Source organism: Rhyacophila brunnea, unplaced genomic scaffold (genome assembly GCF_057557595.1).
Source record: "Rhyacophila brunnea isolate RB1 unplaced genomic scaffold, BYU_Rbru_1.0 scaffold_4, whole genome shotgun sequence".
NCBI classification, from domain to species: domain Eukaryota; kingdom Metazoa; phylum Arthropoda; class Insecta; order Trichoptera; family Rhyacophilidae; genus Rhyacophila; species Rhyacophila brunnea.
The window spans coordinates 42669268-43822700 of record NW_028233068.1 but is presented as its reverse complement, the minus strand read 5'-3'; the positions used below and the strand labels follow the sequence as shown (position 1 = coordinate 43822700).

The 1153433-nt window shown below is 33.5% G+C and overlaps 18 protein-coding genes and 3 long non-coding RNA genes across 28 annotated transcripts; 10 read left to right on the top strand and 11 right to left on the bottom strand.

The window, feature by feature from the left end:
* Nucleotides 1–42749: 42749 nt before the first annotated feature.
* LOC147067410 (uncharacterized) lies at nucleotides 42750–45413 on the bottom strand. The gene has a single exon (XM_085954518.1). The coding sequence runs from the start codon at nucleotides 45300–45302 to the stop codon at nucleotides 42750–42752; it is 2553 nt and encodes an 850-aa protein (XP_085810644.1). The 5' UTR covers nucleotides 45303–45413.
* A 101339-nt stretch (nucleotides 45414–146752) lies between these two features.
* GABA-B-R2 (gamma-aminobutyric acid type B receptor subunit 2) lies at nucleotides 146753–175858 on the top strand. The gene is made up of 29 exons (XM_085953826.1): nucleotides 146753–146861; nucleotides 147968–148226; nucleotides 149744–149847; nucleotides 151049–151186; nucleotides 151803–151970; nucleotides 152558–152733; nucleotides 153880–154019; nucleotides 154856–154902; nucleotides 155673–155751; nucleotides 156423–156577; nucleotides 156669–156817; nucleotides 157949–158095; nucleotides 158540–158649; nucleotides 159452–159582; nucleotides 159831–159953; nucleotides 160053–160163; nucleotides 161470–161598; nucleotides 161691–161786; nucleotides 162776–162982; nucleotides 163173–163302; nucleotides 164053–164128; nucleotides 164725–165043; nucleotides 165971–166364; nucleotides 168390–168494; nucleotides 170062–170152; nucleotides 170271–170374; nucleotides 172748–172887; nucleotides 173520–173670; nucleotides 175617–175858. The coding sequence occupies exons 2-29, from the start codon at nucleotides 148025–148027 to the stop codon at nucleotides 175856–175858; spliced, it is 4164 nt and encodes a 1387-aa protein (XP_085809952.1). The 5' UTR covers nucleotides 146753–146861; nucleotides 147968–148024.
* Nucleotides 175859–188416: 12558 nt separating this feature from the next.
* Nucleotides 188417–192920, bottom strand: LOC147067408 (vitellogenin-like). The gene is made up of 6 exons (XM_085953598.1): nucleotides 192729–192920; nucleotides 191565–192585; nucleotides 190550–191485; nucleotides 190267–190465; nucleotides 189274–190111; nucleotides 188417–188920 (listed from the first exon to the last, which is right to left on the bottom strand). The coding sequence occupies exons 1-6, from the start codon at nucleotides 192918–192920 to the stop codon at nucleotides 188771–188773; spliced, it is 3336 nt and encodes a 1111-aa protein (XP_085809724.1). The 3' UTR covers nucleotides 188417–188770.
* Nucleotides 192921–193073: 153 nt separating this feature from the next.
* Nucleotides 193074–197444, bottom strand: LOC147067407 (vitellogenin-like). The gene is made up of 7 exons (XM_085953597.1): nucleotides 197366–197444; nucleotides 196299–196448; nucleotides 195867–196078; nucleotides 195432–195686; nucleotides 195105–195323; nucleotides 194515–194969; nucleotides 193074–194322 (listed from the first exon to the last, which is right to left on the bottom strand). The coding sequence occupies exons 1-7, from the start codon at nucleotides 197394–197396 to the stop codon at nucleotides 193074–193076; spliced, it is 2571 nt and encodes an 856-aa protein (XP_085809723.1). The 5' UTR covers nucleotides 197397–197444.
* Nucleotides 197445–207610: 10166 nt separating this feature from the next.
* LOC147067406 (vitellogenin-like) lies at nucleotides 207611–216253 on the bottom strand. The gene is made up of 13 exons (XM_085953596.1): nucleotides 216223–216253; nucleotides 215138–215287; nucleotides 214706–214917; nucleotides 214272–214526; nucleotides 213945–214163; nucleotides 213355–213809; nucleotides 211918–213162; nucleotides 211569–211788; nucleotides 210405–211425; nucleotides 209390–210325; nucleotides 209107–209305; nucleotides 208114–208951; nucleotides 207611–207760 (listed from the first exon to the last, which is right to left on the bottom strand). The coding sequence occupies exons 1-13, from the start codon at nucleotides 216251–216253 to the stop codon at nucleotides 207611–207613; spliced, it is 5931 nt and encodes a 1976-aa protein (XP_085809722.1).
* A 28961-nt stretch (nucleotides 216254–245214) lies between these two features.
* LOC147067405 (uncharacterized) lies at nucleotides 245215–247762 on the top strand. The gene is made up of 5 exons (XM_085953595.1): nucleotides 245215–245281; nucleotides 245698–245816; nucleotides 245916–246077; nucleotides 247097–247234; nucleotides 247691–247762. The coding sequence occupies exons 1-5, from the start codon at nucleotides 245215–245217 to the stop codon at nucleotides 247760–247762; spliced, it is 558 nt and encodes a 185-aa protein (XP_085809721.1).
* An 8345-nt stretch (nucleotides 247763–256107) lies between these two features.
* LOC147067404 (vitellogenin-like) lies at nucleotides 256108–265758 on the top strand. The gene is made up of 13 exons (XM_085953594.1): nucleotides 256108–256138; nucleotides 256735–256839; nucleotides 257243–257454; nucleotides 258008–258262; nucleotides 258354–258572; nucleotides 258655–259145; nucleotides 259708–260931; nucleotides 261040–261259; nucleotides 261379–262399; nucleotides 262479–263414; nucleotides 263499–263697; nucleotides 263868–264666; nucleotides 265609–265758. Exons 1-13 carry the CDS (start codon nucleotides 256108–256110, stop codon nucleotides 265756–265758), a joined length of 5862 nt encoding a protein of 1953 aa, XP_085809720.1.
* Nucleotides 265759–278813: 13055 nt separating this feature from the next.
* On the top strand, nucleotides 278814–292694 carry LOC147067403 (vitellogenin-like). The gene is made up of 14 exons (XM_085953593.1): nucleotides 278814–278948; nucleotides 279222–279420; nucleotides 281420–281542; nucleotides 282666–282877; nucleotides 283389–283643; nucleotides 283953–284171; nucleotides 285612–285935; nucleotides 286646–287823; nucleotides 287947–288160; nucleotides 288511–289534; nucleotides 289719–290654; nucleotides 290788–290986; nucleotides 291173–291956; nucleotides 292542–292694. The coding sequence occupies exons 1-14, from the start codon at nucleotides 278814–278816 to the stop codon at nucleotides 292692–292694; spliced, it is 5955 nt and encodes a 1984-aa protein (XP_085809719.1).
* Nucleotides 292695–319833: 27139 nt separating this feature from the next.
* LOC147067402 (vitellogenin-like) lies at nucleotides 319834–333205 on the top strand. The gene is made up of 14 exons (XM_085953592.1): nucleotides 319834–319968; nucleotides 321357–321438; nucleotides 322457–322579; nucleotides 323833–324044; nucleotides 324444–324698; nucleotides 325007–325225; nucleotides 326069–326547; nucleotides 327010–328302; nucleotides 328426–328639; nucleotides 328990–330013; nucleotides 330198–331109; nucleotides 331243–331441; nucleotides 331627–332410; nucleotides 333053–333205. The coding sequence occupies exons 1-14, from the start codon at nucleotides 319834–319836 to the stop codon at nucleotides 333203–333205; spliced, it is 6084 nt and encodes a 2027-aa protein (XP_085809718.1).
* A 9458-nt stretch (nucleotides 333206–342663) lies between these two features.
* Nucleotides 342664–354077, bottom strand: LOC147067401 (uncharacterized). Its single transcript, XM_085954328.1, has 12 exons — nucleotides 353651–354077; nucleotides 352086–352826; nucleotides 350662–351091; nucleotides 350362–350479; nucleotides 349992–350180; nucleotides 349250–349390; nucleotides 348059–348195; nucleotides 346809–346948; nucleotides 345517–345664; nucleotides 344857–344996; nucleotides 344590–344712; nucleotides 342664–344184 (listed from the first exon to the last, which is right to left on the bottom strand). The coding sequence occupies exons 1-12, from the start codon at nucleotides 354057–354059 to the stop codon at nucleotides 342899–342901; spliced, it is 4002 nt and encodes a 1333-aa protein (XP_085810454.1). The 5' UTR covers nucleotides 354060–354077; the 3' UTR covers nucleotides 342664–342898.
* A 22991-nt stretch (nucleotides 354078–377068) lies between these two features.
* Nucleotides 377069–508249, top strand: FoxP (forkhead box transcription factor P). Of its 2 annotated transcripts, none has more exons than XM_085954402.1 (16): nucleotides 377069–377634; nucleotides 418090–418116; nucleotides 467451–467542; nucleotides 468630–468711; nucleotides 470901–471251; nucleotides 472098–472212; nucleotides 472552–472662; nucleotides 472764–472905; nucleotides 482079–482359; nucleotides 482710–482808; nucleotides 486679–486755; nucleotides 487855–487956; nucleotides 488897–489075; nucleotides 502714–502789; nucleotides 504078–504169; nucleotides 507102–508249. In XM_085954402.1, exons 2-16 carry the CDS (start codon nucleotides 418096–418098, stop codon nucleotides 507592–507594), a joined length of 2313 nt encoding a protein of 770 aa, XP_085810528.1. In that variant the 5' UTR covers nucleotides 377069–377634; nucleotides 418090–418095; the 3' UTR covers nucleotides 507595–508249. The 2 variants fall into 2 exon arrangements, with proteins under 2 accessions (XP_085810528.1, XP_085810526.1); XM_085954400.1 differs by having other exon boundaries at nucleotides 482710–482826.
* A 4565-nt stretch (nucleotides 508250–512814) lies between these two features.
* On the top strand, nucleotides 512815–515020 carry LOC147067399 (uncharacterized). The gene is made up of 2 exons (XR_015071510.1): nucleotides 512815–513932; nucleotides 514271–515020. It is a non-coding gene; the product is annotated as an uncharacterized LOC147067399 (long non-coding RNA).
* Nucleotides 515021–523481: 8461 nt separating this feature from the next.
* On the bottom strand, nucleotides 523482–664616 carry LOC147067397 (uncharacterized). Of its 2 annotated transcripts, XM_085954398.1 has the most exons (34): nucleotides 664356–664616; nucleotides 564635–564742; nucleotides 556330–556432; nucleotides 554318–554511; nucleotides 550838–550993; nucleotides 549953–550154; nucleotides 546103–546227; nucleotides 545268–545414; nucleotides 544356–544485; nucleotides 543043–543242; nucleotides 542372–542525; nucleotides 541673–541906; nucleotides 540483–540581; nucleotides 538924–539052; nucleotides 538626–538824; nucleotides 537837–537930; nucleotides 537459–537567; nucleotides 537180–537263; nucleotides 535826–535970; nucleotides 535408–535629; nucleotides 534580–534709; nucleotides 534134–534301; nucleotides 533695–533901; nucleotides 532834–532979; nucleotides 532632–532694; nucleotides 532380–532506; nucleotides 530425–530553; nucleotides 530218–530310; nucleotides 529996–530113; nucleotides 529736–529872; nucleotides 529512–529611; nucleotides 525129–529427; nucleotides 524901–524965; nucleotides 523482–523657 (listed from the first exon to the last, which is right to left on the bottom strand). In XM_085954398.1, the coding sequence occupies exons 1-33, from the start codon at nucleotides 664449–664451 to the stop codon at nucleotides 524901–524903; spliced, it is 8712 nt and encodes a 2903-aa protein (XP_085810524.1). In that variant the 5' UTR covers nucleotides 664452–664616; the 3' UTR covers nucleotides 523482–523657. The 2 variants fall into 2 exon arrangements, with proteins under 2 accessions (XP_085810524.1, XP_085810525.1); XM_085954399.1 differs by lacking the exon at nucleotides 540483–540581.
* LOC147067398 (uncharacterized) lies at nucleotides 611414–617958 on the top strand. Its single transcript, XR_015071509.1, has 3 exons — nucleotides 611414–612840; nucleotides 615541–616085; nucleotides 617125–617958. It is a non-coding gene; the product is annotated as an uncharacterized LOC147067398 (long non-coding RNA).
* An 11453-nt stretch (nucleotides 664617–676069) lies between the features above and the next one.
* Nucleotides 676070–789058, bottom strand: LOC147067395 (apolipophorins-like). Of its 4 annotated transcripts, none has more exons than XM_085954394.1 (60): nucleotides 788826–789058; nucleotides 785237–785260; nucleotides 783610–783803; nucleotides 770080–770247; nucleotides 766952–767095; nucleotides 765581–765770; nucleotides 764764–764921; nucleotides 764574–764662; nucleotides 763140–763305; nucleotides 762172–762363; nucleotides 761331–761483; nucleotides 758854–759122; nucleotides 758125–758287; nucleotides 757569–757772; nucleotides 756912–757091; nucleotides 754044–754246; nucleotides 753779–753890; nucleotides 752784–752932; nucleotides 751113–751366; nucleotides 749689–749973; nucleotides 747467–747750; nucleotides 746350–746488; nucleotides 744128–744294; nucleotides 743370–743569; nucleotides 743023–743242; nucleotides 728891–729054; nucleotides 728315–728477; nucleotides 727399–727623; nucleotides 726256–726437; nucleotides 724786–724891; nucleotides 723158–723338; nucleotides 721595–721770; nucleotides 721254–721399; nucleotides 720201–720467; nucleotides 719300–719441; nucleotides 717046–717187; nucleotides 714322–714501; nucleotides 713377–713612; nucleotides 711501–711671; nucleotides 709001–709153; nucleotides 708397–708574; nucleotides 707148–707320; nucleotides 706130–706347; nucleotides 702047–702321; nucleotides 700924–701018; nucleotides 698917–699042; nucleotides 697041–697196; nucleotides 695000–695141; nucleotides 692787–692992; nucleotides 691860–691991; nucleotides 691637–691741; nucleotides 690042–690226; nucleotides 684741–684981; nucleotides 682351–682510; nucleotides 680138–680278; nucleotides 678866–678984; nucleotides 677894–678008; nucleotides 677606–677712; nucleotides 676964–677164; nucleotides 676070–676304 (listed from the first exon to the last, which is right to left on the bottom strand). In XM_085954394.1, exons 1-59 carry the CDS (start codon nucleotides 788908–788910, stop codon nucleotides 676976–676978), a joined length of 10089 nt encoding a protein of 3362 aa, XP_085810520.1. In that variant the 5' UTR covers nucleotides 788911–789058; the 3' UTR covers nucleotides 676070–676304; nucleotides 676964–676975. The 4 variants fall into 4 exon arrangements, with proteins under 4 accessions (XP_085810520.1, XP_085810521.1, XP_085810522.1 ...); XM_085954395.1 differs by having other exon boundaries at nucleotides 754044–754231; XM_085954396.1 differs by lacking the exons at nucleotides 783610–783803; nucleotides 785237–785260; nucleotides 788826–789058 and adding an exon at nucleotides 771073–772293.
* LOC147067396 (uncharacterized) lies at nucleotides 774051–780143 on the top strand. Its single transcript, XR_015071508.1, has 3 exons — nucleotides 774051–774217; nucleotides 775139–775298; nucleotides 778859–780143. It is a non-coding gene; the product is annotated as an uncharacterized LOC147067396 (long non-coding RNA).
* A 2232-nt stretch (nucleotides 789059–791290) lies between the features above and the next one.
* LOC147067394 (apolipophorins-like) lies at nucleotides 791291–874691 on the top strand. Of its 3 annotated transcripts, none has more exons than XM_085954392.1 (60): nucleotides 791291–791519; nucleotides 795992–796015; nucleotides 798391–798590; nucleotides 798894–799058; nucleotides 799978–800115; nucleotides 801001–801190; nucleotides 801674–801831; nucleotides 801924–802012; nucleotides 803223–803388; nucleotides 804057–804248; nucleotides 804833–804985; nucleotides 806770–807041; nucleotides 808705–808867; nucleotides 809306–809509; nucleotides 810597–810776; nucleotides 811123–811310; nucleotides 812703–812814; nucleotides 813306–813454; nucleotides 813674–813927; nucleotides 818366–818647; nucleotides 819087–819370; nucleotides 819594–819732; nucleotides 822262–822428; nucleotides 828091–828293; nucleotides 831751–831967; nucleotides 834620–834777; nucleotides 835583–835745; nucleotides 836351–836575; nucleotides 837297–837478; nucleotides 837625–837730; nucleotides 838944–839124; nucleotides 839567–839742; nucleotides 840119–840264; nucleotides 840384–840650; nucleotides 841088–841229; nucleotides 841670–841811; nucleotides 843451–843651; nucleotides 844449–844684; nucleotides 845490–845663; nucleotides 845906–846058; nucleotides 852654–852831; nucleotides 854034–854206; nucleotides 855163–855380; nucleotides 858524–858804; nucleotides 859078–859172; nucleotides 859688–859813; nucleotides 860183–860344; nucleotides 861236–861374; nucleotides 863542–863747; nucleotides 865265–865396; nucleotides 865543–865647; nucleotides 867488–867687; nucleotides 868694–868937; nucleotides 870069–870225; nucleotides 870524–870664; nucleotides 870886–871004; nucleotides 872501–872615; nucleotides 873293–873396; nucleotides 873835–874038; nucleotides 874396–874691. In XM_085954392.1, exons 1-59 carry the CDS (start codon nucleotides 791435–791437, stop codon nucleotides 874024–874026), a joined length of 10113 nt encoding a protein of 3370 aa, XP_085810518.1. In that variant the 5' UTR covers nucleotides 791291–791434; the 3' UTR covers nucleotides 874027–874038; nucleotides 874396–874691. The 3 variants fall into 3 exon arrangements, with proteins under 3 accessions (XP_085810518.1, XP_085810517.1, XP_085810516.1); XM_085954391.1 differs by having other exon boundaries at nucleotides 791308–791519; nucleotides 798406–798590; XM_085954390.1 differs by having other exon boundaries at nucleotides 791308–791519; nucleotides 798400–798590.
* Nucleotides 874692–882553: 7862 nt separating this feature from the next.
* On the bottom strand, nucleotides 882554–975696 carry LOC147067393 (apolipophorins-like). The gene is made up of 60 exons (XM_085954389.1): nucleotides 975471–975696; nucleotides 969086–969109; nucleotides 967813–968012; nucleotides 967319–967483; nucleotides 958613–958750; nucleotides 956891–957080; nucleotides 955468–955625; nucleotides 955287–955375; nucleotides 954164–954329; nucleotides 952686–952877; nucleotides 951841–951993; nucleotides 950564–950835; nucleotides 950097–950259; nucleotides 949447–949650; nucleotides 948666–948845; nucleotides 948116–948303; nucleotides 945731–945842; nucleotides 945262–945410; nucleotides 944793–945046; nucleotides 940818–941099; nucleotides 940088–940371; nucleotides 939494–939632; nucleotides 938278–938444; nucleotides 937097–937299; nucleotides 935183–935399; nucleotides 932756–932913; nucleotides 930779–930941; nucleotides 929271–929495; nucleotides 927585–927766; nucleotides 925448–925553; nucleotides 924580–924760; nucleotides 923964–924139; nucleotides 923517–923662; nucleotides 923131–923397; nucleotides 922564–922705; nucleotides 921563–921704; nucleotides 920381–920581; nucleotides 919357–919592; nucleotides 918389–918562; nucleotides 917991–918143; nucleotides 916796–916973; nucleotides 914229–914401; nucleotides 912201–912418; nucleotides 910489–910775; nucleotides 907737–907831; nucleotides 906561–906686; nucleotides 906035–906196; nucleotides 904499–904637; nucleotides 902384–902589; nucleotides 900557–900688; nucleotides 900302–900406; nucleotides 889984–890186; nucleotides 889142–889385; nucleotides 887439–887595; nucleotides 887090–887230; nucleotides 886781–886899; nucleotides 885045–885159; nucleotides 883719–883822; nucleotides 883045–883248; nucleotides 882554–882697 (listed from the first exon to the last, which is right to left on the bottom strand). Exons 1-59 carry the CDS (start codon nucleotides 975553–975555, stop codon nucleotides 883057–883059), a joined length of 10122 nt encoding a protein of 3373 aa, XP_085810515.1. The 5' UTR covers nucleotides 975556–975696; the 3' UTR covers nucleotides 882554–882697; nucleotides 883045–883056.
* An 18858-nt stretch (nucleotides 975697–994554) lies between these two features.
* Nucleotides 994555–996515, bottom strand: LOC147067392 (uncharacterized). Its single transcript, XM_085953591.1, has 2 exons — nucleotides 996135–996515; nucleotides 994555–995082 (listed from the first exon to the last, which is right to left on the bottom strand). The coding sequence occupies exons 1-2, from the start codon at nucleotides 996513–996515 to the stop codon at nucleotides 994555–994557; spliced, it is 909 nt and encodes a 302-aa protein (XP_085809717.1).
* A 102779-nt stretch (nucleotides 996516–1099294) lies between these two features.
* Nucleotides 1099295–1105318, bottom strand: LOC147067391 (peroxynitrite isomerase THAP4-like). The gene is made up of 2 exons (XM_085954481.1): nucleotides 1104947–1105318; nucleotides 1099295–1103111 (listed from the first exon to the last, which is right to left on the bottom strand). Exons 1-2 carry the CDS (start codon nucleotides 1105080–1105082, stop codon nucleotides 1102741–1102743), a joined length of 507 nt encoding a protein of 168 aa, XP_085810607.1. The 5' UTR covers nucleotides 1105083–1105318; the 3' UTR covers nucleotides 1099295–1102740.
* Nucleotides 1105319–1137080: 31762 nt separating this feature from the next.
* LOC147067390 (uncharacterized) lies at nucleotides 1137081–1140176 on the bottom strand. Its single transcript, XM_085954388.1, has 4 exons — nucleotides 1139650–1140176; nucleotides 1139262–1139414; nucleotides 1139051–1139173; nucleotides 1137081–1138529 (listed from the first exon to the last, which is right to left on the bottom strand). The coding sequence occupies exons 1-4, from the start codon at nucleotides 1139755–1139757 to the stop codon at nucleotides 1137990–1137992; spliced, it is 924 nt and encodes a 307-aa protein (XP_085810514.1). The 5' UTR covers nucleotides 1139758–1140176; the 3' UTR covers nucleotides 1137081–1137989.
* Nucleotides 1140177–1153433: the final 13257 nt, after the last annotated feature.

Here is a 1153433-nt window from a genome sequence, read left to right as displayed (position 1 = left end):
CCTATGTCACCCACAATCATATTACCTCCTGTTATAAAACTTTTAATATTAATTCGTTGTCAGCATTATATTGGCGGCGCCACTGTACATTAAATTTCATACATCTGCCATTTTCGAATTGGAATATATCCATACAACTTGTTTACCTTATTCTCCCCAATTTCACAAAAAAACTTGCATTTTAGTTTAGGGGACACTATTTGAAATAATGTCAAACAATAAAAACTCTAAATCTTTTACAATACACGCATTAAGCCGAAAAATGAATCACTGGTGATTTCCACAGTGCACTTTTGAATAAATACGAAAAATAGGAACAGTAGGTAATGCAAATAATAATTCTTTAAAAGATCATCAAATAATACAAATAATCAATTCGAAACTTTTATGTGACGTGGATATTTTCTTATACATTATGCTGGCCCTTAACTCGTGATGTCTAGGTAACTAACTGTGTTCATATCTCATAATCACTTCGAATATTTTATTCCACGCATGTGAGAGTGAGTTTATATGTTCTACCAGTGGCGAAGTTTGTTTTCATTGAACTAATACCTCAGTTTACAGATGGTGTTGGTTAGTTTTTAAAAATTCAATTAAACACTGCGAACACTAAGCCATAATAGATAATAGTCAAAAAATAATCGTCTATCCATAAAATATCTTAAATTATGCCATTAAACCATACGTAATTTTGGATATTGTATAGATAGAATAATATTTTTTATAAAATATGATTTGATTTAGGCAGGACTTGATAAATTTAAAAAACTTACCAACACCATCTGTAAATTTAATAGAAGTATTAGTTCAATAAAAACAAATACGAATGACTGACAAAGTTTAATGTGCACTATTTATGTCGGATCTTAACAGCTTACGTCCATCATTCGCCACTGTGTTCTACAGTAAATTTGGAAAGTATTTTACATATTTTTAAAATCAACACTTTTTTTGTGTACCTACTTCCAAGTAGGTAAGTGTATTTTATATTTTTTCTGCTTACTCTTCTGATTACATTGTTTAAGTAGGTACATGTAAATGTTGTGGGTATCGGGTTCGAATCCTGAGTCTAGAAAAAATACATGTTGTTTGTTTTTCAATGTGCATTTGGACCCAGAGTATGGACCTAACACGTTGTGCAAGTGGCTAACACCGATTTCTCGTAAAATCAAAAAAAATACAATATCCGTCTCGAACATGATAATAAAAAAAAGTAAATCGTGTAAAAATAAAATATCTCGGCTGCTGTTTACGTGAAGACTGGAGCCCAGACCATGAGATTAAGATTAGGCAAGAAGCACTTTTGAAAAAATAAACAACTCTTCTGCTATCGTGCCATAGCTCTGGGCATTCGATGGAGGGAGGGAGAGATTAGGTGCTATATCATACCCGTTTTGGTCTACGGAGCAGGGCTCTAAATGAACCGGAGCGCCGTTCCGGTTCGTGGAATCTGTAAAGTTATCGCTCCGTCTCGTGGTTAAAATATTTCGACCGTCTGAGCTAGATATGCCACATAACAAAAAATCTAGCACATTTATGTTTATAAAATACCCATAAAATTTGATAACCATGTTATCCTCAGAAAATTTTCGAGCGCTCCGGTTCGTAAACTTTTCCATTTCGAGCGCTGCTACGGAGTCGAAGCCTGGACGTTAAAGGACAATAAGAATACTAGAGGCGTTCGTCATATGGCTGGATCGGTGTACCATGAATGTACCATTCCGGGCTGATCACATCACGAATGACAAGGTTTTAAGATGAGCCAAAAATACAATAAAACTAGGTTAAAGCTAGGACTTAGTTACTAACAAGCGCAGACAAGCTGCATTTTTTCATAATGAGAAGTTTGTAATGTAGGGGAAGATAGAGCGTAGCATAGTGTTGTAGATAAACGGATATTTTCTTCGCTATGCAACTGGCGTAAGTGATTCAATGTCCACGGCGTACAGGATGGGTTTATGACGATTCGGCGCCGGACAACTGGGCGCCCAATTCGTAAATAAATAGACCCTAATGAATTATAGGTACTTTTAAAATATATATTTAATATATAAATTGTCATTTAATACTTGATGATAAACGTAAATTATGATTTAAGTGTGCATATCTTTAAGTTCCAACTAGAAGACAGTTATTTTATTTTTATATAAAGTCTCAGGGGCATAAAAGTCAACAGTAGTAGATAACAACTGATTACAATTTTTCGTTTACTTTCTGTATAAAATCTTAACTAAACTCTATTTATTCCATTCAACAGTGCGGCGCCCAATTGTCCTGGCGCCCAATTGTCCCATTTATTTCAGGATCGGACACGACTGGCCCAGCATTCTGAGTTGTACTGCAAGTTGGTCGCCAACTTGCAGTAGGTACACCTCTTATTTGTGTAGTTAATACCTTTTTCTTTGTATGTCATATTATGGTCGTCACAGAACAGATAATAAATCGAATTCCGATAGGTTATAATATCAATACAGTAAATTTTGACGCAAGGTTTTGAATGTGTTAGTGTCCTACGAAAATTAACCACGAATCATAGACGTGCAATAGTGTGTGTAATACACCAATATTAAATGAGCGTCAATGCATAAACCGAGAGCAGTTGTCAGTATTTGACGTATGACGTATTCTTGACACGTGTTTAAATTTATCCCGTATTCTTCCCTACTCGAGTTCGGTTGCCTGCTTCACCTCACTCGTTAGGTATTTCAGTTCCCATTATTTCTGAGTTCCCTGTATTGAATCTATTTCTCACCAACAGGCCGAGAATCTGCGATAATTTTATTGTAACATTGACTATTTAATAATCAAGCAAACCATAATATTATTATATATTATTAAAACAGTTACGTGAACACATCTTATTCAATAACATCAACCATCAGTTTACCTTGCACAAGAATACAATGCAATGATTGTGGGAAAAGATGCTAATCTGCCGCCTACTTATAACATAATGATAATAGAATTATTATTATCGTAAATGAAGTTTGCCTGCTGTTAGCAATGTTATGCAAGTCCGAAAAGATGCAAACATCTGGTTAATAATAATATAATAAATTCTCAATGGTGACTTTGAAAGGAAGCTCTTCTCTTCTCTCTCGATGATCTCCGGCCTTGTGGGAGTCACGTATTTTTATATTTTTTGTTGTTCACAAGTAGATAGATTCCGATGTGAATACGTAATATTAATTTATTAGGTACCTACTTAGTAGCGAAATTTGTAAATCGCAGTAAAATATACTTGGTTATTTTAAGTAGGTTTGACTATTATAAACATCGTCAATGTTGGTTAAATTTATATTGCCCGGCTGCATGGACTAGCTATATATACTGACTTCATAGAATGAATGTAAAAATGTATCAGAATAATGGTCTGTTTTCTATAGTTTTACAATACTGTCTACCAAAAATATTATTTTGTTTCGCGCATTTTTTTAATGATCTTTTAAAATTCTATTTTAACAGAACAGCCGTTTTAATCCAATCCAAAATTGAGTCAATTGATATAAATGGCCATGAATAATATTTTCGTCAGTAACAATATTTTTGAGATAAATAACACATGATAATATTATGTATATATAAGATATTTTAAATACCTATATATTTTTTACAACAGGCCTAGGGCCCAAGGGCCCAATGAAAGTAGTGTAGAAGTGAATCAAACACAAACATCCAGGCTTTGAGAAAATCACATAATTTTGTGTCCTCGCCGAGATCGAACCCGGAGCGCCCGGTTGAAAGACCAGCACCTTACGAACTGCACCACGAGAGCCGCTATGTTAAACGTACCTCTTCTTCTCGGTCGTTCCCTCATGGCTGAGGATTGTGATTACCTTGAAATATCGGCCAAAATAAGCTGCCAAAATAAGCTCATTCACTTGGTCGCTTCGACGTCCTTCCCCTGCTTTGCTTTCCCTGGAGGCTACCCAAAACGACCAGTCCATCCAGGTTATCCGGTCTGCACAGAACAATGTATCCAAAAAAATGCAGGATGCGTCTCAGACATATTATCGAGAACCGTCCTTTATTTATCTATAGTCTCCGAATAGCCTGTGCTCTGCCCAAAAACTACGAAGCATTCAGCAATAACACAACATTTCGAAGGCATCAATAGCCTTTCGCTCCCTTGGCCCTAGAATATATGAATCAATACCGTACAAAAATAATATGGAGAATGGACAACACAAGCATAAATTTCGTTTTCAGTTGAAAGTCACGATCTTGCCGTATAGTGGTAAGACGTGTCATCGCATTGTTCGCAATCTCTGTGCGCCTTCTGATTTCTGCTTCACATCCACCTTTCGCACTAATGATTCATCTGAAATATACAAACTCGTCCACTGTTTCTAGGTTTTTGAGTACTTATAGGTACTTGCTGCTGGTAAAAGGTTTAGCCCGATCGATAACCATTAACCGATAACCGTGTATAAAAAAGTAATTAACAAGTAAATACGTGTCAAAATAATAGATTTTTTGGTAACTCCTCATAATATACGGTTTTTTTCATATCAATTATTTATATTAACAGATTACTACCTATTATTGGGGGCCTACACAAACACACTTTATTAAAAAAAAATCGTCATTGTTACCTAGGTAATAACGCCATTAAAATTTGTTATTAGCTGGTTACTGACTAATTAACTGTATTAGTTGCAGAATCAGTCATCATTATCTTATTAAGTTACCTAAGTAGTTAAAAGTACTTAACTGACATAATATTATTGTTTTTAAGTACTTTTCTACCATTCGAAGCCTCAATGACATTGAGCTACTTTACAAGATACCTGTTGGCGAATTTAGTATGTTATCTGTTAAATTAATATAGCTTCGTTCTTTATTAAATTTGCGTCGGTTCTTGCTGACGTGTTTTAAGTGGCTGCAGGCGCGCATAATGCAAGAACGAAAAAGGTACAGATAATTTAGGTGAAAGGAACATTTCTTCTTCTTGCCCCGGATGATTTGGTTATCGAATAGTCTTATCAGCGGGTTGGTCCTCACGAGAGATGGGTAAACTGGTCGATTTTGAAGACTTAGTATACTTACTACCAATATAAAAAAATACTTAGTATATAAACTTGTTCCAAAATACTTACTAGTATTTGGAATACTATATAGAGCGTTTGGCGTGCGTATGCGACAAAAGTTTCATACTCAACTAAAACTAAGACCAACTCCATATTAGTTTTTGAAATACGTATCGGATCAGGGAACTCAGACTGTGTATCGGCTTCAATAGAATCGCTAAAAATACGCTGAGCTCCGCTTGTCTAAAAGTCTCATTTATTATAAAGTTTTAAACACATTTAAAATTTATGAGTTGTTTTTCTGGTAGGTTACAATATTCTTGTTAACAAAAATGAATAACAATTTTTTTTTAAAATTTTAAACATGTTTTGAGCGGTCATATTACAAGCCTAAGCCTTTGCGTCATCTCACCACTGTGCTGCGACACAAAATTTATGACCTTCATTCATACAGTCGAACGCAATAGACTAATAAATTAAAACATACCCATATTCAAGTGCTATCTCGTTCGCGCGCATTTGATGTCAATAGTGTTGAAAGTCTACAGAAAGAACAGCGACTAGCGATGATATCATCACAAGTTTTTTGGAACAAGGTTATTGGGCTACACATACTGAGTATGGGTAGTTTTATCCGAGACTTGAGTACACAAACTGGTGACAGTATTTCCAACTCACCTCTAGTCCACACATATCGGCATTTTACGATACATAAGGCCTGTATTGTCGAAGTGAATAGTTGTGATCTGAGGCATCCAATATTTGCTTTAATATTCTCATGCGGCATGTCTGAAACTCAAGACACAGACGAAACAGACGGACACGTGAATTCGACAACCACTTGTGAATGCGACAGGAGACCAGGTCTTTAGCGCTATACTCAAAGTGTGGAGTGTCTGGGTATGGGTAATGTACCCGGAAAATTGCAAGAGTCCGCGTTTGAAGCAACGAGAAGTTATGAGTAGTAGGCGCGGTAACTGTAGAAGTCACTGGCAACCGCTAAATTTTGTGAACGAACACCCTTCCCATGATGATAAATTTATTATCGATAGTTTTTTCTAAATGAACCCCCCCCCCAGAACATTTTTCTGTGTGCGCCCTCGTATAGTTGGGAAATTTACTAAAGATGTCGGCAAAGAGCGTGACATTCCACACCATTGCTGTAATATTTTACATGTTCGTTATTCATGAACAGCATTTCCCTCACCCTGCAATGATACTAAAACAGCTATCTACATACTCGTTGTATGACTTACATGAGACTTGAAGCTGATCCGAGGAAAATTGTGTGACCTTGTACCTGACACATGGTTAGATGCTAGAACGTGACAGGGTGGAATACCTAATTAAGTGATGTTGAATCCATGCCCTCCACATCCTGAAGCGGGCCCCCTACCCAATGACATTAATATGGACGAAGCATCTAGAAAATAAAATGACACTCACTTTGTGTCGGGTCTGCCGGATGGCGAAATTCATATTTTAATATCGGTATCCTACGCTCAAATGAACATTCAGCTTGCAAGCGGTCTGGCGACACTGCTGGGTCTGCCCATACAAAATTTCTGACTGTCAGGTTTCGACTCTACCGTTATTATTGTGTTACAAAATGCCAATGTGCCTAGTTAAAAATTGTAAAAAAATCTACTAAACACTCCAAGAAAGATGGGATATCAATTTGCATGTGTTAGTATTATTTATTATTTATAAAATGCCATTTTAAGATATTGATGAATGTTTATTCAATGCAATTGAATGACAGGAACCATTGGACAGTCAGTCGCCTGTGATTCGCTGGGTTCACTTGCGTCTAATCTCCGAGAAGTCGTAAGTAACCGAGAATCTGTTTCTAACGCAATGAGTCATGACACTAATACGCCATTACAATAAAGGTTATATTACTATAAATTCTCGAAGCTTGTATCGCATAATGGAAACGGATACGTCAATGGTCACGTGACATCTACCTATACATCTGTGAATGACTTTCATGCACAATTTCTCGTGCGCGCCGGGTATGAAGTGAGTCGTCCATTTAATATGTCATTGCCCCTACCAATCAGTAATGTTAAAAGCAGTGTGATGCTCTACAGCAGTATTTTCTAAATGGTGTTCGAAGTAAAATTAAGGGTAAGTATTCAGTGTATTGATTGTATTTTTAAATAGATCCACTTGAAATAAATGGAGTTGTCAAGTATCGACACACAAAAGATATATTTTAAAACATTAATAGTCTTGAAGTAAGGCTACTTTTTTTTACTCTCAGAGAACATTAATTATTATGTGATGTATGTTTATCTCACTTGTCTGGTCGACCCGCCACGTCACGCCCTGGACCTCACTTTCTCACTTTCCTAGAGTCAGTCTTAAGCACCGAAGTACATGGTTGCAAATAATCGGTCCCGAGCGGCTCCGTACGGGACGAAATGTGAGCAATTAAATATTCATTATGTCGCAATACAGCGCTGTGGAAGGCGGCCGTGCATAATCCACAGCTGTACAGGCACGGCGGGTGGTGGAGGGTGTATCCCCTTGTAGGGACCATGGTTGAATCTAAAAAACAAGTCTAAAATCCAAGAGAAACGTTTTGTGCGACGACTACCGAACGTGGAAAGCCCTCATCATGATACTGCGAATCATGGTAGGGTACACTTGCCCTAGTGACAATAATTATAGTAAAATATGGAGTCTATGTATTAACTTTTAACTAAATGCAATTCCATTGAGGTCTTACAAGCTGAAGAAAGTTGTGTCATCTTTGCCAACGTCTTGTGATTGCAGTGACACCCTGAAAGTATCTATTGAAGATTCAACTCGAAGAAGAACTAAGTAAATAACGTTATAAGCATTATCATTGTAGATGTACAACTCTATTATTACCACGTACCTCACTTATCAAATCATCGTTAGTAGTTCGGAAAATTTATGTGTAGTCATTATTAAATACACTCGTTTAGAGATAATAATGCATGAAAAATACAGAGATACTAACATGAACTTATTACCAGTTAAATTAAGTTAACTACTTTTAAACAGTGAATATTATTTTAAACGCTATATTTAGTAATTTACTGCGTAGGTAAAATAATATTCTGATGATTGCACATAAGATGTGGTGAGATATTCATAAATTTCTGAGAATGTGTATACTATTGAATGAGTTGTGTTTTATAAGGTGATATCATTTTATATTTACAATGAGTCACGGCGGAAGGTTTGCTCACTGTTTTTCATTCACATATAAAAATAATCCCGGTGTTTGTATTCTGTTTAGGTGATGGTATATAATATGGTTTTCTATTAAATTTAAAAAAAAAACAATTTTTTTGTATTATTATTTTTAGTCATGCTGAATTTATGGTTAGACGCCATTTGCAAAAGAAACGTCGAGATTGAAAAATAGATTGTTTTGATCTTCTGAATGAATCATATTATGAAACATCTAAATTAATTTGATTTTACCTGTCTAGTGAATATAGTTTATAGTTTTTTGTTGTTGTTGTGATTTCAATAACCCAAAGACAGACGGAATTGGGCGGTTTTGTACGAAAGTTTAACGTATCCGATTCAGGTATGACGGATGCCGAATGGAGAATTTACAGTTAAAAAAAATAGAGCCTTTCACACGGAGATACTCGTGCTTAGTAGGTAAACACAGTATGGTGAATCGTCCCAGTCGTACCAGTATCGGATACGTGTAAAACCGCTCTTAGCGTCCGATATGGGTACCCATGATGCGCAGGAGGCTTTCGCTTCGTCAACAAGTTTTAAAAACTTAAACGTAGGTATATCATCAGCTGGGGTAGATACGCTACTGGATGAAGGCCTCCTTTAGCTCGCTCTACTCTTCTCGATCCCTAGTTCTTTGCTGCCACGTTCATCCGCAGATCTTTATGAGTTCGTATAATAAGTTAAGTATAAAAAAATCATTACAGCATAGGTCTTTTGCCATGTTTCACGCAATTTTTTACAAAAAGACCTCCCACCTCCATACATACAAAAGATATGAAAGAAATTATTATGTATTTTTAATGAAAATACATAATATTTCTCGTACAAACACGTGCTTGAATAAAAAAACAATCAATTGTACGCAACTGGAATTATGAAATAACTAAAAAATCGATTGAGTAAGTAGGTACCTACACCTACCTATATTAGTAACTGCAAATTATGTTAGTTGGTAATGTAACTATTTTTGTTATTACCTATTATTTCTTATTCTAATGAATAAAAATGTAACATTCTTTTTATTAAACATACATTCAGCTAGGTGGCTTGGTTATAGGTATATTTATTTCTCAGAAGTGTTTTCAAATTATGTAAGTATGTATTTTTGTTATGTACGCAGGGCTCGAAATGGACCGGAACGCACCGGAGCGCCGTTCCTGTTCGTGAAAACGGTAAAATTATCGCTCCGTCTCGTGGAAAAAATAATTTGACCGTCTGAACTAGATAGGCCATATATTAGAAAATCTAATACACTTATTTTTATAAAGTACGCATAAAATTTGATGATTATGTAAATATCTTAAGAAAACTGTCGAGCGCTCCGGTTCGCAAACTTTTCCATTTCGAGCGCTGATGTACGATCATAAGATCATTATTATTATGAGCATCCACAGAGTAGAGATTGCATTTTTTATTTTACGAGAAATGAGTATTAGCCATTTGACCAACCTATTAGGCCCATACTCAAAACACACATTGAAAAAACATGTAAGTAATTTAAAATCAGACCCATGATTTGAACCCGGAACACATGACGGTATAGACCGACACGTCACCGCTCACTTAAGAGTAAGAATCACGTAATTACTACAGATAAGAAGGTATTGGTTTCAAAGTCGGCCATGTCCATTTAATATTATGTTTTTCTTCATTTTGGTTCCTTGATTCATGTGCACTTTCCATCATATTATGTGTACTAATAAACTATCAAATTCCGCTCAATTCGTTGGTAAAATAGTATTATACCGAAGGTGGGGTGGAAAATCGATGATATTATTATTCATTAGACGTAATTTTTTATATTATTCTCAAACAACTTTAAACACAATCACTGCGTAAGTTTTAAGTAATTTTTAATTACCACATTTAAATAACATGCTAATTGCATCTAATGGCCGGTTAACGGGGATACGGTAGCCGTGTCGTCCGCGTCAAACGAGTTACATGTAGTTTTGTATTAATTATAATGACCCCTTTACAGCGCTCGAAACGGAAAAGTTTATTGCGAACCGGAGCTCTCGACAGTTTTGTAAAGATGTTTACATAGTTATCAAATTTTATGTGTATTTCATAAAAATAAGTGTGTTAAATGTTCTATTATATGGCCTATCTAGCTCAGACGGTCAAATAATTTTTTCCACGAGACGGAGCGATAACTTTACCAATTTCACGAACAGGAACGGCGTTCCGGTGCGCTCCGGTCCATTTCGAGCCCTGCCCCTTTATCATTTTAGTCATCATAATATTTTTTTCTAACTATTTGAAATCCTAAATAAGCTCTAAAGTTTTTTGAGATCATCTCAAAATGGCGGAATGTGGAAGTAACCGACTTTGAAACTAATAGCACACGGGTGGAATATCTTTAATCTCTTGTGAACCCCAGACTGAATGATCGTTACCGAACTCGGACCCATCGTTAATAAGCACAACTCGCAAACTCCTGCGCCGTAAGAGAATTTCTTGATAATAATATTAGAAACGTGTGGAAGGCTGATTATCTGTCAATCAAAGGCTTTATTGTTATTTTACGCCATATTGTGTAGGCGCTTGCATATAGTTTTGTATATATTATGTTACTCCCACATTACAATTTTACATATTTTTCATTTACCAATAAATCATCGCAAGAGATTCATGGGAATTATATTCAATATTGACAGTCCGGTGTCAATCAACTTAAATAATTTTTTACCTCACTGTAATTTGTATGAGAATGATCCTATCAATATATTAATATTTTAAACAATTAATTTTATGAAATTACATAATTTGAAAACATCTCAAATATAGTAAGTATATACCTACAAGATAAAAAAATATCGATTTAGCCACGTGCATCATAATTTCTAATTATTACGAAATCAACCAGTAGTTTTTTTTATATCTTGAAGCGCCTCAACAAATTGCGTTAATAAACAACCTTTCATCCTTAAATCTTGTGAAGTATTCGTTGAATAAAAAAGTAGTTTATCGATGCATTGAATTCCGCATCTGGTAAAATTACATATTGTTTATTTTATTCCGAGCTTAATCCGGAGCAAGAATTTAAAGGGTTGGAATGATGGATACCATTCCATTTTCCACAAAAATGTTAATATGTATATGTAAGTATATAATATAGTCCGTTTACGAGTGAAAAGTAATATTTTACTTGTGTACCTTTTTATGCTGATTGTTGTTTTTCAAAAAATCAAAAAATTATGGTATTTTAGATGTTTCTTCCGACGATGACCCTTTCCAAATTATCGTGTTCCCTTTTGGCTATGGGGCCAAATAACTACAGAGCTCTTTTGAGACAAATTTAAGAGAGTCGGTCTCTCACTTCTAATATTTTCAGGACTGAGATAGCTATATTAATCTATGTTGACACTTTAAAAAAAATAGCATAAATAATAATTTTTGATTAAGTTATTTCGGGGAACCGTTACAATTTTTAATAAAATAAAAATAGGTATTATCGGGTAAAATGGGTAGGTAGGTAGGTATCTACCCCATATGTTACGAATTGACATTTTTATAACAGTTAGGTAATTTATTAAAAAAAGCTTTAATAAAAATCTCGAACCCTTCCGCATAGGATGCATTAACGTAAAAAATAATCTAAAAATGGATCAGACACAATGTGTGTTGTAATAACAATGAAAAAATCTCACATAAAATTGGAAATTTTCATTTCGAACACAATAGCAACACACTATTTTGAAAAGAGAACATTTGCGATCTGTCAAACGCAGCGGCCATATTCGGCGTAAACGACGCGTTTGCACAATGCAGCTTTTTCAAACCCTTTTTTATTTTTTTGCAAAAAGGGGTGAAATGTGTAAATTTTCGCTCAAAATAAAATGGAAAACGTGTGCCAATGCTTTATTGTTGTTGTCTATTCACCAGCGTCTCTCAAATGTTATGTGGGACACAGCGATGGATTGATGAACATATTTTTATCATTACAAATTTATACAAGATATGATAATTAATTATAATACGTATGTTGTTCTCGTCATATTATTACACGTTACAAGACATTGATTTATCATAATATAGGATATATTTTTAGCCAATTCACATATCTTTGATGCGTACTTATACAATTTTGTTCAGTTCGAAAAGCATTCGGTGCCATTCATTGCTAACTAGGCGTATTGGTATTAAACGGTAATTCAGCCAACGAGGTATAGTCTGGTAAGTATAATGGTTTTCAGCCAATGAGATTTTATATCGTTATAATCAGAGCGTTGAAGCGGAACTCGGAGCAGAAGCACGGAGCAGTAGAGCAATGGGGCGTTACCCGGAGCAGGAGTGGAGCAGGAGTGGAGCCGGAGCACCGAAAATTTGTAGTGCTCCACTGCTCCGAATGTTTTTTTTTATTCAATTTTCGTCTAAAAATCCTTCAACAATTCAAAAATCACTTTGCAACACTGGAATTATTTGAAATACGGCAATACTGCCGAGTGATAAATACCCTCACTTTTTTGATAGAAGACGAGAATTTAAAAGATGATTTGCTGTCGGTTTTGTTTAATAGAATTAATTAGGTATGAAAAAGACCAAAAATAACCTAAATAAAACCTTATATCATTTTTTATTTTTTTAACAGTTGTATACATATAATACCTATTAAAACGTTTTTACCCGGAGCGGAGCAGACCTTGGAGCAGAGCTGGAGCAAGTATTAGGTCTCGGAGTGGAGCTGGAGCGGAGCAACTCAAAAAAGGGTCCGCTCCAACTCTCTGGTCATAATACAGGTTTGTCCAAATTGGAGATGGGCGATGTACGATTTTCGTTTGTCATTCGTGGGACAAGAGTTCGTATTCACGGACGGTTAAAAATATATCTTGCTTTTAATACGTATAATATTATGATCAAGTGCAAGAATTCCATGGTTTGGGTCAAGGGTCAACAACAATTCATCGTAAAACATGTATTAATACAACCTCCACTGGAGGCATATTCTCCGATTAAGATCGATGATAGTAATTTATTTATCTTTTATATAAATATAAACATTTGAGAATGCATATTATTTCTAATCTTAGAATTATTTTTTTACAAGATGTCCGTTCGTTAAAGGATCTAATATATTAGGTATCATTTAAGTGTACAATTAAATTTTGTTTATTAAGTTCTCTCTAATTGGTTCTGAAAAAAATCATAGTATTTAAATAATAATTTAATTCATATTTCATTTAAAAAAATATCATTTTTTCGAAAAATAAAATGTACAACTTGTAAGTTGGAGGTGGCTAAGATTAGGAAAATAATTATATCCAAGAAGAGATTTTATGGGTACATCATGGGCCCCACAAGGGGGGGGGGGCTGACAGGGCTCTAGCCTGGGGGCCCGGGTTCTGGGGGGGGGGGGGGGGCGCGTGGCGCGTCTACATTATAAGTGAGATAAACACACATCACAAATTTGCTCTAATGTTAAAAAAGTTTACTTTAAGTATATTACTATTTTAAAATATTATGTGATTGTGTGATGCAAATTTTGAATATTGTGTGTCGATATAATATATGAAAACTTCATAACACAAATTAATTTATTGAAAAATACAAAAAATCGTTAAAGATACACTGAATATCATTAATTTTACCTGGAATACCATTTCGGAAACGTTTCTGTAGAGCGTCTGTTTTTAACCCTGGCGATAGGTAACTTGTTTAGAAGCATAGAGAATTACCTAATGACAACGATTTTTTTTTGTGTAAAAAGGGATTTTAAATCGAAAAGATGTATGACTGTCAATCGGAAAGGGTGATAAAAATGAACAATGTGTATTTTTTATTTAGAAATGTAGGTCAGGATTAAAGCGTGCCAATGTAAACTTTATTTATGTCGGGAATTTGGAATTATCTGCACACAAGCCTTAATATGACACTGAAATTACTAACCAGGGAATCAATAATAATTTTTATTGTTTCAGTCAAGATCCAATTCTGTTTTCTTTTAGTTCCTTGTTTTTTTTTTAATTACTGATAATTAATAATAGATATTCTGGTAACCCACGATGGGCGCGCGGCTTCAGCGTCGGCCTATAACGTCGTAGGTCCCAGGTTCGAATCCTGGGTGGCAAGTATACATATTGCCTTTTAAATTTATGTAAGAGTTAGAGCAGGGAAAGTCAACCTTTTTATACCTACCGCCCACTTCTGTATCTCTGTTAGAAATAAAATTTTCTAACCGCCCACCCGTTCCACAGTAATGGTGATTTATAAAGTAGGGAAGTAACTTTACTTTATAAATTTATAAAGCAGAGTTACAGCAAGTTAAAGCATATAATAATAAATACTTACCAAATACTTTATGTCAGACTTTCGCTAAGTTTAGCAGAATAAATCTTTATAAAACAACTTACTGTTGTTAAATCTATATTTTTATTTATACTTTGCATACATAGAAGCATGAAGTCTGATGAAATTACATTTAATTAATTAAAATAATAAAAACCCCTACCGCCCACCATGAAAGCTGGAACGCCCACTAGTGGGCGGTAGGAACCAGGTTGACTACCCCTGAGTTAGAGTATGGACCTAATAGGTTGAGCAAGCGGCTAACATCCATTTCTCGGAAAAACAAAATAAGTTAATACAAACCTCTACTATCGGATCACTCCAATATGAGATCGGACATGGTTAAAAAAGTGCAGAGGTTTTTGTAGGGGCTTGAAGTACACGATTATTCAACAGTAAAACCGAAGAAAATACTGGACTCGATATTCGATACATTTGCGCAACAATAAGATGAGGAGCACGTATTTATATAGGGTTAATAATTAATGATGGTAAACATTTAAGAAATCGTTACTAAGGTTGCACGTTGTCTAGGTAGAGACCAACAAGTTTAACGTGAGGGTCCGCTGCATAGCTGCCGCGTTTCCGGGGAGCCTCACGTTAAACGTGTCGGTCAGAGGTGATTTGATCTTTTAAGGCTATACTTCAGTTGAGGTATGGTCTAAAAAGATCGTGGCTAGGCGATGCGCGGATTGTGCAAAAGACGCGTGCCGAACGAAATATAGTTTGTCATAAAAATCCAACGTGCGTCCATTTAATGTTATGTTTATTGTTATATTACTAATAATATTAGTATATTCATTGACATGTTTTCTTTTTTTAGTACATACGTAAAGTTTTTTAGTCATCTTTACACGATTTAAGAATATTTTCATCCGACGCCATGACAAAACAAATCGACGTGCGGACACCATGACTGTCGGTCTCCGGTTGGCGACTAGTGAGAAATTTCGTCGCACCTACTGTTGAAAATTATTTGCCGTTTCACTGAAGTACGCTCTTAACTGACCGACACTTCAGATCACTGAAATCCATGAGACAAAATATTAGTCATATTTATTATACGTGTTTGTTTGGCTATTGTTAATAATTGTATGTCACGTATTAAGTAAAATTATCTTAAATTTTGTAAGAAACCAAACCCGAAATGGGTGGCGATTTGCGAATGACAACCCCCTTCGGTTCAGATGTGTTTTGTTTGCAACTGACAACTATTAAAAAAGAAAATCTTCCCTTTTTCAGCGCATTCAAAGGTCGGGCAAACTTTTTTTATTAGATATAAGGAGTATGCCTTCTAAGACCTAAGCGGTGTGCACTTTTGAGAAGTCGGAATCATTTCTTATTTTATAATACTATTTTTTTCGATTTGCCCTCTGATTATGTTATAGTTTCCGATGGGGATTTCGGACATTAATCATATGGTGTAAATTTGGCAACAGTACTTCTACTATCAACCATGTTAATAAAGGCCAAACCAATTATTTTAATTTTGAAAACAGCTACCGAATTTTAGAATTAAATTGTATCCTTAAACCGTCATATTATGTGCACATAGTAGAGTAGGAATAGCAACGCTTGTACTAGGTCACAAGGATAAACTCCCGTTTTTTAAAAAAGGTGGTTTTCCAATTCATTTGAAAATAAAACTCTCTTATAATGTATCCATAATGCAGGGCTTGAAATGGACCGGAACGCACCGGAGCGATAAAATCCCTAAAATTATCGCTCCGTCTCGTGAAAATATTAATTTGATCGTCTGAGCTAGATAATAAGAAATCTAACAGACTTATTTTTATAAAATACATCAATACAATAATTAGATTACAATGTTAATATTTTTGTAAAATTATCGAGTGCTCCGGTTCGTAAAATTTTCCATTTCGAGCGGTGATACTATAATGGTCTAAGATACTACATCTTGGAATGGAAATGTTAATTCTCCTTATTATTTCTATACCCATGGGGAGAGGAACCTTTTCTCGTTGAAAGGCCGTATAAAGTTAGCAGTGACCTAATAATATCACATTAAAGACACTTCAGATTAGATGCACTTGAGAATATACGTTACTTTGTAAAAAAAATCTAATATGTAAGTATGTATGACCTGTCTTAAAAATGAAAACTTTGTATTCATTCAAGAGGCCGCTTTTAATGGTATACAAGGTCGCTTGTGGTCTCAAGAGCGCAGTTTCCAAACCCGTGTTGCACACTTTTATAATCCTCCGAGCTAATCAATCGGTAATATAAATATATTTAAAAACTATGTAATACAATAACATCTTTTTTATTACAATAATGACAAATCATGTTTACAGGTCCCATGTAAATATCGGTCTTAAAAAATCTGTAAATAATAAAGCCCTCTCGAAAACAACAAAAACTCTGCACTGAATTTCTGCACCTAATACTATTTTATGAATCAAAATACTGTACACTGGGCAACAAAATGAGAGAATAATGGATATCTTCGAGGGAGAGTCCCTAAAACATCTTTGGAGATGACAAAAAAATGTATTTGGATGTTATATAAAATGTAAAAGAATAGCTACCTACAATGAACGTAACTTCAAATCCATTTTATTCATATTGATTCAAGCTTTGGTGTTGTGACCGCATCAAAACTCAATATGATATAAACAAAGAAATCAATTTATATTTTATTTTTATAAAAAATCGATATTTTTCAATTGAAAAAGAATAACGTTAAAACTATGAACTACTAATAGAAATCTATTATCAAAAAACGCACATTCTCTATAATATATATTTTTAATATGTCAGTTTATTTTTTAACTAACATAATTATTAATATTCTTGGATGCGTATTGATTATTTATAATGAAAATAATCAGTAAATTATATAATTAAATTGTAAGTTTGTGCATACCCAAACCAATATCTATAGGTGTGCAGTTGATCGTACCACACTTCACTGTGAACTATTTGTTGTTTCGGATATAGATGGCCGTATAGTATTGAGATCAAATTCATGTCTAAGCAAAACTCTTCAAAAATACGTATGCGACAGACAGAAGAAAATAGGGAAATAATTAAATTAGAAATACAATCATATCATACTTTTATTTATATAAAATGTTGAATGATTTAAAAATAGCTTAGCAAGTAGGTGATTGTAAGTATCAAATCGTACCTATCAAATTATAGTTGTTATTGAATCTAATAAAATTGGACCATTGCTTTCTGCAATACTTCACGAACAACGCTTAATATTTTGATCGAAATGCTATACGGCTAACTCTTTTCGGTATGATAGCTCGCGGTCAACTGTGATACTGTAATATGTATAATTCTAATCCAAATGCCATGCAGAAGAAAAGAATAATGAATTAGAATATAATAATACCTATTCATAATCCATAATATAATGTATTTGAGCTCTCAATGCTTAATCAATCACAAAAATAAAAAATAGCGTTCAAAAAGCTTTTTATTTTATTATTGAAAAATACCTAACCTAGTAAAAATGCATTTTCAAAATCGTGCATCATTTTTTTATTTCAACGGGTTTATAAAAAGTAGACGTTATAATGTTTTTTTTACTATAAAAAAATTACGATAAACCCCTTTACCCTATATGTATTTTTATTTAATTTATATCTTCTTGTGTAAAAATCCATTGAAAAAAATTGCAAGTGTAAAGCGTAGTGACATCTCTGACCTATATTTTTTTCGTGTCTTTTTATTGCACCGTATCTACCCTTTATTTTTATTGTTGATTTGACACACTTTACTCTAAAAAGGGGTGTAATTTTTTTTATTTATTTCGGGTAGGTAGTTAAAAATGGGAGGGGAAAATAATCATTTTTATTTTTATTGTGCAGCTATCTATCTATACCTACTAGGTTCATTCACAATTATACATAGGAATTAAGTATGAAAGTATATATATAGTAAGTAAGTATAAAGATAATAATATGTAGTTCTAGTTACATAGTGAAACTATTGTTAAATAAATATCTCTCATTTGGTATTCATTATTGTGGATCCCGCAAGCGTTAGCAATGATTTAGGCCACTTTGAGATAATCTTAAAAAACCAAAAAACCCGCCAAGCATATTTAGGACTGCAAATAGAAAATTTTTGTTTACAAAAATATTAGAAAAGTGAATAGAATCATTAATGTCATTAAAATGAATAAATACAAGTCGGTTTATAGGAAGCGACAGGCGGGAAACGCGCTAATTTTCATAGCCGATTTTGGTAAAATTCATGAATTTAAGAATGATAACCTAACTTAATCTAGCCTAACCTAACAAATAATCCAGTATATCGGCTATTTTTCAAATTTATTTGCCTCTAGCTTCCTATAAATTGACTAGAACCAACAAACCTTGTTAAAGGATGGTCGTGGAATATAAAAAAAATGGCGGCTGATGAATATAAACGACTTTGTAATCAACCTTCGCTTTAATTATATTTAACTGACAAACGAAACTACGTTTGATATTTTATAAAAATACAAATGACTATTTACAAAATCAGAACCAAGAAACATATCAAAAAAGTAAAAACGGCTGTTATCGATTTTTAAACTACGTAATTCATTTAATTAACATGAGAAAAATAAGCATAATTATTGAAAATAGACTAGTAGCAGTTGCAGTTTGGTTGCTACAGGGCACAATAAAATATCAGTTACAAAAATGACATATTCCGGCGAGCGAGGAGGTCTTTTCACCACGTTTAAGAATCACGCAACTAATGATCATAGAAGTCTGCTTATGAGACGCTCTTGCACTGCTTTGAATTGGGACTGGCGTCCGTAATGGATCGGCTTGACTGACCATTTTACTAAACTACGCGACTAAATTTGTCTGTTCAAACACGGTTTTTTACCAAATCACTCGCCACTCAACTAAATCACTGGAACGGTCCGAACATGCCTTAACTCCACGGTATACAGCTACATAACGAGCACGGAGACGTCGCAGGCGGTGTAGAGAAAAGCATAATATATTTTAGATAGAAGAATTACTATTGCTTGAAAAATTAATTAACAACAGATATTTTATTTAATATGCTTTTAAAATATTAGTTTAATTATTATTATTATTAATTTTTCACTAGGTACCTGTGTATGTATATTCTTAATGTACCACAGACCCGTAAGCCCTTCCCATACATTAAAAAAATACCATTGTAGCATTTCACATAATTTTGTATTTTTTGCAACATAAAGCACTTTTTTTATTTTTATAGTAAATCGAATGCAAAAAAAACTTTCGACGTTCGACGAAAACGTTGACAATGTTTTATAATGGCTCACGACAGGCAGATGTCCCTCTTTGGTAGTTATATTTGAAATATCCTATGAGTACGAGGAATTTTTATGATACGTCCTTATAGCAACAACTCGTAGGCCTCAACTTTCATAATATCATTATCTCCAAAATGTATTAGGTACTTACTATAAACGCGATGATTAAAAATGCAAAATAATGTAATTTTGACCTTGATTTATTCGCTCGATCCTTGGGAAGCTCGCTCCCCTAATGCATTTTAATTTTTGGGGGGAAAATGAATTTTTGGTGAATAAAAAAAACCATTAAAAATGGGACGGCCAAAATGCCCCGACATATGCACGGATATGTAGATTTCAATGGACATTCGATATTATATGAGAAATTGGTTTTTATTCCCGATGCCTTAGCGAGCCTCCCCGTAAGTCAGAACAGTACATTTCGAATAATATAATATTAAGATGCACCAGTATAAGTTTTCCGCTGAGTGAGTGTGCCACATATTAATATTTGACATAATATCACTCAATAGTTTTTATACTGTGATGAGCTTAGTTCTTAATGTAAACATCTAACGATTTATGATGGTATTTATGTAGATATAATAGATAAGTATATAAATATAATATATGAGTCGTATAGTATCAAAAGTAGAACTGTCGCAAATATATCTAAATTTAACTAAGTATGCCAAATTATTCTTCTGACCATAATGTACGACTAGCAATATAATATTCGAATCAAAATCATATCTGTGTGGTATAAAATTGTGTTAAATAGGGCTTTGTATCAGAATTAGAACTGTTTAATACTTTGGAAACAAAAGTAGAACTGTTGAATTTGAATTGAATTTCTAATTTATAAATGTAGAAACATATTTCATGCTATTATAACACTAAAAAATCCAACAATACGTTTTTCGTCATTTTCTCGAAATGATGAATAACGCACAGATCTACTTTTGATACTATACGACTAATATATCCGGTGCATTCAACGTTCTATGCTGTCATGCAATTTTTAGCTGTAAGTAAACAAATTTCTAAAAAAATTCTAGTTGTTAGAAGTATGGAGTCTTCGCCATTAGAGTAACGATAACTGGGCGCCGTAAAGATGAAGATTCGTTGAAATACCTACATATCGCAATTTTCGGAATATTATTGCGAAACATTGCTGGCGTTCAGTACAAAATTGGAATATGAGAGCAAGCCATCGATATTTCTATCATATTGTAGGTAGTTACTGTAGGCATATTCGTTTTGTTTGCCTAGGTACTCAATGGTTCAAGGACAAGTCATAACATGCGTGAATTTTTTCGCACATTTCGTTCATCTATGCAGTGCCTAGTTTACTATCGCCCAGTTATCTCGTCATCCGGTTGCCCAGACATCCTGCCGGCAGCATACGGTTAGCGACGCCCACCCGATAAATAAGATCGATGCTCAAATGCACATTTATAATTTTCGCTTAACATATTATTCACATTGTGTTCGGTAATAAATTATCTCCTGCTACCTCTTTGACCATTTCCGCTCCCCAGTTAGAGCATACCTATAGACACCATACTACGCCTCCAGGAAACTTCTCTCGCTCGCTCGCCAGTCTTCTTGAATTTACCCACGACATAGCAATAGACCGTGGCTCCGCCATATACACTCTGGGCCTTTTCACATTACAAGGCGACGGTTAAAAACCGAAACGGCGCCGTATAGCAGCCCTCCATCACCACTGTATTCACGGCGCCGTTGACTCAGTGGTGTACGTGACCTAATGCACGCTTTCATCTTAGACGGTTTTGAATCGTACGGTCAGCATAACACTCAACCAAAAACCAAGCTTGTGAAGGTAAAAAACCGTATAGTGTAAAAAGAGCGTCTGTGGATGGTATTTTGCGTATTTTCATGACGCGGGCATCCGGGAGCATCCGTCGTTTGTTCTCCCAAGGTGCAGTACTAACATACCATTGGTAATGCAAATTGAGATTCCAATAATGCTGTGATTAATTAAATTGTTTTGGATATTGATATATTCTACTTACGTGAGAGTGACTTTAGGTAAACGTTGTTTTGTAAGTTCCATATACTTTTTTTATTTTATATTTTACTGATATGCCATGTCGTGAACGCTTTAAATTTGTAATTTGTCATGTTCATTATTTATAAAATAAATACATTTGAATTTGAAGAACCGGCAAGCCAGGTTGAAATTTTGTTGAGGCATCCGTAGTACGAGGCTGAGTCAGGTCCAGCGTCCCTTCTTCACTTTTAGTGTGATGAGAAGCTGCTTGGTCCGCTTATCTCCTCGTAACTCCTAAAGTTATACTATGGCACACTCATTATCCGCCGCAAGCATGTATTTTTTGAAACTCAGTATGTAAGTATAATAAAATTATAGTTATGTTGGGTGTTTGTATAACGTTATAAGTAGGTACCAATACTCTATACCAACTTACGATCCACCCTTAGAGCGTTTCATTGATTTATAAAATCAACATAAAACACAAAATACTCTGCAGTAGTGTTAGTTTCCCTAAATTTGAATTCACACTATTTGAATACATTATAGTATTTTTTTTGAAGTCCCTTTATATTTGAATAAATAATAGATTTTTTTATTTGTCCGCCACGCGTCGACCCCGCGTTGCGCGGCGTTTCTAATCAGCAAAATCAAGAGCCAATTGTATGACAAATTTAGAAATGGCTACTACTTAGATATTTTGCATAAAACATACGCAAATAGTCAACCTTTTGAAAGCGTAACCATACGTATAAGTTGTGTACAATCAAAATGAAGACGCACCATTAGGATTTAACACGCGTGAGACACATTTTATTGGATGTACAATGTCGTATCACAGAATTTGATCACATTGAAAAAGAATTTAGAAGGTTCGAAATTTGAACCCGAACCACAAGCGGGTTCCTTCCCACTCGGTCACATATTTCAGCAATAAATAATGATCTTCATTATTTTTGGATCTACAATCCCTAATGTACCTTGGTCTCCTCCAGAAGCTTTCTTGATCCCAGACTCAGCGCTACCTCTTTTATTTGCCAAGCATCTTCAATATAATTAATCATCTTTCTCGGGCGATGCGTATTCATTATTTGTAATGTGCTACGTGATTTTTTCATCCCCTAAAATGTGTAAGTATATCAACTTCCAAAATGCCACTTTCTTTAACAACCCAATGCACTCTTTTAAGGCCTCTCTCGAAATTCTCCCAAGGATAATAATGATCACATGTTATATTATATACCTATTATCTACTGCATTATATTAGCATAATATTCAATCAAGTTATTTTTTAACACTACAACATGTCATGAGGCCCAGTGACAATAATCATTGAAACCGTAGTATAGTAAAGTTAGTAATAGAAGTGAAACAATCAGACTTGGAGAAACTCACATAACTATATTATAACCTCACCCGGAACCCCCGATAAAAGGCCAGCGGCTTAAGCACTGACCTACGAGGACTGGATTACGTATTGACGTATATACGTTATCCCTGCAGACGAGGCTAAAGATATGCGTCGGCCTCCGAACCCTCAAATACAACCCTAATAATAGATTATTAATTTATTTATCATCCTTCAGGATATTATATAATATATTCTAACTAAGTAGTCGCTTGTTACAGCCCAAATCTTAGGATACTATTACAGCCTTGCTCGCTCGCTTTCTAATGCTATATTTGTATACATAATATTATATTTGTGTATATTATATAAGTATTATTTTTCCAATATTCTTTCGAGTCTAGGACGATTTGGCACCGGACAACAGGAGACCACGGAATTCAAAAATAAATAGACGTTAGGTACTTATAGGTATTTTTTTTAATATGTAATATTATTATTTATATTTAAATGATTATATTATGCTTTAATAGTTGGTGAGAATGTAAATATGCAGACGTAACTAAAGATTTAATCGTGCATATGTTTAAGTTCCAACGAAAAAAGAGTTTTTTATTTTAAATAAAGCCTTAGGCATGGTAATTCTCAATCCGCAATAAAGAATACATTATGTTGAATTAAAACTACTAAGTAGTAGATAGAAACTGATTAAAATACCTCGTCTACGTTCTGTATACGTGTCTACGACAGTGTGGCGTCCAATTGTCCGGAGTCCAGTTGTCCCATTCCCATTCTTTCAACTTGTGTCTATCACAAAAACCATCAACCACCTAAATCAGTTTAGTGGTTTTCATAGAATTTCGTGTACCGTACGGAATTATAATATATTGGTAAATAAATGTTGGTATAATTTTATTCTAGTAATAAAAATTCAATACTATCTAATAAATATTCATAAAAACGTTTATATCGCCAGTAAATTATGAAACAGTAGATAATAATATAATTATTCAGTGTTTTAGCGTCTTATATATAGGTATAATAGTGTCTAATATATACATACATAATATATTATACGAGGGTGGGTCAATAATTCCTTAGAAAAAAGCATTAAAACAGTTTTTATTTTTGTATTTTTTTTTTTATTTCTCAACATAATCTCCTTGGAGCTCAATACACTTGGTTAGACGTTTCTCAATTTTTTTTAAACCGTCAGAAAAATAAGTTTTCGGAAGGTCCTCAAAATAAGCATTTGTCCGATCGATGACTTCTTCATTTGCAAAAAAACCTTGTCCACTTAGCCATTTTTTTAAGTTTGGGAAAAGGAAAAAGTCACTGGGGGCTAAATCTGGCGAATACGGTGGGTGGTCGACCAATTCAAACTTCAATTCTTCAATTTTAGCCATTGATCGTAAACATGTGTGAACACGGGCATTGTTCTGATGAAAGAGGATTTTTTTCCTGTTTAAATGAGGCCATTTTTCTTCAATTTCGTTTTTTAGCTGGTCCAATAAAGATGCATAATAATCCCCTGTTATTGTTTTTCCTTTTTCCAAATAGTCAACGAAAATAATTTCACGTGCATCCCAAAATACAGTAGCCATAACCTTACCAGCTGATTTTACGGTTTTCGCCTTCTTTGGACATGGTTTGCCTTCGCAATCCACTGCTTTGACTGTTCTTTCGTCTCGGGAGTATAGTGGTGTATCCATGTTTCATCTACAGTCACAAAGCGACTAAAAAATTCATCCGGATTGCGTTGCATGAGCGACAACAGGGCTTTAGAGGCCACCACCCTACTGCGTTTATTGTCGACTGTGAGCAAACGCGGCACCCATCTTGCAGAAATATTTTTCATGCCCAATTTGTCATGTAAAATAGAAATGACGCTACCTTTTGAGATCCCTGTAACCTCAATTATCTCACTCAACTTTAATCTTCGGTCACTTAACACCATATCGTGGATTTTATTGATCATTTCTGGTGTAGTCACCTCTACAGGACGTCCTGAGCGTGGTTCATCCTTTGTTGATGTACGACCACGTTTAAATTCATTTAACCAGTTATAAATAGTTGCAAGTGAAGGAGCAGATATGCCGTGAACTAAATCCAACTCATTTTTTATTTCCTTTGCTGTTAACTCTTTTATATTAAAATGTTTAATAACAGCTCTAAACTCAATTTTCTCCATTTTCCATTTTTCCATTTTCCACAAGCAATTTTTTTTTTAAATGTACGAGAAACACACAACAACCCGACCAATCTGATTGAAACTTCGCAGCATACTGAATCGGTAGTGCCGCTGTATGAAAACAAACCGCTTACAGTACTAGTCGCGCCACTTGTCGGTTTTTCTAAGGACTTATTGACCCACCCTCGTATTATAGTATTAGTATTACAGATAGTAGAGGGAGTATAGAAGATCTGTCAGCACTGCAGGCAAAAATCGAACCTCCATTAAGCCTAAATACTCTCAAAAGTCGTAGTCAATATTTGCTGTCATTAAATTATTAGCAATGAATAACCTACATACCTTACGGAACTTTATTGGAATGACTAAAAAATATAGCATCACTTCATTGAAAAGACTGCAGATTTGTATGCGAGACGTAAACTATAGCAACAAGGATAAATGTTAAAATCAAAGAGGTTTATTATAACGTTTTTGGAGATAAACAAACGTTTATCCATTTTGGGCACCAAAATGTTTTAAAAGACTAAAAAAAATATAAAACAAAAAACATATTTTTGTAGGTACTTAATTTAAATTCTCTCAATACAAATTGGAGAAAATTAAAGCATGAAAAATCCACTAATTTGTCTCATGGAAAGTTTACAACTTGTGATTTCTCGAGATTAGAGATTGATTTATTGATTTTTTGAGAATTCTTGAGAATCTCGATAAATCTTTTAACTCTTTCGACTAAAACAAAGTTTCATCGGGATATTTAAGATGCGTTCAGAACCAAAATCTATTTTTATGTTTTTATGCCTCATTTTTTTAATGACGAATTCTCAAATTTTTGGGAAATTCACTTATTCGAGATCGACCTTTTCCGATTATTCTTCGAGAATTCTCGAGACACGATTTTTCAATTATAATAATATTTTTCTCGCATATAAAAAATATGTTTCAACTAGTGGATACGTATCAACTTAAAAAAATATTTGTAAATATCAAGGATCAATTTAATTTCCATTAAAACTACCCACATGCAATATCCAAAATATTATAACATTATAACATCTAGATTGTTAAATTTATTCTTCTTCTTCTTTCTCGGCACTACATTCCGGGGCGGGATTTGGCCTCCTCTACAATTGTCCTCCACACGCTCCTTTCCCTGGCTGCTACCTCTCCAGTCTCCAGCCCTCCCCATCTTTCTCCAGTCCTCTTCGATACAGTCAGCCCACCTCTTCTTTGGTCTGCCCCTAGACCGTTTCCATTGTGGGATCCACTTGGTCATGATTTTTGGCGTCCTGTGCGCAGGAATTCTCTCAACGTGTCCAGCCCACCTTAGTCTTTGGGATCGACAGAATTTCACCACCGTTTCATGTTAAATTTATTAATACTACAATTTAAATTATCACCGACCTCCTAAAGCAAATTCCTTAGTTTGGTCGTGATAATAATAAATGGATGTTGCTGAAAAGAAAAAATTAAAAAATATTACACCTTTTTTCAGAGATATTTTGATATTTTTATATTATTTAAAAATATATTTTAGTACTCACTGCTTTATATAAAATAAATACTTATTTACGATGAAATAGAGACTGCTAATAGTTTACTATGGTCGTATATGTAATTGTAACGTTAAATAAGATTGCAGTTATTTCAGTACCAATGAAACAAACACATATTTAAAAACAATAACAAAGCGTCACTTCCATGAACAGCGACTATGATGTTTAATACCTACATACTACATTATTATAGCCAATAAAAAATATGTAATGAATATCTAGGACTTCAGTCAGATGTGAAGACGTGTTTTTGTCTTAAAATTGATGAAGAAAAAATCTTTGTGACCTTCACGTGTGGCATAACTAAAACATAGCAATGACAATAAATTAAAATGCATATTAATCATTTGAAACATGTTAAAATACTAGAAGGTACAAATTACTCAATTGATTTTGAGATCTTTAGTATTTTATTTTTGACTATACAACCGATACGCCGTGGATCTTGGCATCCATAGATTTATTTGCCCAATCTATCGCGTCCATGATCTGGGAAACAGACAAATTTATTTAAAATTGTAAGTTTATCTTTAAATTAAAAAAAAAATCTTTTTCATGTTTTCAGATAGGTACATATTTATTAATTAATACAGTTGAAATTGTAAATTTTCAAAAAAAAATCTCAAATTGCAAGCATCGTATTTTTCCGCTAGGTTCTCTGCTGGCATACCTCTCCCCCTTAAAAGATTTTTGTTTTTATTGATTGAGTTATTAAGTTTATTGATTTTTGATCGTATTTATATAAGTAGTTTATCATATATTTAAGTTTTTTATTTGCTCCTTGATCTACAGGGTATGCATAATGGCTTCCAGTTATTCAATGGTATTGTTTCATTATTGATGATGGTTTTTTTTGACCGATCACGCATTACCTCTGCAGGATTTACGCAAAACGTTTGCTGACAATATACATAACAATTTTAGAAAGGAAAAAGGGCATATTCCACACAATTCCTCAAATTTTACAAGAGACACAAAAACGTTTTTGTCTTCGTCAAAGTTAAAATACAAAATAGACATAGCCTTGAAGTGCATGATAATTAATAATGTGGTTTTTATAATCCTAAACTGATATTATTTATTGCGTTAATTAAAAAAAACCAACATAAGTTATGGTAAAGTCGTTTTTCCAACATTGCTAGCTAAATTTAGATAATAAATCGGCATTTGCAGCTTACATACTTTGAACACAACGTGTATTTAGTCATGTACAACGTTATTATGCAATAAAGTCTATTTTGAAAAAACTGAGGGTTACGCCCTTTCTCCTTTCTAAGGTCGAATTAATATTATGACAAGTACACCTTTTTTGTTACACAAAAAATTTCGTTTGCGTCCTGACTAGTTTAGATACTTATTTTCTTGCTCTACTGTACTACACAAAGAACATGTTATAATAAATATAATTCCGATAGGCTATATTCAATACACTATATTTTGATGCAGGGCTTTGAATGTGTGAGTGTTCTACGAAAATGAAACACGCATTATGCACATGCAATTGTGTGTGTAATACATCAATATTAAATGAGTGTCAATGCATAAATCGAGAGCAGTTTTGTTGTCAGTATTCGACGTATGACGTATTCTTGACACGTGTTTTTTTTATCCCGGATTATTCCTTACTCGAGATCGGTTACCTGCTTCTCCTTACCCGTTAGGTACCTATTTCAGTTCCCATTATTTCTGAGTTCCCTGAGTCAAAAGCAGTCAAAAGTCAGAGCGACTAGAATCGATGTGGAAAATGTGTTTTCTTTAAGTACAATATCAAGCCCCGGCGAGTACTCTTTTTTTTCGAAACTTAAGGTTATAGCATCCTCTAGAATAATCTATTGTTCTGTCTCAACCATCATCAAAGTTACCCGTAATCGTAACCCGGAAATGTGTAAGTAATATCCGAAATATATGAAATATATTACAAATACCAAAAGAACAAAATGTTGACGACTCGTCACGCAGTCGCCAGTAAACTTCCGTGCGATTTCATTTTAGGGGAAATAATAAAAACTGTAGAAATTACATTAAAACAGCTTCGATACAATTAATGCCGTACAAGAGGGGGGTCCCCAAGCACAATGGAGAATTTGCATTATACTTTCGTCGCGTACGCAAATTTTTTATTGCAATTTTTACTTTTGAGGGATTTTTGATGTTTAGAATGGGGGGCTTATTGTTATCCAAAGTGTGTGTGTGTGTGTGTACGGGCATGGAAGCTGCATATTTAAATTAATGCCTTTTTCAGATTACTGCATATTGTGCACACTGCATACTACCCCAAAATATTTTTATAAAAGTTACTTATTCAATCTCTGGATAATATTTATTAATATATTCTGTTTTTTTCAATGCAAAGTGATTTTGTTTTTAGTTCAGCGGGATAGCTAAAAATTGAACAATTTTTTTGATACAAACATGAGCTTTAGCCATATCCCAAAGATTATTTTGAAGATTTTGGACTGTTTCAAAATTTACTCATTATAGATGTATCTACCATCATAAATCATCCGGTGTTTGAATTTAGAACTAAGCTCATTACTGCATGATATGTCAAATGTTAGCATGTCGCGACCTCACTCAGCGGGCAACTTATACTGGTGGATCTATAGCTCCTAATTTCCAAAATGGCAGAAAAACGGTATTCTATTATTATTTTACTGACTTTCAGTTTAGCTACCTATGTATTTTATAGTGCTTAATATTAATTTGAAGTTAAATTTGACATTTTGCAATTAGAAGCCTATAAAATACCAAGATGGCGGCCAAAATAACGCATTGTTATTTTTTAAACATATACAGTGTATAAAAATGTTTTATTCTTTTTAAAATTTCAATATATTTTACAAAATAAACATTATTTTTTAATGGGTAATAAACTCATAGTTGTCAGCAAAGCACAGAAAATGCAACAAATTATTTATATCTACTAAAAAATGAGAAAATAATTTTTTTTTTTCTTGGCATTTCAATTTAGATTTATCTGGAATGTATAATAATATATACCTACCTAAAGTTGTACCTAGTGATACTCGTATTTATAAAGATCCAAAGACTCTGGATGGGAGACATAGAAAGGATGGACACTAGGTACCTTGTCATCGAAGTAATTATTACCTCAATAAAGTCAGAGAGGTGCGATGACTCTGGTGGCTGGATGCTGAGCGGAGTAGAAAACAACCTCCAAACTATCGGTGTGTCCAACTGGTGTTTCAGGTCAACGGAGTGGATGATATAGATACCTACCTAATGTATCTACTTACAGATGGTGTATAGGTAGTATCCACCACACACATAAAAATTGATAGGTAATTGAACATTTATTTATTTATTTATAAATGAGATAATTGGATTTAAAGTTTTATCGGTACTGTTCGGTTATACAGAATATAGCGGAAAACATATTTTGAAAATACCCGATATACTGGATTATTTGTTAGTTTGGGTTAGTTAAGGTTGGGTTAGGTTTGGTTAGGTTAACCTAACAAATAATCCAGTTTATCGGATATTTTCAAAATGGGTTTTTCGCTGTATTCCGTATAACCGAACAGTACCGTTTTATCTTTTCTCAAATGTATGCAAGGAACACGGCTTAATATTTTTAACTGTGTAGGTATTATGTATTCAAATATTAATAGTAAAATAGATAGGCATTCATAAATATATTATATACGTATCAGCATGACTTGTAAAATGTAGAACGCAGTCCAATTACTATCATAAGTATATATTGCTTTTACTTCTTAATGCAAATCGAGACGATGCACGGTGAAGATGACTATTTTATGCTCATCATAAAATAATTCATAGTGTTAACCTGCGTTGCAGTCACCGCATAAAGCTACTCTGTGTCATTTAAAACCGTTTTAACAACCAGTAGACGTTACCATAAGTCACATGATTGTTCAGGTCAGGTATGCATTTTGGGGAGCATATGCATCAATCACACGGGGTAAACAAGGTGCGAGCTGCATACCTACATAATTTTCCTCTATCTTCCACATGTTGCCTAGTAGTTGTTGTGTGCACACGGCTTTATGATTATTATTTTTTTTTTCTCTATTTTCTCATAATACGAGTATCTAATACTTTTCCTTCTCCTTCTCTACTACCAGGCTTTCAAATTTGAATTTTGATAAGAAATAATTTCAATAATCCTATTTAACAAACTTATTTTTCTTTTCTTTCACTCTGTCATGTCCAGCATTGGAGATTTAGCAAACAATAAGTAAATATTATATCCTTTAATTTCCCTAATAAAATATTTAGATTAGATCTTATAAGATAATATGTGTCCACATTTCGTTAATATAGTTTTACTATCATTGTCAAATGTTAATAGGTATAAGTAAGTACATAAGTGTTAATTTTGTTTTGTAAAACATATTTTATAATGCTATATTATCATGAATCTGAATGTGATTTTTATTTTGAAATAAATATTATAGTCATTAAGTATTTATCAGTGACATATTTGATCCTCAAGCCTATTTTATATGCTGAGACAGACGTTTTACTCTGACACGTCTGAATAGACTGAAATTGCATGGAAAGCCAGCCGTTGCTGATGGTGAATCGCTATTTGGAGACATTGATTAATAAAAATCAGAAGTACAGACCGTCTGTGCAACATCAATCGTAGTAAAAAATCTGAAGAGTAACGCCAACATAAGTAGTACAATATATAATTGAATATGAATTGAAATTTTGTTTATATTAAGACTGTCGTTCGCACATTTGTTGAAATATAATTTATTATTATCTTATAAACATTTTTTATGGCTTCAGTTATGAACTTCTGTATGCAGTTATGCTGAAAAAAATATATGTGAAATTTCTGAGCTTTTGGCCCCCCATGTGCGCCGCACACATTGTTCGTAAGGATGCTGCGGCCCTGAGGATGTAAAGAAATTAATATTGTATATTACATTTACATACCAGCTGTTGACTTACGTCTAAATTCTTCATTTAAATCCATTTCTGTACCTACTGACTGGATATATAACATACCCAAATAAATTTGGAAGTATCAACATTGATTTTCATTGGGTATATATCAGTTGCAAGCCATTCCCTAGATCCTTTTCGATGACAAAATGGAAGGAATTATTGGAGAGGCTATATTAAATAAAACAGTTGTCATTACCGGAATGCTCTCTTTATTTCTTAAAATAATAATGTTGCTTAGTGGTCTCTTTTAAATAAAATACAAAATATACACAATTTGTTGTTTACACAATTAAAAAATAACTGACACGAATATAGTAAAAATGTATTACATCATACATTTTTTGACTAGAGACAGTCTGACTCAAAAAGCTTCTTATACGTTATAGAAATCATATCTCACAAACAGTTACATCGATTTAAATTAATTTAAAATAGGAACATGTTTCAGTGTTGCCATAGTATAATAATTATTACATAATATGTGATGTTTTTTTCTCTTACATTTATGGCTCTTGTGTAATAATTTTAATAAAATGGTTCAACACACTTTAAATCGATTTTTTTTTAAATTACTAACAATAATTAATTTTTGGTTCGTCGTGACTGATTTCATAATTATTATCATTTTAGACATAAATAATCTTTAAATTAAATTATTCATAAAATATTTGGAATAATAATATAATACAGTAAATTAAAATATACCTACACATTACACTATTAACTTACAGAAAAAAATATTTTATATAAAATTAAAATGAACTGTTTTTATCGATTGTGAATATGAATAATACAAATGGAAAACTGTAGATATCTAATATCAGATTAATTAAGAGCAGATTTTAATGTAACGTAATATAATATAGACAGTAAGCTATATTTTTTTCAAAACCAATTCATTTGAATCTGTACCTGATTGAAAATCATCTTGTGTTATATAATATTTAAATATCATCAGTACCTAATCGTTTAGAAAGTGTATTATCTTTACAATCGATAGCAACAGTATTAAGTATTTAAATTAGGACAAAAATATAAGAATTATTTTTAAATAAATAAATATTTTGGCAACTATACAATGTTGATCAGTCTGACGTTAAAAAAAAGTTTGCCTCAAAACCTCAAAATATAATAATAATTAATCGACCGATGATGGTTTTACGACATTTTATTTAAATAAGAGCTGTGTTATAAAATACCATGCAGTCAGGCAAACGAATATCTAATTACAATTCGCTATTTTAAAATAAGTACATAATGAAGCTGTTATTTTCCTAAAACATTTTTAAACTTACCTATCAACATTTAATGTAAACGAGGAGAGAAGAGAGCTCTATGGTTATAAAAATTCTCTGAAACTTGAATAAATAGGTAGGTAATATATCATAAAAAATATAAGTACAAAGATTAATTTTATAAAATTTCATATAAAAAAATGGTTAACTTGATATCTGTATATAGTACAGCTCTTATTCAAATAAAATATATGCCAGGTCGAATAAAGATAATCTTCGATCAGTCATGTGAACACGATTCAAATTAAAAATAGAAAAAAGATTAAACAAATTATGCTCCAACATTTTATAATTTGTTTTTACAATAATTAATTAATTAATTAATCTCTTACGTGTTACAATATTCAACATTGACAAATAACATTTCATATATCACCCGTAATAGTTTTTTCGCATATGAAATAGTTAATAAGTGATTACTGTGAATTATTTTGATGTATTGATCCGTTCTATACATGTCTAAATTGAAATTATGACCTAGGTCCTAGAATACAGGAATAAGAACAAAACAATGCACAACCGCATTGGACAGATATGAAAACAGAAATTGAAAAAGAATCAAATATCCTAAATAATATGGTGAAATACCTCTTAGAAATTTAAATATATCACAAATAATATCTAACAAAATGACTGTAAGCTATTATTTAGACATTTTCTCAAACACAATAATTATTATGTAAATAGGTACTGAACTTTACTTACAGAAAATTAATTTTTTTCAATAATCAGTAGGTAATTATTATATACTTACCAAACATTTATAATATTATACTCTTTAACATGTACCTACTTACTGAAAACTATGATTTTTAAACTGTTCACAGTGATCCCTATAAGAGTGTGTAGTGAAACTTTAAAGATTTACTTTGAAACTTACAGGGAAACATAGGATAATGGGTTGCGAACACTATGTCATAGAATGGATCAAAACTCAAAATAAAAATCTAGTTTCAAATAATAAATGGTTCAATAATAATAATAATTAAATACAATAATTAGTAATCAACATCTGATTAAATCAAATTCACGAATAAATCTTCATTTCTCAATCGTCATCATCTTCACTTATTTATTTTTTTAGCAATTGCTATTAAAGGCACACAGCAATATATTATCTTAAAAACAATTAGCAATTACTAAGGTCGTCCGAACCCTCGTCCCTTACTATTATGCATGCTTTCTTCAATGTCGCCTCCCACACCTAATTTGTAATACGAATATAATTCCTTCAAACATACACAATACTACACAATATGACGGTTGATTATTTCAGTACAGAGCGGTGGCTATAATTCTTAATTGCGAAATATTTGTCACTCCCCCAATGGGCTAATGTTTAGAAACATTTTAATCTTTTAATGAATTAGTATTGGTATCTGTTTTGTTCTTTTTATTCCAATAACATATTGAAGGTCCTGGGTTCAACTCCCTTCCTGGGTTCAACATAATAATTATTTTAATATGAATGTTAATATTATGAATCTGTAGGTATATATTAGTTGATATTGAATCAATAGTTACCACTGTCATTAATTTTATTTCTTTTTGCCCACAGCAATGTTAGTCACCGTTCCGTACTCAGATGCCATTAGAAAAAATTAAAGAAAATTTCAATTGATGGAATTATTGAAGAAATAACTAATATTATATTAAATATGTAATTCTTTTTATCCTTAATATTTCTATAATGGATAGACATGTTACAAATTAAATATAATATTGGCATATTTTCACTAATACCATCGAATGCTTCGTGTTTAAAAAATAATAATATATAACACTAGTAAATTAAAAATTAAATTATAAATCCATTAATCTGCAAAGATGTTGTCTTGCTTACAAATCGTACACTTTTGATTAGGTTGAAGAACATCAGTAACGTCCAAAGCATTTTTTGTTATCTGAATAATGATCCGGCGTTGTTCTCAGGAAGGCCCCGACACTGGCCAAAAAACCAACGTAAGAAGGTCAAAATAGACACAGAAAAATTGACAAATCCAACTATTATACAATTAGTAACTTAGGTATAATAACATCTAATACAAAGCAGCAATGATAGCAATACCTATTCACTATAATATATTAGTCTACTAGGACTGAAATAACTAAAACACAAAATTTGAAAAAGTTTATCATTGTTAATGTAAACACAATTTTTAAAAATATATTTCCAATACTTTATAATAACTACACCTTTCTTTATAAAGTAGAAAATAATACTATTTTTCTTTATTTATAATTTATGAAGATAAAACCATATTATTAATAACTAATGTACTGAAATATTTAAATTATGATTAAAATACCCGTATTAAATGCAAAAGTAAATTTATCTGATTAACAATACCCGTCATTTTTTCTTATGCAAATAATCAACAAAGTTTTTTTGAAATAATAACAAAATTTTCCCTCCTACATAATTAATTATTATTGAAAAAACAACCCAACCTTCGAGGATTAAGTATTCTTGCATTTTTATTAATTTAGTTAACGATTGGCAACATCAATTTAATTTTATTGAATCATTATTACTATTGGCAGCATTGTATAGGAATGTTTACTTTTGACGTTTGAAATTTGACATATCAAATGGAGGGAACGAGCAAAGGTATTTACAGGAATGTTGTCAAAATTATTAGTGTGATTTAACCACAAAAATAATGAATTTATTAAAAATATTTAAAGACTCGCGTCATTCTTAAGTTATCTCTTGGAATGCTAATGAACTCGAGTTTGATTAACGTATATAACCAAAAAAAACACCCGATTTCTTGAGCAATGTTTTTCTGTGTCGAATCATACCTTCAAAGCCTGAGAACACACCGAATCGAAACATAATTACGTACATATAATTTACACAATGAAGTCATAAATACATATCTTAAGTACTCACAAAATATTGACACTAACATATTTTCTTACATAAATCGATTTTACGAAAGGTAAAATCTAAGCACAATGTCACCATTTATTTTGTAACTAGCCGCTTCTTACAATACAATCATTTTATAAGTAACGTATTCAAACGCCTGAATCATTATGTCGACTAAAATTATAATAAATTGTGAACATCATACAAGTTTCTATCGAAATAATAATTAATCATATGCATAATAAAATGTTGAAAAATCGAAACTCCGATCAATATTCAACATTTTGATTACTCTCTGGCAATTCTGGCGTTCGAATATATTACCCAATCCTTACGAAATTCACGCAAACATTAGATGAAACTAATAATATAAATGACAATATTGAGAAAGGGAAACTATAAGGAAAGTGTAATTTGTACTGCGTCATTGAACCCTTAATTGTATTTGTACATTGTTTCATTATGGATTTAATATTTGGAGGAAATGTTCACTGCCATATTATCCAATCCAGAGCACATTATAGCCGTTACTTCTGTTTTTGTCAAGCCAATTTTTATTTCTATAACTGCCATTTTCATTTCTAAGGAGCATATAAAAAATAATGTAAATAGTTCAACTCAATCATAGAAAGAAGAAAATAAAAGCATCTTCTTTTTAATGAAAACACTCGATATTAAATATTCTTTTGCTAATGAATTTTGGGCCGGAAGTTTATAAATAACAACATTACTTACGTATGGTTATATTACGACAGTGCGCTCCCGAAAAAAACATTTGTAAATTGACCAATTAGGTACTATATTAATTTGATGCATATTTTAAAAATGAATTAACAATACCGTTTTCATTTATATTTATATTTTCATTCAAAACTCATTTTCAATTAGTCAGCAAATGAATTAGTTACTGATTGAAATAATATCTAAAGTTGGAATTTTGTAATCTTATATATTGAAAAGAAAGATGGCGTGTCGAATGTTGCCAATATGTCAGTGAACATTTTCATACTACTTAATAGATTATTACATAGGTATAAGGTACATGCACAAAATTATTATCAAAGTGACATTTTTTTTTATTACCATGTAAGTATGTAGTTATGTTATGCATAACAATATGTAGTAGACAACACTTATTTATAATTCATGTTAAGTGTCTTTAATATTTGATGCAACGCAATTACATGGCAATGCTGTATTTTTAAAGCATCCTCTTATACCAAATAAGATTAGTCTTTTACTGTTATTTTTTAAAGTCAAAATTCAATCAAATACATTCAAATTGAATATAGCTGATGTAAAAAAACATATAGCTTCTGAAAACATCATAAACAACAGGTGTTATATAATATTATTGAATATATTTTTTCTGCTATAAGGATGTTATAACAAATTAATTATTTAAGTAAATCTATAAATTTATTTTATTTATATTTCATGACAGCAGGTACATAGTTATATATTTTAAAAATACAGCATTGTTATAGTTCTACGATGCTTTTTTCATCATATTATTTACAGAAATACAAGATAAACGTTCATATATGACCGTTAATTCTTTACACTAATGAGGTATAGTCGGTTATGAAGACATTTATTTGTTCAACCGTTTGTAAATATGACACTGGGTACGGATAATTCAATAAATTTTTGTACTGTTTAATTGTACGAATAGTTGCCTTAATCTTGTGCACAGACTAGATACATTTATATATTTAAAAATCGCATATTCCTCTAGGAATATTTCATAAAATAGACCAGTTTTAAGCCAAATATATTGAGGCCAAGGTTATCCAACATTTCATTATATGTATTGTTTTCTTATAGCCTGGTAGTGGATATATAGCGCATTAAAATAATAACACATTAATTACTCTAAAAAAATTAAAATAAATACCGAAAGTATGCCTGCAATATTTTTTAAATAATAATAAATTATAGCCTCAGCATTACATTGACTGTATAATAATAGCAAATAATGTGTACAGCGACAAAATTAGGTAGTAATCATAACTAAAATAATATTTTTTTCTTAAAATCTATGGAATAAATGCAATTACAAAGAAAAAAAAATCATCTAGCTCCATTTTACAATTCAAAATCTAGAGTTCAAGAAATATATATAGTTTATCTCCTATATCAAAAGTTTCAATAGTTAAAACATAAGTAACCAGTGAACATCAATTACGATAATTAAAAAAATGGCGAATTAATTAATACATATAGACACAGTTTAATAAGAATGTTGTGTAATACAACTAATATTTTCTATTTCTGAAAAGAAAGTTGCAGAATTGATTTTGTAAGTAGGTTCGTTAAAATTTTAATATAGGTGATATTCCTTGAACTCTTTCGGCCTATATGTATATAATTTTCGCTTCTGCATATCATAAATGTAAATATATAATATATGTAATATAAATAATTTGAACACTATTGGAAAGATTATTTATAGGAACTATTTAGTGGTTGTCACAGGTGCGAAGAATTAATTTTTACCCCTTAAAATTACAAAAAACTCTTTTTTTTGTATAATATTTTTTTGTCAAACGTATAGTAAACGTTTAATCTCCTTACGTTCTATGTTTTTTTTCTTCGTTTAAACGTTAATGGAGTCATTATATTTGGTACAGTTTTTTTTTGTTTAAAGATGTCATATTTCAGTCTTTCTGTATGTAGTTTTAACCTCTACGCTTTCTTTCATATACCAAGAAACACTACATGTTTTTTTTTTGTTAAGTTCTCTCAAAATATGGACTCCGCTAGCCAGATGATAACCAAAATGTAAAGAATACAAACTCAAATTATTGAAAATTATTGTCTTTGATAATATGAAACACAAAAATATATGTCAAGCCAAAATTGCAAATTTAAATCAGAGAAATACTGTGGTAATTAAATTTGTACTGGATTAGTTAGCCATTTCACTAGCGATAAAAAAAATCTATCATAATAATGTATTTTTTGAATTCTAACTATGTATTCAATTGATAATAAAATAAGGAATGGTATAACATTGAATTTTAATTAAAATTTTGTGCTTCATACTCAAATGAAAACAAAAACTTCTATTAAAACAATATTTTACACAAATGAATATTAGACATTTTTGAAGTTAGATAACGCTTTGTTGGAAATCTATTTAAAAAAAATTACTATTCATTTGAAATTAGTAATTTACCTAAGCAAAGATAAAACTTTGAGATATGACAACTTTGTCCTAAAGCCAGGGATAATAAACTATTATAAGGGGTAAATTTAAACTGTAAATTTAGGCATATTAAAAAATTAACGTTGAAATTGAATATAGTTATAGCTAATAGGAACATAATAGACAAACCGAGTGGCTTATCATAGCAAAGATATTACTCTTTAATTAACTAAAGTTACCATAAAACACATACTAGCATTTTGGAAAGCATTACTCATGTCGTATCACATACAATAACATAAATAAACATTAGGAACTTGATCTTTTTAGATACCGTCATTAGTTTTTTTTTTTTTTTTTAAATACCATAGAATAATAACACTCAATGATTGAAAATATACTATTATTTTCTATTTGAAAAGTATACAGCAATTTTATGTGTTGCTTGTATAAACAATGTAATGTTTATCAAAGTTTTGTTGAATTTATTGTAGGACAGACAGTAATAAAAAGATTCAAATTAAAAAATATATACTAGACCGTTTCAGTGTTATTATTCTATATTATTTGTATTAAATTAAATTGTATGGCCGTTCATCTAAGGAAATTATTAGTTCATTGTATGGTAGGTATATCTAAATAGTTTACTATTCAACTAATAAATTGTATAGAAGAAGAAATCAGCTCTGGTTGTACACGACAACGGAAAATAGCGTATCATTATTTACATACAAGAATTTAAAAATAAAATTTAAGCTCATTGGCATACGTCATACGAGTAAGAAAGACAACACATCTTGAAACACAACATATTTTTGCGTAATGACTAGATGTGACATCAAAATGACTAGATACAGATGTAACTGCATTTTAGTTTACATCAAATTTAAACAAATTATGACATTTACAGGAAGAGTTAAGAATCAAATATTGAGTGACATGATTTGTTAAATTATTTCAATTAATCACCAATTGGGTTCATCGACTTGTCTCGTATGTTGTATAATTCTCTTGTTATGATAATCTAATAGGGGTCATCCATACATGACATCACACAGTAGGGGAATACAATATGATGATTTTTGACAAAGGGGATAGAATATACGACATCACATGACCAATAAAATATATACTAACTCATTTTTTTCTGAGAATAAAATATTCCATGAAAACATACTATCGTTTTTTAACGAGCTCAACAATGTGCTTAATTTAGACGGGATATTAAAGATTTTATGACGATATACTGATAATCGTTTGATATCATTTACGGATGACCCCATATTGGTTATCGAAGAAAGTAACGCAACATAATTAATTATCCATCATTGGATAATTAAGATTTTTTTCTGACATTGTAATGAAATTTCATTATTTCATTAGGAAATGTTATAGAGTTGACTCAATGAAAACACCCAATTGGTGAAATTGTTGCTATTATTCGAATCAAATCGAACAAAGTTTTACGTAGAAGTGGATTATTAATAAATTTTAAGATTTCCACTAATTAAATACAGATTTTGAAAGATATTTGTTAAGTGGTAGATAGTCTATTTATGACAAGCATCTGTTAAGACTTATGTAATTCGGTAAGATGGTTATACAATGTCAATAAGACATCACATGTCTGCCGATTACTAGCCTACTATGACATTATATCATGGCTGCGGACATCTTAACAGCGATCTGGGAAATTATAAATATCCCCGCTCTTTCACGTACATATACCCAACCTTCGGTTCTGTTCTTTAGATAACATGCAATTGCAGCCATGAAATGTTGGTTGTCGAATACTAGTAAACTAAATTAGTATAATAGACAATATTAAAATAGCTTAATAGCAACAAAATAGGTCAATAAGAATTTGTCACATGAAAAGATACAAAGAAGTGGTAGATTCGTTTTACTGGAGGATTCGTTTAAAACTTTGAAGTGTCTTGTCTAAACAAATAGTATTGTCCCTAAATATGACACAAAGCAAAAGGTATTTTCATGTTAAAGGGTACGCAAGGGAAAATAACATCAACGTCTTCAATTACTTAGGATCATAGTTACATTATGTCATACACATTAGTTTGAATAGGTTAATTAATATATGTTAGTATAGTAATCACAGGTGTAGCCTTCGCCTCATTTCTAAATAAGATTTTCACAATGTACACTCATCTCATTACAAAAAAAAAATCAAACACATTAATAATTATTATAATAATATATAAATTACCATTACATCATTATCAATAGCTAAAACAGACATTTTTAATACGCCCTAGTACGTATAATCGACTATCATTTTTTTTTTTTAATATTATAATTATAATAAATAGAATTGATTAGCTTACATATAAAAAAGGAACATTTGTAGTACTTACGCATTAAGGTTATAATATAAATTTTTTCCACGTACTAATAAAATGGTTAGCACCATGACACGTCTGTAATATTCATATAAATTTTAATTGTAATATTTTACCCATTTTTTAGTACGACAGGCTGACAACTAACACATCCAGTCGTCAGCCTGCTACTTGTGAAAAATTTCTCTTAAATGTAAATATATATAGTATTTTAATACAAACGCTACGGAACATTCATTCTTTTACCTAACCATTTAGGACAAGCTTGACAACCACGTTTGAAAATGAGCCATTTCACTCAAATAAAGAAAGTAATTAACATGTAAAGGCTATAAACATATAAATAAAATAAGTTACAATCTAACAGAGAACTAATTCAATGAAAAATTTAACCGCATTATGTAACATATCCAAAATAAAAATTATTAATGCCATCTGTCAATAAAACCTCCAACAAATTAATAGACACAAATTATTTATGAAAATTTTGGCAAGGGAAAATATTTATGTTAACAATAAGTTTCACAAAAGTAACCATCAAAATATACTAAGTACCTATCATTAATTCAATAGTTTGGATTGACAGAATTCACTAAACTTAGTAAAACTGTATTTAATTTAAAACATTTTTGTGTTTACACTCGTTTTGCTATTATTCAGTAAAAAACTGCTTAAAAATGTTATTTTTTAACTTATATAGTTGTAAACATCGGCCATAGAATATTCATTGTTAGTATTCTCTGCTGGCTATGTTCACAATACATAATATATGTCATTAGGAAAGTGAGCCTGCCGTTGACTTTGTATAGTATTGATGATATGCTGATGCAAAAACTATTTGTAATCTGTTGAAAATATGGGATCTGGAATTTCTTTGTATAAATAAAATGGCTCATTTGTGACGTGTGTTCCCAGTGCCTGTCCGATTGGAACCACATTATATTTTTAAAAATCAACTACACCGATTAACAAGCGATGCTTGCTGGCCCTCATCCTGAGCAGAACAATCAACATATTATTTATTACGCTAAGATATCATCCATCTGCCGACTAAAATATTAAATTTTTCATTCCATATAAATATAAAACTTACATGCTAACAGTAGGAACTATTTCTTGTGTGCTTTTTTTGTCTTTGTTCGATCTCCCTCAAACAAAACATTGGATCATGTCGAACCCCGTTGGAATCGTCGCACGGTTCTCTTAGGCCGGCGTGAGGTTGAATGATATAGTGATGACACCTGTTGTTCTTCTTCTCACAGGTAAAAAAACTAACGACGGCACAAACTTACCGCCGGAGACCTCGGGTGTGTTTTCTTCAATGACAAAAGGCTGCATGGTGATTGAAGAAGGTTGGTTGTCACTTCCCTCGAGGTCTAAATTTGTAGGAACTGCGTAGATGGCCGGCATTTTATTCTTTCTAGTAAGGTCTTCTCCGTAATTATTCTCTCCGTCATTGTTCGTAACGGGATCAATATTTCCTTCCCTGACAGCAAAATGCTGACTCCTTAGATGTCCTTCCATTTCTCCGAAGTTGCAAGATTTAAAGTCGCATTCGTAACATTCAAATATTTCTGCTTTTCCATTTCCAGCTGGTATCTGTTCTTTACTGTCTTCTAGCGGTTCCGGAGTCTTGCTTGCTGATTGACGATTTTGATATTCTCTCGTAGAAGATGGACTCGAATCGGGTCCCACACGTTCCCTCCATTCAGGAAGCGAGTGCGATGTAATAATATGGAACTGTAGCGCTTCTGGCTTACTGAAAGACTCCGGACACATGGGGCATAAAATATCCATCTCCGGACCTTGCACATGTGACTTCTCATGCACATATAAAAATGAAAGAATTGATGTTGAGAACGGACAATAAGAGCAGTTGTATGTCTTCATATCCGGATTATTTAAACTAAACATATTTAGAAGTTTTGGCTCGACAAGTTTAGAGTAAAAAGGAAGTCTTTCCTGCAAGTCTAGCGGCATATTTGGAGAATTGCTTGACATATTTGCAGTATCTGGTATAGACAACGTGCCTCCTATTGGTTTATTTGTTTTTGCTGCCTGAGCTTTAGCTTGCGCTTTGTACTGGACTTCCAATTCTTTCCATTTGTCTATTCCAGCTTTCCCGTGGTCACTTAAAAGATGCGCTTTCAACCATTTACTAGTCCTGAATCGTCTGCTGCAAAAAGGACACACTTCAATAAAATGAGCTATGAATCTGTTATTCAGGATACTCGCTTCCGGAGGTGGTTTTAAAGGACTCGAAACCTGTGGAGCACTAAAGGGTTCTGGTTCACCTGTTAAATTCCTCATTTGTGGTAACGGTGCTCCCGGTTCGACAATACCGTGCGTATTATGCTTATGTACCCTCAGAAAATATTTACTGCACAATTCTTTATTACATATATCGCAAATTACTCCTCCAATCTGTGTGCCATTTTCAATCTCAATACCGTGCATTCTTTGCATGTGGGTTTTCATGAAGTATTTATTACAAAGTTCTTTGTTGCAAATCTCACAGTAGCTGTTTGTCGGAGTTAACGACATCGATGCTCTTCGTTCTCTTTGTTGGTTTGCTTCTTTTTCCAAATTCATGCACTCGGCCGAGGTTTTTGGATCACCGAATACCATTTTAGTTGTGTGAAATTCTTCAATGTGTTTTTTCAACAGTGGAATTGTCATGAAGTCTTTGTCGCACACGGTGCACATCGTTTTTTGCTGTTGAGATCCATCGGCGAGCATATCCTCTCCACTGGCCGACGGGAATGCGAATGCTTCCACGGAACCGGGCATGGAGACTCCGTGATCTGACATCATATGGAATTGAAGCACGTAATTATTATCAAACTCCTTCTTGCATATATAGCACTCGACGATTTTGTTAACACTCAAATCATTTAACTGAGATATCATAGTTTGCAGCTTCTGAAGATCTTCACTTATGAAGATAGTCGTTGGTGACTGTTTTGATTGGTCGTTTTTGATAGACTCTTCATTATTTAAATTATCTCGCTTTACTTCAACTGCATTTAAAGAATCAATGGAATGTGTGCTAAGCGGTCTCATATTATTTGCATGTGCCACATTGGCATCTTTAATGTTTGATGGTGTTTTACTGCCATCGGGAGACTGTGATTGTTTCTCCTGATTTTCTTCTCCCATAATTAAATTCAAAGGACTCGTTTGACCATCCTTCCTTTCGAACCTTTCTGTTATTAATTGAACAGGATCTTTTCCAGAATACTTGTCAGTTGGTGAAGGCAATAGGCCGTGTCTTTTGATTTTGTGGGTCTTGAGAAAATATTTATTACAATATTCTTTACAGCAGATTTTACAGAATGCCTCCGGATTTATCACACCGAGCCTTCGAAGTGTATCAGCATTGAAACCTGAATCTCTTGCTCTTTTTGAAGAATCTGGTGATAATTTTCTCGGTGTCGGTGTCATAAACGGCTCTTCTTGATCGTGTCGCACGTCTCCTTTGAATATAAAATTTTCTGGTATTGTATTATCGTCTGAACTGCTCCTTACATCTTCTAGTTGGACTTGTCGAGAATTTATGATCGGTACACTCATCATCCCGGGTGCTTGCGATTCCGTATTTGATTTTTCCATGTCTCTCGCTTCTTCCATCATTCTCTGGATCTTAGCCTTGTGCCTCTGACTGGCCAATAATGCTGCCTCATAAGATTTGGCATAATCGGCCAACATCATATTATTTTTAAACTTCATAGCGGATGATGCAAAAGCTCCTGGCATAAAAGAATTCTCCAAACTTAAATTCTCGCCTCCACTGCTAGATGGATTGTTCTCGTATATTCCGTGCTTATTTGCCTTATGAGTTTTCAAAAAATATTTATTACAAAATTCTTTGCTACACAGTTCACAATAGGCTTCTGGGTTAAAAATTCTTATCGGTTCCATCATAGGACGCTGTGGGGGTACAGAACCCGGGAAGAGTGGAAATGGAGGACAAAGTGGATTAAAATTTGGCGGGAGGGAGTCTTTCGGACCATCGTGAGGAAAAGCCAAGGCATTTTTGTATAAGTCGGCCATCTTAGCTTGAAAGTCTACTCCCCAGGCAACATCCATTCTCGGTCCAGGGGCTACGCTGCCTCCGGGGCTTTCATCTTCTGCCTCATAAGGCTCAACTTTACACTCCAAACCACCGTGTGATGTTCTGCCGTTTCTTTCAGAATGTTCAGTTTCATAATGGATTCGAAGTTGATCGAGCGTTGGAAACATAAGACCGCATCTTCCGCAAGATTGTCTATCGTCTGCTCTATTCCTGTAATTTTCGGAATCGTCAGGCGATTCATGCCTTTGGTCATTGACAGACTGTGATCTGTATCTATCTGATATTCTTTCATCGTCTTGCGGCTTATTCCCGACAGAATGTGGTCTGTACATTTCGTATCGCTCTCTCTCCCTGGGATGTTCACTGCTAAAACTATCTCGCCTACAATGTGCACCAGATCCTTCACCCGTAGCATTTATATTCTCTAGTCCTTTAACCCTGTACGCGTTTAACTTCTCCACATGATTACTTTCATGTTCTTCCTCTAACTTTAGACTTTTATCATTGACTCGATTATCATCGACAAAGCGTGAAGTCACGTAAGCTTGAGTACCCAACTTATCTTCCAATCTTTCTTTATATTTATCGAGAAATTCAGAATTTCTCGTTGCGTATGAATTAATGTGAGTTTCGCCGTCATTTATTTCATTCAAATCTCGCTTATTACTATCGAAGCCTCTTCTTATCCCTTCATTTTCATTATACGCATGGCCGTTTTCTTCTCCGTCGTTACTCCGGCTGTTGTACGTTTGTAGCAACAGCTCGGATCTGCTCTGCATTTCGTCTGATGGACTTGGAGAATCTCCATGGCTCCCGTCTTCCAGAGGTGCCTGCTGGTTGTCTTGCGCTCCGTCTTGTATCTGCGTAGCGGCGGCGTCTGTGGAATTGGGGCCGGGATCGTGTATGCGGACGGGCGTAGATTGCTTACGACGCTTCGGAGCTCTGCAGGATGGGCCCAAATCGGGCCCTGGGGGCCGCTTCGCAGGGCCCCCATCCGTGGACATGGTGGCGGCGTCAGGGGGACCTCGTCACCTCTGCATCTGAAATTGTTTGAGAAAACAATGTTATTAAATTGCTATAATATATCTACGTACATATATACTTGTAGGTCAGCGATGGCGACTTAATGTTTGTAATAGTGCGTGGCCGTGCCAACGGTTACTATAAGGTATGTTATAAATATACATTTTCATAGTAGTGATGTATTATAAATTTACGGAGATGTATTGGCTTTCTATAAAAAATACCTATTATAATATATAAATATATATTTTTTAATTATGAATATTCTTGTTTTTCTGTGAGGGCGCAGTATCACGAAATCACAGTCGATCACTTTCCATTTAAATGCGATGTTCGTTAATTATTTACAATATTAATAATTAGTAGATTGTATTATGTCTACCCAAAAATATTTACTGGTGAAAACCATTTAAATTAGATGAATGCTCATAAGTCATAATAATAGAGAACCTCCTGTCGGCTTTCTCACCAAACGCGGTATTGCAAGACAAACCAACATTCTCTCTCAAAATATATCTTATATAATATATTGTTAAAATTGTTTTCATCTACAACGATTCTTCAGCGTGTGTACAGACTTTTCGCATGTGCCACAGGTTCGCCACCGCTGTCGTAGGTAATCATATCCATTAGTAATTCAATCAACGACAAATTTAGTATTAATTAAAAAAAGGTTGCATCAACACAAACTCTGCAAAAATTTTAATAAAATTTTTGATTGAAATCATAACAATGACGTACTTTTTAAAAATATTTGTTTCCAATATACATTTATAACGATTTTAATTATTTGTAACAAAATGTACCTACCACTGGCAGGAAGGTTGACATACTAGGTGGGTATTATACATAACTTTAATAATAATGTTATTATTATATTGTTATTATATTGTGATTATTAGATGAAATTCAATGTAAGGGATTAAGGCTATACTTCAGCTGACGCATGGTCTAAAAATATCGTGACTAGGCGATGCGCGGATTGCGTAAATGACGCGAGCCGAACGAAATATAATTTGTCATAAAAATTCAACATGCGTCCTTTTAATGTTATGTTTATTATTATTTTCGTAATAATAATAGTATATTCATTGATATGTTTTCTGTTTGAAGTACATGCGGAACGTTTTTTAGTCATCTTTACACGATTTAAGAATATATTCCTCCGACGCCATCACAAAACAAATTGGCGTGCTCACACTTCGACTGTCAGTCTCCGATTGGCGACGACTGCAAAATTTCGTTCCACAACTGTTGAAAATTATTTGCCGTTTCACTTATGTACGCTATTAAGAAAAAAAAATGTCGTGCGTACTGTTAATAATAATTATATATAGCTATAGAATTATTCTATAGCATCATTATGAAATAATGTTTACTAGTCCTTCTATAATAAAAATAATAATAAATTTAATAATCGAATATCCTTGAAATTCAGACAATTTACTGTGGTCATTATATTATTTTGTAATACGATACCTACTTCTATAGTAGTTTTTTTAATAAATCGCCGTATTCGCACCCGAGCGGAGCATATGGGTGTCCAGCGCAAGTGGAAGTTAAATTAACAACTTTTTCATGAGGAATAGGTCTTTTGTGTCCTTACACTGGATCAAATATGCATTTTATTGTCGAGCCCATGCCTTCGAAGACCGCCGCTCAATTAACTAAGCTACCGTCGTTGTAATCAATGGTTCAAACATACCAATCAATAATTGTATTATTTACCTCAAAGCTCACGCGATCGACAACGATTAGATTTTGGCGTGTACATCTCTACCCGCATTTCACCCGTCTATCGCATCTTAAAACGTTACTTACCTTTTAGGGTATCGAAATGAAACTAAATTAGTACCAGATCAATGTTGTATAATATCAGCCAGTATCATTAGTTTTTTGGTTATAGCGGAACAAATGTACGCTAAAACAACTATAGTTTGTGCTTAGGTATCGTGAAAATAGTCAAAATGTTAATCACAATTAAAACATCATAGACACCACATTTCAATTTTATTATTAGTTAGTAGGTATCAGTAGCGAAGGGTGGAGGTAGGCCGTTAAGATCCGCCATAAATAGTGCACATTAAACTCTGTTAGTCATACGTACTTGTTTTTAGTGAACTAAGACTACAACTAGCAGATGGTAGGTATTGGTTAGTTTTTAAAAATCAATTAAACCCTGCCAAACCATACTAGTTTTTGTATATTTTGGACGATACCGGAAAATTGTGCACACTTTTTAATTCATACGTATTTGTTTTCGTTGGATTAATAATATTATTGTTAATTCATTTTTTTTAATTCATCAAGTCTTTTCTGCCTAACCAAACTATAATAGATAAAAAATAATATTCTATCTATAAAATATCAAATATAAAAAGTTATGGATTATTTAATTGTAAGTATTTTATAGATATACGAGTATTTTTTTAATACTATCTATTATGATTTGGTTTTCACAGGGTTTAATTGAATTTTAAAAACTAACCAATACTATCTATAAATAATTGTAGTCTTATTTCAATGACAACAAATACGTATGACTGACAAAGTTTAGTGTGCACTATTTATCCACCCATCGCCACTGGTAGGTGTCTATTACTCCAACTCTAATCAGAATCTCTTAAGAAACTTATAGGTACCGTACCATCCTTCAAATCATTTGATTATTATTTATAATTCTGTTATGTTTTATCATATATGATTTATCAAATTTGTTTTATAAATTATATTGATTTGGTCTCAAACGCCTCAATAATGAGTAGTATGTACCTACTCAGTAATTTATTATCTCCAATTAATTATTTTGATTTATCTTCTGCAATATTGTAAGAAGAGTTCAGAGCTGTCTGAAGTTTGGACTGATCACTAGCGACGTCGTTTTGGCCTGCGTCTTCCAGATGAAACGACTAGCAGTCTAGCAACCACATCACCTCATGATAGTTTAAGATAGACGGAGATTTTTGATTATGCCTTTAGTTTGTATTGTAAAAAAAAAATGTAAAAGCTCGTGTCCACCTCTGCGGCACAATTAGACAATTTTTTAGTTGCAAAATATGTGTTGAAATTTTTAAATTTATAAACAGACAATAATATATGGTAGCTACTTATAGTAATTGTGCTGCAGAGGTGGACACGAGCTTTATATATATATATATTTACGAAAACAGTTTATTCCATGTAGACAATTATAATAAATACCTTTTTCTATCGGCGCATCGGCTTTTCGATCCAATAATCGTTAATTGAAAATTTGAAATTTTCATACATTTTGATATACCATTATCACAAACTAAGATTATATGAGGTAATATTAGGTTGGGGTAGGTTAGGTTAGGTTTGGTTTGGTCTAAAAAGAAAGTTGTAAACTCTCATGTCCACCTCTGCGGCACTTCTACCCTACTTATCTATAATATTGTATTATAGTTATTTATAGATGGAAACTAAGCAACGAGTGAGTATAATTAAATTTTTACTTACGTTAATCAAATATTTGATCCAATTAATTGAGGCATCACTTTTTCAACCAGACATTCACATTTTTTATTAAACAGTAATTAAACGTCTCTTTCATTTTGACAATCTGTTTATAACACCAAAAAATGTTCTAAATTTTAATATGACAACACACTATGATTGCGCATTATTCTCATTAACTTTATTTAAGTTAATTGAAAAAACTCACGGTTATTTTTTAAAGTATATCTAATAATTGAAAAGGGGGGCAGAACCGGGTTCAAGTAACGTGCGTCGGGGTCAGATGGCATGCGCTAACTAAACCTGAAATTATTTCTTCCACGATAACAGCAATAACAATTTGGTTTCACTAGTATTGAGTTTACGTGAAATGCATTTTTTTTCACCCAAAAATATCGAACCCCCAGCCTATTGCAGATAGAGACCAGAGGCGTGCATAAAAGGGTAGGACCAACGTTGCCAACTGAGCGTTTTTCTATTTCTGAATAAGCGTCTAGTGTTTTTCGACACTGCATACAGCTTTTAAATTGTCATAAAAAAGCTAGAATATTACAAAATGTTTGCTTGAAAACTAACATGCAGGCCTATAAAATAAATGTAACAGACCATAGTTTTTATTTGAAATCCAAATTCCGTACTTGCGTTAATTTTTAGTTGTATGAATTATTTGTTAGTTACGAAACAATAAAAAATCTTTTTCAATAATTTTGGTCTCGTGAAAACAATGACAATAGATTTTTGAAATGCTCATTTATTTTAAAATTATTGAAAATTTTGCATTTTTCTGCCAACTGGTGTATTAGTCCACCGCTGAAAACACATACGGTAACTTTACTATTTATCATATTAATAGGTATATTTAATTTAAATATAGCTAATGCCTGATCTTTTTATATACAACGATATATTAAAATGAAAAGAATTGACTGTGTTGTCCCAAAACAATTAATTACGTAAGCTAATTTTATATTTAAAAACTGATACAGTTTAGACACATCTTTACCTACAAATTATATCAATTACAAGTGGTATCACATACAGAATATGGTGCATATATACCATTTATTTTCTAGCTAATTTAATTCTGTTGCTATCGCTGACAGTATTTTTTTCGCGTATGTCATATTGACTTGTCTCGCTCGGCTCCCCTCCTACTCTCTTGCTATCTGCCCAAAGTACTAATCCTTACTTATAATGTGGTACATTTTAAACACATCTTTATTCAAACGCATATTACTGTAGATTTTTTGTACCATGACTCGATGAATAAAAATATTTAAACAATCTTTGATTAAACAAATCTCAATTATTAAAATAGGTACCTACCTGTTTTGTGTGCTTTATACATAGCGGAGAATTAATCATTTATGTACACCTATGTACTTTTTGCAAAAAATTCCCCCCTCGATCTTTTGAGTGTGCCACTGGTGACAAATTTAACATTTTAGGGAATAAAGTTGAATATGTATTGTTATTATTACTTCAGAGGGGACTTTTTGAATAAGGGGATGTGTCTTATTGGTCATGCATGAGTATATCTCTTAACCAATACGGTAATTATAATTATTTTTTAATCTTAATGAAAATCTTTTTAATTTAAAATACTAGATAGATAGATTCAGTGAACTTTTTGTATTACAACACTTGATGGCGATTCCAGAAAGTTATTAGTGTAATTCAGATGGTAGTCATAGAAACATTAACATTCTGTACGTTGGCGCATTGAAATATGGTGACAAAAATAATATGGCGGCTCGTTTAAATGTTTTGTTATACTGTACTTATGACATACTGTTATTTGGATTTAATGAGACTGTTGATCTAAAACTCAATGATTATGTACTGTATAAAAGATTTGTTTTGTGATTATTCTCCTTACATACTTCACGACCCGCTCCAATTGTAAATCTAAATGTGCCTAAATTATTTAAGTAGGTACATAAAAAATAAACTAATAATTCTATTACTTACAGAAAAATTTTAATAAAAAATGTTTGTTCATATAAAATCAAGAAGAATTTAAAAAAAATATGTATTATATCACCAGTATTACTACTAATATTACTACTGAATAAAATATATTTTCAATTACCTGTACGTAGGTATATCTACATAATATTATAATTAAACGAAAATGGTTTTAATTTAGTTACATTTTCCAATAACATACCTAATAATATTATCACATACCGATTGTGTGAGTGAAGCCAAAAAGGCGTTAAGGACCCTATGGCAAAAATGAGTTGTTTATGGTGATAAGGATCTCCAGCGTCCCAAAAGTGTTCTAACACGAGTTATTCCGTTTTGAAAATGCAACTGTTTGGCTGGGCTGTGAAACAAATTATGACGAAACAAATTAAAAACTGTTTTCAAATTGCTCTCCAGATTAGATATTTTTAATTTATGCCCCACTCCTTTGGCTTATCAAAGCCGATACATACAATAATATCTATAGTGTGTGAGAATTAGTGTGTCCTAAGTCCGATTATGCCGAAAATTATCACATCTTTCAGGACTGATCCACATTGTGAGCCTATTAAAAAGTAATTTCTTAAAACTATAAAGCCACAATTACGTTAGGACTTAAGATACATTGGCAATGGCCCCCACAAAGGGGGCCCGGCGTGGTGGGTTGACCTGATAATTGAGATAAACACACATCACCAATTTGCCTTAATGCGGAAAAAATGACTAGTGTGATGCAATTTTTGATTATTGTGTGTCGATATTCGACAACTCCATGATTTAAATGAATTTATTCAACAATACAAAACAATCGCTGAAAATAAATGGAATATACCTATACCTTTAATTTTACCTGAAACAACATTTCGAAAACGATTCTGTAAAAAGTCTCACTGCCTTTAACCCTAGCGATAGGTAGGAGGGCCCGCTTCAAGATGTGGGAGTCATGACATTGGCTCTCGGGTATAAAATTTATAGATGCATAGGTAAATGATATGGAACTCTTCATATTAGGTTAGGTCGTTTGTTTAATACGAAAAGTCGCCAACTTAAAAAATCAAACAGGTATGGTATTTAACATTCTGGTTAAATGAAAAATACAATCATTTCGTATGTTGCATTATTTGTGTAAAATATTTATATTAACATACTAGCATAGTTTCAACAAAGTATGCAGGTATTGCCATTAAGATAACAGTAGAATATTAATAAATAATTATTCTGTTCAAAATTAGTGATAGTTTCTAAAATTCGAATAATAATTACTTTTGTATATCATAAAGCATATTATTTATTGGGACATGCTTATTTTTACAAATCTATTTTTATTTTTTATTCTCTGATGAAGTATGTAAGGATCTTTTTTCGTAAAATTTTAAACAGTTCGTTTAACCCAGTTTGCAAGAATAATATTGATTTCATTGTGAACTTCAAGAGAGCATAGTGTTCACAAACAAATCGCCGAAAAAAAATATTTTGCCTAAAAATTTGAGCCACGATATTTTATATCTGTCAATTTCTCATCCATTGTAGTGTGTGTGTGTGTAAAATCGCAGGTGAATGTAATTGTATATGTGTATTGCAATTAATGTTAAACTTTTCCGTGTAATTTTAGATCTTCAATTTATTATTTTATGTATGTATAAATATTTACAGTAGCAATCTAACTTTAATATGTATTTTATAATTCTCTAAATAATATTATTACTAGCAGCGAAATAATTGTTGGTTTAGTTAAGGAAAAACTAATAGTATGGCCGAAATACGATGGAGACTTCATACCTACTTACTTTAAAAAAATTGGAATACGTATAAAACATCGGTTGCCATTTTCAAGGAGACAGAACTCAGATCATGAAATCAAGATCATAATTTAAATGGTAAACATGAAACATTCCTTCTGCAATCGAGAAATAAGCCAGGGTACCCAATGGAGTTTGGTTTATGGAGTCAAATTCTGGACATTAAAGAAACAGGTCATCTGTCATTTATTTGCACTGATCACGTCATCAATTAGGAAGTTTTAAGAGGTGCAAATAAGAAAAACAAAATTTATAGCTACCGTCAAATAATGTAGAAAAAATTATACTTCGGCCATCGATTCTCTTGGCTTCACAACCTTCATAAGTGGCTCAATATTCAAGGTATTGGTGACCTAATATGAGTGGGCACTAGCTTATGATAAGGTTATTGTAATCTGGTAGCCAATTACGATATAAGACGGCCAGAAAAATAATAATAACGATCAAAATAGTTAATTGGATTTCGTGTAAATCATTCAAATAACTTGAGTAAATATTTCACACTATTTTGACTACTTAATGGTAATTCATTTCGTGGCTTAAGAACCTCTGTGATTAGTACGAGTGCAGCTCCACTGAACTGTTCCGGATAGATACCGACAGGTGAGGCTTAGCTGCATAGCTGCCGCGTTATAATAGCGGAGCCTCACGCTTAACTTGTCGGTCTCTAGTAGATGTAGATGATAATACTAATATCGCCCTGATGGTGGCCGACCTCCGCTGATGACACAATAAGAAGAAGAATGGTGATAGATATCATGGCTATGCTTTGTGATAACGTTATGCTATTTTTAGTTAATTTCAACCATTTCATAAAATTGTTATGCACATCATTTTTCTATTAATGTATATTAACATAAGTTTAAGTAAGTTTTACAGATCAAGAGTGTAAAATAATATGGCGAAGTTTACAGTAAGTATAAAAAAAGTTTAGTTGGTACTATCTTTTACATGTTTGATAAATTTTATTATTAGTGAAAATTTATAGCTTTTACGGAAGTTTTAGAATCCGCGTAAGCGCCATGTCACCACGCATGTATGCCAATATACGCGAAAACTTTTTCCACCCCCATCTCTCATATTCTCGCTCGCTTCCTTTCAGCGGGTGCGAGTGGGACGGCGATACGCGAACACAAACAAAAAGGTGTGTAAATACATCAAATTGATTCATGGCTGTCAGAAATATTTTAAACTTAATTTAGGGCTTAATTTATTTCGTTTTTAATTCAACTAAAGATTTTACCCCTAGCTTTTGCCCCGAAACGAAAATAACAAATTTAAAGGTAACTTTGAAATAGAGAAAACACAGAAAACATGATAGGTAGAACGGGTACTTAGTTATTTGTCAGAATCATTTAAGTAAGTTTTAAAAAAGTACCTATTCTAATATCTAATTCTGCTTATCTACGTCGTTATTTAAATGTAAGGTCTTGAGAATTTGGATATCTATTAATGCCAAGAATAAAATGATTTGGTAAGTAATAAATGCCACCTTGTGTTATGTAATTGAACTACAATTGTACATAACCATTCAAACAATTGAATACAATCACATAATTAATTATTACTTCTTATGTATCTAATTAATTCAGGAACTAGGGGCACAATTTATGCGAGTGACATATCTATTACTAAAGCCGCGCTGACACGGTCCAAGTACGATCCAAGTACACTTGGACCGAGTGCCATCCAAGCGCACTTGTATGAAACATCTTCATACTAATTATAATTCTAATTCCTATCCAAGCTAACTTGGATGAGTAGGACGCGGTCTGAGTTGCTTGGATAGGAATAATTAGTATGAAGCTGTCGCTTGGATGGCACTCTGTCCAAGTGTACTTGGATCGTACTTGGACCGTGTCAACGCGCTTTAAAGCATTAATTATGCACATTTTTCATATCACCTACATAATATTCATTCATGAGAAAATTTAATGTTCTGTAAACTGGTTTGTATGACAGGTAAGCATACATAATTTTATAAAAAAAACTGCTCTCAAGCGAAAATATATAGAAAAAAATGAATTCTAAGCAGATTAACTTAACATAGTCATTCACCTCAGCTCCTTAATAATTTATAATGTAAGATCATCACATAATGAATATTAATAATAATATAGTTTTTTACTCCTTACTGCAATGTGTGTAGAGTTCAACTACACACAAATGAAATTTAGGTCAATAAAACTGCACTGTCAATATTTTTTTTTTTTAGAATTATTAATAACCATGTCCTTGCTTTTTCGTACAAGGTGGTTGTTAGTAATTTTGAACAATCACAAACACCCAGGCTTTGAGAAAAACACATAAATGTTTTTGTCATGGCCGGGAATCGAACCCAGGAACTCTCGGGTGGAAGGCGAGCGCCTTACCAACTGCACCACGAGAGCCGCCGCACTGTCAATATTAATGCGCTTTTACAATAATGACTCTTATTGTAGGTACTCGTAGATTCATTTTTCAATTACATTCATGGGTATTTATTTGCATTTAGCGAATAATGCAATCTGTATAAGACAATGTTGTTTATGAAACTTTTTGGAAATGGCAAATAGCGATAATTTGTAAAAAAAAACATTTATGCGATACTTATAATACTAATAAGGCTGTGGAGGATGAATAAGGGTCTTACTCTTAAAATGACATTACCTATACGTATGTATGTATGTGTTACGCCGAATGTGCGAAATTGACTATAACATGAAATGGGCAAAATTTCGCCTAATTCATGTAATAGTCAAGCCCGTTGCCTTACTCATGAATTAGGTAAATTATCTGCCGAGTGCGTGAATTCGCCAGGGTATGGAATTCTTAAACTGTCAACATGACAGTAGAAATAGTAAATTTAATACGGATGGTTTTATTAGTTATAATTGGACATAATATAATATAATTATTATTAGGTTAGGTAGGTTAGGTTTCCTAATTCTGAATTCAACTGAATGTCTATTTTGAGGTTAGCTAACAAGTGTCAACAAACTATCAAATCATACTATCACAAACAAACACTCGACCATTGCACGATTGATACCCAAGCACGAATCAAATCGCGAAAATACCTTTTAATAAAAAATTTCCGTTATCATTATAGTTCTAGATTTTTTTGGGCATAGTAAATGGATATGAACGTGAAACGTTGTTGTAGTTATTGATTGGTATATTTTTATATAATCAATGACATTTGACAGATTTGGTTAGTTTGATTAGTTGCAAAAAACACCACCGGAGCGCGACCATCTATTTTGACCAATGCATGAGCATTTGACACATTTGGTTTAGTTGCAAAAAAACACCACCGTAGCGCTACTATCTAATTTACCCAATGCATGAACTAGGCAGAAAAATTACTGCCTAATTCATGAATAAGGCAACGGGCTTGCATTTTTCATGATTTAGGCAAAATTTTGCCCATTTCATGTAATAGTAAATTTCACACATTCGGCGTAACATGTGCACCCACGTTGGCTTAGTACTTGTGCGTCTTTGTATAAATACGAACCCGTGGTCTGGTTTTACCCTCGGCTCGTCAAAAAATGCATATTGTAGTTGATCTAGTGGAAGAATCCAATGAATTGAGTAAATGGTTAATAACTATTCCTCGTAAAAGTATGCTAATTCAACCTCCACAACGCAGGAGCTCATATGCTCCGTTTATGATAAAATATAGTAATTTACTTACTTTACGTATGTGTTCTATGTAGATACACAATTTTGTAATTAAAAGCTTCATTCGTTATCCATTATTAAATAAATGTAGCATGTAATTTTTAATCGCCAGCCCTGTAACATTAGGTACAATGCGCGATTGCAGGCTATGAATACATACATAAATTGAGTGAAATCCGTTTTAATTCGGTTTAATCCTTCAATTTTGGGGACAGACGACAATGACGCTTTTCAAAATTCCTCGCAAACAATAATAATTTATTATTTAAGTAAACAGAATGTGTGCGCGCTGTTTTCGAAACGAAAGCTGCAGAAATTTAAACCCCGTTTTCAAAATAAATCGAAAATATTTTGATTTTGTTGATTTGATGCTAAGTAAAACATAGATATGTATAGTCGTTAAAATTCTCAAATTTTTTCGATACTATTTTGTGACGAATGATAATATTATTATTTCCCTCAAAATTTGACTAACCCAGTATTTAAATAAACCTATAGAAACTATATCTATAGGTGCCAAAGAGCTTAGTCTATAACACAGCTTCCCAAACGTATTTGACCCACTGCCCACTTTTGTCACTAATTGTTACAAAGTATTATTATTGCCAATTTGGTTACTTAATTAATTATAGGTTTTCAACTTGCTAAAGAAAATAAAAATTCTCCGTGTTGGAAGTGTTATTTATAAATAAAAAGAAAATGGCGACATGTCTTGCCCTCTTGTTTAGATTACTTAATGTTATTTTCGATATCACATAGTTGTGCATATTAAGTATAAACAATGATCGGTCATTGTATAAAAAATGTTTTAGGTTTGTAGTTTGGTTTTTTTTGTTAATTTGTAGGTATAGGTACGGTCATGGATATCTTAGAATATAAGTACCTATGAAGCTTACTGCAAATGAATTTACAAACGAAATGAGTCTCAACTAATTTATTCATTAGCCAATAATAACACATTGTATTGTTTATAATAGATGTGTTTCTGAGATGTTCAAAATTATGTATATTCGATAATACATTCTTAAATCTTGTTTATTATTTATTGAATAAAAATACTTTCTTCACTTTGATATAAGTATTTTATCTTCACATAAGAAGATTGATCTATTCTATTTCTTCTGTAGGTACGTACCTACGTATTAGTTTACGTTTTTGTTTCTAAATTTAAAATTCTACTTTAAATGTTGATAAAAGTTAAAGGAAAATTACTATTTCCGCTTCAAAATGAGACGATCCTCCATTGTGGAGATAACTCTACAATGATCGTTTTTAGTCATTTACATAATTAAGAGATGGGCTCTATGCGCAGTCTTACCAATAGTTATGACGTAGACATTATAATTTTTAGAGTTGTTCCAAATTCAAATATAAAAAAATATAGAATTATTTTCAAACTGTTGATTAGGGATGTCATGTCGAAAGAAACGTATAAATACTTAGTATCGGTATCAAAGCAAAATAAAGTATCAATATTAGTATTGTATTGAAAGAAACGTATCGAACCATTTTCAAAGAATTTCTCCGTGAGACATTTTTAATGTTCACCTGACATCTAAATTTAAGCTTTAGGCGAGAGAGACAATAGTTTCAGTATCGTGATCCATATTTTTCTAGCGCAGCCTCGAAATGCAGCAAAACAAGCGTCATCTCACACGCCATAAGTCTCATAATATATCAGCGGGTCTATTCTATACAAAAGGCTGCTTTCGTCCGCTAAAACCGCTAACTAGGGTATGTTTGTATCAAATTATTAACACGTATTGTAACAATTACAATTAGCTGGTATTAATTGTTGCAATAAATGCTATATTTTAAGGGCATGCCCCCTGCCTGTGCTAAAATTTAGAGCATGAGCGATAGAGAGAGAGCGAGAGAGAGACAGTTTCGACTGATTAACTGATCACAGTACAATTACAATTATAATATAAAATGTATGTAATAAATACTAACACATTATCACGTTAGCACGTTAGCGGTCGACAGTCGCCTTTTGTATAGAATAGACCCGCAGGAGTTGCAGAACGTAGCGATGGGCCGAGAACAATAGCACGACCTTGTGCACTTCATATGCATCGACGTTGGAGAATAATAAGGTGAAGTAAGTAATCCTTATCATATCGGAATATAAATTGTCAATATTATATTGAAACATAAATATCGATATAAAAATACCGATACTTTAAAATATCGAGAACCTTTCGACATCCTTACCCGTGATCAGTGGGCGAATGCAGAGATGTCGACGATAAGGTAGCCTTAACTAAGACGGTCTAATAATAGTAATAATAATAAACACGTAACTTGTTATTCTCACTAACACTACGTTGTTATTGGCGACGCCAGGTTAGGCATTGCTTAATGACACTTATTTACTTAAATATGAGTGTACATTTGATTATTAGTGCAGATGGTATTATAGGTAGCTACGTATTTACAACACTACGACTTCCGGGTCTGGAAAATTCACATGTTGTTTTGTTCAGTATGTTTTCAGACCTAAAGTATGAACGTAATGTGTTGAGCAAGTGGCTTATAACCATTTATCGTTAAAAGACAAAAATCTCCAAATACAACCTCCACTCTGTGGATGTCCATATTTGGCTATAATATTATATTGCTACTACTTTTAAAATTGCATCTATGCATTCCAATTTTAAAATATCAATTTATCATTTCTGAAAATCCTCTAGTCCGAAATTTGAAAAGTGACATTTCATAATGTTGCAATGTTAAATTATTGTTTGATCAAATAATATGTACCGTATCAATGAATCGAGTCGGGCTCGGTTACTTTCCGTAAGCAAGTTATACAATCATAATTTAAAAATATATTAATAACCGATGATGGAAATATTAATAAAAATAATAACACATCAAAAGTGGGCAGCGGGCAGTGGTCAAGCGCGTCTTGTGAAAATCAATAAATTTTTGGGCAACACAATAACTCTAACCAACACAGCGATACAATTTAATACCACCACTAACGCTGCCTCACACACTGATTCGATTTGACACTAACACTAGCCCCGACGCACACTGCCACACGTTCTGTGTACTCACATGCGTGGATGGCGGGAAAACTACACGCATGTATTTTAAACAGGGCTGAATTTGTTTATAAAAAATGCAAGATGAAAAATAATAGAAATATTAACTACAACGTTTCCTCTAAGTGGAGTCATATCTCTTATTACGTAGCGTAATTAAACTATTCTTGTATCTTCTGTAGAGGTGTCTGGTAACGTAAAGTAAACCACGAAATTGAAAATAAGGGAATCAGTTTAGATAAATTCATTCAGTATTGGATAAATCTAGGTTGAAGATCATTGTTGACATTATTTATACTTGGGCACGAAATCTTGATATTATGGAGACGTTAGTAAAATGAACATCAACGCGAATAATCACTTCTATTGCAATGCATGTAGAGCTAAGTTTTCAACTAAGTACGTTCAACATAGTCTTTGTTGACATTTTTGTTAAATCTGTATGGGCATGGTTTCAATACAAATGTTAACGAGTAGGGTCTTTTATGAGGACGTTTTTTTTATTTTTGAGATGGTGTGTTCAATACAAGCAATAAGTTAATTTACAAAAATTGAAGCCCGAAATTCGTATGTATGGTTCTTTTGCGCAGTTTCAATTTAATACATTGGACGCTAAAGCCGCATTTAGCGCGTAACGATTAGATGGGCAATCGATATAATTAGCATGCTATTTAAATGTGTTAATTAAAATGTAATTATCCAGTCAGCAGTCAATATGTTAAGGAATAACTAATTGAAGTAGATGGCAGATGAACAAAACAAATTAAAATGGGGTTGCTATTATTCGCATTACGTTTGGAAAAAAGCTCAACGTTATTATATTGTGGTACTTAGTTCCTTAAAATTATTTGTTTCTTGTTTCTAAATAGCACATTTTTAAATTTTAAATAAAATTCTGACTATTTTGATGACTATTAATTGTAGAAATAATACATTATAATGCATTATATACTTTCGCCATACTTTTTCTTGGGATTGGGTAAAAAAATGATTATGGGATTAGGTACCAACTTTATAGGGGGACTTCAAGCAATCTTTTTCTGTTATTTTACTTTAGGCATGTTCCTAAATTTATAGGTGTCAGCATGAAGATCCTAATAATTAACAAGCATTTAAATATTTTTTAGTACATCTTTGGATGGGTTTTCCGCGTAGTTATAATACAATATTATAAAAAGCGCATAGCGACTTCCATAATCTGTAGGTACCTTAATATTATTATTTTTATAAACAAATGCTATTTTACTCTAAAGAAGATATGTACATAAATAATTTACGGAACGTATTTTAAAATAATATTCAAACTAAACAATGATTATAATACAGTTTATTTTACCGCGGTCTCACGTGGCGATTTTTTTCGTTCAATTGTATGATGGATGTTGAACAATAAATCGAAAGAAATGTTCACACGTATCGATTTGAGTTGAACCAATAATAATACACGTGTAAAAGTTCAGGCAAGTTTGACGTGCTGATGCGCGTTGTTATGACCTTGGTTACTTGCCTACATAACCAGCTGACTCGAATCTTGAGTGAATAAAAGTGGAAAGGACCCCAGCGCATCTATTCTATACACAAAACTGCTATAGGTCGCTAAAGCTAGCTATCTAGGGTAGTTTTGTGTCGAAGTATTAGCACTTATTGTAATGATTATAATAAGTTAGTTGTAATTGTTACAATAAGTGCTATTTTAACATCACCTTTTTTGACTGTGGTAAATTTTGATAAGCAAGATAGACAGTTTTGACTGTTTAGACGGCTAACTTATTGTCACAATTATAATACTTCGATACAAACATATGAAAAACTACCTTCCATAGCTGCCGATAGGAGTCTTGTGTATAGAATGGATGCGCAGCTTCAATTTAACTTGCAAGTTAATCAATCAACTTTGTTGAAATTTGGTTCTTACGTATCAATTGACGTTCAACTGTCATTCAGCACACTGTTATACGACAAAAAACGTGGCATCTTTTACAGGACAAAAAATCATGAACGACTTACAGTATTGGCTATAGTAAATAAATAATCCACCGTGTATTCAATCTCATTTGATTCTTTTGCCATTCAGTTGTCTTCAAGTGTTGGTAAAACTTTTGTTTGTAAGGTTTGAATTTGATTACACTATTTCATAAAAATAAGGCCGTTTATTTCCTTCGTTTGACACTGTTCCTGGCATTCACATATGCACACGAATCTTACCAAGTCGACGCACTTTTGCCACGCGTGCAAGCGTACGCACACGAAAAACGGACCTCTAAGTGGTGGTGAGTTTTCATCAGTGTCAGTGTTCGTCTTGAGTTTTATCAGGGGTGGCAGTTTTAGGGGGTAGATGAATGCGCGATGTATGGCGTCGGAAAACTTTTTAAGTTCCGCGTCTTATCAAAAGCCCATTAAGTATAACAATATTGCCTTATTATAATATTCAATTGTGTGTGTACATGGCGATATTCATATTATTTTGATTGTAGATTTCGCATTAAAATAAATCAATTTTAGATTTATATAATTAGGAATAGTATTTTTATTGTTGAATAGTAATATTTTTTTTCAGTGGGTTTATACTCCAATGCAGATCTTGACCGTCGCACATTTTCTTGAATCTTCGCTATTACTACAATATAATATGGTATGTGGTCTAGTTGCAAATGCATTATTGAAAAACAACACATCGTGGAATTGCCAAATCCGTGATTCAAACCAGAGATCCACGACTTCATAATCACGGATCGAGAGAATATCAATGTAATAATAAATACTAGTACATAATATCATCTAACATTTGATGAATATTACGAACGACAATTAATAATATGTTTGATTGAAAGAAGCATTCTATGTCATTTGACTTTGGTTGTTATCCATGAATAACTGATATGAATTCGTTCTTCTAATTTACGTACTATCTCATCTGCGAGAGTTGGCAATCATCAAAACAACTATATCTTCAAAACCACTGACTAGAACAATGAAGTTATGTCATGTCTAAAAAATCGTCAGCCATGATTATTTACCTTCTTCCTGAACCTCTTTTCTAAGAATTCTCCCCTGCATGATTGGTTGTAAGAGGTGTAATTTTTCACTATTTTTCAAGACCATCATAACCGGGGGTCTAGGACGATTTGGTGCCGGGACAACTGGACGCCACGCAATTCCAAAATAAATAGATGTTAGGTACTTAAAAAAAATATATTATTATTTATATTTAAATTATTATATAATGATTTAATAGTTGGTGAGAATTAAAATATGCACACGTAAATAATGATTTAATCGTGCATATGTTTAAGTTCCAACGAAAAAAGGATTTTTTATTTTATATAAAGCCTTAGGCATTGTAATTTTCAATCCGCAATAAAAAAACATTATAAACTACTAAGTAATAGATAGAAACTAATTAAAATTTTTCGTCTACGTTCTGTATACGTGTCTACGACAGTGCGGCGTCCAATTGTCCTGGCGCCCAGTTGTCCCATTCCCTCATAACCTGCGGTCATAAGTTAAATCTGGTGGTTGGTTCAACGTAGTTATCAGATAATATCTGATTCTATTGTTTTGTTTAATATAATGTTTTACCCATATCTTCAACATGTTTATACACTAATAAAAACTAAATTAACTAAAAAAATCATGGCTGAAAAATAGATAATTACTTTCTACCAATTATTATAGCAAACAATATTATATCCGATATGAGACCATCATACCGTTTCGGTATCGATGTAAAAATGACTAAACATCACGAAGAAACTTGCTATAAATAGATTAGGCTAATTTACAGAGAGAATTGCTGTACTGTAGATATAACGCGTGTGGTCACATTGACCTATGCATCTATGTGACAAGAGTCATTGACTTAATCTCATGTAGCAAATTGAAATAAATAAATACATTCAGCAACAAATCCAAAAAAAGCGTATTACTATTGTTAGTAGATGTGAACCAATCAAAAAGTTCTCTCTTAAATTTGTTTTAATGCCTACTCAAATAATTATTGTATTGTAAGTCCGTAAAAATATTTTTTTTCCATGTAATAAATGAATGAATAACTAAATAAAAAAAAAACATAATCAATAAATACATTTATGGCAACTACGTCGCTGTTATATGCATTGTGCAAAGCCCTCCAGAATACACCCTCTCTTCCAGTTATGACTCAAATCATGAGCGTTTACTGTCTGACTTTTTAGGATTATTTATCCAATTCTGATCATTCTGAAGATGAATTAATACCTATAACGAAATAGCCAGTCTAAAAAGTATATTAAGATACTTCTATTCTGGGCGACCTCTTTTATTTTCTTATTAAGAAAAAGGTGCTTTTTAAATAATTTCAAAACAATTAGTTTTACATAAAAAATATATAATTAATTAAGTGTATATTCCAATCTTCGACCACTGTAAAAACGCACATTTAACACACTGTCATATCGCATGCGTGATCCCTACAACACGCGTGCCCACACACTCAAGCGCGTATGCGTATACACTCACTCACATACATGTAAACATTTTTTCCATACATATTAGCGCTTTTCCTCGCAAGTCCACACATTTCCTTACAAGCCAGCGAGCCTTCGAACTAGCCTGTGTGAGCTGGAACGCATAGCGTGGGTGAGATGCACTTGTGTATGTAGTCAAAGACGTATGTTTACTGTATATTAGTGTGTATGATTGGACACGTGTGTGTACATCGAGTAAAGAAAAATAATATTTTCTTGATTGTGTCGCAATAATTAATTTTGTCAACTGAAACGTGGCTAATTTATCCGATTTTTTTCTGTCATTTGCAGAATTTTTCTGAATTTCTCCCGAAGAAATGATAAAGAAACACTCTTTTAATTCGGATATATAAAATAAACACTGGATAAAGAAAATTTTATATCACAACATTTATATTACGACAATATATTAATTCCATGCTAAATGAATGTTCAGATACATTTTAATTAACGGTAGTATGTATGCTACGAGTTTTTTTTTTTTTTTAGAATTATTAATAATCATGTCCTTGCTTTTTCGTACAAGGTTGTTGTTAGTAATTTTGAACAATCACAAACACTCTGGCTCTCGGCTTTGAGAAAAATACATACACATTGTGTCCTCACGGCGAATCGAACCCAGAACTCTCGGGTGGAAGGCCAGCGCCTTACGCACTACACCACGAGAGCCGCCTTGTATGACGAGATTGGTCGCAGAACCAAACTGGCATGGAGTGATTGATTTGGGCGCCTGAATAGTATCTTCAAAAGTAACCTTTTGTAGTGTCTCAAACGTAAAGTGTTCCATCGTGTCCTACCAGTGCTCACATATAGTGTAAAATATGGACTTTTAATGTAAGATAAATCAAAAAAATACAAGTATGTATAGCAATATGGAATGATAAGATTCATGTTGGACATAAGAGGGAAATAAACCAATGTATAAGGAAGCAAAAAAGAGTACGCGACGTGATAGAGCTCGTTAAGCAGATGAAATGACCATGGGTTGAACATGTTGCTGGGCGAGTGGACAACCGCTGGATTAACAAACTCATAAAGAACTAGGGACTGTGAAGAATGGAGCGAGCTATGGGGAAGCCCTTATCCAGCAGTGGATGGGCCTTGGCTGATAATGATTAGTTTCATATATATTAAAAATGTTATACGTATTTTCAAATATATGTTTATATTATGTAACTATTCAAAATTCAAAACAAACTATTTTTATATCCACTCATTTTGTACAAGATTTCAAAAAAAAAAAAATCACTTCCATAGTATCCACTCATTTTATAGAAGATTAAAAAACAAACGAATACCTATTCCATCTTCTGTTACTTGCACAATACAACAATAGCGCCTTTTTATATTTTTTAATTTAAAATTTATTATTTTATAATATATATATATTATTTGATTACAAATTGAAAATTTTCTTTTATTGACACGCCAGTGGCTTACGTTTAGAGATTTACAGCATTTGGCTGGAATATTTTTTGTGAAGTTACAAATTTAATGGCTTAAAAAATAGTTTTGAATATTTTGATATGAATTAATTTTTTGGGATTTATGATACTTGGCCGGTTCGTGTAAAAGAGAATGCAATAAGTCCATTGCCATCGAAATGTCACTTTGGTGAAAAGTGAGGGATACGACAATAAAATTGGCCTGTACAGTGACGATTTTTATTATCATTCAAACTAATAACAAAATACATTTCTACTGAATATACTCGATGATAACTGTGTGTTCAAAATAAATAATAAATAATTTTAGTGTTGCTGTCAACATTTTATAACGTATTTTCTCTGTCGATTTATAATCGATATGATATTGTAATTATAAGGGGTATTTTTTAAGTGTTTATAATTATTATGAAGATAACCTTTTTTCTTACGCCGGATATTAGAATGTGGATATATATGTAAGTAAATCATTTCGATACTTACTCATTTTATGCATGATTTTTAAAGCAAATGAATATAACATGTACCACCATCTGCATGACGCCCTTGGAAAGGTACATGTTAATAACACAATTAAAGATTAGTTTTTAATAGTGACATATTATGATAACAATATTCCATTGTTATGATATATTAAAACCAAAACTAATAATGCTCACTATACTATTTTTTTCCATTTCCAAATAGAAGTAATCACGGGGACCAGTGTCTGCGCATCTATTCTATATACAAGACTGCTATATAGGCCGCTATTGGAAGCTGTCGAGGGTAGTTTTTCATTTTTTTTTATAGAATTATTAGCACTTATTGTAAAAATTACAATAATTTAGCCGTCTAAACAGTCAAAAATGTCTATATCGCTCTAAAATTTATCACACCCAAGAGAGGTGCTATTAAAACATAGCACTTATTGTAACAATACCAACTAACTTACAATAAGTGCTAATACGTCAATACAAACAATGTAAAACAACCCTCAATAGCTGCCGATAGCGACCTATAGCAATCTTGTGTATATAATAAATGCGCAGGTAGGTAATCGTGAGTATATTAAAATCTCAAGAATTGTTTTTAGATATATAATATGTAAGTGTTTTTTTTCTTTTGATGCACTTAATAAAGAGTGTTTTTAAGCTCGATAATACTTGAAAATGTAAAAGATATCACACGAAATTTATGCTAAAAATAAGCGTCATCGCTGAACGCAATATTGCGGCAAAACAACGTTTACAAGTTGCGCAAATCGACGACTGATTTTAAAATTTCAATTTGGATAATTCGGTACAGTTATGTTCAACCGTGACTCAACCATGATGATTAATATTTTGTCAGACTATATTGATCATAAATGTCAAAAAGTAATCGTAATACACTAATATCATACCACGATTTGACAGTTAACCCATTCGTAAGTTATATCTAATTGTACGAAAAATAATTTGATCGAGTCATAAAAATAAATAAAAATGTTATTTTTGGCCGCCATCTTGATATTGGTAGTTCATGGCGTATCAATTGCAAAATAAAATACATGTCCAAACCGAAATGAATCATATGACGTGGTAGGTACTTAATTAGAAAATTGTCAGTATTTTTTCCCTACTATAATATAGTGTATATTATTTTGCATGAATTGACGATGTGTCACGGAAGCATTCGAAACCAGTCGTAATTATTATTAATAATTACAAGATAAAAATAACTTTTTATATACAACGTTTTTAAATTTTCTGTTGAATTATTATGCTCAAACTTGTACTTGATATGAAGTAAATAAGAAACAAACAAACAATCAAATATAGAATACCGAAATGTCATTTTGATTTCTATAGTAACGCACGTATATATTAATTATTTAGTTGCTAGAATCACCCACTTAGCAACCAATAATAGTGGATTGGATTACGGATTTCTTCCGAAATAACTTTTCATAAAAAACAGAATTAACTGAAAATGAATTCAATTCTACTTAAAGATGGCTAGAAGTATTAAAAGAATGCATTGGCATCGTGTTCTGATATATTCTAAAAGTTTCGAATGTCTAGGTAGTCGGGAAGTTAGTTAAAAATCGATTGCAAGATTTGTACTGGATAAACAACCACCGGACAAATAAGAATACGAGCTAATAAAAACTTTGTAAAAAATGTGGAATATTGACTACATGTTGTATTTTAATAATGATATATTATCATATTAAACACCAATTTTCTAATACCCATCAGTTCGGATTCAATATTTTTTGTAGTACACGACGTTTTTGTGCTTCATGACTAAATGGGTAGAGTTCGTACACCAATTAAATTGGGCATATTATTGGTTTGATTTGATAATACAATAAGTACAATATTAAAAAACACTATTGTTAAGACTGAATGGATAGTTTTAACAATAGTGTATTTTAATATTGTACTTACGGTGTTATCAATTCCAACCAATAATATGCCTAATTTGGGAATGGGACAACTGGACGCCAGGATAATTGCACGCCGTACTGTCGTAGACACGTATACTGAATGTAGACGTTCATCAGTTTCTATCTACTACTTGGTAGTTTTAATTCATTTTACTCTTAACATAATGTTTTTTTTATTGTGGATTGAGAATTACCATGCCTTAGGCTTTATATAAAAATTAAAAACTTTTTTTTTGTTGGAACTTAAACATATGCACGATTAAATCATTATTTACGTGTACATATTTAAATTCTCGCAAACGTTTAAATCATAATATAATAATCTAAACATAAATAATAATATTAAATATATTTTTTAAAAATACCTATAAGTACATAATGTCTATTTATTTTAGAATTGCGTGGCGTCCAGTTGTCCCGGCGCCAAATCGTCCTAGACCCGCCCAATTTAATTGGTGTATGAATTCTTTAGTTCAGTATATTTAGACAAAACAAAACTCGACATAATTCATCAATATTATTTTAATTAATTGGTTCCAGTAAAATTACATTTTTAAATATTTAGTTTTTGACATATTTTATTACGTATATCGAATATGTATGTATTTATTTTTTTATTAGATTTTAACCGTATGTGGACTTTTTTTTAAATATACTCCACATTATAGTATGTATTGTGGAACGTGTATATGAGTATATTTTGTATGTGAAGTGTATACTTGACTAAGAATTAAGTAATAATTTATTATTGTTGGCTACATTTGGCTATATTCTCCTACTTAACACGATACTTCAGTGAAACGGCAAATAATTTTCAACTATAGGCGCGACGAAATTTTGGACTCGCTGGCAATCGGAGACCGAACGTCGAGGTGTGAATACGTCAATTTGTTTCGTGATGGCGACGGGAGTATTAATTCTTAAATCTTGTAAAGATTACTAAAAACGTCACCCATTTACTTGAAAAAGAAAACATGTCATTGAATATTTTATTATTCTTACTAATAGAACAATAAATCGAACATTAAATGGACGCATGTTGTATTTATATGACAAATTATATTTCGTTCGGCATGCGTTATTTGCACCCGCGACCCGCATTCCGCGCATCGCCTAGCCACGATCTTTTTAGACCATGCCTCAACTGAGGTATTGCCTTATTAATAGTGTATTATATCCTATAATGATTGAAAACCGTATTATGATTATTAAAAGTTATTAAATTTCATGGTTATATTATATTAATTTATTTTGAAAATTCGTATATAAATAAATAAAATCAAATGTCGAAAGGCCGCACGGGTTACATGACCTCATAATACGCATTCAACTATTATTTTGTACGGCAGACATAAGCCCTCTTGAATATAATAATATAATGGTATAAGTAGGTAGGTAAATGTAAATCTTTTCTCTTACTCTGCGCTTACTCTACGTAGCTCAAGGAACTAGTTGGGTAAATAATAAGTATCTATCAATCGAATAAAGTTCGATATTCTCTTTTATACAAATTTCAATACAAAAATAATTAGATACAATATTTAGTTTTCTTCGACCATGTCCGATCCTAATAAGATCATATGGGCCTCCACAGAGTGGAGGTTTTGTTTTTACGAGAAATGGGTGTCAGCCACTTTCATAATCTATTAGGTCCATACTCTGACTCATACACAAATTGAAAAACAATACGTGTACTTGTCAGACCCAGGATTCGAACCTGAGACCCACGTTGCTATATGCCGACGCTAAAGCCGTGCGGCCATCGTGGGAATGTTATAACAATATTTTGTCGAGTTGTTATTTGCATAATAAAGCGTTTTAAAGATTTAGAGAGTAAGTTAGTGGTATTCAAACTTGAAGCTTCAATCCCCAGGGGTGTCACAGGTTGTTTGAAAAAAAAAATTCCCGATGATCTTATATACTGATGGACACTCACAAAGATATACCTGATATCTTGATCATTTTTTGACCTCAAATGCTTCTTCTCAGTATATACAAATTGTTTTTTTAGCAGCACCTTTATCTGCTTTGCAACTGGTTTCAATAATACTTCCAAGAAGATGATGTAGAGTAGTGCACGTGGATTCAAAATATGAGAGAAATAAGGATGGAAGTAGTGACGTACAATGTGGGTAGGCTAGTCATACATTGTTAGGGTGATACATTCTATTGGACGGTAAATTAAGAAAGGAATGCGATGATTATGCATTTTTTAAGTTCCGTGGAATTGACAAAATCTCTAATTTCTCCGTCTACTGCAATTTGAGACATTTTTTGATAATTTACATTTTAAAGTATTTTAATTAATAAATACGTACCTATCTAAATACATTAAAATGAAAAATATTTTTTAAAACTGATATGTGGAGCATTTACTGTAAGATAGTGAAACGATGAAATGCATAAATAGAATTATGTACGTAATAATACGAGACTAAAAATATTGAGTTGCAAAATTTTGTCAGTGGGTAGCTGTCACTAGTTTGATTTCAAGAAAAATTGAGTAATGTACAATAACCCGTGTATCCCTTCTAACAGGTATTATCTTTTATATGGTACCGTGAAAATATCTTTATATACCTACTTAGAGCACCGTCAACCGAAATATGAAATTTAAAAATAATATCACTCATATTATTTAAATACCATCAATATGTATGTAATACGTGCGTAAAAAGTAGTCACATAAACAAAATAATGAAGAAATGTACCGATTTGAATGTAATTATTTATTCACAAGCTGACAGATAAAAAAATTCGATAACTATATTTTTTGTTTAGTTATCATGCAAATTGTCAAAACGCTGATCAAAGGAAATATTCTATCACTATCTAAACAGCTTTATTTCTTGAGTAATTGTTGTATTTGACAATTTAACTTGTACTGCGATTAGGCACTGAAATTTTCCCTCATAAAAACATATATTGTGTGCTTACCGGGAAACAAACCCGGAACTGAAGCCAGTGGCTCACGCAAAAGACTACAAGGAGCACCTAGAATAATCGAGTTTGCTTAGCTAAAAGGGCGTAGTTGACAATCTGTAATTTTAAAGGAGACAAATTGGATGTAAGAAAAGTTGGTTTTGACATATTTATTGGTTTTAACATTTTGACCTGTTATCGCGAGGAATGGTTTCCAGTCCGTGTCTCCTAACTAATTTTAATTTACATGCGTCTGTCAATTATCCATGTGGTCGCAGCCATGATTTTTTATGGATCGGAATCATTTCTTCGTGTCAAGCTTATCAGGCACCATTAGCATTAGGTGCAAGACTAGTTAATGCGCTCCCCAAAGACGTAGATATTTTCACTGACGTGCTATGTATTTTTTATTCGAAATTTTATTTTTTCTGTATAAAATTGTGTATTTTTAAAAATGTATGTATCTTCTTCTTTCTCTCTTGTAATATTTGTTATAATGTAAATCTCATACTATGAACGTCTTGAATATAGATTTTTTATGTCTACAATGTTTTGTTTTCTTAAATAAATAAATATTATATTTTACACTAACTACCCTACCAAAAATAGACGCTGTTTTGTCACGCAATAACTCCTGCTGACGCACTCTTGTGTTACTGAATATGACATTCTAAATAATCTTACTTCATAAATACCATATTTTACGAGATATTTTCGGTTATTGTTTAGAATGTCATATTCAGATGTTTGTTTGAGTCCCTTACGCCGTTTTGGCTTAACACTCTCGATATTTATGATAATATTTATATATTGTATTTCATGAATGGAATAAACATCCATTAAACTACGTAGGTACACAGTCAATACACGAATTACGTTTTGAGAAATCATTCGAACGGAGCAGGAAAATAAACACGTGTACTTATGCGGCCTCTACGCCAGAGTTCACGAGCGGCGTAGCAGCGTAGACCCGATTTAATTTCACATACTCTAGTGACACGGTGCGTTTTGATTTTAAAACGAGTTCACCCAACCTACTTGTAAATAAGAATTCTTCAATAATATCAAACAAATCTACACATATAAAATTGTATTAAATTTGCCTTTATAATTACATACAGTTTTATATTCAAATCCTGATTTTATGCAGGATTTATGAATACATACATTATTTTAAACAACTTTATAAACAATTTTTTTATCAAGTAGGATTCTAATACTATTTTTTCACTTTCCGGACAATGACTTATGATAGTGTAATTATTTTCAGGAAAGATAGATATGTCTGTAGTTTAATGGTTAGAGCTTTCGCCATTTTTTTTTTTTACTTAAACGTAAAAGTACACATTTTATAAATACGTAAATAGTTTTTAGGCCTGTTTTGATTAATATTTATGAAACAAAAGTTATAAAATTATTTATTCAAGACTTTAACGACTGAAAATATTGATTAGTTTATAAAATACTGTATTGCAAACTAAATTTGAAAAACATTAAGTATTGTTGTTTTTATTTAATAAAACGCAATTTTTTTTGTAGTACTTATTCCATTTTTAATCAATAGATTAGGACCGGTTTCGTCCGCCTCAGTGGAATTGATTAAAAGATTGTTGATTAAAGTTGATGAAAGACTTGAAAAAATTGGATTAACAGTTAACAAAATAAAAGAAAACATTAAGTAAGCAATGGGGAGTCAAATAATTATAAAACAACGTCCACTCTCACGAAAGTGGAATATATACATATCTTAAGCGATTTTCATGAACACGGGTATTATTCTGTCAATTAGCATCACCAATAGTAAGCTAGATTTATACCTTAGATCCGGATCATAAATTCAAATCGATCAAATAAATGACTAAAAACCAATTCTTATTTAATTTTTTTATTGAGATTTTACTATATTGTAATCTTAATGATCTCTTATATGGTTGGATTTACATTGAGTTTACAATTTTTTTCAGAAATTATTTTGTGACAGTTATTTTAGTGGAGCAGTAAACGGTACGTTATCATCCACAATCGAGGGTTGCAAGTTTAAATCCTCAAAATCTGTTTCGAGAACTTAAATCAATTTGAATGTATGTATTGTTTACGATAATATGTATTTTTTTTAAATTAAGTGAAAGTTCACTTAATTATTACATATTTTAAAACTTCATTCATTAAAGTTGTCTTCACACATATTTAAATACATGAATGAATTACTTTCACATAAAATACATAACTTAATCAAATCGAATTTATTTATTTTAGATATAATGAACATAACAAATTACAAATTCAAAGCGTTCACGACATGACATAAAATAAGTGTTAACAATTTTTAAAATAAAAATACAAAGAAATTTGACTTAATAATACAATATGTAATAAAATAAGAAAAGAAATAAAATAAAGCAATAAAAATAAAAGTAGATGGAAGCACACAGAGTGAACTATCGATAGATCCTATTTTGAAAACTTATAAAACAACGTCCACCTCAATTCATCCTCACGTAAGTGGAATATATCGTTCGAACCCCACACCTATCGCATGCCGGGTGCATGATTTATCAATTCAGCTACAGACCAAAGTGAATGAAGAATGTTACATTCTTTAATTAAGTATGTATTTTTTTATGTCAAAAAACTAATTTTATTACTATCATATTGTTTTAAATGTTTATGATTCAGTAGTTACTTGCAGAAGGATATCTTTCAAAATGGTTACTGATCTGAATAAAATGCCTTATACTAACAATATATTACTAGGTTATGTAAATGTTTCATGATAAAATTAATATTGCATGCTTTTCTTCATTGTATTTATTTTAGTAAGAATTTCCTGTTTGCTTTATATACTCGTATAGCATGTATATACTACGTATTACGTTTTTTTTAATATACTTGAGTAAACATATTATTACACGAAAAGCTTTTTTAATAATACTTGCAAAGTTTTAATTGCGGCAATTTAACAAAAGGGCGGCTCGTATGGAAGGTGCTTTTATCGACAAATTAAATTTTACGTAAGTAATAATAATAATAATAATCCGCGTCCATTTTGCGACCAGTTAAATACCCGACGAAAAATCCGCCGCACACATCTGTTTCCCTTTTACACAACTTCGCAATATTAATTCTTTATTTGCTCTCCAAACACGACCAAGAGAAAGAAACAAAGAAGAAAAAAAAAGATATTAATCAAACATTTTTAATAAGGCGAGTAAAATACGTACAACCCCACGAACACATATAAATAAAAAAAAATAATAAATACGCACATACGCGGGATACGTACATACATATATATATCTACGAAAATATAAAAATAATATCACGAAAACAAGTTTTTTTCACCCACCCCACACTTTACACGGAAGTGTTCGCACATACACATGTGTGGGCTTGAAATATGTACACGTATGTGAATTATTATTATTATTATCTAACACATACATGCCCGCGAATAAATCACCCCTATTTTGGTATCTGGTTTACATGTGTCTGTGTTATACAGCGCGTACCGAAAGATTGCAGTTTTAAATTTTAAATTATTACATCACATAAATTATTCATTTATATGCGCCGTATTTCATGCCCAGATGACTTTTCCAGTTATTTCATGAAGATAACAATAACAACACTTTAAATATTATGGAAAATACAGAAAGAAACAAAACAACAATTATAATTACTTTCATATAATATTTTTAAAATAACTAGAAAATATGTATTGATTATTTAAAATACTAAAATGATGTCTAAATTATCAGTAAACTATATTAAATTGAGGGCTCTAGAAACAAAAATAGCAATTTCCATTTTTGAAAAAAAAGGCAAGTCAATAAAAATGTCTTATTTCTTTTTTATATATTATTGTCTAAAATGGTATATATTATTAGTATACAAACTGCAGGTAAAATACTTTTCAGAAATTATACATATAAGAAAGATATAAGACATTTTTAATAACTTGCCAACGTTTCACGAAAATAGAAACTATCGTATTTTTCTCAATTGCAGCTATCGTATTCTGTTGTTAAAAGTAAATATTACACTTTCTCTTAATATACTATTTTTCATTAAAGTAGTTGTTAAAAAATAGGAAAGAGCAAAAGAAAAAAGTCTCATAAAGCAATTCTAAAAGTATAACTTGACGCACCTATATATTAAATAATATTATTTAAACATGTGTTTCCCAAAATGTGGTACGCGTACACTTTTTGAAGAGCTACGCATTTGAACTTTTCATATAAAAAAAAAATAGATTTTGAAGACGCATCTGACACTTTGAGACGACAGACTGACAGACTGGCGCGTAAGACGACATGATGATCATTGCGCAGTGCGTATCGTTTGTAGTTTTATCATTCTCGTTACGTACCATCTTCGTTGTATAAATATTGTGAAGTTCTTAGTAACTCCCTTTCAAAGATATCCAGATACCTCACTTCCTTCTATAGAACAGTTTTGAAGACCTATGTATGTATTGCGCCCACGATGGACAAGCAGCTTAACCGTCGGCGTATAATGTCGTGGGACCCAGGTTAGAATTCTAGGTCTGGCAAATACACATATTGTTTTTCAATTGGTGTTTGGAGTCAGAGTATGGACCTAATAGGTTGAGCAAGTGGCTAACATCCATTTCTAGTAAAAACATGTTAATATATACAACCTCCACTCTGTTGGGCTCATATGATCTTCTCAGGATCGAAAATGGTGAAGTAAATAAGTATGTATATTATGTATTAGGGAAATCTTGATTGTGGGTCTATTCTATACTTATCGATCGCTAAAGTGATAACTATTATCACTTTATCATATTTATGTATTGAGGTATTATAATTTTTACAATAAGTTAACCGTGTAAACAGTCAAAACTGTCTTTCTCGCTCTAAAGTTAACACAGCCAAGAGAGGTGCTGTTAAAACATAGCACTTATTGTAACAATTACAACTAATTTATTGTAATTGTTACAGTAAGTGCTAATATTTCGATACAAACCTACCCTAGATAGCTAGCTGCCGTAGAGGCCTAAAAGCAGTATTGTGTATAGAATAGACACGCTGAAGTGTATCTGTATATTTTTATGTAATTATTTTTAATATTTTTTCTAATTTTATTCATGTAAATTTGTATGTAAGGCGAAGCATTATACCTATACATTTGAAAAAATCACTGGGTAATTAATAACAATTTAACTTAAGAATACATTTATTTTAAAATGACTTTTAAATGCACGTTGACTTTCAATGCGTGCTGTATAATATAAATACCAATACATTGAAACACATGCGCGTATCGCGGAATAAATTTGGGGGAGGGGGCGCTGTGTCGCGAGCGTGTGTGCGAGAGTGAAAATCATTTTGATGCATGTGTGCGTATGTGTTTGAGGAGTTTTCTTGTTCATAAGAAACGCGTTCGCCGAGAGAGGGATGGTCGTAATTAGCAGAATTATTTAAACTTTAATTGAAATTACGTATAAATTATTAATGACAGACTTTAAACAAATATTATTAAGGTTCTGATTCTAATACGGAATAAGATACTATAATATTTGTAATTAACGAGATAATTAATATAATATCTGAAGTTTATTCATTAAGCGTAGAAAATTGTAGTTTCATGTTATATCATCGTAAATATCACGCAATAACACGGATATTAAATAAAGAAACCTTGAGAGTATTTGAACTAAATGAATTAACATTAATAATTAGTTCACAAAATAAGCATATAGTAATATCACTATAGATAACCCACGGCTATGTCCGCATGAATATGAATATTATAACATGACGTGTACTTTATCTACGCCTCACATAACGTAATATTGTTGCAAGTGCGTTATTTTCAAAAACTTCTTTTAAGATATCGATAATCGAGATGAAAATCTACTTAACAGGTGCCAACAGTGTAGTTTACGGTTTATTAGATATACAAGTATCATCAATATTGGTCCAGTTTTTTAGTTATAACCCAATTTTATTAATATTATAGATGGCATATTATGCATACAACCATCACATACCACAATATTGAAGTTACTGAGAAAGTATAGGTACAATCGAATAAACCCGAGTTGCTAAATAATTGAGAGAAAAAAATCATTGACAAACGATTCTAAAGTCAAATACTTATGTTAAATAATTATGTTTAAATTCATTAACCATATTGTTCGTCAGTGATTATTATTTTTGTGTGTTGTGCAACATAACAAAAGCTTGTACCGAATATCTTCTTCAAGCTCAAGCTCAGATTCCCGAAGAAAACCTAGAGTGGTAAAATTTAATATACATCGTTTAAATTTGTGAATATGCCGACACTATATGCGATTTTCGAGTTGTCATGAAATGTTTGTTGATCAAACAACCTAACGGCCCACATGCTCAGCGTAGGTCAAAATTGAGTTTTTATTGTATCTTCAAACCATGATCCTGGACATTCCTTAAACGTTGTAGATAATCTATTTATATAATTTTGAAGCCTTATTATCCTTTATATTTATTTTAAACATTTGATGACTGTATTACATAAAATAGTATTCTTTTAAACCTCTCGCTCTAATGTTTTAGAATAAAGTCATATTTCGGTACATAACTGTGCACTGGTGTTAAGATTTTTTTACATTTATTAATTTTTAAACGCATTTATAAAACCATTAGTATAATTTATGACGAGATAATTTTAGTAAAATATTTACGATAAAAAATTATATTGATAATCTCTGTGATCCCAAATTTGACAAGAATTAGGCATTTTATTATTCAAAAAATCGGCAAGATTAACACATTTGAAGATAATTCTAAATATACTCATTATAAGCTATGTCTTTGACCATTCAAGTGTGATAAACATTCCTACGAATAATGATTGCTTTATAATAATTATTGACCTAAGAATAAGGTAGTGTTTTTTTGAAATACGCCATTTCTTTTGGCATTCCCCAGTGGTTAAGCTACAACATACGGCCGTAGCCATAAATTGACAAACTATAATTGAAGTATGGAGTAAAATGATATTGACGCGCGTGTTCGATAGGTGACTTTCGATCAGAAGGAAATACAAAATAATAGCGCCTGTACACGTGCAAGGATTTACAGTCGGCAATAGTGCTTATTTTAAACTATCGTGACAATATCTGTTTACGCGTAAAAGTGCTGACTGTCTCTCTAATCTTATTCTTCAAGCGTAAGCGAGGCGCGATGTTGTCATTTTATAGTACTATTTTACAGGACGTATTGAAAATCGGTTAACCTCTAATTGAATAGTTCTTTTTTTACTGGCAGGTTCGCCATCATCGTCCTATTGCGCAGGCTCAGATCTTACTTGCGTATTACATTCAGAAGCTTCCAAACTTGTTTGATTCGTGCACGCAATCTTGCCAACTGCAGGATAATACATGTTTACCCATACACTTTCTTAATGTGAACAGTAAATCCATGCACGTGTAAACGGGGTATAACGCCGAGAGGCCAACATTCGTGGAGGGTCGACGAGTCATTGAGACGATAATAATGTTATATCAATCCGCAAGATGAATTTCTACAGAAGTGTATAATAAAATACAAAATTTATATTAAAAAGCATTTTCCGCGTAAAATCTTGAAACTTCGAACTCGCCCGCCCGAATTTAAGAAAATACGACTTGCGCCCGTAGACGCACACACACGCGCCGGGGCACACACGCATAAATCACACACATATCGCTTCGAAATGTGCACATACGCACTCGAACTTCACGCACACGTGCTCCGAACTTGCCACGCACACCATCCCGAAAGTGTGCACGTACGAATTCGAAATGTACACACACGGGCGTACGTATCCCGGAAGAAAGAAATCTAATTAAGAAAAAAATATTTGATGGTTTCCTCTCTCTTCTGCGCTGCGAGGAAGGAGTGTGCGCGCCCGAAGAAATTCGCCAAAAATACCATTTCAAATAATAATATATATAATATAAGAGAAAATAATATCATTCCTGGAGAGATTATTTATATGGATGGAAGGTTTAATGGTACGAGTGTAGAACGCTATAGGTACTAGATACTGTCGATTCAAAATTAGCTTTACTACTGAATATTAATTCGATCACATTATTATACATATAGAAAAAAAATATCCAGACGATTTGTTTTTTTATAATCTAAGCTAGTCTTGATCCACTGCTGGATGAATGTCTCTCCTTCCCGTATTGATTCTTAATCTTTCTCTAAGCTTCAGTAGCTCATCCAGCATGCGCTTGGAAACCCTTTAAGTCTGTTAGGTGCGACTGGTATCACTTAGAATTAAATACACATATACATTTTACTTACATGGTGATCTTTATCAAGTATGAGTATAACAAAATGTAATGCTTATGGTTATTTAATATTACTTATAACAAAGACTGTTGTCAATTCTATGGTACGACTATTCGGCTATACAAAATCACTGTTCCTTGTCTGATGTACAATGATATTGATAGCTTGAATATTTTGACACTTGCGTTTGTGACGATTTTGACAGAAGTAAATGCAATTTTGTTGATATTTCTGAGTTGGGATTATGTTGGTGTCAAGTTGGATACAATTGTCAGTATTGTGAATAAAATTCTAGAACGATTTTAATATGGTTAAATTGATAATTGATAAATAATAATATCATTTCGCGTTGGTAGCATTGTTTATAGCAGTAAAAAATGGCTGCCAGATTTGACGTTTTGATTTGGTTATTTTACTGAATATTATCTTCATAAGTGACCTTTAGTTGTGTTTTAAGCGTAAAGTGTTCAACTAATGTGTCACACATATACGTGTAAAATATTGAATTTTAATGATAAAGAAACTTAAAAAAACCCGAGTAGAGCAACATGCCATTCTCTGAAGAACTCTGCCATTCTGAGCAGTGTTGACCTGTGTGTCCCTGATAACTATCTTAGAAATAGAGACCATCAGTTGTTTATTCTCCCAAGGTGCAGAACCAATCTGCCACTGGTAATGCCAATTGCGAGGGCGATAACTATGTTCAACGAAATTGCTTCGGGTGTTGATATATTCCACCTACGTGAGAATGAGTTTAGGTGGACGTTGTTTTATAAATTCTTAAAATAGGGTCTGCTTAACTCATCCGGTGTACTTCCTTGTACCTATCTAATTTATCTACTGATCTATCTCTTTTTTTATGTAATACTGTTTTATATCTCTTTGTTTCTAAATGTCATGTTGTGAACTCTTAAACTTATAATTTGTAATGTCCACATTATGTTAAAAAAATAAATAAATTGAAATTGAAACATGGTATGGAAACATGCATGCTGGGTACAACGCGGAAATAAACCAATGGATAAGGAAGCAGACCGGAGTACGTGATTTGATACAGATAACTAAGACATTAAATGATATGTCGTTCAACGAGTGGACAACCACTGGACAAATGCTGTACAGTGGTACGATAAGGCCACTAAACTATCACAAGGATTAAGGACCTTAAACATGCTGGATAGACGAAGTGGATGTACGTGGCAGCGAATAACTAGGGACCGAGAATAGTGTAATGAGCTAGGTGAGGCATTCATCCATCAGTGAATCATGTCCGGCTAATGATGACGATGAATTAATTACATATATGCATTTATTTGTGTTATCAATAATCCAATTTTATTGTATAAAAAGTTTTTTTAGTATTGTAAATAATATTAACACAAGGGATTTTTATCTCAGTACAGTTTTAAAAAGTAACACACTAAGTGTGAATTTTGCTACGAATGAGCTAGAATTGGAAAATGACTTAATATTTATTCTTCATATAAGAAGTTGTACTAAATATTGTTTTACACATAACTAATCTAGGTACCCGATATAAATGTAGCGCGTGTTAGTATTGTCAACTGCTTTTATTCCATGCCAACATTCAGTTATTTCTGGAAGCACCCTAATACTAGGATATGTATGGTCAATAATTGATAGCGACCACAAACAATACTACCTCATAATAAACCCTTATAGAGAAATAAGTTTAAGCTTATCCATAAGCATTTCTCTGCTAAGGGGGAGCAAATTAGGTATAAATCTTCATAGGATGAAGGCTCTACTCATAATCCATGTCCTGGAATCAAAATTACTATTGAAAATGCGACACGTGAATTTAACTTAGTCGCAGAATTTGAATGCATGACCAGATCGAGAAGGGAGCCATATAAATATTGCTCTACGGTGGGCACTAATCACACTAAAGATACTCAATGTGGACTAAATTTTAAACTCAGATTACTCTAGTTTAAGTACAGGCTAAATTAATTCAGGTGTTTCCTGGTAGAAAGAAATTTTATAATAAATTACCTAAATGATATTTTAATTTGGCAATTGCATCCCCAATGTAAAGACAGCATAAGTTTGTTTAGCATTGAAACGGGAATTATTATAATTTTAGTCCTTAAGTCTACTTTAGACGCACATAATATTTGTCTGTAAATAAATAAACATTTCATCCACAAAACAATATGTTTTTTTATATTCTGCTGCTGATGGAAAACATGAGAGATTTTTTCTACTGTTTCATCGCAAGTTCAATCGACGCGTGGTCTTGGGAATCATCGCTAGCCATTCTGGATACGGATAAGATAAATAAAAAAAAACTAAACTTTGTTATATTATTAAACATTTCAATCTTTCAGACTTGCAATATTAGGTATTATTAGTAGTAGCTAATTAAGAAAATCAGCCGATTATATTGTAAACATTATGGAAAAAGGCTTTTTGATTTACTTTTTTTTTAATATGAAAAAAATGTACTATATGAACTGTAAAAACTACATTTAATTGATAGCAATATATTTGAAGGCGTGTAAATGCAATTCAATTCAAACAGATTATTGTAAACGTGAAATTGACTAGCGGCAAACATTCACAAACCGTTGTGTAATTTTGTTCGCGGAAAAAATTAGATTAGCCTGGACTAGGCTTTACAGTATTTTAGTGTCAAAAAAATAATGGACAGAATATTAAAGTATATGAAATAAGAATTGCACTCGCAGTGGAGTAGTGTATGGAGTGCCCGCTTCTGAATCCCCCGGGGTTGGAACAAATTTACGTCTTGTTATTCAATGCTCACATTCTCTGTCACGAAACGGAAATGGTAATAAACATTTATTTTAAATAAACACTATTAAATTTAAAGATGTTGAAAAAAACCATATTTTATAAAGATCGAGCATACATATATGGGAAAATGAATCTGAAAAAGGTTACTGATGGCAATGTTTAAATTATCCACAATTCATTTAGGATTTCAAATTAATTTGTAACATGCGAATTGTCCTATGAGATTGATATTATGTCCATGAGTTGAGTTACCCCATCTCCCCACCCGCCATGTATATGCAGCCACGGTTTGTGCACGGCCGCCTTACATGACGCTATAATAATGTATCAGAATGAAAAGATTTTAGTGCCACATTTCCTTGTCCCGAAGCGATGCTGCACTGGACTGATGTTGCAACCATGCACCTTAGTGCGTAAAGAAATATATCCACACGGAAATGAAAACACAATATTGCATTATCATTATTTAGATAAAAAATCAATTAAAATCGCAAATAACAGTACATGAGTAAATAACCGAAATATGGAATCAATCAATACATTCCGCTATTATAATTTAAATTTAGTAGCAATGCTGCCAATGCATGTGGCATTATTTTATCCAGAGATACCAATTTAAATATATTCAAACTGTTTTCTTATCGCTATCATATAACCCAATGTTGAATAACCCGTTTATTATGAAGATAAAGAAAGCCTACATATTATTATATGAAAAAACTCAAGTACAAAATATTATCAAGTAGTTAAATTATTTGCAAGATCAGATTAATTTGTATCAAACTTTACATTAATTTTGTCCTCTGAGATTGATCATCATTTTTAGGTGAAAAAAAGCGTCATATAAAACATCCATTTGATATCTAAATAATATATTCCAAACTATTTGTAATCAAAAAAGCATATCGGTGATATTATGAAGATCAAATATTATTTTTTATCGATCAGAAAAAAATCATGAATTAAGAAAACCATTTAGTTTCATTTTAATTATAGCCTTAACTTTCCATTTACGGGCAGGTGCAATGCGGCCCCGCCTGACCAACAGTGAGTTAAAAATATAAGCACAATATCACATGTTATGCTCGAAACGGTACAGTTAAGTACCTACGTATAAAAATGCGAGGTAAATCAATAAATTCAACGAAAACAAACATAAATGCGTTTCAAATTGAAGGGGACGATTTAACGATAGCAAAAGTAAGTGTGTCGGTTGAATTATTACGTTTCATAATAATATTATTATCTTTGCTACTTATGTGACAGTTGTGACCTATGGGCACATCGGTAAGCAGGACATAACAATGAACATCAAAATCTTTCATTGAATTTATATAATCACCTGTCACAAATAAATACTCTAAAATCTGACTAGTATTTTTTTTATAATAATTATATATTAAGGTCCTCATCAAATAGGTTTTTTTTTTCGTTTTCATTCTTCATTCTTTCTTATGGGCCGCCAGACTTTTCTATACTTTCCAGATGTCTCGGTGAGACACATGACGAGGAGACTGGTGCCTACCCACTGGACTAGTCAATTCATGACTGGCCATGGAAACTTTGCGGCCAAACTGCAGGGGTTTGGTTTGGCAGGACATGGGTCGGGTTGCTCATGTGGACACGACCAGCAGGACGCAGAGCACGTCCTGTGGGACTGTCCACTTATGGGCCCCGAACGAGCGGAGTTGTTTGCCCGGGTCCGACCCCATTTGGGCCCAATAGGACACGCGGACATGGTGGCAACCGAGGCCAATTTTGCGGCCTTTACTAAATTCGCCAGAGCGTACGGGGGGCGGGAAACTCTCGACTCCCCTTGCGACTCTTCAAACTAAAGTCACTCTGATAGTTGCCATATAAATTAACATCATGCATTCGCACTTCGGTGCAAGGTTGCATCACCAGTCCCGTGCGGCTCTGCTCGGGACAAAATGAGGGCTTAAATTCTTTGATCTGGCACACGTAAGGGTTATGTTAGCCGGCCGCGTATGACGTGGCTGCATATACATAACGGGAGCGGAGGTGGGAATTCTACACACCATGTTTGATCTATTAGTAACAATAATAATATATTCATTGACATGTTTTCTTTTTCATGTAAATGGGTAACGTTTTTAGTCATCTTTACACGATTTAAGAATTAATACCTCGTCGCCATCACGAAACAAATTGTCGTATTGACACCTCGACATTCGCTCTCCGAATGCCAGCGAGTCCAAAATTTCGTCACGCCTATGGTTGAAAATTATTTCCCGTTTCACTGATGTATCGTCTTAACAATGTTTCGTTAAACATCTTTCATGCTTAGTAATTTAAGGTATTTTTTGTCAAGTTATCTGCCACGATGGCCAAGCGGTAACGTGTCAGTTTATGCTGTCCTGGGTTCCGGGTTCGATTCCTGGATCTATAAAAAAAATCACATGCTTTTTGTAAATGTGTGTTTGGACCTAATAAGGTGAGCAAGTCGCTAACATCCAATTCTCGTAAAAACAAAAAATCTGTTAATACAACCTCTTTGTGAAGGCCCTTTTTTACATGGCATATACATATTAGATGAAAGTAGCGTTTCATTGCTGAGCTGTTGAAAACCTCTGATTTGTATAGATTCCACCGAATAGTTTAATAAAATCTTCAATATTCTATATTAATACCACCAAAATTACAATATAATTAATTATATACACCACTGATGTAATATGCCTCATTATATTAATATCGTAATACCTCCAATATACGTAGTCATTATGTCAGTGCCATTAAAGACCCCATTACCCACCTGTTATTTAGATACATACACACACATATATATTTATTATTATATCTACATAATAGTTTTATCTATCTTGTAAAATTTTAATTTTGTCGACTTATAATGTCGTAGGTTCAAATTCTAGGTCCAGCAAATACACATATTTCTTTTCACTGTGTGGCTGCAGTCAGAGAATGGACTTCATACGTTGAGTTAATGGCTTACAACAATGTCTCGTAAAAACAAAATTCTGGTAAAACAAAAAAAACTACTATAATATATATATGCAAAACTAAGGGAAATTGTAAACGAACTTCCATTCATACAGAATATTAAATCGCAATTGAAAAATTAACTTCGCCTGTATTGCAATAAGGGATATTATAAGAAACACTGTAGATTTTCATTAGTAATGTCTTTGATGTATTCTACAAAACATGTCCACTTTAATATTGTAATTTTGTACTAATCGTGTGTCCTAGCATATCAATAATAATATTATAAGGTTACATACACAACCCAATTAATATTACGTACAGCTTCGGTTGTGCACGGACATATTCTATATCACCAATGTCTCAGAATTGTTAAAAAAAATCCTCACTTCTGCGCACCGAGGCGTAACCACACAGGACTGATGAGTCGAAAATATCATAGTACGAGATTAATATAAAATATGAAGACAGTATAAATACTTAGATGTATCAATTGCTTATTGTTTACTATTTCATTTAACGGTTTCTGTTCAATAATTTGATATTTTTAAGGTCACAAAATGTGTAAAATTAAATATGTAGGTAACTAATTTCAGCGCACATTAGGTAGGTGGTATATGCGAAGTCTTCATACAATATTAACACTTATTTTTCAAAATATTTACGATCATAGATATCATATAATATCACAGATAGCATAATAATATTATTATGTGCTATGGATTGCCAAATAGTCGGTCGGTCTTAAGAGGTGAGAAAATAGTGAACTCCATGTCCTTGATGTAGTATCACCACCATGGCCCCCACATAGGGGGGGCTGGCAGGGCTCTAGCCCGGGGGCCCGAACTCAGGAGGGGCCCGGCGTGACGAATCGAACAGATAAGTGAGATAAACACACATCATAAATTTGCTCTAACAGTAAAAACAGTCGCCTGCGGCGCTATTTTCCTTCAATAATGTTAATATTTAAAATTATGTGCTTGTACGATACAATTTTTAATTGTGTATCGATACTCGACAATGCAATAATTCAAATGGATGTATTATACAAAAAACACTAAATATACATATTAATTTTACCACGTACACCATTTGAAAAACGCTACTGTAGGTAGAGGGGCCCTGTAAAGATCCTAGCCTGGGGGCCCGCTTCAGGATGTGGGGGCCATGATCACCACCATGGTATTGCATTTGTTACCGTATGTATTTCAAACACATGCAACCGTTAAATTGATATAGCTGGGAATTTATTTATACTTATCATAATACGTATTTCCCAACACGTATTTCGCAAAATTAATAATACATACCTAAATAATGTCTCACTGATGCATGGTTCATGAGTTCAGTGTATTTAATGTAATTTTAATCACTTTGAATTTTATGTTTTTCTCAATCGTTACGTATATTTAGATTTAAATCATGTATGAATATCTAATTAGTTATACGAATGATTTCTAACGATCAATCATTTAATGTACTCTTTAGAAGTTTATAATTATATTATTCGACTGCCTCATGTAATAACACACCAATTCGAAATAGTGTGTTTTATGTTTTTTGAGCTATTGTTGCATAGAAAAAAATACCACACCAGCCAATTTTTTTTTGGATTTTTTTCTCGAAAAACACCCAAAATACTGTTTAAAATAATACTCGTAAGTAGAGTTATGATTATATAACATTTTTTGTAAAATCTTAAATTACATGGAATAATAATCCACTTGTAGTTAATGTGTGTTATTACTCGGAAAAAATATACATGCTCCCTACACAAATCATTTTAGTGTATCATTTAACTATGATTTCACCGTGGAATATGACACTAATTCAACTTTCACCTTCAAATCTCGCCTTTATCAACATATAACAACACTGTATTGAAAAATCATTATCCTTTGTAATGAATCGCACCTACTTTCATTATCACAAATTGCTTTTGTGACAGTAAAATTGTATTATTTTTGTTATTGTGTACAAATGACTAATTTTAATATTATTATTAATACTATCGGCCTATGGTAGGTACTATTGGAATTTGAATTTAAATTCTAATGGATTTAAGTTATGAACCATTCCATTTAATTAATATGTCGCCAACTAGATCTCGGCGAATATTACAATAAGCTCAAGAGACTAATAAAATAAAGGATGGAAACAATAAAAAAATAAATCTCCTATTTCAGACAACACATTTTTAGGTTATAATTATAAATGATTCAACCTTAAATATTCTGTCTGTACTATTGGCTCCTACAGGATTTTCAATGTTTATAATATTCTGTGTTTCGTAATATAAACTATAACGTCTTCCTATCATTAGTAAGCATCGTATAAATGCATATTTGCACCATTAGTTTCCAATTTACAACCTACAATAATTATTCTTCTTGTATTGATTCCATGACGACCTGTGATAAGTAAATAAGGTAATACTTGCCTATTTTTGCACATGTGTTGACCTTTTTACTATACTTTTATGATAAATATGGTAGTAAAAATAGTCTAAAAGGTTTATTGCATGTTTGGGTGAAAATTGGATAGTCCAGGTTGATTTTATCCCCATCTGAAGACTCCGAATAGTCCTAGTGATCCTGGATTGTCGGGTTTTAGTTGTTCTTCCAGTGTGCCATTATGACGCAAAAATTTGGAGGAGATTTGGGAATGATTGATGATTTGATCGAAGAAATTACGAAATCTCCAGCAGATCTTACACAGAATGAAATATATCGCTCTATTTTAGAGCATAATAAATAACAGTATACTTCTGTCAGTACTTTTCCACCTTGAAACATAAATGCACTTGTAGACATCACGTCATCAGACATGACGTTGTACCTACTTAGTGCATCTGTACAAAGTATTTTCACTATAAATTGACACACTTGAATCGAGAATAAGAAGAGAGCTGTAATTTAAGACTTGTGTAAAAGGAAGAAAGCCAAAAAAGCATTCAATTCAGGTGAAGAATATGTGAATGAATATAAGAATATTTGAATACCATGGAAGCACTATGTAAAAATTCTTGCCAATTCAAATATGTGCCCAAAAAATGAGTGAATCCGAAAGTCAAGTTAGTTTTGATTCATTTTGTATTATTGGCAATCATGAGAAACAATGGGATTACATCTTACGATATGACAAGTCAGTACAAAAGAAAACCCAAAAACTACCAGCTTCTTTAAGACGTTTAAAAGCACTTATTTATGGTTTGTCATGCTATAACGAAATAATAAAAGTATGTAAAACTATGTTTTTACAAACACTTTCAATTTCAAATATGTGGGTGGTGAGTGCTTTTAAAAAAAGGAAGAGTCAGAATTGCTATTGTATAGTCAAGGCAGGTACAACAACCGTTCTCATGCACTCAAGGAAGCAAAAAAAATAGTATAATTGAACATGTTAATAATATATTTCATAAGAAAAGAATCCCACTATGTTAGAAAAAATAGCCAAAAAGAATATTAAGACGAGAATTTGAATATGGTGAAAATGTTTCCCCAATATAGCATATGATTTGGATCAAAACAATATCAATTTCCAATTGCTACTGAACGCCAATATAAAGGCATATTTTTCTCGTATTTTTTCGTCTGAACAGGAACGGAAACAATAATTGAGTAAATTAAATATTTAATAAAAAATTAAGTGATTATCAGCAACATTTATTATTTACAGAACGTTCGAGAGAGATGAAACAGGGTGATATAAATCGTGCAAAAGAAAATCGCATTACAACTGTTACAGCATGTTTTGATTTACAAAAGTTTTAACTGTGTCACAAAGTGAAGTATGAGTCTTTCATTATAAGAGAAAATAATATGCCATCTATAATCTCACTGTTCATGATAGGATGGCTATTAATTGTTACCTTTGGCATCTACAAACAGCTAAGTGAGGTGCGATAGAAATAAGTAGCTGCATAGAAGTATAGAAGTCTTATAAGTACTATTTTTACATATTTAAAATCTAATTTTAAGAATACAGTTGTATATTATATGATAGTTTTCCTATACTTAATTTAAAAAAAGTTTAATTTACATAACGTTTATAATGCTGCAACGTAATTTACGTAAAATATATAGGTAACAAACTATCCTATCATTTCTTAATTTATACTACCAATCATTATTATGTTGAGTGGAATATTCATTAAATAACTTTGCAATTATTTTACTATAATATTATGTTCTGTAAAACAATTTCCTCAAACTGACTGAATGGTTAAAATACAGTTTATTGCAATAAAATATTGTTTAATTAAAAAATCTCTTCATATTCCATCAGAATATCTAAACATATTTTTGGTTTAATCAAATATCATCGAGAGAGAAAACACTAAGAGCACATAGTATGTCATTCCCCGTAAAAGTCAAAACAAAAATCTCTCTAAGTCGAGATATTTAAGATTATCTTTCAGAATTAGCATGAAAAAAAACACCATCTCAAGTTACGTGGTACTTTTTTTTATGAAAAAAAAAATAATTACGTGGAAAAACACACCAAGTATAGATATATACACCCTCTAAAAATATATAAACGGGAAAAATCACACCAAATCTAGATGTAATATTTTAGTTGTCAAACTTAACGTGGAAAAACACATTTAGGGTATTATTTCCCAAATTATTGTCTTGCAAAAGTTGATTGTATGCTTAAATGATACTCTATTTAAAGATATAAATTATAATTTAAATAATATTTGCACATAATAAACGGCTTTTGCTACACATTTTTTTGAATGGTTTTTTTGCTCTCCTGAAAAGTTGATAATTTAGAGTTAGTGTGTTATTCCATGAGGTAGTCGAATTATGTTCCGTCTTAGAGCAAAAATGATAATTGCCATATATTAACAGTAAGGTCTAGAAGGCAGAAGAGAAACCATAATCTTTTCTCATCTTCCAAGAAATAACACTGTACTTATATTTAATTCAGAGAAAAAATAGCGTCCTAGTAGTCCAATAGTATGTGTTGGATTGAATTTCCGATAACGTCACAATACGTTTTTGTAATTATCTGAAATTTTCTCTTAAATTGACTTTTTCTGTGACTACTATAATACTGTTTCACTAGTCTGCTACAAGGTTAAAATGAAAAAAAGCAACATAACCGATTTGTTTTCACAGTATCATGAATACGAGAAAAACTATTACAAAAGATGTGCTCATGTATCACAGTCCAGAGTCAATCAACCTTTTACTTCTTATCATAACTAAAACCCACAATAATCCGTATCAGTACACCTTTCAACGTACACCTTACAATAATAGGGTGCACGTATAATAAAAAATATTGTCAGTTAAGTTTGATTTATGGTGATTTATTTTTATTGTTTGAATATTTACTTTTGTGCAGCTTTTCAGTTTAAAGCACCTGCCTATTTATTATTCTGCCAAACATTTGATACGCTACTTCATCTGCATGGCGCAATATTGCGTGAACCAAGTATTTTGAGAGCGCTGTAGAAGTAATACGATTAATAATAATTCTTACTGTATACTAAGAGATGGTAATCTGGACTTTTTATATAATGTAATGTAATTGTTATTGGTAAGTCACAATAATATGTCAATTGGTTATCGACTGTGCTTAGGAAAAAGGGCGTAACCCTCGATTTTTCAAAAAGTGCTTTTATTAGATATTAACAATGTATACAACTAAATACACGTTCTGTAAAAAGGAAGTAAGCCGCAAATGCCGATTTATTATCTAAATTGAAGTTTAAATTGAGCTTTAATTAAGTTTTCATTTAAGGAAAAAAGCATTAACCCTCAATTTTAATGATTTTCTGTAATAACTTCTTTAATTATTAGTAGATCGAAAAGATATTACCTCAAATCATCAATCATCATGCACCCAATATCTGTGCCTATTTTTTTAATAATATTAAACTAAAATCATTCAAAAAACGTTTTTTGCCTCACCTGTAAAATTTGTTCTGTGTGGGTTACGCCCTTTTTCCTAAACACGGTCGTTATGTAACTTACACTGACTATACTTACAAGCCTGTATATTACGTACCCAGTAGTATATATTATGTGTATATTAACTCATATTCCATTAATTATTTTGTTCATTTGAATTTTACTCACTATGATACTTTTTTCCAATGTATTATATAAGAATTATGAATATAATAATATAAATGATAAATTACTGTGTTTCAAATAATTTTGATTCTATATTGTACGAAAAAAATATAAGATTATGTCGATAGTTAGTTCTTTAAAACACTATAAGTTAACGTGTTTTATAGCTTTAAGCATCGATAGTTTTTTTTATATACAATGAAAGATATAATTGTATAATATGTTCATCGAAACTCAATATAAATGAAACTGATAGGTACCGATAATATGTATTAAATCTAAAACTGTGTAGACAGAGTTTTATAAAATGAATTTTACTGTACTAATATTCAAAATATGTTATGTCAAAGTAACATTATGTATCTGATTAATTTAAACAGAATCATACTTATACATGTGTATATTTAAAAAAATAAGCATAATATACCTATAAATGCGGAGTTGCTGCCAAAAGTTATATATCGTCTCTGTTCTGGCAGAACACACTAACTGGAGAATACTAGTTTTGAGTAATTTGACTTTGAAGTTGTAAATTGTTTGAAATAATGGTCTATCATGTGAGTTTATTCAGTAATCGTAAAAAGGGTGACTTTAAAATAAAGACTGTTTATTTATTAAGAAGGTTTCCAGACGGAAAAGTTTGAAATAAGGAACATTTTGGTACTAACTCAATATGTCATTTTTTCGAATTAGTGTTTTCTGCCAGAACAGTGACGATATTACATAAACAAAAATTAACTGTACCCAACATAAATAAGAGAGTAAAAATGAAGGCTACTCGATATATATAGAACATGAACAGAAACCTATGAATCTAATAAATTAGCATTGTGCCTGATTTTGTATGACATGTCAAACTTTTAAATTGGAATTACTCCATTACACGATTTCGATACTTACCAACTTTTGGCAGTAACCCGACAATATAAACAATTCACTGCATGAAAAATATTTTTATTTAAGGGTTCAAATAGACTTTTTGACGATCGGGCACATATATGCTAAGAGCGTTTTAGTGTCTATGATCAAATCTATGCCATTCCGACATATTATACATACATATTGTATGAGAGCTATGACATCGTATTTACACTCTGTGACACCGTGTGACACAGGACGCCAACATAAGAAACGGGTTTTTCGACATATATATGACCGATCGTCATAGAGTGTATTTGAAGCATAAGCTAACTAGTTAATGATCACTTTTCAATTCAGGCACCAACTCAATATATAAGTAATTGTAAGAGTAGCACAATGTTACATAGAAATGTACATGTCAGCAAAAAACGCGGAAAAGTCACATAAGAAACGAATGAATAATGAGGCTACCAGGCTGATTTAACGGTAAAATAATAACCGCTGAAAAAAAATCATACTGTGGTCCTAAAAAGGACTAAACGACCACAAAGTCGGTCTAAAACGTGATGGATCAACAAATTCGTCAAGTTTGACAGAAGTACACGACAACGAGAGATTGGAAAGAGAGTAAAAATATACTGGTAGATTATTATCTATTAGTGGATCAACAACGGATAATGATGATATAAATAATAATGTATGACATGAGAATTATTTATTTCATGAAATATTGCAAGAAAATCTTTCAGCCTCGTTTTCAATATGTATTGAAGGCAATATTTCACATTACTCGGCCGCAGCATTGAAACATCAAACAAATAAAAAATATAACGCGTTGAAAATAAAAACGGAGAGATAAAAGAGTAGATATTTTTTGAGTGGGAACCCACTTATCAAGTTGCTTCGTAAATATTTTTTTTTTATCTAAAAATCAATATAATTTTATCGCAATGAAAATTTTACATATCACAACGCCACATACACACTAATAATAAAAAATGGCCCCCGACCATCTGTCAATATTTTTTTACAAAGCCGTTGTTAAGAACTTTTTTTAGTGACATTATGCTTTTATTAATGATGAATATTTCACTTTTTTTTTAGTTTTATACAGAATCAACCCACCACATAATGTCATTGGTTTTTTTAATATAGCCTACGTTTTTGTGGTTCAAGCCTAAGGATTCCATTTTGTTGGTCGAGCTTTCCTCACCTCGAAAGGATTCTACCAGATACAGGGCTGCAGGACTGAGATGGCTAAAGGCGCTCTATTGTGAGAAATGGTGTGATCTTGTACTTTCTCTATGCTGCTTGCTATAGTCGTGAGCAGCAAGGTATGAAGGTTGAATTAAATTAATAATTTAATTTAATAAAACGCAAAATTTTTATAGTCCTCTTCTCACTTTAATAAATAATCTGGACCGGTTTTGTCCGCCTCAGAACACAGAAGGGGGTTCGGGTTCAAACCCCCCCTCAGGAACGAAACATTACAAAATACTCATCAAATAATATAATATGACTTTTCTTTTTCACCAAGACTTTATGACTCGTATCGTGACCTGGATGATTTGGCTATATAGCAGCCTTCTCAACGAGTTGACTTGACCCTTCTCTTGGCAGTTTACTACACGTAAGGCCTGTGTCAGTGGAAGACCCGTGGCACTCATGAATAGGTGCAACCTTCTAAGGTATCTAATTTTTACCTTAATATTCTCACGTGGTATGTCTAAAAGACTAGACAGCGCGAACGACACATACAGACATTGATGATTCGAATAATTATAACTGTTTGATTCGCATTCAACATTGAAGCCCCACCAAACCACATCCATCCCGCACCACACCCGGTCTTCATCGTGCGTATCACGGAACCCTACGTTTGGATGTGAAGCATCATTTTTTTTTATGAATGGGAATGAATCAGGAGCAGTTACCCAATACTAAGGTCGCCATGCACTCAAATATGCTTTGACTGAATTTACATGACTTAAGGTACCCATGGGAGAGATGAGCACGTAAATGCAATATTAAAATTGTAGTACGTAACAAATTAAAGATAATACAAAACTACCGACATTCTTCTGAAAAGATCGTCACGTTGGCAGTATGACACCGCAAATTTTCTAAATGCAATAAAATTGGCCTTTTTGGCGACCAGCTCGGACGGTCCGATGGGCCCAAGATTCGCATTCAACAATCACTTGTAGTGGATTGCATCGCCAAACCAATTATTCGGAGTGTCTGGATATGGGGAATGTTCCCGGAAAAATGCGGGGGAGGGGGTCCGTGGTTGACACCATAATACGCTTTATGTAGTAGGCGGGGTAAATGTGAAAGCATGTGAACCCGATAGATTTTGTTAACCTCGCCCCATCCTTGACCGCATAAATAAATTATTGTGGATATTTTTTTCGAAATGAACTCCCACTCTTATACTATTTTACGACTAGTACAAGTGTAGGTGGCAAGGTAAAATAATTAAGTAGATTATCAAAACTACAGACGGAATCATAAATTTCAGAAATTGTTCTCACTAGAGAGTCACCGGTAGAGCGTCCTCAATCTATGCCAGCTCATTACGACATGCTCAGTGGTTTGGATTTCTCCGCACATACACAAATAGGTGGATTTAATCCTCACGTACACTGAGCACGACTACTGTATATAATTATGTGGTTAAATTTCAGGATGATGAAATTATGGCAAAAGCATTTTTAATACTACAGCAGGCCACGAGGTCAAATTACAGTAGCGTAGCGTAGGAGTAACAAATATAAATTACCATGTTTTCTCCAAATCGAGTGTAGTACAGGTAAACGTTATAATGAAAGTAGTTTTCACTAGAAATGGTTATTAGCCATTTGTCCAACGGATTCTGTGGATCAAACATACACTGAAAAAAAAACAATATGCGTTTTTGGAACCCTCGATCCACGGTTTCACAGACGGCCCCTTTATCACCCAAGCGACCGTATTGTATTGTAGTACGTAGATGGTAGTAAAATCCAGACTAGAGAAATTACACGTAGGTAGGTACTATGTATTGTGACTTCACCGGAAATCGAACTCGGAATGCCCGATATGAGAATACTTATATATTATTATAATCTCATCTGAAACTATCGATTCGCCATTTAATAATAATATCTTTTGTTCTTTTGTTTTGGTAAATTTGAATAAAACACATAATAATATCCTACGCGACTTGAACCCGTATCCATTGGATTTGTGTATAATAAAAACAAAATTAACTAATAGCCTTGCGACTGAAGTATTGAACGGTTTTGTGGTTTGAATCACGGAATTAACAATATGAATAGGAATGGTAAAGCAGCACATTGGCCGGAATCCAATAGATGCGGGTTCAAGTCCCACTATGTACCTACCAATATATATTTTTTAAATAGTTTCTTATACATATAATATTTTAGAAGTTTTCCTAAGTATGTATAGTCTATAACGAATGCTACATTCTTAAATCGTATTACTTAGTTATTTTTTTTTTTTAAATTTATAAATATTAACTCAATTGTGTTGTCACAATCATCGAGAATTCAACTACTTATAAATCAGTGGTGAGTATATGAAAACGCTTAGTAAAGCCTCTATCTAGTGGCGTAGAGTCAAAAAACGGTATTTTTTTTTAAAGAAATAACTCTTCTAAACACACCTTTATCTTAAGGTAAACTCGCAGGTTCATTGAACTCTCGACAACGCACAGATTCAGTTACACAAATCACAAATCACGTAAAAAATGTACTGTAAATCTAATGAGCATATTTTAAATTTATTTCTCGGTATGAAGTCCAGACCCTGCTCATTTTATAATGACCATTGCTATCTTTTTTCAGAGACTGGTTTGGTGGTTTTGTAACGTTTTGGAAATTACTTCAGGTATATTGATGGTTTTTCGTCATTCAGAATAACATAATTATATAATATTTAGACTCTAGTGGTGTTCTCAATGGTTAAAATATTCCACATATATTATTATCAGAAAGTGCTTAGGGAGCTTTTAGGGAGAATTTTAATAACATTCTTAATTCATAATATGTCCAGCTTCTATTTTTATCTTCTTCTTTATTAGAGTGCGTAAGGCATTGCTTCTCATCCTGAGACTACGGTTTTTCTCAAATTTTGGGTGTTTGTCAAGGCCGTCTATTTTCAGGACGTGGTACTGAATTGAAAATTAAAATGATAGTGCTACTTATTGATTATCTTCGATGCAATGCAGTTCACAACAAATGAAGTTTTTCGATTGCGTATTTCGTATTTTGTTCATACTGTTATCATTTATTTCAATATGCAACAATTATTATAATTTTCTATAAACAGTTTACCATATTGCATTCGAAGTATGAGCAATAACTAGCACTATCGTAGAGGTTTACAGTTTTGTGTCACGGTCTGACTGTAGTTGGGCTTGGGTATGTTATAAATTAAATATATATATATACTCGTATATTGTTTTTAATTATTACATCAGACCAAGACTCATTATAAAGCATAACAAAATCTTTATTGGCCTATGAATTGGAGTTTAGAGATCTATTATAATATATGATAGGAATCTGGATATCTTTACAAGAAAAATATTGATAAAAGTTTTTGGAACCGTATGCGAAGAATATGTCACGTGACGATGAAGCTACAACCACGAACTACATGCGTTATAATTGGCGGTTACATGTAAATTGTACGTAAAACATTTCAACGTGACACAGTTTGCCGTGAGCGTTCTATCGAAAAGAGATGACGGTCTCCAATTTTATTAGATTCAATATGAACATTAATTCAATTTTCATAGCTGATTTTGTCAAAATTCATGAATTCAGGAATGAAAACCTAACCTAACCCAACCTAACAAATAATCCAGTATATCGGCTATTTTCAAAATTTGGTTGCTGCTGGCTTCCTGTAAAGTGTAACCCGGCAAGAACCGTGTTTTATTAGACATGAATTTTATATCATTACTATACGACCCAAAGAGGTTGGACGGTCTTTAATATACGGCCATATATTTCCGATGCAACATTTCACGGTGAAATGTGATACGGCGAACTGCATACGTACAAGTTTCCGGACATGATAATTGACATCTATAGTATACATGAAAATGAGGCGTCTCCGTAGAACAGACGATATCTTACGAATGACACCCCACCGTCCAAGAGATTGAAAAGGCAGACCAAGACTGAGGTAACTGGATTTTGTAGATTGACACACAGCATTCCTGAGGCTAAAGCGTCAATTACATTGAGCTTTTTTACGAGCTGTTTATTGGCGAATTTAAAAGCGGGCGGTTCAGCTACTGCGATTTCATGATTACACACAAAACTTTCCATTCGCTGATAAGCCACAAGCCAGCGAGCGATTTTGACGGAACGTAGTTCGTTTTTTTACCGGGAGGTCGCTACGCTCCATAACAACGTCAAAAATGTAAATTTCAAAATGAGTAGTTCGTTTTTCCACCACCATCGCTCTACTGCGCAGACGCAGTAAGCCCACACGCCGGCGTGTAGTGTGAAAAGTTGACCGGCTTTCAACTTTTCTCGGTGGAGTGTTTACAACCTGCTTATTAGCTTATTCGATGATTACACTGGGCGAATTTACAGGCAGATTATAAATTTGCCAATAATCAGCTCATAAAAAAGCTTAATGTAATTGATGCTTAAGAGGGAGTTTGCGGAAAATAGAAAGGATATTTTTTCTAAAATATAGTAATATCGACTATTGATGTCTAACGTTTTACAGGGGGTCAGTAAGATACAAACTTTTGGTTATATAGTTTAGATATCTAGGGGTGAAACACCTCAGCCAGCAAGATGGCTTGAGTGAAATAATATGACATGTAAATAAATCTGCAGTATTCTGATGATGTTTACAAAACATTGTTTGGAAAACGAAGACTTTGTATATTACAATATTTACAATATACATCAAAGCACGACTTTATAAAACATGCCTTAATTAAACCAATTAAGGACACGTGGAATTGAGGCCAGGTAAACACCGAAAATACTATATGTATGTAGTTAAACTTATAAATGGACTCAGTGGCAATAGTGTCTTTGCTAAGTGTTTATTTAGAGAACACCTTAAAATATACATTGTAATCAATAAGAGACTAACAGATGTTATATAATATACGTCATATAAATGCGCTGCAACAGCTGATATCTACCACTAGTTAGTACTAATGCATTCAAAGGCTTTATTAATCACTATGTCAATTAATAATGTCTTGTATAGAATAAACCGTGACATCTACCACAAAATTGTACTAGAGTTGAAGACTTTTCATCATCAACCTTCAACAAAAAAATGATAACTTTACCAAAACTTTTATCTACAGCAGTGGTTTCCAAACTTTACGTTACTACGCCTCCCTTTTAAAACAATCTAATTTTGGCGCCTCCCCCTCTTTATTTCATTAAATACATTTTTAGACTAAAGCGCTTTTTTCTACTAAACGGGTTCGATATATGGATTTCATTGCATCTAATGCAGAAAATATTATACATCCGTTTCGCATAAATATGTTATTACGAATGGTAGCAGTACCTACTTGCTTTGCTTTTCTTGACAAAATATTAAGTATATTATTCTTAAGTTCGATTAAACCAAAATTGAATAAAGGTTTTTGTTTCCTTATAGCCTTTTTTATTAGTCAGGAAATACATCACAAATAATTATAAAATAAAATTCTACATGTGAATTATCATCAATCACACACACCACACAATCACATCAAATTGTATCACACAGACACATATATTATAAAATGTTAATATTTTGGATCCGAAATAGCGCCGCAGGCGACTTTTTTACTAATAGAATAAATTTGTGGTGTGTTTATCTCACTTAACTGGTCGACCCGCAACGCCGGGCCACCAGGCTGGAGCCCTGTCAGCCCCCCTCTTGTGGGGGCCATACACAATAGTATAGAAATGAGGTATAGTAAAATTAGTCTCCATATCTTCATACAGGTTTGCAAACAACCAAACTTTTATATGAATGTTTTTTATGTAGTTTATAACCAACTGCCGTTTTATAAACTATGCACTTGCAAACTGAAAACCTGTGGGCCTTGTGGCTACATTATTGTGTTAAACTTTTCGCGCCTCCCAGTTTGGAAATCGCTGATCTACAGCGTTAAATTATGTAGGTAATGTTAATGAGCTTAATTTTTGTTATTTCTTATCAATTTTTGTGCAGCGTTTAATTAAATTTTTAAAATTTACTCACTTGCACAATATATTTTCTAAATTCTACGTTATTGTGCTACGGTGACATTAGTGTGTACCTATTCATCAGTAGTAATATTGTTTATTATTATTATCTTCTTAAGACCCGCATGTAGGTATTACCTACTGACGAGTATCTATGTACAACTTTTTCGGATCGGCATAGTCTACCTACTTCCAAAAGTAACTCTCCTCCACTGATAAATGGAGATACTCAGTTGTATCGCAGGCAAACCCCTATAATAAATATAAAATCTGAGAAAAATATGCGAAGTTAAGGTTGTGGTCAAATGGGGAAAACAAAGAATTTGGAATGCGCATGTGGAAGACCTCACAAAAGATGGAAGGATAGATGAGACGCAACTTCGCAAAATAATGAATGTAATGAAAAACAGACATTACCAGAGATGGTCAATCTATGGCGCGCGTGCCACGTGCAGAAATTCTAACTAATCCTTGAAAAAATATGAAAGCGACTCGGATTTTGGTCGGATATTTTTATTTCAAAAAACCTAACGATTTAGACAATTTCTTAAAAAAAAATCCTGGCCTAGATTTTGGATGGCAAAATTGAGTATTTTAATAAGAAAGCTTAAAAAAGCTCTCCATGTGAATGATGTTTTTTTATGGAATTGCAATAATAGTGTTGTTAATCCCATGGTACACCAGTTATTGTTACAACTATTTTCAAGATTTATTTTACCTGAACATAAAAAAGTTCACCACCCTCTCGCTCTATAATATTAATAATAAGAAGGAGAATATTATATGACGAGGCTGCTCGCAGAACCAAACCGGCATGGAGCTCACTTGGCGCCTGAATAGTATCTATCTCCAACAGTGACTTCATATTGTTTCTAAAGCGTACCTAGTATTCAACTAATGTGTGTTACTAGTGCTCGTATAGGCACGTGAAATGGTACCTAATGTAAGGAAATTCTAAAAAATGTAAAAACAACCGCTGTACGCAAGCGCACATACAGAAAAGTGGTACATACGGAGGATTTCGAAAAATTATCCGTAAGAAATTATTATTGAATCCACGATGGCCGCGCGGCTTAAGCGTCGGCCTATAGCGTCGTGGGTCCCAGGCTCAAATCCTGGGTCTGACAAGTACATATATTGTTTTTCAATTTATGTATGAGTCAGAGTATGGACCTAATAGGTTGAGCAAGTGACTGACATCCATTTCTCGTAAAAACAAATTCTGTTAATACAAACCTCCACTTTGCGGAGGCCCATATGATAATATTAAGATCGGACATGGTCGAGAAAAGAATAAAGTATTATTGATTTTTAAGACAGCTACTGACTTCCACGTATTCCCGCCAGAATATATTCACCATACTCAGACACTCCGTATTTTATATATAGCAATAAACATGTAGCCTGTAGCCATAACTATGTATCTTCAATTGACACAGGCCTTGCGTGTCGTAGAATGTCGAGAAGAGTAAGACTAACCCGTTGAGAAAGTTTTTCGACATCCACTGGGTCACGATCGAAGAAGAAGAAGAAAAAGTACTTAATATTCCATTCAACTAAATAATTTGTATTTTTTCGTTCCTGGGGGGGGGGTGTCCGGACCTGAACCCCCTTACGTGTATGCAGTTATATTGTAGTACCCTACCCTAAACTTCCCATGATGAATAAGCTTATCATGTTCGGCGAATGAACATAAACGCGAAGAATACTGAAAAAACCATAGAGAGGCCTTTATCCACCAGTGATTCGACCCCGGTTGATAGTTTGATAATAATATTATTGAAAAATGTCGTGTTAATGTTTTTATGAGTGCGTTTAATATCTGGATAAAAAATAAGATTTTTTTTTCCAAAGAAAATGTCACGTAACATTTTTACGGTAATATTCAGCGCTGTCATAATAAATGAGAATTCTAGTAGTCCTCTACTTCTTTTAATAATATAATAAATACTATTAATTAATACGATGTGTACAAATAATTGATTAAAAATCCAGTGACATGGGGTAAAAGTGATTGTTCTGTCAAAAATGAAAGATAATCTTGATATTACAAAATTTATTTCTGTAAAAGAAGTAATCTGATTTTATTTTTATAGCGCAAAATTAATTAAAAAATAATAATTTACTATAACTTCATATTGCATGCTCAGGATCTGACATTTACGTAGGTATTTTCTTAGAAAATATTGCGTTAAAAGGTTATTTATAGTTATTTTGAGCACTTTTAAAAATCTGGATTTGATTATGGAAGAACCGACCGAGTGCGTGATAACTGGACATTATACCAACTGAGCTTTAATGAGTTCTCAAGTTTTTCAGTAATATTTTTGTGTATTTGTTTCCAAGCCCTTTTTTCCATTAAAAGGAATGATTTTTTTAAAATATAATTATATAACAGGCCGATATTATATTATTTTTGTCTGATTCATAAAATATAATGTATAGAATCATTATTATTTATCAAAGTTTTTTTCATCGGGCAATAATTACACTGATGACGGAAAATTCCCGAAAAAGAAATTAATAAATATAATATAACATAACACAACACTATGAAGGGAAAACTTCCCGGATAGAAAAAAATCTCCCTTTTTCGCCCTCACGCTATTTCCTCCTTTTCTCTTCTTCCTCCCAAAATCAATGAAAAGCTACAGTTAAGAAAAATTCATTATAAATATTATTTGTACGCCTAGGCAGGACCGGCCTCCCTCCTCCCGAATGCTGCCCCCTCCCTCCCAACGCTCCCACACACAGGGAAGAATTTTTTTTCCCCCTCGTTTTTATCAGACCCTTAAGGAACCCCCTACATCTGCACAGGGTGTTTAATATTCGAAAAAAACATGCTTATATAATTATTCATCATTAATTAGCGATCTTATTAGTGGAACAAAGTTTCACCTATTAGTAGTTAATGTATTTAGCGTAAGCTTTATAAAAAAAATAATTCAAGCCAAAAGCTTTACATTGTCAAGCCAAAGAATTTACCTATAAGTATTTTAAAAAGTATTAATAAAACTAACAAAAATACAATGGCAACTCAAAATATAGTTACTTATTAATGAATATTTTAATTATACTTTGTAATTGATAAATAAAAATAAATACAACATGTGTGAAATTTTGGATAATTTATATTGACATTCTGTAAAATTGATTCTACTTTACTACTATTAACTAATTATCTTATAAGATTGTATACTTTACGAAATGAGGATTGATAATATTTTTTTTAAATGACAGACAAAATACCCCTGAAACATCCAACAGCGGCATCACGGATACGGCAAAACCGATTCGCAGTTGTATTGATATTGCTTACTAGCATTGAAACAAGCAATGTAGCGAATAATACCAATACACCTGCAAACCACCCACGGTGTCACTTTAGCTTGATTTACCTATACTTATTTAAAAAGAGAAGGATTTTATATTATAATATCTAAAATAAAATATTAACCTATAAAATCTGTATTGATTTTAAGTATGTATATTTTTGATGTTAGTGTACTTACATACTGTGTTTTATTATTTTAATTAGGTAGGTAAAAAACAGAATATATTATGAGTAGTCGAGTCGAAAAATCCGCTCTGCTTTCTTTTTCTACTTAATAAATTATCACAAAAAACAGTTTTCACTTCATACATACTATGCAAACATTTCTATAAGTATATAATTTTGGTTTCTCAATATATTTACCGTGATTATAATTACCAAAATTTGCATGGAAATGTCATGTCATTTATAGAAAAGAAGATTATAAAATGTCCGGAGTGGTTTTCGCAAAATATCCAGAGTGAATTTTACGACTCAACAACTCATTATAGCTATGACAAGCTTGATAAGCTTGACTATATACTGTTAAATGAAATCATTCTAACAATTGATTCTAGTAATTAAATATGTACGTATGTATCATCGTAATAATTCTCGATAATTACGATTTAATGTGCATTAGCAGTTTTAGACACTCTGTATATTATAAGCGACGTGTATAAGTATAACGTCTTACGCACACCACTGTCAAATAGGAAAAACTACCATTTTTCTGTCTTTCAAAACACTAGCGAAATATTTTCTCCCCTCGCACACCACCAAAAACAAACTTCACACACACAGACGTGCACACTTGCAAGCGCTAAAATAAAATATCTAAACACGTGCGTGTGTGTAAAATGAAATAATACGGAACGCACTGGGCCCATTCATGGCCAATCATTGGTGCATGAAGACACCGACGTAAATTGCGAATGATCGATTTCAATAATATTATTGTGTTTACCTTGAGGGAATCAACTCATTAGTAACGTTTCTTCTTAATGCGATAAACAACACAAGATTATTGTACTATTAATAAATCAGTATATGCTAAGTAGATATTAATAAATGGTGAAAAAATAACATTATATCTCTTTGTGTTTATCGAGGCATCCTAAATTGTGTGTGATTTTTGTATATAAATTAATCGCAGGTGTCCATTATGATGTGTTAATATTCAGTCAACAACAACAACAACGCATATCATAACATGCAGAAAATGGAAAGAAGGAGGAAATGTATTAACGTCGTGTATTTCGATGTCAATCAGTAGCAGGTGTTTAATCGCACTGGGCCCATTCATGGCCAATCATTGGTGCATGAAGACACCGACGTAAATTGCGAATGATCGATTTCAATAATATTATTGTGTTTACCTTGAGGGAATCAACTCATTAGTAACGTTTCTTCTTAATGCGATAAACAACACAAGATTATTGTACTATTAATAAATCAGTATATGCTAAGTAGATATTAATAAATGGTGAAAAAATAACATTATATCTCTTTGTGTTTATCGAGGCATCCTAAATTGTGTGTGATTTTTGTATATAAATTAATCGCAGGTGTCCATTATGATGTGTTAATATTCAGTCAACAACAACAACAACGCATATCATAACATGCAGAAAATGGAAAGAAGGAGGAAATGTATTAACGTCGTGTATTTCGATGTCAATCAGTAGCAGGTGTTTAATATGATCCGATGACAACAAAAAAACAATTCTGAGATGTTTGTACGTTATACGATGACCTCACCTTAAGTAAAATAAACACGTGTAGTGTTTTTATACAAAGGAGAGATTCAGTCAATTCGGAGAATAAACCAAACGGCTTAACCTACTTACTACTCTATGTTTCATAACGGTCAATAGCGTCCTACGACATCCGGTCAGTGCAAATCGTATTCTAAAAGTAGCCTCATTTTCAAACGATCTATACTATAGAGATGGGTGGGAGGATAAAAAAAATATGGGTATTAACCAATGAATTTAGACTTTAAATATAAGGAGCTTTATACATTATTTTTGTTATAACATTTGAAAATATTTAGCAAACGAACGGTAAACACCACATATACTAACATCGCTCAATTGTCATTACGAATTGTATAGTCACACAATGGCTGCCATCTTTATGGTTGTTGTGATTACTTACTTAAGTGCAGTTAAAAATGATTTTTCAAATAAATAATAATTCCGAAATGTAGGCTGTTAATATGTGCAAATAATAATTGATCTATTATGACAAGTAATAATAATTCTAGTCTGTTATGTTTGTAACAAGCTCTAGCTAGCCAACTTTGGCATTGGTTATACACGCTACAGGTTAAATACGCGAGAATTTGCGGTGCATTAACAAATCTGTGGCACCATATCTGTTAATTGCCAATGACTGCATACCCCTGCATCAAACCGTAGATAAAATAAAAGTAAAAAAAAACACCTACACCCCGAAAACACAACACATGTCATATTCCGTTTCATTCGCACACTTGCACCTCTCTAATTTGCGATATTGTTTTCTCTTTCAAATTGAACAGAGGTGCAAAGGAGACAGGGAGATGTGACGTAGCTCTATTCGTGGTGTTGCCATGCGGACCGGGAGAGAGGTTCTAATTAGAAAATATACACACATACATACATACGCGCCACTGACGGCTTATAAATATAGGTTAGTTTTCTTTTGGCCCCTTGTGGGGTCACCATAAGTTCGATGTTAACGACTCCGACGTGAGACCTAAAATTCTTACTAAATTTTAATGGGCAGTACAGTGAATTATAGATCATAAAGCAATGGAAAGAATGGGTTTCACTGAGCTTTCCACTTTTCCTGAAAAGCTTTTATAATATAGAAAAAATGATAGGGACAATATGAGACATAATCTTTTTTATATTATACTCCGAAAAATATCATATACCTATCACACATTTATAACCGCACATTTTTAGATTTATTCAATATCAGTTTGCGCATTTTAAAATAACTCGCTTAATTAATATTTTTAACAAATTTAATAAACAAAATTGAAAGTTTGAAAAGTTGACTGTGCCAATAGTTACAGAAACCCCAACATATAAAGGTTTTGATATGTCATACCTTGTTATTATTAAAAAAAATTTTTTTTACATAAAATGTTATGATTTAATAATAGTATAATACAATAAAGTGACGTTACATAATAATTTTATTAAATAAGGTATGAAGTTATTCTAATAATGCGTTCTTGTTTAATTGTCAGCGGTATTTAAGTAAGCTGAGTGGTCCATACGAATATTGCGTGGTTATTTAATGAATTGAGACAGGGAGACTGAGCTAACTAGGTTATATTATGCACCGTGCAACGGGTGATGAACCAGAGTATACCTGGCAATCTAATAGGGCGCAGAAGAGGACGCAGACTAAAGATTAGCTGGCTAGATTGAGCTGCCGATGGCAACCGTATTCTTGTGATATCGTATTGGAATGTGGCCTTTTTTAATATAGGCTGGTGGAGAGAGTTGTTGGAAGAAGCCAGGATTAATACATAATTGAAATAGCCAAACCATGACTATTATTCACATGCATACTTTTAATTGAGATAAAAATCATTTACTTGTTTGAATTCCATTTTTTAATAATTACTTTAACCCAAAGCATTATCACGAATGAATATTGAAGCAATATTATTTAGATGAGAAATCACGTAAAATTGCAAAATCAGCGTGTAACTGAAAAAGCGTCAACACTATATTATTGCTATCTTTTTTAATAATTGATGTTGTCCGTCAGGGCTACTACTGAAATAAAAACACATTTGATTGGGGTGTCAGAGGCGTAAAATAAGTTTTCCATTCAATGAACTATAAGTACAGTTATTTAAAATATTTTAATGAAAAGTAGCAAACAGCTTAACATAAGTAAATTGTATATTATTAATACATTAAAATGAAATCATCATCTTTCAATGCGACAATTTACAGAATATTATTATTTATATGGTTATCAATTCAATCAAATATGAAATAAATTTGATACTTAATTATAGATTCGGAATTTAAAATTTAGATATCGTTGATTGTTAAAAACTATTATAAATCATTACGTTTTTAGATGATATTCTTACCATGCAAACGTAGATAACGTCCTGTTTTCTCACCGCGGAAGCATGGCAACACTATCTCAACGAAAACTAAGGGGGAAGTAAAATTAAAGAAAAAAGAATGTGGACGCACATACGTGACTGTGGTTCGGCCATTTCGGCGAGCGACGCGTTCTCTTTTCTTGGAAAAATACCGACGCTAAGATGTCGGCTCATAATAACTGTCAAACTCGCTGTTAATTGCGAGGCAGCCATGTTGTTTTATGCCTTCGAATTTTGAAATGGCTTTGTTTTGACGTTTCATAATAATTACGGTGACATTCAATAGGGATTGGCGGTTCGCGTTTATTGCACATTTTGACGAGATTGGGAAAACTATTGAACATTCTATCCGAGATACGCAGTTGCAAAATGAAAAACAACACTTCAAACCGAGACTCTTAATGATTTTAATTTACTGCCATCGATTCAATATTAATCATTTTGGTTAAATTTTATGATATTATCTAGGCTTATATCTATTGTATTGATAGTAAGTGTCATAAAGTTATGACAATGTTTCTCAGCATAGAATCATTCAGTAGATAATATGAAAGTCACAAGCCTATAACTGAGAACACTACGAATTAAAATACCGGTGATTTAGATTACATTTTATGTTAATAGAAGAAATAAATTTAAATAATATACATCTGATATATTATTTCCTAATGGATTTTGTTGATTCAATAAAAAATGGTGTTACTATAGTCGGTCTACGCCACGTGTAAATATCACAGGGTATGTAAGTATCACATACAAAAATTATCGCTGTACTACACTAAAAAAATGTGTAATACCAATGTTCATGTATGAATGAGAAAAAAAATCTTGTAATCCACGACATTACATGGTAAAATTCCTGTTTGACATAACTTCAAAGAGTCAAAAAAGTAACTAACAACTGGATGATGGGATAATCGATAAAAAGATCAAAAGGAAATAATATGCAGTATTGAAAATATAGTGAACATCAGGAGACATTCGAGACGGTGACGAGAAAATTAAATATACACATGTAATTATATTTTAATTATCATTTAGATGGGAGAGAATTTTTCAGAGATTCCATTATAATATGATACATATCGATGGTCATGCTCATGACCCCCACAAAGGGGGGGAGCGACATGGCTCTAGCCTGGGGGCCCGGGCATAAGGGGGGCCCGGCGTGGCGGATCGACCAGCCAAATGAGATAAACACACATCATAAAATTGCACTAATAGAAAAAAATGTCGCCTGCGGCGCTATTGCACTTTGAGCATACTAACATTTTAAAGAATGTACTTGTGCGAATTTTAGATTGTTTGTTTGATATTCGACGACTCCGCAATTCAAGTGGGTGTATTACCTAAGAATACAAAAAATCGCTATAAAATACCCTAAATTTTACCTTGAACACTAATTTTATTACACAACTGTAGATTGTCACAGTGACTTTAACCTTAGCGATAGGTAGGGGGTCCGCCGAAGATTCTAGCCTGGGGGCCGGCTTCAAGTTATGGGGGCATGGTCATGCTAATTAGATATAATTTTTGTAACAGTCATATAGGTACTCATGATCTACCCAATACCTGTAATTTTTTCGCTATAATACCTATGACCCAATAATATGCCGTAAGCACGTCGATTTTTTAAAAACTAACCAGCGAAGGTCTATATAGTAGATACATACATAGTTTCCGGTAAAACATAAAAACATGGTGATGGATGATAATGATGTGATATGGAAAATTCATGGAATGATAAATTCACTCATAACAATAAATGGAAATATCCTTACGAGCAAAGATACTGGATAATACACTGTTATATGAAGTGAATCTGAATACAGTGCTCGAAATGGAAAAGTTTATGAACCGGAGCGCTCGATAGTTTTCTGAAGACTATTTACATAATTATCAAATTTTATGTGTATTTCACAAAAATAAGTGTATTAGATTTTCTATAGCCTAGCTCAGACGGACAAATTATTTTTTCCACGAGACGGAGCGATAATTTTACCGATTTCGGACAAAGGTCAGCGCTCCGGTGCACTACCGTCCATTTCAACCCCTGTCTAAATAAGTGAATACTAAGGTTAATGATTAAATTGACTATACGTCATTTTACATGTCAGATGTATAGCAAATTTATACTACTAAATGATCAGCTATTTATTTGTCAAGTCTGAACTGAGATAAAACAAAACGCCGAATAAGTTAATGTTACAAGTTTCATAACTAAGTCATAACTCACATAATGCAAATATCGAGTTTTGAGATTATCACCACAATACTGTTTTTTTTTTTGTAATTAGAAGAAAAGTATTGAACACCCTTGAATATTAATGAGTGAGTGAGTCGATTTACATTTTTTTAAAATATATTATATATTATTTCTAAGTCTGCAGATACACAGCACACTAAGAGAAATATTAGAAAACTCCCTGATTGGTTAGAAATACTTTAATGACAGAACTCACATTATTCATTGAAAAATATGAGTTATGACACCAATGATCAACTTTGTCAATGATTTTCACATGGTTTAAAGTTACTTTTGATAGCCAACTATTTTTCCTTATATAGAATAATGCCTTCAGAATCACTTGGAATATTATTTAACTCAAAATGACAAAATTGCGAAATGTGAGTTATGACTCTAAGCGACTCATATACTTAATCATTTATTATTATCTGGCTGAACAGTCAGGTAAAATCACAAATATTAGTACATACGCAGTGAGTCGTTATTTTTTCTTTTTATTTACAAATTAACCATTCAATCATGATAACGCGGAGATTTTTTTAATGTATGTATCTACTTAGTTACCTTTTATTAACTACCAAAATATTCTATAATTGCTACCATATTACTTCCCTGGTCTCCAAAAGTCGTCATCCCCAGTATTGATGGATCACGCCAACCATCCACCACGATTTGAAAATGAAAAAAAATCGGGCAAGTCGACCCAAGTCCATCCGATGATCAGCCCATTTTCGTCGGGAAAACTTCATGGTTTGGATTACGTTGGTCTCCCCAAATTCCTAATACATTTAGTGGTCATGACGTATGCACCACCGTGTCCGGAAACTTGTACGTATACAGTTCGCCGTATTACACTTCACCGTGAAATGTTGTATAGGAAATATATGGCTGTTTACTCATTCGATGCTGACTAGATAATGATTTTTTAATTACCACATTTAAAATGCACGTTAATTACATCGATCGGCCGCCTGGTCATTACGCGCCGGGTGCGTCTTCAGTATTAAAGACTGTCCAACCTCTTTGGATCGTCAAGTACTGACATGAAATGCATGTCTAAATAAAACACGGTTCTTGTCGATTTACACTTTACAAGAAGCCAGCAACAAACAAATTTTAAAAATAACCAATATACTGGATTATTTGTTAGGTTAGGTTTTCATTCTTGAATTTTGCCAAAATCAGCTATGAAAATTGAATTCATGTTCATATTAAATCTAATAAAATTGGAGACCGTATAGTATACGGTTATCTTTTTCCGATAGAAAGCTCACGGCAAACTGTGTCACGGTGAAATGTTTTACATACAATTTACAGGTAACGATGCACCGCACTCCAGTTTCCATTTTCTTGGCTTCAAATATTGCAGTCAACATCTTTATTTTAAGTTATCGAAAAAAATGTTGACCAAATATTCCGATCTACGTGATGTTCATAACATTATCAAATGTTACAGTTTGTATGATTCCGATATTTCTAAGTATAGTAAAAACTCTTTTTTTATGACTGTGAGTGTACAACATATATATCGCTGCGCCTTCGAAACCGGCTATGTCCACACTTTATATGAAATAATGGTTTTGCAGTAAAAAAATAATAATATTCAAAACCGGTTACGTATTCATAAAGAAAATTCGATATGGGTTCTTTTGAATAAAATCGGTTATGTTGCTTTTTGTACCACAATAAATACAATAGAATTGTCATCGTCTCGAGAGATCTGAATAATTTTCAAAATTTGATTCAAGAATTATTGGTAGAAAAAATTTTACCAACTAGGTTTTAAGATTAATGGCTCGAAGATGAAAATCAATGATGTCCAGCTTAAACATGTCTGCAATTACATATATAACGGACAACAAGGCTAAACACGTCTAAACTTCATTTTCATGACCTCTAATAGTGTCTCAAGTGCCGAGTGTGAATTGCTCACGTATGAATATGAAAATTGGTCTTTAGTAATAAAGAAATTTAGAAATGAAGCGTTGCACAACGTTGGATGTAGAGGTGTATGTTGGGCATCACGCGTAAAGACAGAAAGAGGATCGAATTGATAAGGAAACAAACAAGAGTATGTGCTGTTAAGTATGCCAAAACCATTAAATGTAAAAAATCTATCAATAGATTTTATCTATTGGTTATATATAATATACTCTCTCAGAAAGTGTTTTTCAAAATTATGTATGTTCAATAATTAGAATGATACATTCTTAAATCTTGTAAATTATTCGTTGAATAGAAAGAAATAGTTAATTATACATTAAATGTAAATTTAATGTACGGTACACATAGCTCATACACAGAACGGCTGCTGGATGAATACGATAATCCAATGGTACTCGAGGGATATAAGATGTTCAAAAGGACGCCCCGATATATTCTGAATTGACAAGAAGAAAAAAGATTATTGTGAGCTTTTTGAGAGGCCTTCATACAACAGTGGATTGAAACATGATAATGACAACTACGATGATACAACAAAAATATATATATTTAAAAACTAATACCTACTAAGGAAGAATTCATCGATTACGACGACAGATATTCTGAAGTCCATGTTTTAGGACGCAGTCATTAGAATAAAATTTGCGGTAGTGTTGTGTATTTTATAAAGTTTTGCAAACAACACATAGCTGGTTTTCAACGCGTAACGAAGGTATTGAAATATTTGTAAAGTAATTTCAATAATAAACTTAATTGCCACAATTATTTATAGAATAACTTTGCTAATTTATATATATATATTGGCCGTGAAAGTCTATACAAACCGTGACAGTTTTTGCTCCGTTTATGTAACAAAAAGTAAATAAAAGAAGCAAATCGTTTTGATTGCGTCACAAAAATGTTGTTATGACATACCGAATGTCAACCAAACTCGCTTAATTACTACAAAGCTATTGTTTGGCAAACAAGCAGTGGAAAATTTTAAAATTTCGCCTCTTTTTCAAGTTGACGTTTTAATCGATACCTATGCGGGCAAGTTGGCTGCAATGTTTAAAAAAAATATTTGCCCAGTCACAAAATATTACGTCTTCGGTTGGCAGACAAAAATTAATATATTCGCAATCCGCGTATGACATGATACAGTTCAGTTTACATAATATTTAAAACCACACGTTTATTTTTTTACGAAATTAGTAACGTATGTTATACATTTAATAAACATTCAAATTTTGTTAAAATATACATTTTTAAAAAGTGAAAAAATGCGATAGTTTCATTCTTCCTTCCTAAAACGTTGATGTTTACTAACAATAACAATACACACTCTGATTAGTGATTACCTTTATATTAATAATCTTATGAGCAATATGGCATCCGGCTTTACAATGACGTGATTGACGAAAAAAATATATATACTTAACGCTATTTGAAAATAAACGGCTGGATTTATCTACTATTTGAAATTAGTCCCATATTCACATACAGTAAAGGCTTTGTAAATGATTTGATGTTACTATATTAAAAATTCTTTATATTTCCTTAGTTAGAAGCCGGCTTGAGAGTGGGTCGATTGTTTGGGCCCCGCATCAGTTGAAATATGACCTTATGGTGGAGCGAGTTCAAAAGAAATTTTTGAGACTCCTTTATTTGATGTTATATGGGTACTATCCGTGGCTTTATCCAACTGGCCTTCTCTGATGTATGCTTAAATACTGTAGTTTAAATGCTAGAAAATATCAATAATTGGTCACGTTTTTTTTTCGACTTATACGTGGTGTGAATGAGAACTCTGCCATTCTTGGTAGTATTTACTTGTGTGTCTCTGATAACTATCTTGGAAATCGGAAGCATCAGCTGTTAGTTCTCCCAAGGAGCAGAACTAGCTTGCCATTGGTGATGCCAATTGGGAGGGCAATAACTCTGTTCATCCAAATCGCTTCGGATGTTGCTATTATATTCCACCTACGTGAGGATGAGTATAGGTGGACGTTGTTTTATAAATTCTTAAAATAGAGTCTGCTTAGCTCATTTGGGGTAGGTACTTCCTTGTATCTAATTTATATTTTTTGAATTTACACTTTCCTACTGATTAATAACTTTACTTAAATACTGATCTATTTCTTTTTTATATAATACTGTTTAAATAATATTTCTTTGTTTCTAAATGTCATGTTGTGAACGTCTTAAATTAATAATTTGTAATGTTCACTATATGTAAAAAAAAAAAAAAAAAAAAAAAAAAATGTTAAATGTTAAATGTTGAATTTGTCGAATTATGAATATCATAATATAATGTCAAGCACTCTCACAAGATTTCTTTTGGAATTGACCACTTTTAAAAATCACGTCCTGCTCTGCGTTGAACACTGACACACACAATATGAATTTTTCAGATCCGGGCTTCGAATCCAAGGCCTTATAGCCCGACACCTTATCGTTCAGCCATCGTAAATCTCATGATTTACCTATCTTTATTTATTTCGTAAAAAAATATCATGATACATAATATACACCCATTAAATCTATGTACGCTGTCTGACATTCACTAATTGTACGACGGCAAAATATAGATGACAGCATAGAGATATTCATCACAGGAACACACACAAAATCATGCTTTCAAGACAACAGCAGTAGACAGGTATCGATAGTGGCAGAGTACCAGTGGGAAGTCATCAATAATATTTTCAGTGGTTAAAAATTTTCCACACTCACATAAGAGAAGAATTTAATACCCACGTATGCATATCATACGCACATCAGGAATGAATGTCCGCAGCGTATATGGTTTGGACCTGCGATGTATTTTATGGGAAGTTAGACTCCTGGGAGCTCTACTATTTGGTATATCGCTAGTAGGTTGGTAATAAAACAGTTACCAATCAAAATCCAATATTCGATTTGTTATCTATGGTTATCGCAACTGACATGGTACACTTTATTTTTTAGTCTGAGCAATTGTTTGCTCTCAGCTAAAAGGACCCCTTTTCGACATTTAAAGTGGCGTTCGCATTCATACACCTGACAGTATATTTACATTCATTATTTCGTGAGAATGTCTTCTGCAATGAGTTAGAAACGTCAACAACAAAAAGATGAAGAACACACGGTGGCAACTCAGCAGTGGCGAAGGGTGGAGGTAGGCTCTAAAGATCCGCCATAAATGGTGCACATTACACTTTGTCAGTCATATGTATTTCTTTTTATTGAAATAAGACTACAATTATTTACAGATGATGTTGGTTAGTTTTTAAAATTCATATAAACCCTGCGAAAACCGAGCCATAAAATATAAGAGTCAAAGAATAGTCATCTATCTATAAAATATCTAAAATTATGCTATTGAATCATACATAACTTTGGAACTTTTATAGCTAGAATAATATTATAGTTTGGTTTAGGCAGAGCAATGCATTTAAAAAAAATAGCCAACATATTATTTGTAATATTATGTAAGTATTCTTAATCTAACGAAAACAAGCACGTATGAATGAAAAAGTGTGCACAATTTCGTCGTATCGCCAAAAATATACCAAAACTATTATGGTTTGGTTAGGCAGGGTTTCATTGATTTTTTAAAACTAACCAATACCATCTGTAAATAGGTAGTAAATCTGTAGTCTTAATTTAATAAAAACAAATACGTATGACTAACAAAGTTTAATGTGCACTATTTATAGCTAATTTTAACAGCCTACCTCCACCCTTCGCGACTGCAACTCAATAATCTAATATGGCATTCAAATTTAGTTCATTAAGTTCTCTAGAACACCTCATACAAATAAAAATGCGTATAATTTGAAATCTTTTTTATATATACCAATGTGCGATCACAATACCATCTCTCGTACTAGACCCACAGCATAGAATCTACAATCTACAGTGTATCTACATTATGGTTTCTCAGTAAGGCATTATATGCGGAGCCTAGTCTAAATGAAATTATGTCCCCTTATTTAGTTCTCATAATATGTCCATATTATGATCTTCTTATAATCGGAAATGGTTTTTTAAAAAATAGTTAGATTTAATGAGTCCCAAAACTGACTCAAATAAAAAATGGTCATGTTCATAAAATGCGGCTAAAAGTAATATTATAATTTAACCTTATTAAAAATAATAATATCTTACATTTTTACCTAGTAACTGATACGAGGCATTATTTTGAACGTGCACATGAATAATCAAATACACTAGATATGTACAAGATAATATCGATTGCTATATCGCCGAAAATAAAACACAATATTTTTCGGTGTTTCGAGTAAAACTTAATTATTCCCAGCGTATGACATCGAGTGCAGTAAAATGAATGGGGGAATATATCTTCGATATTATTTAATATAGGGAGGCGAGCACAGTTGTGGATCGGGAAAATTCGACAAAAATAACACAAATTATATTGATGAATTACAGGGTAGATATGATATATCCTGGAATTATAATGTAGATTAATAATATTTATGTACATATTTTTATGAATTACCTACCTATTTTGTATTACAATCATAATAAATTTCCGAAATACTTAGATATAATGTTTCTTTATTTTATATGTAATCATTCCAAATTCAAAACGCATTATTCTAATGTCCACTCATTTTATACAAGATTTAAACAAAACAAAAGAAGGTCACGAATGCTGTCACTTGCATACTATCCATCCATTTTATAGAAGATTAAAAAAAACAAACGAATACCTATCCCATTATCTGCCACTTGTATACAAACTAAGTTATTCTCTAATGTCAGAAAGTGTCAATTTTAAAACGTATTTTCGATCATTGAGTTTAGTTAGTTTTTTTTTCGACATTAGTTAGATCTAAGAGTTATTGCTTATATGCAATTATATCAAAGTGATTGGACCTATTTGCAGGTATGTGTTGGTATTATTGGTAGAGCAGAATAATTTACGTGTCCTCAACATTTTGTAAAATGTATTTTCTCTGTCAACTATTAAACATTTATATTTAGTTTTTTGGTCAGTATAAATCTAAAAATTGCCATCTTGGTGGATGGCGAAACGTTTTTAACTAAATTTCAAATTATTTTTTAACACATCGTTACCTATATAATACTTCACTTCTATGTAATATTAAAACAAAACTTGAAATTTCCACTAAGTATATGTATCAATTTTATTTTTCATTAGCAAATAGCAAATCTCATTGCGCACCACATTTGCTCCCGTATGAACTTGTTCATATTTATATTTAAAGTCCTAAATATATATTTTAGAAATCATAATAAATGTAGTTTTTAAATTGTACAAAAAAGGTCATTGACACTATGTGGGTACATGTGAGTTTCACATGAATTTAATTAAGAATACTTATTAGTACCTATTTTGGCAACATGATTATGTTTATAACTAAAATGCGACTATCAACTTACTGTATAATATCGATTTTAATTGAATTATTATATCCATTGCCAATTATTAATTAAGTTTTCACGACATGAAATTGAAAAAAGTATATAGCTTAATATAAAAAAAATCAATGAGTACCAATCTACCGAGCTGTCAAATAGGACCTATTTTAATAATTTATATCTTAAGCTGACACTCACGTAAGAGAATGATTCAAAATTTGAATATTTAGTAATAACCAAAGATACCGAATTGTCCTAATTCATTCGCATTATTAACTTCAGAGTATAGTGTACAAATTGGACGCATTTAAAGAGAAAATTAATGATTGTTAACCATTTACTCAACATATTATTAGGTCAATGCTATGGAACCAAATAAGCATTGGGAATACAATCCCAGAATTGTCCAGAAGCGTAAAACAAACCTGCGACCTACTTACAAAAACAGTTATTTTGAAAATGACAGTATGTTTCATGAATACCTGTATATTTATATGTCTTATAATATAGATGTACATTCTATCACTACATTGTGAGTTATACCATAGATCACTACATCACTTATAAAATTATAGTTTCTAATCCGCAGGCCTTCTCGATTTTCTGACTTACTTATAATACCTACTTTTTAAATTGTCTACTGTTGCTACTAAAAGATCTCCAGTATATACTTAGTTTTTTTAATCCTTTTCATAATATTACATCTAAACCGATACTAAATATAGATATATATATTACGAAACTACTAATTTTAATTTAAGATTTTAAAATATTTTGTTCAGCGATTGAGATTGAAAAAAATACTAACCGCGTAATCCCAAAATTTAAAATAATGTCCAGGATTGCAATATCTAGTTATTGTTGAATATACCAATATATTCGATGTTTCAGTAAGAATAATTGGACCTTAAATAATGTTAAGTTAATGTTCAAATATACTATATGACGATCGGGCACATATATGCTAAGAGCGATTTAGTGTCTATGATCAAATCTATGCCATTCCGACATATTTTACATACATATTGTATGACAGCTATGACATCGTATTTACACTCTGTGACACCCTCTGACACAGGACGCCAACATAAGAAACGGGTTTTTCGACATATATATGACCGATCGTCATAGAGTGTATTTGAAGCATAACGCATACGTAGTCATTGAAATTATACATTCACAGCGAAAAAAAAGTTCGCTGTGTTATATCCATTGTCGGTTTGTGTGTTAATTTTATTAATTGTACACCTGTAGTAATGCTACATCCGTAACGAAATGAAACACAAAAACAAACCAAGGATGGTCAAGGAAGAATGATTTGCGGCCATTACCAGTCCACCCCCATCGATTGACTAATTCAAAACGGTCCCCTCAATTCACGACCGATGTCCATCAAAACGGTCGACAATATCAGTACGCTCCTACTCACGATGGTTGAGCTATGATTTTATTTTTTCGATTATAATTATCAATGTATTATTATTATATTTGAAGTACATACATATCATTTTCTAGATTTGAAATTAATAGTTTCAGTCAATATGGAAAAACTGTGTTAATCTATTGAATGTTGTTTTACGTTACAAAATTTTCCCATTAATCACTTGAGTACTTTTATTATTATTATTTTGTATCAGCTGAGAATGTCATATTAGATGAATGAAGCCGGTTCTGCTCCTTATATAATTAATGTGGGTATTATAATGCAAAGTAACTTTCTAACTTGTACATAATAATGACATAATATACTTCTCTCATACATATTGTCTAATCTTAGCTTCCAAATATACCTATAATTCTTATTTTTTGACATTTAGATGGCGCATCGATTCTGATTTCTAAAAAAAACGTTAATTAAGTCTTTTTCTGGCATAATATATTATAAGTTCATTTAATTGGGTTAAAATCGGAAGTTAGTCGCAAAGTCGGTATCAATTATCATTGACATAGTATTTGACCAAAAACAGAATATAGTACATATTCTAATAACTATGATGTATACTGCCCTACTAAGTATAAAAACAGTGTCTTATAATTTAATATACACTGTCTATTTAGAGATTATGGTCAAAACAGTATAATAATTTTACAATAAGAGAACGTGTGGTTTAAATCTTGGGTTCCCATTTCACTAAAACCAAAAACACTGCTTTTTTACTTAGCAGGGCAGTATTGTAAGTAATTTTATTTTATTATTTTTAGTCTACATTATTTTTGTAAAAGAAAATTATTGTATTTATAATCCTTATTATGACATTCAGTTTTTTGGTGAATATTTAGAAATAAAAGATTATGGAGGTAATTAATTTCGCGCGGGTTAAGCGTTGGACTATAACGCCGTGGGTCCCAGGTTCGAATCCTGGGTCTGGCAAGTACACATATTGTTTTTCAATTTGTGTCTGTCAGGTTATGGACCTAATAGGTTGAGCAAGTGGCTGACATCCATTTTTCGTAAAAAAACAAAATCTGTTAATACAAACCTCTACTCTGTGGAGGCCCATATGATGTTATTAGGATCAGACATGGTCGAAAGAAGAAGAAAGTGTCTAGTAGCCTCATATTATGTATGTACATATAAATGACAACTTAATTGCTAAACTACACTCATCTTGTGCTAAAGAATCAAAGTTAAATATAAACGAAAACAATCTTATGAAAATAAGGTACCTACGTAGGTACATAATATGTTTAAAATAAAATTACTTAATAGTTTTCCAAGAGACATGGTAACCCCGTTAAAAGTAAATTGAGAACTACTAAAGATTGGTTAACCGTTAAATGGGTGCCAATTCATCTCAATAATTTGTACCAAATATCACTATTTTCACCCACATCTGTCAAAAACATTTCAACCAAATTTCAATACAATTTAAGATGCACTAAAACGGTCAATTTTGAGTAAAAATGAGAATTAACCTGTCCTGAAATGAATAATTGTCAATTGCTTTCTCAAATGGAATTGAATCGTAATTATTATGTATGAGATTATTGATGGATTTAGCAGAACATGTATAGATATTCCATATAATTTGAATTGAAAATTGAAAATAAAGATGGCCGCTATAAACAAGCCGCCATATTTCAATTATAAACATCCAACAAAAAAATATTATTTTATATTATAAAATATTACTTTTTGTATACCCACAAAATCTACCATATTAAAAAAAACATTCCAAGAAAGTCATCAAGGGTTTTAGTGCAATACTCTTGTAATAACTATTGTACGGTAGTATATTCTGAATTTTACGTACAAAGAGGTTTTGAACATTCTGCTGATATTGTCACTATAGTATGTGCTGGAATTGTTCACGTCTCTCGAATTATACTGTATTTACTCACAAACGGAGTTGAACGCCACACTTCTTGGCAGTGCACTAGCGAAACATGAATATTTAAAACAATCCCAGATGAGGGGTGCGGAAAGCCTAGCTTAATCATTAGTCCACGAGTCCAGCTCGTAAAGAAACTTAGAAGAAGATAAAGGGACAACATGGTCTGTTTATAATATTAGTTTTCTGAATATTATAGCGTTGACAATCATGTGTGCAAGTAAATATATTACGTATAGATACTGCAAAATTATGAGATAATTCAACAAAATTGTATGCCACCGTAACTAAGATTTCGACAGCTATATTATATAGATTGTTTTTATATTTATATTTTTTCTATATTTATATGTTGTTTATACTTATTTCTTTATTATTTTATACTTTGTTTCTATACAGTCATATTCGCGTAAGTCGGGGTACAACTTTGCATAATAAATACATAAAAAAATAATTGGGTCCAAGGACTAACAAAAACACTAGTTCAGAAGAAAAATATTTAATAACATTGCAATTATCTGTACATAAGAAAAGAGTTTCGTAAAAAGATTATTTCTATCTCGATGGCTTCATAAAATCTAACAAATTCATCTGACAATGTGAATCCAAAAGCTCGTTGACATCATCACCATTGGCTTCCAAATTGAATTGCCTGGCAAGATTAACAACAGCTTCTATCACATGAGCGACATGATCAGCTTCTGTCATTATTTCCGTCTCGTTTTTGAAAAAAAATAACGGACAAAGTTTCTTCCAGACACCATTCAATGTTGCCAAACGAAAAAATCAAGAACCGCGTAACTCTGAGTTCGCGTAAGTCGGGGTATTACTCTATTTATGTTTTGAAAGGAACAACATCTCAAGTAGATGAATTAGATGACCCAAAAAGTTGGATATAATGCCAGCAATATTAAATATTGTAATCCAATGGTAATATAATCATCATTAATATGATATTAATTTCACAAATGAGATGAAAACGGTGACTAAACAAATATGATAAATCTATGTAGAAAATTTTAATAGGTAAGTATTAATACGTTATCTTAAATGTAGTTAGCAAATATATGTACATATTAATACTAAGATAGTTTTATGCCATTTTAATAAAAACAGTATCTTTGTGACAATCAGTAGCTTCATATGACAATTTTTCGTTCTATCAGTATGACTATAAAATATTAAAAAAATATATATAGGTACTTAATATATATTTTTTCTTTAATCCGAAATGAATAAAAGTGTCACAACCTCATAAGATTAGGTTAATATGTTAAGTAGATCATGATGCAATGAATAAAGACACACCCGAATCTATGACGATGTCGCTTTAAATATACGTGAAAGGATTATTTTTAATTGTCTCTGATATCGTGAATCATTATTTTCCGGTGTCTGTTCACTGCTGTATGAAGACTTCTGGTGTCCGTTGGTTTTGACTATATTACTGCATTTATCTATTCGTCGAAGAATGATATTCTGGTCCAGGAGCCATTTCATCACCCTGCTGACTTATGTCCCATCGCATACTGTCGTCAGCATTCCTACCGAACGGATTATTTTGCGGTCTTTCCACGTCATGTCCAACATAATAAATATTTTTCCATATTACATTAATATTTCACGCACATACATTATCACTGTTAGCGCACATTGGTTGACTATTTTTCACTGTATCTTGAATGATCATCAGCCGGGGCAATCCATAGTTCTTCGCTGCCACGTATTTCCGCCAAACTTTGTGAGTTAGTCTATCCACCATATTTTAGGGCATCCCTGTGATGTGGTCGTTTAGTGCCTTATAGGTACTCGTACCACTGTATGACTACATTTTTTGTCCAGTGGTTGTACACTCGCCGAGCGACATTTTCAGCCCATTGCACTTTCATCTGCTTAGCGACCTCTATCACATCGCGTACTCTTGTCTGCTTTCTTGAATATAGTACTTTATTGATAGTGGTAGTTTTAGGTATTTCGAATCCCGAGGCGTTGACAGGTAGTGGCACACCTGGCGCTTAGTTTGGAGCACTCCCTGTCGAAAATATTACCTATGCAATTGACCACTATTGAGTATTTAAAATACAGCAATAATTGTATTACCTGGATTTTCGCACGTTGCATGATCGTTTATACTCAACACGTGAAAAATAAGACTGCTTTTAATAGTTTCTTACTTTCTGACGAAGTGATCGCCTCATCTGTTTCATGTAAAACAGACTATTGAACAATAAATGCTAAACAACGTCTCAGCAAGGCAAAGAACTAAACACCTCTAGATTATCAGGCGACTGTGTTACGTAAATAAAAAATAATTTATCTATAAACCAATATAATATACATCTGATTCTAAATTGCTAATTTTAAAATAATAATGCATTTGGTAATTTATTTTTATTTTTAGAATCATTTTTAAAACAGGTTTATTTTAGGAATTCAATTATTTACTAATTAAAAGAAAGTTATTAAAACAATTTAACAGTAATTGAAATCTATTTTAATTCCATGAGTATTATATCTACAGTACGTTCCGGAGATCTCAGTATTACTTTTATTATTATAAAGACAAAACTAGCTACCCGGTACTGCGCCCAATGGAAGTAAATTATGTGGTGTAGTGTGGGATTAATTGCTATTTGGAGGAATACTAGATATTTCAAAAATCATTTACAAAGTTTAATTACCGAAAATATATTACTACCTCTATAATAATAAATAAAAAACAAAATTAAAGATCTCGTCTCTCAATTGGCTCGAGTGTTTCTCTTTCTTTTTTTTTGTATTTCCCATTTACTTATCTCCACGAGCAGATTAAAAATAAATTCATTAAGATTATTTGAGTATGTGGCATTGGTAATCTATGTCTTCGGTAGTTAATCTTGAAACATTCCCAGTCTCAAAAACTTCCATAAATTCGTATGACTTTTTGTATTTTTTGATTAAGACCAGGTGTGTGTGATACGGGCCGAGTTGCGTTATGCTCATTATTTCAGAGAAGTAAAAATAGTGTTATTAACTGTATTGCATTTGTGCACATAACAAATCAAAATTCAGGACGTTCACAACATGACATTTACATTATAATAAATATTAATCGCAAGAGAGAAGATGATAATATTAATAAAAATACATAAAAAATAAAGTTTCAAAAACAAAATGCAAAGTACATCATTAAAAATGTGTATGTCTTTAGGGAGCGCATTTGCTAGTCTTACACTTCTCGCTGATGGTGCCTGATAGGCTTGACTAGAGGAAACTGTTCTGACCTAGAATAAGTCATAGCTGCGACCATGTAGGTAATTGACAGGCACATATAAATTTAAATTCTTTAGTATGCGAGGATTGCCAACCATCCCTCGTGATATCAGGCAAAAATGTTCGAATGGAAAAAAACCGATAAGTTCTGCGTAGCTTAAAAACTAAACAGCTATATATAGTGGGTACCTCAATCATACAAGATGGCAGCTAACTACCCAAGAAAAAAATCGACGCTTTACCACATTGTGCAAGTTACTTATTTTCGTGATTTATATAATTAATTGTAAATCTGTTATATATGCGACGACAAGATGAAGATTATCATGATGATGGCAGATCCTTATTAGAACATGACACCAGAAGAAGAACATTAATATTCAGCATTAGATATGGAACTGTACTTCATGTTTAAATGATTGCCGGTACAGATGCTAAAATATAATATATTTGTACACCCGGTAGGAATATTGAATGAGGCGAAAATCCAATGCAAAACTGAGTGTTTACGTAATTTATTTGTATTAACTATATAAAACATTAAATGGTATATTTTTTTAAATGTCGAATATCTTCAAGGTTTTAAAATAGATTTTTTAATGCCTACTGAAAACAATATTATGTCGTCAGAACGCTAAAAGTTCATGCAATGTTTACGAAGCTTGTCAATAATTGAATAAACAAGAAAAATACAATCCAATGATGAAAATTTATTATTGATGTAGCAATTTTTACAAGTTCCGTTCATATTTTTCCAATTATTGATTACTCCTCGAGATGACTGTAGGTAGTAGCGGACTAAGGAAGGTTAATTAAATTTACAAAATAAACAAACACGTTTTGTCTTTGATATTTAAATATATCATTATTCGTGTCCGGAAACTTGTACGTATGCAGTTCGCCGTATCACACTTCACCGTGAAATTTTGTGTCGGAAATATATGGCCGTATATTAAAGACCGTCCAACCTCTTTGGGTAGTACAATACTGACATAAAATTCATGTCTAAATAAAACACGGTTCTTGTCGTTTTACAGTTTACAAGAAGCCGGCAGCAAATTTTTTTTGAAAATAGCCGATATACTGGATTATTTGTTAGGTTAGGTTAGGTTCGGTTTTTATTCTTGAATTCATGACTTTTTCCAAAATCATGAAAATATGAAAATTGAATTAATGTTCATATTTAATCTAATAAAATTGAAGACCGTATAGTATACCTACAGTCATCTCTTTCCGATAAGAAAGCTCACAGCGAACTGTCCCACGGTGAAATGTTTTACGTACAATTTACATGTAACCATCATTAGCAGGATAAAAAACACAAATCGCCCATATTCTCCATTTGATATACTTAATTGTTTGATAACAAATATAAATTAGTATTTTTCAATATAGTACCTACTTTGTGCCATTATAGTAATTTAATTTTAAAAATATCCTATACAAATGAACATCTAAATATTATGTACATACAAATTTCATTATTTTGAAAACAGATGACTACAGATGAATGTCAATGAAAAAATAATAACCAGATTGCATTAAGAGCGCATATCGCAAAACCACGTTCTTGACCTTTTGTCATATTCTGCTAACGTGTCCTCGCGTATTTGTTTAAATATGTACACACATACAAATACATCGCATATTGTATGTGGTAAAAAAAAATATTATACCCTTTAATTCGGGCCTTCAATATAATATTGTAAATTCGTATCCGTGTCTTGTTCTGTTGGTGTGTTCGTTATACTATTTGAATTTTGTCAAAAGTAGTGTACATTAGTCCGTCAATGGCGAAAATACTGCTTCTCATAAAACATACTGCCCAGGGTGCCAATGATTATGTGTCTACTATTATGGGAAGGGTATGATGTCGTCAGGGCTCGAAATGGACCGGAAGGCACCGGAGCGCCGTTCCGGTTCGTAAAATCTCCAAAATTATCGCTTCGTCTCGTGGGCATATTAAATTGACAGTGAGCTAGATTTGCCATTTAATGAAAAAATCTAAAAGTTTGTCCACACTGGTAACCTCATTAAATTTCACCATAATTATCAAAATTTGTTTGACCAAAAATTATTTTATTTGAAATTTTATGAGGTTGCCAGCAACTTGTTGCCAATATGGACACGGCATAACACACTTATTTTTATAAAATACACAAGCAATTAGATAACTATGTTAACGTTTTCATAAAATATTGAGCGCTCCGGTTCGTAAAATATTCCATTTCGAGCGCTGGATGTCATCCATATTATCTTGGATCGAAAGACATTACATAATCTCAGTGATAATGGATTTAAAAGATGTTATATCTAATTAGTACTCTTTTGGTTATGTGTAAACATCACATGCACGATTATGTATATTATGATTATGTAGGTAAGTTATTTTAGTATTAAAAATGGTTATCAGTAAATAATTAAGGACGAATGTCACAACATTAGTTAGGATAGCTAATGTCAGTCATCTACAGTCAATAACACATAACACAACAACGAAGTAAAGACGTAATCTGTAAAGGGAGAAACGACAACGTGAAAAGACGCCTTTACTCGAGCATGCGCATGACATAGATCGTTCAGATTTTTGTCACTATTTCCACGCGATCACTCCACGGAGAAAATATTACAGCACGATTTCGGTGAAGAGGGGAGGGGGAATATATATAAGTGTCTATTATATCTTACCGAAAATGATGCGGTCGTCTGCGATGGCACGCATCCAGTCTGTCAGATTGGTCTTCGGCGGGAGTCGAAGGCGTAACCCCGCTTCTCACACTAACAACACCTGGCGCTGACCACATCGTCCACCTTTTTACAACTAACCAACTGCAGCGCCATCTGAAACATACCAACAACGAGATACATTCATAAGTCTCCGTAGAGGAAGATTGGCGCCGTTGAGAAGGCATAGAAACTGGAGGAGTGTAGCTAGGAACTAAATCCAGCCACGGCATGTAGTATACTACCCTCCACGTAACCTTGCAATTTGGAATAGATTTTTTGAATTATTTTGAATTATTTGATGAAATCAGGCGCCTGGTGTTTAGCAATACACTAATACGCAGTGCGTATTACACACAAATCTTGTCAATATGTACAATTATTGCAAAGTTACGTGGAGGATACTCTAACGTAGAGAAGAAAAAAATAATTACCTAGTCAAAAAGAATCATTTAATTTGATTGCCAAACATTTGATTTTAATACGATTTGACTATATTGCCTTTTATATATCAGCTGTTCGGTACAGCTCCCTATATGATACAATTAGTGTAGTGTAGGACATGCTAATAATATCATTAATCACTATTGTACTAATCTATAAATAAATCAATAAAATGTGTCTTGCCTACTCTACGCCAGTGCATAATGCAAATGGCAGTAAATTTTACTTTTATTTTTTATGAATTTCTGTATATCAAATAATTTATTTCAAAATTGGACTTTTGTATGACAAAAATTATCTTACACAATAGTATATTATCTGAAAATATCCCACACTTTTAATATGTTAATTTCTGATCTTTATGAATTAATGATCTGGTAGCGTCAAAGGGAGGAGTTTTCGAGGACGTGCGCATTCCAGATGGAGTGACACCATCAAGAAAGTGACTGAATTACAAATAACTGAAGCAACAAGATCAGCGCAGGATCGCTTTGGATGGAAAGGTATTGTTGGCAATGCCTGTAATTTCAGTGATCGCCATCCGCAGTAACGAGACAATTTGATTCATGAGTCATGATAAATTAGTCACTTAAAAGTGAACGAAAGTATTTACGCCATTTACAATTCATGCCTCATTCCGATTGATTAGGTCATCGATCGCGATCACGGAGCACCTCTGACTCGCCCCTGTTTTCAGATCGTTCTGAAGTTGGGTGGATAGAAACATTATTATCTTTTTAATCATGATGTATGCTTATAAAGGCTGGTGTACGGCTGTCTCAATAAGCCGACTCTGACTCACCTGTCTCAAATCAGTTGTGCATGAATGACGCGTTTCTAATTTGATGACATAAAGAGCGTTAAATTATTCTGGAAGCGAAAATATATTAACGGATAAGAAGGAATTGCTCATCATGACTGCGCAACATAAGACAGTGAACTGGGCTAGTTAATTTGAGGAGCTATTCCACGCGCAGCAGAGAGAACTTTAAGTAAATACTTCGTCAGAGTCAAGAAACTGACGAATCGGCATCAGTCAAGTTATAGAAGTAAAAGTAGTAGGGATGGTAATGTTACCTTTACTATATTATGGAAAAAATGTACAGTTCACGATGGTTAACTTTGCAAGAGTGTATTGTTGCAAATTAAACGGCATGTTTTTAAAATAACCTGATAATCGGTACAGAAAGACGTATGGTTTCCTCAAAGATAGTATTCGAGTTCAAAAGACAAAATAGTCTTTAAAAATAGAAGATAAAAGAGTAACCATAAAACCAAAAAGAAGATCAAATAAAAAAAAATACAGGCATTATACGCTGATATGTCCGTACATAATTTCTTCTCTATTCTGAAAGTAATATTAGTTTTTTATTTGTTTGAAAGTTAAATCTTTCTTAATTTTAACCAGTAAGTACTTTTTAAATTTAAATTTCATGTTGTGAACATCCTGAATAGGTAATTATTTGTTATGTACAACACAATGTTTTTTTTTTTTTTTTTAATAAATAATCCATGTCGGTTTTCATTGAAGCGCAGGAAGCCTTCGCTATGTCAGAAAGTTTCAATAACGGGGAATGGGACAACTGAATGCCAGGACAATTGGACGCCGCACTGTCCTAGACACGTATACAAAAAATATATGAGAAATTTTAATCAGTTTATATCTACTATTTAGTAGCTTTAATTCATTTTACTCTTAACATAATGTTTTTTTATTGCGTATTGAGAATTACCATGCCTAAAGCTTTATATAAAAATAAAAAAACTCTTTTTTCGTTGGAATTTAAACATATATGCACGATTAAATCATTATTTACGTGTGCATTTTTAAATTCTCACCAACTATTAAATCATAATATAAAAATTTAAATATAAATAACAATATTAAATATTTTTTTAAAAAGTACCTAACGTCTATTTTATTTTCGAATTGCGTGGCGTCCAGTTGTCCCGGCGCCAAATCGTCCTAGACCCTAATAACGTACGTATGTCATTTTGTTTGCGCAAATGAATTAAATGCAATAAAATTTAATTGTATACAAAAAAATCTACTTAGTTTAAATATATTATATTATAATATAATGTAGGTGTCATCCAAATCTTCTGGAACCTCAAGTAGCTTGTACTGCTACAACATATTATTACTTCGGTTTCAATAAGTGCATGCTTACATGGAGATATAAAAAATGTAACTACAAATAATGGTAAACATAAACACTAAAGCTGAAGAAAAAATATTTATATTGAAAAATAGATGGATTTAATATTGGTGTTCAAGGAGGCGCGTGTTTCGCGTGCCGTTAATAATAATATATACCTACGTATATTATATACGCATGCCCATAAAACGTCAGGAAGCTAAAGTGGAAATTCATCCATATGCATAAGACGTATCTTTCAACAATTTGGAGTATTGGGACATATAAGAGAATAAGTTTTGATTTCGTATCGTACAAAATGTTTATCAGCGAGTTAGATAATTATTATTTAATATTTTTCTAACTGACTTTAATTAACTATGATTAAATATTAACCTATCACTCAACTACTAATTTCGGGATTCTAATAGAGGAAGTAGAAAGAGATTTATGAAGATCCATGATCTGGATCTACTATCTATGGTCGGAATCGATCAATATATAATAATATATTGATCGATTCCGACCATGTCCGATGCTAATATAATCACATGGGCCTCCACAGAGTGGAGGTTTGTATTAACAGATTTTGTTTTTACGAGAAATGGATGTCAGCCACTTGCTCAACCTATTAGGTCATACACAAATTGAAAAACAATATGTGTACTTGTCAGACCCAGGATTCGAACCTGGGACCCACAACGCTATTACTAGGGTACTAATTATTATACTATATTATGGAAACAAATAAGAAACTTTCATGTAATATTCACCTATTAATACTTATTTATACATAACCACTAGAAAAAATACGACATTCAGCAGGATTCGAACCTTCACCCCCTTGGATTCATCCCCATGTGCTCTTACCACTAAGTTTTACGTCTCCTATCTAATTTCAACAAGTTTACGATTGGTTTCTACAATATTCTTCTCTAAATTGTGTTACTTTTTATCAATCGGCTTTTTATATTTTAAATCAAAGTATTTATATCATGTACCTCAATAATTATTATTAGGTACTAACCTATGTCAGGATCTCTCCAAATGTTAATTATGATATAATGTACTTGCACTCGCTAATAATTTAATAAGCTATTTTTTTATTCAACGAATAATTCACAAGATTTAAGAATTTAACATTATTTTATTGAACAAACATTTTCAATAAAAGAATGCTACATTCTTAAATATTGTGAAAAAAATAGATTATTTTATAAATCTTAAACCAGAATCTGGTCAGAGAGACACTGTAGCTAATTAGATTATTAGTTTGACTGCTAATCATTTTTCAGATTAATTTTCATTTATGTTCAATACTTTAATACAATATAAAACTATTAAATTAATAATTGTATATGTGTTATTCTTTTCTAAGAAAACGTGTACGTAGTAATATTTATGAGATAATCCAGTACTACCTACGTAGACATCATTCATTCCTCTGTTTTTTTCTGCTTTGAGAGTATGAGACTTTATATGCTACGATGGCGTAGCTAAAACCTTCGTCATAACTAACACACAATAGATAAAATATGACATATTTGTTTATTTATTTGGATGTTTTACATTTTCGCAGTAAACCATTACTGCTGTTGATGGAGGATTATATTGACAAACCTTTTACGAGGAATCAATGTTAACCATTCAAGCAACCCTTTGCGGTCTTACTCCGAATCAAATACACATTGAAATAAAACAAATATTTTTTATAAGACTCAGAATTCGAACCAATACATTTCCGGAAACGGATAGCTAAGCACAATGACGTAGATAATAATATAAATTAAATACTTAGTATCTAATTATTTTAAAGTGATCTCATAGGAATACATACATTACATAATTATTACATATAACTTTTAATGAGGACAATGACAATAGTTTGTTATTTTGCTGTAGGAATATTATGTTGATTTTCTAATATAGGCATACAAATCTAAAACCATGCCACTAGATATAGGTACTATTTATTAATTAATTACTCTTTTCATTCACTGAATGATCAAGGGCTAGCAACCGGGCCTTTTAGAAAAACCGTCACTAATAACTGATGTCCATACTAGTTGTGCAACAGCGGATATTTGAGAACGCCAAGGTCCTGACATAACTTCCTATTAATTTGTTTCTCATCATTATTTACAGTTGAACGAGCGGTACGTTATTTTTTAATGTTTACTATTATATAATACCCTAATGATAACATTGGAAAAATCAAAATTCCAGAAAAATAACTTTAAAATTTAATTCAAACATGTACCTACTAGTCTGGATTCGAACCAGTTTTCATATGGGACAATACAGCAGTGATCTGTGTATTATGTGTACATGTTATATTATATTTCAATAGTTTTCAAGATACACAAAATTAAGTCATGTAAAACATTTAAATATAAATATACTCTTTTATCATTATCTACGCACAATTATATTAATAAGTTAACAGGCTTTAAGATGTTTTTATTTTTCAATAGTATACATTCCTGTATATTATAATAAAGATAAAACTATAAATATAAATAAAAATATCTACACAATATTGTGAGCGATAATATTGTAACTCACACAATAAATAATACTTTAATTAAAACATAACTTTAAATAACTGAAATTTAATTTACGGCAATATCAAGATGAAACACGGGTTATTATAGATAAATAAATATACACAACTCTCGACATTAAAATGAGGTGAATATAAATAATATTATATATGAATATAAATGTATACAAAACCTTTATAATAATTTCGCTGGACCTCCAGTGGTAACAGAAACAATCTTCTATAATTAAAAAAATCACATTTGATTAAATAAAAACGAAACAATCCTACAACCGTTTTGTTTATTTACTTTTCATTACAATATTACGTATATATATTTTCTTTTAGTTGGTAAATAAGTGGTTGTCGTATGTGGAATGCAGTAGCTTGCAAAATTTTCCGCCAGAGCGTCGATTTTAAGACGCGGTCGCCGCGCTTCGCTAATATATTTCTTAAGACATGTTTTAACTGTAAGTTGTGTTTTGAAAATTAGTTAACCGGGTAAATTGGTGCCTTTCGGGTGGTATAGATGCGCGCACGGCGGCTGTTTTGGTTCGACTGAAAGGTCCTTTATGGTTTGGGTGCCGAATTCACTTCCCCATACTTGCGCCGACGTCAGGGGCAGATTGGAAGTGACACGCGGATCTCGGCGGTCATTAGACATCAGGGGGGCGCGATAATAATTAACGCGTCTCCATATTAACATGTTTTCTTCTTCCATGCGGATTTTCCTTATCCACTGCTAGATACATGGGTAAATATGCACGTATTATGAAGAATAACTACTTGCTTTCTGTTTAAGTAATTTTTCATTTTTAAGTTTGTTATTTTAACACATTTTTAATTAAAAGACAGAATGAATATTAATAATTCTACCATAACTTAACTAAAAGCTTCTCGTATACGCTGGCCTTTCAACCAGAAACTCCGAGTGCGATTCTGGGTGAAGTCAGAATATATTTATGTGATTTTCTCAGATTCGAGGTTTTTGTGATTGTTTAACTTAAATTACTAATTACATTATTATCATTGGGCCTCATGGCGCTGTTGTAGTGTTAAATAGAATATAAATGTATGTTATATTACATATTACTATATGTTATATTAAATCTGTTATTGAACTACTATAATAATATGCATCTTCAATTCGTCCATTATTTCATTTAATAAAATAATGTACCGTGAATATCTTCCTTGCGCGGAAATATTCACAAGCTTGTGAAAAAACTACTACTCACGTAGTGTAAGAAAACAGATTATTTTAATCTTTATCTGGATAGAAGATTGTTTAGATATTTCGTTTTACAGTCTTGTTACATATTAATATAAAACTATCATTATATCATAATACCTATTGAAATAATATTTCTTTAAGAAGATAAAAAATACCACAATATCATCCATTTCTACAATATTCAACATGAGCTAATATCTGTTGAATCTTTATGACATTCCTTCATTCTACTTGACGTGTCAATAACTAAATAAACGTGGACGAGAAACATTATATTACCAACATGATCGGAAGACCCTTGAAGGCAATGGGCGTACTCCTTGTAGCAGTGGATGGTGATAAGTTGTATTTTTTATTCGCATCACCATGGAGATTACTTCATAATATAAAAATGGGAGATAATTACATGGGTTTTTCTTGATATTATTTGATATTTTACTAACCGAATTACGAAAGCTTTTAAAATACCAAAGTATCTTGCGTTTTAAATAAACGTTCGACTTTATGTTTATTTCCTTTATTTATTATTTTAATAAATAAATGTCATTATTTTAATTGCACATTTAGTTATTTATTAATGCGGCCCTGAAACACTATGAAATGAAGGGAAACAGGTTTCTTTCCGTCTTTTTTTAAAAATGGGTTTTCATCTCTCTCGCGCACGTAGAATTTTCACATATAGCTCTCTCTTTCGCCAGACGCAGTCACTCTTTCTGTGTGTGGTTGTAAATCGTATGGGAAAGTTTAATAGGGCGACCATTCCGTGAAAATCCGGAAAATGCGGCACGGAAGTGATTTAATTTTTATTAAATACATTTTTTATATAAAATAATGTTGTCGTAAGTAGATACCACTGCGTTTATTATTTTCATTGACCTATTTTATTTTTATCAAATCGCTGAAATATTTTTTAGACTTATGACAAAATGCATAGATGTCAGCGTTAAGTTTGACATTGGATAAGGCCACTTAAATATTACTGTGCATTTGGCACATATTCTGTATTTCTTGAATATATACACTTTTTCATAACATAACGATGGGTAATTAAGTATTTCAGTGACCTATAAAAATCTGTAATTTTTACTTTTTATTAATTATTATTATTTATATTTCTTTATATTTTAATGGCTGACAGAAGCTGATGAAACTTTTTTACGTAAGAACATGTTGAATAAAACATCTGAAAATACCAGATATTTATTTATAAATCGTTAGCTGTAACACAATATTTTTTTTTGCGGCTCTCATGGTACAGTGCGTAAGGTGCTGGCCTTCCACCCGAAAGCTCTGGGTTCGATTCCCAGTGAGGACAAAATACTGATGTGTTTATCTAAGACTGTGTTTGTGATTATTCAAAATTACTAACAACCACCTTGTAGGAAAAATTGAGGACTATTAAAAATTCTAAAAAAATATATTAGTTTTTCAACATCTTCATAATACACTGCAAAGAAACTGAATTTTAATTTATGTACAGTGGTGGATCAATATACGTGGAGGCCTCATGTGCTGACTGATTCCAAACCCACACGAAATAAAAATTATGCAAATCAACATTTAGTAAAAATATATAAGTTAGAATCATGCTTTTCATTATGTTTCGCTACTTAACTTAGAGATGAGTATATAATTATGCATATTAAACACACTGATAACAGATTTTAAACATCTTTCATAATGTTGCAAATCACCCCTTACGCTCTTTTGGCCTACCAGCCTTATGCTGTATATAACAAATATTGCAAGATAGAAGAGGTTTCTTACAATAAAGGAAATGCTAATGGTAGCGGACGTCCGTCCCGAATGGTCATGCAGTAATGGTCATAGTGCAATGAAGTTATGTTACACATGTGCGCGACAGAGAGTGAAAGTGTGGGTGAAAGTCTATCTGTCCTTGTCGTGTGTTGTATCAAGTTTATAATATAATATGAAAATACAGACATAAATGTATAGATACGGGTCAATGCAGGGCATTTGTTGCAACAGAGACCCGGAAAAGCTCCCATAACATAATATTATGTAATTCATTTATATTTTACAATGCAATTATTAATTTATTCGAAATTTGAAAATGTGTCATAATTAATCGATCATAATGTGTCGTACTTTTATTTATTGTAGGTAATAATAATTATTGTGTAATAATAATTATCAAAATACAGACAATGTTGATAAATTAATTTTAATAAATAAAGTAAATGTTTTGTTTGAAGATTCTTTTGTTGGCTCTCTATAATCCAATGCAGTGATATTCTGTGGAAGCAAACAGATCATGCATGATGAATAAGGGGCGGCAAATTCTAAAAGGCATCGGGAAAGGTATGGAAGCAATTTAACTTTAAGACTAGATCCAGCGAATACGAGAATTGTTTGGCTGCTGCGGTGATATCTACTGCTCACTTTCAATTTTATTTTTCACATATTTAGATCAGATTTTCTTTGCATTTTTTCATAAAAATAATAAAATTTAGTAGGAAAAGAATTTACATGGGTAAACATCGAGACAACAAAATTGGGTGCCGCTGTGTTAGAATTCATAGAGGCAGCAATTTACCTAGGGACGTCACTGATCCAGTGTAGACTTATGGCTCATGGCCCCCGCATCCTGAAGCGGGCCTCTAGGCTAGGATCTTTGGCAGCCCCCTTCCTGTCGCTAATGATAAAGGGAGTGTGACGCTCTACAGTAGCGTTTTCGAAATGGTGTACGCGGTAAAATTAATGTGTATATTTAGTGTTTTTTTTTTGTATATTTACATCCATTTTAATTATGGAGTTGTCGAGTGTTAATACATAATTGAAAATTGTATCGTACAACCACATAATTTAAAATATTAATATTATTGAAGGAAAATAGCGCCGCAGGTGACTTTTTTTACTAGTAAAGCACATTTTTGATGTGTGTTTATTTCACTTATCTGGTTCGACTCGCGTCGCCGGGCCCCTCCTGAGCCCGGGCCCCCAGGCTAGAGCCCTGTCAGCCCCCAATTGTGGGGGTCATGGGATAGCTCCTACACAGATTTATACGAGGAATGTTACTTTTATATTATTGCTAAACCTATTACATCCTGTAAACATATTCTATTTATCCAAGCATACATTAATTGAAAAAATGCATCTCCCTGGAACTGCACCGTAGCATACATATTTTCGTATACATTGAGCAAATAATATTTATTTACATACATTTGTATTTAAAATACTTTGTAAATCAAAAGGACATAGATAAATAAATAAACGGTACGTTTATTAAAGACTGCGCGCCAACATAGCCACAAGACGGTGTGTTTTATCCTCTATATTCGAGGTCAAATGCAACGGTCAGACGTTGTAGTGGGCGGACAGCGTAAAATAAATTTTTAATATGCTTGCATTAGCATTTAATTTCAGTTTTTAATATTGTGTAGTAAGTTATAGATTTACTTTCCAATTTTAAAATTGCATAATGTTTTAATTCATGTATTTTATTTCATTCAATAATTTCATTAAATCAGAACAATATTGATATATCTGCATTCTCAACTGCCATTAATATGATGCTTTTAATCCTGTATGTATGAGGAAATATTAGAAAGTGTAGAATTAAAAATGTCGGCGCGAAGGCTTTATCTAACATAGGTAATCCAGAAAAAAAACATTATCCCGTAATGTCCCTCAGGACTTTGACCTTTGTAGCTATAGTACGATTTTGCACTGTAATAAAGGCTTCGTGCATAAGTATGTATGCGTGAAAAAATCATTCATATGTGAGTGTGCGTGTTCGTATGAGCTCGCACGATAATGACAGCCGAATTTGTGACCCACTAGTCATTCCTCTCTCTCTCCCCATCTCCCTCTATCGCCCATTTCCCGTACAAAACTCCCTTTAGAGGGGCGCATTAAACCTCCCTCCGTCCCTCTCCCACACCCGGCAGCCGTTTTTAGAGTCCTAATTTTTGGGGAATTTGGGGTAACTTCGTAAATATACCATAAAAAAAATGATTTTGTACAAAAATACACCGTATTTTACTTAAAGCCAACGGTCAGAATTGCTTAATCAAAAAAATACACCTACGCCTTTTTCAGGATTACCATTATATTTTTTATTTTTCCTCATAATAAGCTTTAGTAAAAATGTATGTAAGGGCCGTTCTTCTGAAAAGTATTTATGTCGCTTATGTCGGTTTGTACATTCCTTCCGGCACTAGTTTTTCATCTTATATTTTTATGATTTTTTCACATATGATCGAAATGAAACAAAACTCTTCCATATTTCGCGCGATTTTGATCTTTAAGTTGTTTGTCTTTCTACACGCGAGGAAGGCTAGTATTGCTCGGCATGTTTCGTGGTTTTGAAGTTTGCACAAAATAATTTTAGCTGAAAAATGAAATATCTTTTGGGCAGCCAGAGTAGATGACGAATTTAGTTCCGAATTGGTCTTCTACTGTTGTGCCTTGGACAGGGTTGCCACAAAACATTGTAGTTTTGACTTATTTTACACATATATAGAAAAAATATTAGTTTTTGCTTCTAGTACTATTATACATAGGTAATATGCTGGAACAGGTACCTGCAAAAATATCTGCAATATTATTATTATACTTAAATAGTTTCATATATTTTTCATATTCCAAAACTAAAGGAAATCTTCGGTAATAACTTCATTATTTAGTAAATATTAATACGTAAGACATATATACTTACTACATATAATAGTACTTCCTAAGTTTTTTCGCGTCATAACACACTATTCAAATTATAAAAAATATAGCCGGAAACGTCAAAAACGTCAGTTGTCAAGAGAGCTTCAATATATAGACATTACGAGACACGCATCCGTTCCTAATATATCAAATAAAAAGTATCATTATAAACCTGTACGTGCAGTGACGTCCGTAGACAAAATGCCGCCCCCAGGGAGTGCCAAAATGCCGCCACATTTTTTTTATACAGTACTTTTTATCATCCTTTCATGACTCCAATATCTAAGAAACGTGTTGTATATATACATTACTAACAATATATAATATACCGCTTAATCTAATTTACATAATATATATGCTTCAATAGAGAATATTCCGAGTCTACGGCTTCAGATAGTTACATTTAAAAATACACCTTCAACTTCCTAAACTCGCGAGAGCCATATTTTAAATTAGGTATAGACGTGTCATTGCTGTTCCAAGCCACCCAAGGACAGCGGAAGTAAACTAGATATCACGAACCTGATAAAAAATAAAGTCCTGTTAAAACTTTTATAGTACCCTTTGTTTTCAACCAGTGAGCTTAATTTTTTTAACGGAAAGTTATTTCCGTTATTACTAAGTTTAGGTAGATATTTCTATATATACCTAGTGATTCTCCTCGATTTGCCACCCTTTGGGCAACTGCCGCCCCCCAAGCGAAGCTCAATCTGCCTACATCCATGGGACATCACTGTGTATGTGTACATCATTGATTAATATATTTTTGTGTATCCTGCCATGTAATATCACAAGAAGAGTGTAATTTATTATTGTGATTTATACGAAATACAAAACAATATAAATGCTCACGCGCGTTTCCTTTTGTAAAGGCCCATATAATATCACATTGACACATCTAAACGCAACCTGTCTGAACATATTGTATTAGCAGAATAGTGTTGACAAACACTACAACTACACCCCCCAATAGGCTCATGCGTTATAAGCGCTCGAAATGGAAAAATTTACGAACCGGAGCGCTCGACAGTTTTCTGAAAATTTTTACATAGTAAAGTTTCATAAAAATAAGTGTGTTAGATTTTCTATTATATGGCCTATCCAGCTCAGACGGTCAAATTATTTATTCCACGAGACGGAGTGATAATTTTACCGATTTCACTAACAGGAACGGCGCTCCGGTGCGTTCCGGTCCATTCCGAGCCCTGTGCGTTATATTGTGTTACTTGACATGGGAATGCGTCTAATCATTGCCCACTGAAGAAGGAAGCCGATACATTACACGACTGGTCCTACTTTTCGCCCCTTCCGTTGTCTATGGATGACCTGTAATTGCCTGTCATTGTGCTCATACTGACGCGCCTGTCGTGTTCACTTGTCGGAGTATTCTTAGTTTCAGATTTCTTTCAGATTATTTTAACGTACCTTGGACTTCATCTGATTTAGTGGTTATGTGTTATTAATAATTGGAAGTGACGATCAAAGTAAGTAAACTTCTTCTGTGCATAATAATATCATCATACACTAGAACGTTTGTGTGACAGTCAATTCTAAACGACAATAACTAATAACTTATTTATACTCTTCAGTCATTATAGAATACCAAACTCTGCTTGCAAGTACGTTATTAGTAAATAGTATGGCAGTGGACCACTCATTGCTTGTGCAAAAAGTTATGCTCAGGCTTTAATAATCTAAAGATGGCTATGATTTAACGTATATCGCATAAGCCTACATATTTGCCTAAGTGTGACTATGCACGGAGTTCTTAAATTTAATTAATATAATATTATGGTTGAAATATTTAATTGGTAAATAATTAAATTATTATAAATATAATAAGTACTAATTAATTTCGTTCGTTTGCATTTTGTGGTTCCTTAAAACTTTAAATATTACCGAAGATCAATCTCGCATCCACTGCTTCACTCTACTAATTACGCTAACATGGAGACATGCCTTAACCTTTATCTTACTATGATAATGTTCTACGTTTCGCTACTTGTCGCAACATTACGTTACCAGAATAACTTTTTGATAATACATTATTCTAAAATGGAAATAGATACCAGTTTATGTAGATTTATAATTAATATTTCTTCAATATTATCTTATATTTGTTGAGTCGATGATTCGAAGAATAGCTGAGATATAAAATGAAATAAATTCATACCAATTAAAAGATAGGGTAATTAGGTATTTGGCGTGATTTGGAATCACTCGCATAACACTGCCCTTCCAAGGAAGAAGGCAGTAACTCGCAAAATTTGTGAAATTGAGTTATGAATGCCATCCGTTAGGTAATTTTGAAAGCTATAGGTATATTCTGTTCACTTTAAAATCAGTATTATCACAAAAATATCGTTAAAATCCGTAGTGAAAAAATGGACATCTGCTAAATACACATTTCTTAGCAAAAAGGCAGTCATTGCACCTATTTATTGCAGTTACTGCTTGTTACTTTGTATTTTAACATCCTACTAATAAAAATATCACTGTTTTAAAATTTAAAAAAAAAAACACGTTAAGTAAGTATGTCATTTATCTCAAAAGTATGTAAGAGTCAGTTACTGCCTTCTTCCTTGGAAAGGCAGAACAGGTGTTAGTGGCGGATTTATAGACTTGAAGGCCCGAGGCACTGACCGATTTTAAAGACCCGTACAATAGATAAACAATAAAATAAAAACCATCAATTCTAATATCTTCTCTATCCAATTATTAGCGAAGATGGCAGTGATGACAAGTACGTACCTGTTTGCGTCGTTGTGTTATAGGTCTTCTTGATGTTAAGTGCAGGGATTTCGCAATGATTTTGGCGTAATTTAATAATCGTATGACTGGTTTCAATTGTTTCGAGGCCCCTTTTTAAACTCCATAACGAATTGATTAAATCATTTGCGTCAAACAAAATCGCCGCTGAGAAGTGTTGATGTGGGTGTATCTGCATAAGTCATATGTACACTAAAATGTGATAAAAAGAAAACGAAAATGCACTATGTTCATAAAATGTGAGAGTATCTTTTGAGATGTAAATAATGTCGAATTCGAGACATGTCGGATTCAACAATGTTACTACAGAGATTGTAAATCAATACAATGTATGGTACACGTATAGTGTTGATATACACGCAGGGGCTTGTATCCTACCGTAATAACATCATACGACATACAATACAATCCTACAAAAAAAAACACATATAATACACAAAAACATTAATCATCACGCATTTTTTTCAAAATATTAAATAATATTTATTAAATTATCCCATATATTTACATAACTCAGACCTCTATATTATTATAATTTGTTGCATATTGATATGTTGATAATTATTATTATTAATGAAAAAAAAATGAGGGGTGTTATATTCAACATTTATAATTTATTTGAAAAGTTTTCACCACAAATCAATTTATACATAAAACAGGATCCAAATATAAATATGACTGCCTTATATAAAAAAGTTACAATCAGTTTATTCTTAAAATTTAATTACACTCCATGAACTAAAGCTTTTATATAAATTGTTGTTATTATTAACAGTGTTTACTTGTTATTTGAATTTTTTTACTTGACTTCTCCTTCTTCGATCACTAAAACATTTACACTTAAATAAATTTCTTTAATAAATTTATTTTATATTACATATATATTTTAATAATATATTTAGAATAATAGTAATAATGGATTATTTGAGGTTAAGACCTCATTTACAGAATATTGATAACTGGTATGTATTTATAATTGTAAATTTAATAGTGAAGTAAGTTTACTCAAATTTTCACTGGTGTAGGTACTTCGATTCGTTCAATTCTCAAATCGTTACATCGTAATTATACACAATCTTGATTAAATCGAACACGTCAAAGAGAATCTTCTCTACTAGATGGAATCTAAATATAACATTATACAAGATAATCGAAAAATAATTACAAGATAAAAAGAATTTTTTTATATACAACGTTTTTAAATTTTCTGTTGAATTATTATGCTGAATATGCTCAAACTTGTACTTGATAATATGAAGTAAAAAAAAAACAAACAAATATAAAATACTGAAAATAAATGTCATTTTGATTTCCATAGTAACGCACGTATATATTATTAATTTAGTTGCTAGGACCACCCACTTAGCAACCAATAATAGTGGATTGGATTACGGATTTCTTCCGAAATAACTTTTCATACAAAACAGAATTAACTGAAAATGAATTCAATTCTACTTAAATATTTTTAAAAGTGTTAAAAGAATGCATTGGCACCGTGTTCTGCTATGTTCTAAAAGTTTCAAATGTCTATCTAGCTAGTCGGGAAGTTAGTTAAAAATCGATTGCAAGATTTATACTCGATAAAAAACTACCGGACAAATAAGAATACGATCTAATAAAAACGTTGTAATATGGCTCGTAGACTAACTTTAAAATTTAGCTGCATATCATTTGATTTCATATTGTGGATTTATTCGACATGTCACACTATTCTACTAGTATTTCACGAATACAGTCTATACTACAAATCTCTCTATACCACAAATATTTCAACCCAATATTCGATTAACTCAAACAGCCAATTCCATAAGATATTTAACGTGTGCTCTGTTTCCAAGATAAACCCAAAATTTTGCATTTTAAACAAATGGGTATTATTTTTTTTTTCATTAAGACTGTCTGATGTTTCACTCGCACCAGAACCAAAACATTCACATTATAATATAAGTAACCGATGAAAAGACTGTGTCCATTGTTGTACATATAAAGGCTATCGGTAAATTAAAATATATATTTTTAGAATATTTTAATGGGCAACAGCGTATGTCATAGATACATATTATATTCTTGAAATTTAACGTCAATCATACCAAAAAACATAAACATGACGGCCACACACATTCCTGCATTATTTCAATGCGCCATTATTACTATGCTGTGACTGCCATTTCTACAAAACTAAACGTGGTCCAGAAATTACATCGAAAAGCTGTAACACTGCAAGTTCGTAAGGCTGGTCTAGTATGGTCAAAGCTCAATGGACAGTAAGTGACGTTTTCGAGATACGGGAGTATGTATTGAATCTGGGGAGTCTAAGCCGGCTCTCACATCAAAACTCGTCTCGCCTGCAATGTCGAATACGTCGATGTGACGTCACCGTTATTCACAAAACACACGTTGCCAAATGGAGCTCCGCAGATTGGTCGAATGCGACTATTTAGTTTGAAAAAACATCTGCTGTTGCAATCGACAAGTTGACAGCTTCTCAGGCTGAATGTCGGAGACGCCAGGATGCATACAAATACATTCGAATTGGTCATTCCTATACCAGCTCGCCGATTCGAAGGTTACGTGCGACTGTCGCTAGGTAGATGTGCGCGGTCTTCATATGCGACACCGGATCGACGTTCATGGATGGTTTGATTTATGGCTGTGCGGCAGACGAGGCGAGTTTATGTTAGAGCCGGCTTGGTGAAGGAATGAAGTTGACTTGGAATATTCCCGACCCGTTGCTGTGACCTAGTGAATAACTCTTTGGTATTACCTGACTACAACAATCGTTCTTGGGACTGCGGCATATAGAAAAAAATGCTGGTTTGTGAAAAGGTGCGGAGTTTCAATCATCAATAAAAATAAATAACCCGGAAAACAAATATTGTCTAATTACAATATCGACGAGCTCATTTTCATTCTAATTATTTTTCAAACATTAGGTAACTTTGTAATTATTTATTTAAGGGTTAAATGAGATAATGAATGTCAGTATTCTTCTTCTTCTAGTTCTTACAATCTAAATCAAACCATGGACTCCTCAATTCTCATATTCTATACTTTTCATTTCATTAGTCAAATGTAATATATTTTATTTTCACCACAATCCTATGTGAATCTTGGCAGCATCTTGAAGAGACTGAAAATATTTATACCTCAATAATAACTATTAGCTATTCCCTAATTCCTCAACTTTGAATCCAAATACACAATGTGTTTAACATGTTATTTAAAAATACAACATGTACGAGTAGAGACGTGGGATTTGAACCCGCAACCTAGGTCTTCAGAAGCAGATATTCCACCAGAATGCCGTGGTCAATATCTTGATCACAGAACAGATAATAAATAGAATACCAATAGGCTATATTCAATACGCCGCATGGTGAAGCAGGCTTTTGAATGTGTGAGTGTCCTACGAAAATGAAGCACGCATTATGCACGTGCAATAGTGTGTATAATACACCAACATTAAATGAGCGTAAATGCATAAACCGAGAAAAGTTTTCAGTATTCGACGTTAAACGTATTCTATACACGTGTGTAAGTTTATCCCGGATTCATCCTTACTCGAGTCGGTTACCTGCTATCGCCTTACCCGTTGTGTATTTCAGTTCCCATTATTTCTGAGTTCCCTGATCTTGATCTATCGATATAATATGAAAAGCTTTCTGAACAGAAATACCGATTAAAATATTTAAAAAATAATAATATGTACAGTATTTATATAGGTAACCTACTAACTATAAAAACATGTGAATAAAAATTACTGCTTGTGTTAATATTAGTATTACGACTATTTTTTTTCGGACATGTCCGATAATAATAAGATCATATTATGGGCCTCCACAGAGTGGAGGTTTGTATTAAAAGATTTTGTTTTTTACGAGAAATATATGTCAGCCACATGCTCAACCTATTAGGTCCATACTCTGACTCATATACAAACTGAAAAAAACAATATGTGTATTTGTCAGACCCAGGATTCGAACCTGGAACCCACGACGCTATAGGCCGACGCTTGGGCTGCACGGCCATCGTGAGTGCGCATATGTCACTATACATATTACGAATCGTATCTGTGAGTCTATTCTATACGCAAGGTGGCTATCGTCGGCTAACGACGGTAGTTTATCATATTTATATTATTGAGGTGGTTAATTTATTGTACAATAAATTAACCATCTAAATCGTCAATAAGTACTTTGTTTTAACATCTCCTCTCTTGGCTGTGTTAACTTTTAGAACGAGATATACAGTTTTGACAGTTTTAACGGCTTGTAACAAAATTATAACACTCAATACATAAAATATGATATATACAGGCGCTATAAGTTTATTAATTTATCCAGAATTCGTTCACCACCATCTAGTACCAACACTACAACTCTTGTTAGAATTTTTTATTTTTATTTTATGTTATAATTAGAACGCTAACTGCTTACTTAGATGTGTACATTTAATATAATATGTAAACGTATTTTGTAGCTGATAATCAGTAGGCTATCTTTCAAATAAAATTAAATATTCATTTTTTTCTAATGCTACAACACTGTATGTGAATTTTGACGTTCTCCAGCATCCGAATCTCTCCAGGTACCTATATGGAAAGCCGCGTCTTCACACTGTTAGGCGTCGATTTTTTTTAAATCCGACTTAACACTAACTTTTCACCTAGCAAAAAGTATTCATTTGTCTTCCAACATCCCGTAAGTCAATTGCTTGTTATGCATAATAATTTGTCCTTCTTATATAAATCATCCAACCATCTAAAGCGACGCATTCGATGGAATGTACGAGTATAGTTTGTTGTTATATTTCCATCTCCACCCGGACTATGAGTTATTAATAAATCCGAAGATACCACGCAACACCCTCCTCTCAAATGAGCCCAGCACTCTTTCCACGTTTTTCATCGCGTATCAAGATTCCGAGCCTCTCGTGATAACAGGTCTTATTAGTGTTTTGTACACGATAAATTTCGAGTTTCGGTTCAATGTTTGGAACATCTTTGTTAGATGAAGCAACATTTAATATTTAAAATAACATCTAATATATTATATAATATATCTATATACTTTTTAAAATAAATTTGTTACATTTTGCTGGAACCTCTAGATTTATTATCATATAACAAACTAATTTCATATAGAACAAGTGCATAAAACTGGATGATAAAGTTTTATTTGAAGGAATACAGTGGATAATAAAAATTATATTACTTTTCCGTAAGAACTAAAAATATACTTTCCAATAAAATAAAAAATAAAATAAATGTGTGAAGCTTTTTGTTACTACCATCTGTTGACGATTTTCCAAAATACGTTACCACAGATACGCACCCCATTTTCATTTGATTGAAAATTGACGACATCTCTTGGCGAAGCTCACAGGCCACAAATATATTAATGACCAAAAAAGATTATAATTATATTTTAATTCTTTGTGTAATTTAGGTATATGTATTTATTTTAGTAGATGTATATTTTAATAAGCTGTAATATAAAAAAAATAGTTAGATTAAATTAAACAAATTATATTGATTTTTTATCGTTAAATCTGCAAAATGAAAACAATCTAAGTACATATTATATGTTACATATTTTATGTCTTTTGAATGAATTAAAATCTAGTTTTATTTTGATTAAATACGATTTACAATTTTCAATTAATACGTACCTACCTATATTTAGGTAAATATTTTTCCATTTTCTTAAGAATTATGGAGGTTGTTTTTCTGTAGATATGTCAAGCCTCAATAGTTTATAAAGATAATTTCAAATGATAATACATTTGTAGTGTAAAGTTACACATTGTTTTTTTTTAAACTCAACAGCCCTACAAAAAATAAGGAATAATAGTGAAGAGTTTACATCCCTTTGGAGAAATTTGCGCGCGCACATCGATTCTTGCAACGCCCTGTAATATTCATAAAAATATTTCAGAATCTAAAACATCTCAAAGTACGTAAAGCAATAATCAAAAATATACCTTATAGATATGTGCAATAAACATCATTTTTTTACAAAACTTAAAACGTTGTTTAAGTCAGTTGTATTTGCAGAATTCATCATAGTGTCATAAGTATCTAAGTAACCAAGAAACGATAAATGGTTTTAATGCATTATAATTATAGGATTCATTTTTCCTTGTCGTATATTAGTTCGTATTTTCGCCGTATGTTTACACGATTTGCGGGGTAATCGGAGACAGTAACAGGGAGAGAATTCTACCTTTAAAAGAGTAAAATCGGAATTAAATGAAACATTCTTTGGGATATTTCTAATCTTCGGTAAATTTATTTCCTATAGCTATGTGTACAAAGTGATTTCTTAATTTCATTTTTTAAAAACTGTGAAGTGATACAAAAAGAATGAATTATAAAAAAAAACATTCAATACTTGTAAAAATACGATAGCCACGGGTTAATTGGTGTTAATTTAAAATACAGATAAAGAATATTTTTTTTAAATAAACATATTTTTGACATTTTTGTAAAGGTCACTCAATACGAAAACAACCAATCTATATATTATAAAAATGTAGTGTGTTAACAGAGTGTAGTGCATAATCCATTCGTTAAGATCAATCTCTTATCAATAAAACATCGTATTTATTTTTGATACTGCGATGTTTTAAATTGTCTGGTAAATCGATTGATAGCAGTATATTTAGATTGGTTTTAAAATACTAAACCAACCTTTTACTGTGTGTTAAAATATTGTTTACTTTTAATCCTTGATATTAGGACGGTCACCATAGGAATATATTAAAACATTTTCCCACACATTATAATAGTCAATAAAACCATCAATTCAATTCTTTGTAATACAAGTTTGATTTATTTTAAGTAATACGTCAATCTTTTGTTTTAAGCATTTATTTAATATAACTTTAACGAAAGTAAAGATGGCTGTCAGATGTCGACTTCATTAAAATACAAAATATATACGTATAAGGTCAAAGATCACCAAAAGACTCTTTGATGGTTTTGCATTGATTCTTTTAACAAAAATACTCAATTTTAAATTTATAGTGTTAGTATATGCTTCTATTTTTTATTTTAATTCAATAAAACTTAAATTATTTTATTATTTACACTAAAATGTGTGTATTTTGGTGATATTTTTATACTCAATACTACACCATGTCATGAATAATAGTATAGTAGTAGTAGTAGTGAAATGACATACAGTTTTGAGAAAATTACGAAGATACATTGTGACCTCACCGAGAATCAAACCCAGGACCCCTGTATAAGGAGCCCTAAGCATCATAATAAGGGGGGTTACCGTAATAATCTTAAAACCTAATATTAATGTCAAAAAAATGTAAATATATTATCTTTGTAATGGTTGTTTTGATATAATAAACATATTAATATAGTGTCACTAAATGCCCCACTCTGATCTCGCCCATGATCTTCTGCCAATGCTAAAGAAACCTTCTTCTGTAGAGGTGGAGCCTAATTATTATGAACTTGAAGTAAAAAAACTCATGGTTTATTATTTTTTCATACGAATTAGAGATTGATAAGTAGGCCATTGAGAATGAGCATGCACACATAAAACTAAGACATCCATAAAGATCGCAGAATGCTTTACCCGACTGAAAAAATAGTTTCTTCAACATCTTGATTATCACAGTTTAATGCTTAGTTTATTAGTGTATAAAATAACATATTTTCCAGACGAACCAGTGAAAAAGGAAAATAATATATTTTAGTGACCAGTGGGTTTTCTTGTTATTTCAGAAATGAAGAACACGGCAATGTCATGATTTTCTGGTTTTCATAACTTGGGAAATCAACATGACGCCAGGCGGTAGCAAGCTTAATACAATCATGGCGTTTCCTCGAATTTTTTCGACCGTTTTTCTGTTCTGGTATTTTTTGGCGGGAACTCTATGCGAAGCGCAGAAACCTAACCTGGAAGGAATCCTGAACAGGCGACAGGACGTGTATATTGCAGGATTTTTCCCGTATGGAAGAGGGGTTGATCAGTCCAACTTAGGTAATGTTAATAGTGTAGTAAAATATTTTACATTTTAAATAAAATTGCTTGTATGAATTTTCGTTCATCGTTCTTGCGTAGATATATATTATAATGTTGGCAGATTTTTCACTAAGTTTGTAAGTAAATGTATATGGTATAAATGGATACGATCAGATCCTTATATATACTCTGTGAGAATATATTTCCATTACAGGAAACACGGTTCTAAACCGGATACGGTTTCAGTTTATGGACGGCCTCTTAAAAAAATATTTATTTATAGTTCATATCCTTCAGTACCTTCAGTATGCAAAATGGTGAAGAAATCATAATTATTAAGCATAAGTAGATATTAACGTTAAATTGATACCTTTATATATCCAATCCATCGAAGATCCTTCCTCGGTGTGTGGTTTAGTGACCAGTCGTACGAAGATCTTTACACACGTAAATTCTAATGTTTTTTAAGTTTTCTACTATTCCATTTGAGTCGTTTTTAGCCACCGGGGATTCGCCTTTCGGCATCTTCAGGCACTATACTTACTCACCAATGGTGAATATACACTGACAACAAATGCAATTAATTCTAACTTATATAATAAATAATACAATAAAATAGGTAAAAACTTTATTACCTACATATTAAGTCAGGGATTAATAATAAAATAAATAAAAAAATATGACTTGTTTAAATATTTGTAAAAAAACATTACATAATAGTTCATTAGATACCTAATCACTAATAGGCGTATAAATCGTCAATACTGCGTTGGAGTTAACTAATGAGAAATGTCAATTATATAGTGTGTGTTTTTAGCTGATAATCATTGTATAGATGAAATATTTTATATATATATGAGTAGCTTAGTATCAAAGTGGGACATAAGCCATTTACAAAATTTGACAGGAGATACAAACATGTGTGAAAAGTGTCCGTTTTTTATATAACATACCAACTTTAAACTAAAAAATCTCTATGAGAACTACCGTTTTTGATACTTTTGGTGGATTTTTTGAAAATAGCAGGGCTTGAAATGGACCGGAGCGCACCGGAGCGCCGTTCCGGTTCGTGACATTGGTAAAATTATCGCTCCGTCTCGTGGAAAAAATATTTTGACCGTCTGAGCTAGATAGGCCATATAATAGAAAATGTAACACATTTATTTTTATGAAGTACACATAAAATTTGATAACTATGTAAATATCTTCATAAAATTGACGAGCGCTCCGGTTCGTGAACTTTTCCATTTTGAGCGCTGGAAAAGAGCATCACTTTCACTACCATAATCAATTAAAACATGAATTTAGTGGGAGGTGGCGTTTATCCCACTTTGATACCAAGGTACTCATATATATATATATTAATACGCAATATTTATTTTTATATGCAGAAATTGCGAAATGTTTATGTGTGTAACAGTCACTAATTGGTGGGTAATATTATAATTATGAGGAACTGATAATTCTTTCGATGCATACATGCTGGATTCAAAATCTAGTAATTATCATTATTAAATTGTTTTTTTTTCCTTCAGGTCGAGGGGTAATGCCGAGTGTCAAATTAGCCTTGGATCACGTCAACGAGCACAGCGGAGTCTTGAGAAACTATCGCCTACATATGTGGTGGAATGATACTGGGGTAAAAAGTCGCGATTTTCACTGAAAAATCCTATTTCATAACTCTTTACTCTGGCTATTAGTGGAATAAACAAAATCTTTCTTAAAGTCCTGAATTTACTCGGAGACATATAATAATGTTCTTGGCGGGTCCTTGCTTTCACGAAGGATGGTTTCCAATCCTTGAATTTATACACGTCAATTACTTATGTGGTCGCAGCCATTGCCTCTTCTTGATCAGAACTGTTTCCTCGTATCAGGAATATCAGGGATAATTAGCTAGGGGTGCGAGACTAATCAATGCGCTCCCTAGAGATATAAATATTTTCAGTGACGCACTGTGTATTTTGTTTTTGAAATTTTATTTTATTGTTAACATCAATGTTTGATTAGAACCAGTTATTACAACGTTTTTCTTAGGTCGTATTCTTATTTGTCCGGTGGTTGTTTGTCCGGTACCAATCTTGCAATCGATTTTTACTAACTTCCCGACTAGCTAGATATTTGAAACATTTATAATATATCATAACACGATGCCAATGCATTTTTTAATACTTTTAGCCATCTTTAAGTAGAATTAAATTCATTTTTAGTTAATTCTGTTTTGTATGAAAAATTATTTCGACACCATTATCGGTTGCTAGGGGTCTGGGCTCCTAGCAACTAAATTATTAATATATACGTGCGTTACTATGGAAATCAATATGAAGTGACATTTCATTATTTTCATTTCATTTCAGTATATCTATCAAGTACAATTTTTTTGATCGTTTAAGCTAGTCTAGTCAAGTTTATATGATTCAACAGAAAATTTAAAAACATTGTATATAAAAAGTTATTTTTATCTTGTAATTATTTTTCAATTTAATTCTCACGTCGTGAACGTCCTGAATTCTTATTTGTTATGTCTACAATGTTTTGTTTTTAAAATAATAAATATGGTGGTATGATTTATAAATTGTATTTTGAATATAATGAGTCTATAAAGCACAGAATATCCGCAATACTTATAAAGAAGAAAGTTATTGAAAGAGTGAGAGAGTGTCTAGAAAGTTATCTTCTTGTTGATTTATTCAAATGAATTACAATTTAATTTCAAATTCCATCAAGTAGCAAGTAGCCTCAGTTGATGGTATTATTTTTTGAAGGCTTTATTCGTTGTGTGTGCAAAGAATAGAAAATAATTAAGCATTTTGATTAAAATTGTTTTGGATTTCTTACAGTGCAATGCTGCTGTTGGAGTGAAATCATTCTTCGACATGATGCACTCTGGTCCACATAAATTGATGTTATTCGGAGCAGCTTGTACCCACGTCACAGATCCTATCGCAAAAGCTTCCAAACATTGGCATCTAACTCAGGTTATTAGATATAATTTCTTTATTTCGGCGATTAAATTTAGTTAACTTATCCTCATAGTTTCTCAGACAGGGGTACGCACTTGTCTACCTTATATTTAATGTAGTAACCCTTGAAAAGATTATCCGTGTACAACCATTGACATATGCGTATGATATTGACATGTCATTGCACGGTCACCAGAAGGCTTCGAACGGGCATTTTATTTCTGTAAAGTCAGCTGCAGCAAATATGGGACTACGGATAAACGAAAGTAAAACAAAATACATGCCAGTTCCCCCCACAGTAAAACAGCCTATCACCGGCGGCGATTGCTTGGTCAAAGCAACTGAAGAGTGTCGGCGCTTGATCATCTAGGATGGAGGAAGTTATTGAAGGAGGCCAAGACCCGCCAAGGGTTGAAGTGTCATAAAATGATGATTCTTATATTTTGTCATACTAGTTGATTCATTCGCAATTCGTATCTTCTTGTTATCTACATAATATAAACACTCCTAATCACTTGAATCAAATGCAAAGAATTTTTTTAAAGGATGTGTTATGCGTAATGCCTTCTCATCAAGTCGAAAATGTTGCATCAATCTCATTCTATTATTAATGTCTCTAATTTATTTTCAGCTCTCATATGCAGACACCCATCCAATGTTCACGAAAGATTCCTTCCCCAACTTCTTCAGAATCGTCCCTTCAGAAAACGCGTTTAACCTTCCTCGCCTAGCTCTGCTGCGACAATTCAATTGGACTAGAGTTGGAACAATTTACCAAAACGAACCAAGATATTCATTGGTAAAATATGTCAAATATTTCATTTGTTTTTCATAACTTCCCAGGAGGCTATATTTGCATTAAGTATATCGTTTAAAAGGTCTCTATCAGTCAATTCTAGTTTGTTAACATTAGGTTGCTATAATATGTAATTTATCCGAAGAAAAATTGGGCGAAATAGTAATATCAATAAATTCGCAAATGATAGAAAAGCATTATGGCAGATTAAAATTTTCATCGCTTATAGGTCACCACTTAACCAAAGCAATAATTTGTATGAATTATTGTATAAATACTTAATTTGAAATTAATTAGTTATTTGTAATTTCAATAAAAAAAATTCTCAAATTTGGTGTAGAGTGGTCCATGAATAGTATACTTACTCAATTTGTATTTTATTATGTACCTACCTATATATTATTTTTTTCTAAATAAATCAGCAGTTAATCACAAATAACCAAATATAGTTAAATCGGTTGTTTAAGTAATATTAACCATAAGTTTTTAATCACATTTTTTATGAATGATATTGTTTTAGAATATTATGTTTCTTTCTGATGTTATTCGCACCCTAATATCAAATATCAATATTTTTATTCATATTTCAGGCCCACAACCGCCTAGTTGCTGATTTGGATCTCCACGGTTTTCAAGTAGTTGAGACTCAAAGCTTTGCGACAGAAGTAAGGTCAGCTTTGGAAAAACTGAAAGAAAAAGACGTCAGAATCATTTTGGGAAATTTCAATGAATCGTGGGCAGTTCAAGTATTCTGTGAAGCATACAAGTAAATATTGTTTAACTGTATACATGCACATATTTTTACATCATACAATGAATCTTAAAATATTTGTATGGGATATTATATTGTTGTCCAGTATATCACCCCTGACTAGAAGGTGGAAAGAGCTAGGAATATGAAGATATATAATAAACAATCGTGTTCTGTATAAAACGAACCCAGCACTCCTTACCCTATGTCAATATAGAGCTGATAAGAATTTTGTAGAGTTTAATTTGCCATTTCTTCGAAAGGTGTCTTGTTCTGGGATGCCTCTTAACCGTAGTAGGACATTTTTACCAGTGTAATTCTTCTACTGACATATTTAATGCAATTTTGATAAGTGATACGTAATACGCAGACAAACGCATTTGTTTTTTTCCTAATGCGTATGGAGATAACCTGATTGACTCCAGACCATTAGACTTCTAAGTTCTTTACCGGACACGGTGGTTTTGCCTCCAAGCTCAGCTTCGCCTAATAGAATCTCCGACATGCGTATGTGGCGAATTGGAGGATGCCGATCACATCCTCTGGGAGTATCCCCATAATGTCACTTGAAAGGGAAAAGCTTCAATCAAATCCAAAGTTGGACCGGTCGGCCATTGCGACTTGGTATATACGAGGGAAAATTTCTCAGCCTTTAAAAAGTTTGCGGTATTTTACGGCAAGGTCTTTTCTCATTGAGAATTGATCATAATACACTATATCGAAGTAGGAATCACGCACACTCTAGTGCACGCCAATCAAGGTCTTGGAAAGTTGCTTCTGGGATACTATCGACACAACTTTGAAGAGCGTATAACGTTCGTTACGCTACGATATACGACTGTATGACATGGCGGGTGGTGGAGGAAAAAGCAAGTGATACGTAATCTCAGATATATAATTTCGTCGACTTTTTCAAATTCTAAACTATTGATCAAAAGTGATGAGCTTAGAAGGTGTGTATCGTAGGTTTATATTTTGACATCGTTTGATTTACATGGAAAACATTTTATTAACAGATCTTACAAGTTTTGACTATTAAATCTAATGTTCTACCTATTCTATAGAGTAAAATATACACTATACTATACTGTATAGAAATATGAAATCCAGTAACCATGGCTACGTTAAAAGTTTAATTGCTTAGAACAAATACAATTTTAGATTGGAAATGTTCGGTCGAGCGTATCAGTGGCTGATAATGGGGACCTACAGCGACCAATGGTGGACAAAGCATGAGGATATGAGGGCCAGCTGCAATGAATCGGATGTGGCTACATCTCTAGAAGCTGCCATACTTACCGGTACATACATTTTAAAAATATCTTTTCTGTATTTCGATTTATATCCCATGAGAATATACTCTTAACATTTCCAGGCGCGCACACAAGTAGGGGGGGTTCGAATTCTGCCCCATAAATACAATTACATAAATAAAATATTAATTCTTCTTTGTCAAGTCAGTCTTAAGCACCGAGGTGCATGGTTGCAAAATCGATCCCGTGCGGCTCCGTTCGGGACGAAATGTGAGCAATTAAATATTCATTATGTCGCAATACAGCGCTGTGGAAGGCGGCCGTGCATAATCCATGGCTGTACAGACACGGCGGGTGGTGGAGGGTGTATTGCCTTCTTTGTCAAGAGGATCTGAGGATCGTTTTCTCAACAGGTTACTCCATCTTCTACCGGCATTCTGTGACACGCAAGGCCTGTGTCTTAATTAGTGCATTCGTAGTAGATATAACTGCAGACCAGATCTTCATCGCTATACTCAAATTGAGGAGTGTCTGGGTATAGGGAATATACCTGGAAAGTGCGTTGATTCCGCGGCTGAAGCGTTGAGAAGCTGGTAGTTAGAAAGGTTAGGTGGGGTATATTCGAAATGGAACCTGCTAGATTTTGTGAATTCCATTCCCTCCTGCCGTTTTAAATATCAATAACAAATTATTATGGATATTTTTTGTACTAACCATATTCGTCCCGATGTGGATGGAATCCCATTTCCTAATAACAATAACGGTAGGTATTGTAAACATTGAAGTAAGACATTGTTCCTCATCATTTTAAAAGGTAGTACTTATTTATTATTCATGAACTTAAATGCTTCTATTGTAACACAATAATTTGTTTTTTTTTTTAGATTTGCTACCACTTTCGACTACTGGCGATATTACAATCTCTGGAATAGTAAGTAAATTTATTTATAATCGTACAACAAATTGTCACCACAGTTTTAACTAGTTGTGAGTGCGATTTATTAGTTTTTAGTCAATGTATTTGAAGATGTTGGATAAACACAGTGAATAATTTTAGGTAGCAAGTAAGGTAGATTGATACACATAGATTACTGATGATAGACAAAAACTACATACATTTGTGACAACTGCGCTGATTAAAAAATGACACTTTCCCTTATAGTTAGAAATTGAATGATTATATTTCATATTCTTATCTTTGGGTGCTTCTAGATGGAATCTTTTATTTATTTTATGATGGCATATAATATCGACTGTAGAAAGGAAACCAGACGTAACCCTCAGTTTTTTTCAAAACATGTTTTATTTAATAATAACGTTGTACACGACTAAATACACGTTGTATCCAAATGATGTAAGCTGCAAATGCCGATTTATTATATAAATTTAGCTGGCAATTAAAAAAATGTGAAGTAAAAAAACGACTAAATCATCGTTTTTGTTGGCTTTTCTTTAATTAACTCAATAATTAATACAATATTATTATGAATATAAAAACCAAATTATTAATTATCATGCACTTCACGGTTAGGTATGTCTTTTTTGTATTTTTATTTTGACCTAAAACCATAACAAAAGCGTTTTTGTGCCTCCTGTAAAATTTTATTTGTGTAGATTACGCTTTTTTCCTTTCTACAGTCGATATTAATAGACAAACTAAATATTATGTATGTATGGGGGGTGTATTTTTACTAATTTCAGACAGCTTCTGAATACAAAGTGGAATATGATAGCCGAAGAGGTTTGGAATATTCACGATTCCATGGTTATACATACGACGGTAGGTTAACATTATTTATTTAATAAATTATTTTTCTCATGGTGCCATTTTCTATTGTATCAGATCACCAACTCTGCCACTCAATTAGCCACCTACGGTTGTTATGTAGCAAATAGATTCCCTTTCTATCAAATGTCATCTACTATTTTCTGTTTTATGAACTGTAGTAAATATTATAATGATATGATGATAGCATGAAAAAAAAGTATGGTACCAATCCAGAAAACAGTCTCCAGTTTAGTTTGGCGTATGACTGAAACTTCTCCGGGGAAGGCATATGTTACTGGACTCCACGATATAAGCGCTCGTAAGGTGTGAACTGTTTCTAGCCTCACATATGTATGTAAAATATAAACACATTTGAAGTGCTAAGACTGGATTCAGTTCAGATACACGTTATTCTTGCGGGAACCCAGAAAGTTTGTCCAGAGGATCCGCAATTAAAAGGGAGTTCATTATGCCCAATGGTCGCTAGTTACGTCGCCAAGCAACCTCCTGCTAGCTCTCAATGCAAAACTGCTCTCCACCTGTAATCCAGAATGTAATGGCATTATGAATTACCTTGTTAATTAACTATTTTGTAATTACTAAGTTGTAATAACATTCACAAAATTTCAGCAATCAACCTGTTTAGTAATTTTATTAAAGTTGTTCCCTCATCTCGTTTCTAGGTATATGGGCAGTTGCATTAGCAATTCAGCACGTGGCTCAGCGAGTGAAGCATCTACGTAAAAACAAAACTGTCGTCGACTTTAAATACCGTGATCCGGAATGGGAAAAGCTTTTCTTGGAAGCTTTGAGGAATATCAGCTTTGAAGGAGTCACCGTAAGTGTTAAAATAACTTTCGGTTCCTTTTCTATCTAAAGTATCTAAACATTTCTAATAATAAATAGTAATTAATGTTTTAACTATTCAGGGTCCAGTGAGGTTCTACGACAATGAAAGAAAGGCTTCAATTTTATTGAAACAGTTTCAAACGGAGGGCGAAGTGAAGGTTGGAGAATATTGTTCTGAACTCAATAGACTTGATTTCTCTATGGGAGAACCAATGAGGTGGATTGGAAGGTAATAGTAAAATTGTTTTGAATTTATTTAGATAAATAATCTTCAATGTTAATGTTTTTGGACCGTCTTCATAAACACATAGTATTATGAAATTGTGGGTGACACATTTTTTATTAAATATAATAAATTTAAATTACTATATTCGTAAAAAAAATGTAACATAATGAAATATTATCAATTATTAAAACATATTATATTGCAATAAATTATTACATATGTGTAGGTATAATAACAAAATAATGACACAACAAAAAATTGATTAATAAACAACACTAAATTGAATAGCTTCCCAAATTGTATGACGTCTTAGATATCCCCTAACAATTATTTAATTATGTATTAATTTTCCAATTCCCTTCTGGCATCTAGTATACTCATAATAGCGGCTGGATTACCTTTTTGAATGTTTATGCTATAATAATAGGTACGTTGTCATAGGGCCTAGGCCTTAGATCAATGATACTCAACCTTTTTTTCTTCGGGCCAAATACATATATTTGTAAAGTAACGCGGGCCGCATCACTACTGGTGTGACGAAAAAAATCATGAAACCCCCCCTTTTTTACAAAACATTTTTGAGATTTTAAAAATTATGCGTGTTTTTTTAATTAATCGTGTGCAATAGCAACACTCTTATACCAGATCTGATGCGGACCATAATGACAATTCTCTTCGGGTGTCACTATCTGTGCGTCAAAGTCGAAACGAATCTCAAGATATACGAAATTCCTGATAATAAATGTGTTTCGGGCGGCACATAAAAGCTTAAAAGGCCGCATGCTGCCCGCGGGCCGCAGGTTGAGTATCGCTGCCCTAGATACTTATCCAACGAGAATAAGAGAGCCAACTTTTCTCCGCTAAACGACGCAAAATTCCACCCTGTGTAGATGCAGATGATCTTCATAGTCCAAAAGTATCAAGCGCTAAAGAAATGTTGGATTCACTTGCACTGAATTAAACTTAGAATTATTAAACACTGAACTAATATTAATTCGGTGTTGCATAATGAAACTGTCGATAGATGCATATGTATTCTGTAAAATATCTGGAAGTATTAAATTTATAGTATCAGTAATAATAACATTGTTATTGTATTATATTTTTTATCTTTATATTACGTATTTATTTCAGATATCCACCTAAAGACAGAACTTTACACATAATAGAGCACAGCCAAGTAAACATAACGATATATGCAGTGCTTGCCAGTTGTTCGGTGGTCGGCATCATCCTGGCTACTTTCTTTCTCATCATCAACATCACGTTCAGAAATCAAAGGTAAACATTTTATAGTTATTAGTTAGTGGTCGATAATTATAGATATTTGACTCTTAGAAATAGTTACAAAATTACTAAAAAGATGGAAATTGGGTTTAAGGGATATAGAATGTGCTAAGAAGACATAGATTCACCGGCCGTATTTTGATGGTATCTTATATTGCTTATTTTAAATTATAATAAATACAATAAGTACTTGGAAAATGATAGAATATTGACAGCACTACGCAGCATTCGTGCTGTTATATCTTTGATGGTCCATGCAACAGTTGATTTTAAGATAAAACTTTGATTCTTCGAGAATAAAAACGGATACCGAGAATAAAAATGACACATACAATAAGTAATTCAATCATTATTTGTTTTTTATTTAAGTTGAACCATGTTATGTATTTATGGATTAAACGACGTTGATTTAAATTGTTATATTTTTATGTTGTACAGGTACATTAAGATGTCTTCGCCTCATTTGAATAATTTGATCATCATTGGCTGTATTTTGACTTACATGAGTGTAATATTTCTCGGACTGGACAGTGGATTGAGCAGTATTGGTAAGCATAATAATATTATTACATTATATATTTGTCAGAAAATTATCTATCTATTTGTAACACATGAGAAAAAACGCATATAATTAGTTAAAAGAGAGCGAGACACGTAGAAGACGCATTAAAAGCGATAGTGTGAGAGAAAACATTCACATCAACGCAAATTCTAAACTTGAAATGTAAAATAAAGGAATTGTTTGTTTTAAACCGGTCATAAAAGATAATAGATGCTATAATACGTCCATAATAGTTTGACAGATGCTTACAGCGCAGTTGTAGCATATCGCCACATCCAAGAATCCACCTTAGTCTTGGTCTGACAACCCTCTTTTTCAGACCAGTATATTAAAGAGAATCGGCTCGAGTACTTGGGTGCTTCCATTATTAACCCTGCTTAACGGAGTTACCTATATTTGACGTCTGAGTCGACAGGAGGATCACTATAAAACGCGTACAGTTCATAACTACGCCTTCATTGTTTTTCATGCAACTTACAAAGTATATCCAAAATTTTCTCACATATTTTAATACCCAATACTACACTCAATAAGTAAGTGTGAGTTTAATGAAGTGTTTCTGTCAATCGTATTAGGATTTGTATTCTGGTGCAATTTTTTTACTAACTTCCAGGCTGACGTCGTTTTAAGGAATGATGTATGATCCCACATATACCTACATATTTTTGTCAAATCATTTTTTTGTACTGCAAAACTAATTAATAAATAATTAAAATATATGAATGGATGTTTGATAAAATTCACTACTTGACTATTCAATTAAATTATTATTATCTGATTTTTACTAGGTGCTTTTCCATACATCTGCACAGCCAGAGCATGGCTATTGATGGCGGGATTTAGTCTAGCATTTGGAGCCATGTTTTCTAAGACTTGGAGGGTGCACTCCATTTTCACAGATGTCAAACTCAATAAAAAGGTATTTGAGAAACTTCTTACTATTATTTGCGGTGTCTTATTGTGGACGTGAAGATCTCTTCATAGAGTTTTTTTATATATCCGTATTGTTTTATTTTTGTTTCTTGTATTATATATTATATACCATGAAATTCGTTTATTTTATATTATTTCTTCATGCTTTTCTCTCCCATGGCACTTTTTATTAAATTATGTCAATCAGTAAACTCATAAAACTCACTTATTACTATATAATTCAATTACTTTTAGGTAATCAAAGACTACCAGCTATTTATGGTGGTTGGGGTACTTCTGGCGATAGACTTAGCTATCATGACCACTTGGCAGATCTCTGACCCCTTCTACAGAGAAACCAAACAGATGGACCCATATGTGAGTATTTTAGAAAATGGTTTGTTACCCATTTTGTTGCAATTATTGGCGTTAATATCGTCGAATAGTGTATGAAACTTATGTTAATTATTTTTTCAGCCTCATTCTGCAAGTGAAGATATTCTGATTATTCGAGAGAATGAATATTGCCAATCAGAAAGGATGACCATCTTTGTTGGAGTAATTTACGCTTATAAAGGACTGCTAATGGTAAGAGATAAATAATCAATAGACATATTTTTAACAGTAGGACAACGAAATAGATTTTGTATTAAAAAAAATATAGGTATCTATGCCCAACATTTCAAATAATATTTTGAGCAGTCCAATGGATCGTTACAACATAATACATGACGTGTGCCAATGAAAAGACAGATTTGCTTTAATTAATTGAATATGTTGAATTCATCATAATGCATATAATTACATAAACTTATATTTGGATCCTATTATACAATACATCTACACTACTCACTCCCTTGTACCTGAGACTTCTTCTTTTTGTACAAACCTTCATAATCTGTCAGGTTTAGTAATGGACTTAACAATCTAAATGTAGAAAACTGTATGAAACACAAGTATATTCTATCCATATTTTATGTTCAAATACATATTTACAGTGTGATTTTTTTCTATCAACCCCATTTTTTCTATGTCCAATTGATCACTTTTAATGTGAAATAAACATAATTTATTTTCAAAAATTTTGCTAGGTGTAAATATATTATAATGTATGTAATCTATATTTACTTATGTTTAGGGATTCCAATCCCGGGATCCCGAGCTATTTTTGATACCTAGGAATCCCGGAATTGATAAACATAATCCCGAACCTTTCGGGATTGATTTTTTATCAATTTATATGGAAAATAAAATAAAAACGAAAATATAAGAGAAAAAATACTTTTAATAACAAATAACTACATTAGAAATATACTGAGTTTGAATGAAGTTTATTATACCAATGTGTAAGTTGCCGATTCATTTTATTTTTTCACATACATTAATAAAATGAGAAAAAACAATGCTTCGCACTTTTAACAAAGTAATTCCACCATGATCTCATACGTTTTACGGCAGTTTCATATTTGGCTGACTAATTAGATTTATGAAGCGGAAAGGCCATAAGTAAACCATGAGATGCTTTACTATTTTAAATCTCGCTAACCCATGCATTAAGTATTTACTATCAGAAACAGCAATGTCATATTAAATTCACATTATTATTTATATCAAAATATTATTTACTCCATTAAACTTATGTATTAGCAAGATTGAACGTATACAATATTAACAATAAATATCTTAAATAATGTTATTTCTAAATATAAAATTTTTATATTAACAATGGAAAAAAATGCCCATCCCGGGACCAGTCCTGGAATCCCGTGATTGTCAAATTGTAATCCCGAAATCCCAGGATCAGAATTTTGGCTCGGGATTGGATTCCCTACTTATGTTATTATTAACTATTTAGTTATTGTGTCTTTTCTGAATTACTTCTTCTTTTTGTCAGATCTTCGGAGCATTTTTGGCATGGGAAACCAGGAATGTGTCCATCCCAGCGCTGAACGACTCCAAACATGTTGGACTTTCGGTTTATAACGTCGTTATAATGTGCGTTATGGGGGCTCCGATTGCACTGGTAATCAATAATAATTCATATCGCTATTTAATAAACCGTTATTTATCTACATAATAAAAATGCTTGTAAATCTTTCATTTTTTCCTTTTCAGGTGCTGGCTGACCATAAAGACGCAGTCTTCATATTGATCTCCATCTTCATAATTTTCTGCACAACTGCTACTCTTTGTCTCGTCTTCGTCCCAAAGGCTAGTTTCCAAACATTGCTTATTTGTTATTAATTTTCTTTACGGTTATTTGTTGATGAAAACACAGTATATTTAAATATAGAACAATACATTTATTATGTTTGTTATATATATATTTTTATTTTCGACCATTTCCGATCCTAATAAGATTATATGGGCGTACACAGAGTGAAGGTTTGCATTAATAGATTTTGTTTTTACGATAAATGGATGTCAGCCACTTGCTCAACCTATCAGGTCCATACTCTGGGCTCATACATGAATTGAAAAACAATATTATATGTACTTATCAGACCCAGTGTTCGAACCTGAGACCCCCGACGCTACAGGCCGTGGCTTAAGCCGCGCGGCCATCGGGGTGTATATGTTTATTTAATTTATAATATGTAATTCAACGCATTAACCATAAACCACCACCAATTATTTTCAATGGATCTAATGGACCAACTGAAATTATCACAAAACACAACCGGCATTGGTTTTATAAATGAAGCTGCTAAAAGCAAATACAACATTTTAAATTGTTTTTGGTTATGTTACATAAGTAGGTAAATCTTTATTTTTTATATGATTAATTCATATATTGTACGGAAAGATCTCTTTCAAAATTCACAGAATGGACGCAAAGGCAGCATATTTTTATATCACTCCAAAAACAGGTTAAATCAGTGAAATTATATATTTGACAATTCGATGAGGTTTTACCGTAGTTATTAAATTAATAAGAGTGTTTTAACGTTTTTTTTTTAAATTAAATAAAGTGGGACTTCGTTATGTTTGCGTGTAATATCCTTAAAATGTGGAAAATAAATAAGTACAAAATGGGAAAAAATACTAAAAGTAAATATGCTTCATTTTTTATTTTGCAAACTGCATTGATCTGATTGAATAGAATAATACAACTTTCTTCTTAACCAACGATTAAAACTGTTTAATTTGAAAACAAACATACATTTTATTGAACACCGTTGTATAATATTACTTTTTAGCTGGTAGAGCTACGCCGTAATAGAAGCGCTGCTCAATCTGGTGACAAAAGCAGAATTAGAGCAACTCTTCGTCCAGCTGGAGGCACTAAATCTACAGGTGGAAACCACTCACCACCACCGGCAGAGCTGGAGAGAATGCTCAGAGAACAGAGGGCCACTAATTCCAGGTATCGCAAGACATTGCAGGCTAAAGAAAGTGAGCTTCAGGTATGTGCACGATACTTTTCTTATATATATTTTAGATAATATTATTTAATTACGTTTTTGATTAATTAAATAATTGCATCATCAATTGGATCGAACGCTATAATACTGTCAGAATACGTCACTTTGATTTCACGATCTTCTTTGTATGTTGTTGTAGTAATACATTTCTTATGATTGATTCAATTGATAGATGCTGATGGGAAAACTTGGCGCTGACGTGCCTGGTGTTCCAGTTAAAGGAGTCACTCAAACGCCTCCAAATCCTCAAAAACTTGGCGTGCCAACTCTTCTTGCGCCTAAAGATAACCCAAGCCAAATGGGTAAGTGAATTAATATTTTATGTTTCTTATTATCTCACCCACTATATATTATTTGCTGAATAGAGGCATCTTCCTGTTATTCTATTTTTCTCGATTCTTTATCTTTCTTTGGCACGTCCTTCCGCAAAATTTTATCATCTTTGAGTGTTTTAATATATTTTTCGTACTATATAATATCCGATTATATTATGATGATTATGATGTCATAATGACTATAAACAATATTTGAATTATTAAAGCTATACTTCAGCTGAGGCATGGTCTAAAACGATCGTGACTACGCGACGCGCAGATTGTGCAAACGACGCGTGACGAACACAACCTAATTTGTCATAAAAATTCAACATGCATCCATTTAATGTTATGTTTATTCTTATTTAAGTAAAAATAATAATAATACATTCATTGACATGTATTGTTTTCGAGTAAATACGTAACGTTTTTTAGTCATCTTTACACGATTTAAGAATTAATTCTTCCGACCCCATCACAAAACAAATTGACGTGCTCACAAGTCGACTATTGCTCTCCGAATGGCAACGCGTGCAAAATTACGTCCCACCTATTGCTGAAAACTATTTGCCGTTTCACTGAAGTATGCTCTTAAAGTGCGCGATGTTAATAATTAGAAATTTTAATTTACTTTAGAGAGACTGTTTATTTGCGAAACGTGATGCAATGATAAAATATGTAGTAGTAGTAGTTATTTCAAGTGTATTATAATAAGGATGATGACTATTTCTTCCTCAGATACGAGCGAGATTACGTCTTTGTGCAGCCTGACTGCATCACAAGGGGCCGATGACTACTATTTCCTTCAACAAATGTCAGGAGAAAGGTTTTTCTTATTTATATTCAAATCATTCAAAATATTAAATACATTGCATATCTAAATACATCGCTAATATTGATTATAATACTTCTAATCTACGTCAAAATCCTGACATATTATGTAATACCATCTGAATAGTTTCGCTATTATATAGATTTCCATTTCAATATTAAGTTTATCAAAACCACGTGACAGATATGATTTAAAAGGGGGTGCGGGGTTGAAATCTACACTAAACCTTAACTTAACCTACCTAACCCAACATAACGTAAAATAATCTAAGTTGAATATCTAACCTAACCTAACCATTATTTGAAGATATTGACATATCGGAATATTGGATATCAGGATTTTGATGGACGTTCTGGAATATTATAATTATGCGTGTATGTAACTAGTATTCATAGAATTAAAAACATCTATAATACAAATGCATGTTATTGCACTATATTGAGGTTCATCTAGTAAATAATAATAACACATTATAATTTTTAAAATAAATTCGTTTATTATATTATTTTTTAACATACATTTCTTTTTTTTAACTTACGATTGTATAATAATAATAAATATTGTCATTTCTTCACTAGAACAAAAGAAGTGTCCATTGTGTCGGCATCACAGTCATCGCAAGGCGACTCACAAGGTCAACCGAATCTCGAGCTGCCGGTACCAAAGAAAGAGCCAGGCCCCACCAAGAACGTCTCGTTCAAAAACCACACAGACTCCTCGCCTGTCAACAAAGGTCACGGAGAGCCCAGAGAACCGCAGAGTAATCGCGGAGGATATGCTGAACAGATACCGAGTAGCACTTTCAGAGGACATGCTGAGGTGCTTTCGAGTAATGGCTCCAGGCCTGTTTTGGAAAAGGATCAGCTGGCTAAATCTCCATATGGTTGGAGACAAGAGGTGAGGATAATGGAATCATATAGCGTTAATATAGAAAAACATAATTTTGACAACCTCAGATACGTACATATTAGAAGAAAAAAAATAGACCGAGTGGGATTCGAACTCACATCTTTCACTTGTATGTAAAACTATCGATTCATTTATGAATCGTGTAAAGTAGCTCTTATAACTACGTTTTAACTGAGGTACTTTAAATTACACCAAGCATGAGACAATCTGCTTGGTGATTAATTAAGGTAATGAGATTACTAGCTTAATTATAACATACGTCTGACTTAAGCCTAATTATTATTACTGGTTTAATTAACTGTTATTTTGGATTACTGATAATTTTGTAGCAAAATTCGTACGCATTCTCAGAGTTTGATTTATTATGGCAATCTTCTTCCACGGCGCTACATCCCGGGGTGGGATTTGGCCTCCTCCACAACCGCTCTCCACTCACTCCGGTCTCTCGCCACACTTCTCCAATTACCGGGTCTTCCTATATGAAGCCAGTCCACTTCTACGGCGTCAGCCCATCTCCTTCTTGGACGGCCTCTGGGTCTCTTCCGTTGGGGTAGCCACTTATTATGGCAATACTGGTGTAAAAATGCTTTCCATTAAATTTACAATTCATATTTTGTTATACAATAATTAGCTTTTATTATTTAGATAAGCAATCACTTAAAATCCTAAATAATAACACGTAAGTAAATAGCCAAAGAAAACGCGCCAACTGCAAACTGGAAGATAATATCCATGATATTTAATAATAAATTAATCCCGCCAATACGGAGTTTTTTTCTATAGCTACAAAATCAATTTTATTTAAAACAATGACGTGAAATCACTATCTAGTATTGTAATATTAAAAAAATAACAAAGTATCAGTTTTTATTTATCTTTAATCACTTTTTTCTAATTGCTTTTTTTTTATTCTAGGAGATCATTCCTCAACAGGCTAAACAACTACCCGCCCAAGTAGCCCCATCTAAACAACCGCCAACCCAAACACCATCGCACCGCAGATCTATACCTGAGCAGCTGCAGCAACAGCAGCAGGTCATCCAAGAAACGCCAAGACAGCAAGCCCCGCCTCAGCAGCTTCCCCCCCACCAGACTAAATCCCACAGAAGAACTTCCAGCATTGGACAGCCAGCTCTTTTAGCTGACATGGTACTCCAAAGACAGGCCACTATTGGGGGAGAGGAAGTTGTTCAGGATGTGAAGATTCCTGGAGATGCTGCATTGAGGGAGAGTGCTGCCATGCAGAGAAGGATGGATGATGAGTTGGAGTTGGATATTGAAATGACCGCAGCTGAAAAACGAAGGCTTTGTAAGAGTTTTCAATAGTTTTAATATATTTATAGTTTCTATGTAACAGTCCCAATTGTCAGTATTAATCATTAGTATGGATGGATTGATATCAAAGATGTTGAATAAACCGTTCCTGCCAGGTGGACCTCTCTATAATTTATATATGAAAATCTTCATGCATTTACATACAACAAACAATGAACTCTTCACAGTTTGTACGAAAATTAGTAAGTAGATGTGGGGTCCATTTTTACTTCTCTATATAAGGTTTTCTTCAACATATTTGATTAGGATAGTATTATCATGATATATTTCTACAGTGTAATATAAAACCTACAAATTAGTTGTTATGTATATATAGCAATACTATACAGTATTGCCATTTTATAATTATTGTGAGACCTAAAATGTGGGATATATGATTATTACATTGTCAATGGAAGAGGTAAGTCACCCACTATGGTGGTTCGCTCATATGAAGGACTCCATAAGACCTTCAACTTTGAATACTTCTATAATGAAGGACACGAAAACGGAAAATGTTGTGATCTATGTATCTGAAACAGTTCGGTGGAGCTGCACTCGTATCAATCATTAAAGTTTTTATTTTTATGACCATGAAATGCAGCATTATTACTACTACTATCTGTCGATGAATCAACCCATACTCGATTTTTTTCTCGCTGAATTCTGAATTAGGCATTATTAATAAAATTGTGTTTCCATGTAGGAACTTCTTAATTTCTCCCATTATTAGATAACCAGCGTTTTTTAGATGCTTGGTTTTGTACCGCGCAATTCAATACAGTATACCACCAGTTTGTGTGGATTTTTTAAAATGCTGTTTGCTTTTAAAAATCATCTTTTTATTAAAAAAAAGGAAAGTAAATTAACCTGGGAACTCAGAAATAATGGGAACTGAAATACCTAACGGGTAAGAAGTAGCAGGCGACCGATCCCGAGTGCAGAAGAATACGAGATAAACTTTAACACATATCAGGAATACCTGCTCTCGGTTTATACATTGACGCTCATTTAATATTCGTGTATTACACACACTATTGCACGTCCATAATGCGTGGTTCATTTTCGTAAGACACTGCGTCTTACGTCAAAATGTAGTATTTTGAATATAGCCTATCGGAATTATATTTATTAATGTGTTCTGTGAAATTAATATTTCCGGTTCAAGACAAAACATTTGACTTCTCTAAGATAATGTAAACAATATATATTATTATCTTAACCCGAGTTTATCATTTTCACCTAGTTGACTAATCCCATACCCTTGTATTATTAGCACCAGGGCCGGCGCGTCCACATAGGCGACTAGGCAACCGCCTAGGGCACGAAACATAAGGGGGCACATAAATGGAGAACTAAAATTAATTTCCTAATTTTAAATAATACGTTTTATTTTATTTTGATGTTTTATCTGTTTGTTGTAATTATGTATCATAAGTAATGATCTGATTCAGAATCAGATAGCGTTTAATGGCCCAGTACTAGTAGATTTAACAACAATTTCAAATTGAGTACGACCAAACTATGACATTAGATTTGAAGGAGTTACTTAAATTTTTTGCAAAAAACAAGGCGACAAAAATTAAATTTTAATTCTGTAATCATGTCTATTTTTTTGTTAAATGTGCATTTTTGTTTATTATTTAGTTACAAATTCTTTTTTATTTAAATTAAACTGTAGGTATACATATTTTAAACTGAAAAATAAGGAGTTTATAATTTTATTATGATTTTTCTCTTATGTGTGTGTGTGCGTATTTTATAATAATATGTTAAATTAAAATTTTTGGAAGAGACTAATATTATTTTATTAATAAGTATCTATTATATTATGTCTAATGATCCCTAAATAATTTTTTTAATGAGACAATTTGTTAAAAAGGGGGCACGCAAATAAACGTTGCCTAGTGCACCAAATAACCTCACGCCGGCGCTGATTAGCACAATACGTTACATTGGTGCAGCAGTAGAGGTGAATAATAACAGTTATTTATGAAATATTATTTTTTTATGTTTACAGGTCAACGGCGGGATTCAGAGAAACGAAAGAGTAATTTCATTGTGGCGCAGAGTGATCTTTGGGACACAAACACTTTCTCCTACACGTGCCCAGCAAAACAACAAAGTAAGGCATCTTCGTCACAAGAAGACGTGACTATGTGCTATATGATTGAAGAGTTATCATGATGTTCACAGTAGTTGAATTCATAAAACAATACAATAATTATATTCAATGTGTAAATAAACCTGTATTGGTAAACGCCGAATATACGGTACCTACATTGTAAGATGTTTTATAAATTGCAATCAAAATTATAAACTTATCTAGGTACGTAAATCGACGAAAAAGTTACGTAATTATATCAGATTTATATTAGTAAATAATTACAAGATAAAAAGAACTTTTTATATACAACGTTTTTAAATTTTCTGTTGAATTATTATGCTCAATATGCTCAAACTTGTACTTGATATTATGAAGTAAATAAAAAAAACAAACGAATATAGAATACTGAAATGTCATTTTGACATTTCATTTTGATTTCCATAGTAACGCACGTATTTATTAATAATTTAGTTTCTAGGACCCACCCCCTTAGCAACCAATTAAAGTCTTTTACTTTTTACGGTTTTTCTGAAATAACTTTCCATACAAAACAGAATTAACTGAAATTGAATTCAATTCTGCTTAAAGATGGCTAAAAGTATTAAAAGAATGCATTTACATCGTGTGCTGATATATTCTAAAAGTTACAAATATCTAGCTAGTCGGGAAGTTAGTTAAAAATCGATTGCAAGATCTGTACTGGATAAACAACCACCGGAAAAACAAGAATACGAGCTTAGAAAAACGTTGTAAAATATCGTTTATTACTTCACCATCAATAATGTGTATTTAAACCTAGCTCCGTGCATATATTACATACACAAGGCTGCTATCGGCGGCTATCGAGGGTAGTTTATCATATTTATATATCGAGATGGTTAATTGTTACAATAAGTTAACCGTCTGAACTGTCAAAAAGTGCTATGTTTTAACAGCACCTCTCTTGGCTGTGTAACTTTTAGAGCGCGGTAGACAGTTTTGACAGCTTTGGGGGCTAACTTATTGTAACAATTATAATACCTCAATACATAAATATGATTAACTACTCTCAATAACCGTCAATAGCTTTTCTATACATATAGAATGGATACCTTGGAACGTCAATAAAATTCTTGATTGGGAAAATTGTAACAATTTATCTCTGCAGGGCTGATCACTACAATCTTGCAGCAGCCCTATCCCGCTTAGGTATATACACCTTCATTAATGTTTGATCAAAAAATACATTATTGTAAGTAATGTGAAAAATTAGTGATGTGCTATGTTAATTTAATATCTAGTTTTATAAAGTACCCTGATATCTTCTTTCTTCTTCTTTCGACCATGTCCACAGAGTAGAGGTTTGTATTGACAGATTTTGTTTTTTACGTGAAATGGATGTCAGCCACTTGCTCAACCTATTAGGTCCATACCCTGACACACACAAATTGAAAAACAAAATGTGTACCTGCCAGACACAGGATTCGAACCTGGGACCCACAGCGTTATAGTCCAACGCTTAAGCCGCGCGGCCACCGTGGACGTCCTGATACCACCCTGTTACCACGGACACCCTGATATAACCTACATATATTTTAATTTATAGCTCATCACCATTCTCCAATCCAGCGCAGTGTGTCAGAAAGAAGTCAGAGGCATCATGGCCATGGTCAACAGCCACCTACTCCACCATATAGGTAATAATTATTATCAATCATCTTCATGGTCTATTCAGATATTTACTCTTTGAATATGTTTATGTAAGTATTGCATAAAATAAATAATGGTACAATTGAAATATTCCACTTAAAACAGTTCCAGAGATCAAGTTTCAACTCCTGGCTCCTGTCCATCCGGAGGAAATACTTCACAAAGAACAACGCCAGAAAGAAAAGCTTCCAATGCTAGTGTACATTATGGTATGTGGTTATTTTACAACGTTTTTATTAGGTCGTATTCTTATTTGTCCGGTGGTTGTTTATCCAGTACAAATCTTGCAATCGATTTTTAACTAACTTCCCGACTAGCTAGACATTTGAAACTTTTAGAATATATCATAACATGATGCCAATGCATTCTTTTAATACTTTTAGCCATCTTTACGTAAAATTGAATTCATTTTCAGCTAATTCTGTTTCGTATGAAAAGTTATTTCGGAAAAAAATCCGTTAAAATTAAAACACTATTATTGGTTGCTAGGGGTCTGAGGTCCTGGAAACTAAATTATTAATATATACGTGCGTTACTATGGAAATCAATATGAAATGTCAAAATGACATTTCAGTATTCTATATTTATTCAGTGTTTCTATCAAGTACAAATTTTTTTGATCGTTTAAATCAAATTTATATGATTCAACAGAAAATTTAAAAACGTTGTATATGAAAAGTTCTTTTTATCTTGTAATTATTTACATATATTTTTAAAGATTAATATTTTGTTTGGAGCATTTCCTTATCGATGATTAATAATTATCCGAATTTTCATAAATATTTTTCAATATTTGCATCCAGTGTTTAGTCCCAAGATGACTGATTGATTACGGAACGACTTGTTATGAAAATAGTTGATGGACGACATCTATAAATGTGACAACACATTTTCAATGGCCGTTGGAAAGAATCTACCAGCTTAGTATACGCGTGACTGCAAATAAAAGCAAAGACGAATAAACCGTATAAAACCATAAACTAAAATAAGAGATTATATGAAAAATTATGATTTAAAAAAAAGTGCATAATATCTGCTAACAATTACTAATAACGTGGTAGTAATAGTTGTTTAAATACTGAACGGAAAACGTAGGCATATAATCTCGTACAATATACACGAAATAAGAAGAAAGATTATTCATATTGGTGTATTCGTGATTCGTTAATAATAACTAAATTGTTAAATTTTGAGCAGCAAACCTGAGTGACAATTACATAATTATGTATGTTTTAAATTTAAAAAAAAATGGGTTTAATATGCATAATTAATTAAAAGCACTGAGAAAAAGACTAATTGAATCAAAACTTTGGTACTAAATTTGATTCCTGTGAAGTCCCTTTTCCTTTTGCGTACATAATTATAGATGAATTTTTCAGTCAAGTCAGTCCAAAGTCATTCGTATACAATTATTTCCAAGCCCAATTTTAACAGGATCCGCCTTAACCCATGGTTCATTAGGGAAACAGCCCAAAAAACTTTGTTCTAATATAATGGGGTTAGAAAAATTTGCATAAATTTTCATTTCTATAATAATAATATACCTAATAATCTATTTTACATTACAACGTTTTTCTTAGCTCGTATTCTTATTTGTCCGGTGGTTCTTTGTCCGGTACAAATCTTGCAATTGATTTTTAACTAACTTTCCGTCTAGCTAAACATTTGAAACTTTTAGAATATATCAGAACACGATGTCAATGCATTTTTTTAATACTTTTAGCCATCTTTAAGTAGAATTGATTTCATTTTCAGTTAATTCTGTTTTGTATGAAAAGTTATTTCGACGCCATTATTGGTTGCTAGGAGTCTGGGATCCTAGCAACTATTTTTTTAATATATACGTGCGTTACTATGGAAATCAATATGACATGTCAAGGTGACATTTCAGTATTATTTCTATCAAGTACAATTTTTTTGATCGTCTAAGCTAGTCAAGTCAAGTTTATATGATTCAACAGAAAATTTAAAAATGTTCTTTTTATCTTGTAATTATTTTATTTGTGTATGGACGATGACATTTTACAGTTCAACAAGGAATAAACTTAAACATTTATCATTAATCTAAGAAAGGGTTATCTAATATTTACATTATAAATTGAATAAATTCTGTACCAACCTTGAATAAGTAAGTAACTGCTGCACGAGAAGCAACTTTTTTGGGGAAAGATTTAAGCTTTGTTATTTTATATTTAATTATATACAATAATAATTTATTTGTTTATTTAATTTTACAAACAAACTATTACTATATAGTTATATAATTTAGTCGTATTTTACCTATGTTGTTAAATAATTAATAACTTATTTAATTTAAAAGTTATAACTTATGCGCGTCTATTCTATACACAAGACTGCTTTTCGGCCTCTACGGCAGCTATCTAGGGTAGATTTGTATCGAAATATTAGCACTAATTGCAACAATTACAATAAATTAGTTGTAATTGTTACAATAAGTGCTATGTTTTAACAGCACCTCTCTTGGCTGTATTAACTTTAGAGCGAGATAGACTTCTGAATTATACGATATATATTATTTATATTAATGTTTGGTTTTAAAGGGATCTTTTTAAATTCAACAGGAAGCGGTCATGACCTGTCAAACCATCACGAACCCCACGAAGTGGCTCTTCCGCCCGAACCAAAGCATCAGAAACGTCATGAAGTGGTAGCGCCACCTACCGAAGTGGACACTATAAGCAAAAAACAGCAACAACAACAAGTACCTAACAATATTATTTCTCTTCTATTCATTTATATCTTACAGTATTGAACATTACACATTATAAGTTCAAGACGTTCACAGCATGACATCAAATAATAAAAAAAACTCCCAATTATACTCACTCTCGCGCTAGTGAAATATATCGATATCCGAAGCAATTTATTTGAACTATTGCTTTATAATTGACAACACTGTTGGCATATTCATTCTGCACCTTGAGGGAGAAAACAATCGATGCTTTCGATTTAATAAATAATTGTCAGGACATATTAGATCAACACTAGTAATAGAGTTATCATCATAGATAACATGTATATATATTTGGTATCATTTACATTTTAGACGATGCATAAGCCAGAAAAATTCAAATTACACTAAGTGACCATCGCAATAAGTAGGTACTTATTATTATATCAATATAATTTAATATTCTTTGTCCGCTATACAAATATTATTCAAATACCTGACATGTTAGTTAATAACATTATATGTTTACCTATTAACTAACATGTGAGGTATTTGAAGAATATATAAGAATAAAATAATATACATAAATATTATGAAAAATAATAATTGTAGGTATATGAACTTTAATAAACATTTTATAAAAATAATATCTTTTTTTCCAGAATGCTGCATACAAGCATCAATTGCAGCTCTTTACTCAGCCCGCGAGAGTGCCTCCAGTTCCAGCCCAGCAAAGAGTCTCCACTCCTGGCTCACATGGAAGACGATCGATGACACATCATCTTTCTACTCCTGATGTCCATAATAAGAAGAGTAAGTTGATTTTTTCACAACTATCGTGATAGCTCCAAAGATGACTAAAGCCAACTTTACACACGGCTTGAACCTCGATACTAATAGTTTACTATTTGTTAATATATTGTGAATGTATGGTGATAGCTCATGTGCAAATGCTGCTTTAAAAGACTTATTCTCAACGGCTGTATGCGTGTTTTATTTCATCTTCTTCTTCATTGACCATATCCGCTCCTCGGTTATAGTATATTATATACACCACATGTCGCATCCAAGAATCCCTATTGCTGCCCTCTGCCGTAAGTATATACGTATATATATTTAACGATCATAATCCAATTGACTCGAAAAACATTCAAGCAAAGTTTAAATTATCGAGGGGGATTCGCTGGACGTGGCCGAGCCAGGTTCATCGTCGCCTTTTCACACACACCCAGTATCCATCTGAAACATCCGTTCTTGAAACTCAATATACGGTCACTCTGAGAATTTTTAGTTATCCCAGAAACAAATACATTATTAACTATATAGTTTCCTTTTTGTCTAGCTCTTTGTGTGATGCTGAATGCAATATATTTACTAAACTCAAAGTGACTCAATCCGTGTCACCTATCAGATAAGTTTCGCACGAATTCTTATGGTATCATGCCAAGAGCGTGATGCAAAACCATTCTTAGATGTCCCTAAGATATATCTTTAAGAGGCCGATATCGGCAACTTATTGCGTTGCCTACAGAATCTATAATAATATAATGTACGTTATACCTATAGCAGGTAGTAAATCTAAAGGAAAAAAGGAGTGGCCCAGAACGAAACCACTTAAAATACGGTCAAGACTATAGACTATAGATACATCCGCCACCCGTTGCATTGCTAAATGAAGCTACGTGCCGTGCGTTTGGTTTGTGGGCGAGCGAACGCATTCACGTACAAATGTTCGAGACCATAGACCATTTCGCTAGTGCTCGCCCAAAGTGCTCGCACTAGACGCTCAGAATTAAAATATAATTTTCTATTTATTTACGTTATTTAGTATTTTTAAGCGGTCAAAATGCAACCATTAGGTAAAGATATCCATAATTTAAGTTATTTTAAAGAAACACCAGGTCACTGATATTAAAATAAATAATAATATACAAATAAATTGTCACGAACATGTATCAACTTACCTATGAAACGTAATACCATCTTCTTGCCTATCAGTACGGCTACCATATTTTAATACAACACGCAGAACCACCTTTCCTACTTAACTAACTAAAAATATATACCACTGACTTTATGTTTAACACAAAAAATAGCAAATTTAGCAACACGAACTCGCAGATTATCGATGCTACGTGAAGCGATTCACCACGATTTGCCAGCGATACTTTTGGAAACTGACTCAAAAATATGTAGACCTTTTATCTTACTCTAGCGCGTGTCGCAGAGATTATAAGGGTGCCGAATACTTTCTCACTCGCACTCATGCATCGTTTTTGTTCAGGCCTTGTGTCAAGACACATCTAAGTCGAACTAAATTAGCAACTCTGTATGGTGTTTATTGCCAAGTGCTACTTAGTCAATCTAGATGGTTCTGCATCGTCCTCCAAGAGTTTTGAGTCAATAAAGGCTTAATACATCTTACGTTATGCCTATTCTAAAGTTATTTTTTACATTAAGTATAAACTTATAGCCGCAACATTCAGAACAACAATCATAAAGTTACACGAATACGCCATTATATATTATGTTTATCAATCTAAAGCAGTGGTGCACAACATATTTGAAAGAAGGGCTAATTTATCCATTTTCTAATAATTTTTCACGGGCCGCAGTGGCACGGGCGAAGTGTTGAAAAATAATGATATATTATGATATATACTAGACGATACATACATTTTATTGTTTTAAATTTAATAATCACATATTGGTTATGAAGTTCTTGTTATTTTGGACCGCGGTTTTGGATCTTATTCCAGATCGCCATTCGCGTGGCGGAACAAGCGGCGGCAATTCCGGATCGAGTGGCATTCCAGGGTCGACTCGCGCCAGGATGCACGCGGCCAGTTCGGAGTCAGAACTCTTCGAGTGCGCCATCCTGCCTATATTCCAGAAGCTCCTGAGCGAGCGGCACAGGAGCCAGCCACACGGGCTTGACTTGCCCTATGGCTTGAGTTGCCCCAATATATCGATCAAGTGTGATATTGTAGAATACCTGTGAATAAGTATTATTTATGACTATTCAATAGGAATTAATGTTTCCGTTTAATAATATAATACAAAACATAAAAACGATGGCTCATTTTTTTGTCAAGTATATTTTTTAAAACTCGAGAACTAATTAATAAAAATATATTTTAGTTGAATAAAAACATCATTTAAATACTTACTAAATTTCATTTATCAATCAAATAATACGCTATTATAAAATAATTCAATTAATATTGTGAGTATTTTCAATTTGCTAATTCCAGTATTTCACAACATAAAATTAGTACTGATTGCAATACCGGTATTTCAAAACCGGTATCCCAGTATTTTTCGATAGCAAAATACCGGTTTAAAAAATCGGGCAATACCGATATATTCGGTATTGAAAGTGGAAACACAATGTATTAATTAACATAAAAAAGTTTAATATGGTATTTTTGTCGGGCTACGCGATGTCTGGTTTACTTCCGTTGCCCTTCAATGCCCTTGAAGACCGGTAATGATACGTTTTTATATATAATATATATATTTACTTCTTTTTTTTCTATATACTTCCACAATACCGATATTAATATTTTTATTTGGTATCGCCTAAATATTATTATCTCTTTAGAGATCTAGATTCTACTACCACACGCGACGAACTATGAGCCCTTTTTATGTTCTGAATTTTTCCAATTGAAAATTATCTCAAATCTTTGAGATTTTTTTAATAGTATTCTAGATGTAGGTACTATACGTGTATATTATACGGAAAACTGCAAGATAAATGCCGTCATACAGTGGTACCCAAGGCGCACTAAATAGCCAGAGGGACGCTCTAGAACCCGCTGGATAGACGGATGTACATGGCAGCAAATAGCTTGGGACCGAGAAAAGTGGAGAGAGCTAGGGGAGGGCTTCTAGACTCCGGCTGATGATGATACATGCATACATGGGTACTGTCGTATATATTACGCGGACCAATATTATACTACAGTTGGCAAACTGTTGCAAAAAGTTGACACTCCGTGAATCACTGACGAGTCAAATATTTTTTAAGAAAAAAATTCAATCAGGTACCCTATCAAATCTTTGGCAGAGTACAGTTTGAGAAACCATCACAACCGTTCTGACTAAACGTAAGGTCCAATTTATTAGTTTTTATGCAATCTGATTTCAAGGTTTACTTAATTTAAATACCTGGTACATTATCTATTGAAAAGTGATCGAAGCTATACACGTTTGTGATGGTATTTCAAAAAATAATATTTTTCCTATTATTTTGTTTACTGTTATTTCTTTTTGGAATGGCATTATTCTTATAAAACAGCAAGACGAGTTTTATGAAATATTGTTGAAGATTATCGGTAAAAAAAATAGTATTTGACGTTATTTCTCCGTGCTATCGTAATAAATATTAACCAGTTAATCATTCACTGATTATTTATAATATATCATTTATTAATATTTTAGTTCAAAGACTAATTGTGTTGAATTTCGTAGTACCTAATTAATTTTAATTACAACTAATAACCTACCGTAAAAGTAAATAACCTACCACACTATTGTGAAATCAGAATACTTGGTTACATGTAAATTCTACGTAAAACATTTCACCGTGGCACAGTTCGCCGTGAGATTTCTATCGGAAAGAGATGACCGTATACTATACGGTCTCCAATGTTGTTAGATTCAATATGAACATTAATTCAATTTTGTCATAATTCATGAATTCAACGATAAAAACCTAACCAAACATTTTTTTTTCGACCATGTCCGATCATATGGGCCTCCACAGAGTAGAGGTTTGTATTAACAGATTTTGTTTTTTACGATAAATGGATGTCAGCCACTTGCTCAACCTAGTAGGTCCATACCCTGACTCATGCACAAATTGAAAAACAATACGTGTACTTGCCAGAACCAGGATTTGAACCAGAGACCCACGGCGTGATAGTTCAACGCTTAAGCCGCGCGGCCACCGTGGGTGTAAACCTAACAAATAATCCAGTATATCGGCTATTTGCTGCTGGCTTCCTGTAAAGAGTATACTGACAAGAACCGTGTTTTATTTAGTCATGAATTGTATGTCAGTACTTTACGACCCAGAGAGATTGGACGGTCTTATACGGCCATATCGCACCCCCAGTAAAATACTGTAGTAATCCAGAAAATGGCATTTTGCAGGAGAGCCATTTGAAGTTTCAAATATTCTTTGTAAATACAGGAAAAGTCTGAATGTAAAAATTATTCCTCATTTTTATGGAAAAACATGATCTATTTTCAACTGTATCCATCATTTTTCTCTAAAACATATACAAATAAAGATATTTGAATATTTCTGAGTTACGACAGTATTTTATTAGGATATTTGAAAATTTCATGGTAAAATTTGAATCAACTCAATATTTTCTATGTAAATTTCCCTACCATCACTCTAATAATTTCAACTAATTTGTTGGGCACTGTAAAGGAAGGTTTTCAAAATATTAAGTTATGGTACAATCTTTAAAGATTTATTGAAAAAAAACAAGAAAAATACAATTATTAGTTCAAAACAACAAAAAAATACTTAATTATTTTATTTAATGGGCAAATAAAATTTCTAGATACGATTTTTAATTTTTAAACATCACTTGGAAGAGAAGCAACAAAATCATGATAAAATTCACGATGTTTAGCATTTCAGAGAGAAAGCAAATCCTTCTTTTTAATTGTCGTTATTTTTGGCCGCTCTTGATATGCTTTGGATGAATCGAGACCATCCATCGGTAACGGCTTACCTATTTTCCATTGACGAACATTCAATTTACTACATTCTTCATGATAACTTGTTTTAAAAAAATAATGTATGGATAGTCTCTGTCTACTTTTATAACTTTAATCTTCTGCCACAAAAATTTTTCTCCATTTTCATCCGTGTTGTAATTTTTACCGATTTCATCTGCTAGTTTTTTCTTGTTGTGAAAATTATTTGTTGTCATGGGTTTAACAATGTATGGTTGTCCTGTTTTATAAATTGTTTGTACAATGGTAATCATTTGGCCGGGCACAAATATTGGTCCACTTTTTAGAGCCCTAGTCTTCTGTTGCTCAATTGTAGAATGGACAATATCGCCTTCATTTTGGGTATGCCCGATGACCAAAAACTTATGAGAGATCGTTTTATTTTTTTGTGAATTCCTGATGGCATATAAATACATTGCAGCAATGTATTTATTTTTATTCTACCCGGCACAATTGTCTCTGTAAAAAATAAAATGCTCAATGTGATGATATTTTTCACATGCAATGTAATCGAGTACACAGCTACCAATTTCATTGGATCTTCGTGCAGCTTGACTCTCATCCCACATGTATCAGTTTGCAATATTTTCAGTGATATTATAGACTGTAAGATTGTACATTGCCGACTTTCGTTTATAATAGAAAGTTGACACATTTCCGCAAGGAAGCGGTAAAACAGCCTGCAAATCATATACAGCTACATTAATGACGCTGTTTTGGCCATTAGTTCGGGACTCTGCTACGTCTTTGGTCTTTTCATCCCTTGCCTCTTTTTTTCCAGGTTGATGTGTCTCATACTTTTCTTGAAGTTGTTCTTTTTCTTCTGGTGAACAATTATTGTATGGGTCGCATTCAACACACAAATCTTTTTTAGGCTTAAAGAAGCCAATATTAAATTCGTCATTAAATATGGATGTGTATAATAGTGTTCTTTTCCAAATGGCATATTGCTGTCAGCTTGTTGTTTTTTGTATAACCGATACATTTCAGCAATTGTTAATTTACCATCTAAATACAATCTAGATGTCTGTGCACGCAAATAATGTTACTCGATCACTGGAAAGACTTAATGTGAGTTCTTATATCATTTTTTAAATCATCTTCAATTTTTTTGTGATTGCCATGGTGACCTCTTTGTTCTGGAATTGGCGTTCCGAAAAGAAGATCCCTTGTTTTCCTCACAGTGGAGCAGTACCTTTCACTCACCCCAAATGTGTTGATAAAGTATTTTTTGCATACTTCTTTACTTCCATTTAACTGAAGTTGATAACAAACATTATTGCCTCTGCTGCTTCCAGTTTTTTTGTTTGAATACTTTGGAACAATAATATCCATGCAACTAGTGAGAAAATTACGATGTATCTCAAGATCTTACTGTAGTAACAGAGTTACAACAGTATTTTTTTGAAAAATATTGTTTTAGTTTTTTAGAAAGCTTCTTGTAAAATACTGTCGTAACTTAGTTACAACACTATTTTATTATCGATTTAACAGTTTTCGGAAAGTAATGTACTGTATTAAATGCTTTCTCTCTGACAATATTTGAGTTTGAGATATGACAATATTTTATTAAAATAGCAAAAAAAAATACGAATCCAACCACATCCATAACTCGAAAACGCCGATTTCAGACTTACGACAGTATCTTACTGGGGGTGCGATATATTTCCAATACAACATTTCACTGAAGTGTGATACGACGAACTGTATACGTACTTTACTTAAGTTTCTACCTACCTAAATTTATTTTAAATACTTTCATGATGACGACAATATGGCGTCGGGCTTGAACAGGCTATGGCTAAACCATCGAATTTAAAGACGGTCATTACACACGAAAAATAGACTTTTCCTATGTATACATTTTCTTTCAATGTGTACTAGATTTAACTAGAATTTAATATTACAAAGTATCACAAGGCCTAATTCCAAAGTGTAGATATTTAAAAAAAATATTCTTTATACTTTCACTCTTCTGAGAAAAAAATACTATTAGTGTGAAGAACGGTGTGCCCATAAATTTAAATGACACTGTTGTGCCCGCGTAATTTTAGCGGAACGTAATTTAAAAACACCAATTCTTTTTTTTTCAATAAGAAACCTCAACGCAGTGAATGTACCAAAAATTCTAAATAAATAAGTAGTTTGAAGTAACTTTTATACCCTAAAAACGTGTAAGACAATCTAACGTGGCACCTTTATAGTGTAACTTCTTAATATTATTAAAATTATTTTTTATTTGAAAAGAATTTTTGAAAAGGATCGAATGGATTGCTTATATTATTAAATTTACTTTTATCTTGTGACAAGTTATGCCAAATAACATAAAACACACTTTCAAAGCACACAATATTAAACATAAAAAAATGTGTCATTACAAAGAGATTATATCGCATGTCATTAGATTTGGAAAAATTTTGACAACGCAATGACATTACTTGTTTTGATAAAACTGCTTTGCGCCATGTTTGATTGGATTTAGTTTATTTATTTTTTAAATTTCATCGGACACGAAATTAATACTCTACACATAAATTGTGAACCTAGTATGATACCTATGTTTATATAATGTTAGATAACGAACAATCGATCAATATATAAATTACTATAGATTTGACCTTTGGTATACTTTTTAATTAAAATATTATTTTAATAAATTACAAAAAAAAACTTCTAGTGTGATAATAATAATTTAATATATACATTCATACACTCACCTTCATTGTCATTAAACTAAATGTCTATATTATAATAGTAATATATTGTTATAGTAAGTTGATATGAATAAAAAAAAACTTAAATTTTGTACAATGCTGTATGATTCAGTTATATGTGGATATTATTATTTATTCTAAAAGCTTTACTTGTTTTATTTAAAGTTAAACGAATAATATTATACAAATAATTACAAGATAAAAAGAACTTTTTATATACAACGTTTTTAAATTTTCTGTTGAATCATATAAACTTGACTTGACTAGCTTAAACGATCAAAAAATGTATTTGATAAAAATAATACTGAAATGTCATTTTGACACTCATATTGATTTCCATAGTAACGCACGTATATATTAATAATTTCCTAGCTGCCAATAATAGTGGATTGGATTACGGATTTCTTCCGAAATAACTTTCCATACAAAACAGAATTAACTGAAAATGAATTTAATTCTACTTAAAAATGGCTAAAACTATTAAAAAATGCATTGGCATTGTGTTCTGGTATATTCTAAAAGTTTCAAATGTCTAGCTAGTCGGGAAGTTAGTTAAAAATCGCTTGCAAGATTTGTACCCGACAAACAACCACCGGACAAATAAGAATACGACCTAATAAAAACGTTGTAATAAATAAATTCGTATGTGTTATATAATAGTCTAAGTACCTAGTTTAAATTTGTTTAAATTACGATCATAACGGAAATATATTGGTTATATTATTATATCGATGGTTTAGTACACAGATATTGTATGTCCAGTTTAGAATGTTTTGAGAAAATCGAAGTTTCAAATTTGAGATACATGAGAAATGGACATATATTGTGTATTTGAATGATACAGTATCTTCTAAAATATCCTAATTGGACGTACAATATTTTTACAGCACAAGGATATGATACAGACGAACATTTTGTGTATGTTAACTCAATTTCCACAAAAACTGGACATACAATTTCTGTGGACAAAACCATCGATATATTGTTGAAATACTCCCTTGAGTGATATGTATACCTATATAAAATTGTTTAATTTTATGTTTGACAAACTGATTACGCCTGTACACTGTTTTAATTCTTCTTGTAGGTATATTAGAATACAATATTATTTTAATGCCCTAGGTTTTAAATTATTTTTTACGCATACGTATGACACACACCGATAATTCAAAATCATCATATTTTTTGAAAATGGTATTTGCTGAAGATCTTTTTTAACATTCCCTTTACGATTCTAATAAATTCCGTCCGTTCCGGTGACGTCACCTTGGGTTACCGTACAAGTTTCAGTAGGTAAACGGAACGTGCATATTTTAGCAACATAAACAAGTCTAATGAAGTTTCATCATCATTATTTGCTATTATTTATTAATACAATTATAAAAAAACGCCATCAAAAGTATAATCATACAAGCATTTCTACTCATTCTTACAGCTACAAGTGATAATGCTATCTTGATCACATCGCTTACTCTCATATTATCTCTTTCTCACAATTAAATATGTCTCTTTTTGTAGCATATACTTTTAGATATGTCTCTTGTTTCGTAATGGAATGCGACTCTCTGTTTGCAATGTGCATTTATAATTATTCTTGTCGAGTAAATGTAATATGACATAAATCTGTCAATTATACGTATTTACTGAATAATGCCATAGATTTTGAAAATTATAACATTTTAAATATACGTATTATTCTAGTATTGATGATTCTAAGAGTAGCTGAAATAAGAAGATGACGAAGTGCATAATATGTTATATATATTAATTAATAAATTAATATTATTAACTGCAATATATGCAGTTTAATGGGCTGGGTAGCCTAAGGTGACAATACAGTAACGGGAGTGTTAATTGTATTTATAATATAAAATGCTATTCATTGATGATTTTCCACAAATATTATATTCACGCTGTTGACATAAGAATTATGTCGAATGTTCAATGCTGTTCTCTCAATATTGTAGTTAGTTATCCGCTCACGAACAAACATCTTTATTTCGTCGAAATATTTATTATATTATGTACTTTCATTTAAAATATTTTCCTTGCTACATTTTTTAACAATAATTAATAATGTGATTCAATTATATATAAACCAGTGAATGTATATCTAGAGTTATTTAAAAATACTGTAAATACAATCACCTTTTTTATATTAATTGATTTAAAATATATATGCATAATTTTTTGTAAATACAGCTAATTTAACATTATTTAATATGTGACAAATAAAGATAACTTTGTATATTTAGTAGGTGGAGAGATGTTTAATTTATTTATTTATTGTGTAATAAATAACAAATGTTATTATATTTAAATGTTTATTGGTTATAAATAAGCGATAGGTATTATGTTATTGTTATGATTAATAAATTGTGCAACATTGAGATAAAATAATATTTACAAATTAATAACGAATGAATGTTTTAGATAATTATGTTAAATAATTTATGTTAGTAAGTATCTGTTTATATGTAACGTTGTATTATTATTATATTGTAAGAATTAGTGCATGTTTGATTTTTAACATTGTTTTATGCATAATTATAAAAATCCTTAAATCAATACAACGCTATCCTCAACTTGTCACAATGAAAAAACAATGATATTATAAGTACTCCAGCCGCTAAGCGCGGTCTATAGGCAATGGCAGGAAGAACAAGACTGCATTATATTCATTCATTTTACTATTAAAACAGTGTTTTATCTAAAAAAAATACATATTTTCTTTTCGTTAATGTTATAACTTATATTTAGTAAAATTTTCAATGTTCTATATATCACAAAAATTAAAATATAATTAGTAAAATATGAAAACTTTCGATGTAAAATATTGTCTCACTTTAAGAGGGCCGTAAGCATGGCCCTCACAAGCGGGGGGGGGCTTACAGGGCTAGAGCTTGGGGGCCCGGGCTCAGGAGGGGCCCGGCGAGTCGAGTCGACCAGATAAGTGGCATAAACACACATCACAAATTTGATTTAATAGTAAAAAAAATCGCGTGCGGCGTTATTTTCATTCAACAATATTATTATTTAAAATTATGTGGTTGTACGATACAATATTTAATTGTGTATTAATACCCGACATCTCCATAATTCAAATGGATGTAATACAATATAAAATATAACAATAAATATACACATTATTTTTTCCGCGTACACCATTTGGAAAACGCTACTGTAAAGCGTCACACTGCCTTTATCCTAAGCGATAGGTAGGGGGGGCCGACAAAGCTCCTAGCCTGGGGGCCCGCTTCACGATGTGGGGAACATGGCCGTAGGTAACACCTCTAACATATTGAAGATATTACAAAATATTCGATAATATTATTAACCAGAATGTAAAACAATTTATGCAGAGATTTAAATTTTATCTTCGTTTTTGTACTTGTAAAATGGTAAATTATGCCTATCGACTTCACTTTGCGGCTAGTGTGTCTCAACCTATGGTGAATTGATAACAATATTTAAATCGCAATTATTAATTATTATAATTATTACTATTAACATTATTACAAATTTACAGGCTACATTTTAATTAAGTAATTTACTTTAAGCGTATTATTTCCATTTCAAAAAACACCAGTGCCCCTCTATGAATTGTTTAATAAGTATAAATAAATTGTATCGGTAAGTGATCTAGTTTATTATACGTGAATATAAATATTGTATGCTCAAATGATCTAGTCAATCAATAAATTTATGATTTATCCTATTATACCGTATAAATGTAAAAACAATATTATGAACCCATGTGAATGTTAAATATATTATAGTTAGAAGATTTTGACATCGATGGATTCGTTCAATATAAATATTCAATAAAAGGTTTTAATATATGTATAACATATGTGTTTAATTTATTTATACTCAAAATGGTACTGAACATTTTCACTCATTACAATATAGTAGACGTAGTTAGCAGAACTGCTGTCTTTGTATAAACACGAATTTTCTTTTAAAAAAAGTCACATCCACTTTGTGGATTCCCATATGCTCCACGTGCGAGCATGGCAATAAATAATTACAAGATAAAAAGAACTTTTTATATACAACGTTTTTAAATTCTGTTGAACCATATAAACTTGACTTGACTAGCTTAAACGATCAAAAAAAATTGTACTTGACATGTCATATTGATTTCCATAGTAACGCATGTATATATTAATAATGTGGTTGCTAGAACCCCAGACCCCTAGCAACAAATAATGGTGTCGAAATAACTTTTCATGCAAAACAGAATTAACTAAAAATTAATTCAATTCTACTTAAAGATGGCTAAAAGTATTAAAAAAATGCACTGGCATCGTATTCTGATATATTCTAAAAGTTTCAAATATCTAGCTAGTCAGGAAGTTAGTTAAAAATCGATTGCAAGATTTGTACCGGACTAAGAACCACCGGACAAATAAGAATACGAGCTAAGAAAAATGTTATAATAATTAATAATGATGATGACAAATTAATATTAGTGCTTTATTATTTTATCGGTACCTACTTAATTTATGAGAAATATTTATCTTTTTAATTAATTATATACTATCGCTTTTTGTGTATTAAATCAAGGAATATTAATTACCTTAAGAGCGTACATAAGTGAAACGGCAAATAATTTACTATTTACTAAATAATTTTACTATTTACAATAAACAAACTGTATGTGGAACGAAATTTCGGCCGCGTTGCCATTCGAAGAGCGATAGTCGACCTGTTTGCACGTCAATTTGTTTTGTGATGGCGTTGGAGGAATATATTCTTAAATCGTGTTAAGATGACTAAAAAACGTTCCGCATGTACTTGAAAAAGAAAACATGTCAATGAATACACTATTATTATTACGAATATAATGATAAACATAACATAAAAAGGACGCATTTTGAATTGTTAAGTCAAATTATATTTCGTTCGGCTCGCGTCATTTGCACATTGAAGTTAAAGTCCCTCCACCAAACCCGCTCCGTACCACCCTCGGTCTTAATCGAGAGTATCACGGGACCCGTCAATTGGTGATGTGAAGCATCTAAGAATTGGCCGGGGAGTGTCCTGGGAGAAGATGCCCAAGACTAAAATTGCTACGCTCAAAGTGAGCTCTGACTGAGTTTACTGAGTTTACTCTAATGCAAAGTGCCAGGGAGAGAAAAAGCACATGGAAATTACTAAAAAGAAAATGAAGCTACTTGTTTATTAAATTAAAGAACGAAGCTAATCATACAGGCAGCAAAATTTATGTGAAGAGATCTTCACGTCCGTAGTAAGACGCCGCAAATTTTTTGAAAGCAAGATAATTGGCCTTAGTAGCAACCAGGTCAGACGGGCCGATGGGTCCAACAGCTGGTTGGACCGACCTGAGCATTTCCTCCCGTTCGGAGCACATACTCAGACACTCCCATAGGATGTGGTTGGCATCCTGTATTTCCCCTCCGCATGGACATGTCGGACGGCTTGCAAGTCCAAGCTCGAAGAGCTTGCCAGCGAATCCACCATGACCAGTCACAAATTGACTGGTGTAATGGTCTGGAGTCAGATATTTGGTTATCTCCAATCGCCACTGTATGTCTGGAAAAAACGTATATGTGTGCCGGCCCTTGGTCGATTCGTCCCACTTTCGCTGCCAGGTCTTAATGGCCGCATCGAATTTCACATTTTTTTCACAATTTTCACAATTTCGTCATTTGCACAATCCGCGCATCGCCTAGTCACGATCTTTTTAGACCATGCCTCAGCTGAGGTATAGCCTTAATTACTAACCGACGCCCGGCTCTCGCCAAATATTTTAGTCAATAATAACGCAATTTGACAAGCATTTCATGTATGACCTACTAGTTTAAATTGTCTTAATTAGATATGAGGCTCGTAGCATAATTGGTTAATGCACAAATTGGCGCGTCACCAATGGTTACACGGGCTCAAATCCCGTCAAGTTTCGTATTTTTTTAAATATGATTTTTTTCTACTGGGATTAATATCTGAGGTGTTATCAAGTTATGTATGTTCAATATATGGAATGTTACATTCTCAAAATCTTGTGAATTATTCATTGAATAAAAGAAATGGTTTTTCATATTACCTTCTTGAAAGCAGTAGTTAAACTTTGATGGATATTGGTCAACATTTTTTTTAAATTTCTAGTGGTTATTATTGGGTTAATATATTTAAAGCTTTATAACAAGAAAGCTTTCGAGTATAACAAAACTCTACTATTGTATCTGCAGGTGTTCTTAAATTGTATGGTATAATGGCATCATATTATTACATATGGTTGTAAAATGAATTCTAACTAAGTTGCCATAATATGGTGTGAATAACAAAATTGTGTTGATTTTTATTTTACTGTGGTAATAAAGTCTGATCCGTCATCTGCCATTACACTGCGTTACCATTCTAGCTTCACGCTACGATAGTTTTTTTTAATTTATTAATCTTGGTTTTGTCAATAGATGATATTATAAACGTGTAAATATTTTTCATCGATATTAATTGCAATTTGTTTTGTCAATGATTGGAGGAATACATGAAAAATTACGTAAATTAAATGCATATTACTGAAATATAAACATAGGTATTTACAATATTGTGAAACATGACTTGACACAGTCACAGAGCTGCCAAGGTTAGTTCCTTCACTGTGCAGGCCAAGTAGCGTAACCCACACATTTCATCAAAGTGACATTTTGATGGTAATGGATTTATTGCATACTATTTATTACACGAACTGGCCAAGTCAATTCCAAAAAAATATTTCATTTCAAAATACTTCCAGCCAAATGCTGTAACCTTCTCTAAACGTAAGGCACATGATACATATAGAGTAAGCCACTTAATTTGTAATAAAATAATATATATAAAATAATAAATAAATAGTATATAAAATAATAAGTAAATCCAATGCCAACAGATTTTTCCACTTCTTGAACAATTTGATATTTGAGGGTTACGCTACTTGACCAGTACAGTGACGTATGTTATCCGTTTGGTTTAGATATGTATTTTAATATTGAGATGTTGTTGTCGTAATGAAAGAATGCCATGGTATTTGTCAGTGCAGCAGGTCAATAAATATAAAAAAAAAACAAATATTATTTAAACGAATGTTTATTTTTGTTCTTTGCCTACTAAAAAAATAATTTTTATATCCAAATTTACATATTTCTAAAGATACATATCACAATTTTAGTATCTATTAGTATTTACACATTTTAATAATTTAGAACGAAACATTTTAAATTTTGATTCTACTAGCTAGAATTTTCCTTTTGGAGTCCATTGCTTGTAAAGCCGGGTCGTCATATAGTTGTTATAAAAAAAATATGTATAAAATAATAATATCATTATCACGTTAAAAATAAATATTTACAGGGCTATTCAATATCCAGGGTATTGCTAGGGTCCATTATTTCGGGGGTGGTTAATTGATTCGATGCAGTACGACAGACTATTCAAGCTTCGCAAGATGTGGGGACCTTGAAGAAACCCTGTCCATTGGATTTGTACTGGTTTTCGTTCAGCTGAGGATTCTTTCCATCTCTGATCTGCTGCTTCAGCTTCCTGAAGTGGTCATCCTTGTTCGATTGGCAAGAAACGTTCACCTATTGTAATAATAAAAAAATAAAAAAAACAATTAGTATTATCATTGACATAATCTTGCATATTGTTCAAATGCATGATTCGGGCCTTCAATAACCAGGAGGTAAATCATTAGGTACTAAAGAATTGTTGAAATTTGATTTGATTTGAAAAGATTGGTAAAGTAATTAAGTTATTGATGAATTACGTGGTAACGTGAGGTCACGTGCTAAGATACTTTAGTGATTTTACACAGTAGCGGATGAATATATTAGTGATAATACTGGTAACAATGATATTATTATATCTAATCACTGTGTCAACATGTTTTAGCATAAGCAAATAATAAAGAAGTGAAACGCAAATGTTAACTTACGCGGATCTGGGTCTGTTGTTCGGGTCTGGAGCTCTTTCCACAGACGGGGAGGCTGCGGTAGGTGATGCAAATCTTTCCGTTCTGTTCAAAGAACTGAACTTGGCGTTGGGGCTCGGATCCTTGCTGTTGTTCCTTTCCGAAGAACTTGGTAGTCCTCAGAGACTGCTTGTCTTGTTCGTCCTGGTTGTCGTATTGGCTATCGTACTGGTTTTGGTTCTGGTACTGGTCATTATCATTGTGAGAATGGCCGTGGTATGATTCTTCGCTCTCTGATGATGATGAAGAAGAAGATGATGAAGAGGAAGAGCTGGATGAGGAGCTGCTGGAGGAGCTATCATCATTTTCGTCATCATTGTAACGGTTGTTCTCGCTGTAGTAGTGAGTGTTGTAGATGGCAGAGTTGTAGAAATCACGCTTTACGCATACTTCCTTCTGGGATTGTTGGTGCAGTCTCATGGAGCGACCGCTGCACTGTTGTTGGGGAAGAACGTAAGAAGCGGCAAAGTGAGATTCATCGCGGAAGAAGCAGTTTCCGGGGGCGAGAAGGTCGTTCTTTTCACCGGTCATGGCTCCACAGAGGCCGCTGGTGGTGTTGCGGTAAGAATCATCTGTTGCTTGGAGATGGAGACGCTGTCCGTCGAAAGATACTCGGAGGTTTCCGTTATCGATGTGGACGTACAATTCACCGCTGGAGAGAGACCAGGCCCTCAAAAGCTCAGATTCTCCTTGGTTATCCCAGAAGGTGGAAACGTGGGAAGATGACACGGACTGTTGTTTACCGTTGACGGTCAGTTTGTTTTGTTGAAGCTCGACCTCGATTTGTTCTCCGGATTGAGTTCTAGAATTTAACAATAATATTAAACATAACCACAGTTTCACGATAGAGAAGATAAGTTTGTTTCGAACTAATTTCTTTATAACTACTAGGCAAATAGATGACCTAACTTACACAATTAATTTAACAACATTGTTTCGAAGGCAAACATAATTTACCTGTAGTTGATGCGGACTTCTTTGTGTGAGTCTCCCAAAGATCTCATAAGGACGGCGGATTGTTTAACGTTAGATTCCATTCCTCTGGGTCCGTGTTGAGATCCGTTTTGCATAACCACATGCCAGCAGTTATCGACGGTGTAGTCGATAGTCTTGTTGGAGAAAGTTTTGATTTGGGTAGAATCGACGGCGCAAGTTGCTAAAATATATAAAAGCATTATAACCGAGAATGTTGAATATACCAATATTATCTACCAGATTCATATAATAAAAACACACTTACGGTTGAATTGGTATCCAAAAGCCTTGTCTGATAATCTCTCGTAGAAGGGGATGTTAGGGTGGAGAGCGATGATGGATTTAGCCCAGGTGTTCAAAGGTAAGTCGCTGAATTCAATATCGACCTGAGGAGTGCTGATTGATACATTCAATGCGTGGTAGTCTGGGTAAAGGCGTGCCTCGAGCTCTACCTTGTTTTGCTTTCCTTGTGGGTTTACCCAGTTCTCTTCGACATTGAAGAATCCGAGGAAACGGCCATAGTTGTAGATCTGGTAAGTCAAATTCTTAGCCTGGTCTCCGACGTTCTGGTAAGAAGCCTGGAACTTGAAGTAATCCATGGTGTTAGCGCGGATGGTAGCGTTTTCGCAAGCGGGCATCAAGAAGTTGCCTTGTTGCATTTGCTGTGCGCACAACTTTGCCATTGGAGACTCGCGGAGGAACTGCTTGCGTTCTTGGGTCTGTTCCATCTTTCCTTGGAAGTTGATTGATGCACCGGATCCCTGTTTCTGGCCATAGTTGACTTGGGCTTGGAAATCGGAGTAAGTTTCATAGTTGAGAGCCTTCTCGAAGTTGAACATGGGTGCATTGGGCATCTTAGCAGAAGCAGCGCCATAGATGTAGAAAGACTTGTCGTTGGCAGAGACTTTGTTGAAATAGATTATGGACTGGAATTTCTGGTCAGCCTGTCCACGAGAGATGGCGGCGGTGACAACATACTGTGCCTTCTGTTGTCCAATGAATTCGAAGCCGATGTCAACGAGCTGAGCACGAGATCCACCGATGGAAACCTTCTGGAGCATCTCTTCGCGGCGTCTTTGGCTATTAACCTTATTGTCTGGGTAGTTCTTGGTCACGTCGGAGAGTGAATTCCATTCTCCACCCTGCTTTTCTTGGGTCCATGATCCCTTGTTCTTTTGTCCTTGAGTTTGCTTGTTGGTATCTAGAAAAAACGTCTCGTTATAACACAAGTGTAAATTATGAAAATAATATTTTCAATCAATTAAAATGAAAATACCAACCGTAAGAGAAGAAGAAGAACATCCTGTTGTTGGGGGATTGTCTGCCATCGTATGTAACGGTGTAGTAAGACATGGCGTTGGACTGATCTTCCATACCCGGGTGGATGATGTTTGACATGAAGCTCTGTCTGGTCATGAGGAAGGGATACATATTTTGGGGTTTGTTGTCATATACGGCCTGGACTTGGAAGACCATACCGGTGCTCTGTTGTCCAAAGTTGCGTTTGTAGTCAACCTCTGGGTGTGACTTGGCGATGACCTTGGTTCCCTTGTGCAACAAAGGAACGATGGGAGAATCGATCTCGCGGATTGATGTGTAGGGAATAACGCTGTGGTGGAAGACTTGGGTTTGTTCCTTGTGGTTCAGTGGGCTCATGGCGATACCAACATTCTTGTTCTCAAAATCAATGTCAGCGTCGACCTTCAGGGGGATGTTGACCTGGTACTTGCGAAGGATTCCAGTGCTGATGAATTTATTTCCAAGAGTACAGTAGAAACCTACCCTTCCGTCGAAGTCGGATGCCAAAAGGAATTCGTATTCTCCAGAAACGTTCACTGACTTGGGGATTCCGAAGAATCTGTCGGACTGTGCGTTGATCTTGGCCTTGACTTGGCCATTCAGGTTGATGACAACGGGGTTCTTGTATTTGAAGACGAATGGCACACCCATAGCCATTGGGAACATGATTTCAACATCCTCGCGGTTTACGAATTTGGTGTAGTTGTATTGGTATCCCTTGTAGAGTTGACTGGCAGATTCTTGGAAAAGATGGGGCAAGTTGTGCATGAAGTCATCTCCGATAGCGAAGAATCTCTCTTGGTTCAAGAACTTCAAGAAGAAGTTAGCTTCGATGGGCTCTTGAGCGTCTCCAGAAATCTTAAGGTTCTTTGCGATATCTTCGGCAGTGAACTTTTCGGATCCTGACGAGGAAGAAGAAGCACGGTGGAATTTCTGACCTTGGTTGGCTTGGTTCTTGATCATTTCGTAGAATTGGCTGATGCTTGAGATGCTACCGGCAACCTATTAATACAAAACAATTATATTGTTATATTATCGCGGATACAATAAATTAATATTAAAAGACTTTCTGTAATATTATAATTATGATCATTGCATACTATTTTTATCCAGACTTACAGCATATATTTATTTTAATTACATACCTTTGATGGTTTCATCCATCCTCCGAGTTTGCTATTCAATGTGTAAATAAAGCTCTTGGGAACAATGCTGTCTGCGCTTCCGATGTATCCAAGGGTCTGAAGGAATCCAACATTCATCTCATCATCTTCAGATTCATAATCATCCAAGAAGTTAGCAGAGTATTGGAAACCATAGTCTTTGTTGTTAAGCATTGCTTGGGCAGATTGTGCATTACTGGCGCTACAATAAATAATAAAGAAAGTCATGTTTGTTTTTAAAACGTCTAAATGGACTGGAGGATTTAAAGTTACCATTTATGAATAATTAATTATCCATATTTTCAAAATAATACTCAATACTCCTACTTACAGTTTTTGGAATTCAGGTTTCTCGAGAGTGGCAGCGTTATTGATTGCTGACTGGATGGCAGCACGGACCTGGTAGCTGGAGTCAGTGTGAGTGGCTTGAGCCATACGTTGAAGCATATCTGATGTAGGGGTGGCTTTCATCAACTGGAATACGGCGGCAACGCGAACTTCATATTCTACTCCCTGGTTCTGGTAAATGTTGAACAGAACGTATCTGGACTCAGATGGATAAAGGTTAGCAAGATGACTGAAACTCATAACCATGTGAGTGCGCAAGAATGTGCTGATGCGGTGTTTGCCTTCCAAGTATGGTCCGAAGACTCTAAGAATTTCGGGGTGTCCCAAGTTTCCGATGGCCTGGATGTAGACTTGAGCTTGATGGCTGTCTTCCTTTTCAATAGCGTTTCTCAATTCACGTTCCAACCACGGGAGAACCTCGCGGCTGACGATTTGGTAGTTCTTATTAGCCAAACGACCGTAAGTGTGGATGGGGTAGTAATTATGTGCGGTTGCATTATCAACATGACCCATGTTGATGAAGTTGGTAGCGGCGAGTAGAGCAGTGGAGTTGAGGAAAGTTTGGTGGCGCACCTTGGAGCTGGTGGCAAACTTGAAGAAGTCACTCAAGAGCTCTTTGGTTGGGTAACGGAGGGTCTTGGCAAGAACGGAAACGACCTGGGCGGCTTCCTCTTCCTTGATGATTTCATTTTCGATCCAAAATTTGATCTGAGAGTAGGCGGGCTGAGTTCCAGCTTGAGCGACGGCATCACGGTATACTTTGAAAACCAATGAGTTTTCAGAGTGACGTCCGTGGTTCGATGACTGGATAGCTTGAGAAGCCTCTTGCAGTTGCTTTTGGTTCATGTATGCCAAAAAGTTGACAAGGTTATTAAATTTGGTGACAGTTCCAGCTTCGGGCATTTGGTTGGGATTTTCCAACTCGCGGCTGATTTCTTTAGCGATTCTTACTGATTCTTCGATGTAGTTCTTTCCCTGGTGTTGTTTCGACTGAACCTGATTCACCAAAGTGATTGGAGTATCGTCCATACTGGGAGCATCTTCCCAAGAGTCAGAACCCTGAGATTCAGATGATGAAGAAGAGCTGGAAGAACTGGAGTCGGAAGAGCTTGATGATGAGTCAGAGTCTTGGTTATCTTGGTCTTTCTGGTTAATTTTCTTTTGGTTGTAGTTTTTGTTATTCCTGTTCTGGTTATCTCTGTGGTTTTCGTAGTCTGGAACAGCGGCCCTAAAATACATAAATCATTTATATAATACCATATAAACTATGTATTTTGCTTACTTATTTAAATTTTTTTTATTATTATTTTATATAAAATATAGTTTTTAAATATAAAAACAAGAATCTGTGCCAATCTCTATTCAAATCTCAAAAGTAACAATTTTATTCATAAATTAAAAATTGTACGTGAATAGTTACCTTCTCATTCTGCGGCCATGTTGGTTCTGCTGTTGATGTTGTTCGTAGTTTTGTTGATAATCATCCTGATCCTGATCTTGATTATTTCCTTGTTTGTAATTCTTGTTGTATTTCTTGTTCTGTTGTCCATTGTTGTTGTACTTATCCTCTTCACTGCTGCTGGAGCTTGAGCTGGAGCTCGAGCTATCAGAGTCTTGTGATCCAGAGTTTTGGTTTGAAGAAGCAGACAAGCTATAGATGAGGGAATTAGAACGACGAGTTTGGGAAGGAGCTGACAGAGACTGTTTGATTCCAGAGCTGATTTCGGACAGAGTTACGTTCACGCTGCTGTAGACGGTAGCCTTCTCGGAAGAGGGTCCATACATGACGGGGGAAGCGGAAACCTTTGTTACGGCGTGAGCAGAGTAGATGGTATTGTTGGAACGATCAGCGATGATGCGGGATACGGTGGACCTCTGTAAGAAAAAAAAATAATTGTAAATTAGTTGCAATTATATTTTTATTGAAGTACTGAATTCAAACACTATACCATAATTCTTAGATGGCAAAAAATCAATTAATTTAGTACTTATAATTATAAAAAAACTCACGCTCATGAAGTTATCGGCACTGTGGGAAGTGTGTTCCCAGTGAGCACCTTGTGGGACGCCAAAGTGGTATGCTACCCTCTTGTCGCATTCGGAGTAATCCTTGGTCTTGGTGATCTCGAGCAACTGTCCGGATTTTTGAGAGCCGGGCTGAAGGAAGGGAGCCAACCAGTATGACCTCTGAACTTCATCCAAAGGCAATGGAGCAACGGTGTATAGGGTCTGAAAATAATTAGACATTGTAATAAAAATGTTTACTTTTCAAAGTGACTATTTATTTGTTGGATGTTAAAAAAAATATTGTGTAGTCTTCATAAAATTAAAATCTACCTTGCACTTTCCAGTGACATCAGTTTCCATCTTGCGGTAGACTCCACTGGTTTGTCTTTCGTCTAAGAAGGCGTTTTTGGAGTGGAGCAAGTGCTTGCTGCTGGTGTCGTACTGCAGAGATCCCAAGAGTCCCTTAAGGAGATTTTCTTCCTGGACACCCATATCTTGGCTGACTTCCAACTGTTGGACGAGACCTCCGTTCATGCGAACGAGGAAAGGACGCTCGATTCCTGGGTAAGATTGGTAGCTTAGGTTCTGTTTATGAGAAAAACATATATTATTAATAATTTACGGATAGGTATATGTAAAATACAAATATTTGTACTGAATACATACATACTTTTTTCTCTTTCATTTTTTTTATAATATAAAGAAAGTAAAAAAAATAATGGTCAGCGGAGGAAATAACCTAAATTATCAATAGCAATTACTCGCCTCAGGAAGAGGTCCCTGGGCTCCTTGGGCAAATCTTTGGTGGACGTGAGCATACTGCGCGTGTTGGAGAACTCCAACAAGGCGTCCTTCGCTCTGAGCGTGGAGCACCAAACGGGCTCTCAAGAGAACGCCAGCCCACTGGTCTTCCTCATTCAAGGAAGTCAGAGTGCGGGACTCCACGTCGTAGAAGTAAGTATATCCTGATTTCCATTCTGCAATACAATATACAAAATTATTTTCACTCCAAACGTATTGACTATCAAAATATTATTCTTTTCTCTATAATAGATAATTAAGTATTATAAGTTCGTAAGGAGTGTTGAAACAAATTAACAGAACATTTTTTATAATATATTATGTACTCTTAACATGTTGCCAAAATAATTTAAATAGTATTAATTAATTATTGCTAAAATCGTCATGACAGCTTACCATCGAAAGTGTTCTTGATACCGTTGTCGTTGTGGGAGTTCATGTTGCGCTGTCCATTGGATTCTTTGTGAATGGCGTTTTGTTTGTCCTTGCCATTTTTGTGGTTATCCTGGAACTGGCCGGAACCGGCGTTAGCCAGGACTCCCAAAGCTAAAGAAATACAAAATTTGAAAAAAAATAACGAAAAGCGCATTACGCACAGCACATTATGAATTGAATTGAGGAAATAATACAATCAATTGTTTTCTAGAAACATTCGTATATACCCTAGTGCTTGATATACAAAAATATAATAAAACTCTACTTATTTTTAAAAATATATATATATATCTGAACATTTTCAATTTAAACGATGAAAATTAGCACATAACTAATCATGTTTTTAGAAGCACATATGTTGAACTAATATTACGAGATAAGTAAAAAAAATGTTCTTAATTTTTGGAATAATTTGGTAAATCACATAGAAACTAGTAGTTATTGTACAAAAGAAAAAATATAGTACCTATATAGCTTGACATTAAGTACAATTAAATAAAAATAATATTTAATTTATAATAGTAAATTTAATATAAATGTACACTTTAGATAGAAGCGGAAAAAAAACTTACACAATAATATTCACATTACAATGTATCGAACAATTGAAATATAATAAATCAATCGTCCATTTTTTATATAATATACTGCTTTAAACTATATATAAATAAAATTGGATTGATTTGATTTATTCATTGTTCCAGTAAAATAATCAGTTTCATAGTATGATATCATTATGTGTACAATTTAGGAGTGTAAATCCACCAACAAAATATATATAATATGTAGGTATTTATTCAAGGTTTAAATATATTCAATATAATAAGAAGTTAGTTATAAAGGAGTTCTGCCATATAAATATATTACATCACAGATTTTTGATTCGTGTAAGGATTTTAATTCGGCAATAAAATTTGACATACTTTTTATGTATAGAAAGCAGTAACTGTTAGTTTGAAAACAAAATAAAAAATTATAAAATGAATAAAATTGGACAGTGATAAAATAATATTGTAAAAAGCACTCACCTAAGAAAGTCAATAGAAAGAAAGCCCTCATCTTGATGAGATGCTTAGAGATAACTTGTTGCTGATCACAGAACAAGACCGTCTGACTTCTCTGCCGAAGAGTTGGGCTTTTATACTCTAGCTGGAAGGCACCTTGCCATATTAAATGTGCATATTTGCTGATTTTGTATTTTATTACTCAAGATCACCTTATCAATGATTCGATATTTTTTGCTGACTTTGTCTTGTTGATACTTAGTGATAAATAGATGCATTTGATACTGATAATATAAATTTTATCTCTAGGCAAAAATGACACACTAGATGCATACACGTTTAAAACAATATAATGTAGTAAAAACAAAATTTAAAAACTAATGTTATTCTTATTCTTTGTCCGCGTGTTTGAACATGTACCTAAACGATTTTTTTTTAAAACGGTACATGTTCAAACATGCACGTTACTATGATCTTACTCCCTACTTAATTTATCGTTCGTCAATTTATGACTACGGCCGTATGTTGTAGCTTAGCCACTGGGAAATGCCAATAGAAATGGCGTAAAATACTACCTTATTCTTAGGTCAATAATTATTACAAAGCAAACATTATTCGTAGAATGTTTATCATATTTGAATGGTCAAAGACATAGCTTATAATCAGTATCTTTAAAAGTATCTTTAAATGTGTAAATCTTGAATCTTTGAATGATAAAATGCCTAATTCTTTTCAAATTTGGGATCACAGAGATTATCAATATATTTTTTTATTGTAAATATTTAACTATAATAATATTGTCGACATAAATTTTACTATTGCTTCTATAAATGCTTTTAAAAATTAATAAACATAAAAAATCTTAACACCACTTCACATGGACGTACTGAAATATGACTATATTCTAAAACATTAAAGCGAGAGGTTTAAAAGGATACTATTTTATGTAATAAAAATACTTTATGCAGTCATCAAATGTTTAAAATAAATAAAAAGGATAATAAGGCTTCAAAATTATGTAAATAGATTATCTACAACGCTTAAGGAATGTCCAGGATCATGCTTTGAAAATAGCATAAAAGCTTCATTTTTACATACGCTGAGCATATGGGCCGTTAAGCGTATTATTTCCATGTCAAAAAACACCAGTGCCCCTCTATTAATTGTTCAATAAGTATAAATAAATTGTATCGAGTAAGTAATCTAGTTTATTATACGTGAATATAAATACTGTATGCTCAAATGATCTAGTCAATCAATAAATTTATAATTTATCCTATAATAACGTATAAATGTAAAAAAAATATTATGAACCTATGTCGTCGTTGATTCTGCAATACCTGCTATGTGCACATTTTGTCAGTTTTGAGTTATTTACATCGTTGGATAGGTTATTTTTTTCTACATCCATATATACTACTTGCTATGTGATTGGAATTACCAAAATATTTTAAATAAATAAAAACAAAAGCTGTCATATGTCGGTGTTGAATTCAGTGATAGTAATATCTGCTATGTGATATAAGTGTACATAGCAGTAATTAACTTAAGATCACCTTTATGACATTGATCACATGGCAGATATTACTAAATGAAATAACAGTTATGTGCAATTCAAACAAACATTGATATGACTCTCACACATTTTAATGAGTCAAGTTAATACTTTTGTCAGTCACATGACAGTAATTATCCATTGATTTGTTGCATGGTAAGAATTATATTATTTCTTCTACTTACTATAATAAAATTATATAATTGTATTCAAGAATTAAAAGTGTTTGAAATTTAGTGGGTAAGGTTGAGGTAATTTTTACTTCTTACTCTGTTAGGTGTAAAGTTATTGTAACATCACATGGTTGAAAATACATTTTGTCATTATTTAATTTCAATTTATTTAAAAAGATTAGAGCTGCTATAATCTACATTAAGGTTTTATCCGAATTCAGGAAGTATATTAACAACCACCACCTCAATAGCCAATATTTAATTTTTACTTTCCTATGTTTACAATAATCAAAAGTAAAACGTTTTATCTTTTTTCATTCGTGTGTTCATTGTCATTTTAACTGTTTTTTTGACATGTAATTTGCATATCATTGTTTTTTAGAGATGTCATATCGAGGAAAAATATTCTTGAATTAGCACTAGCACTACACAAAAAGTATCAAGAATCTGGGAGATCTCTGGATAATTTTACAGCTTCTGGTTCTGATACGAAGCTCCTTCAGATTTTTAATGAAGCTCCTCCATCGGATAATAGCGATGTTGGAGATATTATTTTAACTCCCGTAGATGGTCATAGAAATTTAAATGAATTCACAAATTCAAATGCAGATACCTTTGAATTTCTAGACTATATTACATTGCTACCCCCTGACGACGGACTTACTCATATTTTAAATGGAACATTCCGTTCAGGTGAACAACATAATATTATACACATAAATAATGATCCTTCTACGGTCGTCAATGAAAAATGTATCCGTGTCTTCAGATATTATATAACAAGCTGCGTTGTTGGAACCTTCGGTTAAAACTCTTCGAAAAAACACTCTTATAGGGCTGCAAAAATGCTTTAAAAAAGAGTGCAAGTTCTGAAATACTGGTATTGACAATGGATCTCCAAAGTGTACTTTTGTCCCCCAAAACAGATGCTTCTGCCATGTATTACAAGCAAAAACTCCAAGTTCACAATTTCGTCATATATGAATTAAATAATAAAGAAGTGTCATTGTACGTATGGCATGAAGCAAATGGGGGTGTATCAAGTATGCATTATGGATTACTTAGAAAATCTACCCCTAGCTAGGTGTTAGCCAGTTCTCTTAGCGATACGGCTAAGAAAAAATCGATAACAATATTTATCAACATATTTTGGAAAAAGGTCACACTATGATGGAGGCCGACAGTGTTCATGCAACGCTGGAACATTATTTAAATATTATTAAGCCACCAATAAATTTATCATCGGATTACATAGCACGGATTAGATTAGCACGACAGAAACAACAATATAAGGTGAAAGTACTAAATTTTGTTTTTTTTTCACAATATGATCAGTTACAAACAAACCTCGCATCACTCAGACCAGGCAAGAGAGACGGAGACCCTACTGTCGATGATATTCGTCAATTAAAATATTTACCGAATGATGATATCAACTATTGTTTGAGCTATTCATGTGAATGGCTACCTCTTTTGCAACGAAGAAAATCAGGCAATAATATTGTCTAAAAATGTATATCGAAGATATATATCCATTTTTGCATCCAAATATCGTCACCTTCAAGAGCTGAAAAACGATAGGTATTGATAAGGATCATCACATTCCATGATAATTTTCGGTTTACGTCAAATTCCAAGATTATAATTAAAATATCATAGCAAAATATTATATAAATAATTTTGATTGTTCTTTATTTCATTCATTTTATTTTCTATAAACTTGATTATAAAATACTATGTATAATATTTTTTCATGGATGTTTGCATATTTCTAAAATTGATTATGAAAATTTGTTCACAACAAATTTTTTTTTTCGACCATGTCCGATCCTGATAGGATCATATGGGCCTCCACAGAGTTGAAGTTTGTATTGACAGATTTTGTTTTTTTATGAGAAATGGATGTCAGCCACTTGCTCAACCTATTAGGTCCATACCCTGACACACACAAATTGAAAAACAATATGTGTACTTGCCAGACCCAGGATTCGAACCTGGGACCCACGGCTTTATAGTCCAACGCTTATGCCGCGCGGCCACCGTGGGCGTCAACAAATGCCATTGCCACAACAAATACCTGTTATGTAATCAAAAAGATGCTGACAATATCTGTCATGTGCTAATAAAGAGAATAATCAAGGTTTATTGCTTATTTCCTTTCTTTTTAATGTTTTTTTTATTATTCAATCAATGTAAAACTATTAATGTCATCAAATTGTATAGTCAACTGACTTGAAACATATTTACCTATTTTTTAAAACAGTTTTTTTGTCTCCTGAACAATTTGGTTTTGTACTCATAGCAGGTATTGTAGAATCAACGACGATGTGAATGTTAAATATATAGTTAGAAGATTTTGACATCGATGTATTCGTTCAATATAAATATTCAATAAAAGGTTTTAATATATGTATAACATATGTGTTTAATTTATTTATACTCAAAATGGTACTGAACATTTTCACTCATATGGTAGACCTAGTTGGCAGAGCTGCTGTCTTTGTATAAACACGAATTTTCTTTTAAAAAAAGTCACATCCACTTTGTGGATTCCCATATGCTCCACTTGCGAGCATGGTAATAAATAATTACAAGATAAAAAGAACTTTTTATATACAACGTTTTTAAATTCTGTTGAACCATATAAACTTGACTAGCTTAAACGACTTCAACGACTTAAACGAACGAAAATGTCATATTGATTTCCATAGTAACGCACGTATATATTAATAATTTAGTTGCTAGAACCCCAGACCCCTAACAACCAATAATGGTGTCGAAATCAATTCTTCTTAAAGAGGGATAAAAGTATTTAAAAAAATGCATTGGCATCGTGTTCTGATATATTCTAAAAGTTTCAAATGTCTAGCTAGTCGAGAAGTTAGTTAAAAATCGATTGCAAGATTTGTACCGGACAAAGAACCACCGGACAAATAAGAATACGACCGAAGAAAAATGTTGTAAAAATAATCTACGACAGTGGTTCCAAAATTTTGTTCTTTCACAGAGCTCTTATTAACTAAGAAACTAGTAAAAATATAAATGTATCTCACATCATGTATGTAAAAATAATTAATAACGATGATGACATTAATTATATATTATCGGTTTTTGTGTATTAAATCAAGGAATATTAACTACCTTAAGAGCGTACATAAGTGAAACGGCAAATAATGTTCAACTGTATGTATGTGGAACAAAATTTCGGCCGCGTTGCCATTCGAAAAGCGATAGTCGACCTGTTTGCACGTCAATTTGTTTTGTGATGGCGTCGTAGAAATTTATTCTTAAATCGTGTAAAGATGACTAAAAAACGTTCCGCATGTACTTGAAAAAGAAAACATGTCAATGAATATACTATTATTATTACGAATATAATAATAAACATAACATAAAAAGGAAGCATTTTGAATTTTTATGTCAAATTATATTTTGTTCGGCTGGCGTCATTTGCACAATCCGCGCATCGCCTAGTCACGATCTTTTTAGACCATGCCTCAGCTGAGATATATATATAGCCTTACTTACTAACCGACGCCCGGCTCCCGCCAAATATTTTAGTCAATAATAACTCAATTTGACAAGCATTTCATGTATGACCTACTAGTTTAAATTGCCTTTATTAGATATGAGGCTCGTAGCATAATTGGTTAATGCACAGATTGGCGCGTCACCAATATTTTTTGAAATACGATTTTATCTAGTGGGTATAATATCTGAGGTGTTATCAAGTTATGTATGTTCAATATATGGAATGTTACATTCTCAAAATCTTGTGAATTATTCATTGAATAAAAGAAATGGTTTTTCATATTACCTTCTTGAAAGCAGTAGTAAACTTTGATGGATATTGGTCAACATTTTTTTTTTATTTCTAGTGGTTATTATTGGGTTAATATATTTAAAACTTTCTAACAAGAAAGCTTTCGAGTATAACAATACTCTACTATTGTATCTGCAGGTGTTCTTAAATTGTATGGTACTCGTATAATGCATCATATTATTGTTTATGGTTGTAAAATGAATTCAAACTTCGTTGCATAATATGGTGTGAATAACAAAATTGTGTTGATTTTTATTTTACTGTGCTAATAAAGTCTGATCCGTCATCTGCCATTCTAGCTTCACACTATGATAGTTTTTTTTTAATTAATTTATCTTGGTTTTGTCAATACATGATATTATAAACTTATAAATATTTTTTTATCGTAATTAATCGCAATTTGTTTTATCAATGATTGGAGGAATACATGAAAAATTACGTAAATTAAATGCATATTACTGAAATATAAACATAGGTATTTACAATATTGTGTAACATGACTTGACAGAGTCACAGAGCTGCCAAGGTTAGTTCGTCACTGTACATGCCAAGAAGCGTAACCCACACTTTTCACCAAAGTGACATTTTGATGGTTATGGATTTATTACATACTCTTACACGAACTGGCCAAGTCGATTCCAAAAAAATATTTCATTTCAAAATAATTCAATACTATTTTTTAAGCCATTTGTAACTTGACAAAAAATATTCCACCCAAATGCTGTAACCCTCTCTAAACATAAGGTACATGATACGTATAGAGTAAGCCACTTAATTTGTAATAAAATAATATATATAAAATCTATATATATAAAACGTCGGATTAGTCACACCATTTATAACTCAAGAACGGCTGAACCGATTTTTATGATCTTTAATTTGTTGGATTTGCCTCCACCCCGAACAGCAAAATAACTATTAAAACATTGGATAAATCACGGAAGAAATAAATTATGAAGAAAATTCATTTTCTCATACATTTTGTATGGAACGGCTTTTGACTGATATCGATGAATTTGAACGATGAACCTCGTGCATTCGAAACAATAAACAAGAAACAAACAAACAAAAGAAAGAATAATGGTCGAAATGTCTAACTGTCAATGGTGTAGTGTGCCCAAAATTTCGTGCTTCATGTCAACAGCTCAATTTGCTTGAAAACGATACTCATTGCGATATGACAATCGCTGAAGCAATTGTTTCTGCATCTCCAAATCAGATACGCACATTATTTGCTATCATTATTTCGACATGCTTCCCATCGAATCCATCTGAACTGTGGAACAAGTACAAGGATGACATGTCAGAAGACATTTTACATCGAATTCGTGTCAGTTCAAGGAATCCCGATCTCGAGGTGAATGAGGAGATACATAACCAGGCTTTGCTTTTGATCGAATACAGGTGTTACCTCATGTGCGGCAGTTTGTTATTCAAGTTAGGAATACCAATGCCACATCGTGGAATGAACGACGCTTTCAATCGCTAATTAGAACGTGAACGTGAATATGACCGATATGCATTGAACCAATCAGTTCGAACGAATGTACCACTGTTGAACCCCCAACAGAAAGAAGTGTACGATACGTTAATGAAGGCAATTAATAATGGAAATGGTGGCTTATTTTTCCTCGTCGCGCCCGGTGGAACTGGGAAGACATTCCTCATGTATTTTGGCTACTGTTCATGTGAGATCCGAAAATGCTGTAGCAGTTGCTTCTTCTGGGATAGCGGCCACGTTGCTAGAAGGATGCCGAACGTCTCATTCAAATTACCCTTAAACCTTCAAACGACTGAAAAACCGACATGCAAGATTGCGAAACACTCAGCAATGGCCAAAGTTTTGGTAGCAAGTAAAATCATCACCTGGGATGAATGCACAATGGCGCACACACGCGCATTGAAAGCACTCAATCGAACTATGACAGATCTGCGCAATGACTCAAGAAGTTTTGGAGGCGCAATGATTCTACTATCTGGTGATTTCCGCCAAACATTATCAGTCATTCCAAGATCGACCGCTGCCGATAAAATAAATGCTTGCCTCAAATCATCGACTCTGTGGCGCTATGTGAAGAAACTTCAGCTGACGACAAACATGCGAGTTGTTGCATTGCTAAACGATCCATCTGTCGAAGATTTCTCTAAGCGTTTGCTGACTATCGGTAACGGCCGTGTTCCTGTCGATGAATCGAACGGATTGATTTCGTTTCCGCTGAATTTTTGCAATTACGTCTCAATGAAGGACGACCTCACCAACAAATTGTTCCCGAACACCATTGCTAACCACAAAAATCACAATTGGTTGAGTGAACGAGCATTCTTGTGGCAAAGAACATAGATGTGGATTACTTAAACTTCACAATTCAAAATCAAATCGTTGGTCCACTGCATTCCTTCAAATCTATCGACTGTATAACAAACGAAAACGAAGCAACCAAATATCCAACTGAATTTTTAAACTCATTGGATCTGCTTGGCTTGCCACCGCACAATTTACAACTGAAGGTTGGCTCGGTAGTCATCATGCTTTGAAATCTGAACCAACCAAAACTATGTAACGAAACGCGTTTGGTGGTAAGAAAACTCATGGGCAATGTGATTCACGCGACGATAATCAAAGGAATGTTCAAAGGTGAGGAAGTTCTCATTCCGAGAATTTCGATGATCCCAACCGATATGCCATTCGAGTTTAAACGAATTCAATTCCTAATTCGTCTTGCATTTGGCATGACGATCAACAAATTACAAGACCAATCCTTGAGTGTTTGTGGCCCGAATCTAGAAAATTAATGTTTCTCTCATGGTCAATTGTACGTAGCATGTTCACGTGTTAGCAAACCATCCGGTTTTTTCGTTCTCGCACCTGACAACAAAACGAAAAATGTCGTATATCACATGGTGCTTTAATGAAGGGAATTGACCCGAGTGCAACCCATCCAACAAATAGTTTAACAGAAAGTAGTGCAAAAATGTTACGCGAATCATTTCGATTCGCTTCAATAAAGCAAATGCCTTGCTGCCAGGTGAATTACATTCATTTCAATGAAATTAAAATACTTTTCATTTTGATTTGATTTTTGCACATTTATTGATTTTGAGTATTCATTTTAACTTAAAAAACTAAATTTAACCCTTAGAATGCTACGCAACGATATATCGTTGTTTTTGATAATGGCCAGAAATGCTAACAACGATCGTCGTTTTGCTTTTGATGCCTGAAATGTTAAGTTAATTTGGGAACATACTACTGCACCAGTGGTACGAAACATTGATTATCTATTTAGTTTTATTGTTGTGTAATATAACCCGATTCATATATGTTTTGTGACTGGGTAGGTTTAGAACTTATAACTATTGTATTTTTTTTCATGGCATCACCCTTTTTACAATAAAAACAATTCCGAATACAAATTTCAGTTTACCATATAAAAATTTGTTTACAGTCAAATTCTTGGTGGAAGGACAATGTTTTATTTTATTTTATGCATTTGAAATAATGGGAAAGACTTTTACTCAACTCAGTGTTTAAAGTAGAGTGGATTTGTGCTATATAAAACAGTTTCATTTATAAAAAAATAATGAAATAAAATCATTTGCTATACATATTTTAAATGTTCCAATAAACAAACACCATGAAGACCTTTTTCACAAATCACGCATATTGTACGCGATCTTTTAACGAGGCCACCATGCAAAATTTTTCTTTTCAGCCGGGTAGTTTCCAAATTCCACTACTTTGTATTATCCCTCGTGTGGCATGACCGATTGTTTCCTATAACTGATAAAAATCAAAATTCTGTGCGCGGATCGTGCATTTCGCTCGCTCTCGCGATCGCCCGTAAGATAGAGCGAGAAAGAGATATGTCAATTACGTGCCTCGTTATCTATTCAAAACGACACATTAATTACGAAACGTGTTTTCATAATACTCCGATTTCGCAGAATCAATTAGAGTGGTAAGGTGTCTAAAAATAATACAATACTTTAATTAATCGACAATTATTGCTACCAATCCTCAAACGGATTTTGCACAACATCGTAGCAGCCAAAGGGTTAATTCAGATAATAAGTTAACACAAGATTTCTTGATTCTGAGGCGGTACGAAGTTCGCCAGGTCGACTAGTAATAAATAAATAGTAAGTATATAAAATAATAAGTAAATCCAATGCCCACAGATTTTTTCACTTCTTGAACAATTTGATATTTGAGGGTTACGCTACTTGACCAGTACAGTGACGTATGTTATCCGTTTGGTTTAGATATGTATTTTAATATTGAGATGTTGTTGTCGTAATGAAAGAATGCCATGGTATTTGTCAGTGCAGCAGGTCAATAAATATAAAAAAAACAAATATTATTTAAACAAATGTTTATTTTTGTTCTTTGCCTACTAAAAAAATAACTTTTATATCCAAATTTACATATTTCTAAAGATACATATCACAATTTTAGTATCTATTAGTATTTACACATTTTAATAATTTAGAACGAAACATTTTAAATTTTGATTCTACTAGCTAGAATTTTCCTTTTGGAGTCCATTGCTTGTAAAGCCGGGTCGTCATATAGTTGTTATAAAAAAAATATGTATAAAATAATAATATCATTATCACGTTAAAAATAAATATTTACAGGGCTATTCAATATCCAGGGTATTGCTAGGGTCCATTATTTCGGGGGTGGTTAATTGATTCGATGCAGTACGACAGACTATTCAAGCTTCGCAAGATGTGGGGACCTTGAAGAAACCCTGTCCATTGGATTTGTACTGGTTTTCGTTCAGCTGAGGATTCTTTCCATCTCTGATCTGCTGCTTCAGCTTCCTGAAGTGGTCATCCTTGTTCGATTGGCAAGAAACGTTCACCTATTGTAATAATAAAAAAATAAAAAAAACAATTAGTATTATCATTGACATAATCTTGCATATTGTTCAAATGCATGATTCGGGCCTTCAATAACCAGGAGGTAAATCATTAGGTACTAAAGAATTGTTGAAATTTGATTTGATTTGAAAAGATTGGTAAAGTAATTAAGTTATTGATGAATTACGTGGTAACGTGAGGTCACGTGCTAAGATACTTTAGTGATTTTACACAGTAGCGGATGAATATATTAGTGATAATACTGGTAACAATGATATTATTATATCTAATCACTGTGTCAACATGTTTTAGCATAAGCAAATAATAAAGAAGTGAAACGCAAATGTTAACTTACGCGGATCTGGGTCTGTTGTTCGGGTCTGGAGCTCTTTCCACAGACGGGGAGGCTGCGGTAGGTGATGCAAATCTTTCCGTTCTGTTCAAAGAACTGAACTTGGCGTTGGGGCTCGGATCCTTGCTGTTGTTCCTTTCCGAAGAACTTGGTAGTCCTCAGAGACTGCTTGTCTTGTTCGTCCTGGTTGTCGTATTGGCTATCGTACTGGTTTTGGTTCTGGTACTGGTCATTATCATTGTGAGAATGGCCGTGGTATGATTCTTCGCTCTCTGATGATGATGAAGAAGAAGATGATGAAGAGGAAGAGCTGGATGAGGAGCTGCTGGAGGAGCTATCATCATTTTCGTCATCATTGTAACGGTTGTTCTCGCTGTAGTAGTGAGTGTTGTAGATGGCAGAGTTGTAGAAATCACGCTTTACGCATACTTCCTTCTGGGATTGTTGGTGCAGTCTCATGGAGCGACCGCTGCACTGTTGTTGGGGAAGAACGTAAGAAGCGGCAAAGTGAGATTCATCGCGGAAGAAGCAGTTTCCGGGGGCGAGAAGGTCGTTCTTTTCACCGGTCATGGCTCCACAGAGGCCGCTGGTGGTGTTGCGGTAAGAATCATCTGTTGCTTGGAGATGGAGACGCTGTCCGTCGAAAGATACTCGGAGGTTTCCGTTATCGATGTGGACGTACAATTCACCGCTGGAGAGAGACCAGGCCCTCAAAAGCTCAGATTCTCCTTGGTTATCCCAGAAGGTGGAAACGTGGGAAGATGACACGGACTGTTGTTTACCGTTGACGGTCAGTTTGTTTTGTTGAAGCTCGACCTCGATTTGTTCTCCGGATTGAGTTCTAGAATTTAACAATAATATTAAACATAACCACAGTTTCACGATAGAGAAGATAAGTTTGTTTCGAACTAATTTCTTTATAACTACTAGGCAAATAGATGACCTAACTTACACAATTAATTTAACAACATTGTTTCGAAGGCAAACATAATTTACCTGTAGTTGATGCGGACTTCTTTGTGTGAGTCTCCCAAAGATCTCATAAGGACGGCGGATTGTTTAACGTTAGATTCCATTCCTCTGGGTCCGTGTTGAGATCCGTTTTGCATAACCACATGCCAGCAGTTATCGACGGTGTAGTCGATAGTCTTGTTGGAGAAAGTTTTGATTTGGGTAGAATCGACGGCGCAAGTTGCTAAAATATATAAAAGCATTATAACCGAGAATGTTGAATATACCAATATTATCTACCAGATTCATATAATAAAAACACACTTACGGTTGAATTGGTATCCAAAAGCCTTGTCTGATAATCTCTCGTAGAAGGGGATGTTAGGGTGGAGAGCGATGATGGATTTAGCCCAGGTGTTCAAAGGTAAGTCGCTGAATTCAATATCGACCTGAGGAGTGCTGATTGATACATTCAATGCGTGGTAGTCTGGGTAAAGGCGTGCCTCGAGCTCTACCTTGTTTTGCTTTCCTTGTGGGTTTACCCAGTTCTCTTCGACATTGAAGAATCCGAGGAAACGGCCATAGTTGTAGATCTGGTAAGTCAAATTCTTAGCCTGGTCTCCGACGTTCTGGTAAGAAGCCTGGAACTTGAAGTAATCCATGGTGTTAGCGCGGATGGTAGCGTTTTCGCAAGCGGGCATCAAGAAGTTGCCTTGTTGCATTTGCTGTGCGCACAACTTTGCCATTGGAGACTCGCGGAGGAACTGCTTGCGTTCTTGGGTCTGTTCCATCTTTCCTTGGAAGTTGATTGATGCACCGGATCCCTGTTTCTGGCCATAGTTGACTTGGGCTTGGAAATCGGAGTAAGTTTCATAGTTGAGAGCCTTCTCGAAGTTGAACATGGGTGCATTGGGCATCTTAGCAGAAGCAGCGCCATAGATGTAGAAAGACTTGTCGTTGGCAGAGACTTTGTTGAAATAGATTATGGACTGGAATTTCTGGTCAGCCTGTCCACGAGAGATGGCGGCGGTGACAACATACTGTGCCTTCTGTTGTCCAATGAATTCGAAGCCGATGTCAACGAGCTGAGCACGAGATCCACCGATGGAAACCTTCTGGAGCATCTCTTCGCGGCGTCTTTGGCTATTAACCTTATTGTCTGGGTAGTTCTTGGTCACGTCGGAGAGTGAATTCCATTCTCCACCCTGCTTTTCTTGGGTCCATGATCCCTTGTTCTTTTGTCCTTGAGTTTGCTTGTTGGTATCTAGAAAAAACGTCTCGTTATAACACAAGTGTAAATTATGAAAATAATATTTTCAATCAATTAAAATGAAAATACCAACCGTAAGAGAAGAAGAAGAACATCCTGTTGTTGGGGGATTGTCTGCCATCGTATGTAACGGTGTAGTAAGACATGGCGTTGGACTGATCTTCCATACCCGGGTGGATGATGTTTGACATGAAGCTCTGTCTGGTCATGAGGAAGGGATACATATTTTGGGGTTTGTTGTCATATACGGCCTGGACTTGGAAGACCATACCGGTGCTCTGTTGTCCAAAGTTGCGTTTGTAGTCAACCTCTGGGTGTGACTTGGCGATGACCTTGGTTCCCTTGTGCAACAAAGGAACGATGGGAGAATCGATCTCGCGGATTGATGTGTAGGGAATAACGCTGTGGTGGAAGACTTGGGTTTGTTCCTTGTGGTTCAGTGGGCTCATGGCGATACCAACATTCTTGTTCTCAAAATCAATGTCAGCGTCGACCTTCAGGGGGATGTTGACCTGGTACTTGCGAAGGATTCCAGTGCTGATGAATTTATTTCCAAGAGTACAGTAGAAACCTACCCTTCCGTCGAAGTCGGATGCCAAAAGGAATTCGTATTCTCCAGAAACGTTCACTGACTTGGGGATTCCGAAGAATCTGTCGGACTGTGCGTTGATCTTGGCCTTGACTTGGCCATTCAGGTTGATGACAACGGGGTTCTTGTATTTGAAGACGAATGGCACACCCATAGCCATTGGGAACATGATTTCAACATCCTCGCGGTTTACGAATTTGGTGTAGTTGTATTGGTATCCCTTGTAGAGTTGACTGGCAGATTCTTGGAAAAGATGGGGCAAGTTGTGCATGAAGTCATCTCCGATAGCGAAGAATCTCTCTTGGTTCAAGAACTTCAAGAAGAAGTTAGCTTCGATGGGCTCTTGAGCGTCTCCAGAAATCTTAAGGTTCTTTGCGATATCTTCGGCAGTGAACTTTTCGGATCCTGACGAGGAAGAAGAAGCACGGTGGAATTTCTGACCTTGGTTGGCTTGGTTCTTGATCATTTCGTAGAATTGGCTGATGCTTGAGATGCTACCGGCAACCTATTAATACAAAACAATTATATTGTTATATTATCGCGGATACAATAAATTAATATTAAAAGACTTTCTGTAATATTATAATTATGATCATTGCATACTATTTTTATCCAGACTTACAGCATATATTTATTTTAATTACATACCTTTGATGGTTTCATCCATCCTCCGAGTTTGCTATTCAATGTGTAAATAAAGCTCTTGGGAACAATGCTGTCTGCGCTTCCAATGTATCCAAGGGTCTGAAGGAATCCAACATTCATCTCATCATCTTCAGATTCATAATCATCCAAGAAGTTAGCAGAGTATTGGAAACCATAGTCTTTGTTGTTAAGCATTGCTTGGGCAGATTGTGCATTACTGGCGCTACAATAAATAATAAAGAAAGTCATGTTTGTTTTTAAAACGTCTAAATGGACTGGAGGATTTAAAGTTATCATTTATGAATAATTAATTATCCATATTTTCAAAATAATACTCAATACTCCTACTTACAGTTTTTGGAATTCAGGTTTCTCGAGAGTGGCAGCATTATTGATTGCTGACTGGATGGCAGCACGGACCTGGTAGCTGGAGTCAGTGTGAGTGGCTTGAGCCATACGTTGAAGCATATCTGATGTAGGGGTGGCTTTCATCAACTGGAATACGGCGGCAACGCGAACTTCATATTCTACTCCCTGGTTCTGGTAAATGTTGAACAGAACGTATCTGGACTCAGATGGATAAAGGTTAGCAAGATGACTGAAACTCATAACCATGTGAGTGCGCAAGAATGTGCTGATGCGGTGTTTGCCTTCCAAGTATGGTCCGAAGACTCTAAGGATTTCGGGGTGTCCCAAGTTTCCGATGGCCTGGATGTAGACTTGAGCTTGATGGCTGTCTTCCTTTTCAATAGCGTTTCTCAATTCACGTTCCAACCACGGGAGAACCTCGCGGCTGACGATTTGGTAGTTCTTATTAGCCAAACGACCGTAAGTGTGGATGGGGTAGTAATTATGTGCGGTTGCATTATCAACATGACCCATGTTGATGAAGTTGGTAGCGGCGAGTAGAGCAGTGGAGTTGAGGAAAGTTTGGTGGCGCACCTTGGAGCTGGTGGCAAACTTGAAGAAGTCACTCAAGAGCTCTTTGGTTGGGTAACGGAGGGTCTTGGCAAGAACGGAAACGACCTGGGCGGCTTCCTCTTCCTTGATGATTTCATTTTCGATCCAAAATTTGATCTGAGAGTAGGCGGGCTGAGTTCCAGCTTGAGCGACGGCATCACGGTATACTTTGAAAACCAATGAGTTTTCAGAGTGACGTCCGTGGTTCGATGACTGGATAGCTTGAGAAGCCTCTTGCAGTTGCTTTTGGTTCATGTATGCCAAAAAGTTGACAAGGTTATTAAATTTGGTGACAGTTCCAGCTTCGGGCATTTGGTTGGGATTTTCCAACTCGCGGCTGATTTCTTTAGCGATCCTTACTGATTCTTCGATGTAGTTCTTTCCCTGGTGTTGTTTCGACTGAACCTGATTCACCAAAGTGATTGGAGTATCGTCCATACTGGGAGCATCTTCCCAAGAGTCGGAACCCTGAGATTCAGATGATGAAGAAGAGCTGGAAGAACTGGAGTCGGAAGAGCTTGATGATGAGTCAGAGTCTTGGTTATCTTGGTCTTTCTGGTTAATTTTCTTTTGGTTGTAGTTTTTGTTATTCCTGTTCTGGTTATCTCTGTGGTTTTCGTAGTCTGGAACAGCGGCCCTAAAATACATAAATCATTTATATAATACCATATAAACTATGTATTTTGCTTACTTATTTAAATTTTTTTTATTATTATTTTATATAAAATATAGTTTTTAAATATAAAAACAAGAATCTGTGCCAATCTCTATTCAAATCTCAAAAGTAACAATTTTATTCGTAAATTAAAAATTGTACGTGAATAGTTACCTTCTCATTCTGCGGCCATGTTGGTTCTGCTGTTGATGTTGTTCGTAGTTTTGTTGATAATCATCCTGATCCTGATCTTGATTATTTCCTTGTTTGTAATTCTTGTTGTATTTCTTGTTCTGTTGTCCATTGTTGTTGTACTTATCCTCTTCACTGCTGCTGGAGCTTGAGCTGGAGCTCGAGCTATCAGAGTCTTGTGATCCAGAATTTTGGTTTGAAGAAGCAGACAAGCTATAGATGAGGGAATTAGAACGACGAGTTTGGGAAGGAGCTGACAGAGACTGTTTGATTCCAGAGCTGATTTCGGACAGAGTTACGTTCACGCTGCTGTAGACGGTAGCCTTCTCGGAAGAGGGTCCATACATGACGGGGGAAGCGGAAACCTTTGTTACGGCGTGAGCAGAGTAGATGGTATTGTTGGAACGATCAGCGATGATGCGGGATACGGTGGACCTCTGTAAGAAAAAAAAATAATTGTAAATTAGTTGCAATTATATTTTTATTGAAGTACTGAATTCAAACACTATACCATAATTCTTAGATGGCAAAAAATCAATTAATTTAGTACTTATAATTATAAAAAAACTCACGCTCATGAAGTTATCGGCACTGTGGGAAGTGTGTTCCCAGTGAGCACCTTGTGGGACGCCAAAGTGGTATGCTACCCTCTTGTCGCATTCGGAGTAATCCTTGGTCTTGGTGATCTCGAGCAACTGTCCGGATTTTTGAGAGCCGGGCTGAAGGAAGGGAGCCAACCAGTATGACCTCTGAACTTCATCCAAAGGCAATGGAGCAACGGTGTATAGGGTCTGAAAATAATTAGACATTGTAAGAAAAATGTTTACTTTTCAAAGTGACTATTTATTTGTTGGATGTTAAAAAAAATATTGTGTAGTCTTCATAAAATTAAAATCTACCTTGCACTTTCCAGTGACATCAGTTTCCATCTTGCGGTAGACTCCACTGGTTTGTCTTTCGTCTAAGAAGGCGTTTTTGGAGTGGAGCAAGTGCTTGCTGCTGGTGTCGTACTGCAGAGATCCCAAGAGTCCCTTAAGGAGATTTTCTTCCTGGACACCCATATCTTGGCTCACTTCCAACTGTTGGACGAGACCTCCGTTCATGCGAACGAGGAAAGGACGCTCGATTCCTGGGTAAGATTGGTAGCTTAGGTTCTGTTTATGAGAAAAACATATATTATTAATAATTTACGGATAGGTATATGTAAAATACAAATATTTGTACTGAATACATACATACTTTTTTTTCTTTCATTTTTTTATAATATAAAGAAAGTAAAAAAAATAATGGTCAGCGGAGGAAATAACTTAAATTATCAATAGCAATTACTCGCCTCAGGAAGAGGTCCCTGGGCTCCTTGGGCAAATCTTTGGTGGACGTGAGCATACTGCGCGTGTTGGAGAACTCCAACAAGGCGTCCTTCGCTCTGAGCGTGGAGCACCAAACGGGCTCTCAAGAGAACGCCAGCCCACTGGTCTTCCTCATTCAAGGAAGTCAGAGTGCGGGACTCCACGTCGTAGAAGTAAGTATATCCTGATTTCCATTCTGCAATACAATATACAAAATTATTTTCACTCCAAACGTATTGACTATCAAAATATTATTCTTTTCTCTATAATAGATAATTAAGTATTATAAGTTCGTAAGGAGTGTTGAAACAAATTAACAGAACATTTTTTATAATATATTATGTACTCTTAACATTTTGCCAAAATAATTTAAATAGTATTAATTAATTATTGCTAAAATCGTCATGACAGCTTACCATCGAAAGTGTTCTTGATACCGTTGTCGTTGTGGGAGTTCATGTTGCGCTGTCCATTGGATTCTTTGTGAATGGCGTTTTGTTTGTCCTTGCCATTTTTGTGGTTATCCTGGAACTGGCCGGAACCGGCGTTAGCCAGGACTCCCAAAGCTAAAGAAATACAAAATTTGAAAAAAAATAACGAAAAGCGCATTACGCACAGCACATTATGAATTGAATTGAGGAAATAATACAATCAATTGTTTTCTAGAAACATTCGTATATACCCTAGTGCTTGATATACAAAAATATAATTAAACTCTACTTATTTAAAAAAAAATATATATATATATATCTGAACATTTTCAATTTAAACGATGAAAATTAGCACATAACTAATCATGTTTTTAGAAGCACATATGTTGAACTAATATTACGAGATAAGTAAAAAAAATGTTCTTAATTTTTGGAATAATTTGGTAAATCACATAGAAACTAGTAGTTATTGTACAAAAGAAAAAATATAGTACCTATATAGCTTGACATTAAGTACAATTAAATAAAAATAATATTTAATTTATAATAGTAAATTTAATATAAATGTACACTTTAGATAGAAGCGGAAAAAAACTTACACAATAATATTCACATTACAATGTATCGAACAATTGAAATATAATAAATCAATCGTCCATTTTTTATATAATATGCTGCTTTAAACTATATATAAATAAAATTGGATTGATTTGATTTATTCATTGTTCCAGTAAAATAATCAGTTTCATAGTATGATATCATTATGTGTACAATTTAGGAGTGTAAATCCACCAACAAAATATATATAATATGTAGGTATTTATTCAAGGTTTAAATATATTCAATATAATAAGAAATTAGTTATAAAAGAGTTCTGCCATATAAATATATTACATCACAGATTTTTGATTCGTGTAAGGATTTTAATTCGGCAATAAAATTTGACATACTTTAATATATAGAAAGTATGATGTATAGAAAGCAGTAACTGTTAGTTTGAAAACAAAATAAAAAATTATAAAATGAATAAAATTGGACAGTGATAAAATAATATTGTAAAAAGCACTCACCTAAGAAAGTCAATAGAAAGAAAGCCCTCATCTTGATGAGATGCTTAGAGATAACTTGTTGCTGATCACAGAACAAGACCGTCTGACTTCTCTGCCGAAGAGTTGGGCTTTTATACTCTAGCTGGAAGGCACCTTGCCATATTAAATGTGCATATTTGCTGATTTTGTATTTTATTACTCAAGATCACCTTATCAATGATTCGATATTTTTTGCTGACTTTGTCTTGTTGATACTTAGTGATAAATAGATGCATTTTCTACTAATAATATAAATTTTATCTCTAGGCAAAAATAACACGCTACATTCATAAACAATATTATGTAGTAAAAACAAAATTTTAAAAACTAATGTTATTCTTCTTCTTCCTCCATATTCGCTGCTTTAAGTGGATCATACGGATAACACCAGATCATGCCACCATTCCGTAGCTATGTCGTACATACCATGCTTAGCAATATTCCAGGGCGCTAGAATTCAGTTGGCTTATTAAAAAGACAGCTTAGGTTGAAGCTTTCTTGAATCATCCATAATACATGGCTGCGTGACACATCTTGACATTAGATGTGAGGCTGTATCCATTATCTATCACAAATTTTTTGAAGATCAACATTGTCATTGTTAGAATATTCTTAGGGTGATTTTTTAAAAGCAAAATCGTATTAAGTATATTGATCCTGAAAACAGAGATTATGTCAGTTTGCCTCATATTCAGTAAAAACATCAAGAGCGATTTATGATTGGATAATCCTAATGTTAGGCATTGCAACGTGTGGAATTTACATTCAATATATCACTATTATATGGCGTTCTTCAATTAGTTTAAACCTAACCGTATCTTACACACATTGCTTCAACCCTCGATGCTTCCACTACTGTCAACAATCCTTTTCAAATCGCATAATGCCGAGGTTTCGCTGATATTTTAAGACATTACTTGACCTCGTTTCTAACATACCGTAAAGTGATAATGAGTACCTTTTGAATTGTCATTAGATATTATAAATGCGTAAAGTATTGAACTCCCTTCACTTGGCACTAAATTGTATCTTGTTCCATCGAGACTAAAATTTCCTTCCCAAAGCTACCTCGAATTCCATTTTACCACATTATGAATATACTAAAATTGTAATTGTTTTATTTCAAATGAGAAGTTTAATAGATCTCTTCTTGTGTTAAGTTAGAATTGGAATGACAATAAGTATGGTAAATCTTTCGCAGTCCTGATGCTACGTCTTTCAGTAGTTGATCAAAATTAAAAAATTTATGTACACATTAGCAGTATATGAAAATAGCGCTTTTCTTTCTTACTCTCAATCACAGTAGTGCAGTAATAGTAAAACAGTAATGTCAGAAATAATTAAGCTTTGAAAAAATCATATTAATATTCTGACCTCATCGGGAATATGTATTAGATTACGTAGGTCACCTACTGGCTGGACTACCAGGGGTGAAGTGTAATGACATGAACGTAAATTTACAACATGCACCCTTATTACAATGAATGTAGTAAGTAGAGATATTTCTTCTGTATTCATTCATCTGTTTACCAAAGAATGAAATTTGTATCAGCAGACTCTGACTCTGGTAATACCTTAAAATCTTTTTACTTATATGATATCGGTAATATTGTCAATTAATATGAACATATTTTTTGTTGCGAATATGTTTTACTGGGTTAAAATATTACTCTCCTTTTTATTGAGCCATTCCCTAGTGGAGGTCGGCCACCATCAAGGCGATCTTAGCTTTGTAATCTGCTAATTGGAACAGTTCAGTGGAGTTCTCCACTCGTACCAATCACGGATGTTCTTAAACCACGAAATGCGACGTCATCCTCTGCCACGCTTACCAAAAAATTAAGTTAAAATATTATTGTTGTGTTTTTAAAACTCATGGCTGCATTTATTAGTAGTCGTTTGTATGCAGAAATGTCCTCTTCTATTGGAAACGTTAGATGACCTTAATTCACCATACTATTTATATTATTTTATTCGCGTACCTAACTATAAAGATCGGTGCTATTTTTCACCCGAAATACCCTGAAACGGTGTTTTGGAATATCCATTTATGCATTTGATTCTGTTATTCCAATATATTTAAAAAGCAGTTTGTATGTGCCATCTTAAGAATGTATATTTTTTATAGCTTTTCTAACCAATATTTTCTATAAAAATAGCACTGATTAGAATGTTGTAATTTACATAACCTAGACTTAACCTATTTCATAATATATTATTTTCCAAGGCGAAAACAAATTTTGTTATTATTAAACTATTTAGAATAATCGATACAATTTATTGATTATTCACTAGAACACGCGTTCAATGTGCAACTAATTAGCTGTATGCTATCAATGTAATAATATCGTTACTATGAAGGAAATTACATATTAGAAGAAACTGTAAACTATGGTCCAGAAACCATTGATTCATTTCATTATAAAAGATCATCATAACCCAGTTTCGGCATAATTCTCGGAAGGCGATCAATCTATTACAATTGGTTACTTACTATAGTGGAATAATTATTTAGCCTTAAACTTGGAGAGGGCGAATTTTATTATTATTTTTCTTCTTATTATCGTGCCATTCTGCCATGGCCTAGCATAAGTTCGTCACTATCAGGGCGATCTTAGCCTAAAAGTTCAGTGGAGCTGCACTCGTACCAATCACAGAATTTCTCGTCGCGTCGTCCTCTGCTACGCTTACCGTTTGTATGCAAGTATATTTTCATAATTAAGTATGTTTTCTGTATTTAATACTACGCTGAACTTCTCGCTCCTTTCCCGTTCGATTGAGAATTTCAACATTATTTGTCACCCGCACAGTCCAAGGATTTTTGTGGATGAGTTTAATTATTATTACCGTTACTATCTCCAACCGCTCTTACATCGCTCCTATTGCATCGTTTTATCTCGCTCGGCGTCGCTAAAACTACGTCATATTCGTCAAAACTATGGAATTTCTCATGTTTATACTAAACATCTCACATTCAGTGGCGGTTTTAGACACGTGTGAACCCAAGGCATTGCCAGGTTTCTAGATCCCCTTTAAATTTGTGGCTTCGCAATAAACCCACATCGTATGTTAAAATTACAGTAATAGAGTACCTATCTATATTTCCATGATATTTTACACTTTTATTTTGATTTTTATAATCAGTTTGAGAAAAATACCTAAGTATCTTTTTAAGATTGGTACTTTCTTATGAAGCGACTGCATTGGTTGCTTTCCAGCTCATCGCAACTGGTTACACCCTCAATTGATAATTTTGCCTATACAAAATTTTGTAGTAAATAATTCATATTATTCCTACAGCAATACAGCAAACGTGACCACCCAATACATCAGAAATACTCAGTTTTCAGAATAGATGGCAGCACGGTCACACACGAAGTCGCATGATACAAGGCCATTTCAATGACCAATCAGAGCTCACCCATGGTCCAGCCAATCAACATTCGAGCTTTCGATCAGGCTTTTCAAATTTCATGTCAATGATATTTTCAAAACAAAAGCAGTCGTGCAATATTTGCAAGAGTTGACATAATGTCCAGTGTCGGCGTTTTTAAACCATATTGATAAAAAGGTTTTGCAATCCGATAGCAGATAAAATAATTTAATGGGTAAGTCTACTTTTATTATATTATGTTTATAGGTATATACACTTGTATGCCCCTTGAAATTTCTTTGGAGTCGTGGCATCGAAATAATGATAGTACCCACCTATTGTAATTTACACGTTTGCAAATCTATCAAGGCAAACATAAAAAATAAGTAGCTATATAAAGAAGATTATGTTTGAGTAAATTACGTACCTACCTATATAAAATGTCTATATTATATTTGCGCATTCTTACAAAAGTGTAAATGGCGACCATTGTCATCTTATATTAGATTAAGTAGATTTTAAAATTATTGTTTCAGAATCTACATCAATACGTTGTCGGTCGTTGGGGTTTTGACTGCGAGAATAACAGCAAGCGATGAAAATTTATAATGAAACGCAATATGAAATAATTAAGAAGTCATCAATCTGACAGGAAGTGCTGATAAATAATTTCCATGGTGGGACTGCGTTACTATTATTATTATTACATAATTAAGTCCTCATAAATTTATATTGTTATTCATAATTTGTCAATATGATTATCATTGCAATAAAATGTACTTATCTGAATTGAAATATCGACTTCTATTCATTTTTGTCACAATCATAGTCAAAACTTCTAGTCACGCCAATAGATGGTGCCAATTATAGGGGGCATCTTCTTGTATAGAACTTACGAATCTATATATATATATATATATATCACCATATATATATATATATATATATATATATATATATCACTCTTGAGTTGACAAAAAGTTGTTTATTTTTTAAAAACATGTATAAAAAGTAATAGTTCAGTACATGAAGAGGTATTTTGGAATTTAAACCCTAGTATGTATAGATACTCGTGCCTATACTAGTGTATATAAACGTTTGATATCAATAATCATGAAAAGACTCAAATCGATACATTATTTTTAAGCCATTCTATACGAACCATTGACATAATAAGTTACACGCTTAAAACACGCAACTTAGATAATACAAAGTGTAAAGTTTTATCAATATATTGTAACGTAATCAAAAATTTTCCTAGGGTCAAGTTATGATATACATATTTATATTATAAGAATAAACATCTTTACAAAGTCATCAGCTTCGTCTACATTCATTAACGCCGTATTAACGTATAATAATATAATACTTATATCTTTCCAGATGAGATAACAGGATACACTACAGACTTCAGCTTTTCACCTTACACGATCTTTTGTCAGCTTCATCGAAAGGCAAATCGTCATCGAGCTGTTACAATCCCCAATATGTCAATTTTGGCAACTTGTTTGTTTTTTATATTCTCTGTTTGTTTATATAATTATTCACTGTGTAGTTTAGTAAAATTGTCAATGCTCTATATACCACCACTATCAGTGGCGAAGGGTGGAGGTAGGCTGTTAAGATCCGACATAAATAGTGCATACTAAACTTTGTCAGCGAAACGTTTTGTAAATAGTGTTTGTTAGTTTTTAAAATTCAATTAAACTCTGCCTGGGTCCCAGGTTCGAATCTTGGGTCTGGCAAGTACACAATATATTGTTTTTCAATTTGTGTATGAGTCAGAGTATGGACCCAATAGGTTGAGCAAGTGGCTGACATCCATTTCTCGTAAAAAACAAAATCTGTTAATACAAACCTCTACTCTGTGGAGGCCCATATGATCCTATTAGGATCGGACATGGTTGAAAAAAAAGTCATTGTTGATAGTAGTCAAAAAAATATTCGTTTATTCATAAAATACCTAAAATTATTCCATTAAACCATACATAATTTTTGATATTTTATAGATAGTAGAATATTTTTATCGATTATGGTTTGGTTCGGCAGGGTTTTAATAAATTTTAAAAAACTTACCAACACAATTTGTAATATGTATTCATAATTCAACGAAAACAAAAAAGTATGACTGAAAAAGTTTGCACTATTTTTGTCAAAACGCCTATAGCATACCTGAACTATTATGGTTTAATTTAGGCAAGACTTAATTGAATTTTAAAAATTAACCAGCACCAAACATACACCATAAAAACAAATAAGTATGAAAGACAAGGATTATCGTGCACTATGTATGTCGAATCTTAACAGCCTACCTCCACACTTCGCCACGGACCAATATTAATATGTAATTTATTTTAATAATATTATATACCTTCAATGTAACACGTCTCATTTGAATGTACGTAGTTATTATATTGGAGTTATTACAAACACTTAATTACAACGACACCAATATCAAAAAGTTATTCTTATTTTATTGCTTATTTATTTTATTTCTCTGATTCTTTAAAAAGTATATCATGTATATATAATTATTAATATATACGCGTACGTATATATATATTTATCTACCATAGAAAGTGTGACTGCATTTTCTCTATCACTTACTTTCAATTGCATGCATGGATATACCATCTGAAATACGACTCAATAATATCCGCAATAGTGTAGGAACAGAGGGAGGAAAGAGATAAAAGTACAAATATCCATTACCTGGATCCAAAAACCTAGATGCTTAATGATTTAAAAAATACCTTCCGTATCAGATTTCTGCTAACGGGATTTGAACGCTGACCCTAGGTCAGACTAGTAAGTCTCTTTTTTATTTTAAATAGTGAATATATTTAAAAATAAATCTCATTCGCTGTAAGCCTTGTCTGTTTACTAATATATAGTATTATGTAGGTTAAGCAGTTTGTACGTTCATCGCTAAACTTTTATCATTGAAAAAAAATGGTATATAAACAGTGTGTGTAACATTTTTATTCATTCTTCGAGATATTAATATTACCCTTTAGCCCTTTGTAGTAAGTGATCATTTTTCATCAACCCTTCGTCTATCTTAAGACATGTGAAAACTTTTTTTAATATTTTTTATATGTGACTCTGTAACCCGAACTTGCATTTTTAAATTATATTGCTGATTGTACTCGTATATAAAAATAATATATGAATTTTTCATAATACAATAATATCATCATCATCATCAGCGGGAGTCGATTCACTGCTGAATTAAGGTCTCCCGTACCTTCCTTCATTCTCATTGGTCAAGACAAATAAGATAGACAATAAAAAAAATCGGACTACCATGACTAGTTGAAGTTTCATTTTTTTTCATATCATCATCAGCCAGGGTCAATCCACTGCTGGGTTAAGGCCTCCCGAAGCTTCTTCCAACTCTCTCGGTCCTGTGTCGTTCGCTGCCACATATTTCCGCCAAACTTTATCAGTTCGTCAATCCAGCGGCTTTTAGGGCGATCCTGTGGCCGTTTTGTGTCTCTTGGGTACCATTCGATGACGGCATTTGTCCAGCGGCCGTCCTTTCGGCGAGCAATGTGCCCCGCCCATCTCTATTTCAGCTGTTTGGCAACGTCTATTACATCGCGTACTCCTGTCTGCTTCCTAACCCATTCATTTCTCTTACGGTTCTTTCGCGTGATGCCCAACATACACCTCTCTATGCCTCGCTGTGCGACTCTTAGCCTTTGGACATCTATCGTGTTGAAGGTCCACGTCTCGCAGCCATATGTGAGCACGGGCAGCACTCATTGGTTGAACACCCTACGCTATAAAAACTATTAACCAGTTCATCTAGAGCCAGAGCAATAATTATTGTACACAACATTCGATATTAGAATTTAACCATGGATATATATTATATAATATACATGGGTAAGTGCATCGATTGAAAAAAAACGCGTGGAATTAACTCACATAATATAAAATTTAAGTAGGTATAGAACATCCCTTACAACGATTGCATTGTGATGCACTCTGAAATAAAATGATATTCGCGCGTCAAATTTTTATTTATATTTAAATATTGATATTAATAAATATGTAATATTAAACACGTTGCGAAATAGAAAAATATAAAACTATAATAAACACCATCAACAGACAAGGGTTTTAAAGATTTTTTTTTGTCAATTCGTAGCAAAATGCAACACCCCAAAATCAGTTGCACGTGTTAAGTGACATGGGGATGAAAAAATACTTCGGTAGTTTTATGTTTCAAAGGCCATAAAATAATTATCACATTCGCTAATACTAATATAATAGTTCTCACAATGTCGATCGTATATAATTTTCGATACTATAAAGGAAATATAATATTAATTTCCTTTAAAAAAGGCATATTTTTTACTAAGTGGAGATATGGGCCTTTCTAGAATGGATGTACTTTTCATGAGGAATTAATAGTAAGCCATTTCCTCAATTCATGGGGTCTTTGCGCTGAATCAAGCACACATTGAAAAAACAAGAGGTTTTTGCCAGCCGCTAGATCGATCCCGCTCCACACTACTACAGAGACGGGCACTTTACCAACTAGGCTATCATGAGTGCTCAAAATAAATTTACATACTATATAAATACGATATCATTAATTTCATTTTTATTTGAACAGATTGTATTTTACTAAGTTTAGTACTTATTACATTGTTTTTTTCAAATATATTTAGGTACCTACTTGAGATGGTACTTTATGTATAATAGGGACGTGTTTCGTTTACCTAGTGAATTTTGTCAGTTATAACATGATGATAATAGATATAAGAAATAATGCCCTCATCTGTGACAATGCCGTATTTAAGATATGTTTATCACGTATTAGGTGTATTTATAACTTATTATGAAACCCAACATACTTATCAATTTAAAGAGAAAAAATAAAGTCTCCATAATATATACAGCAAGGGTTTTTGAAAACTTGTTTTTTTTCTACATTGTAGCTCGCTTTTCGACATTAAATAAAACACATCGCTTATATTCATATTAAAGAAACGATCGTTAAGACAATAATTATTATGTATTAAAATAGTAGAAGATGCCAAAAAGCGAAACTAAGGTCGAGAAAAATAATCATTAACATGTTTCAGATATTTTTCTTAACAAATCTACATCACATGTTTAACCCAGCGCTGCAAATGGAACCGGAACCGAACCCTAGATCATAGAGTATTAATTGATTATTTTGGTTTTATATTCTTGATCATCAGTCACCACTCATAATGTAGCTAGTTAAACCAAATTATATCAATTTTTCTTCTGTCGTGCCCATGTTCGTAGATTCATCCCAACCACGCCTTGGCCACCGTGATGAACGCGACATTGGCTTCAAAGATAATATAATATCACCAACGGTGCAGCTGGTTGGAACGATCGGACAGACCATAACAAAATATTCCACAGATTCCTTGGTGCCATATTTGCAGTTTAGATTATCGGAGTGTCCCCATTTCTTATATTATCTTAGGTCCTAGTTACTTCAGGTCGTACCAGCAATATAGTAATTAAACTGATGTTATACTTTCCGACGTAATTAATGTGTTACAAAAGTGTTTTACTAAGCAGTGATGTTGAATACCTACAAATTGTGTTATCCATATGACCTACCTTGAAAAATTGTATAGAAACCTACCTACATTTGGAGTTGTTTTAAATTAAAATACAATAGCTATAACTAGGTTGGTAAGCCGGAACTGAATCCCTGAACTAAAATTTCTAAATTCTAATGGTCGCCAAAAACGACTCAAATAGAATAGTACAAAACTTAAATCCATTAAAATTTATATTCAAATTCCATCAAGTACCATCGGTCGATAGTATTAATATTAAAATTTCTATATATAATTTGGTGGAACTGAAACTCAGAACCGAACCGTTTTCATTATAGTTTAAGCCCTGATTTAAAGTGACTGATAGCTGACCAAATTAATGTTCAGTAAAGCATTCTTCCAATCCAAGTGAAACAGGGTAATAAAAGTTAGTTAAATGTAAATATTGACGTACATCATATAATAATATTATTCATCATGTACATAATATAAATTAGGCCAAATTCTTAATTATTATTCGGATGATTATACGTCATTCGTAGATCTAGATATGCTTTAGGTTCAGGTTTCGTTTAGGTTCTGAAAACTAAAAATATATTTCTAAAAATGGGTGCGTGTTCAAGATTTTTTTAAGAAGATCATTTTTAAATTATTGGAACCACGGATGATGATGATTGAATTATTCTTATGTAATCAACAGATCATGAAATTGCCTTGAATTCAATAAATTACTATCACATTAAATAATAAATTATTGTACAAAGTGTAATAATGATTACTAATCAGTAATTCACGCCAGATTTTCTGACTTAGAAAATATAATATATTGTACAAACTTTGAACCCCGATGAAAGGTCACATAACTATGTTTTTTATCACAAAATCTTCACATTTTAAGGGCGTAATATTTTTTTATTTATATATGACTATGGGGCGTCGAGGTTTCATAACTCATTAAATCTGTTATTCGAGAACATCATTGTTTTTTTTTCTGTCTGAAAAAAGGAATTTTTTAAAAAGGCAGAATAATATGATTTTACGCCTGTCATAAACTAAGTAAACTTCTCTATTTGTTTGTTTGGTGAAAATAAAAGAAACTCAAAGGGTATTTTTAATTTTTTGAATATGTATGAACCCTTTTTGAATTTTCAGGGGAACCGAAGGACAAACTAAGCCCGTTATTTGAAATATTCATTATATTATGTTATAGAATATTGAAAAAAAACAATGATACCACTATATATATTTATACCTTTATAATATTATTGTATTTCGTTTTATCAAGTTCACCAGTGCCAGCAGTGTAATAATAATAGAATAATGATTTAATAATAACAATAATAATAGCAATAAGGTTTTAATAGCACTATAATATAATTCCAGGGCATCTATTATATTCACAAGACTGTTATCGGCAGTTATCGAGGGTTGTTTATGAAATTTTTGTATTGGGGTATTATAATTGTTACAATAAGTTAGTCGTCTAAATGGTCAAATCTGTCTATCTCGCTCTGGAAGTTAACACAGCCAAGAGAGGTGCTGTTAAAACATAGCACTTATTATAACAATAATTAACAACTAACTTATTGTAAAAATTATAATCTTCAATACAAAAATATGATAAACTACCCACGGTAGCTGCCGATAACGGCAGATAGCAGTCTTGTGTATAGAATATATGCGCTGATTACTTTATTTTTGTTATTTAATTTTACATGAATCGTTTCATTTCATAATAATTTCTTTTGGGAAATATTTAAAAAATAATTATTATCCAAAAAATATTCACATTTTATGCATTGTCTTTTAAAGCGTGTGTTATATAAAAATTACAACGAAAACAATCTATTTGTATTAATATAATCAATCAAATCATGATTGATTGATTTAATAATTTAATTAAAACAAATATATTCTACATATAAATTTGAGACTCTTATTATCATCAACCTGAATTCACTGCTTGATGAATCCTCTGCAAGGTTATTCCACTTTCCTCGGTCATATGCATTGTGTTGCCATGTACTTCTGGAAAACTTAACTAGTATATCGATGCAGCAGAAGCTAGATTTACCTTTCGCACATTTTCTACCTTTTCAGTCCCACCATACATAAGAATGCGATTATAATATTATGTACATTTCAAGTCAAAATATATAATTACCTAGTAATGAACATGATAAATTACAAATTGAATGCATTCACGACATGGCATAAAAATAATGAAAAATAAGTGTTGATAACTACCACCTAAACTCACCGCACGTAAGTGGAATATATCAATACATAAAACTATTTGATTGAACACAGTTATTGCCCTCCCAATTGGCACTACCAATGACAGGTTAGATCTGGGATTAGATTGGGAGAAAAAACAACGGATTCTCCTGGTTTCCAGGACACATTAAATAATATAAATAAAATAATGAAAAATAAGTGTTGATAACTACCACCTAAACTCACCACACGTAAGTGGAATATATCAATACCTAAAACGATTTGATTGAACACAGTTATTACCCTCTCAATTGGCACTACCAATGGCAGGTTAGATCTGGGGTTAGATTGGGAGAAAACACAACGGATTCTCTTGGTTTCCGGAACACATTAAGTAATATGTACTACCAAAAATGGCAGAATTTTCATTTACACCGCGGAAAAAAAATATGTACCTAAATAATAAATATCTTCTAAGTTTAAACTATAGTATGTAAGCATACATAAGAAAAAGTCAGTCGGATAGAGCCACAGATAGTATCCATGTAGCTTAAAGTAAAAGAGCGTCAAATATGTCTTCTGATCTCACCATAAGGACGCAATTCAACTGATGCGAGGTCCAGACAATAGATCCACTCTTCAGCCTGATTCTAACTAAGGACAAAGAATATTGATGCTTCACACCCAAATGTAGGATCCCGTGATACACCTAATTAAAACCGAGCATGGTGCCGGGTGAATGGGGTTTGGTGGCACTGATATTTTCAATTTTAAATGTTCAAGAAATGAGATACGCACAAAAAGATAATCTTTATTTCTACACTTTCTACACTTCAATCTACACTTTTGTAGTATGATACTTCCAAAATATAGTGTACTTGTATTGTTTCTTTATTATAAACTAGTGATTTGTATTATAAACCCTCAGGTTCCCCATTTATTAAAGCTAGCGTAGAAAGAAGAGCGTTTGCCCTTTAAAAAGTGCAAAAAGGAACAAGTTTATTTCAAGCAAAAAAAAACAAATGAATTTTACACATGTGGCTTACCGTTGCCTCAAAACGAACATACATAATTTGCGGGGCATTTATTTTAAACAAATATTAATAATACATTCAAACGTTATATGTACACCTTTTTTAAATATTATAATAATATAATGGGTAATTAATAAATATAATAATATACTATCCAATTCTTACATGTTAATCAAAATTTTCTTATTACCGCGTTTTAAAAAAAATATATTTATCAATACATAGAATTGTCAAGTGTATATGATTCAACAGACGTTATTTTTATCTGGTAATTATTTTTATTTAAACACATATTATTATTACATAAAATATACCTTTAATATTACTTTCAGAACGTAACGATAAACTTTAGAAGATTCGCTAATAGTTTAAATAACTGATATTCAAACGCAACAGGACAATAATAATTAAACTAGGATAATAATTATCCACAATATAGCCTCTCGTGTAAATAACCACATGAACATTAACCACCTCCCATATATAAAAAATCTTAGACTATTGACTGCCATTGAAATTTCTTTAGTTTAAAATAATATAATAAAAAATATTTAACAAATAATAAATAAAATTTGGAAAGAGAGAGATTAAATGTATAATTCTATATTTTTCTGTCAGATATTTTTTTAAATTTATCAAATTTATTTTATCAAATATGTTAATGATTTTTTTTCAAAGAGATTTGATTTTTATGGATTATTTTGTCCGGTGGGCTAATTGTCCTAAAACCTATTCAAAGCGCTGTGACACTGCGGGTTGTTTTTCAAATATTATAATTTGTGACAATCTTAGAACAATGGCCCTAATAAGAATAAAACAATAAAATATATCATTATTATTTTGTATATATTAGCGATTTATATTAAGAGAAAAAACAACATGTTATTATGTCAGACATGGAATTTGAAACGGTCTCCACGGCCCAGTAAAAGTATATTCGTTTTAAGATATTATCCCTTTTCCGTAGAAAATCATTCGATCTCTAATTTAAATTTTTAATTAATTCAAAATTTCATGATTTCAGTTTTCCAATATGGTAATCGAAAAATCTTAATTTTTCACTAATACCAATTACTTATGACCCACGGTGAAGATACAGAATGCCCGCGTCTAAATTCATAGGGGACGGGTTCAAAGCCTAAAGACAGGTTACATTCAAATGACAAGTATCTTATCTATGATCCACACTAACTAAATAAAGGTAAAAGACTACTTCAAAATTTAAAAGTATTATCGATTGTCGTTTAGTCCTAATAATATAAAAATCCCAAAAATAATATTTTTTTTTTTGTTCAACGAATAATTCACAAGATCTGAGAATTCTTTATGAAATAATATACAATTTGAAAACACCTCAATTGATAAAGCACATTGGCACGAATTCAGTGGACGCGGATCGAGTCCCGCCGAGCGTTGTATTTTTTTCAAAGATTTTTTAGTATAACGCCGTGGGTCCCAGGTTCGAATCCTGGGTCTGGCAAGTACACATATTGTTTTTCAATTTGTGGGTGTCAGGGTATGGACATAATAGGTTGAGCAAGTGGCTGACATCCATTTCTCGTAAAAAAACAAAATCTGTCAATACAAACCTCTACTCTGTGGAGGCCCATATGATCCTATTAGGGTCGGACATGGTCGAAAGAAAGAAAGAAATGATAATATTCTAAATCTGTAAAATGAACGATTTGGTCAAAATGTATACCAACATGCTTGAAGATGCGTGTGTTTATTCAATATTGCATAACAACATTTTAATTACAATTTAATTAAAATATTTTGCTCATTATAAAAGGCCAAGCGAAGTAAAGTAAACTGAGTACTTTTAATTTAAAGTTATATTTAACAACGTGTCGCGTTGGTTACCGCAGAGCACTTGCTTCAATGCGATATCATATATTATTATTATTATACCTATTATATTATATGTACACACATATTACATATATATGTGTAAGGGGTTATACTGCTAACGCTAAAGATGATGAGATGCTTCAATACCGAGCATGTGTTTCAATCCAAGTATTATACGTGTTCAGGGTAATTAAACTTTTTATTTTGGAATACCTCAGACACATACATATATGTATAGTACAGATCAAGATATATCGCTTCATGAAAAATGTTTTCCATCCATATCATGTTTCATATAAATATTTGTAAACGTTTTTTATAAAAACAATCACTTTATTACAGCATTAAAAATGATTGCGCGGAATGGCATTTGAACGCAAAAACGGGAGATGTGCCTTACTAATTAAGCTATCGATGAATCAACTGAAGTTTTATTTAAAATTCCGTTAATATTGGCTGTAATCTTTTGTGATTTTGAGTATGGTATTTGAATTGATTCTTTTATAGCGTCAGTATTTAGCACATAAAAATACTATCCCCGGATGTATTCAGTGGAGCTACAGGATACTAGCATGAGCTGGTAAGATACAAGAAGACTGGCGACCGACTGGGATTGTTGGAGTCACAGTGTGATACTGATATGCATGTGTTCTGTCTGCGGAGCGGATAAAGAAGGGTAACTTCTCTCAAACATTTATTTTAGTTCAACTATTGCATAATTTTCATAAAACAAAAAATTAACATAACCATATATTATCATTTATTAATATGTAAATTCTCAATACATGCGAAATACCTACTAGTACCATGTAATTGAACGTAACTAAATTATAAACTATAACACTACTTTATACATAAATAATTACAAGTTAAATAGAACTTTTTATATACCATGTTTTTAAATTTTCTGTTGAATCATATAAACTTGACAACTCTATATATTAATAAATATAGAATAGGTACTGAAATGTCATTTTGACATTTCATATTGATTTCCATAGTAACGCATGTATATATTAATAATTTAGTTGCTAGGACCACCGCCTTAGCAACCAATAATAGTGGATTGCATTACGGATTTCTTCCGAAATAACTTTAACTGAAAATGAATTCAATTCTACTTAAAGTTGGCTAAAAGTAAACACCTACGGTGGCCGCGCGGCTTAAGCGTTGGACTATAACGCCGTGGGTCCCAGGTTCGAATCTTGGGTCTGGCAAGTACACCATATATTGTTTTTCAATTTGTGTATGAGTCAGGGTATGGACCTAATAGGTTGAGCAAGTGGCTGACATCCATTTCTCGTAAAAAACAAAATCTGTTAATACAAATCTCTACTCTGTGGAGGCCCATATGATCCTATTAGGATCGGACATGGTCGAAAGAAAAAAAGAAGAAAATTATTAAAAGAATGCATTGGCATCGTGTTCTGATATATTCTAAAAGTTTCAAATGTCTAGCTAGTCGGGAAGTTAGTTAAAAGTTGATTACAAGATTTCATTACATGAATATGATTACATTACGATATCAGAACACGATGCCAATGTATTTTTTTAATATTTTTAGCCACCTTTAAGTAGAATTGAATTCATTTTTAGTTAATTCTGTTTTGTATGAAAATTTATTTCGATACCATTATTGGTTGCTAGGGGGTCCTAGCAACTAAATTAATAATAAATAATATATACGTGCGTTACTATGGAAATCAATATGAAATGACATTTCATTATTCAGTATTTCTATCAAGTACAATTTTTTTTTGATCGTTTAAGCTAGTCAAGTCAAGTTTATATGATTCAACAGAAAATTTTAAAACGTTGTATATAAAAAGTTATTTTTATCTTGTAATTATTTAATTTAAAAAACAATTTCTGTAAATGTTTGTAGATGAATTATGATTTATACTTAAATAAAATTATAAATTAAATGTATTAAATTCAAGTTTTCAATATCAACACTCAAATGAAAATATTAAAACCAAAAAAAATATGAAAAATGGGAACCAACTTCAAAGCAAAAGCAATGATTATAATAGTTAATAATACCTATATTTAAAAAACTGTAATAATAATTAAATCAATAATTATAATAAGCCCTGCTTTCTTTGCACTTGTCACAGCGTTATCATTTACTGGATTCTGAAGATGTTGAACCATCTCTTATATTATTATTTCTGAACTTAACTAACATTTTTTAAATAAGTTGCAGACCTTGCCAGACAAAATTAGTCACTGCAACACACCATTTAGTCAAATCACTAGGGGTATATTCCTAAGCCAACAAATTTCTTCTTTTACATCTCTTTTGTAGGACTAATTCTTATTTTGATATTATTTTTGTAATCGACTGAAAATGAGAGCGTGGGTTGCAAACAATTGGTCTCGTGAACGAAGAACTTTTTATACTTAATAATAACACATCAGTGTGTCATCGCTGCACAATATTTAATTTATATCCTATGTGGTTAAAAGTACCCTTCGAGACAAGCAGATATAAGGTTCGAGATATAAAGTGGTGGCATTTTTGACTAATTCTAAATTGAATATTATAATAAGTACCATAATCTTATATTATTATCATATTTATCCGACGCTGGGAAAAAAATGTCTTCATCTATGATGATGACTTTGCTGCTACAAGTTACTCACATTCTTATATTTTAAGCATATTGACATCTTGATTTAATTTTTTTCTGTCTTCAAAGTGTATTTTATGATTGATTGGTCCCCTTATAATGTTACTTAGATATTTTTTTATGAAATGTTTAACTTGATCACCACATATGAAAATTATTTAATACGACACGTGTTTCGTTCACATAATAAACGTTATCAAGTATAAAAACTTTTTTTTCACATTTCATTTATAATTGTATAATTACTATTAACAACACGGGAGGGTAGAGAAAATGTGCTAGGTAAATACCGTGAGAATGTTGGTGGTAATTTTCTGTGACAAAATTGTGTTGGTGGGATACAACTAGTATTTCAAACATTAAATAATAATGTTATATTTATGTTTATTTATTTTATTTATTTCTAGGATTTTTAAATTTAGTAAATAAGGATAATAAGGTGAGTGCTTATTAAGCAAATAGTTTTTTTTATTGCTAATTATTATGGTTTAAATTAAACATTATGCATATTATAATAAAATGCTTATTAACCTTTATATCGAAGCTGCACAGTGTCTTCAAAATATATCTATATAGGACTACCATTCATTAACTTATCTACTCTCATCATAAAAAACATGACAAATTAAAATTTCAAACTAATATTGTGAAATTTCATAGAGGTTAGGTAATTCTCCTAACGTTAACCCATTTAAAAAATATATTTTCTTTTCTGGAGACCATGCCGCTACCGTCGTATTGTATGTAATCTTTATATTTTCAACTCAAAACAAAAAAATAATCCGAGAGCTTCATCTTTGATAACTGTAGAGCGTTGTTTAACTACTCATCAAAATCGGGAAAGGAGCAGCACATTTATCCTTATTGATAGCACTCTTTTTGCTAACTCCTAAACTCTCTGCTGCCAGAGTTATCTTGTATGAACTGAAGGAAAAAAATCTTCCTTCATCCCAGGAGACAGTTTCCTCTCCGCCACCAGATATATCAACTTAGAACTTTTTATAGCTGGAAAAAATCTTGTGCTCTTTTGACTCAAGATGTTAATAATACACTTCTCACATACATTTCTCAAAGCCTGGATATGTGTGATGGTTTCATATATACATATAATATATTATTATCTTCTGTCGGGTTCTAAACCCAGTAGTGTGACCTTGGACATACCTAAATAACTGTTCATCAATAATTATTTTCGATACTAAATACCCACCGACGTAATATTTTCTATTTGGAAGGATTTCTCTTAAATATGAAAGTTCGGATAATCTAGAGAAAGCTTTGAAATATTTATAGTAGACTTTTCTTGAAAATATACGATTGCTTGCCATTTTTTCCATACTATTTCAATAATTATTATTATAATGATTTTGAATACGAATATTTTAATTTTACTATTAATATCTATAGAGTATATATCGAATACCTTAGCTAATATAATATTCACGTTTATGTTTAGACATCCAAATGTTATCACTCCTGAAAAATACGCTAAGTACCACATGGTTCAGTAGCATCTTGGTAGGGGTAAACAATTGTGCTTCGATGGAAGTATGAAAAAATCTACTAATGTGCCCATCTGTCTTAAAGATGACGGTTAAAATTAAGATCGCGAGTTTTTACTTCAACCGATGTCTAATCTACTTCATTGGATGGATAACCTCAAACTGGCTAACTTGTGTAGTAGCAAAAGTTTAAAGTTAACTGCAATTTTGACAGTTGAAGTAAACTGAATAATAATGATTGTTTTGACTGTGTCATTGGTTTGCGGATTTATAAATATTTAAACATTTACCCACACTAATTAATTTTGTCATTGCTATAAAATTCATTATCTAATAATAATAATACATATACACATTAAGAAAATACAGTAAATGCTCACATGGATTACATAAACATTAAATTATAAAATTATTCAACATATAAAAAACACAGCCATAAATATTAAAAATACTAAATCAACATATCGATAAAATTAAAAATAGCGCTTGTTATAATTAACATCATTAATTATTGTATTAAATAATTGTGAAAAAATACAATAATAAACGTTAGGTTGCAACTAAAATATTAAAATAATAATATTACCATGTATAAAAATAATATTAGATATTTTTGTATACTTATATAAAAAATAAAACTGTAAAAGCTTGCAAAAGATTGTGTATATTTAAGTATATTATTGATATGTAAAAATATTAAATGTATCTTGTGCAATAAATGAAATTAAAACGCGAAATTCGGTCCGTCCTACGGCAGTTTTTTAGGACTCGTAAATTAGCGTGCCCGTGTAACTATGTGTAACGGACTTGCATAATAAATTATTATCTTGTCATAAAGTCGTCACACCGTTTCTCGACCAAGGAATACCACATTGAGGTAAGCTGTCGTGGCAATAAAATGTGTATCATTAATTTACGTCATAGCTTTTGAGTGCTGTTTTACTTTTATCTTTTTCATGCAACATTGTTAATATTTCGTGTGCGATCCACCTCCACTCTCATATCATAAACCCTTCATCTGTCATTTCGTTCACTAGTTTCTTCTACCCAGTATGATCTAGATTCTAGAGAGATCAAAACCGTAATTTGTTGTAGGTTCAATTCCAGTGGAATAATTTTAAAGGCTTCGGTTCCGGTTCTTCAAGAAAAAACATTATACTTACCTACGTACCTAAATTATACATTATGGATATTTTATTTTAATTTCAAATCTCAAAAATTAGGTTTATATACATGCTTTTTCCTACACCACCTGACACGTCTCCATACCGGTTATCCAGGCGCATACCGTGGCGTAACTAACGTTAGGCCTCCTTCAATACTGTGATCAGTGTCCCAGGAGTAACTTACGAAAACCTTGGTTGGCGTGCACTAGAGTGTGCTTACCAAGTTGCGCTTTCTCCAAGCGTGACTGAACGAAGCCCATCTTTTTTCTCACAAGTACCTACATGATCTTTTCAGAACATCATCATGTCTCCGGAATTATCGTCATTATTTCTTCGCGAATGTTTATTTTTAGCTAATGTTCATGGTTTATCTTTAAGATAGTACTATGTACCATAGAAAAATTCCGATTAGAATTAGGTAATTAGTCTTCTTTTCGCAATTGTGAATCATTTTTTTGTATCAATCCCCATTGATAGTCACAGCAGTACCTTGATGAATCGCAAATAAGTATGGACCACTCCATGGCTTTAATGGCACACTTAGCTGTAAACCAATACGAAGTTACCTACATAATTTAGGAACAAATCAGAAACATTCATGATATGCATGTTTCTTGGGTGTTCCAAAATTGTAGATCTTTTAACATACCAGAATCATCAAAAAATCATATAATGAAAAAAATCGCTTTTACATATTATTCTCTTTGTGAATTGTGGTAATCTTCACTATTCATGGTATTGTGTATAAATTACTGTCATTTTGTATTATGATAATTATTATATTACTGTAATTTTCAAATACGAAAGTCTCTTTTGCGGCATCCTGCATCAGAGTTAAGTCGTCTTTTATGACATGTTTGGAGGACGAGTTGCATTTGAGCTTTTACATTATAAGCTGCCACTGATTGTTAAAATACAGTACATACATAATAACATTAATATACTCGTATTATATTTTACATACAATATTTTTAATATTATTTTATAAGCCAATTAATATTTATAAGCTAATTTTATTTCCAAAAACAAATAGGCATTTGTTTTTGGAACGTCCTGATAATGCGAATATGTTCTAAGCTTTAAGGAAACCTCCACTAAACCAAAGTATATTAGAGCTTTGAAAATAAACTTTTATTTTTTGTAACGCAAGAATTGCAGAAGGCATAATATAACAAACATTATTTTTTTAGCATTTACTTTGTCCTCAATAGATTAAATCTATAATTCTAAAAATTAGTGAAAGTCAAATCGTTATTTTAACTTAATAAAAAAAACTATGTAGTAGCTATTCAAAGCTAAAATATTATGGTTTTATTATTGTGCATAATATATAAATATTATACGTTAAGATACAAAACTTATTTTTAGCAACAGACGTTACATACATGATGTAAATTTTAAGGCAATCTGTTAATTCAGAGGAACTGGCATATAAAAAAATATCGTGCCATTAAGAAAAAATAATTAAAACAAAAAAAAACGAAGTCAATGAATCGTGGTGTCGGTGTGTGTTTATTTTCATTGAACATTTTAGCGAAGCAGATTTTAATTTTTCAAGAGTGTTGCTTTAAGTGTCAAGAAAAACAAATATACAATTTTGGCCATGGAAAATGTCAATGGCTTATTTCCGGTTTTATATCGATCGAATATTGAAAGTAACATATATGCGCATGTACGTACTATAGCGTTTAATGATAACAAGTTCGTTTTTATTATTTTACGCATTTCGTATTTATTATTACACTAATTTCTTACCCATAGATAGTAGCCCGGTATGTTTGACGCTTTATTCAAATTAGGAAGAAAACATAGAATGCGAGCTTTTGTTATTTATTTAATATTACCTATTATTTATTTACAAACAAGTATTTGGCAAAAGCTTTTCATGATTTGGCACGCTCTCTGGCGGACGGCATGGGTAAATCAGGACATTTATTATTTTGCTTGTAGAACATATTTAGGTAATATTTTCGATTATTATATATTGAATTTATGCAATGTCGGTTTTATTTTTTTAATTTAATATATTATGACAATTTTAACATTGTTAAGTAAAGTCTTTTTTTTAATTGCATACAAATAATTGGAGACTTTATGCATAGTAGCATAATATTATATTTTCATATCAGTTTCTTAGAAAACTTGCATACATGTTAAAATGAATCGACATGTAGTCGAAATTCAAGATGTTCCTTTAAACTAACTGTACGTACCTTAATGCCAGCCATGATAGTGATATAATAAATTGTCGTGATGTATAAATCATAATTAAAGATAATATTATTATGTTCCTAATAATTACTTTTTTATTTCACGAATAATTCACAAGATTTAAGAATGTAACATTCTAATTATTAAGTATATACATATAATATACATAATTTTTGAAAACACTTCTGAGAAAATATATTAAAACCAATGGAAAAAATCTTTTTGAAAAACGTAAGATACCGCAGGAATCGAACCTGCATCTCTCGGGTTTCGCGTCCACGCACATTGACCACTATGCTAAAGGTACCATACTTAATTACGACAAATTGTAACTAATGGCTCTTATAATACTCCCTAGGGCGTTTTCTAAATTCAGCTACTATTGACTATCGGCATTTGTATTTTAAATCAAAGTAGTTATTACTACTAACCGACGTCACGGATCACTCCAAGATATTTAAGTGTTGTAGCTTCCTTGACTTGCTAATATTTTTTAATTAAATACTTTTTTTGGTGCAGTTCGGTTATAAGGAATACAGCGGAAAACACATTTTGAAAATACCCGATATACTGGATTATTTGTTAGTTTGAGTTAGCTTACGTTAGGTTAGGTTGGATTAGGTTAGGTTAGGTTAGGTTACGTTTGGTAAGGTTAAACTAACAAATAATCCAGTATATCGGCTATATTCAAAATGTGTTTGCCTCTGTATTCCTCATAACCGAACTGTACCCTTTTTTTATTCAACGAATAATTCACAAGGCTTAAGAATGTAATATTCTAATTATTGAACATACATAATTTTTTAAAACACTTGTTCATTTGAAATTGTATTTATTAATAACTTAAAGTATTATTATATGTACCATAATATATACCTAATTAGTAATTTCATATTTTAAAGAGGTTCTATTGAAATATAATATTTTAAGACATATTTTACGTACCTACTTAAGTTGTTGAATTTGTTTAATAAATATTACTTCGGTAGAGTGTTTTATATTTTTCGTCAATACACTCACGATTATTTTTGATTTTAGAATGTCACCACGTATTCTTTCTTATTTCGTACATTTCTAAAAATTTAAGATTTTATCGATAATGTAAAAACTGTAGGCTTCCATGCAGTCGCTCCTCTTTCCTATGCTCCCCGAAATATATTTCACCCTTATAATTTTATAAACATAAGTGAGAAACCAAGAAACTCTAGTGTTTATACTTACAAAAATAAATTAATAACTCTTATCATACGATCATACGATAATAAATTAAGCGTTCTGAAAGCGTCGAGTTTTTTACTTCAATCGGCCGTTCATAGGACTTAAGCTTCAAGACTTTAAGACTTCTTCAAATATTGTTTCCAAAAGACACACAAAAAGGCATTGTAATCTTTGAAATCATGGATTAATGATCAACATCAAAATTATATTACTCTGGGGTTTTCAATTATTCAAGATATGGCTCTTAGTTTACATGAAGGTTTAATGACTCGACCAAATAAGATTCTAACATGTAATTTCATACAAGGAAAGACTGGTTTGACAAATGTAAACTGAGATATTCTTTAGATAAATTCACTGGAGAAACTACCGATGCAGATAAAGATGCTGCAAATGAATTTAGGTCTTCAAGTCAAAAATATTTTTTAATACACTTTTTCATGGTTTTTTACATTTCTCTTCTTTCGTATATTGAACATTCTTACACATTTTCAGAAACCAATAATCTATGAAAGTTAAGGACCGCCGTACGAATTTTATGAATACTATGCCATATTCTATCTTTATTTTAAAATAATATGTAAAGTCATTTTTCAAAATATTCATTCAGAGTTTACAGCAAACATAAATAATTTATTAGTATTTCTTTATATTCTTATTACCTTTTCAATTATCAATCTTTGTTTAAAATCAAACGAAAGCTTTATATTATTAATAATATACATACAGCAAAATTTCGCCTGTACACGTGCATGGATTTACTTGCGCCAATAGTGTGCATTTTAAACTATCGCGATAATAACTGTTTACACGTAAAAGTACTGTGACGCCAATCCGGCCAATCTTATTCTTCAAGAGTAAACAAGACGCGATGTTAGCATTGTATTATATTTAACAAGTCGTGAAAATCGGTTAACCTTAAAACGAGTCTGCGTGGTGTAGTTCGTTTTTTTAAAAACAGGTTCACCACTATCGTTCCACTGAGCAAGCGCAGATATCGCACAGTCCAATTTTATTGTCAAGTGAAAATTCAGAAGCTTCTGAACTTTTTTAATCCATGCATGCAATCTTGCAATTTGTACGATAATACGTGTTTACATGTGTATTTTTATGGCCGCGATAATACGTACGTACGTCAGCAGTAAATCCATACACGTGTAAACGGGGTTTAAAACAATAAGATTTTTTTAAAAATAAATTTTACTGTAGTGCGTAGTAGATTTTTTCACTTAAAACACCTTAATAATTACATATATATGTAATACTATTTGTTTCGCTCGATTTATAACAAAATACTTATAATATGTATATTAAAAATATATTACTGTATGTAACTGTTTATCTTCATATCATCATCATCAGTCGGGGTCAATCCACTGCTGGATGAAGGCCTCCCCATGCTTTCTCCAACTCTCTCGGTCCTGTGTCGTTCGCTGCCACGTATTTCCGCCGAACTTTATCAGTTCGTCAATCCAGCGGCTTTTAGGGCGATCCTGTGGCCGTTTCGTACCCCTTGGGTACCATTGGATGACGGCATTTATCCAGCGGCCGTCCTTTTGGTGAGCAATGTGCCCCACCCATCTCCATTTCAGCTGTTTGGCAACGTCTATTACATCGCGTACTCTTGTCTGCTACCTAACCCATTCGTTTCTCTTACGGTCCTTTCGCGTGATGCCCAACATGCACCTCTCCATGCCTCGCTGTGTGACTCTTAACTTTTGGACATCTCTCGTGTTGAGAGTCCACGTCTCGCAGCCATACGTGAGCAGGGGTAGCACACATTGGTTGTACACCCTACGCTTAAGACATAATGGTAGGTCACTCTTGAAGATACTATTCAGACGTCCGAAAGCACTCCATCCCAGCTTTGTTCTTCGAGCAATTTCATCGTGCATGCTTCCGTCTATGGACACCTGCTGTCCGAGATAGATGTAGCTGCTGACTTGCTCGAGTTGGGTGCCAGAAATACAGATAATCGCAGGGTCCGAAAAATAGTTCCTCATCACTTTTGTCTTTGAGACATTATTTTCATATACCTAATAGTAAAACTATTTTATTAAGGAAATTTTATTCTAAAAAAGCAACCTGTAATATTTTGTTATAAGATATATGTGTATATACCTACCTAATTATATTATCTTTTTATTCGTATACTCAACTGTATACATGTGGACAACTTTTTTGATCGTACGTATGATAATAAAAAATATTATATGAAATTAAACATGTGGTCTTGGCTACCACAACATTGTGTGCATTACATTACATTTCACTTTCTTATGTGCAAGTTATCCATTAGTTGAGTTCATTAATCGTTATTTTTTTTTACATAAAACGTAAACATAAATTGCTTTGGGGAAAAAAACTAGAGTATAACATTATATTGAACGATACAATATTTTAATATTATAGTACCGAAATTTTCTTTCAAATTCAATTAATGTTTAAAAATATTTAGAGTTTAACGGTGTATTATTAGTAGATAGATACATATAGGTACAACATTTCGAATTTATCTGCATCTATGTAGTTTATTTTATGTGAATTTTGCAAAATATACATAAATATGAAACTTTTCTTTGAATTTCGAAGCAATGGAATATGACGAAAATTTTAAACATAATATTAGCATATTATCTACTAATTAACGACCCCTACAGAGGCGTGGCTTTAAGCTCCCGTTTCACATGATGTATCAACAACAATTTTTATTTTATCCAGATTAAGGGCATAATGAATTTTTCGAATGACTGACGACTATTCCTTGTAAAAATGTTAATTTAACTTTCGGACTCCGGATTTTCAAATGCTCTGCTCGATAACATGATATTTTACATTAACCGATAAGTATTAATGAAAATAATAGGTTCACTAAAAATTAAATATTATTAATCTTAAACTTCTCCACCCCTCTCGGTCCTCCACTTCTCTCAGGGCATGGTGAAAGTTCTCCTCAGTAAGTTCCTTCACTTCGTCGCTCCAGCGCGCCGACGTTCCTCCTCTACTTTACATTCCCCGGAGGTAACCCAAAACCACTAGTCTATCGTAGTTATTCGGTTCGCGCCAAATATTATGTCAAAAAAACTGCAGAATGCGTCTCATAAATATTGTCAAGAGCCGTTTCTTTATCTAGAGTCTCGTCCTGTCCTCTGTCCAAGAAATACGCAGCATTTGGCACCAACATTACATTCCCACAGGACTTGGACCCAGGATTCCATAACTTGACACCGTACAAAAATACGTATCCCGAAATTTGTACGTAAACAGTTCACCGCAGGATACTTATTCGTGCGCCGCAGTACGTGAAGCATGAGTTCGTGTAACATTTAATTAAATGACGAGTTCTTCGTTGAACATTTCACCGTGGAGTATATTTGTACGTATGTGGCGAATTTTATGAGATGTCATTACTAGGTTAGGTTAGGGTTAATCTAATTGGAACAGTACTATTTGCAAATTATCGTCGCATTTTTTAAGATACAAACAGATGTATTCCACGGTGAAATGTTCAACGAAGAACTCGTCATTTGATAAAATGTTATACGAATTCATGTTTCACGTACTCCGGCGCATGAATAAGTGTCCCACAATGAACTGCATACGTACAACTTACATGTAACCACAAAAATATGGAGAACACTAAAATGTTTGCACTAGCATAATTAATTAAAATTCCTCGATCATTGCATAGAGTGTTAGTAATACTATACAGCCCCGCATAATTATCTACAGAGAATTTTCATTGAAAGATTTCTCAAATTCGTTATAAAACAAAGTAATTATATAATTGTTCACTCAAAAAGTAAAAGTAAAAAAAATTAGGCATCAAGAAGGGAAGGTAATGTCAACTGACTTATTTACAAGGAATATTTTTTAGTCAATCGCCCACCCTATTGAGTCTTATACAAGATTAAATAATACAAATTAGAAAAAAAAGTTATTATTTATATAAGTACTGGGCTATTATATTTTAGAGTGAAACTGATCTCTTTGCCGGTTAATCGATTCATAAATATTAATTCATAATTTTCTTCTATTACAGATGTCACGAGTGTCGTCGGATTCATAATAGCATGCGGTCATGTTGAGAGAAGTTTATTTTCATTCATCTCTAATTAAAATAAAAAACAATTCAAACTCAACCAGATCTACAATTCAAGACAGAAAGAGAAAGAGTAGGATGATATTTTTTTCAAATCGACACACGCCATATTTCAAGTAACGAAGGAACGTGTTGGTGATAATAATAATTATTGTTTGAGGATTTCTAAGAGTGGCGCGCGTTATTTTTTCGATAACACGAACTCTTGAACGAGAATAGAATCCTGGACCATATGCCATCGTGGGAGACTTCTGGAAGAATGAAAGAGAAAAACGATTTAATCGTATTTAGAGATGATACAATGAATGGGTATATATTAAAACAATAGTCGTGAATCATTTACATCTCTAAAAAATACAACGCAAAAGGTTAAACCTGATAAAAACAAAATCAAAAAAAAAATAGTTAAAAATATTAATTTTTGCTACTTATTAAAAAAAAGACTTTTGCGATTTTTTAATTGCTTCCGCTTGAGTATTTGGAGGTCATACAAAAAGAGAGCACATGTTTTTCAGATTTTACTCAATTTATGGATTAAATTTGACAACAAAATATAGGTCAAACATTTGGTGACATCATAAAAAACGTTACTTTATATTATACACTACTTGGGGGTAGAAATAAATATTAAAGTATTTCCAAGAAATAAACATGGCTATTGAATCAGATCCATGTTATCCATTTTTTGTTCCTCCACCATTTCCACCGTTTACATCTTCAAATGATGACAGACTCTTGGAAGATGATTATCAGCCGATATCAGATTTAGAGCTTCATTTCAACACGTTGTTTATGCTGGAGTCTGAAAAGGGTAGACAATATCATAATAAGGATAATAATTATGATCCAAATCCTAAGAATAGTGATATTACGTCTCATTTGACATTGCTTGATGACAGTACAGGAAAGGTTAAGAAAACTTGGAATGAAAAAGAATCCAATTTTAATTCAAATTGCATTGAAGATATAAAAAGTACATATTGTGAGAAAAAATCAGAAAGATCATCCAATATAAACATCAGAAGTGATAGTTTTACGATGTCTGAACTTTCAACGTGTAGTTATACGACCAGCAACAACAATCTTCATAGCTCACTCTCAGATTATGGTTCACTAAAAAGTGCATCATTAGAAGAACCTGACTGGAAATATTACTCTGATGTAAATTTTACTAGACTAGACGATAAATACAGCTGGCTAGATGAGAAATGTGAAAACAAGGAAGACGATGTATTTTTTGACAGTAATTTTACTGGAAGACTAACTCCTGATTCCATCTCAGATGAAGTATTAGGAATATCACATAAGACTCCATTACCGCCACTAGAAACAGCATTTTCTAAACACTTTGGAAGATTCTCCGAAAGAGATGCATCCATTCCACAGAATGGAATCACTTGCAATAATTTAGATCTTTATATTACAACACCTCAGACCAAACCTTTAACAATCGACAATTTGGACGGATATTGCTATCCAAATAATATATTATTTTCAAATGAAGCCAATAATAAGAATGAAACAGTTAAAACTTCTGATTATTCAGAATTATTTGATAAAATTGGATATGATGAAAGTAAAAAGATAAACAATTTTGATAATGAAATAAAAACCATTCACAATGACGACAAGTTAAGTTTCTTTGATGAGAAAAAAATAGCGAATAATTTGATTGAAGATTTGGACTCTTTAAGTTATTACAAACAAGATGATGATAATTTGATTGGATTTGAAGATTATTGTGAGCAGAAGGAATCCAGTTTTGACATTCACGATGGAGGAGAAATTTTAAGTACAAGTGTTGAAGATGATGGCGGTGAGGTAGAATCTCAAAAAGGTAAGATTTTCTTCACAAAATATGAATTTCGTACATAGTCACAAACAATGTTTGTTAATATTATTCTAATGACAAATAATTATTCTAAATTTAAACAATTATTGTATAATTTAATAAATAATTATATCAATCAGAAACGTAAAATAAAGTAAATACTGGAGGTTGAATTACCTTTTAAAAAAAACAGCATCCATTTGTTTTAAATAGTATGGTAAAATAATACTTAGTCCTTATTTTCAGATGAACGTATATGCTTCTGGAGGGATTGTGAGATGCATTTTCCGAACCAAACCACGCTAGTTGAACACATTGAGAAGGTCCATGTCAACACTTACAAAGGTAGTTAACATAATTATTTATTTTCTTTATAATTATCTAACATTTTTTTGTCATGTGACATATTTTTGTGACTGATAAGTGATAAATTAATAGATTGTGTAGAATATTATCGACCGGTGTCAAAAAATTGAATGCTAATTGTATTGGTGCTTATATCTGAGAATATTAATTATAAAATAAACCACTTATTAAAGGAAATCAATTTTCGACTACAGTCGATCATTCGTAATGAATCAAGTTTTAAAACTTCGTAAAGCTTCAACATAATTAAAATTTAACCTTTGACATAAAACTCCTATTAATGAGCTTTCATCACTATCAAATTACCCGTAAACTTTTTATGTCATTACTAGCATAAGTACATTATTCGTTGTTTTATAATTAAATTATTAATTTTGGATGTTTTTATTTCACAGGCGAAGAGTTTAGCTGCCTATGGTGTGCATGTGCAAGGGAAACTCGTCCGTTCAACGCTAGATACAAGCTACTTATTCACATGAGAGTACATAGTGGGCATAAGCCAAACAAATGTGGGGTAAGTGACAATATATGTTAAATTGGCTTATATTATTAATATTATGTTACATAATGGATAATAATAATATAAAATAAATCATTTCTTTTTTTCCAACAGTTCTCAGGATGCGGAAAAGCATTTTCTCGACTGGAAAACTTGAAAATTCACAGAAGATCACATACTGGAGAGAGACCTTACAGATGCCAGGCACCAAGGTGTTCTAAAGCCTTTTCCAACAGTTCAGATAGAGCTAAACATCAGAGGACGCACTTTAATGCTGTAAGTATTAATATAATTTTATAACTATTCAAATTAATCGACGAATATTGCTGGTCACATTCATTAGTCAAGAAGCTAAAACAGCACACGTAACCTTATAATTTTATAAGACAATGATATCCGTCATGCAATAATGGTTTAAGATGTAGCTGTAGATAATATAGTTATATATTTTCCTTACGATGTGTAGGGCAGGGCCATACGTGCGAAATGGGCATTAATTACACAAAGGCGACCGAATTCAGGAAGCGGCTAAAATCAGTTTTTAATTTCATTTTATGTTATTCTTCTGAAAAAAAAAATGCTATAAAACAGTTACTATATTATAAACGAATGCATCATTATGTTTTAAATGAAGTCATTTTAGTAGGAAATAGTACAGTCTTTACACAATATTTAAAACAAAATGTTTCATATACTTAGGTATATTGCTAATTTGCACCATTTCCATACCAACCCATGTGCTTAGGATATATTGGTGTGCAAGTACTCGTCTTCACAATACCATTCATAGTACCTACTTTAAAGGCAGGGATATTCACAAGCATATTTAATATTTATAGAAAATCCTCATCTAGGGAAATATATTTTTTTATATATTTTGATTAAAACTATTTTTGAAAACGTTCATATATATTTTTGAGTGGAAATAGCGAGGGGCAACTATTTGATTTTTTTACAGAGGTGGACGTGTGTGTGAGAATATGAATCAAAACTTCACTTCTAGTCAGTTTTATGAGAAAATTAAATATGGACGAAGTAATATTTTTTCAGTCAAGCAATATTATAAGAAATAAAAAAACCGGACACGAATGTAATAGTTACTCACCAAATTTGGTGACGTATTCTAATTCTTAACACTTAACCGAATTATATTAGAATCTATATATAGAATTATAATTATATTAAATATTTGTTTATGTATAGGATATGCTTTGGAATGAACGAACTGGAATAAGTTTCCTTGTTTCCGTTTCATTCATATAAATTTCATTGAAAGATTTTTTTCTTTTATTCAGAGACCTTACGCCTGTCAAATCGAAGGATGCGTCAAACGCTACACTGATCCATCAAGTCTAAGAAAGCACGTAAAGAACCACTCTTCACCGACCAGCCGAATCTCCAACAAAATGATTCTCCAACAGGAGACAAGAAAGGCTATAAAATATACACAAGAAGCATCACAAAGAAATGTTCAAAGTCACAAGAATTCCAAATTAGTCACGATAGCTGTACAGCAGAAAATAAAAATGGACAAAATATCAAATAGCTTAAAACCAGATACAAGTAGTTTAAAAGCGATGCTTGGCTTGCGAAGTAGTAAAAGATTAATTAATAACATTGAAGAAGAAACAAGAAAAAATGGAAACAAGAGAATCAAAAGTAATCAAAATACTATATTATCTAATGTTTGTAATGAACAGGACGAACGTCTTAATTTTTTGGACATATCTGAATCGAGCAGACAAAATACACTTTCCAGTAATAATATGAACTGTTCAAACATTGGTGATGTTCAACATTATAATAATATTGAATATTGGAATGTAGATAGTAGAGAAAAGGTAAGTAAAGTGAATGATAGGTTAAATTGTAATAATGTGTTTGATCAGGATGGAGCAGATTTTGATCAATACGTGCAGGAACAGTTTAATATTGGATATTATGAAGAAAGTTATTCGTGAATTAAATTTAATTTAAGACCACTCTAGACCATTTTAATTTATAAAAACGAGCTAAATTTAATGTGGAATTTGGCAACTGCATTAATAATGTTTTCTCAGCGAAATTATTTTCACACAAATATAAAATATATCGTAGAAGGAAACTATATATATTATACATATTACAGCTTTCATTTTTTATTAGAAATAAAGTCCCAAATCTACACATTTGATTGTTATCGCTTTCGATAAACTTATTGTAAAACCTAGACAATGAAAAATTGTGCAAGATATTTGGCTGTATATGAACTGAAAATGCTGTGATTATTTTCGATTAACCTTAAGCGGTGTCCACATTGGTAACAAGTTGCTGTCAACCTCATAAATTTTCATTACAATAATTTATGGGCATATAAATTATGATAATTATCGTGAAATTTAATGAGGTTGCCAGCAACTTGTTGCCAATGTGGACACAGCATTAAGGTTGACGTTCAACTCAATTCTTAGGTACTTCTACCTTGTGCCAAGGTTTCCTTATAAATCGTAAAAGTTGACGAATAGAAATACGACTTTATACCTTTTTTTGGTAATTAAGTAAGAGTTTTTCCGTGACTTATTAATTAAACTTAAAACATTTTTAAAGTTTTAGTCGATTTATTATTATTAGTATTATTTTTTATAAAATAATGCTTAAAATTATTATAAACGTATACACAATCAATTTGTTTGTAACCAATAAGCGAAACATAAACTAAAAAGGTATGTAATTTTTGTACATAACGAACCTAATAATATATGACAGCCAAGTAGAGATTTCATAAAATATTTGAAGGTTTCCTTTAACCAATGAGGTTGGCAATCATTGTAGAAAGATGTACTTAATGTTTCTGTATTCATATGTAAAATATATTAAAATGTTATTAAAATTGGAAATATAAAATGTGAAACCAGGAGATATATGCCAATAATTTATGTAATAAATTGTATTAATATTTAATTCAATTTGAATGAATTTTTGTAAAAAAAATATCATTTATTTTTTTAGGTATTTTATAAATAGCAAATACGTTTTCGAATATATTAATTATTATTTCAATCGCATTTAAGTCTACTTTCTTACTTCTCAATTGTATTAAAAGAAGCATTGGTCGGCGTGCAATAGTGTTTTTTTTTATTAATTTGACAAGGTATACATGTAAATATGGACTATTATACTAATTATTTAGGTATATTAACGAGATTAAGAAAAAGAAGTAGTTAGTTTTATTTCTCACGTTATATATATAAAAAATGACCAAATTAAATAATATATTTTCAGATCAAAATACGTTTGAAGGATTGTATACCTACATTATCTTTGTATATAATATAAATTATAGTACAGATTAGTTTATACTTGATAAATAATAATACACATTCTAAACTCTTGCCAAGTCTATAGTGTTTAAAACTGTAAAATAGATATAAAGAATATTATGTTTCTTTTAATAAACGTAATGAAGATCTCTTGTATTATAATAGTAATACGTATGTATTAGATCTCGTGTTATAGAATTACGATGTCAATATTTGACAAAAATTATCAAAACTAATTGTCTAGATATAAACTGCCTTTTTCTTGTTATATTAAAATATGAAAATTCGTAACCAAAGAAATTCGAATCTTTATTGGAATTTATTATTCTTCTATAAATTAGTAAATATTATAATATGTTATGTTTAGCAAGTTAAAAATTTTAAAATTTATATTATATTTTATTATATTATATTTGAAATTGTGAAAATTATAAATATGTTTTCGTCTTTCAATATGATCTCAGGTTTTTAGGTTAATGATATTTTATATCAAAAGTTTCGGTATTTCTTAATTATAAGGACAGATCTACTCAAAACAAATTTATATATCTTCAGTAGTTTTCTCTAAAAGCCAACTTGTTAAATGGCTACTTAATGTAACAGTAGAAGATATAATTTAATGACTTTCAAATTTTGGTTATGTATCTGCAATTTTTCTTATCAGATGAAATCAAATCGCTTATATATTATACCTAATGTAATGATTATAATATATTTTAAGTGTCAATTTAAATTATGATATTTCGAATACACTGGCATGTACGATATATTTTCTTATCAATTGAATTTAATCTACACATTCTTTAGTTTTTTTTATAGATAATTAAATAACTGATCCTAAATTTATTTGTTTCAACTAAAGTACAATTAATATTTTGAACCACTCAATACCATCTACTAATCGACTTGGTATCACTTAAAATAAACAATTAATGGAAATAACACGCTTATTTTAATGAAGTATTTTATAAGTATATATTATTTTAAATAAATATATATGTTTTAAATGTATTTACATAACTATATAAATACATAGTTGTAAATAATATTTTTATATTGTAAAAAATGATTCTCATATTAAAAGATCTCATTTTAAAAGGACCAATATTTTTAGTTTAGTGAAGAATAATAGTTTTTTTTTATAGCTTGATAAAGTATATAAGTAATGTTTGATGTTATAATGACGACAAAATTGTCACTCCGATCTCTAAAGTAAAAATATTTGTATGTATTATTTCTACATTTTTTATACCTAATATTAAAAGAAAATTGTCGTAAGGCAATAATATGTTATTATTTTTATTAAATTGCATTTTTTATAATTTGCTAATAATAAATTTTATTTTATCAAGAGTTTTTTTGTAATTAAATTTAGATTTTTACGAATAATAAATATTTTTTAAATAATATGTTGTCTTTCATTTATTTGAACTATGGTTACTGTCCAGCAGACACTTCACGACTTTTCCCCGTCGGGGACACCCATAAATTGTCTACCAAATAATATTTCGGCACACCATTTTAACCTTTGTGTAAGAGAAACATTAAATCTTTAACTGTAAATTTATCACAAATATGTACGTGTAGTTTGGATATCGAATTAGGTGACATTTTATCAGTTAACATAAATTTTTGCCACCCTAAATTCTACTTTGGCCCATAAATACCAACATCTCATATTATATTTGGATATAATTAAATTAAATGAATTCAAAATCAATGATCTCATTTAAAACAAGAATTTATAACTGATTCGAGTTACTCACCATGTATATTATGCAGCCGCGATTTATGCACGGCACGTGATACGACACGTTATAAACGTGTCGAAATAAAATTATTTTAGTGCCGCACTTCCTTGTCCCGAAACGAAGCCGCACGGGACTGATATAGCAACCATGCACCTTAGTGGTTAAAGAAAGAGTATAAGAAAATATAAATGAATCTTGACTTCCTCTGCTGTCATTTATCTTTAATGACATGAAATGTCCTTCTGTACCCGTGTACTGTAACTCTGCCGAAACAAAGGAGTCGGAGTTAAAAGTGATGAATCTAAGAAGGGATCGGAATTATTCCGTCTTCCATATTATGACGCAGCGAGTTTCGAAGTGTACGTTAATGCTTTGATTAAATGACGATGTCTTAATGTCAATATCCCGTAAGTGACTTTTTTACAAATTGTGCAGGAAGCTAAAAAAACTAAATATTTAATATCCCGTAGCTGACAGTTAATAGTTCACACATATTGTAACTATATAGCTTGCCAATAGCCCGTAACGTAAAAAGTGCTAAAGCAAAGCACATACGCCTAATATAATGATAACATCCAATAAAATGTGACATATATATAAAGATAAACATCAAAATTTGTTCTATTACTTAATGCTTTACCTTTTAAATAATTTGAAAGTGACATTTTGAAGCTGAATTCAACACACGTCATGCAACACGCTTGACAGCTTAGAGACAAGATACGGGTTATTACAGGTTTATTTTTGCAATGTTAAGATACGGGAAATTACTAAAATGACTGTATCATTTTTGTTAAAATAACTACAGATATGGGAATTCGCAGTCGATGGGCAGTATTTTTGTTGTTATTAGTAGGTATATCAAAAAGTAATTTTCGTCATATATGTCAGATACGGGGTAGTGACATTATACCATCGATATATTATATCACATGCTTTTTACGTACCTATCTTTATGGCCGAGTGGTAACGTATTGTTTTTATAATGCCATGGATCTCGGGTTCCAGTCCTGAATAATCAAGAAAATTTATTTGTTGTTTTTTTTTCAAAATTTGTTTGTACCCAAAGTATAAACCTAATATTTTGAGCAACTATTTAACATTCATTTCTAGTAAAAACCAAAAAATCCATGGTATCTTTGACTTTATTTGTTTACTTATAATTAAAACGTGCTTTTAAAACTGCCTGGCCTATATCCTGATTCTCATTGTTAAGAACGGTTGATTTAATTTTTATGATAACTAAATAAAAACTAAAAAAATCAATGGTTACATAGCTATCTATGATAAGCACTCATTTTCCTACATACCTGCGAATATTTAAAAGCTTCAAACTCAAGATTTGGTGTAGACTGAATCTATTCAGTTAATGAATAAAATCCGTCAAATAATGAATTACTTACTCCAAATTGCCAGAGATATTCCTGCGTAAACTTAGTGAAAAGTTTAAAAACATTTTGAACAATAGGCTTTGAACCTTTACGTCAAATTTATAGTTATATTAATGAGACGGGTGAACTTTTGCCAGAAACAATAAGTGCTAACACAGCACCCAAATTCAAATACTGCCCAGTTACCTCAGTGGATGTGGAACGGTCCTTCTCCACTTATAAAAATATATTAATATTAATACTATCGACCGAAGGTACTTGATGGAATTTGAATTTAAATTCTAATAGATTCAAGCTCTGTACTATTCCATTTAAGTCGTTTTTTGCGACCCGGGTTTCGCCTTTCGGCATCTTCAGGCGTCGTGTACACTCCCCAAAGTTGTCAGTGTGTGTTTACCTTTGGTGAGTGTACACGACGCCTGAAGATGCCGAGAGGCGAAACCCGGGTCGCAAAAAACGACTTAAATGGAATAGTACAGAGCTTGAATCCATTAGAATTTATAAAAATATGTTGAGTGATCGAAAACACAATCTTACTACCGAACATTTGGAACAGTACCTACCTGATTGTTAACGTTTACGAAAGTAACAAAATGTTAAATAATTGTTAATTAATAATAATTATCGTCGATTCTTACTAATTGTATGCAGATTTTGAAAATTACTATTTTACACTATACATATTTTGACACCTTTCATGCATATTTCAAGCTTTTTGTGTTACATATAATCCGGTCTCTAGTTATTACAAAAATAAGTAATATCAATAGATAGGCTAACAATACAACCAACACACTATTAATTGTGAAATGAATATTGGTCATAAGGCGCACAGATCGAAAAAGAATACATCGGTAAGAGAATAATCAAAAATATTGAACACGTATAAAATTTGAGATCAATAAACCGCTCGAAAGACATACCATTGTTAAACAATTAATTACGAAGTAAAGGTGAATTACTGGAGTTGTTAACTTTAGCCGAAGCACCTGATAAAGTAAGTTCCATTCATCAGTGCATTGAGAGTCATTATAAAATAATGATAATGATACAATGTTACAACAAATTAAAAATGTAAATAAATCACACATAAATCACCTATCTATATAGACATTCTTCCGAAAGGTTAATTAAAGTCTACGTTTGTGTTTTACAATTTTCAAAACATTACTTAGGGTTACTATGAAAGATCGCGACATACTTTATAAGAGGTCAATAACATATCTCGGATGGCAATAAGAAGATAATTATTTACGAATCATAACTGTTATACTAAATAAATAGATTTTCTTGCAAATAAAGGGGAGAGTCGGGTATTTCGGAACGTACAACCTAATTTGTATTAAATACATAATTCTTCTTCTTCTTCGGCCATGTCCGATCCTAATAGGATCATATAGGCCTCCATAGAGTGGATGTTTGTATTAACAGATTTTGTTTTTACGAGAAATGGATGTTAGCCACTTGCTCAACCTATTAGGTCCATACTCTGACTTATACACAAATTGAAAAACAATATGTGTAGTTGTCACACCCAGGATTTGAACCTGAGACCCACTATTTATTTTGTTGTCATCAGTCATTAGGTATTTTTATCGATTGCATATCTCATCATCATCCGGGGTCGATCCACTACTGTATGAAGGCCTCTCCTAGCTCCATCCACTCTTCTCGGTCCCTAGTTCTTTGCTCCCATGTACATCCACCGAACTTTGTGAGTTCGTCTATCCAGTGGGTTTAAGGGTGCCCCTGTAGGCGTTTAGTGCTCCTTGAATACCACTGTATGACGGCATTTCCATAGCCATTTCATCTGCTTAGCGTCATCTTTCACATAGCGTAATATCAGTGCTATCTTATCCATTGGTTTATTTTACGATCTTTATACGGTATGCCCGACATGCATCTTTACATGCCACGTTGCACCACTCGTCATTTTTTGATTTCTCTTACATTAATAGTCCGTGTTTCACAAGCATACATGAGCGCTGGTATTGGTTGAACACTTTACGCTTAAGACACAATGGAAGGTCACCTTTGAAGGGTTCCATGACAAAACAGAACATTACAAAACAAACAGTGACAAAACAGAACAGCTAGGGGAAAATAAAACATTCATTTCATGTTCTGTTTTGTCACTGTTCTGTTTTGTCATGTTCTGTTTTGCCCGGTTACCCCTTTGAAGATACTATTCAGGCGTCCAAATGCAGAGTAGGTACACTGTATAACGGTAATAACATTATATTGTATTTCTAAATAAACAAATTCAATAATAGGTTAATATGCAGTCATCAGTGTTTTCCATTGTTATGTATGGAATTGAATCCTGGACATTACGAGGAAATGAAAATGCTTGAAGTATTCAAGATATGGTACTGACAATGACTATTGAGGGTGTCCTGAACGGAAAACAGAACCAATTCTTCGATACTACATGAGCTGCGCATCGGTAAGAGACTTTTATATGTGTTATTACATGATATTTTACGAATCTTAGGAAATAACATTCCGCAGTGGCCTAGATAGCCTCTAAATGTTAATTACTTAGAGTAATATGCCTGGTAAAGGGCAAAAAGCAAACACCGATGAAGTGGAGTGACCAAGTGAAAGAATCTGATGGAAAATCGATGACATCCACCGCAAGATTTGCAGAGGAAAGCTAAAGTTAAAGAAGGTTGATTTAAAGTTTTGTAGAACCTATTCGGGAGTGATCATGATCATAGAGGTATTGATCATGATTCTTAGTCATGAGGGTTATGACATAGAGTTACTTAATTATTTTATACATATTTTTTAATCGTATAAAGACGTTTAAAACTTACTTGAATAATACTTTAAAAGTATAATTGAATATACTGGCCTTCTTTTCCATCTCGTTGTAAGCTGTTAGGTATGTTTTTATTTGACTTCTTCAGAATTTTCAAAAACCGAATCCCAGCGATCTCTTCATCTCTTGCGAGTTTTATCTGGCAACTAGGTGATCTTAAAATTCCTTAAGATAACAAATTACTACACTCACGATGGCCGCGCGGTTTAAGCGTCGGCCTATAGCGTCGTGGGTCCCGAGTTCGAATCCTGGGTCTGGCAAGTACACATATTATTGTTTTTCAATTTGTTCTTGAGTCAGAGTATAGACCTAATAGGTTGAGCAAGTGGCTGACATCCATTTCTCGTAAAAACAAAATCTGTTAATAAAAAACTTCCACCCTGTGGAGGCCCATAATATGATCTTATTAGGATCGGATATGGTCGGTAATAACAACCTCCTCGTAAACAACCCTGGTCATAGACATCTAGATTAGATGTACTTCGTCCAAATTTCATACTTTTGTATAGAGAATATAATTTTCATTGAAAATTTAACTTAAAATACATTGGAATAAAGGTGACAATATCGCGTATTGTTGATAATTAATGTTAAACAATCTTATTGTTTAAAAAAAGTGAAATTATATAAATAAATTAAATGAAATGTCAAAAAATACCAAATCATTCTAAAGATTCGCATTCATTGATAATTATTGGATTCCTTCAATTGTCATTGAAATCTCCGTAAGAGGACATTACTATTAAAAAAACTATTTTATTATTCAATATACTTGTTGTTTTCTATTTGAACTATAATAATAATACAGTAATTCATTTTTTACATTGACATACTCATAGATGTTTAGACCGCTCCGCAAATCCAACATTTCCCCTATCAAAAAATCATATCATAAAATAGCAAAGTCCATGCACTCATTTCTAAACAAAAAATAAATCTTCTATGCTCTGGGCTGCACTATAAAAGCCTGAAATTTTAATACAGAAGACAGTCAAACTTGTTCTGTGATCAGATACAAGCTTTTCTAAGGAACTCATCAACATGAGGGCTTTCTTTCTACTGACTTTCTTGGGTAAGTAAAACAAATAATTTATATCAATGTAATCATTATTATGAACATTATTTAACCTGTCATTTTTTACTTAATAATTTTCAAGTAATTTAATATTTGTCATTTTTTGGTTTTAAAACCGTTATTATTGATTTAATCTTGATTTTAAAACTTTGTTAATAAAAAAGATCTTGTTTTACCTGATTTACGAATTTTACGAATCAAATTAGCCATCTGGCATACATGTAACAATAACTAACAATTGTTTCCCACAATTACCTGTAAGAGATTTTCAAGCTCTATGATTGTTCATTCTCATATTATCCATCTCCTCATCATCATTGACATTATAATACAACTACGCCACTCCCCTCCGTTTGTCACATAGTTACTCAGCCATGTCATTAGGCTCATGTACCGTGTGTATCTTTTTGCACACAGTCTAATACCCCAGTTATGTCTCCCAATCCTCTGTTCCTTTCCGGTGTATTAAACAAGCCTTCCTTTGGGCAGGCAGTTAGGTGTGTTCAATTCTAGAGACATTCTACCCATCTCCATCTCTGAGTTATTACAAATATGTGTATTACTTTCTAATATTTGTTAATCTGTTATTTCAGCTCTAGGAGTTCTGGCTAATGCTGGATCTGGACAAAGAAAAGATTTCCAGGAAAACCAAATCAAAAGGAGATCAGATGGAGAATTCAACAGAAACTCCTATGATGGTAATACTGAATTTGAATTTTATTAATTTATTTTTCCAACAGAATTCTAAACTATATTATACATTCTTTATATAGAACTGAATAATAAACATTAAATAAAATTTTCAATTGTTTTAAAAGCTGTTACATAATTAGTTGCCGGATATAGACATGTTCCATCGATATTTCTTACTAACTATTGCTTCTAAGTTATAAGAAAGAAAACCTTGATTCAAAGCCACTTGACTGTCCATTTTATTAACCAGTGCAGTTTTTTTCAAATTTTTATGAAAGCGGTGAAAAATTATACAACCTTTATTCATCAGTATATCATTAATACTAAATAACAAAACATGTTGTATATTTCTTCAGTGAAAACTATAATTGTAAAATTATTAATAATATGTTACGCTTTCATTTTTAGAATGGAAATCAGATTCAGTCTACAATTATGCCGTTGAATCCCGCACTCTGACTTCCTTGAAGGAGGAAGACCAGTGGGCTGGTGTTCTCTTGAGAGCCCGTTTGGTGCTCCAAGTGCAGAGCGGAGGACGTCTTCTGGGAGCTCTCCAGCGAGTCCAATATGCTCACGTCCACCAGAGATTGGCCATGGGAGCTCAGGGACCCCTTCCTGAGGTACGAAATTATATTTGAATTATATCAAATAAGTAGAATCCTTCATGTAAAATATCTCTAATCATATACTAGTAGCTTTACTATCCGAATACATTTTTTAAGTTCTCGAACAACGCTGTTTTATACTAACAACATGTTTAACATTAAGAGAATAGTACTGCACACATGACAATGTATTTGTTAGATTTTTAACATCTACCAAATTGGTATCCTAGAAAATGTCAAAAATAGAAAGATGCCAAATAATGGGACAGTAGATTATGAAAGCTCTCGATTTCGACAGTGTAAATAATATTATCCATAATTAGCTAGTTCTGTCTTTCCCAGGGTTCTCTGCTAGAGGTACCTTTTCAATGATTTTTTATATATTTTTTTATTATTGCACTAGTTTGTTTTCCAGCGTCTATAACGCGAATTCATAATATTTTCATTTTTCAAAGAAATTGACTATTTTTTAAATCTTGGATGTTCGTGATATTTTTCTCAACTCATCTCGTTTATCACCCCCGTTAACAGTGATTAGGCTCTAAAATATTGCATTGTCTTTTTATAGAAACTTGAATACCAATCCTACCCTGCATTGGAGCGCACATTCATGGTCCGCATGGATGGTGGTCTGGTCCAACAGTTGGAAGTCAGCCAAGAGATGGGAGTCCAAGAGGAGAATATTCTCAAGGGTATTTTGGGATCTCTTCAATACGATACCAGCAGCAGGCACTTGTATAACTCCAAGAACGCTTTTTTGGATGAAAAACTAACAAGTGGAGTTTACCGCAAGATGGAAACTGATGTCACCGGAAAGTGCAAGGTGAATACCGTAATTCAGAATAGTCACTAAAAGCTCATACACTGAAAAGAAAATACAAAATTAAATTATATAATATAATTATTATTTTCAGACACTGTACACAGTTGCTCCTTTGCCTTTGGATGAAGTTCAGAGATCTTTCTGGTTGGCTCCCTTCCTTCAGCCCGGTTCTCAAAAATCTGGACAATTGCTCGAGATCACCAAGACCAAGGACTATTCTAAATGCGACAAGAGAGTTGCTTACCACTTTGGAGTACCTCAAGGTGCACACTGGGAACACACTTCTCATAGTGCTGACAACTTCATGAGCGTAAGTTTTTTTTTATATTATGTATGATATTATTATTAAATTAATCAATCTTGTTACCTAATCAAAATATTTTTTTCCACAGAGAACCACCGTATCCCGCATCATCGCCGATCGTTCCAACAACACCATCTACTCCGCTCATGCTGCGACCATGGTGTCCGCCTCTCCTGTCATGTATGGACCTTCTTCCGAGAAGGCTACCGTCTACAGCAGCGTCAACGTAACTCTGTTTGACATCAGCTCTGGAATCAAACAGTCTTTGTCAGCTCCTTCCCCATCTCGTCGTTCTAACTCACTCATCTACAGCCTGTCTACTTCTTCGACAAAATATTCTGAATCACAAGACTCAGATAGAACTAGCTTCACCAGCAACATCGATGAGAAATTCAACAATGACGGACAACATAACAATAAATACAACAATTTTGAAAAGAACCAAAAGAGGTATCAAGGTGAAGACCAGGATGAAGATGACGAACAACTTCAGCACCAGCGCAGAAACTATCAGGATGATTTTGAATATCAGCAAAACAGCGAACAACAACAAAACCAACATGGTCGCAGAATGAAGAGGTAAATAAAGCTATCACTTAAAAATGTATAGTACATAATATTATTATTATTCATTAACACTATCCAGGGTCAATTCACTGCTGAATGAAGGCCTTCTCTAGCTCTTTCAAATCTTCAAATGTCCCTAGTTCTCCACTGCCATGTACATCCACCGAACATTATGAGTTTGTCTATCCTGTAGGTTTTAGGGTGTTTTTGTTGTCGTTACCATTACTATTTCCTCTACTTGGAAAACCTCTATCAGATCGCGTACTCATATCTATTTCTTTAACTATTGTTTTTTTGGAAGTTTTCCGCATTTCCTATTCCCAATATGTACGTTTCACATGCACTGATAGCACATATTGGTTGAACGCCTAAGGTACAGTGGGAGAGCACTTTTTAAGGTACTATTTTTGTGCGAAATTTGCTCCATGCCATATTATTATGGAAGCAAAATTCATCACTTTAGAACTATAATTTGACAGATACTGATAATTAATTCATTAAATCATTTATACTCGGAAAGTTATACATAAATTAATCAAGTCGATGTCAAGTTAATAATATACATTTCTTTCAGGGCTGCTGTTCCAGAATATGAAAGCCACAGAGATAACCAGAACAACAGAAATAACAAAGAGTACAACCAAGAAAAAGCTTACCAGAAGATACACCGCAATAACAAGGACTCTGACTCCAGCTCTTCATCTTCATCATCTAGTTCTGAGGGTTCCGACTCTTGGGAGGATGCTCCCGGTATGGACTCCACTCCAATCACATTGGTGAACCAGGTTCAGTCCAAACAACACCAAGGAATGAACTACGTCGTAGAATCAGTAAGGATTGCTAACGAAATCGGCCGCGAGTTGGAAAATCCCAATCAAATGCCTGAAGTCGGAACTGTCACCAAATGGAACCATCTCGTCAACTTCTTGACATACATGAACCAAAAGCAATTGCAAGAGGCTTCTCAAGCTATCCAGTCGTCTTCCCATGGACGCCACTCTGAAAACTCATTGGCATTCAAAGTATACCGTGATGCTGTCGCTGAAGCTGGAACTCAACCCGCATACACTCAGATCAAGTTCTGGATCGAAAATGAAATCATCAAAGAAGAAGAAGCAGCTCAGGTCATCTCCGTCCTCTCTAAGACCCTTCGGTTTCCAACCAAAGAGCTCATGAGTGACTTTTTCAAATTTGCCATTAGCTCCAGGGTGCGTCATCAGTCAAGCCTTAACTGTACTGCCCTTCTTGCTGCCACTAGCTTCATCAACATGGGTCATGTTGATAACAAAACTGCTCACAACTACTACCCCATCCACACTTACGGTCGCTTGGCTAATAAAAACTACCAGATCGTCAGCCGCGAGGTTCTCCCGTGGTTGGAACGTGAATTGAAAAACGCCATTGAGAAAGAAGATAGTCACCAAGCTCAAGTCTACATCCAGGCCATCGGCAACTTGGGACATCCTGCAATCCTTTCCGTCTTCGGACCATATTTGGAAGGCAAACACCGCATCACTACATTCTTGCGCACTCACATGGTTTTGAGTTTTAGTCAGCTAGCCAGAATTTATCCATCTGAGGCCAGATACGTTCTGTTCAACATTTACCAGAACCAAGGAGTTGAATATGAAGTTCGTGTTGCTGCCATATTCCAGTTGATGAAAGCCACCCCCAGTTCAGACATGCTTCAACGTATGGCTCAAGCCACTCACACCGACTCCAGCTACCAGGTCCGAGCTGCTATCCAGTCAGCAATCAACAACGCTGCCACTCTCCAGAAGCCTGAGTTTGAGAAACTGTAAGTACCTACTTATTGATTTTTTTAAAGTATGATAGTGTTAAAATCTAAATTCAATTCGTAAAAATGTAAAAAAAAACTCAAAAATAACTTCGTTTAATATTACAGCGCTAGCAATGCTCAATCCGCCCAGTCAATGCTCAACAACAAGAACTATGGCTTCCAATACTCTGCTAAATTCTTGGATGAGTATGAATCTGAAAATGATGAGATGAACGTTGGATTCCTCCAAACCCTTGGATACATCGGAAGCGTAGACAGCATTGTTCCTAAGAGCTTTATGTACACCTTGAATAGCAAACTCGGAGGATGGATGAAGCCATCAAAGGTACCTATATTATACAATCAATACGTTGTAAATTAAATTTGTCCAAAATGATAAAAATAGTAATAGTGCTTTAATATTAATTATACCTGTGATAACAAAAAATTGTTTTGTATTAATAGGTTGCCGGAAGTATCTCAAGCATCAGCCAATTCTTTGAATTGATCAAGAACCAAGCTTACCATGGCCAGAAATTGCACCGTGCTTCTCCTTCTTCATCAGGATCTGATAAATTCACTGCCGAAGATATCGCAAAGAACCTTAAGATTTCTGGAGATTTCCAAGAGCCCATTGAAGCTAACTTCTTCTTGAAGTTCTTGAACCAAGAGAGATTCTTCGCTATGGGAGATGACTTCATGCACAACTTGCCCCATCTTTTCCAAGAATCTACCAGTCAACTCTACAAGGGATACCAATACAACTACACCAAATTTGTCAACCGCGAGAATGTTGAAATCATGTTCCCAATGGCTATGGGTGTGCCATTTATATTCAAATACAAGAACCCCGTTGTCATCAACCTCAATGGTCAAGTCAAGGCTAAGATCAACGCACAGTCCGACAGATTCTTCGGAATGCCCAAGTCCGTGAACGTTTCCGGAGAATACGAATTCCTTTTGGCATCCGACTTCGACGGAAGAGTAGGTTTCTACTGTACTCTTGGAAATGAATTCATCAGCACTGGAATCCTTCGCAAGTACCAGGTCAACATCCCCCTGAAGGTCGACGCTGACATTGATTTTGAGAACAAGAATGTTGGTATCGCCATGAGCCCACTGAACCACAAGGAACAAACCCAAGTTTTCCACCACAGCGTAACTCCTTACACATCAATCCGCGAAAGTGATTCTTCCATCGTTCCTTTGTTGCACAAGGGAACCAAGGTCATCGCCAAGTCACACCCAGAGGTTGACTACAAACGCAACTTTGGACAAGAGAGCACCGGTATGGTCTTCCAAGTCCAGGCCGTATATGACAACAAACCCCAAAATATGTATCCCTTCCTCATGACCAGACAGAGCTTCATGTCAAACATCATCCACCCGGGTATGGAAGATCAGTCCAACGCCATGTCTTACTACACCGTTACATACGATGGCAGACAATCCCCCAACAACAGGATGTTCTTCTTCTTCTCTTACGGTTGGTATTTTCATTTTAATTGATTGAAAATATTATTTTCATAATTTACACTTGTGTTATAACGAGACGTTTTTTCTAGATACCAACAAGCAAACTCAAGGACAAAAGAACAAGGGATCATGGACCCAAGAAAAACAGGATAGAGAATGGAACTCACTCTCCGACGTGACCAAGAACTATCCAGACAACAAGGTTAATAGCCAAAGACGCCGCGAAGAGATGCTCGAGAAGGTTTCCATCGGTGGATCTCGTGCTCAGCTCATTGACATCGGCTTCGAATTCATTGGACAAAAGAAGGCACAGTATGTTGTCACCGCCGCCGTCTCTCGTGGACAGGCTGACCAGAAATTCCAGTCCATAATCTATTTCAACAAAGTCTCTGCCAACGACAAGTCTTTCTACATCTATGGCGCTGCTTCTGCTAAGATGCCCAATGCACCCATGTTCAACTTCGAGAAGGCTCTCAACTATGAAACTTACTCCGATTTCCAAGCCCAAGTCAACTATGGCCAGAAACATGGATCCGGTGCATCAATCAACTTCCAAGGAAAGATGGAACAGACCCAAGAACGCAAGCAGTTCCTCCGCGAGTCTCCAATGGCCAAGTTGTGCGCACAGCAAATGCAACAAGGGAACTTCTTGATGCCCGCTTGCGAAAACGCTAGCATCCGCGCTAACACCATGGATTACTTCAAGTTCCAGGCTTCTTACCAGAACGTCGGAGACCAGGCTAAGAATTTAACTTACCAGATCTACAACTATGGCCGTTTCCTCGGATTCTTCAATGTTGAAGAGAACTGGGTGAACCCACAGGGAAAGCAAAACAAGGTAGAGCTCGAGGCACGCCTTTACCCAGACTACCACGCATTGAATGTATCAATCAGCACTCCTCAGGTCGATATTGAATTCAGCGACTTACCTTTAAACACCTGGGCTAAATCAATCATCGCTCTCCACCCTAACATCCCCTTCTACGAGAGATTATCAGACAAGGCTTTTGGATACCAATTTAACCGTAAGTGTGTTTTTATTATATGAATCTGGTAGAAAATATTGGTATATTCAACATACTCCGTTATAATGCTTTTATATATTTTAGCAACTTGCGCCGTCGATTCTACCCAAATCAAAACTTTCTCCAACAAGACCATCGACTACACCATCGATAACTGCTGGCATGTGGTTATGCAAAACGGTTCCCAATATGGACCCAGAGGAGTGGAATCTTACATTCAGCAGTCCGCTGTCCTCATGAGATCTTTGGGAGACTCACACAAAGAAGTCCATATCCACTACAGGTAAATTATGTTTTTACTTCTGTATTTTCTTTTTTTAATACTAAATATTATTCGTTTCAAGGATTTTCTTACTAATTCTAAGTTTTCCTTTAAAAACAAAAGGAAAGTATTATACTTATGATATGTATACTTGGTAAAGTCATATGATTAATTGTTTAAAAAATTTATAGGACTCAATTCGGAGAACAAATCAACGTCGAGCTTCAACAAAACAAACTGATCGTAAACGGTAAACAACAGACCGTGTCATCTTCTCACGTTTCTACCTTCTGGGACAACCAAGGAGAATATGAGCTCTTGGAGGCCTGGTCTCTCCCCAGCGGCGAATTGTATGTTCACATCGATAACGGAAACCTCCGCGTATCTTTCGACGGACAGCGTCTCCACCTCCAAGCAACAGACGACTCATACCGCAACACCACCAGCGGCCTCTGTGGAGCCATGACCGGTGAAAAGAACGATCTTTACGCCCCGGGAAACTGCTTCTTCCGCGATGAATCCCATTTTGTCGCTTCTTTCGTTCTTCCCCAGCAGCAGTGCAGCGGACGCTCCATGAAACTACAGCAGCAAACGCACAAAGAAGAATGCGTCAAGCGTGACTTTTATGACCCTGCCATTTACAACACTCACTACTACAATGAGAACAACCGCCATAACGATGATGACAGTTCCTCCAGCAGCTCCTCATCTAGTTCTTCATCCAGCTCTTCTTCTTCATCATCCTCTTCAGACTCATCATCATCATCAGAGAGCAGCGAGTCTTACTTAACTCGTGATGATCAACACAAGAATGAACAAGGCAAACAATCTCTGCTGTCCACCAAGTTCTTCGGAAGGCAACAGCAGCAAGGATCCGAGCCTCAGCGTCAAGTACAGTTCTTCGAGGAGGATGAACAGATCTGCATCACGTACCGCAGTCTTCCTGTTTGCGGAAAGAACTCCAGACCTGAACAGCAAACGCAGATTCGCGTAAGTTCCTCTTAGCTTTTATTGTATGGCTGTCGTCTCCGTTTACGCATCCTAAATTGATACAGAGAGCGAAATACCTAAAAGCTTATTGAAATTGCACGTAGTTCATTACGTATGTGTACAATAATAATAATTACAAGATAAAAAGAACTTTTTATATTCCACGTTTTTAAATTTTCTGTTGAATCATATAAACTTGACAATTCTATGTATTAATAAATACTTTTTTTTGTACTTGATAGAAATACTGAATAAATATAGAATACTGAAATTTCATTTTGACAATTCATATAGATATCCGTAGTAACGCACGTATATATTAATAATTTAGTTGCTAGGACCCCCTTAACAACCAATAATAGTGTTTTACTTTTTACGATTTTCTCCGAAATAACTTTCCATAGAAAACAGAATTAACTGAAAATGAATTCAATTCTGCTTAAAGATGGCTAAAAGTATTAAAAGAATGCATTGTCGTCGTGTTCTGATAGGTATATTCTAAAAGTTTCAAATGTCTAGCTAGTCGGGAAGTTAGTTAAAAATCTTCAATCGTCCAATACAAATCTTGGACAAACAAGAAAAAGTTTGTACAGGACAGACAAGAATACGAGCTAATAAAAACATGGTAAAAAGTGAATCAGCCTAAAATCACTAGTCCAAAGGAAGATTTAGCTTTTGACCACTCTTTATAATAATGACCTCTATACCGATATCTGTATAAAATGCTCAAATTCAGAGACGTTGATTCGACTAATTATTTTTTGTGAATAATATGTGCATTATTGGCACACTCACTATTCAATTTCAATTTATTTATCTCCCCTTGTAAATAGCAAATAGATTTATAAATTTATTGCTCCTTTTTGTTCCAAAACAATAATTAACAACAACTTTTATCATAACCGATAGATTTTATAATCTGTTTATTATTAATAATAACAGGTGAACGTCGCCTGCCAGTCAAACAAAGATGACCACTTCATACAGCTGAAACAGCAGATCAGAGATGGAAAGAATCCCAATCTGAATGATAAGCAGTACACACCCAGCAAACAGAGCTTCTTCAAGGTCCCCACATCTTGTGAAGCTTGAATAGTCTGACGACGATCAAAGCCTGATAACCTGTTACCTGACCCTAGCGATATTCAACTAAAAGCCTGGAATATTAAAACAATACAAATATTTCGTCCATCGTTTGCAATATTTAAAAAAAAAAAATACTAATTTACCAAAATTGATAAACCATTTTTATGGATTCTGATTATGATTATAAACCATCGCATCTTCTTACTTAAATTTCTCACAGTGAAAACAACAATATTTCTTTCATGATGTTTTCAACATTAATAATTTACTTTACTCTAGGCTTTTAAGTAAAAATGATTTTGTATATTATATTATTAAGTGATTATCTAATTTTAATGATTGCATATTATTATTATTATAAACTATAATTCGGCGAGTTTTATTTAATAAAGTATTTAAGCAAAATGTTATTTAAGATTGTTATATTGAAAGCAATAAATTGAAAATACTATATATTATTTTTGTCTTTTATTACATACGAATTATTTTAGCAATAGTGTATCTCATAAACATACAACTTTCCATAATAAATCTTTATCACTTTTACCAGAAATATCAATTAAATCAGGTCATAATATTTTTTTGCTGTCAAATTAATATACTTATTGAAAAAATATATAATTTTACAACCACGTGTTGAGTAATATACAATATTAATTTAAAAAAATCTATTTAAAATGACTTATAAATCAGTGCAGCATACCAAGACCGTTTTCATCTCTATGGATAAAACAGATTTAGCGTGAAAAAAACACTTTCTGATAGAGTATATAATAACCAATAGAAAAAATCTTTTTTGAAAAAAGTAAGTCACCCCGACGGGGAATCGAACCCTGTATCTCCCGAGTATACGCCTCATCCGTCGCATTAAGCCATTATGCTACGGCGTGACATACTAATAGCGACAAATTTTAACTATTGGTCAATTTCTATACCTACCCATCAGTGTTCCTTCCAAATCAGCTACTTTGGCAATCGATATATTCGTAAATCTTGTGAATTATTCGTTGAATAAAAGAAATAGTTAATTATAGATTTAGCGTGTTTTATAATAATTGTGGAAAAAGAACTTACTAATAAAACTTCTAATTATTATACCCCGTTTTCACGTGCATGGATTTACTGCAGCTGACAGTACGTATTATCGCGGGCCGTGACCATAACAAAAAATTAACTCGTAATCACGTGCCTACCTATTATCGTGCATGTTGTAAGATTGCATGCATAGATCAAAAAAGTTCAAAAGCTTCTGAATTTTCACGCGACAATTGGGATACGCGATATCTGCGCCTGCTCAGTAGAACGATAGTGACGAACCTGCCGGGAAAAAACGAGCTAAGCCGCGGAGACTCGTTTTGACGTAAACAGATTTTCACTACCTATCAAATAGCACCATACAATGACATAAAATAAGCACAAGCTTTTCCAAATTGTATCCACTCATTTGTTTTGCTTTGATTTTTAAAAAGAACGGCATAAGTACAACTTTTAATTACAAAATAATAGTTTATCATATATATTCGGCACAATACACACTCCAAAATTGTGTTATACATTCATACACAATTTTTTCTGTTTAAGGAAAATGATTATCATCTTCCAAATCATTTGATGTTCACCGAGTCATTCGTCACAGATAAAAAGCTTCTTTGGACCTAGGTGATTCCGGTGGATCTTGCGATCTTGAATCCCCAAGTAAGCGGTAATAACTTGTTCACGGGACCGGTGGTTGAAAACCACTGCTCTAACGGATGTCGGTAAGTTCTTCTCGGAACAACATACGCATACACCAACATCTATATCAAGTTCCCTACGTCACAGCGCTGCATGCGCAGACAATGTTATGTCTCGTGGTTTTTGCACACTGATACTATTACGTCACGTACTCTTTACATGTTGACTTGTCATAGCAGATACTCTATCTCTGGCCCTATTGAGATAAATTAAAAGCTTTATTTTCTGTTTTTCCTACCCACAATACTTCTACATTCGAAATAATGCCTTTCGTCTGCTTCCGCGAAGGCATTTTAATGTTAATAAAACTCCACGCGATATCAAGCACATACTGAATTAAGTAGCGAGGAAAATAAATACAGGGGGAGGGTTTTAGTTATAAAACCGACCGTGGTGATGTAGAAAACTTGATTTAGCAGTCGCACTGTACTATGGAGGGCGATTCTTGTTCAATACGGCACGATATACTCCCAAAAAGGTATGTATACGTAAAGGACAGTTGAGTAAGATCATGTGTAAAAGGAGTATATTAATATTTTAATTTATAATAATAATTGATAATCATCATATTTATTTATTCTTTATTTCAGTTTTGATTATACACAATATTTACGAGAGAAAGACTTTTTTTAACTGAAAATACATAACTTCAGAAGTATAGGTACAAATTACAAAAAAAAAATCCTATAAATAATGAACAGAGTACAATTTGAATCTATTTAGCTAGTAGTATTTAAACTGTGTGCTGCGAGCTTTTTGAAAAATAAAATAATTCCAGGCAGTCACAACACGCTGATACTCTGTTGTTGATGTCTTCAGTTTATGACCTTCAATGTCTCTGTGATATAAAATTGTTTTTAATAAGCAAGGAATGCGAATAATAGACCTTTTGGTAGTATATTCCGTGTATGTATTTCTTCTTCTTCTTCTTGGTCATGTAACCATCCTGAAATGCAGCTATTTTCTGAGTGACAAAAATCCGTTTAAAACAGCGAAAGCATAGAAGTGGTTAATGACTTTAAGTACCTACACACAATTTGAGTGTACTTAAGTAAGGCACTTTACCTATTAATGTTATTTAGGTAGCTATCTCTTGCTTAATTCCAAGATTTGAAAATTATAGCAGGTTCGCCTATCCCACTAATTGGTATATTAGGGTGTCGTGAAACCGACCCGCTCTCACCCTGCAGCGGTGCTACAAAAGCGATCTACGCAGGTCTCATATGGCGGGAGATACGAGACTTGGTGATGGACCGGGAGAAGTGGCGCGACCGTGATATATTACGTCCTAACACTGGTGCCTGGGCGTGACAGAGTAAAGTAAGTTAAAATAAACCTTGAGACACGAAGGGTGCTACAAAACTTAAAGTTTGAAAACCACTGGATTAGTGTATAAAAAACTTTTTTTACATTTGCAACACCAATGCAACGCGTTTAATCCCAATACAGCCGTGTAAAATTAATTTTAAAGTAGGTACATAAGTTTGAGCTTGGTACGTCTAATTCTACATTGCCCGATAATTTGCAATCAATTTAATCATTGGCTTCTATTTTTAGTAACCTTTTTCGGTTTCATTTTCATATATCCGTTCCGATTATAATGAATTTTTCAACCCCTTCAGCTGATCATATATTATATTTTAATCTAAAAATTGCCACTTGCATTTGGAGTCATTATAATAGAATAATTACAAGATAAAAAGAACTTTTTATATACAACGTTTTTAAATTTTCTGTTGAATTATTATGCTCAATATACTCAAACTTGTACTTGATATGAAGTAAATAAAAAAACAAACAAACAAATATAGAACACTGAAATGTCTTTTTGACATTTCATTTTGATTTCCATAGTAACGCACGTATATATTAAAAATTTAGTTGCTAGGACCCACTTAGCAACCAATAATAGTCTTTTACTTTTTACGGATTTTTCTGAAATAACTTTCCATACAAAACAGAATTAACTGAAAATCAATTCAATTCTGCTTAAAGATGGCTAAAAGTATTAAAAGAATGCATTGGCATCGTGTTATGATATATTCTAAAAGTTTCAAATGTCTAGCTAGTCGGGAAGTTAGTTAAAAATCGATTGCAAGATTTGTAGTGGACAACAGGACAAACCAGAATACGAGCTAATAAAAACGTTGTAAAAATCAATATAATCATTCACATTAAATATAAATATTTTTTTTTTCACCGAAGCTGAAGTTTAATTTGAAATTGTATTTAATTCCCTCAAATGTTTATATACTATATTAATACTAATTATACTGTACCTATTAGCTCGCCCATCCGTGACATTATTTTTAATAGTTACTGACACCCACGTTATCTGACATCTTTGTATAAAATCCCATAATGATTATTGTCGATGAAAAATGCAACCTTGTACGTTCACCAAACAAAACAAACATAAATTGTAACGGAACGTGTAAGAAACATACTATTTATTGATTTGTTGATAATAATACTACTATCAAAATATTTTAATCATGTTTAATAAATATTAATACATATGATATAGTATAAAAAGCTTGCAAAATTAATTGACCTCTCCACTAATATACCACGACTAACAGTTATAAATAATTGTAGATATACAAAATTTATTTTGTACACACAATCTAACAATATGTATATACGAGTATTATAATAAAAAATACATCTTTAAGTCTAGATATTATAATAAAATTAAAGTTCTGATGATTAAATGAAGACAAGTGACATATAATTTAAAAAAAAATGAAATGCAGTTTTCATATCAATACACAGTGACGTCCCGTGGGGGTAGGCAGGTTGAGCGTCGCTTAAGGGCGGCAGTTACTCGAAGGGCGGCAAATCGAGGAGAATTTACATGTTGTACAATAATAGCTTAGTAAAAATGGTGTAAAAACAATAAATATGTAAATTGCTAAATGGTACAAACCAAATGTGTTGGAAATATCAACCAAATAAGACCTCAGTCTCTGATAATTTGGGCAAGGGCAAGTGTCTAACATAATTACCTTATTTATACGCTTTTTATATCTAAATTTAATTGAAGTAATGCATCCATACTTGATGTTTGAGACGAATACTGTGTTACGGAATACAGGGAATACGAAGAGAACGCACCAAGCAGCCTCTCATCACGCTGAAAGTGAAGAGGTGACGTTGGACCTGGCTCGGCCACGTGCTGCGGATGCCAGAAGAGAACTTCAACCTGGCTCGCCTGTTCTTCAAGCCGACCGGATTCCAGCGTCCTGGAAGGCCGCTAAATACAATCTACAGAGTGTATACGGCGGAGCTACGGGATGCTGGTTTGACCTGGAACGAAGCAAGAAGACTTGCGAGTGACAGGAATTCTTGGAGACGCCGCGTGGTGTCCATTATATGCTCCAGTTAAGGGGAGGATATGGCAAAAGAAGAAGAAGAAGAAAGCATGTCTCCATACAACACATTTATTAGATATTGGAGTCACGAAAGGATGATAAAACATACTGTATAAAAATGGGACGGCATTTAGCCGCTGCCTAGGGGCGGCATTTTGTCTAGGGATGTCACTGTCAATACACACCCTACATAATATTTATACATCACACAGGATTTAATTGCTTTGTATGAAAAGATGTAAGCATTTTAATCCCAATTTTGAGTACCTATATCCCACGTGTTACATGTAAATTTTACATATTACATTTCACCGTAGTACAGTTCACCGGGATTTGTTCTTACCGGAAAGATATAACCGTATATTATTAACACTGATCAAAAAATACGCTTTGTTCGTGGAGCATTGCAGACAATAATGTTCCAATTTTATTAGATTCGCCCAAAGTGCGGAATGTCTGGATACCTATGGGGAATGTACCTGTAAAAATTCGGGGCCCGCAGTAGAAGCGACAAGAAACCATAAGTGCTCGGCCGTAGTCAATTGGCGGGCGCGGCGCGGCGGCGTCTTGCGAAACTCAAACGTATAACCGTGTGTATTATGCCCCAAAAAACACACTGTCTACGAACATTTTACACACGGTTATACGTTTGAGTTTCGCAAGACGCCGCCGCGCCGCCCCCGCGCGACCACTACGTTCTTGCACTTAGTAGTAGGCGGGGTAAATGAGGAATTCAGTAGATGCTAGATTTTGGTACCCCCGCCCTCTCCTACCGCCTTAAAAATCAATTAATTAAATTGAAATGGATATTTTTTCGAAATGGATCCCCTCAAACCATTTTTCTGCGTGCATGCCTTTGTATAGTTGCGCCTTCCTCTCCATAATATATATTAAAAATGTTAATAATATATTACATTTACATTATGTTCGTTTTATCGATGAAATGCGTACCTACTTAATTATTATATCAATGTTGAATGTTCGGTTTGTATTGAAAAAGTTCTACATAATTAATTATGAATAATAAAATAAATATAGTGTTCAACCGCTTAACACCAACACCAAGCATCAAGGAAAATAATTTTCTTGAAGAGGTACCTAAAGCATTAGCCAAAGAAAGAGCCTCAAATGAGTCAGCTTGATTATTATATATTACGATATTACAGTATTGCCTAAAAATGATGGTATGTCTGTGTGTTCTCCCTGTGATGCCACATGAATTGGGGATTTGGATCATCTGCCTTACCTGCTTTAGTATACAAATTAAGAGTCATATCAGCCACTAGCAATGTATGTTTAGGGGTAAATCATAAAAGAAGATGTCAGAAGGCGAACAAAACTCACAATCGTTATCAATCGCGGTGGCAATAATTGTCTGGCTACACCACGTCAGAAGGGTAGAGAATAAATGTTCTATAATGGAGACTTCGAAAAAACAACAAAGTATTAGAAGACACATATTATGTTCAGAAGTACGCTTTTATGGGATTTTGACTATGTGGCTTAGACTAGCAGTAAATTCCTGTTCTAATCCAGACTAGGGAATCCAATCCCGAGCCAAAAATCTGATCCCGGGATTTCGGGATTACAATTTGACAATCCCGGGATTGGCATTTTTCCATTGTTGATATAAAATTTTTATATTTACAAATAACATTGACAAAATCGGTAAAAAATAAATCTAGTATATTTTTTACTATTTAAGACATTTATTGTTAATATTGTATACGTTCAATCTTGGAAATATATAAGTATAATGGAGTAAATAATATTGTAATATAAATAATAATGTGAATTTAATATGAGATTGCTGTTTCTGATAGTAAAGACTTAATGAATGGGTTAGCGAGATTTAAAATAGTAAAGCAAATCATGGTGTACTTATGGCCTTTCCGCTTCATAAATAAAATTAGTCAACAGCCAAATATGAAACTACCGTAAAACGCATGAGATCATGGTGGAATTACTTTGTTAATAGTGCGAAGCATTGTTTTTTCCAATCTTTCCCATTTTTATTAATTTATGTGAAAAAAATAAAATGAATCGGCAACTTACACATGGGTATAATTCAAACTTCATTCAAACTCAGTTTATTTCTAATGTAGTTATTTGTTATTAAAAGTATTTTTTCTGTTATATTTTCGTTTTTATTTTATTTTCCATAAAAATTGATTGAAAAATCAATCCCGGGATTCATAGGTATCGAAAATAGCTCGGGATCCCCGGATCCCAGGATTGGAATCCCTAATCCAGACTATGTAGGGCCTACATTGTAGGGCCCATATACTTCATTAAAATTTATATATTAAGAGTGATAGTGAATCAGTCAGATCACAATCACCATTATTATATAAACATAGTATGTACCTACACGCTATGTTATCAATACGCAAGTATTTAATGATTACAATAATAATTATTACACAGTATTAGTTTCTAAAACTAAATATTTTCACAAAATACACAAACAAGATGTACCTTGTAAATGTCTGCATACATAGGGTTACCATACGGCAGTCAGTCAATGGGTCAATCGCCCCATTTTTATATATAGTATTTTTTAGCATCATTACTGATACATTACTAACAAAATATATACCACTAAAACATACTAAATTAAATTTAGATATGAAAAGCGAATAAATATAATATAGGTAATTAAGTTAGACACCCATATCACCAAGTCTGAGGTTCTATTTGGTTGATTTTTCTGACACATTTAGTTCGTACTATTTAGCAACACAGAGTTATTGTTTTCATACCATTTTTACTATGCTACTCGTATTATTGTACAACATATAAACAAAATAATTTTAGCTATTTCTATAAATATATCATATTAATATTACATATTGAGTTAGTTATACCAAAATGTTCCTTATTTCAAACTTTACCGTCTGGAAACCTTCTTAATAAATAAACAGTCTTTATTTTAAAGTCATCCTTTTTACGATTACTTAAGGTGACGCATCAGTGAAACGCCAAATAATTTTCAACTGTACGCGCGACGAAATTTTGTACTCGCTTCGCATTCATTGAGAGAACGTCGAGTTAGACATACGTCACTTTGCTGCGTGATGGCGACGGGCCAATTAATTCTAAAATCGTGTAAAGATGACTAAAAACGTTACCCATTTACTTTAAAAAGAAAACATGTCAATGAATATATTATTATTGTTACTAATAGAATAATAAACAGAACATAAAATGGACGTATGTTGGATTTATATGAGAAATAATATTTCGTTTGACAGGCGTCTTTTGCACCCGCGACCCGCAATCCGCACATCGCCTAGCAACGATCTTTTAATACCGTGCCTCAACTAATGCATGGCCTTAATAAACACACATGATAGACCATTTCAAACATTTTAACAACTTCAAAGTCAAATTACTCAAAACTAGTATTCTCCAGTTAGTGTGTTCTGCCAGAACAGAGACGATACGAGGGTGGGTCAATAAGTCCTTAGAAAAGCCGACAGGTGGCGTGACTAGTACTGTAAGCGGTTTGTTTTCATGCAGCGGCACTACCGATTCAGTATGCTGCGAAGTTTCAATCAGATTGGTCGGGTTGTTGTTTTTTATTTTCGTACATTTAAAAAAAAAATGCTTGTTTACAAAAATGGAGAAAATTGAGTTTAGAGCTGTTATTAAACATTTTAATATAAAAGGGTTAACAGCAAAGGAAATAAAAAATGAGTTGGATTTAGTTCACGGCATATCTGCTCCTTCACTTGCAACTATTTATAACTGGTTAAATGAATTTAAACGTGGTCGTACATCAACAAAGGATGAACCACGCTCAGGACGTCCTGTAGAGGTGACTACACCAGAAATGATCAATAAAATCCACGATATGGTGTTAAGTGACCGAAGATTAAAGTTGAGTGAGATAATTGAGGTTACAGGGATCTCAAAAGGTAGCGTCATTTCTATTTTACATGACAAATTGGGCATGAAAAATATTTCTGCAAGATGGGTGCCGCGTTTGCTCACAGTCGACAATAAACGCAATAGGTTGGTGGCCTCTAAAGCCCTGTTGTCGCTCATGCAACGCAATCCGGATGAATTTTTTCGTCGCTTTGTGACTGTAGATGAAACATGGATACACCACTATACTCCCGAGACGAAAGAACAGTCAAAGCAGTGGATTGCGAAAGGCGAACCATGTCCAAAGAAGGTGAAAACCGTAAAATCAGCTGGTAAGGTTATGGCTACTGTATTTTGGGATGCACGTGGAATTATTTTCGTTGACTATTTGGAAAAAGGAAAAACAATAACAGGGGATTATTATGCATCTTTATTGGACCAGCTAAAAAACGAAATTGAAGAAAAACGGCCTCATTTAAACTGGAAAAAAATCCTCTTTCATCAGGAAAATGCCCGTGTTCACACATGTTTACGATCAATGGCTAAAATTGAAGAATTGAAGTTCGAATTGGTCGACCACCCACCGTATTCGCCAGATTTAGCCCCCAGTGACTTTTTCCTTTTCCCAAACTTAAAAAAAATGGCTAAGTGGACAACGTTTTTTTTCAAATGAAGAAGTCATCGATCGGACAAATGCTTATTTTGAGGACCTTCCGAAAACTTATTTTTCTGACGGTTTAAAAAAAATTGAGAAACGTCTAACCAAGTGTATTGAGCTCCAAGGAGATTATGTTGAGAAATAAAAAAAAATACAAAAATAAAAACTGTTTTAATGCTTTTTTCTAAGGAATTATTGACCCACCCTCGTATATTCCATATGATTCTCCTCGATTTGCCGCCCATCGAGTAACTGCCGACCCCAAGCGACGCTCAATCTGCCTACCACCACGGGACGTCACTGATCGCTGGCATATTAGTAATTTTACAAAATCATATCTTAACGTAATAATATGTGATTTACATTTCAATAAAAAAAACGGTACTGTTCGGTTAAAGCGAATACAGCGGAAAACGCATTTTGAAAATAGCCGATAAACTGGATTATTTGTTAGTTTGGGTTAGTTTAGGTTAGGTTAGGTTGGGTTAGGTTAGGTTAGGTTAGGTTTGGTCAGGTTAACCTAACAAATAATCCAGTTTATCGGCTATTTTCAAAATGCGTTTTCCGCTGTATCCGCTTTAACCGAACAGTACCAAAAAAACTATAGGGGTTATTTATAAATTCATCGTATTTAAATCAAAACTATAACTAAAGTGATTAGTAACTTTAATACTTTAATATTTAACGCTGATGAAAAATCTTTTCGGCAGTTTTACATTAAATTTTATTATTTACAAGAATTTTTAATTTTGTTTCAATTGGCACTTAGTCATGTAAATTCAGATAAAGCACGCTTGAGAGCATAGTGACCTCGTCATAAAAAATACTGGTGCTTAATACCAAACGTAGGGTTCTGTGATTCAATGAATGACACCGTCAAGTATGTTTACATCCACTTCTCTGAAATCTCATCTACACGAAATCTACTTTCTAAAGTTGTGTATTACTTCCTCAACCGCAAGTTGCCACAAAAATGCGGTATCCTGCGACAGTTTGCGGTAAGTACCTTTCGGCTGCCATCGTAGTCAAATGCGTAAAGCACTGGTTTGTTATCAAAAGCTCCACGTCTGATTCCCAGTGAGGTAAATTTGTTTCAATTGGCACTTAGTCATGTAAATTCAGATAAAGCACCCTTGAGTGCATAGCGACCTCGTCATAAAAAATACTGGTGCTTAATACCAAACGTAGGGTTCTGTGATAACCGTGATTAAGACCGGGTGTGATGCGTGTGGTTTGGTGTGACCATTGACTTCAATTATGAAAGATCTTCGATAAAAAACGTGGATTACTTTTTTAAATACGCTGTACAAATTTTAACCGGTGGATTTTTTCAGGCTAAAAAAGGCGACCGTTATTTACATATTATTTTAAAGCAGATTTAAATCTGAAATATATTGCGTGAAAGTTTTTTGATTTTCTCTATATTATTGATGTGTTTCCAGGCGATGTTTGTTCATTTAAATGTTCAAATTTCGGTCATTTTAAATGACATAAAATTATACCTACATAGAGATGAAAAAGTATTCCAATGGGTTATTTCTTCCATTATGCAAACTTGGTACTTAAATAGCTAGCGACTATATTGTTATACAAAAACTCGATCACAACAACAAACATTATTACTACTATTGTTTTTGATTAATATGTATTAATAAAACGCAATTTTTTGTACTTATTCCACTTTTTATTTAATAAACACAAATCACTATTATACGGATAATGCGATGTTTGTGTCGCCTTTATGATGTTTTGGTAAATACCTGTTTTATTATTCAGTTGAAAATGTCCCTTTGAGGCGGACGAAACCGGTCCAAATTTATTAAATAAAAAAGTGGAATAAGTACAAAAAAAATGCTTTTTATTAAGAGCATACTTCAGTGAAACGGCAAATAATTTTCTACTATAGGTGCGACGAAATTTTTGACTCGCTGGCAATAGGAGAGCGAAAGTCGAGCTGTGAACACGTTAATTTTTATTCGTGATGGCGACGGAGATATTAATTCTTAAATCGTGTAAAGATGACTAAAAAACGTTACCCATTAACTTGAAAAAGAAAACATATCAATGAATATATTATTATTGTTAAGAACAATAAACGGAACATTAAATGGACCCATGTTGAATTTTTATGACAAATTATGTTTTGTTCTGCAGGCGTCGTTTGCATAATATTCGCGTCGCGTAGTCACGATCGTTTTAGACCGTGCCCCAGCTGAAGTATAGCCTTAATATATAATGCAGTTCCACCATGTATTGACAGTTAACATAATATAAGAAATGTGGCCACTCTTGCCATACAGCACCTATCCAAAAGGAAGACATAGTTCTTCTGCATCAACCTAAATCAATATGTTCCATTTTTTAACATCGCGAATAGATTAATGTAAGAAAAATATTTTTGCCCACCGAGTTTAAAGAAGGTTCAACAAAGAGCAAAAAATTTTTCTTTCAATAGGTAGGTACTTATTATAAAATTTATAAATTTTTCTTCAAGTCCTTTGATATCTTCATTCGTCCAACATTCAAAAATTGTCATATGGTAACCCTATACTTACACGAGATTTCTCAAGTTTATCAAAAATGTGTCTATGTACGGGAAAAATAGATGATCTAATTTATAATCTTATTGCAGCATGGAAATTTAAATGCGTATAAATTATATAGCAACATATTTTTATATATTTTGTATTTATTATGACGAATTAAATTTCATTGAAATAAAACTTTGAAATAAACTATAGCTAAATAAAATGGAGATATTCTTTAGGATTGATATTAAAAGGTGAATATTAATTTGATGACAATTATATTTTGAATTCAACTAGATCCAAATGAAGCATATAATGCAGGTACATAAGAATTGTGTACAATTTTAATTTAAATAAAGCTAAATGGTGGTATAACGACAAATAGATAATTTACGACATATTATTCTGATAATGGGTTTATGACGTAGTACCGCTTTCGAATAGAATGATGTATAGTATTTTACAACGTTTTTCTTAGCTCGTATTCTTATTTTTCCGGTGGTTTGTTTGTCCAGTAAAAATCTTGCAATCGATTTTTAACTAACTTCCCGGTTAGCTAGACATTTGAAACTTTTAGAATATATCAGAACACGATGCCAAAACATTTTTTTAATACTTTTAGCCATCTTTAAGTAGAATTGAATTCATTTTCAGTTAATTCTGTTTTGTATGAAAAGTTATTTCGATACCATTATTGGTTGCTAGGGGGTCCTAGCAACTAAATTAATTATAAATAATATATACGTGCGTTACTATTTCTATCAAGTAAAAATTTTTTTGATCGTTTAAGCTAGTCAAGTCAAGTTTATATGATTCAACAGAAAATTTAAAAACGTTGTATATAAAAAGTTCTTTTTATCTTGTAATTCTTATTATAGGGTGTCGAATTAAGATTCAATGAATGACACCGTCAAGTATGTTTACACCCACTTCTCTGAATTCTCATCTACACGAAATCTACTTTCTAAAGTTGTGTATTACTTCCTCAACCGCAAGTTTCCACAAAAATGCGGTATCCTGCGACAGTTTGCGGTAAGTAGCTTTCAGCTGCCATCGTAGTCAAATGCGTAAAGCACTGGTTTGTTATCAAAAGCCCCACGTCCGATTCCCAGTGAGGTCACAATGCAATCATAAATCCTGAGTAATTTTGTTATTGTCTTATTGCAACTACCACACTACGGTTTGACTACTAATATACCTACTACTGTAATAAAATTGGGCCTCAACGTCTGGCATAGTGCTTAAAAATAAATACATAACTGCCGTAATCTACGACAACTTGCGATATTCTTCGGTGGAATTCAGCTGCGACCGACATATCCATGCGTTGGAGAAAAACAGGATGCAAACCACATCCTCTGGGAATGTCCGAGAAAGTGCTCCGAGAGGGAAAATATGGTCAAGTCGGTCCAACCAGCTATTGGACTCATTGGGCCATCCGACATGGTTCCAATTATCTTGCTTTTAGAAAATTTGAGCCCGGATGTGGTGCGGAGCGGGTTTGGTTTGGCGGGGCCAATATCTTCAATGGGTTTACAAATCGATGCTTTTAGTGGTACTTGCGGTGCATGTGGACCTTACGTTACCTATAAACTCCTGGACTCTAACTAGAGGATGTCTCAATGTAGATTATAGGATTATATGGCATGGCCTTTTAAATTACCCCCACTAACCAAACCATTACATACAGCACCCGGTCTTAATTTGATGAATCCCGATGCAAATAGGTTGATGTGAAGCATCTACAGTTGTTTATATCTGAGATTTATGCAAGACTTACCTAATAAATGTATTTTGAACTGGTCATAGGAATAGAGCATGGTATAAAATGAAAATGAAATTTCGGCGAAGCTAATATGGGAAATCCTGTTATACTAGGAAAAAGCTTGGCGAATGACATGTCTAATTGTCGTGGAAGAGTCTGAAACCTGTTCTAGGATGTTACGATATGGATGATATGAACATGTAGGAATATTTACCTATTTATGATTAATTGCGTATTAATTGGTAAAACGCAATTGGTAGATATTGCCCAAGTTAAAAGAGAAAAAAATCGAAAACTAGTGAGAAATTTTACTTTCCACCGCTTTAAATAAATATTTTCCGACATACTCATCTACTAAATCCTTCCTTTCATTTTTTAAGTAGGTACAGGATAAAATATATCAAGCAAACGTAATTAATGAAAAGTGTAAGTATAGAAAATATATATTATAATATGACCTCAGTCTTGCACACTTTTTGAGATAACGTTGACAAAATGTATCTATGCAGTTCAATAAACAATTATTGCAAAATCTCAGAATGATACCTTTCGCGTGTCGTACTATCAACAATATTGTTGATGAAAAATATACAACACAAGGGTACTTTGCAGTATAAAAGCCAAGATTTTCTTCTCATTCTTCAGACGGTCCTGTTCTGTGTTCAGCAACAGGTTACTACTGGGCAGCTCATCATCATGAGGGCCTTCTTCTTATTGACTTTCTTGGGTAAGTGAAAACAACATTTTTTCTCTTAATAATTGTTTTTATTATCTAGATACCTACTTGTTTATTACGTTAACTTCAGCTGAATTGAAAATTCTTTTTTATTATGATATTTTACTGTTTTTTTTTTCAATTATAATAAATTTCGTGTCTATATAACTAAATTATGTGAAAAAATTTTATAATCAATATAACTATTATTTTATTAAATTGTATTTGTTGTTTATTACTTGATTGACATTGTGTTAAAAATAACAAACACTCAAATACATAATATGTTATTTATTTATTTTTATTTTCCGTACTGATTTTCACAATAATTGTATTTATAACAAAACTGATTGCATTCAATTGGGACTGTCTTCAAGGCGAAGCCGATCTTCAAGACAGTCTTAATTGTATAAATTTATAAAAAGTGTGGAAAATAAAAATACCTATATAAATAAGTTATTGTTTCCGTGTGTTAACTTTTTAAAATTAATAATATCAAACGAATTTTCTTATAGTATTTTTTCTCATATTTCCCAAGTTTTAAAATAATATTATTTCTCTCTTCCATTATTGTATTGATAAGGTTTTGCCTAGTGTTTATCTGAATTTCAACAATAATTTTCTTTCATCGTTCCAGACATTAAATGAAAATATTTTCACTGCAGCAATACTACATAATTTTGTACACTATACTATGCACAATGGCCATGTCTTATGACGCTATCTATAAACAATGAATAATTCTTTATATATCTATTTTTTTTTTAAATTATGATTTTAATCGCGAGCTAACGAAAAAATATTGGAATCAAAGAGAAATTAGTTGTTAACTTTTATGTGTGCTTCCATACTCTTTAGGGCGTATTCCGTGGCATAATGAATCGGTTTGACTTACAAAGACTCTGATTAATTCTAATTCGTATATACCTACCAAATTTATTATTTAGATAAATAGTTAAAAGCATCACAATGGTTATACCTACTTGCACCACGTAAATTGATTTTTTCATCTCTTGTTTACAGCAGTGGCAGTATGTGCCAACAGCCACCAGAAATCCGAATATGGAAACCAAATCCACAAGGAAAGGAACGACGACCACGCTTACCAACAAAACAAGCAGGAAAACAGACAAATCACGCGCGATGGTTAGTTGAATTTCCCTGATTAAAATTTCAAACAATTGCTGTAAACTGTAAATGGTACAAAAAATAGTTTGTGGGATGTTTTAACATAGTATTATCTGTCTATGCGTTTTCACGATGTAGGCTTTATTGAATCACATTCGGCAAACTTTCCATCTGACTTTGCAATTGACTTGTAATTTTGGATATATTACAATATTTTATTCTGTATTATTATCTCAATATTCCATTCCTTAAACCTACAGTTCTAACCTGCTTATTGATTCAAAAAAAATATTTCAAAAATCAGTATCTAAAGAAAGTTGTCATATTTACATTGTTTGGTTTTGTAATGGCTCGTTTTTATTCATAAAGGTTATAGATTTTACAAATTATCATGACGATAATAAAATGGTTATATTAAATTCTCAGAATTAATAAAATTACTTTTTTATAAACTCACATCACGTCAGTGGCGAAGGGTAGAAGTAGGCTGTTAAGATCCGCTATAAATAGTGCACACTAAACTTTTTCAGTCATACGTATTTCAAATAAGACTACAATTTACAGATGGTAGGTATTGGTTAGTTTATAAAACGTCAATTAAACCCTGCGAAATAATGTATAATAGTCAAAAATTCTCGTCTATCAATAAAATATCTAAAATTATGCAATTAAAGCATACATAACTTTGGATATTTTACAGATAAAATACTATTAACAGGGATTAATGAATTTAAAAAAATGAACCAACAATATGTGTAATATGTATTCTTAATAAAACGAAAACAAATAAGTATGAACGAAAAAGTGGGCACAAATTTATCGTATCGCCCAAAATATACCAAAACTATTATGGTTTGGTTTCGGCAGGGCTTAATTGATTTTTAAAAACTAACCAACACCATCTGTAAATTGTAGTCATAGTTCAATAAAAACGAATACGTATGACTAACAAAGTTTAATGTTCACTATTTATGGAGAATCTTACCAGCCTACCTCCACTCTTCGCTACTGCCTTACATCAATGGAGTGTATCGATTTATTTTATAGACATATTTATTTTTAATATTGTCAGTCTATTTAGTATGCATTTTCAATTGACGTTCCGGTGATCAATAAGTTAAGTACTTGTATCTGTTTACAGAATGGAAATCCGGATCAACTTATTACTACGACGTAGAGTCCCGCACTCTGACTTCCTTGAATGAGGAAGACCAGTGGGCTGGTGTTCTCTTGAGGGCCCGTTTGGTGCTCCACGCCCAGAGCGAGGGACGCCTTCTTGGAGTTCTCAAGCACGCACAGTATGCTCACATCCACCAGAGATTGGCAATGGGAGCTCAGGGACCGCTTCCTGAGGTACGGAATTCTATTTTAATTGTATTAAATTAGTAGAATCCTTCATATATTATGTCTCTAATCATACTACTAGTTGTTTTACTATCCTAATACATTTTTTAAGTTCAGTGATAGGGTGTTTGTCAATTTTTTTAATGCCCACCAAATCAATATAAAAAAATACAAAGAAAATGGCAAATAATAGAAATGTAGTATTAAATCTCTCGGTTTCAACATTGTTAATAGTAATAATGTCCATGTAACTAAATATGCGAAAACACTTTGGCTTACTGATGTAATTTGTGTGTCTAATGTATTTTAACTATTTCTTTTATTTTGTTATTGACAATCTACTGCCTTATAAATAGATGCCAACGAAACTTTTGCATATTAATTGGAAATCAATTCAATAAACTTATTTAAATCATATTTTACATTTTTAAAATCGTAAACCACGTACAAAGATGGCGAAATCGTTTAATTGTCGTACTTTTACTTTGACTGATATTTGTTTCTTTAATTGTATCCCCAGAACCTTCAATACCAATCATATGCCGGAATCGAGCGTCCTTTCCTCGTCCGCATGGAAGGCGGCCTCGTCAAGCAATTGGAAGTCAGCCAAGACATGGGAGTCCAAGAGGAAAATCTCATCAAGGGACTCTTCGGAACTCTGCAGTACGACACCAGCAGCAAGTCATTGTACCACTCCAAGAACGCTTTCTTAGACGAAAAACAAACCAGCGGAGTCTACCGTAAAATGGAAACTGACGTCACCGGAAGGTGCAAGGTAAAAAGTGTTATGAATTTTCATTGTATTTTTCTTGTAGTCTAAGAGTAATAATCTAAAAGGCTTGGACAAAATTTAGAACTTTAACCATTATCACATATTTCTTTTAAAATGGGAAGACATACATGATTATAATTACTATTACCCTTAGATCTAAAAAAAGTAAATAAATGTATGTTTTCTCTTAATATTTGTTTATGTTTACAAACTACAGTAATGTTTTAGTCATTAATGACAATTTAATTCTCTAAAAATCTGATAAATAAACTTGCCGTTAGATATATTTTACAAAGTCATATTTTTTCACAGACCCTGTACACCGTTGCCCCATTGCCCATGGATGAAGTCCAGAGGTCATTCTGGTTGGCTCCCTTCCTTCAGCCTGGTGCCCAAAAGCCCGGACAGTTGCTCGAGATCACCAAGACCAAGGATTACTCCGAATGCGACAAGAGGGTTGCTTACCACTTTGGCGTGCCACAAGGCGCCCAATGGGAGCATACTTCTCACAGCGTCGATAACTTCATGAGCGTAAGTGTACACCTATTATTATTTACGTGTATTCTATTTTTTTTCTTAAAGCCATTTAGATATCTATACGTTAGAATATTTATATGAAAACAACTCACCAGTAAGTGAAGGCCAAATCGGCTATGAATTGTCTTTTTATGAATGCAGACGTACATTCATGAACTCAATAGAGAGCAAACCAATTTAGTAGGTAACTGAATCAAGACAATATTATTGTCAGATCAATGTTGTAATTAATGCACTATTATTGATTTCACCCCTACCAAAGATTTTTTGTAACTTCATCATACAATAATCATTGTACTTCTGGGACACTATAGATGGCATTCTAAACAATCTAATCCCATAAATAACTCGTATTCACACGAATAATCCTTTCGACTTAGCTGTTAGCAGCCTTGGTACACGTATCTAGAGTTGGGTTTCGGGAATTTTCCGACGGGAATTCTCGAGAAATTTTCGAGAATTTCCATCCCGAAACTCGAGAATTGAAATTTTTAACATTTAGGGAAATCCCGGATCTCGAGAATCTTTCCTCGGGATTTGGGATTTCTTTATTATCAAATATTAATTGAAACAATGATTTTCTATATTAAAAAAGTGGACAGAAAACACAAAACTTTCAAAGACTGATCGGGGCATTTAACACAATTAAGCCAACGTCGACTCAAAATGAGCGCAATTTGTGCAACGCAACATCAGGGAATTTTGTGTCTCAAAAACGTATGCGATTGACAGTCTGTGTTTTTTGAAATTCCATATTAATAAGTACTTAATGTTATTAATTATTTTTATTTTCCTATTTCTATTTTGTTTGTCTTCTTACATAAATAAAAAAATCATATTTTTTTGGAAGTTGTCTGTTTTTACACTGATTTTAGAATTTTTACAGTTTTTTTTTTAAATTTCCCGATATCTCGAGAATTCTTGAGAATTATTTTCTGGAAATCCCGAATCTCGAAAATTAAAAATTTCATCATTTCGGGAAGTCCCGAATCTCGAAATTGAGATTTTCACGGGAAATACCCAACTCTACACGTATCTGTGAGCGAAAGAAAATTGACGTTACCTACATCAAAAATCACTTCTTTATAGACGACGCAAAAGATGATTGAGTTTTAGACAATTTTGTATTGAAACCTCTGTTTCCCCGTGATAAATACTAATTCGACTCGTCCCTTTTCTCCTTTGTATATAATATTAATTATGGTTACCTAATCTAGCATATTTTTGACCTTTTCCCTTTGCCCTTTTTCTTTTGCACATATGTATGTATATATAATGTAATTTATTGCAATTATCCTAACCGGAATCTACATCAAATCTCTTCCCAGTAGTAACAAATTAATTCAACTAATATCGAATCTCCTGTGTACAGCAAGATGAAATGTCATTGATTTTAAACATATTATAATAACATAAATAATATATTATTTTCAGAGGTCTACCGTATCCCGCATCATCGCTGATCGTTCCAACAACACCATCTACTCCGCTCATGCTGCGACCATGGTTTCCGCTTCCCCTGTCATGTACGGACCCTCTTCCGAGAAGGCTACCGTCTACAGCAGCGTCAACGTTACTCTTGCCGCCATCAACTCTGGAAACAAGGATTCACTCTCTGCTCCTTCCCCGTCCCGTCGTTCTAACTCCCTCATCTATAGCATGTCTGCTTCTTCCAACAAAAACTCCGGATCGCATGACTCTGACAGCTCCAGCTCTAGCTCCAGCTCTAGTTCCAGCTCAAGCAGCAGCGAAGAAGAAATCAGGAATCAGAATGGACAACAGAACAAGAACTACAACAACAAACAGGGAAAGAAACAGAATAAGAATCAGTATAAGAACCAGAACCAATATCAAGATCAAGACGATGATAGCCAAGAGAATGAACAGCTCCAACATGGACGCAGGAACAGGAGGTAATATAAATGAACATTGCTTTACAGACACTTTACCAGGTACCTACTGCATTCAAGCAGGACCTACATATTATATTAGTTACCTAGATAAACTCATAAAATATTCGATTCCGATCCATCTCCATATGTAACATAAATGTTAAATAATATTATCATCATCAGCCTGTATGAATTTACTCGACTTAGACAATGTAGCAGTTATCATGTATTACTTCCGCAGAATTTAATTTATTAAATTCACACTACACTTAATATTATTACTGTATGTGTATTCAAAAGTTTTTTTTATTAATTATTTGTTAAGCTACTCCGGTACTTATGTCACTTTAGAACTTTAGCAGGTTTTAACTGTCAATTCTTAGTGAAAGGTAGTACGATATAATTGTTGGATTTGGTATTATTATTTTACCTTTGCTAACATTTAACATATGAATTTTCAGGTCAGTTCTTCCCGAAAGAAGACAAACCTACGAACAGAATGAGTACTCACATGAAAACAACAAAAAAAGCCAGGGTAAGCAGTTCAACCAGAACGAAAACAAGCACCAGCAATACAAGAATCAACAAAACCAGTGGGATTCATCCAGCTCGTCATCCAGTTCTTCTGACTCTAGCTCTTCAGACTCCAGCTCTTCGTCATCTTCTTCATCTAGCGACTCTGAAGGCTCTGATAAATGGCAAAGCGCACCAAATATGGATGATGCCGCCATAAACAGAATTTACATGCAGCCCGAAGACTACCAACAGCAGTCAGCCCAGGTTGAAAATGTCCGCAAGATCGCTTATGAAATCGCCGAACAACTCCAGAACAACGTCAACGGCCTCCCCAAGAGCGAAGCTCTTGAGAAGTGGAACATCATTGTGTCGATTGTCTCAGAAATGGATTCCAAACACTTGCAAGACGCTACATCCCAAATGTACAAAACTGGTTCAGAAACCCAAAAGTTGGCTTTCAAACTTTACCGTGATGCCCTTGCCCAATCCGGAACCCTCCCCGCTTATAAGCAAATTAAATCGTTGATCCAAACCAGGAAGATCCAACAGGAAGAAGCCGCCGAAGTGGTATCCGTACTCCATAGGACCCTCCGCTACCCCACGAATGAACTCCTCTTAGACTTCTTCCAATTCGCTACAAGCAACGAAGTTCGTCAACAGCGATTCTTGGGTCCCGCTGCCCTCCTCGCCGTCACCAGTCTCATCAACACGGCTCACGTTGACAATACGACCGCCCACAGCTACTACCCTGTCCACTCTTATGGACGATTGGATAACAAGAATAACCAAATTGTCTCCCGCGAAGTCCTCCCATGGTTGGAACGCGAATTGAAAAACGCCGTTCAAAAGCAAGACAGCCACCAAGCTCAAGTCTACATCCAAGCCATCGGAAACTTGGGACACCCCGCAATCCTCGGAGTCTTCGGACCATACTTGGAAGGCAAACACCGCATCAGCACTTTCCTGCGCCAACACATGGTTATGAACTTTGGACATATGGCTATCCTCTATCCTTCAGAGACCAGGCCCGTCTTGTTCAATATCTATCAAAACCAGGGGGTTGAGTACGAGATTCGTGTTGCTGCCGTATTCCAATTGATGAAGGCTCACCCCACATCAGCTATGCTCCAACGTATGGCCCAATCGACACACACTGACTCCAACTACCAAGTTCGCGCCGCCATCCAGTCAGCCATCAAGAACGCTGCCACTCTTGAACAGCCCGAATTCGAATCACTGTAAGTCAATAGATTTCACGTACCTACTTACAATTTCGTGAATTATCTATCATTCAAAATTTATCAAATACATTATTAATTATTAAGTTTATCCTAATTATTCTAATGCAAATAATAATTTAGGGCCAGCAACGCTCGTGCCGCTGAACAGATGCTCAATGAGAAGAACTATGGCTTCCAATATTCCAACTGGAACGCTAACGATTACCAATCCGACGAGATGAACATTGGTCACTACCAATACTATTCCCAAATCGGCAGCTACGACAGTTCTTTGCCCAAGGCCATCAGCTACGTCTGGAAGAGCAAACTCGGAGGATGGATGAACCCCAACAAGGTACTTATAAACTATAATTATATATAAATGGCACCTATACAATATATGCCCACGATGCCCGAGCGGCTTAAGCGTCACTGTATAACGGCATGAGTCCCAGGTTGGAATCCTAGGTCTGGCAAGTACTTACACATGTTGTTTTTAAATTTGTGTGTTGAGTTAGAGTATGGACCTAATAGGTTGAACAAGTGGTTAACATCGATTTCTCGCTGTGGAGGCCCATATCTACTACCTAAGTAATATAATATTATATTAACATTGAGCAAATCATATCAAGATCTTTATGGAACTAATATTTCATGACCTTAATCGATGCTGAATAAAACTTAAAATCACATTGTCTTCTTCAGGTCCGCGGAGTTATCTCTAGCGTGAGCCAATTCGCAGAACTTGTCAAAAACCAAGTTGCCGCCGGCAGACAACAATCCCAACACCAAGGACAGCACCGATCAAGCCAAAAGTATGACGCTGAAGACATCGCCAAGATGCTTAACATCAAGGGAGACAACAAGGAACAATTGGAAGCCAACATTCTTTTGGGACTTCTCAACCAACAGAGGTTCTTCACCATCGATGAACAGACCGTCCACAACCTACCCAAAATGATCCACTTGGCTTCTTCTGAACTCCGCAAGGGAATGGAATTCAACTACACCAAGTTCGTCAATACCGAAGAGGTCGTCATTATGTTCCCCATGGCTATGGGAGTACCATTCTTCTTCAACTACAAGACCCCAACCATGCTCAGAATCAACGGAAAAATTCATGCTCAGGTTCAACCTCAGCCTTCGGTTAACTTCTTGGTCAAGCCTGAATCCGTCAACGTAACGTCAGATATTCATTTGACATACGCCACCAATATCGATGGAAAGATCGGTTTCTTGAACACTCTCGGAAATAAAAATGAATATATCACAGCCGGAGTTATCAACAAAGTTCAAGTGAACATTCCATTGAAGGTTAAGGCTGATATTGACTTGAACAACTCCGAAGTCGCAATCGAAATGAGCCCCATCAATGAAGCTAGCGAGACAACCATCCTTCATGCTAGCAGCTGGCCTTACACCGGCATCTACGATAAGAAATCAATGCAACCCGTCCCTGAACTGAAAAATGTCAAGCTGATGATGAAACAGAACCCCGAAGTCAGCTACGAAAGGATGTACGGCCAAGAGACTGGTCTGCAATTCAAAGTGCACGCTGTCTACGATGAGAAACCAGAGAGATACGGCTTCTTCAAATCAGCTAGAAAGAACTTCATGTCCGCTATCATCAATCCTCTGTCAAGTGAAAGCATCAAACACTACTCATACGAACTGAAACATGACGGACGTCAATCAAGCACACGCAAAGTCATCTTCTTCTTCGGATACGGTGAGTAACGTACAAAATATTGTTTTCCAGATAGACCAAATGGACCGTTATGATATTAATAGATAATAAATTTGACAAAAGAAATGATTAATAATTTAATAATATATGTACAAACCCACTTACTATAATATATTGGTAATTTGATATAAAAATGTTTTAAAACCCATTATATTTTTAATTACAGACAGCAACAGGCAACAGTCACAGAATCACAAAAGAAGCTCCAACCGCGACCAACAAGGAAGCTTCTGGAGCTCACCTTCCGATGCCACCAGAAACTCACCATCAGACGACAAAGTTGGAGGCCAGAAACGTCGCCAACAAATGCTCCAGATGGTTTCCACTCCTGAAAGTCACACTCAACTCATCGACGTCGGCCTCCAATTCTCTGGACACAAGAACGCTCAATACGTAGCCACCGTCGCCGTTTCTCGTAGCCCAGTCAACGAAAAACTTCAAGCTATCTTCTACTATAGCAAGGTTTCCGCCGACAACAAGAAGTTCAACTTCTTGGCTGCTGCTTCCGCTAAAATGCCTAACACTCCCATGCTTAACTTTGAGAAAGCACTTAAATTCGAAACCTACTCAGACTTCGATGTTGCTATCAAGTATGGCCAAGATGCTAACTCCGGAGCATCCATTGCTATCCACGCTAAAGCAGAGCAGACCCAAGAATACAGAGAACACCTTCGCCGTGACCCAGTCACCAAGCAGTGCCAACAAGAAATGCAGAGAGGAAACAACATGATGCCCGCGTGCATGAACTCCACCGTTAGAGCCAACACCATGGACTTTTTGAAACTCAGCGTATCTTACGACAAGGTCGGAAACCATGCCAAGAACATGACTCAGAATCTGTACGGTTTGATCAGATATTTCGGTTTCCAGAATGTTGAAGAAGACTTCGTCAGCTTCCAAGGAAAGCAAAACAAGATCGATCTTGAAATGAGATTGTACCCAGACTTCCACAAAATGAATGTAAGCATCAACACTCCTAATGCTCGCATCGCATTCCACGACATCCCAGTCAACACATGGACCAGATCCGTCGTCGCTGTCCATCCTTCAATTCCCTTCTACGAACGTCTCATCCACAAGGCAAACGGATATCAACTCACTCGTAAGTTTAATAATTAAATAAGTATCTACTTATAAAGCAATCGGGACCAACACATTAGACCAATCATTCTCGTCGATCTATCTATTTTTTTTCTTTTGCGAAATAGTAGGTAATATCAATTTCTTTGTTGTAGCATCTTGCACCGTCGACACAACCCAGATCAACACCTTCTCAAACAAGACAATCGACTACACTGTTGATGATTGCTGGCATGTCGTCATGCAGAATGGATCCCAAAAAGGCTCCAATGGAATCGAGTCCTACCAACAGCAGACCACCGTGCTTGTCAGATCCCCATCTCCCCAACAGAAAGAAGTTCGCATCAACTACAGGTAAATGATGCATATTATTCATTTTTAATCTATAATCTTATGTCTATTGAAAATTTCTGTAAGCAATTTATTAATATACCAACAATAGGTACATACTTAAATTTTCAATGAAATAAATTCGGAAACCAATATATGAATGAACTTACATTTATTATATATGATAAAATAATATTATTTCTTTGACAGATCTCAATCTGGCGAACAAATCACCGTTGAACTCCAGCAAGATAAGATGACCGTCAACGGAAAGCAACAAGTTGTATCTGACAACCAAGTTTTCACTCTTTGGAACAGTCAAGAAGAAGACTCTGAGCTCCTGAGAGCCTGGAAACTGCCCAGCGGAGAAATCTACGTCGATATTGATGAGAGCCAACTCAAAGTAGTTTACGACGGACAGCGCTTGTTCCTCGAGGCCTCTGATTCTTACCGTAACACCACCAGCGGTATCTGTGGAAGTATGACTGGAGAGAAGAACGATCTCCTCACTCCCGGAAACTGCTTCCTTCGCGATGAGTCTCTGTTCGTTGCTTCGTACGCTCTCCCTCAGCAGCAATGCCAGGGCCAGTCAAGAAAACTCCACCAGGAAGCTGAAAGGGAATCTTGCGTCCAGCGCGACAGCTATTACCCCGCTATCTACAACAACCACTACTATGATGAGCACAACCGTTTCAACGACATTAACGACCATGACGACTCCTCGTCCTCTTCAAGCTCTTCTTCATCCAGCTCTTCCTCCAGCTCATCTTCCAGCAGCGAATCTTCAAGCTCCAGCTCTGAAAGCCATGAAGACAGAGACGGACAGAAAAGCGGTGTCAAGTCAACAAAGAGCTACGGACGCCAAGAAAATAATGGCTGTGTAATGCAACGTCGCGTCCAGTTCTGGGAATCCAACGGAGAAATCTGCATCACATACCGTGCTCTTCCCGTCTGCTCAAGGGGTTGCAACAACAAGCAAATGACCCAATTGCCTGTAAGCATTTTTTTTAAATTTATAATCCCTAAATCTCAAAATCTCATCACAATATTTGAATAATGTTGATTTTCTCTCTCTTGATTCACACTGGATGAGTTGAGTGGATGTACAACCAAACCTTATAAAAGGGACTTTTACATTTTATACATATTTATATCACACTTCACATTTGAGTTGAATACATGTCATAAACTTTAGCTGGTGACTTTTGAGTATTTTTATCAGCTCAACTTACATTCAATGGCATTTTGTAATGTTTCTATGCCTTCGGTTCTATGCCTTCAGCGAGTTTTCTCGCTCTATGAGGCCATGATCGACAGGCCACACATACAAATGTCGCGAGTTATCTCAGCTGACTTTAAGCTCAAATTACTAGCATCTGTCGATTGATTTGCATAATCTAAAATTTTTAACAAACAGTGACATCTGTTTGAATAATTATGAAATACTAAGCCACAAAATATCGGTACTACAGCGATTTTAGTGAGAACTTTGCTCTACATTCAACGTGTGTCGTTAAAAATCTGCGGCCTACTGCAATAGAAATTTTGCATTCCTAATAAAATATTTATTAATTTCCAGGCAAAGGCTATCTGCAAGTCCAACAAAGACCAGGAATTCAGAATGTACAAGGAACAGATCAGGAAAGGAGAAAATCCTCAGCTCAGCGAGAAGCAATATCCATCCAACAAGCAGACAGTTTTCTCCGCACCTACTCACTGCCAGAAGGCGTAATTTAAAATAACAAATTATTACTAATGACATTAATTTATATCCACAAGTAACTTTCCAATACAATTTAATCTCAATGACCTTAGCTTGAATAATTACCAGTCGATCTTTTACCTTCTTCCTATGACTGTTCCTAGAGATTGTATAAATTAGTAATAAGATAATATTTAAAATATTGTAGAACTTTTGAGAAATATGTATTATATATATATATTTACTAAGAATGTAAATTTGTAGTTTTTTTATAAACATATACTTATATATTTAATAAATAAGCGCAATTTCAAAAATATCCATGTCTTTTTTTCTCGTGTCAACCTTCATTTTTATTTTTAGCATGATGATAAAAAAATTGCTCATATCAAACAGTTTTAACAATCTGACAATAAAGTATTACCTACCAGGCATGAGGCCCAATAACAGTAGTGTAGTGAAACAGTAGTATAGTAGTCAGTGCTCGAACTAGAAAATTTTTAGAACCAGAACGCTCAATATTTTTTCAAAAAATATGTGCAATATTCGATATTATAACTGTAATACAAAAAATATCTCAGTTTTACATAATGCACTTTATAAAACATTTTCATCATCACATTCGCCCGAATCATTATTAATAATATTTAATATTACTCTTTTAATTATCTTGTTAAATTACACACTCAGAAAAGGGCTGCTTATTGGAGCGCCGCTGGTTAGAAATTATTTTATTGCTTCATTTTGTAATAATTAATATTATTTAATACTACTTTTTTAATCTTCTTGTTAAATTACACACTCAGGAAAAGAGCCGCTTATTGGAGCGCCGCTGGTTTAACATGAACCCTTGAGACTGAAATGAATATAATAATTATTTACCAACTCAACATTTACAAAATTTATTTATTTAGTGATATATAATTTTACTCATACTATAGGGGTTATCCTGATTCTAGAGCGTACAAAATTTCTGTGTAATTGCTACTTGAGTAAACCACTATCAAATAGCGGTTCACAAACGTATGATAAAATTCGCAATAGTTATAATATATTTAAAAAGAAAAAGCACAAAAGAAAAATAAAAAGGGTCTTACGCTGTTGTATCGAAAATATAATGGATATTAGTGAGCAGATAAATATTCAAAATAACTATACACCGTACTGCCATGAATACAAAACAACATTTACTTCGATTAACATCAATACCGAGCTAGGCCACAGTCTTAAAAGTTCCAATAATCCAAATTTAGAAATAAACAATATCATTTCTCGAGAATGGGACGATTTGGCACCGCGAACTGGCCTCCGGCGATTGGCCTCCGGTTATTGGCCGCCGGTACAATCGGACGCCGACTCAATTGGCCTCCGGGACGATCGGACGCCGGTACAATCGGGCGCCGGCCCAATTTGACACCGGCCCAACTGGCCGCCGGGAGATTGGACGCCGCACGGCTGAATTAAATGCCCAAAGGAAAAGACCTACGTAACGACTTGGTAGAGAAAGTAGACACGACACTTTCATATGCTTCTATCTACTTAGTGGTTGTACCTTATACATTTTTCGCTTATGATTGATAATAATTATTACTTATGCTTTATGCTGTTTATAAAAAGAGAAGAATTCTTTCCTCGTCAGAACTTGAAGATGTGCATAATTACGTAAGTAATTTATTGTGTATACCTACCTATTCATATTAAAAAATATATATATTAATAATGAATTGGTTAGTGAAAATAATATCTTTCGGCGTTTTCTCGATTTCATGTTATTATAATTGAACTTTATATTTTTGTACATCATCCGTAAATAAGTATTTTGAAGTTTATGAAATTACAAATAATATAAGTAGGTAAACTACTTGAAAGGTACCTACATATTACATTATATATTATATTATTGTTTGAAATGTGTTGGTCAATCGATCTTTAATAATTAGGTTCAATTTATATTAATCAAGGCGTTTACGTAATAAATAAAATAAGTCTATAATAATTAACAAACTATACCGTATTCAGTACCTACATGTATTCTGTACCTACATTATTATATATTATGTTGACAAAGCGAATTTGTATGTAGGTGCATATTATTATCAATAGACTATCGTTTGAAATAGGTGTTAGGTATCTTAGGCTTAAAATTGCTTATTCCATTTTTATTACTAAACGTATTTTATAAAAAACGAGCTAACTCACATTAGATAAATTTCAAGAAAAGTTGACTCAAAAAATTCAGCACGGTGCATAGGTAAATGAATATTTTTTCATAGTGTGGTATATTTTTTTACATTATTTTAAAAATAACTGGAGTAGAGTGTACTAGATATTAATTTAAGTCGAAATGTTCGTATGTTAAAAATTTCACCTTTAATTTAAAATGTGTACACATATCTTTGTTGAAAGATAAATAGTATGGCTAACATTAATACATTATTATAAACATTATTATGGACGCTAAACCAAGAGACGTCACGGAGACTTGAAGCTTTCGAGATGTGGCTGTATAGATGCATCCTCAAAATTTCTTGAACTGACCGGGTGACAAATGTTGAAATTCTCAATCGAATGGGAAAGGACCAAGAAGTTCTACGTAGTGTTAAAACCAGGAAACTACAGTACCTCGGCTACATTATGAGAGGACAAAAGTACGGTATTCCCCAACTTATCATTCAAGGAAAGATCAATGGTAAGCGTAGCAGAGGACGGCGCCGCATTTCGTGGCTTAAAAACCTCCGTGATTAGTACGAGTGCAGCTCCACTGAACTATTCCAGGTAGCAGACGACAAAGCTAATATTGCCTTGATGGTGTCCGACCTCCGCTAGGGGATGGCACAATAAGAAGAAGAAGATAAATATTTATTTCTGAAGAAAATGTCACAAATGGAAAATTCACTGTTGGAATATGAATACGTATAATATAACAAAAACAGTAAAACAAAATAGTAATAAGTAGCAGTGTAAACTTAATAATTATATATCCTTTTTGACAACAAAAGTCAATATCACCACCTGTCACCTGACCAAGGCTGTTTTTCAAGCCAATGACACGAACAAAAACGCCGACCTTCAGTTAGTGTTTGGGGCAGAGTATGGTTTAACGACATAACTATACAAATCTAGCCTTGTAGTCAATTCTACTTCTCAATAGCCTTGCGACAACCTCACGACACGGTTCAGACAGGATATATAAGTCCCATGGTTCTAAACTATGGAAGAATCAAGAATGAAATGGTCAAAGAGACCATGAACAGGTAACCAGTAGCGTAATCGTTTAGTATTAGGAAGTAAAATGTATGTTGTTAACCTTTTCTTTGTAAATGTAATAAAATTTTACGTAAAAAATTTTCGCCTCCGAAAATCAAGAGTGCTCCAGTGTAATTGGAACGCTGTGACCACAGACCTCGAAATGTCACGTCGTTTAATATTAGCGCGATGTATTTTTTAATATAAATTTCCGGGAAATCTCCATTAAACTTAGAAAATAAGTTATGGAAGAGATTGTTTACGTAAAATTTAGCAAGTACATGCTTCAATAACTTTTATAGCAATAATGGAAGTGTGTGAAAATTGGAAAAGAAAATTGAATATTTATGAATTTATATATTGTATAATTGTGAATAAAGAATTTTTATACTAATTTTATCAATACAAGGTAGAAGCTAACTACCGTTATAAAAATACTGTAAACGCGTAACTATATTTATAGACGCGTGATTATAATTATAAATTTTGCTAATGCCATAACTTGCTGACTATAATGAATATTGTAAAAGTAACAATTGGGAAAACTTAAGATTCTGGTATAGATGGGTTTCTACCCATAAACAATAATAAATCTTAATCACATCCTAAGTAATAAAAGAATCAAATATTACAACTAAAATTACGAATTCTCGCTCAACCTTGAACTTTAAAGAAAATCTATTTCAGTCAAAAGTACCGACCAGCTGGTTCACGTCGCGAGACAAAAATAGATTCAAGGTTACATTCAGATTACTATATAAAAGTCACTATGCAAGATTAAAAAAGTTAGTAACTGTCCGTGTATAACATCTTGTTAGGATTAAGCATTTATATATTTAAGTTGAAATGTTAAGTGTAATATTATAGTATTTTCTCGTAATAATATTCGTCCGAAAAGTAAATATCGAATGAGAAAGTTTTTGCGGCTCCAAACAGTTTTATTAAAACTTAGTAAAATTCTATTGGCCTAAAAAGGCCAAGAGTGGTGGAAAGGACTAGTACGTGGGTGTCAACCTTTCATTTTGACATTTTAAATTTAAAGACTGCCATTCCCTTATTTAGTACCCGAATACTTATTCCGATACCTCGTTGGAAAGCTAGAAACTTTCCCCTTCGTTTGAACACGAAAAATCATATAAAATCAACTATTTTGCTTACGTCATCCCAACTGCGCATTTAAGGGACATGTTCTAGAGGGTGCTTAAAACACCCCTATTAAGTCTTAATTTTGCGAAAATAAAGTAGAGTAAATTTAACCCGACTAAATTAGAAGATATCTCTATTAGAAAGTTGCCAGGAACGGGAGATATACGTAAATTCATCCCGTGAGAGAAAGATATAGATCTGCTATCCCTTACGGACTGTTTCCTGTTAAACCTCTATCCGAAGGGTATAAAAGGCGACCACTTTTCCCGTAAAATCATTAGTTTCTACACTCTTCACCAGCGATCTTCAGCAAGCAGCAGTCCTCACTGCAAGCTTGTGAGACATGGTTCTCAGTAAATTCGCGATACATACGTACCAGTAAGTCCCCTCCGGCGGGCAAAACGTAACGCGAATAACACGTATCTGTCGGTAGTGACGTCGGCCGCTAAAACGCAGCGCGAATAGCACGTATCTGCCGGTAGTGACGTACACGCGGAGTAATTTTATTTTTCATTACTCATCCTACGAGGTGACGTAATCGGGATAAATTACGCGATCGGATTTGTTTTATAAAAACAAATTAATAAACTCAGTCTGTAATAATAAATTTTACAAATCTTTTCGGGATTATAAAATAAATTTTTGAAACTTTATTAAGTAAACGTAATCATAAAATAAATTTTAGTAAACAAATTCATAAACATAAAAACAAATTTTAGTAAATAAATTTGTAAACATTAAGCAAACCTTTTGTAAACAAGTCTGTAAACACAAATAAATATTTGTAAATACACTGTGAACATAAATAAACTTTATAAACAACAATAAAATAATTCTATTCTTTTATAAACCTAATACTGTGTGACCAAAGAATAATTTATATTTTCTTTCTTATGGGAAAATATTTCTTGAATTAAAAATATCCAAAGAATATCGGCGTATACATTCTCTGAATTAGGTGTGACTTTTTGGGAACTCGTGAAAGATTTCACAGAGATCCTATAGTGAACAAATAAATAGTTTGCTGATACTTTAATGAGATTTAATTACGGGTACAATGACAGTTAACCTTATTGTGTGACCGTGAACTCTAGTACCTGAATAAATTCGGCACCACACCAGCTGAGAGTTTTATTCGGGAATTCAAAAGTTGTGATACTACAAAGGAGATCCACCTCTCCTAGTTCATCAAAGTCTCCTCAGTGACGGCCCGGTAGCATTATTGAGCTAGCCGTGAGCCGGGTCATGTCATTATGGCGCCCAACGTGGGGCATCTTCAGGTTGCGAAAACCTGAACGATCCTACAACTAAGATCTACTAAAAGATTTTAAAAACAATATATTGTGAAGTGTATCAATCAATTGTGGTTACCTGAGAGGTTTTAAGAACCTTATACCGGAGCTACAAGAGCGATCTACCTCAACTTTATAAATGTGAGTACAATGAAATAAAGTGTAACTCGCATTAACGAGGAACCAGTGATGAATACTTTTGAAAAATATAATTTGGAGAAGAATATATACGTAAAGGCAACTATATATAGAATACTTTTCTTGATATACTTGGAAAAGGAAAGAATAAATAAAATAAATACTTTTGGTAATTTATTAGAGTCAGATACCGACATTAAGCAAAAGTATGTCGATGAGACTATCCAAAGGATCTCTCTGACCCTTTTAAACCACAAAGAAAGTATAAAAATAAATTGTGTTACTCACCGTAACAGAAATAATAGAATTAAGAATAAAATGCACAATAAAAATTTCGTATGAATTTTTAAGCTTTTTTCTAAATTAAAGTTGAGTACCATACAAGTATAGGTACAAGAACCCAGACAAAGAAAAAAAATTTTGAAAAAAATAAATTTATACTACTTTGTACATTAAAATCTCGATAATTATCATAATTACCGTGACGTCATGGGTATAGGTACATGAAGGCCTGTACCTATTACAATATAAGATTTTAAACGGTGAAGATCGGACACTCGTAACGGAAGTTATATGTCGCTGAACGCAGCCGACGACAAGCAGCGCATATCTGTGAAAAACTTTAAACGTCGATTGCGGACGAACGGGTGGTCGTAGGAAGCTGAAAATTGGCGCAATCGATAGCTGAATTTTTATATGAATTTACGGTCGAAGGTCCGCTTCTTCCAACTCCAGGGGACGGAGGAATTCGAAGAAATTATGCCGAACCCCGTTCCGGGTCCGAGTGTAGAAGAAGACTTTATATTGGAAGAAGGCTTGCAAAACGCGCAAGTATTCCCCGAAGAGGATTCATTTTTGCAAGTAAGCACGTCGGCTCCCAAACAAAAAATGGCACCACCAGAACCAGCCGTATGTACCCCGTGCCATGTTAAGCCGGAACTCCATTCCACCTATGAGGGTAGCCCAAAGCAGAGCGTTGAGCTTTTTCTCCGACGCTGCAAAGAATATTGCGAAGCTGTGAAGTACCCAGCTGAGAATTGGACAGAGTTGGCTATACGTCAGCTCAGAGGAGAGGCCAAGACTTGGGCCAAAAATATTGACACATCGGACAGTTGGCGGTCGTTTAGTAACGACCTGAAAGAGCACTTCGAATCGCCTTCAAGACGTCGTGCTCAACGAACGGAGCTCGAACATAAAGAGCAAGGACCTCAAGAGGGAGCTTATGGTTTCCTCCTGAAGAAGATGGAATTAGCCGAGGTACTCCTTCCGGAGATGAAGTCGGAAACCCTGGCTTCAACCTTTTATGACCTACTCACTGTGAGCGATCAGATAAGGGTTAATCAAGAGAAATGGAAAACGATGGACGAGCTGCTTGAAGTAGCTCATACACTTCGACCATTGAAATCGGCATTGGCTTCCGTGCCATCTCCAGCAAATGCCGTCAAGGCGAACAATGAAAAGAGGCCCGCTCAGCAAAATACTTGGCGCGAGAAGCCGCGTTCGGTACAAGAGACTAACATGAAATCTGATAAGACCACGGAGGCTGTTGATAAAAGGCCACCACGGCAATCAGACCAGCAAAACAATTCGGAAAGACCTGCGTACCGCCCACGTCCTCGCATTGAAGAGCGAGGCGGTGCCAGACAAAGGCGCTGTCAACATTGTCCTGGCTTCCATGAAAACAAGGATTGCCCAGACAGGCAAGCAGCTCAGCAGACCAGAAAGGAGCCATGAAGACGGCTCGCGGACCGGGTTGATCGTCGATGGCTCCAAGACGACAAACACGGGCGGACCGCCGAAGAGAAGATTCAAGAAGGTGACACGAACGTTCCTCGAACGCCGTTCAGCCGAGTTGTGGCTAGTGACATAGACGCTCTTCTGGCGAATAGGGTTAACTGTGAAAGTGAACTGAAGGACACCCTTCCGGTGAAATCATTTAACCCTAAGGTTCACTGTGAGGTCGAAGCTGGCCCCAGTAACCAAGTTAATCTTTGTACAGGTCCTCTTGTAAAGGATAATAGCGTAAGACCGGAGAAACATCGCAAACGTGATATTAAGAATTCTGCTAGTAAAATAGTAGAAAATTTTAATCCTTTTACCGGCGGCGAAATAGAATATAAAAAGTTTTTAGATAAATTAGAATTAGGAAGTTATGAAATAAATGTTGGCGGCAAGGAAGAAGGTTATCAAGATAAGCAGTTAAAGACAGCTAGCAGTGGATGCGGCGAAGGTGTAAGCAGTGGCGCTCTTGGTGTGCTGAGAACATCGGCAAACGTAAGTAACTGTAGCTTCGTCGATACTGACGATAGATCTCTTGTAACAAATAATTTAACGAATTATTGTGCTTCCGCTAACCATTTGTGTAAAAATATTAATAGTACTAATTATACTAAAGCCGAAGCTGGCAGTTTACTTGATATTAATAGCGATGTATGTAGTTTAGATAGTCGGACGTCGTTGCAATCGAGCAACGAAGCTTTAGGAAGGGACTTACCTTTTAAATTAGCGAACAGACCCCACGAGGCTGACGTTAAGAATATTATTAGGAAAAGTCGAACTAATCGTCGACTACAAAACATTAATACCTTCGGTAAATTAAGGCGAAATAAACTTAATGAAGAAGAGCTCATAGCATTAGATGACTATAACCGTTATCTTAAGCAAAAATCAAGTAAATGTAAGTCCTTTAGTATTAAGAATGTTAAAAATAAGTTACGTAAGCTTAATAAGATTAATTTTGATAGTGTTAAGTTTGAATTAAGAAATATGAACTTAATGTATATAGATAAAGCTAGATATAGTGACGAAAGAGTTGTTGTGTATGATCATCGTCTCAAAGGCGGTGATATACTCAATAACGGAGAACAAGAGTTATGGGACTCAGCTACGGCTGCCCATAACCAACAAAGCAAAATTTCTACGGATTTTCTCGGTTCTGTAAATATTTTAGATCCTAGGGACAGGTGTAGTCGGGGACAGAATTTTGCGGCGTGTCAAAAGACACTACCATCTGTAACGACTGCAGACCGTCCAAATAGCGTAGTCAGAAGTACGTGGATAATTGTAGGTAGTACGTTGGATGCGCCGGGTGAAGAGAAATTGCCAACTACTGCAATTGCACGTAATAAAAATAGTTTACCTCATAAAGATTTAAATATTAAACTTGATAAAAATGTTAGTGTTAAAAGTGTTTTAAATACTAGTGTTAAATTGATATACATGATTATGATAAGCGTGATATACATATCAGTGATAAGTGTAATATATTTTAAATTAATAGCGAAGAGAGTGTTGCTAGTTAAGGCGTGGGGAAGCGCATGGCTTCCACGCTAAGTCCTTTACTAGTATTCGGAGCTGCGGTGCGAAATAGTTTGAGAAGAATCTGGCTAATGAAAGAGCAGACGACCCTGTGGTATCACCTACGCCGCTTTCCAAAGCTACCAACGACAGAGACGAGGGAGTGCACGCCCTGTCAGAACGTCGTATGGATGCGCAGGAATGTGCGCGGGAAGAACTACTGGCGAGTTCAGGAACAGATTCCGAACTTAGTGATGGAGAAGTTGAAGTGGAAAGAATTGTTGACTCGACAATATCTAATGAAGAGATGACCCTTGGCGAGAGGCTGGATGCGTTGGACGCGGTCCTACAGGACGCCCCCATCAAGATAGCGCCCCCCAAGAGAGAATTTAGGAGGATGGGACGATTGGGAGGGCGGACCGACCTCCCGACGTCCGGGAGCAAAGATCAAGGTACTACCTTTGGCGAGTGGCGGGATGTGTTGGACGCAGTCTTACGAGACGCCCCCATCCGGAATGCGCCCCCCAAACGTCAGTATCAGCGTATAGGCCGATCAGGTAAGCGTCGCTCCAAGCGATCGCTACCGCCATCGCCTGTAAGCTAAGTCTCTAACTAAAGCGAGCTATAAGTCTTCGAGAGGAGCGATAAAGAAATAAGTCTATTATCGAAGCAAACAACAAGACCTCGAGAGGAGCGATAAAGAAATAAGTCTATTATCGAGGCGAACAACAAGTCTTCGAGAGGAGCGATAAAGAAATAAGTCTATTATCGAAGCAAACAACAAGACCTCGAGAGGAGCGATAAAGAAATAAGTCTATTATCGAGGCGAACAACAAGTCTTCGAGAGGAGCGATAAAGAAATAAGTCTATTATCGAAGCAAACAACAAGTCTTCGAGAGGAGCGATAAAGAAATAAGTCTATTATCGGAGCAAACCACAAGTCTTCGAGAGGAGCGATAAAGAAATAAGTCTATTATCGGAGCAAACCACAAGTCTTCGAGAGGAGCGATAAAGAAATAAGTCTATTATCGAAGCAAACAAGTCTTTTCTCGAAGCGAGAAAGAAATAAGTCTTCGGGGAGAGCGAAACGAAGAAAGTGTTGCTAATTAGGGCATGGGGAAGTCCTTGACTTCCACGCTAAGCCCCTAATAGTATTCGGAGCTGCGAAATGAAGACGTGTTGCTAATCTAGGCGTGGGGAAGTTCGTAACTTTCACGCTAAGTCCTTATTAGTATTCGGAGCTGCGAAATGAAGACGTGTTGCTAATCTAGGCGTGGGGAAGTTCGTAACTTTCACGCTAAGTCCTTATTAGTATTCGGAGCTGCGAAATGAAGAGAGCGTTGCTAATCTAGGCGTGGGGAAGTTCGTAACTTTCACGCTAAGTCCTTATTGGTATTCGGAGCTGCGAAAAATAAGTCTCTTGATTGGGATTGATTTTAAATTCTTGTAGAATGTAATATATAGCTAGGAGTATTGGGCGTTAGATTAAATAGGTTTAAATGACCCTATGTAATTTAATATTAAAGGTATTGTCAGGGGAGTCTCCCTGGCATATCATGGTACTATGCCGTAATTTCTAGTAAGCGGGAACGTGATTCGCGACGGGAAGTCGAAATCTACTTCTGTCCATGGGTCGTAAAGGGAGCGTCTCCGTGAGCCCTCTTCCTTGCGGTTGTCTCTCAGCAGGAAAAGCAGTAGTCGTCCCATACAGCACTCACCGTCCTCAAAATAAAATTTTTAACTTCAGAATTATTATAATGTATAATTTTCTTTTATTAATTAGAATTTTAAGACCCGAATCTGGGCGAATATTAATTACAAAAAGTAAAAGAAAAACTTTGTGTGCATGCGCAGATTTTGTGTATTTTATTTTGAATATGCTTTACTGTTGCTTTATCGCTTTGCATTTTTACGGTGTCCTGAGGTGTTGCAATGATGAATTGAGACTAGACATATACAGTTATGTCTTTATTAAGGGTGGGCATTTGACACGAACAAAAACGCCGACCTTCAGTTAGTGTTTGGGGCAGAGTATGGTTTAACGACATAACTATACAAATCTAGCCTTGTAGTCAATTCTACTTCTCAATAGCCTTGCGACAACCTCACGACACGGTTCAGACAGGATATATAAGTCCCATGGTTCTAAACTATGGAAGAATCAAGAATGAAATGGTCAAAGAGACCATGAACAGGTAACCAGTAGCGTAATCGTTTAGTATTAGGAAGTAAAATGTATGTTGTTAACCTTTTCTTTGTAAATGTAATAAAATTTTACGTAAAAAATTTTCGCCTCCGAAAATCAAGAGTGCTCCAGTGTAATTGGAACGCTGTGACCACAGACCTCGAAATGTCACGTCGTTTAATATTAGCGCGATGTATTTTTTAATATAAATTTCCGGGAAATCTCCATTAAACTTAGAAAATAAGTTATGGAAGAGATTGTTTACGTAAAATTTAGCAAGTACATGCTTCAATAACTTTTATAGCAATAATGGAAGTGTGTGAAAATTGGAAAAGAAAATTGAATATTTATGAATTTATATATTGTATAATTGTGAATAAAGAATTTTTATACTAATTTTATCAATACAAGGTAGAAGCTAACTACCGTTATAAAAATACTGTAAACGCGTAACTATATTTATAGACGCGTGATTATAATTATAAATTTTGCTAATGCCATAACTTGCTGACTATAATGAATATTGTAAAAGTAACAATTGGGAAAACTTAAGATTCTGGTATAGATGGGTTTCTACCCATAAACAATAATAAATCTTAATCACATCCTAAGTAATAAAAGAATCAAATATTACAACTAAAATTACGAATTCTCGCTCAACCTTGAACTTTAAAGAAAATCTATTTCAGTCAAAAGTACCGACCAGCTGGTTCACGTCGCGAGACAAAAATAGATTCAAGGTTACATTCAGATTACTATATAAAAGTCACTATGCAAGATTAAAAAAGTTAGTAACTGTCCGTGTATAACATCTTGTTAGGATTAAGCATTTATATATTTAAGTTGAAATGTTAAGTGTAATATTATAGTATTTTCTCGTAATAATATTCGTCCGAAAAGTAAATATCGAATGAGAAAGTTTTTGCGGCTCCAAACAGTTTTATTAAAACTTAGTAAAATTCTATTGGCCTAAAAAGGCCAAGAGTGGTGGAAAGGACTAGTACGTGGGTGTCAACCTTTCATTTTGACATTTTAAATTTAAAGACTGCCATTCCCTTATTTAGTACCCGAATACTTATTCCGATACCTCGTTGGAAAGCTAGAAACTTTCCCCTTCGTTTGAACACGAAAAATCATATAAAATCAACTATTTTGCTTACGTCATCCCAACTGCGCATTTAAGGGACATGTTCTAGAGGGTGCTTAAAACACCCCTATTAAGTCTTAATTTTGCGAAAATAAAGTAGAGTAAATTTAACCCGACTAAATTAGAAGATATCTCTATTAGAAAGTTGCCAGGAACGGGAGATATACGTAAATTCATCCCGTGAGAGAAAGATATAGATCTGCTATCCCTTACGGACTGTTTCCTGTTAAACCTCTATCCGAAGGGTATAAAAGGCGACCACTTTTCCCGTAAAATCATTAGTTTCTACACTCTTCACCAGCGATCTTCAGCAAGCAGCAGTCCTCACTGCAAGCTTGTGAGACATGGTTCTCAGTAAATTCGCGATACATACGTACCAGTAAGTCCCCTCCGGCGGGCAAAACGTAACGCGAATAACACGTATCTGTCGGTAGTGACGTCGGCCGCTAAAACGCAGCGCGAATAGCACGTATCTGCCGGTAGTGACGTACACGCGGAGTAATTTTATTTTTCATTACTCATCCTACGAGGTGACGTAATCGGGATAAATTACGCGATCGGATTTGTTTTATAAAAACAAATTAATAAACTCAGTCTGTAATAATAAATTTTACAAATCTTTTCGGGATTATAAAATAAATTTTTGAAACTTTATTAAGTAAACGTAATCATAAAATAAATTTTAGTAAACAAATTCATAAACATAAAAACAAATTTTAGTAAATAAATTTGTAAACATTAAGCAAACCTTTTGTAAACAAGTCTGTAAACACAAATAAATATTTGTAAATACACTGTGAACATAAATAAACTTTATAAACAACAATAAAATAATTCTATTCTTTTATAAACCTAATACTGTGTGACCAAAGAATAATTTATATTTTCTTTCTTATGGGAAAATATTTCTTGAATTAAAAATATCCAAAGAATATCGGCGTATACATTCTCTGAATTAGGTGTGACTTTTTGGGAACTCGTGAAAGATTTCACAGAGATCCTATAGTGAACAAATAAATAGTTTGCTGATACTTTAATGAGATTTAATTACGGGTACAATGACAGTTAACCTTATTGTGTGACCGTGAACTCTAGTACCTGAATAAATTCGGCACCACACCAGCTGAGAGTTTTATTCGGGAATTCAAAAGTTGTGATACTACAAAGGAGATCCACCTCTCCTAGTTCATCAAAGTCTCCTCAGTGACGGCCCGGTAGCATTATTGAGCTAGCCGTGAGCCGGGTCATGTCACCAACTCGATTCCGGCATCCTGAAAGGCTACTAAAAACCATCCACACATTATATATATGGTGGATACAGAATGGTGATATGGCTTGGGAAGATTATAAGAAAATAAATTATCTACGAAAAAAATTATATTGACTGGTGAAACATTTCACCAAGCATTGATTTATATTTTATGAGTTGTATTTCTTTATGTAACTACGTCGAAATATATAATACCTATTATATTAATCACTAGGAAGCCGATGTTTGTAATAGGGAATTATTTTTAATTTAACTGTGGAAATACCTGGGTACTTGGGAAATCCCCAGATATTTGAAAATAATCTAATCTAACTACCTCATTAGCTCGATCAGGGGTTAAAAATGATTGGCCTTTGTCATGAGAATTACACAAAATATTATAATAGCGTTAAAAGTATTTTTAATAGGACAAGAATTTCGAAAAATGTCTAACTCATCGGCTAATAGTCTAAAGCTGCCGGGCTGTCCAGTGAATTCGTCCAGATTCATTATACCTAGCCAAACAAAAATATCAGCAAAATATAATATAAAACATTGGAGTGATCCTGAAATCGATAATTCAATACCTACTTTGATTTAAAATACAAAAGCCGATTGCCAATAAGTAACGCAATTTAGAAAGTGCTTCAGAGACAATTATAAAAACATTAGCTGACTTCGATACAATTAGATAGGACTCGTATAGCTTAGTGGCCAGAGCACGCATCTGGACGCGAATCCTGTTGGATGTCGTATTTTTTTAGTTAGGTTAAATAATACTGGGTAATTATTGAGTTTGGTAGGAAATAAATCATTAAATCGACATTGACTGGTTCGCGAACCTTTTTACGTACGTGGGCCAAAATTTTAACAGTTTTAAAGAATGCTATTGAAAAAGTTTAAAGATTATAATTGAGTTCTTGAGATTCTTTTTTCACTGTGTTTCTAGCCGAAGGCTAATCTTTTATTCGTTCAATAATTTTTTCCTTGTTTTCAAAATTTCAAGGAGATCGTGGAAGCATTTTAGCAACGCTTCTTTCATATTATTATATTGCCTATCACTAAGCGGTTTTCCGTTTTTAGCGATTATATTTGAGGTAAAATAATAAGCAGCTGTTTATATTTGAATGACTGCCGATAAATTTCACCAAGTTATCATCATTGTTGGTTGAATATTTTTATTTTTAATCTGTCATTTTTGCCTGACTTTTGTTGATTGGTAAAAATAATATTAAAACCCGAAGAAAGCATTGCTCTGTCGTCATCATTTTTTAATATTATATACTTATAAGAACATTAATTTATTTGCAAAACTTTCTTGTATATTATTAAATTATTGTAGGTTTTTTTCTCTTTTCAAAATAAAACATTCGCATGCCATGAAAAATCATCTCGCGTGACACTAGTGTCACAGGTTCGCCATCACTGATCTAGGTTCATTCAGCTGTAGGGTTAATGATTTTAACTTTTGCATTATCTACTTAGTATTAGTATTTTGAGATGTTTAAAAAATACCTAATGATTATTTACCTTTGTATACATAGACCATAATTTCGGAGTATATTTTCGGGGCAAATTTTCATAACAGCTAAATATGGTAAAATAAAAAAATGTATAATCCTCGTCATAGACATTTTCTTTGATCATTGTAAGTGTCAATATGATGCAAATCCTTACTGCTTATTTTAATAATAATTTAGTTTATATTCTAAATTAAATTAAACGTTTAATTTTTTTCTAACAGTGCTTTAATGAATTAAATTTACAGAAAAGATGATCACCTTTTGTTTATGTTTTTAGTTCTTATTAGTTAGAGACATTCATCAAAGATATACATTGTTTTTTTGCTCTTTGAAAAAAATTGAGAATATGGCAGTTGCACCCATCTACTTCTAAGGTATAGATATTATTTATTTAGTAGATTCTAATGTAATGAACAAAGAAAGGCCTCAGAAATACAATCATTTAAAGGTGCTGATAACCGAATTTAAAAAAATATACAGGATTATGGTTGTAGAAATCCAATTGCATATTAAAATGGACTCTTTCACAACTACAAAATGTCTCAATACGTCCGATGGTTCTTGTATAACTCCAAGTAGGCCTAATACTGAATAACCTATATATTTATAAGAATATAAATACATTACTTATGAGGTATTAGATACAGTAAATAATATACATTATTTTATATAATTATTTGCCATACAAAACCAATGATTTAAGAATTCTATGCGAGAGTTAATTTGATTTTACAAACCTTTAACAATAAAAAAGGTACCTAATTGTCAATTTTTTTATAAATGAAATAATTTAAAAAAAAAAAAACTGTAGGTATCCACTAACTAATTATTATGTAGGTATGATTTTTAACTTTATATCAAATAAAAACATGTCATTTGTAAAATTATGGATACCCTCAAACTGTGTAACCTACATGATAAGGTATAAAAGGATTACTTGGGAGGATTGACTTATCCAGTATTCAAAATCGTGTTTAAGAAAAAAGACATTCAGTATCGTAGGCATTCCAGTAAAATGATAATTGTGAACAATTAGTACGAAATAATTTAGGAATTTTATAGTATTGACAAATAAATTAGTGCATTGTTTGAAGTGAAATTAATAATTAAACTATTAATAATATTATTTCGTGTTACTATATAATCGTTTATTTGATAATAAGTGACATTAACAATTAAAAGTGTTATTTTTAGTGAAATTATTTGCGAAATAAATTAACTCAAGTGACAATAATAAAATTAGTGACAAATACCATATTCGCAATGGAAGGGCAGATTATGAGCGAACGCGCGGGCATGGAAAGTGACGGATTTGTTTATACCTTCGATAAAATAAGTAAATTAGATAATTTGTTAAAACTTTGGCGATGTGAACAAAAAATAATTTGCAACGGGAGAATCCATACTAAAGCTGGGCGTCGTGGTAAAAAAAATAATGAACACACCCATTTCTCTTCACCGGCTCGAGTGGAGGTAGCGAAAGTAGTGACAGAAATTAAACGACGGGCGGAGAATTCTGTAGAAGGCACCACAGGAGTGATAAACCAGTGTTTGGTTGGGACTTCACTGGGGTCGCAAGCCGGAATCCCCAATAATACGGCATTGAGAAAAATGATCAGACGGAAACGAAGGGATATACATGCATATCCGACAGATCCCGCAAACCTTGAAAGCCTTACTATACCAGAGGTATATAAGCAATACATATTGTGTCAACCAGGAATACAAGAAAAAAAAATATTATGTGATATTGGACAAGGGTTAGATAGAATCTTGATTTTTGGTAGGCAAAGTTGGGTTGAGCATTTAAATGTGAGTAAGGTATGGTATATGGATGGTACATTTTCCATTGCACCAAAATTATTTACACAAGTGTATAATATAATGTGTGAGAGATACGGTGGCATATTACCGGTGATATATGCACTTCTCCCTAGTAAGAAACGGACAACATATATTCGGATGTTCGCTGCGCTTAAAGAGCTGCAGCCCAATTTGCGACCTTAGTCAATCAATTGTGATTTTGAGCAGGCAGCAATAAGCGCAACATTAGAAATTTTTCCAGGTGTGACAATCAAAGGATGTTTTTTTCATCTTTCACAGAATTTAAGGAAACATGTGGCAGGCACCAGCCTCTATTTTCACCATGTATATGGAATCTCCATGATAGGACGTTGCATGGAGAAGACCGAACAAATAATTATTCGGAGGCAGCGCATCGCCGATTACAAGTAGAATTAGGTATGAAAAATCCATGTATTTGGAAATTCATTGATGAACTTTGGAAGGTACAAAAAGGTCGAGATGTATATATGGAGCATTTAGTGGCTGGACATCAACCACCAATGAAATTAAAAAAATTTAGAGATGCTGATAGCCGTATTTTAAAAATTGTACGGGAGTATGGTAGTAGAAATCCAATAGAATATTTAAGTGGACTCTCTCATAACTACCAAAATGTTGTAATCCTTGATATATATTTTAATTATTAATACCTATCAACATCTTTTTTACTATTTTCTATTTTCTATATTCTATTTTCGACATACTTTTCTTAATATTGATAAAATGTGAGGTTAACCCTTTAATACCTAAGTACCATAATATCTTTTGGAATTCTTTATTAAGGGGGGACATGCTCGTCGAAGGTCAAAATTGAGTTTTTATTGTATATTCAAACCATGATCCTGGACACTCCTTAAACGTTGTAGATGATCTATTTATATAATTTTGAAGCCTTGTTATCCTTTATAGTTATTTTAAACATTTGATGACTGCATGAAGTATTTTTGTTACATAAAATAGTATTCTTTTAAACCTCTCGCTCTAATGTTTTAGAATATAGTCATATTTCGGTACATAACTGTGCAGTGGTGTTAAGATTTTTTACATGTATTAATTTTTAAACGTATTTATAAAACCATTAGCATAATTTATTACGAGATAATTTTTGTAAAATATTCACGATAAAAAATTATATTGATAATCTCTGTGATCCCAAATTTGACAAGAATTAGGCATTTTATTATTCAAAAAATCGGCAAGAATAACACATTTCAAGATGATTCTAAAGATATTTATTATAAGCTATGTCTTTGACCATTCAAGTGTGATAAACATCTTATGAATAATGATTGCTTTATAATAATTATTGACCTAAGAATAAGGTAGTGTTTTTTTGAAATACGCCATTTCTTTTGTCATTCCCCAGTGGTTAAGCTACAACATACGGCCGTAGCCATAAATTAACAAACTATAATTGAAGTAGGGAGTAAAATGATATTAACGCGCGTGTTTGAACATGTACCGTTTAAAAAAAAATTAAAAAAAATTCGGTTAGGTACATGTTCAAACACGCGCGTTAACATAATTTTACTCCCTACTTTAATTATAGTTTGTCATTTTATGGCTACGGCCGTATGTTGTAGCTTAACCACTAGGGAATGACAAAAGAAATGGCGTATTTCAAAAAAACACTACCTTATTCTTAGGTCAATAATTATTATAAAGCAATCATTATTCATAAGATTTTTATCACACTTGAATGGTCAAAGACATAGCTTATAATAAGTATCTTTAGAATCATCTTCAAATGTGTTATTCTTGCCGATTTTTTGAATAATAAAATGCCTAATTCTTGTCAAATTTGGGATCACAGAGATTATCAAAATAATTTTTTATCGTGAATATTTTACAAAAATTATCTCGTAATAAATTATACTAATGGTTTTATAAATGCGTTTAAAAATTAATAAATGTAAAAAATTTTAACACCACTGCACAGTTCTGTACCGAAATATGACTATATTCTAAAACATTAGAGCGAGAGGTTTAAAAGAATACTATTTTATGTAACAAAAATACTTGATGCAGTCATCAAATGTTTAAAATAACTATAAAGGATAATAAGGCTTCAAAATTATATAAATAGATTATCTACAACGTTTAAGGAGTGTCCAGGATCATGGTTTGAAAATACAATAAAAACTCAATTTTGACCTTCGACGAGCATGTCCCCCCTTAAATAGTTATGATTATCAGTGTGCATTATTATGTTAAATGCTATACATTTAATCTAAAACGAGCAACGATGAAAATCCAAAGTTTCACATTTTGAAGTATTTTCAGTAGGTCCCTATGCATTGTTGACTGAAATCATTTGTTAATATAAATTATGATAAGATTACATAGGTATTGATTATATTATGAAATTTTAGTTTTTAGTTGTACTGTTTTTTAAGAACCCATTCGCTGTGGACCTTTTAATTATTAATTAATTACCACATTTAAATAACATGCTAATTATATCTATTGGCCACCTGATGGGTAACGCACCAGTTGCGTTGGACGCAGCGAATGAAAATATATGTAAGCATATTTTTTACAATATGTTTAATTTTAAATATGTTGGCCAATTCAGTAAATAATCCAAGAAGAAGTACTTAATCAAAAATATAGTATTGAAAAATCTTACTACGCTTGCTGGGCGAAAGACGTGTGTTTAAACATTTAATATCTTTATGATTTAAGCCCTACTCGTTCCAAGATTTTTAGTTATTGCTAGGTATATTTTTCAAATTCTGTATTTACTGTGGTACTTTCTTAAAACTGATTTATAGTCTGTATTGATTTAAAAGGGATATGATGTCATAGATAGTTAATAAATAAAATTGACTTCCTTATTTGTGTAATAACTTGATTACTTATTAAGTATATCATTGTGATATTAAAATTGTATATTTGTAATTAGCTTCAAAGGAAAACAACCATTTATTGTTATCCAATTAATTTATTTTAAATAATATTGTTAATGTAAAAATGAAGGTAGTCTAAATCTATACATGCATTTTCATTTATCTGCATTTACATCAAAGTTTGATTGTTACGTCAACTAAATTAAAAAATACATTAAAATTGCATCTAAGTTATTATCGCACCCCCAGTAAAATACTGTAGTAAGTCGAAAATTGGCATTTTGCAGGAGAGGCATTTGAAGTTTCAAATATTCTTTGTAAATACAGGAAAAGTCTGAATGTAAAAATTATTACTCATTTTTATGGAAAAACATGATCTATTTTCAACTGTATTCATCATTTTTCTCTAAAACATATACAAACGGAGATATTTGAATATTTCTGAGTTACGACTGTATTTTATTAGGATATTTGACAATTTCATGGTAAAATTTGAATCAACTCAATACTTTCTATGTAAATTTCCCTACCATCACTCTAATAATGTCAACTAATTTGTTGGGCACTGTAAAGGAAGGTTTTCAAAATATTTAGTTATGGTACAATCTTTAAAGATTTATTGAAAAAAAAGAAAAATACAATTATTAGTTCAAAACAACAAAAAAATACTTAATTATTTAATTTAATGGGAAAATAAAATTTTTACATACGATTTTTAATTTTTAAACATCACTTGGAAGAGAAGCAAAAAAATCATAATAAAATTCACGATATTTAGCGATGCAGAGGAAAGCAAATTCTTCTTTTTAATTGTCGTTATTTTTGGCCACTCTTGATATGCTTTGGATAAATTGAGACCATCCATTGGTAACGGTTTACCTATTTGCTGTTGTCGAACATTCAATTTCCTACATTCTTCATGATAACTGGTTGTAAAAAAATAATGTATGGATAGTCTCTGTCTACTTTTATAACTTTAATCTTCTGCCACAAAACTTTTTCTCCATTTTCATCCGTGTTGTAATTTTTACCGATTTAATCTGCCAGTTTTTTCATGTTGAGAAAATTATTTGTCTTCATGGGTTTAACTATGTATGGTTGTCCTGTTTTCTTACTTGTTTGTACAATGGTAATCATTTGGCTGGGCACAAATATTGGTCCACTTTTTAGAGCCCTAGTCTTCTGCTGCTTAATTGTAGAATGGACGATATCGCCTTCATTTTGTTTATGCCCGGTGACCAAAAACTTATGAGAGATCGTTGTATTTTTTTGTGAATTCCCGGTGGCATATAAATACATTGTAGCAATGTATTTATTTTTATTCTGCCCGGCACAATTGTCACTGTAAAAAATAAAATGCTCATTGTGGTGATATTTTTCACAAGCATTGTAATCGAGTACACAGCTACCAATTTTATTGGATCCTCATGCAGCTTGACTCTCGTCCCACATGTATCAGTTTGCAATATTTTCAGTGATATTATAGACTGTACGATTGTACATTGCCAAACTTTCGTTTATAATAGAAAGTTGACACATTTCCGCAAGGAAGCGGTAAAACAGCCTGCAAATCATATACAGCTACATTAATGACGCTATTTTGGCCATTAGTTCGGGACTCTGCTACATCTTTGATCTTTTCATCCCTTGCCTCTTTTTTCCAGGTTGATGTGTCTCATATTTTTCTTGAAGTTGGTTTTTTTCATCTGGTGGTGAAAAATTATTGTATAGGTCGCATTCAACGCACAAATCTTTTTTTAGGCTTAAAGAAGCCAATATTAAATTCGTCATTAAATGAGTCGCTTAGAATCATAACTCACATATTGCAATTTTGTCGTTTTTTAGTTAAATATGCCAAGTGATTCTAAATGAATTAATCTATATACCGAAAAATAGTTGAGTATTAAAAGTCAATTTAAACCATGTGAAAATCGTTGACAAAGTTCATTGTTGGTGTAATATGTCGTATATTTCAAAGAATAGAGTTTTGTCACCAACGCCTTCCTAACCAATCGGGGAGCTCTATTTCTCATAGTATGCTGTATGTCTGCAACGTTAGGAGTATTAGGTATATATATTTAAAAAAAAAAAAAAAAAGTTATTCGACTCTCTCACTCATTAATATTCTAGGGAGTTCAATACTGTTCTTCTAATTACAAAAAATAGTGCTCTGTTGGTTTTTAGCGATTATCTCAAAACTTGATTTTTGGAATATGTGAGTTATGATTCTAAGCGACTCAAATATGGATGCGTATAATAGTGTTCTTTTCCAAATGGCATATTGCTGTCAGCTTGTTGTTTTTTGTATAACCGATACATTTCAGCAATTGTTAATTTACCATCTAAATACAATTTAGACGTCTGTGCACGCAAATAATGTTACTCGATCACTGGGAAAGACTTAATTGAGCTCTTATATCATTTTTTTAATCATCACCAATTTTTTGTGATTTTTGTGATCTCTTTGTTCTGGAATTGGCGTTCCGGAAAGAAGATCTCTTGTTTTCCACGCAGTGGAGCAGTACCTTTCACTCACCCCAAATGTGTTGATAAAGTATTTTTTGCATACTTCTTGTATTTTACTTCCATTTAATTGTTGATAACAAAAATTGTTGCCTCTGCTGCTTCCAGTTTTTTTTTTGTTTGAATACTTTGGATCAATAATATCCATGCAATTAGTGAGAAAATTACGCTGTATCTCAAGATTTTCCTGTAGTAACAGAGTTACAACAGTATTTTTTTGAAAAGTATTGTTTTAGTTTTTTAGAAAGCTTCTTGTAAAATACTGTCGTAACTTAGTTATAACACTATTTTATTATCTATTTAACAGTTTTCGGGAAGTAATGTACTGTATTAAGTGCTTTCTCTCCGACACTATTTGAGTTTGAGAGACGACATTATTTTATTAAAATAGCAAAAAAAAATACGAATCCAACCACATCCATAACTCGAAAACGCCCATTTCAGACTTACGACAGTATCTTACTGGGGGTGCGTTATATTATTTTAAAACCAAACCGGCTTTGAAAACACAATTCATTATTCGTAAAAAAATGTATAAGACAACTTCTATCATTCACTATGTGCAGGCATATTATATCTCAACTTGTATTATGTACCTATTTTTCTATTATTAAAATTATTTTGTGTCATACGCTTTTTTCTATAGTATGGTTCTGTTGTTAGTAATATTACATAGGACAGATAATATTATTTCTTTGATTCTGCAATAAACTTAAGTCGATAATTCTGAGATTTGAACTTTAGTTTTGTTTGATTCATTTGTTATTCAAGATTAATCTTTGTGCTTTATCCCTTTATAATATTAATACTATCGATCGAGGGTACGTATCAAGAGAGTCGTTTTTGCGACCCTAGTTTTGCCTTTCGGCATCTTCAAGCACTATGCGCACTCACCAATGGTAAACACACACTAACAACGAATGTAGTCAATTTTAACTTATATAACAAATTCTTACAATAAAGTAGGTAAAAACTTTATCACCTACCTATTAAGTCAATGATCACAATAAAAAATATAACAATAAATAATAATAAAAAATTAACAAATAAATTATGAATAGTTGAAGTATTTGAAGTGAAGTGGAAAAAAAGTAGCATGTAAGAATAATATCGAATATTTGTTTCACAAGATTGATATCATTGATATAGGTATCTCATTAGTAACCTCCGTTAAATTCCCAATACGTTGCTATGTTCCCAGAATTGACAATTTTACACCTCTTGAGTGTAGTAAGTATTTTTATTGATTATATTTACTAATGATCTATTATTATATTTTGACGATTAATACTCATATCGAGTGTATTATTAGTGAGAAGGTATGGTTTTTTTACAAACACTTCAACTATTCATAATTTGTTTGTTATATTTTTATTGTGAACTTAATGGTAGGTGATAAAGTTTCACCTAATTTATTGTATTATTTTATTATATAAGTTAGAATTATTAACTGTATTCACACTATGTGTATTTACCTTTTGGTAAATACACATAGTGCCCAAAGATGCCGAAAGGCGAAACTCGGGTCGCAAAAAACGACTCAAATGGAATAGTACAAAACTTCAATCCATTAAAATTTATTCGTTTAGTTTACTTACGTTCAAATATATAGGTATGTTGAATTTTTGAGAGGTTATTAAGAAATGTAGTAAAATATTTGGTTAGGTAGAATATATTAAAAGTGTATTTACATTACAAGTTTTAGGTAGGTAGGTAGGAAGGTACCTTATATTTTATTATTAGGTTCCTCCATTTATTCCTTTATTTTTATGGAAAGTAATAAATATTTTGTGTAGTTTTCGTATGTTATTTTGTTAAGCATTTTATGAGGTTTTTTGAGATGAATATGTATGTATATTGTGTTATTTAAATATCATAAGTAGGATTATAAAATACCCATACGATGTGTATTTATGAACTGCATTTTGTTTTTATATTATTAAAATGTATTGTCCAAAATAGGTTGTCATTGAAAATAAATGTATTATTATAATTGTCGTTTTATTTATCAATTTTGCTTAGCACTGCATAATATTGTGTTTTTTTATTTTATTATTTAATATAGGTACTGTATTTTCATCAAGGCTTCACTGTGAGTTAATACCGTTAAAGAAATTCATATGTAAGTATTATTATAAAAATATGACTTAGCAAATAGTGAATATTATTAATTATTATAAGGTTACTTTACATATTTATCCATCAACCTATTGAAATATTTACAGCAGATTATTTTCTTAAATATTAAAAGATATTTTTATTTACCCTAAAACACACTTTAAAATGTATTGTTTTAATTTAAGGAAAGTCTGAAAGAATATTATTTTCATTCAAACTGGCTCAATTTAACTAATAAACTAGAAACAGGCAAAAAAATAAAAAAACACACGACGAAATAAATAACAATAGCTTTAGTGTTTTATGGTTGTATTTTAAATCATATGCATTTAATAAAATTAAAAAATTGCCATATACGAATACATATTATATTTTGGTTACTTACTGTTTTTATTTGGTGTTTTTCCTCGCTTTCTGTAAATTTGAGTTTTGCATAACATATACTTAATTATCACCTTTATAGGGACACCTACAGATTCGTAAATATAAATAAAAATACGTATATTTAATTGTGCACATCTTTAAAAGACGAAGAAAGAGTTCCGTTATTTTTATAAACATCATATATATACTATACTTAAATAAAAATGACTAAAACTTCCAATAAAGTTACAAATTCGATTTGTCAACATAATATATAATGTAATATGTAGATACCTTTCAAGTAGTTTACCTACTTATATTGTTTGTAATTTCATAATCTTCAAAATACTTATTTACGGGTGATATACACATATTATAAAGTTCAATTATAATAACATGAAATCGAGAAAACGCCGAAAGATAATATTTAACTAACCAATTCATTATTAATATTTGTTGTTTTTAATATGAATAGGTATAGGTATATACCTATACACAATAAATTACTTAATTATGCACATCTTCAAGCTCTGGCGAGAAAAGAATTCTTTTCCTTTATAAACAGCATAAAGCATAAATAATAATTATTATCTATCATAATAAAAATATATTAAGCGCAAAATGTATTAGGTACAACCACTAAGTAGATATAAGCATTTATTAAAGTGTCGTGTCTACTTTCTCTACGAAGTCGTTACGTAGGTCTTTTCCTTTGCGCATTTTATTCAGCGGTGCGGCGTCCAATCTCCCGGCGGCCAGTTGGGCCGGTGTCAAATTGGGCCGGCGCCCGATTGTACCGGCGTCCGATCGTCCCGGAGGCCAATTGGGTCGGTGTCCGATTGTACCGGCGGCCAATAACCGGAGGCCAATCGGCCGAGGCCAGTTCGCGGTGCCAAATCGTCCTAGACCCCATTTCTCGGGGTGGTGTGTGCAATTTATACAGATGGCAGTAATGTTCAATATTCCCCTTCAGTTGGAACTGCATGCATTTGTCCGGAATTGGATATTCAAATAAAAAGAAGCATTAATCAAAATTCATCTGTATTTACTGCGGAATGTATCGCTTTGAACGATGCACTTGACATAGCGCTCAAACACGCCAACAAAAATATAATCATTTTTACGGACTCGCCCAGTGCCCTCCAATGTCTACTTTTTCCAAAATTTGGCATAAAAACCAATTTATATATACCTGAGATTAAAAAAAGGTTTAACAAATTTATACAAACAACTTCAAATAACAGCACAATTACATTCTACTGGATTCCTTCACACATTGGAATTCTGGGGAACGAGAACGCAGACAGCCTTGCAAAAACAGCAACTCTTGAGAGGAGCATTGATAAACTCCCCATACCGTATACAGACTTTTTTGAAACATTCAAAAAAAAAGCCAAAACTAAAACAGATAATTTATTAAAAGAACAAGGTCTAACAAATGGGAAAAAGTACTTTCAAAGTTATTACAATTCTGAAACCAAACCATGGTATACCAATAAAATGCTAAATAGGGAAACAATCGTCACAATCAATCGCTGCAGAGCGGACCATTATAATCTTGCCTCATCCCTGGCTCGCTTGGGTATAATAAATGACCCTGGGTGCCGGTGCGGAAGTGAGACTGAAGATGTTAACCACGTTGTTTGGCAATGTTCTCTGTATGATACCCAGAGACAACGGCTTCTTAAAGATTTAAGTAAACAAAAGTACCAATTGCCACTGCATCTCACGATATTTTTGGCTCGGCCGAATATCAAGGCGTTCCAGTGTGTCCAAATGTTTCTGAGTGAGTGTGGCCTACAAGTTTAAACTGTTTTTGTTCTTTTTCTTTTTTTTCCTCTCCTGTAAATTTGTATTGTAATAACTGTATGAGTAATTATTGTAATAATATGTATTAATAGTGCATGTTAAAAAGTAAAGCTAAATAAGACTCAATTGAGACTTCGGAGCTTAATAATAAAAAAATAAAAAAAATTAATTAAAAAAAACTATAGGGGTTATATAAATTCATCGTATTTAAATCAAAACTATAACTAAAGTGATTAGTGGCTTTAATACTTCAATATTTAATGCTGATGAATAATCTTTTCGGCAGTTTTACATTAAATTTTATTATTTACAAGAATTTTTAATTTTGTTTCAATTGGCACTTAGTCATGTAAATTCAGATAAAGCACGCTAGAGAGCATAGCGACCTCGTCATAAAAAATACTGGTGCTTAATACCAAATGTAGGGTTCTGTGATTCAATGAATGACACCGTCAAGTATGTTTACATCCACTTCTCTGAAATCTCATCTACACGAAATCTACTTTCTAAAGTTGTGTATTACTTCCTCAACCGCAAGTTGCCACAAAAATGCGGTATCCTGCGACAGTTTGCGGTAAGTACCTTTCGGCTGCCATCGTAGTCAAATGCGTAAAGCACTGGTTTGTTTGTTATCAAAAGCTCCACGTCCGATTCCCAGTGAGGTCACAATGCAATCATAAATCCTGAGTAATTACTTATTGCAACTACCACACTACGATTTGACTACTAATATACCTACTACTGTAATAAAATTGGGCTTCAACGTCTGGCATAGTGCTTAAAAAGAAATACATAACTGCCGTAATCTACGACAACTTGCGATATTCTGCGGTGGAATTCAGCTGCGACCGACATGTCCATGCGTCGGAGAAAAACAGGATGCAAACCACATCCTCTGGGAATGTCCGAGAATGTGCTCCGAGAGGGAAGATATTCTCAAGTCGGTCCAACCAGCTATTGGACCCATCGGGCCATCCGACCTGGTCTCCACAAAGCCCAATTATATTGCTTTTAGAAAATTTTATCCCGGATGTGGTGCGGAGCGGGTTTGGTTTGGCGGGGTCATTAACTTCAATGGGTTTACACATCGATGCTTTTAGTAGTAACATGCGCTGCATGTGGACCTTACGTTACCTATCAACTCCTGGACTCTAGCTGGAGGATGTCACAATGTAGATTATAGGATATAATATGGCATGGTCTTTTAAATTACCCCCACTAACCAAACCATTACGTACAGCACCCGGTCTTAATTGGATATATCCCGATGCAAATAAGGTGATGTGAAGCATCTACAGTTGTTTATATCCGAGAATTATGCAAGACTTAATGAATGTTTTTTAAACTGGTCGTAGGAAAAGAGCATGATATAAAATGAAAATTAAATTTCGGTGAAGCCAACATGGGAAAGCCTGATATGCTAGGGAGAATAGTGGCGAATGATATGAGATAACGTGTAACAGTCGTGGAAGAGTCTGAATCCTTGATGCTGCGATGTGGATGATATGAACATCTAGGAATATTTACCTATTTATGATTAATTGCGTAATAATTGGTAAAACGCCACTGGTATATAGATATTGCCTAAGTTAAAAGAAAAAAAAATCGAAAATTAGTTAGAAATTTTTCTTTCCACCCCTTTAAATAAATATTTTCCGATATACTCATCTACTTAAATCCTTCCTTTCATTTTTTCAGTAGGTACAGGATAAAATATATCAAGTAAAGTAATTAATGAAAAGTGTAAGTATAGAAAATATATATTATAATATGACCTCAGACTTGCACACTTTTTGAGATAACGTAGACAAAATGTATCTATGCAGTTCAATAAACAATTATTGCAAAATCTCAGAATGATACCTTTCGCGTGTCGTAGTATCAACAATATTGTTGATGAAAAATATATAACACAAGGGTACTTTGCAGTATAAAAGCCAAGATTTTCTTCTCATTCTTCAGACGGCCCTGTTCTGTGATCAGCAACAGGTTACTACTGGGCAGCCCATCATCATGAGGGCCTTCTTCTTATTGACTTTCTTGGGTAAGTGAAAACAACATTTTTTCTCTTAATAATTGTATTTATTATATAGATACCTACTTGTTTATTACGTAAACTTCAACTCAATTGAAAACTCTTTTTTATTGTGATATTTTAGTGTTTTTTTCAATTATAATAAATTTCATGTCTATATAACTAAATTATGTGAAAAATTTTTATAATCATTATAACTATTATTTATTAAATTGTATTTGTTGTTTATTACTTCATTGACATTGTGTTAAAAATAGCAAACACTCAAATACATAATATGTTATTTATTTAATTTTATTTTCCGTACTGATTTTCACAATAATTGTATTTATAACAAAACTGATTGCATTCAATTGCGACTGTCTTCAAGGCGAAGCCGGTCTTCATGACAGTCTTAATTGTATAAATTTAAAAAAAGTGTGGAAAATAAAAATACCTATATAAATAAGTTATTGTTTCCGTGTGTTAACTTTTTAAAATTAATAATATCAAACGAATTTTCTTATAGTATTTTTTCTCACATTTCCCAAGTTTTAAAATAATATTATTTCTCTCTGCTATTATTGTATTAATAAGATTTTGCTTAGTAGTTAGCTGAATTTCAACATTCATGAAAATTTCTTTCAACGTTCCAGACATTAAATGAAAATATTTTCACTGCAGCAATACTACATAATTGTGTACACTATACTATGCACAATGCCATGTCTTATGACGCTATCTATAAACAATGAATAATTATTTATATGTCCATTGTTTTTTTTTTATTATGATTTTAATCGCGGGCTAACGAAACAATATTGGAATCAAAGAGAAGTTAGTTGTTAACTTGCTTTTTTATCTGCGCTTCCATACTCTTTAGGGCGTATTCCGTGGCATAATGAATCGGTTTGACTTACAAAGACTCTGATTAATTCTAATTCGTATATACCTACCTAATTTATTATTTAGATAAATAGTTAAAAGCATCACAATGGTTATACCTACTTGCACCACGTTAATTGATTTTTTCATCTCTTGTTTACAGCAGTGGCAGTATGTGCCAACAGCCACCAGAAATCCGAATATGGAAACCAAATCCATAAGGAAAGGAACAACGACCACGCTTACCAACAAAACAAGCAGGAAAACAGACAAATCACGCGCGATGGTGAGTTAAATTTCCCTGATTCAAATTTCAAATAATTGCTGTGAACTGTAAATGGTACATAAAATAGTTTGTGGGATGTTTTAACATAATATTATCTTTTTATGCGTTTTCACGATGTCGGCTTTATTGAATCATATTCGGCAGACTTTCTATCTGACTTTGCAATTGACTCGTAATTTTGGATAAATTACAATATTTTATTCTGTATTATTATATCAAGATTCCATTCCTTAAACCTACAGTTCTAATCTGCTTATTGACTCAAAAAAAAATATTTCAAAAATCAGAATCTTAATAAAGAAAGTTGTCATATTTACATTGTTTGGTGTTGTAATGGCTCGTTTTTATTTATATATATCTTTTATTTGTTTATAGATTTTACAAATTATCATGATTATAATAAACTGGTTATATTATAATTTCTCAGAATGAATAAAATTAATTATTTATATACTCGCCTCACGTCAGTGGCGAAGGGTGGAAGTAGGCTGTTAAGATCCGCCATAAATAGTGCACACTAAACTTTGTCAGCCATACGTATTTGAAATAAGACTACAATTATTTACAGATGGTAAGTATTGGTCAGTTTATAAAAATCAATTAAACCCTGCGAAATAATGTATAATAGTCATAAATACTCATCCATCAATAAAATATCTAAAATTATGCAATTAAAGCATACATAACTTTGGATATTTTACAGATAAAATACTATTAACAGGGATTAATGAATTTAAAAAAATGAACCAACAATATGTGTAATATGTATTCTTAATCCAATGAAAACAAATAAGTATGAATGTAAAAGTGCGCAAAAATTTATCGTATCGCCCAAAATATACCACAATTATTATGGCTTGGATTCGGCAGGGCTTAATTGATTTTTAAAAACCAACCAAAACCATCTGTAAACTGTTGTCATAGTTCAATAAAAACAAATACGCATGACTAACAAAGTTTAATGTGCACTATTATCTATGGCGAATCTTACCAGCCTACCTCCACTCTTCGCTACTGCCTTACATCAATGGAGTGTATCGATTTATTTTATAGACATATGTATTTTTAATATTGTCAGTCTATTTATTATGCAATGTAGCGAAATGTAGTAAAAATAAATTAGTATAAAGGATATCGCTTATTCAATAATCAATAAGTATATTATTTAAAATAATGATATTGCATTTTATGTTTACCCATTTTCAATTGACGTTCCGGTGATCAATTAGTTGAGTACTTGTATCTGTTTACAGAATGGAAATCCGGATCAACTTATTACTACGACGTAGAGTCCCGCACTCTGACTTCCTTAAATGAGGAAGACCAGTGGGCTGGTGTTCTCTTGAGGGCCCGTTTGGTGCTCCACGCCCAGAGCGAGGGACGCCTTCTTGGAGTTCTCAAGCACGCACAGTATGCTCACATCCACCAGAGATTGGCAATGGGAGCTCAGGGACCCCTTCCTGAGGTACGGAATTCTATTTTAATTGTATTAAATTAGTAGAATTATTCATATATTATATCTCTAATCATACTACTAGTTGTTTTATTATCCTAATACATTTTCAACGTTGTTAATAGCAATATTGTCCATGTAACTAAATATGTGAAAACACTTTGGCTTACTGATGTAATTTGTGTGTCTCATGTATTTCAACTATTTCTTTTATTTTGTTATTGACAATCTACTGCCTTATAAATAGATGTCAACGAAACTCTTGCATATTAATTGGAAATCAATTCAATAAACTTATTTAAATCATATTTTACATTTTTAAAATCGTAAACCACGTACAAAGATGGCGAAATCGTATAATTGTCGTACTTTTACGTTGACTGATATTTGTTTCTTCAATTGTATCCCCAGAACCTTCAATACCAATCATATGCCGGAATCGAGCGTCCTTTCCTCGTCCGCATGGAAGGCGGCCTCGTCAAGCAATTGGAAGTCAGCCAAGACATGGGAGTCCAAGAGGAAAATCTCATCAAGGGACTCTTCGGAACTCTGCAGTACGACACCAGCAGCAAGTCATTGTACCACTCCAAGAACGCTTTCTTAGACGAAAAACAAACCAGCGGAGTCTACCGTAAAATGGAAACTGACGTCACCGGAAGGTGCAAGGTAAAAAGTGTTATGAATTTTCATTGTATTTTTCTTGTATTCTAAGAGTAATAATCTAAAAGGCTTGGACAAAATTTAGAACTTTAACCATTATCACATATTTCTTTTAAAATGGGAAGACATACATGATTATAAATACCATTACCCTTAGATCAAAAAAAGTAAATAAATGTATGTTTTCTCGTAATATTTGTTTCTGTTTACAAACTACAGTAATGTTTTAGTCATTAATGACAATTTAATTCTCTAAAAATCTGATAAATAAACTTGCTGTTAGATATATTTTACAAAGACATATTTTTTCACAGACCCTGTACACCGTTGCCCCATTGCCCATGGATGAAGTCCAGAGGTCATTCTGGTTGGCTCCCTTCCTTCAGCCTGGTGCCCAAAAGCCCGGACAGTTGCTCGAGATCACCAAGACCAAGGATTACTCCGAATGCGACAAGAGGGTTGCTTACCACTTTGGCGTGCCACAAGGCGCCCAATGGGAGCATACTTCTCACAGCGTCGATAACTTCATGAGCGTAAGTGTACACCTATTATTATTTACGTGTATTCTATTTTTTTTCTTAAAGCCATATAGATATCTATACGTTAGAATATTTATATGAAAACAACTCACCAGTAAGTGAAGGCCAAATCGGCTATGAATTGTCATTTTATGAATGCAGACGTACATTCATGAACTCAATAGAGAGCAAACCAATTTAGTAGGTAACTGAATCAAGACAATATTATTGTCAGATCAATGTTGTAATTAATGCACTATTAGTGGTTACCCAAAAAGGAGTAACAACTTTTCTGTAATAAGAATTTATTGATTTCACCCCTACCAAAGACTTTCTGTAACTTCATCATACAATAATCATTGTACTTCTGGGACACTATAGATGGCATTCTAAACAATCTAATCCCATAAATAACTCATATTCACACGACTAACCCTTTCGACTTAGCAGCCTTGGTACACGTATTATCTGTGAGCGAAAGAAAATTGACGTTACCTACATCTAAAATCACTTCTTTATAAACGACCCAAAAGATGATTGAGTTTTAGACAATTTTATATTGAAACCTCTGTTTCCCCGTGATAAATACTAATTCGACTCGTCCCTTTTCTCCTTTGTATATAATATTAATTATGGTTACCTAATCTAGCATATTTTTGACCTTTTCCCTTTGCCCTTTTTCTTTTGCACATAGATATAATGTAATTTATTGCAATTATCCTAACCGGAATCTACATCAAATCTCTTCCCAGTAGTAACAAATTAATTCAACTAATATCGCATCTCCTGTGTACAGCAAGAAGAAATGTCATTGATTTTAAACATATTATAATAACATAAATAATATATTATTTTCAGAGGTCTACCGTATCCCGCATCATCGCTGATCGTTCCAACAACACCATCTACTCCGCTCATGCTGCGACCATGGTTTCCGCTTCCCCTGTCATGTACGGACCCTCTTCCGAGAAGGCTACCGTCTACAGCAGCGTCAACGTTACTCTTGCCGCCATCAACTCTGGAAACAAGGATTCACTCTCTGCTCCTTCCCCGTCCCGTCGTTCTAACTCCCTCATCTATAGCATGTCTGCTTCTTCCAACAAAAACTCCGGATCGCATGACTCTGACAGCTCCAGCTCTAGCTCCAGCTCTAGTTCCAGCTCAAGCAGCAGCGAAGAAGAAATCAGGAATCAGAATGGACAACAGAACAAGAACTACAACAACAAACAGGGAAAGAAACAGAATAAGAATCAGTATAAGAACCAGAACCAATATCAAGATCAAGACGATGATAGCCAAGAGAGTGAACAGCTCCAACGTGGACGCAGGAACAGGAGGTAATATAAATGAACATTGCTTTACAGACACTTTACCAGGTCTACTTCATTCAAGCAGGACCTACATATTATATTAGTTACCTACCTAGATAAACTCATAAAATATTCGATTCCAATCCATCTCCATATGTAACATAAATGTTAAATAATATTATCATCATCAGCCTGTATGAATTTACTCGACTTAGACAATGTAGCAGTTATCATGTATTACTTCCGCAGAATTTAATTTATTAAATTCACACTACACTTAATATTATTACTGTATGTGTATTCAAAAGTTTTTTTTATTAATTATTTGTTAAGCTACTCCGGTACTTATGTCACTTTAGAACTTTAGCAGGTTTTAACTGTCAATTCTTAGTGAAAGGTAGTACGATATAATTGTTGGATTTGTATTTTATTTAAATTGTTAGGTATTATTATTTTACCTTTGCTAACATTTAACATATGAATTTTCAGGTCAGTTCTTCCCGAAAGAAGACAAACCTACGAACAGAATGAGTACTCACACGAAAACAACAAAAAAAGCCAGGGTAAGCAGTTCAACCAGAATGAAAACAAGCACCAGCAATACAAGAATCAACAAAACCAGTGGGATTCATCCAGCTCGTCATCCAGTTCTTCTGACTCTAGCTCTTCAGACTCCAGCTCTTCGTCATCTTCTTCATCTAGCGACTCTGAAGGCTCTGATAAATGGCAAAGCGCACCAAATATGGATGATGCCGCCATAAACAGAATTTACATGCAGCCCGAAGACTACCAACAGCAGTCAGCCCAGGTTGAAAATGTCCGCAAGATCGCTTATGAAATCGCCGAACAACTCCAGAACAACGTCAACGGCCTCCCCAAGAGCGAAGCTCTTGAGAAGTGGAACATCATTGTGTCGATTGTCTCAGAAATGGATTCCAAACACTTGCAAGACGCTACATCCCAAATGTACAAAACTGGTTCAGAAACCCAAAAGTTGGCTTTCAAACTTTACCGTGATGCCCTTGCCCAATCCGGAACCCTCCCCGCTTATAAGCAAATTAAATCGTTGATCCAAACCAGGAAGATCCAACAGGAAGAAGCCGCCGAAGTGGTATCCGTACTCCACAGGACCCTCCGCTACCCCACTAATGAACTCCTTTTAGACTTCTTCCAATTCGCTACAAGCAACGAAGTTCGTCAACAGCGATTCTTGGGTCCCGCTGCCCTCCTCGCCGTCACCAGTCTCATCAACACGGCTCACGTTGACAATACGACCGCCCACAGCTACTACCCTGTCCACTCTTATGGACGATTGGATAACAAGAATAACCAAATTGTCTCCCGCGAAGTCCTCCCATGGTTGGAACGCGAATTGAAAAACGCCGTTCAAAAGCAAGACAGCCACCAAGCTCAAGTCTACATCCAAGCCATCGGAAACTTGGGACACCCCGCAATCCTCGGAGTCTTCGGACCATACTTGGAAGGCAAACACCGCATCAGCACTTTCCTGCGCCAACACATGGTTATGAACTTTGGACATATGGCTATCCTCTATCCTTCAGAGACCAGGCCCGTCTTGTTCAATATCTATCAAAACCAGGGGGTTGAGTACGAGATTCGTGTTGCTGCCGTATTCCAATTGATGAAGGCTCACCCCACATCAGCTATGCTCCAACGTATGGCCCAATCGACACACACTGACTCCAACTACCAAGTTCGCGCCGCCATCCAGTCAGCCATCAAGAACGCTGCCACTCTTGAACAGCCCGAATTCGAATCACTGTAAGTCAATAGATTTCACGTACCTACTTACAATTTCGTGAATTATCTATCATTCAAAATTTATCAAATACATTATTAATTATTAAGTTTATCCAAATTATTCTAATGCAAATAATAATTTAGGGCCAGCAACGCTCGTGCCGCTGAACAGATGCTCAATGAGAAGAACTATGGCTTCCAATATTCCAACTGGAACGCTAACGATTACCAATCCGACGAGATGAACATTGGTCACTACCAATACTATTCCCAAATCGGCAGCTACGACAGTTCTTTGCCCAAGGCCATCAGCTACGTCTGGAAGAGCAAACTCGGAGGATGGATGAACCCCAACAAGGTACTTATAAACTATAATTATATATAAATGGCACCTATACAATATATGCCCACGATGCCCGAGCGGCTTAAGCGTCACTGTATAACGGCATGAGTCCCAGGTTGGAATCCTAGGTCTGGCAAGTACTTACACATGTTGTTTTTAAATTTGTGTGTTGAGTTAGAGTATGGACCTAATAGGTTGAACAAGTGGTTAACATCGATTTCTCGCTGTGGAGGCCCATATCTACTACCTAAGTAATATAATATTATATTAACATTGAGCAAATCATATCAAGATCTTTATGGAACTAATATTTCATGACCTTAATCGATGCTGAATAAAACCTAAAATCACATTGTCTTCTTCAGGTCCGCGGAGTTATCTCTAGCGTGAGCCAATTCGCAGAACTTATCAAAAGCCAAGTTGCCGCCGGCAGACAACAATCCCAACACCAAGGACAGCACCGATCAAGCCAAAAGTATGACGCTGAAGACATCGCCAAGATGCTTAACATCAAGGGAGACAACAAGGAACAATTGGAAGCCAACATTCTTTTGGGACTTCTCAACCAACAGAGGTTCTTCACCATCGATGAACAGACCGTCCACAACCTACCCAAAATGATCCACTTGGCTTCTTCTGAACTCCGCAAGGGAATGGAATTCAACTACACCAAGTTCGTCAATACCGAAGAGGTCGTCATTATGTTCCCCATGGCTATGGGAGTACCATTCTTCTTCAACTACAAGACCCCAACCATGCTCAGAATCAACGGAAAAATTCATGCTCAGGTTCAACCTCAGCCTTCGGTTAACTTCTTGGTCAAGCCTGAATCCGTCAACGTAACGTCAGATATTCATTTGACATACGCCACCAATATCGATGGAAAGATCGGTTTCTTGAACACTCTCGGAAATAAAAATGAATATATCACAGCCGGAGTTATCAACAAAGTTCAAGTGAACATTCCATTGAAGGTTAAGGCTGATATTGACTTGAACAACTCCGAAGTCGCAATCGAAATGAGCCCCAGCAATGAAGCTAGCGAGACAACCATCCTTCATGCAAGCAGCTGGCCTTACACCGGCATCTATGATAAGAAATCAATGCAACCCGTCCCTGAACTGAAAAATGTCAAGCTGATGATGAAACAGAACCCCGAAGTCAGCTACGAAAGGATGTACGGCCAAGAGACTGGTCTGCAATTCAAAGTGCACGCTGTCTACGATGAGAAACCAGAGAGATACGGCTTCTTCAAATCAGCTAGAAAGAACTTCATGTCCGCTATCATCAATCCTCTGTCAAGTGAAAGCATCAAACACTACTCATACGAACTGAAACATGACGGACGTCAATCAAGCACACGCAAAGTCATCTTCTTCTTCGGATACGGTGAGTAACGTACAAAATATTGTTTTCCAGATAGACCAAATGGACCGTTATGATATTAATAGATATTAAATTTGACAAAAGAAATGATTAATAATTTAATAATATATGTACAAACCCACTTACTATAATATATTGGTGATTTGATATAAAAATGTTTTAAAACCTATTATATTTTTGATTACAGACAGCAACAGGCAACAGTCACAGAATCACAAAGGAAGCTTCTGGAGCTCACCTTCCGATGCCACCAGAAACTCACCATCAGACGACAAAGTTGGAGGCCAGAAACGTCGCCAACAAATGCTCCAGATGGTTTCCACTCCTGAAAGTCACACTCAACTCATCGACGTCGGCCTCCAATTCTCTGGACACAAGAACGCTCAATACGTAGCCACCGTCGCCGTTTCACGTAGCCCAGTCAACGAAAAACTTCAAGCTATCTTCTACTATAGCAAGGTTTCCGCCGACAACAAGAAGTTCAACTTCTTGGCTGCTGCTTCCGCTAAAATGCCTAACACTCCCATGCTTAACTTCGAGAAAGCACTTAAATTCGAAACCTACTCAGACTTCGACGTTGCTATCAAGTATGGCCAAGATGCTAACTCCGGAGCATCCATTGCTATCCACGCTAAAGCAGAGCAGACCCAAGAATACAGAGAACACCTCCGCCGTGACCCAGTCACCAAGCAGTGCCAACAAGAAATGCAGAGAGGAAACAACATGATGCCCGCGTGCATGAACTCCACCGTTAGAGCCAACACCATGGACTTTTTGAAACTCAGCGTATCTTACGACAAGGTCGGAAACCATGCCAAGAACATGACTCAGAATCTGTACGGTTTGATCAGATATTTCGGTTTCCAGAATGTTGAAGAAGACTTCGTCAGCTTCCAAGGAAAGCAAAACAAGATCGATCTTGAAATGAGATTGTACCCAGACTTCCACAAAATGAATGTAAGCATCAACACTCCTAATGCTCGCATCGCATTCCACGACATCCCAGTCAACACATGGACCAGATCCGTCGTCGCTGTCCATCCTTCAATTCCCTTCTACGAACGTCTCATCCACAAGGCAAACGGATATCAACTCACTCGTAAGTTTAATAATTAAATAAGTATCTACTTATAAAGCAATCGGGACCAACATATTAGACCAATCATTCTCGTCGATCTATCTATTTTTTTTCTTTTGCGAAATAGTAGGTAATATCAATTTCTTTGTTGTAGCATCTTGCACCGTCGACACAACCCAGATCAACACCTTCTCAAACAAGACAATCGACTACACTGTTGATGATTGCTGGCATGTCGTCATGCAGAATGGATCCCAAAAAGGCTCCAATGGAATCGAGTCCTACCAACAGCAGACCACCGTGCTTGTCAGATCCCCATCTCCCCAACAGAAAGAAGTTCGCATCAACTACAGGTAAATGATGCATATTATTCATTTTTAATCTATAATCTTATGTCTATTGAAAATTTCTGTAAGCAATTTATTAATTTACCAACAATAGGTACCTGCTTAAATTTTCAGAGAAATAAATTCGGAAACAATATATGAATGAACTTACATTTATTATATATGATAAAATAATATTATTTCTTTGACAGATCTCAATCTGGCGAACAAATCACCGTTGAACTCCAGCAAGATAAGATGACCGTCAACGGAAAGCAACAAGTTGTATCTGACAACCAAGTTTTCACTCTTTGGAACGGTCAAGAAGAAGACTCTGAGCTCCTGAGAGCCTGGAAACTGCCCAGCGGAGAAATCTACGTCGATATTGATGAGAGCCAACTCAAAGTAGTTTACGACGGACAGCGCTTGTTCCTCGAGGCCTCTGATTCTTACCGTAACACCACCAGCGGTATCTGTGGAAGTATGACTGGAGAGAAGAACGATCTCCTCACTCCAGGAAACTGCTTCCTTCGCGATGAGTCTCTGTTCGTTGCTTCGTATGCTCTCCCTCAGCAGCAATGCCAGGGCCAGTCAAGAAAACTCCACCAGGAAGCCGAGAGGGAATTTTGCGTCCAGCGCGACAGCTATTACCCCGCTATCTACAACAACCACTACTATGATGAGCACAACCGTTTCAACGACATTAACGACCATGACGACTCCTCGTCCTCTTCAAGCTCTTCTTCATCCAGCTCTTCCTCCAGCTCATCTTCCAGCAGCGAATCTTCAAGCTCCAGCTCTGAAAGCCATGAAGACAGAGACGGACAGAAAAGTGGTGTCAAGTCAACAAAGAGCTACGGACGTCAAGAAAATAAGGGCTGTGTAATGCAACGTCGCGTCCAGTTCTGGGAATCCAACGGAGAAATCTGCATCACATACCGCGCTCTTCCCGTCTGCCCAAGGGGTTGCAACAACCAGCAAATGACCCAATTGCCTGTAAGCATTTTTAATTTATAATCCCTAAATCTCAAAATCTCATCACAATATTTGAATAATGTTGATTTTCTCTCTCTTGATTCACACTGGATGAGTTGAGTGGATGTACAACCAAACCTTATAAAAGGGACATTTTATACATACTTATTTATATTTATATCACACTTCACATTTGAGTTGAATACATGTCATAAACTTTAGCTGGTGACTTTTGAGTGTTTTTATCAGCTCAACTTACATTCAATGGCATTTTGTAATGTTTCTATGCCTTCGGTTCTATGCCTTCAGCGAGTTTTCTCGCTCTATGAGGCCATGATAGATAGGCTACACATAAAAATTTTGCGAGTTATCTCAGCTAACTTTAAGCACAAATTACTAGCCACTGTCGATTGATTTGCATAATCTAAAAATTTTAACAAACAGTGACATCTGTTTGAATAAGTATGAAATACTAAGCCACAAAATATCGGTACTACAGCGATTTTAGTGAGAGCTTCCCTCTACATTCAATGTGTGTCGTTAAAAATCTGCGGCCTGACAGATACTGCAATAGTAATATCGTGAGGCATAGAAAAGAAATGAAATGAAAGACATATTTATTTGAAATTTTGCATTCCTAATAAAATATTTATTAATTTCCAGACAAAGGCTATCTGCAAGTCCAACAAAGACCAGGAATTCAGAATGTACAAGGAACAGATCAGGAATGGAGAAAATCCTCAGCTCAGCGAGAAGCAATATCCATCCAACAAACAGATATATTTCTCCGCACCCAATCACTGCCAGAAGGCATAATTTAAAATAACAAATTATTACTTATGACATTAATTTATATCCACAAGTAACTTTCCTATACAATTTAATCTCAATGACCTTAGCTTGAATAAGAATATTCAAAATAATTACCAGTCGATCTTTTACCTTCTTCCTATGACTGTTCCTAGAGATTGTATAAAATAGTAATAAGATAATATTTAAAATATTGTAGAACTTTTGAGAAATATTTATTATATATATATTTACTAAGAATGTAAATTTGTAGTTTTTTTATATACACATATATATTTAATAAATAAGCGCAATTTCAAAAATATCCATGTCTTTTTTTCTCGTGTCAACCTTCATTTTTATTTTTAGCATGATGATAAAAAAATTGCTCATATCAAACAGTTTTAACAATATGACAATAAATTATTACCTACCAGGCATGAGGCCCAATCACAGTAGTGTAGTGAAACAGTAGTACAGTAGTCAGTGCTCGAAATAGAAAATTTTACGAAACGCTCAATATTTTTTCAAAAAATATGTGCAATATTCGATATTATAACTGTAATACAAAAAATATCTCAGTTTTACATAATGCACTTTATAAAACATTTTCATCACCACATTCGCCCGAATCATTATTAATAATATTTATTATTACTCTTTTAATTATCTTGTTAAATTAACACTCAGAAAAAGGGCCGCTTATTGGAGCGCCACTGGTTTGAAATTATTTTATTGCTTCATTTCGTAATAATTAATATTATTTAACATTACTATTTTAATCATCTTGTTAAATTACACACTCAGGAAAAGAGCCGCTTATTGGAGCGCCGCTGGCTTAACATGAACCCTTGAGACTGAAATGAATATAATCATAATAATAATTATTTACCAACTCAACATTCACAAAATTTATTTATTTAGTGATATATAATTTTACTCATAAAAATAATACTTACATAAATATAGCCTCAAATCTTGATACACAATCAATACAATGAAAAATAAATATACACTCCAATATAAATAAAGTTTTACGAATAACGTTAGGAAAGTTAAGAGAAACAAATTTGAATCTGCCTAACACAACGATAAATATTTCAAAGTATTATGCACCCCGAATGCAATATAAATTATAAAAATTATGTGTTACATCACGGCCGGTCACGCTCGCAAAATACACTCTGATCTGTTTTCCTAAATGCGCCAAAAGAAGTATAACTTCAAAAAAAAACTTAAAAAACAATATATTCACCTGCATAGGTTGTATGAGTGCCTAGACATTTTCCAGTGCCTTTATAAGAATGTAGAGGATATTCTAAAAGTAAATAGTATCATGATACATACTTTTGTATTTCATAAACCATCTGCTACAGGGGGGGGCAAACTTTTTGGATGGAGGGCCAAATTCAAGAATTCAAAATGAGCGGCGGGCCGCAAGTAAAATACCACTTTTAGATATACACTATTTATTATCACGACAAATAAACATTACAAAAAAAAAATGAGAAGAATGAAACTGTTGTGCATTTTTGAACATTTTTTTTTAAATTCAGGTGTTAATTTTGTAGTTGATATTCTCAAAACTGCTTGTAAATGGGCATCGGAGATATTTGATCGTAAATAATTTTTATTGAGGTTCATAATCGAAAATGTTTGTTCACATATATAGGTTGATCCAAAAATAACGAACCTTTTTGTTGCAATAATGTTTAAGTCGGACGAATTTGTCTGAATTAAGGGCATTGTAAAATTTTGAGATTTCTTCACGACGATACAATTCTCTTAAGTTGTAGCTCTGTCGGTACACTATCAATATCTATTGAAATCGATGTTCATCGTAGAAAATAGTCATTACATAGTGTGAGACGAAACGCAAGGAAGACATACTGAGCTAATACATTTACGAAACAGCAAATTCTTCAAATTCAAATCTATTGTCAATGTTTTTTTAAAAAAATTATAAAAAAGTTATTCGTAATCAGAAGTACAATTAATGATGGCGGGCCGCAAAAAAATACCCGGCGGGCCGCAGTTTGCCCTCCCCTGATCTACTACCTACAATCTACAGGGATTTTATGAGAACCTAATACATTCTCCTAGTATGAAATATCATTATTCTTTATTTAAACTTAGTAAGAATGCGAAAATTCTAAAAGAAATTGCCATTACCATGTAGGTACTATTAAAAAATAATCAAAAACAATTTTCTTTAATTGATTATAAAGCAATACACCTACATAAGTTTATGAGTGCCTAATAGATTTTCCAGTGCATCTGAATGTAGTGAATTTTTGAAAAGTAGCATTATGATAATTTTGAAATTATCTCGTCATAAATTATACTAATGGTTTTATAAATGCGTTTAAATATTAATAAATGTAAAAAATCTTAACACCACTGCACAGTTATGTATTGAAATATGACTATATTCTAAAATATTGGAGCGAGAGGTTTAAAAGAATACTATTTTATGTAATAAAAATACTTTATGTCATCACTTTATGTTATCAAATGTTTCAAATAAATATAAAGGATAATAAGGCTTCAAAATTATATAAATAGATTATCTACAACGTTTAAGGTATGTCCAGGATCATGCTTTGAAAATAGAACAAAAGCTCCATTTTGACCTACGCTGAGCATGTCCCCCCTTAATAGAAAGAAGATTATTTTATTACTTTTTCAAAATATTTTGAACCGGAACGCCATATGAAATATTCTGATGAGGCTCGAGAATTTTACGAGACATCTCGCTATCTTCTAGGATTCCACAAGAAGGAACAGTATATTCGAGGATTCCACGAGACAGAACGGTATTCTCGAGGAATTCACGAACCGGAACAGCGCTCCAGTGCGTTCTGCTCCATTCCATGCATTGACAGTAGTAGAAGCAAAATGATCACATTAACACCTAAGCTTTGAGAAAACCACATAGATATAATATAGCCTCACTATTATCACCTCACAAGGATCGAATCCGGAGCTCCTAGGTGAGAGCCCAGTGCCTTCCGCACTGCACCATGAGAGCTGTTTTTATTCAATAGTGAATATACACATGATTTAAGAATGTTATGATTCTTTATATTATTGAAAATGTATAATGCTGTCATCCAGTGGTACCCAAGGGGTACGAAACGGCCACAGGGTCGCCCTAAAAGCCGCTGAATTGACGAACTGGTAAAGTTCGGCGGAAATACGTGGCAGCGAACGACACAGGACTGAGAGAGTTGGAGAAAGCTTGGGGAGGCCTTCATCCAGCAGTGGATTGACCCCGGCTGATGATGATGATGAGTCTATGACCAGTGGGCATCGCACATTCATCATGGGCGGACGCAAGGGTTTTTTTATTTGAAAACTCATATTTTAAATACAAAATTTTACAGAAATATCTATCTCTAAGAAGTGGAACTAATATCATGTATTTAAAAAGGTACGTCCATGGAGAATTTCATCATTTATATGAAGATATTTAATGAGTATCCGCCGCGTTCACTTTGTGCAAAAATATCAAACCAACTGATCGTGCCGTTGAAGCCACGCGCCACTTTGCATCCATCGCTCGCCGGGCGTAATCTGCACGTAGGCCACTCCATGTGGCATTTCTTGTGTTTGATATTTCCGTGCCGCGCCACGTCGTGTCGCATCTGCATCGACTTCGCCCACGTAAGACGCCGGGTTATACTACATACATACATTTACTATAGATGACAAAAACATTGATTTATAATATCAAACACATAGATAGTATGCAGGCGAGTTTTTCCCTCTCCTATTGTTATTTTGTCACTTACGAGGTGTCATTTCTTAACACTCAATATATATATATTTATTTTGTTTAACACTACAACAGGCCATGAGGCCCAATGGAAGTAGTGTACTGAAACAGTAATGTAATCAGTAATATAAGTGAAACAATCATAAACACCCTGGCTTTAAGAAAATCAGATAAATCTATTATGACCTCATTGGGATTAAACCCGGAGCTCCCGGATGAAAGGCCAGCACCTTACACACTGGACTACGAGGACCGCTTACTGACGTGATTTGTGAGGTACAATAGTCAGGAAGAGTTTCATATTTCAGAGGAAAAAGTGTAATAAAAAAGTAATTATCAAGATAAAAAGAAGAACAGAAAATGCCTTTCAACAGTCAAATTTATCGAACCAGCTCCGGTCCAAATTACCAAACTAGACTTTATTCATAACAATTTAATTATTATTACATATATTAACCCAAGTATTCTTACCTTGTCATTCAATGCGTTGTAAGTGTGATTAAAATATTACATCAGATCTATTTAAAGTATTTGATACGACATTGCGTCATTATTTATTGTAAGTTATAAATATCCCTTCGGAATAAGGAAATATGCTGATGGTCCAATTTAGTCTCCCTTATATGTATTTCCTACAAAGTCTAGATTATGTAGGCTAAGCACTCAGAGATACCCCAAATTATTTGTTATCTACTTGTATAACTAATAGATATAATATAATAGAATATTAAAAAAAGAGGTTGGGTCCAATAATAATTTTATTGATACAAAAAAATATTATGTATAATATATTTCGGCATTATTTCCGAATCATCTTTATTACAATAACAAATAATGCAATTTTATATTAAAAAAAAAACCTTTTCTCAGTTTTATCAACCAAAATATTTTTTTATAAATTATCCAGACATTTCAACATTTAAAATCTATATTACACTACAAAATTAATAATTTTTATCAATATTGGGGAGAAATATTTTAATATTGAGTGATTCTGATTTTAACTGACAACATTATTGAACAATAAATTAATTGTATTAATAATAAAATTAAATAATATTCTTATGCAATATTCTTATGACAAACTACAAAGAAAATATAAAATCTAACTTAACATTTACAATGCTTGAAACAAGGACAATAATAAAATAAATTATCAATAATTAAATAATATTTTCAACCATTTGGATGAGAATCGTTTCAGGGGTTTTATTTTTTAATGACTCTATTTTTAAGGAATGGTATAAAATCTTCACCCTCTGAAATGACGATGACTAATATTTCAATAATAAAAAAAATATATTCCAACTACTGGAAAAACAATGTAGGTAATGGGATGATATTAAATAATATTATAGAAAAATTGTTAACACAACATTATTTATGAGATCTTCTCACCTGAGTAGATATTTTACTGAAAATCATAAGTTGCTAAAATTTTATGCAGTTAACATTCTGAAAAATGAGAATCCCCTAAAGACGCAACTCTCTTAAAAATTTAATTTAGGTGCAAGCATTTAATTTTAAATAATGAAAAATTAATTAATTTATAATTATTAATAATCAGGAATTTGGATAATGTAAAAGCGGTATAACACAAAAATTGCAGCTACAATCAGTTCAATCAAACCAGAATTTAGTAAACAACGGTGGCGAACCGATGACCCACGTCACCCATTCATTCTCTACTTGTTATAAATTAGATACATAACTGGGTTATTTTCAATATTGTGTTGTCAATGCAAAAATTATAGCAAAAAAAAAATGGTAGAAGGTTCCGAGATTGCGGAAGATTTGATATTTTTACTCTGATTTGAATAATACAAAAATAAATAATTAGGACCTTGAGTAATTGAAATTACTCAATTGACAAATTAAAACCAAATTATATATGACTATGGTAAAGTAATCGAATACCACTATCGGCACAAATGAATTTAAGTCAGTTTAATATACACAATCAAGTTTCTGATAAAAATTCCTTGAATTTGTCACTTCGTAAAAATCTATATGTACGCCCCACCCCCTCAAACCAGGGAAAGTATAGGGATAGTAAATATTATATACCAATGATCTTCAAAATTAAAAAACAATGTTACACATATCACCACAATTCACTGGGATTGCATGAGATTTTAAAAAATATTAATGTTGGTCCTAATATGCAAATTCTATATTATCTAAATGCATTATCATTATGAAAAAATCATTAAATTCGTTGGCGGGATGGAATATCTAAGTTTATGTCTCGACAGCTATGAGAAATATTATTGTGCTACAAAAGACATGCTATTTTAGAAAAATAATATTCGAGTGTTAATATAAAATATGTAGAATTAGTCCCATTAGCATGATGAATAATCCTAATGGATCGGGATATTTCTACCTCCACAGCAAGGAACTAGTATTATGTTGACATTAATCTAACGCATGAGGGCTTGTATGGAATTGTCATGCACCACGCCACGGCTGTGTAGGACGCCGCAATTAAAACACAATGCGCTGTAATGAACGCAAGCATTGTCCGTGACAATTCTGAATGAAACACATTTTGAAAAAATAATCACAACTTCCATGCCACGCTTCCGCCGATAACATTAAAATGAGTGCGGATAAAAAATAGCAAATATTCCCCAACATTATACTTATCTAGGTGAAAAATAAGTTAAAATAAATATAATTCCTAAACTTAAATAGGAAAAAAAACCGGACCCACAATGTGTACTACATACAAAGTGTTTTTTTTTTTAATTATAATTTACTATTAACGTGTTGGTGTTTGTGTCAACTAAAGCTATTCATATAGTGTTAGTTGTCTATACAAAATAGCGGTGTATTAGTGACCACACATCTAATTAATTTTATTTACAAACACAGACGTTATTCGAAACATGTTTTTGGAAAAGAGATCATATTACATAATATTATCACGTAACAGTAACAAGTAAAATTACTCTCAATTTTATAAAAATGTTTCATCTTTTTCCATAGCATCATGAAGCCACACTGTAATTCAAAAATTACTGCGATAGCTTACACAGAATTCCTTAAGAAATGTCAAATTATGTTACATACTAATACAATGTCACAAATATACAAACAATATTATCGGATATATAAAATTGTATGTGAATCGATAAGCCTGGAATAAAATGTTTAAAAAAAACATGTGTCGAACTCCGTATCTAAAATATCTGTACAACATATCCATAATAATTATTTTAAATTAACAGCTGTCTCCAAACATGTTTCCACATTATTTACATATTTATTCGAAAATATTATTTACACTAACGATAATAATTAGTAGGAAGGACATCATTTTTCGTTCTATGAAAATATAAAATTATTAAATTGGAATAGAAAAAGACATAGTATGTTCAGCACCATTCACCAAAACAGAATATCATTATATATACAAAATATATTGCTGCATACAAAATAAGTCAAAATTTCATTACATTCTACATGCAACATGTAGCTATGTACAACTTTATGAATTCAATATGTATTATACCATTCATAATATCGCTACCTGAAAGCGACACTGAGATAAAGTAAAGAAAGTCAGTATAGAGCTACATAATATTATGTATTATTAATGAATCACTTAAGAGTTTTTTTTAAATTGTAATACTACATTTAAAAGAAAAATTCCAATGTTGATGTTGCATTTATTAAAAATGTCCTGTAACTTCAAAGTATTAATGGGATATCTGAAAAAATCCACTGATAATGTTATACAAGAAAATCTTACCATTTACCATCATTTATTATAAACCGCAGAAAAAACAAAATAAAAATTTATAGTAAGTTATCTAATTGATTTCTATGAAACAAACAATTAAGTTTAATTATCTCAAAACTAGTATTTTTGACATATCTCACTGTCGCTTTCAGGTAGCGAATATAAAAAATATAACATCACCGGGACTGAAAATACATAATTTGTATGTTTTAATGGTAAATGTAAATTTCCATCTCCGCTCCAAGGCCGAGCATACCAAAACTGAAACTGCAATAATGCGAATGGGCCAGATTTTTAAAATATGTTTTTTGTCCCTTTCTGTTAAAATTGACGAGACACATTGATTAATGTATTAAAATTTGAGAATCGAATTAATATTTATAATTTTCTTGTTATACAAGTCACACTGCGCAAGAACAATAATTGACTTAGTGATAAAAACTGCATAAAAACCATACCGCGGATTTACCATAAATATGCGCAGATGTGATTTATTACCTGTTACAGTTTCTGTTCCAAACCACTTCAAGTCGATTGCATTACTTTCTCTCACTCGGCACTGCTCCGACTATGACCTTTTCCATGACTTCATGCTAATATGGTTTGTTACTAAAGTTTTCAAAAATTTGGTTCATTCGCGGTATTGCAGTTACAACAAAGATATTGGCCTGTTTATTTTTAAAAAATTCCAAGAGGTAGAGATGATCAGATTGATTTTAGTATCAGAGCTATGATGAAACATAATTTTGAATCATAAAAGCGACATGAAAATATAATTCCGTTCCATATACATATTATGTAAAAGCCTCATCATAAAAAATACTATTTGATAAAAAAAATAAACAAATCAATTAACTTGGAGGATTAAAAATATACACACATTCTTATTAGAGGGACCAAATTATGAATTAAATAATTTACAGATTATGGAGGACATGTATTATGCTGGATATCATCTGTGGATAAGAAAACATGCCGTTTTGCAGACAGTTATAAACATGTTGATTAAACAAAATTTTTGAAGAACATGAGTTATCAAATTCTGGCAATTTACCGTACAATGTCGCAAATATTAGTAGAGTTTGCAGACATTAAAGATCTATCTATCTATATAATCACTAGCAAATATTACCAGGTGGCAGTACCACATGTCAACATTCTCATACATCTCCCTCTCTCTCATAAGTTTACGTGCATATTGTCTTACTGTCTCTGTTCTGGTGTTTTAGACTATATTTGTATGTGTGCTGCTGCATCAGCCTGGCGGAGTCTTTGTGAAGTCTCCTGACTTTGCCGAGCACACATTTGCTGAACCAGTTCATTTGTCAAGTAGGTACCGACGCCTAGCTGATGGTTCTTCCTCATCCATCTTTTTATTTTTTGATTGATGCCAAATCTAATCACTCAATATGCTATTACAACACTGTAAGCGTCTGTCAAACTATTATGAGTATTGTTTTCTTTCACAACCTGATTAAAATAAACGAAACAATTTTTCAAATTTAGAGTTTGCGTTTATACGTGTATTGTTTAATATGTCTTCTCCCTGTATCGCTCTCTCTTACGATTTGTCGCCGTACCAGCATGCGTCAGTACATGACATGATCATAATGTATTTGAACTTTTATGGATTCGATTTTAATTTAGAGTTCATTTGTTTGACTTTTAATGCTGTCAAAATTATTTTCATTTTGACATATTATCATATGCCTAGATAATTATTATGATTAGTAGAATATAAAGTTTGCCTCGGCTAATTCCATTAACATTTACATATTTCGGACATTGCGCAGACAATTTACCAGAATTAGACTTCACTATGTATTAGGATTAAATTAAACGTGTCATATAATGATATTAATTCACAAATTAAGAATATTATATATTTACAACAATTAAGTAATATTATATAAAAATGAAGTCGCCTATGAAAGGGCTTAGAAGAAGCTGTTTATTTTTGGTCTCCTCATATTGTTCCTCCAAGATAACAAATACTAGGCCACTAATAATTAGGTACGGGTCCTTAAGTCACGCTCATTTAATTGTCTTCTAACAATACAACAACAAAAACACTGAAAACTCAATACGGACGAATAACTCCAACAAAACAATTAATTATTGGTTGGCTGATGACAAACAATCACAGTTTGTAACTACACATAACAAAAATAAATACAGATTGGCTCTCATTTCTTTAATCGGGGGTCCGATTAATACCGTAAACTGTTCTTTTGGAAGTATTGTCGCACTCCTCAACCAACATGGAGCTGTCATGAGCCCTCTGAGGTTTATCTTTGTATATGACATCACCTGATTTACTTCCTTCAGTCTTCAACTTGTCACTGTTTGTATCCGAGGTCTTGTTTTCCGAAACTGTTGGTAGTTTAGTTCTATCGGAATCTTTCGAGCTAGTCTCGCTTGCCTGACTTCTACTGGAATTATGCTTAGACGAAGACGAACTCGACTTCCTATGATGGTGATTGTGGTGAGAACTCTCTCCGGAATGGGACGAACGATGAGATGAAGAAGAAGAGGAAGGTTTATCGTGATGGGAATCTCCATAACTACGATGTCGATGATGTTGATGTTTGCTGGACAAGTCAGAATGCTTTCTCGAATGGTGGCGATCGGATGAATGGCCGGAAGAGCTTTTTGAAGATGTTTCTTTCCGGTCTTTGGAGGTGTCACCGCTGCTGGTATTCTTGCGGGTGTCTGAGCTCTTAGAGTCAGTTCTACGCACATCATTCACACTTTTAACAGTAGAATCGTTGGCACTCTTTTTCACACTAACAACATTACTGGTGTTATTAGTTTTAACTGATAACTCGACACTGTTTTTTCTGGGATCGTCGATTTTAGCTGCAACATCGTGAATATCTTTTTTGTCATCAGAGATGGAATTGACACGTTCTTTCTTACAAGTCATCTTTGAATCATCCACAACCACCAGTTTTTTATCTGATCCGTTTTGGCTCTTCAAAACGTCTCTTTTATCATCAGAACCGCTCGTGTCGACATTATTAGTTTCCACATTAGCATTCAAAGTCTTGGCAACGTCATTAGAAATTTTCTTGGGCCTATTTTCATTTTGCGGAATGCTCTCCGTAGACAACTTCCTATCAACGGTTTTAGTTGTACTTTTGTAAGTCTTCACTTGCTCCTTCAAGAGTGTACTTTTATCATGCGATGATTTACTGCTCGAGTGCACTTTGCTGGTACTGGAAGTGTAGTTATACTGTTTCTTGGCTGACGGAGCAGGATGCGGTGCTTTGAGATGCTGCTTATCAATGACGGGAGGAACGATGTCCATCGGTGAAGACACTTGAGTTTTATTTGAAGACTTGGAGTTATCTTCGGAGTGAGTGGGTTTAGTTTCTAAAGAGCGCATCTTGACATCCAAAGGATAAGGGTGTGCGGTTAAAGCTCTCATTTCAATCTTGTCCTTGTTGTGTTTTGACGTTAGAGGTTTTCTCTCGGGTGCTATAAGAAAAAAACAAATTCAATCAGTATCAATCACGTAAGATGTTAAACAAAACCTTCTACATATACATAAAGTGGAGTCAAAATATATGAACATAAAGCTGAAATATGGAGGCTGAAATATAGGTACAATTAAATTAGCTGAAAATCATTGCACATTGCAGTATATTGACCTATTCTGCTAATGCAGCTACAGCTGTTGTCAGATATTCATTGAAATAACAACTATGGTATGCAGTCAAAAATTAGCTCTGCCTAAATTGTATCAAGTGAATTTTATAGATTTTTTAAATGTTTTTGACCTATTCATAAAACATGTTCACTTTAATCTTGAGATTTTGTATGAAAGGGTGTATTCTGAATATCAACGACAGGAAGTGACATAATAAATAAAATGTTAGTTACAATGTGACAATTCATCCACTTGCGGAGGTGGATTTGCAAGCGGTGGCGAGACGTCACCGGGTACACCTTCGCTGGGAGAGCTCTCTGACTCCGGATAGTATTGCTTCAAACGCAGATGCCAGGCTGAAAATATATTTCATAAGTTGCATTATAATAATTAAGACATTACCAAGTGTTTCATTTACCTGAACAATGAATTTTAAGTGGATACATGAACAGTCATTCTGTTAATCAATCGTTTTCAAAAGAAATGCAGCAAGGACTAACCAACACTGGTGACGGCAGCCACGGTTCTGAACTGGTGGATGATGTTTCTCGGCAAGAAATAGATGTCGTTGTCTCTTAAGGCGAGTCGAGTGTAACGGACACCTTCACGCCTTAACTGATTCAACTTTGCATCTTCGAGCCTGAAATAGGGAAATTGTTGAATGAGTTGAAAAGATAAAAATTGAACAAAAACAATTTAATTAATAATAATATTTTTTAATGGAGCGGGAAGTTCAAGATTCTGTGTAATTTCAAGAATATTGAGCGGGTGTGTGGGCACACACACCGACCATCACTTTATTACATTACAACACAATGCCACTAACTGGAAGAAATTTCTGGGTCGCTACCCATTAAGTCTCTCCTGCGTGAATTTAAGCTCCATGTATCTTAGCATATTATTTCCTATACTACAATACAAAGATAATGTCAGCTATTTTGTCAAAATAGATAATAAACATTAATTCACTTAACCTAAAATCCTAGTAAGAGCGATCTTTAAAGTATTCTTGTGTTTGCTAATAAATATATATTTCCTGCCTAACTAAGTAGGTACAGTCTCAAAAAAATATTTGGAATTTGCCAAGGTAAGTAGATACTTATGGTTTCTATGCTCAAATTTCGTGTGACATAAAAGAGTAACATGAAAAAGACACTGACCAGTTGACACACTGCGTGATGGGCGGCTCGTGCAGATCTAACTGAAGCAACTGCACAAGCTGCGTGAAGTCCGCCGCATGAAAGGCGACCACGTCTTTCGTTATTCTACCGGCACCGCCCGATACACTCCCCACACCCTTTAGAACGCCTGTAAAAATATTCTCTATAAAATGACTGTTTCCAATACAATCTTCTGGTAGTACAATTATTAAATTCGACTTTAAGTCATGAGATGGCTATTGAAAAAAGTATCTATGTGCCCCTAGTGGAGTGCCTGTCTCTGAAGTCGAAGGTCGCAGGTTCAAATTCCGCATCTATTCCAATGTGTGTTTGATTCAAAGTCAAGAAAGAGTGCCATAAAAAGCTAACGCTTACTGTTTAAAAAAATGAGCAATGAGCAGAAAAGATGACGCAGAATCTTTTTGAAAGCAGTATATTATTGCCATATTCATCAAAAATGCATATCCAAGGCACATATCAAAAGATGAGATCATCCACTTTGGACTGGGTGAAGATAAAACAATACACTTCATGTATTTTATAATTAATATTAATTTTATTATGACCTGACTATGTTATGGACTGACACCTATATGGAGATCGTAATATGTATCTCAAGAAACAAAAATATATGGCTGGTGCGGTCCATTGTGTTGTTTTCCATTTTCATTCATGAGGTAGAATCATAGACATTACGAGCCACGAAAAAAGTTGATGTTTCCGAGATGCGGTGCTGGTGGTGACATGACCCGGTCGTCCAATTTTGTTGCATTTTAAAATGTGTCATGTTATAGTGCCAATGTGAAGACCTCTTCACTGAGATTATTTTTTGACAGTTTTAAATTAATTAGCCTTTACTTATCACAATTTTGAATTATTTCTCTACATGCTTGTCTCTCCCATGTAAATTCAGTCAAAGCACACTTGAGTGTATGGTAAGCTGTCTTGGGTAAATGCTTTCGAGACATTCCCAGTAATAAAAACATTCTGATGCTTCATATTATCAAATGTAGGGTCCCATGATATGTCTGATTAAGATTAAGTGTAACTTCTATGTGTACCTGTGACGCATTTTATAATTTGGACTTACTGTTCACCATAACCTAGGAAGCCTCAAAAGCTTAAGTTTTCGGCAACGCGCTTGATAAAAGAGCACCACACAAGGCTTGCAGAGGATATGGACAGGTTGAGTAGGTAGTGATCAAGATCCTCAGTCATTGGGGTTACGATGAGGAAGGAGAATTTTATAATTAGTCAAATGTGCCATTTGTAATATCCAGATAATGACTCACCAACAGCTGCGGTAGTGATTCTATCAAGACCATGTCCAACATGGTCAGCATGAGCACGAGTCCTGTCCTCGAAGAGGGTCTCGCGAGCCTCACTCCAGCGAGGGAGATACTGAAGATTGCGCAGCTCATTTATACCAGCCCTGAAATCAACATATTATGTACAAATCCTATGCAGTCGTAATTATAGTTAACCTAAGTAGACAGAAGAGCACTTTGACAAACTGTAATTTCAGAATCATTTTTTGGAAAAAAAAAATATCTAGTGGATTCCAATAAGATATGTAAAACTTGACCAATATGATGGAAAATCAGACAGGAAAATTCATTGATCCATGTTTTAAAAAATTCTTTACGTTCTTCAAGATGTTAAAGTGTGACAGACCCAATGACATATTAAATGGACAACTCACTTCATATCGGCGCGCACGAGAAATTGAGCATGAAAGTCATTCACAGATGTATAGGTAGACGTCACGTGACCATATGACGTATCCATTTCCATTATGCGATACAAGCTTCGAGAATTTATAGTAATATAACCTTTATTGTAATGGCGTATTAGTGTCATTACTCATTACGTTATAAACAGATTCTAGGTTATTTACGACTTCTCGTAGATTAGACGCATGTGAGCCCAGCGCATCACAAGCGTTTGCCCAGTAGTTTCTGTCATTCAATTACATTGAATAAACATTCATCAATATCTTAAAATGGCATTTTATCAATAATTAATAATACTAACACACAAAAAGTGATATCCCAACTTTCTTGGAGTGCTTAGTAGATTTTTTTTACAATTTTTAACTAGGCACATTGGCATTTTGTAACACAACAATAACGGCGGAGTCGAAACCTGACAGTCAGAAATTTTGTATGGGCAGACCCAGCGGTGTCGCCAGACCGCTTGCAAGCAGAATGTTCATTTGAGCGTAGGATACCGATATTAAAATATGAATTTCGCCATCCGGCAGACCCGACACAAAGTGAGTGTCATTTTATTTTCCAGATGATTCGTCCATATTAATGTCATTGGACAGACCGAATACACTTTTAATTTATCTTACAGGTGCCACATTATGTGGTTAGACACATACAGTAAAACCTCGTTATAATATCTTCCATTAAGAAAACCTTTTTGAAGCATTCCGATGACATAAATGACAGGCATTATGAATTGAATAACTACAAAAGACTTCCAAGTTTAAAGCTCCACAGGAAAGGACAACATAACTCTGGAGATATAAACTGACCTCCGTTTTTTGAGTGGACTCTTTCCGAGTTCAGCAGTGGGTACGAGCTGCTCTCCTGGTCTGATCCACAGAATAGGTCCATCGTTGCTCTCACGGGGTTCCATCTCCATGGCCGACATCACACTCCACGGCATTGTCTATGCAACAAATTATATTATTATCAAGACTGCTACACCAAATACATGAAATTACTTTGCTTTTGCTTTACAGCAGAAAAAAAAGAACTCAAGGCCTATTTTACAACGTTTTTCTTAGCTCGTATTCTTATTTGTCCGGTACAAATCTAGCAATCGATTTTTAACTAACTTCCCGACTATATATTCTAAAAGTTTCAAATGTCCAGCTTTTAGAATATATCAGAACAAGATGCCAATTTTTAATACTTTTAGCCATCTTTAAGTAGAATTGAATTCATTTTCAGTTAATTCTGTTTTGTAATAAAAGTTATTTCGGAAGAAATCCGTAATCCAATCCACTATTATTGGTTGCTAGGGGTCTGTGGTCCCAACAACTAAATTATTAATATAACAATATATACGTGCGTTACTATGGAAATCAATATGAATGTCAAAATGACATTTCAGTATTATTTCTACCAAGTACAAATTTTTTTGATCATTTGAGCTAGTCAAGTCAATTTTATATGATTCAACAGAAAATTTAAAAACGTTGTATATAAAAAGTTCTTTTTATCTTGTAATTATTTTAAATTAACTGCAATTCATTTCTAACAAACTTCACTATTTTCGCCTGCATTTGTAAAAAACTGCAAACATTTCAACTGAATTGCAACACAATTTTCTTACTTTTGACCATGCCCGATCCTAATAGGATCATATTATGGGCCTCCACAGAGTGGAAGTCTGTATTAACAGAATTTTGTTTTTACGAGAAATGGATGTTAGCCACTTGCTCAACCTATTAGGTCCATACTCTGACTCTTAACACAAATTGAAAAACAATATGTATATTTGCCAGACTAAGGATTCAAACCTGGGACGCAACATTATAAGCTGGCGCGAATACCGCTCGGCTATCATGGGCCATCACACAATTTTATATTCACCAAAACAGTTCATTTCATAAATAATTATTGCATATTATTATTCAATTCTATAATTAATTATTCTTTAGACAGTTTCATATGACAATATCAAAATACATTTAAACATGTAAGGATCGAGGACTCACAAGCTTGAGGAATGGGTTTGACTCGAGCATGGCAAGAAGTTCAGGAAAGTAGCCTCCTACTTCTTCATGAACCGTTCCGACCAGAGAGATTTGATGCAGAGGACCGCAACGGAAAGTTCCCGCACAATATGTCTGCATAACCTGGGACAATATATTATCATGATTAGTGGATTACAGCAATAACAAAATCTATCCCTAATTTAATAAACTATAATTTCTATATGAATGAGTTCTGTAGTTAACATTCCAACAAACAATACAAATAGGCCATTCAGTTGTAAATCTCATTTGAATTACTTGATGTTATAAATCCCATCCATTAGCATTTAAGTTGATCTATATTGTCGAACAAGAACTTCTTGTCTACGTGTTAAAACTGTGAACTAACAAGCCCCTCTTATTTAGTTAATCGTACTTCGACTACAGCGACTTCCGGTCATCGCCTAGATCTTCTTGTCGGACAGTAGCAATACTAATTCAGGAATGAATATGTTTCAGTTGGATATAATTACAATTATTGTCTGATAATTTCCTAAACCCTTCTTTCTATTGATCACTGAGGATTGTGACCATCTGAAATGAACCATCTTCTGAGCAACTATGACTTTCGTAAATATCTATTCTTTAACTATAATCTGAATGTTAATAATATTCGAATTGGGAAATAATCATGTACTTCTGAAAAATAATACAGATAAAGCCATACAGCTCGTCTGATTGAATAAATTTATAATTAACACACTTGTTGGCTATACTGCAGCATAGTAGTGGTCTCGATATCACTGTGCCTGGCGAGTGCCCCCGCTTTCACTGTCAGTCCGGGATGAGTCCTGGCCATGTACTGCAGAAGGCAAGGAAGCGGACCCGCTGCCCCCCGCACTACTCCGGCACTGTAGCGAGCCCAGCCTGCTGAATCTTCGCTGAATACCAGCTGGAAATTAATTGAATATCGTTTAACAATAAACGAAGGATTATACTTAAAGAATTATCTTCTGATACTTATTGTATCAAGTGATGTCTATTTAGGATTTGAACCTTGATCATGATTTTGATTGAAACTTAAATAATTCTTTTATTTGTTTCTTGTAATGAGGAAAGGCCACAACACTCACCTTAAGAAATTCCTCAGCAAGTGCATTTTGCTGATTAGGAGAAAGCATGTCGATGTCCTTCTGCTGCAGATAAAGAACAGATGCTCCACCATTTGGATGAGTCTCATTGTAGATCAACCTAAAAATGTATCGGTAATTTTAAGCCATTTCTTTCATTGCTCTACAATTCAGTGTGGATCTTAGCCACCTAAGGTTCAAAAACACATTGGAAAAAACATGTGTATTTTCCAAATGCGGCAGTTGAACCCACAACCGAGACACCATACATACATAGACCATACATACAAAGACCACACATACCTGTGATACTTAAGTCCATGAGGCGACATGGTTGCAGCCAGTGGTGACCAACCATCAGGTGGGGCGGTGTCCATCTGCTGGCGCTTACACTGCACGCCGATGGAACAGCGACGCACACGAGCACGCCGCCTGCAGCGCCGGCACGATGAACTTGATGAGGAGCTGGAGGCATCTGCTTCCAGCGATGACGTCGAACCGGACGTTTTCGTCGATTGGAGTGGGGTGATTTTATTTGATTTTGAAGACAATGGATTTGAATTATTGTCAATAGAGTTAGGAGAGAATGAAGGAGAGGATGTTGACAGACATTGTATGCCAGTTGATGCAACGGAGAACATATTGCCATGGTGCAATGATGTTGGTGTGAGGAATTTCGAATCATCGTCAGCTCGATCCCGCTTCTGATCCTCTTGAATGGAAAGTTTCACTTCTGTAAATGAAAGGATATGAATTTGTGATTATATTATTTTTATTGAAGACTAAATAAGCAATTTTAAGAATGTAACATTCTTGATCAAATATACATAACTTGCAATATTTTCAAAAACATTACTTAGTTGAAAGTTAATTTACCTTAAAATTACTAAAGTTGATTGCAATTATTTATGTAATTCAAAGAACACCTCATATGCATATTTGTTAAAAAATATCATCATGGATAATAGACTGACAACTACAACTTGAGGTGTGACCTTGGCACTAGTGTCATGATTTAAGTATTGTCGGTGTATTACAAGCTATCAATTATTTCAAGGCACCATACATAAAATTATCGAGTTATGTCTCTAGTTAGAAAAGCTCTCGTTCAGAATGCAATATGTGCGGTCGAACCCCATTAAACCAATTTTATAGGACTTTTTAAATAGTCGTCATAAAATTTCATTTTCATATTTCACTATTAAAAAATATTTATTGTTGAATGGTGAAATACAAAAAAATACAGAATTTGCCATTAATATCCATTAATATCCATTAATAGTGACCTAAGTGTTTTTTTTACATCCCTCCAAAATTTGTGTTTGTGTCATATGAGGCATTATTTAATTATGAGCGATATGCAATGAATTCGATTAGAATGGACACATGGACAACTTTCATCTTTGACATATCATTTACAGCTTTTAGTGCTGCATCAGTATAAGGTTGACACTGTTATAGGATAGGTGAGTGGCTGATACTGCCAATTGCTACGCAATTTTTATTTTATAAAAAATTCAGTTTAGGTAAATCATTCTACAGCATGGTAATGGCAAAAGCAATTAGCAGGTGCATTGGTATTGCCTGCTGGCATTGGGACAGCTTAGCTGAATTCAAAAAATTACAAGAAGCCCGCGAATCCTCATATATCGTTGATCTCATAGATGGATTCTCACCTAACTTAGTTAATTATTTTAATTGAATTGATATCATCAAGTATATCTCACCTCTCTTCACGCCATGAAAATCGTTAGAAACATTATCGTCATTGTGAGCCGCATATTCAAACACTTCATCCACTTCCATCTTAATCTCTTTTTTCAGATTTCCGGGCATGACATCCATTCTGCTTTTCTTTTTAGCATTGATGGGCGGCGGCCTGTTGGGTGACTTTCTCTCCTGCTTTGCCTTAACGGGCAACTCCAAATTACCGTAACACGGCAACTGCCTCACTTTGGGCATGGGTGAGAACCTCACAGCGCTGATCGAACACAGGTTACGTGAAAGAATGAAAATGTTCTGACCCAGGACAGTAGGAGCCGTTAAAACATTTCCTCTAAACACTTTAGGATATTTATAGCCCCACATCCTGGCCACAATATGCGTGTTTATCATTTTGATTTGTTTTGTTACCGAACCGAGCTTTTTAAATGTGGCCGAATTGACTGGATACATGTTGTTTAACCTGTGCTGTTTGCAGGCTGAATTTACTCCGTTAATAATAGTAAAGCAGAACTCTGCCACGCGTGACAGGTTAATTTCATTGATGACATCATTGTGGGACGATGACGACGGGGAAAGTAACGCCGTACATGATAATGTTGGTATGATTGGCAGTCTTTGTTTACTGAATCCTCCAGAGTCGAAAACGGGCCACACTGGAAGCCTGCGCTGCAATTTGCATGACGCCGCTTGCGACTTCGGTGATGACTCATCCTTTTCTTCAGATTCACGTTTTCGCTTTCGGACTGTGGAAATAGATAGAAATTTCATCAGTGGACTATAATTGCATATATTTTGTTGGATTCATACTTAATGTACCTAACTAATCAAACCATTGTAGTTTGTACAATTCTGAACAGAAGAGGGTCCTAAATAAAAATTGTAGTGTTTTTAACATTATAATTTCTTATTTACGATATCACCAAAAATCATTTTGATTAAAACAAGTACCCGCTACCAGTTAAATTTTAAACATACTGATATGCCTTATATTATGCATGTTTAATGAAAAAAAAACTAGATTAAAACGTTTCTTTTTTCTAAATAAGTTTTCGCCGTTCTCCTAATAGCACCTCAATCACAGACATATTGTCGACAGATTCCCACTTATGCTGCAACCATTCTACACCAGCCCTGCACGGTGCTGTGAGAACAATCATAATATTGTGATCATATCTGTGACAGGGAATAGTGAATGTTTAGTTCGACAAACTATTATGATACAATGAGTATTGTTTGAGTCATTACAATGTTACTTTCATAAAATCAAAACATTGTGGATACCTTTTATGTAATTTGATAAAATCGTGATGAAGAGATAAAATTTAGATAAAACGGATACGAAAATTCGTACACGTTAGAAAACTTTAAATGTCAAAGGTAATAAAGCAAGATAAAATCATAAATTATACATAAGCAACATAGATACGGATGGCAAAAACAAATTTTCGATTGTACCAAAATGTGTTTTTGTGACGAAAAACTTAAAAAATTATAGTCTAAACAAAACTACATCGGGTGGGCTAGAATCCAAAACATTATTTCGCTCTAAATATAGCGATTTAATTACCTTTTAAGTCATTATTCGGTGATACAGATTGAGATTTAGTCGGTGTTGTTCCCGATGAACAATATCCCATATTGGATAGTTTTCTGTAATCATGGTTAACACGTCTACGTTTTCCGCCTTCGCCAGCATCCTTTTTGGAATTGGTATTTAAGTTTTCTCCATTGGGAGAACACGAATCCTCTCGTTTCGCATCGGATAAATTCTGTTCATCGGACGCCATTGTTTGTGGTGACACTTGATGGCTACTCTCACGTTTCTTTGCAATGTCTTTCGTGCTATTTCGATTTATTGACACGACACTTGTACTATTTGAACAGGTTGTTGTCAGTCTGGCGTCATCAGTTATAACCTGACCGCCAAAAACATGAATATTTTTCTTGCTTATCGGAGTCAACTCCTGTGACGCCATGTTGAAGAATATTGCTCTGGAGTTGCCAGTTAAATAATTCCATAATGAATGTCGCATTTAGTATTATTTATTTAATCTATGGTCACATAATAAAATAAAATAAGAAAATGGAATGTGAATGTCAATATCCTCGTAAAAATTTACCAGTTGAATTTTGTGAATTGATTAATAATATCCTAAAATAAATCTGCGATATTAATAAAAATGTTTAATCACTTAATCTGAATCTGATCAAAACATTTTATTTTTAAATATGTAGGTAGGTACCTACTACAAGGACTATGAATGGAACGTAAATAGTTAATTGAAATTTTAAAAGTTATATAATATTTTTAATATGAAACCTCACAAATTTTCGTTTTCTGTGGGCCATTATTTATAGAATATAAATATGTATTAATGAGAATTATACTTTATAACTTTTTAAATTTCATTTTCCTTAAAAAACATATGCCTAGGTATGTACCTACTTAAGTATTGAAAATATTGCATTCACCTTTAGTATTATATATTATATGTATATATAATAATATATAGGTTGTCAAAGTAGGTAAGAAGAAAATATAAATCATCACAATATCACGAAAAAGGTGATTATTCAGCCCAATTCCGAGCTGAAAATGTTCTTATTTTACTTAGGGTCATACACCCTGAAGTACGCCACCACGCCACGATCTTTGGCCGTCTCCCCCTCTAAAGCAGCGCTTCCCAAATGGTATTCTGCCCAATCCAACACTTTCGCGAGATAAAATTAAGGGTATTCCGTGTATGTAGGTGGTTTTAAAATAAATCTACTTGAATTATTCAGTTGTCGGCAGGTCGGCACTCGGCATCATAATATGCAGTACTGCAGCCCGATTTCCTAATTATCGTCTCGTGTGCCGAGTGTGCATGCCGCCCGCTCGAGCGTGTATTGGCTGACGTCACATTTACGTCATGTCGTCTGGTGTCACACCAGATGATAGTTAGGAAATCGAGCCCCTGATCGCTACCTCCTTTTGTGGTAGCCAAATATCATGCGACCCCTCGCCATATTGGATAAATAGCCATTTTATTAGTGTCAGGAAACACTAAAAAATAATTATGAAATATAATTCTACACCTGAATTACCTACCTATCATTTATGTAGGTATACCTATTTATCATCATAATATTACATTCAATTATTAAATGTTACCTATATTCTTAAATTGAAATAGCGACGTACCGTAAAAACGAAACAAACAATAATGCGGTCGGTCGATAGTGTGCGTGCGTATGGGGAGCCGTGATAAATGCCTGGCAGCCGATGACCACGTAGGTATACGTACACATACAATCGACGAACCGCATCATTGTTTCGTTTTTACTGTACAGACCTACAAACGTATCTGTAGAATGGCCAAAAATGGAACAACGAACTACCGTAGGATGCCATTTTGAAAATTTCATTCGAATGTCAGATTTTGATTGGGTAGTTTTCGACAGTGGCTCCCCCATCCCATTCTTCAGATAAGTTTGTAGGTCTGTAGGCGACTTTTTTTTAACTATTAGAACAAATTTGTGATGTGCTTATCTGGTTGAGCCGCCCCCAAGCCAGAGCCATCGTGGGGGTCATGGTGGTGATATTCGAAATTAGCACCACGTTGCTTTGATTTTCAGTCTATCGAATCGTTGTTATTGCTGTTATAAAATTTATGATGTGTGGTGCCTATCGCTCAATCGATGATTAAATTTACATCTGTAGTCTTTGAAGGAGCCAGCGCTCGAAATGGAAAAGTTTGAAGATATTAACATAGATATTATCAAATTTTGTGTGTAATTTTATAAAAATAAGTGTGTTAATTTTTTTTGTTTTATGGCTTATCTAGCTCAGACGGTCAAATTATTTTTTTCCACGAGACGAAGCGATAATTTTACCGATTTCACAAACCGGAATCGCGCTCCGGTCCATTTCGAGCCCTGGGAGGAGTGAATCTCTGACAAACAGATCAGATAAAAAAAATATTCGGGCACCTCTACATTGCCGGAATCCAGCTGCTCCGCCTAGGAATGTAAATGCGGTTTACATTTTTCCATATGTACTTAATATTTTCCCAAATAGACATTCAGGATTCAATACAACGTTAGGTGATCAGTAAAGCAACAGCTTTTAGTTTGTTTTCGCCACCACCCCACCCTATTATTATTATTATTTGAGTAAACAAAACATACAAACACATAAACGCTAAACAGTCTCGCACTTCAACCGGGGACGTATTCAGGAATTGTCAGTAATCATGAAACGAAATGTTTACAGTTCATGATATGTTTATTGATAATGTAGACTGTCTCAAAAAAGTCCTCCTCCGCATCCTGATCTTGAGTAAAAAAACTATGCTATGGGTTCTCATAATGACTGACTCCTGCAATATTACTGATGATGGAAAGTCGTTACTAATTTTAAGAGCGCTAGATTTGTCAAGAATGGAAGAACAGAGCAATGCACATATTATCAAGTCCTTTCAGTACATATCCTTAAATAAATAATCTCGGAGCTCGAGAAGGCTAAATAGTGTCACTGACTTCATTTCTTAACTTATCTACTGCTTTCCGCACCTCGTCGCTTCCACTGTGAAACTCTGCGCTTTCAAAGGTACATTTTCCATGCTTAAACAATCCGTGTTTTGATTTCAGCCATAACCACGCCATTCAGCTATAACCACTTATGATGCTCGTTTGTGTCGTCCGCGGTGTGCCGTCAGTAAAAGAAAATATTTTCTTGAGAATCTTCGCGGTAACAGAAGTCCATTCACCAAAATAATTGGAATGTTCATCGTTGCTATCCTTCCTTGTCTATCTATCCGGTCCTTGGTCGACGAACCCCCCCACTCCCCCCCAAGCTCTATGCATGTGCCCGTTTGCATTATTATCATACTAGGCAGGTAATTACCTGTATTAGATTATCATCATAGTGTACCTAGGTTTATTATTGCGTAAGTTTTTTTCGTCCATTCTCTTTTATGTCAGTATTCTTGACGAAGTCTAACGATAATCAATCAAATAAATTGTCTATTTTATTTTCTCAGTACGTTCCTGAACAAACACATTCATACAATAATATCCGCATACAAACATGGAAGAGGCCGCGACTGAAACACGCAAACACCGACACAGACAAAGTTCTCTTTCGAATATAAAAAGTAAACAATTACCACTAGGACAACACAAACAATATGGCGATGGCTCTCACTTGTCAAACTGTGTAACATTCAAACGATTAATTTTACGATAATTAATTCAGGAGGCACGCGCGGTCGATAACGCCCCGTTGCCAGGGAATAAGAGACAGTGACTCGCAATGGTTGGGATGCGGACATCCGACTTTTATATTTTAATATTATGACTGACTTGCTGTTAGAATTGCCGACCGTCACGCAACCACAAAAAAATTGAGGCGACCTACAAATAATATAAAAATATTAAGTAGGTACCTAACAGAAAAAGTTCCTACGTCCGTATCACCAGATTTTGTATAACTACATACGTAACTCAGAACCCTACCTAGATAGGAGCTAGTATTTTGTTAGAAATATACCTAAAAACCTATACAATTAATACCTTTGACAGAATGCTCGAATATCGGCTTCATGACTTGGTTAAAGTAATTCACTTTGTTAGCTCCATTTCGAATTCATTATCATTATAGGATCAACCCATTGGAGACAATTATCGGCGCCAACTTGGCGCCGCTGTTGACCAAGTGATTCTGGACAATCAGCGTCAATTTAACGCCGCTTGTCCTTGGTAAAAATATTTTATTTTTTACATTTAGATATTTCTTGAAACCCTACAAATTTACCTACATATTTAAAAAGATGAATTTAAATTGAATTGTTTCAATACTTACACAAGTTTTGAATAAATATTAAAATTAATCATATACTTAATATAAAAGTTGTAGCTGTTTTAGTAAACTCTTGTAAAATTTACTACAAAATTAAATCTGGCTGTTGGTCAAAAAAAAATCCCATTTTAATCTGTCTTCAATCGGTAAAGAGACTTGTAATGGAAATACTTACCTATCTACATTTTCATTTTTGTAACTATTTTGCGCGAAATATTTGGCGGCTACTTATCGGATTCAGTTTCCCCCTTAATCAAACAGTTGAAAATTCTAAAAGTTATGAATTAATTTATATTTGGCCAACAAAAGGCCAAGAAATATATAATTTAGATTAGGTTACCCAAGTAGTTTTGTTCAGTGGTGCGTTTCTGTAACGCAAATGGCGCAATCGATTCGTCATGAGATTTAAAAAGGGGCTTCAAATCAGTCATGTAATTTTAAAATGATACCAAAGTCTTAAACGTTATTTTAATATTATAAAATTGATGTACCTATATATTTTAATATTTTCGCTTGTTCTTATGATCTGCCGCCTTTTTGGAATCAAATTCATTTTTTATTAATGATATTATTAACAAGGTTTTGATTAAAAGTAAGTACCTTTAATATTGTAATTCACATATTTTCGTTATAGGTAAAAAATTCATGAAAGTTATTTTCCAAATAAATACTAAATTGATACCTAGGTAGGTATACTGTTGTATGTACTTATTGTGATGTGTTTAGAAAGGAGAGTGTTTCAATTAAACCATGTTTGTATACCTAATTGATACAAAATTAAAATTAGATTGTATTTTTTTTTATTGTGGGGGCCTCAAAATGAGCCAGTGCGTCGGGCCTCTACGTCGCTAAACGCGCCGCTTGTTTTGTTATCAAAATATCTAGTAAGTATATCGTCCCTATAGTGCAAAAAGTGACTAACTTACATTTTTTGCAAAAATGAGTTATTTATTGCGTGTTCTTTTACGCTAGGTTCTCTATCAATGCAAAAAGTGGCTAAGTGATATTCTGGGTATGGAAAAAATTACATCGAAATGTAGAATATGTTTAACTACATTTAGTATATTCGGTATATTAGAAATAATGGATAAGTAACATGTTCACCTTTTCTCGGGACAGATAGTAACATAAATGTAATGGAATATGATTTCGCAAATAGTGGACAACGTAGGTACCTACTTGTCCAGTTTTCGCACTGCGACGTTTGCAATATTATTCATTGCTTACTTCATCACAGTCACAATCTGTCAATGCGTTTTGAGTTGTGTCAGATGAAGATCTGTAAGTAATATTACTTTTCATTAAGTACAATATTTATATTTTTTAACTTTTTCATACACAGATACAGATAAATTAATTATTCATTGTCATCTATAGTGTGTTGATCGATTTTGCTTTAAATAATGTAATTAAATGACTACTTTCGTGAAAAGTGTAAGTACCTACTAACAATTAATTTGGAAAAAAATGCTAAAAAATAATAAACACTGTTTTATAGATAATTAGTTTTTAATTGTCTTTTTTTAAGCCTTTGTCCATAAAACATAATATTACATTAGTCATATTAAATGTGTGACAAAAAACCCAATTGTGTTTACGAAAAACTTCATTTGCTTTTATAGCTTCAATATAATATATTATAATTTTGTTACTTTCACTTATTTACTAAAATACTTTTCGCACTATAGGGACGATATCTAATATATTATAAAATATCTAGCTGTGAAAGTACACACTATGCTCCAATATACACTTGTTGCTAGTATCGGCCGCGTGTTATTCGAATAGGTACCCCCAGACATCTACACAGTGGCCCATTAAAAAGGATTTCCACCGGGGGAAGAAAATTGATTGTGCATGAACTCCCCATTCCTGATCCCCCCTCATTGATTATATTATATGACGTATGTTATGGAAAAAAATATGCAATTGTAACAGTAGGTACCAGTGACGTCCCGAGACAAAATGCCGCCCCTAAGCAGCGAAAAAAGGCTGCCCCATTTTTATACAGTATTTTTCATTATACTTTCATGACTAGATGTGTTGTATATACATTACCGACAAAATAGATAATACATACTACATTTAAATGCTATCACTGCTTCAATAGAAATATTGTGAGTCCACGGTTTCAGATACATTTAAAAATACACCTGGCAACTTATTACCTGGTAACTTAACAAAAAATATTTGGATGAATTTTAAATTAGACAAGATAATAATATGTACCCTCCCTATAATTCAAAAATCTGCACGTGTCATTGCTGGTCATCAAGAACGAGATCTCCAGCGACAACGGAAGTAAACTAGACGTCGCGAACCCGACAAAAAATACACTCCTGTTAAACCTTGTAGGTATGTTAATTAATACAGTTTGTTTCCAACCAGTGAGATGATTTTTTAATGGAAAGATATTTCCGTTATTACTAAGTTTAGGTAGCTATTTCTATATGTGCCTAATGATTCTCCTCGATTTGCCGCCCTTCGAGTAACTGCCGCCCCCAAGCGACGCTCAATCTGCCTACCCCCACGGGACGCCACTGGTAGGTACGCTAATAAATATATACTTAGATATATTTTGTTTATAATATATTGTAGTTTGCGGAAAAATCGGTGTTATATTCTTTTGGAATAGGTAGTTTTCCTTGTGAAAGGAAAACGTTAGAAAAGCATTTTTTGCGATACCGTACAACCCCGCACCGGTAATTGCTTTTGTTGTGTTTTAACATTGGTTTATTTCTATTGTATAATTATCGGCAAATAAAAGCTGACTTAGAAGAGTTCATTTGAATGTCTAAACAAAATATTTCGACGTGACTTCCCACTATCCTGAAGCGTAAAGTAAATATTACACACGTAGAAGGAAGGGTGAATAAATATATGATTTTTTAAGGTTGCGAGTTCGGAAAAAATAGTTTTCTTTATTTTGATTTAAGTATGAATATAGGCTTTTACACCATCTTGTTTTTGAAAAGATATATTTGATATTATAAATTATACCTATATGCAGAAAAGAAAATAGATGGACAGGTAGGTGTAAGATATTATATTATATTATAGGTAAGTAATATTTTTTGCACAAAAAAAACAATTTTGCACGAATGTATTATAATATACTTCGTGTTCGCTTTAATTTGTTTCATATTTATGTCCACACTTACGTTATTATTACATTATATTCTATGGTCATATTTATTATTCAATTGCAAGCTCCGTATTTTTCCGCTAGGTGCCTCTGTTGGTATAAGCATCCCCCTTAAACGCGCCACTGCTTGTGTCCGTGCCTGACAAAATAGGAAGTAAAACACTTACCTCATAAGAAAAACGATTTACTTTATTCCCAACTCTTGATCATCAGATTGAAAATATAACATTAATTTCGTTGACGCCAACATCGTAAGACATTTAGAAAAACACTAAAAATAGTATTTCATAGGTAGGTATATTCCCGAAGGAGAGAGGTACCTTCAAATAGAATTGGGAACGAATGTCATTTAATTTTAAATATGTCACTTGCAGAAAACAGATTAATAAAGATAATTCCGGTTGGCCACAGGGTCGAATCCTAGGTCTGGCAAATACACAATATCATGGCCCCCACATCGTGAAGCGGGCCCCAAGGCTAGGGTCTTTGTCGGGCCCCCTACCTATTGCCATGGTTAAAGGTAGTGAGATGCTCTACAGTAGCGTTTCCCAAATGGTATTGACGGTAAAATGAAAGGTTTTTAGTGTATTTTTAATACATAGCTACATCCACTTGAATAATTATGGAATTATCAAGTAATGACACAACCAAAAACTACATCGTACAACCACATATTTAAAAATAATATGACCGTTAATAAAGGAAAATAGCGCCGCAGCATCTAATAAGAGCAAATTTTTGATGTGTGTTTTATATCACTTATTTGGTCAACTCGCCACGCCGGGCCCCTTATGAGCCCGGGCCCCCAGGCTAGAGTTCTGTCAGCCCCCTCCCTTGTGGGGGCCATGCACAATATATTGTTTTTCAATTTGTGTATGAGTCAGAGTATGGACCTAATAGGTTGATCAAGTGGCTGACATCCATTTCTCGTATAAACAAAATCTGTGAAAACAAGACAAAACGCCGTTCCGGTGCATACAATCCCTAAAATTAACGCTCCGTCTCGTGGAATAAAATATTTGACCGTCTGAGCTATAGGCCATATAACAAAAAATCTAACACACTTATTTTTATAAAGTATGTACACATAAAATTGGAGAACTATGTTAATATTTTCGTAAATTAATCGAGCGCTCTGGTTCGTAAAATTTTCCAATCGAGCGCTGATCCTACTACGATCGGACATGGTCGAAAGAAATATCCCAATGCAGTACATTTTGACGCAGGATTTTGAATGTGAGTGTCCTACGAAAATGAATCACGCATTATATACGTGCAATTGTCTGTGTTGCAACCTTTAATACACCAATATTAAATGAGCGTCAGTACATAAACTGAGAGCAGTTGTCAGTATTCGACGTAATGGTATGACGTATTCTTGACACGTGTTAAAGTTTATCCCATTTCTTCCATATTCGAGACGGTTGCCTGTTTCTCCACACCCGTTAGGTATTTCAGTTCCCTGATGAATAACATGAAGATATGTCAATATTAATATGCCACAAAAGCAATTCAAAAGCCAAGGAACGAGGTACTTCACTACAGTTTTAACAAAAGCATCGAATCTTTTTGGGTTACATGTAGATTTATTGTAGGTACCTACATTATTACATTTCGCCATAGCACAGTTTACTGTGAACTGTTTTACCAGAAAGAGATGGCCGTAAAGCATTGAGATCAAAAAATGACGCGTTGTTCAAGGAGCATTGCAGACAGTAATGTTCCAATTTTATTAGATTCAATAAGAACCAGGGCTCGAAATGGACTGAAGCGCTACGGAGCGCCGTTCTGATTCATAAAATCCCCAAAACAATCGCTCCGTCTCACGGAACAATTGATTGGACCTTCTGAGCTAGATAGGCCATACAACAAAAAATCTAACACACTTATTTTCATAAAATACATATAAAATTAAATAACTATGTTAAAAATTTCGTAAACTTATCAAGCGCTCCGGTTCGTAAAATTTTCCATTTCGAGCGCTGAATTAAGAATATTGATTTTGATATTGATTGGTATTAAATATCTGATAATAACGCAATTTCAGTATTTTTTTTAAATCATAATCATATCTTAATGATTGTATTTATAATTTGATTACCTACCTATTTTCTTCTGGTTTTCCCTTGTTTTACATGTTTTATTTAGACATGCATTTGGTCTCAATACTATACTGCCATATATTTGCGATACATTATCTCACGGTGACCTGTGATACGGTCAACTGCATACACACAAATTTCCGGACACGGTCTTTGTGTATTCTATTCTGGCTATGGATGGTCTGCCATATATTGTGTTATTTTTTTGGGTTTCAAAACTAAAACCATTACATACTATTTTTTATTCAACGAATAATTCATAATATTTAAGAATGTAACATTCTTATTATTGAACATACATAATTTTGAAAACACTTCTGTGAAAATATATAACTAATAGAAAAACTCTTTTTTAGAAAACACTCAGCCGAGAGACGCAGACTCGATTCCTGCTGGGTGTCGTATTTTTAAAAAAAAATGATTTATTGTATTGGTGATATCTCAGAAGTGTTTTCAAAATTATGTATGTTCAATAAAACCATTACACTAATCTGGATCTAAAAAACTGAAATTTCGACAGCATCCTCATTATATATTATATAATCATCAGCCTGAATCTATCCACTGCTGGATGAAGGCCTCTCCAAGCTGATTCCACTTATCTCGGTCGTGTGCGTTGCGTTGCCACGTACTTACGCATAACTTTATCATTTCAGCGGCCTCTAGGTTTACCTTGCGGACGTTTTGTACCTCTTGGATACCACTGGATGACTAAATTTGTCTAACGATTGTCTGATATCGTCACTGCACAGGCCAATTGCCATAACCCTCACTTTTCACCAACGTGACATTTTGATGGTAATTGACTTGTTGCACACTCTTACACGAACTGGCCAAGTATCATAAATCCCAAAAAATATATCAAATGATATATTTTTTGGGATTTATGATACTTGGCCAGTTCGTGTAAGAGTGTGCAACAAGTCAATTACCATCAAAATGTCACGTTGGTGAAAAGTGAGGGTTATGGCAATTGGCCTGTGCAGTGACGATATCAGACAATCGTTAGACAAATTTAGTCATCCAGTGGTATCCAAGAGGTACAAAACGTCCGCAAATCAAAATAATTCAATACTATTTTTTTAAGCCATTAGACAAAAAATATTCTAGCCAAATGCTGTAACCTCCCTAAACGTAAGCCACAGGGTAGGTACAGAGTAAGCCACTCATTTTGTAATAAAATAATGTATATAAAATAATAAATACCTAAATATTATAAAAAAATAATAAGTATATCCAATGCCCACAGTTTTTTTCACTTCCTGAACAATTTGATATTTTGAGGGTTACGACAATTGGCCTGTACAGTGACGATATACTATAATAATATAATATGCTTGCTGTATCATTTCGTAAGGGTTTTGGGCCTACGGCCTATGCAATATCCAATATGAGTACCTATGCCCTTTCCTAATATGAGAATGATTGTGGAGATTTCGTGCGCTTGCGAAGATTTTCATTTGCATGGAATAAGAAGTAGGTAGGTATTACACACGTAAATTGTTCGTGGAAACGTAGTCACAATAGCAGATCGGTCAATGTGTGACAAACTGAGAAACTTTTTCTTTTCAACCAATATGGGTAAAAACTACAAAGGCTGTTGAAAATAATTAAGTGTCTTAAACTGACGCGACGCTATCACTGCGTATTTGATTGGAAAGTGTTTTAGCAAAGAAAAACATTTTTAAATAATAATTATATTATGTGTATTCCATGTCCTTGAACCATTCCCCTGTAAAACATTAATGCGCTTGCATATTGGCCACTACATAGTAATAAATTACAGTGACGTCCCTAGTCAAAGTGTCGCCTTAAAATTCCATTCTTATTCATTTTCTGTTTAAAATTTTCTGCAAATTGATTAGTTATATACGAGTGGCGAAGGGTGAAGGTATACTGTTCTTTATAATATCTCAGGCACGATAGAAGTAATGTATTGAATACTGTGCTATGAACACCATACCGTGAGTACCACGTGAACATAAGTAAAAATACACATAATAAAACGTTCCTAGTTAGTAGCAGTGGCGAAGGGTGGAGGTAGACTGTTAAGATCCGACATGTGAGTGCACACTAAACTTCAGTCAGTCAAACGCATTTGTTTTCATTAAACCAAGTCTACAATGTGTAGATAGTGTTTGTTAGTTTCACAGTTTTTTAGTTAGACACAGTAGATAATAGTCAAAAAATATTTGTATAATCATATAATATCTAAAATGATGTATGGTTTAATGCCTATTAGAAGAATATCTTTTATCGATTATGATTTGGTTAGGTAAGATATAATGAATTTTAAAAACTAACCAACACCACCCGTGATATTATTATGTATTCTCTAATTGAACGAAAACTAATAAGTGTGACTGAAAAAGTGTGCACTATTTTTGTCGGATCGCCTGTAGCATACCTAAACTATTATGGTTTGGTTGGGCAGGGTTTAATTGAATTTTAAAAACTAACTACGAGGGTGGGTCAATAAGTCCTTAGAAAAGCCGACAGGTGGCGCGACTAGTACTGTAAGCGGTTTGTTTTCATGCAACGGCACTACCGATTCAGTATGCTGCGAAGTTTCAATCAGATTGGTCGGGTTGTTGTGTGTTTCTCGTACATTTAAAAAAAAAATTGCTTGTGGAAAATGGAAAAATTGAAAATGGAGAAAATTGAGTTTAGATCTGTTATTAAACATTTTAATATAAAAGGGTTAACAGCAAAGGAAATAAAAAATGAGTTGGATTTAGTTCACGGCATATCTGCTCCTTCACTTGCAACTATTTATAACTGGTTAAATGAATTTAAACGTGGTCGTACATCAACAAAGGATGAACCACGCTCAGGACGTCCTGTAGAGGTGACTACACCAGAAATGATCAATAAAATCCACGATATGGTGTTAAGTGACCGAAGATTAAAATTGAGTGAGATAATTGAAGTTACAGGGATCTCAAAAGGTAGCGTCATTTCTATTTTACATGACAAATTGGGCATGAAAAATATTTCTGCAAGATGGGTGCCGCGTTTGCTCACAGTCGACAATAAACGCAATAGGGTGGTGGCCTCTAAAGCCCTGTTGTCGCTCATGCAACGCAATCCGGATGAATTTTTTCGTCGCTTTGTGACTGTGGATGAAACATGGATACACCACTATACTCCCGAGACGAAAGAACAGTCCAAGCAGTGGATTGCGAAGGCAAACCATGTCCAAAGAAGGCGAAAACCGTAAAATCAGCTGGTAAGGTTATGGCTACTATATTTTGGGATGCACGTGAAATTATTTTCGTTGACTATTTGGAAAAAGGAAAAACAATAACAGGGGATTATTATGCATCTTTATTGGACCAGCTAAAAAACAAAATTGAAGAAAAACGGCCTCATTTAAACAGGAAAAAAATCTTCTTTCATCAGGACAATGCCCGTGTTCACACATGTTTACGATCAATGGCTAAAATTGAAGAATTGAAGTTCGAATTGGTCGACCACCCACCATATTCGCCAGATTTAGCCCCCAGTGACTTTTTCCTTTTCCCAAACTTAAAAAAATGGCTAAGTGGACAACGTTTTTTTTCAAATGAAGAAGTCATCGATCGGACAAATGCTTATTTTGAGGACCTTCCGAAAACTTATTTTTCTGACGGTTTAAAAAAAATTGAGAAACGTCTTACCAAGTGTATTGAGCTCCAAGGAGATTATGTTGAGAAATAAAAAAAAAATACAAAAATAAAAACTGTTTTAATGCTTTTTTCTAAGGAATTATTGACCCACCCTCGTAGCATCATCCGCAAATTATATTGTTAGTGCAATGGAAACAAATAAGTATGACTGACAAAGCCTAGTGTGCACTATTTTATTTACATCGAATATTAACAGCCTACCTCCTCCCCTCGACACTGTTATATACCTACCAAGTTTACTATTTTATTATTTATTTTCGACTATCTTAAACTGACAAATACACGAAAAATCTTCAAATTGACAAACACACGCAGCGTTAGAGCATTTCTACGGAACCTACTCTCAAACAGTGATGATTTTCTTTGGTCAGTGGCGTTGACAGGTTTGGAGGCACCCTTGTGGAAAAAAAATCACGTTGCGAAAACCCGCCATTACAATATGTATTACAATGGGTATTAAGATTATTCTTTAAAATTTAAGATGTCCATACTTACTAGTGAAGCGACACCATTGTCTGCTTCATGGAAAACCTCCATTGCTCTCAACAGTTGTAATATTTGTATTCATTTCTTCATTCGCCGCATTATAAGTATAATGTGCCGCACTTATACAACGCATGACCTACCTACCCCCAAGGGACGTCACTGACTACATACATTGAATTGAATCCAAGAAGTTTAAAATCAAGTTTTATTTACTTACTATGACATACCTATGTCTGAACTTTCTATTGAAATTTATTATTATTATTAAATGAATTAGGTAGGTACTTAATCAGGTTCATAGTAATATGTATTATGGACATCTCTTCATATTGCCCTGTTCTACATTTATGGTTTTTTTAAATTTCCATTTTATTCCATATCATCATCATACCTATGACTATAGCCTTGTTTTCAATTACAGTTACAATGGAACGATTTTTCAGTATTAGGTAGGTATATAGGTACGTAAGTAAACTGATGTAGGTATATAATAATATCAATGAGATTTTATTTCACTGTCGCTCCTACGCTAAGCGGGGGTGTTAGGGGTGCCCAACACCCGGGCGGCAGGATTCAATTGGCTAAAAAATAGCCGAAAAATATTTTATTGTTGTCGGTATAAATATACATATTATTTAAAAATATATTTAAATCATTTACATAATGTTTCACAGTAATATACAAAATGCCGAAAAGCATTCTCTTAAAGTCTTAATAGAATGGGTCACTGTCACAGAACAGATTAATAATTATATTTCCGATAATATGCTATAATATCCCAATACACTAGATTTTGACGAAGGGTTTTGAATGCGTGAGTGTCCTACGAAAATAAGCCACACATTTATAGACGTGCAATAATGTATGTTAAAACCTTCAAATACACTAATATTGAATGAGCAGTGAATAAAACGAGATCAGTTGTCCAAACGAAATACAAGTGTATTCTTGACACGTGTTTAAGTTTATCCCATATTCCCCACCGACCAGGTAAATTCAATTATTTACTCACTCATATGGCGCCAGGATGTAGGCGACAGTTAATGCCGTGTCCACACTTGCAACTTCATTAAATTTCACGACAATTAGGATCAAAATTTGTTTGACCAAGCATTATTTTAGGCGTAATGTAATGAGGTTGCCAGCAACTTGTTGCCAATGTGAACACAGCTTTTAGAGAATGATATTCAAACGAAAACCACAGCCACAACCGCAAACACGAAATTACATTGTCAAGCCAACAGTAGATCATCAATTCACACCAACACGTTTTCATCAGCTTTGTAGATGGCGGTGAGTCCCTTAGAGAAGACATACATACAGGACACAGGTCTCAACAACATTCTCAACAGTTAGGATTTCTCCGCACTCACATAAAGCTGATGTATTGGTACCTATGAATGTTACGATGTATTTGCGGGAGAGTATCGTTGTGTAATTCAATAAAATTGGACCCAAGGAATCAGGCAAATGATTCTATTAAAAAGAAAGTGTGCTCCGCACTTCTTGAAGCAGAATCTGTGGACTAGGTTACTTCAGTGACGTCCCTAGACAAAAAGCCGCCCCTAGGCAGCGCCAAAATGCCGCCCCATTTTTTATACAGCATGTTTTATCACCCTTTCATGACTCCAATATCTAATAAATGTGTTGTATGGAGACATTACTAACAACATATTATTTACCTACCACTAAAACATACCAAATTAAATTTAGATATAAAAAGCGAATAAATAAGGTAATTATGTTAGACACTTGCCCAAATCATCAGAGTCTGAAGTCCTAATTGGTTGATACTTCTAACACATTTAGTTTGTACCATTCACCAATAGGTACACAGATTTATTATGTTCACACCATTTTTACTATGCTATTATTGTACAACATATAAAAAAATACTTTTAGGTATTTCTATTTATTATCAATTATACCAAATGATTCTCCTCGATTTGCCGCCCTTCTAGTAACTGCCGCCCCCAAGCGACGCTCAATCTGCCTACCCCCAAGGGACGTCACTGGGTTACCTTCATGGCCTCCACAAGGAGGGGCTGATACGGCCAGGTCTTAGGGGGAGGCCTGCGTTACAGGTCGACCATGTAAGTGAGACAAACACAAGCCACAAATTTGCTATAATAGTAAAAAAAAGTCGCCTGCGGCGCTATTTTAATTACAACATGCAATATAATGTCATATATTATGGTGATTGATATTCATTATAGAATTTTATGTTATAATTATTTTTAGTAAATATGTTTCCCGACTAATAAAAACGGCTATATCCAATATGGCGAAGGGTCGCATGTTACTTGACTACCACAAAAGAGGGTCGCAATCAGTGCTTCGTAATATTATGACGACGAGTGCCTAGTGCCGAGCACTCAATGATTCAAGTGAATTTATTTAAAAGTACAAACAAACACAAAAAAAAACTCTTCATTTTACCTCGTGGAACGGTTGGGTTCCGCGGAATACTATTTAGGGAACACTACCGTAGAAAACCACGCTGCCCTTAACCCTATCGATAGGTAAGGGGGGGGGGCTGCCAAACATCTTGGTCTGGGGGCCCGCTTCAGGATGTGGGGTACATGGTTACCCAACAAAATATTACTAAATAGATGTTTCAAAGTGAACGTGTAAGTGTCACCAACACCAACACAAACTTTGTCATTAACAGCGAGCCAATCGAACGTGTGACCCATTATAAATATTTAGATAGGAGAAATGGGACCAGTCTCAGGAAATAAAAACTAGAATTGAGATCGCAAGGAGCGCCTTTCTCAAAATGAGACGCCTCCTTAGCAATCGAGATCTTAACCTAGGTCTGAGACTGCGTATGGTACGTTATTATGTGATCTCAATTCTTTTCTATGGTATAGAAGTATGGACGCTAAACCAAGAGATGTCACGGAGACTTGAAGCTTTCGAGATGTGGCTGTATAGACGCATCCTCAAAATTCCTTGGACTGACCGGGTGACAAATGTTGAAGTTCTCAATCGAATGGGGAAGGACCGAGAAGTTCTACGTAGTATCAAAACCAGGAAACTACAATACCTCGGCCACATTATGAGAGGACAAAAATACAGCATTCCCCAACTTGTCATTCAAGGAAAGATCAATGGGAAGCGTAGCAGATGACGGCGCCGTATTTCGTGGCATAAGAACCTCCGTGATTGGTACGAGTGCAGCTCCATCGAACTGTTCCGGGTAGCAGACGACAAATATAAGATCGCCTTGATGGTGGCCGACCTCCGCTAGGGGATGGCACAATAAGAAGAAGAAAGTGAAGATCCAGGTGGGAAGACTTCAGCTCCGATTGATCGATGGAGTACTTATAAGGTAGTGCGTTTGAGGTAGCTTGGTGTGCTGAACTGGTCGAAGATTTCATAATTAATTGGGGAAGTTAATATGTACTCGATTTCAGCTGTAATGCAACTGACGGAAGAAGAATAGGACGAAAATTTTTCAAGTAAGTTTAATAGGCCAAAAAGGAAAATGAGGCTCGGGATACCTACCTAAACTGATTTGGTTGTTCTGTATAGAGTATAGACAGATATACAGCAAGTGCAGGAAACTAAACTTGTAATGCGTTGCTTTACGTCGAGTTTAGGGAATCCAATCCCGAGCCAAAATTCTGATCCCGGGATTTCGGGATTACAAGTTGACAATCCCGGGATCCCGGGAGTGGTCCCGGGATTGGCATTTTTTTCCACTGTTAATATAAAATTTTTATATTTACAAATAACATTAAGAAAATTGGTCAAAAATAAATCAAGTTTAATGGAGTAAATAATATTGTTATATAAATAGAGATTGCTATTTCTGATAGTAAAGACATAATGAATGGATTAGAGAGATTTAAAATAATAAAGCAAATAATCATGGTGTACTTATGGCCTTTCCGCTTCATAAATCTAATTATTCAGCCAAATATGAAACTGCCGTAAAACGTATGATATCATGGCGGAATTACTTTGTTAAAAGTGCGAAGCATTGTTTTTTTCCAATCTTTCTCATTTTTAATAATTTATGTGAAAAAATAAAATGAATCAGCGACCTACACATGGGTATAAATCAAACATTCTAACTCAATTTATTTATAATGTAGTTATTCTTTATTAAAAGTATTTTTTTTGTTATATTTTCGTTTTTATTTTATTTTCCATAAAAATTGATAAAACAAATCAATCCCGAAGACCCGGGATTATGTTTATCAATCCCGGGATTCATAGGTACCGAAAATAGCTCGGGATCCCGGGATACCGTAATTCGGGATCCCGGGATTGGAATCCCTAGTCGAGTTATAGGGCGACGTTGTCCTTGTTTAAAACAATAATTTTGACGATAGGTGGACAGGCAGCTCGATGTGGATTGTAGCCGGTGGTGGGCTTATGGACGTGGAGGCCGGAGACACTGACTGACTTTGAGGGCCCCACGATAAAAAATAATAAAACCATAAATTACACCTACCACCGTGCCTAGTAAAAATATCAATATGTAGGAACCTTTTCTCAAAATGACATTATTATTGCAAATGACATTGATATTGTAGTGATATTGATATTGATATATAATATGACTGGTTATATTATAAGATAATATTTTATAAGTACATACTCAATTTGTGATAAATACTTAGGCATATTTTTAATATTCTGGCATAATTTAATAATTACATGACTAGTTTGAACTGTTTCGAGGAACCTTTTAAATCTTCTGAGGAATAGATTGCGTCATGTACGTCAAATAAAATTTCCGCTGGCTGTAACTCCATTGGAAGAAGAATAATATATTGTAAGTTACGGTATCATAATATGATAATAAAACCATCAAACAATGTAGATGGTATTATTAGGTAGATAACTAGATATATTATTGTATAATTTATTATTATGTTATGTTCATTTTATGCAACCCATCTCAGAGCATGCGATTATGCAGCCAACGACCCGATCGGCAGACTAAAATTATGCAAGTTTTCAGTGGGCTCATTCCCCGGGGATTGTAGCCTACATGAAATTCAATGGACTTTATATTCTCTGAGCCGCGAAAGCCTGAAAAATAACATGTTAATGGACATAAAAAGATATCGCGGGCCACAGTTTGGTCCGATCGTCTGACACATGTACGTCAAGCGGCAGAACGTGTTGTTTACACACATCTGTGTCGGGTTGTAACGCCCTACTTTCCCTATTTTATTTCGTTTTAATTTATTATTTAAATAAAAATGGTTCATTGATTCTAACTAGGCTACCTACTTTCAATAGGACTATTAAATCTCATCATTATCTTACTACTATATCTTACTATCTATCTCTATACTGATCTATCTCTTTTTTTATGTAATACTGTTTTATATTCCTTTGTTTCTAAATGTCATGTCGTGAACGTCTTAAGCTTATAATTTGTAATGTCCACAATATGTTAAAAATAAATAAATTGAAATTGAATTGGAAGGTATCTAACACCAATAAAATATTTTTAACAGCTTATTTTCCATTCATATGGTTGAAGATTGTTCGAAGAAAGTCTTGATGGTACGTATTAATTATATTCATGGGATTTTAAAATAAGCAACTTATCATATTATATAACTCTAAAGAATCTTACAATAATAAAAAATGTCTCGAAATTTCAAAAAATCTCTAAAAAATCTAATTAGTTAGGTATCTCCTACTATATCACAAGCACAGTTTTCGTAGCATCCAAGGTGCATTGAGAACAAGCGAGCGAATGTTCATTCTTCCCCCACTCCTCGCCAGAAAGCGTTTAGGGCTTGCGCAGACAGAGCGCGGTCAGGCGGTCTGCGTTCCGCGTTCGGAGTTCGGCGTTCTTTGTACTGTATGGACTTCATACTGTATGGGTACACAGCCGGTGGTCAGACCGCGCCGGTCAATTGGAACGCTGGAGTTCTGGAGTTCTATGCCCGGAATTACAAAGAACGCCGTACCTCCGCTGAGCAGTCACACAACATAGAGCGAAACCACACGGGGGAGTGAGTACGCAACAGCGGTGCTTTCTCACTTCCACTCGCAGTCGGAATATAGCGGTCAAGCATTATGCAGCGCTTGTGTCAGTACAACGTTTGTAAACAAATGGAACGCTTATTGTTGACCGCCACCTGTCTGCTGTCCCTGAACGTTAGCGGTCAACGGTCGGTTGAACGCAGAACTCCGACCGCTCTCTGTCTGCGCAAGCCCTTAGATCGAGAGAATTTCGCTGGAGTGGGGGAGGAACGAAAATTCGCTCGCTTGGTCTAAATCAGGTCTTATATATGACTTCAGAGGGGCGGGGATCGAGAAAGCTAAGCCGTATGAAGGAGAGAAGTGAATGCAGTATTGTAATCCCATGTACATAATTAAGCAGTATGGCTTTCATTGCCCCCCCCCCCCCCCCATGAATGATTTTTTTAGAGAATTGAATATTGAGATATTAAAGAAACGTTAGTTTTTAATGTTGTAATGCGGCATGTTTAAAAGATGAGACGCAAATCTTCTGATTAATTTATTATTATGAAGCGTATGGCACACTGTAAGTAGTTGTGACAGGTCGCAGCGACTCATAAGTGACCATCTCACCAGTGGTTGTAGACGTAAGCCAAATGTACAACGCTTGAAGTGTCTGGTCATGAATAATGTACCCGGGAAAGTGCGGGGGTTTTTGAGTGATGAGTCGCAGCAAGTATCATGGGGGGAGCAGAAGTCAGCGGCACTGGTTACCTGTAGACTTCCAAACTTCGTAGTGAGTTGTATCGAATTAGGTACCTAATACAATATAATTCCCTACCCGATCTTTCAAGATCAATAAAAATATTGGTACAAGTCGGTTATGGAGAGCCAGCGGCAAACATATTTTGAAAATAGCCGATATACTGGATTATTTGTTAGGTTGGGTTAGTTTAGGTTAGGTTAGATTTTCATTCTTGAATTCGTGAATTTTGGCAAAATCAGCTATGACAATTACCGCGGTTCCCGTCTGGCTCCCCATAACCGACTTGTACCAAAATATTTTATTACCCTGACATTTTTTTTCGAAATAACCTTATCAATACCATTTTTCTATGTGCTCGCCTGCAAGTAACAAAGCAATACACAATACTATTCGCAAATTCAAAAAAGTCAGTCCTATGTTGCAAAATTTTATACAAAATAACGATTGTGCGCAAGTCCATAGAATGTTTAAATTTAATGTATGCAGCCATACGTATTCGGATATACAATATTATACTTTGCAACAGGAAGTTAGGTTCAAGATGACAAACTTATTGTTTTCCAACTAGATAACGAACGTGTATTGAAAAACATTGTTTATTTTTGTATACACACGTATAATAATTATATCTGCAATGAAACTACATTATAGGTGAGTATACATAAGTATACAGCTCATTGTATTGTGTATAATGTATTGTGTTATCTTGCCACGTAAGTACAAAATGCGCTAATGGGTCGTTAAAGTTCGACGCATGTATTTGTTTGTTTGTTTACACCGGTGACGTCATGTGTTTATTCTGTACTGAGGAAGTGGCGGCGTAATTGACTAGTCCCCGCAAATAACGGCGCGTTCGATTTTTGAATTTGTTGTTTTTTCGAGTCTTTGTAGAAATCAATGATTAATATTAAAATAAGACGATATTAATACATTAATCTGAAGATTTGAAATGGCGTAAAAAACAATTAACAAAAATCCATATTGTAAGATAACATTTTTAAATCTAATCTATGTAAAGAATGAGAAACTTCTACCTGGTGATATACCCAATGGCCCAACTAAGCATAAAAGAGCGTACGCTGTGTACATGATCCGGTATAAGTAGGAAATAAATATCTAGCATTTATGAGAGTGCGGAAAATTTAAAACCACTAAGCATATCATTTAGGCTTGTGTGCTGTATGCTTTCTCTAAAGGGTGCATCCACACAGCTGACATGGATTGAGACTTTATCAGCACTCCAAATGAGCGCACCGTAGCGCCGTTCCGGTTCATAAAATCGACAAAATTATCGGTCTGTCTCGCGGAAAAAAATATTTTACCATTTGAGCTAGATAAGCCACATAACAAAAAATTAACACACTTATTTTTATAAAACATGTTAACTACAGTCGAACTTGGTTATTACGATCACGGATATAACGAGATCTCGGATGTAATGAGGAAACATTCGTTGACAATTTAGTTTATAATTTTCTCTGGATATTTATTCACTTTTATAACGAGCTAGTTCTCGGGTATACCAAGCAAAACTATTAATGTGTCGATCGCTTAAAAACAACATTTTCGACCTTAAGCAATAAAATCCGACCGTGCAGTTAACTAGACTGATGCTGCCGAGATCGGATTACGTTTATGACACTAGTTAAGTACCTAATTGGTGTTTTCGCCGATAACATTGAAAAAGTATCCACGCATATGGTTGAAATTGCATGTAAAAAATCTAAGCTTTATGAAGTCAGTAGGTACCTACCAGCGCCGGTGGCTCAGCACTTCATTATAATAAGCAACTTATTTTGTGGTTTTCGATGGTTTTCAGATTTGTTATGTTCTATGTTTAAATAGAACGTGGCGCAAAAAATGTTATATAACAAATATTGCTTATAACGAGAAAATTCAGTCATCCAGTCAAAAATTTCCATTTCGAGCGCTGGACTTTATTGATGCTTATTTAGTGAAAACTATATCTGACAATGTGATTTTATATTTATATTACAATGATGTAACACACGACATGTCGATTTATCTATTTTTCTTGAATAGTTCATATTTGAGTATTATTCTTGGCTCAACATCATTTTTTGAGAGTTTTGGTATCAATTCATCGCCTAAATTTAAAATATCATTTGATTCTAAAGATTGGCATCGCCCCATTTGAATAGGGTGATATGTATTTCGTAAATACTGATATGGAGGGATGCATGTCAGGGGGTTTGCTTTGACTAAAACGATATATTTGGAGCAATTGATTATGAAGTATATTTTCTTTTTCACACAAGGTATAGATAGAACAGACGCGTTTGTGTGAAACGAAAATAATAAAATTGTTAAGAAGTCACGGCCATTTTGTGTCACTATGAATGAAACACTATTATTTGACTGACTTTAAGCGTTTTTTTCTTTTCGGAGAAGAGCGGTAGAGCCGTGCCTGCTTATAAACAATAAAAATAGAATAATATAAAATAGAATCACTTTTTCGTAATAAAAAGATAAAAACAAACGAAAGTGACGGAAAAATGAACTTTCCCTGAATTGTAACAAGGGTAAATTCCTAAAATACGTAATTTTTTGTAATCATCATTATGGGGGTTTTCTCCATAGGGTGTATGTATTGTAATGCCAGTTGTTCGTCTGATAAATACATAGTATATTATTATGACAACGTAATAATATGATGTACTCAAAACTGAACTCTACCTGCATTAAAATAAGGATAATTCTTTCAATATTTTGTCAGATGTCTATTAACTTTTCTAGAAAAAAGAATCCATATTTTATTCAGATTTATATGGTGTGGTGTACCTATTCTGTAGATATGGTTTTGACGAATTAATAGGTTTAAAAACTTATGAAATGTTTCGGACTATTTTAAAAAAAATATTTATTAAATACTCACTTAAATACGATTTTTTTTATTTTATATTATTCAATGTCCATTACATCACATCGTTCCCCATGACACATGCATACACCACTACTCGCGCAGTTCAGAGCGACACAAGTCGGCTATTTAGGTATGTTGTTGTTTATTTTATTCGGCTTGCCATGTTGTATGTTCCAAGCCTGAGCTCTTTGCCGGCGGTGTTCAGTTCTAATGCGCTGGGCAGCCCACTACCCGCGACATTTTTATCTACTTCCACCCGCCGCGGAAAAAACTACGCGAATAACCGCCAAAAGCCTCCCAAACGACGAAAGAAAGCCCGAATAAACAACATCGACAAAACACAATTCGAAACGTCTCATAAGTCGCGTAGTGTCGCGGATTATTCAAATGTCGAACGGAGAATAAATAATTCAAATATCCCGCGCGCGTGAAATTGACAGCCGGTTCGAAAATGGATTTGAAATATGCGCGCAGTGTGGCCGGTGGACTATAGCCGGAAAAGTTCGAAAATCCGCCGAAAGTTTCCCGATGTAATAATGACGTGACGCGCGCGCAGTGTTGCTACTCAGTGAATGATTTGTTTAAAAAAAGAAAATGTGATTTGTTTATTCCCGTTTTTGAACGATGACATAAGAAAATCATTGAAATGTATTTCATTGTGACTGGCCGGTAACAATTAAACGGAGCACGTGTTTGCAGGCCGTGAAAACTTTTCAAGGTTCGTTCCAAATTTGAATATTCGCGCGACGCTCTAATGCAGTGGTCTTCAAACTTTTTTGATCGCGCATTGGGATTTCAGAGAATTAACCAACGCGCGCCGCTTTATGTTTTAATATTGTATAATATTATTATTTATTTCCAATTGCACAAGCTCTTAACTTGTATCAATACATGGTCGATAGATGCCTGGGAAAAATAGAGTTTTGATGATAATGTTATAAGATCTAATAATAATTATAATGAACCGCTATAATTATAGTCTGTCACTAAAATGTAATGCATTGTATCAAAAAAAGTACATCTTTCAAATTAATTAATTACGGTTCTTCTAACAAAAATGTATAGCAGATAATTATGTACCTACCTATATATGGTCATATGGATAGATACCTACATTCGTATCCACATGCATAAACATGACATTTACTAATTTGACAGTTACGATTATCGGTGGGCCTCATTATTTTTATTTTTTAAGCCCAATGTCCAATCTTTATCAATCGAAAATCATATGGGCCTCCACTGGGTGAATGTTGTATTAATAATTATTTTTTTGTTGGCCGAGCGGCTTACGCATCGCTTTATAATGTCGTAGGTCCCAGGTTCGAATCTTGAGTCTGGCAAATACACATATTGTTTTTCAATTTGTGTTTGGAGTCACAGTATGGACCTAATAGGTTCAGCAAGTGGCTAACATCCATTTCTCGTTAAAAAATATTATACCCTGGATCCAAACAATTTGAGATTCAAACCCGGGGCCCACGGCATTATAAGCCTGATGCGTAACCGTAACGCGACCGTCTCAATATTATATACATATTTAATATTATACTTAAGTATTATTATCAATAATATGTTTTAAATGTATTAATTAGGTATTAATCAGTGGCGTAGCTAGAAATATTGGCCATCTATGCAAAAAACTTCTATTTTTTTATGAACGGTATCAAATTATCGAACTGAAATTTAGGGCCCCCTATTCGGCTGGGTATATTCTTGCGATAAGGCAATTATATTATTATCAAATTGCTATTACATAATTCTTTTCTTTCCGTTTGAGTATTTTAATCTGTCTTAGGTATTACACGCTCACAAAGTTTACAAAAAAATATTTTTAATTATAATAGTATAGTGTTTTAACAATGCACTCAACCACAGTTCTATATTATTATACTAATATTATTTTAACAATTAATATCGATATTGAAAAAAGGTTTTATAAAAATGATGATACATATCAATTATTATAATTATATTAATAACTAAGAACAAACGGCAGAAAGAGGCCAATAAAAATACCGTTTATTTCATTATGTCTAACATTAGGAATATTAACAATACCTACCTACCTACTTAATTGAAAAACTAAATAATTGACTGTTTATTTATAATAACATGTCATTTCGCCAAGAATAATTAACTGTGAAATTAATTAATAATATTATCACAATCACTGCTAACCTTTTAATTACCTTTTAATTACCACATTTAAATATTTCGTTCATTATATCTAATGGCCAACGATTCCAAACGCGCCAGTCGCGGTGTTAGCACTAAATGAGTTAAAACTAGTGGTTTTCAAACTTCCTGTTTCACGTTGCCATTTTGGTGTATATGTTACGCCGAATGTGTGAAATTGCGTATTACATGAAATCGGCAAAATTTTACATAACTAATAACTAACTAACCTCATGTTGTACTACAAACAGCGGGAGAGAACTGAAATTATACACGATTTTGAATTTAGAAACAGTCGCCGAAGTAGGTATACGAATTTATTACATATGAATGTGCGTCAGTGTATTAAATTAAGATTTAATGAAATTATTAATATTTTCTTATATCCCCATGCGCCCAAAGGCGTCGAGGCGCTTTTGAAAGATGTTTAAACTGTTTAAATCTGTGATCGTAGGTACTCACTTACTAGTAAGTTGAAGAAAACGAGACTTTCAAACTAACGGAATATGTCCAATTAATCATAAAAATATCAAAAATAAAATGTATTTTTTTGATATTCGACGATCAAGTAAAAATCATTTTTGAATTAACCACTGAAGTTTAAAAAATAATCTTAGAATTAATGTAAAACACGTTAATTTAAATGGACACAAACGCCATAGTAGTGGCAGAATAATATTATAATGTTCTTTTTTTAAACAAAGTTATTTTGTTGGTTATTGATAGCTGTTTGGAACCCGCACCCATCTTATAAATAATATGAAAATAAAACCCGACTACGCCACTGTGTTTAGTGTACAATGGAAAAATTAACTCCACTATATGCAAACTGGGAGTAAACGGCCGCTGTTTAGAGATTACTACATTTTTCTTATGACCATTCTGAAGGGTTATACAACCCAAAACATCAGAGCCGCCAACCTTCCATAAACCATTAACAAAAAAATATTCATATAGCTTTGCTATTAAAATGTATACCGTTAATGTATATTTGCAATACAATTAACACCCACCTAAATTATTGCTTACATGTTTTATTAGCGCCCACGCCTACAATAATTCACAATAACTAATTTTATTGTTTTGGTAACAATTTCCCGGAAAAGTTTTATTTCTTAGAGCGGCGTTTGCTTCATGTCAACGAAAAGCAATAAATTTTGCGCTAGAACTTAACTGAATGATTAATTTTACCACAAAATATTTTTTTATTTTTTATTACCATGTTCTAAATCTAAAATCTAAAGACAAGATCATATTATGGACCTCCATATAGTGGAGGTTGTATTAACAGATTTTATTTTTTACGAGAAATGAATGTTAGCTACTTCTTTAAATAGCATAGTCTGGGTCCAAATACACATTGAATAATTACATGTAAATTTTCGCCAGACGCGAGATTCGAACCCGCGATCGGCGACATTATAGGCCGATGCGTTACCGCTCGGCCATCATTTACTATCTATATGTGTAGAGTATACGTTTTATAATTTTGCACTCTGATACACGTATACTGATACGCCTCTGCCTGATTACCTCGCATATAATTAGTTCAAACGATATTTACTTTTATTAATATATTATTATGTAGTAATAAATAAATCGACAGATAATATATTATGTAATAAAATATTTTTATAATTTATTACATTATTTTCATCATAGAACCGGAGTGCAAGTTATGAAGGATTATACTCTACAAACTTAAATATATGCAGTGTCGCGCAAATATATAGATACCTACTAAACATAATAGCGTACGAAGAACAAAAGATAAGTGGGATAATAATTATTGTAGTATCGGTATGGCTTTTAGGGCAAGCATAAAGTCGTGCCACTTCTCTTGCTCCTTTACCACGTCTCACGCCACCCGCCATGTGAGACCTGCAGCGCGTAGATCGTACCCTTTTTAATACCGCTGAAGGGTGAGGGAGGACGTCGACGGAATATTGAGATATTAAGATGTTAAGTAGCGCCCACCCAAAGGCTTGCGAGCACCACTTGGCCGACCATACAAATATCATAGGTAGGACATACACATTGAGCATGAACACATAATTTCTCAAAATCAAAAAATATATTTCCAGTAGTAATAATTATGTAAACTTGACTAAATAATTTTTGAATAAGTGTATAATAAAATAATAATATTATGTGGATAGGTACTAATTAATTGACTAAGTTTTTTCTGGTGGTCATTTATTCGCCTTTCGTTTTATTATATTCTTTTATGTGTGTATCTTGTATCTTGCGTCTATTTTGTTATACTTATATTGTGTATCTTTCAAAAATTTTCGGACACCTGAACATGCTTTCTTTGAAGCGAGTGTTGATAATGATATTGTGTTGTGACATCTACCAATAATTGTGTAAGAAACATCTGCACTACCTACCTCAAATAATACAAGAAAATATTCATTAACCCGGTCGCACATAGAAAATCGTCACGACTGGTACATGGTCATAAATCAATACCGCCTTCCATATTGAAACTCTCTTCCCTATGTATAGGCGAGACCATATCTGGATAGTGACATCACGCGGATAGCCTAAACGAATGACAAACACCATCTGCACATGCGCCGATGAACATTTTGCTATTTTACGCCCCATTTCGAGTGAAATTTATTTCATGTGACAAGCAGATTTTTTTCATCAAAAATATCGCACCGGCGCCGTCTGTGGTTATACATTAAGTTACATATTATTATGTTTTGTTAATTACAACAAAATCACATCGACAAATTTTACATTTTGCGGTCGAGATGAGTTTATATGTGCAACCAGGCTTAGAATCAACCACAATACATGTTTCAACAGAGCCTCCCACTGACACTGCCCTTCCCGGGAATCTTTTGCAATGGGTAGACCTATGCTTAATGTGACCAGACGTCCCGTTTTCACCGGGACAGTCCCGTTTTCAGGCAGCATGTCCCGGTGTCCCCGAACACAGCTTCGGGACGCCAAAATGTCCCGTCTTTGAAAAGAAAAAAAACTTCTAACCAAGATACAGAAATATTTGATGAGTATTCACTTTTTTCTAATTACATTACACCGCAAAAAGTGTCTGAATGGAACACTGGGAATGTTTCAACCGAAAGTCGTTGGGTGGAGTTGTTCAAACTCGCGCCAATAATTTGGATCACAAAAATTTTTGTATCTATAATTATTGAATAATATATTATCTGCCCGGCACTAATGCACCAGTAGAAAGGGTCTACTCTTTTATGAATAAATTGTAGACGATTGAAAAAAACACAGTTGAAAGTAGATGTCCTTAAAGCAATGTTAATTATAAAAGTAAATTCGAAAAAATCCTGCCAAGAATTTCATTCGTTTTTTAAATCAACACCAGATATACTAAATTTGTTCTTGGGAAAAATATAACATCAGATAAATTTTCATATATTCATTCATACCTGTGTGTATTTTTCATTAATAAATAAAATAATATGTACCTACTAAGTATTAAAAAATATGTAGGAACTCAAGCGTTGTATGCGCTTACTCAAACATACCTATCGATAATCTTCAAATAAATAAATAAAATAGGTAACCTAATATGATACGAAAAAACATTATTATCTTGTCAATTGTATTGTATGCAAGTGTAAGGCGCCTAAAATGGATAAGTACCTTTTTTCAGGTTTCTCGGTTTGGGGGAAAAAATAAATGGTCACGTTACCTACTATATCCACCACTGCATGGATAAAATATCTTCTCATTTTCTACATTTTCGTTGTTTCTTTCCATAGCAAATAGTTGACGAGCAATCCTCGTAAATAGTTTGATTAAGACTCCTGCATTAAGTTTTTGCAAATGCTGAAAAATGCTTTCACTTGATTAGCGACCGTTCCTTGAAACCGACAAAATTCTGCATCTATTTATTATGTTTGGCATATTCATTATTACGTCATACAACATAACGTTTGAAATGATGTTGCGCCTGTGTGCGTAAAACAAATAAGCAATGTCAAAATAGAATCCTACTTGTGTGCCGTGTTTGTGTGTGCTCACTTATCCAAACAAAAAAACCCACACCATCAACACGCACTAATAAACTAACAAAGATGGTTCCCAAATGATAGTTTCCACTTCCAATGAAAATTTTGATGAAAATGCAGATTAATAAATTTTAGGTATAAATCTGGGTAAAGTAATTAATTATCAATCTACTATTCTAATATATGTAGGAAAATGGTAAGTCTTCCAAAATAGTTGTCACAGTCTTCTGTTACGATAGTATTTATTGAAAACATGACTTAATCATATTGTGTCGTTGTTAATTCAATTAACTGTTGAAAATAATATTATGTGTTTAATTGTATTGAAAGTTACTGGAATATTAAATTTGTAGTTATAATAGTCGTAATAATCATGTAAGTATTAGATTTTCCTCATTGAGGCACGGTCTAAAAAGATCGTGGCTAGGCGATGCGCGGATTGCGGGTCGCGGGTGCAAATGACGCATGCCGAACGAAATATAATTTGTCACATAAATCCAACATGCGTCCATTTAATGTTCTGTCTATTGTTCTATTAGTAACAATAATAATATATTAATTGACATATTTTCTTTTTCAAGTAAATGGGTAACGTTTTTAGCCATCTTTACACGATTTAAGAATTAATACCCCGTCGCCATCACGAAACGAATTGACGTGTTCCCAGCTCGACTTTCTCTCTTTAAATGCCAGCGAGTCCAAAATTTCGTCGCCCCTATAGTTGATAATTATTTGTCGTTTCACTGATGTATCGTCTTAAATAACATCTAATGGAGTCAGTGATTACCAACCATTTATAATTTATATGTCACGACACGCATTTAGAATTATCGTGACATTCTATGGAATACTTAAGATATTAGTACCTAACTATGTATTATTATATTTTTCAGACATTTCACTTGAAGAATTAATTGTATAGATTATAACTAGAGAGTACCATTTATAACGATGGTCTAATTATTGATATCTCGTATTTGATAATCAATAAGTTTAACAGGGAAATTTAAAATGTTCTACAAATACTTTTAAATTAAATTAAATAAAAACAAAAATACGCTTGATACAAAAATAGTTTAGTTTATTTTCGTAACCGTATTTTTGTTTTTATTTAAAAGTACCTGATGTTTTCTAACATTTTAATCCCCCCTATTCAAAATATTGAATGTCAGATACGAGGTATCAATGTTAGATCACCGATAAATGATTTTTTATTATTATAGAATGTAGGCAAACCATATTCTGATAGCAATATAGATATAGCAATAGAGCAAATATATTATTCAGTAACGTCCCTAGACAAAATGCCGCCCGCCCCTAGGCAGCGCCAAAATGCCGCCTCATTTTTTTATACAGTATTTTTCATTACCATTCTGACTAAAATATCTATGCAATGTGTTGTATGTATAAATACATTACCGACAAAATATATACCACCTACTAAATCTAATTTAAATGCTATCTCTCCTTCAATAGAAATATTGTAAGTCCACGGTTTCGGATACATTTAAAAATACACCTGGCAACTTCCAAAACTTGCGAGTGACTGGCAAAAATATTTCGATAAATTTTAAATTAGGTAAGTGTGTACCTACCTGTAATTCAAAAATCTGCACGTGTCATAGCTGGCCATCAAGGACGTGACGTCCAAGAACAACGGAAGTAAACTAGACATCGCGAACCCGACAAAAATACAGTCCTGTTAAACCTTGTATGTTAATTAATACATTTTGTTTCCAACCGGCGAGCTGGTTTTTTTAAATGAAAAGATGTTTCCGTTATTACTAAGTTTAGGTAGCTATTTCTATATTATATACCTAATGATTCTCCTCGATTTGCCGCCTTTCGAGTAACTGCCGCGACTAAGCGACGCTCTATCTGCCTACCCCCACGGGACGTCACTGAAATTATTCCGTTCGTTGGCATACTGGAAGATGGCTTACTATAAGTAAAAAAAAATATATTACGCAAGCATCGTTTTTTCATAATGTTAACGAAGTAGTGGATCGTTGAGTTAATTCGCTTACATATATTTAAACGTTAACGAATAACTCATACGAAAAACCCAATATAAGTTGGGTATTTGTAGTAGATCTAAAACTAAACCCGTTTTCCTCCTCACCCCGAAGCCATCCTCAAGTACTGAACGAAAAAGATCACCAACAGACTGCGCACGGTGATCTCTGATGCATGTTATCCCGCATATTATATCACATTATAACACTGATGGTGTTGCCTTTCGTGTCAGGAAAATTATGCAGTTGGCAGTATCACAGTTCACCGTGAGCTGTTTTATCGAAATTCGACGGCCGTATAACATTGCGATAAAATTAATATCTAAATAAAACACTTACAAATACGTAATAAAATCCACTGGAATACAAGGGAAATACAAAAGAAAATAGGAATGTAAGTAAATTAGAAATACGATCATATCGTATATATATAAATGATAATAATGAAAGCGTCATTGTCAGATATTTGATATCAATTAATATCAACTATTCTTATTGAATCTAATAAAATTGGAACATTACTGTCTCCAATTATTATTCATCATCGTCATTTTTTTTATCTCAAACATATACGGCCATCTTTTTCTGGTATAGCAGCTCACGTTGAACTGTTATACGATGAAATGTAATACATACAATTTACATGTCACTGTTGCCTTTGCATGGCCTGTAGTAATTCAATACCCGACCAATGACATAATAATCTAATTCTAATATATAAAAATCAATATTTGTTTGTTTGTTTATTTGTTCGTATTTTATGTGCTGCCATACCGTTCATCCGATTGCGATAAAACTTTGTGAATTTATTGCATGCACTTGCGCGAAGAGTATAGGCTATAATATCTTATATATAAAAATGAATGTATGTCTGTCCCGTATGCGTTCCTATATAATTCATCCGATTGCGATGAAATTTTGGAAGTGGTTGTATGCACACCCGCTAAGGTTTCTGAATTAGAAAAATCATCATCTTCTTCTTCTTCTTCATCATCATTCTAAGGATTCTACATCACTGTAAGGAGATCCGAGATGGTTTCCGACCAAAATTAATAAAATTATAAAGGAACTAAATGGAAAAAAATGCAACGCTACTTAACAAAAAATATTACTTAAAAATTATGTACTTACCATGAAAATAAAAGAAAACTGAATACTGTATAATATTTTGTAAGTCTTGCACGATGGAAGCCCACGATGGTAGAGTGGCTTACGCGTTGGCTTATAATATCGTGGATCACATGTTCGAAACCTGTATCTGGCAAATACACATATTATTATTGTTTTTCAATACATATAACGGTTGAAAGTCCATAGAGTCCAAGTGCCAAAAATGTGAAACTGAGATACTTATAACAAAAAAAAGAATAAAACCATAATATATATATATATATATATATATGAAAACTTACATTTATCTTTTTACAAAGTTCCAGAAGAACATCAGTATAATATTATGTTAAGTTTACATAATTCTAAAGATAAAATAAACAAAGGATGAATAAAATATTTAAACATGGACGATATTGAAGCATTCTATGTAGAGGGGAATATAGGGGCACATACATCCCGCCCATATTTAAATTTATTTGTGTGACAAAATGGTAGAGTTAAGAAGTTAGACCCTTCAGAATAGCATTAGGCTTGGCAAATAGATTGTATTGAAGTAAAAAACTTGTTATAGGATTTTTTGGCACTTAGTCACTATATACTTTGAACCCTTCAATTTGTGTTTGGAGTCAGAGTATAGACCTAATTGTTTGAGCAAGTGGCTAACATCCATTTCTCGTAAAACCAAAAATCTCTTGATACAAACCTTCACTCTGTGGAGGCCCGTATGATCTTATTAGGATCGGACATGGTTTAAAAAAAATAAGGGGTATCGTTAGTATAAAAGTTCGAAAATCGCTGTACTTACACATCAATAAAAATAACACTAATACTGATATCGACCCTATCGTCGTGTAAGTATTTTACAAACACTTTTATTATGATGATGAATCCTTAAAAAAATATTGTGCACAAATAAATAATAATGAATTTCCGAACGAAACACAAATCTTGACAAGAATGTAAACATATTGCTCAATATTAAAGTCACAAAGTGTCGCCTCCCAGCAAAACCAACCAAACGTAAATAACATTGCATTTTAAAATATCCGCAATAAAATGTTTAGATAATTTCAATACCAATATCATTCTTCTATATCTTTGGGTCTTCGCGTACCTACCTACACATACTTTTTGTGCATCGTACTGTATTTTATTTAGAATTATGTTTCTCTGCATAGGATACATTTTAAAGGATCCATTCGTATTGTCCGACGCAGTGATTCTCAAACTTGCTTGTTTGCAACATTTTGTAAAATTTCATGGAAACCCTATCCTATTAAAATACAGGGGAATACATTATAAAATATACGCGTAAAACACTTCGACAGACATAAAATGAACAGTGCGTAGTAGGTAGCGACAATCATTACTGACAACTGCATTTCTCATTTTTTATTCCTTCATTCTTTCCTGCTTAGTGTTACAACGAGGGCTTCGAATCGGAACTGAACCGAAAACCGAAAAAAACGTTATTTTTGTCGGACCGAAAACCGGGTTACAACGTTGTTGTTGTAAGTAGCAACCGTAGCTTATACTACACACAAGCAGAAATAATATATACTAGGACTGACTCGTACTGAGTAGTACCTACAGTGTCGCCTTGTGAGTTAATGCAGGTCATGTACTGCACCAAGGGCGGCACATACGAAGGGGCGGCAAATGAATGAAACGAACGCGAATATTGAGAGTGGAAATGAGATATTGTTGCCTGCGATGAACATTTTTGCTCACTATAAACTACTGATAGTAGATGACATGTATATCAAACTTTTAAAGATTTTTATTGATTTTTTTCTGTTTAAGACAGTATATAAGAAATAATTAAATAGGTATGTTGAACACGAACACCTAGGACACGATTGGCTAAATGTTGTCTTCTTTATTACTTTGTATTTCGAATGTCGCAGAATCATGAACTCTAATTAAACGCGACGAGTACTAAAATGAAGAATTTTAAGAAAACGTAAAATATATGTAGTGTTCGATGTGTGGGCTGTGGTGTCGAGGATGATGATGAAGACGTCGAAGATGTATGCAGGAACGAGTTATATTTGCAGCGTAACGGTCGGTACGATAGTATAAATACAATGACAGTACATATTACGTACTGAGATAGTTACGAACCAGGTACTTAGATTCGAGTGACATTTTGATAAATCGGTATTCGTACTTTATACAGTCAAAAGTAATACCTAAACATTATATTCCAGTAGTCAGTAGTCAACGAGTCAGCGGTTTAAATACGAGTAGCTGTGAATTTTCTTTATTATTACAGTCATAATATAATATGATACTATGGGAATGGATATTAGACTAATTTTCCATTGCGATACCGTATTTAATATTGCCAATCAATTTTCGGACACAGGTAAACAGTTGTTTATCGGTATATGAGTCCCTGGGAATTTATTATTGCGGTCGAATAATTTGATACATTGAAAATAGATATGTGATCAATAATATACTGACAGCTACATACGTAACGATGTCAAAAGAATTAGTTATCACCAGGAATCTTATTCATTGTAAAGAAACGAGAACTCGAATTCGAAAATTACGTCGTGCGAAATGACAATGCAATTATGCACTGTTTCATTTAATCAGGGAGATTGGAGGAGACCATTTTTTTTAAATTGGTCAGTTGCCAAATCAAAATACTTATTCCAGTTTCACTATGTGCTCCATGAGTAAAACGTTTAATTGGAATTGTTGACAATTTTTTTTAATAAGCTTTTTGAAAGAGAGTTTAAAATAAGTATCTCCAATCTTTATAAAACAGTCGATAAACTAGAGCAAGGGAGCAGTAAAGACGCTCATATTCCAGACATTGCTCCACTACTGCAGTAACTCCGTTGTAACACTTTGGATTTTATCATACAGTGCATTGATATAATATATTATCAATATAGAGAAAGGACACAATATTAAGTACCAGGAAAAGATGTATTTCTCAACTCAAGAAATTGTGCGACCGTGTCAACCAAATCACAGATTCACTTTTCAGCGCCGTAGTGAATAGGTATAATGGATTAAAACAGTGATCGTTAACATTTAATTAGTTTAGAACAGTAGTCGGCAACTAACGACCCACGAGCCCAAACGTGCATTTTTGCGGCCAGTATATATGGTTGACCATACTCACGTTATATGCGCCGATAATAATTTTGATACGAATGCAATCTCCTTTATTAATATTTTTTTATACGTTGCAAATTTAAGTTTGGATGCCAAACGCAAAAGGTACAATAGTTGATTGAAGATTCACAAACTGAATTTTCACAAAAAACAGAGAAATACGAATGTTTTTAAGCCTTTTGATTTAGAGATTAATGACATGTCAAACCAACTACAGATTTGGAATTATTTTAAAATTATAACGAAAAACATTCGTGAACAAGCATTTTCTACCATGAGTTTTAAAAAGAGCAAGCTCTAGACTGACTGCACAAACAGTATGTTTTAGTTATGCATACACTGTGTTTTGTTTTAAATCTATTATTTTAGCTTTTACTCAATTCATCCAGTTTAGTTTTTTGTCATGATTGTTGCATATCTCGTATATACCTACTTCAGAAGAAGACGGAATTTCAAGGTGGCCACGATCCTCAGCCATGAGGGAACGACCGAAAAGAAGAAGAAGAGATGTACTTCGAGAATATTTCGAAATTTTTAAATATTGGAATGAAATTGTTTTTACACAGGCTATCTGAGATTAAACACTTTGTTTCAGCACTATTTAACAGTAAAAGTTTAAGAGATGACCCATATGTCTTAAAAGTTTGTCGACCTTTGCTTTAAGATATTGATCCGTATATGACCCGTGCAAATAATTTATAATTTATCTTACTTGTTTCAAAATCCGTCATCAAAATACTTGGTAATAACAGGTAAATGATATTTTAATGAACTTTATTTTTTATTTAGATAATAATTCACAGGATTTATGTATAGATTCTTATCATGGAACACAGAATTTATGGGAACTTAAATACCTAACGGAAGTGTGTGGAGTGGTGGTGCGGTTGTAGAGTAACAGGCAACCGATCTCGAGTGTGGAATAATATGGGATAATTTCTTTTATAGTGTTAAATGTCAATTCATGGTGGAACTGCATTGTATTATTTGATTAATTATTTGTTTAATTAAATAAAACACAATTTCAATCACAAAACAAACACGAAACCGGTCCAAAATTTAATTAAAAAAGTGGAATAAGTACTAAGTATAAAATTGTGTTTTATAAAATTAAACAAATAATTAATCAAATAATATGGGGTAAACTTAAATACGTGTCAAGAATACGTAATTCTAAGCTTTGACAACTGCTCTCGGTTTATGCACTGAGCTCATTCAATATTGGTGTATTTGAAGGTTGCAACACACTATTGCACGACTATAATATGTGGCTCATTATCGTAGGACATTCAAACATTCAAAACCCTGCGTCAAAATGTAGTGTATTTGGGGTAGGTATAGCCCAGACGTGGACAAATACTGCTCCCAATATCTCTTGATAAAAATATAGGTATTTTCTTTCCCCATTATTTTGTGTTTTCTTTCTCATTTTTTTATTTTCTTATATTATATGTATTTTTTATACTTTATATAGCAATTTAGATTTGTGTAGAAATTAAATTAAATTTGAATTTGTGTATTTAATCCTTTCTATGCCGTGACAACATGACTATGGTGTAGCTGTAGCTCTTTCTCGTATATATGAAAATCCAGAATATCGCTCTTGTTGATCTCATGTATATCCATCCCTGGACTAGATATAGCCTATCGGAATTTTATTTATTAATCTGTTCTGTGATTCTTATTATTCGAAATACAAATATAAAATAATTACAAGATAAAAATAACTTTTTATATAAAACGTTTTTAAATTTTCTGTTGAATCATATAAACTTCACTTGACCAGCTTAAACGATCAAAAAAATTTGTACTTGATAAAAATACTTACTGAATAAATATACTGAAATGTCATTTTGACACTCCATATTGATTTCCATAGTAACGCACGTATATATTAATATTACTAAATTAGTTGCTAGGACCCACATAGCAACCAATAATACTCGTAGTTTTACTTTTTACGGATTTCTTCCGAAATTACTTTTCATACAAAACAGAATTAACTGAAAATGAAATCTATTCTACTTAAAGATGGCTAAAAGTATTTAAAAAATGTCATTGTCATCGTGTTCTGACATATTCTAAAAGTTTCAAATGTCTAGCTAGTCGGGAAGTTAGTTAAAAATCGATTGCAAGATTTGTACCGGACAAATAAGAATGCGAGCTAAGAAAAACGTTGTAATTATGTATTTCGTGTGAGAAAAAGAGCGAAGTATTGAAATAAAAATAGTTGTAATATAATATGACAAAACATCACAAAAACAGAAAAAAATAGATCTATACATTATTTTATTTTTGAAAGCGAATACTCCATTTTGATTGGATGCCAGTTGCCATATCTCGTCACACCTTAATAATAATGAAATAATAAATCGTTAATTATAAATAGCTTGGAGATAAATGACGTAGTATTCACTTACACATACGTCATTTATTTATTTCGCATATTTATGAAAATAATATTTTAGTTTTTATCAGTAAAATAATACTAATAAATAATTGAAGCTTATTGACTGACCAATGGTAAGTCATATAATAATAAACTTAAAAACAAAAATAAAGATAGCACTGCCAAACAAGAAATAACAAGATTCGCCAAGAAAGAGATGAACTTTTCATTTTTAAGGGTCAAATAACCCCTATTATAGTCCTGAGTCCTAAATATAATATGAAACGTCAAAAGTGGTGCATATTTTAAGAAATAAAAATTGCAGTCAGTAAGTACCTACTCAGATTTATTATAAAAGATTTAAAAGTGATGAGCAACCTTTATTTTGACTAAGGCCAAATTTAATTAAATTTCTATAGGTTGTTAAAAAAAGTTGGGGGGCGCATTTCTATAGGTACATACCAATATATTTTTACATAATTATCCAAAAATGATTATTTTTTAACAACACAATAAAATATTATTACTTCTTCGACATGTTATTATAAATTAATTTGCTAGGCCGCTGGTTGCTCATCACTGTTTCAAACAGAAATAACTTGACTATATAAATTATACTTAATTAAGGGATATTTGGGAAATTGGTGGTGAATATAAATCAATGGTGTTAGAATCCCCATTTTTTTATAATGGTTCGGTTCTGGTTCGGTTCTGGTTCGGTTCTGGTTCGGTTCTAATGAAAAAAATCGAATGCGATTCGATTCCGGGGTTCGCTTATAAGTATCATGTAAAAAATCAGGACCCGGTTATAAAAAAATCTATATTCTTACCAATTATACGTATCAAGTATCAACTTATTTTTATATTAAAAAATGTTATTTAATTTAATTTAAAATATATACTTACCAGGTGGAGCTTGTGAGACCAAAAATAGCAGCCATTTAACCACCTTCATAAAAAACAACGTAAAATACTGTATTTAAACAATGGAATCTCCGGAACCCTGTCAGTTTTAAGGGATTTGGGTTTTTGTTCGGAATTCTCATGTTAGGAATCAAAGGTTTCGGTCCCGACTCCGGTTCCAAAACAATTAATGGTTTCTCAAAGCTCCAAGGTTCAGTTCTAATTATATTTACAGCTCTGATATCAACTGAAATCACCATTAATGAAATATTTCTTCACAGTTTTCCGTCATTATCATCATTTAATCTTAGATAGTGGCAATCTTGTTGATAGATCATATAGTTCATCATTGAGCTAAACTCATCATTTACTGGTCTATATTATATCTATTATGGCATCACAGAATTTTCATCTCCAATCTATCCATTGGTACAGTATTCGCCACAGGATGACTCTTCGTAAAAGGCTACCGTGCGTATATAAATACAACCAAAATATTATATCTGATATTAATATATTCCATTTACGTGACAGTGGTTTAAATAAAAGATGTTTATAAATTCTAAAATTAAAGTCTTATTTAGACACTGGATTAACATATTTAAGAACAATAACCTACTGATTTTTTTGCTCATGTCCGATCCTAAAAAAATCATAGTAGACTGAGTAGAGGTTTGTATTAACATAATATTTGCGTTTTTACGAGAAATGGATGTTAGTCAGTTGCTCAACTTAACCACCATACTACGACTCCAAATACACATTGAAAGAAAATATGTGTATTTACCAAACCCAGGATTCGAATGTGGGACCCGCGACATTATAAGTCGACGCGTTAGCCTTTCAGCCATAGTGGACGTCAAACTAATTGTATCGTTAATGTTTTTCTTAAATTTCATGCTACGAATGTCGTAAATTATACTATATACCTACTTAATAATAATATTTATTAGATTAGGTCCACCAAATTGAAATGTCAATAATTTTAAATTCTAAATAAAAAAAACTAAATCCATAACTCACGATAGTAATGAAACGATATATACTTGAAATCATAAATAACCATGGCCCCCACATCTTGAAGCAGCCCCCCAGGCCAGGATCTTTGGCGGGCCCACCTACCTATCGCTAAGGTTAAGGGCAGTTTGATGCTTTACAGCACTGTTTCCCAAATTTTACACAGGAGTTATCATGTAAGTACATCAAATCATATCACATCAAATTGCAACGTGCAACCACATATTTAATAATCCTGAAGACGTAAAGTAGCGCCGCAGGCGACTTTATTTACTATTAGAGTAAATTTGCTATGTGTGTTAATCTCACTTAGCTGGTCGATCCTCCACGCCGGGCCCCTAGGCTAGAGCCCTGTCAGTCCCCCTTGTGAGGGCCATGCATATAACACATGTATGTGCAACCTTTTGATTTCTCTTGGTTTAGGGTTGCACATAGAACAATGTTGTATTTTTATTTCGTCCTGCAAAAAATAAATCAGTTCTTCCGTTTAACATGATTTGGTTGATAACTGTGTTTTAACGTAAACGTAGGATTTTCAAAACAAAGGAGAAAACGCCCGCGGATTGATTTCGTCTGATACAAATATTTTATTTTTTGTTTTATTCGTCGGTTTTTTCTCTTGTAGGAAATGAGCACTTACCCTATTTTAGGTAAGTAATATTTATGTTTCTATTACATATTATTTGTAATAATTTCTTTATAACTAAAAAATCTGTACGTACACAGCACGGGTAAAAATAGAAATTGTTAGACAACAAAATAATAATAATTATTATTAAATAAATAAATTAGCATTCGTGAGCGTGGCCTTGAATTTTAATAATATTATCTACTATCAATGTCAACAAAAATAATTTGTTTTTTTACTTTTAAAGAGATAAAAACTGTCAGTAGGTGGCATACATGAATAAGCATTATATGGATTTGAACAAATTCATATTTTTTAATGTTTTATAAATTTAAATGACGTCCATACAGCAGTTTCTCAATCGTTTTGATATCGATTAAAAAAGGTGGCGTGCGATTACATTTGAGATCGGGCACGCTTTCTAATATAACTCATTATTACTATCTCAGTGGCGAAGGGTGGAGGTAAGCTGTGAAAATCCAACGTAAATAGTACACATTAAATTTTATCAGTCAATACGTATTTGTTTACATTGAACTAAGACTTCAAATGCCAACAAATAAAAGTTTTTTAGTCATTATGGTTTGCTTTGGGTAGGGTTTAATGAGTTTGAAAAAAAATCTAACTAATAACGTGATCTGTAATATTATGTACTTTTAAATCAGTATGACTGAAAAATTCTGCATTATTATTCTCGGATCGTCCATATACCTTAACTGTTATGGTTTGGTTTAGGCAGGTTTTAATTGATTTTTAAAAACTAATCAGCACCATCTGCAATTTGTATTCTTAGTTCAATGAAAACTAATAAGAATTTATGTTGGATCTTAAAAGCCTACCTCCATTTCGAATTCGCGCTGATGATATGTTTGATTAGCTATGTTACAAACTTTGATAGTGGGTTTGTTATGCATTGGGTAATACTTTTTAGTTTTATTCTCAATTTGTGATTAATACGCATATTTTGTTTTTTTTTTAAATAATCGTTTGACTATTTTTAACTGCTTCGTAGTCTCCTTTTACATCTTCTTACAATTGCGGCATCTACGTCAAATAAAATCGCCCCTATGTAAGCGCTCTACATGCAGTTCATGATTAAACCGGCGCCGTCGTACACCATTTTCACTGGTCGGCCCAAGAACCGTTCAAAATATTCGGTCAGACTCCACCAGTTTCTGACAAGCAGCGGAGCACAGTACACTTTGTCCATGTCTCAGGCCCGTGTGAGAATATCTACCTCACGAGAGTTTTGATAACGATTTGATTAATATTATAATATGTACAATAATTTTACATTATTTTTTATTATTACTTATTTGTATCTAGGTAGATAATAGGTATGTTACCTACTTTGTTTAAACTAAACAAACGCATGTTAAAAATATTTTTATTACTCATCTAGGTTATACAAAATGTCATTCTTTTAAACTGATAAGATGGCTTTGGACTATTTTTTGATGTTAACAGGGTCGAACTGATTTCTTGTTAACAATATTCATACTAATCCCTAAGAAATTTATTAAACTAGATAGGTACATAATATACTATTTTTCAGAGACGCGCCAAGCGGGAGTGTTAGGGGAGCGAAACACCCGGGCGGTAGTAATCAAGGGGTGGCAAAAGTTCGATTTTTTTTAAATGATTCTACTGATAAATATATGTTATTCAATTACAGAAAACTGAATTTTATCATAAAATAATATAAATTACCCACGTATGTTGCTACTGCCGAATGGCGGCACTTACCATAGAGCGAAACATCAAAGATTCAAAGTCAAATATAATTTAAAAAATGAGCCATGAAGGTGCAACAATTTAAAAAAAATCGGTGAGTGTACTTATGTACGCGCGTTAGAAATTATACTTCTTTGGCGTAACAAAGCAAAAACAAAACTTGTGATAAACTATTAATAACTAATAAACTAATAAGTATTATCTTTTTAAATTATACACTAAAGAAAAAGGACCGCTTATTGGAACGCCGTTGATTTATTTCTGTACACTTTAACTTATATTACTGAATTATATACTGCTTTCTCGTTGTTTGTATTGTACCAGCTGTCACTCTGACGTTTAATCGTTTGTTTACGTAAGGAATTGCAAATGGCCGACAATAATAAATTCGCTGCCTAGGCAACGGAACAATTCTAAACTATAATATTATACTGCATAATCGTCACGATTGCAGTATCATACTGTGGCGTAAAGGTAGTGCGTTCGGCTGATAACCGAAAAATCAGTGGTTCGAATCCGATCGAGTGCGTTTTTTTCGTGTGAAAAAAAAATATGTATTACATGTCACACGCCAAAAATACACTCTGATCTGATTTACCAAACGCGCCAAAAGAAGTATAACTTCGAAAAGTTTCATAATTTTGTTTTATGGACAGTAAAGTTCTGTGTTAAATATTTTTTTATAAATTGTGTTTCCGTGCTCTATCAACTAGTTACTCACACTACATAATTATATAATATTTCAACTCCACATTATAATTTGATATCTTTCAATCCAATTGTTTGGGGGTTGAGGTACAATTTTGAGCTGCCACCCGTGCGGCAGGCAGCCTTGACGCGACCTTGCTAATTTTCATGCACGTTTAGTATTGCATGCTCGTACCGAAAGCTCTTTATATTATAGCCAGGCCGTGGTACGAAATTGTAAATTTCAATGTTAGTACCAGCTATTGCTTATACTACTCTAGTCTAGTCGACAATGTCCCTCTGAAGTAGACGAAACCTGTCTAAATTAATATTTAATAAAAAAGTAGAATTAGTTCTATAAAATTCGTTTTATTTAATTTATACAAAAAATTACTTAAACTAGAATGAACTGCCTTCATAATAAATAACATACTGTGTATATTATATATTATTAGAATAAACAGATACACACTGATAGTCTACATTCGTGACTTCTAAACATGTGTGTGTGTAGTGGAAACTGCAGTGATATACCCTTAATGCCGCGTTATACTATTTTTCCCTTTGTTAACACCCTTAATATATCCAACAGCTTCCTTGACTTTTGGAGTTCTTTCAATATGTTCCAAAGAGCGTTTTTATACTCAGTCATATACAGTGTTGAAATGGTTGAAATCCACGAAGAGACGGCGAAAATCTTGGTCATATTCCCGCTTCTTTTCCAGCATCTGTCGTTACATGAAAAATTGATTAGTAGTGCTGAGGCTTATTCCCCAAGAATACTTTCCACAAACGGTAATAACCGCTCTAAAATGAGTTTGAGAGTACTTTATACGCATGTATTTGAATTTTGCACAACCTCAGAAACATATTATATTAGATAAGGATCTTGAAAAAATGGATCGAGTGAGTGTCGAAATCACATCTTTCACTGTCCGGACGAGCAATACGAAATGATTTATGTGAATAAATTTCCAATAATTCAGGGCTCGAAATGAACCGGAGCGCACCGGAGCGCCGTTCCGGTTCATAAAATCCCTAAAATTTTCGCTCCGTCTCGTGGAAAAAATAATTTGACCGTCTGAGCTAGATATGCCATATTATAACAAAAAATCTAACACTTATTTTTATACAATACACATAAAATTAGAACAATGAATTAGAATTAAAACTATCTTAATATTTTCGTAAAATTATCGAGCGCCCCGATTCGTCAAATTTTCCGATTCGAGCGCTGCAATAATTTAATTGTCTGAGATTTTCGAAATTCTGCCAATAACACAATCGTTTATTTCTTCTAACACGTAGGTTTTTGTCGCTTTTCAAAATTATGTATTTTAAATTAAAAATAATCTTACATTCTAAAATATTGATTATCTATACCAAAAAAAATCATTAATTTATTACTTATAGTTTGTCTCGTTTTACTTTATTAAATATTATCAATACCAGTTGATCAAGTTTTAACGGTTAATTGATGTAATAATAGATTCCAACATTTTAAAAACACAATATACTTACAGAGGGGACCAAAAAGAAAATTACTTAATTTCAATTTCAATTTCAATTTATTTATTTTTTTTACATATTGTGGACATAACAAATTATAAGTTTAAGACGTTCACAACATGACATAAAAAAGAGATAGATAGTATGTTATTAAACAATAGAATAAATGTACATACAAAAATATTATTATATAGGTACATGGAAATACACCGGATGAGTTAAGCAGACCCTATTTTAAAAATTTATAAAATAACGTACACCTATACTCATCCTCACGTAGGTGGAATATATCAACACCCGAAGCAATTTCGTTGAACATAGTTATCGCCCTCCCAATTGGCATTACCAGTGGCAGGTTGGTTCTGCACCTTGGAAGAATAAACAACTGATGTTCTCTATTTCTAAGATAGTTATCAGGGACACACAGGTCAACACTGCCCAGAATGGCAGAGTTCTCATTTATACCTCGTATAAGTCGAAAAAAATACATAGCCAAATAAAGATTTCTTCTAAATTGCAAACTGCAGTATGTAAGCATGCCTAAGAGAAAGTCAGTTGGATAAAGCCACGGATAGTATCCGTACAACCTCAAATAAAGGAGTCTCAAGAATTTCTTCTGAACCCTCTCCACCATAAGGCCATACTTCAACTGATGCGATGCCGACCTGTACACCATAAAATATCCGATCTTTCGCTGTATGGGGTTTTATCAAGTATAACCCTCTAACATAAAAAAGCGAGATAAGATAACAACAAGTCCCCAATAATAATACATTAAAATAATGTGGAAAACTGTGCCAAACTGCAATCATAGTGCAAACAAAAAGCCGTCAACGAACGAAATAATAATATAATGTTGTTATAACTTGAATACTCCGGCACGCGTCTCAGGAAATCATAAAATCCATAATAAACTGGTTTATTAAATTTTACACAACAATTTATTAGTTCTGCAATCTACACGTCCTAAGGATCAAATTGAGAGGATTGGTTATTGTGATTCATCTCTAATTTTCGTTTTTCTGTCCCTCACTCTTGATTAATTTAAAATATCCTTGTAATGTATCTATAATGATCCTTGCAATACGCCGTCCTCATGCACAAGGGTAGAGGTAGAGTTGGGTATTTCCCGAGAAAATCTCAATCTCGAGATTCGGGATTTCCCGAAATTATGAAGTTTTGAATTCTCGAGATTCTGGATTTCCAGAAAAGAACTCTCGAGAATTCTCGAGATATCGAGAAAATTTTAAAAAAAAACCTGTAAAAACACAAAATATTCCAAAAAAAGGATTTTTTTTATTTAAGTAAGAAGACAATCAAAATAGAAGTAGGAAAATAAAAATAATTTAAAACATTACTTTATTAAAATAGGATTTCAAAAAACACAGACTGTCAGTGGCTGCATCTGACAATCGCGTACAGACAAGAGTCGAGACACAAAATTCCCTGATATTAAAAATTGCGCTCATTTTGAGTCGACGTTGGCTTAATTGTGTTAAATTCGGGATGGAGAATCTCAAAAATTTCTCGAGAATTCCCGTTGGGATATTCCCGAAACCCAACTCTAGGTAGAGGCGACTGCCACTTCATATCTTCTCATTTTTCCGTTAACAATGAGCCAATCCAAATTAATGTTTTACCTTAGGGCTGATTGTAAATATTGCCTCTAGCGAAAACTATAGTTTAATACCTATAATATTCTACTTATATTTTTATTTTAAATAATTAATACGTAGGTGTCTAAAAATAGTAAAAACCTACACAGTAGAGGTAGACATAGCTGCATCGGTGTAGCCTGTAATGTATTAATTTTTATTTTAAAAAATATTGATTTTTCTAGAAAATAAAAATCTTTTTTATTTATATCGATTCTTTGGTAATGTGACCTCATTAATATTAAATTATATTTAGAAGACAAAAATAATCATAATATTATAATATGTAATAATAACATTATGAATTCATTCAACGAACGCACATTTTATAATAGTTTTATGAAATATTTGTAAGTTTATTTTTGAATTAAAAACTTTTGAAAGTTTTCACATTTAATGTAATGATAGTTTAAAATAAAAATTATCAATAAACTATTGTATTTAAATAAAATCACTAGAGAGGCATTACGTACATTTTTAATGTGGCTATGTGGCCAAAAAACTGCATAACACATATGTTAAAGAGCTAGTCTTTAACGTTTATTTCTTTTAGAAAAAATCCTTCTTTTCCTCAGAAAAATAAAAAGGGGCATCGAAACAGTTCAAACCAGTCCACACATTTATCACATAATTATTATACTTACCAAAATCTTAAAATAGTTTTTCTCATAAGTTGAGTATTAAATACCCACACCATACCTACCAAAATCCCTACAAGTACCACCAAATAAACCTCGAATACAATCACCCAAACAAATATGCACTGGTGTACAAAATACAAACTACTAATGTTATCATTATACTTTCTTCAATAATAATTATTATTTTTAGTGACAGGATGTGATTCAAGAAAAGAGATCGATATTTTAAAATTATCGTTTTTATTTTATCTTTTTATCGTGGGCCCTTAAAATTAGTCAGTGCCTTGGGCCTCCAGATCCCTAAGCCCACCACTGCGTATAAACATCAGCCAAACCTAATAATGTACAAAGTGACGAATGAAAAAAAATGTTAAAAATACAAACGAAATTATGCATGGCCAATCTTTATAAAAAACCTGGATATCAGTTTCACGCTAGTGGTTCTGACTTTTAGCTGTCAATATAAAACACGCTTAATTTTGACTTAAGATAAATAATTATTTAACCAAATGTTTTGTTATTATATATTAATTATTTAATATTAATCATGTTGTAAACGTAGATACAGATTGACATTATCGTAAAAAAATATAAATATTTGATGATTACCTACTATTATAATAAATATGAAAATGTTCTGAAGTAAAAAATGCGTCACGAAAAGTTTGTTAATATAACATTCATTATTTGGAGACCCATAAGTGAATAAATGATAGATAATTATGTATTTATTTTATACTACCATTTCTCCAGATTATTTCAATCTTATCTTTTTTTGTTTAAAATATTTTTTGTGTATCATTACTAAATGGGTATTTTTATTTTAAGTATACTTTCATTTTAGTGGTAGGTAGTGCTAGTTATTGCCCATACTTCGAATGCAATATGATAAACTGTTTGTAGAAAATGATTATTGTTTCATATTGAAATAAATTGTGATAATTTGAACGATGCAGCAGAAAATCTTCATGTATTGCGAACAAGTCACCGCATTGCATTCTAAGCAGCGCTCGAAATGGAAAATTGTACAAACCGGAGCGCTCAATAATTTTCCGAAAATATTAACATACCTAGTTATCTAATTTTATGTAAGTATATTTTATAAAAAATAAGTGTTGGATTTTTTATTGTTTTAATGAAATTATGTTGTTCACGAGACGTAGTGATAATTTTGGAGATTTCATTAACCGGAACGGCGCTCCGGTGCGGTCCGGTCAATTTCGAGTCCTGATTCTAAGATTATTAATAACAATAACTAAGTCAAGTGCACTATCATCGTAATACACAATTCAGTGTCACGGCCTAATTATAATTGGTCTTGGTACTTATATTACTATCTAAAATGTAAACGTTCCAAGTTTTGTCTCAAATTGTGTATAAATTCATTACCTATTATATTTTGTTATTTTGTAATTGTAGAACAGCATACTCTGTCGGCAACATGCGAAACAAACCCATTTCCACGTAACCTATTAATACAAGAAGTATCAAAAGTTATATTTCTATAATATAATTATAATGGTTCGTTTATTTATCCTGTTTCAGCGTACCCTCTCGGAACATAACTGCATGTTACCTCCAAAATTTTGTATAATGGACATTAATCGAATTTTAAATGTATGTTTTTTTCCTTTCTTATTATTTATTCTCTTTTTCTACTCCATCTTAGATCACTCATATTATGTATAAATTTCAATTCATAACACACATATACTATATTATATAATTATATAATGTTAATTTTTTGTTTATAAGTATTCAATATTTCCTTCCTCAGTTGTCTTATGCCATTTCTTTATATTTATGTTCTTTTTACTTTCTATTTTGTAAGGCTTAACTATATTGTAATTTATATATGAAAACTATGCTGGTTACAGTAACTTTTCACTATTCTATTTTTAAACATATTTTTGTAATCAAAATTTAACTGTTTGTTTCCTTAATAAATAAAATATAAAATAAATAAAATGTCCTCAGCTTTGGTGATACTGCATCTATTATAGGTACCTAACCGATAATTGAACAGGGTTTGTTACCGAAAATTATTTGGCACGAAGAATTGCACTGTGACTACTTTATTAAAGTGCAATAAATATTTTGTTTTTGAAAACCTACATTTTAAATTACGCGCCAAGTTTAGTTTCCGTGAAAATTCTGTTCACTTCCTGCGTCGGCGTTGAGAGAACGCGAAAAGGTGTGTCGATATAACAGAACTCTTTATTAACTAATCGTTAGCAATATCTGCCTGGAATTTTGTTTATGGAAAATTTCGGTAGATGGCAGTATTATCACCAAATATATATTTTTCACACTAATATATTTTTATTCTTGTCAGCGCGTTGTTGTAATCAATATTTTCCTTGCCTAAAAACATATCCTTAACAAATATGTCGATCTTTATAAATAAAATATGTCTTTTTGGGAATGAATTATCTGTTATCTAATAAGTATTATTAATATTTTCCTAGGTACATACTGGCGTAGAATATCATATCAGTTAGTAGTTTTCGACAAAATATGCAATACATACCGGCATGTTTTTTTCATCCAACTAATGTAGTAAATTATTATTTTATTAATTTTTACCAAAAATATTTCTTATGGTTTCGTACAAAGTAGTAGACACCGATTACCGTTGTCATTATTTAAGTTATATTGGTTATAGCGGTGGTTTACGGTAGGTACGTGGATGCACGATACGCTGACTGATTCCAAACCCCCCAACGGTAATTGATACAAAAATATACCTAATATAAAATATTTTTTTAACTGATTGGTTTTAGGTACTACGTACGTATATATCTATTTAGTGTATTTCACCCGTGCGAAATTTAGCTTGTGTGATTAGCCGCCATTAAGTATTAAAAATATAATTCAAATCTTCAAATTGTACAGTTTTGTACTGATTTTTGTATGATGAACCAGCGCCTCCCACGCTTCATGAAAACCCATCATAATATAATATTATAATACCTATCCTATAAATATATCAACGTGAATAAAAAATATTCTGAGGTATCATATTGTTATGACTAGGGATTCTTTTACATAATAAAATACTTTTAATAACAAATAACTACATTAGAAATACACTGAGTTTGAATGAAGTTTGATTTATACCCATGTGTAAGTTGCCGATTCATTTTATTTTTTCACATAAATTAATTAAAATGAGAAAGATTTGAAAAAAACAATGCTTAGCACTTTTAACAAAGTAATTCCACCATGATCTCATAAGTTTTACGGCAGTTTCATATTTGGCTGACTAATTAGATTTATGAAACGGAAAGGCCATAAGTACACCATGATTTATTTACTTTACTATTTTAAATCTCGCTAACCCATACTATCAGAAACAGCTATCTCATATTAAATTCAAATTATTATTTATATTACAATATTATTTACTCCATTAAACTTACGTATTTCCAAGATTGAACGTATACAATATTAACAATAAATGTTTTATATAGTATAAATTATACTAGATTTATTTTTGACCGATTTTATGAATGTTATTTGTAAATATAAATTTTTTATATTAACAATGGAAAAAAATGCTAATCCCGGGATTGTCAAATTCTAGTCCCGAAATCCCGGGATCAGAATTTTGCTCGGGATTGGATTCCCTAATTATGACTGTGTATACAATTTAATGTTACTTCAGTTTCAACTTCAAGTAAATGATGCTACCCTTTTGCACTCGTCAATACACACAATTTATCCTGAAGAATCTGCACGTGCTTATATTAGCCATACAAAAATAATGTGTTTTATAATACAATTGGGGTTTAATATTGTTATTCTCCGATTTTATCTCTTTAAAAACTGCAATTGTAAGCGTACGCATGTCACAATTTTTAAAAGGCTTAGTAACAACGGCCTTGAATGGGTTCGGTTTGAGATGAAAATATTTTGAAAAAAAAAACTGGAGCCTTCTTACTTAGAACGCGCGGCAGCGATCTATTTTTCTGCTTTTCGGGCAGCTTTTGTAATGCTAAACAATTTGACTGTCAATTCCGAATGATTGATCTGCCAGAAAGGAGGATCTCGAAAACACCAGCGAAGAAAATAGCCGAATAACATTATTATTATAATGAAATTTTGATCGGAAAAAATATTATTTTGTGCAGTCACACGCCGTGTTAATGGACGAGAGCTTTAGTGCTTTAGGTGTGAATATGGATTCCATAATATAGTCTTTCCATTATAGAGAAACACCTCTTATTAAATAATTCGATAATAGTCACTCATTAATTATTTCTGGTTGAATCGGTCCATTAACTAATACTAATTAACTAAGTTTTCTTTGAATTTGACAAAACTGGACTATTACGTCATTGTAATTAATTTTCTTTATATATGGTAGTATCCTACCCTATTATAGCGGTTAAATAAATAAAAATACAATTACTTCTTCCCAGCAAACAAATTAAGATCTTTTTTATAATGGAAAATGTTAAAGAAAAATCGTAGAAAAAATGCCTACAATGAAAATATAATAAAAAATGGGCACCTATGTTATTAGTTAATTTCTAACTACAGAGTGAGGCACAAATCCTGCCACAAAAAATAACTACTTACTTATATCTTCGTTTTTGGTTTTGTTTTTGTAAAACAATTAACATTAAGTATATTATTATATTTTTTAATGTAGAGCTTGGAGCAGAGCTCGGAGCAGGAGCACAGGGCTGTGGAGCAATGTGATTTTACCCGGAGCAGGAGCGGAGCTGGAGCACCGAAAATTTGTAGTGCTCCACTACTCCTGATGTTTTTTATTATTATTAAATTTTCACCTTAAAATTAATTCTAAGTGAGAAGAGGCAGATAATGAAAGACTATTTGCTGTCGTAATTTTGTTAAACATGATTAATAATGACAATGACGAATAACAAACCTTACTTTAAAACTACTTATTTTTTTTAAATATATCATAAGTATACATAATAATAATAATACATATTACACCTTTGTTTCCCGAAGCGGAGCAGACCCTGGAGCGGAGCTGGAGCAAATATTAGGTCCCGGAGTGGGCAACTCAAAGAAGGGTCCGCTCCAACCCTCTGTTTTAATCCAAAGGGTTCAAAACGATCAACGAATTAGAGTTGTAGATACAATGCCGTTCTTCAGGTTTAGCTTAGTAGTTGTGGTCGTAAACGTAGATAGTAATAACGGAAATATCTTTCCATTAAAAACATCAGCTCACTGGGTGGAAACAAAATATATTAAGTAATTAAGTAAGTAGGTGCTATAAAATTTTCAACAGGACTAGTTTTTTTGTCGGGTTTGCGATGTCTAGTTTACTTCCGTTGTTCTTGGACGTCACGTTCTTCAGTCACTCGCGAGTTATGGAAGTTGTTAGGTGTATTTTTAAATGTGGGTACCTATCTGAAACCGTATTGTCTATTGAAGGAGAGATGGCATTTAAATTAGATTTAGTGGCACATATCTTGTTAGTAATGTATCCATACAACACAATTCTTAGATATTGGAGTCATGAAAGGATGATAAAAAGTACTGTATAAAAAAATGTGGCGGCGTTTTGGCACTGCCTAGGGGCGGCATTTTGTCTAGGGACGTCACTGTTTGGAGATGCCAGAAATGCCCTTTGCTAATAAAATCTGCGTGTACGGAGGCATAATTAGGAATAAACTATGACGTCCATAATAGGCGAGCGGTAAAGTGTCAATTTATGGTGTCGTGGGCTCGAATCCCGAATCTGGAAAATTCACGTGTTGTTTTTCAGCGTGATGGAGTCAGAGTATGGACCTAATGGTTTGAATAAATGTGTAACATGCATTGATCGTAGGCAGGGCTCGAAATGGAACGGAAAGCACCGGAGCGCCGTTCCGGCTCGTAAAATTTGTAAAATTATCGCTTTGTCTCGTGGAAAAAATATGTTGAGCGTCTGAGCTAGATAGGCCATAGAATAAAAAATCTGACACAATTATTTTCATAAAATACTCATACAATTTGATGACTATGTAAATATCTTCAGAAAATTTGTCGAGCGCTCCGGTTCATAAACTTTTCCATTTCGAGCACTGATCGTAGGAACAAACATGGTAAAGTAGTAGATACAAAATTTAGTAAGTAGGAGGAAGGAAAGCAAACAACAAGTTTCACTTCAGTATAATATGTTTGCCATACACACTCATTTTTTATTAACGATTTCGTAGATATTTTATCAATATTGTGTATTATGGATAATATTGATTTGATATCCCGAAGAATAAAATTTTAGGGGTAGGCGTAGCATTTGATGCATGTATGGAAAAGAATTGCCGTCGCTGATAAAGGGAGTTAAAAAGGCAATGGCTAGACAGACAGACCCCCTTTATTCGCAGATGCGAAATGTCTTTTGAATAATTTGATTGTTACGTATTATTGACAATGGCTTTCTTGCGACGCTATTTTAATAGTTGAGTAGCTTTTACAAATTTTAGTTTCAATAATAAATTGAATATTGCATTATTAAGTAAGCAAATAATTGCTAGTTATTAAGTTTTCACAACCCCTGCATACCTCCCTTTACCAAGCCTTATATTATACAGCCTTCAGCCAGGTATGCGTTTTACACCATTATCAACATAATAATATAGTATACTTTAACTAACCTAGATAGTTATTTACATCACGCACATTGATGGACGTTAAACAAAGAGATGTCATGCAGAGTTGACTGGCTGTATAGACGCATCCTCAAAATTCATGTAACTGACCGGGTGACATTGATTATTAATGTTGACGTTTTCAGTTGAATAGAAAAGGACTGAGATGCTCTGCTTAGTATTATAACCAGAAAACTACACTACCCCGGTCACATTATGAGAAAAAGTTCAGAATTTTTCAACTTGTCATCCAAGGAAAGATCAACGGTGAGGTTACAGTGATTGGCACGAGTGTAGCACCACCGAACCGTTTTCTTTTTCGTCTTCTTCTTCATTCTATCTTCTTTTATTCGTATGGTTCCTATACCATTCATCCGATTGCGATGAAATTTTGGTGACTTGTTGTGTGCACACCTGCGAAGGTTTCTGAATTAGAAAAATCACCATCTTCTTCTTCCTCATCATTCTACCTTTCTTTTATTCGTATGGTTCCTATGCCATACCTCCGATTGCAATGAAATTTTGGTGACTTGTTGTGTGCACACCCGCAAAGGTTTCTGAATTAGTACAACCATATTCTTCTTATTATTATTCTATTCGTATGCGTTCCTATACCATTCATCCGATTGCGATGAAACGTTTGTCAGATGTTGAACGCACACCCGCGAAGGTTTCTAAATTACTATTATAATATAAAATACAAAGTTTGTTTATTCCATCTAATTTTGAATTTTTTACTACATATTAATACTATTTATAACGTTTGCATATTTTGATTCGATTTTAATTTAGTGTTCTTTTGTTTGACCTTTACTCATATTAGAATTATTTTCATATTGCCATATTGTATTACACAGATATTTTAATAAGTATTAAAAAAATAATTACTTATTATTATTTTTTTAATATCTAAGATAAATGTATCCACGAAGCAACCCTGTGAAAAGCCGGGTACTTCAGCTAGTATTATTATATGTACATAATGAAAACACAAGCGCAATTAGTGTTTGAAATCAATCAATTAATTTAGTTTCCGCCGTGGAGTAGCAGTGCAGTCCAATCGTTTAGCGAATTTAGTGACATCGGGCGGTGCATGGCATGGCGTGTTCCTAATTTGTTCCCAACTTAACATTATATAATAAGTGCCGAACTTTAGATAAATTAATAAGAAAAGATTTTTTACAATTTTTAATAAAGTGAAGATATTATTCAGTTTATATTGAAAATTTTGAATATTAAAAGTCATAAAACAAATGACTAATCGTATTCTTTGAAATCATGTCAAAAAGATTTTTTTTCTGTTGGTTATAATACCTATATTATTTTCTCAGAAGTAAGTATGTTCAATAATTAGCATGTTACATTCTTAAATCTTGTGAATTATTCAATTAGTTCAAGTAAGTTACAACAAAAAATCTTGGAGTGATCCGTGACGTCGGTTGGTAATTAAAGTAATACATACCTACTTTGATTTAAAATACAAAAGCCGATTGCCAATAGTAGCTCAATTTGGTAAGTGCTTCAGTGAGTATTAAAAGCCATTACTTAAAATTTGTCGCAATTAGGTATGACTCCTTTAGCATAGTGGTATATGTGTATGGGCGCGATACCCGAGAGATGCAGGTTCGATTCATGCACTTTTTTCAAAAAGATTTTTTTTTATTGGTTATAATATATTTTCTCAGAAGTGTTTTCAAAATCATGTAGGTATGTTTACTAATTGTATATTTACTGCAGGTATATTATTACATTGTGAAAGTATGTACCTACTGTTTTTTTTTCTCGACCATATCCGATCCTGATAGGATCATATGGGCCTCCACAGAGTGGAGGTTTGTATTGACAGATTTTGTTTTTTTTACGATAAATGGATGTCAGCCACTTGCTCAACCTATTAGGTCCGTAACCTGACACACACAGATTGAAAAACAATATGTGTACTTGCCAGACCCAGGATTCGAACCTGGGACCCACGGCTTTATAGTCCAACGGTTAAGCCGCGCGGCCACCGTGGGGGTTGTATTGTTAGGTACCTATACTCATTTACCTCTGTCGAAGAGGCAGTCATCCCCACCGATTACTACCTACATTATTAATGCTTAGATTTTGTTCACATTGATTTATCGTGGATAACTACTTTTTCTTGGAGAGTATTGAAAAACAAACAGATGAATGAATCGTGAATTTATCTGCTTTTCGGATATTATCGTAGATTTGTAGGAGTAAAAGCATCTAGTCTATTTTACGTGCGTATAATTTACTTGAAACTATCTTGCACATAGTTTAATAAACATAAAACTAGAAGCCTTGTTTCCTCTTTCATTTCATGGAAACCCTTTACAGCGAAGTTCCTTACGACTTGATAAATTTCCGGTGTAAGTCGTAAAGTGTTTTCCCTACTAAAATGGTGCAATATTGTACAATATACATTGGAATCCCGATTTTTTTTCTACCGTCCGTATTTAATACAATAATACACATCTCGGTTTCTTCGTTTTCGTATTCATCACTATTGATGATTGTGAGTTGTTTTAAATATCTTGTTTATATTTAAAAATCAATCCCTGCATTGCTGAATGAACATCCTGTAACCTCCATCGCTTGGTTGGACCATTGTGTAGGCAACCGTTCTCTTAAGCGTTGACCCACTTTTCAACTGATGAACCTTTTCAAATTATTATTTTTTCTTCTGGCTATGTGGGCAAACGTTATTTTCTTCCAGAATAATGGTTTTCATCCTCTTTTCCGTCCATGAAATGCATACCATACGCCTCTAACGATTCGGTGATTAAAGCGTACATACAAAACTGGACATAGAAGTAATGTGGACACAAAAAATTGCGGACAAAGAAATGTGGTGTTTTTCAGCTTTATTTTCTTGTTCATGAGTGGCGAGGATACTACTAATAGATTATTTATACTAATAAACCCTATAAAATTCCTATAAGATTCCTTTATTTGCACGTCAGTTCTTTTCTTTTCTTTTCTTTCTCCTTTCCCCATTCAATACGCCTTCTCCCTGTCTCAATCTTTCATGGACATTCACATATTATAATGTACTTAATACAGCGCTAGAAATAAAAAAAATACGAACCGAAACGCTCGATAATTTTCCGAAAATATTAACATAGTTATGTAATTTTCTGTATATTTTATAAAAATAAGTGTGCTAGATATTTTATATGGCTTATCTATCTCAGATAGTCAAATTAATTTCTCCACGAGATGGAATGATAATTTTGGCGATTTCATGAACCGGAACGGCGCTCCGGTTCATTTCGAGCCCTGGCATAATAAGTTAATTATTTCGATCTCAGACATACCCCTTTTCGTTACATCTGGAGCGGTGATTGAAATCCTATCAGCACACTTCAATACAATATTTGAATGGCCTCTACAACGAGCCTGATTCGTCGAAGAAAGAATGAAGAAGAACATGCGGTAACGTGACAATTTCCTTTATTGAAAGCCATTTGTATTTTAAGTTATTGCATGTAATTTAATAAGTTTCAATGGAAGTGAACTATTGAGGATACATTGTGTTTCCGATATATAGAATAAAAAAAGTTTTAAAACTGACATTTATAAATTTCTCAAAATATGTTCAACATGTGGACGTTCAATTTCAGGCAAGAAAAGTTACCTATCTTCCACAGCAGCAGTAATATGTTGTTTTTTTCTTCTGCGAGCTCGCCGAACATTCCAGACTGTTCCTTATTATTCGGGATGTTTGAGGACTGGGCGGGATTTCCAATGGGCGGACTGCCAAGGGCGGCTCGTTAATTGCTTATAAGACGTGCTACACGGAATATTTAACTCAACGGAAAAGTCATATGGAACACAAGGTATAAGAGAGAATAGTTTGATTTAATAATATATTACGTTAGGAGTCCTAACTTAGGACCAATAACCTTAACTCATTCGCTGCTGACTATATAATGATTTTTTAATTAGCACCTTTAAAATTCACGTTAATTACATCGATCGGCCGCCTGGTCATTACGCGCATGTGCGTCTTCAGCGTCCAAAGTATTAAATAAAGGTTTCTCGATATCGACAAATTATGAAAAATACAAAAAAAAAATTAAAATAGTATATTTTAAAAAAAAGAATAACAGTAGGTATAAAGAGTAAAATACAAAAATTATCAAATATATTAAAGTAGGTATGTACCGAATGAGCTAATTTGGTATCCACCTAAACTCGCTCTTTTTACGCAGGTGAAATATGGACAGATGTAGGTAGGTTACTATGATTAATGAATAAGTTAGCTTTAAATTTAAATTAATATGCATCGTTATGTTAAATTCAGTCAATCGGTATACTATGTTGAGGTTCAGGTTATTCACTTTGTAGCGAAATTGGTAACTCATATTTTTGCTCATTTAATTCTATAAATTTTCAATCAAATTTCGTTATGAATGGATTTGGATCCATTATTATCTAAGTCAGTGCTCCGCAACCGGTGTGCCGCGGAGCATTGCTTAAAAAACACAAATAATTTTGTAGATATATTATACAATACTTACTTAATAGCCAAATTTGCGTACATGACTGATAATACATTTGAGCACCTGCATGAACTTAGTAAAACAATGCGAGGTCAGAATGAAAATATATTGACGTGATATGATAAATTAGAAGGAGTTAAGACAAGGATCTCTACAAATGTACCAAAGGACCTACCAGACCACCAATAGAAACAAGCAATTAATTTTGGATCCGTCTCAAAAACATTTAACTTTGCTTCAAAAGAAATTTCATCATTACTTTCATACAATCAATACGATTGGATTCGAAACCGTTTTGCAACCAATGCCGAAAAATCTATAGAAGCGCTTATGCTATTTTCTGGATTTCGGTTAATAAAGAATATCCCAGGGCTCGAAATGGACTGGTACGCACCGGAGGGAGCGCCGTTCCGGTTCATAAAATCTCCAAAATTATCGCTCCGTCTCGTGGAAATATTAATTTGACCGCCTGAGCTAGATATGTCATATAATAAAAAATCTAACAGACTTATTTTGATAAAATACATATACAATTAGATAACAACCTTAATATTTTCATAAAATTATCGAGCGCTCCGGTTCGTAAAATTTTCCATTTCGAGCGCTGGAATATCCTCGTATTTCTGACACGGCTACCAAACTAAGTAAGGCTAAAAACTTTCACGTTTATCGAAACAAGCTCAGGTATCATATTAATTAGTTATTTTATTGATAATACAAATATATGGGAAAATGTACATTTCATTCTTAGATCCTAAGTGACCAATTACGTCATAAACAATGCAAAATCTTCAACTCTACATCTATTGTCCAGGATGTTGTTGAGGTTAAAACGCCGTGCCGTGCATTAGTGTTACAAAGACAAAATAATGTTTTACAACATTCACATAGACGCCTCCAAACCAATTCGCCCCGCACCATACTTAGTCTTAGTCGAGCGTTTCACGAAGCCCTACGTTTGGATATGAAGCATAAGTATTTTTTTATGCCTGGGAATATCCCAGAATAAGATATCCAAGATACCCAAGATTGCCACGCACTAAACAATGAATAATCACAAATCACAAACAGTATCTACGGTATATCCACTAACTTGGTTCACCTTCAGAGATTAGGTCGAAACTGACTTCGGATGATCTTATAACCGCTATTATATTATTAATTTAATAATGGTTTAGCTGTGTGTATTTTATGTTTCTGTTTAAATTAGATCAACCGTATGATTGTAACATACATTTACCTTAATGTCTTCCAGTGAGACATTGCATAGAAAGGTCACATGACGTCAGTCAACGACGGCAATCAGGTAAAATGAAAGAAAACGATGAATTAGAGGGGTATTGGACACACTCAGATCCTGTTCATTTACGTTCCTAACTAGGTAGTAATACATAAATACCTCTCCACTACAGGTTGTCGTTATTGGATTTCCCCTCCCCCCAGTCATAAAAATACATTTTAACACAACGTGGAAAAATGTCACTAAGTTTCAATAATCCAATGTACAAAATATTATTTGCCTAAGGATATCATCACCAAAAATTGTATCGAGTCGCCACCAAGTGCTGTAAGAAAAATGTTTACGTAGGTAGTTTCCTCTAATTATAATATATGTAATTACTGTTTACTAATATGTTTGTCAAAAGTTTAATCAAGTACATAAACTTAACTGCGATTACCATCAGGATCGCATTTATCATAGGGCTGGGCTAAATCGGCTATAGCCCAGGGTCTCCAAATTAGTAAGCGCTCCGAGGTCTACAAATATATTTGAAAACATGTTCGGATAAACCTTGAAGCAGATAAACTAGCTGCCCCCGGACGACTGCAATAGCCAAGAAGTCGAAGTAGATAACTACTTTCAAAAAACTATGTTGCAACAAACTGCAAAAAATTATCCAACCGAAAAATTTGTATATCAGAATTAGTAAACGTCATCAATTTTGTACACAAACATTATCAGTTGAAAGATATACCTACCTACATACAGTTAGTAAGTGTGTAAGAATATTGTAGAAATACTTCACATTTTTTCAATATGATTTTTTTCATGATTTCACATTGATTATCTATAGCGATTATGATAATATCCCATCATTGATATCCTACTATTTATTTCCTCTATTTTTGGTTTAAGATTTCGGCACTGTGGTGGTACATATATATGGTTATATAATATTATGCAGATTTCGTAATACATTTTTTCCGAGAAATATTTATAACGGTCATATACGGTATATTATTCTTGATGCGACAAAAGCATATAAATTCAACTGTTCAACCCGGAAAAGTTTAATATAAGAAAAAGTACATAACGAACGTTCGCTGTTCGCTCCGACATTCGCAAAATATGTATTTTACGAGGAATGATTATTAACTACTCACCCAACTCGTCCAGTTCTTGCACTGGATTAAAAACATATTATTGAAAAACAACAACATCAACAATAATTTTCCTGCCGCGGAATTGATCCAATGAGCTACGGTTTCATAAACGGCATCTCGATCAACTTGGCTACCATAATATGGAAAAATAATTTAAATGCAAATGAGGCTACAAATGAAAACCTTTATATTTTACTTACCTACCAATTAAGAAAAATAGCAAATAAAAGTGTTGGTAAATATTTGTATTATGTTTCTGCTCTCCTCAGGTTAAATTATCATTTTCACTCCTCAGCCTCAGCAGAGAATGTGGGTCTCCACAAAGAACATCTTCTTCCAGATGGAGCCCTCTGCGATTTCTCAATAAATAACGATAAAGAAAATTTCAGTTTGACGCACCTAAGTCTCGTACTAATTACTATTTTTGTGTGGAAGGTAGAAATAACAAACAAGATTTTATATATATAAATTTGTAGTCTTCGTGGTCCTTTTTACCATCACTTTTATACGTTAGGACTCCATCTCTAAACAATAAGGTTTTATTCAATGTCTTCGGTCTCCATTTACTTAGATACGTTTTCACGAGAAACGGTTATCAATCATTTTTCCGATCGCTCTGAATAAAAATACGTACAAAAATAAAAAACAACACAATATTTTTCGAAAATAGTGGTTTCTAGGGGTTAGAAAAAATTCTCCCATCTTTAAAATTAAAAGTATTTTTTAATCAGCAGCTCGTATGAAAAAAAAACATATTTTTCAACACGGAACATGTTTTGATTTATTCCGGAACATAAATATTATAATATTGACAATTGTAGTCGAGAAATCACGACTATACCAACGTACATATTATAATAATATGTCCTCTGAAGGTTTTTCCTGCAATGGATCTGTTTTTCTTTATCGTTTCCGAACAAAGCTACTTTTAGTTATGACGTTGTTTGCCTTGGTGTTAATTCCATCGGTTTTAAATTGGCCTAAATCATGTTTTTAAATCCATAAAACTCTGGTGATAAATCAACAGGAAAAGTAAAATGTGCTTGTGTGTGGACGACACGTGCAGTAGAAGTGAAACTTTTAAAAAGTAGGTGATGTAATGGACAGATGGTGTGATTGATTTTAATAAATAAAATAGGTATCTAATTGAGTTTTAGTAGAGAGGTACTAATTATAATTTCGTTTCATCTAGGAGCATCTTAGTTAAACTCTATTTTTCACATTTTCGTTGTCAATAATATTTATTTTTTACCATATTCGATCCTAAGAAGAGCATATATGGGCCTCCACAGGGTGGATGTTATATTAACAGATTTTTTTTTTACGAGAAATTGATTTTAGCCACTTGCTCAACCTATTAAGTCCATACTCTGTGTTCAAACACATATTGAAAAACAACATGTAATTTTTTCAGACCCAGCATTTGAACCCGGGACCCACGACATTATGAATCTGACACGTAACCGCTCGGCCATTGCTAACAATAATACATAAAAATGTATAATGTGAGATATTTTCGCAAATCTAAACCTGGGGATATCGTTCAGTGGTAGAGCATATGACTGCAGATCGAAAGGTTGATAGTTCGAACCCACCCATATGCGTGTTCGGCTCAGCTGTAACTCTTTAACGGCATTTTTGATGTACCGAGTGTTAAAAAAACACCTAAAAGCACGGCATTCGACTTGTTTTTAAAAATATTACACAAAAGTGTTTACCGTGTAATTGTGGCGACATTTTCCGTTTTCCCGAAGCGCCCATGTAATCAGTTTTCCAGTAGGCGTGTCCATATGCGTGACCACGCCCAACTGCGAACACGCCTTCCAATCAATGAAGCCTTGTACACACAAAACAAAATAATTCATTCGTAACTATCAACCTCCATTCGCAGACGAAATTTATCTAAAACAATATGCAATAATAATACCTACGTATCCACAGAGAAAAGTCTTGAATAGTAAATCTGTCACAAAAAATATAATGGGCTTTTTATGTATGTAAAGACTATTGATTCTATTTTATGTTTTGCTTCATTATTTTTTCTATATACTTATTTACTGATCGAGGGTCTTCATGGTTCGATTCACATATTATATTTTATTCATTCTAAGCAAATTCTTATAAATAATAATAACCACAATATATTTTCATGTAACAAAGAAAATCGTATTATTTAGTTAATTTACATTTGTGTTCGTATATATATGTAGGTACCACATAAGTAACGATGCCAATGTAATGTTGTGTGACCCAGTGGCGAAGGGTGGAGGTAGAACTATTAAGATTTGACATACATTACTGCACACTAAACTTTGTCAGTTACCTATTATGATTTCTTTTAATTGAACTAAGAATACAATTTGCGGATGGTGCTGGTTAAATTTTGAAATTCATTAAGCCTGCCCCCCTGCCTATGCCAAACCATAATCGATAGAAAGATTCTTATATCTATAAAATATCTAAAATGCTGTATAGTTTAATGACATAATTTTAGATATTTTATATATAAACGAATATTTTTTGTCTACTAGATATCTACAATGGCTTGGATTAGGCAGTGCTTAATTGAATTTTAAAAGCTAACAAACATTATCTACTCATTGTAGTCTTAATTCAATGAAAACAAATACGTTTGACTGACAAAGTTTAGTATGCACTATTTATGTCGGATCATAACAGCCTACCTCCACCCTTTGCCAACTAACGTAACCTTCAGGCAATGATTAGTGTAAGTAAACTGATATTTTTCATTGTCAGAGTTTGAACCTTTATTTTTTTTCTCCTTGTAAAGTGTAAACCCAGAAAAAACCGTAATAATTGTAAATTTTATAAAACTTTTCATTAACTACTATCATTATTATTCAAACTTAATAATACTGTATACATACTTGATACTCGATATTACCAACTTTATAATAATCATAAATAGAGCAAATGCCACATATTTAGATAGGTACATATATTATAATATCCCTTTTCCTTTTCGTACTTGATTCTTATACCAGTAAAGTCACGTATATTCTGTGGTGTTAGTTAATTTATGAAAAGTTCATAAATGATTATTTCTGGATAGCTAAATACGGTTTTACTAAGTTTTATTAGCCTTTTCGTTTGGTCAACCAAAACTATTGCAATAATTATGATACATGAAGGTTAATTTGATTAAATTTACCATTGCATCTTCTTCTCTTGGTTTAGAAAGAGAAATTTAAAGTTGGTAATTAAAAACGTAAGTTTTGCAATTATCATAAATTAATCAAAGGCCTCAGTTCTATACCTGTACCTCCGAACTAGTATATCGATGTATGATTTTGCAGAAAAATATTTTTTAAGTACAGATCTTTTAAAATAAAACATATTATCACTCAGAGCCAATTGACATATTTTATAGTCTAAACATAATAGCAAACTGAAAATCCCAAAACTATAAACCCGAAAAATTCAATTACATTTTCTCGATGTTCGATTTTCAAAATGTCTTACAACACTTCATACAGTAATACGAACAAAAAGCCTTCGCACGAATTCGCCAAATTGTATTTCATTTAATATTCATTTGTATTTTATTTTAGTTAAAATGTATAATATTGTACAATCGGCGTAAATATACAAATTCTTCGATAACATATCAGTCAAAAAATACCACACTGAAATCAATATCTTGCAATAAATCGACTTGCGAAATCTTAATATTAATAATAAGTATACAGTTGACCATTTAAAAAGGTATCTCTAAGATAAACCAAGTTTAAAAAAACATTTGAATGTATATTTCAGTTACTAGTTAAGGCAGTTTTTCATAAAACCTTTTTTCATTTTAATAAAATAACTTTCACACAAGTATTACCTTAGGTATATATACTAAAAAATAACTATCTTGTCTACTTAATTTATTCCAAGAGAAAATTTTACTGTTATGACGGCTTAGGTATCTACTTCGTAATGAGGCTTTTCTGTGAGAATAACTAATTGTCTCAAAATAAAAATGAAAATTTAGTCAATTGAAATCTTAAGATTTGATTTTTTATAAAATAAAAAAAAACTCTTTTGTTTTATTTCAGAACTAAATGGTGCATCTACCTAGACAGGTGAGTTGATTTGACATTATTTTTCATCAATTAATTATATTAATCATGGATTTTGCAGAACTGATGAATTTTATATAATTTTACAATCGACTAACTCTCTTAAGTATTTTCCTTCTATCAAGCTACAAATGCATACATACATACATTAATATTATAGTGTTGCAGTGACTAAATTAATAATATATCATCAAAAATGGGGTCAGAAGAGAAGTCAAACGCTAATAATTATATATTTTGAGAATTTTTATAAACGTATATCTCTCAAATAAGTCGAATATTTTAACAATACTTAAGAAATTTCAGTGAATATAACAAAAGCTCAATAAAAAGCTCAAAAGCACAATAAAATTGTTGGGTTAGTTCCTAGCATAAACGGGCTTATACATAAAACTGTCGCACAAATCTTAACTTTTCAAACTCATTATATAGCAAAGTGTATGTCGTGATTATATAAATTAAAAGACATATTATAACGGACTGACTGAATATATAACTGCTATACTGAATATTGACACCCACGGTGGCCGCGCGGCTTAAGCGTTGGACTATCACGCCGTGGGTCCCAAGTTCGAATCCTGGGTCTGGCAAGTACACATATTGTTTTTCAATGTGTGTGCGAGTCAGGTTATGGAACTAATAGGTTGAGCAAGTGGCTGACATCCATTTCTCGTAAAAAACAAAATCTGTTAATACAAACCTCTACTCTGTGGAGGCCCATATGATCCTATTAGGTTCGGACATGGTCGGGAAAAAAATACTGAATATATATAACTAGTGTTTATTGAAATTTTCATTATTATTCTTATAATAAAATCGGCAATTCGATTTCTTTTTACTTCTACGGTGTCAGCATAATACCAAACACGTATGTTATTATATTTGCTTGAATAATATTATGTATACGATAAACCCCATACAAAATGTATCTAAATTATTGTTACTCTTAATTCCTCAATTAGGTAGGTACTTAGTTGTTTATCAACGTCATCGAATAGTGTATCTTCGATAGGTATATCGATTCGATTATGAAAGAATGGCAGCCTGCTTGTACACACAAAAGCTCCCAGACGCACATGTTTATTTTATTACACGATATTCTTACAATATCTTTTTTTTCTTTATAACTTTAACGTATATTTTTTATATGTATTCTTTCATTTTCTATTATTATTTATTACTTACTAAGACTATATTTCTTTCTTACTTTACATTTTAAATATATACATACACTTCTTAATTCCGCCGTCGGTCGGTGAAAATTCTTACCTGGTCAAATGGTGATGGATGAATGTTTCCTTTATCAGTAGGTATGTATAGTGTTCAGTGATATGCTAAAACCTACTACAAATGATTATCTACTGTACTGCCTGAGGAATATATCCAGCACATTGGCATTGCAGGCTTCTAACGTCCTAGCAAATAGATATTGCCAAATGTCACATTTATATCAGTCAATTAGTGACTTTTATAATCTATTTATTTATATTGGTGACAGCTCATACTTATTATTATCATTCCAACAGCTTGTTGTTTGTTTTAAAAATACTAACATCCCAATATCAATATTGTATTCAAAGTATACTTGACGTATCTAAGTATCTAGATAGTTATAACCCTAATTTAGAGTAGGACACGAACATTTTCAGGGTGAGATTAAGAAATTCAATATCAATTTTACTTTCTCAGTTTCAAGGAATTCATTAGGTATGTAATTAAATGACTGAAGTAATATAATATATCACATATTACATATACATGAGTTTTGGTGTAGGTACGTTGTTTTATAATTTCTTTCAATAGGGTCTATTTAACTTATTCAGCGTATTTCCATTGACATATTTTATTATTTTTATGTTCATTCGTTATGATATTTTTTTTTCATATTATCATGTTTTGAACGTCTTTAATTTGTTATTTGTAAAATTCATTAAATATAAATAAAAAAAAAAATATTTGAATTATAGATACTCAATCGACATGCTTAGCTCATATTAATCATACGGATGGGGTTGTTACAATCGGATAAAGTCGAGACGCTCACGGAATATTCTAATCAATGAAAAAATAATTGTTATAATTATTAAAAACAGCAAAGAAATCGCTTGCTTCCTTACTTTATGGTAGATATATTTTCTGAATAAGTATGTAGTATTTTTACCGTTAAATTACTTACTTAAATTATCATGATGGACTGGTGCCGGAGTGCTCATTTCTGAAGTCCTGGAAACAGATACGAAGACCATGCGATCCTGGCAAAAATCATCAATCGCTAACAACTATTTCTCGTAAAACATGTTAATATAATTTCCAGCCATCCATTGATACAAGATACAATAGAGTGAAAATTGTTATTAACTTATCGAAATTACAACGTTATCAGTTTGGCGTTTGTTTGCCAGTTCTATAGTAATCTAATATTCTTAAATATTTGTTCTTTTTTTTTTAATTTTAAATGCTAGTTTCAAACATTTATCGAATGTTTGAAAAAAATCTAGCGTGGTTTGCTGACAAATAGTTCAATTTTGTCAAATACAGTTTGAAATTATTACATATTGTAATAGAGTTAGTTTATAAAAAAATATATCCATAACATGGATACACCACTTGTATAGACATTAATATATTTCAATCTAGTAAATAAACGTCACTTAATTTTCTCAAGAATCGTCGCTGAAAAGGACCTGTTTAAATTCTGTATAAGGGAAACTCCACCCCCTTTTCAGCGCCGTTTCTCATTGGTACGTTTCCGCTACAATGTAATACATTTTACGTTCAATCTTTTTATAATGACTTCGTCTAGTGATGTAATAGTTTAGTGGTTTTAATAGTGTTGAAATGAAAATATGAAAATATCAACAAAAAATAAAACATAATCGAAATTATTACTATATTATTACGTCCTTGCAAGTAAGATTGTTGCTAACATCATAATATTAAGCTCACATGGTTTCATTATTTATATTTATAAACTTTCAGTGATATCTTTTCATATTTACCGTATTTTCAAAATCACCTGTGTGGTATCTATAGTCTATGCCTGTGTGCTAATTTGGTGACCATAAATTGTATTGAAATTTGTGGTGGTCCGGTGTTGCGAATGTCTGGTTCTCATACCCTTGGCCCTCATAAGGGGGGAGGGCTGACAGGGCTCTGGCGTGGGGGCCCGGGCTTAGGAGGGGCCCGACGTGATGGGTCGACAAGATAAGTGAGATAAACGCACATTGAAAATTCGTTCTAGTAGTAAAAAAGTCGCCTAAAAATATGTGGTCATGCGTAACAATTTTTTATTGTTGTGTGACAACTCCATAATTCAAGTAAATGTTTTGAAAAATACAAAAATCGATAAATAATTTTACCCCGAACACCTTTTGGGAAATGCTTGTGTAGTGTCACATTGCCTTTAACCTTAGCGATAGGTAGGGGGGCGCCAAAGATTCTAGCCTGGGGACCCATGCTCATACCTACAATATTCATCCAAAAAACTAACTTTTTTGTCGGTGATGCTATCGACTAATTATTACAGACAATTCCTCGTCATGTTCAATTTATATACCTATTATATAATTATCGTCTAAATATGATAATATAAGGCTGTATTATTTTTAACAAATTTTAATATAGAATTCAATATAACTTCCTCAACATAGTCGTACAGAATAATACACTTTTTTTTTGAATTATTAATAACCATGCCCTTGCTTTTTCGTACAAGGTGGTTGTTAGTAATTTTGAACAATCACAAACACCCAGGCTTTGAGAAAACACACATGAATATTGTGTCCTGACCGGGAATCGAACCCAGAACTCTCGAGCGGAAGGCAAGCGCTTTGCGCACTGCACAACAAGAGCCGCCTACTTAACAATTTTTGTTTTACATTTAAAATCTTGAAAAAACTTATTCTAAGATTGTAATCTTATCTATCGGTTTAATTAGCAAATATATTTCTTAACTTAGAAATATTTAAGTTTCTGGTTTTTTCGTCGCATATAAAGCTAGTTATTTTGAAAACTTGTTGTCTTTATTATTATTATTATTAGATTGTTTCCACTGTCTCCTCTTCTTTCGCTTTTAAATATAGGTACATAAAATACAAATTATGTTGTCTGTGAGACATAGTATACATTTAAAAAGTTTACTTGTAATCCTTTCGCTGTTAAATACTAGTTACATAAAAAACATTCACTAAAATTTTCATTAAATAAAATACCCTATTTAAATATTACGGAAAGTTAATTAGTTTATTTAATGTTAGTTATTCATTCTTCCATTAATATTAAATTTTTATCTTGATCATTTTTTTATATAAATATGAATAATATTTAAATAAATATTTCTAAACGCCTACTATTGAAACAGTATGTTTTATTAGCGGTTTATTATGTTAGTTATAAAAGTTAACCGTTCAATTGATATTGTATAATAATATATTTAAATCATATTTGACTTTTTTTGTACAGATACGTTTCTCCCCTTCAACTTGGATCGCGAAATGATGTTAGTTTATATAGAATCATTCTCAAATACTTTGACTACGACATTCTGTCTTACTTCTATTTTTCTTCGAATAGTTAGGTCGTTACTCGTTTCTGTTACTATACCAATACACATTCGATAATTATATAATATCATGCTCATTATAAATAATTACAAGATAAAAAGAACTTTTTATATAAACGTTTTTAAATTCTGTTGAACCATATAAACTTGACTTGACTAGCTTAAACGATCAAAAACATTTGTACTTGACATGTCATGTTGATTTCCACAGTAACGCACGTATATATTAATAATTTAGTTGCTAGGACCCCAACCAATAATGGTGTCAAAATAACTTTTCGTATAAAACAGAATTTACTGAAAATGAATTCAATTCTACGTAAAGATCGCTAAAAGTATTAAAAGAATGCATTGGCATCGTGTTCTGATATATTCTAAAAGTTTCAAATGTCTAGCTAGTCGGGAAGTTACTTAAAAATCGATTGCAAGATTTGTAACGGACAAAAAACCACCGGATAAATAAGAATACGAGCTAAGAAAAACGTAGTAAAATAATAAACATTGTTTATGGTTCGAAACAGTTTTCTGCCATATTACTTGTTTATATTAATGTGTCTGAATTGAATATTTTACTTTATGTTTATACCTTCGTAGAAATATTTTTAAATATTTCCGAAAAATGGTTACATACGCATAGCATCACTATAAGGTGCATAATTATAAACTATTTTTTAATTAAACCATTTATGTTATTCAACGAATAATTCACAAGATTTGAGAATATAACATTCCATATATTGAACATACATAACTTGGAATTATTAATTGTATTGCAGAAAAAAATATTCTTTGATCGCAGCTCTTAAAAATTAGGTAATAAATTTATTTTATTTAATTTTGCTAATTGTTATTTCCACATTCTAACAATATTGTGTAAATACACATAAATGCAAGTATACTTGGGCATGTCTTAAGTTAAATTATCTTATTATTTATATCGTCAATGACTAAAGCGTATTAACACATTTTTCTTCTGCTTGTACCTACAATATAATATAATTTAGAAATATCTCAGAAACATAAATTGAAAAAAATCTTGAATAAAATATGGTATCGGACGGGACTCGAACCTGCACCCATCAGTCTTTCACCTACAATATAATATAATTTAGAAATATCTCAGAAACACAAATTGAAAAAATCTTGAATAAAATATGGTATCGGACGGGACTCGAACCTGCACCCATCAGTCTCCGGTGAAGGCCCACTATATTCAGGCCGTGATACGAAGCTGTAAACTTCGATGGTAGTGCTATTTATTGCTCATACTTAAAATTTAATGCAATGTGGTAAACTGTTTGTAGAAAATGATGATAGTTGCATACTGAAATAAATGGTAATAATTTGAATAGAATAAAATCGTCATTTATTGAACACAGGTTACGACATTGCATTCGAATATATGTAATCAATAACTAGCACTGCCATAGTATTTCACAATTCAGTGTCACGGCCTTGACTTCAGCCCATATGCTTTACCAATTTAGCTATATACGCCTTATCTAATAAGAATTTAACTAATATTCATGCAACTGAAACATTTCAAATATCTTTAATAGGCTTCCAACAATATTTTTTTTGGATCAAGGTACAATTGGTAGGTACCTAGGTACTTATTTTGATTCATGACCAGCGTCCAGATCTGTTTTTAAAGATTTTTCTAATATGTATGTTTTAATGTGTTTCCAAATTATGTATGTTCAATAAATAATATTAAAATTTCAACTCTTGTGAATTATTCATTGAATAAAAGTAGATCAGTTTATTGTTGAATAAGGCTGAAGTTGCATTTTAATATGAATACGTTACATGAACACAGATGTTGCATTTCACTGCACATACAGCCTTGGTCATCAGAGATCCTCATTTCTCTATGGTTTCTCGTTAAATGCTGAAAATACATTAACTACTTTTTGATGATAAAGGTTTTATTCCCTCGTAAATGCATAACTATTTTGTTACAATATAGTTTATTAACTGTGGAAAAATAATGATATTCTATCATTTAATTTTTGTTTATTTGGTTTGTTATGTCTAATTGTATGTAGGTACAAGACTTAGAAAAAAAATAAGTTCTCTAATTCATTTCACCGCATTTAAGTTGCATATTAATCGATGTATTAAACGCAAACGTGACAAAATCAAATCTTGTTTGTTTGAACATCTGGGTTTTGTGAAAGCTCGAATGACATTTCGTTGATATCACTGAAAAGCGCGCAGCTGTCGCTCAAAAGCTACGATTGGACGAGCTTTTCAGGCTGTATTATTATCCTGCTCCATACAAATTCACTACATTCGTTTCCACGTAGATATGCATGTATATATCTACTTCTGCATTGTATTTACGTTTACGATGTCATATTATAATCGATTATTCGATATGTTATGAAATAATAAATCACATTTCTCCTGTCAGTGAAATAGGTTCGGCTGTTATTAGTTGGCTACTTACTAGTATAATGATATAATATAATATTTTTTTATAATTTTAGGTATATTACCTATTCCAAGTGTTGAAAAAACCATCAATCACAATTATCATATCACACTCAATTATTCGAGCACAGGACAAGTACACAATTGTACCTTCTGAATCATTTCATCGTAACGGTTCGCGTCTCTCGACACATTTGACCTGTAGCGCGTAGATGTCTCTTGCAGCATCGCCGCATTGTGAGGTGAGTGTCATCCACGACGATAGAATCCAGGCGGATATTCCACATTAACGCCATTACTATATTGTCAATCATTATTTAAATTAAAGGTCGTACATGGCGGTCAAATCTCTATTAAGTGGATTGTTTTATACTTAAAACATTCTTAACTATTATTTTATTTGTATTGACAAATAAAACATAATTTATACAATATGTCAAAAATATTTTTAAATATGTCTTTAGAATTACAATTCATTAAAAAATGTAATAACTATCTGTATCTAAGGTAAATTCTTTTTATCGTTAAATTATTTTAAAATATTGTCGCTTTAAAGCTATTATTCTAGAGTATTATGAGAGTAGGTACATAACATTGAAAGCATAAAATTATTTGATGTGCGATATAAAAAAAAATATCATACTTATTACGTATATTGTATTGTTTTCATTCAAATGATATGTTTAGTTTCGATAAACATTTAAATTGTCTTTGAAAATTAGTGTCACTCAAGAGTAACCGTCTAGCCAAGCTTTTAAGCGAGCTTTTTCAATAATGGTTCAGAGACTTGTTGTAGATGCAGTAATATCCATATCTTTGCAGTAAGCACCTCATCTCGGGAGTATAGATCGATTCAAAACGTGGTAACTTTTAGTAAGTATGTCATTGGCATTGATTGGCATAGTAATATGACGATTCATCCATCCTGTATGAGAAAATAAAATAGTAGTTGGCAACGTTTGTTCAGAATTGTTGATTCTTGGAATTTGGTTAGAAATTATGCATAGAAACATTCCACTAATTTATTCCTATATATATGCAGTACTTACCTATATTTACTAGTAATGTAATGTATATTGAAAAACGTTTATAAATACTGTAATGTTCTTTTATTGATGTATTCTTAAGGCTTTAATTATTCAATTACCATTTACTTATTATAATTATAGTGATGATAGGCCATTAAATATTTTATAAATCCAGAGGTACTACAAAAAAATGCTGAAGGAATATTGTAAAAGATTTTTTGTAGAATTTCGTGAATAATGTTTGCATAATATAAGTGGATATGATAAAGGTAACTAAATAAAATGAATACTGCCCTACTGGTTATGTTATTATTTCTACTTCACTTAGCCGCTCTGTTACCAATAAAACACGAATTGTTGTGATAACAATGAAAATAATTCTGAATGTCTGTCCATCTTTGTTACTATGTACGCAATGTAGATTATTTTCCTTTATTTGTGTAATTATATTTGTTTTTTTATCAGATTGCAACATTGTTGTTGCCTAGAACAAATAAAAATAAAATAACGTCTCAGAGCGCACGCCAGGCTATGTGAAAAAATTCGAAATTGGAATGCTCCTCTCGTTCGAAATTTTCTTCCTCTTCGAACATCTTCCCGCGCAATCGCAAAATGTACGGAGTACGCGTTTTCTTCTCGAGAATTGTGCGCGCGACGGTTTCCACCGTCTCCCTCTAAATGCAGAGCCAGATTAGTTGTTTTTTCCGATGTCTCGGAGAAAAATGTATCTTCCAAGCATGAAAAGCGAACTGATAAGTAGTAATCACTTCTTTTTTAAAACCGTTTAAACAAGCAGATACTTATAAAGTGAATAAAAATGTGATTATTGATAATCCACATGTAAAGATAGAAAAATTGAGAAAAATATGATGATTTCAACCCTACATGAGTAGTATTTTGATAATAACGTATTCTCTTTTTTGGGAAATGTGCCGGGATTTCGGAAGAAAATTTATGTTTCTCAAATAAGGGTTGCGACTCGAAAAAAAATGGGAAGCCGTATTATGCTATAAATAAAATATAAAAAAATATATTAACCGATAAAAATATAAATTTTCTAATATGTTATAAAAAAATACTTGAAATCACCTTAATCACCAAGGTATTATTTCAAATTCCGTTAATTGGTTGTGATGTTTTCGCTTATGCGATGATAGCTTATCGCTGTAGCATGTATGTAGGTACATGCATTTGTTCAAGGCGTTCAGTGCGATCATCGCATATGTAAAATCACACCATTAGCTTAATTATTGATAAAGTACACCATCCTGATTGCGATGGATGTCGGTGCAAGATCCACTTTTTCCCAAATATGCATGTTTCGGAAGTTGGTTTAAATATTCAAGAAAGCTCAACTCTGAAGTTTTGAGTATTCATTGGATTATAAATACTTTATTAAAATATCTTTATTTTTTTTTTTGTAAAATTGTAATTACTTAACTTACTACTAAAGACTAATAATTTTTGTTCGTATTTCATTGATAATACCCAGATTCGTAATTAGGGTCAAGCTTTAAAATATTTTTGATTAAACCCGAAAATAGCTGTCATACTCTTGGATCGTTTAGTTACAAAACTGAAATACCTGACAAAATAAGCTTTTAAGCGATCATTTATATAAGATCTTTAAAAACTCAAGTAGCTTATATTGTGTATTAGCTGTTTACTTATGCTTGGAAGATTCTCGTTTTCTCGAAACAGTGAACAAAGGAGCAATCCTTTAAACGCATTGTATGAAATTATATAGGATAATCATCATCAGTGACGTCCCGTGGGGGCAGGCAGATTGAGCGTCGCTTGGGGGCGGCGGTTGCTCGAAGGGCGGCAAATCAAGGAGAATCATTTGGTATATTATATAGAAACAGCTACCAAATTTAGTTAAAACGAAAATATCTACCCATTAAAAAAACAGCTCACTGGTTGGAAACAAAATATATTTATTAAAACAAAAGGTTTAATGTGACTGTGGTTTTTTGTCGGGTTTGCAATGTCTAGTTTACTTCCGTTGCCCTTCGATGTCTTTGGTGACCAGAAACGACACGTGCAGATTTGCGAATAATTACAGTCTGACTAATTAACCATGGCGCATGGAAGTTGCGTTGGCCCTCAAAACTAAAGATGTCAACGATTTGAGTCTATATCGAAGTGTCGCGCCGCTATTATATCTTAAACCTTAGCGATCTCAAGCTAAAAACTAATATCATTACAAATGTTTCCAAGTTTAAGACCAAAAGCGACAAGGATCGCCCTTAATTCCTCAAGACAGAGTAAATTAATGTACTTCAAAAATGACATGTAAGAATAACCAACATCAAAAAAATCCCCACTTTTAGGAGAAAATATTTTAAATTTAATTTTTTATGTTTTTTATTATTATTTTACACATTTCTTAGATATTGGAGTCATGAAAGGATGATAAAAAATACTGTATAAAAATGGGGCGGAATTTTGTCTAGGGATGTCACTGGATCCACATCATGACCCCCTCAACAAGGGGCTAACAGGTCTCTAGCCTGGGGGGCCTGGTGAGGCAGGTCGAATAGTTAAGTGAGATAAACCCACACAAAAAAGTTGAGCAGAATTTTATTTTACAATTATTTTTGAAGTTATACTTCTTTATGCGCGTTTAGAAAATCATATCGGAGTGTATTTTTGGCGTGTGACATGTAACACATAATTTATTTTTTCACGCGAAAAAAATCGCATTCGATTGGATTCGAACCACGATTGTTCGGTTATCAGCCGAACGCATTGCCTTTACGCCACAGTATGATAATGCAATCGTGATGATTATACAGTATAATATTATAATTTAGAATTGTTCCGTTCCCTAAGCAGCGAATTTATTATTATATGTACGAAGAATTGTTCCGTTGCCTAAGAAACGAATTTATTATTGTTGGCCAAAATAAAATAAAAACAACAAGAAATAATTAAAGTGTCTAGAATAAACCACCGGCATTCCAATAAGCGGCCCTCCTTTACTCTAGTTTTTATTGATATGGGGCTATTAAAACGTCAATTCTATCTTATATCATACTTTATTATTTGACAAATCTGAAACATGACTTTAATAGTTTTTCAGATTTAATCGTTTTCTTCTTAATTTTGTTAATAAGAAAATTATTGGTTGTGGAAAAACTATGTTTATTGTGGTGCCTATATGCTCCGCCTATAAGAGAAGTAGTAATTTTATTATAAGATAAGATAATATGAATATTATTACGTAACAAAAGAAAATATTATTCAAGGTACGTGAACGAAATGCTGTAATTATCGAGGAAAAAAAATTAGTAAAAAAATACCCAAATATATAATAAAGTTACTATAATGTACGTATTGTGAGGGAAATTCTACTTTTCTAGCAAATTATTTCAAAAGAAAATCAAAACAGTTGTCAGAGTTCCGGTGACTTCGACGTGCAAATTTTAAATGAGCCGGATCCGCTGGCGAGGGGGGGTTTATACTCCTACGATATTTTATAGTGTGGAAATGCGCATGCGCGAATTTTTAGGGCGACCATTTTTTTCACAGAATGTCTTTTGTTTTCGATTTTTCTCAGAGCGGCTGTCAAAATCGTTTTCCATTTTCAAATAACTACGGGGAGATTTCGATATCATATTTGCAATTCTTTGGTCGAGGAATAATATTAAAAAAATTAATTTAAAAACTTTCCTTAATGGTTTTCATATTCCAATATAATAATATTATAGATATTGCCCGTGAGTGCCAACTGAAATTCAGATCACATCGACTGCATGGCTTTCAACTACAATACAATATAATCCAATAATATGTACTATCGCCAAATACATCGTTTGATCGTGGTTGCATTAAACATTGTATTATCTTGCTAAAGCTCTGTAAGCCAGATAAAAGAGTGTATTTTTATTTATTTTTTCACACTCGATTGGATTCGAACCACCGATTGTTCGGTTATCTGCCGACTCACCACCTTTACGCCACGGTATGGTACTGCGATCGTGACGATTATACAGTATAATATTATAGTTTAGAATTTTTCCGTTGCCTACGCAGCGAATTTATTATTTTTGCCATTTGCAATTCCTTATGTAAACAAACTATTACACGTCAGAGTGACAGTTGGTACTTTAAAAATAAAAACAACGAAAAACCATTAAATAATTTAGTAATATAAGTGTATAGAAATAAACCAACGGCGTTCCAATAAGCGGTCCTTTTTCCTGAGTGTGTAATTTTACAAGATAATTAAGAGCTAGTCAAAGAATCTAGTTTATCACATGTTTTGTTTTTGTGTACATAAGTACACACACCGATAATTTTTTGTGTGTTTCCCAATAAAAATGATTATTTATCCAATATGGCGAAGGGTCGCATGTTACTTGGCTATCATAAAAGAGCGTCTCGATCTGTGCTCAATGACGTCCCGTGGGGGTAGGCAGAATGAACGTCGCTTGGGGGCGGCAGTTACTCGAAAGACGGCAAATTGAGGAGAATCATTTGGTATATATAGAAATAGGTAGGTACCATAGCTTAGCTAAAATTCAGCTTATTGGTTGGAAATAAAATGTATTAATTAATAAAATAGGTTTAACAGGACGATATTTTTTTGTCAGGGTCGTGATGTATGGTTTACTTCCGTTGTCCTTGGACGACACGTCCTTGGTGAGCAGCAATGACACATGCAAGTTGTCAGGTGTAGTATTTTTAAATGTATCTGAATCCGTGGGCTCTCAATATTGTCTATTAAAGTAGAGATGGCATTTAAATTAGGTTTAGTGGTATATTTTGTTAGTAATGTATCCATACAAGACCTTTCTCAGATATTGGAGTCATGAACGGATGATAAAAAATACAGTATAACAAAATGGGGCGGTATTCTGACGCTGCCTAGGGGCGGCATTTTGTTTAGGGACGTCACTGCATCATGAGTATATATATATACTTGAGGGTTGGCAATATTTCCAAGTAACATTTCGCTTTCTATCCAACACAACCTCACATAATATTATTGAGTTTTCCTGCATTATTTTAGTTTGAAGTTGAAAAAATAACAACACAATTAATTAGTACCCATTTGAAGTCAATAATTTCGTTACTTACCCAGATGTTATACCTACAACCTAACTCATTCATTGTGGACCTGTTAATTACTAATTAATTACCATATTTAAATAACATGCCAATAATATTTTATTATATTTTAAAACCCACGGTGGCCGCGCGGCTTAAGCGTTGGACTATCACACCGTGGGTCTCAGGTTCGAATCCTGGGTCTGGCAAGTACACATATTGTTTTTCAATTTGTGTGTGACTCAGGGTATGGACCTAATATGTTGAGCAAGTTGCTGACATCCATTTCTCGTAAAAAACAAAATCTGTTAATACAAACCTCTACTCTGTGGAGGCCCATATGATCCTATTAGGATTGGACATGGTCGAAAAAAAAATATTTTATGGCCATCTAATGGCAACGCAATAGTTGCGTTGGACGCACATACTGAGTTAAGGTCGATTTCGTCTTACTACATTCTCATTTAAAAATTTATGGTTCATATTAAATTACAACAATGTGCATTTCTCAAAAGGAATCTAAAATAAAACACTCAATATGAGTAAATTGTCAAATTTTATTTGACATAATGTTTATAAAAATAGGATCGATAATGAGTAAAAGTCATACTGACAGTATGTCACTAATGTGATAACGTCTTAAATGATACTGGTTTGAAGACTGTATAAAATTTGTGGAAAAGCTATAAAAAATAATAAAAAAAAACTTCTCATATGGTTAGTAATTAATTCGCCTTCCATAAGGCTCCTATGTAAAAAACTAAATCAGGCTAATTAGGGTGAAAGTAAATTAATTCATAATCGGCCTCACGTATGCTAATGGTTTAATACATTTTCTGAATGATCTAAAAATATGAAACACTATATTTTATACTAAAATTTGAAAACATTTCTTGAATACACCCACTAGAAATACATTTTAAAATGAAATACGACACCCGACGGGACTGGACCCTGTAACCGCTGGATTCGCGCCAGTGTACTCTATTGATCAAATTTAAGTTCGTGTTCAGCAGTGGCGAAGGGTGCCTTTTGGAAACAGGTAGGCTGTGGAGAAAGCACACTTGTTATATGCATTTACGAGAAATAAGAAGATAATCCGACATAACTACTGATGAATAGGTAGGTACACAAAAACCGATGAAATTTCAAAAGCTCACTGATGGTATAAAATTAAGCAATTAATTTGAATTATGTATTTTCCTAAATATAAACGCAAGATGCGCTAAAATATATATTGAAAATATCCATTGTTGTGAATCTGTTCCATAACAATTTTTAATTTAACCCGTAAACTAGATATTTTAAAATACTTCTATATTTAAAACACAGACTTAGATACAATATCAGATTTCAACTTACATAATTGGCTGAATAGATTGTCTTAGTCTATGAATAAACTAACTGACAAATAAAAATCACGAGATAAATTATTTATTATTTTTAACAACAATCAATATTTATATGTGATCGAATCCCAAGAAATATTTTTTTTTAATTATATTATAAATTATTTTGAATAAATGCGCACTTACGTAATATGTAAGCATAAGCGCTCCTTAAATAGCTTACCAATTTATATGGGCCGCCGCAGACGTCTTGAAATTATGAGAAACAAACTTCATATAAAAAAAGTTTTCGATTCACGCGAACGTAATCCATACAATATGTAAAGCGAAACGAGATGTCGCTTATTTTTTTAAACCTTCGAGACATGCCATAAATGGTGCTTATTGAAATAGTGGAAAAGATCGTAAAATTATTATGACAATTATACGATACATGTCGTTGGGCATATTGAATATATTATTATGTGATTATATTATTTAATATGTCAATATAAAATTTAAAAATATTTTTCTTAAGAAGTTAGGCTTTAAATAATCGCCTAGTATGGAGTCTTCGCCACTGGTGTTCAGTAATATTGTAGAAACATTTGTAGCTATGATGGTTTAATTGAAAACTGTCAGTTAAATCCTATATTATTATGCTTCACCAACACGTATTGTCCTCTATGTAGGCATACATTATATTATATACCTATTCTATATATTATTTTGATACATACTTTAAGATAAAATTTACTATTTAGTATTCTTACCAAAATAGTATTCATCCATACTGTTATTTACTTGTTTGGTTTATACATTATTAGGCTTTCGACTGAAATAAACCAGCTTCACAAATCTATAATATAAATATAATAATATACATTCTTATCCTTACATGAGAACATTATTATTTTCAAATAAATTTCTTCGCCAAAGTAGTGATCGATGAAAAAATCACTCGCCTTGAATGACTTTCTCCCATTAGTTTGTCATCCGTAAATTATCCTTAGTAGGTTCAAATTACCGGGTAAAAGAAAGAAGAACGAAAAAAGAAGAATTCAAATATTTACACGCGTTTTCTTTTATTAATACATTGCTGTGAATATATCAACATGAATTTTTCCGACCATTATGCTGCCTTTAGATTTAGGCCTTAGGGGAAAGCGTACGAGATTTCGTGAGAGTTTTCCCTCCCTAGATGCGGCTCTCGCTGGACCGTTGTGCGCATGCCGCCGCGTTCTCCAGTCATAATGTTTATATTATTTGTATTTTAGCTGTGTATCATGTAAACTAAACTACCACCACGGCAACACAGGCAGCGCCGAATGGCCATGTTGGTTAAATATTGCTTTGCTTATTTCGCCGGTGCATTGTTGTGTAAGCCGGGGCAACCGTTGTGTACGGCGGATTGCCGAGACTGGCGCGTCCTCCCGCTACTCGATTCTCAATTCAATTTTCAAAAACGTTCCTTCGTTGGTTATTTTCTTTTTTTTTAATTATACACTTAGCTGTTTGGTGATATTTTATTTATGTATTTAAATTTACCCCCCCTTGAAATTGTTTATTATTATCTTTTAATACAATATAAATAACATCGCTTATCAGTTACTTAATATTTATTGTTGTTTATTGGTTGTTTTGTTGGTGAATTTATGCATTGTTTATGTATTTATTATTTTGGGAAGTGATTAAAATTAAACCATAAACATTTTTACGTCAATAAAAATAAAATAAACAATACTATTACCTAATAAAAATATTTCTACATTTAAAATGTTAAAAAGATAAAAAAAAATAACCAATCCTTTGTCTAAAAAATAATAAACAATTTTATCAAACGTTTTCGAGAATTTTATAAAATAAAATATACATAAATATACTTCTTCTTATTTCTCTTCTTTTATCTTTTTGCAAAATTTGAATATAAAAATAATACATTAATAAATACAATGTTGAAATCGGTATGTGTTATAAATATTGATTTTTAATCAAATTTATTTTTTACCAACACTTGTTAATGTTTTAATTGAAATTAAATTCTACTATTTATTAATAAACGTACCTACGTAAGTTTATCAACTGTGCTTAAAATAAAAGAAGGTTTTTTTTCACCGAATTCGAAAAATATCAAGTAGGGTTTTACATATCTACAAAATAAATATCACTTGAACAAATTATGTGGAATGAAATAAGTATAGTGATTTTCAATAAATTATTGATACAATACCGCGATAATCAAAAGTTCGTAGTAAAAGCCTTTCGATGTTTCGTTCAGTCCCCTGCTTACAGCTGCTCCCGTCAAGTATTCATATTATATCTTTATCGCTTATACAATATTTTTCAACGCTTATAAGCTACTCCTTCAATAATTATTTCTTCGATCGTAATTTTAAAAAAGGATGTTAATTTATTTTTTTATTATACCTACGTGTTAGTACTTCTTCCAATTTTACAGCGGCAAAGTTTCAAAAGTTTTCGCGGGAATTTCCCCGTCACTTATCAGTACCCACCGCTGTTGGTTTCATAGTGTGAGTGCTTTCACTTTTCGATGTATTTATTAATGGTGAAAACTGTGTAGGTGCCGTGTAGTTCGATGCATCCATTTCAAAATTAAGGAATGAGTTTGAATATAGAATAAATATGTTCTAAATTTTAATTAGGCTTATAAAAAAATAAAATTAAGTTCTACGTACATGGCTAAATCATCCCACCGCCATAATACCTACTTATTGTTGGTTTTTAGCTGTATATTTTATTATTATAGGTACCTATCTAATCATTTAAATTGAGCAAACATTATCGCTACCAGCTATTGGCATTTTCATAACGATATAGATGCCGTTATCTAGGTAGGTACCTACATATATATTTTTAAATACAATAGAAAATAATATTATGTACACTAAATAATAGACAAAATCCATATATACCTATTACAAAAAATGTTGACCCAATATTTAACTTTATTCAATATATTTATGATCTTCGCGTTTTGGTCACCGTGAAATAATATTAAATCATGATGTATTATTTACAAGTGACATCATTTCGAAAAATGTTTATAATTATGTAGTCAGACCGAAACTAAAATATGAACGCTAAAAAGTAATAACTAACCACAACTATTTTGACATCGACGCTTCCAAAATAAGCTTGCATTATTTTTAAACTGCTTCCATAAAGATTTTGCCATAGCAGAATCACGTAATATTAATAAAATACGACACAAGTTTATATTAAATAAAAAAAAACAGTGGTGAACCAGACGGCTGGCTGCCCCGCTGCTAGCCTGTGTACCAATGCGTTTAGCACGGGAGGCATTCCCATAGATACTGAAAAATAGTGTAATAGGTACTTACCCAAAATCAATCTTCACCTAAATAAACACTGATTACTTTAAGTACCTACTGACTCGTATAAAAACTTACAACGAAAATAAGTTAACTATTGATATTTATGAATTGTATGGTGTACTTAATAATTTTTCAGCTGATTCAAAGCCAAATAAATATTGTTGGCTTGCAAATTTCGCCTGCGACACATTTAAATTATTTTTAGTTCGCCATTCTCAGTGATAATGAAGAAAATATTATCTGAGCTATAGTCAGGTAGCTACAATTCATTTAACATTGTGGAACTTGCAAGCATTTTAGATTGACTAAAATAGTCAATTCCACAAATAAAATCATTTATTATTACCTATTGGGTAAAAGATACAGTAAGTACGTCATTTCATTTTTGTGGCCGAGGTCTTTTCAAACCAAAACCTAACATAACCTACTGTAATCCCAAAATAAGTAGGTTGTGTTAGGTTTTGGTTTCGTTTTTGGTCTCATTATAACTTAACCACAAAAATGGTAAGTAATAACTATTGTGTCTACCAGCTATTGTTATTTTTATGTCGTCGATTACTAATTTTCAGTTGGCCAATATTATTAATTTATTTAAAATTAGTAATCTTTTGAACTTATTTTTATTTGTCTTTTTGAACGCCCCTTAAATCATAATGCGTAATGAGTAATGAGTGTAATGAATGACATAACGTTCCTTTTTTGAACATGATCGACTGTTCCATTTGACGAAATGCAAAGTACTAAAGTAATTTTTTCGCATTAGGTATTTCGTATTGGCGCCTAATGGCAATAAAAACAATCGCTTTTGAGCGCGAAGTTTGACGCTTTTCCCGCGTACATTCTGTCGCTTCTTTTTGCGAGCTTTTTGACATTCTAGTTGTGTTCGCGTTCTATACGAGTAACGTAGCCTCAACGGTTGAGTTTATTAAATCAAGTTATTTGGAGCTAAATATACAAGTATATTATTATGGAAGATCTCTTATTATGTATAACAATATATTATCTTTAAATCATATTGGTCTTGCACATAATTATTTATTTTTATAATTAAGTAGGTACCAAGGTACTACCAATAAAGTTTGAGATTGCACGATCTCAACAAACGTTTTTAAATCCGAAAGACTTAATTAACCTTTATAATAAATAAATCCACCTGGTAAAATAGTGTGATTAATAATAGGTATATACATACCTATATTTAGTATTAAAGTATTATTTAAAATTTATAGGCAAATACTTAATAATATTGAAAAAATAATAAGATTTTCGGATCGATAAAATCCCAACTTAAATTATTGATATACTTAAGTAAATAAGCAACATTTCTTATAGTACCTATAGTCACGAAATTTTTTATTTTATCATTAATTTAATTAAAATAATATAGATGTACCTAGTATTATTAATTATGATTATTTTTATTTCGTATTAGGCGTGAACGGATAGATAGGTATCTTAACTTGAGTGAAAGAGACAATAAAATGACAATGACGCTTTGAAAATAAATCAAAATAATCAAATTAAAATTTCAAATATAAAAGAAGTGCCTACAGTTGATGATCTCTGCCTTGCCGCTTCAAACAATGCTATACGCAATAAGACAGGTGAGAACTAAAAAAATATTTAATATTACATTTTATCTGAGTATTTTTTATTTCCCCTGCCAGATGAAGGTGAAGGTTTCGGTAATTTTATCTTACTTGCAATGATTTTTTTTTATTATGAACAGATTTTTTCTCCATAGATCACAGCCCTACGTTTTGTTTTTTACAATTATTAATATGTACGTATACGTATTTAAATACAATTTAAAAGATATATATTATATGCGTGATTAAAAGTATTGATTGTTGAGAATTTATGTCAGGATACTAAACTAAACTTCCTATGTGTCTCTTGTCATATACAGTGGTCGCTGAATATTATCAATAATAAGGAAAAATGAGATAATAATAAATAATTACAAGATAAAAAGAACCTTTTATATACAACGTTTTTAAATTTTCTGTTGAATCATATAAACTTGACTTGACTAGCTTAAACGATCAAAGAAATTGTATTTGATAGAAATAATACTGAAATGTCATTTTGACACTCATATTGATTTCCATAGTAACGCACGTATATATTAATAATTTAGTTATTAGGACCTTAGCAACCAATAACAGTGGATTGGATTACGGATTTCTTCCGAAATAACTTTTCACACAAAACAGAATTAACTGAAAATGAGTTTAATTCTACTTAAAAATGGCTAAAAGTATTTAAAAAATGCATTGGTATCGTGTTCTGATGTATTCTAAGAGTTTCAAACGTCTAGCTTGTCGGAAAGTTAGTAAAAAATCGATTTCAAGATTTGTACCGGACAAACAACCACCGGACAAATAAGAATACGACCTAATAAAAACGTTGTAAAATAGCATACGACACGAATTTTAAATTTGGGCGGCCTTTTTTTAGAGAACAGAAAAAAATCCTTCGACCCCGATGATGTAGGTACGAAAAAAAATTATGTATGAGAAAACCGCTTACACGGAAAACAATGGAAGGGAAATTAAAAAAAGCCTGATGTATGTATGTAATGATAGAATTTATTTAACTTTTCAGAATACTTGGATAACCTTAGACCTACATGTTCTTAAATATTAGATTTCATAAAAAAATAATGTTGGTACTATTAACCAGTGACGTCCCGTGGGGTAAGGCAGATTGAGCGTCGCTTGGGGGCGGCAGTCACTCGAAGGGCGGCAAATCGAGGAGAATCATTTGGATTCTATAGAAATAGTAATAACGAAAATATCTTTCCATTAAAAAATTCAACTCAATAGTTGGAAACAAAATGACGTATTAATTAACATAAAAGGTTTAACAAGACTGCATTTTTTGTCGGGTTCGCGACGTCTAGTTTACATCCGTCGCCCTTCGGCATCCATTGTGAGCATAAACGACATGGCGGCATTTTGTCTAGGGACGCTACTGCATGTGTGGTATTTTGGAGTGGTAACTCTGCCATATTCTAAACATACATGTTTGCGTAATACTCACAATATAAAGCTTGAACAATAGGTAACAATCAACCATAAAGTCTCATGCAATATGTATATACCTATAGAAGCTTTTAAAATTAGAGTTAAATACAATTTACCATACACGTCCATTAGGTAACAATAAATAATATTATTTTTACATGTTAAGATTAATCGAATATTTCCGGAGATGCTTCTCATCTAAAGCATCTATGAACCTCACCCCACGGATTCCAAAGATACCCCAATTTTTTTTAAAACCTTTATAAAACATGACGTGGGCCTTTAAAACTGGATGGAGTGCATTAAGTAAAACACTTGAATATTGTGCAAATTTCAATAGTCTTATCACTGTACCTAGATTGGCGTAGCCCAAGCGCCGTGTCCGGAAAATTGAACCGATTCAATTGGCCGTGTCACAGTGCTCCGCGAGCTGTTGTATTCGAAACCGATGGTCGTATAGCTTTGTGATCAAATTAATTTATTAAAATCACCGTAATGCAAGGAAAAAATAGAAGAAAATAGTTGTGTAAGTGAATTAAAAATACAATCATATCGTACCTATATATTTATATAAAATTCTGGTAGGTGCAAAGGTTAATAGGTTGTCAAATATCTGATTATAACAACATCGTTAATAACAGATATTTGATACCGATTACTATCAAATTAATGTTTTTATTGAACTTAATAAAATTGGAACATTACTGTATGAAATCCTCCACGAACAATTGTTGATCTCAATGCTATACGGCAATCTCTTTCCGGTACGACAGCTCACGGTGATACGGCTAAATGAGATACGTACAATTTGGATTTAACCTCCGGCGTAGATGGCCAGAGTCAGACATTTTTGGCTTTGTTATTTATTTCTTGCATCATTGCTGCCAGTATAATATATACATAATATTTATAAATAAACAAAAGTTATAATATCTCCATTGGCAGCTGAACTAGTCCAACGGGGCATTAAATTTAGTCATCATACCTAACTAAAACATTAATAAATCTCGAAATGTTTTTGTTTCAATGAGAAACACGAGCTTGGTGCTGACGCGATCTGTTTTCTTCTTGATATGTCAGCGCTGGAAATGGTAAAGAATACAATAAAATCATGTAGTTATTATCATCATCATAGGATATTGTAACTAAGCAGATGGAGTGTTTATATTCAGAAATGGTATTATTTTTTCATAACAGTCGATTCATCACACTACTATTTATAAGAGTCAATATGCATTTGGCATACTAAAACTTGCCTCCCTTTTTTAATCGATCCATACTTCGTCATCATAAACGTTTTGTTGAATGTACCCAATACATATAACTAAGGCTGTGTTCCATATAATGTTATGTGAGCGCAAATAATCTATAGATAACTGCGATGCCACATGTTGTGCCTTAAGAAACCCCGTGATTGATATGAGTGCAGCTCCACGGAACTGTTTTGGATTGTAGATAAGTAACTAAAGATCGCCCTGGTGATAGCCGGCCTCCGCGTTAGGAGATGGCACGCACACAAAGTAGTAAATCAGACAGACATGGAACAATCCAGGATTAAGATTGCAAGATAAATATAAAATGTCCTTGATACATTCAATTTTACAATTAGGATTGGTACTCCATTTCTCAACGTGTATTTAGGTTTTTATATGCGCAAAGGCTTGTGGTCTTATAATCATCTTATAATGAACACAGCTCTGGGGTATTCTTACGTATATGGGATGCTAGGTACTAGGAAATCTTACATACATGAGGTGGCTACATAACGATATTATGTTAGGTATTATATCATAAGCTTTCGGACAGATACTCGGTTTTAAGCTTTTATTATCTACAATTAATTTTATTTTACTTATTTACTATAACGGAGAAAACTCATTTTCTTTAGTAAGTCTTTGTAAACCAAAGCTCTTATGAAGTACCTTACATATCTAGAAAATAACTATCTGTTACAGACATTCTGATATATCAGGATGTTTCCAATGCGCTAATCGCGGCGTGTTACAATTCACACGGTGGATACTTGTTAATTGAACTCAGGTAAAGAAATTCCCTGTATGTAAATATATAAATTTCAATTTGGATTTCATTTTGAAATTTAAATAAGTACCTAAGTTAAATGCATTGAAAACCGACGATTTTTTATTACCACATTTTTATTAGCTCGTATTCTTGTTTGTCCAGTACAAATTTTTTCTTGTTTGTCCAAGATTTGTGTTGGACGATTGAAGATTTTTAACTAACTTCCCGACTAGCTAGACATTTGAAACTTTTAGAATATATCATAAGACGACGACAATGCATTATTTTAATACTTTTAGCCATTTTTAAGCAGAATTGAATTCATTTCCAGTTAATTCTGTTTTGTATGGAAAGCTATTTCTGAAAAAATTCGTAAAAAGTAAAACACTGCTATTGGTTGCTAAGGGGGTCCTAGCAAAAAAAATATTAATATATACGTGCGTTACTATGGAAATCAATATGAAATGTCAAAATAACATTTCAGTATTCTATATTTATTCAGTATTTCTATCAAGTACAAAAAAAATGTTTATTAATACAGAGAATTGTCAAGTTTATAATTATGATTCAATAGAAAATTTAAAAACGTGGTAAGTTTATAAAAAGTTTTTTTATCTTGCCTAAATTGTACGTATTCAGTTCGCCGTATCACAATTATTCATCGTGAGCTATTGAAACAGATGACACTATTACATGAGATTGTTATTTAATACTAACAAATTCATATTTGTGATAATAATAACGTATAAACACTAATTAAGTTTAAAAAAAAACACTATACCTACTACCGGTTCTAGTTGTTTTAATATGATGTGAAATAAACACTACATATTATTATTATTATTATTGTGCTAGGTATATTTTAATATATGTTTTCCTTCTAATAATTAAAGTATACCACGTATTACTAATAAAAATCACCAATTTCTTATACAAAATATTTTGTTTATGGTTTGTAACATACGGTACAATTTACTTCAAGGTGAAATGCTCAACGAACAATGCCGACCCCAATGTTTTAAAATAATACGTAAGTATACTACCTACTTATTCTTTGGATGTTTAGATATTTTAATTGTTTTTGATCGTATTATTTGTTAAAAATAAAATTGTAGGTGCATTCACCATGGTATGGTATGGTCGTTGGCGAGAGCCTTGGAAGGTGCAAGCTTTTTTGTAAATAATAATCATATTTTTCTCGATTTTCCATTCCGTTGGACTCCTCCGGTCCGTCCACATGAAGCACTGCGCGATCGTGTAAACAATAATGTTGTTAAAATAAACAAAAATGAAGTTGTAAACAATTCGCATATGGCAAACAATAACACCCTCGTTGCGTTGTGTAAGCTAACACACGCGCGTGACAAAAACAAAATTATAACACTGGCCAAGATTAGCAAAAACAAATCTTTGCTTGCTTTAAATCGGATTAAATGGGTATTTTTTAGCAATAAAGCTATAATTAAGTTGATAGCATACATTAATGTTTCTAAGCGATTGATTTTGAGAAAATTGGATTTGTGCGCGGAAACTTTTTATTGTGAATTCTATTGAAACAAAATAGATAATCTGCCAACAATTAACTAGGTACCTGCCTACACATATTTTAAAATTTTCTAAACTATTGACCGAGGCTAGCTATTTTTTTATTCAACGAATAATTCACAAGATTTAAGAATGTAACTTTCTAATTATTGAACATGCATAATTTTGAAAACACTTCAGTGAAAATATATTATAACCAATAGAAAAAATCTTTTTGATAAAAGTAAGACACCCTGCAGGAATCGAACCTGCATCTCTCGGGTATCGCACCCACGCATATAGACCACTATGCTTTAACTGCGATTTTTTAGAATATGCGATTTTTTAACTGTATACACTTATACAACATAAGTATATACAGTTAAAAAATCAAAAAAAAATAAGTACCTACCTACCTAAGTAGTTTTAAAACAAGGTTTATTTTTCATTATTTAAAAAAGTAACGTTATTTATCCACTCGGCAGTGTTGCCGTGCCGTAAAAATTCAAATAATAATTAAAATATAATATTTTCATTGCATTTGAAGACGAAAATTTAATAGTACCTAATAAAAAAACATCCGGACCAGTGGAGCACTACATATTTTCGGCGCTTCGGGTAAAACCCCATTGTTCCACTGCTCCGTGCTCCTGCTCCGACGCTCTTTTCATCATCATCATCACCACTTAACACGCGTCATCATTTATCAGTTAGGTACCTCTCTTTGGGGAAAAATCTTATAATTACATGGACTTGGTTGTTTGATTAACGCTTCAGGTTTAGTCTTTTTTATATAATTCTATAATCTCATGTTATTATAAAAGAACTAGTTCTTATGTTAACTGGAAATCACAGGCATCCACTTCACGTAGAAGATTCTTCCATATGGATATCTTTTTCGCCCTCTTCAAAAAACACTCGGTTGACAATAATTATTTTTGCTTTCTTGAATTGTACCTAAGCAGTTCGATATAGATGAAATTAATTATTTAAAACGTAAGTACTCATTTTTTTTATTTTGAATATTTGAAAATAAACATGAATGTTGAAATTACACCATTTTGGAAACATGATTCTAAAAATTCTAGAACCACTTTAGGTCCGAATGGAATTATTCCAATTAATAAATTAAGCTACCGACTATGGTGAGTTTTTCGCGTAATAACTGTGACATGAGGTATTTCAAATTCAGTCAAGAAATGGCTAATTATCTTTGTAATTTAAATCTATTATTAACTTAATTATTATGGATGGCACTAGTTGTAATCCAACATTTTACCATGTTTTTATTGGCTCGTATTCTTGTTCGTCCGGTACAGATTTTTTCTTGTGTGTCCAGTACATTTTTTTTCTTGTTTGTCCAGGATTTGTATTGGACGATTGAAGATTTTTAACTAACTTCCCGACTACACATTTCAAACTTTTAGAATATGTATATCAGAACACGACGACAATGCATTCTTTTAATACTTTTAGACATTTTTAAGCAGAATTGAATTCATTTTCAGTTAATTCTGTTTTGTATGGAAAGTTATTATTGTCGGTTGCTAAGGGGGTCTAGCAACTAAATTATTAATATATTATACGTGCGTTACTATGGAAATCAATATGAAATGTCAAAATGACATTTCAATATTCTATAATATTTATTCAGTATTTATATCAAGTACAATAAAAAGTTTTTGTTAATACATAGAATTGTCAAGTTTATATGATTCAACAGAAAATTTAAAAACGTTTTAAGTATATAAAAAATTCTTTTTATCTTGTAATTTTATTGTTATTTTCCTATACTTGTTAATATTTTGTAATTAAATAATTGTTATCAAGGCCTGTAAATTACACAGGGAAAACTGAGCTTAGTTCCTTACTCTTAGCAGTTTTACTATAAAAACGTAAATCGTAATGAAGGAAGTTATAATATTTATACATATTTAAAGAATCCAGAATAACAGAAATAAAAAAAAATCAACGATGCAATCCACTAAACTTACGTCATGCGATAATTTAATAGTCGGATGTTTAAAAATATTTCCGGCGCCTTCGCTGAATTCCTGTTTGGTATCGTGTTATTTATTGATTTTTTAAATTATTTTTCATCAGAGGGCCGGGCCATACAATGTATACCCAAACGAAGCTAAGTTGTACAGTTTGTAGGATATAGTTTAAAAAAACTGATTTATTTACAAACATATCGCTATTTTTTTTTTGTCCAGCATTATTATTATCGATCAAGCAAATATTTTTCATGAACTACCTATAAAAAACTTGTCAATAAAATAACAGAAAAACGCCTTGTTTTAATTTTTTTTTTTTAATATTTTTCTGTAATGGACAAATGTAGGGATATGGTTTAAAATATTATTGCTTGTACATAGTAATTAAATAGGAATCTCAATCGTTTCGAAATATTCAAAAACAGTTCATGAAAAATTATCATAAAAATGAAATATTTTTTTCATTGATTTCCTCTTATCGTTAAAAATAATATTATTATCAACATAATTCTGGTCATTAGAGTTCCAATATTTTTTACCACGTTTTTATTAGCTCGTGTATTGGACGATTGAAGATTTTTAACTAACTTCTCGGCTAGATAGACATTTGAAACATTTAGAATATGTCAGAATACAACGACAATGCATTCTTTTAATACTTTTAGCCATTTTTAAGCAGAATTGAATTCATTTTCAGTTACTTCTGTTTTGTATGGAAAGTTATTATTGTCGGTTGCTAAGGGGTCCTAGCAACTAAATTATTAATATTATATACGTGCGTTACTATGGAAATCAATATGAAATGTCAAAATGACATTTCAGTATTCTATATTTATTCAGTATTTCTATCAATTACAATAAAAAGTTTTTATTAATACATTTAATTCAAGTTTATATGATTCAATAGAAAATTTAAAAACGTGGTATATAAAAAGTTCTTTTTATCTGGTAATTATTTATATTGTTATTGGATTATTTTTATTTTGTCATTTTTTTATAAATTCGCGGCCATGCTATCACAGAGTTACTTCATATCACCGAGTAAACTCAATAATATTTACTAGTTTAACCACTATGAATATGACAATAACTCTTTTGCTAAATACATTATTGAAATTTCATTATACGGAAAAGTAGATTGTTTTATTGAAATCACTAAAAAAACAATAACTACAATTAATAACAAACCTACTGTTTACTGCTTTGGCGTAACGATGTTGAAGAAGACATTTATCTATAGAGATAAACCCTAGATATAATATGAAAATAAAAAAAACACCCTTTCACATACCTAAGCTCTAGAGCAGGAATTATTTTCACCAGCGGTAAGCAGCAGTATGCTACTTATGAGAAACTAAAACTTGCCACAACAATTTTGATAGGGAAAATCTATCAGGCAGAAGAAGTCGTTATTCAAGATCTTTGCCCTTTTGATGTTACTACATTGCATACATCATTAAGTAATATTTTGTTTAGTACTTAACATTAAAACAAAGAAATAAACAAAGAATCGAGGAATGTCACTTACCTACGTGCTTCCAGTAAACTACATACCTATAAGTTAAAATAAAACAACATTCGTCAGGTAAATAAGCAAGAAACAATAATATGTACTTGAGTAGAATATCAAATTACGCGTTACTTTGTTATGTTACGTACATTCATTTCTATCCATCAACAATGCTTTTGTTTTTTTTACTTAAAAAGAAAACATATTTACTCTTATCCACCCAGGGGTGTGTATTCTGCGTAGGATATAGTTTCGTGTGTGTGTGTGTTTTTTTTTGTTAATTTTAATATTTTCGGGAATTCATTTCGTATGAGAACTAGTAGGTATATCTTAAGTCTAACATTTTTGAAAACGCAATTTAAGATTTTTTACGTATTTCAAGTTTCTGTTATGAATAGATTAAAATTGTGAATTGGATATTAAAGATAATATCATAATTTAGATACAAAATGTAAACCTACTTCACTCATTTTTGGCAAAATCGGACATGGGATATTCTTGGTTTTGAGATACAGAAATAACTGATTCCCTGTATCGCTACCTGTAAGCAACAGTGAGATAAAGTGAAAAAGTCGATTTTGAGATAAGTATGCCAACCGATTGCTGAAAGCTATAGGTAACTACATTTTGAATCGCTTTGATTTTAAAAAAAATATAATACCCCATTTAAAAAAATGCCAATGTTGCATTTATTAAAAAATATCCCGTAACTTCAAAGCAACAGTAAGATAACTGAAAATAAATAACTCACTGTTAATAATGTTAAATAATTACAAGATAAAAAGAACTTTTATGTACAACGTTTTTAAATTTTCTGTTGAATCATATAAACTTGACTTCACTAGCTTAAACGATCAAAAAATTTGTACTTGATAGAAATAATGCTGAAATGTCATTTTGACATTCATATTGATTTCCATAGTAACGCACGTATATATTAATAATTTATTTGCTAGGACCACCCACTTAGCAACCAATAATACTGGATTGGATTACGGATTTCTTCCGAAATAACTTTTCATACAAAACAGAATTAACTGAAAATGAATTCAATTCTACTTAAAGTAGGCTAAAAGCATTAAAAGAATGCATTGGCATCATGTTCTCGATATATTCTAAAAGTTTCAAATGTCTAGCTAGTCGGCAAGTTAGTTAAAAATCGATTGCAAGATTTGAACCGGATAAACAACCACCGAAAAAATAAGAATACAACCTAATAAAAACGTTGTAATAAAATATAAAAAATGAATTCTCCTATTAGAGCCATGAATTGATTATTATAACACAATTTTTAAATATATAAATATTTCTTCGTTATAACAATAATACGATTTACTAGTCCTAGAAAAACAAAATATATCTATTCTATATACTTAGATATATATTTTTTCATATTAAATTTTCACATGATATAATTGGTTAATTTGAACGTCGATAATGGTAATGATTCAGTTTTATTTCCGACGCGAGTGCAAGGTTTTCATTTGTTTTCGAACATAATATAACAGTCATAAGAATATCTTATGAATAAAAAAAATTTCACGAACATTAACCATTAATTTGATGTTCGCTTCAGTATGTAGGTACTTCATAATAACACACATTGTGGGAGCCGTATTTTGAGGGCTGTAGGAAATATTGCACTCCCCCACTGCATTCGTCAGAATTATAAGCGACGGAAATAATGCAAACAACACAACAACACGAAGGGAGAGTGATGGAATCAAACTTTGAGATGCTGTGGTTGGAATAAAAATAAATAACTTTTCAAAAATAGTAATATCCATAAATTTATTGAAAAAGTGCACAAAAAAATTTACCAAAATCGCGGTAGTAATTTTAATATGAAACGATTTCATAAAATATTTTTTGCTAACATAAGCGATAATTCGATATGATTTTTTTCCCGAACCAGTAAAATAGACGATGGTTGAATCTAGGCGTGCACCCCAATCTACCGATGTTATGTTGAATTGTTGCAAGTGCGTTATTTTCGAAAAGTTTTATCATAATATCAAAGCCTTTTGAGATTTCTAGATGAAACATTACTAAACTGTATATTATTATAAGCTGTAGGTACAAGTTTCATTAATATTGGTCCAGCAGTTTAAGAGTTACAACGGAACAAACTGACGGACAAAATTTAAAAAAAGACAACTTTTTGTGCTTTGATATAATGGAAATAGACAAAACACCGGTCAATAGGCGGCAACCTTTTCGAAATCACATAGGGACGTTCCCATTTTATTTATTCGTAAGTATGTATACTTAATATGTTATCAATATGACATGCATGGAAAAAAATTCAGTTGTACAATTAAATAACAATATTATACAATAGTGTATTTACATATAAAAATGAATAAAACACACATCTAGTGTTGAGCGTTTTTGCGGTAAGTAGCTTATCTACCGTTTGTTATTATTTAAAAGGATTTTTTAGTACTTATAAGATGTATTGCCGTTGACAGAGTTTATAATATTATGATATTCGAGATTATGATTCAAAAGACAAATTTGCAACAAAACGTAATACTTACATACCTATAAAGATATTCAATGATACTGACCTCACCCCCGAACGGTTTTTAAAAGGAAATAAAAATGTATAATGGAACAATTAATTAACATAGTTTATGACACGACCCTTAGTAGAGGGCCTTGATCTGTGATTTATTAAATAGCTATCTCAAAAACAGTGAAAATCAAGTTATCTAGTTGTTGTATTGAGGTGACGATATGTATATGAGATATTATTAATATGGTTATATTATCGATAATAAGGGTTGTTAAGGCTATACCTCAGTTGAGGCATGGTCTAAAAAGATTGTGACTAAGCGATGCGTGGATTGTGCAAATGACGCGTGCCGAACGAAATATAATTTGTCATATAAATCCAACATACGTCCAATTAATATTATGTTTATTGTTCTATTAGTAACAATAATAATGTATTCATTGAAATGTTTTCTTTTTCAAGTAAATGGGTAACGTTTTTAGTCATCTTTACACGATTTAAGAATTAATACCCCCGTCGCCATCACGAAACAAAATGACGTATTGACACCTCGACGTTCGCTCTCAGACTGCCAGCGAGTCCAAAATTTCGTCGTGCCTATAGTTGAAAATTATTTGCTGTTTCACTGAAGTATCGCCTTAATACGTTGTTACATAGAATATCAAACACACCGTTACCACAGTTATACAATTAATAAGTAAGTATACTTACATAATATAATACTTGTGAATACGCTCTTACGAAATATCTACATCATCCTCAGGTATGACAATTACTTATGTAATTAGTTGTGGGAGGGCGGAAATACCCTTCCAATATTTAAGAAATAACAGTTTTACAAGCAGTGCACGGAGATAGTAAGTACTTGCACAACATTGCATCGCAGTACCGGGCGTCAAGCAGAGGGTTGCTTGTTTGTGTACTCTGTTGTTTACCCAATCGATAGATGGTCACCCCACCATATCTCACTGTTTTTTCCCGTTTCTGCTTAAACTTCACAGCGTCCTCTTAATTTGGTTATATTTTATGTATAAGTATACAAATTGGCAGAATTACATTTTACAAAATGATAATATAAATTATATTAAATTTTACAGCTTGTTTTTTTCATCGATAGCTATTGACTATACCTAGACTCAACCCAAACTGTCCTTTCTCACTACCAAGTGAACCGCATTCACTTTATTCCATTTTTTTATTAATGTTTCCTATTTAATTGTAATAAAAATAAACTATGAGCTTTATTAATGTTTCATTTATTATATTATCTACATAAAAGCTTATACAAACTACTGATTTCAAATATTTATTGGTATCGCTTTTTATTTATTTTTATAAAATACTTGAAGGTGTATTGGGGTGTAAAGTAGTCCTTGAAGTAGACTTTAATCCATATAGCATAATACTTTGAAATATACTAATATAATTATGATAGGGGTAAAGTAGCACAAATGTATATAAATTAATTCACTTTTTATACAAGTTATTTACTTTCACCAGAATATCGTTATTACAGGCAAATTAAAATTTACATAGGTGCTAATTACCTACAGTACAATCATCTATACGTATTACATTATATTAAAACTGATGTTCAGTTAGTATAATATAGTTCAGTATCACATTGGAATGTAACGTTAAAATATGATTTTATTGTGATGTAAAGTTACTTCCCCTCCACTGGGGTAAATCAGTAACCTCAGTTTACGTATACGGAAAAAAATATTGTAAGACGGTTACAAAGTATACCTAATGCTGCTGTATTTTTTGGATACTGGGGTTAATATTCTATTATTTTAGCACTACAACAGGCCATGAGCACCAATGAAAGTAGTGTGATGAAAAAGTAGTATGGTGGTAGAAGTGAATCAATACATAGACATTCAGACTTCCCCCCCCCCCCCAGACCCCCATAAATACTCATTTTTTGCCAAAATGACCCTCGATGTAATTTATACCATAGTCTTGGTATTTTAATAATTTCTGAATATTAATAACATTTACCCACAGACTAGAGAAGATTTCGCCACTGCAGGTTGTACCTATAATAGACGATAGGAACTAACTATTATATACAAACAACATTTTGATATAAATTGAGGCGTGTATTTTCAAAGTGAACTTATTCCACTTCAACAAATTTTTGGCAAAAGCCAAAAACTGTTTACGGTCTTGACGTTACATAAATAATGTTTTTTTTTGTATTGGGATTGGAATAAGTTACTTTGGCAACACGGATTTTGAAGTTGATTTTTGTACTGGATTGAATGCTATTATTACGTTCTTCTAAACAAAAAATACTTGTTTAAAATTTTATCCTTTAAATTCTGGCATTTATAACTTATTTTCGTCAAGTAGTGGAATAAGTTCACTTTGATAATACACCCCTCATTCTAAAACACTCTTAGGGCGGTTGAATATAATTAACTATAAAAAATATATTATCTCGTGTTGTCAGCAACGGATGCTTTATCTGTGGCCTGCTAGTTACACGTTTTTTGATTATTTTACGTAGGTATGTATATAAGTACTATATATCAATTGCGATTTTACACAAAGAAATAATGATGGTTTATTGTATAGATTTTTGTATCAAAACTAGCTGTGGGCCAACGCCAGATTAATAAAGCCTGAGCATAACTTTTTGCACAAGCAACGAGTGGTCCACTTTTTAGCTGTCAAAATCAGAACCCAGATTGCTTGACATATTGATTCGCCCTTTCTCGTTTCAAATTGAATTATAGAAAACATCAAATATATTAACTATCAGTGTTATTAATAAATAATATATATTCCTGTTATTCATCAACTGTCAAAGTCAGACTAGTCCTTCACACAAAACCAGTGGTAATATCGATTTCCAAAAGATATGTAGGATTGATCTATGTATTTCATTAATTTGTAGAAGGTGTGTTAATGCTAGTGTATTATTTATCATGTACATACTCATCTATCCAAATCAAACCATTCCCTTTGTGAACACGACAGACGTGTCAGTATAAGGACTCTATAGAACAATGACAGGCAATGACAGGTCATCAATCGACAACAACGGTAGGGGCGGAAAAAGTAGGACCAGTCGTTGTGAATGTATCGGCTTTCTACTTGAGTCGGCAATGGTTGGGCCCATTGGGACATCGGACCCGGTCATCATGAAAGCCAATTTTGTTACATTCAGAAAACGTTTGCGACGCCACACTGCGAACGTGAAGATCACTCTTTCCATTTGATTTTCAGAGTAGTTTTGTGTATTATTATATACTTAATATTGTTGTTTAATTATTATCCGTTCCTCCTTTCTCACATGGACATAAATTTAGTTCAAAATGTTTTTAATCTTAGAACACACTCGACTGCACGACGATCTCAGTCTTGGGTAACTGCTCCTCTAATTTTCCCAGCCATTAATAATTCCGATGCTTCACATCAAACGTAGTTTCCTCTGATACACTTGATGAAGACCGGGAGTGGTTCGGTGGTTGCATTAACTTCAATGTACCTTACAGTTTCTTAAAGGTTTGCCCCACTAATACGAGGGGTTGTTGTGTCAAAACTGCCCTGAAAAATGAGTCTCAGATAAAAGTGTGAAGCTTACTAACATAAACCTGGTTTGGGAAATGAATTATTAGATAACTTCATCATTAACCCTAGTAATCTATTTTACAGCTTATCTGTATACTTCTTCTTCTTATTGTGCCATCCCTTAGCGGAGGTCGGCCACCATCGAGGCGATATTATCTTTGTCGTCTGCTACCTGGTATAGTTCAGTGGAACTGTACTCGTACCAATCACGGAGGTTCTTAAGCCATGAAATGCGGCGCCGTCCTCTGCTACGCTTCCCATTGATCTTTCCTTGAATGACAAGTTGGGGAATGCTGTATTTTTGTCCTCTCACAATATGGCCGACGTACTGTAGTTTCCTGGTTTTGATACTACGTAGAACTTCTCGGTCCTTCCCCATTCGATTGAGAACTTCAACAATTGTTACCCGGTCAGTCCAAGGAATTTTGAGGATGCGTCTATACAGCTACATCTCGAAATACGTCTACATTTATATAAAAACCAAATTAAAATAAATATTCGTAGATAAATGTTTTTTCAACATCTTTTTATAAAATCTAATCTACAATTAGTTAGGTGTGTATAATATTATATTTAAACAAAATGTGTGATAACTATTTCACTGTTCTATATTTATCACTAATCCTTTTTTAATATAACGCTGTCTGTTCTATTTCTGTGTCCGTTCGTGGTGCATGTTTGACAGGTCACCGTGAACAAGCATATAAATCGTATGAATGAAAACCGGTATCGTACTTTATTACGATGCAGCTGAATTTGGCGGGAACACTCACATGAGGGATGAAAAACTCCCCGACACGAGCGCCACCGTCGCTGCCTCAACAGCGATTGAATTGGGTACTCATAAGCGACCCCTTTTCGAATTATGCGGGAAAGCGCATGTCGCTTTTTAGTTACTTCCGTTTCGCGCCTTTTAATTATTTACTCTGTCATTGAAAATTTTATATGAAACACAGTAGAGAAGAATGTAATCTTATACCATAGTTTATTTATTTTTTTAAATAACATGTGAACTAAGAAAGGAATATAATATATTATGAGATGAATAATTTTATAAAACCGAGTTATCTTGTAGGTACGCCGAATCTATGTCATAAAAACCGTAGACCCTCCGTGGACATGATATACCTATAGTTAGTTTATATCACAGAACATATTAATAATATAGAACTATGACACAAGACTTTGAGGCCAGTTTTGGTTTATGATTTAATGGTAGTAAAACCATTAAATGAAATAAATACAGTCACCTGAATGTGTTCAAATATAACCAATATTTCACGCGCGTTTCGTTTCCGTGATAAACTAATGTATCTAATAATAAAATGTGTTTAAGCTGTTTATCTTATATTTCTCATCACTCAAGTATTGTACCTTCTTACAGCCACACCCAGAAGGTAACATAGATTTTGTGTTTCTTGGTTTACATCTTAATGATAGATAATATATTTTTAATATTATACATCTACGTATAAATGATGAATAGATTACGTGGTACATTCATTCGTCAATGAATCTTTCTAAGTACATAAAATAATTTTAACTATGTAATATAAGGGCTTTTATACACTGTTTCTATTATGACATTTGAAAACATTTACTAAGATAATGAAGGGTGAAAATGGTAAACATTGCTAAGTTAGCTATTAAGATTTCCTAACTCAAGCATTGGCTGTCAAATTTTAATAATCATTGTGTGTATACTGCTTTTTTTACTAGATTGTAGTTATAAATGATTAGGGTTTTTAATATAATAATTTTACTGAAGCTTATTGGTAGCTTATCAATACATCGAAATGAGTATCTTTTTATACACCCTGCAAATTTGCAAATTAATCGCATTGTATAAGTGTGAATTTCTCTTCAAATGAAACTGATAAGAGGCGAAGGGTGGAGATAGGCTGTTAAGATTTGACATGAATAGTTCACACTAAACATTGTAAATCAAACGTATTTGTTTTTATCGAAATACAATGTGTAGATGGTATTTGTTAGATTTTAAAATTCAATTAATTCCAGCCTAATCCAAGCCATAGTTAGTAGATAACAGTCAAAAATATTTGTTTATCTATAACATATTTAAAATTATGCCATTAAACCATACACAATTCTAGATATTTTATAGACAGAAGAATATTTTTTTATCGATTATGGTTTGGTTAGGCAGGGCTTAATGAATTTTAACAAACTAATTAAAAAACTGAAATTTATTAGTGAAAAAGTATGCACCATTTTTGTCGGATCACCCATAGCATACCTAAAATATTATGGTTTCGTTTAGGCAACGCTAAATTGAATTTTAAAAACTAACCAGCATCATCTGCAAATTGTATTCTTAGTTGAATGAAAACAAATAAGTATGACTGAAAAAGTTAAGCGTGCACTATTTATGTCGAATCTTAATAGCCTACCTCCACCCCTCGCCACTGGAAACTAATCTAACCTAATCAGTAGACCAGAAGTCATTTTTATTATATTTTAGGCTCCATCATAACATAAAAAAAATCTTCAACATTGTGTTGAGCTATATTATATTCTCCCATCAAAACAGTGCGAGTGCCTTAATGCTTAATGATGTCTGACAAAAAACATGATTTATCTGGAATAGTACAATGCTTGGATTAAAATAATATTACACTTGGATAATGATTACATCATAGAACATAAGGTGTAAAAAGTAGCGCTGTATAGCGGTAGAAGTCAGGTTGATATAAGCGTCTACGGCCTACGCCACGGTAGTGCAGCGGCTACGGCGCACGTATCTCTCAAAAGTGCATCTTGTTATTATAAGCGACCGTAGCATTTCACTTAGCGTTTCCATGGCTATTTCGCTTTCTACGAGACGCTATTATTTCCAAAGTGATTTATTATCCTTCTACTGGATGTATTGTTACATGACGTGTACTTACTTATACACGGTTAACTATGTCAAGAACTCTTCATTAAAATTTCTTAGAATTATTTTTAGTTTTGGTTGTTTTTACAAGTTAAGTATCTGTACTTATCAGTGTTTTAAGAAAGTAAGTTATAAATTAATTAGTCATTCTTAACTTTTTTATCATAGTCATTCTTTAAATAGAAAAAAATCTGGCGTTACTGACAACAGTCGGTAAGTTTCGAAAATTATGTTATGGAGTTATTGCAATATGAAGTTTGACATGTACTCTAAAATCAGTCATAATGCTAATTTCTTTATGATTTATGTACATGTTCTACGTATCGAATGGCCTTGTTCTTTTATAGCATACATTATGTATATAAATATACACATAATCCGTTAACTCTAAATAGGTATCTAAATTATCGACTTACCAACTTTTGGCAGTAACCAATTATTTAGTTCTATTTTTATTTAGGCACTCCTAGTCCATAGGTTCCCAAACGTATTCGGTTCGTGGTGCATCCAGTTTTTTCACGGTACCAAAGACATAGCATATTAATAATTGAATAGTAGCAAAAACATCACAAAAAAAATCCACCCACCCTCATTTACACTTCCATGGTAATTTTCATACATTAGCTTCTTGATGATGTACTTTGAATGGCTTGGTTTTATTGCTGGTCTTAGAAACTGGGCATATTATGATGCATTATATCTGCAAAACTATTTACCTATAAGTATTTGAACGGTTCAGTGAAAATATTAGATTATTCCGCGGTACACGCTTTAAAAATCGATGCTTAACTGAAAATGCACGTAGCATCAATAATTTATTCGTTTAACTGATCAATTAACGTTGTCATCAAGTACGGAGCATGTATGCATTGAAAATGAGTTAAGTTTTGGTATGTCAATTGCATAGACTAGTTTAGTAATGAGACGAATCGATCGTTATGAAAAATATCACAATTACATCTTCAGAATATGCTTTCGGAAAATTTACTACTTTCTAATTAGCTTGAATTTCATGACATAAATATTTCATAGCATTTCTGTATATACCTACTAGCTATTAGATGTGTGTAGTTACTACATATATGGTTATTAATTTATTATAAACCTGTTTAATATATTTCTATAGATAATACTCTCGTGTAAAAAAATACGCTTTGATGTAATAATTAATAGAAATAATAAAATCGCATAAACAAAACAACCCACGTCGCATCCCTCTCATGCGCGTTGCACTTATTCCTTTAGTTACGTATGTATATTTCGCTCACACGTTTTTTCTTAAACCATTCACTTACGAAACTCACGTAAAATACACCGGATTTATCGAAATAGATACCTACAAAGTATTGAAATCGACATTGTTTTGTACTGCATAATATTTAATTAACTTTATGTTAAAACCGAAACTTTAAACATTACTGCACTATTTGTACACTATGCTATCAATAAAATGCTACAATTAAGAAATGACTGCCGTATGTCATTACAAGTAGTACTTAACATCGCGTATGTAATAAAATATATTCATTCATAATTTAAACATCTGACAAATAACAACAGATGTCTTAGGCTGGTCGCACATACAACCTCGTTTCGACAACGACACGTCGAATTTGTCGATGTTATTTTGTTGTCATTCACAAAACACACGTAACTTAATGTATCACCGTACAAAGCAACGGTACGATATTTATGATGGAAAAAAAAACAAATTTAACTCCCCATGGGCCACAGGTAGGATAGCAAAATGTCGCGTCGGCCCATGCACAGATGCTGCTTTTCGCTGTCAGTTATTCGTTTCGGCTAGCCGCGTTATGTTAATGTCCTGACATGGTCCTGCTTGTATGCGCAGAAGAGAGTTGCAACATTGCCGGTTGTTTTGATTTATTGCCATGTCGCATTCGAGACTTGTGTGTGCAACTTAGACGTTATTTAATTTCCTTTCCTACAAATAAAATGGTTTGCAATGATTTTCAATACTAATTTCCAACCATAAAAAGCATAATTATTATAATATGAAGTGGTAGAATTGGTACAGGAAAACCGCCTCTAATAATTATTTCTCCAAAAGAGGTATCCCTATGCGTCAAACTGAACGGACTTGATTTGTTTACACGGTTTTATTGTTTTGCATGCCATACGAAATAGGGGTGGAATTATTATTTGATACAGACTACAGAATCGGATTTGGAGATATACGCGATGTTTTTATAATATATGTATAATTGCATACAACTGTATGAAAATTAATTGGAGGGAAGTATGTACTGAGTCTTACTTATAAGAGCATGTATGCTACATTCAGAGTGTTGTAGCGGACTTTTTTTTGAGTTGCTCCGCTACAGCTCCGAAGCGGGACCTAATACTTGCTCCAGCATCACTCCGGGTAAAAACTTTTAATAGGTATACATACAATATAGTTTCGTCCTTGTCATTTTTAATTCTATGAAACAAAATTACCGACAGCAAATCGTCTTTCATTATCTGCCTCTTCTGTCGAAAAAAGTGAGGTTATATTTTCATTGGATTTTTGGATGAAAATTTAATTTAAAAAAAATGGAGTGTAGCAGTGGAGCATTATACATTTTCGGTGCTCCTGGTAAAACCCCATTGCTCAACTGCTCCGTGCTCCTGCTCCAAACCCCGCTCCAACGCTCTAACTATATTTTAAAAGTAAAAATATTTGGGAAGGCACTTATTAGAAGAGTGGTTCAGTAAAAATAGTGTTTATTAAACACGTTTTGACATAATTAAGTCTGTAATGGTATTCACGATAAAAATTAAGGGTATTTAGTGTATTTTTAATACCTACAACCACTTCAATTATGGAATTATCGAGTGACGACACACAATTAAAAATTGCATCACACAACCATATATTTTTAAATTATACCATGATTGAAGGAAAATAGCGCCGCAGGTTACTTTTTTCTTTCTTTTTTCTTTTGACTATGTCCGATCCTAATAGGATCATAATATGGGCCTCCACAGATTGAAGGTTTGTATTAACAGGTTTTATTTTTACGAGAAATGCATGTCAGCCACTTGCTCAACCTATTAGGTCCATACTCTGACTCATACACAAATTGAAAAACAATTGTGTACTTGCCAGACCCAGGATTCGAACCTGGGACCCTCGACACTATAGACCGGCACCCACGATGGCCGCATGACTTTTTATTATTAGGAACATTTTGTGATGTGTGTTTATCTCACTTATCTGGTCGACTTGCCACGCCGGGGCCCCCATGATCCCGGGCCACAGGCTAGAGCCCTGTCAGCCCCACCCCTTGTTGGACATGAATTAAGTACAACGAAATAACACATTTTGTTTTAATATACAAGCGAGAGTAATACTTACTATAATAACTAATCGGATTGTCTAAATATAAATGAACCATAATAATAGTACAAATAATATAATAATCTTGTGCTAGAGTATGTGAAAGACCAAAATTAAAATATTACTTTTCGAGATCTTCTCAGATTTCTTCCAAATTATGGTGTGAGGTAGCCTGGCTTCGAGATTAAAGCCATATATTCGTTCTCAACTCACTTCCTCTGAGAGAAATGCAATTATTATGCATGCTGGATCGCAGATGCTGCAATAACTCTTGGAAAACTTTACTTGCATATCTAAAGAGGAGGAATACCATAACACCGGAGTGCGAAGTACTTACTTAGTTGCGAAGAATAACTGAGAAAAACAAAGTGATCTTCGTAAAATACTAAGTGATTCTTGAAAACGGGAAGTTTCCCTCCAAATGAATTAAGTATAATCAATCAACTATTTAACATACATAATTCTCAAAACACTTATGAGAAAATATAGCGAATAGAAAAAATCCTTTTTGAAAAAAGTAAAGACACTCGGCAGAAATCGAATCTGCGTCTCTTGGGTATCGCGCCCTGTGCATTACCACTACGCTACGACTGCCATGCTTAATTGTGACAAACTTTAAACTATTAGCCTTTTTAATATCTGCTCATAAAGACGCAGGTTCGATTCCTACCGGGGTGTCTTACTTTTTTCAAAAATGATTTTTTTCTATTGGCTATATTTTCTTGTGAGTATTTTCAGAATTATGTGTGTTCAATAATTAGAATGGTACATTCTTAAAATCTTGTGAATTATTCGTTGAATAAAAGAAGTACTTAGTTAATTAAAATCAAAATATTATATTCATCCGAATTTATTTATGTTTCATATATTTCCAATTTTATTCTTTAATAACTACCTAATCTAATTGAATAGTAAAAAAACACTGTTAATGTAATTATTTATGTATAAATTAAAGTAGATAGATACTTTTTTAAATAACGATTTGCAACTATATTCTACTTATTTAATATCAATCGTACTGTTGGTTGGATTTAATTATCTATGATACCGTTAGGTATTTTATATGTGAAAAAAATGTTGTGAGTCTAATTAATATTGCAGATATTATTATTATATTTTCTTTGAACCACCATTTTGTTGGGCGTGCCACAACGGCCATTTTATAAATCCTCGAGCGCCATCTTGCTTTTACGAAAGGCCGGGAAACTCTCGCGCGCTTTCCATTTTCTCGCTTCCGTTTCTGAGCTGGGACTCGTTTTTACTTTAAGTCGGCGGTCACTTTTTGTTTTTAAAAGCCATTGTTTCGTAAAAGCCTTTTAATTTATTTCTCTACTTTCTTTTGTATTACTAATAATTATATTAAGAACTTTTGTTTTTTGCGTTAAGTCAAGCATGACATGAAATCACATTAAAAGTATTTTTAGTCTCTTATTAGTTTTCTTTTTTGCTAAAAAAAGCTTATGGTTAGGGTTAGTTAGGGATATCGCCAAATGTTTAATAAAAGATAATTAATAGACCTAAACTCAATGATGAAACAGTCACTAAATAGTAATTAATCTGTTCTCTCCCAATGTTCCCGTTTATCTTATGTACGAGACTAATCTAGCACTGATCTGAAAACATATCTAGTCATGATAATGAACATGATGTGGGTGTTCACAATAATTATGGATCAAGTCCATCAAAATAGATCCTGAGATATTTGGACCTAAAGTTAAACTCCTTTTGTAAAAGTCAGGAATGTTTTCATTGTATATACCTACCATATTTTGATATTACATGGATCAATTTAAACAAATAGTCGAAACATAAAGCATATTCAGGCTTTATTAATATTATTAGCAAATACCTCTTTATACTGCTGAAGGAACTGTCAAAATGGACATGATTCACATTCAATTTAATGTCTTATCAATACTAGTATTGTCATTATGCGGAAAATTGTAGAGCCTACGATTGTGATATTAACACACAATATAGAAATCTGTTTTATCTAATAATAAAAAATAGAATTTTATGAAAATTGGACTTGATTCATAATTATTGTGAGCCACCCACGTATAAGTAATACAAAAAAGTATAGACAAGACGTGGAAGGATCCATAATATTATGATACTTAATGGCAATTCCAGATTTATTAGTGTGGTTAATTTGGTAATTTCGTAGTCAAGTTTTGACGTTTTTTATACTCTATATCAGGGGGGGGCAAACCGCGGCCCGCGGGCCGCATGTGGCCCGCCGGGTATTTTTATGCGGCCCGCCATCATTAATTGTACTTCTGATTACGAATAACTTTTTTTAAATTTTTTTAAAAAATATTGACAATAGATTAAAATTTGAAAAATTTGTTGTTTCGTTAATGTATTATCTCAGTATGTCTTCCTTGCGTATCGTCTCACACTATGTAACCACTATTTTCTATGTTGAACATCGTGACACATTTAAATACTTTTAACTCTGCGTTGCAAGGCAAACAAATATATGCTCACGATATGGTGAAGAGTTTGAATGGATTTCAATTAAAACTCAAGTTGTTCCTTCGACAAATATCGAATAAGAACGTGGACCACTTTCCAACTTTGAAGTTGCTGAATATACCAGAATATAAATTTGAAGAATATGGTAAAATTATTAAAGCTCTGAATGACGATTTTTTACAAAGATTTGGTGACTTCCGAAAAATTGAGACAAGTTTAGCAACAGTACGCGATCCATTTTCAATAGATATTGATAGTGTACTGACAGAGCTACAACTTGAGATTATTGGTCTGCAGTGTGACACTGATTTAAGAGAATTGCATCGTCGTGAAGATAATTATATCCAAATTTTACAATGCCCTTAATTCAGACAAATTCGAACAACTTAAAGATTATGCAAGAAAAATGTTCGTTGTTTTTGGATCAACCTATATATGTGAACAAACATTTTCGATCATGAACCTCAATAAAAATTCTTTACGATCAAATATCTCCGATGCCCATTTACAAGCAGTTTTGAAAATACCAACCACAAAATTAACACCTGAATTTGAAAAATTGTACAACACTTTCATTCTTCTCATAAATTTTTTTGTGATGCTTATTTTTCGTGATAATAAATAGTGTATATCTAAAAATGGTATTTTACTTGCGGCCCGCCGCACATTTTGAATTTTTGAATTTGGCCCTCCATCCAAAAAGTTTGCCCGCCCCTGCTCTATATTATATGATATTATAGCACTGTTATTTGTGATGACTTATCCAACCTGATCGCCACAAACAAAGTATTTAGAAAATTTTGGGGTCATACTGCCAATGTGAAGATCCCTTCTCTTAAATTGTTTGACGGTTTTGTATTAGCTTTTATTATTTATTATAAATTTTAATTTTACGTCTACGTGCACCTCTTACCCAAAGCATACTTGGGAGTGTGGAGACCCCAGTTTTGGGTATATCCTGAGATATGGCTCTCAAGTCGAGCGTTGTCAACAAAATAAACAGCAGAATGACAGTTGACGGTGGTGAAATGTATGACGAGATTGCTCATATAACCAAACTGACATGGAGTGGATTTGAGCAGATGAAAAGTATTTTCAACAGTGACCTCCTATTGTGTCATATAGTAAGTACATACGCACGTTCTTGCTCAACGGTTTTAAGCTCACTCCAACATGTCTCAACGTGTATCATCTGGCTCGATGTTTTTTTGTTCGAGATCGAGAAAACTGCTCTATCCGAAAAAGATTCAAGGTCATTAATGCTTGCTCGGTGCAGTTTGAGTCAGGGAGTGAGGACGCACCGACAAGGCTCGTATGGCCTCGCTCTCACTCTTGATCGAAGTCGTGGCGTGCGACGGTGGCCTCACAGCGTCTTGTATCGAGTTGCTCGTGTGGACGCAACGACGAGCATGCTTCTAAGTCAACATGCTCGATCGAGTAAAACCGTCGAGCAAGAACGTGCGCGGGTACTAGGCTCTATGAGTAAAGTATTCAATCAATGTGTACTACCGGTGCTCACATATGCGCGTAAATTATGAACTCTTGATTTTAGAGAAATATAAAAACTACGAATGGAAATGTACATATTATATAAAGTAACATGGTGAATCATGTCACTCGGCGAGTGGATAAAAAATGGCGTCATACAGTGGTACTCGAGGGGCTTTAAACAACCACAGTTACAATCTTAAACCCGCTGGGTAGACGAACTCATAAAGTTCGGTGTATATACATGGCAGCGATTAACTAGTTACTGGGATGATTGGAGAGAGCTATGGGGAGGACTTCATACGGCAGGTTGTTATCCCGATTACCCCTTCCTTGATTTAAACTGTACACAACGCTATCAAATTGCAACAATGTCATGCTGGCTGTAGACTACTAACCCTTTTAACCTTCATTTTCATATAATATATTCGAGACTGTTTTCTTAGCGTCTCCGAGTTAATACCTACCTATTATCTAACAAAACATATTGGTAGACAATTGGTTAAACAAGCAAAAGCATTGTAATATTAAAATTTGAACCGAAATTGAAGTTTCAACGTAGTTCGCTATTATATTATATTATACTATATTATCTAGTATTGGAGCAAACTAGATACTCTGAGTTTTAAAATCTTGTGTGCGTCTGCTCTTATTTGAGAAACGAGCGGAGAATAGTAATTGAAACGTTTGCACTCGAGTCGAGACGAGACTTCAGCTGATTGAAAAATTGATTATCAATCGAATTGCAACTTGCAATAGTGCATCGGTAGCTTTATAAAATATGCTGCTTGCAAACTATGATTGATTAAATTGAAACAGTGTATTTTACTTTAGTGGATTACAATTTTTAAATTTAAAACGATCATCTATCTATCGTTGTATAAAATATTCATAAGGGCAGTTTATCAAAAAAAATCTGCAATTGTTTAGTTAGTTACGTACATAGTTAGCGTTTTTAATTTTACATATTTTTTTAAAAATACTATTATAAACATCTCATCAGCCATTATCGATCTACTGGTGGATGAAGGCCTCTATTAGCTGTCTCCACTTTTCTCAGAACTTAGTTTAATAGTGCTTGTACACGTCCATGGATTTACTGTCGGCAATAGTGCTTATTTTAAACTATTGTGACAATAACTTTTACACGTCAAAGTGCTGACTGTCTCTCTAATTTCATTCTTCAAGAGTAAGCGAGACGCGATGTTGTCACTTTATAGTACTATTTGACAGGACGAATTGAAAATCGGTTAGATACTGTAAGTCCCAAAGACTACGATGGGCGGGACAATATGTGGAGAGAATGCCTGAAGTTAGAGCGCCAAGGATCATGATGAAGTGGCTACCCCAACGGAAGAGACCCAGAGGCTGACCAAGAAGGAGATGGGCTGACGCCGTAGAAGAGGACTGGATTTATATAGGAAGACCCGGTAACTGGAGAAGTGTGGCGAGAGAACGGAGTGAGTGGAGAGCGGTTGTGGAGGAGGCCAAATCCCACCCCGGGATGTAGCGCCGTGGAAGAAGAATATTGAAAATCGGTTAACCTCAAAATGACTAGTTCGTTTTTTTACCGGCAGGTTCGCCATTATCGTTCTACTGCGTTATAATAATGTATAATACGTAATAATATGTATCCACTTACAACAATATTAAAATTTAAATATTTGAAAGAGGCATGCCATCCTTGATGCTAGGAGGTGTGGAGGGAGCTCGTGGTAAACAAAGGGGAATAAAGAAGACTCAAATTGGGTTGTAGTAGGTATCGATGAAAATGCCTAATTAGATCATCACCATGGTCGATCATAAGAGGATCATATTATGACATTCCATATAGTGAAGATTTTTTTTATGAGAATTTTATTTGGTCGATACTCTTGGTCAAAATACACATTGAAAAAACTTCTAAATTTTCCGGGTCCGGGTTTCGAACATGGAACATATTATAAACTAGCACAAAATACACATTGAAAAACTTTTAAATTTTCCGGGTCCGCGTTTCTAACATTGGACATATTATAGAGTAGCGCGTTACTGGCGTCATAATTATTATTAAATAACATCATACTAATTATTAATAAAAATCATCAATGTCTTTAGAAAGGACATTATTTTATTTTTCATTTTATTACCAGTTCGGCCCTACATAGTGCAAACTACTCTGAAATAGGGGTCGTGAAATTTTTAAGGGTGAAAAAAATCCTATTCATATAAGTATATACCTACATAATATACTTACACTGGAAGAAAACGTTTGTCGGAAAAATCAATTAAACAATAAAATTGTATCACAAAAATATTATTTTTCGTGTTTCTGGTGTTTTATATTTTAAAATTAATGTTTACCTGTATGAAAAATCAGTTAATGATTAACAGTTAACAATTTTATTTGCTATAATAATTGAAGTCGAATCATTTCGATTGTTGTGATGTTAAATTTAATTAATATAGTATAAGTATAATATTCTAAAGTTTAAATTAAATATTTAATAAAATAAACTCTTGTACAAATATTGACGTATGGGACTTATGTTTTAATGAAAATTAGATGTATTTCGTGGATTTATTACGTAATAATATCAAAACTCTGAACAGTGACTGAATAAGTCACATTATACCTATAGTACCGATTTTTGCCACGGTAATCATTATGGGATAACTGTCGCTTATAATGCAATATGATGTGTTACTTATGAGTTACCTAATATTACTTCAGTCAAATTTATTTGTCTTACATTGATATCTAAAAATTCAATCAAAATATTGAATGTCATTAATACTTAAATGTTGTAACCGATTTAAATGCTGTTTTAATGTAGTTTGCTAAACATTCATGCTTTCAGTAATTACTGTGTACAGCAAACATTTCTACAGATCTAATTTTTATTAATTAAAAACCCATATTTCTCTGCTTTCCTTCTGTATCTTTCAAGAAAATTACGTATCTAGTTATTTTGTAAAATAATATTTTTTTTTTTAATAAATATTACAATTATCTTAACCGGCTGTTGAAGAGATTTCTTAACAGATTTTCACGATAAATAATTGTTAACCATTCAATTAATTAACTATTAGGTCCACTCCTCACGGTCTGAAGCCAAATAAACTTCTTACACTACAGATTTTGGGGTGGACGTTCTCTCGCTACCTACTTCATCGACGAATGCCTTTCCAGACTGATTGTGCTATTCTCAGCGTTGCGCTGCCACCTAGTTCCACATAAGTGTATTATCATATTATACCCAACTGCATTTAGGTATACTTTTCGAACTTCTCTACCTCTTAGGCACCACTGTCCAGAGATTATCTCTTTTTCAAGCGACGTGTCATATACATGTAACATGTAAATATATTTACAATATAAAAATCTTTTTTATCGGCTTGTCTATATTATTATTAGTAGCCATTCCTTTGTCACCCAAAAAGGTTTGAGAAAATTATAAAAGTTAACGTTTAGCATATTTTACCACGTTTTTCTTAGCTCGTATTCTTGTTTGTCCGGCGGTTGTTTATCCAATACAAATCTTGCAATCGATTTTTAACTAACTTCCCGACTAGCTAGACATTTGAAACTTTTAGAATATATCAGAACACGATGCCAATGCATTCTTTTAATACTTTTAGCCACCTTTAAGTAGAATTGAATTCATTTTCAGTTAATTCTGTTTTGTATGAAAAGTTATTTCGGAAGAAATCCGTAATCCAATCCACTATTATTGGTTGCTAAGGGGGTGGTCCTAGCAACAAAATTATTAATATATACGTGCGTTACTATGGAAATCAAAATGACATTTCAGTGTTCTATATTTGTGTGTTTGTTGCAAAATAGCAAAAAAATGATTTGTTGACAATAATTGCCTTATTTGTCCTAAATTATTAATACATAGAATTGTCAAGTTAATATGATTCAACAGAAAATTTAAAAACGTGGTAGGGATATAAAAAGTTCTTTTTATCTTGTAATTATTTGTTAATAATGAAGCTTTAGCCGCCGTAGGCGCTAACTTTTATATAGACCTATTGATTTAAAATTACATTTACAATGAATGTACTCCGTCCATCAGTGGCGAAGGGTGGAGGTAGGCTGTTAAGATCCGCCATACATAGTGCACACTAAACCTTGTCAGTCATATCATGTATTTGTTTTCATTGAAATAAGAGTACAACTTTACTTACACACAATGTTGGTTAATTTTTAAAATTCAATTAAACCCTGCCAAACCAATCCATTATAAATAATAGTCAAAAATACTTGTCTATCTATAAAACATCTCAAAATATGCAATTAGATCATACATAACTTTTGATATTTTATAGGTACCAACAATATGTCTAATACATGTATTCTAAAACCAACGAAAACAAATAAGTATGAATGAAAAAGTGTGCACAATTTTGTCGTATCGCCCAAAGTATATACCAAAACTATTATAGTTTGGTTTAGGTAGGGTTTAATTGATTTTTAAAAACTAACCAACACCATCTGTAAACTGTAGTCTTAGTTCAATAAAAGTTTAATGTGCACTATTTATGGCATATTTTAACAGCCTACCTTCACCCTTCGCTACTGCCACTCATCGTGAAACATCTTAAAAGTGTCACTGAAAAATAAACGTATTTTATAAGGTTAATTTTAGGCTGGAATAATGATTTAGTAATTAGTTAGTCATTGAAGTTAATGGCCCCACCAAACACACCGCCCCGCACTACACTCGGTCTTAATCGGGCATATCACGGGACCCTACGTTTGAATGGTTTTTTTACGAGTGAGCATGTCTCAGGAGCAGTTACCCAAGACTGAGGTCGCCATGCACTCAAATGTACTTTGACTGAATTTACATGATTTTAAGTTGAGAGTAATACTAACCCATGGAAGAGAGGAGCACGAGAGGCAAAATTAAAAATTGTAGTAACAAAAGCTAATATGACGCAGCATTTTTTTAAATGCAACAAAATTGGCCTTTGTGGTGACCAATTCGGATGGTCCGATCGGCCAAATAGCCTTGAGCAGCTCTTCCCTTTCCGTACAGATTTTAGGACATTCCAAGAAGAGTTGTGGTTTTTATCCTGTATTTCTGCGACATGTAACTATAAATGTATACCAACATGTTTAACAATGTAACTAGTAAGTAGCGTAAACGATATAATATGTAGTTTTATGTTTTCAACTTATTTTCTTATTGTTGCAGGGTACGCCGCTGGAGCCGCCTCCTGAGTTGCGCGCCCCTGGCGCACCAGCACGACCTCAGCCATCATTAGACCTGGACCGCTGCCTCGATCGGTATGACTATTTCTATATGTTAGTGCTTAATAGCACCTATATAATGTGCATGAATTTGCTGGCATCAATAGTGTATATTTTAAACTATCGCGATAATAACTGTTTACAGTCCAGTGTTATTCAACATTTTAATACCCGCGGCCCGGCGAATATAGGAGAAATATTTTGCGGATCAGCTAGAAATAAAAACCAGCATAGGTAGATAGAATTTGATTTATTAAATAGTATGTTATAAAATTGCAATTTTTGGTTAGTGCGACATCTGCTGCTGATTATTTGTAAGCAAATTTGATATACATGGTTGCAAATTCAGTATATTGGCAAATATATTATAAGTAGATCTACTGAATTCTTAATATACGTGGCAACGCTGATTCAGCGGCCAACATTTCATAGTTACATGTAAATTGTACGTAAAACATTTCATCGTGGCACAGTTCGCCGTGAGCTTTCTTATCGGAAAGAGATATCCGTATAATATACGGTCTCCAATTTTATTAGATTCAATATGAACATAAATTCATTTTTTATAGCTGATTTTGGAAAAATTCATGAAGTTAAGAATGAAAACCTAATTTAACCTAACAAATAATCCAGTATATCGGCTATTCTCAAAATGTGTTTGTTGCTGGCTTTCTGTAAAGTGTACAACGCCAAGAACCATGTTTTATTTAGACATCAATAGTATGTCAGTACTATACGATCCAAATAGGTTGGACGGTCTTTAATGTACGGCCATTTATTTCCGATACAACATTTCATGGTGAAGTGTCATACGGCGCACTGCATACGTACGTTTCTGAACACGGCATTTCATCTAGTAGAAATTCCCCGAATCGTGTAAGCGTCATTAGTCAATAGTCAGTTGAAAGCATGGTGAAAGCTTTCGCGGACCAGCAGTAAATGCTTGCGGACCGGCGCCGGTCCGCGGGCCACCGGTTGAAGAACACTGGTATACACTGTTTCGCCGGTGGGAGCTTGCGTAAAATAGAAACAGAGTAGTGGAGGTATTTCTTGGAACTATCTAATACATATGTACATCAGTCTGCAGATGAATTATGTTGATGATGAATAATTTTGTTGACAGGTGGTCGGGTGGCGAGCCGCGGCGGCGGCGCCCGCGGGAGCGTCCTGACGCCCGCCCATCGCCGCCGACACACCATCTACCGGTAAATACCCCAATCATTTCTAGCACTACCTCACTACCTACGTGACCTCTACGGCCGCTACGGAATTATTATTTTAGAGTGCAACCATTCTTACAGTAGTCTACGCTTCGGGAGGTAGTTTTCAAATTAGGTCAAATCCACTTTTGGTCAAAGAGAGAAAATGCGATATTTTCATTCCTTATTCTTAAAACGTTTGTGTTTATTAACAACAAAACAAACGCGGTATATCTCTAATCTCCTTCATAGTGAATGGCATTATGAAATATTTGGTAGGATTTGATATTGTTTGAAAATAAACTTGCTGGACTTATCTGCTATAAAATATTAGTTTCATATTCAATAGGCGATTCGTTTTATTTAAACGATCTAATGTTGAATTTGGCGAGTTTTGGAAATTACATATTGCCAAGCACTCTTCAAAAGAGTGGTCTACAATTACCAGTGAAAAAAAATCTTTTGAAGTTGACTACTTTTTAAAACTACCTCCTGACTTGTGTTTTAATATGGCCTTATTCGAATTGATTCGAATCAATCTATTTCTGCGTTCTGTCTACTACTTACGTCAGTAGTTCACGTGGACGAAGTCACAGTGTATTGCTAGTCCCCAATGAAAATGTATCAATAAATAATATAATAATATGTAGGTACATAACTTTACTGTTATTATACTACATGTATTTTCTTCTCCCAACTGGCACGTTTCCACGACCATTGTCGACTAAACGGTTTTGAGTACCTACTTCGTAAAATATGTATTTGGCATATGGCATTAAATCTAACGTTTTTTGACAAACCAGATTTGCTTGCAAATCAATATGCTGGCGCTGGCCTTTCAAACTTGTCTCTCATTAAGGTGACGCATCAGTGAAACGCCAAATAATTTTCAACTGTACGGGCGACGAAATTTTGGACTCGCTGCCATTCACTGAGAGAATGTTGACCGAGGAACACGTCACTTTGCTGCGTGATGGCGACGGGTCATTTAATTCTAAAATCGTGTAAAGATGACTAAAAACGTTACCCATTTACTTTAAAAAGAAAACATGTCAATGAATATATTATTATTGTTACTAATAGAACAATAAACAGAACATAAAATGGACGTATGTTGGATTTATATGACAATTAATATTTCGTTTGACAGGCGTCATTTTCACCCGCCACCCGCAATCCGCGCATCGCCTAGCGACGATCTTTTTAGACCGTGCCTCAACTAATGCATGGCCTTAATAAAATAAATGTAAAATATTAATTAATAATAAACATTAAATTATTAATTGTTTCACAATTTATTAGTTGCGAATCAATCAAATATTTTTAAATCTTTATTTTCATGAAAGCAATGCTCATAATAATTGTTGTAGCTTAGTTTTTTGAGATTCTAGCTATTTTTTAAATTTTCAGAAAATGTAGTTTTTTTTCTGTCAACGTGTTGTACCATATTCGTATATTTTTGTCAACGTCACCCACTCGGACGTATACCCTAGCGCAGTAATTCCCAACTAATGCTCCGCGGGGATTCACATTTGGGATATAATGGACCAAAAAATGGTTTAACTCACTTTAACATGACCTATAAAAATTAAGTATTTTTAGTTTTATTTCAAAATTGAGGAATCCAGTAATGAAGGTCATCGACTACTATGCACTTTTTATTGTATTTCTGTCAAAGCGCATACATTTGTACGATAACGTTATAGTTACAGCATAGAAATGATTTATTGGCTTGCTCAATAACTTTGGACAAAGGTATGTTAAAATAACTATCCCATCAATATTTCCGCTGTATAATTTGAAACCAAAAATCGTAATAAACGTCGTTTTTGTGTAGGTACTTAAAAGGGTTGCTAAGCGGCACATTGTCTCGATATTATAATGGTCGTCGGCCAAATAAGGGTTCTTCAAGTTTCTAAAAAAAATCTCAACGGCTCCGCCAAAAAAAATTAAATTGGAAATCACTGCGCGTAGCGTCATTAACTTGGAGCGTCGTTCGTTGCCATGGATTTATCCGAGAAAGAACTTCCCAAGACTCTCGCTATGAATAGTTTCCACTAGAATGTCAGGATGCAGGATTTCTATTTTAACAACCTACGTCATTTCAGCTGAGACAGGTTATTATAAGACAACAACGACAGTCTATTTTGCCGTACTTTATTCCAGAATTATATCTATTTGCCTATCTCCAACAGGAATCAGGTCCTCCTTCGCCAGCAATAGGCGGTCTAGCCGGCCGATCTCCTTCCCAATCGCCTCCCCCTCCCTCGACGACAGCAAATTCCTCCCTCCCTCCTGCACCACTATCATCATCATCATCAACGCCTCCTCAATCAACCCAGCACTCTTCAGGTAGAGATGCTCAATCCTTACCGCCAAGCCAGCAACAGAACAATTCGGTCCCCAGTGGAGTGACGAGTGCTTCGGCGGCTGCGGAGCTCTTCGCTGTCCAACAGATGTTGGAGCAACCGCTTCTGGCGCCCGCTCAGCTGCAGGCGCTGATGAAGCACCGGTTTTTGCAACAGCAACATCATATGCATAAACAGGTTTGATATTGTATATATTCTTATTTCAATATTAAACGGATTTATGGTATTAATGCTGTATACAGTTTGACGTTAGTTTAGAAACCGAATGATACTGTGGCATATATTTTTTTATGGTGGAAATTGTGTCATAGAAGGATTTATTATAAAATGAAATGATACTTGTTTTGGCGAATCAACAAAACTTATGAATCTCTTGCGTGAATGTTTATATTTTTTTAATATCAAGAGTTCAGTTGAAGGTAATTTTCTGACTCCAAACAATATTCAAAAATACTTGTTTGATTACATACTTTAGTTTATTAGTAACTGAGACAATGAGAAATCTTAAAACACGTGTCAACTCGATTTTGGAAATCCATTAGCTTGAAAACGTGTTACAAATATTCTTTCTTCACTTGGCTTGTCAAAGTGAGAAGTGAATTGTGCAAGCAACCATGGACAAGTCACAAAGTATCAATGTCTCCTCCCCTTTTTCACAATTATTGGGATATTAGTTTATTTTGTGACACTAAAAAAACCAAGGCTCTCTTTAGTCAGACCATGGCACAAAATTGTAAATTTCGATCGTAGAGTTATTGCTTATACTTCAAATTAATGTTATACGGTGTAAACGGTTTGTAGGAAATGAGCATTATTTCATATTTAAAAAATGTACACGCTAATTAGTATGAACGAAATGTGCAATCGAAACTATTTATTTATTGACAACTCGCAATAGTTTACTGCATTGCATTCGAAGTAGAAGCAGTAACTATGACTATAATCGAACCTCGCAAACTCATCCCGCGGCCTGGCTATAAATGGCCTTGTTGATAACTAACACACGCAATATTGTTTTCGTAGATATCTTCCGAGTTGAGCAAACGGCAGATGGAACAGGCAGCTCAGCGACTCCAAGACCAGCTGCAGTTAAGTTTACTTCAAGGCCATGCCCTTCACGCCCCTCCTGACGGACCAGGTAACGATATACGTTCGTTCGTGAGTTTCCACAATAATTGATTTTTAATTTGCATTATAATGTTTTTGGTTTCATCGTGGTTATGTATTTTGAAGATTAACTATATTTTAACTTGATTCAGGCTGCATAACAATGAAATTCATCGCAAGCTTGTTTCAAAATCAACGCTAGGAAACCCAACATTAGATTCAATAATGTTTTATTTGTATTTTAATTAGTTCCAGTTAATTAGGTCAACATTTTTAGTACACGCCTTCGTAATTATAATAGGCGAAAAATTAAATTCTGTCAATGTTGTCTTTCGTCACTTATTTAGGTAATTATTTATTTCATCCATAGGATCATTACAACAACTCGGAGCTCAACAACAACTGGTGCAGCAGTTGCAAGCTGCCCAGCGACAATACCTTCTCCATGGACTCCCAAGACCTCCTCCTGCACCGGCCCATGGTAAGTTTTTTTATTGCCTACGATTATATTAATAATTATATTCGGTACTCTGTCGAATTGCTCTCTTGGGCTGTGTAAAATTATTATTGTTGGTTTAACAGGTCTCTTATCGTCTATGGTCTTCGGTCCCGGTGGCCAAGAGATTGTTTCTGATGATGAAGTGGCTCACCCGCTGTTTGGACACGGAGTGTGCAAGTGGCCAGGATGTGAAGCACTTTGTGATGACTTCCAGGCATTCCTCAAGTAAGTGATATTATTATCTTATAAATAGTTACCTATAATTATTATTTTTATTTCAAATATTATTATGATAGGTATGGTACGTTGTTAAACAGATAGATACAAATGTTTTCAAACTACTCTCATTATTCAATAGAATTATTATTAGAAGGACAATTCACTATAATGTCCATGTCGTTACTACCTTCCGTTTATCTATTGATTTCATCCTAAAGTAACTAGAATAAACATTAAATAGTTTTGAAACTATATAATGTAGCTTTGTAGTCTGTACTTTTTCTTCTTCATCGATGGTCCGTTCCTCGTAGAAAGTTGGATTTATGTGATTATTGTCTTCTACACGCCTTTTCTAATAGGATTCTTCTTTATAATGTATTCTCTAATTGTTCTGAACGTATATGTATATTTATTGACTACTGTGAGATAATCAGTAAAACAGTGATCTATTGTTAGAAGGCTTTAGAGTTTACTTAAGTTTGGGTGACATTTTATTTTCTATCTATCAACGAAGTAGGTTCTGTTTTGATATTGTCTCTTTTCAAGATGTATTTTTCAATAATCTGTCTATGAAATTTTCTCGTAATATCTTTCACTTACGCGGTTGTGGTCGAGAAAGTTCTCGAGAAATAATAAAAAAATACTTTTTATGAAATTACGAGATTTTCGTTTCTCAAGAAATTGTAAATGAGGTTCTTGAGAATTTAAGAACCTAAAAAATATGAATACAAAAAACAATATAGTATATTATAAAAGCATTTGAATTTGATTCTGAGCGGATAAAAATGTTACGAAAGGAAATGAAATGGTCTTGACTTCTTCGAAACCTAGACGATTTTTAGGGGGAAACAAATATTTCTTTCTATCTCGTATCTCGATAAATCAATAAACTTGTCTTGAATTCTCGAAAATCAAATATTCCATATATTTCTCGATTCTTTAGAGCCGAAAAAAGAGGAGAAATCACATGATAGGATACAAAATAAATGCTTTAAAACTACTCCTCTTTAACTTCATCTGGTATGAAACTCATTGTACATTAGTACATTATTATGTAGATATTTCATTTTCCGTGTATGACAATATTATAATATATTCGTTCGTCCAAGGAATACTTTTCTTTAATATTGTCAACTGTCCCTTCCATCTTATCTTATCTTGCCATCGTTAAAATCGCTTGAGCTCACATTATAATCCGGTAAACAATGAAAGAAATCGAACTCTTAGGGGTAGCAACATAATAGATATTAATAATTATGTAGATTCCATTACCTATTCTGATTCTAGGTGTATTATGCAAATATTTTTAAAGTTTCTAAAAAAAGTTAAATCAACATGTTAGGTAAAAGGTAGACAGGTACCTAATGAATAATATACGTTGCTTAAATGTATTAAAACTCTTAGGTGAGGTGCGTACCTTTATGGTAATGTCTAGCTGCTGTGTGCCATTGCTTTCGTTATTAGCAGGTGTTAAGTAAGAGAAAATGTCGCCAAAGCATTTTTAATTAAAATGTTTTCGTCTAGCGTTTTCTCCCCAATATTTAAACAAGCCAAAAAGTAAAATTGAATTTTTAAGGTGGGCGGGTGTTCTGTGGAGGTAGGCGGTACACAATGCTGAAACACGCCCATAATTTTCGTTGTAAAACACTCTATCTACCTATCCATGGAAATAAATATTTACGCAAAAATATTGTATTTCGGAATATAATATTAAATTTATTGATCCTCTTCAAAACGATGTTTGTGTAGACCCTTTCCAACTCGTACTCGTATCTGCATGTCTGAATCTTTAAATTTCTTAATTCATATTACTTATTTACCTACATGGCTATTCGATTTTTTTTCATAAAAACAAATTAGCTTCTTAGTTGTCAGTATTACAGGTGTATGTATATAGGTATAAGACTTTCTTACATAAAATCTAATTATATTCCCGCTTGTATCATCGGTGATAATAAATTTACTATATCCAAAAAAATGTGATGAAAAATGCATTTTATTGTTAATAAAATATGATATTATGTACCTTTAGATTGGGTCATATCAGGGGGTGGCAAGAGGGCAGTTTCCCCGAGATTCTGTGATTTTAAGTGTCTCTATTTTGCATTTATTGAGCTTAATTTTTGAAAATTTTCCGCAATCCATATAACTAATATAATCTCAGAGTAATAATATAAAGATAGTGTGTATTTTTCAACTATATAAAGCCGTATTTATTGCGTATAACACAGTAGAACCTCAATATTATTATTATTATTAAACGTTATACCATCATGTTGCTTCTCAGTGTGGCTACCAAATTTAAACAGAACCTAATATTTAAACAAAATTTCAACTAAATTAACTATAAATAATTACCACTAACTTTATATTTAACACAAAAACAATAAATTTCAGCGACACGTGCTCGCAGTTTTTAAATGAATGTAATCATTCAAATTAATATTCATTACGGGCAACGTTTACAAAAAATATTTAATTCAGCCGTAGAAATTCTATCTTACTCGAACGCATATTGCGGAGAATATAAGCGTGTCCAATGCTTTCTCTCTCGCACTTTTGGTTTGTTTTTGTTCAGGCCATAGAGGTATTAAATATAAAGAGGGCCAAGTAATCGGCTTTCTCATACAACTGAATGAAGCAGGCCAACAATAGCCGACAACTTACGAGAAATAGCGACCCGATAAAAAAAATGCAGGGCATCACGGAGGATTTACTTTGGTCCATTATAACGTAATCATATGATATAATGTTAATGTGTAAATCTTGCTGAAAATTGATTACCAGCCTGCCTCACCATACTTTTCCCCCATACTTGCCTGCTTCACCATACTTTTATATAACCTGCCGCCCCTAGGTTCAGGCCTTGGAACTATCTTCTTTCCGATATTTTTTCAAACGAGTATCGGTAGGTATCTCAAAAGATGCATCTTTACACATTTTTACCAGGATTCGCAGATAACAATTTACGAATATCCATGCCCTTGATATCTACACGTATTGTTATTGATTGAAAAAACAACATGATCATTCGATCCAGACAGCGGAGCTTGAACCACAAACCCGTCTCGTAACTAGTGAAATGTTAATTCTATGGTGTCTAGAATATCACAATAGGGAAAATACCTACAATGACACAGGAGGTATTATTTAACTTTATAAATTGTTTGGCAAGGGAAAATACTATTTAATACCTCTATGGGAAAAACTATAGTAAGCAGGTATACCAAAATGCGGAATCCAAATAATAAAATTGTCTATAAATTATTAATATATTTGACAATGCCACCCGTTTTAATAATGTTGTTCTCGAAATTTCGTACATTCCCACAAATGAAATTCCAGCGTCCATGCGAGGACCGAAGCGTTCTTAAATTAAATAATGTGAACGGATTCAAAGAAACCAAACAAAATGTATACATATTTCACAATTTACTGTTTGTTTTTCCGCTAAACAAAACATCAGCCATTCCTTTCAGACTGTTCCACACAAATTTCCACAGATTCTAAATAAAATATAATAGATATAAATAAGTCTGTTATATTATAAAAAAATGTGATAATTTATGAAACAGTAAATTTTGAATAATTTAAAAACGTTCCTCATTCCTAACGAAGCCATTAGTTATTTTACAAATCTTATTTCAATAGCGTTTTTAAATCGATATTTTTATTAAAAGATTTTCCTCTCATAACGAAAACTTCGAATTTTTAATTGAGAAAAAGTTTCGGTCGTCCATTATGCTGCGGAATAACAAATGAAGAAAATTTTCTTTTTGCGTCGCAAACCAATCGAGCTTTTCCTTTCTTAAAGAAAATATCAATTAGCTTATGTGGCATGTGCCTACCTATGTTTTAGAAACTTTAACCTATCAGGCACTAGCTATCGTAGGTAATATAAAATCGTAAAGATCATTTGATACTTAGGGGTCGTCCATAAATTATATCACACGATTTTATGTATTTTTGACTCCCCCCATTCGAGAAAAAACAAATTCATTAAAAATGATCGATTTCAGTAGGAACTTATAATGTTATCATGGAATATTTTTATTCTCAGAATTCTTCTTCAGTTAATGTTTAGTTTGTTTTGTGTCGTCCAGGGCTCAAAATGGACCGGAGCGCACCGGAGCGCCGTTCCTGTTCCTGAAATCGGTAAAACTATCGCTCCGTCTCGTGGAAAAAATAATTTGACCGTCTAATATTAAGACGTCTAAGGCCATATAATAGAAAATCTAATATACTTATTTTTATGAAAACAAAAAAAATGATATCTATGTCTTCTAACTATGCTAACTATGTATTGTTCTTCAGAAAACTATCGTGCGCTTCGGTTCGTAAACTTTTCCATTTCGAGCGCTGGTGTCGTCACAATGTGTACAACTCCCCCCCCCCCCCCCTATCCTCTTCGTTACAAATCATCAGAATATTGTGGTCGTTCGTCGCATTATCCATTTATAATAAGACGCCTTACCTAACATTGAAAAGTGTAATAGTTGATTTTAGATAGGTAGGTACCTATCTACCTTCTTTTATTTCTTAGTGTACGGCCTGAGTGGACAGCGTTCGGCGGGGCGTGCGCAATTCAAACGTATAACCGTGTGTGAAATCTTCGTAGACAATGTCTTTTTTTTGTTATACGTTTATACGGTTATACATACGTTTGTGTTGCTCACGAGCTCACGCCACTCACGCCCCGCCGAACGCTGTTCACTCAGGCCGTATAGTTACGGTTTACACACGTTCAATCAATTTAATCGGTCAAAGTACCTGCTACGAATCTACCAAAGAGTTTATATTAATTTAATACTTATAATAAATGGGAGATTGGTGAAATAATTTTCCTATCACTTGTTTGCATATCTGCGTATCTATTCTATACACAAGACTGCTTTCGGTCGCTACGGTAGGTATCTAGGGTAGGTTTGTATCGAAGTATTAGCACTTATTGTTACATAGAGTTATATAGAATAGATGCGCTGGCACGCTTTTCGCTTGGCAGTTTTGTAAGGTCATGTTAGGTTTTGGAAATATCTACGATTTTCTGATGAATCCATTAACATGAGTAATACGCGAACGCCCGTTATGACCGAGCGGTAACGTGTCGGTTTATAACATCGTTGGTTCCGGGTTCGAATCCTGGGTCTGGCAAATTCACATTAAATTAAATTTGGTTTTTCAATATGTTTGGACACAATGATACCTTATAGATTGAGCAAGTAGTAGCGCCAACATAAATGTCTCATAAAAACTAAAATAGTCGATCATACATGGTGATGCAGTGACATCCCTAGATAAAATGCCGCCCCTGGGCAGCGCCATAATGCCGCCCCATTTTTGTATACAATATTTTTTATCATCCGTGTTCGTGTCGTTTCTGGTCACCATGGACGTCGAAGGGAAACGGAAGTAAACTAGACATCACGAACCCGACTAAAAAAATACAGCCCATGTAAACGTTTTACGTTAATTAATGCATTTTGTTTCCAACCAGTGAACAGATTTTTTTGAATGAAATATATTTTTGTTATAAAATACTCAGTTTAGGTAGCTATTTCTATATATCGCTCATGAGAAAACAATACCTCGTATGCCACATAACATGAGATGAAGAAAACTCTCTCTAGTCACTATCAAGGCATAAAATTCTTCATTTTTTGTATATCACTATTAAGAAATTAAGATTAATCGTAGAATACGAAAAATACGTGATAAATTTGATGGAATCATAGAGAATATAGATATTTCTTCATCTCATCCACAAAAAGTGTCATGTGGCATACGAGGTATTGCTTTCTCATGAGCGATATACCAAGATTCTCCTCGATTTCTCCCTTCGAGTAACTGAGTAACTGCCGCCCCTAAGCGACGCTCAATCTGCCTACCCACACGGGACGTCACTGTGGTGATGTAATGTATAAGAAGTGAAAAATGACATTCCATATTATTATTATTATGAGACCATTAAATTTGATGATTCATCTCTTACCCAACGCTTCTCAATTTCACGCATCATTACTGTGGCAATGTATCGTCATAGTGTCATTTAATAAAAAAGAATTTCATCGATAGTAAACTAACATAAAATTGTGTTGAAATTTTGCGGTTATCACATATGTATATGTAGGCGAAAATAGTGAGGTATGCTACAGGTGAATTCGCAATGCGAAATGACGTGCAGTAGAGGTGGAAAAACTGGTCGATTTTGAAGACTAGGTATACTTACTACCAGTATAAAAAAATACTTAGTATCAAAACCAGTTCCAAAATATTAGTATTTGGAATTGAAATAACTAGTATTTGGAATACTATATAGAGCGTTTGGCGTGCGTATGCGACATAAGTCTCATACTAAACTGGAACTAAAACTTAACTCCATATTAGTATTTGAAATATCGGCTTCAATATATCGCTAAAAATACACTGAGCTGGGCTTTTCGAAATGTCCCATTTATTATAAAATTTTAAACACATTTTAAATTTATGGGTTGTTTTTATGTTATGTTATAATATTCTTGTTAACATGAAATGAATAACAATGATTTTTCTTTATTGTAAACTGTGTCACCTCAGTCACCTCACCACATTTCGGGAACAATATGCTGCTACAGAGAATTTATGACATATTGTTCATATATAAGATGATGACGTTATTCCCATGCATAGACTAATAAATTAAAATATAATTGTATTCAAGTACTATCTCGCTGGCGCGCATTTAATATCAATAGTATTGAAACTCTACCAACTAGCCAGGGACTCGCGATTCATCACAAGTTTTTTGTAACAAGTTTATTGGGCCACACGTACTATTATGGGTAGTTTCATCCGATACTTGAGTACACATACTGGTGACAGTATTTCCAACTCACCTCTAAACCAAGAGTCCTTTTTTTCAGCCGCAGTAGTAGAAAAGTTTGTTTTCTACATCATGGACAAATTTATACCAGTGGCGAAGGGTGGAGGTAGGTTTACCAGATCCGACATTAAACTTTATCATTTTGTTATTATCATCATGTTTGTATTGAACTAAGATTACAATAATGTACAGATATTGTTGGTCAATTTTTAAAAATCAATTAAACCTTGCCTAACCAAAACCATAATAGTTTTGGTATGTAATGGGTGATTCGACAAAATAGTGCACAATTTTTCATCCAGCCTCACTTGTTTTCATCGAATTGAATACATATTACATATTTTGGTGGTTAGTTTTTTAAAATTCATTAATCCCTGTCTTACCAAACCACAGTAGATAAAAATATTATTGGATCTATAAAATATCCAAAATTACGTGTGATTTAATTGCATACTTTTAGATATTTGATTATTTTTTTACTATTATCTATCATGGGTTGGTTTTTGCAGTGTTCAATTGAGCTATAAAAAAAAACTAACCAACACCATCTGTAAATTGTAAATTTAGTTCAATGAAAACAAATATGGCTGACAAAGTTTAGCGTGCACTATTTATGTCGGATCTCAACAGCCTACCTCCACCCTTCGCCACTGGTTTATACGTCCTTTTGATGTCAGTTCTTAATATCATAAACACTATTTATTTTCACCAAGGTTCACAGTGTTGGGAACACTGCATATTCACCGAAAATTTCGCAGCAGTTGTACCAATCGTCTTGTTTTGTTGTTTTCCCGCCTTTTGTCTATTGGCCCATTCGCTTTTGTGCAATTTCAACAATAGCGTATAATATTATCTAATTTTAAATTATTGTATGTATTCATAATAATATGTAGCATATTCTCGGCTATTTTAATGGCTTGTTGAATTTGTTTTGAAAAGGCAATCTATGCCTCGTAAAATTATATTTAATTTATAATCAATGGTACGCACATTAAAGGTGTTTTGCGGAATTTAGAGAAATAATAGGTAATTTCCATAACAATATGAATGAATGGTATGTTTTGAATCAATCCAAAACCGTACATACAAACATTATTTTGAAATGCGAATAGGGTTGTTAGATATATTTTCAAATGAATACAGTAAAATTATTGTTTCAGAGACAGTATAATATAATATTAAAAATAAACAATTACCATTATGCTATGTATTATATTATTGAATAAACATGATCTGGCAATCGAGTTTTAAAAAATAAAACATATCTTCAAGTGTATACCTACCTATTTATATTCATCATTCATTACTGTTCCCTTGTTATGTATACCTACCAAATGAAAAATTAAAAGATCGAATCCAGTAACGGGCATTATTTGAGTAATCATAAAATATATTCTCTGTAGGTAATTGATTGTTTTACTGTTTATCGAATGGGTAAATAAGAGTATAGGTAGGTACGCTTTATAACTTTACCTCGATTACCTCGCATAAAATTAGATTCAATGATATTCACTTGTGATCAGCGCTCGAAATGGAAAATTTTACGAACCGGAGCGCTCGACAGTTTTCTGAAGATTTTTACATATTAAAGTTATCAAAGTTTATGTGCTTTTTTTCATAAAAATAAGTGTGTTAGATTTCTATTATATGGCCTATCCAGCTCAGATGGTCAAATTATTTATTCCACGAGACGGAGCGATAATTTTACCGATTTCACGAACAGGAACGGCGCTCCGGTGAGTTCCGGTCCATTTCGAGCCCTGCTTGTATTCATATATGTAGTAATAAATAAATAAATAGATAGTATAATATGTAAAAAATATATTTTTAGACTATTATTATTACATCTTGTCATCCCTAGAGCCGGAATGGGAAGTCTAACTGACAGTAGTTACGTAAATACCGTAATAATTAATTATTTCATCTGGACTATCAAGATTCAATAATTATTCTTTATGTTTATATTAGATATGTATCTAGAAGAAATTGTCCATAGACCGATCCTTCTTTTGGAGGCTTCTGTATAAAAAAATTAACTATTAGAAGACCGACCTTATATGTTATAAAGCAGTAATGAACAACCTTTCTTTTCACGATAGTCAAATTAACAAAAATATTTTGGGTGCTGCATTAATATATAACTAAGTAGGGTATATATAATATATTTTCGCATATAATAACGAAACCATTTATTTAAATAAAATCTTATTCATTCTTCGACATATGTACTACCTATTATAACAGTGATATAACAACTTCAGTATGAGGATTGTTCATGATTAATCCTAGGATCCTGCTAATATTTTTGTTCTGCTACCAGGCACTTATCAGGGGCTCACGCTCTCGATGACCGCTCAGCCGCGCAAGCGCGAGTCCAGCAGCAAGTGGTGGCCCAGTTAGAACTCCAGCTCCGACGCGAGCGCGACAGACTGCGCGCCATGACACGCCATCTGCACGCCGCGAGGGCCGAGAGAGAGGAGCGTCCCGCCCCTCCTCCTCAGCCCATGGCTCAAGCCCTACCACCACTTCCTCCACCAGCGCAGCAGCCGCAGCATGGAGGAGTGCCTCCCATGGGGGTGGTTGCCAAGCAACAACTTCCAGGTTTGTTTCCTGTATACGTCATCACACATACTTTCCCTGTATCACCTTTTCAGACTCTGGTTGTGAATGAAATGCAAGATTCCTAGTTTAGTTTGACATATTACTGATACTTAGGTATCTAAATGGTTCACAACAGATGGCCCATCACGTCATTTATTGTAACTCATCGATTAAATGAAAAAAATTAGAAAAAAACTCCTAGTATAAATTAAATAGGTAGATGATACCAGTGGCTTGCGGTGACTTTTGCTAATTGTAGGGATGCAATCCACTCAACAACTACCAGTCTTTCATCTTAAACTCCATAACCCCAAAGGTTTTTCTTCAATATCTTTTTATGTAATCAACAGGTGCTGGAGTGTCGGGAGGGGGCTCTTCGAGAGCTCCGTCCCCCGCGGGCCCGATCCGGCGGCGCGTGAGCGACAAGACGGGCGTCTCAATAGCGGGAGGTCAGCCACATTCCCTTAGTACGTCACGTTATTATGTGTACCTTCCTAACTTTACATACTATCTAACAATAATTATTATATTCTATCAATTACAATTTTTGTTTTGGCTAAATCCCAAAAACATGATCGACATGCATACCTACTAATAATATTTCCTTACATTGATATTATTAAAAATACATAACTTGGAAAAGCCTTAACTTAACACTATAGAAAAAATTATGGGCTGAGGGCTCAGTCTACTAATTTACCAACCCCAGTAACCATCTATGCAGATATATCTTAATAACAATTCAATTTCAGATGTTTCCCACATGGCTACCATCTTTATAATTTAAATCAAGGCAAATACCATTACCAACTATGATTCATACATGGTATCAGGATTGCTCTAAGTATATTTTAGAAAGAGGTGTGCTTGAATCTGACTCTGTTAAAAAAATTCTCTGATATACCTATTTATTTTTCTGAGAATTTTTTCAAAGTTCTGTTGAATGAAGAATGCTACATATTTTTAAAGTGTGTGTATATTCAGTTTTGAATAAATAATAGTTCCTTAACAAATACAAGGATGACAAAACTAAATTTAGAACAATCGTAATACATACCATCTTGGAATTAAAGTTATTACCTTTATTACTTTGATTTAAATTACAAAGATGGTAACCATTTTTTGAACAATTTGTGAACTAAGCCGTATTCGAAAGTTATTGCAAAGTTAACCATTATGGGGCATGGCTATGATAAAATAGTGTTCTGATTTTAACTTCACTTTATATAATACCTTCCTATATTTACTTCTTCTGTGTGACTTTTGACTGTGGACGTTAACAGCTGGTTGTGGTCCTGCAGGTCTTCCGTACATGCTCGAAAGAGCCGGACTAGATGTGCAGCAAGGTAAAGAGTGGAATTTCTTCTTCTGCCACTTGGGTTCGCAAAATGAAATACCTTGTAGACATTTTGTTTTTATTATTTTTTGCTTACCCAAATTCATATGGAAAAGTGCAATTGAATAAGATTGTAGAAAAGAATATTATTGCATTTTCACTTTTCCAATTTTTATTATTAATATTAATTCAGGTAAATATTCATAAATCATGAATTGCTTTTAATATTGAAATGTGTGAATGGAAATTAATAATTATTTAGATTTAAAAATCCAAATCACTTCATGATATACTTTTGCAGTGTTTTTTTGTATTCTTTGTTTATAAAATTGGGTTACCACCATGTATATTATTTATGTACCAGAAATTCAGTGTATCATAAGTTAAAAAAAAAACACTTTCCATTCGACACATTAATCTTTCTGTAACTCCACGACCACACCAAAAAATAAATTTAATATCGTTTGTAAAATGACTCCGCGTTATGACTTTTCGAGGTTAGGTCATGTCAATAAAATGTATTCTACATTTAAAAATTACGAGAAGGAACGAAGACAATACCTTGATTAACCGGTAAAAATAACATTAGATATGATACTACTTTCAATAATTAGGTTAAGTTTTAAAAGCTCGCAGACAATATAAAATTGTGTTTTTTTTTTATAAATAAATGTATTAGACATAAACTCGAAATCAAGTCATCAGTGGGTTTGAAAAGAGTAAAATAGTCCACATTTTGCATGAGCATAATCCTCTTTTTTCACATCAGCATCTGAAAATGCATAATATGCCATTGGCAATAAGTTGAGAAGTGTTATGATTTTTTCATACAATTCAAAGCAAGGATTATTGTTAGAAGGGATAATCTCATAGAAAGGACTTATCACCATTGATATAATTTAGTCTCCACCACCGGCACATAGTGATAACCCAACCCACCCCAATAAGGAGAGAATACTTCTTTATACAAATTATAAACATAAGCTTTAAAATTAACTTTTTACGTACATGAAACATTATTTTGTTAAGACATAGCAAAAGAATGAATTAATTTATCGTATGTGCGTTATGCCATTTAAAGGCCCGGGTGCTGTGTGAAAGCCAAAAATTAAGAATTCGGGGTATCTTTGCGAGCTAAACCTGAATAATCTGTAGACTTTGTAGAAGAGACGTACTTATATGTCATTAAGATTCTTCTCGTTACTCATCTTAGAAATTGACATTTAATAAAATAATATGTTATTACCGTATTATTGTAAACATCATGCTAATGACATATTTGGTCATTCAAATTATTATTTTGTTAACACATCACATGCATTATATCTTCAATTTTCATCTAATTTATTTCAATTTGTAATTAATTTGTTTTTTGAATTAGATAAGAATGTTTCTCCAAAATTACGAGTCAATTATAATTACAAATTTTTACTATATGATGTTAAGTAAATTAGATAAGTACTTATAATGCACGTGTTGAGCAGATATGTCTTTATTCTCAATTTTAACACGACAACGCGTACAATCATACTATTTTATTGTATTAATATGTTATATTCGACCATGTCCGATCCTAAAGGATCATATGGGCCTCCACTGAGTAGAGGTTTTGTATTAACAGATTTTGTTTTTTTACGAGAAATGGATGTCAGCCACTTGCTCAACCTACTAGGTCCATACCCTGACTCACACACAAATTGAAAAACAATATGTGTACTTGTCAGACCCAGGATTCGAACCTGGGACCCACGGCGTTATACTGCCCCCATAAGCAAAAACACAGCTAATGGGAAAAAGTCAATTTTGAGAAAAGAGAGAGGTTATCATGTTTTTCATTGCTGCTTCATTAAAAGTTAATCAATTTTAATAAATGTTTCGGTTTATAATAGATTATTTCAAAATTTATATTTTGATAACATAAAAATGGGAAAATTACAAAAATATTGATTATAAAACTTCACTATTGTCTTTTTATTTAAAATTTTGAATGGAATAATGTCAGTTTCTTAAGCAAAAAAACAGTAAATATGTTTTTTTGCTTACAATTTAAATTGTAATGAATATTTTTGAAAAATTAAATACTTATTTTTTAATGTAATGGTATTTTATTTATTAAATAATATTGGAATGACAATATATATTTTTAAATATACAAAAATTCGTCAGTTTTGGTGGGAAGACTCTCAAAGCGTCATCCTATTTGTAGGCATTACTCTTCCATAGACCAACGCTTAAGCCGCGCGGCCACCGTGGGTGTTATATGGGTGGGTGGGGGTGGAATATATGTTATGCGGTTATTAAATTCTAATTTGTAAGATGAGAAATGACAAGGTATCATAATGAGTTATACGTCTTTCCTACAAAGACTAAGCAACGATGCCCCAAGTTCTTTATTTTCAACCTTCACACAGCACATGGACCTGTAAAACTTTTACCATTCAAAAAAACACAAATAATATGATAAGCATTTATGATTGAATTTTTCCGCCAGCAGGTCTACAAGATTTGTTTTCATACCGACATAATCAATATTATTATTATGGTGCTTTGTATGTTTATTTTGTTTATATTTTTTTTATAATGAATGCAAGAGTTATTCTAATATTTATAAAACACAGGTATAGTTATTGATGTAATTTAGAGTGTGGTATGGAAATAAACTATTTCCAACCAACTTATAAAACACACTTTTTATGAATCTATTAAGTAATTAGGATAATAAATTATTGTGTATACTTTAACTTACATAACTGGAACTTTATTACATTATGCATATTTTCTACATCATTTCAGTTACATGTTAAGCTATTTAAATTAATATTCATATATCCTGAAATTCGAGATACTGTCAGTGTCAAGCAAAATTGGAAGTTATTTTTTATCATTCCCTTTTCATTTACTCACTCTTTATCCTCTGGATTCATAGATTTTTAAGTTTATATATTAATAGTTAAAGAAATTATATACAGATGGTTTTTTTCAGAAATCCAAAGAAACCGTGAGTTCTACAAAAATGCCGATGTTAGACCGCCTTTCACTTATGCATCCCTTATAAGACAGGTAAACAATACTTTATCATTATTATTATTTAATCATTGTTTTCAAATAAACTTTTTATCTTCCATACTACAAAATCGATACATGTACTCGATCTAAACAACACATTTCCAGTAAAAAGTCACTATGTACATTGCTGTGATTTTTTCGTGGCCGCCGGCTTGTTTCATGTGGATTTATTCTTATTTTAGTAGAACAAATTAGACGTATGGATTTTATTGTAGCCGCTCATTGAGTTTCTGGAAGAATATTTGATTCAGAAAAATTAATCATAGAAATGGAGCTAAAACCATCTATTTGGGATAAGAGATAAAGCAAATTTTCCAACAGAGAAGAATCAAATCACTGAAGTTATGTTTCCTGATTGGTCGACAATAGGATCAGAATTTTGCGAGTTCATCTACGAATTGTCATATTGAGACGTTTTACCGCTTGATATAATTCAGCAAAGATATAACCTGGCCACAGCGGACGAGCCGTTTGATATATCGCACCGTGATTGTAAAGCCAAGGCATCTGCAAAAGACATATTTTGGATATATTAGGGTTTGAAGTCTTCGTTTTGTTAGGAGAAATAGAGTTTCTAAAAGAAAACCATAATATTTGGTTTATATCTACATTATATTGCATGTTCTTTCAGTTACTTCACTTTTACATTATCAAGTTCGCGACTTTTGCAGTTGAAATTTTGTGTGGTGCTCATAGAGACGATTTTACAAGCGAAAAAGTTAGGGCTTGCCTGTGACTTAGCAATATAACACCTCATTAGCTACAAACTGTTCCATACTAATTAGCCGACTCCTCATTGGCTTTATACTGCCTAATACCAATACCCCGAACAATGATAATGGAATGTCAAAAAATATTTACGCTTTTAATCCATGCGAAATTAGCTGTATATGGTAAATAAATGATTTAACTAATATAAAACAATAAGTTGATGTCATAACATAACGTGAAACTGGACCTGTTAAAATGTAATATGTATATTCCCACACTAAATGATATCAAAAATACTTCCGGGTGAAATCAAAATATTGTTCTGATAATATAAAAATCAACTATTCATTTGCTTATTGCTTTCTTTATTACTATTCCATAGGCAATTATAGAATCTCCTGACAAGCAGTTGACCTTGAACGAGATCTACAACTGGTTCCAGAATACTTTCTGCTACTTCAGAAGAAATGCGGCAACGTGGAAGGTAATAGACACATTTTAATTATTATTCCTCTTATTAAAATAACCTCCACTTCTTTATCCCAAGTAGAATTAAATTATAATTTTTATTGATTAAAAAATTATCTATATATTTAATTATAGCTAGGTAGGTAGGTATGTGTTTTGTAGGTAAATTACCATTTCCGATAACAAGCACAGAATTTTTGACGAGGCATGGCGATCAACTATAACTATACATCAAATAAACAACATATGACTTTTGCCAGATGTGTGATTAGAACCGCTACTGAAACTTTTCCACTTAGGATATATATGATTTGTACCTGCATAGTATTGTTTCAGGTTCGAATCCTGAAAACTTTTCAAACTTTGCTTTAGTTCATGAACTAATGCAAGATTTAAAATACATTGCTCTTCTTTGTGTACTTGCCATTTCTTGTGTAATAATATTATATATTCGGAATAAACTGATCGATATTTTAGAAAAGATAAACAATATTGTATATTTTGGCAAAATATTTAGCTGTTAAGTTTTTAATATGATGTACATTATGAAAATTATACACTTAGGATTTATCGTAAACATTATTTACCATTTTAATACACATAATAATTACACTACAATCTAAAGAGTAGGATCTTTAATCTGACTACAGATGAATTTGCGATATAAAATTAGAGTTGACTAATTTTGTCTACAATGTGGTGTACTCCACAAAACATTGGAAAAATTATGGCATTTCTGACAAATGCAATTGTTTTCTTTCAGCATTGTATAATATTATATTTGTTACCATTTTGTATGTTTGTATAGTGTGACATTCTGTGAGTGTGTAAATGTAAAAAAGGATGAGAGATTTAATTTGTTTAAACTGTTGCATCATTGTCGGGTCGCCATTTTCATCGATCGTGTTGAACTTTCACCTGCAATATTCTTGCTCCGCGATGATGACGATGATCAGAATGCGGTGCGCCACAACCTGTCCCTCCACAAGTGTTTTATGAGAGTGGAGAATGTGAAGGGCGCCGTGTGGACAGTTGACGAGGTGGAATTCTACAAGAGGCGGCCGCAGCGTTGTTCGCAGGGAGCCGCCCCGTCCCATTTGGCCGGACCTCCCGGAATGAACCAACCTCCTCCCGGGTACGAACCCACGGCTGCAATGCCAAGATTTACTTTTGCCTTCAATCGAATCGATAGCCGACAGAGGAATATTTGGCATACTGATTTTATTAACGTTTATACCACAACTAAGCATCATACGTTATTCGTCGATATTCTCAGAAATAAAATGTCACCCTTGATTGGTGAACACCATTCATTATAAGTTAGTCGCATAATAATTGGTAAATGGACATTAATACGGATAATATTTCACCAATCATATATCATACTACTTACCTATTAAAAAAAAAAACAATATTTCACTCTACACAATAAAACAAAACACTTCCCATAAATAACAAATTAAAAAAATTTGCTCACAATGATTATATACTGTTAACAAAATTTATTATCACAAATATTACAAATTACACAAAATTTCTTCTCAAACAGACACTATTACAAATAAATTGAGTTACCTACATAAAATAGGCCATCATCTCATTTTTCTGCTAGGTGCCTCTGTTGGTATAAGGATCCCCCTTAAACAAGCTTCCACTTACCAAAACACATTCATCATTCAAACTATAAATATTACATCACAAACAATAAATAATAATATAAACCAAGATTTAAAATACATGCATAGAAACTATCAAAATAAACAACAAACCACCATCAACAATCAATAATTAAAAATTATCTGGCTGTCTATAATTCTACACCAAGCTATTAACTTACTATTTATCAAAACAAAGTACAAACACATTTTATAACAAAAGACATGTATCTAACTTAAATAATTCATAGTAATAAGTAATAACTAAACAACACACCTATGAGATATTAAATATTTTTTTAGTCTTTCTTCATAAAAGATAAAGATATTGTTATATCTCAGTTGACATAAAATACAATAAACCAAAACATTTACGTGACATCATTTTACACATACACTATTCCAATAATTAAGATTCTCCACAATGGTTTAAATTATAAATTTCTTCAAACTACTGCACTATCCCGAACCGAAGTAAATATTAATAAACCTCCCTGTACTATAATAATAAAAATGCACACTGTACTCCGAACGACAATGTAGTGTATAATAAAACTATTTTACCATCTTCTTACACACCTGTGAATAAATATTTTTACAGCACACATCTTTGGCAATGTTTGCCTCACAATTTTTTCTATGTATTCTGTATTTTTCTAATCTATATATTATTATCTAGTAATATGAAAAGAACACTTCATTCACTTGTACATTTTGAAATACAATTTTTTCAAAAATGTCTCTGTCAAATTGTCAAGCGGTTATTACAATCGTGATGTATTTTTATTTAAACATACAAAGACGAATGTTACTAACTACCCTTTGAATTTATTATCTCATAAAAAATAAAAATTGTATTTAAAATTTTATTATTCTTTCATCGAAATGTAACAATGTGATTGAAAAAATAATAATACTCGAAACGTCATAACAGACTTGACAATTTATCAGAGAAATTCAATTTACACCATTAAAATAAGGTTTGGAAGTAAATGTCTTTGTTTTCAGATATTCAGCCAGTGTTTTTTATTTACTTACAGTGTGTTTGGGGGTGGGTGTGCCTGTGCGTGTGCGTGTTTGTGACGTGTTACATTAATATTGCTTTGGTACAAATTTAATAAAGTATGTAGGTACATAAAAGTTGTCTTGGTTACCTTAAGAATACTTCTCCCTGTTATATCATGCAAACTGAATAATATAGTTTCCGTCATTAACGGGGAGTGTAATGATCACTGACACCTAGTGACGCTATTTACAAAACATTTATCATGTTTTAATGCAATTTACTGAAAATTTACCTTAAAAGTGTTTTTCATTAATCAATGCGTATGTATCTAAAACATTAAAAAGAAATTAATATTTCTTAAATACAATCAATGACTTAGAATGATTAAAAACGAACTTCAATATCATAATTATACTAAAATTTGCATTGATAAAAAATAAATGAAAGGGATTTATAGAAAAATTGTTGTTTTTTTTTAAATAAACAAAACATAAAACTCAATTCAAAAATCTGACCTAGACATTCAATAAAACGATAAATTACATTTCAATGATAAGATGAATGCCTTCAACAAATACTTTTTTTGCTCATTTTATTTTAAAATTGTAAGTTTATCTTTCTATTGAAAAATATTTATTTTCTCTTGGTTTTAGATAATATGTATGTATGTATTGATTAATTAAGATACCTTTAGATGACAATCATCAGTAAATTGTATCAAATTGCAAGTTTCATTATTCTTGATGTCCTAGTAGTTACTACAGTATCACTTCACATCAACTTCTCCAGAAAATATGAAACCTAAATATTGGTTTTAATAAATCATGCCAATATTAAAATTAAATTAAATATCATCAGAAAATATAATAATATAATGAAAGTAATCTATTAAATTAATTAATAATAAAAATAACTAGTTTTTAGATCATTGATTTGAAAGTATTTTTTTATATTTTGAATTGGAAAGGTTTCTAAACGTTTTTAAATAAATAGTTACCATTTTAATTAATTTGTAACCAAGATTTAGTGTGATCATTATGTATTTTTAATTTAAGTATTTTGTGAGCGCGTGTGCGTGTGGTTGCGTGTCTATTCTCTCTTTGTCTCTTGTGGTGGTATATATAATATGATATTGTTGTCTCTTTCCTGCATGGGTGCTTCTCTCTACTTCGTCTTGAAGCGGCATCGGCGGGCGGCCGTCATAGTCATTGGTCCCTGCCATTAAAGCAGACATTTTTATTTATACCCACTTCCGATATTTTCTAATATAAGTTTAAGTCGACTTTATAGTGGTGGTCACAATTAATTTATCCAATATCTGCAATCCTTTCCCATGGATTCATTATTGAAATGCTTGGGACATGTTGAATCAATGATGGTACAGAACTACGAATGTTGATAAATATGGTACCCCTACGATCGATAAATTATTTTATAAAATAATCGAAAACATAACTTCCCTAAAATAGCACAGACCTTCTATCCAAAACATAAAAATATATTGTACAAATGAGCATAATTTTAAAATAATAATATGAATAAGAATTTTAAAATATTTTTAAGTTTATTTGTAAGTAGGAATATGAATTATGAATTAATTTACAAATCTAGGATATGAAATGAAGTGTGGAATGTGAGACGATGTGTAATCCATTTTACCCCTAATGTATACATACGCAGGTCTATACTTGATATAAGCAAACGATTTTATCCACTGTGTCACTGTTATTTTTGTAAATATCTTGTGTATTATATTAGCAATAACCATAGTTGTAACATTATGTATTCTTAATATTATTATTATGGTAACATTTAGAGTTTCAAACAAAGTAACCAAAGCCATGCCTATTTCTAGAATATAGAAATGAAAGATTGATACATAATATTAATAACCTACAATTAAATCTCTTTATGCCACAAATTTGTTTTGATTTATCAATACATAATATTCAGATTTAAAAAATAGTTTTTACCATACCACTGCTACCATTACTAATGTCTTTATTGAGAATATTGACGTGATAAAAGTTACATGATTATCCTAAAAAGCTAACGCCATGAAAACATGTGTTGTTAGACCAAAATTTTAAATATTTTCAAATTTTGTTATTTATATTAAAAATATCAAAATTAAATTTCAATTAAGTAACCAGATTTTTCCCAATGAGCAGAACTTTTGGTTCACTTTCCCGATGATTGTATCAAGGTGGACCTGTTTATGTATCCGTGTGTGAACGTGTTTTGTTAGAATGCGATCCGGACGAATTTGTCCCTCCACAAGTGTTTCGTCCGCTACGAGGATGACTTTGGTTCGTTTTGGATGGTGGACGACGCGGAGTTTGTGAAAAGAAGGCATCTGAGCCGCGGCAGGCCCCGCAAGTACGAACCGGGCCCCCCGGGCGGACCACAGTAAGCCCCCCACCCATATACAACAAGCCTCACAATCATTTCCAACATCCTTCAACTTTTACCCACCAAGAATATCACTCACTAAAATATCTTTATTTGTTTAAATTCATGGAGAAACCTAAAATTCTTCTGATATTTGATACTTCTTCACGGTGTAAATTTTAAATTTTCTGGGCAACGTTTGAATAAAATTATTTTGAATTCTTTTTGATATAAATTAGTAAATTGTTAATGGACATACTAATTATTAGACACTATCTAACATGTGTCATTTCATTAAGTTCAGACATGCATTTTGATTCAATATATAATATAATGCTGTGCATTATAAATATCCATGTAGATTTTTAATGATTAAATCTACTCCTAACCTGTTCTCCGTCTTCCAATTGTAAACTTCCTATCCTTCGTACAACATAACATGACAGAACTTTTGTAAACAACTCATCAGAATGTCAAAAAATGTGATCTCTTATTTTCCACACAATATGAATGGTTAGATTCAAAAACTGATTGATTGAGTCAAAATTTCACCTTTTTTGACATTCATCAAAGGTTCGAGTACGTTGTGCTAATGCTATTTAGTGCCAGAAGATTAGGCTATACATCCTGCCTCTTTAATTATTACCGCCACTGTCAAACGAAATAGAATGAAAACACGATCATAAAAGAACTTTCTTATTATTAAAATGCGTATTTCTAGATAAATATACTTATATTCAACAAACTTTTTAGTACGAATACTTACATAAATTGAAATTTAGATAGTCACCTGCTCACATGTTTCTGACAGTCAGTCCGAAAGAACTGGGATTATAATTTTGCATCCATTTGTTTGTTGTATATTAGACCTAGAATTTCCTCACTGTTTATTAAGAAATAAGTAATAAAACAATCACTTTCGTTTTGTGACAACTCATATTTAATAGTATTAAATTTCATGTTTTTTATGTTATTACGCAACTTGATCTCTTTCATCCTATTTTGAGGCACGTGGTGTCAAACGACAACGTGTCGTGAATTGATTCCTTTACGATACTCTTATGATTTGCTATGACCAACTATAATTATTATTACTGACCAGTTTATACTACTTGCATATTTACATTAGTAACATCGTGTGCTTAGTTCAACATAGATGTCACATGTTCTGTCTTTTACGTTTTTTGACATTAGTGCGTTACCTAGCGGACAAAAGTTTTGACACGATTGGTGAAGATATTTGCTCTCCCATATTATAAACCAATTTTTCAGTATTTTTTTAAAAATCTATAATTAAAGACCATATCACTGCTTTACGTATTGATTTTGCGATATCTATTTTAGTATTTTTACAAAAATCATAATTTATTGAGTAAGTGATAGTGTTACAACTTAAATATAATTTTGATAGTAATGTTCTTTTATAATAAATTTACTAAATTTGATAATGACTTCAGTCAATAATTGTCAATTTCTAAATTATTAATACCACAAAAATATTTCAAGTTTTATGTATAACCCACTGTATCGTAGTCACGATATAATCAGTAGGAGAATAAGTTATCTTGGCCAAACTGTCGGAGCTTCTTAGACTCTTAGAGTTGTTTAATTTACTTAGATGTGAAGGCTGTATGTTCGTGCTAATGTTGTTAGCCTGCTCAACTAAAAAATATACCCATAACCAAACATTTCTTAAAACAATATGGTTTTTTTTTAAATTAAGATTATCATCAGTAGGTTGATTCGCCATTCAGGGTAGCAAACATAGACATAGAATGATTATTTCTTCACGTATGAAACATAAAGCAAGATAATGGATTATAAATGTATCACTAAACTTAAACTTTATATTCGGTAATAAGAAAAACTACTTATAACATTCTTCGTTACAAGTTATTTTTTTAAATATGAATTATAAGGTAAATAAAAATACTTCACTGTCTAGTAAATCATTGAACTATCACTTTTAATACATTCTTTAAATGAAGGTTACATCGAAGATATTTATTTATTAACGAATAATTATCGAAATAACGTAACTACGAGTAACTATTCGTACACTTTTGATGAATTGTGTTAATAATGTAAGTTTACTAATATGTACCTAATACTAATTCAGTTTATCGCCAATTTATTAATTGAACTGGCGTTTACATTTTAGAACTTTATTATAATGGTTTTAAAAATATTTTTTTTGTTCACCTATGATATTTGAGGTATTGAGCCATCTTCAGAACGATCTTAAAACAACTGATTTTCAAAAACCCACAAGCCGGCTATCGACAGCTAAAGTGACAAATATTATCATGTTTATGTATTGAGGCGAATAATTGTTACAATAAGTTAACTGTCTAAATTGTCAAAACTGTCTATCTCACTCTAAAAGTTAACACAGCCAAGAAAGGGGCTGCTAAAACATAACACATTTTGACAGTTTAGACGGTTAATTAATTGTAACAATTAACATAAATATGATAAACTACCATCGATAACCGCCTTGTGTATAGAATAGCTTTATAAGACATGATCGAAAGAAAAGGTGTGTTGTGTTAAGCCTACCTGCTTCTTTTCACACATCAGTGGCATAGTTTTTTTTTTTACTTTATATATTTTTGTATTATGTATCTATTTCACTAGAAAGATTTAAAATATCTTTCTTACTACTAATTAGTTTCACATCATAATATACTACAATCTATTTATATATCAAATCGCTCCTTGAGGTTAAGTCGATGACCTTTGTCACATAGATCCACAGATATAGACAGGATCATGACTTAGAGCCACAGTATGGCCGCTCTCTCTATAAGACATTTGGTGATTTTCGAAGCTGTCTCTTCTATTTTCGATGAATGTATGTATTCTTTATGTGGATGGGTTTATAATCCTGAAAAACCTGTTAACATTAATTACTCAAATATTGTAGAATTAAAAAAATTGTTTTTAAAGCCATTCTTGATAATATTGTTGACACATAAAGTGCTATAACTTCACACATAATCATTTACATCGCCAAGAGTTTGTTATATAATTGAATAAATATTATAAATTCACTAAGTAGTTATTTATTTCATAAGCTTGTTGCCATATTTACAACATCAAACTGCAACAAAACACTTCTCGGAATAGTGTTATATTATTAATAATATCGAGCATTGATTTTATGTGATTGTATATTTTTAAAAAATCAAACATTGCTGAGTAATTAAAATTATAATAAACAAAATTACTAAGAACTTGTTTAATATTGATATTTTTCATAAACATTAGGTGTTCACTGTTGACTATACACAATATTCCAATAGCACCAATCATGATAAACTTCACTCTTATGAGTTTAATCGAGTTGATACTGTTTAATCGAATATAACAATATAATATATCCTTTTACTATAATCATTATCTTCCTTCAAAATTTATTTCAACTTGGTTAACCTGGCAAAATGCTACCCTGGATTTTATAATAAATTAGCCCTAGGAACTATCACGATATTTAGGATTTTCAGCAAATAAGACAAAATTAAAATTCATAAAAAGACATAGCTCTTTCTCTCTTCATGTCTCACTTTTTAAAATGAATCTCTTACCATAAAGTAAATGTTTAAAAATGGTTACCATACCATTGAATATACATTAAATATACATGTATATACAATTTTACATTTGTAAAATTATTGTAGGAATTGTTCTGCTAATCTATCAATCTATATAATATAAAATACAAAGTAAGTTTGTTTGTTATTAAAATATGTAATTATTACTCTTTTTTTAAGTAAGATAAATGTATATTGATCAACGAAGCGACCTTGTGGCAAAACCAGGTACTTCCGCTAGTATTTAAGAAAATTTTCCCATAGAGAGAGAGAGCTATTTTTTTTTAATTGAAGGTATTTATTTATAAAAGTGTAAATCATCGTTTAGAGGTTGACCTTGAAATTTGATTGGAGGGCCGTTCGCTGTATGTCGCTTGTATTCATTTCCTTTCATTTCTTTTCTGTAAAACCGGTCAATGGTCTGTGCTATTCTTTTCTTATTCACTTTATTCTTAATTATTTAATAAATTGGCTGCATGTGAATTATAATTACCCACATTCAAAATAATAATATTTTTTATTATTTTTTTATTTTTCAGATGGCTTTCAAAAATATTATTTATTTTACAATTAGGGGTCTATGCATATCATACTTTTTATAGATACGCATGTGCGCTTATGTTATGCGTTTTTTGACATAGGAATTGTTATGAAATATTACTTAACCGTGTTCCCACGTTTGTAATGTATAACCCAAAAGCCCACATACTTCCATAAGTATGACTATGCATAGAGCCCAGCTCTATTGTTGTTCAGTCATCAGTAATTAAAACTGTGATTGAATATCAAAATGAACTGATGCTTAGTAAACACCAAACTTTTTATTTTTAAGTGCAGCCAAATTTATGTTGATTTTATTATTGTTTGATTTGCGTTGAGTTTTTTAAAATCATTTCTATGATGCATCTTCTACTTCCATTCTTTCTTCAGCTTTAACTGGGAATCTTGTTGGTGTCTTAATGTTACGATATTACTAACAGTTCTTTATTTTGAATGACTGGAGAATAAGATATTATGCTGATGAAAAGTAGTTTCCCCATTCTTATTTCATTCATCCATTGGAATAAATCTACCATCAAGTCAAATTATTTTTAATATTTTTTAAATTAAATTTATATGGAAATATCCATTGTAGGTATATTTATTCTATGGATGATTATTGTGTCTAATATTGGCGTAATAGAATTAAGTAGGTATTCAAATTTATGATAAAATTTATTAAATATCTTCATAATATTTTCATGATTGATTAATTTGGTATCTAAATATTTTTATATTACGTAGGTGTTACATAGTTACTAAAAAGTAACTGAAATTATAAATTCAGAACATCTGGTGTATAGGGAGGGTATAAATTATTTTGGACATGAATAGTAGGTATTCATAAAAAATGCCATGTCATTTAAATATCTATAATTGAATATTTTTTCCAGAAATAACTAAAAATCAATATTGGTACAAACTCTAGACAAGTGAACATAGAAAGTGGTAGTTGAAACGTAAATGATATAAATATTGTTTAAATACTGATTCCTTATATCCTTTAACAATACAGTAAAGCCTCCTTGTTAGAAAACTAAACATTAAAAAAATTGAATTAAGGATTACGAAACAATATTCAAAATCGAAATTATTTTTATTTCATTTGATTGAAATAAGCATGTTCGAATTACGAATTTCGTATTATGGGTAAAATTATGTATGAAAATATTTAATATTTTCGAAAACAGTTAAAAACAATTTTTTTTTTTTTTTAATAATATACATCCAAATCCACTTGAATGGTTTTAACAAGATGAATTAGGTAATTTAATATCAAGTTTATTACTATGTATCAGTTATCAGCCATCATATTTTATAATAAATAATATGCTATACAGCATCACATGCGATCAACGTTCTTAAGTTATTCAAAATAAAGATTTGTTTATTATGAATGAAAGCATTTTTTTAATCTTTGAGAAGGTTACGCTGTACAGGTACATTATTACGCCATGATGGCTATAATTACATTTAAAATTTTGTTAATATGGACCCTATCTAAACATTAACGAAATACTGAATGGCGTATATTACGAGGGTGGGTCAATAATTCCTTAGAAAAAAGCATTAAAACAGTTTTTATTTTTGTATTTTTTTTTTATTTCTCAACATAATCTCCTTGGAGCTCAATACACTTGGTTAGACGTTTCTCAATTTTTTTTAAACCGTCAGAAAAATAAGTTTTCGGAAGGTCCTCAAAATAAGCATTTGTCCGATCGATGACTTCTTCATTTGAAAAAAAACGTTGTCCACTTAGCCATTTTTTTAAGTTTGGGAAAAGGAAAAAGTCACTGGGGGGGGGGCTAAATCTGGCGAATACGGTGGGTGGTCGACCAATTCGAACTTCAATTCTTCAATTTTAGCCATTGATCGTAAACATGTGTGAACACGGGCATTGTCCTGATGAAAGAGGATTTTTTTCCTGTTTAAATGAGGCCATTTTTCTTCAATTTCGTTTTTTAGCTGGTCCAATAAAGATGCATAATAATCCCCTGTTATTGTTTTTCCTTTTTCCAAATAGTCAACGAAAATAATTTCACGTGCATCCCAAAATACAGTAGCCATAACCTTACCAGCTGATTTTACGGTTTTCGCCTTCTTTGGACATGGTTTGTCTTCGCAATCCACTGCTTTGACTGTTCTTTCGTCTCGGGAGTATAGTGGTGTATCCATGTTTCATCTACAGTCACAAAGCGACGAAAAAATTCATCCGGATTGCGTTGCATGAGCGACAACAGGGCTTTAGAGGCCACCACCCTATTGCGTTTATTGTCGACTGTGAGCAAACGCGGCACCCATCTTGCAGAAATATTTTTCATGCCCAATTTGTCATGTAAAATAGAAATGACGCTACCTTTTGAGATCCCTGTAACCTCAATTATCTCACTCAACTTTAATCTTCGGTCACTTAACACCATATCGTGGATTTTATTGATCATTTCTGGTGTAGTCACCTCTACAGGACGTCCTGAGCGTGGTTCATCCTTTGTTGATGTACGACCACGTTTAAATTCATTTAACCAGTTATAAATAGTTGCAAGTGAAGGAGCAGATATGCCGTGAACTAAATCCAACTCATTTTTTATTTCCTTTGCTGTTAACCCTTTTATATTAAAATGTTTAATAACAGCTGTAAACTCAATTTTCTCCATTTTCCATTTTTCCATTTTCCACAAGCAAATTTTTTTTTTAAATGTACGAAAAACACACAACAACCCGACCAATCTGATTGAAACTTCGCAGCATACTGAATCGGTAGTGCCGCTGCATGAAAACAAACCGCTTACAGTACTAGTCGCGCCACTTGTCGGCTTTTCTAAGGACTTATTGACCCACCCTCGTATTATAATCATCAATAAATATAATTATGGTAGATTATTTTTCGAGAAAATAATAAAAAAAAAATTATATCATTCCATATATTAGGGATCATATTATAATATATTATATGTCATAAACATCAATGCATGTCGCTGCTTTAATTTTTAGGGCATTTTGTATTTCTGAATAAAAAATTAAACCCATGTCTAGGTATGAATTTAAAAAATAATAATAATGTTCACCCATACTAAGAGGCCATCCATAGAGTGAAACCGTAAGCGGTTTAGAACCATGTGCCATACTAAACTTATGAAAATATATTGTCACTGAGTTTGCAAGTGTAAGTGTATGGTATAAACGGATACGATCAGATGTTTATAAAATACATTGTGAAAATATATTTCCATGAACAGAAATCACAAGTTTAGTATGGCGCACGGTTCTAAACCGCATACGGTTTCAGTCTATGGATGACCTGTAAGACTCAAGGTTTCTACTGGAGCATGTGCTATGATTGTGGGAAATTGTGAGACAACTAATTTGCATAGATTGCATACTTTAACATGTCTCATACAGTTTGATAGGTATCCATATTATGATGGAAATTTGGTTACAAAATTTGCTCTATTGTGTGTACGTCTGCTTTTAGATATTAAATATATTATTATATTAACATTAAGTGCCATTTAGACATTGGAATCTGTAGGATCAATGCAGAATACAAGGTCAGTGTTTAAAGAATAATTACAATTTTTTTTCACAATCTTTTTCAATATTTAAGCACTCTTTAATACAAACTCCTTTATCAATTTTAATTCCTTACGGAATCCATTCGCTGGCTACTGTTGAGTATCTGTGGTAGTAGTGTAAGTATGGTTTAAATGAGGTGTATTCATACCACAAATCACGAACAGGCTTGAATTTTTTTTACATAATACTTTTAAATTTACTATGACGAGTAATTTATACATGAATAATATTTTACATAAAATATGTATTGTATTGACTATAAAAGTTATTGTTGGCTTCTAATCTTAAAGCAATTTAGGCCTTTGAGCATAAAATAATGCCTTAATGGTTTGATCACCATAAAATAAAATTTTGGATAAAAGAAATATCTCGGCTTCAACATAGTTATATTTCCATTACCGATGGAATGTGAGAGGTTATTAATATTCTCTATACAAGTAAATCTCTACTAGAATTTGGGTTGTACCAGATGTGTATAATTTGATAAATTAATGGACAAAAATGGTGCAATGTTTCGCGACAAATGGGTAAGTCCAACGAGGATGTGTTTATTAAACTTTCTAAATGTTTTTTATCTTTACTCGCATGCTTTTTAAGATATTTTTAATAATCTTTACTAATCTGCATGTATTTTTTAAACATTTACTCTCTTATACCTTTTTCAAATATCTTTTCAATCCTTTTTACATTCTTTTATATAATATATCTTTATTATTCAAAAACCTGACACATCGGACATAATTATAATAAAAAAATATATTTTTTCCACAATATGTTCACATTAAAAAAATACACAACCAAAACATAACTGCTCCCAAATAAACTACACTGGGGATACTCCCATTTATTTTATTTAGGTGTCATAAAACTTCATTTAAAAAAAAAAAAACATTGAATTTTTGGCAAATCATAGTCAAAAAAATTAACACATCTACTTAAACAGAATTTCATTGTTACTTACCATTTACTCTGCAATACCATTTTTATGTTTGAAAGTGAAATTTATGAAACAAATAAATTATTATGAATATCTTTTAATAATTTTCCGTCCGAACACAGATAATTGAAGCAACCTGCTGAAGTCAGAAAACACATAAAAATTGCTTCGCCAATCTTGCACAAAGACACAATTTATTTTATATTATCAAAATGTCATTAACGACCCTCACTAAATTTCATAAAAAGCAGTGAATTTGCCAAATAAAAAGAATGCATTCCTAATTAGAGATGATAATATTGATAAGCAGTGTACCCATCTATTCTTGCAAGGGTATTTCTTATATCTATATTATATTCATTTGCTTGACAGGTAGAATGCCGATGATAATAGAGGCATGTTCACTTTCAGTTTAGGTTGTACCTGTGAATTATTTGTTCCTAATTGACAATGTCAAGTTAACTTTATGTGTATTAAATTACATATTATGTTTTGTGAATGTCAACTAAATTAAATATAATATATAGAAAGTTACATTGAGTCTATGTGCAAGTCTGTTATGTTGAATGTTTTTAACTTCATGCTAAGAAATTATTACCCACATTATTTTGTAGAAAAGAATTAAATAATAATAATTTGTTACATAAGTTTGTTTTTACTGTTCAAAAACATATTAATTATACTTATTCCAAAATGTGATCTACAAACGGCTGGGGCCAATTCATTTTTGTTTTACATATAGGAGTAATTTAATTAATTCTTTTTTTAAACTACAAGTATCACTATTAGGTATACATACCTCTAAATATTTTTTATTTAAAATTCAATATAAAATTAAATATTATTTAATATACTTCACTACTAGGTACTTTGAATTATTTAATGTTGATATCTGTGAAAAGAAAATTAATAACAAATACATCTCAGTCTTATTATTAATTCATGAAAAGTTAATTACATATTATTAATGAAACATCAATTTTTGCTAATTTTATTTCAAATTCATGAAATGATTAAATCAAAATATGCTAAAACACTTATTGATCTCATTCTAATGTATTTTGTTCATCATGTTTAGATGTATGATGTCACAAAGTCCTCCAATGCTGCACAGCCCGCAGGGCTATAGTGAAGTTCTCAAAAGAAACCTGCAGGTAGTAAAACGATTATAATATAAAATTACAGTACTCTCTCAGCAATCCGCCACCCCAAAACCAATTAGTGAAAGCGGCGGTTTATAGTGCATACATACAAAATATGGTAAAAATTAAAATAGGGATTTCGTAAAAATAGTTTTTTTGAGAAACTTGTACTAGCAAATTACGGTTTTATTTATAATCAAAATCAAGTATTTACTAAATTATACATATTATTTATTAATTAAATATTAAACAGTAAATCACTTGACACTACCAGTTGTTCAGTGAGGCAGATATTCTTCTATGGCTTAGGATTCCTGGCTTTCCCTATGACCAAAAGCTTCATTTTGTATGTCCCGGTAGCATTGGAGCATGGCATAATTTGTGATATGGTCCTTGGGCACTTTCCTCCCTGGTACATTACTTTATTCGCGATGAACGTACGTTTTACAAAGGAGAAGTTTCCAAATTAAACCCGTCACATCTGCGTTGTATACTTGTACACGGCGGACTACTGAATTTGACAATCGAATACCGGCGAATTATAGAGCTTGATTTTGTGTTTTCAACTAGTAAAAATAACGGCGGATTATAGTAGTTGTCGGATAATCGAGCGGCGGATTACTGAAAGTGTACTGTACCTACTGCCATTTGGGCAAAACTCAATCAAGAGAAACATAATATTGAGACGTTCCAGTTAGAAAGTTTAAAAGTCTATGAAAAAACAAGTTTTTGACATGTTTGCTGGTTAGGTTTGGTATTTGTGATTTGGTATACTTACATGACAAGTAAGATCAATTAACAACAACTATTGATTTCCATACATCTGTATACATAGCAGCCAAAAAACACTGTTTAATTTCGTTAGTTAAGAGTGATGACGTGGGGCATGTGTCAAATGTCTTTTGAATTGTCACGTTTTCTTTAGACCCTATTATCTCAAAACAAAGATTTCAGGCTAACGTTGCTATTCCGGAGAGGAGCTCAATTACAAACATAGCTTATTTAATTCATTCACAAAAATATCAAATAGGTCAATCGCACAATAGACAGCATCATTGAACCACTGCATTTGGATATTTTGTAGACCCCATTATTACTGGTGATATAGGTAGGAACATGAAAATTAATACTTGTTCCTATAAAATGATAAATGAAACCCACGAAGAATAGTAATAAATATTAACTAAAAAGAGAGCATATGAAGTAAACCGTGAAGCACCACTCGCCAGTACTGCAATGAGCTATATTTTATATTACGAATCATTTGTATTGAATGTACTAAACAAAAATTATATTTTAGGGGATAATGGAAGACTGCAGCCTATCTTATATGGGTCCTGAAGACCATATGGCTGGACCTGAAGACTACCAGAGTCTGCACGATGAATACAGGTTAATATTATTACAATTATTATTCTTGTGACTTGATTTATTACCTACATCTATTAATTACTCTCCAGCCTTGGAGCATGGTGCAAGGATAAGGCCACACCATATCAATTGGTCCAATGCGACATCATACATCTCTTGGCTTACGAACCCTGCAGCAAGTGCACAGTAGTAGTAGCATTACTACGCGTTGAGGATGATCAGTCTTCAGGAATTAGTGGGTTGAGCCATAAGCATAGCCCCCACATCCTGAAGAGGGTCTCCAGGCCAAGGTGATTGGCGGACCCCCAACCTATTGCTGAGGTTAAGGGAAGTGTAATGTTCTACAGTGGTGTTTTCCAAATGGTATTCCGCATAACTCAGGGTTCTTTGTAAAATAAAAGATATTCCATGTATTTTTAGCGATTTTTGGTATTTTTAAATGAATCCGATTGAATTGTCAGTACTCAGTATCACATTATGAAGCAATGATCGCGACTCCCTTTTGTGATAGCCAAGTAACATGCGATCCTTTGCCATGTTGGATAAATAGTCATTTTTATTAGTCAGGAAACACACTAAAATTAATTATAAAAGCGCCTAAGGCGACTTTTTTTACTAATAGAGCAAATTTGTGGTGTGTGTTTATCTTACTTAACTGGTCGACTTGCCACGCCGAGCCCCTTCTAAGCCAGGACCCCCAAGCTAGAGCCCTGTCAGCCGCCCCCCCGCCCCCCCTAGCACGATCACTATGTCAGTGGATTGAATGAAAAATTGTATGTGTGTGTTTGGGGGGGGGGGGGGGTGTAAATTTACCGCACCGGGTGACGGCGATCCGCACACACAATAGAAAAATTAGAGGGAACATTGACTATAAGGATCGAAATAATATCTATAATGTAAATCAGTACTTCCCAACCTTTTTACAATACTATTTAATTTTTTAAATTTTGCAGTATTTACTCGAAAAAATAACCAGACATTAAGACATATTATAACGAATTTTAACTATAAATAGACGGTATCATAATATATTATTATGTATGATATTTTTTTATAATACACTAAAAACATTGAGTCAGTAGTAGAATTTTGAATGAAAACCCTTTCTAGTCTGATATTAACTGTTCTTACCACACAGTTAATATGCCACATACTTTAACCTTACACAACAGTTAATATTTACATAGTCATTTGGTCAAAGACATCAACACAATGATCTCAAAATCAAACATCTTTATGTGGAGAATTACCATCCCTCAAAAATTTTCCATTCAAAATATATACGTACATATTGACTTATGATTCAGTGCCCAGACTTTGTTCTGTGCGCTTAATCTAAGGGGTGAAATTTAATCCACACGAGTGGAGACCTTTTGTTTTTGTTCCGAGAGGGATGGGATTTTTCAATTGCACTACACTCAATATTGTTAATCCCCTCTGCAAATATTTGATATGTGTTATTCACAATCTCAAGTGAGCAAGGGCAATTGATTTTTTTGTGCTTGGTTTGTATTTAACAATGTATTTTTGGGTATATATTATGCTAGGTTTTCTTGTCATAGTAGGTATATTAAAATATTTCATTGCAAATAATATAAGTTAAAATATTATAATGACATGCACATACATACATTATTGCCATCCTTTACCCATCATTATAAACTAGATATTTTATATTCCACGGAAATTACAATAGGAGGAAATCCATAGACCGAAACCGTATGCGGTTAAGAACCGTGTGCCGTACTAAACTTATGATTTCTGTTCATGAAAATATATTATTAATAGAAATCATAAGTTTAGTATGTCACACTGTTCTAAACCGCATACGGTTTCAGTCTATGAATGGCCTGTACAACTCAAGGTTTCTACTGGAGCATTTTCACAAAGTAGGTATATTATAAGCATCTAATCGTATCTGTTTATCACTCACACTTACAAACTTAGTGAAATTTTCATGAACAGAAATCATAAGTTTAATATAGCACAAACCACATACAGTTTCAGTCTATGGATGGCATCTATTAATTTATTAATATCCCATAAATTTCTATCGTGAGCATTACGGCACGTTGGGTTAAATCAGGGGTAGTCAACCTTTTTATACCTACCGTCCATTTTTGTATCTCTGTTCGTAGTAAAAATTTCTAACTGCCCATCGGTTCGACAGTAATGGTGATTTATTAAGTAAGAAAGTAATTTTACTTTATAAAATTTACAGCAAGTTAAAGCATTTTACAATAATTACTTACCAAATACTTTATGTCAGACTTTCGCTATATTTGGCAGAATAATCTTTATAAAACAACTTAGGTACTGTAGTTACATCTATCTCTTTATTTATACTTTGCATACATACAAGCATCAAAGTCTAATGAAATTACATTTAATTAATAAAATTATTATTAATGATGCTGATGCTGCGAAACTAAATATTGGATGTTTGGCTCAATTTTTGTGAGGAACAAACGAAGGTCTCCTTTTGCGGAAATATTCAGGCGGTTTCTTTCTTTGGTCATAAAATGATTAACAGCACTAAAGCCTGATTCCACAAGATATGAGGAAGGGAAAGGTATCAATAAACTGAATATCATTTTATATATATTATTTGGATATAAGGCGGACATTTTTTTATTTTGCCATAGGTTTTCATATCTACCACTATCGAATTTATGTTTACTTTCTTCATCATATCTAATTTCTAACAGATCTTCTTGGCAAGTTCTATCTGCCTATGTTTTATGAAAACATAATGAAAATGTTTTCAAAACCCCTACCGCCCACCATGAAAGCTGGAACGCCCTCTAGTGGGCGGTACGGACCAGGTTGACTACCCCTGGGTTAAATTGATAGTAATTCCCACACTTTGGACATGTCGGTCTCTAAAAGGAAAGGTTTCTTTCCCTTAATCAGATCGAATGCTTCTTTTTAATTTTATCCGATTTCTTTTCAGATCGGGTCTCATGAACGGCTATGGTCAGTCCCTCCAGGGTGGCGGCCATGTCAACATCAAACCGGAGAATCTCAGTTCATCATCTGAAGGTCCAATGGGCCGCCACGGTCTATCGCAAGAGCAGATGGACGTTAAACCGAACATCTTCAATCTCAAAAGTGAATTCGGAAACCACACGCCAATGCATCACCCTCAACACGATTTCGGGAAGTCTGATTACCACGGATCTCTGGAGGCGTACGATGGAGATATTCCTCATAATTATAAGAGACACAGCAGCAATGAGGATGACAGAAACATGAATTGCGACGATGACGATGTAAGGAATCCGGAAGCACATCACGGACAGCTGCGGAAAAGCGGAGGAGACAATCGGGACGACATCGTGGATATGGTGGATGCAGACGATGATGACATCGAGGAAGCTGAAAATCTCTCGCTCAACAACAACGGATCCAATGCGGAACACGTAAATGCCGACAAAATAAATTGATCCATGTGGAAATACTACTAGGATGATAAAAGGACAATCCTGGGAATGGAGCATGGTTAAAACTTACTATGTTATTATGTGAGTTTTGCAAACAATTCCATGAAGTTTTCGTACAAGTCAAGTACAGTTACCACAGAAGTAGCTATAAACAAAAAACCCTGTGAATCTAGCCATATCGTTGTTATGGAAACGGTGGACATCTCTGTAATAGTTTTTATTATAATTGGATATACCAATGTGCATTTACAACATATTAATACGCGAGATATTTTAGTGACAATACAAGATAAGTTGACATGACGTACGGTTGGATATTTAAGAGTTACCCATATATCGACATCCTTGTTCTATATACTGATAACTTAACCGTAAATAATTTGATATTGTCTGTAAATTTAAGAGAAAATGTTTGTTTACAACGAAAGGTTATGAAATCATAGGACCATAATGCAGAGCAACTGACCTAATTGTTAATATTACATTGCCGCGATGTAGTTAAATATTGTGAATAATAAGTAATATTAATTTCAGTATTATAAAGGACTCGAATTTCATTAAACTTACACAAATATTTATCTCGAGTAATATCCCGGTTACTGGTTACTAGTGTATAACGATATTATCATCAATTGTTGATATGCATTTAATTTAACACCTCGTTAAAATTTTAAAATGAAATACATAAGTACAACTTTCTTTATATAGACATACATACATATGGTCAAGGATGAATGGGCTCAAATTATTATTAGATTTGAATATTATGCTTTCAATATTAATTTGTATTTAATATCATTAAATTTTATTGTACTAGAATAGTAATATAATATCCTTATGTAATATCTTTTCTTTATTTTATTTTAAGAACTATAAAGTTCATGTAATTACATTCACAAGGTAGATATGATTATAATGTTAACATATTAGAATGAGTTGCCAAAATTTACATCAATGTTACACATAGAGAATTGATGCAATCTCAACTTAATACAAACTCTACTCTAATACAAACTCTAAAAGCTAACAAAATTAAATTGATTCAAAATTATGTTAAAATGTTGATATCGGACTCAATTGTCAAAAACAAAACACTGGTTAAATAAAACTTCATTGACTAAAATGTCATCAGGCGCAGAAGCCTGTTTTTGCCAAATAAGAAATAAGTGAAAATATTGGGTGCTTTCGTCAATTTGAGAACAATATTGGATGCATAGTGCATATTTTGTTGCACGAGTTTTTCTTAATACCTTTTGCATATGAAGAAGATGTATGTTTTATGAATGTCACCTAAATTGCATAGATAAAATTGAAATTGGATGTGAACTCTGAAAGATCATAATAACATCAATTCTCTTATGCCCATACAACATTTTATTACAACTTAAAGATATAAATTATTGAGCGTTTCTTGAATAAATAATATTATCGTATATGCCAGTTTTCAGTAAATCACTTCAAATGATATGTCATACCCGTCAATAATCATTATTTAATCTTGACGACATCGTATTTAATCACTATTAGCTCAAAAGAAAGGTTTTATAAGGAAGGATAACGCTATTTTCTGAAGAGGAACTCAATTATTATCATCACCAATATTCCCGATGTTGATAAAATATATCTTGTGATGGACAAAAACTTTCCTCTTACCTAGGTAACAAGAAGTTAGCTTTTTATTTTTTATAATTATTGCAATAATAAATATAGCAGTACCGGTACAGTACTTGATCAGGGGTGGGGAACCTTCTCATGTTGGAAGGTCACATTAAGTTAGATGTATCCTTTACAAGGCTGATGGTACTTTAATTAAATGCACTTTGAAAATTTGTCAAAATTCAACTAGGTACTTATATTATACTAACTACATAGCTTAAAAAAATGCAATTTTTTATTCATTCAAAAGGTCGCAAATTCCCCACCTTGATTATCAGAACTAATTTGGTATGTATGTAGTTCAGATAACGAGACATTTATATACTTAAAAAAAACATTTTTACTTGTGGAATATTTCACCATTAATTTACGCCATTTTGTCATGATCATATTGATGATTATAGTAATTTGGATAATTGGGGTCCGAATAATCAAGGTTCTACTGTATTTGGATTTTTTCAACGAAATAGTGTCAAACTATCGTATATGGTACACTGTCTCATCACAACATTATAGGAGGGACAAATAACACTCTTAATGTTCTCTATTTTTTACGATATTATAATAATGATCGAGTGAGAAGGTAAATCTCGTAATATCGTAGACAAAAGTTATTTACAATATTTGAAATAATTGTTAATTTGTAGCCAAGAACATTCCTTATGTTAAAATTTACGTTTATCTCAATGCATGCTGTTAAGTTTGCCCGCCATGCTTGGATTGTCACAATTTATAATTTAAATTAATTATGAATGTAAACTTTAATCTTAATGGCTTTATCTACCAAATATGTCTTTGGAATTCCAAAGTTGTAACATAAAAATTTTGTATCCTTAAGGGATCCTTTCATTTATATTAAAAATGTTAAATATTATTTGCATTGTGTAAGGATAATAAGATCGATTGTAAATAAATCTTTAGTGTAAGATAAAAATCGTCGATTTAAAAAGCGTGTAATTAATTTGTACATACGAAAAAATGGATTTTCCATAAAAAAATTAGAAAAATAATCGAAGTGGATATTTGTATTGTGATAAGGCAGAAAAATTTATGTTATTATTAAGAATCGAAAAGAAATAGTTTTTACCTTAAATTGACATTGGTAATGGTACTTTGTAGGCCTAAAGACGCTATTTAAATAAAACGTTATACTTAAAAGTTGTGTGTTCAAGGCGTTTTATAAGATATAAAACGTTAATGTCATTACAAATTTTAATTTAAAAAGGTAGGAAAAATTATAACCACAAATGTTTTTTACTGTGAAAAGCAACTGCCCAATATGACATTAAAAAATGGATATAAATTATAATAAAAAATGTGTTTTTAAAACGTGAAATATTCATATCTACAAGACATCATAAACTGTTGAATTGTGAAATTAAATTTAAAATGCTAGTTTAAACATTTTTTGTAAATTCTGTAAAAATTGCTTAATTTCTTGTGAATTTTCTTTCGGCCTTTCTAAGTGTATTATAAAATGTCCGGTATATACCTAACATAAGTAGTTACCCATAATATTAAAAGTGTTCGGCATTAAGACCTTCGCATAACCTTACCTAACCATAAAAAACTAGTTTCACTTTAAATTTATAATAAAAAAAAAACATTTAAAAACTCTATAGTGACTTTGAAGAATTTTTATTTTGGCAAATAGGTACTACAACTTTAATATTAAAATAATTTTATAATTTCTATAAATTTGTACTTAATTTGTAATTATTAACAAAATGTTCTTTACAATGTATGCTAAAAATTATACAGTTCATGAACAATATTATGATATTCTCGTTCATTAAACACTTAAAAAATACATACAAATTTATCGTTGAATATAATTTCATCATTGCAGCTAATATGTACACAACAATTTTATAAAAACTACCTGTTCAATCAGATGTCAAATCGCTTGGATAGGTGGCTTTATGTTAAATTTTGTTGTAATTATGGATATAAATTATCAAAAATGATGACAAGGTCAAGAGATCAATTTATTTCATTTATTACGCCTACTTTAATAAACGATATAAGTGCATAGCAGTGATTCTCAAATTAATTTATTACGTAATATTTTTAAAAACGCATTTTAAAAATGTTATCTATGGTACTTTGAAGAAGACTTGTAAATATTTAATAAATTATTAGGCTAATGGATAATTTTACATTTGTTGAAAAAAAAAATTATGTATCAATGAGTTTTTATGAAACTGTAAAATAGAGACCTAGTTAATAATAATACATTGGGGTTAATTGTGCAGTAAGAATATTTTTTTGCTTTAGGTTCCATCCCAAAAAATAGCCTGTAATAAATAACTAACATTATTATTATATTATTATACCAATACATTATCCAAATAATTATATTGATTGCAGCTTAAATTATTCAAACAAACAAAAATACAATAGGAGGTACCTTGTACAATATTTTTTGGTCCTACTACATTATTATTTAATATGATTTTTTAGATTTTTCTGATGTTTAACCATAATAATACGCTTCATTAGACTATGCATTTTTTTTTGCGAATATCAATTTTCTAATACTTATGTGTTAAATTTTTAATTTTTATGCACATGGGTTACTACAGAAAATAATGATGAACTCTGGTCACAATACTAATTCATACATTATATTATATAGCGGTGATGTCTAACCTTTCTGGAACAACAGTTACCTATGTTGACCATCTAATTTCATTTAAAAGTTAATTTTATAAATAATAAAAAAACGATTTTTTGTCTGTTAACTTTATAAGAATAGTGGAACCGAAACAAAATGTTTCCAAAATATACTTTGTTAATTTTGTCTTCAAGTAGATTCGTGGGGTAGCAGTAGGTTAGATATCATTTGTCTATAAAGTTTGTAATGAATTTCAATATTTCTCATTCAATATGTTATGAACTACAAAACAAAATTCTTTGTTATTTTTTGTGATGTATAAAGCGCAAAAACATGTTATATAAAGGTATAATATAACTATATAAGAAGATATTAGTATACAAAAAATATTAAGGAGTTCTTTTTTTTTAGGATTTATTTATTATTATCCTGTTTATTAATGATAACTGTAAATAAACAATGTGAGAAATGAGGGTAATGTTTTCCATATCAATTCCTTAAGCAAAGTGTATTTAATTAATTTAAAAACTACCTAATAATGTTTACTAGAATAATTTGTTATCGATACATCAAAAGCATTTAATTTGTAGAAATAAAACAGAAAGAAAGATATTCAATTGACATATATAACAGATTCTGCCTAAAACCTCTGTACACAAGTACTATCAATGTCATATTATTCTTCTAAAAATCGCCGTCCTGGAACCAGACTGTAATATCTTAAAAAAACTAGTCTTTTTGCTAATGAAATAATTATGTGTGTGAAATACTACAGTTTATCCTGAGGCTTGAAACTTATTATTTTTAACTTAGCTATATCTGTCTCTGCAGATGTATCAGACTTGGTTCTATCAGTGTTGTTTTTGGGCTCTTTGTTTTTATTTAATCAAATTATCTCTTACCTATCTATACCAAACTACTCTAATTGTTATTTTGTATGGTTCAGTTTAGTAAGAATCTTTGGATTCAAAATTCATCTCAAAACTGTGATTTTTAGGTAGATATTACAGTCTGGTTCCAGGACGGTGAAATACACAGCTTATTTAACGTTAAAGCATAAAATTTAATACAAATTTACTAGAATCAATAATTGAAAAGTATATCCGGTATACGTTTCTCCAAGTTTCCATCACAATATTTATACCATTTTGCTATGGAATTACTCCATGATATTAGATTTTTAAAAATACAGAAACAATCAAAAAATAGTTAAAAATACAATTTAAAAATTAAAGTGTTCCGTTAGAATGTGGTGTATTTTTTTTATTGCAACAATATTAAATGAAAGCCCATGTAATAAACCTTGTATTCATGTTAGTAGAAAAAAATACATATATAAATGTTTTTCTATGTACTTACAGGAGAAATATAGAAAGTTTCCTTTTAATGTTTGATAATAATAAATTATTAGTAGAGGTAGAGCTATTTGTTTCAGAAATAGTATAGTATTCATTTTTTATGGCACTGAAAAATATTTTAATTAAATTTCACACCTACTTTTTACCTGTAATTCAGAAAACGAATATTATTTATAAAAAGGAAAATCTATCAACTTCAAATAAACCATTCCTGCTATAGAATGTGGATTTAAAGTTTTATTGTATCTGAATAATTTAAATTTAATTGAAAAATCCTTTCTATGGCAGAGCGAATATTACATGTAAGAATTAATTTGTGCGTAACACATAGAAATTCATCCATTATTACATAACATACATCATAAATAAACATAGATAATATATGTCTTAGAAACTTGTAGAAATAGTATTTCAATATTACTCTTATGAAACCTCAAGGAAGTCGTACAAATTCCCTTTTTAGAGTGAATCATCATCATCATCATTTGCATCTGTACAATAATAATTCTTTCCATGTGCCCCTACCCATTGCGACCACTGTCCAATTTGATTTTCTTTGGCATCTTCTATTGGATTGCAGAACGAAAACAATAGTTTCACTTCTCTCGGTTCTGAGCATTGCCACGTATATCTCTGTAGAAGTTTCTGACAGTTTATTCTCGATTACTTAGGTACTTCATAATTTTTTCATAATCAAAATCATTCTTATTGTATAACTTCTTTTAAGGCTTGTGACACTAATACGTACATAGCATTGATATCTCAGTGCGAGCCTGCCAAATATGTCTCTGAGTACAAGTCGTCAGCTGAATGCAGAACTATTCTAACTTACATTTGATTTTTTTTAGGGGAGAGTTCTTTGAATCAATTTACTGAAAAATTATTTATTATTTTTACATGTACAAATCATATTTTAGTGCGATTATTGATGAAAAAAATTGTGCATACACTTGTCTATCTATGTAAATAATAAATAACTGAAGTACTGTTTCAAAAATCTCTCCTTCAAAATATTTCAAATGTGAGTTAGAAATAGTTCTGCATTCAGCTGACAAAGTGTGAAGCTACCACAAATAAACATTTTTTTACCTCTTGGGAATCCACTGGATAACTAGATGTGTCCAGCGATTGTTTCTTATTAATTTGAGCCATGTTCCTGCCCATAATTCTAATTTATCAGATGTCCGCTGTCTGGAAGCAGTCATATTTTACTGACAACAATGAACCTGCACGTCAATTGGTAGTGAGCATTAACAATAATCTATTGTAGCCTATCCACCAGGCGTGTACTACTGTAAGACCAGGTAGCCCAATATAATTTTATGGCGAAGTGGGATTTTAAACTTACCATTTAATTATAATCATATTTCCAGAGTTTTATATTATTATAATAATAAGAGGTTGTAAATAACATAACCAACTCAATCCAATAGAGCATTCAAACTGCAGAAAAAAAATACGTTTTTTGATACCTATTATAGGTTTCATTTGAGTAATATTGAAATAACTTTAAATAAGTGAAATATGAAATCATTATCTGTAATGTTACAATATTAAGTAATACCTAATACTAATTCTTATCGCATACCTATTATCATTATGATTGTAATAATAGTTATTGTTTTCTTAATTGATTATTGTATAGATTCGAATTTGTACATATTAATTAATCGATAATTTTGGTGTATCAGAATGATAAATTAGTAAGAGCAAGTTGGTGCAGAGAATGTTTAGCCATCAAATGACAGTCATAGATATTAAACAATAATGAAGTATTCAATAAACAGTGTTAAACAATTACATGTTTCGTTTCATTTTATCATCACCATGAATGACCAATCAAACACATCATAAAACCTAATCGTCTAGCCACGGCTATCCCGGTTTGATTGGAGCTTACCCGGGACGCACAATATTCCAAATTTTTTAGGTAAACCAACCAATAAATGGAAATTCTTCAATTTCCCGGGAAAAATTGACTATCACATGTTAACCTTTAAATATCCAGTAAAAAATATTTTGAAGAGCTTAACTTTCCCAGAAAAAAAAAATTACAGATTTTTGGAAAAATATCCTCGAATTTTCTGAAAAAAAGTTGGCAACCCTATTTATTGCCTACCACTTGGGTGCTAAGCTAGGGGCGGCAAGTTATATGAAAGTATGGTGAAGCAGAAGCGGGTTGGTAATCAAGTTGCAGCCAAATTTCCACGTTAATATTATATTTTATGGGTACGTTATAATGACCAAAGTAAATCCTCCGTGATGCCCTGCATTTTTTTAATCGCGTCGCTATTTCTCGTAAGTTGTCGGATATTGTTGGCCTGCTTCATTCAGTTGTAGGAGAAAGCCGATTTCTTGCCCCTCTTTTATTTAATACTTCTATGGTGCTAAACTAAAATCCTTCCCCCTTTCCAAAAATAAGAATAGAAGAATTAATAAAGAAAAGAAGGATAGTTTAAATTAAAAAATTATAATTCTATTTATAATATTAGTACTATTGACCCGTACTTGATGGAATTTGAATTTAAATCCATCAGAATTATTCTATTCTCACAGATTTTAAAGTATTCATATGATAAATTCATTAAAAGTTTTTCATACAAACATTTTTGCAGAAACATAATTCTTATACCTTTTATGATAATAGTGTCCACCTCTCCAACCCTCGACGACCCAATCTATTGCTCTGAGAGAATGCGGTAATGTGGTAATACATAATATTTCAATATAGGTTTCAGTTATGGAATTAAATTTAAAATACCTTTAATTACATACTTAGTAGTAATAATTATTAGGTATTAAAAATTAGTTTTCCAGGAATTTTACGGCCACCTTATTAATGCTACCCAGGTGCTGTATAACACCACTTGGCATGCCCCTGCATCTACCTGTAAAAGTATAATACTGAGCATTCACAACACATCCATTTGAAGGCATTATTAATTTGTCGCTCCAAAATAGTATTCAATTATTTATAGTGGTATCACTCTCTTTAGACATTGGGATGTACCTATGATATTATAATTTTCATGATAATATGATGATTTGATTATAATGGGGATGACAAATCCTGGATAATGTAACGTTCTGTGTGCAAAACCAATGATGCACATTGATACCAGATGGAAGTCTCCCACAGGAGACCGCCTCAAAGGGCGGACCGAACCATCAACTTTCCCATTACATCACAGCCTACGTCCACTCTTCACGGTTCTCGCAACCCTCGGCCAAGTAGAGCCCACCTCCTCAAAAATTCAAATTCGTCAGCGCTCCCGCCAAAACAGATGCGGTCTACCGATAGCGCCGCCACTGGTCAATCTGTCGGTAAAACAGGGAGGTTCGCGACCGAGAGCGGGATGACGCCGAATCTGACAGTTGGACGCGCGCGAAAATCTCTCTCGTATCAGACGTCGACCAGGCAGCATCTCTCTCTCGCCTCGGACCCCGGACAAGAAGCATCTCCAGATTCTACAGCCAAGCCGCAAGCCCCGATTCTCTCTTCGATTGGCCGCCGGACAGCCAGCATCGTCTCTGCTCGCCTCGGACGCGAAACCAAGACACATCTCCCGCCAAAAGGACCGCGTCGGCAGACTTCTCAAGCATCTCCAGGAAACAAAGGACCACATCGGCAGCACGCCAAGCCGCAAGCCCCGATCCTCTCCCATCGGACGCCGGACAGCGAGCAGCCAAGCCCGCGATACCACGTCTGCAGCCCGCCAAATCGCAAATACGATAAAATAAACCAGCCTTGACAAAATACACCGTGCGTTTCTGTCCCCCACCCCCGCTTCTTGGCCATGACATTATCACGGTCTGCCATCTACGCCTAAGAGCGCAAGAAGGCCGGTGATAACATCACATATGAAGGCTGCAACATTGGACTATCATCTCGGATCATGGATTCATAAGTTCCGATCGGACTGTGGAAAAACGATAATATCTAACATGACAATAAGTAGATAGACATTTTTTTTCTTGAAACCAATATATATTTCAGGTAGGTAATGATATTTTCACATTGCCCCGATACAATCTTTTCATTTCAAAACAATTTTATCAATTATATTATTACCAGCCGGTAAACATCAAATAATATTGCACTATTAAACATATCACACAATATAATATTATTTATTACTTTGCAACATGCTGCAAGCGAATTATCTAATCTTTCTGGGACATAACCAATAACTTAACTTAAACTTTGAAGATTTAATGTTTCATAAAAAAAAGATACCTACTTATGACAAACTGAAACTTGTTTCAGCAATTTTGATAGGAAAACCATCCATCTGGCAGAAGAAGGATTTCTTCAACATTTTTTATATAAACATATATTTTTAATATATTGAAATATAGATATATGAAAGAATAAGTTACGATATGAAACAGTGGTCGGCAAACCGTCGTCGATCGCAGTTTTTCATGACTAATCACTTAGAATGTAATTTCATACAAAAATAAAAAAACATGTTTGGTATGTTATTCCATTGTGACATTGGTGTTATTATTGTACGTATAATTTTTATTTTTACATAAAAATCAAAGAATCACGAGACCTGATTTTTTTAATGTAAGTAACTACATTCTTTGAAAATTTTGCCGGCCACTGGTATAAAGCATGTATTGTTCTTGTCAATGTAATTTTCATTTACTCTATGTTTTCTCTTTTACAATATTCTCTTTTCTTTGAAAATAATTACTACTTATTATTCAGATATCACTATGTATATAATATAGTAAATGAGTAAATTCTCAATTATTTTTTATAGACCGTAATGTTGACAAGAACTTTGGTCGAATCTTATTTGCCTTTAAAATTATAGATTATGTATTTCGTGCCTACGATTCCATGACATTATATAAGTGCATAGCTTTCTACGATAATAATGATCCAATATTGTAAACGTATTATTTTAATAAAAACACACTAAGACTAAGCTGCCATTTTGTTATTTTTTTATAAACATTGTTATAATTACATCGATAGAAATGTATAAGAAACAATTGTATGGATAATATTAGTGCAAGAGCTGATATTGATTAATAAAATTCGATGGCATGTAAACTTACATAGTATAATAATATTGTATTTTTGTGTTGTGTTGGTAAGGTTTTACGATAAACATCAATAATGGATTGTGGAAATATTGAGTCAAAAAAAAATGTATTGTACAAAATAGACATTATTAATGGCGCATACTTTGTGTTCTTTAACATATTTTACTGTCAGTTACTTTATTTATCTGCACGAAAAAACTCTATAGAGAATATTTGCATTTTGAAGTTCCTTTTTGTTTTGAATGCAGTTTCTGACAGAGAAATTTAAACAACATCTAGGAAAGATTCGAGTTTCATTAGTGAGGGAAAACTGTTATCAGGGGCACCGGATTCTTGTTCAATAAAACGTCAGTCTAAATATGAACATTTCAATTATTGAACCGTGTGACATTGATGATTATTATGCATCCGCTCAAATACCGAATGATGTACTGCTTAGGATTCTAAGGTTGCACATACAATCTGTGTATCTGGTTCATATTTAGGAATGCCTCCAAGAATGCCATCAGTCTTAGGCAGACATACCGCAGTATACTGTCTGGGCGTATAAAGCTGAATTCCGCTGACACAATGGGTAAGATTTCTTTTTATTGAAAGAGTATACGTAAGCTCAACTGAGCATGAAAAAATTTTAATTAAAGTATTAAGGATAAAGTTGGGGAATAGCTCTTTTTTAACATAAGACTGTGCAAACACTTGAAGGACTACTTATTTTCTCATCTGTTTCTATTCTGCCCAACAGAATATTTCGATTCTGAATGAAAATTCATTGTTTCCTGTTGTTCAATACTGTGAACCTACCCTAACTTATTTGTACTTGAAGAGCAAACAGAAGTAAAAAGTGACAGTAAAAAAAACACTTAATTATTATTTGAAATTGATTCAATTCAATAAGTTAAATATCTTATCTCATAGTAAATATTACTTTACACATGTTACGGGCATCTAAACTAAGACCCGCAAGCCAAAATCAAAACAGTTTGCGATTAGTAGTTCATTAATAATTGTGTCACTTAAAATTTAATTTCACAGGATTTATTTATTAAATATATTATAGAATTCAATATTAATAAATTTAGAGTTGAAATCTTTCACAAAAACAATTTGAATATTCTTTTGAAGAAGAATGAATTGGTATAATTACAATTTTTTGATGAGAAGGTTTGGATGGAGCGCATATAGATTGATGTGGTGAAAGGACACAAGACTTGACAGACGACTACCACATAATAAATATGTAGCTATCTGAGGGGACTTTTTGCCAACATATTGGAAAGAGATTGCATGGTATCCATGCCACTTCTTTTCCAAGTTGTGTGCATGCATCCTTGAGAATTTCTATTCAAACAATATTCTTCCGTTGTGACTCTTCCCATCCGTGCCTCGGTCACCTGGCCACTGTGATGGCATGTTTATTTGGTAGGATGAAGAAAAAAAAGCAGAATAAATTCTATTTTGTGTCCTGAAGTCTGCATTCACATGATGACTTCCTTTCATAACTAACTGACCATGATCAATTTCAAAGTTCACATTGCAAAGTACAATCCATTTATTACAAATTTCTACCCAAATCTTGTAGTGATTTAAATTTTATTTCAGATGAACACTCTCTGATATTTTAAGGCTAATGCATAATTTTAGAGCACTACGACAATGAGATATAATTTCAAGCCGAGTTTATTTGATCACCAATTCAAATCTAATTATCAATTATTCTATTTTGAACCTACACATTTTCCGAGTACTCTTAACATTTCATAATTTTTAAACTAAAATCTGCCAAAAATAAAATGTAACATTTCCAATCTCCTCAAAAAATTTTGTAAATGAAAGAAATAAAAAGAAATCATATCAGTGTAAGAATATCATTTTATTTATTGAAAATAAAATTGTTATAAACTTAAAACAACAATATGACAAATAAAATCAAATAATTAAATAGTTTTGTACAGTTACGAATAAATGCATGCATATTGAAAGTGCCTATTTAAACATGGCTTTCGTTTACCTCTCGCAAACTTGTTTATCGCTGCCATTATTAAATATTTTATAATTTCAATTACTTTGATAAACAAATCAGTTAGAATATAAATTATTATCATTCCGCTGAACGTGTACATATTTTATGTATGTACACTTCCTTTGGTAATCAAAAACAATGTTGGAATGGGCACTAAAATTTCGAATTTGGATCTTTTTTTGTATACAAAAGAGCCTCATTGTAAAATCTAAAATCTTGTTGCATTATTCGAAATTATAAATACTATATTGAACACGTATCTATTTTAAAATACTCTTCTCACAGATAATAAAAAATATGTTTTTTATAGCTATACACTGATTTGCTTACAGAGTAATGATTTTTTATGAAAACATCATTCATATAATATAATAAATAATTTAATATTTTACTGCAAAAATATTTTTTTTAAATATATATCATAATAATCGTCATTTTCTGAGTACAAAACAAACAGAGAGGTGAACAAGTCAAAATATTAACAGATAATAAAGTCACCATTGATTTAGATATGCGAGTAAGCTGATAGTTACGTACGTGGCATTTTTGCGCATACTATTTATTTGTAAATCCTCTCTGTTTGTTTTGTATAAAAAGAGAAAAATCTTGTGAACAATTTAATATGAATCATTTAAGTATTTAGGTATTTTAAAATAAATTAATAAAAAGTGCTGAATTATTTTTAATGATGAAATAAATCTAATTTGTATTTTTCACTTTTCACTAGGCCGTACTCATAATGTTATTTAGATATCTTTGTCTCTGTCAATAATAAAACTGACAAATAATATCATATCTGAAAAGTGATTTAATTTAATCAAGGATTGCCATGACAATAAAATAATTCACCGTCTTCGATAAGATGGCAATTTATTTTAATTTGCTCTTATGGATGACATAAATTTGTTTATTGTACGCATTTTAACGGAGCATGAGTTTCAACACTTTATACAATTAATAATAAAAACAGAGACGTATGTGTATTATAAATACATAAATAAAAAAAATATTTTATCATAATCTATTCAACGTTAATAAATCTATTAAGAGTATTAAAAGAGGTTTCTAAGCACAAAAGCGACAACATTGAGCAGAAATGATTATTCTTTAAATACGTATTGTTATTCATTTCCATGTTTGAATATTAAAAATCTATCAAAATAATTGTATTACTGGGAAATTTATTGTCAAAAATATAAATTTAATAAAACTAGGTAGCTACACTTTAGGACAAAGCGAAATACGACTAACTTTACGGTTACATTTTTGTCAACACTACTGGAAAAATTACATATTGCAAGCCATATACATAATATTCATTACAATATGACTTGTAATAAATTACAAAATGAAGAAAATTACATAGGTATTTTGTGTTGTTTGAGATGCTGCAAGCCACTCCCGCTTGATTTTATTGCAAAAAATTATTTTATTTATGTTTCATAATATCACCTTCGAACAAGAGGTTAAGTAGAGTCAAATTTACTATTTTTTATTACAGAATAATGTACTTATGTAAAATTTACTGGAAGGGGTAAAACTTACTGATCAACCTTGTAATATTTTTCGTTATCATAGTCTATGATTCAAAACGTATAAAATTTTTGTGTAAATAGCACAATACAATAATTATTATTAATAAAAACAGTTTTGCACGATATTCAATAAAATAACTTGTGTTAATTATTATAAATTACATTTAAAAAAAGAGAAGGGGAAAACACAGGAAAGTTCACAATCGTAATAATGTATGTATCATCTAAATATCTTAAACTGTGCACAAGTCAAAAAAGATAATGGACATTTAGCGATCTAAATGAAGCTTTACATCTGACGTTTACAGCACAAAATATTTTACGATGCAAACTTAAGCACCTCACCTGAATCGGCCGCCGTCTTCACAATGCGGCATTAGACAAATATTACGTACCTTTTTACAATAAACTTGATATCTTATCAAAATACACAATAACAAAGTTGTATTGTTAATAACGAGTTTTTCAAATCGATAAAATCACATTACAGATTTTTAAATAAGCACGTAACATTATTTCACAATAATAAACGGCAGTAGAGATTGATTTATATCATTACTACTTTTTAAGTTGACATTTTGAATAAGATATCTGAACACTTCTTTATAAATATGTAGATTGCATGAATATAATGTAATTTAGCTAGCCTTTGAAACGCATATATTATAATTTACATAAATAACATCCCGTAAGAATCAGATGTAAAGCCGGTCGACGTAACAATATTAATTTATACAATATACACTATTAATTAATATCAGAAATAGACAGCGATATCACCTATTAAATATTATTCATTAAACATGTATGTACGATTTACAAATTCAAATATATTCTTTAAAACAACATTCATAAAAAAGCTGAAAAATAATAATTAAAACTAACTAGGAAATGGGCCACGCTAGCGACTACTCGGATGTCCAAATTACGATTCGACTTATTTATTTCAATTCGAATCACTTTTAGTTAGAAAAACTTAAGCACCTAAATTGTCAAATATGTCTTAGACATAATTATACATAGAGATAAATTTAGTAGTTTTTATAATAACACTTCGGCTGTTATTAATTATCATGATTTGGTTCTAGCGACCCGTCACGTTACTGGGCATACAACAAGCACGTCTATAACAGAGAAATGTTATTTTTTAGCTGCCTATGCTAGTTAATTAATATTTTATTTAATAGCTGAATAAATAAAACGACAATAAAAATAGCCACCTCATCGATCTTTTTCATAATAATAATAATATAAACATTATAAAAGAAATTCAATATACATGCGATTAATAAGAGTCTTTATCGGTACCGTGCGCTTTAGACAAAATTTATATAAAAAAAGTGATGAAAAAGCAAAAATAAATTGCTAGAATAAAAAATTGTTACATACGGATTACGATAAATTTTACGACTTGGCGAATTTTACGAGACAGCGATGAGTGCAGACTTTGACAGCTATTTTTTATTAATAAATATACTATTGTTTCTCATGAATTATGAAAATGGTTGTATAAGTAGTACACGGTTAAGTTAATTTACGACATCGCAAAAGTCTGCATAAATATAATAATAATAGTTAACACGTAAATCACATCATCGTAATATTTCTCTTACACTTTGATTCCTACGAAAACTGCGTTATTTGTGAGTGTTTTGAGTAAAAGACAAGAGATTCGCTTCTTCTTCATTCTTCATTCTTCCTTTCTTGGGTTCGCCGGTAATCTCAGTTTGAAATGCGTCGATGCAAAGCAGCCGGAATCGTTGGGTGACCGTTTGGACTTGTCATACCAAGTGCGCTGCACAAAATTCAGTCCTGGTTTCTAGAAACGCATTAAACACATCTCTCTTTATCACAATTATGTAATATCTTAATATTTGGCAATTAATTTGGGTTTGTATCAATAAATATATAAAAACATACAATGATACAATAATCATTGGCCATTTCATCTTAAAGTTGATAAAATAAGGGGTTACTTAATTATACTTTTCTCAGATTTACAGCCATATTTATGTATTGTTTCCTCCATGTGGAAATGTTGCACTATGCCAAGAGCTACGTTATTTATTTCGGGATTATTAAACATTGAGACACTTTATTATCTATCACCCATAAAATAACAATATGTCTTAAGCAGACTGATTTTTGCAGGAAATATTTTGATTGAATTTATTTTATTAAAATGGGAGTCGAGCCATTAACTATTTCACATTATGAAGTTTGAATAAAAATTACTGTTAAAATTTCGATTAATGATGTACTAATTAATCATGTTAATATTAATGGAGTTTTACTGTATCCATCCAATTAATCCAGTAATGTCGTATTACAGAATTTAACATCATGCGGTCCTAGTATCTTTTTGGGTGTCAAATGTGTGAAATTTGAAAGATATTTTCAACAGTATCTGTATTTTAGCCAATTATTGTATTTTTACAAGGTATTTGAATCCAAACATACAATTTTAAACACATATGAAATAGGCTACAGATGTTTTTGTATAATATGACACCAAGGAACAGTTTTTGGGTGGCATATTATATAATATGTATCGCTCGGTGAGTGGACAACTGCTGGACAAATGCCGCCATACAGTGGTACACATGGGGCATTAAACAATCGCAGGGACACGCTAAACCCCACTGGATAGATGAACCTATAGAGTTTGATGGATGTAGGTGGCAGCAAAAAAACTAGGGAACTCCAATGATTATCGAAATATTCCAAATTTATTTAAGGACTGTATTCATTCTCATCTCTCAGTGCAGTCCTGGCAAACAAATATCAGAACGCAAATGTTATTTTTGCTACAATTGAATTTATTACAAATTATTATTACAATAAAATTGAATTTGCTTGAAATGGCTTTCAGATATTTTCATCAGAAACCATTGTCATCATTAATTATATTCATATATTTTGGCTTCGTCTATAGAAGTAGGTTTTCTTGTGTTCTTTAATTTCTTTGATGTTTTTTTTACTTTCGCCAAATCACCACCATTTCAAATGTTAATTTTATTGTTGTTGATTAATGGGTTACATGTTATAATCGATATAGTTACCTAATTTTTCCCTTTCTTTCCCTTTTTCTTTCCTGAACTTTTAGGAGATTTCATGAAACCGGTAACTGGAAATAGAATTTATAATAAAAATGACAGGAGATATACATGTTTGCAATAAATATTTCATAATTAATTTCAATAAAAAGGAGAAACCACATTAATCTGCGAAATAACATGGGTGAGTAGAAAACATTTGAGAATAAGAATGAAAGTGCAAAGTGAACTCACATTTATCAGCGACACTCTTTGCGCCTTCCGCCGTGGATTCCAGAGCGCTGTCCACCTCCTCTCCAACCTTTTTACTCAAACTCTTTGCTTCCTCGCCCGCCTTATTCTTCGTATCCTCAAGGTCACTCGCTACTCCGCTCAATTTTTCACCAGCTTGACTCTTGAGATTGCTCCCCTTCTCCCCCACGCTGCTCATGAATCCTCCGATGCCTTTGCCGATGGATTTTCCCTTTTCGCCGACACCCGAGGCGAAGCTGTCCAGCTTTTCTCCGGCGGCTTTGCCCGTGTCGGAGATCCCCTCGGCCAGCCGGTCAGTGGCGTCGCCCATCTTGGCGCCGAGCTCATCCCGCTTCTCACAGAAGCTATCGGAGGCATGTCCTGCCTGATCTTTGATATTTTCCCCGGCCGCCGATAGGTCATCAGAAACTTCCGAGAACTTGTTGCCGACGCTGTCTTTCGCAGCGCCAAATCCGCTGGAGATCTGCCCGAGCTTTTCATGTCCTTTGGAGCTGAGGTCGCTAGTGACCTCTCCGAACTGTTGACTAAGATCGTCTCCCTTTTTGCTCAGATCGGTGGACGCTTTGCTGAACTTATCGCTGACTCCGTCTTTGACGGCACCGAATTTATCTGACAGGTCGTCTCCGGCTTTGCTTAGGCCACTTGACATGTTGTCGAATTTGCTGCCAACGCTATCTTTGGCATCACCCAGTCCACTGGAAATCTGGCCGAGCTTCTCTTGTCCCTTTGCACCCAAATCACTTGTCACTTCTCCGAATTGATTACTGATATCGTGACCGGCCTCACTGAGACCACTGGAAACATTGCTGAATTTATCTCCGAGATTATCTTTGGCGGCGCCCAGCCCACTGGACAGTTGACCGAATTTTTCTCGACTCTTGTCGCCTATGTTGCTTGTCACATCGCCGACGTCGCTTGAAATTTCACCAAATTTATCACCGATGCTGTCTTTCACGCTGCCAATTCCACTCGAAATCTGTCCAAACTTCTCCTGTCCTTTGGAGCTCAGATCACTTGTCACTTCACCGAACTGATGGCTCAGATCGTCGCCAGCTTTGCCAATGCCGCCGGAGACTTCGCTGAATTTATCTCCGATGCTGTCTTTGGCCGCCCCGAATCCGCTAGAGATTTTACCAATCTGATCTTTACTTTTGGCACTAATATCTCCAGTGAATTCTCCAAATTGATGACTCATATCGTGTCCAGCCTTACTGAGACCGCTGGAAATGTCACTGAATTTGTCTCCGAGATTATCTTTCGCGGTACCCAGACCGCTGGACACTTTACCGAGTTGATCTTGGCCTTTGGAGCTTAAATCGCTTGTGACCTCTCCAAACTGATGACTCATATCGTTTCCGGCTTTACTGAATCCGCCAGAAATATCACTAAACGTATTACCGAGACTGTCTTTGGCGGTCCCGAATCCACTAGATATTTTGCCGAGTTGGTCGTTACCTTTGGCACTTAAATCGTCTGTCATATCTCCAAATTTGTGACTCATATTATCGCCAGCTTTACTGATTCCGCTGGAAACATCGCTGAACTTATCTCCTAGATTATTTTTGGCGGCACCGAACTGCTGACTGATGCTATCTCCGGCTTTACTCAGACCGCTGGAGACATTACCAAATTGATCTCCGATATTGTCTTTGGCCGCACTAACACCGCTGGATATTTTGCCTAGTTGCTCTTGACCCTTGGTGCACGCATCGGCAGTGACTTCTCTCAATTGATGACTCATATCGTGACCAGCTTTACTGACTCCGCTGGAAACATCACTGAACTTGTCCCCGAGATTGTCTTTGGCGGCACCGAAACCGCTAGAAATATCACTCAATTTATTGCCGACACTGTCTTTAGCCGTCCCAAATCCACTGGATATTTTGCCAAGTTGATCTTGTCCCTTCATACTCAGATCACTGGTCACTTCTCCAAATTGATGACCCATATCATGTCCGGCTTGACTGAGACCGCTAGAAACATCACTAAACTTGTCACCCAGGTTGTCTTTGGCAGCTCCGAAACCGCTAGATATTTTACCAAACTGATCTTGTCCCTTGGCACTCAAATTGCTTGTCATATCTCCAAGCTGGTGACCCATATCATGTCCAACTTGACTGATTCCGCTGGAAACATCACTGAACTTATCTCCCAAATTGTCTTTGGCAGCTCCAAAGCCGCTGGATATTTTACCAAACTGATCTTGTCCCTTGGCACTTAAATCACTTGTCATATCTCCAAACTGATGGCTTATATCATGTCCGGCTTGACTGATTCCGCTGGAAACATTGTTGAATTTGTCCCCCATACTATCTTTGGCAGCACCAAAACCGCTAGATATTTTACCGAGCTGATCTTGTCCCTTGGTACTTAAATCGCTTGTCATATCTCCAAATTGATGACTCATATCATATCCGGCTTGACTGATTCCACCGGAAACATCGCTGAACTTGTCTCCCAGATTGTCTTTGGCGGCTCCGAGGCCGCTGGATATTTTACCAAACTGATCTTGACCTCTGGCACTCATATCGCTTGTCATATCTCCAAATTGTTGACTTAAGTCACTTCCTTTTTGACTCACGCTTCCAGACATATCACTGAACTTTTGTCCGAGACCATCTTTAGCTGTCCCAAGATTATCAGATAGTTTACCATACTGCCGTTCAGCATGGGAAGAGATATCGCCGGTTATTTTTCCAAATTGCTGGTTTATATCATCACCCTTTTGACTAAAATCTCCAGACAACTCGTCATATTTACCGGCCACCCCGCTGGATACGTCGCTAACCTTTTGTCCTATGTTGTCTTTAGCTGAACCAAAACTGTCTGACATCTTTCCAAACACATTCGATCCTTTAGCGCTCAAATCACCGGTGACATGACCGAACTGTTTGCCCAAGTCATCACCTTTCCGACTAATATCAGCCGAAAAGTCATCATATTTATCGCCAAGACTATCTTTTTGATCTCTGAAGTCACCGGAGATGTCCGCGAACCTATGTTCGAGGTTCTCAGCTCCATCTTTCAAATTTTCCGACAGCTGCCCAAACTTATTGCCTAGGTTTTCCTTTTTACCTTGCAAATTTGATACTAACGCATCTTTTTGACCGCCCAAATCAGAGACCGCTTTATCATAATTGCCCTCGAAACTGTCACTCAGATCTTTATATTTTTTGTTACCTTTCTCAGGTAGATCACATTTAATATGGCCGACTTGTTCTTCAAGATCGTCTTTGAAGCTGGCCATATTATCACCTAGATCGATGACGTTTCCACTGATCTTTCTTCCGAAGTCATCTGCATCCTTTTCAAAATCGTAAGATAGATCTTTCAATTTATTAGAACCCTCGTTCAAAGTATCGTCTACATCCCCACCGAATTCGGCCAACTTTTCTCTCAGTAACATTTCTTCTTGCTTTTTGAGCAGTTCATCCATTTTGTTGGGTTTCCTCTTCATTTTAATGCATGTCTCATGCACTTCTTCTCTAGGATCTTCATCGACGACCAACTTCGTGCTATATATCAAATCTTTTTCGTCCTCTCTCAACTTGGGCTCGGCAAAGTTTGCGAACATGTCTTCGACTTTACCCAAAAGATCTTCCTTTATAAGCTTCGGAGGAGATGGAGATTTATCTTTACCCTTTGGAGAATCTTTAGGTTCAGGAGACATGGATTTCTCTTTTTTCCCAGCGTCTTTATCGGCCGCCGGCAATTTTCCCTTTTTACCAACATCAGGAGATGGTAATTTACTTTTCTTGCCAATATCTTTAATATCAGGAGATGGAGATTTTCCTTTCTTTCCTGAGTCTTTTATATCAGGAGAAGGTGATTTGCCTTTCTTTCCAAAGTCTTTAATATCGGTCGAGGGAGATTTGCCTTTACCACCAAAATCCTTAATATCGGGCGATGAGGGCTTTACTTTTTTACCAATGTCTTTGATATCGGGGGAAGGAGATTTACCCTTCTTGCCGAATTCTTTAATATCGGGCGAGGGCAATTTACTCTTCTTGGCGATATCCGGCGACTGGGATTTGCCCTTCTTTCCTATGTCACTGATGAGATCGGGAGACGGACTGGCACCTTTTCCCTTTTGGGCGATGTCAATGTCTAACTTGATGGGTAACTTAGATTCGGGCGTAGGGGACTTCCTTCTGGGCTTTTCGATGGTCACTGTAGTGGTTGTCTTGTCATCGTCGGAGTCGAAAATTTCCAAAGACTGCCTCGCAGGTTTCGGAGGAGGGCCTCGGATATCAGTTTCAGAGTCGCTGCCGTTTTGGATCACTAAAGAAAAAACGAATTCAACATTCAATATACAATATTCTACCGGAGTAAAAATGTGAACAGTTAAAAAAGATGTTTACTTACATTTTCCGATAATCTGTCCGTTGGCTTTGGCTTCTTTGTTAAGAAGATCTTTGATGGGTTTAGCTCCTTTAGAATCGATAACTGTATCTCCAGTGGTGGCCTTAAAAAATATAAGTATAATTATAATAACTAAAATTACAACTAATTATAATAACAAATTGTAATACAATGTAGAAAATCATAAGTACGCAATCGATGTCATAAAGTAAATAACCAAATCTTACCTTTCCATTAGTCTGTCTGTTGGGTCCATCGTAGTCCTCAGAGTCGATTTCGATGTGACGAGGAAGCGAAAGTGCTCCGTGACGGCCGAGGGAGTCTCCCCAGTGCCCGCTCAATTCATCATTCAACGCATCAAAGCCTGGCAAAAATGAATCAAAATAATTACTTGCAAACAGAAATCGAAGAATCAAAATTAATAATATAAAATAATATTTAAAATTGAGGTATGTAATGGTAGAGAGAAATATGCTGTGTTCCTCACCTGATTGGTCAAGATTAAGGCAATCGAGGTGTGACTTGGCAGCTCTCGGGGCTACAGCCCGAGGTAGTTGAATATCGAGTGCACAAGACGCAGCGCATGCCACTTCTCCACGAGATGCCTGTAAATTTTAATAATGTAAACATAGTTGAGATAGCATTTGAATATCTTGCACAGTTGAATAGTAATAAAATAGAATTATTTAAACAATGAATTCAAATATACCTTAGGCTCTGTCATGAAATAGATTCTGGCAGCTGCAAGATCTTCCGGGTCCTTAACGCGTACGGAAAACTCGCACCGGTTGTCTTTGAAAGCCTAAAAAAATTAAATTCATTTTTACACTGTACCTAAATCAAAAACCAACCTCGAATTGCAGTGAAAATCATTTGAATCGGTGGAAACTACTATCAGGCAAAACAATTGAGTTACCTCAAATTTGAAGTTGAGTTGAGTTCCAGCTTTGGTGACAGGCACAAGATTACCGGAGAACTCCAAATAAAGACTCTTGGAGTCCAGCAGTGATACTGGTGACGATTGAGCAATCTCTGTGTAGTGTTCCTTGAAAGAGATAAATAAAGAAATACATATTACGCTACTTCACAGCAGGCAAACAAGTACCTACAATGGGAATAATAAAAGTTATATATTTTTTACTATAGAATTTAAGATTGTTTATTGAACAATACATGATTTGAAAACACCCCAAAAAAATTATTTATGAAATCAGAAAAAATCTTTAAAACAGTATGATGCTGGATAGGTATCCATCTGATTCCAGCTAACGTGCTTTACCGATCGAACCACCTACCTTCTTATTAAATCTTTCACCGTGGAGCATTTAATTACCACATTTAAATAACATGCTAATTATATCGAACGGCCTACTAATGAGGGCACAACAGCTGTGTCGTCAGTGGTGAAAAGGTTAAAATTATTCAGTGAATTTTTTTTTCATTTTCATTAATATCGCTTACGATTAGAGCTGTGCCTACCAAATTTCCGGTTCCGTGTGTGTTGATGGGTAATAAAATGTCAGGATTATTTTTATTACCTTCTTAAAATAAGTAATTTATGATGTTTTAAGAAAAGTCTGTCACAATTTCCAATGACTGGCTCATGAAATAGTGTACTTTATTACGATTTATTGAATATTTTTTTTTTTTTTTTTGCAAAAATTTCGAATTACGAGGTTATAGTGTACTTAATCATAAAGACTGTCTTGTATTTCGGTCAAGTAATCGACCGGTGCTAGTATGAGTGTAAAGTACAGTGTCTATATACGCTCATTTTCTATAACCGGCCTTGCGCGTACGGAGTTGGAGAATGCTACTTGTGGCATACATCTGGTTAAGACTAAAATTTGGAGATTCCTGACACTAGCTAAAGTAATCAATATAAGTACCTATAATTGGTACCTTGACTCAAACCACAAAAACCAGTCGCTAATACAGTACACTCTCAGTAATCCGCCACTCACTTATTCCACAACTACTATAATCCGCCCTTATGTTTACTGGTTGAAAGCACAAAATCAAGCTCTATAATCCGCCGGTATGCATATGTCAAATTCAGTAGTCTGCCGCGTGCCAATATTATGACTTACGACACTTATGAGCGTCCTGACCGACCGTCCACCGTCTAGCCCAGTTCCGTTGACCATTAAATTTAACCTGAGTCAATAATATTATCGTTTTCTTTCAGTTAGTCCCATAGGTTAGTCCGCTGTGTATTCTAGCAACTGACACATGTGTTTTTATTCGTTTTTTCTGCCATGTTCTTTGTTTGAATAAGTTAACAAAATGGAGTCTTCTCGAAAGTGTAAACATGACACATTAACTTTAAAACAAAAATTGGATATTTTACGAAAGATAGATAGCGGTCCTTCATTTACTGACATTGCTAAAATGTACAATACCTATTGGTTGGCCGCTCATGGTTTCATTCCAATTTATTTAGCTTATTTAATAGTATAATTTAATAAAAACTTACACATGATTTTGATTATAAAGAAAACCATTACATAGTTGCTAGAACAAATTTCTCAATAAAAACTATTTTTACGAAATATGTACCTGTTTTAATTTTTACCATATTATTTTGTATGTATGCACTATAATCCGCCGTATTCACTAAGTGGACACTTGTCTGGTTTTTGGGGTGGCGGATTACTGAGAGTGTACTGTATTAGTGAAATTTGAAAAACGCTTTAGTGGCATGACTAGTCGTAAATTTCATCATAATTAGGTAGGACGCAGACGGCTCAATTGGTAAAGCATATTGGCCGGAATCCGAGACTTGAGTTTTGAGAGTCTGAGACCTGTCAGATGAATTTTTCTAATATGTAGGTATGTTTCCGAGGTTTTTTTCAAATTTATGATGCCTACCTGTTCCATGAGGGTTTTGCCGAGCTGCTGATCTGTCAAACAGAGTACCAGGAGTCTTCCTTCAAGAGCATCGACACGTTTACCGAGAACTACCAATCTCGCCTCGAATGGTACCAGAAGCATCTCTCTGTAACATATCACATTGTCCAATAAGTAAATAATTACAGAGAGATAAGTATTCTGTCGGTGTTCACAGTAGATGTTACAATAAAAATGGTGTTTTTTTTACAATGGTACGGTATACTGACTTACTTGTAAAGTTCAGTTGCCATCTTTGTAGCATCGGTGATGTTACGACAATCCATCAACCAAAATCTGAAAAAAACAATACACTAATATATCTGCGAAAGTCAACATACTTTATTTTAAACTAAAAAATGAGAATAAAATAGTGACTCCGACACTGAAAAATAGTGAAAAAAATTACTGTAGTGTTTAAGAATGGACATGATACCTGGCAGAGACAGTGGTGGTGAAGCTGACACAGTCGCCGACTTGAGTGAGCGGTGTGGATCCTGTGACATCTTCCCACACGGCGCTCGCCTGCCCACCCATTATGGAACACAGAAGCCGCAGTGTGCTGCCGCTTCCAGTACTCGACTGCAATTTACAATAATACAACATTCAAACACATCTAAATTAGTTATAATATTATTTTAATATAAAAAAAACTCAAGTTTGGCTACATTACAGAAGCCTTAGTATTGTAACACTTCATAGCTTTTCTTACCGTTGTAGATGTGGCCAGAGCAAAATTAATATTTTGTATATTCGCAGATTGGAGTTTAAGCCAGTGACGTCCCGTAGGGGTATGCAGATCATGCGTTGCTTAGGGACGGAAATTTTAAAAGGGCACTAAATTAAGAAACGAATACTATCATTGCAGCTTTTGAAAGCAGTGGCGGTTGGACTGCGCAGTAACTTCAACAGAATGTACTGACATCTTAGTTAAAAGAAATCATAAAAAGGGCCTCCAAGCCTGTCAGTGGCTCAGAACTCCACGTACGTAAACCCATGATATGTATGTAATTTTTTTTATAAGATATTTGTTGCATTTGTCACTTTAAGATAGTAAAATAGGCAGGTATGCAAAATTTTGCATACAATTACGAGTAAAAAATCAAAGTGGATGGGATTCTAAGTCTGCCTAAGGGCGGCACTTTGTCTAGGGGCGTCACTGACAACATGATGGAATAATTTATCGACATAAAATAGATCTCAATGAAAAAATAGACAATGAGAATATGTTAACCATACATTACATTAAAAGAAAGTGTTTCATTAGCATATAATTTTCTTTTAATTATTACTGTACCTGATTCTGTTGGGCTGTGGGCGGCAATGGCATTGTGAGCGTGATACTTCTATGGAACTTCCTCCTCCTCGGTTCGACGGTGAGGACAGGGCTGGCAGAAGCGGCGCGGCCGAGTGCCCGCTGCACCAGAGCTGTTGGGGCCGCCTGCGCTTGCAGACCCACTCGGATTCGCTTTGTCAGAGCTTGGGCGGGGAAGAGAGCTTGCACCTGGTGTGAAAACATTAACATCATTTAAATTAAATCGGTAAATTAAAAAGATATGTACACCCAAATACAATATGAAGAAATAGAGAATCCATGCTTGAAACACAAAAACGTCAATAATATTGAATTGTCATCCGCATTTACAAATAGATGACTAAATTATTTATTCTTTTAATTACCACTTCTCGAAATGACTTTGAACAAGGGAATACTAAAACATTCAATAGATTAGTACCTGAGGAATGGCGCTCGAAGAGATGGTGCCACCTTCGGGTCCAATGATGTGCATCTCTTGCCTCACTCGAGAGACAACGGCAAAGTATTGCGGGAAGTCACAGGTTACCACTCTAGCGATTTTGCCGCCGCCCAATTCACCTTCCAACTTATCTTTCGCTAGGGCCTCCTGGATAACAAAATTTTGCTTTAATTATAATACAAATAATTAACGTAAATTAACGTAATTTTTAATACAAATTTTACACGATTATTCATCTAAATAATGCTGCTTCATTTTATAAAGACTCGTCAGCGCGGCACTGGAAAATGATTCCCAGAGGAAAGGTGGAAGGCTTGTCACAAATGAATCGACAATGCCACCCCTCATTCTATGAAGGCTCCATCTCTATAGAAAAAATTCTCATTATCTCAAACTTATTAATACATCATACTGCCACTAATTACCTGAATCATCTGGTTATCATTATTATGTAGATAATGGTCGTGCCAGGTCTCTCCGGTGTCGGAGCGAAGAATGACAAGTTCTCGCTCGCGGCATGTTGAAGTGAATGAAGGTACTTCGAGGACCACAGGACTGTAATATTACAAAAATCCCTGATAAATAATATAACCTTATATTATATAATATATGTACACACTTTTTTCACATTGGCTGTAATAGAGAATAATGCTTCGAGTGCTCTTATTAACTTCTTAATAGAATTAATCCTTGACAGAAGGGTATCCCCGTACCAGTTGAAGTACAGCCTTATTGTAGAGAGCTCAAGAATAACTTTGAAACTTCAAGCCCTATAGATAATATCTGTAGCTTTATCAAACTGATTTTCTCTTAGGTATGCTGCCTACATAAACATACTGCAGTATGAAAGTTAGAAAATATCTTCATTTGGCAATGTATTTTTATTATTATCGAATACCTATATGCAGTATAAACGAGAACCATTCTCGCTAATAATGAACTGTGTCCCTGATAACTATCTTAAAAATCAGAAATATCGGTTATTTGTTCTCCCAAATTGCAGAACTAATCTGCCATAGATAAAGCCAATTGGGAGAGCAATAACTATCTTCAATTAAATCGCTTTGGTTATTGTGATGTTTTATAAATTTTTACGATAAGGTCTATTTTAGGTTTTAGGTTTAACTTAGTCAATGTATAAACTTCAGTGGCCACTTTATGATTTTGCATATATTTTTCTGATTACACTGTTTTTATGTTGTGAACATCCTACACTTATAATTTGTAATGTTCGCTTCATATAAATAAATTACCTTAGGAAAGCTGCCTGAGGGGGGGCAAGTTGAAGTAGTCTCGCGGCAAGAGCCTCTCCCTCCATGAGTGGTGGAGGGTGGGCGGGGGCACGCCGAGCATGACGGCATGTGATGCGTGTGGGCTGAGATACGGCCCCCGCAGGCGCTACTACGGCCAAACCGGCTCGCCGCGCTGAACGCATCGCTCCTCCGCGAGCATCAACCACAAACGAGGCCAGGAATCTGAAACAACAGATGGACTTGATTCACATATTTATAATTAAGATGACATTATTTATTTTGCTAGTGCTACACAGTTGTAACTAACTGCAGATAAAAATTAATTCACGTATCATCAATATCTTTAAAATATTTATTCTGTAGACATTTTAATTCGTTTTAGGAATAGTACAAATCAAATGAAATATGATATTCCTACCCAATGTGTAATGGCTCTCGGTCCACGCTGACATTATTGGCGGAAGCGAGGAGGGGTGGCGCAGAATCGGCCACCTCTCGAGTTCTGTCTGCCTCCCGCATGTATCGATACTGCTGCTGTTGTTGGGCGGGGCATTCCACTTCACCTGCACAATAACAAATTGGTAACAACATCATTATCTGGCAGCTACATGCAATCTACCACTGGTGCACTGTGATTTTAAGCTATTGTTAAGAATATTACTCGGATACATTATTTGCATACTATTCTACCGAACTAAAGCATCATAATATAAGGCTTGTCATACATTATGCCAGTAAGATTTTACCACAAATAGTTGCATACATGGATACCTTATTGACATTCACAAAATAAATAAATATTGACATGATGGAAGGAGAGGAGAACTAATATACACACTGTACCAAGTTTAAAATTCAATTTCCCATCAATATTATGTCACAATCGAAGTTATTTACTAGATATAAAGCCAAAGTATGATAGCCTGCCATGCAAGTTTGACAATCACAATAATAGTAAGAATGAAGCGCGAATTATATTATGGTGCATGTCACTGACAATCACGTGACGTCACAGTAAGCTGCCGCTACGGGAAAAATCTGTGTAATGTCATTTTTCTTAAAAATGTTATCAGACTGATTCTCCCATCCCGTAGCACATTTTGAACTCTTAAACTAACATTGTCAGTTGGCAAAATCTGCCGAAATCACCAGAACAATAATGAGGTCACCTCACGTTGAAATGTGCTGCATCGACACCTGCATGACTTAATGAACGTTTTTATCATCTTCTACATGACTACACTTATCGACACTATCATGTCAAAATCACGTTTTTTTGTTTTTAGCGGTTGGCACAATGTATTTTCTACAAGAATGTCATCTATTATCTATGGTCTGCAGGTTGAGTTCTGTTGAAAATATTATCTATGGATGTCATGTCGCAAGTAATTTTGACGTACGCACATGTAGAAAATGTTAAAATTAATTGAAATTAGCACGAATAATTAATAATAATTCAATTTACTAATACATTATAGTTGGCACTCTTCATCTGTGTCATTCTTCAGTGAATTGATAGAGATGGTGATCGTTCAAAATATTCTGCAGAATGACGAAACCATAGATTAAATTTGTCACCGCGACAGCGTGACAGTAGGCGACATGCACCTCAATTTGATTTGCGCTTAAGTCATGTTCATTCTATATTTAAATTTTTCACTTGGTCAACAACCATTATCATAGAGAATCGTATAAACCAGACATAAGATTAACATTGAAATATTAAGCCCCAAATCAAAATATCAAATTTGACAATAAAAACTTATACATACCTCCTTCATCTTCAGAATCACTCATAAACGTATCCTGCATCACTTCCGGGGCGGCGACTCGGTAACGACCTTCAGGGCCGCCTCCTATAATTATTTAATAGAAATAAAATTCTTTTACTACGTTTGAAAACAATAATCTCATTTTTCATTATATTGCATTAGACGCTGAAATTAAGTCTTATTTTTATTATTTCTTTCTATTTTTTTAAATGTGTCTGTATATGGTTTTACTTTTCAGTTTTAAAAGTCAAACTGACAGATGTGAATATAATGAAATACCTGTATCTCCGGCGGCTTGACTGACAGTATGCTCCGTAACCGGACGAAGGGCTTCCACAACTCCGATGTAACCCAAACGATCGGCCACTCCGCAAGCTGTCTGACCAGTCTATAATAAAAAAAAAAACAATTTTAATTAAACCATTTGTTAGAAAATCTAAGGGTAATTAATGATTGCATCTGTAGAGTAGATTAATAAACAAAACATTGTGCTCGGATTGTAATGGTTGTGGGTTGAAGTCCAAATCGGTGTGAATATTTTGTTGATTTTTTTTCATCATAGTGTTTCTGACTTTACTGAAACTTGGTCGAAGAACATAAATAAACCAAGACATAGTAGGTAATATTACAATTAGTATTGTATCGTGAAATATTTACATTTGTGACTGCATTTGGATCAGCCTTGTTCTTGAGCAACATATGGATTACCAGTGTGTGCCCTTGCTGAGCGGCCTGGTGCAATGGGGTGTAACTGTAAATAAAAAAAAATATCAATAAGTTTTTCAAACGGTCCTTATTAACATACATAACGTTTTTGAAAATGGCAATACTAAAGACAATGTCTACTAGATGCTATGGGTATTTCTCAAACCATTAAGACAATATAATTAGTGACATTGTTTTCCAATCTTCAAACCCCTCATAAGAGTATTCAATCAATCAAAACTGATATATAGGTACATAACATCAATTTAATAATCTACAAGTTTGTCTTGTTATTTAATAATTGTTTGATTGTTATTTAATTAGGTGGAATAGGTATTATATATTGATTTTCTAAAGCTGTGCAGTCCAGCCATCTCAATATCAGCCGTCCAAGTTTTCCCTGACCCTCGGAAGATGCGTACATAGCCCACTTTATTGATAGGTCCTCTGGCAGTGTATAAACATAAACGATCCAGTGCAGTATCTGCGTTTTCATGTCACGTAATCTTTTCACACCCATTAGTCGTGCACTCCTCATGGTACTTCCCAAAGATTTTTCTCAGGATTTTCTCTTCAAAGATTTCTTTCTCTTCTTCTGTTTATTGAGTACCTTGAGTAATATATGAATACTAAATACAGCAGAACTTTTTTCTGACATTTTGAAAGCTAACCCCAGCATTCCTCCTATAATATATTTTTCATTTCCTAATTAGCTAGATTCAAGAAATATTCTTTAATTACCCAATGCTAGTATTGGCATGTACATCAGCACCCTTCTCGAGGAGCAACCTGACAACGGCGTGCTGGCCAAAGTGACTGGCCACGTGAAGTGGTGTGTATCCATCGTGAGTGCGGGCGTCGATTGTCGCTCCAGCATTCAATAGCGCACCGGCTGCGTTCGCACGACCTTCTTGCGCAGCCAGATGCAATGGCGTCAGACCTGGTACATAAGAAGTCAATTAGTTATCAAGGTGATGATTGATCTACTAGTCATTACTGTTCGAATAATTAAAAAATCCAAAATAATAATATTATTTACCATTGTTGGCTTGTTCGTTGACACTAGCCTGCCTGTCAAGGAGCATCTCAACGCAGTCTCCATGTCCTTCCTGAGCGGCCATGTGCAATGCTGTGAAGCCAGCTTTAGATTTCACCGAAGGGTCGGCACCTGAAAGAAAATGTAAATAGTCTCAAAACCTGTTACAGACGAATATGCAACATGTATAATTAAATGAAATATTTTCCTTGTTGGCAAAACTATGTGATAATTACATTGTTAATGTATATTTTTGATCACATTCGAAATTACTATATTCCACCATGATTTCATTCTAAGGATTCCAATCAATACATTAACGAATTTATTATGTATCCTAATATTTTTCATTTTTTCTATATTTTATTAAGAATAACATTGCAAGCAAGAAAGAGTGTACATTGAAAAGCTACAGAATCACCATTGAAAGGAATATTATGCAAGATAAATAATTAACATGTATTTTAGACAAAGTAAAAGTGCAAACATTTATTTGCATGATAAGAGGCTTAATCGCTTATGCCAAAGCCCTCCCTGCCATATCACATTTATTTAAGAAAAAATAATTCAAGTATATATTTAACACTTTACCTACTGCTTCCGCTAATGCAACGTCCTGTAAGTAGCTCAACATTATGATCCGCACATGCTACAGTGACGTCTTTAGATACATGCATCTTTCGATATTCTGTGTGCTTCAAAGATTAATCAACAGATGGTTGAATACACATATTAATTAAAATAAAACACAGTATGTAGTAGTATTTATTCTGCATGGTTTAATAATTATCAAGGCAAGTTTTTGAGATTATCATTTTACAGATATCAGCTAACAAAAGCCGGTCTTGATAAACTATGTGGAATAAGTACTACAATATAATATTGTGTTCTATTTTAATTAATATAATGTCTTTTCACGAAACATTGATATTACACACAAAGGTTGCACATACAATCGAAATCTGAATTCGCGATAAAAAGGAAATGTATAATAATATATATGTAATATGTTTCGTATTTTTTCATAAATCATTTTAGAATTTCGGTATATTCGGTTTTACACCCGTGAAGTGTTATAGTAATAAAAATAAAAATTTGATGATGAATGGGCATGTTTTTTGAAACATGCTAAATTTTGTTTCAACTACATTTATCTTATATGTATATCTGTGGTAGTGTTACTAGATGTATTGTACAGCTGATAAATACTTTTTCATTCAATTCATAAAATTCATGATAAATGATGAATGAATGACATAATTGGATTCATTAGGGAAATTTTTAATATCTGTCATTTAATTTCATTGAAAAATATGGGTAGCGTCAAAAGTTATATAATTTTTTGCTATTGATATTTGTTAATTTTTGTCAAATATTGTCGATATTTGGTGTACCTACTATACGTAATTTGTGCGGTAGGTAAAATATTAAAGTCAATTAAAATAGAGTATAATATAATGTAGGCACAATATGTAATCAATGAGTAATACAAATTGGTAAAAGTTTTCTGTGATAACAGAATGTATTATTAAATAAGAATGATGGTGAGTGTATTATTTTACCGTGTTCCAAGAGTGCGAAGGCAATGTCTGGATGATTGTGCTTGCACGCCACGTGCAGTGCCGAATGGCCGTTCTTTGCCAAAGAGTGGGGGGATGCACCTGATGAGTCATCAAAAAAACACACACAAGGCATGTTAGAAAACAAAAATACAAAATATTGGTTACTGTCACAAAGTTTATTAGTGGACTGCCATTACACAGGTCTAGTCACATTGTTGATTAATATTACCTACAAAAGAAATGTACAGAATCTATTATTGCTACCGATTGTTTCATATCGGAGCTCGTATTAGTATGGCAACAAAATAAGCTTCGTACGATTTTTTGCAAGATCATACTTTATATTAAACGTGTAAGGGTGGGGTATCTTCCAATATATATTTCTTTATATGTAACGCTTCATTTTGTTATCTATTCATTTTATACATGATTGAAAAAAAAAACAAAAGAAGGTTGCAAATACTGTCACTTGCATACAATCTACGTTTATATAACAATTTTTAATTCAAACCAAATGAAAAAAGTATCATTTATTCCAACATAATATAATATATAGATATTATCTAGAAAAGCTGCTTCAAAAGAATTCAATCGCACATTTGCTCCTGTAAGGAGTTGGTCCGGGCAGCTAGTCATATATTATAATAATAACTAATTGTATTCCTAATATTGTAATGCCCGAGAATTATTTCATGTAATTGAGGAGATAATTTCAGTCATATTAAGATGTACACATTGTATCTTGCTCAAATAAAATATTAGCAATCGATGAAACAAATGCGATTTGTTCCTTCTTCTCAAAATTAATATTGTAAATTTTATATTCTACATAACGTGTTTATAACTGATTGCTGAGATTTTTTATATTATATTATATCGTGTTAAAGGTTGACAAATATTTATCAATCTCAAAAGGAGAAAAATAGATTAACCATTTGGAAATTACACATTAATTAAAACTTCATATTACATTAAGACACCTGTAATATTTAACCTGAACAATTCATTAGTACTTTGGCAAATGGAGTATATGCCGCTATGTTAAAAATCAAAGAAAACATGAATTAAACAAAAACTGCATCACATTTCAAATAAGGTCTTACCATGCAGTGACGTTTCATAAACCTATACGATGAAATGGCTGGTAAGTGTATGATTTAAAATGACAGACAATTACGAATAAGACTAACCTTTCTCCAGCAGGAGTAGAGCAATATCAGGGTGACCATAATAAGTGGCCATGTGCAACGGCGTGATGTTGTTCTTTCCTTGAGCGTCTGCCGCGGCGCCATGCCTCAAGAGCAGGCGAGCGACTGAAACTCGGCCGTATTTGCCGGCCAAATGGAGGGGGGTGAAGTTCTTGCGCGTCTCGGACGCAGCCGATGCTCCCTGCTCCAGTAGAATGGCTGCCACTTCTTCTTTGCCTAGTTGAGACACAATTTACATATTATTTCATCAACTCAAAAATTCACCACATTCATAAAGCAAAATAACTAACTAGGCGGAAAGCCCATCCAAATTTATGTCTGGCATTTAACATTAGGGCGCCATTTCATTTACGATATATTCGATGCGGCGAACAAAGAATACAACTATACTAAAAACATTTAAAAATTGATGAATATTTGATTCAGTGCAATGGGTCAAGTGTAAAAAAAGTCTTATAATACAACCATTCACTCTATGGAGGCCCATACGCTCTGGTGAAGATCGATCATGATAATTTAGTTTTTTAGTTTACTGCATTACAAGGAGAGGTTCCTACCTTATTACTCCAAACTCGTCAAACAACATGAAAGATCATTTACAAATGGAGGCTGATAAATTCTAATTTATATTATAACTAAAACACAGGATAGTCAAGTATAAATTAAAAGTTGGGTATAAACCTTCTTTGGCTGCAATATGTAATGGAGTGTAGGCATCTTTAGTTCTAGCCTCGACAGCTGCACCATGTTGTAGCAGAAGTGATGCAATGTCAGCGTGTCCTAAGCGTGCTGCCACATGTAGAGCTGTTTGTTCTTCACGTGCCCTAGCATCAACCTGACGTACAAGAGAAGATTATAAAATGAACTTGATCAGTATATTAAATGAAACGCATATTGCATATAAAAGATATTTGAGCAGAGTTAAGGCTATACTTCAGCTGAGGCATGTTCTAAAAAGATCGTGACTACGCGACGCGCAGATTGTGCAAACGACGAGTGCCGAACAAAACATAATTTGTCATAAAAAATAAACATCGTCCATTTAATGTTATGTTTATTGTTATATTATGTTTTATATTATATATTGTGTAATAATAATAATATATTCATTGACATGTTTCCTTTTTGAGTACATGCGTGCCGTTTTTAGTCATCTTTACAAGATTTAAGAATATATTCCTCCGACGCCATCACAAAACAAATTGACGTGCTCACATCTTGACTACCTCTCTTCGATTGGCAACAAGTGCGAAATTTTGTCCCACCTATTGTTGAAAATTATTTACCGTTTCACTGATGTATGCTCTTAAACAAAATAATGAAGAAGTAGTGGTATTATAATATGAACATACTTGAGCCCCATTCCTCAGCAGCACCCTGATCAAATCAGTTTGTTGTGCTCTGGCGGCGAGATGTAAAGGCGTCTCTCCTCTGGCTGTGGCCCTGTCGGCTGGCGCTCCTTGTTGAACTAAATGTATGGCCACGTTTAAGCAACCCATGAACGCTGCAACGTGAAGGGGTGTCAGCCCAGATTCTGTCGTTGCAGATATGTCTGGAAAATAAAAAAAGTGTTTTAAATACATTCATTAGAATAGAGTTCCTGCTAGGCCTTGCAGCCATCATGGTACTGGTGATTTATGAAGTCAATCATAAAATATTTAAAAAAATGTACTTACTTTTTGTAGTATGTATAAAAATGACGCCAGAAATGCTGATTTCTAAAAAGTGACATCTTTAGCTATATGTAAAAATTGATCCAATATTATGGAAAGCTTCTAAAAATACGAAAAGAATCATTCAAAATTAAAAATTAAGCAAAATGACTCATCGGATAGAAATCAAAATCAACTCAAAATATATTTGACATATTGTATCATATGATGGCAGAGCCGTAATGTGTCGGCCTATAATGTCGTGGATCACGAGTTCGAATCCCAGCTCAGGCAAATATTCATATTGTTTTTCAACGTGTTTGGACCTAGGTTATGGACCCAATAGTAAGTACCTAGCTAAAATCTAGTTCTCGTAAAAAAAATTCAGTTAATATAACTTCCACTCTATGGAGGCCTATATGATCTTCTTAGGATGGAACATGGTATTTAAAAAAAATATGATCGATAAAGGAATATTCGACTATCTTGGAGTTTAGCCCAAAATACAATATTCTACAATGCTTTAAAAAACCAACCATGGACTGAAAAAATTATAACAGATCACCCAACAACCTATAATCTATATTAAGTACATTGTAAAAAGTCGTTTAGCCAAATCGAACATGCTGTCCCTAGTTTTTGACATAATATGTAACATTGTATCTAAATATTTTGTGATATATGTAACATCATAAATCAGTCAAACCATGAATTCACAACCCTGTGCTTTAATAATTTTATTTTGATTTTTGATGAAACTGATTTCATTATCAGAATACAGCTCAAGAATGTTACAAATAAAAAATAAAAACTATTAAAATAAAAATATCACTGACGCTTGTATTATGTTATATCGTATCGATTAATATTGATATTAAATAACACATGATATTAAACTAAATTCTTATTGACCATCGTCTGAAGAAAATGTCAGAGCGGGACAGCATGTTTTTTATTCCAGCTAACTGTCATCATAAATCGGATTGAGTATAATAAAAGTCATCTGTACTCACTGGCGCCAAATTTGAGAAGTAATTCAACAACACGTAGACGATTTTTCTTGCATGCAATATGTAGCGGAGTGAAACCGTTCAGTGCTCTTGCATTAGCGTCAGCATTCTTTTCGAGAAGTAGTTTAGCCACCTACAAAAGAAAAGAAATTATAGAAACATTACAAGAATTCTATTCAACCGTGATGTTCAAACATTTTCATTTCACGGCGCCCTAAAAATATTTACCAATAATTAGTGATGGGTGAGCCCTTTGTTCACCTGTTTGTCGAAGTTTGCAATCAAACTAGACGGTTACCCTCATATCCCGTTCCACATTGAGTTTTGAGCAATGTTTTTATCACAGCTACCACTGAAAACACACCTTCGAAGAAGTCGTCACAAATGGAAACAGGATTCGCGAACACAGTTTTAGCACTCCAGAAGATGGCGTAATCACTCTTATCTCCCAAAGTAATGTTAGATAGAGATTGTGTCCTGAATGGGTATTGCATCCATGTGAACTTCTCTATATTATCTTGAAAGTATTCTTAAAACCAGATAGAGAGAGGGCAGTGAAGTTTGCGATAAGGGAAAAACAGAATGTTATGTAAATTTAAGCCAGAAGAAAAACAACTCTATTATTGTAACAGAGAGCATCAGCATATTGAATTAAGATCGCCTGGAAATGGATCGATCCTAAATAGACAAGCAAATCAAGGATTGCTTTCATTATGAATTATGATGTTATCTCATATAATACACAATCTTCCTATACTTTATCTTCTTTCATCCAGTAAATAATCAGCACTAAAATATTATTATTTGCTGAATCAGGAACACCTTAATCATTCACAAGCAATTTTTATTAACTAATTCTAGTCAATTCTAGTGTACAAGGATCATCACAATGGTGTAGAATAGATCCTGACTAACCTTCACGTGTCCACAGTGTGCAGCAACGTGCAGGGCGGTCAGGTAATCAACGGTGACATCATCAATCGGGGCACCGGCAGCCAAAAGTGCTTTGGCAACTTCCACGTGCTCTCCTTGAACCGACATGTGCAGTGGAGTAAGACCATTCTGGAAATAACAAGACGATTTAATTAATGATTCTTTAAGCCTTCAATTTCAGTTATTGTTGCACATGGATACACTTATAATAATGATAAACAGTGAGAACCTATTCATCGATTATGGTGTTCTCCCCTTCTTTGTATCATTTGCCTCAATTAATGAAACACTGCACTAATGAGGATGATCACTAAAATTACAGGCTTTGCCAAAATCCTCCTTTTGTCTTGAGCGATCCTGTGTTAATCTGATCTAGTTATATCAGCCAATTGTTTGAGTACAGTCACTTTATTCTTGATAATGTCGCTTCATGTCGAAGGCATCTCCTTCCTTCGATGCTACAAATGATCGCCCTCCTCTTTCAGATTACTCGGATTACACTTCTAGCAATGTTGTCATAGAATTAAAAAATATGTCTCATGCATACAGATGAGACATTCGTTAATGATAAAACTGTTTATAAGCCTTGTGTTAGTCCAGATTTTTATAAAGAAAACCGAAAAGGATATTGTATATTGTTTCCAGCAGAATTATTTATTTATTAAAGAATCTTATTCAGATGGCAAATGTATGAAAACTGAAAAAATGATCACCGCATCATAACTTCAAAGAATTGGGGATGTATTAATTATTATTGTCATTACTTAATTATAACTTGACTAGTAAAAGGGGTCGGTTAATATATAGGTGGACATACTTTAGTTTTACATGCGATGGGCGCTCCCTGCTGCAGTAATCTGGCGACCACGGTAGTGTGTCCGGATCTTGCAGCGCAGTGAAGAGGTGTGAGACCGTCTCGAGTTACAGCGCCTATATTTGCACCTGTAAAAAACAACCACAAAATAAACATTAAATAAACCACAATCGTAGGTCTACTCAGACACCTAAAAACAAGGCATACAAAATGCGTGGCCAGAACTAGCCTTTTCACAGCAATTAATGTTTCATTTAAAGTAATTTTAGTTGTCATGTTCTGTAGTTGTAAAATGATTTTTAGAAATTGTATAAAATAACTCTCGCTTGTGTTTGGTGTTTTCACTCCATCCTAATGCCTCGCTCGCATGTCCTACCGTTTGTGGGTGGCGCACAATGGATGCCGAGACAACAATCTCACAGACACCTGCTATCCAAGTACCTTGTGACAGGATAAATGATATTACTTTGTATGTAAATGTTGTAGATACCTGCTCAACAGCCCTCCATCAACCATTGATATCGTATATACGCTGCTTATCAACGTCAATAAGCATTCTCTGCTAAACAATATCGACTCCGAATAACCACTCTTATCCGTTTTGTCTTTTCCTGAGATATCCATTATATTAGTAGAGTCGGGCTCTGGACATTTTACCCTCATTACCATAAATTACGTAACATTTCCTTGCAAATTGATTTATGTCAAAAAATATGAGCATTATATGTATGTAGTAGACATAAACTGTTTTTTGTGATTTTTTCTTAAAAAGAAAAAGTCGCCACAGTGCTATAATTTGATGACTCATATATTGAATAAAACAAATGAGGTTTCATTATTCTTACTGTGCTCATAGAGACGCCCTTTGATAAGAAAATTGTACATTGCCCATCTTCACCACAGGGATATAAAATCTTATTGGCTGAAAACCGCTTCATATTAGTATTCATTGACTGCACACAGTTTAAGGCCATTGGACCCGTTTTTTCCTGTCTTCTCAGAATCGTGGAAATGGCAAGGACGTTTAACACGAATTGACACATAATAAACACTTTATTTATTTAAAATCTAATAAATAATATTCAAATAACACTTTTTGTGTCATTAAAATTTTCTGATTCGCTTTACTTTTTAAAATAAATGACAAATAGTCGGTCCTGTTTTCGAAATTGGCCAAAACGACTGTCACGCCACAGTGAATTTTTGAACTTAATAATAGTTTTGCAGGTATATATTGTATGAAAGAAATGGGTAAAACAATACATTTCATTGATTAACTCACGTACTTTTTTTAATTTCAGAAAAATAAAGATTTTAAAGCCATTTTAGTTTGAGTATACATCAGCACATTTTGAATGATTTTTTCTCACAAAATAATATATACTGCACAATAAAAATATTTTTTTATTATAATATAACATTTCCGTAATACTATAAATAATAATTAACAATGAAAAAATAAATAAAACCCTATAAATTCGGTACAATTAGTGACGCTATATTACCAAAACACGTCGTACGTTTTCATGTATTTATCCTTTTTTCAGACAATTTAGATATATAATTATTTTGCAAAATTAACAAAAAGAGACCATTTGATCGATTAATCCATATAGTTTTTCTAATTTCTCATTTCTAACCTTAGTAGGCTTCTGAATTTCAACGGGTAAGGACATCTTTTTTTAAATGACCTTTACTCGCATTGCAGTAACAATCAAATTGGCAAGACCACATGACGTAGACCAGGTGTTATAATTTGTGTTGACAAATCAAACATCATAAAATACCAGTGAATGTCAAACTGAGAAAAATGTAGTTATATTATATTATTTATTATCTTGTAATACAAATGGTTGCAGCATGTGAGATATTGTAAGATAATTGAATCTTATAACCACGATGGCTACAAAGAAGTCCTAAAGGTATTCGTTCGGTGCAACATTTATAAAAAAAAATATTTTGGACTTGAGCAGTTTAGATAAAATATAGGTGGACTTTAATTATTTTGATAAATATCTACTTGGTTGGGCTTTAAACGATTTGAAAAACTTTGCATGTACTTAATACAGTTTTTATGTACCTGGGTCGCCATGTTTTGTTATTTTCAAAGGGACGTATCCAGGAGTATGTTTATTGGCATTATCAATAGAAACAAAACAATATTATTTTTCAAGGTCTATTTATTATCGATCTTAAGTGGTTTATGTCACAAATAGTAAATTTGTAGAAAATTTAAAGTAAAATACGTTTTCGAATGCTGTCATAGTAATGGCCACTGAAACATGTGTCATAATTTTCCTAATCGTCAAAATAATAATAAAATAAGTGTTTTGGGGCACAAAATCACGTATATGTTTTATGATGTATGTATTTTTCAGATGGTTTGTGGTAAAATCTTTTTTTTTCATACTGCCACAATTCAACTATTCATAATTAATTGTTTGTTAAATTTTTCATTGTGCACTTTGACTTAATAGGTAGGTGATAAAGTTTTTACCTTACTTTATTGTATTAATTTATTGTTAAGTGAGAATTAGCTGCTTTCGTTGTCAGTGTATATTTGAGGAGTGCGCATCCTGACGATGTCGAAAGGCGAAACCAGGATCGCATAAAACGACTCAAATGAAATAGTACAAAACTTTTAGAATTTAATATATTTAATGCCGAGTTGAATTGAATGGAATCACCTTAGGCATTTATTAGTAATTATTTAACTCAAGTAAAACATATATTGAGGTAAGAACCTATTTCATTGAATAATAAAAACAATATTACTCTTCACATCACAAGTGACAAGATTTATATGAATTGTGTATTGCCTGAACTCGTTGATCCTAGACTAACACGGTCGATGGATATAAGAAACCCTCAATATAATAATTATCAAGTTAACAATTAATATCTATCAATATAATAATATCAATTATCAATTAATAGCTATCAATAGAAAAGAAAATAAAATTATAAAAAAAAAACAATTTATAATAGTTATTCTAATACATTGCATACCGTTAAACCAATACACTAATTAAGGAACCAATTATTAATTTTCTATACACTAATGTTCCGAAATCCTCCGCAGCGACCAAAACGTACTGCCGTCAAATACATGCTATTATAATAATTGTTTCTTAAATCATAATTGTTGTGTACTAAATTTAAAAAAAAAAACGTTCCTCGACAAATATTCATTGAATTGCTTTCTTTTATGAGTCAATTTAATAAAAACGCAATAATAACAGAAATCTTTCATGCCATCTTGTGAATGTTTTAAACTTATAATTTGTAATGTTAGCTTATGAAAATGAATAAAATTATATTTGTTTACACTTTCGTGTTTTTTAGTGTTAGATTTTTTTTTGAAAAATATTTGCACTGAATTTGAACCTAAATATGATAGGTTCAAGAAAAGGTGTCACTTCACAAATTCAGCATATCAATAATATGAGGTTCTTATTTAGAGGTCTACTATTTTTATTCTTATAATTTATTCTACCGACTACAAAAATGTTTATAAAATTTGTTAGGAAAAAAATATTAATTCAACACTTTTAAAACCTCTGATTTCGTATCTACAATGCGAGAAGCCGATTTTTCGCTTAGTCAAATTTGATTCTTGTGAATAAACCCATACGCCTTAATACTAATACGTAGACCAATAAACAACCCTGAATGTTTCAAAAACTGTCAAAAATTGTGTACATATCAAATCTATGTGAATTTAGCTAAAAGCCCATCCTAAATGGTAATGGTTAAAATCATTCAAAATGTGTATAAAATTATGCGTCATCTGGAGCCAACAACCTTACGTAATAGTATGAAGCAGTCAAAGATAAGATTAGATAAAACATACCATTGTCTATGAGCATATCCACCATCGCGGCCTGCCCCCATTTGCTGGCAACGTGGAGTGGGGTGATACTGTGTTTCGCTGCGTGGTTTACATCGGCCCCCCTCCCTCTGAGCACGCCCGCCACGCCAGTGTTGCCGTAGTGCGCCGCTATGTGGAGGGGGGTGAAGCCGGATTTGCTACATGCGTCTGGATTGTGGTCATTCTAGAATGAATCGTACAACATAAATAAATATCAACTGACAGTACAATTTGTTACGATGCTACTATTATAAACACACTACATTGACGTGAGGTTTGATAGTTCGATAGCATAGTTGGAAGGGCATTGAGCGAGAGAAATGGATGCAATATGCTTGATGTAAGTACAGTCAACAATATCAGCAATTAAATTCTTTTTCTCTCACTGTCATCTTCTATCGAAGGTTGGCAATTAGATAACAGTACCTGTCCTTGAGGTGTCATCAGATCACCAATATCTTGGGACATTAAGTCACATACACAGGTTACGTAGCCAAGGGAATTTCCTTCAGCCCATGATATTACTGTCCTCAACCTTCCCCTGCGTTATGAGCTGGAGTAAATTATACTTCTTATTGTATAAATATATTTTATAAAGAAAAGCCTTTATATGCCTAATGGTAGCTATAAAGTTCTCTTGGCTTTTTCATTATAAAACCTTCTCATTGGAAATTTGATTGGTCCATGAATTTTCATTGTACGCCCATACATACCTACGATGCACAGCCGCATCTCGAAGCCTCCAGTCTTCCAATGGTCCATTTCTTTAATGTCAAGATTTCAACTCTTTGATCTCATTGTCTGCGGGTTTAATATCAATTTGCCAACAATAACACAACCAAGCGAATTGAATGAATATATTATTACCTCAAGTAATAGTGTGGCAGCCTTAACATCGTCTTTTTTGGCGGCAATGTGTAAAGCGGGCAGGCGAACCTTACCGCGGGTGTCTGCCTCCAGAAGTTCGGCCACGACTCGTTCGTGGCCTTGCTGCATCGCCACAGCAAGGGGAGTGAAGCCGTCCTGCAAAATAAATAACAATATTCAATTTCAGAATAAAATTACTTTTATGCTGCACAAACTGATTAGAATCTCACTGTTTGTGATGGCAAAATTAAACTCTGATATGCTTATGACAGGTGAAAGTTATTCTGTCAAGATTTTATTTAAACTGAAAAAAAAAACAAAAGAATGTCATCACATTTTACTAATCCATGAGGGATGTTCATTAATTTATCCATGTTAACAGGAAAATAACAATAGATCAAAACAATTCATTTTATTACTTTTCAATATTCTTCTGTATAATTAATAATCCTTCTGCAATCTTAGGATTGAGTTAATTAACAAATGGAGTATACAGAAATACTGGCAAATCATTTAGAATTTAAGCCAATTAAAACAATCAACAATGCTGAACACATTGTACTATCTATTTTCATTTCGCCAAAGGGAATAAAACCGTCCTTGTTGTGCAAACAAGGCTGTCACATTGTTGTTGAATTGTTCATTATTATGGCGCTGCCTTCGAAGAATTTCTCAAGAACTTTCAATAAACCATCATCACGCGTTCATTGATCCCCTTCAGCTTCCCCAAAAAAAAAACAATGTCTATCTGGCAATAATGGAAACATTCACTAGGAAGCAAGTAGGGGGCGGGGCATAAAGACGTAGGTATATAATAGAACAAGGGAGATTTTGATTTTCCCAGATGGGATGACTACGTGTCAGCTAGAGTATAGAAGTCGAACTGTTACTGTTCCCTACTGCTGAGGTTCAGGGGTGGCGAAGGAGGCTTGAGTCAGACTTATTTATTTTAAAAATTGACGATTGCAGCATAGTAAATTTTTTAGGAATGTAAATTTAGAATTGCAGCTGGCATATCATTGCTGGCCTGCCTAAGGACAGGGTTCGACAGCCACATTACCTGCGGCTCTCAAGCAAGCGGCAAGTGATTACAAATCATCATCACTTCTACCTGAAATCACAGATGGCTCACTGACAGCGTCCAGGTAAAGATTATCCTACAGCTAATAAAATATGTACAGAAACCATATTATAATAATATTAATTGTAGCTAAATTGCAGCTAACTCCTGGTTATAAGACTGTTATAAGTCAGTTCCGGCGTAACCCCGACGGGGGTCAATTAAGTGGATAAAGAAAATACAATGGTGTAATTCTAAAAGTTGTCATGATTCATAAATTTGATATTCATCTGACCTTAAAATTCATTCGGCAAAGATTGATAAAACCGTCACTCGCTGCAATATCTGGGTAATTAGATCGAAAAATCCAAAAGAGCAAAAACGAAGAATTGACGCGAAGGCCAAACAGTTTGAATGATGGCGAATTGCCAACATATCAAACACTGCACGGCGTGTTCGCATAATTCTTCACCGCCCACATCCCAATTGGACATCATTAGTCAAACTTTAAAATCATTTTTTGTAAAAATACACTCAACTATGTATGCATTATGTTTACGCTGTGCTTTTACGTTCATATTCTCGACAGGAAGAATGAATAAAACAGATCATGAGATAACCACTTGATTACTAATTCAGGTGCTTGAACATGGTCAGTACACACATCAATGTATTATGAGCTGAAATGTTTTCAAAAATCAATAGACAATACTTATTTCTCAAATAATTCAAAACAAACACATTTTATTATACTATAATGTCATTATATTTCTAATACCGATACAGGCGGCCCTCGATTTTCGCAAGTAATTGGTTCCTGAAAATGTATTCGAATGTTGAATTTTCGAAAGTAGAGGGATGTATAATAGTTAATGAGGCGTATTAGCAATCAGGTGTTTTCTTTATAAACTTGTCATGGGATAGTTAAATACCACCCTTTTACATATTTGAGAAGGTGACGGGGAGCGGAGAAGAGGAGTGACTGCGACTGCATGGAAGCACACAGTTTTTGCATTATCAACGAAAATCTAAATTTTAAGAAATGTACGAAATAGAGATATAGTAGAACATTCGAAAGTCGAGGGCCGCCTGCATATTGGAAATTCACAATTTAAAAATTATCAAAAATATGTGTGTATAAAATAAACAAACATATTATATAATTATTAACAGGCTATCAGGCCTGTAGTGAAACAGAAGTGCAATTAGTAATAGAAGTGAAACAATCATAAACACCCAGACGTTGAGAAAATCACATATATATGTGACCTCACTGGGAATCAAACCCGGAGCCCCTGCCTTACGCACTCGACTATGAGGGCCGATTCCGCTGACAACCTGTATTTAGACCACCCCAATCTCCCTTTATCTCTTAAGCCTAGTACAGAAAGAACAACATAAACAACGTACACAAAAACTGTTAAAAAAATCGTATAAAAACTGTTATACAAACGCCTATATTGTTTTTTCCTCCACCGCCAATGGACAAATAAACCAATGAAGACATGTTTGCCATAGATATGATTAATATTGTTTTGATTAAAGAGTGCAATTTTTTACAATGTGGACTGTCCAACTACATTAATTAATTTGATTGAAATGTTTACAGGTGTGGACATGGTATTAAATTTCACACCAATGTTGATGCATATTTAGTGATTTTCAATCAATAATAATTGCACAATTTGTCTGTAAGATTTTGTCTACAGAATTTCAATGTTTAGTCCAGACCAAGATACATCTGTGTGTGAACAAATGAACATTGTATAAAAACTGTTTAAAACGTTCTAATACAAATGTTAATGGTTTATGAATCCAGCCACAGATGGAAAATATTGTTGACATACAGACGTTCTTGTTCTGGACTAGACATAACAAATATTTTCGTATTAACATTTATCACTAATAAAATTGATACTATTGACTGTGGTTACGAATTCATAAAATTTTTACATTAATTGATGGAGTTTTACACTAGCCCACGACGGCCGCGGCTTAAGCGTTGGCCTAAAACGTTGTGGGTCCCAGGTTCGAATCCTGGGTCTTGCTAGTACACATATTATTATTCAATTTGTGTATGGGTCAGACTATGGACGTAATAGGTTGAGCAAGTGCCTGACATCCATTAAATCTGTTAATACAAACCTCCAATCTATGGAGGCTCATATGAACTTATGAGGATTGGACATGGTGGGAAGAATAAAATATATGGTACCTATAAAATCCATACTGTGGATAAATAAATACAGTCTGAAGATGCTAAAAGACAAAACCCGGGTTGGCAAACAGATTCTAATAAAACTATTATCAGTTAGAATTCATCTAATATTCATAGCAGTTACCTATTTCTCAACTGGTTTGTCAGTTGTTGTGGCGGGAAGTAGCAAGCAAGTGCACTCTTAGAATAGTCACATTCTCACCTCTGTAGCAAGGGCCTGACTGGCCCCCTTGGCCAATAAGAGCCTGACGCACGGCGCATGACCCTCCTGCGCAGCCATGTAAAGTGGCGTGAACCCTGCCAGGCTCTGTGCGTCGGGTGCGGCATTCGCGGCCAGCAGAGCACGTGCCGCCGGTTCTTGCCCTGCCAGCGCGGCAATGTGTAGGGCCGTGTTTCCTGTACAATTAAATTTTGATTAGTATAAAACTACGTTTCAATTATTGCTCTTTGCTCTGATGCTGGAGCAGAACAGAGTGAAGTATAGTATCCTCCACATAACTTTGCAATTGTACACAGTGACAAGATTTGTTTGTAATACGCACTGCATATTAGTGTATTAGTAAATGCCAGGCACCTGATTGGCTGATTTCATCAAATAATTCAAAATTCAGTACTCTCTCAGTAATCCGCCACCCCAAAAACCAGACAAGTGCCCAATTAGTGAAAGCGGCGGTTTCTAGTGCATACATACAAAATATGGTAAAAATTAAAACAGGTATTTCGTAAAAATAGTTTTGAGAATTTTGTACTTGCAAATTTATAATCAAAATCAAGTATTTACTAAATTATACATATTTATAAACTAAGTTTATTAACTAAATATTAAACAGTAAATCACTTGACACAACCAGTTGTTCAGTGAGGCAGATATTCTTCTATGGCTTAGGATTCCTGGCTTTCCCTATGACCAAAAGCTTCATTTTGTGTGTCCCGGTAGCATTGGAGCATGGCATAATTTGTGATATGGTCCTAGGGCACTTTCCTCCCTGGTACTATTCGCGATGAACGTACGTTTTACGAAGGAGAAGTTTCCAAAATCTGAGTTGTATACTTGTACGCGGTGGACTACTGAATTTGACAATCAAATACCGGCGAATTATAGAGCTTGATTTTGTGCTTTTAACTATCAAAAATAACGGCGGATTATACTAGTTGTCAGATAATCGAGCGGCGGATTACTGAGAGTGTACTGTAATTCAAAATAATTCAAAAAAATCTATTCCAAATTAAAAATCAAAACAGGCAGAGACTCAATGACAGTAGTGTAGTAGTAGTAATGAAACAATCACAGAAATACCTAGGCTTAGATATTCACATAAATATCTTGTAACCTCAGTGAGAACCTAACCTGGAGCCACCGGATGGTACCTCACGCATCAGACTACAAGGTCTATTTAGTTTCTCGTAATCGTATAACTTTGCACCCTTGTTACAGAGCCGCATAGATTCCACCATTGTGAGCGACCCTCCTCATCAACAGTGAAATACGCACTGCAGGTCAAATAAAACAGTAGACGTCGAAAGTAGAGATTGACCAAAGGGAAGAAGCACAATCTTGTGCTTGCCCTGTGCTTCAATGTAAGAGCGTGATAGCATGAAGTAAATTTAAAATAGAGAGTATGGCCAATGATGTTGAAGAAACCCTTGATTAGCCAGATAGTGGCTACTGTGGTTACCACACCCCAGTTTTTCATGTGCAATTTTTCTATACAACTTCTATTTCGGCAGGAACTCATGACAGAGCATCGTCACCCCGATGATTCGGGTATCTTCTCTTTCGGCATTCAACAGCACGCACGCAGGACCTGTCGGTAGAAAACCTATGGCATTCTTAATTTAGTCTGCCAAATACAAGGTTTGCCGGAACTCCTATCGCACTCGAAAGCCTAATACTAATAAGTATAATACTGCTGGTATATTAAATTCCAAAAAATTTTTCATTACTTTCAGGATTTGTTCACGTGTACCTTTCCCGGATATAAAACCAACCTGCATTTTTAGAATTTGGAGAGATATTGCAGGTATATTGTATAATATTATGTCTGTTGAGTAATTTATAGCAAAATTTTGCTTGGGAAATGGGAAGATCAGTAAGATCATCAGGTAGTGATTTTTCGATTCAAACAATGATCCTAAATTTGTATTTAAAATTTTTAATGAATGTGTGTACTCAAACTGACATTATATACACTAATTACAACTTAGAATGTTTACCTTTTTTAGTGGCAGCATCGACCAATGCGCCTCTGTTGAGTAATTCTTGCACGACTTCCACGTGGCCATCTTTTGCCGCGAGATGGAGGGCGTTTAATCCATTCTGGAAGAAAAAACATAAATTTTATTAATCAACCTGTCACTGAGGAATGAATTACATTTTCATTGAAGTGGTTTTGCCGTGGGATAAAGTACACATTGGTTTAAAGCATTACTTATGTGAGGAATGAAAAATGCTGTACATTAATAATTGGACAAGGCATGTCGGAGAAAGCCAAAGCTCGAATATGACTGAATTGATGAAAGTGAATGTACTTACATAATATTTTAATAATTTGAAACAAAGTTTTTTTTTAATTCTATGATATCTGGAAAATAATTCACTCAATCATAATGAAACACGGAAGAAAACAAGTATGACAATTCATCGCTGTAGGATTGGTTTGTCGAATAGAACAAATGTCAAATATTCAAGAGACGAAAAACAAATATCAATATCCTATATTTAAATACATGGAGGTATATAAATTGTTGTTTTTACAGCATATGAATGCTGTATTCATTATTAAAGAAAAGGGTGGTTCTGGTCCATTTAGTTACAAAAGATGATTCTGCATTAAAAGGTCGATTTCGACAAAAACGGATATTCAACAAACCAATCCTATAGCGACGAATTAACAACAAACGCGGGGTGGGGTGTTAGTGCAACCAGCTGTCAAATTTGGCAATCGGTTCGATCAACTTATGGTAGAGGGGCATTCGGTGTTCGGGTTCAGCCATATGCTGATATACAAAATTTCCATAAACGCAATAATACGTTTCGCACGCCATCTGGCTTACAATCGCATTCGAAAACATTGGATGGATGGGCTATTATAATTGATTCCAGTTCGGGGTTCTCAAGATTCAGAATCAAGCTTTCACGGTTCCGGGGTTCAGTTCTAGTGCCATTCCCATGTCTGGTAGCAATAAAACTACGACCTTATCCGGACACTGAAATATTTGAAGAAAAAATTTGCAGATTATTAATTGATTTAAACCATGCACATTACCATTTTCCGGATGGCTCTCCTGATGAATAAAATTATCTATGGTGGCCGAGAACTATTCTAAGATCATTTATTAAAACAGGATGAAATTATTGTCTCTTTCATGGATAAAATAATAGGACCATGTTATGAATAAATACATCAAGCAATGTTTCCATGAAACTGAGATAATTGGTATATAATATATAAATATATCTTTTAATAGCCTTTTCTTAAATTATGTGTGCTATCGACACAATGGCCATTTATAATCGAAAACGATATGAAATAAATATCGAAATATATTTACATTTAAAGCGTTTAAATTGTAGTATTTAAGTAATTGAAAGGTTTTCCTATCGATTGCTTTGTTGTTTGATCTGGCAATGCATAATAGGTCCAATTGACCAATGACCAATGACCAATGACCACTGTGTTGATCATTCAGAGACTAAAAATAAGAATTCATAACATTGCTCAATGTTTGGTTCACTTCAGATTTATTTATGGAACCCGCATACTTCAGGCATTGAGAGCGATCAATAATAAACATTTTTAGAATAATTCATGGAATGCTTTGAATTCCATATAATAGATGGCGTAGTCGTTGAAAGCAATACACAACACAAGACATTCCTATTAGTAGATTATTTTTTGTCTATTGTTTTAAGTATGGACTATACATGATAGCATACTTCTGTCAAACTGCCAACTCGCAACATATTACTGTTAAATAATATTTAACTGTTACTACCAAAAGAAACAAATTCAAAAACAGTATTGTAAAAAAAACAAGAATGTTGTTTCCATAAACCCTCTTATTTTTTCCAGACCCTTACACAGGAAACATCAGTGAAAGCCTAGTGAAAACATAGTGATAACGAATCCCTACACTTACAAATACAGGTATTCTTGATTTATGACTTGTACTCGTTAATGAAAATTAATAAAATTATTTGAACAAATAATCATCAGCTGGGGTCAATCCACTGCTGGATGGAGGCCTCCCCTTGCTCTCTCCACTATTCTCAGTCCTTAGTTCTTTACCACCGGGCTATACCGGGTGAGGAAGAGAGTCGCAAATACGGCATCCTTATAGAAATAAGACCAAGTAATGGTAGTCGATCGGGCTAACCTTCTACCAACAGAAAGTACACTCCAAAACCTTGAAATAGTCAACGAGTTTATATATCTGGGATCGACCATCAGTGGAAAGGGCGGATGTGAAGCGGAAATAAGAAGGCGCACACAGATTGCAAAAACTGCGATGACACGTCTTACCACTATATGGAAGGATCGGGGAATTTCGGTTGCCACAAAAATGATGCTTGTGCAAACATTAGTGTTCTCGATATTTTTATACGGAGTTGAGCCGTGGACCCTGAAAGCAAGGGAATGGCAATTGATGCATTTGAGATGTGGTGTTGGCGCCGAATGCTTCGTATTTCTTGGACGGAGTACAAGACGAACCAGTCAATCATCCAGAGGCTGCAGATAAAGGAACGGCTCTCGACAATATGTCTGAGACGAATTCTGCTGTTTTTTGGACATATTGTCAGGCGCGGACCGGACAACCTGGAGAGACTGGTGGTTTTGGGTGGCCTCCAGGGAAGGAGAAGCAGAGGGAGAATGTCTGCGCGCTGGAGCGACCAAGTGAAAGAGCTGACTGGGGGGCACCATCCATTCTGCCCTGAGAGAAGCGGAAGATCGAGAAGAATGGAAAGTCTTGGTCGCTCAAAGGATGACGAAATTCAAATGTGGTTACGATCCTCAACCATGAGTGTACGATCAAGAAGACGCCTAAATAATTTATGCACGTTCAAACAAAGATTTTTAATTTAATTTAAAAAGTTTAATCAAGTTTTTCAATTAAATAATGTTAATGTTAATAAATGTTGCATGAAACTTGACTTACAGACTAAGTGTAAGTAGTACACCTCAATTATACATTGTGGAATCTATCTGCAAATAACAATAAACTTTTGGTAAAGATTCTTTCTTTTTAGCACCACCTCTTACTGAATTTATTCAGCGGTTGACCTTCCGGCCCAATGCCATTTCTGGTTACGTGACCTATATATATCCCATTGTGTACTTTTTTCTGCCTCCATATCGATTTGTTTCTTTTGTGGTCGTTCCATGTTACATCCTAGGACCTAGATGCAACTTTCTCATTATTGACATATTTAACCAAGAACTGCCATTTCTGCTGTTAGTGACATCTAACTGAATAAAAGGATTTTGTGGTGTTATTAAGCCGCTGGCAGTGAAAATCCTTTTCATCTTGAATGTTATAATGTACACGAATGACACAAAACGCTTGAACTATTGGACCCATCCTACATCAACAAAACTATCTAGTGACAAGTGAATTTTTTTTTAATTAATTCAATCTGCAAATAGAACCTAAACAAATAAAAATATTAATCTATGGTTTTATGTTACTTATGAACATAATTAAAAAATACAAAACTTCCTGTTTGACAAAAAATATTGCTTGACCTTAAGGTGACGCATCAGTGAAACGCCAAATAATTATCAACTGTACGCGCGATGAAATTTTGTACTCGCTTCGCATTCATTGAGAGAACGTCGAGTCAGACATACGTCACTTTGCTGCGTGATGGCGACGGGCCAATTAATTCTAAAATCGTGTAAAGATGACTAAAAACGTTACCCATTTACTTTAAAAAGAAAACATGTCAATGAATATATTATTATTGTTACTAATAGAATAATAAACAGAACATAAAATGGACGTATGTTGGATTTATATGAGAAATAATATTTCGTTTGACAGGCGTCTTTTGCACCCGCGACCCGCAATCCGCACATCGCCTAGCAACGATCTTTTTAGACCGTGCCTCAACTAATGCATGGCCTTAAGCTAAATGATGCAATCCGATTTTAAGTTGAATGGAACCCTTTCATAATAGGTCATCTCAGCAGTCATCTCATGACAGTCCACTAAAGTTATTAAGTATGTGCTGCATCAAATTAGCTTATTTGAATTTAAATTCAGGCCAATTTTGATTTTTGTGAATAATAATTATCCAATGAACACTGCAACAAGTGGATAATAATATTAAATTAGGTAAAACCGTCTGTATGATTGTACAGAAGCTATTATTGCCGTCTACGTATGTGAGGAAATAAAAGGATTTTATTGGACACTGTAAAGATTCAAGGAAGTATGTTTTCTTCACTAAAATTATGGAACTCACATCGAAATTTGTATTCTTATTTCTTAAGTGTGCATTATTTTTGTCAGATCTCCACAGCCCACCTCCACCCTTCGCCACTACTATATACATTATCTTCATGCCGTTATGGTTTATGTCTATTGTATAACTTAACGTTGACCGAAAACCAAAAAAAAAAACATTTTTGTGCATCCTTTAAAATTCGATTTGAAGGTATGGGTAAGTGCTTTTTATTTTTAAAAGTCAATGAGCGGAATGCACAATCTAAGATTTCGATCCTAAGGATAAGTCGCCGAAAAGCATGACTTAACTATAGACAATCCTGAGTATAGAGTTAAGGAATCCTTAACCATAGGCTACCTTTGTTATGAACACGCCCCCTTCTGTATTACCATTTACCACTGACAGCTGCTGTCAAAATAAATTCGCATGTCTATAAAACAGTCCATACACTCAAATTCATTTAACAATGTATCTCAATATGAATATTGATAGTGTTAATTCGTTTGGCATGTACTTGCAGAATATTATTTTACTTTTATACGCCAGCCCGCAGAAATACAAAATGCTAGGTGATGAATGACACTTGACGCTAGTGTTACTATGTTAAAAAAATATCTTGCGGTGCCTGTGGAATCACGTATAATGACTTATAACGGAAACATAAGAGTATTATAATTAAATATTAATATGTATTTATAGTTATTGCATTTATAAAATGCAGTTGTCATATTTTTGTCATCGTTTAACAATTATAAAATAATTTACCTAAACTATAGGAAAAAGAATTATTAAATATGGCATTATTTTCAATAGAAATGATCTTAACTAAGGACAATGTTTCTGCATAGTGTTTTCTGCTAAGGAAATTTTAGTTATGACAAATGTTTCTGCATTCCGCTCAATATCTTCAATAAATAACTTTGTCTTGAAAAACCGTTGGCATAAATAACTGTAAATTTGTATCATTTGACGTGTCCCTTTGAAACGGGCAAAACCGGTCCTGAATTATAAATAGGTAGGTAGGTACTAAGTGTTATGTTTAATTATAATTAATATAATATTGTCTTTCCACCAAGAATAATTGACATTGAACCCCATTAAGGCTATACTTCAGCTGAGGCATGGTCTAAAACGATCGTGACTACGCGACGCGCAACATAATTTGTCATAAAAATTCAACATGCGTCCATTTAATGTTATGTTTATTGTTATTTAAGTAATAATAATAATATATTCATTGACATGTTTTGTTTTTCGAGTAAATACGTAACGTTTTTTAGTCATCTTTACACGATTTAAGAATTAATACCTCCGACGCCATCACAAAACAAATTGACGTGCTCACAGGTCGCTATGGAGCTCTCCGAATGGCAATGGCAATGCATACGAAATTACGTCCCACCTATTGCTGAAAATTATTTCCTGTTTCACTGAAACAAATCGATGTCTCTACAATTCTATGAGAAACTGTGATATATTTGAAATTATATGCTGCTGACTGTTTTTAGAAAACCTTGTCAGTGATTCGCGCGATGTTCACAGCCGTAGGTAGTATAATTTTGGTCAGCGTAGTATGTACAATAATAATATGTAGAGTACACCAGTGTTGCCATCTTTTCAAAGTAGAACTATAGTACAGAGCCTCCAAAATTATAGTATTTGGGGGAAAATATAGTACGCGTTGTCATCTGTTGAAAATGTATGGGTTTTTTGTTTCTCAGAAAAAGATAACGGAGAATTTGAGAAACTCCGAGACCCCTTTTTATTTAAAGAAGAATTCAAGAAATTTTATTTTAAACGTTTTTATTTTTTTTTTCGACCAATGTCTTTTCGAAGTCTCCAAATCTTCTTACATTGCGAAATTATAGTACTTTGCACCAATTTATCGAACGAAAATATAGAAATTTTAGTACTTTTTACATATTTTTTCCGATACCTATTCAAAATTAGATTTTTTTTTGCGTACTATATGTTTTATGTTAATGTTTTATATCGTACATAGTACGCGGACCAAAATTATAGTACAAATACTATAATTATAGTACGGTAGGCAACACTGGAGTACACACACAATATGGAAACTAAAATTTTGCATTCATGTACCATAATTTAAAAAATCAGATAAGTAATAAATAAGAGTACATAATTTATAATAATAATAATTAATTATCGCATTGGTATATAGATGTCGTTGACATGAAAAAAGGTCAAGTCTGATTCAGACAGGAAAATCTCGACTGCGGGTCAGGGAAATATAAAAAAAAACAATTGGCAGCTCACAAAAAAATGACTCATACATACTTAGTCGTCAAAGGTGAGGCATGCCTAATGTGACCATTTATTTTTTACCCCAAACCGGGACACCTAAAAAAAGGGAAGGTACTTATCCATTTTAGGCGTCTCACACTATCATACAATACAATTGACAAGATAGTAATGTTCTCATTTCCCACATATTTTTTAATAGTACGTACATATTATTTTATTTATTAATGAAAAATACACACAGGTATGAGAATACATGAAAAATTAACTGATGTTATATTTGTCCGAAGAACAAATTTAGTGTTGATTTCAAAAACGAATGAAATTCTTGGCAGGATTTTTTCGAAATTACTCTTATAATAATTAACATTGCTTTAAGGACATCTACTTACAAGTGTTTTTTTTTCACTCGTCTACAACTTATTCATAAGAGAGAAGACCCTTTATAATAGACATAAAATATATTCAATAATTATACGAAAATGTTTGTGATCCAAATTATTGGCGCGAAAGTGTTTGAACAACTCCACCCAACGAATTTCTGTTGAAATATTCCCAGTGTTCGATTCGACACTTTTTGCGGTGTAATGTAATTAGAAAAAGTGAATACTCTGTGTCTTGGTCACAAGTTTCTTTCTTTTCGAATACGGGACATTTTGGGGTCCCGAAGCTTTGTTCGGGGACACCGGGACACGCCGCCTGAAAACGGGACGTCTGGTCACATTAGGCATGCCAGCAAAATCTGTCTCTGAAGGGGTTTTAGCATGTTCATAGTTTAGAAAATACCATTCTACAATATCGTTTTCCACGTACAATATAGGTACAAGGGATAAATAATAGGTACCTAAATAGCCTAGTATTTTCACTGGTGGTATGTAAAGTGGGAGAAATTAATACATTTATATGCAGTATGTATATTATGTATTGGTGACAACTTCACAGCATCAATCATGCTTTATAACTGTGCATTTTATTTGTGCAGTAAGTGAGAATATTTAAATACCAAAATAAGTTGTAGGGTTCGAAAACCTGGTGCATGACTAAAAACATGGAAAGAGTGTTACGCCGTGCATGTTACATGGTATCTTCAGACTCATGAATGACAGACACGCAGTCAACACAAACATGGACACTCCAAACCAACCCGCCCCGCACCACACTCGGTCTTAATCGATCGTATCACGAGGACCTACGTTTGGTGTGAAGCATCAGGGGTTATTTACGCCTGGGAATGTCTCAAGAGCATATACATAAGTCTTATGTAGTCGCCACGCTCTCAAATGAGTTTTGACTGAGTTTAATGAAAGACGTAATTTAATAAAAAAGTGCCATGGTAGTTCTCCGCCACATGGACATGTTGGCAGGGAAACAATCCAACATGGCCTGTCAAAAACGGACTGGTGTAGGTCAGGAGTCAATTTGTTTATCTCAGAAATAACAAATATGTGTGCCTACCCTTAGTAGAGGCATCCCACTTTCACTGCCAGGTTTTCGACGCTGCAGCCAGCATCATAAGACGTATTATCCGCTTTCGCGACAGTCAGGGTAGAGATATACAATAACGGTATGTATGCTTTGTACAGGAGCCCGTACATTGTATAGTACATGAAATTGGGTCGCCTTATATAGCTGGGCCATGTACCAGGATGGACGAGTCAAAGATACTGACATCCGAAAGTGCAAAACGCAAATTCGGAACCGGAAGAGTTTTTATTTTTGACATACATTGGATTCCGTAACACTGATATTATTCAGAAACTACGTTGAATGGGAACAATCAATTATTGTAATGACGTAATGTCTTACCGAGTTGCAGGTGTTGATGTCTCTGACTGCTTGTGTGTCGAGGAGTTCTCGTACCGCCTGAAGCTGACCAGCTCGAGCAGCCCGGAGGAAGGCCGTGCTTGGCTCCATCTAGAAACAAAACAAACAATATGATTAGATACGCTGTCCACCTGTTCCCCACAAAGGGTAATTAATTAAGTAGCATTTAGAAAATTTGCGGCGTCATAACTGTCTCCGTGAAGATCTCTTTACTTAGATTGTTCCGGCAGTTTTTTTATTAGCTTTTATTATATATTATGTACCACAATTTTGCCTCTATGTGCTGCTCTCTCCCATGGACACTCATGCATATTCAGTCAAAACACACTTAACTGCATGGTGACCTAGGTCTTCTCAGTCATAAAAATACAGATGCTGCACCCCGAGATGTAGGGTCCCGTGATACGCCCGATTAAGACCTGAGGCCTAAGTCCCGTGATACGGACAATTAACTTAATGTCCACATAGAAGTTGGTAAGATATACATTACGTAGGTACAAGTAAATTCGATTTGGACAAATGAGAGGAAAACGCACAACAAATTTTGAGAATTGGAAAAATAAAATAATTATGTAATCATTAAATAGTTACTAGTTATCTTAAAAAATGAAAATTATCCTCTTTTAACAAAACGCATCACCATCATTGGCTCGACATTTCGAAGAGATTTTTATAAGAAATTGTTAACTAAACTTATTCACTAAAAAAATAAAGCTCAAACTTATAACCAAATTCACATAACATTTTAATAGTCGATGTTTTGAGGAGATAAATGAATTGCAGAGGTGTAAACGAATAAAGCGAGAGATGAAATCATATGCAGGATAATTCTCGCTACTATAATATGTGCTTCTATAATCCACCAAACAAATTAAATCCAAACGATTATCCAGGAAAACAAAGATACAATTGTACAAAACTATCGCAATGCCGTTGCAGTCATACGAAGCTAAGACATTGTCCGTGTGCTCCACTAACTATCAGAAACTTATGATGTATGAGTGCATGCTATTCAGAAAGATTTTTTGTACAATCTGCGAAAATCTGGAATGTGGCTGGATATCGTGAGGGACACGATAAGAATAGACGAAAAACTGTCACCAGAACGTCCAATATTAACAACACCGAAATCAGGATCTCCAAACTATCGGTGTGTCCAGCTGGTGATTCATGCAGAGAATAGCGATGCTGGAGGTGATCAGGGGCGCACCCCGGGCTGTAGTATAATGCCAGTTATGAAGACAGTAGTTGTAACTCATTGAAAAAAAATACGCAGGATTCGATCCCGTGACGTCCACCAGCTGGATAAGTTATAGGGGAACATAATTAGATGTGAATTTAAAATTGATTCACCGAATATCATCAAGTTGAGGACACTTTAATTGCGGAGTCATGCTTACTTAGACCAGGTAGATATTGTTTATCTAATTGAGGACGTATATATTATATTGAAATGTGAAATTTATCTTTTCACTACTAACAGCCAACGCATTGCAATAGGAGCACAATATGCTATCTTAAAACATGGTATTTAAAGTTATAACCATGATTCTGATATAATAGTGCAGGATCCCATAGACTTCTCGTATACATAATATGCGGAACGCATTCTGACAATTGGAATAGGTTTTAGGGGTCACCAAGATATATAATGTCGATGTTGCCAGGCGATATTAGTGGTAAATTTTTTTTTATTGACGTTTTAATTTTTTTTCTTATAACCCACCAAAAATTGTTCCGAATTCTTCAATAAAACCAAGACCGAATCAGGGATTGATTGAAAATGCAATAATTTTACCATGCCATCGGCATGGTCGTAGAACGGTTCGTCCCATTTGAAAAAATAAAAATAGCGGGTAGTGCAATGTGTCCAAAATTATCGATTCTTAGGATCCTCCTTGGCTTAAATTATTTTATTTAGTAGCGTTTTTGTATAAAATCACCCAGATTAGTTTCTTTACTATATCTATGCATATGACATTAGTTTTAGTATTATGGTTAATCCAGAAACAGTGTAGGTTGCATATATAGGTAGGTGAATAAATTAAATAACGATAACCACTAACCACACTAAGTACACATGTTTATTAAAAAAAAGAAACAACAAGTCGAGTGTTCAAACTGCTTTATGTAAAGTATCATGATCACAGTTTTTACAAATACTACTTACACATTTGCACAATGATACACATGTCAAAGCCAATTTCTTATAACTCCATGATAATGTACGGCAGTTAGAATTACATATGCATGGTTTAACTAAATAATTTGGTAGAGGTTCATTCGTCATTTTTCTTGGATACAAATTATTTTCTCGTAAAAATCAACGAAGAAAGTGAGCTGTACATTTATGGTGGATTTGACGACCACACACTATGGCTTAAATTGAAGGGATCAATTTCCACTGACGCCATTGATTTAAAATCTAAATCATTTAGAAGCAGACTCTAGAATGTTCTGTAATATATTTCATGCTGTAAGAATGCAAAATTTGGAGATTATTACAGTCCCGATACAGATGTTTTAATCTTAGGCATTTATTTCTGGAATAAACTTGCAACGATTGGTTGCCGTGGATTATGGTTTCAGGGATCTCAGAAGAAATCCCGTATTTTAGGATGCCATTTGGCAGCTGAATCTCTTGGCGAAAATATTTGTAATATTTTGCCAGCATTACATTCTTTAACCGGCTGCGACACCACTAGTGGAATATGTACAGAAAAACAAGCTGTAACCATCTCGTTAATGAGTTTTCTTCAAGATGCACTTTCAGCTTTATGAAATGGATTGTTGGAGACCACAGCAGTTTCAAGACCTGGAAAAAGTTTGCACTTACTTATTTATAAACAAAAAACAACAGCGAATGAACTTCGATTAAATTTATTTCCCAAAATATTGGATTTAGTTTAAATTTGTCAAGAGTGATATGCACATATGATTCATTGTATTTACAATGTTTAAAGGCTTCAGCACAAGTTTATTTATGGAAAAGCTCACCTGATCCACTATTTGAGCCTATTGATTTCTAAGACTTGGCTATGAGTTACGAGAAAATAATTTGTATCCAAGACAATTAATCACGAATGAACCTCTAATAAATTATTTAGTTAAACCATGCAAATATAATTCTAACTGCCGTACATTATCATGTAGTTATAAGAGATCGGCTTTGACATGTATATCATTGTGCAAATGAGTAAGTAGTGTTTGTAAAAACTGTGATCATGATACTTTACATAAAGCAGTTTGAACACTTGACTTGCTGTTTCTTTTTTCAAATAAATGTGTACTTAGTGTGGTTAGTGGTTATCGTTATTTCATTTATTCACCTACCTCTATATGCAACCTACACTGTTTCTGGATTAACCATAATACTAAAACTAATGTCATATGCATAGATATAGTAAAGAAACCAATCTGGGTGATTCTATACAAACATGCTACTAAATAAAATAATTTAAGCCAAGGAGGATCCTAAGAATCGATAATTTTGAACACATTGCACTACCCGCTATTTTTATTTTTTCAAATGGGACGAACCGTTCTACGACCATGCCGATGGCATGGTACCATTATTGCATTTTCAATCAATCCCTGATTCGGTCTTGGTTTTATTGAATAATTCGGAACAATTTTTGGTGGGTTATAAGAAAAAAAATTAAAACGTCAATAAAAAAAAATTGACCACTAATATCGCCTGGCAACATCGACATTATATATCTTGGTGACCCCTAAAACCTATTCCAATTGTCAGAATGCGTTCCGCATATTATGTATACGAGAAGTCTATGGGATCCTGCACTATAAGAAATATGTATTAGTAATACATATTATGTGCATACACATAGGGCAATTGGCACATTATTATTATGTAACTAAAATGATACGGATTTTGCATATTATATATAATACGTAATTGTGTATTTAATTATCATTATGATTACCACGACGAAGCATGCAATTCAACCAGATGTTAGTGGCAGCATAAAATGAATATATGAGTATGTTTAATCCCACTATTACAGAAGCAGGGGCAAGAGTGTCAAATGAATTATTTCTTTTAAATTGAATCAATCACAGCAGTGAGTAGAGTAGACAGTAGACCCTTCCCCAACACTAGATATACTATTATGCACCTACCTAAATAGCTCATAAATATGTCAATCCATTTAGTTTAGGTATGTTATAGAGGAGAAAGAAAAATAAGCCCTAAATCTGGCTCGTGTCACCATAATTCATTTAACGGCCCATCTATGCCACTTATTTAATTATTTTTAACTGCCCTTTTTTGTCCGTGGAATGTGCTATTAACAAATAAATGATATTTAAAAAACGTACTCTTATCATTATCACCGCTTTCGGATGGCGGCGTCACCTGGTAACCTCCATTCCTCATATTACTTTAGCTTTTCACTACCAATTTTATTATCTCCCTTCATTTCTTAACCAATTCGTCGGATTCGGCGGATTTTACGGTGGTGATATTTTGGGTCCTTTCTTGACTTTAAATTGAACCACTCCAGGACAACTGATTCTTCAGATATTGTACCACTCCTTAAAATAGTAATTACAGCAGTTTGTTTTGTATATTATGTAAAAAGATGTTAAAAAAGTATTTGTTCAGTTGACATCGCAACACACGTATTTCTCAGATTCGGTTTCCGCGGAAATTTGCAAGTGCTTGCGAAAAAAGTACGACTTACGAGTTAGTTTGTGTTTGAGTTTACATAAGTCAGAGTTAGAATAACAATGTACCGATCGACCACTATATTATGGAGTAAACCTCATGTCGGCAAATATAGTCAGTGATTCTTGATTAAATTCAAGGACCTACAATCATACAACAGTTAATTACATATTAATAACCCTCAGATTTTAATTATACACACTGGTTAGAGATTCAGAAGATGTCGCTCCACCCGGACGGTGCACGCCCTGCTCCCTTCGATGTTACGAGTGATCATCCTCATCTCTAGGCTGCACGGATCACTTAAATCAATGTGACCGAAGAATTGAAGAATACATCTTTTGCATGAAGCTGAGAGACGATTTTTGATACCAAGCTCTTCCAGTACAGAGACATTTGTGCGCATGGCCGTCAATGAAATTCGGAGCATCGTCCGCCAGCACCACGTCTCTGGGCATCTAAGTTTCAACACCATACACACAGCATAATATCTATGGGAAGATTGAACATATCAGCGTTTTAATGAGTCCCTTTTTAGTACTGTCCGACAAGAAGATCTAGGCAATAACCGGAGTTTAATCACAATAATCACAATTTTAACACGTGGGCAACTCGTCGCTAACCGGAAGGCGCTATAATCGAAGTGCGGTTAAAATGGAAGGAGCTCGTTAGTTCATAGTTTTTAACACATAGCCAAGAAGATCTTGATGGATAGTAGCTTTTGTGATGTAATTAGTGTACGTCGTCGTATTGCAGAAAACAATATTATGCAATCTTAGTAATAGTAAACAATAAAAATAGACTCCCTAGAGAGCAATGAATTCCGTGCGAAAAACAATTTAATTATAGTATTTAGTGTATCTACGTATTTTTTATTGCGCGAATACAGAACGATGGTGTGGTGATGTAAAAAAAATAGCCAAACAACACACGCAGGCCACTTTTGATTACTGAAAAAAGTGAAAATAAATAATAATTGCACCTCGAAATAATTCGCGAACTTATGTAACACTGCTCCACTCTCCCGCTAGAGCGAAACGGATTATGCAAACGAAGAGCACACAATAGATTGAATGCAGCGGAGAAGACTGCCTCTAGGACGGAGGTAAACAACATGAATAACAATACACATTATTAGTAACAGTCCCAGAAACATAAACGTGTAAGTATTCGAAAAAAGACTAGGACCGAATGAGTAGTCTAGGTGAGAGCTTTACCGATTAAGCTACCGGCTGGAGTGCTGCTATTCACGACAATATTTTCAAACAATTACAATTTCAGATACATATTCTTCATTCCGTCAATAACGGCAACCGACTTTTGTAATTTTGAATTAATATGTACTACTTACGATTTATAGACGGCATCAGAATTTGATGAGATTTTTGTTTTTACGAAACTAAGTGCTTTCAACAATTTCTGTAACTGTTCAATCAACGTAATTAACAAACATTTTCTATGTGTTTCATTCCAGTGAAATGTCCCATTGGGTTGGGCGAATTGCAAACAGACATTCTACGTAAAAACTCATAATAAATATACTTCATCAGGTGGAGGCCCATGTACTCCGCTTAGGAACGAAGATTGTAATTTACCTTTGCATTTCTTGTAGGTTTCGATAAAAATATTATTCTTAAACTCAAAGAAATTCTTCGAGAGCTTGTCCAGTTGATGCGTGTCTCTACGCGAGATCTGTGGACGGATAATAATGAAGTCGCCTGTACCTCGAACGAGCGCGAGACGTGACACCTCGCGAGTGCATGTGGACGATTCAATGAGATCACATGTGCGTGAGTTAATCGCGGCCTCGACGCACGGCTTCGCACGGCAAATTCATGCAAGGGGATATTGGGAATTTTTGTTATACCTACATTAATTATTAAATGACAATAGATATACCAGTTCTATTAAGAACATCGTTCTGTTTACGCAATAATTTGCGGTTATGTTACGTTACAATGGCGAACCACCATTACGAAATCAGCGCCATTTGAAACAAAGGCCGGCAAAAAAAGTGCTTAATGTATTTACCGGTGGGCAGCCAAATTGCAATTTGGTCTTGTATATTATGTACCTACTTATTTTACAAGCGGCGAATTTTGTTTTATTGCCCCGCCAGACTGCTCGGTGCTCCGACGTGGAATAGACGAGACAATGAATGGATGGATGGATGGACTGCTAAAAAATAATCATCACAGATGTATCGGTCATCAGCTGCGGGCGCATCCTCCACCGGATGTTATTAGCGAGAGCGTTTCCGACTCGCGACTTCAAATCTGTAATGAATGGCAGAAATAAATTTGGCACAAGTAACCGCCAAGCGGAAGAAAGGGCCTTACGTCATTATAGCTAATTACACCAGACAATTGACAACTTTGAAAAAACGCGCTTTTTCCTGTCCAAAGTCTTGACTTTACGTTATCCATGTTCGATCCTAAGAAGATCGGATGGGCCTCCAGAGTGGAGGTTGGATTAACAGAATTTTGTTTTTACTCTAAATACACATTAAAAAAATGTATTCTAATTTAGTTTGCCAGACCCGGGACACGACATTACAGGGCATTGAATGACACGTTACCACTCGGCTATCGTGGCCGAAATTGGGCTATTTATTTATTATATAATATATTATAACAAATATATTTCATGTAAGTAGGTACCTATTAGCGTTTGGTCCCGGTCGGTTTTTTCATCCGGAAGTTTTGTTAAAAACATTCATTCGTTCTTGACAACCAATGAACAACAGAAAGCATTCATCCATCTCCAAAGTCTCATGGTTTCACATTGTATTCAATATTTTATTCAACATAATACTGATCGCAATGCACAATAATGTAGTTACATATAGCAGAAAGCCAAAAATTAAGTTACATAGTCAATGGCTGATAATTTGTTTTCTATGACAAGACTCATACCTACATATTTTTCACTTGTACGTAACGTTTAATCACTTTCATCAGTTATCAATGTTATCATTCTTATCAAAACAACACAACAAAATTAATAGTTTGATTGTTGAAAATAACAATCAACATACGAAAGTAGACAGACGGTTCGATTTTTTATTTTAATAGAAACGCTTCGATACAATCTACGATTTTAATAATCTATTCCGATCACAACATCACTGCATTCCATCAAATAATCAATCAATACTTGTAAAAGGCACTGGCATCAATCACATCAATACAATTACAGGCTCGAAATTATGATTCGATTTGATTGTACGCCCACGAATGACTCAAAAATATTTAGGGGGCAATTTTAAAAAAATGGAACGGAGAGTAGTATCGACTGACAAATAACCATGCGGCATACAGAGACAAGGATTATTTTATTACACATTATCCTATGCGGTCAGTACGTACGTGGTACATGTTTCACGTACGTATCTGCATTAGTAAACTGCAATTAGATAATTACTATGATTACTCATTTTTAGTGAACCAAGTCAATCACAATCTTGCCTGTAATCAACACAGAAGAATTTGGATTGATAGGTCGATGCTTTACAAACGAAGCCAAGCCATTTATTATTATTTACATACAGAAATAATTGGAAGTGCGTAACCTTCTGGATGTGGTAGTAAGAAGGTTTAATTCAAGTGTGGAAAAATATGTGATGGACAACTGAGAATTCATTCCGAAGACCTGCGCGATTTCCTAACTATCGACTCGTGTGGCACCAGACGACATGACGTAATTGTGACGTCAGCCAATACACGCTCGAAGCATGACGCCCGCCCGCAGTGCCCACCGTAGATATTATTACGATGAAACACCTATATGCGTATGGTGACAATGAATAGCGCCGCTGTCGGAGTAGCGCTATATTCTCGAGCGCTATTATCACTCCGGTAGTACGTCACAATGATGTCATATGACGTCATGTCGACCGGGCAGCTGGCACTCGCAAGTTCTAACATCGGGCCCCGACTGTTATCTTCATAAACTAAATTCGGCTCCAAATTTTCGTCAATTCCCTGGACTATGGCAACTGGCTTTGAACTAAATTCGGCTCCAAATTTTCGTCAATTCCCTGGACTATGGCAACTGGCTTTGAACTAAATTCGGCTCCAAATTTTCGTCAATTCCCTGGACTATGGCAACTGGCTTTGAACTAAATTCGGCTCCAAATTTTCGTCAATTCCCTCTATGGCAACTGGCTTTGCATTTCTATCGTAGCGACTTTCGTGTTAGGAAAAATGCCCGTACCATATCTACTATCTATTTGTAAACTATATGAAATTGATAAACGTTTAAAAATATATACATACACAGTTAATACTTTCTCACGCCAAATGTTTTTTTTTTATAGAGACGCCCTCAAAGGATAGGTACTACATACTATCGTTCGACACACATTACTACAGCCTGATTATGGGTAATTCGCAGCAAATAAGATCACAATTGAGACGTTCCCTTGAGACAATTAACCCCCAATGAAGTAAATCTATAATAAACAGTATATAGGTAAGGTACCTAGGTGCCTACATTCAAATTGATGTTTGATCAGGATCGATTTAGAATTTGAGATACCAACAGCGATATAAGTAGGTACCAGTTAAAGCGTTTTCCACATTCACTACGAGAGAAATGGAAATCTACTGAGTTCCATTAAGAAAGCAGGTGATTTACAGAAGCTGCTAATGAAAAAGATTGGATCCATTACAAAATGTCAACACAGAAATGTAGCCAATTTGTCAGGTTGTAAAAATATCCTTGAGTACCAAACAGAAACTGATACAAAATCCAACCGGATCCTCTCCAGAAGTTCCTGCTTTCAGAATAATATTATTCGAGTCTATATTTTTAGAGTCAAGTGACGTCATAAAATATTCATTTCTCCCTCGATCGCGGGCGATTCGGCTGTACGCGTTTCGCTCTCGCGGCGTCTATGTATAACATCCAGTGCTAAAACGCACATTTCATCTCGTTTTCGCATTTTATGGATCAGACATTGAAAACTGTCGACTCATAGGGAAATTCTGTACGCTATCTAAATATTGTATATCCAGTAGTTATTACTTATTAGAATTAGACAATCGAATTTGAAAGATTCGAAGGCGGAATGGACATAATAGTACGTATTTGAATGAAACAATATTTTCTCCAATACTCTAATTAAGACGTATGTCGTATACACTGAATTTCCACTCCAGATAGAATGGAGTTTTATACGTATTCCGTATTAGGAATTTGAAACTCAATTTGATTTTGGAATCGATCGATTGTACGTGTGGTTACTTTGGTAACAACTTCATAATTTGTATTCTTTAATTGGCATCTCCGAAAACAAAACGCTTGCTTTTTGGTTTGAAGTCTGTTAGTTTGTTTACATAACCGACGTACGTGTTTCTCGTTTACATGATTATTCATTTAAAAAAATAAAGATCAATGCAATGCTTTTAATAAAGATTTATAAACGCCCACAATGTTGAGTAACACAAATAAGGTGGATACGTTCCTAAACTATGTCCGTCTGCATCGATTCCTCAAACTCACCACTGTGGAAAATATTTTCAGCGCAAACACCACTGGATAACAGCAGAGCAGAGTTGTAGTCATCGATGTGTGGCGTACAGGCGCTCGAAATGGAAAAGTTAACGAACCGGAGCGCTCGACAATTTTTTGAAGATATTAACATTACTCGTAATTATCAAATTACATATAAATTAATTAGAGTATTATATAAAAATTAGTGTTCGATTTTTTGGTATATTATGACCAATCTAGTTCAGACCGTCAAATTATTTTTCCACGAGGCGGAGCGATAATTTTACCGATTTCACGAACCGGAACGGCGCTCCGGTCCATTTCGAGCCCTGCGTACAGCCCAAATGTATCACGACACCATCCTGTTTTAAGGACGAACACAGCCTGCATACACGTCCGAAATTTAAGGATAGCTTTTAAACGGCGACTTAAGGGATTTACATGGCGAAACGGCGCGAGAGATAGGTACGACCACAAAGAAACGTTTCCACTTTGGTGTATGCAAGACTTCGTAATTCGGGAGGGCGATAAACCGCATACGGACCGAAGTAAACATAACCAACGATAAGTTGACAAAACGGGTCTCAACTAGGACATGGTCATACATAAAACTTCGGCAATGTTGCAACTCTCTTCCGCGCAAACAGGTGGTGGGACCATGTCGGGACAGTGGCATCACGGGGCTAGTCGAATCGAATGAAAAAAAGTATATATGCGTCAATACCACATTTTGCTATTCTACCTGCGGCCCCATATCGAGTGAAAATTGTTACACGCAAATAGTAATGTTTTTTATTCTACCAAAAATGTCGCACCGGTGCTATGTGCGGCGGAACATTAAGTTACATGTGGTTTGTGAATGATAATAAAATCGCATCCATCAAATTCAACGTGTCGGACGATTTTCAATGTGCGACCGGGCTAACGGGTAGAAGAAACAACATTGCGAGTATTTCTTCAGAGCAATGGATACATAGCGCTAATTTTATAGAATCACTAAATAGTTAATATTACAATTCAGAAAAAAAACCTAGAATGGTTGGAAAACTAATATGTACTAGATTTAGAGTAGGTTACTACTTGAAACGATTTAATACGGATTTTAATTGAATTATCGAGGGATTAACGTGCCTACCAAACAACAAACGTATGGCAATTAATAACATTGACCATTCCAGATTTTTTATTTAACTGGTTTTCAACCACTGCGTTTGATATTAAAAATCATCTTCCGCTCTCTTTCTCACTCGTGTATTTATTTATTCATAGTACAATCATCCGTCCCTGTCTATCCTCGGGGACTAATCCAATAGTGGAGTCGACGAATGGAAAACATTCATTTCAATTTATTTCAGGGCTGGATATTAAAACTTACAAACCCTGGAGAAAGAGTAATCAATTACTTATTATTTCTTCGAAATAAACAAAAATATGCAAGAAAATATAGATTTTCTTAAATCAGAACTCCGACAAAATTGATACGCAGTATAGTAAGTTCAGATAGACGTGGACAAATTGACAACTTTATTACATATGGATATTTTTTTATCTACACAATACATCCCATTTATTCTAACCTAGTAAAATCTATTCATGTAGGCAGTCAATATATATATTAGTGTCAGTGCAGTCCATAGTATATAATATATGCTGTAGATGAGGAGCATCTCCAAAAATAGTCGATAAAGTATATTGTGTAATTTTATAATGAGTTTTATTCAATTATAAATCTTTTATTGTTTTGAAAGTAGTAGTTTTAGAATATTGCAGAGATACCAATCCGTAATAACATATTCTGTTCGTGTTACAAAATTTTAAGTAGATGATAATATGTAACGATAATTACAAGATAACAAGAACTTTTCATATACAACGTTTTTAAATTTTCTGTTGAATCATATAAACTCGACTTGTATTTGTAAAATTTGTACTTGATAGAAATAATATTGAAATGTCATTTTGATTTCCATAGTAACGCACGTATATATTAATAATTTAGTTGCTAGGACCATCCTCTTAGCAACCAATAATGGTGTCGAAATAACTTTTCATACAAAACAGAATTAGCTGAAAATGAAATCAATTCTATTTAAAGATGGCTAAAAGTATTGAAAAATGCATTGGCATCGTGTTCTGATATATTCTAAAAGTTTCAAATGTCTGTCTGTCTCACCGGACAAATAAGAATACGACCTAAGAAAAACGTTGTAAAAAGGGGGTATTTTTTCAACATCGCCACAAGCAAAAGTCACTGCACGCCACTGTTATATAATATAATATTGGTTACAACATACAATAGTATGTTATTTGTTTTAACCTTGGCTTTGAATACGTTTTAAAGCTCGACTGATCTTACATAAAATAGACAGGCTGCACAATGCACATTCAGTCATTTTCTGTTTCTGTTCTGTGGTTAAGTTGGTAAACTTTCTTCTTCAAGCGACGGCAGCCATTTTTATATGTTCATTGTGATAACTTATTCGCATGCAGTTATTAACATATTATTATATGTTTACAGGATTTTTTAAATAAATAACGTAAAGTGTAGTATTCGTGACGGATTGTCTCTTTCCACACACTGCAGATTGAAAAATGACTGTCGTAACAGCACCTAAGTTCTCTGTAAATGACATTACACTTATAACTAACCTAATCAGTGGACCAGTGGTCCTTTTTTTCACTTAAATTTCATACACTCGAGCTCCATCGAAGAAGATTTTTTTTAACATCTTTGGTTAGGTACAACTGAAATATAAATATGGTGATTTTACTGGTTGCAGTCTCTTGTATTTCACTATGTACGTTTCTTGAATTAAATAAATACAAAAACACATTTACATTTGCTAAGTTTCGTTGGGAATAATCGATTCAAATAATCATCGACACGTTATACCCACATCAATTAATTATTATTTCTCCACCCAATCGGTACACTGACACTGACTCGATCGTGTCAAGTAACGACTAAAAATAAGTAAGCAAGACCGTGTCACATTGACTGCAAACACGCGAACTGCTGAGGAATCAAGGTTTCGGACATAAACTAAATTATTCAATTTGTTAATTAAACTAGCCATAAAACCTGGTTTGCTGCTAGATTTGCCAGACTAGACAAAGCGGGGCATATCCGGCTCGCCCAATCAAAAAAGACAGATAAGAACATAACTGACCTAACAAACTAATTGAAAAGAAGAACTCACTAATTTAAGCGGCTGCTTGATGAAGTTGGATGAGATAGTATAATGACATCACTTGCATTTAAAATCTTCTGCCCAAAAAATGATCGAAAGTTTAAACCACATAATAATATTATACGCTTTAAGTAAGTATTCTTAAAATCCAGTCACTGGGAACATGGCTTTTAGTAGGGTTGGCAAATTCATACAATTCTGACCTATTATTCACTAGGTAACTACTTACTGTTTATTACTTTTGAGCAGTGGCCAAAAACAATTTACTTCAATTGCCATTAAAATAGATAATAAACTTTACTGACATTCGTTCTGATAAAAGCCGATAAAGAAACTATTTCGGTGGGAAAATAATGCAAAACATCGACATCTTGGGTACCTACGTGTTGAGAAGTGGAAATCTCTGTCATATGAGACAACTAAAAGAACATCGAAGAATACACATATTTGAAGGCGAAAAAATCGTAACGTTACCGCTGATCGGCGAGTGGAGGAAGGACTTGGTGTTTGCCAATGACGACAGGGTCTGACACATTACCTACGCTAAATAAGATAATATAATATTGAGAAATGGTTAATACGACAATTGCAATAATAATAATTGCATAGCAAAGATTTTTTATTGTAGATAACGGAGTATCTATACCTGTTATATACAGCCAATTTCCTCTTTCTATGGATAGTCTGAAGAAAAAGCAAATGAAGCCTGTGACGGTCTCGAAGAATCACTAAGGTCATAAAACTGTCCGCCGGCCGGAGCCAGTTATGACATGAAAACCTCTCAATAGACAGAAGTACGTTAGGACGAAGTGTGGTTCTACGATGGACCTTGCAATTTACTGCGAAATGAAAAAAACATATATCTACCTAATATATATTTTTACGCTAGGCATGCCCTACGATCGATGAGATCCTACAAGCTGAGAAAAATGATGAATTCTGTAGTGACACCTTGTAGCCATTAAAGACCCAAAAACGACGAAGAAAAAAGAAAACTCTAAGCCCGGTCGCACATTGACAATTATCGACTGAGCAAATCAAAACTGGGCACAATGTTGCAACTTTCTTACGTGCGCATTGGCGAGGCCATGTCGGGATAATGGCGTCACGCGGCTGGCCGAAACGATTGAAAAATTAGCTCTTGCACATGTGCAGAGCGATAATTTGGTATCAGGTATCGCCCCATCGAGTGAAATCTGTGAAATTAATTGTTGCTTGCTATACCGGCTGCCTTTTCAAACTAATATATGGTATTCGAGCTATGTTCTGTGGTAGGTACATTAAATTACACGTGTTTCATGAATATTTGATGTGTTGCAGTCGAAACGAGTTGTTAAGAGCGATTGCGACCAGTTTTCTGCCATATTGCACATGCACATTTATTCAATTCGCACCATCCGCTGCAATGAGGTAAACCCCAGACACAAACCAAACCCAGCCGCTTGTTCATACAAAATGTAGTACATAATATTATGTACACATACGCTAATATTTTTCATTTGTTTTAATGAGAACCTCCGGTGTGCGGACGTTATCTTCGCCCGGCGCAACGAATCCAACTTGCATTGTGCCAATCTGCGGACACATCATAAAATATAGCTAAAGCCAGCAACACTCAACTGGTGGATGGAACATTCATTAATTCAACTGGAAGTGTTTTGTTATGTTGGGCGTCCGAGTTGTCGGTTTTCATGGCGCAGAAGAAACCGCGATGGTGATCAGCGGTGCGAAACGAAAGAACAAACCGGCGTCGGTGCAGATGCGTGGGCGAAAGTATACCATTATAAAACGGCTGAGCAAACCGGCGGAATCTCCGAGCCAAGTTTTTTTTTGTCACAATATTATAGCGCTGCTGAAGAAACGCGGATAAAAATACAAATATTATTCAAACACACGAGCACATGTGAGCAACAACACATGGCGAAAAAACTAACATAAAAAACTTGATATTATCATTATACCTATACCTATAAATATAAACAAACAATATCTTGCTACTGGTGGGTATTATGGCTTTACCAAGAATCGTACGTAGGTAAACTGGTGAGCCAAAATTCAATGAAATCGAATGATGCAAAAATGCTCGTTTAGCAAGAACCAAAATATCTGTGCTGGTTATATAAAAATAGTTTTATTTATAATACCTACTACATTATAACACGCGATAAGAAAAATATTATGACGGATAAATTTAATATTACGATGAGACCAAGATACAATACAAGACACCGAAAAGTACATCAAAAATTAACACACAATTTAATATTTTGAAGAACTGACCTAAATAGGTATTTGGAATAAAAAATAAATAAAATGAATTGCATTCAAAAATATTATTACTTATCACTGAATTTTAATGAAATAACCAAGGGCTTCAAAGAGATGTCTTTTCAGACTTTTTTTTTGTATTGTTCAAACTCGACAGGGCACTATATTTTTTCTAGGAATTTTATAATAAGTACATGTGTTATCTAGGCGGCTAGGCCAGTGTTTCCCAGATTCACCTGCGGGGGGCCGCGAAATGTTTCAGTAAAACTGCAAGAATTTATTTATGAATATTATGCTTTACCATCATATACGTTGGTATATTATGTTAAAATTTGTCAGATAAGAAGACAGTGGTATGCAAATGTTTTATTAAAATATTCATAATGACCGAAAATAATATTATGTACAATCAAAAGAATAATTAAATGCATTGGAGACAATATTAAAAGGCAATTAATATTTCGGATTAAACAGAGCAAGTTCTTTGCAATCTAGCTCCGTGAAACTACTGACATTCCAAATTGCGCACATTTAATGGCTGTTGTTAGATGTCAGTATGACTCACAACTTTAGAGGGGTGCCGGGGATTATTTTTCTAAGATTTTGGGGGCTGTACTATGAAAAAATTTGGGAAACACCGATTTAGGTAATTAAAAATTATGTCTTTTGTTTATTAAAATTATGACGGAGTCTTTGAGCAAACAGATAAAACGGATAACATAACTCCTGACTGTTGATCATTAATAGCAGTAAGCCGGCTCTCACATCTAAACTCGCCTCGTCTGCCGCACAGCCATAAATCAATTTTTCTAGGAACGTCGCTCCGATGTTGCATACGAAGACCGCTCACATCTAGCTAGCGACAGTCGCGCGTAACTTCTCGAAACGTATGTATTTGAATGTGGCGACCAGCGAGCCTGTATAGGGCTGAACAATTCGTAGGTGTGCGGATGCGTTCTGGCGTCTTCGACTCGCAGCCTGACACGCATGACGTGTTGCTAGCAGCACTAGATGTTTTTTTCTCAAACCAAAAAGTCGCATTCGACCAATGTGCGGAACTCCATTTGGCAACGTGTGTTTTGTGAATAACGATGACGTCACATCGACGTATTCGGCACGTTGGAAAGGCGGGCGAGTTAAGATGTGCGAGCCGGGGAAGTATTTTCAGTATCCTGTCGGACGCAGCGCAGCCATGATGTTATCGACCATAGCGTCTGCTCGCAATAAATTATTGTGGATTTTTTAGAATATTATTATTATTCAACACCGAAACGGAACAAGATACTAGGAAACAATAATTGACAACTAAAACTAATTTATTGTACAAAAGCACTGAATAGATTACCGCATTTTAGGATGCATGATGTAATCAAGATGCAATAATATTAGATACGGGTGGGACCGGTGGGTTTAAGTTTATGTAGTAGACAAGTAATGTAAAGAAAGTTGGTAGTTTTTTTTATTCCTGAATAAATTAAGAGAATAAATGCCTTCCGATATTTAGAATGCACGCTGTGAATTTTGATTAAATGCCGCCTTGACATTGAACACGCCACAACTGCATACAAATAATAATAATGGATGCATAAGCGATTGTTTATTTTTATTGACATGTGCGTTCGCCGATAATGCATATTGCATAACACATTCGTTCGATAAACAGAAAGAATGATGTCACTCGTATCACAATGCATATTTTATTTTATTGAATATTCTCAGGTGGAGTATTTTTATATCGATCGGACGAGCCCGCAAACTCTTCTTGCTCGGTAGTGAATTTCTCACGAGGGAATACGACGGCTATTTTTGTCAATGAATCGACAACATGAACGAAAAGTTTAATTCAACTAAGTATTATTAAAAATGCATTCAACTGCGCAACGCCATTCTCGAATTTTGTTCATTTAAATTAAAACTATGAAGATCTTGTAATGTAGGTAGGTATTTGACCTCATTATAAAAAAAAATCGGTGTGTGTACTTATGTACCCGCGTTAGAAGTTATACTTTTTGAAGTAACAAAACAAAACTTGTGATAAACTAGATTCTTTGAATAGCTCTTAATTATCATATTAAATTACACACTCAAGAAAAAGGACCGATTATTGGAACGCCGATACACTTTAACTTATATTACTAAATTATATAATTATTTATCGTTGTTTTTATTTTTAAAGTAACAACTGCCACTATGATGTTTAATAGTTTGTTTACGTAAGGAATTGCAAATGGCCGACAATAATAAATTCGCTGCCTGGGCAACGGAACAATTCTTAACTATAATATTATACTGTATAATCGTCACGATTGCAGTATCATACTGTGGCGTAAACGTAGTACGTTCGGCTGATAACCGAACAATCGGTGGTTCGAATCCAATCGAGTGCGTTATTTTTCGTGTGAAAAAATAAATTATGTGTTACATGTCACACGCCAAAAATACACTCTGATCTGACTTTCCAAACGCGCCTAAAAAGAAGAATAACTTCAAAAAATGGCGCGGATGTGCGCATCTTTTTGATTTCATTGTAAGAAATCATTGTAGCCTGTCAACTGCCGTCGACGGTCGTAGCTGTCGGAGTGTGCCCATTTGAAGGTCGAAACTCGAAATGGAACTTCTCAAGTCGGTCGGACCTTCGGTTGGACCGGTCAACCGTTGTGATTCGGTTTTTACCAATTAAATGTTTGCGGCGTCTCGCAGCAAGCACGAAGGTATCTTCTCATCAAGGTTTGACCACAATATATTGAAATAGCATCCTGGGGTACTACTATCAGCAAGACTTTGAAAGGTGCGAAACGTTCGTAACACCACGGTATACAGACACATAACGGTGTGGAGGGAAAAACAAGTCATGTAGACGTTATCATATATTTTTATCTTAACGTTATTTTAATGTATGAATGGTGTATCAGCCGAAATTGGGAATCCGCTGTTAGAACAGATACACATTTGGATTTTTAATATGTGTTTGGATGCCATTAGTTAAAACGAATGACTATAAACATGCTTCCTGAATCCGTTGATATAAACCTCCACTATGTGCAACTCCATATGCCCACAAATGACTGCGTGTGGTCGGTCGCATGCACATTAGCATGTAGCTACTTGCAGCAGCAGACCACGCACGTGTTCGACGCAGCAACGCTGTATATGCGAACGGTTTCCAATAATATTCTCCGTACATCTTCAAATCTCCTGTGGCGCAGTCCATCCATATTTGCCTCCGCCGCCCAGGGATCGTTTGTACCTTCAGGGGTGGGTACATAGCCCGCATTACCGGAAGCTCCTTCGACAATCTAAGTACGTGGTCGATTCATCATAATCTTTGCATTGTTGTTACCATGTGAAGGTGATACAACTCCTCAGTCCATCTCCAAATGGATTTTTCTTTGTCGTATTGCCCTCGCCAAGGCATATGACAAAGAGTTTCAAAATCGCAGTGTTTTTCGCTACCTTTCCGCTTCGAAGATGACTTGCGTACACCGGAGACAATTTTATATAGTGTTATATTATGTGACTCTTCTAGGTGCGGACATGCTGCTCTTGAACAATTTAAAAAATGATATAGGTACATAATTGCGTTGTGCTGTTGTGCACCACAGCTACCTATACTGATTCAAAAACATAGCCATCTACGATAATGCAGTCTATGTGTATGTATATTATAAAAAAGCTAAGAAAACTATGTGGTTATCTATTTTTTTTTAACGTCCGAAACGGTCTTAATCCAGAGTTAGATTAAACATAATTGCGGAACGTTGCGACGTGACACGAAGCCTCCGTAGCTGCATAGCATGCGGTCTGGTGGTAACGGTTCAAATTGTATGAAACTTTCATTGTTTGCCGGTACACGCGAACTGACATCGGTATTATATAATTATTCATTTATCGGGCGATTTCAATTCAATAAAATGATGAACGCGAGGTTTACTATATAAACACCATTTTTTTCAGCTAGATCGAAAGGCCGAACCATTGTGAGTTATTAAAAATGTTCTATGGGTAACTAAAAATATAATTACATAATAATTTAATTATAAAGAAAGAGTTTATTCTTATACACGAAGACTAGTTTGCGTATGTCGTCATATTGGCCTAATACACCGGGCCACAATGATAATTTGATAATAGTTATATTAATAAACTTCCAAAAACAATATCTATTAAGTCATTTTTATAATTATATCGCGGATCATCAAAGGTCGGCCACACGATCATGCTTCACCACGGTTTGCGCAGGCAAGCCCGTGCGTGTGGACGGCAAAACTGCACACCACGCAAACCAAAAAGTGCGGCCTGCGTAAAATTCAACTTGCTTGAAATTTTAACTGCGCAAACCGAGTTTTACAAGCCGCGCTCAGTTCGTCGAAGGTTACGGTCTTTATTCATTCATACTCATTTGTTTTCGTTGGATTAAGAATACATAATATACACATATTATTGTTGGTACGTTTTTTAAATTCACTAAGCTCTGCCTAAACTATTATCTATTATGGCTTGGTTTTAGCAGGGTTTAATTGAATTTTAGAAACTAACCAATACCATCTGTAAATTGTAGTCCTATTTCAACGAAAAGAAATACGTATGACTGATAAAGTTTAGTGTGCACCATTTATGGCGGATCTTAACAGCGTACCTCCACCCTTCCCCACTAGTATATATTACGTTTAAGCAAAAAATGCTGATTTATATGCGAGTGTATGTTTCTTCTCAATAGCCATTGTTTGGTCCACTTGGATCTGGAGCATTTATTTCTCTTTTTTTAACCAATAAACAATAGAAAAACGCTTGTGACAAAAACAAATCGTCACTTGACGACATTGCTGCGATTCCGAAAAACAGTGTTTTCACGACGACGACTTCTGTCGTAACGTAATGAGGTTTGCGCAGTTTTACTTGTGCCGTGCGGCCATGCGAGTGTTCCGTTTTTTTTTTGCACAGGCAAAACCGCGCAGGCAAGTCGCTGCCGTGTGGCCGGCGCATTACACACATATCATTTCAATTAGTTTAATAAATAAATCAAAATAGTCTCGTGTGATAAACTAATCAGCCAGTCATTGTTGAAACTGCCATTGACAAAAATCAGATATAGTAAGAAAATAAGCTAGTAATCAGAAGAAAACGAGATATACGAGTATGTTCTTATACTTAAAAAATGTCCACAAACGAGCACTTATAAATAAATCATAATTTGAATATCACAACATATTGAAGAAGAATAATTAATCGATTCGCAATTATTAAGTACCTAAGTCATACAACCAAAAAATAATCACACATCATAAATAAATTTGGCCATCATTTAAAATGTATTAGGTACTTAACATTTAATTGATTGATAAATTATTATATTCTTCTTTTATTCAGCGAATAACTCACAAAATGAATGAGAATATAACATTTTTTATATTTACCGCAGTTAAAAAAAATTCTTTGAAAAAATGACCGACGTATCTACTGGATTCGCCAGTGTGCTTGATTGCAAAATATTTAAATGTAAGTACAAGAGGCTGGCCATTTTGATTTTCAGACAAATTGGTGTAATATTCTAGCTTTGTTGTGAGGAATTTGAAGCCGTTTGTGGTGTCGAAAATACTAGATTTAACACCAATAGCCAGAATGCGTATTTTGCAAGCTAGATGTATATTAAAAAATGCTAGATCTGGCAAAGACACTAAGTTGGCAACGCTGCAGCCAGTGCATTTTCGAAATCTGACAGCAGAAGAATCAATAACATCATCACCAGTAATTCCAGTCCTCCCCATATGATTGCATTTACACTTCTTCCATTAAAATTTGTCACCAGCTCAATAGAATATTCTACTAGCTACAAAAGTATTGTATTGAATTGTAGGATCCCCGATTATATCTTTTAGATTATTTTAGAAGACTTATTGAAAGGGGAACGTTTCTCGAATCAGTTAGACCTTCGGCCAGCCATTGCGATTTCATAGTTACGGAAGATAATTTCATCTTTTACATTACATCGTTTGACCACCAGTCTAGAATATCACGCACGCCAAACTTGTTTGAGGATTGTTCAGGAATTAATTTTTAAATGGACCCTACCTAGTACCTACACGTGAGCAAAAGTGACACTAAAATGCCAATTACTAAAAATGGAAATCACCTATACGTCGCAATTTCTCACGCTGTGCCTAATATTAATCAATTTGCATTAATCGTGGCCCTAATAACATTATTGTGATTGATAAATGCTCGTTAAATTAGATAATTAAGTGTTAAAAAATCGTTTGGTTTCAAGTGTTCGCCATCGCCATATTCTACATATTATTAACATTTAACGTTGAAGAAAAGCTGAAAAGCCTTTGTTCTACAATTTAAAAACACTGACAAAAAGTTTCTGATAGCTAAACAACGCAATTTACTTAAGTACATTCAAATATTGAAACTCCACAAATAGGTTCATTGTGTCAAAAACATCGGAGTAGGTACCTATAGCGTAGTTAAAATGCACATCACACCATGCGCTTAGGAGATATGCGCGATTTCCGCATTCTGCCACTGCGCATGTTTCCGGTGACTTCATAATAAATAAACATCACAACAAATATTACATAATTATTTTATTATGTGTCGTATGCATCCCAACAGTTTCTAATGGTATGCAATTCTTTTGTTAGAAAGCCGACGTGTCGAAAATCGATGGTAATGGGGCATACCTAGTTAGGTATCATTTCGGATCGACCACATACCCAGGTTACCTCACATGAATGTGCCGAGTTTGATCTTCGTTATTGAATATTATAAATAATTAGATTGATATGAATACATAATACTATAATCTTAATCATACAAATAAATAATTAATTCAATTTGAATTGTAAATCAGAAGGATCCGCGAACAGTGAAGATAATATCTGTAGTAAGATGGCAAAACATATGTAGATTCTTACGTTTTTTTTGGCAAATTGAATTATGTACCTATACCTTCAGACTCGTCTCAATGAGATATACAAATCAAAAGATGGTATGTCTAGAATCTAGGTCTTACAGATTGGGAGAAATAAGCTGTGTTAATGTGTAATATTATGTCCATTGTTTGAATGCCTTTCAAAGTTTAGAATTGGACGTATTTCTGCAAACAAGATCGAACCCTCACGTGTAACTTGTTGAGAAAATACAATATTTGAGTTAGTATTGATTTAAAATGATATGTGATTATTTGATTTTATTAAAGTATCCCATCAGATGTTTAAATTAACTAATCACAAATCATATTTTTTAAATCAATCATCCCTCAAATATTGAATTTTCTCAACATGTTACACGTGAGGGTTGGATCTTGTTTGCAGAAATACGTCCAATTCCTCTCATGCACAATTTAGAAAAACGGACATATCGTGTTTTGACGTCTCACTACAGAACTGATATGATATTGTCATTAAAGTTAAGTACCTACATACTAATACATACTAAGGGCAGTGACGCCAGTGACACACCAACCTCTAAAATGCGGTCGATACCGATAAGAAAAACTCTACCGCATCGCATACCTATTAGCAAAAAGAAAATTATTATTATTATTGCACGCAAGTGACTGTCTCGGTCAGTATTGCAAACTGCCGTCGACGAAAATATGCCAGACGGGGTGAGAAAAGATAATATTGCGGGAGAAAAATGCTAGACATCCTGAAATATATAATTATATTACTAGCTGAAGTACCCGGCTGCGCACAGGGTCGCTTCGTGGTTATATTTATCTTAGATATTTGAAAAATAATAAGAGGTAATTATTTTTTTAATATTAAAATATCTGTGTAATACAATATAGCAATATGAAAATAATTCTAATAGGAGTAAGGGTCAAACCATAAGAACACTAAAATATGTAGTAAAAAAAAATCAAAATTGGATGGAACAAACAAACAACAAACTTTGTATTTTATATAATAATAATTTAGAAACCTTCGCAGGTGTGCGCACAACAACTGACAAAAGTTACATCGCAATCGGATGAATGGTATTGGAACGCATACGAATAGTAGAAGATGATGATTTTCTAATTCAGAAATCTGCGTGGGCATGCGCATGACAACTCACCAAAGTTTCATTGTAATCGGATAAATTGTATAGGAACGCATACGAATAGAAGAAGATGGTTGTACTAATTCAAAAACCTTCGCGGGCGTGCGCACAACAACTGGCAAAAATTTCATCACAATCGGATGAATGGCATAAGAACGCATACAAATAGAAGAAGAAAAAGATGATTGTACTAATTCAGAAACCTTTGCGGGCAAGGGCACAACACTTGATCAAAATTTCATTGCAATCGGATGAATGGTATAGGAACGCATACAAATAGAAGAAGAAGATGATTTTCTAATTCAGAAATCTACGTGGGCATGCGCACGACAACTCACTAAAGTTTCATTGCAATCGGATGAATGGTGTAGGTACGCATTCGAATAGAAGAAGAAGATTATGGTTGTACTAATTCAAAAACCTTCGCAGGCGTGCGCACGACAACTCACCAAAGTTTCATTGCAATCGGATGAATGGTATAGGAACGCATACGAATAGAAGAAGAAGAAGAAGATGGTTGTACTAATTCAGAAACCTTCGCGGGCTTGCGCACAACAACTGGTCAAAATTTCATCGCAATTGGATGAATGGTATAAGAACGCATATGAATAGAAGAAGATAGAATAGAAGAAAAAGAAGAAGAAAATGGTTGTATCAATTCAGAAACCTTTGCGGGCGTGAACACAGCACTTGATCAAATTTTCATTGCAATCGGATGAATGGTATAGGAACGCATACGAATAGAAGGAGAAGAAGATGGTTGTACTAATTCAGAACCCTTCGGGGGCGTGCTCACAACAACTGGTCAAAATTTCATCGCAATCGGATGAATGGTATAAGAACGCATACAAATAGAAGAAGATAGAATAGAAGAAAAAGAAAATAGTTGTATCAATTCAGAAACCTTTGCGAGTGAGCACAACACTTGATCAAAATGTCATTGCAATCGGATGAATGGTATAGGAACGCATACGAATAGAAGAAGATAGAATAGAAGAAGAAGATGGTTGTACTAATTCAGAAACCTTCGCGGGTGTTGGCACAATTACTGACGAAAATTTTATTGCAATCGGATGAATGGAATAGGAACGCATACGAATAGAAGAAGAAGATGGTTGTATTAATTCAAAAACCTTTGCGGGTGTTACCACAACAACTGACGAAGGTTTCATCGCAATCGGATGAATGGTATACCAGCCCTATAGGGACCATACGAATAAAAGAAGATACAATGAAGAAAAAGAAGAAGAATATGGTTGTACTAATTCAGAAACCTTTGCGGGTGTTAACACAACAACTGACGAAGGTTTCATCGCAATCGAATGAATGGTAGAGGAACCATACGAATAAAAGAAGATAGAATGAAGAAGAAGAAGAAGATGACATTTTTTCTAATTCAGAAACCTTTATGGGTGTGCATACAACCACTTCCCAAAATTTCATTGCAATCGGATGAATGGTATAGGAACGCATACGGGACAGACACACAGACAGACAGACATACAGACAGACAGACATTCATTTTTATATATTAGTATAGCCTATACTCTTCGCGCAAGTGCAAGCAATAAGTTGACAAAGTTTTATCGCAATCGGATGAACGGTATGGCTGCGCATTAAATACGAACAAACAAACAAACACACAAACAAACACACAAACAAACAAATATTATTTTTTATATATTAGAAGATATATATATATATATATATATATCTGCAGTATCCACGGCGGAAAAAAAACAGACCTCCAAATAACGAGAAAATGCAACATCGGTGAATTTACTTATTAAGAAAAATCTAGCATTTTGTGAAAGCTATTCGCGAAATGAAAAACCACGAACTAATACCACATGCCAGATACGATATTACAATCGTGTCTAGTGAGAAATTATAGATCTGGCAAGAAAACCTTAGTGACGCTCGTCTCGGCTCCAACCATAAGCTATTTACTTCGTCCTCCATAATAAAAATATATAAATATACAAGCTATAATTTGAACTCATTTCTACCATACATTATACAAAAAGAAATAAATATACATATTTTTTTATAATAAAAATATTGGGTGTACGGTAGGTAACGATTGATGCAGTTCTCTGTTCCGCATTGGAGTGACTATCAATCATTCCATAGTTACATTGCCGTGGAGGCATGGAACACAGTAGGTATATGTAGCCTTTTTCGAAATATATTTGGGTAGGACGACTAGACAAGGCGATGCAGACGGCTTGCATACTGGTTTTCCTATATATGGCACGATGTCCGTTCGCTATGGCAACCGAAATGTACAAAAGTACACATCGGTATATAAAAAAAATGATAATCCAATAAAGGATGTGCTCAAAGCATGCGAAAACCTTGAACCAGCAGCAGACGGTTGCACGACGATTAAAGCAACGATAAAAATATTATCGCGTTGAATATTAAGAAGGCGGTCTTTCTACGAAACTAGTTTCTGTGTGTTAAATGAATAAATTATTTCCGAATGCACAAAAAGCCAACGAAATTTAAAAAAATGTATGTGATCATTGGTAAATGTGTGATTAGTGCAAAACTAATACCTATGTATCATTAGAAAAGATTGAAACTTTCATATCTCCCTTTAATCTGAGAAATAATGGTAATTTTAACATAAACAACAATCAAATAATAACATTATTGATAGCTTAGAATGTTAACATTCACTAAACTTAGTAAAGGGGACTCTAAATTATCAATTTTGCACTTATCAGAGACCAGATCTTTTAAGATAGTATATCTTTATATGTACCTACTCCAAAATATTACGTCAAGGAAGAATAAACCTATTACCTAAACCTATCTTACTTACAGGAATAGAAAAATGATTGTTCAGATTTTTTGATGCTTCCCAGATTTCACCAAATCATACCAAGCATAAAACAATACTAATATGTAATAACATAATGTATATCGATACAAGTGTTACGTACCTAACTACTAAAGGTGTAACCCAGGGAACTCAGAAATAATGGGAACTGAAATACACAACGGGTAAGGCGATAGCAGGTAACCGACTCGAGTAAGGATGAACCCGGGTTAAACTTACACATGTGTCTAGAATACGTTTAACGTCGAATACTGAAAACTGCTCTCGGTTTATGCATTTACGCTCATTTAATGTTGGTGTATTTATTACACACACTATTGCCGTGCATAATGCGTTATTTATCTATCTATTATCTGTTATGTGGTGTAACCTAATCCAGTTGTTTAAAAGTGCAAGTGCATCTACCTCATTGACTTGTGGCGCTGTAGAATACTGCACGTGCAGTGAAGTCCCGTGGGGGTAGGCAGATTGAGGGTCGCTTGGGGGCGGCAGTTACTCGAGGGCGGTAAATCGAGGAGAATCATTTGGCATATATAGAAATAGCTACCTAAACTGGGTACTTAATAACGAAAATATCTTTCTTTAAAAAATCAGGTCACTGGTTGGAAACAAAATGTATTAATTAACATAAAAGGTTAAACAGGGCTGTAATTTTTTGTCGGGTTCGCGATGTTTAGTATACTTCCATTGTCATTAGACGTCCTTGATGACCAGAAACGACACGAGCACGAATGATAAAATATATTGTATAAAAAATGGGGCGGTATTTTGTCTAGGGACGTCACTGTGCACGTGATTCGGAGAGTTAGTATGTTTCGGTGACTGCATTCGTTGGGCGATAACAAAACGTACACGTAGCATACTGCTCTCCCCTTATCAGAAACATTACGTACGAAATCAACGTATAACGGGAAATTGGGGTAGAGAGGTGTCGGTCCGGACTACCCATTCCAACAATAGGCGTTTTCAGTCACCAATTTATTTAGAAAGGGCGCCGTAAAGTGGTAGCTTGAAAACCACTGCTTCGCTCGATAAAGTATGTCATTTGACAATCTAGTTGAGAATCAATAAAATAGAAAAAAATATTAATACCATAATTAGGTACAATCCTTTTAAGACGCCTCTTAAAATTATTATAAAAATGAAATTGAGCCACTACTTATTATGATCCGAGAGGTGAAGAATAATGCCAACCACCATTTTCTGAAAAATTCGGAAACATCAATGTGTTTTCCTTCAATATAAAACTATAATGAAATGCTTGTGCAACAGCTGTATTTTGTTCTGTAAATGGAGGAGGGCGTAACCGCTATAATAAAAGCGATGACATAAGGCTAGCACAGTCCGCAGGCGACATAGTATAACGTACATAACATAACATTAAAAAATGTATGTCTATCTATTATACTTATTATAGTATCAGTCTACCACATCAATAGAATAAAATTATCAACACTAGAGCAGGCCGACAGCTGACCGGGGATTACATCGCCAACAATACATAAATCTACCTATGACACAAGCTTGCAAATAGTGAGTTATGTTGACTCAAAAGTAGAGTTTTAAAAATACATACATGATACATTTATAATAATTATGTAGTGTGAAACACATTACTATTAATTTTCAAAACAACCAACAAGACACGAATTCTAGTAACATTACAAGTGAGCTACAGGCAAAAATCAACTATTCATTGGGCAGCCACAGCAAACTCTAGTGGGGCAGTCAAAATAAAAAAAATACAAAGGCTTAAATAATTGCTTCTTATGTTACTTCACATTTTAATAATTAGAATAGTAGGAAGAGCATAAATTATTATACCTACTCTTTTGAATTTGCCAGCATCATCTGCTTCATTTGCTCACAAAAGCTCGTAGACATAGGCCAAAGACTATAGATACATAGCTCGTAGCCGTCTTGGTGTTGTGAATAGAGATAGAGACGACGATCTTCGTTTATCACAGACAAAATATAATATGCCAGTTTGCATCAGTCACAAGGATCAACACTAAATAAAGTAAATATCAATGTGTCACATAGGTACTTATATTGTTAAGACGAATGTATAACAGCGTAGTTCATAATTAATAAATATCTTTAACTAGTTTAAAACTACCAGATCACAATGCCATCTGTCAACATTATTGTTGATGCCATCAATAATACCTACTAGATATTTAGCTAACAATAATACTATTTTATATCGTAAGTAACGCAATATAGAGATCAATAAATGCATTGCTAAAGAACGCGACGATTTTAATCCCAATGGGTGTGAGCGAAATGCATGTACGTGTAAAGGTTAAGTGCAGCGCGCATAAGAGGGATGCAATAGTGCAACAAAGACGCGTGCGTGCGTCAGAGAGACAGGTTATGTGTTACATACAGATACATAAAATCTACTTTTTAATAAAACCATAAATGGTGCAATTTAATGTTTGTTTTTTTTTTCATTTATCTTCCTCCATTAACGCAATCTATTATGGGGGGCACAGGACTACAACAAACTCGAAAGGGGGCCACATGTCGAAGCCGTGATTTACAATCCCGGAATTGAAAATGTTGGAATTTTATATCGATTGGTTTTAATATTTTTTTTGAGAACTAACTAAATACGTACACTAACTAACCCTTATTTTCAACAAGTTTTGAATAGCTCGAAAATGAAACAAGGAAAACATGTTAAATTTTAACTAATATTGGCTGATAAACGGCTGTCAATGTTCGTCCCGGTGCATGAATGTGCATAAAAAGGATGAGCGGCGAGCAGGACGAGGTGCCCCTCCCCTCGCAGTATCACAGGTGCCAATTAACCGCTTCACTGGGCCAAGGTTGGCCACACTTGTTAGCACCTGAGTTGCAAAAAGTGCGCGATATAATGCTAGTAATACGGGCGATAACATAGGTAATATTATGCACTACTTTCAGTTTCGCTGACATTATTATGCTACGAAGGTATATCCGAATGCTCGTTTGACTAATAAATGTCATTAAATGGCCTTTCGTCCGGGGGCTCAGGGCTCGCAATAATATATACCTATATGCGATTTTCTCAAAGTCTGGGTGTTTGTGATTGTTTCACTTCTATGATTTATTGTCATTGGGCTTCATGGGCTGTTGGTAAGTGCTGTAGTGTTAAAAAGAATAATATATTATAATAAACATACATAATAATATGTACATAATACAGCCACGAGCCACTAGAAAAACTCTTTTTTAGATAAAAACAAAAAATACGACACCCGACGAAACTTAAGCCTGTAATCTCTTAATTCGCGCCAGGGTACTTTTCCAATTAAGCTACGGGCATCCTACTTAATTATGACGATCTTATCTAGTAGTTCTTGTATGAAATGCTTACCAAATTGTGTTATAATGTTGGCTTTCGTGTATAAAATCAAGGTAAATAGGTAATTAATTATATAGAATGTTACATTCCCAAATCTTGTGAATTATTTGTTGAATAAAAAAATAGTTTATTAATAGGTGCATTATGTATATAATTACAGATGCACTTATATACATACATAGGTATATTTTGTTTTATTTTAATATATCTATAATATATGGAAATATGGTTGTATCCATGATAGATCTCTTACTATTATATGTTACTGTTATAGCAACCTCTAAAAATGAAATGTCCCTAGAGCTCTCTGACCGACTGAGAAGTGGAAATGCAGCGTACTTCGCGCTGAGTCGTCTGTTCAGGTCCAAAATGCTGTCCATCAAAACGAAATTCCGGGTGTATAACGTGGTCATCAAGCCAATCGTCATGTATGGATGTGAAACGTGGGGTTTAACAGAAAAACAAGAAAAGGCGCTCCAAGTGTTTGAAAACAGAATCCTCCGGAGAATACTTGGACCCGTCAATGAAAACCACCGGTGGCGCATCCGCACAAACGCTGAGCTCTTCGACCGATACCAACCTAGAATCACTAATATTCTGAGGTCAAGAAGGCTCAGATGGGCGGGCCACGTTGTACGATCTGAACGATCTAGAACTCTCTATAGGATTTACAAAGGCACACCAGCTGGCACTCGACCTCTTGGCCGCCCTCGACGGAGATGGGCGGACAACATTCAAAGGGATGCGGAAAGGCTGGGGATAGTCAACTGGGAAGAGAGAGCGCTGGACAGAGATGCCTGGAAAAACGTTGTGCAGTCGGCCATGGACCTGAACGGCCCCTAGCGCCAGTTTAATAATAATAAGTTATAGCACTTGATGGCATTTCTGGAACATTTTAGTGTAGTAGAATTGATATACACAGATATTAAGTATGCTGTATGTTGGTGTATTCAAACATGCCGGTATTGTTTATAGCCGTCATATTTATTATCTTTGTCAGTTGACGTTCTGCCTATGCTTTACTGCATTTTTATGAACTACTCGCCAATATTTTACAAGAATGGAAACCCAATGATTTTTGTTTATTGCAAATACTAAATTAAAATAAATATATAAAAATAATAGACCAATAATTGTTATAAAATAAAATATTTCGACGTGCGCAATACATTGTAACTGATATACGATTATCGAAAACACCATCATCTATCGAATACTAGCATCGCATTGCAATACCTATTGCAGCCAAAATGCATAAAACCGTGAATGAAAGCGCGATCAGCGTATGCACATGTAAAAAATACTGCCATTTATTTGATAACTAACATTGATACGATTTTGATCGCATGGAAAAATAATTACAAGATAAAAAGAACTTTTTATACCTATACTTACAACGTTTTTAAAATTTCTGTTGAACCATATAAACTTGACTTGACTAGCTTAAACGATCAAAAAAAATGTACTTGACATATATTGATTTCCATAGTAACGCACCTATATATTAATATTAATAATTTAGTTGCTAGGTTCCCAGATCCCTAGCAACCAATAATGGTGTCGAAATAACTTTTCATACAAAACAGAATTAACTGAAAATGAATTCAATTCTACTTAAAAGTATTAAAAAATGCATTGGCATCGTGTTCTGATATATTCTAAAAGTTTCAAATGTCTAGCTAGTCGGGAAGTTAGTTAAAAATCGATTGCAAGATTTGTACCAGACAAATAAGAATACGAGCAAAGAAAAACGTTATAAAATAAATTGAAAATCACTGCATGTACGCATACAATTCGGTTTCGATCATCTTAAAATCTTAAGTAAATATAAACACAAAAGCTTTTCACGATTTCCCACCAGGAAATTTAGTGGGAAATTAGAAGCATTGAAATAGGTACGTGCAATCTCATCAGCCTATTTAGGACCCACTGTTAATCGTAGAAAGTTTTAATCACCTTCACTGCACTAATATTTCTCCTTTTTCTACACTCACAGCACTGATAATTTTAAAAAGCGCAATAATAATTACAAATTTTGTGGTTTATTGATATTTTGTAAAACAAGATTTGTTTATGCATTACGAACAAGTAATGCATTTTTGAAACAGAGTTGAAAATTGATAACCCTAACTAAAATCGTGATACGTATAATGCAATATCACTTTACACCTTACATTTAATTTTATAAAAATGCGCTAAAATTCTCAAATCAAAAACTCTCGATATTATTCAAATTACTTGTTTCGTGTTTATGTAATATCAAAATAGTAAAAAATCTTCACCACAATATTATGACTTAACCGAAAGCGGTATTTAATATTCAGCACGGACAATAAATTTAATACAAGACTATCTCATTATAATATTTTCATCATGTCATTCATCCTTCACCGCCAGCTACTACATTATGTTAAAAGCGCATACTTAACTGCCTGATGCTACCTTGCCAGTGTTCCAGGAATAATTCCATAGTAAGTAATGGACTCATTCACCTGGGACGATTTACGTTATGCAAAGTGTGTAAACATCTCATCATTATGCAGAAGAGGGCGTGAATGCACATGTTAAGTAGCAATTTTAAGCAATTTTATTATCATGTAGAATTGCTTCATACATCATAAAGACAAGTGGTGATTATATTAAATTAGATTAAGTATATTATTATTTTATTTAATAAAGCTGATTTAGCGTAAAAGAGTAGGTACCAAACTTCGCATGCATCATGTCCACACCTATTGTCGACTTTTCGGTACAGGGAACTCAGAAATAATGGGAACTGAAATACCTAACGGGTAAGGAGAAGCAGGCAACCGATCCCGAGTAAGGAAGAATACGGGATAAATTTAAATGTGTCAAGAATATGTAATACGTGGAATACTAACAACTGCTCTCGGTTTATGCATTGACACCTTTTAAGACACATACTTTTAATACATCTATGATTGACACGCTCATTTAATATTGGTGTATTATACATACTATTGCACGTCTAAAATGCGTGGTTCATTTTCGTAGGACACTCACATATTCAAACACCTGCTTCAAAATTTACTGTACTACTGGTATATTATAGCCTATCGGAATTATATTTATTATCTGTTCTGTGTTTGGGACGCTACACGGAGCAAGTCGCATCCGAGCGTCGCACGCTACGCAGCATGTGCGGACATTCCATATAAACGTTATGGGAAATACAGTCCGCAGCGTGTGTTACCGCTGGTGGTTGTGATTAATGGTCGTGTCGCAGGGTAAATAATGCTAATACAAACCAGTTAATCCACCGATCTGAAATGCGACACCGTAATAGCCGGGAGAACATAATATTATTTAGAAATGTGAACAGAGGGCACGCATCGAATAGTTCATATGTAATAAACATAATCATGTAATAATTATTTATCCAAAGAATATTATCATTTGACTTTTCTTGTTTCATGTTTCATCTAAATTTAGGTATATACCTAAAACTGGAGCTCTATCATACTGCTGCACTTCCACCCATGTCCTTGCTAGTACCTATTCGGTATATTCTTGACACTGCTTTAGTTATCTACTGAACATTCTTGTCCCGCTATAAATTTTAACATAATCAAATCATGCGTTTCGTAATCCATCATGTTTGCCAATTATTTATCTCCCCGTGTCAACTGTGGCTTGCTTGCTCTTCAAGCCAACCGGATTCCGGCGTCCTGGAAGGTATAAAGGGGGAGCAACGGCATGCTGGCATGGCCTGGAATGACGCAAGAAGGCCGGCGAGCGACGGGGATTCTTGAAGGGGCCGTATGCTATCGATATGCTCAAAGTAAGAGGCGGACATGGTTAAAGAAGAGAAGAAGTGTCAACCCTTCTGAGAAAGAGGCATACTAGCATCGATCTCTCTCCTCCCTAAAGAGTGCTCGGGATGGGGTGTTAGTACATATACAACAATATATTATAGCATTGATAATTTTCTATATAGATATTAAAAATTGACAGATCTATTTTCATCTCAATTAACAAAGATGTTAAAACTTAGCAATATATAAAAAAACGTTACACAATTTACCACTTGAGTTGACCCAAATATCACTTTGATTATAATTTTATTCATCTGCTCTATCACTATTGTATTCATTGATCCACGAAGAGCCGCGTGTAAGAACAAAGCATGTCACCTGTACCGGTGTGTTTTCGCGCAGGTTCGAATCCCTTTTGTCACGGTTCGCGGAGCACATTTTAAATCATAAATTTAGACAAGTGGCCTGTCTATAAACAGACCTTGCCGTTGGAACCTTTTGTTCGACCAATTTTTTTTCAATCAGCTGTTCTTTCATAAATATTTAGGCACCTACTAACAAAGCCTTTAGACTTCGAAGGAGTGAGCATTATTGTTATTATGGATAGGTAAACGACAATAGCGCACCTTACTTATGTACGAAGTTCATTATCAAACATTTATTAGTTGCCGAAACCTAATAAATTTATTTGTTGGCGAGTTTGCAGCGCGCAACGTGTGGGGGTGGGGTTGATTTTAGGATGCTCGCTTCCTGATCAGCTGGTCGTGGATTGGAATTCTGTCGCATAGTCAAATCACTCAAATCCACGTGTTAGGTAACTTTATCAATAAATGTGTATAATAAATAAATTGGTTTCATATAAGAAATCGATGAGAGTTGAGCGAGTGTCTAACTACCTACCGACATAAGTCACTGTGGAGATCTTCGGAGAGTCCGCTCTGTGGTTATTTACTTATTTACACACATATTTTATTTTCCATCACAATATTGGGCCACCTACATCGGTTTTCCCCGTGTTGTACGATACAGGGCATCTTCTCTTGATGTTATCCATGCAGTCTGGATATGGAATGGATCATGGCTGCATGGACTCGGATCTAATTCTTTCTATATTCTTACTTACCACCGATAAATTATATGTATATATTTTCTTCAGTCATGTCCGCCCCTTTGCTATGGACATATGGACACCATATGGCGCCTCCGAGAATCCCTGTCGCTCCCAAGCCTTCTATGGTCATTCCAGGTCATATCAGTTTCATACCGTCTATATATAGTATTAAGTGGCCTTCCAGGACGCTTGAATCCGTTGGCTTCGGAAACAGGCAAGCCAGGTTGAAATTCTCTTCTGGCATCCGCAGCCGCAGACTGAACTATGTCTAACGTCGTATATTCGCGCTCAGCGTGATGAGTGACTGCATTGTTCGCTCTCTTATCTCCTTGTTAAGATATTCCTAAAGTCATACCGCACACCCAGTATCCGTCACAAATATCAGCTGTTCTCGAAAGTCAGTATGTATACGGTTACTCTGACCCTTCGCAAGGCGCCATGATTCACCACAAGAAAGCAGCAACGTGACACGAGCAGAAACGCCGACCTTCAGTTAGTGTTTGTGGCAGAGTATGGTTTAACGACATAACTATACAAATCTAGCCTTGTAGTCAATTCTACTTCTCAATAGCCGTGCGACAACCTCACGACAGGGTATTAACAGAATATACAAGTCCCATGGTTCTAAACTATGGAAGAAGCAGGGAAGAAATGGTCGAAAAAGACCATGAACAGGTAACCAGTAGCGTAATCGTTTAGTAATAGGAAGTAAAATGTATGTTGTTAACCTTTTCTTTGTAAATGTAATAAAAATTTTACGTAAAAATTTCGCCTCGGAGAATCGAGACTGCTCAAGTGTAATTGGAACGCTGTGATCGCAGCCCTCGAAATGTCACGTCATGGAATTTCAACGCGATGTTATTTTGAATAAAATTTCCGGGAAATCTCCATTAAACTTAGAAAATAAGTTATGGGAGGGATTGTTTACGTAAAATTAAGCAAGTACATGCTTCAATAACTTTTATAGCAATAATGGAAATGTATGAAAATTGAAAAAGAAAATTGAATATTTATAAATTTATATACTGTATAATTGTGAATACCGAATTTTAATACTAATTTTATCGATACAAGATAGAAGCTAACTACCGTTATAAAAATACTGTAAACGCGTACCTATATCTATAGACGCGTAATTATAATTATAGATTTTGTTAATACTATAACTCGCTGGCTATAATGAATATTGTAAAAGTAACAATTGGAAAAACTTAAGATTGTGGTATAGATGGGTTTCTACCCATAAACAATAATAAATCTTAATCACCTCCTAAGTAATAAAAGAATCAAAAATCGCAACTAAAAATACGAATTATCACATAACCTTGAACTTTAAAGCAGATCTATTTTAGGCAAAAACACGGCCCAGCTGTGCTGGCCCGCGAGGTAAAAATAGATTCAAGGTTACATTCAAATTATTATGTAAAAGCTATCATGCAAGATTAAATAAGTTAGTAAATGCTCAGGTATAACATCTTGTTAGAATTAAGCATTTATATACTTAAGTAGAAATGTTAAGTATAATATTATAGTATTTTCACGTAATAATGTTCGCCCGAAAGGTAAATATCGAATGAGAAAGTTTCTGCGGGACCAAACAGTTTTATTAAAACTTAGTAAAATTCTATTGGCCTAAAAAGGCCAAGAGTGGTGGAAAGGACCAGCACGTGGGTGTCAACCTTTCGTTTTGACGTTTTAAATTTAAAGACTGCCATCCCCTTATCTAGTACACGAATACCTACTCCGATACCTCGTTGGAAAGCTAAAAACTTTCCCCTTCGTTTGAACACGAAAAATCATATAAAATCAACTATTTTGCTTGCGTCACCGTAACTGCGCATTTGAGAAACTTGTTCTAGAGGGTGTCTAAAACATCCCTATTAAGACTTTATTTTGTGAAAATAAGGTAGAGTAAATTTAACCCGACTTAAGTAGAAGATATCTCTATTAGAAAGTTGTCAGGAACGGGAGATATATGTAAATTTATCCCGTGGGAGAGAGATATAGATCTGCTATCCCTTACGGACTGTTTCCTGTTAAACCTCTATCCAGAGGGTATAAAAGGTGACATCCTTTTTCCGTAAAATCATTAGTTTCTACACTCTTCACCGGCGATCTTCAACAAGCAGCAGTCCTCACTGCCAAGTTGTGAGACACGGTTCTCAGTACATTCGCGATACATACGTACTAGTAAGTCCCCTTCGGCGGGCAAAACGTAGCGCGAATACCACGTATCTGTCGGTAGTGACGCGTGCCGCTAAAACGTAGCGCGAATATCTCGTATCTGCCGGTAGTGACGCACACGCGGAGTAATTTTTATTTTTCATTACTCATCATACGAGGTGACGTAATCGGGATAAATTACGCGATCGGATTTGTTTTATAAAAACAAATTAATAAACTTAGTTTGTAATAATAAATTTTACAAATCTTTTTCGGAATTATAAAATAAATTTTTGAAACTTTATTAAGTAAACATAATTATAAAAACAAATTTTAGTAAATAAATTTGTAAACATAAAAACAAATTTTAGTAAATAAAATTGTAAACATTAATAAACCTTTTGTAAACAAGTTTGTAAACACAAATAAATATTTGTAAACATACTGTGAACATAAATAAACTTTATAAACAACAATAAAATAAATTCTATTCTTTTTTATAAACCCAATACTATGTGACTAAAGAATAATTTATATTTTTCTTATGGGAAAATATTTCATGAAATAAAAATATTCAAAGAATATCTGCGTATACATTCTCCAAGTTAGGTGTGACTTTTTGGAAACTTGTGAAAGATTTCACAGAGATCCTATAGTGAACAAATAAATAGTTTACTGATACTTTAATGAGATTTAATCACGGGAACAATGACAGTTAACTTTATTGTGAAACCGTGAACTCTAGAACCTGAATAAATTCGGCACCACACCAGCTGAGAGTTTTATTTGGGAATTCAAAAGTTGTGATACTACAAAGGAGATCTACCCTCCTAATTCATCACTAGTCTCCTCAGTGACGGCCCGGTAGCATTATTGAGCTAGCCGTGAGCCGGGTCATGTCAAACGTCACAATGTATTTGCTTTTATTTAATTTCTTATATTTACCGCTTTTATAGTTGTAAACATTTAAAAATAATTTTGACGTTCCGCGTATGACAATCGGAGGCGTCCATTGGCGCTGTGCAGCCAGCGAGGTTTTATAACGATATTGTGCAGCTAACTTTACGGTAGTCAAAACTGACACACGATTTTTGTGCGTATGGATATCTCGATGAGTGGCAGCGACAAAATTGCAAACATCCTTGAGTCTTAAAACTCACGATTTATAGAAGTGTGAATTTAGTTAACGTATACTGAATAATATGCAAGCTATGTTTGCACTAAATTGTATGTTTTATTGAGACTAAATTTAAATATTATTATATTATTTATAACAAACAAATGAACTACCTAAAGTCAGATAGTGACTACAGCCGTCCCCAAAAGTAACATATTATTAAGGCTCGGATAACTCATGTCATATTAAATTTATATCCAACCTTCTTCACAATAAAACGTGGTCCATGTGCATTAAATAACATGACAATCAACAGCATTTAAGACCAACAACTTTCACTCATGCCACAGGGCATAATAAATTTCAGCGGAGATTTCGAGTAGGTATTAAAAACGGTCGGTTGCTTCTATAAAACGTAATCACAATAATTTCGGATCGTAAAATAAAAATTTAAAATTTTCAATTAACTTTTTTACGCGGAGATCTCGCAATATTGGTACAATGTGACGTTAATTTATTCAAAATAAAACATTGTTTTCACAACAAAGTAAATTGAAGTTTGGCCTATAATACCTGGCCTACCTACACGTATACATTCAGTAGGTATTCACCAGGAAGGTTTTTGTTTTAAAATAATAAAAAAACGAAATTGGAAAACATCCTAAGAACTTAATTATCAATTTGCAAAAATAAAAAAATATATGGTATAAATTTGATTTTAGCTTTAAAAATATTGTCCTTTTAAATTTTGTATCGCTTGCTTACATATTTTGTTTTTATTTATAGTAAGGCAGTCACGGGTATAAGCTTTATAATACCCGTGTCTATCATACTTTATGGTCATTATAAAGTATTAACTTGAAGGAACGTACGTATAGTAACTCCGAATGCAAACCGGGCACTGCAAATTGGTGCTAGAGATGTACTTAATGTTAAATAAAGTACTGTTGGTCACTAAAGACTAAAAAATTTGGTTAGGGGAGTCTTGGATTTATTTTTTTCTGATTTAGAGGGCCGTGGTATGAAAAAGTTTTTAGAAGCACTGTTCTAGTCCATGTAATATACACAGAATATGTATTCATCAACAAGCCATCTAACTTTAAACATACTACATAAGCCTGAATAATTATGATAGTTTTGACAGAAAATATGACGTATTGAGTAACGCCGAGCGAGAGAAAGCAATGAAATAGGCTTCGTGTAAGAGCAGTCGGAAATAGTATCGTTAACAAAAATTGAATTCGCCCTATGTAAATGTAATTTGTGCGCACTAGAAGAAATCGTATCTGCACAGGGTTAAATTGTTTTACTATAGCCAACCATAATATGAAACAAACCTGAGTGGTAAACAGCAAGGTTTAACTGTAAAGATGGTAGGTACCTACATGTGTACACACACATAGTATAACACATAAAGTACCTACGCATATAATGATAAAGAAGAATGAAACCATTTTTTTTTCGAATAATTATGGGACACGTAAACAATTCGTTGTTATTGTTAAAAGAATATTTTTTCACTGCATAATCTATAAAATTAATATTATTTTTTCAATTATCCAAGTCCAAGCTGCGTCGCGCAAACGATGTAAAGTGGGCAAACTGACGCGCTCATGGAAGACTTGACAATTACCGTGGTTACCGCATGATAAGTAAAGAGTTGTCCTTACTGAAAAAAATACAAATGGTGGAGCAACTATGATCGCGTCAGGAAAATGGAAACCGGTAAGCGGTGTGTTTAAAAAATATTACGCAATTTTATAATGTAACTAGACAGTGAGACATCGGATAATAAAAATAATAATACATGACTAGTATGCTTTCATTGCAGCCATTTACGGTCGGATTGCGGCAGATCAGGTATTTTAAACTTGAATCGGCAGCTGGTGACTATCTTTATAAGAAAGTCTAGTAGAATAATGCCGAGACATTCTCGTATACTTATATTTTTCTTTCGTTGGCAATATTCTTCTTCGATTACTTATCTTATCAGTTATCATAATATAGTTACTTGGCTAACTAAACCTTCATTATCTATAATTATATCATTATATGTATATAAAAAAAATATGAAAATGATTAGTATGAAGTGAACCATTGAGTTTTCGTGGTTTCTTCATTGAATTTGTGTATTCAACCTTCCCTAGTCCGTCAATTTCTTGATATGCATATATTAGCACACGTATGTTTAATGTGTATTTAAATCATATTTAGCGATTAAGATGCGGGTAAATGCAAATTGATTTAAGTTTTGTACTATTCCATTTGAGTCATCGTATTAAATTACTATATAAACAAGAATTAACTGTATTCGTCGTGTGTGCGAAGATAGCGGGTCACAAAAAATGACTCAAATGGAATAGTACAAAACTCAAATCAATTACAATTTAAATTCAAATTCCATTAAGTACCCACAGTCGATAGTACTTTTTTATTTTAAAGCGGTTATTTCAAGTGAGAATATTGCATTTTGTTTGACAATCATTCAATAATAAAAAAATTAATACAAATTAAAATTACATTTAAATAAGTACGATTTTTTCAATTATTTCGAGGCAGATTTAGATAAAATAAATAACAGTGTCTCTCAATAGTGTCAGTCTCGATTTCGGTAAAAAAAAAATACGGTTCGAGAAATCAATCTAAGACGACGAACTATCGAAATTCTTTTTAATGTAGTATTTTTTGCAATGGGCTTTATTCTTCTTCTTTTTTAATAAATTTGAGTTTATGGTTTTCGGAATCATGACAAAAACTCACCTCACGCTGCCTTTCGTTTTACCAAACGCGAAGTCATTTTGTTAAACTATAACTGTACTACGTACATCATCCAAGACTTCTCTCAATGTCTTGACAACAATAGTATTTCAAGCTGGATTTATCTCACCAATTGAAAATATCACAATGTTTCCGGAGTCGAGCCGTGTCCATCTGTACAATTTCAAGTTGGACACCTCGAAAAGAAAGATTACTGAATTTGACACTTTTACTTTATGATTGTATCCCACATGGTCGTGAAAGTGATGTAATTATTCTAACCTCTGCTGATCCTTTAATTTGATTCATCTTATCGGGCTCGTTGCCCGGGCCATTTTATTTTATTACACCTCTGACCGGCCGGTATACGTAAAAAAACTGAAATTTTATTGCCATTTGGATATAACTGGTTTCGGTCGCCGTATACAATGTTTGGCGTGTTGTGTATGCTGAATTGTGTACAACTTGCAGAGATCGCATATCTTGGAGATCTTCTCTGCTTTTCGGTATTCATAAACCTCAATAATTTATTGTATCTTTATAAAATGTGTATCATTATAAAATACAGTTTCTTATTAAATGTAAAAATACCATGCTCATTACATAATATACATCTTAACCATATTAACAATACTGCAATCATCATCAGCCGAGGTCGATCCGCTCCACTGCTGAATGAAGGTCTCCTCTAGATCCTTCCACAATTATTAATGTTGCAAGAGTTTTTAGTGCGCTTTGGGTACCTACCTACGTTCCTAAGCGACATGTTTAGCCCATAGCCATTGCATCAGCTCCGCGAGCATCGGTATGTACCTATGTCTGCCTCCTTATCCATTAGTGGCTTTACCCGTTATGCCCAGCATGGATATTTCCATGCCACGTTAACTCACGCTTAATTTTTGATTTTTATCATATTAAGGGTCCGTATTTTACATGCCTACGTTAACACTGGTATTCCAATATGTACCGATAATATCATACTTCTCAGAACACGCTATTCATGCAGATACTGAAAAAGCTTATTTTGACACATTTCGCACAAAAACAAATACATATAATCTATTGCAGCTAATTCTGCAAATAAACGAAAAGCGAAACTGATACTTAGTGGTGCGATAAGAAACAGATTTCTTTGGTTTTCCGATTTTTTGTTTGATTTCATACGATTGGCAGATGATCAAAGATCAACCATCGACAAAATACTACAAGGCCAGAATAAGAATTATATTAAGTAATTTCATTTTCATTAATTACGAGTACCTATGTAAATTGTAAATGAACATCATGATCAAAATACAAGCGGAGAATATTACTAAAGTTATACTTATTATCTCAAATCACTTGTTCCGCGGCCCTGAAAAATCCGAACCAACAAGAAAATATAATTTTAATATGCATATAGATACGTAAAACTGACATATTATAGCACAGTCAGATTTCGGATATTTCTGGTACCTTACACACAGCGCACAGACTGTGCCGCGGTGATTTCGCGTAAGTCTTCAATTCGAGGCATATGGCAAATTGATTCGGTAAACTCGATTCAATTTGCGTTCAATTTGCACGCTTTGAAACAATCTTTTTTATTTAATTATGTTTAAAAGAATCATAAAACGCTTCGGTGAAGTTTATTGATGTGCATGTATACCTTGTAAATGTTTGTTTTGGAATTATATACTGAGTACTAGTCTCCACACAAAGAGTTATATATACGACACGTGAACTAGAAACTCACCGGAAACTTTATCACCAGTTTCTTTCGCATGGATGGAACTTGTCTACAGTCAAGTGGTTTACGATTTGACTCAATTACTAAAATATGTAATAATTATAGCACGAGTTTTGATTGAATTAAGTGCTGTTCTTTTCCATTTGAACTGACACAATATAACAAAAACTTGAAGAAAATTGATTAAATTAAAATAATACATACTAAAGTCATATTTTTTCAATGTTCTAATAATCTTTATTATCTACACCAAAAATGAGAATTTGAAATTAAAATAAAACTAACATACTTGCACAATTATGCATACTTTTTACCCTCATCTTCTTTAAAGAGTATAATATACTGAGGTTTTGAAATCTGTACCTAAAACAGTGAGTTTCAAACGGGGAGGCGCGGGCTAGTGCAAAAGAAGACGAAAAGTTGAAATATAACCACTAAGTTTGCAGTTTGCAAGTGCATAAAACGGCTCACTACAGAATCAATTAGTGGATGAACAAGATAATGAATTTGGATTGACTTCAATTGAAAAAGAAAAATTGATAGAACTATCACGATATTTTATTGAAACAATATTTTCTGAGTGAAACTTTAGTCCGATTTTGTTGAATCGAAGTGAAGAATATACCTAATACGAGTACCTTGTCAAACAAAGCAATGCAAGTGCTGCTGCCGCCATTCGGACCATCATATGTGTGAAACGGGATTTTCTGCATAAGCTGCAATGAAATCCAAATATCGAGTCCGTCTGTAGTAGAATAAGCGGTAGTCGTAGTAGGATAGGGTTTGGGTCGAAATCCCGAAGGCCGGAATCCCGAAGGCCGAAATCCCGAATGCTGAAATCCCGAATGGCCGAAATTCCGAAAGCCGAAATCCCGAATGCCGAAATCCCGAATGGCCGGAATCCCGAAGGCCGAAATCCCGAAAAATAAAAAAAATACAAACAGTAATAATGGCGCAATCTTAACACTTATATTGAATTGCGCAAATTTTATAAGAGACAAAAAAAAACCATTTTTTGTAGAACAAATGGGTTTTGTCTCTCCTGTAAAAATTTGCGCAATCTCAACACTTATCTTGAATTGCGCCAATTTTACAAGAGACAAAAGCCCATTTTTTCACAAAACAATGGTTTATAGTTTTGTCTCTCTTGTAAAATTTGCGCAATTCAAGATAAGTGTTAAGATTGCGCAATTATTGCTGTTTGTATTTTTTTATTTTTTGGGATTTCGGTATTCGGGATTTCAGCGTTCGGGATTTCGGAAAACCGCGATTTCGGCCATTCGGGATTCCAGCATTCGGGAGTTCGTCCGACACCCAAATAAGAGCTACTAGTAGCGCTTTCTTTAACTCCTCAATGACAACACAACTCAGTACAACTTTATGGTAATAAACAAGCACATCCATCGCATTAAAAACAAATTAATATGAATATATAGTGAAACCTTGTTATTACTCCTTCAATTACGTTTTTATTTTCATTTTTTGTATTAATACCTACATTTTTTACCATTTGAAAACGTGTCTGTACTTATTATTTTATAAAATAAAGGGGGGGGAGCGCCAACATTATATATATTTTAAACGGGGCGTAGTAACATACAGTTTGAAAACCACTGCCCTAAAAGGTTAGACGTCAATGGTCTAGTATAAATCTAAGTATAAGTATATTTAACTTTCCATTATAAACTACTGTATAGATAAGGGCCACTCACTATACATACATGATAAATATCAAGCAACTGATAACAAATATATTGATACCAACAGGTTGTTATCCTGTGTGGACGGACACACATTATTAATTATAATGTTGCTAGTCTTGTACAATTAGGTAGGTACATACTTCATCAAACATTAATTTGTATTCATGATTGTGAAAATAAGCATAATCACCTCGATAAGGGGACTATCTCGGCCAACTATTTCTGCCCTGTTATTTTATTATGATTCGATCTCGAGTTTACCATGCCTAAATATAGGAATCGGTTATATTTGAAGTGTTGGGCAACGACTGCCTCACATTGATTGGGCCGCATCCAGAACGGTGTGATTCTGAACACATTGCCCTGTCAAAAGTTGCTCGAGAGCTTCCGAGGTCGTGTCGGTTATTGAATGAAATAGAGCCAAATCTTTAATTATTAATATCAATATTAAATTTGGTATCCTCGTTAAAAAGATACATCTGCACATTTCACCATACACCCACACCCACAACCACATAAATGTATTATATCTCACCGGAATCAAACCCCAGGATGAGAAGCCAGTGCCATACGTACTGGACTATGAGGGCCGCTTCATTCATGTTCCCACCGAGTCGCTAGTAACTCTGCGGTCTTCATAATACCCAACGCAGGTAGTACATACCTACTTATATAAATATATATGTGATAATTCGTGATGTTGTCTATTGTGCGGTTGACATGTGACCCCACAATTAAGGCCGATTCAATTATTTAATTTTTCAAACGTGTTAAATAGGTCAAGTTTATAATTATTTTCATTAGGTACTTTATTAAATAATGCGCCCGCGATGGACGAGTGGCGACGCGTCCATTTATGAAGCCGTGGATCTCGTGTTCAAATCCGCGTTTGGTACATGTTGTTTTTCAACGTGTGTTTGGATCCAGACCATATACCTAGTGCGTAATGCACTCCAACATACATATTACATGCACGAACAAAAGTGAATATTATATAAAATCTGTTCGAAAGTCTATTTACGACATTTAAAAAGTTCAGATACAAATGTGTTTTTTTTTTGTATGCCGCTGCGAATATAAAACATTAACATTGTCCACGGACAGACTGGTCTGGACTATGTTTAATAGATTGAGCAAGTGGCTAACATTAATTTCATATTATAAAAGAAAGCACTTAGGGAAGCAGGAAACACCTTCACCGGCTTAAGAGGATTTAAGACAGTCATTAGTAATTACGCCATTTTATTTCGTTGTAAACTGCATGTTCTCTGCCAGTGTATTGTGGCGTATTGGCTAATCACTGTTTTTCCGAATAATTAATTAAAGAGCGTCTAATTGTTAAGTAACACTTGAACGGTATAAAAAATAACCACCTAATACCCAGCACAACCAATGCGTCAAGTGTAGAATATTTACTGTTTCTGGGTCACAGGGTCACCCTCAAAGGATTCCTTCGAACACGGTAATGGGCAGAAAACCGGATAGTATGGCAACCTTACACAGCCACTACTCATGATAAGTATAATTTATTGTCAAAAGGAATGAACCTAAAATTAGTTTCCAGATTGCTACAATATAGATAGACCATAGACATAGAGGTATCTGCCCATAAACAAATAAACATTGTACAAAAACTGGCCATTTTTGCGGGAAAATTTTCAACTGTTTCATCGGAACTGTGAACTACTTAATTTGATAGTAATGTTTGCAAGGTATAGACGCATGTTAGGATTCACACGAATGTATAATTTGTTTGCGGGCATATGTACCTATATGTAAACTGCATTAGGCTTTACAACAAACCAGATTTTGATGAAAACCCACTTTGACAACGAATTAAACAAGTAACCAATTGCGTTTGTTTTTGCGATCGCACAGTTCACCGTGATTATTTTTGCCATTACAACCCTCGTCCTCCAATAACAATCACCACCCTAAACGGTTCAGTGCGGCTGCTTTCAAATAGATTTGACTGGGCATTCTACGTACGTGGCCGATTCAGTACTATATTAATAATTTTCGAATAATTCTGGATTCTTCCAAGTATGACCACCTTGGTAACCCGATGACCGAAGCCAACAGCAACTATCGTCACAGTGTATGCACATCGAAAACATGGCGACAACATAGATCCGTGAGAGGAAATTCCTCGCAATACGATTCTCAAGAAATACTACTACCGATCCGTTCGGCTGAGACAGAAATTTGATAACACATTTGAACAGAAACAGACAGGGCTTCGCAAATGCGGCCAAACCTTCATAATAGTACTTATAGACATTTTAGTATAGGTCTTAGGACATCATTAACTAACTTCCACTTGGTTATAAATCATAACTTCCTTGCTATTTACCATTTGCGTATTATTCAGAAGGATTTTGGGGTTATCGATTGCACATAAAACTGTGGCGATTTATGTTTCGCATATTGCAATATCATGTTCATAAGGGGGGGTTTCTGAAACGTGCAGTGGGTTCAGAAACTCATTTCATAATATTTTTTTGTTTTTTTTTTCGATTTTCCCAATCATTCATAATAAATACCCAGGGAAAATATATGAGGATACCCCAAAATGAATGGCAAATGGTACCGGGTGTGGTATATTGTCAGGCTAAGGATCTCGAGTGTAAGAATATAGGATAACGCGTGTTAAGCTGTAAGAATATATTATTTTCAATAGTTACGTAATGTTTGTCAGGTAAACGACACAAGCATTCAATATTTTATGGAGTAAGACCTAAACTAAAGTAATAAAGCGAATCCTGTTTCAAAACACTGCCGAATTATGGCATACGCTGTTATTACAAGAGCCAGCCGGCGGAGGGACGCAACGTCTGTTGGTTATGGCGGCGCGCGGTTCAATACTGATTTCAATGTAGCTGATTTTTTGCTATCGCTCCACGTTGTTTGTGGGATTGTATGAACACCGTTGCAGTATCATTGTAATAGTAAAGAATCAAAGATTACAATTTTCTCATTATATGCGTTCTGCGTTTTATCACTCAAGATGGAACCTGACACATCTTTTAACGATGACCATCTTGGCACAAAGAGAAAACCCGAATAACGGGGTATCCGGCTGCTTGCAACGTCAACTAATCTACGAAATAATATTAATGTTCCCACTGTTATTAAAGCACACAGAGGACTTGAATCCATATAAAAATCGTGTCGTTATGTAGTGAATGTGTATTATTAGCTAAACTTTTATTCAACTGCATTAAACTAGAAGAATGAGTTAATTGGACTACGCCCCACATCGTACAATCAGTCACACGAGCACTCACTGCATCGCATGGAAAAAGTTAACAGAATAATTACAATTTCAAGGCGAAATGGGAGTAGTATATAAGTAATTCGTCTGAGAATTCAAATTCTTTGTGATTCCTTGCGTGGGCAATTGTTAAAACTTATAAAGTAATTCATCAGGGAATTGCCCTCATCACCAAGATAAATAATTGCAATTCCCTGATAATAAAAACGAAATGAAATGAGATTAAAAACTCAACATCTTCAGATTTTTGGAAAGACACAAAAGTTAATTACTTACTAGTATTAATACATGATATTTTATTTAGTAAACATTGGTAACAGGATATTGTGACATTTCTCTGGATAGGAGCGTATATTTTCATGATTATAATCATGCATACAAAGGTAAACTGTATGGCACATCGGGGTGGGCCACGACCCTCTCTAATTACCGTACTCATCCTGCTATATCTTTCTCCAATACAATATGAATATCATGCCGATTGCTTGTACACTTCTAACTAGGCACATATTACTAAACCTGCGCATCTATTCTATACACATGACTGCTATTAGCCGCTATTGGCAGCTATAGAGGGTGGTTTTTCATACTTTTGTATCGAAGTATTATAAGTGTTACAATAAGTTAGCCGTCAAAACTGTCTATCAAGACTACTGTTAATACGAGGGTGGGTCAATAAGTCCTTAGAAAAGCCGACAGGTGGCGCGACTAGTACTGTAAGCGGTTTGTTTTCATGCAGCGGCACTACCGATTCAGTATGCTGCGAAGTTTCAATCAGATTGGTCGGGTTGTTGTGTGTTTCTCGTACATTTAAAAAAAAAATTGCTTGTGGAAAATGGAAAAACGGAAAATGGAGAAAATTGAGTTTAGAGCTGTTATTAAACATTTTAATATAAAAGGGTTAACAGCAAAGGAAATAAAAAATGAGTTGGATTTAGTTCACGGCATATCTGCTCCTTCACTTGCAACTATTTATACTGGTTAAATGAATTTAAACGTGGTCGTACATCAACAAAGGATGAACCACGCTCAGGACGTCCTGTAGAGGTGACTACACCAGAAATGATCAATAAAATCCACGATATGGTGTTAAGTGACCGAAGATTAAAATTGAGTGAGATAATTGAGGTTACAGGGATCTCAAAAGGTAGCGTCATTTCTATTTTACATGACAAATTGGGCATGAAAAAAATTTCTGCAAGATGGGTGCCGCGTTTGCTCACAGTCGACAATAAACGCAATAGGGTGGTGGCCTCTAAAGCCCTGTTGTCGCTCATGCAACGCAATCCGGATGAATTTTTTCGTCGCTTTGTGACTGTAGATGAAACATGGATACACCACTATACTCCCGAGACGAAAAAACAGTCAAAGCAGTGGATTGCGAAAGGCGAACCATGTCCAAAGAAGGCGAAAACCGTAAAATCAGCTGGTAAGGTTATGGCTACTGTATTTTGGGATGCACGTGGAATTATTTTCGTTGACTATTTGGAAAAAGGAAAAACAATAACAGGGGATTATTATGCATCTTTATTGGACCAGCTAAAAAACAAAATTGAAGAAAAACGGCCTCATTTAAACAGGAAAAAAATCCTCTTTCATCAGGACAATGCCCGTGTTCACACATGTTTACGATCAATGGCTAAAATTGAAGAATTGAAGTTCGAATTGGTCGACCACCCACCGTATTCGCCAGATTTAGCCCCCAGTGACTTTTTCCTTTTCCCAAACTTAAAAAAATGGCTAAGTGGACAACGTTTTTTTTCAAATGAAGAAGTCATCGATCGGAAAAATGCTTATTTTGAGGACTTTCCGAAAACTTATTTTTCTGACGGTTTAAAAAAAATTGAGAAACGTCTAACCAAGTGTATTGAGCTCCAAGGAGATTATGTTGAGAAATAAAAAAAAATACAAAAATAAAAACTGTTTTAAGGGGGGACATGCTCGTCGAAGGTCAAAATTGAGTTTTTATTGTATTTTCAAACCATGATCCTGGACACTCCTTAAACGTTGTAGATGATCTATTTATATAATTTTGAAGCCTTATTATCCTTTATAGTTATTTTAAACATTTGATGACTGCATGAAGTATTTTTGTTACATAAAATAGTATTCTTTTAAACCTCTCGCTCTAATGTTTTAGAATATAGTCATATTTTGGTACATAACTGTGCAGTGGTGTTAAGATTTTTTACATTTATTAATTTTTAAACGCATTTATAAAACCATTAGCATAATTTATTACGAGATAATTTTTGTAAAATATTCACGATAAAAAATTATATTGATAATCTCTGTGATCCCAAATTTGACAAGAATTAGGCATTTTATTATTCAAAAAATCGGCAAGATTAACACATTTGAAGATAATTCTAAAGATACTTATTATAAGCTATGTCTTTGACCATTCAAGTGTGATAAACATCTTATGAATAATGATTGCTTTATAATAATTATTGACCTAAGAATAAGGTAGTGTTTTTTTGAAATACGCCATTTCTTTTGTCATTCCCCAGTGGTTAAGCTACAACATACTGCCGTAGCCATAAATTGTCAAACTATAATTGAGGTAGGGAGTAAAATGATATTGACGCGCGTGTTTGAATATGTACCGTTTAAAAAAAAATAAAAAATAAATCGGTTAGGTTCATGTTCAAACACGCGCGTTAACATAATTTTACTCCCTACTTTAATTATAGTTTGTCATTTTATGGCTACGCCCGTATGTTGTAGCTTAACCACTAGGGAATGACAAAAGAAATGGCGTATTTCAAAAAAACACTACCTTATTCTTAGGTCAATAATTATTATAAAGCAATCATTATTCATAAGATGTTTATCACACTTGAATGGTCAAAGACATAACTTATAATAAGTATCTTTAGAATCATCTTCAAATGTGTTAATATTGCCGATTTTTTGAATAATAAAATGCCTAATTCTTGTCAAATTTGGGATCACAGAGATTATCAAAATAATTTTTTATCGTGAATATTTTACAAAAATTATCTCGTAATTAATTATACTAATGGTTTTATAAATGCATTTAAAAATTAATAAATGTAAAAAATCTTAACACCACTGCACAGTTATGTACCGAAATATGACTATATTCTAAAACATTAGAGCGAGAGGTTTAAAAGAATACTATTTTATGTAACAAAAATACTTCATGCAGTCATCAAATGTTTAAAATAACTATAAAAGATAATAAGGCTTCAAAATTATATAACTAGATCATCTACAACGTTTAAGGAGTGTCCAGGATCATGGTTTGAAAATACAATAAAAACTCAATTTTGACCTTCGACGAGCATGTCCCCCCTTAATGCTTTTTTCTAAGGAATTATTGACCCACCCTCGTACATAGCACTTATTGTAACAATTACAACTAACTTATTGTAATTTTTACAATAAGTTATAATACTTCGTCGATACAAAAATATTAAAAACTACCCTCGATATCTGCCGATAGTGCCCAATCAGTAGTATTGTGAATAGAATAGATGCGCTGGTCCCAATTAGCTACAAAGATGTGACACTAATATAAACCCTTGTCCCTCAAATGTGATAAAATTCATTAACTACTAGAGTTTTGCGTCATGCTTGTTACAATTAATAGAGATTATGAGTAGCGGTATATCTAGTGACTTGCGTGTTTACGGATCCCATTACACCGGCCGTTTCCACTGCGAAGGAAACCGAAATGGACAATTTTTGCGTTTAATCCGGGAATATTAGTGTTGTTGGATTCCGTTGCATTGGTATTCCTATATGAAGACCGAGATTTTGAAACACTGCTACATAAAATCAGATTAACATTCAATCTAAATTTTGCACAAATGCGACGTTATTTTTTTAATATTCATAATATTTACCCAAAAACACTAGAAATCACTATTGATTGATAATTTAGTACAGGGGTGGGCAAACTGCGGCCCGCGGGCCGCATGTGGCCCGCCGGGTATTTTTTTGCGGCCCGCCATCATTAATTGTACTTCTTATTTCGAACAACTTTTTTATATATTTTTTTAAAAATATTGACAATAGATTAAAATTTAAAGAATTTGTTGTTTCGTAAATGTATTATCTCAGTACGTCTTCCGTGCGTCTTGTCTCATACTATGTAACCACTATTTTCTACCTTGAACATCGTGACACATTTAAATACTTTTAATTCCGCGTTGTAAAGAAAAAAAAATATATGCCCATGATATGGTAAAAAGTTTGAATGGATTTCAATTAAAACTCAAGTAATTCATTCGACAAATATCAAATAACAACGTGGACCACTTTCCAACTTTGAAGATGCTGAATGTAATATCAGAATATAAATTTGACGAATATGGTAAAATTATTAAAGCTCGGAATGACGATTTTTCACAAAGATTAGGTGACTTCCAAAAAATTGAGACAAGTTTAGCAATAGATATTGGTAGTGTACCGACAGAGCTACAGCTTGAGATTATTGATCTGCAGTGTGCAATGAAATGTCATTGGCAGTGTGACACTGATTTAAGAGAATTGCCGTGCCGAATTCACGTCGTGAAGAAATCTCCAAATTTTACAATACCCTTAATTCAGACAAATTCGACCAACTTAAAGATTATGCAAGAAAAATGTTCGTTATTTTTGGATCAACCTATATTTGTGAACAAACATTTTCGATCATGAACCTCAATAAAAATTCTTTACGATCAAATATCTCCGATGCCCATTTACAAGCAGTTTTGAGACTATCTACTACAAAATTAACACCTGAATTTAAAAAAAAATGTTAAAAAAATGTACTTACAACAGTTTCATTCTTCTCATTATTTTTTTTGTAATGTTTATTTTTCGTGATAATAAATAGTGTATATCTAAAAATGGTATTTTACTTGCGGCCCGCCGCTCATTTTGAATTCTCGAATTTGGCCCTACATCCAAAAAGGTTTGCCCCCCCCTGATTTAGTAGATACATAGGCAGTTTCATAAGTATCCACATTACTTCTGATCCGGTGATAATAAATTATGAGATGAAAGGTATTTTTCCGAAAATTTATTTTTATAACCGGCCGTTATCTATAATGTAATGTGGGTATAATCGACCGTTTCGAAGATGGGTTTATGGCCCGAAACAACAGTCAAAGTAAATGGCTCAGATAAAGTAGAATCAACAAAAATAACTTTGTTTCAAAACCATTATAATGAAGACCTAATCTAAGAAGAGCCAATTCGATTATTATAGAATCTAATATTATACCTACACGTATTTTTTTCTAAATTATTATCCAAAAGAAGATTCATGAAATCTGATGTTATCTTTGGAGTGAATTATGAGAATGTCTGGTCATTTTCCCTTTCGCATAAGAGCTACAATTAAATCATTTCGACAACAGAATAACAATTAAAAAAGTAAAAGTATGAATACATAAATAAATGATGAATAACAAACAACCAGGCAGAGTATTCACAAAAAATATAATTCATAATTAATACTGCGGTGCGTCGGCGCTGGTGCAGATAAATGTGACGACACCAATGACCAAATTGATCGTGTGTGCACTTCCCATTCTGTACGTAGGTAGTACCTACTCATCATCAGTCACTTCACAACCCAGTCATCATCATCATCATCAAAGAACATCAGCGTCAAGTTATTACAACAATGAACGATTGGGCAAATTTACGTTCAAAATGTACAACACTCGAAAAAACATCTCCGACACGAGGGAAATGACATAAAAACAAGACCGTAGAAAACGGTGGGAATAATAATATATTTGTATACTTACATAATAATTATGTTTGTCTGATACTAAAGTAACTAATGAATTGAGATTAAAAATACCGTTCGTATTGTGATGTATTCAAAGATGTTATGCAAATCAATAATAATTATTCTAGATGAAGCTACAACGCCCTCAGTCGACGCCAACTTGTAATTGTCATACTATACATAGCGACATTTTCACGTGAGAAAAACTGTTAGAAACAGTAGAGAATTTAAATAATTTAAAAATGAAAATGCGTTATTGGAATAATGGATTAAATTATTACTCTTTTCGGTCCGCGGAACTTATCGCCCTCCGCATAGTGGGGGGAGGGGTATGTTAATAGATTTTTACGAGGAACGGTTGTTAACCATTTTGTCACATGGCACTGGATCAAACACAGATTGCAAACATATATTTTTTGTAAACCCGCAGAATGGAACTCGCGACAGACAGTTTCATAAACGGCCACTCTTATCAACTCAGCTACCGTGGGTGCAATAATTGTTTAAATACCTTCACAATAAAGTAGACATTTTATCTCTCAAGACTCTCAAGCGATAGTGAATTGTCATTTAATCAAATGAACCGTGAAGTAGTAGTGGCCAAAATAAAATCATTGATATTTTTTGCACACGAGTCTGGTTGGGTCCACGATTACTGTACGTTCTCATTTTAATTCGAAATGACATTTCACTATATGGGGGATGAGTTCCAGTATAATTTGAGCCACACAGCCAGTGGCGCACCCAGGGGGGGGGGCAAGGGGCCCTGGCACCCCCCAAAAATGAAAATTATCAGAATGATTTCAAACATTGAAATTGAAAGCCAATAAACTATACCTTTGGGCTTATATAAATATAATAAAAACACGCCAAAAAAAATGATTTTTAATAATTCTCCAGCACCCTTTTTAGAAAAATTTCATAGATTTTAATTTCTAACACAAAAATTTCGAAAGACTAATGTCAGGTTTTTTTAGAAACCCAATCCCTAAAACTGTCAAAAAATTCTCGGTGTCCACCCGAATTCCGGAGTGGTATAGGTCATGGCCGGGGGGGCTGATAGGGCTCTAGCCTGGGGGCCCGGCGTGTCGGGTTGACCAGATAAGTGAGATAAACACACATCATAAATTAGCTTTAATAGTAAAAAAAGTCGCCTGCGGTGCTATTATACTTCATGGCCATGAACATTTTAAATTATATAATTGCGCAATATATTTTCTGATTATTATGTGTCAATACTGGACATCTCCATTATTAAAGTAGATGTATTAAAAATCGCCAATAATTCACTGTATAAGTAGATACCCTTAATTTTAACTAAAACACAATTTGAAAAACGTTAATGTAGTGTTTCACACTGCCTTTAATCTTGGCGGTAGGTAGGGGGCCCGCCAAATATCCTAGCCTGAGGGCCCGTTTCAGGATGTGGGGACCATGGTGCAGGTACACCGAGGGCAATAGACAAAAGACCGATAAACGAGAAATTAGGCTGTGTCGAAGAAAAAGAGCCTATAGGACTAATTTACATTCTCCTCCTTGCCCCCCCCCCCCCCCCACAATATTAAATCCTGGGTGCGCCACTGCACACAGCAATGGTAATGTATACTGGATGGGCCTCTCTTTACCCGTTAAAAGAATAGTTGTAATTTTGAACATTTAAAAAAGTTGATGATTACAGTACAGTATCAGCCTATGAAAAAAGGAGAAATTAATATGTTCCAAAGATATACGTTGTTTTTTCATACAGTTTTTCATTTCCGATCGGAATGTGCATGATCGAATATGGTGATCAGAGGCGCGCCCACATCTCGATTTCGTTCAAAACGAGTTTCCACGAGCGCCGCGTTTTTTGTAGAGGCAATTAAAATTACATCAGCGCTTATTCAAGGTATATTTTTATACCATTTTAGATTTGAAAAAATTAAAATATGGCACAGTTAAAATAATGATGTTTGTTGACCTGAGAAGAATTTATCTAACAATATAAAATAAATAATACACAAAAAAAACACGCAGCCTTGACGCCGAATCCCATGGTCAGATTTTTCATTATCTATTAAATAACACTCGTATTAGTCTTATTGTGACTAATTTGACAAATAATTATTTAAAACAAAAACGCAAATAAATCCGACACGGAAGGAAGCGAGATTATTTTTACTACGCTCAATTCTATTCAATGCCTAGGTAACTAGTTAAAGAAGGCTCGTCATTCGATCAAACGTAATAATATTACTATGTATCTAATATCTATGAATTCACTTACTCTTCACTCAACAAAACATTGTAAAAGTCACCGATCCGTGCGTAAAGGGGGGCACTCGGCCACACTGTATCCATAATAGCAAATTAACGCTCGTACGATACCTGAAACATTAACAAAATATTTATTAGATATATTATATTAAACTGGTAGAAAATAAACGGTAACAAAAAGGGACAATTAATAATTGCGATCAAGGACCAAGTAACAATCAAACATATTATTAATAATTACCATTAAAATACATGTATAATTATGAAAAAGAAACTCCAAAACATTTGTGTCAATCATTGTTCACAAAATTATGCTACACATAAGAGTACAAAAATATCAGCAGACAAAATGTGGGATTTCCTTGAACTCTTCTTTTTGTGACCATATTATGAATTATTAGGATATTGACTGATTTATGTTTTTACGAGAAAAACAACATGTGTATTTTCCAGAGCCAGGATTCGAACCTGGGATGCACATTATAAGCCGACGCGTAAGCCGCACGGCCATCGTGACTGTAAACAATTATCATATCATCTGGAAACCGGAATTTTATATAAAAATATTTTTTTAACATTGTATTGACGAGAACAAAGCGAGACCATATGGAAGAATAACGTATTGTTTTGCGACTAACAAATCATACACATAAAACATAGTGTCGATAGCTACGAAATGTGATTACTGACGATCACTTCAATGGAACATTTTTAACCATGTTTGATCCTAAGATCATATTATAGGCCTCCACAGAGTTAACATTGTATGAACAGATATATTGCAGTTACAAGAAAAATGTATGACAGCCACTTGTTCAACCAATTAGGTCCATACTCTGGGTCCAAATACACATTGAAGAAAATAACATGTAGTTTTTGCCAGACCCGGGACCCACGTCATTATATGCTGACACGTTACCCACTCAGCCTTCGTACGCGTAACATTAATAACAGTGTTAAAATGATTTTCATGTACGGTGTCGTAAACATCTAAATTGAACCCCATATCCAAGACATGTCGGTTGCAAGCTAGATCTAGCTAGACTAGATGGTGCCTAATCAAAATGATAGATTTGTCAAGAATCCAGCCGTGTTAGCAACGCTGCTCCGTAGTTGATGGAATGAATCAATAATTGCAATACATAAAATACATATATTTACTTGTGTCTCGAAGACATAATATGATCGCAAAGGTAACGTAACGTTGACGTAAAACCGGGTTGGTGTTTTTACTATCGACAGGAGAAAAATCGCATGGTTAGGACCTCATTTTCCACAATGAAACATATTGAGGTAATAGACGAGCATTTTGAAAAAAAAAATACTGAATTTTCAATAACCTTTAGAAAGTGAAATCAATTTGACTAAATTTAGCAATTTCCAAACTGGGAGGCGTGGAGTGTTGCGAAGGGAGGCGCGAAACGTTTCATACAATTAATGTAGCCACAGGTTTGAGTTTGCAAATGCTTATTTTATAAAACGGCCGCTGGATATAAACTACATAAAAGAGTCCTATAAAAGGTTGTTTGCAAACCTGCCTGAAAATATGGAGACTAATTTTATAATACCTCACTTCTATAGTATATTGTGAAGCGTGCTGCTGGCTACCTCGTGAAAAAATGAAATAAAAGGGTCCAATCATAATGTTGAAATTTGAGCTAAATTTGTTGAGGAACGATAATTTTGTTGTTAAACTTGTCTATTTGGTTGAAATTTAAAAAAAATGAGTGACATGACAAGGACCACTAATGCATTCACTGATTTAAAAAGACGAAGTTAAGGCATTCATAAAATATTTTGAAATCAAATTTACAAAAAAAAATAAGTTCGCCATGTTTCCACTTTTAGATGATTTGTGCGCCAGATACATTGAAGCAAACAAAAATCTATTTACTGAGTTCTTGGTTACTTTGCTAATGCACTTTTCACGTTATTTTATTAATAGTAAAAAAAGTCGGCTGCGGCGCTGCTTTGCGTCGAGGCTATTAAATATTTTAAATATGTGGTTATGCGTTGCAATTTGATGATACCTATATGATGATTGATATAGGTATTTAAATGATAATTTTTGATATATGATGATATTTAAAAAGGTGTCTGTATTATTTAATGAAATGAAGGGGGGGAGGCGCCAAGATTAGATATTTTTTAAAGGGAGGCGTAGTAAAATAAAGTTTGGAAACCACTGGACTAAAGTAAGAAAGCAGTGGTACCTATAGATAAACAACATTCGCATAAGAAACGCCACTAACGAGACTAAATTATTAATTATATAACTTTTATTTTAATAGAATAGTGCGCGGGAAAAGTGCAATGAAAGTATTGAATAATGTTAACTTTTTACTTTTATGTATTTCAAAATAACAGACTTCTCCCAAAAAGGTCAGGTCACACTGGTGAATGAGTGACAGGCTAATCTTGTGGATATTGTATTACTGAGCAGTTGTTAATTGAAATAAGCTGCCGACTCACTTTGATAATCGAAATGAGCTCTCATATCAATTCATCTGACTGACAGCTGCAAGGTGCATCGTCAATCATCTGACCGAGATTGCCGGCAGAGATATTGATGGCCCCTTTGTTATTGAATGTTATTTTTCTCATTTTATACTTGTCTACTCGATATTAAACTGTGTTTACTGTGACAGATAATCGAATCCTACAACTATAACTGAAACAATGTTTTTTTATTATGTACTCAAATGAAAACTAGTGAAACATAGGTATAACTTATAGGCAGTTTTATTACAACAGTATGCGAATATTGCATGTCCGGCAACTCTTTTAACTACATACATAAAATCTATTTATATTAAATTACATTACCAAACACTTAAAAATAAACAAAAACAATCTACTTAATTGCCCTTATAATGAAGAAAAATTAATCCCAAGGTCAAGACATATAAAGCCACGCATAGTCAGAATAGAAAACATACAAATTTATTAAAAACCACTGATGAACTAAAGCATTTCATTTAAAACATTTCCACCGTGTGTATTGGAGGAATAGTGAGTTTCATTTTTGATAAAAAAACAAAATTGATAATATGGCTTTTTTTAGGATGCTGTTTTTGAGGTTCAACCAAATTCTGTATCTACTTTGTTTTCGGTTTTATAGGTATTGGTATAATACCTATAAGGTTCACAAAAGTACGGTGTTTCAAAAGGCATCAGCACCTTATGTCGATTTTAAGTGCGCAACTTTATTTATAATAATACATATGCCTAAGACTTTTGTGTGTATTCTTACGCCAACATTGCCCCAAAATTTTCCCGTGTACCACATTAAAGGGTAATTTATCAATGTTCCACAAATCCTGACCCTGGTCATCTAAAGTTTATTAATTCTTATGTAATACTCTTATATAAGGCGGCTCTCGTGGTGCAGTGGGTAAGGCGCTCGCCTTCCACCCGAGAGTTCCTGGGTTCGATTCCTGGTCATGACAAAAACATTTATGTGTTTTTCTCAAAAGCCTGGGTGTTTGTGATTGTTCAAAATTACTAACAACCACCTTGTACGAAAAAGCAAGGACATGGTTATTAATAATTCTAAAAAAAAAAAAAATATACTCTTATATAATGAAACCGATGTACATTTAAGGCCATGCATTAGTTGAGGCACGGTCTAAAAAGATCGTTGCTAGGCGATGCGCGGACTGCGGGTCGCGGGTGCAAATGACACCTGTCAAACGAAATATTATTTTTCATAGAAATCCAACATACGTTCATTTTATGTTCAGTTTATTGTTCTATTAGTAACAATAATAATATATTCATTGACATGTTTTCTTTTTAAAGTAAATGGGTAACGTTTTTAGTCATCTTTACACGATTTTAGAATTAATTGACCCGTCGCCATCACGCAGCAAAGTGACGTGCTTCTGGCTCGAGATTCTCTCAGTGAATGGCAGCGAGTCCAAAATTTCGTCGCGCCTACAGTTGGAAATTATTTGGCGTTTCACTGATGCGTCACCTTAATACTCAAGCGTCTTGAACAGGGAACTCAGAAATAATGGAAACTGAAATACACAACGGGTAAGGCGATAGCAGGTAACCGACTCGAGTAGGGAAGAATCCGGGTTAAACTTACACACGTGTTAAGAATACGTTTTACGTCGAATACTAAAAACTGCTTTCGGTTTATGCATTTATGCTCATTTAATGTTGGTGTATTACACACACTATTGCACGTGCATAATGCGTGCTTCATTTTCGTAGGACACTCACACATTCAAAAGCCTGCTTCACCATGCGGCGTATTGAATATTGCCTATCGGTATTCTATTTATTATCTGTTCTGTGGTCTTGAACTAAAATCCCATTCAATATCATCTCAGTACGTGACACAATACACGTAGGCACGTGTCATACAAATTAGTTAATATTTCCTTCAAAATGAATTGCTTAGGTACATATAGCTTTCATTTCCACCAAGGTGAACCTCGTTTTGGGGACATTTTTGTGAATCCTAAATTAATAATTAAGTAGAAAACCCCTAACTCTGTTATTAAATTACGTACCTACGTGGAATTATAATTAATAAGTATAATATAAAATAATTTAATCGAATTATTATGTATGTTTCTCTGTAGAGACAAAATAATTGATTAGGGCGTCACGTCCGTCCCTGGAGTGGCGAATCGTGACAACATGACATGTCAAGTTTTCACAAATAAAAGTCAAACAATAAACATCATTTTATGGCTCGGCACGCGCCGCCTGTGATTTGCGACGACGGGGATTTGAGATGAAACGAAACACTATGAATTCGCGATTTTTATAGCTCGGGGGTTCCATGAAATTTAAATCCAGGATAATCGTTGTATATCGATACAATATAATACAAAAAAAACATGAACATACATTATTTATACCTAACATAAACACTACATATAACATGTATTCACAATATGAAACAGGTACATCTTTATGAATATGTACAGCGCCCGAAAACTTCACAGTAATAACAATCCCTTGGCGAGTGAAAATCTCCATGTTATAAGTAAGTCACTCGTAGTTAAATAATGTGTAAATAAATGGTGTATGTATTCCCCATATTATTTTAGCTGTTGCCATGGTCTGGCGCACTTCCACGGATGGGATGTGACTTCTTGTAGGTAGCTGGTAGACAGTAAACTTAATAATGTACGTTGGCGGTAATTTGTTTCGCGTTTACATTGAGGTAAATGCGCCGCCTTAACAGATATTCTTATTAAAATACCTTTTAGATTTAGACTATTACGCGGGTCCTAAAAAAATGCACCTTGGGTAAATTTAATATGAAAAGGTAGTATTTTTTCGAGGGTTGTTTACATGACATGTGACTAAATCTGGACAAATTGAATGATGTAAGTCAGACTTGCAAATAATTGGGTGGTACCAAGGACTGAACGAAAACGATATATAAGTGCGAGTGAGAAAGTATTCGGCACCCTTATAATCTCTGCGACACGGGCTAGAGTAAGATAAAAGGTTTACAGATGTGAAGAAGATTTTGTTGTCAGCGTAGCCGCCAAATCTTAGTTTTTTGCTTAACTAAGCGTCGATAACCTGCGAGCGCGTGTTGCTAAAATTTATATTTTTTGTGTTAACATAAAGTCAGTGGTAAATATTTTTAGTTAATTAAGTAGAAAAGATGGTTCTGTGTGCTGTATTAAAATGTGGTAGCCGTACTGATAAGCAAGAAGATGGTATTACGTTTCATAGGTAAGTTGATACATGTTCGTGATAATTTATTTGTATATTATTATATATTTTAATATCAAGTGACCGTGCTTCTTTAAAATAACTTAAATTATGGATATTTTTACCTAATGGCTGCATTTTGACCGCTTAAAAATACTATATAACGTAAAAAAAAAATTGAAAAATGTATTTTAATTCTGACCACTTTGGGCGAGCACTAGCGAAATGGTATATGGTCTCGAACATTTGTATAAGAAATGCGTTCGCTCGCCCACAAACCAAACGCACGGCACGCAGCTTCATTTAGCCATGCAATGGGTGGCGTCTAGATGTATCTATAGTCTAAGGGTGGTACCATGCATTAATTATAGACCAACTGATGTCAAATAATATATTTTTTAAACCAGCACATTAACAACATATTACTTAATTCAGAACTTTCCCAAAGAAAATTAATTATTTAACATATTTGCCCGTTTACATTTTCTAAAATAAAAATATAAATCAATTTATAATTAAAGGTCACTGGCATTACGATATTCTATAAATTGCATCTGGATAGGTACCTACCTACATACTCATTAAACATTATAGTATTTAGTGAAAATGATGCGTCATTGAAACACCGCGTTTGTTTTATTATAGGGACAGATGTGCCAAACAATTTTTCACGCCTCATCCATCCCTCTAAACAAGGTTAATGTAATATATTAATTACTTTGCGAAGGTGCGGTTCGAAGTTCGTATGGCCAACATGAATGCGTCGCTTAACCAAACAAGACCAAACTACATAATAAAGATCCCGTCGAATAGTGGTAGCGAACCTATGGCACACGAAATAGTTTAGCATGGCACGCGAATGTTTTATTTTGAAGAGAAAAAAACCTATAATAATAATAAACGAGAGCCAGCTGGCGCAGCTAGTAATAATAAATGATAAATTGCATTGTATAAAAAATAGCAGGCAAATACTATTCAAGAATAAGCATTACTTTTAATATAAATATATGTTTGCATAGGTCGGATTTTAGGCGTTATGCGTTCCATATAATATTATTAACGTACTAACCTCATCAGGCGGCGGGGGACGCCGCGTTTGATCGATATACAATGCTTGAGACCACTGTAGCGAGAGAATGCTTAATCTAAACGGAGCAATTTTGGTATCAATTTACGCGCAAAGAACCAAATAAAGTAGTAAGTGATACAGTAACAAACAATTTCATTTCTACCCACAAAAATGGCTGTACCAAAATGAAACAAAAATTTGATGGACCTTGTTAACATAATTCTGTAATACAGATATACGTGTGCTATATGAGTGATATCTAAAATATCATCATTTTTAATATAATTATTAAAAACCACCTTTTTCTCCACGAAAACTGCTGGACACGCCAGACAGTCGAAAAATAATATTTGGGAAATTTTGGCACGCACACGTAAAAAGGTTCGCTACCCCTGCGGTAGAGTAACGATTGGCCGGCTTTAACGATTGTCAGATTCCTGTGGCGGGCACCAGAGTGAAAGTTCAGAGTGCGAACCGTGGTAGGGCACATTCAAGACAAAATATAATGAAATATATGAAAATATCCCTTTTGGCGTGACAACCTCGATATTAAGATTGGTCTGTTCGGATTTAATCGAGGGCCAAAATCCGAATTATGACAGGCAAACCAAAGCAATGCCATCAGAATCATGTGTCCATAAGACACACCCTTGTTAATGTACGTGTGGCGTGACAATCTAATATCGCACCCTTAAAATGACGCGTCGCCCGTTATGTTCCATTAGCCTAATTAAGCGACGCCGCAATTCAATGCAAACAACGTCCAAATTACAATCATTCCGTTGCACTAAGTATGTCATAGCGCAATAACAAAGGGTCCAGTTCCATGCATGCAACCGTAGCATTCACGGTATTTATAATAATTAACAATCCATATCGACCTGGAATTATTCACATGTGCATCGAATGATTGATAATGACGATCAAGATTAAAAAACTGAAGCCTAAGTGAGACCTTGTCAGATGATTTCGATAACTGTTATCATTACACAAATACCAGGCGTTCTTGAGATAACGAAATAACGGCACCGTACCTTCGTATACAGCCGTGGTCTCCAAACTCAATAAGTATGGGAACACTTTAGGGATAGTCAAATTATTCGCTATTGAGTAGTATTAGTGCTCGGCCGTAGTGGTCTGGCGGGCGCGGCGCGGCGGCGTCTTGCGAAACTCAAACATATAACCGTGTGTATTATTTTCCAAAAAAGATTCTGTCTACGAACATTTCACACACGGTTATACGTTTGAGTTTCTTACGCTTTCACTACGGCTGAGCACTTATATACAGCATGTAGTCATGTACTGGATACATTACGTACCTATCCCAATCGTAAAATAAATTAGAACATTTGATTTCAAATAAAACACGTACAATTAAAAAAAAACACTACTTAATTACTGAGGGGTCATGGAGATTTTTGAAGCGTTAAGTGGTGCTTGCCAGAAATAAGTTTGGGAAACACTGGTCTACACTCTACATGTAAATGTCGGAAGTAAGTAAAATAATCAAGCATTGGAAACATGGTTTCACTTTAGCGATAAAGTTAAGTAGTATGTATTTCAATTAGAACAGTGTTCCCCGAAGTGTGGTACGCGTACCCCCTGGGGTACGGGAAGAGTTTGGTGGGGGTACGCGCTGCACCGGGATTTGGCTGCACCTGGTACAACAAGCATTAATACGATATCAATACTGCCCTCATAAGGAAAAAAGGCAGCTTTTCGACAAAAATCACAAATTGAGTTAGTGTACAGATAATGCTCTACGTGAAATTCTGAACCATTAGACATAAAGTCAAAAGCGATATAAAATTTATTTCAGTGTAAAAGGTTTATTGAATGCGGAAGAAGAGCAATTGTTGGAATTAGCTTCAGACGGATTCTTGAAAAATAAATATAAGGAGTAACATCATTTTGGTTACAAATGCAACATATATGTGTATCCTTTTCCAAATTCATATACATGTGAAGTTGCATTTTCAGAATTTGGATACATTAAGTCAAAAAAAGGAACAGGTTTTTGGATGTGGAACCGCATCTCAGATTAAAATTAACATCGGGAAGGAAACCAAATTATGATGATCTGTCTCAACATGAACAATTTCATCCTTCTCATTGATTATAAATAATTTATGTTATTCATAATATAACTTTTATTTATATTTTACTAGCTGACCCGGCAAACGTTGTTCTGCCATATAAATTATTTCTAGTGAATATTTTGGTTGTTAAATAAAAAATAACGAATGTATTGTAAGTGTGTGGGGATGGGATATATGACAGAAAGAGGAATAGAGCGCTGTAGACGATGACTGCCGATAAAAACAAAAAAACATCAACCATTCATTTTCTCAATTCAAAATGAGTAATGATGTTCATAATGAATGAATTACCTGTGACAGGATCTCGTTGTTTAATGTTTATGCAATATCCGTCTTGTCCCTTCCAGAAAATTAGCGGATATTGGAGAGCGTCGTATGAACGGTGTGTGTCAGCGATGAACTCCAGATTATTGTTTCTTCTTCGAATCACGATTTCTCGCGTCGATGTGCGGTCGCCAACCATGATTCCAGCAATGTCGTCAACAACAGGCGCATTGAATCGAAGCACGTGCTCTCCAGCTGGTATTTTATCAGGATTGATGACAATAGCGTGATTGCATGATGATGCATGTGTGTTTTGAAGAATTTCAATAATTCATTGTGCTCATTCAACAGGGCGTCCAGTTCGCCGACGATGCGTCTGGCATTAAGCGAATTGAGGCTATTGTAGCCGCAACGTGCATCCACATGATTGATGTCCTCACCGCCCATGAAGTAGATTTGTAAAAATTTATGTGGTTCGTTTGGCATTGGCAGCAATGAGCCTACTTTGTGGTATACTTGGCCTTTGATTTTGAACGTAGAATGGAATTGTTGACCATTTGCCGCAGTATTGTGAACTATTTCTGTTGCTCCGAACGAAGTCTTTCGGAAGCATGAATTGTGCAATTGTACTTCAGGAACAGGTTTGAATCTGGAACCGTGCCGATGAGCAAGCCGTTCAATGGTTCTGGTGGTATCTCAATTTCTGATAGTTGCACTTTTCCTGATGCGCAACACATCCCGGCTGACTCATGTTTGAATTTGACCGCATGACAATGGGGACATTCTTTGTCCATAGCACCAATCAGCACTTTCGGATGAGCAGAATATTCAATATCTGGCTCGTACTAGAATGCGAGACGAAGGAACATAGCGGATGTAAATCTTCGATGTACTTGTTGGCGTTGTCGGTCATTTGCTCTGCGTGTGTTAACTACGAACCGACGCGCTTGGCTCCGTTCCAATTGTCGTTGTTGATTTCGTTCAGCTCGTGCCTCTTGTGATTGGGATGCACGCAATTGCGACATGCTTACACGCACGTTTTTGTTATCTTGTTGGATTTGTTCGTCTGTTCTTTCTGCTCTACTATTTTGCATGTTTGTTGCTTTATTCGTTCGACGGCCCAAATGGCCCCCCTTGCGTCTTGGTGGCATTGTGCACTGTAATACACGCACATAAAAATAGATCAATTAAAATAAATCGTACAAAATTTTGCACGCACTGCGTTGTGATATGCCGAATGAAATGTCAAAATGACGCGGCGCTTCTCTTGAATTCTTCTCGGACGTAGCGCCATCTGTCATTCAACAACATAAATAATTTCGTTCTGTTTGAAATACGAACGACGGTTAAATTTGTTCATACAAAAATAATAAAAACGCGATTAAAAAAATGGGAGGGTGGGGGTAGGAGGGTGAAAATTTTGGGTTACAGGTATTTTTTGATGCAAAATAATAAAAAAAATACAAAAAGAAATTTTCAAAAAAAAAAAAGCAAAAATTTTCTGGATAGAGATCCCTAATCACCTAGCGGTATGAAATATACTTGTTGACCTATTCTCATACCTAACAAATATACATAAAAAACTCATAAAAATCGGTCGAGCCATTTCGGAGGAGTTCGACCACAAACATCGTGACACGAGATTTATATATATATAGAGATTATGAATGAATTTTATTTTTCGTTTATTATTTTGTTCATGTAAGTACTAAAAAAGGAAAAAATAAATATCTTTAGATTGGTATTAAAGTACCTGTATGCAATATTTTTTGACGAGGGGTACCCGTGTTACGAAAATTATAGAAGGGGTACACCATGGGTACACACAGAATATGTCGAAAATTTGAATTTTGAAAAGTTTGAAGAAGAACATCACTGACATAAAATTTGGTTATTCAAAAATATTGTACTTAATATGTACCTATAGTGGGATATGTTATGTTATACATATACCTATGTTTTATTTGATATAAGTAGAAATCTAGAAAAAAAGTGAGCCAAAGTTAGACCAGTGAATAAAAATTTCCGAACAAATATGTAGGTAGGTAATAAACAATAAGTGTCTAAAAAATCTAATCTGAAGATAAGTCAGTGCAAACTTGTCAATCATTTGTCAGCTGACATAGATAAAAAACGGTTATGCGACACAATGAAATTTTTTGACATATCGTATAACAGGGCAACATAGTACGGGGATAGTTTATAACACGTACGGATATTTATCTAAAAGCTACCCGGCTGACAGAATAGACCACGGTCAACATCGCACAACACATGCTTCCTTCCGTTCCCCCTTTCAGCAAATCCATTAACCTAATTATTTACCGACCATTTTATAAGTCTCCTGACGTGCCCTCATTCACACGGCGTGCAATGTTTAACGTATACTTCAGGTCAGTTTTAGCTTTTTTCGACGGTAAATAAAACAAGGTCTCACAACGCAACTGGTGTGCTCCATGAAAAATGTTTTCAGTCCGAAAATTGACCAGGTCATAACTAAATGCCACTGTGGCGACTACTGCCTGTCAGTCGGAAGTAAACGATTATACTACATAATTATAATAATATATATTACATTTTTATTAGGTATCTATATTATAACGTCATTAATTCATAATAATATTATAGAGGTACTCATCTAAATACTTTATTGCTATGGTAAGGTTCTTTTCTATGGCATAAACTTTTTTTGGATACTACCTGAATTGACACATTAAGATCCACAGGTGTAAATTACAAGTAACAAAATACTTAGAACCCCTAATAATAATTAACTGTAGCTTCAAATGGCGCGTAATTTCATTACCTTCTGCATTTTATTATTTTGGCATCGGATGCATACAAACAGATTCATTAAAGTTCTGATAAATTTACATCCGCAAACAGGTAAAAAATGCCAGTGATGGATTGTATTATTTAATTTCCTTCTTTTTGTCCGTTCCGTGCTGCCCCTAAATAATGCATGTTACTGACCTACACTGGATAACACTAGCGGTAGTCAATAAATGATAATAACTACCTAATACCTTTACAAAAATATATTTAAAAATATGTATTTCCTACACTTCGTATACACGGGTTATTTCAACACTTAGAATATAAATGAATATTATTTGTAACGTTATTGAACATATTATTATTTAATGCTTTCACATTCACATAATCAATGTAACAGTGCATATTAGGTAGATGACTACGTTCATTACTGACCACTCAATTCTTCACTTGTTATTCCTTCGTCCATTGTTAGAACAAAACGAAATTTTGTAAGTATAAAGTTCTCACTAAATTGAAGCAATATCTCATCTTCTTCGACCATGTTGCTTAAAATTAGGTCATGTTAAACTGTTTACTTCATTGTTAAAAAGATCATGCCAGTTCTCGCAGAACCCCTGGCACTTCTCGCCGAGCCCAGAGTTCCACGGAACCCCGATTAGGAATCACTAGACCAAATTTATGGATGCTAAACAACGAAATATCACAGAGTTGAGGCCTTCAAAGTGTGGCTGTTGAAGACATAATATCCTCAAAATCATGACTGATTATAGTTGATATTCTCAAACGAATGGCAAAGAACCGAGAAGTTGTGCGTAACATCAAAACTTTAACACTACCTCGGCCACACTATGAAAGGAAAGGGCTATCCGCTATAGCATTCACCAGCTCATTACCCTACGAAAGATTAATATACATAATATACTTACAAACGCAGCAGAGGAAAGCGCACCATTTCTTGTCTCAAGAACCTTTTTGATTGGTCACCCCGACGCAGCCCAATAGGGTATGGCACAGGAAAATCCCAAGATTTGCATGCACCGTTTGTAAATAATACACAACAAGGATGCAAAATCGCAGGGATTAAAATAGTATGCGTGTGCTATATCATAGATTATAATAACATCAGATAATAACGACATATTATGTGATTTTTTTTCTGATAGGTATATTCGGCATAAACCAAAGACCTTGAAAACCCTTACCTATGGAGATGGAGCCTACATGTATGAAATTATAGCAAAAGAATGGCCATCTAGTGTACCTACTGATTAAAACAGATAAAAATTATTTCGCATTGCATGTTTATTTAGAGAGATTTTCACAACTCTATGACATTCCACTACAATTTCAGATTCTTCTAATTAGTTGATTACATACAAGATTCAATGTGCAAAAATAAACCTTGAATATGCAATTGAATTCATAGTGTTTAATTAAATTCGACTTAAATTTGACATTAACACATCTCACATATTATTACCGTATCGAAGCAGGTGTTTGAATATAAAATTTAATTAAATACATGTGGAAATATACTCTTTCATCAATTGTATGTAGGCAGCTAGACGTAGTACATTGGCTATTATTTTTTAAGATTAAAAACCGTGTAAAGCACCGACAATTGCATACGTAGGTTATAAAAACAAAGCAAAAGACTTCAATCCAGAACACTAGCCGCCATTTTTATATGGCGCTGCCAATAGAAGAAAATAAAATAACTCGTTACCAATACAACCACAGGCTCAATTATTTGATTCGAAAATCGAACTGCCTTTAAAATTGCTAAATATGAAATGCGGAAGTATAAGATTCCTTCTATCTAGAGTCCCCAACCATAACCCAACAATTGTTTCAGAATAAGCCGAATATGAACATGAATATGAAACACGAAAAATACAGCGAAACTTCCAAAACACCTGCGATTTGTTCCAGCGCATCCGTAACGGTGGATCACGACGGGATTCCGGCTCATTGTGACTTTTCCCATTCGGTTGTTTCCTCCGCTCGTTAGGCACGCTGTTGCAATAGGTACTAACTTACTTCTTTATTTCTGACAGCATTGTAAAAACTTCAACCTCAGCCGTGAATAAATTGTCATGAACTTCGCAGCGTCGTTGATTGGGTAACAATCATAGACGTAGTGAATAAAGTAGCGACAAAAAACATCAAGAAAATCATGTCTCAAGATGGTCAATAGTTTCGTGCCGTCCTGATTCTGTGATACAATACTTACCAACACATATAATGTATTTTTACCACATTAAATGAATGCATACGGTACGGTACGTGTCTCGTTTACAATATTTACAGTATCGCGTCCCAGAAGTATACACTACGACCTACGTCATCATCAATAAACCTGGGGATGAATTCAAATGTATTTTTTTATACAATCCGATTCCGTTCCTCTCGGTCACGTGGTTTGAATTTTTTTTAATTATATTAACCATGTACTTGCGCTATTTCGTATAAGGTGGATGTTAATAATTTTGAAACACCCAGGCTTTGAGAAAATCACATAAATATATTGTGCCATCACCGGATCGAAATCAGAGCTCCCGGATGATAGGCCAGCGCCTTACGCACTGCACCACGAGAGCCGCCCGTATTTTGCGTTGATACGTCTAAGCCAGTGGCCTTTAGGTCTACCTTTTGGACCACTTGGGTAGTACTGGATGACTACATTTGTCCACCAATTCGCTTCTTCGAGCTATGCGTCCTGACCATGTTAAATTTAGGTTTTCATTTGATCTTATTACATCGCACGCCCGTGGGTATAGTTCCCTTATCCAATTATTTCATTTATTGTTCTTAAGCCCCAGCATGCACATTTCCATACCACGTCGTGCCAATCTAGTTTTAAAGCATATGTGGCTACGGAAAGTACACGCTGGTTGAACACAAACATTATATTATATTATATAATATTATATGTATATAACATTTAAAACTAATACCTACATCTTTATTCGCGATATTCCATTTCTCACTCGTTCTCCTAATCCCAAGGCAGAGCTGTGATACTATTAACTTTAATAGTCAAGCTATAATGATACTCATATTAATTGAAAATCGTTACCGTGTTTATCAAACACGTGCCGTAATACTTGTAATAACATATTTTTATGTTATTAAGTTATAATAGAAACGGCGGTCAGAAAAACGACATCATTTAATTGTGTAGGTACTTGCTCAATTAAATTTTTGTCTGTAGTTTATTCACAAAATTTAAACATTTCTGTTTAAATATCGAAATAAGTAAAAAGATAAAAAAAATGTCGTTATCAGATTGGTTTTAAAAATACCTTGGATTAATGTAAAGCCGGTCACACACTGACTTGTGTGTACCCACCGTATGAACGTAGATAGGCACGCTAGAAGAAAACTTCACCTATTGTGCTGCAGAGCATAAAAAATGTAACAGCCAGCAGCGGACTTTTGTGTCGATTTTCCAGCGTCATCATCACAAAGCCAAAAGAGGCAGACGTCTTTTCATACTACCCGATACTTTCTTTGGTCGTTTTTATACTGCACGACACTACCAACTACCTAGGTCCTAGACCAGGGATGGCGAACCTATGACCCGCGGGTCAGACACTGACCGACGGAGGCTTTTTAAAAGACCCACGCCTTGATTTTATAAACTTATTTTTATATCATAAAAGAGAGAACAGACAATCAAAAATATTAAAAACATAAAGTATATAATATCAAATGTTAAATTTATAAAAAAATATTTCCAGGTGGACATTGGCTAGCTAATTTTCTATCGTATCACTGCACCTGTGTATGAGGTACATGGACGTAAAACGTCGTGTTTCGTCATTTTGTCGCAAAGCGTGTATGACTCATGACAGTTAGTCATAAACTTCACGCGCATACATATTCGTTGCATCGTAGAACGGGGAGATGTACCAGTGCTAAACTAAATGGCACCCTTATCGTACGCATCTAGAAGTGTTTAACAGTTTAACATTATTATTATTTTTTATTATTAAAGATTCTCACTACACATGTATCTATTTATATCAAGTACATTATTAAGGAATTTCTTCTTAAATTATTGTGTTCTAAATATAAATATTTTAAGTTATAGCCCTGTATTATGTCGGCGGTTAAAAAAATAAAAACGAACGATACAAGTTCTAGAGCATATCAAACAAAATGGTTTGATAGATATGGTGAGACTGAAAAGAATAAAACGACTGTGTGTGTAATTTGCCATGTAAACAATTTTATCAAAATTCAGGACCGAATTCGTCAGATTAAATGAAAATGCTTAAATAAATCAATTGGTATCCAAGTGGATAGTAACCAAGTTTAGTAAAGCGACTTTAATGATAAATTTCCGTTTATTTATTTTATACACAACTATTTTAAACAATCGGTAAATGAAGTTTGGTACTTAAATAATACATTATTCCTATATCGACAATTACTATTATTATTTCTTTAAGTTTTTTAGTATTCGGAGGGGTACAAATAATTTGTCTCTAATAAAAAAGGCGCTATTTTCTTTTATGGATATATTTTGGAATATGTAACTTAGTGACCCACGAGCTAGTAATAAAAAAAATAATGAACAAAATTTGACCCACTTCTCAAAAAGGTTCGCCATCCCTGTCCTTAGACACAGCCGCACGGAGGAATATTGATTATGAGTCTAACTGTCTCAAATGCAGCGTTAGAAAGTCTTCAGTATAATAATTATGCACTATTTTAAAAGAAAGATTTATCGTTTCTTAAATCGTCTCCGCTCCTTTCACATTATACGGTTTTGACCATACGGCAAAAAATCGAAAACTAAAAATCCGAATCGGCAACAAGTCACGCTCTTTTCATACTATACGGTTTATGCACGGTTTTTTTCCGTCACAAGCTCAGTTTGTGGTGCTGTTTGGTTATTATGAATCGACTGACCGTACGACTTAAAACCGTTTTATGTGAAAGCGTGCATTAGGTCACGTACGCCACAGAGTCATCGGTGACCGTCCGGCCGCCGTGAATACAGTGAAAATAGACGGCTGTTATACGACGCCGTTTCGGTTTTTAATCGTTGACCGTAAGGCAAAAATCGAACGGCGAAATTATTTTAGTGGCGTGAAGAAATGAACTTGTTGCCGATTCGGATTTTTACCGTTCGATTTTTTTCGAACGTTTGAAATAAGGGTAGGCTGGTCAAATTACTCGACACTTTCAATAAACGGATTAGAGTAGGTATGTAGTTATAAATTCATAGCCCAGTTCATTTTTTTTGATGCCATGGATAGTTGTACGCATTTCACGACGATATCTATTGTTTGTCCGTTGTATGTTGTGTAGGTATCCTTTGAAAGCGTTTCTATCCTACGAAATGGTCGCTCACTGAAATCTGCTGAAAGTTGGTCGTGTGCCGGGGGGCGGGAGCTAAACGAAGCCTGTTGTGTTTATTTAATTTAGTTTATTCAGCAACTGCACGCGATGTGATGGTGCCCAACCTCTATCATGCATTTCTTCGATAAACTATTTACTGCCGATTCTATGTAAAACTAAACAAATAGTGTATGTACAATGAAAATAGAGATCAATGTTGTGTTCGACGGCCGCGAAATATTGTACGGAATGTGGGCATCACATAGTCACCACAGAATTTGTCGTGATGTACCTACTCACATTGTTTATTTGAGAGCGCGCAGTTATTTTCGTTTCGTGTTAACAATAGAGCGCTATAAAATGGGTCATTTTCGTGCTTTTAACGGGTATTATTACTAAAAACCGATTCACGGCATGAATCCTCATAGATTCACTTTATTAGAGAGCTAGTAATTTCGAAAAAACTCACGTCTGTTAACCATGCAATGTATATTATTATGCTCGACTATAAAGGCATTATAATTGTGCCACCTATTTATCAAGTACCTATAAAATAGTGGTTCGCTGGTTGGTTATCGTATCGTATTGTATCCAAGTCTGCGCTAGAGTGAAATGGCACGAAATTACATCGCAAACCACAATCATGAAGATATATACGAAAACCTTCTTCTATATAAGTAGAAGGACCCTAAACATACAAAAAGAAACAAAAAAGGATCGCCGATCTACTGTTCAGGTTGACGACAAGTGACTGCATTGAACGCTCGCTTGAATGCAACTGCACATTTCTACTACCTACGATATTTATTTGCCAATTAGCTGACCTGGTGAAAAGAGAATTTGAAAATGAGAACACTTCGATATCATTTAGCTGAAAACACATTTAAAATTGTTTATAACTGCACACTAGTCAGTTAAAAACAATGAATATCAAAAAGTGGCAGCCATTGTTTGAACTAGCAGATCGGAAATACCAACTTAATGATGTTAATATATGTGCAGTTTAACCACTTGACAATAAATACTTTATTCTTTCGGTAAACTCATTCAAATGCCATAATTGAATATTTAATTGAATCAGTTGGAAAAAACCCGTTTCTATAAATAAATGTGTAATCTTTTTGGTTGTGTTGAAACAAAAAAATTAAATTCAACAAAATAAAATAAAATTGACTTCACCAGATATTGTAATGTGTCTGCAAATAATTTCTGCGTAGAAAGCATTATAAAATGGTATAGTATATATTAAATTGAGCACCTTGTCTACATGATATCTTACACATTTGTACTGTTTTGTGACCACATTACATTAGTTACGTTTGGTGGATTTATTTCTACTAGGTTAAGTGCACCCCCAATCGAAAGAATTTAGGAAACCACCGACCTCCACTGATCGTAGGCTACCGCTAGGGCCTAGGGAAAACTTAGTTCGCATGTGCCAAGACGCATAGTGAGAATAAAAAGAATTCTATGTTTTAAATTACTATACTAAGCTCGATGTAGATTACAGTTAATACATTTCCGATCCCAGGAGTTATACACATACAATAATTCGACAAAACATTAGAAAATTAGGCGCTGTTGCGTTTAAACAGTTAACGTTTGTACTTAATGAATGTAGTTGAATTGTAGGCCAACGTCATTTTGGTGAAAATGAGTCACACAGACAAAACATTAATCCGATGCAACGATAAAATTGTATGTTGTACATCAACATTAATCGCATATAGAAGATCGATGCATAATCTTTTTACTCCGTAAGTAGTAGCGTACCACGGTAGAACTTTATTGTCAGTAAAGTAATGCAACCCGCCATACCTATGCGGATTCCAAGTATTTGAACCTGGTCACCATCTCGACGGGCAGACCGGAAACCCGCAGAGGAGTGTCGCCGTCAATGCATGCAGCACTGCACATGGATTTGGTCTTATCCGTATTCAGATGAAGACACACACGTTTCGTACCCTTTAATATGGCACAGCCTCAACGGTTTCGTCACCGTCACCGGCTCTCTCTCATCCTACAGCAGTGCTACAAAAGCGACTTACGCGAGGGTCGGCAATGGACCGAGGGAAGTGGCGCGAACTTGCGCTTGCCCTATGGTCCAACACTGGGGGGCGTGACCGGGTGAAGGAATCGGAATTTAAAAAATGAAAAATAATACGATAATTTGTATGAATTAAAAGTGGAACTGTGTACATAATAATATGCTCGTTAACATCTATACGGTTTTATTATAAGAAAGTGTGGTGAAAGACGGTGGAAGTGCAACGATTGGCATTATCAGTTTCTAATGTCAGACCGGCACCACTTGGCATTTGACGACCATAGATAACATTAATAACAATAAAAATCCAGGTTAATCGTCAATAATATTAAGTATTAAGTATGCATGTCATTAGAAAAGGGAGATGATTTTAAAAAAATGCAATGAGTCACATTTGCATATTGAACTTTTAATAAAATATGTAGCCTGATAACTAAAGCCTAGTTCAGAACGAGATGAATATGCCGATGAACAAATGAATATTGTATAAAAACGGTTTATAAATATCTGTATAAAGAACATTTAAAATATTCGTATTTTTTAATTCTACCGCGGGTGGAAAACGTGTGTGTACAAACAAGCAAAAGTGGTCATGCCGTTTATGTGATTTTTTTGGGTATTCATCGGAAGTGGAAACGTTAATAATTGTATACGATGAAGACTGTTCAAACTACAATTTAATTTGACAGCAATATTTGCAGGGACGTGCGATAGTTTTTAATAAAGAAATGATTCTGCAGGGATATTTCTGTAGAAACAAATGTTCACAGATATGTGTATAATTTGTTTACGGAAAAATGTTTCATAGTCTGGATATAATACATTAAGGTCAATAAAGTATCTACTTACAATGCAACAAATAATTCCCTTATCGCTTTAATTGCATAGGCAGTATGTCAACATTCCGATATGGACGCAATGAGAACCTGGATGATCCAATAAAATTGCAATAGAATACACACATGACACAATCGATTGATCCAATGCTGAACACAATAAAAAATCCGATATCAATTCGATTTTGAAACATAACCAAACTAATGAAGGTTGATATACCATAAGACAATACACACAACACTTAAACAGCGTAGTTGGTTAGATTACGTATAGGAAAAGGAATTCATGTACATTTATAATATTTGTATCATAATATACCAGAATCAAATCTAGAAGTTGAGGTAGCTAGGAAACCGTTTCTAATGCATCTACTACCGAAGGTTTCATTTAGATTGTATAAGGACAGGTGGGCAAAAAACTCACACCAACGTTACCCAGTGAACTCAAATAGTGTGAAAGAAAAATTGTAGAATAGCGGTGTAGTACGTACTTACTAAATCTTAGGTTTGCGATTGCTACGAAAGTTACTATTCCAGCACTCACATTGTGGGTAAAAAGCTACACTAAATAAGTAAGTAAACATTATCTACTTAATAATTATAATTACTTCGTTGTAAATACATTTCGAAACTTAAAAATCCGAGTTTCGTAAGACTTCTTTGTTAGACACATAATTTTTTATATTCTATGCCCGGAAGCAGTGGACGGTTAATTTCAGTTGCAAGGTGCAATGCATCGCTTCTCTCGCTCGGAAAAGTTAATTTCCATAGCAAGGTGTTGTTAATTTCCATAGCAAGGTGTTGATTGATGCCTAAGTAATATCTTTCCCATGCTAAATATAGCTTTTGTTGGTTGCATAATGTAAATAAGTACATTTTCTTAAGTATTAAATGGTTAAAGTCATTATTGCCCAACACTACACTAACCGCCGAAATCTAATCACTCTGGCATTCGATCCGAAAACATAATTTCAACATAAATATAATTATTTTAACATTATTCACCGTCAACAATAAATATTTAAAGTACTGAGGATTGAACTAATACAAAGTGTACCGGTGACCAAGTTGAGTAAATCGACTTGAGTAGTTAAATAATATGAAATAGTAAATTATACTTATTATTAAGTAACAGTTTTCAACATTATGCGAACGCAATGAGGTCATGTTTCTCCAATAATCCTATATTATTAAGAACCATTGTAGGAAAAAATATTGATATTATTTCTGAATTTATGTTAATTAATGTTTTTCAAACCAAAACATCAAATTACATACAGTTACTATGAAAATAGAACGGTTATATATTTTGATACAAAGCAGTTATACGTTTTAATTATGTTCCACGTATAAGTAGGTATGTGGCAAAGTGAAAAATGTTTGTAATTACATACATATATGCCTTTCATACTCGTTTAATCCTGAGCATGGAAAATGTCAGTCATAATTATTATAAAATGTGCTCAACGACGGAGAAAATGGACATCGACAGTGTATCTCGACAATCAGACTTTTCTTATAATATATTGACGGTTGTGTTAAACACTCGCTTAACCTCTTACAAATATTGGACCGATGCCCTCCATCCAGAGTTTAATGGTTATCTCATAAATTTGCTCAATGGTCGATATTTAGGAGACTCAATGCGAATGATACAGGTTAGCGAAATGTTGAAACCCGTGACCCAGCGACCAAAAACGCAATGCACCAAGCTCTGTACCCACTCGGTGTGTTATCATTACATCCAATAATACTGTGGTTGCAGGTTAAAGTTCTTAAGTCGCGTTTTTACAAAATTATGACTTTAATACCAATGTGTGTGTGTAAGGAATTGTGCTCTTTTTTGTGTATCATATTATATTTTGTCAGATGTAAGCAAACTAAATATAATAGAAATGGCTTAAATTGAGAAAATCATTTTTTACTCTAAGTACCTACTTAAAATTACTTATTCAAAACATTGAATACCTATAACACAATATCAAATATTAAGTAAGTAAGTATACATAAATAGATAGGTGCACCAGTTTATTAATCTATGCAAGATTATTTTGAAAACTGTGATTTATTTCAAAACCGATTATCTCAACTGCAACCAAACTAACTTAAGCACTTTTAACCCAAGAACACAAAATATATTTCGTATACGTATCTGGAAGCTATAACATGTTTATTATAGTTTCCATTATATAAAATGTGCTACTTGGCTTCTTGTGAGATCTTAAATAGTTCAATCTGCCGTCACTTTGACTGCCTCTTTGTTAAATGGTATCCGATACCAACTTCAGAAAGTATAACCTGTTTTGTTTTCTTATATAAAAGCTCAAAAGGTGGCCACTTAGCATTTCTTCTATAATTGATACACTTAGATCAGACGAGAAGTGGTTTATGTAGCCAGATTTGAGCTTCTGGCTCTGCGACGAGTCTATAAGCGAGCACATTGTAAGAAGTGTTTCCTCCTAATCGTCGGCAGCATCATGTTCGGGAGGAATTTTCTCCATTGTAACAAAGAAGGCATAAGTACTTAGTAATTATTCTGTCCAGCGAAGCGGTAAGCCGACGCGGTCGAGGCGAATGAAAGTAAAAGAGAAAAAAAGTAACGGAATAGAAAAGATAGACCGAAGATACGGTTTGATTTGTTGTTTGGTAACATAAACGCCCTACACTAAATTGATACATATCTTTAATATGCTGTCTATCATCATATCTATGCAATCATGTATTAATTACCTAATACATTCAATTCATCAGATATCCGTCATGATTGTGTAAACATATTATAAATGGTAATTATGGGTACTTCATCAAACCGTGAGGAAGTTAGTACACTAATTTATTGCAGGTAGGTACATATCGGTGTCATTTTGTATTTCCTTTACCATCGGTGCGAATCGGCGCAAAACGATGGCTACGTACACGATAGAAACGAATCAATTCGATACTTAATCTTATCTTCAAAGTCGCTCTTTATAAAAGAAATAGTAAGTAACCGGTTCTTTTTTTAAATAATCCGACTATTAAATTCTACCTACTCTACGACCAACAGGTGTCTGTACGCATGATTGAGAAGCTGAAGATTAAAGGGATCCAATTAAAGTTGAGTAAATTTACTTCAAAAGTCAAATTCTGCATAACTGTTTTCAACATTCTGCGAATGAGTAAGTACCTGCTTACTGTTAATTTAATGATACTTTTTTAAAAATTTTAAGTTTATGCCTTTCTCATTTAGGTATATCTTAAACCAGGGGTAATCAACCTGGTCCCTACCGCCCACTAGTGGACGTTTCAGCTTTCATGGTGGGCGGTAGGCGTTTTAAAAACATTTTCATTGTCTTCATAAAATTCCCCGTGACAATTTAAAATTTCAGAAAATATACTATTTGTATCGCCCTCGCATAAGTTTAGTTCACGTTAGGAAAGAAAACGCCTGAATATTTCCGAAAGAGGAGACCCTTCGTTTGTTCCTCACAAAAATTGAGCCAGATATCCAGTATTTAGTTTCGCAGCATCAGCATCTCATAGATAATTTAATTAATGAAATGTAATTTCATCAGACGTCGTGCTTATATGTATGCAAAGTATTAATAAAAAGACAGATTTGACTACAGTAAGTTGTTTTATAAAGATTTATTCTGCCAAACTTAGCTTTCGCTAAATTTGGCATAAAGTAAAATAAAGTCTGACATAAAGTACCTATTTGGCAAGTAATTATTATATGCTTTAACCTGCTGTAACTTTATTTGCTGTTTTATGAATTTTTAAAGTAAATTTACTTCTCTACTTAATAAATCACCATTATTGTGGAACCGATGGGCGGTTAGAAAATTTTACTACTAACAGAGATAGAAAAGTGGGCGATAGGTATAAAAAGGTTGACTACCCCTGTCTTAAAATTTATAAGTGCCATTCTAAGGTGCATGGGCTGCTTATAATTATGTACAAAAATATATAAATTACTCCAAGTCAAGAAAAATATAAATGTGCCGGACGACAAGGGAAGTCCTGGACGACCGAAACTGAGATGGCTGTAGGCTTCGCCATGAGGATTTAATGATGCTAGACCAAAACAAGTTTTATTTAAGATTTGCCATGATGATAATGTTTACCTGTGTATGAAGAAGTACATGTGACGTGTAAATATTCAAATTAGATACGAGATTTTGAAGATAATAACATGTTATACGATGCATTGTAAACGAATGTTTGGGAATAAAATGCTTAGTAAGTACACTGTTGACCCCATATTATATTCACGAATAAAATAAATAAGTATGTGCATGTGGTAATGTGAAAACTGCTCCTAGCTGATGTTTACTTATATGCCACTTATACACCTTTAATCATCAGCCCCTCGGTTGTGGCCACATCGAATTATCATAGGACATAGAGCAGGCCAAGAGTGAAGAGACAAGAGTATAATATGGTAATCTAATGAAAATGCGTATTCTTTCCTTAATTTGTTGCTACGTTAAGTCAATCGAAGTTGTCTCGTAATATTTTTGTTTTAAAATTTTAGTGATGACACATAATATTATTATGTTAAGGTCCCGTTTCTATAGTAACAATATGTTCGTGAACATAAAAATATAATAATTTAACATCACACTAGGCACAATGACACCGCTGCAAATAACTAGATATGACGTACCTATATACATTGTACAAGGTTATACGGACAAATAAATAATCCTGACGAGATAGATCCACAAAAAATATTAGTTAATTCGTAAAAATTATAATCACGAAGGTTCCGTGAAAGACTGTCGTAGTCTGCCAACGTATGTCGATAATGCTCCGCCTAAAGATGTCACGGTTTATATGCCAATCACATAATATGTTTGCCCTCTTCTTGTATGGCAGTAGAGATAAATAATTTAGGTGGCCTCATACCTAGGGATTGCAAAACCGGTATTTCAAAACCGGTATAGCAGTATTTTTCGATACCAAAACACCAACTTTAAAAATCAGATAATACCGATATCTTCGGTATTGAAAGTGTAAACAAAATTATGTACTAATTAACATAAAATACTGTATTTTTTCCTTTGCCCTTCAACGTCCTTGATAATAGACAATAACTTAGCAATAACACGTACAGATCTCCGAAATACATTTGAATTATAGGTAGGTACCTATGTACTTCCCTAATTTTAAATTCATTTAAATATATTCGCCAGTCGCTCGCGGGTTTTGGTTTGTATCAAAGTATTAGTGCTAATACTTTGATACAAACCTACCCTAAGTTTGATAATATTTATCACTATCACTTTAGCGGTCGATAAGTATAGAATAAACCCACTGGTGTATTTTTAGAGATATCTGAATTCGCGGTTAAATACTGTTCGTTTGTATAACCATTAGTAACCTCAGTGATAGTGGCGAATGTTGAAATAATAATTATAAACTATAATGGACTTGCATGTGCCTATGTTTTATATTTATCTACTAAAGAGTAACTTACACGTGGAGATATACGAGTATAACAATCGAGTAATATAGTGTCTCGTCTCGTCGAAAAGTGAAGAAATTCCCAAGTGTAAAAAGCGCAATAAACTAATAAAAAATTAGGTGGAATAACCAGTGGGGCACATCAGCACATACGTATACATTGAAGAACACTTCATAATACAAATTGATTGAAAGATCATTTGAAGAAGAAAGTACCAATTAATAGTAACTACATAGTACCTAAGTATTTGTAAACATCAGTATTTCTACCACATCTTACCTTTACCTATTTTTAAAGGTTTACATGTATGTAGGTAGGTACCTAGATATTTAGTTATTTTTGAAATAAAATATTTATATTTTAAAGCGATTTTTAAATCCATATTTATTAGTAGATACATACCTACTTCTGTTTTTTTTTTCATATATTTCACGAATACCCGGTATTCAATAGAAAATACCGAAATACCAGTATTGGTATTTTCATTAGGTATTGCAATCCCTACTCATATCATAGCGATGTCGTAATCCGTTAATTGGTATATTTTTGACATTAAAAATGTCACTTCCTCTTGAAACTGCGAACTACAAGGCCTCCAGTTTGTGCGGCTGGCGAGACCAATCCACGATACACCGTGGCATAAATAATTATTGTAATCTCGCGGTATGACAATACTGGACCCGAAGAGCTAAGTTTTCAAGAAGTACAACCTACATTTTTTCACTCAAATAAAATCTAGTTTGAAGTACGTACACACTTACCTAATTGTAATTAAGTTGAATCCCTCGCGATAACCGTAATTCTTTAATATGATTATATCACTTGGGATTTAACGTCATTATGCCACAAGGCTAAAAATATATGAGGGTAAATAAAACATCATAATATCTATAAAAAATACGTGATAGTGATTAAGATAGAGACAAAGATTATTTAAAGGCTCAAAATAACTTGGGTAAGCAAATAATAGTAATCCACAATAATTAAAATTCTTTCGTACGAGTATCATCAGTTTACAATCCCAATCAGTACCTACACGTAGACTAGAATAATATTAATCATGAATGTACTTAGCCAATATTCGTGTTTTGGGCAATAGTTTTCTATTCGAGTTTCTGAATCTCTAATGCGAATGCATACTGACGAGACCACAGAACAGATAATAAATAGAATACCGACTGGCTATATTCAATACGCCGCACGTTGAAGCAGGTTTTTGAATGTGTGAGTGTCCTACGAAAATGAAGCACGCATTATGCACGTGCAAGAGTGTGTGTAATACACCAACATTAAATGAGCGTAAATGCATAAACCGAGAGCAGTTTTCAGTATTAGACGTACAACGTATTCTTGACACGTGTGTAAGTTTAACCCGGATTCATCCTTACTCGAGACGGTTACCTGCTATCGCCTTACCCGTTGGGTATTTCAGTTCCCATTATTTCTGAGTTCCCTGGACGAGACTTTTTGCAACCTTTAGGTGTGACATTTATCACGCTGATCGGTAATCTCGGTTGGCGTAGACTGCGGATATACCTACCAGCACCTACAGATTTATCGGAGATTTTTTTGTCATGTATCAAACATGTGTAATAGAGTAGAAATAGGTTTATTGCGACTTTTTGTAGCTACAAGAAATGAATGAATAAAATTTATTGTCAATAAAAAGAGTCTCCGCCTACTATGCACTATTCATCTTGTTTATATCAACACGCGCTAAAAACGTGCTATCTATCACTACAATAACAGTAGGTACTAATGTATTGCTTATTTTTATTGTAGTGTTGTCTATCCATAAACAGGAAATTAATGAAGATAGGTACCTACTACGAATGAGAATAAATATAACTTTTGAGAGTAAATTCAGCGATGACAACTTATAATTTTCTTTGCATATGCATATGGATATCTAGTATCTACATGTATTTAAGATAAAAAGTAATTAGGCAGGTAGGTACATTTACATTTGAATTTTATTAAATTTGAATTTGAAAAATTCTCCCTCCTTCTTTTCTCGACGTTTCGGGCTCGTTGCGGAGGCCATTCTCAAAAGATAAGAGAAAGTCTCAAACTTGCGGGTAATGTCATTTTACTAGGCTTGTTTAATGTATTGACAGTGGGTATCAAAAAAATAGATACAGGTTCTCATCGAGTTTATAAAATAGTCTAAGGAGTCCGCAAACAAAAAATGTTGGGAATCACTGGCCCAATGTTGGAGCTTCCCCAATATCTGCCTACATTTAGCATCGCAATGCGGAGAAAATATTAATAAAAACGTAGTTATCAACAAAAACATTAAAGATTACAATGAATGGGGTAATTTCAGTGCAGACATTAAGTAATACTGTGTCATCACATCATCGATAACCCGAGACATGTGAAAACAATAATAACATTTTTAACACTGTAGTATAAATAATTAATTAATGAGTAAAGGCCGGATCTTTCAAGTTTTTAACCGTCAACCCATAAAAAAACACATTAAAATGGTGGACGAATCCAATATCCTAAGGAGACTTTTGCCCAAATGATTCTTAGTATGGATTTCTACAATTTGTCAGTTGTTTTTTCTGGCAGCTCAGGTGCGATGGTAATTATTGTAATTAAGATAATCGTCTTGCCAATATTATAACGCGACTTGCGGCTACGACAAACGAATTCAAATTCGCAAAATGCAATTAAAAAGATCGCATTACAAAATTGATGGTTTGTTTTATTGCAGGTAAGTAATGGTAAACCATTTTTATAAAATGCGTGTAAAATATGTTTTTTCATAATTAAATATCGAATAGCTTTTGCGTACCTACCACTAATATAAATACAAATATTGGAAGATTTTGTCCGCTGACCCGTTTTATGTTCTAAATGTATCATATTGATACCTATTAGTATTACAAGCAACAATACCGTACCTACATATCGATAAAAAAGTCACATACCTACTTGTTTATTTCTTTAGATATTTAAGTATTTTGAGGATGCTCTGCCCAAACTGGTCTATTTGATTATAAACTATTGACATTGAAGAATTTCATCAAATCGATCGTAAGAAATTTCATCTTCAAAATACCAGTGGCGTACATCTGAAGATGCGAGACATCCCTGAAAATATTCGTTTGAACCTACTATTATAATATTATGTATTGCGTAAGCCGTAATTGCATTCTTCTAAAGGTTTTGCAATATAATATTGCTTCAGATTTTCACTTAGTCCATTGTATTACGTTAATATTTATTGTTGTTTAATTTAATAAAACGCATTTTTTTGTAGTACTTATTCCACTTTTAATCAATAAATTAGGACCAGTTTCGTTCGCATCAGAGGGACATTTTCAACTGAACAAGGGAAGATTCAGTTGAAAATGTCCCTCTGAGGCGGACGAAACCGGTCCTAATTTATAGATTAAAAGTGGAATAAGTACTACAAAAAAAATGGAGCCATTGTCGAAAACTACCCAATCAAGACTCGTAACTGGACAAAATCTGACATTCGAATGAAATTTTCAAAATGGCGTCCTATGGTAGTTCGTAGTTCCATTTTTGGCCATTCTACAGGTAAGTTTGTAGGTGTGTAACGTTAAAAAAAAGTCCCGCCGTCCCATGTAATACTTCAGATTTTCACTTAGTGATTGTATTACGTTAATATTTATTGTTGTTTAATTAAAAAAACGCATTTTTTTGTAGTACTTATTCCACTTTTAATCAATAAATTAGGACCGGTTTCGTTCGCATCAGAGGGACATTTTCAACCGAACAAGGGAAGATTCAGTTGAAAATGTCTCTCTGAGGCGGATGAAACCGGTCCTAATTTATTGATTAAAAGTGGAATAAGTACTACAAAAAAAATGGAGCCATTGTCGAAAACTACCCAATGAAGACTAGTAACTGGACAAAATCTGACATTCGAATGAAATTTTCAAAATGGCGTCCTATGGTAATTCGTAGTTCCATTTTTGGCCATTCTACAGGTAAGTTTGTAGGTGTGTAACATTAAAAAAAGTCCCGCCGTCCCATTTAATACATTGTACGCTAAAGGCGCGCCGATTAGGTGACCATTCGACATAATTAGCATTATATTTAAATGTTGTTATTAAAAAGAAATTATCTGATATATGATTATATTATGTATTTGATTTAAATACTTACATATTATAAAGTGTAAAGAACTATTCATCACATAAAACGACTGGTACCTAGATACATATTTCATATAATATGTACTTTCGTACTTTTTCCACATTTATTCCATAATGTTGATATTCAATCGATTTTATCCTAATGGACATTTTCAATTGAATAACAGTACAAAATATAGGTAGGTACATATTATTGCATAAAAAGTCAATTAAGTATAGAGGACGTGGGAGTCGATTGTTTACTTGAACTAACTTGTTGGTGATATTTGTCCTTATTTATTAAATGACTGGTTTATATACATTAAGAAATAGCGTAACTTCAAAACTGTGAAAAATTTGCTGTGTTTAAAATTCACCTGCCGTAGGTGTATGTATCAAAAAAGGTTCCCGACCAATGACAAAAACTTGAAGACGATTTTATTGCTTTTGTCGCATGATACGTACAAGAAACCCACAACTTAAAAATGAATTATTTTCCATACGATAGTATGTATCATCATCAGCTGTAGTATATACCAATATTGCATATAAATTTATGTTTACATTTTAGATATAATAGTGCAACCATCTATAATACCGTGGATTTACAAGAATAAAATTACAAAGCGGCAGGTTTACATAGGTCGTAAGTGCATTTGCTAGTCACGCAGCCTTCGCTATCGAGGCTTGATAATTATATATTATATACTTACACAATATTATATATGTGACATATTATAATATTTAGGAATATTATATTTCATCCATTGTTGTTATTTTTAAGTTAATAAGTCAAAAGAATAATATCAACTAAGATTTAATAACAATAAACAAAAATGCAAAATGTACAAAGTGTTTAAAAGTACCTTATACACCTTCTAGAGGAAAGTGGTATAATGGTCCCTATATCTAACGGGTACGAGTGGCAAAAATATTAATCAATAAATTCTAATTGATTTATGTTTTGTACTAGGTATTCTATTAGTCATTATTTACGACCCGGCTTATGCCTTCTGGCTTATGGCCTTCTGGCTTCTTCGTGCACTATGCGCACTCACCGATCGTAAATGCACATTGACATAATAAAAGATTGTTAAAACCTTCTTACCTATTAGTAAAGGATCAAGTAAAAAACAAATTTTGATTATCTGAAGTGTTTGTGAAAAACCCGTAATGAATATATTACATACTATTAATACATTCAATAGGTAAGCCCGTTAAATCGTCATTTCCCGTAAACAATGGAACCAGCTAATGTGAAATATCACAAAATATACCTACTCACTAAATAAAAACAAATAAACAATTTTAAGCTATAATCCATAATCGTTAAAACTGAAGTGATCTCGGATTTTAAGAAAATACGTAGATCAGTTAACAAACGCGCAGGTTAAGTTTTTTTTGTTTTTTCTACCATATTACTATAACATCAAATTATAGTTTCATGTGTGAACTCCCAGATTGGATAAATCAATGAACTATTAGAACCAAGGTAAACTTGTTAAGGCAAATGGTAGGCACTGCAACTGTGTTATACCTATTTATATCTAATATTTTCTTGATAAAATAATTTATTATCAATGGTATTAGGTACTATAGATACACAATGTATCAATGTCGACTAATTATGATTGTATCATTTTGATAACTTCCGAAATAAATAATTATATCGGGTTTATATATTTCATTGAAATAATACTATGATATATAATTTATAGTATTAGGGAGTAGCAATTAACAGAAAACGCATGTACTTACATATTTTGCATGATGAATATAAAGTTTTTGAAAATGGCCTATAAAATGTCAAAAAAAACATTACAACATCAGTACCTATATATTAAAATTGAATATCTCAATATGTCCAACCACTTGCTTGAAACACAAAAGTACGATTTGAAGTATCTTTCGTACGAAACTTTTTCTAAAGGGTTTCATTAACCACATAGGTCCGATATTCCCCATTTTACCCATCTATAAATCCATATAATATAATAATATGTTTTCATATTATATATTTTCGTAGTATCAACATAATATACGAAATCATTCAGATTTGGTACGATTTTAATAATACACTAGCTGTCAGGTCCTTCTCATTATGGGAGCAAGTGTGATTTGTTATTTGATAGTGAAAATAAAAGTAGTTTAGTAGAAATTTTAAACTTTGATTACAATAATAGGTATGTATATAAAAAGTGGAATATTATTAAATATTATAGATATTACTATTAACAACTAATTTTTCCACTCTATACGTAAGCGCTTCATTAATTTCTCTAAATAGTATAGTATATCTACCTACTAATAGCAGCGTTTCTATATAATTAAGTATCGATAAAGTCTCTTGCACATATTATCAATATCATTTATTTCATATTTCATTGTACCTACTACATCGTACAACTTATTTTTCTGAAAAACATAGGTTCCATAAATTATTAACGCATTTTTTAATTAAAAAATGTTGTAATATTCGAGTCCGTCCCAAAAAAAAAAGGACTCCAGATATCCGGTGTCTATTAATGAGTAATGAGTGTAATGAGAATGACAAATATCAGCGCAGTGTACCTATTAAATATTATATGATGTAGCTCAAGATAAATAGTGGGTATGTATATAGTATATATGGATCATTTAATAAATATGGCAGTGAGTGAATGATACAGACAGATAAAATCACAATCTCCAATCCAAGTCAGAGCGTATATACGTTGCGGTAGTAACTTAACAACTTTTAAAGAGGATTCATTGTTAACCACCCGTTAAACCCATTGGGTGCATTGCTCTAAATCCCAACGCAAAATAATTTTGTCGAAAAAAAGCAACGAAATTTGAATATTAATTATGTAGTTGCGGGAGCCGAGCATGATGACATCCACTCTATGGTATAGGGATAATAAGAAAATATAATACATCATTTGTATCTTATGAATCTCATAATAAATTAATGAGTATAGGACGGCTTGTATGATGTATCCGACGCAGTGATGCCAACCGTACTATAATTATAGTACAATACTATAATTTTAATGCCGCGAAAAATGTAAAATACTATAATTTTACGCCAAATATACCATAATACTATAATTTTAAAGGATTCAAGACGAAAAATGTTCATGTACTATAACTATATATTTTTTAGAAATACTATAATTTTTACGCTTTTGTACTATAATCAGCATAGAAAAAGGTGGCAACACTGATCCGACAGTTAAACAGGCGGTCAAAAACATGGTTACATGTAAATTGTACGTAAAACATTTCGCCGTGACCTTTCTTATAGGAAATAGATGACCCTATACTATAGGGTATCCAATTTTATTAAATTCAATATTATGAACATTAATTCAATTTTCATAGCTGATTTTGGCAAAATTCATGAATTCAAGAATGAAAACCTAACTTAACCTAACCTAACAAATAATCCAGAATAACGGCTATTTTAAAAATGTGTTTGCTGCTGGCTACCTGTAAAGTGTAAACCGACAAGAACTGTGTTTTATTTAGACATGAATTTTATGTCAGTACTATACGACCCAAAGAGGTTGGACGGTCTTTACTATACGGCCATATATATCCAATACATTTCGCGGTAAAGTGTGATACGGTGAGTTGCATACGTACAAGTTTCCGGACACGCAAAAACATACATAGATCATACGTAAATAAATTCCATTCGTATTTGCAAAGTAGATAATAATATACCCAAGTAACCATGTACTTTTATAAATTTAAATCATCTGAAACATTTGCACGGAAATTAATAATAATTGAACTATTGACCTCTTGTTAATTTATTGAATTTGATCTAGGGCACTCCGCGACAATTAAAAATTAGGTAGGTATGTCCTTGTATACGCATATATTGGTAAGTAAGTAAGTACTCTCACGCCGTGGGTCCCAGGTTCGAATCCTGGGTCTGGCAAGTACACATATTGTTTTTCAATTCGTGTGTGAGTCAGGGTATGGACCCCATAGGTTGAGCAAGTAGCTGACATCCATTTCTCGTAAAAAAAAAACAAAATCTGTTAATACAAACCTCTACTCTGTGGAAGCCCATATGATCCTATTAGGATCGGACATGGTCATCAAGTATCTAATGTAGTAGACACACGACTAAAAATTTGTTTAGTACTAACAACATAATAAAGGCTATACTTCAGCTGAGGCATGGTCTAAATTCTAAAAAGATCGTGACAATGCGACGCGCGGATTGTGAAAATGACGCGTGCCGAACAAAACATAATTTGTCATAAAAATTCAACATGCGTTTATTTAATGTTATGTTTATTGTTATATTAGTAATAATAATAATATATTCATTGACAGGTTTTCTTTTTCGAGTACATGCGTAACGTGTTTTAGTCATCTTTACACGATAATAAGAATATATTCCTCCGGCGCCATCACAAAACAAATTGACGTGCTCACACCTCGACTACCGCTGTCCGATTGGCGACGGCCGACGAGTGCGAAATTTCGTCCTACCTATGGTTGAAAATTCTTTTCCGTTTCACTTATGTATGCTCAAGTTAGGTAAGTTACTGTGTAAATGAGGAACCGGGAGTATAGTAAGTACCTACTTGGCCTCAGTGCGTCATATTTTTGAATCACCACTCAGCTTGGTAAGTTACTAAACCGAGCACAATGGTAAATATGCAAAACAGTCATCCAAACGCGCCGTCATACAATAAGTGGGTACTCATCAACCTTCGTACCTCAAATTCGAACCGCGAATTGGAAGCCTGATGCACGGTCCAGTCCAGAAGCAGCGGTAGGAACTTTTGGTTTAGGAAAGCTCCGTAAACTAAGGCCAATAAGGCTGCATTTGAGTAACGTTTATCAGATACACTTCACAGTGTTCTTTTTTTTAAATATCCTAGAACCAAGTGTTCTAAAATATAATACTAGTTATTTTGGCACACCTAGAATTCTAATTGATTTTAGTTTTCATGGTACAAAACTGAAATCAATTAAGTAGAATTTAAACTTGAAATTACCCCGGTCACTATTATGATTTATGAAGTAAGTATAAGAAGTGAGTTGTGATCGAGATACGAGTATCTCGTGCTCGTCTCGAAATAATCATAAAAGGTTAATCTTTTTTTCTGCAAGGAGGTAAAAAAAAAATCTCGAATTCGAAATCTTGAGAAATGAAAAAAATCGAGACATCACAAGCTCTGAGTATGTATATGTACCCAAGTCAAAGACGTTGGATCATCTTCCAAGTGGAGCTTTCTGTCAAATTTGGAGCAAAGAACGAACAGAATACCCAGCAAAGTTTGTATGACATTTAAATAGACCAACAATGTCAATGCACCGTTCCTTTTCAACTGTTTAGGTTCCATATAAGATTCTTTCTCGCGCATCTTTACCTCGTGCATATTGTCTGAAAACATTATCGACAGAAGAAGCCGCAAATCGGGTTAATGCAGGAAGGATCCTATTGAATTTGAATCGTTGAATAATTGTAGTCTCATGCAATAATATGCATACTTCCTCAATACGTTTTCCGTAGGAACATTATTCTATAATTCATGCCGGCACAAGATATAGAATGCCGGCAGTGCCACACCATCAATTACGAGGGTGGGTCAATAAGTCCTTAGAAAAGCCGACAGGTGGCGCGACTAGTACTGTAAGCGGTTTGTTTTCATGCAGCGGCACTACCGATTCAGTATGCTGCGAAGTTTCAATCAGATTGGTCGGGTTGTTGTGTGTTTCTCGTACATTTAAAAAAAAAATTTGCTTGTTTACAAAAATGGAGAAAATTGAGTTTAGAGAGCTGTTATTAAACATTTTAATATAAAAGGGTTAACAGCAAAGGAAATAAAAAATGAGTTGGATTTAGTTCACGGCATATCTGCTCCTTCACTTGCAACTATTTATAACTGGTTAAATGAATTTAAACGTGGTCATACATCAACAAAGGATGAACCACGCTCAGGACGTCCTGTAGAGGTGACTACACCAGAAATGATCAATAAAATCCACGATATGGTGTTAAGTGACCGAAGATTAAAGTTGAGTGAGATAATTGAGGTTACAGGGATCTCAAAAGGTAGCGTCATTTCTATTTTACATGACGAATTGGGCATGAAAAATATTTCTGCAAGATGGGTGCCGCGTTTGCTCACAGTCGACAATAAACGCAATAGGGTGGTGGCCTCTAAAGCCCTGTTGTCGCTCATGCAACGCAATCCGGATGAATTTTTTCGTCGCTTTGTGACTGTAGATGAAACATGGATACACCACTATACTCCCGAGACGAAAGAACAGTCAAAGCAGTGGATTGCGAAAGGCGAACCATGTCCAAAGAAGGCGAAAACCGTAAAATCAGCTGGTAAGGTTTGGCTACTGTATTTTGGGATGCACGTGGAATTATTTTCGTTGACTATTTGGAAAAAGGAAAAACAATAACAGGGGATTATTATGCATCTTTATGGGACCAGCTAAAAAACAAAATTGAAGAAAAACGGCCTCATTTAAACAGGAAAAAAATCCTCTTTCATCAGGACAATGCCCGTGTTCACACATGTTTACGATCAATGGCTAAAATTGAAGAATTGAAGTTCGAATTGGTCGACCACCCACCGTATTCGCCAGATTTAGCCCCCAGTGACTTTTTCCTTTTCCCAAACTTAAAAAAATGGCTAAGTGGACAACGTTTTTTTTCAAATGAAGAAGTCATCGATCGGACAAATGCTTATTTTGAGGACCTTCCGAAAACTTATTTTTCTGACGGTTTAAAAAAAATTGAGAAACGTCTAACCAAGTGTATTGAGCTCCAAGGAGATTATGTTGAGAAATAAAAAAAAATACAAAAATAAAAACTGTTTTAATGCTTTTTTCTAAGGAATTATTGACCCACCCTCGTATTATATGAAAATAATACGAATTTAGTACGGCGTCCACAAGGTCTCTCATATTACTTCGAGGGCGTACCATAATGATAGGATAATCTACACGCGCTATAAGTAGGTACTTAATAAAATATTATTTAACTTCTCGTGGCATTGACGTTCAAGAGAATCGTGTCGGTATGTCATCGAATATAGAATATAATATCCTAATATTTGCAGATAAACCTATCAACGTATTACGCGCCTGAAGATCGATTTATCATACTTATTGATTCAAATAAAAGAAAATATCTAATATACCTACTATGTATTCTACTTGTCCACACAATTGAAAGACGATCAGAAACGGTTACGCCCGCTTATGAAAACATTGCATAATTATTCACATATGAAGACTTCAATGGGTACAATACATATTCTAAGATTATTTATGTTTCCAAGAATAATTTATTCAATTTATTGAATTATTATAACATTTATACCTATACTATTTTACATTTACGATTTTTATAACATCACTACCAACCAAAGGGGAGAACTTTAAAATAATATTAGTACTCAAAATATTTACGCATTAAATATTAACACCACCACAAACCTTCATTTTTGATAAAACAACATTGATAAATTCAACTTTATAATTGACTTCGTTGGCGTGAAATATGTAAAGAATAATGAGACATATTATATACAAATTTCAAGAAGAAACCAACTCGATTTAATCTGATTTATTCATCTTAGTATTTTTTTTCAATTCAATGACAACGGTTGTTATCGAGATGAAACTTTATTAAATTCTTAGAAACAAAGTAGTTTATTACCACGGTACTTAGTACATATTTGATTTATAATAAAAGAAACCTGTAAACAAAAAAAAACTATGTTGTCACCAAAATTCGCAGAACTTGTAACTCCATATTGGTCAATTTTTCAGGAAGGAGAAAAAAACTGTTTTAAAAGAACAAACACTATTACTTAGTATATTTCAATGTTATAAATGAGTACATAAATTCTGATATTTTTACCAAATATTTATTAATGTAGAATTTAGGTACATGGTTTGCTTTTTTTAACATTTGATCTGGGAGTTACAATGTTTGAATTATAATGTACAAATTACAGACAAACTAAAAAACCTATACTATATCTACCAATAAAAAATATAGATCACTAATTTAAAAGTATGTAAATAAAAAATACAGGAAAATAGATCGATTAAGTAGTATTCAATAATCAAAATGTAAATCTACAATATTTAACACAGTCGAATAATACTGGGTCTCCTAGTTTACTTCCTGGACGTATGGATTTGTAAAATTTATCTTTAATAAAAAAAAAAATGTTATAAATATTTGACATGGTATGGCATAAGTTTTTCCCTCGCTTCTTGAAACGCAGGAACATTGACTTTTTGATTTCTCAACCTCTCTTCAATTACACTATTACAGAATGCATATTCTGCTGTGCTTAGGTATCATGGAAATATCCAAAACGCTGATCAAAAGGCAAACATTTATAAATCATAGACCGACATTTCAATTAAATAAATTATTAGTCTAGATTCTAGAATGTAGATTAAACCGGTGTTTACGTGAATGAAAACGCTACAATGGTGAGACTGACAAAATAATCATTTTGTTCATTTTACAGATTCGAATTTCCTAGTTTGACGGCATAATAAATAATAATATTACTATCGATTTCAATAGCATTTCAATAACATTAGCGAGGGGTGCAAGATTAGTAAATGCGCTCCCTAAAAACATAGACATTTTCAGTGATGTAAGTACTTGTATTTTGTTTTTGAAACTTTTTTTTCTGTGTAAAATTGTATGTTTTTTGTTTTCAAAATTTTATTTTTCTGTGTTAAATTATACTCAAGTATGTTTTGATTTCAATTGTATTTCTGTTATTATTATTATTATATTCTATATTGTAATATTTGTTATGATGTCAATCTCATGTTGTGTACGTCTTGAATTTAGATTTGTTATGTCCACAATGTTTTGTATTTTTAAATAAATAAATAATTATCGCACATTACTTAGTCGTATTGACTATTATAGGTACCTACGTGTTTTTATCATATAAAAGTAGACAGTACATAAGTACCTCATTGCCATGCGTGACATTTAATATTATTCACAATGTTCGTAGGTACATTCGTCTTATTATGCAGACCTTTCCAAGTGTGTAACATACATACATAATACAGAACCATTTGTATGTTATTAACTGAAACAAAATGAATTGCCTTTTGTACGTACCGTAATATCATCAAACCTAACATAACCACACAGACAACACAATATAAACATGATTAGTGATTGGTATCCAGTAAGTAGAAGTTTGACTTTAGACTCTTTAGAGAGGATAGGACACCAAGGGTTGTGTACTTAGTCCCCTGAAAACTTTGTCAATTTCGCATCATGAGCGTGAAAATAAATCGGAGTTGTTGTGTGCTTTGGCTGCTCGGCGGGTTGACCCGGCGGCGATTCCCAAAGCGCCCCTGACATTTCAACACTCTCGATCGATATCGTGACGAAAAAACATGACTGGGGACAGGTAGGATGTAATGTGTGTAGGCACTTACCCGGGTGTAAGTTTGCGTTTACTCGGATAATTCGGGTACACGTAGGTAGATAATTTTGGACACAGGAGACCTACCCCACATGAGAGACCCCAGAGGTAAAGTGTCGTAAGTAATAACTAAACAACATTTTTAGTAGAAAACGAAATGCTGCTTCTCATTCTTGGTTCGCCTATTTTTAAATGAATATTTCATGTAGACATTCAAAACGATTATGTAGGTACTATCACCAAACGAAGAAAGACATCAGTGTGCCACGACAGTATAATTTTTGTTTTAGCCAGTTTAAATTAAATACTAAAATTTTGTAATGTATTTCAATGCTGGACACATAGCTCTAAGAAGGGACAATCGTTGGAAAAGTCCAGTCATCCATTGGTACCCGAGGTACAAAACGTTCGCAAGGTAGACCCAGAGGCCACTGGATCGATGAAACGGTAAAGTTCTACGGAAGTAGGTGGCAACGCAACGCACTGGACCGAGAGAAGTGAAATCAGCTTAGAGGCTTTCATCCAGCAGTGGATAGACTGGTATTGATGATTATGATGAATTAAAGTCAACCGCAAAAAATACCAACCTAATAAATCCCCCTATCGACCATGCGGCACACAATAAAGTTTTATAAATAATTCATTCATAACATAACCAATGAATGACGATATTAGCTGACAACACGAATCTTATTGAGACATGAACTCATTCATTAATTAATACTTTTAACACCGACCAAAAGGCTATCAGTGTGGCATCCTTGAACTCAACCACGGCAGAAGTAATTCAAAATAATATATGTACACACCTAACCTCAAAAACACAGCAGTTTTTTCTCGTCTGTGTTCAGAGTCGGCCTAATCCGGTGAGATGACGTAAACGAGCGAATATAGAGATTAGGAAACGGCCTCCGGTCTCTTGTATATCTAATTATTTTGCATTTTACGACGCTCTGCCGGCTTCGATTGAGGCATGACGTAACGTCAGTATGACGAGATAAGATTCTGAATAAATGGCAACTATAAAATCATAAGTTTTCTCTGGGTTGGCCGGGTTGGCAGTAGAGGTTATGATCAAGAAATCTTGTCTCGAGAATACTCGAGAAATAATCAGAAAAGATGAATTTCAAAATGTCAAGAAATATTTTTTTCGAAATGTCGATAATTCTCATTTCTCGAGAAATCGTCAATGAGAATTCGAGAAACTGTTATAACAACGGAAAAAGAAAGCCGAATTTGATCTGAAGTGGAAACTCTCAAATTGTCAGACGAATAAAAACACATGAGTTTGAACCTGAACGGCATACCTACCTATTTTATTTTCTGGTAAGCAAAAAATATATTAGGCACGAAAAGCCAATCCGCACTTAAAATTTTTTGGGCAAGAAAAGCTAAAAAAATAAAAGTCTCGAATTTGATCTCACACGAATTCGGCAGTGTGAAAATTTAGGCCAGATAAAGATATTTCTCGAGAAATCAATAAACCGATCTCGAATTTTCGAAAATAAATATATTCTTATAATATACCTAGGTACCATGAAACGAAAGTCAAGAAATCAAAACTTTAGTTGGCAGTGTTGGGTATAATAGTATATTATATAGGAACAATAGGGTAATATATAGGAACCATATGTCCATAAATATAGTAAATGAGCAAGTTTAATAGTATATTATATAGGAACAATAGGGTAATATATAGGAACCATATGTCCATAAATGAGTAAGTAGGCAGGTACATTTTTAAAACTAAAAAAATGACGGCTTGATATCGAGGTCGTAACTTACGTGCATCATGTGCGATTTTACGTGAGTAATTCATCCAACAATAAAATGAGGATTCACTGTGGAAGAAATGTATTTATATCTGTTGGCGCAAGTGTGAACTTTCTAAAATTTAATCTGAAATGCAAAAATTACCACACAATCAACAAATTTCATAACTTCCGTAATATAAAAGTTCCACCTGCAGAGCGTTTTTCTTTAAAATCTTTAATAATAGCAGAATTACCGACGAGTTGCTTGGTTGGAGAATGGTGCTGGTGCATACTTAATCTCCCAAACTGTCCCAAATGTTCGAGATGTTGGAAATATCATAATACAAAGAACAATATCATACTAAAGAAAACAAAGGCGTAAGTACTTACATATCTGGTATCCAACGTTCGATGAAAACCGTAATCACAAGAATAAGAAAAGGCAGAAAATGATAGTTTTTATCTCAGTGCGATCCTGGCAAATAATTCTTTGAGTTAAAGTGTGAACATTGTTAGAAATGAGATTTTTGCGCTCTAATAATTAATTATTGTTGGTCTATTTATATTACGATAAAATTTGTATTTTTTCCACCTAGGTGGTTATAAGCAAATTACCTTCGGTTCTTCGCATAAATAAATGTGTAAAAAGAATGGGGACTCAGCGAAGGCATACGGGCCCCCACATGTGATAGTTGAAAATAATGATTTTACAATGGATAGTTGTTAGCCATTCGCCCAACCCACTGGGTTCATGCACAGGATCAAATACACAACATAATATGTCTAACCATATGTTAAGATTTTGTAATAAGTTATGTAAACAGATTCAAGTAAATTTATTCTAGTAGGTATACTTAAGAATAATATAATATCTAATGGAAAACGGCAGACTGGCTTTTATTTTCATGCAAATGTGACATGACATGTAGCTGTCAGCTTTGTCGAATCTGTCAATAGCAGCTGTCAAATAAATATACGAAATCGGCTAGAGTAAAATAAACCAACGTGCCATTTTATTGTCAGAAAATTCGTTTGCCAAGAGAGCTATGTTCTTTATTTACATTTACATTTTACTTACCTACCTAGGTATCTCTATACTAAATTTGTTTAGAAAGGAATCATAGGTACACAAAAATAATGTTTTTTATAAGGATTTATTATAATCCAATCATTATTATTATTATGTTCTCGGGCACACGTAAAGTTATGCATACGTAGTTTCAGCAATATACTTAATATTATAATAATATGTACCTACATTGTAATTGTAAAATGTGCACCATTATGATTATGATGACCAACAAGTTGGGATTAATTAACAATTGAGTCGGTTCCGGAGATGTTCAACAAAAAACATTGCAATTGATGCCGGTCAATAAATACTTGACAATCTGCATATTGATTGGGTGGCTGGTAGATATTATTATGAACACAAACAGTGACGTTCCTAGACAAAATGCCGCCCCTAGGCAGCGCTAAAATGCCACCCCATTTTTATACAATATTTTTTATCATCCTTCCATGACTCCAATATCTAAGAAAAGTGTTGTATGGATACAATACTAACAAAATATATAGGTCTAATTTAAATGCCATCTCAACTTCAAAAGACAATATTGCGAGTCCACGATTTTCAGATACAATTCAATATACACCTGACAACTTTCAAAACTCTCGAGTGACTGGCAAAAATATTTGGATAAATTAATTAGGTAGGTACTCTCCAACAAGAAGATTTAGACAAAAGGCGCTGTTGTCGACTAAATGGGTGGAGCTTGTTAGTTTATAATGGAATTGCGGTTAAAAATGGGAGGAGCTTGTAGTTCGCAGTTTTAAGACGTAACCAAGAAGATGTTGTTCGAGTATAAGTACGAGTATGTTCCTACCTATAATTCAAATATAATTCTCAAATCTGCACGTGTCATTGCTCGTCATCAAGGATCAGACGTCCAAAGACAACGGAGGTAAACTAGACATCGCAAACCCGACAAAAAATACACTCCGGTTAAACATTCCATGTCAATTAATACATTTTGTTTCCAACCAGTGAGCTGTATTTTTAATGGAGAGATATTTCCGTAATTGCTAAGTTAGGTACCTATTTCTATATATACCTAATGATTCTTCTCGATTTGCCGCCCTTCGAGTAACTGCCGCCCCCAAGCGACGCTCAATCTGCCTACCCCACGAAACGTCACTGAACACAAAAATGAAGTTTAATGTTATTGATGATAAAACGAGGTAACAAGCAATGTTGCAAGTTTTCTTTATGCTTAACATCTTAGGATACTTACTTCAATCTGGATAATTTAACTATAAAACTCAAACACTATAAATATTTATATGTTAACATTTAAAATTTAAAATTTGCATGAGTACATAAGTCCCTCTAATAATAATATGTTCGATTCTTGGGAGTATGACACATATTATTATTATGACGTGATATTCAAATTGTTTTTAACAGTGCTGTCCTGTCCATACGTAAAGTGTGAATTATTATGAGATGTCATCGTTTAAACCAAATAGGGATGAGTGACATCATCAATCAAGAGCACAAAGGACCGACCATCGTCGCTGATTGAATCTGGTCCAAATGTTTTGATACAAAAAGATAGCGGCTTAAATTATTATTATGTAACTGCGCTTCCACTATTATTGTGTGTACTGTATTGGATCACAATGGCGCTTCATTCTACGATGACAACACTTCTGACAGCTCTGTATATTAAATTAATCCGATGCCCAAATTCCGAATGGATACATCACAAAAATACACCAGCGATTAGGTCATGTTTATAATACCACCGTGTTTATTACAGAGGCGTCCACACTCCACAGCGAAAGCCAAAAATAGGTCAACACACAACTCCCCAGTTCAAAACCTAAAAGACACTCATATAAAACAGAACATGCCGTAGATTCTGAAAATATCAAGATGCGCGCAATAAAAATCTTATCAAAAATAGTATTCTATAGATATCTACACATACTTATAATATACGTTTGATTGGATAGGCTATTTTCCTAGTTGAACACAGCGGATCTTGCGCAAACTATAAATTTTACGAGCGCGAAATAAATAATGAATGAATTCGCACGATATTAATATTATTCACCCCCCTGCGTCGGTTAAACTTGTTTAGATATATATTCTTATTATTTTACAACTTTTATAAATAACATTCTTGTCATAAAACCCGAAGGAATTCTATTTGAAAAAAGCTCTCAACACACCCCCTCAGGGATACCTCAACGGGTTTTTTTTTACCTGTTTGGTCCTGTCAGCTCCATTTGCCTTTACTTCCGTAGCGTTCTCGTTCGATTCTTCCTTGTTTTCACCACTTTTCACCCCTTCCAAAGCCATTTTGGATCGGGTTGTTCACTATCATACACTCACAAGCGATTTTCAAAACACTTCACAAGGCGAAACATGTAATTATAGATATTGGTCACTGATATCGAGTGTTCCGTAAACGGCGGAATACGCGGCTCTACTGCGGCCAAATTGGAATGAGACTGACGACTGACTAGTGATGGCCGCACAATCGGTCAACAGATCGATACATTCTCTTACTTAATCAATACAATCTAATGTCTAATTTTTTAATATTATTTGTTGATTAAAGCCTCAATTACATTGAGCTTCTTTACGAGCTGTTTATTGGCGAATTTAAAAGCGGGCGATTCAGCTACTGCGATTTGATGATTACACACAAAACTTTCCATTCACTGAGAAGCCAGAAGCCAGTGACTATTTTGACATAACGTAGTTCGTTTTTTTACCGGGAGGTTGGTACTGCGCTCTACTGCGCAGACGCAGTAAGCCCACACGCCGGCTTGTAGCGTGTAAAGTTGACCGGCTTTCAACTTTTCTCGGTAGAGTGTTTACAACCTGCTTATTAGCTTATTCGATGATTACACTGGGCGACTTTACAGGCAGATTGTAAATTCGCGAATAAACAGCTCGTAAAGAAGCTCATTGTTCAAGCTGTTCCGGTATAATTATATGACTTCACTCTTTACGCTCGTAATGCATGCTATTTAGGGGAAAGCATGGAACGGTATATTATAGTAAACTAATGATCGACATTCAAGGTAAACCATTGATTGTCACCAACACATAGGCTATCTAGGTCAAAGCAATTCGGCAAAAATCTGCAAGAAACACTAAATGCAATATAGGTAGAGTTTATTTTTATTTCTATAATATAATATTGTATATTTTTTTTACAAAAAAATACACTTAGCGATGAAACATTTAATACGTTAATGATACATACCTAGTAGGTCTTCGGGGTTAAGCAAACTTTATATATATATAGTTTTATTGTCGGTCAATAATATTGTTATGCGTATTAAACGTCTAAAACAGCGTGTTATCTCTTTCGTTACTACATTTTCTTATGCCTACCTTTCAGAAAGCGTGTTAATGAAAGGAAAGGCAAATCTATAAGTTCTGTAAAAAAGTCAATTAATTAATTCCTCTATATTATATGGCTATCTTAAGAGCATACATAAATGAAACGGCAAATAATTTTCGACGAAATACCTAGGTGGGACGAAATTTCGCCTTCGTGGCCAATCGCCGAGCGGTATTCGAAGTGGGAGTACGTCGATTTTTTTTGTGATGGCATCGTAATAATATATTCTTATATCGTGTAAAGATGACTAAAAACTTTATCCTGGACTCGAAAAAGAAAATATTTCAATGAATATATTATTATTATTATTATTACTACTACTATTTAGAGGTATATTATATAGCTTTAAGTGTTACAAAAGTTGATTTGTGCCATTAATTCTAATCACTTTTTACCTTGAATATTGACAAAAATACATTAAATTTGGTGGATATAAAGGTGGATTTATTTCATAAAAATACTTCATCGGTTTTACAGCTATTATTTTCATGAGAGATTTGTATTATTAGTATACGCGACAGTTATCATAATCGAAAACATTTAAAATATTATTATCGTCAATGCGGTTTTTAGAAAAATTAAAAAAAATATAAAAGGATGAATAGAGAACACTATGGTAATTCATTGTAAAAATATTCTAAATACCTACCTGGCTAATTAAACATTATATTCTTTACTTGACATAATTAATTTACCTACTAGTATTTTTTCGCGTAGGTGTATTGTGTACGCTCGATGATAACGATCAATGACATTAATTGTCATTACAATATGTCATTGATAACGATTCACTCGGCCAAAAGATAATAATAATAATAAGTATTGTCATTATCGTATTAACAATAATTGTCGTTGCTGCGTATGGACACGGACATGTTATGTAAACCAGTACATAAACTGTTACTATGTGAAAACAGATTTAACGTGGAGTCACAAATTTCTTAATTGTCACAAATGATTAGGTTAATATAGCGTAATGATACTTTCGCCCATCTCTACAGGCCCTGGTAGTTAGCAAGCCAATGTTGCTATAGTTACCCAATATAACACACTCTGGAGAAGTTGACTTCTCACTTTGGCAACTTTGAAATATCAGAGCGTATTTAGACGTATTGATATAGGATGACCAAGAAGAGATTGTAATTTATTTTAATACGTAGTGTTATTATAAATTAACGTTACAATATTAAATTTAAACTGCTATTCCTTGTTCCCACAACCTCTAGCCAGGATCGCCACCGACCAAGATTGAAAAAAACCATGTGCTGTTTTGTCCTCATTGCTCCCTCTTTTTTGTCGTATAATGAGATTTGTCTAAAAGGGATAGTCAACTGATGAAAAGTTTTCTTAATGCAAAAGAATTTTTAATAGTTTGAAACCAGCTTGCATATATATACCTACCTACTCAATTTGTAGTTTTTATGTAGCAACATTTTTATTTAAAAATAGCGTTGCCATACCTATTATTGTTATAGTACAAAATTTATTTAATATAGGTAAGTAGGTACCTAAATAAAAAAGGCATCGGAATTTTTCAAATTTTCCGTTAGTTTTTTGGTGAAAAACAAAAATCCTAAACATTGTCAACGATGACAAGCGTACTATATTTTTGGCGGAAATACTATAATTTCTTATGGTACGTTTACATCTGACCCTTATAATACCGTTATACTTATTTTATGTGTCTGACGTAAAATTTCACTTAGAGCCGGGCCACACCGGGCGACTCTGGTCTCGAGACCAGCAGCCCTATGTTGTAACTTGCGACATGAAGTCATCCGACAACATGACGTAATTGTGACGTATGCTCAATACACGCATCGAGGCGAGCCGCCCAATGCACACGGCTCACCATAGATATTATACATAAACACTTATTTGTGTATGGGGACAATGAATAACGCCAGTATTAGAGTAGCGTTAATTTCTCGAAGACCATTGACTCACTCCGGTAGTACGTCACAATGATGTCATATGACGTCATGTCACCGGGTGACTTCAACTCACAAGTTACAACAGAAGGCCCCAGCACCGCGATTTCCTAACTATCGACTCGTGTGGCACCAGACGACATGACGTAATTGTGACGTCAGCCAATACACGCTCGAAGCATGCCGCCCGCCCGCAGTGCCCACCGTAGATATTATTACGATGAAACACCTATATGTGTATGGTGAAATGAATAGCGCCGCTGTCGGAGTAGCGTTATATTCTCGAGCGCTATTATCACTCCGGTAGTACGTCACAATGATGTCATATGACGTCATGTCGACCGGGCAGCTGGCACTCGCAAGTTCTAACATCGGGCCCCAGACCGATGTACGCAGTTATATGAACAATGCTACACCTGGTTGCCCAGTAGTCGCGCAAGCAATAAAGTCGGGCGATCAGTAAAATTTCGTTCTTGCGCTCGGTCTCTCTGGGTAGCGATGTATGAAAACATATACGGAGAGACGTATTTTTTGCAAAAAATGTATAGGTTTTTTGTTTCCCAGAAAAAAATTACCGAGAGTTTGAGAAACTCCGAGACCCCTTTTTATTAAGGTGACGCATCAGTGAAACGCCAAATAATGTTCAACTGTACGCGCGACGAAAATTTGTACTTGCTTCGCATTCATTGAGAGAACGTGGAGTCGGACGCACGTCACTTTGCTGCGTGATGGCGACGGGCCAATTAATTCTAAAATCGTGTAAAGATGACTAAAAACTTTACCCATTTACTTTAAAAAGAAAACATGTCAATGAATATATTATTATTGATACTAATAGAATAATAAACAGAACATAAAATGGACGTATGTTGGATTTATATGAGAAATAATATTTCGTTTGACAGGCGTTATTTTCACCCGCGACCCGCAATCCGCACATCGCCTAGCAACGATCTTTTTAGACCGTGCCTCAACTAATGCATGGCCTTAAGGTACCTCTTCCAAACAAAAATGCTTACCGAATTCAAGAAATTTCATTTTAAACATTTAATCCAAAGTCAAAGGATTTTTTTACGTTTTTCGAGCAATTTTTTTTCCATGTTCTCCAAATCTTCTTATCTTGCGAAATTATTGAACTTTTCACCAATTTATCCACCGGAAATATCGAAATTTTAGGGCTTTTTACATAACATTTTCCGATATTCAAAATTATAGTATTTTGGGCGTACTATACCTGTTTTATATCGTACATAGTACGCGGACCAAAATTATAGTACAGATAATATAATTTTAATACGGTTGACAGCACTGTGGCTCTCTGTTTACACCTGCATGGATCTGACATAAAATTCTCGTATACTTCTCGTTGAAATTAATAGTCTCTACACTTTATTCAATGGCAACATTTGGAATAAATATAATATGCGGTGTTTACATACATATTATAATATATGGCATTGTAACTTATTCGGACACTTATTTTGTATACTTCTCAAAAACGATGTGTCAGTTGTATTCTCTTATCAATATTTTATGATAAAGAGAATATCGAAACAGGTGAAATAGAAAATGGAAGTTGGCGAAATGAGGAATCAACACATAACCTCTAGAACAGCAAGGGATTAATAATTAAGTATTCCTTGGATGCAAAAGATGTACGAGAAGAATTTTGGGAATATTTTGTCAGTTGTCAAGGAAAGTTATCTTGACAATATAAAATATTATAGTTACTTACTAAGTACATATAAAATTAAAAAACTAATTAATTAGGTATAGTTTTTGAAATCGATAGTTTTACATACCTACTTACCCACTTAAATTAACTTTAAATAATGTGAAGTCGATAAAAGTGCACTATTTGGAATGGCCTACAAAAGTCAATAATTTTGATGAGTCCACTTTAAGAAACTATATTTCTACGTGAAATTGATGCTTATTCCTTATGAATTGAAAATGACGAATAAAGCGCCAAAATGTCATTTTATCCATATATCTAGTGTTTATAGCAGTTACTTTTAAAAAAAGTTGATTTATGAGGGCCGTTCCGAATAGTGCACTTTTACCGTGAAGTCTAATAATATTAAATGATATCGATCAATAATTGAATATTTATTTATTTAAATTATTTATTCGTCAATATCTGGCCTTAACCACTTCTTTTTATCACTCATCATGGATAATAATTTATTGCATACTGTTTCCGAAATAATATCAACTAAACTAAACCAGCTGTAAAACTACGAATAATGTATCATATTCTTGACATAAAAGTAGACGGCAGCTCAACTTCGATGATATACCTATCGCTGCAAGTTCGGACTTGTGGCATACGCGGTGCTTGTATTTGCGTATATAAGTAGTTGGAATAAGTGACAGGTGGTGTCGACACACGCAAAATAAGTGGCTGATACAAATATAATTACTGTTTACACTAAGTGAATGTGGTGTCATACATACATATGACGAAATTAGTGTCAAATGTAAACGTACCATTAGACCGCGTACTATATTTCGCTGATAAAAAGATGGCAACACCGGTTACATTACTATTATCTAAAAGTATATTAGTCTATGGTATTATCCAATTGTCTATGGTTTAAACGAACCTGTCAACCAGTGTTGCCAACCGTACTATAATTATAGTATTTGTACTATAATTTTGGTCCGCGTACTGTGTCCGATATAAAACAGGTATAGTACGCCCAAAATACTATAATTTTGAATATCGGAAAAAATATGTAAAAAGTATTCAAATTTCGAGATTTCCGTTCGATAAATTGGTGCAAAGTACTATAATTTCGCAATATAAGAAAATTTGGAGAACTTGGAAAAAAATTGCTCGAAAAACGAAAAAACATCTCTTGACTTTGATTTAAAATAAAAATTTCTTGAATTCTTCGGTAATCATTTTTGGTCGGAAGAGGTACCTTAATAAAAGGGGGTCTCTCAGTCTTTCGAATTCTCCGTTATTTTTTTCTGAGATACAAAAAACTTACATTACATTTTCAACAGATGACAACGCGTACTATATTTTTTCCCCAAATACTATAATTTTGGAGGCTCTGTACTATAATTCCACTTTGAAAAGATGGCAACACTGCTGTCAACTGTCACAAATTCGGACAAGTTAAAATAAATTGTTGAAAAACGAACGGCAAAAGATAGGTCGGTAGCACACACAATTTTCTGACTCTTCCCCGGAATGAAAAAGCTCAAATTGTATTAGTATAATATGGGTGTAACGTGTAACCCAAATCTAGATGTTATACCAAAGCTTTCAATAGTATCTCTGTATCAAAGAGATTGTCTGTTTACGACTTACGTCTACCATTGTGTTTTATTTGAAGGTAGCATCCTGATGCCATTGGGATAGCATAATGGGTATAACATGGCCCCCACAAGGTTGGGGTGACAGGGCTCTAGCCTGGGCTCAGGTGGGGCACGGCGAGGCCAGTCGACCAGATACGTGAGATTAACACACAGCAAAAATTTGCTTTAATAGAAGAAAGTTGCCTGCGGTGCTATTTTCCTTCAATAATGTTATTACTTAAAATTATATGGTTGTACGATAAAAATTTTAATTGTGTATCGACACTCGACAACTTCTTAATTCAAATGGATGTATTAAAATATACTTATAATAAAAAAACACTAAATACACATTAATTTTACCACGTACACCATTTATAGAACGCTACTGTAGAGCATCACACTGCCTTTATCCTTAGAGATAGGGAGGGGGGCCCGCCAAAGATCCTAGCATGGTGGCCCGGTTCAGGATGTGGGGGCTATGGGGTATAACATGGATCACAATGAGAGCTCAAAATAGAGAGCAACTTTGGACAATTTCTTCGGTAGTGAACAACAATGACCAGGGTAGGGGGTTCTTCTTCAGAATTCAAGAGCTTCTTCAAGAGGTCATCTGTGGCACGATTTTTATTATTTACAATGACCAATACATTTTAGTTAAGAAAATTATTAAGTACAATAAAATTTACCATACCGTCGTTGAAACTAGAAAAATGTGTAGGTAACTCCGTTTTAATCGAAATTGACTTTGAATGCCATCTAGTGATCGTCGTTAATATCTACCCATCTTGCAAATGATGTCATTCCAAAAAAATTGTAACATTAAATCATCGATGATTTAACTCCATAACCATAATATTTGTATATGAAACCATATTGCTTTTTGTCTCTCCTGTAAAGTAGCATTTTTAGAGTTACACAATTTTCTAGTTTCAATGATAATATCGAGATGCCTCACTAACAGGCGGTATTTAGGTATCACCATAGACCCAGTGCTCCGGTTTGCGAACCGGAGTTCTCGATAATTATCCAAAAAATTACGTCTCCAGAATTTTTGTTATATCTATAGGTACCTAATCTATCTACCATGGAAGGATAAAGTGCAAATAGCCATTAAAAATGCACATCGACTGAAGATATGGACAGGCAACATTTATCAGTGCCGCAGACGAAAATACAACGCATTTTTACGAAATATACTCTAAAAATATTTATTTGTTTTCTTTTTTGTCTCTATTTTCTGCATATTATTATGTACCATCTACCCCCACGTGACGTCACTGTATTTTTACTTATAATTTATAATATAAGTATTTATTTTTATTGATTTGATTTAATATGTTGATTTAGTAATAACACAATCAGGGGTGTCCCTAATCCTATGCTGCCCCTTAAATAGACGGAAAATGCCGCTCTTCCGTATTTCAAGAAAATATTATTATCCTTCACGTATACCGGAACGTTATAATATTAAGTAAGACGCTTGAGGATTTTACTAGACGGCTCGCTGGAAGTCAGATATTTTACGAACCGGTACGCCATTTTCGAGGTTTTTACGAACAGGAACGACATCCTAGGAAATACCACGAACCGAAACGGCGCTCCGGTACGTTCTGCTCCATTCCAAGCGCTGCATAGACCAGGGCTCGAAATGGACCGGAGCGCCGTTCCTGTTCGTGAAATCGGTAAAATTATCTTGTCTTGTGGAATAAATAATTTAACTAATAATCTGAACTAGATAGGTCATATAATAGAAAATCTAACACACTTATTTTTATGAAAAAAAACACATAAACTTTGATAACTTTACTATGTAAAAATCTTCAGAAAACTGTCGAGCGCTCCGGTTCGTAAATTTTTCCATTTCGAGTACTGCCATCTAGGGACGGCAGGTTATATGAAAGTATGGTGAGGCAGGCTTGTAATCAAGTTATGGTAGCACTTCAATGTGCGTCACATTGACGCTCAGTTTGCATTGGTAAGTCAACGTGAAAGGTTCACCTGAGGTAGGTAATATTCAGTAAAAATGGTTGTGTGTAGCGTGTTAAATTGTAAAAACGACAGCAATAAAAAGAATAAACGCTTAGGAGCCGTGACGTATCACAAATGAGTATGTTTAATTAAATTTATACATGTTAAAATAATAATCTTAAATAATTTCGACTGCATTACGCGTGCTGAAATTCGTTTCGTATTACTCTGTTTACACAGTATTACACAGCACCCGTGTAATACTCTGTTTACACAGTATTACACAGCACCCGTGTATGTATTGCTCAGGACCGCATTACGTGAAAGCATTGATTATTAATATTATAATTGAATATAATAAACACATTTTGATTTTATCGTATATTTGAGTATTGTTATATCACTGTATGCGTTGATACTTTGATATTTTTTTCTGTTAATTCTTCGTCGAATCCCAGTACACAAAATTTTTTAAGATATATAGGTATATATATTTATTTTGTTTACCAAATTAATCGATTATGAGACGTGTTCGTGTTCAGATATTTATAATCCATATACCTATATATATGTACGTACTACTTATATTATGTTTTTGTATATCCGTGTTTCTTATTTTTAAATGATTAGTTGATGTTATTAATTCGAAAATTACTTATTAATTCTCTTAATATTTATCATAACAGAACTATTGGAAAGTTGGTAAGTATAACCTAATTAAGCCCGAACTAATTACAAATATGTAAGTTAAAATTAATTAAGGCTGAATTAATTACAGTGATGGGATATTTGCAAAAAAATCATAATATTTTTCAATGTGTATAACTTTTTGTAAACTTTATTTTTGATTATTGTAATATGATGACATACTATATCCTTTTATAATTTTATTTACTTTAATTACTTCATTGCTATTATTATAATTACTTTATTACTTTTGAAAGACATATAGGCAAGTACCTAAATAACCTACCAATCTTTTCATAAATTCCCAACTTTCAAATATAATTATACTAAAATCCCAGTTAATTAATTATACTTAACAGTGTTATTATTTTAAACCTTCCTTCGCTGAACATTATTCTATTATTATACGAGTACGTTATAACTACGGTCAAAGGGCCAACGTAAATCCTTCGTGATGCCCTGCATTTTTTTATCCCGTCGCTTTTTCTCGTAAGTTTTCGGCTATTGTCGGCATGCTTCATTCGATTGCATGAGTGATCCGTTTCTTTGCCTATCTCTATATTTATACATCTATGGCTGCCATAGACCAGTTGCTGTCTTTTAAGCAGCACTGTCTGAACACCAAAATGAAGACAGTGTTGAAGAATAGTATCTCGTGAAATCTAATTGGCAGTACGTGGGGAGCTCAACCACACTCACGCACGGACTGACCTCTTGCACTCTGCAACTCAGTAGCCGAACACACCTGAACGGAACGGTACAAGTCAGTGCATAACAAACACTTTGACACTGTGCTCAACAAGACTTGTCGGATCATTATGGGATGCTTGAGCTAAACCCAATCAATAAATTTCTGGAATCGCCCCATAATAAAGCTTAAATCCAGTAGATACTTTGTGGCAACAACGTCATCTCTGACCGTCACACCAAAGAGAACCGATTGTCCACATGGAAATCTGAATTAGTATTAGGAATTAATAAGACCAGCAGAGCATATACATGTAAAGTGAAAATTAAGACAATACAAATCCAATAGGTAGAAACCTTCCTCCAACCGCCCTGCGGTATCTAGTGTACCCAAGACAACAGCTGCATTACTTCTTGGGATTAATATGCTCACCCGAACAACACACGAGTTTTTCCCGCTTAAAGACGCCACTCGATTATTATACTATGGTAATTTTTTTGAAATGGGCCCCTACCCTATACCATTTTTCTGGCTGTATCTTTTGTATTCGATCACTAGATGTCGCTAGTAGTAGTACACTCTACCATCACATTATTATAGTATGTATTTTTTTTTAAACGTTTTCTATAATTATGCTCTGTTCTCGACGACTTGTGTTAATAAATTTTATTATTAATAATTAATTATATGCTAAAAAATAATAACAATAAGTTTTTATCGGTTTCAAGTAACAAACTGGGTTGAAGTAGTGAGACATTTTCTTGTGCTACTAGTTTTAATAATAGAATAATTTATGGCTAGTATATTATACCAGTCGCACATACAGAAAGATGGTATATGGGGGGGGGGTTCCGTTTTAAAACGACGTTCATAATTGTTTATTATTGATTTTTAAAGCGGATCTAAGGACAGGGTTAACAAAATCTAGCATGCGTCACTGACCACATTTATCCATACCTAACTACTACTAACGGAAAGGGTACGGGTACATTCCACATTTTAAGTCCATCGACAAACAGCTGGGCTGCAGATAGAACTAAGGGTGCTTTTTTATTATTGTAAGTGATTGCGAAGTGTCGCATCCACAAGTGGTTATCAAATGCGTGTAACCGAACTGTTGTAATCATTTAAATCGTTGGTGTCTGTTTATTTTGTCTGCGCTGTTTTATCTTTTGGACATGACGCATCAGCATATTAAAGCAAACATTAGAAACCCCAGATGGTTACCGAGCGTCTTCCAGTGGCTACAGGCCTTGCGTGGCATAGAATGCTGAGAGGAGTGGGGATAACCCGTTGAGAAGGCTGTTCGACATCTAAATCATCCGGGTCATGATTTTCATGGGGGGGGATCCAGACCAGAAAACCCCCTCTTGTATGTTTGTCTGTTTTATGCAAAACCATAAAATGTAATGATTTGACATTGTACTATTGAGGACTGGACTGTTAATGAACTGACCTCTAGTAAGTTCAACAGTTCGGTCAGTATCCGAACGGAATTGAAACTGTTGTGAATCTTGAATCTTGCCATCGATGAAAATGTATATTATACATTTTGCATGGGTCTATCGTTAGCAAACCCTAATAACACTATCTGAATCAAATCTTATAACTCTTCTAAATGCATGTCATACCTAATTGATTTTACAATGACACAGTCCGATTTGTCAAGTAGATTAACATAGTTATTTAGACATAGCGTCGCTGTAGGATTGGTTTCCCGAATAGACCAAATGTTCAGGAGACGAAAAACAAATTTCATAATCCTATATTTAAATACATGGAGATATTTAAATTGTTATTTTTACAACATATGAATGATGTATTCATTACGAAGTAATTTAAAGAAAGGGATGGTTCTAGTCCAATTAGATACAACAAAACATTCTGCATTAAAAGGTCGATTTCGACGAAAACAGATATTCGGGAAACCAATCCTATAGCGACGATAGGTTAGGTTAATTAAATTAAAACAAAATTCGACTCAACTCTTTTATTTTTCATTTAGTACAAAAATAATAAAGTAGTATCGGTTGTGGAACAGCTCTAGCGAACTGTTTTGGGTAGCAAACAATAAAGCAAAGATTGCTTTGATGGTGGCCAACCTCCGTTAGGTGATGGCACGAGAAGAAAAAGATTCATATATGAACATGAGATTGACCATTTCATTTATTTACAACTTTGTGAGTCCTTGCCACCTCTTCTATTAGTACCTAGAAAAAATAATGTTTTTTAATATTATATGTTGAGACATAATTTATACACATAACTTTTGAATCTTTTATATTTTGGCCGATATGTCATCATCCATTGGTGGGTCTTGGCCTCCTCTAGAAATAGTTTTCTTTTGGTTTCCATCTTACATACCATCACATTACATACATACCATGAATAATATTTGCATACATTCTTCTGACATTTGTATGGTCATGGTTTGTAAACTTTTGTTGCAACACAAATGCAAGTGCACAATCCTTTGTTTGAAAATCGATGCATACCCACATCGGCAAACATTTATCAAATTAAATGTAGTTTTAATTATTTCCACATTGTCATACTTGTATATATTGTACAAATTTTCACGCTTTAATCAAAACAACATTCCAAGAGACCACTTATCGCACCTTCCAATAAAACAGTCAAAATTTTCCTGTAAAACATGAGATTATTTACTTGATTGTTAGTCAGTGCAATTGTACATTTTTTCAATACAGTAAAATCACTTGGCTTTATGTTGTATATTTGAATATGGTGAATGTTTTGTTATGGCAACTTTAGTTTTTTTCTGGAAATTAATAGTGCAGGGAGAGTGACAAAAATATCACCGGGGAGTGGTAGATAAATGACAGATTATGTTGTAGAAGAAACTCACCATGAATCATCTTTATTTTTTCCTATCGCATGTCATCTTTGGTGATAATCCGGTGATTCCGGCTTTGCAAATACAATCCATTTCAGATGGAATGGTGGCCATTGACTTTACAATGCTTTTAGCTGTCAGTTTCAAAACGTTAGAGCGCCTCTTTGGGTCAATTGCTTCAAATTGTTTCGATGAGTAAACGTTGCCATTTGTCTGTAATTAATAAATAAACTCAAACATGTCACATAACTGTATTGGTATTTATTATTTTAAAAATAAGTATGATTCATTGAAAACAAATGAATGTTTCGAGTCTTTTGAATAATATGTTGTTCCAAAATACATGAAAGTTTAGGAGACCAAGTAATTAAGTGACATGTGTAGTATTTAGGGCCCTATGCATAGTCATACTTATATAAATAAACGGTCTTATGCGTTACATGGAATGGGAACTTGTCTTATTATTTATTATCACCTTCACTTTCCCATTCCAAGTAATGCATAATGCATAATCCCACTTTTTATTATAAGTATGACTATGCATATGCATGTTATAAGTATGACTATGCATAGATAGAGCCCTAATACATCAGTTTATAATTCCATTATTATTGTCCTTAATTGTTATTTTATACTACATTTATAATAGCTTACTTCCAGAGCGAGATCAATACAAAGGTCCTTGCTGTATTTGATATCAGATTGATCATCTCGCTTCCAGTTCTTTTCTCCATCAATGAACACTTCTTTGGTGTTGAATCCTGAAACCAAACAAAACGTTTAAATAGCATCCACCACTAACAATGATTTCTTTTATTATCCAAAAGATTCAAGTTTTTTCATTGACCAATGGTTTCAGTCTATTGGATACTTTCCTTCTGTGAGTGATGTAATGGTAATGTATTGTGAATTAAATGTAATATACTATTAATCTTTTCATACCGATGGCATTTTTGCGCTCTTTGATATCTGGAACAACGAAATCTTCTAATAGAGTAATCAGATGAGTCTGTACGCCTTCTATCTTCAATGCTCGGATGGCTTTTTTATTTTCAACCTGAAAAATGAAATAACATACTGGACAGTATCTTTACACATTTTAACATCTTTTTCTATTTTTTCCAATGCTTTTCAACTTTCAGTTTGGGCTCATATGCGTCATAGCGATATAAAATCTCATTGACTGAAAAGTAGTCCTACTAATCAGTTGATACCATATTGAATGCACATATTATGCAGCCAAAAAACAGTCCCGATTGTATTATGAACTGCCAGAAATTGTGTACACGTCATAACTATGTGAATTTAGCTAATAGTCTATCCTATATGACAGCCATGTTCAACTTTAAGTATGTTGTGATCAATATCATAATTGAGTTATACCAAACTCTCACATTGTCATTCAGAACACTCAAGCGTTACAAATTATCCAAAACTCATCTTTTACCCTCACAAAGAAAATAAATACTTAAATTTCTCATTCGTCGGGAAAATGATGATTGGTTTGGTCTTCTTATGGACACTCATTGCACTCATCTATGCAAAGAGCCTACAGCACGTCGGTAAGAGTAATTACGCCTCAGCTTAAATTATGGCGATTCACATCTTCTCTTTCTCTAACTCCTATGATAGGCCGTGAGTGATGTAATATGAATCAATTGATACTTAGAGGTTTCGTAATGCAGGTTTCCTCATGGTTAAGTCGAAAATTACTTTGACGTAGGTTGCTTAATGAAATAATATTATATTATAACTGAATATACACAATGTCAATTCCTATGTGGTCAACCAAAATCCATGTGTCCTACGTGCCTCCTATATGGTAAATCAATGTGACTGTAATACTGTACAAAAGTATCACATAAAATTTATAAAAGTAACTATATAGTTTGAGAATATTATTGTTTTATTTACCTTAGCCAAAAATCCTGTAGAGCACGTCTTTGATTGGACCAGGATGACAGATTTCATGGAATTTGGCCTAAATTGTACAATATCACGGCCGAGAGCGTATAGTCTTCTATCAAGGAAACCTATATAAATAAATACAACACTATTAATTAGCGTAATTATTTTTCTTCTTGAATTGATCACGATTATTTATTAGAGTAAATTAAATAGTTGAAAATACGTTATATTTTTTGAAACACCTCAGATAACACACTCACACAACAAAAAGTTAAGCTGAGTGAGACTCGAACCTCATATCTTTCACTCTCTGAATGAGTTACCGATATCGGTAAATCAATATACAATAGCACCATAGGTGATTTGTGAGTGTATTTGAATTGTAATCCCTCTTTCTTTGCTAGCAAATATACCATTACGACTGTAATGCACTTTTACTGTGCACATGGTGTGCCACTTTATACATACCTACTAACATAGATCGTGGAAGATACGCTTTAGACACAGTCGCAACAAGCAAAATTTCACGATTAATTTAAAAAAATTTTAAATATGATATTTATTAATAAACTACAGTGGAACTTCGATTATCCGCACCTCGATTATTCTGATTTTCAATTATACGGATTATTCCAAACAAACTCAAGTTAGTTTTATGAAATGATTATTTTTACGATTTAAATATTTATATTGAATATTATCAATATGTTATTAATTTTGTACAGCATTGCAAAAAAGGATCTAGTTTACTACTGTAGTTTAGTTTGATCTATTTGTACCTGGCTTGTGGCACATGTCAAAATAAGTGCTGAACATTTTTTTTTATTTAAAATTGGTCACCATAATAATGAGGGGTCATAATGAACGAGGTCTATCTGTACTCTCATCTTTCTATGTATCAGGTCACTTATGATTCACACAAATTAAATATAATAGTTACGCCACTGTAGGTGAGTTCGCCAAGCGACCAGCTTTGTATTTAAATCAAGGTGATAATAGATGGCAGTAGGTATTTATGATGTTTTTAAACTTACGAACAGTTGTTAAATTATTATTTTTTTATTCAATCATAATTTAATAATTCCAAATAAAAAAATTATTTTACCAGAAAAACATTAAATTTATTTACAGTCCCACAAACTTGTGAAACTTTCATATTGTTTCGCTTTATCGACTCTGGCTTCCACATCAATTCAATAGATAAATTTGTGGCATTCAACTTAGATATGTCAAGTTATGAGGATTGTCTATGACACTCTGATTAAACGTCCCACTTACCGAGTTTATCATTGAGCCATTCAAGTTGTGCCAACAGCTCCTTGGTGTTCTCATCGACGTTAACGTCGTTGGTGTGTATCGAAGGTTTCCACTTCTCTGATTGTTCTTCGTCGGTGAAATGAATCTTTGATGCCAAGTTAACTAATGAAAGAGAAATCAAAAATTTTGGTATAAACAAAACTCACAAACATCGCCCATTGTCATAAGACTTAAGTAGGTAACAGTAGAGTTCAGTGACTGGTAGGGAAGAAAAATTATTGTAAGTATTGGAAAATCCCCTACTAAATGGATTGATGTTAAGAGATGAGTCACCAGACTGAGCCAGATGTGGAAGGCATAATAGTGCCTGTACATGTCCATTTGTTTACTGCCAGCAATAGCGTGTAAATTAAACTATCGCGATAATAACTCTTTGCATGTACAAGTGATGACTGTCTTGCCAATCTCATTCTTCAAGCGTAAGATGTGTAAGTGTAGCTATTTGATAGGTTGTAAAAGTTGGTAAATGTAAAAATATTTTGCGCGGTATATTTCATTTTTTTTCTGACAGGTTTGCCACTATTGTTGTATTGCGCAGAAGCATATGTCACGCAAGTTAGTTAGTTGAACTTTAGTGTGAAAATTCAGAAGCCGATGAACTTTTTTGATCCACGCATGCAATCTTGCAACTTGCACAATAATACGTGTTAACATTTTCATTTTATTGTTATGGTCTATAGTTAGAACATTGTGGTGGTTCCTTAAAATAATGGGAAACATTCTTCAAAGCACAAAAAATATTTATTGGAAGGTTTTAGAAGACATTCTTCCCATTTGGATGACTTCAATAATTATTAAACGTGGAAATAATACGTTTATATAACTTATAATATAAGACATATTCCTTGATCGTGGTGAAAAAAATGATGATGGGATTAGGTACCTACCAACTGTATAGGGGGACTTTGAGCAATTTTTATCTATTATTTTCCATGAGACACTTAAGTTCTCAATAATTTACAAGAATTTAGATATTTTTTCATAAATCCTTTGGTGGCCTTTCCACCTAGATGAACATGAAACTGTTCTAAATTCAAATTAGTAAGCATATGAGTAGAGGATTTTTCTATTGCCTTCCACTATTTAAATTCATTAAATCCAGGGAGGTATTAGAATGCTGGTACCCGACCGGCCACGAATTTCTATGAAAAAATAAAACCTTAGAAACATCTAGAAATATATTAAAAGTATATCACAAAGCTTGTATATCGGTTAAGAATGTCACGATGATTACAAGAGATAGCAGTATATTGTGTACAATATATTAATTTATTTAAAACAACCGACCGGGACATGCACAGATTTGTAGAAAGTGTAAACATGCTTGTGGCATACATCCGGTTAATTGAATTTTCCACAATTCTAATTTAAAAACATGGTAATGCTTCAATCTATATTTTTTTAGTAGAATTTGTACCAAAGTTTGGAAATATTTTGACAAAATAGAGTGTGCATACATATATATATATAGTTCTAAATTCGACTGATGGAAGATTTATGTTGGTATGTACATCTGTATAGAGTATAAAGTGATAAATTTAATCAATGTTATCTGTCATGTGCATTTAAAAAATATAGCGTCGTTAATTTTCTACAAACATAAATATCTCAATTTTTATCAGTTTTGAGTTACTTGATGTAATGAATTCAGAGTTTGAATACGCACATATTCCACTAACAAGTATCTCAAAATATACTTTATAACATAATAGATTTAAGCAGTTACAAAAAAATCTTATAACAATAAATATTATAAACACGTTTCTTGAGATACGTGTTTGTAAATACACAGAATACTGAACTCCGACCGATGATTATACTGAAGATCTTTCTCGCAAGTCAAGATACGTGTTTACTGCAGTAATATTGTGGAATGATTCACAGTAAAGTTGCAACGCATTCACGTATCTTCGACAATATGACTGATCAGTCGAAAGTATAGTGCGATATATTGAAGAAACACAACACTTTCTTCATGAAAATATGTGTAATTACATATACTAGATAGATATTTCATAGAAGAAAATTTATTTCTGAATTAAAATCTGAGAGATAAAAGTTGTTTTTTGCCTCTCCTGAAAAGTGGTGTTTTTTGAAATACGTGGTTGTAAAAAAGACACGACGATAGGTTGTATTTGATACAATGATCCTATTTGGATCCGTTTTATACTTACAGTTATTGATTTTGGATTCATACAGAGTTGGTCTATTACAGTTGATAGGGCTTAGGCCGACCAGGTGTACTCGAACATCATCGATTTGTTTTGATTTTAACTCTTTCAACACCTCTGTCATCAGTGGCGCCACCATATCCGTGTACACTTTCTCATTTGTCTAAAAAAGATTTTTTATCAATAATTAATACATGATGTGTATTTGTGTGATTTTCAAATATTCAAATTGAAATGAAGGTCTGAAAGGTAAGTGTGTATTAGAGAAATTGTGCATTTCAGTTCATACTTTGAGACATTTTTAATAACTTAACCTTGATTAAATTGTTAGATTCAGTGGCGGCTGCCCTAACACCATGCAAAATTTGAAATAAGTACCAGAATGTACTTCAACATAAACTGAGAATTCGTTCATGTGTTTAGGTACGCAATACTTCTACGTGATGAAGCTACAATTATTATTTTTTATATCCTAATATGATACATCCACGATGGCCGCGTGGTTTAAGGGTCGGCCTATAGTGTCGTGGGTCCCAGGTTTGAATGCTGGGTCTGGCAAGTACACATATAGTTGTTAGTTTAGTAATTAAAATCTGTTAATACAAACCTCCACTCTACTCTGTGGAGGCCGATTTGATCTTATTAGGATCGGACATGGCCGAATAATATATGATTTTAAAGAGTCAACATCAATTTTTACCACCATAACAACTCAATATAGGAATACCAAAGCGATATAATAGCCAAACCAGGATTTACACTTGAACGGGCCTGGGGCTAGTACTATATATTTGTTTAATCGTAATTTTTATGTTGCAGGTTCAAGTTGTAAAACTAATGACTGAAATGTGACACGAGAGTTTCTCAATATATATCATTTGATACTATCGACCGAGGGGAGGGTACTTGATGGAATTTGAATTTAAATTACAATTTTATACCATTTCATTTGAGTCCATTTTTGCGAGTTTCGACTTTCGGCATCTTCAGGCACTATGCCGTGTGCATTTACCATTAATGAGTGCGTATAGTGCCTGAAGATGCCGAAAGGCGAAATCTAGGTCGCAAAAAATTACTCAAATGGAATACTTAGTATAAAACTTAAATCTGTCAGAATATATTATCATTTGATTCGATCATAAATAGTATCTCTTCGGCAGCGTTATTTCGTCATATAATAGCAGTATTATTTCAATTTATTCTATAGCCCATTTAGTCATATGGTAAATCCGGTCATGATAATAACATATATTATAGTAGAAACCAAAGAAATTCATTTTTGCTATAAAATTACTCATAAAGCTTTAGGTTTAAATATTAAAAAAACTAGTATGAGTACATAATTAAGTTTAATAAATAGCCAGGGTTTAAATTTGATCATTTGCTGTTTTTTATAATGCCTTTTTCTTCACGGAATTCTGGAATATGTACTAGTATAATATTATGCAAGATTATTAACGTATATTATGTGAAGGTGTTTGTACATGAGTTAAACTCATAAAAGATTAAATCAAAAGCTTAAACTATAGATACATCTAGACGCCACCCGTTGCATTGCTAAATGAAGCCGCGTGCCTTGCATTTGGCTTGTGAGCGACTGAACGAATTCGTCTACAAATGTTCGAGACCATAGACCATTTCGCTAGTACTCGCCCAAAATGCTCGCACTAGACGCTCAGAATTAAAATATAATTTTCTATTTTTTTACGTTATATAGTATTTTTAAGCGGTCAAAATGCAACCATTAGATAAAGATATCCATGATTTAAGTTATTTTAAAGCAACACTAGGTCACTGATATTAAAATATATAATAAAATACAAATAAACTATCACGAACATGTATCAACTTACTTATGAAACGTAATACCATCTTCTTGCTTATCAGTACGGCTACCATATTTTAAGACAACACACAGAACCATCTTTTCTACTTAATTAACCAAAAATATTTACCACTGGCTTTATGTTTAACACAAAAAATATCAATTTTAGCAACACGAGCTCTCAAGTTATCGACGCTATGTGAAGCGTTTCGTCCCGATTTGATGGCGATACTTTTGGAAACTGGCTTGTAGCTAGTAGACCTTTTATCTTACTCTAGCGCGTGTCGCAGAGATTGTAAGGGTGCCGAATACTTTCTCACTCGCACTCATGCATCGTTTTTGTTCAGGCCTTGATCAAAAGAGTTTAAACTCATTATATGCATTAACTATTAAAAAAACTGTATATGTATTTACATAAAATTCCAGCTTTCAATGGGCGAGTTATAGATGTTTATGCTACCAGAAACCAGAACATCAAATAGAACTATTTTAAAGGTAACCATATTTTCAGTGCACTACCGATAATAAAAAAAAAATAGAAACCACTGGTCATCACTGGTTAGGTTACCTTAGTTGTTTCGATGACTAAAATGATGTCTGTTTGATTGCGTAAAATTTCAATTTCCCTCTTATCATCACTGGCTTTGATGTTATTGCCGTTGGAATCGCACTCGATGCATTCTTGGGGGGCCTGAGCGGGGAAGAGATGGCCCATGCACGCCAGGGAGTATGTCTTTGCAAGCGTGCATGCTCCAGCTTTTGCCTCTTCAAGTGATGATGCTTCTCTAGCTTCTCTTTCGCACGCGTGCCTGGAGAAAAATTAACATTTTATTGTTATGGTTAATTTTGTGTTATAGTCATGAGCGGAGAATTTTAAAATCTGCTCACATGAAAATAGTTCCACAAATAGTTTTGTCTACGCTGAAGTGCTGAAGAATTAACTACCTTTGGACAAAGAACATAGTGCAATCAAGGGGATGGAAAATCCAGACTATTTATGTAATATGTACCAGTGGGTCTATTCTATATACAAGGCGGCTATCGGCGGCTATTGACGATAGTTTATTATATTTATGTATTGAGGTATTATAATTGTTACAATAAGTTAGCTGTCTAAACTGTCTACCTCGCTCTAAAAGTTAACACAGCCAAGATAGGGGCTGTTAAAACATAGCATTTTCTGATAGTTTGGGCGGTTAACTTATCGGTGTAACAATTATAATATAATATGTATAATGATTCGAGTATAGAAGAGCTTCGCAGGATACCCTCTCACACATAAATCTCAATATCAGATTGGACACTTTTATAAAATAAATAAAGGCCTTATATAAGCAAACTTGTTTGAAAAAATCTTGCAAAAAGCTTGTATAAGCAAACTCTAATCCAGGGGAGGGCAAACTGCGGCCCGCGGGCCGCATGTGGCCTGCCGGGTATTTTTTTGCGGCCCGCCATCATTAATCGTACTTCTGATTACGAATAACTTTTTTTATAATTTTTAAAAAAATATTGACAATAGATTAAAATTTGAAGAATTTGTTGTTTCGTAAATGTATTATTCAGTACGTCTTCCTTGCGTCTTGTCTCACACTATGTAACCACTATTTTCTACGTTGAACATCGATTTCAATAGATATTGATAGTGTACCGACAGAGCTACAACTTGAGATTATTGATCTGCAGTGTGACACTGATTTAAGAGAATTGCATCGTCGTGAAGAAATCTCCAAATTTTACAATGCCCTTAATTCAGACAAATTCGACCAACTTAAAGATTATACAAGAAAAATGTTCGTTATTTTTGGATCAATTTATATATGTGAACAAACATTTTCGATCATGAACCTCAATAAAAATTCTTTACGATCAAATATCTCCGATGCCCATTTACAAGCAGTTTTGAGAATATCAACTACAAAATTAACACCTGAATTTTAAAAAATGTACAACAGTTTCATTCTTCTCATTAATTTTTTTGAAATGTTTATTTTTCGTGATAATAAATAGTGTATATCTAAAAATGGTATTTTACTTGCGACCCGCCGCTCATTTTAAATTCTTGAATTTGGCCCTCCATCGAAAAAGTTTGCCCCCCCCTGCCATAGAATATAATAGTCAAAAAATATTCGTTTATCTATAAAATATCTTAAATTATAGCATTAAACCATAATTAGATGAATAACACAACACTTAGGTAATGGATTAGTTTTATATTATTTCTAAATAAAACATTTTAAAAATAGGTAATAATAACCACCGGAATACAAGGGATAGACAGAAGACAATAGGTAGGTAAGTAAATTATAAATACAATCATATTGTATAATATAGATATATAAAAATATCAAAGTGGGTTAGCAAGGAGGTGCTCGTAGGTATACATAGTCGAAGACATAATTATTTCACACTATAATCAAAATATAATTAATATGCCCATTAATATTGAAGAAATTATGTTATTTTTAAATAATAATTTATATAAATATTACCAATGTAAGTGGGAAAGTATGTGTACCTGTCTGTTAATTACCTAACCTTTGAGTGATTAGTGAATCTATGACAGGAGGCAGGTAATTTAGTACCTGTGAATTAAACCTACCTTTGGTCTAAGTCCTAAATTAAAAGGTAATTAGGTAAATAATACAATACTTAGTAATGGAATAGTTTTGTTTACCCATTTCTATGGCAACTAGATTATAATGCATTACAGATTAATTTTCTCGCGAAATTTATAGGTGTAAATATGTAATTACGTTTTGTATTTCTAAAATATTTTGCAGGTAACTGTTCAATTGATGCTTATGGCGACGGGTAGAGGTAGGCTGTTAAGATCTAACATAAATATTGTACTTATACTAAACTATACTATACAAATGTATTTATTTTAATTTAACTTAGACTACAATGTATACGTAGATAGTATTTTGTCAGTTTTTAAAATTATATTAAACCCTGCCTAACCAAACCGTATTATTTAGGTATGTTATGGGCGATCCGACAAAAATAGTAGGTACCTATCTACTACTTTTCAGTCATACTTGTTTGTTTTCGTTGAATTAAGAATACATTTGTGTTAGTTAGTTTTTTTTAATTCATTAAACCCTGCCTACCCAAACCATAATCGATAAAAATATTCTTTTATCTATAAAAATATCTAAAATGATGTATCTCAATTTAATATCATGCGTATAAATTGCCGGACATTTCAAAATTTGCGTATATGCACTTTAAACAGTTACATGACAATTAATACCAATGAAATGAGAATCCAAGTTTCAAACTAACTTTTCTCTTATAGTATGTAAAATTGGACGGTGGCCGCGCGGCATAAGCGTTGGACTATCACGCTGTGGGTCTCAGGTTCGAATCCTGGGTCTGGCAAGTACACATATTGTTTTCAGTTTGTGTGTAAGTCAGGGTATGGACCTAAGAGGTTGAGCAAGTGGCTGGCATCCATTTCTCGTAAAAAACAAAATCTGTTAACACAAACCTCTACTCTGTGGAGGCCCATATGATCCTATTAGGATCGGACATGGTCAAAAAAAAAAAAAAAAATGTATAATTATTAGATTGTTTTGACACAATCTCTAAATAGACAGTGTATATTTGAGTCGCCTAGAGTAACTCACATTTTGCAATTTTTTAGTTAAATATACCAAGTGATCCTATAGGCATTAATCATTATATATATAAAAAAACAAGTTGACTATCAAAAGTCACTAAACCATGTGATTGTTGGTGTCATAACTCACATTTTCAATGCATAATAACCTAATCTAACCTAAGCCAACAGAGAGTTCTGTTTCTCATAGTGTGCTATGTGTCTGCAGCCTGGAGTATTATCTATACATAATATATTTAATAAATAATGTAAATCGACAAAGGCGGCTCTCGTGGTGCAGTTGGTAAGGCGCTCGCCTTCCACCCGAGAGTTCCTGGGTTCGATTCCCGGTCATGACAAAAAAACATTTATGTATTTTTCTCAAAGCCTGGGTGTTTGTGATTGTTCAAAATTACTAACAACCACCTTGTACGAAAAAGCAAGGACATGGTTATTAATAATTCTAAAAAAAAAAAAAAAATGTAAATCGACTAAATCACTCATTAATATTCAAGGAGTTCAATACTTTTCTTCAAATTACAAAAAAAATGCTCTGGTGTTTTTTTTGCAAGAGTTATGACTCTAGGTAACTCATTGAGAGATTATGTCAAAACGATCGAATAATTTTACATAATAAGAGAAAATGTAGTTAAAAACTTCAGTTATAATTTCACTAAAACTAAAAACACTGTCTTTATACTTAGCAGGGTAGAATAAGTCATAATACAAAATAAATGCTTTGGTAAGTTATGTCTCTTCTGTGAAGTTAGTCATTTTGTTGATATTACAATATATTGTCAGAATAACTGTGCGATGTTTAAATTACTTACGAAAGCCAATAATCAGGTATTTGTGAAAATATTATTATACCTACAAATAGGTATTTATAGTTATAAATACAATTTCAGGTATTAATTAAGCGCAATTTCCTGTACCTACCTAAATAAAATAATATATTAGGATAATTACCACAGTAAGTAGACGAAAAATTGATTTGAATTATTACAATTAACACCATTTTCAATAACATGAAAATAATACCTAACCATAGCTAACACCTTCTAAACCAGGGGAGGGCAAACTGCGGCCCGCCGGGTATTTTTTTTGCGGCCCGCCATCATTAATTCTACTTCTGATTACGAATAACTTTTTTATATTTTTTTAAAAAATATTGACAATAGATTAAAATTTGAAGAATTTGTTGTTTCGGTAATGTATTATCTCAGTATGTCTTCCTTGCGTCTCGTCTCACACTATGTAACCACTATTTTCTATGTTGAACATCGTGACACATTTAAATACTTTTAACTCTGCGTTGCAAGGAAAAAAAATATATGCCCACGATATGGTGAAGAGTTTGAATGGATTTCAATTAAAACTCAAGTTGTTCCTTCGACAAATATCGAATAAGAACGTGGACCACGTTCCAACTTTGAAGTTGCTGAATATACCAGACTATATAAATTTGAAGAATATGGTAAAATTATTAAAGCTCTGAATGACGATTTTTTACAAAGATTTGGTGACTTTTGAAAAATTGAGACAAGTTTAGCAACAGTACGCGATCCATTTTCAATAGATATTGATAGTGTACTGACAGAGCTACAACTTGAGATTATTGGTCTGCAGTGTGACACTGATTTAAGAGAATTGCATCGTCGTGAAGATATATCCAAATTTTACAATGCCCTTAATTCAGACAAATTCGAACAACTTAAAGATTATGCAAGGAAAATGTTCGTTGTTTTTGAATCAACCTATATATATGTGAACAAACATTTTCGATCATGAACCTCAATAAAAATTCTTTACGATCAAATATCTCCGATGCCCATTTACAAGCAGTTTTGAAAATATCAACCACAAAATTAACACCTGAATTTGAAAAAATGTACAACACTTTCATTCTTCTCATAAATTTTTTTGTAATGTTTATTTTTCGTGATAATAAATAGTGTATATCTAAAAATGGTATTTTACTTGCGGGCCGCCGCTCATTTTGAATTCTTGAATTTGGCCCTCCATCCAAAAAGTTTGCCCGCCCCTGCTCTAATCTGTATAACCATCTAATGTCAATCATCAGAACTACAAAATCATGAAACTTTGGAAAAGGGAACAGACAACATGTTTATTATGATTCAGTTAATACCTAATTGGTTTACAATACATGAAGTGGTGAACAATACCAAAATATTAGGGAAATGGGTTGGAGCCAAGTTACAAACCAAGTTCGGTATAAAATTCATGTAATAAATAATAATTGCTTACTTATAAATCTCATGGTACACCACAAGAGCTGACTCTCCACTAAATAAATTTGTACAATATTCTATGGCGGAATACATTCCGACGTACGAATAAGTATTTTTGGAATACTTCACTTCCGGGTTTTCAGTTGCGCAGCCTGCGTTTAGTGCATACGATACTCCAAAATTATAATCAGATGATGTTACCTAAAAATTGAAAAATACAATATTTTATAGGTGCCTATTGTAAACAACATAATGAAATGAGGTCTACTGCAGTACCTACTGTGTTTGGGATTTAATTTGACCAAAACATTCTAGTTGATTTTTAAATTCATATTTTTCACAGTTTTGTAGTGAAGTTTGAAAGAATAACGACAGGCGACCCCCGGTATCAAACGGGTGAGAAATTTAAATCACAGTACTTGTTACCTGACTCGGGTAGTGGACAGGCTCTCTAGACATTCACCACACACATTCTAAATTCTTTAATAGAATTTTGAATGTAGATTGCTATGCTATTTTTATTTGGGCACATGGAGGAATATGCTATACTCCGAGGCCTTCATTTGTAATTTAAGTTTAATATGAGTAATAACATAATATTGTAAATGTATTTTGTTTTTGCTCAATGGTAAATTTCTGTAAAAATATAAATGTTCACCGGGAGCACGACTATGTAAAATCGTGTTTTTGATCACATTACCCCTCAAAGTGATACCTCTCTCCATGGCTCTCTGTCTAGTGAAAGGAAACACGCAGTCATAACGTTACAATTAGGGATTGCAATACCGGTATTTCAAAACCGGTATTCCAGTATTTATTAATACCGAAATACCGGTTTTAAAAATCCAAAATACCGGAATTTTCGGTTTAAGAAAGCACACTCATTTACGTTTTTGAAAATGAATTATAAGTTATGTGCTGCTAAAATGCGAATATATTGAGTGAATCCAACAGAGGTGAAAAAATAATAAAACAATTTTCATCAAATATATTTATATAAGTAATTGTCGCGATGAATTATCATTATATTATTTCGAAATAGAAAACATCCGTGACAAAAATGTTCTATTACTCTATAATTATTGATGAATGTACGAGCGTTGAATTTAAGAAGCTTTTCCTGCACAGCCGGACTTATTTGCACTTGATGAACTTTTGAGGGCTTTTGTTAAAATTATTAATAATTTATAATTATAATTATAGTGCGACAACATCTTCTTGGCTACGCTTCTAGGCGCTGCTGTCTACTAAATGGGAGGAGCTTCTTAGTTTATAATGGATTCTGGGTAAAAATGGGCGGAGCATGTTAGTTCATAGTTTTAACACGTAGCCAAAAAGATGTTGTCATACTATAATTCATATTTTTAAATGTCAACATAATAAATGTAGGTATGTAAATTTTTGCTATAAAATAATATTTTTTTAAGATTTTAATAGTTATATTTTCATTGATAAGCACTTACTTCTGTTTTTTTAATGTTTAAGAAATACCGAAAAACCGGTATTGACATTTTCATTCAGTATTGCAATCCCTAGTTACAATGTATACAAAAAAAAATGTATAAATTGACAACATCAAATTCAGTGTAAAAATAAATATTTTAGTCGTACCGTTCCATTTGGAAGCATGTAGTCATCAAATGGTTCATTATTTCCGTCTCCAAGGAGTCCTCGAAGTTTTCCATAGTAGTAACCAGACACTTTGAAATAGCACACCTGTAATATCCGATACATGTTATTAATAATATTTCCAATCACAACATTTTTGTTGTAATAGTATAAGGAATAATCCTGTCAACTGTTACAATTAAATAGGTACGACGTTTGTACTTACGTATAGGTCATCTGTGCATTCTACAGTTACGCCATATTTTGTTTTGAGAACAAATCTATTCTCTTTCTTGATGGCTACATCTAAGTCAGCAGTCCTCAGAGGATATGTGTCATCTTCTCCGTTTACCATTAACTGTAATAAATGTAATTTCATGGAAAATGCGATCAATATTGACATATTGTGTATAAATAAAAAAAACATAAATATTTATCACTGACCCTAGTTTCTCCACTTTAAGTCTAAAGCCAGATCTATACACTCAACATTTTACTACAGTACACCTGTGTGGACTGAGGTCGTATGGAAAACCATGGTTTATTGATTACATAATTACTAATTGGATCCATTCTTTAATACAGACCATCCGTCCAACCTCGGTCTCACTCAAATGTCTGAGACTGTTATGTTGACATAGATATTATGAGCAATGGCAAAATACTAAAATACTATGATGGGATTTCAATAAAAATGTCATATGGCCCATTTATGTAATACCCATGGAATGATGAACTGCACGCAGCTTTTGCGTAAAATTGAATATTTCTGTTAACCAAAAATTAGCCCGGAGGGTGCCTTGGTTTGTATGTACGCCACCAGCAAGTTACTCGCGTCTCCCTTGTCAACGTGATGTACATTTTCTGTTTGTTTATGTATCTTTTCAAAACGTTCATAAAATTTTCACGAAAACTCGAAAAATATGTTGATTTAGAAAATTTCACAAACTTCAACAATTACTATGCTTTTAACACTGAGTTGATCAAAAAAATATTGTCATAAATGATTGACCTAGCAGAGAGTTAAACTGATAACCTTCTTCTGCTAGCGATACTTGACTAATTAGCCATACTAATTCACATGGGATTAGAATCTGATCAGTACAACTACTTGTCCCAATATTATAATCCTGTGTGTTTGTTAGGTTGTTACCTTTCCTTCATTGTTGACTTGTAGTGTGTATCCGTGCTTGTCAACCAGGGTGACTGATTTGGTCTTGTTATTCTTTATGTCCATAACAATGGTGAAGTTTCCATCGACAGCGTCCTGGGCGAGCACAAACTCACAGTTAGCAGGGAAGTGGACATAGCGTCCGTCAAATGTGAAAATATGTCTGCCGCCACTAGTGTAACCTCGTACTGGAACATGTAAGGTAAGGTATGTCAGTTTCCAAAAAACAACCATATAGGAGGAGTTCTATACTGTGTGTTGGGTCGCTGATTATTTAAAAATCTCTATCACCCTACACTTTTCCAAAAGCAGATTTTTCAATTTGAGCTGCTTGCGTAGGTAAAGAAAATTTCGAATTTCACCCCAAAGAAAAAGAATATAATATATTTTCATATCATTTCGAAATTGAACTCACTAATCAGTTCTCTCGAATTTTTACACCCTCTTTACTTGGTGTGAATATAATATTTAAGTTTTCGAGATTCTTTCGGCTACTTCAGGTAGTTGATAATAAAATCATATCACCAAACATGCAATATCTGTATGAATATTTTTCCATTACTTGGGAAAAATTTCACGTTTTCACCAATACAGGGCTATACCTACATACTAACCAAGAAATCCCAGAAAGTTGGTTTGGGTTTTGCAATTCCTAGTCAGGGCACTATACCTAGTGTAAAAGGACGGTGGCTATTGGAGGGTGTAGAGACATATGTGAAATGAAGGGTTGATTTATAATAAGCGGATTGTACGCAGGGGTAATTTGAGCCCACAGTTGACTGTGGCTACAATATAGAAATCTTACTGTATACTTCATTAATACAGTACACTCTCAGTAATCCGCCGTTATTATTACTAGTTGAAAGCACAAAATCAAGCTTTATAATTCGCCGGTATTCGATTGTCAAATTCGGTAGTCCGCCGCGTACAAGTATACAATGCAGATGAGACGGGTTTATTTTGGAAACTACTCCTTCGTAAAACATACGTTCATCGCGAAGAAAATAATGTACCAAGGAGGAAAGTGCCCAAGGACCGCATCACAATTATGCCGTGCTCCAATGCACACCAGGACACACAAACTGAAGCTTTTGGTTATAGGGAAAGCCAGGAATCCTAAGCCACTCAAAAATATCTGCCTCACTGAACAACTGGTTGTGTCAAGTGATTTATTGTTTAATATTTAGTTGATAAACTTTGTTTATAAATATGTATAATTTGGTAAATACTTGATTTTGATTATAAATACAACCGTAATTTGCAAGTACAATTTCTCAAAAATCTATTTTTACCATATTTTGTATGTATGCACTATTATCCGCCGCTTTCACTAATTGGACTTTTTTGAGGTGGCGAATTACTGAGAGAGTACTGTAATGTTTTCGTTGTTCAATGAAAGGCTTTTTTTTGTGTGTGGACTTAAGCATATTAATGTATTCTGATACATAAGTTAAGTAGCTCCGTGTTCGATTAGGTTGGGTCACTTTGATTCTTTAATAGGCCTTAAAAAAAATATTAATATATTTTACAAAAATTAATTAAGGCAAAGTCTTCACTGAGCCTTTTTTAAAGAGGCACCTGGCGGAAAAATACGAAGCTTGCAATTTGAGACATTTTTTTGATAATTCACAATTTCAACTGTATTAATGAATAAATATGTATCTGAAAACATTAAAAAGAAAAATATTTTTTATTTTAAGTCAAAGATAAACTTACAATTGTAAAAAATGTAATAAAATGTGAATTTGTTGAATCGAAACGCACCCTATTATTACATATATTTTATGGTCATATTTATTATTAAAATTTAGTTTATCAAGTTTTCTTAGCATCACCTAAGAGATTTTTGACTAATTCATAGTTTTAATATTTTTTGTATCTATTTTAAAAAACATTGATTTTTATAAAAAATATAAATGTGTATAACTTGAAATCCTTTTTATTTACATCAAATCAAGCTTCAATATTAGGACCATACATAAATACATAAATAAAATTTCGAGATCAAGAAAATATCTCAAATTGTAAGCTTCGTATTTTTCCGCTAGGTGCCTCTTTAAAAAAGGCTCAGTGAAGACTTCGCCTTAATATATACTCAGTAAATCTGAGAAAAAAAACAACTTCCTTGTCTTTCACACAGTTTTGAATTTTAGAATGTCAAAATATCGCTATAACATTAATATAAATAAGCTTACGTTTATATGGCCGGAAAGTGTCCTCGGGATGGTAAATAGGTCTGATGGCTCGGAAAATGTCAATGAATTTGGGGAAATTGTCATCTGTGACATCCTTCGTATTAAGCACCATCTTTTTAGAATCTTTTGTTATATTTGATTCCTGAAAAGAGGCATTGTTATATTTTTTACGAATGTCGGTTATAAGCCTTTCGCTCAACTCAAATTTAGATGGGATGTAAAGGAGAATATTACAAATATACATAGACTCGATCAAGATTACACATATTGAAAAGTTAACAAATAAATTTAAATCAGGTAACTTGAGTCAATCTTAAACCGTCCTGATCTATATAGAATGCGACAGTTCCAATTAAATCGTAATGCGCGATTCATTATCATTTAATGTGGTGTTATTAAAATGATATGATCGAAATAAATTATAGTCTATTATTGACCACATATAAATAAAATAATGTTTAACCCATTAGACAGACAGAAAAGGAGAAAAAAGTGGACCAAGAGCCAGATTAAATTTAGCAAGAGTTTACTAAAACTCCTACAACTTCTAAATTATTTAGGTAATTAATTTAAATATTTTTTCAAAACTTGTGTAGGTATTGAAACACTTCAATTTAAACTTATCTTTTTAAATATGTACGCTCTTATTAGGAGAGGCTTAGGAAATATTTAAAAGTAAAAAATAAAACAATTTTACCAGAGGCAAGCAGCGTCAAACTAACGTTGATTGTACAGCAGTGGTTTCAAAACTTTATGTTACTACACCTCCCTTTTAAAAAAATCTAATCTTGGGGCCTCCCCCTCCTGTATTTCATTAAACCTTTTTAAATAGTCAACAATGTACTAATACAATAATGAAACAAAAATATAAAAATAAACAATGTTTTATTATTTATTTTATATTATATTCATTTTTAAATTAATTTATTTTTCATGCGACGAGTGTGCTTGTTTATTAGCACAATCAATTTCAATAGTAGTCAATCCAAATTCATCACCGTTCATTGACAAATGGATTCTAACATGGCTGAAGCGGGTCCCCAGGCCAGGATCTTTCAACCACATATTTAAATTATGTAATAGTTCCGAAACAAAGCTGCTGCTTTCACTATTAATAAAATAATGTGAAAAATGCAATAGCAAACTAAACAAGAACTCAGTAAATAGATTTTTGTTTGCTTCAATATATCTGGCGTGGAAATCATTTAAAAGTTGAGACATGGCAAACTTATTTTTTTTGTCTTTTTAAATCAGTGAATGCATTCGTGGTCCTTATATTGATTTATTCACTAATTTTTTTTAAATTTCAACCAAATAGACAAGTTTAACAAAATTATCGTTCCTACACAAATTTGCCTCAAATTTCAACATTATGATTTGACCCTTTTATTTCATTATTTCACGAGATAGCCAGCGCGCTTCACTATAGTATAGAAGTGAGGTGTTATAAAAATAAGTCTCCATATTTTCAGACAGGTTTGCAAACAATCTTTTATAGGGCTGTTTTTTATGTAGTTTATAACTAGCGGCCGTTTTATAAATTATGCATTTGCAAACTGCAAACCTGTGGCTGCATTAATAATCACAATTATTGTGTTAAACTTTTAGCGCACTCCCAGTTTGGAAATCACTGTTGTACAGTATCACTTGGTCAACAGTGGCGCCAAATTGGCGCCGATTGTCTCCAATGGGAGTTATTTAAGTATCTATACAAGTTTTTTTTTACAATAATTTATATTATAAAATGTATAATCACTAGGTATTCACCACATATAAATATTGCGACAGTATTGACAATAATTTATAACATTATATTATAAAGTCAAACATAAATTTTGGTATTCATACTTGATAAGGCTGACAATGGTATCAAGAGTGAGTGCAATTGATATTTTTTATAGTGTGATATGCTTATTTAAGAATTTGAACAGTGGATGATTTATGTAGGTAGAACTGCTGAAACACTCTGTATAACAAAGTATAATATTGTAAACTGAAAAGAAGAATAGAATAGTTGGTGGCTGAAAATAAGTCAACTCACATTTTCATTATCGAATAGGGTATCCCAATCCCAATCGTCAACGAATCCAACCTTGTTCTTCAAATTTTTGAGCATTGCGTATGTCAGAGTTTCCGTTTTTTTGAGCACATCATTGGACCTTTCTTGTGTCGCTTCGGGAGACTGGTTCAATTTTCCCTTAAAAATTAAAAAATATCAATGTTTACGACTGCGCAATAACATTTGTTTATTTACATTAGGTATATTATATCAAAATCAAAGATGTCGAAGACAACTTTCTAGGGAGATGAGACCTAAATGTATGAAAGTGAAGCTGAATAAGGTTATCAAGGCTGATCATTAAATTAGTTACAAACAGTGCTATTTTTCAGATAGGACGCACTAAAACAGCATTGGGGAGACTCTACTAACATAACCTGAAAATCTATTTCACTTGTTGGTATAACTTATAACGTTGGAAGGGTTAAATGTTTATAATCCATTCATTGAGTGTTGTTGTGTTTATTTGGATCTCGAATACAAATAAATATATAATCTTGTGTATGTGCGCGTTTTAATGATAACAATATTGTCAGTAGAGTGTCTTGAACCAATGTTGATACAGTACTCCCTTCATAGTGAAATGCTTTCACGATCAATAACACCATTAGGCGCATACTGACAGAGCGAGCAGCATCGAGCATTTGCTTTGCGAAAATCACTGTGCGAGGCAGCTAGCGGGCCGCCTCGCAACAAAATTAATGTCACGCTAGGCAGTCGCACGCAGCACCTTTGAGCATCGATAAACCGACAACGATTGGATCGGTTGTGGCAATGCTCGGACAAGGCGGGACGTGTGTTTGCCTCGGGTGAGTCGCGTACTGACTGCATTTTGCCTCGCGAGGCTTTTACATATATTTTCTATGGCGAAGCTGCCTCGTGACCACGCGAGGCTGCTCGCTCAGTCAGTATGCACCTATTACCATACAACTACGAAAAACAGTATAACACCATTTCATTGTATTCCTGGATTCAACATAACTCTAATGTGTTATGGATGTGTTGGGTCACTACTGTGGTGTTCGATGTGTGGGTTGAGGATGATGATAATGAAGTCTACGATGTAGCAGGTTGAGATTTATTAGCAGCGTATCGGTACAATAGTATATTATACAATGATAGTACATATAATCTACTGAGATAGTTACGAGCTAGGTACTTGGATTCGAGTGACATTTAGATAAATTATTCTTCGTTATTTATACAATAAAAAGTAATACATTAACATTTAATTCTGGTACATAATCATATTGGACTAATTATAGAGTCAGCGTTTTAAATCGAGTAGCGAAATGAAATATTATTTATTATTACAGTCGTAAGAAAATATGATACCATGAAAAATGATTGTTCGGCTAATACACCGTAATGATATAATGTGCTGTGATATGATGTAATAATATACCGTATCTAATATTGCCAATCAACTTGCTGATCAAGCTAAGAGTTGTTTGCTGGAAATTGATTCGTTGGGAATATATTACTGCAGAGTAATTTGATACATTAAACAATAGATATCTGATCGCTATTATTCTGCAACTACATAATATGTATTCTGTTTGCAAAATGATTATGTAAAATAACTGATATCACGGCATTTTTTAGTTTTAGCTATGTTTCACCGTTTGTGAGAAGTCGTGCTTGCTTCATATGACTCTGTACGAGTGCTGCTGTCATGTAAGAGCAGTCGGAAATAAAAATGGTAACAATGTTTAAATTTACCTTCTTTAATTCGAGAGCAGTAGAAGAAATGGCAATCTGCGCAATTTCAAGGTTAAGCTGTTCTAATATAGCTAAGTTTTTTGAAATAATTGTCATGTATGTGATTCAAAGGTATTCGCTACAAAATTATGGCTACCTTTTCATGAGACTGAAGAATGGCATCATACAGGTCTTTCCATTCTTTCTTCGGCAGAATATCATGTAAAACTTTACCGAGATAGTCAAGAAGTATATGAAGATTATCAGTTGAGAGCAGTCGGATCTAGAAAAAATAAAAATAATGAAGTCGAAGAATAACTTCCTTTTAAGCAGATAGAGCTTTATAATATTATGAAAGTGTCGTTGAAAAAAATCATTACTATGTCTACACTTTGATCTACACTGGCAGTTAGCTGGAATAAACATGCTGTCCTGCTTTGACATTTCAAACCAACCTCGACCTGCTCTCTTCGTGCAATGACCGATAAAATTTAGCACAGTAATATGAATTATCTTAGTCATGTGTCCAGATCAGTACAATCTAACGTTTTATAAGCATCAGTGGCATTTTAATTTTATTAGGTTTTTTTTTTTTTTTTTTAATTTTAATTTTTAATTTTTAGTGTTTTGTGCTGTGTCAACAATGTCATCAATTAAGAAAAAATAGTTTATTACATATAGATGTTACGTAATATAGTAAAGATAATAATTCGTGGGCGTACAGGCAGAAGTCATTAACTCCAAATACACAGTTCTGAGATAATCATTGTTTTGTGTTTTTGGTATTCTTAAAATGGTTGTAAAATCTTTATTTTTTGAGTTATTCATTACTTTTATTTTTTTATATGTTCAATAATCTTAAATCGTGACTTCTGCCAGTCAAGCAGCATTACTTTTTCTATATAATGACATTAAAATCTCAATTTCGTCAAAACTGGAGTTAGTGACTTATGCCTGTATGCCCACGATATGTAGATATGCAAGATTGACATTCTACAACGGTTGACGGATAGACTTTAACAATTACATTAGCTGCAAGTAATTTCACAATGTAGCAGTGACGAAGGGGAGGGTTATTATGACTTGGTTAGACAGGTTAATTGATTTTTAAAAACTAACTACCACCATCTACAATTTATATTCTTAGTTCAATGAAAACAAATAAGTATGACTGACAATGTTTAGTGTGCACTATTTATGTCGAATTCTAAAAGCCTATATCCACCCTTCGCATAATTGTTGCAAGATTAAGGGAAATTTTTTTAATTTATCATTTTCAGCTAGTCAAACATTTTTACCTTCAAGTGCCTACTGACAAAAAAAGCAGTTACTAATTCAACCACACATACTGAAAACATTATACTACTATAATGGTTCAAATACATTATAATCATGTTACATACTGTCACATGCTGGTACAGTGACAAATTTAGTCTATAGTTTCGTCATTCCGTAGAATATTTTGAATGATCACTATCTCTATAAATTCAATGATGGAGAGTGCCAACTCTAACGTATTAGGATTTTAAATTATTGTCATTATTCATGCTAATTTCAATTAATTTTAACAGTTTCTACATGTGAGTACATTAAAATTACTTGCGATATTGCATCCATAAATAATATTTTGAACAGAACCCAACCTGCAGACCATAGATAATAGACAATATTCTTATAGAAAATACATAACCAACTACTAAAAACAAAAAATCAAAAACCACGTGAGCAGAAAATGTGTAGGACTGTAGAAAATGATAAAAAAACGTTCATTGAGTTATGCGAGTGTCGATGTAGCGCAGTACGCGTGAGGTGACCTCATTGTTGTTCTGGTGATTTTGGCAGATTTTGCCAACTGACAATGTTCGCTTAAAAGTTCAAAATGTGCTACGGGATGGGAACATCAGTTTGTAATGACGTTTTTACTGTGACATCGCGTAATGTGGTCATAATTTGAACCTAAGTGTTATGGATCAAGTCACAGTCTTTAATGGATATGTAAACACCATCTGGTCTCCAAAATCGCTACACCCTAGTTAGCTCTGTGAGCGATTTCGTCACAATGTGATCTAGAAAATGTATTTGTTGCTCCCTGTTTCCTCTGCTCTCCCAGCTTAGTTGCTTGAATAGATTTTGAAGAACAATAACATAAAATGCGTGTGCTTACCGTTTCATCGATTGGAATCAGTACAAGTACATTGAACAAGTCATTCTTGAATCTGGAGAAGAGTTTTTGTGCATCCTTAATTGCATTGTCGGCACCTGGAAATAATTTGGAAAAAAGTTATTTCATGCTTGCAATGTTGAATGTCATAAAAGAATATGTTTATATATTCTCTAAGAGCGTGATGCAGAACCATACTAAGTACTAAAAGCCTAACTATTATGGGCCGATTTCGACGACCTAAGTTCAGTGAGAAAAACATATATATGTAAAACTTATTAGAACGCCTAAGTGGAAGAGAGAAAGAACATGTAACGTGTTTTTCTTGTTAGAACAGCTGCTTGACATCAACAGTTCTGCATCGCGCTCTTGCCGGTGTGCTCAATGTCGTGTCCGGAACCTTGTACGTATGCAGTTCGCCGTATCACACTTCACCATGAAATGTTGTATCGGAAATATATGGGCATATATTAAAGACTGTCCACCCTCACGTTTAAATTAAAGTGATGTAAAATTCATATCTAAATAATACACGGTTCTTGTCGGTTTACACTTTACAGGAGGCCAGCAGCTAACAAATATTGAAAATAGCTGATATACTGGATTATTTGTTAGGTTAGGTTAGGTTTTCATTCTTGAATTTTGCCAAAATCAGCTATGAAAATTGAATTAATGTTCATTTATTGAATCTAATAAAATTGGAGACCATATAGTATACGGTCATCTCTTTTCGATAAGAAAGCTCACGGTGAACTGTGCCACAGTGAAATGTTTTACGTACAATTTACATGTATCGTTTATAACAAGAAACAGATGTCAACATGAATAATTGAAATATCGTAAAATCAACAAAAACTCTATTTCAAAATCATTATAATGAAGTTCTACCCTATACCAGTTCAATTAGGTAATAAATTTCACGTTTATTTAAGTTTACTTTTTAATAAAAATAAACGGGAAATTGTATTTAATATAGACTTTCTTTGTGTTCCACTACTGAATGAGAAAATGTTTCCACATATTATTATGGTTTCGTTTCTTCCACATTATAAAAAAGTATGACAAATTTCACTCTTGTGTTAATTCTTAACATTACTAAGTAATAATATGTATATTATATACATACTATCCAAAAATCTGAAGAGGGTTTCGCTGATCTGCATGAAGTGCGGCATGTGGCGTTTAAGGGTGCTGCTGACAAACGATGCGAAGCCAGTGTATAGGTCCACCAGAGGCTGGATAATGATTTTGGTGACTTCCACCACCCGTTCGAATGATTCCTTCAACGAATGGTGCCAGTTGGAGCAAGATTCGAGGAACGCGTCCGCCAGCTGATCTGCCTTCGCGTATACAGCATACAAGTTGTCAAGCAGACCAATGGTAATTTTCACTAATGCATCACTGTTGAATAGAAAATATGTATTTTTATTTAATACTCGATTTACAGAAGATTTTTAGTAATGTAGCATTCTTTATTGAAAACATAATTTGGAAAAATTATTTATACAGAATATTATTCTGTATTTTATCTTTATTTATTTTATTTTATCTTTTCAAAAGAGTTATTTTCGCGATTATTTATTTGATTGACAATAATTTAATATAGGTGGGTTTGTGTCTGTGTGAAATAAGTGAAAGAATTTAATTTTGGAAGACTGGAATCATTCTACTGTGGCAACATTATGGTAAAAGCTATTCACAGTTGTGTTAGTATTATTTGCTAGCATTGACATAGGCATTGTGGCAAACAATACCAATATAATATAGCCGCCGATAGCAACCTGGTGTATAGAATTTTTCCAGTCTACCTACTTTGTACTATTCTCTTAGTTAGAATCTTTAGAAACTAAAGTAAATTGATATCACTATATTCCAATTTTTTTTATTGGCTCTACAGTAATATGTGGATCTGAGCCACTTCACGAAAAGGTTTCATAACAGATTTTGTTTTACAAGAAATGGATTTTGGCCACTTGCTCAACATATTAACATATTAAGCCCATACTCTGGATCCAAACCAGTGGCGATGCGCCCTTGAGAGCACTGGAGCGGTGAACACGCACCCACTCAATTTATGCGAAAAGATTTTTTTTTTAAAATAAGTATATCATTTATATTTGATTTATTAAAAGTGTTCTGATCTATTACCGTAGTCATTAATTTATATACAAAATCAAATTCTAATAAATATGTATTTTAACCGGCTATTTTAAATACTTATTATATTATACGTTCATGGGAGCGCCATCCCATATCGCTTGTCCGAAAGTGCCCAGTAATCTAATTTCGATTAATGCTTTGCAATGAGAAAGAGTCGCGTGAAATAGCAATATGTACATATTTTTTCTTCGTGAAACGTCTCTTAAAACGTGCCTTCGCGAGTGACGGTTTGAATCGGTCTCAGCTCGAATGCAGCTTCAAATTATGTCGGGTATCTTCGGTTTTAAAACAATACAGTCCGTATCACACAATAATTATTGTTTGACAATTTTTATTCAATATTTTCACAGTACATATATTAAATTTCCGCACATGTTGACAACATTTCTCAAATTTAAGCGAAGTACAATTTAAAAATAAACTGCAAGTTTTTTTCAGTTTGACAACTAAATTCACAATGTTTATCAATTATGATATCTCTCCAAACTAGCTCTGTTCTAGATCTAAATATCACGGCTATATGCTTTAATAATGTCAATTTTGATGAGTTACTGCTTTCAAGAGCCACATTAAATCAGGTCACCTATTTTCTTAATATGTTATTGAAGTAAGCCAATCCTTAATTTGTTGCTTCTCATAAACGGAAGTTCTATTTTTTTATTCGAATTGAATGATAAATGTTGATGATAATATTCTCAATAATTGTCCATTCAATAAAATAAAACATTTGCTAACATGGAGACGAGATTGTCCCGCGTTGGCAATTTATAGTATTGTACCTTGTAAAATTGCCGTGGTCGCCGAGCGGCGACAAAACGGCATCTCTCTCTTCCAGTTCTAGTGTAATGCTAATGTTAAACGGTGGTGCGCGCTTGTTAAATTATTTTTCAATGTCATATTTTTACTTACCGTCTACATTAGTTTTTTTTTAAATGCACCGTTTAATGTTGAGTACATAAAAAAAACATTCTAATACGTTTGAAGAACGCCTTCATAATAAAAGTACTAACCTAAAATTAAAACAACGATGCGTTTCAAAAACTAAAAAGTACGAAAGAACATTCAATAATAAACAATATCAACAAAATTCATGGCTGTGCGGATGTGACAAATTAAATGCACTATTCTGTTTTCCATGTATCGTTTTTAGCACAAGCGCACTTGACAATAAAAATTAAAAAACATGCTGCTTCACAAATACATTTAACAAATTGTATGCATTTGGCCGCTTTAGGAACGATGAATATACGGCAACAACTCGATTCAGGGTACCGAAAATCAATCAAAGAATTTAACGAAAAAGTTGATAAAAATCGATACATATTATCCAGATTGATTGATTGCGTTAAATTCTGTGGCGCATTCGAATTAGCACTACGTGGGCATGACGAATCAGCTGGATCGCTAAATCCAGGAGTGTATGAAGGGTTGGTGAATTTTGTTTTTGAAATAAATCTGTCAATGAAAGAGCATTAATTAGATAGTAATAGAGCTTTTAAAGGAATTTCATGTAACATACAGAACGATATTTTGGATGCAATGCTTATGGTATGTCAAGATGAAATTAAACAACAAATTGCTAGCTGTAGATTTGTTGCTGTTCAAGCAGATGAGACAACTGATATATCGACACAAACACAGCTTGTTTTTGTTATAAGATATATTTATATCTATATTTTGAAAAATATAGTGAAGAAAAAAATTCCACCAGCCAATCAAACTAGATGGAATTTTAACACACGGACAGTTCGCGCTGTTCATGATAATAGTGAGTCATTGAAGGAGTGCTTAGACGTTCTATTAAACGATAATTCCAATGCCTACAACACAATTAATCAAGCTGAAATGTTACTGGGTTACTTAAACAATAATTTATTTATATTTTGGTTAAATCTTTTTTCAAAAGTAATGCCTGTGTGTGAAATATTACTTCAACAGTTTCAATCGCGCAATATTGATAATATTAAGATTCAAAATTGTGTAGTGCGAGTGAATGATTTACCCTGTTTAGTGGAATCCAAGCAAGTGTGTAATTTAATAATTAATCAAGCAAAAGACCGTTTTCAATTTTGTGATCATTTATTAGCATCCAAATTATTTTATTCTGATCAATTTATTAATTATCATAAATCTTTTCCTACAAATGATTTTAATTTGGTGACTAAAACGTATGACTTTTTAGATAAAAATAAACTCAAAAATGAATTGTCTGTTATTTACAGCTTAGATAATTTTTATAATGCTGATGGTGCCTCAGCATTATTAAACATTTTAATAGAAAAAAATCTCATTGACACATTTACGGAAACGGTTTTACTATTAAACTTAATTTGTACTATTCCGATGACATCAGTGGAAAGCAAAAGATGTTTTTTCACACTCAAACGGATCAAGTGTTTTAGTAGAAACACCATCGCGCAACCAAGATTGAACGCATTATGTATGCTCAGTATCGAAAAAAGAATGATACAAGAGATTCCTGACTTCAACAAACGCGTAATTGAAAAATATGTGTCGATGAAAAACAGAAGAATGGATTTCTCATACAAATGAACAATAAATCCCGGTCACTGCCAGATACGAGATATTTCGGTAGTACTAATAATTCGGTCAAAACAAATAGTTTGTGTCAACCAGTTTGTGTAAAAGTTTAAAATCCATTTTTTTTTTCAAGAAAAACTGTTTTTAGAGGTACAACAAATAATAAATGGTGAGTTATTTATGATTTCTTTTAAATGTACTTAATTAAAAAACCAATAGTTTTTTTTGATTTTTTGGTGAAGTTTTGATGAAGGCAAAAGCCTTTTTACGGCAGTCAAAAGGTGAAAAAAGTGAACTCCCAGTAAAATAACTCACCGGTCGCCACTGGTCCAAACACACATTGAAAAACAACATGTGAATGTTTGCCAGACCCGGGATCCACGATATTATAAGCCTGACTACCTATATAAATATTGATTATTTCCTGGACATGTGGAAAATACTAAGTGAGAATAATTGTAATATCAATATAAGTTTATATTGTAAATAAAAAGATGAGATGTCATACACTTGAATCTCGAACACTACCAGGAAGTCATCAGCCTTGATTTCTTCATGAATGACCCATAGTTCTTTGTCTATGTATGCGGATAGTTGATCATCAGGAATAGATTTCTTCAGAGTTTCCATTAGCTTCTGTCCCGATTTATCCCAGATTGCATCATATTTTTTATCAAACTTTTCCAACCGCATTTCAATCTCCTTCGTAGCGACGTGGAGGGATTCCTGAAAAAGCAATTATATAAAATTAGTTCATTTGAACTATTCTTTTTAATATTTTTAGTAGGTAACTTCTGATACCAATTAACATCATAAATGGTTAAAACCCTCATAGAAAATCCTGCAACGCCAGATATAGGGAGAAAAATATTTAACTTATAATATTAATTTGTAACTTTGAAATGAGACAATCGCAGAATACTAGACTAATAGGTACACATCTTTGCCTTATAACTAATAATTCTATGAATTTTCCAATGGGAAAAATTATATTCGGCTGCAAAACTAACGAAGATATGAGACAATCGTTCTCGTGTCCCAAAAGCGCATCCAGATGTGTGCCTTTAATTTAATAATAATTTGCAACCCAAAATGAAAGTTCTTAAATTCAATGTGCAAAGAAAATAAATAGCCCCACGCTGGGCGCCACATTGATACACTAGCGTGATGAATTTTCAGAGAGGTACTTTAATAAGGGAGTGAGGGAACTTTAGGGGACACAACTGAATTAAGTATGGTGTCGTGTTATAGTGTGTATTAAAATACAGAGATTATTGCTACTCGTCCGCGCGGACACATAATTTGATTTAGACAGTTAAAATATATTCTAATTATTGAGATAGAACATTTCAGTCAGAGTAATTAGGCAATTTTTATAATGCAGAAAGGATAATATAGACACGAGGTATGTGATGAAAAATGTCTTTGACTCTCACCAGGCACATCAGGCATGTCAGCTACACCACACAGTTATAGTTGCGTTGTTTGTATGTATTGAAAATATGAATAAATAAGTTAATACTTACCAAATACATTTGAATATGTTTATCGTTTGACTCATTGATAAAGACTGGTTCACTGTCATCCTTTGAGACCATATATCCCATTTTGACAAGAGAATGGTTGTTGTACATCGATGAGATTTCCATATTACTATTTGGAATGAATGTTCCATAGAGTGATACGATTTCCGTGGGCTCTGGAATTACAAATAAAGTCAAAATTATTAAATTAATTTATTACATATTCAAAACAGAATATATTATAATATACAAGATTGGAGAATGTAAGTACTGTTACCAAATATCATAATGCTTAAATCCCCCATCAACAATCCTCCAATCGACAGAGTTGAGAATATAATGATAATATTATTGTAACTGTAAATGAGTTACGGCTAAACGATGATGCACAGCGAAACAAACAAAAAGAACGTTACCGTTATCTGTTTCTGGGCAAACAAAGGGTCGAGGGTAGGTACGGTCAGTCGGTTGTTACCACCCTTGAGCCTTGGACATCGCCTCTAAATACGATTAGCTACCTTTTCTTCGCGCCAAGGCGTGTGTTTACAAAAAAAAAATGTTGTTAATAATAATTAATTGTAACTTGTCAAGCGAAATATACTTACGTAACTTTATGCCCCTGAGTCAGTGTTTTTAATAAGTGAAAAGTATAAATCAACACCCTACGTAAACCCATACCTATCAGTACATAGTAGGTAGGTACAGTGAAACCCCGATTTTACGTTTTTGAAGGAACTGACAAAAAAAACATGAATTCTGGGCACATAAAATTGAGGTTTTAATGTACTTTCATAATTCTTTTTATTGAAAATACATAATATATAATATTGTAGTTATGATTTGTAAGATGGACAGGGCACTTGACCCGTTTGGTTTGGATAAGAGCATTCACTCAGAACAGTGAAAGATCTGTGTTTGAATTCCTAGATTTTTTTCTATGTTTCTAAGGCTTTTCTAAGTTACGTAAATTCAGATTACTTTAATTAGTACAAGAGATCAGCATATTGTTAAATTATTCGTCAGTTTTACAAAATGTAATTTTTACCATTGTTTTTCTATGGCTCTTCAGAAAATATTTCATCCTTACCTGATTGGTAAATTTTGTGGCGAATTGTAAATTAATAGGAAGGAATATAATATAGTAACTTCCTTTGCACCAATGGTTTGGAAAAATTATTTATGCCACCTAGTTGTCTAATATTATAATATACTGGGCGTAGAAATTCGAGCAAGGAACAAATTGAATACTAACTTCCTAGGTCTCCATTCATTTTGAATTTGAGGCCATTATCGGTGTTGAAGGAAGCATCAGCAGAGTATTTCATGTCCTCAAAGAGTATGAGTTTCAAGTTACATTTGATGTTTCCGGTGTTCATGTCTTGACTGATAACATTTTCCATATCGACCATACAGCCAGCCGGTGTTTGCACCTAGTCATAATTTTTAGAAATTGGTATTCATGAATTAATTATCAATTTAAAGAGTGTTCAATAACATTTTAAAGTGATATTAACTAAAGACAACAGCACTAAAAGCTGTTTGTGCTAGAGATAACTTTAAGGATGCGTTATCGGCAGGGGATAATTTGTCCTACCTGTGAGAGATTTAGATTTCTGGAGATTAACTGTAGAATTGGCCATAATATACAGATAGTCTATTGCACCAATTAAGTATCGTATTCAGATGATGATTGTATAAAATTTAAATACTGTTTATTTGCTTAAAACTAAGTTTGAGTCCCAGGTCATTATTAATTTATTGATTTATAGTAGAGTTTTGTTTGTAGGAATAAGGAGGAAGACATGTACAATTTACAGATACAGTACACAGTTACAGAGTAAAACCATTATACATACTTTTATCTTTTGTGACTGAAGATCCACTGTGATGTCCACGTTATCTGACAATAATTCATTATCTATTTTCAAATCTGAGTGACCTTCCACTTTTATGGAAGTGTTTTCGAATACTGTGATTTCTCCGACTACATCATACACGAAATTGTGAGCCTAAAAATTAAAAATTTAGGAAATCTTTATTTCTTATTGATGACATTAAATTAAAATAATGAATGGCAAATAATTGGTACTCTTATTATGGTGATCAAAAAATAGGTTCATATTTTTATTACTATAGTAAATAAGTCTTAACAACATGATGTCTAGTAAATGTCTAGTGTCCATTTTAATGTTGATAATTTGGTTAATAACCTTTTCTATGCCATAATTATTCAAACAGATGTCACTGTGTTTTTTTAGATTATACAAATCAATCGAGACGTCATGTTTCAGATCTGTCAAATAATACAGTATGATATAAGATAGAATTGACGTTTTAATAGCCCCATATCAATAAAAACTAGAATAAAGGAGGGCCTTTAGGAAAACTAGAATAAAGAAGGAAACTAGAGTGCCGTTGGTTTATTTCTAGACACTTTAACTTATATCACTAAATAAATTATCTAATCATTTCTCATTGTTTTTATTTTATTTTGGCTAACAATAATAAATTCGTTTCCTAGGCAACGGAACAATTCTTCATACATATAATAATAAATTCGCTGCCTAGGCAACGGAATAAACTATAATATTATACTGTATAATCGTCACGATTGCATTAACATACTGTGGCGTAAAGGCAGTGGGTTCGGCTGATAACCGAACAATCGTGGTTAGAATCTAATCGAATACGGTTTTTTTCGTGTGAAAAAATAAATTATGTGTTACATGTCACATGCCAAAAATACACTCTGATCTGATTTTCCAAACGCGCCTAAAGAAATATAACTTCAAAAATTGATAAGTTAGACAGAATAAAAATGATAGAAATAAATATTGATATCCTCAATTTTATTTTTCATATATTTATTGCAAGAAGAGGTTTATCAGCTATGAGAAATGGAGGTACAGTTCTTATTTTGAAAATACTATAAGATAGAAAAAACAAATGTAAGTAAGCGAGACGCAAGGTTGTCATTTTATACTACTATCTGACAGGTTGTATTAAAGATCGGAACTCAAAATGAGTAGTTCGTTTTTTTACCGGCATGTTCTCTATCGCTATCTCGCTCTCTATCACTCTACTGCACAGTAAGATTATTTTCGATCTGCGCCTGCGCAGTAGAGCGAACATGCCGGTAAAAAATTGAGCTACTCATTTTGAGCTCCGATTTTCAATATGACCTGTCAGATAGTAGTATAAAATGACAACATCGCGCCTCGCTTATTCTTGAAGAATGAGATTGGAGAGACAGTCAGCACTTTAATGTGTAAACAGTTATTGTCATGACAGTTTAAAATAAGCACAATTGCCGACAGTAATTCCATGCATGTGTATAGGCGCTATTATGCTTGAAGTACAAAACCGTAATTTAGCACTTTAGCATTTGTGGACTTATCGGTTTTAAGTCGGACAAACGTCACCTCTCACTAAATTCATGTAATTTAATATGGTAAGTGCAAGTGTTGCTCTTTTCAAAAAATCCAAAAAAAGTATCAAAAGCGGTCATTTTCATATAGATTTTTGAGTTTAAAATTTGTATGTTATATGAAAAATGGACACTTTACAGCCATGTTCGCGAGTCTACTGTAAATTTTCGTAAATGGCTTATGTCCCACTTTGATACTCATGTACTCATTAATTTATGATTTATTAATTTTCGTGTCCGGAAATTTGTACGTATGCAGTTCCCCGTATCACACTTCACCATGAAATGTTGTATCAGAAATATATGGTCGTATATTAAAGATCGTCCAACCTCTTTGGGTTGTATAGTACTGAGATAAAATTCATGTCAAAATAAAACACGGTTCTTGTCGGTTTACAGGAAGCCAGTGGCAAACAAATTTTGAAAACAACCGATATACTGAATTATTCGTTAGGTTAGGTTAGGTAAGGATCTAATAAAATTAGAATATTATTGTCCGAAATGCTCTACGAACAACGCTTAATTTTTTCAACTTGGTGCTATAGAGATGACCGTATAGTATACGGACATTTCTTTCCGATAATAAATCTCACGGCGAACTGTGCTGCGGTGAAATGTGAAATGTAACCAAAATGACATGACTATAATAATTACCATTTATTTTGTACTATATAATCACAAATAACAAAAATCTTAAATATTCTCTTCAATTTACATGTAACCCACAATTTTTAATTAAATTATATTTTAAGGCGTTTAAATCCATAATTTTGAAAAGCTTCGGAAGCATGATAAATTATTTTAGATCAGAAAAGAACTAGTAGCAGGAAAATGCAATGATTGCGGATTGTGGTTTAATTTAATTAATGACTAGAATAAAAAAAAACTGAGATGACAGAAAAATAGAGAAAATATATATTTTTAATTACCATTCCATTGGCTTCCATCATCGCAGTGTATTTGACACCATCCTCGTCGACTGTTTGCTTTATGGCACCTTCGATCAAAATTCGTTTTTCATATTTGTCAAAAATATCAATCTCCGAAGTGAACTCAGCTTCCAAGTCTACTACTTGACTGTTTATCATTATTTTCGATTCCTATTCATAAGAATACAAAATTAGCATTATTAGGTAATATTATCACTTATAATAAATCAACTATTCCACTTGTCACTTGACCAAGTACATAATGTTATTTCTTCACCATTTCTGCTTCAGACAGAGCATATTATATCAACAAGGGAAGATTTTAATTTTAAAATAAACATTTTTATGATGATACTCGTGGCACTGGGTATCCAATCTAGACTCTCATTTTGATTTTGAAGATAGCTATGGAAATGCTGTTGTGTTAGGTTTGGTTGATAATGAACAATCTTCTATTATTGATTATAGAAAAGCTCGGGGCGTAGTAAGGTATTTTAACGGCCGGAGCAGTAATGAAAAATGCGCCCTTTACGTAATACAACACTTGTCGGTACCTATGCACACTTACTACCAACCTATAAATAACAGTGGTAAAGGGTGGAGGTAGGCTGTTGATACAAAATAAATAATGGATACTACGCTTAGTCAGTCAAACGTATTTGTTGTCATTGAACTAAGACTACAAATCTGTAGATACTGTTTGTTATTTTTTTAAATTCAATTAAAGCCAGCCTAATCCAAGCCATTGCAGATAATAGTCAAAAAAATAATCAAAATATCTAAAATTATGGCATTAAACCATACATCATTTTAGATATTTTATAGATAGAAGAATATTTTTTATCGATTAGGTTTAATGATTTTTAAAAAACTAACCAACACCATCTGTAATATGTATCTTAATTCAACAGAAACAAATAAATATGAATGAAAAATTGTACACAATTTTATCGGATCGCCCGAAGCATACCAAAACTAATCAACACCATGTATAAATTGTAGACTTAATTCAATAAAACCAAATATGTACATATGACTGACAAAGTTTAAAGTGCGCTGTTTATGTTGGATCTTAACAGCCTACCACCACCCTTCGCCACTGAAATAGGTACTAAGTTCGATGGTGTCTATTTACCATTAATATATTTAATAACTAATTAAAGTATTATAAAAGTAAAATGTTACATTATACTGACCAGTATTTAAATTGGATTTTGTACCAAATTTCTTTTTGAATGGACAGCATGTTAAATATGATTGAGTTTAAAGGTTAGTTTGTTAAAAATAATTAATTATAGAAATGAAGTAAATTAAAAATAAATTATTTGTAACTATACATTCAACAATTTTATTATATGTAAGGTAAGTCGGAGGAATATATTATATGCGTAATTTTTACTTTGACGGATTAGTGATTGTAAAATAATATGTTTATATTCAAAATAAAAACATCGTTATAGTATTAGAAAAACACTTTATTATAATATTTAGCAGCAATAATAGCATTAAAAAATGAACTGGAACAATAAAAAAATATAAAAACGAAAAATGCCATCTTCCCCCACTTTGTCGGGGAAGATGTCACAAATTAAAAAAAATTAAGACTTCAGACACAGGTCGCAGATGTCCGGATTGGACGTGCATGTTGCATGTAGCCATTTTTGGCATCTTACACATGGAATCCAATCAATTGTGGGGTGTCGGGATTGGATTCCCTACCCCCGACTTACCTAACTTATAACAATTTTTTTTTCTTTATAAACATTTCAACCCTCTGCATTATTGTAGTTTGAAGGAGTGGTCTGCAACTTGGCAGTTACGAATAAAGTAAAAAATAATGTCTTCTTTCAACATAAAATATTAATTTAAAATGTACCTTGGCTCCTGGATAAACGTAGAATACATTTCCTTCAAGCGTACCGGAGTTTGAATCATTCCACTTAACGGAAAATGAGGTTTTCAAGTGGACTTTGGAATTGGGATCAGTCTTGTTCAAGTACAAGATGGTTTCGGACAGATAGGCACCTTCAGTTTCAGATGTGTGGCACATGTAATTCGTCTCGAGGTTCATCACTCGACTGGGAATAGTCGCTTCGGCAAATGTGTTGTACTCTGCAATGAACAAATTGTAAATGTATTATTTCTCATGTCTAAGTTATAACACCTCTTCAACAGTGAGTCCTAGAGCTCACGAACGTCAATAGTTAGAATATTGGCCAACTAAAAGCACGTTACTTTGATTCAAATTTGCCATTATACCCATGGTTGTCAGAATTATTTTTCAAAATTCACAAATAAAATTGGTCGAGCAAGGATAGATTTACAAATAGGGGTGACAAGATATTATTATATTAATAGATATTATTTGTGTTTATGTATACTTCTATAATAAATAAAGTTTGACTTCTATTATATACTAAATCTATGGTTTTAGCAGAACTGAAATAATAAAAACTTTGTTGTTAACGTTGTAACATGTATTATGTAATATACACTTCTTTAACACAATATGTTGAGAGTTACAGACACATTTGTTGAGCAATGTCTGATACGCCCTCGATGGCCTAGTGGTAACGTATCTGCTTAGTAAGTCAAGGGTCTCGGGTTCAAATCCTGGGTCAGGCAAAATTCACATATTGTTTTTTAATGTGTGTTTGAATCCAGAGCATGGATCTAATAGGTTGTTAAAAATAATGTTACAAAACCTCTTCCAGAGGCGGCCAAGATCCACACCGGATTGTAGAGCGAATTAATATTAACAATAATAATGTTCGATTGAATATTATTGAATTCTGGCTGGGTTGCCTCTGATGGTACTTACTTTTATTAACAAGTTCGGCATTGGTCCTAAACGCGTATTTGTTACCACTTCTGTTCATTTCCATGTTTATTAGATATGAGGGGGGTTTTGTGGGGACCACATGGCGTGCTGACAACATTTTGTATTGGTCAGCAAAACCGAGTTTTTTAAGATCCCATGTCATATCAATGTAACTGAAACCTGGCAGAAAAATAAAGTAATAAAATAATGGTAATTAGTAATTACACAAAAAATCCAGTACACCACCAATTCGCCAAATTATACCTCCTGACCAGTAACGACTGCTCAAAAACCAAGCAAGTGCATGCACTGTCTATACTTTTCCAAAGCTCCATTTATATATTCGATATTCATAAGTCATGGCTCACTTAACGCTACGCAAGACATATAGAATATAACATAAATTTTTCAAGATTACGTATTCCATTCGTGTGTTAAGTATGTACATGTCGTCATGGTAATACGCAAAGAACTCGCGATTCATAGAGGCCTTGTCCAAATGGCGCGTGTCTCACTGCTCTTTACGCTCGAGTACTAAATGTGTGCTGTGTCCATATAATGCGTTTCATTTGGAAGTATATGACGTAATACATTTTTTAATGGGCATATTAGGTTGAAACATTTAAAAAGCTATATGGTTCAGTGTATCTTTATGTAATTAAAAAACAAATAAGTAAGTTTGAAAGTCGATTTCTTCCTCTCTCTTTCCTAATTGAAATGGACATTTAACGAATAACTAATAATATTAACACATTCGCAGACATGTGTTAGCTAATCATGTTAGTGATAATATGACCACAGAAAGATAGTGAATAGAATTCCGATAGGTTATATACCAATACAGTAAATTTTGACGCAGGGTTTTGAATGAAAAATACGAAAATGAACCACGCATTATAGACGTGAAATAGTGTGTGTAAAACACCAATATTAAATGAGCGTCGATGCATAACTGAGAGCAGTTGTCAGTATTCAACGTATGATGTATTGTTGACACGTGTTTAAATTTATCCCATATTTTTCCTATTTTATTTGAGATCGGTTACCTGCTTGTCCTTACCCGTTAGGTATTTCAGTTCCTATTATTTCTGATGTTCCTATGAGTTCCCTGGATAGGACACATTGAAATTATTGTATTAAGAATGTTTTACTTACTTTTGTTTAACGTTTCGATACATGTATAGAAAAGAAGTCTTAAGATACGACATTGTCTAATGGAAATATGTTCGCACTGCGACGCAAGTGGACAGGGAACATAGTGTTTTAATCCAAAATACGACTTCTATAAACGGCGTGTCGTATTCCATTCAGCGGCGGCTCCTCTAACACCATGCATGTGCGCTGCACTGCTTTTTCCTAAACATCACTCAATGTGCAACAATGCTATTCATAAGTCATCACTCGTTTATCGCAATTTAATCCATGTAAATTTATACCAAAAGCATGTACTCAGTGAACAGTCACTGAATTCGTGCGCTCGTTGTGAACGCACAAATATGGATCTTAGTTTGCCGTTCATATTACATTGGGTAATAACAGTTCAAGCCGACACGTGAAAACGATAAACAACTCATGAATACACACAATTTTATGACCATTTGGGACGCAGCACAAAAGTTACGCGGAAAAATGTAGTAACTGAGATTTAGCAGGATTGATAAAAAAATAGATTTTTTTATTTAAATCTCATATAAATTCATTGAAAATAGGCTGATATTGAATACAAATTGATCATCAACATAAATATTTTGGATCGATCCTTTAATCGTTCTATATTTGCAAATATTTGAATATAATTTATAAAAAATTGAAATCTTATTTGCCATGTTCTTTCTCAAAGTGAGTGAATTATTAACATGATGTCATATTTTTAACAATGCAGGCATTTTACTGGAGGTTTATTGCTTTTTGTAGACGAAGAAACTGACCATTTGTCGAGAGTCGAAAAATACGTACCTACCTATTCAAAACAATCGATAGTTACCCATTTTGTTTTTTTAATATTTTCTTCAAATATTATTTCTTACATACAATTCAGTATGATTTCTGTCGTTGTCGGTATAGTCGGCTTTTTTAGGTGTTTTTTCACGTTATTTCGATAGTTTTGTTCATAAAAATAAATTTTGAATAAAAGATTCATAATAATATATATACTTATTGTTAGGGAAGTGTATGTGTTTTAAAATGATGTCGGTAAACGTAGACTTTATCAATAATAATAATAAGAGTCAGAATAAAAAAAGGATGGTCCGATGACATCTGTGGAAATTGAAAAGTGTTTTTCAACCATTAAAAGAATTAAATCGTCTTTCAGAAATACTTACCATGAATCAGGACTGACTTAACATGTTTACCTGTGTTAAGCATTGAGAAAAAACTTTTACAAACAGTTCAAGACTTTAATGAGAAGTGATTGAGGTGTTCGCTAAACAGAAACAACGCTGAATTGATATGCTTTTTAAATAAGGTAAGAAAATTTTTAGTGCACCCCCAATGAAAGCAATTTTGGAATCCACCGGCCGCCACTGATTCCATTCCACGGTAGAGAACATGAATGGATGTCCTGTCATAACACATCTCACAGAATACGATGTTTATAGACGTTGTGTCCGCGAACGTATTAATAAACAAATTATTAAGGCAAATTGGTTGGTTATAATTAAATAATTTGGTTTGACACCATAAATGTAGAAAATCTTGTATTAGAAATTATAAATTCTTTACCATCTTCAATGGTTGAATTCAAATAGACACGAGCGCAGTCGTTGGATGAGTCGCAGTAAGTTGATACCAGCTTGTACATCCATTCCGAATCCCTATGTTCGAAAGTGAGTAACTTGTCTCCAATTGTACCATCCAGCAACACCTGATCAGGATGATTAAAATTATTTCAAAAGTCCGTATGATGATTTATAAATTACATTCAATTAATAAAGTGACAGCTAACAAGAAGTGAGCTTTTTCATTACATGTAAATATGTAGTTATCCATTTATAGATCAAGAAACAACGTGGAAAACTGATTATTTGATGTTTAAAGTTTTATTACATAATATAATATGTATGTAAAGTTGGTGCATAAAACTATCACAAAGTTAAATAGAATAATATCGTCGGTCCCTATTAAAAAAGTCGGATCTGCAAAATGCTATTTTTCAGTACGAGCAATCAAAGATGTTTCATCAAATATCCTTTGTGACCTATTGCTTGCCATAATGAATAAAAATACGGATTATAGAAACTTTTCTAAACGTTTATAAAAACATCCGTCTGTCCGGTGAACATAGCAGCAAATGTCAGATCCGACGTATCTTGCTCACCCACACCCAGCCAACAATGTCGGTTGGTAAGAACCGACATTGTTATTCGGACACTCTCGGTAGATCTGTCATTTTTAAGTTGAGTATATCGAAATTTTTCAAACAAACAAAAAAAACTGTGATTGTGGTATAAATGTTTAAAGTGTTTAAATAACTTTTACGTAATAATCCAAAAATGACAAAATTTCAGATCCAACTTTTTTAATAGGGACCGACGATATATTTCCCTGCTTAGCTTCATAGCGTCTGTACACGTGCATGGATTTACTTGGAGCAATAGTGTGTATTTTAAACTATCACGATAGTAACTGTTTATACGTAAAAGTGCTGACTGACCAATCTCATTCTTCAAGAGCAAGCGAGGCGCGATGTCGTCATTTTATAGTACTATTTGACACGTCGTCAAAATCGGTCAACCTCAAAATGAGGCAGGTTTGCTACTATCGTTCTATTGTGTAAGCGTAAATGTTGCACGATCCAGCTGTCGCGTGAAAATTCAAAAACTTCTGAACTTTTTTGATTCATGCATGCAATTTTGCAATTTGCATGATAATACATGTTTACACGTTCATTCTTTTATGGCCACGATAATACGTACTGTCAGCAGTAAATCCATGCACGTGTGGACAGGATATTAGATGATAGTGGTAGTATGATTATTAAATTTACTTTGCCCATTTACATGTTTACATTTTCACACAGTAATATTTTGTATTATATACCAATGTTTTCCAACCGCCGGTCCGCAAATATTATTGTCGCCCATTAACCTGATCTGTGCCGGAAGGTTTTGTATGGCGGCAAGTGAGAGGCCGTGAATTTTTTAGCAAAAATAAAACTTTTTTTTTTTTTTTTTAATTGTATTAAAAGTTTATCATAAACACTTACCAATCATATGCTAAATGTCTCATTATTGGACTAGGTTTTTTCCGAATTTTAAATTATTCAAAACAAACGCCTGAGACTGGCATTCTGTCTTCAAAGACCGGTGAATAAGCACGCGTTTTTTGTATGGCTGGCACTGTACGCCCGGCCATATCCGCAAACTAGTTCGCTTTGGCAGAAAACCAGTTAAAATGCATAATATGCCAAAAATTCCAAGCAAATCATCATTCAAAAAAATATATATACAAATATTCTTTAATGCCTCCCCTCTGGTGTTCAGATATAAAATATAAAAATTTCCTCAGTCTCTTAAATTATTTTGGATTGATTTTAGACTACACACATATTCATAATATGCGATTATCCCATTACCACTGTTCACAATAACTTTTTCGGCTCAGTAATAAAAACTAAATAATAGAAACCGAATGATTGTCAATACAGCGCTTCGTCTCTATGAAACAATACTGACGCCATGGCTAACAACTATTATGGCAAAGATACAGTAGCAGATTTTTAGCAATTTACGGATCGGTTTCTAATTAACAAAAGATTTTTCATGGTATATATTTTTTTGTATTAATAATCAGACTGTTATAATTAATTATTACGTCTGTTATTTCTATCAGATTGATTGATGCAAGATTGATAAACTAATAAACAAAATATTACACGTTTTTATTTTGGGTTAGCGGTTTGCGAAATAATTTTCCTATTTCGCAAACTATTATCGGTCCACAGGTATACAAATATTGGGAAACTCTAGGTACTTACTGAGAATGGGAGATCTCTCGAGTGGCGTATTCCTTTCTTAACATATTTGAGGTGACCTTCTTTACTGACCCCCCTCACATCGAATTTACCGTCTCCTGTCAATCTAACTTCATTGTCTGTCATTGAACACTGATACTGCATTCTGAAAATTAAAATAGAAGTTTAAAGGTGACTTTATATAAAAACTACATATTAATATCCCATTTTTTAGGAATGGATATGTGGATACAGACTTATATTATGAATTATGAGTGAAAATCTACTTGTCAAATAGCGCGCCGCATGGAAATTTGTGGTGTGTTTATCTCACTTAACAGGTTGACGCCAGAGCTCTGTCAGCCTCCCCCCCCCTCCCGCTTGTGGGGACTATGAAGCCTATCTACTCAATTATTTTTTACTTATTTTTCAGAACAAATAAAAAAAAATGGTTTCTTTATATACATTAAAAAACCCTATGTAAAGGATTTTAGACATACATGAAGCATAATTTTTTTATGACTGGAAATGTTTCAGGAGCAGTTACCCAAGACTGAGGTTCCCGTGTACTCAAATGTGCTTTGACTGAATTTACATGACTTTAAGTTAAGAGCTCCCATGGGAGAGAGGCAAAATTAAAAATTGAAGAAAGTAACAAAGGCTAGTACAAAACTGCCGAACAATCTAAGTGAAGAGAACTTCACGTTGGTAATATTTTCTAAATGCAACAAATTGGCCTTTGAGGCGACCAGGTTGGATGGTCCGATGGGCCCAACAGCTGGTTGAACCAACTTAAGCAGCTTTTCCCTTTCTGTACACATTTTAGGACATTCCCAAAGGATGTGGTTGCATCCTGTATCTGAATCGGGTTGAGTAAATGGCTAGCAATCAGTTCTCATCGTAAGTATGTTGTAGAATCACTTACGTTCCAGTGATAAAAGGTTTTCCTTTCTCTTTGGCTTCAAATTCAATTCCTTTGGTTTCGCCTGTCTTTAGTGGAAGGCTACTTGCCACAAAATCAACATCATTTAAACCGAGATTGGCACAGTTAATGTGCCCTTTCACCTTGAAGTCCTCTTCGGATTTCAGGTGACTGTGGAGTATCAGATTGAGGTTAAAGTCTCCAAAGTGTTCCAAGGTAGTATGCCATTGGTACTTATTATCAGCCAATTTTATGGCCTTCAAGTAAAACCTGAAAAAAAAATTCTTTAAACCATTGAATTCTGACTTATGTTAACTAGTATAAACTTGATGAAGTTAATTGATCGACAGCAAACTATTAAAAGATTCCGCAATCACTGAATTGGAGACAATTTCAGAGACAACATGATATCAAAGATCATAACCAATTAGGTACCTACCCCAGATAAAAACAGTCAGAGGCAGACCAAGGAAGGAGTATAGTGAGTGTGTGGACGAGAACTAGAACATGATAGGGAGATCTGGGAATTGAAGAAGGCTGACGAAGGATAGGAGTCGGTACAGAGTAGTTGTGGAAGACACTAAATTCCACCCTAGAATGTAGCGATTTGGAGAAAAAGAGTATAGGTGGATACCTACATATCGACTGCATAATCTGCAAACCAGCCAACTGCACTTTTGAACAAAAATTCAATTAAAAAAAGCATGTTTTCTATGCTCCACCTAATACTCCTCAACAAATAAATAAATGCGTTATCATTCTTCAAACAAAACAACTGCCAAATTCCCAATATCATAAATGGAACAACTCCGCTCTTTATATAAGTTTTATTTATATATAAAAGGGAAGCAGTGCAGTGTTAGCAGCTTATTTGCAAATAAAAAGTTAGTGTAAAGTAGGTATTTTTGAAATTGTTAAATTCCGCTCGATGGTTAAATTATTAAGCTTTTCTCCTTCCTAAACAATTTGCCCAAATGGAGTTAGCCGGTTTGCGGATTAAGCAGTCGATATTATTATGTAATTGAATTGATTTCGGTAAAATTGTATTGTGCATACCATTTAGGCTTAGAGTAAGGATGAGAATATTTTAAGTCGATGAGAGATGTGTCGTCTATGTTGTAGTCGAAATTCACCGCACTTAAATATTTCTTGCCATCAATATCTATTTCCAATGAGGTGTTGAACTTGGTTTCTGTTTCAAACTGTAAATAATGAAATTTAAATTATCAAATGTATTCATTGTATTATATTCAAAATAAAATCGATAATATCGTTAATAATTATTATCATTTACATTGAATTTACTCTGTTTTTATGTTTTTACAATGACATTTTAGAAATACATACAAGCAGTATCTGCGATAATGTATTAAACAAATTAATTTTATTTTCCTTACTGTGTATATACAGTTCGTTTTGATTGTCCTGATGGCTTTGTCGTCTGGTAAAGTCAAAGTGCTTTGGTATTCTCCGTGAGTTGCTCTCGGGTGGTCACGTGATCCAGTCAAAGTGTAGGTCAATACTTTACCATGTGAACGCAGGATAATATCAAGTTTGAAATCCTTCCTATCTCCTGAAACAATAAAACAAGTCATCGAGAACTTCTTCTTCAAATATTAAAAAAATAGGTTTTAAAAACTATATAATACAATTATATATTACATATTATATTATTTTAATATACTTAGTGTTAATCGCAGAACAGATTAATAAATATAATTCCGATAGGCTATACCCCAATACACTACATTTTGACGCAGGTTTTTGAATGTGTGAGTGTTCTACGAAAATGAACCACACATATTAGATGTGCAATAGTGTGTGTCGCAACCTTCAAATACACCAACATTGAATGAGCATCAGCGCATAAACCGAGAGCAGTTGTCAGAACGAAGGACAAGCGTATTCTTGACACGTCTTTAAGTTTATCCCATATTATTACATACTAGAGATCGGTTGTCTGTTACTCCACAACCGTTAGGTATTTCAGTTCCCATTATTTCAGAGTTCCCTGGTGTTAATCCAGGGGCGATATTTACCTATGCATATCAATGAACTGTCAAGAAGCTGCATTTCTTATGATCTGGTTTTCAGTTACATTTTGAAAGGGTCAGCGATAAAGTGAGAGAAAAATGGCGATAGGTACATGATGTTAAAAATAAATGAACTAAGAATACAAGTGTCACTGAAAAGTGTGTATTATTTTTGTTGATACAGTCTACCTATAACTATTATAATTTGATCCAGAATTTTAAAAACTAATCAATTCCTATCTGCAATTTGTATTCTTAGTTCTACGAAAACAAATTAATGACTGACAAAGTGTAGTGTGCTATTTTTATGTCAAATCTCCACGGCCTACCTCCACCCTTTCTCCACTGATACAAAGACAGTTTTAAAATATCGATAATGTTTCAGAAATGTAAATAATGCATGTCATTATTCTAGATATATTTTGTTCATCATTTATACACACATTTACTTTTCCTCGCGATCAATATGATCGCGTCAGCATTGCGATAAATAAATTGTATTCTCATTTAAGTTGCTAGTTTAATGGTAAAGATTCAAATACATTATGATCACGTCACATGCTGGCACGGCGACAAGTTTAGTCTCTATCGTTTCGTTATTCCGCAGAATATTTTGAACTATCACTATCTCTATAAATTCAATGATGGAGAGTGCCAACTCTAATGCATTAGTATTTTGAATTTTTATTCATTATTCATGGTAATTTCAATTAATTTTAACAGTTTCTACGTGTGTGTACGTTATAATTACTTGCGATATTGAATCTATAGATAGTATTTTGAACGACATGACGTACACTTTTTACTGTAGCGGCAGCTTACTGTGACAGCACATGACAATACATAACGTGATCATAATGCATTTGTACCTTAAGTGTGCTTCTACCTACAGTATAATAATGATAATTGTATAATTTGTATAGGTACCTGCTTCGTTAAGGGTGTGTTTCTCATTCATTTGGATTGAGAATGGCTGGCGAAGAGGGAGTTCCATGGCGAATTTGGCTGAGTAGACCCCGTCATCGGTTTCTGCATAGTTGACATCATACACATAGCTGTCAGAGTTTACATCGATCTTGGTGTAAGCTGCCATGCTACAGTCTTTTTCCTGAATACGATTTATTGAACAATTGAAAGCAGGGTAGGTGTATAAATTATAGAATTATCTTATATATGTTACACCGAATGTGCAAAATTGACTATTACATGAAATGGGCAAAATTTTGGCTAATTCATGTAATAGTCAAGCCTGTTGCCTTATACATGAATTAGGTAAATTTTCTGCTGAGTACATGAATTCGCCAGGGTATGGAATTCTTGAACTGTCAACATGACAGAAGAAAAAGTAAATTAAATCCGGATGGTTTTATTAGTTATAATTGGACATAATATAATATTATTATTATTAGGTTAGGTTAGGTTAGGTTTTGTAATTTTGAATTAAATTATTTAACTGAATGTCCATTTTGAGGTTAGCTATCAAGTGTCAACAAACTATCACAAACATTCAATCGACCATTGCACGATTGATACCCAAGCACGAATCAAATCGCGAAAATATTTTTCAATAAAATTCTTCCGTTATCATATTATAGTTCTAGATTTTTTTTGCGCATAGTAAATGGATATGAACGTCATTGTAGTTATTGATTGGTATATTTTTATATTATAATCAATGACATTTGACACATTATTTGTTTAGTTTGATTAGTTGCAAAAAACACCACTGGAGCGCGATCATCTATTTTGACCATAGATAATATATGTACATTTTGACCAATGTATGAGCATTTGATACATTTAGTTTAGTTGCAAAAAATACCACTGTAGCGCTACTATCTAATTTGTCCAATACATGAACTAGGCAGAAAAATTACTGCCGAATTCACGCACTCTCCAGATATTTTGTCTAATTCATGAATAAGGCAACGGGCTTGCATTTTTCATGATTTAGGCAAAATTTTGCCCATTTCATGTAATATTCAATTTCGCACATTCGGCGTAACATATACATATGTATCAGCTAGTGTTAAAATTTCTTAATTTTCAGAAGTGTTTTGCGACACATCCATTTTTGATTTATACAGGTGGATCCTGGGTTCCTAAAATAACTTTCTCCACCTGTCCCTATCCATAGCGGACGCTTTCTCATTTGATACCTCAAGTAAATGGCAGTCATTGGTAATTCCTTCTAGCCAGCGAATTTTCGGCCTACTCTTCTGCGTTGTTCTATTGGATATTGGATTGTTCCATATCAGAACATTTTTAAAAGTCGCGGGTTCGTACATGTGTCCCACAAAGACGGCCGCTCTACCAATTAGGTAAACATGGGTGATATATTTTTTTATTATTACCTTGTCCGATCCTAATAAGATCATATGGGCCTCCATAGAGTAGAGGTTAGTATTAAGAGATTTTTTTGTTTTTACGAGAAATGGTGTTAGCTACTTGCTCAACCTATTAGGTCCATACTCTGACTCCAAACACAAATAGAATAATTGGGTGATCTATACCTAGTCAATAAAATATACATTTAGGAACATCTGATCACGTACCTCTGAATATTCGTTGGATTGATTGTACGCAGTCTTTGACAATATTGCAATGGTGGATAATTTTTCACTCAGAAGATGAATTTTCATTTCAATGTCGTTGGAGTAGCTAAAAATAAATAAATTTAAAATATAACAGAATATTTATTATTATTGAAAACAATCGCTATAAAAAATAATCTCTTTATAATAAATAGTATAAATTTAGTAATTGCACGCTTGCTTGTAACAGATCAATTTAGTCCGGAGGAGGGACACCGGGAGAAATTATTTTAATAAATTCTTCACGTTTTCACAGGCACCCCGACAATATCCCCCGGACAAATCCACCTAGACAAAACTGCCCACAAAAATTATAAAAACATATAAAACAAGTGCTTTTTTCGTTTTTCGAATTGCGTATTGATAGACATTTACATACTTACGATAATCAGTGTAATTTGAGATTTAATCCATTGCAGCTATCAGTAGAGTAATAACTTAAAATCATCAGCTTTTAACACTTAGTACTAAACACAAAAAAGATCTGCTAATGCGTGTTTAATCCGATGCAGCTGCATAGCTTGTACCTGAGTTCCCTAATGGAATACTTGGAATATCTATCTTTTTAATAATTGTTTTGGTGGCAATGTCTGGGCGGTTATGACGGGTGGTTTTGGTTCGGGTGGTTTTGTTGGGACCCCGTTTCCACATTGTCTAAAACTAATATAAGGTCAATAAAAACAATAACTAATTATTAATAGTGTGGTTATAAAGTAATACCTTACGATGCCAAAATTGGTGACATAGTTTCGAGTGGGAAACACAATTATTATCCTAATAAATATTTTTTTTTATTCAATATTTAATAATTCACAAGAGCTGAGGATGTTATATTCTTTATTGAATATAATATTATATAATTTGAAAACACCTCAACAACAGACCTACTACAAAAACTCTTTGTATGAAAAATAATTGTGTATACTATATGTAATTAGAAGAACGCAGATGGCTCAATTGGTAATGCACAATTTTTAAACTTCTAAAATTTTCAAGGAACCTTTGTTTTTCACCATCACAAGCGGACTTTGCCAAACAATGTCATTTTTATCTTCATTGTCGCTTCTACATTGACATTTAGGATCACTTGTTATACCTAAGCATGCTAGGGATGCAGCAAGACTGAAGTGATCATCTCTGTAGCAATTAATTTATTAAATAATATTATACTCTTCATATTAAAAAAAGGTTAAATGATTTTTTCGTCAGCTCTTACGAAATCTCTCGGAATCTTGACATGAATAGTGGAAGCATAGGCTTTCATGGAATCAGTTGGAAATCACTACATTCGAAGATAGTGATGTAAATAATATAGGATTTGTGAGTTTATGATAATCATGAAATGTTTGTATTTATATTACTATGGATTGAAATTATGTCTGTTTTTGTATTTGGTCGTGCATAAAATAGTATTCGGGTATTATAACTGACCTCTTTTTTTTGTGTACGTCCATTGCGTATTTGCCATTTGCATTGAAAACGGGTTTAGCGCCGTAATACCCATCTACTTTGTAGATGATGTAGAATTCTTTATCGTTAGTTTGGTCCTCATAGTATTCAGTCCACATGTTGCAGCTACACTCTGTACCCACCAGGTTTCCCAAAAGCTGTGTCTACAAATCGAAGGAGAAACAACATTATATAGGTAGGTACTATTTATTTATTGTGATGAAACGTACAATAGGGGTGGGAAAGGGGGTCAATAACATGCTGTTCATATTATGTGTGACATTGATTCTTATAAAAAATGAAAATGTGTATTACTTGAATATTTTATAATTTACATAAAATATTTGGATTTTAATAATATGTGCTGTCAGGTAGGGGTTCCTTGAGGTCTTAAAAATCGTTCCAAGGGTTCAAAAACGGTTTTGAATCAATGCCCGAAGCCAGTGATGGTGGACCTATGGCACGCAAGATGATTATGCATGGCACGCTAATGTTTTAAGTTGAAAAAAAATTTGATATATTAATTTAGAAAATATTTTTAAAATTAAAGTTTTACAAATAAATATATATTACTTATAATAATGACGACATAGCCATGCGCATTTTTTCGGTTTTTAATAATATTTTTACCAATCGATGCGCAAACGGAAACGACCAAATTCATACATAAATGACAGATCGCATTGTATAAAAAATAGCAGGCAGATACTCTTCAAGAATTTATTTTTAATTTAAATTGCATTGGTCGATCCTTAGGGTTTATGCGTCGTCACTGATAATATTATCACACTGACCACATCAGGCAGTGGGGAAATCCGCGCTGCGAACCTCTGATTTTGATCGATTTACAAACGTTTTACAATGTTTGAGCCACTGTAGCGAGAGAATGCCTTATCTGATCGGAACGATTCTGGCGTCAATTTGTGAGTAAAGAACTAAACTAAATAAACCTCTATTGTAATTATTGAACTTGTTTATTAGAATTCTTATAACTATTCTTTTTTCTATGAAAAACTGCTCGGCACGTCAGACAATCAAAAAATTATATTTGGAAAATTTTGGCACCCGTACATAAAAAGGTTTGCCAACTCTGCTCTAACCTGTATAATTACTCAATCGACATACCTTGACCTCTACTTCGGACTTGGATGATTCATGTTTCTTTTTGGTGTCAAAATAAAAATTGACATCGTTACCATCTTCAGTTAAGAGTAGAATTTTGAGTCCTAGCGCTCCGGTGGAATACGTGATATCATAATCGTTCAATTTCGCCTGCATGGTCAGCTTCCTCGGTTTGCCAGTCTTGACATCGGTTCTCTGGAGCAGGAGGGCATAGTCTGCGGACTCCAACTACGGATAACGACTTATTAGTGGACAATAAACGCTCGTGACAGTAATTGGTCCCAGTGGAATAACTCGATATTATATCTGTCATTGTCATCTGTCAACTATAAATACAAAATATAATAATATATACTAATGATACAATCATGGGAAGATTTACTATAGGCTATTTTTACTGAGACAACTTTTCATACTTAGAAACTCAAAGCCTCATGTTTCAAATTAATATGCATGAATTAAAATATCATATATGAATTACCTTCAATAGAATTCGCTGAATTAAAAAGATATCAAATGATTTTGAAGTCCCGCTAAACTTGACAATTACGGTAAGAACAATAATATTATATCGTAAATGTACATATAGGTAGTAATGAACACACACATATCCACGCATTTTGAAAAAGTGTTTAGTGTTAGAAAACGGTCCAAGTAATGTTAACTCATTTAGTGCTAACACCGTGACTGGCGCGTTTGGAGTCGTTGGCCATTAGATATAATTAACGTGTTATTTAAATGTGGAAATTAAAAGGTTAGCAGTAATTCTGTTAATATTAGAAAATTTTATGTTTTGATCATGAAAATTATGTAACAGCATGCAAAAGGTTGCTGCATAGAAACATTTTTTTAGGGACCATCATTGTTTCTATGTTAAGTATTTACTAACATCATTGCTTGTATGTTAAGTACAACTTACATCATTATCATCTGATGTGACCTCATTGTAGAGAGTTTTGTAGGTGTCCCCCGATGGATCTGCAAAGTCAACGTCCACCAACATTTTGCTTTTGGATGTATCCCCGTCTTTCTCAAATTTCACTTTTAATTTTGATTCTTTCTTTTCCCAGAAGAATGAGTTACTGTAAATAATAAAAATAATATGATATTGATACGGACTGATTCAATACTCTCAAGATCCCTTTGGACAGTGAAGATTTACTTTGATGTTGAATCGATTCGTCAGAATATTTAAAATGGGACCTCGAAACAGTTCAAACCGGTCATACATGTATTAAATTATACCAAAATATTAAAATAATATGACAAATTGGGCTTAAAAAGCATAACGAAATCTGTGCAACTAACATCACAAATAAATTAATATAAAAAAAACCACAAATATCATCACTGTCATCCTTAGTAATTTTTAAGAGTTAATGTCCAGGTTTCCGATGCGTAGGTGAGCACTGGCTTTACAAGTGTCTTGTAAAGAGTGCTTTTAGTTCGATATTTATTTTGTAGCTACTAAAAATATTACATTGCGTCCACTCACCTGGATGTAAAACCGATGTCGACATCTTTAGTCACTGTACCAACTGACACAATCTTGTAAAATCGTGTCTTGTCTCTCTTGTAATCGGTGTAAGCGATGAATTGCACGTTGTACTCGGCGTCACTCACTGTGCCGGCGAGTTCTAGCTGTACAACCTCATCCACCTGTTGAAAATATAATCATTTAAAAAGATTTATTCGACAATAGTAATATCAAACATATTATTATGCCAATAATGAATTGCATCCGCCAGGGACGTGGCAAGATTCAGGATGTCTGATAAACATATTCTTAAGTGAGTTTATAAAAATATATTTTATGCAATTACATAAACCAAATATTATGATGAAGCAATGGCGTAGGGTGGAGGTAGACTATTAGGATCTGCCATAAATAGTACACACTAAACTTTGTCAGTCATACGCATTTGTTTTCATTGAAATAAGACTACAATTTATAGATAGTATTGGTTAGTTTTTAAAATTCAATTAAACCCTGTGGAAACCAAGCCATATTGTCCGGCAACTTCATCTTGGCTACGTGGCAAAACTGTGAACAACAATCAGCTAATCGAACTTCCGGTTTCAAATAAGGAACGCCCCCAAATTATTCATTACATTTTTGACAGTCGTATTGGACGCATCTATCAATTTACGTAATTTGAAGCTTTTTATATTCAAAAGATGTCTAAAACAATACGAAGTGATGTTCGAATTATTATTAGTAAACTTTTGATTTATTGTGAAGAAGAAAAAGAGTCGCATTTAAAAGGCGAGCCTATACAATACCATATCACGGGTTGCTGTCATTATCGGGTATGTCAAAATTCAGTGTTGTAATACTAGAAATATTTCCCCAAAAACTGGGAATTATGTTTGTACATATATTATAAATTGTGTGTAGGGATTCCAATCCCGGGATCCCGAGCTATTTTCGATACCTATGAATCCCGGGATTGATAAACATAATCCCGGGATTTCGGGATTGATTTTTTTATCAATTTTTATGGAAAATAAAAGCGAAAATATAACAGAAAAAAATACTTTTAATAAAAAATAACTTCTTTTCTTCTTTCTTTTGACCATTTCCGATCCTAATAGGATCATATGGGCCTCCACAGAGTGGAGGTTTGTATGGGTTTGGGTCGAAATCTCGAAGGCCGGAATCCCGAAGGCCGGAATCCCGAAGGCCGAAATCCCGAATGCTGAAATCCCGAATGGCCGAAATCCCGAAAGCCTAAATCCCGAAAGCCGAAATCCCGGAAACCGAAAACCCGAACGCTGAAATCCCGAATGGCCGAAGTCCCGAATGGCCGGAATCCCGAAAAATAAAAAGTTTTATTAATGTATCTATTTTATTAATATTTTTGACGTATAATAATTAAGTATAAATGATCATGTAAGTACACTGGCAGTGTAATAATAAATTGGCAAGAAGAATATTTTCAAGAATAAACATTATTGTCATTAAATCAATTATTACAGAGATGTAAAATTTACAAAAATGCTTAAAATTATCTAGATACTTATACGAAGTGTATCATTAATTTACAGGAATATCCCCAAGGACAGTTTCTAGAATCATGAAAGAAATGACTACAGCGAGTGCCTCCTCTTTAAAAATCGTAACGCCTAGAAAAAATAAGATTGCATTGGACAGTATGGACTTATGTACCATATGTCAAAAAGTGCAGGAGTTTTATACTGTCCGCAAATAAGTTTCGACGCTGCAAAGAATTTTTACGGCGATGGTTACATAAGCTAGGAATTAAATTAAAAAAAAAGCCTTTCTAAAAGAAATGTTATCATAGAGAGACACAACATAGTTGCGTGGAGAACATTCCCACAAATTCTATAATAGTTATGGATATTGCCCCTTACCATAGCATTTAAATAAATAAACCGCCAACTATGGCCAATAAAAAAAGCGTTATGCAAGAATGGCAGAAAGACAATAATATTATATTCGAAGAAAATATGGTTAAAACTAAATTAAAAGAAATAAACCACCACCAAAGTATTTATTCGACGAGCTGATTAAAGAAAAAGGCTCAACAGTAGTTCGTCTACCACCATACCCCTGTGATCTTAACCCAATAGAATTTATCTGGTCACTTGTGAAAAGAAGAATTGCAAGTAATAATGTTGATTGCCGAACAGCTAACACGCAGAGGCTATCAGAAGATGCTTTTGGAACGATAACACCGGACGATTGGAAAAAACAATGTGAACACACAATACATTTGGAAGAGGATTATATGGTAAAAGATAGACGTTGTGAGACTATGAGTGACCAAAGTTTAGTTTTTAGTTTCGATTTTGAGAGTAGTAGTGAAAGTGAATTAGTATCGAGTGATGATGAAACCAATATGTCTGGTGTAGAATACCTCACATGATGATTGGTTTCATCAATTTTTAATGTCGTGTCCTTGGAAATGTACTTTTAAAAGTTGTGTTGATGATCTTATGACGTTATCAATTATTTAAATCTTATTTGTATTTACGGTTAGTTAATTAATTGTCCTTGTATTTTTAAACCGATAAGTAGGTACATACTGTTTTAACATTTATAATGTTAGGTGGATATAATTTAATTTATAGAAAATTATTTTCACAGTAGGTATGTCTTAAAGACATCATTTGAAAATTATAAAAAAATGTGATTGGGTCATCAAAATAATATTGAATATGTTAAATCTTTCACTTGTACTTATTTAGTCATAATTTGTGTTCTCATAATTATTTAATTAATAAATACCTGCAGCAATATTATCAATATCTTCCAAATTCAATAATTATGCTGTATTAACTATCCTAATATAATAGTAATAATTAAGAGGTGAAATTATTTAAAATAATTTTTCTATTGATACTTATCGAACAATAACTCCTAAATTAATTACTTACTGAGAATAGAATTAGGAATTGATATAAATTAAAAACCTAATTTCGCGGGATTTGTTTTCTCAAAAGATGACAACACTGAGAAATATTCTATGCGCGACAAGGGCGACTTCCTGTTGTCGCCTAAATAATGTTGTCGTACAGTAGTAGATAATAGTCAAAAAATACTTGTCTATCTATAAAATATCTAAAATTATGCAATTAAATTAAACAAAACTTTGGATATTTTATAGATATAATAATATGTTTTATCTATTATACCTTGGTTTAGGCAGGGCTTAATGAATTAAAAAAAACGAATCAACAATATGTGTAATATCCAACGAAAATAAATAAGTATGAATGAAAAAGTGTGCACAATCTTATCGTATCGCCTAAAATATACCAAAACTACCTTACACATATTGTTGGGTCATTTTTTAAAATTCATTAAGCCCTGTTTGAATCAAACTACAATAGATAAAAAAAATCATTCTACCTATAAAATATCCAAAGTTCTGTGTGATTTAAGGCGATGTCTTTGCCTAAATAACACATATAATGTGACTTTTACGCCATCTATTTATATTTAAAGGCATCTATCTACCATGAATTTCTAAAAATCTGTTACTAAAAACTGGTCAATCCCAGCCAGATGGCAGTAAGTTACCATAACTAAATTTAAAGTTGCCAGTATGATTAAATTGCTACAAATTCAAACAAAAATTCACTTACATATTATTTAAGAATATAATAATATTTTCTACTATAATATTATTATATCTATATATACCTATTCAAATAATTATTATTTTTTTAAATAAGTACAATATTTTATTATTTCGTATTGACATTTTTATGATAGTATATAATATAACGTTGTTTATGGAATTACCTTCACTTATTATAATATAAAAAAGTTCCACTAGTTATTTTATAATATGTGACAATCTAATTCACTGTGAATTGACGCATATAATTTTAAATCGTCTGCCAAGAGTAAAAACTGGATTCCATTGATAACATTGACAATGTCATTAATGAATATAAGAAACATAATTGGGCAAAGATTTGATATAATACACGTGATATGATACAAGAAAATAAAATATAATCGCTAAGACACTTCGCTTTCTTCCATTTTTTGTGATGCAAGTGCTTTAGTAGTATGTTTTTAATTAAATCAAAATTGAACCATTTTGGGTAGCTGCGCGAAGAGCCCGATGATTTTTTTATAAAGAATGACTTGTCAAATACATTATATATACATTGGTAAAATACCTTCACTGCAGCATTGACGTCACTAATCGAATATAAAATTTCCCAATCAACATTCTGAAATTCGTAATATATATGCAATAGGTCGCCCTTAAAGAAGTTATTAAAAGAAGTTATTAAACTTAAACAAATTATTATTAATAAACTTCGATTCAGTACATTCACTGTCTCCATTTCCAACATTATGATGTTGAATACGACTATTTGTGAACCGTAAAGAGTTTAATGGCAAATCTATTGAGAGCGCGGGGTGATATGCATCTTCAGGTATAAGTGGGTCGGCACAGGCATGTACCGGTACACAACAATCTGAATCCGACAAAACTAAGTCTAAAATTCGCGATTTCACATTTCTTATCTATGAAAACTGCTTGAGATTCATACAGGATAAAAAATGAGCAAACTCCAGATCGACATTTGTCGAGGATGAATACAGATTGAAATCACCAATGATGGTTATACAATTATCAACTGTCAAGTTTTCAAAGTATGAAAAGAACGAATTATATGCATCGCGAGACGATCGCGGTGGAAAATACACGCAACAAACAGTGAAAAATGACCCATTTCACCGTAATCGAATAATAACGACGTCAATAGCCGCAGCAAAGTGACAGTCAACAACAGATATACTGTCTGCTCGGTCAGAGCGTACAGCAATGAGAACGCCACCACCTCTCTGTCCAAAATAAAAATTGCATTATAGTGAATATTTTTTTTAGTTAACTGTATAAACTGGCGACCCCACAGAAAACCTGTCGCGACCCATAGGTTGGGAACCCGTGGTCTAAACAGTTATCTCGCTCGAAAGTTTAGCTTTGCCAAGAAAAGTGCTGAACATAGCACTTATTGTAACAATTACAACAATTCGATACAAACCTTCCTTAGATAGCGGCGGGAAGCGTCTTGCGTATAGAGTCTAACGAATAGACACGCTGGATCCAAACACATGTTTGTGAAAAATTGTTTAGGTTTAGGAATCAGGTTATAGAAAGTATTGAGAATACTAGACTTGTTGAAAATAAATCTTGGTGAATATCTTCACCTTGGAAGTAAATAGAGGTAATCCACACAAAATTCAAAAACGTTTTTATTTGACCAAACAATTTTTAAAATACTTATTGGTGATAATTATTATTATGGTGAAGAACACACCACGCTGGCCAACAAGACACCCACGCTGGCCGAGTGGCTTAAATGCCGGCCTATAGAGTCGAGGGTCCCAGGTTCGAATCCTGGGTCTGGCAAGTAAACATATTGTTTTTCAATTTGTGTATGAGTCAGAGTATGGACCTAATAGGTTGAGCAAGTGGCTGACATCCATTTCTCGTAAAAACAAAAATCTGTCAATACAAACCTCCACTCTGTGGAGGCCCATATGATCCTATTAGGATCGGACATGGTCGAAAGAAGAAGAAAAATAACTGATTTTTTTACAGGAACATGTATTTCCATCAAATTTGCTAAACAATCTAATACACAAATGACATCCGTGAAGCTCTATTCACTTCCAAGGCGACGATATCAGGAAAACATGTATAATAGTAAAACGCATGCGTAGATTAGAAATGCTTTTTATTATCGCTCAAGTCCGACAATTCTAGGAATATATTCTGGAAGAAACCAAAATAACCACTAACTAAACTAACTATATACGGTATATAATTATATAAAAAAGTTCCACTAGTTATTTTCATTAAAACATTTTAGAATATAATCAATCATTGGTTACATTGTATAGCATTGTAAATTAATAATAATTATGAGATATCGTTATAAGCATAGAACACGAAAAATCTGAAAACCATCGTAAAAATCCACGAAACAAGCATGGCATGCATAAACAGCTACAAAAGAAGTTGTTTATTCTAATGAAGTATATATAATAAGCAATATTATTGGAGTTAACCCTCGAGCCATCACGTGGCCCTACATTGGTTGATGTGAAGCATCTAGTTCAGTTTTAGGCTGGGAATGCCCTAGGAAAAGATACCCAGGACTAAGGTTGCTACGCTAAAAGTGAGCTCTGACTCAGTTTAAAGAAGTTACTTTCTAATGCAAAGTTCCGGGGAGAGAAGAGCGCAAGGAAATTATTAAAATAAAAATGATTCTAGTGTATATATAAAGATGAAGCTAATCATACGAACAGCAAAAATTACATGTAGAGACTTCACACTCGCAGTAAGACGCTGCAAATTTTTTAAATGCAGGATAATTGGCCTTAGTAGCAACCAAGTCGGACGGCCCGATGGGTCCAACAGCTGGTTGGACCGACCTGAGCATCTCCTCCCGTTCGGAGCACATTCTAAGACATTCCCAGAGGATGTGGTTGGCATCCTGAATTACCCCTCCGCATGGACATGTCGGAAGGCTTACAAGTCCAAGCTCAAAGAGCTTGCCAGCGAACCCACCGTGTCCAATCACAAATTGATCGGTGTGATGGTCAGGAGTCAGATATTTGGTTATCTCCAATCGCCATTTAATGTCTGGAAAAAATTAAAATGTGTGCCGGTCCTTGGTTGATTCATTCTACCGTCGCTGCCAGATCTTCTATGCCGCGTCAAGCGTCAATAGACGTATAGTCAGGTTACTTTTTCAGCAACAAGCCGAGGAGGCGGGGCAAGGTGAAAGTCACCAACAACGGCCTCCTCACCTTTGAGGAGCTTCGTTGACGCACCGCTGACCTGTATGTGCAGGTCAAGTGGAAGAATGCGGCCAGGACCGGAAGCGCGTCCGTTGAAGTTGATCGGTAGGCCTTTGTGATTTCTAAGAGCGCACTACGTAGTCTATCACTTTTATGGATACGCGAAATTCCATGTCCAAATGTCAAGGAAAACTCCTATGACATATCGTCGCCGTAGATGTCAAGGGAGCCAGTCCACAAAATCATAATGCTGAGAAATCGGCGCGCAAAGATTTTGTGTGACAAAAAAAGGAACAGTTTTTGTTTTAACTTTTTTATTTTTAAAGATAGAATTGTGAAACTTTGAACGTAGATACTTTGTGATATTATCTTTTTATTATTTTGAATGAATAACTAAAAAAAATTGTATTTTAAAAGTTATGTGTGTTATATCTCTTGACCACTGAATATTGACATGTACAGTTGGCATACTTGTGCGGTAGTCAAAAGAGTTAGGCCTCTTATGCCTGTTGAACACTGAGAATTTGTGGACAAAGCACTAACATTTTGTGGATACACTCTAAAGAAAAGTCTATTATTGACCTTTTATGGTGCCCACCTTAACCTAGAATCTATCTGATTTCATTCAGTATGTGAACATAGTCGTCTCTAAACAAAAAGTTAGCTTTTCAAAAATATAATTACATTGTTGTTTTAATTTAATCAAACGCTTTTTTTGTAGTACTTATTCCATTTTTAATCAATAAATTAGGACCGGTTTCATCCGCCTCAGAGGGACATTTTCAACTTGTTCATTTCAGTTGAAAATGTCCCTATGAGGCGGACGAAACCGGTCCTAATTTATTGATTAAAAGTGGAATAAGTACTACAAAAAAATGAATTGACAGTTAACAAAATAAAAGAAAAAAATATATAATTACAATTAAGTTACAATAAAACTAGACACACATTTTAATCATCTCCATCGCTCTCTGAGCTGCTGTTTTTCTGAGTTGGACGATCTTCAGGCTCCAAATTTTTATAGAAGTCGTGATAGGTTGACGGAATGCTACCTTTTTGGCATAGTTTTGACAGATCTTTTAGTTTACCTTGGTCAATTCTAGGTTTGGAACTGTACAGCCTTGGTACTTCTAGGGTAGGTACGTTTCGATGCCGTCTTCGCTGGATTTGTAGTGACTCAAAGTTATTCTGGCTCAATTGGTATTTATAAAAGATAGTCGTGGGTTCACCTTTGCGATATTGGAACCACTTTACCTTTAGCCACTTCATTTTGTCTCCATTTTCCGATTATTGTCCATGATCCATGTCTCCATTTATTGGTCATCACTTGACTGCAATATTTCTTGTAATCGAAGAAGTCGGAATATTCCATTTCCACAACCTTATGGTAGGGGTTACTAGTTTTCGCGGTACGGGCGACCATATACCATCCTTCTGGTGTGAATACGTCCACTTTCCTTCCTCGGGCCTCTATTGTGGAGTGCACAGAATCGCACTCCATTTCGGAGTGCCCTGATTCCATAAATTTTTGGTTTATTGTGTTGATGGGCAGCTGTTCCACGGCACGTAATAACATTGTAGATACAACTGAGTTGCGATTTTGACCTGAAGCTGTATCCGAATACAGAGTTACTTCTTTTTTGGGGCCTACTGAAACCAAGAGCTTCCACAGGCACGTGGCGACCTCCGAAGCACCCTTTGTACCTGCACCTTCATGCCACATGTAGTTCGTCGCTTGTCTAGTAGCCAGGTCATACACTGTGAAATTGTAGGTTTTCAGCTTTTTGGTATAATACAACTGTCCTACTTGCAAACTTGGAGTCAACAATATTTTTTCCAGATCCATGGCAAAGCAACTAATTGTTGGATCACACATAGCTTGGGCCTTGTCGATTTTTTTGTGTTCTCTCCTTCCTCTTTTCGAGTCAAGTGCAGTTTGTATTCCTCCTCGTCTTTTGCCTTCTCTTCGTCTGACTTGTTCTTGTACTGAGTACAAAAGTCACACTGATCCTTTTTAGGAGTGTGAAAGCCGTAGTTAAATTCTGTGACAAAGATCGATTTGTAGAAGCCGTGCTTTTCTGGTTCAACATTATGCTCCTTGCAATACTCTACATAGTCCATGTAGATACGAGTCTCGCTCAAACCAGAAGGCAAGTATTTTCTCTTACTGCTGCTCCGGCAGTAATGGGAAGCAACTACGGGCAACGATCTGCAACCATTAGTCTCCCACGTGAATAGTTCATTATTTAGCACCTTTTCTCACTGAATCACAACTGAATACAACAATCACACTAAATACACTGAATAAAAATGCTTACAGTCGCAAACCCAAAGAAAAAAGATCACCAAATAAACCATCCGCAATGTTAGTATGAATAATATGACACGATACAGGTGCTGGCGTGAATAACCCGACTCGCTAAACTCAGTTTTCTCTGTTTCTTATGCTGAGTTAGAGCAAGACAACACTATAAATCTTTGTCGAATGTGAGCCGAGGCGTGCGTACCGGGCCACAGATTGAGCGGGAAGTCCCAGTGGTCAACAGCGTTAAGTCACATAATCATGTGAAATTATTCGGAAGTCAAAAGACTTATGCGGCTTGTCGTCATTGACTACTTTAATGTATGTGTGCTAGGTCTATTGGCAATTTACAAAATACTCATACATAGGGCTTTTTGTGGCTCAAATCCATTGACCACGGCATCTTTGATGGTTTTAAAATGCTTTTGTGTACTTAACTCATTTTCGCCAAATGTGTGGCTTGACTCCCTTGACATCTACGGCGACGATATTTATAGCGAGAATTATATCAGAAGTCAACATTAATTACATTTTTATTTTCTTCGCTTTAGTTTGCAAATTATTTAATATAAACTCAGGTTCGCGAATACTCATACAACGTTGGATACGGCTATCAGCTAATTCTGGAAGAAGGTAGTCATTATAAAAACTTATCAAACGCGGTAGAACACGTGTCTCAAAAGTCGTATGATTTCGATTCCACTGTCGGCATATACAATTAAATCACAGTATTCCTTCTTCGCAATGTACAACTGTCCCTGTATTTGAAACCAGTAATTATGTGATTCTTTTAAGTGAAGTACGGAGTTCACAATAGTTAAACATAATATATTGTTTTGTAATGCCGCCTCTAAAATTGGTTTGGAACCGATGGACGGAAGACATTTAACCTCAATCAAACCATTTTCCCCAATTAAACCGTCAGGGCTTGCTCCTAAAAATGGGAATTCTGTTCTTACAAAAAGACCACAAGGCATAACAGTGACTTTGTTTTTTGCTTCATATAAGGCAATAGCAGTGTGTTCATTCTTCCTGCCATACATTATATCCTTTGTCACAATATCACTTGGGAAAAGCATATTTTTAACAGTATTATGCCGTGGTGTCGTATTTCTCATTTTGAAAATATACCCAAACTTAGATGCTGTCAAACGTTTATGCCTGGCATCAATCCACAAATAATTTTCACTTTGCCTACTGTCGCCAACTGCAATTGCTTACAATCTGTATCGCAAGAAACCCCAGCCTGTAAAGATTCCATAATTTCCTTCATTTTCTCCTGTAAGTCCAACTGTGGAATATCTGAATCGGCAGCATGTGGGCCATATTCACAGTCAGCTTGGTTGCTTACAGGGACAGTTGGTTTTTTATACCTGGAAGTGAAATCTAAACGTCTCGCCTTAAGACGATTTTGACGTTTTAGCCGACTAATAACAACACTTTTAATTATTTGACTTGGAGACATACCGGTTATATTTTTATGCATACCTAAAATATGTGCTGACCCCAGCGAATGAGCTAGTCCAGCACCATAACATCTACCCGTATAACTACTGCCTCTGGAGAAATCAACTCTTTTTCCACCTGTCAATTTGCTCACCAATGACATATAATTTTCTGCCGAGTTTGTGGTAACATTCGTTACCAGTCTATCAGCTTTTTGAATTAATCCGTCTAGTTGGAGGCGTATACCTTTCATCATCAAAGATTTTTCCAAATATGGTACATTGTTTACATCAGGATGTGTCTTCTTGCAGTAATCTGCACGGCACTCAGAGTGTTCGCCAAATACATGATTGGGTCCATTTTTCAAATCCAACTTTAACTGAGTGATATTGCCTTCGCATCGTTTTATAGCGCATCGTGCAGCACTTTTGAGACGTTTAATCTCCTTCCGCAATAAGCTTCGGCTTTTTGTATCGTATTTCACGTTATTATATATTATTAATTAATAAAAAGCCAAAATTATAAGCTCGATCGCCGTAAGCGCGTGATTATAGATGGTGTTGCCATGTGTCAAAATGCGAGATTTGTTTATTTTTATCTTAAATAATGGTAAAAAACAGTTGTTATTTAAGCAAATACTAATTGCAAATAATTTTCAGTATCAAATTTTGAATATAGGCAGGTTCCTACGTATATTAAGTAAATATTGTAATTTAAATTATTAAGTTATTTTTATTCATACGGCAATTTCGCCTCGAAATTTTATACATAAACTGATTTTTGCCAATGAATCAGAGAAAAATGTTATTTTATCTTGTCTATGTGTGAGTTTCATTTTCAACGTCATGTTATGGTATGTGTGTGTATTTTGTATGGAGATATTGTTTCGAAATAATTCCACGACGGCAGCACCAGACGGCCAAGCATCGGCTAAGTGTTGTCAACATGTTGCCAATTTGAGCAATTATTATGGTTTCGATTTCTATTGATTCGTTAATCTACAAAAATACAAGATTAAATTTAAATAACTGCCGTAAAAATTAATAAATAATATTTTTAATAGAAACGCTAAGCGTTTTTCGCGATTAATTGCGTCTAAACCGAGATTTTTCAATTTTAATTGCATGCTTTCTAACCACTAAATCGATGTTTTTTAAATTTGAAAAAAAAGATATAAGGATATAATAAATTCCAATTTCCGTTTAGCGTTTCCCTAGGTAATAGATTTACGTACATTTTTATCGTAATTTTGATAATAAATCTTATGTCATTTATTCTTACCACCCGATAGAAATGTACCGAATTTGACACGTATTTTTTATTTTTCTCATTACTTTTGAATATATATTTACCGATTAATAAACTTTTCTAGCTATTTTTCGATAACAACTTTACCTAGAGACATCACCTTAATTGCATAGTTTTAGATATTTTATAGATAGATGAGTATTATCTATTATGGCTTGGTTTTCGCAGTGTTTAATTGAATTTTAATAACTAACCAACACCATCTGTAAATTGTAGACTTATTTCAATGAAAACAAATACATATGACTGACGAAGTAAAATGTGCACTATTTATGGCGGATCTTAACCAGGGGGATGAAAGTTCCATACAGCGAACGTGACCACCTAATACTCAGTTTTCAGAATAGATGGTAGCACGGTCACACACGAAGTCGCATGATACAAGGCCATTTCAATGACCAATCAGAGCTCACCCATGGTCCAGCCAATCAACATTCGAGCTTTCGATCAGTCTTTTCAAATTTCATGTCAATTCTACATGATATTTTCAAAACAAAAGCAGTCGTCCAAGTGTCAAGTGTCAGAATAATATTGCTGTTCGGCGTTTTTAAACCATATTGACAAAAGGTTTTGCAATCCGATAGCTGATAAAATAAGTTAATGGGTAAGTCTACTTTTATTATATTATGTTTATAGGTATATACAATTGTATGCCCCTTGAAATTTCTTTGCAGTCGTGGTATCGGAATAATGATAGTACCTACTTTCCTATTGTAATTTTCACGTTTGCAAATCTACCAAGGCAAACATAAAAAATAGGTAGGTATATTTATAAAGAAGATTATGTTTGAGTAAATTACGTACCTACCTATATAACATGTCTATATTATATTTGCGCATTCTTACAAAAGTGTAAATGGCGACCATTGTCATTTTATATTTTGAGATTAAGTAGATTTTAAAATTATTGTTTCAGAATCTACATCAGTTGATCGTCAAGCGATGAAAATTTATAAAGAAATCTTCAAGCTACACAATATATGAAATAATTAATGAAATCATCAATCTGACAGGAAGTGCTGACAAATAATTTCCATGGTGGGAGTGCATTACTACTATTATTATTACATAATTATGTCCTCATAAATTTATATTGTTACTCATAATTTGTCAATATGATTATCATTGCAATAAAGTGTACCTATCTGAATTGAAATATCGACTTTTATTCATTTTTGTCACAATTTCGTTTTTATAATTATAAATACTTTTTGGGTTCGGATCTATGGTTCTGTCATAGCCAAAACTTCTAGTCACGCCAATAGATGGTGCCAATTATAGGGGGCATCTTCTTGTATGGAACTTACGAATCTATATATATATATATATATATATATACGTCTGTTATCTATGATCTTAACTCACAACTACCTTCACCCTTCGCCACTGCTTCATCGTCATGGACTATCGGTACCTAGATAAAATATTATTTACCCTAAGGAAAACAATATACTTAATATCTTCGCTAATTTTCTACAAACATGAATCTCAATTTTTGTCAGTTTTGAGTTGTTAGATGCAATGAATTCAGAATTTGAATACGCACATATTCCACTGACACGTATCTAAAAACATACTTTATAACAAAATAGATTTAATTTCTTTTATTTTGTTAACTGTCAATTCATGGTGGAACTGCATTGTATTGTTGTTTTTATTTAATAAAACGCAATTTTTTTTTTTGTACTTATTCCACTTTTAAAAAAAGTGAAATAAAAATGGAATAATTACTATAAAAAAAATTGCGTTTTATTAAATAAAAACAACAATATAATAGATTTAATCAATGACTAAAACCTCGTATCACAATAAAAGACTTTTATAAATATTATAAACTTGTATCTTGAGTTACGTGTTTGTAAGTACACATAATACTGAACTCCGACAGATGATTATACTGACGCACTTTCTCGTAAGTCAAGATACATGTCTACTGCAGTAATAATGTGGAATGACTCACAGTAATGTTGCAACGCATTTTCATATCTCTGACAATATGACTGATCGGTCCAAAGTATAGTGCGATAGATTGAAGAAACATAACATTTTTTTTATGAAAATATGTGTAACTATTCTAAATGGATATTTCATAGAAGAAAATTTATTTCAGAATTAAAAACTGAGAGAATAAAGTTGTTTTTTGCCTCTCATGAAAAGTTGTGTTTTTTGAGATACGTGTTTGTAGAAAATTACTGACAATATGTATTACCAAACATTGAGTGAAGATAGACTCTAATAAAGATCTGTAATTATTATTAAATGTTTTTCTTACCTTGTGAATCCCTACGTTCAGTGTGGAATAGCATGAAGTTGCATTCAATTGGAAATTGAAGTTCAGAGATATGAGATCGATCACATAAAGGCTGACTATTCCTTTGGAATTCTTTACATCCATATTATAGTCAACTTTGAAGTAGGTTTTGCCTATGGTTGATATTTCTGAGTAACCTTTAATAAAAGCCTCAGTGTTGTTTGTATGACCTAATGCAAGTCTGAAATCCAATAATCCATCATTAGCATAAACATTTTTTTTAACTCTGACATTCTTTTTATCCTTAAAATAAGACGAGTACAGTGGAACCGGAACAGGAGGACTGAAGAAAATATTTGAATACTCACGTTAATTCTCTATCGGGCACTTGAATTCGAGTGAGGAATATGTTGTCTTCATAATTCTCATTTATCTGAAGTTTGTTGTAGTAACCGCTTATTTCGTATTTGCCTCCCGGGTGCAATTCCAGATACGATGTGTATTTAAAGTTTTTGCCTGTATGCTCCCATGAGCCGAAGATTTCTATGCCCTTTCCTTTGGATAATACCTTAAATTGAAAAATCAATGTTGCGAATTAATAATCTTCTGTTCCCTTTAATGAAAAAACGGCCGACTCTCAACCCGTGGGATTAAATTCCAGAGTATTTAACAAAAAAACTTATATGGGAACTAAGATGTGTCACTTAGAATAATAGTGGTGTAACTTCAAGAGTACCCATGGAAAAATCAGTTTATACCTCAGTTACGTTCAAAATATTATGTTAATATATAAGGGGCCGTCCACATATGACGTCACGCTCTAGTAGGTATACCGAGTGGGTAAGAGACATGTCGTTCTAAGATGTAGAGCTTGTGATTTCTCAACTCTCTTTGATTCTGGAGATTCTCATTATTGATTTCTTGAAAAATGACCATTTAGAAATTTCTGAAAAAAAATCTCGAGAAATGAGAATCAATTACTACACTACTTACAATTTCTCATAATTTCTTGAAAAATTTCAACCAAAACCTTTACTCAGATGTCTCTTTACGCGTCATTGTCACACACTGCTGTTGCAAAGTTGGTTTTGTGTAAAAAAATCAAATAAGTTTTTTTGTTGCTTACCTTTATTTTGCCAATCATCTCCGTAGGCGATTTGAACTTGTTATCAAAAACGATTTCCAGAGTTGATTTGTCACCCTTGTACTTGCCTTCGATAATCAAGTTGTATGTTTTATCCTCAACATAGTCAACATTTGCATTGCAATCGAGTTCCAACAATGGATATGTTACTGAGAATAAAAAAACAAACACTATAATAATAACAACATAATTATGTAGATGAATAACGTATGACTTAGCCGTGTAGTAATAATCATCAGTGAAGTGCTAAAAAAAGTCACAGAGAGTTGGCTCATTATAATATGTTAGGTACCTACCCCAAAGAATTTTAAAACAATGTCAGTCAGAAGTAAGCCATGCGGTCAGTGTATCAATGTCAGATGTATGTGATTGATCGAATTAGGTAAAACGCTTGAAGGAAGAAAGGCTATCTATTTTCGCATTTTAATCCTTAAGTGCATGATGGCAACTCTTTAATGTACATATATAATGTTTTACTTTTCTAATAGATCACATTTAATGTTTCATATTATTATAAATTAATAGTGGCACCTGTGAATAAAAACTATAACAAGTTTGTTAGCACACTGCAGAGAACTGCAAGTTTTTAAATAAACTTTCATTCGCACAAAGAAATATTACAGTTTGATGCATGAAATTATGGGTTACATATCGTCGTTGAAACTAGAAAATTGTGTAACTCCAAAAACACTACTTTACAGGAGAGACAAAAAACATTATGGTTTCCTATACAAATGTATGGTTTTGGAGTGAAATCATCCATGATTTAACAATGATACAATTTTTCTGGAATTACAAAATTTGCAAGACGGATAGATATTATCAACGGCCACTAGATGGCATTCAAAGTCAATTTTCGATTAAAACGGAGTTACACAATTTTCTAGTTTCAACGACGATATTATGGCATATTGGTAATTATTTAAGTTTTCGAGTTGATGTGATTCAACATTGTGTGTAACATTACTGCTTGAAGAAGTGCTGTAGTGCCAATCCGGCGAGCTCCGGTCCACTACACCAGTGCACCGCAACCTTTTCCAACCCATGGCGCACCAAAGGTCTTCCCAGAATTCCGCGGCACACCACACGTAAAACAATTTATACACCAAAACATGGACCCCACATCCTGAAGGGGACCCCAGCCCAAGATCTTTGGCGGGCCCTCCTACCTATCGCTAAGGTTAAAGACAGTGTGATACTCTAAAATAGCGTTTTTCAAATAGTGTTGGAGGTAAAATTAATGGTATTGATTTTATGTTTAGCGATTTTTTGTATGGTTATATTATATTTATATAATTATGGTTAGTTGTCGGGTTAGGAATAATTATTTGTCGAGTATTGATACAATATCTCAGATAAATTGTATCCTACAATCACATGTTTTAAAATATTAATACTTACTAGTGTAGTAAAATAGCGCTGCAGGCGACTTTTTTTGACTCTAAAATGGGAGATGAACTGCGATAGCCTTGTCGGAAATCCGAGGATATTTTTTATTAACCGAAATCCAGAAAATAACCAATGGAACATCGGCGAACTTCAGTTTTAGCGTCCCGTCGTTTATCAATTCAACAAATTCCTCTTGAATTTATATTAAAAGCGCTTCTATAGAATTTTCGGCATTGGTTGCAAAAGGGTTTCGTATCCTGTCGCATTTATTGTATGAAACTACTGATGAAATTTCTTTTGCAGCAAAGTTAAATGTTTTTGAGACGGATCCAAAATTAATTGCTTGTTTTCAATGGTGGTCTGGTAGTTCCTTTGGAACATTTGTAGAGATCCTTGTCTTAACTCCTTCTGCCAAAGTTCCATTTTATTTTTGACTTTTTCTAATTTATCAGAGCACGTCAATATATTTTTATTCTGACCTTGCAATGTTTTATTAAGTTCATGCAGGTGCTCAAATATGTTACCAGCCATGTACGAAAATTTGGCTATTGCACCGCGCCACACCTAGCATCGTCTTGGGGCACACCAGTGTGCCGCGGCACACCGGTTGCGGAGCACTGCACTACACAACTGGTGGTAATTGCATGAGTATGCACAAGACTCTTAGGTCCAGATTTTTATCTACGAGTTGTTTGATTGGCGATTAATCTATGACTGCAGAATACTTTAGTGTATAATGTATTCATGTCATTCTATGTATGTTCTACCTAGATTCAATGAAAATAATGTTTTCTAAAGCTTGGATAGGTACTTACATTGTTCCTTTATTGTTAAAGACGTTTTGTCTCCAGTAGTAATGGAGGATTTTGACGTGAACGAAATCACATTAATCTTTGATTTTGGATCAGGACCATGAACCAAATTTATTGAGAATTGCAAAATATTGGGATTCGACTGAAAAAAGAGTAGATTTAATTGAGAGATTAATTAATATTACAGTAAAACTTAGTTATTACGAGGAAGATGGGACCGACTGAATTTGCTCGTTATAAGCATTACTCATTATATCGTTATACAGTCGAACTTGGTTATTACGAGGAAGATAGGACCGACTAAATTTGCTCGTTATAAGCATTACTCGTTGTATCGTTATGTAAAATTTTTCGCGCCACGTTCTATTTAAGCATAGAACATAAAAAATGAGAAAACCATCTTAAAAATCCCCGAAACAAGCATGGCATTCATAAACTACAAAAGAAGTTGTTTATTGTAATGAAGTGCTGAACTGTCGGCGTTGGTAGGTACCTACTGACTTCACAAAGCTTGGATTTTTTACATGCAATTTCAACCATATGCGTGGATACTTTTTCAATGTTGTCAATGTGCGAAAACACCAATTAGGTACTTAGACACTTAACTAGTGTCATAAACCTAACCCGATCCTGGCGGCATCGGTCTAGTTAACTGCCCGGTCGGATTTTATAGCTTAGGGTCGAAAATGTTATTTTTAAACGATCAATACATTAACAGTTTTGCTCTGTATACCTGAGAAGTAGCTCGATATAAAAGTAAATAAATGTATGGAGAAAATCATAAATTAAAATGTCAACGAATGTTTCCTCATTACTTGATATACATCATTATACATCTCGCTATTTCCGTGATCGTAATAACCAAGTTCGACTGTATTATGTCTCTTCAATTTGCCCTGAAGTAACTGTCACCTTCACACATTGTTATGTAGGTATCTACTTCGAAATATGTATCTTATTCAGTGAATCGTTTAATAAATTCTCTTTTGAAATACAGGGGCTTCTTAGATCGCCCAACCTACACAATGTTATATTTTAAATAATTTATAATAAGTACCTACTTATATAAGTTTCTATTCATTCATCCAAAAAAATTAATAAAACACAAATATTGACTAACGATTTTATCCATTTTAGTATCTTGTTGGTAGATAAAGTTCCATCGGGGATCGATGGTATTTTGGAAGTCTACGTTAAATTGATTACTTTCGTCAGTTTGCTTGGAAAATTTTCCAGAAATGCAAGCAGTGTGTTCATCTTCGGCTATTTTTAAGTCCCATGAAGTTTTCTTGTACTCTTCCTTGTACCACCCACTGAGAGTGACCACCTTCTCGCCCTTGAGGAGACGTAATCCATCGTAGGTGTATTTCGAGTTGTCATTGTGCAGGTCAATGTATATAGTACCTGGTGTAAAGTCAACATACTTGTTAATACGAGTAAACTAGCTTATATTCCTGTCTTATGATTTTTTTTTGTGGAAGTACCTCGATCATATTGTAAAGATCATGTTGAAAAAATATTAATTATTGTCAGTGGCGAGTTTAGAGTTTTTTCCTTTTTATTTATATCAAATTTTATTTATGTATGGTCCCAATATTAAAGCTTGATTTGATATGAATAAAAAGGATTTCAAGTTTTACACATTTATATTTTTTATAAAAATCAATGTTTTTTAAAATAGATATAAAAAATATTAAAACTATGAATTAGTTAGAAATATCTTAGGCGATGCTTAGAAAACTTAATAAACTAAATTTTAATAATAAATATGATCATAAAATATGTGTAATAATAAGATTCGGTCTGATTCAACAAATTAACATTTTTTACAATTTATTGTAAGTTTATTTTTGACTTAAAATAAAAAATATTTTTCTTTTTAATGTTTTCAGATACATATTTATTAATTAATACAGTTGAAATTGTAAATTATCAAAAAAAAAAACTCAAATTGCAAGTTTTGTATTTTTCCGCTAGGTGCCTCTTTAAAAACGGCTCAGTAAAGGCTTGACCTTAATGGCTAACCCTACGACCTAGAAAGTCGTCAAGCCGCCACTGCCTAGTAAAAATAGCAAGGTATCTCTTGTTTATTCAATTATTAGTGAAGATACAGTGATGGACAGGGATGGATTCGTGGTTTATTTTTATGTACAAATACGTATCTGTTTGTGTGGTTATGCTTTGGGTAATTTATTATATAAGTATGTAGTCAATTTGTGAGAAATACGCATCTTTTAAAGATTAGGGTATAATTTAACAACTGTCTTTAATCACTGGTTTGAACTGTTTTGATTAACAATTTTAAATCTTTTGACGAATCGATTGTGTCATTTGTGTCAAACAAAATCACCGCTGTTAATTTATTGTCCTCTATTCCAGGTACAATGAAGCGAAAAAACCACGTGGTATTATATGGAAATATAGAGTCTGCGCAGAAAAAAAATGGGTTTATATTTTGTCAGTTTTGTGATGTTACATTTTTTACAATTCCCCATATCCGTTTCGCCACCGATCATCAAATTATATCAGATTCCTTCCCCATTAGGACATGGTGTAATATATTTATGGACGCCTAATACAAGGTGTTTTTATCTGTATAAAAATAAAAGTACGAGTGTAAAGATTGCTACAAATGAATTTGCAATATGAAATGACCTGAAACTAATTTAACAATTAGCCTTAGTAACTGCTTCACTTTTATATATATCCATCTGTATGAAGAACACCTTCGGATAATCTTGTTTTTTTTTATTTCAGTTTCGTGTGACAGGCAGTAATTTATCAGGGGTGTGCAAATTGATTTTCAAAGTGGCCCGCAATGACAAAAATGACCATCTCTTCACGGATGACAACACACTGGGTAAATTAGACTGTATAGTATTTGTCTGAATCGTCCATGACGGAAAAGTTTTTTTTGGATATCAAAACCCGTCAGTTAGTGCCGAAAATAATAATAGGTGTTGCACTGATCAAGTATACACATACCTAATAAAAATTACAATGATTGTACTGTCACTATTAACGCTAGGTGAAGCATGGCAAATGTTAGCGTATTTTAATGCGTGTAGAAACACCAACACTACGTTGAAGTATGGCCAACATTTCCCGGCCACAATGCATGTCGCTCTATACACGATGGTGACTGCGAATGTACATCCGCCTATGGTGAAGGGGAGCTTAAACGTCGTTAATGTGTATCAAATGTTTTATATTATATTAATAATAATTTCATGAAATTCTATATATTAGTTTTTGAATTAACGGCCGTAATGAAGGAAGTAGGACGAGAGAGCTTGAGAAATTCTTTTATTAAATATAAATTCATTAAATATAAGTTCATACCTTCCAGCTTGATTGTGTCCATTTGAGGGGCGAAAACTTCGAAGATAGGCTTGAAAACAATACTATTTTCCTTCATTCCAACCTTTTTAAGTCCAGCCTTGGCATGATAGATATTATCATCGTCCACCATGTTTAGAGTAAGGATTCTCTCTTCAATAGAATAAGAGGCGAGAGCAGAGGCGTGCTTTTTTCCTTTGGGAGAGTCAAACATGGCAGATACGGAGTAGAATCCTAGTCCCGGTTGGATTTCCACTCGGCCGGTCAACTTGCGTGAATAGTTAGCGCCTGTGAAATGATTATTCAAATTATTGTAAGTACATACTTATTATTATTGTATTTTGGGTTTCCACTTTGCATTGCTGATACAGTATTTGGATTGAGACTGTCTCTGTAGCAACAGCCGTTTGTGACAATTTAATTTTGCACTGTTGGATCCAGTTTTATTTCTATATGTATTTATATGCACAATATCAGTCGTCGTCATTTAGCGTCGCGACAACTAGGGGAATCGTAACGTATTTTCTAGGGGTTAACCATCCAAATTGTAAGCTGAAAAGAATATTGTTGTGATAAAATATTTATTATTAATCAGCGTTGCAATGTTAGAATTTAATTTAACTATCGAATGTAGTTCTTCGAATGTACTTTCATATTTAAAAATAAAAGGTAGTCTTCGAGAGTCGTTTTGGGTCGCTGGTTTGAATCTGCTGCTGGACATAAAAAAAATCATGTGGTTTTCTCAATATGCATTAAAGACCCAAGGGTTAAGTGAATTTCTAATAACCATTCGTTAACGTTAACCAAACTATATTAATACAGCCTTCACTTCATGGAGGGATATGGTTCCGATTAGGAGCGTACGTGGTGATTTACTTTTACTTCAAATAGGGGACTAGAAAATGTGCAACATACAGTAAATACAGACCAGTGAAATGAATACAAATAATAATTATGATAACTGCAAAATAATAGAAAAAGTGAGAGGAAATGTGGTGATTGGTAATCCACATGTAACATTTTATTTCTTGATTTTTTAAATATATTTTCTTCGCCCTATTAACGATAGAGGCAGGAGAGATTCCAAGTTCCTTGTCTATTTAAAAAGGGGGTAGTTATTCGAAAACCATTCGGAGTTGAATGGGTTTGTGAAGGTGAATTAATAAATAAGTATGTAGACATTTTAAATTTGGTAAATCTTGCCTACGCCTACGATGTGTACTAGTGTCGGCTCATAGTGTCGTGGGTCCTTTGTTTGAATTCTTAGTCTGGCAAATACACATATTGTGTTTGGAGCCAGAGTATGGACCTAGTAGGTTCAGCAAGTTTAGTGGCTAACATCCATTTATCGTAAAACAAAAATCTGCTCGTAAAAAGGTCCATATGATCGGACATGATATAAATACTCTAAATAAAAAAAATCTTGCCTGGAGCATCGAATGTCAATTCCCAGAAGTTTATATGATCCTCATATCCACTTTTTCCGTAGAAGCGGAAACTTTCGAGTTCAACCTTTTTGGCAATCACCTTATACACTAATTGACCACTGAAGGGAAATTGAGTTTTTTTCGCATTCTTGGCAGTCTTGTTCATGAAGTTATTTGGAAATACTTGTGTAGTACAGAAATTCATTCCAAACGGCTTTACATAATCAACATTGCAGATGGGGGTCGTTGTCAGTCTACAAAAAAGAAGCGTTAATAAAATTAGTGGGTACTTACCCGTTATTATGATTACGTTAATTGATATAAAGTTTGAAAGTTCAACAGTTGTTTGTTACGTCCGGGTTTTAGGGTGGTCACCGTGTGTTTTTCTTTGTTCTATCCTCAACGTTTCGGGCTCATTGCAAAAGCAAATCTCAAAAGAAATTTTACTGAATTGTTTCTACTATTAATAGGATGAATGTAGTTGCTGATCTAAGTGACCAGTGTGTAGATCAGTGTGTAGACAAAGGGTCTGTTTATCCAAGAGCGAACTTTGCTCAGAGTAAAAACATAATATGTTGTATTTACTGTGATTGCCATGAGCAGAAATACCAGATCAAATATTGCTTTTTGCTCAAGCCACAACGTTATTAAGCGTACCCCATTATCTCTATCAATGTTAACGTCTAGGAAAGAAGTATGAAAAACACGCAGTGATGACTCAAAAAATCAATTAAGCATGATAACAAGCAACCAAGAAAGTCTCAAATATTATGAGGTTGTAGCTGTTTGTTAGAATGTACAGATGTAGGTAATATTATATATAATAAGGATAGCAAATATTGATATCAATAATAAATTAATTAGCTCTATTCTACTTAATACCCGACATCACCTCGAAAGCTCTTGAGTCCAGTATATTTCGATGGCCTCCTTTGCTAAGCGCAAAAATATTCTGGTCGAATATTTTGGCCACAAAATCAAATTGATGACATGTGTTCATGCAGTTTTCGGTAATTTCTGACATTGTGTAGTGTTTTAATTGATATGCCCTTGCGTGTTCACCCATATTTTTTAAGTTTCTGACGTTTGGTCAATGCACTTATCCTGACATCTGTGGCAGTTTATCTAATATTGGGGAACTCAGAAATAATGGGAACTGAAATACCTAACGGGTAAGGAGCAGCAGGTAACAAATCTCGAGTAAGGAATAATCTGGGAATAATCTGGAATAAAGTTAAACATGTGTCAAGAATACGTCATACGTCAAATACTGACAACTGCTCTTGGTTTATGCATTGACGCTCATTTAATATAGGTGTATTACACACACTATTGCATGTGCATAATGCGTGTAACATTTTCGTAGGACACTCACACATTCAAAACCCTGCATCAAAATGTAGTGTATTAAATATTGCCTATTGGAATTCTATTTATTATCGTTTGCGTCTAATGCACATCCACCGAATCCAAAGGCTGTGAATCTTCTCTTGACCCAAACATATTCTTGATTTTTGCGCTTAGTAAAAGAGATCATAGAAATACATCGGAACCCTGACAATAATATCAATCGGGACAATCGGCTATGTCAATCAATTTGTTTGTCAATTTTATTTTACTACATTTTTATAATTTAATTAAATTTTGCGATAAAACCAAGATTATACTTACGATTCGGTGTTAAAATTCAGAGGTTTGTCAATATCCACAACTTCCCTCTCCTTGTAGAAGAAGACCACGCCATTGGTGATAGAGATTATCTGTTGATCCTCCAACGGCAAGCCAACGTTGATGTCAAACCCTTGTCCATTATTCAGGAGCTAATAAAACAGGTTTTTATACGTTGACACATATATTCGAAAGGAAAGTGTTTTTATGAAAGTTATTTATTGAACATATTTATGTATCCATGTTTTATTTGTGTCTCAAGAACGGAATTCTCTTAAAAAAGGAGAACGCGGGTCAGGAGACATAAACAGGCAGAAAGACGGCTGGCACTGAAGCTTATGGCAGAGTAATCGAGACATTTCCAGAAACCACTAGATACACAACAATCTGTAGTTTATCAGTGTCAGTGTTAGTGTTAGGTATGTAGAGGTGTCATACAAATTTTTGTCTTTTGTGATAAACCGTAAATGTAATGAATTAATTTAATACAGCAATTTTTCCAGGATTTTAGTAAGTATATCTGTATATCGACTGCTTAATCTGCAAACCAGGTAACTGCACTTTTGACCAAAAAGAGATTTTGATGGCAATTTGTTATAAAGCATGTTTTCTATGCTCACACAAAATTTCAACCTCCTAAACCTATAAATAAATGCGTTATCCTTATTCACACAAAACAGCCAACTGCAGGTGCCAAATTTCCAATATCGTAAATGGATTCTATGAAACTCTGCTCTTTATATAAATACTCTTTATGTATAAAAAGGAAGCTAAAATAGTGTGTTAATTCATAGTGCAGCTTATTTGTAAAAAATTTGTTGGAATTGTTAAATTCCGCTCGATTGTTAAATTATTAAGTTTTTTCTCCTTCCTGAACAATTTGCCCAAATGGAGTTAGCCGGTTTGCAGAAACTTAAGCACTCGATATGTTACTGCCTCACCTTCTTTATGGAAAATCGCTATTGGTCTCAAAATAAATAATAAAATATAATATTTACTTTTGCAGTGAGTTCAACACCAGTTGAAGTCTGCATGGCGGTGGTGACCTTCAATCCGGTGGAGAAGGCATTTGCATCCACAGCCATACTTGTTGTGATCTCAACATTGGCACTGGAATATTAAAATAACTTTTGTTATTGTCATAGCACTCGTAGCAATAAAATAGAAGACATTATTTATATTTTAGGGATGCAAAAAATGCTTTTACTTTATATGCTTATTATATCCATGTTTTTTTTAAATGAATTAAAATGATTGTCTCACCTTGGTATGAGATTAATATTGAATTTGGAATTGAGCATATCGCCAAAGATCTGTCTGATGTCAAGATTGCCTCCGAAGGTTAGCTTTCCAGTTGAAGCTCCTTGAGTGGATATTACGAGAGCCATACCTGATGATGTGGGGTATACTTTTTCGAAGTCTAGGAACAGTATATGGGAGCGGACTTCGAGCTGAAAGATAATATACTAATTACTTACTAATGATTAACTCTTTCTTGAAGATGTACATAATGAGTGAAATATGTTGATACAATATATTATTATATGAGTAAAATCATCATCGTTAGACAGGGTCGATCCACTGCTGGATGAAAGCCTCCCCTAGCTCACACCACTCTTTTCGGTCCCTGTCACACACATCCACCAAACTGTATGAGTTTGTCTATCCAGCGGGTTTTGCTGTATGACGGCATTTGTTAAGCGGTTGTCCACTCACCGAGCGACATGTCCAGCGCATTGACATTTCATCTGCTCAGCACATCCTATCACATCACATACTCTTGTCTGCTACCTGCCTTATAAATTAGTTTATTTTGTAATTTTTGAGAGTTAAGCCCAATATGCGCTTTTCAATGCCACACTGTGCTACTTGTAATTTTTGGATTCCTCTTGCATTAAGGCCCCTTACGCACTGTCGACTGGTCTCCGGCAACCAGATTGACGGTAACCACGAGGCAGAAGAAAGGAAATTAGTGTTAACGGGCATGGTTGTCGGAGACTGAGAAAACAAAAGCAACTTAATCGGCGAACAGAGTGGACGGCAACCAACGGGATAGCTTATTTCTTATCACATATTACGCACTGCACGAGAAACCATCAATAAACTTATTTCAAAGTAACCAATAATTTTTCTTCTGACACAGTCTCATATTTGTATTCGCAGCCAGCGTGATACTGACCATTTTTTTCTATGCGGTTGCCCTATTGGTCTCTTGTCTTTGGTCACCCATTTTCTGGTTGATGGCAACCATGGTTGCCGTAGAATGGTTGACAGTGCGTAAGGGGCCTAAGAGGCCATGTTTTTTATAGCGGTAGCAAATAGTAGCAATAGAGGTAGCAAACATTGGTTGAATACTTTACGCTAAAGATATACGCATATGAGTATAATATTAGTTAAATGGTCAGTAAATAAAATAACATTCTTGAGAACGTTTGATTCATTATTATAGAAATAACACAATTTTGAATAATCTCAGAAACATATACTGTACGACAACATTATTTAGGCTACAACAGGAAGTCGCCCTTGTTGCGCATAGAATATTTCTCAGTGTTGTCATTTTTTAAGAAAACAAATCCCGCAAAATTAGGTTTTTAATTTATATCAATCAGTAAGTTCTCAGTAAGTAATTAATTTAGGAGTCCAATTATTGTTCGATAAGTATCGATAGAAAAATTATTTTAAATAATTTCACCTCTTAATTATTACTATTATATTAGGATAATTAATACAGCGTAATTATTGAATTTGGAAGGAAATATATCATTGAACCCACATTAACTGATAATATTGCTGTATGTATTTATTAATTAAATAATTAGGAGAACACAAATTATGACTACATAAGTAGAAGTGAAAGATATAACATATTCAATATGATTTTGATGACCCAATCACATTTTTTTATAATTTACAAATGATGTCTTTTATATCGTATTTTTAGTAAAATTGTTGTCGAAACACATACCTACTGTGAAAATAATTTTCTATAAATTAAATTATATCCACCTAACATTATAAATTTTAAAACAATATGTACCTACTTATCGGTTTAAAAATACAAGGACAATTAATTAACTGTCTAAATACATTAATACTAAATTAAATGTAACCGTCGCCGTAAAAATTCTTTGCTTCCTTGAAAATCCATGCACTCTCCTAAGGAAACCAGTAAGTTTTGCAGCGTCGGAACTTGTTTGTGGACAGTATAAAACTCCTGCACTTTTTGACGTATGGTACATAAGTCCATACTGTCCAATGCAATCTTATTTTTTCCAGGCGTTACGATTTTTGAAGAGGAGGCACTCGCTGTAGTCATTTCTTTCATGATTCTAGAAACTGTCCTTGGGATATTCTTGTAAATTAATGATACACTACGTAAGTATCTAGATAATTTTAAGCATTTTTGTAAATTTTACATCTCCGTAATAATTGATTTAATGCCAATAATGTTTATTCTTGAAAATATTCTTCTTGCCAATTTATTATTACACTGCCAGTGTACTTAAATGATCATTTATACTTAATTATTATACGTCAAAAATATTAATAAAATAGATTACAATACACACAACTATATAATATACAAACATAATTCCCAGTTTTTGGGGAAATATTTCTAGTATTACAACACTGAATTTTGACATACCTGACAATGACAGCAACCCGTGATATAGTATTGTATAGGCTCGCCTTTTAAATGCGACTCTTTTTCTTCTTCACAATAAATCAAAAGTTTACTAATAATAATTCGAACATGACTTCGTATTGTTTTAGACATCTTTTGAATATAAAAAGCTTCAAATTACGTAAATTGATAGATGCGTCCCATACGACTGTCAAAAATGTAATGAATAATTTGGGGGCGTTCCTTTTTTGAAACCGGAAGTTCGATTAGCTGATTGTAGTTCACAGTTTTGCCACGTATACAAGATGAAGTTGCCGGACAATAATATATGTTTCAATTTATATTATATTGAAACAAAAAATTAGAAATGTGAGATTTAAGTATTTTTAACTTTTAGATTATTTAATTTTTAATTCTGGAGATTTTAATATTTCCAAATCCTGTACCTAATGATTCACATAAATAATACATAACTATATGTTAATAAAAAAAATATCACTTACAGAGAACTTCTGAGCTCCATCGATGCTTCCTTCCACCACATCGAAAATCTTGTCAATTAACGAATCAATCGAAAAACCATGATCATCCCCTAGTGACAAGAATATGCTATCCGATCCAAACAGCTTCATGAATATGTCGATGTCTATATTTCCTCGGTATTCTTCCAAGTTTGTTTTGAGCTGATAGGGAAAGTAAAAAGGTTGTCTTAAGAACACCTCTCTCTATTTATACGATCAAAAAAATATTCTGAAAAAACATTAATAAATTATAAATGGCAAACAACTTATATGTACAAGTAGAGCCGGCCGTATCTCTAAATCTTTCAGTCAGCTTGGCGTTCTGATCACATAGCGGTAGATTTTTATATTATTATTAAATGAATATAATAATAATGTTAAGCATTAACTTATGACCATTGGTTACTTTATGTAGTAAGTATTTAGGATGTCAACATGATTTTTCCTTTATTACTCTATTGGTTTTACATTAATTGATGTCACTTTTGTGACGCGAGGACAGTTTTATTTTTCGTAAATTATTCCATACAAAATTATGCATTTTGTTTTTTTTATTCAAATGGAGCAATAACCCAATGGATTGTGTAAATTTAATGGACGAATAGTACGACTTGTCAAGAAGAACAGAATGAAAGTTACCTTTTCGGCAAGAGCAGCGATTTCATGTTGCACATCCCTCTTGCTCTTATGGCCTTTCATTCTGTTTTCAATCTTCTCATGCATATTGTGGGCAGCCTGTTTGAGGTTATCATATATCTTTTGGGGTGGAGTCGTCCTGAACAACCCTTGTGGTCCAAAGTACTCCTCTAGAACTCGTTCCAGGTTGCCTTGACGGACGTCAATCTATCCATGAAAAGAAAATCGATAAATTAGAATATGTTATATTATATATATAATTCCAAGGTTAAACTTATTTTATTCACTATAATTTCTATGATCTTTAAAACATCATCCGAAAAAACAGATATTCAGGTAGTATTAGATCCCAATATGGTGCAAAGATTAATGGAAATCACCAATGTGCAAATAATTCTTACCGGTACCTCATAATCAGAACGGGAGATTTAAATATTTATATTTTTAACATTCCCAATATTTGGTTGGTCCTTTGGTCATAGCTATCAAGACTGTGACCAGAGATATAAACCAGATGCTTCGTTTAAACTAAATATAGGTATCTACTATATTTATTTACCTCAATTAAATTGACAGTATTTCCGAATATCTCTGCTGTCAGATTCAAGTTGACAGATCGCGGCAAGAAAGAGTTCTGGGAGTAGATGACATGAGATCCCAGCACAGTTTCAATACTGAATTTGTCAGCTTCATAATTGGTTTCATATGCTTGAGAATACCTCCTGTAAAAACATTGTATCATTTTAAACGAATAAATAATGCAAATTATGTGAGACCTCCTCATTTACAAACTTTATTGAGTCAACAACACATGGCCTGCTTCAAAAACTTTTGTTATTCTGGACGCTTCGACTCCGCTGGTTTGTAATAGTTTTGGATGAGGAACTTAAGATCTCCGGTGAAGTAGTGCTGTCATCTTAGTCTTGGCCGTCCGGGTATTCGAGGATGTGTACATAGCTCCTCTTGTGTTCTACATATTTATGAAACTGAAGTTATGAATATTCCTTTCATTCTGAACGGATATTTTTTCCTGCAAAAGGGCTGATTGAACAAGACAAGTGTCAAAATCGGGAACATAAAAAATCTGTCGACTAATGGAGGGACATGTTTTTGGGCGTAAAAATAGTCCCAATTAAAAAAAACTCATTTGGCAAACCATCTATTATTGTTTTTTTACATGGCATCTAAACTTTAAAAGGTTTGCCACCTAGTGTGATTATTAAAAATATAATAAATGTATAACAAGTCTCTTGGTCTCCTGCATCAATATATTTATCATTAAACAAACCTCGGATCCAATGGGTAACTTTTAACAAACGGAAAGTCTTTGAAAAGCTTCTGTGCTCTGGCCGATGCGCTGCTAGAATCTTGGATATTCTTCACGGATGATGTGATAAAGGAGCACACTTGGTAGATAGGCTCTTCGGAGTGCAAGATTTTCTTGACGGATTCCACCAGCTTCTCTGTAGGACAGTCCAGTAGGGACAGGTACGCTTTGATCCTTAGCTCAGAGTCTTCGCTCTCATCTTCCAGAATGCTGTAAGCTGCGCTGCTCAACTGAAAGTTACGTGCCACAATATGGTAATATTATGAGACAATGCTGTTTCATTGCCATAGTCGTATGCTAGGTAAAACAATCGAAATATGAAGTTTTATGAAGTGGGGGATTCGATTTTTCGACCAAAGCAAAACAGCCATTAATAAAAAAAAGTTCTGGCAAAATAACACAAATGCTGAGTACTGCTTGTAAACATAAGGGTTTATGATATATCATAATATAAGTATATTACTTTTATATATATTGGAAAAATGTATTACTTTTGAAATCGGAGTGAAAACACATATTGTCCGGCAACTTCATCTTGGCTACGTGGCAAATCTGTGAACTACGTACAGCTAATCGAACTTCCGGTTTCAAATTAGGAACGCCCCCAAATTTTTCATTACATTTTTGACACTTCGTATTGGACGCATCTATCAATTTACGTAATTTGAAGCTTTTTATATTCAAAAGATGTTTAAAACAATACGAAATGATGTTCGAATTATTATCAGTAAACTTTTGATTTATTGCGAAGAAGAAAAAGAGTCGTATTTAAAAGGCGAGCCTATACAATACTTTCAACAAGCCCATTTTACGGGTTCCTGTCATGTCAGGTATGTCAAAATTCAGTGTTGTAATACTAGAAATATTTCCCCAAATACTGGAAATTATGTTTGTATATTATAAAGTTATGTGTATCGTAATCTATTTTATTAATATTTTTAGACGTATAATAATTAAGTATAAATGATCATTAGTTAGTTAATGAATTGTCCTATTTTTTCCTAATTATTTTCCTAATTTTTAAACCAATAAGTAGGTACATATTGTTTTAAAATTTATGTAAGGTGGATATAATTTAATTTATAGAAAATTATTTTCACAGTATGTGTTTCTACAACAATTTTACTAAAAATACGATATAAAGACATCATTTGTAAATTATAAAACATGTGATTGGGTCATCAATATAATATTGAATATGTTATATCTTTCACTTCTAGTTTTTTAGTCATAATTTGTGTTATAGTTATTTAATTAATAAATACCTGCAGCAATATTATCAGTTAATGTGGGTTCAATGATACATTTCCTTCCAAATTCAATAATTACGCTGTATTAATTAACCTAATATAATAGTAATAATTAAGAGGTGAAATTATTTGAAAAAAAAAATTCTATTGATATTTATTGAACAATAATTAGACTTATAAATTAATGTACTTATAAACTTACTGAGAATAGAATTGATATAAACTTAAAACCTAATTTTGCGGGATATGTTTTCTCAAAAAATGACAACACTGTGAAATATTCTATACGCGATAAGAGCGACTTCCTGTTGTCGCCTAAATAATGTTGTCGTACAGTAGTCTGTAAATTTACCTAGTTATCAAAAAAAATTAGCATTTGCATGAAAACTATAAAAAAATGGTAGATTTGACACCAAATGACTGATATGATTTTCGCAAGAATTATCAAGGAAATCACTAGATTTGCCAAAGGAGGTAATGCTTTCGTCATAGGAGTGAATGAATGAATCTAATTTTATGATCTATTGCGTAAATGGCACCACACCTAATATAAGATACTAGATAGGTATGCTCATAATCCCCACAAACCGGGGGGAGAAGGTTGACAAGGCTCTAGCCTGGGGGCCCAGTGTAGTGGCCCAACCAGCTAAGTGAGATAAACATAATTGCTCTAATATTAAAAAAGGTAGGCGCTATTTCACTTCAAGAATATTAACATTTTAAAATATCTGGTTGTTCGATGTAATTTGATGTGATAATATGATGATTGATATACTTAAATGGTAGGTTATTCAAGTGTAGAATTTTATTTTATAATGATTTTTAGTGTTTCCTTACATAAATAAAAATTGCTATATATGACATGGGGTCACATGTTGCTTAGCTACCACAAAAAGGGGTCGTGATCAATGCTTCATATGATGCTGAGTGCCGAAAACTAAATAATTCCGATGGATTTCTTTAAAAACACAAGTCATTAAAAATACAATGATACTCTTAATTTTACCTCGCGAAACTACTGTGTTCTGCAGAATACTATTTGGAAAGCGCTGCTATCGGGTATCACACCGCCAACCTTATCGATAGGTAGGGGGCCGCCGGGGGGTGTGCGCTACAGCATGCGGGGGCCATGGGTATGATGCAGGTTGATTTTATATTATTAGTAAATATATAATAGCGTGTAGGTACCTGCTTGGTGCAGGCGTCAGCTGCCAGGGCTTCCACTGCAGCCACTCGGAGTCTGGGAATCACCTCTTTATCCTTGGCGCATTCAACAATGGCACTGACAGCATTCTCTTGGATGTGATTCATGTTCTTTAAGCCTTTCAACACGGCTATCATCTGAAGAATTCACATAAATAATTTACAGTCTAATTGTATTAGTAGTATATTATGTAATAGTGTACATATAAGAATTACTTTAATTGGTTAACAAAATTAAATGATATAAGGGTTTTCAATATAAGAACAGTATCTTTGCCAGTCGATTGTTATGTGTTATGTATCAAAAACTTTTCCTGCCATTTTCTGATATGGTACAGTATAGTGTAAAGTTCTACAACGTACGTAATTCATGATCGTCCTAAAGAAATTCGTCGATTCGAAACCCCAAGGTCTCTAATGAATCATCCACCTTCTGTGTGTTCATTGTATTCTCAAAATGGCTGTCTAGTGCGTAATTTGATCTGACGGTTTCATTGGGTAGTATTTCTTTCAACGTGAGGCTGACTATGCATTGCGATTACATTTGTATTGTAAAAAACACACACACAATGTATAAACCGGTATCATAGTATTGCGTGTCCTTAGGCTATAGGTATTTTAGTCTAACCTGCTTACAGAGTTGTAATCTTTGTAAATATATACAGCCCTATTTATGTTTCTAGTCGAAGTTCGAATCATGGGGTTGGTCATTATTAAAAATATATATTTTAGTATATTTTATTTTGTTTAGAGAAATACTTCTGTAAAATCCTGTAAATATGGTTATACTATTGGTCAATGTAATTTAAGCTTTAGTAGTACCCACCATGTTCTCTTGTTCCTTGTTATGTACTTTGCAGTTGGCCAGTTTGGCGACCATCTTGGCTGAGATGTCAGCGACGTCGCCATTCATGGAGCGGCCACTTTTCTGGCACATATGCTCATGGCAGTAAACGGCAGTCAAGCTGCCCATACCTATGTAAACTTCGTTGAGTACCCCGACCATATCCATTAATCCCTGTAAATAGATAACAAAAGTTTGTTATAAACATACCACATTAATGTGAATTTCGATAGTTTTAACAGAGAATTAGGTATATTCGGAGGGGTGCCAAATGATAGAAAGTGATTAAATATTGTTGATGTAAGTGCTGTACATACTAGAATAAATCGCATCTACGCATGTTCAAAGTTAAGAATACATTTGAATACGACATGGGAAAGCAACATGCGTAATTAGGCAGCTTAATAACCTGCCGCCCGCGGTGACTGAGCTGTAACATGTCAGATTATAACGTCGTGGGTCTCGGGTTCGAATCTGGAACCTGATCGTCCACATTTAACTTTTTAAATAATATTATATGAACAACACTTCTTTGCAAGTGTCCAAGAGATGCTCTTTAAAGTCAAGTTCTTGCTATTTCTGTACCGCATGTAAAAACATACGTAAGTATTAAGTATAAAAAATCTAGAAAAAAAGTGTTCTATTTTCCGGGTGAGTGCTTTCACGTCTCAGCTATCGATCCGTCTATGATTGATGTGAGTTATTTATTATAACTACTTTTTAACTGAGGTACTTTATATTATACCAATTAGAAGGCAATCTGCTTTCTGATAAATTTAGTTAAATGCCATTACTAATTTAATTGTAACAGACTTCTTGCGCTAACCAAAATTGTATTATTATAGTTCTTGTACATATGAATAATAATAATGTTACTGATTAATAATTGGAGAAGCAACCAACAGAGCAGCATGCATAATATATTATAAACAGAGGTAGTGCGCACTTACAGCAGTAGATTTCAATAATTCTGTAGAAACTTGTCTCGCGTTGGTGAGGGATGAAAAAAATAGTCTCTTCTGCAGTGGGGTGAGTTTGTTATTTTTGAGAAGTTGCATCGACACTTCGATAGAGGCTTCGGTATCGGTGCGAAAAATAGCATCAAGGAATACTTTACTGAAAAATTAAAAATATGTTTCAACTGAGTCCGCAATGCTGGATTTATACATGGAAAATTCCTGGACTAAGACATACATGTTACGGACCTAAAAAATAACATCATAAAGTAATTACCGAAATCAAGGTATTTTCTCCATTTTTAAAATGAACAACAGTCACTCTTTGAAATGGTCAAATTACAATAAATAACTTCCATTATGTTTAATTGAAGAAACAGTGAAAGTAACTCAGTATACTCTACAATTATAATATAATTTATAATGTACCTACCTAAAAAAAACCCTCAAAACTGTGTAATTATTTTCATGCATATATCTCACCATGTAAGTGATGTAGAGAAGCTCTTTTGCTTTTGACACATTCATTTTTACTCTCCTTGCTTTTATCAGCATTATTTTTAACATTTTCGACTATATTGGTAGTCTATGGTTAAACAAAAAATTTGCACGCGCAGTCATACTTAATTAAGAGACTTGAAGTTGGATTTTCTTTCACAATTATTGTATTGGTAGGTTTACTTACAACAATTTAGGTAGCTACTGAACATAAAAAGTGGGATCAAATCTGGATCTAATAAATATATAGGTAAGTACATAAACAAAACTACACTTGACTAGATACTTATATCTAAAAGTATAATAAACTATTTCTTTTAAGAAAATTATTATGTTCATTATATCTAAAAGCATTAGCTTTTCGAAAAACACTTCCCTTCGCCCATGAAATCTGGAGTATTATTTGTGACATCATCGACGTAAGTATTTACTTTAGATTTTGAATAAGTGAAATGTCTGCTATTATTGAGATTTCACTGCTTAACTTCATGTAATTTTTGTTGTTTCTATCACTCATAGTTAAATGATTTCTTTACCAGTTTATTAAATGTTATCATAACAAACCTCCCTACATAAACCAGTCCATGTATATACGAGTATACAATATCGACTGTGTTTGGGAAAAAGGTTGTAACCCTTGATTTTTCGAAAAGTGCTTTTATTAGATATTAACAATGTATACAACTAAATAGACGTTCTGTAAAAAGGAAGTAAGCCACAAATGCGGAATTATTATTAGATCGAAAAGATATTACACCAAATCATCAATCATCATGCACCCAATGTCTGTGCCTATTTTTTTTTTAATATTGAACCAAAATCATTCAAAAAAACATTTTTTGCCCCTCCTGTAAAATTTGTTCTGTGAGGGTTACGCCCCTTTTCCTAAACACGGTCGATATGTAAGTTATTATTTAGGCGTTTGCTCACTTTGTCAACACTTTATCTGTGTGTGCTTGACTTCCTTCGATCCGACTATACACTTTGTAAATGTTGTCTTTGCTAGAGCTTCTCATGACCTGTTAACAATTAAAAATAGTATTGTATGAAAATGATTAACATATCGATAGGTACTTAGGTAGTTTTCGCCAGAGGTAATAAATAATTAATTGGTACTCACTCTAATGAGTGCCGTGAAAAATGTTGCAGACTTTTCTTGCACGTGTCCTTCCAGATGCTTGGTGGCAGTAATCAAGGCATTTTCAATATCATTCACATTATTATCTTCGGTCGTCGAAGGTTCTTCATATATGATAGATTTCTCATGGACACAATTTGCTGAAGAGAATATTTAAGATTTTTGTTATTTGTGATTATATAGTACAAAATAAATGGTTACATGTAAATTGCACGTAAAATATTTCACCCTAGCACAGTTTGCCGTTAGCTTCCTTATCGGAAAGAGATGACTACTACGTATATTATATGGTCACCAATTTTATTAGATTCAATATGAACATTAATTCAATTTCCATAGCTGATTTCGGCAAAATTCATTAATTCAAGAATGCACAAAATTTGTTTGCTGCTGGCTTCCTGTAAAGTGTAAACCGACAAGAACCGTGTTTTATTTAGACATGACTTTTATGTCAGTATTATACGACCCAAAAAGGTAGGACGGTCTTTAACACATTGACTGCTGACTAGATAATTACTAATTAATTACCACATTTAAATACCATGCTAATTATATCTAATGGCTACCTAATTGTTACACTAGGCGCGTCATTAGCGTCCAATGAGTTAATATACTGATGACTAATGAATTGTATACATACAAGTTTCCGGATACGAGTTTTGAAAAAGCCTACGAAACCGGTATACTATTAAACTAAATGGAATCAGTATTCTGTCACATTGTGTTTTATTTTAATTAATACAATCTAATTCCACTATTGAATTAACAGCGAACAACATAAAGAAATGTCTAAATTTACCTTGGACTTTATCGTTTGTCGCTTCTAAAAATTGCATGGTGGTGTCCACAGTAGCTTTGGCACCCGACTTTCCATCGGAGAAGGGATTATAAAAGTATTTTTCCTCGATACTGGAATGCACAATTACTCCATCACTGACAACTGCCCATGCATTCAGTTGTGATTGCAGGATATTAGTGGTATCGAATTCCTAAACATAATTTACATGTTAGTTATGCTTACGTCATAGACAAAGTTAAGTTAAGCTTCACCCTGTTATGCTCCATTATTGGAGCATAAGGCAAGTACTGGGTCGCACCACTTGCCTCGGTTGATCACCATATCTTAGGCCACCCTCGGTAATATTTATTTGTGAGCAAGGGTAAGTAAACTTACGGGGTAGAATATTGCGATTTTTATATCATTTGAATAATTTATATAGATTTTTGATGGTGAATTAAGGCGTTTTTGTATAAAGGGTCGGTTTGGTGTTACTATTATATAGGTACATTAATTTACAATCCCCTGACTCAATGCTAATAGTCCAGCGCTTGAAATGGAAAATTTTATGAACCGGAGCGCTCGTTAATTTTCTGAAAATATTAACATAGTTATCTAATTTTATGTGCGTTTTATAAGAATAAGTGTGTTATATAGCCTATCTAGCTCAAACGGTAAAATTATTTTTTCCACAAGACGGAGCTATTATTTTGCTGATTTTACGAACCGGAACGGTGCTCCGGTCATTTCGAGCCCTGTAATAGTCTTATGGGAAGTTCAACTGTAGAGACAGTAGAATTTTTTAGTTAGAATGTCGATTGGGAATTAATCTATTTTAGTACATAATTTTTAATGAAATATATATTATACAAAAATAAAATATTATAATATTTTCTGTTAAATATAAAATATTGAAGATAAATAAAATTAAAATTCTAATAAAAGTCCTGTAAATATGGCTGTCCTAGGACTTTTTCAGTTACCTAACATAGCGTACCTACCTGCAACAGGCAGCCTTCATCACTGCCATATTATGCTGTACCGAATAAGCGGACAACACAAACATATACCCCTCTAAACCATCCTGCCCTGCACCACACTTGGTCTTAATCGAGCGTATAACGAGGCTATATGTTTAATGTGAAACATCAGCAGTTTTTTACGCCTGGAAATATCTCAGGAGCAGATAACCAAGAATGTAGTCACCACGCACTCAAGTGTACTTTGAGACTCTCTAATAAAAAGTGCCCATGGGAGAGAAAAGCAATTATAAGAGGACATGATTTTAGGTTCCCCATCTCCACTTTTCATGTATGTTCAGCCGTGGATATGCAGTTCCTGCTTCCATAACACTTCAAACGATGTGTCTATTAATATTATTGTGTTACTTACAGAGTTAGGGTTGTACAAGATGCGTTGCAATACATTTTGCTTTTTGTATTCTTTGTTCACACAGCCATTCAAATCCTTTATTTTTCTTATTTTTACATCATCATCGACCATGAAAGTAGTCGGACACCTACCAAAGACATCAATCTAAAACCAAAAATGGAATCAATAATCTTCAATGTGTATTATATATAATATTATATCATTATATATTTTTATCAAAAATTGTAGGTGTAGATCAGAGGTCGGCACCGTGCCCAGAATTCATACCTATTTATGAAATGACAGGTGAAATAGAGTATTTTAAATAAAATTGTCCTATATAGTGTGTCTCAATTATATACGTCGGTCCTTTTCTAACGCATGTTACAGTATTGCATAAGTCAATGAAGGAATAAGACAGGCATATGTATCGATGAAGCAATTTACAAAGTCGAGTGTCAACACATGACTAATAACAGATAAGACGGGGTAAGAACAAAAAGTAATCAAGCCACAAAATTTATTTTTGTCCTTTCCAATATTTATATTAAACTGCAAAGTTCTTAAAGTTCAATTAAATTTATCTTAACAAAAATTTAAGTCAACAGCACTAGATCCGAGAGTATAGGTGTGGAAAACGTAACTTTTTCAGTCAAAAAAGCGAAATTATCTTATTTAAAACATATTCGCAAGAATTTGATATTCAATATACGTACTTGTTGTACCATAAAACTTATGTAGTTGCACTTAAAGCCGGCTGACATGAACATGTTCCAACTCGAAATTTGATGTAAATAAAAATATTTGTCAAAATAATTGCTTATTTTAATTATCATATAAAACAGTAGTTGGCTTGTTTACGAAATTTTCAATCTAAAAAAGAACATAGGTAAGTAACAATGCCGCTAATACTTTTCGTTTTTATACTGCGTGCTCTTGACTGTACTAATAAAAATATAAAATTTTACAATAATATGGTAATGTACGGCAATTAAAAAAGCTGTCGCTCATTGAACATTAAATTTGATGAAATAACTTAACGAGTTCAAATAGTTACGCTAACCTACTAACTCACAGAATTTTCAGTAAAAAAAATCATTCCGTTCATTGAAAAATCATTCATTGCCGTTTGCAAGTGTTAGTGGAGAGGAAAACATTGAAGTTGACAGTATTAGATGATCAGTGAGTGATCGAAACACAAACTTCTTTTAGATTCAATTAAATTTGTCATTATTCACACTTATAGCATCACGTTAATATGATTGCAATTTTACTTATTCCGTGTGATTCCTTTATAATGTTTAATTCATATAATATATAACATATTATTATTTAATTATCATAGATAGGTACACTAAAATAATTATTACAAGTATACAGAATACTATACACATCATAAAATAGTTACCAAAGAAATGTGTGCTAGCATATTATTTTTGTATATCGTTGCCAGGCGTGTTCATCTTATGAGTACGTCATAAAATTTGAGGCAGGTCAAGAATTACAATACTGCCATTGTTTCTTCTTACATTGAAATTAGGGTATCCCCCCAGTGCGAAAATATATTATTTGTGCGCAGTTGTGTTAAAAGTTAATTCAGTGTATGTATTTATACCGCATGTTAGATAATCTTTTCAATCAAAAATCATTTGACTGTCCGTGTTTCTATTAAATTTAAGTAAAATGAGTAGCCAAAAAAATGTAAAACAGGTCCGAATTCGTGATTATTAAGAATCTTGGAAAAATTCGTATTTCTGCATTGAACGCGATAACAATATAATCAGTTTAATATGTTTAAAAATGTACATTAACAGTTCTTTTAGGGAGTGCGTCCTAAAAAAATTATTACACAAAAGGGCACGCAGAATACAATCAAATTTATGCATTTACAAACATTCCAGTACAATTTGAAACTTTAGGTTGTTTAGGACGATAAACTGGACTTTGTGTACCATCATGTTAATTGTGTTAAAAATTAAATTGGTCTTAGTTAAGTGCATCTTTAAGAAGTAATGGCAGTGAATGAAATAGGAGTGGGATTAGAGTGGTTAGACTCTTGTTAGAATGTTCGAAAAATCTAAATTAATTAAAAAAATCTATTATTGTGTCATATTGTGTAATTTCGTGTGGTCACCAGAGTGACTATTATATCCTGTGTAGATTGCTCTATTTGAAGACAGAGCGTTAAAAATACTCTCTTCTATACTTTAGTGTCCCAAAAGTTGGGCACGGTGCCGACCCTTGGTGTAGATCAGGCATGTCCAATTACAAATATGCTGATCTACCACACTCTCCCATCATCATTCGTCAACTTGACAGGCTGGTTTGAACTGTTTCGGAGCCCCCTTTTTAAATCTTCTGACAAATCGAATGCGTCATATGCGTCAAAGAGTATTCCAGCTGTTGTCTACCCGAACAGTCAACGATTCAAGACTATTTGTAAAAGCTCGTCCGAGAAAAAACCCACAATAAATTCAAAAGCTGTTTTCACATTTTTGCCTGCCCTAAAGCCTAGCCTTATTCGCAGATTGTTGAAAATGTTTAATTATAATGTTTTTTAACTTATAACTTATATTATATTGAACAATCCACCAATCCCGGGATAATACTCCGTTTACACGTGCATAGATTTACTGCGATAATACGTACTGATGTATTATCCCGGCAAAAACAAGAAAATGTATGTGTAAACATGTATTATAATGCAAGTTGTAAGATTGTATACATGAATCAAAAAAGTTCGGAAGCTTCTGAATTTTCACCCGACAGTTGGGATTTGTTCGATATCTGCGTTTGCGCAGTAGAACGATTGTGGCAAATCTGCCATAAAAAAAAAAAAACTACACGGCGCAAGACACATTTTGAGGTTAACCGATTATCACGACTGTCAAAAAATAGTACCATAAAATGACAACAGCAGTTTTATGTGTACAGAGTTATTATCACGATAGTTTAAAATACACACTATTGCTGCAAATAAATCCATGCACGTGAGATTGCAATCCCTTGAATGAATGTTACTAAAACTTAACTATTAGATACCTAATTACTTACGTGCTACATTTTATTGACACTTGGGACTATTAAATTAAAATAATACACTATAATATATTGACGATGGAATATATTATAATAAATAATTTATTTACTTCTTCAGTATCATCCTTAGAGTTCGTTTGCAGGGTAGAAAGAATTGACCTCTTGATGTTGAGAGACCTTTGGGTGTCACCATCTTCAGCACAGATGTTAGGACCAAGGATCAAATCATGATGAGTGAACGTAACAGGCTTGTGAATTTCTGGAGGTCCATTATATTCCTGAAATAATTACTTAGTATTATTAAAACAGCTTATATTGTCTATTTCAGCAGAAAATATATGCGTCTAAGAAGTTTTAAAACTATTATTAGACTATTTTAAAGAGAAAAAAGCATGCATAACAAGCCACGGCGAGGGAAATATCTTATACTAGATCGGTTTATTGTGTGTTCTTTGGCGGGAGAGGGTGGGTATTTATTCGATCAATCAATTAAAATTAATACAATAATGAAATAAGTCTCATTACAAACCAATCAGGTATTGAGTACGAACTTTATAAAATGCAATATAATTGGGTGTAGTTCTAAATAAAATAGTGGCGGGTAGAGGCGTAATATCGAAAGAAAAAGTATTGAACCCTGTGGGTATACCCAAGGCGGCTATCAATGGTAGTTTATCATATTTATGTATTGAGGTATTATAATTGCTACAATAAGTTAGCCATCGAAACTGTCTATCTCGCTCTAAAAGTTAACACAGCCAAGAGAGGGGCTGTTAAAAATAGTACTTTTTAAAAATTTAGATGGATAATTTATTGTAACAATTAACCGCCTCAATATATGAATATAATAAACTACCATCGATAGCCGCCGATAGCAGCCTTGTGTATAGAATAGATCCACTGGTATCGGTATCGTACCAAAAAAAAAAGTATCATTAAGTACTGTTATAGAAACTTTTTAATATTGTACAAATTGCAATAATTTCTTCTAAAACAATAATCATACTATACCAAATTTAAATGGTGCACTACTTAACAAAGATTGGGGAAAAACACAATAATTAGAAGCAAAAATTTTGAAAATAGCATTGGTATAATCTCACCCCATTTCACGGTAAGTACATATTATTTTCTTCGTTATGTACGAGGGTAGTCCCAGAAGTGCCCGAAATCAAAGAAAACACAAAAAAATTGGGAAAAAAATATCTTTATATCTCTACATAGTCTCCTTTTAGTTCGATACACTTTTCCCAGCGATGTTCAATAGCTTCAATACCCTGTTTATAGTGAGAACCGTCGAGCTCCTCAAAATAGCCATCAACCGCAGACTTCACCTCTTCATTGTTGGCAAATCTTTTACCACTGAGCCATTTTTTCAAGTTTGGAAACAGAAAATAATCCGAGGGGGCTAAATCTGGCGAATAGGGTGCGTGAGGAAGCAATTCGAACTTTAACTCAATGATTTTGGCCATCGCGATAACGGATGTGTGAACTGGTGCGTTGTCTTGATGAAACAAAACTTTCTTTTTCGCCAAATGGGGCCGTTTTTTCTTGATGTCTTCACTCAAACGCTGCAATAAGTTCGCATAATACACATCGTTGATTGTTTTTCCTTTCTGAATATAATCAATGAAAATTATCCCACGCGCATCCCAAAAAACTGACACCATGACCTTGCCTTCAGATGGAACGGTCTTCGCCTTTTTTGGAGCCGATTCTCCTCTTTCAGTCAATGGTTTTGACTGTTCCTTCGTCTCAGGTGTGAAGTGATGGACCCATGTTTCATCCATGGTTATGAATCCACACAAAAACTCTGCTTTATTGCTGTGAAACTTCGCCAAACACTCGATTGAAACATCCTTACGACGCTGTTTTTGTTCCATTGTGAGTAATCGCGGCACCCACCTTGCGCACAGCTTTCTCATGTCCAAATTGTCAGTCAAAATGCGATGTACAGCACTTTTTGAAATGCCTACCATGTCTGCTAGCTCGCGCACTTTCAGTCGACGGTCATCAAATACTATTTTGTGGATTTTCTTCACCATTTCTGGCGTGGTCACTTCATTTGGTCGACCACTGCGATGTTCGTCTTGGCAGCTCGTACGGCCTCGTTTAAACTCTGTCACCCAATACTTTACTGTTGTAAACGAAGGAGCAGACACCCCCAGAGTAGAATCTAGCTCCGCTTTGATATTGGTTGGACTGAAGCCTTTCAAATGAAAGTATTGTATCACATAACGATGGCCAATTTTTTCCATTCCTACAAATTCACTGAGAACGTTCAATATTATTGTTGATGGCTGTCAGAGTCAAACAAATACCATAGATAACATAATAAACAAAATACTGACAGTTGCTTTGACCAGTTGAGTGTTGTCATCAAATTACGCGGTCCAATAAATTATAGTATTTTTAGCGGTATTTCGGCAAAAATTATAGTAGGTACGCGTTGATAACTGTTAAAAATGGGGGAATATATATTCGCACAATTGAATAGACTGTTTTCACAAAGCGCTGACAACATTTAAAAAGATGTTCGTCACATCGGAAATGGATGATATTCACAAATCAACTACAACACTCAAATGATCGATTTGCACTAAGGAAAAAGTAGTCTTCACGTATCACTATACTATTGTAACCAATTAATCGTAAAAGAATACAAGCACTATGAAAATTAGGTTTAATGATTTTAAACAATATTTTGGCAAAACATAAGTATGTATTAGGTACCTACTTTCAGATTCAAATAATACTATAAATACCTATTTAGAAAGTGACGTTAATTAAAACTTAGGTAATTGTGCCGCAGATGCCGTCATGAGCTTTTATGATTTTTTTTACGAAAACAGTTTATTCCAGTAGACAATTATAATAAATACCTTTTTCTGTCGGCAAATAGGTTTTTCGATCCAATAATTGTTAATTTAAAATTTGAAATGCTCATAGATTTTGATACTTCATTATCACAATTTAAGATTTTATTATTAGGTACCTAATATTAGGTTGGGGTAGGTTAGGTTAAGTTAGGTTAGGTTAGGTTAGGTTAGGTCAGGTCAGGTTAGGTTGGGTTAGGTTAGGTTAGGTTAAGTTGGGTTAGGTTAGGTTAAGTTATATTAGGTTAGATTAGGTACGTAAGAATAGGTTAGGTTAGGTTTAGTTCAAAAATGATACTTATACAATCTCATGACGGCATCTGCGCCACATTCACCAAAATTTATATCGATGAATCGAAAAAGATATACCTAGGTGGTGTTATTTGGTTGTAGATTTACATCAAATAATATATGAACGATAGCAGCACGAATATACACATATTTATATCACTGCGTTAAACATTAATTATATTGACACCTAAGCATCATTTTTGCGATTGCCTTCTAATAAATTGTATTGCTGCTACAATTATTAGTTTGACATTTGTGAATTTCTACCTTTTCTATGTGCGATATATTATTTGTCGGTGAAAATAATTTTACAAATGTGTGCAGTTGTCAAAATTGAGTGAATTTATATTTACAATGAGTGAAACTATTTTATGTGATTTCATCTATTTATTTGTGAAATCATTTAATATGTGAAAACTACTTTCCAAATGTTAAAGTTATTTTTTTTTTGTGAATTTTGATTATTGCATTGTGCGATTAATTCCCACCCTTAAAAATGTAGGTATAGGTTTTTGGTTTCTCACAAAAAAAAGGATTTATGAAATTCCGAGGATATTTTTTAGATAAAAAATGTAGATAAGTAGGTACCTCTTGACCAAAATAATTATCGGCGAATTCAAGAAATTTTATGTGAGATCAAAATCAACGGCTTCTTTTTACCTCTTTTATACAACTTTTTTTTCAACTCGCTAAATTTTTCGAAATTATATTTCTTTGTACCTACGAATTTATAATACGGAAATATCAAAATTTCAGTACCTACGTTTAGCGTATTTTGTAATGTCGAAATTAAATCTTTATGATAAAAATACATTTTCTCCATATTGCAGAAATACTATAATTTTGGAGGCTCTGTAAACTTTGTTACCACTTTTAAAATATGGCCATACTGAGCCGTATTACGTATGTTATCTATGGGCTATGGCCGTATTTGACATTTTGACAGTTCCAGTGTAAACTTGATTTTTTAACTGTGTATTTGGTGTGTTTTTGAAGATGATTGCAGTCATAATATATTATATTTGTATTTAGTTAATTAATTATTACCAGTAATTATGTAGCTTTGGCTGATTTGTGCACAGTATGTAAATATTAGTTATTTTATGTAACTAAACATTATAACCTCAAAATTTCCGTATGAATGTATCTATTGCTCACATGAAATTAATAATATTACATTTAATATTATAAACGAGCAGAATGTTTATTATATAAAATATATTGAAAGAGGTCTCGGGTCTTTTTACTGGTTCTCCGCCACCGGCCGCTGTCATCTGTCAGTGAGCGCAGTGTTGCCAACTGAACTATAATTATAGTACATTTTGATTCGCGTACTATTCGAAAAGTTACATTTTCGTCCGCGTACTATTAAAAAAGTATAGTACGTCAAAAATACCACAATTAAAAAAATGCTATTTTTTTATAGTACTTATTCCAGTGGTACATTTTCAACGTTGAAAATGTCCCACTGAGGCGGACGAAACCGGTCCAAATATATTAATTAAAGTGGAATAAGTATTTGGACCGCGTACTATAATTCGATGACAAAAAGATAGTTAAAATTCAAAATGGCGACTGACAGATTACGATGACGGAGAACCAGTAAAAAGCACCTAGGTCTCATTCTATATTTTCACATAAACTATGGTAATATAAGTAATAGGGTATTATATATCGTCGCCCCAAAAGCAAAAGAGCACATGTGCAATTTTGACGGTTTTGAGTTATGAATGCAGTTTTCTTCGTAATTTTTTTCTCTACATTATGTGCAAAACGGCATTTGTGAAGTAAAACCCATGAATTTACAATTGAGCAAAGAAAATAAAGGTTACTTATGTATTTGTAAACTGATCTTTATTTAATGAATAGGAAAAAGGTAACATGTACACGATTTTAGGAACTATGTGCAATGTTTACAAAAATAATATAGGAAAAAGGTAACAAGTGTAATTATTTAAAATTGAGTAAGGGCCTTTGTACAAAATAAATAATTTCGTTGCAGAAAAAGGGCACTTGTGAAATTTGTGAAAAATTTAAAAACATGTTGGCAGCGGACAAAGAGGCCCAAATAAATATTTTGGAAGATCACAATAAGCGTAAAGTGGACGCTCGCAAAGCAAAAGATGAAGATAAAGCTATTCATAAATGCATATAGGAAAAAGGTAACATGTGACTTAAAACCTCTTAAAAATCAAAAATTGACAAATTATAAAAAAAATAAAAATTGTATTTCAATCTTGAGTAATTAGGTCACATCGTCCCCTTATTGCAGAACTAGCCTAACTGATTTTTAGACATTTTACAGGAGAGCACTTTTAAACTTTATTTCGTCATTAATTTGAAAACTGTAAATACAAAAAAATTGATTTAAATATATGATAATGCATTGGTTAAATGCTTTGTTTATGTGAAAAAAAAATACAAAAAAGTATATTCCATCACATATTTTATGCAGATAGGCTACTTTTGCACTACAGTATTTGAAATCAGAACTATCTTATTTGAGTTAAGCTTGTTCTGCATAACTATTAGGATATGGTTGTACTACAATAATTCAGATCAGAACTATCTTAATTGAGTTAAGGTATTTGAATGCGAACATAAGGCAATAAAAAATGGTACCTTAAGCGCATTAGGAAGTTAGGCTAAATTTGTATAGCACTACAAAATAAAAATTGAATCTCACAACATAGTTTTTTTATTCACAAAATCTACCAAACACTTCAATGAACATAGGTACTTATAATATACTGTAGTTATTAATGAAAGTTAAAGTTCAAGAAGTTATATAAATGAAAAGGCAATAAAACCTTTTACTCATAAGCATTATTTTTAATTTAATCACTGTCGGTTTCATCCCTATTCACTTCTTGTGGTGAGGTGATCAGTCCTGTATAGAATGAATGGTAGTCAACAGGGATTATTTTCTCCCGGCAAAGATACATTAGGTCACAATATTTTAGCTTAGCTAGTGGTATGACCGAACTTCTTACTGGCATCAATTTGAAGTCAGTTATCTTTTAAATTAGTGGTCGACGACTACGCTCAGCTGTATTAACTAGTGCAGGCGAATCTTCAAAGTTGTACTCGATTTGAAGTGTGTGTGGATTTTCTGGCATTACTGAGATTCGTTTTATCTTTTGCCAAGAAAATTTGATTCCACGTTCATCCTTATCCCAATTTTTGGTTGTTGATTTCAAGCAATGTAGGCGTAGGGTCTCTTCCTACATGCTGTCGTGCTATTGAATACCACTAGCTCGGTGTATATACTGGTATTTTCTTGGCAGCCCTTTTAATAACACTATGAATCGAATCAACTTCATTCTGCGTGTGACCTTTTTCTGAAAAGATATGTGTTATTTTACAAGAGAAATTGGCCGCACAGAACATATACATACAGTACATGAAATGGAAACAATTTTTTCCAGCACGATTATCTGAAAACAATATGAATTCTTTTATCCCTTCCGATACCTGTTGTTTGATGAAATCAAAGACACAGCTTCCAAATTTCACATACTCCTCTCATTCCAATTGATTCATGCCACATAAAACAATGGCCTTGTTGTGATCCTAGATCATAAATACTGAGATTATATGTGGCATACTTTCGTTTATGTTTATAGTATAGTTGTGCGGCTTCTGCTCTGGGATTTGTAAGACTTGTTGTTGCGCAATAGGAACGTTTTATTTAAGTTTGCCTGCTCCTTGACATTTATTTTAACTTTCGGGTAATTTTTTTTATTTTTTAGATGAGTATCATATTCTGCTTTCATAATATCTTTTTCTTCATTACTACTCTGCTCATATTTCAAGAAAAAGTCACACTGGTCTTTCTTCGGAGTAAAGAATAATTAAATTCATTACAAAATATGCCTCTATATGTAGGTACATTGAAGCAATGGCTACTGTCAAGCTTTTTTCTTTGTAGTCCTTTTTATATAGGTCAAACATCTTTGTTATATTTAATGCTTCATCCAAGTACTGCTTCGTGGTCTTTTTTCGGCAATAATGGCTGCTTACTGTAGAAAAGCTGTTAATGTTATCCCTTACGTTTTGCTTCATGTGGTCGCTTACCGCAAATATCCTCTGCGACCCTCTGTTGTCATCAGCAACCGTGCTTGAATTAGGGTGGTATGAATTCTTTGCAGTAGTTTTAACCATTTGATAACGTATGCTCAATGAGTTTAAAAACAATTGGCATATTTTAATCTTGTTAAGATCTTCTGAAAGAAAATTTGAGTTGTCAGTCATTTTACGATGACTTCTTTCTCTACCTTCACCTATATCAATTGTAGTTCTTTTTTTTATTAAATTCAACGAAGCGGTTCACGTTGATGATTTATATCACCTAAATTCCAAAACTGATGAAATATTGCAACCCTCTGTTCTTGGGTAATTTTTATAGAACAACCAAATTTGCATGTTTGAGGAGAGGGTTCCTTCATTTGACGCTCACATATTACATCGTTTTTCCAGTTTATAAATTCGTTTCCAGAATTTCGCTGCTTTTTTATTACATTTCTGCGCCACAGAATTTCATTACGATGTCTTTTCCTAGTCTTTTTTTTCCTGCTTGACTTGAGTTAATCACCTCTAGGACAGGTGCTGAAAGTTGATTTACAATATTACCAATACCATTTGATGAGTTTTCATCACTGTGTGATGATAGTGAATGCTGTGGTGGTTCATAGTCTGATCCACTGTCGGTAGAAAATGGGTTCACTTTCCCATCATTATCAAAAGAATCAGATGTCGAAAGAACCTCTTGATCATCCATAAAATTATTGCAAACCTTGTCGATGGTTACAGAGTCTGAAAATATACACATCATTGAGCTAATGTGCGGGATAGAAGCAAATTGCAGTTCTTATTTCAGTCAAGAAAGAGTTTATTTTTGTTGTAAAAGTGAACAATAACTCATAATTACCTCGTTGTTCTAATGTAAAGTGGGCCACTGTTGCACTGATTTCTCCTTCGTTATTTGGAGTCAGCGGGATCAATCGATTTGGTGTTGATTGATCTCCAGTCATGCCACTGATTTCGGTAGAAAATGTGTTAACTATCTCATCATCATTAACCGAATTAGATGTGGAAGGAGCCACTAGATGGTCCATAAAATAATTGCAATACTTGTCGGTAATTACAGCATCAGCGTTATTACGTTGGCAGTTGACATTGACAGCAAACTAGTACAAATAAATCCTAACTGCAATAGAAAGAGGCGATATTGCCAACGTGTAGGTGTACTTTTGCGTGCAGAACTAGCTTAACGTCAGTTAGGCTAATTTAGTTCCAAAATATTTTTAAGATTGAATTTAGGCTTGGAATGTTCTAAGCTGATAACTTTTTTTATATTGATAATTCAGATACGCCTGTTTTGACTCCAAATAGAGAATCAAAAAAGGAATTTTTCTGTCAATTAAAAAAAAAATCACAAAAAATCAGTTAGGCTAGTTCTGCAATAAGGGGACGACATGTGTTCCAAATTTCATTTCAAAATATTAAGTAACAACCTCTCCACAATTTTTTTTCACTCCAAAAACACTTAAAATGCGTTTTTCTCAAAACTCAATTTATGCACAAGTGCCCTTTTGATTATGGGGCGACGATATTATGATATATAATAACAATAGCATAGCATGCAATTTATTATCAGTAGATAATCATGATTTTTAAGTTTTATCAACGATTGTTGACAGTGTTAACATTATTATTTCAGACAAATATCTGCATAAATGAAAATACGTCAGAAGTAACGACCCTAATCCAGACGGCATTCAAACCGATCAAATAAAGTTGAAGTATATATCCAAATTAATAACCCTGAAGTTGAAGATATTATTTTTTACTAAGAAAGAAGAATGTTTAGGAATTCAGTAAATGTAAGGGAACACAAAAAAAATAAAAGGTTATGCAGTCTTATCCTGTAATAATAGAAAGTTGTGGAGATAATTGCAAAAAGTGACATATCCGTATAAATATCAACCAAAGAAATAATATACATATTATACAATTACTTATTTTAGATTTCGACTGATTTGTATTACTACACTCTTATTAACTTATATGACTGCATTTCTGGTCTTTGCTATATTTTATATTAATTTCAATAAATTGTCATACAATGTGATGTTAAAGTTCATAAACCATTATATTTTATTATCCTAAACAAATTCTAAATATCATTCTATTCCATTTAATTCTCAATATGTATTCTAAAAAAAGATAATTGGTATTAAAGAAAGAAAAATGTAGATACGCCCAAATTACCTTAGTACGGTCTAAGAAAAGCTTTGTATAGAGGAAGCCGTAAGTACATTTTTTATACGAAAAATAACTTTTCAAGGTATTGATACACTCCTGGGACGTTGGTTCTCTACTGACGTGCACTCTAGAACATTTGAACGGCCTAAGCATGCCACCTGATTTTGAATAGTCACTTGGGTAAACGAACCGTATGCCCAAATTCCTTGATTAGTTAAAATGATGATTCTGTGTAAAATCAACATGAATTTTATGTCTAGGTAATAAAATGTTTGTGTGTGTGTCATAATTTGCAAAGTGTGTGTGATTGATTGTGTGGGGTAAATGAATAACATGATAATATATTTACTCAATATTAGAATAAGGAATCTTCATATGTAATACTCGTAAGGCTTAAATACTAATAAAATGTTTTTGAATGCAATGCATATATGTAAATTTTACTGAGAGAGTCGTAAGCGTTGTCGCGGGATTTAAAAAGATAAAAATAAAATAAAATAGGGACTTCAAACAGTCGCTTGCGGGCGGTGGAGTCGTCAATAGCTCTCCATCGGGAGATGTCGGAAAATTTCAATAGCCAAGAACACACGTCTTGCATAGTACAAAAAAACCTAAGAATAATGTTTGTACGAAACTCGCATCGACTCTCTCCGTATTAATTAAAAAAAATATAATAATAATACATACTCTAGTAATACAATTGTAAACAAAACAAGAAGTATATAATAGAAACTAGTGCTTTAATCCGTCTTTAATTTACTTTTGATTATTGTGTTACCCATCCCGAAAACAATCTTAATAATCAGACACTTACTTTTAACTGTAATCTTTAACCGGTTAAGTGCCCAGAGCGTCTTAGCACGCCTTAATTACACCGATTCTTACGTTAATTATTATCAATTAACTAATTGCGGCATAGAAAGGATTAATAACCATACTACTGAGCTAGCGATCTAAAGTGTTGGTGTATTAGTATGTAAACAAATCTTAAACCAAAATTATTAAGTATTTATTATAGGCAAATAAAATAAACAAAAAGTTCCCCAGTATTAGCAGAAAAGTAAAATAATATGGGAGCTCAGATCTCCCACTTGCCTAAAATGCAGATACGGCCTCTGTGCTTAGTACGGCAGTACCCTCATATATAAAAAAAATAGTCCATGTTACTCACATGTTGTCACACGGGATTTGGATGTTTTCGTCGCTAACAACAACTGGGTATTTTATCATTATATTTAACAGCAAACAAAAAAAATAATAACATAAAATACTTTCAATTTCACTGAAAATAATGGCTAAATTACTTACATATTGCAAATATTTTAATGACATTGTCATTGTCAATTTTACCTACCAGACACCTAGCGAAAATATATGAAGCGTGCAATTTTTGATAATTTACAATATTTAAATTGTATTAATTAAGAAATATGTACCTATCTGAAAACATTAATAAGAAAAATATTTTTTATTTAATGTCAAAGATAAACTTGCAATTTTAAAAAAATATTACAAAATGTGAATTTGTTCAAGGATCCCATCTTATTATTACATATTATTTTATGGTCATGTTTATTAATAAAATTTAGTTTATTAAGTTTTCTATATTGTATCGAAGAGATTTTTGACTAATTAACTAAAACTTGAACAAGTTTAGGTTTATTTTTATACAAGAAGGCACCTGTACACGTGTGATTTGTATATTATAATGAATATATAAAGGATATAATATATATATGATTAGACGGTAAACTTTATTTGTTGAAATTAAAAAAAAATAATTGGATGAAAAACACAATATATCGTACATTTTTCCACTTTAATTTTTAGCGATCAAGACAGTTTTTGTCCATGGACGGACATGTCAACTGTCAAATATAAAATTGCACCTATTTCTAGTGACAAAATTGGTAAAATTAAAAATAAAGAAGACATAATATATTACTACATAGTCATCATTTATAACATTCTCAGAATAATTACATCAAAACATTAATTCAGAACTCAAATGCATCTGGCGCGTATGCTCCTGAGCATGCGGTAAAGAATGTGCATGTAAAGGCCTCTAAAAAACGATTTGACGTATGGCACGCATGAAAGATTGGACGCGATTAACCTCACTCTTTCCGCTGTTCGCTACGCGACTTAAGTCACACTTTTTTCACGCAGGAAAGATTGTGCGTGTGCAGGCTGCTATTGACATAATTTCCCTCAGTATCGCTCGATGCATAAGGCATAGTATCATTGTAAATTTCTTCCACAAATGAATACATTTTTATTATTTTAGAAGAAAAAATAATCTCATGAAGTTCAAAACATTTTTTTCCATATAAATTGAAAAATATTTTATAATTATAATGTATAGATACTATAATTACAACTAACACAGTTTTTTTTAAATTTATAAACACGTAATTACTGTGAAGGTAATATAACAGATAACAGTACTGAAAATAAATCTCTATCACGGAAAATGAGCATGTGTTTGATATCTTCAACCGATATATCGCCACTAAAATATATTTCAATAATAATCCGGGATATCCAAAAACGTAAGGGTTTTTGGTGATGATTCTTCCTATCAGAGGCACCTAGTGGAAAAATACGAAGCTTGCAATTTGAGACATTTTTTTGATAATTTACAATTTCTTAGAATTTAGAATTTCTGACTAGATAATTACTAATTAATTACCACATTTAAATAGCGTGCTTATTATTATAAATCTAATGGCCACCTAATCGTTGATTTTTTTTTTTAATAAATAGGATTTCAACTTATACAAATTTATATTATAAAAATCGGTGTTTTTTAAAATATATATAAAAAATATTAAATATGTATCTGAAAACATTAAAATCATTTGTTTTAAGTCAAAGATAAACTTACAATTGTATAAAAATGTTATAAAATGTGAATTTGTCACAAGACCGCATCTTAACGACTGTGTTTAGGAAAAAGGGCGTAACCCTTGATATTTCGAAAAGTGCTTTTATTAGATATTAACAATGTATATGTTACACCGAATGTGCGAAATTGACTATTACATGTAATGGGAAAAATTTTGGCTAATTCATGTAATAGTCAAGCCTGTTGCCTTATTCATGAATTAGGTAATTTTTCTGCTGAGTACATGAATTCGCCACGGTGTGGAATTCTTGAACTGTCAACATGACAGAAGAAAAAGTAAATTTAATACGGATGGTTTTATTAGTTATAATTGGACATAATATAATATTATTATTATTAGGTTAGGTTAGGTTAGGTTTTGTAATTCTGAATTAAATTATTCAACTGAATGTCCATTTTGAGGTTAGCTATCAAGTGTCAACAAACTATCACAAACATTCAATCGACCATTGCGCAATTGATACCCAAGCACGAATCAAATCGCGAAAATACTTTTCAATAAAATTCTTCCGTTATCATATTATAGTTCTAGAATTTTTTGCGCATAGTAAATGGATATGAACGTCATTGTAGTTATTGATTGGTATATTTTTATATTATAATCATAGACTATTTAATCAATGACATTTGACACATTTGTTTAATTGCAAAAAACACCACGGAGCGCGATCTATTTTGACCATAGATAATATAAATGTACATTTTGACCAATGCATGAGCATTTGATACATTTAGTTTAGTTGCAAAAAATACCACCGTAGCGCTACTATCTAATTTGTCCAAGACATGAAGTAGGCAGAAAAATTACTGCAAGGAAGTAATTTGCAAATGCCGAATTATTATCTTAATTCAGGTTTTAATTGAGGTTAATTAAGTTTTAATTTAAGGAAAAAAGCATTTACCCTCAATTGTAATGATTTTTCTGTAATAACTTCTTTAATCATTATTAGATCGAAAATATATTGCACCAAATCATCAATCACCATGCAGCCAATTTTTTTAAAAATATTAAACTAAAATCATTCAAAAAACATTTTTTGCGCCTCCTGTAAAATTTGTTCTGTGAGTGTTACGCCCTTTTTCCTAAACACGGTAGTTATTATTACATTATATTTTATGGTCATATTAATTACTTATTAAAATTTAGTTTATTAAGTTTTCAATTTTACCTGATAAAGATTTTTGATTAATTCATAGTTTTAATATTTTTCATATCTATTTTAAAAAACATCGATTTTTATAAAAATATAAATATGTATAACTTGAAATTATAATTTGTAGAGCAATCCTCTCCTCACCTTCTCATCGGGTCCTGTTATTTTAATGCTTTTGATTTGCATAATATTGCAGTTGGGGAGGTTACTGACAATAATAACTTGTGCAGACATGTTGGCTTTCGTTTCCTGATCATCGGTACCACTCAAACGAATAGTAGTCACTCCTGTATACTCGTAGAGGAAAGCCTCATAGTCATCATCACCAACTTCTGCACCTGATGAAAATTTAATTATAAAATTACTCACTGTTAAAAATCTATTCTTTTTAGTTTTCTTTGGTTAATAAATACATTGTATTTAAATATAATAAATACAAAACGACTAAAATACATCAAGTAAGATATCTTGTTATCCTGATTTGTATAATATAATATGCTTCTTAGGTGCATTTCCCCCACATCCTATAACGGCCCCTTTTGGCCAGGATCTTTGCCGGGTCCCCCTACGTATCGTTAAGTTTAATGGCATGTGTGACGCACAACAGAAGCGTTTTCAAAATTGTATTAGAGGTAAAAGTAAGTGCCTTCGGTTTATTTTTAGCGATTTTATGTACTTAGTTTTAAAACACCTGCTTGAATTGTAGAATTGTCGATTTACAACCTCATTTTTTTTTTTTTATATAAATATTAATGTCTCTTTCGTGAAATGAAAGCAAATTTGTGGTGTGTGTTTATCTCACATATCTAATCGACCAGCCACGCTGGGCCCCTAGGCTAGAGCCCTGTCAGCTTCCCTTTGTGGGGGCCATGCTTAGATGGTAAAGGCAAGAAAAGGGTAGATCCTAGATGGGTTTGAAATGTGGTGCTACTACTTAACATGTTTAAGTGGCTTGTTGGCCAGCACATACGTTTTATAACTTTCTTGCACTTTTTACTACACTGATACGCCTCTTTGTCTGATTCCCTCGCATAAAATTAGATCAAATGATATTTACATGTATTAATATGTAGTAATAAATAATTAAATAGATAATATATGTAAAAAAATATTTTTAGAATATATTACATCATTTTCATCCTAGCGCCGGAGTGCAAAGTTATGAATCATAATATACCTACTATACCTAGAGCGATTCCAAATTTTCCATCTTCTGTGCGATGAGACTTTGCACCCCTAACGTTCCCTCGGATGCTTTGCTTCGATTTCCATAGACTATCCAAAACTACCAGTCTCTTCAGATTATTCGATTCATTACAAAGAATTTGTCCGAAAAACCGAAGAATGCGTCTCGTGCATATTGACGACAGCTGTTATTCCAAATCTCTGGAGTAGATATGGGTGATTGGATGTTTCGTATTGTGCTGTGAATAATATAAAGTATTCGGCGCCAAAGTCATATTTCGAAAGCATCACATCACATGCCTTCAGCTCCTTTACCTTCAAGGACAATACCGTGGTAAAAATATTCAGAAAATATTTCGTAGTATCTATAAATAATATTATGTTTCATACCTACTATGTACCTACTTAATGTTATTATTAAAATTTTAATAAGTGGTAGACGTAGGTAGTTACCCAAATTTATTTCTTTGTCAGCAGATGGTGTAGTTATAGTTCTTCTACTACATTATTAACTAGATTATATTATTAATTAGAAGTAATTATTAGGAATTATGTTTATTAAAACTATAGATATACTTTGACTAACCTGTATTACATCCTAACGAACATTCTGTGAACAAAAAATAATAAAACATCAAATTAATAATTATAAATAATACATTTGATAAAATATAAAAGGTTAAAATACTATTTTAGAGAAAATGGAGGTGTTTTTATTTGTCACAAGGTTATGTCGGAATGATAAGAGTTTGAAAAATAATAATGTAATTAATAATTTAGATATACTTAAAATACATGTCAAAGAATTAAAAAAATCAGTGTGTGTACTTATGTACGAGCGTTAGAAGTTATACTTATTTGGCGTAACAAAACAAAAAACTCATCTTTTCCATACAGAGGTTATAATCGATTCAGAAGTGCCCATGATGAATTAATAATTGTCGTGTTACGATTATATTCATTTCGGTCTCAAGTGTATTTTATCGATATAGGTACCGTCAGCAATAATATTATGTATGCAAATAAATAATATTATTACATAATGTACCTACTTTGCAAGAAAAAAATCTCAAAACCTGTGTTTGAAAAATTTTGCATACCACTATTTCGACCATTCATTACAACTTTTCCGTTAACAATAGTAATTTATTACAAATCAAAAGTAAAACATAGCCTATTTAATGGTTTAACTCAGGGGTGGTTCTACCTTAAGGGTTCGTAGGGACCATCCCCACATCGTTATCATGTCAAAAATACACGTCCGATATTTTTATCATTGTCATAATATTATTATACCTAATTAATTACATGATTAAATGAACTAGATATTTATTATTATTATACAAATAAATAAAGAAATGATTTTAAATATTGTAATGACATAATGATGATTACGCGGTATAATAAAAATTAATTTAATGTACAGATAAGAAGTCTATTTTTCGGTGACCGGGGTTGGGTAATCACCATCAACAGCGAAAACTTCAGTCACCTGCACTTCGCAGACGACATGGGTGTCTTTATGAACGACCCAGTTGACCTTCATAGCAGTATCCAGAAAGTTTCAAATGAAAGCCGCATAGTAGGTTTAAAGATTAATGTATCGAAGACCGAAGTAATGATCAACTGCTTTGCTGAACAAAATGCGATCCTCACCAATGGTACTCAAATCTGCGCCTATCTGGGACAATACATGTCAATTGGTATGTATTGGGGTTATGTATGGATATGGTGAGATTGCTTGCAGAACTGGAATGGAGCGCGTTTGAGCCCCTGAAAAGTAACCTCCCGTCGTGTCATAAACGTAAAGTGTTCAACCTATATATACTACCACTACTCACGTTTGCATGTGAAACATGGAGTTTTAATGTAAGAGAACCCCAGAAATTATAAATAGCACAGGTTAGCAACATTGAGTTATTATACAATAACAATTATATAATACTTCAATACATAATACACTCGATACCCGCCGATAGCGGCCGATAGAAGCCTTGTGTATAGAATAGATGAGCTGATAGGCTTGACCCGAGAAAACAGTTCTGACCTAGAATAGGTCATGGCTGCGACCACGTAGGTAATTGACAGGCGCATATCAATTTTAATTCCTTAGGACGCCAGGATTGAAAACCATCCCTCGTGAAAGCAGGCAAAAATGTCCCAAGAACAGAAGTGACCTACGAGATTCAAGAGGGTGAAAAGTGAACATGCCTTGTAAAAAGGTAGTCGGAAAGTAATTGTTTGACGAATAATTATTAAAAGGGAAATAATTATATGTCTTAAAATAAGGACATAGAAGAAATTTCTTCTGGACGCGTTCTAAATTAATAAGCTTGTAGGAAACTTCATAAGAATTCCAGAAAATAGATCCATGTTCAAGAATACTACGCACTAACGAGACGTAGAGTGTACGTATGAGATTTGGATCCTTGAATGGTGATCATTGCATAATGGATAGATATAATATGTCTATACGCATAATTATTATGTCAAGTTCAACTATTGATAAACATCACAAAAAAAACTTTCTTTTAAAAAATAAACTATATTTTTTATTATCAGATGGGACATCTTGAGTCATGGAGTCATGACTTCAATATAATAATAAGAATTAGGTGCTTACTTACATAACTTGATATGGAAACTTAATATTATTGGATAATAATATTAGAAATGTAAGTAACATATTAAATTATAATTAATAAACAACATTGTTTGGACATTGAAGTTAATGACCTCACCAAACCACGACCGCCCCGCACCATACCCGGTCTTAATCCTGTGTATCACAGGACCCTACGTTTGGTGTGAAGCATAATTTTTTTTAGGACAGGAAATGTCTCAGAAGCAGTTATCCAAGACCGAGGTCGTCATGATTCAAATGTGGTTTGAGTTAATTTACATGACTTTAAGTTAGAGTACCCTTGGGAGAGATGAGCACTTAGAGGCAATATTAAAAATTGTAGTAACAAAAAATCTAATACAAAACTGCCGAACATTCTAAGTGAAGAGATCTTCACGTTGGCAGTATGACGCCGCAAATTTTCTAAATGCAACAAAATTGGCCTTTGTGGCGACCAGGTCGGACGCTGCGATGGGCCCATTCTTCAAACATATATATTTCCAATCTAAAACCAGTGATGCCTTTACTATTTTTGGGCTTAAATTTCACGGTCACGGTATATACTCTTTCCTGCCAATTCCAATTTTGAATTTTCACGACAGATCAAGGTATCAACCTACAAACTTATCTGAAGAATAGGATGGGGGAGCCACTGTCGAAAACTACCCAATCAAGACTCGTAACTGGACAAAATCTGACTTTCGAATGACATTTTCCAAATGGCGTCCTATGGTAGTTCTATTTTTGGTCATTCTACAGATAAGTTTGTATAATATTTTGAATTCGATTTTAATTTGATGTTTTTTTATTTGACTAATGACTCATCTTTCTGAATTATTTTCATTTTGACATGTTGTATAGATACTAGATATAGAAGTACCGAAGGGTGGAGGTAGGGTGTTAAGATCCGCCGTAAATAGTGCACATTAAACTTTGTTAGTCATACATTTTGTTTTTATTGATGGTTGTTGGTACACTTTTTCATTGATACTAATGGATTAAGAATAGATACATATTACACATATTGATGGTTCATTTTTTGAAATTTATTAAGCCCTGCCTAAACCAAATTATTCCATCTATAAAATATCCAAAGTTATGTTTGATTTAATTGCATAATTTTAGTTATTTTGTAGATAGACGAGTATTTTTTTTACTATTAAATATTATGGCTTGATTTTTGCAGCGTTTAAATGAATGTTAAAAACTAACCGACACCATCTGTAAATTGTAGTCTTAGTTCAATGAAAACAAATACTTATGACTGACAAAGTTTGGTATATACTATTTATGGTGGATTTTAACAGCCCAACTCCACCCTTTGTCACTGAGATATAAGTATTTTAATATTGAATAATGCCACCTCATACTTGCCCATGGCTATGCCCCAATACTGGGGTGTGACAGGATGATATAAGAAAGTAAGCAATTATCATTATTTTGTTAAGTAAGGTAAATGTATTATAATATTGATCAATGAAGCGACCTCGTGTGAGGTACTTCAACTAGTAATATGTCAAAATAGAGCAAAAAATATTTGGGTAATGCTTACTATTTGCATGGACATCAAGGAAGAGACACACAAAACTGATTAAATAGAAAAATGAGAACATTTTAGGTTTCTTGCGCCCTATCATGGCGGTAGAAAAATTTATTCCACCACTCTAAACTTGAATCTGGATAAAATATTATTTTCTTCCAAATTATAACTCTATATATTAGAGTTTTTGAAATGGAATTTAATATTTTTTTCACCGTCTTCACCCGAGACTGAGTTATCACTACAGACAATTTTTATATGTTTATAACTAAATATAGAGTAATCCAAATGTGTTGCATACTTTGATATGTTACTTAAATTTATTGCACGCCGTGTTGTGCCAGAGAGTTTATGTTTTATAATATGACAGAAAGTGCATATGATATTTGCAGTTGTTGCCAAATTACATGGTTCAGATTTTAAAAGGTAGTCAACCATGGCCCCCACATCCTAAAGCGGGCCTCCAGACCATGATGTTTGGAGCCCCCAGTCTATCGCTAAGGTTAAGGGCAGTGTTATGTTCTGCAGTAGTATTCCCCAATTAATGGTATTCCGCAGAACTCCAGGGTTCCGTGTATTTTTAGCGACTTTTAGTCATTTAGTCAAGAAACACACTAAAAAAACAATACTATTAGAAAAAAATTGTGGTGTGTTTATCTCACTTAACTGGTTGACCCGTCACGTCAGCCCCCTTCTTCTAAGCCCAGGTCCCCAGGCTAGATTCCTATTAGCCTCCCTTTGTGAGGGTCTTGTAGTCAACACTCGTATCTATTCATGATTTTTACAGATTTTATTTCGTATCTATGAATTTCCAGACATACGTGGAATCTCACACCATATGGAAAAAAAAAATTCATCAAGTAGACATACCATAAATGCTATTCTTTGGGAACCTTCAATGAACATTGGCAATCAAATCATAGTATGAGTGTATGGGTCAGATTACGGACCTAATAGGTTGAGCGAGTGGCTGACATCCATTTCTCGTAAAAACAAAAATCTGTTAATATAAATCTCTACCATGTGGAGGCCCATAATATGATCTTATTAGGATCGGACATGGTCGAAAGAAAGAAGAAAAGAAACCTTGTTTATAAATATGTATAATTTGGTAAATATTGTCATGGCAACATGGTATTATGCAACGACGTCTTGGCATAGTTCAATTTACACGCTGAAAATGGGTAAATCAATTAACCACTATTAATATCATTGGTAATGTTAAGGTAATTATTGTCAAACTATCTTTTGTACCATCGATTTTTCTCTACGCAGTGTAAAGGGGCTACAGAGTTTTCAGAAAGGTTGAAATAGGCGAGGCATGCATTGTAACATTATAAATTGGTGCATCCTGGATATAAATTCATAACTGTATAATATTATATCAATCGAATAATCAATGTTTAATAATTGGTAGGTATCCTAACTGACAATTATTGTGCCAATGTCTTTGTAATCAAGTAAGGCTATCGTTTTTTAAATCGATTTATATTTTTTTATCCAAATATGTACCAGTTGCTATAACATTATTTGGACTATTCAGGTCAAAGGTGGGAATATATTAAATCAATATATTGAAGGCGCAAAGACTCAGGATTCCATTGTTAGATGCGATGGATCTAGAGCTCTCCATAAAGTTTATAAAGGAACCCCTGGGCCGCCCCTGGAGGAGATGGTCGGATAACATCAAAAGGATTGCAGAGAGGCTGGAGTGAGAGAGCTTGAGATTCCTGGACCACGAATTTGAATGGTCTGTAGCGTCAGCCTAAGCAAGTAAGTATATTTTATAATGGTTTCTCTCCCAACAGTATCAACAGTCCCTGACGAAGACTATGCAATCAATTCGTCATATGATTTAAAAAGGAGTCTCTGAACAGTTTAAACTAGTCAAACGATTATTAAATTTTACTTAAATCGGACATGATTGTCGCATCGGAATATAGATCAAACATTGATGCCCTGGTGCACCAATTCATGAGTGCCGCGGATCTTACACTGAGACGGGCCTAGCATGCCGTAGAATGCCGTAGAATGCCGAGAGGCGTAGAGCCAATCATTTTAGAAGGCTGTTTGACAGCCAAATAATCTGGGTCACGATCCTCAGTCATGAGGCCTTGATGAAGAAGAGGAAGAGTTCGCCTTAATAATTTGTATTTTTGGGAGGAGGGGTTGTGTCCAAACCTCCCCCTCCCCTTATGTGCCCGCCTGATGATAACGTGCCCATCACCGTCCACCACCACAAAATCGGCTGTCGGCAATGCATATTTCCAGGCACAGCCTTGAACTTTGCAATACAATTTTCGCAAAAGTATGTTATTATGTACTCACTTTCTGCTGTTTTTAAATAAAATTAGCATCTCTGGCACAACACGGCGTGCAATAATTTAAAATTACTTATCTTGAATTATCCCACCCATTTCATTTATTCAATTTTTATTAAATAATTGCTGTAATAATAAATTCTCAGAATCTTCTTCATTGCTAGCTCGGTCGCGAGTGGAAGAGGACTATATAAATATTGGAGTCTCAAGCAAAAAAACTCCAATATTTAGAGTTACACTTCTGAAAAAGATATTGTCCAGATTCAATTTTAAAGTAGTGGAATAAATTTTATTTCGGTCATGACAGGGCGCGAGAAACCCAAAATGTCCTCGTTCTTATTTTTAATCAGTTTTGTATTTCTGTTTCTACACGTCCACGCAAACGGTAAGTCATTGGATTGGTTTATTCCCAAATTCAACATAAAACTGTGACCATTTATTAATCCGAATGGTTAATAAATTAAATCTCAGCCTAATGAAGACTTCTGCAAGTTAACTTCATTTCTCTCGATTCTGTAGTTGGCATGACGTGACTCTGGAGAAGTTTACTATATCGTGTCTACCTTTCAGATGTGTCTACCTTCTGGGTACAAATCAGGGTTACCCACCAATCTATTCTGTGGTACAACTCAATGACTATCGGATTAAATCTTTATTATTGGCTCTATAATCCGAGGAATACTTGGTCGCATTACGAATAGTTTTAATAAAATAACCTCTTTGACCATGTCCGATCCCATTAGGATCATATGGCCTCCACAGGGTGGAGTTTTGTATTAACAGATTTTTGTTTTTACGAGAAATGGATGTCAGCCACTTGCTCAAACTATTACGTTCATACTCTGATTCCAAACACAAATAAAAAATAATATGTGTATTTACCAGACTCAGGGTTCGGAACTGGCACCCACGACATTATAAACCGACGCGTAAACCGCTCGGCCATCATGGGCGTCTAAGAAATGTCTATTAGAAAAAAAGGAAACATTTCTCACATCTTCCTGAGGCAAGGTCAGCGGAGATTTCCTTTGATTTTCCAAATTACGCAATCAATTCATCAGAAGCTTTAAAAGGGAGGCTCGAAAAAGTTCCGATTAGTCATACAATTATTAAATTATATAAATATTTGTATTTCTTACAAATCGAGTAAAAATATTACCCAAAGTGTAACAAAATCCTTACAAGTATGAAGTAACATCAAAGTGGTCTATAAAATAACCACAGATAGGTACCTATGTCATTTTTTTTTTAAATAAAGTTGCAGGATGTGAATCTAGGAAAGAGATAATATACAGGAGGACCTCGACTTTCGCACATAATTGGTTCCTGAAAAGGTGTGCGAATGTTGAATGTTCGAAAGTAGAGGGAAGTAAAAAAAAAATTAAATTGTGTGTATTTTGAAATATTTATTTATCAAGTAAATATAAGATGTTTAAGAGACATGTTTAAGTGGGGTTTGCGGGTGTTTCCCTTAAAAAGTTATCAAGAGTTAACTGTTTGCCACTCTTCTTTTTCTTATTTTAAATGGCAAATCATTAACTTTACAATATTGCTTACCTACTGGGACGAAATGTAAAGTGAATCAATCTTTTAATATTAACGCAGTAAACCAAGGCTTTTTTATTTGATTACTGGAAGCAATTTTTTATCCTTCCTTTTCAATGCTCTGGGATTTTCTTGTTGATAAATTAACATTGGCATCAATTTTAAATCACCAGCCAAGTTTCCACCAAGAAGCAATGTCAATCGGTTTTAAGAAGGTTTATGCCCAGGGGCAACTGATTCTTCCTTAGATAAGAATGTACGACTAGGAATTTATTCCAAAATAAACCTGTGTCATCTACATTAAATATTTGGCTAGAGGAATATTCTCCATCTTCAATAATTTTGGATAATGAGGAAATAAATTCTTTTGCAGCATCTGTATCCGAATCAGCCGATTCTCCAGTGAATTTAATATGAACCAACCGTTACTTGCTTGAAAAATCGTGTTAGAATCTTCCTTTTCTAGCCTTCCAATCTTTGTACAAACTAAGAGCCTTCGCTTGAATAATTGAAATATTCAGAGGGACATCTTTTTGATGTTGGTCGTCGATCCATGATAACAAATATTTTTCCATTTCATCCATAACTATGCCGTGTCTTTTGGAAACAACCTTTAAAGATAATATATTTCCACAATTTTGAACGTATTCCTTAATTTCTTTTATTTTGTTAACTGTCAATTCATGGTGGAACTGCATTGTATTGTTGTTTTTATTTAATAAAACGCAATTTTTTTATAGTACTTATTCCACTTTAATTAATATATTAGGACCGGTTTCGTCCGCCTCAGTGGGACTGTCCCATGACTGAAAATGTCCCACTGAGGCAGACGAAACCGGTCCTCATATATTAATTAAAGTGGAATAAGTACTATAAAAAAATTGCGTTTCATTAAATAAAAACAACAGTATTCCTTAATTTTATTTTTATTTTTCAAAATTGAACATATCGTAGTAGACCTGTTTGTATCATACGAACGTCCGATTGAAGCAAAAGATTCACTGCAATCAGAACGTCATGTGAAGTTTATAAGTCCTTGATTTCTCTTTGTTCGTATCAACACTGCAGTTCTTCCGTTTCTCACTCATGTTTATAAATTTTTAGGGTGAAATATTTGAAATGAAGAAAATTAGCAAAACGCACAACATGACACGCCCGCACGCGCTCCTGCGCAAGACTAAACCTATCCTAGCTAGCTCACAAGCAAAGTGACGGGTGCGAGCAGGATGCAAGTGACGCAAGAAATGCACTTGCTTGTGAGCGAGCGAGAAGGTGATATCTTAACCCCACGGCCAGCGCGACGTTTTAAAAAAACGATTTCTTTTCAAATGTGCGAAATAGCGAATTGTGCGAAAGTCGAACGTTCGTAAGTCGAGGTCCCCCTGTATTGATATTTTTACTAGGTACTTAGGTAGTTGGAATTTACGGTTCCTATTTCATTTTTCATCGTATGAGGCCTCAAAATGAGTCAGTGCCTTCGGCCTCCACGTCCCTAAACTCGACACTGGGCAAAGTAAACAGTTCGTATTCCGAGTATTCGTATCAATAGATAGATATACAGTTGTCATTAATGGTCAAAACACTGCTGGATGTGTTTTCTCTTGGTTTTCTCCATTATACTCGGTCAAGTGTTCTGCCTTGCCTCGTATTTCCGCCGAACGTAAATTATGTAATCAATCTACCAGTCGTTAAACTGGCTGATTCGATAGCGGCTACTAAATTGGCGATTCTGTGAACTCCGCTAAATGACAAGACCGAAAGTGTTTTAATCTCCCAATTTCTCCAGTGAAACCGATTGTAAATGAAAATACGAGGTTTTCACACCAAATTTTACTGGATACTTGGTGGATGGTTTGTGTATCTGATATTATTTATAAAGACGGTCTTGAAAGCTCACCTTTGTCGATTTTTAACAATAATAAAGTACATACCTACCTACTTAATGTTTATTTTATTCGCGGAAGGCAACCAGAGACAGTAGGTTACATGTAAATAATTGTGCATATTACATTTCACCGTACCTATACTATTCGGTATGATCGTCGCTACAGCACCGAGATGAAAAAAAATACACGTTCGTTGCAGACATAATGTTTGTAAATAATTTTATTACATTCAATATGAACATTAATTCAATTTTCATAGCCGATTTTGGCAAAATTCATGAATTCAAGAATGAAAAGCTAACCTAACCTAACTTAACAAATAATCCAGTATATCGGCTATTTCCGTTAACCGACAAGAACCGTGCTTTACGTACAATTTACATGTAACCACATATAGATAGGTACATACTTAATAGGTATATTACAATTACATATAAAAACCAAATTGAATCAATATATTATCCAGTGCCGCCGCATACGGCGCTGACGACACGGCTGCCGTGTCGGCATTAGATGGTCATTAGATATAATGAGCATGTTATTGTCTATTGGGTATTATATTGGGTATATCTGAAAAATTATTACATATTACGTACATAGGTAGGTACGTACCTACTTATTTTATTATTTATTTCCGGCTATTTTAAATAGGCAAATAAATCAAAACTCTTTAAATTGACATACACACCCATCTAATCTCAAACAGTGGTGGTGTTAGGTACCTACGTGGAGGTCTGTGGCGCTGACCGGTGTAAAGAAACCCTTTTGAAAAATTTTGCCTGTGCGGTAAACCGCCATTACAGTATGTATTACAATATAGTAATAGGTTTTTTAAGCTTTGATTATTTAAAAAAAATTGAAATGTCGATCCTTTCTAATAAGCAACAACATCGTCTGCTTCATGGAAAACCGCCACTGCTCTCACAGGTTGTGATGTTTGAATTCGTTCCTTCATTCGCCGGCCTTTATAATGTGCCAAACCCATGCAACGCATGACCTGCCTACCCCATCGGGACGTCACTGGTATTTTCAATCTTGTATAATATACCTAATATACTTGCCGCACAAATAACGTATTGCCAGCTCCCGAAGGCATCTAGACAATATGTAACAATCCTTGTAAAAGACCGCAGCTGGGCCAATGAACCAGCTAGCTGCAGCCTTGGTTGACCGAAAAATAAAAAGTTATTTTTCGAGTTTATACATTAATTACTATGATATTTGATAGCAATTATTATTTAATTAAGTATTATAGCTATAAAATATTAAAACTTATTATTTATTTTCATGACCCACTCCGAACTTACACCTCTTATCTTTAACCCTGTGTAACCCATAGGCCACATAGGCCATAGATAATAATATATTGTAACCTTTATCTATCATTATTTAAAAATATTTTTCTAATGATGATTTTTTTTTACAGAATGTTCGATAGGATGTGATGCGGGTTAGTAAAACTTTAACATTTTTTAATATAATATCTACAATAACTAAATAAAATTACTCATCTGGCTAATTAATTATTATAATAATAAATCTGTTTACTAGCCTTCATTAAAAATATAATTGGGACATCTATGCAATATTATTTGAATCTTTTTCAAATAACGAACAGTATTCAAACCAAACCAGTGATGCCAACTGTACTATAATTATAGTACAATACTATAATTTTAATTCCGCGAAAATATAAAATACTGTAATTTTACGCCAAATATAACAAAATACTACTATTAATCCACTTGAGTCGGCAATGGTCCAACACTTCAACAAAAATGATAATAGATGCATAGCTAATATACTATGCATGATAGATAGATACCCATACGTTGTACCTACAATAATATGTCAAAATAAACTAAAATGTCTTAGAAGTATTTTTATTGTGTACTATTCAAAACATTATAAAATGAAGTGATTAGGATACATATTATTGTCTTATTTTAAATTAAAACACACCTTGAAGTAGATAAACGGGTAGGTACTGTTAAAAGAATTTATACTAGGCCACATACAACCTACGATCCATTAACACTGTTATCCAAGTCTATGTGGATAACAGGCACCGCTAGCTCAGGGTACTGGGTTTTCGCACTATCTCCCTGGTGAATTCCAATCCTGTTACTGAAAGGACCATGGGAATCAATTGGTATCCGATGGATGTGTTTATCATACCGTTGCAGTGGTTAATTGCGAGCATTGAAAACTAAACTCGAACTGGACGCCAAAGCCTTTTCTGTGAAAGAAAAGAACGTAAAAGAACATAATATAGGGTACAATTAAATTAAATGAAACACCGTGATAATTTAACCTCACTGTATTTAATATGACATTGTAATTAAAAGTCAATGGTACTATATCGTAAAAACAAATAATTACGAAAGTACAAAATGGCGGTGTCGTGCCGAAGGGAATTCACCATCGTTCATACACGATGGTATTATAACATAAAAAACGAATAATTACGTTAGACAAAAGACGCGCTACCGTCTGCAAACTAAGATATATATACTATATATCCTCAGCAACCTAACTTGCAACCTAACTGCAAAAATATCCACATGTGAGTGAGGTTATAATTAAAACAAATAACTTAAGATTAATTGATAATAAGAATTAAACGTATTTACAACCGCGTGGCAGTAGCCACGCAGAGCTGCTCCTCCCACGACCTCTCGTGTCAAAGTTCAACCAAAAAAGAATTTCAAGCGAGCGAATATCGAGCGGCCAATAATCGATTCCCCCCACCACTTATCAAACCCGGATGCTTGCTGGAATACCAACCGCAGCATCTTTTTTGTTGCTCGCTAGAGGAAAAAACCTCTCCACTAATTAAAATTGTTAATTAGGCCGTTGGTGACATCTGCAACGTCACAGTACCGAATTAAGTATTTTCCTTACTTAGTAAAAGTTTTTCATTCAAATTGTTTGGTTATAAATAAATGATTGTATGTCAGTAAATAAATATACTTAATGGTATTATTAAGAAAAGGCTAAATATGCCGTATCATGTCTTTTCCATTATGGATAATAGTTGAAAAGTGGTTGAAAACCAGTGCTTTCTAACTCAAAAACAAGCCAGCATAACCTGCAGCTTTCTGGGAGTAAGTACTTACAGTAAAAACAAAACAATGATTTGGTTGGTCAATGGTGTGCGTGTGGATGTTTAGCCATACTAGTGCTACTAATAACCTGCCAGTCGATGTACTCGTAGCGCTGACGACGGTATACGTATTCATACGTATCCAATCCACAAACCGAATCATTGTTTTGTTTTTACTGTACCTAGGTTTTGGTTTGTTTTTGTTTTTTGGTCTAAAAAGACTATGACTACAAATCGATATGGTATACTGTTTATTTAAATGAAAAGTAAAGAAAATTTACACACCACTATGAGTTTTATACCCTGTTTACACATGCATGGATTTTTGCTGACAGTAGGTACCTATGTATTATCGCGGCCATAACCAAAAACTGCACTTATAAACAGGTATTATCTTGCAAATTGCAAGATTGCATGCATGAAGCAAAAAAGTTCAGAAACTTCTGAATTTTCACGCGACAATTGGAATGTGCAATATCTACGATTGATAGTAGTGAACCTCACAGTGCACTCATTTTCGGATTAACTGATTTTCACGACCTGTCAAATAGTGATAACATCACGTCTTGCTTACTCTTGAAGAATGAGATTTGCGTGACAGTCAGCACTTTTACATGTAAACATATTATTATCGCGAAAGTTTAAAATACACACTATTGGTGCAAGTAAATCCATGCACGTGTACAGGCTCTGTAATGTTATAATATTATTTTCTACAGATAAAAAAGTTGTAGGCGGTTACACTGATGACGATGCTTACCTTTACGACTATTCGGGAGCGACATCTATTCATTTGAGTGGTGCCGATAACCAGGAGACGCAAGCAAAGATTTCTGCCAAAGTTCTTGTCAGCAAGCGTCCCAACTGTAATAACGTTCTGCAAATCAAGAGTATTCAGATTACAGGGCCCGATGGAAAGGTGGGGGATTCTCCTATATCTTTTATTACGATTTTTTATATGCCCACATTATTTTTATAGGAAAATACTGAAATACAATACTTACCTGATTGCTTTGCTATGAAATTATCAACACAAGTATTATTATACAACCCATTATTGTCATATACGCCCCATAACACACAATAAACAAATCGAGTATGGAAAATCTTCTTGACAGTCACTCTTTATGAAATACTAAAACGCACACTCAATATTGTCAAATAATAATATAAAAGCTTTCTACGCTTATACAATTTTGGATAAATATTATTTATTTTTCAGCAATACGATGCGCCTGCTGGAATCCACAAACCGGTTAAGTTCTCTCTGGAAGATCTGGCCATTCACCCCATCCTCTGCGCTGAAGATGGGGACTCCCAAATGTCTCTCAACATCAAGAGGTCAATTCTTTCCACCCTTCAGATGAGCTCTGGAGATACTGAAGAGGTAATAAATTTTAAATCTATCATAATGTAAATATTATTTATAATTTATTCAATACTGAATAATATGCGAGATTTAACCCATTGAAGACAATCCTTATCAATTTGACACCGCTTGTCCTTTGTAAAAAAAACTTTTCTTTTATAAATGTTATTTACTAAACTTGCAAATATTATAAATTCAAAAATGATTTAAAAAAAAAATTGAAATTGTTAGGCAATAAAAAAATTGTAGCAATTTTAGGAAATTCTTGTAATGATAATACAGCATTTTTAAAATGCTCAGACACATACCTACTGTCAATTGGAAAAGTCCATGAAAAAAGTCTATCATTCATAATATTATTATTATACTGTATTCTTTTAACTTTTTCTATGCCGCCAATTAGTTAATTGGTGTAATTAACGTAATAATTTATGTAATTACGGCCACATAAACGCGTTTTCGGCAGTTAAGGCTATACTTCAGCTGAGGCATGGTCTAAAAAGATCGTGACTAGGCGATGCGCGGATTGTGCTAATGACGCGAGCCGAACGAAATATAATTTGTCAAAAAATTCGACATGTGTCCTTTTAGTGTCATATTTATTATTATATTCGTAATAATAATAGTATATTCATTGACATGTTTTCTTTTTCAAGTACATGCGGAACGTTTTTTAGTCATCTTTACACAATTTAAGAATATATTTCTCCGACGCCATCACAAAACAAATTGACGTGCTCACACCTCGACTGTCAGTCTCCGATTGGCGACTACTGCGAAATTTAGTTCCACGTACTGTTGAAAATTATTTACCGTTTCACTTATGTATGCTCTTAAACGATTAATTGAATTGTTACACGTATGAAATTGTTGATAATATAAATTATAAACACAGTATATCTACATTATTGATTTTGGTCTCCTTTTTTCAATGCAGGTTGACATCTTCGGTACCTGTCCAACCGCTTTCACAGTCAACGGGAATCGTGTGAGCAAGACAAAGGATTTGAACGCCTGCGAGAACAAAGATTACAAAGGACAAAACTTGTTTCATCACATGTACAACCCCAACTCTGTAAGTGCCAATATGTTAATATAATTGCATGCAATGCTACTCTTATATTGGGTATTGTAAATCTGTGCAAATTATCTGTAGGCACCATTCAAACTATTTGAGCGTATAAACCCAGCTTAATACTTATTATAAAATTGCTTCGTCAAATAGATTGCTGATTGACATTTGCTTACTCTCAATAATTGAGAACAATAGCACCGATGGTATTCTTATATACAAAGCAACCTCAATTTTATGTGCCACGTTCTCATTCACTTTTTCCCACTATTTGTGTGTAGTTTCTACAGTCCCGTTTTATTTTAGTAGAGTTTAGTACCTTTAATTCCCAGCTGTATGCTTTTATTTAAGTACTGCAATTCACATCTGAAATACTTATTCAAAATTCAATTAAAACTTTAAAAAAATTGCACATTAATGGCATGACAATCATTGAAATTTTGAGTTGCAGATGCACTGGCAAATTTCTTTTTATAAATATGTCTGCTGTGTTCAAGGTCAATTTTACAGCGGCGTTGATAGGCGATTTTTTGCTTTGGCCAGGATGGGTACACGGTGTCATTCTCTTTTTTGGCTCGGATGTTAGCTCGCTCACTCATTTAAATACAATGCAATACTACACTCGGCTGATCGGAATTGGTGACGTAAGAAGATACTACGAGTTACATCGGAGGCCTAAAAATATACTTTGCTAACATTGATGACGTACAAGTCAAGACTTTCAAATCAATTTATAATACTGAAAGAGTTTTATATAAACAAGCTAATAATATGGTCCAAACCAATCTGAATGGTTTTTTAATAAAATGACAAAACTTCAAAAACATAAATCTGAGTTTCACTGAATATGGAAAAATTCTTGAATCATCATATGTATATTATTTTTAGGCATTTAATACTGCTAATATCGTGGAAGCTGAACTGAAGGTAGAATCAACCATTGATCATGGATATGTAACACACTACGATGCCAAGGAAGAATACTTTTATAAGCCCTTCTCCGTTGGAAACTCGGGTGCCAAAGCTACAGTCCTCACCACTATGGAATTTGTTGAATTCACAAAGGATCAAGTCGAAGGTATACAGATAATTTTTTTTATGAGACTCAATGCCATCGCTGACAACATGTTTTTTTTCTACCATATATAGGTAGCCTTCGATAAAATATTTAATATTATTGTCCATTAAGATCTGTAGACATTGGGTAGATTGAAGAAACTTGTGGAGGAAGGCCGATGTTAAAGTTGAAGGTGAAATTAGACAGTGTTGTTGATTACAATTTGGCTCCTTAGGGAAAAGGAAACGTATTTCATTTTTCTCTACTTCACAGAAGACCCCGACACATTTCAGAGACATTAACATGAAAGTGTTTGCAGGAGATACATATTAACCTATCTTTTATCTACTTATTGAATATTTAGATAAGTGTGATTTTATGTCCAGTACCATACGTAACTCGAAATCGTTAAAAATTAGGATACGTTTCTTTGACTCTGAGGGGCCGAATTTATTCTTTGCTATTATTATTGATTTCGAAAAAATTGTTCTTATCCTCTTATAGAAAATTGTATCCATCAGAAGTCGATCATGTACGAGAAACCGTTGATGGCCGATAAGAACACTGTAAATGACATTGAAAATGCTTTGACTACCGCCACAAAATATCTGGAAGGACACGTCCAAGAAAAGTCAGCTGGATTTTTCACGTCACTCATTAAAGTGAGTAATAGTAAACATGACCAGTGAAGTAAAATATATAATTCATATTCATACATGACCTTATGATGCAAACTTTAATAAATTGTTAACAGGTCATGAGAGACTCTAGCAAAGACAACATTCACAAAGTATACACTCAGATCGAAGGAAATCAAGCATACACAGATAAAGTGTTGACAAAGTGAGTTAACGGCTGACTAAATTGATTTTGATATTATCTTATGTAGGTATTATAATATATTATACATACTCGATTTCTACTTCACTCAGACAATGAGAAATGTATAACAATAACATTAACAAATTCCATGGGCACTCACCGTGGAACAGAGGTCAGAATGTTAAGGTATACCTCAGCTGAGGCATGGTCTAAAAAGATTGTGACTAGGCGATGCGCGGATTGTGCAAATGACGCGAGCCGAACGAAATATAATTTGTCCTAAAAATTCAACATGCGTCCTTTTAATGTTATGTTTATTATTATATTCGTAATAATAATAGTATATTCATTGACATGTTTTCTTTTTCAAGTACATGCGGAACTTTTTTTAGTCATCTTTACACGATTTAAGAATATATTCTTCCGACGCCATCACAAAACAAATTGACGTGCTCACAGGTCGACTGTCGCTCTCCGACTGGCAACGCGGCCGAAATTACGTCCCACATACTGTTGAAAATTATTTGCCGTTTCACTTATGTACGCTCTTAACCCGATGTTTTGTCAATCAATAAGTGTGTTAGAATCCAAAGCATGGGCCCTGTACGTTAAGCAAATGGACAAGGTGGATTACTGTTTTGATTGGGTTATATATTACTTAAAACCCATGAAGCAATTTGGCAACTAATTGCTTGTCTTGAATTAGCTGTGAGAGTTATGAGATATCTTTTAATTGTTCAGTAAGTGAAGATATATTTTGAAAGAGAAATACATACTTGCATACATACTTATCAATTTTATCATACTTAACTCAGGATGCAATGAATTGTTTTTATTGAATCGAGGATGCTGCACACATCTTATGGGTAAATTTTTAGGTAACTTTAATAATGCTCTTGTTTATTAATTTTCTTACTCTTATATCTTGACAGAAAAAACATGTAAAGATATCAATAATTATGGTATTAATTCTGTAAATTATGTTTTGGATTCCTACTGGTAGAATCTTGGCCTCCCCAAATGCAGATCTGCTGCATAATATACATTTTTTAATTTGCTTTACAATCCTATGTGGTATCTTGGATACCTCAGGAATAGATTTCTTAAGGTATTAGCCACTTGATCAACCTATTAGGTCCATACTCTTGGTCAAAATAAAAACGAGTGAATTTGTCTGAAGCCGGCTCCTTACCGCTATACAATTTTATATAATTCGTTTTGGAATTTCTAGGAAAGTATTCCTTGATGCTCTCTTCCGTACCGGTACGGGTGCCTCCATGGAAGTGTCGATGCAACTTCTCAGGAATAACGAACTCACTCCTCTGCAGAAGCGACTAGTGTTCTCATCTTTCGCCAACGCGAGACAAGTTTCTACAGAATCACTCAAGTCTGTTGCCGTAAGTATTTTACTATTTATCTGTTCCACTATCTTTCATTGCTCGCTATTGCACAAAAAATCACTCTTTTGATTCTCATAATATGCTTATCTAACAGTTTATCATACAGCTATATTTTCCTCCATTTCTAGAAATGTCTTTGGGGACATCTTATTGACATACTATTGGCAACTGCTTCTGTAAAGGAAAGAGAAATAGTATAATTGTGGTGTCTGATAATAAAAACCGATAAGAAACAGATTGTTATCACATCATGTGAGCTTATAATATGATAGAACCATGAGAGCATTTATTAATAACACTGACACCTGCAAAAATTTCTTTTTACCTATCATTTGTAGCTATCTTCCAATTTCTTCCCAAGCTTCATGTCGTTGTATATAACTTCCAATTTAGAGGTCAGATTTCCAATATCTAAAAATTATTTCAGAATTATAAAGTCATACAATGCCCAAGGCAAATATCAAAAATACTGTAATTTTTATGTGTGATAAATATTTCCGTTTTCGTTAGTTAAATTTTAAATGATTTCTTTTCAAATAACAAAAGATTTGAATCAATATAGATATTATCTTCTTCAACTACATAACTGGTATAATTTGTGTATTATAAAGCGTGCCAATTTAAAATGAATGCGGTCCATTGTACGAATATATTGTCTACTTCAGGGACTAATGAATGTGGCCGACATACCAAACGAATTGTACCTGGGCATGGGTGCCTTGGTGGCCGTTTACTGCCACGATCACGCCTGCCAGAACAGTGGTGAGTCCACCAACAGTGACGTCGCTGATATCTCCGCCACCATGGTCGCCAAGCTGGCCAACTGCAAAGCGCACAACAGGGAACAAGAAAACATGGTGGGTAGTAACTGTACTGATGAAATCTTTCAATATGATGTATTCAATTATTATAATTATGGTAAAACAGGGTGAAATTGAAAATTAATATAACCACAAAAAAAGTCTATACAGAAGTATATTTAATAAAGTGGTACATACAGTAGAGCTTTAATTTAGAATTATTTTCCCAATTTCAACGGAAACAAATACTAGTCACAGACTTTTGTAAAGTTTGACAGGTTTGAATATTTTGGGACAAATTCAATTTATGACATTGGAACGAGGGTAAAATGAATACATATCAATTATTTTTCTTATGGAATGTATATTTATATGCCCTAGCTAGGAAATAGTAAGGCTTCTTGCAATGCCGATTTTGTTGAATATATATATATAATTTAGAATATTGCAAACTAATCACGGTTGCATGAAGCATGAGCTCTTGTTGTTCATGATTCCTACAAACTATGACCAGACGGTCAAATGTTAAAATATACTCGCAGGTTCTCAACAGTTAATGCAATTATTAATTAACAATTAATACAACTATTAATGGAGTGTAATATGCAATATGGTTGTACATATTTGTTTGAATGTTTCAGATGATTGCTGTACTAAAAGGTATAAAGAACATGAACCACATCCAAGAGAATGCCATCAACGCTGTTATCGAATGCGCCAAGGATAAAGAGGTGATGCCCAGAGTCCGACTAGCCGCCATTGAAGCCCTGGCAGCTGATGCTTGCAAAGAAAAGGTATGAACTGTTGAACAATAATTATTACGATTTGTTTCTGTATGGTTTGCTGTGAGTGACCATCTACTTAGTATATTTGCCAAAATTGATGTCTATTTTAATGTGACTTTAACTTATGGATTTCTATTGTTATTATTTCTCAATAAGTGCATCAATTCACTAGGTACCCTTGTCGGTAACCCTATCATAAAAAACTTACGAATTTTTTACTTCACGAAGGAAAAAAATATGGAAAGATATTTTTTAAAATTAGGTAGGTACTATATCAAACTAGCTGTAAAAAGATAATAAGCCTACTAGATAATTATAATTTGAAACCAGTTTTTAATTTATTGAAAACTGGAAGAAATATGATTATGTACTACGAATGAGGTAAATTAGAACGGTTACACGTTTGGTTCAATTAAAGTTTTATGGCAGTTTCTGCTGATTTTCGTGAAGTAGTCAGCTAAAAAGATGTTTTTTGAAGGGCAGTTGCCAACCGATAAAAATTGCAATAACTATTTTTTTGCCCATTGTTTAAATTAAATACGGTTACTCTAATGCAATCCACATTCGGACAAGACGAGTCTGCAACAAGATTAATACATCACGTGTCAAGCCTATCAGGCACCATTAGCGAGGGGTGCAAGACTAGTAAATGCGCTCCCTAAAGACATAGACATTTTCAATGATGTACTTTGCATTTTATTTTTGAAACTGTATTTTTCTGTAAGTATAAAATTGTATATTTTTCGTTCTCAAAAATTATATTTTTCTGTATTAAATTGTACTTAAGTATGTTTTGTTTGATTATTTTTTTTTTTTTTTGTTATTATTATTGTTATTATATATATATTTCTTTTTCTATATTCTCTTCTCTCTTGTGAGGGTAATGTTTGACTTATAATGTAAATCTCATGTTGTGTACGTCTTGAATTTAGATTTGTTATGTCCACAATGTTTTGTATTCTTAAATAAATAAATAAAAATAAATAATAAATTAAAAAATTGCGGAGTAATGGTAGATTTAAAATGTCATAGGACCACCGTCATGTAGTAGGTACATTGCTGTAAACAATATTTATTAACCCTGAGTAGCACATGGCTCGGGCAATGCAACAGTTGCCTTTCTTATTTATTATATAATCAGCAGACGATCCTGGCTTCGCACGAGATCACTTCCTCGATCGGTATACAAACTATTTAACGTGGACAAGCAAAATGTCAAAATGAAAATAATTTTGACAGCTATAAAAGTCAATCAAAGGAACACTAAAAAATTGATTCAGAAATATGCAAACTTTATTTTAATCTGTTGTAAAAATTCAAAATTGGAAGGATCAAATAAACATACAGTCCTACAAACTTATCAAAAGCCGCGTTGACACGGTCCAAGTACGATCCAAGTACACTTGGACCGAGTGCCATCCAAGTGCACTCGTATGAGACATCTTCATACTAATTATTCCTATCCAAGCTACTTGGACTGCGTCCTACTCATCCAACTTAATTTGGATAGGAGTAATTAGTATGAAGCTGTCATTTGGATGGCACTCGATCCAAGTGTACTTGGATCGTACTTGGACCGTGTCAACGCGGCTTAAAGAACGGTCAAAAATGAAACTACGAACTATCATATAGACACTATTTTGAAAACGTCATTTGAATGTCAGATTCTGTCCAGTTGCGAGTCTTGATTTGATAGTTTTCGACAGTGGCTCCCCCATCCATTCTATAGATAAGTTTGTAGGTCAGTACTTCGTATTTTTACATTATGTAGATTATTGTCATGTGGATTTTAGGTAAATAGCGCAGCTTACACCATTCTTGAGGACGAGAGCGAGGATTCAGAGTTGAGGATCAAAGCATATCTGTCTCTACTTGTCTGCCCCACGGCGGACCTGGTGACAGCCGTCAGGAAAATCCTCCACTCCGAGAAACCCATCTACCAAGTGTGCTCCTTCATTACATCCTCCTTGAAGAACATACAAGAGTCCAGCAGCGCATCCGCTAGGAGGGCTCAAGAGCTTTTCAAGAACTTCCCCTTCGTTAAAACTTACCCATTAGACCCGAGGTTTGTGTGTTAATAATAATCTATTAATGTAGTAGATCTAGTGTCATTATATGTTAAACTCATGACTATGAAAATTTTAGTAATCAGAATAACGTAATTGATATTGACAAGAGATAAGAGATTTTATCTAATAATAGGTGCCTATAGTTATAGTTTGCACATTCCCTCTACGGATTGTGTGACATAACATTTTACAGGTGTTAAAAATATGTTACCTAATAAAATTGAAAGCACTTTTAAATAGTATTTTAGTATCTATAAACTTTTTCGACATCATTTTAATTTATAATTTATATGGCATTCAGAATTTACGAAAGAAGTTTTTATTGAAAAAGAATAATGGTCATTCTATATTCTATCAGTGATTGATTGCATGTCCAATTTCAACGAGTGACATGCTATAAAAATTTGACTTATGGTATTCAGTATATTATTGTCTGTCCATTTGATTTTCAACAATTGAAAATTTTTAACCTAGACTGAGTATCAATTCATAAAAATATATCACGAAGAACGTTCCCTCTAATTTTTCTGTTATGTGTGCAGATCATCAACGCATCTGTGCAGGGTTGGTGTCATCCGGTGCAGTAAATTTACACCCCCCCCCCACAAACACACATATACAATTTATTTTTTAATGACAAAGCTTAAAATTTAAGTCAAAGTTCGATGAATTCGAACGCATAATCTTCAGGAATATCTGTGTATTTAGATACATGATTATTAATATCTTGTAATTTTTTTTTATAATATTTTTATAGCCAATAATACATTATCGATTAACACTTTGACTAAATCGCAACCAGATTTTTTGCGCTCAGCGATCTCAATCCTATTCTTTTGTTCTTCGGATGTTTCCGTCACTATTTTCAAAAGTCCACCTCTTTTCAAATTTTTCAATTTCGTAACAGCACCCCGGTGTACTTTTTGACTTAAATGCCTTTAAGTTTAATATACAATCCACTTATTTCCAGACGTGGATTCTCCTTGCATATTTGCTGCGGAGCATTTATGATGCGTTTGACACAATCATATCTGTTTCCGAATAAACAAATATATCACCAATTTTTACTTATTGCGAATGCATTGAAGATGGCATTTCTGTTTCGAAGATTTCAGAGAGCCATTCCAATTTAAATTGAACGCAGGATTTATTCTTAATTATTGCATTTGAAATGACACATCCACTCCTTTTTGACATTTTTAAGGGATAAGTTTTCTATAATCAATAAGTATAATAATTGTACTATATATTATGTAACTGTGCAAGCAATCGTATTATTCACTTGAATTGTTTGTTACGGACACTAAACACACCTGTAGATATTTATTACAAAAATTGATCATTAGTTTTGTATTAAAAATATTTTAAGTAGTGGTTTTTTTTTTAACACTTTTACCGTTTAAAAAATATTGTAAGAACTGTGATGTTTTCAGAATAAGGACTACTATGAGACTGTACTGACAATGTTTCTTGCAAGTTGAAACATGTCAAAGACTAAGAAATGTAGAGGACAGATATGGTGATCCCTTCTTAAAACTTTCTTTTACAATATTTTTGTGTGAGGACTGTGCGGGGCATGAGGGGAGAGGGAAAATTGATCAGGAAAATCACAAATTTAAAGTTACCTACCTTTGTCTAAAACGCTGAATATTTTTTCAGGAGGTTCTCCCAAGCGTACGAAACCAATTATGAAGCTGATATGTTTGACATTGAAACTGCTCTGGGAACAAACATCATCTACTCCCAGAACTCTTTCTTGCCGCGATCAGTCAGCTTGAATCTGACTGCAGATATATTCGGAAACAGCGTCAATTTGCTTGAGGTCAGTCATAGTAGAATGCACACATTATTTAAAACAGGACTTTTAGGTTGGTGCACATTCTTTTCTGACATATTATTATGTTTTACGTTTTATATGAAGAATCAAAGAAATAAAAATTTAATCTTTAATTTACATATTTTGTTATTTTATGAATCTCATTACATTTCCATCGCTGTTAGGTAAGTAGTTAAAAAAACATGAACTCTAAAACACGAATAGATCTCCTGTTTTATCATAATAGAAAATGATTAAATTTCAAACGCCTCGCTGCGTATCTGTATAATTATTTAATTAAATAGATGTTTCGATGGTATTTAGTTAACTTCATACTACATTAGGATTAAAATATCTCCTGAATAGTATTGTGTAGTTTGGAAGATTAACATTCAATCATACAAAATTACTTTGTGTATATTAGAATTTTCTTTTCATGGATAGCTCGGCGTCCGCCAAAGCAATCTAGAACGAGTCCTGGAGGAGTACTTTGGACCGCAAGGCTTGTTCAGAACGACTCCACCCCAAAAAATGTATGATGACCTCAAGCAAGCTGCCAACGGTGTGCACGAAAAGATTCAGAACAGAATGAAGGTCCACAAGACCAAGAGGGACGTGCAACACGAAATCGCTGCCCTCGCTGAAAAGGTGATTTTCATTTGTATTCTCTTCGGCATGCCACATGGTCTTCTATCAAAGTTTTGCCGCAACCATTTTCCAATATGTCTCACTATTTTGATTCACTCTGAATTTAAGCAGAATGCTTATACCTAACAGAGGCACCTAGCGGAAACATACGAAGCTTGCAATTTGAGACATTTTTTTGATAATTTACAATTTCAACTGTATTATTTAATAAATATGTATCTGAAAACATTAAAAAGAAAAATATTTTTTTTTGAATTCAAAGATAAACTTACAATTATTGTAAAAAAAATCTGAATTTGTTACATATTACGTACCACAGTTACGTTATTATTACATTATATTTTATGGTCGTATATATTATTAAAATTAAGTTTAAGTTTTCAATTTTTCCTTGTACAGATTTTTGACTAATTCATAGTTTTAATATTTTTTATATTCATTTTAAGAAACATCGATTTTTATAAAAATATAAATGTGTATAGCTTGAAATCCTTTTTATTTATATGAAATCTTATTTAGGTATGGTCCCAATATTTAAGCTTGATTTGATATAAATAAAAAGGATTTCAAGTTATACAAATTTATATTTTTATAAAAATCGATACATATTATAGAACAGTCAAGATAGAAGGAAATCAAATGTAGTTTATTGGAAATATCATATATTTTATATTGCATATTTATCTTTCAGGTTTGATTTACTGTAAGTCTGATTTTATGTTAAAATATTTGCGGGAAAATACTAACAACAATAAACATTAAATAAACAAAATAAACAAACAAACAAAAACAAAAAATTAAATAAATAATACAGAACAACAAATAAATGGAGGGGAGACGGTCTTGAGATCTCGCGGCCCTCGTAGTCTAGCACATAAGGTGTTGGCTTTGGGTTCAATTCCCTGCGAGGTCATAATATATTAATTTACATAATTTTCTCAAAGCCTGGGTGTTTGTGATTGTTTCACTTCTATTACTACATACACTACTATCATTCGGCCTTATGGCCTATTTTTGTGTTAAAACGAATATAATATAATATGTGCCTATACAGTAATATTGTAAAATAATTTACTTATTCCACCAGCTGAAGATAGACAAGGCAGGCTACCATGGAAATACGGATATTGACGTATTCGTGAAGTTGTTTGGATCGGAGAGTATATTCTTGTCACTCGGGGATGATCATCGTTTCACGATGGAGTCGCTCATCGAAAGAATTTTCGATGTGGTGGAAGGAAGCATCGATGGAGCTCAGAAGTTCTCTGTGAGTGGAAAAATCTTTTGTTATGTAACTTCACACATCTGTACTTTTTTTTATGGAAATCATTATTAAATACAGGAAAATTTCATTGTGTAGATACCAATTCAAAATTGAATAAATTGAAATGTCGAAAAGATTCGAATTTAAAATTATGGGGGGGGGAAATTATCTGAAGAATATTGTCTGACTCTAAAATATTGAATTTGATTCATACAGGTGAAGGTATGAGGTGTCGATTAGTATTCTTTGCCATTTTGAACATAATATTCTAGTCCAGCCTTTGAATGCGTTCTCTACATCTTCAATACTGACTCCTGACCTATTGTAATTATTATAAATAATGTTTCAGCATGAAGTCCGTTCCCACATGCTGTTCCTGGATTCCGAAATGGTATACCCCACATCATCAGGTCTGCCTCTCGTAATATCCACTCAAGGAGCTTCAACCGGAAAGCTTAACTTCGGAGGCAATCTTGACATCAGACAGATCTTTGGCGATTTGCTCAATTCCAAGTTCAATATTGATTTTATACCGAGGTGAGATATTCATTTAGATTCTCTTCCCAAAAAATGATATTAAAGAAAAAACCATCAATATGGATTTGTTTTGTCGGACACCATACCTACAAATAACTTTTATATTAGTGATTAATGTTGTGTTGCAGAGGTCAAACTTATATACCAGCGAAAAAATATTTTTTTTGTAAAGCCAACACATATTTCATTGTAAAATTTACAATAATCTAAGTCTGATGATTTTATTTATATGTACATACATAATTCCTAATTATATAAATCATTGTTTTTTTTAATCTTTTCTTTACAATTTGTTGTGGATTTTGGCTGCTTCCTGTTGAAGTTCTTAGTACATAGGTATTTTTCACAATGATCGGTTATTAACCATTCACTAAACCCATTGTTAAACCTGTCATAAAATGGTTGTAAAATTGTACATAATAATTATTGATTATGTATGCAATTCGCACTTGCATATAATTATTATCTACTATATTTGCGTTGGTAAAAACAAATTGAGTAAAAATGACTTTACCCTCAATATTGTGTCCGTGGTTTTGAAACTTATTCGTATCGCGGTGCCCTTCGTACCTAAAGGTTTTTTCATTTCATGGCGCCCGAAAAATACCAAATAATCTTGGAATCACACTAGATATGACTATCCAGTGACATAAATTGGACAAAGTGCCCTGCCATAGTATTTTGAATGTCAATTTGTATGTAAAGTCATTATTTACTTTGACTATGTTATTTTCAAAGAATTTGGCCTATAAATAGAAGGAATACATTATGTCTGTTATGACATTTGAAATTATTTAGCAAACGCAGCATGTCGCACTGTTAGGTTGGTAAACTCCACAAATATTAACATCGCGCAGTTGGTATTCCGATTTTCTGACATTCGCAATGGCTGCCATTTTTTTATGTTCATTGTACCAATGTTCTTTTTTTTAATGTTTCAATTTCGTACATTTATGCTATATCTCTATAGAAGGATGTTTTCAAGATCTTTGGTTATTTACTTATTTTTACCAGGTACCTACATGAAAAGAATTGTTAAATGATATACAAACTCAGATAATTAGTGCCACAGACATTTTTTTTTACAATTCCACAGAGTGTACTCTGAAAAGTGGTATTATCCTCATTAATTCCTTAATGTGCCTTCTCCAAGCAATGCATGACCTCCTAGCCACATGGAATGTTACTTACCCTTATTCTATCAGATCTTAAATCCATTTGAGCTTCCCCTAAAAGATGCCTAAAAGTATGTTTGAAACTAGTTACTATCGTAGGATAGATGCTGTGCACGATGAAATAGTGAAAGCCCATTTTGCATTCTTATGATGCCTTGTCATCTGAAATTAAGATTGACAGGATGTAACCATAAAAAAATATATTTGAATATTCCAGTGCTAATGTTGAGATCACCACAAGTATAGCTGTGGACGCACAAGTCTTCTCCACAGGATTGAAGGTTACCTCTGCCATGCAGACATCGACCGGTGTCCAACTTACCGCTAAAGTAAGTGTCTTTTATTTACTGTCCCCATATAATTTATAAGACATCTCTCTGTCTCTATTTACCTGTCAATTTCTTTCCCTATTACTGAATCATTTTCGTAAAGAATTTTCTTGATTGAGTAACTTTGACATTGCAAATATCACAGAGACTACAACCTACCGTGTGCGTATCTCAGCTGCCTCCAGAAAATATCTCCATTCCCCTCTCTGCGCCATAATCTTTCTTCACAGTTCAACTATTTTTGTTTAGGTTTCCTGATGCTGCTTTTATATCTGAACTTTTGAAGAGAAACCTCTCGGATGGCTGGATGTATTTCATCCTTGAGACTTGGCCAGCATGTAATTTTTACATAACTGATAAAAAAATCTGATAAAATTTACTCTGATTAATTAATTTTACATAACTGATAAAAAAAATACTCTGAATGAATGAATTTCAAAAAATCTTTTCTTCGCAAAAAAAAACTTACCTTTCTATTAATGGTTTATCAGCTCCTGAACAATGGACAAGGTTTCGACATCAACGTCGGTCAGCCATTGGAGGAGCAACAGGTGATCTCTGTGACCAATGACGTGATCTACTTCTACGAGGCGAGTGGAGCTACTATTATGGACAAGGTTTTGAAATTCAATAGTAAATTGTAAGTATTGGTTTTTATTGTGTAATATATTTTTATGAATACATTCCAATCCTGAAAACATAGTTATGTAAAATTTGTGAATAATTTTGGGACAAACAAATGTAATCGTAATAACAGCATTAATTTATTTCCAAACCGGTTCAATCAACTGGGTAAAAGAGTGAGAAAATCGGTAAGAATTCTTTAGTATTCTTACATTGATATATATTTTTATTTCAGGATGACACCAACACCCCCTTGCAAGGATGATTATGTTAAGTCATTAGGAATGAGTTTCTGCATTACACAAAAATATCCTGAAAACTTTATGAATGAAACTGCTAAACATACAGGAGAACCCCGATTCCCATTCAATGGCCAATTGACATATAAGATGGTCGCCAAAAAAGTTGACCTCGAAAGTTTACGCTTCTATGGAATGAGTGGATTCCAAGGCGCTAACAACTTCTGGGAATTGACATTTGATGCACCAGGTAAAGTTTACAAAATACAAAAATTAAATCTCATTATTACCAACATAATTTTACAAAACCTGTCGAAACAGCTTAGGATAAGTAAGAAGGTAATCGAATTGGGACAGACAATTTTGTAGGAATATATATTTTTTTAAATAATATTATGACCATTGGCCACATTATAGGCATTGAAATATAGACCATTTTATGAGAATTACTTTTATGAGAAGTAAAAAAATATATTTTTTAAATTCATATAATGGTTAAATCCAAATGAAGCAACTGACTACAGATAATTCATGGTCCAATTGTTAATTCAACACAGCCGCCATAATATTGCTGGCTCAGCTAGTCAAATATTAATAACTCAAAAATTATGTGTTTAAATCAATCAATAAAAAAGGATGCTTTAATAATATGATTTAAAAGACAGAAACGAAAAAGAACATATTTAAAGGGGGACATGCTCAGCGTAGGTCAAAATGGTGCTTTTATTGCATTTTCAAAGCATGATCCTGGAGATTCCTTAAACATTGTAGATAATCTATTTATATAATTTTGAAGCCTTATTATCTTTTATATTTATTTTAAACATTTGATGACTGCATAAAGTTTTTTATTACATAGTATTCTTTTAAACCTCTCGCTCTAATGTTTTAGAATATAGTCATATTTCAGTACATGCATGTGCAGTGGTGTTAAAATTTTTTACGTTTATTAATTTTTAAACGCATTTATAAAACCATTAGTATAATATTTATGACAAGAATTAGGCATTTTATTATTCAAAAAATGGGCAAGATTAACACATTTGAAGATAATTCTAAAGATACTCATTATAAGCTATGTCTTTGACCATTCAAGTGTGATAAACATCTTACGAATAATGATTGCTTTATAATAATTATTGACCTAAGAATAAGGTAGTGTTTTTTTAGAAATACGCTATTTCTTTTGGCATTCCCCAGTGGTTAAGCTACAACATACGGCCGTAGCCATAAATTGACAAACAATAATTGAAGTAGGGAGTAAAATGATGTTAACGCACGTGTTTGAACATGTACCTAACCAATTTTTTTTTTTTTTTTAAACGGTCGCTCGCCAGTTGGTAGACTTTCAACACTATTGACATTTAATGCGGCCGAGCGATATAGCATTTGAATAAAATAGTATATTTTAATTTATTAGTCTATGCATTTGAATGTATGAACAATAGGTCATAAATTTTGTATTGCAGCACAGTGGTGAGATGACGCACAGGCTTGGCTCAAAACATGTTTAAAATAAAAAAATCACTGTTATTCATTTTTGTTAACAAGAATATTATAAACTTACAGAAAAACAACTCATAAATTTATAATGTGTTTAAAATTTTATAATAAAAGGAACATTTCAAAAAGTCGAGCACAGTGTATTTCTATTGAAGCTGATATTTTAAATACCTACTAATATTATATTTTAAATTAAACAGTTCATACAATACCTCTATGGTTCATACTGCCTCAAATTGTCTATGAAAATAATATATGTGTAAAACCTGCTATAACACTTTTTTGAAATAATTAAGATATACTAGCTGAGCCAGCTGGCGGTCACCAGTCTGTCTCGCTAGGTCTTGCAGACGGCTTGGCGGTGTTGGATTTTAATATAATTGTAAATATGCATAGAGTTTTCCCTTCGGAATTGATTTTCATTCACCTCAAGATAGTTTGACATTTTGGTGATTTGTCAGTTTTACAATTTTCAAGTCGTCACTGTCAATATAAATTTGGGGTCATATGCGTAGTCTATTCTAGAGTCTGGCCTTCACAATATCGTCCGACACCACCTCAGGCTGATAGGCCAAATAGAACAGCTTGCAATCGCCGATTGCGACCACTGACATTTTAATAGAATAAAATATGTGTAGTTATATAAATGTTTCGTTAAAACACGTGCATTTAAATATGATAAATAATTATACATCTCATAAATTCGAATATAAAGCAATGTATGTGATTATTATAAATGGCGAACAATATAACATGAATATTAATCTGCCACGGGACCCATTTAGATAATAAAAGGTTAGCAGTATATAAATAATAAATGCTTGCAGCTGTTGAATAATATTTAAAAAATTAAATTTTGAATTAAAATTTAACCTTAAATAACATAGTCTTCCGGTGCGGGACATTCATATCGAAACAAAATTTATTTTGGGTAGGGTTTGGGTATTATAAATAGGTAGGTATATAAAATCACAAATTAAAAAAAATATAGCAATTTATATGACCAAGTAGAGTAGAATTAGGTTGGGATAACCTTCATCCAGCAGTGGATTGATTCTGGTTGATGATGATAAAAACGATATTATGAATGGGTAAATATACTATCAACAATTTTGATAAATATAGCAATCAATTGTTTAACCGTTAGTAGTAGAATCAGGTTGCGGAACCCTTCATCCAGCAGTGGATTGATCCTGGTTGATGATGATGATGACGATATGAATATGTAGATAAATAACATTAGCATTTTTAATAAATATATAAATTCAATACTGTCAAGAATCAGATTGCGGAACCCTTCATCCAGCAGTAAATTGATCCTGGTTGATGATGATGATGATGATGACGATATGAATGTGTAGTAAATATAATATCAGAGATTTTCATAAATACAGTAATTCAAATGGCAGAAAGGAATAGAATCAGGCTAGGGAGGTCTTTGTCCAGCAGCGGTTTGGTTCAGGTCGATAATGATAAGGATGATAGAAATAGGTATAAAATCACAAATTCGTTTAATCGCTAGTAGTAGAATCAGGTTGTGGAACCCTTCATCCAGCAGTGGATTGATCCTGGTTGATGATGATGACTATATAAATATGTAGATAAATAAAATATCACAGATTTTGATAAATACAGCAATTCAAATGGCAGAAAGGAATAGAATCAGGCTAGGGAGGTCTTTGTCCAGCAGCGGATTGGTTCAGGTCGATAATGATAAGGATGATATAAATAGGTATAATACCACAAATTCGTTCAACCGAAAGTAGTAGGATCACGTTGCGGAACCCTTCATCCAGCAGTGGATTGATGATGATGGTGACGATATAAATATGTAGATAAATAACATTAGCATTTCTAATAAATATAGAAATTCAATATTGTCAAGAATACAATCAACGTAGAGAGGCCTTCATCCAGCAGTGGATTTATTGAGGCTCGCGATAATAATGGCATTATAAATAGATAGGTAGATAATAATATAATATCACTGATTTTGATAAAAATAACAATTCATATGTAAGTAAGGAGTAGAATAAGGCTGAGGAAGCCTTCATCCAGCAGTGGATAGGTCAAGATTGATGATGATAGGGACGATAAAAATAGGTAGATATTATACAATATCACACATTTTGATGACTATAACAATTCGTATTAATTTCTTTCATTGTTTGCAATGGCAACTTTGTTAGTTTAATATGACTATATTCTGAGCTATGGAAATTAGTAGCCTAGGTAATTATTCAATAAAAAAAGAATGAGTGAATAGCCACAAAGAAGTATTTTAAAAAATCAAATTTGGAATATCACGTTATCTATGAAATGGCGGACAGTGGCGTACGCTGCTGTTGAAAGATAATATACGTAGTGAATTGTACCAAGATTATTGTTTTCTTACCGGAAAAAAGTGCGCCAATGCCTACATTACGATATTTGAATAAAAATAATCGAATCCGTTAGTCAATTAAAGGATTAGAAGGTCTTAAGCGACGAAGACGTCATTCTGTTGTACGTTAAAAGAAATATGGCGAATCGTATGCGGTATATGAGAAAATATCGGATATAAACGTCACGTACCTGTAAAATCATTGAAAATTTCTGAAATGTGGTCAATTCAATCGGTAGATGAATCGGTAGCGCACATTTTGAAGTGAAGATGTAAAAATAACAATAAAATGTCGCTTAAATGGGCCGTTGGTGCGTTTTCCAAAATCTCTTAGGATAATAATATATAGGAGATTATACATCGTTGGATTCGTTATTAAAATCTCTACATGAAAATTTTATCGCTTCTTTCAAAAGCCGCTACGATTAACTGTCATTTATGAAACAAAATCAATGAGTATATCAAATCCCGCTATAATACTACTGAAACATTCAAAAACCTTTTTAGTTCAAAAAGTTTTTGTTGATTTTCTCAACATAATGAAAAAGTGTTATAGTGGGTTTTGAAACTCAGCGACACATATATGTATATATAAATAAATTTGTGTTTAAGGTAATAAATCAATAAATTTTAAGATTTTATTGTGGCAATTATTTTACTTTCTACCATACAGTTAATTAACACTTGCTCACATGTAGAGAATTTTAAATATTAACTTTAAAGCTGATTGAATTAATTTATTTCCGCTCTGAATGTATTATGGTAGGTTCTTTCTGTAATTTATTATTTTTTTACTTCTCAGGTGCTAGCTATTCACGCAAGTCCACCGGTCGACTGGAAATCGGCGAGGGAAAGGAGTCCTACTCCGTATCAGCCAAGCTGGACTCCCCCACTAAAAAACTCCATGCATCCATCTCTGTCTCTTACTCAAGTCAAGATAAGAGTTTCACGCTTAACATGGTCGACGATGAAGATATCTATAATGCCAAAGCTGGAATTATGCTGATCGAATTAACGCCACGACTCACTTTAAAGCCCGTCTTGGAAGTATCTGCCCCTCAAATAGACACAATCAAACTGGAAGGTATAGAGACTGACAATAATATTTTAATAATAATCTGGAATAACTAGAAAGTGGAGCTCTTCATTTGATATGCCATATTTATTATGTAATACATCAGTATTGCCAACCGCACTTTATTATTACTTTTATGTTCCCTATTTGGATTATTTTTACTAATTGAGATGGCATTTGGGATTGGTATTATTTTTTGCATTAAAAGTAAATTACCATTTTCACTCCGCGGGGTACCTATATGAATTTCCACTAAATGTATAACAAACTTTTCATGAGAAACGATTGTTAGCTACTTGCTCAATCCGGGGTCGTCTACATTTACAATAATAAGTAGTTTATAATATTTATATAACTTTATACACTATCATGATGATATGTAGTATAGTATATGATGAAAAAATACTCTCGGTTACTTGAATTAATAAACATGTTGACTTTACATCAGGCAATATATACGCTGACCAAATCGACCACGGCACGAAATTCGTCTATGATAAATTACATCTCCACAAGGGCGAGCAGGTGGTCACTTTCAACGGATGGTACAAGGAAGAGCGGAAGGTAGTTACATGGGACTTCAAACTATCCGAAGGCGAGCACTCCGCTTCCACAACTGGAAAACTGTTTGATAAACCTGGCAGGATCAATCAGATTCATGTAGACTTCCAAAATACCATCGATCCCGAATGGAACTTTGTCTATCAGCAAGATGTGAAAATGGATGAAGTCGTTAGTAAAATTTATTTATTTTGTTAAATTTTTTGAATGAATGGAAAAACTATAATAGAATCATTAAAAATATAACATTATTTAAAGTAGATTCCGGTGAGCTATTTTAGCTATGTAGAACATAACATTATAAAGTTCTTATCGCTAAGAAAGATTCAATCAAAATATTGAAAAATGCAAAGATCTTGCAAGAAATTGATGTTATGGTTACTCTTTCTTTCAGTCGAATCCCAAAACATTGAACCTATCGATTAATTTGATTCATGGTCCAGATCCAAAATCAAAGACTAATGTGATCTCGTTGACCTCAGAAGCTACTGCTACTACTGGAGAAGAGGCATCTTTCACAATGAAGGAACAAAGTCAGTACACATTATAATTTATATTTATTTATTCCAATTTAGTTGTTGGCCAGAACTATGAGGCTGTTGCATAATTTTATCTTCATTATAATGGTATAGTAAGTAATATGGTAATAAATAGCAACCTACAATTTTTTATCAATTAATGCTAGAAATCTCATTGAGAATTTGTGCGCTTTAAAGCAGCGTTGCGTCGGCGCATATCACTTATAACATATAAGTATGCGTGAACCCTTACACATGTGAACGTGTGGTAACTAAGAGTGCTGCTTGCTCATTCATCATTTGCGTAGTGGTATTTGTAAAACGCTATTAAGAACACTACTACAATATAAGACTTATGAGTTGACCATTTGAATATATTATGTTAACAGTCATCAAGTCAACAGTCAAATGTTGGTTTTAAATATATCAAAGCCCTAGCATATGAGTTTTAAATCCGCATTGTTAAATTAATTTATAATCCATTCCATACAAATATGAAATCGAAGAGTTAACATGTCGATAATTCCATATAGGAATAATTCACTAAAATTATTGTAGGTACCATAGTTAGCTACAATATTTCTGGGAGAGTTTTTTGACGTTTTCCGATGTGTGACATTGTTGTCTTGCTATTAATAGCTTCATTTATAATATGTAGGGGAAGAGCTACAATTATTGGCCAGTTAAGGATTTTTTCAACTTCGTTAATTTTTTGTGGACAGATATCATTAGGAAGGTGAAATAAAAAAATATTATTTGTTAAATTGTTTATTTGTTTATAATAATCAATTATCAAAACATTAAAAAAAATATATTTTACATCATAAAAAAAATAATCAAAAAAAAAGGCAGATATCTACAATTATTGGCCACTTTTTTCAATCATTGGCCACCAAAAGATGCAATTATTGGCCACCCCGAAATTGCTGTAATAACATTATTTAAACAAAAATTAAAAAACTGTTTATGTAATATTATGATCATACATCAATATTAAGTGTTCAATCAAGTACTTAATGCAACTTTATCGTCATTTTATTAGACATACGTAACATATTACTTAAAAATACAAAGAACACATTCACATTGAGTTACAGTGAGATAGGCATATTTAATTAAATACGTAGAGCTTGTTGGAAATTGATTTCAAAAATTCAAAAGAAATCTTATACCTCCCTAATAGAAGTTAACAAACATCTTGACATAGCATAAAGGATAAATGAGAATCATTGAAGTTTTCTCATAGTAGGAACAGCATACAAAACTTTTCAGTAGAGGATTTTTGCGGAAGGAATTTTAGTGTGCTTCTTGGTATTTCAAATCTTCTTGTTGCTGAACGCAAAGACTCTTCACTATGGTCTTTCATATACTCTATTGCTTCTTTTATTCTTCAGTTCTTGACTATATTTCATTAGTTTATTTTGATGCATTTTTATGCTGGAACAATCAAGAAAAAAGTTTCTATTATCGGCCATCAAAACTACAATTATGGGCCAGATGGCCAACATTTATCTACGAATGTCGGAGAAATATAATAAAAACAAAGAAGATTAATAATACTGTTAAAACACTATTCAACTAATGAAAATAAATGTAATACTTTACTAATTAGTCACATATTCTATTATTAGCAAGGCCGGCCGATAAAGGAAAATTGACGTATTTTGGAATCAGTTATTGGCCACCATCATAATATACTTACCCACCTATTTTTTCAAAATATATGTCTAATGATGTATACATAAAATCAAATACATAGATACTTGTCAATTGGATTAGCATTTTGAATGATATTAAATGTTTAACATACCTTTTAACAGAAGTCATGTCCTTGTACAATTTACAACAAATCGCACTTATTTCACGGTTTCGCTCGAACTGTCAGATAAAAATGCGGTTTTGAGGTTGTTTTATAATGCTAAAAGTAACAATTATCTGTTTTACCAACGGAGGAACAATTGACGAGATTTCTTAATAACTTAACAGATGGCAATGTTGATTTAATATCTTAAAAAACTAGATTTTATCCGCAAGTGGCCAATAATTGAAGCTGGCCCATAATAGTAGCTCTTACCCTACCTACACACAATAATATTGCTTATTCATTTTATAGGTTATAAGAGGGAACATAATATATTAATTAACACTCACCAATTTATTTTTCTTTGCTTCAATATTTACAAAATCACTAATAAGTTCTTAAAAGTCCATGTCCTATACTTATTTATCCTCAATAGCATATCGAGATTGTTGAGCTTGGTTCGTCCAATTTAATTTCTCTAAACCCTTTATTTTAAGTTTTAAGAACATTAGCCACTTGTTTTTTTTTTGAGTTTTATTTTTTATAATTCTATTCTGTTAATGATATCTATTATGTAACAAGAATCTGTTTCATTCATGAAAAACGAACTGACATTAGGATCTCTCATCTGGCTGGATCCCGATGCTTTGTGTTCTCTTTCAATTACGTAGCAACACTGGTGAGTCATTGCTTATTCCTATCTATTAATATACAGAGTTATGTTATTGTATTTTTATTTTCAGTAACATATCCACTGATGGACCTCGATTACAATACTAATATTGAATATGTCGAGGATAAAAGGTTCAGTTTTATTGTCGAAGGAACGCAGATGGCTGAAAAATCAATGGTGGAAATCGTTTTTGATGACAAATACAAATCACCAAAGGAAACATTTGGAAAATTGAAGGTGAGCAAAACGAAATATTAATAATTTATTACAACAAACCATTATTGTTAAGTTAACTCTTGCCATATAGTTTTCTCGTAATCCTGTATGGTTCTTGATCCTGAACTCTCAGGATCAGAGAACTATTTTTATTATTTTCAAAAAGATCTGTTTTTGTCATCTAAATAAGTGTAATTTTAAAAAGCGGATGGTTTATAAAAAAATTTATGAAACTATTGAAATCTAAAAATCTGTTTTAGTGGATTTTTTTTTTTTGATTGGCAGTCCTGAAAAGCAAAAAATGCAACCTCATTCAGAAGGGAAAATTTTATTGTGAGAAATAGATAAATAGATAAAAGTGACGCTAATAATAGGTTACTTCATTTCGCTTGAAGTTTCAATTCTAGCAATGTCAGGGCAATACCGAGATAAAAACGCTACACTTAGACAAGTTATAATTCGACGGCCCCAGGAAAAACCATGATAAGTCTAAAATCATAAATGTTCAGGAGAGCGAAAAAACTAAAATATTTACGCTATTAAATTCATCATATAAAATGAGTAAGTTTTTTCTTATCTTATTTAAGTAAATCAGATAGACCATTTTATGGTCTATATTCCTATTAAAATTTAATGGTGATTAATTAATTAACAGCTGAGATAATGTCCAAAAATCGTTTTTATTTGGAATAATATTACGCACTTTATATTTCGACTCGATTTAACATGCTTTTGCGCGGACGAAATAGATTACTGACTCCGCATAACACATTCATATTCTGAGATAGAAACCTTATTTTACGTCGCATTTTTCTTACTCTATACGATTTTATTAATTACAACTATAGTTATAACGCTCTTTTACGGAAAAATTGACATTGCGCAATATTTAACTCGAAATAGTACAGCGTGTCTATAAAATCTTAACAAGGGATATAGGGACATATTGATATATATATATTTTTATACGGAGTTTTTATAATTTAAATGTATTTAAGTATGACTTTTTATGTTTTTTTGCAAATTATTATTGATATTTTTATAAATAATCAGAATATGTACATTACGAAATAATAAACATTCAGGAAAAATGTTTATAATGGAATAATAAAGAAGTTATGAAGAAATTAGTACATAACACTACTTACTACACCATCAATAAAATATCTATTTTTTATACCTACTTCCTAACAAATTTTTCATTAAAAATATAGAATAGATAGAAAAAAACAATATAATGTTAATGGTCATGTATATCGCTAGAACAATTTTAATTTAATTAATATTCAGTACAATTATCGAAACCAGAGAGATAATATATTTCATTAAATAAATCATTGTAAGTTCGTTAATAGTTTACATAAAGGATATACTGAGTGAATTAAATTAGTAAATATCACTTTAGAACACACATAATTATTATTGTTCAATACAAAAATACAAAAATATTAAATAACTAGTGGAATATAATATTATACATAACAATTTGGCACAAATGTACCTACCAAAGCATCGAAATGTTGGAAAAAATATATTTAAGTAGGTTTATTAGTTTCAAAAATTTTAATACTAATAAACCTAAGGAAAGTGTTATTTATAACCTAATAATTATTATTTAAAGACAGCTGAATTCACTTTCGTTATCAAATGAGATCGCATTATTAAAATGTTCAGCAGAAGTTAAATTCATATAAAATTTATACTAGGCTTGTATTACATACACATTCTATAATCACGATTAGGTAATTACCTATCTAAAATAACATTGATACAACATTATGTAGTTCTTATGTAACAAGAGTGATAAGTGATAACCTTTTCAGTACCTACCTTCTATTCTCTTGTTTCAATTCAATTTTTGCAACATAATATCTTTCTGTAGGTAATTGATCTTGTAAAATTGTAATTATAAGCTTATAAATACTTATCCAGTGATCATATTAACTATCGTTGTGTTTTTCTAATGTTTATTGTTGATATGAGTTTAATTACCGATTAGTAAACATAGATGGATTATATTTAATTGTCAACATAAATCATGAAACATCAGTATAAGTACGTCTTAATTGAACTCAGTTATGTTAATTAATACGAGGTGTCATGATTGCATTAATATAATTGGAAAGTTAAAATAAGTATGTACCTCCCCAACATTGTAATATTTAGTTTAAAATTTAAATAATCGTGGTACGAATCTGCATTTTTCTAAACGGTTGGCTTTCAAGTAGTATTTTCTTTAAATGATACATTATGTTATCTAATCCAATCGATTACGTAGAGTTTTTTTATTTATCAACAAAACATCGTTTAATATCCGTTGTCATTCATATCACTTTATTTAACTTATTTTGATCGATCTAAAAATTGTATAACTCCGACCGATTTAACTTAGATAAAATAATAATTACTATTTTTGCTAGTTTTCATATTTTAAAACAATCATATTCAATAAATTAATACGAGGTATGTATATATGAGAGTTGGTACTAGATTTTTCAAAACCAATTGATATTTTGTTATATATTTTACCTACCGGGGATACCACATGTTAATCCCATCTCATACATATTATTTACCTAGATTCTAGACAACAATAAATGATTCATAAACTGACTATTATATTACACGTTTTTCGGTAAAATTCTATTGAAAATAATTGATAAAATAAGTTTTCAAAAAACCCGGCTAATCTTTTCTTTTAGGTGACCGACATGTAATAATAATTTATAATCCACAGAGCTCGTTTTCGAGAAATATTCAATGTACAAAGTAAAAATAATATATAACCTTTTATATTATTGCAAACATAAAATTAACACGTCGGACGTATTTAAGTTTTACAATGAGCTTAAGTTGGTCCCAATGTGTACAAATCAATAAGTAAGCCTTTCGGAAATTCTCACCATTTGTAATAATAAAAATGATTTTTTTCACTTTCTTAAGTCATAAATATTATTCCGTAATTAGTAAGAATTTTACTAAAAGAATAATAAAATAAACTCTCTTGTATTTGCTAGCTAGATAAGTCCTTTCTTTTAAATAATAAAATATTTTGTAATTTAAACATGAAAATACTGCATGGTTGTTATTATCTATCTACAAGACTAATTTAATAAAAATGTGTCATGCTGTACCGAAAATAAAATAATGTTTTGAAGTTAAAACATAAGATTTTAGGTATAAACATCGGCCTATAGCATCGTGGGTTCCGAGTTCGAATCATGGGTCTTAAAAATAGATACATATTGTTTTTCAATTTGTGCTTGGAGTATGTACCTCAGTGGTGAAGGGTGGAGGTAGGCTGTTATAATCTGACATAAATAGTGCACATTAAACTTTATTAGTCATGCGTATTTGTTTTTATTAAACTGAGACTACAATGTACAGATGGTATTAATTAGTTTTTAAAAATCAATTCAATCCTGTCTAAACCAAATCATAATAGTTTTTGTATATTTTGGGCGATCTGACAAAATTGTACACAATGTTTCATTCATACTTATTTGTTTTCGTTGAATTAGAAATACATATTACACATATTGTTATTGAATATTTTTAGATTCATTAAGCCCTGCCTAAATCAAACTATAATAGATAATAAATATTATTATATCTATAAAATATCCGAAATTATGTATGATTTAATGACATAATTTTAGATATTTTATAGATATACAAATATTTTTTGACTATTATCTATTATGGTTTGGTTTCGCAGGGTTTAATTGAATTTTAAAAACTAACCAACACCATTTGTAAAGTGTAGTCTTAGTTAAATGGAAATAAATATATATGACTGACAAAGTTTAGTGTGCACTATTTATGGCCGATTTTAATAGTCTACCTCCACCCTTCGCCACTAATATACCTAATAGGTTTAGCAAGTGGCTGACATCCATTTCTCGAAAGAACAAAACCTGTTTATATAAACCTCCAATCTGCGGGGGATATTTTAAGTGGGTACGTTTTTAATTGCAAAAAAAAATGTTTTCTAGTGATAGGTAATAACATTTAATTAAAATATGTCGTTTTCTGCTGGGTATTTATTTAAATTAAGTTTATTTATAATTTACATACTTTTTTTACTCATCTAAATAATTTAAACAGTGAATTATTATAATGATATATCCATATCGTTTTCTATTGGATATTTGATTAATATCAAATAATATAACAATTTCAAACATAAACATTACCTACAACATTGTTTTTTGGGTATCTAAGTAGAAGAGTAATTAACCGAAAATAATCGAAGAAAGCTTGTGGAGGTCTTTATTTTGCGGTGGATTGAAATTGGCTGATGAATCAAAATTAATATTTAAACATTATTACTGTGTCCTAGTATAGTAAAAGTACCTACCTATATTAGTACAAAATAATTCTTTTCTATTTTGTTTGTTTTATATTCAATAATATAATATTTTGATAATAAAACACTAGTACTAGTGACTAGTGAGTAGCTTTTTAACTAAAACTGCATTTACCTACTGCAAATTCCAATATTTTCCGAAGATAAACCAATATATTTTTCGAAACTAATGTGATACGTCAATATAAACCATGCCGTATATTAGGATCTCCGTTAAAGACTGTTATAGCAAGTATAACAACCTTCTTACTCGTAAAATAAAACGCAGTACACTTTTTTTATTGATATATGACTATACTCCTCGGATATTTATGTGAACACAAATTTGGTCGATGCGATATGTAGATATAGAGCACCATTGTCGAAAACCTAACTTTGTCAATTTTTATGCTAGAGACCTGAAATTTTTACAGGACATGCACAAAAAATATGATATTATAAAAAGCTAATAAAACTTAAAACGCTATTTTCAGACTTATCATGGTTTTTCTAGGGCACGTCGAATTGTAAAACGTATTTTTTACACAATGGAATATCATTTTTTATAATATAGATAAGTGTCTGTCAAACTGTTTGCCATGAAACAAAAAGTCTGTGAATCTGTTTGTATTGTGTATTACAGTCTATTTATTTATGAGAGGTATCGTTCATAAAAGTTTGGCTGATACTAATCTAGATGAAATAAATAAAAAAATTGCAAACAATGGTATATCATATAGTAAAAGTAATGTCGCTAGATTTCAAAATCAGCCAAGTCCATAGTGGATGAATAGGAGAAAAACAGCTTTTTTGTTTTCTCAAGAACATAGTCACGAGGGTGAAAGTTTATATTATTTTGATTAATTTAAAATTAATAAGCTCCATATTTCGATAATGCAGAAATATTAGAAAGCAGCAGTTCTTCAGCAATTCACAAATGTCAAAACAGGCCGCCAGTTTGTTTATGCCGCCGTTTTAATGCTACCAAGATATAGAATATAATTTTTTATATAACTGCCATTTCAGCCACATAAACTTTAGATATGTATCCCTCTAGGTATAGCCAAATTCTTTGGTTATTAGTCATCAGTCAGCCCATTTCGTCCATGCCGTGAATCAAAAAACATATTAAAATATAACATTTGAATTTGATCCAGCTGTGATCAAACCAGTAGCATAAGAATTGAGAAGCAGGCCTTGTCTATAATTTATACAACGTTATTGTGTATATTTATGTTTTTAAAACTAAATTTGTGCAAGCAAGCAGTCTTTCAGTGGTGGATGCGTGGAGAGTGAACTGAGGAATATTTTTTAACAATACCTCTTTTATTCCAGTTCTTATCCAAAGGAAACGGCATGGAATCTTTCGGCTCATGGGTGGAGGAAGACGAAGAGATCTCTGTGTACAGATCCCACCTGGAATTATATCCGGGAGGCAAATACGAGATCAGTGGCTCCATCAAAATTCATGAGGAACCGGGTGATGAAGATAACATGTACATCGTTCGCATCCAAGTACCTGACAGACAATTAGTAACGTGAGTACCCAAATCAGCGTTGCCAACTTAGCGTTTTTCTTGCCAGATCTAACATTTATAAAATAGGCATCTAACTTGCAAAATTCGCATCTGGCGTATTTCGTAAAATTTTTCATCAACCCAAACAGCTTAAAACTTTCCATAATAAAGGTAGAATATTACACTAGATTTTCTTGAAAATCAACATTCTGGTCTTTTGTACATCTTGTCTTATAAATAAAATAAATGTTACTTACCAAATGATGACAAAATTTCTTACCTGGATTAATTTTTAATATTACAATTTATTTAAAAATTTTGTAAATAATTATGCCATAATTTTTTGAAGTGCTTGTTTCTAGACACTTTTAAAATTTTGAAAAAATCTCGCATTTTCTCGGCTATTTATCTTATTTTTTTACCATATTTGGCATATTTTTGTGAATGACAGTTGACGATATTTGCCCAAATATTTTTTTTTAACCCTGTGAGGGGTTAGTCAAATCACCGGTTCACACCAACTTGTAGGTAAATAATTCTTGCTAACTTTGCCAGACTCCTAATGACAATACAAATATGTAGTAATAATCTCAGGATCTAAATGAATTGAATTATTGATTCACCCTACGAATTTTAATTTTAAATGTTGATCGTAATCTGAAGAATGTTTATATTGATTTTATATGTCGAAAAAACAAATCATTGTAATATTATTAATTAGGTTTGAAATTTTGTCACTGTCTCTTATGGAGACGACCATATACAGAAAAAATCGTACTTAACCCACCGTCAGTCAGACTCACTGTGAAATAAATTTCACAACATGTAGCTATATAAAATTTTATTGGCTCTGAACCGCCTCACAGCAATGGACTGACACCTCATTGATTACATATTACTTCATATACATAGACCGACTAATGATGTCTTCAATAGGCGCGTACGAGATCGCGAGGCAGCTTTGTCATAGATAATATGTGTAAAAGCCTCGCGAGGCGAAATGCTCAGTCAGACAGTACGCGGCTGGCCCGAGGCAAACGCAGGCGCCGTCTCGCCCGAGCGTTGCCTTGACCGATCTAATCCTTGTCGGTTTATCGATGCTCAATGGTGCTGTGCTCGGCTGCCTCACATAACCTTAATTTTCGTTGCGAGCTGGCTCGCAAATGCCCGAGGCAGCCTTGTGAGGCTGCTCGCTCAGTCAGTCTAATAATTTAATGATGTGTTTTTCAGTGTTGCCAGATAAATTATTCAAAATTTAGTAGGTTAACAAAAATGAATAAAAATCATCAGCAATTTAAAAAAAAATAATTCTGGATTCGTCATACCGCGAAAGGGTACACGATACTAGAAAATATTATATCGTAAACTATTTAGATTGATAATTTAACTTAAGCAGTAACTTTCAATATGTAATTTTAAAAATAAATATGTGTCGTTTGGCTAATTTCTGTGACATCACTATGTTAGTTTTTTCAAAAATTTTCTAACCTCATTGGCAAGGTATCGCCTTCTCTTGTCATAATTAGAAGTGCTAGAGAGGTCTAGGACAGCGGTCCCTAACCTTTTGGACCTCGCGGACCATTAAACTCAAAATCTTGAATCCCGCAGACCACTACCACGTACTTTTTCCACACTTGTTAAAAATTCGATATGTCAATATAATGATAAAAGAATTATAATAAATAAACTTATTAACACAGATCATTACGATAAATGCAAAAAAAAACATTATAAATGTCATTTTATTAAAAAAGAATCAATACAATTATTAAATTAATATGAATTCTACGGATGACATTGAGCTGCATAAAAGATTAATTACAGGTAACAAAAAGATAATCAGTGTGACTTTGTTGCTGCTTGTTTGAAACAAGCTGTTGGATTCTTGGTTCCAATGACGTTACTGCAACACGGAGAGCCGTTTGTTTTTCAAGCCGACTGCGATACTTGGTTTTAATCGCCGTAACTAAAGAGAATGTCTTTTCACATAAATACATATGTAGTTGTAAATGGAATCGAAATTTTTAAGGCCTTTTCACTCAACACTAGGTACTCATTTTCAACAGAAAGCCAAAAATGAGATCTTGATACAGACGAGTGGAATTTATTTTTGAGATCATCGTCGGATGATAGATCAATTAAACTTTCTTTTTCTTTTATATCCAAATTACAATTAACGATTTTCATGTAAATGGATCTATTATCCACGTATTTCCGTATCGGGAATCCTCTTCCTTTGGATAATAACGACAGAAAGAGTCAGTGAGCGACTGTAAGTGCTGTCGAACAAGAGTTATTACCTGTCGGCTGACATCTTCCTGTTCCACATAATCATCAAAATTGGAGAACATTTGCAGATCTTCTTCAGCCAATCACGTTTGCCACAGCAATATCTTCCTTTGAAATGTATCCATTTTGACTCGCAATGTGAATACATCCGTGTGCAGTCCTTGCAAGGATGCGTTCAACTCGTTAAACAGAGAAAAAATGTCTGCCAGGTATGCAAGCTTCGCCAGCCAATCGTCTTCAGACAAGAGATCTTGGAACTTTGAATTATTTTGCTACTGAAAGAATAACTTTACTTCTTGGCGTAGGTCAAACAAGCTGGTTAGTACTTTGCCCCTCGACAGCCATCTCACCTCGGTGTGAAGAAGAAGATGAGTATGCTGAAGGCCCATTCCTTCACAAAGTGCTTCCAAGATTCGAGAATTGAGCGCTTTGTGGCAAATTTCTATTGTAATTTTAATTACATCAGAGAGTATTCCGTGCAGTTCTGGAGATAATTTTTTTGCAGCAAGCAAACAAAACAATCAAACTAGAATCTTTATTCGCTGAACAATTTGGCTGTTAACGGCACAAACAGTATTGGCAGACTGAAGAATTAGTCAGGTTATTTTGGACAGCATGTAAAAAAAAAAGGATCAATGTCCACTCACAATATAACAATATTCCAAAACTATGGTGAAGAAATATGAAGCTATAATGGAATATTCTTAGAAAACATGAAAAAATCAAGCATTTCTACTTTAGTGGTGTGTCGACATCGGCCGTTTCCAATGATAATATCAATGTGTCGATATTTGCATTTTATTTTATCCCGAACAGCAAACTTTATTCAATTTATTTCTTCTTCAACACATTGAATATGAACTGACGACGTAATAAGGCTAAAATTGCAAAAAAATATTATAAGAATATACTGAAACTTTTTAATAAATACGAAAATTGCAAATATATTCAAATTACTCTACGGACCACCAAAATTCTCTCATGGACCACCGGTTGGGGACCGCTGGTCTAGGTGACAGTATCTACAAATTTTAAAATTATAAAAATATTAAAAAAAAACAATTAGTGGTATATAATTTGTACTTACTTATAGTTTTTTTGCACCTGAACCATTTAATATTATGCCAAGTAGTTAGCTACTGGTATTAAATAATTTTGTTTGTACTAATTATGTATTATCCGATTTCAGATTCGAATCAAATTTTATAGATAACAGTGACAGGCTTAAAGGTCACACAAAAATCTCAACCACAGACAAAACCTACTTCAACGTTGACTATGACTTTGATTCAGAGGATCCAAAAGGAAACGTGAGCTTTTATGTGATCGAGCTCATATCTTTGAAGTGCAATTTCCAATTTGATGGAACTGCAGGCGATTCCATGCTGAACATTGACATACACGGGGTAAAAAAGATATTTAATAATTATTAAAGAGCTCTATCGAATAGGGCTCAGAGTAATAATTCTAAAGAGAGGGTATTCTCCGACTATATGTAGCCGTTTTCTTTGCAGCACTACTCACAGTAGAACCTTAATTTTATTTTTATGTTTTTATTTTATCTTATGGAAGTCTCGATTCCTTTTTTTACCAAATTTCAGTCAAATGACAGATTTGTTGATACAAGTTTTGGATATTCTGACGTTATGAAGTTAGTGATCTTTAGATATGATAATGACACACTAATGGAAATCTAACGACACTGGGGACAATAAAAAGAGTTTTTGAAAAGACGGTTAAATAATTTAAAAGAATTCATGATGGACATTATTTATTATTAACAAGTGACTATTAGTCAGATCAGCCTAGTTGAATATCACAAATAGTTTTTGTAGTTTTTACAAACTATTGCACAATTAATTATACCTTACTAGTTACCATTAATAATAACTAGACTTTGTTAATTTTATCTGTTAATTTACAGTAAACTATCTTCACCACCAATAATTAGGATATAGAAGTGGTAAATGCAATGTATGTGATTCAAAATGTTTACAATCCCTGCATAAACCAAATATTTAATAATAGAGCTGAGTCAGGTTTCATACAATGGTTCATAGTGAGGGAAAAAGAATTTTCCTAAAAAGCTAACTACCACTTTTGCTCCTAAGCAGACCATATGAGTCTCCACGGTGTGAAGGTCATTCGCCCAAGCCACTGATTCCATGGGCTGGGTCATATACCTACACAATGAAAAAAAAACAACATCCATTCTTCTGACCAGCTGCGGTTTTGACCACGAACCATTGCTTCGTATTAATTGTACAATGGCAGCCGCTCCACACAATAGGCCAATGTGGGTATTTAATATACATACAGGATACAAAACAATACCTACCTGTTCACATTCCACGAACTACTACTTACGCTGTCTGTGTGCTCACTTTTCCACTACAATTAACTCCCAACATTTGTACTGTGATCTTGTTTGAAGCATATTTTTCTTTATTTATAAATGGCGCATGCACTTATAAAAACATATATATATATATAGACTACAACAGTAAAACAGAGAAGGTACACAGAGTAATAATTATAATAAAATGTACAGTTCAGTACAAAAAATATCAGGTACAATTTACTTAAGGGGGGACATGCTCAGCGAAGGTGAAAATGGAGCTTTTATTGCATTTTCAAAGCACAACCCTGGACATTCCTTAAACGTTGTAGATAATCTATTTATATAATTTTGAAGCCTTATTATCTTTTATATTTATTTTAAACATTTGATGACTGCATAAAGTATTTTTATTACATAAAATAGTGTTCTTTTAAACCTCTCGCTCTAATGTTTTAGAATATAGTCATATTTCAGTACATCCATGTGCAGTGGTGTTAAGATTTTTTACATTTATTAATTTTTAATCGCATTTATAAAACCATTAGTATAATTTATGACGAGATAATTTTAGCAAAATATTCACGATAAAAAATTATATTGATAATCTCTGTGATCCCAAATTTGACATGAATTAGGCATTTTATCATTCAAAAAATCGGCAAGATTAACACATTTGAAGATAATTCTAAAGATACTCATTATAAGCTATGTCTTTGACCATTCAAGTGTGATAAGCATCTTACGAATAATGATTGCTTTATAATAATTATTGACCTAAGAGGTAGTGTTTTTTTGAAATACGCCATTTCTTTTGGCATTCCCCAGTGGTTAAGCTACAATATACGGCCGTAAATTGACAAACTATAATTAAATAAAATAATTATTTTATTTAATTTTATATTTAATAATCATAAATTATACTAATGGTTTTTTTATAAATGCGATTAAAAATTAATAAATGTAAAAAATCTTAACACCACTGCACATTCATGTACCGAAATATGACTATATTCTAAAACATTAGAGCGAGAGGTTTAAAAGAATACTATTTTATGTAACAAAAATACTTTATGCAGTCATCAAATGTTTAAAATAAATATAAAGGATAATAAGGCTTCAAAATAATATAAATAGATTATCTACAACGTTTAAGGAGTGTCCAGGATCATGGTTTGAAAATACAATAAAAACTCAATTTTGACCTATGACGAGCATGTGGGCCGTTAACAAATACAATTTATCCTTAAATTTTAAATAATAAAAAAAGAAAAATATAATAATATTAAAGTGACATATTTATAAAAACGAGTAGGTAGACACCAGAAAAAAGAAATAATGAGTAACTGCACGGAAGTATTGAACGTGTCAATAGATGAACTATTCGAAAGAGAACGAATTCTTGGTATTGAAGAATAAACGGCTTGAAAAAAACCAACTGTGAAAAGGGTCGCAATTTTTTGTCTACCGACCTAGTAGGAACATGAAACTAGATCATACTCATAGTTACATAGTTTGGGGTAGTCAAAAATTCCAAAAACATAAAATGAATCACCACTTTTAAATCTTTTTCCCCTATCATTGTTTGGTACCAGGTCAGGTCCCTTCGAAATCCAATGTATACTTGCTGGGAACATTGAATTTTTGACTTATTCCATCCCAAGATCAAAATAAACCTCAAAAGCTGCATGTTTCTCATTTTATAAAACATTTTCAATAGGTGGACGAGGTGGTACAGCTAGAACTCAATGGCACAATGAACGACGACCAATACAACGTGCAATTCATCGCTTACACCGATTACAAGAGAGACAAGACTCAGTTTTACAAGATTGTGTCAGTTAATACGGTGACTGAAGATGTCGGCTTTACAACCAGGTGAAATGACCAAAATGAAAATTATTAACCCCTCCGTTTCTTTATCTTTCTCCTTCTTATTTAATATTTTCATTGAATGTAACTTAATCCATTGTTAAATAAGATAACATTTACTAGGTAGAATTCAATTTAACAGCAATTAATTATTATATAAAGTTCCACAAATTAGTTTTTATAAATAGATAATAACTATTTCAGTTAACAGTGTCAATTCTAACACAGCATTCGCTATTCTCATGTAGGAATTTAATTATGGTTCGTCGGTTTACAGAGCCGGTTGTTGTCCGAGGCTGCTTTGGTAGTGTTTTATTAATCGGTTGTTTTTAACAAGGTATGGTGGTTAGCCCAGCGCTCATAAGTCCTGAGCCTTGAGGTCGGTTCAACTAGGTTTTTCTGTTGGGGTTTTCCTTCCCTTAGCCAGGAGGCCAGTGTTATGGCGCCGGTCACTTGCCCTTAGTCCCCTGCTGTTAGCTACAGCTGATGTTGCATTGCTCAGAGGTCAGTAGATGGAACATTCTGGGAGTTTGGCATTTCTGAACTTTTGCTATGGGGACATCTACTGGCGTCAATGTATCCAGTTAGGGCCATCCAGCCTTTGACTACCAAATTAGATTTACAATATTTTATATATTTGGACCTATTCTATTTAGTCCTTATTGTTTATATCGGTCCTCAAATTATGATGCCGTGGTGCAAATTGAGCTTTAAGTGATGTTTAGCATTAATTCTGACTAATATTATCATTGAAAAGTCAATTATTCAATCATGATGAATTTTCAATATTAATTATATTATCTGTTTGCAGTAATTCATTATTCTGGGACAAGAAGGAAGCCAAATTGAAAGTGAAATATGAAAAAACGGGAAGACTCTCTGACAACAAGATGTCATTGGACGTTGACTTTGTGGATCCGTCAGGACACGCTTACAAAACTCTTTACAATGAGCACAAACTTTACGACTTTGACGTGAGTTATAGTCTTGGTCAATTTTCCCATGAAATCTTTTCCCACTTTCTCAGGGACGATGTCATATACAAAACATATTTAAGGCTTTCAGACAGGTCAAAAATATCTGTATCGATTGGGCATGGCACGTGTAGCCAATATTGGTACCTGACCCATGATAATTATTCAATCAACTGTAGAGAATATTATATCAAAACAATATCTTCGATTTTGCCTGAATAATATTTTAAATATACATTTGTAATAATATTTTGATAGTGATTGCAATAAATTTTAACATGAATGAAATAATTAAAAAGATGAAGATAAAAAAGTTACAATGTATAAAAATTAATATTCAAAACGGCATCTGTCCCCAATTAATTCAATCCAATTTGACAACTCTTCTATGCTTCTAAGCATATTATGTGTGTTTTTTTTACTAAAGAAAGGTCCTAAAACAGGTACTGCAACAGTATCTAGTGTCTGGCAAACAGATTTAGTGAACTTAGACATCTTCTTTTTTAACAACATATCCTACTAATCTATGTACATTATCGGTTTTTTATTCTAAAATCAAATCATTGACAACTCAGCCCATTTTACTAATAAGTTGTCTACTTCAGGTGGTGAATGAAGACTATGACCTGCTGCTGCAGAAAACCGACGGCAAGACTGGAAAACCGAGGAAGCTCACAATGATGGGCAAATTGAAAGATTACGACAGTTCATCTTACACCGGAACAGTGATATTAAAAACTATATTCGTAGAAGAAAACGGTCACGATGTCATCTTTACTTTCAACCGCACAAAGCAAAGTGAATCTCTCAGATCCGAAGTAGAAGTCATGGTACGTGCATTGTAAAAAGTCAGCTTAGGAAAACATTAGACCGAGATGATCTTTACAAGTGATAAAAACTCATAGAATCATTGATTTATCACTATAGAACAGTACTACCTAACCTAACCATTTTTACGCAACAGCACCGTATTTATTCAAATGATAAAATTTTCACTGCACCCTGAAGAATATGTATCACTTTTTTCAAACTCTTCAATTAAGGCGATGTCTTTACCTACATATAAAAATATAAATGTAATAACTATATATCCTTTTTATTTATATCAAATCGAGCTTCAATATTGGGACCATACCTAAATAAGAATTAATACAGTTGAAATTGTAAATTATCAAAAAAATGTCTCAAATTGCAAGTTTCGTATTTTTATAGTAGGTAAAGACATCACCTTAACATATTTTCTTATATTATCACCTGAAAGAATTATCCAGAGGCAATACTTTGTAACAAATAACTGTTTTTCATAATATTAAATATAAAAGCCATAAAATTATATGAAAAATACATGTTAACAAAACATGGTGGATATCAATTTATTTAAGTACAACATAATTGAGCGGATTAATTACAAAGTTAAATAACAGATGATCCATTCATTTAATATCTGTGTGCTTGTGTAAAACTAGCTGAAAGACGTCGAGACTCATTCTAACTACTAGGGGATCAATAAAATTTAATATATTGAAGTGATCTTGTTTCTTCAATTTGTAGACTGGTCTGTCAGGAGCTCTGGTGAGTACAGAGTGGAACTACCACGCGTGGGTTGAATATTACGATTACGCTGATGATGATGAAAAATTCGACATCAACTACAAATTAAAGGGAAATTATGGCTCTGACACCGTTATCGATGCGAACGGCAGATACGCAATGGACATATACAAAGAAAAGTTGTGAGTTATATCTGAATACTATTTTCACTCCTAAAGTGGAGATTATAATGATATACTTTCTACGAGAAATGTATGTTAGCCATTCGCCCAGACCATTGAGTCTTTGCTCTGAATCAAACACATTTAAAATATTTACTATTTTTCAGGTATTCAAACGATATCGACTTGGTAATCCGACTTCCGAGTGAAAAATTCCGCACCATTGTACTATTGTCAAAGGCATCTTACAATGAATCCAGCGATTATGCAGAGGTAAGTCACAGATTAAAAACGCAGACAAAAATTCGATGGGTTAGATGAAGCTACAGACTAATGCGATATACTCCAGATACTGAACTCGAAAGCGGCAGAGGCAGACGGAGAGAATTCTGGGACGAAGGCAGGACACACTCCGGGTTGTCGAACTCCTGATGATTATAGAATTTCAAATCTATCTCTTTCCTCATTCCGCAATCAACCGGTTCTATACGACCTATAAAAAATACCACTAAAACCAAAAAACTCAATATGGGGAGCATCATATTAATATGAATTCTCTCTGGTAGCAAAAGGCATTGAAACGTGTAAGCTAAAATTTAATATAAAGCGGATTTTCATTAACGATCAAAAAACCTATGCGTTTCAATTGTGATACAGTAAAACCTCGATTATTCGGACTGATTGGGGATGAAGGTAGTCCGGATAATGAGAAATCCGGATAATCGAAAAAAATCATAACGCAATTTGTACCCCGGTGCGGTTGATGCTAAAGATTTGATGGTTGGTTTTTTCCAATATAAATCTGTTTCATGAGCATTTTAGGTAAACTTTTCATCGTGTTCTTCTTTCTCCAAAAACACCTTTAACATGTCTATAAAAGTGTTTGCTGAATGTATATCAGCTGAAAGCTTATCGCTGTGAATTTCCAATTCTCTAAAACCATGTCACCCTTTAAGCCCTTTTCGAACTAACCCGATCTTGATTTCAAGTTTGATCCTCTATTCAATCTCGTGTTAAAAAATCTCCCCTTTTCATATAATAATGGACCAGATAATGACTCTTATCTCCTCGGCGACGTTGGACCCGGCTTGGCCACGTGCTGCCAGAAGAGAACCTCAACCTGGCTAGCCTGTTCTTCAAGCCGACCAAATTCCAGCGTCCTGGAAGGCCTCTAAATACTATCTATAGAGTGTATACGGCGGAGCTACAGGATACTGGTTTGATCTGGAACGAAGCAAGAAGACTGGCGAGCGACAGGGATTCTTGGAGGCGCCGCCTTTTTTGAAAAATATTGTCACCGAATGGGACTAGAACTTGAACATTTGGCTTTGTAATATAAAAAATAAAATTGTGAAATGATATATAATTTCATGCATACCTGAAGTGAAAATATCACACAGCCCACATTATGTTCCTTATTATATTTACATATTTATTAAATAATTTATACACATGCTCCGATTTCAACTGACTGTATTTAATTCAGGTGCAGTCCTCTAGCATTGCAGCTAATACCAAGTTTTATGTGAATTCTGACACCTATATGTACGATCTCAACTATGCGGGAAGCAACGATGGAATCTACTCGGGCAATTTCACTTTTCAAATACCCTATCGTCAGCAGTTCGCCATCCAAGTGAACGAAAAACACACCGTCAATGATTCAGGTACGCATTTTAATATACCTAATCAACTGTACAACAGACATACTAGATGGCAACTCGGAGGAGACTGCGATTTGATTCCAATATTAACCGAGTAACCGATGAGTTTGAAATTATACTTCACAATAGGGAGATATCAGATCTGAATATTGAAGCGAAACCATCATCATTACTATAAATAATATTTTCTATCGGTGATGCCCACTAAAAGTCAAAGATAAAATAATGGATATCGAGTATAGTGACACAGTTTTTAGACTCTTAATAATTGTTGTCTATTCTTCAAATATTTTCATATATCCTTGTATCTTTTACACCTTAATGACACTTGGGATAGAGCGATTCGAGATATAATTGAAAACTGGATTTTATTTAATATGAAATGCAGTCTACTGACAGTTTATTGATAACATTTTTCTCTGAGAGACTCATTTTATTTTTTCAGGAGATAAGAGGGATATGGTACTCGATGTGGTCTTGCGTTCACATGGTAAAGTATTGAAATATACTTTGACTGGAACAAGTGACTATCCGAAAGCAACTCACGGAGAATACGAAAGCACCTTAACTTTACCATACAATAAAGGAATGAGGACAATTAAATCTAACTATATATACACAGTAAGAAAATTTTAATTCGAAAGCTTGAATGATCGTGTTAGATTATGGCTTCAATTAAAAAATTTGCCATTGAAAAACAGTTAACACTACCGTAGATACATTATAATGAATACTTTAGTTTAAAATCGGTGTGTGGAAATGTTTGTGATACAAAACTTGTTGATGAGACTGCTGCATAATCATTAATCTTGGGTGTAATTTTGTCATCTACACATTGCTGCCATATGAGTGAATGTAAAAGTAGTCCACTTGCCTTATACTGGTCTATAGTACAAATTTACAACTGCTGCTGAATGTTGTTTTCGTGATGAAGATTTAAGAATCTGATATTACTGTATTGCCCTGCAATCGCTGATTTGACTTCTCTTATTTACAGTTTGAAACAGAAAACAAATTCAGTACCTCAGTGGATGTTGAAGTTGATGGCAAGAAATATTTCACTGCGGTGAATTTCGACTACGACAGAGACGGCGCATCTCTCCTCAACTTGAAATATTCTTACCCTTACTCTGAGCCTAAAAGGTAAAATTACCCACTTTTGCTTAATGCTTTTCAGTTTAGTCCAGATAATTAAATGATTAGTCATATAAGTAAAATTCGTGTCACGATTCTACGGCTTATTTAAATTTGTTTTACTCCAGGATTTACCTCAAGGTTATGAAATTACCTGATCGAAAGTACCAAAGCCATGTCACCTTTGAAAAGTTGGGAGACTTCAACTTTGATCTGATACTCAGCGGCGACTTCAAATCCGAAGAGACATTCAAGGTGAAGGGGCACGTCAACTGCGCCAACCTGGATTTGAACGATGTCGACTTCACGGCCAGCGGTCTTCCACAGAAATCCGATGTCGCCAAGGCAATTCAGTTTGAAGCCAAAGAGAAAGGGAAACCTTTCATCACTGGAAAGTGAGTGATTCTTTCTCTTCTGTTTTTATTTCAAAAGATTTTCCACGAAGACCGGTTGCCACCCGTTTGCTCAATTCAAGTTCAATTCAGTTGACAAAACAAAACAATATGTTTCTTTTGTTAAAAATGTTAAGGTTAAAAAAATATTTTTTTTATTTAAATTGGCAGGTACTTCAAGTTAATAACTATTTCTATGCTATGTTACGGTAAAAAATTAAGAATTTAGAATATCTTTGGGAGCCTAGTCTGAACAATCTGTAGACTTTGTGGGAATATTTTATATGATGTCGTTATTATGTTCTATCTTTTTTTATCCTAGAAATTAAAATAATATATTAACTTTATAAATGTATGGTATTCTAAGCGTTGTCATTTGAAATTGAGAATAAAACTATTACACAATACGAGAAGGTATAAATTTAATTTTTGATTTTCAGAATACAGTATCATTTTTCAACGACAGATAAAGAAGTCACTGTAACTTCAGATGGGAAATTCGATGTGAGGGGAGTCAGTAAAGAAGTTCATCTCAAATATGTTAGTGAAGGAATACGCCACCCTAGAAATATCCCATTTAAGGTATGTATTTTTTAGAATAAAAAGTATTACTACATAACAATAACACATCTTGTAAATGGGTATAAAAATGACAAGCAAATTTGGTGATCATACGACCGATATCAGCTAAAACTTTGCGGGGAAAAATGTTAAAACATTTAACTGGCGGAGGGTTTTGATCAAATATGTTGAAAAGAATCTTAGTTCAAATTCTTTGGTTTTGATGCTCCAAATTGTTCATAATATATTATATATGTTATTATATATTCACTAAAATACAAAATTTAAAAAATAGCAATCAGTTTCTCAAAATGTATCAAGTTTTATAAATGTACGTTATTTTTAAATCAGTAGAAACTTATTTCTTGGTCGCTGTTAATTTATTAATTCACTGCATACAAATTACATTGAATCTTGTCAATTAATTATAATCATTGCAATTATTGTTTATTGTCAATCAGATTTTGTTCGATGCCGCCATTGGAGACAAATCCCTCTCATTCGTACACAAGGATTCGGAATGGGAGTACAAGCTAGCGTCGGAATATTGCGAGTCGGCCGATGACTGCTCTCATATCTATCTGAACTCAGTCGTTGAAGAAGGCAAGCAATTTTCTACTAAAATAAAATTCTAGATTGATTATTATCAAAACGATGTTATGTAATCAATACTACGATAATATTATGTTTTAATCATAATATTGACAGTAGAGAAGAGGGAGAAGGAAATTAACTAACTTTCTTTCCAACTTCTTCGTCAGACTTCCAGACTTCTATTTGCACATAAATGCATCATAACCATAAATAAGGGATTTTCTATAGATCCATTGCATCAATGCCGATTTAACATAATATAAGTTTTATCGCTTCCATGACAAAACAGAACATGACAAAACAGAGCAGTGACAAAACAGAACATGACAAAACAGAACGGTGACCAAATAGAACAGTGACAAAACATAACAGCCAGGTGAAAAATAAAACATTCACTTTTGTGGAATCTATTTATTAATTAAATACTAATAAAACTAAGTTTATAAACAAAATATATATATATATTTTTCAATTTTTAAATTTTGAAGTGAAATCATCAACTGTTTATTAGGTATAATATACATTTTTTTTTACAAAACTATTATTTTAAAAATAATGCATTTTTTAGCCAGCGATTATTATTAGCTAATGCTCATATAGGTCACCTTGAAGTTATTAAGAAAAAGTATGAGACCCTTAGTAATCGAGTGGCAATAGTTGTGCATGATTATCAAAATCAAAATCAAACAGATAAATTGAGGTTTTTACTCCGAATGGCCAACATGCAGTGATTACATTATAAAATTGTATATACTTTTTGTACCTATAAAAAAACTGCATTATTTTCAAAATAACGGTTTTGTAAAAAAAATGTGTTACTTATATGTATGTATACAGAATAAACAGTTGATGATTTCACTTCAAAATTTAAAAATTGAAAAATATTTATAATATATATTGTTTATAAACTTAAGTTTTTATTAGTATTTAATTAATGAATAGATTCCACAAAAATGAATGTTTTATTTTTCCCCTGGCTGTTCTGTTTTGTCACTGTTCTGCTTTGTCATATTCTGTTTTGTCATGTTCTGTTTTGTTCGGTTACCAGTTTTATCACTATATCCATGGCAGCGTCACTATATTCGTCATCTGTATAACCTACATGGTGAACCAGATGTTGTCAAATTGATCAAGATTCGACATCTCCAATAGGCTAGACTCGACATCCTCAAACATAACACAGCTTGTCTGATGAGACTGACCGTCTTCAAGACCGAGGGAAGACGGAGTGCTGGTACGTGACTGGATGGAGTTAAAAAGGATCTGCGAGTTCTTAACATTAGTCAGGGCTCACCCAACAATGATGATGATCATTTCAACCATATAGTCCACGGTGTCACTCAAGATATTGATTCAAACGAAATAGACTATTAAAATGTGTATTCATACTACAGTAGAACCTCGATTATCTGGACTAATTGGAGATGAAGACAGTCCATATTACGATAAATCCAAATAATTGAAAAAATAAAAAAAAATTATTTTACTTCCAGAATAAATGTTTTTAATATCAACATTTTAAATTGCACATTTTTCTTATAATTATTCAAAGCTGATGATCAAAAAAAAATCCAGATAATATAATTCGATCTAAAAGTGGTGCCCTCGGTGTTCTGTGTAATTAACATTTATTGCCTTTTCCTTCCAGGAAGCGATTTCAACACAAAATACGATGAAACCTTAGAGATGAAATGGGATCTTAAAAAACTCGGATTCCCTGATCGATTCAGTCTGATGTCAGAGATCCATACAGACGCTGAAAAACTTCCCAATCATCTCTTTGACATGGAAATTGAAAGAAGCGACAACAGATACAAGATTAAGACTTACAGCGCACAAGTTGATGAAAGTAAGTATCAAGTTTGTTAAGCCAAAAGGACATAATAATGGTTTCGTGGTTCATCATACTATATTTTTCATATACTAATAACTTTACTATCCTACCAAAAAATAGTTGTAACTTTATCAACGAATAACTCTTGGTGACGGACTTTTGTGAATTTCTAATGAATTCAACCCCATTAGTATTTATTTTTCACCAAAATGTCTCATACGCCTTTATGAATTAGCAACCTCAGTATCATTAGAAAAAACCAACCAACCTTCTATAATGACAGGTAGTATTAATTTTATGAGACCAAACAAAGATTAATAAAATAAAATTGTTGTCTGTAATAATTCTTGAAATCCATCAGTGTGTATTGCAATATGAAGAATTTTATTATTTTGTATGTTAGTTTTTATTATGTAAAATTAAGAATCTTGAAAGTGGAAATTCATAAACTGATCCTAAAAACAATCTCAACTTTACAAATTGACACAAATGAAGATAATGGTATTAAAAAAATCATTTATGGAATCTGTAACTAAAGCCTTGAACTATCCTAGGATCATTGCGCTTTTCACATAGGTACCTTATTTATTATTAAGGAAGAGATGAATTTTTAAACCCTATAATAAATGTTACATGACCTTTGATGAAGTTACATTCACTTGTATATTTTTTTCATTGAATTTAATGTGCGTTCAGAAGTTAACCAGTTTAGATGTTTAAAACGACACAGTTCAATGCAATACTGAATTTTAAGTTAGTGCAGTACATATTCAGTGCATCTGTGTATGAAATATTCGATTTGTCCTCCATAGAGTACAAGACATCTCTCGCTGTTACCATTCCATCCCGAGTGATGACCTTCGAGACGACGTCCATGTACTACTCGTCTGAAACCGATGAGGCCTATCTGGTTGAATCTATCATGTACTTGAATAAGAATGATCCAAAATCCAAAGTCCACTTTAGAACAGCATTTGATATGAAGCTGAATGATTCAAACCCTTATACCGTTGAAGGAGATGTATTCTTCGTTTATCCGGGAGCTAAGGTACATTTTGATTAATATTTTTTTCAATATTTAATTATGATTAAAGGAAACTCGATTTTTTCTCCGTATTTGCACCTGCCATTTTCAGGATAAGTTGTAAACCCTTTCAAGCTTTATTTTAAAACTATAATAGATGAATGTTTGAAAGTTTACATTGATTTGTATAGTAAAAAGAAAAAACAACAAAAAACATAAATAACATTTGTCACATTCTGAAATAGTACTGTTGCATTTTGGATGTGTCTTAAAGTAGTTGAACAACAAAAATACTCCTTGAATAACTGGGGATTAAAGCAGTTCAAATGACATATAATTAAGCATTTTTCACATCAGTACACAACCGATTCACGCCTGAAAAAGAATTAAAAAATGTAGCTTATCTATATGAATAGTTTATCATTTTTATTCCCTAACATTGATTTATAATCCATGCACTCCTGTGTATATAATAATGTTATTTTTTTTATAACAACGCAGCCATTGCTTTGGCCTGACATGTACCCTTTTAACTGAAATTGAAAATGCAAATAAAATTCAATAAACACCAATATTATTTTTTGTAATAATAATAATGGAGTTCAAGAATTCTGTGGAATATAGTATTATTATGGTCGAAAATTTATGTTTTAAGTTGATTTACTGAACTCGGTTATTTATGTATGTACTTGGATCCTTTTAATTCTAAGCTCCTCAATTATTATTTAACAGCATTTTAATAGCTTTCATCGAGATGAAAAAAGAATTATAGAGTAGGTAATTATTATAATGCATATTATGTAATTCAATTTTATTTTTTTATGAGTAGGAATCTAAAATGACAATAAAGTCCCAAATAAACGGCGAATTGGATGGAAATTTGGTTTCGGAGATTGATATTTTCGATACAAAAGAAAAAATCATTTTGATTGAAGGTAGCATAAAGCCGGCCATCAACGGGGATGATTCCAAACACGTCGTAAACTTTAAGGTCGATGGAAAGGTAATTTAAACGATTCATATCTTCTATTTTTCAAAACTTACATATTATTTAACTCATTTTCACTTATATCATAATATTAATATGTAATTATATTGTTATTACATCTATTTTTACCTCTTTTTAATTATAATTAAAATTGTACCAAATGTGTACACTCCTTAATCACATACACATGTAAAACAGTGAGAGGTGCAGAAACTTGGAACAGGATAGCACCCTAAATTAAATTTCCAATTTTTTAGGCTCACAATTTCGAATATACCGGATTCGAAGAAATCACGTTGGTCGGAAGCACTTCACTCAAAGTGGAAGGTCGCTCAGTGTTGAAAGTAGAGAAGGACAAATTGGAAGAGACCTTCCTCATCACAATTAATCCTCAGTCGCAAAAAATAAATGTATGTATGAGGGAATTTTCCATTTCAATGACTCCATTGAATAGTAAATACGTTGTTTCTAACCATTAATGTCACTTTTCACAGTGTTTAAACCAATTCTCAAATTATTTGGAAAATGAGGGTTTCAAACTATTTAAACATTATTTTAATGAATGCTAAAAAGTATATTTTGTCAGATAAGTACATATTCAATGGAGCCATCGATTTAGTATTTATAAATTATACATGTGTTCTATTGTACTCATGGAACTCTATTGTAAATCAATAAATTAATAATACATAACTTGTTAAATGAAAATGGTCACACAAATGCTTATTAGAAAATTAATACTATCAACCGAAGAGGCTCTAAGTACCAAAAAGTAGTATTGCCTGTAGATACAAAATACCGAGTCATTGCAGTAAAATTTCATGAAGTAGACCTTTTGAAAAATGTAGTTTTACAGTGTGAAGCAATCACGGCAGCTTCTATAATTTTAGGTATTAAGAACTCGCAAGTGTCAACACACCATCGTCAGCTATTTTATATTGAATGCCGTTGACCACTGCAGTGCTACTTACACCATTATAAATAAAACACGCCAACGGACTTACAATGTCGACATGTTTAATTATTTTGCTGTATTTTTTTGACTTGCTTGAGGCACTTAGACTATATTTGAAGTTATTGGCGTTGGTATGTAGAATATTTTTCTATAAAAATGTCAGTTTTTATTTTTTTGGTACTTAGCGCCTTAATTAATACACGTATTCACTTGATAGAATTAGAATTTAAATTCTAGTTGATTTAAGTTTTGTACTATTCCATTTCGGGATCTTCAGGCACTATGAGAACTCACCAAAGTTAAATGCACACTGGTAACTACTACAGTTGATTCTGGTTGATATAACATTAGTGCAATAAGAGAATGTAAAAATCGTATTACCTACTAAGTAAAATGATAATTTTATATAAACAAGAATTAACTGTATTTATTATTGGTGTGCATTTATGATTGGTGAGTGAGCAAAGTGCCTGAAAATATCAAAAGGTGAAACCCAGGTCGCAAAAAAACGACTTAAATGGGGAATAGTACAAAACTTAAATCAATTAGAATGTAAAATATGAACTACTTAACCGTTTCGCCTCAGAGCGTTTAATTACTATTTAATTACTATTTAATTACCACATTTAAATAACATGCTAATTATATCTATTGGCCCCCCTAATGAGGGTACAGCAGCTGTGCTGTCAGCGGTCAATGAGTTAAATAATGGTGTTCTAGTTCAGTACTTCTCAAACTGGGGGGCGTGACCCCCCAGGGGGCCGTGGAGTTTCTGCCAGGGAGCCGCGAAATATTTCAGTATTTGAAAAACAAAAATCATAACGTGATCACTGGACGATACCTGATACAAATCAGTTGAAATCTCGAGGTCGAATTTTTAGACGATCACAATACTTACTACTCGTAGAACTTAGCAATGAATTTTGCCCCTTTCTTCCCACTTTAGTGATGAAAAATGGATGTGTTTTGCTTCATATTTAGCGGATTAGTAAATTAATTGAATCTTTCTCTTCAGGGAAAAGATATCAATATTTTAATTCTGAATATCAAACATGAAGCAAGAGGTCAAGAGGTATTAATCAAGGATGCACTGATATGTTTTCATGCTTGAATGAGAGTGTCTTACCACCAATAAAAAATATCACTCTCAATTTCAATTAAACGTGTTATACTTGATCACATTGTCGAATCACAGCGATTTTTCAACATATGAATTTGTGTATTAAATAAGGCTCTGAGTACCAAAAAGTAGTATTGCCTGTAGTTACAAAATACCGAGTCATTGCAGTAAAATTTCATGAAGCAGACCTTTTGAAAAATGTAGTTTTACAGTGTGAAGCAATCACGGCAGCTTCTATAATTTTAGGTATTAAGAACTCGCAAGTGTCAACACACCATCGTCAGCTATTTTATATTGAATGCCGTTGACCACTGCAGTGCTACTTACACCATTATAAATAAAACACGCCAACGGACTTACAACGTCTACAGGTGTAATTATTTTGCTGTATTTTTTTGACTTGCTTGAGGCACTTAGACTATAGTTGAAGTTATTGGCGTTGGTATGTAGAACATTTTTCTATAAAAATGTCAGTTTTTATGTTTTTGGTACTTAGCGTCTTAATTAATACACGTATTCATATATTTCTCAAACTTAAATGAATACCAAAAGTACAATTGCATAAGAATATCATTTGCTAAATAAAATATGATCATATTACGTGGGCATCTTAAGAAGAATTGGTTGATATTTGATCAGATAATTTTCTTGAAATCAAATTTATGAAAAAAGTCTTGCAGAATTTTGGACAAGGTGACAGCAAGAATATCCGTCAATCGCGAAAGCAGCATTGTTAATCATAATTCCTTTTGCAACAACATACCTACCTATGCGAAACAGCATTTTCATCATTACTGGTAATAAAAAATAAACTCAGGTTGTGTCTTTCAACGAAGACTTTGGAGCAAACCTTGCGAATTAGCATGTCAAACATTGTACCCGGATATTGATTTATTATGTAAAATTATGCAATCACCTTCTCTCATTAAATTGTTTTTTTAGGCTGTAGCTGTAATAAAATTGAAGTTATTACAACGTTTTTATTAGCTCGTATTCTTATTTGTCCGGTGGTTGTTTATCCGGTACAAATCTTGCAATCGATTTTTAACTAACTTCCCGACTAGCTAGACATTTGAAACTGTTAGAATATATCAGAACACGATGCCAATGCATTTTTTTTTGATACTTTTAGCCATCTTTAAGTAGAATTGAATTTTCTGTTTTGTATGAAAAGTTATTTCGGAAGAAATCTGTAATCCAATCCACTATTATTGGTTGCTAGCGGTCTGGGGTCCTAGCAACTAAATTATTAATATATACGTGCGTTACTATGGAAATCAATATGAAATGTCAAAATGACATTTCAGTATTATTTCTATCAAGTAAAAATTTTTTTGATCGTTTAAGCTAGTCAAGTCAATTTTATATGATTCAACAGAAAATTTAAAAACGTGGTATATAAAAAGTTCTTTTTATCTTGTAATTATTTTTATTTAATTTTTGCTTTCCTACAGGCAAGTACTTAAATGAAATGTTCTATTATTTTTAATAAAAATGTTCTAATAATAATAATTAATGTTAAATAAAGTACGGTTGGTCACTAAAAACTAAAATTTTTGGGGGGGGAGCCTTGGATTTATTTTCGCTGATTTAGGGGACCGTGGTATGAAAAAGTTTGAGAAGCACTGCTCTAGTTAGACCGTGGCCCACTGCAAAATCGTCCTCCACTCGAATCTCAATCAATCTAGTAGGATACATTAACCCTCTCTACATCCTTTATAAATTGTCCGACTGTAATCCCATAAAGTTATCTCTTGCATTAACAAGAATTTTCAGTGGTGTTGTTCTGTGGTTGAACACATTTCAATACGTTAGAGGATAAACCACGGAAGTCGCGTTTAGACTTTTGTTCAGGTGAGCGATTTTAGTGTAGATTAAATGTTTGAAACTCTATAACTTTTTTAATAAATATAATAATTAGGGTCTGTAAACGGTATCATTCATAATTTAATTTATTTTTGACCATAGTATGGATAGAAAGACCAAATCATTTAGAATTAACAAATTAATGGACTTCCGTGTTTTATGTTCTAACACATAATGTAGAAGTACCACTAAGCAATACTTCACCTATAGGTAATACACGGAAGTCCATATAGGTATAAATTATTTTTATTTCATGTGCATCATTATTAATAATTATTTTATTATAAATACACAATATATTTCAGTAAGTCTACATATGAAAAGGAGTTATATTTTTTTTTAAATTTACATAAGCACAATATTATTTGAAATTTATTACTGCTCTAGAAAAAAATCAACGCAATGAGAATTATTCCTGGTCATTCTCCGGGACATCAGCTGATGAGGAATTATGTGGAATTCTACCATAAAATTCTTGAAATTCCCGAGATATCCATTGTTTCATAGTTTTCAGATCTTAACCGGACACGGTGGTTTTGCCTCCAAGATCTGTCAGCTTGGCCTAATAGAATTTCTGACTTGCTTAAGTGCCGAATTGCAGGATGCCGATCACATCCTCTGGAAGTGTCCCCGTACGTCGGTTGAAAGGGAAGAGCTATTCAAGTCAGGTCAACCCTTAGTTGGACCGGTCGGTCATTGCAACTTGGTATCTACGAGGGTAAATTTTTCAGCTTTTAAAATGTTTGCGGCATTTTACGGCGAGTGAGAAGGTCTTTTCTCATCGAGAATTGACCGCAATACATTATATCAAATAAGGGATCACACACACTCTAGTGCACGCCAACCAAGGTCTTGGGAAGTTGCTCCTGGGACACTTTCGGCACAAATTTTTAAGAGCGCATAACGTTCGTTACGCCACGGTATACGCCTGCATAACTGGTGTAGAAACGTGGATGAAAAGGAAAGTTTGCAGATCTTTGTAATTTGGCCGTGCTAATCGGACGTTTTGAACATGTGGAATGCCAATGTGAAACAAAATATTTTGCGATCTTATTTTTCTACGGAGGTTCTCAGTTTGTAAATCTTCATCGGAGACGTAGATAACCAGTGCTATCTAAAGATATAGATAATAAAAAAAAAAAGGTGTGCCATCAAAATTCTTTTTTCGAGCCACAGAAGGAGCTGAAGATGATGCATACAAAGAGCAATAGTTGTTTATATCATTTTAACTCCATGTTATAAGTCAGTGTCGATCTCCATGTGTAATCCTCGTAATAGGAATTTGTTATTTATGATTTTCAGCGTAGGAATGGTTTTCAGAAATCGGGTATATGAAAAACAATCATGATATTCCTATTTTGGCCAGAGCAATTAATTATCATACCAAATCGTCAGCTCTTCAATATTTGCTAAAACATTGCTAGATGCCCATTTCATCAAGCAGCAGCCGATCTTATTGCCACCCCTTCCACTTTTTATTTAATCCACATCAGTGTTGTATTTCACCACTTGCATCATCGTAAATTGTAAAATTCAGAGTCCACAATTTCTCGGATGGAAACTATATGGAGTAGGTAAACACTTTTCCAAGTCAACCATTATTACTTTCATACTGGTAAATTTTTCTTGTGCAAGAGTTCTTGTGCAAGAGAGCAAGAATCTTATTTAATTGCAGTTGCTTCCTGTATGTGATCTTCCAAAAGGTGTATTTGAATTTCTTTTTCTTCAAAAGAAATATTAACATCTTTAAGACTCATCTTAGGGCTATTGCAGGCGTCACAGGTATCATTGCTTGGCAAATGAAACGCGAATTAAATTTTTATTTAATTTAATTGAAAATCAATTTGAATAGCTATATGGCGATAGAGTCACAATTTTGGGTTCATTCATGTGGTTGTATTCTTTGAAGAATAAATCAAACATTTTTCTAATACTTATTTATGTATAACTAGCTGTATCACCTGGCGCTGCCGGGAGTTATGTAGAGTGGAAAGGATTTATTTTAAAAAAGTAAAAAAATATAATATTTTAGATTTTTATTTTTTTTACATTTATTGCATTTAAATATCTTAAAAAGTAGTACAAATTCAATTTCAACTGTCCCTGGGGTGCAACGGGTTAACACTGAAATTCGAGACCCCGACCACTCACTCCGGCTCTGATGCGTCCCCGGGGTGCAACGGGTTAAAACTGAAATTTGGGACCCCGACCACGCACTCCGGCTCTGATGCCAATACATACAATTATTAATAATTGTCCGCGAGTGAAGCATTCCGATCTACGTGTAACACGTCATTTTCATCTAACTTTGCCATTTGACCTCCGATCAAGCTGAAATAAACGCCAATATTTTTTAAATGTACACATTCTAGCGAAATTTTCAATAAAAAATGGGGGTTGCAGCATTAACTTCCGCGTTTCAAGGCCTTGTACGCGGCGACTTTTTTACCGCAAAAACCGTAAAAATGTCCCTCGGGTGCAACGGGTTAAATCTGAAATTCGAGACCAGAACCACGCACTCCGGCTCGTCGGCCTCCGTCTACTGTTCAAATTTTGTCGAAATCCGACTCCGCGTGTGGATTTGTACAAAGAAAAACGAAAATTATAGTACAGATAATAAATGTACCTACCTAACGTTTGTTGGACTTCCGTGTTTATGGAATTATTATAATGGTTTATTAACATTTTTCTTAGAGCATAAACGTCGTAAAAATGACACCCGTTGTTTATGCACTAAAGTGAATTGGACTTCAGTGGTTTTTTAATTAGCTATATCGCTTAATTTACTACTTATGGATTTCAGTGTTTCATTCATTTGTGTAATGAAATAAAATAAAATTTTCTGCATATTTAACTCAGAAACGGTAAAAAGTGGACTTCCGCGGTTTATCCTCTAACGTACAGATTTTAAATTGTAATTAATTTTCATAATAGATTTTTGGAAGGTGAGAGCCCATAAACCTATTTTGATAACAAACAACTGTGAAAATCTCAGATAATTAATTTATTAAAATACCAATATCTACCAATTTAATAGAATTTTTTATTTCATGTATATGTATAGGTACAAACACCAGTTGGCTGTGTGATCGATATGGAAAATATTGTCAGCGAAGACATCGATACCGGATACACCAAGTGCAACTTGAAACTCGTCCTCTTCGAGGACATGAAATACTCTGCTGACGCTTCCTTCAATACTGATGATGGCCTCACATTCAAAATAAATACAGACCTTGGACGTTAGTATCCAATCTATTTTTTCCCATTAACTTATAGTATTTTTGACAATTTACAAATATTGATCATATGCAAATACAATACACTTTAGTTAGATATGAATCCAATATTGTTTAATCTATTGTGTTATTAAGAAACCTTATAAAGCATCTCTTTTTCGGTTATTCAGTTAAACTTCAAAAGTTAAAATATCACTTCTGAAAATTTAATCATAATCGTGTACATATAACAGGTAGACATAGTTGAACAGGCGCCGAATGAGAAAAAGCGATATCACAGGCTTGATGCAAATACTGTCCATAAAAAAAAACCGTAACATTAATCATAATATTAGGACTGCCTAATTTTTTGCACTAGCGCATGTTCAAGGTTAAATTATTCCACTGTGACACGCGAGATTTGTTGTGATTATTGTAAGGCTAGACTTCTGTTTAAAACAATGTAATTCAATTATCTGCTGTAGAGAGAGCACTACAAACTCAAATGATTGTCATGTTACCGAATGTGGTTATAAATCATATTATATTGTATATATTTTCTAGAAAAAGGTTTTTGTGTATGCTTGTGGTCAAATTGATCCCAAAATGTAAACATTTTCTATTTTTGGCTAGGCCAGTTGATGATGAATCCAACATAATATTTAAAGTTTATTGCTTGTCGTTTTTACCCAAAATGCCTATGGCAGTAATTTTTAGCGATTGAAACGATTGAAATCACAAACTGTCACCACAAATTTTTGCCACAAATTTTATATTTAAAAATTGTTCACTGACATTCAAATGTTTTTTTTTTAAATTTTGTGATATCTACTGAAGTTTTGTCGAGAAAAAGAAGAAAGTATGAATTTTCATTGAATCCACTGATATTTTTATTAGAGGCAATACTGTTAAGATTTTTAATAGGAGCCTGGCGACGCAACTAGCATTCGACCTGCTAGTGACAAATCACTGAATCATTGCAAACTGTTTTGAAACTAGTCACGGCGTGAGCGAACTCCCATGGAAATACAAGCAGTGCCACGCAAGTTACTGGTTGGTAATTTAAATTTCAGTCACATCTTCTGTGAATATCTGTGTTGGCCAAAGGGCTAACTAATCAATAATTGTATCTTCATTCAATATTATAATACATGGCTAGGGGACATGAAAAACGCTTTGAAAAAATGCTGATCTCTTCTAAAGTTTGAATTTATTTGTAATTCCAGGGCCTTCGGAAATCGTGTCACTTCATGGGTCATTCAATCGAAATGGAAACATGGAAATCTCTTCGACATACAACAACTATTCTCTCGCTAAGATGGCATATATGGTGCCAAAGGATGGTGGGGAACCAGTCTCTATCAATGAGTCAAACGAAAAACATATGAAAATGTATTTGGTAAGTGTCCAAAAACATTGTAGTACAAACTTGCGTGGTGTATTTATTAATGGTTCATCGTGTCATATTTAAAAAGCTGATTTTTCAATTTCACATTTATTTGCCATAGTTATTCTGTCTTGACCTCAATCGAAAAATGAAAACCTACGAACATGTTGACGCATTGAAAGTAGCTGTAACTATGAGAAATTGATTAATCAGACACCGGAACCATAACATTATTATTATGCATAATATGTAGCCTAAAGATTACATAGTAAGGGCCAAAAAACTATAAATATTTGGAATAATCAGTTGAATAACCACAAAATTACATACATCATTAAGCGTCGGCTTATAGCGTCATGGGTCCTAGGTTCGAATCCTGGGTCTGGCAAGTACACATATTGTTTTTCAATTTGTGTATAAGTCAGAGTATAGACCTAATAGGTTGAGCAAGTGACTGACATCCATTTCTCGTAAAAACAAAATCTGTTAATACAAACCTTCACTCTGTGGAGGCCCATATGATCCTATTAGGATCTTGCCAGCGATATTATCCAGGCTTTTTATGAATATGACATTTTTTTTTTAAATTGCTTAAGTATGCATTGGAATTGGGGTCAGATTCGGAGATGGAGTCTTATTTTTACTTCTGAATTTTTGTGGCTAAATAAATAGACGTACATACATGAATCAAGAAACAATTTTGTGAAACTAAGTTCTAATTTTATTTACGAGGTTTGTGTGACTTGATTTATGAAATCATGTATTATTAGTGCAAGAATCTTATACATAGATGTTTGATAATACACATATATTCATGGCATTTACATGGTTTACAATATATAATATGTTGTTTAATCTGCAAATACATCCGTATTCTGATGGTTAGTCGTCGAAGCCAAGCAATAAATTAATTATGAAATTGAGGTGTCTTCTTTTCCAACATTTCATCAATGCTTTGTCAATTTTAGGATTCCCTTCACTTAGCCGCGGGAGAGATTGAGAAACGATCGGAGGAGTTTGAAAAAAAATATGTTGAAATCTGGAACAAGGCCGAATCCAAGCTGATGGAAAATCTGAAGAAATCGATTCCTGAACATGGACTGTCCAACTACATGTTCAAAGAACTGAGAGTCATCCACGAGGAAATCAAGGCTGATGACTTCCTGCTATTGCTCGAGATTCAGGCGTAAGACACCGTACCGTATCTATTTATTTACAGTAGTACCACAGACATCCAATATTCCTAATAATAATTTATCTAAATGAAAATGTTCATTAAAGTTACCAAAATGCTTAGGTCACCGAGCTGGGTACATCTGCTTCAATGTTAAAATTCTACATATTATAATATAACTATTTTCAACATTCTGTAAATGAGGAAATGGTACATATTTCTTTAACGGATAGGTATGGATTACAGGAAAAATAATTAAGAAAAAATTTTATGTTTTTTCTATATTATATTTTCATCAAAAAACACTTTGTACTATAAAAATGCTTAATTTATTTTATGTTGAAATTATTTTTAACAATAATTATATTACGAGGGTGGGTCAATAAGTCCTTAGAAAAGCCGACAGGTGGCGCGACTAGTACTGCAAGCTGTTTGTTCTCATGCAGCGGCACTACCGATTCAGTATGCTGCAAAGTTTCAATCAGATTGGTCGGGTTGTTGTGTGTTTCTCGTACATTTAAAAAAAAAATTTGCTTGTGGAAAATGGAAAAATGGAAAATGGAGAAAATTGAGTTTAGAGTTGTTATTAAACATTTTAATATAAAAGGGTTAACAGCAAAGGAAATAAAAAATGAGTTGGATTTAGTTCACGGCATATCTGCTCCTTCACTTGCAACTATTTATAACTGGTTAAATGAATTTAAACGTGGTCGTACATCAACAAAGGATGAACCACGCTCAGGACGTCCTGTAGAGGTGACTACACCAGAAATGATCAATAAAATCCACGATATGGTGTTAAGTGACCGAAGATTAAAGTTGAGTGAGATAATTGAGGTTACAGGGATCTCAAAAGGTAGCGTCATTTCTATTTTACATGACAAATTGGGCATGAAAAATATTTCTGCAAGATGGGTGCCGCGTTTGCTCACAGTCGACAATAAACGCAGTAGGGTGGTGGCCTCTAAAGCCCTGTTGTCGCTCATGCAACGCAATCCGGATGAATTTTTTCGTCGCTTTGTGACTGTAGATGAAACATGGATACACCACTATACTCCCGAGACGAAAGAACAGTCAAAGCAGTGGATTGCGAAGGCAAACCATGTCCAAAGAAGGCGAAAACCGTAAAATCAGCTGGTAAGGTTATGGCTACTGTATTTTGGGATGCACGTGAAATTATTTTCGTTGACTATTTGGAAAAAGGAAAAACAATAACAGGGGATTACTATGCATCTTTATTGGACCAGCTAAAAACAAAATTGAAGAAAAACGGCCTCATTTAAACAAGAAAAAAATCCTCTTTCATCAGGACAATGCCCGTGTTCACACATGTTTACGATCAATGGCTAAAATTGAAGAATTGAAGTTCGAATTGGTCGACCACCCACCGTATTCGCCAGATTTAGCCCCCAGTGACTTTTTCCTTTTCCCAAACTTAAAAAAATGGCTAAGTGGACAACGTTTTTTTTCAAATGAAGAAGTCATCGATCGGACAAATGCTTATTTTGAGGACCTTCCGAAAACTTATTTTTCTGACGGTTTAAAAAAAATTGAGAAACGTCTAACCAAGTGTATTGAGCTCCAAGGAAATTATGTTGAGAAATAAAAAAAAATACAAAAATAAAACCTGTTTTAATGCTTTTTTCTAAGGAATTATTGACCCACCCTCGTATCATAAAAATAATCAATCAATCCACCTTATAGAATCCAGTAATATTTTTTTCTTATTTAAAATCTTAATATTTTTGTGGTAAAAAATAACTGTCAAAATCTGGTTCATACATAATATATATCATCTCCGTCCAAATTATATCCAACCACCATAAATTACAGTGACATCACTGTCGGCAAAATTGAAATAACGATTCTTTGGATCTAAACTGTATGGTAAAATCGATTTATCTTTTGTTCAAAAAACTGAAACTAAGTTTGTGCTATACGTAGAACAGTATGCATTTAAGGGTTATGTTTATTAGTAACATTTAAACCATGTACATGTCAAACTGCATACATTGCTATGAAAATAATAATGACATATCTGTGTGTGAAAGGAAGAAGGCGTTAAGTCTTTAATCGCTACTTTTCAGGACAGCCAAAAGAAGATTAATTTTTAGACCGTTTCGTATGGGAACTTAAATGTTGCTGTGTGTCTTAAATTTGTAATTTTTAATGGACATGGTATGTAAAAAATAAATAAATTTGAATTTTTGATTCAGAGGTGTTGATTTGACTTATTTTTTCTAATTTTTGCATATGTGTATTATGGTTCATTTGCCATCTTCAACTCATTTTTAGATTTTTAAGACTTATCGCCCTCTTCCTTTCGCCCACAGATATATACACAGAAGTTCATGGAGTCCAATTCAATGTCAAAAAAAAAAAATGTTACAACTTTTTATACAAGGCAGTTGTACATGTTTTTGAATTCTTTTTCTTTCATAAATTGAATAAACGTATTGAATTTATTTATTTTGACCCAGCTAAGCGAAAAGATCATATATCTGTAAGATAGCAAAACATGATATGTCCGTTTTTTGAAAAATTGAGTTATGTATATACGTTTAGACTCGTCTCAGTCAGATCTACAAGTATCAAAAAATGGTATGTCTAGATCTATTAAGTTGCGAGAAAGAGCTGTGTCAATATGTGATATGTCCATTTTTGTATGACAATCGAATTTTAAAATTACCCTCCTGAACAATTATTTATAAAAACGGACATATCATGTTTTGTCATCGTATTACAGAAGTGACAATTTGCAACTTGATGATGATTTTAAATTTTAGTAAAATGCTTGTGAATTCTCAAAAAACTAAAATTTAGAAACATTCCTAACAATTCCTAAACATATTCGCGCTTTACACGGATATAATGTTCACTAATCATCTTACTGAAAAGTAATTGCAACTTTGCCACAGAATATCACTCGCTGGCTAACTTATGCTACACTGAAGATGAAATTATAAACAATCTCACCCCACGGATAACAGATTTTCAGCTATATGGGCCATAATATGCAATCAAATCACTGAAAGAATACTAGTTTGATACTGTATGTATAAAACAGGAATAAACAAACTTTTACACAAGTCGAAACACAGGTAATCAAATCATAAACATTCTTGTAATGATAACATATTTTTTTTGTTCAACAGTGATGCAGTAATGAAACTCATCTATATTCTTCTTGACAACTTGTATGCGGTATACACGAAGACAGATCAGCTAGCAGACATGTTTGTGATCCTGGAATCGAGATTCAATTTGTACCCAATGTTGGTGAAATCATACGAGCGGGCCTTGGAAGTCTCCGCAAATGCCGTTGAGCCTCTGGTGGACCTGTGCCTTGACTTTATATCATTTGTCAGCAACACCCTCGAACGTCACACACCTCACTTCATACAGATTGGCGAATCTCTTGCCCAATTCTACAGGAGTACGTATTATACCACAAGCCTTAAAATTAGCACTGGAAGGGAAGTCATTAGTTATTTTTTTATTGTGGAAGAAACAAAACTGGATGTGGAAATGTATCTTTTAATTTACCATTGTCATTATCTGCTATTCTAAACTGCTCTAGGATTCAATTTTTACAAGTGCATTATTTGGATCGCGTTGTCTTCTCCGTCACATCGTTCATACCATAGTAAATATCTGGAAGGCGTACATGATTGACAGTTCAGATTGCAATGTTTGTCATCATTTCCAGGTGTCATGAAAGCAGCTGATGAAGTAGAAGAATTCGTCTCCAAATTCACCGACGACTTGTTTAATATACTTGTTGTGGCTCCAGTCGATGAAACAGTAAGCATATAGATTTTTCATAGTCATTTAACTGTTAAAATCGTATTCAGGTAACTGGCTGAGGAATGAGGAATCCCCATTAGCTGTTGATATCTCGGTCATCTGCACTTTGCCTATGACATTGTGACTAAATTGCTTTCAGAAGTAAAGTAGAATGTAGTGGATTCAGACATCCGATTGAAAATTTGTCCTTCCTTTGTATCTAAAGTTGAAAGTGTTCAACCAATGTGTGCTACCAATGCTTGCATACAGAACCCAAATAAATGAAAAATCAAAATGAAGTGAGCCACAATACAACATGGTAAGAAACGTAAAATAAACAAACAAAAGATTGTACAAATTCGTTTAGCATGACGATAATCAATAAACAAAATGATGACTATTTGACTTTGTGTAATGGGTATCTTTATTCCAAATGCGCCTATTTGCATATTTAAACACAGCACCTACCTACATCTACATAATATATATTTATAATTAATAATGTATTTGTGTTTTTCAAATATTTTTTTTAGCTCCAATTGCTCTCCTCTGAAAATCTTCATAAACTTCTGGACTACATTGGCGTACTTTTCGAAGATATTCTGCCCAAGGAAGAATGGAAAGATTTATACAATGCTATAGTTCGGTCTCAGGAAAAGGTAAGCATATATGTTTAACTAACTACTGGTGAGAATCTACATGTGAGAAATTGAATAATTATTAATGATAATTTTGACAAATGCTTCCTTAATATCTAAATACAAATTTGAAGTCCATGCAATTTAATGAAACATCAAACAATAAATTATATAATGCATCTAAACGTCATTGTTATCAGTTTAGTTTTAAATGTGAGTGATGATGCATTTAGAATCGGTTTCAAGAACATTGCTATTGGTACCTATTGACAAACTATAAAATCATTATGCCAATGAGCAGTTGTAAAACACATTACTGTAAATAGCATTAAATATATAATTTCCTTAAAAAATATTTGCAGTAATTATTTTCCTGTTGGGATATTTTAGGGCAAAGTGAACCACTCTCCTGAAGTGACAAAGGAAAGGTTTGACGATGTGCGCAACAAAACGGAAAATCTGGTACTCGCAATGCTCAATAGTGTTGATGATGAACTCGGTCTGAAAGAGGATTGGGATTGGGATTGGGACTTCCTATTCGACGATGACGATGTGAGTTCGCATGGCTTAAGCTACCAAATTCTTTACGATTTATATACCTCTACATATTATGGAGTTTTATGACATTGTTTTATTTATAAGTGGTCAATTAAAAATTCGATAACAATATTCTAATAGTACCTCATTAAAAACCCCATTTAGACTAAGCGAGCGTATGTTTGTTCTTCCCCCATTCCAGCGAAATTCTTATGCTCGCTCAATAAAAAGCATTTAAGTCAAGAGAATTTCGCTGGAGTGGGGAAGAACAAACATTCGCTCGCATGGTCTAAATGCGGCTTAATACGAAGACATTGAAGAGAACATTCTATACTAGACAGACCCAAATATATAAAAGTGATTTGTAATCTGTTGTTTTATCAAGTTTGTATCAAGTGCATCTGTCAAAAACTTAAAATGTTCCAATTAAATTTCAACACAATTTTAGGTTCACAGAAAGTAAATTACTATTTTTAAGTATGCCTAACTGATGGAGTTGCCAAATCCGTGTAGTTTTAACTTTAAATGGCATTATGTAACTCATCATACGCGGGCGCCATGAGAAACATGCTATCCTGAAATGATAGGTTTCTTAATAACACAATACATAAGATATGAATTGTCAAATAGCTTTTGAATGTTGATTTGAATCGTAATTATTCACATATTAGGTAACATCACATGATTCCATACTCAACTTGATTTTTTCGATTTTGTGGACTGGTTCCCTTTTGCATAATGCCAGCCAATTAATCTGTTAATTTCTGGAAATGCTATCAAGTGTTTTAATATTAAAATTTCATAAGGCTCCCTCTTGCTGTAGTCAAACCCAATATGATAAGGAGCCACCCACTGAGGTCCAAACTAAATGATGATGATGATATTTATAATGATGCCTATTTACAGTCATCAAATTCAACAGTTGTAAAAACTTACAAAAAAGCAGAGCCTCTTGTAGACCGTGCTTTAGATGACGATTCCACTGACATTTTCCGAGCCATCAGACCCGTTTACCACCCCGAAGACACTTTCCGGCCATATAAACGTAAGCTTTTTGTATTAATATTACAGTATAATATCATCTCGTAATCTTGTAATATATATATATTATATTAATAATAAAATCTTAAAAATAGGGTCCACTTAGCTTATTCAGTGTACACCTGATACTCTTTTTGCATGGGGGATACGTTCCAAAGACTACCGTGCAAAACAAAACCGTGTAAAAAAAGATAAGGTGCCCATACAAAAATGGTAGATAGGTTCCATTACTTAAAATCAACTCAAAATGTGAAATTCTTGAACTCAAACATAAATCAAATTTATTTATTATTTATGCATAAAAATACATAGTTTTCGATTTAAATTAAATTTAGCATTGAGAAATATATTCATTCAGTGTCGCTACTTGACAATAAATGTGCCCGTTTGCTGCTGTTTTTCGCTGGCGAAAAATCACCATCATCGCTGGAAATATTTAATGACACTGACGCCAAAACACGTGGCGTGTGTCTCTCGTATCGAACCCGAAGTGACTGACTAGTGGCGCCATGTATGTACGTATGTATGTCTGGGTGGCATCCGGTGACAACATATGTATGCACCAGTGGCGTGCGTGCGGTCCATTGCAATGCAAATTTTTGATAAATATGTACATACATAGATAAGCAAAAAAATCAGTGTAAATAAAAAATAATAAAAAATAAATGGTACTTTTTTTAAACCGTGTTATTTCGAAACCGTGCAAAAAGAGGATCGGGTGTACTTCCATGTATGCACTTTATATTTTGGTACCTATTTACTCTTTATACTATTTTAATACTATTTCTTTGTTTTTTTAAATGTCATGTCGTGAACATCTTAAATTTATAATTTGTTAAGTTCACTATATGTAAAAATAAACAAATTTAAATTTGAATCTCCATTCATATAAAAGTGAGTAATGTGACTGCAAAATTATAGTGACAAGATGTTGAAATCTTACAGTTGTAAAGAAGATCCGTTAACTCTTTCTCTTATTGAACATACATAATTTTGAAAAACACGTTCTGAGAGAATATATTATAACCAATAGAAAAAATCTTTTTTGAAAAAAGTAAGCCACCCTGGCAGGGAATCGAACCCTGCATCTCCCGGGTTTACGCCCCATCCGTGCATTACCTCTATGCTACGCAGTGACATACTAATTGCGACAAATTTTAACTATTGGCCACTTTTAATACCCACTCATCAGCGCTCCTCCAAATCAAGCTACTTTGGCAATCGATTTTTGTTTATTAAATCAAAGTAGATACCTATTACTTCTTTCTCTTATATTATGATAGGCTGAATTTTTTAGCCAATGAAAAGATGTCACTATTGAAAAATTATCCTTGCAATGAAAATACTGAACAATATTATAATCAGTGACGTAGTGGGGACGGCGGAGCATATAAGGTTTGCACTCCGGGATTTTCTTTTTAAGGTAAAGCGCGACCCTAAACATTTAGTAAACATTCTGAATCCCATAAACAAAAATATTTATTTCTTGACAAAATTATTTTATAAATGTAAAATATGCACCTGCAGCATAAAAATCTAGGGGAAACGACTAATGTGTCTTTTTGTATGATAATAGGAAGCCTTTGTAGTCCAGTGCGGAGGGCACTGGCTTATCACACCAGGGGTTCCGGGTTCGATCTCAGTGAAGTGACAATTCATATATGTGATTTTCTCAACCTAAAGCAAGTTTCAGTTATTGTTTCATTGCTGCAATTGGTACCCTTGTAGTATGATGTAGTGTTAGTTAAAAGAAGTTACAATTTATAGCTTTTTTTATCTTTCAAACACTTTACCAAACTTGACTACATACCTTTTGCATCGATTCACTGACCACATGATTAATTTCTGATTGACTTCTGAGTTTGACACAAAATAAATATATTTAATTAGTAAAATATTATTTGTAGGTATGAATCTATTTTCTAGAGTGTCACCTCCTTTTATTAAAATTTGCATTGTATATCAGAAATTTCTGTTCATGATACTCTTCAAATGTAATCTAACCTATGAATGCTTCACTGATGTGGCGTAACCCATTGATGGGAAATATTTCCATATGAAAAGTTTTTATACAAAAAGTCCTTGGCACAATAATTAAAACCATGAATGCAATAAGTAATAATATGATTTGTTTTTCGGTAACTGACCTAGTTTAACCTGTCACTTTCCAGTAAGAGGCTATACTAGCGGCGGCAGACACATTTTCACATTTGACGAACACTACGTCCGCTTCCCTGGTAACTGCGAGTTTGTGCTTGCCCAAGACGCTGTCGATGGAAACTTCACCATTGTTATGGACATAAAGAATAACAAAACCAAATCAGTCACCCTGGTTGACAAGCACGGATACACACTACAAGTCAACAATGAAGGAAAGGTAACAACCTAACAAACACACAGCATTATAATATTGGGACAAGTATGTCTTACTAATCAGATCCTACTCGCATGTGGATTAGTACGACTAATTGGTCAAGAATCAAACTAGCAGTATAAGGTCTTCATTCAAAACCCCGGCTACCTACATCAACAATATGTTGATCAACTCACTGTTACAAGACAAAAATTGAAACATTTGAAGCTTTTTTCAACAAATTTGGTAAAATTGCAAATGTAAAGAAGTAGCCAAAGCTATTGATGTGCAGAAGCTGTATTCAGTTCTTTTGTGCATGAGCATTTGACGAATAGATTGGTATGCCATTTCCATGGTATTCGTTCATTGATATAATTAGTAAACAGCACCCGGAATGCGATGTTTATTAGTTCAAATTCAAATTCCAATTTATTTATTTTACATAATATAATGAACATGACAAATTACAAATCAAAAGCATTCACGACATGTCACAAATAATAAATAATAACTTATAGACTTAAAAACTTCCACCTAAACTCAGCTCACGTAAGTGGAATATATCAACATGTAAAGCGGGTTGATTGAACATATTATGTAGTTATTGCCCAAGCCCGGATTTGCCATAGGACTAAAGGGACTATAGCCCAGGTCCCCCGAATTGTTAGGGGCCCTGGAGCCAGAAAAATCCAAAAAAAAACATTTTTTAAAAGTACGTATTGATGACTTGCGTTTTTGGGCCCCCTAATATGCTTTAGCCCAAGGCCCCTTGAAGTGTAAATCCATCCCTGTATTGCCCTCTCAATTGGCATTGCCAAGTTCTGCACCTTGGGAGAACAAACAGCAAATGCTCCTGATTCAACGGGTTTAAGTCTCGCTCGATGTAAACAGAATTTAAAAAAAATTCTAATATGTAGTTACCTATTTATGTTTCTGATGTGTTAAGTAAAATTATGTATAAACACTAGCTAGGTACATAAATGTTAATGGAATAATAATATGTATGTCTCGTATATTTGACTTAAATTAAACTGTCAGACGGTTCCTATTCAGTGTGCAGTTAAATTTTTATCAACTGCTGAAAGTTGGACAACAGAAAACAAATCATTATAACTCAGCTTTATAGCGCCTGTACACGTGCATGGATTTACTTGCAGCAATAGTGTGCATTTCAAACTAACGTGATAATAACTGTTTACATGTAAAAGTGATGACTGTCTCGCCAATCTCATTTTTCAAGAGTAAGCGAGACGCGATTTTGTCATTTTATAGCACTATTTGACATATCATGATGTCATCAGCAGCAACTCCATGCACGTGTAAACACGGGGTATCTGATTAGAATCCATTTATTTAGTCTTCTTGCGATGTCAAGTCAAGTCAATGAAAAGTCCTTATTTTAGGAGGTCTGCAAGGATCCAGTGACTATTATAATGATAAGTCAGCAACCAATCTATGCGAAATAATAGATTTGATGAACTATACCAATATATATGTTCAATGACCATATTTTTCATATAATAACATTTATTTTGTTACAGCTGATGGTAAATGGACAAGAAAATACATATCCTGTGAGGACTGCTGACTTAGACGTAGCTGTCAAGAAAATCAATACGTTTGTTCTCAAGACAAAATATGGTGCTTCAGTAGAATGCACAGAAGACCTCAGTGTAAGTACAATGTATTTTCCATATCAAAAATAGTTAAACAATATGTCTTATACCTATTCAATTGCAGCAGTTGACAGGATTATTTCTTTTACTATTTTAATAATGTTGAGATTAAATTTATTGGTAACATGTTTCGAATATTACAGATGTGCTCTTTCAAAGTGTCCGGTTATTACTATGGAAAACTTCGAGGACTCCTTGGAGATGGAAATAATGAACCATTCGATGACTACAGGCTACCCAACGGAACGGTAAAACAAAAATACTTTCATACCTAATGCTGATTGTTGAGGAATAATCTGTGTTATTCAAATGTTTTTAATTTATTAAAAACAACAATTTTGATATACAGCGTAACCTTACGACTCCGGGTTTTCTTCCACTAGGCAGAGTGCCACCCAACGAGATTTCATTTAGTGAAGGTTGTGTGATCAGTAACAAGCAACTCTTACAGGGTCGGGCTCCCAATGAACCTATTTATATTTACAGAAATTTAACCTTTCAGGAGAAACAAAACGCATATAATAAAAAACACATTAAACATAATTACAGAAAGGAGTATGACACATTCCTCTTTGCTTCCAAACAAAAAATGGAGCATGGGTGAATGTTCAGACATTGTTATTAACCTCTGCAGCTGGCCGGATTCAGGAGTGAAACCTCTGAATTTAAATTTCATACCCAGTTCGACAGAGGGTCATCTGTCAGTCTTTTTTCAAACTACGTATTATACTGCGTGAAGTATTACTTTACAAATTTACTAAAATATTTTAATGTTAATCAAATAAGTCAAATTAAATCACAAACACTACTTCTACATCGGATTCCAAATCTTACCAATAGAGCATCCATTTATGGGGGGGAGGGGGGGAATACTGCTTGGTTAATGGGTTTTTTATGAAGAACTAACCGGTTAACCGGTTTAAACTGTCAGATTTTAAAAAGATTGTTGTATGTTTAAATATTTTTGATGCAAATAATGTCAAAAAATATTGTTAAAAAACTTGTATGGTATATTATATAGAAATAATAACTCTTATTAGGTGGGTATCTACATAGTTTTGGTTAAAATTAAAATTTAGTTTCATTACAAAACAGGTGGAAAATGAACCTCTTTAAAAAATAATTGAATCTACCTTTGTAAATATAATATTAAAATATTAAAAAGGTACATACCTACATTATGTATGCAAAATATAATTATTATTTAAAAACTGTAGGTATCATATGATATAATATTATTATGTATACACCAGAGAACACCTTTCAGGTGTAGTCGTAAGACTGACTCTCGAGTTTGGAGAAATATGGGATAAACTTAAACTCGTGTTAAAGAATAATAATACATTACGTTTTTTGTGACCCGGGTTTCGCATTTCGGCATCTTCAAAACTAAATCCATTAGAATTTAATTTCAAATTCCATCAAGTACCTTCGGTCGATAGAATTAATAGTAATAATATAATAATACATTAATTTCAATATTTACATCTGTATTATAAATATGCGTTTTAATTTGTCACGTAAACACAACATTCAATATTAGTAATATTTGAGGACGTTCAGGGGGTTTGGATTTTCTGGAACTTATTGCCTTGTCCTTATATTAGATTAATAATTCGATGATTTGTCCGTCATGCCTTTCCTCTTTCTTTCTTTCTGTCTTTAACCGAAACTGCCGTCAAACTCTTAGTCTATGTGTGATTGGTGTTTGTATTTCTATCTTATCAATCTGTTCTGTGGCATGTACAGAATAATATTTGAATAGAAAATAGAAGGACACAAAACAAAAGGGGTTTTATCAGTTGACTAGCTTCCAGTAATATTAATAAGGATTAACAGTTTATTCCCAGGTGAGGGTGTTTTTATGCCATGCTGCGTTGATGTGCTTTTCACATAATTCTATTTTTTTGTATGTAAAAATACCTAATTTGGTCGGTTAATTGTGGAAAATTACCCAGTTTTCAGTTAGTTTAGAAACCATTTTTTAAGCGTTTTGATTAAAACCAGTTTGGATCATCTACTTTACAAATGTATTATTGTGTTTACAATTGGTAACCTATATAATATTGTATGTATTTTCATTTTTAGGTTACATCTTCCTATTATAATTTCGGAGTATCTTACGCCCTAAATGCAGGGTGTGCAAGTGAAAACCCCTTAGTGGAATATTCTGAATTTGATTATAAGTACTTCGGAATGTATACCGCCTTACAATATTGTACAGATTTGTTTGAGGGAGAGTCAGTACTTGCTGATGGCAACCTTGTGGTGGACCGTGAGATTTATAAGTAAGCAATGAATATGAAAATCAATTTATTACAAGAATCTTTTTGTATTGTTTGTTATAGAATTTTTTTTCCGAAATTTTGAAATTCGTTGAATTTAAACAAATTGAAATTCATCACAAAATTGAGAAATCATTAGCTCACATCGCAATATGTGTCTTTATAGAAAATCTGCATTCATGTCTCTACAGAATTGTTGCCATATTCTGATAACGCGTCAACAACAAAATGTTATTGTGAAATTATATACAGTGGTTATATGTAAATTGTACGTAAAACATTTCACCGTGGTACAGTTCGCTGTGAGCTTTCATATCGGAAAGACATGACCGTATACTATACAATCCCCAATTTTATTAGATTTACTATGAACATGAATTCAGTTTTCAGAGCTGATTATGACAAAATTCATGAATTCGAGAATGAAACTTAAACTAACATAATCTAACCTAACCTAACAAATAATCCAGTATATCAGCTATATAAAATTTTGTTTGTTTCTGGCTTTCTGTAAAGTGTAAACCGACAAGAACCGTTTTTTATTTAGACATGAATTTTATGTCAGTGCTATACGATCCAAAGAGGTTGGACGGTTTTTAATATACGGCCATATATTTACGATAAAACATTTCACGGTGAAGTGTGATACGGCGAACTGCATACGTACAAGTTTCCGGATATACGGTATGTTGTTAAAAACGAACTTTACCTTCATTGGAATAAGGGTTATTATTATAGATTTTCAGCAGATACCTTTGACCCATTCTGCAAAAGTGTTTACTCTAATTATATTGAGATTTTATAAATGGGTGGGAGGGTTTCCTGATATATAATTTATCAAGGGTCCAGATTTTCCGTTGACATTTTTTGTTCAAAGTTAATCATTCAGTACTTGAGAATACAGTTTTTGTGGAATTATTTTTATGGGACAGGATTTTTGAATTCTCCTCTCATGATTCTAACATTAAATTGACTTTGACAGTAATATGTTAATTTTATTTTTCTCCAGGCACGCATGCAAAATAGAGGCTAGAGAAGTTTCATCACCTGAAGAGGCACAAGCTGGAGCATGCTTGCTTGCAAAGACATACTCCCAGGCGTGCCTGGGTTATCTCTTCCCCGTTCAGGTTCCCCAAGAATGCATTGAGTGCAATTTCAATGGCGGTACTGTCAAGACCAGCGACGAAATTGAAATTTTAGTCAACCAACCAAACAATCAAACAGACATCATTTTAGTCATCGAAACAATTAAGGTAGAACTTAACTATTTAATCGGGAAGTAACTATCAAAAATATCAGAAATGAATTGAATTGTATTGTATTATTTTTCTCAGAATTGCACTACATTTCTGTTATTAAATCTTTGAATTATCACCGTCTGTTCTCCCTCCTTCTTTCCGACATTCAAAGTAACCCTGACAAAATTATTGGAGAGATGGACTATATTTTAAAATGTCATGGCTTCCGGTACTTTCAGCTAAATCCAATATCTAATTTGATATCTCTGGTCGTCGCAGCTGACACACACAGAGTGATGTTCGCATTCATATGCATACATCATTCATTCATATCAGTACACTTAAATACATTATCTATTAAAATTGGCCTCTGAAACAAGCCCAAAATGTAGGAGAACAAAAGAGGACGAACATACAATAATGTATTTTAAACTACATGCGAGTAAAATTTACCACTCGCAAACATAAACTATTTTTTTTATTCAACGAATAATTCACAAGTTTTGAGAATGTAACTTTCATTATTGAACATATATAATTTGAAAACACCTCAGAGATAATATATACAACCATTAGAAAAAATCTTTTTGAAAAAAAACGACATCCAGCGGGATATGAACACTCGCCCACCGGATTCACGCCAATGTGCCTACCAACTAAGCTACGTGTCTCCTATCGAATTGCGACGAAATTAACTAGCAGTTTTTACAAATCTCTGAAGTGATTCATAAACTTTTCGATAACTAGTATTGTTTTAAATCAGTGATGCACTAAAATAACAAGTACTTGATCCCCAAATGTTTCATTAAATATGACAAAATTTTAATTTCCTATGCCAAGTTCTATCATGCAAATACATAAATGTACGTAATATAGAGTGGAGAGTGATTGGCGTAGCTGATATGTATCTATTAAATTTAAAATAATAAAATGTATGTCGTATCTAGATATCACTATTTTTCAACACTTTCACCTACTGCGGCCCTTGAAAATTTAGAAATTGGATAAATTAGCCCTTCTTTCTAATAGGTTGTGCACTGTTTTAAATGATACCATTTTAATCTTGCGTGCATTAGTATTATGTGGCTACATTTTAAAATATTTACGTGTAGCCAAGAATATATTTGTAAAAAATTCTTCTTTTAGACAAATGAGAAAGTGTACACAGATATGGTGGCTCCACTGATGACCGAGGTGTTGAAGGAATTGAAAGCCAAAGAAATCGACGATGTCAAAGTATACTTGGTCGGTTTAAACCCAATTGACTATTCGTCGACTCTCTATGAATCAAAAATCAACAATTGTAAGTATACTTGTGTGTAAGGATAGATTCAAAATGAAATTATGCGGTCAACATCGAAATTGTATTCTTAACTTTTAAACACAACCTATTTTTCTCAAATACACATCACAAAACAAGTTATTAATTATATCACTGTCCAGTTTGGATAGTAGCAATACCATTTAGTTGTATCAAAATTTATTTCCAATTGTTTTTAAACAACAATTAAATCGCATTTTCAATTAATTCTCCCAAATGATTGATTGCTCTACCTTTACAAAAAAAATACTTAATATCTATTGCATTTCTATCTCATCAGTTAACTTGGCGTCAAAGATTCACTTCACCGATGAAGAACGATCAGAGATGTGGAAACCTTTGGTACACACCAATGACATAAACGTCGATGAGTACACCAAGATGTTGTCGACACGGCTTGAGTGGCTGCGTGAAACATTCGGTAAGTGCTAATTTCACCACCACCAATGGTGACACTTCATGTCGTCAATCGTTAATCATTGTTCATTATAATAAGACACATAAAAAAATATTTAAGGGTTTTTGTTTAATGCATTTTTGTTTCCGACCATCTGGTAAGGTTTAATTACACTATTTAATTATATGCAATCAATTCAATCTAAATAATCGTTACTCTAATTAATAATGTATTTCTTTATTTAGGTTTCCTTGATACAAAACTGTTCTCCCTCGGCCGTGATATTGTACAATTTAGGCCGAATGCCATGAAATCAGTCATCTTGGTTCAATCGAAGATATGCCCTTCAGGATTTTTGGCTGACGTAAGTAAAATAATAATAATATCACATTAATTTAAAGAATTATTTCATAAATTTAACGTTGGTACATAACATTGTATGATTGTGTACAATAGCTTGCTGACATACTTGACTTCTTGGGGAAGAAAGCTACGGCACTTCTGCATTATAATACATACGACAAACTAAAATGTTCTATAAAAATCAAATGAAATGATTGTTAAGTGACAACAATCTTTATAATGCTTAGTACATCGATGATGATACAAATACTTTTGGATCCAGACAAAAACCCGCATTACCCAAAATTCCTAAATATTAAATTAAAATACCTACTCTAAATTCTGGTCAAGACTTGATATTTTATTATGCTCAATCATTGGCAAGTACAAAAATATAAATGTAATAATATTAAATATTTATCACGATATTAAAAAAAAAAACGGTGTGTGTACTTCTCTACGCGCGTTAGAAGTTATACTTCTTTGGCGTATCAAAACAAAAACAAAACTTGTGATAAACTAGATTTTTTGACTAGCTCTTAATTATCTTAATTATCTTGTTAAATTACACACTCAAGAAAAAGGACCGCTTATTGGAACACCGTTGGTTTATTTCTATACACTTTAACTTATGTTACTAAATTATATAATGTTTTCTCGTTTTTATTTGTAAAGTACCAACTGTCACTCTGACATTTAATCGTTTGTTTACGTAAGGAATTGCAAATGGCCGACAATAATAAATTTGCTGCCTAGGCAACGGCACAATTCTAAACTATAATATTATACTCTATAATCGTCACGATTGCAGTATCATACTGTGGCGTAAAGGTAGTGCGTTCGGCTGATAACCGAACAATCAATGGTTTGAATCCAATCAAGTGCATTTTTTTTCGTGTGAAAAAATAAAATATGTGTTACATGTCACACGCCAAAAATACACTCTGATCTGATTTCCCAAACGTGCCAAAAGAAGTATAACTTCAAAAAAATACTAGATACTTTTATTGAGAGTATTGAAGTATTGAGAATCACAAATCATAATATACTAACCTACTATTACAACACTTTTCCTACATGAGAAGCAATAATAATCACCTTTTACCCATTAATACTTGCAGCTTATTCACCACCACATAACAAAATATTTGGTTACTAGGGGGTCCTAGCAACTAAATTATTATTATAAGTAATAAATAATATATATGTGCGTTACTATGGAAATCAATATGAAGTGACATTGCATTATTCAGTATTTCAACCAAGTACATTTTTTTTGATCATTTAAGCTAGTCCAAGTCAAGTTTATATGATTCAACAGAAAATTTAAAAACATTGTATATAAAAAGTTCTTTTTATCTTGTAATTATTTTATAGTATATACATGTCGGTTGGAACCGAGTAGAAAAGTAAATCAAACAAACACACTTTGACTTTTACAAAAATTAACAGAATAGCTATTGAACTAACCAACGATATTGTCATTAATTAATTATAAATTCTTTTTAACTCTTTCAGATGGAAAAGGACGAAGCAATCGATGAATTGAAAAGGGAAGGCGTGCAGACACATCTGATCACTCGATTAGAAGATTTTGATGTTCAAGATATCAAAGAACCAAGAAGTACCATTGGTATGAAAAGATTAATATTTTATTCATAACACATATGATTACATATTACCTCAGTTACTGAACCGACAGTGGCCCGGTTAGTAAAACGGCTGTCTATAAAGCCGAGGGTCGCGGGCTAGAGATCACTGCTCAGCAAAGAAACGCATTTGGTTTTTCAATGTGTGTTTGATACAGTGCAAGGGCCCAAAAAATGTCTTAATATAACCTCTCATCTCCCATATGCATATGGTGGAATCCCATATGCACCATTTGGAAGCAAACATATTAATTTACTCTTAATCAGTCAATGAAACAATGTATCAAAAATTCACTGGAATCTTTCAAATATATACATGTAGTATGGTTAATACCAGACCCGCAATGGATGAGTGATTTCTTGTCTTCTTAAGAAGTCATGGGTCTTGGGTTGGAATCCCAGGTCTGGCAAATTCGCATATTGTTTTTCAATGTGTTGGGCAAGAGACCTACGTCCATTTCTCATAAAAAAAATCTGTTAGGAAACCTCCTCGTGAGGTGACTGAGGTTCACATTGGATTATAAACTGAATTGAAAACCAAAAATATGTGTATATAAACACTACCAAACCATTAATAAAATAATAGAAATGAAATCTTCTAGAATCTAAAAGAAAGTATTGTTAATGGTGGATATTATTGGAACATGTTGTTTGCTTTCAGGATTCAACACCAAAGAAGTGTTCATTGACGGAGAGAAGAAGTGGAAGCGGGACGACGCTTTCCTCAATTATCGTGACGACCCTTGCATAAATATCGCTCTAGAGGTAAGACGAAACCGAATCATTTAAAACTATCTAAATTGCACTTAATTTATATTATAAGACTGAAAATGTGTTAATACCTTCTTGATGTGGCCGTAAGAAAAAACAATTTTCATATGCGGAGAAATATAGGAAAAACTTAAACATGTTGTGTTAAAGAATATGTTATTTTCAATAGTTAGGTCTGTGTCATAGTATGCGTCACTTGGCACACTTTGTGTTTTGTGGCCTAACTGTCATGAAATAATAAATCAAATTTGGCTTCAAAGTTTTGGTCTATGGTGACTGGCTTCACATAATTATATTATTAATCGGTTTTGTGAATGTACTAAATAAGACTATCAATATCGTATCATGACTAGCGAGGACTTTTTTGATCTATTGAACTAAGAATACCAATATAATTAAGTGACATGTTTGATTTTATTTTATTAATTGCAGACAAATGGCAACGTATACTCATCCAAACAATTTGAAAAAATGGACTCCAAGAGGCACGCCAATGTTTTGAAGCAGATAGCTCAAAGTATTGTTAATTCGATGACTGCTGCTACTACAACTGAGATGGAATGTACTTGCAAAGCCGGCGTCAGCGGATTAACATCAAAGATGTCATGCTCCATCAAAGAATAAAGACGATTCAAGGTGGGTATTCGTCTTCATGATAATTGTAATTTATAAATTGCTTCCTGACATTAAAAAACAAATATGTATAGCCATAACAAGCCATTGACTGTACATATTCAAATCAATATTTTAGCCAACAAGTCTATCAGTGCTGTGTGCAGGATGTCGTTTATAGTATGCAACATAACAGAAGCGGGAGGAGGGGGGGGGGGGGAGGGGGTACATTGAGAAATATGTGAAAAAACAGATGGATTTTTAATTCCTGTGATGACAGGCTTTGTATCGTCTGGGATGATAAATGTTTCAGGGGTACATATATTAGCATAAATTGTGGTTATGTTTTAATATTGTATAAAAATCATTATTCTTTTTCAGGTACCTAAAGAATATGGTGTCAAGGACTCACGAAATTGTAAATATATAAATAAACGAAATGGTCAACCTCCTGTTCCTATTGTACGACAACATCTTTTTGGCTATGTGTTAAAACTGTGAACTAACATGCTCCTCCCATTTTTAACCGCACTTCCATTATAAACTAACAAGTTCCTCCCATTTAGTCGACAATAGCGCCTTCCTTCACGTAGCCAAGAAGATGTTGCAGAAGAGTACATGAATACATCATTATTATTCATTTGTGGCTAAATGAGAAATAAAAGATAGTTACATTATTTTTTGTTTTTATTTCATTCCTAACTGTAAGCGCTAGCCTGCACCATTGTGATATCAATTTTGTTATTGCATTTAGATTTGATCCAGAGAGGGTTTATTGACATTTGACATATGCACAATTAATACACATCTCCGTCAATGTCTATATTCACAGCAGTTTTAATTCTGTTCTGATACTGAAATCCGATTGTAAACACTTTATTCTCGGTTCTAATCTAAATGGTGAAGTGTCAAAATCATGCAAAAAGGACCACTGAGACCTGTAAATTTCATGCAATCTGAACTGAAAAGATATAGATAAACCAAATTATTATTTTTTGTATCCAACAATGGCACTTATATGAAAGTGGAACAGTAACAAAATATGCACCCCTTACACAATACAAAACTTGTAGCAATACTACCGATAAATAATAAATTCACTTGTGTTCAGTTACCATTAACAAATTTAAATAGTATAGGTTAAATTAATAACTGTTATGTGTATTTAAAAAATGTATGGCAACCGACAATTGAACCAAAAATACAAGGGTTCTCGATTTTTTTAGTATGAATATAATAAATATAAAACTCCTAAAATTGTGGTGGAGAGGCACCCCGGGAGAGAACCTAGCGGAAAAATTCGAAGATTTTGAGATTTTTTTTGGATAATTAACAATTTCAACTGTATTAATTAATTAATAATAAAACATTGAAAAGATTTTTATTTTTTTTTTTAATTTAAAGATAAACTTACAATTATTGTAAAAAAATTTGAATTCGTTGCAGGGTCACATCTTATTATTACATTATATTTTATGGTCATATTTATTATTAATATAAATAAGTAAAAAGGATTTCAAGTTATACACATTTATATTTTTATAAAAATCGATGTTTTTTAAAATAAATATAAAAATTATTAAAATGATGAATTAGTCAAAAATCTAAACGACAAAAAATTGAAAATTTCATAAACAAAATTTTAATAAATATGACCATAAAATATAATGTAATAATAAGTTTCACATTTTATTAAATTTTTTAACAATTGTAAGTTTATCTATAAATTAAAAAAAAATTAAAAATCTTTTTAATGTTTTCAGATACATATTGATTAATTAATACAGTTGAAATTGTAAATTATTAAAAAAAGTCTCAAATTGCAAGCTTCGTATTTTTCCGCTAGGTTCTCTGCTGGCATGCCTCTCCCCCTTAAAATAAAAAACAGTGAATTTTCAACATTAAGTATAACAGACAAAAGTACTAAACAATCAATAAATGAATAAACAACACATAATCAAAAACTATTTTTTTAAATTATATTCAACACTATTTTATTTCCACCGTAGGTCATTTTCATTACAATAAAACATTATTTTTTACCATAATTATAAGGAACGTAGTTTCCATAATGCGGCTATTCCAGGATGAAATTTCTCTTTCACAATTTTCACTTACTATTAAAATTACCAGCAATCTGGGCACACTGCACTTATTTTTGGTGAATAATTTAGGATTTTTGACAGTATGGAGATTGCGGAATCCTTATAATGGCGGCACCAATATTAAACTCCTGTTCTCTTGATAGCAGTGGCGAAGGGTGGAGGCAGGCTGTTAAGACCCAACGTAAATAGTGCATGTTAAACTATGTCAATCATACTTATTTGTTGTCATTGAACTAAGAATACAAATTGCATGCGCCAAATGTAGTTGTCGCCCGGGTGTCGACCCAAAACTATCCCTCCCCTCGAATATAAAAATATTCGCAAAATGGAAATATCATTATTTTAATGTCTTATATCAGGGATGGCCAGTGCGTCGAAGGTATTTTTGGTCGATCGCGGACATAATAATAATATTGTACTATTTCTTGTTCAAACGAGTCAAAACTACTCGATGTTCCAGCTCTTAAAATCCGCTAGTTCTTATCTCTTCCCTAACATATCATTATCAAGAAATACACTCATGCGAAGAACACAATTGCTGAGAACTTGGAAGAAATTCTACAGGAAAACATTAATAAAATAAATAATGTAAATTCCTATCCTTGCAATTTGACGAGTCAGTAGATTACACGGATATTGCACAACTATGCGTTTTTATTTGATTGGTTTTTAAAGACATGTTTGCTTCAGAAGAATTATTAACAGTTTTACCGGAGGAACGATCCAAAAGAGAAGATATATTTAATGCATTTAAGTCAAATATTAATCGTACTGGATTTCCTATTCATAAACTACTATCGGTAACGACTGATGGAGTTCCTGCTATGGTTGGGAATCATGTTGGGTTTATTACTTTATATAAAAATGAGGCAACAGTACCCACTTTTATCAGTTATCATTGCATTATACACCAGCAGGCATGGCTCCTACAAGGGGGGTCTGACAGGGCTCTAGCCTGTCGACCAGTTAAGTAAGAAAAACACAAACCAAAAATTTCCTCGAATAGTAAAAAAAGTCGCATGCGGAGCTATTTTTCTCAAGGGATATTTAAATTTTAAAATACATGGCTGTGCGATGCAATTTGATGTGATATGCTTATTGATGGTAACTAAATGATAATTCATATTGTATAGAATTTATTTCAAGTATTTTTTCTGGCGAAGGGTTGCATCTTGGCTACTACAAAATTTCTAATCAGGTACAGGTAAATTGTGTAATTATGTCGAAATTACAGTTAATGTGTACCTACTTAATTTTTTTAGAAGTGAACGACATAATAATATTACTTAAGTACCTATATTATTTTCGTTAATTCGATGTTTCTGTATCGTTATTTTTATGTATAAAATATCTGTTTTCAAAATACATATTTGAATTATAAAAAATGGGGTTTTATTGTTCTCGCATGATATAATTACAAGTGATATCAGTCGATCGCCATAAATAATTTTTTCAACTAGTCGATCCTAGAAAACAAAAGTATTGCCACCCTGTCTTATATATTATAAAAAATAAAATAATCTTATCATTTTTACTTACAATCTTTAATAACAAGAATGAAAATTGCGCCGCATGCGATTTTTTACTATCCATCAAACTTGTTCATTTTAATAATCTCCTTCAAATATTATAGCTTAATTATTGGTTATTGGTTAATCTCCTGCAAATAATATGCAACTAGATTTTTTAGAATTCTTAGGGCTCTATGACAATGTACGTTTTTTATTTATGTAGCTTTATAGTTACCTAACCTACAATGTTGTGAAGGTCATGAATTCGTAATTTGTTATATACTTACACAATGTGTTTTTTTTGAATAAATAAATATCATCAGCCTGGATAAATTCAAAGCTGCATGAAGATATATCCTTTCTTATCCCATACCTCTCAGTCAAGTGTGTTGCGTTGCGACGTACCTCCGCTCAAGTAAACCATTTCGTCGATCCAGCGAGTCTCAGGTCAGGTCTGATTGGGTACCAATAGCTATACATTTGTTAATCGATTATCTCTCTTTCAAACTATGTATTTTGCCCATTCATTTCCATCATAGCTCAACCTATTACGTCGCTTACCTTTGTTTGTTCTCTTATCTATTTCCCCCATTTTTTTTATCCTTACATATTGTCATGCCCAACATGCTTCTATATGCTATGCTACTTACTTTTTGTTTCTGAATCTCTAGTTTATTGATACTTCTAAATATATTATAGATATTGGTTTGATTAAAAATTCATTTTAATGGGGTTTCATTTTATAATTTGACGGAATTGAAACGCACTGGATGCAGCAAATCTTTACACATTTCATAGATTCTGACAGCCCTAGTCTACATCGGCCCCGCCAGGATTTTATATAATTTGCAGCCACCCCATAGTCCCCTGTCCCTTCGACATTCACTTACTTAAACCTTACTAAAACCTAACGGTACTACTTAAGCGGCTAGTAATTCACACCTAAACCATAGCAACCAAGATCCATGAATATTTCGTTCATCACAGTCGGTACCTTTTACAATGTCATGTTACACCTGAAAAAATAATTAAATTTAAAAAAAAAATTATGCACATTATTTTTGCTACCTGGGCATAGGCCTGTCTACATACGGAGTATATGTAGGTATGTGTGTGAGTAATTATCAATGAAATGCGAAACTAAAATTTATGGTTTTATGACTCATGTTGTGTGCAAAATACACATGCATGGCTTAGCAAGAAGATTTCAGTATGTATGTGTGTGAGGATGAGTATGTAGGTTAGTAATTATCAATAATTGCTGCTCCTGAAAAACGATCAGAAAATGGACACTCGCAAGCAAGACAAAAGGCTCATCAGGTTTACATTGCAGTAGCTACAAGTAATTTTGTTGTAGTTGTGCATTTAATTGCGAAATGAACGAGCCCTGAATATCTTTGAAAGAAAAATTCTCCGCCGTATATATGGACCGATCAAGGATGGCACCAATTGAAGGAGAAGATATAATGCTGAGCTCTACGGGCTGTACGAAGATTGCAGCGCAGTTCAATCAATTAAGATTGGGAGACTGCGATGGCAAGGTCATGTGCACGGTATGAATGACAATGAACTTGGAACATATTAACTATAGTTAATTTCATCTTTACAGGTTTTCTAATAAAGTTTACTAATTATGTGAGGAAATCTTTAAGAACTTTTAAACATAATATTAAAGGAAAAGTTTGCTTTCACAATTTTACCAAAAGACAATATATTTTCACTATATATTGGTTTGTTGAATATCCGTTTTTGTCGAAATCGACCTTTTAATGCAGAATGTTGTTTTGTATCTAAATGGACTAGAACCATCCTTTTCTTTAAATTACTTTGTAATGGTAATGAATACATAATTCATATGTTGTAAAAATAACAATTTAAATATCTCCATGTCTCGTGAACATTTGGTCTATTCGACAAACCAATCCTACAGCGACGATATGCTGTCTATAAAAAAATCACAAGCTATAGAGCAGGGATGGCGAACCTATGGCACGCGAGACAATTTTACATGGCACGCCAATGTTTTATTTTGAAGAGAAAAAAAAGAGAATTAAAAAAATACAAAAGTTAAACAAATAATTTTAAAAATAATGACGACATAACCAAGCGTATTTTCTTCGGTTTTTAATATTATTTCTATGAATAATATTTACCTATCGATGCGCAAACGGAAACATAGAAATGCGTAAATGACTGATCGCATTGTATAAAAATAGCATGCAAATACTACAAATTTCAAGAATAAGCATTATGCTTGTAAAATTAATGTAAACATATAATTTTATAGGTCGGTCCTTAGGTTTTATGCATCACACATAATATTTTCGCACTGACCTCATCAGACGGCGGGAGAAGCCGTCTCATAAACCTGATTATGATCGATTTACAATGCTGAAGACCAATCAGGCAATTAAAAATTAAAATATTCAATCAACAAACCTGATGAAATTTATCGACATTTGGTCAAATACAAACAGCTGATTGCTATTTTACCTCAAACATTATCGGTAAAAATGGAAGAATATATGAAGGAAGTGTGGTTAAATGCTTCCACGATCTCTTTGAACATGGAAAAAATTATTCAGAGAATAAAAGATATAAAAAGGCTGGAAAGACAGCGAAAGATAGAATCTCAAGAACTCAATTGTAATTTTCCAACTTTCTTAAGGGGGGACATGCTCGTCGAAGGTCAAAATTGAGTTTTTATTGTATTTTCAAACCATGATCCTGGACACTGCTTAAACGTTGTAGATAATCTATTTATATAATTTTGAAGCCTTATTATCCTTTATAGTTATTTTGAACATTTTATGACTGCATGAAGTATTTTTGTTACATAAAATAGTATTCTTTTAAACCTCTCGCTCTAATGTTTTAGAATATAGTCATATTTCGGTACAGAACTGTGCAGTGGTGTTAAGATTTTTTACATTTATTAATTTTGAAACGCATTTATAAAACCATTAGTATAATTTATTACGAGATAATTTTTGTAAAATATTCACGATAAAAAATTATTTTGATAATCTCTGTGATCCCAAATTTGACAAGAATTAGGCATTTTATTATTCAAAAAATCGGCAAGATTAACACATTTGAAGATAATTCTAAAGATACTTATTATAAGCTATGTCATTGACCATTCAAGTGTGATAAACATCTTATGAATAATGATTGCTTTATAATAATTATTGACCTAAGAATAAGGTAGTGTTTTTTTAAAATACGCCATTTCTTTTGTCATTCCCTAGTAGTTAAGCTACAACATACGGCCGTAGCCATAAAATGACAAACTATAATTAAAGTAGGAAGTAAAATTATGTTAACGCGCGTGTTTGAACATGTACCTAGCCGATTTTTTTATTATTTTTTTTTAAACGGTACATGTTCAAACACGCGCGTCAATATCATTTTACTCCCTACTTCAATTATAGTTTGTCAATTTATGGCTACGGCCGTATGTTGTAGCTTAACCACTGGGGAATGACAAAAGAAATGGCGTATTTCAAAAAAACACTACCTTATTCTTAGGTCAATAATTATTATAAAGCAATCATTATTCATAAGATGTTTATCACACTTGAATGGTCAATGACATAGCTTATAATAAATATCTTTAGAATCATCTTGAAATGTGTTAATCTTGCCGATTTTTTGAATAATAAAATGCCTAATTCTTGTCAAATTTGGGATCACAGAGATTATCAATATAATTTTTTATCGTGAATATTTTACAAAACTTATCTCGTAATAAATTATGCTAATGGTTTTATAAATGCATTTAAAAATTAATAAATGTAAAAAATCTTAACACCACTGCACAGTTATGTACCGAAATATGACTATATTCTAAAACATTAGAGCGAGAGGTTTAAAAGAATACTATTTTATGTAACAAAAATACTTCATGCAGTCATCAAATGTTTAAAATAACTATAAAGGATAATAAGGCTTTAAAATTATATAAATAGATCATCTACAACGTTTAAGGAGTGTCCAGGATCATGGTTTGAATATACAATAAAAACTCAATTTTGACATTCGACGAGCATGTCCCCCCTTAACAGAATTCTTAAAAATATTTTTTTTTTCATTTTTTCCCTATGAAAAATTGCTTGGCACGTCAGTCGAAAAATAATATTTGGGAAATTTTGGCACGCATACGTAAAAAGGTTCGTCACCCATGTATAATTCATGGCTGAGTACTGTCCGCCCTTAATAGAAAAAACAATATTTTTGAATAAACTCAAAATTTAAATTTTATGCTTTGTCAAAATACAACTTGCGTCGAAAGCGTTCACACTTAGCAGCCTTTAATTAGTCCCATTGTTGCATACAAAAAATAATAATTTGGTATATCCATATCTTTTCAGTTTGTATGAGATTTACACTAGGGGCGGCATGGTATATGAAAGTATGGTGAAGCCGGCAAGTATGGCGAAAAAGTATGGTGAAACAGGTTGGTAATCAATTTGCGGCAAAATTTCCAGGTTAACATTATATTATATGGGTACGTTATAATGACAAACGTAAATCCTTCATGATGCCCTGCATTTTTTTTATTGCGTCGCCATTTCTCGTGAGTTATCGGCTGTTGTCGGCATGCTTCATTCAGTTCTATGAGGAAGCGAAATCGTTGCCTATCTGTACTTTTAATACATCTATGGATTTACAGGTCTCGATGGTCTTTTTTGCATGATTTTGATACCATAAAGTGTTTACAATCAGATTTCAGTATCAGAACAGAATTAAAACTGCTGTGAATATAGACATCGACGGAGATGTGTATTAATTGTGCACGTGTCAAATGTCAGTAAACCCTCTTAAAATGCTAGCTGGATCAAATCTAAATGCAATAACACAATTGATATTACAATGGTGCAGGCTAGCGCTTACAGTTTGGAATGAAATAAAAACAAAAAATAATGTAACTCTAATCTTTTATTTCTCATTTACCCACAATTATAAAGAATAATGATGTATTCATGTAGAAACAGGAGGTTGACCATTTCTTTTACTTATTTATTCTCAACTTCGTGAGTCCTTGACACCATCTTCTTTAGGTACCTGAAAAAGAATAATGTTTTTTAAACAATATATTATGAGATTTTAAAACTGCAACACTGCAAAAAAAAATTTAAATGTGCACCCCTGAAACATTCACTACCCCGGACGATACAGAAGATACAATTCAGAGCCGTCATCACAGGAATTAAAAATCCACCTGCATTTTCACATATATTTCAAGCCCCCCCCCCCGCCCGCTTCCGTTCTGTCATGTTGCATACCATAGACAATATCTGCACACAGCACTCTGATTTGTTGGCTAAAATATTGATTTGAATAAATGTACAGTCAATGGTTTGTCAAGAAGCAATTTATAAATTACAATTATCATGAAGAAGAGTATCGACCTGGAATCATCTTTATTCTTTGATGGCGCATGACATCTTTGATGTTAATCCGGTGATTCCACCTTTGCAAGTGCATTCCATCTCAGATGTAGTGGCAGCAGTCATCGAATTAACAATACTTTGAGCTATCTGCTTCAAAACATTGGTGTGCCTCTTGGAGTCCATTTTTTCAAATTGTTTGGATGAGTATACGTTGCCATTTGTCTGCAATTAATAAAATAAAATCAAACATGTCACTTAATTATATTGGTATTCAGCAATGTTAGAAATTTAAACCATTCTTAGTTCAATAGATCAAAGGAGTCCTCGCTAGTCATGATTACGATATTGATAGTCTTATTTAGTACATTCACAAAACCGATTAATAATATAATTATGTGAAGCCAGTCACCACCATAGACCAACACTTTGAAGCAAAATTTGATTTATTATTTCATGACAGTTAGGCCGCAAAACACAAAGCGTGGCGAGTGATACACGCTATGAGACAGACGTAACTATTGAAAATAACATATTCTTTAACACGGGACATGTTTAAGTTTTTCCTATATTTCTCTGCATATGAAAATTGTAATTTCTTACAGCCACATCACGAAGGTATTAACACACTTTCAGTTTTAGAATATAAATTAAGTGCAATTTAGATAGTTTTAAATGATTCGGTTTGGTCTTACCTCCAGAGCGATATTTATGCAAGGGTCGTCACGATAATTGAGGAAAGCGTCATCCCGCTTCCACTTCTTCTCTCCGTCAATGAACACTTCTTTGGTGTTGAATCCTGAAAGCAAACAACATGTTCCAATAATATCCGCCACTAACAATACTTTCTCTTAGATCCTAGAAGATTTCATTTCTATTATTGATCAATGGTTTGGTAGTGTTAATATACACATATTTTTGGTTTTTAATTCAATTTATAATCCAATGTGGACCTCAGTCACCTCACGAGGAGATTTCCTAACATTTTTTTTATATGAGAAATGGATGTAAGTTTCTTGGTCAACACATTGAAAACAACATGTTGTTTTCCAACTGTGTTCGACCAAGAAACTTACATCCATTCTCTCATATCAAAAATCGTAGGAAATCTCCTCGTGCGCCGCTGACTGAGTTCCGAGACGCGCGAAACATTTTTGTGTGTGACGAACGCGCATATCTACTAGCGACATTCGCGTCTCGAAACGTCAAAATAATTTACTCTGGCCAGACGCCATTACGCAAATATGTCAGACGCTGAAACACCGGTACAAGGCGAAAATATTGGATTCATCCGTCAATTATTAGGCATAATATCCACGCACAGTGCATCGTTTATCGCAGCAGAATTTATCTAGCAGACCAATGCGCACGCACTGAAGTCTAGGTACAAAAAGTGGCTGCATTAAGTTGCTTTACGCAAGCGTGGGCTGGCATATTCTCGGCGCTCACAACATGAAACATGTAAAACATGTTAGAAGAGTCGATAGTCGACCTGTCGCATTTGTTGTTTAGTCGCATTCGACCAATATGCAGAGCTCCATTTGACATGTGCTATGGCGTTAACGATGATGTCAGGTCGACGAATTCGACATGCGGCACATGAGGCGAATTCTGATGTGAGAGCCAGCTTAAGTAGACACGTTATCATTCATCTATCGCGGTCTGGTCTCAACATAATACACACATATATTATATATTTGAAAGATTCCTGTGAATTTTTGATACATTGTTTCATTGACTGATTAAGAGTAAATTAATGTTTGCTTCCAAGTGGTGCATATGGGATTTCACCATATGCATATGGGAGATGAGAGGTTATATTAAGATATTTTTTGGGCCCTTGCACTGTATCAAACACACATTGAAAAACCAAATGCGTTTCTTTGCTGAGCAGTGATCTCTAGCCCGCGACCCTCGGCTTTATAGACAGCCGTTTTACCAACCGGGCCACTGTGGGTTCAGTAACTGAGGTAATATGTAATCATTAATGTGTTATGAATAAAATATTAATCTTTTCATACCAAAGGTACTTCTTGGTTCTTTGATATCTTGAACATCGAAATCTTCTAATCGAGTGATCAGATGTGTCTGCACGCCTTCACTTTTCAATGCATCCATTGCTTCGTCCTTTTCCATCTGAAAGAGTTAAAAAGAATTTATAATTAATTAATGACAGTATCGTTGATTAGTTCAATAGCTTTTCAGTTAATCTTTATAAAAGTCAAAGTGTGTTTGTTTGATTTACTTTTCCTATTTGGTTCCAACCGATGTGTATACTTATATAATAAATATAAAATTTCTGTTTAAATTATTTTTTCTGCTAATTACTCTAAATTTGAATTTTATTAGCAGATAAAGTTTACTATAAATAGTTTGGATAAATTATTTTTAATTTATATTCTTTTCTTTGACTTCAAAAGTCATCAAAACAATTTTCATTTTGATATATTTTAAGTAGGAAAAGTGTTGAAATAGTAGGTTAGTATATTATTTGTGATTCTCAATACAGGATTGTAAATTTAAACTGTATTTTAACAACGGTGGACATTGCCAATTGAAGATTTGTCAAGACTTACTTAACTCATAAATGCATGATTTATCATATTGTATGATAGTTTTATATTTCTGTACTTGCCAATGATTATGCCTAATAAAAAAAATCAATACATTAGTGTGGACCAGAATTTTGAGTATTTTAATTAAATATTTAGGAATTTTGGGTAAAGCAGGTTTTTTTCTGTATCCAAAAGTATTTGTATGATTATCAATGTATCAAATGTTATCAATTGATAAAAATATTATCAAATGACGAGTTCTTCATTGAACATTTCACCGTGGAATACATTTGTACGTATCTTACAAAATGCGGCGATAGTTTGCAAATAGTACTGTTCCAATTAGATTAACCCTAACCTAACCTAGTAAAGACATCTCCACATGTTGTAGCATACATGTAAGATACTCCACGCTGAAATGTTCAACGAAGAACTCGTCATTTGATTAAATGTTACACGAACTCATGTTTCACGTAGTGCGGCGCACGAATAAGGGTCCTGCGGTGAACTGTTTATGTACAAATTTCCGGATACGAAATAAAAAACGATAAATGCTGGATATATAAAAACATTATTTTTTAAAAAAAAATAGTTTTTTCCCCTGGACTTTTTCGACGTCTTGAATTATTTTCAGTTTCTCAGCTAGAGTTCTAGTTTTCTTCATGGGGGGCATTTTAGTTGCGACTTATAAAAATTTGTGGTACGAGATGCGAGGCAAGCCTATCATCTGTATGTATCAATTCTACGAAAACGAAATGAAAAATATTCAACAAAAACGGTCAATTGGGATAATATTTGTGACGAGACCATAATATTTAGACGATAGATCGAGGAAAACGATAAATCGGGGAACGGTTAATGCGGGATTATTTAACATTGTTCTTATGGGCGGGACTTTCAAAAATGAACGATCCGTGCTGGAAAACCATTTATGCGAAAACAGTAGATCAGGGTTCCACTATACATACTTTGGCACCATAAAATAACAATCATTTGGAGAAATATCAAGAAAGCATTAGTGAGGATATATTTAAAGAAGTCCTCATGAATACTGAGGTTAAATATAAATCAATCAATGAAGAAATCTCGAGCAAAGTCGAGTGATTCAGTTAGTGTTACACTACATAAAAGTAATACCTGCATTAAATTTATGGAAGTAATTATTCTTTAAATTAATGTGATAATATTATTATTTTACTTACGTCAGCCAAAAATCCTGCAGGGCATATCTTCGATTGAACCAAGATGACTGATTTCATGACATTAGGTCTAAATTGTACAACATCACGGCCAAGTGTGAACAGTTTTGTATCAAGGAAACCTAAATAAAGAAATATATTATTAATTAAACTCGTCGAAAAAGGTCGGAATTAAAAATGCATTAAACAAAAACCCTTAAACATTTTTTATGTGTCTGTCGGATTATAATGATCGACGATTGATAATTGACGACATGAAGTGTCACTGTTTGATTATATGAATTATTCGGTCGTGGTGAAATATGCACTTACCGAACGTTTCACGCAGCCACTCAAGTCGTGTCGACAACATCTTGGTGTACTCATCGACGTTTATATCGTTGGTGTGTACAGAAGGTTTCCACTTTTCTGATCGTTCTTCATCGGTGAAGTGAATTTTTGATGCCAAGTTAACTGATGAGATAGAAATGCAAAAGATATTGAGTATTTTTTTTTGTAAAGGTAGAGCAATCAATCTTTTAGGAGAATTAATTGAAAATGCGATTTAAATGTTGTTTGAAAACGATTGGAAATAAATTTTAATTAAACTAAATGGTATTGTTACTATCCAAACTGGACAGTGATATAATTAATAATTAACCTTACACACAAGCATACTTACAGTTGTTGATATTTGATTCATAGAGAGTCGACGAATAGTCAATTGGGTTTAAACCGACCAAGTATACTTTGACATCGTCGATTTCTTTGGCTTTCAATTCCTTCAACACCTCGGTCATCAGTGGAGCCACCATATCTGTGTACACTTTCTCATTTGTCTAAAAGAAGAATTTTTTACAAATATATTCTTGGCTACACGTAAATATTTTAAAATGTAGCCACATAATACTAATGCACGCAAGATTAAAATGGTATCATTTAAAACAGTGCACAACCCAATTGAAAGAAGGGCTAATTTATCCAATTTCTAAATTTTCAAGGGCGGCAATAGGTAAAAGTGTTGAAAAATAGTGATAATTATACTAGATACGACATACATTTTATTATTTTAAATTTAATAGATACATATCAGCTACTCCAATCACTCTACACTCTATATTACATACATTTATGTGTTTGCATGATAGAACTTAGCATATAGGAAATTAAAATTTTGTCATATTTAATGAAACATTTGGGGATCAAGTACTTGTTATTTTGGGTCGCTAACAAATGCCATTTTAGGCCGTATTTAGTGCATCATTGATTTAAAACAATACTAGTTATCGAAAAGTTTATGAAGCACTTCAGAGATTTGTAAAAACTGCTAGTTAATTTCGTCGCAATTAGTTAGGAGACACGTAGCTTAGTTGGTAGGCACATTGGTGTGAATCCTGTGGGCGAGTGTTCGTATCCTGCTGGACATCGTTTTATTTTCAAAAAGATTTTTTCTAATGGTTGTATGTATTATCTCTAAGGTGTTTTCAAATTATATAATATATAATTTGAATTATCGTAACCCTCGATTTTTCGAAAAGTGCTTTTATTAGATATTAACAATGTATACAACTAAATAAACGTTCTGTAAAAAGGAAGTAAGCAAGTAAGGAAGTATCGCAAATGCCGATTTATTAACTAAATTCAGGTTTTAATGGAGCTTTAATTAAGTTTTAATTTAAGGAAAAAAGCATTTACCCTCAATTTTAATGATTTTCTGTAATAAATTCTTTAATTATTAGTAGATCGAAAAGATATTACACCACATCATCAATCATCATGCACCCAATGTCTATGCCTATTTTTTTTATTAATATTAAACCAAAATCATTCAAAAAACGTTTTTTGCCTCTCCTGTAAAATTTGCTTTGTGTGGGTTATGCCTTTTTTCCTAAACACGGTCGATATGTTCAATAATGAAAGTGACATTCTCAAAACTTGTGAATTATTCGTTGAATAAAAAAAATAGTTTATGTTTGCGAGTGGTAACTTTTACTCACATATAGTTTAAAATTCATTATTGAATGTTCGTCCTCTTTTGTTCTCCTACATTTTGAGCTTGTTGCAGAAGCCAATTTGAATAGATAATGTATTTAAGTGTACTGATATGAATGAATGATGTATGCATATGATGCGACGACCAGAGATATCAAATTGGATATTGGATATAGCTGAAAGTAAGCCATGACGTTTTAAAACATAGTCCATCTCTAATAATTTTGTCAGGGTTACTTTGAATGTCGGAAAGAAGGAGGGAGAAAAGACGGTGATAATTCAAAGATCTAATAACAGAAATGTAGTGCAATTCTGAGAAAAATAATACATTTTAATTCATACTTTCTGATATTTTTGATAGTTACTTCCCTATTAAATAGTTAAGTTAGGTACCTTAATTGTTTCAACGACTAAAATGATGTCTGCTTGTTTTTTTGATTGGTTAACTAAAATTTCAGTTTCGTCACTGGCCTTGACATTACCGCGATTGAAATTGCACTCGATACATTCCTGGGGAACCTGAACAGGGAAGAGATAACCCATGCAGGCCTGGGAGTATGTTTTTGCGAGCATGCATGCTCCAGCTTGTGCCTCTTCTGGTGATGAAACTTCTCTAGCCTCTCTTTTGCACGCGTGCCTGGAGAAAATAAAATTAACATATTACTGTCAAAGTCAATTTATGTAAATACAAAAATCCTATCACATGAAAATAATTCCACAAAAACTTTACATATGTGTTTTGTGATTATGATTATATATGATTAGATTTGGACAAAGAATGTAATTCAACCAAATGAATGGAAAATCTGGACCATTGATAAATTATGTATCAGGAAACCCTCCCACCCATTTATAAAATCTCAATATAATTAGAGTACAACACTTTTGCAGAATGGGTCAAAGGCATCTGCTGAAAATCTATAATAATAACCCTTATTGCAATGAAGGTAAAGTTCGATTTTAACAACATTATATATAATTTTACAATTTTCAATTTGGGGCACAACTGTTGACGCGTTATCAGAATAGGACAACAATATTTAAGAGATATGAATGCAGATTTTCTATGAAGACACTTAAGTATTTCGTTGTGAGATTTTTTTAAATTCAATGAATTTTCTAGATTCTCATTCATGATTTCTCAAGAAATGAGAATTTAAAAATTTCAGAAAAAAAATTCTACAACAATATAAAAAAATTCACGTAATAAATTGATTTTTATATTCATTGCTTACATATAAATCTCACGGTCTACCACAAGGTTGCCATCAGCAAGTTCTGACTCTCCTTCAAATAAATCTGTACAATAGTCTATGGCGGCAGACATTCCGATGTACTTATAAGCAGTAAATTCAGAATATTCCACTTCGGCGTTTTCACTTGCACACCCTGCATTTAGGGCGTAAGATACTCCGAAATTATAATCGGAAGATGTAACCTAAAAATGAAATATACAATATTACGTAGGTTACCAATTGTAAACACAATTATACATTGGTAAGGTAGAGCATCCGTACCGGTTTTAATCGAAACCGGTTAACCGGCGAACCCTTGTTTCTAAACTAACTGAAAATCGAGTAATTGTACACGGTTAACTGATCAAATTAGGTATTTATACAAAAAAAAAATTGAATTATGTGAAAAGACACATCAACGCAGAACGGCATGAAAAAAAAGAAAATATTATCTACGAAATTTGTTTACCACCCTCACCCTGCAATTATATTACTGGGAGCTAGTCAACTAATAAAACCCTTTTGAAATGCAAATGGAATTTTCCTATACCCAACAACAATTGGTTTCTCAAAATAAAGCCTACTTATATACATACATACCTTCGAGAAAATAGAACAGATAGATAGTCAGTGAGAATGCCATTGTAATTATTCTTGTAAGCAGGTATACCTATTATCTGATTGTTGGAATATAAGATTCACAACCCAAGATTGAAGAACAATTTAAAACTACTGATACTGAAGCTACTGATACCTACTGCATAATCCCTATAATATATTTTATACTTAAGGTGAAGCCTTTACTGAGCCTTTTTTAACCTTTCCCTTACCATGATAAAAAAATTACGCCCGTTCCCATGCCGTCCACTCAGTGTCCCGATAGAAATTTGGCATTTTAAGGCATTTTAAGGCATTTTAAAAGCTAATTTATTGCTTCAAAAGGTAAAGTATGTTTTTAAATACTGTTTAGTCATCGTTTAACATTTTATTCTGTGTATATTACATGCAATTATCTTATAATCGTGTATAATATCGGACATCGATAAAAGTACGTCATATCTAAGCCACGGCGTGTCTCGGTCTGTTTTAAATGGAACAACCAACATACGCTGCCATTTCACGGAGAGTGGGGGTGGCTAATTCATCCGAAGCGAACGAGGGATGTTATTAGGTAGGATAACATCTGTGTGGACTTGCGTTATCACGTTCACCACATAAAATAATAGTTATAATTTTGCAATATCGATTCCCTATATAATTTTAAAACACTGTGATCTTATTGTATCATGTTATTAAGTATTTTTAAAAATCGTATTTTAAAACACATTAAAATAATATACTTACATAAGAACAATTAATCAAGAAAAATACTCCGATTGATCGTATAGTTTCCACTAAATATATTTTAATATCATGTTTCTTATGCTGAAATAATACACATTAATAAATATAAATAACTACGCTACTTGAACTTATACGCACGTATTAAGTCTATACCTCTAAGACTTTAGATATATCTTACCTACTTTTAGATAATTTCCCTAGTATATAAAAAAAATACTTATAATTTTGCAATATCGATTCCCTGATTATAATCTATAATATAAAAATGAATATTTGTTAGTTTGTTTGTTCGTTTTTTTATGCGCTGCCATACCGTTCATCCGATTGCGATAAAACTTTGTCAACTTATTGCTTGCACTTGCGCGCAGATTATAGACTATATCTTATACATACAAATGAAAGTCTGTCTGACATATGCGTTCCTATACCATTCATCCGATTGCGACGAAATTTTGGTGAATTGATGTGTGCACTACGGGTGCGAGTCATAGACGCTAAATGTAAAAGCAGCTGAAATGGTGGATTGCTTTGAGAGAAAGATCCTTAGGCGGATATACGGACCCATGAATGATGATGGGGAGTGGAGAATTAGGTACAACACGGAACTATACCGCTTATACCAAGATTCAAAACTCTCCAACTTCATAAAACTCCAGAGGCTAAACTGGGCAGGCCATGTCCAGCGCATGCCTGAGTCACGGATACCGAAGAAGATCCTCGAAGGAAACCCAGGAGGAAAAAGGCCAGTGGGAAAGCCACGCACACGATGGCGTGATAATGTTACAAAAGATGCCAACCAGATACTAAAAATCAGGAACTGGAAAAGACGTGCGGAGGACCGTTCCGGCTGGAGGATAGCGGTGGAGGAGGCCAGGGCTCGACTTGAGCTGTAGCGTCATCGAAGAAGAAGAAGATGTGTGCACACCCACAAAGGTTTCTGAATTAGAAAAACTATCTTCTTCTTCTTCATTATATCTTCTTTTATTCATATGGTTCCTATACCATTCATCGGATTGCGATGAAACCTTCGCCAGTTGTTGTGGCAACACCCGCAAAGGTTTCTGAATCAGTACAACCATCTTCTTCTTCTTCGTCGTCTTCATTCTATATTCTTTTATTCTTATGATTCCTATACCATTCGTCCGATTGCAATGAAACTTGCGTCAGTTGTTGTGCCGACACCTGCGAATGTTTCTGAATTAGTACAACAATTTTCTTCAACCTTTTTTTCTATTCTATCTTCTTCTATTCGTATGCGTTCTTATACCATTCATCCGATTGCGATGAAATTTTGATCAGTTGTTGTGCGCATGCCCGCGAAGATTACTGAATTAGAAAAACCATCTTCTTCGTTATATCTTCTTTTATTCGCATGGTTCCCATACCATTCATCGGATTGCGATGAAACCTTCGTCAGTTGTTGTGGTAACACCTGCAAAGGTTTATGATTTAGTACAACTATTTTCTTCCTCTTCTATTCATATGCGTTCTTATACCATTCATCCGAATGCGATGAAATTTTGATCAGTTGTTGTGCGCATGCCCGCGAAGATCTCTGAACTAGAAAAATCATCTTCTTCTTCTTCATCATATCTTCTTTTATTCATATGGTTCCTATACCATTCATCCGATTGCGATAAAACCTTCGTTAGTTGTTGTGTTAACACCTGAAAAGGTTTCTTAATTAGAACAACCATTTTCTTTTTCTTCTTCATTCTATCTTCATTTATTTTATATAGTTCCTATACCATTCATCCGATTGCGATTAAATTTTGGTGAGTTGTTGTGTGCACACCCGCAAAGGTTTCTGAATTAGAAAAACTATCTCTTCTTCTTCATTATATCTTCTTTTATTCATATGGTTCCTATACCATTCATCGGATTGCGATGAAACCTTCGTCAGTTGTTGTGCTAACACACGCAAAGGTTTCTGAATTAGTACAACCATCTTCTTCTTCTTCATCGTCTTTATTCTATATCCTTTTATTCGTATGATTCCTATACCATTCGTCCGATTGGAATGAAACTTTCGTCAATTGTTGTGCCCACACCTACAAAGGTTTCTGAATTAGTACAACAATATTTTTCCTCTTCTTCTATTCGTATGCGTACCTATTCCATTCATCCGATTTTAATAAAACTTTCGTCAGTAATTGTGCCAACACCCGCGAAGGTTTCTAAATTAGTACAATTATCTTCTTCTTCTTCTTCTTCTATTCGTATGCGTTCTTATAACATTCATCAGATTGCGATGAAATTTTTCTCAGTTGTTGTTCGCACACCTGGGATGGTTAGTATTATATAAAATACAAAGTTTGTTGTTTGTTTGTTCCATCCAATTTTGAATTTTTTACTACATATTTATACTATTAATAACGTTTGCATATTTTGGATTCGATTTTAATTTACAGTTCTTTTGTTTGACCTTTACTCCTATTAGAATTACTTTCATATTGTATTACACAGATATTTTAATATTAAAAAGATAATTTCATTATTATTTTTTAAATATCTAAGGTAAATGTATCCACTAAGCGACCCTGTGCGAAGCCGGGTATCTCACCTATAATATAATTTCAAAACACGTTAAATATTTATATAAGAATAATTAAAAACAAAAATAATTCAATCTTATAGTTTCCACTAAAATTATTTAATGTTATGTTTATTATGCTGAAATAATTACACATAATAAAAATTAAATCACTACGCTATGTGTACCTATACGCATGTAGTAAGTCTATAATATACCCACCTTTCGAGAATTTCATAACAAGAGGTTTTCTAGTCTATGTTAAAATAAATATATTGTATCTCCATAAAAATGTACTTTCATACATATTATATATTGCCAAACTGGTAGGTGCGCAGTGTTGCGAAGGTAGGCACGAAAAGTTTTACACAAATAAAGCCACGTCATGATTGCAGTTTGCAAATAAAGTTTATAAAACAGCCGCTAGTTATAAACTACATAAAAACAGTCCTAAAAAACGTTGTTTGTTAAACTGTCTGAAGATAATATGTAGACTAATTTTTTAATACCTCACTTCTATACTATTGTTGAGTGTGCTGGCTATCTCGTGAAAAAATGATATACAAGGATCAAATCATAATATTGAAATTTGAGGCAAATTTGTTAACGAATGATAACTGTTGTTAAATTTGTCTATTTAGTTAAAATTAAAAAAAAGTGAATAAATCAATGCAAGGACCACTAATGCATTGACTGATTTAAAAAGACAAAGTGAAGGCATACATAAAAAATTGGAGCTTTGGAAATCAAAATTTAAAAAAAAAATCGTCATGTTTCCACTTTTAAATGATTTTGCGCCAGATATATTGAAGCAAACAAAAATCTATTTACTGAGCGTTATGATAGTTTGCTAATGCACTTTCCCCATTATTTATTTCACAAATTTACTCTAATAGTAAAAAAATCATTTGATTTCAAAACTATGATATATTAAATATGTAGGTAGTTGTACGTTTGATGTGATACCTATATCATGAGTGATATATGTAATGATAACTCCCGTGTATGTGTATAATTTAGGAAACACTACATTATAGTACCACACTGCGCTTAACCTCAGAGATAGGTAGGTGGGCCCGACAAATATCCTGGCCTAGGGGCTTGCTTTTCGCAAAATCTTTTTTAAACATCCATCGCATGAAAAATAAATTAATTTAAATAAGTATAAGTAGTAATATAAGTAGTAAAACCTTGTTTATTATTTATATATTTAAGTTTTCTTTATTTTTGTATTAGTGCCTACATTTTTGACTATTTAAAAAGGTGTCTGAATTATTTAATGAAATAAAGGGGGGAGGCGCCAAGTTTCATTTTTTTTTAAAAAGGAGGCGTAATAACATTAAGTTTGGAAATCACTGATGTATTTGATAGGAACCGTAATTTAATACTTGTGTATTTTTGTAGATACTAAACATTATACTTACCTACATATAATAAAACAATCATTAGATTTACTTAGGTGGAAGATAACGGTGTGAAAGACCCCTTACTTCAAAAATTGTACTGAATTCCACACCACCGTGGAGGTACAGTTAAATTGCGGGTTTTTTTAAATCTGTGGTTTTCCCATTACGACTATTTCATTGTAAGTACTACGTTTTAACTTAATTTTCTAAGCATAACATATTATACAAACTACAAATGAATATATCTACATAATATTATCTAATTAAAATTTAAATGGTGACTCATAACTTTATATTATAATATAAAACAATCGAAATAATAAAACTACCTACTATTATATTTCTAAGAAAAATACTCACTTTCTGAAATGCAAAATATTAAGAATAACATTACCTACATAATATATACAAAATACATAAAAACATTTTATACATGTGATAGAGGTATTTTTTGCAATTTACATTAAATTTAGTCAATACCATTATGTACGGACTATGTCCAAAATGGTATACCAACATAAAATGAATTGATTTTACAGACATGGGGTGCAGAGAAATAATATTATATTATGTTTATACCTACATCAGATTGAGTATGATAACATTTTTATAATAAAATAATATTATTTGGTACTTATGACATTAAAAGCAAAATTAATAATTAGTAGGTAATCTTAAATGTATTAGTCCTACCTAAATAAATTCACTGATTTCAGGGACATAATAACATGGAGTTAATGTTATAGTATAATAACTACATGTAAATGCAACAGTTTCAATATAATTAATTATTTAGACATGTACCTACTCACTAATATTATTTTTTTTAAATAAAAAAGATAAAAATAAATATCAGTAAGCACTTATTCATTAGACGTAACCAACTGAAAGAAAGCATAGTGGTTCGTACCACGAGAATGTCGTGTATACTATACTATTGAAAATACTAAAAATACTTTCTGCGACTATTGTATACCTACATACTTCATAAACAAAAGAATATCTAGTTGTATTTGAAATGCATGTCCTGACTAAATAATATTCTTTTCGGGCATAAGTTATTATTAGTAATTTATAACTACAATATAATTTATTATAGAGGTAGAATATGCAAGTACTCATATGCACAAAGGAAAACCGACCGCTTGCTGTGCGTTTTTGTGCAGGTCACTCGAGGTAGGTATATTTTCAAATGCACATGTTCCACAAACTGATGTAAACTTTACAGACCTTGTAATAAGGGTTGGTATTCTTCTAAATCTGGGTAAAAAGGTTTTTATGACATGCCCGAGATACCGGGAATTTAAGGTAAGTGTTTAGGAATAAACGTCATATGAAGCAAAGTTAACATGATAAAATAAACACTAATAACATTACATTAAGGGTTAGTTTGGCATTTATCGTCAGATGCACGGAACATTTTAAATTTCAAGGTTCGTTATATTATGGGAGGATTTATACGAGCCATCAGTCATATAATTAAATTGAACAAACACATAAATTGGTCTCGCTGTTCTAACAAATAACATTTTATAATAGTGTCTCACTTTACAAAATTATTATGTGGGTTTCTCTAACGTATATCTTTTTACATAGCCCTATCACTGTCTTATCAAAATATCGATCAGACTTTGGAAAATGATTAATTTTATATAGAAAACATTCAATTAAACTACTTGTGCATTTTTATTTTTACGCATAAGCATTTTATCTACAAATAGCTAAAAGTAGATTTTTTTGTATATAATAATAAATGGGGTATCCATGATTTAAGGGCCTAAATAAAGTGCGAGTTCTTCATGGCAACGGGAGTGTTAAAGAGGCACCTAGCGGAAAAATACGAAGCTTGCGATTTGAGACATTTTTTTGATAATTTACAATTTCAACTGTATTAATTAATAACTATGTATTTGAAAACATTAAAAAGAAAAATATTTTTTATTTTAAGTCAAAGATAAACCTACAATTTAAGAAAAATGTTATAAAATGTGAATTTGGTGCAGGGTCCCACGTTATTGTTACATATCTGTACATTAGAGGATAAACCACGGAAGTCAAGTTTTTACCGTTTCTGAGTTAAATATGCAGAAAATTTTCTTTTATTTTATTACACAAATGAATGAAACACTGAAGTTCATAAGTAGTAAATTACCACTGAAGTCCAATTCATTTTAGTGCATAAACAACGGGTGTCCTTTTTACGATGTTAATAAACCATTATATAAAGAAAAATGTTAATAAACCATTATAATAATTCCATAAACACGGAAGTCTAACAAACGTTAGGTAGGTACGTATTATCTATACTATAATTTTCATTTTTCTTTATAAAAATCCGCACGCGCAGTCGGATTTCGGCAAAATTTGGACAGTAGACGAGGGCTGACGAGCCGGAGTGCGTGGTCGGGGTCTCAAATTTCAGATTTAACCCGTTGCACCCGGGGACAGTTTTACGGTATTTGCGGAAAAAAAGTCGCCGCGTAGAAGGTCTTGAAACGCGGAAGTTAATGATGCAACCCCCATTTTTTTATTGAAAATGTCGCTAGAATGTGTACATTTAAAAAATATTGGCGTTTATTTCAGCTTGATCGGAGATCAAATGGCAAAGTTAGATTAGAAAAATTAATAACCGCCAGGTTGGCGCGGGCGACGTGTTACGCGTAGATCGGAATGCTTCACTCACGGACAATAATTGAATGTAGTGGCATCAGAGCCGGAGTGCGTGGTCGGAGTCCCGAATTTCAGTTTTAACCCGTTGCACCCCGGGGACGCATCAGAGCCAGAGTGCGTAGTCGGGGTTTCAAATTTCAATTTAACCCGTTGCACCCTGGGGACAGTTTTATAATAATAAATAGAATTTGTACTACTTTTTTAGATATTTAAATTCAATAAATGTACAAAAAAATAAAAATCTAAAATATTATATTTTTTTACTTTTTTATATTCAATCCCTTGCACTCTACGTAACTCCCCGGGCAGCGCCGGGTGAAACAGCTAGTTATATATAAATAAGTATTTTAAAAATGTTTGATTTATTCTTAAAAGAATATAACCACATGAATGAACCCAAAATTGTGGCTCTATCGCCATATACCTATTCAAAATGGATTTTCAATTAAATAAAATAAAAATTTAATTCGGGTTTGATTTGCCAAGCAATGATACCTGTGATGCCTGCGATAGCCCTAAGATGAGTCTTAAAGATGTCAATATTTCTTTTGAAGAAAAAGAAATTCAAAGACACCTTTTGGAAGACCACATACAGGAAGCAGGTGCAATTAAATAAGATTGATAAAACTCTTGCAACAGAAAAAATTACCAGTATGAAAGTAATAATGATTGACTTGGAGAAGTTTACGTAGTCCATATAGTTTCCATCTGAGAAAATTGTGGACTGTGAATTTTACAATTTACGATGATGCAAGTGGTGAGTGAGACACAGCACTGATGTGGATGAAATAAAAAGTAGAAGGGGTGACAATAAGATTGGCTGCTGCTTGATGAAATGGGCATCTAGCAATGTTTTAGCAAATATTGAAGAGCTGACGATTTGGTATGATAATTAATTGCCCTGGCCAAAATAGGAATATCATGATTGTTTTTTCATATACCTGGTTTCTGAAAAACATTCTTACGCTGAAAATCATAAATCACAAATTCCTATTACGAGGCCATACTGAGCACTCTATAACAGAACGTCAAAAAAGATGCTGAACGGTATGCAGATTGTTACTCCATGGGATTGGGTTCAGTTTGTGGGGACATGTAAAAGAAACAAGCCTTTTAAAGTTATTAACATGGAGATAAATGATATAAACAATTATTGCTCTTTGTATGCATCATCTTCAGCTCCTTTTGTGGCTCGAAAAAAGACTATTGATGCTGGTTATCTACGTTATAAGGCGAAGTTCTCCGATGAGGATTTCCAAACTGTGGACCTCCGACCTTCTCGCTCGCCGTAAAACGTCGCAAACTTTTTAAAAGCTGACAAATTTTCCCCCGTAGATATCAAGTCGCAATGGCCGACCGGTCCAACTGAGGGTCGAACCGACTTGAGAAACTCTTCCCTTTCAACCGACATAATATAGAGACACTCCCAGAGGATGTGATCAGCATCCTGCAATTCGGAGTCGCAAAGTTGGAGATTCTATTAGGCCAAGAGCTTTGAGGCAAAACCACCGTATCCGGTTAAGATCTGCAAACTATGAAACAATGGATATCTCCAGAATTTCAAGAATTTTATGATAGAATTCCAAATAATTCCTCATCAGCTGATGTCCCGGAGAATGACCAGGAATAATTCTCATTGCGTTGATTTTTTTCTAGAGCAATAATAAATTTCAAATAATCTTGTACTTATGTAAATTAAAAAATATATAATTCCTTTTCATATTTAGACTTACTGAAATATTTTGTGTATTTATAAAATAATTATTAATAATATGATGCACAGGAAATAAAAATAATTTATACTTATATGGACTTCCGTGTATTACCTATAGGTGAAGTATTGCTTAGTGGTACTTCTACATTATGTGTTAGAACATAAAACACGGAAGTCCATTAATTTATTGATTCTAAATAATTTGGTATTTCTATGTATACTATGGTCAAAAATAAATGTAATTATGAATAATACCATTTACAGACCCTAATTACTATAGTTCTTTAAAAAGTTATAGATTTTCAAACATTTAAACAACTAAAATCACTCTCCTGAACAAAAGTCCAAACGTGACTTCCGTGGTTCATCCTCTAACGTATTGATATTATTTTATAGTCATATTTATTATTAAATTTAGTTTATTAGGTATTCTATTTTTTGACGTAGATATTTTTGACTAATTCATAGTTTTAATATTTTTTATATTCATTTTAAAAAACATTGATTTTTATATAAATGTGTATAACTTGAAATCCTTTATAATTATATCAAATTGAGCTTCAATATTGGGACCGTACCTAAATAAGATTTGATATAAATAAAAAGTATTTCAAGTTGTAGGTATTAGGTATGTAAGTATTTTAGTTATACCGTTCCGTTGGGTAGCCTGTAGTCATCGAATGGTTCATTATTTCCATCTCCAAGGAGTCCTCGAAGTTTTCCATAGTAATAACCGGACACTTTGAAAGAGCACACCTGTAATATTCGAAACAAGTTACATACTAATTAATTTAAGTTCAACATTATTAAAATAGTAAAAGAAGTAATCCTGTCAACTGCCGCAATTGAATAGGTATAAGACATATTGTTTGATTATTTTTGATTTGGAAAATACATTGTACTTACACTGAGGTCCTCTGTGCATTCTATGGAAGCACCATATTTTGTCTTGAGAACAAACATATTGATTCTCTTGACAGCTACGTCTAAGTCAGCAGTCCTCACAGGATATGTATTTTCTTGTCCATTTGCCATCAGCTGTAAAAAAATTAATATTATTTTATGAAAAGTATGGTCACTGAACATAATATAGTATATTGGTATAGTTCATAAAATATATTATTTTTATGTTGCTGGGTTATCCAGAGTATGAACAAATAATGGTCACTGGATCCTTTCAGACCTCCTAAAATAAGAACTGTCATTGACTTGACTTGACATCGCAAGAAGACTAAATAAATGGATTCTAAATCAAATACTCCTTTAACATGTGCATGGATTTACTGCTGACAGTACGTATTATCACGGCCATAACAAGAAAATGCATGTGGAAACATGTATTATCATGCAAGTTGCAAGATTGCATGCATGAATCAAAAAAGTTTGGAAGCTTCTGAATTATCACGCAACAGTTGAGATTTGTTCTATATCCTGCAGCTACGCAGTAGCATCAATAGTGGCGAACCTGCTGGTAATAAAACGATCTACACTGTGCAGACTCATTTTGGGATTAACCACTTTTCACGACCTGTCAAATAGTACTATAAAATGACAAAATCGTGTCTTGCTTACTCTTGAAGAATGAGATTGGCGAGACAGTCAGTAGTTTTACATGTAAACAGTTATTATCGCGTTAGTTTAAAATGCACACTATTGCTGCAAGTAAATCCATGCACGTGTACAGGTGCTATAAAGCTGAGTTATAATGATTTGTTTTCTGTTGTCCAACTTTCAGCAGTTGATAAAAATTGTACTGCACACTGAATAGGAACCGTCTGACAATTTAATTTAAATCAAATATACAAGCCGTACATATTAATAATCCATAAACATACCTAGCTTGTGTTTATACATAATTTTACTTAACACATCAGAAACATAAATAGGTAACTACATATTAGATTTTTTTTTAATTCTGTTTGCATGGAACGAGACTTAACCCGTTGAATCGGGAGCATTTGCTGTTTGTTCTCCCAACATGCAGAACTTGGCAATGCCAATTGGGAGGGCAATACAGGGATGGATTTATACTTCAAGGGGCCCTGGACTAAAGTGTATTGGGGGGCCGAAAAGTGCAACTGATCAAAATCTACTTTCAAAAAAAATCTTTTTGGATTTTTCTGGCTCCGGGGCCCCTAACAATTCGGGGGACCTGGGCTATAGTCCCTTAAGTCCTATGGCAATTCCGGTTCCAGGCAATAACTATATGCACTCAATCAAATCGCTTTAGATATTGATATATTCCATTTAAGTGAGGTGAGTTTAGGTGGACGTTGTTTTATAAGTTGTTTAGATATGGTTTACTACCTAGTTCACTCAGTGTATTTCATTTCAACTCATAACCATTGCATTCCGGGTGCTGTTTACTAATTATATCAATGAACGAATACCATGAAAATGGAGTACCAATCTACTCGTCGAATGCTCATGCACAAAAGAACTGAACACAGCTTCTGCACTTAAATAGCTTCGGCTTTACATTTTTTCATTCTTCTTTACATTTGCAAATTTACCAAATTTGTTGAAAGCAGCTTCACATGTTTCAATTTTTGTCTTATTACAGCGAGTTGATCAACATATTATTATTGATGTAGCCGGGGTTTTGAATGAAGACCTTATACTGCTAGTTGGATACTTAGGCAATTAGTTGTACTAATCCACATGCGAGTAGGATCTGATTAGTATGACTACTTGTCCCAATATTATAATGCTGTGTGTTTGTTAGGTTGTTACCTTTCCTTCATTGTTGACTTGTAGCGTGTATCCATGCTTATCAACCAGGGTGATTGATTTGGTTTTGTTATTCTTTATGTCCATAACAATGGTGAAGTTTCCATCGACAGCATCTTGGGCGAGCACAAACTCGCAGTTACCAGGGAAGCGGAGGTAGCGTTCGTCAAATGTGAAAATGTGTCTGCCGCCGCTAGTATAGCCTCTTACTGGAAAGTGACAGGTTAAACTAGGTCAGTTACCGAAAAACAAATCATATGATTACTTATTGCATTTGTGGTTTTAATTATTTTGCCAAGATCTTTTTGTATACTTAAAAGCTTTGTGTTCAAATTTTTCATTAGAAAATATTTCTCATCTATCAATGGGTTACGCCACATCAGTGAAGCATTCATAGGTTAGATTACATTTGAAGAGTATCATGAAGAGAAATTTCTGATATACAATGCAAATTTTAATAAAAAGGGGTGACACTCTTAAAAATTATTAATACCCTACAAATAATATTCTACTAATTACATTTATATTTTTTGTGTCAAACTCAAAAGTCAATCAGAAATTAGTCATGTGGTCAGTGAATCGATGCAAGAAGTATGTAGTCAAGTTTGGAGTGTGGAAGAAGTCAGTGATTGAAAGAGAAAGAAGATAAGAAAGAAAAAAGCTGTAAATTTCAACTTCTTTTAAGGGGGGACATGCTCGTCGAAGGTCAAAATTAAGTTTTTATTGTATTTTCAAACCATGATCCTGGACACTCCTTAAACGTTGTAGATAATCTATTTATATAATTTTAAAGCCTTATTATCCTTTATAGTTATTTTAAACATTTGATGACTGTATAAAGTATTTTTGTTACATAAAATAGTATTCTTATAAACCTCTCGCTCTAATGTTTTAGAATATAGTCATATTTCGGTACATAACTGTGCAGTGGTGTTAAGATTTTTTACATTTATTAATTTTTAAACGCATTTATAAAACCATTAGCATAATTTATTACGAGATAATTTTTGTAAAATATTCACGATAAAAAATTATATTGATAATCTCTGTGATCCCAAATTTGACAAGAATTAGGCATTTTATTATTCAAAAAATCGGCAAGATTAACACATTTGAAGATGATTCTAAAGGTATTTATTATAAGCTATGTCCTTGACCATTCAAGTGTGATAAACATCTTATGAATAATGATTGCTTTATAATAATTATTGACCTAAGAATAAGGTAGTGTTTTTTTGAAATACGCTATTTCTTTTGTCATTCCCCAGTAGTTAAGCTACAACATACGGCCGTAGCCATAAATTGACAAACTATAATTGAAGTAGGGAGTAAAATGATATTGACGAGCGTGTTTGAACATGTACCGTTTAAAAAAAAATAAAAAAAAATTCGGTTAGGTACATGTTCAAACACGCGCGTCAATATCGGATCGAACCCAGAACCCCTGGTTTGAGAAGCCAGTGCCTTCCGCACTGGATTACAAAGGCTTGCTATTATCATACAAAAATACACATTAGTTGTTTCCCCTAGATTTTTATGCTGCAGTTGCATATTTTACATTTATGAAACAATATTGTCAAGAAATATATATTTTTGTTCATGGGATTCAGAATGTTTACAAAATGTTAAGGGTCGCGCTTCACCTTGAAAAGAAAATCGCGGAGCGCAAACCTTGTATGCTTCGCTATCCCCACTACGTAACTGATTATAATAGTGTTCAGTATTTTCATTGCAAGGAAAATTTTTCAATAGTGACATCTTTTCATTGGCTAAAAAATTCAACCTATCATAATATAAGAGAAAGAGTTAACGGATCTTCTTTACAACTGTAAGATGTCAACATCTCGTCACTATAATTTTGCAGTTACATTACTCACTTTTGTATGAATGGAGATTCAAATTAAAATTTGTTTATTTTTAGATATAGTGACATTTACAACATGACATTTAAAAAAATAGTATTAAAACAGTATAAAGAGTAAATAGGTACAAAAATTATAAAATTACTACATGGAAGTATACTGAATGAGCTAAGTTTTAAGATTTTATAAAACAACGCGTACCTATACTCAAGATCACGAGATGATATATATATAATATTAATACAAAAAAGCTTACATTTATATGGCCTGAAAGTGTCTTCGGGGTGGAAAACGGGTCTGATGGCTCGGAAAATATCAGTGGAATCATCATCTAAAGCACGGTCTACAAGAGGCTCTGCTTTTTTGTAAGTTTTTACAGCTGATGAATTTGATGACTGTAAATAAGGTCAGTATAAATATCACCATTATCGTTAATTAGTTTGGACTTTGGTGGGTAGCTCATTATCATATTGGGTTTGACTATAGCATGAGGGAGCCTTATGAAATTTTGGTATTAAAAGTCTTGATAGCATTTCCAGAAATTAAAAGATTAATTGGCTGGCATTATGCACAAGGGAACCAGTCCACAAATTCGAAAAAATCAAGTTGAGTATGGAATCATGTGATTTTTATGTGCTCTTTCATATACAAAACAGATCTAGTTCAATTCACGCTTATAAATTCACGAAATCTTAATGTGACTTTTTAAACAACGTACGATTAGATGAATTTTATTTTGTGGCATAGAACCAATCAACAGTGTTTCTGTATACAAAATAATTTTTTCGTATTTCTTTTTTCCATGAAAGAACTAATCCATACTAAGTCCATTAAGAGCTTGTTCAAGTGAAAAATCATATCAAATCAAATTTATTTATTTTACATATAATGAAGATAACAAATTACAAATTCAAAGCGTTCACGACATGACATAAAATAAGTGTGAACAATTTTGCGTTTCTCACCGCAAGTACCAGCGATACGCCACGAGTGCATGTGGACGGTGCAATGAGGTCATCAGTACCTCGAGAGCTTTAAACGTTCATCCTTTAGTTTCACATCTGATTGTATAATTTGACTAATATTAATGAATAAGTTCACATTGCATTCCAAACTTTATACCTCATTATCTCAGTTTGAGTTGAATGTACTGATGTAGGAATTGGTTCTTTTCTGCATAATGCCAGCCAATTACAACATAATTCGTACAAAATTGTTTTGCTAAATCCGTGAACACACCTAATATGTGAATAATTACGACTCAAATCTACATTCAAAAGTTATTTGACAATTTATATCTTATGTATTGTGTTATTAAGAAACCTATCATTTCAGGATAGCATGTTTCTCATGTTTACTGATTATCACCGCACTGCGCCCACGTATGATGAGTTACATAACGCCGTTTAAAGTTAAAACTACACAAATTTGGTAGCTTCTTCAGTTAGGCATACTTAAAAATAGTAATTCTAATATTGTGTTGAAATTTGATTGGAACATTTTAAATTTTTGACAGATGCAGTTAAATATAATTTGCTATACCTACTTAAATGATTCCGTAAATATGAAATGTATTGCAGCTAATTAAAACAATAATTAAAGCAGATTACAAATCACTTATTTTTGGGTCCGTCTAGTATAGAATGTTTTCTTCAATGTCTTCGTATTAAACAAGGTGCTATTAGACTACTATGTTACTATCGAAATTTTATATTTATAAATAAAACCTCCATATGTATATTATGATATATAAATCACATAGAATTTGGTAGCTTAAGCCATGCAAACTTACATCGTCATCGTCGAATAGGAAGTCCCAATCCCAATCCCAATCTTCTTTCAGACCAAGTTCATCATCAACACTATTGAGCATTGCGAGTACCATATTTTCCGTTTTGTTGCGCACATCGTCAAACCTTTCCTTTGTCACTTCAGGAGAGTGGTTCACTTTGCCCTAAAATATCCCAACAGGAAAATAATTACTGCAAATATTTTTTAAGGAAATTATATATTTAATGCTAGCATTCATTGTGTTTTACAACTGCTCATAGGGATACTGGTTTTATAGATTTTATTGTTTGTCAATACAGATAGCAATGTTCTTGAAACCGATTCCAAATGCATCATAACTCACATTTAAAACTAAACTGATAACAATGACTTTTAGATGCATTATAGAATTTATTGTTTGATGTTTCATTAAATTGCATGGACTTCAGGTATTAGGAAGCGTTTGTCAAAATGATTATGTATTAATAATTAATATTTCTCACACGTAATAGATTTACAACAGTAGTTAGTTAAACAAATATGTTTACCTTTTCTTGAGACCTAACGATAGCATCGTACAGGTCTTTCCATTCTTCCTTGGGCAGAATATCTTCGAAAACTTCACCAATGTAGTCCAAAAGTTTATGAAGATTTTCAGAGGAGAGCAGTTGGAGCTAAAAAAAAATTGTTTAAAAAACACAAATACATTAAGTATTTATAAATATATATATATATTATGTAGATGTAGGTAGGTACTGTGTTTAAATATGCAAAAAGGCTCATTTCGAATAAAGAAAACCAATTACACAAAATCAAATAGTCATCATATTTTTGTCTATTGATTATCGTTATGCTAAATGAATTGTTGCATTCTTTTGCATGATACTAGTCGGTGAGTTTAAAAGCAGCCGAGTTAAATGGTCCTATTGTGATGATGACACAAAAAAAATTCTATTCGCTTAGAAGCCAACAAGCTAGCGAGTTGAAACCGTCATTTTTGGTACTATTTGACAGGACGTATTCAGTAGTTTGTTTTTTTACCGGCAGGTTCGCCACTATCGCTCTACTGCGCAGACGCAGATCGGTTCACAAGCCAGCGAGTAGCGAGTAAAGTAGCACGGCTTTCAACTTTTCTTGGTAGATTGTTTACAATCTGCTTGTTAGCTAGTTCAATGATGGCCATGGGCGAGTTTGTAAATTCGCTGGCTTGTAGCTTATAAAATAGCTTAATGTCATCAACGCTTTCTAGACCTACAAACTTATCTGTAGAATGGTCAAAAATGGAACTACGAACTACCATAGAACGCCATTTTGAAAATTTTATTTGAATGTCAGATTTTGTCCAGTTACTTTTTTTACCAGTTGAGTCTTGATTGGGTAGTTTTCGACAGTGGCTCCCCCATCCCATTCTTCAGATAAGTTTGTAGATCTGTACCATGTTATATAGTGGCTCACTTCATTTTGATTTTTCATTTATTTGGGTTCTGTATGCTAGCATTGGTAGCACACATCGGTTGAACACGTTCAACTTTAGATACAAAGGAAGGCCAAATTTCCAATCGGCTACATTCTACTTTACTTCTAGAAGCAATTTAGTCACAATATCATAGGCAAAGTGCACATGATCGGGATATCAACAGCTAATTGGGATACCTCAGTCCTCGGCCCAGTTACCTGAATATGATTTTAACAGTTAAATGACTATGAAAAATATATGTGCTTACCGTTTCATCGACCGGAACCACAACAAGTACATTAAACAAGTCGTCGGTGAATTTGGAGACGAATTCTTCTACTTCATCAGCTGCTTTCATGACACCTGGAAATGATGACAAACACTGCAATCTGAACTTTCAATCCTGTACGCCATTGGGATATTTAATGATATGATTTTGTGGTAAGAAACAAGAAAATTTATTTTATTTTCTATTAGTCCGAATATCTCAAGTGTGCTCAATGCATGTCTATATGTACTATAATTTGAAGAATATATTTGGATGTTTGTATGTTTGTACCGTACGAGGCCAACGAGCCGGAGTGCATGGTTGGGGTCTCGAATTTCAGATTTAACCCGTTGCACCCCGGGGACAGTTTTACGGTTTTTGCGGAAAAGGCTGCCCCGCCCGCTCACAGGGCCTTGAAACACGGAAGTTAATGCTGCAGCCCCCATTTTTTATTGAAAATGTCACTATAGTGTGTACATTAAATATTGGCGTTTATTTCAGCTCGATCAGAGGTCAAATAATGACAAAGTTAGATGCAAATAATTGTATTATAAGAATCGCTAATTGGCAGGTTGGCGCGGGCGACGCAGTACTGTCACATTACATCGGAATGCTTCACTCACGGACAAAAATTGTATGTAGCGGCATCAAGAGTGGGGAGTAGTAAAAATCTATATATTTTGGCACCAAATGGAAAAGCCACAAATATTGTATATGAAAAGCCTAGTGATACACCCCTGTTACAGGCGGGCTTCTCCCGGTGTAAAATAATCATTTAGTAGCTATAAGTCGAAACGTAACCCTGACCTCTAGAAACGGCTTCATAAAACATCTAATCTGATTCCTTGCTCAACCACGTAAGTATTTTTTTTAATCATAAGTAAAGGCCTTCGTCCGGTGTGTGAAAATCGCATATTGGGCGGAGGTGTAATTAAGATAAATTTAATTTAATTTAAAAAGTATAAATGATGATGGATGAAAGCGATAATTTTAAGACTAAATATAATTATTCAAAAATAATAAATTTTGCCGCACTTGCCGGCTACGTCGAAATATCTGCGCGCCTGCGCCGAGGTGGTCCTCGTGATTCGTCAAATCCAAAATCATGCGATAAAATTTGGCCAATCACGAGAGTCTTTTTTTGTGGAATGGCGTGGGTACGCGAAGTTTTAAAAAGAAAAAAAAGTTAGTGAGCGTCCTTTTTCAACATGTACGGACCTGCGAAACTTATTGTTAAAACAAAATTTGTAAACGTTTAAAGAAAATGTAAAATATAAGAAGACCACGTTACGAGCACGAAAGACCGTGTTTTATTTACACTCCAATCGTTTATATCTCACCCTCTTCTTTTTTGTGAATCCGGGGTTCGATGGACTCCTGAGCTAGCCGCTGGAACCCCGGGGATCTCACTAGGAATCATGGATTGATATTTAATACTATATGGAAAAGCCTTAAAATAATAAATTGAATATGCACTACTTTTTAAGATATTTAAATAAAAATAAAAATATCTGATATTATATTTTTTTACTTTTTTAAATTCAATCCTTTGCACTCCATGTATTAAATTTAGAATTTTGATTTTCAAATATTAAACCATTCCGCGATACTGCTTGTACATTATATATAATGATTTTTTCTCTACGGTTGGTTAATGATTTACATTACCTGCGTGTAATTTTGCATTGCATATTAATTGGGAATATCACATTTTTGTAATCTGAAGTTTAATTTCCGGACCGTATTGAGATCAAGTATAAGCTCAACATTAGTTCTACCAGTTAAATATGTTTTATTATTTAATCTACCATTTTTTCAATGATGAGACGGAGAAGACTATGTGATCTTAATCAGTACTTCTCAAACTGGAGGGCGCGGCTCCCTAGCAGGAGCTCCAGGGGTCCATTTCTATTTCAGTATTTCAACAAATATTTCCAAAATTTAAATGAAGACCAAAAGTACAATTCGATAAGAACACCATTTGGTCAATCCCTAAAATATGATCATATTACGTGGGCAGCCCAAGAAAAATTGATCGATATTAGATCAGATAATTCCCTTGAAGTCGAATTTAATGAACGAAGTCTTGAAGATTTTTTTATAAGGCGACAGCTATAATACCCGTCAACCGCAAAAGCAGCATTGTTAATCATGATTCTTTTTGTTACAACATACCTATGCGAAACATTTTCATCATTTTCATCATTACTGGTGGTACAAAATAAGCACAGGTCGTGTCTTTTAACGGAGATCTAGAAGCAAACTCTGCGAATTAGCATTTCAAACATTGTACCGGATATTGACTTATGTAAAAATATGCAATCACACATCTCTCATTGACACCCCTCTCACTTTTCTAGGCTGTAGCTGTAATAAATTTGTCAAATTTTGTTTGTTCTTTTATTATTTAGGCAAGTAAATGAAATGTTTTATTAGTTTTAGTAAAAATGTACCTACCTCTAATAACAATTAATGATAAATAAAGTACTGTTGATCACAAAAGACTAAATTTTTTAGGAGCCTAGTATTTTTTTCTAATTTTGGGGGTCGTGGTATGAAAAAGTTTGAGAAGCACTGATCAAAATAATGCACTTGTAAAAATTGAATCGAAGAGCTGTTTAGAATAACAGATAATGATAATGGTAAATTAAAAGGTACATTTCCACATCCAGTTTTGTTTCTTCCACAATAAAAAAATACCTAATGACTTCCCTTCCAGTGCTAATTTTAAGGCTTGTGGTATAATACGTACTCCTGTAGAATTGGGCAAGAGATTCGCCAATCTGTATGAAGTGAGGTGTGTGACGTTCGAGGGTGTTGCTGACAAATGATACAAAGTCAAGGCACAGGTCCACCAGAGGCTCCACGGCATTTGCGGAGACTTCCAAGGCCCGCCCATATGATTTCGCCAACATTGGGTACAAATTGAAGCTCGATTCCAGGAATGCGTTCACAAACATGTCTGCTAGCTGATCTGTCTTCGTGTACACTACGTACAAGTTGTCGAAAAGAACATAGGTGAGTTTCACTACTGCTTGACTGTTGAATAAAAAGAAAATGTGTTATCATTTCAAGAATGTGTATGATCTGATACCTTGTGTTTCGATATGTGTAAAAGTTTGTTTATTCCTGGTTTATACATACGGTATCAAACTGGTATTCTTTCAGTGATTTGATTGCATATTATGGCCCATACAGCTGAAGGTGAACAGCATATACCTAGTGATAATAGGAAGATAATATAATCAATCAAGGCTGCTATGCCAAAAGAGTATAAGGACCATTTTGGCGAAAATCTGTTTGTCGTGGAGTGAGCTTGTTTATAATTTCATCTTCAGTGTGCCATAAGTTAGTCAGTGAATGATATTCCGTGGCAATGTTGCAATTACTTTTTAGTAAGATGATTAATAAACACTATATCCGTGTAAGACGCGAATATGTTAATGTCTAAAAATATCAATTCTCAGGGCAGCTCTTTGTAAGGTTGGTATTCAACATATTCAGGCCATACACGGATATTATGATGAAATTTTCATTACGTTTGCTTATAAAGTTGCAAATTATTATTTCTGTTAATGAATTAATGAAAGAAAAAGAATTCAAACACGTATACAACTGCCATGTGTAAAAGGTTATGAAGATATTTTTTCTGATATTAGATTAGTCTCCATGAATTTCTGTGTATATAATGTCATTATTTTTTTCATAGCAATGTATCCAGTTAACTGATTTTTATTCAATTTAAATCAAATAGGTACTAATAAGCATATCCCTTAAATGCATACTGTTCTACATATACATAGTACAAACTTTAGTTTCAGTTTATTGAGCAAAAGAGAAATCGATTTTACCGTACAGTTTATATCCAATGGTAAAATAAGAATTATTATATCAATTTTGCTGATAGACATTTGTTTGATAGATGATTGTAAGTTGTGGTGGTTGGATATAATTTGTAATCAAACGACGCGAGCCGGAGATGATATATATTATGTATGAGCATTTTTAATTAAAAAATATATTACTGGATTCTATAAGGTGGATTGATTGATTATTTATGATAATATAATTATTGTTTAAAATAATTTCAACATAAAACAAATTAAACATTTTTATAGTGCAAGTGTAAGTGTTTTTTGTTGAAAATATAATATAGAAAAAACATAAAATATTTTCTTAATTATTTAATCCACCTATCCGTTGAATATGAGTGTATATTTTTTATTAAATAAGAAGTATAAAATCATGCATTTTAGGGATAAAGAAATATGTACCATTTCCTCATTTACAGAATGTTGAAAATAGCTATATTATAATGTAGAATTTTAACATTGAAGCAGATGTACCCAGCTCAGTGACCTAAGCATTTTGATAACTTTAATCAACATTTTCATGATAAATTATTAGGAACATTGGATTTCTGTGGTACTACTGTAAATAAATAGATAGGGTATGGTGTCTTACGCCTGAATCTCGAGCAATACCAGGAAGTCATCAGCCTTGATTTCCTCATGGACGGCTTTCAGTTCTTTCACCATGTAGTTGCACAGTCCATTTTCAGGAATCGATTTCTTCAGATTTTCCATCAACTTGGATTCGGCCTTGTTCCAGATTTCAACATATTTTTTTTCAAACTCCTCTGATCGTTTCTCAATCTCCCCCGCGGCTAAGTGAAGAGAATCCTAAAATTGACAAAGCATTGATGAAATGTTGGAAAGGAAGACACATCAATTTCATAATTAATTTATTGTTTGGCTTTGTACAACTAAAATCAGAATATGGATGTATTTGCGGATTAAATAACATATTATTATATACCATGCAAATGCCATGAATTCTACTTGTGTTATCAAACATCTACGTGTAAGACCCTTGTACTGATAACACATGATTTCATGAATCAAGTCACACAAACCTCGTAAATAAAATTAGAATTTAATTTCACAAAATTGTTTTTTGATTTATGTGTGCACAAAGTCTATTTATTTAGCCACTAAAATTCAGAACTAGAGTTGTTGAAAAAAAAATAATACGCCGTCTCCGAATCTGACCCCGATTCCCATGCATACCTTAACATTTAAAAAAAAATGTCATATTCATAAAAAGCCTGGATAATATCGCTGGCAAGATCCGATATAATTTAATTAATAAAAGATTTTTTTATTATATCTATTTACTAGATGTGAGTTAGAAATAGTGTCACCAGTTTGCGTTCTCAAGTCTCGGCATGTACTACCCATACTCAGTACGTGTGGCCCAATATACTTGTTAAAAAATACTTAGAAGTTCGAACGCATGCTATGAGATCTTGCCATCCGCTAGCTAGTCGCTACTATTGCTACCTATGACATCATCGCCGCGACTCGCTTATATATAAACAATAGGTGATAAATTTTATGTAATTATTGGACCACATTCCCACAGGCTTATTATGACAGCTCAAAATATTTTTGAAACAAAAAATCATTGTATATTCATTCAAGAATATTATAACTTATAACCTAACCTAAAAACTCATAAAATTTTAAATGTGTTTAAAATCGGCTCAGCGCTCAGTGTATTTTTATCGTCATTTCTATCTCTTTCTCCCCAATTGTAAAGATGGTAAAGTAAAGTATAGAAATGGTGACTATACTGTAATAATATAGAGTTAGTTTTAGTTCCAGTTGAGTATGTATTACTAGAAAGTATTTTGGAACAAGTTTCGATACTAAGTATTTTTTTTATACTGGTAGTAAGTATACTTAGTCTTCAAAATCGACCAGTTTTCCCACCTCTATTATTTACTACTGAGTCAAACTAAACAATATTGTTGTGTCAACAGTATTTAGCCCTAAAGAGAGCCTTGTAAACTTTCAGTCGTTATTATAGGTCTCTCAGCCAGAGTTGGTTCGACACAGATATGAAAGATTGTGTGTATTGGTGAATTTCTGAAGAATACAGTATTCTTTTACAGGCTGTTCCTTTTTTGAATGCGTCTGTGTGAGTATTCGGCCGCCCCAACTCTGGTTGTGCGATCTATACAAGCACTTGAATATATTTCTGGAACATTTCATACTGTATTCGAATTGGTAGACACGGAAAAAAAAAATTGCAAACTGTTGGATTGAAAGTTAGCAGCATTATTTATAGGCACGATCTACAGTAGTTAACATTTTGATAATAATATACATACATAACTTGATATGATAAATGTAATTTTGTGGTTATTCAACTGATTATTCTAAATATTTATAGTTCAGTTTATTTGGCTGCCATACTATGTTTTAGGCCACATATTCATAATAACAATGTTATGTTTCCGGTGTCCGATTAATCAATTTCTTATGGTTACAGCTGCTTTCAATGCATCAACATGTTATGTACCTAGTAGGTTTTTTCATTTTTCGACTTAGGTCAAGACAAGGAAAATCAGCTTTTTAAATATGATCCGATGAACCATTTATATATACACCATGTAAGTTTGGAGTATGATGTGCTTTGGACACTTACCAGATACATTTTCATATGTTTTTCGTTTGACTCATTGATAGAGACTGGTTCACCGCCATCCTTTGGCACAATATATGTCATCTTGGCGAGAGAATAATTGTTGTGCATCGAAGAGATTTCCATGTTTCCATTTGGATTGAATGACCCATGAAGTGACACGATTTCCGAAGGCTCTGAAATTACAAATAAATTCAAACTTTATTATTTAGTACAAGTGATCAGCGTTTTTCATGTCCCCTAGTAATGTGTTATAATATTGTATGACGATACAATTATTGATTAGTTAGCCCTTTGGTCAACACAGATATTCAAAGAAGATGTGACTGAAATTTAAATTACCAACCAGTAACTTGCGCGGCACTGTTAATTGTATTTCAATGGGAGTTCGCTCACGCCGTGACTAGTTTCGAAACAGTTTGCAATGATTCAGTGATTTTTAGGAATTTGAAGGAATAAACTTTGAAACTATAAAATGTGTTGAATGTGGTAAATGTGTTGGATCATTGCCGACTCAAGTAGAAAGCCGATACATTCACAACGACTGGTCCTACTTTTTCCGCCCCTCCCGTTGTTGTCTATGGATGACCTGTTATTGTTCTATAGAGTGCTCATACTGACGCGTCTGTCGTGTTCACACACAGGGAATGGTTTGGATAGATGGGTTACATGATAAATAATACACTAGCATTAACACACCTTCTACAAAAAATGTAATGCATAGATCAATACTACATATTTTTTGGAAATCGATATTACCACCGATTTTTGTGTGAAGGACTTGTCTGACTTTGACAACTGATGAATAACAGGAATGTATATTATTTATGAATAACAGGAATGTATATTATTTATAAATAACACTAATAGTTAATATATTTGATTTGAGAATTTTTTATACTTCAATTTGAAACGTGAAAGGGTGAATCAATATGTCAAGCAATCTGGGATCTGATTTTGACATCTGAACAGTGGACCACTTTGTTACTTGTGGAAAAAGATATGCTCAGGCTTTCAGTGGCGCACCCAGGATTTAATATTGGGGGGGACCCAAGGAGGAGAATGTAAATTAGTCCCATAGGCTCTTTTTCTTCTTCACAGCCTAATTTCTCGTTTATCGGTCTTTTGTCTATTGCACTCGGTGTACCTATACCATGGTCCCCACATCCTGAAACGGGCCTTCAGGCTAGGATATTTGGTGCGCCCCCTACCTACCGCTAAGATTAAAGGCAGTGTGAAACACTACATTAACGTTTTTCAAATTGTGTTTTAGTTCAAATAAAGGGTATTTATACAGTGAATTATTGGCAATTTTCAATACATCTACTTTAATAATGGAGCTGTCGAGTATCGACACATAATAATCAAAAAATATATTGCACAATTATATAAGTAATTGAAAATGTTCATGGTCATGAAGTATAATAGCGCCTAGTATAATTAAAGTATAATTTGCTATTAAAGCTAATTTATGATGTGTGTTTATCTCACTTATCTGGTCAACCCGACACGCCGGGCCCCCCACAGCCCGGGCCCCCAAGGCTAGAGCCCTGTCAGCCTTTCCCAGCCATGACCTACACCACTCCGGAATTCGGGTGGACACCGAGAATTTGTTGACAGTTCCATTAGGGATTGGGTTTCTAAAAAAACCTGACATTAGTGTTTCGAAATTTTTGTGTTTAATGTTTAATGGATTAAAATCTAAGAAATTTTTCTAACAAGGGTGCTGGAGAATTATTACAAATTTTTTTTTATGCCGTGTTTTTATTTGTCTAAGCCCAAAGGTTATAGTTTATTGGCTTTCAATTTCAATGTTTAAAATCATTCTGATAATTTTCATTTTTGGGGTGTGCCAGGGCCCTTTGGCCCCCCCTGGGTGCGCCACTGCAGGCTTTATTAACCTAAAAATGGTGTTGGTTGGATTCATCATCAACTGGCCTGGCCAAAAATAGAAAATGTCTACATGTTGGGAGCAATTATTGACCACAAGCATACACAAAAACCTTTTTCTGGAAAATATATCCAAAATGCATGTAATATAATATGATTTATAACCACATTCGGTAACATGACAATCGTTTGAGTTTGTAGTGCTCTCTCTACAGCAGATAATTGAATTACATACTTTTAAACAGAAGTCTAGCCTTACAATAATCACAACAAATCGCGCTTATCACAGTGGAACAATTTAACGTTGAACATGCGCTAGAGCAAAAAATTTTGGCAGTCCTAATATTATGATTAATGTTACGGTTTTTTTATGGACAGTATTTGCATCAAACCTGTGATATCGCTTCCTCTCGTTCGGCACCCGTTCGACTATGTCTAACTGTTATACACAGTTATGATTAAATTTTCAGAAGTGATATTTTAACTTTTGAAGTTTAACTGTATAACCGAAAAAGAGATGCTTTATGAGGTTTCTTAATAACACAATAGATAAAACAATATTGGTTTCATATCTAACTAAAGTGTATTGTATTTGCAGATGATAAATAATTGTAAATTGTCAAGAATACTATCAGTTAATGGGAAAAGAAAATTGTGTAAAAAATAGATTGGATACTAACTTCCAAGGTCTGCATTTATTTTGAATGTGAGGCCATCATCAGTATTGAAGGAAGCGTCAGCAGAGTATTTCATGTCCTCGAAGAGTACGAGTTTCAAGTTGCACTTGGTGTATCCGGTATCGATGTCTTCGCTGACAATATTTTCCATATCGATCACACAGCCAACCGGTGTTTGTACCTATACATATACATGTAACAAAAAATTCTATTATATTGGTAGATATTGGTATTTTAATAAATTAATTATCTGAGATTTTCGCAGTTGTTTGTTATCAAAATAGATTTATGGGCTCTCACCTTCCAAAAATCTATTATGAAAATTAATTACAATTTAAAATGTGTTCAACCACAGAACAACACTACTGAAAATTTTAATGGGATTATAGTCGGACAATTTAAAAAGGATGTGGAGGGGTTAATGTATCCTACTGAATAGATTAAGATTCAAGTGGAGGATGATTTTGCAGTGAGCCACGGTATAGCTAGAGCACCATTATTTAAGTAGTTGGTACATATTTTATATTCTAATCGATTTAAGATTTGTACTATTCCCGATTTGGGTTGTTTTTTTGCGACCTGAGTTTCACTTTTCGATGTCCTCAGGCACTATGCGCACTCACCAATCGTAAATGCACACCGACAATAAATACAGTTAATTCTTGTGAATATAAAATTCTCATTTAACTTAGTAGGTAATAAGGTTTTTACATTCTCTTATTGTATTAATGTTATATAAACCTGAGTCAACTGTTTGTTTACCGGTGTGCATTTAACTTTGCTGTTCTCATAGTGCCTGAAGATCCCGAAATGGAATAGTACAAAACTTAAATCAACTAGAATTTAAATTCAAATTCTATCAAGTATCCTCTGTTGACAGTATTAGTTTTCTAATAAGCATTTGTGTAACCATTTTCGTTTAACAAGTTATGCATTACTATTTTTTGATTTACAATAGAGTTCCATGAGTACAATAAAATACATGTATTATTTATAAATACTAAATCGAAGGCTTCTTGAATATGTACTTATCTGACAAAAATATACATTTTTGCATTCATTAAAATAGTTTGAAACCCTCATTTTCCAAATAATTTGAGAATTGTTTTAAACACTGTGAAAAGTAACATTAACGGTTAGATACAATGTATTTACTATTCAATGGAGTCATTGAAATGGAAAATTCCCTCATACATACATTTATTTTTTGCGACTGAGGATTAATTGTGATGAGGAAGGTCTCTTCCAATTTGTCCTCTTCTACTTTCAACACTGAGCGACCTTCCACTTTGAGTGAAGTGCTTCCGACCAACGTGATTTCTTCGAATCCGGTATATTCAAAATTGTGAGCCTAAAAATTTGGAAATTTAATTTAGGGTGCTGTCCCGTTGCAAGTTTCTGCACCTCTCACTTTTTTACATGTGTATGTGATTAAGGAGTGTATACATTTGGCACAATTTTAATTTTAATTAAAAAGAGGTAAAAATAGATGTAATAACAATATAATTACATATTAATATTATGGTATAAGTGAAAATGAGTTTACAAATAATACGTAAGTTTTGAAAAATAGAAGATATGAATTGCTTAAATTACCTTTCCATCGACCTTAAAGTTTACGACATGCTTGGAATCATCCCCGTTGATGGCTGGCTTTATGCTACCTTCAATCAAAATCATTTTTTCCTTTGTATCGAAAATATCAATCTCCGAAACCAAATTTCCATCCAATTCTCCGTTTATTTGGGACTTAATTGTCATTTTAGATTCCTACTCATAAAAAAATTAAATTGAATTATAAAATATGTATTATAATAATTACCTACTTTATAATTATTTTTTGATCTCGATGATGGCTATTAAAATGCTGTTAAATAATAATTGAGGAGCTTAGAATTAAAAGGATCCAAGTACATACATAAGTGTCAGTAAATCAACTTAAAACATAAATTTTTGACCATAATATTATATTCCACAGAATTCTTGAAATCTATTATTATTATTACAAAAAATAATATTGGTGTTTATTGAATTTTATTTGCATTTTCAATTTTAGTTAAAGGGGCATATGTCAGGCCAAGGCATTGGATGCGTTGTTATAAAAAAAATAACATTATTATATACACAGGAGTGCATGGATTGTAAATCAATGTTAGGGAATAAAAATGCTCATAACTATTCATACAAATGAGTTACATTTTTTAATTCTTTTTCAGGCGTGAATCGGTTGTGTACTGATATGAAAAATGCTTAATTATACGTCACTTGAACTGCTTTAATCCCCAGTTCTTCAAGGAGTATTTTTGTTATTCAACTACTTTAAGACACATCCAAAATGCAACAGTACTATTTCAGAATGTGACAAATCTTATTTATGTTTATAATGATTTTTCTTTTTACTATACAAATCAATGTAAACTTTCAAACATTCATCTATTATAGTTTTAAAATGAAGCTTGAAAGGGTTTACAACTTATCCTGAAAATGGCAGGTGCAAATAGAGAAAAAAATGAGTTTCCTTCAATCATAATTAAATATTGAAAAAAAATTTAATCAAAATGTACCTTAGCTCCCGGATAAACGAAGAATACATCTCCTTCAACGGTATAAGGGTTTGAATCATTCAGCTTCATATCAAATGCTGTTCTAAAGTGGACTTTAGATTTGGGATCATTCTTGTTCAAGTAGATGATAGATTCAGCCAGATAGGCCTCATCGGTTTCAGACGAGTGGTACATGGACGTTGTCTCGAAGGTCATCACTCGGGTCGGAATGGTAACAGCGAGATATGTCTTGTACTCTATGGAGGACAAATCGAATATTTCATTTTCAGGAGCACTGAATATGTACTCCACTAACTTAAAATTCAGTATTGCATTGAACTATGTCGTTTAAACATCTAAACTGGTTAACTTGTGAACGCACACCATTAAATTCAATGAAAAAATATACAAGTGAATGTAACTTCATCAAAGATCATGGAACGTTTATTATAAGCTTGAAAAATTCATCTTTTCTTAAATAATAAATAAGGTAGGTATGTGAAAAGTGCAATGGTCCTAGTACATGTTAGGTTAGGTACAGATTCCATAAATGATTTTTTTAATACCACTATCTTCATTTGTGCCAATTTGTAAAGTTAAGATTATTTTTAAGATCAGTTTATGTATTTCCACTTTCAAGATTCTTAATTTTACATAAAACACATAAAATAATAAAATTCTTCATATTATGCAATACACACTTCGCAAATGGATTTCAAGAATTATTACAAACAATAATTTTATTTTATTCATCTTTGTTTGGTGTCATAAAATTAATACTACCTGTCATTATAGAAGGTTGGTTGGTTTTTTCTAATGATACTGAGGTTGTTAATTCATAAAGGCGTATGGGACATTTTGGTGAAAAAGAATTACTAATGAGGTGGATTCATTAGAAATTCACAAAAGTGCGGCACCAAGTGTTATTCTTTGACAAAGTTACAACTAATTTTTGGTAAGATAGTTATTAGGATATGAAAAATAAATTATGATGAATCAGGAAACCATTATTATCTCCTTTTGGCTTAACAAACTTGATACTTACTTTCATCAACTTGTGCGCTGTGGCTTTTAATCTTGTATATGTTGTCACTTCTTTCAATTTCCATGTCAAAGAGATTATTGGGAAGTTTTTCAGCGTCTGTATGGAACTCTGACATCAGGCTGAATCGATCGGGGAATCCAAGCTTTTTAAGATCCCATTTGATCTCTAAGGTTTCATTGTAGTTTGTGTTGGGATGACTTCCTGGAAGAAAAAGGCAATAAATGTTAATTACACAGAACATAGAAGAGCGATATACATGGAAAATCGCACAAACCCGAGAAAAATACACCACAGTAAATAAAATGGAAATAATTTAATGTTCCTTGGGCGGCTCGGTACCATTTGATCCACAGTCCAGTACCGGTCCGTGGACCGGGAGTTGGGGACCACTGATCTAGGGCACTACCTTTAGATCGATTTATATTATCTGGAATTCTTTTTGATCATAAGCTCTGTATGATTATAAGAAAAAGGTACAATTTAAAGAGACAATATTAAAAACATTTATTCTGGAAGTAAAATAAATGTTTTTTTTTATTTTTTCAATTATCTGGATTTATCATAATATGAACAATCTTCATATCCAATTAGTCCAGATAATTGAGGTTCTACTGTACTATAAATACAAATTTTAGTGGTCTATTTTATTTAGGTATATCTGTATCTTGAGTGACACCACGGACCATGTGGATGAACTGATCATGATCATTATCAAGATAGCTCTGCAGTGTTGGCTGGCTGGCTTCTTGAAGAAAACTTTTACAGTCCCCTCTACATTGCACCAATTACCAATGTTAAGAACTCGCAGATCCTTTTTAACTCCACCCAGTCACTTACCAGCACTCCGTCTTCACTCAGGCTTAAAGATGGTCAGACTCATCAGAGGAGCTGTGTTATGTTTGAGTTCACAATTTAGGTTATACAGATGATGAATATAGTGACGCTGACATGGATAAATCTCATATAACGTTCAATCGGCGCTGATGCAATGGAAATATAAAAAATCCATTGTCTATGGTTATGATGCATTTATGGAAAGAAGAAGTAGGAAAGAAAGTTAATTTCCTTCTCCCTCTTCTCTACTGTCAATATGATTATAAGCACATTATGATAGTATTGATTACATTGTATCGTTTTGTTAGTATAATCTAGAATTTCATTTTAGTAAAAAAAATTGCTTACCTTTTTCAATGACCGAGTTCACATGGATACGAGCGCAGTCATTGGCCGACTCACAATATTCCGACGCTAGCTTGTACACCCATTCTGAATCCTTGTGTTCGAATGTGAAGGATTTGTCTCCAATGGTGGCACCGAACAAAACCTAATTGACAATATATGTGTTGATGGATATCAAACGCCGTAAAGTCCACATATTGAAAAAAATGACTTATGATATACGTTTAATAGAGTATGCAAATCTGCACATTATGGTATACTGCAAACCCCCAAAAGCCCACTGTTTACGTATGAAATCACGTTTCGAAAGATCAATATTTTTTCAAACCACCTTAAACACAAGCTAAAGATGAACGATGGCACCTATCATTTTCCTTAATTTCTAAACAATTATAACAGAAAATGGATGTAGAAGTGGATTTTGCGGATCCAGACAAAGCCAGAAAGAGGTCGAGCACCGAAGCTAAGAAGAAAAATCCTTGTAGCCATCGTGGGTATTAGATTCAATTATCTTACAATATCTCACATGTTACAACCATTTGTATTACAAGATATGATAAAACTGCATTTTTCTCAGTTTGACATTCAGTGGACTTTACGACGTTTGATATGTGTCAACACATATAATAATAATTGAAATGATTATAATTAATTGAAAAAAATTGTAGTGAATTAATAAATTAACAGCGACCAAGAAATAAGTTTGAATTGATTTTAAAATAATGTATATTTATAGAACTTGATACATTTTGGGAAACTGCTATTTTTTAAATTTTGTATTTTAATGAATATTAGATATAATTATTATACACAGTAGGTTCATCAAAAGCAAAGACTTTGAACAGGTTTTTTGATCAAAACCCTCCCCGCCACTTAAATGTATTAACATTTTTCCCCGCAAAGCTTTAGCTGATATTGGTCGTATGATCACCAAATTTACTTGTCATTTTTTTACCCATTGACACTGTTATATAGTAATACTTTTTATTCTACAAAATACATACGTAAAAGGGGATATTTCTAGGGTGGCGTATTCCTTCACTAGCATATTTGAGGTGAACTTCTTTACTGACTCCCCTCACATCGAATTTCCCATCTGATGCTAAAGTAACTCCTTTGTCTGTCGTTGAAAAATGATACTGCATTCTGAAAATCAAGCATCAAATTTATACCTTCTAGTACTGAATTATATATTCTCAATTTTAAATGACAACGCTTACAATACTATAAATGGTGTTAATATATTATTTTAATTTCTAGGATAAAAAAAGATAGAGCATAATAACGACATAATATAAAATATTCCCATAAAGTCTACAGATTGTTCGGACTAGACTCCCAAAGATATTCTAAATTCTTAATTTTTTACCGTAACATAACATAGAAATAGTTAATAGAAGTACCTACCAATTTAAATTATAAACATATTTTCTTAATCTTGACATTTTTAACAAAAGAAACATATTGTTTTGTTTTGTCTACTGAATTGAACTTGAATTGAGCAAACGGGTGGCAACCGGTCGTCGTGGAAAATCTTTTGAAATAAAAACAGAAGAGAAAGAATCACTCACTTTCCAGTGATGAAAGGTTTCCCTTTCTCTTTGGCTTCAAACTGAATTGCCTTGGCTACATCGGATTTCTGTGCAAGACCGCTGGCCGTGAAGTCGACATCGTTCAAATCCAGGTTGGCACAGTTGACGTGCCCCTTCACCTTGAATGTCTCTTCGGATTTGAAGTCGCCGCTGAGTATCAGATCAAAGTTGAAGTCTCCCAACTTCTCAAAGGTGACATGGCCTTGGTACTTTCGATCGGGTAATTTCATGAGCTTGAAGTAAATCCTGAAATAAAACAAATTAAAATAAGCCATAGAATCATGACATGAATTTTACTTATATGACTATTCATTTAATTATCAGAACTAAACTGAAAACATTAGGCAAAAGTGGGTTAATTTTACCTTTTGGGCTCAGAGTAAGGGTAGGAATATTTCAAGTCGAGGAGAGATGCGCCGTCTCTGTCGTAGTCGAAATTCACCGCAGTGAAGTATTTCTTGCCATCAATTTCAACATCCACTGAGGTACTAAACTTGCTATTTGTTTCAAACTGTAAATAAGAGAAGTCAAATCAGCAATTGCACGGCAATACAATAATATCAGATTCCTTAATCTTCATTACGTTAACATTCAGCAGCAGTTGTAAATTTGTACTACAGACCGGTATAAGGCAGGTGGACTAATTTTAAATTAATTCACTCGTCTGGCACCAGGGTGTAGATGACAAAACTACACTCAAGATTACTGATCGTGCAGGAGTCTCATCAACTAGTTTTGGATCACAAACATTTCCATGATCGAAACCATAATCTAATACGTTCATTCAAGCTTTCAAATTCAAATTTTCTTACTGTGTATATATAGTTAGATTTAATTGTCCTCGTTCCTTTGTTGTATGGTAAAGTTAAGGTGCTTTTGTATTCTCCGTGAGTTGCTTTCGGATAGTCACTTGATCCAGTCAAAGTGTATTTCAATACTTTACCATGTGAATCCAAGACCACGTCGAGTACCATATCCCTCTTATCTCCTGAAATAATAAAATTAGTAATTCAGAGAAAAATGTTATATTGTCAATAAACTGTCAGTAGACATGAAATCCGGTTCTCAATTATATCTCGAATCGCTCTAACCCAAATGTCATTAAGGTGTAAAAGAAACAAGGATATATGAAAATATTTGAAGAATAGACAACAATTAAGAGTCTAAAAACTGTGCCACTATTCTCGATATCCATTATTTTATCTTTGACTTTTAGTGGACATCACTGGTAGAAGATATTATTAATTATAGTAATGATGATGGTTTCGCTTCAATATTCACACTATCTGATAGTATCTCCCTATTGTGAAGCATAATGTCAAGCTCATCGGTTACTCGGTTAACATTGGAATCGAATAGCAGTCTCCTCCGAGTTGCCGGCTTAAGTATGTCTGTTGTACAGTTGATTAAGTATATTAAAATGCGGACCTGAATCGTCGATAGTGTGTTTTTCGTTCACTTGGATGGCGAATGGCTGACGATCAGGGAGTTCAACAGCGAAATTGCCCGAGTAGACTCCCTCACTGCTTCCCGCATAGTCGAGATTGTACACATAGCTGTCAGAATTCACAACAAACTTGGTATGAGCTGTAATGCTAGAGGACTGCACCTGAAATAAATACATTGGACAATTGAAATCAGGGCAGGTGTATAAATTGTTTAATAAATATGTATATATAATAAGGAACAGAGGAACAGTGTGATTTTTCACTTCAGGTATGCATGGAATTATATATCGTTTCACAATTTTATTTTTTATTTACAAAGTTAACTGCTTGGAATGGAACGGTTATGGGTTCAAGTTTAAGTCCTATTTGGTAAAAATATTTTTCAAAAATCTAATAGGTATGTTTCTGATGTTTAATGTTTTGAAAAAATCAGCTCACCGTACAGAGGAAACCGAAAAGAAAACGTGGTGTAATTATCATTAAAATACAAAGTGTTGCATCCTGCCTTTGTCCAAGAGTTCTCTCCGTCTGTCTTTGCCGCTTTCGAGATCAGTATCTGGAGTATATCGCAATCGTCTAGCTAGCGAATTTTGGACTTCTGTTCTGCGCCCTATTTATTTAGATGACTTAATCTGTTTGTCAGTTTATTATTATCGTTCATACAGCGCATGTGACCTAGCCAATGCAGCCTCCCGATCATAACTGTTTGACTTGCGCTGCAATATTTTTACAGACCATAGGGCTCAGTGTTTTATACTTTCAACTATTGCCATTCCTGATTGATCCGTGCATACGGTGGAGAATGTTTCAAATAATACAATACACATTTATGTAGTTTGATGACTTACGTATGCATAATCGCTGGATTCATTGTAAGATGCCTTTGACGAAAGTACAATGGTGCGTAATTTTTCACTCGGAAGACGGATTGTCAAGTCGATATTGTTTGAGTACCTGAAAAATTATAAAATAATGGAATAAAGGAAAATAACAAAAATTGTTGGAAGAGCCTCTCTAAGCTGATTGTATCCCTGTCGGTCATATGAATCGCTATATTTATCAAAATTGCTGATATTATAATTGTCTACCTATTCATATCGTTGTTATCATCATCAACTTGGATCAATCCACTGTTGGATGGAGGTTATCCCAACATGATTCTAATCCTCTTGGTCATATGAATTGCTATATTTACCAAAATTGACGATATTATATGCCTACCCATTTACATCATCATTATCGTCATCAACCTGTATCAATCCACTGCTGGATGAAGGCCTCTCTGAGCTGATTCTACACCTTTCGGTCTTATACATTTCTATTCTTATAAGTCTATTCCTTTCAGATGTATACATTGCTTCATTATTTATCAACATTTGTATCAACGTTAGATATGAATGTCCCGCACCGAGAAACTATATTGTTTAATGCTAAAACTTTAATTCAAAAATTTGATTTTTTTAATATTATTCTATGGCTGGAACCATTTATTTTTTATAGACAATGAAACAAAATAATGTTTGGATTTATTTTTTACACTGCTAACCTTCTTCTATTATCTAAATGGGATCCGGGGGAGATTAATATTCACCGTTATATTGGATCGCTATTTATGATAATCACATATATTTCTTCATATTCGAATGATTGAGATGTATAATTATTTATCATATTTAAATGCACGTGATTTAATGAAACATGTATATACCAACACGTCATATATTGTATCAAAATGTCAGTGGTTGCTATCGGTGATTGCTAGCTGTTCTGCTAAACCTAGCAGCCTGAGGTGTCAGACGACATTCGGAAAGTCAAAGTCCAGAATGACAGAACTACGCATACGACCCCAAATTTATATTGGCAGTGACGACTTGCAAATTGTAAAACTGACAAATCAGCGAAATGTCAAACTGTCTGAGATGAGAATGAAAATCCATCCCGAAGGGGAAAGTATGCCATGTTAGTACGCCATCTATGCATACTTCACAATTTTATTAAAATCCAACACCATGTCATTAAGACACCAAGCTGTCTAACGACTAGCGAGGCAGACTGGCGAGAGCCAGCTGGCTCAGCTAGTATTTAATTTTATACATATTTTATGGATGTATCAAATAATATATTAGTTCAAAAAATATAAATGTTCTCATTTCGCCCAATCTAAATCTATCTATCTATCCATATCCAAACTAACACCTTGAGCTAAAAGTAGTATTTATTAACGATATCTGAAAATATATAATAATTGTAGTGCTAGTCTTCGAAAATTAGTGACAGATGATTTTTCAAATGAACATTAATAATATGTATTACAAATTTTATAGCCTAAAAAAGGTTGATGTGGGGCATCTATCCGCACTTTACTCTATTTTTATATTCGTTTTAGAAGTACTTTGATATATCGGTGGCAGTGTTGCCATCTTTTTGTCACCGAATTATAGTATGTGGTCCAGGATATTGTAGTATTTCGGCAAAAATTATAGTATGCGTTGTCTTCTGTTGAAAATGTATAGGTCTTTTGTTTTTCACAAAAAAAACGGGAATTTTAGAAATCTTGAGGGCTTTTTTATTTATTTTTCCGGCTGAAAAATATCTAAAAGGAAATTCGTTTCAAATCAAAAGCGAGGGCTTTTATTTACCTTTTTCAAACAACTTTTTTTGTTGGCTTGCCAAATTTTCCTCTATTACGAAATTATAGCACAGAAATACCATTTTTCGTACATAGTACACAATCAAAATTATAGCAAAAATAATTTAATTATAGTACAATTAATAATACCGATTAATGGATTTGTGATCTCTGAAGCGGGTAGTAGCATTTTGAATTCCCACATCTGGCACAAATCACATTTTGTATTTTAAATGTGTTTGATTCAGAGCAAAGACTAAATGGTCTGGGCGAATGGCTAACATACATTTCTCATAAAAAGTATATCATTATAATCTCCACTTTAGGAGTAAAAATAGTATTCAGATATAACTCACATCTTTTCTTCGTCTACGTCCATTGCGTATCTGCCTTTCGCATCGAAAGAAGTGTCAGAACCATAATTTCCCTTTAATTTGTAGTTGATGTCGAATTGATCTTCATCATTTGCGTAATCATAATATTCAGTCCACAACTGGTAGTTCCACTCTGTACTCACCAGAGCTCCCGACAGACCAGTCTACAAATTGGAGAAACACGATCACTTCAATAAATTAATTTTTTTTGTGAAACCCAATTATTATATCAGCTAGAATCAGCTAGAAGAATGTGTCTGAAAGTCTCAATTAGTTTTTCACAAGCACACAGATATTGAATGAATGGATTATCTGTTATTTATCTTTGTAATTAATCTGCTCAATTATATTTTTCTTAAGGGGGACATGCTCAGCGAAGGTGAAAATGGAGCTTTTATTGCATTTTCAAAGCACAACCCTGGACATTCCTTAAACGTTGTAGATAATCTATTTATATAATTTTGAAGCCTTATTATCCTTTATATTTATTTTAAACATTTGATGACTGCATAAAGTATTTTTATTACATAAAATAGTGTTCTTTTAAACCTCTCGCTCTAATGTTTTAGAACAGGGGTTCCCAACCCGCCACTATTCAACAGAGACAGAATTTTGACTTTTCGACATATTTATGCGAATCATTGTTTTCAAACATGAACTTGATAAAATCAAGATATAGATCTCGACTCACCGATGAGCATCTTTATGATTGTTTGCTAACAGGATTATCGTCATACTCTCCTAATTATGAGGCACTGGCCAATGATATGCAATGCCAAAGATCACATTGACATATTGATATTCTATTTTTTTATAAAATGTCTTCTTTGTATTTGTGTTTTTTGTTTACTTTGTTTACGTTTTGTAAATACATTTCTCTGTGTGTATGCAATTTGAATAATAGTTTTATTATTTTGAAACATTTTTGTTTATTATTCTTTAATAAATTATGAATATAAGAAAATAAATTATGGGAAAATGAGAAGTTATGGAAGGAGTTTGTCGATTAAAAATAGGTGGTGCCCGCCACCGAGTACAAAAAGGTTGGTACATGTGCAGTCGTGTTAAGATTTTTTACATTTATTAATTTTTAAACGCATTTATAAAACCACTACTCTAATTTATGTCGAGATTATTAAGGTAAAATATTTACGATAAAAAATTATATTGATAATCTCTGTGATCCCAAATTTGACAAGAATTAGGGATTTTATTATTCAAAAAATGGGCAAGATTAACACATTTGAAGATAATTCTAAAGATACTAATTATAAGCTATGTCTTTGACCATTGAAGTGTGATAAAAATCTTACGCATATTGATTGCTTTATAATAATTATTGATCTAAGAATAAGATAGTATTTTTTTGAAATACGCCATTTCTTTTGGCATTGGTTAAGCTACAACATACTGCTGTGGTCATAAATTGACAAACTAAAACTAAAGTAGGGAGTAAGATCATGTTAACGCGCGTGTTTGAACATGTACCTAACCGTTTTTTTTTTTTTTTTTAACGGTACAACACGAATTAAACGATACAACATACAACAAATAATCCAGTATATCGGCTATTTTCAAAATGTGTTTTCCGCTGTATTCTTCATAACCGAACTGTACCAATCATCGCGCCTAATGTTTTCTTAAGATGACTTTCTACAATGCACGTACCATGACTTCAACTTCAGATCTGAGAGATTCTCTTTTCTTTGTGTGGTTGAAAGTGAAGATGACATCATGACCGTTTTCTTCTAAAAATATAGTTTTTAACGTCACTGTTCCAGTGTAATCTGGACTGTCGAAATCTTTCAATTTGCCCATCATTGTGAGCTTCCTCAGTTTTCCAGTCTTGCCGTCAGTTTTCTGCAGCAGCAGTTCATAGTCTTCATTCACCACCTGAAGTAGACAACTTATTAGTAAAATGGGCTGAGTTGTCAATGATAATATAGGTCGGTAGAGTGATTTGATTTTACAATAAAAAACTGATAAAATACATAAATTAGTGGGATATGTTGTTAAAAAATAAGACGTCTAAGTTTACCACTTAATCTATATGCCAGACACCAGATACTGGTGCGGTACCTGTTTTAGGACCTTTCTTTAGTAAAAAAACACATATATGCTTAGAAGCATAGAAGATTTGTCAAATTGGTTATCTCTAGGCAAGAGCTCATTTTTTGATTATACAGCTAATTGATTTAGCCAAAATATTGGTAGGATAGATAGACAGTTTATTTGATTCATAGTTAAGTTAAGTTTCGTTGAAAAATATTCAGTTTTTCATCAACTTTTATTGTTTGAGTTGATGTCACATACTACATAATTTTATTTCTGTATTCAATGGTGAAATTATACTTATGCAATAATCACAGTGCTGTTTTCGCTTATGCGATCATCACTCTGCATTTGAAGGCTTTGAAAAGAAAACTGGCAAGTCAACAAAAATGTATAATTTCTTGTAATGTATGTATGTATATTTCAAAACAAAGTATTCAAGAATATTGTATGTATATTATTGAAAAACAACATTTTAGAATAGTTTTTCAGAAGTTATATTGTTTTAAGTTTTATTTACAATACTGGAAACTACTGTTTTTGTTTCCAACATTTTATTTTCATCGCGAACACCATCGCATAAGCAACATCAAGCATTGCGATATTTTATCTAAAATGCAAGAAGTAGATAGTAAATCACTTCAATTGGATAACATTGATTTAATTTCAATCATTGCATGACAAGTTGAAATGGAATATTTTACAATCATCACACAAGTCACACATTGCCACTAATTGAATTGTCCACATTCGATTCATATGCGATCATCGCATAAGTAAAATCACTACTTAAAATTGGGGGCAGATGCTGTTTTGAATATTAATTTTCATATGTTGTTACTTTCTTATCTTCATCTTTTTAATTATTTCATTCATGTTAAAATTTATTGCAATCAAAATATTATTCAGGCAAAATCGAAAATATTGTTTTGATATAATATTCTCTACAGTTGATTGGACAATGATCAAGGATCAGGTACCAATATTGGCTACACGTGCCGTGCCAAATCAATTTTTGACCTGTCTGAAAGCCTTAAATATGTTTTGTATGTGATATCTTCCCTGAGAAAGTGGGAGAAAATTTCATTTCATTGAATGGAAAATTGACCAAGAATATAACTCACGTCAAAGTCATAAAGTTTGTGCTCATTGTAAAGAGTTTTGTAAGCGTGTCCTGACGGATCCACAAAGTCAACGTCCAATGACATCTTGTTGTCAGTGAGTTCTCCTGTTTTTTCATATTTCACTTTCAATTTGGCTTCCTTCTCTTCCCAGAACAATGAATTACTGCAAACAGATAATATAATTAATATTGAAAATTTATGATGATTGAAGAATTCACTTCTCAATGATAATATAAGATAGAATTAATACTAAACATCACTTAAAGCTCAATATGCACCACGGTACCCTAATTTGAGGATCAATATTAACAATGAGGACTGAATAGAATAGGTCCCAATATATAAAATATTGTAAATCTAGTTTAGCGGTCAACGGCCGGCCAGTAGATGTACCAATAGCATAAGTTGAGAAATGCCAAACCGCTGACCTTCCACAGCGACCTCTGAACAATACAGCATCAGCTGTACCTATGAGCAGGGGATGAAGAGCGAGTAACCGGCGCCATAACATCGGCGGCCTCCTGGCTAAGGGAAGGAAATCCCTGACAGAAAAACCAGAGCCATCGTGTCCGCTGGGTTAATCCCTTGCCTTGTTAAAAACAACCAATTGATAAAACACTACCAAAGCTGCCTCAGACAACAACCGGTTCTATAAACCGATGAGCCATAATCAAATTCCTGCATGAGAATAGTGAGTGCTGTGTCAGAATTGCCACTGTCACGAAATGGGTCGGAGTCAAAACCGGAGTCAAACAGGGTTGTGTCCTTACTCTATTTCTCTTCATCATCCTATTTGGCATCACACTACTACAGTCAATACTACCTGACCAAGACATAGCTATCACCCCCACGATATAGCTGTGCAATTGTGCAACCTGGAATATGCCAATGACTCCATCTTATTCAACAACTCAATTGAGGGCATTCAAGACACAATCAATAGGCTGCATAACAATAACAAACATCTCTCGGTGGTTCGAAAATCAACGCAAAACCAATATTTTGTGCAATAGAGATTCAGATTTCCCACTCACTAGTGACAGGCAAAACATCGAGAGTATCGACAGCTTCAAATACCAGGGGATACATATCATGGGATATGGGACTTCGCAAAGAGAGATCGCTGTCCGAATGGGAATGGCTAGAACAAAATTTAATTCGATGCGGAGTTTCAGGGAGTCATGACTGTACTCTGTTAAACCAAATGCCGCCTATTCGACGCTAGCGTTCTGACAGTGCTGCTTTACGGTAGAGAGTCATGGCACCTTACGAAGGCTTAGATCAACAGTTTACAGAGATTCGAGAACGGATGATTTGTGACGAATACTAGGTGTACAGGTGGTATGACGGGAGGCGTCATTGGACCTGGTTCGGCCATGTGTTGCGGACGCCTGGAGAGAATTTCATCACGGCTTCCCTGTTCTTTAAGCCAACCGGATTCCAGCGTCCTGTAAGGCCGCTGCATACTATCTACAGAATATATACGGTGGAGCTACGGGATGCTGGCATGACCTGGAGCGACGGAAGAAAACTGGTGGGCGTGACAGGGACTCTTGGAGGTGCCTGTGGTGTCCATATGCTCCAACTAAGAGGCGGATATGGTTAAAGAAAGAAAGAAGAATTCTAAGTACATATTACATACTGTTAAACTTCACAGCAAACCTCAAAAAAGGGTAAACATTATCTCACATTACCAGAGACAGACAAATAATCCTTAACAGTGAGGGACATGAAAATTGGAAAGTCGAAGGCTATTTCGATATCACATCATCATCAAAGCCTGACAACCTAAATAGATATCATCGATGTAAATTAATCTGTGGAACTTAATATAGGTAATAATTAACTGCTATTAAATTGAATTCTACCAAGTAAATGTTATCTTATTTAACAATGGATAAAGTTACATTCAATGAAAATATTAAATAAGAAGGAGAAAGATAAAGGGGTTAACAATTTGCATTTTGGTCATCTCACCTGGTTGTAAAACCGACATCTTCAGTCACCGTATTAATTGACACAATCTTGTAAAACTGAGTCTTGTCTCTCTTGTAATCGGTGTAAGCGATGAATTGCACGTTGTATTGGTCGTCGTTCATTGTGCCATTGAGTTCTAGCTGTACCACCTCGTCCACCTATTGAAAATGTTTTATAAAATGAGAAACAAGCAGCTTGACGTTTATTTTGTTCTTGGGATGGGATAAGTCAAAAATTCAATGTTTCCATCAAGTATATAGTGGGTTTCGAAGAGACCTGATCTGTGGGTCTATTCTATACAAAAGTCTGCTTTCATCCGCTAAAACCGCTAACTAGGGTATGTTTGTATCGATTTATTAACACGTATTGTAACAATTACAATTAGCTGATATTAATTGTTACAATAAATGCTATTCTTTAACGGCATGCCCCTTGCCTGTGCTAAAATTTAGAGCATGAGCGATAGAGAGAGAGCGAGAGAGAGACAGTTTGGACTGATTAACTGATTACAATACAATTACAATTATAATATTTCAATATAAAATGTATGTAACAAATACTAACACATTATCACGTTAGCACGTTAGCGGTCGATAATCGCCTTTTGTATAGAATAGACCCGCTGGTACATATACCAAACAATGATAGGGGATATAGATGGAAAAGTGGCGATTCATTTATTTTTTTGGAATCTTTGACTGCCCCAAACTACGTAACTATGAGTATGATCTAGTTTCGTGTTCCTACTAGGTAGACAAAAAATTGTAACCGTTTTAATGTTGATTTTTTTCAAGCAGTTTATTCTTTAATACCAAGAGTTCGTTCTCTTTCAAATAGATCATCTATTGACATGTTTAATACTTCCGTGCAGGTACTCAAGCTCTGCATTATTATATTTTTTACTTGTGTTTACCTACTCGCTTTTATAATTTGATATCGACTGCTTAATCTACAAACCAGCTAACTGCACTTTTGACCAAAAATTAGATTTTGATGGCATTTTATTATAAAGCAAGTTTTCTATGCTCACATAAAATTTCAAATTCCTAAACCTATAAATAAATGCGTTATTGATCTTCACACAAAACAGTCAACAGCAGGTAGTGCCTGATATATTTTGTACTAAAATGTATATTTTATTATTATTATTCTGTGTACCTACTCTGTAAGATTGTAGTAGTTGTAGTCTATATTTATATGTTTTTATAGGTAGGTACATGCGCCATTTATAATTGAATAAAAATATGCTTCCCACAAGATCAAAGTACAAATGTTAAGGGGAGATTGTGGTGCCTTCACTCCATGGAGACTCATATGGTCTGTTTAGGAGGAAACGTGGTAGTTTACTTTTAAGGAAAATTCTTTTTCCCTCACTATGAATGCCCTCCCCCATATGATCCTATTAAAATCGGACATGGTCGGAAAAAACCATTGTATGGAACCCAACTCTTGACAATTGAATTAAAAAAAAACTTTGGACTTTTGTTTTCTAACAGTTCTCTTATTAAATATTTAGTTTATGCAGGAATTGTAAACATTTTGAATCACACATTACATTTACCACTTTCATTTCCTAATATTTGGTGGTGAACATAGTTTATTGTAAATTAACAGATAAAATTAACAAGTCAGGTATTAATGGTGCAATAGTTTGTAAAAACTATAAAAACTATTTGTGATATTAAACTAGGCTGATTTGCCTAATAATCACTTGGTAATAATAAATAATGTTCACCGTGAATTCTTTTAGATTTTTTAACTGTCTTTTCTAAAACTCTTTTTTTTGTCCCTAGTGTTGTTAGATGTCTGTCAGTGTATCATATCTGTAGAATCACTAACTTCATAACGTCAGAATAATAAAAATTTGTATCAACAAATCTGTCATCTGACTCAAATTTGGTAAAAAAAGGAATCCAGACTTGTAAAAACACTGAACACCCCAATTTTACTTAGGCCCTATTCCAAGGTCTGAACAAAAGTTAACCATAAGTGTGAGTGAGAAAGCATTTGCCATGCGTATAATCTCTGCAATATTAGTAAGAGTAAGGTAGAAAACATAAATGAATAAACGACTTAGTGAAGTTATACACGGAGACGGTAAACATTGGTTTCACTGATGCGCTGGAAGTATGTGTTGCTGAAATATATAGTTTTTTTTGCGAAATATAAAGTTAGTGATCAATATTTTTAGTTAATTCAGTAGAAACGGTGCTTAACTGTGATGTGTTTAAATGATGTAGCCGAACTGACAACCAAGATGATGGTATAACATTTCATAGGTAAGTTAATAAAAATAAAATTAAGGTTCTACTGTGCGTAATACTGCAAAGAAAATGGCTTCATATAGTAGGATAATAGCCTCTCTCTTTAGAATTATTGCTCTGAGCCCTATTCGATAGAGCTCTTTAATAATTATTAATTTCTTACCCCGTGTATGTCTATGTTCAGCATGGAATCGCCTGCAGTTCCATCAAATTGGAAATTGCACTTCAAAGATATGAGCTCGATTACATAAAAGCTAACGTTTCCTTTTGGATTCTCTGAATTTAAGTCATAGTCAACGTTGAAGAAGGTTTTGTCTATGGTTGAGATTTTTGTATGACCTTTAAGCCCGTCACTGTTATCTATAAAATTTGATTCGAATCTGAAATCGGATACATAATACATAATTAGTACAAATAAAATTATTTAATACAAGTAGCTACCTACTCGGCATAATATTAAGTAGTTCAGCTATTCTATACACAAGGCGGCTATCGACGGTAGTTTGTCATATTTATGTATTGAGGGGGTTAATTGTTACAATAAGTTAACCGTCTAAACTGTCAAAAAGTGCTGTTTTAACAGCACGTGTTAACGTTTAGAGCGAAATAGACAGTTTTGAAAGTTTAGACGGTTAATTTATTGTAACAATAATTAACCGCCTCAATACACAAATATGATAAAGTGATAATATTTATCAATTTAGCCGTCGATAGCCGCCTTATGTATAGAATAGCTTCGGAGGTGCAAAAAAATTATAAGTAAGTAGGTAGGTACATAATATCTACTTTTAGTTGTTTTTTTTTTAATAAATAAATTTGTAGATACTGTCACCTAGACCTCCTTAGCACTCCACACTGACAAAACATTTTGAAAAAACGAATACATATAGTGAAATCACAGAAATAAGCCGCACGGCTCGTTTATTTAAAAAAAATTCATATTGAAAGTTACTTTTAAGTTAGAAATTATCATTCTAAATAGTTTGTGACATAATATTTTCTAGTACCGTGTTCCCTTTCGTGGTATGAAATTTTTCTGACTCACGACTCCAGAAATATTTTTTTTAAATTGTTGATGATTTTTATACATTTTTGTTAACATACTAAATTTTTAATAATTCATCTGGCAACACTGAAAAACACATCATTAATTATTATTGAAGACATCATTAGTCAGTCTATGTGTATGACGCAATATGTAGTCAATGAGGTGTCAGTCCATTGCTATGAGGCGGTTCGGAGTCAATAAGGTTTTATATTGCTACATTATTATTGTGAAGCTAATTTCACAGTGAGTCTAAGCTGACAGTGGGTTAAGTATGATTTTTACTGTAAGTATATGGGCGTTTTCATAATAGACAGTGACAAAATTTCAAACCTAATTAATAATATTACAATGATTGGTTTTTTCGAAATATAAAAAATCAACATAAATGTTCTTCATATTACAAAGTTTTAAAATTCGTAGGGCGAATCAATAATTCAATTAATTTAGATCCTGAGATTATTACTACCTACATAATTATTTGTATTGTCACTAGGAGTCTGGTTAGAAGTTAGCAAGAATTATTTACCTACAAGTTGGTGTGAACCGGTGATTTGACTAACCCTTCACAGGGTTAAAAAAAATATTTGGACAAGTGTCGTCAACTGTCATTCACAAAAATATGCAAAATATGTTAAGAAATTAAGTTAAATGGCCCGAAAAACGCTAGATTTTTTCAAAATTTAAAAAATGTCTAGAAACAAGTACTAATGTCATAATTATTTACAAGAATTTTAAATAAATTGTAAAATTAAAAATTAATCCAGGTAAGAAATTTAGTAATCATTTGGTATGCAACATTTATTTTATTTATAAGACAAAATGTACAAAAGACCAGAATGTTGATTTTGAAGCAAATCTGGTGTAATATTCTAGCTTTATTATGGAAAGTTTTAAGCTGTTTGTGTTAACGAAAATTTCTACATTTAACGCGATACGCCAGATGCGAATTTTGCAAGCTATATGCCTATTCAAAAATGATAGATCTGGCAATAAAAACGCTGAGTTGGCATCGCTGATTTGGATACTCACGTTACTAATTGTCTGTCAGGTACTTGGATGCGAACGATATACATGTTGTCTTCGTCATTTGATTCCTCATGAATTTTGATGGAGCCACTGATCTCGTATTTGCCTCCCGGATATAATTCCAGGTGGGATCTGTACACAGAGTTCTCTTCGTCTTCATCCACCCATGAGCCGAAAGATTCCAGGCCGTTTCCTTTGGATAAGAACTGGAATAAAAGAGGAATTGTAAAAAAATATTCCTCAGTTCACTCTCCACGGTTTCTGCACCCGGCTGTAAGGAACACATCCACCGCTGAAAGACTGCTTGCTTGCACAAATTTAGTTTAAAAAAAATAAATAAACATCAAAATATACATAATTACGTTGTATAAATTATAGACAAACCCTGCTTTTCAATTCGTAGGCTACTGGTATATTATAGATTTTATAATAAATGATATTCCATTGTGTAAAAAATATGTTTTACGATTTTAACTTGTCTAAGACTAGCATTTTTTTGCTAGAATTGAAAATAAAAGCAAAATGAAGAAACCTATTATTAGTGTCACTTTTATCTATTTATCTATTTCTAACAATAAAATTTTTCCCTTCTGAATGAGGTTGCATTTTTTTGCTTTTCATCGGGTCTATTCTATACAAAAGGCGACTATCGACCGCTAACGTGATAATGTGTTAGTATTTATGACATATTTTGTATTGAAATATTATAATTGTAACAATCAGTTAGCCGTTTACTCAGTCGAAACTGTCTCTCTCTCGCTCTCTCTTTATCGCTGATGCTCTAAATTTTAGCACAGCCAAGAGGCATGCCGTTAAAATATAGCATTTATTGCAACAATTAATACCAACTAATTGTAATTGTTACAATACGTGCTAATAATTCGATACAAACATACCCTAGTTAGCGGTTTTAGCGGACGAAAGCAGCCTTTTGTATAGAATAGACCCGCAGGACTGCTAATCAAAAAAAAAAAAAATTCCACTAAAACTGATTTTAGATTTCAATAATTTCAATATTGTATTTATAAACCAAAAACAGGTCTTTTGAAAATAATAAAAAAAATTCTGAGATCCTGGGATTTCAGAATGAAGAACCATACTGGTTTACGAGAAAACTATATTGCAAGAGTTAATTTAACAATAATGGTTTTTGTAATAAATTACTGATATTTCGTTTTGCTCACCCTAAATTTTCCAAATGCTTCTTTTGGTGATTTGTATTTGTCATCAAAAACGATTTCCACCATTGATTTTTCAGCCATCTGCGTTCCTTCGACAATAAAACTGAACCTTTTATCCTCGACATATTCAATATTAGTATTGTAATCGAGGTCCATCAGTGGATATGTTACTGAAAATAAAAATACAATAACATAACTCTGTATATTAATAGATAGGAATAAGCAATGACTCTACAGCGTTGCTACGTAATTGAAAGAGAACACAAGCCATCGGGATCCAGCCGGACGAGAGATCCTAAATGTAAGTTCGTTTTTCATGAATGAAGCAGATTCTTGTTACATAATAGATGATATCATTAACAGAATAGAATTATAAAAAATAAATCTCTACTGTGAAACTTAAAAAAAGGGGTTTAGAGAAATTAAATTGGACGAACCAAGCTCAACAATCTCGATATGCCATTGAGGATAAATAAGTATAGGACATGGACTTTTAAGAACTTATTAGTGATTTTGTAAACATTGAAGCAAAGAAAAATAAATTGGTGAGTGTTAATTAATATATCATGTTCCCTCTTATAACCAATATTATTGTGTGTAGGTACATATTACAAATGAAGGTATTAATAGCAAGACAATAATGTCACACTTTACTGTTTTTCGGAAAACGTCAAAAAACTCTCCCAGAAATATTGTAGCTAACTATGGTACCTACAATAATTTTAGTGAATTATTCCTATATGGAATTATCGACATGTTAACTCTTCGATTTCATATTTGTATGGAATGGATTATAAATTAATTTAACAATGCGGGTTTGAAACTCATCTGCTAGGGTTTTGATATATTTAAAACCAACATTTGACTGTTGACTTGATGACTGTTAACATAATATATTCAAATGCTCAACTCATAAGTCTTATATTGTAGTGGTGCTTCTTAGTAGCGTTTACAAATACCACTATGCAAATGATGAATGAGCGAGCAGCACTCTAAGTTGCCACACATTCACATGTGTAAGGGTTCACGCATACTTATATGTTATAAGTAATATGCACCGACGCAACGCTGCTTTTGCGAGATTTCTAGCATTAATTGATAAAAAATTGACTGTTACTTACTATACCATTATAATGAAGATAAAATTATGCAAAAGCCTCATAGTTCTGGCCAACAACTAAATTGGAATAAATAAATATAAATTATAATGTGTACTGACTTTGTTCCTTCATTGTGAAAGATGCCTCTTCTCCAGTAGTAGCAGTAGCTTCTGAGGTCAACGAGATCAGATTAGTCTTTGATTTTGGATCTGGACCATGAATCAAATTAATCGATAGGTTCAATGTTTTGGGATTCGACTGAAAGAAAGAGTAACCATAACATTAAAAAAAAGCGATTTTTATGAGTGTTGCAGAAAGCGTAATTGCAAGATTTTGAATCTTCTTACAGATGGAGTCCTTTACGGTTTCCCTTTAAAAACCACTGAAATAAGTTCCAGTTTGACGTAAATGTCATTTTTATATGGAAGAAAGAAACAACGAGCAAAAAAATTAGAGGCCCAGAGGTCTATTTTTTGCCTCACTTTCGTATGTTTAGGCTCCATCCCTATACAAAAAGGTTTCTTGCAAGATCTTTGCATTTTTCAATATTTTAATTGAATCTTTCTTAGCAATAAGAACTTAATAATGTTATGTTCTATATAGCGAAAATAGCTCACCGGAATCTACTTTATATAATGTTATATTTTTAATGATTCTATAATAGTTTTTCTATTCATTCAAAAAATTCGACATATTAAATAAGTTTTACTAACGACTTTATCCATTTTCATATCTTGCTGGTAGACAAAGTTCCATTCGGGATCGATCGTATTTTGGAAGTCTACATGAATCTGATTGGTTCCGTCTGGTTTATCGAACAGTTTTCCAGTTGTGGAAGCGGAGTGCTCGCCTTCGGATAGTTTGAAGTCCCATGTAACTACCTTCCGCTCTTCCTTGTACCATCCGTTGAAAGTGACCACCTGCTCGCCCTTGTGGAGACGTAATTTATCATAGACGAATTTCGTGCTGTGGTCGATTTGGTCAGCGTATATATTGCCTGATGTAAAGTCAACATGTTTAGTAAATCAAGTAACCGAGATTATTTTTTCATCATATACAACATATTATTATGATAGTGGATAAAGTTATACAAATATTATAAATTACCCTCCATTGAAAAGTTAAATAATCAAAATTATTATTGTAAATGTCGAGGACCCAGGATTGAGCAAGTAGCTAATAATCGTTTCTCATGAAAAGTTTGTTATACATTTAGTGGAAATTCATATATGTACCCCGCGGAGTGAAAATGGTAATTTACTTTTATTGCAAAAAATAATACCATTCCCAAATGCCATCTCAATTAGTAAAAATAATCCAAATAGGGAACACAAAAGTAATAATAAAGTGCGGTTGGCAATACTGATGTATTACATAATATGGCATATCAATTGAAGAGCTCCACTTTCTAGTTATTCCAGATTATTATTAAAATATTATTACCTTCCAGTTTGATTGTGTCCATTTGAGGGGCAGATACTTCCAAGACGGGTTTTAAAGTGATTCGTGGCTTTAAGTCGATAAGCATAATTCCAGCTTTGGCATTATAGATATCTTCATTGTCGACCATGTTAAGCGTGAGACTCTTATCTTGATTTGAGTAAGAGACAGAGACGGACGCATGGAGTTTTTTAGTGGGGGAGTCCAGCTTGGCTGATAAGGAGTAGGACTCCTTTCCCTCGCCGATTTCTAGTCGACCGGTCGACTTGCGTGAATAGCTAGCACCTGAGAAGTAAAAAAATAATAAATTACAGAAAGAACCTACTATAATAGAGCGGAAATAAATTAATTCAATCAGCTTTAAAGTTAATATTTAAAATTCTCTCCATATGAGCAAGTGTTAATTAACTGTATGGTAGAAAATATAATAATTATTGCGACAATCAAATTTAAAAATTTATTGATTTATGACCTGAAACTCACAAATTTATTAAATTTATATACATATATTATTTTCATAGACAATTTGAGACAGTATGAACTGTTTAATTTCAAATATAATAATTCATATCCTAACTATAATGTGCTGGTTTTACTCTGACGTGGGTTTTACACAAGTGTACATTTGTCGTCAAAACAGTAAAGAATAAATGCATAGTATGTAAACACTTGTTGGTGGTGATTTTACTTATGCGATCATCGCATAGCAGGTACATGCGTTGTAATGCAACTGCTCATCGAATTGTTTTGATTTCCTAACACTTATTTTTATTATTAAAAAATAAAAAATGTTAGAAACAAAAATGGTAGTCTCCATTTTCATAAAATGTTAGTGAGTCAATAAAAAAGTCTTATTTCTTTCTTATGGGTATAATTTCTGAAAAAACTATTCTAAATGGTATTTTTATTAGTATATATGAGAATAGTTTAATTAGAAGATATAATATATACCTATAAGAAAGAAATTATACATTTACAGTAAATCTCGTTAATAAGAACACGGATAATTCGAAATTTGCCGTAATTCGAAATTTTCGCAAAAAAAAGTCCCTTGAACATTATTTTCATATATCCACCTGTAATTCGAATTTCGTAATTATAATTGATTTCAGAGTCCTGGCATACAAAAATATTCAATAAATCGTAATAAAGTACACTATTTCATGAGCCAGTTATTGAAAATAATTGTGACAGATTTTTCTTAGAACATCATAAATTACTTATTTTAAGAAGGTAATATAAATACTCCTTACATTTTATGACCCATCAACACACACGGAATCGGAAATTTCGTAGGCACATCTATGATTGTAAACAAAATTAATGAAAATCAAAAAATTTTTTTTTTCTAAATTTTTATATTTTCTCCCATACATTTCATATTTCGATTTTCGGTCCCATGGAATTCGTATAAACGAGGTTTTACTGTATGTTGACTTGCCAAGATTTCACTAAAATAGACATTTCCGTTTTTGTTTCCAAAGCCTTCAGATGATCACATAAGTGAAAACACCTCGTTCTCATGTGCGGCCACCAGAGGATTTTTCTGCGGCCACCAACATCATTCTCAGTATTTAATTTAATTAACTGGGCTAACGTTAAATTTGCATTATTGAAAATGAGTCATGACCATGTACTTAAAAACCATTTTAGTAATACCACGGTTGAAAAATTTTGGATGAAGTTATATGTTGACCAAGAATCAAGTCAATTCAAAGAATTGGCAACAATTGCTTTATTAATATTGTCGATTTTTTCTACTACTCTATACTGTGAAAGATCATTCAGTGTAATGCACTTCATAAAAAACAAACACCGAAGCCAGTTGAACCTAGAAGCAGCCATGCGGCTCGCATTGGAAAAAAGGAGTATTGAGAATTTTCCATTTGACATCTGTTGAGTGAATCTTTAGTCCTATATTTAACAGTTCACTGCACAGAATAAAATGCCGTGATGGAATACACTTAGGAATGAATGCCATCAAGGTTATTGATCTTTTTTTATCGGTGTTAAGAATGATCATCTGTTAAAATATTTGAAAACCTTGGAAGCGATTTTAGATACAGGATAATACAGGGAAAAGTTTTATTACTTGATTAATATTTGTAGTTTTAAGTATCGGAACAAAAAAATCGTAACTTCTGAAACTTCAGAATAAGTTCGCGAAATTACACTTATTGCTAGAAATGTGAAAAGTACGACATTTGCCAATAATCAGATATTTATGGGTTATCATATGAAAATAGATGACGCTTTATAATATTAACAGTTTTTTTAAATCTTTTGTATGTAATGCCTAATTCTAGTCAAATTTGGGATCGCAGAGATTATCAATATAATTTTTTATCGTAAATATTTCACTATAATAATGTCGACATAAATTATACTAATGCGTTTAAAAATGAATAAATGTAAAATATCTTAACACCTCTGCACATGGATGTACTGAAATATGACTATATTCTAAAACATTAGAGCGAGAGGTTTAAAAGAACACTATTTTATCTAATAAAAATACTTTATGCAGTCATCAAATGTTTAAAATAAATATAAAGGATAATAAGGCTTCAAAATTATAAAAATAGATTATCTACAACGTTTAAGGAATGTCCAGGATCATGGTTTGAAAATACAAAAAAAGCTTCATTTTGACCTACGCTGAGCATGTCCGCCCTTAAACAATATAGTTTCGGTGCGGGACATTCATTGCGAAACAAATGTTGATAAATACTGAAGCAATACATCTGAGAGGAATACACCAATTCTGATGAGAGTAGGGATTTATTGGACCCAAAGGTGTGGAATCAGCTTAAAGAGGCCTTTATCCATGGATTGATACAGGTTTTTGACAATGTAAATGAGTAGGTATATAAAATCACAAATTTTGAAAAATATAGCAATTTATATGACCATATACAGTAGAATTAGGTTAGGATAACCTTCATCCAGCAGTGGATTGATCCTGGTTGATGATGATAATGACGATATGAATACGTAAATATAATATCAGCAATTTTGATAAATATAGCAATCCATATGACCGACAGAAATACAAACAACTTAGAGAGGCCTTCATCCAGCAATGGGTTGATTCAGGCTCATGATGATAATGGCATTATAAATGACATCACCGATTTTGATAAATATAGCGATTCATATGACAGAAAGGAGTCAGTCATCAGGTTAGGGAGGCCTTTATCCAGCAGTGGAATGGTCCAGGTCGATAAAAATAGATATAATATCACAAATTTGTATAACCGATAAGAGTGAAATCAGACTGCGGAGCGCTTCATCCTTTAGTGCAGGGTTTCCCAAACTATGTTCCGCAGAACACCAGTGTTCCGCTGAACCTGAATAGGTGTTTCACGACAATTTGGAAAGGTTTTATACACTTTTGCAATATTTTCTGAGAACTAGTAAGGACGATTCCTGGGTTCGGAATCCATTTTTTGTGACAGCTAAACCAGTAGGCTTAAGCGCAATTGACTATGAAAATCTTATTTATTTAATTAGTAACTCTGATTTGAAGATCAGCCTTTAAATGATTTCTGGGCGAGTTTGTCAGAAGAGTACCCCAATTTTTCAAAACAAGCTATTATTGTTTTCATGGCCCCCACAAGGGGGGGGGGGGCTGACAGGGCTTTGGCCTGGGGGCATGGGCTCTGGGTGGGCCCGGCGTGGCGGGTTGATCAGATAAGTCAGATGAACACATCACAAATTTGCTTCAATAGTTAAAAAAAGTCGCCTGCTGCGCTATTATACTTCATGACTATTAACATTTATTAATTTTAAATTATATAATTGAACGATGTAATTTTTGATTATTGCGTATTGATACTCGACAACTCCAAAAATATTCCTCCAAATTGTTTGTCCCAATTCGATTACCTTATTATTTATCCTAAGCTGTTTCGGCAGGTTTTGTAAAATTATATTGGTAATAATTAGATGTAAATTTTTGTATTTTGTAAACCTTACCTGGTGCATCAAATGTCAATTCCCAGAAGTTGTTAGCGCCTTGAAATCCACTCATTCCATAGAAGCGGAAACTTTCGAGGTCAACTTTTTTGGCGACCATCTTATATGTCAATTGGCCATTGAATGGGAATCGGGGTTCTCCTGTATCTTTAGCAGTTTCATTCATGAAGTTTTCTGGATATTCTCGTGTAGTACACAAACTCATTCCTAATGACTTTACATAATCATCCTTGCAAGGGGGTGTTGGTGTCATCCTGAAACAAAAATATATATGAATGTAAGAATACGAAAGAATTCCTACCGATTTTCTCACTCTTTGACCCAGTGGATTTAACCGGTTTGGAAATAAATTAATGCTGTTATTACAATTACATTTGTTTGTCCCAAAACAATTCACAAATTTTACGTAACTATGTCTTCAGGATTGGAATCAATTCAATTCAATATATTATAAAAAACCAATACATACAATTTACTTTTGAATTCCAAAGGCTTGTTGAAAATGAAAATTTCATTCGCCTCATAGAAGTAGGTCACATCATTGGTGACAGAGATCACCTGTTGCTCCTCCAACGGCAGACCGACGTTGATGTCAAAACCTTGTCCATTGTTCAGGAGCTGATAAACCATTAATAGAAAGGTAAGTTTTTTTTTTACGATAAAAAAAGATTTTTTGAAATTCATTCACGTAACCAGATTTTATCAGTTATGTAAAAATTACACGCAGGCCACGTCTCAATAATGGAATGGATATATTTTCTGGAGGCAGCTGAGATACGCACACGGTGGGTTGTAGTCTCTGTGATAATTGCAACGTCAAAGTTACACAATCAAGAAAATTCTTTACGAAAATGATTTAGTAATAGGGAAAGAAATCGATAGGTAAACAGAGACAGAGAGATGTCTTATAAAATATGGGGACAGCAAAAGACACTTACTTTGGCGGTAAGTTGGACACCGGTCGATGTTTGCATGGTGGAGGTGACCTTCAATCCTGTGGAGAAGACTTGTGCGTCCACAGCTATACTTGTAGTGATCTCAACATTAGCACTGGAATATTCAAATATATTTTGTTATTGTTACATCCTGTCAATCTTAATTTCAGAAGACGAGGCATCACTTTTTCCAATATTTACATCATACGAATGCAAAAAGTGCTCTCACTATTCCACTATTTCATCGTGCATAGTACATATCTCACGATAGTAACTAGTTTCAAACATACTTTAGGCAATTTTTAGGGGAAGCTCAAATGGATTCAAGATCTGAGAGAATAAGGATAAATAACGTTCCATGTGGCTAGGAGGTCATGCATTGCTTGGAGATGGGAGTAATGAGGATAATGCCACTTTTCAGAGTACACTCTGTGAAATTGTAAAACAAATCGTCTGTGGTACTAATGATCTGAGTTTATATATCATTTAACAATTCTTTTCATCTCATAAAAACAGCGTAATAACCAAAGATGTAGAAAAGTTCTTCTATGGAGATCCCAACCACATTTGTGCCATGCCCCATTTCAAGGCTTCAAAAATCTCCATGCCCCCTATAAACATTTTATAGTTACCTACCTAACAAATTCTGAAAAAACATGAATTGCTTTAAATAAAGAATGCACATAGGCAATACTATTTTACCATGTTTTTATTAGCCCGTATTCTTGTTTGTCCAAGATTTTTAACTAACTTCCCGACAGGTAGACATTTGAAACTTTTAGAATATATATTATAAAACGACGGCAATGCGTTTTTAAAACTTTGAGCCATCTTTAAGCAGAATTGAATTCATTTTCAGTTAATTCTGTTTTGTATGTTTCGGAAAAAAGTCGTTAAAAATAATATTTACTACTCACTATTATTGGTTGCTAAGTGGGTCCTAGCAACTAAATTATTAATACATTTCAGTATTCTATATTTATTAATACATAGATTGTCCAGTTTATATGATTCATCAGAAAATTTAAAACATGGTATATAAAAAGTTATTTTTATCTTGTAATTATTTAATTTAACTTTCGTAGTAAATATGTATATTATGTTACATATACAACCCGGAAGAAAATTAGTGCGATGTTTGTGCTATGCTTCGTCTTCAAAATGAGTTTCAAGACAACCTTTCCACCCCAAAACATCTAAATTGCTCCCTGGTGGGGCGGACGCCAATGTTGGGAAACACTGATAGAACCTAAATGTATGAAATTGAAACAAAAAAAAGAATATTGGTTCACATATGAAATCAACTACAGGTGATTTTGTATTGCAAGTTCATTTGAAGAGAACTTCATGCTTCTGCTATGACATTTATTTGGCAATTTTACACTTCGGCATCGTTATTTAGTTGCAAAATCCTGTAAAATTTGTGTAAAACCGTTTAAAACTGCAGTAGAGTAAGTAATCACTATGAATATAAAAAAATGGCAGCCATTGCGAGAATCAGAAAATCATAATACCAACTGCGCGATGTTAATATTTGTGGAGTTTACCAACCTAACCAAGCTTTATGCAGCATTTGCTAAATACTTTCAAATGTCATAACAGATACAACATATAAGGCTTCTATTCGCAATTCATATTCTTTCGAAATAACTTAATAAAAGTGAACAATGGGATGGTACTTTGCCTAGTTTTGTCACTGGTTTTGTATTTAGTTTGATCAAAAATTATTTGGAATTTTTCAGGTGTCATGAAAAAATCTTTAAAATCCTTTCTACACCGCAATTAGGTAATTAGTGTAATTAACATACAATTACGGCACGTAAACGCGCTTTCAACAGTTAAACGGTTAAGCACGAACGACACCACGTAATGAATTAGTTTTAAAACCACTGGAGCACAGTATTAAGGGAAAAGTCATTTTGACTCAATGTGTTTTAACTAATGCTAATATGGTAGATAATAATTATATGCGACTACAATTTGAATTCATAATCAATAATTATTATGTGGGATTTTACAATCGTTTCATGACAGTTTTAACAATGGGTTCAGTGAACGGTTAATAACCGATCATTGTAAAAAATGTCCATATACTAACTTCAACAGGAAGCAGCCAAGATCTATAATAAATTGTGGAGAAAAGATTAAAAAAAACAATCATTTATATAATTAGGAATTACATATAAATAAAATTATCAAAGTTAGATTATCGTAAATTTTACAATGACATATGTGTGGGCTTCACAAAAAATAGACAGGTGAATAAGTTCGCATTTTTTGTATGGCTGGCACTGTACGCCCGGCCATATCTGCGAACTAGTTCGCTTTGGCAGAGAACCGGTTTTAATATCATTTTTTTTGGGAAGTGAATTTAAATGAATATCTCACCTCGGTATAAGATCAATATTGAACTTGGAATTGAGCATATCGCCAAAGATCTGTCTGATGTCAAGATTGCCTCCAAAGTTAAGCTTTCCGGTTGAAGCTCCTTGAGTGGATATTACGAGAGGTAGACCTGATAATGTGGGGTATATCATTTCGGAATCCAGGAACAGCGTATGGGAACGGACTTCGTGCTGAAACATTATTTATAGTAATTACAATAGGTCAGGATCAATATTGAAGATGTAGAGAACGCGTTCAAAGGCTGGACTAGAATATGTTCAAAATGGGCAAAGAATACTAATCGATACCTCACAGCTTCACCTGTTTGAATCAAATTTAATATTTTAGAGTCAGACAATATTTGTTCATGTTGACGATTTTTCTTCAGATAATTTCCCCCCATAATTTGAAATTTGTAATTTGAATCTTTTTAACATTTCAATTTCTTCAAATTTGTATTGGTACACAATGGAATTTTCCTGTATTTAATAATGATTTCCATAAAAAAAGTATAGATGTGTGAAGTTACATAACAAAAGATTTTTCCACTCACAGAGAACTTCTGAGCTCCATCGATGCTTCCTTCCACCACATCGAAAATTCTGTCGATGAGCGACTCCATCGTGAAATGATGATCGTCCCCGAGTGACAAGAATATACTCTCCGATCCAAACAATTTCACGAATACGTCAATATCCATATTTCCATGGTAGCCTGCCTTGTCTGCCTTCAGCTGATGGAATAAGTAAAGAAATATGTATCTTACAATATTACAATATTTATTATGTATAGGTATATATTTTATTCGTTTTAACACTACAATAGGCCATAAGGCCGAATGATAGCGGTGTAGTTAGTACTAGAAGTGAAACAATCACAAACACCCAGGTGTTGAGAAGATTATGTAAATATATTATGACCTCACAGGGAATTGAACCCGAAGGCAGAGCCTTATGTACTGGACTACGAGGGCCACGAGATCTCAAGACCGTCTTCCCTCCATTTATTCAGAGATCATCATCGCAAATATTTTAACATACAAATCAAACTTACTGTAAATCAAATCTGAAAGATAAATATGTAATATGAAATTTATGATGTTTCCAATAAACTAGATTTCATTTCCTTCTATCTTGACTGTTCTATAATAATATGTATAAGTGATATCATGCAATCATAATATTATATTTATGTTGATAATGTAAAACTTTTGTCATGTGGTTTTATCTGCTTTCATTAAATTCAGAGTGAACCAAAATAGTGAGACACATTGATACGGCCAACTTTGATATAAGACTACGCGGCATGTCGAAGAGAATACAAATGAAAATCACCTTTTCAGCGAGGGCAGCGATTTCGTGTTGCACATCCCTCTTGGTCTTGTGGCCCTTCATTCTGTTCTGAATCTTTTCGTGCACACCGTTGGCAGCTTGCTTGAGGTCATCATACATCTTCTGGGGTGGAGTCGTTCTGAACAAGCCTTGAGGTCCAAAGTACTCCTCCAGGACTCGTTCTAGATTGCTTTGGCGGACGCCGAGCTATCCATGAAAAGAAAATTCTAATATACACAAAGTAATTTTGTATGATTGAATGTTAATCTTCCAAACTACACAATACTATCCAGGAGATATTTTAATCCCAATTTAGTGTGAAGATAACGAAAGACCATCGAAACATTTATTGAATTAAATAATTATACAGATGGTGCAGAGATATGCAGCGAGGCGATTAAAAATTAATGATTTCTTTTATGATAAAACAGGAGATCTATTCGTGTTTTAGAGATTATGTTTTTTAACTACTTACCTAACAGCGATGGAAATGTAATGAGATTCATAAAATAACAAAATATCTAAACTAAAGATAAAATTTTTATTTCTTTGATTCTTCATATAAAATGTAAAGCATAGTAATATGTCAGAGAAGAATGTCCACCAACCAAATTTCCCGTTGTAAACAATGTGTACATTCTACTATAACTGACCTCAAGCAAATTGACGCTGTTTCCGAAGATATCTGCAGTCAGATTCAAGCTGACTGATCGCGGCAAGAAAGAGTTCTGGGAGTAGATGATGTTTGTTCCCAGAGCAGTTTCAATGTCAAACGTTTCAGCTTCATAATTGGTTTCGTACGCTTGGGAGAACCTCCTGAAACAAAATATTGCAGCATTATGCTTCATATTATGTTATATATTTATTTATTACTACAAATATTAATACAAGTGAATATAATTCGATCTAATTTTATGAGAGGTAATCAGGCAAAGAGACGTATCAGTATAGTAAAAAGTGCAAAGTTATAAAGCGTACACTCTAGCTAACTTTAAATTTGTGATTTTCGTGATATATTTTTATGAATATCAATTACATTATTCTGATTACTAAAATTTACATAATAATGAGTCTCTACCATATTATAAAACACAATGTGTGAATAGATCATCAGACAAACCTCGGGTCCAATGGGTAAGTTTTAACAAAGGGGAAGTTCTTGAAAAGCTCTTGCGCCCTCCTAGCGGATGCGCTGCTGGACTGTTGAATGTTCTTCAGGGAGGACGTAATAAAGGAGCACACTTGGTAGATGGGTTTCTCGGAGTGGAGGATGTTCCTGACGGATTTCACCAGGGAATCCGTGGGGCAGACAAGCAGAGATAGATACGCTTTGATCCTCAACTCTGAGTCCTCGCTCTCATCCTCAAGAATGGTGTAAGCTGCGCTATTTACCTAAAATCCATGTGCCAATACTCTATATAATTTATATGTGAAAATACGAAGTATGTTTATTATTTTGTTCCTTCCAATTTTGAATTTTCATAACAGATTAAAATAAAGTTAGCATATTTCGGAATCAATTTTAATTTGGTGTTCCTTTGATTGACTTTTATAGCTGTCAAAATTATTTTCATTTTGACGTTTTGCACGCTCATATTAAACAGTTTGTATACCGATCAAAAAAGTGATCTTGTGCGAAGCCAGGTTCGTCTGCTCATTATTAGTTAATTAGAAAGGTAACTGTTGCATTGCCCGAGCCATGTGCTACTCAGGCTTAATAAATATTGTTTACAGCAATGTACCTACTACATGACGGTGGACCATTAACCGTTAACCATTGACTGGTAAATCTACCATTACTCCACAATTTTTTTTAATTTATTATAATGTAATAATCTTTTTGCAGACTCGTCTTTTCCGAATATGGATTGCATTAGAGTAGCCTTATTTAATTTGAACAACAGGCAAAAAAACAATTATTGCAATTTTTTTCGGTTGCCAACTGCCCTTCAAAAAATGTCTTTTTAGCTGACTACTTTACGAAAATCAGCAGAAACTGACATAAAACTAAAATTGAACCAAATGTGTAACTGTTCTAAGTTACTTCATTCATAGTAATCATATTTCTTCCAGTTTTCAATAAATTAAAAACTGGTTTCAAATTATAATTATCTACTAGGCTTATTATCTTTTTACAGGTAGTTAATCTAAGACCAAGTTTGATATACTACCTACCTAATTTAAACAAATTTGTTTTTTTCTTTCGTGAAGTAAAAAATTCGTAAGTTTTTTATGATAGGGTTACCGACAAGGGTACCTAGTGAATTGATGCACTTATTGAGAAATAATAACAATAGAAATCCATGAGCAAATTTTGGCAAATATACTAAGTAGATGGTCACTCACAGCAAACCATACAGAAACAAATCGTAATAATTATTGTTCAACAGGTCATACCTTTTCATTGCAAGCATCAGCTGCCAGGGCTTCAATGGCGGCTAGTCGGACTCTGGGCATCACCTCTTTATTTTTGGCGCATTCGACAACAGCGTTGATGGCATTGTCTTGGATGTGGTTCATGTTCTTTATACCTTTTAGTACAGCAATCATCTGAAACATTCAAACAAATATGTACAACCATATTACATTCCATTAATAGTGCAATTGTTGAGAACCTGCAAGTATATTTTGACCTTTGACCGTCTCGTCATAGTTTGTAGGAATCATGAACAAAGCGAGCTCATGCTTCACGCAACCGTGATGAGTTTGCAATATTCTAAAAAATATTCAAACCTGTCAAGCTTTACAAAAGTCTGTGACTAGTATTAGTTTGTGTTCAATAATCGATAAACACATTGGGGAAATAATTCTAAATTAAAGCTCTACTGCCAGCCAATTTTTACTTGGTGGACACCTGTAGGCCAGCTATTTTTGGAATAAAATAAGTCCCTTAAAAAATATGAAATAGGAACAGAATCATAAATATTTGTGAAAACTTATCAAATCAGCATGGTTTCTCGAGTTAATCATGAATATTTTCACACTAAAATGATAAATATTGTTCATAAAATATACACTAAGAGTTTATTCAGTAGTTATGAGGTTTACAAAAACGCACGAGGTAACTCGTCCATGGCTTGACGCGAGATACATGCTTTGACGGGTTAACTCGGCTCTGGCAGTGATAATAATAAATATACTTCTGTACAAACTTTTGTTGTGGTAATATATTAATTTTCAATTTCACCCTGTTTTACCATGGTAATAATTTATAGATTTCTATTAGTACAATTAATACACACCATGTTTTCTTGTTCCCTGTTGTGAGCTTTGCAGTTTGCCAGCTTAGCGACCATACTGGCGGAGATGTCAGCAATGTCACTGTCGGTGGACGCGCCATTGTACTGGCAGGCTTGATTGTGGCAGTAAACGGCCACCAAGGCCCCCATGCCCAGATACAATTCGTTTGGAATGTCGGCCACATTCATTAGTCCCTGAAGTAGACAATAGATTCTTAGATTCTCATTCATTTTAAATTGGCACGCTTTATGATATATAAATTATACCAGTTATGTAGTTGAAGAAGATAATATCTATATTGATTCAAGTCTTTAGTTATTTGAAAAGACATCATTTAAAATTTAACTAACGAAAATGGAATTATTTATCACACATAAAAATTACAGTATTTTTTGATATTAAAATTTTGCCTAGGGCATTGAATGACATTATAATTCTGAAATAATTTTTAGATATTGGCACATGATATTGACAAAATTGACAATACATTTTATTAAAGTTTAAAAAATCCAGAATCAATTTAAATCTAGACCAGTTGAGGTGTCAGATTACAATATAATCTGACAAGTCTATTCTATTAGCTTATTTCGCAATAAACATGAAAATAAAATTGGAAATACCTATATTTATTCATATAACTTTAAATTGTATTTACTTAGATTTAGTAAACTGTACAATAACATTATTTTTTTTTATGATTTTGCCACATTTTAAAATTTATCGATCGTTACATACTTATCATGTAAAATTGCATAGAATATGTACTTACATACTTTTGGTTAGATTTTCACCATATGTGTAAGTTAAGTTAGAAACATTGTTATCATGTCATGCGAGTTCATATAAGCTCGCATCACAGGAAAGAGAATGCAATGTTGTTTTACTCGGTATTTAATTGAATCAGAACCAAGCGGAAGTCACTTCACACGTATCACGACACACCACCAATATCATGCGTTTTTTTTTTATTTTCAGTAAATTTACACATTTTCGTAATCTCAGGTACCTTCGTTTTTAGTGATTTGCTATTGGTTTATAGTAGTTTGGTTCTATTTATGTTTCAAAATGGATAAGAATTTTATTGAAAAAGTCAGATAACATGAAGCTATTTATATGCAGTGACATGAAGCTTGGGAAGAAATTGGAAGATAGCTATAAATGAGAGGTAAAAAGAAATTTTTGCAGGTGTCAGTTTTATTAATGAATGCTCTGCTCACAAGACGTAATAACAATCTGTTTCTAGCATTATCGGTTTTCATTATAAGACACGGGAATTATTCTATTTTCTTTCTTTCACAGAAGCAGTTGCTAATAGTATGTCAGTAAGATGTCCTCAAAGGAAGATATTTCTAGAAATGGAGGGAAATATAGCTGTTTGATGAACTATTAGATAAGCATGTTATGAGAATCAAAAGAGTGATTAACAGTGCAATAGCGAGCAATGAAAGATAGTGGAACAGATAAATAGTAAAATACTTACGGCAATAGACTTGAGTGATTCTGTAGAAACTTGTCTCGCGTTGGCGAAAGATGAGAACACTAGGCGCTTCTGCAGAGGAGTGAGTTCGTTATTCCTGAGAAGTTGCATCGACACTTCCATGGAGGCACCGGTACCGGTACGGAAGAGAGCATCAAGAAATACTTTCCTAGAAATTCCAAAACGTCTTATATAATATTGTATGGCGGTAAGGTGCCGGCTTCTGACAAATTCACTCGTTTTTATTTTGACCCAGAGCATGGACCTAATAGGTTGAGCAAGTGGCTAATATCTTAAGAAATCCATTCCTGAGGTATCCAAGATTCCTCATAGGATTGTAGAGAAAATTAAAAAAAGCAGATCTGCATTTGGGGAGGCCAAGATTCTGCCAGTAGGAATCCAAAACATAATTTACAGAATTAATACCAAACTTATTGTTATTTGACATATTTTTCTGTCAAGATATAAGGGTAAAGAAATTAATAAACAAGGGCATATTAAAGTTACCTAAAAATTTACCCATGAGATGTGGACAGCATCCTTGATTCAATCATAACAATTCATTACTTGCTGAGTTGAGAATGATAAGTATGTATTTCTCTTACAAAATATATCTTCCCATAGGTACTGAATAATTAAAAAATACGATATAAAAGATAGGTAGGAAGGTAATTATTGTATGAAAGAACATCTCACAATTAATTCAATACAAGCAATTAGTTGTCGAATTGCTTCATGGGATTTGGATAATATAACCTTATAACCCAATAATATTTTTAATAAACTAACTTATAAGACACAAGATTTCAGAATGTAACATTCTATATACTGAATACGCATAATTTGAAAACGTCTCATGCATATACACACTAGAAAAAATCATTTTGTAGAAAACAATACGACACCCGACGGGACTTGAACCTGTATCTGCTGGATTCGCGTCAGTATCCAGCAGATACAGTTTCAGCCAGTAGAACCATCGGGTCAGGCGAAACTAAAGATAAAACTGATCGTGTATGGTTAGCCTTTGAAATTATATCTCTCATTGTCTGAGTGAAGTAGAAATCGAGTAAGTAATACCTACATAAGATAATAACACAATTAATTTATTCATACATTTACTCACTTTGTCAACACTTTATCTGGGTGTGCTTGATTTCCTTCGATCTGAGTGTACACTTTGTGAATGTTGTCTTTGCTAGAGCCTCTCATGACCTGTTAATAGTTTATTAAAGTTTGCATCATAAGGTCATGTATGAATATGAATTATATATTTTACTTCACTGGTCATGTTTACTATTACTCACTTTAATGAGTGCTGTGAAAAATCCGGCTGACTTTTCTTGGACTTGTCCTTCCAGATATTTTGTGGCGGTAGTCAAAGCATTTTCAATGTCATTTATAGTGTTCTTATCGGCCATCAAAGGTTTCTCGTACGTGGTCGACTTCTGATGGACACAATTTTCTACAAGAGGATAAGAACTCAAGTTTTTTTTTCGAAATCAATTCAATCAAACACACATATCTTAATTTTTAACGATTTTCAGTTACATATTGTGTTACTGGACATTAATTGACATGTTTCGTTAAGTGACTAATACCCCATCCACCCATTATTTTCGAATGCGAATTTACACCATATGGCGTGCGAAACGTATGCTTTGCATTCATGGAGATTTTGTACATAAGCATCTCGCTGAACCCGAACACCTAATGCCCCTCTACCATAAGTTAAGGCGAAGTCTTCACTGAGCCTTTTTTAAAGAGGCACCTAGCGGAAAAATACGAAGCTTGCAATTTGAGACATTTTTTTGATAATTTACAATTTCAACTGTACTAATAAATAAATATGTATCTTAAAAAACATTAAAAAGAAAAATATTTTTTATTTTAAGTCAAAGATAAACTTACAATTGTAAAAAATGTGAATTGGTTGAATCGGATCGCACCCTATTATTACATATATTTTATGGTCATATTTATTATTAAAATTTAGTTTATTAAGTTTTCTAAGCATCACAATGGAACATAGTAATTAACTCAAAACACGTAAATTTGGACTTGTGGCGGTTTAGTTGCGAGGGTGCGATATAGGGACTACTAGGGATATCTAGCGGCAAAATGCAAAAATTTACTGTTTATTTGACAGTTAAGCGCCCATAGACATCAAAAAGTGACCATAGAGAAAAATATTTTTCTGTTTTTATATAAGGAATACTTGTTTCAAATAGACGTGCATGTGCAAACACCGTTATTTGAATGGAGTATTATGGAACACCGCGGCACCCGAATATACAGATTCGCAGGCAAGTGGATGAACACTCGACAAGTTTTATTACGGCAATAAACGGTTCCGGCGTAAGATGAGACCGTCATAAACGGTTTATTTTGGCCTATTTCCATTGACGGCCTATAAGAGACTTTATAAAAAATTCAATAAGTAGACAAAAGATAGGTTAATACGTATCACCTGTAAAGTATAGAAAAATAAAATACGTTTCTTTTTCCTTAAGGAGCCTAATTGTAATCAACAACACTGTCTAATTTCACCTTTAACTTTAAAAGTGGCCTTCCTCCACAAGTTTCTTCAATCTACCCAATAGTTGTGTACAGATTCTGTTGGACAATAATATTAAGTATTTTATCAAAGGGTACTTGTATATGGTAGAAAAAAAATATGTTGTCAGCGATGGCGTTGATTGAGTCTCATAAAAAAAATTATCTGTATACCTTCGACTTGATCCTTTGTGAATTCAACAAATTCCATAGTGGTGAGGACTGTAGCTTTGGCACCCGAGTTTCCAACGGAGAAGGGCTTATAAAAGTATTCTTCCTTGGCATCGTAGTGTGTTACATATCCATGATCAACGGTTGATTCTACCTTCAGTTTAGCTTCCACGATATTAGCGCTATTAAATGCCTAAAAATAATATAATTCAAGAAATTTTCCATATTCAGTGAAACCCAGATTTACGTTTTTGAAGTTTGTTGTTTTATTAAAAAACCATTCAAATTGATTTGGACCATATTATTAACTTGTTTATATAAAACTCTTTCAGTATTATAAATTGATTTGAAAGTCTTGTCTTGTACATCATCAATACTAGCAAAATAGATTTTTAGGCCTTCGATGTAACTCATAGCATCTTCTTACGTCACCAATCCCGACCAGCCGAGTGCAGTATGGCATTGTATTTAAATGAGTGAGCGAGCTAACATACGAGCCAAAACAGAGAATGACAAAAAAACTGTATCTATCCTGGACAAAGTAAAAAATCGCCTACCAACAGCGCTGTAAAATTTACCTTGAACACAGCAGACATATTTATAAAAAGAAATTTACCAGTGCATCTGTAACTTAAAATTTCAATGATTGTCATGCATTAATGTACACACATATGTAATTGAATGTGTTATAATATTTTTTTTAAGTTTAATTGAATTTTGAATAAGTATTTCAGATGTAAATTGCAGTACTTAAATAAAAGCATACAGTTGGGAATTAAAGATACTAAACTGTACCAAAATAAAACGGGACTGCAGAAACGACACACAAATAGTGGGAAAATCGAGGTTGCTTTGTATATAAGAATACCATCGGTGCTATCAATTGTTCTCAATTAAGAGTAAGCAAATGTCAATCAGCATTCTATCTGACAAAGTAATTTTATAATAAGTGTTAAGCTGGGTTTATACGTTCAAATAGTTTGAATGGTGAGTACAGATAATTTGCACAGATTTCCGTTCATACCCTTAGTTCTGTTAGACCTAATTTTCAATGGTTTTTGAGATACCGTCTCATGGTGTGGATTTTTCCGATGGAAAATGATTATTATTTCTTGTTGATCATACTCTTGGAATTTCGCATTTTGGTTATGGTGATCTCTGCATTTAATTCTCCAAAGACATGGAAATGAAGTAATATTACAAACGAGCACTGTTTTTTTTGTAGGGTTGTAAAAATATGTACTATTATTTAACTACAGTAGGCGCTCGGTAAACCGGCGTTCACCAATCCGGCACGTCCAATAGTCCGGCATGTTGCAACTCAGCTCTCCTGCTCTATAATCCGGCAGGTTTCACATTAAACTGCCATAATTACAGAGCGGAGAGCCATTCGCTCGGCAGTTCGGTGCCCGACCTTGACAGATTATTTATTATTTCCTATAGAAATCCAATAATCCGGCATAGGTGAAAAAATATGGGTGCTGGATTAACGAGCGCCTACTGCAGTACCGCACTGAATTATAATAGCGAATAAGTCTGTCGGTTTATTTTTGCTGGGTTTCAGCAGCGTTTACATGCTAAGTTATTGCACTGAACTCAGATAATTTTCAAAAAAGTGCAGATGTCACGCATGTCAAACATTTCAGTTCAGATGCAACAATAATTATTTGCACAAATTATCTGAGCCTGTAAACTCATTATTACAATACTCAATATAGCACTTACAGAGTTGGGGTTGTATATGTGATGAAGCAAGTTTTGTCCATCGTAATCGTTGTTCTCGCAGGCGTTCAAATCCTTTGTCTTGCTCACACGGTTCCCGCTGACGGTGAAAGTGGTTGGACACAAACCAAAGATGTCAATCTGCAACGAAAAAAGGGAGATAATATTGTAGATATACTGTGCTTATAATTTATTTTATCAACAATTTCATACGTGTAACAAATTCAATTAAAAGAATACAGTATAATTATCTATGATAGACTTTTTTCATGAACTTTTCCAATAGGTACCTACCTAGGTATATTTCTGAGCATTTTCAAAACGCTGTATTATCATTACAAGAATATCCTAAAATGCTACAACATTTTTATTGCCTCACAATTTCAATTTTTTAGCATAGATACATGCTTTTGCCTTGACCTCCCGGGCGGATACATTATGAAAAATCGCACAGGCTGAACAAAAAATAATGTCACAAAAGTAGCACGGTTGCTAGCGATTCCAGTCGGCCAAGCGGCGCTTCGGGGATGACGTGTAAGCCCGCGCCCCGCATTTTATTTAGATAATTCTATAAGTATGAACAAATTTCAAGTTGTTCTATAATTTGATATCGATTTGTGATACGCTCGATTAAGACCGGGTGTGGTGTGTGGAGGGTTTGGAGGGATTAACTTCAATGTTCTATAATTTGAAGCATCTGAAACAATTGGACTGGGAGTGTCCTGGGAGAAGATGCCCAAGACTTAGGTTGCTATGCTCAAAGTGCCCTCTGACCGAGCTTAGTGAGTTTATTTTAATGCAAGGTGCCTGGAAGAGAAAAGCACAAGTCCCGCGATACGCTCGATTAAGACTGAGTGTGGTGCGGGGCGGATTTTGGTGGAGGGCGCTTAACTTCAATGTTCCATAATTTTCTTTAATACTTTAGCAGAGACAAATCGTTTATTTTTGTAGTCTTGATAATGTGCATGAGTAGTTTTTATTAGGTATATAAGGTAAGTTCTCTTCGTCAAGATGGTTTTCCGATATTCCTTCTGAGAATAATGTACTCTTACAATTAATAATTTAAAAAATATATTTCCACCTTCGACACTGTTTTAGAACATTTTTCATGATAAACGTAGGGTTGTCACTTCATAACTTTGTACTCTGTAATATATTTTATTAAATAATATTATGTACCTATTTATTTATTACTTACTATATATATTAACACAAGTGAATATCATTTGATCTAATTTAATGTGAGGTAATCAGTCGAAGAGGCATATCAGTGCAGTAAAAAAGTGAACAAAGTGCAAAGTTATAAAGCGTATACTCTATGAATAAGTAAATAGTCGTATATAATTCGTTAGCAACAGAGATTGGCATTTTTTTCATTCGAATTTGGATAACCAGCATTCAGAGAATCAGTAGGCAAAGCATGTATCCATGTTAAATAATTTTAGCCATTGGGGTTAAAGGGGGATACTATATGCCCACAGAGAACCTAGCGGAAAAATACAAAGCTTGCAATTTGAGAATTTTTTTTGATAATTTACACTTTCAACTGTATTAATTAACCGGTTAAGTGCCAAAAGCGTCTTTGGACGCCCTAATTACACCAATTCTTATGTTAATTACTATCAATTAACTAATTGCGGCATAGAAAGGATTAATAAATATGTATCTGAAAACATTAAAAAGATTTTTTTTTAAGTCAAAGATAAGCTAAAAAACAAAGATATAAATAAAAAGAATTTCAAGTTATGCACATTTATATTTTTTATTAAAATTGAGGATTTTTAAAATAAATATAAAAAATAATAAAACTTTAGTCAAAAATCTAAACGGTAAAAAATTGAAAACTTAATAAACCATAGAGATTAGACTCTGGAGAGTGAACATATCATAATTTTCGTACAAACACATACGAAGCAATACAAAACAGAAAAAAAGTCTGTTGGTGTTACTATAAGCTGCTACTTCATTAGCGTTTGCTTTTGTGTTGTAAAAAAACATGGCGGATATTGTTGTATGTTGAGTATTGCATTTTACAAAGATTTCAGATGTTATTCGGCTAAAAAAGGGTTTTATTAATGGAAGAATAGAAAGGAGTAACAGCATTTCGGAACAATATAATGCATATCATTCGGAATATGCATTATAACAATGCATTCGGAATAGTAACCGCTCTAATGTGCTGTTTTTCTACTACCAAAATGTCCGTGGCTTGAGAACTAAAACTGTGGAATTTTCGAGTGACGTTTTGGTTGATGATTATGATGTCATAGCGTTAACTGAAACGTGGCTCAATAACAGTGTTTTCAGTCATGAATATTTTGGTGGTGAGTATACGGTCTTCAGAAGGGATCGAGACTCCGGAACAGGCCACAGGCAGGGTGGAGGCTGTCTTTTGGGAGTTAGAAATATGGAAGGGTTACGGGCCGAATGTTTTCATGTTTTGGAGACTCTTATTGAGGACCTTTGGGTAAAACTTACCTGTAACGGAGTGACCACGTATGTTTGTGTCGTGTATTTTCCTCCAGCGAGTGAATTGGAGATGTATAAACTATTTGTTGGGAAAATGTTGTCTAGCGATATCTTAATTAGGGATAGAAGGATTATTGTAATGGGAGATTTTAACCTGAATTCAGCGCGCAGCAGTTAAAGGGTCAAGAGCGAACTCGAATTTCTGTGTGCTGTTTTTGGATTTTCCCAGTACAATGATGTTCCTAACTCTGCTAATGGGTTTCTAGACAGGATTTTTAGCAACGTTAAAATATTAATTTCGCGATGTATGTCACCGACCATACGAGAAGATGCGTGTATCACCCTACTTTAACTTTTTTACACGAGTTTCGTCCAACTCTCCTTCAGATGACTAATATTCCCTCACACAGAACAATTCTGCAGAGGGGGTGGAAGTTTGAAGGCGGCAATTTCGATTTACTTTACTCATTAATGGGTGAGGTAGATTGGAGTGAGTTGTATGAAATTTGCGACGTAAATGACGCGGTACAGCACTTTTACAACGTTATTTATAATATTTTTGACCAGTGTTTTACAAGGAAGTCGCCATGTCGTGGTGGACGGCGATACCCGAGGTGGTTTTCTCGGGAAATTGTCGGGGACATTGAGGTCAAACATTATTACCATAGAACTTGGAAGATTAAGCATATTCAGCAAGATCAATAGCGGCTGGTCTATTAGGTCATTTGGTCAATGACCCTCCAAAAATAAACATCTTACAATCTATGTAGGTTATAATCTAAGATGTAGGTACAATGTATTATAATAATTATCGGCTAACACGTCAAGGCGAGACGCACACGGACGGACGAACTGTGTGTATAAAATTCAAACAAACGGAATCCGCTCGGTCGCTATACTTTGGGTCATTTGGGAATACGCCGGGATAAAATATTTCTAAATATTTCTCTTTCTCTCTCATTTTCCATATGTGAAACGGAGAAAGCACACATTTCGCCAGTCTTTTTTTAAATTTGTTTTTACGCAGCATAGGCAAGATTTTCGTCATTGTCCGAGAAAGAGATAACAATACATTTTTCAGTGTGTTAAAGGAAACAGGTATAAAACGTTGTTCTGTTATTAATTATTATTGCCTCGCGATTTTATCGAGCATGTTTTGTTTTACCTACCAAGCATTGTTTCAACCGTTTTATTTTTATTTGGTTAACTTTTTTATATTTTTATTATTTCAAACTTACTATTGTTGTCTGAAAGTTTCATATGCAATGTCATTGTTTGTTTTGTAATATTATAGTATTCAACCAAAAATAGCTTTTTAGTTTAGTTTAAATACAACCTTTGACTAAAACGCATCGACTGCATTCATTGTGTTAAATAGTTAAACCATTGTATAAATGTTACCCTTTAAAATGTAATCTGCTATAGGTATCAATCATAAAAGTTACCTTCTAATAAAATCAGTGGAAATTTAAAAAGTGTTTATATATAAATGATCCCGCCATTTCATAACAGTACACAACACTTTTTCTGATAGTGACAGTTTAATGAAAAATGAAGCTAAAAAGCTACGGAGTTTTTATTAAATATTTTTGATTGTTTGATGTGAAAATATACATTTTTTTGAAGGGTAAGTAGGTACCTATCTTTTTAATCTAACTATCTAACAATTTATAGCACTTCTTTTATAATGTATAAAAAGCCAATTTGCTATACGTCTTTTAAGTGTACAACGAAAAGGCAAATTAAAATAATATAAAATTATTTAAAACTGACCTCCCATATTATCTAGCAAAGAGCCGCAAATGAGCAAGACTATGAAATGTTTAGTTTTTATAGCTCAAGAGTGCGGCAAGCTGTTCGAGTGGCCTATCGAGCGCATATAGAAACGGTAGAAAATTGCATCTGCGAAAATTCTAAATCGTTTTGGGACTATGTTAAATCTTTAAGAAGGGATGGTGGGTTTGCCAATTCAATGAGTTGGAAAGGCGAAGAGGTGACCGGACCTGGAGTGGCAGAGGCATTTGCCGGTCACTTTAGGTCTGTCTACGCAAGTAGCAGTCCGAATCTGGATGTTGCCTCAACGTCAAGAAAACCATCACACGGTGCCCAATCTATTGATATTCTTCCGATTGAAGTTGTTATTGTGTTTAGGTTCATTAAAAAGCTAAAGAACACTCGATCTTTAGGACCGGATAATCTCCCAACATTTTTTTTAAAGGGGTGTATTGATTTTGTCAAAGGCCCGCTTTCATATATATTTAATCTTGTGATGGAGACGGGTATCTTTCCCGAATTGTGGAAGATGTCAAAGGTTACTCCAATCCATAGGAGTGGTACCGAGTCATCAGTGGAGAACTACAGGCCGGTGGCTGTTCTCTCGGCACCCGCAAAAGTTCTTGAGATGATCATGCATAACATGATTTATCCAAAAATTGAGTCATTTATAATGAATGAGCAGCATGTATTTAGAGTTGGCCGATCAACGGAAACTAACCTGATGGTATTTGTAGATTATGTGTCGTCAGCACTAGATAGAGGCCATCAGGTTGACTGTTCCTACAATGACTTCTCAAAAGCGTTTGACAGAGTCGATCACGACATCTCGAAAAACTCCAACTAATTGGATTGTCCGATCGTTTTCTGAAGTTATTCGGGAGCTATTTTAGGAATCGTCAACAATACGTATCGTATGGCGCCTATCAGTCACAGACGTTCAATACATTTTCTGGTGTCCCTCAGGGCTCAAACTTGGGGCCATTGCTGTTTACGATTTTTATAAATGACATAGCAATGGTCATTAAAAATGCTATGTTTTTGTTGTTCGCTGATCACCTAAAACTCTTCATGGAAGTTGTCACCTTGGACGATTGTCGTCAACTCCAACTTGATATAGATAATATATTAAATTGGGGCAGGCGTAACAAACTGGATTTCAATATTGAGAAATGCAATATTTTATCGTTTACCTGAGCCTCGCGAGTATTATTTTTCCAATATTCGATGCATGGCAGAGTTCTTTCGCGAATACCATCTGTAAGGGATCTTGGCATTACGTTTGACAGTAAGCTGTCATTTAGTGGTCATATTGCTATCATTTGTAAAAAGGCGCTACAAATGTTGGACTTCGTCTTGCATACTTCCCGGGTCTTTTCAGATGTTACTGTATTAAAAATTCTTTATAATTCCTTAGTGAGAAGCCGGCTTGAGAGTGGGTCGATTGTTTGGGCCCCGCATCAGTTGAAATATGACTTTATGGTGGAGCGAGTTCAAAAGAAATTTTTGAGACACCTTTATTTGAGGTTATATGGATACTATCCGTGGCTTTATCCAACTGACTTTCTCTTAGGTATGCTTACATACTGTAGTTTAAGTGCTAGAAGATATCAATATTTGGCCACGTATTTTTTTCGACTTATGCGTGGTGTGAATGAGAACTCTGCCATTCTTGGTAGTATTGACTTGTGTGTCCCTGATAACTATCTTAGAAATCGGGAGCATCAGTTGTTTGTTCTCCCAAGGAGCAAAACTAACCTGCCATTGGTGATGCCAATTGGGAGGGCGATAACTCTGTTCAACCAAATCGCTTCGGATGTTGATATATTCTATTTACGTGAGGATGAGTATAGGTGGACGTTGTTTTATAAATTCTTAAAATAGAGTCTGCTTAACTCATCCGGTGTACTTCCTTGTACCTATATATTTTTTTGAATTTACACATTTATACTGTAGAATCTATCTCTTTTATTATGTACCTAATATTGTTTTAATAATATTTCGTTGTTTCTAAATGTCATGTTGTGAACGTCTTAAACTTATAATTTGTAATGTCCACAATATGTAAAATAAATGAATTGAATATTATTAATTATACATTGATAGTTTTTCCTAAAACATCTGTTACAATAACAATTATGTCAAACGTCAAAATGTTTACTCTCCAATGTCAGGGCCGTACTCGTAATATTATTTTGAACCCAAAATATAAGATTTGTTTTTCAAAGTAAAAAATATTAGTGCTAGTTAATGACATTCATTATTTAGATAGATTTATAATTCATTTCAGAGTTAAATATATTTTTAAGAATACGTACCAAATAAAAAATTGTATTTATATGAAGCATGTAATGGAGTATATGTGGCAATTTTGTAATGTTACATAATCATTTTTTTTTGTATGAATATATTCATAATATAATATATCGTCTCTGTTCTGGCAGAACACACTAACTGGAGAATACTAGTATAAGTAGTTTGACTTTGAAAGTGTTAAAAAGTTTGAAATAATGGTCTATCATGTGAGTTTATTAAGTAATCATAAAAAGGATGACTTTAAAATAAAGACTGTTTATTTATTAAGAAGGTTTCCAGACGGTAATGTTTGAAATAAGGAACATCTTGGTACTAACTCAATATGTCATTTTTTCGAATTAGTGTCTTCTGCCAGAACGGTGACGATATTATGCAGGGCTTCTCTGATAATATTATTCTAAAAGAAATAAATACCTATTGTAATTAAATATACAATCAAATTTTGAACATATACCTGTATTTTGTGTGTAATAGTTTTATATAAACAGTAAGTAATTTTATGTATAAACAATATGTCGAAAACAAACCCATGTTATATTTTTCTTTCATAAAATATTTTCAAAATACACCACATGAATGAATAGTTAATATAATTAACTTTTTTTGTTTATAATTAACTGTGTAATTATTTTTCAACATATCTGTGTTTTGTATTTAACAGTTTTATTTTAACAACAATAATATGTAATTTTATATACTTATTATGAACAATATATAAACACAAGATCATATTTTTTATTCCAAGATTTACCCATTTGTAAACATGGACGTATTGTTATTAACCGATTTGTGTTTAATTTTTCAAAATATTATGTATTTTTTGTATTGCTATTAAAAATAAAATACTTATTCTTTCTTACCCTCAATCCTTATAAAGTTTTTATTGCGGGAACTTTTCATAATGAAAATACGCTCATCATAAATTGGTTGCATGCTAAAGTAAGTATTGATAAAAAAATACGTTTTTATGTCCGAGTACGGCCCACTTCATCTGTAGGCAATTGCCTACAAAACGTGCTTCAATCTGACATTTACATGCTCCATCTGTAGACACCGTGCAATGTCTTTGTAAGAAACTAAATTTTAATAATAAATATAACCATAAAAATATTGTAATAATAACGTAACCTATGTACCAAATATGTGACCAATTCAAATTCTCTTTACAATTGTAAGTTTATCTTTGTAAATCCTGTAAATCGTGGAAATTTCAAAACAGAAATCGCCGGTTGAAATTTAGGTATATTCAGTACCTACATCATAACTAATACACCCATGATGGCCGCGCGGCTTAAGCATCGGCCTATAGTGTCGTGGGTCTCAGGTTCGAATCCTGGGTCTGGCAAGTACACATATTATTTTTCAATTTGTGTATGACCGTGTTGATGTATGGACCTAATAGGTTGAGCAAGTGGCTGACATCCATTTCTCGTAAAAACAAAATCTGTCAATACAAACCTTCACTTTGTGGAGGCCCATATGATCCTATTAGGATCGGACATGGTCGAAAGAAGAAGTTTATCTTTTTAATGTTTTCAGATACATATTTATTAATTTATACAGTCGAAATTGTAAATTATCAAAAAAAATCTCAAATTGCAAGCTTTGTATTTTTCCGCTAGGTTCTCTGATGGCATATAGGATCCCCCTTTAGTAACCATCATCTGTTTTTAAATTATTTGATTTATAATATTTGCAAGATTTAGCAAATAATATAGAAAAGAAAAAAATATTTTATCAAGGACAAGCAATGCCAAATTGACAAAGAATTGTTTTCAGTGCGTTAAATCTTGCATATTATTCAGTATTAAATAAATTATAAATAATATTTGCATTATGATAGATTTAATCGGATGGCTGCCAATGACGTCTTAAGACGCTAACTTTTCCGCTCATACAAAAATGAAGTCTTTGGACATCCCGCTTTAAACGGGATTTTAGGATTTTACTAACGTAAATCAATTATTTTAAACATACAAATATGTTGAACACACAACGACATATATTGGGAATATTGTCACATACTCAGAATTGAAACAGAATTAATTTTTACCACTTGAAACGTAAATTGATTTTGATTTTTTATTTTTGCAATAAAATTCGCCCGCCATACATACACCTACCGGCAGTAAAAAGGTTAAAGTTTATTACCTCTAGAGTTTCTTCAGAGCTCATCTGAAGGGTGGAAAGGATTGACCTCTTGATGTTGAGAGACATTTGGGAGTCCCCATCTTCAGCGCAGAGGATGGCTTTAATGGCCAAATCTTCCAGAGTGAACTTAACAGGTTTGTGGATTCCTGCAGGTGCATCGTATTGCTGAAAAATAATAAATAAATAATATTTATCTAAAACTGTATAAGAGTAGAAAGCTATTATATTATTATTTGACAATATTGAGTGTGCATTTAAGTATTTCATTAAGAGTCACTGTCAAGAAGATTTTCCATACTCGATTTGTTTATTGTGTGTTATGAGGCGTATATGTCAATTGTATCAATGACAATAATGGGTATATACTTGTGTTGATAATTTCATAACAAAGCAATCAGGTAAGTATTGTATTTCAGTATTTTCCTATAAAAATATTGAATCAACAATGTGGGCAACTGAAAAATCGTAATAAAAGATTTAGAAGAATCCCCCACCTTTCCATCGGGCCCTGTAATCTGTATGCTCTTGATTTGCAGAATGTTATTACAGTTGGGACGCTTGCTGACGAGAACTTTGGCAGAAATCTTTGCTTGCGTCTCCTGGTTATCGGCACCACTCAAATGGATAGATGTCGCTCCCGAATAGTCGTAAAGGTAAGCATCGTCACTAGTGTAACCGCCTACAACTTTTTTATCTGTAGAAAATAATATTATAACATTACTTACCTAAAGTTGCATGGAAATTTTCTTTACTTTTCATTTCAATTGTATTTTAAATATACAGTGTACCGTATCGTTTTGGTACTTTTATAGTACTCCATATTGTCATTATAGTTAAGGTGTTTTGAGATCAAAAAGTAAACCAAAACCAGGCACAACCTACTGAAAAATAACCCAAAACAAACACAACCTACTTATTTTTGGGTTACAGTAGGTTGTGTAATGTTACATTTTGGTTTGGTTTTTGGTCTCAAAAGACCTCGATCACAAAAACGATATGGAGGACTATGAAATTACCAACGTTTTTGTAGTCATAGCTAGTCTTTGAAAACAAAAAAAAAAACAAAAACAAACCAAACCTAGGTACTCCCATAAATGAATATACTATTATTATTACGAATATAATAATAAACATAACATTAAAAGGACGCATGTTGAATTTTTATGACAAATTAGTCAGTTTTTATAATTATAATATTTTTATTAATGTTAATATAAATTAAGTCACGATCTTTTTAGAATTTAGACCATGCCTCAGCTGAAGTATAGCCTTATACAATAATTTATTTAAGTATAACATAACCAAACAATTTGAATGAAATACTTTTTTTTAGTAAGGAAAATGTTTAATTAGGTACCTACTTAAATGTGTTTTAATTTTAAATAAGATACTATGTATCATAATCACTTCATTTTACAATGTTTTGTCAACACACAATAAAAATACTTTCAAGTTTGTTTTGACATATTATTATTGTAGATATGTATGTATTATTTTTGTTGAAGACAGTCAGCGCCATCTGTCGCTGTCGGCAATGAGCAATGAGACAGAGACAGAGACAGTGCATAAAGACAATGTGGACTCATTTGTATTATTCGTTTTGAATACTGTTCGTTATTTGAAAAAAAATCCATTAATATTGCATAGATGTCTCAATTATATTTTTAGTGAAGCTAGTCACAAGATTTATTATTATATTATTATCAAGATGAATAATAAATTTATGGTAGATAACTATTATTTAAAAAATGTTGAAGTTTTACTAACCCGCATCACATCCTATCGAACATTCTGTAAAAAAAAGAAATCGACATTAGAAAAGTATTTTTAAATAATGATAAGATCAGAGAGATAAGAGGTGTAAGTTCGAAGTGGGTCATGAAAATAAATAATATTTTTTAAATTATTTTATAGCTATAATACTTAATTAAACAATAATTGCTATCAAATATCATAATAATTTACGCATAAACTCAAAAAATAGCTTTTTATTTTTCGGAATAACCAAACGTCTAGTTAACTGGTTCATTGGCTCAGCTGCAGTCTTTTACAATGATTGTTGGCTAGATGCACAGAATAAATGAGTTCCCTGGCTAGATAGCCTTGGAAAGCTGACAATACGGCCATAATGCCACCCAATTTTTTTATACATTATTTTTTATCATCCATTTTCGTGTCGTTCCTGGTCACCGAGGACGTCGAAGGGCAACGAAAGTTAACTAGACATCGCGAACCCGTCAACAAATACAGTCATGTTAAATCTTTTATGTTAATTAATACATTTGGCTCCAACCAGTGAGCTGAGTTTTTTTAAAGGAATGATATCTTCGTTATTAGGTAGGTACTCAGCTTAGGTCGCTATTTCTATATATCGTCACTGTTCTGGCAGAAGACACTAATTCGAAAAAATTAAATATTGAGTTAGTACCAAAATTTTCCTTATTTCAAACTTTACCGTCTGGAAACCTTCTTAATAAATAAACAGTCTTTATTTTAATGTCATCCTTTTTACGATTACTTAATAAACTCACATGATAGACCATTATTTCAAACATTTTAACAACTTCAAAGTCAAATTACTCAAAACTAGTATTCTCCAGTTAGTGTGTTCTGCCAGAACAGAGACGATATACCAAATGATTCTCCTCGATTTGCCGCCCTTCGTGCAACTGCCGCACCCAAGCAACGCTCAATCTGCCTACCCCCACGGGACGTTACTGGTCAAATATATTATATTATAGAAAATTGATAACGTCAGTGATGTCGGGCGAGGCAGATTATGCGTTGCATTTAGTTGCGCATTGTAAAGGGCGGCAAATGAAGGAACGAATTCAAATAACACAACATGTGAGAGCAGTGGCGGTTTTTCATGAAGCAGACGATGTTGTTACTTCATTAGAAAGTATCGACATTTCGAATTCAAAAAATAATCAAAGCTTTAAAAATCCTGACAACATTGAGACAAGTACTACTACTTACTATATTGTAATACCCATTGTAATACAGTACAGTGTAAAATGGCGATTTACCGCACAGGTTAACAAGGGTGCCTTTAGCGCCAGAGACCTCCAAGTAAGTATCTAAAAATTCTAAAGCCACCGCTACGTTGCGTAGAAATATTCTTAATTCTCAGTAGATGATGTGTAAGTCAATTATTTAAAAAGTTTTGGTTTGTTTGTCTGTTTAAAATAGCCGGAAATAAAATATGTAAGTACCTACCTACCTATGTTGTAGGTGCCTAAGGATTTTTCAAACAATTTGAAACAAAAAATAACATCGATGGCATTCTATGTATATGTGAGTTGACAATGCCCCTCCGCGGTAGACGAAACCGGTTCAGATTTATTTATTAAAAGTGGGAAAAGGACTAAAAAATGCGTTTTAATAAATTAAATCAGTAATACAATGCATGTCCAACATGAATTGACAGTTAACACTATAAAAGAACTTAAAAATAACGCTCACAAAATAGTTCCGAATAGGTACTCAGAATACTAACTGTGTACCTTTTCTAGTGGGGAGTTTAGGGACGTGGAGGCCCGTGGAACTTACTCGTATTGAGGCCTAACACGATAAAAAATAAATAGGAACCCTAAATGCTAACTACCAACGTACCTACCTACCCGGTAAAAATATCAATAAGTTATCTCTTTCCTAAATTCACATCCTGTAGCTTTATTAAAAATTTAATGTAGGTATCTATGGTTATTTTGTAGTCCACTTTGATGTTACTTGCAAGGATTTTGTTACTCTTTGGGTGATATTTTTACTCGGTTTGTGAGAAATACAGATATTAATAATTAGAATTTAATAATTTTATGACTGATCTGAACTGTTTCGAGCCCACCTTATAAATATTCTGATGAATTGATTACGTAATTTGGAAAATCAAAGAAAATCGCCGCTGACCTTGCCTGTCGAAATGTTTCCTTTCGTATTCAAGTAGTTATTTATTAGACTCCACGATGGCCAAGCGGCTTACGTGTCGGTTTATTATGTCGTGGGTCCCGGGTTCGAATCCTGGTTCTGGCAAATACACATACTGTTTTTAAATTTGCGTTTGGAGTCAGAGTATGGACATAATAGGTTGAGCAAGTGGCTTATACCTATCCAATTCTCGTAAAAACAAAAATCTTTGGTACTGTTCGGTTATCAGGAATACAGCGGAAAACACATTTTCAAAATACCCGATATACTGGATTATTTGTTAGTTTGGGTTAGTTTACGTTAGGTTAGGTTGGGTTAGGTTAGGTTAGGTTAGGTTTGGTTAGGTTAACCTAACAAATAATCCAGTTTATCGGCTATTTTCAAAATGTGTTTTCCGCTGTATTCCGTATAACCGAACAGTACCAAATCTTTTTATACAAACCTCCACTCTGTGAAGGCCATAATATGATCCTAGTAGAATCGGGTATGGTCAAAAGAGGTTATTTTATTAAAACTATTCGTATGCGGCCAAGTATTCCTTGGATTATAGAGTCAATTTAATTCGATGAAGAGACAAATCTAGTCATTAAGTTATACACCAGAATATATTGATAGAAAACATCTGAAAGGTAGACGCGAGATAATAAAGTTCGGCAGAGTCACGTCATGCCAACTACGGAATCGAGAGAAATGAAGTTAGCTTGTAGAAGTTTTCATTAGGCTGAGATTTAATTTATTGACCCGTTGGTATTAAAGTATGGTCACAGTTTTATGTAGAATTTGGGAATACGAGGGTAGCCGTTTATATTTCGGGAATAACAAACAAAAACGATTTTTTACCAATGAAAACAGTTTTATTGTTTTTCAAAATATTCTCAATGACAATTTATACACTTTTCCATGCGTTTGAACCGATCTGAAAAGCATTTTTGCCACTTTGTAGAAGGTAACTCCAAAACATGGTTTTTGAATGCATCAACCCCCCTCTTCTGGTGTAGAAAATCGTTGACCACGCAATTTATCTTTGATTGTCGGAAATAAAAAGAAATCATTTGGTGTCAACTCGGGTTTTTCACGCGGATGACCCATCAATTTGATGTTTTGAGTGCTCAAATAGGCGCTTGTTTGAGCCGATGCGTGAGAGCTCGTATTGTCTTGATAAATGATGATTCGACGCCGACGGTTGCTTTTCCTCATTTCTCCAAAAACTTCTGGAAAACAAATGGTTGTGTTCCATTCAAAATTGACTGTTCTTTGATTCTCTAAAGGTACAATTGCGACATTGCCCGTTTTTCCGAAAAAACAAGCGACCATTTGCTTCGAAGGGCTTCGAGTGCGAGCAACTTTTGTTGGTTTAAACTCATTTTGGATGACCCATACAATCGACTGCTGTTTACTTTCGGGCTCATACGTATAGATCCAAGATTCGTCACCTGTAACAATCTTATTAACGAATTTTGAAGCACCTCGATCGAATTTTTTGAGCATTTTCTTGCACAAATCGACACGCGCCTATTTTTGTGCAATTGTGAAATTATGCGGGATCCAACGCGAACATAGCTTTCTTACGTCTAAATGTTTATGCAAGATCATATACACGCTAGTGTTACTAATGCCCAAAGATGCCTTATTCTTACGGTATGTTACATGACGATCTTGCATTATCAGTTCACGCACAGCATCGATGTTTTCTAGAGAAACAACTGATTTTGGACCACCTTCACGCGGCTCGTCTGTGACCGTATGAGAGCCACGATAAAATTCGCTAAATCAGCGATATAGGTACCGTAGTTTTTGATGGTGCTTCATTTCTATATAAAGCATTAAGTTCAGCGATGCACCGTTCCCGTGATAATCGCCGTCAAAAGTTGTTAAAAATAATCGCAAGAAAATTTTCACGAGTTAATTCCATTTTTTGGCCGAGATAAATTTTTCAAATGAATTTAAAAAGGCTTCAAATTATAGGGTAAGTATATATATGCATTAACAGCAAGTATTTTAATAAAAAATCGAGCAAGTATTTTATTAAAAAGGTGGGAACTATTTAATATGAACAGCAAGTAAAAAATGATTATTGGTAAGTATTATAATATAACAATGGAAGTATTTAAATTATGATAGGGAACTATTTAAATAATTTTCGGGAATTATTTAAATAATTAATGGTAAGTATAAATATCAATTTGTCAGTATAAAATCTATTTTGGACAGATTTTTTCTTTTACAGAAATAACTTATTTAGTAGCTTCCTTATTATGCTAAATTTAGTAGGATAGTATTGTTCTTTCTATCTGGCTCTCCAGAACAGATTGTACTATTTGAATGGAATTTCTCTATTATTTCATCCCTTACGCCCATTTAGTGTATCTATAAAATGGCTCAATGATGCAATGTGAGTCTCCTAAGCAAGGTTCTAGTGCCTTTAAGATACTATTTCATTTTAACTATCAGCTGTAACTTAACTTAACTGCACCTTCCAAACCATCAGTTGTAGGTAGCTGTTAGGCATATACTCTTGATCTAAGATATATGTAACCTTACCTTATGAGATTCAAACCCTTAATCTCTACTTTATTGCGGAGTTAAATAAATTGTAGTGTCTATTATATACATTTTCAACTTTGCAATAATAACAAGACATACTTCAGACTTGTATAGTGCTTATTACATATTATTTTCAGTATCAGAATTAAATAATAAGACAGACTTCAGTTGTTTACAATAAATGTATTTCTTGTGTTCAAAAATTCACAATAATAATCAATGGTAACAAACATATGACAGAATAAGACGTTTCCTTCAATGATGTATCAATTACATACAACCTATTACTAAAGACGACCGATGTCGATCAATGTGAATGATTGAAAATGATAATCTAGAATAGGTACAAACCCAGTCAAACGATAACATAAAAATCTTTTCCTTCAATTACGTACAACCTATTACTAAAAACGTTTATGAAATTCATCAAAGAAAACATAAAATTTGTGTTGTTTTTACTGTTATATTATTTTATGCAAGTCTACATATAAATAACACAACATTTTAGGATTATCGGAAAACATTCCGATAATCGCAACTTTTGACAGCTCGATTTTTGTTTTTTCGTTGATCGATATCAGAGCATAGACAAGTCGGACGGCTTATTAATTGTCCTCGGACTTTTGGCTCGCCAATGGCAATACGTTTCACGGTCTTGTTTACATTACATACTGTAATAAATTAACAATATTAAATTATTATCTGATTCGGCATTTACACTAATAGTAAAAATAATAATATACATATTATATAAATAATTAAGATACTTACTTAAATTAGTAATTTTAAAAGACGTTGAAAAAAACATTTTTTGTAGTGATGAGTAAAAAACATGTAAAATATAAAAAATCCACGAACCCTAACTAATTAATTTAGCATACAATTTTAATTGAGATAAATTTAATATCATACTATTAATTATTGTTGTACCCAAACTGAGATTCTTTTTTTTTATAAAATTAGACAATAATAGGTAGTTAGTTTAAAAAAATGATTTCTGTAATATTTGTAGTACCTACCTAGAGAATCTATATTTTTGATCAATTATTAACTTAATCTTTGAGATTATTCGCATTTATTTTGTGAAATGTTCATCTAGCTCTTTTTTCTGCACCTCTGCGAATTCTTATTTGATCTTCTTTTAATAATAATATAAACATTAATAGTTTTGTTCTTCCCAATATTCATGAATGCATAGACTAATATACTTTATATGCGATAATGGTAACCCGAAAATGCCGTGCGCCCCATTGAATGTTTTTTACTTTTCATACTATCAAAATAATAATGGATATTGATTTTATCTATTGGCCCATGTCATTTAAATAATGATTATTTATTTTTACTACTGATTTTTGAATATTATTTCTTGTTAATATTTTACATTCAACATTAAAACTGGCGGGCTTATACCGATACTTTGAAATAAATACTTACCATTCATTTAAAATTCTGACAGTTGTTATTTAAAAACTTTTCAAATTTGTCTATTAATACTTGCTTCAAAAATGCACGCCATTTAAAAACAACAAAAAGCGTCCGTTTGTTAAAACGTTCTGAGTACTTTTGCCGTTAAAAATGTCAAACTTTAAAATACAGAAGTCAAATTGCACCTAGCAACACCAGTGTTGCGAATTCCCGAAATATAAACGGCAACCTATGTAATAAACCAATGACTTACCGTTTGCGTGAACGTGTAGAAACAGGAATACAAAACTGATTAAAAATAAGAACGAAGACATTTTGGGTTTCTCGCGCCCTGTCATGACGGAAGCAAAATTTATTCCACTACTTTAAAATTGAATCTGGACAATATCTTCAGAAGTGTAACTCTAAATATTGGAGTTTTTTTGCTGAAGACTCCAATATTTATGTAGTCGTCTTCCACTCGCGACTGAGCTACCACTGAAGAAGATTCTGAGAATTTATTATTACAGTAATGTTATTTAATAAACATCGAATAAAGGAAATGGGTGGGGTAATTCAAGATAAGTTATTTTAAATCATTGCACGCCGTGTTGTTCCAGAGATGCTAATTTAAAAACGACAGAAAGTGAGTACCTACATAATAATATATTTTTGCGAAGATTGCATTGCAAAGTTCAATGCTGTGCCCGGAAATATGCATTGCCGATGGCCGGATCGCCCGATTCTAGTGGTGGACGGTGATCGGCACCTTGTCATGCATCAGGCGGGCATACGGAGAGGGGGAGGTCTAGACACAACTCCCCCCCAGGAAGGAAAAAAAATCAAATTATTAAGGGGGGACATGCACAGCGTACGTCAAAATGGAGCTTTTATTGCATGTTCAAAGCATGATCCTGGAAATTCCTTAAACGTTGTAGATAATCTATTTAAGTATATAATTTTGAAGCCTTATTATCCTTTATATTTATTTTAAACATTTGATGACTGCATAAAGTATTTTTATTACATAAAATAGTATTCTTTTAAACATCTCGCTCTAATGTTTTAGAATATAGTCATAATTCGGTACATAACTGTGCAGTGGTGTTAAGATTTTTTACATTTATTAGTTTTTAAACGCATTTATAAAACCATTAGTATAATTTATCACGAGATAATTTTTGTAAAATATTCACGATAAAAAATTATATTGATAATCTCTGTGATCCCAAATTTGACAAGAATTAGGCATTTTATTATTCAAAAATCGGCAATATTAACACATTTTAAGATAATTCTAAAGATACACATTATAAGTTATGTCTCTGATCATTCAAGTGTGATAAACATTCTATGAATAATGATTGCTTTATAATAATTATTGACCTAAGAATAAGGTAGTGTTTTTTTGAAATACGCCATTTCTTTTGGCATTCCCCAGTGGTTAAGCTACAACATACGGCCGTAGCCATAAATTGACAAACTAAAACTGAAGTAGGGAGTAAGATCATGTAAACGCGCGTGTTTGAACATGTACCTAACCGAAAAAAATCTTTTTTTTTAAACGGTACATGTTCAAACACGCGTTTGTTCCAGGTTGAACTGTGTGAGGCCCCTTTCTGAAAGCATATGAAGAATAATTGATTATATGCATAATCTGCCTCAAAGAAATTCGCAACCGGATGTGGAGACTGTTGGGACATAACCCATTAAAGATATACCTACGTACTTACTTAGGCTGGCGTTACAGACCATTCAAGTCCATGGTTCAGAATCTCTATCCCAAGCTCTCTCATTCCAGTCAGTCATACTCAGTCTCTTTGCGTTCCTTTTGACGTTATTCGACCATCTCTTACGGGAGTGGCCCTGGGGTTCCTTCATAAACTTTATGGAGATCTCTAGCAACGTAACCTTCGCGCCTACTATACATTGACTGTATTTGATATACTATTCGAATAGTCCCACTTTTGAACTGAATAATCTAAATAATTGTATAGCAGCTGGTCAATGACATTATTAATGTCATTGCAGCTGGTAGATACATATTTGGATAAAAAAACATTACTTACCTAATTAATTTTAAAAAACTTGCTCGGTGATTAAAAAGACATTGGCACTCTTGTCTGTTAGGTTACCTACCAATTGAACATTGATTATTCGATTGATATCATATTGCAAAGTAATGAATTTGTATCCGGGTTACACTAATTTATAATTTTATAATACATGCCACGCCTATTTCAACTTTTCTGAAAATTCCGTAGCCCCTCTAGAGATAATTCGATGGTGCAAAAGATAGTTTGACAATAATTACCTTAACTTTACCGATAATATTAATAGTGGTTAATTGATTTACCTATTCTCAGCTTGCGAATCGAATTAAGCCAAGACGTCGTTTCATATCATGTTGTGATGCGATGACAATATTTAATAAAATTCTAATCCTATCTAATCCAGCAGGAGCTTAGGTTATGGTTTCCTAAAATTGATCAGAGTAATGCTCTCGAGAGAAATACCGAATGCCGCGCGAGAGCAGCTGCAAGGGGTGACATGCTCGTCGTAGGTCAAAATTGAGTTTTTGTTGTATTTTCAAAGCATGATCCTGGACACTCCTTAAACGTTGTAGATAATCTATTTATATAATTTTGAAGCCTTATTATCCCTCATATTTTACTCCCTACTTCAATTATAGTTTGTCAATTTATGGCTACGGCCGTATGTTGTAGCTTAACCACTGGCGAATGCCAAAAGAAATGGCGTATTTCAAAAAAACACTACCTTATTCTTAGGTCAATAATTATTATAAAGCAATCATTATTCATAGAATGTTTGTCACACTTGAATGGTCAGAGACATAGTTTATAATGTGTATCTTTAGAATTATCTTCAAATGTGTTAATCTTGCCGATTTTTGAATAATAAAATGCCTAACTCTTGTCAAATTTGGGATCACAGAGATTATCAATATAATTTTTTATCGTGAATATTTTACAAAAATTATCTCGTGATAAATTATACTAATGGTTTTATAAATGCGTTTAAAAACTAATAAATGTAAAAAATCTTAACACCACTGCACAGCTATGTACCGAATTATGACTATATTCTAAAACATTAGAGCGAGAGGTTTAAAAGAATACTATTTTATGTAACAAAAATACTTTATGCAGTCATCAAATGTTTAAAATAACTATAAAGGATAATAAGGCTTCAAAATTATATAAATAGATTATATACAACGTTTAAGGAGTGTCCAGGATCATGGTTTGAAAATACAATAAAAACTAAATTTTGACCTACGACGAGCATGTGGGCTGTTATTCAATGAACTCCGCATTGCCAAAGGTATTCCCGCGTAAACGTATAGAAAAGTTTGTAAACATTTTGAACATATCACTCAAATTCAAATACTGGCCAGTTACCTGTGAAATAATTGTTAATTAATCTTCTAATATATAAAAATTAATATTTGTGTGTTTGTTTGTTCGTATTTAATGCGCAGCCATACCGTTCATCCGATTGCAATAAAACTTTGTCAACTTATTGCTTGCACTTGCGCAAAAAGTATAGGCTATACTAATATATAAAAATGAATGTCTGTCTGTCTGTATGTCTGTCTGTCTGTCTGTCCCGTACGCGTTCCTATACCATTCATCCGATTGCAATGAAATTATGGCAAATGGTTGCATGCACACCCATGAAGGTTTCTAAATTAGAAAAATCATCATCTTCTTCTTCTTCTCCATTCTATCTTCTTTTATTTGTATGGTTCCTATACAATTCATCCGATTGCAATGAAACTTTGGTGAGTTGTCGTGCGCACGCCTGCGAAGGTTTCTGAATTAGTACAACCATCATCATCTTCTTCTATTCTAATGCGTACCTACACCATTCATCTGATTGCAATGAAACTTTGGTGAGTTGTCGTGCGCATGCCCACAAAGATTTCTGAATTAGAAAATCATCTTCTTCTTCTATTCGTATGCGTTCCTATACCATTCATCCGATTACAATGAAATTTTTTCTTTGATCAAGTGTTGTGCCCTTGCCCGCAAAGGTTTCTGAATTAGTACAATCATCTTTTTCTTCTTCTATTTGTATGCGTTCTTATGCCATTCATCCGATTGTGATGAAATTTTGACCAGTTATTGTGCGCATGCCCGCGAAGATTTTTGAATTAGTACAACCATATTTTTCTTCTTCTATTTATATGCGTTCTTATACCATTCATCCGATTGCGATGAAATTTTGAACAGTTGTTGTGCACACGCCCGCGAAGGTTTTTGAATTAGTACAACCATCTTTTTCTAATTCTATTCGTATGCGTTCCTATACCATTAATCCGATTGCAGTGAAACTTTTATGAGTTGTCGTGCGCATGCCCACGAAGATTTCTGAATTAGAAAATCATCTTCTTCTTCTATTCGTATGCGTTCCTATAACATTCGTCCGATTGCGATGAAACTTTTGTCAGTTGTTGTGCGCACACCAGCGAAGGTTTCTAAATTAGTATTATATAAAATACAACGTTTATTGTTTGTTTGTTCAATGCAATTTTGATTTTTTTACTACATAATAATAACGTTAATAACGTTTGCATATTTTGGATTCGATTTTAATTTAGTGGTCTTTTGTTTGACATTTACTCCTATTAGAATTATTTTCATATTGCCATATTGTATAACACAGATATTTTAATACAAAAAAAACAATTACCTCTTATTATTTTTTTAAATATCTAAGATAAATATACCTACTTCAGTATAGGTATAGGTAAATATAGGTACTTCAGCTAGTAATTAATAATAATTATCGTCAATACTTAGAAACTAATTGTATGCTGATTTTGAAATAAAAAAAATACAACTTACTATATATTTATTATTTGATGTCGCTATTTTAAGCATTTTTCATGCAAATTTCAAGCTTTTTATGTTGCATATAATCCGGTCTCTAATGATGACCAATGACGCAACCGAAGCATGTGAAGAAGACTGCGATTTGGAGTACGCAGATGATGGAGTCATATTTGAACGACTTATAAAAGTGGACAGGCTCGCCATGAACTCGAACAATGTATGTATTCAATATGAATACGGTGAAGACCAAATCCATGTGCAGTGCTGACTGCTGAATGCATTGACGCAAACACTCCTTTGCGGGTTTCCGGTCTGCCCGTCGAGCTCGTGACAAAGTTAAAATACTTAGGTGCTACAATTGCTAACGATGGCAATCTCTAAAATGAAATTGGAATCCGCATTTGAGTGGCGGGGACCCATTCGGCCAACTTGTAATCCCATGGAAGCATGCCATTCGCGCCCACGCATATCGACCACAATGATTGTATGTATCCTATCTAATTGCGACAAATTTTAAATAATGGCTCTCACAATTCTCTCTGAAGCACTTTCCAAAATGAGTTATTATTGGCAATCAGCTTATTTAAAATAAAAGTAGGTATTAATTACATACTTTAATTACTAACCGATGACACAGATCGGACACTGCAAGAGTTTTTGAACTTGTAACTTACTTGAACTTGTAATTTAATTAACTATTTTTTTATTCAACGAATAATTCACACGATTTAAGAATGTACCATTATTTTTATTGAATATACATAATTTTGAAAACACTTCTGATAAAATATATAACATAAAATGAAATTCTATTGGTTATTTAATTTTATATTAATATACCTCAACACGAGCAACTATTGCAAAATTTTTATATCAATCGTCCAACATCGGCATCTCTGTTGACCTTTTCTGAAAAAGCAATACCCAATAATATAATAAATACGACTAATTTTAATGATTTAAATTTTTAATTATATCTATGTACTTATCTATGTTCTTAGTTATGAAACACCTAGGTCAAATGTTATTTGACCATAACTGACCATTGATAATACTTATTATGTGTATAGATTATCTTCACAAAAGATATGTTTTTCATAATACTTTTTGAATACAGTGGCGGCCGGTGATAATAAAATTAGGGAGTGCAAATAAAGACATGCATTTTTCTTTTCATGTTATTGAAAAAAAATCTGCAATAGCCTTCGTGGTGGAGGTAGGCGAATGCTAAACGACGCTTACATTCACGAACAGCATTTCTTTGTTGTCAAAGTTACAAAGTTCACGCCTCTGGTATGATAAGTATGATGCAAAATTTTCGATTTTTATTGTACCTAATTACACTTCATATGTGCTGACATAGTTACCATGTTTGTCACTCGTAACTTCCATAAATCGTAACTGATGTAAGTATTTTAGACGTTTGTCATTGAGAAAAAGCCGTAAAATCCTCATTTGTCATCCCACATCATTCTCATATGCGCGTTGTATCATTTTTATAAATACTGGGCATGGATCATTAATTTTCCAACGGGATATCACGTGTATTGAAAATTTGCCACTTTTGTACACCTCCACTCCAAAATTGCACTCCAAATGGGACTGATTTGAAAGACATTCAACATCAAAAATAATAGTAAGTATAAGTAGGTATATTGTATGTATTATGTTACTGACTTACTTTTCTGTAGATTTATTTATATTAAAATTATTTAGTGTTTAATTTTGAAATGTAAAATTATAAAATCGTATTTGTATGGTGAGATGGCTGTACCTAACTTAATTATCACAATATTACTCTAATCGATATGTTGATTGATTCAATATTAATATGGCACATCAAACAACAGAGCATTTACCTCATAACGTCATAACGTATGAAATAATAATATACCTAGTATTTTTAAATACTGCGCGGGAACCTTTTACCTACTTCATACGTACGTACACTTAGACTATAGATACATCTAGACGCCACCCGTTGCATTGCTAAATGAAGCCGCGTGCCTTGCGTTTGGTTTGTGAGCGAGCGAACGCATTCGTCTACAAATGTTCGAGACCATAGACCATTTCGCTAGTGCTCGCCCAAAGTGCTCGCACTAGACGCTCAGAACTAAAATATAATTTTCTATTTTTTTACGTAATATAGTATTTTTAAGCGGTCAAAATGCAACCATTAGATAAAGATATCCATAATTTAAGTTATTTTAAAGAAACACTAGGTCACTGATATTAAAATATATAATAAAATACAAATAAATTATCACGAACATGTATCAACTTACTTATGAAACGTAATACCATCTTCTTGCTTATCAGTACGGCTACCACATTTTAAGACAAGACACAGAACCATCTTTTCTACTTAATTAACCAAAAATATTTACCACTGACTTTATGTTTAACACAAAAAATATCAATTTTAGCAACACGAGCTCGCAAGTTATCGACGCTATGTGAAGCGTTTCGCCCCAATTTGATGGCGATACTTTTGGAAACTGGCTTGTAGCTAGTAGACCTTTTATCTTACTCTAGCGCGTGTCGCAGAGATCGTAAGGGTGCCGAATACTTTCTCACTCGCACTCATGCATCGTTTTTGTTCAGGCCTTGTACGTACAATAATATTATTATAAGCGCGCCAGTCAATGGCGACATCTATCGGTTATACTTGAAGCACTAAGAGGGAGGACATTGCTCAAAGCAAGGTAAAAATTGTACGTTCAGTGAGGTTACATTTCGGCAGCATGCAAAAAAATCGTCTACGGTCGGGCACTCGGGCGGTACAGGTCGTCTTTCGAACATTCAACAAATACTATGAAAGACGTACATTTATACACATCTCCAGCTCAGCGGCTGGTTAAAAATACGCCAGAAATACTTACGTGGATGCACTTAGCGGACGGGCGACAAATTAAAGATAGGTATTTTACAATAATTAATTATTACAATAAATGTAGTTATTTGAATACGTACATATTATTACATAATAATTTGGGAGATCAGTGCACATTTGCTCCTATACAAGAGCCGTCCCTGTTTGAATAAGCACTTATTTGTCTTCGTTGGCGCGCTTTCTCTTCGCCGAACTTCACAACCATGACGGTTGGTGTGATTCAATTCGTGGCCTCCTGGAAATAATTATATCGGTCTCTGCCTGAATGAAAGCCTCAGATTGTCCAGTTGTGACTAAATGTAGGACCAGTCGTGAATGTATCGGCTTTCTCTTCAGTCGGCAATGCCCCCCCCCCCCTTTTGCCCTGTGTATTATTTTATTTTCAATTACTCCAACCAGGGAACTCATAAAACAATGGTAACTGAAGCACCTAACGGGTAAGGAAAAGCAGGCAACCGATTTCGAGTAAGACAGAATACGGGATAAATTTAAACACGTGTCAAAAATATATCATACGTCGAATACTGACAACTGCTCTCGGTTTATCCATTGACGCTCATTTAATATTGGTGTATTGCACACACTATTGCACATCTATAACGAGTTGTTCATTTTCGTAGGCCACTCACACATTTAAAACCTTCCGTCAAAATTTACTGTATTGGTATATATAGCTTATCGGAATTCTATTTATTATCTGTTCTGTGACGCCGACAATCTTTAAATATACATACACACCATCTACTTACCATTTCGACGAAACTACTCTCAAACAGCGGTGGTTTTAGATACCTATAGGTCTGTGGCGCTTACAGGATTGGAGGCTCCCCTGTGCGATGAACCTTCATTACAATCTATATTACAATACATATTTATAATACTGTTATTGTATAATTCAAGTATTTTTTAAACTATAATATCGATACTTTCTGACGAAGTCGCATCATCGCCTGCTTCATGGAAAAGCGCCACTGCTCTCAAAACTTGTAATATTTGCATTCGTTATTAATTCGCCCCCCTTTATAATGTGCTGCTTCCATGCAGCGCATGACATGCCTACCCACACGAGACGTCACCGGCTGTGTGGTTCATCTTGTGTTTCTTGTACAGATGAACAATATTTATTATATTCATCTATCAAAGATGTTGTTTTTGGGATGTGAATTAAATAACAAGATCGCTTATTTTTTAGTCTGATTCAAACATTGAATTTGATTGAGTGATTTCTGACTTCTTGACTATTAGGACATACATATTTTACCTACTTATTAGGTATATATTTTTAGCCAAATGTTTACTGTTCTGAAACATTTTTCTTTCAGCATTTTATAGTTATGAATCTCTTGATAATGGCCTCTGCACTACAACTAACCCGAAACGTCAAAGAAAGAAGGAAGAAGTCCATGCGGTGAAAACCCAAAAATCAATTACGATGACAAACAACCGTGAAAGTCTCAAACAGCATTTAAGATAGATACAGACAAGACACATGCTACTTTATTCAAAGCTCTGATTTTTAGTAAATTGGAAATATTTTGATAAAACTATTTTGTAATCGAATCAAAATCCAACATGTACGAAAAAGCAAGAGCATCAAGCATCAAGAACACAGTATGAACATCATAATAAATTAATTTAATGAAATTAGGTACTCAATTAATACACAAGTTTTACGAATGTAGCATTCTTTATTAAATATGCATACTTTTAAACAAACTTAGACCAAGATTCTTTGACTAGCTCTGGTGTGGTGATTTAGAATCAGGTTTACAAAATAAATAAAAGTGTTCCTTTGGTTCATCGAACTATCCAAATTATTTGTTTTTCTTATTGGTAGGAAGTTGAAATGGAGTGCCGTTGGTTTAAAATTATCTTGTTGCTTAATTCCGTATTTATTAACATTATTTACTATTACTATTTTAATTATCTTGTTAAATTACACAGTCAGAAAAAGGCCTCTTATTTAAGTGCCGCTGGTTTAAAATTATTTTATTTCGCCTAACGATAACAACGATAAATATTTCAAATTATTACGCAATCCGAATGCAATATAAATTATAAAAATTATGTGTTACATCGCGGCTGGTCACACGCAAAAAATACACTCTGATCTGTTTTCCTAAACGCGCCAATAAAAGTATAACTTCAAAAAAAAGCTTAAAAAACAATATAATCACCTGCATAAGTTGTATGCGTACCTAGACATTTCCAGTGCTTTTATAAGAATGTAGACTAAAGTAAATAGCATCATGACACCTACTTTTTTATTTCATAAACCATCATCTACTACCTACTCTCTACAGGGATTTTATAAGAACCTAATACATTCGCCTAGTATGAAAATATCAATATTCATTATTTAAATTTAGTAAGATTGCAAAAATTCTAAAAGAAATTGCCATGGAAACTATTAAACAATAATCAAAAACGAATTGTCTTTAATCGATTATAAAGCAATATACCTATTTATGTTTATAAGTGCCTGATACATTTTTTCCAGTGCATCGATAAGAATGTAGTGAATATTTGAAAAATAGAACATTATGATAATTTTATATTTTTTCACAAACAATCTACCTTATCTATGAGCTTTATATTATGAGGGCCTAATACATTTTTTTTAAATATGGAATATCAATATTATTTTTAGCGTAGTAATAATAGGTGAAAATTGTAGAAGGCATTGTCATTATTTTCTTCATTAACAATCTACCTGCAGGATCTTATGCGAGCCTAATACATTTTTTTTAAATATGTGATATGAATATTATTTTAAGCTAGGTGAAAACTCTAGAAGACATTGCCATTTTTTTAAAAACAATCTACCTGCAGTGTTCTATGCGAGCCTGATACATTTTTTTCAAAATATGCTAAATGAATATTATTTTAAGCGTAGTAATAAACAGGTGAAAATTGTAGAAGGCATTGTCATTTTTTCATACACAATCTACCTGCAGGGTCTTATGACAGCCTCATACATTTTTTTTCAAAATATACGATTTGAAAATTATTTTAAGCTAGGTGAAAATTCTAGAAGTCAATGACATTTTTTCAAAAACAATCTACCTGCAGGGTTCTATGAGAGCCTAATACATTTTTTTAAAATAGACAAATCAAAAATAGGTGAAAATTGTAGAAGGCATTGTCATTTTTCATACACATTCTACTTGCAGAGTCTTATGACAGCCTAATACATTTTTTTTCAAAATATAAAGGTACGGTAAGATAAGGAACGGTATATTCGAGGATTCCACGAGACGGAACGGTATTCTCGAGGAATTCACGAACCGGAACGGCGCTCCAGGTCGTTCTGCTCAATTCCGAGCGCTGAATGTATCTGAGGTTTTTCCATTTAATAAAGAATGCGATATTTTTAAATCTTGTTAATTAATTAATTGAATAATAAAATATGTTATTCACCGGGGTGACGATGTATTAGTGTACCTAACAGTATTCGATTCTGAAACCGTGGGTTCACGGCGTTCACACTGTGTCGGGTGGGGAAACAGAAAAAATACAAATTATTTAGGTAAATGGAAGACTACTTCTTCATAGTCTTCGACATGACCTCATGACTGAGGATCGTGACCTGGATGTTTTCGTTGTCGAATTTCAACGGATTGGGCCCACTCTTCAATGCATTCTACGACGAAGACTAAATTTATGCGACTATCTAGATTCTAGAGCATTTAATGTTTCTATTAATATTCCAATGCAGCAGGTCTAAAAGACAAGACAGAGCGGACGACGCTAACGGACACTAACGATCCCAAGAATTATGACTGTTAAGCCACGCGCACTTGTGAATGCGACAGGTCGCAATAACTCGTAGCTCATTAACTACACCTATAAGCCTGGTGTTTATCGATAGACTGAAAGTATGGAGTGTCTGGGTATGAAGAAAAATTACGGTATGACGTGGATCAAGCAACGAGAAGTTATAAGTAGTAGGCAGGGGTAAATCTTGACGTCAGTGGTACCTGTTATATTTTATTAAAGGAAGATTGGGCTTCCTGTCACCTTTAAAATTCATAATAAAAAAAATTATGGATACTTCTTCAAAATGGAACCCCCCCCCCCGTCCCGAACCACTGTTATGTGTGCGCGCCTGCGTTTTACCAAGAATGGTGTTTTTGTATATACAAATATACAATACATTGGCTCTTAAAAGTACATGGGTGCTAGTGATGCTACGGATCATGCAACTAGTTTTAATTTAAACGTAAAACAAAATTCACGAAAGAAAGGCACTAACTATGATTGGTTAATGAACTAACCAGGAAATTCAGAAACAATGGGAACTGCAATATCTACCCAACGGGTGTAGAGTAACAGACAACCGAGCTCGAGTGTGGAAGAATATGGGATAAACTTAAACACAAGTCAAGAATACGCTTGTCCTTCGTTCTGACAACTGCTCTCGATTTATGCGCTGACGCTCATTCAATATTGGTGTATTTGGAAGTTGTATTGCACGTCTATAATGTGTGGTTCATTTTCGTAGGACACTCACACATTCAAAATGTAGTGTATTGAGGTATATCCTATCGAAATTCTATTTATTAATCTGCTCTGAGGAACTTACACATGATAAGTAAGTGCTGGAAGAACAAAATTCTTCGCAAATGTAGAAAAAATGTGTAGTCAACTGACTTTGAAACGAATATCATCAAATATAATTAGTAATAAAACTTTCTTTGAATCCCGTTCTTAGAACACAAAGTACCTTTGTAAGACAAGATAATTTTAATTTGCCTATAGACCTGAATAGAGCTACTTTAACGATAGATTGAAATGAGATATCCTGGATGGAAAGTGATAAAGCAAGTAGGAAGCTTCCCGTTGTAGAGATGGAAGGTACTTCACACGTTTTGTAATCTAACTAATCTGCTAAAGAGATGAGATGGGGTGGCTTTAATACAGCTGCTAACAACCAGTAGCTTGCACGCTGTTTGCGGTAGCAATCAAACTTAATGAAACTCTGAAGACCGTGCAGTTTTAAAATAAATATTTATTCAAATCAAAGACTATCTTCTTTATTACGTTTATTTTGTATGAACTACGATAAACGGTAGTTAGCCATTTGTTCATCTTATTAAGCCGCGTTTAGACACGTATTATGTGTAACGTAAGCCGGCTCTCACATCTAAACTCGCCTCGTCTGCCGCACAGCCATAAATCAAACCTTCTACGAACGTCGTTCCGATGTTGCATAATATGAAGAACTCGCACATAGACACCTGGCGACAGTATATATTGGGATACGGCGATCGGCGAGCCGGTATAGAAATGACCAATTCGTAGGTGTTTGTATGCGTCCTGGCGTTTTTAACTCTCAGCCTGAGTAGCGTGCAACTTGTTGATTGCAAGAGCAAATGATTTTTACAAACTAAACAGTCACATTCGACCAATCTGCGGAGTTCCATTTGGCAACGTGTGTTTTGTGAATAACGAGACGTCACATCGACGAATTCGACACGTTGCAGGCGAGACGAGTTTTGACGTGAGAGCCGGATAAGAACACAGGAGTTGCGCCAAGATCGCATGCTTTCCATACAATTCGTGTCTCATTACACGCGTCTGGACCCGTCATTTATTAGGCTCATGTTATCTATTCACGTGTTGAAAAAATTGTGATTTGAATTGCAATTGAATCTATAATTGAAAATGATTTTTCGGTACAGTTCGGTTATGAGGAATACAGCGGAAAACACGTTTTGAAAATACCCGATATACTGAATTATTTGTTAGTTTGGGTTAGTTTAGGTTAAGTTAGGTTGGGTTAGGTTAGGTTAGGTTAAGTTTGGTTAGGTTAACCTAACAAATAATCCAGTATATCGTCTATTTTCAAAATGTGTTTGTCGCTGTATTCCTCATAACCGAACTGTACCGATGGAATTTAAAGAAAGTCAATTAAAACATAATGAGTGGTTTGCTAAGGACGTTTCGGTTATTTTGTGCAAGTATTTGTCCTGATAGTATTATGAAAAAATCGTTATTATAAAAAATGAATATTTTAATAATGATAATAAAATAGCTAACTAACCTTCCGGGTAGGTACTTACATAATATTAGCTTATATGTAGATAATTAGTATGTATTATTATTAGAGGTATGGTACAATATTACGATTCGAATGAAGATAAAATTGTTGGTAGTAACTGTCAAACCTGACCAATCTGCTAATGTGCCTTATCTGCTACCATTAGCTCTTTTCAATTGACCTCTTCAGCCAATTTGAATAAAAGACAAGGGTGATTCTTTTTCAAGATTAACAAATACGAAAGGATTTGTTGTTTTTTTTTAAATATATAATATCGTGTTATATTCCAGCAACATGATCACCCCGATTCTCAAGGGATGCAGCTAGCAAGACAATAATTATTATAAAAAAACTAGTACAAGGCCGACTATATCCAGGCCATGGCACTGGATTCTTGCTAGTTATCGGGCCCGCACACAAGGGAGGATACTTGAGTCCAGGTCCAACCAAGAACGAAAAAACACAAAGTACATATTTAAATGAATGGCATATTACTTATTCTTCTTCGCCAGGACACATGGCTGAGGATCATGGCCCAGATGATTAGACCCATCACGCAGCCATAGCAGTGTAGTAAGTAGGGGTAATAAAATTATTAATATATTATTATTATATTATTTCCTCTCGCAATCTAGCGGAGAGCCGTATTTTCATAATATTAACTGATAATAGGTACCTGAAATGTCGTCTGCGACGCAATTTTGTTCAATGTTGGTTAACATAGAATAAAATACTACAGGCCAGATGTTCATTGTTAGACTCAAAGTGTGTGGTGTCTGGGTATGATTAATGTGCCAGGCAGTCAATGGCACGTCAAAATTTCGTTAACCCCTCCCCTCATTCTGCAGCCGTGAAAAATCAATAATAATTTATTATATTAAGTAAAGTTTTTTGTCTAAATGGCCCGGCCCCCCTATGCCATTTTTCTGTATGCGCCCCTGCCAGTCATTGATTATCTTCGAACGTAATGTAATAACTATTCGCAATAAATTAAGATTTTCGATTGCATATATCGTTAAAATTATTACGATTTATTTAAATATGCAACAATCATCATTTTCTACGAACAGTCTACCATATTTCATTTGAAATAATATGAGCAATAACTAGCACTACCATAGAATAGAAGTTTACAGTTTCGTGTCAAGGTCTGACAAGGATAGTGGGGCTCTAACCAGTATAGGACACACAATACTTAAATAAAAAAATGTTTAAAAACTGTTTATAAAATATGCAAAAAAATACCGTGGAAATGCACTGACAAACAAGCAATTTTGTTTGCGAGATTTTTTTTACTGTCTCATCGGGCATAGCAACCGGTGGCATTCCTTGAGGGTGGGCAGGTCATGTACTGCTTAGAGGCGTCAAATGAAAGAACGAATGTGAATAGGTATTACATGTTTTGGAGTAGATTTCGTGTAAATGATATTATATTCTTGCGCTGTCACGTTTTGCCAACTATAAACATAAGCACGTAACGCTGAAAAACTTTTTATATATTGATTTATCCATTTAAGACAGCCAAAAAGAAATATAAAATATGTACATACCTATATAGTTGCATAGTTACCTAATTAATTTAAAAAATTGAGACAACAATATTAAAAGTGGCATACTGTTCTGAGTAGGTATGCCAAAGAACGGCGCTTGGCCTAGAGACGTCACTAATGGCAACACATGGACTCGTGTAATGTTGTTTTAATTAAAGTGCGAAAAATTTTACGTATCGTTCCAGATACTGTAATCAACTCTAGATGTAAACTAATTATTTATTAGAGTTGCGCAGGGCTCGAAATGGACCGGAACGCCGTTTCGATTCGTGCAATCGGTAAAGTTATCGTTCCGTCTCGTGGAAAAAAATAATTTGACTGTCTGAGCGATCTTCCAAATAACAAAAAAATGAACACACTTATTTTTATAAAATACACATAAAATTTGTTATGAATATATATATATTATATAAATAAACTATGTTAATATCTTAAGAAAATTATAGAGAGTTCCGGTTCGTAAACTTTTCCATTTGGAGCGCTGGGCTTGCGTAATTATTTAATTACGAATTTGACGTCCATACTAGTCACTTACTGTATCTGCAACAGCCACAGTTACGGCTCGCTTATGAGTGCCCGGCTTAATGTAACACCTTTTTTTGACATCGGTGGCGATCTACATTGCCGAATACCAAGTCGTAATTCTACGTTGAACTTATTATATTATTGAACTGTTGAACCTATTACATTTACGGTTAGCGTCGTAGAAAACCGAATTTTAAAAACTAACCAGCACTATCCGCAAATTTGTTTTCGTAGTTCAATAAAAACTAATAAAAGTATGGACTGACAAAGTTTAGTGTGCACTCTTTATGTGGAATCTTAACAGCCTATCTCCATCCCTCGCCACTAGCTTATATTAATATAAATAATAATGTTATAATATTATAAACATAATATTATAATATGTGGTTTAATACCTCAATGAAAGTCATTTAAATGATAGTATATGTGCAGATTTATTTACAGGATAATAATTAAACCTTTTAGTTATTTACATTTAAAAATATTATTTACAGTGGCATTTAAATTTATTACACAATACCAGAATACCTACAGATTTATTGACTAATAAATCATATCGGTTATATATAAAGTGGGTACCACCTATTTACATAAAGGTTTATAATGAGATTGTAGAACAAAAAGACACTATTAAACACGTATATAAAAAATAATGGACACAAATTTACATAGTACCTATATACTTATAATGCCTTTCTACTCTAGTATAGTAAAATTACTATTTTACATGTTTATCTCACAATTTCTCTTCAGTTTTAAAAATAATACTGAACAATAATCAATGTACCTAAATCAAATCAAAACAAAATTATTGTTTAATGAAAGTTTAAATACTTTCTATGATTGTCTAAAATCAAATAATATTCAAATATAGATGAAAGTGATTAAACATTTTAGGGTATAACTATACTTAATTATTTCGGAGACGATTTTTAATTATTACATACTATAATCAGAAAACTAAATTTGACATAAAATTAATAGATAATATTAGAGATCTTCCACATCTATCAAAGTCTTTAGTATTCGAAAACGAGGATATTAATAACTTTTAAATTGTATACTGAGTCATAGTTTAAATTTTAAAATATTAATAGTTATCTATATGATTATTTTCATAGAAAATAGCATGTATCTCTTTTAAATACTTTCATATTGCGATTAATGTGTATGTACAATAAATCAATCATAAAACAATACTACACTTATTCAGTAAGTAAAAGCACGAATTTAACTAGGTATAGTGTTCGTCAATCGATACATAATAAATTATGTAGGTACACTATTAATTAATTCTGTTTACCCAGGATACCCAATTATTTTTAATTATTTTCATGTACAAAAAAACTTTTTTTTTTAAATTTATATGACGTAGAGGTCTGTTACCAAAAGTTGAGGCGATCACAGATACGAAAGGTTGTGTGTATTGGTGTATTTTTGAAAATATACAGTATTCTTTTACAGGCTGTTCATTTTTTGATTAGTTCGATTTTTTTCCCTAAATCAAAACAAAGAATCTCCTTTTTTCAAAGTCGCTTTAAAAATTTGAAACAACCTGTTTGTAAACAATGCGTCTGTGTAAGTATTCTGGTCGCCTCAACTCTGGTTGATTTTTTAAAAATATCTGATTGGACTAGTTTAATTAATTTTTAAATACAGATTACATTTTCCAATTAATTTGTTTTAAAGTTCAGAAGGGTTTGATGTCATTCGTGCGAGAATTAGAGTAAATAATTAGGGATTGCAATACCGGTATTTCAAAACCGATATTCCAGGATTTATCGATACCAAAATACCGGTTTTAAATATAAAAATATAAATAATTTTATTTAAACACATTTAGTTTTTGGAAAACGAATTTAATATTTGCAGCAGTTATATGATATTTATCACGTGTATGTATTTTCAAACGTCAACAGAATATTATGAAGGTACTTAGATACATTTACTATATGTTCTCGTATCTAATATCAATGTTTTAAGGATATTTATTTAAAAGTTTTCTATATGTTTTAAAGAATACCGGTATTTAATAAGAAATACCTGTATTGATATTTTTATTCGGTATAGCAATCCCTATAAATAATATGTTGTTGTCAAAGTGAAACATAATTATTAATAACGACTTAATATTATTTTTTTTTTAAATTATAAAGTATTTCAAATTCACCAACACATTACCTTAATATGTAGATCCTTATCATTTTATAGTAACTGAAGAAAGATATATGAATAGATACTATTCTGCAAAATAATTATTACATACCTACAAACTTATCTGTGGAATGGCCAAAAATAGAACTACGAACTACCATAGGACGCCACGAAAATGTCATTCGAATGTCAGATTTTGTCCAGTTACGAGTCTTGATTGGGTAGTTTTCGACAGTGGCTTCCCCATCACATTCTTCAGATAAGTTTGTTGATATGTACAGCTTGTTAGGTATAACTAGCAACACCTTTTTTTTAATTTGAAATGAAGAAAAAAATACATACTTCCGTAGCTTTATTTTGAACGGTTTTGATTATATTACCATCTTCTGTTATTTGTTATAATAGCCATATATTTCATTAAAAAAAAACAATACTTGATAATATAATATTATCAAACAATTTTAGGTACCGTCTTCTATGATACCAAACAGTAGTTGTTTTTTTATTATTATTAAATCCAATTCCAACATAGGACTGTTGTGACCACATTAATTCAATATATGTATGTTCCAAGGTTGCGATACAAAGTTTTTCCGAATACAGAAAATCATGTGGATCTTTCAATAATTATTTTAGAATTTCATTGTACGTACCTACTTTGACAATGTCCTGTGAATGAATTTAGTTAGATTGTAAAATATTGCAATTTGTTTCAAAGAGATGTAATGTTTGGTAGAAATTAATTTCAATAATATTGTGCATATGTTTACAATGATAACGGTGTATTACGGATACGGATATTGCAATGACATTGAATAATACTAACGTACCTACCAAATAATATGCCTTTATTCTGAATTATTAAAACGAACACGTTTAAAATAATACCTACTATTTTGTGTCGTAAAAGTAGTTTTAATACTTCTACGTATCATAATATGACGATAAGAATGGGTTATCATGATGACGATAAGAATGGGTTATCATGATGACGTAAATACCTTTCTAACAAATTTACAGTTTTTTTTTGTTCAAGATTAAATAGCAAATTCACGCGTAATAATTCTTCGTAATATTCGACGTAATAGCAGCACTATCTCCCTTAAACGGAAAATTGAGTCCCAAAACAAAAAAAATCATTTGACTAGCGGATATATTTTTAATTAAATGCGAACTTGGTATTATAATGTTTTATCAAATAGCGAGTAACCATAATTCAATTTCAACGAAATCATATTGTTATTATTCACATTCGCAAACATAAACTCAATATACACAATCCATCACATCGTCCCTCGTCTTCAGTTTTAATTGAAGAACAAGGGAGCATCTGGTCACAAAATCTTCGAAAAGAACAGAGCTGCCGGAGTAGGGGCCGGTGGTTGTAGCAATCTGGGGCCCAACAAATATGGCGAACTTCCCGGTGCTGTCGACAGGCCGCTGCTGTGAACGTGACCCGCGCCGATGTGCAACTTTCTCGTATGCTTTTTCAAGTCGAAATTCCTGCAAAATCCTTTAGCACATATGTGACAGGTAAAAGGTTTTCTATCGTTATGAGTGTGCATGTGAAATGTTAAGTTATAAACTTGGTGGAACGCCTTGCTACACACAGAGCACTTGTACGCTTTTTCTCCGCTATGTGTTAATTTGTGATTCTTGTAGTTTCCTTTCTGGTGGAATCCTTTGCCGCAGTGTTCGCAGACGAACGGTTTGACTCCGGCATGGATTCGCGCATGCGTGTTTAGTGTCGAAGAACGGTTGAAGGCTTTCCCACACACGCCGCAGCGGTGAGGTTTTTCTGCCGTGTGAATGATTTTATGGCGGCAAAGGGTGGATGCTTGGCGAAAACCTTTCCCACATACCTGGAATAAATGAAATATACACCATTAAAAACAGCTAATAGTGTGGGAACAAAAATAATCAGAAATGTAAAATGACTTCTTGTTAGTCTTATTAATGATGTAGTAACCCTTTTAGTGCATCATTTTCATATACCTAACTATTAAAGTATATAAGGTTTTTCTTCAACAATACGGGAAAATATACCACTAAATAATTTAACAGATGCCTAAAGAATATTTATTTATAAAGACAACCACAATGGAAATATATACTTAATTTTATAGGCGAAATTCTTGAAAATTACAAAAACATCTTCATAGATACTTATATACTTAACCAGGCCACCCAACAGCACCGCCTATGTCCTCATCCTCACATATATTTTTAATAGAAATATAAAAGAAATAAGAAAAGTTTTAATTCTGTAAAATATGTATAATATTAAGTAGGTAGGTACTTAGAAGACAAAATCAAAATATCAATAATGCTGAATAACAACGTTATATTATACTGTAACGTGAAGGGATTGGAAGCTATACATATATTGATGATGGGGGGTTGATTTAATTGGTCAGTATTTAGGTATAGTCAATAGTAAAGGTTATATTAGAGTGAAATAAAAATTAAAGTGAACCAAAGACGTTGATAATTGTTGAAGGAAAATAGAGATGATGAAAAAAATTATAAAAAAATAATTTTCATAATATTTGAGAGGGATGATAATGCTACAAGATCTAACGTCAGAATGCTAGATGGAAGATGCAATTTAATACAATTTTTTACATGACTGTACCTCGGGAGCCAGGTTGTTTTGAGTCAAAGTTTGCCGAACATGAGTTGAATAAAGATTACGTACCTACCTAAATCATTATACTTGTCAAGCCCAATTAACACTTTAAATACATTAATAACAAACACCTACCACAATTAGGGATTGCAATATCGAATGGAAATACCATTACCGGTATTTCGGTACTTCTTATTTCTTTAAATAAAAGTTTAAATTAAATAATATATTTAGCCATTACATTTTGATATGAATAAATAAAAATAATGATGAATCATCCATCACCTTACAAACGAAGGGTCTCGCTCCAGTATGGACAGGCATGTGTCTGGTCAGATTATAATGCGCGTTGAAAACTTTTCCACAGTCTCCACACGCGAACGTTTTATGGCGAGGCTGTGATGAAGAATTATTATTGTTGTTGTTGTGGCCAGACTGATTCGTCACCTGCGGTTGGAGCTGAGGAGTTATCACCGGGGACGATTGTAGAGGAATAGGAGACACTAGTGGGGGATGATGAACGACCGTTGGTGCTCCGTATTGCCTGAAGGCAGACGGTTCTGGAGCCATCAGCCGGGCAATTGAAAACTTCAGCTCGGAGACTTTGCATTGTCTTGGAGGTGATCTGCTCACTGAGTTCAAGGACGATTGGAATGGCTGCATCATATCGGCTTATCTTGTAGAAATCTGAAACAAAGAAAGATCAATGTTGAATGTGGGTATAGGTGTTGACGCACAGAGGTTGTGATTCTTAAGCGCGTACCAAATTGAGGTGCATGTAGCCTACTGTCACGCTATAGCTACCAACGTACTGTTATTTGCAATTAATTGTTAATTTAAATAGTCATGAATCATTGCATAAAAAAGCTTGTATAACTAATTTATGGAGTTTATGTCTCAGTGTGGGAAATATAAATCTAAGAAGCTTTGCTACAAATGGGTGAACCTTGCTACCAATGTAGGTATCTGCAATTTAGCTTTCATATATCGCTACCTGAAAGCAATAGTAAAATAAAGTGAAAAAACATCATTAACTCAAACTCGGCGCTTATTATTTATAAAATAGGGAAGTAACTTTATATTATAACATTATAAAGCAGAGTTACAGCAAGTGAAATCACATAATAATAATTACTTACAAAATACTTTATGTCATACTTTCGCTAAGTTTGGCAGAATAAATCTTTATAAAACAACTTACTGTAGTTAAATCTATCTTTCGATTTATACTTTACATACCTATATAGAAGCATGTCTGATGAAATTACATTTAATTTATTAAATTATTAATGAGATTAGAGAGATTATGAAAATGTTTTTAAAACCCCTACCGCCCACCATGAAAGCTGGAACGGCTACTAGTGGGCGGTAGGGACCAGGTTGACTACCGCTGGTCTAAACTGATAAGCTGATAAGGTAAACCAATTAGTTATAGAATATGTTTTGGTTGTTTATTATGTGACAGGGAGTGACATCCCTAGACAAAGTGTCGACAAAATAGTATCTAGTTCTCATAAAATATTGTACATAATAATATACAATAATATAAGTAAATAAACCGATGTGACTTGAATTATTTTGTTATTATGGAGGTACTTATCGTCATGATATTTTCTGTTTATTTTTATGTCGGTTAGTAGTTCGGGAGTGGTCCTTTAAAAATGCATAGGCTCCTTTGTCACAGCTTCCACTCACAACTACAAAAGTGAATTTATTAATAAATATTTACGTATACTTTCACAGAATCTATTGTGGCGGTGATGACAATACTGCGAAGGTACTCATACTTTTCACTTCAGTGGCGGAGGCATATATTCCGTATTCGTTTGTTTTTATTTAGTTTTAATATTATGTCCCTTAAAGTGTTCAACCGTAAACATGAAATATAGACATTAGCGTAAGAGAAATCAAAAAATACGAATATCGGCACGGAATTGTGCATGTTGGGATAACGCGTAAAGATCACAAAATAAACAAATGGATAAGGAAGATAAGCAGACAAGAGTACGCGATGTGCTACGCTAAGTAGATAAAATGACAATGGGCTGGACATGTCGCTCGGCGAGTGGACAAATTCTGTAATACAGTGGTACTCAAGGAGCATTAAACGCCCACAGGGACTCCATAAAACCCGCTGGATAGACGAACTCATAAAATTCGGTGGATGTACGTGGCAGCAAAGAATTACCTAGAAGGACCGAGAAGAGTGGATGGCGCTAGGGGAAGCCTTCATCCAGCAGTGGATCTAGCCCGGCTGATGATGATGATGACGTGCCTTACATATATAAAACATTGGTAAAATTTTATAATACATACATACCTACGTAAGTATAAGTTGCGAAGCACACTGAAGAAGCCATGCGATGCACGCGGGGCGAAGGGGGCCTAAACGGCACTTGCTTTTTGCGCCACTCGCGCATCGCACGGCCACTCGCAGTGTGTTTTTGTTCTAATAATCATCTGTATTCATATGGATATAGCTGAATGCAGTATAAAATGTTCTATTGAATACTAATCACTTATTAAATTATTCATCACAGTCCGTATTTTATATAATATACTTGTAATAAACATGTTTTTATTATGTATTCATATTTTAGATTGTTTTTTTTAAGTTGATATTTTAGAATATTTGTAGAAATCTTTAACAATCACAGTACACGGCACAGTAGCCTGGGGTAGATCTTAGCCGCTCAAAGCAGACTCATCCACATTGCCGATTCTCCATTCTCATTGTCTAGTATCTTTATAGGCCATCAAGCCACCAGAGTTGTGATCTTCTCGCACTCCGTGATCGTTTATACGTGAGGCGTGTGTCGCTGCATGTTTTCGCTATATTATTATAGCGATGCATGGTGGACACTAAAAACTTGTGTCTAAGTCATTGAGAATCTGATACCATTGGCTCAATATAGGGAAGTGTTCAGCAAGTTGTTTCTCAACATTCGATAGAACACGGTACCAAAAGAAAAGATTGATAGGTTTTTATACCTGGGATCCAATGACTAATATCACTAAAAAGAATGAGAAGGTAACAAAAGTTTGACAGCAGAGAATTAATGTTGTACTTTTATAACGATTATACGAACAGTAGTTACATATGGCAACGATGCATGTACAATATTTTGTAATAATTCTGCAATAATATTTTGCATGTACAATATTTTGTAATAATGAAAGTTCTGCAAAAACATTTTGGTTCCACCTAGGAAGAGGCACCTGGAGAATAAAATAAAAATGAAGAACCGTACAATTCTTTCAGACCATTTTTACATATTAAATTGCTGCGACACCCAAACCAAACGCCATTAAGGGCAGCAGGTTATATGAAAGTATGGTGAAGTAGGCAAGTATGGTGAGGCAGGATGGTAATCAATTTGGCGATGGGTACGTTATAATGACCAAAGTAAATCCTCCGTGATGCCCTGCATTTTTTTTCGCGTCGCTATTTCTCGTAAGTTGTCGGCTATTGTTGGCCTGTTTCATTCGGTTGTATAAGAAAGCCGATCACTTGCCTCTCTTTTTATTTAATACCTCTATGCGCCAAACACACCAGTCTTAAAAATAATCCACACCAAATACCCAGCTGGGAAGAACATCAGAACAGAATCCGCTGAGCTCACGGAGTGAAGGGAATGGAGAAAAATACCTGAGGAAGCCAAGACTCGATGTGAGCTGCAGCATTAATGAAAGGAAGAAAATAATAAACAATAACTTTGATAATTAAATCGTACTGAAGACCACCAATGAATTCCTACTGATCGTTATTTAATTCTCATACTTTTGATGAGGAGGTGAAATGCCGTCCATTAGTAGTCATTATTTTTTTTATCTTGAATGCACATATTTTTCAACTTCATATCATTTAATTATTCAGTGCATATTATTATGTTTTCTTCGATTTTAAGGTGCCTAGCGATAACATGATTGTATACATTATAACTTTATTGTTGTCATAATTGATTAGAATATTAACAACGAAAAGAAGAACAAGTTAAACTTTTGCAAGTTGATGACAAAGTTCTAAAAATAATGTGTTGATTACACGTACGATATTTAAAGGACCTTGATTTACAATCTACAATAATTGATAACTATTAGTGTTATTGAAAGATATCGCTTAATAAAAAGATGAATTCGTTAGGTACCTACTTACTTATTTTAAGCATTGTTTTTATTATTCAATAAAAATTGAAATATTTGTTTATATGTACGGACTAGGGATTCCAATCCCGGGAATACTTTTAATATATTTTCGATACCTATGAATCCCGGGATTGATAAACATAATCCCGAAACTTTCGGGATTGATTTTTTTATCAATTTTTATGGAAAATAAAATAAAAACAAAAATATAACAGAAAAATACTTTTAATAACAAAAACTACATTAGAAACAAACTGAGTTTGAATGAAGTGTGATTTATACCCATGTGCAAGTTGCCGCTTTATTTTATTTTTTCACATAAATTAATAAAAATGAGAAAGATTGGAAAAAACAATGCTTCGCTCTATTAACAAAGTAATTCCACCATGATCTCATACGTTTTATGGCAGTTTAATATTTGGCCGATTAATAAGATTTATGAAGCGGAAAGGCCATAAGTACCTACACCATGATTTGCTTTACTATTTTAAATCTCGCTAACCCATTCATTAATTATTTACTATCAGAAACAGCAATCTCATATTAAATTCACATTATTATTTATATTACAATATTATTTACTCCATTAAACTTATGTATTTCCAAGATTGAACGTATACAATATTAACAATAAATGTCTTAAATAGTATTAATTATACTAGATTTATTTTTGACCGATTTTATCAGTGTTATTTGTAAATATAAAATTTTTATATTAACAATGGAAAAAAATGCCAATCCCGGGATTGTCAAATTGTAATGGGATCAGAATTTTGGCTCGGGATTGGATTCCCTAGTACGGACTAAATTCAAATAAAAAAGTGTTTAAAATGTATCTGATTAAAGTAAGTACCTACTTATAATAAATTTAGCAATACAAACATATTATATAAATGCTTATAAATAGGATGGAATCAGTTGAAAATGATAAAAACTCTTTCCTTGATATTTTATAAATAAGTGCCATGATTGTAGTATTTTTTCTAAAATAAAAAAGTGTTATTAACGTGCTTCGTTGTGTCTATTCTATACACAAGGCGGCTATAAAGTGGTAAATAAAAAATAAAAGTGGTTAATTGTTAGTTGTTACGATAAGTTAACAGTCTAAACTAAACTGTCAAAACTGTCTATTTCGCTCTAAAAGTTAGCACAGCCAAGAGAGGGGCTGTTAAAACATAGCGCCTTTTGACAGTTTAGTTTAGACGGTTAACTTATTGTAACAATTAACCTCCTCAATACATACATATGATAAACTACCGTCGATAGCCGCCATGTGTAAGTATAGAATAGCTTCGCACAGGTATATTATAGTTAAAAAGTGAAAAACCATAAGTGTTTTTTTTCTTATTTTATTTAGTTAATAGATATTACCATACACCACTGCGTGTAATTTACTTCCGTTTATTATTGCAATGCAAACATTTTTGAATATCTGGCAAACATAAAGAATAAATCAACAACTCAACTGTGTGAGTATTCTAGGTAAATAATTTACCTAATATTGTAGATACCCACGTCAATACAAGCAAAAGATCATATAAAAATGACAATATTATTAAATCGTCATCCCGTTTCTAATTTGTAAGGGAAAATTGCATTTGTGAATAAAATTGCCATCGTTATCAAAAGGTGTCTCTTCGGTCTACATATTATTTCATCTAGGTACAGGTGTGGTTTTATTAGAAGCAGATGATGCAATAGATTATAAAATGTGGTCTCGAAACAATTCAAACGGATAATACAATTAATATACTTACCACATAATTCACAAATTGTAGTGATTTACAAAAAATAAACCACTAATATTATTAGATATAGGTCATCGTCAATAATAATTATTTTTAATAAAAGATGTGATTTTTTTTTTATTATGTTTTATTGTGTGAGTAGAGTGGTACGTAGAGGCCCTACACAATGACTGATTTTTGGGTTTATAATATTCGCAATGCCTAAATTTTCAACGGGTAATCTTATTACTACTGTGGTAAGTCAGTAATTTTAATATTGCACAATGATAGTTGAGCGTTTGTTCTGTGAAATCAAAGTCGAAATTAAAAAAAAAATATATATATTTTTTGGAGAAATACGTTTTTTTTAGATTTTTTTATAGAGTTTTATCAACTGGTTTGCATTATTTTATATATATATATATATATCTGTTTTAATCTATTTGACGAATCGCTTGCATCATTTACGTTAAAGAAAATCACCGCTTTCGACGTGGGTTAGTACCCTTTTCCAAAATATGGATACGGGCTACCCGTAGATGTCTATAAACTTTACCTGCGTATCTATTCTATACACAAGACTGCTATCGGAAGCTATCGAGGGTAGTTTTTCATATGCTTGAATCGAAGTATTATAATTGTTACAATAAGTTAGCCGTTTACAGGCAAAACTGTCTATCTCCCTCTAAAATTTAACAAAGCAGATACAGGTGCTGTTAAAACATAGGACTTATTGTAACAATTACAACTAACCTATTGTAATTTTTACAATTAGTAATACTTCGATAAAAACATATGAAAAACTACCCTCGATAGCTGCCGATAGCGGCCTATAACAGTCTTGTGTATAGAATAGATGCGCTGAACCCTAAATAGTGAAAATATTATTTTATATGTGTGTAGTAATGAGTGAAGTTCGCTGCACTCTGGCGAATCTTCAATAATCAAAAGTGGCTTTGCCTATATTTTTACAGAGGCAGACGGCGGTGGTTCCCCTTTTAAAACTTGTTGTTTGTTTTATTTTCAGAAAGCGAGAGGGTTGTCCTCTTTGGCTCGAAGCGTTTGGTCTCATTTTGTATAGTTTCCCCGTTCGCCGCTCAAGCTGTTCATTGTTAGGCGATCGAGAGAGGAGAAATCGTAGAGAGTCTTTGAGACAATGAGACATATGTGCTGAGAGTTAGTTGATGCTTTAAAAACCTAAATTATTTAAACTTTCCGTTTTTAAATTTTATTTCAAAATTTTTGCGGGTCTTGTCGTTGGGGGGTGAAGACCGCTGTGATTGAGAGATGACCAGGAGGTGTAGATGGAAAGTCGTCAGAAGGAGAGATGAGAAGTCGAGATTTGGTGGTTTCTCCGATGGATGGAGGAGCGAGTTTTATTTACAGCGTAAACAGTACAAGAGTATGGTACAAGAGCGTTATGTTACAATACTTATGATACAGTTCCGAGGTCCGAGCTCGGTGGAACAGAATGCGGTGCTGAGCGACTTACACGAAGCTTACTGATCGGACCGAGATTACGATTGATACTAATAGGTATTTAGACTGACTAACTCATCATCGCTAATTATATGCATGCATATTCGGTAAATTGGAGACATTGTTGATGAAGAGCGGAATGCACAATCTAAGATTTCGTTCCTAAGGATAAGTCGCCGAAAAGCATGACTTAACTATAGACAATCCTGAGTATAGAGTTAAGGAATCCTTAACCATAGACTACTTTTGTTATGAACACGCCCCCTTCTGTATTACCATTTACCACTGACAGCTGCTGTCAAAATAAATTCGCATGTCTATAACACAGTCCATACACTCAAATTCATTTGACAATGTATCTCAATATGGATATTGATAGTGTTAATTCGTTTGGCATGCACTTGCAGAATATTATTTTATTTTTATACGCCAGCCCGCAGAAATACAAAATACCAGATGAAGAATGACACTTGATGCTAGTGTTACCATGTTAAAAAAAATCTTGTGGTGCCTGTGGAATCACGTATAATGACTTATAACGGAAACATAAGAGTATTATAATTAAATATTAATATGTATTTATAGTTATTGCATTTATAAAATGCAGTTGTCATATTTTTGTCATCGTTTAACGATTATAAAATAATTTACCTAATTTAGCTAACGAGAATTTTTAAATATGGTATTATTTTCAATAAAAATGATCTTAACTAAGGACAGTGTTTCTGCATAGTGTTTTCTGCTAAGGAAATTTTAGTTATGACAAATGTTTCTGCATCCCGCTCGAAGTTTGCAATTGAGAAATCTGCTGGCCTCTGCATTATTGCACTTTGAACGTTTCGATCCCATCGAATAATTTCACGCGTGTAGAATATGCTGACTGTAGATACGACGATTGTGCGATAGTTTAAATGACTTGCTAATTCTTACACTGTCAAAATAATGCTGACAAGGCCTAAAGTTATTGACCACTACATAATAATTATTATTTCAGTTCCTACTTTTTGCAATTTACATTGTTACATACATTAAAGATTAATCAATATTGTAGATATTGAGATTTTTTTTTTTTTTTATGGAATTATTAATAACCATATCCTTGCTTTTTCGTACAAGGTGGTTGTTAGTAATTTTGAACAATCACAAACACCCAGGCTTTGAGAAAAACACATAAATGTTTTTGTCATGACCGGGAATCGAACCCAGGAACTCTCGGGTGGAAGGCGAGCGCCTTACCCACTGCACCACGAGAGCCGCCATAGATATTGAGATTTATGTTGTATTAACCAAATTAATTGTTTTAATTTTACGTTTAAAGTATTAAACGGTAATACATTTATTTTTCAGGCCCCGGGGTCTAACCAATTTAGTGGGCCTGGGTTGTAACCACATAATATGGTAAGTACCTACTTAAATCCAAGCTTTGGTATAATTTAATAATACTGAATACAGAACTATTCTAACTCAAATTTGAAATATTTTATAGAGGTGTTCTTTGAAGCATCCTATTTAAATTATTTATTATTTATGTAAATACATTTATGCATCATCATTTTATCTCAGCACCGAGATGAAAAAAATACGCGTTGTTCTGTATTTCTAATTTAATTACACACATATATTCTACTGTCTTAGTCTGTCTTGTCTAAGTGTTTTAGGTAAAAGTCGGTTTACAGGAAGCCAGGCGGGAGCTGCACCAATTGACATAGGCGATCATGGCAAAATTCACGAATTCAAGAATGAAAACCTAACCTAACCTAACTTCACCTACCTAAACTAACAAATAATCAACAGTATAGTAGGTATATAATATATAATCAAATAGCGACACATTTATTGACCTACTGTATTTACGATTAATAATTAATGATAACTATTATCAAAAATTCTTCCGAGGCCATCAGTTTTTATTTTTTAACCTATTATCAGAAGCAAATAAAAATGGATGCGTAATTATAATGTAATTTTTTTTGAGTATTTTACAATGGTATATACCTACTCTGATAATATAATATTATATAATATATTAAATGATATTAGTAGGTACATAATATCTCTAGATGAAAAAGTCATGTAGGTAATTTATTGGTGCATGCACACTTTGAGATACGCATTCATGACAAAACCGTTTTTAAAACAATACAAACCCTCCGTAAAGTCGTAACTAATATCTAGGTTCTTATTATATATATATATATTTTTTATAGTGTGGGGACAATATTAAACTCATAACAACGAAAGCACTTAACACCACGAATTGCCGGCGGCAAAGTGATTCTATGCCATGAATGAGAGAGAATAGTGAATTGCATATAGGTACTTTATACATCACAAACTAATCACCATCATCAGTCGTGGTGGATCAAATGCTGGATAAAGGTATTCCCTAGCTCCTTTCACTCTTATCGGTCCCCACTTCTTCGCTTCCACGCATGTTATATGCGCCAAATTCGTCAAAACTGGAAGTCGTAAGGCGTACTTTAAGACGGATCCTTGATCGTTTAGTACCCGGTAATTTTGTATCCATGTTGTCAGTTTGGTTTAATAGAATCTCCTACTGTATTATGTGGTGAATCGTATGATGCCTGCATATTATGTTAATTGAAAGGTAAGAGCTTCTCAAGTCGGCTTGACGTATATCATCATCATCAGCCTGAATCTATCCACTGCTGGATGAAGGCCTCTCCACGCCGTTTCCACTTCTCTCGGTCCTGTGAATTGCGTTGCCACGTACTTCCGCAGAACTTAATCATTTCATCGATCCAACGGCCTCTAGGTCCACCTTGCGGACGTTTTTTACCTCTTGAATACCACTGGATAACTAAATTTATCCAACGATTGTCCCTTATTTGAGCTATGTATCCAGCCCATCTCCATTTGAGGCTTTTAATGAATTTTATCACATCGCAAACCCTTGTTTGCTTCTTTATCCACTCATTCCTCTTTTTGTCATTTCGCGTTAGATATGCCCAGCATACACCTCTCCATACCACGTTGTGCTACTCTAAGTTTCTGGGTCTCTCTTTTACTTAGTATCCATGTTTCACACGCATATGTGATTACGGGAAGCACACACTGGTTGAACACTTTGCGCTTTAGGCACAGTGAAAGGTCACTTTTGAAGACATTATTCAGGCGGTCAAAAGCACTCCAGCCTAGCTGTATATTCTATCTCAATTCTGTCCTCCTTTTCATTTACATAATATACTTAATATTGTGATGTGAAGTTAATCATGCACCTTCTTCATTTTCATGTCTTTCACTATAATTGATGATAGTTACTCCTTTAAAAATATTGTAAATGAGAAAAGGAGCTTGAGATAGAATTTATAGATATACTGACTAGTTGTAGGTATATCTACCTACCTGCTAACCTTTATTGATTAAATATGGATATTGGTATATCTTTTTTTAATAAAAATAAATGTAAGTATTAACGTGAATTCGTTTTTCGATGTTTAGTTTCCACTGTTTTGAATACCGCAAGACTAAGCTATTGTCCTGTCACTTGGCGGAATCGTGAGTTCACTCTCTTCGCCCCCCGAAACTCGACAGTTACGTAAAACATTTTGAAATCGGCATGCCATAACGAGAATAAATAATGTCAAGCGTGAAAATCCAAATTATTAGTTTTCTATTTATATTATCGTTGTTTCGAAGGTATTGCCGTTTAAAATAATATAAATATATTATATCCATACGCCCACAGTGGCCGAGCGGCTTACTCGTCAACTTATAATGTCGTGGGTCCCAAGTTCGTATCCTGGGTCTGGCAAATGCACATAATTGTTTTTCAATTTGTGTTTGTAGTCAGAATATGGACTTAGTATTTAGTTGTAGAGCAAATGGCTAACATCCATTTCTCGTAAATACAAACATCTGTTAATACAAACCTCTACTCTTATATTATGATAATATTAAGGTTGGACACAGTAGCGTCCCTATACAAAATGCCGCCCCATTTTTATACAGTATTTTTTATCATCCTTTCATGACTCTAATATCCAATAAATTTGTAGGATGGATACATTACTAACAAAATATATACCACAAAAAAGATACAAAATTAAATTTAGATATAAAAAGCGAATAAATATACCCAAATCATCAGAGTCTGAGGTTATGTGTGGACATGCGGCTGATATTTTTGACACATTTGGTTTGTACCATTTAGCAATACACATATTAATTTATCATTTCCACACCATCTTTACAATGCTAGTATTGCAGGTACAACATGTAAACAAAATAATTGTAGCTATTTCTATATATATCTACCGAATGATTAGCATTGATTTGCTGCCCTTCGAGTAACTGCCACCCCCAAGGGACGTTCAATCTGCCTACTCCCACGGGACGTCACTGGTTAGTCATGGTCAAAAGCATGCCCCCCCCCAAGGGGGGAGGGGGCTGGCAGGGCTCCAGTCTGGGGGCCCGGACTCAGGAGGAGCCCGGCGTGGCGAGGCTCGACCAGATAAGTGGGATGAACACATCACAATGCTCTAATAGTAAAGAAAGTTGCCTGCGGCGCTATTTTCCTTCATTAATAAGATTTACAATTATGTGGTTGTACCTACGACACAATTTTAAATTGGGTATCGATAGTCGACATCTCCATTCAAATGGATGTATTAAATTAATTATTCATTCAAATGGATGTATTAAAATATACTACAAAACATTAAATATACCTACACATTAATTTTAACGTGTACCATGTGGCAAAAGTTACTGTAGAGCGTCACACTGCCTTTATCATTAGTGATAAGCAGGGGGGCCCGCCAAAGATCATAGCCTGGGGGCCCGCTTTAGGATGTGTGGGCCATGGTCAAAAGTAAAGAAAAAGAAGAAAATCCATAGGTGATTGAGAAGCAGAATATCCGCTTTTGAAACGTTGAATCGCGGTAATCGGGCAAATTCATATTTTTATCTTAAAATTTGTTTGGAGCCAAATTATGAACCTGATAAGTTGAACAAATGTTTAACAACCGCTTCTCGTAAAAACTGTTAAATAACCTTCTTTAGATCTTCATCTGATTTTATAATCAACGACGGTGAAGATGCATCCCTTAGTATGAAACATTTATTTAATAAAATAATATGGTCTTGACCTCTAACACTACTGAGAGTACAATGTAATTAATATTAGGTATGTATACATTTAAACTCTAATTAATATAAAATTAATATTGAATATCGATATTGGATATCTAGCTGCTAACTAAATACAATATAAACCTGAGGTTATCGCAGTAACTGTGTTTTATTTTTATTTCAGCGATATGTTATTGGTGTTTTAAATAAAATAAAGCAAATTTAGATTTTATACTTAAATAATTTATGTTGATAACGTTCAGGGCCAGTTCCATCCGCTTCGAGGGTCATTGCCAAATTAAAATAAACATACATTTTCACTATTTCTTCTTTCTTTTTATAGTAACGATTTTGTAAAAATAAGCCAGTGTCCTAATATTTTTTTGATAAGCTATACAGTGTTTCAACAACTGTTTTAAGTTAGTGTACCAATGGTTTTTTTTTCTTTCCAAAAACTATTTAATAAAAATACCAATATTGTATCAATAATATCTGTATAAATCATAAACCAACATTTTTAAAGTTTGTAAATATTATTTTAACTTCAATAAAAAAAAACATGAGAATTCATTGGGGTTTTGATATTTTTTCGACCACACGATAATTTTGCACTATATATGTACTTATAATAATATATAATATAGGTACCAAGTTGACTGATGTTATAAACCTTAAAATAAATATATTTTTCACATTAATCCTGATTATGAAATTATGATAATAGATTCATAATAATAACCACAACTCATATATACTCTCTGCGCATCTATTCTATACACAAGACTGCTATCGACCGCTACAGCAGCTATCGAGTGTAGTTTTGTATTGAAGTATTAGCACTTATTGTAATAATTACAATAAGTTAGTTGTAATTGTTACAATAGATGCCATGTTTTAACTGTAACTTATTGTAGCAATTATATACTTAGATACAAACATATGAAAAACTACTCTCGATAGCTGCCGATGGCAGTCTTGTGTATAGAATAGAAGCGCTGGGAATTTTTAGCGAACGACGATATTATCGGCCATCTAATAATAATAATATTTTTTCTTGATACAGCGTCTTCATTTCCGTTTCTTTTGTTCCCACTAACGACTTTACGATTTTCAAAGAAATAGTACGTGATAGATAAATATTTTTATATCATTCGAATGCTTATTATTTTCGAAGAAATTACACAACGACATCGTTAAAAAATGTCAATATTTATTTTAAATATCATTATTAATTGTTCATTCAAATTGTCTGTTATATTGTTGTAATTTGAAGATTTGAAGAATTATTTGGTGTGGAGCGGATACTATCCGTGGCTTTATCCAACTGACTTTCTCTTAGGTATGCTTACATACTGTAGTTTAAGTGCTAGAAGATATCAATATTTGGCCACGTATTTTTTTCGACTTATAGGTACGTGGTGTGAATGATAACTCTGCCATTCTTGGTAGTATTGACTTGTGTATCCCTGATAACTATCTAATGTCATTGACTATCTTAGAAATCGGGAGCATCAGTTGTTTGTTCTCCCGAGGAGCATAACTAACCTGCCATTGGTGATGCCAATTGGGAAGGCAATAACTCTCAACCAAATCGCTTCGGATGTTGATATATTCCATCTACGTGAGGATGAGTATAGGTGGACGTTATTTTATAAATTCTTAAAATAGGGTCTGCTTAACTCATCCGGTGTACTTCCTTGTACCTATATACTTAATATTTTTTTGTATTTACACATTTATACTGTAGAATAACTTAATATTACATAATTACAGTATTACATAATACTGTTTTAATAATATTTCTTTGTTTCTAAATGTCATGTTGTGAACGTCTTAAACTTATAATTTGTAATGTCCACAATATGTAAAATAAATTGAAATTGAAAGTGACTGGTGAGTCTCGCAGACTACCGTGAGGGATGGAAAATCTTGATCGATCAGAAGATAGCTGCACTGCAGGATGGTCACGATACTCATTCCGTCATGAAAGAACAACTAATAATGCAAAGTACCTAGTAAGTACCTACACATTTTGTTTTATATCATTTGACGGAAATGTGTTTTTAAAAATATGATTTAATCAGCAAAATCATTTAAGTCAAATAATATACCTAGATGAATGAAGTGATGTTTTATTGTACCTCAGTGACGTCCAACGGGGGTAGGCAGATTGAGCGTCGCTTGGGGGCGGCAGTTACTCGAAGGGCGGCAAATCGAGAAGAATCATAAGGTATATTATATATAGAAATAGGTACCTAACTTAGTAATTACGGAAATATCTCTCCATTAAAAAATACAACTAACTGGTTGGAAACAAAATGTATTAATTGACATGGAATGTTTAACCGGAGTGTATTTTTTCCGGGTTCCCGATGTCTAGTTTACTTCCGTTGTCTTTGGACGTCACATCCTCGATGATGAGCAATGACACGTGCAGATTTGAGAATTATATTTGAATTATAGGTAGGCACATACTCGTACTTATACTCGAACAACATCTTCTTGGCTACGTGCTAAAACTGCGAACTACAAGCTCCTCCCATTTATTCTACAACAGCGCATTCCGGCTTTTGCCTAAATCTTCTTGTTGGAGAGTACCTAATTAATTTATCCAAATATTTTTGCCAGTCACTCGAGCGTTTTGAAAGTTGTCAGGTGTATATTGAATTGTATCTGAAAACCGTGGACTTGCAATATTATCTTTTGAAGTAGAAATGGCATTTAAATTAGACCTATATATTTTGTTAGTATTGTATCCATACAACACATTTCTTAGATATTGGAGTATAAAAAAATGGAGTGGCATTTTAGCACTGCCTAGGGACGTCACTGTTGTACCTAATTATGGTAAAATAAATATTCCTACCTAACTTTATAGAGTACCTATCCACAAATGTTTTCTTAAGCGACGTTTTATCATATAAAATAATTATCACCATAATTATATCCGGATTAATGTAGGTAGTGTTGAATGAAGGTATATCCATGCTAATTTCATTCCTCACGGTATTGTGTGTTGCGTTACATAAAAATAAATAAAATGTGTTACATTCTGAGCTGTACGGAGGAACAATTCTTGAGTACGGATAAATGTGGGATAAACTTAAACACAATGTTAAATAATATGTTTCTCTGAGCCTCGTAGGCTTCGAAAACAGATGTTTGCGACGGATACTGGATGTGCTATGACTTTAGGAGTAACGAGGAGATAAGAAAACGCACCAAGCAGCCTGTCATCACGCTGAGAGTGAAGAGGCGAAGTTGGACCTGGCTCTGCCACGTACTGCGGATGCCAGAAAAGAACCTCAATCTGGCTGGCCTGTTCTGTCCTGGAAGGCTGCTAAATATTATAGAGTGTATACGGCAGGGCTACGGGATACTGGTTTGACCTGGAACGAAGTAAGAAGACTTGCGTTCAATAGGGATTCTTGGAGGCGCCGCGTCGTGTCCATATGCTCCAATTAAGGGGCGGATACGGCCGCAGAAAGACAAGAAGAAGAAAAAATATGTTAGTTTCAATAGTTAGGTATGTCTGTATCATAATATCCATTAAAGTTTATTACGTAAACAAAACGTATTAGTAATATTTGAGGATGCTAAAAATTTCTTGCGTTTTATGGCCTGACTGTGCCATAAACCAAAACTTACTTCAAAGTCTGTGTCAATACATTATGATTACTGACGTTAGCATTTATAATTAAGCTGTTCTGTGTTTGCAACGTACCTACCTACTTGATTTATATACCTGTGCATCCCACCATTTAGGCACCTACCTATCATGTCATCATAATATAATACTGAAGTATAGTCATATATCACACGTACTTGGTCGCGCACATCTGGGTCATTTAAGTACATATTAAGTATGTTAAATCAATGTCATTTGCTCTTAGTAACGAGATAAAATATTTAATAAAACAAACATTATGTCGTCTAATGGTGGGAAAATTAATTAAAAATGCAAGGAATATGGCATCAGAATTTTTAATCCGTATGGTATCGCTGAGATTGCGAACATCCCTCTCATTGGCATCTGCCATTCGCACGCAGCCCCCTTCCTGTCAGCCCAAATCCACCCTCAACCCCTCGCCGACAATTATGGCGGAGTCAATTATTGTATTTTTAATACCACTTTGTCAATCATTTCGCGTTTAATCTGACACCTAGTGAGCGCTCGAGGAAGCAAAGCTGTGACCCTGTCGCGAAAATTATCACAAGACAAATTTATATTATCTGTATTTTTATTTTAAACATGTTATGTAATTTTAATACACATTTCGTCAGTTCAAATATAAAACTTACGAAGTGCATGTTGGATAATGGAATAGTTTTTGCGATATTAAAATATCATGTTATTAACGATTATTCTATCAATTATATGCAATTATTTTATTAACATTTGAACAGAATGTTGAAGTTGGTTCCATTTCGGATCAGAAAACCTTGATATTTTTAAAAGTAATTTATTCACACTAGGTATATGTGTATATATATATATATATGGTAATATGGCGGTTAAAACATTGGGTATAAGCCGACTGGCTCTGAGACATTGTGTGATGTTGGCTTAGGCATTTCTATAACCACTTTTAATTATTTTTTTCATCGGAAAACCTGATATGGTTCTTGACCGTCTTGTGAAGAAATTTCTTAAAAGAATTTCGTCACGAGAAATGAATGTAAGCTACCTGCTAAACTTACTAAGGCCATGCCCTGTGTCCAAACACACATTGAAAAATAGCATGTCCATTTGCCAGACCCATAAGCGGATCACGATTATTTCAACTCGTACCAATCACGGAAGCTTTTAAGTCACGAAAGGTGGCATCGTTCTCTATGTTGAAAATTAATATTTCCTTCGATAATGAGTAAGGAAGGGAATGCTGTATTTTTATTTTCGGATAATATTTTATTTTATATTTTAAACTTAAAAAAAACAGTTTCCATATTATGTACTATTGGACACCACAAATTATATATTGTATTCAACTACATTAATTTAAATCTTTTGTAAAACATTATGACGGAATGTATTTTAATAACTTTACTGTCTCCAGCTTAATGTTCTTCTTCTCGTGCCATCTAATATCAGAGGTCGGCCATCATCAGGGCGATTTTTGTTTTATTGTCTGGCAGTCGGAAGTGTTCGGTGGAACTGCACTAGGCATGAATAATTTGTAAGTCACGAAATGCGGCGTCTTCCTTTGCTGTATTTCCATCTTTCCTTGGATAACAATTTGAGGAATGCTGCACTTTTGTCCAATCATAATGTAGCCGAGATACCTACAGTAGTTTCTGGTTTTGATTCTACACAGAACTTCTGGGTCCTTTCCCATTAATTTCAGACATTTTTCACCCTGTAAATCCAAGGAAATTTGAAGATACATTAATCATTATATTTATATTTGTTTTGGTTTATCTGTAACGCATAAGTGAAAATATATGTAAATGTGCAGGAGAGAGCGAGACAAAAAGAAGACGTTAGAGTTTTAGATTAAATGGGGTAAGATGAAAGAAAATATACACGTAAACGGAAACGCAAATTTTAAATTTGAAAAGTAAACTGACGCGAAAATAAAATAATCGTTTATTTAAATCGAGTCGTGAAAGAAAACAAAATACTCTATATGGATACTCTCATAATAGTTTGACATATATGTACGTACGTATTTGTTTTTATCAAACGAAGACTACAATTTACAGATGGTGTTGGTTAGTTTTAAAAAATCAATTAAACCCTGCGTAAACCAATCCATAATAGTTTTGGTATATTTTGGGCGATACGACAAAATTGGGCACACCTTTTCATTCATACTTATTTGTTTTCGTTCGATTAAGAATACATAATATTCCACATATTCTTGGTTCATTTTTTTCATTTCATTAAGCCCTGCCTAAACCAAACTATAATAGATCAAAAATATTATTCTATCTATAAAATATCCAAATTTATGTATGATTTAATTGCATAATTTTAGATATTTTATAGATAGACGAGTATTTTTTGACTATTATCTATTATGGCTTGGGTTTCGTAGGGATTAATTGAATTTAAAAAACTAACCATCACCATAATATTATGTAAATTGTAGTTTTATTTCAATGAAAACAAATACGTATGACTGACAAAGTTTAATGTGCAGTATTTATGGCGGATCATAAAAGCCTATCTCCACCCTTCGCCACTGACATATACTACAGTACTAGCATATCGAGTACCTATATACAAAGTTTTCAACGCGATTACAATTAATTTGTGACGGTAAGGTATGGATAAAGTCTATATGTGATTTTAATCAAAACAGTTTCTATTGCTACATCCAAGAATGTAAAATAAATATGTAAGTACATTTTTAAGGTAGGTATCATAATCACTCTCTTGATAATTATTTCTTGTCTTCATCATCTAGTTGCTGTTCAAGTCAGTAGATGGAGGGCAGCTGACAGTGTTAGCGCAAACAGCTGTTAAAACGGTGGAGAAGGGCGATTATAATAAAAATAATTGAAGGTGGAAGGTGGGATTTGATTCCGAGACTTCCGGTGTAATCGCACCCGCTCGACCCACCCTTATAAAGGAAAGGTGGCGCGTGAGCCATATTATTATTTAGAAATTTCACGTCATCTAATATTAGCAAGATGTAGACTATGTATGATAATATATCATAAAAAAATATTTTTCGTGAAATCGTGATTTTCAAGTGAAATGGTATATGAAACAAAGCGTGTCCGGAAATTTGTAGTATGCAATTCACTGTATAACACTTCACCGTGAAATGTTGTATCGGAAATATGTAACAAATTTAAAAAATAGCCGATATACTGGATTATTTGTTAGATTAGGTTAATGTAGGTTAGGTTAGGTTTTCATTCTTGAATTCATGAATTTTGCAAAAATCGTCTATGAAAATTGAATTAATGTTCATATTGAATCAAATAAAATTGGAGACCGTATAGGTTAGGTTAGGTTATAATTCTTGAATTCATCGATTTTTCCAAAATCAGCTATGAACATATACCGATATACCGTATAGTATACGGTCATCTCTATCTGATAAGAAAGCTCACGGCGAACTGTGCCACGGTGAAATGTTTTACGTATAATTTACATGTAACCATAACTAGTATACGAACAGTAGTTATGTATGGCACCGACGCGTGATCGCACAGCAATGCATTTTGCGACTTTTTTTTACTATTTGAGCGAATTTGTGGTTTGTGTTTTTCTGACTTAACTGGTCGACCCCCCACGCCAGGACCCAAACTAAGCCCGGGCCTCCAAGCTAGAGATCAGTCAGCCCCCCCCCTTTGTGGGGGCCATGCTCTATATAGGTACTTCATTAAATAATAATAGAAACATAAATTAATTACGCCACTGTACGTAATTAGGAGAAAAGAGTACGGCAGTGGTGGCTCGAAAATATTTTCGCGACGATACAAAAGAACAACGAAATTTTAACGCTGCGTTTGAGATTTGAGTTCAACGTTCAATGAGCAAGTTGGACGACATTTTTTTGTGTTATTTTTATAAACGGTGAACAATAAAGTAAAATAATAAGAGGGGTATAAACAGTGCAATATGAAAATATTACAGGCCCGAAATCACATCGTAAATATGCAATCCTTTACCGAAAATACGTATCTACAGAAACAATGAATGATTATTATTCAAATCGGGATAATTAATAATTTAGTCTAGTTTTCTTCCTCGGAGACCTCATTGTTATAGGGTATCGCTCCAGAAGGTATTTTTAAGGGTATATTTCAAAAGAATATCCATCATAATTTATTAATGTTTTTCAGGCGGAAGGAGGGGATGAGGTCACTTTAACATTAACCCGTCTACTACTAATAGCTTCTCGTTGATTCAACCGCGGGCTCCGGCACATTCTCCATACCCAGACACTCAATTTTGAGTATAGCGATGAAGACTTAACCTACAGCTATAACAGCGGGTGCTCACTTGCGAGTTATTGAGCTAGGCCCAACGGTCACAATTTATAGGAACGTTAATGTCCGTTTGTGTCGTCTTTTATACATCCCACGTAAGAGTGTCACAGTTCTTCCACTGATACGACATACCTTGCTTATCGTAGAACGCCAAAAGGAGACTGGCCAAGCCGTCGAGAAGGCTATTTGATCGCCAAATCATCGTTGTCACAATCGTCAGTCATGAGTAGGGCCCGGATTTATATGCTAGTGTATGTTTTGTTAGGGTGTATGCACAGCTATGAGAGTTGCACAGAAATCTGTTTTGAAAGACATAGAATCCAAAAATAAAATTTTATTGTGCATATAAATGCATATTTGAGACGTTAGAGCATATTTGAGACATTAGTGCATATTTCATAAATAAATGCATATTTTAGAGCTTGTGAATTTATAATTTTAGTTTTTTTAAATTATTTTATCGAAATATAACTAAGTTAGGAAGGTAGATAGTTTAAATGCACTTGCATTTTTAATACCATCTCCGAGCTGTGGATTTATCAGAAAAGGTGAAGTGAACTCGGGCACTTTTATTTAAAGTTTGCCCAATCACCTCTGTGGACGTTGAGAGGTCATTTTCCGCATATAAACAAAATACTGACAGCTACCAATGCAGAAAAATTTAATGCCAGAGCATAAATATTGAAAAAATATTGTAATTTTTTTTTCGGGAAAAAAACAGAAAATAGTAAGTATTTAGGAATAGTCAAGTGTGTCGTTTTTTTTAATGCTATGTTTGGTTTACATTGCATTTATTATTCAATTGTTTGTACTTGTGAAAAAACTATTTTGAAAATTGTAATTGATAATCTTTATATTCATTGTTTGTGTTTTTTTGTCCTGCTATCGTATTATGTTGAAAAAATATTAACAAGTATTCAATTTTTTGTCAGTAATATTGGGTAAAGTGGGTATTTACAATTTTATCCCACACAAAATGCCAATTTTTAGCTGCGTATTTCTTGGGTTTTAGTGCATATTTTATTGATTTTAAGTGCATAGGTGCATATATAATCATGTTTTTTGTTGCATATAAATCCGCTCCCTAGTCATGAGTTCCTGTTCTTGAGAAGTGATAACCCATTGACATAAATAATTTGTATTTTTTTAGCATTTATCAGCATCTCGATGTGGGTATTTGTAGGATTGGTTATCAGAGAACCCATTTTTCACAAAATTGTCTTGAGTCCGCCCGCCCTATCATCTTTAGAATATCACGAAATCATTAATATCTATATAATATACCGAGATATTATCGAAATAATAGTTCGTGAATGGCTGGACTCCATTTATTGTTAAATAAGTTCATAGTCATTCTAAAAGTTTTCTCAGAATTATTTTATAACATTGTTCAACTTAAAATATAAAGATTTTGAATATCAATAATATTACTCTATTCGGCACTGATATTACTTAGTTAGGTATTATGACCAATAATTTACCATTTAATAAGCTTTCAGGTAAATTCACATAGTTAACGCTTTAGTTTTTGATATTTCAGAAATCAATCACGCCAGTTCATTGGTTGGCCTATTAATATTACGCGGTATATAGGTACCTAGTGAGGTTTTATATCGTAGGTACGATTTTTTCTCTTTCCAAAACAATTTTATTCCAACCTAATTAGAAATTACTTTTGATGTTACTATATTTTACTATTTCAGAAATCCCCAATTCTGCCACTGACGGTGTTACGAATACATACGTCACCAGTCTACAACATTTTATGAAATCGGAAGTAGTAATTACAGCCTTTTCACAAAGAAAGCGCAGCCGTCGACTTTACAGAATTATTATTACGTATGCTGCATTGTTTGAGGTTATTCAATGCTATTTTTTTGTGTTATTTCTGAATTCAAATTTGGAATTTGATCCGTTGGCGCGTGCGCACTGCTCCGTATTGTGTTTACAGTGACTGAACAAATTATTCACAAAATACGTTGTGAATTTACGGATTTGCAGAATAGCATACGCTGTGATAACTAACTTGGTAAAAACAATGCTCAATTATAATAAATATTAATTTATTTTATATAAAGAATCTTTAGAATATTACAGTGACTATGACTGCCTGCTGGACGATGGCATAACAAATGAGAAGAATAACAGTGAGTACTTAGGCATTGATCAATGTGCAGTGAGCAGTGGCGATGGGTGGAGGTAGGCTGTTAAGATTCGACATTAATAGTGTACACTAAACTTTGTCAGTCATACTTATTTCTTTTCATTGAACTACGAATACAATTTGCATATGGTGCTGGTTAGTTTTTAAAATTCAATTAAACCCTGCCTAAACCAATCCATAATAGTTTAGGTATGCTATGGGTGATCCGACAAAAATAGTGCATAATTTTTCAGTCACACTTATTGGTTTTCGTTGATTTAAAAATACATACTACGAATGGTGTTGGATAGTTTTTTTATATTTCATTAAGCCATCCCTAAACCAACCCATAATCGATAAAAATATTCTTATATCTATAAAATATTTAAAATTATGTATGGTTTAACGGTAACATGATAGATATTTTATAGATAAACGAGAAATTTTTGACCATTATCTACTATGGCTTGGATTAGGCAGGGTTTAATTGAAATTTCAAAGCTTACGAACACTATCTACACATTGTAGTATTAGTTCAATGAAAACAATACCTACGTTTGACTGACAAAGTTTAGTATGCACTATTTATGTCGGATCTTAACAGCCTCGAGATTCTGCTTCTGCCAATATAGGTTTTGTTGAGTTTTTGAGAATATAAATTATGAGCTTTTGAATTATTATTATTAGTCTGGTACCTATTAGTTGTTGATATGAATATTAATTTGTTTCTTTTTAGTATTATGTTTCGCAAATTCTCGTAATTAACTAATTTAGTGCTAACACCGCGACTGACGCATTTGGAGTAGTTGGCCATTAGATATAATAAACATGTTATTTACATATGGTAATTAAAAGGTAATGAAAAGGTCAGCAGCGATTGTGTTAAATTATTTTTTACGAGTTAGTTCATGTAAACGTTAAGTAATCATTTAGCATCGTTTATTAGTCTTCGCCACTAGAATACAATGTAAAATATACCTATTATGATGGGTCTTGACTTCTGGTTCATTCTACACAGTAATTTTAGTTTTGAAATAATTGGAACGTTGGCAATTTGGTTCGTTTGTTAAGGAAGGCTATGCAATATAATATTTATATAACGAACAGTTTGACTAAAACATTTTATTACTTGAGTATATAATAATTATCTAGTTGGGGACCGTGGGTTCGAATCCTGCACTTGGATCAAATTTACTTCCTGTTTTGAGTATGAGTTTGGCGCAAAGTAAGGGGCCTTGGGTCGCGCGAATGAATAACCCAAATCCTCATAAAATGTCCCTTAAACATCAATAACTCCATATGGATGAATATAAATTACTTCGAAAAATTTGTAGTTCACTTACGGTATCATAATTTCCGTATCTATAGCCTATAATAATATTTATTGTTACACCCTGTAACTATGATAATGTAGCACGAATATATTCAACCGTGGTACCTACCCAGTACCTACTTGGTTTATAGTTTATAATTGTGGATATCTTATTTTAGTAAAAAATCTTTAAATCAAAATAATTTGTGTCCAGCACTGTAAATCATTTTATTTCTTTGAAATAAATAGCTATTCAAGATGTTGTGTTTAAATGAGTAGTTTCGATAGAAGGAGTTTTTGTCTTTATAGAGGTTATATTATTATTATCTACAATCTACAGTTATGTTCGGTGGCAGTGGATACCCATAATATTTATGTTAATTTGGGTTTTAAAAAAAAAATGTCAACATCTCTGTTCTATTGCTCTTGATTTTTTTAATATATAATAAATAATATTTTCGTAGATCGAACAGTATTTGTAAAATTTAATAAATTAATATTATAGGTATACTTGAACTATAAAAATAATAATGCTCCGTTATCAATAAATATCTTGAAATAGGTATTTTTTTATAAAAATATTGCAGATATTTTTTTTCATAATAATAATGATATATTTGGATATTTATGGGTATACAATAATAGCCAGGCACCTAGTTAATAAATTCTAATATTATTATTGAATAAGTACGCTGAATGAGCATTGTATTATTTATTATAGTGCCCACCGCGGTCCAGTGGCAAAGGTGAATGCCTTTTATTTGACGTTTCCTGGCTTTGATCCCACTTGAGGTGTTTATCCTTGTGGTTTTTTTTTTTAAATTGTACAATGCGAAAGTATGCGAAATACGATTTTATTAAAATGTTCCGTAGTGCATTCAATCAGAATGGAGAATTTTATTTATGACATATTTTTCTATGGAGAGATGAAGAGAGTTCCACAAAATATAAATGGAACTTATGGAGTTATTCAATAGTTCTTTTTTCATGGTTGCTACTCATATAAATAAGCTTTTTATACGGGTTAAGTCATTATAATGAGTATGATTGTGTAGTCTAGTATTTTTTCTTAATATCAAAATAGAACTTAGACATAATAAGCTTGTATCAGGTAGTAGCTACATAGGAATTGCAATACGGTATTTATTTTCAAAACCGGTATCCCAGTATTTTTCGATACCGAAGTACCGGTTTTAAACATCACATAATACCGATATATTCGGTATTGAAAGTGAAACCCAAACAAAAGTATAATATAAAAGGTTTACCAGGACTTTAAATTTTTGTCGAGTTACGCGATATCTAGTTGACTTCTGTTACTGTTCGCTTGTATAATCATTAGTAAACTAACTCAACCCTAGTGGCAAATATTTATATACCTAATAAAAAATATTAGAATTACCAATTATTTCATTATTATCTACTAAAGAGTAGCTTATACAATACTAGAAAAATATTTTTTTTTTAACAAAAAAGTGAGCAGCATTGTGTTTGGTTTTACTTCTAACGGAATAAAATAAAAGAAGTTGCCAAGTCTAAAAATGCAATAAACAAATAATAAAACATTAGGTGAAATTACCAGTGGGGTACATACACATCTAAGAACACTCCATAATATCATTCAAAGAAGAAAATACCAATAGATCAACTACTACTGTCCAACAAGAAGATTTAGGCACAAGTCGGAAGGCGCTGTCGTCGACTAAATAGGAGGAGCTTGTTAGTTTATAATGGAAGTGCGATTAAAAATGGGAGGAGCTTGTTAGTTCACAGTTTTAACACGTAGCCAAGAAGATCTTGTTCGGCAGTAGATTTTTTATGGACATCAGCATCTTTATCATAGTAGGTACTATCACTTCGAGCACTGAAATAACTTATTATACATCGCTTCCAAACACAAAACACTTAAAACTAACTAATCTATGATGCTAATGGCTGAGGATGCTGCTTGGCTGCTTTCCGCTGATGGAGGCTGCTTTGCTCAGCTGAAGAAGGCTGCTTTGTAGCTCTCTTCATCCTGGTGCATCTGGGCCAGGGCTGATTGCAAGGCTCACAGACACGCTGCTGTTGACGAAGAGGGCTCAAGCGGCTGATGATGCAGGGCATTTGACGCCGTTTTCCCTCGTTGGAGCCAGGGTCTTGCCCGATACACTCGTCCGTGGGCCAAGTTCGCTGGCGGATGCAGTTGGTCGGGAGTACATCGGGAGCCATGACTTCGCAATCCGGGTGTTTCTGCTCTTTTCTTCACTGGCTTGGCTTTGGCAGCATCCTCTTTCTACTGCTTTTTTATTATAGTTTGTTGAGCGCCACCAGAGGCAAGCCTCTGGATGTTTCTTCCTCGCCGTTTCCTATTCCGGTGTTTGGATCTCAGGGTGTGTCCGGGTGAAAGAAATTTCACCTGCTTCTTGATTCCAGACGATCAAAATCAAGAAGCGTAGCCCCACGTTGGGCGCCACTTATCACTCCCCTCCATTTTGTGTGTGAAATTTTCTCAACTGTCACTTTGTGTTTTGTTTTCTTTTTTATCGTCTGTATTTGGGATGAAGGTGGATAATTAAGGCACCGGAATTGTGATGGAAGCGGCGAGTTTATTTACGTTTATTATACTATATGGTTACATTTTTTTATAATTTAATTCTACGGAGGGCGAAATGTACGCGTTCGCGATTTTGCTGCTTGTCGCGATCTCCGCGCCATCTTGTGATTTTTTCCAACGAAACCGTCGTCGAAAAAAAGCGACGTTGCAAATCGTCAACGGTTATATTATGGCATTGTTGCCATTCAACATATTATAATCTACTCTAAGGCATTGCCGGCTCGGCTCTGTTATTATTATTTATTTTCGTAATTAGCGCTTTATTATTTGTTGGCTTCGATACCGATTTGGGCCTCTTCAGATACACAAAGACATCCCCAAATGGGGACCATACGGGGGTGTTACAGTACCTATCTTACCTTTATATATTTACATACTTTAAGTTGCTTAAATGTAACTATTTAGATATTTTTGATATGCAATATTAATATTTTAAAGAGATTTTTATATCTATATTTAATTATTTCTGTTTTTTATAAATTTCACGAATACCAGTATTCATTTGGAAATAACGAAATACCGGTATTACAATCCCTAGTACCTAGTACCTATATTATATGAATAAATACCGAAGCGAGACCCTGGTTCCGCCTAGTCAAAATAAGCTTAAATGACATAGGTATTAACATACCTGATGCACATAAAACACCTATTTAGCTACTATTATTAATTAATATCACCTTTAGTGGTATAGTGTCCCTGAGCGCGCCAAGCCGGCGCTCGGGCAGTTCTTTAGTTAGTTTTCAGTAATATTATGTTACACATACTAATCTTGAATCACATACATACGTATATATAACAAAATCATGTCGTAGTTTTTTTAACTTTGAGAAATCGAAAAAGTAATTAACCAAACGCGTAAAAATGCAAGAAAAGCGATTAGTCAGTGTATTCCATTTTTTATTTAGATCGCTTAAATTCAAAATATCGGTACTTGAACATCAAAATATTGATAAATGTACTTTTGAATAAGTGTGTTTGGGGTGGGGGTCGAAGAAGTAAAGGGAAATTTTGACAGTAGTGACAAACATGTTCATTTCGAGAACATATTTGATGCTGTATATATGTATATTATTTTATTGGCAATTTATTCACCCATGTAACAAATAGGTGTCAATACCAGAATAGGCGTATCATACCCAATAAAAACAAAACAACCGTCACATAAACCATATTGTCGAAAAATAGTTCTCACTGAAAGGCACCGATATAACCTCAATTATTGATACCATTGCGTTTTCATAAGCTTGCTTTAAGACAGAAAGTCCTCCAGAAAAAGTATAAAGGCCCACCCACATTGAGGTGCATGTCGCGGACTATCACGTGAACTCACGGCGATAAAAATGTTTATGGTTTCGTCATGTAATGCAATGTATTAGTAATTTGAATTATTATTAATTATTCATGCTAATTTCAATTAATTTTAACGGTTTCTACGTGCGCGTACGCACGCACGGCATGACATTCATAGATAATAAGAACACAGCCTGTAGACCATAGATAATAGACAACATTCTCATAGAAAATACAAAGTGCCAACTGCTAAAAACAAAAAAGAACGTCAGTTTCACAGTTTGACGTGACAGACGAAAAGTGTTGGCATGTGGAATATTATAAAAACGTTCAATTGTCGTTCATTGAATCATGCAGATGCCGATGCGGTGGAGTTCAACGTGAAGTGCGCTCATTCTTGTTTTAATGATTACGGCAGATTTTGCCAACTGACGATGTTTGTTTAAAGGTTGAAAATGTGCTACAGGATGGGAGCATCAGTCTGAGCAGCTCGTGACCATATGCACCTCAATATGGGTGGGCCTTAAAGAACCCAGGTCTCAACAACATGATCAGTGGTTCAGATTTATCCGTACCCACACAAAGGAGATGGGTTTAATTCTTACTTTTGTCGGTACATGATAATACAGATCGGGTAATTATGTCCATAGTTTGATTATGAACATGTACATATGTCTACAACTAATTCAGTTGATAAAATAATATAATGTGTTGATAATCATTAGTCGAAAATCATTTTGCGATTTGAATATGTATTTTGAAAATTATCAGGAAGGTACGTACATATTATATAAGAACTATTTTAAATTAAAAACTAACCAAATCAGTTATATTTTGAAAGAAAAGTAATATAGTGCACTAATTAATATACTAAAGTAAAATTGTGTGTAGGTGCTTATTATGAAACTACTCACGTAAAATACATACCTATTCCATTTCCGGAATCCCTGCAGTTTCCCTTTCAAATAATATGTGAAAAAGCTCAAACACATGGCGCGAATCTCACTGGGCATCCAAATTGAATAGCGGATTACGACATTTTGTGCGAAAACACCTCAGAAAACACGAATTACTCTGCACATAACATACATAATCCGACAACAATGACCCAAAACTATAACTATAGAAAAGTATACAGGGGTTAAAAACGGTTTGGACCGATTTATGTGTACCTATAATATACCAATAGATAAACCTACCTCAATTTCCCGATACGTAATAACCTACCCACCTGCACTCAAAAATTTTATATGCAATTTATAATGTAAATTGTCATTTTTTAAGGCAAAGCACGTGGGCATTTTATTTTAACAGGGTTTTTAACATACCCTTTTTTGCCAGGAATGATTTTATCCGTTTGTTTAACTTATTGGGCCCAAGAACATGATGAAAAGTAGTGACGTACCTGTCATGGCGGCAACGCGTGCTAGAGGTAGGTTTAAATAATGTATCGGCTCTCTTTTTAGATACTACTCCTTTTCTTCTTCGTAATAAACCAAAAGTTTACTAATGATAATTCTAACACCACTCCTGATCGTTTTAGACATACTTTTATTTTGGAAAGCTTCAAATTACGTAAATTGAAATTTGGAGGCGAGTCTCATTTGGAGTTTCTCACGGAAGTGTGATTAGCTGCACTGGAAGGGATTGTTAGTTCACAGTTTTAACACGTGAACAAGAAGTTCTTGTTCGACAGTAGTCAGCCGTGGAATTCAACCCCTTGACTCTTGGCTGGTTCGCAGTGTTCCGTCACTACCCCATTGCTTGCGCTACCTATATTGAATTATGTATTATATTATAGTTTTATTAAGTTGACACAAAGACAGTTTACCGTATGTATACTAGCATTTACGATTTTTTTTACAGTACTTTTATAACCTTTCGTTATTTGTATTTTTCCTGGAGACATGAAACAATATTAATATCGTAAGGTTATAAGAGTAATAATAATATTTATGTGTGTTTATATTCTTGGTGTCTGTCGACAAGATGGCAAGCGACCTGATGGTATCACGATGGTTCTATGGAGGGAAGGTAGATGTATGGTTTGGGAAGCCTCAATGGTGGATACATTCGTGGCATCTCACCTGAATAAATTGCTTCAATCGTGAAGTTCAGCAGCTCTCTTAGCTGAGTCTAACAATGCCAAAAAATATGACTGTCACCTAATTGCAGTGACGTCCCTAGACAAAATGCCGCCTCTAGGCAACGCCAAAATGCCGCCCCATTTTTTACAGTATTTTTATCATCCTTTCATGACTCCAATATCTAAGTAATATGTTGTATGGACTATGGATACATTACTAACAAATTATCTACCAATAAATCTTATTTAAATGCCATCCATACTTCAATAGACAATATTGCGAGTCCACGGTTTCAGATTCATTTAAAAGTACACCTGACAATTTTCAAAACTCTTGAATAATCAGCAAAAATATTTGGATAAATTTATTAGGTAAGTATAATTCAAATATAATTCGCAAATCTGCATGTGTTATTGCTGGTCATCAAGGACGTGACGTCCAAGAACAACTGAGTAAATTAGACATCGCGAACCGACAAAAAGATATAAGTAGTCCTGTTAAACCTTTTAATAATAATTAATACATTTTGTTTCCAACCAGTAAGCTGATTTTTTAATGAAAACATATTTTTGTTATTACTAAAATACTAAGTGTAGGTACCTATTTATATATATTCGAAATGATTCTCCTCGATTTGCTGCCCTTCAAGTAACTGCCGCCCCCAAGCGACGCTCAATCTGCCTACCCCCACGGGACGTCACTGCCTAATTGTATTGTCTGTCCCCTGTCATTTATTTTGTTTTACTCTTTTATTAATGTTAATACCTACATACCTATTGTTTCTCTATATTATAGTTTATTTCTTCTTTATATAATTCTAAAATGTAATGTAGTATTTAACTGTTTGTTTGCAATAAAAAAATATATTTATATTATAAAATAATTGATAATTAAAATTACACACATCAACTGACTGACATCAGAATCATTTACAAACCTATGCACCTACTCAAAGAGTTCAAAGCAAAAATCTCAATACTATGCCCTCAGAATATAAGGAGTCCTTACTAGAAGAGTGTTGAGACGATGATTATTGTTTGGGGGTATTTTTATGAGTGTAGAATTCCGCCAAAGGCCATGACGTGCCGAAGGACCTTTTGTGAATCCTTTACATAAAATCACTTGAGATTGATGAACGGGCAATTAAAAGAATATAATATCATCTATGGGAGGAAACGCGCTTCCATATTTATAATTTTATTCGGCCGACATAAAATTCGGAAAACTGTCGGTTCAGCCGTTCAACTTCTAGCTGGGGTCACATTTGAATTTTATTTATTACGACATACTGGTGCCGATCTTGTAAAATTTTGTTATAATTATATTATTATTTCATTAAAGATGCTAGGTTCATAATATATTTAAAGTATTATGATTAATTAAACAAATATTATAATTTTCATTATTTTTGTGCTAGAACAAAAATAATCATTTAAATAGTATCTAGGTACTTTCTTTTTCAAGTTGTACGTAATGCTTTTGTTACACTCATTGTTGCTCTTAAGCAAATTTATAATGGCGTCCTCTTTCATTTTTTGTCCCAAATTGTATGGAAAATTTGTTAGGAGCATACCTATATCATCACTATATAATATATGTGTCGCTATATTTCAAAATCAGCCAAGTCCACCTTTAGGTATTTTTGACTTTTTTGTGAATTGTTGAAGAACTATTGCTTTCTAACATTTCTGCATTATCAAAATGTAGAATTTATTAATTTTAAATATTCTATACTCGAAATAATATAAACTTTCCCTCTTGTGACTGTGTATTTGAGAAAACAAAAAGCTGTTTTTCTCCTATTCATCTATTATGGACTTGGCTGATTTTGAAATCTAGCGACACATATCACAGTGGTGAAGAGTGGAGGTAGGTTGTTAAGATCCGACATAAATAGTGCACACCCAAGTTTCTCAGTCATACGTATTTGTTACGAACTAAAACTACAATGGTGTAGATAGTGTTTATTAGTTTTTAAAATTCAATTAAACCCTGCCGATTCAAAGCCATCGTAGATAATTCTCAAAAAATATTAAAACTGCAAATATGAATATTAGTGTTTATTATTCTTTTAAATTCAATTAAACCCTGCCGATTCCAAGCCATAGTTGGTGATAGAAAAAAAATATTCGTTTATCTATAAAATATCTAAAATTATGCCATTAAACCATACACAAATTAGTTCAATAATTATGACTGAAAAGTGTGCACTATTTTTGTCGGATCGCCCATAATATACCTAAATTACTATGGTTTGATTTAGGTTGTGTTTAATTGTTAGTTCAATGAAAACAATTAAATATGACTGATAAAGTTTAATCTGCACTATTTATGTTGAATCTTAACAGCCTACCTCCACCACTCGCCACTGAATATCATCTACTGGGGATGGTAGCATTTCCACGAAGTGGTTTTAGGTAGGTAGAGGTCTGAGGCGTTGGCAAGTTTTGAAATCCCCTTCTGAAATTGTTATATCTATTAAGATGTCGGTGCGACTGTATCGTCCGCTGCATTGAAAAATGTATATTGATCGTATTCGTTCCTTCATTTGACGCTCTTTAGCAATGCCTGGTCTTGTTTGCCCCCACAGGCCGTCATTGATTTTACGATTACAATATTGGAATTAGTAGTATTGAAAATTTTGCTGCAGATTTACGTTGACGTCTACCTAGTGTCACATCCAGAAAGTCCAAAATTGGAGTGGCGCAATTCTATGCCTAATTCCATATTACTGCAATACGTATGTGTAGGTGGCTCCCGTGGTGCAGTGCGTAAGGCGCTGGCCTTCCATCCGGGAGCTCTAAGTTCGATTCCCGGCGAGGACAACAATATATTTATGTGATTTTCTCAAAGCCTGGGTGTTTGTGATTGTTCAGAATTACTAACCACAACTTTCTACGAAAAAGCAAGGACATGGTTATTAATAATATTTAAAAAATGTGTATATGTATCATCGATATAATTTTGAAGTAAATAAAAAAATGAAAAAGCTTCCTAAATAGTTCAATATTAAGGAATAATAAAATAGGTATAAAAAACTGGATTATTATCGATTTTATTTCTTCTATATTTTTTTTCGACCATGTCCGATCCTAATAGGATCATATGGGCCTCCACAGAGTAGAGGTTTGTATTAAAAGATTTTGTTTTTTACGAGAAACGGATGTCAGCCACTTGCTCAACCTATTAGGTCCATACCCTGGACTCACACACAAATTGAAAAACAATATCTGTACTTGCCAGACCCAGGATTCGAACCTGAGACCCACGGCGTGATAGTCCAACGCATAAGCCGCGCGGCCTATTTATAGGCCATTCATGGACTGAAACCGTATGCGGTTTCGAACCGTGTGCTATATATACTACGCTAACCTTTTCTGGTCATGCAAATATATTTCCACAAAGTATATTATAAGCATCTGATCGTATCCGTTTATACCATACACTTACACTTACAAATTTAGTGAAAATATATTTTCATGAACAAAATAGTTTAGTATGGCACACGGATCTAAACCGCATACGGTTTCAGTCCATGGATGGCGTCTTAGACGTAAACTTTTCATATTTTACAAGCAATGGGGGTAGGTATAAAATAACATATGAAGATTGAATAGTTATACAAATATATTTTTTAAAACTACCTACCTAAACATTAATATCCATCTTCAGAAAGAATCGTAAAATTATATTTTATTCATACGATGTAAGAAATGAAAAATAGTTTATCTTTTTGTGTGTCACCCATGTGTCATGTGTTTTTTTAATATAGAGACATAGTTATAATTTATAATAATTATGTTATTAATTGTTGAAGTATCATGATGTGGTCTGTGTCTGTAAATAATCGTTTCCAGTATATATTTGCCGACGGAAGCATGGACCTAATAATTGTAAGCTTGTAAGAGAATAAAATTCTCCCCTTATAACTTGGTGATATGTTGTGAGCGACGAGTTTCTACATTCTACAGGGTACTCAATACTATTACACACACGATCAATCTGTAGCTGCGATTGAAGTCATTATTAAAAGCAAACAAGGGCTGCTAACAGATGTTTGAAACGCCATCACTTTCGATTCATTCCGTCAGAGAGACGCCCCTTTTTTGCGCACCCTAATCATCGAAAAATACGTTGTTTCACTCGATGTTCAACAAACTGTGAAGAATTGATATTTTATTGTTTGAGGAACACTAAACTACGATAAATTATGTTTATATACCTATTTTTACACGAAGCGATAGCCAGCCTCTGGCGGCCTTGTAGTCTGATGCTTAATGTACTCACTAGTCACTCCAGCGGGTCTATTCTTAACAGTTATCACTTCATCAGGTTTTCGTTATATTCATTGGTCCAAATTAACACGGATAGCATTGTATACACAAATTAGTTATCGGCGGCTATCTCTAATAGTTGGTAAATCTTAATACGGCGAAAATTTAGGTTGCTAGACATGTCACAAAATGTAATTAATTGCAGTAAAACAAATATTATGTCACTACTAGCTACTTGATATTTGACAGCTCGTGGGGAACCATAAATTAAGATGGTAGCCGTGAAGTTATCATATTTCAAAACACTCGGATCTTGCATCTCAATTCTTAATATGTAAAATTGACGTACTCTGTCTCGCTCTACAAGTTAATACAGCCAAGAGAGGTGCTATTAAAAGACTCGAGAAACAACGAGAAAGAAAAAGAAGAAAAAAACGAGAGAGAAAGTTAACCTTTTTACATAATTAACCGTCTGAATATATATAAAGTGATAAATGTGAAATATTTGTGATGTTAAATGATAGGTATGTTAGAATAGGCCTGCAGAGGTTACAGATTCTATTCCCGGTGAGGTTATAACGCAGCTGTATGTTTTTTTAATGATTGGGTTTCTATGATTCGTTTCACCACTGTCAATTATTAATAAATTGGTCTCGTGATTTGTTGTGACATTAAAAACGGCGGTTGCATCATTGACGTTGGAGAAAACCCTTAGCCTAAATTTATGAATGGAATGAAAAGCTAAAAAAAAGTACCTACATAAACTAATTGTTAATCTATCTCTAAATAATTCTGCATAGCAGATTTATTTGTGTATTTACTAAAAGTACAGAATCGTATCAAATTTCTCAATAACTAGAACGTAATAACTAATAAGTATAATATGTAAAGAGTATTAATAATAATAAACTGTTCATAATATGGGGATAGAGCATTATGTTTGTATACACATAAATGATTGATATTTAAGTAAACACTTCACGCTATACTTACACTGCAACTTTCATGTACACTAATACACAGATAGATTTTTTGTCGGATCCGATCTCTTAAACATCTTATCATTTAATTACCTTAATACGAAGTCATATAATCAAGATTCAAGAAGATTTTTTCTATTAAATTCTATAAATATTTACAGATGGGTCAATGCAAATATTATCTAGTTATGTGCAGTGGTGTAGGTAGTGCTAAATAAAATAGTGTCGGTTCTCTGAGTATTTAAAATCCTGATCAAGTCTCCCCCGCCCACCCAACTCTATGCTTACATACTGCAGTCTGAAATCAAGAAGAGATCTTTATTTAGCTACGTATTTTTTTACTTATACGAAGTATAAAATGACAACTCAGCCATTCTGGGCAGTATTGACCTGGAAATAGTGTTTTACTTTTTACGGATTTCTTCCGAAATAACTTTTCATACAAAACAGAATTAACTGAAAATGAATTCAATTCTACTTAAAGATGGCTAAAAGTATTAAAACAATGAATTGGCATCGTGTTCTGATATATTCTAAAAGTTTCAAATGTCTAGCTAGTCGGGAAGTTAGTTAAAAATCGATTGCAAGATTTGTACTGGATAAACAACAACCGGACAAACAAGAATACGACCTAATAAAAACGTTGTAAAATAGAACGTTTTGGCCATATCATAAAAGCACCATCTCATTATTCAAAAATATCAAAATGTATATGTTGCAGAGGAAGAGGCCGCATTTCGTGGCTTTAGAATCAAGTCACCAACTTCAGCGAATGTACATGGCAGCGAAAGCCTAGAAACCGAGAAGAGTGGAATGAGCTAGGGTAGATCTTAATCCTGCAGTGGATCGACCCCGCTGATGATGACGATATACAACATACTATGATTGATTTTATTCCGTTGTCAATTTCACTGAAAAGTTCGTCAGTGCATTGTATGGTCGTACATTATTCTGATGGTTCAATCCAACCCCCAAATGGTTTAAATAATAATCGTTCCGGTCGACATAACATAAGCCCCAATGGCAGGGGTTAGCAATATCGTCACGAAATATATAATTAAAACACCTAATTGATTTATTTGCACCCAAGATCGCTGTGTAGTAACGTGTCGGCTTACGGGTCATAAAATACTATTATTGTATGTCTCGGGCGCGAATCCCGGTTCTGCTAAATTCACATGATATTTTTCAATGTGTATTTGGATCCAGAGTATGAATCTAATAGTAAGCTAGTGGATAATATCCATTTCTCGCAAAAGAAAACAAAATTCTGTCAAAACACCTTTCTGTGAAACAGGATCACATCGGATTGTTATGTAGAACCATTTAGAGATAACTAATCATTCCAGAATACTGTCACTACAAAAATATGTACTTTTTTCGATTATTTTTAATTTAATGTCATAAAAAAAAAACAAACAGTATTAATATAAAGAATATTAAGTAGGTAATTCAGATAATTTAATATTGATCAGAACCGGTTTCGTCTACTTAGAAGGAAGTACACTGTTAAACAATGTTCTTTTTAGTGATACCTACTATCGATCTGAAATCTTCACGATATATAGTCGGTGTTTAGTTATTAATGTAAAGAAAACATTAGTATCATCGATCTACTTTCTGAGATAATTAAAGGAAAACACGAACAATTTAATAAAGCCATATTAAGTATTCTGTTGTTGTGATGGTGTCTGTGTTTTACATTGATGTGTTGCAATGCAAGATTTTATAGTAACGTTATATATTACATTTATGTTTGTATCTACGATATCATTTAGGAATTTGATTTTATAACCAGGGCCCAAATCGGTAGCGTGATAAGTTTTTTAGAATATAATATATTACATTTAAAATTTGCTTAAAAGAAACTGAATACTATTGTCGTCAAATATTGAACGACTCCGAAGGCGATAAATATTTAATAAGCTCAATATGACAGGGCTGCAAGAAGTATTACGAATAATCCCATTCACCTGTTCTATATTATTATATTCGTAATTAACTTATACGTCATGAATTGGTCACGATTTGCAATAAGTAGGTAGGTACCTACATGTTTTAGACAAAAAAAGCATTTGGGACCGCCGGGTCAATAAATACGCCTTTGTTAAAAGAGATAAAAAAAATCAAGTAGGTATTAAAAGTCTAACTTTACATGGAGGAAAAGAAAATAAGAATTGAACATAGATCAAATTTAAATAAAAAGATTAATAATTATGTTCTCTGTTAAGTTTGGTGGAACGATATTTTATTATAAAAACTTTGGCTTATAAATTTATTCGTTCCTACATATTCCACAATTATTTAACTAAATATTTTTTAAAGTTGTATTATTATTTCTAATTAAGTAAGTAAATAAAACATTAATATAATTTTCAATACATTGTAGATACGTTATCGTCTAGTGGCACCCGCGGTGGCTGAGTCTGAAGCCTGGGTTGCGGGTTCGATCCTGTGACTGGGAAAAATACATCTCAATGTGTGTCTGATCCAGTACAATGCTCAATGGGTTACGCAGATGTTTAACAATGATATCCTGTAAAACAATATAATAATATTTAACCTCCATTCCGTGGAGGCATCCTAGCAATGCTGAATGAAAATTTAATACCGGTTTTTCGGTACCTAGTACGTATTGAATACCGTTATTTGTTTTAAAATTTGTCAAGACATTTTTTTCACGGCACCCTAATTCTCTTCTTTTTTTCTTTGTTTAATTTTTCATCAACTTTTCCGCACAGAATTAAATCGGATTCCAAGCAGTAACCGAAACCGACAGAAGATGTTTAGCTTTTTTAGTTCATCCGCCCAAAATAAATGTGTGGTGGACTCTTTCGTTATTTTATAGCGTGACTTTAATTATGTAGGATGTCTCTACTTTTTTAATACCAAAAATTCTGGTAAGTAAATATTTTGGATTTTAAAAACTGGTATTTTACTATTTTAGTATCATAGAATAGTGGGAACCCAGTTTACTTCATAACATTATTGCAATCCCAAGTACGGATGTGCCACCTCTGGTTCTTTTTAACCGGTCCAAGTATTGTGTACCTGTTCACGAATAGGTACTCGGATATCCTTATCTTGTTTATTTTTTAGGCCCCAGGTTTCACACCCGTTCGGAGCGATTGGTGTTCAAAAGCTTTATTAAAATTGATCATTATTCAACAACAATATTTTGAAATCCCTGCCTTTTGGAAAGTCAGTATGTACTTATTGCAAAGGCGGCGAACGCTAAGGGTTGTAAATGGTTACCAAATAATCCCATAACAATTATTGGCGGCAAACAAAACCGAAGTAGGCTTCCTTCACTCCCTTGCCCTCCTTTCCCTCTGGCACCCTCTTCGCCAAACACATTTTATTTATTTGTTCGTCATTATTATGATCAACAAACACGACACAAGTGAGACGGATTATAATATGTGGGGATTAATAATGTTTCGATCAGGATTTGTCCCAACGCGATCCCTAAATATTTTTCATGTTAATTTGGTACATGTTTTGTGATTAATCTGAAACAATTTGATGAATTATGGTATAGATGTTTTTTAGCAAAACTTTAAGCCAGCTATAGACGTAACTGCATACTTGAGAAATATATTTGAAACGTTTTTCTTAGCTCGTATTCTTGTTTGTCCGGTGGTTGTTTATCCAGTACAAATCTTGCAATCAATTTTTGACTAACTTCCCGACTAGCTAAACATTTGAAACTTTTAGAATACATCAGAACACGATGCCAATGCATTCTTTTAATACTTTTAGCCATCTTTAAGTAGAATTGAATCCATTTTCAGTTAATTCTGATTTGTATGAAAAGTTATTTCGGAATTCGGAATTCGGAATTTCCAATCCATTATTATTGGTTGCTAAGTGGGTGGTCCTAGCAACTAAATTATTAATATATACGTGCGTTACTATGGAAATCAAAATGACATTTCAGTATTCTATATTTGTTTGTTTGTTTGTTTTTTATTTACTTTATATCAAGTACTAGTTTGAGCATATTGAGCATATTGAGCATAATAATTCAACAGAAAATTTAAAAATTTTGTATTTGAAAAGTTCTTTTTATCTTGTAATTATTACAATTGATTGTAAAACATGGCATCATTTTCGGACGTTAATATTTTCTGACAAAGTTTCATGAGACCATCTGCTTGAAGAAAAACTGCCAATGTAGTTTCAATTATTGATATAAAACCAGTGAAAACAACACATCGATTTACTGCAAGGGAAATACTGTTACGGCATATGGTAAACGAATCCGCATTGTATAGACACTTCTTGGCTTCGCAGTCTCAGTTCTTAGTTCTCAGTCTTGGAGCGGAAATTGTGATTTATTTATATGGTAACTTACGCTTTTTTTTTTTAATAAATTACACCCGCATATGAACAATAATTATATCACTATAAAGTCTACGCTTAAAAAATATATTTTTTTGTGAAATGACACTCAATTTTTATCACGTAGTGTTCCTCTACGGTGCAGCGTAGAGCCTAGATGCCGGGCTCATTTAGTTGAATTGAGATCATAATGATAATGTGTTGAGACTGTATCATTAAACTCAAATTATTAAGCTTTTAATATACATCAATTATTTTAAAATACAGCTAGATCTTTAACCCCAACGTAAAGTAAATAGAGGATGAATTCGAGAAGTTACTAGTGGCAGAATTATTGATGCAGTCGGATCAACTTTAATATAAGCAAAACGATTACCAATGATGGATAAGATCAGGGTTGCCACACAATATAAAGTTGCTTTTTTATTATGTTATTGGTGTGTTAATTAATATAAAAGTGTGAGTATATTATGATCATTATTATCATCATCTCAGCGACTTTCGATTAACTGCTAGACGTAGATCTCTCGTTGGTGTCTCCATTGTTATAAGTCCCTTATTTTCTTGGTTAATTTTAATCTATTGTAATTACTCTTGGATTATACGTAGTTCAGTCGTGGACCCTGAAGGCAAGGGAATAGAAGGCAATTGATGCCTTTGAGATGTGGTGTTGGCGCCGAATGTTTCGTATTTCTTGGACAGACCACAGGACGAACCAGTCAATCATCCAGAGACTGCAGATAAAGGAACGGCTCTCGACAATATATCTGAGACGAATTCTGCAATTTTTTGGACATATTGTCAGGCGCGGACCGGACAACCTGGAAAGACTGGTGGTTTTGGGTGGCCTCCAGGGAAGGCAAAGCAGAGGAAGAGCGTCTGCGCGCTGGAGTGACCAAGTGAAAGAGCTGACTGGGGGCACCATCGATTCTGCCCTGAGAGAAGCGGAAGATCGAGAAGGATGGAAAGTCTTGGTCGCTCAAAGGATGACGAAATTCAAATGTGGTCATGATCCTCAGCCATGAGTGTACGACCAAGAAGAAGAATTCTGAATGATGAGATTCTTCTACGTCGAACGATGTGATCGATGAAATCGGTCCTGATCGTTATTAAATTATGTGACACTGACAAACTTACTATACATTTTGTTTTAATTTTATTAATATGTTAACATTTAGAGATAATTGGATAACCAATATAGGCCATCCATATACGACGTCACAACCTAGGAGGCGGTCTGATATAATGTGATGCTAAGTGACAAAGGAGAGAGGGAAGAATTTTGGAAAATGTGACGTCACAAAACCAACAAAACATTATTAAACACAACGGATTAAGTGTCCATATTATATAAATGCCTAAATATACAGATCGTGCACGATAAGCATAAAGAAATCAGCATTATGCCTGATTTTAGAGGGCATGTCAAACTTCAAATTGCAATTACTCCATTACATGATTTCGAGACTTACCAACTTTTGGCGGTAACCCCACAATCAAAGACATATTGTGTCATAATGTCATTGCCCACAATAGACTCATTGTTTTTCTAAGAATTAAATAATCCGTGAGTACATTATACTGAAGTCGATAATTTTGACATTTTTTTATCCATAGTTAAAACTGTGACGTAATTTAGACAGGAGAGTAAATCATTTCGTGGTGAATTAATATGATGGGGGAAGGGGACGTCAAGAAATGCCCAAAGTTTTGTGACATTATTATGGACGACCACCTATTAGTTGTGCAATTATCCGTGAATGTTATATAATCCACATAATTACATAACCTATATAATATTATTGATATTACAAAACCAATAAATAACAATTTATTAATTTTATTTTAGTAGAGATTTGATACTAATTAAAAGTGAATTGTGAGTTTTGTGTCTGATAGCCCTAATATAATCTGTTGATAGCTGTCTGTGTAATGCAAGTTGGGGAGAACTTACTAAGTGGGGTTACCACACTAATCATACGCTTAGTCAAGGGGAGAGTGGGCGAAAGCGCACGAGTGCAGAAAGCAATGGGAAAGGGGAAAGTGGGGAATCGTTTATTTTATGTCAATGATTAGTATGCAGAAGTTGAAACTAACCGCATGCCATTCGCACGACAATCTGTCTGGGATTCGATCGTTTTCACACCTAAGGCAATTATAGTGTTTTAATAATATGAATAAATTGTTTGAATGTTTCTAAGTGTGGTTCAAACAGTGGCGGGTATCAGTAAGTGAAGGGCTGGGGCAGGAGAGTACACAAAAAACAATATTATGGGACCCCCCATACCATTTTATGTGTATGCGCAGCGATCGGAATGGAGCAGAACGCCCTGGAGCGCCGTTCCGGTTCGTGAAATCCTCAAGAATACCGTTCCGTCTCGTGGAATCCTCAAATATACCGTTCCTTCTGGTGGAATCCTAGAAGATAGCAAGATGTCTCGTAAAATTCTCGAGCCTCATCAGAATATTTCATATGGCGTTCCGGTTCAAAATATTTTGAAACATAATAAAATAATTATCTTTCTTTAAACAATGATTTCACTGGTTGAAAATCCCTGATTATTGTTCCTGCATAATATGTCGATACACATGGGTGCCACAATTAGCCAAGTTAAAATTTTGTTTTTAGAAATACATCGAGCTAGGTATATTTTTCCCAACAATGCATTTCTAGACAAACCATGTATTTAATAATAAAAATAAAAGTTTTTATTGAAGAAAGCACCTTTAGATTTATTGCTCTCTTCCGTTTTCTTAATAAGACAATATGATAATATAATAGTATATTATTACAACAATGTTTTTTTGCGTGCAGACAAAATCACAAAATACATCATTTATTTAGGGTACCTGGTATTGTGGGTATAGATTATAGAAGGACGTAAGGTAGATGGTTTGTGAAATACAAATCATGATGCAATCAATCCACTTTTCGAATATCACGTCATTCTTATAATAGTAATATATACAATGGAAAATGTATTTGGCACTCATAAAACCATTGCAGGTAGGTGTATATTGGTATATTATATTATAATATAATTATTAGTGTCACTAATTATTATCTTTACATCAAATACTTATAATCCAATTAGTCACCTACGTTATTTACTATGCTTTTTGATAATCTACTTTGAGCACTGTAATACTTATAATATACACAATTATCATCGAAATCTAAATCATTTATTTACTAGCACTAATTTTTTAATAAATAAAAATAAAAAACTATTTATGGCATACCCTTATACTTTTGGCCTAAACACATTCAATAAGACTTTCGTAAAATATGCCTAATCTTACTATATATTATCAAAACACACGTGGACTTAAGCTCGAAAATTAACGAATTTTCCAGTAGCGTTATGAGTAACGTCTACGACATCATAGGTGTTACTGAAAGTTGGCTGCAACCAGATATCTTTGATGCCGAAATCACCGATAATAGGTACGATGTGTTCCGCTGCGACCGTAGCTTCACTAACTATGAAAAATCCAAAGGCGGTGGTGTTTTTCTGTGCACCATGCGTACCCTCAACGCTGTTCGTCAATGTTCCTGGCAACCCGAGAACATTGAATGTATTTGGGTAACTATTACCTCCAAATCACTCGGAACTCCTTACAACCTTCATGTCGCATGCGTATACATCCCAGGGGGGACCTCTTAACACTCACAAAAGTTATCTATTTTTTTTTCAATCGGTCTGCAGACTGGCTGTAGAATATCCTGCTGATCGCTTCCTCATCATCGGTGACTTTAATATACCCTCTTTATCTTGGACGAAACATATTCACTCACAATATTTCTCGCCATCTCAAACAAATAACTTTACAGAATCTCTGGTTGTCGACAGTATTTCGCTAGCTGAACTCAACCAATATAACGGTCAAACTAATATCCAAAATCGAACCTTAGACCTAATTTTATCAAACACTGACGTAATAGTGCGTCACTCAAATGACCCATTAGTCTCAGAGGATACATATCATCCAGCTCTCGAGATCGATCTTACTTATACTGTGCTAACTCCCGGAATTAAATTAAATCAAAAACAAACACTCGCATTTAGACGGGGCGCGACTATGCATCCATTAATAACTATTTATCTTCTGTCAACTGGTCTCAATGTCTTAGCACACCTCACATTGATGACGCCGTAGAACATTTTATAACATTCTCAACAAAAATATCGAGCTACATATTCCTAAAAAAGCTACAAAAAATTCAGCATTTCCTCGATGGTATTCGACACCTCTTATCAAAATAATTAAAGAAAAGGACAAGTACCATAAAAAATGGAAAACTCATGGCAATTATCTAGATTATGAATCTTTTAGTATATTACGGAAAAGGCAAAAGAAATTGCAGACAGAGTGCCATAATAATTTCATCACAATATCCGAAAGCTTCATTAAGTCCCACCCTAAATATTTTTGGACCTTCGTCAAAAATAAGCGAAAATTTCATACAATTCCCAAAAACATCCATTACAACGGCGTCACTGCTTCAGATGACATTGAAGTCACCAAATTATTGTCTACATATTTCTTGACAACTTTCAATTCTGATCCCAATCTAGATCCATGCCTATCCGGCATCAACTCAAATAACAACATTGCCGCGACGTCAAATATAATCATCACCGAAAACATCGTCCTGAAATACGTACCTTAAAACCATTGATGTAAGCAAAGGCACAGGAAGCGATAATATCCCCCTAGTTTACCTAATCAACTGCGCAGATGAGCTTGCATACCCCTTATCCATAATCTTCAAAAAATCTCTCCGAGACGGCACATTTCGCGCAAGTGGAAAGAAGCGTTTGTGATCCCAATTTTCAAAAACGGCTCCACTTCGAGAGCAGAAAACTACAGACCAATCTCGATACTATCAGTACCCAGTAAACTTTTCAAACGTATAGTATATGATCAACTTTACCCTGCTATATGTAAAAACATTAGCGAAAAACAACACGGTTTCATGCAACGCAGGTCGGTAGTAACAAATCTTGCAATATTCTCTAGTTATCTTCTTAATTCCATGGATAAAAAATCGCAAGTAAATACCATCTATACCAATTTTTCTAAGGCCTTTGATAGAGTTAATCATACTATCCTGATCCAAAAACTAGACCTACTTGGTATTCACGGAGATCTACTCCGCTGGCTTACTTCATACATTCACAACCGATGCCAAGCAGTAGTTATTGGTGGACACCGCTCAAACTTTATCTCTATTCCCTCAGGCGTTCCCCAGGGTTCTCTTCTGGGGCCACTTTTATTCAACTCATATATCAATGACATCGGCAAGTGTTTTCAACACGCAAACTATATTTTATATGCAGACGATCTAAAGCTATACACGGAGGTGAATAGCCTTGCTGACTGCCATAGACTGCAAGAAGACATAGAACGCCTAACATCATACTGTGACCAGAATCTCCTTACTCTAAATGCTTCCAAGTGGCAATCTATTTATTTTACAAAAAACCGTACACCAATAAAATTTCAGTATGAAATTAACTCCGCGCCAATCATATTCACTCCGGTAGTCAGAGACCTGGGTGTCCTATTGGATATAAAACTAAACTTTAATGCTCATATTGATCACATTGCACAAAAATCCTCAAAAGCATTAGGATTTGTTTTGCGTACAGGTAAGCCATTCACCAACACACACGTCATAAAACTACTTTATTTCTCCTACGTACGCAGCATCTTCGAGTTCGCTTCTACTATTTGGTCACCCACCTATAAATCACAAAAAATCAGACTTGAAAAAGTACAAAAACGATTCATCAAGTACCTAAGATATCACAAATCATCACCTCCAACCCAAGTAACACAACATAATTCCACCAGCACACATAACTACAACATCAACTCCCTGGAATCACGACGCATTGTCCACGACATTAAATTCCTACACCAAATCATACATAACGCCATTGACTCGATCGAAATAGTGCAGTCCAGCATATGTTTAAATGTACCCCAGAAACGCACGCGCTCTCAAAAATTATTCCATATACCTAAACACAACACTAACTACGCTAGTAATGCTGTATTCGTTAGAATGATGACTACGTACAATAATCTTTTCAGCGATACAGACATTTTACACCTAACATTTGACACATTCACAAAAACAGTTTGTGATAAAACATACAAAACTAACTTCACACTACCGCAATAAATTCCAAAGCCTACTTCCACGCACTCTCACCCACATATACACACGCACGCAAACACCTACCTTATATTATATACTTATTTTAAAGTTGTTTCTTCTCTCTCACTTTGTTTTAATTTAATATAAATGTAAAAATAAATGTGGAAACCCATTATTGGTCCTTGTATATTATGTAAAATGTTGTAATATGTACTTGCAATGTCGACTGTGAGGTTTCCCAAATAAAATAAAAATAAAATAAAAATAATCAAATTATTAATGAAAATAGTTTTTTATTATTATTTAAAAATTATCTTGGTATGGGTATGCCTTCTAAAATTTTCACGTTTTTAAAACTAAGCTTAAAATATATTGCATACATATATATTTAAAAATAGAATTTTCACCTATGTATTACTAATGTTGTATTTATTATTAATGTCGACATTGCATATTTTGAAAAAAATTATTAAGCTCTCATAGACCCCTGCAGGTAGACTTTTTATGAAAAATGGCAATGCCTTCTACAATTTTCACATATTTATTACTAAGCTTAAAATAATATCGATATTGCAAATTTAAAAAAAATGTATTAGGCCCTCATAAACCCCTTGAAAAATGGTAATGTTCTCTACAATTTTCACCTATTTATTACTAAGCTTAAAATAATATCGATATTGAAAATTAAAATAAAATGTATTAGACTCTCATAGAACCCTGCAGGTAGATAGTTTTTGAAAAAATGTCAATGTCTTCTAGAATTTTCACCTAGCTTAAAATAATTTTCAAATCGCATATTTTGAAAAAAAATGTATAAGGCTGTCATAAGACCTTGCAGGTAGATTGTGTATGAAAAAATGACAATGCCTTCTACAATTTTCACCTATTTATTACTACGCTTAAAATAATATTCATATCACACATTTTGAAAAAAATGTATCAGGCTCGCATAGAACCCTGCAGGTAGATTGTTTTAAAAAATAGCAATGTTTTCTAGAATTTTCACCTAGCTTAAAATAATATTCATATCGCATATTTTAAAAAAATGTATTAGGCTCGCATAAGATCCTGCAGGTAGATTGTTTATGAAGCTTACAATGCCTTCTACAATTTTCACCTATTATTACTACGCTAAAAATAATATTGATATTCCATATTTTAAAAAAAATGTATTAGGCTCTCATAATATAAAGCTCATAGATAAGGTAGATTGTTTGTGAAAAAATATAAAATTATCATAATGTTCTTTTTTTCAAATATTCACTACATTCTTATCGATGCACTGGAAAAAATGTATTAGGCACTCATTAACTACTTATGTAGGTATATTGCTTTATAATCGATTAAAGACAATTCGTTTTTGATTGTTGTTTAATAGTTACCATGGCAATTTCTTTTTGAATTTTCGCTTTCTTACTAAATTTAAATAATGAATAATGATATTCTAATACTAGGCGAATGTATTAGGTTCTTATAAAGTCCCTGTAGAAAGTAGGTAGTAGATGATGGTTTATGAAATACAAAAGTAGGTGCCATGATACTATTTACTTTAGTCTACATTCTTATAAAAGCACTGGAAAATGTCTAGGCACTCATACAACATATGCAGGTGATTAAATTGTTTTTTAAGCTTTTTTTTGAAGTTATACTTCTAATGGCGCGTTTAGAAAAACAGATCAGAGTGTATTTTTTGCGTGTGACCAGCCTCAATGTAACACATAATTTTTATAATTTATATTGCATTCGGGTTGCGTAATACTTTGAAATATTTATCGTTGTGTTAGGCGGAATAAAATAATTTTAAACCAGCGGCACTCAAATAAGAGGCCTTTTTCTGACTGTGTAATTTAACAAGATAATTAAAATAGTAATAGTAAATAATATTAATAAATACGGAATTAAGCAACAAGATAATTTTAAACCAGCGGCACTCCATTTCAACTTCCTACCAATAAGAAAAACAAATAATTTGGATAGTTCGATGAACCAGAGGAACACTTTTATTTATTTTGTGAACCTGATTCTAAATCACCACACCAGAGCGAGTCAAAGAATCTAGGGCTAAGTTTGTTTAAAAGTATGCATATTTAATAAAGAATGCTACATTAGTAAAACTTGTGTATTAATTGAGTACCTAATTTTATTAAATTAATTTATTATGATGTTCATACTGTGTTCTTGATGCTTGATGCTCTTGCTTTTTCGTACATGTTGGATTTTGATTTGATTAAAAAATAGTTTTATCAAAATATTTCCAATTTTCTAAAAATCAGAGCTTTGAATAAAGTAGCATGTGTCTTTTCTGTATCTATCTCAAAGGCTGTTTGAGACTTTCACGGTTGTTTGTCATCGTAATTGATTTTTGGGTTTTCATCGCATGGACTTCTTCCTTCTTCCCTTGACGTTTCGGGCTAGTTGCAGTGCAGAGGCCATTATCAAGAGATATCATAATATCATAATCAAACATAATAATTATATTATAACATATCGAGGAAAGAAGGAAGAAGTACACTTGTTAAAAACCCAAAAATCAATTACGACAAGGTGTCTTTACTCTTGTTTCCATCTACACTTAGTTATACATTAATAATTTATTCAAACTACTGACGAAACCGATGGGAAATTGTATTGGTTTGTCCATTATCTCATGTTTCCTACTCCAATAAGATTCATATACATTTAGATATTTATATTTGTATATTAATGTTATGATTTTGTAAACGATTTCGTAAACTTATATTATTATATATTTTGATGTCACAAACAACTGATTCGGGCGAATGTGGTGATGAAAATGTTTTATAAAGTACATTATGTAAAACCGAGATATTTTTGTATTACAGTTATTATATCGAATATTACACATAGTTTTTGAAAAAATATTGAGCGTTCCGGTTCGTAAAATTTTCTATTTCGAGCACTGGTATGCGCCAAGGTTGGGATGCTTTGGAGGGTCTTTAGAAGGAAATATACTGTGTAAAAAGTCTTGATTTTTTATACTAAGATTGTGAAAAATATACACCTTTTTAAGATTCTGGTAGGTAACATTTTTTTTATTTAATACTAAATATACTTGCGCATCTGCGCAATATTTAAGAATTCTTAATATTGAAAATACATAGGTATGATTCTACAGCGTTCTGAGATTTTTCATAATTATTATGAATTTTGGTACTAATTTTTAATTGTGATCGAGAAATCTCGCACCAAGAATTCTCTAGTAGTAAATCAGAAAATGTAAATCTCAAATTTTGAGAAAAAAATACCGAAATTTCGAGAAATCTAATTTCTTAAGAAATTATCAGCGAGAATCTCTCAACTAGGAAAATTTATCAAATTATCAAAGGAAACTTTAAATGGAAAATTAATGCTGCCGACCTCGATCTGAAATGGAAACTATGAACTATCCCGGGGCAGAAAAGCACCAGACTTCAGACAAGAAAATAGAAAAAATACTGTCGACCGCAACGTAGTTTGTTAATATTTATCGGTGAAAATTTTTTAGTACAAGAAAAGCCTAAAATGTTCATTTTAAGGGGGGACATGCTCGTCGAAGGTCAAAATTGAGTTTTTATTGTATTTTCAAACCATGATCTTGGACACTTCTTAAACGTTGTAGATGATCTATTTATATAATTTTGAAGCCTTATTATCCTTTATAGTTATTTTAAACATTTGATGACTGCATGAAGTATTTTTGTTACATAAAATAGTATTCTTTTAAACCTCTCGCTCTAATGTTTTAGAATATAGTCATATTTCGGTACATAACTGTGCAGTGATGTTAAGATTTTTTACATTTATTAATTTTTAAACGCATTTATAAAACCATTAGCATAATTTATTACGAGATAATTTTTGTAAAATATTCACGATAAAAAATTATATTGATAATCTCTGTGATCCCAAATTTGACAAGAATTAGGCATTTTATTATTCAAAAAATCGGCAAGATTAACACATTTGAAGATGATTCTAAAGATATTTATTATAAGCTATGTCTTTGACCATTCAAGTGTGATAAACATCTTATGAATAATGATTGCTTTATAATCATTATTGACCTAAGAATAAGGTAGTGTTTTTTTGAAATACGCCATTTCTTTTGTCATTCCCCAGTGGTTAAGCTACAACATACGGCCGTAGCCATAAATTGACAAACTATAATTGAAGTAGGGAGTAAAATGATATTGACGCGCGTGTTTGAACATGTACCGTTTAAAAAAAAATAAAAAAAAATTCTGTTAGGTACATGTTCAAACACGCGCGTTAACATAATTTTACTCCCTACTTTAATTATAGTTTGCCATTTTATGGCTACGGCCGTATGTTATAGCTTAACTACTAGGGAATGACAAAAGAAATGGCGTATTTCAAAAAAACACTACCTTATTCTTAGGTCAATAATTATTATAAAGCAATCATTATTCATAAGATTTTTATCACACTTGAATGGTCAAAGACATAGCTTATAATAAATATCTTTAGAATTAACTTCAAATGTGTTAATCTTGCCGATTTTTTGAATAATAAAATGCCTAATTCTTGTCAAATTTGGGATCACAGAGATTATCAAAATAATTTTTTATCGTGAATATTTTACAAAAATTATCTCGCAATAAATTATACTAATGGTTTTCTAAATGCGTTTAAAAATTAATAAATGTAAAAAATCTTAACACCACTGCACAGTTATGTACCGAAATATGACTATATTCTAAAACATTAGAGCGAGAGGCTTAAAAGAATACTATTTTATGTAACAAAAATACTTCATGCAGTCATCAAATGTTTAAAATAACTATAAAGGATAATAAGGCTTCAAAATTATATAAATAGATTATCTACAACGTTTAAGGAGTGTCCAGGATCATGGTTTGAAAATACAATAAAAACTCAATTTTGACCTTCGACGAGCATGTCCCCCCTTAACCTAAAAATTTGGACCGGATAAGATAAAAATGTTTTTCGAGAATTTTCGAGATTCTCGAGGAATCAATAAACTAATCTCAAATTTTCAAGAAAATAAATATTTTTTAATTCAAGAACGAAAATTGTCAAAAATCACAAGCTCTAGGCTCGTTTGCTTCATGGGAATCAGAAACTGGTTTCAAGTCTTGTGAGTTCAACATCGGACATCATATTATATCGTAATACAAATAAGTCATAACGATTTGTGTCTTTCTCTGATGGTGGACCTTAACCGTCACATGCAGACCAATCCATTCTGGCAGATTTTCTGAATGCTGTGGTCATCAGTCCATCGCTACCATTAAGTTTTGATACGACGTCAGGCTTATCAAAGAGTTTACAAGAGGCCATGATTATAAGTCCATCTTTATTGACTAGGCCGTAGATCTACAACTCCTGTAAATTGCAGAGACTAAATGCCTACGTCTATAAAGAGTACCTCAATTTTATTAAAGTTTAATTTCAATGGTACTTATGTATCATTATTCGATAAGTTACATATTATTTAAGCGATTAATTCGAGAACTTACAAAACAGAAATTTAAAAAGATTTTCTATTCAAAACACCTACGACAATTTGATATTTTTATCTTTAATAATATTATCTTTGGCGGCTTTTAAGAATAATGAAACAAAATTGAATAACAAGCTTAAAGTAAGCTCTTATTGTGCGCGGCGCGGCTCGTTGGACAGTCAAAGCTTTCTGTATTATTGGGAACGAAAGTTTGTTTTCGGCCCGAAAAAAGCTCCTTTACCCTTTGCCAGCTAAGTAAAAGCTTCTTTATTATTTTCTCAATGATTCTCGTATATTTCGAAATTTATTTAGTAGCATCTGTTTCAATAGTAGGTAATTAGTATACAAATCATGGACGTCATCATATACTAGCTGATAAATGAAAAACAGTGACTTTTAAATATAAAACATAATAATTAGACAAAAATGATAATGCAAAACTATTAGATGTAGATAGTATAGATGATAAATAAATACCAAGAAACCAATACATTATTTTTAATATATCGGTCTCGCCATAATTTGGTAATTTCAAGATGAAATTTTAATTTCTTTAGTTTCACTACCCTTGTTTTAATACCGATTTCACTAGACCCGATAACCTGGCTTACCTAGTAGTATTATATACATTTTTTTTATTAACTATAAACATTTTTTATCAGTATTTTGATATTTAAATGCTCCGATTGTGGAAAAAAACCTAATTGCAATAATTTAAAAAATATTAGTAGATTTTTTTAAGTAAGTACCTACCTACTTACTGAAGTATCACTAGAACATCCTCCAATACCTAAATGAGGGACATTCAGCAGGTATTTAGAAAAAGCACTGCGCTAAAAGATCAGAAGCATTGGTTATTTGTTAACCCAGTGTGCAGAACTAACCTGACATTGGATGTCAATCGGAGGGCCAATAATTGTGTTCAACCAAATTGTTTTAGATTTCGATATACATATTCCACCCGTGTTCGACTTAAGTTAGTGGACATTGTTATAACATATCTTTATATGGGTTATGCTTAGCGCGCTCGATGTATTGCCTTGTACTTTTTTATGATTTTGAATTCCTATACATTTTTAAAACATTGTTTTTGGTACTGTTCGGTTATACGGAATACAGCGGAAAACACATTTTGGAAATACCCGATATACTGGATTACTTGTTAGTTTGGGTTAGTTTAGGTTAGGTTAGGTTAGGTTAGGTTAGGTTAGGTTAGGTTAACCTAATAAATAATCCAGTTTATCGGCTATTTTCAAAATGTGTTTTCCGCTGTATTTCGTACAACCGAACAGTACCTTGTTTTTTTTAATTTATGAATTATTTTATTTTTAATGGTGTTATTTATTATCTTTATATTTTTTTTGTTTTCGATAATATTATATATATGTATTTAAATAATTATAATGTTAATTCATATTTTGATCTTTTTTAGATTTTTGAGAAAAATTATTTTATTTAATTATGAAATCGTAATCGTAAGGAATATGGCTCAATCAATGTGTTAATAAAACTCAGTAGATCTACGAAAGTTTGCATCAATTGTCTGTCAAAATATTTTTTGGTGGCAAAAAGCTTACAGATTCGCAGGTAACTTACATAATAAGACTATTATCATAATATGTATTCTACTTACCTACTTCCGATGGAGGTGTTATAATAAATATTTGCAAATCCTTTCAAACACATCTCACCTCGACGAGAAGTTTTTTTTTAACCATTGAAAAGGGTTTAAAATAAACTGACTGTGATAGTGTAACGTAAAATGCGGTCTTATTTAACGGTAGAGTACCTAATTATCATTGTATAAAATTGGACTATAATGTATTGAATACTTACTGTAAATTTGAACATTTTGGAATGTTTACAAATTGCAATTTCCGGAAGCATTTACATGAAATGCACATCGGTTTTCTTTTTGCTATGATAATTTTAAAGGTAAAGCAAATCTTCATACATAGATACGAGTATCTACACTATACACCAATAGGTTTTTAATAGAAATATTTGCACTATAATGGACGCCGTGATTAGAAAGTATAAACGATAAAGCACAATATCCGGATTGTGATGGCTTTGGATTTATGTCGCATTCGTTGCAATACTTTGTTACGAACTGTATGTTACGAAAAAATGTTTATATTGATGAAACGATGCGACGTAATTGATTCTTTCGTATTGTTTATTTCAATAAAAATAGTTTATTTAAAAATATGTTTAAATTTCTTATTTTACTATTAATCGATGTAGGTACCTAACTAATAATTTATTTAAAAAAAAACTATTTTTTTTATTCAATTTAACATTATGTATATTGCATATATACATAATTTGAAAACATCTCATGCATATACAAACTAGAAAAATTCATTTTGTAGAAAAAAAATATGACACCCAACGGGATTTGAACCTGTATCCGCTGAATTCACGCAAGTATGCTTTTCCAATTAAGCTACGGGTATCTAAGTTAATTATGACGATTTTAACTAGTGGTTATTATACAAAATGCGCAATTGCGTTGTAATATTGGCTATCTGTTTTAGTATATTAAATTAAGGTAGGTATCAATTAATTCCTAAATTACTAACCGATGTTATGGATTACTCCATTATTTAGCTATAATAAAGTACTTAAACTTGCTAATAATTTAATAAACTACTTTTTTATTCAACGAATAAGACACAAGACTTGAGAATGTAGCATTCTATTGTACTTTCTAGGTACACAATAGATTTGGCAAGCTCTATGGGGTTTTCTTTTATTTGCGTGTTATAATTTTAACATAACTAAGAAACCAAATTAGTATGTTAATTAGAACAAGTACGCCTCCACTAACTACTTTTTTGAACAAGAAATAGTAACAAGTAAATATATTTTTCTTTTAATTCATTGAATTATTTCTCTGAATCAAACACAACATGTGCTAGTTGCAGGAATGGAGCCAGCAAGTTATGGTGGGAATGGGACGACTGGCCTCCGGACAATTGGTACGAGGTATTTTAATCAGTTTATATCTACTACTTAGTAGTTTGAATTCATTTTACTCTTAACATGATGTATTCTTTATCGCGGATTGAGAATTACCATACCTAAGGCTTTATATAAAATAAAAAAACTCCTTTTTCATTGCATATGCACGATTAAATCATTGTTTACGTCTGCATATTTACATTATCACCAACTATTAAATCATAATATAATCATTGAAGTATAAATAGTAATATTGAATATTTTTTTAAGTACATATAAGTACCTAACGTCTATTTATTTTCGAATTCCGTGGCGTCCAGTTGTCCGGTGCCAAATCATCCTAGACCCAGTTATGGTTTTGGAAACAAAAGCTCTGCTACTACTCTGCCGAATAAACATCTTGATCACTTTGTCGTCTTTGTCCAGCAAAATGGTAAACGCTCATTTTCCTGTATCACAGGTGAAACTAAGATAACAATAAACTATCTAACTTATAATGTCCCGTGGGAGTATGTATGCGATAAACTGTGTCATTCTAATCCTAATGCCTTGCCTTGATCAAACATCCGTTTGGTGAACATTGTTTACAAACTGTTCGAAAGCAGTAGGTATCAAAATTGTTTCCGAACATTTAATATGATCTGTTACATAATATGTCTGCATATTTTCTTTCCAAATTGATGGAAAACGTTTTTCATATACTGATGTTCTTGAACTGGACTCTGCTTATAAAAAATAAATGCAAATTTTACAAAATACGTTAGTCGGTTTCATGGAAAAAAAATATTTCGCCTGTATCGTAGAACAAGACGTAAGTACTATAAAAGTTAGCAAATTTGTATGTATTTCAGAATTTTTCAATTTTATTTAGATACTTTATGAAATAGTACATAATATTTCAAATTTTAGACTAAAACTTAAAAGGAGCTGCATGTTGGTTAGGGACGCCTTGTATATTATAATCAATTTACAATGTTACAAAAATATTTTATTTGACTTAATTAGGTGCAACTGTAAACGGTTAATGGAAAACTAAAAAATGACTTACTAAATTTATTATCATCATCAGCCTGAATCTATCCACTGCTGGATGAAGGCCTCTCCAAGCTGATTCCACTTCTCTCGTTCCAGCGCGTTGCGTTGCCATGTACTTCCGCAGATCTTTATCATTTCATCGATCCAGCGGCCTCTAGGTCTACCTTGCGGACGTTTTGTACCACTGGATGACTAATTTTATTATAATATTGTTTATTATATCACAGTGACGTCCCTAGGCAAAGTGCCGTCTTTAAGCAGTCTTAGAATGCTGTCTCTTTCATTTTTAGTTGCAAAAGTTTAGCTGCAAAATTTTTATTTACCTACTTGCCTATTGTATTTTTATTTTAAAATAGATAGTGAAAATTAGAGCATTTCCATAAAACGTATTCTCAAATAGTGATGGTTTTAGGATTGTGGCACTGACAGGCGTGGAGGCATCCTTGTAAAATGCACGATAAACCGCAATTGTGATATGTATTACAATGGGAAGGTAATATACTAAATAAAACAATAATTATGAAGTATGCTGTCAGGGTTTTTATGTTTAAACTGCTCGCCACTGCTCACAAAAGTTATAATACTTGAGATCGTTTCCTCATTCTTTATAATGTGCCGTCCCTATGCAACGCACGGGACGTCACTGATCTGACATGCTTAGATCACAAAATATTTTTGGTACGGTAACGAAGCGTTGTAATTTTCACAAAACTACATACCTATATGGTGAAAACTTTATAATATTGGCAAACATCAGAAAAAAACGATTATTGGCCCATTTACATTATTTTTGTGGGTAGTTATCATTTGGTGAGTAGGCATCCAGATACAGTTAGTACCGCACCGTGTACCGGCAGTCATTGTTCGTGGCGTATATTTGCAGTTGGTAGTTGTAAGCCGATTAGGTCATTCATTGAATGAGCGGCTTACGACTAACCAGTAAATGTTATTGTCACAAATGTAACCTTGCGCACTGCCCAGATTGCAAATAATAAACGTGAGAGGTGTTGCAGACTGTTTTCAGGCCAGGTAAACCAAAATAAAGTGATTTTAAGGGGGGACATGCTCGTCGAAGGTCAAAATTGAGTTTTTATTGTATTTTCAAACCATGATCCTGGACACTCCTTAAACGTTGTAGATAATCGATTTATATTATTTTGAAGCCTTATTATCCTTTATAGTTATTTTAAACATTTGATGACTGCATAAAGTATTTTTGTTACATAAAATAGTATTCTTTTAAACCTCTCGCTCTAATGTTTTAGAATATAGTCATATTTCGGTACATAACTGTGCAGTGGTGTTAAGATTTTTTACATTTATTAATTTTTAAACGCATTTATGAAACCATAAGTATAATTTATTACGAGATAATTTTTGTAAAATATTCACGATAAAAAATTATATTGATAATCTCTGTGATCCCAAATTTGACAAGAATTAGGCATTTTATTATTCAAAAAATCGGCAAGATTAACACATTTGAAGATTATTCTAAAGATACTTATTATAAGCTATGTCTTTGACCATTCAAGTGTGATAAACATTTTATGAATAATGATTGCTTTATAATAATTATTGACCTAAGAATAAGGTAGTGTTTTTTTGAAATACGCCATTTCTTTTGTCATTCCCCAGTAGTTAAGCGACAACATACGGCCGTAGCCATAAATTGACAAACTATAATTAAAGTAGGAAGTAAAATTATATTAACGCGCGTGTTTGAACATGTACCTAACCGAATTTTTTTTATTTTTTTTTAAACGGTACATGTTCAAACACGCACTTTAATATCATTTTACTCCCTATTTCAATTAAAGTTTGTCGATTTATGGCTACGGCCGTATGTTGTAGCTTAACCACTGGGGAATGACAAAAGAAATGGCGTATTTCAAAAAAACACTACCTTATTCTTAGGTCAATAATTATTATAAAGCAATCATTATTCATAAAATGTTTATCACACTTGAATGGTCAAAGACATAGCTTATAATAAGTATCTTTAGAATAATCTCCAAATGTGTTAATCTTGCCGATTTTTTGAATAATAAAATGCCTAATTCTTATCAAATTTGGGATCACAGAGATTATCAATATAATTTTTTATCGTGAATATTTTACAAAAATTATCTCGTAATAAATTATACTAATGGTTTCATAAATGCGTTCAAAAATTAATAAATGTAAAAAATCTTAACACCACTGCACAGTTATGTACCGAAATATGACTATATTCTAAAACATTAGAGCGAGAGGTTTAAAAGAATACTATTTTATGTAACAAAAATACTTTATGCAGTCATCAAATAATTAAAATAACTATAAAGGATAATAAGGCTTCAAAATTATATAAATCGATTATCTACAACGTTTAAGGAGTGTCCAGGATCATGGTTTGAAAATACAATAAAAACTCAATTTTGACCTACGACGAGCACGTGGGCCGTTAAACGATGCAAAAGAAATATATGGTAGCTGTAATTTGAAATGATGAGAATGGCACCTACCGACAGTGACGTCCCGTGTATAAAAATTAAAAATAAATTACAAGATAAAAAGAACTTTTTATATACAACGTTTTTAAATTTTCTGTTGAATCATATAAACTTGACTTGACTAGCTTAAACGACCAAAAAAAAATGTACTTGATAGAAATAATACTGAAATGTCATTTTGACATGTCATATTGATTTCCATAGTAACGCACGTATATATTAATAATTTAATTGCTAGGACCCCAGACCCCTAGCAACCAATAATGGTGTCGAATTAATTTTTAATACAACACAGAATTAACTGAAAATGAATTCAATTCTACTTAAAGATGGCTATAAGTATTAAAAAATGCATTTACATCGTGTTATGATGTATTCTAAAAGTTTCAAATGTCTAGCTAGTCGGGAAGTTAGTTAAAAATCGATTGCAAGATTTGTACCGGACAAATAAGAATACGAGCTAAGAAAAACGTTGTAATAAAAAATACGCCAAAAATTCGTTATGAATAACTAATGCTCAATGCATAACATCGAAACTCTAGTATTACTGGTTGGAAAAGCGAAACCAACAATTAATATTAAATAATATAAATTCACGTATTTAAAGTAGTTAAAAACTAAGAAAGTCTGCTACCCCAATATTGGTATTATATGTTTACATTCGTACAATCGTCAATGTATCAGTACCTACCTACACACTGATAGATCGAAAATATGAAGTAAAAATGTATTTGTTAAAAATCATGTTGTACATAAAAGCATTTAAAATTCTTTCCCGAGGTGTGAATCCGGATATAATTCATAATCGCAAAAGTGTGGTTTGGTATTGTAGGATAGATTCGTATGCCCACTCGACAAACGAAAAATTGCGACTCATTTTATGTTGTTTTTTATAAATAGAATTAAGCTTTCCCACCAGTCGCCCGTTTAGTGAAGTAGAGATCCGCCGACGCACCGACTGATTTTGTCAATTAACAAACTAATTTAATTTTCTAAATAAATCCATGCATTCAAACAACTCATTGTTTTAATTTGTATAAATTGTACAAACCTGCTTTAATTTTAATAATTTCCACATAATATCACATTACACAAGTACATACAGCAGCATTTCTACAAATTTAGTGTCTATTTAAAAATAGCTTTCATGAATTTATACCAAAGACGAATAGGAAATAGATGAATTATAATAATAAAGATACATTTAATCAAAACATAACATAATATAAACTTACATTAATCACAGCATGTGACGGGTGAAAAAATCGCATAACTACAGAATCTATTATCAAAAAAGTATAAAATATTCATCATATTTAACCATGTTTTTCTTAGCTCGTATTCTTGTTTGTCCGGTGGTTGTTTATCCAGTACAAATCTTGCAATCGATTTTTAACTAACTTCCCGACTAGATAGACATTTGAAACTTTTAGAATATATCAGAACACGATGCCAATGCAATCTGTTAATACTTTTAGCATTCTTTAAGTAGAATTTTCAGTTAATTCTGTTTTGTATGAATAGTTATTTCGGAAGAAATCCGTAATCCAATTCTCTATTATTGGTTGCTAAGGGGGTGGTCCTAGCAACTAAATTATTAATATATACGTGCGTTACTATGGAAATCAAAATGACATTTCAGTATTCTATATTTGTTTGTTTGTTTGTTGCAAAATACCAAAAAAATGATTTGTTGACAATTGTCTTATTTGTCCTAAATTTTTAATACATAGAATTGTCAAGTTTATATGATTCAACAGAAAATTTAAAAACGCGGTAAATAAAAAGCTCTTTTTATCTTGTAATTATTTTTATTATTACTTACTAACTTAATTACTTGTATTAATTAATCAACTTTACTTATGAATGCATGAATTTTGTAATTCTTTTAGTAATATTTTACATTCAGTTTGTGAGAAATGCGCATATTTAAAATAAAAATCAATATAATTTAATAACTCACGTGACTGATTTTAACTCTTCGGTGGCCACCTATAAATTTTTCTGTCGAATTGATTTCGTCATTTGCTACATAGAATAATTAGATTTGTACAGTTATTATATTATTATACAGGTGTAACTCTACTACATTTTATCGTATGGCATAATATAACTGCCTTACTTAAATAATTGTGTATCTAATTTCATTAAAAGGCTTCATGTGTTAAAATTACTGGTTACTTTAATTTAATTTTTAGGAACCTTTTGAATCTCTGAGCCTGACGTCCTAAGCCAATGATTCAATCCGTCAATGTTTAGTTGCTATTATTTATAGGTTATGTTATAATATAATCATTTTATGTTATCTACGATGACGCATAATTATTTGGTTATGATGGCCAATGACATTATTAATGGACAACTCACTCAAAACAGTAGCTAGCAAGTAAATTCGTGCATAGCGACACTCGCACATGTATAGGTTAAATTTATAATTGTATATATTATCATGTTTCTTTAATATTTACATAAACACATGCTGTCTTTTCTACTTTCTTGTTATATTAGTTGTTATTTGTAATTCAGGTATTTTTATAATTTTGTACTTATTATGTATTATGGCGCATTGGCCAATCGCTGTAATGCCGTAATATTCTTATTCTAAATAAATAAATAAATAAATATCACGCATCGGGAATTTATAGCAATATCACCTTTATTATAATGGCATTAGAACAGTGTTTCAAGTGTCTATGTTCATTTGAGCGAACCCGTTCGAACCGAACCATTCGGCAGATCCGACAAAAAGCATCGGGAATTTATAGCAATATCACCTTTATTGTAATGGCGTTAGAACAGATCATGCCATTCGGCAGACCCGACAAAAAAGTGAGTGAATTTTTTCCAGATGCTTTGCCCATTGTCATTGGTTATGACAGAAACGAAAAATGTCTTTGCTAGAACGGAAACTCCACTATAAACAAAATAATCCCCGAAAGTAAGTTGGAATTAATTTTTAACCGTGTAAACTGTAAACTAATAATATTCGTCGTTAGTTTGCAGACGCTTGATTCAATCATCGTCACCTTTTTATAACTCGACCCCTCTCTTATTACATAATAATAAAGTCGTAGCATATGCTGCAGTGAGCTTTATTCAATTGAATTTCTGAGCTTTAAGTTTCCATATGAACGCGCTGCGTTTGGTATAGGTGTAGGCACCTACCTACCTATCGTTATGAATAGGCGAAAATATACTCAGTAAATACGGCGTACTATTATTAGGTATGAGTGTATAAAGAGGGTTGCAAAAAGCCCTTGAAATTGGTTGCGTCGTTTTTAGAAGAAAACTTTATGAAAAAAATTTACTAACAAAGTTATAGGTATAATGTATTAGTACTTATGTTGAGTCTTGTTTTATGTTTTCATTATGATAGAACCGTTAAAATAAATGTGAAACGCTTCTAATGTTATAAATAAACATTCAAAACTTGTTAACGTTCAGAAATATACATATATTCTAGATACCTACAATTGTCTAATAGTGATATTGCTGTCAGTCACTTTCTCAACTTTATTCGTTCAATAATCATAATCATGGCCCCCACAAGGGGGGACTGACAGGCTCTAGCCTGGGGGCCCTGGCTCAGGAAGGGCCCAGCGTGACGAGTCGACCAGATAAGTGAGATAAACATACATCACAAATTTGCTATAATAGTAAAAAAAGTCACCTGCGGCGTTATTTAACTACAATGATAATAATAATTAAAAACATTTGGTATTTTAATGGATGTAAGTACATATTAAAAATACAGAAAATCGCTAAAAATACACCTTAATTTTATCGCGTATAGGTACCATTTGGAAAACGCTACTGCAGCGCGTCACACTGCCTTTACCCTTAGCGATAGGTAGGGGGGCCCGCCAAACATCTTAGCCTGGGGGCCCGCTTCAATATATGGGGGCTATGATCGTAATACAAAGATTTTGAATCTACACCCAGATGGAGTATTCTCTAATTTTACTATAAAATCGCTGAAGGCAATGTCAGCTCGACATTAGTACCTGCTACCAGCGGCGATTATTTTTGACGCAAATTACGCAACTAGTTAAACGCAAAAGGGGGCCTCCAAACCAGTCATAACATTGTTAAATTATACCAACATATAAATAAAATCATATTTCTCATAAATTATTTGTTTTTAAATAATATCAATTTAGATTTCACAGAACAGACGGTCAACTATCATTCAATACTGTTAAAATCAGTGACGTCCCGTATGAGAAGGCAGGTCATGCGTTGCTTATATATAATATACCTACATCTTTGATAGTTGATTCCGTGGCCGTGATTTTTTTCGCTGACGTCTCGTCATGTGTCATTTATTGAAATTACTACATATTTTATTATTGTAATATGCCAACTTTTATTAGTATTTTAATAAAAAAAATCGTGAAAGTTATTAATCTAAATAACTAAATTTGTAGGAATAGTGCTATTGTATTGTGATTTGTGAAAAATTTTGTCTGTTAACACGGATAAATTAAATGAAATTCGATCAAACCACATTTGTGTAATTTATATGAAATAAAAATAATACATCGTTCGAATGCATGGGTTTATTTGGAAAATTAAAATTTGATTAACTATTAATTTCCATTTAAAAAAAACTATTACAAATATTTAATTTTTGATTTTTGAAAAATGCGTTTAATGAGTTATTTTTCCGGGCACCCAATCTCTGTATTAGCCCAGGGTCCCTTCAAGCGTTATTGCTGAATGTTTAATTAGAAAAAAAACTAGTAGTGAACATTAGTTTGACCCACGATGGTAACATGTCGGTTTGTAATGTCGTGGGTTCACAAATTTAATGTATGTTTGGATCCAGAGTACCTAATATGTTGAGGAAATGGCTAACATCTATTTCTCGTAAAAACAAAAATCTATTAATAAGTACCTACAAATCACCACTCTATTGAGGCCCATATGATCTCATCATATATATTTTTAATATCTACTCAATAGCAGTTTATCGTACGGGATACTTTTTGAAAGGGAGCTTCCAAAATAGTCGAAAATTTTGTAAATTACGAAAAAAATACGGCATGAAACGGATATGTTAACGCAAATCATTTGAATGCAAAAAATACTTCACTAAAAAAAAATATTTTTATGAATTATAATTTTATGGATTAATATGAATTTTTATTTCGCTAATGAAAGTTAAATTAAAATCAGTATAAATTTGTGTTTCGGGAGAGTATCAAGAAGGTTGTTGTATTTAAAGGGGAGCGAACTTAATTGAGTGTATGATAAACTGGAATAGTTATTAGTTATTTACAATGTGGGAAGTGAATGTTGTTATTGGAAATTTAGTAACCGGGCCACGTGACCACTTTAGATTCCACGTGTCTCTAATAGTTATTGCAGGAAGTGAGAAATGAGTTAAACTAACGAAAACAATGCTGGCGATTTTATTTGATCGATGGTCGATGGCCCAAAAGGATATTGCATCATATTAAAACGAATAATAGTTGATTATTTAATAAATAATCATCGACAGAGGCGGCGATCGGATAAGGCCCGCTGCTAGATGGCGGCCTCTACATACATTACACTCGTGTCAGGCAGAGGCTTCATATCAGTCACTCACGAGGTCTACGCGGTTTAGTCAATGCGTTTTTTTATTCAATTTTATTGTTTATTTATTTCGCTAAGATTATTCTTTGCTTTGTATTTTCTTTGGTCCATATTGATTGATGATATTGATTAATCGTATTTTCATTAAAGCAAACAATATTTAGGTAACATAAATGCGCGTACATATAACGTGGGTACATAAGTACACACTCCGATATTTTTTATTCAATGAAAAATTCTGAGAATGTAAGATTCTTTATATTGAACATAATTTAAAAACACCTTAGATCGATACCCCATTTCAATAAGGAAATAACCCAAACTTTTAAGGTTTTGAGTTAATAATGCCATTCGATTTTTACATTCAGTAAAAAAAGAGTCAAAAAATTCTTCAGTGTGTCATAAAATCGAAAAACCTTTTCAGAGATTAATCATTAATTCAGTTATTCTACTGGAATATATGGGTTAATTCTTTATTAAATTGTAAAATGTCATTGTGCATTACTGAATTCCACTAAACTTATAAAAACATACATTTTCCTCAATATCAACGCTTTAAATAAAATGAGAATTTCTGCAAAAAATTCATACGCCACTATTTTGGAACAAGGTTTTTTGAGTTTCTTCCCTATTGAAATTTGGGCTAAATTGTGTTTTCCCAATATTACGGGTGTCTTATCTAATTACGACGTTATCAAACAGGAGTTTTGACACATTGGCGTGCTTATCAAATTGCTTTAATTTTTGGTTATCGGCTTTTATACTTTATTGAGCACATTGGCGCGAATCCAGTGAATATGGTTTTTATTTTCTATATTGTGAAATTGTTTATTGTATCCTTGTTGTGTCTTCTAAATATGAATAATGGATCTTAATTTAAAAATCAAGCTTATTTTGTAAAACTTATTCTATTTACCTATGTAATATAATTTTGGGAAAACACCAATTTCTAATTAATTTTATTTTTAACGTTTTATTTTTTTTACCATGTTCGAAGTGGACGTTGGCTACTTGCTCAATCTATTTAGTGAATTAAGTCCATACTCTAAGACGTGCAGACTACAGACACACATTAAAAAACAACATGTGATTATTTGTCAGACCCGGAATTTGAAGACGGGACCCACAACTTCATTTAGTTCAAGTTCAAGACCTTCATTTGGTTTGTATCTACCTATAGCCGCGTGGCTTAAGCGTCATGGGTCCCAGGTTCGAATCCTGGGTCTGACAAGTACACATATTGTTTTTCAATTCGTGTATGAGTCAGAGTATGAACCTAATAGGTTGAGTATGTGGTTAACATCCATTTCTCGTAAAAACAAAATCTATTAATACAAAACCTCCACTCTGTGGAGGCCCATATTATTATGATCTTATTACGATCGAACATGATCGAAAAAAATGTAAGTACAGTATTAATATTCTAAATATGTTATATTATGAACATGTAGTTAGTTAATGATGATATCAATAACATTAAAGACATAACAGATTACAGTCACCTATCTACTCACTATTGCATTAAACATTAGACTCTCAGTTCATCAAACCCAGTGGAGTGTAAAGGCAGTAGGGGAGTGAACATTCTCTGGAACATTCGTCTGGTAAACGCGATTAAGCGGGGTTATTGGGAACACACGACCCCGGAATATTATAAGTAGGTATATGTATGTGCCTCCACTGCATTAGACGCAGTATGTACTGACTGGATAATAATCTGTAGATATTGCCAATTTATTAAGAGACAATTTATAATATTTAATGGGGGATAGCTACATACTTACGTACTTACAATAGGTTATTGGTAATGATTATTTTCATTTTAACATTCATCATCATTGGCACATTATGAATCCAACGTGTGTCTTGACCACCTCCAAAATACGTCCCTCTCAGCATCTAAGCCTTAAGAATGCTGGGTCTCTTGCTACACCATTCAACTAGTCAGTGCTCGAAATGGAAAATTTTATGAGCCGGAGCGCTCGATAATTTTACGAATTTTATAGGTAGTTATCTAATTTTATGTGTATTTTCCAAAAAAAGTGTGTTAGATTTTTTTACATGGCCTGTCTAGCTCAGATTGTCCAATTATTTTTTCACGAGACGGAGCGATAATTTTGTGGATTTTATGAACCGGAACGGCGCTCCGGTCCATTTCGAACCCTGCAACTAGTCCAACCATCAGTCTAAGTCTCTCGACCCTACTTTTCTCTTGTAGTTTGTTGAATGAGAGCGTCTTTCGTGGTTGGATAACTTTCATCCTTCCGACATGGCCTTCCTAAAATACTTACCCCTCTTTAACGTGTGATTATTATTAAAAGATATTTAATTACCTACATAAAATGAACTTAATGAAAAAAAAGCCCCTGCGGAAATTTTATTCCATTCATTTAAATATTCTTTAATAAATTGAGATTTCGTGTTCCATCGATACATATCTATCGATTTAAGACATTTCACATTATAATTCAGAACGTTATATTATTTATAATTTATATTATAAGTATATATTTGGGCTATGATTTTTGGCTTGTACCCGGGCGGCAGCCACCCTAGGCGCGTCCCAGCAGAGACATCATTTGGTCACTCATAAGTGATGTGTGTATTAATATCTAAAAGTTTATTTGTTTATTTCTATACACATTTTAAATAATAATAACTAATTAAATTCGTATATAGGTATTAGCAGTTACGATACCTATTGTTTTATCAATGCAACCCAAAAGACTCTATGGTAAGTATATTAATTATATAAGATGTTACGCCGAATGTGCGAAATTGACTATTTCATGAAATGGGCAAAATTTTGCCTAAATCATGAAAAATGATAGCCCGTTGCCTTATTCATCAATTAGGCAAAATATCTGCCAAGTGCGTGAATTCAGCAGTCATTTTTCAGCGTAGTCCATGCATTGGGCAAATTAGATAGTAGCGCTACGGTAATGTGTCAAATGCTCATGCATTGGTCAAAATAGATGGTCGCGCTCCGGTGGTGTTTTTTGCAACCAAATGTGTCAAATGTCATTGAATATATAAAAATATACCAATCAATAACTGCAATGACGTTCATATCCATTTACTATGCCCAAAAAAATCTAGACTATAATAATTATGATTACGGAAGAATTTTGTTAAAAGGTATTTTCGCGATATGATTCGTGCTTGGGTATCAATCGTGCAATGGTCAATTATTGTTTGTTTGTATAGTATGATTTGATAGTTTGTTGACACTTGTTAGCTTACCTCAAAATGGACATTCAGTTGAATTCAGAATTACAAAACCTAATCTAACCTAACCTAATAATAATAATAATATTATGTCCAATTATAACTAATAAAACCATCCGTATTAAATTAACTTTTTCTTCTGTCATGTTGACAGTTTAAGAATTCCATACCCTGACGTATTCACCCACTCGGCAGATAATTTACCTAATTCATGAATAAGGCAACGGGCTTGACTATTATATGAATTAGGCAAAATTTTGGCCATTTCATATAAAAGTCAATTTCGCACATTCGGCGCAACATATTATATATCAAGCGTAGGTACCAATATATCTAATTATATGGAGTTATAGCCCAGGGCTCCCAAATAGAACAGACGCCCCGATGCACTAACAAAATCAGAATAACACGAATATTTGGTACTACACCAGAACAATTTAACCTTGAACATGCAGATACGATTTCTTCCAGGGCGCAGAAATTATGCAGATTTATGTGATTATTATTACATCAAAAAACAATTTATTTAGCCACGCTTCCTTCCGACTGTGTCTTGTTTTCTGTCAAAACTATCGAGTGTCACGCTAATATGGTATCGATTATGTTCACGTCCTCTAATTTCAATAAAAACTGGAATATTAAATTCATTATAAAAGAGAATAACAGTTTTGTATGCATTTACATAAGTAACCCGGCCTTGACAGTGGATAAATTTCACCTGCTCGTCCAAGATATTAGGTACTCATGCATACAAGTAAATGGTTATTCCATATTAGGACAGTTTAACCGAGTCACGTGTCGGTTTGATTGAGTGGGCAGAACCAATTATTTATACTGCAGTAAGAACATACTTAGGTACTAATCGAAATCTGAAATTATCTGAAACATAGGTGGGTATATAGGTAAATGTTTTTTTCCTAAGTAGGTATAGTAAAACCGTGAGAACCTATTAATTGTATTTAGCGTAGTTTTATGGAATTTAGAGTTTAGATGATAGATTAATAAATTTTCACCTTCCCGTTTTAATATTAATAATTAGGTATGTACAACCGTGTCCGGAACGTATGCAGTTCGCCGTATCACACTTCACCGTGAAATGTTGTATCGGAAATATATTAAAGACCGTCCAACCTCTTTGGGTCGTATAGTACTTACATAAAACTCATGTGTAAATAAAACGCGGTTCAATAAAACAAATTTTTAAAATAGCCGATATACCTACCTACTGGATTATTTGTTAGGTTAGGTAAGGTTAGGTTTTCATTCTTCAATTCATGAATTTTGTCAAAATCATCTATGAAAATTGAATTAATGTTCATATTGAATCTAATAAAATTGGAGACCGTATAGTACCTACGTAGGAATATGGTCATCTCTTTCCGGTAAGAAAGCTCACGGCAAACTGTGCCATGGTAAAATATTTTACGTACAATTTACATGTAACCAGGTGCAACAAAAATGTTTTTATATTGGTAAGTATTTTTTTAATTTCTTTTATTTTGTTAACTGTCAATTCATGGTGGAACTGCATTGTATTGTTGTTTTTATTTAATAAAACGAAATTTTTTATAGTACTTATTCCATATAAGTACTTAAATGGAATAAGTACTATAAAAATTGCGTTTTATTAAATAAAAACAACAAGTATTTTTTTATTCCTGGCTATTTTTTTCTGACTTTGTTTTATTAAAATCGATTAATATAATACCTATAGTATTTGATGGCGGTTTTCTACCAAGCGTAGGCAAGGGGCTCTCACTTTATCAGTATGTTCTGAAATCTGAATGAACAAATTCATATTTTTCACAAAATGATCCGGTAGGTATTATTACTTTTCATCGACAAAATTTTTGGTAGGATGTTTCAAAATCGGTTAGCGCCGGGAGCTCAACTAGAGGTTGTAATCGGGATCTGCAGTCTCCGGATTTTTGTGTGATCGATATACAGTGAGGATAGGCAGGTCATGCGTTGCATAGGGGTGGCGAATGAAGGTACGAATATAAATATGATAACTTTTGAGAGCAGTGGCGGTTTTCTATAAAGCAGATGATGCAGTCGCTTCATTAGAAAGTATCGACATATTTAATGTCATACAACACAGCAAAATTTTCACAAGGGTACCTACAAACATCCATGTACCTAAAATCACAGCTTTTGGCAATTCTCAGTAAATGGTTTATTTTTTTAATATACGCGAAAATAATTTTAAACTAAAAGAAAAAGAGGACGTCATTCTAGATCTGCTTTAAGCGCAGAAATTTTCTTAGGGACGCTACTGTCTATATAATTCATGATAAGATTTAGAATTTTTTGTTAGTAGGTACCTACCTACCGCGATAACCTAGGTACTACGGAAGAATTTGAAAAATGCATTCAAAACAAACGTTTCCCTCCCGTATCTAAGACCGTCAAAAAGAAAATTCACCGTAATCTCAATTGTATTGATCATCAACCAATTTTGAAATTTTTTTAAATAATTATTGATTGCCGAATTATCAATTCTAGATCTTCTAGATCCGACTAGCTGCGTATGTAAATCCAATGTACAAATTGCATGATTTTTTTTACCAGCTGTCATAATGTGTAAGTGATGCCTAAATACTTAAGGGTACCGACCTAAGTACCTATCTACATTTTTATGCAAACGGAAAATAAGGTTTGACGATTTATTATACTTACGTTTATCTAGTGTATTATTATTGATAAGGTATGGGGTTTTTTACAAACACTTCAACTATTCGTAATTAAATTTGTTTGTTATGTATTTTTATTGGATCCTTGACTTACGGCTATACTTCAGTTGAGGCATGGTCTAAAAAGATCGTGGCTAGGCGATGCGCGGATTGTGCAAATGACGCGTGCCGAACGAAATATAATTTGTCATGAAAATCCAACATGCGTCCATTTAATGTTATGTTTATTGTTATATTACTAATAATAATATTATATTCATTGACATGTTTTCTTTTTTAATTACCTACATACATAAAGTTTTTTAGTCATCTTTACACGATATTTTCATCCGACGCCATGACAAAACAAATCGACGTGCGGACATCTAGCTGTCGGTCTGCGATTGGTGACTAATGAGAAATTTCGTCACACCTACTGTTGAAAATTATTTGCCGTTTCACTGAAGTACGCTCTTAATAGGTAGGTGATAAGTTTAGATAAGTTACTTTATTGTATTGATTTATTATAAGTATAAGTTAGAGTTAATGGTGTTTGTTCGGTTGTCAGTGTGTGTTTGCCTTTTGGTGAGTGTATACAGCGCCTGAAGATGCCAAAAGGCGAAACCCAGGTCGCAAAAAACGACTCAAATAGAATAGTACAAAACTTAAATCCATTAGAATTTAAATTCAAATTCCATCAAGTAGGTACCTTCGGTCGATAGTATTAATATGGAGAATAATAGTACTTAAGTACTAATGTTATATTTATATTTTTAATTTTTCACTAGATTTACCTATCTACGATAAATGACCGATTACACAGATGATAAGTTTCTATATATTTGCCAATTAATAGACTGCGACTACACCTTTCTAAATGAAACACCGTAAAAGAGCGAGAAACCAGTCGTGTTGTCAGCCCTCTTTTTGATACCACGCCCTGAATAAGCGCACGATACTCCCCTCGGGAATTACACCGAACTTGGTACTGCCGAGGTAGACACTCCCATTCAATAACAGAGTAAACGTAGAGTCGCAACGAAGCGGAAAATTCACTCACAATATTGAACGTTATGAGAGAACGACGATGCCGTCGAGATCACAATACAGAGAACATTAAGAAAAAAAACACGATAAATTTTCACAATATACACACATAATAATAGTACTTACTTATTATTGCTGTCTCACTTTGAATAAATTGGCATTTAAAATAATTACAAGATAAAAATAACTTTTTATATACAATAAATTTTCTGTTGAATCATATAAACTTGACTTGACTAGCTTAAACGATCAAAAAAAAATTGTATTTTATAGAAATACCTACTGAATAATGAATTGTCACTTCATATTGATTTCCATAGTAAAGCACATATATATATATATATATATATTATTTATTTATTTATTATTTATAATAATTTAGTTGCTAACCCCGTAGCAACCAATAACGGTATCGAAATAACTTTTCACACACAGAATTAACTGAAAATGAATTTAATTCTACTTAAAGATGGCTAAAAGTATTTAAAAATGCATTGGCACCGTGTTCTGATATATTCTAAAAGTTTCAAATGTCTAGCTAGTCGGGAAGTTAGTTAAAAATCGATACCAAAACTATTATGGTTCGGTTTAGACAAGGTTTAATTGATTTTTAAAAACTAACCAACACCATATGTAAATAATTGTATTCATGTCGGATCTTAAAAGCCTACATCCACCCTTCACCACTGATACCTATACATATATAGGTATCAAATTACATATTATTTACAATGGCTTAAGTTAATGTCAAATCTAATTGATTATAAAAATATACAATTTCCCAGCATTTAGGTACCTATACCTATGAATAAAAATAATTTAATAAGTAACCCAATATAGTTACATTTATATGTTATTTATAAGTACGCGACGCAGCGCCGATTTTCTTTGGCGCAATGGCTATTCGTCGGAAAATTTAAAAGGAATCCCTAAAACAATTCAAACTAGTCATAGGTTTAAATTTCACAGAAAAAACTCTCAGTTATCATTAAATAATGTTAAAGTCAGCGACGTCACGTGAGAGTAGGCAGATCATGCGTTGCTAAAAGACAGCAAATAAAAGAGCAATTACAAATATTTATCTTCTAGGTTAGATTTCATGGTGACGAAATTGTTCATTTTTTATCGTACGGGGCCTCAAAATCAGTAGGTGCGTCGGACATCTACTTCAATAAACGCACCACTAACGCGACGGTATTAAGGGTTCACATACAAAGCTTTCGATTAGTATTATTAATTGCCAATCTACCTTAAATGATAGGTGTGTCGAAATAGGTACCCGGATTTCAGAATAAATTATCGTTTACAAGATCTCGGAATCTTGAATAATTGGGCTGGATCCCGGATTGATAATCATCCTAGAGTTATGTACCTATATCTATAGATACTTTCTATATTTATTATTTACTACTTAGGTATAACTAAATTATTTTTTCTACAGAAACAGGTTCCTCAGAATGTTTTGAGATCATGTCCCATATGGAATAAAATCTATTGAATGTACCTATTAAACAAATTATATTTTTTTCTAACTGGCATGTTTAGGACATGTTGTCAAATGCTACATTTTAAATCTTGTGTATGTATTCATCTGAATTGAAACATATTGATCGTGGCCCCCATAAGGATGACAGGGCTCTAGCCTGGGGGACCGGGCTCAGGAAGGGCCCGGCGTCACGAGTCGGCCAGATAACTGAGATAAACACACATCACAAATTTTCTCTAATAGTAAAAAAAGTCGCCTGCGGCTCTATTTTACTTCAATATTACAAATAATTTTAAATATTTGGTTGTACGATGCAATTTTTAACTGTGTGCCGATACTAAAAATACAAAAAAATGCTAAAAATACACCTTAATTTTACCGCGTACACCATATGGAAAACTATAATACAGTGCGTCACACTGTCTTTGCCCTTAGCGATAGGTAGGGGGCCCCGCCAAACATCCTAGCCTGGGGGCCCCCTCAGGATGTGGGGGCCATGATATTGATACATAATAACAATTTTACTTTGAACATACACAATATATACCTAGGTACGGTTTCTTCTAATATAGGTACCTATAGCTATTAGGCGGGACAAATGTGACTATTGTTTCAGTTGCTATCCAGCGCTCGAAATGGAAAAGTTTACGAACCAGAGCGCTCGACAGATTTTTGAAGATATTTACATAGTTATCAAATTTTATGTGTATTTCATAAAAATAAGTGTTAGATTTTCTATTATATGGCCTATCTAGCACAGATGTTCATTTTTTTTTCAAGAGAGGGAGCAATAATTTTACCAATTTCACGAACCGGAAGGGCGCTCCGGTGCGCTCCAGTCCATTTCGAACCCTGTAAAATGCTATCATGGATTTTATTTATATTAACAATATTCTATCACTTTCTCTAACTCAACGCCTATGTTCGTAGGTGGGGAGAATTTAATTATTGCTGCTGTTAGCACTCTTGACTGCACTTACTTCTAGCATATTGCATCGCTTTCTCTCGCTTGGCACCGCTCTGACCAGTGGCGGCTCGACGACTTTCTAGGTGGTGGGGTTTAGCCATTAACCCAATGATTACGGGCCCTTTTAATTATTTTTTTAATTAACGTGTTAATTTGCATTTGAAAAGCAATTAGCAAAAACACAATTTTGTTGCGGCCCGTAAGCATTGGGTTAATTATTAAATAAACATACCTACCTACTTTCTCATAATGATTATTGAACATTATGCACCAAGCTACTTATAATAATATGATGTTATTAATGAGAAAATGAGTAATTTTTAATAATATGATTATCTTAGTCGTTACTTAACCACGTCTAAAATGCGTGCTAAAAATATTAACTTAATTAATAACCAATAATAATTATTACAGACTTACCATTATCAGTTTTGAACAACGACATACAGCGAGCGTTTTTACTCACCATGTGGTCATTTGATTCGCTCCCTAGTATGATAAAATAAATTAAATAGTTACTTTAATCATGTAATTAAGTAGTTATATTATCAAAATGATCAAAATATCGGACGTGTATTTTTGACATGATAACGAAGTGGGGATGGTCCCTATAAACCCTTAAGGTAGAGCCGCCCCTGCTCTGACTATGCCTTGTTTTTTGACAAAACTATCAAGCCTCTCGCTAAGGTAGTATGATTAGATATAACTTATCGTTTAACTATTTACAAATAAAAAGATTAAATATTGAATAAGTAAAATATCCAGAAATTCCAACTAGGTTCGTAGTTAGGTACCTAGATACCCACCTACATAAACTAGATTCTAATCTCAAATAGTATGTGAATTTCCAGGGTTAAAAAAATAAACCTTTTCTATCCCTGAATTTTATTTATTTATTTATTATTTATTGGACGAAAACAAGTGAAATGTTTCCAAAGAAAATTATTTACCATTTTTTATCCACAAAATATGAATTTATGATAACGAAAAAATCATCCAAAAATCCGATTTAGGAAATATAATAATTAAGTTAGGTATGAGTTTTCTTTTTATAGTTTATTGTTTAAGAAATTTTTCATTCTGGTATGTATTTTTTTTTATACCTAATATACGTATTATTTATTTTTTTATAACAAGTTAGCTAATCTCCTTATGATTATTTTAATATCATTTCTTTAATTTACATGTTATCAAAAAAAAAAACATGTAAAGCTAATCCCGAATTTCTGGATTGACAACAGTTTTTATTCTGTGATTAGGTAACAATAGTACCTACACGCTGGGTCCTGGGTGTTTCGTTTACAGGGAAAACTTGGATATAAACACACTGCAATTTTATACTGTAACTATAACCATAGCCTACCTATTTAGTTATTTAATATAGATACGACACACAAACTTGTAGAATTTGGATAGCTTTAGAGGCAAAGATGTTGAAGAAAATGTTCTTATTTTAGTTTTTGTTGTTATTCAAATGCCGAATATTAAAATTGGGTAGGTAGGTACCTACCTACTTCAAAATCTTTGATCGTAAGTTTACCAGTATTTAGGTAATCATATATTTGGAATCCATATGCTCCATTTGAACCTGGCATTGTAAATTATATGTAGGTAGCAGTGGCGAAGGGTGGGGGTAGGCTGTTAAGATCCACCATAAATAGTGCACACTTAACTTTGTCAGTCATACGCATGGCCCCCACAATGGGGGGCTGACAGGGCTCTAGCCTGGGGGACCGGGCACTTATCGGGGGGCGGCGAGGCGAGTCACATCACAAATTTGCTCAAATAGTAAAAAAAGTCACCTGCCGCACTATTTTCTTGTATTAATTTTTATATTTTAAAATGTGTGGTTGTGCGATGTAATTTTAAAATGTGTCATTACTTGATAACTTCATAATTCAAGTGGATGTAAATATTAATAATACACTAAATAACCTTAATTTTAGCGTGAACACCATTTGGAAAACGCTAGTGTATAACATCACACTGCCTTTAACCTTGGCGATAGGTAGGGGGCCCGACAAAAATCCTAGCCTTGAGTCCCGCTTTAGGATGTAGGGACCATTTTTTTATTGAAATAAGACTACAATAATTTATAGATGGTGTTCGTTAGTTTTTAAAATACAATTAAAACCTGCCGAAAACCAAGCCATAATAGATAATAGTCAAAAAATACTCGTATATCTATAAAATATCTAAAATCATACATAACTTTGAATATTTTATAGACAGAATAATATTTTGTATCTATTATAGTTTGGTTTAGGCAGGGATAATTAATTAAAAAAAAAATATCCAACAATAGGTAGGTACCTATGTGTAATATGTATCCTTAATCCAAGGAAAACAAATAAATATGAATGAAAAAGTGTGCACAATTTTGTCGTACCGCCCAAAATATACCAAAACTATTATGGTTTCGTAAGGCAGGGTTTAATTGATTTTTAAAAACTAACAAATAAAATACAATAAAATCTGTTAATTGTAGTATAGTTCAATAAAAACGAATAAGTACTTATGAATAAAAAAGTTGAATGCTCACTATTTATGGCGGATCTTAACAGCCTACCTTCACCCTTCGCTACTGGTAGGTAGGTATCTACGTATGTAAAAAAATATTTTTGTATTAACTAGGTACTAGGTACTTATTTTCGAAAATTTACTTAAAAATATGACCCCTACGATTATTATAATAATTGTATGAACAACACATTTAAAATGTAATAATAATGTTTCGTAATACAACACATTTATGAACAAAACAGTAAGTAGGTACACGTTTATTAATCTTTTAATTATTTAATAAGTACAATAATTAAAATACGACATTTAGTGTAGATTAATTTTATTTGAAACAAACTATATACCTACCTACGTCTATGAGAAGAGAATATTTGCTAATAGACAGAGATGGGTGAATAAATTATTTTTTCTCCATGTACGTACCTACAACATAATAGATAGTAGATATAACCAATTAATAGTTGAAAATAATTATACCATCAGAGTAGTTATGTTTTATAGATTCCTAAGTAATAGGTGTAGGTACCTACAATATTAGACAATATTTAATAATAATATAATATAGGCATTGACTCCTGTGTTTACATAATTAAAAAGAAAACTTACTTATTTACTGAAGGCAGTGTCGGCAAACTTACACAATATCTTCATCACATAACAAAAACTTTTCACTTAATTTTTTACATGTCGTGAAATAATAATTAAAAGTAAACATTTTATTTTTATGATGAAAAGTATGTCTTATTTGATTAATTAAATATTTTTAACGGCTGCATTTAAAATTTAAATGCCCGTCAAAAAAGCTGTCACCGAAACGTCAAAAAGCGTACCAAAAGTATCAGGCAAACATGACAGCCGAAGAGAGAGAGACGGCAAACTTTGGCGACGTTCAAGCGAGCATCGTCGCCCCACTAATGTCGGCTTTATGAATTTTTCATTCCTCAGACTGCTAGTGAGCTCCGGACCCTGGGCCAGGTGGGGCAAGTGGAAATCCGGAGGGGAAACTATGGCAAGGGGTGAATTCGCAGGAGATATTCTATAGAACTCACCGCCCCTTAATGCGGCATGCTGGTGAATTGTAACGTGTTTGGTCTCGCTTTCGTGCAATGGTCTCTTTCGTACATACATAATATATTAAATTTTATTTAAATGATTTGCACGGTTAATAAAATAAAACACAATGCACAATAAAGAAATGGGATATTATGATATAGAGATCTAAATTAAAATAGTATAATTATAGATTAGTAAACCATATATTATTATATTACTACAATAGGTACCAATTAAGGATATTTTTTATGATGTTTAGGAACTTTTTAATTAGAAATATTGGGCTTGTTGGATTTTTAGCTCATATCCAAATTTCAATGAAACTAATGGAAACACAACAATTATTGTAAAATAACTTGTAACATAACTAATTGCCATATTTTAATTAGGAGTATGTTCCCGTTTAGTGCACAGGCAAAACAATCACAAAGGTGGCTCCACACCTGTCAGCACTTCGGCTTACTATGTAACTAAAACCGTTACTGCTCTTATCGACATATTATGACTGGTTTGGGTGTACATTTTAATTCAGTTTATTGCAAATCTGATGTACCTACTTACGTACCTATCTATCTTTAATATTACTTACCTGAGCAAATAGGTACCTACGTATTTGGAAAATAGGTTTTTATTAGAGTCCAGTTTGTATTTTAACAAATATTGTAGTTTTTTTTTAAATTAACCTAAGCATCATTCAAATGAGGTTATATAAAAATACCTAGGAATTATTTAACTTAATTGAATTTAAATACATATCCTGTGAACGTTCAAGCGTATAGTGAAGCTATTTCAGGACTATGCAGCACTGTTTCCTCTCAGTAAATGCGACAGGAATATAATTTTCATCCCCCTCTGCCACGAATCAAATTGAGCATCTAGCATCGGCGAAGTGACGTTTGCAGTCCGCCATTGTGGTGCGCGCGCCGCGGGGGCCATTTTGTTTTTGTCTGCGCCGTCCATTTGCAGCCCGTGCGCCACCATTTGCACGAGCAGTGTTGGTTTTTTTTTATATCGAGTTCGGCATGTGTTTACTGTGCGCAGATGCCATTGCGCAAAAGACGATGCTTATTTTGTTTGCTATGAATGTTTTTTTGTTGTATTTATTGAGCTGGGGCCGCGTTCGAGCAATTAATTCCGATGAAAAGATTCGATTTTTATGTTATTAATATTAGAAACGCTTATTATCTCAGATCCAAAACCATCTGCTACACTTATTAAAAAAAAAAAAATACAATCTACCAAGTACCTTACAACCTCCGTTCCAATATGCTCCGATTAGGATCAAACATGGTAATTCACTTACTACTGTACGAAAACATCTTCTTGGCTACGTGTTAATACTGTGAACTAACATGTTCCGCCCATTTTTAACCGCATCTCCATCATAAACTAACAAGCTCCTCCAATTTAGTAAATAACAGCGCCTGGAAGCGTAGCCAAGAAGATGTTTTCGTACAGTATACCTAAATATCTAATAATTTTATTTATACTTTATAAATTCAACATTCTATAATCCGTATAGGTACCTATATCATTGTTTATTAAATATAATCCGTACCAAATAAGCTAATACCTATAAGTACTAATACCTAGGTATATAGGTATCTAAATTTTTGATTAGCAGGCTATGTAGGTACCTACCTAGATAAGTATTCCCATATTAATAATTTAGTAGGCACATAAAAGACAATTTTAAGGGGAAAAAAACATTAATTTAAGTAGGTACCTAACAGCTGCCAAAGCAAACCAAATAATTGACATTCTTTTATAAAGTCTCAGATAATCTCATTCTGAAATATGTAAGTACCTTCATGTTAATCTAAAAGACGAATATGCGCAGAAGCGATTTTCCCGCTCGCAGATAGTAGGTGAGGTTAATGTGTTTATTTATTATGGTTGCTATTGCGGACTTTGTTAATATCGCGTCTATTGTATCGTCTTATCTCGACTTGACACTCCTCTCATTGTCAGTTGGTTTTTGGCTAAATTATCAATTAATACTGGTTATGCGATAGTACTTAAGTAGGTACGTTTCTGTATCGTTAATATTTCTCATATTGTGTAAGTTACCCATATCTTCAATTTATTACAAGAGCATATTATGAGATAGAGTGTGATTTTTTAAACAATATAGGCGTAAACCTGATGATATTATATTTATGACAGTTTTCTGAAACATAATATTATAATTGTCTCTATAAAGTGCTACGGAGCTCTACGCTACTAAGGAGCTCTACGTTGCTACGGGGTGGCGTAGCACTTATACAGATTTGTTTGTAGGAAAGTGATTAATACTTTTTAAAAGTTTTAAAATTATTTATTTAACAACGCAATCAAAGGCTTACTCCCTTTATATTTATTTCTAGTTTTTATCATTCTCGTTGGTCAGTTTTCCAATTACCATTGTAAATATTCAATTCAGTCAAAGCATAGGTAAGTAATTGGTGTAATATTAGGTATACCTCATCATTAGAGAAAACCTTAAATACTGAATAAGCTTAATGTCATCAATTTGTGTATTGAGATACTTACACCCGATTAATATGATGTGGTAAAGGGGTGGGTTGTATTGTAGGTTGGGTGTATTAAGTTGAGGTATGTATATTAAAAAAAAAAAAAAACCTTTTCTTATATTATACACAAATTTGGAACATGATATGCATTTTAACAACAATAATTAATTGTAATAGGTATAATATTATAAGCTGTAGACAATCAGAATTACATACTAGAAATTATGTAATATGTATATAGCTTATAGTTAGGTAGTCAGTATTAAAACACATTTGAAATATAAACAAAATTCGGACAGAAAATTCCTAATTCTAGCCTGGCCATTGAGGTAGCGGGTAGTTAGTTGTATTGTGTTGAAAACTTGAACGAAGAAAGTTAATTGGACATTTCTGCTCTTGCCTGACAAAAAGGCTTGCCGGACAAAAGTGATATTTGGATTTAGGTACCCAATTATATAATGATTAGTTATCAACATTTTTTCATTCGTAAAGTAGTTATTACCTACTCTCAATAGGATAATACAATGTTATATTATGATAATTGGATAAAATTATTTAAATAGTTATATGTATCTGCTATACCTATTACCTATGTATAGCCACATGACATAACTATAAATATATATTAGCAGTAACTGAATATGTTGATAATCGATTTAATCAGATGGTATTTTAAATGTATTTGAATGTCACAAATCATTTTAATGTAGATACGTTATTATGTCGTTCGTGTGGGTCATGTTAGAATATGCATAAGCGTAGGGACAATTAATTAGTAATATGATAAGACTTTTGTATCAGTGACGAGTCACGACACAACCAAAAACTATGGAGCAAAATCATAATATGAAATATTTTGAATAGGTATCGATAAATATACGTATCCAGTATACCTCACAAAGTATCCACAATGCGACAATTGATTGAACCAACTACTGATTAAGTAACGTTTAAATTATTTAAAGCTGATATTAGGTAACTAATAACTTGTAGGTAATCATTAAATTTATACTGTGCCTTTCCTTTACTTTTACCATTATTTGTAGATGGATAGGTGGATATGTATTTTTTTTTTTTAAATAATTATTAGAAAATATATTTTTTAAATGGCAATACTTAATGATTATGTTAAACGAGATATGACGTCACATTTTTTGTTATTTTTATTTTGTCATTGTATTTTGGTCTATCATGGCATTATATGCATTTCGAGTTAAATAAATAGGTATTAGTGATGCCCCTAGGCAAAGTGCCGCCCTTAAGCCGACTTAATACCGCCCTATTCATTTTTAGTTTCAAATTGTCTGAAAATTTATTTGGTACAGGTACTTAACTAACTTTAAAATGTTATTATTTATTTTCAGCTGCTATCTTAAACAGAAAAATAAATTAAAAATCTTTAAAATTACATAATACCATCTGCTGAGAATTAGAACATTTCCACAAGACCTACTCTCAAACAGTAGTAGTTTTAGGTAAGGGGAGGTCTGTGATGTTGGTAGGTTTCGAGAAAACTTTTTGTTAAATTTGCCTATGCTAATCGCCATTAACAGTAAATAACTGTTATCAGGATTTTTTGTTTCGGTGTCAATACTTTTTAATGAACCGACAGCATCGTCTTCTCCACTGCATCACCACAGCATCTCCACTGGAAACCGACACTGCTCTCAAAAGTTGTAATACTTATTTGGTTGTATTCGTTTCTTTATTGTCCGGCTTTTATAATGAGCTGCCCCTGTGCAATGACCTGTCTGCCCCCACGGGACGTCACTGGTTACAATGGTTTCATAAATACTCGTAAACTACCTACCTTCTTATACCTGACAAATACCTACTTATGTACCTACATCTTTATTTCCATATTTAAATCATTATAAAAATATAAGTACACTATACCTATTTTCAACCAGCTTTTTGATATTCGCATTGTTCTTTTCAGTGATGGCTGTTTGAAAATGCCCGGATCGTCGCAGCCGCATTCGCTGTGAAACTAGGATGAGTTCTCGGTGGTTGTGAATAGGCGGGGCCACTTTTAGCCTCATTCTCGATTGATAATATGACGCTCAAGCGTGTCACAGTTACCGCCTTATATCTCTACAATTACATTATCAAAGAGAAAATAAAATAAAATTATATGAAAAACATTTCTGAAGCACTAATATAAATTCTGGATGCTTTAAAAAATCTTGAATTTTGACGAAACTTAGTAGATATGTTACACCGAATGCGTGAAATTGCGTATTACACGAAATCGACAATATTTTGCCTAATTCATGAATAAGGCAACGGGCTTGCATTATTCATGAATTAAGCAATTTATCTGCCGAGTGCGTGAATTTGGCAGGGTATGGAATTCTTAAACTGTCAACATGACAGTACAAAAAGTAAATTTAATACGGATGGTTTTATTAGTTATAATTGGACATAATATAATATTATTATTATTAGGTTAGGTTAGGTTAGGTTTTGTTTAGCGCTACTATTTAATTTGCCCAATGCTTGAAATAGGCAGAAAAATTACTGCCGAATTCACGCACTCGGTAGATATTTTGCCTAATTCATGAATAAGGCAACGGACTTGCATTTTTAATGAAATATGCAAAATTTTGCCGCTTTTGTGTAATACGCAATTTCACACGTTCGACGTAACAGATACAAATTCATTAAATTCAGCGGCGATTTCCTGTGAAATTCGTCAGACGAGTTGGTCTTATTTGTGGGGATTTTGTTATGCTTTTGGTAATATTCAATACTCAATGTTGGTATTATTTATTAATTGTATGATCGGTTTGTTTAAACTGTTTAGAGTCCCCCTTTTAAATATTCTAACAAAACGATTAAGTACGTAATCTGCATCAAACAAAATCGCCACCTGGTCAGCTAGTCAGCTATTATAATAGCGGATAGTAGGCAACATTCTGTTAGTTGTTACTCCGTGAGGTGTTAACACCAGGCGCGCACACCAAAAATAAATTTGGGGGGGGTCCGTAATATTGTAAAGTGATTTTTAAGACGGTGGGCGGGGTTAACAAAATCTAGCAGTTGTCACTGATTTCGCTTCAACAGCGGAATACCACATTTTCCAGATAAATTCCTTATAATCAGACATGCCGCACTTTGAGTCTAGTGATAAAAACCTGGCCTATGTAGGTAGGTATCACTAAGGGTGTTCGCTTACGAGTTATTGCGAGTTGTCGCATTCACAAATGGTTATCGTATGCGCTTATGCCGTCGGTGTCCATTTCTGTCGTCCGTGCCATCTTGTCTTTAAGACATATCGCATCAGAATATTGAACCAAACAATGGATGCCCCAGATAGTTTCATTCATTTATGAGTGCATGGGTATTCCAGTGGTCACAGACCTTGCGTGTCATAGAGTGTCGAAAGGAGTGAAACCACGATCCTTAGTCATAAGGTCCCGAAGTCCTGAGAAGTAATATTCCATTCAACTAAATAATTTTGTTATTTTTCGTTCCTTTGTGTACACGCCTGGTTAAAGTAAATATATTGCATTAGGTTTGGTAATAGAAAAAATGTATCCGAGATGGACGAGTGGTAGTATGTCGACTTCTAAAGCTGTTATTCCCGGGCGTGTACGATACGTCTGACAAATTGACATGTTCAATTCTCAATGTGTGTTTATTTATTTATGATCGTAATAGATTAAGCAAAAAGAGTATCAACTATTTCTAAAAATGTGTTGAGAAACGTCTCCAGGAGGCGACCATGATCCACATCAGACTGTAAACCCACTGATGAACGATGACGATGATGATGGGGTAGATATGAAGGTACCAGGTACCTCATAAATCTAAAAAAAATCAGCAAGGGTTGGTAATATTAGGAACTTAGCTTAAGGATGCCACTACCTATCTAATATGAAATGAATCAATGTCTTTTAATGTCTAGATACGATTTAGTAGCCATTGCTGTAGAGGCGTAGACCAAGTATATTTTTTAATCCTTAACTGTTTATAGAAATATTTCCAAATTTAATTATATTTGAGCTACGTACCTACCTATTCTTTTAAGCTGTGTTTACACGTGCGTGGATTTACTGCCAGCAGTACGTTTTATCGCGACCATAACAATAAAATGTAAAATGTAAATACGTATCGTCATGCAAATCGCAACTCTGCATATATAATTATATCAAAAATGTTTAGCGTGTTCCTAATTTTCACTCGACAGTTTAAACTTACGCTACACGTACGCATGCGCAGTATAGCGATAGTGGTGAACCAATGAATATGTAATAAATAGGTGGCGAATCTGTCGGAAAAAAATACGAAATACAACGCGTAGAGCATTTTGACGTTTATCAATTTCCACAACCTGTCAAGTAGCACCACACAACGACAACAAACGCATCAGTGAGACAGTCAGTAGGTACCTATTGTTATGTGTAAACATTACAGTCACGATAGATTAATTTACACGCTATTTCTGGCAGTAAATCTAAGTAAAGTGTACTCAGGTGCTATAATAACTGTCAATAACGAATTCAATTTTCGAACCCTAAGTTTCAAAAAGCCCCTAGTAGAAAAAAACTACGGCCGCACCAATTAAATTAAAATCCCCTATTTATTGGCCACCCCCAACTTAAAAGTGCCCCGGATTTGACAGATTGACCGCAGATTTTAACGGTGTCGCTGCTACTGTTAGGGCCGAATTAAGTTATTGCCGATGTTAACGTCATATCCAGAGGCTAATTTGTTGGGTCAGTCTTTGGACATCGAGGGGCAGTTGAGTGGAATACGTGACATTGTTGTTATGCGAGTCGTGAGGGTGTTAGGTCCAATCTAGAATATGTTTTTAACGAAATATTTTGATTAATGATAGGTACCTATTTATTTTCATACAGCAAGTTCTACCCTTTATCATTGCTAGAAAAAATATTATATTAGTTATATATATACTTGAGTACTTATTTAGGGTTATTTGTGCTTAAACTTAAACTGCTAATGTAGGTACTACCTAATTACCGGTGGTGTCCCTAGATAAAATGCTGCTCTTAGGCAGACTTAGAATAATACCCCTTTTCATTTTTAATCTCAAATTGTACTTATGCAAATTTGTCAGGTAGGCAGGTATAGCTAGCTATTTTGTTGTTTGTGCAACGTATCAGATGCTGACAGGATTGAAGGCCCCTTGTAAAGGGACCCTGTCCGATAAGCCGCCATTGAATATTACAATACAAACATAGGATAAGTCTTAAAGACTTGTAATGGTATATATATTTTTGGCACTTTCTAATAAAGCGACCGCATCGTCTGCTTAATGTAAAACGACTACTTTTCTAACTTAATGTGCCACCCCTGAGCAATGCATGATTTGCCTACCTCCACAGGAGGTCACTAGTACCTACCTAATTACAATAAGTAGATACCAACGTTCGTAGAAAGCAGAAAGGTACTTACGAATAATGTCTATGTCTGTAGAAATATTCTTTCAATTTGAGTATTTTATATTAAATCGTTTGACGTTGTACGCAAAAAGTTAGTGGGTAATCGGTAGGTACCAAATATTATTATGGTACTAATTGGTATCGTACTGGGGATTACAATATGGAAATCGGTAGTCCTATATAGTAGTTAACTTATTGTAACAATCACCGCCTCAATATATAAATATGATAAACTGCCGTCGATATCCGCCGATAGCCGCCTTGTGTATCGAATAGCTTTGCAGGTCCCAGTCAAGCATAAATGCGGCCCTGTTGGTATTTGTATAATATCTAATAATCTTAGTGAGAACCATATTTTAGTTAGTAATTATTAATGTTTAATTAGAAAAACAAATAATTAACATTAATTTGACCCAGGATGGTCGAGTGGTTACGTGTTGGTTAATAATATCGGGGTTGTTCACAAATGTGTATTTAGACCCAGAGTATGGACGTAAGTGTCCGACATCAATTTCTCGTAAAAACAAAAATCTGTTAATACAACCACCAATCTCACTATAATAGTATGATCTTTTTAGGATTAAACATGTTGATGTAATGTAATGTAAATTAAATGTTCGTTATATTATTATCATTCTTAAAATTAAAAAAAAAGGTCAAGCTATGATATTATGTAAAAGCAGTGTTAGGTCGGAAATTCCTAACCTTTTTATAGAATAATAGGTATATAGACAAGGCTTTATGGAAGATATTTGTATAAATGACGTACCTGTTTATTTATCACCTGGTCATATCAAAATCAGCTCCGTCTTTAAAATACTACCACGCCCCCGGTAAATGTTATCCAATCACAATCGAGTACTAGTAAGGTAGGAAAGGAGATAAAATAGTAGAGGGAGTATAAACCGGGGAGACGTCGTGCCGACAATAATGAAACAGGGATTTTGACAGCCGTATTAGCCAGAGACGGTATTACAGTGTGCTGTTACTACCCAACATGATGATAATTATTGTCATTTTATGAGCTAATAGTTTGTGACTACAATTATTCTGTGATACCTAGCGGCGAAACAAGGGATGGGTGGAGGCCGTGGACGGGGTAGCCGCCCGGGTGCAGCCCTGGTTGCAGAAGTGGAGTTACGTTATAAAATCAAAATTTTCCGTTTTCTATTTATGTCGAAAACTGGTGATAATTTAGTTTTCTATTAATTAGACGGTACGGTCAAATAACACTATTATTTCCACAGTACCTAGCAGTGGCGAAGGCTCGATAGTAGGCGATTATTTAAAACCTACCTTCTAAGAAAAATAGATCTTCAAGTAAATAATTTAATTTAAAAAATAAATAAACACACTGAAAAATCCATCCAATTGAGAGTCATCTATCATCAGGATTTAGAAGTTTTATTTTATTTAGTAAGATTTATAACCATATACCCATACTAGTGCCGCCTGGATTCAACTATATTATGAATTAATTTGACCGCTTTTCCAGATCTGTTTTGTATGACTTCAGTAGCGTGGCGCCGATAACTGTCTGGCTTTTTATTCCGAAATCATAAGTTGCTTAGTTAGCGCTTACATCGCTAGGGCACATTAATTCAAAATAATTATTATAAGATAATTTAAAAAATAATTTCTATGGGATTCAATCACATATAAATATTGATTGTTGTTAAAAATATAAAATAATTTAACTCGCGATTTTTATTTATCAGTTATTTATACCAAAGTCTGTGTTTGAAAATGTCCAGTTTTACGGGTTAAATTATAAATTATTGTGGAACATATTATACACAACAACGGATATTTTCAAAGATGATAGGTAATATATTTTGAGCGTAGGTATGTTACGTTTATAAATGTTTAGGAAAATACATAATTCAAACTAATTGCTTATTTATAAACTAATTATATCAAACTAATTTGGCTTTTGAAATTTCATCGATTTAGTGTAAGTACCTATTCATCAGTGGTAATATTGGGTTATCTTCTTATTTCCCGTAAATATGTCTGACAAGCGTGGTTACTCCACTCTTTCCAAAAGTTACCCTTCGGCACTGGTAGCTTTTCACAAAGATTTTATTTTGTTGCCCTTTTTGTAATAAAAAACTTGCACCAAGATGAAAAATGTAATATATACCATAAATTCCAGCTACCAACGTGCCTATTAAAATAATATCAATGTATCTTTTTCATAAAATCACATTCTGTGGGTCTAATCCATACACAAGGCTATTATCGGCGGCTATCGACGGTAGTTTATCATATTTATGTATTCATATTAGGACCTAATGCATGCAACGGGACTTTTGTTGTTAACGTATCATTTCCTTTGACGACATTTTGAAAAATTATTACTATAATTTCAAATTATTATTATTATGAAGGACGATTTGTCACCCAGCGGTATTACATACTGAATTATCACTAGTTCTCAGTGGCGAGGGGTGGAGGTAGGCTGTCAAGATCTGACATAAATAGTGCACACTGTTCTTTATCAGTCATACTTATTTGTTTTCATTGAACTAAGAATACCTAGAATTTGCAGATGGTGCTGGATAGTTTATTTTTAATTCAAATAAACCCTATCTTAACCAAACCATAATAGTTTAGCTGGTATGTTATGGTCGATCCGACAAAAATAGTGCTCACCTTTTCAATCATACTTATTTGTTTTCGTTGAATTAAGAATACAAATTACAGATGGTATGTACCTACTCATTAGTTTTTTTAAATTCTTTAAGCCATGTCTAAACCAAAGGAAAATCGATAAAAAATATTCTTTAATCTATAAAATTATCAAAAATTATGATTGGTTTAGTGGAAACTGAGTTTAGTGAACTATGGCTTGTGTTAGGCGGGGTTTTATGTAATTAATCCTTTCAACGCGGACGGCACACCTGTTGTGTCCTCATTAGGGGGCCGTTAGTTATAATTAGCATGTTATTTAAATGTGGTAATTAATAATAATAAAATGATTCGCACACATTGTAAGCTTAGTTCGATGGAAATAAATACATTTGACTGACAAAGTTTAGTTTGCATAATTTATGACGGATCTTAACAGCCTGCCTGAACCCTTTGCCACTGCTAGTTCTCAATATATTATGAATATCTTCAATATTTATTTTGCACATCCCAGCAGCACCCCGTTCCCCTATCCATGATAGTTCTGACACTGTCTACATGTTTAGTAGTAAGATGATTTCAGTGACTACTATGGTAGGGAAATTACTCAGAATTCTGAAAATCATTATCGCAGTAAAACATCGTAATTTTACACACCCCCTCTTCTATCGAGCAACTCAGTCATTGTGTGCAATGGTATAGTGATTATTAATCGTATCTAATATGGCAATGCGTGTGTTTAGATTCTTTAGAATAACTGTGTGCAATTTCCCGGATACGATTGTGCCGTGTAATACGGACTCGACGCCTGTTATTGACACGGCAGTTAGAGTAAGTGGGATGATGAGATGAGAACGGGCCGAGAAGAAGAGGAGATGATGTGAAGGAGCGCTGCTACAGAAGGAAATTTATGGCACATTTGAAATAATTTTACTCGCAAGTAAGTTGTAAAAATCTCGCAAAAATTTTTGCTTTAAAGTTTAAATAGTAAATCGGCAATAATTTATTGAATTATTCATTAATACCTTATTTGGATTCACCACTGATAATGAGTTGTATGGTCACTAGTCACTAACAGCGGCGACTTTCTTTGACGCAGATGATAGAATCGATTCGTTAGAAGATTTAAAAGGGGGCCTCGAAACAGTTCAAATTAGTGATATTTTATTATTAATGATTATTTTATTATAATATTATTAATGATTTTGAAAGCATAAGTCTCTATCAAAATCTTTAAAATAAATTCAAAAATTTATTAGAGCACTTATAAAAAAGCCACAGTACAGCCAGAGTCATGTCATATAATATAACCACTCAAAAAGATACGTACCTACTTGTACATACATAAAAAAAACATGCCGCTAATATTATTATGTGCCATCATTATCATCTTCAATACAAAATATTTTTGGTTACAGATCTGATACGTCGATATTTTACTAAGTAGGTAAACTTACCTACGTTTGTAGTTAGAATTTTTAGTGTTTATTTTATTTTTTGGCAGGGGGGGATCAACAACAGCAAGTGCATCAGGCCTACACACTCCAGAATTTTGAGAATTTTTGAATTATTTTTTCATTTGTATTGAATAAGCAATTCAGATGTGATTTTAAGTATTTAATACTCAGCTCACATCAGAGTGAGTACCTACCTACAGTGCAGGAAACAGAAAATTTTATGAACCGGACCGCTCGACAATTTTAATAAAATTCGTAGGTATTAAAGTTTTCTTGATTGTCTGTTAGGTAGGTATATACTTTTGCTAGACGGATACATAAATAACAATTTTTACGCTTTTTATATGCAAATCTACTGATGATCTAGCAGAAGTTTGTCAGCGCCGCGAGAAAATAAATTCGATATACCTACCTACCATCAAACATAATTGTATTATTCTCATTTCTTTCTGTTACATGATGCTTATTAAACATCTATGCTCTACCAATCAATGCGGATCACTGCTTTGTAGTTATAAACAATGCATCATTTTAAGGTGATGCCTTTACTGAGCCTTTTTTTAAAGAGGCACCTAGCGGAAAAAACTAAGCTTGCAATTTGAGACATTTTTTTGATAATTTACAATTTCAACTGTATTAATTAATAAATATGTATCTGAAAACATTAAAAAGAAAAATATTTTTTATTTTAAGTCAAATATAAACCAACAATTTACGAAAACTGTTATAAAATGTGAATTTGGTGCAGGGTCTCACGTTATTATTACATATTATTTTATAGTCATATTTATTATTAAATTTAGTTTATTAGGTTTTCTATTTTTAAGAGTAGAGATTTTTGACTAATTCATAGTTTTAATATTTTTTATTTTCATTTTAAAATTTTATGAAAATATAAATGTGTACCTATAACTTGAAATCCTTTTTATTTATATCATCCTTACATGACCCCAATATTTAAGAAATATGTTGTATGGATACATTACTAACCAATTATATACCACTAAATGCAATTTAAATGCCATCTCTACTTTAATAATCAATATTGTGAGTCCACGGTTTCAGATACATTTAAAAATACACCTGACAACTTTCAAAATTTGCAAAGGGGCGGCATTTTGTCTAGGGACGTCACTAATGACGTAGGTATTACGACACACTGTTTTAGTGTTATAGTTATATAATATGAAAGAGGGTGTTTTAAATTAATCCAGTCATAGTGCAGGTATCTTGCTTTAGGTATAATTAAATGCAATATTTTTTTGATGGCTTTGAAATAAAATTATAATGGAGATCTACATAAACGACAATGTAGGTAATTAATTAATATTTTTAATTGGTTAAAGTGTTGTAGGTACCTAGTGTTGTTCCTTAAGTTATTGTGGAAAGTTTTAATGTTTTAAAAAATGCAGTTAAATATTTGAGGATGAAATTTCCCATTAATTCTCTATTTGGATTTAGCATCATTTGACTAAAACTTTATTTTTAATCTGGATTAAATTTCACGGAGAACATCTCCACGCAGGGAACTCATTTATTTTTCTTTTCTGTGTTTTTCAGATATTTGATACGATAAATTAAAATGAAATAAAACATATTTTTTGGACGCCCCTTAAACTCGACCGCCCTGCCCTGGTGCAATGCACAGTTCGCAGTATCCTAAAGAATATATACAATGGCAATTGAAGATAACCAAATAGTCTCCAGACCACTACACCAGTCAGTTTTTGACAGCGCTCGAAATGGAAAGTTTACGAACCGGAGCGCTCGACAAATTTTCTGAAGATATTTACATAGTCATCAAATCGTATGTGTATTTTATAAAAATAAGTGTGTCAGATTTTCTATTCTTAGACGGTCAACATATTTTTTCCACGAGACGGAGCGATAATTTTACAAATTTCACGAGCCGGAACGGCGCTCCGGTGCGTTCCGTTCCATTTCGAGCCCTGGTTTTTGACAGGCCATGGTGGATTCTCTGCCAAGTTCTACGAACTGGGACTTGTTACCCGGCCAATAGGTATGTCCATGTGGCGGAGAACTACAGGGAAGAGATGCTTAAATCGACCTGGTCGCCAAAAAGGTCAATTATATTGTATTTAAAAAAAATTGCGGTGTCTTATTTCGGATGTTAAGATCTCTTCACAAATTTTTGTTTGTCCATATTGTTTTAACTTTGTTATTTGTATCTTATACATGGGCCCCACATCCTGGAACGGGCCCCCAGTCCACGATGTTTGGTGGGCCCCCAATATATGTTGACACCCCGGAGTTTCTGGCTATGGGGAAAGTCAAGTGGAAACCACTCGAAGAAACACCCACTCTCAGTACTCCGATAGACCAGACGTTAGGTAGCGCTGTTGGTATTGCGCCGTCGGTCTATACGTGTATCAGATGATGGTATACACGACCAGCTTCCACCCTTCGGTTAGCTCAGGAGATGTTAAAGTTCAAGGGTTGTCAAGAGATTTTGGTTGGTAGAGCACGCCAGTGTGCACAAAATGTTGACATTTGTGTAATATGTTTATGATGTATGTTGATGAAGTGTTCCCCAAATGGTATTCCGCGGAACTCCAGGGTTATGTGTAAAATAAAGTGTATTCCGTGTATGTTTAGCGATTTTTGATATTTTTAACTAAATCCACTTGAATTGTCGGCACTTGTCATCATACTAATGTTATGAAGCACTGATCGCGGCCCCCTTTGATGGCCAACTAACATGAGACCCTTCGCCATATTTGATAGTATGTAGGATAGTCTTTTTTATTACTCAAGAAACTAAAAATAATTATAAAATAGAATTTTACCTGAGCAATAGCGCCGCATGCGACTTTTTTAATATTGGAGAAATTTTTTATTATGGTGGGTTGGGCATCTGCTGCTGAGACATTCCCAGGCGTAAAAAACTACTGATGATTCACATCATAATGTAGGGCCTCGTGATACGCTCGATTAAGACCGAGTGTAGGGCGGGGCGGATTGGTTTGGAGGGCTCTATGTTTGTTTTGTCAAAATATTTTATATCAACCAAAATATCATAATGTTCAGATTATACGGAACCGCGAAAGCCTTAAAATCTCGGTACAGTATAAGTGTTTCCTCCACTATGGCCCTTGATACCCATCTGACGTTGTCGTTGCATACTTTGCTTTGAGTAAAAAATGCAGCTTGAAAGAGATTTTTAAAAAATGTAGAAAAGTCCCTCTCGGTAATGCGATCGTAAAATGTAGTCTTTGACTTTGTGTTTCGAGAGGCAGGCGAGAGTGGAGATTTAAAAAAACATTCATTCGGAACGTTTCATTATTCATAATAGAGAAACATGCGTGCTGGTATATTATTTGTTTTTTTAATATACTCGTATTATATTATTATGCAGGGTTTAATTGAATTTTAAAAACAATAAACACTATCTACATATTGTAGTCTTAGTTCAATGAAAATAAATACGTTTGACTGACAAAGTTTAGTATGCACTATATATTATGTCTCTTCCCTTCGCCACTGCTACATAGTAATAGTATATATTATTATATTATCATTCATCCATGGCCCCCACAAGGGGGGGCTGATAGGGCTCTAGTCTGGGGGCCCGTATTTTGGGGGGCCCCGGCGTGTTGGTTTTTTTTTTCTCTAGATGCTTTTATGGATATCTCGCTTTAACTATCGAGGTTTCTTAAGGACTTTGGCACGCAAACCACTCTACTTGATGCTAGTCAAATGAAAATTGTGCCGACTGAGAGAATATGCCTTATTGAAATCTATTCTTCTACCCGCATCGGGTATTGCTAATTTGAATTCGGCCAGGGCCTATGAAACCGCCTTGCAAAAACCCTGGAAAATTCTTTGTAGCGCAAGGCGGTGATGATTCTGATGAATATTTCGTCGTATTCATTGGGAACTGAGGACTGCGATTTGTAGTCGAGTTTTTTCCCGTGGTAAAAGAAATGTCGCATATTCTGACCATATACTTATCCTATCTTATATGATTGCAGTCACTGGATCTGAAAGGCATGAATCATCGTTACATGTCACCATTTATTATTTTTATTCTTTTTATTACATCAATCCAGAAATTAAAAAGTGCATCTCTTCCGGCCTCGTTTGCTATGGCCCCGCCCCGGAAGGTCTCGAATGTCGACCGGATAAGTGAGATAAACACACATCATAAATTAGCTTTAATAGTAAAAGAAGTCGCCTGCGGCACTATTATCCTTAAATACCATTCATATTTTAAATTATATGATTGTGCGATGTAATTTTTCATTATTGTACTCGACAATTTCATAATTAAAGTAGATGTATTAAAAATCGCTAATAATAGACTGTACCTATAAGTAACCTCAATCTGACCTAAAACACAATTTGAAAAACGTTAATGTAGTGCGTCACTGCTTTTAACCTTAGCGATAGGTAGGGGGACGTCAAAGATCCTAGCCTGAGGGCCCGCTTCAGGATGTGGGGGCCATGCATTCATCACAACTAGATCATTTTTTTAATACCATGTTCGTTTTTTATGAGAAATGAATGTTAGCCACTAACTCGACCTATTAGATCCATACACTGGGTCCAAACATACATTGAAACAAATGTGAATTTTGCCAGACGTGGGATTCATACCCGGACCGTCGACATTATAAGCCGACGCAGTAACCGCTCGGTTACGTGCTCGTAAGAATTAAATTATTATTATAATAAAGTTTTTTTAATATCGAGGCTTTGACTACGAACCACTGTCAATAAAATATAAAAGTGTTGACTGTTGACATCGAAGCTCATCAAAGGAAACAGCTGATTTTGATTCTACACAATTGTTTTTCGAGTGTCGTCGCCATTGTGCCTGTTTATAAAGTGGAAGTCGTCCGGTTCAAATCTCGAAGGGGGAGTCTCAATTTACGTCACAAAATCAATTCAATTATGTTGGCCTTGCTGAGTGCCCAGATCAAAAAGTGCACCTATGCTTTTGAAACAATAATCGAAGAATAATATTTAATATTTTGCGCAACATTATCCACATATGTGTATTTGAATACCAGTGTTTAACCTAAGGGGTTGGGCTTATACGAAACAATAAATTCAACCAAGTCTGTTCCATATCGCATCGTGGTCTTGGAGTGAAAATAATGACTTCACTTTACTTCTTTACCTGTCATGTTTGGTGATATCTACAGATTATCCAGAACTATAGCTCTTTTCGCAGCGGCGAGCTTAGAGACTTGGAGGCCCGAGGCACTGATTGATTTTGAGACCCCCATGATAAAAAAAAAATTAAAAACCATAAACTCAAACCATGGCTTCCACAAGGGGGGGCTGACAGGGCTCTAGCCTAGGGGCCTAAGTACGTAGGTCGTAGAGTATACGCTTTATAACTTCACTCGCACTCCGGCTCTAGGATTAAAATAATGTAATATACTTATTCTATTTTTTTTACATATAGATAATATCTATTTATTTACCTGTTCATATTAATATTGATATATTAATACAAGTGAATATACCTATATATCATTTTTTAATCTAATTTTATGCGAGGTAATCATGCAAAGAGACGTATCAATGTAGTAAAAAGTGCAAAAAAGTGCTAAGCTAAAAAACGTGTCGTGTCCAGAAACTTGTACGTATGCAGTTAGCCGTATCACGCTTCACCGTGAAATGTTGTATCGGAAATATATAGCCGTATATTAAAGACCGTCCAACCTCTTTGGGTATCTAGTATAGTACTGACATAAAATTCATGTCTAAATAAAACACGGTTCTTGCCGGATAACACTTTACAGGAAGCCAACAGCAAACAAATTTTGAAAATAGCCGATATACTGGATTATTTGTTAGGTTAGATTAGGTTTTCATTCTTGAATTCATGAATTTTGCCAAAATCAGCTATGCAAATTAAATTAATGTTCATATTGAATCTAATAAAGTTAGAGACCGTATAGTTTACGGTAATCTCTTTCCGATAAGAAAGCTCACGGCGAACTGTACCACAGTGAAATACGTAAAATTTACACGGAACCAAAACGTATAGTCTATCTGTTTGTGTGGATGTGTTGACCATTTTTGATGCAGGGATTTTATCATGTTTTCAGTATTATTTTATACTTAATTTGTGATTTAATAATTGTGTGTATGATTTGAATGGTTCCGAGGGCCTCTTTTCTTGAGAAAATCTTCTAATAAATCGATTGCATCAGGCATCAGCTGTCACCGTTGCCTAGCCCTCTCGAAGCTACATAATTGTCTTTCAGGTATCGCTTATCTATCTTAAACTTTGTCCAACTAGATATTACGTCCTCCATTCCTGTATCCTTTTTGTAACATTTTCAGCGCTCGAAATGGAACATTTTACAAACGCCATTTTTAACGAAATGTATGTTTTAATTGATTATTGTAGTGATGCTATTTTCAAAAAATCCGCCAAAAGTATCAAAAACGGTAGTTTTCATAGAGATTTTTGAGTTTAAAGTTGGTATGTTATATGAAAAACGGACACTTTTCACACATGTTTGTGACTCTCCTGTAAAATTTTGTAAATGGCGTTTAGTCTACTTTGATATCAAGCTACTCAATTTTACAAAAATATTAACATAGTTATGTAATTTTATGTGTATTTTCCAAAAAAAGTGTGTTTGATTTTTTGTTATATGACATATCTAGCTCAAACGGTCAAATTATTTTTTCCACGAGACGGAGCAATAATTTTGGGGATTTTATGAAACGGAGCGGTGCTCCGGTGCTTTCCGGTCCATTTCGAGCCCTGAACATTTTCCGCAGTTTTCCGCAAGGACAACCGGGGATGTCAATTTTCACTGCATATTTTAAAATCGTCTATACCTACAGACTACAGCAACAAACACTACTTTTCAGAAATCAGTAGGAAGGCTTTCCTGCAAACGTCACCACTAGAGGTGAGCTAGAAATACTGTCACCAGTTTGTGTACTGCAGTATCGGATGAAACTACCCATACTCAGTACGTGTGGCCCAATAAACTTGTAGTTGGTAGTTGGTAGACTTTCAATACTATTGACATTAAATGCGCGCGATCGAGATAGCACTTGAATACAATTATATTTTAATTTATTAGTCTATCTATGCATGTGAATGACATCATATTATGTATGAACAGTAGGTCATAAATTTTCTGTAGCAGTATATTCCCTCGGAAATGTGGTGAGGTGACTGAGGTGACGGCAGTTTAAAATAAAACAATCATTGTTATTCATTTTATCTTAACAAGAATATTATAACATAACATGATAACTCATAAATTTAAAATGTGTTTAAAATTTTATAATAAATGGGACATTGCGAAAAGCCCAGCTCAGTGTATTTTTAGCGATTCTATTGAAGCTGATATTTCAAATACTAATGTGGAGTTAAGTTTTAGTTCCAGTTGAGTATGAGACTATTTAATGTCGCATACGCACGCCAAACGCTCTATATAGTATTCCAAATACTAGTAAGTATTTTGGAATAAGTTTTGATACTAAGTATTTTTTTATAACTACTGGTAGTAGGTATACTTAGTCTTCAAAATCGACCAGTTTTCCCACCTCTAGTCGCCACACGCTATATCACAGTGTTGCCAACCGTACTATAATTATAGTATTTGTACTATAATTTTGGTCTGCGTACTATGTACGATATAAAACAGGTATAGTTCGCCTAAAAAACTATAATTTTGAGAAATCGGAAAAAAAGTTGCCAATAGAAGAAAAACAACGCCCAAATAATCCATGAGAAGCAAAAAAAAATAATCCCCATGTCTAAAAAAAGGTGACGTTAATTACTTAACACAGCTTTTTCCAAACTGGGAGGCGCGGAGTGTTGCAAAGGGAGGCACGAAAAGTTAAACACAATTAATGTAGCCACAGGTTTGCAGTTTGCAAATGCATAATTTATAAAACGGCCTCTAGTTATAAACTACACAAAAAAACAGTCCTATAAAAGGTTGGTTTGCTTGAGCTTTTGCCTTTGAGGCAAATTTGTTTAGGAACGATAATTTTGTTGTTAAACTTGTCTATTTGGTTGAAATTTAAAAAAAATTGAGTGAATAAATCAATCCAAGAACCAATAATGCATTCACTGATTTAAAACGACAAAGTGAAGGCATTCATAAAAAATTGGAGCTTAGGAAATCAAAATGACAAAAAAAAGTTCGCCATGTCTCCACTTTTAAATGATTTCTACGCCAGGTATATTGAAGCAAACAAAAATCTATTTACTGAGTTTTTGGTTAGTTTGCTAATGCACTTTTCACATTATTTTATTAATAGCAAAAAAAAGTCGCCTGCGGGGCTGATGTAGTTGAAACTTCCTGACGCGTGGTCCGCTTCAGGATGTGGGGTACATGATAGAATCGATTTATCAATGAACGAAGATGAATTTAGATTGACTACAATTGAAATTGATTGTGCTAATAAACAAGCACATTCGTCAAAAATTAATGTAATATAAGTAGTAAAACCTTGTTTATTTTTTTTTCATTTTTAAAAAGGTGTCTGTATTGTTTAATGAAATAAGGGGGGGGGGAGGCGCCTAGATTCGATTTTTTAAAAGGGAAGCGTAGTAACATAAAGTTTGGAAACCACTGACTTAACATTTGAATTTTGTCTAAAAAAACGAGACGTTAATTACCCTTCATGGATATTTTGTCTACAAAAACAAGACGTTAATTACCCCACGTTTAATTTTTTGAAAATGCAGTAAATTATTGGTCACTCAACGCGTACTATATTTTTTGCCTAAATACTATAATTTTGAAGGCACTGTACTATAATTCTACTTTCAAAATATGGCAACACTGCTATATCAACATTCCATTGAATTAACGGTAACGGTTTAGCAAAACGTATCCGAGATGGAGTGTTCGCTGAAGATAAAAATACCTCTTAAAATATTGCGTACTGTACTTACAAAATATACTACATATATTTTAAATCAATGAGTAAAAATATTTCTTTTATTGACATCCACGCTAATGAGCGTCAAAAATAAGATCAAAGGAAACGCAAAAGTCAAAAAACAAATTTTAGAAACATCATTTCACAAGGTAGGTAGGTATGTATACCTACGAATTATTATTTTATACTATGGCAAGATTTGTCTGTCTCTTTTATTTTGTGTGTCTCCTCTTTATAGGGAGGTATGTACCTACTCTTTACGATATTAATTTCACTGGCAGTCACTTTTTCCTTTAGGATAGGGGCATTCAAATTTTTGAAATTCGTTAAACCCTGCCTAACCAAACCATACTAGTTTATGTATGCTATATGTTTCAAAAGAACGTCGATCTATTTTCGTTTTAGTCGTTTGATTTGTAACATAGAATAAAGAATTTATACAAATCCTGATCCTGGTTCTGATCAGGTGTCGTCGTTTCGAAACGAGATTTTAATCTATTGAAACTACCTACCTACACAGATATTTATATTTTTATAAATAATTGTTTTGTAGACCATATCCATCATCTTGAAATAATATTAGTTATAATCCAGCCCCACAATTATGCAGTTTAGGCAATAAATATTTAAATAAAGAATATTCTATAATATTTACTCAATTTTGCAGGTACCAATCTTGAATCTACATTGAATTTTTCCACCATTGTTTAAATTTAAAACAGTTGCGCCAGCAGGTATATAACAAAGTAATGAATACCTACTAATGAATACAAACCAACAAAAGCGTATTTCAGCATTACTTTCGGAGTATATAGAATGCTGATTAAATATAAGAAAATAGAGTTTCAATGTTATGGAAAATATTACGTATTTCTATTTTATAATCATTCACCATTACATTATATTGAAGATCGTACATCACTTCTACTCATAAAGTATGTTTGCCTGCCCTCGCGTGCCAAGGTTTCCAATTCCGATATTCCAAAAAATGAAAAATTTCTATGCACGTTTTTATGTTTATTTGTATGGTGTCAGTTATAACGTTTTCTGGATCAAAACTATATGCTCGTATCATCCTTAACATGCGCCAATAACTAGGGCTACGAGACTAGTCAATGCACTCTCTAGAGAGATTATACCTACTTTGATGAATTATTATAGATTTTTATTAAATACTGTGTACATACAAGATTTAAGATTGTTAGGCTAGGTACCTATATTTTTTATTTTGATAAAATATTTATTTTATTCAACGAATAATTCACAAGATTTGAGAATGTAACAGTCTTTTGAAAACATTTATTATCATGCATATACCCACTATAAAAATCTTTTTTAAAGAAAAGAACAGCTAGTTCAAATTCGTCGTAATTAAGTAGTATGCCCGCAGCTTATTGGAAAAGCACACTGGCGCGAACCCAGCATTTACATGTTCGAGTCCCGTCGGGTGTCGTATTTTTTTCAAAAAACAAAGATTTTTTTCTAGTCGGTATTTGCATGAGATGTTTTCAAATTATGTATGTTCAATATGTATTATTATTGGAAATCTGGAAAAAAAGTTCAGCCGAGTGGGCCTCGAACTCAGCAGCCCTATGTTGTAACTTGTGACATGAAATCACCCGGCGACATGACGGCATTGTGACGTACTACCGGAGTGAGTCAATAGTCTTCGAGAAATTAACGCTACTCTGATACTGGCTTTATTCATTGTCCCCATAAACAAATAGGTGTTTCAGCTTATAATATCTATGGTGAGCGGGGTGAGCCGTGTGCATTGGGCGGCTCTCCTCGATGCGTGTATTGAGCATACGTCACAATTACGTCATGTCGTCGGGTGACTTTATGTCACAAGTTACAACACTTTCCATTTGAGTGCTCTAGCCTTTGAGCTATCTACCCTATATAATTCTAATCAATTATTTATAATAACAATAGGTGGATATGTTTTATAGCCTACTCTAGCACTCATGCAGAGAGTGAAAGATCTGAGTTCGAGTCCCATTCGGTCCAAATTTCTTTCATAGAATATGTATAGGTATTTATGAGGTTTTTCAAAATGATGTATTTTCTATATAGTTTTAATCTAAATTTAATGTCATGTAGCGATTGTCTTGGTCCTGAATTTATGATTTGTAATGCCTATCTGACAATGTACCTACTTAATGTTATACAAACAATGTTTTAAGTAAATAATTACGGATTAATTGGTACCTATTTACTGGTTATTGGTACCAGAGGTATTTGCTGTATTTACTAATATATCTCAGGATACCATGGACACCAGTGGCGCACCCAGGATTTAATATTGGGGGGGGGCCCAAGGAGGAGAATGTAAATTAGTCCCATAGGCTCTTTTTCTTCTTCACAGCTTAATTTCTCGTTTATCTGTCTTTTGTCTATTGCACTCGGTGTACCTATACCATGGTCCCTACATCCTGAAACGGGCCCTCAGGCTAGGATATTTGGCGGGCCCCCTACCTACCGCTAACTGCTACTGAAACACTACATTAACGTTTTTCAAATTGTGTTGTAGTTCAAATTAAGGGTACTTATACAGTGAATTATTGGCGATTTTTAATACATCTACTTTAATAATGGAGCTGTCGAGTATCGATACGTAATAATCAAAAAATATATTGCACAATTATATAAGTACTTAATTGAAAATGTTCATGCCCATGAAGTGTAATAGCGCCGCAGGCGACTTTTTTACTATTAAAGCTAATTTATGATATGTGTTTATCTCACTTATCTGGTCAACCCGAAACGTCGGGCCCCCCACAGCCCGGGCCCCAGGCTAGAGCCCTGTCAGCCCTCCCCAGCCATGACCTACACCACTCCGGAATTCGGGTGGACTTTGACAGTTCCCTTAGGTATTGGGTTTCTAAAAAAACCTGACATAAGTGTTTCGAAATTTTTGTGTTAGAAATTAAAATCTAAGAAATTTTTCTAAAAAAGGTGCTGGAGAATTATTACAAATCATTTTTTTGCCGTGTTTTTATTTGTCTAAGCTCAAAGGTATAGTTTATTGGCTTTCAATGTCAATGTTTAAAATCATTCTGATAATTTTCATGTTTAGGGGTGCCAGGGCTCCTTGCCCCCTCTCCCCCCTGGCTGCGACACTGGTGTACACCACTCCGGAATTCGGGTGAACACCGAGAATTTTTTGATATTTCCATTAGATATTGAGTTTCAAAAAAAACCCGACATTAGTTTTTCGAAATGTTTGTGTTGAAAGAGGGTGCTGGAGAATTTCAAATCATTTTTTTCCGTGTTGGTATTTGTCTAATCTATTGGCTTTCAATTTCAATGTTTTGGGGGGGGCCAAGGCCCCTTGGCCCCCCCCCTGGGTGCGCCACTGATTGGACACGCAGGTAGATAAGTACTCAAATTAATTTTAAATACGTCCATCAGTACCCCTCTCTCATGTTACTTCACTGAACAGGAAGTTAGAGTCAAGTCGAATTGGGAATGCAGTTGAAAGTCCTCTAAAGAACGGCAAGTGGAATATTGTCAGATGGAGAAGGGGAGTGTCGAGATCACTCGCATCCCAAACCCTGTCCTGGTGGTTCGATATTACGGGTATGCGGGATCGTTTCCCGTAGGTATTTCAATTCAATTCAATATAAATTGACCTAGAACACTAGACACCAGAACAATATTAATTAAGTGTTTGCATGTCTAGCATTATCAGAATATATAACAAATGCTATTATCAAGTCTTCGACGTCACACCGCTGCACGCGCTGACACTGTTATAAGGTCGCGCAATGAAAGTTGAGGCGAACACAGATACGAAAGATTGTGTGTATTGGTGCACAACGTCCACGAGAAACAGCCGTTTTTGTCTGGCTTACGCCTACTTATTGCGAAAAGAGGACAACATGCATATACGTTGATGTCGATTTAAAACATCCTGTTTGTAAACAATGTGTCTGTGTGAGTATTGCTTCGCCTCAACTCTTGTTAACACATCATATATTTTTGGCCCTTTCAGGCTTTTGCGCGCTGATACTATTACGTCACGTACTCTTTACTTATTCACTTGCTATAGCAGATTTCTGGCACTATTGAGAGGAATTAAAAGCTTTCTTTTCTGTTTTTCCTCCTCACAATACTCCTATGTTAGAAATAATGCTATTCATCTGCTTCCGCAAATGTTTAGGCGTTTTAATGTTAAAAACACACCACGCGATAGCAGACACACACTGAATTATAGGCGCGGGGAAAGTATTAGCGGGAAAATAAATGCGTTGGAGAGTTTTAGTTCCAAAAACGACTGTGGTGACGTAGGAGGATTGATATAAAAGCCGTACTGTATTATTCTAAATACATAAATCCATTCAAGTTGGAGCCGGGGGCGGTTTGTCATACAGGCGCAGAATGCCATTGATTTTTTTTTAAATATGGTCTTGACTTGAGCCATACTATTTAGTTATATTTAGTCTGCAAACATTTTAACATCTTTAAAAGTACACTATTGCAGTGCTTACTTTGAAATCTTTTACCTTCCTGACTTCATTGCAAATAATCTCATTTGAATACTTGTGTACAAAGTTGTCAGTGGATGTGTAAGTAAGTACCTATATTAGAATTTTCAACATTTTCACTGCATTCGTCTTAAAACTAAGAAGAAAAAGATATTACAGTATTATCTAGGTAATTAGTTTAAAAAGTAGAATGTGTAAAAACAACCGTATACATAAATAAGACATTTAAATAGTTGTTTTCCTAGAGATATCATTCCATATTGTTATAGATAGAACATCTCCGGTTGCGTGCGATAGAAAATGGGTGTTGTTTTTTTATTTTTAAAATAGGGGAACTCCCTGGCACAGACAATTATTATTATTATTATGAGAAACCACTTGCTTTGAACTGCGATTTGATTTGAATAAAATGCTCTCTGCATAGCGACACTTATCCAACGACCCTGCACTCCCTTCCTTTCGACATAAATAAATATTAAGGCGAAACTAAAATGAATCGCGAAAAAAAAACGCGATCAGGGGTCACACTGCATGACAATAATAAAATCAATCCACAAATTTAATATAACAATATATTATTATTATTGTCGTTGTACGGCATACTTTACGCTATTCCAGTGTTCCCAACTCGCAACCTTACTATCAGTGACGTCCCTAAGCAAAGTGGAGACATTGAAGTGTCCCTATTCATTTTTAGTTTCATATCATCTGCGATCTCGTTAGGTACCTACCTATTTTATTATTTATTTTCTGCTTTATTAAACAGACAAATAAATCAAAAATCGACATACACACCATCTGCTGAGAGTTAGAGCATTTCCATTTGAGGTCTGTGGCACTGACCGGTTTGGAGTCACCCTTTTGAAAATTTTGCCTGAGCGCTAAACAGCCATTACGAAATATATTACAATACAGTAATAGTTATGTTGTCAGGATTTTTAAGTTTCGATTAATCTGTCGATACTTTCGTTGTTATTTCTGATTTACACATTATAATTAATTTTGTTTTAAAATATTTACATTATTTATTGATTACTTACTTATAAAAATCTGAAAACATAAATATTTTAACTATGATTAAATTGGTAGCAGATACTTATCTTGGGCAGAACGTTAATTTGTATTTTTTTTAATCTGTTTAATTTTTGATTATGAGTGGTAACTTTATTGAGGAAACAAAATTTCGAAAAGGTGTAGGTATGTACTTATTTTGAACCTTAGTTTTCCCACAAAGAATAATTTTCTTTTTACCACACTAAATTAATGAGAATAAATAGTTCAAAGGATTACTATCCAACCTGAAAGAGTAGCCTCAGAAAAACTTCATTGAGGCTTGCAGAACATTGGTACCTAAATCTGATTACGGCCCTGTTTGGAAAAAATGCGAGATTGACTTATGGCCAACTTTAACAGTAGTCCTTCTGATGCTTCAAATTCATACATTTAGGCTCAACTCCATAGAAGAAGTTTTTCTTCTACGTCACTGGATATGGCATTCTTACTTGCAAGCCACTGGTTAGTAATATAATTGATTTTGCTAATCTCTACTTAAAATTTTAATAATAGATATATATATATATATATGTAGGTACATACATATCATAGGTAGGTACTTACATCTAATCGAGGTGTCATCCATAATATAATATGACGTAACATCCTAATGGAGGTCAGGGGTTTGATATAATGACGAAGGGGAAATTGGTTGTATAAAGGTGACGCCATAAAACCAACCAAGTATAAACTCTTACGAAATCAATCATTTTATTTGACAGACGTGACATAATTTAGACAGTGGGAGGGGGGGGGGTCAAGAATCATTTTCGACACCCCTAAAATCTATTTTTTTTTTTATTATTTTCTTAGATTTGACAATAACTATTTGTTAATACGTTGAAATAAAAATATGGTTTATAAAAAAAAAACACTTTTATTTTTATAAAACAATAAAACAACAGGTCAGTATTATAAAAATACTATAAATTGTGCCCACACCAAAAATAGAACCATGTACATTATACTAATTTGAATTCTTCAATATTATTACAATACAGGATAAAAATATTTTATAATTAAATTTGGTGTGATGCAAAGAAATCATTTATGATTGTTGGTGGTTTCAACATTGTCAAATTGATTAAAATGCACAACACAAAAATGTAACGTTGCCAGAATATTAAGGAATTTTAGTAGTTATTCTTATCTTGTAAAGCTCGGATAAAAGATTTGTACATTATTTATTTCCCAATTTTAACAGGTACTAAAACATATCACAACCATTACACACTAATTGTATTGATCTATTTAAAAATATTTATTAATAACATTACATTATCATTATAAATCAATTTATAAATTGACTGGGACAGAATTTAAAAAATATTTATATAACTACTATTTTTTTAATAGATATTTTCTTTATTAATAATTTGAAATTGAGAATGCAGAATGTAGGAAAAAATACGAAAAAAACACAAAGCTGATCAAATAATATCAGTTTTGTTATTTAATTCAATTTATACATGCTGAGCTTCACTAGGAATTTTGAAAATTTTTCAAATTAAAGCAATATGATTGAGATAATTATTGTTTCTTGGTAAAATGACAAAAATGTTAATACATTCAAAGAAAGAAATATAACTTAATGAACACCTGTTATGAAAATGGCAGTACATAATTTATATAAAACTGGATAAACAGCACTATATTTAAGATACTATTTTATACTATAATTATATAAAAATATCAATTACAACAATCATATTGAATAAAACATTCTAAAACTATTTTCATAGGCACTATTTCAACGGTTACATAAGGTACTACCAATCTATTATAAGGAATGGAAAGAAAGTAATATTTAAAAACAGTCAATAAGAGTTGACAATACATATCAGTGTAATCAAAATATTCTTCATTCCGATTCATGAATATGGTAAGTTGTTACTTTTTTTAGTATATTAAAATAGTCTAACACACTTCTTAACCGGCTCTATGCCTTCAGCGAGTTTTATCGCTCTATGAGGCCATGATCGACAGGCTTTAAACTCAAATTACTAGCCACTGTCGATTGTTTTGCATAATCCAAATAGTTAAATACACAGTGACATCTGTTAGTAACGAATTATCGTTATTACAGCAGTTTTAGTAAGAGCTTCGCTCTACATTCAACATGTCATTAAAAATCTGCGGCCTGTCAAATACTGCCATGGAATTATAGTGAGGCATAGAATGCTACCGTTTTCAGTGTTATCACTGTGAAAAAAAATGGATTTTTAAGATACTTTTGGATAAATACTAAGACCTATACGAGTTATTAATTACCATAATTACTAATTTGTAGTTGTCACAAAGAGATTGACCCACTATAATAGAGAATAATACAAATGCCTTATGGTGCTTCCAGAATGTTTTTATTATAGTTGACTTGGTAACTATAGATATATTAATATTAGTTGCGTTAGCAGCATTGAATGCATTGGTTGTAAATAATAAGAAAATAGCGGCCTGCTGTTCACTCTTGGGTTTGGTTACTTATTTATGTACTGCTATTTACAATTGTATATGATTATAGAACATCTTTAAGTCGTCATAATATTGTGATATTTTAACAAACTTATTACTATTAATGAGAAATTTAATATTGAATATAACAATAAATTTAAGTGTTATCCAGTGGGAAGTCCCGAGCAAACAGACAATAAAGTACTTTCATTGACTATTATCTGCTCTGTTTAGAGTTAGGTCAAAGATAATAAAAAATTTATATTATTATTATCTTCAATGATCATGTAATTAAAATACACTATAGCGAATGAAACATGAATAAAATTGATTACGTTAAAAAATATTGTTTTTAATTCAATATAAATATAATCATGTCATTAATTCTGCAACTGCATTGAACAGATTCATTGCGATCTCGGTAAGAGTGCGAATTCGTTAAATCGCGATTGACTTTTAATTTTTTTATTCTGGTACTTATTTTGACATTTGTGTCACGTGCCCCAAATCGTCATAATGAGTGGAATCACACACATACAATCAGATTATTTGACAGTTGTCAAAAGAAAATTTTATAATAAATGGAGACAGGCCAAGTAGGGTAAACAATGTCCCTATATTCTTTTTCGCAAGAATGAATACTGAATTACTATTACTGCATATGTACGATGTTTATTTTCTTATAAGTAGTGTTTCCATACTTTAAATTGTTTTGTATTTATTGACCACGAAATTTTGCTAATCGCGACCGTGTTCAAAACGTATCCCCTGCGATCAACGAGGATCTGTAGATATATGGTTAGATTTGTACTTTGCAATTCTTTCAAAATATATTGAACTCAAAAAATGATTAGTAATTAGAAATAAAATGAGGCTAACAGTAATTTTTGTTGATTAGAGAAGTTATTATAGAATTTAATAATTTTTATTAACATACCTACTAAATATCATGAGAAGTGAGGGAGACAATGTGAAATAAATTATGATATATAAACTTTAGTCCTTTGCTAAATTATGGCTGATATGAAGAATTTTTTCAGGATATTCTGTGGAGTTAGTCGAATTACTGACAAAATGTTTTGTTTTGTAAATCAGTGGTTAAAACAAGCCGGAGAGTACACCCGCACTTCACATATGTTAATGTTGATTGGAATACCAATAGTATATTATCAAATTCTATGGGTATGGTAACAAAGAAAAAACATAAGATTATGTACTGGAATGGCATTTATAAAAAAACTGCTAAAAAATTACTCATTCAGATCACTTGATAAAAACATAAAATGGTTGCATTTGTGGTATATAAATAATAGCTACTACAGTAAATCTAATATTATGGCCGTTTCTACAAATGTTGAAGACAAATCAATTTAATTATAATGGAATTAAGATATTGAATGTATTGATATTAAACTAATTAAAATAAAACACAATAATATATTAGAATAGGTACTTACTCCAAATATTTTAATAATGATCGAGACCAACTTTGTCCAATTCAATAGGACATTCTCAAAGCAGTAGCAAATAGTTTTAACTCTCAGTTTGAGAATGCTATTGAAGCAGATAAAACTTGATCCTGGTCGGTATTAAATTATGTGTAATTATTTTATAATATTGGTCATATTTTAATTAATATATCTTTCCACCAATTGACAGTTAAGCCCATTAAAGTGATATATTTTCTTGGTGGTTTCATTAGGTTTACCAGATGCTGATTCTATATGTTGGATGATACAAATCAAATCAAATATGTTTGACCAATATATTACACAACGGTCTCAAATAATGTAATAATTTCAAAGATTGAACACATTTTGCCATACCAGCACAGCTTGATTAATTAATGTAAACAAAATCAAAGTAAGATATCCACATTTTCTTTGGTGTAGACTGCTCTCAGATGTTCAGTCATCGGAGTATTTGCAGTTTCCATGGACATCACGAGTTGAAGTTTACCATCATCCATCAGAGTGAAGCATCGCTCCACGGCTTTCGTTGCGGGATCCTTAGAAAAAGCCATCCTCGATACATTGCACGATTTCAATTTTATCTCTGTATTGTTAACGCATTCTCCCTCTTCTAAGGTTGTCACTCCAAAGTTATGGGAAGCGATCAAGGCGAGTTGGTTGGTGCCTGGTTTGATTCGCAAGAAACCTTTTTCTAAGTGCATTGGAGTAAGTTTTTCAGGATGCCAGGAGTCCGATGAATACACAAACATTGGTTGACCTTAAATACAATATATTTCTCTAAGTACAAGTAGTAAGATCCCTTTCAGGCCAGCGAACACTGTGCGAAAATGTTATATGAAATACCTACACCTCTGCCTTTAAATCCACGGTATTTCTAAGTTATCATATTAAAATTTTGGGTTGTGACCGTGTGTTCTTCTGCCTTTTTTCCTTCACGTTTCAGGCATAAGCAGAAGGCATTCTCAAGAAATAATGTATTGAAATACATTGTCAAGTACTAAAAAGCCAGTAAGAGTTAAAAAAAATCAGTTAACCGGGGATGAGCATACAAAATTCAAAGGTCATTATTATCTGCCCATCAAAAACAAAGACATTAGACTAATGCTGGATATCTGACAGAAATGAATAGGTTTCGAAAACTAATAGTGCTTGTACACGTGTATGGATTTACTGGCACCAATAATGTGTATATTAAACTATTGTGATAAAAACTGTTTACATACAAAAGTGCTGATTGTCTTGCCAATCACATTCTTCAAGCATAAACGAGATAATAACATGTTGTCATTGTATGGTGCTATTTGACAGGTTGTGAAAATTGGTCAATGTCAAAATGCTCTGCGTGGTATAGTTAATATTTTTTTCCGGCAGATTCGCCACTATCGTTCTACTGCGCGCATACGTCATGTAAGTCAAAAATTTTTGATCCAAGCATGCAGTCTTTGTAACATGCACGATAATACGTGTTTATATTTGCATTTCATCGTTACAGTCGCGACAATGTGTACTGCCGCCAGTAAATCCCAATTGCACGTGTAACCGGGCTATAACTAAAATATGAATACAGTAAGTCCTCAATGTATCAGACTACTTCGGGCGATGAGTTTCCCGTCAAAATCCGCTAAGTATATATAAATTAGGATATCACGATGCGTAAGCATATTAAAAAACTGATTTGTTTAAATTATAAAAAATTAATTGTCAGAACATCGACCGGATAGTGTTGTTAATAAGTCTGCTACAGTGAGTCATGTCAAGCGATGACAAAATCAATTACCGCATGCAGTGCTGTGTGATCATGGGCTAATCGAGCGCTAAACATTGTTTAGGAATGGAATAGCGACTGGAAGTTTTGTTCGTTAAATCAAGGTTTTAATGTATTTCGTGTTCTTTGAAAATTGGCACAAGCCACATCAAATATTAAAATATAATTACTTATGTACCTAATCATATTGGCACATGAAATGCTTTTGTATTTTCGGTAATATTATAGTACTTTGTACTATAAACCGCGCAAAATTCATAAATTCAAGAATGAAAACCTAACCTAACCTAACAAATAATCCAGTATATCGGCTATTTTCAAAATGTGTTTGCCGCTGGCTTCCCTATAACCGACTTGTACCAGTACTTTAAATCGTCATTTTGATTAAGGTATTTTGAGATGAAAAACCAACCTAACCTAACCTAACAAAACCTACTGAAAAACAACCCAAAACCTTACACAAGCTACTTATTTTTGGGTTACAGTAGGTTGTTCGGTTTTGGTTTGATTTTTCGTCTCAAAAGATCTCGATCACAAAAACGATATAGAGTACCTACTATAAAATTACCGTATTCTCTAGCAGAGAAAAACTACAACTGATTTTTAATGATGAAATGACCATTATAAAATATGATCGAGTACCAAATACCATTACGAGGTCATTAAGTTCATATACAGAGCAGAAAAGTATATTAGTCTATGCAGAGCAGTTTGGTTTTCCAAGAGAATGGCACTGTTGCTATTTTTTTATTTCTTCTTTTAAAAATCTATTTCACAATACGGGATTCACGAAGTTAAATGTCATAAGTTAGCAGATAATACCATACCTTGGAATTTGAATTGGAGTCTCTCGCAATATGTGAAAGGTTTTATAGTGGGATATACCCCTTGACCGCTTTCGGTAATCCATGATCCTTCTAACCAACTGATCGGCTTCAAAATATCGGGTATTTGGGATGACATCGCAATAGTATTATTTATTTTTATCTAACCTTAATAATTGATTCTACTATAACAATATGTTTGCAACAAAACAAATGTTTTGATAGAGATATATTATACATTCGATAATGTCTGAATAGCAGATTTTATTACGTTTTTGGAACTGCTTGAAATCCAATTAGCAATATTGTAAGTACGACAAAGTACGATGAAGGAGAATTTATTTACTTGTCAAAAGTTTAATCATAGACAAGCTTGCATTGCGTAGAACGTAGGAGGCATAGACTAATATACTTTTAGGAGGTTTGATAATGATGCTTTTGATCATTTATTGACAAATTCTGACCGTAATGAAATTTGGTTCAAGTTAAATAAACTAACGCATTCTAACCGCGGCAATGATAAACGGAGCAGACTCGTACCCGCGATCTCTCGCATGCGCAGTGCAAAACGATATCTGATCCATCAGCGCCATCTCTGTGCTACAAACTATACTACCATCTATCATAGCACATTTACTATAAAAGTACATGGGTACATAACAATATTAACTATTATTACTTAAATACGCAGTGAAACTTTAATATAACCAATAAGCATGTCAACTATGACGTTATAAAAAGCCTCGTTCAACATTTCCACATTTTGAAGTTCAACATTTTATTAAATTTAGGTACATGATGTCAGTATAGATGTCGTATCGTAGGTATAAATATAGCTTTGAAAATTACTCAATAGAAAAAAAAAATTATACTGTTGAATTGCATATTCTAATATAAACTATTGATTTAAGAGCAATTATAAGTATGCTCAATGTTTTTTTTATTATAATTATGTGTGATACATAAGTAGTATATGGTTGCATGTACATGGTTAATAATTTATGCAAGTCAAAATATTTAGTTCAGTTCTATTTACCGCCAATCGTACTAGAGTTACTGATAGTGAACTTCCGTACCAAAATCCGGCGCTCCATTGGCTAGCCAAAAGTCCGAGGACAATAAATCGTCCGATTTGTATATATTCTGCTACTGATCAATGAAAGAATAAAAAAGACGAGCTGTCAAATAAAAGTCAAAAGTTGCGATTATCGTAATGTCTTCTGATAATCTCCTATATATTATTATCTCCTATATATTATTATCCTACAGCTTTGCCCGTTTTTGCGAGCGATTGTGTGCCTTATTCGTCACGTCCGATGGGTTAAAACGCCAAACACACTTATGGAATGTTCGAAATTCAAATAGGTCATATAGAGTATGAAAGGAAGGGTTTTCCGAATTTAAGTTATCTTGCGATATAATATTGATGTTTCTCTAAAGCTTTCCGGCACATACGTCACATTATTGACAATATGGGAATTTATTTTTTCACAATGTTTGCAACACTCGAACCGACTAAACAAAGATGGCCGCTTTAAATTTAAAATGCGTTTTAACCGATATATACAATCAATTTTCACAAACTAATCATAATAAGATTGATCGATAAACATATTAGAACTGATTTATTTAAATTTTTATGAATTAAGTTCTCTGTTTAAGTTAAGTTTCTACACCTCTAACGGAAATCAAGTCTTTTGACACTATAAATTTATTACGCTATGTATACTAACATACGGTATTTCAATTGACTGACCACATATTTACTTATGAGATGCATTCGAGTGACTGTAAGTTGAAGTGAGCACAATTTTATATAACTTAACACAGTCACAAAAAAATCACTTTTAAAAACAAGGTAACATACGTCATTATTTGTTGTTTATGTAAAAAACGACAGGTGATATTATTTACGTCTCCTAATGATTTAAAAATGCACAGCACTATATAATAACTCACATTTATAACAAGCACCCATAGATAACTATAAATATTCAAATAAACAATAACATTTATACGAATTCCGATTAAAACTGATCATTTCATTGAAACGCGGGCGTACGACATATCGGCGTTTTACGACACCAAGGAAAATTTTAAAATATGATGTCACTTTTGTTTTTGTAAGGCTGTTGAATCAATTTTTATTTTGAACCAATGAAACTTAAATACATTTAATTAGCTCATTATAACCCAAAAATATTTAAAAGGTATCAACCAGTGTTGCCAACTAACATTTTCAAAGTTCAGTAGATTTTTTGATTTTTTTCTTCAAAATACCATTGATTGACAAAAATGTATGAAATTCAACGATTGTGTTTGGTGAAAGCGTGCATATTGACATAATCTCACAAGTGTCTTTTAAAAAATCATGTAAAAAGTGACTTTTGTTCATCACAAATATCATTATTTCTTCTTTTCCTGACAACAATTTCAGTAGATCTAATGTAATTCCAGTAGACATGGCAACACTGACTATGCGATCAACCCAGTGTTGCCAAGTCAAATTTTAAAAATTCAGTAGATAGACATGGCAACACTGACTATGCGATCAACCCAGCAGTGTTGCCATGTCTACTGAAATTTGCCAATATACTGAATTTTTGATTTTTTTTCGAAATTCAAGAAATCTACTGATATTTGTGTTTCTCCATAATTGTAAATTAACTGATGATTCTTTCAATAATAAACTTGAAATGATTTACGCATGACCTTTTTTGATGTTATACACTTCTAAATTGACATAAAAAGCATTGTAACTCTACCCAAGAGCGCCATTTTACCCATTAATATCATCATTGTTTACAGTAAATTAAAATTATTAGTTATTGTTATTCTTATTAGTTTATATCATATCTAATAAACCACATTTTTCAAAATCTTCTGAAATTTTAATCTGAAGTCAAAATTTAAAAATTAAGTAGATATACATGGCAACACTGACTATGCGATCAACCAGTGTTGCAAAGTCAAAATTTAAAAAAAAAAATCAGTAGATAGACATGGCAACACTGACTATGCGATCAACCCAGTGTTGCCAAGCCAAAATTTAAAAAATCAGTAGATAGACATGGCGACACTGACTATGCGATCAACCCAGTGTTGCCAAGTCAAAATTTAAAATTTCAGTAGATTTTGACAAAAAATTCAGTAGATTTCATAAAATATCAGTAGATTTTGAAAAATGTGGTTTATTAGATATGATTTAAAACTAATAAGAATAACAATAACTAATAATATTAATTTACTGTAAGCAATGATGATATTAATGGGTAAAATGGCGCTCTTGGGTAGAGTTACAATGCTTTTTATGTCAATTTAGAAGTGTATAACATCAAAAAACGTCATGCGTATATCATTTCAAGTTTATTATTGAAAGAATCATCAGTTAATTTACAATTATGGAGAAACACAAATATCAGTAGATTTCTTGAATTTCATTTATTATATTATCTATAATTATCATTATTAATACATTACATACATTACTATAATTATAATTATCATTATTAATAATATATTATTGTTGGGAATAATGGATCGTTTAGAGGATGTTAAATTATGAACATGGTTTTCTTCATATGATTAACTTTATTATTAGCATCATCATGAATAATAATGTACAGAGTAATAGATTACATTGATTATGCGACCGTTACAATAGACCTTCGATTATACACTAATGTCACGCCGGACACTCAAGTGAACATTTAACTGTAATTAGTATTAATTAGTATTTAGCATTGGCGGACAGCCAGTGCCGTAGTTAAACGTATTAATAATATTCTTATATTATTACTTATAATATTTAGTTATGTTATTATAATAGACGGCTATATATCAACACGCCTCTTAGCCGTTTAATTACTTTTGTATCTGTACATTAGATTAACTTCAGTCTTTGACGATTTTCCAGGAAGCTCGTTTTATCCAATGCTTTGGTAAAGATGTCCGCTATATTATTTTTTGAATCAACTTTTACTATGTCAATCGTCTTGTTTTGGTAATGTAAGTTTACATAATGAAATTGAATTTCAATGTGTTTAGAGTTTTTTGTAAAATTTCCAAACTTTGCAATAGCGACCGCTCCGCTATTGTCCTCGTGAATTTTGATTGGTGTATTTACTTTTGAATCGAAACTTTCGTTACATATATTTCTCACAAATAAAATTTCTGTGACTGCTTCTGACAGTGCTATATATTCCGCGAAAGTGGAGCATTTTGTAACCACATTTTGTTTTTTTGACTTCCAAAAAATTAAATTTCCGTTTAGTCGAATAGCGTAACCGCTCGTCGACTTTCTGTCTATATTGTCGCCCGCATAGTCTGAGTCGACGTAACAATCAATTTTATCGTTCTTTTCGTTTTTGCCATATCTTAATTTTAGATCTTTGGTCTTAAATAAGTATTTTAGAATTCGCATCGCATACTTGTAATGGGTTTTGTCGTAGCAGTTTTGAAAACGGCTTAAGTAATTAACGCTGTACGCGATATCAGGTCTAGTGCCTGAGCTTATGTATAAAAGTTCGCCGATCAAGTTTCTGTATTTTATTGATTCATCTGTTTCGCTCGCTTGATCGATTTTTAGGTTTGTCTCCATTGGAGTTTCGTATAGTTTAGAATTTTCTAACTGATATTTAGAGGCTAAGGATTCGATATATTTTTTTTGGCTTAGCTTCATGTTGTTTTGATCTTTATTGTAATCAATATCGATGCCTATATAACTTTTAACCTCATTAAGGTCTTTCATCGTAAATCTTATCATTAAACTTTTCTTAATTAGGTCAATTTTTAATTTGTCTTTCCCACAGATCAACAGATCGTCTACGAATACCAGGAGATATATTGATTCCTTATTTTCGGTTTTTACATAAAGACAATTATCGTATTTGCTTCTCTTGAAATCTAATTTTTTTACATATTCATCGAATGTTTCGTACCACGCAAGTGGACTTTCTCGCAAACCATATAACGCTTTCTCTAGTTTGCAGACTTTATTTTTTTCCTTTTGATAGCCTTTTGGCTGGTAAATATAAACTTCGCTTTTAACTGGTCCATTGAGAAATGCGGTCTCAACGTCCATCTGGTCAATGAAGAGATTATTCGTTGTGCAATAACTCACAAGAATTTTAAAAGTTAACATTTTGCCCACGGGGGAATAAACGTTTTCCAAGTGTTCTCTTTGTTGAAAGCCGCGTACTACTGTATTATTTATTATTTATCTCGTTATTATTTCGTTTATCGCTGTTGTTTTCGCGCGGTGATTTTCGAAAGGTAAATTTGCCATTTTACTTTCAAAACATGTCGCGCATTTCATTTCTTGTTTTTCAAGATGGTCTGGTAGTCCATCAAGTAACTTATCTTTTACTATTTTTTCTAGATATCTAAAGTTTACATGGCCTAACGCACGATGCCACTTTTCCTTTTTTGTTAATCTCGTTGTATTTGTGAAGGCTTCATTTGGATAATCATTGTATGTACTAATCTTGCTTGAATCTTTAGGATTTTTTACACAGCTAGTCATGTAGGATAAATCATTTATTTTATTAGCCACTGCTATAAGGTTTCTGGTTTTTTTATCAAAGATTTTGGCGTTTAAATCGCGCGCTACTATTGTGCAATTTTGTGTTATTTTTGAAAAACTTAACAGATTTTTCTTTAAACCTTCTACTAAATAGACGTTTTTTAGTTCTACTGGCTCAACATTGTTATGGTTTTTAAAGTAACTTACAATATTTCCCACTTTTGTTGCTCGCACCTTTTTTCCGTCGGGTAGGTTTACGTCGATTGGCTCTTTAAGCTCAACGCAACTTGAATAGAACTTATCGCTTTTCACTAGGTGATCTGTGCACCCGCTATCGAGTAGCCACTTTATCTCACTCTCACTTGTTTCTTCACTGTTTGCACTGAGTTTATGATGATTAACTTGAAGAGCCCACGTCTTCAAGTTTTGTTGTTGTTGCTGCTGCTCGATGCCTCTGCCTCGGCTGCCGCCTCGCTGGTATCTGGTGCCTCTGCCTCTGTGATATCCAAATTTCTCGTAATTGTTTTTGTTCGTCGGCTGTTGTGATGTATTGCCGCTGTTTCTGGTGCTGGGCCCATATCCCTGCTGTAGATTGTCGGTTTGATTTGCGAACCAACACTGTTGCTGCTTGTGTCCTTGCTTATTACATATATAGCACAGGCCTTTTGTTTTTGTTTTCGTATTGAACGTGCTGACATTCGTCTTTTGTGGATTTTCCGTGTTTGTTAGGCTTTTTTCCTTGATTTTCGATTTGACATATTCCATTGTTTGTTTTTCCGTCGGAACTATGTCAATGAAATCACCTATCGCACTATAGCTTAACGGTAGTGCCTTTATTAAATATCTTATCTGCTCTTCTTGTTGAAGAGTACCACCTGCATTTACATATTCATTGCAGGTTTTCTGGAAGTCTAAGAAGAAATCATCGACTGTTGCATAGTTTTACATTTTAATTTCCTCGATTTTTGACCTGCAGATTATCTGCATCGGCGTTGATTTCGTTGAGTGTATTTCATCTAGTTTTTTCAGCATTGTCAATGTCGTGTCGCAGTTCTTGATAAATTCTAATTGGCTATCGGAAACTGCACTAATTAGAATGGTTTTGGCTTTTAAATCTAGTTTTTTCCATTCCGCATATTTTTCTGTTGTTTCCATTGTTCGGATTGCTGGCGCTTGACACTCGTTGTATTCTAGAATGTTCAGCAACCTGTATTTCCAGCTGTTGTAATTCCTTCCTTCGAAGATTGGTATATTTACCTCTGTGATCTTCGTTAGATTTGCCATTTTCGTAATAATAATTTTATTTATTATTAATTTATTTTTCTTTTTTTATTGAATTATTTTGCAGCCTTACGCCGCCACTGCGTTTCACTTAATTAAGCGGTCGGTTTTCTGATCCGCTGTGATTGCACTTTTATTATTGTTACCGGGAATCCGCGGTACAATTTACGGAGCACTGGTTTTACGTTTTAAACCACGTTGCACTAGTTTTATATTTCAACCACGTTCTGCTACCATGTTGGGAATAATGGATCGTTTAGAGGATGTTAAATTATGAACATGGTTTTCTTCATATGATTAACTTTATTATTATCATCATCATGAATAATAATGTACAGAGTAATAGATTACATTGATTATGCGACCGTTACAATAGACCTTTGATTATACACTAATGTCACGCCGGACACTCAAGTGAACATTTAACTGTAATTAGTATTAATTAGTATTTAGCATTGGCGGACAGCCAGTGCCGTAGTTAAACGTATTAATAATATTCTTATATTATTACTTATAATATTTAGTTATGTTATTATAATAGACGGCTATATATCAACAATTATCTATATACTATTAATTATATTTATCTACATATTCATATCATCATCATCATCAACTAGGATCAATCCACTGCTGGATGAAGGGTTCCACAACCTGATTCTACTACTAGCAGTTAAACGAATTTGTAATACTATACCTATTTATATCATCCTTATCAACATCGACCTGAACCAATCCACTGCTGGATCAAGGCCTCCCTAGCCTGATTCTATACTTTTCTGCATTTTAATTGCTGTATTTATCAAAATCGGTGATATTATATTTATCTACATATTTATATTGTCATTATCATCATCGACCTGAACCAATCCACTGCTGGATAAAGCCCTCCCTAGCCTGATTCTACTCCTTTCTGTCTTTTGAATTGCTGTATTTATCAAAATCGGTGAAATTATATTTATCTACATATTCATATCGTTATAAACATCATCATCATCAACAAGGATCAATCCACTGCTGGATGAAGGGTTCTCTAGCCTGATTCTATTTCTTTCTGTCATTTGAATTGCTGTATTTATCAAAATCGGTGATATTATATTTATCTTCATATTAATATCGTCATCGTCACCATCGACCTGATCTAATCCACTGCTGGATGAAGGGTTCTCTAGCCTGATTCTATTCCTTTCTGTCATTTGAATTGCTGTATTTATCAAAATTGGTGATATTATATTTATCTACATACTCATATCGTTATCATCATCATCATCAACTAGGATCAATCCACCGCTGGATGAAGGATTCCGCAACCTCATTCTACTACTATCAGCGAAATGTCAAACTGTCTGACGTGAATAAAAAATCCATCCCGAAGAGAAAACTATGGCGCCATCTATGCATACTTCACAATTATAATAAAATCCAACACCGCCAAGCCGTCTGCAAGACCTAGCGAGACAGACTGGCGAGAGCCAGCTGGCTCAGCTAGTCTCCTATATATTATTATCCTACAGCTTTGCCCGTTTTTGCGAGCGATTGTGTGCCTTATTCGTCACGTCCGATGGGTTAAAACGCCAAACACACTTATGGAATGTTCGAAATTCAAATAGGTCATATAGAGTATGAAAGGAAGGGTTTTCCGAATTTAAGTTATCTTGCGATATAATATTGATGTTTCTCTAAAGCTTTCTGGCACATACGTCACATTATTGACAATATGGGAATTTATTTTTTCACAATGTTTGCAACACTCGAACCGACTAAACAAAGATGGCCGCTTTAAATTTAAAATGCGTTTTAACCGATATATACAATCAATTTTCACAAACTAATCATAATAAGATTGATCGATAAACATATTAAAACTGATTTATTTAAATTTTTATGAATTAAGTTCTCTGTTTAAGTTAAATTTCTACACCTCTAACGGAAATCAAGTCTTTTGACACTATAAATTTATTACGCTATGTATACTAACATACGGTATTTCAATTGACTGACCACATATTTACTTATGAGATGCATTCGAGTGACTGTAAGTTGAAGTGAGCACAATTTTATATAACTTAACACAGTCACAAAAAAATCACTTTTAAAAAATAGGTAACATCCGTCATTATTTGTTGTTTATGTAAAAAACGACAGGTGATATTATTTACGTCTCACAATGATTTAAAAATGCACAGCACTATATAATAACTCACATTTATAACAAGCACCCATAGATAACTATAAATATTCAAATAAACAATAACATTTATACGAATTCCGATTAAAACTGATCATTTCATTGAAACGCGGGCGTACGACATATCGGCGTTTTAAGATACCAATGAAAATTTTAAAATATGATGTCACTTTTTTTTTTTTTTTTTTAAGGCTGTTGAATCAATTTTTATTTTGAACCAATGAAACTTATATACATTTAATTAGCTCATTTTAACCCAAAAATATTTAAAAGGTATCAACCAGTGTTGCCAACTAACATTTTCAAAGTTCAGTAGATTTTTTGATTTTTTCTTCAAAATACCATTGATTGACAAAAATGTATGAAATTCAACGATTGTGTTTGGTGAAAGCGTGCATATTGACATAATCTCACAAGTGTCTTTTAAAAAATCATGTAAAAAGTGACTTTTGTTCATCACAAATATCATTATTTCTTCTTTTCCTGACAACAATTTCAGTAGATCTAATGTAATTCCAGTAGACATGGCAACACTGACTATGCGATCAACCCAGCAGTGTTGCCATGTCTACTGAAATTTGCCAATATACTGAATTTTTGATTTTTTTTCGAAATTCAAGAAATCTACTGATATTTGTGTTTCTCCATAATTGTAAATTAACTGATGATTCTTTCAATAATAAACTTGAAATGATTTACGCATGACGTTTTTTGATGTTATACACTTCTAAATTGACATAAAAAGCATTGTAACTCTACCCAAGAGCGCCATTTTACCCATTAATAACATCATTGCTAACAGTAAATTAATATTATTAGTTATTGTTATTCTTATTAGTTTTAAATCATATCTAATAAACCACATTTTTCAAAATCTTCTGAAATTTTAAATTTTGACTTGTCAACACTGGGTTGCAGTGTTGCCAAGTCAAAATTTAAAAATTCAGTAGATAGACATGGCAACACTGACTAATGCGATCAACCCAGTGTTGCCAAGTCAAAATTTAAATAAAAAAATCAGTAGATAGACATGGCCACACTGACTATGCGATCAACCCAGTGTTGCCAAGTCAAAATTTTAAAAAAATCAGTAGATAGACATGGCAACACTGACTATGCGATCAATCCAGTGTTGCCAAGCCAAAATTTAAAAAAATCAGTAGATAGACATGGCGACACTGACTATGCGATCAACCCAGTGTTGCCAAGTCAAAATTTAAAATTTCAGTAGATTTTGACAAAAAATTCAGTAGATTTCATAAAATATCAGTAGATTTTGAAAAATGTGGTTTATTAGATATGATTTAAAACTAATAAGAATAACAATAACTAATAATGTTAATTTACTGTAAACGATGATGATATTAATGGGTAAAATGGCGCTCTTGGGTAGAGTTACAATGCTTTTTATGTAAATTTAGAAGTGTATAACATCAAAAAAGGTCATGCGTAAATCATTTCAAGTTTATTATTGAAAGAATCATCAGTTAATTTACAATTGTGGAGAAACACAAATATCAGTAGATTTCTTGAATTTCGAAAAAAAATCAAAAATTCAGTATATTGGCAAAAAATATCAGTTGATCTACTGAAATTTCAGTAGACATGGCAATACTGGATCAACTATAGAATATTATTTCAAAATTTAATAAAGTTACATTTTTTTATGGCTGTTAAATGATAATTTTTTTAAACCAATGAAACTTATATACATTCAATTGGCTCATATAACCCAAAAATATTTAAAAGGTATTCAACAATAATTGGTGTTATACATATTATTTAAATCATTATCAACCAGGATCAATCCACTGCTATAGCAGGCCTAGCAGCCTGAAGTGGTGTCAGGTGATATTGTGAAGGCCTGACTCCAGAATAGACTACGCATATGACTCCAAATTTGTATTGGCAGTGACGAGATGCAAATTGTAAAACTGACAAATCAGCGAAATGTCAAAATGTCTGACGTAAATGAAAATCCATCCCGAAGGGAAAACTATGGCGCCATTTATGCATACTTCACAATTATATTAATATACAATACCGCCAAGCCGTCTGCAAGACCTAGCGAGACAGACTGGCGAGAGCCAGCTGGCTCAGCTAGTCCTTTAATAATTATGTGTTATTAATATGTAGGCTTGCATAAAATAACATAGCAGTGAAAACAACACAAGTTTTACGTTTTCTTTCATGAATTTCTTAAATAAAAAAATAATTGATCGATCTCTCATTTTCTAATGTGTAAATTAACAAATTAATCAATAAAAATGTTTAAAACAATAATTACAGATTTTTTTCGGTCCGAATGATTGCGTAAAACAGCGATTTCCAAACTGGAGGCGCGAAAAGTTTAACACAATTATTAATGTATCCACAGGTTTGCAGTTTGCAAAGGCATAGTTTATAAAACGGCCGCTAGTAGTTATAAACTACATAAAAAAAACAGTCCTATAAAAGGTTATTTGCAAACCTGTCTGAAAATATGGAGACTAATTTTATAATACCGCAGTACCGCACTTTAAGTGCCCATACGCACTTGCGGCAGGCCGCATCGCGGCTAGCCGCATGTCGTTTTTTTGTATGCAAAGTGCCTACACCGTATGCACTTTGCATACAAAAAACGATATGCGGCAGGTCGCTGCGGCTAGTCGCAATGCAGCGTGCCGCAAGTGCGTATGGGCACTAATACTATTGTGAAGCGCGCTGGCTATCTTGTGAAAAAATTAAATAAAAGGGTCAAATAATCATAATGTTGAAATTTAAGGCAAATTTGTTTAGGAACGTTAAATTTGTTGTTAAAATTATCGATTTGGTTGTACCTAGGTAATTTAAAAAAAGATTGAATAAATCAATGCAAAGACCACTAATGCATTTACTGATTTAAAAAGACAAAGTGAAAGCATTCATAAAAAATTGGAGCTTTGGACATCAAAATTACAAAAAAAAATAAGTTCGCCATGTTTCCACTTTTTTTTTCGACGGCAGATATATTGTAGCTAACAAAAATCTATTTACTGAGTTCTTGGCTAGTTTACTAATGCAATTTTCACATTATTTTATTAATAGTTAAAAAGTTACCTGCGGCGCTACTTTGTTTCGGACCTATTAAAATTTTAATATTTTAAATGTGTGGTTGTGCGTTGCAATTTGATATGATACTCATATGATGATTCATATACCTACTCAAATGATAACTCCCGCGTATAATTTAGGAAACACTACATTAGAACACCACACTGCCTTTAACCTCAGCGATAGGTAGGTGGGTCCACCAAAGATCCTGCCCTGGGGGGCCGCTTCAGAATGTGGGGCCCATGATAGAATCCATTTGTCAATGAACGATGATGAATTTGGAATGATTACAATTGAAATTGATTGTGCTAATAAACAAGCACATTCATCGCATGAAAAACAAATAAATTTAGAATTGAATGTAATATAAGTAGTAAAACCTTGTTTATTTTCACTTTTTCATTTTTAAGTCTGCTAGCAATCCATAGACTATGGACAACGAAGTCGACTTGTCTAATTTGTCTTGTTTATGTTAGTGTTTACTTCCGGCCCGGCGACCATCTGCGACGCTGTTGATTACTGGTGATCTTCATTTTCCGTTTGTCGTCGATTTAAAATTCGAGCATCGAAGTGGGAAAGGTACCTATTTGATAATTTATTTCCACATGGGTTCTTTAAACTATTGAAGAATGAAAATGATATACTTACAACGTATATTAGTCTATGCTTACAACTAATTTGGCCTTGGTGGTTGCCGGTGTGTTTGCAGTGTTTAACCTAAAACATGATAGCAGTGTTTTTGGTCTTAAAAGACCTCAATCACATGAACGGTTGGGAGAACTGCATCTTTGCCCGTTTTTGACAACTATGCTTATGTTTGTTTCTAAATTTACTTGCCTCTGGTTCAACCTTTACTTTATTTTCCACACCAATCGTGGACCATTTCGCACGTATTTACAAACAACCCAAACACATTATTTCGTGTCAAAGAGATTGTAGGTACTTACTACCTTTAAAATCTCAGTTACGCCATCTTGCTTGCTTTGCATTTGAATAGCATCTTAAATTTATGTCATCGGTTCGTACAATTAATGTCTTCTTGATAGTGTCGTGTGATTCTAAAGTCTAGAAATATGTAGAATGTTTTCTTTATATAGATATATAATATATAAAGGTAACACGAAATGCTTACTATCAGCGCATCTCTTCTTTACACAAGACGTTTTTCGGCAGCTACGGCAGCCATCTAGGGTAGATTTGTATCGAAGTATTAGCACTTATTGTAACAATTACAATAAGTTAGCCATTGTCATGTTTAAAACCTCTGCTTTATATCTCTGATTATCATTGATTCGACTGGAAACATTATCAATTATCTATGGCCAAGCTGGACGAGTGTTATGTGACGGGCCAGAGGCTGCTGCTTTCGAATTTCCTTGGACTTGGACTTGAAGCGTTGGCTGGAATGTGAGAGCTCTCAGTACCGACTGCTGAACGAGAAGGACGTCCCAAGTCTGGAGCCCCGGCCATCAGCCGAAATTAGTATCCATCTTCTTTTATTTATTAGTAATTGTTCCATTTAACTTTGTCATTGTTTCTTGCATAATCGTCGTACCGTAGAAGCATTAATTATTTTATATTCGTGCTATTTCAGTGTAGACGATCGTTCGTAATTATTCCTATTTTACAAGTTGTTTCAATGCCTTTGTTAAATTTTTTAATGGTCTTTCATTTCTTAATTGCTTTCCAGTTTAATTTCACTGTCTAACCAACAGTGTGGCGCCCGTCTTTCCTTATTCATTACACTTATCTTTCAATTATTACTCCACGTGCCTTTTGCCATGCGATACACTATATAGGTAAATTAACATATTAATATAGCATACGAGTAATTGTTGCCGGTACGTGAGGCCTCGGTGGGCCGACAGATGTGCTCCGAAGATCAGGTAACCCACAACCGTAATTGTCTCATGTCTCATGCTTGCCTTTACAGACAGAAGCATCTGTCTTTTAAAGTCCATTTTAAACACTTATCCATAACACCGTCTAAACAGTCAACTGTCTATCTCGCTCTAAAATTTACCACAGCCGAAAGAGGTGCTGTTAAAACATAGCACTCATTGTAACAATTACGACTACCTTAGTGTAATTGTTACAATAAGTGCTAATACAAACCTTCCCTAGATGGCTGCCGTAGCGGCCGAAAGTAGTCTTGTGTATAGAATCGATGCGCAGGAAAGGTAAACTGCAGCTGTAGGATTGGTTTCCCGAATAGACCAAATGTTCAGGAGACGAAAAACAAATTTCATAATCCTATATTTAAATACATGGAGATATTTAAATTGTTATTTTTACAGCATATGAATGATGTATTCATTACCATTACAAAGTAATTTAAAGAAAGGGGTGGTTCTAGTCCAATTAGATACAAAAAAACATTCTGCATTAAGAGGTCGATTTCGACAAAAACGGATATTCGGGAAACCAATCTTATAGCGACGTTATGTCTAACCAGCTATAAATAGTGAAACAGTTTAACCATGAGTATACGCAGATGCGATTTCGCTACAATTCAGTTATGGGGAAGCCAGCGGTAAACACACTTTGAAAATAGCCGATATACTGGATTATTTGTTAGGTTGGGTTAGTTTAGGTTAAGTTAGGTTTTTATTCTTGAATTTTGACAAAATTGGCTATGACAATTAGCGTGGTTCCTGCCTGGCTTCCCCATAACCGACTTTTGTACCGTGATTTCTTCAAGTGATGGGAGGCTGCATGCTGTGCTCTCGCTCCTCATGCTTGTAAAGGTATACCACCGCATAGCCAATATCCACCACAAGCATCTATTCTTGATGCTCAGTATACAGTTGCTTTGAGTCTTCGTAATGTACCATGACTCACTACCGTAGGACAACACTAGAAATGCAAGTGTTGAATATGCATCATTTGGTTTTAACCGAATATAGTCGTGCGTTCCAGACATTCGACATCGAGTAGACTGTTGTTCCAAATACTCATTCAGATAGCGAGCTTTTCAAAATGGTATGATGTCATTTAAGGCTGTCAACACTCGATGTTATGGCTGTTTAATTGTACAGCTAGTTACCTGCAAGTGCTCTGAATATGATTCTTTGGTACAAGTCGGTTATGGGGAACACAGCCGGGAACCGCGCTAATTGTAGTAGCCGATTTTGGCAAAATTCAAGAATTCAAGAATGAAAACCTAAACTAACCCAACCTAACAAATAATCCAGTATGTCGGCTATTTTCAAAATGTGTTTGCTGCTGTGTTCCCCATTACCGACTTGTACCGATTCTTTTTCAATCAATAAATAGTGCTACTAAAAATGTAAAGATTGTGAACAATGTTAGTAAAGGCGGTTCTGGACTTGTGAAAGTTCTACTTTAACACAATTCGCTATTTCGTACATTTCTTAAAATTTAGATTTTTGTTGATAATGTAAAAACTGTGCGCTGCTTCCATGCAGTCGCTCCTCTCTCCTTCGCTCCCTGTCACCTTCTCAAATACGTAAAAGGGTGGTATTTAACTATCACTTGACAAGTTTATAAAGAAAACACCTGATTGCTAATTCGTCTCGTTAACTTTATTATACCCATTGATAAATAAATATTTTAAAGTACACTTTTTGATGTTTTTTTTTACATCTCTACTTTTGAACACATTTTCAGGAGCCAATTACGTGCGAAAGTCGAAGACCGTCTGTAAATTATTTCTCTTTTTTTCTTTTCAGGCGGTTGTTTGACAAGGAAAGCCAGCTCAACTGAAAATTCAGTGAATACAGTGAGCGGAAGTATGATTGAAAATGCAACCACCCTAATTTCTCACCGTTCACACCAATAAAATTGAAAGAGCTACATTTACACGCTTACAAAATTAAATAAACGCAACTGAAGCCAGCAGACTATTCACAATACTTTACGTAAATCCATTTTCTAAACTGATTTTTGCAATAATATCAACTACTATGATGAAGCGTTACCAACTTTATGGATATGTGAATAAGCAAAACTGAATCATTTGGAGCGTTGGAGCGTTGAAAATTCAGCAGTTATTCAAGAGCAACCATTGCTTCCACTGCGGTTTAGTGTTTGTTATGAATTTTGGGCTGAAGGAATGATAAGGTCATACTTTTTTGATGCGTTAACTAATAGTTAACAGTATCGCAGCATGAGAATCATTCTTATAGTGTTGACTGGACAATATGGACTTAAAGAATATAATATGGTACAAACAAGACAGCAGCGCGTTGGCGAACATACTGCATTACATCTCGCTATTTTGGTACAGTTTTGTCAGATCATCTACAGCCTTTGACAATGAGCCAGATTTAACAATTGGACATTTCTCTTTGGAGCTACGTGAAACAAAAGACTTATGCTAACAATCCATAAATGACTCCAGAGCTGAAAGGAAACATTCAATCGACTACCGCAGAAGTCAAAACATCCTTTTTATTTAAATGAGTTTAATTTTTTAAAAAATATTTAATGTTTTATTAGAAAGAATAAAACAGACTCGTCAATTTGGAACAAAGTCCATCTTTTACCTGACAGTTTAGTAAAGACCATCTCTGAGCTTATGAGAAATCGTATGAACTGATAATATAAGAAAAAAACTCTTGGAAAATAGATTAACAATGTTGTACATCTCATATGCTTTAGAAATACATAAGAAAACCAGAGTCAGGAAGTTTCAACAAACATGGTGTTTGTATGGCATTGTATTCCTTTTATGAATAAATCTGAGCTGTTCGATACTTTCGGTTCTTGGGTGTCCACCATTACACAAATGAAGAAAACATTCAGGCAGTCATAAGAAAAATCCCCACACTCAAGAATTCAGCTCCGGTGAGTGTTTTTTATATATTTATTTTACATAAAAAATCTTAGTGGTTGTGACTAGTTCTCCGCCCTCGTCAGCTGTCTGACTTTGAATTCTATCACAGTGATGCTACTTTTTTGTCATCGAATTATAGTACATGGTCCAAGAAATTATAGTATATTTCGGCAAAAATTATAAAACGCGTCGTCGTGACGTGTTGAAAATGTGTAAGTTTTTTGTTTCTCATATAAACATAACAGAATTCGAGAAATTCCGATGCCTTTTTTTATTTAAACACCTACGACCAAAAATGCTAACCGGCGAATTCAATTAATTCCATTGTAAATCAAGTCAAGGACTTTTTTTTACCTCTTTCGAGCTTTTTACACCAATTCATAGTAGGGAAATATCAAAATTTTAGTTGTTTTGGCATATTTTTAAATGTCAATTCAATCGTCAACATGAAAATATATTTTTACCGATATTCAAAATTGTGGTATTTTTTTTATTTTAAAAAGACACGTTGAGTACATAATAAATTATTAATTCAGGACGTTCACAACATGACATTTAGAAGAAAAAGTACAAGTAATCAGTTAGAGAAAAAACAAGGTAGAGAAAAAAAAAATATTCAAAAAATAGTTTTATACAAAAGAAATAAAATAAAAAAACAATGATTAAACAAAAATACAAATTAAACAATAAAATAGAATTTCAAAAACAGGATATATAATGCATCGCTAAAAATATCTACATCTCTAGGGAGTGCATTGACCAGCCGCACAGCCCTCACTATTGGTGCCTGGTGAGCCTGACATGAGGAAACAGCTTTCACCCAAAATAGGTCATGGCTGCAGCTGCGACCACGCATGTAATTGACGGATGCATAAAAATTCAAATTTTCTAGAATATTGGGATTGGAAACTATACCACGCGAGAGCAGGGAAAAATGCATTAAGAGCATCAAGAGAATGAAAGGCGAGCATGCCTTGAAGAAAGTTTGTCGGAAAATACTCGTTTGAGAAGCTGTCGGAAGGAAAATAATTATAAACTTTAAAATAAAGATGTCCTAGAAATTTTTCCTGCACCCGCTCTAAAACAAGCTTATAGGAAACCTCATAAGGATTCCAGATAATGGACCCATACTCAAGAATACTCCGTACTAATGACACATAGAGTGTACGTAAAACAGTTGGATCCTTGAATGGCTTGGCTTGTCTCATGACGAATCATAGAAGCTTGCTTGCACGCAATGGAAATGATAAATGTGAGTCAAATATTATGCCAAGATCTTTAATTTCTGATTGACGCTTCAGTAATCTATTTGACATATTATAGTGGAATGTAATTGGAGATCTTGATTTCGAAAAGCCAATACACGCACATTTGTCAGTATTAAATTTGAGTTTTTTGACCAAATTTCAATTGAATTGAGATTATTTTGTAATATGTGACACTCTAATTCACTGTGAATTGACACATATAATTTTAAATTGTCTCCAAAGAGTAAAAACTGGATTCCATTTATAACATTGACAATGTCATTGATGAATAATATAAGGAACATAATTGGGCCAAGATTTGATCCTTGGGGAACACCTGAATAAGTTTGAAAGACATCAGATCTACACCCTGCATACTCCACATATTGACAGCGATTCGAAAAGTAAGATTTGAAAAAGTTGATAAAATTTATAGATCCACCTACTGCACTTAATTTGTTAATGAGAATATCATGATCTACCCGGTCAAAAGCCTTTGACATATCTGTATAAATTGCATCCACTTGACAATTTACGTCCATTTTGGACGTACTATACTTTTTTAATAGTACACAGACCAAAATTATAGTACAAGCAGTGGCGGCCGGTGGTTTCCAAAATTGCTTTCATTGGGGGTGCACTAAAAATTTTCTTACCTATTTAAAAAGCATATCAATTCAGCGTTGTTTCTGTTTAGCGAACACACCTCAATCACTTCTCATTAAAGTCTGGAACTGTTTGTAAAAGTTTTTTCTCAATGCTTAACACAGGTATACCTACAGTTAAGTCTGTCCCGATTCACGGTAAGTGTTTCTTAAAGACGATTTAATTCTTCTAATGGTTGAAAAACACTTTTCACTTTTCACAGATGTCATCGGACCATCCTTTTTTTATTCTGACTCTTATTATTGATAAAGTCTACGTTTACCGACATCATTTTAAAACACATACACTTTACTGATTAAAGTATAATTATATGTACTATTATTAATCTCTTATTCAAAATTTATTTTTATGAACAAAATTATCGAAATAACGTGACAAAACACCCAAAAAAAGCCGACTATAGATCGCAACCACAGAAACAACCACACTGAATTGTTATTATAAGTAAATAAATATTTGAAGAGAATATTTAAAAAAAAAAATGTAAGTATAACTGTCGATTGGAATAAGTAGGTACGTATTTTTTGACTCTCGGCATCAGTTATGTATGCGTCGTCTACAAAAAGCAATAAAAGTCCGGCCGCATTGTTAAAAATATGACATCTGTTATAATAATTCACTCACTTTGAGAAAGAACAAAGTAACTAAGATATTATTTTTTTATAAATTATATTCAAATATCTGCAAATATATAACGATTTAAGGATCGTATCCATCATATGTATGTTGATAATCAATTTGTATTCAATATCAGCCTATTTCCAATAAATTTATACAAGATTTAAATAAAAAAAATCTATTTTTTTATTAATCCTGCTAAATCTCAGTTACTACATTTTTCCGCGTAACTTTTGTGCTGCGTTCCAAATGGTCGTAAAATTTTGTGGATTCATGAGTTATTTATCGGTTTCACGTGTCGGATTGAACTGTTATTACACAGTGTAAAATGAATGGTAAACCAAGATCGATATTAGGGCGCTGGCCACAGCGCTCATTTTGAATGACTGTGCAATGGGTGCATGCTTTTGGTAATTTACATGGATTAAATTGCAATAAACGAGTGATGACTTATGAATAGCATTGTTGCACATTGAGTGATGTTTAGGAAAAAGCAGTGCAGCGCACATGCATGGTGTTAGAGGAGCCGCCGCTGAGTACAAGTACTATAATTATAGTTCGGTTGGCAACACTGCGTTCACTGACAGATGGCAATGCGCGAGGGCTGAGAACTAGTCACAAGATCCAAAATCTTTCCATTCTATTTTTTGATCTATCGACAGTAAAATTTTGATCTAGATCTAGACCAGTGGTCGGAAACTGCATGCAGCCAATAGATTTATTCGTTGACCTTACTAGAATATTATGCGGTTCAGGACATTATATTTAATACTTCAATAATTTTATAAACTTTATTTTATAAATTTTCGATAAGGCGTATCTATTTTCGGGTATAGTATATGGGCCAGAGTGTAGGTCATATTAACAGACTTCTTTTATGACGAATGGTTATTAGCTATTTGTCTAAGAGCCCGATGCTCAATCGTTTGTCATAACTAAAATTTATTTACAACAAAACACTGCAGAAAGCCTTTCATAGTTATGATCGAGTTGTCTATGGTGCAGAACATCTGCAATAGCTTCGTTCTGTTTTTCTATTGAAAATAATACCATATATAAAAATTCTCTTTTTCATAATTTGGGTAAATTATTTTGTAATTGTTAAATGATGACAAAAATATGAAAAATATACAAAATAAATTCAATAACTATAAATACACAATTAATATTTAATTAAAATGATTTAATGTCTTCGCAATTAGTGAATAATGTAAGTTATTTTTTGAGCCATGTTTTTCCTGATACGGTAACACTTGCCGTTGAAATGTCAGATGGTGTCGTTTGCAATTATTACAAATATGCCATGATGAGAATGATTAAAACTAATATTACCATGTTGGTGTGTAGGTAACTAGGTACTTATATATTTCAACTACCTATCTAGTGGTTTAATATTACATAAGTATCTAAATCTGAATAAGAAAAGTTAATTCATAATTCATTGACACTGACGTTTCAATTCGATAATCGGTTTTACTAAATTAAGACATGTACAGAATCAACGAAAGTAAAGGAAAGTATGTCGTATTAAATGTCACGGATATTTAATAGTTGTTCAACAGTTTTAATTTGCAATAGGTAATTAAAATATCGTCTACCTACCAACGTACCTAGGCACCTAATCTTTTTCAGTGGCTTTTTTGTCGACATGTTATGAAAGTTCTCTATTTTCGAGATTGTCCATTATTGGCATTTTGCGCGAATTCTACCATGCGTACATCATTGTTCGCAATAACTGCAAACTGTGTACATGAATATTCTGCATGTAGGTACATGCCAAACAAATTAACTCTATCAATATCCATATTGAGATCAATTGTTCAATGAATTTGAGTGTATGGGCTGTTTTATAGACACGCGAATTTATTTTGACAGCAGCTGTCAGTGGTAAATGGTAATACAGAAGGGGGCGTGTTCATAACAAAAGTAGTCTATGGTTAAGGATTCCTCAACTCTATAGTCTAAAGTTACCAGATGGTTTTCGGTTATTTACCAATTTTACTGTAAGTACGAATTGTGCATCGGGCTCTAAGCCACTGGGCACATGCACTGTATCAGACACATTTATCGAAGCCCTCGACTTTATAGACGGCTGCTTCATCAACTCGGCCATTGTTGAAAATTGCTAGTAGGACTATTCTTAGAGAAAAGCATAATACACCAATTAGTATAAACTAACTTTATTTTGTGTTTCAGGTGTGGATTCTCAACTTGAAATTTGATATCTGGAATAAGAACAAGAACAAAAGAAGACATTGCAGCTGATGAAACAGACTTCAATCCGGCTTCGTCCGTCTACAGGTTTCCTTTATTAGAGATAATTTCATTTTAATTTTATGTGTATTTTTGTATTTTTTTTGACAGTTATTATAATTGGTGTTTTGTCATGTCATGAATGCAGTAGTCACGAAGTGATTAGGTTCGTGGATTGTATGCGTACGAATATGTACGAATACGCGTTTATCGGCTGCCAGGTATTTAGTCGGCTCCCCATCTGTACGCACACCATTGACCAACCGAATCATTGTTTTGTTTTTACTGTACCTTTTTGATTAAATACCTATAGTCCGACAACATACACGTTAACCTTTTGATGTTCGGTTGTTTTCGGACAGTACGCGAGCGTCTAAGAAGGGAACAGCCCGTATTACATGTAGCAAACCGCCAAAGTTACTTTCAATATGAATAATTATTAAACTACTGTCCACAACAAGATTTCTTCACAAAAATAGCGTAATATTTCGAATACGATGATATAGGTAGCATTTTCTTTTTCTTGTCCTCTCTCCAAAGTCCCCACAATTTGTTAACACTTAATTCAGATGGAAGATAGCTTCTCCCAGTGTCTTTTCTCATGTGATTTTCTAGATTTGAAGCTCTGAATGTGGTCAAAGATTGATTGGCTAACATCGATGTCCTTCATTGTGATACGTGAGCCACCCCTACGTTCTGTAGTATTTCCTTTCTTTCGTAAGCAAAAACTGTTGAGCTATCAAATTCAATCTTCAACGTGTGATACAAGTCGCACCGTAACACATAAATGTGTGCGGAAAGAGCTTCCAGACAATCACTAATCGCACCGTGAGTGTAAAACCAAAAGACATATTCTGTATATATTAGGATTTGAAGTCTTTGTTTTGTTAGGACAAATAGAGTTTCTAAAAAAAAACATAATATTTGGTTAATATCTACATTATATTGCATGTGCTTTCAGTTACTTCACTTTTACATTATCAAGTTCACGACTTTTGCAGTTGTTCTGCATTTAATCTCGTAATTGAAAAATTTCCGGATGCCTTGGTTTTACACTCACGGTGCGATTAGTGATTGTCTCAAAGCTCTTTCCGCACACATTTATGTGCCTACCTTCGAAATTTATTATAAAATAATTCATATGAATTCTGTCTTTTCTTTCTTTTTGCGGTGGTTTCTTGAACAAAGACACATATTTACGACGTTTTCGCATTAGATATTATGTTACTGAATTTTAATAAATATTGTTCAATTTTAGTAGGATTCGCATATATTTTACTAAAAAAAGCATTTATATTAACGCCAGAAAGTTTTATAACTTGACAAATGTTACTATTATCGTCATGCTCACAAATTATCTTCCGCTTTCTGCCCTTTGGAATGTTTAATTCCTTTCGATATCACTCTTTTATTTTTCTTTTTTCGTTTTCGGCCACCTTGTCGATATATTCCAGATCGTCACTTATTTCTGATTTACAGGGGTCTATTACATCGCCCTTATTATCCATGTCAAAACATGATGTGGAAGGCAAAATTTGAGTTGAATCGTCTACCACGATTTCCTCAATAACAATTTCATCGCTCTCATAATAAACATTTGATGCATTCTGCATGCAATCCGAATCAACAGCTATGGTTATGTGATGTCTCACTGTTTTCTTCAATTCCATTGTATTCTTCCACAATACAATAAGAGTTATTTTCGGTATTCACGATGCTTTGATTCAATCCTTCCATTTCACACAAAACACGTAATAAATATGAATTACGAGACACCATGTCAAATGAAACTCGATATTGTATATTTTGACAGTTAACAAGGAATAAGTCAGTTATGAGAAAAAATCAGTTGTCTATGGAATTAGTACACTATGGATAAAATCAAGTATTCTCGGTGCTATACTCTATTGGAAATAGTCAGTTTTGGAATGATATTATTTTAGGTCCTTACTGGACATGGTTAGTTTTGAATAAAATTGTACTTTTCAAAATGCAAAATCACAGTGAAATATTACGTTTTGCTAAAAACTAAATACGCCATTCGATTTCACGGTTCGGAGCGCTGCATTCTCCAGCTGGGGAGTCCTGTCCCAGGACGTCCAGTGCAGGAGTGTTGGCCTGGTCGTCTGCCATGGTTGGTGTCTCCGGCTGGTCAATTGAACTGCTGGTCAGGTGCCACTGGGTGTGTGATTTCCCAGATTTCGACCTGGTATTCATGGACCAAGTCCGCACTTAGTGTGTCTCTCTTGTGAGTGAGTACTTGGCACCAAAAGTCACTTGCACTAATAATTGTAAGGTACTCACTCTTTTTCCCGCTGTTGGTCTCAGGGTCGCTGCTAGGTTCGGCGGACACAATTCTGCCCGCAAGCCTCTCGTTTTCAGGGCGCCAGAATGTCACCAGCCTTCTCGCTGGTTAGGTGAGTTTGGCGGGCCGTGATACTGAGCTTCGGCCAAGAGCTGAAGGCTGCAGCGGGGCACAAGGCGGCGCAGCACGTGGTTTTTAGGCTGAGAGCAATATCGCTGACACGGCGATATGTAATGGAAAACAAACAATACATCTGGCACGGCGGTGTGTAATGGAAACTACACGAGGGAAAGCAATATGCCATAAGCATAAAACAAACAATATGGCTGATATGGTGGTAAGGCAAGTAAGATGGCGGCACGGCGAATGCGACGGGCCGGTGAGAGAGAGACCTTGCCGGCCGGAGCCGGTCGGTTTTATCATCCGCCCCCGCGTCAGCGGGCCTCTCCCTTTATCCGCTTGCATCTCTCTGATGGCGGCGGTCTCAACCATCCGTTTCCTGTATCGCCATGGTTCGGACCCAGAGAGAATTTATAAAAAAAAATGTTGCTATTTAAAATGATATAAATTTAAAAAATGAAGTTGGTTAATTTAATCATTACTTGAATGAAAACAATGCTGCTAGGTAATTTATTATTAACATGGAATTGATTGGCTTGCCAGTTGATTTAGGGTGGAGGTAGGCTGTGGTGTTTTCCGTGCTTTTAAAGTGGAGGGAGGCTGCGGCAGGCTGTGGTAGGCTGTGGTTTTTATTTTGGGAAAATTGATGATTTGGTCAGCTGCGTCCTGTTGGTATCCCGAGGAATACCTTCATCTGGTATCAACGTGTGTCTCGAACATTACGCAGTGAGGTTGGTACGCAAGTCACGTAATATATTGAAGTGATCAAATTTATGTCTCCGTTCTGGTTTTCTCTATGCTCCGCAAGTAGCTTCCGGTCGCCAAAAATCGCAGTGTAGCTAAAACCTGGATCAAAAAAAAACGTTAAAAATCGCGAATTACACAATTAGACTGGACGGAAAAAGAATATAATAACCGTGAAGTAAAAACTTACCACGGTTTTCACACTTATTGCCGATTTTCTATTTGGCACTGTCATCACGCCTTCCAGTCTTTCGATCTATTGGCGGGCCAATGGTTTTGACAATCGAAAAAGTTGGATGAAACGCTTGTCGTTCAACTCGAAAGTGTCGTCTCTTTTCCGATACTTGCGGTGTTGTACATTAGCTTCACCTTCGAAAGCCAGGCTTAAAACAAATAATGCAGTCATGATAATATAAACAGATTAAAAAATTAAAAGGAGAGAAAACAATTTATAACAATAATCTATTATTGATAACACTCACGGACTTTTAGTGTCGGAAACTGTCGTCAGTTGATCTGTCAAACATCGACTCAGGACAAATTTAGCAATCGGTTCGCTAAACTTATGGTAGAAGGGCATTCTGTGTACGGATTCGGCGAGATGCTTATATACCAAATCTGGATGAACGCAATTATACATTTGGCACGCCATCTGGCGTAAAATCGCATTAAAAAATTTTGGATGAACAAGGTATTAGGCTGAATTATTCGTATGTACCATATTGAACTGCCGATCAATTTTTTTTGAATTCTTCCATCTACACTGCCCTAAGTGGAAGAAGAAACAAACTTTTTTCAACTTGACACTTCTGGAAATTCACTTATCCATTTTTTTTTGTCAAAGTTCAAGTCTTGCTACATCTGTTAATAATTATCTTCACTCTTGCTGGTCATTGACACGTACACTAATGGTGGACATCGGTAATTTTATAGTACTTTTGTCAGTGTTACCAAATTTAGGAGGGGCGTCATATATTATATTGTGATTGCTTTCCCTAGGTGATTAGCCATCCAAACATCACAAGCCACATTGTAAGCTCTTTTGAATGGTCCAAACACAGACACATCCAAAAATTGCTGCTTATGGCTGGTGTGGGAAGAGAGCGTTGGCAAAATAATCCCGTTTTTCTTCCCAAAATCCAAAACAGGTATGCTGAGATGACTCTCATGAATGTCTAGTATTTTTACCTTGGGCTTCTCTGGGGAGGGCCTTTCAAACTCTGAAAAATGCATCAAAAGTTACATAAATAGACTGCTGTTCATCCAACCGGTTGGTGACGCAACACCTTTTGATCCGTTTGGAGCATTGATAAGCATTTGCTCTTTGAAATGCACCCGGAGAAATACAATAAATGGGGGAATAGCTTGTCCTATATCAGATATTATTCCTACCATAGTGCAAAGTGTTCTGCATTCTGCTGATGTCATTTGTGATTTCCAGTTGGAGCAATTATTTTCGGTGGTTTGTGTATGGTTGTGCAGGCTGTTCAATCAAGATTATATATGTCTTGTGGCAAAAAACTATATTTATCTTTAACCTTTTAAGAGCCCAGCTGAAAGTACTATGTATATTCTCCAGGGCTCAGGAATTACATATATTATAAAAAAATTAAAAATCAGTGAAAACTTTAATTTCATCTGACCTCAATTGAACTTCGGCGAAAAAGTTTTTCATACACAATTTCGTGAAAATGTCTGAAAATTTTCAGATATGGTAGGGTTGTGACAACACTGCATTTACAAGAATTAGTTTATTGGAGTTCTGGCAGAATTTGCCAATTTAATATATTCTTTCAAACATATTTTTTTCATTATGGAGTTGGTCTGTTGGAACAAGACCTTTTGTGCCGGCGACAACCCGGACCAATGGAGCGGGTATACTTTTACCCAAATATTCATCTAAGCTGTATTCATTTTTCCTTGGGATCTATTCTTTTGGCTTTAAAAAAATCATGTTGTATTTGGTGTCTTGAACCCGATCCGATATTATAATTCCAGTCAAATATATATCTGAAGAAACAATGCCATACCTTAAGAACTCCAGCATTGGCCTGCACATTTTGGTACATATGCCAAGATTTTTTTTTAATTTCTCATTCAGATACCATGTACTAGCGAGTTTTCATTGCACTCATGCTATAATGCGATTCTATGCATTTAAAAGATTCGATGGCCGTCTTTTACCTGTGGCTCCTATTTCTGCATTCCAATTATATTTCCATGATGTTCTTTTCAAAACTCCTCCAAACTCCATGACTACAGAATAGGTGGAAATAATGGTGGGCGCGAACAGGATTACCATTGCGTAAATGATGTCGTCCGTGAACGTACTTATCTTCAAACCACTGGATTACATCAGCAGCTTCTGGTGGTAGACGAGGTTTAATAGTGTCAAATGCTACCGGAATATTTTCTAAAGGTACAAATGCCAAGGCAAACAAATGGCGCAGTCAGGCTGAATTCTTCATCTGTGCCATATCGAGGTGCCAATCAATTTTCTTGAATTCTTCTCCAAATACACTGCCCTATTTGGAAGAAGAAACACGGTTTATTCGACATTTGTAATTCATAGAATGGTTGGTGGCTTCAATTCTATTTTATTTTCTTCACCAAAGTCAATCGAGTCTTGCTACATACGTTTATAATTTTCTTCACTCTTGTCTTTCTAATGGTAGACATCGGTAATTTTCAAAACCAACTGGTGCATGAATCGTGTATAGCTGATAAAAGATGGTTGGTGCATTTGTAAATATACCGTCCATAATCCAATACTGGGCCCGTGATAACCGTTGCACATTTAATTTTGTGGTGAACAGCAAATTTTATTGTCTTCTACTGTAGAATCTCTCACCAAAAATAATTCATCATTTAACGTTTTACGTAAAGAAACTGGAATATCAATTTGATCCAGTGACTGAGGTTCTGATGGTCGTATCCGTTTTTTCACTTTGTGAAGAGCTTTTCCTGGTGGCATGTACTGCATGGAGAGGCAGTAACGTTGTTGGTTTGAATAATCTGACAAGGCAGATTATTTGTGTCTTTTGCGTGTACCTTGACATGTTCAATAATTTGAGCAACAGCAGCGGCACTTGATTCCTGAGCGTGATTATGAGCCGTGAGGTTTCGAAGTGAGCTGTTCATTTAAAAATTTTGTACCTAAGTATTTTATCAATAATATGGCTTAATAATATTATTATGTACTTTATTTATACAATTAAATAATAAATTGGTAGGTCATTAAGTTACGTTAAGTCATTAGTTACGTTACGTTAGTTACGTTACATTAAGTATTATTATACTTGAATAATAAATTGGTAGGTCATTAAGTTACGTTAAGTCATTAGTTACGTTACGTTAGTTAAGAACTTGCGAGTCGTATGGTCGAAAACCGTGTGGTATGACAAGTTAGTATCGCCCGTTTCATACCGTATACGATAACACCTATTTTTGAAGCCACTCGCTACGGACTATTTTAACTCGCGAGTGACTAGTTGGCAACATCGCCAAAACCGAGAAAATCGGTGTCTATGGTACAAGATGAAACGTCAAAAATGAAATGTCAAACGAAATCATTATTTTTGTTGGTTATGTTTGTGTATAATTCCTACAATATTCAATTGATTTAGTATAATATGATATAGATATATGTACGTAGAATATAACCTTACATAAATGCGAAACCATATAATATTATTACACTGTAAAACAAGATTTAACAAAATAAACACAGTGTCTTCAATAACATTTATTTTTATGTAGGTATTTATTCATTACAAACCATTATAAAACATTAACATAATTAATTGAACTCAAGATAACAGAGTATTAAGTAACATTGTGAATAGGTAATATAATAATTCGGCATCTTTATTGTTTATAAATTGGTAATGCCGTGTTCTTTCCGTCAGCGAACTCATTCATTTTGACGTTTTGATTTTCAAGGTCACTGTCACATACGAAACGAAATATCAAAATAAACATGGAAATCGGGTAATATGTACATGAATTCACGTCCTTCGTCGTGCAAAAGTAGCAAAAGAATGGAGAGGTTTCAATTAAGTGATCTTAATTGAAATGAGGTAGGTGAGGTTATGTCCGTCTCAACATTATACCTACCTACGACTTTTTAATTCTCCATGGATATAATATTATAAACGTAATAATGTGTCAAAATATAACATACATCTTCTATGTCTTTGATTAATTTTAATCTATGCAACCATATTCATTTTTTCGCATTGTAAACTCTTCACGCTTGTAGGTAGGTAGTAACATTAAACTTAAGATACCTAATAAACCTATATGGCGTGAGAATTTGTAAAATATATCTCACAAGCTCTTTGTTTAATCGAAAATTACGTATAAATAGTGCATCACTGAGTGAAAAAGCATTTTGACATAAGTTAACATAATTATTTGATCTGTTTCGCGGATGATTACGTGATCCTAAAAGTGCTGCAAAAGTAACTATTTATGGGATTGACATATTTTACAATAATTGGGTGAACGATACAAATCTATAGCAATGCTTTGGCGAAATATAAAATAATAATATGTAGGTAATTATTCTCGCGAGCCCAATAATAAAATACTATCTTTTCGCAGCCTAACCTTTCACTTTTATTTGACAGTTGAAAACTAAACTGCGTTATCGGCGCGAGACATCAGTGCGCATGCTCACATACTCAACTCGTATGGGGGACTATGGTCACGAGTGCCCTTTGGTATGGGCAATATTGTCGACTCAGATTATGACTAATTCAGGTAGTGATAAGTTTCGACATGCCTTATTTCGATAACCTACGTCACTTTCGCGAATGACTACGATGTTTCACACGACTCGCAAGTTCTAACATAAGGCCCCTGGTAACGGAGGGGGACCTAACCAGGTGGCCAGTAATTCGGCTAGGTTTTTTCAGTTAATATGTTATTGATATTTGTTATTGTTATTTCAAATTATCCTATAATTACTTTCTTACATCAATTTCTGGCATATTTGGAAACATTGCTACAAAATTATTGGTTTTACGTTGTATGTGATAGTTTTGTTTTATTTAACAATATTTTAAGGAAAATTTGCTCTATTGGTCGGTGTTCTAAGAAGTTTATAAATATTACCTGTCGTAAAATCTGATAGGAAATTACTAAATCTAATTCGGTATCAGGTTGGCAGAAGGCCCCATCTGAATTTTTAAGTTTTCATCTACAAACGTTGTTAAATACATTAATCTTCAATGTGGCAAAAGGATATACATCTGTAGGTGGATTACTAACCAAATGCCACAAGTTTCTTGAGCCAGGGACACGCATATTGAGTGTGATTCACACCGCGCACGGATAGACAAGGCAAAGTCAAGACATAGCCATTATTATACTGAGGGATTGGTATAATTTTGTAAAAACTATATCTTATAAAATTTCTTTATTTAAATACCTACTCATTCTCATAATAATGGTAAAATTTATAGTTTTACTACCAATCGGAATAAGAAAAAAATAAGGCATTTGTAACAATTGCAAAAACATTTTGATGGCAAAAGACCCCGTTTGCCTTGTAATATCGAATATATCGGTTAATAGGTTAAATAATATTAAAATATTATGTAACCCAAATATTTTGTTCGCTAGACTAAATTGAAATTTTATTATTGCTATCCTCGATATGCATTCTCAAAATAGACAGATGGGCCATTCTGCCACCTGACTACCGCTACATATATTATGTCTAATATTGCTGTATGTAGTGTATTGGAGTAAACATTAATTTTGAAGCTGCATTTCCGTAATTTGACCATCACCGGGTATCATTTGTAACAAGATGATTTTTTTTTACTTCCACCAAATCTAATGGTCTATAAATTTCTAAATTTCTGAATGCTCTCAATAAGGCTATCTGCAGAATCAATTTTTTGTATATTTCATGTCCTGGCTCTGAACATTTTTGTTTTAAAAACTAATAAACACCCACCCCATAAATAACTAAGTACCACTGCACTAAAAATACAATCGTTTCTGATTACAAAAGAATAAGTTTCACATTTGATCAGAAATAAATATATCCATCAAATGAAAAAGGAAGGCACATACTAATACCTTTTAGAATTCAGGTGTGTGTTGTAGTGGAGTCCTTCATTCGGGAATTTTTATGATTGGGGAGTGAGAGATATTATAACGGGCACAAGTATAAAAATGATTTACACAGGTTTATTTTATAATTCCGCGCACCCATATAAACTTTGTACAATTGTATTATGATTTGTCATTTTTTAGTGAACCCGTATGATTTTATTGTAGGTCACTTATTTATGCCAATATTTATAATCTCGGCCGAGGGTTGCGAGAACCGCGAAGAGTGGACGTAGGCTCTGGTGTTTTGGGAAAGATGATGGTTCGGTCCGCCCTTTGAGGTGGTCTCCTGTGGGAGACCTTCATCTGGTATCACTATCTGTTCCTAATTTCTTAACACTTGCGTATCGCTCTACAACATTCTGGTAATCAGCAGGATCTATAATGTTTTCCATTTTTCTTAACTCTTTTTCGATGTTGTTAAACACTTTGTCCGGAGGCATGAAAGAATGTCCTGTTATGGGAAATATAATTTCAACTTGTTTTACATAAGGTGGAGCATGACAATTAAGTCATTTCATACACATACCAACCATTGTTGTGTTCTTGTTTTGGACGCTACATCCATCAGCCATCAATCGAATTTTTGTGATTCCCGAAAAATCACTTTTTAACAGTCAATCAAAAACAGCAGAAGCTATCTCATTTGATCCCTTATTGCTGTCATCTTCCGTCCAGCAATAAGAGAATACATTATTAGTTGAAAGATTATCTTTCGATGATCCTTCCACTATTGTGAAGTAGTAAAAATACAACTGTCGACTATACGATTGGTCAGGTATTTTTGGTAAGGGCAGATTTTTCTGGCAATCGAAAGAGAAGATTTTTAAGCCAGCTTTCCTTTCTTTCAGAAATGAAAAGAAAGCTTTTGCCTTCTAGCTTTGCACACATTTTTCAATGATAAGTCTGTGTTTTTAATTAGGTTTTTTTCCGCTGTAATACATTCAGATAATCTCAAACACGTGGAACAGACATCTGTCCTTGGAGTTCCGAAACCCAGGTTGAAATGTTTGTTAAATATATTTCGGAAGTGCGATGGTTTTACATTGATTGAAGAGTTATTCTTCTGGTCAATTTTGAATAATTTACTGATATTCAGTTCTGCAGGTAAATATTTGCTTGCCTCCGAGTCCTCTCGCAGTAATGCGCGCCTCATTGCAATTTAATTTTTATTCTTTTAATATTTATTCGCTCCGGATACTTCCATCCCCTTTTAGTTATGATTAATACTTTACAGTTGTCATCAACCAAATTTGTTTTATCATAATTTCAAATATTACTTGGAGGTACGTTGGCTACCACTTCTGATGAGTTTTCAATATACAGTGATAATGTTTCTAGAGTTATTGCAGCCCGATTTCTATGTATGTTACTACACAAGCCCTTTGTGTTTTTTATTGTAAAAATCGTGGTATGTTGATCTTGCTTTTTCTACATGGTTATTCCTGGTGGCTTATTATAAGCTTTCTGTAAAATTATCATATTCATGGACATGGACACCGGACTACCTCATGCGATGCCTTATATTAATTTCCTTGTTGGAAGAATCATTAAAATTGGTTTTAATGAAAAACTATACAGTGATTTTGTTTCTGTTGCCAATATATTATATAAATACAACCGTTGGCCCGAAAAAGTGGTAGGTCAATTTTGAATATGTTATTATTTTATATTATACTATGATATAGTACAAAATCGAACTCAAAGAAATGAATGTTTCCGGCGATAGCTTCTTGTTTAGTTGTTGTTTTAAATAATCTAGCCTTTTCCTTTCTGTGAATGTGTTTTGTTTGGGCTTCGATGATATCCTCACCTTATTGTTCTGGTAAACTGTTGTATGTGAAACATTTATCACACAAATCTTTTCTCGGTGTGTGGAAGGATATATTGAAATTACCATGAAAAATAAAACGGTAGTATGATAACTTTTCTGAGCTAACGTTATCAGTACTACATTTTTTAAAATACATATCGTACATAGTCACAATATTCAGGTCACATGGCAAATACTCTCTCATGGTATCTTTTCGACAATAATGGGCTGGTACTCTTGGAAAAGAGTTCATGTGCTCGACAACAAGATCACGACTGCTTTAAGGTCGCTTTATGCCAGGTGTATGCCTCCCACGTTGGCTTTATCCAAGATTCCGTGATCCGTAATCCGTAATCCGTGATTATTTCTTTTAATTAAAATATTCTGAACAACAGTATTAAAAATATTTAAGGTTGCAAGAAAGAACCCTTGGCATACTTGATATTTATCGTTACCCTTATGAAAATGGAATATGCGACTATTTTTTCTTCTAGAATTATTTCCTAGTGGCGTTCTAGTTGACTGCTTTTCTTTTTCATCAATAAGACCATTGACAAACTGCCTTTTAAGCTCATGGCTGCCCAGTGACCAATATTCCGTGTTAATAGATGTTCTTTCTTCATCATTGAAGTGGGTGTTGCATCTACGTGGACATTTCGAACAATCTTTAGGTTTTGCAATTTTCTTATCAATTATTTGATTGCTACTTGATGTGTGCTGCTCACCATGTTGGATGACGTTCCTCTGTTTATTCCTTTTCCACTCTGATGGGTTGCTAATTCTTCTCTTCTTTCTCATCAGGTTCGCCGTTTCAGAGATCTCAGTATGCAACTGTAATTAAATAAAAATATTTAGTGAAGAAAGTAAGTTGACAAAGAAGCTTTCTTAGGACTCAAACTAGATATGAGGTATTGTGTTATCAACATGGCCCCCACATCCTGAAGCAGGCCTCCATACATATCGCTAAGGTTAAGAGCGGTGTGATGTTCTGGCGTGTTCGACGTTCCAATTTTTTTTTTAAAATGACTTGAATTATTGAGTTGTCGGAACTTTGCATTATATTATGAAGAACTGATCACGACCCCTTTTTGTGGTAGTCAAGTAACATGCGGCCCTTCAATATTTGATAAATAGCCATTTTTATTAGTCTATAAAAATAATTAAAATAAGTTTCTACACGTGAATTATCTAATAATTATTATATCAATCATCATATCACATTGAATTGCATCACATAGATACATATTTGTTGAAGTAAAGGCTAGAGTCCTGTCAGCCACCCCTTGAGTGGGGGCCATGGTTATCAATGTTACTAGAGTGTGATAATAATCATTTTTGTCATGGTTATTTACCTCAGAGGAAGGAGAAGCAACACAAGAGGCATCACCGATTGTATTACCATCATCTGTAGTAATTTCTATAAAAATATTATTTTCCGCTGACGTTCCCACCCCACAATGAAATTCAGTGTTCATCTGTAATGAAAACGAATACAATATTATTAATCTTCAAGTTGATTGTAATGTATATTCATAAACTTAAAAAAGCACTTTTATAGCTTACCTCTTGCGATGAAAGCCCAATACGTGGAGATTTATCAGTTCTTGTTTCTGGCATATTTGTAGAACTTTCTGGGTCGATATTCAGGTTACAATACAATATACTCTCATATTCCTCTTGTAGTCTTTCAGCATCATCTTGAAATTCCGTTAATATCTGCAATGAAAATTAAATAATGTTAGTAGGTATTTATTAATGGTTATGTAAAATAATATGATGTTTAAATGAATAAATAAAAAATGAAATGAAGGACTAAAAAATGTCGAAGAAGAATAATTGATAAACACATCTTTTTAAAAGTTGATATTCTTCAGTCTGGTGTAATTATTGTAATTAAGATTTTTGCAATGTTAACATTGCATGTTATTATAATTAATATTATTTAACTAACCGGAAAAGTTTCCACAACTTCAGAATGCATCCCTGGCATATTTTCAGCATTTTCTGGGTTGATAATAATAATTATACTATCCATGTATGTGGTATATTTTTTTCTCATTCAATTCCTCTTGTCTTTCGGCAACATCCGGCATTTCCACAAATGTCTGTAATAAGAATAAAATATGCATTATACTTACCTTATCGAGGAAACACATCTGCACACTGATGAACGGATCTTCATTAAACGAGATAATCACTTTCATAAATTTACTTGTGAAGTCCACTATTTCTGTATAATAAGTCAATCTGTGGAGGCCCATATGATCCTATTAGGATCGGACATGGTCGAAGAGTCATAATAATTAATATGAGATCAGGGCATATATCTCTTTGTATATCAAAGTAATGTCAACATTATTGTTATTATAATATAAACTTACCGGCAAAGTAGTGTCCGCAACTTTAGAACACATTCCCAGTAGACGCATACTTCTGTCTGACACAACAGAGCGAAAACTCATTTTAATTGTTTGTTTCTTAAAATATAACAATGAAATGTCCTTAAAACAAAGCAAAAACACTTAATAATAGTTAAAAGTAACAAAAATGTCCGACATAATGATAAATCAACTTTAAATACGTATATTATTCTCTTGGCGAATGACGAACTTTATTGTTGACTGTATCGTACTAAACTGACAGCTGATGTCAATGTAGATAGGTTCGGTTCGCTACGAACAACGCACAGTTCATGTTACCAACATTAGCATCAAAAAACACTAAGAGCGCATAAGACTCAAACGTTGCAGTTTAAAACGTATTTTGTTTGTGTCAAAAAACTTTATCAGCTGCTGACGTTGTTTGATAATTTGATTTTTCTTGTGACAACGCCAACAGCTTATACAATCATTTGATATTAAGCAATAGTAACTTTATGTAGTTAACGTTAAACTTTACTAGCGATTTAAGAAGAAACTAGAAAAAATTTAGATAACGTTGTTTGACAATTATGAAGCCGCGAATCTAAAGTAGGTATCGTTATCTAAAAAAAAAAAACACTTTTTTGTAGATACGAGGGTGGGTCAATAATTCCTTAGAAAAAAGCATTAAAACAGTTTTTATTTTTGTATTTTTTTTTATTTCTCAACATAATCTCCTTGGAGCTCAATACACTTGGTTAGACGTTTCTCAATTTTTTTTAAACCGTCAGAAAAATAAGTTTTCGGAAGGTCCTCAAAATAAGCATTTGTCCGATCGATGACTTCTTCATTTGAAAAAAAACGCTGTCCACTTAGCCATTTTTTTAAGTTTGGGAAAAGGAAAAAGTCACTATCTGGCGAATACGGTGGGTGGTCGACCAATTCGAACTTCAATTCTTCAATTTTAGCCATTGATCGTAAACATGTGTGAACACGGGCATTGTCCTGATGAAAGAGGATTTTTTTCCTGTTTAAATGAGGCCGTTTTTCTTCAATTTTGTTTTTTAGCTGGTCCAATAAAGATGCATAATAATCCCCTGTTATTGTTTTTCCTTTTTCCAAATAGTCAACGAAAATAATTCCACGTGCATCCCAAAATACAGTAGCCATAACCTTACCAGCTGATTTTACGGTTTTCGCCTTCTTTGGACATGGTTTGCCTTTCGCAATCCACTGCTTTGACTGTTCTTTCGTCTCGGGAGTATAGTGGTGTATCCATGTTTCATCTACAGTCACAAAGCGACGAAAAAATTCATCCGGATTGCGTTGCATGAGCGACAACAGGGCTTTAGAGGCCACCACCCTATTGCATTTATTGTCGACTGTGAGCAAACGCGGCACCCATCTTGCAGAAATTTTTTTCATGCCCAATTTGTCATGTAAAATAGAAATGACACTACCTTTTGAGATCCCTGTAACCTCAATTATATCACTCAACTTTAATCTTCGGTCACTTAACACCATATCGTGGATTTCCTGGAGGTCTTCTTTTTAAACACACATCCTTACACCACCAGTGTAGGAGAATCCTTATGCTTAATGAAGATATATAATTTACAAAAACATCCTTATGATTTTGACAATTAATAAAATTAAAATTGACTTGCAGTATCTGAGAATGAATTTTCTTTTTCAAACCTAATGAATCGCATTCATTTTTTAAATAGTAATTAATAATTTGCTTCATATGGTTAAAGATATTAATAATATCCGCAGATTGATATCGAAGCCAATGTTTATGGGAATCAGGAAACTCATAAATTATTCTGTGACAGGAATATTTGCGAGCAGTAATGATGGCCATGCCTGACGCATTAGGGTCGCCAAAAGAAAAAGCATTGCACAGAGAACATTGTTTAAAAATTTTTCTTTTGTATCATTCTTATTATATAGCCAGCAACATAAGTTGGGCTGCCGGCTTCCAAAGATGTCGTACTCAGATATTATTGTAGATTCAGAAAATAAAATGTTGTTTTCTGAATTTGTACATGTATCTTTCGCAGGGGTAATGTCTTGAGTGAGCAACCCGACCCATGTCCTGCCAAACCAAACCCCTGCAGTTTGGCCGCAAAGTTTCCATGGCCAGTCATGAATTGACTAGTCCAGTGGGTCGGCACCAGTCTCCTCGTCATGTGTCTCACCGAGACATCTGGAAAGTATAGAAAAGTCTGGCGGCCCTTAGAGGAGGCCACCCATCTCGCCTGCCATGCCGCATATGCGGTCTTGTAGACCAGCTCAGATACAGTCTTTCTGTAGCTCACGCCCTCCACTCTCGATGGCGGTGTCAGAGGGACACCGGCGAGAGTTGTATTGATCCTCCTCATAAGGAGAGTGATCGATCCTCTAATTTGAACGTGCAAGTCGAGGGGAAAGACCCCCGCAAGGACCGCCAGGGCATCCGAAGATGTGGTCCTATAGGCCTTAGTAAGGCCAATCAGAGCAGCCCTCTGTCCGCTAAGCAGAGCCCTCTTCACAATTGTCAGCGAAGCTTTGGTGTGCCACACACTGGAGGCATAGCCAGCGATGCCCATGAATATAGCCTCGCAGGCGATTCTCAGGGCCCGAGGCTTTAGGCCCCAATTGTTGCCCGCCAGGCGAGCAACCTTCTGATAGGCTGAGTTGGCCTTAGCCACAATTACTTTAGCATGCTTCAAAAAGGTCTGCTTCTCGTCCAGAACGACCCCCAAGTAGGTCACCTCTCGAGAAAACCTTATAGCATAGTCGCCGAAGCGCACTGCGGGTGATCGCTTATTTATGTTTATCCTTTAGCTGCCCTTGAGGAGGATAGCTTCCGTTTTGCCAGGTGCAAATGCAAGCTTATTAAGCTTATCCCAGTTAAGGATTCTCGATAATGCGTCCTTAGCTACGCGCTCGAGTGTCGGACGGCTCAACGAGCCAACTAGTAAAAGAAGGTCATCAGCGTACGCGACGAGCGCGCAGCCCGGTGGCAGAGGTAACGTCAAAACATCCTCAAAAAGTATATTCCATAGCAAGGGGCCAAGCACGGAACCCTGCGGACACCCCATGGTGGTCTCCCTGTAAATCAATTCAGTGCTAGAGTCGTATATAACTTCCCTTTTATTAAAATAGCTTTGCACTAGGGCAAAGAGGTCCCCCGGGATCTGTCGGAGCCGAAGCTTAGATAGAATTAATGGCCACCATGCGGTGTCGAAGGCACCGGCTATGTCCAAAAAGAAGCCTGCCACAATGACTCCTGAGTCCTCAACAAATTTCTGTGCAAATCTGATGGCATCCTCAGTAGACTTGCCGGGTCTGAAGCCAAATTGCCTCTCCGAGATAGGGTAGATTCTCTCAAGGTGGTCCTCCAGCCTTCTGCTGATTAACCGCTCCAATATCTTACCCAGCACTGGCAGAAGAGTGATTGGACGGTACGCTTTTGAGTCATGCGGTGGTCGTGTGCTCATCTTAGGTATAATCCTAAGAAGACCCTTCTTCCAACAGTCCGGGAAGATGCTCCTGCTCATGCAGTCAGCATACAGCCCAACTATCTCATGAGGTGCTCGAAGCCACGCCCTTCTGGCAATCACATTGCTGATCCCATCAGGTCCGAGGGCTTTGCCCACCCTGTTATTAGCAATCTCCGCCACCGCGAAGAGCTCATTGGATAGATGCGAGAGATGCACCACAGTCAGTGCGGTGTCAATTACAAATATGCAAGCTAGAGATTTCGGGGTAGCTTGTATGATACGGCCACCGCTTAGGCCCCGATTGGGACCAAAGGCGTATGGCTCTTGTATCATAATTATGTCCGTATTCTGATCCCGAGCAACCTCAAGCAGCTCGGCAGATGTGGCTCGACCTCTGCCCACGTTGATCTGAGCGAAGGAGATCATTGCGGACAGTAATCAGTGCGGCTTCTTTCCTCCTCAATAGCGTGTAGGCGCGCGGGACAGTCGGGATCGGTGGCCAAGTGGCCGTTCGGCTTCTTGTAGCGCGTGCACGCAGGGCACTTGCCCGGTTCGTCAGCGGTGGGGCAGTCTGCTCTGTCATGCCCTTCTCTAGTGCAGTGGCCGCACGTTGTAACCTTAGCGTTGCAACCCTTCGCCATGTGTCTGTATAAGTGGCACTTTGCACACTTGACAACTCCGCAAAAGTCACGCACAGGGAACGAATTCCACCCCATGAAAAGTATGCCATCATTAAGCAGCGCCTCTCGAGCCTTTCCCGGGATCGACATTATCATATGACAACGTTCGGTCTTCGGTCCCGCCTTGTGGCTCAGTTTGGTTCCAGCTTAACCCTCAGATGCAAGGCCAGACGCCTCTTGGGTATTGTTTATGATTGCCTCCTTGAGCTGCTCTTCTGTCGTCTCAATGGGTACATTAAAAATTATGATGCGGGGAAGCTTTCTCCCCGCGACTTGGGCCTTTAAGCCGGCCTCAGTCAGCCCAGGGGCAGCCATGAGCCGCTTAGCCTCGTTGTCACTTTTGGGATGCACGATGATCCCGCCTCCCCGGATCTTGCGTACCCCGGTGATGTGCACTCCCAAAGTTTCAGGCACAATAGTTTTCATGACCGCTTCCTTTGTGGCAGTCGATTCTTGGCCCTCCTTAGTCGGATAAAACATCACCCCCGGCCTGGCGACAGTTTTCGGAGGAACTGGTGGCCATTCGGAGAATCTAGTCGGTTTAGCCTCTCTACGGGTTATGTCACTCCAGAGAGCCCTGGGAGGAGCATTAGAAGGAGCCTGGATGATGGCTCTCGTTAAGGAGGCACGATCCTTCACAATTGCCTTGTGCGCCTCCAGCTCTATCGCCATGGCCCACGTTTCAGTGATTGCCATCTCAAGCTCCTCGTGTAGGCCTCCGAATCCTCGGCTAGCTCCGGGCCTGGAGTGGAGGTACATTCGAATCGGAAGAACAGGTAGGCACTCTAATATAGTCGTAGTAAAACAATATTCACTATATTAATCGTCAATTTATTCAGTTCCACAATCACTAACAGTTATAAAGTCAAATTATGAAAGTTCGAAACACAAAACAAAAAAAACAATATTGTAAGGCCTAATTTATTATATGTTAATTAATTATGTAACTGACACACTTAGTATTTAATTATTTGAGAATTAATTAGTTATTATTATTTGTAGCCGAGATTGCGCGAGCACGGGGCACGGTGTTGAAAAGTTGAGAACCCGGCCCAATAAAAAAAATTAAAATTCGAGTGAAAACGACTAAGTCGCTGTTTGACACTTCGCGTCTCGCGCTGTCAGTCTGACAGTAGGTATTTTTCGGGTAGGTATCAACCGGTAGGTATTTTCGAACCACGGTGAGTACCTCCTCACAAGTTTCGACAAACTTGTATAGAAAATTGCGAGAGAAATCACGCCACCGACCGTCGCAGGTTCGGGGTCGTAAGGGTGGAAAAAGACTGATCTCGAATTCAAAAATCACGGGTTTTTATACAAATCTGACCGATTTCATCCCCTTGTCCAACGTTTAGGGGGTGCGAAAATCTGTAACGGTTTCACTATGAAGATTGGCGGAAATCGTACCGTGATCGATTATCCGCAACATCCACGTGAAAACCGGTTACGCCAAATTATAGGTCTTAGGCGGTACCTCCTGATGGGCGGAACCGCCCTCGCGTCACTTACGTTTTTCTGGTACTTGCTAGTACTGAGAGTAAGTACCTTCAGAAGCAGTAGCGCCTTGTTTCCGGCCCAGCCAAGCGAAAAATGCACGTACGAAGGAGTGCTTGGTATCAACGGATTCGTCGTCGAATTGCCTATCGATACAGCACACCCCCCGCGCGGTGACATTCCTCATGGCTGAGGGAGGGCCGTCTCACTCTGGCGGCGTGACGGTGCCTCTCACTCAGAAACAAGGGTACTCCCAAGTTAGCCTGGATGGTAAGGCTTCATATCCCAGTGGTTAAATTGGTATATTCGTGGCACCAGGCCTACGATAGCGCATACCAATCCTTCGGCCAACTACCGTTGGAGGGCCAATCTTTGAGGCACTCCGACGGCCTGAATACCTCCTCGACGTTGGTCTCAGAATACGAAATCGGTAGGTCACTAATTTATTTACAACATGATAGTTTAATATTAAATGATATCTAGAGGGAACGTTACTTAAATTGAATATGTCTGCGTGCCTGTCGCGCAATCTTTCTTACCTTAACATCTAATACAGTTCGGTGTCGCCACAGGCACATACTTACGACTAGTTGACGGATGTTATTCCGTCAACCAAACATATAGGCAGTAATAATTGCTTAGTACATACTCATACTTCGCCGATCAAAGATTTCCCGCGCCTTATTCCAGTACGTGGTCTCCTTGATCGACCAAAATCATTGATCTGATTCTCCCGTTGCGCGTGAGCGTGACGCCGTCATACACGCGAGCGAGAGGGGCTCTCACTGCAAAGCGGGCAAATTCGTATCGCGAAATCGGTTTCAACACGTACGACAGAGACGCCGTCGTACGTCAGAGCAGGAAAGCTGCCGGAATACCGATTCGGAAACGCCGCGCGCGGAACAGCCGTGGCTATTTGAAATCGAATTTAGTATGAAAATTAATTACGCGGGATCGTGATTAAAATCGGATCGATGATTGCCCTACGTGTTGCTATACTTTGTGATTGCACCTATGTACAAATGGAAGTTTTCGCAACAGGCCTATGAGCATATGTTAACAATTATTGTGCCGTGTACGCGCGACGCGTGGCGACATCGATACTCCTAATATTACGATACAACTTAATTACTTTTAATTATTATATGCTATTAACGCCCATCTATATGTCTCCCTTTATTATTCTCGTCAATCCTTGCATTTTTACATTCATTTATACATTATATTACAGTTTACATTACATATTAAACTTATAATTCAAATCATAATTTACATCCTATTTAATTTAGTTACCCCCTTATCTAAACATATATTTAATTCAAATTTTAATCTTTTAATCTTTTACCTTATACCTATACGACTTAACCATCCACAGTTCACTCTGAGAAGTCGTGGGACCTGTCAGAGCAAACTGCGGGACTTAACATATGGAATATTTTGTTCGGCCTTGCCAAGGGTCATCATCATTCCATCGGTGGCACATTGACTACCAGGGTCAGACCGAGCGGCTGGGGAGCACTACTCCTTATGGGAGCGCCCCCCACAGGGGCAGAAAAACCAGTGCGTGACACTCGGCTACTGCGTTCACGGTTGCTCTGGCAATACGACTGTCCTTCTCGAGTGTGGCAAGCGCCCTCTTGATGGCAATCGTCGCCCTGGACGCACTCTCCTGAGACTCAGAGAGAATACTCAAAGCCACGGGACTGATCTCCTCGCAAGATGCTGAGGCTGAACCAGCCCTTGACTTAACGCCCTTGCCCTTTGAAGTGGATGCGCTCTGCTTGTCTTTCTCTTTTTCTTTCTCAGGCCTTATCCTTGACCTTGGGGGCCTGCTTTGGGTCACCAATACCCTCAGCCACGTCCGACTTCCGCTTCCTAGTGGACATTCCTTCCACTTGCATGGGGTCCCTTTTGTGGTTGACCATGGCGCTAGGTAACACTCGTCACACGTCACTCACCCAAACACAATTTATCGCACAATAAATATTATTGTTACAATAATTAGGTAACTATTATTAAATGAATTAAAAGTCACAATTCCCGGGAAAGTCCAAGGGGAAAACACACAAAAGTTTCACAAATCGTATTCCAAGGGCAGGCGAAGGTATTAGTAAAGAAACGGGATCAAAAACTTGTGAATAGCAGGGTCAAAATTGAAGATAACGAAAGCGAAATAATAGCGATGCAAAAACACGTCCGCACGGCTCGACAGTTCAGTCGCAACCATAGATAACAGACGTATATATATATATATATATAGATTCGTAAGTTCCATACAAGAAGATGCCCCTTATAATTTGTACCATCTATTGGCGTGACTCAAAGTTTTGACTGTGACACAACCATAGATCCGAACCCAAAAAAGTATTTATAATTATAATTTTAAAATATTAATTCGGATCAAAAAATAAAACACGCAGTTTTCAATCAGATACAATTTATTGCAATTATATTACTTAATAATAATGAAACCAAGACAATTTGTAATAAAGGTAAGTAATACAATTTTATAATAATAGGTAAGTATGTATATCAACTTTTTGACAATAGTGATTCTTCTAACAAAAAAAAATTAATTAAATGTTAATAACACTTTGATGGTATTGAAAAATATAACCTGAAATTTCACCAAGCAAATGTGAATTATGTATTTTTATCTATCATAACAGACAACGAAATAAATAAAAAATATAACCAAAAAAATCATAATAAGAATAAAATTGTCAAGTCAATATAATGAAATGTAATAAAGTTTATGTATATTACTAATCTTAAAATGACTTCTTCAAAAGATAATATGTTTGGCTCACATTAATACTGAAAAATGTTATTTAAACAATGGTGATGTGTACGCAAATATGTTTTTTTTTTTAAACAGATATTGTAAATATTTAACATTACTAGTAACAACTATAAAATAAGTGGGAATACGTACTTAACAAAAATATGTTAAAAAGCTCATGAGGTGTGTTTTAAAATGCATATTAAAATAAGAGAAAATTATTTCATGTAAAATAGCAAATATATAGGTACAGGATGGACATATTATTATTCTTTTCGCATTGCGGACACGACGAAATCACTTTTCGATGGTGTTAGTGTGATTTGAAAGTAAAGCTGCCGACACCTAAACGAGTCGCCTGCATTGCCACAAGAATTTCACATAACTCTACCTAGTACTAGTACTACAATATTTCAATACTGGTATAAATATTTAACTGACACACTTATAAATAATAACAAAGAAAATAATAATTTAATTACAACAAGCAAACTTAATGATAAGATGAAATGCTTTTAATACATATTAATTATTATAATACACAATGTTATAATATAATCATAAGACATACAATATGCATTTGATGTATTCAACAATAATATTATTAATAAATTTATATTGAAAAGGTATAAAATATAATATTAAGGACATTGCAAACAGGTAGGTCTGTACGTAATTGTTGAAATAAAAAGAACGAGCCTACAAGGAGTTGAATAAAACTAGAAATTATTTATTATATTTAAATGGCTGTATTGTTAGATTGATGATAAAGATAAATATTGATATAGGTAGCTGCATCGATAGAAATAAAGTTTCATGAAAGAAATACCATTGGCTTCCTTTTGATTTTTCTGTTGGATTTCTCCAGTGCTTGCAAATAAACTTTATTATGCCCTTTATAAAATAATTTTCCATTCAAAATTTTGTTTGTGGTATTGCAAAACATATTAATTTGAAAAGAAAGCATATATTTGATGTATTTATCAATAGTGTCATTTTTATGTAGCGGGCGCGAAAAAACGGATAAGTCAATTTTATTTTTAATTTCAACACTAATTTTCTTTTTTATATAACATGTAAATGCATTGACTGACAAATATTTTTTAATCAAAGATCCCATTCTATGAAAACAGCGAGCCATATCTATCGACACTTTTTTTAAACCACTATTATCGGTGTATTGTTGGGCTAAAACAAAACTATGCATTCTGGCAGGGTCAGTTAATAATGATTGCACACAATTTATACAAGACACATTTATAATTTTGCGTACTATATATCCCGCGGTGTATATTTTAGCGTTAGGAGAACTTATATCGTTGTCCAAGTCGATGTCTGGATTTACCATTAATTATGATTAACTTGCTATTAACTTGCTGATTGGATTAACTTGCTGTGGTTCAACATGAATTTTTCCAAAGAATTTCAATAAATTATCAAATAGACCGACGGCGCCATCATTTTCGCAGTTATTACCGATTGAGGATCTCGACATCATGTTGTTAATTAAAAGGCTTTTAAATGATCTGGAGAACTGAGAAGGTGTTGGATTAATATTGCGACCGCCGTGGCTTCTTATGAAGCCAAAAAAATTTTCCAATGAATCTTGATTTAAATTGCGAGGAGCTAAAAACTCAAACCCGTCCTGATATACTATATCCCAGAGTTTCATGATCCCTTCAAAGCTTTGATCCAATTTTTAATGGATGGCAAATTATTAACAGGATTCTTAAATTTGTCCACAAATACCATTTTTTTAATTTTTTTAATACACTCTAACCAAAATGATTTGTGAAATGATGATTCTGAAATGCAAATTTTTTTTGCCTTCGAATGTGAAATTGCAGTTATTGTAGTTCCATTAACAGAATCAAAAAGGTCGTCCCAAAATAGTAAATTCTTGCCTGTATACAAGGCATCCGGGGGGATTACTTCTCCATTCGGCATTATTACTCCTGGAATGTATAAAAAAATAATTTGTAGCGTCTAGACAATAAATATTATGACATTTACATTTTAATTAAGCAAACGTGCAGAATTTGGTGTAGATAATATTCGATCAATAATGTCAAATTAGGACATTCAAATACACAAACATAAAGCCGACTTACTGTAAAGAATGTACCAAGCTAAAATCTATACCCCGGAGCCAAATTGCATTTGCAGAAATTATATAAATTATTTAAGATTTATCAGTTTTGTCATAGTTTAGTATCGAGATATCTACTTGTATGGATAAGCACTTGCCATGTACTTATTAGTATGAACATTTGCAATCGGATCTTAAATAAGGGTTCGACTTCATTGTATAACTTATTAAAAACCTACTTTTGAGAAGAGCCATCAATTGGAAGATTTGCCAACAATTAATGCTAACAGCTATTGTCTGGTGGAAAAGATCTTTGTGATACCAACAAATTACATGTATTCAATATTATTTTATGGTACCAAACAGTTAAAATGGATTTCCAAAAAACGAGAGTACCTATTCTGAATTAATATTTCATTAAAACAAATACTTACTGTTTCTGGCACTGTGTACTAGTGCACTACCAACTTTTTGACTCAATATCTGGGCACAGGTAGACACTTTCATTTTTTTCATTTTTGATGGATATATGTGAGTTTCATTGATTTTTGGAATTAGTCTCTCGTTTCCAATATATTCTGCATCTATTTCATACAATTGTTTTATATGTTCCCACGACGCATATCTTTTAACTCCGTCTTCTAGATACTCTAGATCTTTTGTCGTTAAATTATTTCTGATGCCTTTTAGTAGGTGTACATCAAATATAGAAACAAATTCTACGCCAGGAATTATTTCTAGGGTAATACCTGAAATTTAGGACATTTTTTTAGGTTAATTTAATAGGTAACACCAGAGTCAAAATATAAACATAGGTACTCGTACCACGTACTTACCTAATATTATTTTTCTTAACAAACAAGCCCAAGATGTTTCGTTTCTAAGAAAATTTACATACTTATAAAATAAATATAGCTACGTTCAATTTAATTGTATGAAGATAATAAATACTTACTTTCGTAGCCTGTTCCGGATCTCAAATGGTTTGTATCCTCCCTCAACTTATTCAAAGCAGCTGTATTTGTGGAACTTTGATCACATACAACGGCAACTATTTTTAATCCTGTAAATACATAATATCATTTTATAAAGCAAGTAAAATATCTTCTCCTTGTTAAAAATAGTGTAAAAGAATTTCTATTACTTCAATATAATATTATAATAGCTTATTTGCGTTAAAATTAATTAGATATTAGTTACATAGTTTATTTCTTACAATGTAAAACGTAAATAATAATATAAGAATTTCACATAATAATTTATAAGTATTCATTGATTAAACTTTATAAGTATCCCAACCTTTATAAACTTCAAATAACGATGTCAAAAACAAAACTAAAGCTAACTTATTTTTCATTCTAAATACCTACGTATTAAAAAAAATATTAGCTTAGTACTTAAATTAACTATAGCAGTGTCTTCATTGAGTACAAACCTGTGGAATGTAAAGCTTTGTAAACTTCCTTGATACATCGTGTCAATTGTACTGACTTGGTGGTAGATTGACAGTAATAGTACGCTATCGGTTGTTTGCGATTATCAACCAAACTACGAATCATAAAAACGAGGACGTGGTCGGCAATTTTATTCGTCCGTAAATGCCTAAAATCTTCAAAACCTTCGATCAAGTCAGTTTTCCTGTTATAATCTAGGTGAGGATCCAGACACATTTCGTCCCAAATTAATGTGAAATATTTATGTTTGCGTTTCATACGTCTAGCCATTTCCTTAAGGTTAGACATAATGACGCCCGAGACACCGGTACTAATTGGTATTTTAGATATCAAAGATTGCAAAGTGCGAATTGTAGGAAGTGTAAAAATTTTAGAAAGGAATTTGTATGCTCTGCCGCTTTGCTTGTACAGCGAAAGGGCTAAAACTTTATCATCGTCACTAAAACGTCGCCCTTTTAGTTTTACTTTAGAAAATTTAAGCTGCAATTTGAAAAAAATTTGTTGCAATCGTGTCATATCCTTCGTGACTAGATCGAAAATTTTTGATTTCATAAATTGTTTGGCACTTGTTAGGCTTCGGGCAAAGGAAACTTTGCTGCTATTACGTCGTCTAATGTACTTTTTTAATGCAATACATTGCCGACAGTATTTCATCTTGGTCGCATTGCATTCTGTATGTTCAATTTGGTTTTTCGGCGTCCGTTCTGTAAAATAAAATTGTCAATATTATGATAATCGATAATATAAAAATTATTTTTTGTATATTTTTATTTTTAATTATACAAGTACTTACGTGATATTATTTTGAATTGTTTTTGGTAAGTAATGATAGTAATACCTACATGAAATAATATCCTTGAAAGAGGTATGTATCTATACTAAAAATTATATTATTCAACTTTATCTCGAGTATGGTTTAAAATATGGAGATTCGCCTACCTTTGGCAAAAGAAGTGACTGGCAAAGAGAAAGGGCTGTAGGGGAGTGTCCTGATGTTATTCGATACTGTAGGACTCTTGCTATACTTTACCTGACCACAATATGTGTCACTATCATCAAAATTTAAAGCCACTTCATTTTCAATATCGTCAACGTCTTGACTGAGGTTGATATTGGTGTCATTTTTTTGAAGCGTCGGTCTTAAATTTTGTGATGGACACGCTCCAGTCCTCAGTCTCTTGCCATTGAAGACATGCGGTAAAAAATGAAGCCGACATACTCCGACAGACGTTGGAATCTGTCCTGGCGCAACATTTTGAAATTTAACGTTTGCCATTAAATGGACCCATTTTCTCCGTTCATCAGTTTTTACAGGGAGTTTATGGCAAATTTCACTCCTTGTTGTACAACCAGGGATACCACAGATTATAACCATTTTAAGATACTGA

Coding starts and splice junctions, on each gene's coding strand:
- LOC147067410 (XM_085954518.1), bottom strand. CDS start 45,302: ATGCCAGGAGCTTTTGCATCATCCGCTATGAAGTTTAAAAATAATATG.
- GABA-B-R2 (XM_085953826.1), top strand. CDS start 148,025: ATGACGCCAGGCGGTAGCAAGCTTAATACAATCATGGCGTTTCCTCGA. Junction 154,020..154,855: donor AGAAGCTGCCATACTTACCG/GTACATACATTT, acceptor TTTTTTTTTTAG/ATTTGCTACCACTTTCGACT. Junction 164,129..164,724: donor TACTATTTCCTTCAACAAAT/GTCAGGAGAAAG, acceptor TTTCTTCACTAG/AACAAAAGAAGTGTCCATTG.
- LOC147067408 (XM_085953598.1), bottom strand. CDS start 192,920: ATGCTTAACAACAAAGACTATGGTTTCCAATACTCTGCTAACTTCTTG. Junction 192,586..192,728: donor GATGGATGAAACCATCAAAG/GTATGTAATTAA, acceptor TTGTATTAATAG/GTTGCCGGTAGCATCTCAAG. Junction 188,921..189,273: donor AACAACAGACCCAGATCCGC/GTAAGTTAACAT, acceptor TTATTACAATAG/GTGAACGTTTCTTGCCAATC.
- LOC147067407 (XM_085953597.1), bottom strand. CDS start 197,396: ATGAGGGCTTTCTTTCTATTGACTTTCTTAG. Junction 195,324..195,431: donor ATGTCACTGGAAAGTGCAAG/GTAGATTTTAAT, acceptor AATTATTTTCAG/ACCCTATACACCGTTGCTCC. Junction 194,323..194,514: donor CATGGCCGCAGAATGAGAAG/GTAACTATTCAC, acceptor TATGTATTTTAG/GGCCGCTGTTCCAGACTACG.
- LOC147067406 (XM_085953596.1), bottom strand. CDS start 216,253: ATGAGGGCTTTCTTTCTATTGACTTTCTTAG. Junction 214,918..215,137: donor TATCAAGAACACTTTCGATG/GTAAGCTGTCAT, acceptor ATTGTATTGCAG/AATGGAAATCAGGATATACT. Junction 208,952..209,106: donor GAAGTCCGCATCAACTACAG/GTAAATTATGTT, acceptor GTTAAATTCTAG/AACTCAATCCGGAGAACAAA.
- LOC147067405 (XM_085953595.1), top strand. CDS start 245,215: ATGCATTTTCCGAACCAAACCACGCTAGTTGAACACATTGAGAAGGTC. Junction 245,282..245,697: donor CCATGTCAACACTTACAAAG/GTAGTTAACATA, acceptor TTTATTTCACAG/GCGAAGAGTTTAGCTGCCTA. Junction 247,235..247,690: donor TCCAACAGGAGACAAGAAAG/GCTATAAAATAT, acceptor GTGTTTGATCAG/GATGGAGCAGATTTTGATCA.
- LOC147067404 (XM_085953594.1), top strand. CDS start 256,108: ATGAGGGCTTTCTTTCTACTGACTTTCTTGG. Junction 256,139..256,734: donor CTTTCTACTGACTTTCTTGG/GTAAGTAAAACA, acceptor CTGTTATTTCAG/CTCTAGGAGTTCTGGCTAAT. Junction 258,263..258,353: donor ATGTCACCGGAAAGTGCAAG/GTGAATACCGTA, acceptor TATTATTTTCAG/ACACTGTACACAGTTGCTCC.
- LOC147067403 (XM_085953593.1), top strand. CDS start 278,814: ATGAATGACACCGTCAAGTATGTTTACACCCACTTCTCTGAATTCTCA. Junction 278,949..279,221: donor GTATCCTGCGACAGTTTGCG/GTAAGTAGCTTT, acceptor GGTGGAATTCAG/CTGCGACCGACATATCCATG. Junction 279,421..281,419: donor TGTGGTGCGGAGCGGGTTTG/GTTTGGCGGGGC, acceptor TCTTGTTTACAG/CAGTGGCAGTATGTGCCAAC.
- LOC147067402 (XM_085953592.1), top strand. CDS start 319,834: ATGAATGACACCGTCAAGTATGTTTACATCCACTTCTCTGAAATCTCA. Junction 331,110..331,242: donor AAACGGATATCAACTCACTC/GTAAGTTTAATA, acceptor TCTTTGTTGTAG/CATCTTGCACCGTCGACACA. Junction 332,411..333,052: donor AGCAAATGACCCAATTGCCT/GTAAGCATTTTT, acceptor ATTAATTTCCAG/ACAAAGGCTATCTGCAAGTC.
- LOC147067401 (XM_085954328.1), bottom strand. CDS start 354,059: ATGGCGTCACAGGAGTTGACTCCGATAAGCAAGAAAAATATTCATGTT. Junction 346,949..348,058: donor AGTCCACTCAAAAAACGGAG/GTCAGTTTATAT, acceptor TGTTGATTTCAG/GGCTGGTATAAATGAGCTGC. Junction 345,665..346,808: donor AATCACTACCGCAGCTGTTG/GTGAGTCATTAT, acceptor ATATTTTTACAG/GCGTTCTAAAGGGTGTGGGG.
- FoxP (XM_085954400.1), top strand. CDS start 418,096: ATGGTGCATCTACCTAGACAG. Junction 482,360..482,709: donor TGCCAAGCAACAACTTCCAG/GTTTGTTTCCTG, acceptor TGTAATCAACAG/GTGCTGGAGTGTCGGGAGGG. Junction 486,756..487,854: donor ATGCATCCCTTATAAGACAG/GTAAACAATACT, acceptor ACTATTCCATAG/GCAATTATAGAATCTCCTGA.
- LOC147067397 (XM_085954398.1), bottom strand. CDS start 664,451: ATGGCTTTGGAAGGGGTGAAAAGTGGTGAAAACAAGGAAGAATCGAAC. Junction 533,902..534,133: donor CTTCGAGCGCCATTCCTCAG/GTACTAATCTAT, acceptor TTTTCACACCAG/GTGCAAGCTCTCTTCCCCGC. Junction 524,966..525,128: donor AAAGAGTGTCGCTGATAAAT/GTGAGTTCACTT, acceptor TTCTATTTCCAG/TTACCGGTTTCATGAAATCT.
- LOC147067395 (XM_085954394.1), bottom strand. CDS start 788,910: ATGATAGGGCGCAAGAAACCTAAAATGTTCTCATTTTTCTATTTAATC. Junction 743,570..744,127: donor AGATGATTGGCAAAATAAAG/GTAAGCAACAAA, acceptor TTTCAATTTAAG/GTATTATCCAAAGGAAAGGG. Junction 720,468..721,253: donor CCTTACTCTAAGCCTAAATG/GTATGCACAATA, acceptor TTTTTTTTTCAG/GTTTTACTTGAAGGCCATAA.
- LOC147067394 (XM_085954392.1), top strand. CDS start 791,435: ATGACAGGGCGCGAGAAACCCAAAATGTCCTCGTTCTTATTTTTAATC. Junction 800,116..801,000: donor ACATGTACAACCCCAACTCT/GTAAGTGCCAAT, acceptor TATTATTTTTAG/GCATTTAATACTGCTAATAT. Junction 855,381..858,523: donor CTATTGCTCGAGATTCAGGC/GTAAGACACCGT, acceptor TTTGTTCAACAG/TGATGCAGTAATGAAACTCA.
- LOC147067393 (XM_085954389.1), bottom strand. CDS start 975,555: ATGACAGGGCGCGAGAAACCCAAAATGTCTTCGTTCTTATTTTTAATC. Junction 923,398..923,516: donor CCTTACTCTGAGCCCAAAAG/GTAAAATTAACC, acceptor GTTTTATTTCAG/GATTTACTTCAAGCTCATGA. Junction 920,582..921,562: donor GAACTCGGTCATTGAAAAAG/GTAAGCAATTTT, acceptor TTTTTCTTCCAG/GAAGTCATCCCAACACAAAC.
- LOC147067392 (XM_085953591.1), bottom strand. CDS start 996,515: ATGATGCAGCCATTCCAATCGTCCTTGAACTCAGTGAGCAGATCACCT. Junction 995,083..996,134: donor CGAGACCCTTCGTTTGTAAG/GTGATGGATGAT, acceptor CATTTATTCCAG/GTATGTGGGAAAGGTTTTCG.
- LOC147067391 (XM_085954481.1), bottom strand. CDS start 1,105,082: ATGTCATCCCAAATACCCGATATTTTGAAGCCGATCAGTTGGTTAGAA. Junction 1,103,112..1,104,946: donor ACTCCAATTCAAATTCCAAG/GTATGGTATTAT, acceptor ATTGTATTTAAG/GTCAACCAATGTTTGTGTAT.
- LOC147067390 (XM_085954388.1), bottom strand. CDS start 1,139,757: ATGAGAAAAAAATATACCACATACATGGATAGTATAATTATTATTATC. Junction 1,139,415..1,139,649: donor AAGTTGTGGAAACTTTTCCG/GTTAGTTAAATA, acceptor TTTTCATTGCAG/ATATTAACGGAATTTCAAGA. Junction 1,138,530..1,139,050: donor TTGCTTCTCCTTCCTCTGAG/GTAAATAACCAT, acceptor ATTTAATTACAG/TTGCATACTGAGATCTCTGA.